Raw genomic sequence first — 992,815 nt, 5'->3', positions numbered from 1 at the left:
CTAACCCTAACCCTAACCCTAACCCTAACCCTAACCCTAACCCTAACCCTAACCCTAACCCTAACCCTAACCCTAACCCTAACCCTAACCCTAACCCTAACCCTAACCCTAACCCTAACCCTAACCCTAACCCTAACCCTAACCTAACCCTAACCCTAACCCTAACCTAACCCTAACCCTAACCCTAACCCTAACCCTAACCCTAACCCTAACCCTAACCCTAACCCTAACCCTAACCCTAACCCTAACCCAACCTAACCCTAACCCTAACCCTAACCCTAACCCTAACCCTAACCCTAACCCTAACCTACCCTAACCCTAACCCTAACCCTAACCCTAACCCTAACCCTAACCCTAACCCTAACCCTAACCACCTAACCCTAACCCTAACCCTAACCCTAACCCTAACCCTAACCCTAACCCTAACCCTAACCCTAACCCTAACCCTAACCCTAACCTAACCCTAACCTAACCTAACCTAACCCTAACCCTAACCCTAACCCTAACCCTAACCCTAACCCTAACCCTAACCCTAACCCTAACCCTAACCCTAACCCTAACCCTAACCCTAACCCTAACCCTAACCCTAACCCTAACCCTAACCCTAACCCTAACCCTAACCCTAACCCTAACCCTAACCCTAACCCTAACCCTAACCCTAACCCTAACCCTAACCCTAACCTAACCCTAACCCTAACCCTAACCCTAACCCTAACCCTAACCCTAACCCTAACCCTAACCCTAACCCTAACCCTAACCCTAACCCTAACCCTAACCCTAACCCTAACCCCTAACCTAACCCTAACCCTAACCCTAACCCTAACCCTAACCCTAACCCTAACCCTAACCCTAACCCTAACCCTAACCCTAACCCTAACCCTAACCCTAACCCTAACCCTAACCCTAACCCTAACCCTAACCCTAACCCTAACCCTAACCCTAACCCTAACCCTAACCCTAACCCTAACCCTAACCCTAACCCTAACCCTAACCCTAACCCTAACCCTAACCCTAACCCTAACCCTAACCCTAACCCTAACCCTAACCCTAACCCTAACCCTAACCCTAACCCTAACCCTAACCCTAACCCTAACCCTAACCCTAACCCTAACCCTAACCCTAACCCTACCCTAACCCTAACCCTAACCCTAACCCTAACCCTAACCCTAACCCTAACCCTAACCCTAACCCTAACCCTAACCCTAACCCTAACCCTAACCCTAACCCTAACCCTAACCCTAACCCTAACCCTAACCCTAACCCTAACCCTAACCCTAACCCTAACCCTAACCCTAACCCTAACCCTAACCCTAACCCTAACCCTAACCCTAACCCTAACCCTAACCCTAACCCTAACCCTAACCCTAACCCTAACCCTAACCCTAACCCTAACCCTAACCCTAACCCTAACCCTAACCCTAACCCTAACCCTAACCCTAACCCTAACCCTAACCCTAACCCTAACCCTAACCCTAACCCTAACCCTAACCCTAACCCTAACCCTAACCCTAACCCTAACCCTAACCCTAACCCTAACCCTAACCCTAACCCTAACCCTAACCCTAACCCTAACCCTAACCCTAACCCTAACCCTAACCCTAACCCTAACCCTAACCCTAACCCTAACCCTAACCCTAACCCTAACCCTAACCCTAACCCTAACCCTAACCCTAACCCTAACCCTAACCCTAACCCTAACCCTAACCCTAACCCTAACCCTAACCCTAACCCTAACCCTAACCCTAACCCTAACCCTAACCCTAACCCTAACCCTAACCCTAACCCTAACCCTAACCCTAACCCTAACCCTAACCCTAACCCTAACCCTAACCCTAACCCTAACCCTAACCCTAACCCTAACCCTAACCCTAACCCTAACCCTAACCCTAACCCTAACCCTAACCCTAACCCTAACCCTAACCCTAACCCTAACCCTAACCCTAACCCTAACCCTAACCCTAACCCTAACCCTAACCCTAACCCTAACCCTAACCCTAACCCTAACCCTAACCCTAACCCTAACCCTAACCCTAACCCTAACCCTAACCCTAACCCTAACCCTAACCCTAACCCTAACCCTAACCCTAACCCTAACCCTAACCCTAACCCTAACCCTAACCCTAACCCTAACCCTAACCCTAACCCTAACCCTAACCCTAACCCTAACCCTAACCCTAACCCTAACCCTAACCCTAACCCTAACCCTAACCCTAACCCTAACCCTAACCCTAACCCTAACCCTAACCCTAACCCTAACCCTAACCCTAACCCTAACCCTAACCCTAACCCTAACCCTAACCCTAACCCTAACCCTAACCCTAACCCTAACCCTAACCCTAACCCTAACCCTAACCCTAACCCTAACCCTAACCCTAACCCTAACCCTAACCCTAACCCTAACCCTAACCCTAACCCTAACCCTAACCCTAACCCTAACCCTAACCCTAACCCTAACCCTAACCCTAACCCTAACCCTAACCCTAACCCTAACCCTAACCCTAACCCTAACCCTAACCCTAACCCTAACCCTAACCCTAACCCTAACCCTAACCCTAACCCTAACCCTAACCCTAACCCTAACCCTAACCCTAACCCTAACCCTAACCCTAACCCTAACCCTAACCCTAACCCTAACCCTAACCCTAACCCTAACCCTAACCCTAACCCTAACCCTAACCCTAACCCTAACCCTAACCCTAACCCTAACCCTAACCCTAACCCTAACCCTAACCCTAACCCTAACCCTAACCCTAACCCTAACCCTAACCCTAACCCTAACCCTAACCCTAACCCTAACCCTAACCCTAACCCTAACCCTAACCCTAACCCTAACCCTAACCCTAACCCTAACCCTAACCCTAACCCTAACCCTAACCCTAACCCTAACCCTAACCCTAACCCTAACCCTAACCCTAACCCTAACCCTAACCCTAACCCTAACCCTAACCCTAACCCTAACCCTAACCCTAACCCTAACCCTAACCCTAACCCTAACCCTAACCCTAACCCTAACCCTAACCCTAACCCTAACCCTAACCCTAACCCTAACCCTAACCCTAACCCTAACCCTAACCCTAACCCTAACCCTAACCCTAACCCTAACCCTAACCCTAACCCTAACCCTAACCCTAACCCTAACCCTAACCCTAACCCTAACCCTAACCCTAACCCTAACCCTAACCCTAACCCTAACCCTAACCCTAACCCTAACCCTAACCCTAACCCTAACCCTAACCCTAACCCTAACCCTAACCCTAACCCTAACCCTAACCCTAACCCTAACCCTAACCCTAACCCTAACCCTAACCCTAACCCTAACCCTAACCCTAACCCTAACCCTAACCCTAACCCTAACCCTAACCCTAACCCTAACCCTAACCCTAACCCTAACCCTAACCCTAACCCTAACCCTAACCCTAACCCTAACCCTAACCCTAACCCTAACCCTAACCCTAACCCTAACCCTAACCCTAACCCTAACCCTAACCCTAACCCTAACCCTAACCCTAACCCTAACCCTAACCCTAACCCTAACCCTAACCCTAACCCTAACCCTAACCCTAACCCTAACCCTAACCCTAACCCTAACCCTAACCCTAACCCTAACCCTAACCCTAACCCTAACCCTAACCCTAACCCTAACCCTAACCCTAACCCTAACCCTAACCCTAACCCTAACCCTAACCCTAACCCTAACCCTAACCCTAACCCTAACCCTAACCCTAACCCTAACCCTAACCCTAACCCTAACCCTAACCCTAACCCTAACCCTAACCCTAACCCTAACCCTAACCCTAACCCTAACCCTAACCCTAACCCTAACCCTAACCCTAACCCTAACCCTAACCCTAACCCTAACCCTAACCCTAACCCTAACCCTAACCCTAACCCTAACCCTAACCCTAACCCTAACCCTAACCCTAACCCTAACCCTAACCCTAACCCTAACCCTAACCCTAACCCTAACCCTAACCCTAACCCTAACCCTAACCCTAACCCTAACCCTAACCCTAACCCTAACCCTAACCCTAACCCTAACCCTAACCCTAACCCTAACCCTAACCCTAACCCTAACCCTAACCCTAACCCTAACCCTAACCCTAACCCTAACCCTAACCCTAACCCTAACCCTAACCCTAACCCTAACCCTAACCCTAACCCTAACCCTAACCCTAACCCTAACCCTAACCCTAACCCTAACCCTAACCCTAACCCTAACCCTAACCCTAACCCTAACCCTAACCCTAACCCTAACCCTAACCCTAACCCTAACCCTAACCCTAACCCTAACCCTAACCCTAACCCTAACCCTAACCCTAACCCTAACCCTAACCCTAACCCTAACCCTAACCCTAACCCTAACCCTAACCCTAACCCTAACCCTAACCCTAACCCTAACCCTAACCCTAACCCTAACCCTAACCCTAACCCTAACCCTAACCCTAACCCTAACCCTAACCCTAACCCTAACCCTAACCCTAACCCTAACCCTAACCCTAACCCTAACCCTAACCCTAACCCTAACCCTAACCCTAACCCTAACCCTAACCCTAACCCTAACCCTAACCCTAACCCTAACCCTAACCCTAACCCTAACCCTAACCCTAACCCTAACCCTAACCCTAACCCTAACCCTAACCCTAACCCTAACCCTAACCCTAACCCTAACCCTAACCCTAACCCTAACCCTAACCCTAACCCTAACCCTAACCCTAACCCTAACCCTAACCCTAACCCTAACCCTAACCCTAACCCTAACCCTAACCCTAACCCTAACCCTAACCCTAACCCTAACCCTAACCCTAACCCTAACCCTAACCCTAACCCTAACCCTAACCCTAACCCTAACCCTAACCCTAACCCTAACCCTAACCCTAACCCTAACCCTAACCCTAACCCTAACCCTAACCCTAACCCTAACCCTAACCCTAACCCTAACCCTAACCCTAACCCTAACCCTAACCCTAACCCTAACCCTAACCCTAACCCTAACCCTAACCCTAACCCTAACCCTAACCCTAACCCTAACCCTAACCCTAACCCTAACCCTAACCCTAACCCTAACCCTAACCCTAACCCTAACCCTAACCCTAACCCTAACCCTAACCCTAACCCTAACCCTAACCCTAACCCTAACCCTAACCCTAACCCTAACCCTAACCCTAACCCTAACCCTAACCCTAACCCTAACCCTAACCCTAACCCTAACCCTAACCCTAACCCTAACCCTAACCCTAACCCTAACCCTAACCCTAACCCTAACCCTAACCCTAACCCTAACCCTAACCCTAACCCTAACCCTAACCCTAACCCTAACCCTAACCCTAACCCTAACCCTAACCCTAACCCTAACCCTAACCCTAACCCTAACCTAACCCTAACCCTAACCCTAACCCTAACCCTAACCCTAACCCTAACCCTAACCCTAACCCTAACCCTAACCCTAACCCTAACCCTAACCCTAACCCTAACCCTAACCCTAACCCTAACCCTAACCCTAACCTAACCCTAACCCTAACCCTAACCCTAACCCTAACCCTAACCCTAACCCTAACCCTAACCCTAACCCTAACCCTAACCCTAACCCTAACCCTAACCCTAACCCTAACCCTAACCCTAACCCTAACCCTAACCCTAACCCTAACCCTAACCCTAACCCTAACCCTAACCCTAACCCTAACCCTAACCCTAACCCTAACCCTAACCCTAACCCTAACCCTAACCCTAACCCTAACCCTAACCCTAACCCTAACCCTAACCCTAACCCTAACCCTAACCCTAACCCTAACCCTAACCCTAACCCTAACCCTAACCCTAACCCTAACCCTAACCCTAACCCTAACCCTAACCCTAACCCTAACCCTAACCCTAACCCTAACCCTAACCCTAACCCTAACCCTAACCCTAACCCTAACCCTAACCCTAACCCTAACCCTAACCCTAACCCTAACCCTAACCCTAACCCTAACCCTAACCCTAACCCTAACCCTAACCCTAACCCTAACCCTAACCCTAACCCTAACCCTAACCCTAACCCTAACCCTAACCCTAACCCTAACCCTAACCCTAACCCTAACCCTAACCCTAACCCTAACCCTAACCCTAACCCTAACCCTAACCCTAACCCTAACCCTAACCCTAACCCTAACCCTAACCCTAACCCTAACCCTAACCCTAACCCTAACCCTAACCCTAACCCTAACCCTAACCCTAACCCTAACCCTAACCCTAACCCTAACCCTAACCCTAACCCTAACCCTAACCCTAACCCTAACCCTAACCCTAACCCTAACCCTAACCCTAACCCTAACCCTAACCCTAACCCTAACCCTAACCCTAACCCTAACCCTAACCCTAACCCTAACCCTAACCCTAACCCTAACCCTAACCCTAACCCTAACCCTAACCCTAACCCTAACCCTAACCCTAACCCTAACCCTAACCCTAACCCTAACCCTAACCCTAACCCTAACCCTAACCCTAACCCTAACCCTAACCCTAACCCTAACCCTAACCCTAACCCTAACCCTAACCCTAACCCTAACCCTAACCCTAACCCTAACCCTAACCCTAACCCTAACCCTAACCCTAACCCTAACCCTAACCCTAACCCTAACCCTAACCCTAACCCTAACCCTAACCCTAACCCTAACCCTAACCCTAACCCTAACCCTAACCCTAACCCTAACCCTAACCCTAACCCTAACCCTAACCCTAACCCTAACCCTAACCCTAACCCTAACCCTAACCTAACCCTAACCCTAACCCTAACCCTAACCTAACCCTAACCCTAACCCTAACCTAACCCTAACCTAACCCTAACCCTAACCTAACCCTAACCCTAACCCTAACCCTAACCTAACCCTAACCCTAACCTAACCCTAACCCTAACCCTAACCCTAACCCTAACCCTAACCCTAACCCTAACCCTAACCCTAACCCTAACCCTAACCCTAACCCTGAGGCACTGCATTCCACTCTTGCTGCAAGGCATTGTCCACTTCCCCAAGGTTCTTGATCTGCGGACGACGTGCGAGGCGTTGGCCGATGTAATCCCACAAGTGTTCGATGGGTGACAAATCTGGGGACAATGCAGGCCAATGAAGTAGAGGAATGTTGTTGTTAGCCAGATACTGTATCGAAACACGTGCAGTGTGGGCTCGTGCATTGTCATGTTGAAATGTGTGCAGATCTTGATGCTGGTGAAAGAAGGGAACGACGTTGTTCTGAAGAATGTTGTCACGGTAGTACACGGCATTCACTCTGCCACGACAAACATTCAGAGCGGTTCTGTGGTGATAACTTATCCCTCCCCACACCATAATGCTTCCTTCACCCCACCGATCGGTTTGCACAACACAATCCTGATGATAACGTTCAACCCGTCGACGCCATACCCGTAGACGCCCGTCAGCATTTAGCAAGTGAAAACGCGACTCGTCGGAGAACACCACACCATGCCAACGTCGTAACAACCACACACGATGCTGTTCAGCCCATTGTCGGCGTTCACGGCGATGCCTGTCAGTCAGGATGGGTCCAACGTAAGGGCGTCGACAACGTAACCCTGCCGCACGGAGACGGCGTCGGACGGTGGAAGCGCTGATCAAACCACGTCGAACCTGGACAGCGTTGGCGGTTCTGGCAGCGGGCAAGGTTCGATCCCGAATATGGCGCCGTACAATGTCTCGATCTTGGCGAGGGGTGGTAACACGTGCCTGACCTGGGCGTTGCCGGTCCCTGCTTGTTCCTGTTTGTTGGTATCTGTTAGCAAGCCTCTGAATGGTCGAATGATGACACCCAAATCGTCGTGCAATGTTTCTGCTTGAAGCGCCGACCTGCAACATACCCAAGGCCTGTTCTCGTTCCTCTGGTGACAATCTTGGCATGGCGAAAAAACTCCACTTACGAAAGTACTGTGAAAATGAGAACGGTTTTGTGCCCAAGGTCATTTATACCCCTGAACAGCATGCTTTCGGCATGCATTTTGTGCCCTTCGTGTGTGATGTGCATGAATTTTGTTGTTTTCATGTCATGTGTTCCATGATGTGTTCGAAAGATCCGTTTCTTACTGTAGAGCGTTATTTACGATCTAGTGTGTTATTATCAAAATTCCCACCATTACTTTTCCATTTCCAAAACATTCTATTGCCTTACTTCAAAATTTAAAGGTGGTGCGTTTTCAATATATGTAACAGTTATAAAATTGCATTATGCATTGCATGACCTTTCATTTACAGACAACAATGACCATCCTTAAGCAATGTTACTGAAGCAATAATTGTACTCTCCCAAACATAAAGTGTGCATGCTACATAAAATTACATGCATCGTTTGATTTCATGAAGATTTCATTAAACCACGGATCAATCAATGTTTCATCAACACGAGAAATTTCATTCTGCTACCAGGAATACTCCTGGTGCCATTGAGAGTCAAAGACATTAGGGGCCAAACACATGACGGTGCATGGGGAAGACGGGGTAGCTGACGTTTCATTTCCTCCAATACGGGCTCAGTGGGTGAGATACCGGGCGAACTTGCGGGCCAGGCAAGAACATCCACTTCTTGTTGCTGCAGATACAGTTGAAAAACACGAGCTGCGTGGGGTCGGGCGTTGTCCTGCTGTACAGTGACGCCGGGTCCGTGACCTTGCACAAACGGGACCACAACAGGTGCAAGCACTTCATCACGATATCTGGCTGCATTGTAGTTGCCATCACTAATAACCAGCTCGGTTCTGTTACGGACACTTGATGCCACCCCACACCGTGAGAGATCCTCCCCCATACAAGTTTCGCTCAACGACACATGGCTATGCGTAGCGTTCGTTTCCACGTCTGTACACTCTCTGTCGGCCATATGATGATGAAAGATGGAAACGACCTTCATCTGTGAATAAAACACGTCGCCAACAGTGTAAGGGATGCCTTAGGTGTTGTCTAAACCACTGCAAGCGTGCACGACGATGACGTCAAGTCAAAATTGGACGTCTTGCAGGTCTCCGAGGACGTAAGCCGTATTCTCTCAGCCGGTTGGTTACTGTTTCAGGATGTATATGTCTCAGGTTAGGGAGGTTCCTGGCTGTCGTTGTTGTCGTTGTGTCTTGCTATCCCACGTAAGCATGTTGTGCATATTGATGGACAGTGCTACGGTGGCAGTTGAAATGCTGGGCAACCTCTCTGTGTGTTCTGCCAGCTCTAATCATACCCAGGGCAAGGAGACGTTGATCTTTTGTCAATCTTGGCACGCTACATTGCAATCGATTTAACAGCAGCGCAAGTTTCAATGTGAAGGATAGGAAGACCTTTCTTTTGTGTTTAAATACCCAAGGTTTCACACTGTGTTTTCACTGTCTCCACGTGCAAAACATGCATTGTCATAAACGTTCAGGACGTCACTTACCGTTACCGCAATTTTAACGGGGGCATCCGTTTTTGTGTTCAATATAACTTACTCAGGAACAGGTTATCATTTTTTTACACATGCGACATGATTTCTGATCAATTTCGTCCATGCACATTTCCTGTTTTGGGCGAGTATATACATAAAAATGACATATTGCAGCGCTATCCTACTTCAGTTATGTTCCGGTGAACATTTTAGCATTAACCGTGACATTGTGCAAACTTTTGTGTGCCTGTTGTCTAGATTTAGTCGGCCCACAAGCCATAAACCTCCTGACCGACCAGTTTGTTTTTACACGCATCCAAAGGTTGGACTCACGGGACCTAACCGTTCATTTATCCTTAAAGCGCCCAAAGCGCGACAATCCGATTATTATTACCCCGGATAATTCCAACCAACCTTTCAGTACAGATAGCTCTTATTTGAATATACATTTTAAGCACACTACTAGTACATCCAACATAACAGCTGGCGGAACATTGAATATAGTCTGCACATTGTTCAGAATGAATATCCTAATTCAAGTACATGTATTACACAATTCACAAAGTGACACGAAACTCATTTATCATAATGTACACACTTACAATTGAGTACCCCCAACTACCTCAGAAGATGGACATGCCTATATTCATATTGAATGCAAAGGAAATTGCTAACATTGATAATGGACGTCACTCCACGAAACAGGTTGCCTAATGATATCACAGCGCATTAGTTTGTTGTACACTTGTCACTGGACAAAACGTCCATCAAGGGCGTCACTGGACATGCATTCTGTCACAGGCTCTTATTTCATGTTTGATAGAGGTGTTCACATACCTCAGGACTGTTGTCTGGTTGAATGATTATGCGCATGTGTATCAATTCCGTAACTGATATCTTACCCTGCTTTCATTGGCGATGGATCAACAAAGACTTAGTTCATTCATACACGTGACAATTGCACTGGATCAGATAATTAGAGACAACAAATACAAACGTTTGGCACACAATGCCTATGTAGATTGCATTGAAAAATCACATTTCAAATCAACAACATGTAACTGTCAACAGCTTCAGCAAAAAGATCCAGTCACCTTTGGACGGTTAATGTGTAATATATATTACACAATTCGAAATGTCCCAGATGTTTCGGGAGAGACTTTCACCCAGAAATGTATGTGCGTTATCGGTTTAACAAGAACGTGTGGATGACATCGGACATGTTTTCCGATTGACTGCGGTCGTTTGACAGACAGATGCAACCACGTGGTCGACACGTGATCTTACTTTGTGACAACGCTGCCAGCCATAAGTGCGCCAATGTCAAATTGACCAACGTGAAAGTTCAATTCCTGCCTCCCAACACCACATCGAACATTCAGCCAATGGATGCTGTCACCATAAGAACTTACAAGGCCCACTGCAAGAAATATCTCGTGAAATATTTCATCCAATGTGCTGCAGACCACCTGGCACAAATACTCAATCTCCGAGAAGCGCTTCGCTTCGTCAAAGCTGCATGGCAGGAAGTAAAGGGCTCCAACCTTTAAGAACTGTTACCGTCATGTTGACATTATCGCCACTCCCTCTGACGCTGTTATTGAGGAAGATGACATGTCTTTGTCAGAACTTGGTCAGTTTCTCCAACGTTTCCCCTGTCTAAACGGAGATGTTGACAATGCAGAGGACTTCATTGACATCGCCAACGATGTAGAAACCAGCCCTTCGCAACCCTGGTCACAAGTGCCGACAGCGACCAAGAACCAACACCTCACCCTACAATCAGCCAAATGAGAGCTTAAATGGACTCGATGAAGAATTATTTTGAGTGTGGTAGAGATGACAATTCCTGCCTCACAACACCACATCGAACATTCAGCCAATGGATGCTGTCACCATAAGAACTTACAAGGCCCACTGCAAGAAATATCTCGTGAAATATTTCATCCAATGTGCTGCAGACCACCTGACACAAATACTCAATCTCCGAGAAGCGCTTCGCTTCGTCAAAGCTGCATGGCAGGAAGTAAAGGGCTCCAACCTTTAAGAACTGTTACCGTCATGTTGACATTATCGCCACTCCCTCTGACGCTGTTATTGAGGAAGATGACATGTCTTTGTCAGAACTTGGTCAGTTCCTCCAACGTTTCCCCTGTCTAAACGGAGATGTTGACAATGCAGAGGACTTCATTGACATCGCCAACGATGTAGAAACCAGCCCTTCGCAACCCTGGTCACAAGTGCCGACAGCGACCAAGAACCAACACCTCACCCTACCATCAGCCAAATGAGAGCTTAAATGGACTCTATGAAGAATTATTTTGAGTGTGGTAGAGATGACAAAAAACTTGGAGACAATGGTCTGCATGCCTGCGTCTTTCCAGCTACTCTCCAAGCAGACTGTTCTTGGAGATTTCTTTCAACACACGTGAGTGTCTGAGTTTGGATTGGTATGTGTAATACTATGTGGGAATGATGCAGTTATTATTCCCCATTTATAAAATAAGCGAAAAGTCAAAGGAATTATGTCTGAGCATTTAATAAACCCAAACTGACACAAAACAGTAAAACCGATGATAAATCCCTACACACAGAACATTCACAGATAATGTGAAAGCTAAGACTTCTCTATAAATGTATTCTCGATAATGGAAGCTATTTCTTAATACTAACGTAACTGTAACCCCCAGGCTGGTACTCCATACGGACGTCTTAGTCCTGTAACAGTCCTCTAACCAACTGCCAGCCTTCAACTCATTAACGCTGTCGCCAGGTATACCCACGGAATGCACGGGATATTTCAACCCACGTGCATGTACGCATAGCGACGGGTGCATTCGTGGTGCTGACCCACGCTACAAACGAAAACATCAGTTTCTTTCTGTTCATACCCCTCTCCTGGACAGACTCCTGTCAACACTAAACAAGCATTCAATCAATTTCAATACAATGCTAGTATCTCTAAGATATGCTATAAACAGAAATTAAATACTTTCCAAACTTACAAGCTGAAATCAATGTTATCCACCAATCCTCGAACATCCCATAGTGTTTATAGCAAGTTATATACTCTCAAACAGTTCATATAACATTTCACAGTGACAGTTCCAGACTCACAATTCACAGTTCAGTGTCAATCTTGATGTCACATAATCCAAAGTCCCAGAATCCGGACAATCTATTGTCACAATCCATAGAATCCAATGTCTTCACAGAATCCAGGATCACATAAACCGATGTTAGAGAATCCACAGATTCCGTGTTGCAAAATTCCAAGTTTCCGATCTATCTGAAGTCACAAATCTGTATCACAATTCTCAGATGACCACTCCAGTGGACAAATATTGTTTGTTTGCTGGTCTAGTAATCACTGATTGTCTGATTCGTACATCCACCACACGAACATGTCCGTCTCGTCCTGGATATGTCTTCACAATCCTGCCAAGGGGCCACTGTCCTCGTGGAGTGTCCGGAGAAATCAAAAGAACAATATCGTTGGCACACAGATCTCTGCTGGGAGTTCTCCATTTCCGTCTTGGGTTCACACTTGGGAGCCATTCCTTCATCCACCGCTTCCAAAAGTGTCTCATCAGTTCTTGAATACATCTCAAGAGCCTTTGAGAATGGTAATCTCTGGTGTCGACGGATTCTGGAGCAAATATCCCTCCGATCTGGCCGTGAAGGAAATGATTCGGTGTCAGAGGAATCACATCTTGGGGATGAGTCGACTGATAGGTGAGAGGACGCGAGTTGATCAGCGATTCAGCTCCAGTAAATGCAGTTTCCAGCTCATCGTCTGTGACATCACCATACCCTAGGATAGCGAAGATGGCACGTTTAGCTGACTGAATCATCATCTCGAATACCCCTCCAAAGTGAGGCGAGTATGGAGGGTTGACGTGCTATTTCACTCCTCGGTTAGCCATGGAACGTTTAACAGCACCCTGAACCAGCTTGTGAAAAGTTCCTTGAGTTCTTTAACGGCACCAACAAAGTTGGTTCCATTGTCCGATATTACCTCTTGTGGTAAACCTCGCCGATTTACCATTCTGTAGAAAGCATTTAGAAATGCACTTGTGTCCAAGTTGTATGCCATTTCCAGGTGAACGGCTCGTGTAGTTAAACATGTGAATAGAGACAAATAACGTTTTTGACGTGCCTTTCCTCTGCCTTGTACTGTGATAAGTGGGCCAGCGTAATCCACTCATGTCTGGCTGAATGCACGGAGTGACTTTTGGAGTCTCATTTTCGGTAATGGCGCCATCAGTGGACAAACGGGTCTTGCTTTGGCCCTATGACATCTAGCACATTCCTTCTCCCATTCTCGTATAGCTTCTCGTCCTGATATAATCCAGTAGGAACCCGACACTGCAGCCAATGTTTCATTCGTGCAAAAACATGTTTACCGTCTTCGTGGTACTGTTTAATGATGAGCTTTGTCACCCCACTTTTGTGAGGCAGAATTATGGGAAATCTTATGTGCCTCCAAGAGGCAAATATTCAGCGTCTTAGGCGCCCACTCATTCTCATGACTCCATTGTCATCTAGTTGTGGCTGGAGTGTAAGGAGTTTAGAACTGGAAGGCAGTGCCTTTCCTGATTGGAAAGCAGCATATTCTACTGAAAATGACTCCTCCTGTGCATCGGCAACGATTCTGTGTTCAGACTCTTCCATTTCTTCTGCTGTAAGTTCACCTTTCATACTGTATTCACCCGAAATGGAACAATCATCTAAGAATCTGTACACCCACGCATTGATACGTGTGAGTTTTCACCAGCTGGAGAATTTTGAAGGTTCAAGTCTGAACATCTCAATATAAGGTTTCTGTATCACAACTAGAGCAACATGATTCTTGTTAGTTTTTGCTTCCTTGTCATCCTTTAACATGTCAAGCGACAATGCTTTGTTTGATGGCCATTCAGATTCTGGTCCAAGCAGAAACATAGGTCCATACCACCATAATTGGTTGTTTATCAGACAAGAAACCACCACACCTCTTGAAAGAAGATCTGCAGAAGGTATGTGTCGCCCCTGATTTGGATTTGTGACACTATGTATTTCACCAACACTGTTGGCAACAAAGGGTTTGAAAGTACGACTGTTGTTTTTAATCCAGCACAAGACATTGATTCTGTCTGACCAGAAAGTAATTGTTTCAATCTCTATCTGAAGAAACTTGACTACTTCACAGGAAAGTCTGAGACCAAGTATAGCTGCCGTCAGTTCAAGGCGTGGCATATTACAAGCTTTCAACGGAGCGACACGACATTTTGCAGCAACTATCCTGCTAGATTTCAACAAAGGTGTGAATTGATACTGAAGAAACCTCAGCGTCTAGACGCAAACATCTTGGCACCTGAACACATTGTATTTCTTGCAATTGTACTAACCATTTGTCTATTTTCTGTTGCAGGTGTTGTGGCAATTCATCATCCCAGTCATGTCCTGTTAACCACATTTCTTGTAACAGAATCTTTGCAGTGATGATGAATCGTCATATGAATACTAACGGATCAAATAGTTTTGCCAATTGCCTAAGAAACCCTCTCTTGGTGGTTTCTTTATGAATAAACGTTCCTGCTTTAAATGTGAAACTGTCTTTTTCAGCAATCCACATGAGCCCAGGAGTTTTCACTGATGGCAAATGGCCATTTGAAAGATCAGTCTCGGAAGCTCTGTCTTCTTCGGAGATGTTATCTAGGACTTTCACTCAATTGGACAACCATTTTCGAGCATGCATTGAAGCACTAGACCATAAGTGAGTTAAGACTTTGTACGGTTCTATGCCTTCATGGGCATTCCATGCTGTCATCCATATGGGTGTGGATTTCATGACAGTTTCAGCTTCCAGAGGGAGATCTGCCGCATGTCTCTTAGCATGTTCTTGAGTTACATACTGAGCCAAGAATGGAGAAGAGGTGTTTCAAAATACAACACGATTGGACTCGTACACCTCAGGAAGAGAATCTGTATTCATAGATCTCCAGAGAAATCTGTGGTACGGTCCATCCTGTGGTGAGATTTTGATCTGCAAGAACATCTTTGCGATATCACAAATAAGGGCTACTGGTTTTCTCCTGAACCATATCAGCACATCAAAGAGTTCACAATGAAGCTTCGGACCTGGGCCCACTTGCACAAAACGATCTTAGAGCTACAATTATTGTAAATCCTTAAGATCGCGATCTTAGGCTTCGGCTACAATCGCCATCCATTTGCACAAAGCGATTGTAGGCTAAGATCATTGTAAGTTACAATCAAAACTTACAATTGGTCGGAACCAATTGTAAGGAGCTAAGATCATTGTAGTCAGTAGCAAAATGGCGTCCAAGTTGGTGTCAATATCACGCAAATAATTAGCTCTACGTTTGGGGATTGCTTTCATATTGCATAAAACTGTATGATTCGCCTTGACACTTCAGCGACACAGAGAATGCAACATCGATTTAACGTCAGAAATATCGTTATTTGCGGTAGTGAACAACATCATTATCGAGTCGATATCATAGAGTACAATTCTCACCCGGTTCAGTGTTGGGAAAAGTATGAACACCATACCTTTTTGATAAACAAAGAAAGGATAGTAGATCTAACGAAAGGGGTCTGCATGCGATTAGCAGTGGCCATGACCTTTTCAATAACTCAAGGGCAGCTAATTTTAGTTTTTACGCAAGATGGGAGTGGTTTCCCTTTGTAGATTATGCCGTTGCCGTAAAATCTGCCATGCCCAAATACAATGCATGTTCTGTAGTGACAGAACAGATATCCACATATTTCTTTTCGGTTAATGATTTTGTCTTAGTTTATCATTGAAATAATCTACAGTTGGATAAAGTACAAAATTATGTTTTTTTCTACTTGTAAAAATTGAATCTGACGAGAGACAAGAGTTTTAATCTATGTATTTTAAATATAATACAAGTATTTTTCAAACGGAAAAATACACTAGCTAGGGTATGTGATTTTTTTTTTAACAAAGCGAAAAAATAATTATCAAGAAACACTCCCACAGTCATGTCACACTTTCATATCTTTACAAATCTCATGCTTGTGGGATATATATGGGATTTTACTCCAAATAACATCGATGCCAAACTATGTTCAACTGACAGTCACTGGCAAATCATGGTACATTTAAGTGTTATATCATAAGGAAATTTTATTTATGTGTTATCTTTTAATTTCATGATTATTAGGTCAATAACTCAAGACCCAATCTGTTAATGTATTTGTTTGTATTTCAGTATTTGCATAAAACATGATATTTCTGTGGTTGCAGTATCACATGTTTAGTTCATAAAAAAATTAGAATGTAGAAAAAATAGAGAATAACCCTTGAGGTACGAGTGATTATACATGTTACCTTCTACGTTATCGCTTCCTTCAACGTTATTATTTACGTCAAAGATTTGTGGGTTGGGGTTGTTTGGGTTTTTCTTTTGTTTGTGTGTTTTTTTTATATTTGTTGTCATGAAAAATCTGCAAGGTGCGATTAAAGAAGGAATGTCATCTGTGTGCAGTAACCAGTTCCACGTTGTATTTGCGCTGCATGCTATGCGCACTTGAAGACAACTGTAGACAGGAGTCGAGTTTAAGAAATTTCTACGTCCAACGTTGAAGAGTTCGATCTTAATTAAGATCGTGATCTTAAATCCATGATGTTTTAAGATTGTCTTTGTGCAAGTGGATTAGGGCAATTGTATGGTGATTGTAAAGTTGATTGTAGGGGCCTAAGATTGATTGTAACTAAGATTGCTCTGTGCAAGCGGGCCCTGGACTGATTGTATCATTTAGTGATGTGTCTTGAAACTTTGCTGAAGCATCAAAAACTATGCGGACTTTTGTTATGGCTTTCTTTGGGCGTAAGATTGGGAAATGAGGAAGATACCACACACCTTCTCTTGAATCCTCACGTTCTACTTTATTGACACATCCTTTCTCAACATATTGCGGGATTATTTTGTCCTAAGCTAATGCTATGTTTTGGTCCTTGGAATAATTTCTTTTCAGTGCTAAGAAACCTACGGAATGCCATATCATAGTCATTTGGCAATGATGGAGTACTCTTCCAGGGGACACCAGTCTGGTATCGGCCATTCTCATAAAGTAAGGTATCCTGTGCTTTGTGAAGAGCTTGCTCTTCATCTGGTGTAATGGGTTTGAGAGGATTCTTAATCTCTTCAATTTCCCAAAATAATTTCACAAGGGAGCATAAGTCACTGTCTTTGCTGTGTGCATGATATGTATATGCACAGGGTGTTTGGGAGATAGCTTGACTGCGAAGCTTGCCTATGCTAGTCCATCCAAGGGACGTTTTCCTTGCAATAGGATCACCTATTTCCCCACACACATCTTCATATGACTTATGCAGATGAACCTTGTCAATTCCTATCAAGAGATCAAATATTGGACGTCGCCCAACTTTAGGAAAACTTATGCTTTCTAAGTGACCCCATTTGTGCCTGTACTTCTGCCAGTCAATCACCTGAAGGTCGCCTGTAACCCTAGTCGTAGACAATGCAGACATTTCTTCATTCACTGTACCATCTACACTTTCAATCTAAAAAATGTGACAGGCCTCGTCTCAAATGTTTCTTTCTTACCGTTCAGGACACTCAAAGATATCTTCTCCATAGAACCCTGCATACCTAATTCTGACGCCACATCAGCATTGATGTAGGACCTCGTACTTGCATCATCAAACAATGCGTTAACACGAATCCTTTTATTCACGTTCTTCAGTATTACTGGGACTGTCCTAAGCGCTACGAGAGGTTGGTCATTATCCAATGGTATAGTTGCATGCGCTCTTCCAGAAAACACCTGGTCATGACATTTTGTTTCAGAACTTACCTGAGCATTTTCCTTATTCGCCACTGAACCATGTTTAAGTCCAGATTGCGTTGTGAAAAGTCTGTTTTGAGTGTGTCATCAGGTAAAAGCCTGTTACGGGTTTTCAAACACCCATTGATCCCACACCATATGTGTGTCTACATTGTGCACCACAATGATTGCCACCACGACAACGGAAACATAATTTCAGTTTCTTAGCAGTGTTCCATCTCTCGGAAACAGCCATGTTTTTGAACACGTTACATTTCCATAACACATGCTGTTCACTACAAACCTTGCATACAACATCCCTGTATGACTTTCTACTCTGTCCTATCTCACCGACAAACGAGCACGATTCTTATCAGTTTGTCTTCCGGTATCTTGTGTCCGTGTACAAAGTTTACTCTTTTGCTCAGTAAAATGTAACTTTCTTTTCAGTCTATCAACATGTTCATTTTGAGTTTGAACATACTGTGCAAACTTTTGTTCAACTTTCTGTATGTGCTCCTCCTGTTCTTGGGTGACAGACTGTAATTTGTCTGTGGGTTTTACTGACTCGTGTCTGCTGACCTCAAGACACCAGGGAAACTTGCATTGTGATAACCTCTCCTTGAATTTAGAAAACTGGAGACCCCCCTTTATTCGAGCCGTCAAGCCAGCTTTTCGTAAACGAAATAGTTGAGTTCTAAGTCTTTTTCAATCTTGGCCTGAAGGCCTGAAAGAAACACACAACTTATCTTCAAGGTCACATCCTACTTAAGTCAACAGTCAATGTCTTTGACCAGTATTTCTCATTACGGAGAATCTCAAAAAGTGTTAGCTTTGACACAATCACCATTTTGACTCAAGGCTACTAATTCCTACATCCAGTCACTATTCACAAGTGCGTCCAAGTTGGATATGTTGCCTACAACTTTGACGAAAGTCAAGCACAAGACTTGGGGTCTTAGGATAAAAACCTTCTCTACATAGTCAGGAAAAACGATATAATCTGTGAGCGGTTTCGGTGTGTGTGTGTTTTTTCTTTAGAAAACGGACGGTTTTAGTTTTAATGTACATGTTGTCCCCATTTTCATTCAGTATTCGATAGTCCCACCCTACCCCTATCAAACGATTGAAGTCAGATCGCCACCGGATAGTGTAAATATTTTGGATCTGGTCTGCTTGTATGATCGTCCATTGGTAGCTAGGAGGTTGAAATACTCATCTGAGATTTGAAGCGTGACTCTTCGTTTTGAGTCTTGTCGGGCTGAAGACACAAGTGTTTCCTTTTGCTCTATCTGTAGATTCCGCAGAAAACCCGGATATGTGAAGAAAGAAGCGCATAGATCCTTTTTCTTTTTTATCTCATCATACTTGGAATCCCAGCTGATGTAATGAACCCGGTATATGTCGGATGATATAGGTGTGGCCTGTGCAGGGTACCATCCCTCCTGACAGCTCCTAGGGGCTGAGGACCTGGGGTACGTCTTGAGCGTGCTTGACTTGATCGATCACTGCAGTGTAAACACTGGTTTCTAATTGCATACTCAAAATAGTTTAGGCATTAATTGTTTAAGTGAATGTATATGAATATATCTGTGTTTTGTTTTGGTTACTTTTAGGAAGCATTTATAGTAACGGAACGTTTAGCACAGAGAATACATCGTAATTTCACCGGTACTTATTCTGAGACGTCACTTTAGCCAATTTTTAAAAGCATTGTCGTTTACTATTCATAGATTTAATCCACCATACATACTCACTAACGTGAACTGTCATCCTTGTCAAGACTCGACATTTTGGAAGTACGTGTGCTTGACATATTTCGTTTGTAATGATGGTTGTGTTGATGTTACATACGCTCCTTTCGTTAACCGGTGAACAGAGAAACGTGGTGTAGAAAGGGGGATCCATAACTCTAGGCAGCTCTTGCCGTTCCAAGCGATATATTTCGCCATATCTTACTGATAATTACCTTCTTATCGTCTTACCGTCGGTTGTATGTCGTTTTGTGTGTGTGCAATGACTGGGATCTGAACACGCGTGCAAGGTGTGTGCTTGACATACAGTGGGGTGAACGTAAATAAATTTTGGAAACTGAACTTTGTTCTGATTTGTGACAGCAAACACAGTGATCATTTTAACTTTTAAAATTTGCACTATGTGCAAATAAAACATCAGATGTCACTCCTTTATTTGTGTTAGTAGGTTTCTGAGGTGCAAATCGTTCTTTGATTGATATCTTGACCTTTGATCTTGAAAAAATGGCATTTCCCGAATTTTTCCGGCGTCCGAGTTTTGTATGATAGAGGACAAACAATAGTGACAATTTCTGTTGGAATTAGTTTGGTGTTAAGTCAAATTTTCAAGTAGCTTTACTAGCCTAATGTGGATTTACTCGCCATTATTTGTCGCGCAATGTGATGACGTAGTAATTGATGACGTCATGTCTTGACGTAATGTTTATAGCTGCGCGTGCCAGTGCCATGTTTATACACAAAGGCACGTGTTATAGCGACGCCAACAATAGTACGATTTAGCGGTTAACGCTAAATGCGATTAAATTCGCGTTTTGACAGCTGAAAACCAACATGTAGAAGATATTAACTTAACTATTTTGTCGCTTCAAGTTTAGTCAAATAATTGTTATTAGTGTCAGTATTAGGACAGTAGATTTGTTGTAAAGTTTCAAGTCGATATGTCAAATAGCTCGCTCGCTTCCATTCTCCATTCACCGCGAAGATAGACTGAATTGTATCGATAATAACTTCTTCACACATTCGTTTAATTTTTATAAGGGAAACATACTTTTAGTTGAAAGGTATTTGCAAATAATAATGATTGTTCTATGACTTTAGAAAATGCTTCTGGAGTATTTGAGGTGTGTGAAAAATATGACATAACGCCGATCTGTTCTGATCCGCCATTGAAATACTACACGGCGTTGCTTGATTGTTTTTAGTTATTACTTCAAAAACATGTTTCACAAACACCTTTACTTCTTATGAGGGGAAAATAATATCAAGTGAAATGTGTTTGCAAGTAATAGGGATAGATTCATAATCTAAAAAAAAACATGCTATGTATTTGGGGTGTGTGACAGATGTGAAGTATCGCTGATCTGATCGGCCATTGAAATACTGTATTGCGCCGTTTGTATGCTTCTGCTTAATATTCTAAAACTTCTTTCACATAAACCTTTCATTTTCATGATGGGAATATACCACCAGGTGAAAGGTGTTTGCAAGTAATAGTGATAGTTTTATGATTTTAGAAAAATTGTTAGGGTGTACATGTGATGTGTGTGAAAACTGACAAATCGCCGAACTGATCAGATCCGCCATTGATGCTTGTGTTTCCTGTTTGTTTTAATTCTATTCTTAGCTTTCTTTTAAGTTGATGTTATTATTTGACAAAACTGGAAAGGTGTGATAGTTTTAAACTTTCTGTTTTTGAGGAGTGTGTGACAGTGTCGGTTAACATTTTGTTAATGTCCATGTCATTCCCCACATGCAATAAGATATCTGGATTAATTATTAATGTAAATAAACATGTCACAAAGTAGATTATTTTGAAAGGGTAGCTGATATTAACACCTGTTCTAACGATACTTTTGCGTTCTTTGACATGTTTTGGGAGGGATCTCTGTGGTGTATCATTTATTCCTTTAATCATTCAAATATAGTACTTCTTTCATTTATTTTCCTAATACTGACACTAATAACAATCATTTGACTTCAGCTGTAGTGATAAATAGTCCACTTATCTTCTACATGTAGGTTTTCAGTTGTCACAACACTTGACGAATTTAATCAGCTGTTGAAAATAAACCGGTCTCAATTTTGAATTGGCAACACTGGTTACGTAACGACCAGTGACATACGTTCAGAGGCGTTTCCAGGAATTTCCTCTCCCTCTATATGTAGCCTCCCTGGTTGAACACAGCTGAAGTTGCGCTGAGAACGAGCCAAGTCACTGTGTGCGCTGGAGTATGACGAGACACACGTTAATAGGTACAAATGGTAAAGAAAGCAAGCAAGTGACCTGTCCCAGTTCTAGATTATCGCAGCTCATACAAAATCCCCAAGTCTGTACCCCACACTGGGAAAATACCATGTATAGCACTGACAAGATAAGTTCCACTTGTAGCTCAATAGTTCTGTACACACTGCGCGTTGGTGATCGATGTTTGAACACTCATTCACACGGCCTTGCTTCGGCAGTATTTACGGTTGCTATGGGACCCATCGAGGACTCAAAGCGGAAGTGCGTTTTGGCAGGTGCGTGGTGTGTGTGACAGTCAACTAAATGTGCCGTTGAAGGTAAAGTTGCTTATCGCAGTTTGTCATGCACTTTTATCAGTAAAAGTTGTTGTGAAACACAATCACTTTCATGTCCTGTGATCATGCTGCACTGACGATACATGGGCGGTATTGGAAATGCCTGATACTATTCGTCAGGGTCTACATACTGGGAAAATGGAATGGTACTGGACCGCTAGGCTGGGCTTGTGATTGTGACTTATTCTTCATATAATCAAATCAATAATATTCCATGAGTTGACGCGAGAGCCCATACCACAGGAGGTCTCTGACGAAATTAAACGGTGTATTTTTTTAAAAAATGGACCCCGCCATTAAACGATCCTCGTGTACTACTTGACATATTTAATGACCAGCTGCTCACCCAACACAGTGCAGATAGAGATCAGGAATCTAAACACAGTCCAGGTAGGGATGGGGAATGTAAACACAGTACAGGTAGGGATGGAAAATCTAAACACAGTACAGATAGGGATGGGAAATGTAACCAGTGCAGGTAGGGATGGGGATTTTTAACACAGTGCAGGTAGGGATGGGGAATCTAAACTGAGTACAGGTAGAGATGGGGAATCTATACACAGTGCAGGTAGTGATGGGAAATCTAAACAGTACAGGTAGGGATGGGGAATGGAAACACAGTGCAGGTAGGGATGGGAAATCTAAACACAGTGCAGGTAGGGATGGGGAATGTAAACAGTGCAGGTAGAAATGGGGAATCTAAACACAGTACAGGTAGGGATGGGGTATCTAAACACAGTACAGGAAGGGTTGGAGAATCTAAACACCATCAGTGCAGGTAGAAATGGGGAATCTAAACACAGTACAGGTAGGGATGGGGAATGTAAACACAGTACAGGTAGGGATGGAAAATCTAAACACAGTACAGAAAGGGATGGGAAATGTAACCAGTGCAGGTAGGGATGGGGAATCTAAATACACAGGGCAGGTAGGGATGGGGAATCTAAACTGAGTACAGGTAGAGATGGGGAATCTATACACAGTGCAGGTAGTGATGGGAAATCTAAACAGTACAGGTAGGGATGGGGAATGGAAACACAGTACAGGAAGGGATGGGGAATCTAAACACAGTACAGGTAGAAATGGGGAATCTAAACACAGTGCAGGTAGGGATGACGAATCTAAACACAGTACAGGTAGGGATGGGAAATCTAAACACAGTACAGGTAGGGATGGGGAATCTAAACACAGTACAGGTAGGGATGGGGAATGTAAACACAGTACAGGTAGGGATGGAAAATCTAAACACATTACAGATATGGATGGGAAGTGTAACCAGTGCAGGTAGGGATGGGGATTCTAAACACAGGGCAGGTAGGGATGGAGAATCTAAACTGAGTACAGGTAGAGATGGGGAATCTATACACAGTGCAGGTAGGGATGGGGAATCTAAACACAGTGCAGGTAGGGATGGGGAATGTAAACAGTGCAGGTAGGGATGGGGAATCTAAACACAGTGCAGGTAGGGATGGGAAATCTAAACACAGTACAGGTAGGGATGGGGAATGGGAACACAGTGCAGGTAGGGATGGGAAATCTAAACAGTACAGGTAGGGATGGGGAATGGAAACACAGTACAGGAAGGGATGGGGAATCTAAACACAGTACAGGTAGAAATGGGGAATCTAAACACAGTGCAGGTAGGGATGGGGAATCTAAACACAGTTCAGGTAGGGATGGGAAATCTAAACACAGTGCAGGTAGTGATGGGAAATCTAAACACAGTGCAGGTAGGGATGGGGAATGTAAACAGTGCAGATAGGGATGGGGAATGTAAATACAGTAGAGGTAGAGATGGGGAATGTAAACAGTGCAGGTAGGGATGTGGAATCTAAACACAGTGCAGGTAGGGATGGGGAATCTAAACACTGTACAGATAGGGATGGGGAATCTAAACACAGTACAGGTAGGGATGGGGAATCTAAACACAGTACAGGTAGGGATGGAAAATCTAAACACAGTGCAGGTAGGGATGGGAAATCTAAACAGTGCAGGTAGGAATGGGGAATCTAAACACAGTACAGGTAGGGATGGGAAATGTAAGCACAGTGCAGGTAGGGATGGGGAATCTAAACACAGTGCAGGTAGGGATGGGGAATGGAAACACAGTGCAGGTAGGAATGGGGAATGGAAACACAGTGCAGGTAGAGATGGGAAATGTGAGAACAGTGCAGGTAGGGATGGGGAATCTAAACACAGTGCAGGTAGGGATGGGGAATCTAAACACAGTGCAGGTAGGGATGGGGAATGTAAACAGTGCAGGTAGGGATGGGGAATCTAAACACAGTGCAGGTAGGGATGGGAAATCTAAACACAGTACAGGTAGGGATGGCGAATGGGAACACAGTGCAGGTAGGGATGGAGAATCTAAACACAGTGCAGGTAGGGATGGGGAATGTAAACAGTGCAGATAGGGATGGGGAATGGAAACGCAGTGCAGGTAGGGATGGGGAATGGAAACACAGTGCAGGTAGGGATGGAGAATCTAAACACAGTGCAGGTAGGGATGGGGAATGTAAACAGTGCAGATAGGGATGGGGAATGGAAACACAGTGCAGGTAGGGATGGGGAATCTAAACACAGTGCAGGTAGGGATGGGGAATCTAAACACAGTGCAGGTAGGGATGGGGAATGTAAACACAGTGCAGATAGGGATGGGGAATGGAAACACAGTGCAGGTAGGGATGGGGAATGGAAACACAGTACAGGTAGGGATGGGGAATGGAAACAGTGCAGGTAGGGATGGGGAATGGAAACACAGTGCAGGTAGGGATGGGGAATCTAAACACAGTGCAGGTAGGGATGGGGAATCTAAACACAGTAGAGATAGGGATGGGGAATGGAAACACAGTTCAGGTAGGGATGGGGAATCTAAACACAGTGCAGGTAGGGATGGGGAATGTAAACACAGTGCAGATAGGGATGGGGAATGGAAACGCAGTGCAGGTAGGGATGGGGAATGTAAACACAGTGCAGATTGGGATGGGGAATGGAAACGCAGTGCAGGTAGGGATGGGGAATGTAAACACAGTGCAGGTAGGGATGGGGAATGTAAACACAGTGCAGGTAGGGATGGAGAATGTAAACACAGTACAGGTAATGTTACGGTTAAGAATTTACTGTGACAAACGATGTAAGAAATCCCCTTGTGAACCAGCAAAACAGAACAAAGACAAGTCATAAACGTTCAAATTTTGTATTATTATGCAAGAAGAGCTAGGTATACAAAGTCTAATGTAGATTCAGGCACTGACAGGTTTTGATGATCAAGCGTTGGCAGTGATGTATATCCTCCAGATATATGAATGTGTGTCGCTCCTGCTACACAGCAACAGCCTTTTTATATATACTAAGTCATTTCCCGAAAGTTTGGGCACTTACGAACATCGTCAACTCTGTAGAATGCCCTCGATTAAGTCTCCCGGAAGTAAACACATAGAAAACTAGGAGCAGAAAAATTCTGGAAAACCAGAATCCTAAAAGTGCTGACCATCTATTAAACGAAATGTGACCCATCATATTTAATATTCAAAACACTAAACATTGTGACCCAATAATAATTATTACTGAACTAATAAGAAAATAAGCAGAAAATACACACTCGTAACAGTAGGGATAGGGAATATAACATTGTGTTGTGTTAATGGGAGGAAGACAAAACACATCGCAAGCCAAACAGTTGATAAGTTGTTACTAGAGCACAGTAGTGTGATGGTTACCGTGCTGGCCTCTCGCATCAAAGGCCCAAGTTTGAATCCTGGTGGAGACACCAAAATTTTGTGACCTGGGTCTCAAAATGTGTTATGTACCTAGGGAAGGCACTTCAACCACATTGCACTCATTCAACCCAGATGTTAGTTAGTTTAAACATATTTTATCCAGTGTGAAAAGGATTGGGGACACGTTCTTTCAGCTTAGAAGAAATTATTAGAAACAGGGAAAGACTGAAGGATAAGAGAGGGAAATGTTAATAATACAAAATTTATAGAGAGAGAAGACTACTGAAATCATTTAGATTTGCATATGTATTGATGGACATTTTTAAATATATTTTCATTTTTATGATTTGTCAGATCTGCAATGCCGTTTAATATAACAGATAATGTAATCACAAAGTTGCTACCACATACATCTTGTATAGCTTTTAGCATGACCCTTCTATGCTGACTGTATAAAGAACATTCTAAGAGATAGTGATGAACATTTTCGCACTGGATTTCACATGCGCAGGATGTACTCTGTACAGGACTCCTGGAGCCCATGCATTGAGGAATGATTTCTTTTAGGTAGATTGGACTTTAGTTGTTTTGAATATTATAGAACAAGGACAATTTTCGTATTCTTCTACCTTCTGAAAGCGCTTCCAAGCCTGTTTCATAATAAAGTGAATTGAAAGAAGAATATTTAGGTAGTCCGGTAATAATTCTTGCAGGCTCTATTTGCAGTCTTTCTAATTTTAAACATAGTTCTTTTCTGCGACCATCCAAGACTTCACATGCGTACTCAAAGAGAGGTCTTATGAAAACTGTGTAAATATTTGGAAGTGTGTTTCTGTTAAGAATATATTTGAGTTTTCTCATTGAGTAAATCATTTTAGAGGTTTGGGAAACAATATTAGATACATGGGAGGACTGTTTGCCTTTTGATGAAAGTATTATCCCCAAAGGCTTATGATTTTCTACAGCTTTAACAGTCGTTTCGTCAAATAGTAATTTAATCAAAGCAAGTATTATCTCTAAGTGAATTTTAAAGGCATTGATGCTTTCACTCTCCAAAATGTGGAGCAGCCTACTGGTTTGGAAGATGATTGGAAAATATTTATGCTGGATACATCGAAAGGATACACCTGTACTGGTATTATCCGTTTAAACACTTCGATCAGAACGTACATGTGGGCTATTCTCGGGGTTCAATCGCAGACACGCTCCAGTATCATAGGTAGTGGAACTGCTTATGACATGCAGAAACAGTTCGTGGCTAATACTGAGGATGCTATGGCATCACTGGTAGATCTACCTAGTGCTAGAAAATGAAACCAGGACACTTTACAATATGCCAGGTCAAAAGTCATTTCCGTCGATTTGGTGTAGGATTATACATGGCTCCGAGTGATATGCGTCTGAGAATCAATAATATAACAGGCTAAAACAATGAAATAATCATTGCCATAGTCAATCAAAAATTGGGTGTTAACGACAACCTCAACGTCTCCCATGTACAACCATCAATGCATACTGGTGAAATGGGTATAGTGGCATCAAACCCCACAGTATCCCCAACTGTGCAGGCGTCCAAACAGTAGCATATCGATAGTACAACAGCGCTGGTTGTCGGAGGTGTTACGGTCAGCTTGTGTCTTATTTGGTTAAAAATTCCCCAGCTGCAACGTACACCAGCTCAGCCACAGAGACAATGAATGCCCACAGATTTTGACCAAGCCAAACAGCAGTTTTACCCAGTGTGCTGAGCAGCCACGATACAATACTTCCTAGTATACTGGGCAGGGCTTCTGCGGCCTTACAGTTCCCTCATTGGAAATTTAAACCCCGGCAATGGTTTGTCCCAGTAATTACTCAACAGTTTTTCGATGCTGTCAGACGCTTCTGTAGCACGCTGTGTAATGTCACCACTACTACTCAGTTCAGATCACTTAGTTTGCAGATCTTGAACAACCTTGAGAGGAAGCTTAGAGGGGACTTGCAGTCGGAAGTCCGTAGAACTCCTCATCTTAGGTTTTGCACCACCATAATCCTGCATGTTTAGTTTATCACGGATGAAATTGGTACCATGGTGACAGGCTAGAGTTGACAAGGCGAGTGTTTTTCCAGTGCTCCTGTTAATGATGTCAATCTCCGTGTTTTCCATAAGACGTTGAATGCCCTTATCATCTATGGTAAAATTAGAATAGTCTTGACCCTTTTTCACAATCAATTTAAAGGAACACCGACGTTGTTCATTCTGGATGACTGCAGCGCTAATAGACAGATAACAAAAAAGAGAGACAGGCTATTGTACCTAGCCTTTGGCCGGCATGCAAATCATAGCATCTGGGTGCTGACACAAAAATTCAACTCTGTATTGAAAGATTTGAGGGAGCAGATGTGATGGGTGGCATTATTTCACTGCAAAGACAGGAATTTGTTCGAGGAGTGTTTGAGAGAGAACGATGTGATGAGTAAACCAGACCGGGAACGGGTGAAAAAACAGCTAGCTGAAACTAAACATGCCAACCTCTTGTTGAAACTGACCAACCAGTAGCATACCAAGTAATTGTTTAGTAATTTTTAGTAACGTATTAGTAATTTTTAGTAACGTTTTAGTAAGTTTTTAGTAATGTTTTAGTAATATTTTAGTAAATTCTAGTATACGTGTCGGTTTTTGAAGTTCTAGTCATGTGTAACCTAACCTTTATCTCTATGTATTTAGTGTATGTTGGATATTATTTTTTAAAGATAAAACTAGATTACTATATTATAAAATGGAGTGTGATGAATTACTAGAACAGATGTTAGTTTCAGGCATAGCACTTTTTACCAATACCACCAGAACGTCGACTCTATTTGTGGGAGGACTTAGAGAAGGACTCTTTATCGATAATGCCTTCAGCTACATCAGTTGTGCCATATATCACTAATACGGTATGTATCTAGCCCCGATGATGGCAGCAATCATCACGGCAAAGCATTGTAAATTTAATAAAATAAATAATAATAATATTGTACAAGATGGATGCTGCCCAGGAAGAGATAACCAAGATTCCAGAGGAAGACACAACAAAACGCCTTAGCCAGGTATAATAAACATAATTACAAATTATGGGTGACCGTAGGTGGCGTACTAGTAGCCACTGCTGTTGTTTTATTACATATGTTATTTAAACCAAAGTGGGGGCATCTCCCACACCACCAACCATAACCAGTGGGAGTTCCCCGCATACCCCAGAGGATATTTCCATTAATATATACTCATGGAAAAATTTAAGGGAACATATCTTTCTTAGGTCAATTCACCATAATCCACGTGCACTACATGCTTCTGAAGTTACATGCACTTATATTTACACGTTGTATGTATGTGCACTGTCAAACAGTTAAAAACATTGTTAACATGGTGAGAGAGTACTTAACACAGAAATGGGAGGCATTTGGCATTGTTAATGGTGGAAGCTCGTCACGACAGGTTGCAAAAACTTTTCACAAGTCCGTTAGCGTGATATCCAGACTTGGAATCTCTGTAGAGCGACTGGCGACGTCAAAATGAGGCATGGTCGGGGATGGAAAAAGAAAATAACCCCACGGGATGACCGGACCCTACGCCTTATTGCTTTGTGCAAAATCCTCCTCCAAAATCAATACGGAATTCAGGCGAAGAACAAATGTCAGAATTTGTTCATGTACAGTGCGTAATCATCTTAAATCGGTGGGTCTAAAAAGCGCCGTCCATTGGTTGGAATCAACATGACTGACCAACACAAGTGCTTGAGACTGCAGTGGGCACAGAACCATGGAGGAAGAACTGTACGTTAATAGAGAAACACCATGTTTAGTGATGAGAGCAGGTACACACTAGACCATAATGACGGTCGAATTCGAGTTTGGAGATGTGTTGGGGAACGTTACAGTGCCTGCACCATCAAACAGCATGATCGTTATGGAGGGGGCTCTGTTATGGTGTGGGGCGGGTTTACCTTTAACCACAAAACAGATCTTGTGCGTGTTGATGGCAGGATAACAGGTGTACGATATCGTGACGAGATCTTGAACCCGATTGTGATCCCCTTTGTGTGTACAGCAGGTCAAATGTTCGAGTTCCAGCATGACAATGCCCGCCCTCACATCGCTCATGTTTGTCAGGACAGACTGAGGGCTGCAGGTGTCCGGGTATTGCAATGGCCGGCTAAAAGTCTGTCCTTAAACCCATCGAACATCTTTGGGATGTTCTTGGCCGCAATGTTCGGGGCAGAGCCGTTCAACCCAACAATTTTGATGAATGTTTCATGGCTCTCCAGGAAGAACTGGCATAGAATTCTGATTGGTACCATCTGTACACTCATTCGCAGCATGCCAAGACGATGCCAAGCAGTTCTCCGGAGACATGGGGGACACACCCAATATTGATTTTCATCACTTGACATAAGCCTTTTCATCTGTATGAACTTTTCTCTTACTGATTCAAAGATTAAAGGTCACAGTTATTTCATTCGTTCCCTTAAATTTTTCAATGAGTATATATTATGTCTGAAAAACATTCATTAACGATGCATACCACGCATTAGTGATTTCAGGATTAGCAGTAGGATATGCTCGGTTGACTAAAATGATTATAAAACAACCTACTATAAACCGTGACTTCGACCTGCAAGATATTTTTATGCTTACTATGAACATTGGTATGGCGATGGCCACCAAGGATGTTCTGGTAAAGAAAGGTATTATACCTGAAATTATTTTGAAGCATTAAATATAATATGGCAAGAGTAGCAATGATAACTGGTGGGGCTCTTGTGAATGCCCTAGCATTTTCGGAGTAATTTTCTATTTTCACAATTTGGAGGGTCAAACACGGCTGAGATAGAAGCAGAACATAAATGGCACGATTTAGCCATAGAAAAACTGCAGGCCACAAAGGCTGAATACGTTATGAGACGAATGAAGAGACTAGATTAGTAGTATATACAATGGGGGTTTTAAAACACTTTCAAGAAAAGTCTCTACAAAGCCTTATTTAGTAAATAAGGCTTTGGTTGGGCCCTTAGCTCTTGCTACTATTACCCCTACTACTTAACGTGTGTTGGAGGTAACACTGTGCCGTACGGTACGATCAATACACGTTTATATCGATGAAACAGTTTAACGTGAACCGCCTACGATCACTTTGGTGTTCGTAATAAAGGCTTGCTGGGCTTTTTGTATCCCCTGTTCTATGTACTTTTTTTTCTCGTCCTCGCTGATAGCAGACTTACGAGACTTGGATCGAATATCTTGTTTCATTCCATTATATTTTGTGAGTTCAGAGAGGATTGAACGAAACTCCTCTTCTGAGATGTTACTATCAGAGAGTGCCGTGGAAATACGCTCACTCACTGTGTTGAGCTTTGCTTCGGCCAGAACCCTGATCTCGTCGTGTTTCAATGCCTTACGATGCAGTCTGCGTGATACTAACTTAAGCGCCAACCCTGCCAACCCTGCCACCCCAGCTGTTATTTCAATACCTAGCACTATAGGTGCGGCCACGATGGTAGCTAACAACCCAACGCCTGCCGCCCCTAGTCCCATGCTGGTTGCCATAAGGGTAGTGTCAGCCCCGTCCACGATACTGAAAGCTCTATTGTACTTTTTACATAGTGCTTTCCGCGTGTCACGGTCTTGTTCTAGTTGACATTTCACATCACATAACTGCCTCAAGCGGAACCCATCTACGGTTTCCAGCGTCTTCGCTACTTCCTCTACGACTGGGTACAGACCCATCCTATAATGTATATTTTGAAAGATATTTTAATTGGGTTTCAGTTAAAAGTCTATCAATGAATTTGAAGTCTACAAGTTCTAGACTACTAGTCAGGGCAATAGGTGAGAGGCTAATAGACTTTCCTGTTGTAATAGAAACCCCACGGAGGCTTATTAAGTGGTTTATAGGACCCGTGGTATCCCGTTGTATAACAATACGACAATATCGGTCTACGTAAGACCAGTGTATTGACACCCCGGGTAAAATTTGGTGTACTATTGGGGGGTTTCCATCGAATAAAGACGTAAAGAAGACTTCTATGATGAGGGTGAAAGGGGAGGATATTCTATCAAGATTACTGCTAAATGTTAATTTATTGTTTGGATAAGCACTTAACCCCTTTTTTTTGTAACCAATAGATTCTATGTGTACTAATGCCCTCTCCGGAATGAAATCCCCGGCCCAGATACCGTTGTTCTTAATCTTAGAGACCAACCCATTATTTAATGTGATATAAGGTGAGGTGAATGTTAAGTTGATCAGCCATTTGGGCTCTTTTAAATCTGGTAACGGCACCCGTCTGTACACGTTGTCTTTGAAGTGCAGGATGTATAATTCACCTTCCTCACCAGGCTGATCGAATCCCTCCGTATCTCCTAGGTCGTTAAGCGTAGTGTTGGGATGACTGGTCATTATTATACTATTACGATATAATTTCCAACTGGTTTTCTGATAATAATTCAGGGGTGAACTTCATACCCATGAAGTGTATGTTGTCAGGCAGGAAGATCTTGGTTAGTGATATCTTGTTTTCCACGATCACGTTGACCCCCTCAAGACTGGTGTTGGAGCCGACACTCACCCGCACGTAAACGTTGCAAACTTGATACTGGTGTCGTTTCACCCACCTGAGTTTGATCCCCTTCACGATCTCGACATCATTCCCCGATGGTTCCCCTAGGTAGACTTTGATGATCAGTGTTGAGTTTGCCGGTAGACTCTCTAGTATCTTGACCACGCCTTCGAATTCAGACACCAACTGCAATGTCACGTTTTGTATGGTCAGTTTACTCGATAGCATGTGGGCTGCCATAGTGTTGAGTGGGCTGACGACTACGCTACGTCTCTGAGTTGGGACATAAGCCACGAGCAGGGTTCCATTGTTCACGACTTTGTTTAGGTGGTTGTCTTTGTTTTCCGTGAACACGTAAGGGGAGCCGAGCCTAATATTGAGAAACCAGTCGTTATCGGGTAACAACACCCACTTGTCATCTTCGGTGAAGACGAGCATATATGGCTTGTTTCGGGCGACGGTAGTGCTCTCAACATCGTCTAAGTCGAACAGTTTACCCCCGAACGATGGGTATATTATCCAGTTATCACCGGTGTTGACAAGGGCGTACTTAGTGTTGACTGTTGCTCTTGTGGTATCTACTATATCACTTAGGGTTCCACCGGAGACTTCAACGCGTTTGTAAATGTTGTTTTTCAGTTGCAAGGCATACGATTTACCATCTACTCCGGGAGCGTCGAAACCGCGTGTGTCTCCGAGGTCGGAGATCCCGATATTGACGCATTTTTTCACTCCGGGCCCTTGTGCGCTGGTCATTTTACATGAAGCGTTAAGCTGAGGTATCCTATATTTACAGGATTATGATTTATATCTAACACCGATATTATCAGCTCAGGTATGTTACCCTGGGTTAATCTCTTATACTGCCGTGGTGAAAATGACTCGGTTCTACCGTCGTTGTATTTCTCAGTTTTCACTGGCACTGCTCTCAGTATAGTGGAAGGGTGACCTCCTTGAATGTTGTACGTTTTGCTCACCTGACCGAGATGAATGTACAGCTCTCGGTACGGTACTAGGTCGGGTAACTTCGTGCCTGTGACGGTTGTTGTTGGTTTTATCTCGTCAGGAGACATACCGAGTATCCTCGCTAATGGTCGGCCGAGCCTCAAGGAGGTTCTTCCGTTGTTGATTAACACCACTGTGCCGTTTGAGTCGTTCATCTTGAGTTCAGCTCCCAGGGGTTTGAAGACCTCGTCGTTTAGAGAGCACACGCTGTAGTAGCCGTCAGTTATCTGACTGCGAGCCCCACTGACGAACAGCTTGTTGTTGCTGGCGTTGATGTTAGTCCATTGCGGTAGGTAGGTGATATCGCAGAGTGCGACTTCGAGTTGACCTGACGTGTTATCGATCGCGTGCGTCAGCTGAACGGCCTCACCGCTCGTTATTCCTGGAAGTGTTATGTACATATTATAATATATAAATTATATTTTATAATATGGATTTAGCACACTTGAAAATCGTGGTGGCAGGTAGTACGGGGTTTAAAACAACCTTTATTAATATCTTTGAAAACTATATCGTGTCCGTTAATAACGCGCAGGCGGTGGTAAACTGGAATCAAAACCCAATGCAGTTTTGGCAGAACCAACTCAACTTTGCTGTGTGGTGTGCGACGACAGGGTCGGGTGTGACACCAGACTACGGCATAGACGAACTGAGTAAGGCGGTTATTTTGTTTCATATTTATTATCAAACGAGACGAATATTGAAGGAAATAAGTGCTCCTCTTCCCCAAGATAAAGCGTGAAGTATGACGAATAACCCCTATGATAAACGCGCTTATGAACGTGTTTGTGGGGAGTTTGAGATTCCAACGAATAAAGACTTTCGCCTTCCTGGTGTGAACCATGGTCTCGGTATAGTTCTCGTGTACTTCTACAGGTCCGGAACATATCAGGCCGGTTCTAAAGATGGTTCATACAACCCAAACCGTCATACATTTACAGGCCCCACAACGAATGAAAAGATCCATGTCAGCTGTATAAAGCAAACCAATCCTGATGCAGCCACAGCCTGGACTAAAATGATCTCAAAAACATCGAAAGAATTCACTCGTGCTGGTACAATACGCTTGAACGACTCGATTAGAACGTACGTGTGGGCGCTGTTGGGTGCGCAGTCGATGACGCGTTCCAACATCCTCGGTAAGGGAACTGCTTACGACGCTCAGAAACAGTTCGTTTCCAACGTTGAGGATGCTATCAATTCTCCAGTTGATCTCCCGCGGGCCATCGACCGTTACCAAAACGTGTTAGAATACGCCAGATCGAAAGTCAACTACGTGTTCGGCGTGGGGCTGTACATGGCTCCGAGTGATATGCAACTGAGAGTAAAAAAAGTGGTGGGTTATAACAACAAAATAGTCATAGCCACGGCGGATCAAAAGTTGGGTATCAACCCCGATATTAACACCCCCTATATCCCACACATCCCACCACGTGAAACGGGTATAGTGGCGCCACCCCCGGAGTCTAAAGTTCATGTGGAGGTACCCCCCACACACCCCCATATTCAGGCCACCAATCACATCGATAGTAAAACGGCCCTGGTGGTTGGTGGGGTAGCTTTGGGACTTATTTGGTTAAAGATTTCTTAGCCGCTACGTACACCAGACCCGCCACGGCGACGATGGCTGCCCACATGTTTTGACTGAGCCAGATGGCAGTTTTAGCCAGAGCGCCCAACAACCACGAGACGATGCTACCCAGGATGCCGGGAAGGGCTTCGGCGGCTTTACCAGCCAGTTTAGCTAAGCCTTCCCCGAGTTTTTTTATCCAGTCTTTAACACCACCGGCAGGTGTGGGAGTTCCGCCGCCGGCAGGTGTGGGGGGTGTGGGGGGAACTCCCACAGTACCCCCTGTCAGTGACACCACCAAGGTTGATATGATGAAACCCAATGCAGTCAGAATGCTGGCGATGGTGATCCCTTGCTCCCGGAACAATATCCGAATCCTGTCTGCTAACGTGGTGTCTCGGTAGAGGACTTGATTGATGCTTTTCTTTGTAGCCGGACGCTGTCTCCAACCAGGTCTGCCTTTCATCTTCCAAATTACGTATTCGTTCCGCGATGGTGGCTTTCATAGACTCGTCCTCAGTTTCACCGAGTTTTTTCTTTTCATAGGCGATGTGGTCGTCTATCTCACTCATTTTGGCCGTGCTTTTCCAGAGCTGACCACGAATGGTTTGCATCAACAGGTCCAACCCCCGCAGTTCCCGAAAGGTAATTTCGAGACCCGGGAAGGGCTTGTTCTCGTAGTCGACCAACACCTTTTTAATATCATAAGTCATGTTTTGATCCGATGGGGCGTCCCTGATACCTTCCAGACTTTGAACTAACTTCGGAGGAATCTTAGGTCGCGCGCCACTGTAATCTATGAAGCCTAGTTCATCGCGGATAAAGTCACTCCCATGTCGACTGCTCAGTGTTGATAAAGCAAGCGGTTCTCTCTTGCGTTTTTTCACGAGATCGATCTCCGGGTGAGCCTTCAAACGCAGCGTGCCATTGCTGAGGGTAAACTTGGAATAGTCCCTTCCCAACGGCTTGATGTTGTCTCTATTTTCAACTGCGTTGTAATAATCGTCGACGGCGCCCTTAAGGAGCTCGTCACTTTGCGAGAATGAGGTCTCCTGGTCATCATTGAATTCCTGGGCACTATCGTCCCACATATCATCCATAGGTATGTCTTCAGCCATTAGTATTAAAAATATATTTCCTTTATATAACAATGTACGGCAGAAAATTAGATCCTTTCAGAAGATTGAGAGAGCCACTAGGCGCCAGAGCCGTGCGCCAGTCGGTGACCATCACCAACAATCCCAGCAAGATAGACCAGAATCAAACTCTGCTGGTTAGATTTCCAAACCTTGGTGAAAATGACCTCATTGTACCAGGCACTGTTCGACTAGCGTTCAATATCACGTTGACCTCCGACAACGACAAACGCGAGCTAGTGCGGAACGTGGGTCGAGCTATCATCAAGAAAACGACCGTCAAGATCAGCGGTAACGAGGTGCTGAGCATCGACGACAGCGACGTGTTTCACTGCTACGGGGATCTCTGGAAAAGCGAGGGAGAACGAGTCAATGATGTGTACCAGGGTATCAGCAAATCAACTCGGTCGCGCATAGGGTATGCCTTCACGCCAGACCAGCTAGACAAGCTATCGGACGGTGAAAAGGCCATCGCTCGAGCATACGGGAATCGATTCTGCGTGCCGCTCGACTTCGAGTTGCTCACGGGACACGCGCCGTTTTACCAGGCCGCGCTGGGTGATAGGCTCGAATACGAGCTCACGTTTAACGACTATAGCAAAGTAGTGCGTACGCCGAACGGTGATGAGGCCAGTTATACCATAGACAACATCTCTCTGGAGTTCGACATGGTCACTAGCCCGGAGCTGGCCAGGCAGGTTCGAAGCCAGTACTCTGGGAAGATGGCCATCCTGTACGATCGCGTACTGAGGCATAGATCAGTCGTGCAAGATAAGAGCGACACTGTGTGGAATATCAACCTGAACGTGCCGGCGCGATCGATGAAAGGCATCCTGGTCGTCCCCGTGGAGGATTACGAGCCATTCCGGAGGGACAGCGAGAAGTTTTTCAACCCCGAGATTGAAAAGGTGGAAGTGACCATCGAGGGCGTGCCCAACCAGCTGTTCAGTCATGGTATGAGACCACACCAGCAGTGGGATGAGATAAAAAAGCTACCAGTGGGGACCCAACATTATATAACAAAGGACCTGGACCTCGGCTCCGTGCAGATCGGTGAATACCTGACCACCAAGTACGCCCTATGGTTGGACATGCGATCCACGGATGATGATAAACTGCACGGTAGCGGGCGCCGTATAGATAACGGCAGCGAAGGGATAACCATCCAGATTACTAAGAAGGCTCAACCCGCTGGTAAGTTGAAATTATATCTGTACGTTATTATGGACGCGCAACTTAATATAGACAATGGGAGATTCGTGCAAGCCATCTACTGAGTGGGGGTACCCCCACCTCCCCACTGACCCACACTGCGCCATAGTGTGCGGGCAGACTGGCTGTGGGAAGACTGTTTTCGTGTTGGATATGTTGGAGGGTTACTACAAGGATGTGTTCGATAACATCGTTATCATGTGCCCTACTCTGAGCATGAATAAAACGTACGCGCGACCTTGGGTGATGACGGACCCGGACGTACACAAAATCGACCCTGGAACACGCCTGCAGGACTGGTTGAAAGCTCTTCACGAGAAATTTAAAGGGGAACCGACGCTGTTCATACTGGACGACTGCAGCGCTAATCGCGAGATAACAAAAAAGAGAGACATGCTATCGTACCTGGCCTTCTCCGGCCGGCATGCAAATCACAGCGTCTGGGTGCTAACGCAGAAGTTCAACTCGGTGTTGAAAGGCCTCAGGGAGCAGACGCGATGGGTGGCCTTCTTTCACTGCAAGGACAGGGATTCGTTCGAGGAGTGTTTGAGAGAGAACGATGTGATGAGCAAATTAGAACGGGAACGGGTGAAGAAACAGCTCGCTGAAACTAAACACGCTAAGCTCGTGCTCAAGACCGACCAACCAGTAGCATATAGGGTGTGCTAAAGCTAAGCAAAGCTAAGCAAAGCTAAGCAAAGCTAAGCAAAGCTAAGCAAATGCTATGCAAATGCTAAGTATAGCTATGATATTTGAAGTGTTTGCCGTGTGCAACTTAACCTTCATTTCTCTGTGTTTTGTCTGCATCGGGTATTATATAGTTAAAACTAAATCTTACTTATTATATTATAAGATGGAGTGTGAGGAATTGCTCGAACAATTGTTGGTGGAGGGTTCCCCCACTGATGATAAGCGAGAGAAACTGGTGGCGTTGGCTGTTGGCGGCAAAGCCAAACATTACTTTGGAGACTACACTCCGGATAAAATTCACAAAATGTCAGCCGAAGAAATCGATAAGCTGTACGCTAGATACGAGTCCCGGCTCGGAGCAGAAATGACAAAGACAATAGGATCGGCTATGACCCAGATATACACCGGTATTGTGTCATACTTCCTTCCCATTCCACCAGAGCGCCGACTTTACCTGTGGGAAGACCTTGAGAAAGACCCTTTTATCGAACACGCCGTGAGTTCTATCAGCTGCGGGCTGTACCACAAATATGGTATGTTGTTGGCTCCAGTGACGGCGGCGATTATCACGGCAAAGCATTGTCAATTTGAGAGAAAAAATAATAATAATAGTATAGATGGATGCTGCTCCCGAGGTGACGGTGAGGGAAACCCCAGTGGGGGTACCCCCAACACCCCCAACAGTGAGGGAAACTCCACTGGAGGAAACCCCCACAGTGAGGGAAGTGACCCCTTCACAGGAACCCCCAACAGTAACCAGGCAGAAGAATCCTAAGAGAGTAGCTGCCGGTAAAAAACGATGGTGTAACCAACATAAAATTATTACAGTGACCAACCCAACCCGACTGTTGTTGGCTGTAGGCGTAACTGCTGCCTTGGCTATCTCGTGGTTATATACACGTGAGGGAAACCCTCAACGTGAGGTGGTACCTGAGGTGGTAACCCCCACTGTCGAATCGCATATCATGTTATAATTTTAAATATTTTTATATATACATAATGTCTGAGGGGAAAACGTTCGTCAACGACGCATACCACGCCACAGTGGTCGCCAGTCTAGCAGTAGGGTACGCTCGGTTGACTAAAATGGTGCTTAAACAACCAACTATCAAGCTAGATTTCAACCTGCAGGATATGGGTATGCTCATAATGAACCTTGGTATGGCGATGGCCACAAAAGACATCCTAGTAAAACAAGGGATAATACCTGATAATATAATGAAATAAATATAGGGATGGCCACGATAGCTATGATGGTCGGTGGGGCGTTAGTGAATGCCCTGGCATTTTCCGGGAGTAATTTCCTCTTCTCGAAACTACGAGATGATCACGCGGCTAAAATACAGGAAGAAAGGAAGCGGCACGATCTCGCTACTGAGAACTTACAAAAGGCACAGGCCGAGTACGCTAAAAAACGCCTCCAGAGGATCGATTTTATTAACGAACAACTCCAGCGTGAAAACCATGCCGTTCAAACATTCAACGATGTCGATGAAGCAATGAAAGAATACTACCTACTAACTGGTAAACGATTGGAACCGCTCAATAAACCCACACTCGCTCAGTACTACACACCATCCAAGGGACAAATGAATCGTGAACTGGGCTTCATAGTGTTGGGCATAGCAGCTACTGCGTTGGTTGCGAAGCAATTAAATTAAATACCTATATAAGTAAACATGAGACCCGCTCCATACCGATGCGAATACATACTTATGGGGAAGACCGAGGCCTGTGGTAGGAAATGCAGGAATCAGGGGTTCTGTTGTTTCCATATGGGAAGTCCTAACTACACGTGTTCTGTGTGTGGTATCGGGGTTAAAGGGCACTACTGTCTATGTAAAGCTCACGGAGCGAACGTAGTCAGACATCAACTCATCTACGAGAATAAAAAGGACTACATAAAAGAACGTAGGCGACTGCTCAAGATAGACTCCAAATAAATGTTTTATCAAGGGTTACCTCCCTTTACTGTGACCCAATTAGACATTGGTTATGTTAGGTGTAAACACTATGACTACTGTACGCGAGCTCAAGCGCGTCGCAAAACAGAGAGGTGTGATCGGGTATTCTAGAATGCGGAAGTCAGCATTGTTGAGATTACTAGGTTTAGAAGCCCCTCCTATGGTAAAACAATTAAAAGCTCAAGCAAAACAGCTTGGATACATGGGTTATTCAAACCTGGGGAGAGCCGGGTTAGTCGAATTGTTATCACATACCCCCGTAGCACGTCCCACTGTAAAACAACTGAAAGCCGAGGCACACGATTTGGGTTTAGGCGGGTATTCCCGTATGAGAAAACCACAGCTTGTAGAATTATTACGACAGAATAGAGCTATTGACCTACAGTTCGTGCGCACTGAGCGCGCTGTAGGTAACTATTTGAGGGGTTGGCGCATGCACGTTGATAGAAACATAGACATTACAGATATCAAGCCTCTGATAGCTGATAAGGTCAACCAGGAACTAAATAACCTAGGAAGTATCAAGTTTCAGATCACAGTGAAAATGTCGCTCGATAAGCAGGTTGGGGGCCCCACAGGGGCCACTGAATATGTTCAGCCTTACTTCCGAGGTAAACAAGAGGTTGTCACACATACAGAGACCATTGACGCATCAGTCGATACCAGTTTTCAGCAGATACGAGAATACCTAGAACGCTACACACACTTGGGGTCCGGGTGGGCTGTAGATAAAATCGATAATGTCTATCTAGACATAGCTAACTACGTACCATTCAGAGGCGGGTCATACCTAGCCTTGCCCCCCTACTATAGGAACAAACATGCCATAGTAAACGTTAAGAATAGAGGAAACGATTGCCTGAGGTTAGCTATCAGGTCAGCCTTATTTCCAGCTGACACTAATCCGAACAGGTCTTCTAATTATCCTCAGGATGATGGGCTCAACTGGGATGGTATAGATGAACCCACCCCCATATCCCAGATCACTAAAGTAGAAAAACAGAATAATCTGGCTATAAATGTCTTTGGGCACGAAGGTAACACAACAATAGTACACAGGGTCAGCGAAGTGAAGGATCGCCAAGTTATCAATATATTCATGATCCAGCGAGGTGACAAGTATCACTACACATGGATAAAACACTTTAGCAGGCTGTTGTATGACCAATCGGCACACAGAGAAAAGACCCACTTCTGTGAACGATGCCTACATGGCTTCACACGAGCTGATTTATTAGAATCTCACCGGGATGATTGTCAAGGTGTGGGGCAGACGGCCATACGAGTCGACATGCCTAAGGAAGGTGATAATATCCTAAAATTCGGTAACCACAAGAACCAAATGTCTGTGCCTTATATCATATACGCCGACTTCGAAGCCTTGGTGGTGGGGGATTCCCCCAGTGGTGCCGTCAGCGAGGCCCCCTTCACCCACAAAACACAAGAGCATAAAGCCTGTGGGTTTGGATACATTGTCGTCCGTTGTGACGGGGAAACGAAAGCCCCGGTAGTGTATAGGGGCCCTGACGCGGCTGAAAGGTTTCTAAAGTGTTTGCAGGAGGAAGAAAAAATTATTAGGAATGCATTGTATAGAATCGCTCCCATGCGTATGACCCGAGTCGACAGGCTAGCTCACGCTAGTAGCACTAACTGTCACGTGTGTGACTCACCACTTAACGGTGATTCGGTGAGAGATCACTGCCACATAACTGGTAAGTATAGAGGCGCCGCTCACAGCGCGTGCAACCTCAAGCTTAAAATCAACCCTAAGACAATAAACATCCCCGTTGTCTTTCACAACTTGAGAGGGTACGACTCACACTTGATCATGCAGGCCATCGCGAAAATCGATGGTAATATAACGTGCATCCCCAACAACATGGAGAGATACATCTCCTTCAGCTTAAATGGACTTAGGTTCATTGACTCGTTTCAGTCCCTCCTGTCGTCACTCGACAGTCTGGTCAAGGCCAACAATACCTTCCCTATCACCGATCGATACACAGACGCCGAGACTAGACCCCTGCTTATGAGGAAGGGTGTGTACCCCTATGAGTACATGGATAGTTGGGTCAAGTTCACCGAGACCAGACTACCCCCTATTGACTGCTTTTATAGCAAGCTGAATGAGGCGTCCGTCTCACGAGATGATTACTCGCACGCGACTAACGTATGGAATAAACTGGGTTGTAAGAACCTGGGTGATTATCACGACCTGTACTTGAGGACAGATGTACTGCTGTTAGCCGACGTGTTTGAGACGTTTAGGCGGACGTGTTTCAAGCAGTATAAACTCGACCCCGCATGGTATTACACCAGCCCAGGTCTGTCGTGGGACGCCTTGCTTAAAAAGACCGGAGTTAATTTGGAATTGCTCACAGGTTACGACATACACCTATTCATTGAGAAAGGCTTGCGAGGTGGGATTTCCATGGCATCCAAACGATACGCTAAAGCAAATAATCAATACGTGAAAGGTTACGATCCTAACAAGCCAACCAATCACATTCTCTACCTCGACGCAAACAACCTGTATGGCTGGGCCATGAGCCAGTATCTACCTACAGGGGGATTCGAATGGGTACCCCACGTTGATGTTATGGGGGTTGCACCAGATTCGAACAAAGGGTATATCCTTGAGGTTGACTTAGAGTATACCAAGGAATTACACACATCACACAACAGCTACCCCCTGGCCCCCGAACGTATGAGGGTTAACCCAGACTGGATGTCTGAGTACCAACATAACTTGTTAGGTGGGCGTGTGACAGACGTTGAAAAACTCGTGCCTAACTTAATGAATAAGACCAAGTACATCGTTCACTATCGCAACCTACAGCTGTACCTGTCGTTGGGTATGAGGCTGACCAAAATACACAGGGTGCTCATGTTCGACCAGAGCCCATGGATGGAGCCCTACATCAGAATGAACACAGACCTACGAAAAAAAGCCACCAGTGATTTTGAGAAAAATCTCTACAAGCTCATGAACAACTCGGTGTTTGGTAAGACTATGGAGAACCTGAGGAAACGGTGACCGTGAAGCTGGTTCGGTCGAGTGAGGAAGACAAGCTCAGGAGATTGATAGCCAGTCCGGCATTCAACCGTAGTAAGATATTCACAGACAACCTGGTTGCCCTACACATGAAGAAAAGCCACATAAAATTCAACCGGCCTGTTTACGTGGGGATGAGCATCCTCGATTTATCCAAACACCTGATGTACGACTTTTACTACAACGAGCTCAAGAAACAGTACGGTGACAGGTGTGAAGTGCTGTACACTGACACGGATTCCCTGCTGTTAGAAATTCGAACCGAGGACGTGTACGAGGACATGAAAAAACACCTCGATTTATACGACACCAGCGACTACCCTAAGACCCATACCATACACAGTACGGTAAATAAAAAGGTCCTAGGTAAGATGAAGGACGAGTGTGCTGGCACGCCCATAGCCGAGTACATAGGTTTGAGACCTAAGATGTACTCCATACTGAAAGCCGACAATAGTGAGATCCGGAAGGCTAAGGGGGTTAAGAAGTATGTGGTGAAACAACACATCAAATACGCCAGATTCAAGGAAGCCCTGTTCAAGACCCGTACCTTTAGGCATAAAATGAACACACTTAGAAGTGATGGACATAAGATATACGGACTGACTATAAACAAGACGTCCCTGTCGCCTATGGACACTAAACGTTGGATAGCTATTGATGGGATAAACACATACGCGTATGGACATGAAAAAATTTGAGGCTATTTACTACAGCCCGCGTGGGTACTGGAAAGGAGCTAGCGCAGTAGATAAGCTAGCTAAAATAGCGCGAGTACCCTCGGAGGAAGCCAAAGCGTGGCTTGAAAAACAAGCCCTGTGGCAGATCTATTTGCCGGCACCACGCTACGTGCCTAGAAGGAGGTTCGGTATTAACATACCTAATAGCGTTCACCAGGCAGACCTACTGTTCCTACCCCACGACAAGAGGTACAAGTATGCCTTAACCGTAGTGGACGTAGCCAGTCGTTACAAGGAAGCCGAACCCTTGACCACGAAAGATTCGGCCCAGGTAACCAGAGGATTCGAACGCATATACAAACGCAGCCCGCTGACGTGGCCAACAGAGCTGCAAGTTGACCCCGGACGGGAGTTCATGGGTGCCGTGTCACAACTGCTAGCCAAACACGATACAAAGGTCCGGCGTGGCACGGCCGGAGCCCATCGCAGCCAAGCCATAGTTGAGAGATTTAATAGGACTTTGGCTGAGCGCTTGTTCGGCCATCAGTATGCTAGGGAGATGGCCACCCCTGGAAAACGATCGACTGAATGGGTCACGAGGTTACCCAAGGTGGTGTCGGCAATCAACCATGAAGTCACCCGTCTCACCGGTAAGAAACCGGCAGACGCTATCAAACTAAAATCAATAGTTGCAGAGTCGGCCGCTCCATTGCGTGGGAAGGAGAAACAGATACCAGATAGGGCCCTAGTGAGGTATCTATACCAGCCGGGGGAACACGAGGGTGATAGCCGTAAGCGGGCCACCGATCCTATATGGTCAGTCAAAACTTACAACATAGATAAAGTGGATATGAAAGCCGACGAACCTAACTTGTACTACTTGAGGGATGGGCCGGGTAGGGGGTTTGTAAGAGAAGAATTATTGATCGTACCGTACGGCACAGTGTTACCTCCAACACACGTTAAGTAGTAGGGGTAATAGTAGCAAGAGCTAAGGGCCCAACCAAAGCCTTATTTAGTAAATAAGGCTTTGTAGAGACTTTTCTTGAAAGTGTTTTAAAACCCCCATTGTATATACTACTAGATTTTATCAATGCTGAACTCCAGCGCTAAAATCATTCCATTAGACCTCTCAAGGACGTTGATGAAGCTATGAAAGAATACTATGTGTTAACTGGTAAACAACTGGAACCGTTAGGTAATGAACCAACAATTTTTCAGTATTACTTTCCTTCAGAGGGTCAGAAAGATTGTGAGTTGGTCTTCGTGGTACTGGTGGTAGCAGCGACAGTGTTAATTGTTAAACAATTTGACTAATTACACAAAATATTATATAAAAAAATGAGAACAGCACCGTATACTTGTCACTCGGTACTTATGGGAAAAACTGACATTTGTGGTAAAGGAAGCAAAATTGAGGGTAATTGTTGTTTTCTCCATAAAGGTTACACAAACTATACGTGTTCTGTGTGTGGTATAGGAGTTAAAGGTCATTGCCGATTATGTAAACCCCATGGCACAGATTTCAGCTTATTTATGAGAAGAAAAAAGACTACATCAGTGACATTGAACGTTTGTTAAAGATAAATGTATAAATATATATTTTTTTTTCCATCCCTGTGGGATGATTTGTAATTCCTCACGAACAAATCCTCTACGTGGCCCATTTTCCAAACTGTTATGATACGGGTCTTGGTTCAAGTGAGGGTACCAGTGAGCCCCCTTATCTAACTGGCATGCTGGTTTGCTTGGGGGAATTACCTCAGCGAAGTGTCCGAAATCACAAGAAGCTAATTACAATTTTATTTACAAGAGTAGTATATACAATGGGGGTTCTAAAACACTTCACATGTAGAGTGTGCTAAAGCTAAGCAAAGCTAAGCAAAAGCTAAGCAAAGCTAAGCAAAAGCTAAGCAAAGCTAAGGAATTCCTTAGCTTTGCTTAGCTTTTGCTTAGCTTTGCTTAGCTTTTGCTTAGCTTTGCTTAGCTTTAGCACACTCTACATGTGAAGTGTTTTAGAACCCCCATTGTATATACTACTCTTGCATCTCTATCACTGCCACTGTCTGAAGCATCCATTCCCGTCCTCCCGCACAAACATATTGTCAATGCCATGCCTCCCATGGTTTCTTATGTAGAGGCTAAAAGCACTTCCCAAAATCTGAACACAATAGGCTTGAAATCGTCTTCGTTCGGGGTTGAAGGCTGTGTTTTCAGACCCAATTTTCGGTGGAGTCTTCAACATCAAAAGACGAGTGACGCTCTTGCACATCTATCACTGCCACTGTCTGACGCATCCATTCGCGTCCTCCCGCACAAACATATTGTCAATGCCATGCCTCCCGTGGTTTCTTATGTAGAGGTTAAAAGCACTTCCCAAAATCTGAACACAATAGGCTTGAAATCGTCTTCTTTCGGGGTTGAAGGCTGTGTTTTCAGACCCAATTTTCGGTGGAGTCTTCAACATGAACATCAAATCTCGACAAGTGTGAATTCCAAGCCCAGATGAGAAGGCGTCACTGGCATCCTGCGCAAAGCATCGCCGAATTATTCACAGTAACTTGACCTCCGATGAAGAACATTAAGCACAACTAATTGAGACATACTGTTCCCTGTTATTCACATTTGTCCTTGTTGTTGAGTTTGCCGCACCTAATTAAATGCTCCCTATAATCTTCTTCTTTGTGAACACTTGACGACTAGCCCGACAGTGATGGCCGACTGATGTTCAGGCAAGATTTAGGTCACTTATTTACACTTCGCAGGTGTTTTGATGAATTATATCATTGCTTTTGAAAACAAATCCTCAACTGAAAAGAATTAAATTTTCATAACTACTTGATTCTGTCTTAATTTGTTTATTTCCCTGTGATTAGGCACCATATAGGAAATACATTGCCGCGTACGTTTTCCTTGAGTGAAGCGGTTGACATTCCAATCACCAATATGATGTATTAATCCGCGTAAAATGGTTCTATATAGGAAAGCAAAATATTACTTTAATTTAACGATATTTTCACTTTTTAGAACGTGGGTAATAAATAGGATACAAAACTCTTTCGCTAAAGCTCGTGACAAACCAAAATTATTTCACTCGGGACATAAACTTGATATGAAAGGGGAAGCTCGTTTAATCTAATCTAATCCTTCCCTCACTCATCTTAATTTATAAACCCCATAATACAACCACTTTTCATCTCCCCTGTAAAGAAGTACCCAACAGTCTTCCTAGTTTATATAAGATATCAGTTTAAATATTGATTTCATGTATACTGTAAACCTCTGAATGGTGATTCAGTTAGAGATCACTGTCACATTACTGGTAAATACAGAGGTGCCGCTCACTTGAAGTTGAGAACAAATCCTAAACTTATTCACATTCCAGTGGTGTTTCACAATCTTCACGGGTATGATTCACACTTGTTTACGCAAACTATTTCAAAAGTCAAAGGTAACATATCACATATCCCAAACAATATGAAAAGATATATATCCTTTTCGCTGAACAAGTGGAGATTCATAGATAGCGTTCAGTTTCTATTGTCTAGACAGCTTGGTCAAGGCTAATAACCCTAACGACTTAGCTATAACTAATCGGTACACAAAAGAGGAAACTAGATCTTTGCTGTTACGTAAGGGAATCTACCCATACAAATACATGGATGACTGGTTTAAGTTTAATGAGACACAATTACCTCCCACTGACCGATTCTACAGTAAGCTCTCTGATGCATCTGTCTCACAAGATGATTACGACCACGCTAAAATGGTATGGGAAAAACTTGGGAGTAAGAATCTGGGTGATTACCATGATTTATTTTTAAAAACGGATGTGTTTCTGTTACTGTCTTGAGATATTTAGAAAAACATGTTCGAAGCAATATGGATTGGACCCTGCATGGTATTATCTCTCATGGAATGCCTTTATCATGAAATGCTAATTCATACCAAAATTCATTATTAATTGTAACTAGTACAGGTAATACATTAGTATTCAAATATTAGGAAAATATAAATATTGAATATTAGTTTCATCATATATCAGCAAACACCAGTTAATCCAGCCCAGAGTAAGCAATCAAGCATCCAGTAAATGTGCCAACAAGATTAATGCCACTTAGAATAGGATTAAAAGATTAAGTACTCCCCATGTCTGGTCACTGAAGTTGTTTGGTAGGACACACCCCATTTTGTTGATCCTGTATTTCACTGGGTACTGTAGGTTACCTCCATTTTTTGTATCAGTCAGCAAATCATAATCTTTGTATTGTTTCAATTGTAGTTAAATAGCCTCCACCTTCATCTGTCCATCAATAGGGTTTAGACTCCCAACACAAGTCAGCTCTAGCCCCCACGCCACTCTCTGTGGCCACCCTTGTTATTCTATCTATAGTATAGGGAATGGGGGTTTTAAAACACTTTCATAAAACCCCTCTACAAAGCCTTATTTACTAAATAAGGCTTTGGTGGGCCATTAGCTCTTGCTACTATTACCCCTACTACAAAATTACTGTGCCTTGGTAGGAGGTAATACTGTGCCGTACGGTACGATCAATAATTCTTCTCTTACAAAACCCCTACCCGGCCCATCCCTCAAGTAGTACAAGTTAGGTTCGTCGGCTTTCATATCCACTTTATCTATGTTGTAAGTTTTGACTGACCATATAGGATCGGTGGCCCGCTTACGGCTATCGCCCCTATGTTATGTTTATATCAATGAAACAGTTTAACGTGAACCGCCTACGATCTCTTTGGTGTTCATAATAAAGGCTTGCTGGGCTTTTTGTATTCCATGTTCTATGTACTTTTTTTTCTCGTCCTCGCTGATAGCAGACTTACGAGACTTGGATCGAATATCTTGTTTCATTTCGTTATATTTTTTGAGTTCAGATAGGATTGAACGAAACTCCTCTTCTGAGATCTTACTGTCAGATAGTGCCGTGGAAATTCGCTCACTCACTGTGTTTAGCTTTGCTTCAGCCAGAACCTTTATCTCGTCGTGTTTCAATGCCTTACGATTAAGTCTGCGTGATACTAACTTAAGCGCCAACCCTACCAACCCTGTCACCCCAGCCGTTATTTCAATACCTAGCACTATAGGTGCAGCCACGATGGTGGTTAACAACCCAACGCCTGCCGCCCCTAGTCCCATGCTGGTTGCCATAAGGGTAGTGTCAGCCCCATCCACGATATTGAAAGCTCTATTATATTTTTTACATAGTGCTTTCCGCGTGTCACGGTCTTGTTCTAGTTGACGTTTCACATCACATAACTGCCTCAAGCGGAACCCATCTACGGTTTCAAGCGTCTTCGCTACTTCCTCTACAACTGGGTACAGACCCATCCTATAATATATATTATGAAAGATATTTTAATTGGGTTTCAGTTAATACTCCTTCAATGTATTTGAAGTCTACAAGATTTAGACTATTAGTCAGGGTAATAGGTGAGAGGCTAATAGACTTTCCTGTTGTAACAAAAACCCCACTGAGGCTTATTAAGCGGTTTATAGGACCCGTGGTATCCTGTTGTATAACAATATGGCAATATTCGTATATGTGTTGTTGGTCATACCAGTGTATTGACACCCCGGGTAAAATTTGGTGTACTCTTGAGATGTTTTCATTTTCTACAGGCAAAAAGAAGACTTCTATGATGAGTGTGAAAGGGGGGGATATTCTATAAGTATTATAGCTAAATGTTAATTTATTTTTTGATTCAGACTTTAACCCTATTTTTGTCCTGTCCACAATAATTATCATGTGTAATTCCCTCTCCGGAATGAAATCCCCGGGCCAGATACCGTTGTTCCTAATCTTAGAAATACGTCCCGTATCTGCGTCTATTGTGATATAAGGTGAGGTGAGTGTTAAGTTGATCAACCATTTGGGCTCTTTAAAATCTAATAACGACACCCGTCTGTACACGTTGTCTTCGAATTGTAGGATGTATAATTCACCTTCCTCACCAGGCTGATCGAATCCCTCCGTATCTCCTAGGTCGTTAAGTGTAGTGTTGGGATGATGACTGGTCATTATTATACTATTACGATATAATTTCCAACTGGTTTTCTGATAATAATTCAGGGGTTAACTTCATACCCATGAAGTGTATGTTGTCAGGCAGGAAGATATTGATTAATGATATCTTGTTTTCCACGATCACGTTGACCCCCTGCAGACTGGTCTTGGAGTCGACACCCACCCGCACGTAAACGTTGCAAACTTGATACTGGTGTCGTTTCACCCACCCGAGTTTGATCCCCTTCACGATCTCGACATCATTCACCGATGGTTCCCCTAGGTAGACTTTGATGAACAGTGTTGAGTTTGCCGGTAGACTCTCTAGTATCTTGACCACGCCTTCGAATTCAGACACCAACTGCAATTTCACGTTTTGCATGGCCGGTTTACTCGATAGCATGTGGGCTGCTATAGTGTTGACTGGGCTGACGACTATACTACGTCTCTGAGTTGGGACGTAAGCCACGAGCAGGGTTCCATTGTTCACGACTTTGTTTAGGTGGTTGTCTTTGTTATCCGTGAACACGTAAGGGGAGACGAGTCTAATATTGAGAAACCATTTGTTATCGGGTAACAACACCCACTTGTCATCTTCGGTGAAGACGAGCATATATGGTTTGTTTTTGACGACGGTAGTGCTCTCAACATCGTCTAAGTCGAACAGTTTACCTCCGAACGATGGGTATATTACCCAACTATTATCACCGATGTTGACAAGGGAGTACTTAGTGTTTACTGTTGCTCTTGTGGTATCTATCATATCACTTAGGGTTCCACCGGAGGGGATTTCAACGCGTTTGTAAATGTTGTTTTTCAGTTGCAAGGCATACGATTTACCATCTACTCCGGGAGCGTCGAAACCGCGTGTGTCTCCGAGGTCGGAGATCCCGATATTGACACATTTTTTCACTCCGGGCCCTTGTGCGCTGGTCATGTTACGTGAAGCGTTAAGCTGAGGTATCCTATATTTACAGGATTATGATTTATATCTAACACCGATATTGTCAGCTCAGGTATGTTGCCCTGGGTTAATCTCTTATACTGCCGTGGTGAAAATGACTCGGTTCTACCGTCGTTGAATTTCTCAGTTTTCACCGGCACTGCTCTCAATATAGTGGAAGGGTGACCTCCTTGAATGTTATACGTTGTGCTCACCTGACTGAGATGAATGTACAGCTCTCGGTACGGTACTAGGTCGGGTAACTTCGTGCCTGTGACGGTTGTTGTTGGTTTTATCTCGTCAGGAGACATACCGAGTATCCTCGCTAATGGTCGGCCGAGCCTCAAAGGGTTTATTCCATTGTTGATTAACACCACTGTGCCGTTCGAGTCGTTCATCTTGAGTTCGGCTCCCAGGGGTTTGAAGACCTCGTCGTTTAGAGAGCACACGCTGTAGTAGCCGTCAGTTATCTGACTGCGAGTTCCACTGACGAACAGCTTATTGTTGCTGATATTAATGTTAGTCCATTGCGGTAGGTAGGTGATATCGCAGAGTGCGACTTCGAGTTGACCTGACGTGTTATCGATCGCGTGCGTCAGCTGAACGGACTCACCGCTCGTTATTCCTGGAAGTGTTATGTACATATTACATATATATTTATTATATAATAGTTTTAAAATGTATTCCCCTGGTGTGTTGTACCCTAAACTGGACGTAGATTTCTCCACCATGAAGATCGTGGTTGCTCCTGGGTTGTATTTCAATGCCAAGTTTATAGATATGCCTGATAAGTATAAGCTTTCGGTGACTAACATTGAGGCAGTCCACGCTTGGTTCAACAACCCTATGCAGTTCTGGCAGAACCAATTCAACTTTGCCGTGTGGTGCGCTACAACGGGGTGTGGTGTGACATTGACCGACACTCGGCGTGGACCGCTGAGTCAGTCTGTGTTCAAGTTCCACGTGTACTACCAGGTCAGACGTATCCTTAAAGAGATCAGCGCCCCCCTCCCACAGGACAAAGCGTGGGACGCAACAAACAACCCGTACGATAGACGGGCCTACGAACGTATTTGCAACGAATTCGAAATAAACCCGAAGACGGATTGGCGTTTGCCGGGGCTGAACCACGGGTTGGGTATTCCTTACGCTCATGGGCTCTCGCCAAAGGCATTTGACAAACATATACTAATAAAATTTATGCAACGAAAAATGTTTAGTACGGAACGTTTTTCCCATGCATTAGCTGATCTTGTTCCTAAACCTAACAAATCTGGACCAAAACCAGTGAAAGATGCCAGTGATGATTTACTGACACTAGGTATACTTAGGCAGGACTTTGCTTTGTCGAGTAATGAATGGAGGGATGATCGTATGGACTTTAAAAAAGGTGGTGTTGGTTTCACAATCCAGAAAGTGGAGCAGTCAACCACAGACGGGTGGAAAATGTTCATGCTGGACACGTCGAAAGGATTCACTCGTGCAGGGGTAGTCAGGTTGAACGACTCGATTCGAACGTACGTGTGGGCGCTGTTGGGTGCGCAGTCGATGACGCGTTCCAACATCATCGGTAAGGGAACTGCTTACGACGCTCAGACACAATTCGTTTCCAACGTTGAGGATGCTATCAATTCTCCAGTTGATCTCCCGCGGGCTATCGAACGCTACCAAAACGTGTTAGAATACGCCAGGTCGAAAGTCGACTACGTGTTCGGCGTGGGGTTGTACATGGCTCCGAGTGATATGCAACTGAGAGTAAAAAAAGTGGTGGGTTATAACAACGAAATAGTCATAGCCACGAAGAATCAAAAGTTGGGTATCAACCCCGATATTAACACCACCTATATCCCACACATCCCACCACGTGAAAAGGGTATAGTTGCGTCGCCCCCGGAGTCTAAAGTTCATGTGCCCCCCACACACCCTAATATACATGTGGGGGTACCCCCCTATCAGCAGCATATTGATAGTAAAACGGCCCTGGTGGTTGGTGGGGTAACTTTGGGACTTATTTGGTTAAAGATTTCTTAGCCGCTACGTACACCAGACCCGCCACGGCGACGATGGCTGCCCACAGGTTTTGACTGAGCCACATGGCAGTTTTAGACAGAGCGCTCAACAACCACGAGACGATGCTACCCAGGATGCCGGGAAGGGCTTCGGCGGCTTTACCAGCCAGTTTAGCTAGGCCTTCCCTGAGTTTTTTTATCCAGTCTTTAACACCCCCACCACCGCTGGGAGTTCCCCCTCCGCCGGCAGGCCCCACAGGGGTTCCCCCCGTCAGTGACACCACGAGGGTTGATATAATGAAACCCAATGCAGTCAGAATGCTGGCGATGGTGATCCCTTGCTCCCGGAACAATATCCTAATCCTGTTGGCTAAAGTTGTATCCTCGTTCAGTATTCTATCGATTGTTTCCCGAATACGACTGATCTGGGATCGAAGCTGTTCACGATTCGAGGAAGCGGATTCCAATCGTGTACGTCTCTCGTCTTCTAAATCGCGTAGTCGTTCATTGATACGGCGTTTCATATCATCGTTTTCAGTTTCGTTGAGTTTGGTTTTTTCCCTAGCGATGTGCTCGTCGATTTCGTTCAGTTTCCCCATGTTGTTCACGAGTTCTCCACGCACGCGTTTCACGGCTTCGTCTAAGCCACGCAGTTCCCTTACCGGAAAGTCAAACCCCGGTAACGGTTTGTCCCAGTAGGTGCTCAACAGTTTTTCTATGCTGTCCGAGGCTTCTGTAGCACGCTGTGGTGTCATTTCATCTCTAGTGGTGAGGTGGGATCTGGTAGCTTGCAGATCTTCTTTAACGGCCTTAGGTATTGCACCACCGTAATCATTCATGTTTAGATTTTTACGGATAAATTCAACACCATAGCGGCTGGCTAGAGTTGACAAGGCCAGTGGTTTTTTATTGCTCTTGTTAAAGAGGTCAACCCCTGGGTCAGACTTAAGGCGTAGAACACCCTTTGTATCAATAAAAAAATCCTTATGGTATCGACCCTGTGGTTCAACGTAGTTTTTATCTCTTCTTAAACTTTCGAAATAATCATTTACCGTTGTTTCCAAGAGTTCTTGGTTCAATGGTGAACTAGTAAATGAGGTCTCCTGCTCATCATATGCCTGGGCACTAGCGCCCGGCATCTCATCCATATCTATGTCTTCATCCATTAGTATTAAAAATATATTTCATTTATATAACAATGTACGGTAGAAAATTAGATCCTTTCAGAAGATTGAGAGAGCCATTAGGTGCCAGAGCCGTGCGACAGTCGGTGACCATCACCAACAATCCCAGCAAGATAGACCAGAACCAAACTCTGCTGGTTAGATTTCCAAACCTTGGTGAGAATGACCTCATTGTACCAGGCACTGTTCGACTGGCGTTCAATATCACGTTGACCTCCGACAACGACAAACGCGAGCTAGTGCGGAACGTGGGTCGAGCTATCATCAAGAAAACGACCGTCAAGATCAGCGGTAACGAGGTACTGAGCATCGACGACAGCGACGTGTTTCACTGCTACAAGGATCTCTGGAAAAGCGAGAGAGAACGAGTCAATGATGTGTACCAGGGTATCAGCAAATCAACCCGGGCGCGCATAGGATACGTCTTCACGACAGACCAGCAAGACAAGCTATCGGACGGTGAAAAGGCCATCGCTCTAGCATACGGGAATCGATTCTGCGTGCCGCTCGACTTCGAGTTGCTCACGGGACACGCGCCGTTTTACCAGGCCGCGCTGGGTGATAGGCTCGAATACGAGCTCACGTTTAACGACTATAGCAAAGTAGTGCGTACGCCGAACGGTGATGAGGCCAGTTATGCCATAGACAACATCTCTCTGGAGTTCGACATGGTCACTAGCCCGGAGCTGGCCAGGCAGGTTCGAAGCCAGTACTCTGGGAAGATGGCTATCCTGTACGATCGCGTACTGAGGCATAGATCAGTCGTGCGAGATAAGAGCGACACTGTGTGGAATATCAACCTTAACGTGCCGGCGCGATCGATGAAAGGTATCCTGGTCGTCCCCGTGGAGGATTACGATCCATTCCGGAGGGACAGCGAGAAGTTTTTCAACCCCGAGATTGAAAAGGTGGAAGTTACCATCGAGGGCGTGCCCAACCAGCTGTTCAGTCATGGTATGAGACCACACCAGCAGTGGGATGAGATAAAAAAGCTACCAGTGGGGGATTACATAACAAAGGACCTGGACCTCGGCTCCGTGCAGATCGGTGAATACCTGACCACCAAGTACGCCCTATGGTTGGACATGCGATCCACGGATGATGATAAACTGCACGGTAGCGGGCGCCGTATAGATAACGGTAGCGAAGGGATAACTATCCAGATTACTAAGAAGGCTCAAACCGCTGGTAAGTTGAAATTATATCTGTACGTTATTATGGACGCGCAACTTAATATAGACAATGGGAGATTTGTGCAAGCCATCTACTAGTGGGGGGTACCCACAACTACCCACTGACCCACACTGCGCTATCATATGCGGGCAGACTGGCTGTGGGAAGACCGTTTTCGTGTTGGATATGTTGGAGGGTTACTACAAGGATGTGTTCGATAACATCGTTATCATGTGCCCTACTCTGAGCATGAATAAAACGTACGCGCGACCTTGGGTGATGACGGACCCGGACGTACACAAAATCGACCCTGGAACACGCCTGCAGGACTGGTTGAAAGCTCTTCACGAGAAATTTAAAGGGGAACCGACGCTGTTCATACTGGACGACTGCAGCGCTAATCGCGAGATAACAAAAAAGAGAGACATGCTATCGTACCTGGCCTTCTCCGGCCGTCATGCAAATCACAGCGTCTGGGTGCTAACGCAGAAGTTCAACTCGGTGTTGAAAGACCTCAGGGAGCAGACGCGATGGGTGGCCTTATTTCACTGCAAGGACAGGGATTCGTTCGAGGAGTGTTTGAGAGAGAACGATGTGATGAGTAAATTAGAACGGGAACGGGTGAAGAAACAGCTCGCTGAAACTAAACACGCTAAGCTCGTACTAAAGACCGACCAACCAGTAGCATATATAGTATGCTAAAGCTAAGCAAAGCTAAGCTAAAGCTAAGCAAAGCTAAGCAAAGCTAAGCAAAGCTAAGCAGAAGCTATGATATTTGAAGTATTTGTCGTGTGCAACTTAACTTTCATTTCTCTGTGTTTTGTCTGCATCGGGTATTATATAGTTAAAACTAAATCTTACTTGTTATATTATAAGATGGAGTGTGAGGAATTACTCGAACAGTTGGGGGGTACACCCACTGGGGATTCCCCCAAGCGAGAGAAACTGGTGGCGTTGGCTGTTGGCGGCAAAGCCAAACATTGCTTTGGAGACTACACTCCGGATAAAATTCACAAAATGTCAGCCGAAGAAATCGATAAGCTGTACAATAGATACGAGTCCCGGCTCGGAGCAGAAATGACAAAGACAATAGGATCGGCTATGACCCAGATATACACCGGTATTGTGTCACATTTCCTTCCCATTCCACCAGAGCGCCGACTTTACCTGTGGGAAGACCTCGAGAAAGACCCTTTTATCGAACACGCCGTGAGCTCTATCAGCTGCGGGCTGTACCACAAATATGGTATGTTGTTGGCTCCAGTGACGGCGGCGATTATCACGGCAAAACATTGTCAATTTGAGAGAAAGAATAATAATAATAGTATAGATGTCCGAGGTGACGGAACCAGTGAGTCCCGAGGTGACGGTGGAGACCCCAGTGGAGGAGACCCCACCCCCAACAGTGACGGTGGAGACCACTTCAACAGTAACCAGACAGAAGAATCCTAAGAGAGTAGCTGCCGGTAAAAAACGGTGGTGTAACCAACATAAAGTGACCAACCCAACCCGACTGTTGTTGGCTGTAGGTGTAACTGCTGCCTTGGCTATCTCGTGGTTATACGTGGGGGTACCCTCCCACAGTGAGCCACCACCCAACAGTGAGCCCCCCACCCCCACTATTGATCCGCATATCATGTTATAATTTTAATATTTTATATCATATACATAATGTCTGAGGGGAAAACGTTCGTCAACGACGCATACCACGCCACAGTGGTCGCTAGTCTAGCCGTAGGGTACGCTCGGTTGACTAAAATGGTGCTTAAACAACCAACTATCAAGCTAGATTTCAACCTGCAGGATATGGGTATGCTCATAATGAACCTTGGTATGGCGATGGCCACAAAAGACATCCTAGTAAAACAAGGAATAATACCTGATAATATAATGAAATAAATATAGGGATGGCCACGATAGCTATGATGGTCGGTGGGGCGTTAGTGAATGCCCTGGCATTTTCCGGGAGTAATTACCTCTTCTCGAAACTACGAGATGATCACGCGGCTGAAATACAGGAAGAAAGGAAGCGACACGATCTCGCTACTGAGAAATTACAAAGAGCACAGGCCGAGTACGCTAAAAAACGCCTCCAGAGGATCGATTTTATTAACGAACAACTCAAACGTGAAAACCATGCCGTTCAAACATTCAACGATGTTGATGAAGCAATGAAAGAATACTATCTACTAACTGGTAAACAATTGGAACCGCTCAATAAACCCACACTCGCTCAGTACTACACACCATCCAAGGGACAAATGAATCGTGAACTGGGCTTCATAGTGTTGGGTATAGCAGCTACTGCGTTGGTTGCAAAGCAATTAAACTAAAATACCTATATAAGTAAACATGAGACCCGCTCCATACCGATGCGAATACATACTTATGGGGAAGACCGAGGCCTGTGGTAGGAAATGCAGGAATCAGGGGTTCTGTTGTTTCCATATGGGAAGTCCTAACTACACGTGTTCTGTGTGTGGTATCGGGGTTAAAGGGCACTACTGTTTATGTAAAGCTCACGGAGCGAACGTAGTCAGACATCAACTCATATACGAGAATAAAAAAGGCTACATAAAAGAACGTAGGCGACTGCTCAAGATAGCCACTTAAGAGTTACCTCCCCTTACTGTGAACCAATTAGACATTAGTTCTCTTAGGTGTAAACACGATGTCTACTGTAAGCGAGCTCAAGAGGGTCGCAAAACAGAGAGGTGTTATCGGGTATTCTCGAATGCGGAAGCCAGCATTGTTGAGATTACTAGGTTTAGAAGCCCCTCCTACGGTAAAACAATTAAAAGCTCAAGCAAAACAGCTTGGACACACGGGTTATTCAAACCTGGGGAGAGCCGGGTTAACCACATTGTTATCACATGCCCCCGTAGCAAAACCTCTCACTGTAAAACAACTGAAAGCCGAGGCACACGATTTGGGTTTAGGCGGGTATTCCCGTATGAGAAAACCACAGCTTGTAGAATTATTACGACAGAATAGAGCTATTGACCTACAGTTCGTGCGCACTGAGCACGCCGTAGGTAATTATTTGAGAGGTTGGCGTATGCGCGTTGATAGAAACATAGACATTACAGATATCAAGCCTCTGATAGCTGATAAGGTCAACCAGGAACTAAATAACCTAGGAAGTATCAAGTTTCAGATCACAGTGAAAATGTCGCTCGATAAGCAAGTTGGGAGTACCAATGAATATGTTCAGCCTTACTTCCGAGGTAAACAAGAGGTCGTCACACATGCAGAGACCATTGACGCATCAATCGATACCAGTTTTCAGCAGATACGAGAATACCTAGAACGCTACACACACTTGGGGTCCGGGTGGGCTGTAGATAAAATCGATAATGTCTATCTAGACATAGCTAACTACGTGCCGTTCAGAGGCGGGTCATACCTAGCCTTGCCTCCCTACTATAGAAACAAACATGCCATAGTAAACGTTAAGAATAGAGGAAACGATTGCCTGAGGTTAGCTATCAGGTCAGCCTTATTTCCAGCTGACACTAATCCAAACAGGCCTTCTAATTATCCTCAGGATGATGGGCTCAACTGGGATGGTATAGATGAACCCACCCCAATATCCCAGATCACTAAAGTAGAAAAACAGAATAATCTGGCTATAAATGTCTTTGGGCACGAAGGTAATACAACAATAATACACAGGGTCAGCCCGGTGAAGGATCGCCAAGTTATCAATATATTCATGATCCAGCGAGGTGAAAAGTATCACTACACGTGGATAAAACACTTTAGCAGGCTGTTGTATGACCAATCGGCACACAGAGAAAAGACCCACTTCTGTGAACGATGCCTACATGGCTTCACCCGAGCTGATTTATTAGAATCCCACCGGGATGATTGTCAAGGTGTGGGGCAGACGGCCATACGAGTCGACATGCCTAAGGAAGGTGAAAATATCCTAGAATTCAGTAACCACAAGAACCAAATGTCTGTACCTTATATTATATACGCCGACTTCGAAGCCTTAGTTGTGGGTGGGGATTCCCCCACACCCCCTAGTGGGGGTAGCTTCACCCACAAGACACAAGAGCATAAAGCCTGTTCGTTTGGATACATTGTCGTCCGTTGTGACGGGGAAACGAAAGCTCCGGTAGTGTATAGGGGGCCTGACGCGGCTGAAAGGTTTCTAAAGTGTTTGCAGGAGGAAGAAAAAATTATTAGGAATGCATTGTATAGAATCGCTCCCATGCGTATGACCCGAGCCGACAGGCTAGCTCACGCTAGTAGCACTAACTGTCACGTGTGTGAATCACCACTTAACGGTGATTCGGTGAGAGATCACTGTCACATAACTGGTAAGTATAGAGGCGCCGCTCACAACGCGTGCAACCTCAAGCTTAAAATCAACCCTAAGACAATAAACATCCCCGTTGTCTTTCACAACTTGAGAGGGTACGACTCACACTTGATCATGCAGGCCATCGCGAAAATAGATGGTAATATAACGTGCATCCCCAACAACATGGAGAGATACATCTCCTTCAGCTTAAACGGACTTAGGTTCATTGACTCGTTTCAGTTCCTCCTGTCGTCACTCGACAGTCTGGTCAAGGCCAACAATACCTTCCCTATCACCGATCGATACACAGACGCCGAGACTAGACCCCTGCTTATGAGGAAGGGTGTGTACCCCTATGAGTACATAGATAGTTGGGCCAAGTTCACCGAGACCAGACTACCCCCTATTGACTGCTTTTATAGCAAGCTGAATGAGGCGTCCGTCTCACGAGATGATTACTCGCACGCGACTAACGTATGGAATAAACTGGGTTGTAAGAACCTGGGTGATTATCACGACCTGTACTTAAGGACAGATGTACTGCTGTTAGCCGACGTGTTTGAAACGTTCAGGCGGACCTGTTTCAAGCAGTATAAACTCGACCCCGCATGGTATTACACCAGCCCAGGTCTGTCGTGGGACGCCTTGCTTAAAAAGACCGGAGTTAATTTGGAATTGCTCACAGATTACGACATACACCTATTCATTGAGAAAGGCTTGCGAGGTGGGATTTCCATGGCATCCAAACGATACGCGAAAGCAAATAATCAATACGTGAAAGGTTACGATCCTAACAAGCCAACCAATCACATTCTCTACCTCGACGCAAATAACCTGTACGGCTGGGCCATGAGTCAGTATCTACCTACAGGGGGATTCGAATGGGTACCCCACGTTGATGTTATGGGGGTTGCACCAGATTCGAACAAAGGTTATATCCTCGAGGTTGACCTAGAGTATCCCAAGGAATTACACACATCGCACAACAGCTACCCCCTGGCCCCCGAACGTATGAGGGTTAACCCAGACTGGATGTCTGAGTACCAACATAACTTGTCAGGTGGGCGTGTGACAGACGTTGAAAAACTCGTGCCTAACTTAATGAATAAGACCAAGTACATCGTTCACTATCGCAACCTACAGCTGTACCTGTCGTTGGGTATGAGGCTGACCAAAATACACAGGGTGCTCATGTTCGACCAGAGTCCATGGATGGAGCCCTACATCAGAATGAACACAGACCTACGAAAAAAAGCCACCAGTGATTTTGAGAAAAATCTCTACAAGCTCATGAACAACTCGGTGTTTGGTAAGACTATGGAGAACCTGAGGAAACGCGTGACCGTGAAGCTGGTTCGGTCGAGTGAGGAAGACAAGCTCAGGAGATTGATAGCCAGTCCGGCATTCAACCGTAGTAAGATATTCACAGACAACCTGGTTGCCCTACACATGAAGAAAAGCCACATAAAATTTAACCGGCCTGTTTACGTGGGGATGAGCATCCTCGATTTATCCAAACACCTGATGTACGACTTTTACTACAACGAGCTCAAGAAACAGTACGGCGACAGGTGTGAAGTGCTGTACACTGACACGGATTCCCTGCTGATGGAGATTAGTAGTATAGGGAATGACAGTCCGAAAACACTTTTCAAAAACCCCTCTAAAAAGCCTCATTTACTAAATGAGGCTTTGGTGGGACCATTAGCTCTTGCTACTATTGCCCCTACTACAAAGCCACGCCATCATGTTTACCGTGACTTGGCAGGCGGTAACACTGTGCCGTACGGTACGATCAATAATTCTTCTCTTACAAACCCCCTACCCGGCCCACCCCTCAAGTAGTACAAGTTAGGTTCGTCGGCTTTCATATCCACTTTATCTATGTTGTAAGTTTTGATTGACCATATAGGATCGGTGGCTCGCTTACGGCTATCACCCTCGTGTTCCCCAGGCTGGTATAGATACCTCACTAGGGCCCTATCTGGTATCTGTTTCTCCTTCCCACGCAATGGAGCGGCCGACTCTGCAACTATTGATTTTAGTTTGATAGCGTCTGCCGGTTTCTTACCAGTGAGCCGGGTTACTTCATGGTTGATTGCCGACACCACCTCGGGTAACCTCGCTACCCATTCGGTCGATCGTTTTCCAGTGGTTGTCATTTCCCTAGCATATTGATGACCGAACAAGCGCTCAGCTAAAGTCCTATTAAATCTCTCAACTATAGCTTGGCTGCGATGGGCTCCAGCCGTGCCACGCCTGACCTTCGTATCGTGTTTGGCTAGCAGTTGTGACACGGCACCCATGAACTCCCGTCCGGGGTCAACTTGCAGCTCTGTTGGCCATGTCAGCGGGCTGCGTTTGTATATGCGTTCGAATCCTCTGGCTACTTTGACCGAATCTTTCGTGGTCAAGGGTTCGGCTTCCTTGTAACGACTGGCTACGTCCACTACGGTTAAGGCATACTTGTACCTCTTATCGTGGGGTAGGAACAGTAGGTCTGCCTGGTGAATTCTATTAGGTATGTTAATTCCGAAACTCCTTCTAGGTACGTAGCGTGGCGCTGGCAAATAGATCTGCCACAGGGCTTGTTTTTCAAGCCACGCTTTGGCTTTCTCCGGTGATACTCGCGCCATTTTAGCTAGCTTATCTACTGCGCTAGCTCCTTTCCAATATCCACGCGGGCTGTAATAAATAGCCTCAAATTTTTTCATGTCCATACGCGTATGTGTTTATACCATCAATAGCTATCCAACGTTTCGTGTCCATAGGCGATAGGGACGTCTTGTTTATAGTCAGTCCGTATATCTTATGTCCATCACTTCTAAGCGTGTTCATCTTATGTCTAAAGGTACGGGTCTTGAACAGGGCCTCCTTGAATCTGGCGTGTTTGATGTGTTGTTTCACCACATACTTCTTAACCCCTTTAGCTTTTCGGATCTCACTATTGTCGGCTTTCAATATGGAGTACATCTTAGGTCTCAAACCTATGTACTCAGCTATTGGCGTGCCAACACACTCGTCCTTCATCTTACCTAGGACCTTTTTATTTACCGTGCTGTGCATGGTATGGGTCTTAGGATAGTCGCTGGTGTCGTATAAATCGATGTGTTTTTTCATATCCTCGTATACATCCTCGGTTCGAATCTCCATCAGCAGGGAATCCGTGTCAGTGTACAGCACTTCGCACCTGTCGCCGTACTGTTTCTTAAGCTCGTTGTAGTAAAAGTCGTACATCAGGTGTTTGGATAAATCGAGGATACTCATCCCAACGTAAACAGGTCGGTTGAATTTTATGTGACTTTTCTTCATGTGTATGGCAACTAGGTCATCTGTGAATATTTTATTACGGTTGAATGCCGGACTGGCTATCAATTTCCTGAGCTTGTCTTCCTCACTAGATCTAACCAGTTTCACGGTTACGCGTTTCCTCAGGTTTTCCATAGTCTTACCAAACACCGAGTTGTTCATGAGTTTGTAGAGATTTTTCTCAAAATCACTGGTGGCTTTTTTTCGTAGGTCTGTGTTCATTCTGATGTAGGGCTCCATCCATGGGCTCTGGTCGAACATGAGCACCCTGTGTATTTTGGTCAGCCTCATACCCAATGACAGGTACAGCTGTAGGTTGCGATAGTGAACTATGTACTTGGTCTTATTCATTAAGTTAGGCACGAGTTTCTCAACGTCCGCCACACGACCACCTGACAAGTTATGTTGGTACTCAGACATCCAGTCTGTGTTAACCTTCATACGTTCGGGTGCAAGGGGATAGCTGTTGTGCGATGTGTGTTATGCCTTGGGATACTCTAAGTCAACTTCTAGGATATACCCTTTGTTCGAATCTGATGCAATGCTCATAACATCAACGTTTGGTACCCATTCGAATCCTCCTGTAGGTAGATACTGGCTCATAGCCCAGCCGTACAGGTTATTTGCGTCGAGGTAGAGAATGTGATTGGTTGGTTTGTTAGGATCGTAACCTTTCACGTATTGATTATTTGCTTTAGCGTATCGTTTGGATGCCATGGAAATCCCACCTCGCAAGCCTTTCTCAATGAATAGGTGCATGTCGTAATCTGTGAGCAATTCCAAATTAACTCCGGTCTTTCTAAGCAAGGCGTCCCACGACAGACCTGGGCTGGTGTAATACCATGCGGGGTCGAGTTTATACTGCTTTAAACATGTTTGCCGAAACGTCTCGAACACGTCGGCTAACAGCAGTACATCTGTCCTCAAGTACAGGTCGTGATAATCGCCCAGGTTCTTACAACCCAGTTTATTCCATACGTTAATCGCGTGCGAGTAATCGTCTCGTGAGACGGACGCCTCATTCAGCTTGCTATAAAAGCAGTCGATAGGAGGTAGTCTGGTCTCTGTGAACTTAGCCCAGCTATCCATGTACTCATATGGGTATACGCCCTTCCTCATGAGCAGGTGTCTAGTCTCGGCGTCTGTGTATCGATCTGTGATAGGGAAGGTATTGTTGGCCTTAACCAGACTGTCGAGTGACGACAGGAGGAATTGAAACGAGTCAATGAACCTAAGTCCGTTTAAGCTGAAGGAGATGTATCTCTCCATGTTGTTTGGGATGCACGATATATTACCATCGATTTTCGCGATGGCCTGCATGATCAAGTGAGAGTCGTATCCTCTCAAGTTGTGAAAGACAACGGGGATGTTTATTGTCTTAGGATTGATTTTAAGCTTGAGGTTGCACGCGTTGTGAGCGGCGCCTCTATACTTACCAGTTATGTGGCAGTGATCTCTCACCGAATCACCGTTAAGTGGTGAGTCGCACACGTGACAGTTAGTGCTACTGGCGTGAGCTAGCTTGTCGGCTCTGGTCATACGCATTGGAGCGATTTTATACAATGCATTCCTAATAATTTTTTCTTCCTCCTGCAAGCACTTTAGAAACCTTTCAGCCGCGTCAGGACCCCTATACACTACCGGAGCTTTCGTTTCCCCGTCACAACGGACGACAATGTATCCAAACGAACAGGCTTTATGCTCTTGTGTTTTTTGTGTGAAACTCCCACTAGTGGATGATTCCCCAACCACTAAGGCTTCGAAGTCGGCATATATAATATAAGGCACAGACATTTGATTCTTGTGATTGTCGAATTTTAGGATATTTTCACCTTCCTTAGGCATGTCGACTCGTATGGCCGTCTGCCCAACACCTTGGCAATCCTCCAGGTGGGATTCTAATAAATCGGCCCGACTGAAACAGTGTAGGCATCGTACACAAAAGTGTTTTTCCCCATCGTGTTTCGACTGGTCGTGTAACAACCGGCTGAGATGTTTTATCCACGTGTAGTGATACTTTTCACCTTTTTGAATCATGAATAAATTAATAACTTGACAATCCTTCACCGGGCTGACCCTGTGTATTATTGTTGTATTACCTTCGTGGCCAAAAACATTTATAGCCAGATTATTCTGTTTTTCTACTTTAGTGATCTGGGATATTGGGGTGGGTTCATCTATACCATCCCAGTTGAGCCCATCATCCTGTGGATAATTAGAAGGTCTGTTCGGATTAGTGGCAGCTGGAAATAAGGCTGACCTGATAGATAACCTCAGGCAATCGTTTCCTCTATTCTTAACGTTTACTATGGCTTGTTTGTTCTTATAGTAGGGAGGCAAGGCTAGGTATGACCCACCTCTGAACGGCACGTATTTAGCTATATCTAGATAGACATTATCGATTTTATCTACAACCCACCCGGACCCCATGTGTGTGTAGCGTTCTAGGTATTCTCGTATCTGCTGAAAACTATTATCGATTGATGTGTCAATGGTCTCTGCATGTGTGACGACCTCTTGTTTGCCTCGGAAGTAAGGTTGAACATACTCAGTGGTACTCCCAACCTGCTTATCGAGTGACATTTTCACTGTGATCTGAAACTTGATACTTCCTAGATTATTTAGTTCCTGGTTGACCTTATCAGCTATCAGAGGCTTAATATCTGTAATGTCTATGTTTCTATCAATGTGCATGCGCCAACCTCTCAAATAATTGCCTACGGCGTGCTCAGTGCGCACAAACTGTAGGTCAATAGCTCTATTCTGTCGTAATAATTCTACAAGCTGTGGTTTTCTCATACGAGAATACCCACCTAAACCCAAATCGTGTGCCTCGGCTTTCAGTTGTTTTACAGTTGGACGTGCTACTGGGGCATGTGATAACAATGTGGTTAACCCGGCTTTCCCCAGTTTTGAATAACCCGTGTATCCAAGCTGTTTCGCTTGAGCTTTTAACTGTTTTACCGTAGGAGGGACTTCTAAACCTAGTAATCTCAACAATGCTGGCTTCCGCATTCTAGAATACCCGATAACACCTCTCTGCTTTGCGACCCTCTTGAGCTCGCGCACAGTAGTCATTGTGTTTACACCTAAGAGAACTAATGTCTAATTGGTTCACAGTAAGGGGAGGTAACTCCTCCACTCTTGATAAAAAATATTTTATTTCTTGTAATCACTTATTAACCAAACTCGGTTTGTTGGCCACAATTCTCGTAAGTCTTCCAACAGCTTGTGTGAATCTATGTAGGCATCGATCAGTGTTTGGTTATTTGATAACAATTCGATTAACCCGGCTCTCCCCAGGTTTGAATAACGCCGGCATCCAAGCTGTTTTGCTATAGCTTTTAATTGTTTTACCGTAAGATAGGCTTCCATATTCAAGACATGTTTACACCTAAGAGAACCAATCTCTAATTGGATTTTATCTTGAGCAGTCGCCTACGTTCTTTTATGTAGTCTTTTTTATTCTCGTATATGAGTTGATGTCTGACTACATTCGCTCCGTGAGCTTTACATAGACAGTAGTGTCCTTTAACCCCGATACCACACACAGAACACGTGTAGTTAGGACTTCCCATATGGAAACAACAGAACCCCTGATTCCTGCATTTCCTACCACAGGCCTCGGTCTTCCCCATAAGTATATATTCACATCGGTATGGAGCGGGTCTCATGTTTACTTATATAGGTATTTTAGTTTAATTGCTTAGCAACCAACGCAGTAGCTGCTATACCAAACACTATGAAGCCCAGTTCACGATTCATTTGTCCCTTGGATGGTGTGTAGTACTGAGCGAGTGTGGGTTTATTGAGCGGTTCCAATTGTTTACCAGTTAGTAGGTAGTATTCTTTCATTGCTTCATCAACATCGTTGAATGTTTGAACGGCATGGTTTTCACGCGTGAGTTGTTCGTTAATAAAATCGATCCTCTGGAGGCGTTTTTTAGCGTACTCGGCCTGTGCTCTTTGTAGTTTCTCAGTAGCGAGATCGTGTCGCTTCCTTTCTTCCTGTATTTCAGCCGCGTGATCATCTCGTAGTTTCGAGAAGAGGAAATTACTCCCGGAAAATGCCAGGGCATTCACTAACGCCCCACCAACCATCATAGCTATCGTGGCCATCCCTATATTTATTTCATTATATTATCAGGTATTATTCCTTGTTTTACTAGGATGTCTTTTGTGGCCATCGCCATACCAAGGTTCATTATGAGCATACCCATATCCTGCAGGTTGAAATCTAGCTTGATAGTTGGTTGTTTAAGCACCATTTTAGTCAACCGAGCGTACCCTACTGCTAGACTGGCTACCACTGTGGCGTGGTATGCGTCGTTGACGAACGTTTTCCCCTCAGACATTATGTATATGATATAAAATATTTTAAATTATAACATGATATGCGGGTCTACCATGGGGGATACCCCCATACCCTCACTGTTCTCACTGTTGGGTTGTGGCTCACTGTGGGAGGTGTATAACCATGTTATAACCACGGCAGCAGTTACACCTACAGCCAACAACAGTCGGGTTGGGTTGGTCACTTTATGTTGGTTACACCACCGTTTTTTACCGGCAGCTACTCTCTTAGGATTCTTCTGTCTGGTTACTGTTGGAGGTACCTCCACTGAAGGGGTCACTGTTGGGGGTGGGGTCTCCTCCATCACTGTTGGGGGTACCTCCACTGGGGTTTCCTGTGCAGCATCCATCTATACTATTATTATTATTCTTTCTCTCAAATTGACAATGTTTTGCCGTGATAATCGCCGCCGTCACTGGAGCCAACAACATACCATATTTGTGGTACAGCCCGCAGCTGATAGAGCTCACGGCGTGTTCGATAAAAGGGTCTTTATCTAGGTCCTCCCACAGGTAAAGTCGGCGCTCTGGTGGAATGGGAAGGAATTGTGATACAATACCGGTGTATATCTGGGTCATAGCCGATCCTATTGTCTTTGTCATTTCTGCTCCGAGCCGGGCCTCGTATCTAGCGTACAGCTTATCGATTTCTTCGGCTGACATTTTGTTAATTTTATCCGGAGTGTAGTCTCCAAAGTAATGTTTGGCTTTGCCGCCAACAGCCAACGCCACCAGTTTCTCTCGCTTGGGGGAATCCCCAGTTGGGGAACCCTCCACAGACAATTGTTCGAGCAATTCCTCACACTCCATCTTATAATATAACAAGTAAGATTTAGTTTTAACTATATAATACCCAATACAAACAAAACACAGAGAAATGAAAGTTAAGTTGCACACGACAAATACTTCAAATATCATAGCTATGCTTAGCATTTGCTTAGCTTTACTTAGCTTTTACTTAGCTTTGCTTAGCAAACTATATATGCTACTGGTTGGTCGGTTTTTAGAATGAGCTTAGCGTGTTTAGTTTCAGCGAGCTGTTTCTTTACCCGTTCCCGTTCTAATTTACTCATCACATCGTTCTCTCTCAAACACTCCTCGAACGAATCCCTGTCCTTGCAGTGAAATAAGGCCACCCATCGCGTCTGCTCCCTGAGGTCTTTCAACACCGAGTTGAACTTCTGCGTTAGCACCCAGACGCTGTGATTTGCATGCCGGCCGGAGAAGGCCAGGTACGATAGCATGTCTCTCTTTTTTGTTATCTCGCGATTAGCGCTGCAGTCGTCCAGTATAAACAGCGTCGGTTCCCCTTTAAATTTCTCGTGAAGAGCTTTCAACCAGTCCTGCAGGCGTGTTCCAGGGTCGATTTTGTGTACGTCCGGGTCCGTCATTACCCAAGGTCGCGCGTACGTTTTATTCATACCTAGAGTAGGGCACATGATAACGATGTTATCGAACACATCCTTGTAGTAACCCTCCAACATATCCAACACGAAAACGGTCTTACCACAGCCAGTCTGCCCGCATATGATAGCGCAGTGTGGGTCAGTGGGGAGGTGGATGGTGGGGTACCCCCCATCAGTAGATGGCTTGCACGAATCTCCCATTGTCTATATTAAGTTGCGCGTCCATAATAACGTACAGATATAATTTCAACTTACCAGCGGTTTGAGCCTTCTTAGTAATCTGGATGGTTATCCCTTCGCTGCCGTTATCTATACGACGCCCGCTGCCATGCAGTTTATCATCATCCGTGGATCGCATGTCCAACCATAGGGCGTACTTGGTGGTCAGGTATTCACCGATCTGCACGGAGCCGAGGTCCAGGTCCTTTGTTATGTAATCCCCCACTGGTAGCTTTTTTATCTCATCCCACTGCTGGTGTGGTCTCATACCATGACTGAACAGCTGGTTTGGCACGCCCTCGATGGTCACTTCCACCTTTTCAATCTCGGGGTTGAAAAACTTCTCGCTGTCCCTCCTGAATGGCTCGTAATCCTCCACGGGGACGACCAGGATACCTTTCATCGATCGCGCCGGCACGTTCAGGTTGATATTCCACACAGTGTCGCTCTTATCTCGCACGACTGATCTATGCCTCAGTACGCGATCGTACAGGATAGCCATCTTCCCAGAGTACTGGCTTCGAACCTGCCTGGCCAGCTCCGGGCTAGTGACCATGTCGAACTCCAGAGAGATGTTGTCTATGGCATAACTGGCCTCATCACCGTTCGGCGTACGCACTACTTTGCTATAGTCGTTAAACGTGAGCTCGTATTCGAGTCTATCACCCAGCGCGGCCTGGTAAAACGGCGCGTGTCCCGTGAGCAACTCGAAGTCGAGCGGCACGCAGAATCGATTCCCGTATGCTAGAGCGATGGCCTTTTCACCGTCCGATAGCTTGTCTTGCTGGTCTTGCGTGAAGACGTATCCTATGCGCGCCCGGGTTGATTTGCTGATACCCTGGTACACATCATTGACTCGTTCTCTCTCGCTTTTCCAGAGATCCTTGTAGCAGTGAAACACGTCGCTGTCGTCGATGCTCAGCACCTCGTTACCGCTGATCTTGACGGTCGTTTTCTTGATGATAGCTCGACCCACGTTCCGCACTAGCTCGCGTTTGTCGTTGTCGGAGGTCAACGTGATATTGAACGCCAGTCGAACAGTGCCTGGTACAATGAGGTCATTCTCACCAAGGTTTGGAAATCTAACCAGCAGAGTTTGATTCTGGTCTATCTTGCTGGGATTGTTGGTTATAGTCACCGACTGTCGCACGGCTCTGGCACCTAATGGCTCTCTCAATTTTCTGAAAGGATCTAATTTTCTGCCGTACATTGTTATATAAAAGAAATATATTTTTAATACTAATGGATGAAGACATACCTATGGATGATATGTGGGACGATAGTGCCCAGGCATCTGATGAGCAGGAGACCTCATTTACTAGTTTGCCATTGAGCCAACAACTTTTAGAAACAACGGTAAATGATTATTACGAAAGTTTAAAAAGTGATAAAAACTACGTTGAACCCCAGGGTCGATACCATAAGGATTTTTTTATTGATACAAAGGGTGTTCTACGTCTTAAGTCTGCCCCAAAGGTTGACCTCTTTAACAAGATCACTAAAAAACCACTGGCCTTGTCAACTCTAGCCAGCCGCAATGGTGGTGCTGAATTTATCCGTGAACATCTAAACATGCGTGATTACGGTGGTGCAATACCTAAGACTGTTAAAGAAGATCTGCAAACTACCAGATCCCACCTCACCACTATAGATGAAATGACGCCAGAGCGTGCTACAGAAGCCTCGGACAGCATAGAAAAACTGTTGAGCACCTACTGGGACAAACCGTTACCGGGATTTGACTTTCCGGTAAGGGAACTGCGCGGCTTAGACGAAGCCGTGAAACGCGTGCGTGGAGAACTCGTGAACAACATGGGGAAACTGAATGAAATCGACGAGCACATCGCTAGGGAAAAAACCAAACTCACCGAAACTGACGACGATGATATGAAGCGTCGCATCAATGAACGAATACGTGATTTAGAAGACGAGAAACGTACACGATTGGAAGCCGCTTCCTCGAATCGTGAACATCTTCGATCCCAGATCAGTCGCATTCGGGAAACAATCGATAGAATACTGAACGAAGATACAACTTTAGCCAACAGGATTCGGATATTGTTCCGGGAGCAAGGGATCACCATCGCCAGCATTCTAACTGCATTGGGTTTCATCATATCAACCTTGGTGGTGTCACTGGTGGGAGGAACCCCCACACCCCCAAGTGCCGGCGGGGGAACTCCAAGTGGTGGTGGTGTTAAAGACTGGATCAAAAAACTCGGGGAAGGCCTAGCTAAACTGGCTGGTAAAGCCGCCGAAGCCCTTCCCGGCATCCTGGGTAGCATCGTCTCGTGGTTGTTGAGCGCTCTGTCTAAAACTGCCATGTGGCTCAGTCAAAACCTGTGGGCAGCCATCGTCGCCGTGGCGGGTCTGGTGTACGTAGCGGCTAAGAAATCTTTAACCAAATAAGTCCCAAAGTTACCCCACCAACCACCAGGGCCGTTTTATTATCGATATGCTGCTGATAGGTGGTGGAAACCCCCACACCCCCCGGGGGTACCTCCACATGAACTTTAGGCTCCGGGGGCGGCGCAACTATACCCGTTTCACGTGGTTGGGTGTGTGGGATATGTGGGGTGTTAATATCGGGGTTGATACCCAACTTTTGGTCCGCCGTGGCTATGACTATTTTGTTGTTATAACCCACCACTTTTTTTACTCTCAGTTGCATATCACTCGGAGACATATACAGCCCCACACCGAACACGTAGTTAACTTTCGATCTGGCGTATTCTAACACGTTTTGGTAGCGTTCGATGGCCCGCGGGAGATCAACTGGAGAATTTATAGCATCCTCAACGTTGGAAACGAACTGTTTCTGAGCGTCGTAAGCAGTTCCCTTACCGAGGATGTTGGAACGCGTCATCGACTGCGCACCCAACAGCGCCCACACGTACGTTCGAATCGAGTCGTTCAAGCGTATTGTACCAGCACGAGTGAATCCTTTCGACGTGTCCAGCATGAACATTTTCCACCCGTCTGCGGTTGACTGCTCCACTTTCTGGACTGTGAAAGCAACACCACCTTTAAAGTTCATACGATCATCCCTCCATTCATTACTCGACAAAGCAAAGTCCGGGCGTAGTTTACCTTGTTTCAGTATAAGATCACTGAGTTCTTTCACTGATCGCACGCCATCAGAAGGAATACCCAACCCGTGGTTCGGCCCCGGCAAACGCCAATCCGTCTTCGGGTTTATTTCGAATTCATTACAAATACGTTCATAGGCCCGTCTATCGTATGGGTTGTTTGTTGCGTCCCACGCTTTATCCTGTGGGAGGGGGGCACTGATCTCTTTAAGGATACGTCTGACCTGGTAGTACACGTGGAATTTGAACACAGACTGACTCAGCGGTCCACGCCGAGTGTCGGTCAATACCACACCACACCCCGTTGTAGCGCACCACACAGCAAAGTTGAATTGATTCTGCCAGAACTGCATAGGGTTGTTGAACCACGCGTGGACTGCCTCAATGTTAGTCACCATAAGCTTATACTTATCGAACACATCTAAAAGCTGGGCATTGAAATACAACTCAGGAGCAACCACGATCTTCATGGGGGAGAAATCTACATCCAGTTTAGGGTAAAACACACCAGGGGAATACATTTTAAAACTATTATATAATAAATATATATGTAATATGTACATAACACTTCCTGGAATAACGAGCGGTGAGGCCGTTCAGCTGACGCACGCGATCGATAACACGTCAGGTCAACTCGAAGTCGCACTCTGCGATATCACCTACCTACCACAATGGACTAACATTAATATCAGCAACAATAAGCTGTTCGTCAGTGGAACTCGCAGTCAAATAACTGACGGCTACTACAGCGTGTGCTCTCTAAACGACGAGGTCTTCAAACCCCTGGGAGCCGAACTCAAAATGAACGACTCAAACGGTACAGTGGTGTTAATCAACAACGGAAGAACCTCCTTGAGGCTCGGCCGACCATTAGCGAGGATACTCGGTATGTCTCCTGACGAGATAAAACCAACAACAACCGTCACAGGCACGAAGTTACCCGAACTAGTACCGTACCGAGAGCTGTACATTCATCTCGGTCAGGTGAGCACAACGTATAACATTCAAGGAGGCCACCCTTCCACTATACTGAGAGCAGTGCCGGTGAAAACTGAGAAATTCAACGACGGTAGAACCGAGTCATTTTCACCACGGCAGTATAAGAAATTAACCCAGGGCAACATACCTGAGCTGACAATATCGGTGTTAGATATAAATCATAATCCTGTAAATATAGGATACCTCAGCTTAACACTTCATGTAACATGACCAGCGCACAAGGACCCGGAGTGAAAAAATGTGTCAATATCGGGATCTCCGACCTCGGAGACACACGCGGTTTCGACGCTCCTGGAGTAGATGGTAAATCGTACGCCTTGCAACTGAAAAACAACATTTACAAACGCGTTGAAATCCCCTCCGGTGGAGCCCTAAGTGATATGATAGATACCACAGGAGCAACAGCCAACACTAAGTACGCCCTCGTCAACACCGGTGATGACAACTGGAGAATATACCCATCATTCGGAGGTAAACTGTTCGACTTAGACGATGTTGAGAGCACTACCGTCGTCAAAAACAAACCATATATGCTCGTCTTCACCGAAGATGACAAGTGGGTGTTGTTACCCGATAACAAATGGTTTCTCAATATTAGACTCGTCTCCCCTTACGTGTTCACGGATAACAAAGACAACCACCTAAACAAAGTCGTAAACAATGGAACCCTGCTCGTGGCTTACATCCCAACTCAGAGACGTAGTATAGTCGTCAGCCCAGTCAACACTATAGCAGCCCACATGCTATCGAGTAAACCAGCCATGCAAAACGTGAAATTGCAGTTGGTGTCTGAATTCGAAGGCGTGGTTAAGATACTAGAGAGTCTACCGGCAAACTCAACACTGTTCATCAAAGTCTACCTAGGGGAACCATCGGGGAATGATATTGAGATCGTGAAGGGGATCAAACTCGGGTGGGTGAAACGACACCAGTTTCAAGTTTGCAACGTTTACGTGCGGGTGGGTGTCGACTCCAAGACCAGTCTGCAGGGGGTCAACGTGATCGTAGAAAACAAGATATCACTAATCAATATCTTCCTGCCTGACAACATACACTTCATGGGTATAAAGTTAACCCCTGAATTATTATCAGAAAACCAGTTGGAAATTATATCATAATAGTATAATAATGACTAATCATCATCCCAACACTACACTTAACGACCTGGGAGATACAGATGGATTCGATCAGCCTGGTGAGGAAGATGAATTCTACATCCTACACTTCAAAGACAACATGTACAGACCGGTGCCGTTACCAGATTTTAAAAAACCTAAATGGCTGATCAACTTAACACCCACCTCACCTTATATCACAATAGATGAAAATAATTGGGTCACTAAGATTAGGAACAACGGTATCTGGGCCGGGGATTTCATTCCGGAGAGGGGATTATCACACAGACAATCTGATAGTCACGACAAAAAAGGGTTATCAACTTACTACGAAAATAAATTAACATTTAGTAATCCTAAAATAATAACCCCCCCTTTCACACTCATCATAGAAGTCTTCTTTACGGATTCATTCGATGAATACCCCCACATAGTACACCAAATTTTACCCGGGGTGTCAATACGCTGGTCTTACAGAGTCAAATATTGTCGTATTGTTATACAACAGGATACCACGGGTCCTATAAACCACTTAATAAACCCCAGTGAGGTTTATATTAACATAGGATATTTTACTGACCTCTCACCTATTGCCCTGAATACTAGTATAGAACTTATAGGCTTCAAATACATTGATAGATTTTTAACTGAACCCCAATTAAAATATCTTTCAAAATATATATTATAGGATGGGTCTGTACCCAGTCGTAGAGGAAGTAGCGAAGACGTTGGAAACCGTAGATGGGTTCCGCTTGAGGCAGTTATGTGATGTAAAACGTCAACTAGAACAAGACCGTGACACGCGGAAAGCATTATGTAAAAAATACAATAGAGCTTTCAATATCGTGGATGGGGCTGACACTACCCTTATGGCAACCAGCATGGGACTAGGGGCGGCAGGCGTTGGGTTGTTAACCACCATCGTGGCTGCACCTATAGTGCTAGGTATTGAAATAACGGCTGGGGTGGCAGGGTTGGTAGGGTTGGCGCTTAAGTTAGTATCACGCAGACTTAATCGTAAGGCATTGAAACACGACGAGATCAGGGTTCTGGCTGAAGCAAAGCTGAACACAGTGAGTGAGCGAATTTCCACGGCACTCTCTGACAGTAAGATCTCAGAAGAGGAGTTTAGTTCAATCCTCTCTGAACTCAAAAAATATAACGGAATGAAACAAGATATTCGATCCAAGTCTCGTAAGTCTGCTATCAGCGAGGACGAGAAAAAAAAGTACATAGCACAGGGAATACAAAAAGCCCAGCAAGCCTTTATTATGAACACCAAAGAGATCGTAGGCGGTTCACATTAAACTGTTTCATTGATATAAACATAACATAGCCGTAAGCGAGCCACCGATCCTATGTGGTCAGTCAAAACTTACAACAAATTATTGATCGTACCGTACGGCACAGTGTTACCGCCTGCCAAGTCACGGTAAACGTGATGGCGTAGCTTTGTAGTAGGGGTAATAATAGCAAGAGCTAATGGTCCCACCAAAGCCTCATTTAGTAAATGAGGCTTTTTAGAGGGGTTTTTGAAAAGTGTTTTCGGACTGTCATTCCCTATACTACTAGATTCGAACCGAGGACGTGTACGAGGACATGAAAAAACACCTCGATTTATACGACACCAGCGACTACCCTAAGACCCATACCCTACACAGTACGGTAAATAAAAAGGTCCTAGGTAAGATGAAGGACGAGTGTGCTGGCACGCCCATAGCCGAGTACATAGGTTTGAGACCTAAGATGTACTCCATACTGAAAGCCGACAATAGTGAGATCCGGAAGGCGAAGGGGGTTAAGAAGTATGTGGTGAAACAACACATCAAACACGCCAGATTCAAGGAAGCCCTGTTCAAGACCCGTACCTTTAGACATAAAATGAACACACTTAGAAGTGATGGGCATAAGATATACGGACTGACTATAAACAAGACGTCCCTATCGCCTATGGACACGAAACGTTGGATAGCTATTGATGGAATAAACACATACGCGTATGGACATGAAAAAATTTGAGGCTATTTACTACAGCCCGCGTGGGTACTGGAAAGGAGCTAGCGCAGTAGATAAGCTAGCTAAACTAGCGCGAGTACCCCCGGAGGAAGCCAAAGCGTGGCTTGAAAAACAAGCCCTGTGGCAGATCTATTTGCCGGCACCACGCTACGTGCCTAGAAGGAGGTTCGGTATTAACATACCTAATAGCATTCACCAGGCAGACCTACTGTTCCTACCCCACGACAAGAGGTACAAGTATGCCTTAACCGTAGTGGATGTAGCCAGTCGTTACAAGGAAGCCGAACCCTTGACCACGAAAGATTCGGCCCAGGTAGCCAGAGGATTTGAACGCATATACAAACGCAGCCCACTGACGTGGCCAACAGAGCTGCAAGTTGACCCCGGACGGGAGTTCATGGGTGCCGTGTCACAACTGCTAGCCAAACACGATACAAAGGTCAGGCGTGGCACGGCCGGAGCCCATCGCAGCCAAGCCATAGTTGAGAGATTTAATAGGACTTTGGCTGAGCGCTTGTTCGGCTATCAGTATGCTAGGGAGATGGTCACCCCTGGAAAACGATCGACTGAATGGGTCACGAGGTTACCCAAGGTGGTGTCGGCAATCAACCATGAAGTCACCCGTCTCACCGGTAAGAAACCGGCAGACGCTATCAAATTAAAATCAATAGTTGCAGAGTCGGCCGCTCCATTGCGTGGGAAGGAGAAACAAATACCAGATAGGGCCTTAGTGAGGTATCTATACCAGCCGGGGGAACACGAGGGCGATAGCCGTAAGCGAGCCACCGATCCTATATGGTCAGTCAAAACTTACAACATAGATAAAGTGGATATGAAAGCCGACGAACCTAACTTGTACTACTTGAGGGATGGGCCGGGTAGGGGTTTTGTAAGAGAAGAATTATTGATCGTACCGTACGGCACAGTATTACCTCCTACCAAGGCACAGTAATTACCGCCAACTTTTTTGTAGTAGGGGTAATAGTAGCAAGAGCTAATGGCCCACCAAAGCCTTATTTAGTAAATAAGGCTTTGTAGAGGGGTTTTATGAAAGTGTTTTAAAACCCCCATTCCCTATACTACTTTGGGAGCAGGAATGCAAGTTGCTGTACCTGAATGTTTTACAGCATTTACAGCATTTGCAGCATTTTCCAGTAAGAGGGTTTATTTTTAAAGTGCAGTTCAGTGATAAAACCATCAAGATTGGATAAAAGTTCTCTTTTGCATGGTATTTCATGTTGGTGACCTTATTCCTCTGTTTCTTATACAATCAAATGTCTCTTTCACTGCCTGTTCTTTTTGCCTTCTTTCTCATTCTATTCTGTTTTCTGCATTCCCTTCTTAACTCAGAATCGAACCAGGGCTTATCATTACAGTTTTAGATTATACACATGATCTAACATATCTTGAGAAAATATCATGAAAGACTTTACATGCATCATCAACACATTTGCAGTTGTTGAAAATATCAAACCAATCGGTACTTTCGATAACATTGTTAAGCTTATCATATTTACCAATTTTCTAACACCATACTTGTCTAGTAAAACACATTTTGGTGGTGACATTGATGTCTAATGAAATGTAAGTTCCTGTATGATCACTGATTTTCTTATCAAATTCAACAACGCCGCTGTCTCTAACAGATATGTCCTCACTCACTATCACAGGGTCTATTAGCATAGCAGTGGTTCTAGTCACTCTAGCAGGTTCTTTAATAACATATAGATTTTTTCGTTCCATTAAGTCCACACTATTTAATTCAACAATTAAAGTTTTCATTTATATCCCCAACGATCATTATCTTACTGGATGCATCTAAGGCTGTTTCTACACTTTGGTCTAAACGTTGCCCAAACCTATAGTTATACTCAGATCTCTATACAACACATACTATTAAAGGTTTTTGTGGAAGAAATAGTTGATGTTTAAAATGGCTACCTGAAAATAATGTAGCGCCAGAGAGCAACATCGCGTTGGATTATAGGCACAAAAAAGGGCATTATTATTATGTTTTACAGACTTAGAAAGAAATGTAGCAGAGAGAGTTCGGATGATCCTGGCACAGTCAGGCTGGTAAAGCTCATCATCATCTCAGGGCCCTTGACCCCTCTACAAGCAGCCCAGACAGCGAAAGGGACTTCTCCCAGGAAACACTGCCTAGTCGAACCCACCAAGAACTTTCCGGAGAATATGAAGGCTCCCCAACACTGCAGCCTTCTGCATTACCCAGATTGTCAGAAGGGCTGTGCTTCCGATGGAGAACCCAGGCACTCTCCTGATCTGTGCCAAGAGATCAGGAGGTACCAAACCAAGGGCACCGAGAACAATGGGGAGCATGACGACAGTGTACTTGGGATGCAAGCAAGACACAGTTACACAGTTTATCACAAAAAATGTCACTCAGATAGTATACCTGTTATAGCTTGCATGGATCAGTATTAAAATATCTATATAATTGCATGTCACAAACAAATATTACAGATATGAAATATTCACATCAGGAAGCTGAAGCATGACAAAGGTAACCATACACATTTATGGGAGTGATGACTAATAACGTTTTCTTTACCCGTTGGCACCTGTAATCAACATCTATGACTTTCATAAAACTGCGGATAATTAAATTCAAACTAACCTTATTCTGAGGCAGCTAAGTGGTGCAATGCTGACTATCTTGAGGCGGGATGTAAGGTGCTATATGCTCCACACTACAGTTAATAAAAGCCCATTGAAAAACTTCAGGGATGAGATCTCTGATCACATGACATACAAGTATATTCAGTGTTAAGGGCCTCAGGTCCATGGTACAAATAGTTTACAATATTGTTGGTGGAATGCTGTACAGATAGTCTGAGAATATATAAGAACTATTACACAAGATTTCAAAACATAGATTGTTTGTTACAATGCATAACATTTCACTTAGAAAGAGACAGATCATCAAACACTGATGAACAATGTGGAGTGAGATTGGGTTATCTTCCTTCCATCAGGTTCTGAGGTACTTCTTCCTTACACCTAATGATGACTGATTTTCACAATTCATTATATGTGTAAACATCTTTACATTGGAAAGATAGTGCAGTATTTTCAGTATTTGGGCCATAAGATCATGATATTGAAAGCAACTGATGAGAAGGTGGTTCTCATTCTCAAGTATACTTCTGTTATTTCAGACAGAGAAAATTTGCACACTCTCTCCTCTCTATTGATTCCTGCCCACCTCTCAGTTTCAACTCTAAGATTACGGTTAATGCAACTGAATCTTGAAGGACTTACAACTCTGTATCTGGCCATATGTACTACACTGTAATATGATTCCATCTGAACAGAAGGTATGTATTTGCAACAGAGTGGTAACTTGCTACTGAAAATATGATATCAACATATGCGATAAAGAACACAAAGGAGATAAATGGATCATGAATCATGTTGTGACTGCTGACTGTTTTCCCTTCAGAAAGCAGAAATAGATTCTGTTTATGGTCAAGTTCATGATCTCGAAAAATAATTCATGGTCATTTTTGTTTTACAGAAACATTGGTCGTTCTACATCTAATGCCCCTGAAGATCTTATGAAGACTTTACATGTTCACAATGCAAGATGCAAAGAAACCTGATACAGAGAAAAAACAGGTCAATCCAAACACAGGTAGGGAAAACACTTGTAACACAATGACAGACTGGATAGAAACAGGTACTCTGAACACTTGCAACACAATGACAGACTGGATAGAAACAGGTACTCTGAACACTTGCAACACAATGACAGACTGGATAGAAACAGGTACTCTGAACACTTGCAACACAATGACAGACTGGATAGAAACAGGTACTCTGAACACTTGCAACACAATGACAGACTGGATAGAAACAGGTACTCTGAACACTTGCAACACAATGACAGACTGGATAGAAACAGGTACTCTGAACACTTGCAACACAATGACAGACTGGATAGAAACAGGTACTCTGAACACTTGCAACACAATGACAGACTGGATGGAAGAGGTTAATCTGAACACATGTAACACAATGATATGCCAAATAGAAAGTCTTAATCTGAACACATGTATCACAATGACAGTTTGAATTGAAAGGGTTAATCTGTGTGCACCACTTACCTTGTGTCTGTGTAGCAATGTGCATCATTTATCTTGTGTTTGTGTTGCTTTATGTATGATTTACCTTGTGTCTGTGTTGCAGTGTGTATGATTTACCTTGTGTCTGTGTTGCAGTGTGTATGATTTACCTTGTGTCTGTGTTGCAGTGTGTATCATTTACCTTGTGTCTGTGTTGCAGTGTGTATCATTTACCTTGTGTCTGTGTTGCTGTGTGTATCATTTACCTTGTGTCTGTGTTGCAGTATGTATCATTTACCTTGTGTCTGTGTTGCAGTGTGTATGATTTACCTTGTGTCTGTGTTGCTGTGTGTATCATTTACCTTGTGTCTGTGTTGCAGTGTGTATGATTTACCTTGTGTCTAAGTTGCTGTATTTATGATTTACCTTGTGTCTGTGTTGCAGTGTGCATCATTTACCTTCTGCATATTGCTGTGCGTATGATTTACCTTGTGTCTAAGTTGTTGTATGTATCATTTAAATTGTGTCTGTGTTGCAGTATGTATCATTTACCTTGTGTCTGTGTTGCAGTGTGTATCATTTACTTTGTGTCTGTGTTGCAGTATGTATCATTTATCTTGTGTCTGTGTTACAGTATGTATCATTTACCTTGTGTCTGTGTTGCAGTGTGTATCATTTACTTTGTGTCTGTGTTGCAGTGTGTATCATTTACTTTGTGTAGGTAAAGACTGGTCTTACTCATGGACTTGTCCGTGGCATTCGAGAGTATTGACCATTCTGTACACATTTGGTAACTGGAGACAGTGTTTTGAATAAGTGGTACTCCCTCTTGGTTCAAGTCATATTTGTCTGAATGCCAGCAATCAGTAATTGTCAAAGTCAAATCATTGCAGAAATCATCCCTTTCTTGCTCCCTTCTGCTTTCTGTAAATTATTCTATTGGAAAAGCAGTAAGATGGCACAACATTTGTCAAACACCCTTTGAATAATTTGTATTGTGTATTCAAATGTGATAGGGTGGACATATTTGGGATCAGTCAAGTCTCTTTGTTTTGGAGAGGAGTATTGTGCGACCTTTGCAGAACCATGGAGGAACATCACCTGTGCACAAGAGAATTAGAACAGTAAAGTAACAGTGTTTAGACACAGTGGAACAGTTTCCAGTACTGGTTTCGAATTCTATGAGGCCCAGGAGCTGTATTATTATTGTGTTTGTGTTTGAGTGTTTTTGATTGACATTGTTTTTGTGACAGTGTGTAATCTTGTGTTTATGTTACCATGTCTTTGATTGATCTTGTGTTACAGTGTCTCATGTTGACCTTGTGCTTGTGTTACAATCTCGGATTGACCTTGTGTGTTGTGTTACAATGTTTTTACTGACCTTTTGTTGGTGTTACAGTGTGTGTGACCTTGTGTTTATGTTACCGTGTCTTTGAGCTTTTGTTTGTGATACAGTGTTTCTGACTGACCATATGTTTGTGTTACAGTGTCTCTGACTGATCTTGTTGATGAGGATGCCTGTTTCCTTGGTAGAATACCACTTCAGAAGTTTGTGGTAAGTGTGGTTTTGCCATTTATGTTTTGTATGACAGTGTGCATTCCTGAATGCCAGTACACAAAATAATGAGGTATTAGTTTGATGAGGTATTAGGACTTAGATTTACTAATGAAACAGCTGAAGCACAGGGTTAGTGGCAGGGGGTGGTGGGTTAGGGTTAGGGTTAGGCTCAGGGGGTGGTGAGTTAGCCTAGGGGTTAAAGCATTCTCTCATCATGGCAAAGGGTTTGATTCCCCCACATTGGTACAGTGTGTGAAGCTTATTTCTGGTGTCCTGGCCATGGTATTGCTGGAATATTGCTAAAAGCACTGTAAAACCATACTCATTCACTGTTTCTTTCAGACACTGTTGGAGGAAAAAGCAGAAGCAGGAATTGTGACTTTGGACTTTCATGCAAATGGCTACATCACAGATGCAGTGCTCCATGTCCTGCGAGATGTGCTCTGTAAAGAGGTGAGACTGTGCCTCTCCCATGTACACCATACTGTCCTCTGTAAGGGATGAATCTGTTTATTGTCCCATGTCCTCCAAGATGTCTTCTGTGTCTAGATGATTCTGTGTGTCTCTTCCATGTCCTTCAAGATGTCCTCTGTAACTATATGAATCAGTGTCTCTCTCCCATGTAGTCCACGATGTCCTCTGTGTCTAGATGATTCTGTGTGTCTCTTCCATGTCCTTCAGGATGTCCTTTGTAACTAGTTGAGTCTGTGTTGCTCTCCCATGTCCTCCCAAATCTCCTCTAACTAGATGAGTCAGTGTCCCACTTCCATGTCCCCCAAGACACCCTTTGTAACTAGGTAAATCTGTGTTTCTTTCCCATGTCCTCCAAGATCTCCTCTGTCACTATGTTAGTCAGTGTCTTTCTTCCATGTCCTCCAAGAAGTCTTCTGTAACTAGACAAGTTGAAATTCTTCACCCATGTCCTCCATGATGTCCTCTGTAACTAGATGAGTCAGTGTCCCTCTTCCATGTCATCCAAGATGTTCTCCTGCATCACCTGGAAGCGATTGTACAGAAAATAGTATTCTGCATTGTTTGGGCACAAACCTTTTCGAGGTAAAATTAAATGGGTGAATGTACATTTATGGCGATTTTGAAAGCTGTGTTCTGATTGGTCAGTCTGTAGCTATGTGAGTTGGTGTCCTCTTTCCATGTCCTCCAAGATGTCCTCTGGAACTAAATGAGTCTATGTTCCTCTCCCATGTCCTCAAAGATGTCCTCTATCTAGATGAGTGTGTGTTCCTCTCCCATGTCCTCCAAGATATCCTCTATCGAGATGAGTCTGTGTTGCTCTCCCATGTCCTCCAAAATGTCCTCTGTAACTAGAAGAGTCTATGTTCCTCTCCCATGTCCTCCATGATGTCCTCTATCTAGATGAGTCTGTGTTCCTCTCCCATGTCCTCCAAGATGTCCTCTACCTAGATGAGTCTATGTTCCTCTCCCATGTCCTCCAAGATGTCCTGTGTAACTAGATGAGTCAGTGTCCCTCTTCCATGTCATCCAAGATGTTCTCCTGCATCACCTGGAAACGATTGTACAGAAAATAGCATTCTGCATTGTTTGGGCACAAACCTTTTCGAGGTAATATTAAATGGGTGAATGTACATTTATGGCAATTTTGAAAGCTGTGTTCTGATTGGTCAGTCTGTAGCTATGTGAGTTGGTGTCCTCTTTCCATGTCCTCCAAGATGTCCTCTATCTAGATGAGTCTGTGTTCCTCTCCCATGTCTTCCAAGATGTCCTCTATCTAGATGAGTGTGTTCCTCTCCCATGTCCTCCAAGATGTCCTCTGTAACTATATGAGTCTATGTTCCTCTCCCATGTCCTCCACAATGTCTTCTATCTAGATGAGTCTATGTTCCTCTCCCATGTCCTCCAAGATGTCCTCTATCTAGATGAGTCTATGTTCCTCTCCCATGTTCTCCAAGATGTCCTCTATCTAGATGAGTCTGTGTTCCTCTCCCATGTCCCCCAAGATTGTCCTCTGTAACTAGATGAGTCTATGTTCCTCTCCCATGTCCCCAAGATGTCCTCTGTCTATATGAGTCTATGTTCCTCTCCCATGTCCTCCAAGATGTCCTCTATCTAGATGAGTCTATGTTCCTCTCCCATGTCCTCCAAGATGTCCTCTGTAACTAGATGAATCTATGTTCCTCTCCCATGTCCTCCAAGATGTCCTCTATCTATATGAGTCTGTGTTCCTCTCCCATGCCCCCCAAGATGTCCTCTATCTAAACTCACACGCAAAAGAAACGCAAGTCTGACATGTAGCATCACTGTATTTCTTTTTCAACAGTTAAGTATGCAAAGAGTGGAGTCAGATGTACAGAAATTTGAGCAAACACAGTTCATTGCTATCCATACTCAATAAGGTCTTTACAATTTGTGTCAGCAATTGCATTTTCCGATTTCGATCATTTGAATTACGTCATTCAATACCTGGTGTGCCCACCATTAGCATTGATCACTGCCACACATCTCCTGTACATAGAGTTGATCAGACGATTTGTGAAGGCCCTTGGGATCATTCTGCACACTTCCAGTACAGCTGTACGCAGGTCATCAGCAGTTGCAGGCGCTGGTTGCACTTGGTGGAGACGCCTCTGAATCTCATCCCACAAGTGCTCGATGGGGCTAAGGGCCGGCCATTGCATGACGTTTATGTTGTGCTGTTGAAGAAAGGCCATGGTAAATCTTGCAACATGCGGACGAGCATTATCTTGCTGGAAAATGTGATTCCGATGTCGGGCAAAAAATGGAGCAACATGAGGTCTGATGACTTGGTCAATGTAACGCTGAGCTGTGATGCCGCGTCCTCGACCTTGACCCACATTCTGGAAGCACATTGGTCCATGCCTAGCATTAAGTCCAATTCCGGCCCAAATCATGACACTAGGACCACCCCATGCATCCCTTTCCAACACGTTTCGGTCAGCAAAATGCTCTCATTGACGTCTCCAAACCCTGACCCGTCCATCTGCATGTGACACACAAAAGCGACTCTCATCAGAGAAGATGACACGTCTCCACTCACGCTGACGCCAATTTTGATGACCCTGTGCCCATTGAAGTCGTGCTTGTCTATGGTGTGGTCGGAGTATTGGACGACGTGCTGGTCGGCGACATCGTAGGTTGGTGGCGCGCAGCTGTCGGATAACAGTGTCACGGCTGATGCGTTGATTATGTGTCCCGACAGTATCCCGAGCAATTTGGCTTGCTGTTAAGAAAGGATCACGCTGGTGTTGCCGTGTCATGAGACGATCTTGCCTAGGGGTCGTGACCCTTGGTCGGCCGCTTCGTTGACGGTCATTTGTTGACTGTGTTGTGTTATAGCGATGCTGGAGACGGTAGATTGTCGTTATGTTGACGTTAAAGTGCCGAGCAATGTGTTGGACAGACTCTCCAGCATGTAAACGTCCGATAGCCTGATTCCTCTCATGTTGGTTTAGTCGCGGCATTGTTGAACAATGAAGGATATGCCAAAGTTCTTGGCGTTTTTTATACCCACTACGGGTAGTGAAAAATCGTGCATATTCAATTCCACGTGGGAAGTGTGCATCATGTCCACATCTTCATTTGAGTGGTGCATTTTGGCGATTCGTTTTCGTCTTGTTGTGATCACATTGATCTTATAAAATGATGCACAAAATGTTCCAAGCATCGCCAAGCATCACTATGTACCGAAGGTATTATGAAATTAGGGGTCCAAATTTGGTTCTTCAGTTCAGATAGAAACTTGCGTTTCTTTTGCGTGTGAGTATAGATGAGTGTGTGTTCCTCTCCCATGTCCTCCAAGATCTCCTCTATCTAGATGAGTCTATGTTCCTCTCCCATGTCCCCCAAGATATCCTCTGTAACTAGATGAGTCTATGTTCCTCTCCCATGTCCTCCAAGATGTCCTCTATCTAGATGAGTCTGTGTATGTCCTCTGTAACTAGATGAGTCTATGTTCCTCTCCCATGTCCCCCAAGATGTCCTCTATCTATATGAGTCTGTGTTCCTCTCCCATGTCCTCCAAGATGTCCTCTATCGAGATGAGTCTATGTTCCTCTCCCATGTCCTCCAAGATGTCCTGTGTAACTAGATGAGTCTATGTTCCTCTCCCATGTCCTCCACGACGTCCTCTATCTAGATGAGTCTATGTTCCTCTCCCATGTCCTCCAAGATGTCCTCTACCTAGATGAGTCTATGTTCCTCTCCCATGTCCCCCAAGATATCCTCTGTAACTAGATGAGTCTATGTTCCTCTCCCATGTCCCCCAAGATGTCCTCTATCTAGATGAGTCTGTGTTCCTCTCCCATGCCCCCCAAGATGTCCTCTGTAACTAAATGAGTCTATGTTCCTCTCCCATGTCCTCCAAGATGTCCTCTACCTAGATGAGTCTATGTTCCTCTCCCATGTCCTCCAAGATGTCCTCTACCTAGATGAGTCTGTGTTCCTCTCCCATGCCCCCCAAGATGTCCTCTGTAACTAAATGAGTCTATGTTCCTCTCCCATGTCCTCCAAGATGTCCTCTATCTAGATGAATCTGTGTTCCTCTCCCATATTCCCCACGATGTCCTCTATCTAGATGAGTCTGTGTATGTCCTCTGTAACTAGATGAGTCTATGTTCCTCTCCCATGTCCTCCAAGATGTCATCTATCTAGATGAGTGTGTGTTCCTCTGCCATGTCCTCCACGATGTCCTCTATCTAGATGAGTCTGTGTATGTCCTCTGTAACTAGATGAGTCTATGTTCCTCTCCCATGTCCTCCAAGATGTCATCTATCTAGATGAGTGTGTGTTCCTCTGCCATGTCCTCCAAGATGTCCTCTATCTAGATGAGTCTGTGTTCCTCTCCCATGTCCTCCAAGATGTCCTGTGTAACTAGATGAGTCTGTGTTCCTCTCCCATGTTCTCCAAGATGTCCTGTGTAACTAGATGAGTCTATGTTCCTCTCCCATGTTCTCCAAGATGTCCTCTATCTTGATGAGTCTATGTTCCTCTCCCATGTCCTCCAAGATGTCCTCTATCTAGATGCGTCTATGTTCCTCTCCCATGTCCTCCAAGATGTCCTCTATCGAGATGAGTCTATGTTCCTCTCTCATGTCCTCCAAGATGTCCTCTGTAACTAGATGAGTCTATGTTCCTCTCCCATGTCCCCCAAGATATCCTCTGTAACTAGATGAGTCTATGTTCCTCTCCCATGTCCTCCAAGATGTCCTCTATCTAGATGAGTCTGTGTATGTCCTCTGTAACTAGATGAGTCTATGTTCCTCTCCCATGTCCCCCAAGATGTCCTCTATCTATGTGAGTCTGTGTTCCTCTCCCATGTCCTCCAAGATGTCCTCTATCGAGATGAGTCTATGTTCCTCTCCCATGTCCTCCAAGATGTCCTTTATCCAGATGAGTCTGTGTTCCTCTCCCATGTCCTCCAAGATGTCCTCTATCTAAATGCGTCTATGTTCCTCTCCCATGTCCTCCAAGATGTCCTCTATCTTGATGAGTCTATGTTCCTCTCCCATGTCCCCCAAGATATCCTCTGTAACTAGATGAGTCTATGTTCCTCTCCCATGTCCCCCAAGATGTCCTCTATCTAGATGAGTCTGTGTTCCTCTCCCATGCCCCCCAAGATGTCCTCTGTAACTAAATGAGTCTATGTTCCTCTCCCATGTCCTCCAAGATGTCCTCTACCTAGATGAGTCTATGTTCCTCTCCCATGTCCTCCAAGATGTCCTCTACCTAGATGAGTCTGTGTTCCTCTCCCATGCCCCCCAAGATGTCCTCTGTAACTAAATGAGTCTATGTTCCTCTCCCATGTCCTCCAAGATGTCCTCTATCTAGATGAATCTGTGTTCCTCTCCCATATTCCCCACGATGTCCTCTATCTAGATGAGTCTATGTTCCTCTGTCATGTCCTCCAAGATGTCCTCTGTAACTAGATGAGTCTATGTTCCTCTGCCATGTCCTCCAAGGTGTCTTCTATCTAGATGAGTCTGTGTTCCTCTCCCATGTCCTCCAAGATGTCCTTTATCCAGATGAGTCTGTGTTTCTCTCCCATGTCCTCCACGATGTCCTCTATCTAGATGAGTCTGTGTATGTCCTCTGTAACTAGATGAGTCTATGTTCCTCTCCCATGTCCTCCAAGATGTCATCTATCTAGATGAGTGTGTGTTCCTCTGCCATGTCCTCCAAGATGTCCTCTATCTAGATGAGTCTGTGTTCCTCTCCCATGTCCTCCAAGATGTCCTGTGTAACTAGATGAGTCTGTGTTCCTCTCCCATGTTCTCCAAGATGTCCTGTGTAACTAGATGAGTCTATGTTCCTCTCCCATGTTCTCCAAGATGTCCTCTATCTTGATGAGTCTATGTTCCTCTCCCATGTCCTCCAAGATGTCCTCTATCTAGATGCGTCTATGTTCCTCTCCCATGTCCTCCAAGATGTCCTCTATCGAGATGAGTCTATGTTCCTCTCTCATGTCCTCCAAGATGTCCTCTGTAACTAGATGAGTCTATGTTCCTCTCCCATGTCCTCCAAGATGTCCTCTATCTAGATGAGTCTATGTTCCTCTCCCATGTCCTCCAAGATGTCCTTTATCCAGATGAGTCTGTGTTCCTCTCCCATGTCCTCCAAGATGTCCTCTATCTAAATGCGTCTATGTTCCTCTCCCATGTCCTCCAAGATGTCCTCTATCTTGATGAGTCTATGTTCCTCTCCCATGTCCGCCGAGATGTCCTCTATAAAGTGGTGAGTCTGTCATGACAGGGCTGTGGTACTTGCCCATGTTTTGTCACATGACTTATGTAATGAGGTGGCTCTTTCCCTCTCCCTTGTCTGGTCAGGTCTTCTGAAGTGTACCCATGGTCTGTTTTCCCTTTGTAGGAGATCGGGTAATTTGTATTTTAGAAATGGAATGTTGGATGGAATAAAATAGTGATATGGTGTTCTGGGTTGTTTATATATTGGCGGGTTGGAGCTTTTTTTTATACACGTGGTTTTGTTAATGTAAACAGTTAGGTTAGGTGGCTCAGCGTTACATCTTTCCCTCTTATGCAAGGACTGTATTGACGTCGTTATTTTGTAGTCATTCATTCTACTTATTACTCACGTTTGGCAGTAAAATTTTGTTTGAATTTCCTTCGTCGGTCATGCAGTGTAGCTGGGTATCTGTCATATTTCTGTAGTGTCCGCCATGTTGGGTGTGGAAACGGGGGGAGGTGTGCAGTGCGGCAGTGAAGTTGTTTATTGTTGTGTAGCCAATCATAACACTTCGCTGTGACCTTTCGATGGTTAGCTCACAGGGTATATATGAGCCTGATCTGACATATATCATTGTCTTGCGTATCTTGCAAGTAAGTCCACTGCCTATATGGGGGATGTTCCCTCTGGCTCAGTAGGGCTGGTTTGTGTTTTAGGACTCATATTGTTGTGTAGTTTTATACTGTAATCAGATGGGAAGAATAGATTATGATATAGTGTGTTTTACGGGATTTATATGTAGGTGATGTGGGTTGGGTGAGAAATTAGCGTTAGGAATTGTGTAGATGTAGGAATTAGTGTAGAAAATAGGTTTTGTTTTTGTTAAGGGAGTGAGAGAGAGCTACTTTTGTTCAGTTTTTGTTATAATTTGTTTTGCTTATTTTTCTTACCTTATATTTAACAGAATTAGTTCTTGTTATTGGTGTATGCCTTGTGTCATATTTTGTTGAAAGAGGTGACAAATGCCACTGAACTGAAGAAGAGTGTACCGTGTATGTTTCCATCATTATTAAAATTACACAACACAAAGTCCATAATAGAGCTTGAACAGGGAAACACTGAGATATACACTGCACTGAATTCCTGTCACTGGGGTGCCTGTCACAGGGCACCTATTACACCTGTATCAATTGGTATTGGATGTCATGAGTGATGCAGAGGGACACTCCAAGATTCTTGATGTGCAGAACGTGGTATGATGTGCCGTGCAATGTGACGCATGTGTTACTCTCTCCCATGTCCTGTCGCTGTGCCCAGTCAGGACTGTTGAATCAGTTTTCAAGAAGTCTACTGCAAGAAAGATGAAAGTGGGTGAACATGTAACTGTTCTTTCCAATTTGGTTCAGCATTCGTGGAAACTCTATTGTCTGATTACTAGGGAAGATGTGTAATGGCTGTGCCACTATCAGTCTGCTATGTCTCTTCCATGAAGAAATAAGTGTTGTCTTGAGGTGGTCAGCTGAAGAACTATTAAATAGCAGGTTACTTTGTTTCAGGCCAACAGAGAAAAGAATCTCAGTCAGCTATCCACCATTGATCTGACTGGCTGCTTCAACATCACTGATACCGGCATCAGCTGGCTTGCTGACATTGTCCGCTATGCTCCCAAGCTGTTTGTGGTATGTTGTTAAAGTAAATTTGTTATTTGCATTTATCGAAGGAAGATATAAAGGTTCAAAAAACAAATAGCATGAAAGACGTTTATGCATTTTGTGTGTACCCTCCACATATAAATACCTTGTGTGTAGCTACTATGTGTGAATACCTACTGTGTGTAGCTACAATGTGTGAATACCTACTGTGTGTAGCTACAATGTGTGAATACCTACTGTGTGTACCTAGTATGTGTGAATCCCTCATGTGTGTCACTACTATATGTGAATACCTTTTGTGTGTATTGCTACTATGGGTGAATACCTTCTGTGTGTAGCTACTATGGGTGAATACCTTCTGTGTGTAGCTACTATTTGTGATATCTTCTGTATGTAGCTACTTTGTGTGAATACCTTCTGTCTGTAGTTACTATTTGTGATACCTTGTGTGTGCAGCTATTGAGTGTGAATACATTTTTTTTGTGGATACTGTGTAAATACCTTGTATGTGGCTACTATGCATCAATACCTTCTGTGTGTAGCTACTATGTGTGAATACCTTCTGTGTGAAACTAGTATGTGTGAATACCCTCTGTGTGTAGTTACTACGTGTGAGTACCTTCTGTATGTAGCTACTATGTGTGAATACTTTTTGTGTGTAGCTACTGTGTGAATCCCTTCTGTATCTAGCTAGTATGTGTGAATACTTTTTGTGTGTAGTTACTATGTGTGAATACTTTTTGTGTGTAGCTATTGTGTGTGAATACCTTCTGTGTGTAGCAGTTTTGTGTGAATACATGTGTGTAGCGATTTTGTGTGAATGCATTTTGTGTGTGGCTATTATCATGAAATAATAATTCATACAAAAATTCATTATTAAATTATATCCAGTACAAGCAATACATTAGCATTCATATATTAGGAAAATACGAATATAAAATATTAGTTTCATCATAAATCAGTAATAGCTTAGAGAAAGCCTCCAGTCAGAAGTAGTAAAACCCACAAACATACTATTGACAAATCTCTAAGTTACAACTATATACATTTCACAGATGTTCAAGATAAATCCTAACCTTAGGTATTAAGGACTCAGCTGTGAGACAAACCTTTCAGTAAGATAAGAGTTAGGGTTAGGCAGTTTAATAAACGTTTTTGTTGCGGTAAACATGTCATCACCAATGGAGGGTCGTTAAGACATGACCCTGAGGAAGTGCATCTATTGTAGTCTAAGCACCCTATTGTAATACCGTAATAGAGTAAATGTGCCAACAAGATTAATGCCACTTGGGATAGGATTAAAGAATTAAATACTCATAAAAGTGAACCCTTGCCAGGGAATAATAGGCTTATTGTTGTAGAATATGTTCTCTAACTGGTACCGTCTAATTAGCACCTGCCACAAGGGATGGACCATTTTGGTGTTTTTCACATTGCTTAGTCAACTGTCAACAGACCATGAAATGTTGTTTAAGACTGTAGGTGAAATGAATGTAGGCAAACATAGGACAGTCTGTTTGGTTTTGTGGTTAGAGACAGTGTGGTTCAGTGAAGGCTAAAATCATGACGCTTCTCAGTTCAATGAGGTACTTGCAAACTTGTGATGCAGTGTTATGGCTGAAAGACAGTGTGCCTCACTCAGAGGCTCTGACAACTTACACAGAAAACAGGGTTAACATGGACACCATATTTGGACACATTTAGAAATATAAGTAAAGTTCTTTACTTAAGTTAAAGATATCGCTGTTTAATGATAACATATGATGTCAAAGTATAGTTATGACAAAACAATGCTAACTGTAATTCATCAGCAAATTCTGATAACAGTGTCATCTCCATACAATAGTAATTTGGCACCCGTGGTGAGCCACCTACTTGCGGTGGGTGCTGGGTTACGCTAAGAGCTGGGTGACACCCCCGTTGTGGACCCGGGGGGATTTTTGGCCCACCAACCCGTTTGCTGTGGGTTGCGTCCCTGTGTCGGTGGAGGAGGAGATCCTGGTGGTTGAGGGCAGTAATGGCTTGCCACTGTGTTCCTGTTGCTCAATACACCACTTTGGCCCTGACTTCGCCAAGACAGGTGGTTGAATGGGTGTCAGCTTGTTTTTGTGAATAGTATGATGATTCAGAGCGTATGGTTGCTCCTTCATCAGGTGAAAATCAAGTCACAATACAGCGAAGTTGACTTTCATAAATCTTGCTTTTCATATGCAATCCTCTTCTAAATACCCATCAAAGATTTAACTTACTTCCAGGGGACTTCTGAAAGAGGCATATAAGCTAGGGACTTGACTGTTTTCATTCCAGAGGCTGTCTTAAAGGACCACTAAACTCAATTTTTTGGTACTATTTTTATCACTGCTAATGAAAGACTTTTGGTTAGTCATAAACGAAACACCATTTTTTTAAAAAACAACAACTTGTGGTTAATTAATACCAAGTGCTTAAAAGTGCTTAATACCAAGTGCTTAATTAGCATTCATCCTCAGACAGGGTGCCCTGTTTGAAAATCGTGAAGTCACGGTCTAAAGTCCGTTAGAATTATTAGAGATTATGATTTGTTCTCATCAAGTTAGAAAATCAAAACTGCTTTTTCCTGGTAGTTAAATATGCTTTTGAATCATGGCCAAAAGGACTTTGCATGACACAACTTTTAACATAAGGTCTTCTTCCAAGGAAGCAAGGTAGGGGGGTTGAAGTGACATTTTTATTGCAAGCAATGTTATATTGACCTCCACCTCACTTCCAAGAGTGAAATTGTTATGTTATAAGCAATGTCATGCAAAATCCTATTGTCCATCAATAAAATATATATTTTACTACCAGTAGAAAGTAATTTTGATTTTGTAAGTCGGTGAAAACAAACTTAAATAGCTTTCATCCCAAGACAGGGTGCCGCCATTTTTGAAAATCGTGAAGTCAAATCCATTTGAATTAATGAGATTATGGTTTGTTCTCATTAAGTTAGAAAATCAAACTACATAAATACGTATTTGAATCATTACCAAAAGGAGTTTGCATGACACAACCTGTAACATAACCTAATAATGAGCAGTCAGTCAATGTATTGGCGGTTAATCTTTTGAAAGAAGGTGTTGTTTTACACAGACACAGACACAGACGACAGAGTGTATTCAGTATAGATTAGTAAATGTACATACATAAACACTATCTTTTGACAAATCCCCCATTTAAATCCCCATAAAACTAATTAATCAATCAGCCTTCGTTGGGTAATCTAAGTGGCGTTACCACTAATTATACTTGTTATAAATTCATTAATTGAGCATCAAGTGAATGATGACAAATAATGTGTAGGTTTATACCACCTAACACGGATTACAAACTAGCAACACCAAGTGATTTTGATGGAATCGTCTATGAAAACAAGGGTTGTAACTCGAAAACTAGGCAAAGCAGGAGACAAAACTAAATGATAGTAGATTGTGAGAAGATATAGCTTTCATTTTTCTCAACAGCTTTAGCGATTTCAGGTTTGTACAAACCTGTAAACGAAATAGTTAACCCCTGAAATGTAGATGAATACTGCACAGCCCCTCAATTCTATACCCACTATTATGTCGCCGCTCTGATTGGTTGAAATTTCGTTTGCGGCTGAGAATTGTGCACTGTAGACCAAAAGGTCGATTTAAGGTAATTAAGATCAAAATGAGCAGTATTAATGACATGGTAGCATTTATAATGATGTCAGCAAGTGATTTTGCATTTGTACCCTATTAGAGTATATGTAACCTTTAACTGACTTGAATCACTCATTAATTGACAAAACAGAGGACTTGTTAATTGAGACTTAATTGCCTTGACTCTCTCATCAATCAACAAGGCATTAGGTCCAGTGGCATGCAAAGAACCATAATTTACCATCACCCACCAGTTATCTCCCCTTGTGAACATTTCCAAACTTGTAAATTTTTTGGAAATATCATATTTCCCAAATCGGAAATGTTTGGAATTCATATGTTTCCAAAACTGGAAATGTTTTGGAAACATCATCTTTCCAAAATTGTATATGTCTTGGAAACATCATCTTTCCAAGACATTTACAAGCTTGTAAGTATAGATTTTTTTTTCAGTGTAAGTAACTATTGTTAATAAATGCCATGACAAAAGGTTTAAGAGATACCCTTTGAGCCAGCAAAATATGACACAGACAAGTCTGAAATATTCAATAATATTTTGAGCAAACAATGATCAAGTTACAGTGAATCACAATACAGATTTCTAGTACAATGCAGTTGAGTCACAAGTCTAAGGTAGTGGGTCACAAATATAAAATGTTAACTTACCAGTCTCAATCTTGGCATTTTACAGACAGAGCAGAAATTCTAAATGAAGCTTAATTCTGGAGCATGGCATGTCTATTTTGCCATTCACTTAGAACTTTCTCAAACAGGAGGTAAACAGCAGATTGCCAAGGGCAAGTACCTGATGATGTCTATGGATTCCATGTCTGTGTAGGTTTCCCTGGATGGTTGCAGTAGACTGAGTTGTTTCAAAGGCATTTAGAAGTTAAAAGTGCTTTATGGTTCAACTTCTTTATTATACAAGGTCACAACGTTTCGAGACAGATTCTAGTCTCTTCTTCACCTGATGTGTATAGATTCCATGTCTGTGTAGGTTTCCCTGGATGGTTGCAGTAGACTGACAGATGCTGGCTGCATCAACACCTTCTGTGTACAGCTGATGTGTATAGATTCCATGTCTGTGTAGGTTTCCCTGGATGGTTGCAGTAGACTGACAGATGCTGGCTGCACCAACACCTTCTGTGTACAGCTGATGTGTATAGATTCCATGTCTGTGTAGGTTTCCCTGGATGGTTGCAGTAGACTGACAGATGCTGGCTGCACCAACACCTTCTGTGTACAGCTGATGTGTATAGATTCCATGTCTGTGTAGGTTTCCCTGGATGGTTGCAGTAGACTGACAGATGCTGGCTGCACCAACACCTTCTGTGTACAGCTGATGTGTATAGATTCCATGTCTGTGTAGGTTTCCCTGGATGGTTGCAGTAGACTGATGGATGCTGGCTGCACCAACACCTTCTGTGTACAGCTGATGTGTATAGATTCCATGTCTGTGTAGGTTTCCCTGGATGGTTGCAGTAGACTGATGGATGCTGGCTGCACCAACACCTTCTGTGTACAGCTGATGTGTATAGATTCCATGTCTGTGTAGGTTTCCCTGGATGGTTGCAGTAGACTGATGGATGCTGGCTGCACCAACACCTTCTGTGTACAGCTGATGTGTATAGATTCCATGTCTGTGTAGGTTCGCCTGGATGGTTGCAGCAGACTGACAGATGCTGGCTGTGCTGTCCTCCTCAACGTGAAGCCCAACCTCACCATATCAGCCATGGCTACATCTGTGGCACATATTAATCGTGGAGCTGGCATGCGGGGATGCCCCCTTGTCACTGACCCGAACAGTAATGCCTATAAGATTATGTTCATTTCCTTTCACTACAACATATCTAAACAGGATTTCTGATAAACATTACTTAATGATGAGATGTAGGCGTAGATCTCCATTCAACATGCTGGTAACATGCTTGTCTTATACATTCCATCTTATTGTCATAGTAAGTGTCTTGTAACATGCATGTCTTATGTGTTCCATCTTAAGGTTATAGGAAAGTGATTTGTAACGTGCTTGTCTTAAACATTCCATCTCATAATTATAAGAAAGTGTCTGGTAACATGCTTGTCTTATACATTCCATCGTATGGTTATAGGAAAGTGTGCGGTAACAAGCTTGTCTCATACTTTCCTTCTTATGGTATTAGGAAGTGTCTTGTAAAATGCTTGTCTTATCAATTCCATCTCATGGTTATGGGAAAGTGTCTGGTAACATGCTTGTCTTATGCGTTCCATCTTATGGTTATAGGAAGTGTCTTGTAACATGCTTGTCTTATGCGTTCCATCTTAAAGTTATAGAAAAGTGCCTTGTAACATGCTTGTCTTATACATTCCATCTTATGGTTATAGGAAGTGTCTGGTAACATGCTTGTCTTATGCGTTCCATCTCATCATCTTATTTGTTGCACGTCTATACTGAGTTGCTAGCCTTTACTGAGTGGCACCCCTATACTGAGTGGCACGCCTATATTGAGCAGCACGCCTATACTGAGGGGGACACTTATACTGAGCAGCACGCCTATACTGAGCGGCATGCAGCATGCCTATACTGAGGGGCATGCCTATACTGAGGGGCACGCTTATACTGAGGGGCACACCTATACTGAGTGGGACACCTATACTGAGGGGCACGCCTATACTGAGTGGCAAGCCTATACTGAGTGGCACACCTATACTGAGTTGCACGCCTATACTGAGCGGCACGCCTATACTGAGCGGCGTGCCTATACTTAGTGGCACCCCTATGCTGAGTGGTACGGCTATACTGAGTGGCACGCCTGTACAGAGTGGCATGCCTATACTGAGTGACACGCCTGTACAGAGCGGTATGCCTATACTGAGTTGCTAGTCTAAACTGAGTGGCACGCCTATACTGAGTGGCACACCTATACTGAGTGGCACACCTATACTGAGTCTAAGTAGGAGGTCACTTCAGGCATACTTTGAGCGACCTATGACTGGGCATCATCTCCAGGGCACAACTTGAAAATGGCAAAACCTGGCAGATATCTGAGACAGACCCCAAAATGGTGCCTTCTGCTAACTCGTAAACCAGTATCAGTATCTTTCAACAGATTTATGAGAGAGATCTTGAAGTGGTGCCTTTTACTGATTTTACAGATTTTTTACATTTATGTTTTTTATGATTTCCATGGAAATGATTTGGAATTAGTTTAAATGACTCTTGTTAGACTCAGTAGAGGAGTGTTGCAAATAATACTGACACTAAATTAGACTGATGGATAAAGGAAGTGTTCGGTAACCTTATACAGAGGTCAAGTGGTTATAGAAAGTGTACACTAACATTTTGTGTTATTCATGACGTCATGTCTTAGGTTATTGATTGTGTTACGTTGTGGTTCTTTCCCAGACAGCAAAGAGCGTACCAAGCTTCAGTATGGTCAAAGTGTGATAGTCCCACACACAAGTGTGGACATAAGTCTGTCAGAGTATCTGTCCAAGAAAAAGCGAAATAGTCATAAGGACCCCATGCTGTGTCACATGGCAGACTGGACAATCAAAAGCTGGAGTCTGGCACTCACAGAGATGGAACATTCCAATGTAAGTGGAATCGATGTCTGGTTTAGAAGAAACATTTGAATGTAAGTGGGATCAGTGTGTGTTTTAGAAGAAATATTCCAATGTAAGTGGGATTGGTGTGTGTTTTAGAAGAAACATTTGAATGTAAGTGGGATTGGTGTGTGTTTTAGAAGAAATATTCCAATGTAAGTGGGATTGGTGTGTGTTTTAGAAGAAATATTCCAGTGTAATTCGGATTGGTGTGTGTGTGTGTGTGTGTGTGTGTGTGTGTGTGTCTGTGTCTGTGTGTGTCTGTGTGTGTGTCTGTGTGTGTGTGTGTGTGAGAGATGGAACATTCCATTGTAAGTTGGATCTATTTCTGGTTTAGAAGAAACATTCCAATGCAAGTGGAATCGATGTCTGGTTTAGAAGAAACATTCCAATGTAAGTGGGGTTGGTGTGTGTTTTAGAAGAAACATTTGAATGTAATTAGGATCTGTGTGTGTTTTAGAAGAAACATTCCAAAGTAAGTGGCATCGGTGTATTTTAGGAGAAAGATTAGTGCATCTGAGATGGAAGATTCCGAAGTAAGTAGAATTGGTGATGTGGAACATTCCAATGTAAGTCGAATTGGTGTGTATGATACGGAACATTCCAATGTAAGTGGGATCACAGGGACTTGTATCGCTTACAAACGACATTCGAAAGACATATAGGTGTATAGACCCTACCGTAGTACTATATAAAAGGAAAGGGGTGTAACGAAGAAACCACCCCCTCTTAGATCAAAGTTACATGTCACCTCGTAAAATATGTTAAGGCCCCGTCGAGGTTCAGCGGTTCAAAAGTCAGATGACTTGCCTACGAAATGAACTATAAATGGTCACAATCGGATCATTATTTCAAGAGTTATGTGCTACGAATCATCACACAAACAGACTCGGGCCATCCGATTGGCCATTTCCACTGTATATTTTGTTTCCAACTGATCTGTTTGTGCGGATCTGCTCAGTTCACTTGAATGTCAAGGTCAGTTATGGCCGACAAGTGAGTAAGACTGCCGGCGATTTTGGTGAAAATGCTTACTTGCTGTCAAGAAAATAACATATAGATGTTGCAATGAGTTTTCCAACCCTCGGAATGCCGCAGCCGATCAAATCCAGCCCAACGCTGGTGCTGTCAACGTGGCTGGAATTAATAAACGAATTTAAAAGGTGAGTTTTCGTCGTATTTGATGATCCATGATTGAAATTGTTTAGGTAGCTGTTTTCGATGATTTGTAGCGTATAACTCTTTAAATAAAGATCCGACTGTGACCATTTATAGCTCATTTTGTAGGGAAATCATCTGATTTTCGAACCGTTGGCCTTGACGGGGCCTTAACATATTTTACGAGGTGACATGTAACTTTGATCGAAGAGGGGGTGGTTTCTTCATTACACCCCTTTCTTTTTATATAGTACTAGGGTAGGTTCTATACACCTAATATGTCTTTTGAATGGCGTTTGTAAGCGATACAAGTCCCTGTGAGTGGGATCGGTGTGTGTGATATGGAAAGTATGAATAGTGTGTGTCTGAGATGGATCCTTCCACTGTGATATGCTGTAAGTTTTGATATGTCAGAATTTTGGTGAACATTATCATTAAATAACCAGTTGTTTCCTTATATCAGCCACTGTTTGACATCCTGTTGCCAAACAACCCAGTCCAGGTACTGATCCCAGTTGCTGCTGCTTCTGATTTGAGTGAAACACGGGCTCACATCGTCACCACTATCACAAGGGTGCTGGGCAAGGTAAGTTTCTGTGATGCGAGGAAAACACTGGGTCACGTTGCCACCACCATCACCCAAGTGCTGGGCCAGGTAAGTCTTTGTGATCTGAGTGAAACACAAACTCACATCACCACCGTCATCACCCAAGTGCTGGACCATGTAAGTGTATGTGGTGTGAGTGAAACTCTGGGTCACGTCACCACCACCATCACCCGAGTGCTGGGCCAGGTAAGTCTCAGTAGTGTGAGCGAAGCATGGGCTCACATCGCCACCATCATCACCAGTGTGCTGGACCGTGTAAGTCTTCGTGATCTGAGTGAAGCATGGGCTCACATCGCCACAGTCATCACCCGAGTGCTGGGCCATGTAAGTCTTTGTGATCTGAGTGAAGCATGGGCTCACATCGCCAGTCATCACCCGAGTGCTGGGCAAGGTGAGGATCATTGTGAACAACTTATGTTTTGACATAGCTAAAGCGACATAGGTACATATTTATGAAATTTCATTTCACAAGAACCATTGAATATGTCGCCAGGAATACATCAACCCCGTCTTGAGGCAGGACCAGCTGCAGGTCATCACCACAGACAACTTCATGGACATCCATGTCCTACAGAAAATGGACTTTACCCTGGATGGGAAGATGAAGTAAGTACACTTGCAGAGTCCAGACATCACAGCCTGAACACTCCATATAGGGTCCATCATTATCCCACAATACATCTGTCAATTTCATGCTAGTTCAGTTGATGTTTTTGAACCATGGTTGTGCTTAATATAATGTATTGAAATTCTGCAGGGTTAGGGTTAGGAAGCCCACCCAAAACATTTAGAGGAAGACAAACATCTTGCAATGAAAATAATATACTAGTGGGCAAAAGATAGTGAACACTGTTTATTTGTTGTTCAAATTAGTAAAATGCTTTTAGGCTGAAATGGTTTGCCCCCACACTGACTAATCATGCACCCAAACTCAGCACCAGTGCTGTGTAGAAGCATGTGAATTTGTGAAAAATGGCAAAATGTGCATCTCAGAGATCTTGCAAACTGCTTGTTGAGAACTGATGAGAAAAGGCAGCAAAGATGGACACCAAGAACAGCCCTGTTGCAACGGTCCTGAAATGTACATGCGGTACCATTATCAGGCTGTTCCAGCATTATGGGCAGACTGGCATCACCCAAGACAGGTCATGATCAGACCCTCCCACAGGAAGACAGCCATCTTCATACTCTTCATCTCCACAACCAAGTCATCACGACTATGGAAACAGCGGCAGTGGCTGTAGGACATGTCAACGTACCATGCTACAACATCTATAGTCTGGTTCATAATTATTGAGAATTTTTCTTCTTACTTTGAGCTATCCTAACACCTCAACTGATTCACTGATACTTAAAACTAAGTAATGGTATAAGGGAGGTAACTCATCTTGGCCTACTGAGTATAGTACAATTAGAGTTACCTCCCCTGAATTTGTAGCAGACGTCATTTTCCTCAGCACTGTCAACAATGTCTGCTGAAGATAAAAGAAGGTTGATTTTTGAGTTGTGTAATCAAGGAATTGATGATGTAATTACATGGGCAGAGAGAACAGGAACTCCTCTTTCTACTGTGTATAGGATTAGGAAGAATTTTAAAGAGGGAAAGGATTTTGGGCACCAGAAAGGAGCAGGGAGACCCAGAAAATTGGACTTCTCAGATCGCGTCCGGCAGGGAATTTTAGCGTCTAAAAAGCAAAGGGCAAGCATCTCCAACATCAGGTATGAAATGATAGAAAGGGGATCAACAGTTGTATCAAAATCTACAGTTAGAAGAAATTTGATTGATCTTGGATGGGAGAAAAAGACTGGAATTCCTTCTCCTCTCATGAAACATGAACATAAAGACAGGCGTGTTGAGTGGTGTTTGGCACATGAAAACTTTGACTGGGAAAATGTGATTTTTACTGATGAAAGCTCAATATGGGTATATCGCAATAATGTGAAAATATGGAGAAAGTCTGCGTCAGCACCGTTGTATCAACGACCTAAATACAGCCCAAAGTTTCATGTATGGGGAGGGATATCCTTATTAGGAACGACCCCGCTGTGTGTGTTTGAGGGAAATCTGACAAGTCAACGCTACACTAACATATTAGATAATTTTCTCCTTCCAAGTGCACATGTGTTTTATGGAAATGACTGAATTTTGCAGCAAGATAATGATCCTAAACACATCGCAAAACATGCCAAGCAGTGGTTTCAGGAGAAAAATGTGACTGCATTACCATTTCCTGCATATAGTCCTGACTTAATCCCATTGAGAACATTTGGGGGATGATGAAGGAATGTGTGAATCAAAAGGGGTTGACAAAAATTGAAGACATGAAGAGAGAAGTGGTCCGATACTGGGACAGCATAACTCACGAGACACTAACCTCTCTGATAGGAAGTATGCCTACCCGTCTTAGACTGTGCCATGAAACTCAAGGAGACTTGATAAAATATTAAATTGTTACCTACACAACATGAAAAGGTCAGTTCACTTTCACAATACATTCAATTTTATCTGATTTGTTCTCATTTAATAATATGAAATGCTTTAGCTATTCTCAATAATTTTGAACCATACTGTATGTGCAGCAGGTATCATGTTCTCTGCCTGGAAACCAGGTACATCGTGGTGACCCAGGAGCATTGTCGTTGCAGTGGGTAAAGACTGTACGTCATTGCCTGGTGTGACATTGGCCTCGAAAGGTTTGACAGTTGAAAGTCGGTTCACAATGTTGCATAATGATTTTATGTTTTGCTTTGATCTTTTATCAATCATTAATAAGGGTGTTCACTTTCTTTTGTCCACTAGTTTATTCTGCTATTGTTACAAACACAAGTAACTTTGTTCCTGTAGAAAATTCACAAAATGTTGAGGGGTAGTGATTTAATTTCAGAAATATATCCTTGTCTGAGCGAAACCTTGGCGTCTTTGTGTCAAGGCAGCCACTGAGTCGCAGCAACACCTACTTTGAAGTGGAGGTCCTGGCTCACGATGGTACGAAGGAGATTGGCATGGTTCTGGGCTGCATGTTTGATGTCCTCTTCTCAGCCAGATTTCCCATGGATGTGAGCGAACAGAGAGGGGGAGCAGTGGAGGGGTAAGTGGGTCATGGGTGTAAATGGGACATGAGTGTAAATATTGCATGTGTAGGTGGGACATGGATGAAGGTGATATGGACATGTTTTTTCAGACATGGGTGTAGGTGGGACATGGGTGTAGATGGGACATGGGTGTGGATGGGACATGAGTGTAGATATTGCGTGTGTAGGTGGGACATGGGTGAAGGTGATATGTGCATGTTTTTTTAGACATGGGTGTAGGTGGGACATGGGTGTAGATGGGACATGAGTGTAGATATTGCATGTGTAGGTGGGACATGGGTGCAGGTGATACGTGCATGGTTTTTTAGACATGGGTGTAGGTGGGACATGGGTGTAGATGGGACATGAGTGTAAATATTGCATGTGTAGGTGGGACATGGGTGAAGGTGATACGTGCATGTTTTTTAGACGTGGGTGTAGGTGGGACATGGGTGTAGATGGGACATGAGTGTAGATATTGCATGTGTAGGTGGGACATTTGTGAAGGTGATATGTGCATGTTTTTTTAGACATGGGTGTAGGTGGGACATGGGTGTAGAAGGGACATGGGTGTAGATGGGACATTAGTGTAAATATTGCATGTGTAGGTGGGACATGGGTGAAGGTGATACATGCATGCTTTTTAGACGTGGGTGTAGGTGGGACATGGGTGTAGATGGGACATGAGTGTAGATATTGCATGTGTAGGTGGGACATGGGTGAAGGTGATATGTGCATGTTTTTTAGACGTGGGTGTAGGTGGGACATGGGTGTAGATGGGACATGGGTGTAGGTGGGACATGGGTGTAGATGGGACATGAGTGTAAATATTGCATGTGTAGGTGGGACATGGGTGAAGGTGATATGTGCATGGTTTTTTAGACATGGATGTAGGTGGGACATGGGTGTAGATGGGACATGAGTGTAGATATTGCATGTGTAGGTGGGACATGGGTGAAGGTGATATGTGCATGTTTTTTAGACGTGGGTGTAGGTGGGACATGGGTGTAGATGGGACATGGGTGTAGGTGGGACATGGGTGTAGATGGGACATGAGTGTAAATATTGCATGTGTAGGTGGGACATGGGTGCAGGTGATACGTGCATGGTTTTTTAGACATGGGTGTAGGTGGGACATGGGTGTAGATGGGACATGAGTGTAAATATTGCATGTGTAGGTGGGACATGGGTGAAGGTGATACGTGCATGTTTTTTAGACGTGGGTGTAGGTGGGACATGGGTGTAGATGGGACATGAGTGTAGATATTGCATGTGTAGGTGGGACATTTGTGAAGGTGATATGTGCATGTTTTTTTAGACATGGGTGTAGGTGGGACATGGGTGTAGAAGGGACATGGGTGTAGATGGGACATTAGTGTAAATATTGCATGTGTAGGTGGGACATGGGTGAAGGTGATACATGCATGCTTTTTAGACGTGGGTGTAGGTGGGACATGGGTGTAGATGGGACATGAGTGTAGATATTGCATGTGTAGGTGGGACATGGGTGAAGGTGATATGTGCATGTTTTTTAGACGTGGGTGTAGGTGGGACATGGGTGTAGATGGGACATGGGTGTAGGTGGGACATGGGTGTAGATGGGACATGAGTGTAAATATTGCATGTGTAGGTGGGACATGGGTGAAGGTGATATGTGCATGGTTTTTTAGACATGGATGTAGGTGGGACATGGGTGTAGATGGGACATGAGTGTAGATATTGCATGTGTAGGTGGGACATGGGTGAAGGTGATATGTGCAGGCTTTTTTAGACATGGGTGTAGGTGGGACATGGGTGTAGATGGGACATGGGTGTAAATATTGCATGTGTAGGTGGGACATGGGTGAAGGTGATACGAGCATGTTTTTTTAGACATGGGTGTAGGTGGGACATGGGTGTAGATGGGACATGAGTGTAGATATTGCATGTGTAGGTGGGACATGGGTGAAGGTGATACATGCATGCTTTTTAGACGTGGGTGTAGGTGGGACATGGGTGTAGATGGGACATGAGTGTAGATATTGCATGTGTAGGTGGGACATGGGTGAAGGTGATATGTGCATGTTTTTTAGACGTGGGTGTAGGTGGGACATGGGTGTAGATGGGACATGGGTGTAGGTGGGACATGGGTGTAGATGGGACATGAGTGTAAATATTGCATGTGTAGGTGGGACATGGGTGAAGGTGATACATGCATGCTTTTTTAGACATGGGTGTAGGTGGGACATGGGTGTAGATGGGACATGGGTGTAAATATTGCATGTGTAGGTGGGACATGGGTGAAGGTGATACGAGCATGTTTTTTTAGACATGGGTGTAGGTGGGACATGGGTGTAGATGGGTCATGAGTGTAGATATTGCATGTGTAGGTGGGACATGGGTGAAGGTGATACAAGCATGTTTTTTTAGACATGGATGTAGGTGGGACATGGGTGTAGATGGGACATGGGTGTAAATATTGCATGTGTAGGTGGGACATGGGTGAAGGTGATACGTGCATGATTTTTTAGACGTGGGTGTAGGTGGGACATGGGTGTAGATGGGATATGGATGTTGATGGGACATGGGTGTAGGTGGGACATACATGGGGGTTGTGTATGGGTGAACATGGGTGGATGAAGGCATGGGTGTAAGTTTGACAAGGGATGTGGGTGTAGGTGATGTATGCATGTATTTTAGACATGGGTGTAGGTTGAACATGAGTATAGGCAGGAAATTGGTGAAGGTGGGACATGGTTGAAGGTGGGACATGGTTGAAGGTGGGACATGGGTGTAGGTAGGACATGGGTGTAGGTGGGACATGGGTGTAGGTAGGATATGGGAACAGGTAGGACATGGGTGTAGGTAGGATATGGGAACAGGTAGGACATTGGTGTAGGTGAGACATAGATGGATGAAGACATGGATGTAGGTGTGACTTTAGTAGATGAGGACATGGGTGTAGACGTAGGCAGGACATGGGTGTAGACTAGCCAAAGGGCAAGTGACTTTAAGAAAGTAACTTGTTCTGTATAAATTTCCACTTCCCCCACTTGCCCAGACATAATCAGGATGATAAAATTATGAGAGAATAGATCAACATGGTATGTGATGTTAATGTTTACTGGAGTATTTATTGAAGAGTGATAAACAGCAAAGAAAGATAAACCCACTTTATTATCGTTGCGAAATTTAACAGCTACATTTTGAGCAGATATGAAATGAAATCCAAGTGAATTTGCAGTTTGAAATCGCAAGGCAGTATTATGTAGGGTGAAGGTGGGATATCAGTGTAGTATCAGTGTAGTTGGTGAATGAAGACGTTGTAGTGGTATAGGTGGGACATGTGTGTAGTTGGGACATGTCTGTAGATGGAACAAGGGCTGATGAAAACATGGGTCTAGATGAGACGTGTGTAGTTGGGACATGGGTTGATGAAGACATTGGTGTAGGTGGGACATGTGTGTAGAGGGGACAGGGCCTGATAAAGACATGGGTCTAGGAGACATTGACGTAAATGGAACATGGGTGTAGACTGGACATGGCTTGATGAAGTATTGATGTAGGGCAAATATGGAGCTGGATGTAGGTGGAATGTAGAAAGGAGGGGCATTAATGTGGTTTTGTTCGTTTTTTGTTTCAGAGTAGAGATTATGCCAGATGATGTGTTTGGTTTTGGAATTGATGGAGAATGGGATTCTGAATATGTTCCAAAGGAAGGGGCTTGCAGTTTTTTCTACACAAAGAATGGAACTAGGGTATGTAATTTAAACTAACCCTGATATTGTAGTTGAAACACTCAGTGCCAGTACTGAGCACTGACACAGTGCTAGTACTGGACATAGACCAAAAAAATGCAAAATTTGGTTAAAATCGGCTGAACAGTTTTTGAGATGTGGACTTTGAAATGAGCATGGGGTCGAGGGGGCAGATGTTTTCCAGATTTGAGAAAAGTGAAACAATTTGTGCAAGGGCGAGCCACACACTTTGACATACTGAGACAGTGTTAGCTTGAACAATCAAGAGAGCTATTATCACATGGTGGGCGATGGAACCATGTCGCGAGGTATGATCATGTCGCGAGGTATGACCATGTCGCGAGGTATGATCATTAGCTGCTCTCTGACGAACACTTTGAAGTCCTGTCTTTCAAGTAGTACAAGTTCTGTCAAACATCTTTGATGTCAACCAGGTTCACGTATGTTTTTATGGACCATATGGGATCGGTGGTGCACTTTTTCTTGTGTCCCTTGTATTCGCTCAGCTGGTACAAGTACCTAACGCTCATGCAGACCAGTAACGGTTTCTCTTCTGTTTTATTGTGATGCCTCATGAATTTGTACAAGTTTTTCTAGAAATCACTGGTGCCAGCTTTTGCAAGTCTGAAATTCCTGAAGATGGCAGTGGACAATCATTCCAATGAATGAAGGTGGGATAAAAATGATGTCGAACCAACGTATCATGACTACTCGAATTTGATCAACAACGAAGGGAAGCTACAGCTGAAATCTGCTCCTCACATCGCTCTTGTGAACGTCTGTGAGGGGAAAACCCCTCACTTTGCCCAGATTTCATGGTGTCGACTTCGTTTGAGACAAACTGAATTTGCAAGATTACAACCGACAAGGTCTGTCTGCGAAGACCACAGAGGCACTGCAAACCTTTTGAACCAAACTCGGTGCTGCGTTGGATTGAGACAATTTGAGGGGCATAGACAAGGAAGCATTGGATGGACTGAATGACATTTTGTCCATCATGAACGATACCACCCCTTACGACCTTTCCGAACTGCAAGGGTTGAACAGTACCATGCAAGCCATGCGGGGATCGTTGGTCAACATCACCAAATTGAAAGCGCTTGATGACCGCATTACATACGAGACTCAAAAAACAATGATGAGATCAGCAGATGAGGCATCGAGGAGAGGTTGCACGACTTGTACGAGGAAAGATTGGCTCTAATGGAAGCTGCTTCCACCAACTGAGAAGCCCTTTGATCAGTTGCATGCGCAAAACCATTACATATGTAAGGTTGCAGACTCTGTGGGAATCTGGTCCTCATTTCTCTTGCATAACTCTGGGAGTATTGACAGCCTATCAGCATCAATGTTGGCCTTCCCTAGTCTATATGTGATCATTAAGTGGTATCTAGAAAATAGATGAAGCCATTGATGTCCAGTGGTGTCAAGTCTTGCTGTGGTTAGAGCATGTCAATGGATCGTTGTCTGCTACAACCTTGAAGTAGTTTCCAGTTAGATAGTGATGGAACTTTTCAGTTATTGCCCATTTCAGTGCAAGAAATTCCACCTTGTGCGCAGAGTAATTCCTTTCTGACTTGTTTAATGACCTGCTGATCAGCAATGACCTTGAGATGGCCATCCTGCTCCAGGTAGAGTATAGATCCTAGACCACGACTGATGGCGTAAATTTGCAGTTTTGTCAAATGGGTTCCTGTAGTCTACATTTCCCAGGATAGATGCTGAAGTCAGACATTTCTCTAACTCCTGAAAGGCACATTCTTGATCTGGTCCCCAAATCCAATTGACTTGTTCCAGAGGTTTCCATGACTTGGATTTCTTGGCTGCTTCTTGAGGGATCAATGTAGATAGGGGCTTGGCAATATAAGAGAAGTCCTTGACAAATTTTCAGTAGTACCCAGTGACTCCAAGGAACCGCCTGACCGGATCTGGGTTCTCTGATGTAAGCCAGTCTTGGATCTTATATACTTTGACTGGATTTGTCTCAGTGCCATTCTTTGAGATGATATATCCCGCATACTTTACTCGTCTCTTGAAGAATTTACATTTCTTGGGGGCTAATTTCAATCTTGCCTCCTGAAGACGACAAAGTGCAAGTGCTCTTCATACGTCTGGGAGAATATAATTAGGTTGTCCAGATGTATGAGGCAGATATTTAAGTTCAGGCCGGCAAAACACTCCTCCATGAGATGCTGGTATGTTGCTGGGGTATTACAGAGACATTCGGTTATTCTCGTAGAAACCCAGAGGACAGACTGTGAAGGTTGTTCTCCCCTTGTGTTCCTCGAACAACTCTACTTGATGGTAACCACTTCTTATGTCCAGGACAGAATAGTACTTCATTCCACCCAAGTGATCCATAACTTCTTCTATTCATGGCAAGGCATAGGAATACTTGATGCTTCAATTGTTGATCTGTCAAAAGTCAATACATATGGGCAGTTTGCCATCCTTCTTGCATGCCAGTACTATGTTCATCTAGTATCTGTGAAGTGGGGCGATCCTGAAAACCTATGGAAATCCCTTCCCATAGAAAGTTCAATGGCTTCCTCCTGTGATCTGTCCAGACTGTGCATGAGTATTTGAAGATGTCCTGTATATCCACAGTTCCAACAGACAGCATCCTGTCAGTTCCAACAGACAGCATCTTCTCATTCGATAATGTTGTTGGTTCTGGTTGAACGTTGTATTACATAATGGAACACTTTCACTTGCTCCATAAGGTAGCTGAGGTTCAAAGTTGGATGTCGCAGTCTATGATGAGTTATCATATGAAACTATTCTTGTAGGTGGTTGAGACTCAGGAGCAGATCCCTGACAGCTGGAAATCCATACTGACTTGTCTTCTTCCCTTCTTCTTCTCCCAGAAATGCGAGAAGAGTGTATCCATGTACTTGATTTGGCTGATGAAAGGTAGGATTGGTGTTTTGACTCTTCAACTCAGAAACCTGAGTAGTCCATGTCTTGACCATGGCCTGTAGGTTCCCAACCTCCTTCTTCCATTCTGGCCCAGACGTGGAAGCCATCTTGACAGATGTTTGTTGCTTGGAAGTGTTGCTGTCATTGTTGGCCTGATCCATTTCTTTCTCATGTAGGACCTTAAGGAAATCTTTCAAGTTTGACATGTGATTGAACTTGTATCTGGATTGGTTCTTCAGTTTAGGTCTCAAGCTGCTCCACAGCATTGTTCTTAACATCTCATCTTTCCTCGCCACACTGATGTACTCTGGGCTGCTCTCCAATGCCTGGGATAGAAGAAGCTCCAGACGACAACACAATGATGAGACAGTCTCCTTGTCCTTCTGCCGTGCACTATAAAAGCTACACATCCGGCTCTCTGTCCTTACCAGTCATACTCCGGAATTTGGATAACCTTGTAGCTGTGTTTGCTTGTGGTTTAAGATTCCTGACTATTATGGGAGCTTCACCCTACAGTGACCATTGGATTACCTCATAGAGATCATCTTCACAGAGCTTGGTCTTCTTGTTCACCAGGCATGCCACTTCATATCGCCACAGTTTGTAGTCCGCGTCCTTACCAGAATCTCCACTGAAGAACGAAATCATAGGTAACTGATGGTAGAACAATCGATGATCCGCACATAGTGTGATTCCTGAGATGTGTGTAAATGTCCAGACAACTGAGAAGCAGAGGGCAAAGTACCATCTTTTGCCCGATATTCCTTTTCCTCCATGCCATCTTGTTTGAGAGCTGCATAGGAATCAAACCACGACTCAAGTTCCTCAGGTGTTTCAGCAGTATGCTCCAAATTCTTCCTACAAAACACTTCCAATATATTTTGGACCTCTTTGTCCATAGTTGAAACCCGAGTGAAAACGAAGATAATCAGCAAATATTCAAAAATACGAAACCACAGAATGATTTGTGAGAATGTGTAAGAAATTACAATGTTTCTGTACACAAGCGCTCATATAGAAGTGCTGATGCAGGGTTAACCCTAACCCTCACATACAAGTGTTGATGCAGGGTTAACCCTAACCCTCATATACAAGTGTTGATGCAGGGCTAACCCTAACCCTAACCCTCATTTACAAGTGTTGATGCAGGGTTAATCCTAATAATAACCCTCATATACAAGTGTTGATGCAGGGTTAACCCTAACCCTAACCCTCATATACAAGTGTTGATGCAGGGTTAACACTAACCCTAACCCTCATATACAAGTGTTGATGCAGGGTTAACCCTGATAATAACCCTCATATACAAGTGTTGATGCAGGGTTAACCCTGATAATAACCCTCATTTACAAGTGCTGATGCAGGGTTAACCCTAACATCATTTACAAGTGTTGGTGCAGGGTTAACCATAACCCTTACCCTCATATACAAGTGTTGATGCAGGGTTAACCCTAAACATAACCCTCATTTACAAGTGTTGATGCAGGGTTAATCCTAATAATAACCCTCATTTACAAGTGTTGATGCAGGGTTAACCCTAACCCTAACCCTCATATACAAGTGTTGATGCAGGGTTAATCCTAATAATAACCCTCATTTACAAGTGTTGATGCAGGGTTAACCCTAACCCCAACCATCATTTACAAGTGTTGATGCAGGGTTAACCATAACCCTAACCCTCATATACAAGTGTTGATGCAGGGTTAACCCTAACCCTAACCCTCATATACAAGTGTTGATGCAGGGTTAACAGTAACCCTAACCCTCATATACAAGTGTTGATGCAGGGTTAACCCTAACCCTAACCCTCATATACAAGTGCTGATGCAGGGTTAACCCTGATAATAACCCTCATTTAGAAGTGTTGATGCAGGGTTAACCCTGATAATAACCCTCATTTACAAGTGTTGATGCAGGGTTAACCCTAACCATCATTTACAAGTGTTGGTGCAGGGTTAACCCTAAACATAACCCTCATTTACAAGTGTTGATGCAGGGTTAATTCTAACCCTAACCCTCATATACAAGTGTTGATGCCTGGGTAACCCTAATAATAACCCTCATTTACAAGTGTTGGTGCAAGGTTAACCCTATATCATTCCTCAAGTCACTCATTGCCAAACAAAGTTATCTGCTAAGGAAATTCCATGGATAGTCAACTTCTATGGATAGACGTTTTGGTGCAGGTACTAATTCCGTTATCAAGCAAGTGATACATTAAGTTGTAACATGGAGGATATATACATAGCTGCAAGGGTGTATGTACAAATGACAAAGTTGGTGTACATTGGATTATTAAAACAATATGTTGAATGAGTCTATACAATAGATAAGATGATGGATACTGGCATGGTTGAAGAGGGCAGCTGTATATACTGATTGGTTGTGATTACAATACACAAAAGGGAGCATAGCAGCCAGTGGATGAGGTATGGGTGGATTAGTGGTGATCTGTCATTCGGTGGTGGTATTATCAGGCTGATGAGATAAAATATCCTTGATCCCTGTTCATGGTGATGTTGAGGCATTGGATGTTTATGGCTTCTAGAAGTTTCTTAATCTTGTAGTCTTGAGTGGTTGGTTTCCAGGATTTGGATGTTGTCCCATAGGATGACATGGTCAGGTTTGGCTTGGGCATGGTGGGCTTAATAATGGCGGATTTGGAGTCTGTTTTCTGGACTGAAGTTTTGTGTTCTTTAATTCGTAGACGCTCCAAACTGACATTTGATCTGGTAGACTACTCCTATGGGGTCTTCTTTAGTTGTTGATGGAAGTATGCCTGTGGCTTTGGATGGACTTGCCTTTCGGGAACAGAACGTCTTTACCTGCTTGCTGCCGAAGGAGTCTTCTCTCTTATCTGGTGGCTGACTGCTGGGACATATGGTATACCTATTACAAAGGGAGCTGATTGCTGATGAGATGATTTATCCCTACGGTTAAGGATGGATCTGCTGATGTTGTTTACTACCTCCTGAGGATACTGGTTATAATGAATGCAATACTGAAGTTGACTAGCACTAGAACATGGTTTTCCTTCATCTATACAACTTTAAAAATGCCCTTCAAAGAAGTATGTTATTTATTGACTGAGCTTTATTTAGAAATAATGTAAGTGGAAAAATTGTTGAGGCTTAATAAGAGGAAACAACACAAACACATGTGTTAGTCATCCTAAATGGACAAGTATGGCAAATGCTATTGAACCAAAATAGTACTGCACACTAACAGGACTACTGCTCAGAAACGATATAGCTGACAACCTGTAGACACTGACAACCTGTATACACTGATAACCTGTATACACTGACAACCGGTATCCACCGACAACCTGTAGACACTGACAACCTGTATACACTGACAACCGGTATCCACTGACAACCTGTAGACACTGACAACCTGTATACACTATATATAGATATATATATATAGCTATATGCAGCAGGGTCACAATGACAACACTCAAAGTGAATGCAGGGTGTAAGTTCAAGTTTACTCTCAAGTGGGTTGAGGTTGCCAGGAATACATAACAAAGACTGAAACACTCATGGCAACAATATAATAACAATATACTAACAATATAATAACAAAGTTCAGCACATGTGCAGAACATACATTTTAGGTCTATGTGTAAATATTCAGTAGATTAACATGCATGTTAATACAGCTTAGATATGGGCACCTCCAACATTATGTGTGCATTACAACACTACCGAAACATAATAATAACACAAAGATTTAACTTTGTCAATATCAAGGGTGATAACTCATGACATGACTTTGACAATGTCATGTATGATAACAGTGGCAATAGCTGCATAGCATACAATATTTACCTTAGAACGTTAACATGAGATGATGACTAGTGGTTAGAATGATATATATATATATACATATATACATGCACACATGATGTAAACAGTACAGTACGGCACATTACATACCCAATGTACGGCACATTACACACCCTGTGTACTGCATGTTTCATACCCTATATAGAGCACATTCATACCCTATGTATGGCACATTACACACCCTGTGTATGGCACATTACACACACTATGTACGGCACATGACATACCCTGTGTATGGCACATTACACTCCCTGTGTATGGCACATTACACACTGTGTGTACGGCACATTACGCACTTGTGTATGGCACATTACATGCCTTGTGTATGGCACATTACATACCCTATTCATGTCTGGCTGTTGTGGCAGACAATGGACTAATGTAAGGTGTATACTGGAAATAAGGTAGATTGTGAAAAAACCCAAACCGACTGTGCAAACTATCCATACAGACATAGTGATAAGCATGGAAAGATATTTCATATGTTATAAAACCTTAGATTGAGATACTTTGATATTTCTTGTGAAAAATAAGAAAGTAATACTTGGATAACATTCATACTCAAAACATGCTCACAATGCCTCCATTTGTGGTTATTTAATGTCATCTATGTTTCAAAGGGTACCCATGTCACACATTAAAATACAAACTTTGCTCTTACCACCGTAGCCTTCACAATACATACCTGCTACCCTGATGACATTATTTACTAGTGACTTATTTAATATATGCTATGTGTTTTGAATTACTTATACTGTTACGGTAACATATGATTAGAGACTGTTTAAGATAGCTAGTTTACTAACTAGAGGAGAATTTAGTAGATAGCTAGGCTTTGTCACACCAGTTTTGTCAGTGATGTCTGGTGACTATGTGACGTGTCAGGGTGCAAGATGTTCATGCATAGGAAAAGCATGAAGGCTTGAATGGACCAATTGTAACGTGTTGTCATGGTTGAATAAACACTGTTGATTTTATTATTGAAACTAAGCGATTAAACTCTAAGAACTGTTTCAGCGCTGATATGATGAAGAAATCAAGAACTTGTCTAAAATACATAAATTATTATATATTTTAGTGTGGCCATTGTAGTAAGCTGAAATTAAAGTAATATATTAGTACTTATATTTGTATTGCATGTTTCAGCATGTTGGATAATGAAATAAATATAGAGAATTATATGGTTAATTCATAATACTTAAAACTAACTAAAGCAAACTAATTATATGTACAGAGAAACAAATGCACAGACATACAAGTTTATGTCCCTGTCATATGAGGTTCGACTCGTATCATCAAAGTTTTTCTTAGATAAGCCCCAGCACAAAAGGTGCAACTTCTGCGTGCATTACGCTTACTCTGGCATAAAAACCAGGAAAATCAACTCTGTCATATTTATGCACATCCGGGAACAGCCCCCACCATAAACCTCTGTGGAGTCAAGGTTATTCAGGATGATTACACCATTACCTTCGAGGCCATATTTACATCCAAACATTTTGTTTTATCAGCCTCAAATATATTAACCTATCATTGACAGAGGACCAACTGAATATCATATCCTGAAAGTGCATGCACAAAACTGGGACTGTACCGTGTCGTAGACGACATAGCAAAAGTGTTGGAAACAACCATAGACAGCTTTTGTTTGCAGCAGTTATGCGAAATCAAATGTCAAATTGAAGAGGACATCAGTATGCATAGAGCGTTATACAGAAGACAGCACAGACGCCGCCCAGTTAGCAACCGGCACTTGATTAGGCATGACAGGCGTCTAGTTGTTGTCCACCATCGTCACTGCACCCGTGGTACTGGGCATCAAAATAACTGCTGGAAACACAGGGTTGATCAGATTGGTGCTCAAGTACATGTCTTGCAGACTGCAAAGTGACGAAACACGACGAAATCAGAGATAGATTTCAACATGATAGAAGATCATATCTAGGAATAGGTGCTCTCGGAACTTGCCAGATACCACAGAATGAAGCAAGAGATTCGAACCAAGTCTTGTTAGTACCCCATTTTCAGTGAAGAAGAGAAAAAAACTCGTAGAACTAGGGAGGGAACAGTCCCGAGAAGCCTTCCTCACAAAAACCAAACAAATTATCAAAGAAGATTCACGATAAATTGCTTCGTGGAGATCAAAACAACACAGTGAGCCAATCCCCGAGAGGACTGCAGAGAGATGGATTTGATTCACCTTCAAGCAACTATTGCCTCACTACTCAACCAGTCGTACATCATTATAACTGAGATGACACACACACAGCGCTCGCTCAGACGAGCCCTCAAGAAAACTGCCGAAACCTGCATGTCATTATTCACCCTCAGACAGTTGTCGGCTTGCTAGTCAGCCAGCCATACATCATTATAACCGAGGTGACACACATACAGCGCTCGCTCAGACCAGCCCTCAAGAAAACTGCGGACACCTGCATATCATTCACCCTCAGACAGCTGTCATCTTGCTAGTCAGCCAGCTGTACATCATTATAATCCGAGCCGACACACACACACTGATACTCGTCCATGGCACTTGCTCAGAGCATTCTGGGATGGCAGCAACTATCGAGACCTACATTCCATTCAGACACCTCTGAGCACGCTACGAGCACATCCCAACGAGACACTTACAAAGCAACCCGGAAGATACCGAGAGGTATGTTTCATTCCGCTGAAAACTCCAGTCGCCTCGCTAATATATATCAAGTACAACAATATGCTGAATTGTTTGCCTTTTGCCAGACAGACCCCATGCTCACTAAAAGGTGATTATTTCCTACACTACTGGACTGATTTTTGTGAAATTTTGGATGCATCTCAGCAGATGCTATAACAAAAAAGTATTTGGAACACTCTTGATGATGTAATATGATTAGTTATCACCAAATTATTAAAATGTTGGACATAGCCTTTCACAACCAACCACATGCTCACTTCAAAGGCTATATCTCTAAAACTATTTGGCTGATTTTTTCCAAATTTTGCAAACACATTGGTAGTAGTATTGACAATAATGGTTTGGGATAAGGTCCTTCTCAAGGGCCCAATTTTTAAATTGCAGATTTGAACCAAGCCTTGAGGTAAGCTACATCATTCTCAGAAGGACCTTATCCAAAACCACTATTGCCTGTACTACTTGAGGCATTCACAGTGATATGAACGAGTCCTTCACAGGCTATACCTGTGATATGAATCAGGCCTTCACATACCATACCTGTGATATGAGTGAGGTCTTCTCAGACTATACCTGGTGATATGAATGAGTTGTGCACATACTACACCTGTGATATGAGAGGCCTTCACGGGCTATACCTGTGATATGAGTGAGGCCTTCACAGGCTATACCAGATGACATGAATGAGTCCTTCACATGCTATACATGTTATATGAATAAGGCCTTCACATGCTATACCTGTGATATGAATGAGGCCTTCAGAGGGCATTCCTGGTGAGATAAATGAGGCCTTCACAGGGTATACCTCGTGATATGAATGAGGCCTTCACATGCTATACCTGTGATATGAATGAGGCCTTCACAGGGTATACCTGTGATATGAATGAGGCCTTCACATGCTATACCTGTGACATGAATGAGGCCTTCACATGCTATACCTGTGATATGAATGAGGCCTTCACATGCTATACCTGTGATATGAATGAGGCCTTCACAGGGTATACGTGTTGATATGAATGAGGCCTTCACAGGGTATACCTAGTGATATGAATGAAGCCTTCACCGGGTATAACCCGTGATATGAATGAGGCCTTCACAGGGTATACCTAATGATATGAATGAGGCCTTCACCGGGTATAACTGGTGATATGAATGAGGCCTTCACAGGGTATACCTAGTGATATGAATGAGGCCTTCACATGGTATACGTGTTGATATGAATGAGGCCTTCACAGGGTGTAACTGGTGATATGAATGAGGCCTTCACATGGTATACCTAGTGATATGAATGAGGCCTTCACTGGGTATAACTGGTGATATGAATGAGGCCTTCACATGGTATACCTAGTGATATGAATGAGGACTTCACAGGGTATACCTAATGACATGAATGAGGCCTTCACATGGTATACCTAGTGACATGAATGATGCCTTCACATGGTATACCTAGTGATATGAATGAGGCCTTCACAGGGTATAACTGGTGATATGAATGAGGCCTTCACAGGGTATACCTAGTGATATGAATGAGGCCTTCACAGGGTATACGTGTTGATATGAATGAGGCCTTCACAGGGTATAACTGGTGATATGAATGAGGCCTTCACAGGGTATACCCAGTGATATGAATGAGGCCTTCACTGGTTATAACTGGTGATATGAATGAGGCTTTCACAGGGTATACGTGTTGATATGAATGAGGCCTTCACAGGGTGTAACTGGTGATATGAGTGAGGCCTTCACAGGGTGTAACTGGTGATATGAATGAGGCCTTCACAGGGTATACCTAGTGATATGAATGAGGCCTTCGCAGGGTGTACGTGTTGATATGAATGAGGCCTTCACAGGGTGTAACTGGTGATATGAATGAGGCCTTCACAGGGTATATCTGGTTTTATGAATGAGGCCTTCACATGGTATACCCAGTGACATGAATGAGGCCTTCACTGGGTATAACTGGTGATATGAATGAGGCCTTCACAGGGTATACCTAGTGATATGAATGAGGCCTTCACAGGGTATACGTGTTGATCTGAATGAGGCCTTCACAGGGTGTAACTGGTGATATGAATGAGGCCTTCACAGGGTGTAACTGGTGATATGAATGAGGCCTTCACAGGGTATACCTAGTGACATGAATGAGGCCTTCACAGGGTATACCTAGTGATATGAATGAGGCCTTCACAGGGTATACCCAGTGATATGAATGAGGCCTTCACTGGGTATAACTGGTGATATGAATGAGGCCTTCACAGGGTATGCCTAGTGATATGAATGAGGCCTTCACATGGTATACCCAGTGATATGAATGAGGCCTTCACAGGGTATAACTGGTGATATGAATGAGGCCTTCACATGGTATACCTAGTGATATGAATGAGGCCTTCACAGGGTATACGTGTTGATATGAATGAGGCCTTCACAGGGTGTAACTGGTGATATGAATGAGGCCTTCACAGGGTATACGTGTTGATATGAATGAGGCCTTCACAGGGTGTAACTGGTGATATGAATGAGGCCTTCACTGGGTATAACTGGTGATATGAATGAGGCCTTCACAGGGTATACCTAATGATATGAATGAGGCCTTCACCGGGTATAACTGGTGATATGAATGAGGCCTTCACAGGGTATACCTAGTGATATGAATGAGGCCTTCACAGGGTTTACCTCGTGATATGAATGAGGCCTTCACAGGGTATACCCAGTGATATGAATGAGGCCTTCACAGGGTTTACCTCGTGATATGAATGAGGCCTTCACAGGGTATACCCAGTGATAGGAATGAGGCCTTCACAGGGTGTAACTGGTGATAGGAATGAGGCCTTCACAGGGTATACTTAGTGATATGAATGAGGCCTTCACAGGGTATACCTAGTGATATGAATGAGGCCTTCACCGGGTATAAGTGGTGATATGAATGAGGCCTTCACAGGGTATACCTAATGATATGAATGAGCCCTTCACCGGGTATAACTGGTGATATGAATGAGGCCTTCACAGGGTATACCTAGTGATATGAATGAGGCCTTCACAGGGTATACCTAGTGATATGAATGAGGCCTTCACAGGGTATAACTGGTGATATGAATGAGGCCTTCACAGGGTATACCCAGTGATATGAATGAGGCCTTCACTGGGTATACCTAGTGACATGAATGAGGCCTTCACATGGTATACCTAGTGATATGAATGAGGCCTTCACAGGGTATACCTAGTGATATGAATGAGGCCTTCACAGGGTATACGTGTTGATCTGAATGAGGCCTTCACAGGGTGTAACTGGTGATATGAATGAGGCCTTCACAGGGTGTAACTGGTGATATGAATGAGGCCTTCACAGGGTATACCTAGTGATATGAATGAGGCCTTCACATGGTATACCTAGTGACATGAATGATGCCTTCACATGGTATACCTAGTGATATGAATGAGGCCTTCACAGGGTATAACTGGTGATATGAATGAGGCCTTCACAGGGTATACCTAGTGATATGAATGAGGCCTTCACAGGGTATACGTGTTGATATGAATGAGGCCTTCACAGGGTATAACTGGTGATATGAATGAGGCCTTCACAGGGTATACCCAGTGATATGAATGAGGCCTTCACAGGGTATACGTGTTGATCTGAATGAGGCCTTCACAGGGTGTAACTGGTGATATGAATGAGGCCTTCACAGGGTGTAACTGGTGATATGAATGAGGCCTTCACAGGGTATACCTAGTGATATGAATGAGGCCTTCACAGGGTATACCTAGTGATATGAATGAGGCCTTCGCAGGGTGTACGTGTTGATATGAATGAGGCCTTCACAGGGTGTATCTGGTGATATGAATGAGGCCTTCACAGGGTATATCTGGTTTTATGAATGAGGCCTTCACATGGTATACCCAGTGACATGAATGAGGCCTTCACTGGGTATAACTGGTGATATGAATGAGGCCTTCACAGGGTATACCTAGTGATATGAATGAGGCCTTCACAGGGTATACGTGTTGATCTGAATGAGGCCTTCACACGGTGTAACTGGTGATATGAATGAGGCCTTCACAGGGTGTAACTGGTGATATGAATGAGGCCTTCACAGGGTATACCTAGTGATATGAATGAGGCCTTCACAGGGTATACCTAGTGATATGAATGAGGCCTTCACAGGGTATACCCAGTGATATGAATGAGGCCTTCACTGGGTATAACTGGTGATATGAATGAGGCCTTCACAGGGTATGCCTAGTGATATGAATGAGGCCTTCACATGGTATACCCAGTGATATGAATGAGGCCTTCACAGGGTATTACTGGTGATATGAATGAGGCCTTCACATGGTATACCTAGTGATATGAATGAGGCCTTCACAGGGTATACGTGTTGATATGAATGAGGCCTTCACAGGGTGTAACTGGTGATAGGAATGAGGCCTTCACAGGGTATACGTGTTGATATGAATGAGGCCTTCACAGGGTGTAACTGGTGATATGAATGAGGCCTTCACCGGGTATAACTGGTGATATGAATGAGGCCTTCACAGGGTATACCTAATGATATGAATGAGGCCTTCACAGGGTTTACCTCGTGATATGAATGAGGCCTTCACAGGGTATAACTGGTGATATGAATGAGGCCTTCACAGGGTTTACCTCGTGATATGAATGAGGCCTTCACAGGGTATACCCAGTGATAGGAATGAGGCCTTCACAGGGTGTAACTGGTGATAGGAATGAGGCCTTCACAGGGTATACTTAGTGATATGAATGAGGCCTTCACAGGGTATACCTAGTGATATGAATGAGGCCTTCACCGGGTATAAGTGGTGATATGAATGAGGCCTTCACAGGGTATACCTAATGATATGAATGAGCCCTTCACCGGGTATAACTGGTGATATGAATGAGGCCTTCACAGGGTATACCTAGTGATATGAATGAGGCCTTCACAGGGTATACCTAGTGATATGAATGAGGCCTTCACAGGGTATACGTGTTGATATGAATGAGGCCTTCACAGGGTGTAACTGGTGATATGAATGAGGCCTTCACAGGGTATACCTAGTGATATGAATGAGGCCTTCACAGGGTATAACTGGTGATATGAATGAGGCCTTCACAGGGTATACCCAGTGATATGAATGAGGCCTTCACTGGGTATACCTAGTGACATGAATGAGGCCTTCACATGGTATACCTAGTGATATGAATGAGGCCTTCACAGGGTATACCTAGTGATATGAATGAGGCCTTCACAGGGTATACGTGTTGATCTGAATGAGGCCTTCACAGGGTGTAACTGGTGATATGAATGAGGCCTTCACAGGGTATAACTGGTGATATGAATGAGGCCTTCACAGGGTATACCTAGTGATATGAATGAGGCCTTCACAGGGTATACGTGTTGATATGAATGAGGCCTTCACAGGGTGTAACTGTTGATATGAATGAGGCCTTCACAGGGTGTAACTGGTGATATGAATGAGGCCTTCAGATGGTATACCCAGTGATATGAATGAGGCCTTCACTGGGTGTAACTGGTGATATGAATGAGGCCTTCACAGGGTATACCTAGTGATATGAATGAGGCCTTCACAGGGTATACGTAGTGACATGAATGAGGCCTTCACATGGTATACCTAGTGATATGAATGAGGCCTTCACATGGTATACCTAGTGATATGAATGAGGCCTTCACAGGGTATAACTGGTGATATGAATGAGGCCTTCACAGGGTATACCTCGTGATATGAATGAGGCCTTCACAGGGTATACGTGTTGATATGAATGAGGCCTTCACAGGGTGTAACTGGTGATATGAATGAGGCCTTCACATGGTATACCCAGTGATATGAATGAGGCCTTCACAGGGTATACCTAATGAAATGAATGAGGCCTTCACAGGGTTTACCTCGTGATATGAATGAGGCCTTCACAGGGTATACCCAGTGATATGAATGAGGCCTTCACAGGGTATACCTCGTGATATGAATGAGGCCTTCACAGGGTATACCCAGTGATAGGAATGAGGCCTTCACAGGGTGTAACTGGTGATAGGATTGAGGCCTTCACAGGGTATACTTAGTGATATGAATGAGGCCTTCACAGGGTATACCTAGTGATGTGAATGAGGCCTTCACAGGGTATAACCCGTGATATGAATGAGGCCTTCACATGGTATACCTAGTGATATGAATGAGGCCTTCACAGGGTGTAACTGGTGATATGAATGAGGCCTTCAGAGGGTGTAACTGGTGATATGAATGAGGCCTTCACAGGGTATACCTAGTGATATGAATGAGGCCTTCACAGGGTATAACTGGTGATATGAATGAGGCCTTCACATGGTATACCTAGTGATATGAATGAGGCCTTCACATGGTATACGTGTTGATATGAATGAGGCCTTCACATTGTGTAAATGGTGATATGAATGAGGCCTTCACAGGGTATATGTGTTGATATGAATGAGGCCTTCACAGGGTGTAACTGGTGATATGAATGAGGCCTTCACTGGGTATAACTGGTGATATGGATGAGGCCTTCACAGGGTATACCTAATGATATGAATGAGGCCTTCACCGGGTATAACTGGTGATATGAATGAGGCCTTCACAGGGTATACCTAATGATTTGAATGAGGCCTTCACAGGGTTTACCTCGTGATATGAATGAGGCCTTCACAGGGTATAACTGGTGATATGAATGAGGCCTTCACAGGGTTTACCTCGTGATATGAATGAGGCCTTCACAGGGTATACCCAGTGATAGGAATGAGGCCTTCACAGGGTGTAACTGGTGATAGGAATGAGGCCTTCACAGGGTATACTTAGTGATATGAATGAGGCCTTCACAGGGTATACCTAGTGATATGAATGAGGCCTTCACAGGGTATAACCCGTGATATGAATGAGGCCTTCACAGGGTATACCTAATGATATGAATGAGGCCTTCACCGGGTATAACTGGTGATATGAATGAGGCCTTCACAGGGTATACCTAGTGATATGAATGAGGCCTTCACAGGGTATACCTAGTGATATGAATTAGGCCTTCACAGGGTGTAACTGGTGATATCAATGAGGCCTTCAGAGGGTGTAACTGGTGATATGAATGAGGCCTTCACAGGGTATACCTAGTGATATGAATGAGGCCTTCACAGGGTATAACTGGTGATATGAATGAGGCCTTCACAGGGTATACCCAGTGATATGAATGAGGCCTTCACTGGGTATACCTAGTGACATGAATGAGGCCTTCACATGGTATACCTAGTGATATGAATGAGGCCTTCACAGGGTATACCTAGTGATATGAATGAGGCCTTCACAGGGTATACGTGTTGATATGAATGAGGCCTTCACAGGGTGTAACTGGTGATATGAATGAGGCCTTCACAGGGTATAACTGGTGATATGAATGAGGCCTTCACAGGGTATACCTAGTGATATGAATGAGGCCTTCACGGGGTATACGTGTTGATATGAATGAGGCCTTCACAGGGTGTAACTGGTGATATGAATGAGGCCTTCACAGGGTGTAACTGGTGATATGAATGAGGCCTTCACATGGTATACCCAGTGATATGAATGAGGCCTTCACTGGGTATAACTGGTGATATGAATGAGGCCTTCACATGGTATACCCAGTGACATGAATGAGGCCTTCACTGGGTGTAACTGGTGATATGAATGAGGCCTTCACAGGGTATACCTAGTGATATGAATGAGGCCTTCACAGGGTATACGTGTTGATATGAATGAGGCCTTCACAGGGTATAACTAGTGATATGAATGAGGCCTTCACAGGGTATACCTAGTGACATGAATGATGCCTTCACAGGGTATACCTAGTGATATGAATGAGGCCTTCACAGGGTGTGACTGGTGATATGAATGAGGCCTTCACAGGGTATACGTGTTGATATGAATGAGGCCTTCACAGGGTGTAACTGGTGATATGAATGAGGCCTTCACATGGTATACCTAGTGATATGAATGAGGCCTTCACTGGGTTTAACTGGTGATATGAATGAGGCCTTCACATGGTATACCTAGTGATTTGAATGAGGCCTTCACAGGGTGTACCTAATGACATGAATGAGGCCTTCACATGGTATACCTAGTGATATGAATGAGGCCTTCACAGGGTATAACTGGTGATGTCAATGAGGCCTTCACAGGGTATACCTAGTGATATGAATGAGGCCTTCACATTGTATAACTGGTGATATGAATGAGGCCTTCACAGGGTATACCTAGTGATATGAATGAGGCCTTCACAGGGTATACATGTTGATATGAATGAGGCCTTCACAGGGTATAACCCGTGATATGAATGAGGCCTTCACAGGGTGTAACTGGTGATAGGAATGAGGCCTTCACAGGGTATACTTAGTGATATGAATGAGGCCTTCACAGGGTATACCTAGTGATATGAATGAGGCCTTCACAGGGTATAACCCGTGATATGAATGAGGCCTTCACAGGGTATACCTAATGACATGAATGAGGCCTTCACCGGGTATAACTGGTGATATGAATGAGGCCTTCACAGGGTATACCTAGTGACATGAATGAGGCCTTCACAGGGTATACCTAGTGATATGAATGAGGCCTTCACAGGGTGTAACTGGTGATATGAATGAGGCCTTCAGAGGGTGTAACTGGTGATATGAATGAGGCCTTCACAGGGTATACCTAGTGATATGAATGAGGCCTTCACAGGGTATACCCAGTGATATGAATGAGGCCTTCACTGGGTATACCTAGTGACATGAATGAGGCCTTCACATGGTATACCTAGTGATATGAATGAGGCCTTCACAGGGTATACCTAGTGATATGAATGAGGCCTTCACAGGGTATACGTGTTGATATGAATGAGGCCTTCACAGGGTGTAACTGGTGATATGAATGAGGCCTTCACAGGGTGTAACTGGTGATATGAATGAGGCCTTCACAGGGTATACCTAGTGATATGAATGAGGCCTTCACAGGGTATACGTGTTGATATGAATGAGGCCTTCACAGGGTGTAACTGGTGATATGAATGAGACCTTCACAGGGTGTAGCTGGTGATATGAATGAGGCCTTCACATGGTATACCCAGTGATATGAATGAGGCCTTCACTGGTTATTACTGGTGATATGAATGAGGCCTTCACATGGTATACCCAGTGATATGAATGAGGCCTTCACTGGGTATAACTGGTGATATGAATGAGGCCTTCACAGGGTATACCTAGTGATATGAATGAGGCCTTTACAGGGTATACGTGTTGATATGAATGAGGCCTTCACAGGGTATAACTAGTGATATGAATGAGGCCTTCACAGGGTATACCTAGTGACATGAATGATGCCTTCACATGGTATACCTAGTGATATGAATGAGGCCTTCACAGGGTATAACTGGTGATATGAATGAGGCCTTCACAGGGTATACCTAGTGATGTGAATGATGCCTTCACATGGTATACCTAGTGATATGAATGAGGCCTTCACAGGGTATAACTGGTGATATGAATGAGGCCTTCACATGGTATACCCAGTGATATGAATGAGGCCTTCACAGGGTATAACCCGTGATATGAATGAGGCCTTCACAGGGTATACCTAATGATATGAATGAGGCCTTCACCGGGTATAAGTGGTGATATGAATGAGGCCTTCACAGGGTATACCTAGTGATATGAATGAGGCCTTCACAGGGTATACCTAGTGATATGAATGAGGCCTTCACAGGGTGTAACTGGTGATATGAATGAGGCCTTCAGAGGGTGTAACTGGTGATATGAATGAGGCCTTCACAGGGTATACCTAGTGATATGAATGAGGCCTTCACAGGGTATAACTGGTGATATGAATGAGGCCTTCACAGGGTATACCCAGTGATATGAATGAGGCCTTCACTGGGTATACCTAGTGACATGAATGAGGCCTTCACATGGTATACCTAGTGATATGAATGAGGCCTTCACAGGGTATACCTAGTGATATGAATGAGGCCTTCACAGGGTATACGTGTTGATATGAATGAGGCCTTCACAGGGTATAACCCGTGATATGAATGAGGCCTTCACAGGGTATACCTAATGATATGAATGAGGCCTTCACCGGGTATAACTGGTGATATGAATGAGGCCTTCACAGGGTATACCTAGTGACATGAATGAGGCCTTCACAGGGTATACCTAGTGATATGAATGAGGCCTTCACAGGGTGTAACTGGTGATATGAATGAGGCCTTCAGAGGGTGTAACTGGTGATATGAATGAGGCCTTCACAGGGTATACCTAGTGATATGAATGAGGCCTTCACAGGGTATAACTGGTGATATGAATGAGGCCTTCACAGGGTATACCCAGTGATATGAATGAGGCCTTCACTGGGTATACCTAGTGACATGAATGAGGCCTTCACATGGTATACCTAGTGATATGAATGAGGCCTTCACAGGGTATACCTAGTGATATGAATGAGGCCTTCACAGGGTATACGTGTTGATATAAATGAGGCCTTCACAGGGTGTAACTGGTGATATGAATGAGGCCTTCACAGGGTATACCTAGTGACATGAATGATGCATTCACTGGGTATACCTAGTGATATGAATGAGGCCTTCACAGGGTGTAACTGGTGATATGAATGAGGCCTTCACAGGGTATACATGTTGATATGAATGAGGCCTTCACAGGGTGTAACTGGTGATATGAATGAGGCCTTCACATGGTATACCTAGTGATATGAATGAGGCCTTCACTGGGTTTAACTGGTGATATGAATGAGGCCTTCACATGGTATACCTAGTGATTTGAATGAGGCCTTCACAGGGTGTACCTAATGACATGAATGAGGCCTTCACATGGTATACCTAGTGATATGAATGAGGCCTTCACAGGGTGTAACTGGTGATGTCAATGAGGCCTTCACAGGGTATACCTAGTGATATGAATGAGGCCTTCACAGGGTATGACTGGTGATATGAATGAGGCCTTCACAGGGTATACCTAGTGATATGAATGAGGCCTTCATAGGGTATGCGTGTTGATATGAATGAGGCCTTCACAGGGTGTAACTGGTGACATGAGTGAGGCCTTCACAGGGTGTAACTGGTGATATGAATGAGGCCTTCACAGGGTATATCTGGTTTTTTGAATGAGGCCTTCACATGGTATACCCAGTGATATGAATGAGGCCTTCACTGGGTATAACTGGTGATATGAATGAGGCCTTCACAGGGTATACCTAGTGATATGAATGAGGCCTTCACAGGGTATACGTGTTGATCTGAATGAGGCCTTCACAGGGTGTAACTGGTGATATGAATGAGTCCTTCACAGGGTGTAACTGGTGATATGAATGAGGCCTTCACAGGGTATACCTAGTGATATGAATGAGGCCTTCACAGGGTATACGTGTTGATATGAATGAGGCCTTCACAGGGTGTAACTGGTGATATGAATGAGGCCTTCACAGGGTGTAACTGGTGATATGAATGAGGCCTTCACAGGGTATACCTAGTGATATGAATGAGGCCTTCACAGGGTATACCCAGCGATATGAATGAGGTCTTCACTGGGTGTAACTGGTGATATGAATGAGGCCTTCACAGGGTATGCCTAGTGATATGAATGAGGCCTCCACATGGTATACCCAGTGATATGAATGAGGCCTTCACAGGGTATAACTGGTGATATGAATGAGGCCTTCACATGGTATACCTAGTGATATGAATGAGGCCTTCACAGGGTATACGTGTTGATATAAATGAGGCCTTCACAGGGTGTAACTGGTGATATGAATGAGGCCTTCACAGGGTGTAACTGGTGATATGAATGAGGCCTTCACAGGGTATACCTAGTGATATGAATGAGGCCTTCACAGGGTATACGTGTTGATATGAATGAGGCCTTCACAGGGTTTACCTCGTGATATGAATGAGGCCTTCACAGGGTATACCCAGTGATAGGAATGAGGCCTTCACAGGGTGTAACTGGTGATAGGAATGAGGCCTTCACAGGGTATACTTAGTGATATGAATGAGGCCTTCACAGGGTATACCTAGTGATATGAATGAGGCCTTCACAGGGTATAACCCGTGATATGAATGAGGCCTTCACAGGGTATACCTAATGATATGAATGAGGCCTTCACCGGGTATAACTGGTGATATGAATGAGGCCTTCACAGGGTATACCTAGTGACATGAATGAGGCCTTCACAGGGTATACCTAGTGATATGAATGAGGCCTTCACAGGGTGTAACTGGTGATATGAATGAGGCCTTCAGAGGGTGTAACTGGTGATATGAATGAGGCCTTCACAGGGTATACCTAGTGATATGAATGAGGCCTTCACAGGGTATACCCAGTGATATGAATGAGGCCTTCACTGGGTATACCTAGTGACATGAATGAGGCCTTCACATGGTATACCTAGTGATATGAATGAGGCCTTTACAGGGTATACCTAGTGTTATGAATGAGGCCTTCACAGGGTATACGTGTTGATATGAATGAGGCCTTCACAGGGTGTAACTGGTGATATGAATGAGGCCTTCACAGGGTGTAACTGGTGATATGAATGAGGCCTTCACAGGGTATACCTAGTGATATGAATGAGGCCTTCACAGGGTATACGTGTTGATATGAATGAGGCCTTCACAGGGTGTAACTGGTGATATGAATGAGACCTTCACAGGGTGTAACTGGTGATATGAATGAGGCCTTCACATGGTATACCCAGTGATATGAATGAGGCCTTCACTGGGTATTACTGGTGATATGAATGAGGCCTTCACATGGTATACCCAGTGATATGAATGAGGCCTTCACTGGGTATAACTGGTGATATGAATGAGGCCTTCACAGGGTATACCTAGTGATATGAATGAGGCCTTCACAGGGTATACGTGTTGATATGAATGAGGCCTTCACAGGGTATAACTAGTGATATGAATGAGGCCTTCACAGGGTATACCTAGTGACATGAATGATGCCTTCACATGGTATACCTAGTGATATGAATGAGGCCTTCACAGGGTATAACTGGTGATATGAATGAGGCCTTCACAGGGTATACCTAGTGATCTGAATGATGCCTTCACATGGTATACCTAGTGATATGAATGAGGCCTTCACAGGGTATAACTGGTGATATGAGTGAGGCCTTCACATGGTATACCCAGTGATATGAATGAGGCCTTCACAGGGTATAACCCGTGATATGAATGAGGCCTTCACAGGGTATACCTAATGATATGAATGAGGCCTTCACCGGGTATAACTGGTGATATGAATGAGGCCTTCACAGGGTATACCTAGTGATATGAATGAGGCCTTCACAGGGTATACCTAGTGATATGAATGAGGCCTTCACAGGGTGTAACTGGTGATATGAATGAGGCCTTCAGAGGGTGTAACTGGTGATATGAATGAGGCCTTCACAGGGTATACCTAGTGATATGAATGAGGCCTTCACAGGGTATAACTGGTGATATGAATGAGGCCTTCACAGGGTATACCCAGTGATATGAATGAGGCCTTCACTGGGTATACCTAGTGACATGAATGAGGCCTTCACATGGTATACCTAGTGATATGAATGAGGCCTTCACAGGGTATACCTAGTGATATGAATGAGGCCTTCGCAGGGTATACGTGTTGATATGAATTAGGCCTTCACAGGGTGTAACTGGTGATATGAGTGAGGCCTTCACAGGGTATATCTGGTTTTTTGAATGAGGCCTTCACATGGTATACCCAGTCATATGAATGAGGCCTTCACTGGGTATAACTGGTGATATGAATGAGGCCTTCACAGGGTATACCTAGTGATATGAATGAGGCCTTCACAGGGTATACGTGTTGATCTGAATGAGGCCTTCACAGGGTGTAACTGGTGATATGAATGAGTCCTTCACAGGGTGTAACTGGTGATATGAATGAGGCCTTCACAGGGTATACCTAGTGATATGAATGAGGCCTTCACAGGGTATACGTGTTGAGATGAATGAGGCCTTCACAGGGTGTAACTGGTGATATGAATGAGGCCTTCACAGGGTGTAACTGGTGATATGAATGAGGCCTTCACAGGGTATACCTAGTGATATGAATGAGGCCTTCACAGGGTATACCCAGCGATATGAATGAGGTCTTCACTGGGTATAACTGGTGATATGAATGAGGCCTTCACAGGGTATGCCTAGTGATATGAATGAGGCCTTCACATGGTATACCCAGTGATATGAATGAGGCCTTCACAGGGTATAACTGGTGATATGAATGAGGCCTTCACATGGTATACCTAGTGATATGAATGAGGCCTTCACAGGGTATACGTGTTGATATGAATGAGGCCTTCACAGGGTGTAACTGGTGATATGAATGAGGCCTTCACAGGGTGTAACTGGTGATATGAATGAGGCCTTCACAGGGTATACCTAGTGATATGAATGAGGCCTTCACAGGGTATACGTGTTGATATGAATGAGGCCTTCACAGGGTTTACCTCGTGATATGAATGAGGCCTTCACAGGGTATACCCAGTGATAGGAATGAGGCCTTCACAGGGTGTAACTGGTGATAGGAATGAGGCCTTCACAGGGTATACTTAGTGATATGAATGAGGCCTTCACAGGGTATACCTAGTGATATGAATGAGGCCTTCACAGGGTTTACCTCGTGATATGAATGAGGCCTTCACAGGGTATACCCAGTGATAGGAATGAGGCCTTCACAGGGTACAACCCGTGATATGAATGAGGCCTTCACAGGGTATACCTAATGATATGAATGAGGCCTTCACCGGGTATAACTGGTGATATGAATGAGGCCTTCACAGGGTATACCTAGTGACATGAATGAGGCCTTCACAGGGTATACCTAGTGATATGAATGAGACCTTCACAGGGTGTAACTGGTGATATGAATGAGGCCTTCAGAGGGTGTAACTGGTGATATGAATGAGGCCTTCACAGGGTATACCTAGTGATATGAATGAGGCCTTCACAGGGTATACCCAGTGATATGAATGAGGCCTTCACTGGGTATACCTAGTGACATGAATGAGGCCTTCACATGGTATACCTAGTGATATGAATGAGGCCTTTACAGGGTATACCTAGTGTTATGAATGAGGCCTTCACACGGTATACGTGTTGATATGAATGAGGCCTTCACAGGGTGTAACTGGTGATATGAATGAGGCCTTCACAGGGTGTAACTGGTGATATGAATGAGGCCTTCACAGGGTATACCTAGTGATATGAATGAGGCCTTCACAGGGTATACGTGTTGATATGAATGAGGCCTTCACAGGGTGTAACTGGTGATATGAATGAGACCTTCACAGGGTGTAACTGGTGATATGAATGAGGCCTTCACTTGGTATACCCAGTGATATGAATGAGGCCTTCACTGGGTATTACTGGTGATATGAATGAGGCCTTCACATGGTATACCCAGTGATATGAATGAGGCCTTCACTGGGTATAACTGGTGATATGAATGAGGCCTTCACAGGGTATACCTAGTGATATGAATGAGGCCTTCACAGGGTATACGTGTTGATATGAATGAGGCCTTCACAGGGTATAACTAGTGATATGAATGAGGCCTTCACAGGGTATACCTAGTGACATGAATGATGCCTTCACATGGTATACCTAGTGATATGAATGAGGCCTTCACAGGGTATAACTGGTGATATGAATGAGGCCTTCACAGGGTATACCTAGTGATATGAATGATGCCTTCACATGGTATACCTAGTGATATGAATGAGGCCTTCACAGGGTATAACTGGTGATATGAGTGAGGCCTTCACATGGTATACCCAGTGATATGAATGAGGCCTTCACAGGGTATAACCCGTGATATGAATGAGGCCTTCACAGGGTATACCTAATGATATGAATGAGGCCTTCACCGGGTATAACTGGTGATATGAATGAGGCCTTCACAGGGTACACCTAGTGATATGAATGAGGCCTTCACAGGGTATACCTAGTGATATGAATGAGGCCTTCACAGGGTGTAACTGGTGATATGAATGAGGCCTTCAGAGGGTGTAACTGGTGATATGAATGAGGCCTTCACAGGGTATACCTAGTGATATGAATGAGGCCTTCACAGGGTATAACTGGTGATATGAATGAGGCCTTCACAGGGTATACCCAGTGATATGAATGAGGCCTTCACTGGGTATACCTAGTGACATGAATGAGGCCTTCACATGGTATACCTAGTGATATGAATGAGGCCTTCACAGGGTATACCTAGTGATATGAATGAGGCCTTCACAGGGTATAACCCGTGATATGAATGAGGCCTTCACAGGGTATACCTAATGATATGAATGAGGCCTTCACCGGGTATAACTGGTGATATGAATGAGGCCTTGACAGGGTATACCTAGTGACATGAATGAGGCCTTCACAGGGTATACCTAGTGATATGAATGAGGCCTTCACAGGGTGTAACTGGTGATATGAATGAGGCCTTCAGAGGGTGTAACTGGTGATATGAATGAGGCCTTCACAGGGTATACCTAGTGATATGAATGAGGCCTTCACAGGGTATAACTGGTGATATGAATGAGGCCTTCACAGGGTATACCCAGTGATATGAATGAGGCCTTCACTGGGTATACCTAGTGACATGAATGAGGCCTTCACATGGTATACCTAGTGATATGAATGAGGCCTTCACAGGGTATACCTAGTGATATGAATGAGGCCTTCACAGGGTATACGTGTTGATATGAATGAGGCCTTCACAGGGTGTAACTGGTGATATGAATGAGGCCTTCACAGGGTGTAACTGGTGATATGAATGAGGCCTTCACAGGGTATACCTAGTGATATGAATGAGGCCTTCACAGGGTATACGTGTTGATATGAATGAGGCCTTCACAGGGTGTAACTGGTGATATGAATGAGACCTTCACAGGGTGTAACTGGTGATATGAATGAGGCCTTCACATGGTATACCCAGTGATATGAATGAGGCCTTCACTGGGTATAACTGGTGATATGAATGAGGCCTTCACATGGTATACCCAGTGATATGAATGAGGCCTTCACTGGGTATAACTGGTGATATGAATGAGGCCTTCACAGGGTATACCTAGTGATATGAATGAGGCCTTCACAGGGTATACGTGTTGATATGAATGAGGCCTTCACAGGGTATAACTAGTGATATGAATGAGGCCTTCACAGGGTATACCTAGTGACATGAATGATGCCTTCACATGGTATACCTAGTGATATGAATGAGGCCTTCACAGGGTATAACTGGTGATATGAATGAGGCCTTCACAGGGTATACCTAGTGATATTAATGATGCCTTCACATGGTATACCTAGTGATATGAATGAGGCCTTCACAGGGTATAACTGGTGATATGAATGAGGCCTTCACATGGTATACCCAGTGATATGAATGAGGCCTTCACAGGGTATAACCCGTGATATGAATGAGGCCTTCACAGGGTATACCTAGTGATATGAATGAGGCCTTCACAGGGTATACGTGTTGATATGAATGAGGCCTTCACAGGGTGTAACTGGTGATATGAATGAGGCCTTCACAGGGTATACCTAGTGATATGAATGAGGCCTTCACAGGGTATACGTGTTGATATGAATGAGGCCTTCACAGGGTGTAACTGGTGATATGAATGAGGCCTTCACAGGGTGTAACTGGTGATATGAATGAGGCCTTCACATGGTATACCCAGTGATATAAATGAGGCCTTCACTGGGTATAACTGGTGATATGAATGAGGCCTTCACATGGTATACCTAGTGATATGAATGAGGCCTTCACAGGGTATACCTAGTGACATGAATGAGGCCTTCACATGGTATACCTAGTGATTTGAATGAGGCCTTCACAGGGTATAACTGGTGATATGAATGAGGCTTTCACAGGGTATATCTAGTGATTTGAATGAGACCTTCACAGGGTATACGTGTTGATATGAATGAGGCCTTCACAGGGTGTAACTGGTGATATTAATGAGGCCTTCACATGGTATACCCAGTGATATGAATGAGGCCTTCACTGGGTATAACTGGTGATATGAATGAGGTCTTCACATGGTATACCTAGTGATATGAATGAGGCCTTCACAGGGTGTACCTAATGACATGAATGAGGCCTTCACATGGTATACCTAGTGATATGAATGAGGCCTTCACAGGGTATAACTGGTGATATGAATGAGGCCTTCACAGGGTATACCCAGTGATATGAATGAGGCCTTCACTGGGTATAACTGGTGATATTAATGATGCCTTCACATGGTATACCTAGTGATATGAATGAGGCCTTCACAGGGTATAACTGGTGATATGAATGAGGCCTTCACATGGTATACCCAGTGATATGAATGAGGCCTTCACAGGGTATAACCCGTGATATGAATGAGGCCTTCACAGGGTATACCTAGTGATATGAATGAGGCCTTCACAGGGTATACGTGTTGATATGAATGAGGCCTTCACAGGGTGTAACTGGTGATATGAATGAGGCCTTCACAGGGTATACCTAGTGATATGAATGAGGCCTTCACAGGGTATACGTGTTGATATGAATGAGGCCTTCACAGGGTGTAACTGGTGATATGAATGAGGCCTTCACAGGGTGTAACTGGTGATATGAATGAGGCCTTCACATGGTATACCCAGTGATATAAATGAGGCCTTCACTGGGTATAACTGGTGATATGAATGAGGCCTTCACATGGTATACCTAGTGATATGAATGAGGCCTTCACAGGGTATACCTAGTGACATGAATGAGGCCTTCACATGGTATACCTAGTGATTTGAATGAGGCCTTCACAGGGTATAACTGGTGATATGAATGAGGCTTTCACAGGGTATATCTAGTGATTTGAATGAGACCTTCACAGGGTATACGTGTTGATATGAATGAGGCCTTCACAGGGTGTAACTGGTGATATTAATGAGGCCTTCACATGGTATACCCAGTGATATGAATGAGGCCTTCACTGGGTATAACTGGTGATATGAATGAGGTCTTCACATGGTATACCTAGTGATATGAATGAGGCCTTCACAGGGTGTACCTAATGACATGAATGAGGCCTTCACATGGTATACCTAGTGATATGAATGAGGCCTTCACAGGGTATAACTGGTGATATGAATGAGGCCTTCACAGGGTATACCCAGTGATATGAATGAGGCCTTCACTGGGTATAACTGGTGATATGAATGAGGCCTTCACAGGGTATACCTAGTGATATGAATGAAGCCTTCACAGGGTATACGTGTTGATATGAATGAGGCCTTCACAGGGTGTACCTGGTGATATGAATGAGGCCTTCACAGGGTATATCTCGTTTTATGAATGAGGCCTTCACAGGGTGTAACTGGTGATATGAATGAGGCCTTCACAGGGTATACCTAGTGATATGAATGAGGCCTTTGCAGGGTATACGTGTTGATATGAATGAGGCCTTCACAGGGTGTAACTGGTGATATGAATGAGGCCTTCACAGGGTATATCTCGTTTTATGAATGAGGCCTTCACAGGGTGTAACTGGTGATATGAATGAGGCCTTCACTGGGTATAACTGGTGATATGAATGAGGCCTTCACAGGGTATACCTATTGATATGAATGAGGCCTTCACAGGGTATACGTGTTGATATGAATGAGGCCTTCACAGGGTGTAACTGGTGATATGAATGAGGCCTTCACAGGGTGTAACTGGTGATATGAATGAGGCCTTCACAGGGTATACCTAGTGACATGAATGAGGTCTTTAGGGTATATTCATTTTTGTTGCAGATGGAGGACAAGGCTGTCAAGGAGACACCCCATATTGGCATGTACCCTCTTGTCACAATCATTGGGAAGGGAGTTGCAGAAATCAAAGTGAAGAATTTGAATTCACCTCCTCAGGTATGTGAGGCACTCATTGTTTGAAAATAATAAAGAGCTATTGCATACTTTACCACTTGAAGAACTACTATACTGATTACTTTATTGGTTACCTGTGGTAAAACTATAGCATTGGTTACCTGTTGGAAAACTATTGCACTGATTACCTGTTGGAGAACTGTTGCTCTGGTAACCTTTTGGAGAACTATTGCTCTGGTAACCTTTTGGAGAACTATTGCATTGGTTACCTGTTGGAGAACTATTGCATTGGTTACCTGTTGAAAAACTACTTCTTCGGTTACCTGTTGGAGAACTATTGCATTGGTTACCTGTTGGAGAACTGTTGCATTGGTTGCCTGTTGGAGAACTATTGCACTGGTTACCTTTTGGAAAACTATTGCACTGGTTACCTGTTGGAGAACTATTGCATTGGTTACCTGTTGGAAAACTATCACACTGGTTTCCTTTTGGAGAACTATTGCATTGGTTACCTGTTGGAAAACTACTTTGTTGGTTACCTGTTGGAGAACTATTGCATTGGTTACCCATGGTAGAACTTTTGCATTAAGCAGATTTTCCATTGTTGAACCCATCATAGATATATTTTGATAGATTCTTAAGAATTTGTAGATTTGTTGCTTTGAAGAATGACTTTAATTCATATTCGCAAAGATTGATGTAGTAAAATGGTTACATAACATACTTAAAGTGTGAAAATGCGTACAAGCTAATATAAACTGATGCTCTTCTTCTATAATGCCTAAATCACACAGCATACACAGTCTGTTTTCTAGTGGAGCATTATGATATCTACCTTGTTTAATATTTAACCCATGGATGTACATCGTAATTGTGCAGTCGATGTCCTAAACTTTTTCATGTTAACATCTAAGAGATAATGCTGTGCTATAAGATCTGATATAAAAGTGCTTTTTAAGTAGGTTTTGAGAGTTTTGCGTGGCAGTCCAGAGTTGATAAATACATTTGGAACTACTCGACCTTTCAGCAGCTTTCGACACTGTGGACCACACTCTTCTACTGCAGAGGTTAGAACACACTATGGGCATCGCAGGAACAGCACTACATTAGTTCCAGGACTACTTGTCAAATAGAACAATGAGGGTCAAGGTTCATAATGCGATCTCATTCATCAGAGAAACCAACTTTGGTGTACTACAAGACTCTGTGCTCGGTCCATATTTATTCTCACTGAACATTCTCCCAATTGGTAACATCATCCGAAGTCACAATATTAAATTCCATGGCTATGCAGATGATAACCAACTGTACATAGGAATTAAACCAGCTCATGTTGAACAGGCAAAACATGCTTTGGAGAACTGCATCACTGACATCAAGATATGGACAACTTTTTGAAACTCAACGACAGCAAATCTGAATTCATGATCATTGGAACCAGGCAGCAGCTTTGTATAATAGGTGATTGTAGTCTTACAGCCGGAGATCAGTCTATCCGCCCTATGCCCCAGGTGAAGAACCTTGGTGTTGCCTTTCACTCTTCAGTGTCACCAGAATCACAAGCCCTAACAGCAGCAAGATCAGCTACAATTTGACGCTGTCTTGATATTGACACATCCAAACTTTTAGTTCAGTCATATGTCAACTCACGCGGGACTACTTTAACTCCTTCGTCTCAGGAGCAGCAGCAATTCAACATCTCCAGCTTGTACAAAACAGAGCTGCCAGGATAATAACCAGGACAAAATGTCAGGAACACATCACCCCTGTGCTTTGGTCACTGCACTGGCCCCCAGTAAAGAGGAGAATACAGTACAAAATAATTTACATCACCTACTCAACCCTCTATGACTTCAATTCTCCAGCTTACCTGAAAGACATCATCGAAATCTATCGTCCAACTCATGCCTTGAGGTCTGAGAAAAGAGGCATCCTGAAAATGCCAGCAACAAAAACATCCATGAGCGACAGAGCTTTCAGTGCTGCTGCACCAGCTTTGTGGAACTCTCTGCCAGCTGAACTGAGATCAGTGTCTTCCTTGGAAACATTTAGGAGCCAACTTAAAAAACATCTTTTCCTAGCTACCTACTAGTTTCTCCTCTTTGTTTGCACAGCGCCACTGAGCAGCATTGGTTGGACATTAGGCGCTTAACAAATGCATTACTATTATTATGTTTTACAGATTAGGATAGAATGCAGCAGAGAGGGTTGGGGTGATCCTGGCACAGTCAGGCTGGTAAAGCTCATCATCAGCTCAGGACCCTCGCCCCCTCTACACGCAGCCCAGACAGCAAATGGGACTTCTCCCAGGAAACACTGCCTAGTCGAACCCACCAAGAACTTTCCGGAAAATATAAAGGCTCCCCAACACTGCAGCCTTCTGCATTACGCAGATTGTCAGAAGGGCTGTGCTCCCGGTGGCGAACCCAGGTACTCTCCTGATCTGTGCCAAGAGATCAGGAGGTACCAAACCAAGGAGACCGAGAACAATGGGGAGCCTGACGATAGTGTACTTGGGATGCCAGTGAGACATTTCAAAGGCAAGGTCCACATATTATATCGTGCCTTTCGTGAATCTTGCCAATCACATTGCTGTCAAAAGGGACAGAAAATTCAATGATAATAATTTCATTGGTTTTATTGAAAAGGACAAGATCAGGTTTGTTGGCTGGAATTCATCTCAGGCTGTAAATTGGCCTATTCCAGAGACGTGTAAAAGCATCATTTTCCAGGAGACCCTGGACATGTCGTACCATGCATGGACCTCAGGGTCAAAGCCACAGGCATGGCGGAGACGATAGTAAAAGCAGTGAGCCATGCCATCATGTCTTTTAAGATATGCTGTTTCTGCCAAGGAAGGGCATCCACTGACAAGGTGTTGGACAGTCTGTGTAAATTCATTGCAAAGACAACATTTCATGTTCACATTTTCCTTAAGAATAACATTCTGGCAATTGTGAGTGGGAAGTGACTGGTCCTGAGCAGCAAAACGGAAGCCCTCAGTTTCACATTTGAGACCAGGCGACTTCATCCAGGCAAAGCAGTCGGTTGGATTGCTGTTCTGTTCCACACACTGCATGAACACACGATGCAATGGTTTCTCAGACAGCTTCTCCACAAAGGACTGACTCTGGGCAGACTTGGTAAAGGACTTCACCTAGTTTACTCCCATCGCTGTACCATCCAGCAGTACATCACCATTAACAAAATCAATCTCAAATTTCAGATTGTGTCCAACAAACTTGGCACGCTTAAAAAAGCTGTGGAATTCCTTGCTTTCATCATGAGTCTTGACGTGCATCACCAGAGGATCATCTGATAAAAAATGTGTGCAAAAGTACACAGTGAAATTCTATCATGAAGAGCCTCCACATTAATCAAACCCCCACTTGCAGAATTGATTGGCATATATAAACGATTAAGAGAGGAATGAGGGTGCTGTGCTCTGTTATCAGACATGATCCTTCTGGTCAGGCGGTCAAGACTCTGGATGTCTTGTTTGGTCCAATCAACCACTCAAAGGGAACAGGAGAGGACTGGCACTGCAAAAGTATTGGTGGCTTTGACCTTGTTTTCGAGCATTTAGTGCTGAGTTCCAGATTTTCTTCAAACAAGATTTATACTCGGCCCAAAGGTTATCTTGAATCTGGGCATTGTCGCTTGTCTCGAACTTGCATTCCAAGATAAGTGTAGGCCTGATCTTCCACAAGATGCTCAATAACTCCTCCCCCTTGTAACTTGACCGATCCATCATTAGTTACCATGCCACGTTTCAGATGAAGAGTATTACATTTGTCGGGTCCAAATGTCATGCCAATATCATTAGAGAAGGACTTGACAAGGAGAACCTGTTCTTTCAAACTGGTCTCTCCTTTGGCAAGGAGCTCGATGTCATCCATGTAGAGATGAGTAAGAGGTGTTGGGGATCTGTGCTGAGGAGGTCTGGGATGGTAACCCTCCTCCGTATTGAGCAGAATACACAAAGGATTTAGAGACAAACAAAAAAGGAAAGGACTAAAGGAGTCCCCCTGGAAAATTCCCCTTCTGATTGGAATAGATTCCAAAGTCTACACCTGCCTTTTCGGGTGTATCTCAAGTTGAGTCGACCAGCAACTCATTAAAGACTTGAGTAAATCAAGTAGTCGCTCAGGGAAGTCAGTAGACTGAAGTCAATCCAGCACATGGAGAGGTTGTGGTGATATGTTTTAGCCTCTTCCAAAATCATTTTCTGTACCAGATGTTGATCCTTGCACGCCCAACATCCATTTCTTGCCCCCTTCTGCTCTCTGTAAATTATCTCATTAGACGAGCAATAAGATGACACAAGGTTCGTCAAACACCCTGTGAATAATTTATATTGAGTATTCAAACACGTGATAGGGCGGAAGTTTTTCAGATGAGTCAAGTCTCCTTTGTTGGGTAGAAGTTTTGTGCGACCTTTGCAAAACCATGGAGGAACATCACCCGTGTCCACAAGAGAACTAGAACAGTGAAGAAGTGGTGTTTGGACACAGGGAAACAGTTTCCAATACCAGTTTCCAAAACTATCAGGCCCTGGAGCTGTATTAGATTTGGACTTCTTTATAACAGTCTTCAAGCAATCTGGCGAGATGTAACAGACAAACGACTTGGTTAATTTCACATGAATTGCATGGTCATAATCACCGACCCATGGTGCCTCCAGGTTACAGTTGCCGGGTTACAGTTTCCAGAACCTTTCATTGGCAGCCATGGGAGGCTGTTTATCATGTTCATCAACACCACTTGTCTTGAGTTGCCTGTAGAATTGCTTTTCATTATTTCTAAAAAGCTTATTTTGTGTAATTTGTTTCTCTTTTACCATTTTTTCTTTCTTTCAGTCCAATTTTTTAAGGGAATCAACAATTTGGAGAAGTACCTTTTCTTTTGTTGTCTTGTATTGTAATTTTAATTTTCTCTAAATTGCCTTTTGTCATTTAGACATGGGATTCCCTGATGATCTTAATTTCAGGCACAGCTCTAGCCAGGAAATATATTTTCTAGTTTCTGTTAATTTTACTTGAAACCGGTTTTTCCTTGGTTTATTGTGTTTACTGATGGTAGGGCTACTGCATTTGTTACTTGTGGTATTACTACTGTGTTGTTTACCTGTGGTAGAACTACTGTGTTCTTTACCTGTGGTAGGACTACTGCATTGTTTACCTGTGGTAGGACTACTGTGTTGTTTACCTGTGGTAGAACTACTGCAGTGTTTTCTGATGGTAGGATTACTGCATTGTTTACTTATGGTAGGACTACTGTATTGTTTACTTGTGGTAGGACTGCTGCATTGTTTACCTGTGGTAGGACTACTGTGTTGTTTACCTGTGGTAGGAGTACTGCATTGTGTACCTGTGGTAGAACTACTGCAGTGTTTTCTGATGGTAGGATTACTGTATTGTTTACTTATGGTAGGACTACTGTGTTGTTTACCTGTGGTAGGACTACTGTATTGTTTACCTGTGGTAGGACTACTGTGTTGTTTACCTGTGGTAGGAGTACTGCATTGTGTACCTGTGGTAGAACTACTGCAGTGTTTTCTGATGGTAGGATTACTGTATTGTTTACTTATGGTAGGACTACTGTGTTGTTTTCCTGTTGTATTACTACTGCATTGTTTACCTGTGGTAGGACTACTGGAGTGTTTACTGATGGGATGATTACTGCATTGTTTACTTATAGTATCACTACTGTATTGTTTACTTGTGGTACTGTATTGTTTTCCTGTGGTATTACTACTGCATTGTTTACTTATGGTAGGACTACTGTATTGTTTACTTGTGGTAGGACTGCTGTATTGTTTACTTGTGGTACTGCGTTGTTCTCCTGTGGTATTACTACTACATTGTTTACTTATGGTAGGACTACTGTATTGTTTACTTATGGTAGGACTACTGTATTGTTTACTTGTGGTAGGACTGCTGTATTGTTTACTTGTGGTACTGCGTTGTTTTCCTGTGGTATTACTACTGCATTGTTTACTTATGGTAGAAGTACTGTATTGTTTACTTGTGGTAGGACTGCTGTATTGTTTACTTGTGGTAGGACTACTGTATTGTTTACTTGTGGTACTGCGTTGTTTTCCTGTGGTATTACTACTGCACTGTTTACCTGTGGTAGGACTACTGCATTATTTGCTTACTGTAAAACTATAGCATTGTTTACCTGTGGTGGAACTATCGGGTTGATAACCTTAGGAGAAGTAGTGCAGTAGCGGCCTGTGGGTGAAGTATTGCAATAGTGGTCTGTGGGTGAAGTATTGCAATAGTGGTCTGTGGGTGAAGTATTGCAATAGTGGTCTGTGGGTGAAGTACTGCAATAGTGGTCTGTGGGTGAAGAGTTAACCCTAACCCTAACCCTAAACCTGAAGTATTTCTTTGGCTGCCAGTGGCAGAATGTTCTTAATAAAGAGTTTAAGTATATATTTTCAGGGTTTAATTTCCCAATGGGACAGAGAGAAAAAGACATTTGAACCAGGTTACCTGCAGAACATGCTTTGTGATGAAGAAGGCGTACTGTCGTAAGTATTGTTTGATAACAATTTATTGTCGTAGGTATTGCCTTATAGAGAAGTTGTATCACTGAAAGTAGTGTGTAACGAAGAAGGTGTACTGTAGTAAGGATTGTTTGATGAAGATTATTGTCTTATAGAGAAGTTGTATCACAAAAAGTGCTGTGTGTTGAAGATATACTGTTGTAAGTATTGTGTAGTTAAGGTGTACTGTAGTGAGTATTGTGGAGTTAAGGTGTACTGTTGTAAGTACTGTGTGGTGAAGATATACTGTTGTAAGTATTGTGTAGTTAAGGTGTACTGTAGTAAGTATTGTGTAGTTAAGGTGTACTGTAGTAAGTATTGTGTAGTTAAGGTGTACTGTAGTAAGTACTGTGTGGTGAAGATATACTGTAGTAAGTATTGTGTAGTTAAGGTGTACTGTAGTAAGTATTGTGTAGTTAAGGTGTACTGTAGTGAGTATTGTGTAGCTAATGTGTACTGTAGTGAGTATTGTGTAGCTAAGGTGTACTGTAGTGAGTATTGTGTAGTTAAGGAGTACTGTAGTGAGTATTGTGTGGTGAAGATATACTGTAGTAAGTATTGTGTAGTTAAGGTGTACTGTAGTAAGTATTGTGTAGTTAAGGTGTACTGTAGGAAGAATTGTGTACTTAAGGTGTACTGCAGTGAGAATTGTGGAGTTAAGGTGTACTGTAGTAAATATTGTGTGTTAAAGGTGTACTGTAGTAAATAATGAGTAATAGTTAAGGTGTACTTTAGTAAGTTTTTTGTGGTAAAGGTGTACTGTAGGAAGTATTTTGTGGTAAATGTGTACTGTAGACATGAGAATGTGTTGTCATTGATCATGGAGGTGATACAGACATGAGAATGTGTTGTCATTGATCATGGAGGTGATACGGACATGAGAATGTGTTGTCATTGATCATGGAGGTGATACGGACATGAGAATGTGTTGTCATTGATCATGGAGGTGATACGGACATGAGAATGTGTTGTCATTGATCATGGAGGTGATACGGACATGAGAATGTGTTGTCATTGATCATGGAGGTGATACGGACATGAGAATGTGTTGTCATTGATCATGGAGGTTATACGGACATGAGAATGTGTTGTCATTGATCATGGAGGTTATACGGACATGAGAATGTGTTGTCATTGATCATGGAGGTGATACGGACATGAGAATGTGTTGTCATTGATCATGGAGGTGATACGGACATGAGAATGTGTTGTCATTGATCATGGAGGTGATACAGACATGAGAATGTGTTGTCATTGATCATGGAGGTTATACGGACATGAGAATGTGTTGTCATTGATCATGGAGGTGATACGGACATGAGAATGTGTTGTCATTGATCATGGAGGTGATACGGACATGAGAATGTGTTGTCATTGATCATGGAAGTGTTACGGACATGAGAATGTGTTGTCATTGATCATGGAGGTGATACGGACATGAGAATGTGTTGTCATTGATCATGGAGGTGATACGGACATGAGAATGTGTTGTCATTGATCATGGAGGTGATACGGACATGAGAATGTGTTGTCATTGATCATGGAGGTGATACGGACATGAGAATGTGTTGTCATTGATCATGGAGGTGATACAGACATGAGAATGTGTTGTCATTGATCATGGAGGTTATACGGACATGAGAATGTGTTGTCATTGATCATGGAGGTGATACGGACATGAGAATGTGTTGTCATTGATCATGGAGGTGATACGGACATGAGAATGTGTTGTCATTGATCATGGAGGTGATACAGACATGAGAATGTGTTGTCATTGATCATGGAGGTGATACGGACATGAGAATGTGTTGTCATTGATCATGGAGGTGATACGGACATGAGAATGTGTTGTCATTGATCATGGAGGTGATACGGACATGAGAATGTGTTGTCATTGATCATGGAAGTGTTACGGACATGAGAATGTGTTGTCAAAGTTTCTTAGAAGTGATACTTCAATTTTTGTGGTTCCTCTTCCAGATTTGCCAAGTCATACAAAACATCTGGCCTGAAGGGATTGTGTGTCAACCTTCTCCCCATTACAAAGGCCAACAGTAGCTGTACTGTTCAGCTGGTCAAGCAAGGGCAGAATGGCCATGTGACTGTTGGCCTTGGACCAGAGAACCTCCCTGTTGAGAAGGGCATCGGCGTTGTGGCTGGATCTGCTGCTTTCAGTCTCACTGATGGAATGTAGGTCCTTTGTCCATTTTACCACAAACTGTTTTCAAAGAAAATATCTCAAGGCAGAGATCAAGTAATACCTCCTTGAACATAAATGTACAATGAATTTTAATGCAATGAATATTGTCAGGCCTTTTGTTTGGAAAGCATCCCAATCTTGATTCAGTTCTCTGCCAATGAAACTGCTTAGTTTGTAGATATTTTCCAACACTGTTACTTTTGAGAGGTGTGTTATGCTATTATTTTTTATTATTATTATTGTGTATTTAAATAGCACACATATCCAGGCAACTAGTGCTTGCTCAAGACACTGACATATATTTCCCTCAATCACAGGATGTCCATATCAATGGTCCATTGTATTATCAGTCACAACTCCCAGGGGAGTATACAATTCTTGCTGCCTCTAGGTGCACCAGACATTTTTGTACCTGTCACATCCTATTGAGGTACCCATTCACAGCTGGGTGGATTGGGACAGATAGTCACCAGAAACAGTTTGCACACAAAGTTGACTCCAAGGTTTTTACAGGTCACAGGCAACACCTCAAATCTCACTGGATAGCTAGCCTGGTGCTTTAACCAGCTCGCCCACCGCGCCCCCATTTAAACTCAAGGCACTTATTGTCATTTCATAATTTCAAGGCATTTATTGCCATTGTTTACACTGATTTTCACTGTTTACATTCAGTTCACTGATTTTTCACTGTTCACTCAAGGCATTGAGTTTCACCTCAGTTCACTGATTTTCACTGTTTACATTCAGTTCACTGATTTTTCACTGTTCACTCAAGGCATTGAGTTTCACCTCAGTTCACTGATTTTCACTGTTTACACTCAATTCACTTATTTTCACTGTTTTTGCTGAAGGCTCTTATTGTCCCTGTTTACACTTAAGGCACTTAGTCACTCTTTAAACTCAAGACACTGCTGTTGTTTACACTCAAGACACTGATTGTAATTGTTGACACTCAAGGCACTGATTGTCTGCCATAACAATAGCATGTCACAGTGCACCATGACAATAGCATGTCAGTCACAGTGCACCATGACAATAGCATGTCATTCACGGTGCACCATGACAATAGCATGTCAGTCATAGTGCACCATGACAATAGCATGTCAGTGACAGTGCACCATGACAATAGCATGTCAGTGACAGTGCACCATGACAATAGCATGTCAGTCACAGTGCACCATGACAATAGCATGTCAGTCACAGTGCACCATGACAATAGCATGTCAGTCACAGTGCACCATGACAATAGCATGTCAGTCACAGTGCACCATGCCAATAGCATGTCAGTCTCAGTGCACCATGACAATAGCATGTCAGTCACAGTGCACCATGACAATAGCATGTCAGTCACAGTGCACCATGACAATAGCATGTCACTCACAGTGCACCATGACAATAGCATGTCAGTCAAAGTGCACCATGACAATAGCATGTCACTCACAGTGCACCATGACAATAGCATGTCAGTCACAGTGCACCAAGACCATAACATGGCCCAATGTTGGATCAACATCCACTTAATTCTTCAATATCTCTCACCTACCCTGAAATGTTTATGCAAGTCTTACAATACTATGACAGCAAACATGACATTCTTCATTCTGTAACATCAACTCAATTAGATGCACTCTCTGTATCTTTACTGGACGGTCTTCTGGACAGCTTGATGCAGGCTCAAGAACACAGAATGTGTTTCTGAATGCAAATACTTCAAATATTATTCATGTTTCAAACAATTTAAAACTTGTTTATTTCGGAATTAATTAAACTATTAGATAACAGGCCCTGCTAAAAATCCACAATCCATTTTCTTGATCAGGAAAAAGTTTGATCATGGCAACAACAAAATGAACAAAAGATAACTCTTCCTTAGATGACCTTAATTTATTTAATAAAAGGATGCAGGGCGTACTTATTTAATAAAAGGATGCAGGGCATCCTTATTTAATAATAGGATGCAGGGCATCCTTATTTAATAAAAGGATGCAGGGCGTACTTATGTTTTCAGTCATCAATGAGACATGGCATGAACATAAAATAACTTGACAAGACATCTGTTTTTGATATGAACAACCATTGGCTACTTATTAAAACACTATTGGATATATGGTGTCACTGCTTAGATATTTTCATTCTGGAAGATGTTTCCATTATTTTGCAATGTGCACATATTTTTGTGGGTGCAGCAGTTGAAATCACCTCTAGTGAATGTACTGTACTTCAAGTGAATGTGCTGACACAAACTGTAAACATCACATGCACAGAAACCACAATCACATTTTTGATTTAGTCACTATACATTATTTGTTAACAACTGCCCAATCAAATGCAAGATGGCCAAACGGATTTGACCAGTCAGACAATGGCTACTGTTTAGGATTTGGCAGAACTGACAAAATTCCACAGTCACTGACACTTTCCCTCAACAAGCGAAAATCTGCATAAAACACAGATATCTGACCTGAGGTACATAGGCTTATGGCTTTCAGATGATATGATAACCATTAGCCACTATTTCCGCAAGTTGACATCCTTGAATATTGACAAAAATGCTATTTTCACCGACTATTTACTCACTGTTGATAGTGTTGTAGCATCCTCTTTATGCATCACCCTGAAGCAATCATACAGAAAATAGCATTCAGAATTGTACAGGTACAAAACCTTTTTGAAATGAAGGTTCATAAGGTCTGTACGAATGTCCACTTTCGTGATTTGGTAAGCTCCTTTCTGATTGGTCAATCTCCAAGGTTACCTGGGTTTGTAAGACTCGTTAGAGGAGTGTAATGAAAAGTACTGAAACTAAAATGACTTAGACTGATTTTTCAACTTACATATGATTCCAGAATACACAATCCAAGAGGCCACCATGTTAAATGAGTTCTCAGCGCAGCACATATGTTGATTAAATTGTAGCCACTTGATAGATAAGCATGCAAAAATTACACTGAAATTATGTGATACCAGGTAAGATGATTCCTCACAAATGTGCCAAATTTCACGTGGATCTTATGAAAATTAAATAAATAAAATGGAACTTGGAACTTACATTCACTCTAGAACACAACCAACTAAATGATGCTGGAAGGCTCTGTTTTCTTTTGATGCTGGAATACTATAATTTTTCCTTTTCCTGACTTATGCTTGTAATGCTTGTCCCCTACGATGTGAATGATAGTGGAACACTTGAATCCCTTATAGTTAAAAGTTCATTTACTCATGAGTTACCTCCCTTTTCCATACTTGTCACTCACTCCATATGTTTTCAGCTCTATCCTTTGATATTATGTCCTGTTATCCAATTTACAATTTTGAGGTCTTTGCAGGTACCAATTATCAATGGCTGATCCTCATGCCCCTCCAATGCCAGTTGTACATTAATCCATGTTGTCCAGTTTTCGTTGCAGACATTGCATTAATTTATCAAATTATTACTGATTTCTTTTCCCTCTATAGATGTAACATGGACTGAGTGAGAAGGTTTTTACATATCACGGGTGATAACCTGAATATATTGCTGATACCTGTGTGTTGCTACCTATTGCTGATATTCATCCTTCTTGTGAATGGCCGAATACTTAACCAAGTCGAAGTCTATTGTTACAAAGTTGGTGTTGTAGATGAAGAGGTCAGAATTTCGTGAAACTGCCTCTCACCAACTGTGCTGAAGTGTCAGAGGTAATTTTATCAAGACCTCATGCCTCCTGCCCAAGCAGACACTTTTGCTGATCTGTCGATGCAGATGAGCGTCTGCGGCAACCATGACAAATCTTCATGGGTTGAAGATGTTAGGTACCAGAGTCAACATCTTCCTTGCAGCTTCCAGGAGTCAACCATCAGCAGAGCAAAGCTGAGGTTGAAGTCGATTAGATCTACGTCTGCAACATCTTCAACAGCGCAGCAGATGACTCAAGACAGCTACACAGACACACAGCTACACACATTGCACATCGGAGGAGCAGCAATTCCAGCAGTCAGTGCAGAACTTCAACCCAGGAGTGTTCATGAAGCAGTTCATGCAACAGATGCTGTCCCTGACAGAACATTGTTATGCTGAAGAGACGGCTTCACAGCAGTCCTCTATGATGACAACATTCAGGTGGGAGCCTTCTTCACAAGATACAGCTGGCATGGATCATCATTAATGAAGAACTCATGTACAGATAGAAGAAACTATGATCTACAGTCGTGAAGGTTCCACGAATATCATTGAAGTTCAGGAAGAGCCCTCTTCACACTGACGTTCCAGTAGAAGAGGATCACCATCAAGGCGCAGTTGCTTCATGTCTGAGTCCAGCAGATCTCACAGCCACAAATCAGCATCACCTTCCTGCAGAGAGGGCCATTCTCAAAGAGAAGAACATCCGCTAACAGAGAATATGCGAAAGGAGCATTTGTGGAAGGAACATTCGCGAAAGGAGGACTTGGAAACATCTAACAGGATGTTTACATATGAAGAAGGGCAACTATGTCTTCTCAGAAGCAGAGATCCTATTGTGGTTTGCCAACATCTTGGTTTGAGCATCTCCCTCCTTGGACGTAGCAGTAAAACCTTACGAGAATGTCACTGTAGACTACTGCAGCAGCACAGACCAATCTCTAGCAACATAGACATTTGTCAGCAGAGACAGTAACAACGCACCTTAGATGTAGATAGTACCTTAGTGTTCTCGGACGCTTCAACTACATCTGGCCCCGAGGTTATAAAACTTTCCTGAGTACGACCTCGTGCTCAAATCCGGTTTCGTGCTCAACTCAGAACTCAGACTCAGTAAATGGAGGTTATAAATAAATCTGAGTACGTGTTCGTGCTCAACTTGAGCATGAAACCCTTATGATCTCAAGTATGCTAAGGACCGTGCTCAACGCTGAGTTCGATGTCAACAATGGCAGCTCACCTGCGTCAGATTCGACAGGCTCGGAGGAGATCGCGCGTACCGAGAGTATTTCGAGATCGTTCGAATCCGCTCGAAGATATGGGAGAGGACGAGGTCTTCGACAGATATCGTTTTAGGCCGAGAACGATCATTTATTTGCTCGGTCTACTGAATTTACCCAGGCACACAGCACAGAACTGTTCACTGCCACCACTTTTGCAGCTACTCATCTGTCTCCGCTTCTTGGCGACTGGAGCTATGCATCTGTTGGTTGGGGATAGCCTCAACATTTCCAGATCAACTGCCGGCAGATGCATACGGGCAGTATCATTAAAAATAGCACAGCTTTCTAGAAATTTCATCAAGTTTCCAGTTGGAAGGGACGCCGTTCGTGCAAAGGAGGCATTCCGCAACATTGCAGGTACGTACATTGGGATTTCCCCAATATAAAAATACCTAGATGATTTCATTGGTGCAGTACGCGTCAGTGCCATTTCTATTGGCCAGTGTATTGGTTGAGGGGTTGAGGACGTGTCACACATCGAAACATTAACGTACGTGAAATTTATGTTAGCGATAAGTTTTACCTTAGCAAAGGGCTTTGGTTGTCAATGAAAACTATTTTATCACGTGAAAATGAAAAATGCTATCTGTGTGAGACCATGCCATTGTTTTGTACTTGCAGGTTTTCCAAATGTTGTCGGGTGCATCGACGGGACTTTCGTAAGAATACAGCGGCCTACTGCTAACGAGGGAGACTTCGTGAACCGGAGAGGTTACCATTCTCTAAATGTTCAGGTAACTATCGATATGAACAAATACAATCCGTTAATGTTTAGTTCGAAGATGGTGTAGGTGTCACATGTGTTTTTGTTTTGTCATTGTATTAAGGATTAATTTTGTTTGTTGCTGTTGTGTTGTTTTTTTTTAAATTCTGTCTTCTCTTCTACAGATGTGCTGCGATGCAAATTTTAAGATCACCAGTTGTAATGCCAGCTGGCCCGGGTCAGTACACGATAGCCGCATCTTCCGGACATCAACACTGTGCTGTATGTTTGAAAATGGTATCATATTTTTCTCAAACGTTACCTAGCGTGAAACCCATAAATATTTTAGGTTGCCAAAATATCAAGATTAATGGTACTGTTATTTTGGTGTTAAATTGTAGAATAATTGCAGTAATGTGTTAATTTATTGCTTGTAATGGGTATTCTATCATAAACATTGTCTTCAAGTTAAATGAAGATGAATGTATCATTCCAGCACCAAGCATAATATTACTATTGCAATTATTTTTTGCTGAAATAAATATCACAAATCATACACCTACAAATTTAATTAATACACTATGCTGTCATCTTATATAAGTTTTCATTTGTTTGTTTAAGGACAGTACACTGGCTTTCTACTGGGGGACTCAGTCTACCCATGTCGTTGGTTCCTCCTGACACCTTTGCTGAACTCAACCACTCGAGCAGAGGAGAGATACAACGGCTCTTTGTGCAGGACAAGGGTGCTTATTGAGCAGACATTTGGCATTCTGAAACGGTGATTTCAGTGCCTGCATAATGAGCTTAGAGCCACACCAAGGAATGCTGTGCAATATGTTATAGCATGTGTTGTGTTACACAATTTTGGGATTGAAAGGGGAGATATAATTAATAATGAAGACAATCCTGTACCACCAACACCAAATGTTAATGATAATTATGTACCATTGAATACAGGTCAAAATGATGGTTGTGACGTGAGACATCACATTATTCGGACATTTTTCAGTCATTAATCATAAGTACCATTAGTTTATACCAATTACACTCATAGCAGTAATACACTGCATTAATGATTGTCACCCTGAAAAACATGGATAAAACTGACATTGTATAACAATATTCCTTTGACAGAGGTTTATTTCAGACCACTGGCTCAGACTAAGATAGTATTTTTTTTAATCACTGAGATTTCCTCAGATACTGAGAGGCAATGTACATAACATTATCACTTGTTGATGATTTCAAATGCACAAAGTATTATCCAGATTGACAATCATTCTGTGTAGAATTTCTGATGGTAAGTTTTTCCACTGAACTGTACCTATGAAATATAAGCATTTTAGGATATTCATCCTCAATATCAAATTCTGCTGATGTCATGATACAGAAGTTTCATGAATCAAGATGTGTCACAATACCCATGTGAAGGTTTGATATGTATCACGACACCATTTTTCGCTGCATTATTCTATAAATGTTGTTAAAATTTCAATGTTACTATTTCATATTTTATAATTGTCCATGAACATATCGACATGTTTGATTATCAAAGACTGAACAGTTGTAATCATCCATCTTTGTGCATCATAATGATCAGTTGAAACATTAAAAAACATTTTACAACTGCAAAATGTGAATGATACATAAATATATTCAAATCAGTAGTTTGAACACTAAATATTGATACAGTTTTCATTGTATCAACAATTGTATCTTATAAGAAAAAGTGTTGATGCATCGGTGTAAGTGGCAACCCTGTGAAATTCCTAATTCATTTTACAAAATCTTATTAAATGCACAAAGTGGACAATATGTCATAACACTGGAAAGGTAGTCTTTAGTGATATGTATGAAAAAGTCAGCAACAATATTGAACAATTGTAGTGATATATACAGGCATAAGTGGGATTCCGACACAATCCCCTATCCCCACACAACCAATAAGTACATGTGCATAACTCAGACTTGTTAGTTAACATAGGAACAATACAATTAAGAATACTAGATAAATCACAAGAAGACATGCCGTCAAATCCGTTTCATTGTCATACATGGACCCAAGTGCTTCATTTGCCAGTCTACTCATACAAAGCTGTGACTTACACAGTTCAGCCAGTGTTTACCATTACTGAAATCTTTGCAGTAACCCACCATTTTGAGAAAAAAATCCCATAGTTTCAGTCTTATGGGTATTGACATTCATACTAGTTACAGAACAAATCTTTTCCAAAGCACCTAATGTTTGTTTAATCTGTACTGTAGATTAAGCAAGAGTGGAAACGTTACACAAGTATATGAGCAAATACATGTATCATGAAATGATAATTCATACCAAAATCCATATTTACTTGTAACCAGTACAAGCAATACATTAGTATTCAAATATTAGGAAAGTATGGAATATTAGTTTCATCATGTATCAGTTATAGCTTAGACAAGACTCCTGTCAAAAGCAGTAAAACTTATTTCACAGGCATTCTGTTGAAAAAGGTGTAAGTCATGACCACACGATTTTACAGATGTTCTGAAGTTAAAATCCTAGCCTGAAGTAATCAGAACTCAACTGTAAGACAAAAAATTCACTAAGTCAAGGGTTATGTCTAGACAGGTTAATAAATTGCTTTGATGAGGTAAACATGCCATCACCTACAATAAAATAACATTGTGCTGACACCAGTTAAGGTCATTATACAAACACCAGTTAAGGGTCGTTAACACATGCCTAAAACAGTACACTCTGATCACTTCCATAGTCTTAATTAATTGATAAATGAAGTTGAAGAATATCTGTGCACTTAAAATTCAGCACTGATAAGTGCCAATCTGGCAAGAAAAATAACCTGAAGAAAGTGTGTTTGTCTTATCATATGCACTAAATTTGGAATACACAGATATGATAATGAGAAGAAACAGACCTTGTGAATTCTGAAGCAATGCCATCTTAACCTGGAGACAGGTGCAAATACGGTTTCAAGTCATTTTTCTGCTAACGACATACTACAACTTACATCTTTTATACAAAGTAGTTCTTACGTTCCTATTTCAGAACCATCTACTTAATAAAACTTGAGTGCATTTGGATGTTATTTATTCTTCAGTATCACAATGTTCCAACGAAACTCCAAATTCTGCATTCATCTTTAGTTGATAATAAACTGATTTGACATGGAGCAACTGAATTTCTGAATCTAATTTCTTTTGATTTTTCTCTAACATTTGAATTTCAAGTTCGAGCTTTCTTTGTTCAAGTTTGATCCTCTTGGTGTCCTCAATGGTATTTTCATACGTAGCCTCAGCTTGATTGCGTCTTTGCTTCCGGCTTTTCTTTATCTCTGTAAGCATAAGGACAGATGTATTTGACATGGTAGTGTACAGTTGTTCTTCTAACAATGGTCCAACTTATCTTCTGTTTGGGTGACAACTTTGGATGATATTCTGTGCAAATATTTTACATTTTGGTAGTATTGTACTAGTATTATGGTAACCACATTACAACTGTGACAATAATGAAATATGCAGATCACTTCTTTGTTTGTTGTTTTACATACAAAAGTAAACTATTTCAAATGTACCATCTGAATTGCTTTACTGCTGTGGCACTGCCCTTTCATCTTGTGTTTCTTCACCTACTAGGCCTGTAAAAGATGGAATCATAATTTTTTAATTCAATAATTTAAAAGAAATTTATATTTTATCCGAACACTGATATATGTTTGGTTTTTTTTCAAATTAAAGGAATTAATAATTTAACAACACAGGTAATTGATAATGTTTTCAGTTGAACACAATGAAAAATTAATGTATCATGGTAATGAAAATTCTGAGTTAAGGGAGACAGATGTTTGATGTTGTGCATGAGATGTATATACTTTTACATGTAAATAGTACACAGAGACAAAAAATGTTTGGTTTACCTTGTACTGCAGTGCCAGTTTACTCACCAGTGGCATGGGCATCTGAGAAAAGAAAAGCAAAAATTATTTTTAACATATTTTAAATTGCTTCAAGTCAGCACATTTGAATGCTATGAATGAATAATTTTCTTCAAGTTTATTCTTTGACACACATTAATCGTTTCCTAAATACTTTGGCACTGATGTAAAGCACAAACAATGTTTTCTTTACTATGATCACATACACAGCAGGCTGTGTCTGATAGTAAGTACTTGATATGTCCATGAAGATAGTGTCCGCAACTTTTACCTTATTTCATAATGTCAAAGTTTTAAGTGCCACCACATGCATCAGGATTATCAGAATATTTGCACAAAGTTCATATCAATCTTTAAAAATCTGAAGAAAAAACCTACTACCTAACAACATACCATCAGTGTCAATGCCATGATCCAGGCCATGAATGCCTGGCCTCCCTTCCAGTGACTAGGAGAGGGCCTCATCTACACTTGTTAGTGGTGGTGGTGCAGGCCCTCCACCAGTTACGGACATTGACCTCTTGAGGCCATCTATCCTTGCCTTAGCTGTAATAAACAAATTGCAGTTTAAATTCAGTTATTGTTACACATATTAGTATTTGGAATATATCTGAATCATAAATAATGACCATTGAAATTGGCATGTGTTCATGTGTTATGAAGATAGTAACAGTTACTTTCAGTAGTTAATTAACAACTGCCCAATGAACAGTCATGGATGAAAACCACGCCTACAGCAATTTCAATCAGATATGAAACAGTACCTCTTTGCTTCAAATTGAAGTACTTCTTCTTGACCTCCACTGTCTCTCTTTTGGCATTGATGTGTCTACTGAAATTATACAAATAAAGGCTCATAATATAAGAAAACATTTGTAAAATATGTCACAAATTAACAAACGATCATTTGAATACCTCATGTCCTCTTTACATATTTAGTCATTCTTATTATTACTTATTTTATTTCAATTAGTTCTTTATGAAGATATGTGCTTATTTTCGTTAAAGTGGTGGTGGTGTGGTATGGTTTTTTTCCATTCGAGATGTTTTTTTCATTCAAGACCAGAGCCCCCGCACAGCTAAAACTTGTAGCCGATTTCCGCGTAATTGTTTTTATTTGTGACATGTCCACGACCCCTGACCCAGTACACTGGCCAATCAAAATGGCACTGACGCTAAACGCACCAATGAAGTGATTTATGTAAGTTTAGACTTGGGGAAACCCCATGTATAGATATGGTGTAATTATGCATTTTCTTGGGGAGGAGGGTTAATTACCTATCGATATTTACAGTAAATACAGGCACTGCTTTGAACAGCTGATGCAGTTAAATAATACCAAGAGCTTGAAAAATAAGGGACCGTTCACAATATAAGGACTGAGGTGGTGTGTGATGAACATTGCACGGAGCGTGTGTGGGAGGTTGACTGTTTTGTACATGTCATGCAGAAGATTTGTGTCAGGGGTTGGAGGTTGGGAATTCATTCAAATGGTTAATGCTTATTTATAACTTTCAGCATAACCACCCACCTCCAACCCGCAGCCATTAATTATGAACGACGCGCAGAAATTATTCCTTGTTTGCAAAATATGTCTTGAATTTTCCCGAACAGATTATTTGTTATTTGCTTCAAGAGACTGGTTGTTGTGAAACAACATCCGAGTCGTTCTTCTTACCTTTCCTGACAGAAGAGTTCCAAATTGCCCCTTTGTATCATAAACAAAGAGTACATTGAGCATACTCAAGCCGAGCTTGAGTTGTACTCAGCTGAGTACGTGCTCAAAATGTTTTATAACCTTTGCTTGAGTACGAAACTCGGCTGAGCGCAATTTTGAGCATAAACTTGAGTTGAGCACGAAATTTTGTTTATAACCTCGGACCCAGGTCCACATTGCAGAACCCTGTCCCTGTCCCTGGCCAAAAATCATGAAGCTACTTACAGTGCAGGTGTTGGCCATAGAGAATCAACGCGTGACTGAAGATAGAGGCGCACACCAGAATCTAATGATGCCAGATAGATGAAGCTCCATCACACATACAGTTGCAAATGTAATTTTCGTAGACTGCAGACTGGTTGACCGTAGACTGGTTATATGAAGTTAACTTGCATGACTGCAGTGACCATTGTGTTCTTCAAGAATAGTGTACAACGCTTCACTAAGTCTGGTTACTATAGTCAAGCACTACCAAAGTTAAGAAAGCATGTACATCTAATCACAACGTTTGTATAAGATAACAATCACATTTTCTTCAGTAAAGATTAAGAAGTTGAAGAACACAGATACAACTGCCAGGGGGACTGTCTGCTTTTGACAGTATTAAGTGGGAAGTTTTTTATGTGCTTCTACTCAGTTATCTTTACATGTGTTCACTTGTGCAAGTCTGGGACAAACCAAGCACCAAGGTTAGGCCAAGTATTGACAAAGAAATCACTGACTGCATAAGATTTTACGATGATCATTAAATTGACTGCAACATGTCTGGAATCTGAAGGACAATGTCCTGTGCTGAATGCGGTCACAGTTGATGTGCCAGGAAGTCGTCTACAGATGTAAACAACCCTTCCAACATGGAAATACTTCATTTACATTCCAGATAACAGTCTACAGCATCCTTTGATTGTCTTCACGGTTCATAGAGATCTTCTCCTGACAGCAGATTGAATGTTGTTTATCTGGGGACTTGAAGCAATAGATAGTTTCTGCTGCGACATGTGAAATAGAATTCACATGGATGACAGCTTGCTCTCATCATACAGTGTTGGCAATCTGAAGATGAAGAATGACTCATCTTCACTCCATATTGTTGAGGTGAAGCATGTACCTGTTTTGTATTACCTCACCTGTACAGCTGTCTTCATGAATATTCAGCTGATTGGAACGTCTCGGCGGTGATGAATGTAATGCAAACAGAACTGTATCTTATTACTGAAACATTATTGATGAAGTCAGAGGTTGAATCAAAACAAGTTCTGTATTTCTGTGAATAAGGTCCATCACAACACAGAATGCTATTGTGATGCCAAAAGATCGTTGGGTCAAGGCCTAAACCATGTTTCCAGAAACTACGAACAATGGCTGAACCTGCTCATAAATCTGTACACCAGGCAACCTGACAGAAATCCATCAACATTCCAGCTTCACGCATGGACTGTATCAAGACTTGCTGGAAGAAAAGAAGATACACCACCAGAGCAGCGAAAGCAGGGACTCTAGCTCTATACAGATCAACTCACAACTTTAATGACGATACAAGGGTTGGCTGAAAAGTTCTCAGCCTGAGTGGTTTTTCCCCACCAGGTAGAGACAGGTGTTTGCCACCAATGAGGACAATCATTTAGTGAATCATGCACACAAAAACTACAAACGTACTAATAGTTTTATCTCAACTACAGCTCTTTTGGTAAACCTACCCTCTGAAATCATCAGAAATGGACAAAACTGAATACAGGGCAGTCATCAAGTACTTGCAAAAGAAAGGGATGTCCCCAACACAGATACATGCTTACATGGTCTCCACTCTACGGGATGATGCTCCTTCAGTTTCCACAGTAAAGAAGTGGGCTGCAGAATTTAAGCGTGGCAGACAAAGCCTTGATGATGACCCACGCTCAGGAAGGCCTTCAACAGCAACCACTCCAGAAAACGTCAAGCGAGTGCTCGATATGTCGATGGATGATCGACGATTGACTACTCGACATATTGCTAGTGTAGTGGGCATCTCTCATGGGAGGGTTGAGCATATTATCACCAACAAATAAGGAATGACTAAAGTTTCTGCAAGATGGGTGCCAAAGCTCTTGACAGCAGAACAGAAACGTGTCAGGTTCTAGACGTCCCTTGACAATTTGCGTCGTTTTGAAGCAGATCCCGATGATTTTGTGGCACGATTTGTAACCATGGATGAGACCTGGATACATCACTTTCAACCAGAAACAAAACTACAGTCAAAACAGTGGAAGCATCCTGATTCACCAGCTCCGAAGAAAGCCAAGTCTGTTCCTTCAGCTGGAAAGGTGATGGCATCAGTCTTTTGGGATTCCAGGGGTATTCTGCTCATTGATTATCTTGAAAAAGGTCAAACTATCAATGGCAGATACTATGCTGATCTACTGAACCAGTTGCGAGAAGCAATCAAAGCCAAACGACGAGGGATGATCGCTAAAGGTGTCCTCTTCCACCAAGACAATGCGCCTGTTCACAAGTCGGTGGTGGCCATGTCAACAATCCGCGATTGTGGCTTTGAACTCATTGACCATCCTCCTTATTCACCTGATTTGGCTCCTTCTGACTTCCACCTGTTCCCCAAAATGAAAAAGGAACTCGCTGGTCGCCAGTTTGCAAGTAATGATGACGTCATTTCCGCTGTGACTGATTTTTTTAGGGTAGCTGAAGAAGATTTCTTCCTGACCGGGATTTGGGCCTTGCAGCGTCGTTGGCAAAAGTGTGTGAACTTGGAAGGGGACTATGTAGAAAAATAAATTACAAACGTGGACTTTGTAACTTTTTTTCACAGTGAGGTTTAGAACTTTTCAGCCAACCCTCATAAGTGGCAAAGACTTGAACTCTATGCATGGCAGAAAGGCTTCACAGCAATGAAGGCATCTCATCCTCAAGTGGCAGACTACTGCTGTCACCTGTGGCAGATGAAGCGATCGAAAGGTTCAACCCAACCTACATATCTGGCAGCGATCACCACAGTCGTCACAAAGAAAACAGGCTGATGAAATTGCCAAAACTACTTGCTCTACTATGGTCATCCACGCTGGAAGATCAGCAAAACAAATTCAAGGCTTGGGATCTCAATATTGTACCTGATGCCTACAAGTCAACCTTCAAGCTACTGACATAGAAAATTCAGATGATTTGCAAGACTAATCTTCACCTGAAGTAGGGGCAAGGAGTAGCCCAGAAACATTGTGTTATAGAATTAAAGAAAAAGTTGTCATCCATATCCTCGTCTTATATATTCACCAACTTCTAAATGCCTCTCAAGAGTCTTATCCTTGTGTCAAAGTATTGATGATCTACGTGCACCAGATAAAACAAGAAGACAAAAATTCAAGCACCTATTCATCCCCTTATCTACCGAAGTCTGAAGAATGACTATGTCAGTATGGATGAGAGCCATTACACTGAGGGCCTACAGAGCAGCAGGACTACAACCTCCATGAGCATCCAACCCAGACGAAGTCAGAGCTCTGATGTCTGCTGTACAGAGGAACTGCTCGATCTCAATGATACTGAGGGCTGCTTCTGGAAGTTGGACACAGTGTTTGCCAACCATTACCTGAGAGACATCACCACCAAGGATGTCTCCAGCATTTACCAGTTGGGTCAGCTAACAGTTCCACAAAGCCAGTAAGTAGAAATCTCATCCTTTCTCACCTTTACTTGTTGATAATCCATGCTCAGAGAAGCAAACAGTTGAGAGTCTATGATTAAGACCCTGTACTTTTAAGATACTCATACATGAAGAAGGGTTGCAACTCTATGATGAGGATATTGTGAAGACACAGTTGCTATAGATAACTAGTAGGAAGAAGAAACTAGCATATCTACACTCCATATGAATCTGAAATATTCACTTGTCTTAAAGACATCTGACAAGATGTGGTGCCCCCAAGTTGACAGATGAAAATTGGAAGAACGGGATCGCCAGAGTGCCATAGTGTGGTTCCCATGGGGGAAGATACAGGATGTATCTATGGACAGTGAATGAATCCATGCAGGCCAGATGTGGCCTGACCCGCCACCAATTCTGTCAGATTCTGGAAGCATAACAAGCATAGGTCAGGATAAGGAAAATTATGATTTTGTTTTAGTAAAATTCATAATTTATACTTATTCTGACTCATGATGTCAAGCCCTCCCAGCCTCCCCGCTGGAAGGTGCTTCAGATGCCACTGCAGATCCGCGCGTCGGAGAGAGTGACAAGCATGCATGGTCATGTGACAGTTTGCACAGAAAAAGGGAGGTGAGTGAACTTTTACATCCTCGTCGGGGAACTACAATGGGTTCAAGTGCTCCACTATCATCCACATAGAAGAAGGAGACAAGGGTAGCAAGCAAGAGTAAGGATAAGTATATAATATCAATTTTACTAAAAGAAATTACAGTTTTGAAAACCACCGGGGTGATCACATGTACCTGTTAGGTTTCAGTCATGAGTTTCGGTGTCCGAGAGCAGCATTGTGGTCCATTTTGATTTAAGGTAAATCATCATTCATGATGATATTTCTGAATGAATCATGACTGGTTTTCAGTGGGCACAGGTCAGAAATACAGTTAAACATAGTAGAAACACATATTGAAACACTTACTGCTATATATTCACAGAAACCTCTACTCCAATTGTTATCATGTCACATCGTCAGCTTGAAGAATCCATGTGCCCTCTGGGGAAGAATAAAAGTATGAATAATATATCCAATGCCAACCATGGCCAATGTTGGGGTAGCATATCACTCCTAATACACTTGGAAAGTAACAGATCACCCATAGTACACCAGGACAAAAAACATCACTCATAGCACACCTGGACAATAACAGATCACCCATAGTATACACTTACCTTCAACAAGGTTCAAAGGATTGAGGTCTTTAATGTACATTATCGTGGCCATGCATGTATCTTGTATGTTTTTGAGTCAAGCTTTCTTTGGTTGTAATCGCCCAAATATCCCCATGTCAGTGTGGCTTGTGTTTTTCTACTTGAGTTTAGGAAGAATCATACATACTGACAGACTTGTGTTTCAGGTTGAGATGTTTTCTTGTTGTGTTTGTTGAGCTCCCTGCATAACTCAGCATAATGCTCCAAAGAAAACACTTAAGTAAGTTTTTTGGAGTGTCAGCATCACAATGGGCCCATACCTTTGACTTTTCTCACCATGACTGCATGATGTTTAGTTTAGTTATCCCCCTTTGTCCTTGAATTTGGACTTGAGTCCAGCTGTATCCGACCCTGTCATCAGGAACTCAAGTATCTGAAACCTCCTTTGTGTGTAGGCAAGCTGGTGAATTAGAATGTTTAGAATGTTAGAATGGACTTGGTGCCAAAATACTAGAATCTGTGCTTCATTGAGAAAGCGCAGTTCACAGTTCACTTCAAAATACTTCTGTTACAGGATCATCGTTAACAGCTCATCAATCGAGACCAAAACCCCTTGCAAAGTTGGAGACAAGGTGACCTTGGTTGTCAGCGGATTCAACACAGACATGATTCAGCCTGAACAAACAATCAAAGTTACTGTCTCCGTCAACAGTAAAGAGGTACATGATTTAACACTGACTGTCTCTGTCAACAGTAAAGAGGTACATGATTTAACACTGACTGTCTCCATCAACAGTAAAGAGGTACATGATTTAACACTGACTGTGTCAATAGTAAAGAGGTACATGATTTAACACTGACTGTCTCTGTCAACAGTAAAGTGGTACATGATTTAACACTGACTGTCTCCATCAACAGTAAAGAGGTACATGATTTAACACTGACTGTCTCCATCAACAGTAAAGCGGTACATGATTTAACACTGACTGCGTCAATAGTAAAGAGGTACTGATTTAACACTAACTGTTTGTCAAGAGTAAAGAGGTACATGATCTTTTACACTGTCTGTGAATAGTAAAGAGGTACATGATTTGACACTGTCAGCAGTAACAGCAGTAAAGAGATTCATGATCTTTAACACTGTCTGTGAATAGTAAAGAGGTTCATGATCTTTAACACTGTCTGTGAATAGTAAAGAGGTTCATGATCTTTAACACTGTCTGTGAATAGTAAAGAGGTACATGATTTGACACTGTCAGCAGTAACAGCAGTAAAGAGGTTCATGATCTTTTACACGGACTGTGAATAGTAAAGAGGTACATGATTTGACACTGACTGTCTCCATCAACAGTAAAGAGGTACATGATTTAACACTGACTGTGTCAACAGTAAAGAGGCACTGATTTAACACTGTTTCTCAAGAGTAAAGAGGTTCATGATCTTTAACACTGACTGTGTGTCAACAGTAAAGAGGTACATGATTTGACACTGTCAGCAGTAACAGCAGTAAAGAGGTTCATGATCTTTTACACGGACTGTGAATAGTAAAGAGGTACATGATTTGACACTGACTGTCTCCATCAACAGTAAAGAGGTACATGATTTTAACACTGACTGTGTCAACAGTAAAGAGGCACTGATTTAACACTGTTTCTCGAGTAAAGAGGTTCATGATCTTTAACACTGACTGTGTGTCAACAGTAAAGAGGTACATGATTTGACACTGTCAGCAGTAACAGCAGTAAAGAGGTTCATGATCTTTAACACTGTCTGTGAATAGTAAAGAGATTCATGATCTTTAACACTGACTGTGAATAGTAAAGAGGTACATGATTTGACACTGACTGTCTCCATCAATAGTGAAGAGGTACATGATTTATCACTAACTGTTTGTCAAGAGTAAAGAGGTTCATGATCTTTGACACTGACTGTGAATAGTAAAGAGGTACATGATCTTTAACACTGTCTGTGAATAGTAAAGAGGTTCATGATCTTTTACACTGACTGTGAATAATAAAGAGGTACATGATTTGACACTGACTGTCTCCATCAATAGTGAAGAGGTAGATGATTTAACACTAACTGTTTGTCAAGAGTAAAGAGGTTCATGATCTTTGACACTGACTGTGAATAGTAAAGAGGTTCATGATCTTTAACACTGTCTGTGAATAGTAAAGAGGTACATGATTTGACACTGTCAGCAGTAACAGCAGTAAAGAGGTTCATGATCTTTAACAATGACTGTGTGTCAACATTTAAGAGGTACATGATTTAGCACTGACTGTGTGTCAACAGTAAAGAGGTGCATGATTTAAAACTGACTGTGTGTCAACAGTAAAGAGGTGCATGATTTAACACTGACTGTTTGTCAACAGTAAAGAGGTGCATGATTTAACACTGACTGTTTGTCAAGAGTAAAGAGGTACATGATTTAACACTGACTGTGTGTCAACAGTAAAGGGGTGCATGATTTAACACTGACTGTTTGTCAACAGTAAAGAGGTACATGATTTAACACTGACTGTGTGTCAGCAGTAAAGAGGTACATGATTTAACACTGACTGTGTGTCAACAGTAAAGAGGTGCATGGTTTAAAACTGACTGTGTATCAACAATAAAGAGGTACATGATTTAACACTGTGTGTCAACAGTAAAGAGGTACATGATTTAACACTGACTGTGTGTCAACAATAAAGAGGTACATGATTTAACACTGACTGTTTGTCAACAGTAAAGAGGTACATGATATTTAACATGATCTGTGAACAGTAAAGAGGTACACCATCTTTAACACTGTGAATCATAAGGAGTTACATGATCTGTAAGACTGACTCTCTGTCACCAGAAGAGAGTTACATGATTTAAGACTGACTGTCAACAGCATGGAGTTACATGATTTAACACTGACTGTCAACAGCATGGAGTTACATGATTTAACACTGACTGTCAACAGTAGGGAGTTACATGATTTAACACTGACTGTCAACAGTACAGAGTTACATGATTTAAAACGGACTGTCAACAGTAGGGAGTTACATGATTTAACACGGACTGTCAACAGCATGGAGTTACATGATTTAACACTGTCAACAGCATGGAGTTACATGATTTAACACTGACTGTCAACAGTAGGGAGTTACATGATTTAACACTGACTGTCAACAGTAAGGAGTTACATGATTTAAAACAGACTGTCAACAGTAGGGAGTTACATGATTTAACACTGACTGTCAACAGTAGGGAGTTACATGATTTAACACTGACTGTCAACAGTACAGAGTTACATGATTTAAAACGGACTATCAACAGTAGGGAGTTACATGATTTAACACTGACTGTCAACAGTACAGAGTTACATGATTTAAAACGGACTGTCAACAGTAGGGAGTTACATGATTTAACACTGACTGTCAACAGCATGGAGTTACATGATTTAACACTGACTGTCAACAGCATGGAGTTACATGATTTAACACTGACTGTCAACAGTAGGGAGTTACATGATTTAACACTGTCAACAGTAGGGAGTTACATGAGTTAACACTGACTATCAACAGTAGGGAGTTACATGATTTAACACTGACTGTCAACAATGCAGAGTTACATGATTTAAAACGGACTGTCAACAGTAGGGAGTTACATGATTTAACACTGACTGTCAACAGCATGGAGTTACATGATTTAACACTGACTGTCAACAGTAGGGAGTTACATGATTTAACACTGACTGTCAACAGTACAGAGTTACATGATTTAAAACGGACTATCAACAGTAGGGAGTTACATGATTTAACACTGACTGTCAACAGCATGGAGTTACATGATTTAACACTGACTGTCAACAGTAAGGAGTTACATGATTTAACACTGTCAACAGTAGGGAGTTACATGAGTTAACACTGACTGTCAACAGTACAGAGTTACATGATTTAACACTGATTGTCAACAGTAAAGAGATACATGATTTAAGCCTTACTCTCTATAAAAAGTTTTGAGATTCATAGAAAAACACAGACCATCCTTGCCACTATATGTTGTTCTACAACACAACACCAGGTTGCTTACAACTGTTGAACATTACGTTTGTGCAGGTGGGTAGTTGTGACTTGGTGTTCTCTGCAACACTGGGCAATAGATGTGTGTTCCAAGTCAGCATGGACAGTGAGGACAATCAGGTGCAACTCCTCAATTACCGGAAACCATACATGTCACAGGTGAGGGAAAACATGCTGGTGGTGTGACTCTGGTGGTGTGAGAATAAATAACTGAGTAACCTTATTCTTGAACTCGTGAGTTTATTGTTTGAGTTGACTATTCTGTAAAATAGATTCAAGAGTAAAGTTTCTTTAAGTTTCCTTTGGCTCAAAAGCGGACCGATGAATTGCAATCTAACTGAAAAACTGATAAACAACAAACAGTAATAATAATGAAACGTGGTGGTAATGAAAACTTCATACCAACTTTATGAGGCTTTTGCAGACTTTTTGTGTAAAAGTTGTTTAACTGTCTATCTGTGAAATATGTCACAGTTCACAATTTGTAACAAGGGAGGAGTGCAGAGAAAGGGACAGCCAGGAGTGCAAGAAAGCTTGGAAACGGCTCAGCACAGGTTAATAAATAAATAAACGTCGGCAGTGTTACAGTAAATCGCAATGATTACTCCCAGTGACAACCTCGTTGTAGACTCTCCCGGAGATGCACATGCACAGTACCTAACCTCATGTGAAGAGCAGGCGATATCTTTGCAATGTCACAACATGGAACGCTGCAATAAACTTTGGAAAACCCTGACTCTTTGCAGTTCTATAACATGGTGTCAGAAGTGTTGATCATCGCAGGGAGCCACGCCGATGCCCCAAACGAACTTTGTATGTGGCGTTGTGCCATAAACTGTGAGTAATTCGCATGTCATGTCGGGATTCAAGGCGCCGGAGAATTTCAACTTCGAGCGACCACAAGAGTGGCCCGAGTGGAAACAACGCTTTCTTCGCTTTTTCACGCTGTCTAGTAAGTTCACTTGTGTATGCGATGGAGAGAGAGCCAGAACATATGAAGTCGTTTCAGTTTCCTGAAGAGGATAAAAAGAAAGACTTCAGTTTTATACTGAAGCTGTTTGATAATCACTTCATCCCCATGAGAAACATGATTCATGAGAAGGCATGTTTCAACAAGAAATCACAACAACCAGGTGAATCTGTTGAAGCATTTATTCACCACTTATATGAACTTGCTGAATACTGTGATTTCGGCGACAAAAAGGGCAAATACATACGTGATCGAACTGTCACAGTAATTCTAGACCAAGATTTAGCACAGAGGCTACAAATGGAAGCTAAATTGGATTTTGGAACAGCAATCCAGATGGCTAGAAACTCTGAAATGATAAAAAGTCAGGGCGCAGACAGAAGTGCCACTAACTTAGACGAAATTAGAGGGGCCAAGCCCAAACTGTCACTTTCATAGTGTAGTGACCAAAAACCTGTAGCCCACATCAGCCAGAGAGGATCAGTGTAGTGACCAAAAACCTATAGCCCACATCAGCTACAGAGGATCAGTGTAGTGACCAAAAACCTGTAGCCCACATCAGCCAGAGAGGATCAGTGTAGTGACCAAAAACCTATAGCCCACATCAGCTACAGAGGATCAGTGTAGTGACCAAAAACCTGTAGCCCACATCAGATAGAGAGGATCAGTGTAGTGACCAAAAACCTGTAGCCTACATCAGCCAGAGAGGATCAGTGTAGTGACCAAAAACCTGTAGCCCACATCAGCTAGAGAGGATCAGTGTAGTGACCAAAAACCTGTAGCCCACATCAGCTACAGAGGATCAGTGTAGTGACCAGAAACCTGTAGCCTACATCAGCCAGAGAGGATCAGTGTAGTGACCAAACACCTGTAGCCTACATCAGCTAGAGAGGATCAGTGTAGTGACCAAACACCTGTAGCCTACATCAGCTAGAGAGGATCAGTGTAGTGACCAAAAACCTGTAGCCTACATCAGCCAGAGAGCATCAGTGTAGTGACCAAAAACCTGTAGCCTACATCAGCTAGAGAGGATCAGTGTAGTGACCAAAAACCTGTAGCCTACATCAGCCAGAGAGGATCAGTGTAGTGACCAAAAACCTGTAGCCTACATCAGCCAGAGAGGATCAGTGTAGTGACCAAAAACCTGTAGCCTACATCAGCCAGAGAGGATCAGTGTAGTGACCAAACACCTGTAGCCTACATCAGCTAGAGAGGATCAGTGTAGTGACCAAAAACCTGTAGCCTACATCAGCCAGAGAGCATCAGTGTAGTGACCAAAAACCTGTAGCCTACATCAGCTAGAGAGGATCAGTGTAGTGACCAAAAACCTGTAGCCTACATCAGCCAGAGAGGATCAGTGTAGTGACCAAAAACCTGTAGCCTACATCAGCCAGAGAGGATCAGTGTAGTGACCAAAAACCTGTAGCCTACATCAGCCAGAGAGGATCAGTGTAGTGACCAAAAACCTGTAGCCCACATCAGCTAGAGAGGACTAGGTCGGGTACTGGGTGTAGGGACCAATATGGCAGACTTGACAGGTGCCTCATCAATGTCGAAATTTACCAATTTGCCTCCTCCAAAGATCCAGCGAGATGCCCATTTTACTTAGGGGATCTTTACTGTGCGTCTAGGAATCAACAGGTTGTGTGTTTGCATTTGCTATCCTTCCCAATAAAACTGTAGCAGAAGTGGCAGCAAGTCGACTGACCACTACTCCTGATAGGTAGCCTTGTGCAGAGGCAGTACCAGTGAGGTTGAAACGTACAGATTGCAACAACTTTTTCATTACAGATAGGTGTATGTCAGTGTATCAGTTGTACAAATCATTGTTCTTGATGTTAGTTGCTGGATTATCTGATTTAGTTTAATTGTTTTCTGATCAATCTGGTATAGCTGTGATATTGCAATGTTAAAAAAAACCCCATTCAATCACTTGTCTATTTGGCTCCTTTCAGCCACCAGTCATGGACAAGTTGACAATGGGTCGTTCAAACTACATCAATGTGTATGACGATGGCACTCTTCAGTACAGGTGAGGAGGCATCAGGAGATCATCCTACTCAACATTAATGGTGAATATGTAACTATAACACATGATGCAAATGTAAGAAGCAGAGAAGCAGTTTTTTCTTTGAGAAACAAAACATACCAAATTAGGATTTTTTGTTCTTTTGCCCAGAAAATTTGATGCCCGTGCACATTTTGGACTGTACATGTCCAAGACACCTCTGAATGCCCAGCTGACATATTTTGAGATGCAGATCCAGAGCTCCTCGACAAACAAGCACATTGGTATAGGTCTGTGCCATCGCAGCTACATGATCAACAACATGCCTGGCTGGCTGTATGGCTCCATTGCTTACCATGCAGATAACGGCCAGTGAGTGGACCACTGTAGTTACATGTGCATTCTTCCAATAGTTGACTAATTAAATTACTGCATTCGTAGTTATAGTAAAAATCTGTTATATTTGGTATTGTGCTTTCTTCAACAAGACTATATGTCTATGCATTTTACAGAGATCCTAACAGTAACAAATGTTACGGTTAACTTTGATTGAAAAAGATGGTCGTTATTCAATCAGTCATGATATCATGATCTAATCATTACACAATGACTATCTGTTTTTGTTTTATAATATCAGTTTGCAATCTACAGTGACAGTCTAGCAACTGTGGTCTCCTGTCTACAGTGTTGGCACAATGTGCAACTGTGATCTCATGTCTACAGCGTTGACACGTGTACAGCTGGGATCTCATGTCTACAGTGTTGGCACAGTGTACAATTGGGATCTGATATCTTCAGCGTTGACAGGTGTACAGCTGGGATCTGATATCTTCAGCGTTGACACGTGTACAGCTGGAATCTGATATCTTCAGCGTTGACACGTGTACAGCTGGGATCTGATATCTTCAGCGTTGACACGTGTACAGCTGGGATCTCGTGTCTAGTCACTATGTTCTTGCAGCATGTTTTACTGGGCAATTGGGTCGCCTAATTGTGAAGGCATACACACTTTGCACTGTAGACATGGGTTTGATGTCCCACATGGATATGTTTCTGTTGTTCCTGACCATTTTATTGCTTGTATTTTGCTATGAGCAATGTAAGACAGTACAATCTACCATTTCCCTTCAAGGCTGTATCACAACTCAGCGCATGGAAGTCGTTCAGGCATCATGAAGGATGTCAGTACAGTCTATGGCCCAGGAGACATTGTTGGGTGTGGCATTGTCATGGAGACGGCTAGACTCACTGAAGATGGGAGACTTGAGCCGCAGCAGCTGCTCGATGTTTATTTCAGCAAGAATGGAGTCAAGGTAGAGGATGCATCCTCTCATAGTCTTCATGTAACGTTCCCATTATCAGCTGAACAGTTGACTCTTACTATAATGACAATATGTGTTGAAAGCAACATTTACATGTTTCACTACAGATCTATCTCGAAACACCATCTTTTACATAAGTCACCGTTTAGAAGGCACCAACCTTTAGGCAAGTGACCTGTTAAGGCACCATCCTTTCAATGAGTGACCTATTGAGAAGCACTATCTTTTAGACAAATGACCTGTTGAAAGGCACCATCTTTTTCATGTCACCTTTATATCAGTCGTGCAACACCCTTGACATAAGTGATGCTGTTGTCATCACCAAGACCACTAAATCTTATAGAACACTTTAAACTACCAAGGAGTCGTGGCCCCAGTTTGTTTCATATGTTTGTGTGCTACTCCTGGCTTTGTCCTCTCTTTGGAAATATTTTGAATAATCAGCCATCCTCAGCAGTCTAACACAGGATAAGGTTTAAACTTAAGGTGAATAATAGATTTCAGTACTGTAGGGTTTCTTATCCCTTAAGAATTAAGTGGGTAAGAATAGGTTGCCACTACGGTTCTTGTTGTTTCTTGAGAGCAAGGTGGGTAAGAATAGGCTGCAAGCAATGCAGGGATTGTCATCCTTTGACAGCAAGGTGGGTAAGAATAGGCTGCAAGCAATGCAGGGATTGTCATCCTTTGACAGCAAGGTGGGTAAGAATAGGCTGCAAGCAATGCAGGGATTGTCATCCTTTGACAGCAAGGTGGGTAAGAATAGGCTGCAAGCAATGCAGGGATTGTCATCCTTTGACAGCAAGGTGGGTAAGAATAGGCTGCAAGCAATGTAGGGCTTGTCATCCTTTGACAGCAAGGTGGGTAAGAATAGGCTGCAAGCAATGCAGGGATTGTCATCCTTTGACAGCAAGGTGGGTAAGAATAGGTTGCAAGCAATGTAGGGATTGTCATCCTTTGAGAGCTAGGTGGGTAAGAATAGGCTGCAAGCAATGTAGGGCTTGTCATCCTTTGAGAGCAAGGTGGGTAAGAATAGGCTGCAAACAATGTAGGGATTGTCATCCTTTGAGAGCTAGGTGGGTAAGAATAGGCTGCAAACAATGTAGGGATTGTCATCCTTTGAGTGCTAGGTGGGTAAGAATAGGCTGCAAGCAATGTAGGGCTTGTCATCCTTTGACAGCAAGGTGGGTAAGAATAGGCTGCAAGCAATGTAGGGCTTGTCATCCTTTGACAGCAAGGTGGGTAAGAATAGGCTGCAAGCAATGCAGGGATTGTCATCCTTTGACAGCAAGGTGGGTAAGAATAGGCTGCAAGCAATGCAGGGATTGTCATCCTTTGACAGCAAGGTGGGTAAGAATAGGCTGCAAGCAATGTAGGGCTTGTCATCCTTTGAGAGCAGGCACTGTGGGGCTTGTTGTCCCTTGAGAACTAGGTGGGCAAGAATAGGTTGCAAGCAATGTAGGGCTTGTTTCTTGAGAATTAGGTGGGTATGAATAGGTTGCAGGCAATGTGGCACTTGTGAACCCTTGAGAATAAGGTAGGTAAAACAAGGTTGCGATCACTGTGGGTCTTGTTGTCCCTTGAGAATTAGGTGGGTAAGAATAGGTTGGAAGAACTGTGAGGCTTGTCAGCCCTTGAGAATTAGGTGGGTAACAATAGAACCGTATCATATGCTTTTCACTGAGAATTATGTACTGAGTTATACAAAACATATCAAACTATCCAGATTGACAAATGTGCTGCTTGTATTCAGGTGCATGAAGCCAAGTTTTCCTACCAGAGTGATGGTTTGTTCCCCTGTGTGGCCCTTCACCATGAGGAAGATCGAGTCCAGCTGGCAAACTATTATCCAGGCTGCTTTCCAGTCAAGAAGCAGGTATGTGTGACAGACAGTCTTCCATTTCTCCGCCTTGTCCTGGAATGAATCGGATATGTGTGACAGACAGTCTTCCATTTCTCCGCCTTGTCCTGGAATGAATCGGGTATGTGTGACAGACAGTCTTCCATTTCTCCGCCTTGTCCTGGAATGAATCGGGTATGTGTGACAGACAGTCTTCCATTTCTGCGCCTTCTCCTGCAATGAATCGGGTATGTGTGACAGACAGTCTTCCATTTCTCCGCCTTGTCCTGCAATGAATCGGGTATGTGTGACAGACAGTCTTCCATTTCTCCGCCTTGTCCTGCAATGAATCGGGTATGTGTGACAGACAGTCATCCATTTCTCCGCCTTTTCCTGCAATGAATCGGGTATGTGTGACAGACAGTCTTCCATTTCTCCGCCTTGTCCTGCAATGAATCGGGTATGTGTGACAGACAGTCTTCCATTTCTCCGCCTTGTCCTGCAATGAATCGGGTATGTGTGACAGACAGTCTTCCATTTCTCCGCCTTGTCCTGCAATGAATCGGGTATATGTGTGACAGACAGTCATCCATTTCTCCGCCTTCTCCTGCAATGTATCTGGTATGTGTGACAGACAGTCTTCCATTTCTCCGCCTTCTCCTGCAATGAATCGGGTATGTGTGACAGACAGTCATCCATTTCTCCGCCTTCTCCTGCAATGTATCGGGTATGTGTGACAGACAGTGTTTCATTTCTGCGCCTTCTCCTGCAATGTATCGGGTATGTGTGACAGACAGTGTTTCATTTCTCCGCCTTTTTCTCCTGCAATGAATCGGGTATGTGTGACAGACAGTCCTCTATTTCTCCGCCTCCTCCTGCAATGAATCAGTTTTTAGAGTTCTCTGTAGTTTATGTTATTGCCTTGTATTCCTTATTATATCTATTATGGTTGTTATAATCATATGTAATTAGACGATAGGTACCAGAATGATATACCTGTCAGATGAACTGTTCTCATCCTTTCCATATTAATTGAGGTGGGAATTTCTGGGCTGCAGTGAAGGTATATGACACTCAGAAGAGAGTCATGTCAATTTAGGTCATTCATGAACAGAAAATAATCTTCAGAAACATCTTGGGGTGCAGCTGGTTCCTGGCCCCGGGCTAGCTGCGGCCTTGGTTTTAGATGTCAACCATGCATGCTTTGAATGAGAGAAACATGGCATGGTCTTCCTTGGTCTCAGAACTTCATCACAAAGAAAACCTAGCTGCCTAGACACTCAGACTAGTGGTTAACTTTCTAACTATTGTCCTCAATTCTTGGGCCTGATGATATTAAAGATCTGATCCTCTGTCCAGTCATAGCATTAACGCTCAATATTGCTGCATTGAAAGACTGTTGCATACTTCGTCCTGTTCTCAGATTCCATTGCTTTCTGGATGTTTAAGGAGGGTTGGCATGATCCATATGGAGGGATCATTATGGAGAGACTTATGGAGGGATCCTTATGGGAGTCATTCTCAAAAGTTGCAGCTTTTTCATGTATCAGGATTAAAACGTCAGTTTAAACGTCAAATTTTATCAATGTGTTAAAAGTCTGATATCTCCTTCATTGGCAATATCTAATCTAGCTTGGGATTTTTTTAATTATAAACAAAAGGACCAAATACTTTTTATTCTATTCCTTTTTTTAACAAGGGATATCCATTTTTTGGGTGGTTCCTGGGTGCAAAAACCTAACATCAGGTGTCTGCTGTGCACTATATTTCATTTAAGGAGAAAATTTGTATTGAATTGTCTGTGCAGTTGCATAATTTGCCTTTCCAATAACACCCTTTTACAAAAATAAGTATAGCTGCATGCAGAAGAGAAAGTGTTTCAGTTTGAGTATACACCTTAGATCTTTATCACAGGTCAGCTGTTAATGACATTGACATTAAAATAAAAAGAATTTTTGACTAATAAAGATATGTTGCGTTGAAGTAACGCTGATGGTCTTTCCAATAACAAAATAGCTGTAACAGAAAAGACAGTATGTTTCACATCTTTCACCAATAGCTGTTACTTAAAGGACTTATGTGGCTACTGCAAAGACAGTTTAATATTAATGATCTTTTATTTTTACTTTTTTATATTCCTGAATAATTCGGATGTGCATAAAGATATGAGATTGAATTATCTTATGCTTAACAAAGAAGTCTGTTCTTGAAACTTTGAATGCTTATATCCATTTTAAAGACTGATTTTGGAAAGATGGTGTAATAATCAGTCTGCAAGACCATCAAAGTGTGGAACATCTAATTTCATAAATAAAGTTAATGGGTGATAATCTAAAGCAAAAAAACTGTGAAACAGTCATTTCTGTATCATTTTCAGACCTGGCAAGATGGGTATGACAAATACAGAGATTAATTTTGTTGATTTTTTTGTTACTTTGACAGCTTGAGGAAGATGATCAAAACTTTGATACTTTTGTTAGTAGCAAGCCTGTTTAACTGTCTGAGGCAGATGATCCAAAGTTGGATTCTTTTGTTAGTTGTGAACCTATTTGACAGTTTGAGTATGGTCATAACGCCGATAACAAATCAGCAAAGTTCTGAAATATAGACTACATATTATGCACTTCAAGTATGGTAAAAACAATACTTTAGAAATTGATTGATATGAACCTAGCTTATCATCACTGCCACTGATGTAGTCTTGTCTTAACTCAATTATACGATTGAATTGTCTTCTGTAACACGCATATCATTTTAAGTTCCCTTATTTGGAGATATGAATACAACATGTAACACTTACTGTACCAGATAGATCAAAGATTTTTTTACAGTTAAATAGTTTTTCAAATTTCTTTGACATATTTTCTTTCCAATAACATGGAGCTCGAGTGTCTTTGATATAACGATATAATCTTTCATATCACAGGACTAGATAGTAAATGTTTTATGATCTAAAGAGTAAGACATTGTTAGAAATCAATCAGAAATATCAAGATATTCTCTTCAAATCACCTTCAGTGCAACAATTATTCATGAGAGACAGTTGAGGGGATACCAAGAGTATTGAAAAGTACTGACAGATTTCACTTTTCCATCTGACAAAGTGTAGAATAGGTTTATTTCATAAACATGCAATCACAGAACTGAAGTTTAATATGTGTGTAACAAAATAACAGGTAAGGTAGAATTTACAATGCACTGTCTTTAAGTATCAATGTATTTTTAAGAAAAATATAAATATTACTGTAGTTACGGGAAAAGACATTGTGCCTTCAACCTAATTAGTTTAATTAGTCTTCATAACAATATTGAATATACATGTAATTAAGCCTCAAATATTATTGATATGTGAACCTTAACAATGTAGCTGGCGGTATCTGAAAATAGACACTGAGTATTTTGTATTTGAATTATGTTGTTTTTGTACAGCAAATAGCTGCAACTTTTGAGAATGACTCATGGAGTGATGGAGGGATCCTTGATGGGATAGGAAGGCTAAAAATTAAACATTAAATTTCAGAATGAGAAGTCAGAATGAGAATGTTAAGTCTGCTGGCTCACTATTCCTCTCATGGTTGTTGACTCCCCACAGAATGAGAGTGTTAAGTCTACTGGCTCACTATTCCTGTCATGGTTGTTGTCTCCCCACAGAATGAGAGTGTTAAGTCTACTGGCTCACTATTCCTGTCATGGTTGTTGTCTCCTCACAGAATGAGAGTGTTAAGTCTACTGGCTCACTATTCCTGTCATGTTTGTTGTCTCCTCACAGAATGAGAGTGTTAAGTCTACTGGCTCACTATTCCTGTCATGGTTGTTGTCTCCTCACAGAATGAGGATGTTAAGTCTACTGGCTCACTATTCCTGTCATGGTTGTTGTCTCCTCACAGAATGAGAGTGTTAAGTCTACTGGCTCACTATTCCTGTCATGGTTCTTGTCTCCTCACAGAATGAGGATGTTAAGTCTACTGGCTCACTATTCCTGTCATGGTTGTTGTCTCCCCACAGAATGAGAGTGTTAAGTCTACTGACTCACTATTCCTGTCATGGTTGTTGTCTCCTCACCGAATGAGAGTGTTAAGTCTACTGGCTCACTATTCCTGTCATGGTTGTTGTCTCCCCACAGAATGAGAGTGTTAAGTCTACTGGCTCACTATTCCTGTCATGGTTGTTGCCCCCCACAGAATGAGAGTGTTAAGTCTACTGACTCACTATTCCTGTCATGGTTGTTGTCTCCTCACAGAATGAGGATGTTAAGTCTACTGGCTCACTATTCCTGTCATGGTTGTTGTCTCCCCACAGAATGAGAGTGTTAAGTCTACTGACTCACTATTCCTGTCATGGTTGTTGTCTCCTCACAGAATGAGAGTGTTAAGTCTACTCACTATTCCTGTCATGGTTGTTGTCTCCCCACAGAATGAGAGTGTTAAGTCTACTGGCTCACTATTCCTGTCATGGTTGTTGTCTCCCCACAGAATGAGAGTGTTAAGTCTACTGACTCACTATTCCTGTCATGGTTGTTGTCTCCTCACAGAATGAGGATGTTAAGTCGACTGACTCACTATTCCTGTCATGGTTGTTGTCTCCCCACAGAATGAGGATGTTAAGTCTACTGACTCACTATTCCTGTCATGGTTGTTGTCTCCCCACAGAATGAGGATGTTAAGTCTACTGACTCACTATTCCTGTCATGGTTGTTGTCTCCCAACAGAATGAGGATGTTAAGTCTACTGGCTCACTATTCCTGTCATGGTTGTTGTCTCCTCACAGAATGAGGATGTTAAGTCTACTGGCTCACTATTCCTGTCATGGTTGTTGTCTCCTCACCGAATGAGAGTGTTAAGTCTACTGGCTCACTATTCCTGTCATGGTTGTTGTCTCCCCACAGAATGAGAGTGTTAAGTCTACTGGCTCACTATTCCTGTCATGGTTGTTGTCTCCCCACAGAATGAGGATGTTAAGTCTACTGACTCACTATTCCTGTCATGGTTGTTGTCTCCCCACAGAATGAGGATGTTAAGTCTACTGGCTCACTATTCCTGTCATGGTTGTTGTCTCCTCACAGAATGAGGATGTTAAGTCTACTGGCTCACTATTCCTGTCATGGTTGTTGTCTCCCCACAGAATGAGAGTGTTAAGTCTACTGGCTCACTATTCCTGTCATGGTTGTTGTCTCCCCACAGAATGAGAGTGTTAAGTCTACTGGCTCACTATTCCTGTCATGGTTGTTGTCTCCCCACAGAATGAGAGTGTTAAGTCTACTGGCTCACTATTCCTGTCATGGTTGTTGTCTCCTCACAGAATGAGGATGTTAAGTCTACTGGCTCACTATTCCTGTCATGGTTGTTGTCTCCTCACAGAATGAGGATGTTAAGTCTACTGGCTCACTATTCCTGTCATGGTTGTTGTCTCCCCACAGAATGAGAGTGTCAAGTCTACTGACTCACTATTCCTGTCATGGTTGTTGTCTCCCCACAGAATGAGAGTGTTAAGTCTACTGACTCACTATTCCTGTCATGGTTGTTGTCTCCTCACAGAATGAGGATGTTAAGTCTACTGACTCACTATTCCTGTCATGGTTGTTGTCTCCTCACAGAATGAGAGTGTTAAGTCTACTGACTCACTATTCCTGTCATGGTTGTTGTCTCCTCACAGAATGAGGATGTTAAGTCTACTGACTCACTATTCCTGTCATGGTTGTTGTCTCCCCACAGAATGAGGATGTTAAGTCTACTGGCTCACTATTCCTGTCATGGTTGTTGTCTCCCCACAGAATGAGAGTGTTAAGTCTACTGACTCACTATTCCTGTCATGGTTGTTGTCTCCCCACAGAATGAGAGTGTTAAGTCTACTGGCTCACTATTCCTGTCATGGTTGTTGTCTCCCCACAGAATGAGGATGTTAAGTCTACTGGCTCACTATTCCTGTCATGGTTGTTGTCTCCTCACAGAATGAGGATGTTAAGTCTACTGACTCACTATTCCTGTCATGATTGTTGTCTCCTCACAGAATGAGAGTGTTAAGTCTACTGACTCACTATTCCTGTCATGGTTGTTGTCTCCCCACAGAATGAGAGTGTTAAGTCTACTGACTCACTATTCCTGTCATGGTTGTTGTCTCCCCACAGAATGAGGATGTTAAGTCTACTGACTCACTATTCCTGTCATGGTTGTTGTCTCCCAACAGAATGAGGATGTTAAGTCTACTGGCTCACTATTCCTGTCATGGTTGTTGTCTCCTCACAGAATGAGGATGTTAAGTCTACTGGCTCACTATTCCTGTCATGGTTGTTGTCTCCTCACCGAATGAGAGTGTTAAGTCTACTGGCTCACTATTCCTGTCATGGTTGTTGTCTCCCCACAGAATGAGAGTGTTAAGTCTACTGGCTCACTATTCCTGTCATGGTTGTTGTCTCCCCACAGAATGAGGATGTTAAGTCTACTGACTCACTATTCCTGTCATGGTTGTTGTCTCCCCACAGAATGAGGATGTTAAGTCTACTGGCTCACTATTCCTGTCATGGTTGTTGTCTCCTCACAGAATGAGGATGTTAAGTCTACTGGCTCACTATTCCTGTCATGGTTGTTGTCTCCCCACAGAATGAGAGTGTTAAGTCTACTGGCTCACTATTCCTGTCATGGTTGTTGTCTCCCCACAGAATGAGAGTGTTAAGTCTACTGGCTCACTATTCCTGTCATGGTTGTTGTCTCCCCACAGAATGAGAGTGTTAAGTCTACTGGCTCACTATTCCTGTCATGGTTGTTGTCTCCTCACAGAATGAGGATGTTAAGTCTACTGGCTCACTATTCCTGTCATGGTTGTTGTCTCCTCACAGAATGAGGATGTTAAGTCTACTGGCTCACTATTCCTGTCATGGTTGTTGTCTCCCCACAGAATGAGAGTGTCAAGTCTACTGACTCACTATTCCTGTCATGGTTGTTGTCTCCCCACAGAATGAGAGTGTTAAGTCTACTGACTCACTATTCCTGTCATGGTTGTTGTCTCCTCACAGAATGAGGATGTTAAGTCTACTGACTCACTATTCCTGTCATGGTTGTTGTCTCCTCACAGAATGAGAGTGTTAAGTCTACTGACTCACTATTCCTGTCATGGTTGTTGTCTCCTCACAGAATGAGGATGTTAAGTCTACTGACTCACTATTCCTGTCATGGTTGTTGTCTCCCCACAGAATGAGGATGTTAAGTCTACTGGCTCACTATTCCTGTCATGGTTGTTGTCTCCCCACAGAATGAGAGTGTTAAGTCTACTGACTCACTATTCCTGTCATGGTTGTTGTCTCCCCACAGAATGAGAGTGTTAAGTCTACTGACTCACTATTCCTGTCATGGTTGTTGTCTCCCCACAGAATGAGGATGTTAAGTCTACTGGCTCACTATTCCTGTCATGGTTGTTGTCTCCTCACAGAATGAGGATGTTAAGTCTACTGACTCACTATTCCTGTCATGATTGTTGTCTCCTCACAGAATGAGAGTGTTAAGTCTACTGACTCACTATTCCTGTCATGGTTGTTGTCTCCCCACAGAATGAGAGTGTTAAGTCTACTGACTCACTATTCCTGTCAGGGTTACAGAATGAGGATGTTAAGTCTACTGGCTCACTATTCCTGTCATGGTTGTTGTCTCCTCACAGAATGAGGATGTTAAGTCTACTGGCTCACTATTCCTGTCATGGTTGTTGTCTCCTCACAGAATGAGAGTGTTAAGTCTACTGGCTCACTATTCCTGTCATGGTTGTTGTCTCCCCACAGAATGAGAGTGTTAAGTCTACTGGCTCACTATTCCTGTCATGGTTGTTGTCTCCCCACAGAATGAGAGTGTTAAGTCTACTGGCTCACTATTCCTGTCATGGTTGTTGTCTCCCCACAGAATGAGAGTGTTAAGTCTACTGGCTCACTATTCCTGTCATGGTTTTTGTCTCCTCACAGAATGAGGATGTTAAGTCTACTGGCTCACTATTCCTGTCATGGTTGTTGTCTCCTCACAGAATGAGGATGTTAAGTCTACTGGCTCACTATTCCTGTCATGGTTGTTGTCTCCCCACAGAATGAGAGTGTTAAGTCTACTGGCTCACTATTCCTGTCATGGTTGTTGTCTCCCCACAGAATGAGAGTGTTAAGTCTACTGGCTCACTATTCCTGTCATGGTTGTTGTCTCCTCACAGAATGAGGATGTTAAGTCTACTGGCTCACTATTCCTGTCATGGTTGTTGTCTCCTCACAGAATGAGGATGTTAAGTCTACTGGCTCACTATTCCTGTCATGGTTGTTGTCTCCCCACAGAATGAGAGTGTCAAGTCTACTGACTCACTATTCCTGTCATGGTTGTTGTCTCCCCACAGAATGAGAGTGTTAAGTCTACTGACTCACTATTCCTGTCATGGTTGTTGTCTCCTCACAGAATGAGAGTGTTAAGTCTACTGACTCACTATTCCTGTCATGGTTGTTGTCTCCTCACAGAATGAGAGTGTTAAGTCTACTGACTCACTATTCCTGTCATGGTTGTTGTCTCCTCACAGAATGAGGATGTTAAGTCTACTGACTCACTATTCCTGTCATGGTTGTTGTCTCCCCACAGAATGAGGATGTTAAGTCTACTGGCTCACTATTCCTGTCATGGTTGTTGTCTCCCCACAGAATGAGAGTGTTAAGTCTACTGACTCACTATTCCTGTCATGGTTGTTGTCTCCCCACAGAATGAGAGTGTTAAGTCTACTGACTCACTATTCCTGTCATGGTTGTTGTCTCCCCACAGAATGAGGATGTTAAGTCTACTGGCTCACTATTCCTGTCATGGTTGTTGTCTCCTCACAGAATGAGGATGTTAAGTCTACTGACTCACTATTCCTGTCATGATTGTTGTCTCCTCACAGAATGAGAGTGTTAAGTCTACTGACTCACTATTCCTGTCATGGTTGTTGTCTCCCCACAGAATGAGAGTGTTAAGTCTACTGACTCACTATTCCTGTCATGGTTGTTGTCTCCCCACAGAATGAGAGTGTTAAGTCTACTGACTCACTATTCCTGTCATGGTTGTTGTCTCCCCACAGAATGAGAGTGTTAAGTCTACTGACTCACTATTCCTGTCATGGTTGTTGTCTCCCCACAGAATGAGGATGTTAAGTCTACTGACTCACTATTCCTGTCATGGTTGTTGTCTCCCCACAGAATGAGGATGTTAAGTCTACTGGCTCACTATTCCTGTCATGGTTGTTGTCTCCTCACAGAATGAGGATGTTAAGTCTACTGGCTCACTATTCCTGTCATGGTTGTTGTCTCCTCACAGAATAAGAGTGTTAAGTCTACTGGCTCAGTATTCCTGTCATGGTTGTTGTCTCCCCACAGAATGAGAGTGTTAAGTCTACTGGCTCACTATTCCTCTCATGGTTGTTGTCTCCCCACAGAATGAGAGTGTTAAGTCTACTGGCTCACTATTCCTGTCATGGTTGTTGTCTCCCCACAGAATGAGAGTGTTAAGTCAACTGGCTCACTATTCCTGTCATGGTTGTTGTCTCCTCACAGAATGAGGATGTTAAGTCTACTGGCTCACTATTCCTGTCATGGTTGTTGTCTCCCCACAGAATGAGAGTGTTAAGTCAACTGGCTCACTATTCCTGTCATGGTTGTTGTCTCCTCACAGAATGAGAGTGTTACGTCCACTGGCTCACTATTCCTGTCATGGTTGTTGTCTCCTCACAGAATGAGGATGTTAAGTCTACTGACTCACTATTCCTGTCATGGTTGTTGTCTCCTCACAGAATGAGAGTGTTAAGTCTACTGACTCACTATTCCTGTCATGGTTGTTGTCTCCCCACAGAATGAGAGTGTTAAGTCTACTTGCTCACTATTCCTGTCATGGTTGTTGCCCCCCACAGAATGAGAGTGTTAAGTCTACTGACTCACTATTCCTGTCATGGTTGTTGTCTCCCCACAGAATGAGGATGTTAAGTCTACTGGCTCACTATTCCTGTCATGGTTGTTGTCTCCTCACAGAATGAGGATGTTAAGTCTACTGGCTCACTATTCCTGTCATGGTTGTTGTCTCCTCACAGAATGAGAGTGTTAAGTCTACTGGCTCAGTATTCCTGTCATGGTTGTTGTCTCCCCACAGAATGAGAGTGTTAAGTCTACTGGCTCACTATTCCTCTCATGGTTGTTGTCTCCCCACAGAATGAGAGTGTTAAGTCTACTGGCTCACTATTCCTGTCATGGTTGTTGTCTCCCCACAGAATGAGAGTGTTAAGTCAACTGGCTCACTATTCCTGTCATGGTTGTTGTCTCCTCACAGAATGAGGATGTTAAGTCTACTGGCTCACTATTCCTGTCATGGTTGTTGTCTCCCCACAGAATGAGAGTGTTAAGTCTACTGACTCACTATTCCTGTCATGGTTGTTGTCTCCTCACAGAATGAGAGTGTTGAGTCTACTGACTCACTATTCCTGTCATGGTTGTTGTCTCCTCACAGAATGAGAGTGTTAAGTCTACTGACTCACTATTCCTGTCATGGTTGTTGTCTCCCCACAGAATGAGAGTGTTAAGTCTACTTGCTCACTATTCCTGTCATGGTTGTTGCCCCCCACAGAATGAGAGTGTTAAGTCTACTGACTCACTATTCCTGTAATGGTTGTTGTCTCCCCACAGAATGAGAGTGTTAAGTCTACTTGCTCACTATTCCTGTCATGGTTGTTGCCCCCCACAGAATGAGAGTGTTAAGTCTACTGGCTCACTATTCCTGTCATGGTTGTTGTCTCCCCACGGAATGAGGATGTTAAGTCTACTGACTCACTATTCCTGTCATGGTTGTTGTCTCCCCACAGAATGAGGATGTTAAGTCTACTGGCTCACTATTCCTGTCATGGTTGTTGTCTCCTCACAGAATGAGGATGTTAAGTCTACTGGCTCACTATTCCTGTCATGGTTGTTGTCTCCTCACAGAATGAGAGTGTTAAGTCTACTGGCTCACTATTCCTGTCATGGTTGTTGTCTCCCCACAGAATGAGAGTGTTAAGTCTACTGGCTCACTATTCCTCTCATGGTTGTTGTCTCCCCACAGAATGAGAGTGTTCAGTCTACTGGCTCACTATTCTTGTCATGGTTGTTGTCTCCCCACAGAATGAGAGTGTTAAGTCAACTGGCTCACTATTCCTGTCATGGTTGTTGTCTCCTCACAGAATGAGGATGTTAAGTCTACTGGCTCACTATTCCTGTCATGGTTGTTGTCTCCCCACAGAATGAGAGTGTTAAGTCTACTGACTCACTATTCCTGTCATGGTTGTTGTCTCCCCACAGAATGAGAGTGTTAAGTCTACTGACTCACTATTCCTGTCATGGTTGTTGTCTCCCCACAGAATGAGAGTGTTAAGTCTACTGATTCACTATTCCTGTCATGGTTGTTGTCTCCTCACAGAATGAGGATGTTAAGTCTACTGGCTGACTATTCCTGTCATGGTTGTTGTCTCCCCACAGAATGAGAGTGTTAAGTCAACTGGCTCACTATTCCTGTCATGGTTGTTGTCTCCTCACAGAATGAGGATGTTAAGTCTACTGGCTCACTATTCCTGTCATGGTTGTTGTCTCCCCACAGAATGAGAGTGTTAAGTCTACTGACTCACTGTTCCTGTCATGGTTGTTGTCTCCCCACAGAATGAGAGTGTTAAGTCTACTGACTCACTATTCCTGTCATGGTTGTTGTCTCCCCACAGAATGAGAGTGTTAAGTCTACTGACTCACTATTCCTGTCATGGTTGTTGTCTCCCCACAGAATGAGAGTGTTAAGTCTACTGCCTCACTATTCCTGTCATGGTTGTTGTCTCCTCACAGAATGAGGATGTTAAGTCTACTGACTCACTATTCCTGTCATGGTTGTTGTCTCCTCACAGAATGAGAGTGTTAAGTCTACGGACTCAGTATTCCTGTCATGGTTGTTGTCTCCCCACAGAATGAGAGTGTTAAGTCTACTTGCTCACTATTCCTCTCATGGTTGTTGCCCCCCACAGAATGAGAGTGTTAAGTCTACTGATTCACTATTCCTGTCATGGTTGTTGTCTCCCCACAGAATGAGAGTGTTAAGTCTACTTGCTCACTATTCCTGTCATGGTTCTTGCCCCCCACAGAATGAGAGTGTTAAGTCTACTGGCTCACTATTCCTGTCATGGTTGTTGTCTCCCCACAGAATGAGGATGTTAAGTCTACTGACTCACTATTCCTGTCATGGTTGTTGTCTCCCCACAGAATGAGGATGTTAAGTCTACTGGCTCACTATTCCTGTCATGGTTGTTGTCTCCTCACAGAATGAGAGTGTTAAGTCTACTGGCTCACTATTCCTGTCATGGTTGTTGTCTCCCCACAGAATGAGAGTGTTAAGTCTACTGGCTCACTATTCCTCTCATGGTTGTTGTCTCCCCACAGAATGAGAGTGTTAAGTCTACTGGCTCACTATTCCTGTCATGGTTGTTGTCTCCCCACAGAATGAGAGTGTTAAGTCAACTGGCTCACTATTCCTGTCATGGTTGTTGTCTCCTCACAGAATGAGGATGTTAAGTCTACTGGCTCACTATTCCTGTCATGGTTGTTGTCTCCCCACAGAATGAGAGTGTTAAGTCTACTGACTCACTATTCCTGTCATGGTTGTTGTCTCCCCACAGAATGAGAGTGTTAAGTCTACTGACTCACTGTTCCTGTCATGGTTGTTGTCTCCCCACAGAATGAGAGTGTTAAGTCTACTGACTCACTATTCCTGTCATGGTTGTTGTTTCCTCACAGAATGTGGATATTAAGTCTACTGACTCACTATTCCTGTCATGGTTGTTGTCTCCCCACAGAATGAGGATGTTAAGTCTACTTGCTCACTATTCCTGTCATGGTTGTTGTCTCCCCACAGAATGAGAGTGTTAAGTCTACTGACTCACTATTCCTGTCATGGTTGTTGTCTCCCCACAGAATGAGAGTGTTAAGTCTACTGACTCACTATTCCTGTCATGGTTGTTGTCTCCCCACAGAATGAGAGTGTTAAGTCTACTGGCTCACTATTCCTGTCATGGTTGTTGTCTCCTCACAGAATGAGGATGTTAAGTCTACTGACTCACTTTTCCTGTCATGGTTGTTGTCTCCTCACAGAATGAGAGTGTTAAGTCTACTGAGTCACTATTCCTGTCATGGTTGTTGTCTCCTCACAGAATGAGAGTGTTAAGTCTACTGACTCACTATTCCTGTCATGGTTGTTGTCTCCCCACAGAATAAGAGTGTTAAGTCTACTTGCTCACTATTCCTGTCATGGTTGTTGCCCCCCACAGAATGAGAGTGTTAAGTCTACTGACTCACTATTCCTGTCATGGTTGTTGTCTCCCCACAGAATGAGAGTGTTAAGTCTACTGACTCACTATTCCTGTCATGGTTGTTGTCTCCCCACAGAATGAGAGTGTTAAGTCTACTGACTCACTATTCCTGTCATGGTTGTTGTCTCCTCACAGAATGAGGATGTTAAGTCTACTGACTCACTATTCCTGTCATGGTTGTTGTCTCCCCACAGAATGAGGATGTTAAGTCTACTTGCTCACTATTCCTGTCATGGTTGTTGTCTCCCCACAGAATGAGAGTGTTAAGTCTACTGACTCACTATTCCTGTCATGGTTGTTGTCTCCCCACAGAATGAGAGTGTTAAGTCTACTGACTCACTATTCCTGTCATGGTTGTTGTCTCCCCACAGAATGAGAGTGTTAAGTCTACTGGCTCACTATTCCTGTCATGGTTGTTGTCTCCTCACAGAATGAGGATGTTAAGTCTACTGACTCACTTTTCCTGTCATGGTTGTTGTCTCCTCACAGAATGAGAGTGTTAAGTCTACTGACTCACTATTCCTGTCATGGTTGTTGTCTCCTCACAGAATGAGAGTGTTAAGTCTACTGACTCACTATTCCTGTCATGGTTGTTGTCTCCCCACAGAATAAGAGTGTTAAGTCTACTTGCTCACTATTCCTGTCATGGTTGTTGCCCCCCACAGAATGAGAGTGTTAAGTCTACTGACTCACTATTCCTGTCATGGTTGTTGTCTCCCCACAGAATGAGAGTGTTAAGTCAACTGGCTCACTATTCCTGTCATGGTTGTTGTCTCCCCACAGAATGAGAGTGTTACGTCTACTGGCTCACTATTCCTGTCATGGTTGTTGTCTCCCCACAGAATGAGGATGTTAAGTCTACTGGCTCACTATTCCTGTCATGACACTTGACATGAGCTGGCAGTTAGAGGCATTGGGCTTTCATAAAAGTAGGTGCAGATGGATTTATGGGATAGGTGGGAAGGTATATTTGATGAGGCCTGGAGGCAAGGTAAGTTTTATAAATATACAATAAGTATGATTGCACTTAACGTATGTTATGCTGAATTTATAGTTAAAATTTCCAATATTACAACGCCATTCCTAGATTTAAGTTAAGAACTGCAGTATATAACATCTTCCCGAAATTATACACTCACTTTCAGATTTTCAGTTATGACAAGAACAAGTGCTTTCTTTGTTTCAAATCCTTCTGTACAATCATCAGTCTATTCAGCAGTTGATCATGTATCAGAGTTCTCATTGTGTTAAGTGTAATTTTCCTATAATTATGCCACCATTAAACTTGGGTCATTAGACAGTGCGTCTTGTGTTACAAACATTTTGTATAAGTATGAATATCACTTATTTTCAATCAGTATTATTTTCAGGTGGATGACAAAACCACAAAACAAGCACAGGTATGTGTATTTGGTATGAGAGTCCAGTTACGTGTAGTTTCCTGGTGTGTGAGTGTCCAGTTACATGTTGTTTACAGGTGTGTGAGTGTCCAGGTACTTGTAGTTTACAGCTGTGTGAGTGTCCAGGTAGTTGTAGTTTACAGGTGTGTGAGTGTCCTGGTACTTGTAGTTTACAGGTGTGTGAGTGTCCAGGTACAGGTAGTTTACAGGTGTGAGTGTCCAGGTACTTCGTAGTTTACAGCTGTGTGAGAGTCCAGGTGCATGCAGTTTACAGCTGTGTGAGAGTCCAGGTACATGTACTTTACAGCTGTGTGAGTGTCCAGGTAGTTGTAGTTTCCTGGTGTGTGAGTGTCCAGGTACATGCAGTTTACAGCTGTGTGAGTGTCCAGGTACATGCAGTTTACAGCTGTGTGAGTGTCCAGGTACATGTAGTTTACAGGTGTGTGAGAGTCCAGGTACATGTAGTTTACAGCTGTGTGAGAGTCCAGGTACATGCAGTTTACAGGTGTGTGAGTGTCCAGGTACATGCAGTTTACAGGTGTGTGAGTGTCCAGGCACATGCAGTTTACCACTGTGTGAGTGTCCAGGTACGTGTAGTTTACAGAAGTGTGAGTGTCCTTGTACATGTAGTTTACAGGTGTGTGAGTGTCCAGGTACATGCAGTTTACAGCTGTGTGAGTGTCCAGGTACGTGTAGTTTACAGAAGTGTGAGTGTCCTTGTACATGTAGTTTACAGTTGTGTGAGAGTCCAGGTACATGTACTTTACAGCTGTGTGAGTGTCGAGGCACATGTAGTTTACAGGTGTGTGAGTGTCCAGGTACATGTAGTTTACAGCTGTGTTAGTGTCCAGGTACATGCAGTTTCCAGCTGTGTGAGTGTCCAGGTACTTGTAGTTTACAGGTGTGTGAGAGTCCAGGTACATGTAGTTTACCACTGTGTGAGTGTCCTTGTACATGTACTTTACAGGTGTGTGAGTGTCCAGGTACATGTAGTTTACAGGTGTGTGAGTGTCCAGGTACATGCAGTTTACAGCTGTGTGAATGTCCAGGTACATGCAGTTTACAGCTGTGTCAGTGTCCAGGTACATGCAGTTTCCAGCTGTGTGAGTGTCCAGGTACGTGTAGTTTACAGAAGTGTGAGTGTCCTTGTACATGTAGTTTACAGCTGTGTGAGAGTCCAGGTACATGCAGTTTCCAGCTGTGTGAGTGTCCAGGTACTTCTGGTTTACAGGTGTGTGAGTGTCCAGGTACTTGTAGTTTACAGGTGTGTGAGTCCAGGTACATGTAGTTTACCACTGTGTGAGTGTCCAGGTACATGTACTTTACAGCTGTGTGAGTGTCGAGGCACATGTAGTTTACAGGTGTGTCAGTGTCCAGGTACATGCAGTTTACAGGTGTGTCAGTGTCCAGGTACATGTAGTTTACAGGTGTGTCAGTGTCCAGGTACATGTAGTTTACAGCTGTGTGAGTGTCTAGGCACATGTAATTTACAGGTGTGTGAGTGTCCAGGTACATGCAGTTTACAGCTGTTTAAGTGTCCAGGTACGTGTAGTTTACAGAAGTGTGAGTGTCCTTGTACATGTAGTTTACAGCTGTGTGAGAGTCCAGGTACATGCAGTTTGCAGGTGTGTGTGTCCAAGTACTTGTAGTTTCCAGTTATGTGTGTGTCCAGGTACATGTAGTTTACAGGTGTGTCAGTGTCCAAGTACATGTAGTTTACAGGTGTGTCAGTGTCCAGGTACATGTAGTTTACAGGTGTGTCAGTGTCCAGGTACATGTAGTTTACAGGTGTGTCAGTGTCCAGGTACATGTAGTTTACAGGTGTGTCAGTGTCCAGGTACATGTAGTTTACAGGTGTGTGAGTGTCCAGGTACATGTAGTTTACAGGTGTGTGAGTGTCCAGGTACATGCAGTTTACAGCTGTTTGAGTGTCCAGGTACGTGTAGTTTACAGGTGTGTCAGTGTCCAAGTACATGTAGTTTACAGGTGTGTCAGTGTCCAGGTACATGTAGTTTACAGGTGTGTGAGTGTCCAGGTACAGGTAGTTTACAGGTGTGTGAGTGTCCAGGTACATGTAGTTTACAGGTGTGTCAGTGTCCAAGTACTTGTAGTTTCCAGTTATGTGTGTGTCCAGGTACATGTAGTTTACAGGTGTGTCAGTGTCCAAGTACATGTAGTTTACAGGTGTGTGAGTGTCCAGGTACATGTAGTTTACAGGTGTGTGAGTGTCCAGGTACAGGTAGTTTACAGGTGTGTCAGTGTCCAAGTACATGTAGTTTACAGGTGTGTCAGTGTCCAGGTACATGTAGTTTACAGGTGTGTGAGTGTCCAGGTACATGTAGTTTACAGGTGTGTGAGTGTCCAGGTACATGTAGTTTACAGGTGTGTGAGTGTCCAGGTACATGTAGTTTACAGGTTTGTGTGTGTGTCCAGGTACATGTAGTTTACAGGTGTGTCAGTGTCCAAGTACTTGTAGTTTCCAGTTATGTGTGTGTCCAGGTACATGTAGTTTACAGGTGTGTGAGTGTCCAGGTACATGTAGTTTACAGGTGTGTGAGTGTCCAGGTACATGTAGTTTACAGGTGTGTCAGTGTCCAAGTACTTGTAGTTTCCAGTTATGTGTGTGTCCAGGTACATGTAGTTTACAGCTGTGTGAGTGTCCAGGTACATGCAGTTTGCAGGTGTGTGTGTCCAAGTACTTGTAGTTTCCAGTTATGTGTGTGTCCAGGTACATGTAGTTTACAGGTGTGTCAGTGTCCAGGTACATGCAGTTTACCGCTATGTGCATGACCAGGTACGTGGAGTTGACAGTTGTGTGGGTTGACAAGTATGCAGTTCACTACCGATACTTAGCAACCGCAGTCAATATCTGTATAAGACACCTCCACTCACTCTCTCTGCTCAACATTTACACACACTATAGACAGCTGCGCTCAGTGGCAACACACACAATCTAAACTGGACACCTCCACTCACTCTCTCTACTCAACATTTACACACACCATAGACAGCTATGCTCAGTGGCAACACACACAATCTAAGCTGGACACCTCTTCTCACCTTCTGTACTCAACATTTACAAACACTATAGACAGCTGCACTCATCTGCAGCACACACAATCTAAGCTGGACACCTCCACTCACTACCTTTGTTCCACACAGAAGCTGCAGTCAGTACTGACCCTGAGAATCCACGTTTAGTTTATGCATCAACTACCTACACCACCTATCAATGCTTGTCACTTGCTGATGTAGTCTGACTCTGTGTTTACTGGTTTCTCAGGAGAAAGAGACTGTATTCCCTGAAGGATGTCAGTTTGTGGTGGTATCTGTTGCTTCAGAGGAACAAGGGTCTGATGAGAAAGCCAAACTTGAACTGATTGAAAACAGTCTTGACCTTCAAAACAATATGACAGTGATTTCTGATCTGAAGACAGAAGTGCAACGGCTTGAAAAGTAAGACAACCATTGAAACCATTGAATGTTTCCATTTCCTGTAGAAATGAATGTAAATTGTAGAGTGACAAAGGGAAACAAATTTCTTGTGGCGTTGAATGTAATCTGTAGTGTGAGAAACCCATTTCCTGCAGTGGTGAATGTAATCTGTAGTGTGATTTACCCATTTCCTGCAGTGGTGAATGTAATCTGTAGTGTAAGAAACCCATTTCCTGCAGTGTTGGATGTAATCTGTAGTGTGAGAAACCCATTTCCTGCAGTGCTGAAAGTAATCTCTAGTGCAAGAAACCCATTTCCTGCAGTGGTGAATGTAATCTGTAGTGTAAGAAAACCATTTCCTGCAGTGTTGAATGTAATCTGTGCTGTAAGAAACCCATTTCCTGCAGTGTTGAATGTAATATCTGGTGTGACTTATCCATTTCCTGCAGTGTTGAAAGTAATCACTGGTGTAAGAAACCCATTTCCTGCAGTGCTGAATGTAATCTGTAGTTTAAGAAACCGGTTTCCTCCAGTGCTGAATGTGAAGTTTACAGCTGTATGAGTTTCCAGGTTCATACAGTTTCCAGTTATGGTAAGTTTGAGTGAGTTTCAAGGTACATGTAGTTTACACCTGTATGAGTTTCCAGGTTCATACAGTTTCCAGTTAAGGTAAGTTTGTGTCAGTTTCAAGGTACATGTAGTTTACAGCTGTATGAGTTTCCAGGTTCATACAGTTTCCAGTTATGGTAAGTTTGTGTGAGTTTCAAGGTACATGTAGTTTACAGCTGTATGAGTTTCCAGGTTCATACAGTTTCCAGTTATGGTAAGTTTGTGTCAGTTTCAAGGTACATGTAGTTTACAGCTGTATGAGTTTCCAGGTTCATACAGTTTCCAGTTATGGTAAGTTTGTGTCAGTTTCAAGGTACATGTAGTTTACACCTGTATGAGTTTCCAGGTTCATACAGTTTCCAGTTATGGTAAGTTTGTGTCAGTTTCAAGGTACATGTAGTTTACAGCTGTATGAGTTTCTCGGTTCATACAGTTTCCAGTTATGGTAAGTTTGTGTCAGTTTCAAGGTACATGTAGTTTACACCTGTATGAGTTTCCAGGTTCATACAGTTTCCAGTTATGGTAAGTTTGTGTCAGTTTCAAGGTACATGTAGTTTACAGCTGTATGAGTTTCTCGGTTCATACAGTTTCCAGTTATGGTAAGTTTGTGTCAGTTTCAAGGTACATGTAGTTTACAGCTGTATGAGTTTCCAGGTTCATACAGTTTCCAGTTATGGTAAGTTTGTGTCAGTTTCAAGGTACATGTAGTTTTCAGCTGCGTAAGTGTCAGGTATGTCTACTTTACCGGTGAGTGTCAACGTACATGTTACAAGCTGTGTGAGAGTCCAGATAGATGTACTGTACAGCTATGTGAGTGTCCAGGTAGATGTACTGTACAGCTATGTGAGTGTCCAGGTAGATGTACTGTACAGCTATTTGAGTGTCCAGGTAGATGTACTGTACAGCTGTATGAGGGTCCAGGTAGATATACTGTACAGCTGTGTGAGTGTCCAGGTAGATGTACTGTACAGCTGTGTGAGTGTCCAGGTAGATGTACTGTACAGCTATGTGAGTGTCCAGATAGATGTACTGTCCAGCTGTGTGAGCGTCCAGGTAGATGTACTGTACAGCTATGTGAGTGTCCAGGTAGATGTACTGTACAGCTGTGTGAGAGTCCAGATAGATGTACTGTACAGCTGTGTGAGAGTCCAGATAGATGTACTGTACAGCTGTGTGAGTGTCCAGGTAGATGTACTGTACAGCTATGTGAGTGTCCAGATAGATGTACTGTACAGCTATGTGAGTGTCCAGATAAATGTACTTTTTCAGCTGTGTGAGTGTCCAGGTAGATGTACTGTCCAGCTGTGTGAGTGTCAAGGTACATGTAGTTTGTACACACCTGGGCTCTTATTGCTGTCTTTTTTTAAATAATCTTTTGTTGCTTCTCGAAAATATCTTTCATTTTGGGATTGTTTTTCCAAAATTTGTGCTTTTCTTCCATGTGTCAAAGAGATTGTTGGGATCACAAGCTAGGAATATTTCCTGCATTTGATCAACTTCCCCTTGCCGGAAAACTTTCCTTAAAGTTACCAACAATTGTGAAAGTGTAGAGATTACTTTGTGGAACAGGTTCCTATGTTCTTGCTGATGTGTTCAGAAATGGCACATTTCTGGTCAAGTTTCTTGACAGCTGTAAAGGGTTCTTTAAGTCTGGTGTTGAGGGGCCTCATCGAAAAATTTATTGGTCACCACATTTGCTGAGGATCTGGTATGTGCATCCTCATGGTTTGGGACCTGCACCATAAAATTCCTCTTTATGAGTATCATGTCTAAATGACATTCAAAGATTTTATGTTCATTTTGATTTGTGGTGTACCCACTTCTGATGGACAATGTAAGCAGTCAGGCTAACTGACTTGGCTGACACATGTCATGTTATACCCACTTCTGATGGACAATGTAAGCAGTCAGGCTAACTGACTTGGCTGACACATGTCATGTTATGCCCACTTCTGATGGACAATGTAAGCAGTCAGGCTAACTGACTCGGCTGACACATGTCATGTTATACTCACTTCTGATGGACAATGTAAGCAGTCAGGCTAACTGACTCGGCTGACACATGTCATGTTATACTCACTTCTGATGGACAATGTAAGCAGTCAGGCTAACTGACTTGGCTGACACATGTCATGTTATACTCACTTCTGATGGACAATGTAAGCAGTCAGGCTAACTGACTCGGCTGACACATGTCATGTTATACTCACTTCTGATGGACAATGTAAGCAGTCAGGCTAACTGACTTGGCTGACACATGTCATGTTATACCCACTTCTGATGGACAATGTAAGCAGTCAGGCTAACTGACTCGGCTGACACATGTCATGTTATACTCACTTCTGATGGACAATGTAAGCAGTCAGGCTAACTGACTCGGCTGACACATGTCATGTTATACCCACTTCTGATGGACAATGTAAGCAGTCAGGCTAACTGACTCGGCTGACACATGTCATGTTATACTCACTTCTGATGGACAATGTAAGCAGTCAGGCTAACTGACCCGGCTGACACATGTCATGTTATACCCACTTCTGATGGACAATGTAAGCAGTCAGGCTAACTGACTCGGCTGACACATGTCATGTTATGCCCACTTCTGATGGACAATGTAAGCAGTCAGGCTAACTTGACTCGGCTGACACATGTCATGTTATACCCACTTCTGATGGACAATGTAAGCAGTCAGGCTAACTGACTTGGCTGACACATGTCATGTTATACCCACTTCTGATGGACAATGTAAGCAGTCAGGCTAACTGACTCGGCTGACACATGTCATGTTATACCCACTTCTGATGGACAATGTAAGCAGTCAGGCTAACTGACTCGGCTGACACATGTCATGTTATACTCACTTCTGATGGACAATGTAAGCAGTCAGGCTAACTGACCCGGCTGACACATGTCATGTTATACCCACTTCTGATGGACAATGTAAGCAGTCAGGCTAACTGACTCGGCTGACACATGTCATGTTATGCCCACTTCTGATGGACAATGTAAGCAGTCAGGCTAACTGACTTGGCTGACACATGTCATGTTATGCCCACTTCTGATGGACAATGTAAGCAGTCAGGCTAACTGACTCGGCTGACACATGTCATGTTATGCCCACTTCTGATGGACAATGTAAGCAGTCAGGCTAACTGACTCGGCTGACATATGTCATGTTATGCCCACTTCTGATGGACAATGTAAGCAGTCAGGCTAACTTGACTCGGCTGACACATGTCATGTTATACCCACTTCTGATGGACAATGTAAGCAGTCAGGCTAACTGACTTGGCTGACACATGTCATGTTATACCCACTTCTGATGGACAATGTAAGCAGTCAGGCTAACTGACTCGGCTGACACATGTCATGTTATACCCACTTCTGATGGACAATGTAAGCAGTCAGGCTAACTGACTCGGCTGACACATGTCATGTTATACTCACTTCTGATGGACAATGTAAGCAGTCAGGCTAACTGACCCGGCTGACACATGTCATGTTATACCCACTTCTGATGGACAATGTAAGCAGTCAGGCTAACTGACTCGGCTGACACATGTCATGTTATGCCCACTTCTGATGGACAATGTAAGCAGTCAGGCTAACTGACTTGGCTGACACATGTCATGTTATGTAGGGCCATGTTCATGATGTTGACCACTGGGTTGTCAATATTGCTTAGTGTGGCATTAAATAACAATCCATTAATCAGTCTCTCTGATGGACAACCTATGTATCAGATGCTTCAAAATCCTCCTACTCTTCCAGGAACCTGGCCACTCTGGACTTCCAGGGTCAAAATTACTACAGCCGTGTGTCTTGGAAACTGGAATGCCTGCAGAGAATGTGTCAACAGAAAGACAGACTCCATTTCATGTCTGTCAATGTGAAGTCAATGGAGGTAGGTTTTGTTATGTCACCACCACAGAGATGAGTTGCCCAGAATGTTGGGATAATAAATCTCGAACATCTAGTTAGAAATGGTAGGTGTCGGCCAACTAATCAACTTTAGATTGGGATTTGGGCAGAGAATCTCAGAAAGCTTGGGTTAGTCCACCCTTGTAAAGAAATTTTTGCCTTTTCATTCAGGGCTATGACAACTGCTGCAGAACCTCTAATGTTGCCCATTGTATTTTGTCCATAATGTCTTTCAATTCTGTGTCCAGGGCTATGACAAGCTTGTGGATAATCTGATCAGCCTACATGAATGTCACAGAAACCAGTATCCCATACAGTATGATGTCCACACATTTGTCCAGAGAGGCCTTGAGAAGATTGTTGCAGTTGTCAAGTCTCACAGGATTGTGCCTGTCTCCAGCTTGGTAAATCTGACAGAGGACATTCTGCAGAACTCCTGCCAGGTGTACAAGCAGGCTGTGCGGATCTTACACAACATGGTGAGTTCTGCAATATTGTACATCGATTTGGCCCTCTTGATTAGTACAATAGCTGCACAATACTTGATCAAGTCTTTGAAGGGCATTTCGAAGTGAAATACATAAAAATGAAGATTTTTATGGATTTAGAGATGTATTCGTTAGGGCAGCCATGCTATCGGTGACTGTCTCGCATTCAGTGCCAAATCAGGGCACAAGTATTAGAAGTCAAATAAGGACTTCAGTTTATACCACATGGTGGTTCAGTGGTCACATAAGGACCGTTCAGACTGTTGTCTATATCATGTCATGTGTCGTGTCAAATCAGAAAATGTTGGGGAATATAGTCTATAAAAATCTTCATTCTTACAATAATTGATGTGTATTTCACAAATTGCAAAATGAATTTACATTGATTGATGATGGCTCCAATAATATTTTAAATACAGAAAACCATGAATGAAGTAACAAATCCATTATCAGCTTAAAGCAAAGCATGTTGTCCTGATGCACTGCCTCCTGAACTGTGAAGACATGGAGGAATATTTTACTACCTTAGTTCATATAGATTTGATTGTATTATTAACTCCGCAATCTTCACCTCTGCTTGGTCACAGAATATTATTTTCCCACTTGACAAGAAGGGGAACAGAAATGATGTTAATAACTAAATTGTAGTTATTGCAGCAGCTGAATAGTTATAATGCTATTACATCAACAGTCAATGATGTCACAATGCTTTGACATCACTACCATATTTCTGACTTTCATCTATTCATGATGGTATATTTCATATCAGCAGACACATGGATGAGATTCTCTTATATATGAAGAAAGATTTTCACATTTTTAAATGGAAGACTGAATTCATTTGTTGATTGGTATATATATCCATAATGTCAAACTATTCAACTCTTGATAATGTTTTCACTAATTCAATTCTAATTCAGAAATACTTCAGTAAGTTTAAGGGTTGATTTTATTGATTATATCTTGAATTGTGTAAATAGAGATGTGTTATTGTGTGTGTTCTTTCTCAAAACAATATTCGGGGAAGTACTTTCAGTTGTAAGGCAATGGGTCACAAAATATAATATAGCAAACTCACCAAAGTCTTAGTGCGAGAGAGAAACAGTCATGCAGTATGTAACAAAGCAATTGGTCTGACAGCGGTTAATGTAGATCAAACGTTGGCAGCATTTGATGATGATACTCCAGTGAATATGAATGTGTGTGTCCCAGTCTCAACACCACAACCGTATATACGAGGGGATGTCAATAAGTTTTGAACCCTGCATAGAAAAACACAAAATATTGGTATGAACCACATTTATTTTTCAACATAGTCCCTTTGTGAGTCAAGACACTTGTTCCATCTTTTCTGCCATCTTCTCTTTCTCTGTAGAAGGTGCCATTTTGGTCCTCAAACCAAGCCTCACTAGCAGCAATAAGCTCATTATCAACCTGAAATCTACGACCATGCAAGTGTTTCTTGAGATTTGGAAACAGATGGTAATCACTTGGTGCCAGGTCTGGAGAGTGGGGGGATGCGGCAAGATTTCGTACCCGCATTCCTGGACAGCAGCGGCTGCAACGCGAGAGGTGTGTACTGGAGCATTGTCTTGATGTAGAAGAATACCACGTCTGATCTTGCCCCGGCGCTTCTCCTAGATTGACTAGATATTCCCCATTCATTGTTCTTCCTTTTGGTAAGTAATCTATGTGGATGACGCCTTTGCTATCCCAGAAGGCTGTCGCCATTACCTTCTGCACTGATCTGGAGGCTTTGAACTTTTTGGTCCTGGGAGAAGTGACATGTTTCCATTCCATGGATTCTTGTTTGCTCTCAGGATCATAGTGGTGGATCCAGGTTTCATCACAGGTTACTAGCCTAAAGTGAAAATCTTCTGGATTCTTGTTGTATCTGGTTAGCATGGAGTTGCTTATGGTGACCCTTGTTTGCTTCATCCCATTCATGTTTGTTTGGCACCCATCTTACGCACACCTTAGACATGACGAGATGTTCATGAATTGTCTCGATGGATCCGTGTGAAATGCCTGTGGTCTCCTTTAACTAATGGAGTGTGATTCGATGGTTTTCTAGCACAAGTCTATGCACTCTGTCAATGTTTTCCTGACTAGTGCTTGTTGTTGGGTCATCTTCAAGACTTTCTCTACCATGCTTAAATTTATTGACCCATCGTTTGATGGTAGCAGATGAAGGGGAAGACTTCCCATAAACTGCTAAATGCCTTTCTTCAGTGTTCTTTGCCGAGTTTCCTTCAAGAACTAAAAACTTAATTACTGCTCTATACTCAATTTTATTCATTTTCACTGCCGTGAGGGGGGTCTCTTTCTGTCAATGTGAGCTGTTCAATAACTTCTGCGAGTATGATACCAAAACTTTTATATCACTACACCCCAAGGTTCAATGTTGTACCATAGGCTGTGACACCTGAGTATGAAAAATGCTCAAGGCTCAAAACTTATTGACATCCCCTCGTATATACTCAGTGCTTTCCCGAAAGTTCGGGCACATAAGACCATAGCCTAGCAGTCTCCCGGAAGTATCAAATAGAAAACCAAGGGCAGATAATTTCCAGACAGCCTACTACCAAAATCTTAAAAGTGCTGACCACCTATTATACGAAATGTGATCCATCATAATTATTATTCAAAACACTAAACATTGTGACCCAATAACAATTGTTACTTAATTAATAACAAAATATACAGAAAATACACTCTCGTAACAGATTTTAAAAGGGAGATTAATATCAAAGTTTGCACAAAATTTGGCTTAAAGGCTAATTTTCATAAAAACAGAGATAATTGTTTGTTGCACTGAAATATGGATGTTTAGGTATGTGAAGTTGAAAACAAGCTATTGCAGCTATTTGATGACGTTCTGTCACTCCTTTATTCTCTAGACTGGTTGCCCATTCACTACAGGATTCAGTTCAAGCTTCTGTGCCTCACACTCTGCGTGTCTGGATTTGCTCCTTTGTGTCTTGACAGTCCCCCACACAGCACCAGCCATCTTGCTGTCTCTGTAGAGACTCCTACTGCTGGTGAAAGGTCCTTTACATATGTACAGTTCCTTTGTGTCTTGACAGTCCCCCACACAACACCAGCCATCTTGCTGTCTCTGTAGAGACTCCTACTGTTGGTGAAAGGTCCTTTTTTATATGTACATCTTCTTCAGCCTAGAACCGACTGCGTCAGTGTCTGTGTAACTTGAAGGAACATTCTACCACTAAATGCATATTTAAGACTCACACCGTCAGATTACCCATTTAATGCAAACAATTTTTGATTGTATTGTTCCATGTATCTCTAGTTTTGCTCATTATCTCTTAGTGTCTGTTTTTCACATGAACTTTCTGTTCTTTCTGAACATGTTGTACATGGGAAATAGCACATTTCAAGCATGTTATTATTGTTATCACTTTTTCTGGGTAGTGTAAACCAGGAAATTTTTGCGTTGATAAAATTTTAGTGATTGAACAGTCAATACCATAAATGTAACGATAAAATTTTACGAGTTGTAAGACTTTGATCACTATACTCACTTTGTTGTTTTATGTTATGGAAGCATAATCAGAAAATTTTTATTAAAAGATTTCTGTATGGTCGTCTTTTCCCCCAATATCAATTGGCTTTCTGCTCAGTAATGGGATACAACAGGGGCAAATACCTCCATTTTTGAAGCTCCATACAGATAACATGTGAGGCGATTCATTTGATGGTGGTATCATTCGAAAGCTCTGAATATCAACCTTGCCAAGAGTATTTTCTGATTTGTAAGACGCAATCTTATTTGATAATAATTAGTTTCTAATGATGCTTATTTGCCACAGTCTGCTATAAGGATCTAGAATGGTCAAAGTCAAACATGTGACCGAAGGCAGCCAATCAGATAATGTAACCGGGTTTGTGAGTGGATGATAATGACTCCAGAACACTGGTTACGGGTGTGAGAATATTTATTCCTGTTCTAATAACGTCACCCCGGTGTATGGCACTAGGGTACACAGTACAGCCCTGTGAAGCCGCCAAGCCAGTCAATCGCACGTATAATCTTTTGTGATGTTCTAAGATGGTATTCTCCAGCACGTTATAAATGTCTTGTCAGTGCAGGCAAAGAGAGTGGAGTGAACACTTGGGTTAGTGAAAGAGGACAAGAGTTTGAATGATCCAATCAGATTGGATCAATTAAGGGCACATAATAATGTAATGACCCTACCTAACCACCCTTAATGAAACTATAATAACACTGACCTCATGGCTATTAATAGATATGTTTCTGACTGACAATACTGAGTATAGTCTGTTTCAAAATGTTATACCTGTTGATAGTAAAGCATTCATTACTATAAATACGGAACGTTATACCTGGAATGCAAAGTGATTGTTATACAGTTGTGAATAACTATACAAATGTGAAGTAATATCTCTGCAATTGCAATAAACTGTTAATATACAAACATGCATAAAATTGCTAAATGAGTTAAAACTAATATGTAGATAATTGTAAAAATACAATATCAAATATCGGCCACACACTTCCCCCCCATAAAGAAATGACGTCCTCGTCATTTGTCTTTACTGGTGATGAGATCCAAAATAGCATCTGATGCTCTGTGCTGTTGGCTGCCAAATACACCCTGGGCTAGGAGTGAACTAAGATGATTAGCTCGCACAAGCCATTCGGGTTGAGCTACTGCCAAGAGAGCAAATTCTCCTGACATCCACTTTGGCTGTGTCCTAGCCCGCGCCACGGTAGGGGAGCAGGAGTCTGCCTCTGGGGTGCTGCTGCTTGCTGTCCCTCCTCTGTATCTGCAGCAGTCATAGGATGATCTTGAAATTGTGTCTGTCCATGGGCATCATGATCAGCATCAGCAGCTTCTTCTTGAGATGGATTCTGTCTACGTGAGACATGATCAATATCATCAACTTCAGTAGTATAGGGAATGGGGGTTCTGGATCACTTTCAAAAAAAGTCTCTACAACGCCTTATTTACTAACTAAGGCTTTGGTTGGGCCCTTAGCTCTTGCTACTATTACCCCTACTACAGTTGGGTGCCTATGTCACGTTTACCGTTTAACGTGTGTTGGTAGGAGGTAACACTGTGCCGTACGGTACGATCAATAATTCTTCTCTTACAAACCCCCTACCCGGCCTATGTCACGTTTATATCGATGAAACAGTTTAACGTGAACCGCCTATGATCTCTTTGGTGTTCGTAATAAAGGCTTGCTGGGCTTTTTGTATCCCTTGTTCTATGTACTTTTTTTTCTCGTCTTCGCTGATAGCAGACTTACGAGACTTGGACCGAATATCTTGTTTCATTCCGTTATATTTTGTGAGTTCAGAGAGGATTGAACGAAACTCCTCTTCTGAGATCTTACTATCAGAGAGTGCCGTGGAAATACGCCCACTTACTGTGTTGAGCTTTGCTTCGGCCAGAACCCTGATCTCGTCGTGTTTCAATGCCTTACGATGCAGTCTGCGTGATATCAACTTAAGTGCCAACCCTAACACCCCTGCCACCCCAGCTGTTATTTCAATACCTAGCACTATAGGTGTAGCCACGATGGTAGCTAACAATCCAACACCTGCCGCCCCTAGTCCCATGCTGGTTGTCATAAGGGTAGTGTCAGCCCCGTCCAAGATATTGAAAGCTCTATGGTACTTTTTACATAGTGCTTTCCGCGTGTCACGGTCTTGTTCTAGTTGGCGTTTCACATCACATAACTGCCTCAAGCGGAACCCATCTACGGTTTCCAGCGTCTTCGCTACTTCCTCTACGACTGGGTACAGACCCATCCTATAATATATATTTTGAAAGATATTTTAATTGGGTTTCAGTTAATAGTCTATCAATGAATTTGAAGTCTACAAGTTCTAGATTACTACTCAGGGTAATAGGTGAGAGGCTAATAGACTTTCCTGTTGTAATAAAAACCCCACTGAGGCTTATTAAGCGGTTTATAGGACCCGTGGAGGTATCCTGTTGTATAACAATACGACAATATTTGTTTGCGTGTTCGTCATACCAGTGTATTGACACCCCGGGTAAAAATTGGTGTACTCTTGAGGTGTTTTCATTGTCTAAATAAAAGAAGACTTCTATGATGAGTGTGAAAGGGGAGAATATTCTACCAACAAGATCTATGCCATAAAGATTATTACTAAATGTTAATTTATTTTTTGCTCCAGACTTTAACCTATTTTTTTCGGTATCAGTAGTTTTCGTGGGTACTAATTCCTCTGGAATGAAATCCCCGAACCAGATACCGTTGTTCCTAATCTTAGAGATATACCACGTATCTGCGTCTATTGTGATATAAGGTGAGGCAAGTGTTAAGTTGATCAGCCATTTGGGCTCTTTTAAATCTGATAACGACACCCGTCTGTACACGTTGTCTTTGAAGTGCAGGATATATAAGGTGTCTTCCTCACCAGGCTGATCGAATCCCTCCGTATCTCCTAGGTCGTTAAGCGTAGTGTTGGGACGATGACTGGTCATTATTATACTATTACGATATAATTTCCAACTGGTTTTCTGATAATAGTTCAGGGGTGAACTTCATACCCATGAAGTGTATGTTGTCAGGCAGGAAGATCTTGGTTAGTGATATCTTGTTTTCCACGATCACGTTGACCCCCTGCAGACTGGTGTTGGAGCCGACACCCACCCGCACGTAAACATTGCAAACTTGATACTGGTGTCGTTTCCCCCACCCGAGTTTGATCCCCTTCATGATCTCGACATCATTCCCCGATGGTTCCCCTAGGTAGACTTTGATGATCAGTGTTGAGTTTGCCGGTAGACTCTCTAGTATACTGACCACGCCTTCGAATTCAGACACCAACTGTAATGTCACGTTTTGTATGGTCGGTTTACTCGATAGCATGTGGGCTGCCATAGTGTCGAGTGGGCTGACGACTACGCTACGTCTCTGAGTTGGGACGTAAGCCACGAGCAGGGTTCCATTGTTCACGACTTTGTTTAGGTGGTTGTCTTTGTTATCCGTGAACACGTAGGGGGAGCCGAGCCTAATATTGAGAAACCAGTCGTTATCGGGTAACAACACCCACTTGTCATCTTCGGTGAAGACGAGCATATATGGCTTGTTTCGGGCGACGGTAGTGCTCTCAACATCGTCTAAGTCGAACAGTTTACCCCCGAACGATGGGTATATTATCCAGTTATTACCGGTGTTGACAAGGGCGTACTTAGTGTTGACTGTTGCTCTTGTGGTATCTACTATATCACTTAGGGTTCCACCGGAGGTGACTTCAACGCGTTTGTAAATGTTGTTTTTCAGTTGCAAGGCGTACGATTTACCATCTACTCCGGGAGCGTCGAAACCGCGCGTGTCTCCGAGGTCGGAGATCCCGATATTGACGCATTTTTTCACTCCGGGCCCTTGTGCGCTGGTCATTTTACATGAAGCGTTAAGCTGAGATATCCTATATTTACAGGATTATGATTTATATCTAACACCGATATTATCAGCTCAGGTATGTTGCCCTGGGTTAATCTCTTATACTGCCGTGGTGAAAACGACTCGGTTCTACCGTCGTTGTATTTCTCAGTTTTCACCGGCACTGCTCTCAGTATAGTGGAAGGGTGACCTCCTTGAATGTTGTACGTTGTGCTCACCTGACCGAGATGAATGTACAGCTCTCGGTACGGTACTAGATCAGGTAACTTCGTGCCTGTGACGGTTGTTGTTGGTTTTATTTCGTCAGGAGACATACCGAGTATCCTCGCTAATGGTCGGCCGAGCCTCAAGGGGTTTCTTCCGTTGTTGATTAACACCACTGTACCGTTTGAGTCGTTCATCTTGAGTTCGGCTCCCAGGGGTTTGAAGACCTCGTCGTTTAGAGAGCACACGCTGTAGTAGCCGTCAGTTATCTGGCTGCGAGTTCCACTGACGAACAGCTTATTGTTGCTGGCGTTGATGTTAGTCCATTGCGGTAGGTAGGTGATATCGCAGAGTGCGACTTCGAGTTGGCCTGACGTGTTATCGATCGCATGCGTCAGCTGAACGGCCTCACCGCTCGTTATTCCTGGAAGTGTTATGTACATGTTAGAGTATATATACTCATTATATAAGAGTTTCAAATGTTTTACCCTAAACTGGACGTAGATTTCTCCCCCATGAAGATCGTGGTTGCTCCTGGGTTGTATTTCAATGCCCAGCTTTTAGATGTGTTCGATAAGTATAAGCTTTCGGTGACTAACGTCAAGGCAGTCCACGCTTGGTTCAACAACCCTATGCAGTTCTGGCAGAATCAATTCAACTTTGCCGTGTGGTGCGCTACAACGGGGTGTGGTGTGACATTGACCGACACTCGGCGTGGACCGCTGAGTCAGTCTGTGTTCAAGTTCCACGTGTACTACCAGGTCAGACGTATCCTTAAAGAGATCAGCGCCCCCCTCCCACAGGACAAAGCGTGGGACGCAACAAACAACCCGTACGATAGACGGGCCTACGAACGTATTTGCAATGAATTCGAAATAAACCCGAAGACGGATTGGCGTTTGCCGGGCCCGAACCACGGGTTGGGTATTCCTTTTGATGGGGGGTGACCAGTGAAAGAAGTCAGTGATGATTTACTGAAACGAGATATACTACGCCAGGACTTTGCTTTGTCGAGTAATGAATGGAGGGATGATCGTATGAACTTTAAAGGTGGTGTTGCTTTCACAGTCCAGAAAGTGGAGCAATCAACCGCAGACGGGTGGAAAATGTTCATGCTGGACACGTCGAAAGGGTTTACTAATGCCGGGGTAGTCAGGTTGAACGACTCGATTCGAACGTACGTGTGGGCGCTGTTGGGTGCGCAGTCGATGACGCGTTCCAACATCCTCGGTAAGGGAACTGCTTACGACGCTCAGAAACAGTTCGTTGTCAACGTTGAGGATGCTATCAATTCTCCAGTTGATCTCCCGCGGGCCATCGAACGCTACCAAAACATGTTAGAATACGCCAGATCGAAAGTCAATTACGTGTTCGGCGTGGGGCTGTACATGGCTCCGAGTGATATGCAACTGAGAGTAAAAAAAGTGGTGGGTTATAACAACAAAATAGTCATAGCCACGGCGGATCAAAAGTTGGGTATCAACCCCGATATTAACACCCCCTATATCCCACACATCCCACCACGTGAAACGGGTATAGTGGCGCCACCCCCGGAGTCTAAAGTTCAACCAACACCACAGGAGGTGGCCCCCCATATTCAGGCCTCCAATCAGCAGCATATTGATAGTAAAACGGCCCTGGTGGTTGGTGGGGTAGCTTTGGGACTTATTTGGTTAAAAATTTCTTAGCCGCTACGTACACCAGACCCGCCACGGCGACGATGGCTGCCCACAGGTTTTGACTGAGCCACGTGGCAGTTTTAGCCAGAGCGCCCAACAACCACGAGACGATGCTACCCAGGATGCCGGGAAGGGCTTCGGCGGCTTTACCAGCCAGTTTAGCTAGGCCTTCCCCGAGTTTTTGTATCCAGTCTTTAACACCGCCGGGGGGTGTGGGAGTTCCCCCCACAGGGGTACCCCCTGTCAGTGACACCACCAAGGTTGATATGATGAAACCCAATGCAGTCAGAATGCTGGCGATGGTGATCCCTTGCTCCCGGAACAATATCCGAATCCTGTCTGCTAACGTGGTGTCTCGGTAGAGGACTTGATTGATGGTTTCCCGCACACGGTTGACCTGGGATCGAAGCTTTTCTTTGTGGCCGGACGCTGTCTCCAACCAGACCTGCCTTTCCTCTTCCAAATTACGTATTCGTTCCTCGATGGTGGCTTTCATAGACTCGTCCTCAGTTTCACCGAGTTTTTCCTTTTCATAGTCGATGTGGTCGTCTATCTTGCCCACTTTGGCCGTGCTTTTCGCGAGCTGTCCACGAATGGTTTGCATCAACAGGTCCAACCCCCGCAGTTCCCGAAAGGTAAGTTCGAAACCCGGGAAGGGCTTGTTCTTGTAGTCGGCCAACACCTTTTTAATATCACAATCTTGCATATCTTGACGGACCTTCGGGGGAAGCTTAGGTCGCGCGCCACCGTAATCTATGAAACCTAGTTCATCGCGGATCAAGTCACTCCCATGTCGACTGCCCAGTGTTGATAAAGCAAGCGGTTCTCTCATGCGTTTATTCACGAGATCGATCTCCGGGTGAGCCTTCAAACGCAGCGTGCCATTGCTATCGAGGGTAAACCTGGAATAGTTCCTTCCCAACGGCTTGAGTTTGGATTTATTTTCAACTGCGTTGTAATAATCGTCGACGGCGCCCTCCATGAGTGCGTTACCTGAGAATGAGGTCTCCTGCTCATCGAATGCCTGGGCACTATCGCCCCACGTCTCCATAGGTATGTCTTCATCCATTATTTAGTATTAAAAATATATTTCATTTATATATAACAATGTACGGCAGAAAATTAGATCCTTTCAGAAGATTGAGAGAGCCATTAGGAGCCAGAGCCGTGCGCCAGTCGGTGACCATCACCAACAATCCCAGCAAGATAGACCAGAATCAAACTCTGCTGGTTAGATTTCCAAACCTTGGTGAGAATGACCTTATTGTACCAGGCACTGTTCGAGTGGCGTTCAATATCACATTGACCTCCGACAACGACAAACGCGAGCTAGTGCGGAACGTGGGTCGAGCTATCATCAAGAAAACGACCGTCAAGATCAGCGGTAACGAGGTGCTGAGCATCGACGACAGCGACGTGTTTCACTGCTACGGGGATCTCTGGAAAAGCGAGGGAGAACGAGTCAATGATGTGTACCAGGGCATCAGCAAATCAACCCGGTCGCGCATAGGGTATGCCTTCACGCCAGACCAGCTAGACAAGCTATCGGACGGTGAAAAAGCCATCGCTCGAGCATACGGGAATCGATTCTGCGTGCCGCTCGACTTCGAGTTGCTCACGGGACACGCGCCGTTTTACCAGGCCGCGCTGGGTGATAGGCTCGAATACGAGCTCATGTTTAACGACTATAGCAAAGTAGTGCGTACGCCGAACGGTGATGAGGCCAGTTATGCCATAGACAACATCTCTCTGGAGTTCGACATGGTCACTAGCCCGGAGCTGGCCAGGCAGGTTCGAAGCCAGTACTCTGGGAAGATGGCTATCCTGTACGATCGCGTACTGAGGCATAGATCAGTCGTGCAAGATAAGAGCGACACTGTGTGGAATATCAACCTGAACGGGAACGAGCCATTCCGGAGGGACAGCGAGAAGTTTTTCAACCCCGAGATTGAAAAGGTGGAAGTGACCATCGAGGGCGTGCCCAACCAGCTGTTCAGTCATGGTATGAGACCACACCAGCAGTGGGATGAGATAAAAAAGCTACCAGTGGGGGATTACATAACAAAGGACCTGGACCTCGGCTCCGTGCAGATCGGTGAATACCTGACCACCAAGTACGCCCTATGGTTGGACATGCGATCCACGGATGATGATAAACTGCACGGTAGCGGGCGCCGTATAGATAACGGCAGCGAAGGGATAACCATCCAGATTACTAAGAAGGCTCAACCCGCTGGTAAGTTGAAATTATATCTGTACGTTATTATGGACGCGCAACTTAATATAGACAATGGGAGATTCGTGCAAGCCATCTACTGATGAGGGGTACCCCCCACTGCCCACTGCCCCACACTGCGCCATAGTGTGCGGGCAGACTGGCTGTGGGAAGACCGTTTTCGTGTTGGATATGTTGGAGGGTTACTACAAGGATGTGTTCGATAACATCGTTATCATGTGCCCTACTCTGAGCATGAATAAAACGTACGCGCGACATTGGGTGATGACGGACCCGGACGTACACAAAATCGACCCTGGAACACGCCTGCAGGACTGGTTGAAAGCTCTTCACGAGAAATTTAAAGGGGAACCGACGCTGTTTATACTGGACGACTGCAGCGCTAATCGCGAGATAACAAAAAAGAGAGACATGCTATCGTACCTGGCCTTCTCCGGCCGGCATGCAAATCACAGCGTCTGGGTGCTAACGCAGAAGTTCAACTCGGTGTTGAAAGACCTCAGGGAGCAGACGCGATGGGTGGCCTTATTTCACTGCAAGGACAGGGATTCGTTCGAGGAGTGTTTGAGAGAGAACGATGTGATGAGCAAATTAGAACGGGAACGGGTGAAGAAACAGCTCGCTGAAACTAAACACGCTAAGCTCGTGCTCAAGACCGACCAACCAGTAGCATATAGGGTGTGCTAAAGCTAAGCAAAGCTAAGCTAAAGCTAAGCAAATGCTAAGTATAGCTATGATATTTGAAGTGTTTGTCGTGTGCAACTTAACCTTCATTTCTCTGTGTTTTGTCTGCATCGGGTATTATATAGTTAAAACTAAATCTTACTTGTTATATTATAAGATGGAGTGTGAGGAATTGCTCGAACAATTGTTGGTACCTGGGGTAGTGGATGATGACAAGCGAGAGAAACTGGTGGCGTTGGCTGTTGGCGGCAAAGCCAAACATTACTTTGGAGACTACACTCCGGATAAAATTCATAAAATATCAGCCGAAGAAATCGATAAGCTGTACGCTAGATTCGAGTCCCGGCTCGGAGCAGAAATGACAAAGACAATAGGATCGGCTATGACCCAGATATACACCGGTATTAGGTCATACTTCCTTCCCATTCCACCAGAGCGCCGACTTTACCTGTGGGAAGACCTCGAGAAAGACCCTTTTATCGAACACGCCGTGAGCTCTATCAGCTGCGAGCTGTACCACAAATATGGTATGTTGTTGGCTCCAGTGACGGCGGCGATTATCACGGCAAAGCATTGTCAATTTGAGAGAAAAAATAATAATAATAGTATAGATGGATGCTGCTCCCGAGGTGACGGTGGGGGTACCCCCCACAGTGAGGGAAACCCCTCCCGAGGTGACGGTGGAGACCAGGGAAACAGTAACCAGACAGAAGAATCCTAAGAGAGTAGCTGCCGGTAAAAAACGGTGGTGTAACCAACATAAAATTATCAACCCCCGACTGTTGTTGGCTGTAGGTGCTGCCGTGGTTATAACATGGTTATACGTGGGAGTACCCCCCAACAGTGAGGTGGTACCCCCCAACAGTGGGGGTGTGGGGGTACCCCCCACTGTCGACTCGCATATCATGTTATAATTTTAATATTTTTATATCATATACATAATGTCTGAGGGGAAAACGTTCGTCAACGACGCATACCACGCCACAGTGGTCGCCAGTCTAGCCGTAGGGTACGCTCGGTTGACTAAAATGGTGCTTAAACAACCAACTATCAAGCTAGATTTCAACCCGCAGGATATGGGTATGCTCATAATGAACCTTGGTATAGCGATGGCCACAAAAGACATCCTAGTAAAACAAGGGATAATACCTGAAAATATAATGAAATAAATATAGGGATGGCCACGATAGCTATGATGGTCGGTGGGGCGTTAGTGAATGCCCTTGCATTTTCCGGGAGTAATTTCCTCTTCTCGAAACTACTGAAATACAGGAAGAAAGGAAGCGGCACGATCTCGCTACTGAGAAATTACAAAAGGCACAGGCCGAGTACGCTAAAAAACGCCTCCAGAGGATCGATTTTATTAACGAACAACTCCAGCGTGAAAACCATGCCGTTCAAACATTCAACGATGTCGATGAAGCAATGAAAGAATACTACCTACTAACTGGTAAACGATTGGAACCGCTCAATAAACCCACACTCGCTCAGTACTACACACCATCCAAGGGACAAATGAATCGTGAACTGGGCTTCATAGTGTTGGGTATAGCAGCTACTGCGTTGGTTGCGAAGCAATTAAATTAAAATACCCATATAAGTAAACATGAGACCCGCTCCATACCGATGCGAATACATACTTATGGGGAAGACCGAGGTCTGTGGTAGGAAATGCAGGACTAGGTTCTGTTGTTTCCATATGGGAAGTCCTAACTACACGTGTTCTGTGTGTGGTATCGGGGTTAAAGGGCACTACTGTCTATGTAAAGCTCACGGAGCGAACGTAGTCAGACATCAACTCATCTACGAGAATAAAAAGGGCTACATAAAAGAACGTAGGCGACTGCTCAAGATAGACTCCAATTAGACATTGGTTATGTTAGGTGTAAACACTATGACTACTGTACGCGAGCTTAAGCGGGTCGCAAAACAGAGAGGTGTGATCGGGTATTCTCGAATGTGGAAGTCAGCATTGTTGAGATTACTAGGTTTAGAAGCCCCTACGGTAAAACAATTAAAAGCTCAAGCAAAACAGCTTGGATACACGGGTTATTCAAAACTGGGGAGAGCCGGGTTAGTCGAATTGTTATCACATACCCCCGTAGCACGTCCCACTGTAAAACAACTGAAAGCCGAGGCACACGATTTGGGTTTAGGCGGATATTCCCGTATGAGGAAACCACTTTTAGAATTATTACGACAGAATAGAGCTATTGACCTACAGTTCGTGCGCACTGAGCGCGCTGTAGGCAACTATTTGAGAGGTTGGCACATGCACGTTGATAGAAACATAGACATTACAGATATCAAGCCTCTGATAGCTGATAAGGTCAACCAGGAACTAAATAACCTAGGAAGTATCAAGTTTCAGATCACAGTGAAAATGTCGCTCGATAAGCAGGTTGGGGACCTCACTGAGTATGTTCAGCCTTACTTCCGAGGTAAACAAGAGGTCGTCACACATACAGAGACCATTGACACATCAATCGATACCAGTTTTCAGCAGATACGAGAATACCTAGAACGCTACACACACTTGGGGTCCGGGTGGGCTGTAGATAAAATCGATAATGTCTATCTAGACATAGCTAACTACGTGCCATTCAGAGGCGGGTCATACCTAGCCTTGCCCCCCTACTATAGGAACAAACATGCCATAGTAAACGTTAAGAATAGAGGAAACGATTGCCTGAGGTTAGCTATCAGGTCAGCCTTATTTCCAGCTGGCACTAATTCAGATAGGCTTTCTAGCTATCCCCAAGACGATGGGCTCAACTGGGATGGTATAGATGAACCCACCCCCATATCCCAGATCACTAAAGTAGAAAAACAGAATAATCTGGCTATAAATGTCTTTGGGCACGAAGGTAACACAACAATAGTACACAGGGTCAGCGGGGTGAAGGATCGCCAAGTTATCAATATATTCATGATCCAGCGAGGTGACAAGTATCACTACACATGGATAAAACACTTTAGCAGGCTGTTGTATGACCAATCGGCACACAGAGGAAAGACCCACTTCTGTGAACGATGCCTACATGGCTTCACACGAGCTGATTTATTAGAATCCCACCGGGAGGATTGTCAAGGTGTGGGGCAGACGGCCATACGAGTCGATATGCCTAAGGAAGGTGATAATATCCTAAAATTCGGTAACCACAAGAACCAAATGTCTGTGCCTTATATCATATACGCTGACTTCGAAGCCTTGGTTGTGGGGGGGGATTCCCCCACACAAGAGCATAAAGCCTGTGGGTTTGGATACATTGTCGTCCGTTGTGACGGGGAAACGAAAGCCCCGGTAGTGTATAGGGGCCCTGACGCGGCTGAAAGGTTTCTAAAGTGTTTGCAGGAGGAAGAAAAAATTATTAGGAATACATTGTATAGAATCGCTCCCATGCGTATGACCCGAGTCGACAGGCTAGCTCACGCTAGTAGCACTAACTGTCACGTGTGTGACTCACCACTTAACGGTGATTCGGTGAGGTGCCACTCACAGCGCGTGCAACCTCAAGCTTAAAATCAACCCTAAGACAATAAACATCCCCGTTGTCTTTCACAACTTGAGAGGGTACGACTCACACTTGATCATGCAGGCCATCGCGAAAATCGATGGTAATATAACGTGCATCCCCAACAACATGGAGAGATACATCTCCTTCAGCTTAAAGGGACTTAGGTTCATTGACTCGTTTCAGTTCCTCCTGTCGTCACTCGACAGTCTTGTCAAAGCCAACAATACCTTCCCTATCACCGATCGATACACAGACGCCGAGACTAGACCCCTGCTTATGAGGAAGGGTGTGTACCCCTATGAGTACATGGATAGTTGGGTCAAGTTCACCGAGACCAGACTACCCCCTATTGACTGCTTTTATAGCAAGCTGAATGAGGCGTCCGTCTCACGAGATGATTACTCGCACGTGACTAACGTATGGAATAAACTGGGTTGTAAGAACCTGGGTGATTATCACGACCTGTACTTGAGGACAGATGTACTGCTGTTAGCCGACGTGTTTGAGACGTTTAGGCGGACGTGTTTCAAGCAGTATAAACTCGACCCCGCATGGTATTACACCAGCCCAGGTCTGTCGTGGGACGCCTTGCTTAAAAAGACCGGAGTTAATTTGGAATTGCTCACAGATTACGACATGCACCTATTCATTGAGAAAGGCTTGCGAGGTGGGACTTCCATGGCATCCAAACGATACGCGAAAGCAAATAATCAATACGTGAAAGGTTACGATCCTAACAAGCCAACCAATCACATTCTCTACCTCGACGCAAACAACCTGTACGGCTGGGCCATGAGCCAGTATCTACCTACAGGGGGATTCGAATGGGTACCCCACGTTGATGTTATGGGGGTTGCACCAGATTCGAACAAAGGGTATATCCTCGAGGTTGACTTAGAGTATACCAAGGAATTACACACATCGCACAACAGCTACCCCCTGGCCCCCGAACGTATGAGGGTTAACCCAGACTGGATGTCTGAGTACCAACATAACTTGTTAGGTGGGCGTGTGACAGACGTTGAAAAACTCGTTCCTAACTTAATGAATAAGACCAAGTACATCGTTCACTATCGCAACCTACAGCTGTACCTGTCGTTGGGTATGAGGCTGACCAAAATACACAGGGTGCTCATGTTCGACCAGAGCCCATGGATGGAGCCCTACATCAGAATGAACACAGACCTACGAAAAAAGCCACCAGTGATTTTGAGAAAAATCTCTACAAGCTCATGAAGAACTCGGTGTTTGGTAAGACTATGGAGAACCTGAGGAAACGCGTGACCGTGAAGCTGGTTCGGTCGAGTGAGGAAGACAAGCTCAGGAGATTGATAGTCAGTCCGGCATTCAACCGTAGTAAGATATTCACAGACAACCTGGTTGCCCTACACATGAAGAAAAGCCACATAAAATTCAACCGGCCTGTTTCCGTGGGGATGAGCATCCTCGATTTATCCAAACACCTGATGTACGACTTTTACTACAACGAGCTCAAGAAACAGTATGGCGACAGGTGTGAAGTGCTGTACACTGACACGGATTCCCTGCTGTTAGAAATTCGAACCGAGGACGTGTACGAGGACATGAAAAAACACCTCGATTTATACGACACCAGCGACTACCCTAAGACCCATACCATACACAGTATGGTAAATAAAAAGGTCCTAGGTAAGATGAAGGACGAGTGTGCTGGCACGCCCATAGCCGAGTACATAGGTTTGAGACCTAAGATGTACTCCATACTGAAAGCCGACAATAGTGAGATCCGGAAGGCTAAGGGGGTTAAGAAGTATGTGGTGAAACAACACATCAAACACGCCAGATTCAAGGAAGCCCTGTTCAAGACCCGTACCTTTAGGCATAAAATGAACACACTTAGAAGTGATGGACATAAGATATACGGACTGACTATAAACAAGACGTCCCTGTCGCCTATGGACACGAAACGTTGGATAGCTATTGATGGGATAAACACATACGCGTATGGACATGAAAAAATTTGAGCCTATTTACTACAGCCCGCGTGGGTACTGGAAAGGAGCTAGCGCAGTAGATAAGCTAGCTAAAATAGCGCGAGTACCCCCGGAGGAAGCCAAAGCGTGGCTTGAAAAACAAGCCCTGTGGCAGATCTATTTGCCGGCACCACGCTACGTGCCTAGAAGGAGGTTCGGTATTAACATACCTAATAGCGTTCACCAGGCAGACCTACTGTTCCTACCCCACGACAAGAGGTACAAGTATGCCTTAACCGTAGTGGACGTAGCCAGTCGTTACAAGGAAGCCGAACCCTTGACCACGAAAGATTCGGCCCAGGTAGCCAGAGGATTCGAACGCATATACAAACGCAGTCCGCTGACGTGGCCAACAGAGCTGCAAGTTGACCCCGGACGGGAGTTCATGGGTGCCGTGTCACAACTGCTAGCCAAACACGATACAAAGGTCAGGCGTGGCACGGCCAGAGCCCATCGCAGCCAAGCCATAGTTGAGAGATTTAATAGGACTTTGGCTGAGCGCTTGTTCGGCCATCAGTATGCTAGGGAGATGGCCACCCCTGGAAAACGATCGACTGAATGGGTCACGAGGTTACCCAAGGTGGTGTCGGCAATCAACCATGAAGTCACCCGTCTCACCGGTAAGAAACCGGCAGACACTATCAAACTAAAATCAATAGTTGCAGAGTCGGCCGCTCCATTGTGTGGGAAGGAGAAACAGATACCAGATAGGGCCCTAGTGAGGTATCTATACCAGCCGGGGGAACACGAGGGTGATAGCCGTAAGCGGGCCACCGATCCTATATGGTCAGTCAAAACTTACAACATAGATAAAGTGGATATGAAAGCCGACGAACCTAACTTATACTACTTGAGGGATGGGCCGGGTAGGGGGTTTGTAAGAGAAGAATTATTGATCGTACCGTACGGCACAGTGTTACCTCCTACCAACACACGTTAAACGGTAAACGTGACATAGGCACCCAACTGTAGTAGGGGTAATAGTAGCAAGAGCTAAGGGCCCAACCAAAGCCTTAGTTAGTAAATAAGGCGTTGTAGAGACTTTTTTTGAAAGTGATCCAGAACCCCCATTCCCTATACTACTACTTCTTCTGTGACAACGATATTGTCTCCCGATTCTAGTTCCCGTTCCACTTCATCTTCAGTTGGCCTGTCTGCTGTATTGCCAGCAAACACTGACGTATCCACAGTATGTTCACAGATCCTGTCTAACTCCTCATCTCCATCTCTATCTTCTCCATCATCAGATGCAACTGGAGCTGGCTGAGGTTTAAGTGAAGGTTTACTCTGTTTCCGTGGCTTTGGGACTGGTTTGGACTTCCCCATCAGTGGATCTGTTTTAGATGCAGGCGAAGCTTCACCGCACTTCCTCAGCTTTTGAACTGGTACTTCCTGTCCTGGAAGTGACCCAACTGGCAACAACAGATTCCGATGTAGAGTCTTCTTCTTCCCTTCTCCGTTTTCCTTACCAACAACAAACACTGGGATGGAAGGAGTAGGTTGATCCAAAACGACATAAACATCTGATTCCCATCTATCCGCCAACTTGTGTCTCCCGTCATAAGCAACAATCTTCACCAGTACACGGTCTCCTATTTCTAATATGGCAGCTCTGGCTGTATGATCATAATAGGTCTTCTGTTTTGACTGTGCCTTGTTAGCCGATGCGGAAGCTACATCATAGACGTTTGAGACGCTCTCGAAGAGATCTGGTACAATCCAACCTTGACATAGACTTTGATGGCTCGATATCAAGTCCGAAAGCGAGATCGACTGGCAAGCGAGGATGTCTCCCAAACATCAAAAAGAATGGAGATAGTGATGTTGTCTCATGGCGAGTACAGTTGTAAGCATGGACTTACGGTCCAACATGTGCCTTCCAATTCTTCTTGCTGTCTGGATCCAAGGTACCAAGCATGTTACAAAGAGTGCGGTTAAATCGTTCACACATCCCATTCCCCATAGGATGATAAGGGGTGGTACGTGACTTGTCAGTTCTCAACAAATGGCATAGTTCGGTCATCAGTTTCCCAATGAAATTGGCACCTTGGTCTGAGTGAATCCTCTTTGGCAGCCCATAGTGGACTACAAAGTTATTGAAGAACATCCCAGCTGTGGTCTTTGCTGTCATATTCTTGATTGGGTATGCTTGAGCATAGCGTGTGAAATGGTCCGTAATTACAAGAACATGTTCCTGTCCACCTCTGGAAGGCTCCAAACTGAGATAATCCATACACACTAGCTCTAAAGGCTGTGAGGTTTGAATGTTTACGAGTGGAGCACGACTTGTAGTAACTGTCTTTCGACGTAGGCACCTTGGACAGTTCTGCAGATGGAGTTCAACGTCCTTTGTCATCCCTGGCCAGTAAAACCTGTCTCTCAGGAGGGAAATTGTCCTGTCTCTGCCTGGGTGACCAATGTTGTCATGTAGACTAAGCAGAGCTGCTTGACGACATTTAGATGGGAGGACCAGTTGCTCCTGATAAGCTCCATCAATACGGATTACTCTGTATAACACGCCTCTCTTCAGCCTGAAGTGATGGTAATTCTTCTGCAATATAGTCATCTCCTTGTCCCCAATGTAGCGAGATCGATCTGGTTTCGTCCTTTTTGTGAGATATTGAATGATTTCAACTAAGGCAGGGTCCTTCGCTTGCAGTCTTCTCCAATCCCTTGCATTCAGGTCACATCTGTCTTCTGTCACTTCATCATCTCCAACTATGAAAGCTGATAGAGACAAGCTCTCCACCAGGTTGGTTGTGTGAATAGTTCCACAGATGGCGCTAAAGGAGTCCATAGGAATGGTTTCCGTTGATTCTGATCTGTTCCAGTGTGGTAAACGAGACAGTGTGTCTGCATCAGTATTAGCTATTCTTGGTCTGTATCTTATGCTGAAGTTGTAACTTGCAAGGGCTGCAAGCCATCGATGTCCTGTGGCATTCAGACGAGCTGTGGTCAAGACATATGTAAGTGGGTTGTTGTCAGTTACAACTTCAAAGTGATGGCCATATAAGTAATCGTGGAATTTTGCAGTGATAGACCATTTGAGACACAGAAATTCCAGTTTATGAGCTGAATAATTCCTTTCAGATGGACTCAAACTCCGGCTGGCATACGCAATGACACGAAGCTTGTCATCTTGTCGTTGATACAAAACAGCACCTAAACCATGTGTTGACGCATCAGTATGCAATTCAAAAGGCTTTGAATAGTCAGTGTACCCAAGTACAGGGGGTGAAGTAAGTCTGGTCTTCAGTGTCTGGAAAGCCTCACTTTGAACTGGACCCCAATTCCAATCAACACCTTTGGCTTGTTTACCTGACTTCTTGGATCCAGTCTTGGGCATAAGCTCTGACAAAGGTCGGGCAATCTTTGAGAAGTCCTTTACAAATTTTCTGTAGTACCCAGCAAACCCTAGGAAGTGTCGAACATCCTCTGGTGTTGTCGGTGTTGGCCAGTCTTTGATTTTGTCCACCTTTTCTGGGTCAGCTTCAATTCCCTCCTCTGAGACAATATATCCCACATATCGGACTTTGCGTTTGAAGAATTTGCACTTCTTAGGTGCAAGCTTCAATCCACACTGCTCAAGTCTCCGGAAGACCAATTCCAACCGTTCAACATGCTCTTCATAAGTCTTTGAAAATATAATGAGGTCATCCAGGTAGATCAGACATATCTTGAGATGTAGACCTTCTAGACATTGCTCCATCAACCTTTGGTATGTGGCTGGTGCATTTGACAATCCAAAAGGCATCCTATTGAACTCAAAAAATCCGAGGGGGCCAACCGTGAATGCTGTCCTCTGTTTATGTGCCTCCTCTAATTCAACTTGGTGATATCCACTTTTCATATCCAAAACCGAGAAATATTTCATTCCACCCAAACAGTCTAATAATTCCTCAATGCTTGGCAGAGCATAAGAGTCCTTAATTGTCCGATTATTTAGCTGGCGAAAATCTATACACATCCTTAAACGTCCGTCCTTCCTCCTTGCTAAGACAACGTTAGAAGCCCAAGGGCTATGTGATGGCCGTATGACTCCTGATGATAGAAGCTCTTGTAGATGTGTCCGAACTTCATCATACATGGCTGGAGGGATACGCCTATGCCTCTGCTTGAAAGGAATGGGATTATCAAGGTCTATCCGATGACAAACTATATCAGAGTGTCCAAGATCTTCAGCGTGCTTAGAGAAAATGTCCTTAAACTTCATTATGACATCCAGTCCTGCCTGTAATTCATCTGATGTAAGTCCCTCTGTATCAATCTCCACTTGGTCGAGAAGTGTTGTAGAGTCTACTGGCAAACCAGGTGGTGGACCTTGAAGCGTGACTTGCTGTATCTCACAAAGTAGAGATCTGGGTGGTACTACAACTGTCCTGGTTGTAATATTGGAGACATGAACCTCTATTGTATCTGTTTGTAATCCATCATATGAAATTAGAGTAGGGGCTATGTCTACATCATCTGGCAAATATGAGTGTAGAGTTGGCTGTAAAAGGGCACAAACGGTCGGTGACCTGATTCCTCTTGCAATGTATCCTCTAATGACGACATTACAGTTTGCGGGAATGACGACATTCCTTGCCTCTGCACTCTTAACTAGTCCCAGCTTGCCGCCATTACGTGAGAGATTCCTGTCATGCAAAACCATACTCCGATAGGCTAAATACCATGGGCTGTGTAAATCCGCTTTCTGTAAAAACCTTTGTCCGTGAGACTTCCTACAGTCATCAAGTAAACATCTCAAAATGTTTGTTCCAAACAAAGCCGGTACACGAGCATTGTATCTTGTATCCGGTATAATCAGGAATAAGCAGTGTACTTCCTCCTTTGTGGCGACTCCTCTACCTTCAGCTGTAACACCAACTTCTTTAAATCCTCTATACGGGAGAGATTCTCCTCCTGCACATTCGATATCTAAGACATCATCCAGTGGCTCTATGGGAATATGTTGCAAATGTTGAAGATAGAATGATTCTGAAAATACTGATACTGTGGCTCCTGTGTCCAATAAAGCGCTAATTGGTACACTGTCAATCGCAATTTCCACTTCATTGGCTGTCCCCACCAATCTGCCGGGTATCTGCTTATCCTTAGGGCTCCCAAGTAAACCTATAGGTGGCCCTTCCCCATAGGCTTGGGAAAGTTTAAAGGGTGCCTAAGATGATCCAGTCTGACTCGACATCCCCGCGCAATATGGCCAAGATATCCACATCTGTAACATCTAGGTGGTCCATGTCTTTGTGGGTAACTGTTTGAAGATAGGCCGGATGACGACCCAGGTACGTCAGCGACATCTTGTCTCGGCTGTTGTTGATCCCCTGTAAATGATCTAGAAGATCCAAATGCAGATTGAGGTGTGAAGTATTTGTCCTTTGCTGACAGAGGGTGTCTGGGATAAGCATCTTCAACATTAGACTTTGACGCATTTCCCAGGTATTTGTGGTATTTATTGGGAACTCTTTGAGCACTGTGTGGATTGTGTATTTGCTGTTGATTTACTTGTGCCTGAACCTGACTCTGTTCCTTCAATTCAGATACCTCCCTCCGGATCTCCTCCATCATGGCTTTAAGATCTGTAACTTCCTCCTTTGTTGCAGCAACACCAGATGGATTCAAGGTATTGACCATCTTAGTTGAGGCTGACTGCTTTTTCATAGGTACTGCGGACTTGTCTCTCCTCAAGTCAAATTCTGTTTCCCTCAAACAAAGTCGTAGATCATCAAAGTTGGTGATGGCATCAAACTTGTGAGCAGCTACACTCTTCCATCCAGACTTGAGTCCATCCCACATGCGAGTCCTCAGCATCTCATCCTGTTCATCCTCTGGGATAGACCGGTGCTCTGTTATCTGGTATAACATATTCTCAAGCCTACAACCCCACGCAGTGACGTCTTCATCATCCCTTTGAGAACAACTGTAGAACTCAGACAGAAGAGTAGCTCTCCTTCTTAAGGTCCCAAAGGCACTCTTCATCTTGGTTAACAGGGTTTCAACCGTAGCATTTCGTCCGAGTTTCATGGCTATGAGAGCAGCTTCTCCTTTCAAAGATTTCCTAATAGCCTGCAGAATGACATCATGTGGATAGGTCTTTGACTGGAGTAGGCAATCAACTTCAAAGCGCCATAAGTCATAGGGAGTGTCTTTACCTACTTCTCCACTAAAGAAGGGTATCTTCGGGAAATAGTGAAAAGAAGCAGTTGGAGTCTGTTCTGCCTTGGCCGATGCTGATGGAGGGGGTGGTTTGACATCCGGCCCCTGCAATGGACCTTCTTGTTTGGACATGTCACCGAGCCAAGTCTTGAAGTCTTCCGTACTATCAGTCTTTGGTGACATTCCCATCTTCTCAAATATGGTGAGCATATTCTTGAGTTCTTCTTGAGTGAACTAGTTATGATAGGCAGAGTAGCGATATTATTGGTGAATAATGCCTTCAGAAAGAAGGAAAGAGGTAACTACCCAAAGTAACCCACAGTTACTAAACCAAAAGCCAAATGTTAATCCAAATGAGTGCCTTCAGAGAAATATGACATCCACAGAGTAGAATTGCCTGTGGTAATAATGTACTGGATGTAAGCAACGCACCAATGTTACTGATGGAATTCAATAACAACTACTACTGGTAACCAACTAACTAAACACTAACACTAAAGCGACAAGAAGGGAGTCATGTGTAAACACCCATCAGCAAGTCAAGAAGCTGAAAGAAAAAACAAGTTAGTAATGTTCTGCATCATGCCTGGAATGAAATAAGTTGTCTTCAAACATCAACTTGAGAACAGCAGACTGGAAGCGGCGATTTCCAAACCCAAAAGTTGACTCCTGCACACTAAGTCACTACTGGACAAAATAACTATATGTGACTTCAATTAGAAACTAAGTTAGACTGACCTAAATATCACTGAATATACTGATCCGAGTACAAACCCAACATATCAACCACTAACACATACTGTCCAGTTAGATATGAGAGATATACGAAGACAGTAAGTATTAATGTGCAAAGGACAGGGCAAGTGCAGTGGTGCAGCAGTCAATTGGTCAACTATTGTTTTTGGCTATATGATTATATGAATGGTTTTCCTGTTATGTACTATAACTTAACTTTAATACGGGTTGGCGATACAGTTGTATGTATGTAGATTATTTTATTTTAATATTTATTTAGGCAATTGTTGTAACAAGTATAAAGAATACCTTTATGGTGCAAACAAGAGTCAAACTACATCACTTACCCACACACAACCACACCAAGAAATCAATGACTATGGTAGATGCAAACAAGTATAAATGAAACACAAACACCGTATGGTGTCAAGTGAACAACTAAATAACAGAATTAATCACATCTTTATTGCTTGGCTGTGGTAGGACGCAAGAAATATACTATGAAGTATCTAATAACTATGTGTTGGTATCAACGGAAGTGTTACATGATGAGCCGGCAATGTGACTGTAAACAAAAAAACCCAAAACAATCTAGCTGCAGCAATGGGGGACCAAGACAATGGTATACAACTGTACAATATGCAAGTATCGATGATATGAGCGTCTCTAGAAAGTCCACACAATTCAGGTGCATCACACAGTCCAGGTATGCTAAAGTAGTAGTATAGGGAATGATAGTCCGAAAACACTTTTCAAAAACCCCTCTAAAAAGCCTCATTTACTAAATGAGGCTTTGGTGGGACTATTAGCTCTTGCTATTATTGCCCCTACTACAAAGCCACGCCATCACGTTTACCGTGACTTGGCAGGCGGTAACACTGTGCCGTACGGTACGATCAATAATTTGTTGTAAGTTTTGACCGACCATATAGGATCGGTGGCTCGCTTACGGCTATCGTCCCCTATGTCACGTTTACCTCGATGAAACAGTTTAACGTGAACCGCCTATGATCTCTTTGGTGTTCGTAATAAAGGCTTGTTGGGCTTTTTGTATCCCCTGTTCTATGTACTTTTTTTTCTCATCCTCGCTGATAGCAGACTTACGAGACTTGGACCGAATATCTTGTTTCATTCCGTTATATTTTGTGAGTTCAGATAGGATTGAACGAAACTCCTCTTCTGAGATCTTACTGTCAGAGAGTGCCGTGGAAATACGCTCACTAACTGTGTTCAGCTTTGCTTCGGCCAGAACCCTGATCTCATCGTGTTTCAATGCCTTACGATTAAGTCTGCGTGATACTAACTTAAGCGCCAACCCTACCAACCCTGTCACCCCAGCCGTTATTTCAATACCTAACACTATAGGTGCAGCCACGATGGTGGTTAACAACCCAACGCCTGCCGCCCCTAGTCCCATGCTGGTTGCCATAAGGGTAGTGTCAGCCCCGTCCACGATATTGAAAGCTCTATTATATTTTTTACATAGTGCTTTCCGCGTGTCACGGTCTTGTTCTAGTTGACGTTTCACATCACATAACTGCCTCAAGCGGAACCCATCTACGGTTTCCAACGTCTTCGCTACTTCCTCTACGACTGGGTACAGACCCATCCTATAATATATATTATGAAAGATATTTTAATTGGGTTTCAGTTAATACTCTATCAATGTATTTGAAGCTTACAAGGTCTATACCCCTAGTCAGGGTAATAGGTGAGAGTCTAATAGACTTTTCTGTTGTAATAAAAACCCCACGGAGGCTTATTAAGCGGTTTATAGGACCCGTGGAGGTATCCTTTTGTATAACAATACGGCAATATTTGTTTGAGTGTTCTTTAGCCCAGTGTATTGCCACCCCGGGTAAAATTGGGATTACTCTCGTGGTGTTTTCCGGGTCCCCCCATCTTATAAAAAAGACTTCTAAGATGATTGTGGAAGGGAAGTGTGGTATCTCAATATTCCTCACCCCGGGAAATATATTAGTGACAAATGTTAATTTACTGTCTAATCCAAAAGCTCTTAACCCAATTTCTTCGTTACCATACCATATCATGACTACTACATCACCCTCCGGAATGAAATCCCCGACCCAGATACCGCTGTTCCTAATCTTAGAGATAAACCAATTTCCGCTAAATGTGATATAAGGTGAGGCGATTGTTAAGTTGATTAACCATTTGGGCTTTTTAAAATCTGGTAACGGCACCCGTCTGTATACGTTGTCTTTGAAGTGTAGGATGTATAATTCATCTTCCTCACCAGGCTGATCGAATCCCTCTGTATCTCCCAGGTCGTTAAGCGTAGTGTTGGGATGATGACTAGTCATTATTATAATATTATTATATAATTTCCAACTGGTTTTCTGTTAATAATTCAGGGATTAAATTGATACTAATAAAGTGTATGTTGTTAGGTAGGAAGATCTTGGTTAGTGATATCTTGTTTTCCACGATCACGTTGACACCCTGCAGACTGGTGTTGGAGCCGACACCCACCCGCACGTAAACGGCGCAAATTTCATCCTTGTGTCGTTTCTCCCACCCTAGTTTGACTCCCTTCACGATCTCAACGTTATCCCCCGATGATTCCCCTAGGTAGACTTTGATGGCCAGTGTTGTGTTTGACGGTATACCATCTAGTACTTTGTCCACGCCTTCGAATTCAGACACCAACTGTAATGCCACGTTTTGTATACCCGTTTTACTCGATAGCATGTGGAGTGGTGAATTGTTGATTGGGCTGACGACTACGCTACGTCTCTGAGTTGGGACGTAAGCCACGAGCAGGAATCCATTGTTCACGATTTTGTTTAGGTAGTGGTCTTTGTTATCAGTGAACACGTAGGGGGAGAAGAGCTTAATATTGAGAAACCAGTTGTCGTAATCGGGTAACAACACCCACTTGTCATCTTCGGTGAAGAAGAGCTTATATGGCCGGTTCTTTTTGATGGTAGTTCTCTCAACATCGTCTAAGTCGAACAGTTTACCCCCGAACGATGGGTATATTCTCCAGTTGTCATCACCGGTGTTGACGAGGGCGTACTTAGTGTTGACTGTTGCCCCTGTGGTATCTACTACATCGCTTAGGGCTCCACCGGATGAGACTTCAACGCGTTTGTAAATGTTATTTTTCAGTTGCAAGGCGTACGTTTTACCATCTACTCCGGGAGCGTCGAAACCGCGTGTGTCTCCGAGGTCGGAGATCCCGATATTGACGCATTTTTTCACTCCGGGCCCTTGTGCGCTGGTCATGTTACATGAAGCGTTAAGCTGAGGTATCCTATATTTACAGGATTATGATTTATATCTAACACCGATATTGTCAGCTCAGGTATGTTGCCCTGGGTTAATCTCTTATACTGCCGTGGTGAAAACGACTCGGTTCTACCGTCGTTGAATTTCTCAGTTTTCACCGGCACTGCTCTCAATATAGTGGAAGGGTGACCTCCTTGAATGTTATACGTTGTACTCACCTGGCCGAGATGAATGTACAGCTCTCGGTACGGTACTAGGTCGGGTAACTTCGTACCTGTGACGGTTGTTGTTGGTTTTATCTCGTCAGGAGACATACCGAGTATCCTCGCTAATGGTCGGCCGAGCCTCAAAGGGTTTCTTCCGTTGTTGATTAACACCACTGTGCCGTTTGAGTCGTTCATTTTGAGTTCGGCTCCCAGGGGTTTGAAGACCTCGTCGTTTAGAGAGCACACGCTGTAGTAGCCGTCAGTTATCTGGCTGCGAGTTCCACTGACGAACAGCTTATTGTTGCTGATATTAATGTTAGTCCATTGCGGTAGGTAGGTGATATCGCAGAGTGCGACTTCGAGTTGACCTGACGTGTTATCGATCGCGTGCGTCAGCTGAACGGCCTCACCGCTCGTTATTCCTGGAAGTGTTATGTACATATTACATATATATTTATTTATATAATAGTTTTAAAATGTATTCCCCTGGTGTGTTTTACCCTAAACTGGATGTAGATTTCTCCCCCATGAAGATCGTGGTTGCTCCTGAGTTGTATTTCAATGCCCAGCTTTTAGATGTGTTCGATAAGTATAAGCTTATGGTGACTAACATTGAGGCAGTCCACGCGTGGTTCAACAACCCTATGCAGTTCTGGCAGAATCAATTCAACTTTGCTGTGTGGTGCGCTACAACGGGGTGTGGTGTGGCATTGACCGACACTCGGCGTGGACCGCTGAGTCAGTCTGTGTTCAAATTCCACGTGTACTACCAGGTCAGACGTATCCTTAAAGAGATCAGTGCCCCCCTCCCACAGGACAAAGCGTGGGACGTAACAAACAACCCATACGATAGACGGGCCTATGAACGTATTTGTAATGAATTCGAAATAAACCCGAAGACGGATTGGCGTTTGCCGGGGCCGAACCATGGGTTGGGTATTCCTTCTGATGGCGTGCGATCAGTGAAAGAACTCAGTGATCTTATACTGAAACAAGGTAAACTACGCCCGGACTTTGCTTTATCGAGTAATGAATGGAGGGATGATCGTATGAACTTTAAAGGTGGTGTTGCTTTCACAGTCCAGAAAGTGGAGCAGTCAACCGCAGACGGGTGGAAAATGTTCATGCTGGACACGTCGAAAGGATTCACTCGTGCTGGTACAATACGCTTGAACGACTCGATTCGAACGTATGTGTGGTCGCTGTTGGGTGCGCAGTCGCAAACGCGTTCCAACATCATCGGTAAGGGAACTGCTTACGACGCTCAGAAACAATTCGTTGCCAACGTTGAGGATGCTATTAATTCTCCAGTTGATCTCCCGCGGGCCATCGAACGCTACCAAAACGTGTTAGAATACGCCAGATCGAAAGTTAACTACGTGTTCGGTGTGGGGCTGTATATGTCTCCGAGTGATATGCAACTGAGAGTAAAAAAAGTGGTGGGTTATAGCAACAAAATAGTCATAGCCACGGCGGACCAAAAGTTGGGTATCAACCCCGATATTAACACCCCACATATCCCACACACCCAACCACGTGAAAAGGGTATAGTGGCGCCACCTCCGGAGCCTAAAGTTCAACCAACACCACAGGAGGTGGCCCCTCATATGCAGGTCTCCTATCAGCAGCATATTGATAATAAAACAGCCTTAGTGGTTGGTGGGGTAACTTTGGGACTTATTTGGTTAAAGATTTCTTAGCCGCTACGTACACCAGACCCGCCACGGCGACGATGGCTGCCCACAGGTTTTGACTGAGCCACATGGCAGTTTTAGACAGAGCGCTCAACAACCACGAGACGATACTACCCAGGATGCCGGGAAGGGCTTCGGCGGCTTTACCAGCCAGTTTAGCTAGGCCTTCCCCGAGTTTTTTAATCCAGTCTTTAACACCACCACCGCCACTTGGAGTTCCCCCGCCGCCGGCAGGCCCCACAGGGGTTCCTCCCACCAGTGACACCACCAGGGTTGATATGATGAAACCCAATGCAGTCAGAATGCTGGCGATGGTGATCCCTTGCTCCCGGAACAATATCCGAATCCTGTTGGCTAAAGTTGTATCTTCGTTCAGTATTCTATCGATTGTTTCCCGAATGCGACTGATCTGGGATCGAAGATGTTCACGATTCGAGGAAGCGGCTTCCAATCGTGTACGTTTCTCGTCTTCTAAATCGCGTAGTCGTTCATTGATACGACGCTTCATATCATCGTCGTCAGTTTCGGTGAGTTTGGTTTTTTCCCTAGCGATGTGCTCGTCGATTTCGTTCAGTTTCCCCATGTTGTTCACGAGTTCTCCACGCACGCGTTTCACGGCTTCGTCTAAGCCGCGCAGTTCCCTTACCGGAAAGTCAAACCCCGGTAACGGTTTGTCCCAGTAGGTGCTCAACAGTTTTTCTATACTGTCCGAGGCTTCTGTAGCACGCTGTGGTGTCATTTCATCTATAGTGGTGAGGTGGGATCTGGTAGCTTGCAGATCTTCTTTAACGGTCTTAGGTATTGCACCACCGTAATCAGGCATGTTTAGATGTTCACGGATAAATTCAGCACCACCATTGCGGCTGGCTAGAGTTGACAAGGCCAGTGGTTTTTTATTGATCTTGTTAAAGAGGTCAACCCCTGGGGCAGACTTAAGACGTAGAACACCCTTTGTATCAACAAAAAAATCCTTATGGTATATACCCTGTGGTTCAACGTAGTTTTTATCTCTTCTTAAACTTTCGAAATAATCATTTACCGTTGTTTCTAAAAGTTGTTGGCTCAATGGCAAACTAGTAAATGAGGTCTCCTGCTCATCAGATGCCTGGGCACTAGCGCCCCGCATATCATCCATAGGTATGTCTTCATCCATTAGTATTTAAATATATTTTATTTATATATAACAATGTACGGTAGAAAATTAGATCCTTTCAGAAGATTGAGAGAGCCATTAGGTGTCAGAGCCGTGCGACAGTCGGTGACCATCACCAACAATCCCAGCAAGATAGACCAGAACCAAACTCTGCTGGTTAGATTTCCAAACCTTGGTGAGAATGACCTCATTGTACCAGGCACTGTTCGACTGGCGTTCAATATCACGTTGACCTCCGACAACGACAAACGCGAGCTAGTGCGGAACGTGGGTCGAGCTATCATCAAGAAAACGACCGTCAAGATCAGCGGTAACGAGGTACTGAGCATCGACGACAGCGACGTGTTTCACTGCTACAAGGATCTCTGGAAAAGCGAGAGAGAACGAGTCAATGATGTGTACCAGGGTATCAGCAAATCAACCCGGGCGCGCATAGGGTATGTCTTCACGACAGACCAGCAAGACAAGCTATCGGACGGTGAAAAGGCTATCGCTCTAGCATACGGGAATCGATTCTGCGTGCCGCTCGACTTCGAGTTGCTCACGGGACACGCGCCGTTTTACCAGGCCGCGCTGGGTGATAGGCTCGAATACGAGCTCACGTTTAACGACTATAGCAAAGTAGTGCGTACGCCGAACGGTGATGAGGCCAGTTATGCCATAGACAACATCTCTCTGGAGTTCGACATGGTCACTAGCCCGGAGCTGGCCAGGCAGGTTCGAAACCAGTACTCTGGGAAGATGGCTATCCTGTACGATCGCGTACTGAGACATAGATCAATCGTGCGAGATAAGAGCGACACTGTGTGGAATATCAACCTGAACGTGCCGGCGAGATCGATGAAAGGTATCCTGGTCGTCCCCGTGGAGGATTACGATCCATTCCGGAGGGACAGCGAGAAGTTTTTCAACCCCGAGATTGAAAAGGTGGAAGTGACCATCGAGGGCGTGCCAAACCAGCTGTTCAGTCATGGTATGAGACCACACCAGCAGTGGGATGAGATAAAAAAGCTACCAGTGGGGGATTACATAACAAAGGACCTGGACCTCGGCTCCGTGCAGATCGGTGAATACCTGACCACCAAGTACGCCCTATGGTTGGACATGCGATCCACGGATGATGATAAACTGCATGGCAGCGGGCGTCGTATAGATAACGGCAGCGAAGGGATAACTATCCAGATTAATAAGAAGGCTCAAACCGCTGGTAAGTTGAAATTATATCTGTACGTAATTATGGACGCGCAACTTAATATAGACAATGGGAGATTCGTGCAAGCCATCTATTGAGGGGGGGACACCCCCCCACACCCCCCGAGGGTACCCACCACTACCCACTGACCCACACTGCGCTATCATATGCGGGCAGACTGGCTGTGGGAAGACCGTTTTCGTGTTGGATATGTTGGAGGGTTACTACAAGGATGTGTTCGATAACATCGTTATCATGTGCCCTACTCTGAGCATGAATAAAACGTACGCGCGACCTTGGGTGATGACGGACCCAGACGTACACAAAATCAACCCTGGAACACGCCTGCAGGACTGGTTGAAAGCTCTTCACGAGAAATTTAAAGGGGAACCGACGCTGTTCATACTGGACGACTGCAGCGCTAATCGCGAGATAACAAAAAAGAGAGACATGCTATCGTACCTGGCCTTCTCCGGCCGGCATGCAAATCACAGCGTCTGGGTGCTAACGCAGAAGTTCAACTCGGTGTTGAAAGACCTCAGGGAGCAGACGCGATGGGTGGCCTTATTTCACTGCAAGGATAGGGATTCATTCGAGGAGTGTTTGAGAGAGAACGATGTGATGAGTAAATTAGAACGGGAACGGGTGAAGAAACAGCTCGCTGAAACTAAACATGCTAAGCTCGTTCTAAAAACCGACCAACCAGTAGCATATATAGTATGCTAAAGCTAAGCAAAGCTAAGCAAAGCTAAGCAAAGCTAAGCAAAGCTAAGCAAAGCTAAGCTAAAGCTAAGCAAAGCTAAGCAAAAGCTAAGCATATAGCTATGATATTTGAAGTATTTGTCGTGTGCAACTTAACTTTCATTTCTCTGTGTTTTGCCTGTATCGGGTATTATATAGTTAAAACTAAATCTTACTTGTTATATTATAAGATGGAGTGTGAGGAATTGCTCGAACAATTGTCGCCTGCAGGCCCCACTGATGACAAGCGAGAGAAACTGGTGGCGTTGGCTGTTGGCGGCAAAGCCAAACATTACTTTGGAGACTACACCCCGGATAAAATTCACAAAATGTCAGCCGAAGAAATCGATAAGCTGTACGCTAGATACGAGTCCCGGCTCGGAGCAGAAATGACAAAGACAATAGGATCGGCTATGACCCAGATATACACCGGTATTGTGTCACATTTCCTTCCCATTCCACCAGAGCGCCGACTTTACCTGTGGGAGGACCTCGAGAAAGACCCTTTTATCGAACACGCCGTGAGCTCTATCAGCTGCGGGCTGTACCACAAATATGGTATGTTGTTGGCTCCAGTGACGGCGGCGATTATCACGGCAAAACATTGCCAATTTGAGAGAAAGAATAATAATAATAGTATAGATGGATGCTGCACAGGAGGAGACCCCAGTGGATTCACAGGAACCAGTGACGGTGGAGACCCCAGTGGGGGTACCCCCCACACCCCAAACAGTAACCAGACAGAAGAATCCTAAGAGAGTAGCTGCCGGTAAAAAACGGTGGTGTAACCAACATAAAGTGACAAATCCAACCCGACTGTTGTTGGCTGTAGGTGTAACTGCTGCCGTGGTTATAACATGGTTATACGCCTCCCACAGTGAGCCACCACCCAACAGTGAGCCCCCCACCCACAATAGTGGGGGTATGGGGGTATCCCCCATAGTAGACCCGCATATCATGTTATAATTTAAAATATTTTATATCATATACATAATGTCTGAGGGGAAAACGTTCGTCAACGACGCATACCACGCCACAGTGGTCGCTAGTCTAGCCGTAGGGTACGCTCGGTTAACTAAAATGGTGCTTAAACAACCAACTATCAAGCTAGATTTCAACCTGCAGGATATGGGTATGCTCATAATGAATCTTGGTATGGCGATGGCCACAAAAGACATCCTAGTAAAACAAGGAATAATACCTGATAATATAATGAAATAAATATAGGAATGGCCACGATAGCTATGATGGTCGGTGGGGCGTTAGTGAATGCCCTGGCATTTTCCGGGAGTAATTTCCTCTTCTCGAAACTACGAGATGATCACGCGGCTGAAATACAGGAAGAAAGGAAGCGACACGATCTCGCTACTGAGAAATTACAAAGAGCACAGGCCGAGTACGCTAAAAAACGCCTCCAGAGGATCGATTTTATTAACGAACAACTACAGCGTGAAAACCATGCCGTTCAAACATTCAACGATGTTGATGAAGCAATGAAAGAATACTATCTACTAACTGGTAAACAATTGGAACCGCTCAATAAACCCACACTCGCTCAGTACTACACACCATCCAAGGGGCAAATGAATCGTGAACTGGGCTTCATAGTGTTGGGTATAGCAGCTACTGCGTTGGTTGCAAAGCAATTAAACTAAAATACCTATATAAGTAAACATGAGACCCGCTCCATACCGATGCGAATATATACTTATGGGGAAGACCGAGGTCTGTGGTAGGAAATGCAGGAATCAGGGGTTCTGTTGTTTCCATATGGGAAGTCCTAACTACACGTGTTCTGTGTGTGGTATCGGGGTTAAAGGGCACTACTGTTTATGTAAAGCTCACGGAGCGAACGTAGTCAGACATCAACTCATATATGAGAATAAAAAAGGCTACATAAAAGAACGTAGGCGACTGCTCAAGATAGACTCCAATTAGAGATTATACACACCTACGTATAGCTATGTCTGTGGAAAACATATTCAAATATGAACTGGCCTTATGGGGCAGCTTCAGATTTAAGATAATAGTGGACGTGGTATGGATTAAAGAGGGTGTTAAGTATACTCACCCCTTCGAATGGGAGCGGGATATCGCGTCTCAATACCATATAGAACGTTTTTCGAGTATAAGTGAATACAAGGAATACTATACCCAAGGCGAGTACTGGATTGAAACAGCCACACTATATATTTTACCAGGTACGTGGGGTGATTTGACAGAATGTCTAGAATTGTACCCGGCCACCAGAAAATATTTTTTAAGAGTTACCTCCCCTTTACTGCCGACCAATTAGACATTGATTCTCTTAGGTGTAAACACTATGGCTACTGTGCGCGAGCTCAAGCGGGCCGCAAAGCAGAGAGGTGTTATCGGGTATTCTAGAATGCGGAAGCCAGCATTGTTGAGATTACTAGGTTTAGAAGTCCCTCCTACGGTAAAACAGTTAAAAGCTCAAGCGAAACAGCTTGGATACACAGGTTATTCAAAACTGGGGAAAGCCGGGTTAACCACATTGTTATCACATGCCCCAGTAGCACGTCCAACTGTAAAACAACTGAAAGCCGAGGCACACGATTTGGGTTTAGGCGGGTATTCTCGTATGAGAAAACCACAGCTTGTAGAATTATTACGACAGAATAGAGCTGTTGACCTGCAGTTCGTGCGCACTGAGCACGCCGTAGGCAATTATTTGAGAAGTTGGCGCATGCACATTGATAGAAACATAGACATTACAGATATTAAGCCTCTGATAGCTGATAAGGCCAACCAGGAACTAAATAATCTAGGAAGTATCAAGTTTCAGATCACAGTGAAAATGTCGCTTGATAAGCAGGTTGGGAGTACCACTGAGTATGTTCAGCCTTACTTCCGAGGTAAACAAGAGGTCGTCACACATGCAGAGACCATTGACGCATCAATCGATACAAGTTTTCAGCAGATACGAGAATACCTAGAACGCTACACACACTTAGGGTCCGGGTGGGCTGTAGATAAAATCGATAACGTCTATCTAGATATAGCTAAATACGTGCCGTTCAGAGGTGGGTCATACCTAGCCTTGCCTCCCTACTATAAGAACAAACAAGCCATAGTAAACGTTAAGAATAGAGGAAACGATTGCCTGAGGTTATCTATCAGGTCAGCCTTATTTCCAGCTGCCACTAATCCGAACAGGCCTTCTAATTATCCACAGGACGATGGGCTCAACTGGGATGGTATAGATGAACCCACCCCAATATCCCAGATCACTAAAGTAGAAAAACAGAATAATCTGGCTATAAATGTCTTTGGACACGAAGGTAACACAACAATAGTACACAGGGTCAGCCCGGTGAAGGATTGTCAAGTTATTAATTTATTCATGATTCAAAAAGGTGAAAAGTATCACTACACGTGGATAAAACATCTCAGCCGGTTGTTGCACGACCAGTCGAAACACGTTGGGGAAAAACACTTTTGTGTACGATGCCTACACTGTTTCAGTCGGGCCGATTTATTAGAATCCCACCTGGAGGATTGCCAAGGTGTTGGGCAGACGGCCATACGAGTCGACATGCCTAAGGAAGGTGAAAATATCCTAAAATTCGACAATCACAAGAATCAAATGTCTGTGCCTTATATCATATACGCCGACTTCGAAGCCTTAGTTGTAGGGGAATCATCCACTAGTGGGAGTTTCACACACAAAACACAAGAGCATAAAGCCTGTTCGTTTGGATACATTGTCGTCCGTTGTGACGGGGAAACGAAAGCTCCGGTAGTGTATAGGGGTCCTGACGCGGCTGAAAGGTTTCTAAAGTGCTTGCAGGAGGAAGAAAAAATTATTAGGAATGCATTGTATAGAATCGCTCCCATGCGTATGACCAGAGCCGACAAGATAGCTCACACCAGTAGCACTAACTGTCATGTGTGCGACTCGCCACTTAACGGTGATTCGGTGAGAGATCACTGCCACATAACTGGTAAGTATAGAGGCGCCGCTCACAACGCGTGCAACCTCAAGCTTAAAATCAATCCTAAGACAATAAACATTCCCGTTGTCTTTCACAACTTGAGAGGATACGACTCTCACTTGATCATGCAGGCCATCGCGAAAATCGATGGTAATATAACGTGCATCCCCAACAACATGGAGAGATACATCTCCTTCAGCTTAAACGGACTTAGGTTCATTGACTCGTTTCAATTCCTCCTGTCGTCACTCGACAGTCTGGTCAAGGCCAACAATACCTTCCCTATCACAGATCGATACACAGACGCCGAGACTAGACACCTGCTCATGAGGAAGGGCGTATACCCATATGAGTACATGGATAGCTGGGCTAAGTTCACAGAGACCAGACTACCTCCTATCGACTGCTTTTATAGCAAGCTGAATGAGGCGTCCGTCTCACGAGACGATTACTCGCACGCGATTAACGTATGGAATAAACTTGGTTGTAAGAACCTTGGCGATTATCACGACCTGTACTTGAGGACAGATGTACTGCTGTTAGCCGACGTGTTCGAGACGTTTCGGCAAACATGTTTCAAGCAGTATAAACTCGACCCCGCATGGTATTACACCAGCCCAGGTCTGTCGTGGGACGCCTTGCTTAAAAAGACAGGAGTTAATTTAGAATTGCTCACAGATTACGACATGCACCTATTCATTGAGAAAGGCTTGCGAGGTGGGATTTCCATGGTATCCAAACGATACGCGAAAGCAAATAATCAATACGTGAAAGGTTACGATCCTAACAAACCAACCAATCACATTCTCTACCTCGACGCAAATAACCTGTACGGCTGGGCCATGAGCCAGTATCTACCTACAGGAGGATTCGAATGGGTACCAAACATTGATATTATGAGCATTGCACCAGATTCGAACAAAGGGTATATCCTCGAAGTTGACTTAGAGTATCCCAAGGAATTACACACATCGCACAACAGCTATCCCCTTGCACCCGAACGTATGAAGGTTAACACAGACTGGATGTCTGAGTACCAACATAACTTGTCAGGTGGTCGTGTGGCGGACGTTGAGAAACTCGTGCCTAACTTAATGAATAAGACCAAGTACATCGTTCACTATCGCAACCTACAGCTGTACCTGTCATTGGGTATGAGGCTGACCAAAATACATAGGGTGCTCATGTTCGACCAGAGCCCATGGATGGAGCCCTACATCAGAATGAACACAGACCTACGAAAAAAAGCCACCAGTGATTTTGAAAAAAATCTCTACAAGCTCATGAACAACTCGGTGTTTGGTAAGACTATGGAAAACCTGAGGAAACGCGTAACCGTGAAACTGGTTAGATCTAGTGAGGAAGACAAGCTCAGGAAATTGATAGCCAGTCCGGCATTCAACCGTAATAAAATATTCACAGATGACCTAGTTGCCATACACATGAAGAAAAGTCACATAAAATTCAACCGACCTGTTTACGTTGGGATGAGTATCCTCGATTTATCCAAACACCTGATGTACGACTTTTACTACAACGAGCTCAAGAAACAGTACGGCGACAGGTGCGAAGTGTTGTACACTGACACGGATTCCCTGCTGATGGAGATTCGAACCGAGGACGTGTACGAGGACATGAAAAAACACATCGATTTATACGACACCAGCGACTATCCTAAGACCCATACTATACACAGCACGGTAAATAAAAAGGTCCTAGGTAAGATGAAGGACGAGTGTGCTGGCACGCCAATAGCTGAGTACATAGGTTTGAGACCTAAGATGTACTCCATATTGAAAGCCGACAATAGTGAGATCCGAAAAGCTAAAGGGGTTAAGAAGTATGTGGTGAAACAACACATCAAACACACCAGATTCAAGGAGGCTCTGTTCAAGACCCGTACCTTTAGGCATAAGATGAACACGCTTAGAAGTGATGGACATAAGATATACGGACTGACTATAAACAAGACGTCCCTATCGCCTATGGACACGAAACGTTGGATAGCTATTGATGGTATAAACACATACGCGTATGGACATGAAAAAATTTGAGGCTATTTATTACAGCCCGCGTGGATATTGGAAAGGAGCTAGCGCAGTAGATAAGCTATCTAAAATGACACGAGTATCACCAGAGAAAGCCAAAGCGTGGCTTGAAAAACAAGCCCTGTGGCAGATCTATTTGCCGGCGCCACGCTACGTACCTAGAAGGAGTTTCGGAATTAACATACCTAATAGCATTCACCAGGCAGACCTACTATTCCTACCTCATGATAAGAGGTACAAGTATGCCTTAACCGTAGTGGACGTAGCCAGTCGTTACAAGGAAGCCGAACCCTTGACCACGAAAGATTCGGCCAAAGTAGCCAAAGGATTAGAACGTATATACAAACGCAGCCCGCTGACTTGGCCAACAGAGCTGCAAGTTGATCCCGGACGGGAGTTCATGGGTGCCGTTTCACAACTGCTAGCCAAACACGATACAAAGGTCAGACGTGGCACGGCCGGAGCCCATCGCAGCCAAGCCATAGTTGAGAGATTTAATAGGACTTTGGCTGAGCGCTTGTTCGGCTATCAGTATGCTAGGGAGATGGCCACCCCTGGAAAACGATCGACTGAATGGGTCACGAGGTTACCCAAGGTGGTGTCGGCAATCAACCATGAAGTCACCCGTCTCACCGGTAAGAAACCGGCAGACGCTATCAAACTAAAATCAATAGTTGCAGAGTCGGCCGCTCCATTGCGTGGGAAGGAGAAACAGATACCAGATAGGGCCCTAGTGAGGTATCTATACCAGCCGGGGGAACACGAGGGCGATAGCCGTAAGCGAGCCACCGATCCTATATGGTCAGTCAAAACTTACAACATAGATAAAGTGGATATGAAAGCCGACGAACCTAACTTGTACTACTTGAGGGGTGGGCCGGGTAGGGGGTTTGTAAGAGAAGAATTATTGATCGTACCGTACGGCACAGTGTTACCGCCTGCCAAGTCACGGTAAACGTGATGGCGTGGCTTTGTAGTAGGGGCAATAATAGCAAGAGCTAATAGTCCCACCAAAGCCTCATTTAGTAAATGAGGCTTTTTAGAGGGGTTTTTGAAAAGTGTTTTCGGACTATCATTCCCTATACTACTAAAGTAGTCTTCACAATGATCTGTATAGAGCTATGATCACCTGGATCGGAATCTGCTGACTGGCTAGCTCTGTTGACTGTCCTCTCTGGCTGTACTGTCTCAAGGAATGATATTCCTCACTGGGGGCTCCAATTTGTAACCGGGTTTGTGAGTGGATGATAATGACTCCAGAACACTGGTTACGGGTGTGAGAATATTTATTCCCGTTCTAATAACGTCACCCCGGTGTATGGCACTAGGGTACACAGTACAGCCCTGTGAAGCCGCCAAGCCAGTCAATCGCATGTATAATCTTTTGTGATGTTCTAAGATGGTATTCTCCAGCACGTTATAAATGTCTTGTCAGTGCAGGCAAAGAGAGTGGAGTGAACACTAGGGTTAGTGAAAGAGGACAAGAGTTTGAATGATCCAATCAGATTGGATCAATTAAGGGCACATAATAATGTAATGACCCTACCTAACCACCCTTAATGAAACTATAATAACACTGACCTCATGGCTATTAATAGATATGTTTCTGACTGACAATACTGAGTATAGTCTGTTTCAAAATGTTATACCTGTTGATAGTAAAGCATTCATTACTATAAATACGGAACGTTATACCTGGAATGCAAAGTGATAGTAGTATATACAATGGGGGTTTTAAAACACTTTCAAGAAAAGTCTCTACAAAGCCTTATTTACTAAATAAGGCTTTGGTTGGGCCCTTAGCTCTTGCTACTATTACCCCTACTACTTAACGTGTGTTGGAGGTAACACTGTGCCGTACGGTACGATCAATAATTCTTCTCTTACAAACCCCCTACCCGGCCCATCCCTCAAGTAGTACAAGTTAGGTTCGTCGGCTTTTATATCCACTTTATCTATGTTGTAAGTTTTGACTGACCATATAGGATCGGTGGCCCGCTTACGGCTATCACCCTCGTGTTCCCCTGGCTGGTATAGATACCTCACTAGGGCCCTATCTGGTATCTGTTTCTCCTTCCCACGCAATGGAGCGGCCGACTCTGCAACTATTGATTTTAGTTTGATAGCGTCTGCCGGTTTCTTACCGGTGAAACGGGTGACTTCATGGTTGATTGCCGACACCACCTTGGGTAACCTCGTGACCCATTCAGTCGATCGTTTTCCAGGGGTGACCATCTCCCTAGCATACTGATGGCCGAACAAGCGCTCAGCCAAAGTCCTATTAAATCTCTCAACTATGGCTTGGCTGCGATGGGCTCCGGCCGTGCCACGCCTGACCTTTGTATCGTGTTTGGCTAGCAGTTGTGACACGGCACCCATGAACTCCCGTCCGGGGTCAACTTGCAGCTCTGTTGGCCACGTCAGCGGACTGCGTTTGTATATGCGTTCGAATCCTCTGGCTACCTGGGCCGAATCTTTCGTGGTCAAGGGTTCGGCTTCCTTGTAACGACTGGCTACGTCCACTACGGTTAAGGCATACTTGTACCTCTTGTCGTGGGGTAGGAACAGTAGGTCTGCCTGGTGAACGCTATTAGGTATGTTAATACCGAACCTCCTTCTAGGCACGTAGCGTGGTGCCGGCAAATAGATCTGCCACAGGGCTTGTTTTTCAAGCCACGCTTTGGCTTCCTCCGGGGGTACTCGCGCTATTTTAGCTAGCTTATCTACTGCGCTAGCTCCTTTCCAGTACCCACGCGGGCTGTAGTAAATAGGCTCAAATTTTTTCATGTCCATACGCGTATGTGTTTATCCCATCAATAGCTATCCAACGTTTCGTGTCCATAGGCGACAGGGACGTCTTGTTTATAGTCAGTCCGTATATCTTATGTCCATCACTTCTAAGTGTGTTCATTTTATGCCTAAAGGTACGGGTCTTGAACAGGGCTTCCTTGAATCTGGCGTGTTTGATGTGTTGTTTCACCACATACTTCTTAACCCCCTTAGCCTTCCGGATCTCACTATTGTCGGCTTTCAGTATGGAGTACATCTTAGGTCTCAAACCTATGTACTCGGCTATGGGCGTGCCAGCACACTCGTCCTTCATCTTACCTAGGACCTTTTTATTTACCGTACTGTGTATGGTATGGGTCTTAGGGTAGTCGCTGGTGTCGTATAAATCGAGGTGTTTTTTCATGTCCTCGTACACGTCCTCGGTTCGAATCTCCATCAGCAGGGAATCCGTGTCAGTGTACAGCACTTCACACCTGTCACCGTACTGTTTCTTGAGCTCGTTGTAGTAAAAGTCGTACATCAGGTGTTTGGATAAATCGAAGATGCTCATCCCCACGTAAACAGGCCGGTTGAATTTTATGTGGCTTTTCTTCATGTGTAGGGCAACCAGGTTGTCTGTGAATATCTTACTACGGTTGAATGCCGGACTGACTATCAATCTCCTGAGCTTGTCTTCCTCACTCGACCGAACCAGCTTCACGGTCACGCGTTTCCTCAGGTTCTCCATAGTCTTACCAAACACCGAGTTGTTCATGAGCTTGTAGAGATTTTTCTCAAAATCACTGGTGGCTTTTTTTCGTAGGTCTGTGTTCATTCTGATGTAGGGCTCCATCCATGGGCTCTGGTCGAACATGAGCACCCTGTGTATTTTGGTCAGCCTCATACCCAACGACAGGTACAGCTGTAGGTTGCGATAGTGAACGATGTACTTGGTCTTATTCATTAAGTTAGGCACGAGTTTTTCAACATCTGTCACACGCCCACCTAACAAGTTATGTTGGTACTCAGACATCCAGTCTGGGTTAACCCTCATACGTTCGGGGGCCAGGGGGTAGCTGTTGTGCGATGTGTGTAATTCCTTGGTATACTCTAAGTCAACCTCGAGGATATACCCTTTGTTCGAATCTGGTGCAACCCCCATAACATCAACGTGGGGTACCCATTCGAATCCCCCTGTAGGTAGATACTGGCTCATGGCCCAGCCGTACAGGTTGTTTGCGTCGAGGTAGAGAATGTGATTGGTTGGCTTGTTAGGATCGTAACCTTTCACGTATTGATTATTTGCTTTCGCGTATCGTTTGGATGCCATGGAAATCCCACCTCGCAAGCCTTTCTCAATGAATAGGTGCATGTCGTAATCTGTGAGCAATTCCAAATTAACTCCGGTCTTTTTAAGCAAGGCGTCCCACGACAGACCTGGGCTGGTGTAATACCATGCGGGGTCGAGTTTATACTGCTTGAAACACGTCCGCCTAAACGTCTCAAACACGTCGGCTAACAGTAGTACATCTGTCCTCAAGTACAGGTCGTGATAATCACCCAGGTTCTTACAACCCAGTTTATTCCATACGTTAGTCGCGTGCGAGTAATCATCTCGTGAGACGGACGCCTCATTCAGCTTGCTATAAAAGCAGTCAATAGGGGGTAGTCTGGTCTCGGTGAACTTGACCCAACTATCCATGTACTCATAGGGGTACACACCCTTCCTCATAAGCAGGGGTCTAGTCTCGGCGTCTGTGTATCGATCGGTGATAGGGAAGGTATTGTTGGCCTTAACCAGACTGTCGAGTGATGGGATACACGTTATATTACCATCGATTTTCGCGATGGCCTGCATGATCAAGTGTGAGTCGTACCCTCTCAAGTTGTGAAAGACAACGGGGATGTTTATTGTCTTAGGGTTGATTTTAAGCTTGAGGTTGCACGCGCTGTGAGCGGCGCCTCTATACTTACCAGTTATGTGGCAGTGATCTCTCACCGAATCACCGTTAAGTGGTGAGTCACACACGTGACAGTTAGTGCTACTAGCGTGAGCTAGCCTGTCGACTCGGGTCATACGTATGGGAGCGATTCTATACAATGCATTCCTAATAATTTTTTCTTCCTCCTGCAAACACTTTAGAAACCTTTCAGCCGCGTCAGGGCCCCTATACACTACCGGAGCTTTCGTTTCCCCGTCACAACGGACGACAATGTATCCAAACCCACAGGCTTTATGCTCTTGTGTGGGGGAATCCCCCACCACCAAGGCTTCGAAGTCGGCGTATATGATATAAGGCACAGACATTTGGTTCTTGTGGTTACCGAATTTTAGGATATTATCACCTTCCTTAGGCATGTCGACTCGTATGGCCGTCTGCCCCACACCTTGGCAATCCTCCCGGTGGGATTCTAATAAATCAGCTCGTGTGAAGCCATGTAGGCATCGTTCACAGAAGTGGGTCTTTTCTCTGTGTGCCGATTGGTCATACAACAGCCTGCTAAAGTGTTTTATCCATGTGTAGTGATACTTGTCACCTCGCTGGATCATGAATATATTGATAACTTGGCGATCCTTCACTTCGCTGACCCTGTGTACTATTGTTGTGTTACCTTCGTGCCCAAAGACATTTATAGCCAGATTATTCTGTTTTTCTACTTTAGTGATCTGGGATATGGGGGTGGGTTCATCTATACCATCCCAGTTGAGCCCATCAACCTGAGGATAATTAGAAGACCTGTTCGGATTAGTGTCAGCTGGAAATAAGGCTGACCTGATAGCTAACCTCAGGCAATCGTTTCCTCTATTCTTAACGTTTACTATGGCATGTTTGTTCCTATAGTAGGGGGGCAAGGCTAGGTATGACCCGCCTCTGAATGGCACGTAGTTAGCTATGTCTAGATAGACATTATCGATTTTATCTACAGCCCACCCGGACCCCAAGTGTGTGTAGCGTTCTAGGTATTCTCGTATCTGCTGAAAACTGGTATCGATTGATGCGTCAATGGTCTCTGTATGTGTGACGACCTCTTGTTTACCTCGGAAGTAAGGCTGAACATACTCAGTGGTACTCCCAACCTGCTTATCGAGCGACATTTTCACAGTGATCTGAAACTTGATACTTCCTAGATTATTTAGTTCCTGGTTGACCTTATCAGCTATCAGAGGCTTGATATCTGTAATGTCTATGTTTCTATCAACGTGCATGCGCCAACCTCTCAAATAGTTGCCTACAGCGCGCTCAGTGCGCACGAACTGTAGGTCAATAGCTCTATTCTGTCGTAATAATTCTAAAAGTTGTGGTTTCCTCATACGTGAATACCCGCCTAAACCCAAATCGTGTGCCTCGACTTTCAGTTGTTTTGCAGTGGGAGGTTTTGCTACGGGGGCATGTGATAACAATGTGGTTAACCCGGCTCTCCCCAGGTTTGAATAACCCATGTATCCAAGCTGTTTTGCTTGAGCTTTTAATTGTTTTACCGTAGGGGCTTCTAAACCTAGTAATCTCAACAATGCTGACTTCCGCATTCGAGAATACCCGATCACACCTCTCTGTTTTGCGACCCGCTTAAGCTCGCGTACAGTAGTCATAGTGTTTACACCTAAGAGAACCAATGTCTAATTGGGTCACAGTAAAGGGAGGTAACCCTTGATAAAACATTTATTTGGAGTCTATCTTGAGCAGTCGCCTACGTTCTTTTATGTAGTCCTTTTTATTCTCATAGATGAGTTGATGTCTGACTACGTTCGCTCCGTGAGCTTTACATAGACAGTAGTGCCCTTTAACCCTGATACCACACACAGAACACGTGTAGTTAGGACTTCCCATATGGAAACAACAGAACCCCTGATTCCTGCATTTCCTACCACAGGCCTCGGTCTTCCCCATAAGTATGTATTCGCATCGGTATGGAGCGGGTCTCATGTTTACTTATATGGGTATTTAGTTTAATTGCTTCGCAACCAACGCAGTAGCTGCTATACCCAACACTATGAAGCCCAGTTCACGATCTATTTGCCCCTTGGATGGTGTGTAGTACTGAGCGAGTGTGGGTTTATTGAGCGGTTCCAATCGTTTACCAGTTAGTAGGTAGTATTCTTTCATTGCTTCATCGACATCGTTGAATGTTTGAACGGCATGGTTTTCACGCTGGAGTTGTTCGTTAATAAAATCGATCCTCTGGAGGCGTTTTTTAGCGTACTCGGCCTGTGCCTTTTGTAATTTCTCAGTAGCGAGATCGTGCCGCTTCCTTTCTTCCTGTATTTCAGCCGCGTGGTCATCTCGTAGTTTCGAGAAGAGGAAATTACTCCCGGAAAATGCAAGGGCATTCACTAACGCTCCACCGACCATCATAGCTATCGTGGCCATCCTATATTTATTTCATTATATTTTCAGGTATTATCCCTTGTTTTACTAGGATGTCTTTTGTAGCCATCGCCATACCAAGGTTCATTATGAGCATACCCATATCCTGCAGGTTGAAATCTAGCTTGATAGTTGGTTGTTTAAGCACCATTTTAGTCAACCGAGCGTACCCTACGGCTAGACTGGCGACCACTGTGGCGTGGTATGCGTCGTTGACGAACGTTTTCCCCTCAGACATTATGTATATGATATAAAAATATTAAAATTATAACATGATATGCGGGTCGACAGTGGGGGTTACCTCACTGTTGGGGGGTACCACCTCGCTGTGGGAGGGTACTCCCACGTATAACCATGTTATAACCACGGCAGCACCTACAGCCAACAACAGTCGGGGGTTGATAATTTTATGTTGGTTACACCACCATTTTTTACCGGCAGCTACTCTCTTAGGATTCTTCTGCCTGGTTACTGTTGGGGGTTCCTGTGAAGGGGTCACTTCCCCCACTGGTTCCCTGGTCTCCACCGTCACCTCGGGAGGGGTTTCCCTCACTGTGGGGGGTACCCCCACCGTCACCTCGGGAGCAGCATCCATCTATACTATTATTATTATTCTTTCTCTCAAATTGACAATGCTTTGCCGTGATAATCGCCGCCGTCACTGGAGCCAACAACATGCCATATTTGTGGTACAGCTCGCAGCTGATAGAGCTCACGGCGTGTTCGATAAAAGGGTCTTTCTCGAGGTCTTCCCACAGGTAAAGTCGGCGCTCTGGTGGAATAGGAAGGAAGTATGACACAATACCGGTGTATATCTGGGTCATAGCTGATCCTATTGTCTTTGTCATTTCTGCTCCGAGCCGGGACTCGTATCTAGCGTACAGCTTATCGATTTCTTCGGCTGACATTTTGTGAATTTTATCCGGAGTGTAGTCTCCAAAGTAATGTTTGGCTTTGCCGCCAACAGCCAACGCCACCAGTTTCTCTCGCTTATCATCAGTGGGGGAGACCCTAGGTACCAACAATTGTTCGAGCAATTCCTCACACTCCATCTTATAATATAACAAGTAAGATTTAGTTTTAACTATATAATACCCGATGCAGACAAAACACAGAGAAATGAAGGTTAAGTTGCACACGACAAACACTTCAAATATCATAGCTATACTTAGCATTTGCTTAGCTTTAGCTGCTCCCTGAGGTCTTTCAACACCGAGTTGAACTTCTGCGTTAGCACCCAGACGCTGTGATTTGCATGCCGGCCGGAGAAGGCCAGGTACGATAGCATGTCTCTCTTTTTTGTTATCTCGCGATTAGCGCTGCAGTCGTCCAGTATAAACAGCGTCGGTTCCCCTTTAAATTTCTCGTGAAGAGCTTTCAACCAGTCCTGCAGGCGTGTTCCAGGGTCGATTTTGTGTACGTCCGGGTCCGTCATCACCCAAGGTCGCGCGTACGTTTTATTCATGCTCAGAGTAGGGCACATGATAACGATGTTATCGAACACATCCTTGTAGTAACCCTCCAACATATCCAACACGAAAACGGTCTTCCCACAGCCAGTCTGCCCGCACACTATGGCGCAGTGTGGGTCAGTGGGCAGTGGGGGGTACCCCACATCAGTAGATGGCTTGCACGAATCTCCCATTGTCTATATTAAGTTGCGCGTCCATAATAACGTACAGATATAATTTCAACTTACCAGCGGGTTGAGCCTTCTTAGTAATCTGGATGGTTATCCCTTCGCTGCCGTTATCTATACGGCGCCCGCTACCGTGCAGTTTATCATCATCCGTGGATCGCATGTCCAACCATAGGGCGTACTTGGTGGTCAGGTATTCACCGATCTGCACGGAGCCGAGGTCCAGGTCCTTTGTTATATAATGTGGGGTCCCCACTGGTAGCTTTTTTATCTCATCCCACTGCTGGTGTGGTCTCATACCATGACTGAACATCTGGTTGGGCACGCCCTCGATGGTCACTTCCACCTTTTCAATCTCGGGGTTGAAAAACTTCTCGCTGTCCCTCCGGAATGGCTCGTAATCCTCCACGGGGACGTCCAGGATACCTTTCATCGATCGCGCAGGCACGTTCAGGTTGATATTCCACACAGTGTCGCTCTTATCTCGCACGACTGATCTATGCCTCAGTACGCGATCGTACAGGATAGCCATCTTCCCAGAGTACTGGCTTCGAACCTGCCTGGCCAGCTCCGGGCTAGTGACCATGTCGAACTCCAGAGAGATGTTGTCTATGGCATAACTAGCCTCATCACCGTTCGGCGTACGCACTACTTTGCTATAGTCGTTAAACGTGAGCTCGTATTCGTGAGCCTATCACCCAACGCGGCCTGGTAAAACGGCGCGTGTCCCGTGAGCAACTCGAAGTCGAGCGGCACGCAGAATCGATTCCCGTATGCTCGAGCGATGGCTTTTTCACCGTCCGATAGCTTGTCTAGCTGGTCTGGCGTGAAGGCATACCCTATGCGCGACCGGGTTGATTTGCTGATGCCCTGAGATCCCCGTAGCAGTGAAACACGTCGCTGTCGTCGATGCTCAGCACCTCGTTACCGCTGATCTTGACGGTCGTTTTCTTGATGATAGCTCGACCCACGTTCCGCACTAGCTCGCGTTTGTCGTTGTCGGAGGTCAATGTGATATTGAACGCCACTCGAACAGTGCCTGGTACAATAAGGTCATTCTCACCAAGGTTTGGAAATCTAACCAGCAGAGTTTGATTCTGGTCTATCTTGCTGGGATTGTTGGTGATGGTCACCGACTGGCGCACGGCTCTGGCTCCTAATGGCTCTCTCAATCTTCTGAAAGGATCTAATTTTCTGCCGTACATTGTTATATAAAGGAAATATATTTTTAATACTAATGGATGAAGACATACCTATGGATGATATGCGGGGCGATAGTGCCCAGGCATTCGATGATGACCAGGAGACCTCATTCTCGCAAGGTGGCGCACTCACGTGGCAGGCCGTCAACGGTTATTACAACGCAGTTGAAAATAAATCCAAACTCAAGCCGCTGTGGCGAGACTATTCCAAGTTTACCATCGATAGTAATGGCAAGCTGCGTTTGAAGGCTCGCCCGGAGATCGATCTCGTGAATAAACGCACGAGAGAACCGCTTGCTTTATCAACATTGGGCAGTAAACATGGGAGTGACTTGATCCGCGATGAACTAGGTTTCATAGATTACGGTGGCGCGCAACCTAAGCAGTATCCTCCGAAGGTCCGTCAAGGTCTGCAAGACATCAGGGACGCCACATCGGTTCAAAACATGACTTATGATATTAAAAAGGTGTTGGCCGACTACGAGAACAAGCCCTTCCAGGGTCTCGAATTTACCTTTCGGGAACTGCGGGGGTTGGATCTGACGATGCAAACCATTAGCGGACATCTCGCGAAAAGCACGGCCAAAATTAGCGTGATAGACGGCCACATCGCCCATGAAAAGGACAAACTCGGTGAAACTGAGGACGAGGCTCTGAAAGCCACCATCAAGAAACGAATACGTAATTTGGAAGAGGAAAGGCAGACCTGGCTGGAGACAGCATCCTCCTTCAAAGAAAAGCTTCGATCCCAGGTCAGCCGTATACGGGAAACCATCAATCAAGTCCTCTACCGAGACACCACGTTAGCAGACAGGATTCGGATATTGTTCCGGGAGCAAGGGATCACCATCGCCAGCATTCTGACTGCATTGGGTTTCATCATATCAACCTTGGTGGTGTCACTGACAGGGGGCACTGTGGGGCCTGCCGGCGGCGGAACCCCAAGTGGTGTTAAAGACTGGATAAAAAAACTCGGGGAAGGTTTAGCTAAACTGGCTGGTAAAGCCGCCGAAGCCCTTCCCGGCATCCTGGGTAGTATCGTCTCGTGGTTGTTGGGCGCTCTGGCTAAAACTGACATGTGGCTCAGTCAAAACCTGTGGGCAGCCATCGTCGCCGTGGCGGGTCTGGTGTACGTAGCGGCTAAGAAATTTTTAACCAAATAAGTCCCAAAGCTACCCCCCCAACCACCAGGGCCGTTTTATTATCGATATGCTGCTGATTGGAGGCCTGAATATGGGGGTGTGGGGGGGGTACCCCCACATGAACTTTAGACTCTGGGGGCGGCGCCACTATACCCGTTTCACGTGGTGGAATGTGTGGGATATAGGGGGTGTTAATATCGGGGTTGATACCCAACTTTTGATCCGCCGTGGCTATGACTATTTTGTTGTTATAACCCACCACTTTTTTTACTCTCAGTTGCATATCACTCGGAGCCATGTACAGCCCCACGCCGAACACGTAATTGACTTTCGATCTGGCGTATTCTAACACGTTTTGGTAACGGTCGATGGCCCGCGGGAGATCAACTGGAGCATTGATAGCATCATCAACGTTGACAACGAACTGTTTCTGAGCGTCGTAAGCAGTTCCCTTACCGAGGATGTTGGAACGCGTCATCGACTGCGCACCCAACAGCGCCCACACGTACGTTCGAATCGAGTCGTTCAAGCGTATTGTACCAGCACGAGTGAATTCTTTCGATGTTTTTGAGATCATTTTAGTCCAGGCTGTGGCTGCATCAGGATTGGTTTGCTTTATGCAGCTGACATGGATCTTTTCATTAGTTGTGGGACCTGTAAATGTATGACGGTTTGGGTTGTATGTACCATCTGCAGAACTGGCCCTATATGTTCCGGACCTGTAGAAGTACACGAGAACTATACCGAGACCATGGTTCACACCAGGAAGGCGAAAGTCTTTATTCGTTGGAATCTCAAACTCCCCACAAACACGTTCATAAGCGCGTTTATCATAGGGGTTATTCGTCATACTCCACGCTTTATCTTGGGGAAGAGGAGCACTTATTTCCTTCAATATTCGTCTCGTTTGATAATAAATATGAAACAAAATGACTGCCTTACTCAGTTCGTCTATACCGTAGTCTAGTGTCACACCCGACCCTGTCGTCGCACACCACACAGCAAAGTTGAGTTGGTTCTGCCAAAACTGCATTGGGTTTTGGTTCCAGTTTACCACCGCCTGCGCGTTATTAACGGTCACGATATAGTTTTCAAAGATATTAATAAAGGTTGTTTTAAACCCCGTACTACCTACCACCACGATTTTCAAGTGTGCTAAGTCCATATTATAATATATAAATTATATATTATAATATGTACATAACACTTCCAGGAATAACGAGCGGTGAGGCCGTTCAGCTGACGCACGCGATCGATAACACGTCAGGCCAACTCGAAGTCGCACTCTGCGATATCACCTACCTACCGCAATGGACTAACATCAACGCCAGCATAAATAAGCTGTTCGTCAGTGGAACTCGCAGTCAGATAACTGACGGCTACTACAGCGTGTGCTCTCTAAACGACGAGGTCTTCAAACCCCTGGGAGCCGAACTCAAGATGAACGACTCAAACGGCACAGTGGTGTTAATCAACAATGGAAGAACCTCCTTGAGGCTCGGCCGACCATTAGCGAGGATACTCGGTATGTCTCCTGACGAGATAAAACCAACAACAACCGTCACAGGCACGAAGTTACCGATCTAGTACCGTACCGAGAGCTGTACATTCATCTCGGTCAGGTGAGCACAACGTACAACATTCAAGGAGGTCACCCTTCCACTATACTGAGAGCAGTGCCGGTGAAAACTGAGAAATACAACGACGGTAGAACCGAGTCATTTTCACCACGGCAGTATAAGAGATTAACCCAGGGCAACATACCTGAGCTGATAATATCGGTGTTAGATATAAATCATAATCCTGTAAATATAGGATACCTCAGCTTAACGCTTCACGTAAAATGACCAGCGCACAAGGGCCCGGAGTGAAAAAATGCGTCAATATCGGGATCTCCGACCTCGGAGACACGCGTGGTTTCGACGCTCCCGGAGTAGATGGTAAATCGTACGCCTTGCAACTGAAAAACAACATTTACAAACGCGTTGAAGTCCCCTCCGGTGGAACCCTAAGTGATATAGTAGATACCACAAGAGCAACAGTCAACACTAAGTACGCCCTTGTCAACACCGGTAATAACTGGATAATATACCCATCGTTCGGGGGTAAACTGTTCGACTTAGACGATGTTGAGAGCACTACCGTCGCTCGAAACAAGCCATATATGCTCGTCTTCACCGAAGATGACAAGTGGGTGTTGTTACCCGATAACGACTGGTTTCTCAATATTAGGCTCGGCTCCCCCTACGTGTTCACGGATAACAAAGACAACCACCTAAACAAAGTCGTGAACAATGGAACCCTGCTCGTGGCTTACGTCCCAACTCAGAGACGTAGCGTAGTCGTCAGCCCACTCGACACTATGGCAGCCCACATGCTATCGAGTAAACCGGCCATACAAAACGTGACATTACAGTTGGTGTCTGAATTCGAAGGCGTGGTCAGTATACTAGAGAGTCTACCGGCAAACTCAACACTGATCATCAAAGTCTACCTAGGGGAACCATCGGGGAATGATGTCGAGATCGTGAAGGGGATCAAACTCGGGTGGGGGAAACGACACCAGTATCAAGTTTGCAACGTTTACGTGCGGGTGGGTGTCGGCTCCAACACCAGTCTGCAGGGGGTCAACGTGATCGTGGAAAACAAGATATCACTAACCAAGATCTTCCTGCCTGACAACATACACTTCATGGGTATGAAGTTCACCCCTGAATTATTATCAAAAAACCAGTTGGAAATTATATCGTAATAGTATAATAATGACCAGTCATCGTCCCAACACTACGCTTAACGACCTAGGAGATACGGAGGGATTCGATCAGCCTGGTGAGGAAGACGCCTTATATATCCTGCACTTCAAAGACAACGTGTACAGACGGGTGTCGTTATCAGATTTAAAAGAGCCCAAATGGCTGATCAACTTAACACTCGCCTCACCTTATATCACAATGGACGCAGATGAGTGGATCTCTAAGATTAGGAACAACGGTATCTGGGCCGGGGATTTCATTCCGGAGAGGGAATTACGCATGATAACTATTTGGGACGGGGAAAAAAAGGGGTTAAGTGCTGGGTCAAACAATAAATTAACATTTAGCAGTAATCCTGATAGAATATTCCCCCCTTTCACACTCATCATAGAAGTCGTCTTTACGTCTTTATTCAATGAAAACCCCCCAACAGTACACCAAATTTTACCCGGGGTGTCAATACACTGGTCTAACGAACACATGCACCAATATTGTCGTATTGTTATACAACGGGATACCACGGGTTCTATAAACCACTTAATAAGCCTCAGTGGGGTTTTTATTACAACAGAAAGGTATATTAGCCTCTCACCTATTACCCTGACTAATAGTCTAGATCTTGTAGACTTCAAATTCATTGATAGACTTTTAACTGAAACCCAATTAAAATATCTTTCAAAATATATATTATAGGATGGGTCTGTACCCAGTCGTAGAGGAAGTAGCGAAGACGCTGGAAACCGTAGATGGGTTCCGCTTGAGGCAGTTATGTGATGTGAAACGCCAACTAGAACAAGACCGTGACACGCGGAAAGCACTATGTAAAAAGTACCATAGAGCTTTCAATATCGTGGACGGGGCTGACGCTACCCTTATGGCAACCAGCATGGGACTAGGGGCGGCAGGTGTTGGGTTGTTGGCTACCATCGTGGCTGCACCTATAGTGCTAGGTATTGAAATAACAGCTGGGGTGGCAGGGTTGGCAGGGTTGGCGCTTAAGTTAGTATCACGCAGACTGCATCGTAAGGCATTGAAACACGACGAGATCAGGGTTCTGGCCGAAGCAAAGCTCAACACAGTAAGTGGGCGTATTTCCACGGCACTCTCTGATAGTAAGATCTCAGAAGAGGAGTTTCGTTCAATCCTCTCTGAACTCACAAAATATAACGGAATGAAACAAGATATTCGGTCCAAATCTCGTAAGTCTGCTATCAGTGAGGACGAGAAAAAAAAGTACATAGAACAGGGGATACAAAAAGCCCAACAAGCCTTTATTATGAACACCAAAGAGATCATAGGCGGTTCACGTTAAACTGTTTCATTGATATAAACGTGACATAGGCACAGTGTTACCTCCAACACACGTTGAGTAGTAGGGTTAATAGTAGCAAGAGCTAAGGGCCCAACCAAAGCCTTATTTAGTAAATAAGGCGTTGTAGAGACTTTTTTTGAAAGTGTTTTAGAACCCCCATTCCCTATACTACTGTGATTGTTATACAGTTGTGAATAACTATACAAATGTGAAGTAATATCTCTGCAATTGCAATAAACTGTTAATATACAAACATGCATAAAATTGCTAAATGAGTTAAAACTAATATGTACATAATTGTAAAAATACAATATCAAATATCGGCCACAACAGGAATGGATAATGTTCTTGTAAACATAGATTCAGACGAATGTCTTGGGTAAAACTATGCTATTCTGAACATGTTACACAACATACCACCACCGATACATACATTATGGCCCTTGGTGCATGTATCCTGCTAGGTTATGACCTGTGACAAAAAATGCACGAGTACTGTTGTTGATTGTATTCTTGTATGAGAAACACACATCCTGTTTTTTGTCAGCAAAACTGTTGATCGTGGACATGAGAAAGCAGCTTTAAATATATGCGATGTTTCATTCATGCAACACAATAAACATCGCATTTTACGCATTAATTTATTGCTCGCAAAAATTTCCTGGTTTACAGTATTTTTTTTCCCAGCAGATTATCTTGGTCAAAAGCAGTCCTGACTCTCATTCCTAGAGTTATCCTGTCTCACAGTATACACACATCTCCCGTAACCATGTGTGGAAATGTGTTGTAGGCCAGGTTGAATTGAAATTCTGGCTCTAGCCTCCGTCTACGCATTTTGAAAGAACCACCTTCTGATTCTTATTTGAGCGAAAACTTGTGTCATGTTTTTTGTACCCAAGCATCCAGTCCTGTTACCAGACAGGATGATTCTTCTCCAAGAGTTCTAGTGTTAACTACTTTGTCTTTGCAGTCTCCTTGCTTCATTGTTGACAATTTCACAGACTCCGTTTTTTCCTTTGCCAGTTGTTTCCAGTGCACCACTTGGGTTGGTAGTTACGTTTTCCACTACGGCACTGTGGCACGTAGTTAGAGCGTTCTTTTCAGTGCAACGTTTTCAGTTGGTTTGGTACTCTTTTCCACACTCATTGGCTCCATCACTTACTGACTCTGCAGGTTTTCATGTTACATGTTCATAGCCTTATAGCATCCCCTGGAGAGTGCTGCTTCACTCTTCTTATCTGTTTCTTATAGCGATGGTTGTGGGTTCGGCGTATTCTATGATTACAGGGCTATTCACTGGTGTCCCATCCCTAAATGTTGGATCTGGTCTGTCACCTTATGCGCCACTTTCTACCAGTGTGGTACTTACCTTCAATGCTCCGTTTCAGACTATGCTTTTTTCTCATTCATCGTGATATTCAGCGCTCAAGGTGAAACGTTGCTTCACTCCCTACTAGATCATCTGCATCTCCTGAGCGTTCGACTTTACCTGTGGATGTTTCTTCAACTACTTCCAGACCTATTCTGCCAGTGTCTTGGAATCTGTGCCCTGATGTTTCTGCATCTCTGCCCTTTCCCTTGATTCCATTGTTTGGGCAGTGGTCTCATCGCTGGGTCAGCAACCCCCAGTCTAAGTTACTGTGGCACAGTTAGCTGGTCTTACTGCATCGGTTCACTCTTTGGATGAGGTACTTCAGTTGGCCATGCCCTCTCTGGTATTGGATTGCATTTCAACATTTGGCATTTGTTGTGCCATGCTTTATTTTAGCTTCTTCTCATGTGGATGGATTTGAATGGTGCCATTGGGAAGATTCTGACCCCTCATAACATGGTGTTAACAGTGACAGAGACCATGTCGGTATCTGATGCAGTCACCCCTCAAAAAGCGATGATTCATACTTACTGTAGGAGCACTTTCAGACAATTTGAGATCAGTTGGCTCTTCTTTTCATATTTTATGGCGATGCAGCATAGAGGCTCTCTCCACTTGTCTTCTTGGGAGGACAGGTTCCGCACTGACCTCTTTAATTATTACCTGATCTGCAGATCACTCTTCAATGGCACTATGTGGATTATAGCAACCAAGGTTGGACAGGATGCCCATTTGCAAGTCTCAATGGAGTTTTTGAAGTTCCAGCTGCTGGATCTGATCAGTCCTCTGCGCCAAGAGCAGACAAATAGTGACTTGGAGATATCTCCACTGAAACACTGTTCAGAAACTTGCGATAGAATCCTTTGGTGTAGCCCTTGCTGATCCGGGTTTCTATTTACCCATCTTTCAGGTCCTGAAGAAAGACTCCAACAAGCTGATTTTTAAGCTATTCAGCGAGATGTGCTGGCAGGAACCTCCCCACTTTTGGATGGATCGTGGCTGAGACATCGCCTGCTTCTAGGTAAAATCACCGGCGTATGCACTTGCTCGCGGGCGAATCAAGACTCAACCCGGTTCGCCTGCGCCAGCTACCGTTTGACCATCATCGCCTCTCCTCTCGGGAGTTTGTGGAAGGCATACTTTATTATGTTGCTGGGACACTTACTTTCTGGGAATGATTGGGCACTACAGAAGAGGGTCTGGATGTCACAGTCTTGGACAAATTAAGAAACAAACTGCTTATACAATATGTCTATTTAGGGAATAAACCTAGTAATGTTGAGTATCAGTTTGATAAAGTGAGCAGCGTAAATGACTGAAAAATGCAGAAATTAAGAACAAACAAGAAGAAATAAGAGTAAAGTTCACTTGCCAATGGTGATTGCCAATGCTGACTGGTAGTGATTCACTAAGACACTTCGTCTGTGATGATGAAATTGCAGTGAAATGCATTCCCTTTTATTACCACGTCGCGGTCAGACAACCAATGGAATGGTTTAGATGAAGTTCATGTGGTCAAGCCGGATGTTTCTACGGGGGAGGAAGAAACTGGAAATTGTCCATCTCCATTCCATGCGTGATGTCCATTTGGAGGGGCCTGAGCATGCGAAAAGGTGTGAATTGCCCATGTCAAAGAAATTTTATACGCAAAGTTGAAGTCAGTGGGGCGATGAGGTTTAAAATCACAAAATAGCGGCATGTCAAAAGGAAGTGACCCAAGCTGAGTGATTATAACCATAAGAGAGCAAGGCAGGTGATGAAATTACAATTGCTGATAAGTAGCATCTCCAGGGTACGGAGATGTGAACACAGACGAGTGATATACAGCTAATCAGGTAATAATTAAGTTTACAGGAAGGTAGAGAAGAACGTGTATATACAATCAGTCCATGCGGACAGATCTGAAAGAAGTTATGAAAATAATGATGATAAGAAGTTGCGACCGCAACAGAGTAATTAAGTGGCCAGACAGAGGCGGCCTTTGTGATAAGTTACAGTTGTCAGAGCATGGCGCTACCTTGTCTGTTTGATATGCGTCGTTATATAATGGAACGTTTATTCGAATGCACAGTATACCTTGGCACATCCACATTTTCAAGGTATTACCGACCCCTTTTACACCTTTGATTTCTGATGCTGAAGTAACAGCTGAGGAAAGATGCATGCCAGATCCCCATTTCTACCAGCCACACGCACAAGTACAGTTACATAATGCCACGCATTCTTTGATTAAAAGACATTCCTTGAATGCATATTATAACCTGGCATTGATGCACTTTCAAGGGCTTTCAGGTGCATTTGAAACATTAAATTTTGAATGATGGATCGTGAAATTATAGGTGCCGTAACACTGACGGGAGACGTGCGCCAGACCCCCGACTTTACCCGCCATTAGCAGTTGCATAATGACGCGCATGGCTTGACTGTCTGAGGTGACACGAATGCACGTCACACCTTGGCACAACTGCACTTTCAAGGGCTTTCTGATGTATTTTAAATCTTTCATTTTGGAAGAAGGATAATGAAATAATAGCTGGCGGAAGGTACGCGCCAGATCCCCATTTTTACCTACCAGTCGCACAAGAACAGTTACGTAATGACGTGCATTGCCTGATTATCTCATGTTCCTCGAATGTCCATTATAATTTGGCAGAGCCTCACTTTCAAGGGCTTTCAGATGCATGTTAAACATTAAATTTTGGATGGTGGATCATGAAATTATAGCTGCCGTAACACTGACGTGAGACGCTCGCCGGATCCCCGACTACTTTACCCGCCATTAGCGCAAATGCATTTACATAATGGCGCGCACTGCTTGACTCTCAGACGCGACTCGAATGCACATTTCACCTTGGCAGAACCGCACTTTCAAGGGCTTTCCACCACAGTAAAAGTTTATATATTAAGACTACAGGTGTTGCTTTTATGGCTTTATTCCAATTCGTTGCAACTTTAGCTCTATCACGTATATTGATTCCTGTGCAGCGCGAATGTCTAATGTTGCACATCAGCATGTTACACATTTCCAGAATCCCACATGAATCACCTTGCAAATGCTTTGTAGTTGTAAATATTAACGACGCTGGTATAGCCGGTGAACAGATTCATCTAAATTCCGCCAATCTATATCACCTGCGGTATTTGTTGCATTTCGCACATTAATACCCATGTAGTTCCACCACTTAATGCGCAGCGTGTGCGTTTTATACACTGTCTGACACGCTTTAACTGGCTTTCAAACGCAGTATAGAAATGCATTTTCTAAGGTGAATCATAAGAGTGGTTGCCATTACATCATGACCAGACTATGGTGGCATGATGACTACTGTGATATTGAAGAATTGAAGTTCAACAAAATTACACAAACCATCATGTCGGAGATTCAGTCTGGACTGGTTACCAGGAGCACCATTAGAATCACGCTTGCATTTTTGGGAGAGCGTTGGATCGGGTTTCCAGCCATGTGTAACATGCATAGATATCACAAAGTAAAAGGCTTCCAAAATACAATGGCGCGAGCGACTTCCACCGGTGGCTGGGTGGAAGAAAAGTCTTCCACCGAGACTCCTGTGGAAGAAATTCAGACGGCCTAAAATCATACACCAGTAGATGTACTGACACACACTAATAGATGTACTGACACACATCGGTAGATGCACTGACACACCAACACGTCAATATATGTACTTACACACACCAGAAGATGTAAACGCACACACCAGTATCTACATGAACAAGGGTGCTGTTTGTTGAGAATAGCTGTAGGTGAGCTTGTGTTTCTGTTTTCAGGGTCGACTGTTCCTTGTTAAGTTCAGCTGTGATGAGTTTGCTGTGGATAGAGGATTTCTCCAGAAGGTGTTTGAGCAGGTGGCTTCTGTAGAGGGAGGAAGCCCAGATAGGCGGGCAGTGGTGGTAGGAGAGGGCACTCTGCTGTGGGAAGAAGACATCATAACATCAGCAAGAGAAATGGACAAGGAACAGGTGGGTTCTCCGTAAAAAAGCTCAAAGCACATGCCTTGGTGATATTCACCATACAAGTAATACAGTAAAATACCTTTATAACGAACTCCAAGGGACGTTATATCCGTAGTTTGTTATTCACAAAAATCCATCGAAAGAACAGTAAATACGGTAGAAATACAAGTTCAGCATTGATTAGTTTTGACACAGGTGGATGCGCCGGACAGTTGTCAATGAATAGAACAATTTTTCCTCTTTGTTTGGCCATAGACTTATCCAACTCTCAGACCCATTCACTGAAAATGTCGCTCGTCATCCATGCCTTTTTGTTTGCACGGTATGTCACAGGCATACTTCGGACATTCTTGAAACAACGTGGCTTTTCAGATTTGCCAATCACTAGCAATTTCAGCTTTTCTGTTCCTGTCATATTGGCTGCTACTAACATAGTTATCCGTTCTTTAGTCTTCTTGCCACCACTGCATTTCTCCGATTGTAAGTGGAGGGTTCTTTGTGGCGTTAACTTAAAGAAAAGTCCCGTTTCATCAGCATTGAAGATGTCACATGGTCCGTATTTTTCACTGGGAAGTTAACCAGTCACTGACGAGGTCAGGGTTGACAGATGAACTTTCACCATGTGATGATTTAGCAACGATACCTCAACGCTGCTTAAATCTGTTAATCCAAGCAGTGTTACAGGAGGAATCTGAATGACCTAACTTTGTACCAAGTTCTTCCGCTTTTGCCTGGAGCATGGGGCCACTCAAAGGAATGTTCTCACTTCTGACAGCTTGGAACCACTTGAATAGTGTGTCTTCAACATCTTAATGGCTGGCTGCATGCATCTTCTTTCGAACTGGACTGAAGTCAGTGGACATGGTCGCATTGATGATAGAATCACGATTCCTTATTATCGTACTGAGTGTTGACTTTGGAACATCAAACTCAAAGGGTATGTCTTTCTTTGATTTAAGACCTGAATCAACTGCCTGGATTATTTTCAGTTTGGTAACAAGACCAATGGCTTTCCTTTTGCAACCCGCCATGACAGCATGAGGCAAGTGTTGTACCCCACCACTGACGTCTAACTTATAGGTCAGATTTCAAAGTGAGCACGGCTAGTTGACACTGATTGAGTTTGCTCAGTTGGTTATTCAAACCGTTAATTACTGGTAACTGGGACTCCCAGGTTCGCCATACACTGATTTCAAAGTGAGCACCGCTAATGGGCAGTGACACTGATTGAGTTCTCTCAGTTCGTTATTCACACCGTTAATTAGTGTTTCCGTGGACTCACAGGGATTGCAAATCAGTTCGCTATAGCCGGTAAGTTCGTTATAGAGAATTCGTTAGTCACGACTTTTTTATATGATAACATATAGTGGTTTATTCGGGACTTTTAAAACAGTTCGCTATAGCCGTCAGTTCGTTATATCCATGTTCGTTATAAAAGTATTTCACTGTACTCTATTCACATAGCACTCAGTCCAACAGGCTACAGAAAGGTGCTTCTATATATTAGAACCATGTCACTGGTCTCACATGGTTTTCTTTGTGTTACAGAACGTAAACTGGTGCTCATTTACTGCATCCATAGAGCAGACAAATCTTCTAGGTTAAGGAAGCACTGAAGTTGCTCTGTGACAGATGTTGTGTTCACCTGATGTAAAGCGGATTAGCGGGGTAGTTTCATTTGTTACTGCATCTCTCTTCAGACAAGTGTGTTGAAGCAGCTGCTCAACCAGATGGGTCTCCTCCAGGTTCCGTGTTTGAGAACAGACCCATCAGACCCTTCCAGCTTCTTTACTCTCACAAAGCATATCAGCAGGGTCAGGACAGATATGGTGAGTAGCCTTCAAAATTCCTGCCTGAGAGACTGATATAATCCTATGTTGTGTGTAGTCCCTGTGTAACCCTTTGTTGTGTGTAGCCCCTTTTTGACCCTATATTGTGTGATAATCCTTCTATAACCCAATGTAGTGAGCAGTGTCTGAATAACCCATATTGAACAAACTCTTTGGATGCCACCTGTTTTGTGAGTGCAATGTTTTGATGAAGATTATTGTATTGTTGTCAAGCAGGAGGGTGAAATATATATATACCTAAGTGGCTTCTGATATCAATTACATCAACACAAGTTGCTAAAGCAACAAATATCTGTGGCTTGCTGAAGTTAAGTTATATGTAGCCGCAGTGTCTATCAATTTGTGTTGGAAGTAATAAACAGAATACTAAACTTGCTTTTGTGAAATACCGTTTTCACTAAACTTGTGAAAGATTTAGTATCAAACGTTTTGCTCGTTTGATACCAAATCATTTTTTCGTTTAATAAAAATGGTATTACACAGAAGGTCATTTAGTATCCTCTGTCTCTGAACACAGTACTGCCATTCAGTAAGTCAGTCAGTCAGTCAGTCAGTTGTTAAATATTTACAAGTAAGCTTAGACAATCACTGAAGTTTAGTTCGAAAAGTTAGAGGGTAAATATTTCGCGTTAGATTAGTTTAGTATTAGTTGGATTTTGAACATTATCAGAGTTAGAAGTTTAGAAATTAGGGTTAGTAAAATTAGTTAAATTCTTAGATATTCGTCAACAAAAGTTTACATAGTTAGTTCTTCATTCATTCACCTTTTCCCACGTGTTATCATATTTAGATCTTCAGTCCCTCATTAGAAGTAATTGTTATCATGTTTTGTTCCTCAGTTTTAAATTGTAGACAATAAGTGTTGTCACGTTTATTGCTTGTGAAACTCATTGGATCCAGGACAATATCTTCTAGAATAGACGTCTTGGTCTGATCCTGTGATGATGTAGACATTGTCAAACTGTGTTGGGGTGAATATGACAAAGTCCTGGGATGGTCCAGGCAGTCATCAGTGCAGTTATACTGAAACCTGTAGCGAAGATGGGTCACCCTTATCCATCTGTTCTGTCTTGGTGTTGTTACATGTAGATGTCCACAACGTAGGCGATTGATGACATCAATGGTGTTCCAGTGGCAGCGGAAATGTGCAGCCACATGTTGTTGAGACATTCCCCCACAGACCATCCCAATGGCCTCATGACATTGTGCAGACTTTAGCCTTGGCATGCGTTTCAATAGCTGTTAAATTTTTCCTTGAACGATTGCAAGGGCAGGGGTTGCGCTATCCAAAGTGACAGTATCGTGTGGTTCAACCTTATACGATGAATCTGAAACAATGTACATGAATATATATATATATATATATATCTCCATCAAAATTACCTTTCTTATCACATTCTATTCATTCCACATTGTTCAGATAACAATTGCTGCACTACCACTGGACATATAAAAAGAACTCTAAATAAATGAACATCACAAAATTAATGCAGCAATAACATAATGAGATTCTTAGAAGTGCAATTATGTAAAACTTTTGGCATCTTCCAAACACTGTGAAATATCAACATGTCTTACCCACTAAAGTAAATGTACAATCTGTGTGGACTCAAACATTAATCTGAATCAATTGGAAGTGAAATAATTGACACCAACAACTTCTAACGCTGAGTCAAAATATGCTTCCACCAAATACATAGATGCACTCATGCAGCTAACTGAACAATGTCATCAAGGATTAAGCAGAAATGAATACACGGTTATAATCCTGATCGATCTAGAAGGTGCATTTGATAAGGTGTGGTGGGATGGAGTCACCTTAAAGGCAGCTGAACTGGGAATAAGTGGCAGACTTCTTAAATTCATCAGAAGCTTCCTCAGCGAAAGACACATCCAAACCAAAGTAGGTAATGAGTATTCAGACTTAATCAGCATCAACACTGGAACACCCCAGGGTTCAATAATCAGCCCAATCCTTTTTAACATCATGATGCAGGATCTACCATCTGTAGTTTCAAAGCCACTGGGACAAGTCACATATGCTGATGATGGCTCCATATATATCACTCACAAAGATCTCAACCACATTGTGACGCATGCCAATGAATGTATGGAAGCAATAAACAATTGGGCAACCAAGTGGAAATTAAAGATATCCCAAGATAAGACAGAATACACAGTCATCACCAGAAAACGAAAACATGTATTGCCACTTGACAAACTTGGTATACAAATCTCTGGTCGGTCAATAGGCTACAACAAAAATCCGAAAATACTAGGGCTAACACTCGACCCTAAACTCACATGGAATGCCCATATTGACCGGTTACATCATGACTGTCTAAAGAGGCTGAACCTCATGAAGGTCATTTCATCAAAAGCTTGGGGGGCCGATTTTACCACCCTAAGAACATTCTATCTGACATATATCAGGAGTAAGATGTCATATGCCATGGAAATCTGGTCATCATGCTGCCCAACGAGAATGAAAAGACTTTCAACCTTACAAAATTGTGCTCTCCGTCTCATAGTTGGTGCTCTGAAAACCACGCCAGTTGGGTCACTTGAGATAGAAGCAAACATCCCTCCACTTCAGATCCATTCGGAATCAGTTATCCTGAACAGAAGGATTAAAAATCACTTCCTTCCAAAAGATTCTCCAGGGCATCTCAAGAAAAACAAAGCAAAGAACTCCTTCTATGCAAGATCCAGCAGGCTACTCAAGGAAAGAAACATCTATCTCCCTTCTAGGTCAGACCCCAACTTCTCTCCAACAGCAATCATGAATGATATACCACCATGGCAATGGAAACCTCCAACCATAGTAACATCAATTCCAGAACAAGCCAATAAGTCAGAAAACCCAGTCAAGTTGAAGATGCTAGCCTTGGAGTTAATCCAGACTAAATATTCAGAATACAGAAAGATCTACACTGATGGCTCCCTGGATCCAAACAATGGAAAAGCTGGGGCAGGCATATATCTCCAAGACGATGAGAGTAGTGTCATCATTCCACTCACCCCCTGCTCAATCCTCAGTGCAGAACTTACAGCAATAGAAAGAGCCTTGCTGGAAATTAAAGATCTTTCCAACTCCGGTCCTTACACCATCCTGACGGACTCCTTATCATCCCTGCACACTCTGTTGTCATACAAACCTACTGAGTACTACCATCAAACCAAAGCCATCAACAGTCTGCTACAAACCCTGAAAACTGTCATCTGCCTACAATGGATCCCAAGCCATGTAGGGATTATTGGGAACGAAAAGGCTGACGAACTTGCCAAGCAAGCATCTGAGTGTGGCCCTCTGCTAAAACCTATGTCATCTCTACCTAGTTTGAAATGCAGAGTGAAGGAAACCTCTAGTGATAAATGGTCAAATATCTGGCTCAATAACAGCAAAGGTCGAAAGTACTTTGAACTGCAGGAAAAACCCAACAGAATTTTCTACAAAAATATCAAAAGAACGGATCAAGTTACCATCTCTAGAATCCGACTGAACCACTTTCCCTGTCAGAGCTATCTAGCCAAATATCATCTGGCAACTGACCCCATTTGCACATTTTGTAATCAAGAAGAGGAAGATCTTGAGCACATCTTATTCAGATGCCCCGAATATGATGAAATCAGGTCAACAGCCAACAACAATCTTAACGAAGCTCTTGAAAACAGAAATAATGAATGGGCTCAATTCATCAATATAATCAAGAGGAGAAACGAGAGGGTACATGCAAGGGCCACGACGCCAGAGGCATGCTCCACTACCTAACCTAACCAAATACATAAATTCAGCTACAATAAATACTGAATGAACCTTTCAACAATTAAACTTATTTTTGTAGTTTACTCCTTTTATATAAAATCAATTATAACTAACCTTAAATCAAACCAAAGTCAAAATCCTCCACTCATGACTTTCAAGCCACCTTGCCCAGTTGGAAAAAGACAGTAAGTGAACAAACTTCACATTTTCCAAATGCAACTAAATTTAACATCCAATCAAGATGCTGCACATCTTCAGCCAATGGAACCCAAGGACAAGACAGCAGGCTTGACTTCATTAAAACTTGGCTAATTTGCATAGGAACTGCTTTCAGCCCATGACCCCTTGGTGACTTTGAATACATCATGGACCTGTGAAATGTAAACCTTTTCAGTGACAAGTGTTCTATTGTGATAAATTGATCCCAAACAGACAAATATGACAAGACATGTTAAAATAGTATATTTTTCCAGAATACTTTACAAATTGTGTATTTCGTACTTGTCACATAATATTATACAGCTGATTGGACTTGGTGGAGGAGAAGGTCATGAATACATTTAATCAGGGAGACTATATACAGAGGGAGAGGAAACTCCCTGAAAAGCGCCTGAACGTGTGCCTCAGCTCATCATGTGGCCAGTGTAACCAGTATGACATATCACAGATCTGATCTGATCTGCCACTGGCGCTTGTGATGTTTGAGGGTTATAGTTTTATAACTTATTTCTTTCTCCTTGATCTTATTATTTGACAAAACTGGAAAGGTGTTTAAACTCTCAGCTTTTGAGGTGTGTGTGACAGTGTCAGTTAACATTTTTTAAATGTCTATGTCATTCCTCACATGCCTCACAAGATATCTGAAATAATTATTAATGTAAACAAAAATGTCTCAAGTAGATTTTTACAAAGTACAGCTTCACATATGTTCTCGCGATAGTTTCGCATTTTTTAACATGTTTTGGGAATGATGGCCATGGTGTATCATTTATTCTTTCATTCATTCACATATGTACTTTTATTCTCTTTCTATATTTCATTCAATTACATATATTTCTTGCTCTTAATTCTTACTATAATTCATTCATTCATTGTAAAATTGGGACTGATACAATATACTGAAGTTCTGTGAAACACAGCTGGGAACAAGCTAAGTCACTGTGTGCACTGGAGCATGATGAGGCACTCATTAGTTAGTACAAATGGTAAAGAAAGCAGGGGAGCGGCCTATCCCTGTTGTAGAATATCCCTGATGGAATGAAGTAGTATAGGAAATGGAGGTACGGGACCAGGTCCATCCTAATGCCCAGTTTAAAAACTGGGCCCTTGGGCCAGACCTTAATCCCATGCACCCATTCCTCTTACTGCTAGAGAGTTGCATGCAGAAGTTGCCAAATAGGTTTCGAGACATGGACTTGGAAGCAGGCGTGGGCTCAGTCGAGGAAGAAAGATTTTGGGATGCTATGGAGACAATATTATTCAGCTGGAATCAGTGGAAATGTGCAAGAAACTGCCTTTTCACAACCTCCAGTGACTCGAGGAGGAGTACGTACTGAATGAGAAATGTGAGGGAGTCGTCTGCTATGTTGGGAGGAAGTCAGGGAACTTGATTTCTTCTGGACACTCCAGCGGGAGGCGTTTCTAGCGTGTAAAGAATATTTGTAAAATATACTCCAAGGTATTTGTATGATTTAGTTGTCTCTATGACATTGCCCTTATGATACCATATTTCCTTGTTTGATAGTTTACCTCCCTTTTTGATTGCAATTATTTTTGTTTTATCCATGTTTACAGTCAGACAATAATTTTGACCATAGCTTTCTAATTCGTTTACTTGTTTCTGTAGGCCATTTATAGTGCTAGAAATGAGTACAGTGCCATGTGCAAAGAGAAAATAAGAGAAAAAGGTGGAACACATCGCGATGCAACTGGATCCCATCTGAGCAATTTCTCTCAATCTGGGCAGCTCGTTCATGAAAAAAGAGAACAGAAATGGACTGAGTAGTCAACCTTGCCTTACTCCAATTCCGGTGTTATTTCTAACACAGGCTTTCACATTTTCATATATGTCACTTAGCAAAGTACTCATTTTGGGAGTAAGTCTGTTTATGTTAAGTAATGACCAAAGTTTGTGTCTTTGAACAGAATCGAAGGCCTTAGAGAAACCATCAAACATTGCATATAACTTACCACTTTGAGAATTCAAATGTCTTAGGATCACACTCTGCAGTATAAACATGTTATCAGTTGTTGTATAACTCTTCCTGAATCCTGCCTGGGCTTCATTTATTTTGTCCATTGATTTTCCCCCAAAGATTAATCTTTGATTAATAATAGATGTGAACACTTTACTAAATATGCTCAACAATGTGATTCCGCTGCAGTTATCTACTTTATTCAAATTTCCCTTTTCATGTATAGGCGCTATTATCCCAACCGACCAGGATGTAGGAAAAGTCCATCTTTCTAATATTTGATTAAAAATCAATTCTAAATACGGCAGAAGAAGATCGGCAGAGTTTTTGAAGAATTCAGGGATTTCATCATCTATTCCCGAAGATTTGTTAAGTTTAAGTTTATTGAAATCATCTAGGATCTCTTGTCTGGATATAGGAGAGTCAAGAATGTCTTTTGTAACATCACTGGTTGGATCAATATCTTCTTATGTATAATCTTTTCTTTTTGTGTCTTCCTCGTTACTTATATTTTGCCCCGACAATAAGTCTTGAAAATGATGTAACCATTCCTGGGTTTGGATACTGTTACAAGAATATTTTTCTATTTAGGGATTTCAGTTCCTGCCAAAATCGTGTGGAGTCATTTATATTTTCTTCTATTGTTTTTTGTTTCTTATTATAGAATAACGCATGTTTGCATTTACAAAGGGCACTATATTTATTTCTTGACAGATTATACTGTGCCAATGTATATTTATGTTTATGTTTCCTAAACTTATTCAGGGATTTACATCATTCAGCTTTGAGTTTTCTGCATTCGTCGTTATGCCATTCATTCAGATCCTTTCTCGTACCTCTACACTTTCTTTTCATATCTGATGCTGCCAGACAAAGGGCGTCTACGAGAAGGTTAACAATACTATCTATATATGTGGAAAGCACTGTCCACAGATTTGTCTAAGATATTTTGTGCAGAGTCCGAAAGAATATTTTCTCTAAAAGAACCAAGCTTGTTATTATCCCAAACAAATCTAAAAGTATTCTTGCAATCAGATTGCGTATGCGACGATTTCACATGAAGCGTACGTAAATTCATAGTGAGCGGCAGATGTGATGACTCGACTCAAGACTGTATTACAAAGTTGGATACATAATCAAATAAAGGTGCAGAGGATATTATAGTCTGGTTCATAATTATTGAGAATTTTTCTTCTTACTTTGAGCTATCCTAACACCTCAACTGATTCACTGATACTTAAAACTAAGTAATGGTATAAGGGAGGTAACTCATCTTGGCCTACTGAGTATAGTACAATTAGAGTTACCTCCCCTGAATTTGTAGCAGACGTCATTTTCCTCAGCACTGTCAACAATGTCTGCTGAAGATAAAAGAAGGTTGATTTTTGAGTTGTGTAATCAAGGAATTGATGATGTAATTACATTGGCACAGAGAACAGGAACTCCTCTTTATACTGTGTATAGGATTAGGAAGAATTTTAAAGAGGGAAAGGATTTTGGGCACCAGAAAGGAGCAGGGAGACCCAGAAAATTGGACTTCTCAGATCGCGTCCGGCTGGGAATTTTAGCGTCTAAAAAGCAAAGGGCAAGCATCTCCAACATCAGGTATGAAATGATAGAAAGGGGATCAACAGTTGTATCAAAATCTACAGTTAGAAGAAATTTGATTGATCTTGGATGGGAGAAAAAGACTGGAATTCCTTCTCCTCTCATGAAACAAGAACATAAAGACAGGCGTGTTGAGTGGTGTTTGGCACATGAAAACTTTGACTGGGAAAATGTGATTTTTACTGATGAAAGCTCAATATGGGTATATCCCAATAATGTGAAAATATGGACAAAGTCTGCGTCAGCACCGTTGTATCGACGACCTAAATACAGCCCAAAGTTTCATGTATGGGGAGGGATATCCTTATTAGGAACGACCCCGCTGTGTGTGTTTGAGGGAAATCTGACAAGTCAACGCTACACTAACATATTAGATAATTTTCTCCTTCCAAGTGCACATGTGTTTTATGGAAATTACTGGATTTTGCAGCAGGATAATGATCCTAAACACACCGCAAAACATGCTAAGCAGTGGTTTCAGGAGAAAAATGTGACTGCTTTACCATTTCCTGCATATAGTCCTGACTTAAATCTCATTGAGAACATTTGGGGGATGATGAAGGAATGTGTGAATCAAAAGGGGTTGACAAAAATTGAAGACATGAAGAGAGAAGTGGTCCGATACTGGGACAGCATAACTCACGAGACACTAACCTCTCTGATAGGAAGTATGCCTACCCGTCTAAGACTGTGCCGTGAAGCTCAAGGAGACTTGATAAAATATTAAATTGTTACCTACACAACATGAAAAGGTCACTTCACTTTCACAATACATTCAATTTTATCTGATTTGTTCTCGTTTAATAATATGAAATGCTTTAGCTATTCTCGATAATTTTGAACCATACCCTATATAGTTGACAATGCTTGCACTGTTATTGCCGATGAAAGTAAAACCTCCTTAGTAAAAACTTAAGTATCAGACCCACATCACCCATTCATTATGTGAATGTTAAGTACTGCACATAGATCAAGCAGGCATTTTCCAAAGCTGTTCATTTTCTTATCGGCAGAGTAACGCATTGATTGAAATTGTGACAAATAAAGTCTAGGAATGTAAAGTTGTGATTATCAACTTGTTCAAGTATATCATCTTCGACAAAATCTGCATCTGTACCTGTTCGTGTATTAAAATCTCCATCGCATAAGACCAAAACATCTTCGGGAATGTCACTATATATTAGTAGGAGACTATCTTGGAATATACTGATGCCATTTTTACATGGTAGCAATGGTTTGTTGTACCAGGTAGACGATTCTGGGTGTACATAAACACATGCATATACAATAAAATGCGTTAAACCAAACAATTTTTTATCGCACCTAATATATATGGAATTGTACGCAATTTTCGACCGTAGTACAAACTTCTCAAACTCTTTTTTGATCGGTACAGATATTCTGCCAGATAATCTACCGCTGTTTGCAATTCGTTCTGCATGTTTACATATCGAAAGGTAGCCTGGAAGTACATCTTGTATAATCAAATCATCTACCCAAGTCTCAGTTAGACCTATTATATCAAAAGTCTGCAAGTAGTTTATAAAGTCGGATTCGCAGAGTTTATGAAGAATTCCTGAAATGTTCCCAAATATAAAATTGATCTCTTGATCTGACACATGTGTTTTTCTTATCATTATCCTTATTACGGTCACTGTAGTGTTCTGTAGAGTTTTTATCAGTTTTCTCAGCAAGGCCTATATGTTGTGTTAGAATGGCGGGATGCAGGCCTGGTCCTGTCTGCTTGAGGTTGTTGTCGTTGTCGTCTGGGTTGTAGGGTATCACTGGTAGTTTGAGAGGGGTCGTTCTCACTTGTTCTGGCCATGGGTGTCTCCCTTTGTGCAGCCTCTCTCGGCTCATCAACGAGTTTGTTGCCCTTGAAGTAGAATCTCCTGTCCAGGTGTAAACTTCTTTTCCTAGCAAGTTCTTGTCCCTGTGCCACAGTGAGATCATTGCCGATACCAATACCCTTTGCCTTCAGAACATCCCTCATTTTAACACTATGCCATTTATCTTCCCAATGAAGCATTTTCACAACAACAGGTCTGTTTGAGTGTGATTTCTTTCACTTCCCTTGCCATGTTGATCACTTCCAGAACCTTAACCTTGCTGTCAGTGAATGTCTCTTTACCTGTAGATTCTGGATTGCCATACCATGTTGTTTCTCCTACTTCGGTGCTCCTGGTCTTCTATTCTCGTCTCTAGCTCACACAGGTAGCCTTCTGCTTTTTCCACCCTCTCAATTATTGTGTCTATGTCCAGCCTGAGTACATTTTGTTCTTCTTTGGTGTTGTCGATATCTGTCTTAAGTTTTCTGATATCAGACTGGAGACATTTTATGTCCTCTTTAAATGAGTTGATCTCTCCACAAACCTTGTCTTCTGAATCCTGAATTCTGAATCCGCTTTACTCAGAGGTCCTGGATTCAGTTCTACATCGCCTGCTAGATGTATCGTTGATGAGAGTGATGAAGCACACTGTAGAATTGGTCGAAATGTAAACAATATGTTCGGACTAGTGACGTCACAACTATCACACAGGTTTAGACATTGATCAGTGGATAACATGGGTGAGATGAGAGGCAAGGTATCAAACTGTTCACAGTATTTAATCAGTGAGAATGAGAGAATAAGATGCACTGATATCAGCAGAGCACATATGGTGAGTTGATAGGGCATGTCCGAGCTGTCTGAATATGGTGTGTACTTGATGTTTACCTGGTCAAACTGCCGTGTGCCGTTCAGGTGTTAAAAACGTCCCATCCTCGGTCTGTAGAGCAAAATGTCAATCATTATGAATGAGAAACAGTACTACAGCCCTTACTGGGTATTTGCGACAGTATGTGTGTATTTTGGATGCAGGAATGTTATCATTTCCAGGCTTTTTTTTCTTCTCGGCAGCTTTTCTCGGCTTCATGCTAGCGGTGCATAACTGTCGTTTGTTTATCATCAGTCCGCATATTCTGTGTACATGGTTTCTCAGCCTGTTCAGTCAATGTTTGAACATTTTCTTCTTGAACAGGGCTTCCATGAATCTGGCATGCTTGATGTACTTTACCACCACGTATTTCTCACCACGTCCTTCATCTTGCTGACTATTCTCTATTTTGGTGGTGTCGTGCAACAGGTGGTCTTTTGGATAGTCGCAGGTGGCAATGTCTGTGATGCAGAGTGGTACTTGTTGCCTTGCTGGATCATTAATAAATCTTATCCTGTGCACAATCGTTCCTTCATGTCCAAACACATTGATGGAGATGTGGTCATTCTGTTTTTCGATTTTGGCAAACTCACCAACAGCAATCAGGCATTTGAGGTCATCGACTTGAATGTTTTTGTTCACATCCATCCTCCATCCTCTCAGACACTTACCTATGGCATGTCCTGTCGGACTCTGCCAACTCCAGTTCCACAGGTTGGGTTAGGGTTAGGGTTAGGGTTAGGGTTAGGGTCATCCTCCATCCTCTCAGACACTTACCTATAGCATGTCCTGTTGGACTCTGCCAACTCCAGTTCCACAGGTTGGTGTTCCTTCAGCTCCTTCGCTCAGAGCCAGAATTATTTCACTGTGGGTTCAGGGAGAGGTTCAACGTTAGGGGAGTGTTGAGCATCTCCAACAGCTGAGCTTTTCTCAAAAGGGAGTAAATGTTCAATCTGCATTGCTTGGCAATGCTTTTCAGTTCTTTGACTGTCGGCATTGCTGTGACGTATGTTCAGCTGTGAGGTGAAATCTCTAATTGGATGATCACTGCTTTATTCAGCTGCAAGGATGAATCTCAAATAGGTTTTTCAATAGTTTAAATGCCTAACAGATTGTGTGATCGCTGATTTATATTCTTGAGACAGCCAATACGTTGGATAGTTAAACTTTCAGACCGATGAAAAAATATAAAAAAGCTTGATTGTTTCCTACGCCATACATTGGATGCACGCACATCAGGTTTTGATTCTCAACAGTCATTTGCGTACATTGAGCTAGTCTTTTTTCTTTGTGTAGAAGATGTAGGCTAGGACATTTATGCTCTATGGGCCTTGGAATGGAGATAAAAGCTTCACACATGCAGTTGACGAAACCTTTCCGAATGGATATGATGTGCAGGCCACAATATTCAGCGATGCTGATCAGCACGTACTTGCAGTTATTTGCTCCTCAATCCACATGTATACTCGCAAGGTAATTGCTGCTGGAAAAGGCCACAGCATTGACCAATGCCCCATCGAGCATCATCACCAGCATGGCCATGTTGTATGTACGTGTACGATATGTTTTACTTCAATATGTTTTTGAAATAATGTCTTGCTTGGCGAACAAGGGTTTGGTGGCCATTGACAGTCCCAAGTTGAACACAAGCACGTTGGCATCTTGCGGGTTGAAGTCAGCTCTTGGGTACCGGTTGCTTGGTGATGATTTTACTCAAGCACAAGTAGGCTATGGCCAGCAAACTGATCACAGTGGCATGATGCATGTCATTGATGAACATTTTTCCATCAGACATTTTGCTTTGTAACATGACGTGAGGGTTTACTTCTAACTGACTTTTCATCAGTGCCAGCGGTGCTGGTGGGGATGCCATCCACTGGCATGGAAATGTGATTTGGCAATGACTGTCGTCGCAGCTGCTATTGTGTACAGTATCCACAGAATTTTGTTGGTTTTCTTTTGATGATTGGCTAACCAGCCTTTGCGACCGGCGACTACTCTCATGGGATTCTTCTTTTTGTCGGGTTACTGTATCAGTGGCTTCTTCTTCCTCCTTCGTGTGTTGTTGTTGTGGTGGCGGTGGTGGGACGGCACTGTTCTCCTCCTCCCCCACCAACCACATCTTCCACAGTGTTGATATCATCCTCATTTTCTTTTCCTTTAATTCAACAGTGCTTCACCGTGATGATCGCTGCGGTCACTGGAGCCAAAAACATACTGTATTTGTGGTACAGCGTGTTAGATGAAGGGATCTTTCTCAAGATCTTCCCACAGGTGGAGTTGACGTTCCAGGAGAATGAGGAGGAAGTAAGCCGGCGTATACCTGGGTCAGGACTGAACCTGTGGTTTTCGTCATTTTGCCTCCGAGTCTGGCTTCATTTCTTGCGTACATCTTGACATTGTCTTCGACGGATATTTTGTGAATTTTCTCGGGTGTGTGGCCACAGCCAGTGTAGTGTTTGGCTTTGCTGTCATCACCCATGCTTGTTCTATGTTGTGTTGTTTATGATCATAGCCGGGCAGAGGATTGATACAAGTTAAGTTTGATGCTAAGGCTATTAGAGTGCAGATCACTTGATAGCACCTGGACTGTAATACAAATCACAACAGATGGGCTTGGATACTGATTGGCTTAGACTGGACAGAGTGGACTAGACTTATTGAAGGGGACAAGGAGTTGACTACAAGCAGTGGCCACAAGAGGATGTGTCATGAGAATGAGTAAGTATATAGATGAATTTACATGGTAGCAGAGTGTAAAATTCACTTTAAAGAGGAAAATGGCTGTGAATTTTAAATCATATTATTAACCTGCTCACCGGATTTAGCTCAGGGGGAATAATGAGAAGCAAGGAATCAAGAGAGTTTGTAACAAAGTTTTTGTCATGCTGGATAAGTGTGCATGGTGCACCGAAAAGACTGTTCAGTGATAATGGTGGTGAGTTTAACAGCAGTGAAATGAGGGATTTGTGTGAGAACTTCAACATTGAGATAAAGACCACAGCAGCATACAGCTCCTGGAGTAATGGACTTTTGGAGAGACATAACCAAATTTTGACGGTAACATTGAAGAAAGTTTGTCAACAGCAGAATTGTGATTGGGAGAGAGCACTCAGTTGGGCACTCTCAGCCAAGAATAAAATGACCAATGTCTATGGCTTTAGTGCACACCAGTTAGTTTATGGCAGAAAAACAAACTTGCCTATGAATTTGACAAATGACCTACCTGCATTAGACGGAACAAATGAATGCAAGACCATTGGACAACATATCAACACTTTGCATCCTATGAGGCAGGAGTTCACCAAAGCTGAATACTCTGAACGCATCCGAAGAGCTTTACGGAAACAGATCAGGTCAGAGTCTGGTCCTTTTTGTTAATGGAGAGAAAGTCTACTACAGGAGACCGGACAGCATAAAGTGGCGAGGACCAGCTGCTGTCATCTGGCAAGAAGGGGTCTTTGGTTAGAGTACATAAATGCAGGCTACAAAAGTTAGGAGACCGGAAGAAACTGATGACCTGCATGAACCAAACATAGCCAATAGTGAAGGAAGTCAGGAATAAGTTGGCAGGAATATGCCCTTGTTGACACTGACGACAGTGGCTCAGATGTGAGAGACTATGATTTGAACAGAACAGATTGGAGCAAAGTCAAAAGTGGTCAAAGCATCTCATACGAGCATATGGATAGTGGTGAAATAAATAAGGCCAAAGTGTTAAACAGAGCAAGTAAAGCTGCTGGAAAAAACTAGTCTTGGTATAATATAGAGTTTCAGGGGGAAGACATGCAAGGTGTAAGACAATGTTGATGAACGTGTCTCAATAGCAACCTTCCAGCAGGTCCAGTGCAAACACTGTCTTGCCATCACACCATCGCGCAGTGAGTATCGCGAGGCAGATCAATAGATGGCTTGCATGAATCTTCCATTGTCTATGTTGAGTTGGGCATTCATGATCACATAAAAGTACAAGTTTAATTTGCCCTCAGCTTGAGTTCCATGGGAACGATCAGGATGCCTTTCATCGAATGAGCTGGCATGTTCAAGTTGACATTCCACAGCATGTCGCTTTTATCCTTGAAGATCATCATCTCGTGTTGCAGTGACTTAGTCGTACAGGACAGATACCTTTCCCAACCCTAACCCCAACCCTAACCAAACACTAACCCTAACCTTAACCCTAAACCTTACCCTGACTTAGTCGTACAGGACAGATACCTTTCCCAAGTAGTTGTTGAATGTGAGTTCATATTTCAGCCTGTCCTCTTGGTAAAACGGCAGTGGCCTGATAAAACAGCAGTTCGAAGTCAAGCAGCACACAAACACAGTTCCTGTACGCGTCGGCAACTGCTTGTTCGGCTGCCGTGATCTTGCTGAACTAATCCGGCAAGAAACATGTGACACCTTCGATGCCCTGGTGTGCACTGTCCAAGTGTTCTTTCTCTGTTCTCCAGAGAACCACGTAACAGTAAAACATGTCACTATCGTTGATGCTCAGCACCTTATTCAAGCTGATTTTGATGGTGGTTTTCTTGATAATTGCAAGACTGAGTTTCCGTACAACTTCGCACTGGTCATTGTCTGAAGTCAAAGCAATGTTGAAACATTCTTACCCAGGTTGGGGGATTGAACCAGCAGCATTTGGTCTTGATCGATGGTGCTTGGATTGTTGGTGACACGTTCATGGGCAATGCCATATGCACCGAAATTCTGGAGACAACCATGAATGATTACTACGATGCGTTGTGGTGAGAAAATAATTACATTGAACCCACGCGTCATGACAACCTCAACTTCTTGATCAATGACGAAGGGAAGCTACGACTGAAATCCGCACCTCATGTCGCTCTTGTAAACGTCCACTCAGGAAAACCCAATGCTTTCTCGGTACTGGCCAGACTTCACGGATGTGGGTTCGGTCGCGACGGATTGACTTTGCAAGATTACAACCCACGGGGTCTTTTAATGAAGACCACTGACGCCCTTAAAACCATGTGAACCAAACTTGGCTCCGCAGTGGAGAGAGGATCTGAGTGACAAACTGTCCATGATGAACAGTCCCACCCTTATGACCTGCGCGTGCTGAATTTGTTCGATGACCGCATTGTGTATGAGAAAATGAAACTCAAACAAGCAGATGATGATGGAAAGATCAGCAGACATCGCATTGAGGAGAGGTTGCACAACTTGCATGCGGAAAGACTGGCTCAAATGGAAGCAGCTTCCACCAACTGTGAAGCCCTTTGACCTCAAATCAGTCGTGAGCGCAAAACCATCGATTGAATCCTGAATGAGGACACCACGTTGGATGACAGGATCTCTGTTCTGTGAGCAAGGGATCACCAGTGCTAGCATTCTGACGGTGCTGGGGTTGATGATACCAACCTTGGTTGTGTCCCTGACATGAGGAGGGGCAACCGTACTGCTGCCACCACAAGGAGACATTAACACGAGGAGAATTCCGGGAAGACTGGACAGCATCGTCTCGTGGCTGCTTGGCATGCGGCCGAAAACAGTTACTGGCTCAGCCAAAACCTGTGGGTTTTCGTCATCATCACTGAAGAATTCTTAACCAAATGAGTCACATCCTGACTGCAACTCCACTGACCGCTAGTGCAGTTGTGTGATCGACATGTCGCCATTAGATTGCCTACAGGTGCGGAGGGTATGGAGGAGGTGCCTGCAGCCTCCATGGGTGCACGACTTCTGTCGGTGGTGCCAAGATCCTCGTTTCACCCACCCTGCTGGTGGAAACAGAAATGTGCAGCGATGGTCAAACCGAAACATTACAAGAAATTAAGAAATTGTCCTTGGTGAGGTGGAAACCTAAGCAATTTAGACGATGTAGAGACTTTGGGGTCTCATAAAAAATGTGCAGTACGATGTAGTCTGCAATGACAACAACAAATTTGTGATGTTTTAAGCATTCGGTGGCAATCTAGGCGATTTAGACAGTATCGACACCAGAGGTCTCTCCAAAAACATGTTGTACCAGTGCGTCCTCAATGTTCGTCTTCATTTCCCCCCACGTGTTTGTGGAGGCGAAGGGCCATTATTTAACGAAAGTCCTCAATAAGGGGATTCTCATCGTGGCATATGATGCACGTACCCACACAGCGAAAGGGTTTGCTCATGAGCATCCTTCTGAATAAAGCAGGCCATTTACTAGCGAATTGCCCGGAAAGCCGAAATACTAGTTTAACATTGGTGTACAAATTCGAAGACATATCCCATTTCATGCAAGGAATGCCGAACAATTCATGCTTTTCATCGAAGTCTTTCTCAAGAAACCATTGCACAGCCAAAATATCGAAATTATACCAGGAGTATGCCTCATTTGGCCTCAAAAAACATCAAAATCGTGTGCTCAATTTACATATAGAAATGCATTGTTATGATACGGGTCTTGGTCCAAGTGAGGGTACCAGTGAAATCCCTTATCTAACTGGCGTGCTGGTTTGTTTGGGGGAATTAACTCAGCAAAGAGTCCGAAGTCGCAAGAAGCTAATAACAATTTTATTTACAAGAGACAGAGTAACAAGGGTGGCCACAGAGAGTCGGTACAACGCTCTGGGCTGAGGGGTAGAGCTGACCTGTGTATGGAGTCTAAACCCTACTGATGGACAAATGAAGTTGGAGACTATTTAACTACAATTGGAACAATACAAAGATTCTGATTTGCTGACTGATACAAAAATGGGTGTAACCTACAATAGCCAATGAAATACAGAATGAACAAAATGGGGTGTGTCCTATCATTACAACTTCAGTGACCAGACAGGGGGAGTACTTAATCTTTTAATCCTATTCTAAGTGGCATTAATCTTGTTGGCACATTTACTGGATGCTTGATTGCTTACTCTGGGCTGGATCTTTAACGACCCTTAACTGGTATTTGCATGTTTACCTCATCAAAGCTGTTTATTAACCTGTGTAGACATAACCCTTGTCTTAGTGAATGGTTTGTCTTACAGTAGTGTTCTGATTACCTCAGGCTAGGATTTTAACTATGAAATTGTGTCATAACTTATACCTTTTCAGTAAAATGTCTGTGAGATAAGCTTTACTACTTTTGAGAGGAGTCTTGTCTAAGCTATTACTGATACATGATGAAACTTATATTCTATATTTATATTTTCCTAATATTTGAATGCTAATATATTGCTTGTATTTGTTACAATTAATAATGAATTTTGGTATGAATTATCATTTCATGATAGCATCAACACTTACACAAGTCTCAAAGACTTCACGATTACCTTGGATAAGAAACTTGAGCTGACAAGGATTTATTTACCTACCAAAATCCATCTCATCAGTTTAAAGTTTACACACCAGTAATTGTCAGAAAACCAGTTGAAGGCTTTTTCCTAGCATGCGTTAGGAAAATCTCACGCCACAAAGGGATTCGACCGACAAAAATTGGAACTAGATCATCAATAACATTCTCACCGACCCCTTACATTGTCTGGGGCAAGGATTTCAGTGTTGCAGGATTAGTACATAATGAACTGCTAATTGGGACGTTTGAGCCTGCAGAACTTGCTACATGGATGTAGGTAGCCAGACTCATGGACCTGTATGAGTCAAGGTTCTACACTTATTGTTGAGGTCTTTCTTAAAAATTCCCCCTGGAGTAGATGTAACAATTCTGTATGGTTTGAAAATACGCTGGCACGATCGCCATCGAAATAAAGTTTGTCACATCTTCATGCAACCAGGAAGAGTCGCCATGACAAATCTTGAGGGGGGTCATGATTTTTCGAAAGGATTTCATAGGATTAAACAGAATTCACATACTCAAAAACATCCACCTCATCGGATTGAAGTACATTCACCAACTGACGGAGGACTAAATGAATATTATTTCTGAGCAAGTACATACATGCACACAAAAATGAAACACTGGAAATGACCATAGGCAGGTTTCGTTTGCAGCAGTTATCAGAAATCAAACAACAGATAGGTCAGGAAATTTAAAATGTGCTGAGAGTTGTACAAAAAATATCGCAAAGTCATCAATTACCGTGACACCGCCCTGATACAGACTGACATGACTGGCAGGCAGAAGGCAGATTGTTTTCCACCATCGTCATTGCGCCTGTGGTGTTGGGCATGGGAATCATGGCTGGAGCCACAGGGTTGATCGGACTGGCGCTCAGTTACATGCCTCACAGTCTGCGATGCAAAGCGATGAAACACGACAAAATGACTGGCAGGCAGACGGCAGATTGTTTTCCACCATCGTCATTGCGCCTGTGGTGTTGGGCATGGGAATCATGGCTGGAGCCACAGGGTTGATCGGACTGGCGCTCAGTTACATGCCTCACAGTCTGCGATGCAAAGCGATGAAACACGACAAAATGACTGGCAGGCAGACGGCAGATTGTTTTCCACCATCGTCATTGCGCCTGTGGTGTTGGGCATGGGAATCATGGCTGGAGCCACAGGGTTGATCGGACTGGCGCTCAGTTACATGCCTCACAGTCTGCGATGCAAAGCGATGAAACACGACAAAATGACTGGCAGGCAGACGGCAGATTGTTTTCCACCATCGTCATTGCGCCTGTGGTGTTGGGCATGGGAATCATGGCTGGAGCCACAGGGTTGATCGGACTGGCGCTCAGTTACATGCCTCACAGTCTGCGATGCAAAGCGATGAAACACGACAAAATGACTGGCAGGCAGACGGCAGATTGTTTTCCACCATCGTCATTGCGCCTGTGGTGTTGGGCATGGGAATCATGGCTGGAGCCACAGGGTTGATCGGACTGGCACTCAGTTACATGCCTCGCAGTCTGCAATGCAAAGCGATGAAACACGACAAAATCAGAGTTCTGGAGGAATTGAAGCTCAACATGATACAGGACCGTTTTTCCACCGCACTCATGGACAGCAAGATTTCATTTTGTTCTCTTGGAACATGCTAAATACCCCAGAATGAAGCAAGAGATTCAAACCAAGCAAGTGTGCTGTCTTCAGTGAAAAAGAGAAAAAAAACAAACACATAGAACTAGGAAGGCAACAGGTCTGATAAACATTCCTCACGAAAACCAAACAAAACAAATTATCAACAACGAAGAAGATTCACAATAAATTGCTTCGCAGAGATCAACATAGGATAGTCGAACCATCAAGCGGAAGGAATGCCGAGAGCTGTGTTTCATTCAGCTGAAAACAACTCTCCAATTGCTAGTCAGTTAGCCGGGAGGTCTGCGTCAGACAGCTTTCCCCTCCTAGTCAGACAGCTGTGCTTGATTAGCCAAGAGCTCACTCATAGCAATGCTTGAGATGGTAACCACTATTGTCCAACAGCTGCCACCTCACTTGTTGGCCAGCCATACATCATTATAGCCGAGGCAACACACACAGAGCTCACTCAGACCAATGCTCAAGACAAGCCAACCACTTTTCACAAGTCTGCCAGCTGTACATCACTGCAAGCGAGTCCACATGAAACTGAATCATGTTGAGAAAATGCCACACTTGACACAAGACGACAAGAATCAGGTTCTTGCTATGGTTAACAGTGTTTCTTCAGATGTGATGATTGTCAGGCACTGTAATGTGCATCCATCCACCATTGGTCATCTCAGACAACGTTTTTAGGCCACCGGAAGTGATGCATTTGTCCCCAACCTGGTGCACCACCTTTGACGGCAGCTCGACAGGGCGGCAATATCCGAGTCTCACACTTGCAAAATCAGTTCAAAACAGTTGCTGATACTGCAGAAAGGACAACTGTGACAAGACACTGTCATGTCTGCGCCCAAACAGTGCGAAGATGCCTCAACGTAGGTTTAACGTACCTTTGCAGATGGACGTCAACGGATTTATCAATTTCAAGAAGAAAGACTTGCGCCAAACTGTGTTTTTGAATGGGTGGTGTCATGACGAAAGACAAGTGCTGAATTGGCGCCGCCCTTACAACATCACTGGCAGACTATTCCTCAGCTGAGAAATCTGTGTCTTCCAATGCCCCTGGAGACTGTTCTGCAGTGCACGGTGGACACACTCGATATTGATCGCAAGTGAACCCTCCTTTGTTTCATGTTGTTGTTGCATAAACCTAGATTGTGTGTAGTTTGTTAAAGCCTGCATAAACAAATATTGTGTGGAGCTTGTTAAACCCTACATGAACCTATATTGTGTAGTTTGTTGAACCCTGCATAAACCTATTTTGTGTGTTGCTTGTTAAACTCTTCAGAAACCTATATTGTGTGCAGTTTGAAATAATCTTGATGTGGGGAGTTCAATAAGTAATGTGTAATTGTATGTTTTATTGTCCCTACTCTCTAGTCTACACAGTGTTTTATTGTCCCTACTCTCTAGTCTAGACAGAGTTTGATTGCCCCTACTCTCTAGTCTACACAGAGTTTAATTGTCCCTACACTCTAGTCTACACAGAGCTTGATTGTTCCTCGAGACTACACAGAGTTTGATTGTCCCTACTCTCTAGTCTATACAGAGTTTGATTGTCCCTACTCTCTAGTCTATACAGAGTTTGATTGTCCCTACTCTCTAGTCTACACAGAGCTTGATTGTTCCTCGAGACTACACAGAGTTTGATTGTCCCTACTCTCTAGTCTATACAGAGTTTGATTGTCCCTACTCTCTAGTCTACACAGAGTTGGATTGTCCCTACTCTCTAGTCTACACAGAGTTTGATTGTTCCTCTAGTCTACACAGAGTTTGATTGTCCCTACTCTCTAGTCTACACAGAGTTTAATGTCCCTACTCCCTAGTCTACACAGAGTTTGATTGTCCCTACTCTCTAGTCTACACAGAGTTTGATTGTTCCTTTAGTCTACACAGAGTTAGATTGTCCCTACTCTCTAGTCTACACAGAGCTTGATTGTCCCTACTCTCTAGTCTACACAGAGTTTAATTTTCCCTACTCTCTAGTCTACACAGTGTTTGATTGTTCCTCTAGTCTACGCCGAGTTTGATTGTCCCTGCTCTCTAGTCTGCACAGAGTTTGATTGTTCCTCTAAACTACACAGTGTTTGATTGTCCCTACTCTTTAGTCTACACAGAGTTTGATTGTTCCTTTAGTCTACACCTAAGCTTGATTGGTCTTCTAGTGTGCATCCATTTGGATTGTTCCTCTAGTCTATGTTCAGTTTGTCTGTTACTCTACTGCTAGACACATATTAGATGATCCTGCGCACTAAACGCATTTGTGACAAGAGAGGCGGTACAACGAATTGGGCGAGTACACTTGGCTGCTACAGGTAGCTTGACGATTATGCACGTGAGTAGTATATACAATGGGGGTTTTAAAACACTTTCAAGAAAAGTCTCTACAAAGCCTTATTTACTAAATAAGGCTTTGGTTGGGTCCTTAGCTCTTGCTACTATTACCCCTACTACAAAAAAGTTGGCGGTAATTACTGTGCCTATGTCACGTTTATATCGATGAAACAGTTTAACGTGAACCGCCTATGATCTCTTTGGTGTTCATAATAAAGGCTTGTTGGGCTTTTTGTATCCCCTGTTCTATGTACTTTTTTTTCTCGTCCTCACTGATAGCAGACTTACGAGATTTGGACCGAATATCTTGTTTCATTCCGTTATATTTTGTGAGTTCAGAGAGGATTGAACGAAACTCCTCTTCTGAGATCTTACTATCAGAGAGTGCCGTGGAAATACGCCCACTTACTGTGTTGAGCTTTGCTTCGGCCAGAATCCTGATCTCGTCGTGTTTCAATGCCTTACGATGAAGTCTGCGTGATACTAACTTAAGCGCCAACCCTGCCAACCTTGCCACCCCAGCTGTTATTTCAATACCTAGCACTATAGGTGCGGCCACGATGGTAGCCAACAACCCAACACCTGCCGCCCCTAGTCCCATGCTGGTCACCATAAGGGTAGTGTCAGCCCCATCCACGATATTGAAAGCTCTATGGTACTTTTTACATAGTGCTTTCCGCATGTCACGGTCTTGTTCTAGTTGGCATTTCACATCACATAACTGCCTCAAGCGGAACCCATCTACGGTTTCCAGCGTCTTCGCTACTTCCTCTACGACTGGGTACAGACCCATCCTATAATATATATTTTGAAAGATATTTTAATTGGGTTTCAGTTAAAAGTCTATCAATGAATTTGAAGTCTACAAGTTCTAGACTACTACTCAGGGTAATAGGTGAGAGGCTAATAGACTTTCCTGTTGTAATAAAAACCCCACTGAGGCTTATTAAGTGGTTTATAGGACCCGTGGTATCCCGTTGTATAACAATACGACAATATTGGCCTATGTGTTCGTCATACCAGTGTATTGACACCCCGGGTAAAATTTGGTGTACTATTGGGGGGTTTCCATTGAATAAAGACGTAAAGAAGACTTCTATGATGAGTGTGAAAGGGGAGGATATTCTATCAAGATTACTGCTAAATGTTAATTTATTGTTTGGCCAAGCACTTAACCCCTTTTTTTCGTGACCAATAGATTCTATGTGTACTAATTCCTTCTCCGGAATGAAATCCCCGGCCCAGATACCGTTGTTCCTAATCTTAGAGACCAACGCATTGTTTAATGTGATATAAGGTGAGGCGAGTGTTAAGTTGATCAGCCATTTGGGCTCTTTAAAATCTGATAACGACACCCGTCTGTACACGTTGTCTTTGAAGTGCAGGATATATAAGGTGTCTTCCTCACCAGGCTGATCGAATCCCTCCGTATCTCTTAGGTCGTTAAGCGTAGTGTTGGGATGACTGGTCATTATTATACTATTACGATATAATTTCCAACTGGTTTTCTGATAATAATTCAGGGGTGAACTTCATACCCATGAAGTGTATGTTGTCAGGCAGGAAGATCTTGGTTAGTGATATCTTGTTTTCCACGATCACGTTGACCCCCTGCAGACTGGTGTTGGAGCCGACACCCACCCGCACGTAAACGTTGCAAACTTGATACTGGTGTCGTTTCCCCCACCCGAGTTTGATCCCCTTCACGATCTCGACATCATTCCCCGATGGTTCCCCTAGGTAGACTTTGATGATCAGTGTTGAGTTTGCCGGTAGACTCTCTAGTATACTGACCACACCTTCGAATTCAGACACCAACTGCAATGTCACGTTTTGTATGGCCGGTTTACTCGATAGCATGTGGGCTGCCATAGTGTTGAGTGGGCTGACGACTACGCTACGTCTCTGAGTTGGGACGTAAGCCACGAGCAGGGTTCCATTGTTCACGACTTTGTTTAGGTGGTTGTCTTTGTTATCCGTGAACACGTAGGGGAGCCGAGCCTAATATTGAGAAACCAGTCGTTATCAGGTAACAACACCCACTTGTCATCTTCGGTGAAGACGAGCATATATGGCTTGTTTCGGGCGACGGAAGTGCTCTCAACATCGTCTAAGTCGAACAGTTTACCCCCGAACGATGGGTATATTATCCAGTTATTACCGGTGTTGACAAGGGCGTACTTAGTGTTGATTTTTGCTCTTGTGGTATCTACTATATCACTTAGGGTTCCACCGGAGCGGACTTCAACGCGTTTGTAAATGTTGTTTTTCAGTTGCAAGGCATACGATTTACCATCTACTCCGGGAGCGTCGAAACCACGCGTGTCTCCGAGGTCAGAGATCCCGATATTGACGCATTTTTTCACTCCGGGCCCTTGTGCGCTGGTCATTTTACGTGAAGCGTTAAGCTGAGGTATCCTATATTTACAGGATTATGATTTATATCTAACACCGATATTATCAGCTCAGGTATGTTGCCCTGGGTTAATCTCTTATACTGCCGTGGTGAAAACGACTCGGTTCTACCGTCGTTGTATTTCTCAGTTTTCACCGGCACTGCTCTCAGTATAGTGGAAGGGTGACCTCCTTGAATGTTGTACGTTGTGCTCACCTGACCGAGATGAATGTACAGCTCTCGGTACGGTACTAGGTCGGGTAACTTCGTGCCTGTGACGGTTGTTGTTGGTTTTATCTCGTCAGGAGACATACCGAGTATCCTCGCTAATGGTCGGCCGAGCCTCAAGGAGGTTCTTCCGTTGTTGATTAACACCACTGTACCGTTTGAGTCGTTCATCTTGAGTTCGGCTCCCAGGGGTTTGAAGACCTCGTCGTTTAGAGAGCACACGCTGTAGTAGCCGTCAGTTATCTGACTGCGAGTTCCACTGACGAACAGCTTATTGTTGCTGGCGTTGATGTTAGTCCATTGCGGTAGGTAGGTGATATCGCAGAGTGCGACTTCGAGTTGGCCTGACGTGTTATCGATCGCGTGCGTCAGCTGAACGGACTCACCGCTCGTTATTCCTGGAAGTGTTATGTACATATTATAATATATAATTTATATATTATAATATGGACTTAGCACACTTGAAAATCGTGGTGGTAGGTAGTACGGGGTTTAAAACAACCTTTATTAATATCTTTGAAAACTATATCGTGACCGTTAATAACGCGCAGGCGGTGGTAAACTGGAATCAAAACCCAATGCAGTTTTGGCAGGACCAACTCAACTTTGCTGTGTGGTGTGCGACGACAGGGTCGGGTGTGACACTAGACTACGGTATAGACGAACTGAGTAAGGCAGTCATTTTGTTTCATATTTATTATCAAACGAGACGAATATTGAAGGAAATAAGTGCTCCTCTTCCCCAAGATAAAGCGTGGAGTATGACGAATAACCCCTATGATAAACGCGCTTATGAGCGTGTTTGTGGGGAGTTTGAGATTCCAACGAATAAAGACTTTCGCCTTCCTGGTGTGAACCATGGTCTCGGTATAGTTCTCGTGTACTTCTACAGGTCCGGAACATATCAGGCCGGTTCTAAAGATGGTTCATACAACCCAAACCGTCATACATTTACAGGCCCCACAACGAATGAAAAGATCCATGTCAGCTGTATAAAGCAAACCAATCCTGATGCAGCCACAGCCTGGACTAAAATGATCTCAAAAACATCGAAAGAATTCACTCGTGCTGGTACAATACGCTTGAACAACTCGATTCGAACGTACGTGTGGGCGCTGTTGGGTGCGCAGTCGATGACGCGTTCCAACATCCTCGGTAAGGGAACTGCTTACGACGCTCAGAAACAGTTCGTTGCCAACGTTGAGGATGCTATCAATTCTCCAGTTGATCTCCCGCGGGCCATCGACCGTTACCAAAACGTGTTAGAATACGCCAGATCGAAAGTCAATTACGTGTTCGGCGTGGGGCTGTACATGGCTCCGAGTGATATGCAACTGAGAGTAAAAAAAGTGGTGGGTTATAACAACAAAATAGTTATAGCCACGGCGGATCAAAAGTTGGGTATCAACCCCGATATTAACACCCCCTATATCCCACACATCCCACCACGTGAAACGGGTATAGTGGCGCCACCTCCGGAGTCTAAAGTTCATGTGGAGGTACCCCCCACACACCCCCATATTCAGGCCTCCAATCACATTGATAATAAAACGGCCCTGGTGGTTGGTGGGGTAGCTTTGGGACTTATTTGGTTAAAAATTTCTTAGCCGCTACGTACACCAGACCCGCCACGGCGACGATGGCTGCCCACAGGTTTTGACTGAGCCACGTGGCAGTTTTAGCCAGAGCGCCCAACAACCACGAGACGATGCTACCCAGGATGCCGGGAAGGGCTTCGGCGGCTTTACCAGCTAGTTTAGCTAGGCGTTCCCCGAGTTTTTTTATCCAGTCTTTAACCCCACCGCCGCCGGCAGGTGTGGGGGGAACTCCGCCGCCGGCAGGCCCTGTCAGTGACACCACCAGGGTTGATATGATGAAACCCAATGCAGTCAGAATACTGGCGATGGTGATCCCTTGCTCCCGGAACAATATCCGAATCCTGTCTGCTAACGTGGTGTCTCGGTGGAGGACTTGATTGATGGTTTCCCGCACACGGTTGGTCTGGGATCTAAGCTTTTCTTTGTAGCCGGACGCTGTCTCCAACCAGGTCTGCCTTTCATCTTCCAAATTACGTATTCGTTCCGCGATGGTGGCTTTCATAGACTCGTCCTCAGTTTCACCGAGTTTTTTCTTTTCATAGGCGATGTGGTCATCTATCTCACTCATTTTGGCCGTGCTTTTCCAGAGCTGACCACGAATGGTTTGCATCAACAGGTCCAACCCCTTCAGTTCCCGAAAGGTAATTTCGAGACCCGGGAAGGGCTTGTTCTCGTAGTCGGCCAACACCTTTTTAATATCATAAGTCATGTTTTGATCCGATGGGGCGTCCCTGATGCCTTCCAGACTTTGAACTAACTTCGGAGGAATCTTAGGTCGCGCGCCACCGTAATCTTTGAAGCCTAGTTCATCTTGGACAAACTTACTTCCATGTTTACCGACCAATGTTGATAAGGCAAGCGGTTTTCTCGTGTGTTTATGCATGAGATCGATCTCCGGGTGAGCCTTCAAACGCAGCGTGCCATTGCTATCGAGGGTAAACCTGGAATAGTACCTTCCCGACGACTCGAGTTTGGATTTATTTTCAACTGCGTTGTAATAACCGTCGACGGCGCCCTTAATGAGCTCGTCACCTTGCGAGAATGAGGTCTCCTGGTCATCATTGAATGCCTGGGCACTATCGTCCCACATATCATCCATAGGTATGTCTTCATCCATTAGTATTAAAAATATATTTCCTTTATATAACAATGTACGGCAGAAAATTAGATCCTTTCAGAAGATTGAGAGAGCCACTAGGCGCCAGAGCCGTGCGCCAGTCGGTGACCATCACCAACAATCCCAGCAAGATAGACCAGAATCAAACTCTGCTGGTTAGATTTCCAAACCTTGGTGAGAATGACCTCATTGTACCAGGCACTGTTCGACTGGCGTTCAATATCACGTTGACCTCCGACAACGACAAACGCGAGCTAGTGTGTAACGTAGGTCGAGCTATCATCAAGAAAACGACCGTCAAGATCAGCGGTAACGAGGTGCTGAGCATCGACGACAGCGACGTGTTTCACTGCTACGGGGATCTCTGGAAAAGCGAGGGAGAACGAGTCAGTGATGTGTACCAGGGTATCAGCAAATCAACCCGGTCGCGCATAGGGTATGCCTTCACGACAGACCAGCTAGACAAGCTATCGGACGGTGAAAAGGCCATCACTCGAGCATACGGGAATCGATTCTGCGTGCCGCTCGACTTCGAGTTGCTCACGGGACACGCGCCGTTTTACCAGGCCGCGCTGGGTGATAGGCTCGAATACGAGCTCACGTTTAACGACTATAGCAAAGTAGTGCGTACGCCGAACGGTGATGAGGCCAGTTATGCTATAGACAACATCTCTCTGGAGTTCGACATGGTCACTAGCCCGGAGCTGGCCAGGCAGGTTCAAAGCCAGTACTCTGGGAAGATGGCTATCCTGTACGATCGCGTACTGAGGCATAGATCAGTCGTGCGAGATAAGAGCGACACTGTGTGGAATATCAACCTGAACGTGCCGGCGCGATCGATGAAAGGTATCCTGGTCGTCCCCGTGGAGGATTACGAGCCATTCCGGAGGGACAGCTAGAAGTTTTTCAACCCCGAGATTGAAAAGGTGGAAGTGACCATCGAGGGCGTGCCCAACCAGCTGTTCAGTCATGGTATGAGACCCCACCAGCAGTTGGATGAGATAAAAAAGCTACCAGGGACAGTGGGGGGAGCCCCACATTATATAACAAAGGACCTGGACCTCGGCTCCGTGCAGATCGGTGAATACCTGACCACCAAGTACGCCCTATGGTTGGACATGCGATCCACGGATGATGATAAACTGCACGGTAGCGGGCGCCGTATAGATAACGGCAGCGAAGGGATAACCATCCAGATTACTAAGAAGGCTCAACCCGCTGGTAAGTTGAAATTATATCTGTACGTTATTATGGACGCGCAACTTAATATAGACAATGGGAGATTCGTGCAAGCCATCTACTGATGGGGGTACCCCCCACTGCCCACTGACCCACACTGCGCCATAGTGTGCGGGCAGACTGGCTGTGGGAAGACCGTTTTCGTGTTGGATATGTTGGAGGGTTACTACAAGGATGTGTTCGATAACATCGTTATCATGTGCCCTACTCTGAGCATGAATAAAACGTACGCGCGACCTTGGGTGATGACGGACCCGGACGTACACAAAATCGACCCTGGAACACGCCTGCAGGACTGGTTGAAAGCTCTTCACGAGAAATTTAAAGGGGAACCGACGCTGTTCATACTGGACGACTGCAGCGCTAATCGCGAGATAACAAAAAAGAGAGACATGCTATCGTACCTGGCCTTCTCCGGCCGGCATGCAAATCACAGCGTCTGGGTGCTAACGCAGAAGTTCAACTCGGTGTTGAAAGACCTCAGGGAGCAGACGCGATGGGTGGCCTTATTTCACTGCAAGGACAGGGATTCGTTCGAGGAGTGTTTGAGAGAGAACGATGTGATGAGCAAATTAGAACGGGAACGGGTGAAGAAACAGCTCGCTGAAACTAAACACGCTAAGCTCGTGCTCAAGACCGACCAACCAGTAGCATATAGGGTGTGCTAAAGCTAAGCAAAGCTAAGCAAAGCTAAGCAAAGCTAAGCAAAGCTAAGCAAAGCTAAGCTAAAGCTAAGCAAATGCTAAGTATAGCTATGATATTTGAAGTGTTTGTCGTGTGCAACTTAACCTTCATTTCTCTGTGTTTTTTCTGCATCGTGTATTATATAGTTAAAACTAAATCTTACTTGTTATATTATAAGATGGAGTGTGAGGAATTGCTCGAACAATTGTTGGTACCTGGGGGTGTGGGGGTCTCCCCCACTGATGATAAGCGAGAGAAACTGGTGGCGTTGGCTGTTGGCGGCAAAGCCAAACATTACTTTGGAGACTACACTCCGGATAAAATTCACAAAATGTCAGCCAAAGAAATCAATAAGCTGTACGCTAGATACGAGTCCCGGCTCGGAGCAGAAATGACAAAGACAATAGGATCGGCTATGACCCAGATATACACCGGTATTGTATCATACTTCCTTCCCATTCCACCAGAGCGCCGACTTTACCTGTGGGAGGACCTCGAGAAAGACCCTTTTATCGAACACGCCGTGAGTTCTATCAGCTGCGGGCTGTACCACAAATATGGTATGTTGTTGGCTCCAGTGACGGCGGCGATTATCACGGCAAAGCATTGTCAATTTGAGAGAAAAAACGGTAAAAAACGGTGGTGTAACCAACATAAAATTATCAACCCCCGACTGTTGTTGGCTGTAGGTGCTGCCGTGGTTATAACATGGTTATACGTGGGAGTACCCCCCAACAGTGAGGTGGTACCCCCCAACAGTGAGGTAACCCCCACTGTCGACCCGCATATCATGTTATAATTTTAATATTTTTATATCATATACATAATGTCTGAGGGGAAAACGTTCGTCAACGACGCATACCACGCCACAGTGGTCGCCAGTCTAGCCGTAGGGTACGCTCGGTTGACTAAAATGGTGCTTAAACAACCAACTATCAAGCTAGATTTCAACCTGCAGGATATGGGTATGCTCATAATGAACCTTGGTATGGCGATGGCCACAAAAGACATCCTAGTAAAACAAGGGATAATACCTGAAAATATAATGAAATAAATATAGGATGGCCACGATAGCTATGATGGTCGGTGGGGCGGTAGTGAATGCCCTTGCATTTTCCGGGAGTAATTTCCTCTTCTCGAAACTACGAGATGACCACGCGGCTGAAATACAGGAAGAAAGGAAGCGGCACGATCTCGCTACTGAGAAATTACAAAAGGCACAGGCCGAGTACGCTAAAAAACGCCTCCAGAGGATCGATTTTATTAACGAACAACTCCAGCGTGAAAACCATGCCGTTCAAACATTCAACGATGTCGATGAAGCAATGAAAGAATACTACCTACTAACTGGTAAACGATTGGAACCGCTCAATAAACCCACACTCGCTCAGTACTACACACCATCCAAGGGACAAATGAATCGTGAACTGGGCTTCATAGTGTTGGGTATAGCAGCTACTGCGTTGGTTGTGAAGCAATTAAATTAAATACCTATATAAGTAAACATGAGACCCGCTCCATACCGATGCGAATACATACTTATGGGGAAGACCGAGGCCTGTGGTAGGAAATGCAGGAATCAGGGGTTCTGTTGTTTCCATATAGGAAGTCCTAACTACACGTGTTCTGTGTGTGGTATCGGGGTTAAAGGACACTACTGTCTATGTAAAGCTCACGGAGCGAACGTAGTCAGACATCAACTCATCTACGAGAATAAAAAGGACTACATAAAAGAACGTAGGCGACTGCTCAAGATAGACTCCAAATAAATATTTTACTCTGCCACATATTTTTATCAAGGGTTACCTCCCTTTACTGTGACCCAATTAGACATTGGTTATGTTAGGTGTAAACACTATGACTACTGTACGCGAGCTTAAGCGGGTCGCAAAACAGAGAGGTGTGATCGGGTATTCTCGAATGCGGAAGTCAGCATTGTTGAGATTACTAGGTTTAGAAGCCCCTCCTACGGTAAAACAATTAAAAGCTCAAGCAAAACAGCTTGGATACACGGGTTATTCAAAACTGGGGAGAGCCGGGTTAGTCGAATTGTTATCACATACCCCCGTAGCACGTCCCACTGTAAAACAACTGAAAGCCGAGGCACACGATTTGGGTTTAGGCGGATATTCCCGTATGAGAAAACCACAACTTTTAGAATTATTACGACAGAATAGAGCTATTGACCTACAGTTCGTGCGCACTGAGCGCGCTGTAGGCAACTATTTGAGAGGTTGGCGCTTGCACGTTGATAGAAACATAGACATTACAGATATCAAGCCTCTGATAGCTGATAAGGTCAACCAGGAACTAAATAACCTAGGAAGTATCAAGTTTCAGATCACAGTGAAAATGTCGCTCAATAAGCAGGTTGGGAGTACCACTGAATATGTTCAGCCTTACTTCCGAGGTAAACAAGAGGTTGTCACACATACAGAGACCATTGATGCATCAATCAATACCAGTTTTCAGCAGATACGAGAATACCTAGAACGCTACACACACTTGGGGTCCGGGTGGGCTGTAGATAAAATCGATAATGTCTATCTAGACATAGCTAACTACGTGCCATTCAGAGGCGGGTCATACCTAGCCTTGTCCCCCTACTATAGGAACAAACATGCCATAGTAAACGTTAAGAATAGAGGAAACGATTGCCTGAGGTTAGCTATCAGGTCAGCCTTATTTCCAGCTGACACTAATCCGAACAGGTCTTCTAATTATCCTCAGGAAGATGGGCTCAACTGGGATGGTATAGATGAACCCACCCCCATATCCCAGATCACTAAAGTAGAAAAACAGAATAATCTGGCTATAAATGTCTTTGGGCATGAAGGTAACACAACAATAGTACACAGGGTCAGCGAAGTGAAGGATCGCCAAGTTATCAATATATTCATGATCCAGCGAGGTGACAAGTATCACTACACATGGATAAAACACTTTAGCAGGCTGTTGTATGACCAATCGGCACACAGAGAAAAGACCCACTTCTGTGAACGATGCCTACATGGCTTCACACGAGCTGATTTATTAGAATCCCACCGGGAGGATTGCCAAGGTGTGGGGCAGACGGCCATACGAGTCGATATGCCTAAGGAAGGTGATAATATCCTAAAATTCGGTAACCACAAGAACCAAATGTCTGTGCCTTATATCATATACGCCGACTTCGAAGCCTTGGTGGTGGGGGATTCCCCCAGTGGTGCCGCCGGCGAGGCTCCCAGTGGTAGCTTCACCCACAAAACACAAGAGCATAAAGCCTGTGGGTTTGGATACATTGTCGTCCGTTGTGACGGGGAAACGAAAGCTCCGGTAGTGTATAGGGGCCCTGACGCGGCTGAAAGGTTTCTAAAGTGTTTGCAGGAGGAAGAAAAAATTATTAGGAATGCATTGTATAGAATCGCTCCCATGCGTATGACCCGAGTCGACAGGCTAGCTCACGCTAGTAGCACTAACTGTCACGTGTGTGACTCACCACTTAACGGTGATTCGGTGAGAGATCACTGCCACATAACTGGTAAGTATAGAGGCGCCGCTCACAGCGCGTGCAACCTCAAGCTTAAAATCAACCCTAAGACAATAAACATCCCCGTTGTCTTTCACAACTTGAGAGGGTACGACTCACACTTGATCATGCAGGCCATCGCGAAAATCAATGGTAATATAACGTGCATCCCCAACAACATGGAGAGATACATCTCCTTCAGCTTAAACGGACTTAGGTTCATTGACTCGTTTCAGTTCCTCCTGTCGTCACTCGACAGTCTGGTCAAGGCCAACAATACCTTCCCTATCACCGATCGATACACAGACACCGAGACTAGACCCCTGCTTATGAGGAAGGGTGTGTACCCCTATGAGTACATGGATAGTTGGGTCAAGTTCACCGAGACCAGACTACCCCCTATTGACTGCTTTTATAGCAAGCTGAATGAGGCGTCCGTCTCACGAGATGATTACTCGCACGCGACTAACGTATGGAATAAACTGGGTTGTAAGAACCTGGGTGATTATCACGACCTGTACTTGAGGACAGATGTACTACTGTTAGCCGACGTGTTTGAGACGTTTAGGCGGACGTGTTTCAAGCAGTATAAACTCGACCCCGCATGGTATTACACCAGCCCAGGTCTGTCGTGGGACGCCTTGCTTAAAAAGACCGGAGTTAATTTGGAATTGCTCACAGATTACGACATGCACCTATTCATTGAGAAAGGCTTGCGAGGTGGGATTTCCATGGCATCCAAACGATACGCGAAAGCAAATAATCAATACGTGAAAGGTTACGATCCTAACAAGCCAACCAATCACATTCTCTACCTCGACGCAAACAACCTGTACGGCTGGGCCATGAGCCAGTATCTACCTACAGGGGGATTCGAATGGGTACCCCACGTTGATGTTATGGGGGTTGCACCAGATTCGAACAAAGGGTATATCCTCGAGGTTGACTTAGAGTATACCAAGGAATTACACACATCGCACAACAGCTACCCCCTGGCCCCCGAACGTATGAGGGTTAACCCAGACTGGATGTCTGAGTACCAACATAACTTGTTAGGTGGGCGTGTGACAGACGTTGAAAAACTCGTGCCTAACTTAATGAATAAGACCAAGTACATCATTCACTACCGTAACCTACAGCTGTACCTGTCGTTGGGTATGAGGCTGACCAAAATACACAGGGTGCTCATGTTCGACCAGAGCCCATGGATGGAGCCCTACATCAGAATGAACACAGACCTACGAAAAAAAGCCACCAGTGATTTTGAGAAAAATCTCTACAAGCTCATGAACAACTCGGTGTTTGGTAAGACTATGGAGAACCTGAGGAAACGCGTGACCGTGAAGCTGGTTCGGTCGAGTGAGGAAGACAAGCTCAGGAGATTGATAGCCAGTCCGGCATTCAACCGTAGTAGGATATTCACAGACAACCTGGTTGCCCTACACATGAAGAAAAGCCACATAAAATTCAACCGGCCTGTTTACGTGGGGATGAGCATCCTCGATGTATCCAAACACCTGATGTACGACTTTTACTACAACGAGCTCAAGAAACAGTACGGTGACAGGTGTGAAGTGCTGTACACTGACACGGATTCCCTGCTGATGGAGATTCGAACCGAGGACGTGTACGAGGACATGAAAAAACACCTCGATTTATACGACACCAGCGACTACCCTAAGACCCATGCCATACACAGTACGGTAAATAAAAAGGTCCTAGGTAAGATGAAGGACGAGTGTGCTGGCACGCCCATAGCCGAGTACATAGGTTTGAGACCTAAGATGTACTCCATACTGAAAGCCGACAATAGTGAGATCCGGAAGGCTAAGGGGGTTAAGAAGTATGTGGTGAAACAACACATCAAACACGCCAGATTCAAGGAAGCCCTGTTCAAGACCCGTACCTTTAGGCATAAAATGAACACACTTAGAAGTGATGGACATAAGATATACGGACTGACTATAAACAAGACGTCCCTGTCGCCTATGGACACGAAACGTTGGATAGCTATTGATGGGATAAACACATACGCGTATGGACATGAAAAAATTTGAGCCTATTTACTACAGCCCGCGTGGGTACTGGAAAGGAGCTAGCGCAGTAGATAAGCTAGCTAAAATAGCGCGAGTACCCCCGGAGGAAGCCAAAGCGTGGCTTGAAAAACAAGCCCTGTGGCAGATCTATTTGCCGGCACCACGCTACGTGCCTAGAAGGAGGTTCGGTATTAACATACCTAATAGCGTTCACCAGGCAGACCTACTGTTCCTACCCCACGACAAGAGGTACAAGTATGCCTTAACCGTAGTGGACGTAGCCAGTCGTTACAAGGAAGCCGAACCCTTGACCACGAAAGATTCGGCCCAGGTAGCCAGAGGATTCGAACGCATATACAAACGCAGTCCGCTGACGTGGCCAACAGAGCTGCAAGTTGACCCCGGACGGGAGTTCATGGGTGCCGTGTCACAACTGCTAGCCAAACACGATACAAAGGTCAGGTGTGGCACGGCCGGAGCCCATCGCAGCCAAGCCATAGTTGAGAGATTTAATAGGACTTTGGCTGAGCGCTTGTTCGGCCATCAGTATGCTAGGGAGATGGTCACCCCTGGAAAACGATCGACTGAATGGGTCACGAGGTTACCCAAGGTGGTGTCGGCAATCAACCATGAAGTCACCCGTCTCACCGGTAAGAAACCGGCAGACGCTATCAAACTAAAATCAATAGTTGCAGAGTCGGACGCTCCATTGCGTGGGAAGGAGAAACAGATACCAGATAGGGCCCTAGTGAGGTATCTATACCAGCCGGGGGAACACGAGGGTGATAGCCGTAAGCGGGCCACCGATCCTATATGGTCAGTCAAAACTTACAACATAGATAAAGTGGATATGAAAGCCGACGAACCTAACTTATACTACTTGAGGGATGGGCCGGGTAGGGGGTTTGTAAGAGAAGAATTATTGATCGTACCGTACGGCACAGTGTTACCTCCAACACACGTTAAGTAGTAGGGGTAATAGTAGCAAGAGCTAAGGGCCCAACCAAAGCCTTATTTAGTAAATAAGGCGTTGTAGAGACTTTTTTGAAAGTGTTTTAAAACCCCCATTCCCTATACTACTACGTGCAATACATGCTAACCGTGACATGAAATCAACACCACTACTGATTAACACCTGTCTTGCTACTGTGTAACACCAGTCTCGCTACTGTTTAACACCTGTCTCAATACTGTTTAACAGATTTCAGTTGAAGTGAAAAATGTCCAAGTTAGGAAAACATGGGCAAATAGTTCATTCTCAGGCAAGGGAGATAGCATACAATGTTATCATGTATATGGACAAAAACTGTGCAACCAAAGCAGATTCTCTCTTACAAAGTAGCCTTGCTACTGGACTCTCAAGCGCATTAAGGCAGAAGGTGGTAGGAGTGCGAGTGGACCTACATTTATCAGTCCCACCAAGTTGCGCAAACCCAAAACTTGCAGTTACAAACTTGATGATTTCGACCGGTGTGCAGTCTGTCAATTTGTACAAAGTTTATATGGCGTATAAAAACAACTACCCACTCTGGATACGATGTATGATATGGCAAAGTGCTAGTTGAACTACGAGGGTTCTAAGGAAAGTTTTCGAAAAAATCCTAAAGACATGGGGTTTAGGTGGCGAAAAACGCAGTCAAGCCGTAAACTTTTAATGGAACGTAAAGACATTGTTTCCAAGCGTTTGCAATACTCGCGTGCAATAAAGAAATACAGAGAAGAAAATCGAACACTCATCTTTATCGATGAAACATGGTTGCATGTACACCACAATGTCCCAAAGTGTTGGCAACTTGAGGGTGAAGTCGTAATAAATGGGGTTCAACCTCAGTCTGGCACCGGACACAGTCTTATTGTGTTTCATGCAGGGGGTGAAAACGGTTTTGTTCCAAATGTTTTGCTTGTTTTTTATTCCAAACTCAAATCAGCAGACTATCATGATGAGATGAACTTTGATAATTTTTCCAAATGGCTCCAGGAAAAGTTGATCCCAAACCTTCCACTGCATTCTGTCATCATTATGGATAATGCAGTTCACAAAAAGTTCCTTAAGAGTTGCCATAAATGAAAGGATGTCTGCAATCGGTGCAAAGAATGGTCGGAATGTTGTAAACATGTTAAAACAATTGAAGATGGCTACTGGCAACGCGAAATCGCAGTAGAAAGGGAAATTGACGGACTAGTGATTGACTTAGGACTTGCAAGTGATTCAGACACCGAGACTGATTCAGAGAGTGATAATTAAAGCATAAGTCAGTAAGTCCGCCTAATTTTCCAACATTGTTGTGTCTTGTATAATAATTGACACATACTATATCAGGTTTTTACTGTTCCCATACTTTGTCATAAAAAAAGAGTAATCTTTGGTGAGTTGTCTGTATTTTATATTTTTTTAGTCACTGATAAATCTACTGAGTCTGGTACTGAGTAATCCCCAAACATACAAATTTGTGTACAAAGATATTTCTCACTGACTTATCAATGTCAAAAGGTATTTTCATTTTCTGTACACAATTTTGGTGACCATAATAAAAATATGACAGAAATTTGGAAATATTGTTTGAATACTAACCATTTCTCTGGAACCGGTTATGTAAATTTCCAAGACATGTATTCCCAGTCGATCACCAGCGGAATTATGAAAGAAAATCAGCCCGTACAGAGAAATTGGAACAAAATTATGGGATAAAAATATTTCCCCCTTGCTACTCTGATTTAGCCACCACCATTCAGTAACAGATAACTTTTAACATATTAAAAAGTTAAATGAAACTCAATTAACTATATGTAGTTATTATCTATTTAATATTTAGCAGACAAAAAGTCAACTTTACCCATTAAAACAACACCGCATATTCCTTCGAATGATAAGACTGCAATTTCAGGCATAAGATACTGATATTCCACGCTAACCTTTAGTTAAGACGAAGACAAATAGATGAAGATGATTGAGGCATTGACAAGCATTTTAGATATTCAACAATTTTGTTAAAAAAAATCCAGGAAAATGTCATTTGCTTCGTGAAATAGATCGGTGGTCCTAAACATATTTCCTCAGTATATTGTGTTGATTCAATTCGTTGGGATTGTACCTGTTCCCAAATCCAGTGTGCTATAACAGTTCATGCGTGAAACGCACGGGGAAAATGAGCTTCTCGATATTTATCAGACAACCTGTCTCCCTTTTGGATTGTTCCTCTAGTATATGTTCAGTTTGTCTGTTACTTTAGTGTACATTGATTGATCGTTTCTTTAGTCTACCTTCTGTTTGATTGTTCTGCTCTCTAGTGTGCACCCACCTTGATTGTTCCTCTAGTCTGACTACTGGGCCAAGGGGAAGAGACCAGCTGACAGTGTGTTGATATGGAGGACATACAAGTTTGTGACCGGGATGCCATCCGGCATTGTACCTGTGGTGGTGACGCTGTGCTCGCAGTTCTCTCGACTGCAACTGATAATGAAAGAGGGAGGAGTTCTGCAGAATGGAGCTGTTCAGACTACCATTGTGAAACATACGACACTGAGGCAAGGTTAGTAGAAACACATATAACTCTTACAAAACTGCAATGACACCGAAACTTATCTCCAGATTGTTTAGCAGGCAAATGCTGTTAACTCTTTAAGGCCGGGAGACGCATATGTGTGGCAAATTAATTAGCTTCTCACAGCAAGAGATGCGTATTGGGGGTAATAAAAAGCACCTCTTATTCAGCGAGAGTCGCGCATGGTCGTCAGCAGAAAGCACCTCTCATTCAGCGAGAGACTTGCTTATGCATTCATACTGTACCTATTATTTCAATCATTGTAGCAGTAATGATCAAAGATTAGCTTTTCTTACGAGAGAGGTTACTTTCTGTGTTAATCAGAAGAACTATTAATGTGTTTTGATAACAAATGCTTGCAATGTCGTCGGCTTATACAGGCAAATGAACACATGTCTGCGAGAAAGGGGATTATGAGATGTTGTTACAGGAGGTAAGTGTTTGTTACTCGTCATTGGGAGTGAATACTATGATACTATGTTTGCACATTGATTGAATTAACGGTGACAAGGTTACAAAACCTTCTTCTAAATTAAATCATTCATTCCTTCATTCATTGTAATAGTCCATATAATGAATCACAGACATACATAGCAATACTGTATTACACCCATGTTCATACAGATTTGAAATAAACCAAGTTACTTATTTAGACCTAACTCATTTGCGACTAGTGATTTATAGAGTTGACAATAATACAAAATCGAATATGAAGTGATAACTCTTGCATCTACTCATAATATACATATATAGTACATATAAACCATACAAAGGTAACTGGGGCATTTTGTTCAAGCCGTTTCATATGAACACCTCTTTCAAGCTCAAAATAACAGCCTCTGGCAGAATGCATGTCCAGATAAAGTTTTGTCCCGTGACAATTGTAAAACAAACTAATGCACTGTTATATCATTGGACAACCTGTTTTGTGGAGTCATGTCCATTGTCAAACTTCTGAACCTCGTTTGCTTTCAAAACAAATATAAGTATGCCCATCTTCATAATTATTTGGGGAGATTCAACTACAAGTGTATACATCACAATAAATCAGTATCATGTAACTTTTCTGAATTCTGTAATACATGTACTTGAATTATGATATTTATTCGTAACAGTGTTCAGATTCAGCAAGCCATTATATTTGATGTACAAGTAGTGTGCGCAAAATGTATATGCAAATAAATACTATCTCTACTCAATGGTGGGATTGTGTTATCCGGGGTGAAAATAATCGGATTGTAGCGCTTTGAGCTTTTTAAGGAAAAATAAACTCGTAGTCCTAGGTGTACAGTGTTCCCAGAAATTATTGAGAAAATCTTTGTTTTTTTTCTAATGATGCTAAGATGGAAAAAAGGGCTTTCACTATGCACTAAGCATACTAAATAAGGGAGACAACTCTTGAAGGCTTAGAAGGTAGCTCATTACGTCAAGAGTTATCTCCCTTGTCTGAGCAGACGGCTTCCTGTGTTGACATGGCAGAATTTACAGCAAGAGAGAAAAGAAAGCTCATTCTAGATGATTTTGAAAGGGGTGAGGCTGATGCTAAAGTGTTAGGTTGTAGACATGGTATTCCTCTGTCTACAGTATACAGAACTTTGAAGAATATTCAAACAGGAACCGGGATAGAGCACAAAGCAGGGGCAGGTCGGCCTAGGAAATTCAGTGTTGTGGATCGCCGAAGACTTGGGCAGATTGTGAGTAGGGGCAAATTGAAAAGTGTTGAGAACATCAGAAATGAAATGATTAGCAGAGGAAGTCCTCAGGTATGCAATGAAACAGTTAGGCAGGAATTACAGAGACTTAATTGGGTGAAAAAACGTGGAATTCCCTCGCCGTTGATGAAAGATGCACAAAAGGAAAAATGTTTAAACTGGTGTCGGGCTCATGAAAATCAAGACTGGGATAATGTTTTCTTTTCAGATGAAAGTTCTGTTTGGCTTTTCCCTAATTGTGTGAAAATTTGGACCAAAGATACTGTCAAACCTATCTACCAGCGACCAAAACATAGCCCAAAGTTTCACATGTGGGGTGGCATATCGGCTCACGGAGTGACGCCATTGTGTGTTTTCACGGGAAACTTGATACGTTGACATTCTAAATGGTCACCTTCTTCCGACAGCACAAACATTGTATGAAGATGATTGGATTTTCCAGCATGATAATGACCCAAAACACACTGCGCGCTACACAAAACAGTGGTTGTCGGGCGAAAATGTTCAAGTTTTAGACTGGCCCAGTTACAGCCCAGACCTAAACCTAATTGAGAATGTGTGGGGAGTCATGAAGGACAGAATAAACCAAAAGGGACTGAGAAATATTGAAGATATGAAGGCCGAGGTGGTCCAATATTGGGATACCCTGTCACACGATTACCTACAAACTTTGATGGGTAGTGTGCCTAGGCGTATTCAGGCATGCATTGCTGAGCGAGGAGGTCTAACAAAGTACTAAAACAAGACTGAGACTGTAAAAAGATGATGTTTTAACATGCTTATGTAAGTAAAACGCCAGAAGTTAGTAAACGTAATGAGTTACATGACGCAACATGATTCTCAATAATTTCTGGGAATACTATATGTTCACAATACACAAACTTTTTCATGATAGCTAGAGTTGATAAAGCCAAAATCCAGCATATCGATTGGTCAGCGATCTAACCAATAGTCAATCTGTATCCAAGCTGTCTAGTGACCGAACGTGCTCTTCAGAAATTCAGCCCACACCCCTTCACCTGTCATTTCCTATGTGACAGGTATCTCATGATACGATTGGTCATAGATAACAATTCAGGGACTATATTGAACAGTTGAGATACAAAACGTCCTATTCGGGAACTTTGATGACGCCCATCCCATGACCCTTTGTCTTACGTATGTGCAAGGAATAGCATTATACAATATGTATACATGTGTGTTCATGTGATAACGTATATTTTCTGTGTTAAATCTAGATGAACCAAATTGACAAACTGTCAATCTGTTCCATGTAAGTCACACACTAGCTTATTAGTACTTACCTTAAAATATTCAGTATACACTAGCAACGTATCAGCGAAAACGCTTCTTTCATAGATGATTATTAGGCATGTGCGTAAATTCTTCTTTACTGCCATTGACATAGATGTTTTGAACAATTAAACCTCACACAATGATTTGAGAGGGACAATTTGTTTTTAAGTATGTCTTACATACAAAGAATACAAACGTGTTAAGAAAATACACATGCACACGCCACCAAAAGTTTACAAGAGAAAGTGCAATAAAATTATGTAAAACGTTACATGTATGACATGTATTCACTCCTGCTTTCTTTCAACATATATCTTTCAACACAATTAAACAATTAAACAATCAGGACTTGCTCGTATGATGAGACAGTTTCCGAAACCTGCCAGGGATATCAGGCGTGAATAGCCCTAATTTGTCTCACCACAGAAAGACATGCAATCAGCATGGGGTTCCAGGTGTTGAGCAGTGAAGTGGCTCTCTGGCTTAATAAGTTAAAGGACAGGAAGCATATATGAACCCAGGACTTGAAACCATAAGGAGAGGAGAGGCAGAGGGAAACGGGGTTAGGGTTAACCCTTAAAGCCATAAGGAGAGGAGAGGCAGAGGGAAACACAGACACATTCTCTGCAGCAGTCGGGTGCACACCTCTGCGAACATTGGAAGCAGGGGGGACCTTCCCAAGGGGACCTGGTCCTGATGCCACTTTGGGCCTTTGATGCAACAGATGTCCTGCTTGAAATAAAATATCCATCTCTTTGTACTTCTGGTGTTGTCTCTTATTTTGTTGCAGTAACAGTCACATCTCCAAATGTAATGAAATTACTGAAACTAATACAACATTTTAGTTGACATCATGGCATGTTTTGTGCATTTTGTGATGTCGGAAAAAGACAACTTTGGTCTGCTGATTAGTATATATCTCTCCTAATTTCCATTTATTGTTTACAAAGTCATGGTTGCTATGGCAGAATTCAACATGCTTTTGACAAAACATGAAATTAATGGTTTTACCATTGAAATAGTGAATATACACACAACAGTTAGACGGTTTAACTGCATGTTTTATTGTGAGCAAGATGCACACCTGTTTGGCATCGATTTAAAGTACAGTAAAATGCTTTTATAACGAACTAAGAGGGACCACAGATTGACACAGATTGAATTTGCTCAATTGACTATTCACACCATTAATCAGTGTTAACTGGAACTGTCGAGGATTTCAAAGTGAGCATCGCTAACTGGCAATGACACTGATTGAGTTCTCACAGTTCGTTATTCACACCGTTAATTAGTGTTACCGGGGATGTGCGGGGATTGCAAATCAGTTCGCTATAGCCGGTAAGTTTGTTATAGAGAATTCCTTATTCATGACTTTTTTATATGATAACATATAGTTGTTTATTCAGGACTTTTAAAACAGTTCGCTATAGCCGTCAGTTCGTTATATCCGTGTTCGTTATAAAAGTACAACTGTAAATGAAAGTAATATTTCACAGCACCTAAACATTCATTGAATATTTAATCAACATATAAATTTGTTTTCTTATGATTATGTAACTATTTCTCTTCATAAGTATGCAATGAACTTTCAGGAAATGGCTGAATGTATATATAGCGGCTAGTTGCTGTGTTGTTGGACACGAAAATACACACAGATTACTGGAGTGTATGACATGGAGTGTATATATCTTGCTTGATATCAACGCTTGATCTTCATAACCGCTATCTGACCACTCGCTGTGTTACATTCTGCATAACTGTTTCAACTGTATGTCAACAACATCACTGAAGGAATTAACAGCAATATCCGTCACAGATGACACATCACTTTATGCTGTAATAGATGATCCTGGTGAAACTGCTCTGTGTCTTAATAATGATCTACATAAAATTTCTGATTAGGCTGGCAAATGGCATGTTACATGTAATCCTAATAAAAGAGATTCTCTACAATTCTCTCGTAATGTGCGGCCCAGCCCCAAACTAAATCTAACACTGAAGGATAGTAACATTAATGATGTTGATAGCCATAAACATTTGGGACTTACTTTACAGCACGATTGCTCCTGGACTGTCCATGTTAACAGCCAGTAACATTTGGGACTTACTTTACAGCACGATTGCACCTGGACTGACCATGTTAACATTTGAGACTTACTTTACAGCACGACTGCTCCTGGACTGATCGTGTTAACAGCCAGTAACATTTGGGACTTACTTTACAGCACGATTGCTCCTGGACTGACCGTGTTAACAGCCAGTAACATTTGGGACTTACTTTACAGCACGACTGCTCCTGGACTGACCATGTTAACAGCCAGTAACATTTGGGACTTACTTTACAGCACGACTGCTCCTGGACTGACCGTGTTAACAGCCAGTAACATTTGGGACTTACTTTACAGCATGACTGCTCCTGGACTGTCCATGTTAACAGCCAGTAACATATGGGACTTACTTTACAGCACGACTGCTCCTGGACTGACCGTGTTAACAGCCAGTAACATTTGGGACTTACTTTACAGCACGATTGCTCCTGGACTGACCATGTTAACAGCCAGTAACATTTGGGACTTACTTTACAGCACGACTGCTCCTGGACTGACCGTGTTAACAGCCAGTAACATTTGGGACTTACTTTACAGCACGACTGCTCCTGGACTGACCATGTTAACGGCCAGTAACATTTGGGACTTACTTTACAGCACGATTGCTCCTGGACTGACCGTGTTAACAGCCAGTAACATTTGGGACTTACTTTACAGCACGACTGCTCCTGGCCTGTCCATGTTAACAGCCAGTAACATTTGGGACTTACTTTATATATATCTGTATCAAAACATTGCTTCACCTGAATGAAGAAGTTGTCCATCCATACAGTTTATCCTTATCTGATTCACAAACTTCTAAACGTGGCACTCAAAGAAGTCATTCATATCCTTTCCATTGAGAAGATTGAGTGTGTGGCTCCTTCATCTCCAATATGACTTCCACCCCATCACACTCACCTTTGACCACATGTTCTGTTTCATGTGTATTTCTGTGGCCTGTCTGCTCAGAATCATCTGTCGCTTCTTTAACATAGGGGTCAGGTCTGTCTGGATGCTGTACCGTCTGGTCTATTCTTGTAGTATTTTCCGTGCCTGTAGTAGATCATCTCAGTCCATCAATTTAACAAAGGTAGCGATGATACGGGATGGGGCCATTGGTTTATGCTGCCTCTGGAATTTGCTTTTGGGGAGTCTCTGGGTGGTTTGAGCAACATTTTGTCAACTGTGTTTTGGCTGAACTTGAGTATGTTGATAAAGAAGTGTGTTTCTTGTGTTTTCATTTGGACATTCTGTCAGGCCATAGAAATGGAGATTAGTGTTCCATCTCCTCCATGTTAGCCAAGTTTGCCTGCGTGGTCAGTTTTGAAAATATGCTCACAGTCTATGCGAATTTATGAAATAATCATTTGTAAAAGTCTTTTAGACTTGTTTGCAAATGTGGTTTTCACGGAGCAGTATTTCATTTGGTGGGACTACTTATGATAGCCTTTCGGGCAGCAGAGCTCGTCCTCAGTGTGACCTATCTCTTCTCATGCTCAACCAGAAGCCTATTTACACATGTTACCAACAAGCTCATTTTTTTTTATCTTCCACCCAAAATTTAGTTCATGATGCAGATTCTATCTTATTATTCTTTCAAAAGGTCTCCTCACTGTCTCCCAGATTTATTTATAAGATAGATATGTTTTGTTTGTGCAAAAGCCCGCTCCCTGTTAACTGGAGTGCCATTGTGTCTGTTCAAGTTAATGCCCTAACCCTGATCCTGGAGTGTAAGTGTTTGTGTATAAGCCCACTCCCTGTTTCCTGTTCCAGTTGATGCTCAGATCCTGGAGTGCAAGAGTTTGTGTATAAGCCTACTCCCTGTTTCCTGTTCCAGTTGATGCCCAGATCCTGGAGTGCAAGAGTTTGTGTATAAGCCCACTCCCTGTTTCCTGTTCCAGTGATGCCCAGATCCTGGAGTGCAAGAGTTTGTGTATAAGCCCACTCCCTGTTTCCTGTTCCAGTTGATGCCCAGATCCTGGAGTGCAAGAGTTTCTGTATAAGCCTACTCCCTGTTTCCTGTTCCAGTTGATGCTCAGATCCTGGAGTGCAAGAGTTTGTGTATAAGCCCACTCCCTGTTTCCTGTTCCAGTTGATGCTCAGATCCTGGAGTGCAAGAGTTTGTGTATAAGCCCACTCCCTGTTTCCTGTTCCAGTTGATGCCCAGATCTTGGAGTGCAAGAGTTTGTGTATAAGCCCACTCCCTGTTTCCTGTTCCAGTTGATGCCCAGATCCTGGAGTGCAAGAGTTTCTGTATAAGCCCACTCCCTGTTTCCTGTTCCAGTTGATGCTCAGATCCTGGAGTGCAAGAGTTTGTGTATAAGCCCACTCCCTGTTTCCTGTTCCAGTTGATGCCCAGATCCTGGAGTGCAAGAGTTTCTGTATAAGCCCACTCCCTGTTTCCTGTTCCAGTTGATGCTCAGATCCTGGAGTGCAAGAGTTTGTGTATAAGCCCAATCCTTGTTTCAGCTGATGCTCTAACCCTGGAGTGCAAGTGCTTTATGCCAGACTCTGATGTTGGCCAAGTCAATGATGACACCCGCTACCATGTTGAGGAATACACGTGGAATGTGTTCTGTATCTTAGCAGATGTGATTGACAGCCATCTTGACAACTGTGGCCTTGTTCCAATCATTGAGGAGGATGTGCCAAATTGGTTTGGTAAGTTAGCAAGACATATGTTCCACTAATTTGGTGCTGAGTGATTAATATATGAGAACCACCACATCGACTAACTGTGAAGGAATTCTGAATGTTGCCTTTCAGCCAATACTTCAGTTGGATGTAAACACGAGTGGGGCATGTCTGATGCTGAGACCGTCCAGAGCATCTGCACCCTGTGTGATCTTTGCTGTGACCAGGGTCCAGTGTGCAAGTACAATGGCATCATGGGGCAGTATCTGAGAGGATGTGAGTGCCGGACCAAAGTGACTGGCTGCAAGTCTTGTGGGATATGTCGGAGGTGCGCTCAGCATCTGTGGGTAAGTATTTACATCTCAGTGGTCATCATGAAAACTCTGCCTAATTTCTCATTCAGCTTATACCTTACAATGATGATAACTTACTTACAAACTCCTTATTACCATGTACGCCATTATCAAGTTGACATGTCATCAAATTGTCATTAAGTAGATTTTCACTTTGGTTCAGGACAGTGGCATCATTCAGTTAGGCAGAGCAAAGGCAGACATTCCAGTGGCTCATACAGATGGCTTTGTTACCAACTTCATACAGGAACATATCTTAATACAGAAAGCGGCCCACCTGCATACAGAAACACAAACAAATAATTCACCTTCATACAACTTAAATAAAAATGGCCTCGTGATTCAGCTCATACATCAACTTAAACAAATAAAGATGGCCTTGAGTAGTATATGCAAGGGGTATATGTGACCAAATCCTTCCCTAGGGCCCAATTTAAAAATTAGACCCTTGAAAAGTGTATACTACTTACTGAGGTGCATGGTAAATTTGATGAAAGTTGGTGGAATAGTTTCTAAAGGAAGGAATTTTCGGAGAGCATGGGGTCGGTTGGGGAAAAAGGTTTGGGTTGCCTGAGGTATGGGGTCATGTGAGGTGGTTGCTCCTTTGAACGCTGTGTGCGTACGAGTCACAGCGTGTGTGTGTGTCTGTGTGTCTCAGCTTAGTGTACCGGTGGCTGACCGGCTGGCTGGCCATATTAAGCAGAAAATAATCATGATGAAAAGCACACAGTAATAGTTTGGTGTGTACAGCTGGCTTACTTGTTGGTTACATTAAGTATGCAAGATTGATAAAATCTTGAAGAGAATTATTATCACACAGTAAATATTAAGGGAAGGCCCTAATCCTGTTTCATCGTTGTTTATACTACTGTGTGTGTTCCATTATTGTTTATACTACTGTGTGTGTGCTCGGCTAATCATGTTCCATCATTGTTTATATTACACTGTGTGTGTTCCATCATTGTCTATACTACTGTCTGTCATCCATCAATGTTTATACTACTGTGTGTGTGTGTTCCATCATTGTTTTTACAACTATATGTGTGTTCCATCATTGTTTATATTACTGTGTGTGTTCCATCAATGTGTATACTACTGTATGTGTTCCATCATTGTTTATACTACTGTGTGTGTATTCCATCAATGTTTATACTACTGTGTGTGTATTCCATCATTGTTTATACTACTGTGTGTTCCATCATTGTTTGTACTACTGTGTGTATTCCATCATTGTTTGTACTACTGTGTGTGTGTTCCATCATTGTGTATACTACTGTGTGTGTATTCCATCATTGTTTATACTACTGTGTGTGTTCCATCATTGTTTATGCTACTGTGTGTATGTGTGTTCCATCATTGTTTATACTACTGTGTGTATGTGTGTTCCATCATTGTCTATACTACTGTATATGTGTTCCGTCATTGTCTATACTACTGTTTGTGTGTTTGGCTAATCATGTTCCATCATTGTTTATACTACTGTGTGTGTGTTCGATCATTGTTTATACTACTGTATCATTGTTCATACTACTGTGTACTACTATGACATCAATCGTCGGTGAATATACTTCAGGCTAACAAAATCAAAATGTTTGGATGAAGAAATGGCCTCAAATGTAATGGTGTAATCATGCTGAATAGCCTTGACTCTATCGACATTTGTGGTGGGGGCTGTTCCTGGTTGTACATAAATACGACAGTGTTGATATTTAATTAATTTTTCAGTTCCATGACACTGGGATCCTCTTCCATGATGAGATAGGGGTAGGTCAATACAAAATTATTGATCCAGTTCAACTGAGATTCAACGATGACTTCTCGTCACACATACACGTTGTTTTGCAAGTGTAATACACGCAAGGCATTTCCCGTACTTGTGTGTCCCCTAGATCAGAGAATGTGGTGGTGGCGCTGTCGCCCATGATCATGCTTTTATTATGGGAAGTGTTGAGATAATGTATCGTCTGCCAGGCTGCTATCCTTCTGTTGAGATAATGTATCGTCTGCCAGGCTGCTATCCTTCTGTTGAGATAATGTATCGTCTGCCAGGCTGCTATCCTTCTGTTGAGATAATGTATCGTCTGCCAGGCTGCTATCCTTCTGTTGAGATAATGTATCGTCTGCCAGGCTGCTATCCTTCTGTTGAGATAATGTATCGTCTGCCAGGCTGCTATCCATCTGTTGAGATAATGTATCGTCTGCCAGGATGGTATCCATCTGTTGAGATAATGTATCATCTGCTAGGATGGTATCCATCTGTTGAGATAATGTATCGTCTGCCAGGCTGCTATCCATCTGTTGAGATAATGTATCATCTGCTAGGATGGTATCCATCTGTTGAGATAATGTATCATCTGCTAGGATGGTATCCATCTGTTGAGATAATGTATCATCTGCTAGGATGGTATCCATCTGTGCACAGAAGTGGGACTGCTGGGAAAACCAGGTGGTGAAAATGAGAGCACGATGTGAGTGCAGGGTGCCGAGCTGGCATGATGGAATGTTGACAGTGTGCAATGTAAAACAAGAAGAATAAAGATGCTAGTGAAATCAACAAATGGAAGCAGAGCATGGTTGCTGATAAAGAAACGTTTCTTGATACACTGCAGATGTAAATATTACCTTTTGAAACTTCTTTCGTCCAACAGAAAAATTCCTCGCCTCTCGCATGATGCAGATTTGTGTGACATACTGTTTTCAACCCCTTTTCAACATCTTGATATTGAGAGGTATGAATGATACATATTTATGAGGGGTACTTGCGAGGATGTATTCCAACAAATGAATTTGGCTTCTGTTACGGATGTGTTTTTTCTGTAAATTGTATTATTCATTAAAGTAATATTTATTATTGGGTCACAACGTTTTAAGTGATAATTGTTATGGGTCACATTCCATGTCATAAATGTTCAGTAGTTTTCGCATTTTGGCAGCAGGCTTTAAGGAAGTGCTTTAGAGTTACTTCCCCTTTACCTTGTGTTTTGATTAACTTTTGACTTCCGGGAGGCTGGCTGAGAAGATTCTAGAGATAGAATGGAATTAGAATTGAAGAAATTGCAAGTTGACAGAGAAATTGCTCAGAAAAAGCTTGAAAACCATTCTCAGCCCTCAGATTCTTCCTCTTTTGACATTGTAAGGCATGCTAGACTTGTACCCCCTTTTAATGAGACAGAAGTAGACAAATATTTTCTACATTTTGAAAAGGTTGGTGAAAATCTCAAGTGGCCTAGGAGTCATGGACTATGCTTTTGCAAACTGTCTTGAAGGGTAAAGCACAGGATGCTTATTCAGTCTTGTCAATACAGCAGAACTGTATCACTTATGGATAATTCTACCCCACAGCCCGTTATTATATTGAGGGATACTGGAGCTCTTCAATCTCTGATTTTGAAGGATATTTTGCCTTTTTCTGATGAGTCTTCAGCTAACTGAGATGTTTTGCTTCAGGGTATAGGTGGCAATTCTTCTGCTCCTTACCATTTTGTGAATTTGACTTCTGATTTCATTTCAGATGAAATGAAAGTTGGTGTTCATGACTCTCTCCCAGTTCCGGGTGTCAATTTGTTAATCGATAATGATCTTATGGGGGCCAAAGTTGGTGCTGATCCTGTTGTCACTGTTTCGACGGAGAGTTTGGATAGTTCTGAAAAGTTGGAGGATGAATTTCCGGATATTTTTCCTTCTTGTGTAGTCACTCATTCAATGTCGAAAGGCATTTCTTCCAAGACTTCATTGCCAAATGATTCCATTTATTAGGAACATTCATGGATCATTCTGTGTGTGAGTTAGAAACTGTTGACTTACCTTCAAAGAGTAGCTGTTCAGCTGCAGGTCTTCTTGATAAGTCTCATGGTTTGTCAGATCGTGATCACATTCTTTCCAGAGAGCAGCTTATTAGTGTGCTGGGTGACGATGTTGAAGTGCAGAAGTTGGCTAGTAAGGCTGTTTCTTTTGAGGAGGTTAGCAAGGTTGCAGTTTGTTATTACTACAAGGATGGTGTTCTGATGAGGAAATATAGGTCGCCGGGTGTTCCTACAGAGGATGAATGGAAATTGTGCAATCAAATTGTGGTACCGAAAGAGCATGTACTTTCACTGGCACATGAAAGTCCCATGGCAGTTCATTTGAGTGTAAACAAAACTTGTGAGAAAATTTTGGCACATTTCTTTTGGACCAGCTTGAGACAAGATGTGGCTGAATTTTGTCATGCATGCCAAATTGTTGGAAAACCAAATCAGAAAATTCCTTCAGCTCCCTTGAAACCTATACCAGCTTTTGAGGAACCTTTCAGTAGAGTTATTATTGATTGTGTTGGTCCACTACCTAAGACTAAGTCTGGTAATCAGTATTTGCTCACTATCATGTGTGCTTCTACCAGATTTCCTGAAGCAGTTCCACTTCGTAGCATTGTTGCTCCTGTGATTGTCAAGGCTTTGATAAAGTTTTTCACCTTAGTTGGTTTGCCAGATGTTGTTCAGTCTGATCAGGACACAAACTTATGTCTAAGGTGTTCCAACAAGCTATGTACCAGTTTATTTAAGCAAGTTAAGTCTAGTGCTTATCATCCAGCATCGCAGCGACCTTTAGAGAAGTTTCATCAAACTTTGAAGAATATGATCGAGACATAATGTTTTGAGATAGATGATGTGCTCGAGATATTCAGGAAAATGTGCTCAAAACAGTACAGCATGGATCCTGTGTGATATTTTACTGTGCCCGGTCTTGGGACACCTTCTTGAAAAACACTGGCGTGGAACTGAAACAGTTGATGGATTATGACATGCACCTTTTCGTAGGGAAAGGCTTGCGAGTTGGAATTACCATGGCCACCAAAAGATACGCCAAAACCAGCAACAAGTACTTGGAGTATCCTTGAGCTGGCTTCTGAACGACTGACTGTGAACCTGGATTGGATGAACCTGCGAAAGCTGGCCATCTGTGATTTTGAGAAAAATCTGTACATGCTCATGAACAGTTCAGCAAGACAATGAATAATTTGATAAAAACCCTGGAAACTCATTGCCAACATGGCATTCAACCGGAGCAAGACAATTTCTTGGCTGCATTGCACATGAACAAAAGTCACATCAAATTCAACCAGCCCGTTTATGTAGGGATGAATGTCCTCCACTTATCCAAACAATTCTTAAATTGGGCCCTTGGGAAGGACCTGGTCCCATAACACAACACGCTTCGTCAATCCAGGCTACTTTTATTTAAGAAGAAATTACAGGTTTAAACAGGCGATGGTTCTGGCTCTAGCTCTGGCCTTCAGTCTCGCTCGGGACCTTTTCTGTTGCATGCTGCTGGAGAGGTTGTTGGTTTTCCCTCAGTCGTCTGCCCTGCCGCCGTCTGCCCTGCCGCCGTCTGCCAGCTCTCTCTCTCTCTGCTCAGAAAAAACTGTTTTTAGGTGCAGAAGATTGCTTCCAACTTTGAGCCCACTGACCCAGTTCGTGACCCTATCATCACGTTTTCTGTCAGGCACCAGAGTGGGATGTCTTACCGACATCTTTAAGTTGTTTGTCACAGCAGGTTGTTGACACTTGGCCCATAGCCCCAGGTTAAACTACCTGGTCATGATGCTTTACCTACTGTTCCAGTAATCATTGATTAGGTGATAGTTATCATGGGTCATATTTCGCATCATATATGTTCCATGGCAACAGTATTTAATGCCACACCTTTTTGGATAACAATTCAGAGCTGCCCACTTTGGGGCAATCTTTTGATTTGTAAATGTGAGGCCAGGCAAGAAGATTCTGAGAGAATAATGATACCATCACGCTTTGCTGTTATGTTCAAGAATGTAATGTGTCAGTATGTATAAAGGCTAGTTGTTGTGTTGATGGAATCACACAAGGACTTACACTCGGAATTAATCTTACACCTTTTGTCACAGCAATTTATTAACCATAACAAAATAGAGATGGCATTGTAACCCACCTTCATACAGAGATGCATGCAAATACAGATGGCGTTGTAACCCACCTTCATACAGAGATGCATACAAATGCAGATGGCGTTGTAACCCACCTTCATACAGAGATGCATACAAATGCAGATGGCGTTGTAACCCACCTTCATACAGAGATGCATACAAATGCAGATGGCGTTGTAACCCACCTTCATACAGAGATGCATACAAATACAGATTGCTAACAGATCTTTGCATGATTTGAACTCATGATTCCACTTCATGTGTGTTCCAGACTCTACGTACGCAACTGCGTCCATGTTGTGAATTATCTCGTGGGGACAAGACAGAGTTGACTGATGTGGTTCCACTGGATGGAGTGACATTCAACCAGGTGGACTGTATCAGTCTACAGGTTGGAGGAGATCCCATCTGTCTAAAGAAGTAAGCCAGCCCTATGTTCATTCATAGATCATTATAGGATAGTAGGCACTGAAATACTTAACCGAACATTTTCTGTGTGGTTAGGTTCTTATTGTGAATGTTGATCACAGACATCACAGAAACTTAGGAATATTTGCTCATGTAAGATCATTGGGTGATGTTTTTCATTTCTTTAGCCTTCAGTAGTTGACATGACACATGACAAATGACAAATGTTATCTTTATGTCCATTCCATTTGTCATTAGTGTTTGTATTCATTTTACATTTATCACCAAAGCAATGGTGTCTTTAAAATGTCACTGAAGGATTTCAAAGCAGTCCTGTAAACCTATTCAGTTGTTCCTATGGTCCTCTGTGTTTGTTTCCAGACAGAGTGATACATCAGGTGCTCTGGTCCAGGTGTTCCCAGGTCCAGCTGTCATTGTTCCTGAGCAGCACAAACTGAAGGACTACAACAAGAAATCAGACTTCCCAAAGTCCCATCAGCTGAGACAGGGCGACACCATCACTTTAACTCTCCATGAAATACAGGTACTCCTTTACATCAAATGACGTTGTAGAGCAGCCAGGTGTTTCCTGTTCCTTGTTGACAGTTGCATGTGTAGCCAGGTGTTTCCTTTTCCCTGTCCTTTTCTCTGTTGACAGTTGCATGTGTAGCCAGGTGTTTCCTGTTCCTTGTTGACAGTTGCATGTGTAGCTAGGTGTTTCCTGTTCCTTGTTGACAGTTGCATGTGTAGCTAGGTGTTTCCTGTTTTGTTGACAGTTGCATGTGTAGCCAGGTGTGTCCTGTTCCCTGTTGACAGTTGCATGTGTAGCCAGGTGTTTCCTTTTCCCTGTCCTTTTCTCTGTTGACAGTTGCATCTGTAGCCAGGTGTTTCCTGTTCCTTGTTGATAGTTGCATGTGTAGCCAGGTGTTTCCTTTTCCTTGTTGACAGTTGCATCTGTAGCCAGGTGTTTCCTGTTCCTTGTTGACAGTTGCATGTGTAGCCAGGTGTTTCCTGTTCCTTGTTGACAGTTGCATGTGTAGCCAGGTGTTTCCTGTTCCTTGTTGACAGTTGCATGTGTAGCCAGGTGTTTCCTGTTTTGTTGACAGTTGCATGTGTAGCCAGGTGTTTCCTTTTCCTTGTTGACAGTTGCATCTGTAGCCAGGTGTTTCCTGTTCCTTGTTGACTGTTGACTGTATCTAGGTTGATTCCTATGCCTTGTTACCTACAGAGAAAATCCATTCAGCAGCAAGACCTGGATGTGGAGGAGGAGGAGGTCCTGGAGATAAAACCAGTTTATCACACAGTAATCTGTCGGGAAGCACGTATCTGGCATGAAACGGGTATTGTGTGGTGAGTGTAGGTCTGTTGGTCTTGTGGCATGGGTATTGTGTGGTGAATGTAGCTGTGTTGGTGGTGTAGTATGGGTTTTGTGAGGTGAGTATAAGCCTGTGGGTGTTGAGTGCAGCTGTGTGGAGGGTGTAGCATGGGTATTGTGTGGTGAGTGTAGCTGTGTGGGTGCTGTAGCATGGGTATTTTGTGGTGAGTGTAGCTGTGTGGGTACTGTGTGGTGAGTGTACCTCTGTGGTTGGTATGAAGTTTGTATTATGTGGTGAGTGTACCTCTCTCAGTGTTGTAGCATGGGTATTGTGTGGTGAGTGTAGGTGTGTGGGTGGTGTAGTATGGGTATTGTGAGGTGAGTGTAGCTGTGTGGGTGCTGTAGCATGGGTATTTTGTGGTGAGTGCAGGTGTGTGGGTTTTGTGTGGTGAGTGTACCTATGTGAATGGTTTAACATAGGTATTGTGTGGTGAGTACCTCTCTCAGTGTTGTGAGGTGAGTGTTGAGCATGGGTATTGTGAGGTAAGTGTAGCTGTAAGGGTCGTGCAATATGTAGAATGGGTATTGTGAGGTGAGCGTAGTTGTAAGGGTCGTGCAATATGTAGCATGGGTATTGTGTGGTGAGTGTAGCTGTGTTGGTCGTGCAATATGTAGCATGGGCATTGTGTGGTGAGGAGGTGTGTGGGTGGTGTAGCATGGATATTGTGAGGTGAGTGTACTTGTGTGGGTGGTGTAGCATGGGTATTGTGAGGTGAGTGTAGCTGTGTTGGTCATGCAATATGTAACATGGGTATTGTGAGGTGAGTGTAGCTGTGTGGGTCGTGCAATATGTAACATGGGTATTGTGAAGTAAGTGTAGCTGTGTGGGTGGTGTAACATGGGTATTGTGTGGTGAGTGTAGCTGTGTTGGTCATACAATATGTAACATGGGCATTGTGTGGTGAGTGTAGCTGTGTGGGTCGTGCAATATGTAGAATGGGTATTGTGTGGTGAGCGTAGCTGTGTGGGTCGTGCAATATGTAGCATGGGTATTGTGTGGTGAGTATAATATTTCTGTGTGTGGTGTAACATGGGTATTGTGTGGTAAGTGTAGCTGTGTGGGTGGTGTAGCATGGGTATTGTGTGGTAAGTGTAGCTGTGTGGGTATTGTGTGGTGAGTATAATATTTCTGTGTGTGATGTAACATGGGTATTGTGTGGTAAGTGTAGCTGTGTGGGTGGTGTAACATGGGTATTGTGTGGTGAGTGTAACTGTGTTGGTCATGCAATATGTAGCATGGGTATTGTGTGGTGAGTGTAGCTGTGTTGGTCGTGCAATATGTAACATGGGTATTGTGTGGTGAGCGTAGCTGTGTGGGTCGTGCAATATGTAGCATGGGTATTGTGTGGTGAGCGTAGCTGTGTTGGTCGTGCAATATGTAACATGGGTATTGTGTGGTGAGCGTAGCTGTGTTGGTCGTGCAATATGTAGCATGGGTATTGTGTGGTGAGTGTAGCTGTGTTGGTCGTGCAATATGTAGCATGGGCATTGTGTGGTGAGGAGGTGTGTGGGTGGTGTAGCATGGATATTGTGAGGTGAGTGTACTTGTGTGGGTGGTGTAGCATGGGTATTGTGAGGTGAGTGTAGCTGTGTTGGTCATGCAATATGTAACATGGGTATTGTGAGGTGAGTGTAGCTGTGTGGGTCGTGCAATATGTAACATGGGTATTGTGAAGTAAGTGTAGCTGTGTGGGTGGTGTAACATGGGTATTGTGTGGTGAGTGTAGCTGTGTTGGTCATGCAATATGTAACATGGGTATTGTGTGGTGAGAGTAACTGTGTTGGTCATACAATATGTAACATGGGCATTGTGTGGTGAGTGTAGCTGTGTGGGTCGTGCAATATGTAGAATGGGCATTGTGTGGTGAGCGTAGCTGTGTGGGTCGTGCAATATGTAGCATGGGTATTGTGTGGTGAGTATAATATTTCTGTGTGTGGTGTAACATGGGTATTGTGTGGTAAGTGTAGCTGTGTGGGTGGTGTAGCAGGGGTATTGTGTGGTGAGTGTAGCTGTGTTGGTCATGCAATATGTAACATGGGTATTGTGTGGTGAGAGTAACTGTGTTGGTCATACAATATGTAACATGGGCATTGTGTGGTGAGTGTAGCTGTGTGGGTCGTGCAATATGTAGAATGGGTATTGTGTGGTGAGCGTAGTTGTAAGGGTCGTGCAATATGTAACATGGGTATTGTGTGGTGAGGAGGTGTGTGGGTGGTGTAGCATGGATATTGTGAGGTGAGTGTAGGTGTGTAGGTGGTGTAGCATGGGTATTGTGAGGTGAGTGTAGCTGTGTTGGTCATGCAATATGTAACATGGGTATTGTGAGGTGAGTGTAGCTGTGTGGGTCGTGCAATATGTAACATGGGTATTGTGAGGTGAGTGTACTTGTGTGGGTCGTGCAATATGTAACATGGGTATTGTGAGGTGAGTGTACTTGTGTGGTGAGTGTAGCTGTGTGGGTCGTGCAATATGTAGCATGGGTATTGTGAGGTGAGTGTAGCTGTGTGGGTCATGCAGTATGTAACATGGGTATTGTGTGGTGAGTGTAGCTGTGTTGGTCATGCAATATGTAACATGGGTATTGTGAGGTGAGTGTAGCTGTGTGGGTCGTGCAATATGTAGCATGGGTATTGTGAGGTGAGTGTAGCTGTGTGGGTCGTGCAATATGTAGCATGGGTATTGTGAGGTGAGTGTAGCTGTGTGGGTCATGCAGTATGTAACATGGGTATTGTGTGGTGAGTGTAGCTGTGTTGGTCATGCAGTATGTAACATGGGTATTGTGAGGTGAGTGTACTTGTGTGGTGAGTGTAGCTGTGTGGGTCATGCAGTATGTAACATGGGTATTGTGAGGTGAGTGTAGCTGTGTGGGTCATGCAGTATGTAACATGGGTATTGTGAGGTGAGTGTACTTGTGTGGTGAGTGTAGCTGTGTGGGTCATGCAGTATGTAACATGGGTATTGTGAGGTGAGTGTAGCTGTGTGGGTCATGCAGTATGTAACATGGGTATTGTGAGGTGAGTGTACTTGTGTGGTGAGTGTAGCTGTGTGGGTCATGCAGTATGTAACATGGGTATTGTGAGGTGAGTGTAGCTGTGTGGGTCATGCAGTATGTAACATGGGTATTGTGTGGTAAGTGTAGCTGTGTTGGTCATGCAATATGTAACATGGGTATTGTGAGGTGAGTGTAGCTGTGTGGGTCATGCAGTATGTAACATGGGTATTGTGTGGTGAGTGTAGCTGTGTGGGTCGTGCAATATGTAACATGGGCATTGTGAGGTGAGTGTAGCTGTGTTGGTCGTGCAATATGTAACATGGGTATTGTGTGGTGAGTGTAGCTGTCTGGGTGGTATAATATGGGTGTTTTGATGTCTGTTAGTCCATGACTTTTGTTGCATGACTACTTAGTTATGTTTTCACACTTTGTATTTCAGCTATGACTCCACATCATCAGCTGTTCCTGTTGCACAGTTTACAGCAGCACGACCTCTAAGTGCTGAATGCAGCAAATTCTCGTTTGGTAGGTAACATTGTATTAACCATAAAATGTAAGGTAAATCTGTCATTCAATAGGCCTTATCATCACAGGTCATTCCAATCAATCCAGTGTAATTATTTTTCCTAAGTAACATTGCTGGTTTGTACAGTGTAAGACTCAGAAACATTGTTCCCAAATTTATGCAATATATTGACATGGCATCTGCAAATCAGGAAGATCTCCCTTGTAGACCACTTTTGTGATCACTGTTGCAAATGATGTTGCCCTAGCTACTATATCTCCCTTGAGGGTAGCATTACTCTTGGATCTACACAGCAGCAAGATCTCCCTTGTAGGTAACATTACCCTCGCCTTTACAAAGAAAGATCTCCCTTGTGGGTAACATTACCCTCGCCTTTACAAAGAAAGATCTTCCTTGTAGGTAACATTACTCTTGCCTCTACAAAGTAGTAAGATCTTCCTTGTAGGTAACATTACCCTAGCCTCTACAAAGCAGTAAGATCTTCCTTGTAGGTAACATTACCCTAGCCTCTACAAAGCAGTAAGATCTTCCTTGTAGGTAACATTACCCTAGCCTCTACAAAGCAGTAAGATCTTCCTTGTAGGTAGCGTTACTCTTGCCTCTACAAAGTAGTAAGATCTTCCTTGTAGGTAACATTACCCTAGCCTCTACAAAGCAGTAAGATCTTCCTTGTAGGTAGCGTTACTCTTGCCTCTACAAAGTAGTAAGATCTTCCTTGTAGGTAACATTACCCTAGCCTCTACAAAGCAGTAAGATCTTCCTTGTAGGTAACATTACCCTAGCCTCTACAAAGCAGTAAGATCTTCCTTGTAGGTAGCGTTACTCTTGCCTCTACAAAGTAGTAAGATCTTCCTTGTAGGTAACATTACCCTAGCCTCTACAAAGCAGTAAGATCTTCCTTGTAGGTAGCGTTACTCTTGCCTCTACAAAGTAGTAAGATCTTCCTTGTAGGTAACATTACCCTAGCCTCTACAAAGCAGTAAGATCTTCCTTGTAGGTAACATTACCCTAGCCTCTACAAAGCAGTAAGATCTTCCTTGTAGGTAACATTACCCTAGCCTCTACAAAGCAGTAAGATCTTCCTTGTAGGTAACATTACCCTCGCCTTTACAAAGAAAGATCTTCCTTGTAGGTAACATTACTCTTGCCTCTACAAAGTAGTAAGATCTTCCTTGTAGGTAACATTACCCTAGCCTCTACAAAGCAGTAAGATCTTCCTTGTAGGTAACATTACCCTAGCCTCTACAAAGCAGTAAGATCTTCCTTGTAGGTAACATTACCCTAGCCTCTACAAAGCAGTAAGATCTTCCTTGTAGGTAGCGTTACTCTTGCCTCTACAAAGTAGTAAGATCTTCCTTGTAGGTAACATTACCCTAGCCTCTACAAAGCAGTAAGATCTTCCTTGTAGGTAACATTACCCTAGCCTCTACAAAGCAGTAAGATCTTCCTTGTAGGTAACATTACCCTAGCCTCTACAAAGCAGTAAGATCTTCCTTGTAGGTAGCGTTACTCTTGCCTCTACAAAGTAGTAAAATCTTCCTTGTAGGTAACATTACCCTAGCCTCTACAAAGCAGTAAGATCTTCCTTGTAGGTAGCGTTACTCTTGCCTCTACAAAGTAGTAAGATCTTCCTTGTAGGTAACATTACCCTAGCCTCTACAAAGCAGTAAGATCTTCCTTGTAGGTAACATTACCCTAGCCTCTACAAAGCAGTAAGATCTTCCTTGTAGGTAACATTACCCTAGCCTCTACAAAGCAGTAAGATCTTCCTTGTAGGTAACATTACCCTAGCCTCTACAAAGCAGTAAGATCTTCCTTGTAGGTAACATTACCCTCGCCTTTACAAAGAAAGATCTTCCTTGTAGGTAACATTACTCTTGCCTCTACAAAGTAGTAAGATCTTCCTTGTAGGTAACATTACCCTAGCCTCTACAAAGCAGTAAGATCTTCCTTGTAGGTAACATTACCCTAGCCTCTACAAAGCAGTAAGATCTTCCTTGTAGGTAACATTACCCTAGCCTCTACAAAGCAGTAAGATCTTCCTTGTAGGTAGCGTTACTCTTGCCTCTACAAAGTAGTAAGATCTTCCTTGTAGGTAACATTACCCTAGCCTCTACAAAGCAGTAAGATCTTCCTTGTAGGTAACATTACCCTAGCCTCTACAAAGCAGTAAGATCTTCCTTGTAGGTAACATTACCCTAGCCTCTACAAAGCAGTAAGATCTTCCTTGTAGGTAACATTACTCTTGCCTCTACAAAGCAGAAAGATCTTCCTTGTAGGTAACATTACCCTAGCCTCTACAAAGCAGTAAGATCTTCCTTGTAGGTAGCGTTACTCTTGCCTCTACAAAGCAGTAAGATCTTCCTTGTAGGTAACATTACTTTTGCCTCTACAAAGCAGAAAGATCTTTCTTGTAGGTAACATTACCCTAGCCTCTACAAAGCAGTAAGATCTTCCTTGTAGATTACATTACCCTATCTTTTACAAAAAAGTGAGATCTTCATGTATATTCCAGAGATTGTGAACCCTGGTGTTGGGTGCTACATTGCTATTGGACTGGTTCACCGACGTTACCGAATGAACCGACAGCCAGGCTGGGATCCCTCCTCCATTGCCTTCCATGCTGATGATGGAGGGTGAGAATGTCTTTATATGTTTTCTGACATTATCTACCTGAATACTTCTCTGCATGTAGTTTTATTCAGTTTTAATTAGCTTGATTGAATATTTGAAGAAGCCAGTGATACTTAAAGCAACATGAGGAAGCCAATGATTTGCTAAAATAACAAGGTAATGATGGGGTAATGAATACAATGATACAGAAAACACAACATGAGGAGGCCAAGTCTATGACTTCTTGAAGCTTCCTTTGGCACCAGTTGTTGTTGTTGGTGAACAAGACTTGGATGGCTTCCCATTTGATGGTATGATCCTTGTTCTTGAGGACATGTTCTGATATGGTAGACTTGTGGTCGAGCTTGTTGACAGAGGCTTGGTGTTCCTTGAGTCTTGTGTTGATAGGTCGCAGCATTTCCCTGATGTATGCTGGACCACAACTACACAGAATCTGGTAAATGCATCCTTTTGGGTTGGGGGCTATCAGTGCTGGATTCTCCACCGTTGGCTCTTAGAAGGTTTCTGAGGGTCTTGCCATTGGATGCTGGCTTGGTTCTTGACGAGACGAGAGATCTTGTGGCTGATGGGGTTCAGTGTAGGGATTAGTGACTCTGATGGGGGATGGTCTTGGTAGTGTCTTAAGGGCTTTCCACTTCTAAATGCCCTCCAAAGACTGTCATCGCCTGTTCAACGGTCCCCTGCCATCAATAAGATCCTTCACCATGCCAATTTCAGAATAAGCACTACACTGTGGAGATGTGTAACCAAAGGAGTTTAGTCTGTAGGAAGGAACTATGAGTGAGTTGCTGTCACTTGAGCGAAGTTTTAGAGTTGGTATATATGGAGTAAGTAAGTAAGTGACTATGGTAGTCAGGACTGGTGTTGTTGAGGCATCTGTATGTCAAACATTGCAGCTTGAATTGCATCCTGGCTCTGACGGGCAGCCAGTGAAGATCTTTAAGGATGGGTGATATATGTGAATTATGTGAATACTTCCTGGTTAGGGTAATGATCCTAGCCACAGTGTATTGAACCAGTTGTATTCAGGACAGATGTCTGTCACTAAAGCCCTGCAACAAACTGCTACAGTAATCCAGTTCAGATGTTTCTAAACCATGGACCTGGGTCTGTGTTGTTAGGACCACAGTTGTTAGGAGATGCCATATATCGCCAATGGCTGCATATATGGGAAGACCTGTGAATCCAGTGAATCCTTGACGTGGTGTGATGCTGCTTATGTCTGTCAGCATCACCTGAGTCTTATCCTCATTCAGTTTCAGCATACTGGCTGACATCCAGGTCTTGATTTATGAGGTACATTGAGTGACTAGTTGAAATGCTGCCTTCACTTTGCCCAAATGGAATTTGCCCATTATCTGTAAATATAAAGGCAACAAAAATATTTGACTCCATGCCAGGGACTAAAAACTGTTCTGACGTGAGGTCTCCCCATGGTGAGTAATGGGAATGTTACGCGATCTTGGTACTTCTTGATGATCCAGATCCACGACCCAAGTACTTCACTGAGGTCACTGCGGTCCTGAAGCACTTCTGGTTATATTATACTGGTTATATTGCACCATATTAGAGCAAGTCCCCTTGAAGAGATTTGTTAGCACAGACCATATACAGTCCAGACAGCTTATTATTGCAGCTGGAGCACCATACAGCCATATGGATTGAATGGTTGCAACTACCACTATCTCTGCACCGTATAAACCTGAAGGGTGCTTTTCACGTATATTAGGCATAATCGTTTCCCGGAATAACTGCATTTGATGTTTTTGGTTGCTCTCAGGTTTTACTTTTTTGTAAGTAAGACCTAATTTTTTAACTTACCTTACCATAGGGCTTACGCATATTACCTCAAGCATGGCTTAGAAGAGCTCAGACAGTCGTTGATATGCCATTTTACCGAATGGCTACATCTTGTATCAACGAGTGTATAGGAATGGAATTGATGCGATCTCACCATCCACGCATGCACGAACAATCCAAAAACTTCACTTTTACTTCAAGCGTCGTACATGTCAGACGTGCTTTTCGTTTGATTACGCTATTGCTACTTGTTTGATATTAAAAGTTGTTTTTTGCACTAGTAGGTATGTTTTTTTTCTACCGTTTTTGTCTTAGTGGTGGTGAAGTTTACAGTAATTTATCTTCACTTACTTGGCTAACTTGTGTCTTCGACTTGCGTCATTATATCCCAGTTTCCATGTTGTTTGTCCGTTTCTCCTCGCACATGTGGGTAAAGATTGGACTCTGACCCGTTGTCCTTGCCAGTGTGTGTTGTTGTGTACATAACTTGTCTTTAATATCCATTTTATCACTGTTTTTGTACGCTCAGAGTATTTCAGTGGGGGCAGCCATGTTGGTTTCTCTCTGCTGTCTTGTCGCTAGGGTGTGCTCATTTTATTTTTGCAGGGGTGTTACTCCATTTCTGCCATAGGGGTTTTTTGTTAACCAGTTCCTTTATGGCGTGGTTATCATTTAAGTTATATGTTTGTTTTTTCTGCATGTTGAAGCTTTATTATGACTTGGCAATTTTGCTCTGCCTGTTAGGTGCAGAAGTCTGCAAAGGATCCCCACCCATGGTGTCCGGACTGTGCAGTTGTTAATTGTACTTTTGATTATCAGTGGCATCATTGCTCATCTCTTAATATGCAGGATTTCAGGGTTTACTCAGAGGAAACGGAAAATGACGTCCCCTGCTTCGTCTTTGGGTTCATGATCATCACTTACACGGACGCCGGATGACCACCCATCACCATCGCCGATATTGGCGCCTCCGTCAATGCTTCCTTTGCCTCCTTAGGACTCGACGTCTGGACAAGCAGCGCTCTTTGGATTCATTTGTCGATCTTTCTCACCCAGATGCCCTTGCTCGTCCGCCGTTCCCTTGTCAATGCCTACGCCTATACTGGCACCTTTGTCATCTAATAGAATTCCCAAGCGTACGCCTACCGCTACCCTGTCTGGGGAAGAGATGCTACATCAGCAGCTTATGGAGGAGTATGCTAGGTGTGTTGAAGCGGAACGTTCACGGCGTGATAGGTGCTCTCACTCTACTACTCCAAGATTCCCTCAACGCTCCAGAAGCCCTCGTCGTGGTCGTCGTCGTTGCTTACGTTTCACAAAGACCTCTTACCGACCCGACCTCGTAAAGCAGGTCGTAGACCACCTCTTACTTTTTTACCCTGTTTCATAAAGACCTCGTACATTTGCACTGTGTTGTAAACAGACCAAAATTTAGGACCCCAACTGACATGTCGTAAATGCTTTAGGAGGTCGTAAACACTACTAGTACAAAGATGGCGTCAACGACTTTGGTACCGGAAGTGATTAAAACACGCTAACTAATAAGGCCTGAGAAATTCTGAGATCATGATTCACAACATTATTTGGTGTACCATATAATTTCAAATGCGACAATGGGATAATTGCTATGATTATTTAATTTTAAAATAACATGCTAACGATCGCTCATATCAGTTTTTCATGTTATTACCAATGATATATCTGAAACGCAGCCAATGAACCTAGAACCGGTTGGGCTGCTTTCGAAACTCCACTCACACGAACGCCTAAGCGCGCTTTCAGCCATATTGGATAGTGTTTACAAAATCACGTTTCGCGATGGCCGGTATTGAGATGCCTATTACATCACGAATATTCCATAGTCAGTTTGACAAATGCATCAATAATGCATCTGGCCTTTGCCACCAATACTAGCAGTCTAGATAAAATAAAACGAAACATACAGGGGGTGAAAACAAACAAAGACTGCGCTAGTCTGAAACGTACACAAACAAAAATTCCTACTTTACATTGTGTAGCACTTTATAAACAAATACCAACATCCAACCGGCTCTCCATTTCTTTGAATGGCTCACTACCTGTATGCATAGAAAGAGTATCATAGCAGGAAAGAGGAAATTAAAAACAGATACAATTCAAAGATTTGATACTTCATAAGGAATTGGCAAAATTTCCGTGCAAGGTGACGCCATAACAGAAGCAAAATGACGCAGAACAACGGTAATTATCAGCATTTCTGGCTTCTTCTCTTACTTACAGTGTAAACGTTGAAAACACATAACAACACACAGATAGTCAGAGTCATTCTGATTACTTACATATCATATTTATGCTCAAGCAATCCCTGAATCGAGGGAAGAGTCCTGTGTACCCTTGTCAGCGAAGCTGCCATTTTGTAAGAAATCGGTCATTGGTTGTGATGTCATATGTCTACATTATTGTACATATTAAACCATTTCTTTTAGTCTTTGAAGGGCATTTAGAAGTAAAATACATAAGAATGAAGATTTTATGCATATCAACTTCTTTATATGAGAACACAACGTTTCGGAGTTAATGCTTACTCCTTCATCGTCACCTGATGAAGGAGTAAGCATTAACTCCGAAACATTGTGTTCTCATATAAAGAAGTTGATATCCATAGAATCTTCATTCTTATTTCTTTTAGGTGGAGGTCAGATGGACAAGAGTAAACAAAAAATGTTTCCGACAACATTTTTAGTAAGTACTATGAAGTATATTTAGCGTATGGTCCAGATATTTCTTCATGAAATCAATTTCGGTGTCTACCTTTAGCCTTGTTCAATGTCACATCAAATGTGGATATAGGGTATACGTTTTCATTCTAGAAAAGTTTTTGATTGATTGAAGAAAAGTTACGAAAGAAGCTGACACATTGAGAGTAGCGGACAATATTTAAACCTTTACACAAGTGTTAGTAGATCAAATGGAGTCATAACGGCAACATGTACTTTAGTTCCTCTGATGTACAATATTCAATACATTGGGACCCATATATTGCAGTTTTATGTGAACAGGTTAATGGACAGCGATTAACTCAAACCTTATACGTAAACTGATAATATTAATGGAAATTATTCATACATTTTATCTTGTAATTTTCAATGGAAGTTAGTGAGAGAATCCAATTAACCTGTACCTTCACTTAAAAACATGACATTTGCATTGTTACTGAAACTTTGTTTCTATTTTGAAATACTTTGGGAATAACAAGACACGCAGGTGCCTGTTTGGTCTCGCTGTATGCATTACTAAAAACTTTTAGTCTGTTGAGATATATTTATATTTATATATTTAGCTCATTACCCAATAGGTGCTCAATTCATTTAGCTAGCGTGAGTATACAAAATGCTAGTTACTCCTCATAAAAATGAAATTACATAAACAGACATGGGAGTAAATACCCAATTGCTTGAAAAATTATCTGGAGCTCTGTCAAAAGATCCCTGAGTGTTTGAAATCAGTTGAAAAATATTGACAAAGATCAAGTTTAAAGTGCAAACATTAACCTTAGCAGAATGGGAAATGGCCTGATAGATGGGAAATGGCCTGATAGATGGGAAATGGCCTGATAGATGGTGATGTTAAATTGTCAGTATATAATTAGGCCCATCATTACATTGATGTAAGTAGTTATGTAACTTCATCACTTGATCATATAATCATCCATCATTGGCGGTTTATATCTGTAATAAAGATCTCCTCGATTATGGTTGGGAAAGTTAGCCCTCGACCATCGGGTGGAGAGCAATACGCCCACGAGTGCCATGTGCTCTGTCTTCTCCCCACCTTCTGGTCGTGGGTCTAACGTTCCCAACCATAACCTCAGAGTTGTGCTTTATCATACACATATAAACCAAAAGTTTGCTTCTCACTACATATTAGGTCATCTGTTTTCTCAGAAGTTGAGGTTTTTGCTTTGGAGGGATAGGTTTTACTTGTCTTTAGTAAGACCTCTTCCCAGGTTTTACTTTTCTGTAGTAAGACCTCTTCCCAGGTTTTACTTTTCGCTAGAAAGACCTCTTCCCAGGTTTTACTTTTCTTTAGTAAGACCTCTTCAGTAGTATAGGGAATGGGGGTTCTGGATCACTTTCAAAAAAAGTCTCTACAACGCCTTATTTACTAACTAAGGCTTTGGTTGGGCCCTTAGCTCTTGCTACTATTACCCCTACTACACGTTTACCGTTTAACGTGTGTTGGTAGGAGGTAACACTGTGCCGTACGGTACGATCAATAATTCTTCTCTTACAAACCCCCTACCCGGCCTATGTCACGTTTATATCGATGAAACAGTTTAACGTGAACCGCCTATGATCTCTTTGGTGTTCGTAATAAAGGCTTGCTGGGCTTTTTGTATCCCTTGTTCTATGTACTTTTTTTTCTCGTCTTCGCTGATAGCAGACTTACGAGACTTGGACCGAATATCTTGTTTCATTCCGTTATATTTTGTGAGTTCAGAGAGGATTGAACGAAACTCCTCTTCTGAGATCTTACTATCAGAGAGTGCCGTGGAAATACGCCCACTTACTGTGTTGAGCTTTGCTTCGGCCAGAACCCAGATCTCGTCATGTTTCAATGCCTTACGATGCAGTCTGCGTGATATCAACTTAAGTGCCAACCCTAACACCCCTGCCACCCCAGCTGTTATTTCAATACCTAGCACTATAGGTGTAGCCACGATGGTAGCTAACAATCCAACACCTGCCGCCCCTAGTCCCATGCTGGTTGTCATAAGGGTAGTGTCAGCCCCGTCCAAGATATTGAAAGCTCTATGGTACTTTTTACATAGTGCTTTCCGCGTGTCATGGTCTTGTTCTAGTTGGCGTTTCACATCACATAACTGCCTCAAGCGGAACCCATCTACGGTTTCCAGCGTCTTCGCTACTTCCTCTACGACTGGGTACAGACCCATCCTATAATATATATTATGAAAGATATTTTAATTGGGTTTCAGTTAATAGTCTATCAATGAATTTGAAGTCTACAAGTTCTAGACTACTACTCAGGGTAATAGGTGAGAGGCTAATAGACTTTCCTGTTGTAATAAAAACCCCACTGAGGCTTATTAAGCGGTTTATAGGACCCGGGGGGGTATCCCGTTGTATAACAATACGACAATATTGGTCTAGGTGTTCTTCATACCAGTGTATTGACACCCCGGGTAAAATTTGGTGTACTCTTGAGGCGTTTTTATTGTCTAAAAAGAAGACTTCTATGATGAGTGTGAAAGTGGATAATATATCAACAAGATCTATGCCATAAGGATTATTGCTAAATGTTAATTTATTTTTTGCTATAGGCCTTAACCCATTTTTTCCGGTAATAGCAGTCATCATGAGTACTAATTCCCTCTCCGGAATGAAATCCCCGACCCAGATACCGTTGTTCCTAATTTTAGAGATCCTCCACGTATTTATGTTTAATGTGATATAAGGTGAGGCAAGTGTTAAGTTGATCAGCCATTTGGGCTCTTTTAAATCTGATAACGACACCCGTCTGTACACGTTGTCTTTGAAGTGCAGGATATATAAGGTGTCTTCCTCACCAGGCTGATCGAATCCCTCCGTATCTCCTAGGTCGTTAAGCGTAGTGTTGGGACGATGACTGGTCATTATTATACTATTACGATATAATTTCCAACTGGTTTTCTGATAATAGTTCAGGGGTGAACTTCATACCCATGAAGTGTATGTTGTCAGGCAGGAAGATCTTGGTTAGTGATATCTTGTTTTCCACGATCACGTTGACCCCCTGCAGACTGGTGTTGGAGCCGACACCCACCCGCACGTAAACGTTGCAAACTTGATACTGGTGTCGTTTCCCCCACCCGAGTTTGATCCCCTTCACGATCTCGACATCATTCCCCGATGGTTCCCCTAGGTAGACTTTGATGATCAGTGTTGAGTTTGCCGGTAGACTCTCTAGTATACTGACCACGCCTTCGAATTCAGACACCAACTGTAATGTCACGTTTTGTATGGCCGGTTTGCTCGATAGCATGTGGGCTGCCATAGTGTCGAGTGGGCTGACGACTACGCTACGTCTCTGAGTTGGGACGTAAGCCACGAGCAGGGTTCCATTGTTCACGACTTTGTTTAGGTGGTTGTCTTTGTTATCCGTGAACACGTAGGGGGAGCCGAGCCTAATATTGAGAAACCAGTGGTTATCGGGTAACAACACCCACTTGTCATCTTCGGTGAAGACGAGCATATATGACTTGTTTCGGGCGACGGTAGTGCTCTCAACATCGTCTAAGTCGAACAGTTTACCCCCGAACGATGGGTATATTATCCAGTTATTACCGGTGTTGACAAGGGCGTACTTAGTGTTGACTGTTGCTCTTGTGGTATCTACTATATCACTTAGGGTTCCACCGGAGGTGACTTCAACGCGTTTGTAAATGTTGTTTTTCAGTTGCAAGGCGTACGATTTACCATCTACTCCGGGAGCGTCGAAACCGCGCGTGTCTCCGAGGTCAGAGATCCCGATATTGACGCATTTTTTCACTCCGGGCCCTTGTGCGCTGGTCATTTTACGTGAAGCGTTAAGCTGAGGTATCCTATATTTACAGGATTATGATTTATATCTAACACCGATATTATCAGCTCAGGTATGTTGCCCTGGGTTAATCTCTTATATTGCCGTGGTGAAAACGACTCGGTTCTACCGTCGTTGTATTTCTCAGTTTTCACCGGCACTGCTCTCAGTATAGTGAAAGGGTGACCTCCTTGAATGTTGTACGTTGTGCTCACCTGACCGAGATGAATGTACAGCTCTCGGTACGGTACTAGGTCGGGTAACTTCGTGCCTGTGACGGTTGTTGTTGGTTTTATCTCGTCAGGAGACATACCGAGTGTCCTCGCTAATGGTCGGCCGAGCCTCAAGGGGTTTCTTCCGTTGTTGATTAACACCACTGTACCGTTTGAGTCGTTCATCTTGAGTTCGGCTCCCAGGGGTTTGAAGACCTCGTCGTTTAGAGAGCACACGCTGTAGTAGCCGTCAGTTATCTGGCTGCGAGTTCCACTGACGAACAGCTTATTGTTGCTGGCGTTGATGTTAGTCCATTGCGGTAGGTAGGTGATATCGCAGAGTGCGACTTCGAGTTGGCCTGACGTGTTATCGATCGCGTGCGTCAGCTGAACGGCCTCACCGCTCGTTATTCCTGGAAGTGTTATGTACATGTTAGAGTATATATACTCATTATATAAGAGTTTCAAATGTTTTACCCTAAACTGGACGTAGATTTCTCCCCCATGAAGATTGCTCCTGGGTTGTATTTCAATGCCCAGCTTTTAGATGTGTTCGATAAGTATAAGCTTTCGGTGACTAACGTCAAGGCAGTCCACGCTTGGTTCAACAACCCTATGCAGTTCTGGCAGAATCAATTCAACTTTGCCGTGTGGTGCGCTACAACGGGGTGTGGTGTGACATTGACCGACACTCGGCCTGGACCGCTGAGTCAGTCTGTGTTCAAGTTCCACGTGTACTACCAGGTCAGACGTATCCTTAAAGAGATCAGCGCCCCCCTCCCACAGGACAAAGCGTGGGACGCAACAAACAACCCATACGATAGACGGGCCTACGAACGTATTTGCAATGAATTCGAAATAAACCCGAAGACGGATTGGCGTTTGCCGGGCCCGAACCACGGGTTGGGTATTCCTTATGATGGGGGGCGACCAGTGAAAGAAGTCAGTGATGATTTACTGAAACGAGATATACTACGCCAGGACTTTGCTTTGTCGAGTAATGAATGGAGGGATGATCGTATGAACTTTAAAGGTGGTGTTGCTTTCACAGTCCAGAAAGTGGAGCAGTCAACCGCAGACGGGTGGAAAATGTTCATGCTGGACACGTCGAAAGGGTTTACTAATGCCGGGGTAGTCAGGTTGAACGACTCGATTCGAACGTACGTGTGGGCGCTGTTGGGTGCGCAGTCGATGACGCGTTCCAACATCCTCAGTGAGGGAACTGCTTACGACGCTCAGAAACAGTTCGTTGTCAACGTTGAGGATGCTATCAATTCTCCAGTTGATCTCCCGCGGGCCATCGAACGCTACCAAAACGTGTTAGAATACGCCAGATCGAAAGTCAATTACGTGTTCGGCGTGGGGCTGTACATGGCTCCGAGTGATATGCAACTGAGAGTAAAAAAAGTGGTGGGTTATAACAACAAAATAGTCATAGCCACGGCGGATCAAAAGTTGGGTATCAACCCCGATATTAACACCCCCTATATCCCACACATCCCACCACGTGAAACGGGTATAGTGGCGCCACCCCCGGAGTCTAAAGTTCAACCAACACCACAGGAGGTGGCCCCCCATATTCAGGCCTCCAATCAGCAGCATATTGATAGTAAAACGGCCCTGGTGGTTGGTGGGGTAGCTTTGGGACTTATTTGGTTAAAAATTTCTTAGCCGCTACGTACACCAGACCCGCCACGGCGACGATGGCTGCCCACAGGTTTTGACTGAGCCACGTGACGTTTTAGCCAGAGCGCCCAACAACCACGAGACGATGCTACCCAGGATGCCGGGAAGGGCTTCGGCGGCTTTACCAGCCAGTTTAGCTAGACCTTCCCCGAGTTTTTTTATCCAGTCTTTAACACCGCCGGGGGGTGTGGGGGGAACTCCCACAGTACCCCCTGTCAGTGACACCACCAAGGTTGATATGATGAAACCCAATGCAGTCAGAATGCTGGCGATGGTGATCCCTTGCTCCCGGAACAATATCCGAATCCTGTCTGCTAACGTGGTGTCTCGGTAGAGGACTTGATTGATGGTTTCCCGCACACGGTTGGCCTGGGATCGAAGCTTTTCTTTGTGGCCGGACGCTGTCTCCAACCAGACCTGCCTTTCCTCTTCCAAATTACGTATTCGTTCCTCGATGGTGGCTTTCATAGACTCGTCCTCAGTTTCACCGAGTTTTTCCTTTTCATAGTCGATGTGGTCGTCTATCTCGCCCACTTTGGCCGTGCTTTTCGCGAGCTGTCCACGAATGGTTTCCATCAACAGGTCCAACCCCCGCAGTTCCCGAAAGGTAAGTTCGAAACCCGGGAAGGGCTTGTTCTCGTAGTCGGCCAACACCTTTTTAATATCATAATCTTGCATATCTTGACGGATCTTCGGAGGAAGCTTAGGTCGCGCGCCACCGTAATCTATGAAACCTAGTTCATCGCGGATAAAGTCACTCCCATGTCGACTGCCCAGTGTTGATAAAGCAAGCGGTTCTCTCGTGCGTTTATTCACGAGATCGATCTCCGGGTGAGCCTTCAAACGCAGCGTGCCATTGCTATCGAGGGTAAACCTGGAATAGTTCCTTCCCAACGGCTTGAGTTTGGATTTATTTTCAACTGCGTTGTAATAATCGTCGACGGCGTCCTCCTTCATGAGTGCGTCACCTGCACTGCGTCATGAGTGCAAGAATGAGGTCTCCTGCTCGGCCCCTGTATCATCCATAGTATAATCCCACATCTCCATAGGTATGTCTTCAGCCATTATTTAGTATTAAAAATATATTTCATTTATATAACAATGTACGGCAGAAAATTAGATCCTTTCAGAAGATTGAGAGAGCCATTAGGAGCCAGAGCCGTGCGCCAGTCGGTGACCATCACCAACAATCCCAGCAAGATAGACCAGAATCAAACTCTGCTGGTTAGATTTCCAAACCTTGGTGAGAATGACCTCATTGTACCAGGCACTGTTCGACTGGCGTTCAATATCACGTTGACCTCCGACAACGACAAACGCGAGCTAGTGCGGAACGTGGGTCGAGCTATCATCAAGAAAACGACCGTCAAGATCAGCGGTAACGAGGTGCTGAGCATCGACGACAGCGACGTGTTTCACTGCTACGGGGATCTCTGGAAAAGCGAGGGAGAACGAGTCAATGATGTGTACCAGGGCATCAGCAAATCAACCCGGTTGCGCATAGGGTATGCCTTCACGCCAGACCAGCTAGACAAGCTATCGGACGGTGAAAAAACCATCGCTCGAGCATACGGGAATCGATTCTGCGTGCCGCTCGACTTCAAGTTGCTCACGGGACACGCGCCGTTTTACCAGGCCGCGCTGGGTGATAGGCTCGAATACGAGCTCACGTTTAACGACTATAGCAAAGTAGTGCGTACGCCGAACGGTGATGAGGCCAGTTATGCCATAGACAACATCTCTCTGGAGTTCGACATGGTCACTAGCCCGGAGCTGGCCAGGCATGTTCGAAGCCAGTACTCTGGGAAGATGGCTATCCTGTACGATCGCGTACTGAGGCATAGATCAGTCGTGCGAGATAAGAGCGACACTGTGTGGAATATCAACCTGAACGTGCTGGCGCGATCGATGAAAGGTATCCTGGTCGTCCCCGTGGAGGATTACGATCCATTCCGGAGGGACAGCGAGAAGTTTTTCAACCCCGAGATTGAAAAGGTGGAAGTGACCATCGAGGGCGTGCCCAACCAGCTGTTCAGTCATGGTATGAGACCACACCAGCAGTGGGATGAGATAAAAAAGCTACCAGTGGGGGATTACATAACAAAGGACCTGGACCTCGGCTCCGTGCAGATCGGTGAATACCTGACCACCAAGTACGCCCTATGGTTGGACATGCGATCCACGGATGATGATAAACTGCACGGTAGCGGGCGCCGAATAGATAACGGCAGCGAAGGGATAACCATCCAGATTACTAAGAAGGCTCAACCCGCTGGTAAGTTGAAATTATATCTGTACGTTATTATGGACGCGCAACTTAATATAGACAATGGGAGATTCGTGCAAGCCATCTACTGACCTCCACCTCCCCACTGACCCACACTGCGCCATAGTGTGCGGGCAGACTGGCTGTGGGAAGACCGTTTTCGTGTTGGATATGTTGGAGGGTTACTACAAGGATGTGTTCGATAACATCGTTATCATGTGCCCTACTCTGAGCATGAATAAAACGTACGCGCGACCTTGGGTGATGACGGACCCGGACGTACACAAAATCGACCCTGGAACACGCCTGCAGGACTGGTTGAAAGCTCTTCACGAGAAATTTAAAGGGGAACTGACGCTGTTTATACTGGACGACTGCAGCGCTAATCGCGAGATAACAAAAAAGAGAGACATGCTATCGTACCTGGCCTTCTCCGGCCGGCATGCAAATCACAGCGTCTGGGTGCTAACGCAGAAGTTCAACTCGGTGTTGAAAGACCTCAGGGAGCAGACGCGATGGGTGGCCTTATTTCACTGCAAGGACAGGGATTCGTTTGAGGAGTGTTTGAGAGAGAACGATGTGATGAGCAAATTAGAACGGGAACGGGTGAAGAAACAGCTCGCTGAAACTAAACACGCTAAGCTCGTGCTCAAGACCGACCAACCAGTAGCATATAGGGTGTGCTAAAGCTAAGCAAAGCTTAGCAAAGCTAAGCTAAAGCTAAGCTAAAGCTAAGCAAATGCTAAGTATAGCTATGATATTTGAAGTGTTTGTCGTGTGCAACTTAACCTTCATTTCTCTGTGTTTTGTCTGCATCGGGTATTATATAGTTAAAACTAAATCTTACTTGTTATATTATAAGATGGAGTGTGAGGAATTGCTCGAACAATTGTTGGTACCTGGGGTAGTGGATGATGACAAGCGAGAGAAACTGGTGGCGTTGGCTGTTGGCGGCAAAGCCAAACATTACTTTGGAGACTACACTCCGGATAAAATTCACAAAATGTCAGCCGAAGAAATCGATAAGCTGTACGCTAGATTCGAGTCCCGGCTCGGAGCAGAAATGACAAAGACAATAGGATCGGCTATGACCCAGATATACACCGGTATTGTGTCATACTTCCTTCCCATTCCACCAGAGCGCCGACTTTACCTGTGGGAAGACCTCGAGAAAGACCCTTTTATCGAACACGCCGTGAGCTCTATCAGCTGCGAGCTGTACCACAAATATGGCATGTTGTTGGCTCCAGTGACGGCGGCGATTATCACGGCAAAGCATTGTCAATTTGAGAGAAAAAATAATAATAATAGTATAGATGGATGCTGCTCCCGAGGTGACGGTGGGGGTACCCCCCACAGTGAGGGAAACCCCTCCCGAGGTGACGGTGGAGACCAGGGAAACAGTAACCAGGCAGAAGAATCCTAAGAGAGTAGCTGCCGGTAAAAAACGGTGGTGTAACCAACATAAAATTATCAACCCCCGACTGTTGTTGGCTGTAGGTGCTGCCGTGGTTATAACATGGTTATACGTGGGAGTACCCCCCAACAGTGAGGTGGTACCCCCCAACAGTGGGGGTGTGGGGGTAACCCCCACTGTCGACCCGCATATCATGTTATAATTTTAATATTTTTATATCATATACATAATGTCTGAGGGGAAAACGTTCGTCAACGACGCATACCACGTCACAGTGGTCGCCAGTCTAGCCGTAGGGTACGCTCGGTTGACTAAAATGGTGCTTAAACAACCAACTATCAAGCTAGATTTCAACCTGCAGGATATGGGTATGCTCATAATGAACCTTGGTATGGCGATGGCCACAAAAGACATCCTAGTAAAACAAGGGATAATACCTGAAAATATAATGAAATAAATATAGGATGGCCACGATAGCTATGATGGTCGGTGGGGCGTTAGTGAATGCCCTGGCATTTTCCGGGAGTAATTTCCTCTTCTCGAAACTACGAGATGACAGGAAGAAATACAGGAAGAAAGGAAGCGGCACGATCTCGCTACTGAGAACTTACAAAAGGCACAGGCCGAGTACACTAAAAAACGCCTCCAGAGGATCGATTTTATTAACGAACAACTCAAGCGTGAAAACCATGCCGTTCAAACATTCAACGATGTCGATGAAGCAATGAAAGAATACTACCTACTAACTGGTAAACGATTGGAACCGCTCAATAAACCCACACTCGCTCAGTACTACACACCATCCAAGGGACAAATGAATCGTGAACTGGGCTTCATAGTGTTGGGTATAGCAGCTACTGCGTTGGTTGCGAAGCAATTAAATTAAATACCTATATAAGTAAACATGAGACCCGCTCTATACCGATGCGAATGCATACTTATGGGGAAGACCGAGGCCTGTGGTAGGAAATGCAGGATAAGGTTCTGTTGTTTCCATATGGGAAGTCCTAACTACACGTGTTCTGTGTGTGGTATCGGGGTTAAAGGGCACTACTGTCTATGTAAAGCTCACGGAGCGAACGTAGTCAGACATCAACTCATCTACGAGAATAAAAAGGGCTACATAAAAGAACGTAGGCGACTGCTCAAGATAGACTCCAATTAGACATTGGTTATGTTAGGTGTAAACACTATGACTACTGTACGCGAGCTTAAGCGGGTCGCAAAACAGAGAGGTGTGATCGGGTATTCTCGAATGCGGAAGTCAGCATTGTTGAGATTACTAGGTTTAGAAGCCCCTACGGTAAAACAATTAAAAGCTCAAGCAAAACAGCTTGGATACACGGGTTATTCAAAACTGGGGAGAGCCGGGTTAGTCGAATTGTTATCACATACCCCCGTAGCACGTCCCACTGTAAAACAACTGAAAGCCGAGGCACACGATTTGGGTTTAGACGGATATTCCCGTATGAGGAAACCACAACTTTTAGAATTATTACGACAGAATAGAGCTATTGACCTACAGTTCGTGCGCACTGAGCGCGCTGTAGGCAACTATTTGAGAGGTTGGCACATGCACGTTGATAGAAACATAGACATTACAGATATCAAGCCTCTGATAGCTGATAAGGTCAACCAGGAACTAAATAACCTAGGAAGTATCAAGTTTCAGATCACAGTGAAAATGTCGCTCGATAAGCAGGTTGGGGACCTCACTGAGTATGTTCAGCCTTACTTCCGAGGTAAACAAGAGGTCGTCACACATACAGAGACCATTGACACATCAATCGATACCAGTTTTCAGCAGATACGAGAATACCTAGAACGCTACACACACTTGGGGTCCGGGTGGGCTGTAGATAAAATCGATAATGTCTATCTAGACATAGCTAACTACGTACCATTCAGAGGCGGGTCATACCTAGCCTTGCCCCCCTACTATAGGAACAAACATGCCATAGTAAACGTTAAGAATAGAGGAAACGATTGCCTGAGGTTAGCTATCAGGTCAGCCTTATTTCCAGCTGGCACTAATTCAGATAGGCTTTCTAGCTATCCCCAAGACGATGGGCTCAACTGGGATGGTATAGATGAACCCACCCCCATATCCCAGATCACTAAAGTAGAAAAACAGAATAATCTGGCTATAAATATCTTTGGGCACGAAGGTAACACAACAATAGTACACAGGGTCAGCGGGGTGAAGGATCGCCAAGTTATCAATATATTCATGATCCAGCGAGGTGACAAGTATCACTACACATGGATAAAACACTTTAGCAGGCTGTTGTATGACCAATCGGCACACAGAGGAAAGACCCACTTCTGTGAACGATGCCTACATGGCTTCACACGAGCTGATTTATTAGAATCCCACCGGGAGGATTGTTAAGGTGTGGGGCAGATGGCCATACGAGTCAATGCATTGTATAGAATCGCTCCCATGCGTATGACCCGAGTCGACAGGCTAGCTCACGCTAGTAGCACTAACTGTCACGTGTGTGACTCACCACTTAACGGTGATTCGGTGAGAGATCACTGCCACATAACTGGTAAGTATAGAGGCGCCGCTCACAGCGCGTGCAACCTCAAGCTTAAAATCAACCCTAAGACAATAAACATCCCCGTTGTCTTTCACAACTTGAGAGGGTACGACTCACACTTGATCATGCAGGCCATCGCGAAAATCGATGGTAATATAACGTGCATCCCCAACAACATGGAGAGATACATCTCCTTCAGCTTAAAAGGACTTAGGTTCATTGACTCGTTTCAGTTCCTCCTGTCGTCACTCGACAGTCTGGTCAAGGCCAACAATACCTTCCCTATCACCGATCGATACACAGACGCCGAGACTAGACCCCTGCTTATGAGGAAGGGTGTGTACCCCTATGAGTACATGGATAGTTGGGTCAAGTTCACCGAGACCAGACTACCCCCTATTGACTGCTTTTATAGCAAGCTGAATGAGGCGTCCGTCTCACGAGATGATTACTCGCACGCGACTAACGTATGGAATAAACTGGGTTGTAAGAACCTGGGTGATTATCACGACCTGTACTTGAGGACAGATGTACTGCTGTTAGCCGACGTGTTTGAGACGTTTAGGCGGACTTGTTTCAAGCAGTATAAACTCGACCCCGCATGGTATTACACCAGCCCAGGTCTGTCGTGGGACGCCTTGCTTAAAAAGACCAGAGTTAATTTGGAATTGCTCACAGATTACGACATGCACCTATTCATTGAGAAAGGCTTGCGAGGTGGGATTTCCATGGCATCCAAACGATACGCGAAAGCAAATAATCAATACGTGAAAGGTTATGATCCTAACAAGCCAACCAATCACATTCTCTACCTCGACGCAAACAACCTGTACGGCTGGGCCATGAGCCAGTATCTACCTACAGGGGGATTCGAATGGGTACCCCACGTTGATGTTATGGAGGTTGCACCAGATTCGAACAAAGGGTATATCCTCGAGGTTGACTTAGAGTATACCAAGGAATTACACACATCACACAACAGCTACCCCCTGGCCCCCGAACGTATGAGGGTTAACCCAGACTGGATGTCTGAGTACCAACATAACTTGTTAGGTGGGCGTGTGACAGACGTTGAAAAACTCGTGCCTAACTTAATGAATAAGACCAAGTACATCGTTCACTATCGCAACCTACAGCTGTACCTGTCGTTGGGTATTAGGCTGACCAAAATACACAGGGTGCTCATGTTCGACCAGAGCCCATGGATGGAGCCCTACATCAGAATGAACACAGACCTACGAAAAAAAGCCACCAGTGATTTTGAGAAAAATCTCTACAAGCTCATGAACAACTCAGTGTTTGGTAAGACTATGGAGAACCTGAGGAAACGCGTGACCGTGAAGCTGGTTCGGTCGAGTGAGGAAGACAAGCTCAGGAGATTGATAGTCAGTCCGGCATTCAACCGTAGTAAGATATTCACAGACAACCTGGTTGCCCTACACATGAAGAAAAGCCACATAAAATTCAACCGGCCTGTTTACGTGGGGATGAGCATCCTCGATTTATCCAAACACCTGATGTACGACTTTTACTACAACGAGCTCAAGAAACAGTACGGCGACAGGTGTGAAGTGCTGTACACTGACACGGATTCCCTGCTGTTAGAAATTCGAACCGAGGACGTGTACGAGGACATGAAAAAACACCTCGATTTATACGACACCAGTGACTACCCTAAGACCCATACCATACACAGTACGGTAAATAAAAAGGTCCTAGGTAAGATGAAGGACGAGTGTGCTGGCACGCCCATAGCCGAGTACATAGGTTTGAGACCTAAGATGTACTCCATACTGAAAGCCGACAATAGTGAGATCCGGAAGGCTAAGGGGGTTAAGAAGTATGTGGTGAAACAACACATCAAACACGCCAGATTCAAGGAAGCCCTGTTCAAGACCCGTACCTTTAGGCATAAAATGAACACACTTAGAAGTGATGGACATAAGATATACGGACTGACTATAAACAAGACGTCCCTGTCGCCTATGGACACGAAACATTGGATAGCTATTGATGGGATAAACACATACGCGTATGGACATGAAAAAATTTGAGGCTATTTACTACAGCCCGCGTGGGTACTGGAAAGGAGCTAGCGCAGTAGATAAGCTAGCTAAAATAGCGCGAGTACCCCCGGAGGAAGCCAAAGCGTGGCTTGAAAAACAAGCCCTGAGGCAGATCTATTTGCCGGCACCACGCTACGTGCCTAGAAGGAGGTTCGGTATTAACATACCTAATAGCGTTCACCAGGCAGACCTACTGTTCCTACCCCACGACAAGAGGTACAAGTATGCCTTAACCGTAGTGGACGTAGCCAGTCGTTACAAGGAAGCCGAACCCTTGACCACGAAAGATTCGGCCCAGGTAGCCAGAGGATTCGAACGCATATACAAACGCAGCCCGCTGACGTGGCCAACAGAGCTGCAAGTTGACCCCGGACGGGAGTTCATGGGTGCCGTGTCACAACTGCTAGCCAAACACGATACAAAGGTCAGGCGTGGCACGGCCAGAGCCCATCGCAGCCAAGCCATAGTTGAGAGATTTAATAGGACTTTGGCTGAGCACTTGTTCGGCCATCAGTATGCTAGGGAGATGGCCACCCCTGGAAAACGATCGACTGAATGGGTCACGAGGTTACCCAAGGTGGTGTCGGCAATCAACCATGAAGTCACCCGTCTCACCGGTAAGAAACCGGCAGACGCTATCAAACTAAAATCAATAGTTGCAGAGTCGGCCGCTCCATTGCGTGGGAAGGAGAAACAGATACCAGATAGGGCCCTAGTGAGGTATCTATACCAGCCGGGGGAACACGAGGGTGATAGCCGTAAGCGGGCCACCGATCCTATATGGTCAGTCAAAACTTACAACATAGATAAAGTGGATATGAAAGCTGACGAACCTAACTTATACTACTTGAGGGATGGGCCGGGTAGGGGGTTTGTAAGAGAAGAATTATTGATCGTACCGTACGGCACAGTGTTACCTCCTACCAACACACGTTAAACGGTAAACGTGTAGTACGGGTAATAGTAGCAAGAGCTAAGGGCCCAACCAAAGCCTTAGTTAGTAAATAAGGCGTTGTAGAGACTTTTTTTGAAAGTGATCCAGAACCCCCATTCCCTATACTACTTCTTCCCAGGTTTTACTTTTCTGTAGTAAGACCTCTTCCCAGGTTTTACTTTTCTGTAGTAAGACCTCTTCCCAGGTTTTACTTTTCTTTAGTAAGACCTCTTCCCAGGTTTTACTTTTCGTTAGTAAGACCTCTTCCCAGGTTTTACTTTTCTTTAGTAAGACCTCTTCCCAGGTTTTACTTTTCTTTAGTAAGACCTCTTCCCAGGTTTTACTTTTCGCTAGAAAGACCTCTTCCCAGGTTTTACTTTTCTTTAGTAAGACCTCTTCCCAGGTTTTACTTTTCTGTAGTAAGACCTCTTCCCAGGTTTTACTTTTGCTAGAAAGACCTCTTCCCAGGTTTTACTTTTCTTTAGTAAGACCACTTCCCAGGTTTTACTTTTCGCTAGAAAGGCCTCTTCCCAGGTTTTACTTTTCTGTAGTAAGACCTCTTCCCAGATTTTTCTTTTCTTTAGTAAGACCTCTTCCCAGGTTTTACTTTTCATTAGTAAGACCTCTTCCCAGGTTTTACTTTTCGCTAGAAAGGCCTCTTCCCAGGTTTTACTTTTCTTTAGTAAGACCTCTTCCCAGGTTTTACTTTTCTTTAGTAAGACCTCTTCCCAGGTTTTACTTTTCTGTAGTAAGACCTCTTCCCAGGTTTTACTTTTCTTTAGTAAGACCTCTTCCCAGTTTTACTTTTCTTTAGTAAGACCACTTCCCAGGTTTACTTTTCTTAAAACGATCGGAGTCAGGAAAACTTCAGAGGCGTGCTTTCTCCTATACATATTAAACAACCTGTCAAAGACAAACTCCTTTCAACTGCACCAGATGCAACTAATAAATTAGGACTGGAATATTCACAGTATATGTAGGGCGGTGGGGTTACTTTCACACAGTATCAGGGCTTTACACTTACTTTCAAGTTACACAAAACCTTCAACTTTATTGATTATGTTATTGATTATATTCAAGTCTAAACCTGTAGATGCAGAAATAAGGACAAATTGTAATCCAGTGTTATGGGTAGTATTTGAAGAATTATTATAAATGTTGGACATATTCAATGTTATGAATATTTGACTGGGGTGATAAACCAACTGAATCATCTAACTGAATATTTTCATCAATTGCAGAGTATTTGTAGGGTCTGGTTGGCCACTACGTCGCACTGAACCATGTCATGTCAGAGATGTCATGACCTGTGTGATGGACTGGGAACAGCAAAAGGTTTCCTTCTTCAAGAACGACAAACTGGTCAGTGACAGTTTATGTTAAGTTTATGTTGTTGTTATCACCAATGGTTACCAATCCAATGTTGTTGTTATCACCACTGGTTTATCACTACATTCTTGTTATCACCACTGGTTACCACCACATTCTTGTTATCACCGTTAGTTACCACTGCGCTGTTGTTGATAGCATGATGGGTTGGTTACTGCTAGGCTGCTGTTGATACCATGATGGGTTGCTTACTGCTAATCTCCTGTTGATGTCATGATGGGTTGGTTACTGCTAATCTCCTGTTGATGTCATGATGGATTGGTTACTGCTAATCTCCTGTTGATGTCATGATGGGTTGGTTACTGCTAATCTCCTGTTGATGTCATGATGGGTTGGTTACTGCTAGGCTGCTGTTGATACCATGATGGGTTGCTTACTGCTAATCTCCTGTTGATGTCATGATGGGTTGCTTACTGCTAATCTCCTGTTGATGTCATGATGGGTTGGTTACTGCTAGGCTGCTGTTGATACCATGATGGGTTGCTTACTGCTAATCTCCTGTTGATGTCATGATGGGTTGCTTACTGCTAATCTCCTGTTGATGTCATGATGGGTTGCTTACTGCTAATCTCCTGTTGATGTCATGATGGGTTGGTTACTGCTAGGCTGCTGTTGATACCATGATGGGTTGGTTACTGCTAATCTCCTGTTGATGTCATGATGGGTTGCTTACTGCTAATCTCCTGTTGATGTCATGATGGGTTGCTTACTGCTAATCTCCTGTTGATGTCATGATGGGTTGGTTACTGCTAATATCCTGTTGATGTCATGATGGGTTGGTTACTGCTAATATCCTGTTGATGTCATGATGGATTGGTTACTGCTAGTCTGCTTTTGATGGCATGATGGGTTCGTTACTGCTAGTCTGGTGTTGATAGCATGATGGTATGGTTACTGCTAGTCTGCTTTTGATAGCATGATGGGTTGGTTACTGATAGGCTGGTGTTGATAGCATGATAGGATGGTTACTGCTAGGCTGGTGTTGGTAACATCATGGGTTGGTTGCTGCTAGGCTGGTGTTGGTGGCATGATGGGTTGGTTGCTGCTTGGTTGGTGTTGATAGCATAATGGGTTGGTTACTGCTAGGCTGCTGTTGATGGCATAATGGTATGGTTACTGCTAGGGTGGTGTTGATAGCATAATGGTATGGTTACTGCTAGGCTGGTGTTGATAGCATGATGGGTTGGTTACTGCTAGACTGGTGTTGATAGCATGATGGGTTGGTTACTGCTAGGCTGGTGTTGATGGGTTGGTTACTGCTAGACTGGTGTTGATAGCATGATGGGTTGGTTACTGCTAGGCTGGTGTTGATAGCATGATGGGTTGGTGACTGCTAGGCTGGTGTTGATGGGATGATGGGTTGGTTACTGCTAGACTGGTGTTGATAGCATGATGGGTTGGTTACTGCTAGGCTGGTGTTGATAGCATGATGGGTTGGTGACTGCTAGACTGGTGTTGATAGCATGATGGGTTGGTTACTGCTTGGCTGGTGTTGATGGGATGATGGGTTGGTGACTGCTAGACTGGTGTTGATAGCATGATGGGTTGGTTACTGCTAGGCTGATGTTGATAGCATGATGGGTTGGTGACTGCTAGACTGGTGTTGATAGCATGATGGGTTGGTTACTGCTAGGGTGGTGTTGATAGCATGATGGGTTGGTTACTGCTAGACTGGTGTTGATAGCATAATGGGTTGGTTACTGCTAGAATGGTGTTGATAGCATGATGGGTTGGTTACTGCTAGGCTGGTGTTGATAGCATGATGGGTTGGTTACTGTTAGGCTGGTGTTGATAGCATGATGGTTTGGTTCCTTCTAGGTTGGTGTTGGTAGCATGATGGGTTGGTTACTGCTAGGCTGGTGTTGATGGGATGATGGGTTGGTTACTGCTAGACTGGTGTTGATAGCATGATGGGTTGGTTACTGCTACACTGGTGTTGATAGCATGATGGGTTGGTTACTGCTTGGCTGGTGTTGATGGGATGATGGGTTGGTTACTGCTAGACTGGTGTTGATAGCATGATGGGTTGGTTACTGCTAGGCTGGTGTTGATAGCATGATGGGTTGGTTACTGCTAGGCTGGTGTTGATAGCATGATGGGTTGGTTACTGCTAGGCTGGTGTTGATGGCATGATGGGTTGGTTACTGCTACACTGGTGTTGATAGCATGATGGGTTGGTTACTGCTAGTCTGCTGTTGATAGCATGATGGGTTGGTGACTGCTAGAATGGTGTTGATAGCATGATGGGTTGGTGACTGCTAGACTGGCGTTGATAGCATGATGGGTTGGTTACTGCTAGGGTGGTGTTGATAGCATGATGGGTTGGTTGCTGTTAGACTGGTGTTGATAGCATGATGGGTTGGTTACTGCTAGGCTGGTGTTGATAGCATGATGGGTTGGTGACTGCTAGGCTGGTGTTGATAGCATGATGGGTTGGTTACTGCTACACTGGTGTTGATAGCATGATGGGTTGGTTACTGCTAGGCTGGTGTTGATGGGATGATGGGTTGGTTACTGCTAGGCTGGTGTTGATAGCATGATGGGTTGGTTACTGCTAGGCTGGTGTTGATAGCATGATGGGTTGGTGACTGCTAGACTGGTGTTGACAGCATGATGGGTTGGTTACTGCTAGGCTGGTGTTGATAGCATGATGGGTTGGTTACTTTTACACTGGTGTTGATAGCATAATGGGTTGGTTACTGCTAGGCTGGTGTTGCTGGCATGATGGGTTGGTTACTGTTAGGCTCGTGTTGATAGCATGATGGGTTGGTTACTGCTAGACTGGTGTTGATAGCATGATGGGTTGGTGACTGCTAGGGTGGTGTTGGTAGCATAATGGGTTGGTTACTGCTAGACTGGTGTTGATAGCATGATGGGTTGGTTACTGCTAGGCTGGTGTTGATGGCATGATGGGTTGGTTACTGCTACACTGGTGTTGATAGCATGATGGGTTGGTTACTGCTAGTCTGCTGTTGATAGCATGATGGGTTGGTGACTGCTAGAATGGTGTTGATAGCATGATGGGTTGGTGACTGCTAGACTGGCGTTGATAGCATGATGGGTTGGTTACTGCTAGGGTGGTGTTGATAGCATGATGGGTTGGTTGCTGTTAGACTGGTGTTGATAGCATGATGGGTTGGTTACTGCTAGGCTGGTGTTGATAGCATGATGGGTTGGTGACTGCTAGGCTGGTGTTGATAGCATGATGGGTTGGTTACTGCTACACTGGTGTTGATAGCATGATGGGTTGGTTACTGCTAGGCTGGTGTTGATGGGATGATGGGTTGGTTACTGCTAGGCTGGTGTTGATAGCATGATGGGTTGGTTACTGCTAGGCTGGTGTTGATGGGATGATGGGTTGGTTACTGCTAGACTGGTGTTGATAGCATGATGGGTTGGTTACTGCTAGTCTGCGGTTGATAGCATGATGGGTTGGTGACTGCTAGGCTGGTGTTGATAGCATGATGGGTTGGTTACTGCTACACTGGTGTTGATAGCATGATGGGTTGGTTACTGCTAGGCTGGTGTTGATGGGATGATGGGTTGGTTACTGCTAGGCTGGTGTTGATAGCATGATGGGTTGGTTACTGCTAGACTGGTGTTGACAGCATGATGGGTTGGTTATTGCTAGGCTGGTGTTGATAGCATGATGGGTTGGTTACTTTTACACTGGTGTTGATAGCATAATGGGTTGGTTACTGCTAGGCTGGTGTTGCTGGCATGATGGGTTGGTTACTGTTAGGCTCGTGTTGATAGCATGATGGGTTGGTTACTGCTAGGCTGGTGTTGATAGCATGATGGGTTGGTGACTGCTAGGGTGGTGTTGGTAGCATGATGGGTTGGTTACTGCTAGGCTGGTGTTGATAGCATGATGGGTTGGTTGCTGTTGGACTGGTGTTGATAGCATGATGGGTTGGTTACTGCTAGGCTGGTGTTGATAGCATGATGGGTTGGTTACTGCTAGGCTGGTGTTGATAGCATGATGGGTTGGTTACTGCTAGGCTCGTGTTGATGGCATGATGGGTTGGTTACTGCTAGGCTGGTGTTGATAGCATAATGGTATGGTTACTGCTAGGCTGGTGTTGATAGCAAAACTGGTTGGTTACTGCTAGGCTGGTGTTGGTAGCATGATGGGTTGGTTACTGCTAGGCTGGTGTTGATAGCATGATGGGTTGGTTACTGCTAGGCTGGTGTTGATAGCATGATGGGTTGGTTACTGCTAGGCTCGTGTTGATGGCATGATGGGTTGGTTACTGCTAGGCTGGTGTTGATAGCATAATGGTATGGTTACTGCTAGGCTGGTGTTGATAGCATAACTGGTTGGTTACTGCTAGGCTGGAGTTGGTAGCATGATGGGTTGGTTACTGCTAGGCTGGTGTTGATAGCATGATGGGTTGGTTACTGCTAGGCTGGTGTTGATGGCATGATGGGTTGGTTACTGCTAGGCTGGTGTTGATAGCATAATGGGTTGGTTACTGCTAGTCTGCTGTTGGTAGCATAATGGGTTGGTTACTGCTAGGCTGGTGTTGATAGCATAATGGGTTGGTTACCGCTTGTCTGGTGTTGATAGCATGATGGGTTGGTTACTACTATGCTGGTGTTGATAGCATGATGGGTTGGTTACTGCTAGACTGGTGTTGATAGCGTGATGGGTTGGTGACTGCTAGGCTGGTGTTGGTAGCATGATTGGTTGGTTACTGCTAGACTGGTGTTGATAGCATGATGGGATGGTTACTGCTAGGCTGATGTTGATAGCATAATGAGATGGTTACTGCTAGGCTGGTGTTGATAGCATAATGGGTTGGTTACTGCTAGACTGGTGTTGATAGCATGATGGGTTGGTTACTGCTTGGCTGGTGTTGATGGGATGATGGGTTGGTTACTGCTAGACTGGTGTTGATAGCATGATGGGTTGGTTACTGCTAGGCTGGTGTTGATAGCATGATGGGTTGGTGACTGCTAGACTGGTGTTGATAGCATGATGGGTTGGTGACTGCTAGGCTGGTGTTGATAGCATAATGGGTTGGTTACTGCTAGGCTGGTGTTAAGAGCACGATGGGTTCGTTGCTGTTTGACTGGTGTTGATAGCATGATGGGTTGGTTACTGTTTGACTGGTGTTGATGGCATGATGGGTTGGTTACTGCTAGGCTGGTGTTGATAGCATAATGGGTTGGTTACTGCTAGGCTCGTGTTGATGGCATGGTGGGTTGGTTACTGCTAGGCTGGTGTTGATAGCATGATGGGTTGGTTACTGCTAGTCTGCGGTTGATGGCATGATGGGTTGGTTACTGCTAGGCTGGTGTTGACAGCATAATGGTATGGTTACTGCTAGGCTGGTGTTGATAGCATAACTGGTTGGTTACTGCTAGGCTGGTGTTGGTAGCATGATGGGTTGGTTACTGCTAGGCTGGTGTTGATAGCATGATGGGTTGGTTACTGCTAGGCTGGTGTTGATAGCATGATGGGTTGGTTACTGCTAGGCTGGTGTTGATAGCATAATGGGTTGGTTACTGCTAGTCTGCTGTTTGTAGCATAATGGGTTGGTTACTGCTAGACTGGTGTTGATAGCATAATGGGTTGGTTACTGCTAGACTGGTGTTGATAGCATAATGGGTTGGTTACTGCTAGGCTGGTGTTGATAGCATAATGAGATGGTTACTGCTAGACTGGTGTTGATGGCATGATGGGTTGGTTCCTGCTAGGTTGGTGTTGATAGCCTGATGGTATGGTTACTGCTAGGTTGGTGTTGATAGCATGATGGGTTGGTTACTTCTAGTCTGCTGTTGATAGCATAATGGGATGGTTACTGTTAGGGTGGTGTTGATAGCATGATGGGTTGGTTACTGTTTGACTGGTGTTGATAGCATGATGGGTTGGTTACTTCTAGGTTGGTGTTGGTAGCATGATGGGTTGGTTACTGCTAGGCTGGTGTTGATAGCATTATGGGTTGGTTACTGCTAGGCTGGTGTTGATGGCATTATGGGTTGGTTACTGCTAGGCTGGTGTTGATGGCATGATGGGTTGGTTACTGCTAGTCTGCTGTTGATGGCATGATGGGTTGGTGACTGCTAGGCTGGTGTTGGTAGCATGATGGGTTGGTTACTGTTATGGTGGTGTTGATAGCATGATGGGTTGGTTACTGTTAGACTGGTGTTGATAGCATGATGGGTTGGTTACTGCTAGGCTGGTGTTGATAGTATGATTGTATGGTTACTGCTAGGTTGGTGTTGATAGCATGGTGGGTTGGTTACTGTTGGACTGGTGTTGATAGCATGATGGGTTGGTTACTGCTAGGCTGGTGTTGATAGCATAATGGTATGGTTACTGCTAGGCTGGTGTTGATAACATAACTGGTTGGTTACTGCTAGGCTGGTGTTGGTAGCATGATGGGTTGGTTACTGCTAGGCTGGTGTTGATAGCATGATGGGTTGGTTGCTGCTAGGCTGGTGTTGATAGCATGATGGGTTGGTTACTGCTAGGCTGGTGTTGATAGCATAATGGGTTGGTTACTGCTAGGCTGGTGTTGATAGCATGATGGGTTGGTTACTGCTAGGCTGGTGTTGATAGCATGATGGGTTGGTTACTGCTAGACTGGTGTTGATAGCATAATGGGTTGGTGACTGCTAGGGTGGTGTTGATAGCATAATGGGTTGGTTACTGCTAGACTGGTGTTGATAGCATAATGGGTTGGTTACTGCTAGGCTGGTGTTGATAGCATAATGAGATGGTTACTGCTAGACTGGTGTTGATGGCATGATGGGTTGGTTCCTGCTAGGTTGGTGTTGATAGCCTGATGGTATGGTTACTGCTAGGTTGGTGTTGATAGCATGATGGGTTGGTTACTTCTAGTCTGCTGTTGATAGCATAATGGGATGGTTACTGTTAGGGTGGTGTTGATAGCATGATGGGTTGGTTACTGTTTGACTGGTGTTGATAGCATGATGGGTTGGTTACTTCTAGGTTGGTGTTGGTAGCATGATGGGTTGGTTACTGCTAGGCTGGTGTTGATAGCATTATGGGTTGGTTACTGCTAGGCTGGTGTTGATGGCATTATGGGTTGGTTACTGCTAGGCTGGTGTTGATGGCATGATGGGTTGGTTACTGCTAGTCTGCTGTTGATGGCATGATGGGTTGGTGACTGCTAGGCTGGTGTTGGTAGCATGATGGGTTGGTTACTGTTATGGTGGTGTTGATAGCATGATGGGTTGGTTACTGTTAGACTGGTGTTGATAGCATGATGGGTTGGTTACTGCTAGGCTGGTGTTGATAGTATGATTGTATGGTTACTGCTAGGTTGGTGTTGATAGCATGGTGGGTTGGTTACTGTTGGACTGGTGTTGATAGCATGATGGGTTGGTTACTGCTAGGCTGGTGTTGATAGCATAATGGTATGGTTACTGCTAGGCTGGTGTTGATAACATAACTGGTTGGTTACTGCTAGGCTGGTGTTGGTAGCATGATGGGTTGGTTACTGCTAGGCTGGTGTTGATAGCATGATGGGTTGGTTGCTGCTAGGCTGGTGTTGATAGCATGATGGGTTGGTTACTGCTAGGCTGGTGTTGATAGCATAATGGGTTGGTTACTGCTAGGCTGGTGTTGATAGCATGATGGGTTGGTTACTGCTAGGCTGGTGTTGATAGCATGATGGGTTGGTTACTGCTAGACTGGTGTTGATAGCATAATGGGTTGGTGACTGCTAGGGTGGTGTTGGTAGCATGATGGGTTGGTTACTGCTAGGGTGGTATTGATAGCATAATGGGTTGGTTACTGCTAGGCTGGTGTTGATGGCATGATGGGTTGGTTACTGCTAGTCTGCTGTTGATAGCATGATGGGTTGGTTACTGCTAGGCTGGTGTTGATAGCATAATGGGTTGGTTACTGCTAGACTGGTGTTCATAGCATAATGGGTTGGTGACTGCTAGACTGGTGTTGGTAGCATGATGGGTTGGTTACTGCTAGGCTGGTGTTGATAGCATAATGGGTTGGTTACTGCTAGGCTGGTGTTTATAGCATAATCAGATGGTTACTGCTAGACTGGTGTTGATGGCATGATGGGTTGGTTACTGCTAGGTTGGTGTTGATAGCATGATGGTGTGGTTACTGCTATGTTGGTGTTGATAGCATGATGGGTTGGTTACTGCTAGGCTGGTGTTGATAGCATGATGGGTTGGTTCCTGCTAGGCTGGTGTTGATAGCATGATGGGTTGGTTACTGCTAGGCTGGTGTTGATAGCATGATGGGTTGGTGACTGCTAGACTGGTGTTGATAGCATAATGGGTTGGTGACTGCTAGGCTGGTGTTGGTAGCATGATGGGTTGGTTACTGCTAGACTGGTGTTGATAGCATGATGGGTTGGTTACTGCTAGGCTGGTGTTTATAGCATAATGAGATGGCTACTGCTAGACTGGTGTTGATAGCATGATGGGTTGGTTACTGCAAGGTTGGTGTTGATAGCATGATGGTGTGGTTACTGCTAGGTTGGTGTTGATAGCTTGATGGGTTGGTTACTGCTAAGCTGGTGTTGATGGCATGATGGGTTGGTTACTGCTAGTCTGCTGTTGATAGCATGATGGGTTGGTTACTGCTAGGCTGGTGTTGATAGCATGATGGGTTGGTTGCTGCTAGGCTTGTGTTGATGGCATGATGGGTTGGTTACTGCTAGGCTGGTGTTGATAGCATGATGGGTTGGTTACTGCTAGGCTGGTGTTGATAGCATGATGGGTTGGTTACTGCTAGGCTGGTGTTGGTAGCATGATGGGTTGGTTACTGCTAGACTGGTGTTGATGGCATGATGGGTTGGTTACTGCTAGGCTGGTGTTGATAGCATAATGGGTTGGTTACTGCTAGGTTGGTGTTGATAGCATGATGGGTTGGTTACTGCTAGTCTGCTGTTGATGGCATGATGGGTTGGTTACTGCTAGGGTGGTGTTGATAGCATGATGGGTTGGTTGCTGCTAGACTGGTGTTGATAGCATGATGTTATGGTTACTGCTAGACTGGTGTTGATAGCATTATGGTATGGTTACTGCTAGGTTGGTGTTGATAGTATGATGGGTTGGTTACTGCTAGTCTGCTGTTGATAGCATGATGGGTTGGTTACTGCTAGAATGGTGTTGATAGCATGATGGGTTGGTTACTGCTAGGCTGGTGTTTATAGCATGATGGGTTGGTTCCTGCTAGTCTGCTGTCGATGGTGTGATGTGGTTGGTTACTGCTAGGCTGGTGTTGATGGCATAATGGGTTCGTTACTGCTAGACTGGTTAGGGTTAGGATCTTTGTCGGTTAGGTTAGATGAGGGTAAGGTTAGTTGCTGGTCAGTTCTGTCAAAGGTTTGGTTAGGTTGATTTTACATCATGATGGAGACATTAGTGAAGCAAAAATCTTCAGTGGATGAGGCCAAAGTTGCTAAAATAGGAGTTGGTGACAATATCATCAAATTAAAGAAACTAATAGCAGCGACTAAAACTGCTTTTACAAAAACAAGCTGTATAATTTGATAGAACAGGTTGATGTTCCTTCCCGTCGGGAAGTTACAGATGTAATTGACAAGGTAAGTTCACTTCATCTTAAAGCAGTGAATATCATGGTTGACTTGATTCAGGCATATTCAGATATTGGGGACACTGAAAACAAACCCCAAGTCTACAAAGAACTTGCGTCAGTAGAAGGGATAAATGAAGATGTTAAAATGGCACAAGCTTATTTGAATGAGAGGTCAGATGCTAGTTCTGTAAGTAGCATAAGAACAGGTTTAGCAATGCTATTCCATCAGGAAAATCAAGTAAAACAAACAGCAAAATCTCATAAGAATACAAACTTCAAACAAGAACATTGACAATGAACAGGGAAAAAATAAGAATGTTGTCAAAGTGAAAAAAGAGGAGAAAGTCGAATGTTTAGATCCCAAGTTAAATGTGGTTGGAACATCTGGAGCACATTTGTGATGTTCTCAGAAGAACAGATCCGATCACAACTAGACATGAGCTTGGAAAAGATATGTGGAAACAACTCAAAAGAGTTTCTATACCCACATTTAATGGTGACATTAAAATGTTTGAGAATTGGAAAGTGGCATTTGTAGCTTGTGTGGACATGGCACCAGCTACCCCCGAATATAAACTGTTACAGTTAAGGCAATGTCTTACCAGAGAAGCATTAAAAGTAATAGCTAACATTCAGACCAATTAAAGCAGGTAATGCCAGTGACTTGGAGAAGTTTGCGGACCTGCTTGATATTTTAGTGACAAAACTTTGAGAATCACACAAGTTAGAAGAGATGGGTAATGGAACCTTATACTCACAATTGCTAAAGAAATTCACAGAGTCTGTACTAATACAATATCAGAGGTGGATATTTGAGACACAGAGATAGGAATCTGTCGAAGTCCTTAGGGGAATGGATTCTGCAAGAATCGGAGTTTCAGGTCATTGCCAGTGAAGTCATAAATGGGGTTGCTGAAAGGCAGAAATCACATAACCGTAAAACACCACGTAAAAATGGGATGTTCTTTGGCAATAAAGAAAATACAATGGGTCAATGTCAAATGTGCCCAGGTGCAAGTCATGAGATTTGGAAGTGCACCAAGTTCAAAGCCTTGAGCGTTATTAAGAGGTAAGAGGTTGCAAAGAGGTTGAATCTTTGCTTCCGTTGTTTAGGTCCCAACCACTGTGGTAGGAGTTGCACTAGGTTTAGTGAATGTGGAATAGGTGGTTGTTCAGGTAACCACAAGCACTTACTTCACAATGATAGGAAAGTAAGGACCTGGACAGATGGGGCAAATGTAAGTTACATAGACATGCATAGCATGTGTTCATGGTTTGAACCAAACACATTTTGTAAGTACTTTTCTCATTGATAGCAATAGAACTGAACTGCAGAATCTCAATGCTTTAGTGCACATGTTCTGGGAATAAGAGAACATTTCGTGTAGCTCAATGAATGACTGCAGTTCTTGATCAGTATGTGCAAAAAGGATACATTCATAAGGTAGAGTCAGAGGGAAGTGAGAGTCAATGGTTACTACCTCATTTTCCTGTAGTTTGTTCAGACAGGACTACGACCAAAGTACGCATTGTATTCGATGCTTCTGCAAAGTATCAGGGAGTTTCTCTCTGTGACATAATCCATCCAAGACCGAAATTGCAAAATGAACTTTTTGAAATCTTGCTCCGTTTTAGGAAGCAACCCATAGCACTTGTTTGTGACATCTCAGAGATGTATCTACAAATTGAGGTAAAACCTGAAGATCGTAAATACCTCAGGTTTCTATGGTGATCCATGAATTCAAATGAAGAACCGAAAGTATATGAATTTAACGGAGTGTTGTTCGGCCTGAATTGTTCACCATTCATAGCACAATACAGTTCTCAAGAACATGCAAAAGCACATCAGACTGAATTTCCACTAGCTGCGGACACTGTAGTAAACTTCACATACATGGATGATCGTATGGATTCAGTTGAAGATGACATGAATGGGACAGAGTTGTACAATCAATTGGGTGAGCTATGGTTCACAGCAGGTATGAATGTGACAAAATGGCTTTCAAATTCGTTAGATGTCCTCGATGGAATTCCATTAGAATCTAGGTCACAGAAGGTAAACATCAACAAAAGTCAATTGCCTTTAGTGAAAACACTAGGTCTTATGTGGATTGCAAATGATGATGAGTTCAGTTTCTGTATGAATATTCCTGAAGACAATGTGAGAATAACCAAACGAATGTTTCTGAGTGAAATCGCAAGGATCCTTCATTCACTTGGACTCTTGACACCTTTCACCATTGTGGGTAAAATGATGATTCAAGAGATGTGGATAGCAGGTTTCGGATGGGATGAAGAGCTTGATCCAAATCTGAATCTTAGAACTTTGAAATGGGTGAATGATGTTATGCCATATCAGAGTACCACAGAGCTTGAGAATCAAATCTGAAAAAGAAAGCCAAACATTTCGTGTATTTACAGAAGCATCCCAAGATGCATATGGGGCAGCAATATATGCAGTTTATACTTACCAGAGTGGGGAAGTGGTGAGTCATTTAGTTACCTCCAAAAGCAGGGTTGCTCCTCTTCACTCTGTAAGCATTCCAACCATGCACCCATGTCTGCAGACTCTGTTACCCTTCCCTGTGTTGCAGTTGTACACAAGCAACAAGTTGCGGGTTCCATCTGGTGGCTTCTATCCTTGTGTTGGCCTTCACTCTAAGGGTGAGGCAGTCCGCCTCCTGGATCTGGATCCTTGGCTTCCACCAAAGGAAGGAGAGGTATGTCATGAGAAATTCCTCGAGCACACTTGCCGTGTAATTTGTCACTTCCTGTAAACACATTTTCTCCATTACATGATCTCTCGGTCTCTGAAATAACACGACATTATCTCCATTACATGATCTCTCGGTCTCTGAAATAACACGACATTATCATGCAGAGAGAGGGAGAAATAACACTACATTATCATGCAGAGAGAGGGGAAGTAATACTACATTATCATGGAGAGAGAGGGAGAAATAACACTACATTATCATGGAGAGAGAGAGGGAGAAATAACACTACATTATCATGGAGAGAGAGGGAGAAATAACACTACATTATCATGGAGAGAGAGAGGGAGAAATAACACTACATTATCATGGAGAGAGAGGGATAAGTAACACTACATTATCATGGAGAGAGAGGGAGAAGTAACACTACATTATCATGGAGAGAGAGAGGGAGAAATAACACTACATTATCATGGAGAGAGAGAGGGAAGTAACACATTATCATGGAGAGAGAGAGGGAGAAGTAACACTACATTATCATGGAGAGAGAGATGGAGAAATAACACTACATTTTCATGGAGAGAGGGAGCAGTAACACATTATCATGGAGAGAGAGAGGGAAAAGTAACACTACATTATCATGGAGAGAGAGAGGGAGAAGTAACACTACATTATCATGGAGAGAGAGGGAGAAGTAACACGACATTATCATGGAGAGAGAGGGAGAAGTAACACATTATCATGGAGAGAGAGAGGGAGAAGTAACACTACATTATCATGGAGAGAGAGATGGAGAAATAACACTACATTTTCATGGAGAGAGAGGGAGCAGTAACACATTATCATGGAGAGAGAGAGGGAAAAGTAACACTACATTATCATGGAGAGTGAGAGGGAGAAGTAACACTACATTATCATGGAGAGAGAGGGAGAAGTAACACGACATTATCATGTAGAGAGAGGGAGAAGTAACACATTATCATGGAGAGAGAGAGGGAGCAATAACACTACATTATCATGGAGAGAGAGAGGGAGAAGTAACACATTATCATGGAGAGAGAGGGAGAAATAACACTACATTATCATGGAGAGAGAGAGGGAGAAGTAACACATCATGGAGAGAGAGGGAGAAATAACACTACATTATCATGGAAAGAGAGAGGGAAGTAACACATTATCATGGAGAGAGAGGGAGAAGTAACACTACATTATCATGGAGAGAGAGAGGGAGCAATAACACTACATTATCATGGAGAGAGAGAGGGAGAAGTAACACATTATCATGGAGAGAGAGAGGGAGAAGTAACACTACATTATCATGGAGAGAGATTTGAGTTGTTATTAATTATTATTGCGGTAGTAGTAATTGGGTCAGAATATTTATTTAAGGTTTTAGTGTTGGTTTTTGTGGGTCACATTTCCTACAGAGAATTATTTAAGCAGCACGCCGCTAAGGCAGTACTTTAGAGTTACTTCCTTTGAACAAACATGTAAACACACATTCTGGAGTTTTCGACATTAGTGGCTACGATCGATCGTAAGTGCTCGAACTTTGGGGAAATGACTGAATGTATATATAAATGCTAGTTGCCATGTTAGAGATACACATTACTGGAGTATATACATCATCTGCATCTGTCAATGCCTGAACCTGATGTCAGATCACTCGCTGTGTTACATTCTGCATAACTGTTTCTCTCTCACACTAAGACTTTGGTGAGTTTGCTATATTATATTTTGTGACCCATTGCCTTAGATTTTGTCTCATTTGTATTGTATTTGAAATCGGTATTGTGAAATTGACTTGTGATCTTGTATAATTTGCTCTCACTTTGCATTAACTCATTAAGCCCTGGAGCCACTCCACTGCCCAACACCTGGCACCCCTCGCTGACTGCCTGATTGCTGCGACGAGGCTAATTAGTGCTAATCATGCCTGATTTCCCTGGCAGGTCTCGGATATTACAGGAAACTGTCTAGTCTCACAAACAAGTACTGATTATTTAATTGTGTCGTAAAGATGTAAATGGGAAAGAGGCCGATGGGAATACATATATTACAGCATTTCGTGTAATTTATTACCTGTGTCTCTCATACCCCTTTGCCAGTGTGTGCTGTATTTTTATCAACACCTACACGGTCTTTGTACGTACGAGATGAACATGTATACAAATTCCTCCTGTCTCTCTCATCGTATGGACTGAATTATAATATATTATTTATAATAGAGTTTAAAAAGAGGGGGGCTTGCATTATAATCGTCTAGATTTTTTGCCAATACATTGCTCATGCTTACTGACTATTTCAAGGAAAGTATCAATAGGTGTATAAGTAACATGGAACATATAGAGATTTATAGTTTGTCACTTTGTTCATCTTAACTTAACGCTGCAAACATGCATCACCATTCATACACATACATACTGCATGATACATTTATCATTACTCGATGCTAAACAAAGCTTCCCGTCATGTGAAGGGATAAAATATCCCTAATGTAACGCATTATATCTCAGTTACTCATTATATTGGCTGATACTTTGACCAATCGTATCGTGAGAACCTGTCACATAGGAAGGGCAAGGTGATGGGGCGTGGCCTAAATTTCTGAAGAGCACGTTTGGACTCTCAGAGTGAAAAGGTAGAGATTGATTATTGGCTTTATCGTTGACCAATGGCTATGTTGTGTTTTGGCTGTATCAACTATCATGCAACAATTTGTGTATTGTAAACATAACATCAGTTACTGTAATGATGTATGAACGAAACACATAAGACATATGGGAGTAGACTGACACTATGATGAGTGTATTCGTTCTCAGATGGTGAACACACATGTCTCAGTATTTTGGACATGTAAAAGAATAACGACTGAAATGCAACAATTGAAGAGAATGAGTTTTACAGCGATTTTAGCTATATTCCAGCACTATCGCACGGGCTTCACACATTGTGCCCAACAACTGACAAGAATGGTATACGGTACCATTTGTACAACACAACTAGTGCATAATGCGCTATCGTCCTTGGAACAAGTCTTTTTGTAGGCCTCAAAACAGTCAACGCACAAAAACACATCACAGCTTGAACATCTGCATTTGATGTCTCGACGTTTGCCAGTCCGTTTCATTGTATGTAAGACATACTTAAACCAAATGATGTCCCTCTCATATCATTGTGAGAGATTAAATTGTTCAAAACATCTATGTCAATGGCAGTAAAGATGAATTTACGCACATGCATAATAATCCATGAAAGAAGCGTTTTTGCTGATACATTGCTAGTGTATACTGAATATTTTAAGAAAAGTACTAATAAGCTAGTCTGTGACTTACATATAGCAGATTCAGTTTGTCGCTTTGGTTCATCTAGATTTAACGCAGAAAATATACGAACATACATGCATACATATCGTATAATGCTATTCCTTGCACATACATAAGACAAAGGGTCATGGGATGGGCGTCATCAAAGTTCCCGAATAGGACGTTTTGTATCTTAACTGTTCAATATAGTCCCTGATTTGTTATCTATGACCAATCGTATCAGGAGATACCTGTCACATTGGAAATGACAGGTGATGGGGCGTGGGCTAAATTTCTGAAGAGTACGTTAGGTCACTAGACAGCTTGGGTACAGATTGACTATTGGTTAGATCGTTGACCAATCGATATGCTAGATTTCGGCTTTATCAACTCTAGCTATCATGAAAAACTTTGTGTATCGTAAACATACATAATTGTAAGAATGCCTGAAATGTACACGTAGGACTAACAAGCACTTTGACGAGTTTATTTTTTTTCTAAGCGCTCAAAGCTGTACAATCCGATTATTTTTACCCCGGATAACCCAATCCAATCATTGAGTAGAGATAGTATTTATTTGCGTATACTTTTTGCGCACACTACTTGTTCATCAAACATAATGGCTTGCTGAACATTTCAATATAATCTGTATATTGTTATGAATAAATATCATAATTCAGGTACATGTATTATAGAATTCAAAAAAGTAACACGATACTGATTTATTGTGATGTATACACCTGTAGTTGAATCTCCCCAAATATTTATGAAGATGGGCATACTTATATTTGTTTTGAAAGCAAACGAGGTTCAGAAGATTGGCAATGGGCGTGACTCCACAAAACAGTTTGTCCAATGATGTAACAGCGCATAAGTTTGTTTTACACTTGTCACATGACAAAAGTTTACCTGGACATGCATTCGACCAGAGGCTGTTATTTTGAGGTTGAAAGAGGTGTTCATATATTTAGTGTTGTCTGATTGAATGATTATACCCATCAATTCCGTAACTGATATATTCTCCTCCTTTTATTGACGATGGATCTGATACATGTGATCATTACACAGGATAAGATAATTACAGAGATCAAATACAAACGTTTCTTACACAATGCTTTTGTAAACTGCATTGAAAAATCACATTTCAAATAAGCATGAAACAGCTTGAACAAAATACCCCAGTTACCTTTGTATGATTTATGTGTACTATATATGTATATTATGAGTAGATGCAAGAGTTATCACTTCATATTCGATTATGTATTATTGTCAACTTTAAAAATCAATAGTCGCAAATGAATTAGGTCTAAATTAGTAACTTGGTTTATTTCAAATCTACACGAACATGAGTATAATACAATATTGCTATTTATGTCTACGATTCATTATATGAACTATTACAATGAATGAATGAATGATTTAATTAAGAAGAAGGTTTCGTAACCTTGTCACCGTTAATTCAATCAATGTGCAAGCATAGTATCTTAGTATTCACTCCCAATGACGAGTAACAAACAAGTACCTCCTGTAACAACATCTCATAATCCCTTTTCTTGCAGACATGTGTTCATTTGCCTGTATAAGCCCCCGACATTGCAAGCAATTGTTATCAAAACACATTAATAGTTCTTCTGATTAACACAGAAAGTAATCTCTCTCGTACGAAAGGTCAATCTTTGATCATTACTGCTAAATTCATTGAAATTATAGGTAATGTACGAATTTAAAATGTAAAACCCCCAAAACACGGCTCTCGCTGAATGACAGGTGCTTTTCATAACCCCCAATATGCGTCTCTCGCTGAATAAGAGGTGCTTTTTATTACCCCCAATACGCGGCTCTCGCTGTGAGAAGCTAATTAATTTGCCGCATATATGCGGCTCTCGGCCTTAATGAGTTAATACAAAATTTGAATGTTTTAGACTTGTCTTTGTTCTGTTTTGCTAGTTCACGGAGGATTTCTTACATCTTTTGTCATGGCAAATTCTTAACTGTAACAGTGTGAACATGTAAACACCATACTCCATAACAAGCATGTTCACGTGATTACATTTCTTAAGTCTGACAGTACATCATCCATCTTTTCTCCTTAAAAGGGCACTGATGCGGAGCAATTTCCATGGACTTGTGTAAACTTTTGTTATTGTTTTTCTCTCATGAGTACCTGGATAATATCCCAGAATTCTGGTTCGTGACCTCTGCTGTGCAGTCCGCAATTGATAGTTTTATTATAGACAGATCAAGTAAGGTGAAGTCATTTTTACTTCATTACAAATGTATTATGAAAACACATGAAACATTGAAGGTTAATCATCTGCCAGTGGTAGAAATGGTAAAAATATATTAGGATGGAAAAATAACAAAGCCAATGTACATCTCTATATTTTGTCTCATAACCCTAATTAGTTTATTGTCATATTTGTATGATTTTGAAAATTAATATAAGAACACACGATCTTCTTATACTTATAGTAAATTTTTAACATGACTGTAACATTTAAACATTGTATAGACTGCCAATGTGGATCCTATTTCACACACATATGCGATCTAGTGTGTGTTTTCTGTCATATGGATTCTGCTGAATGCTACAACAAATAAATTAAAACAAAATGCAAACAATGAATGTAAAACAGACTAATTTCATAGCAACAGTGTCAGGCTACTACCTTGTTCAGGAAAGTATACATCAATATCCAAATAAAAGAACGATATTCCAAGCTGGTAAATAATCCTGCTCTGTGTTGTGTTTCTTACAACAATCTAATTTGCGAAAAAGTAACACATCGTGTCACGTCTTTCACACTGGTGAAAACCCGATAAACCTCTCATTGGTCACCTGGCAACTAATTTTATGATGTCCACCATTCTAAGTAATTTAGTTAACCAAGGGTGTAGTCAGTATATATTAGTACATCTACACACACTGCCTTTTGACAATTCCGCTGTAGAAGATTAATCAATCAGTGTGTTATCGGTTAATCCTTTGATCAATGTTTGTTTTTGTAACTCAGTTGATAAAGCTGATAATATATGTTTCCTGACAGAGACCTGGGATATGGTCCACAAAGCTGATAATATATGTTTCCTGACAGAGACCTGGGATATGGTCCTCAAAGCTGATAATATATGTTTCCTGACAGAGACCTGGGATATGGTCCACAAAGCTGATAATATATGTTTCCTGACAGAGACCTGGGATATGGTCCACAAAGCTGATAATATATGTTTCCTGACAGAGACCTGGGATATGGTCCTGATAAGTCTAGTCCTATTTGGGTATGGGGGAATGTCTGTTTCCTGAATGGGTGTCTTTTGTTTTCTCATTACTCTCTCCTGACATGGGACATACTGAGTGATGTATTCATAGAGATGTTTGTACATCTTGGGCCAGTAATATTTTTTGCTTGATGGAGTCATAAGTTTTATCAATACCAATGTAACCATTGTCATCACAGTACTGCTTTACAACTAACATTTGAAGATGTATTGGTACCCACAGTCGCATGTTTGGGTCATCATCAGGGTCAGATATAAAGTATACTACATCGTCCATGATGATCATTCTATTTTGCTCTACCTTGCCACCCTGTCCCATTTGAATAGCTCTTTTTGCCTCCATGATCCCGACCATGCCATGTCATGTCCTGACATTCCTACTTTGGACCTAACAGGGGGTTCCTGTTGTTCAATATTGCAACTAGCATATGTCTTTGGAGCAAACCTATTCGAATTCAGTGCATTTATCTGAAATGTGTTCTCACTGATTTCAGTTTCATCTTTTTGACCCTGGTCAGCCTCCTGTGTCATAGCTTGTACTTGTGCTTTGTCCTCTGGTAACCTAGACAATAGATCAGCACATGTATTCTCAGTCCCTGCAATATATTCTATCTTGCAGTTACAGCCACTAATTCCAATCGCCCACATTTGCTTCTGTAAAAAAAAGTGTATAGCATAAGCTTCCTTTTCTACGGTAGACCACTTAACCTGAGAGTCACTTAGTTTCTGTGATAAAAAGTAGATAGGCCTCTCATTGGGAATGCGTGGGAGGAAGCATTTATCTCCCTCAAAAATCTGAGTAAGACACGCTCCAACACATGTGTCACTAGCATCTGTGTATAACACATATGACTTGTTAGTATCAGGGTATGCTAACAATGGGACGTGTATAACACATATGGCTTGTTAGTGTCAGGGTATGCTAACAATGGGACGTGTATAACACATATGGCTTGTTAGTGTCAGGGTATGCTAACAATGGGACGTGTATAACACATATGGCTTGTTAGTGTCAGGGTATGCTAACAATGGGACGTGTATAACACATATGGCTTGTTAGTGTCAGGGTATGCTAACAATGGGACAACAGTCAGGCTGTCTTTTAAGAAGTAAAATGCTACTTGACACGCTATCGACCATTTGAACTTGGCATGCTTCTTTGTCAGCGATATAATGGGTTCAGCTACTTTTGAAAAGTTTGGTATGAACCTCATGTAATAGCCGCATGTTCCCAAAAAGCTCCTGACCTCTCTTACCGAGAAAGGTTGGGACATTGACCATATGGCCTCCACCTTTCTCATGTCTGGTTTCACTCCATCCTTATTGACAACGAAACCCAGATAATTTTTCTCCTCCTTCATAAGGCTACACTCACTCAGCTTTAACTTGAGACTGTGTTCTCACAGTTTGTCAAGCTTTATGCCAGTGTACTCAATGTGCTCATCCTAGCTCGATGAGAATATCAGAATATCGTCCAGATACACGATAGCAAAGGCTTCACAGCCCTGGAGCACAATATTCATGTTCCATGAATATAGAAGGTGCATTGGTCAAACCAATTGTCCTACCTGTGACTCCACCATCACCGACAATGGCCTCATCCAAGCCATTATTGTTTCCAAGAGATTTCCGAATTTAACGGCAATATCCCCAAACAGAGTTTCAATATTTTCGGCCATTTTTATTATAATCCCTTGAATTTCCTATACAGAAACCTTCAGTTTCCTTAGCTAGTTGTTTCTTCAAATAATAATAACCTACTTCCTCAGTAATACTGTACCAACTGTGTCAAACGCCTAACAATTACCAACAATAAGCCCACAGTCAGAAATGGTACCCGAGGAGAGATATGGTATCAGAGAGAAACCAAAAGTCACCTACCTAGTACTTGATGTCCTTGCCTGGATCCTGGTCACGGCACCAAAAGAAGAGTCCCTTACGTGTAACACAACATGCTTTGTCAATCCAGGCTACTTTTGTTTTAAGGAGAAAGTACAGGTTTAAACAGTCAATGGTTTGGCTCTGGCTCTGACCCTCAGTCTCGCTTGGGACCTTTTTTGCTGCGGGAGAGCTTGTTGGTTGTGCTTCGGTCATCTGCCCTGCCGCCTCTCTCTTTCTCTGCCGCCTCTCCCTCTGCTCAAAAAAACCTTTGTTCTTATGGGAAGAAGTTTGCATCCTACTTTGAGCCCCCTGACTGAGTTCGTGGCCCTATCGTGACGTTTTCTGTCAGGCATCGGTGTGGGATGTCGTACCGACGTCTTTAAATTTTTTGTCATACCTGGTTGTCGAAACTTGGCCCATAGCCCCAGACTGAAGTATCTGGTCATGATCCTTCACCTACTGTTCCAGGCTGTTAAACTGTCACAGTGTCTCACAAGTTAGTACATGAACTACTTCTTTAGACCAATGGTCATCTATCAAGACAGTGTGTCAGTGTGTACCACAGCACCCCCAGTACATGTCAGTGTGTAACACAGCACCCCCAGTACATGTCAAGGTTTAACACAGCTCCCCCAGTACATGTCAAGGTGTAACACGGCACCCCCAGTACATGTCATTGTGTAACACAGCACCCCCAGTACCTGTCAAGGTGTAACACAGCACCCCCAGTACATGTCAAGGTGCAACACAGCACCCCAATACGTGTCAGGTGTGATATATCGACCCTATGTTTTCAAAAGCCAGTGTTTCCCCCAGTACATGTCAAGGTTCAACACAGCATCCCCCAGTACATGTCAGTGTGTAACACAGCACCCCCAGTACATGTCAAGGTGTAACACAGCACCCCCAGTACATGTCAGTGTGTAACACAGCACCCCCAGTACATGTCAAGGTGCAACACAGCACCCCAATACGTGTCAGGTGTGATATATCGACCCTATGTTTTCAAAAGCCAGTGTTTCCCCCAGTACATGTCAAGGTTCAACACAGCATCCCCCAGTACATGTCAGTGTGTAACACAGCACCCCCAGTACATGTCAAGGTGTAACACAGCACCCCCAGTACATGTCAGTGTGTAACACAGCACCCCCAGTACATGTCAAGGTGCAACACAGCACCCCAATACGTGTCAGGTGTGATATATCGACCCTATGTTTTCAAAAGCCAGTGTTTCCCCCAGTACATGTCAAGGTTCAACACAGCATCCCCCAGTACATGTCAGTGTGTAACACAGCACCCCCAGTACATGTCAAGGTGTAACACAGTATCACCCAGTATGCATCAGGTGTGATATATCCACCTTTTGTTTTCAGATGCCAGTGTTGCCCCCAGCCTTCGACACCTACAAGTACGGCAACCTGTGGATTAGGTGGGTACCATGTTGACAATCATCACAAACTGGGTTATATAGACCAGGGTTTAACAGACCAGCCTTTGTATAAGCATCATCTCCACATTAAGGCAGCGGGTTAGGTGTTTAACAGACCAGCCTTTGTGTAAGCATCATCTGGACATTCAGACAGTGAGTTAGGTGTTTATCAGGCCAACCTTTGTGTAAACATCATCTCCACATTCAAACAGTGAGTTAGGTGTTTAACAGGCCAACCTTTGTGTAAACATCATCTGGACATTCAGACAGTGAGTTAGATGTTTAACAGACCAGCCTTTGTGTAAGCATCATCTCCACATTCAAACAGTGAGTTAGGTGTTTAACAGACCAGCCTTTGTGTAAGCATCATCTGGACATTCAGACAGAGAGTTAGGTGTTTAACAGACCAGCCTTTTTGTAAGCATCATCTGGACATTCAGACAGTGAGTTAGGTGTTTAACAGACCAGCGTTTGTGTAAACATCATCTGGACATTCAGACAGTGAGTTAGGTGTTTAACAGACCAGCCTTTTTATTAGCATCATCTGGACATTCAGACAGCGGGTTAGGTGTTTAACAGACCAGCCTTTGTATAAGCAAGGTAGCGGACTGTTGCACATACTGTATGTGAAGCAGTGTTGTTATGCTGTCAAGGTAGCGGACTGTTGCACATACTGTATGTCAAGTAACGTTGTTGTGCTGTCAAGGTAGAGGACTGTTGCACATACTGTATGTGAAGCAGCGTTGTTGTGCTGTCAGGGTAGTGGACGGTTGCACATACTGTATGTGAAGCAGCGTTTGTGCTGTCAAGGTAGCGGACTGTTGCACATATTGTATGTGAAGCAGCGTTTGTGCTGTCAAGGTAGCGGACTGTTGCACATATTGTATGTGAAGCAGCGTTGTTGTGCTGTCAGGGTAGCGGACTGTTGCACATACTGTATGTGAAGCAGTGTTGTTGTGCTGTCAAGGTAGCGGATGGTTGCACATACTGTATGTGAAGCAGCATTGTTATGCTGTCAAGGTAGCAGACGGTTGCACATACTGTATGTGAAGCAGCATTGTTATGCTGTCAAGGTAGCGGACGGTTGCACATACTGTATGTGAAGCAGCATTGTTATGCTGTCAAGGTAGCGGACGGTTGCACATACTGTATGTGAAGCAGCATTGTTATGCTGTCAAGGTAGCTGACTGTTGCACATTGCTGTATGTGATGTAGCATTGTTGTGCTGTCAAGGTAGCTGACTGTTGCACATTGCTGTATGTGGAGTAGCTTTGTTGTGCTGTCAAGGTAGCTGACTGTTGCACATTGCTGTATGTGGAGTAGCTTTGTTGTGTTGGAACAGCACACTCTGTTGCTCTGTAAGAAGCATGTGTTTTGCAAGGTGCTCTTTGTGTGCTGGATATGGCAATCCACACCATAACTTCTTTGAATGGCAAGTTTAGAAGTTGTTGAAGGACAAATTTTTATGAGCAACCTCTTAATCAGGTGAAGCATCATTTTGTCACAGCTTCTGGTAATGTTGTCAAGCAAGTATGACTCAGGTAAGACATATATACAGTAAGTAAGAAAAACAACAGGACCTTAACTGGGCAGTACAGTATTTACAAATAGACTCTAGTAACAACAGACAGAGGCCAGTGGGATGTACAGGGCAGGAGACTGGGACATGTTCATGCAAGCTGGTTGATAGGTAGAATTGAAGAACAGGAGCAATGTGATGACAAGGATTACATGTGGAGGCCAGTGACATTAGGTAGCATACAGAGGCCAGGGATGTACAGGGCAGGAGACTGGGACATGTTTATGCAAGCTGGTTGATAGGTAGTATAGAAGAACAGAAGCAATGTGATGACAAGGGATTACACGTGGAGGCCAGTGACATTAGGTAGCATACAGAAGCCAGTGGGGTGTACAGAGCAGGAGACTGGGACATGTTTACAAGCACTTAGGGTTCGTTGATGAGTTTGTCATATGCTGACGGGATGAAGTAACCTTGATCTCTGTTAATCATGGGTTGGTGTCTTTTGGTGTGGATGGCCATTGCAAATTTTCGTTTGGTGAAGTCGGGTTGGTTGGTGGACAGTAGTGTGTATTCTGTCCAGTTGATTTGGCAATTGGGGTTGGACTGAATATGTTCTGATATAGCTGACTTGTTGTCAAATTTGTTTGTTGATCCCTGGTGCTCTTTCACTCTGGTGTTGATGGGCCTGGATGTTTCACTAATGTATGATTGTGCACAGTTACAGTCAGTTTTGCAGACAACACCCTTGGGATTGGATTTTCTGCTTTTGGAGTGGTTATGCCCACTGGCCTGTAGAAGACTGTTTAGAGTTCATGAAGTGGAGAATGTGGTCTCTATACCGGCTTCTTGCTTCAGGAGTCTGGTCACTAATCTGATGTGAAGTCTTGCCAGTGTAGGGGATGAAGATTTTTATCGGTGCTGACTCTGCTCTTGTTCTTGGTGGCTTAGATGATGATGATAGGGTGGAGGCTGTTGACTAATTTGGGTGGATAATCTTGAGGCCAATGAATGCATCTTTGAGATGGTTTAATTCCTCTTGGAGACTAGTGGAGCAGATGTTCTTGGCTCTCCTAGTGAGAGTGGATATTATGCCAGTCTTTACGTGCGGTGGATCGTTCAGGAGTGGTAGTTCACATATTGGTTGGCGTGCGTCGGCTTGCGGTAAACAGTGGTCTGGAGAGTGTTAGTAGGGAGGCAGGTCACAAGGACGTCAAGGAAGATCAGCGTGTTGTTAGTTTCAGGTTCCATAGTAAATTTAATGTGGTGATGTTGACTGTTCAGCTGTTTTAGTAGCTGGTCTGGATCTGGGCCAGGGTGGAGGATGACAAACGTGTCGTCAGCCTTATGATGCCAACACATGAGCTTGACAGGTGACGTCAGTAGGGCTTTATCTTCCAGGTCTGTGATGTATGTTTCACTGAGAATAGGCGATAGAGGCAAACCCATGGGCAGTCCATGTATTTATTCATCGACTTCTTCACCCTAGGTGAAGAATGTTGATTCAGTGCAGGCTAAGGTTAGGTTGATTATGGAGTCAATAGTGAGGCTGGTGTCTAGGGGTTCATCAAGGTTGCTGAGTCTTTGTTGAAAGGCACAGAGGGCGTCTTCTCATGGTACGTTTTTGAACAAGTCTACAACATCATAATTGATAATGGGGCCAGGGTCAGATATTTCACAGAGTTTCTTGCAAAATGCGCTAAAGTCCAAAATGAATGACTTGGCTGATTTTCCTAATGCAGCAAGCACTCAGGGGAGGTATTGAGCAGTTTTGTAGAACACTGTGTCACGGGAACATATCAGGAGGCAAGTTCTGACAGGGTCCTTGTGAGTTATCACGGTGACTGGTGTACGGAGGTTGCGGATGCTTTACTGAGATTTTTCAATGTAAGTTCACAGATATTTCATAATTATCACCGAGTTTCTTGAGACGGGTCTGGGCAGTTCTTAGTGTGGAGAATAACTCTGGGCTGAGGTAGGTAGGTACTAAGCGTTGGTGTTCATAGATGGAGGTGATGGTGATGGTGATGGCATTCATTTGCCGGTGGTGTCTGATACGTTTGGCCAGGAGTCATGTGGAAGCTTGATGGAGGATAGTTTGGGCTGCTGCCAACTGGATGGATGAGTCCTTGCTTGATAGAATGTGTTTCTTCTCAAGGCAGGTCAAGGAGTTTACGGTTTGGATTGCCACGTCTCCATGTAGACGTCGGATAACTTTTTTGAGTGGCATGTTTAGAAGTTGGTTAATCAGATAAGGACAAACTTTATGGATGAGCAATTTCTTTAATCAGGTGAAGTGATGTTTCAATACACAGCTTATCGTATCGTTGTCAAGCAAGTATAAGGCCTCATACTTGTCGAAGCTGTATCGAAACGTTGCTTCACCTGATCAAAGAAGTTGCTCATCCATAAAGTTGGTCCTTATCTAATCCACACCATGACACGCTCTCCTCCAAATTTGTCAATATGTTAAATGCAATTAAGGACAAAATGCTCATTTCTCCAACAGTAAGCACCCTGCCTTCCATCTGAAGAAGAAATCATGATTCATTACTGAACCTACTGTTTCCAAGGTTGCAGAATTGACCTTCAGGAAATGATCCCCAAAGTGAGACATGGTGCCCTGATGAACTTTGAAATGTCTTGTAACTGCAGGCCTATGGCGATGTTTCGACTGGTGGCACGTTATGACATCATAATTTCCTCTTTTCCAAACCAAAATGAATGACACTACAACCTTTGCCTTTTACTGGTAGTCAATCCTCATGCTTTTCCACCATTTTGTGCTTTTTGTTTGGCATGTTTTATTGGGAACAGCTGAGGCTGTTTACAATCATGCCAAGATGACATTTTCAAAAGAAATGGTATATTTGTATTGTTTTTGCCACAGCTACATGTGTTCAATATTCTCAAAATCACCTATGCATTTCTCTTTTTGAGATAGTGTAAATATGCATTGTCTTCACAAGGGCACAGTATGTAAAAAGTAATGAAAGTTTCTTTTTACTCTTTCACTTTAGCCCTGGACTGAAGTTATCTCTTCACCGTCAAAAACAGAATTTGGAAGGATGGCTAATGTTTCATAATCCAAGCAAAGATCTTGTAGGATTTGTGGTGAGTAAAACATTTCGTAGGATACTTATTGAGTATAAGACACAGTTGGTATTGTAGTAATTGAATGGTCATACAAAATATATGGTAAGTGTAACACACTTTAGGCTGAGCAATGAGTGTAACACAATGAAGAATATGTGGTGAGTGTAGCGCCCTGTAGGATATGTGGTTAGTGTAACACCCTTTATTATATATAGTGAGTGTAACACTGTAGGCTGAGCTATGAGTGTAAGAGCCTGTAGGATATGTGGTGAGTGTAGGATATGTGTGTTCAAAAAAACGCATCGCGTTCAGTTAATGTTTATGAAATAAACAAACATTCGTAGGAACACATCCATTTCACTCATTCCATAGACACACTGACTGCACGAAATTTACCTGTGAGTGAACTGTACAGGATCCCAGATTCAATGTTCAACATTTTTTTAGTTGGTTTTTCAACATCACAGACTACAGATGTTTTGAGTTGGGTTAGGTGTATATTTTAGTTTAGACAATCAGTTGGGTTTTTCATAGTAAAGAAAGTTAGAAGTTAGATATTTCGAGGTTAGATTCGTTTGGCATTAGTCGTGGTTTGTACTTATGCAGAGTTAGCATTTAGATATTAGGAGTTCAAATTCATAAACAAAAAAGTTTGAATATTTAATTTAGTATTTCACACATTCCTTTTATAGGTGTATAGGTGTTATCATATTTAGTTCTTCAGTTGCTGATAAGAAATAATTGTTATCACGTTTAGTTTCTCATGTGGCACAGTCAATGAACTCGAAAAGGTTTCAAGTTGAAATTTCTTTAATTCCTTACTTTACTAACAACTGGTCAAAAGGTGTGGCAGTGACCATCAGTGAGAGAGACTGGGGCTGAGTTTGGGCATTGACCAGACTCGACCAGTCTCAGGGTCTTTGGCTCCCATGGGTGAAGCTGCTGGACTTCTGGGTCTGGTCTTTCCTGGACTGCTTGGCTCATCTTGCTCTGGGCGGTGTTCAGTGCCCTCCTGTGCCTCTCTGCCGACTTCGATGTGGACGCAGTTTATACAGAGATTTCTTGGCCAGTTTGCACTACTTTGCGACCACTGTCAATCACATACTTCGTGCCTGTTATGTTAATTTGGGGGTCGGATGACATAGTTGAGGTATTAACTCAGTTATTAATAGTGTCATTTCCGAACCTCTCATGGTCACATTTGACTCTTAACAGCCTTCCCTATTATCCCAGTTGTCAGGACTGTCCATGTGATCTTCTCGGATGTATGTTCCTTTCAATGAGATGGTCAGCCAGGAGTCAACCCCTGGTACACTGCCTATTGTGTTACATTCACAGACAATAAGTGTTATCACATTTAGTTGATTAAGATATATTCACACAAAAACCTTCATGTGGTGAGTGTAAGACCCTGTAGAATATGTGGTGAGTGTAAGACCCTGTAAGATATGTGGTGAGTGTAAGACCCTGCAGCATATGTGGTGAGTGTAAAACCCTGTAGGATATGTGGTGGGTGTAAGACCCTTTAGCATATGTGGTGAGTGTAAGACCCTGTAGGATATAGGGTGAGTGTAAGACCCTGTAGGATATAGGGTGAGGGTAACACCCTGTAGGATATAGGGTGAGTGTAAGACCCTGTAGGATATAGGGTGAGGGTAACACTCTGTAGGATATAGGGTGAGTGTAAGACCCTGTAGGATATAGGGTGAGTGTAAGACCCTGTAGGATATAGGGTGAGTGTAACGCTCTGTCGGATATAGGACGCTATACAAATGGACTTATTATTATATGTGATGAGAGTAAGGCCTTGTAGGATATGTTTTGAGTTTAACATCTTGTTTGATATGTGGTGAGTATAACACCCTGTAGTATATGTGGTAAGTTTAACATCTTGTTGCATATGTGGTGAGTATAACACCCTGTAGTACATGTGTTGAGTATAACACCCTGTAGAATGTGTGGTGAGTTTAACAACTTGTAGGACATATGGTAATTAACACTGTTCAATTTCATCAGTAATGGACTGTGTAAATGTCATGTCGTTATCGACTCCATGTCTGGACTGGCAGTTGTGATGGCTGAGATGGCAGGGCTGCTGATATGGTAGACCCTGGGAGAGAGTGGGTGGTAGTGCAGGATGGTCCTCAGCATGAATTATAGGAAGACAGTTTACTAGCAACACTTAATCGTAAATGTAACCCTTGTTACACAATGTCAACAGGTGAAGTCAACACCAGCCTGTATAGGCCTTGTCCGTCATCTTGATCCTGGTGCATCCTGCACTGTCCTCATCAGCAAACCTGGAACAGACATCAGTGAGTTGACAGTACCTCAAACACTACAACCATTTGTAATAATTTAGTAGGATTCCATGTTGTGTATGCAACAGCTGTAGAAAGTCCCGTGATGGGATTCATGGGCCTTCAAGGTGGATTGCTTTGACCACTGACGTATCCCCCAACACCAAGCTAACAAGGGTTAGGGTTAGGGTTAACCCTAACCCTAAACCTAACCCTAACCCTAACCCTTTGACCACTGACGTATCCCCAACACCAAGCTAACAAGATATAAATGTCAAATTGTGTGAACACAATATATAAGAAATGTCAATAGTGAAATTAATTGTGTAAATATTGAAAATATGTGAAAGATGTACATTGTGAAACAATATGTAAGAGATGGCCATGGTGAAATTTAGTTTGAAACAATGCGTTTGAGATGTCCATAGTGAAATTAATTGTTTAAAACAATATGTAAAAGATGTCTACAGTGAAATTTTGTTTGAAACAATGTGTAAAAGATATCCTTAGTGAAATTAATTATGTGAAACAATGTGTAAAAGATATTGAAACTGTAAGCAGCATGATTGTTCCTCATTTCATTCATGACTCTTCATTTCGAGGATTACAAGATTTGCGTTGTACGTGACTTTCAGTCTCTTTGGTTTACAGATATTTGATGACAGCAGTTTTACAACTGTTTAAGATGTCCACAGTGAAATTAATTGTGTGAAAACAATAAGTAAAAGGTGTCCACAGTGAAATCAATTGTGTGAAACAACATCTAAAAGATGTCCATAGTGAAATAAAATGTGTGGAAACAATAACTAAAATACATTCATAGAGAAATTAATTGTGTGAAAACAATATGTAGATGTCCACAGTGAAATTGATAGTGTGAGAACAATATGTAAAAGATGTTAATAGGCAAATTAATAGTGTGAAAACAATATGTAAAAGATGTTAATAGGCAAATTAATAGTGTGAAAACAATGCGTAAAAGATGTCCATAGTGAAATTAATTGTTTGAAACAATGTGTAAAAGATGTCCACAGTGAAACTGATAGTGTGAAAACAAAATCTAAAAGATGTTAATAGACAAATTATTTGTGTGAAAGAATATGTAAAAGATGTCCACAGTGAAATTAATTGTGTGAAGCTTTATGTAAAAGATGTCCAGAGTGAAACTGATTGTGATAAAAAACAATTTGTAAAAGATGTCCATAATGAAATGAATTGTGTGAAACAATATGTGAAAGATATCCTTAGTGAAATTAATTGTGTGAAACAATATGTGAAAGATATCCTTTGTAAAATTAATTGTGTAAAAACAATATGTGAAAGATATCCTTAGTGAAATTAATTGTGTGAAACAATGTGTAAAAGATATCCTTAGTGAAATTAATTGTGTGAAACAATGTGTAAAAGATATCCTTAGTGAAATTAATTGTGTGAAACAATGTGTAAAAGATATCCTTAGTGAAATTAATTGTGTGAAACAATATGTGAAAGATATCCTTAGTAAAATTAATTGTGTAAAAACAATATGTGAAAGATATCCTTAGTGAAATTAATTGTGTAAAAACAATGTGTAAAAGATATCCTTAGTGAAATTAATTGTGTGAAACAATGTGTAAAAGATATCCTTAGTGAAATTAATTATGTGAAACAATGTGTAAAAGATATTGAAACTGTAAGCAGCATGATTGTTCCTCATTTCATTCATGACTCTTCATTTCGAGGATTACAAGATTTGCGTTGTACGTGACTTTCAGTCTCTTTGGTTTACAGATATTTGATGACAGCAGTTTTACAACTGTTTACTGCCACGCATCAACATGTAGAAAACACTGTCTGCTGCATTTGTCCATTTTGCAAGTTTGACCAATGACTTTTACGTTTCAAAGGATGTAGGAGATGGAGTTTATTATGTAGGAGATGGAGTTTATTATGTAGGAGATAGTGTTTATTATGTAGGAGATAGAGTTTATTATGTAAGAGATAGTGTTTATTATGTAGGAGATGGAGTTTATTATGTAGGAGATAGTGTTTATTATGTAGGAGATAGTGTTTATTATGTAGGAGATAGAGTTTATTATGTAAGAGATAGTGTTTATTATGTAGGAGATGGAGTTTATTATGTAGGAGATGGAGTTTATTATGTAGGAGATAGTGTTTATTATGTAGGAGATAGTGTTTATTAAATAAATATAAATACAACTGTTGGTAAATGTGAAACATATAAATCAATGTATCTGAAACAGTGTGTGGTAGCAACTTCTTCCCCCTTGGTATGACCTAATAAAGTGTGAGTGCTGTGTTTGTCCACTGTTGTCACTGTCTCTACAACCACGCCTCTCTCTAAACATGCTTGTGCTACTCTCGGTTTCAGCATCAATGAGCAAGATAGAAATTGCCTGGTTCGCTCTTGACTCGGGGAAGGTGTACACAGAGAAGGAGATAAATGACATCTACTCTGTTCTCACGGCCGAAAGTTTCCACACCCATGTGTAAGTTGTGGCTCTCATCGCCATCCACCATAAGTTACTTGTATCTCTCAGTCCCCTTCACAATATGCTACTTGTATCTCTCATTCCTCTCCCCAATATGTTACTTGTATCTCTCAGTCCCCTCCCTCATATGTTACTTGTATCTCTCATTCCTCTCCCCAATATGCTATTTGTATCTATCATTCCCCTCCCTCATATGTTGTAACTTGAATCTCTCAGTCCCCTCCCCAATATGCTATTTGTATCTATCATTCCCCTCCCTCATATGTTGTAACTTGAATCTCTCAGTCCCCTCCCTCATATGTTGTAACTTGAATCTCTCAGTCCCCTCCCTCAGATGTTGTAACTTGAATCTCTCAGTCCCCTCCCTCATATGTTGTAACTTGTATTTCTCATTCCCCTCCCTCATATGTAACTTGTATCTCTCATTCCCCTCCCTCATATGTAACTTTTATCTCTCAGTCCCCTCCCTCATATGTAACTTGTATCTCTCATTCCCCTCCCTCATATGTAACTTGTATCTCTCATTCCCCTCCCTCATATGTAACTTGTATCTCTCATTCCCCTCCCTCATATGTAACTTGTATCTCTCATTCCCCTCCCTCATATGTTACTTGTATCTCTCAGTCCCCTCCCTCACATGTAACTTTTATCTCTCATTCCCCTCCCTCATATGTTACTTGTATCTTTCAGTCCCCTCCCTCACATGTAACTTTTATCTCTCATTCCCCTCCCTCATATGTTACTTGTATCTCTCAGTCCCCTCCCTCACATGTAACTTTTATCTCTCATTCCCCTCCCTCATATGTTGCTTGTATCTCTCATTCCCCTCCCTCATGTGTTACTTGCATCTCTCATTCTCCTCCCTCATATGTTACTTGTATCTTTCAGTCCCCTCCTCATATGTTGTAACTTGTCTCTCAGTCCTCTCCCTCATATGTTGTAACTTGTATCTCTCATTCCCCTCCCTCATATGTAACTTGTATCTTTCAATCCCCTCCTCATATGTTGTAACATGTATCTCTCAGTCCCCTCCCTCATATGTAACTTGTATCTTGCAGTCACCTCCCCCACTCTCAAGTTTGTGTTGAATTTTCTCTCAGTTCCTCCAGTAACATGTATCACAACTGACTGAATTACAGACTGAAGGTCAAGATCACCGAAACCCAAGTGTCAGATGTTACAAGGTTAAAGAGTACAGCAGAAGGGGATCCAGACATTCAGGTAGGGAACCACATCAACAGGGAGACACTTGTACGGAACTACACGAACAGGCATACACTTGTAGGGAACCACATGAACAGGCAGAGGCATCAACTTGTGGGAAACCACACGAACAGGCATAGGCAGACACTTGTATGGAACCACACGAACAGGCACAGACGCACACTTGTAGGGAACCACACGAACAGGCACACTTGTAGGGAACCACACAAACAGGCACACACTTGTAGGGAACCACACGAACAGGCACACTTGTAGGGAACCACACAAACAGGCACACACTTGTAGGGAACCACACTAACAGGCACACACTTGTATGGAACCACCCAAACAGGCACACACTTGTATGGAACCACCCAAACAGACGCACACTTATGATAACTTATAACTTTACGGATGAAGAACTTCTTTATTCTTGTGAAGAGACGTTTCGATACAGATCCTTGTTTCATTGTCAATCAAGCTGCTCATTCATAAAGTTGCAGTTATCTGATTCACCAACTTCTAAACATGCCACTGAAAGAAGTACAAGGCACACACTTGTACAAAGCTACACACTTGTACGGAACCACACAGAAACAGGCACACACTTGTACAGAAGTGCATGGCACACTCAATCTCCTCAGTCTCTGCCCTCATATCTAATTTCCATGTCACAGTCCTCTCCACCATATGTAACTTGAATCTCTCATTCCCCTTCCCCATATGTAACTTCAGTCTCACAGTCCCATATGCAGTTTAAGTCTCCACAGAAGTTAGGCACACATGTATACAAAGCCACATAGACAGGTACACACTTGTACAGAACCACATGGAAACAGGCATGGAAGTATTCACACACTTGTATGAAACTGCATGGAAGCTGGCACACACTTGTATGGAACCACGTCGTAGCAGACACAGTTTTATGGAACTACGTGGTAGCAGACACACAGTTGTATGGAACCACACGGATGAGGAGGAACAGACTCAAGGTGTTCTTCATAGGTCCTGGAAAATATGATAAGGTCATCGAGGTAAATGAGGCATATGTTGAGATGGAGACCCTCCAGGCATTCTTCCATGAGTCGCTGATAAGTAGCTGGTGCATTTGATAGTCCGAACGGTATTCTGTTGCATTCAAAGAATCCTAGAGGTCCAACTGTAAAGGCAGCACGAGATTTATGATCTTCCTCGATTTCAACTTTGTGGTACCCACTCTTCATATCCAGTACAGAGAAGTACTTCATACCACCAAGACAATCCAGCAGCTCTTCAATCATTGGTAAAGCATATGAGTCCTTGATTGTACGATTATTTAGCTGGCTATAATCGACACACATCCTTAATCGGCCGTCCCTTTTGCGAACTAGTACAATGTTAGAAGCCCAAGGGCTGAGCAATTTCCTAATAACCCCAGCAGATAAGAGCTGTTGTAAATGACTGCAAACTTCCTCGTACATGGCAGGAGGTATGCGCCGGTGCTGCTGTTTGAATGGTCTATTATCCGTGAGTTCTGTTAAATGATGAACCATTGAAGATTGTCCAATATCCTCCTCATTCTTGGAAAATGTATCCTGAAATCTCATGATTACGTCCAGTCCATGTTTAACCTCTTCCTCTGACAATCCTTCCTTATCAACCTCTGCTTGCTTCTATAGGTAGGCATTTGGGTGAATCATGTATGGTAACTGGTTGAACTTCACAGAGAAGAGCCTTTGGAGGCCTGCGTGGTCACATTTGAGATATGTACATCTACAATCTCTGGCCTTGAACTATCATAAGTGATGAGTGTTGCGGCAACGTCAATGTCAGCTAGGAGTGATGATTTGCAAGTAGGCTGAAGAAGTGCACAAATTCTTGGTGATGTCAATCCCTTTGTGATCTGACCTTTTCTGATAACATTACTATGTGGAGGAAAGATATTTTGAGTCTCAGTGCTCCTGACTAAACCAAGACGCCCTTCATTGTGTGCTAACTCCTTTTCTCTGAGTACAATGCATCTATAGACCAAGTACCAAGGTGTATATAGATCTGCCTTCTGTAGGAATTTTGGTCCATGGAGTTGCATACATGCATCCAACAGACACTGCAAAACATTTGTACCTGACAAGACAGGGACACGTGCATTGTACCTCGTTACTGGAACAACCAAGAGTAGACAGGAAACAGGATTCTGAGGACTGACACCTCCACCTGCAAGGATAATATTGACTTGTATATATCCCTGATACGGGAGTGACTGACCACCAGCAGATTCGATGTCCAATATATCTCCAATGGGTTCAAGCACAATGTGCTGTAAATGAGAGTTGTAAAATATCTCAGAATCAATTGACACAGTAGCTCCAGTATCCAGTAGTGCTTGCACAGGCACTCCTTCAACTGCAATCCCAACTTCATTGCTATTGCCAACTAATCCATCTGGTACTGCAGGGCGTGATGAATGACCTAGGGGCAGCCCCTTCTAATAGGCCTGGGCCAGTTTAAAGGGTGACGTAGATGATCAAATCTTACTCTGCATCCCCGAGCAATATGACCTGGGTAACCACACCTAAAACATCTAGGCAAGTCTTCATTAGTGTTGTTCCATGGTGTTCTACTTTCTGCTGCAGAGTCACGTCTAGTTGCTTCCTTTGTGGGATAAGGAGACATTCCTGATGCTCGTAGATCAGCTCCATATTTCTGTTCACTGTTGACATCACAAGCTGTATGTGTTGTAGGAGATGGCTTTGCTCGTGAACCCGTGCATGTTGGAGATTTCCCTTTCCCACCACTTGATCCTCAGGTCTGTGGGGATTAACTGTGCTGTTTGAGAAGCCAGAGCATACTTGGGGTGGTGGTGTTGGAATCTGTTGCTGATAAACCTTACCCTGATGCTGGCTTCTGAGTTGTGCAATCTCTGCTCTGATTTCCTTCATCATTTCCTTCAAGTCGAGGACTTCTTGCCTGGAAGGTGTTTCACCACTATCTGAAGTGAGGGCCGTTTTAGCTGTAACTGACTTTTTCTTCTCTGTCGCGGGCTTGCTTCTATTCAGGTCAAACTCCACTTCCCTCAGACAAAGATGCATTTCATCAAAATTAGAAATGACTTCATATTTGTATGCAGCCAAGCTTTTCAGTCCAGGTTTGAGCCCATCCCACAGTTTGCTTCGAAGCATCTCAAGGTCCATTGTTGTAGGGATACAGAGGGAAAATCAAATAGAAATTTTACACACCAAGATCACAACAAGTCCTCGTGTAAATAAATGTGTTTAACACACGATAAATCAGCTGATCCCCACTGGATACCAAACCTTTGAGTTGAAAAGTGTGAGCAAAGAACAAAGTCCTACTGCAATTGGTAACCGAGTTGTTTTGTGTTTCAAAGAAATGTGATACAAGACTAGCAATCACAGTTAACCTCCCAAACACACGAACTAAGCAATAACCACACAACTAAGTCATGGAATTTAGAGTTCACAGGACAAATTAATGGGAATGGGAACTCAATCACCAGCATATACATCTGTCTATTTACATTGTAAACAGAGGATGGATGGCGAGAAACAAATGGAATTAGTAAACGCTATGTTCACAGTGCAGTGTAATATAGTGTAATTTGGATGTTGAGTATCAAGTATTGGTACAAGTATAAATGAGTTTAAGTCCCTTACTAAAGCTGATTTAAGTTTAGCTGTCACTAAATTAGTATATAGATTACAGCTGAAAAGGAAATGTCACACTCTCACTCTTGACAGCGGACGCGGACCAGAAATATGGCCTGATGTCACGGAATATCTAACCATGGAAAGCCAGTAATAACGCAGATAAGATATCTAAACAATAATGACTGAAATGATCTAAATTGAAATGCAAAGAGTTGGATCCACACACCAACTAAACACGTTGGTATCAACAGAGACAATATCACTCAGATGATGGCCTGCTCTTAACTAAAGAAATTGAATCAACACCCTTTGATTAATAATTTAGCTACAGCTGCCCTAAGACATGTGATTAATGGCAATTGGACCTCATATAAATACTCGGATTACGTAAATCCTGCCAAGGATGTATTGGATCAGGTGAATATATCATATCAAGTAAGTGACGTGATGCACATAATACACAAGTCTATGAAGGCACAAATCTTGAGCACATGCTCATGACACACGTGCTCATGACACACGTGCTCATGACACACATGCTCATGACACACGTGCTCATGACACACGTGCTCATGACACACGTGCTCATGACACACGTGCTCATGACACACATGTCTCGAGTCTCAGATGTCCAGGTAATCTCAGAGCCAGTTCCATCACTGGTATTACAACCAGTCCTGTAAATAAAACCTGTGCACTGACCATTTCAACTAACAACAAGATGCAGGCACTGTTTCAGCAAACCCTTCATTCTTCTCAACTTCTGGTGACTCTGTCATCAACAGTCTTGAAAGACAGACACCCTGAAACACATGTTTGGGGAATAAATACCAAGTTCAGGATGAACATATAAATATAAATAATTATGTACAATCATTCCATCTCGCATATCGTTTCTAACATATAACAGATAAATCTAAAATGAAAACACTATGAACAGATGCACATTAAGTAATGCGGTAATAGTTATATTGCCATTAACATGATGACTGAAACCGCCAAGAACGATAACTCCTCGGCACAAAAAAAACATTTCAAATACGTCGTACCAATGTATACACAAATGTAATGAACGTGTTAATCACATTAGACAAAATCTATCTATCTGTGTGATGAGTATAGATACTTTATACATGCGACACAATAATATTATTTCATACCCTGTGCATGACACTGGGGTATAGAAAAGCCACGTCTCCCAAGATGAATAGACGGCTGCTACAAGGACAAGCAAACCAAAGTCTCAATATTCTAAATATGTATATATGCAAACTACATAGAAGGCAGCTATGTGACAATAATTACATGGTTATGCCTGAAGGTTCTACACAGACCACATGAATTCATCATTTGCATGGCCATTCAATGAAATTAACAAGTGTAGTGCTTTATTAATTAAGTCACTGAACTACAGCACAGAGAGTAACCTATGCGTAAATGATTCGGTGCAAAATGAACTAATATACAAACATACATTTCAACACACCCATAAGCATTGACCTTATTTATGGACAACTGCATGGTAGTCTACTTACAAGAAATGTCTGTGCAGACTATTTACAAATGCACCAATGTACTTTAATTAATTTCATTATCATCAAGAACATATGACTGATACTAATAACATCGTTATGTAGTGCAACACAAATATACAATACTTGAACATTGTTCCTACCTTAGATCTGAGATGTTATTTGTCTGTTGCTCTGAGATGTCGAATTGAAGTGAAGTGTAATGGCTGACATGCAAGTAGTATTTTTTGTGTTTAAAAGAACCAATCAACACAAGGGTCAAACAAGTCAGAGGGCACAACACAAGTGATGACACAGTCTCTTGACACCCCTTATACCTGCAATGGACTAGGCAAGCCCTAAAAATAACCATAGTCTAACACTTAAAAAGGATACTACTTGAGTTAACACTATAGACAATGACAACTTCAAATGAACCATGACTTCATACCTGCCACACAGACAAGCACACACTTGTAAAGAGACACACAGACAAGCACACACTTGTAGAAAGACACACAGACAAGCACACACTTGTAGACAGACACAGAGACAGACACACATTTGAAGAGAGACACAGAGACAGACACACACTTGTAGAGAGACACAGAGACAGACACACTTGTAGAGAGACACAGAGACAGACACACTTGTAGAGAGACACAGACAGACACACACTTGTAGAAAGGCATACATACAAGCACACACTTGTAGAGACACACAGACAAGCACACACTCGTAGAGAGACACACAGACAAGCACACACTTGTAGAGAAACACACAGACAAGCACACACTTGTAGAGAGACACACAGACAAGCACACACTTGTAGAGACACACAGACAGGCACACACTTGTAGGGAGACACAGAGACAGACACACATTTGAAGAGAGACACAGAGACAGACACACACTTGTAGAGAGACACAGAGACAGACACACTTGTAGAGAGACACAGAGACAGACTCACTTGTAGAGAGACACAGACAGACACACACTTGTAGAGAGGCATACATACAAGCACACACTTGTAGAGACACACAGACAAGCACACACTTGTAGAGAGACACACAGACAAGCACACACTTGTAGAGAGACACAGAGACAGACACACATTTGAAGAGAGACACAGAGACAAGCACACACTTATAGAGAGACACAGACAGACACACTTGTAGAGAGACACAGAGACACACACTCGTAGAGAGACACAGAGACAGACACACACACACATGTAGAGAGACACACAGACAGACACACACTTGTAGAGAGACACACATACAAGCACACACTTGTAGAGACACACAGACAAGCACACACTTGTAGAGAGACACACAGACAGGCACACACTTGTAGAAAGACACACAGACAGACACACACTTGTAGAGAGACAGGCAGACACACACTTGTAGAAAGACACAGAGACAGGCACACACTTGTAGAGAGACACACAGACAAGCACACACTTGTAGAGAGACACACAGACAAGCACACACTTGTAGAGAGGCACACAGACAGGCACACACTTGTAGAGAGACACAAAGACAAGCAAAAACTTGCAGTGGAATGACATTTTTAGAATGAGGTAACATGCCCATTTCATTGCAAGTGTAAATCATTGCAGTTGTGAACAATGAAGGGTAGACATTGGCATCTGTATCTTCTGCACAGGACCAATATGAGCTTCAGGTGAGAAGGAATGGGAGTCTAGTGGACTCCTACTTCCTGGCTGCTGGAAGATACACCTGTGTGCTGCCTAGGGAAGGCCAAGCTGGGCTCCAGAACATCCTTCTCAGATACCCCAGATTCCCAGTAAGTAACACTGAGGGGAGTTGATGTTGGATTAGGGAGCCTGTATGAGATTGGGGGGAGCTGAAGTAGGTTTGGGCAGCCTATATGTGATTAAGGGGAGCTGATGTTGGTGTAGGGAGCCTATCTTGGACTAAGGAGCACTGATGTAGGTTTAGGGAGCCTATTTTGAATTCAGGGTAGTTGATGTAGGATTAAGGAGCCTGTATGAGATTGAGGGGAGTTGATGTCGGATTAGGGAGTCTGTATGAAATTGAGCTGAGCTGAATTAGAATTAGGGAGCCAGTATGGGATTAAGGGGAGTTGATTTAGATTTAGGGGGCCTGTTTGGAGTTAAAGGGAGCTGATGTAGGTCTAGGGAGCCAATCTGTGATTAGCGGGGAGCCAATATAGGTTTATGGAGCTGAGATGGGATCAAGGAGGGACCACTGTAGGTTTGAGGGAGCCTATATGTAATAAAAGAAGACCACACCAAGTGATGGTTCCCTTAGCTGAAGGTGTGGCTCCAAGACTCCAGCTGAAGAAGTTTACTTAGTCCTCCCACACTGATTTGAGAAAGTGATGTAGAAATGACTTGTTTCATGGTGGACTACAGTGAACATTGAAGTGTTGTGATGATCATAAATGTCACCTTGCTTGACAAGTTTGTCACTTTGTTTTTGTTGCAGACGTTTGATCTGCCAAATATCTTCCAGCGAGGAATGCGGCTCATCGCTCAGCCCACAGAGTGAGTACTATTGTCACTACCTTCCATCGGGAATTTAATTATTGTTAAACAGTGGTAGTCTTAAAAATTGATTCAGCAAATATTAAAGTTAGTGATCATCTTTGTTTACTGTTTGAAAGTGGGCAAACTCTATATTTCAGTAAATATTTTTAATGGCACTATCTACAACAGGATGTCCTTTTCTGACAGGTTCCATCACCTTCTCTTTTCCATTCCCTTCTCTGTTCCATCACCTTGGAGACAGTGGGGTAGCCTAGTGGCTAAAGCGCTCATAACGCCAAAGACCCGCACTCATTTCCCACAGGGGCACACTGTTCCATCTTTTCTTCTGTTTCATAATCTCCTCTGTTCCGTCACCTTCTCTGCTCCATCTTTTCTCTATTTCATCCTCTCCTTTGTTCCATCACCTTCTCTATTCCAACCTTTCCGTTGTTCCATCACCTTCTCTATTCCAACCTTTCCATTGTTCCATCACCTTCTCTATTCCAACCTTTCCATTGTTCCATCACCTTCTCTATTCCAACCTTTCCGTTGTTCCATCACCTTCTCTATTCCAACCTTTCCATTGTTCCATCACCTTCTCTATTCCAACCTTTCCATTGTTCCATCACCTTCTCTGTTCCATTCTCTCCTCTGTTCCAGCATATGCTCAGTTGCATCGTCTACTCAGTTCAGTCCCCTCTTCTGTTCCATCCTCTCCTGTTTCATCATCATCTTCTCCTTTCCCAACCCTTTTCTGCTCGATCACCTTCTCTTTTCCTTCACCCTCTCTGTTCCATTTTCAAGAATTTTGAAACCCCTTTTCTGTTCCACATACTCTATTCCATCCCCTTCTCTGTTCCACCTCAACTATTCCATCACTTTCTCTTATCCACTATCTTCTCTGTTCCATCCCCTTTTCCATTTATCCCTTCTGTGTCCCTCCTCTTCTCTGTTCATTCCATTCTCTCTTCATCCTCTTTTGTGTTCATCCCCTTCTCTGTTTCACCTCATTTATTCCATCACTTACCCTTTTCCAGTGTCTTCTCTGTTTATCCCCTTTTTTTGTTCATTCCCTTCTCTGTTCATCAACATTTTCTGTTCATTTCCTTCTCTGTTCATCCTCTTCTGTGTTCATTCTCTTCTGTGTTCATCCCCTTCTCTGTTTCATCCTGTGCTCTGTTCCATCCCCTTGGGTTAGCTCTTTGGCGTGTGAAATGATGGAACTTTTCCACCAACAAAAGCTGTCTTCAGTCCCTCCAGATCCCTCAAAGGCATATATAGCTTGCTTGGCAGCTTTGATCATTGATTGAGACACTTCACCACAGTTGGGAAGAGCACTAAGCTTCCATGTCAGCTGTTCAGATAGTGAATAATGATGACCTTCTCCGTATGCAGTTTAGCCACAAGCTGCTCCAATTCATTGGTTGCTGTCATGTTGCTAGTAACATGAATGCCATCCTCATGATGATTCTTAAAAATCAGCATCATTACCCAGTGTTTTCTAGGCAGGAACACATAGGTGGAGGTATATTGTTGCATGTTAAACACACAGTGACGCTGTGCTGTGTTGCAGAAACTACATATGTAGAATGTACTGGAAAAATGTCAAGACCGTGTTATTGCCAGTTCAACAGGTAATATTGCTGTGTGTGCTGTTTTTCAGGAACACATATGCAGAGTGTGTCATTGCTGATGTGACACATGATGGGCTGGGATTGACTCTGGAGTTCTCACCCAAAGACCGAGACGAGAACACACTGGTGTGTGTGGAAGCAAACTCTCGGGCCATCCAGCTGGAAGAGCTCCCTCTGGAGGTCATCGAGGAAATGTCCACTGTCATGAAGGGGGAGAAGGAGGGAAAGAAGGGAGATAAACTTGATGGGACCAAGACAGACCAAAAGAAGCCTGATGATGTTCCAGCACCGAAACTTCTTCCTGCTGATGAGGCAGCCACAGAAGGGTTCTCACTCCTGAAGAGGTCAAAGAATATTTACACAGCCATTGAGGATGACAAGGAAACCAACATGCTTGATACTGAGTATGTCTCTGAATATCTTGTTTCTGTATATCACAGTATTTAGTATCTGCTTATCCATGGACTAAGGGTATAAACGTAACCATGTGAGTTGACAGTACAGAGTGATATTTTCAGTGAATTTGACACTACAGAAGAGTCTGCTAACTGGACATGACACTATGGAGTGGTATACCTACAGGACCTGACTCTACACAGCAGTTATCTTACAGGAGTTTATAGTGGTAGTATATGGCAGATTGGTCTACTTACTGGTAAACACATATAAGATGATCCACGACCTGACAAATGACCCCAATTTGCATACTTGGGAACGCCCCACAGAACAGATTGTCTGATAAATGTCGAGACGTTCATTTTCCCCGTGCGTTTCACGCATGAATTGTTATAGCACACTCGATTTGGGAACAGGTACAATCCCAACGAATCACAATATATTGAGCAAATATGTTTAGGACCACCGATCCATTTCACGAAGCAAAAGACATTTTCCTTGGGTTTTTTTAACAAAATTGTTGAAAATATAAAATGCTTGTCAATGCCCCAATAATCTTTTTGACTTCGTCTTAACTAAAAGTTAGCATGGAATATCAGTATCTTATGCCTGAAATTGTAGTCTTATCATTCGAAGGAATATGCAGTGTTGATTTCATGTCACGGTTAGCATGTGTTGCACGTGCATAATCGTCAAGCTACCTGTAGCAGCCAAGTGTACTCACCCAATTCGTTGTACCGCCTCTCTTGTCACAAATACGTTTAGTGCGCAGTATCATGTAATATGTGTCTAGCAGTAGAAGACTTCACACTACAAAGTGGTATTCTTACAGGAGTTTATAGTATATCGTGGTATACGGCAGATCGGTCTACTTAGAGGACTTCACACTACAGAGTGGTAATACTGACATGACATGACACTACAGAAATGCATACTTACAGGACTTGACACTGCAGAATAGTATTCTGACAGGACATGACACTAAGGAGCGGTGTCCTTACAGGACTTGACACTAAAGAGCAGTATTCTTGTAACTACAGAGCGGTATTTTTACAGCACTTTACAATATATATATAGGGGTGTGCTACAAAACTTAAAACTACAGATTGGTATACTTACAGGACTTGACACTACAGAGTGCTATCCTTACAGGTCCTGACACTACAGATTGGTATATTTACGGGACTTGACACTACAGAGTACTATCCTTACAGGTCTTGACACTACAGATTGGTATACTTACAGGACTTGACATTACAGGACTTGACACTGCAGAGGGGCATTCTTACAGGACTAGACACTACAGAGCAGCATACTTACAGGACTTGACACTACAGAGTGCTATCCTTACAGGTCCTGACACTACAGATTGGTATATTTAAGGGACTTGACACTACAGAGTACTATCCTTACAGGTCTTGACACTACAGATTGGTATACTTACAGGACTTGACATTACAGGACTTGACACTACAGAGGGGCATTCTTACAGGACTAGACACTACAGAGCAGCATACTTACAGGACTTGACACTACAGCATGCTATCCTTACAGGTCCTGACACTATATGTACGGATTGGTATACTTACAGGACTTGACACTACAGAGTGCTATCCTTACAGGTCCTGACACTACAGATTGGTATACTTACGGGACTTGACACTACAGAGGGGCATTCTTACAGGACTTGACACTACAGCATGCTATCCTTACAGGTCCTGACACTATATGTACGGATTGGTATACTTACAGGACTTGACACTACAGAGTGCTATCGTTACAGGTCCTGACACTACAGACTGGTATACTTACGGGACTTGACACTACAAAGGGGCATTCTTACAGGACTTGACACAACAGAGTAGCATACTGACATGACTTGACAATACAGAATAGCTTACTGACATGACTTGACACTACAGAGAGACACACTGACATGACTTGACACTAAAGAGTGACTTACTGATATAAGTTGACACTACAGAGAGACACACTAACATGACTTGACACTACAGACAGACACACTGACGTGACTTGACACTACAGAGAGACACACTGACATGACTTGACACTACAGAGAGACACACTGACATGACTTGACACTACAGAGAGGATTACTTTCCGGACCTGACACTACAGAACGGTATACTTATGGGAATTTACACTGCAGAGCAGTATACTAACACGACTTGACACTACAGAGGGGCATACTTATACAAGACTTGACACAAATCCACATTACCTGAGTGTGTCGGGGTGTTATACCCTTCTCCCTAGGCAATCTGTATTTCCTCCACTCTTTGTCTGGGGATGATGTAGTCAGACGGTATACCCAAGGATAAGTCCAGTTTGGTGTTCAAGTCCTTTTATTTTTGGAATAGTTTTTCACAAACAAAGGTCCTCAAAGATACTTAAACAAATTATTTCTGATACTCTACATGTTCCTTTTATTGACAAACTGACCACTAGTATCCGAATGTCCATCCGTCTAATCATGTAGGATCACAAGGTCCTAGTTTATGTTACTTCAGAGAAATTGCCATTTCCCCTAAGAAAAGTGAATCCATAAAATTTGATTACTTGGTCAATGCACTTTCCCAGTACATTTACCCTTCCGAACTTGACTTCAATTTTTCCTTATATTTTTATCAAATATTTTATAAACTTTTTAACTCAAAATGTCCTGGTTATAATACTGTGTGGTACTACTTCAGTTGTTAAGAGATAAGTGTGCATTACAGTTCCATTGTCAAGTCTGTGGGGTAGTGCTTTATTGGTTATCCTATCAGTCACTCGAACAGATGTTGGTCATGGTTTGTAAACATCACCCAGTGAATTTATATTTCAGAAAAACAGAAAAAAAAGAGATTGTGAAGGCTGATGTGGAGATATATGGATTTGAAAACAGAGGTAATCGTCCATAGGTGTCATTGAATTCTTTACAGTAAAAATGCTCTAAAAATTTACCAAAACAGTTTCGTGTAAAGTCCTATGTAAGTACCATCTACATCTAGACTGATAATACTTCTAGATTCTGCTAAATTTGGAACCATGTTAAACTAGCTCATTTGCTGTGTCCCACAAACATGTCTCTGTATTGTGTGCGACTGTCAGTGTCAGTGTTGTGTGTTTCTACTAGTGTCAATATTGTGTGTTTCTACTAGTGTCAATATTGTGTGTGTCTGCTAGTGTCAGTGTTGTTTGTGTCTGCCAGTGTCAGTGTTGTCTGTGTCTGCTAGTGTCAGTGTCTGCTAGTGTCAGTGTCTGTCAGAGTCAGTGTTGTGTGTGTCTGCCAGGGTAAGTTTTGGGTGTGTCTGCTAGTGACAGTGTCTGCTAGTGTCAGTGTTGTGTGTATCTGCTAGTGTCACTGTCTGCCAGTGTCAATGTTGTGTGCCTGTCTCTGTCAGTGTTGTGTATGTCTGCCAGTGTCAGTGTTGTGTGTATCTGTCAGTCTCGGTATTCTGTATGTCTGCCAGTGTCAGTGTTGTATCCGTCTGATAGTGTCAGTGATGTGTCTGCTAGTGTCAGTGTCTGCCAATGACAGTGTTGTATCTGTCTGCTAGTGTCAGTGATGTGTCTGCTAGTGTCAGTGATGTGTCTGCTAGTGTCAGTGATGTGTGTCTGCTAGTAATAAATAGTGAAAGTGTTTGTGTCTAGGTAACATGGTAGTGGAGAAGCGAGGCTACATGTTCCCACCTCCATACCTGCTGACCCAGGGCAGTCAGTATGCCATCATGGCACTGGACTCCAGCTGGAGGGCCAACTCACTGGAATCTCTTGCAAAGTGTGATGTCATACCCACACGAGTAACAGGTGAGTCCACCCATCTTCCCACATAAATCACATGATAGTCCATCCACCTGCCCACATATATAACAGGGGACTCCACCTACCTGCCTACATGCATCACAAGGCAGTCCACCCACCTGTCGACATATATCACAGGGGAGTCCACCCACCTGCCTACATATATCACAGGGGAGTCAACCCACCTGCTTACATCTGTCACAGGGGAGTCTAACCACCTGCCTGCATCTATCGCATGGGAGTCCACCCATTTGCCTACATATATCACAGGGTATTCAACCCACCTGCCTACAATAATCACAGGGGAGTTCACCCAACTGCCCATATGTATCTCATGGGAGTCCACACACCTTGCCTACATGCATCAGGGGAGTCCACCCACCTGTCTACATTTATCTCATGGGAGCCCGCCCACCTGTCTATATAGATCACATGGGAGTCCACCCACCTGCCTACATATATCACAGGGGAATCCACCCACCTGCCCACATATATCACATGGGAGTTGATCCTCCTGCCAATACAGATCACAGGGCAGTCCATCCACTTGCATTCACATCTCATAGGCGAGTTACTCACCTATCCTTACAACATGTATATGAGTCCACCAACCAGCACACACAAGTCACAGGTACAGATGAGGTACTGCCCACAACAAGGAGCATCCTGATGCAATAATGTAGGTATTGTTTTCATAGCATGTCACAAATTTGGAGTGCTGCTGTCACAGTACCCTTTCTCTTTCCAGTGCAAGAGCTGCAGATTTCAGACCTCAGCAAGAAGCTGGCTAAGTGGTCTAAGGGTCACAAGAAAGACTCGCACCATTTGTTTGTGTTCTTGCCTCGCAACATGGATGCAACCAAACTGCTCCATGCCCCTGTCTTGCAGCTGTACAATGACATTGAGGTCCACAGGCTCTGTTTCCGTGGAGGTTAGTAACTCATTCTGTTCTTTTTCCATAAAGTTGAGAACACATCACCTATTTTCCTTACAGAGAGTTCATTATCCCCCTGGCCTGTAATGTGTGGCGATATAGTTGACACCTCATCTGTCTCTCTGTCCATCCGTCATTTTGTAATCATTTTGGTTCCGAAGCATAACTCAAAAACCATTCAATATTTTTAGACCAAAATTGGTAGACATAATAAACTGAACCTATGGTTCTGCCTTTTGCAATTTACAGATTTGGAGCATTTTTATTTTTTTGTGTTTCCATGGAATGTTTTGGTCTTAGTCTAATGACGGTGTGGGCTTCATTTCCGGAGCACAACTCCAAAACTATTCAAAATTTTTCTGCAAAACTTGGTAGATATATCACTCTGAACCTAAAGTGGTGCCTTTTGCTATTTACAATATTACGAGTGTTTATTTTCTATATAGTTTGTTATTAATTAAGTAATAATTAGTATTGGGTCACAATGTTTATTGTTTTGAATAATAATTATGATGGGTCACATTTCATATAATAGGTGGTCAGCACTTTTAGGATTTTGGCAGCAGGCTTTCCAGAAGTGCCTTAAAGTTACCTCCTCCTGAGTTTGATTTGATTATTTGTTACTTCTAGGAGACCGGTAGAGCATTCTATGGTGTTGGCGATGAACATAGGTGCTCGAAAGATCTTAAAGCTATGACTGAATATATATATATAAATGCTGGTTGCCGTGTGTTAGACGGACACTGACATGGACACACATTACTAGAGTATACATCATCAATCGCTGCCAATGCTTGATCTTCATAGCCATCAGACCACACACTGTGTTACATTCTGCATAACTGTTTCTCTCTCTCTTTTGACTTTCTGTCATAGTTTAGCTTCAGTTTTTCTTGTGAAACTTTCAAGTTTTTTCTGGCCAATTCACTTGCTTTTGATAGTCTGTCCCTAAATGTAGATCTCAGGTCTGTCATTGAGCCATTGTTCAAGTGTTTTAGTGGCCCACACACACTGTGACCAAATACTAGCTCAAAGGGGCTACAATAAGTCTTGATCGTATTCTTCAAAGTTTGATGAAACCTTTCTAAAGCTCCCTGTGACTCTGGATGATAAGCACTAGACTTATCTTGCTTAATACCTAACTGGTATATTGCTTGTTGAAACACCTGAGACATAAAGTTTGAGCCCTGATCAGACTGAACAACATCTGGCAAATCAACTAAGGTGAAAAGCCTTAACAATCACAGGAGCAATAATTCTACAAGGTGGAATTGCTTCAGGAAATCTGGTAGAAGCACACATGATAGTGAGCAAATACTGATTACCAGACTTAGTCTTAGGTAGTGGACCAACACAATCAATAATAACTCTACTGAAAGGTTCTTCAAAAGCTGGTATTGGTTTTAAGGAAGCAGAAGGAATTTTCTGATTTGGTTTTCCAACAATTTGGCATGCATGACAGGTCTTACAAAATTCAGCTACATCTTGTCACAAACTTGGCCAAAAGAAATGTGCCAAAATTTTCTCACAAGTCTTGTTTACACCCAGATGACCTGCAATGGGACTTTCGTGTGCCAGTGAAAGTACATGTTTTCGAAATAATTTCGGTACCACAATTTGATGATACAATTCCTATTTATCCTCTGCAGGAACATCCTATATTTCCTCATGAGAACACCATCCTTGTAGTAATAACAAACTGGAACCTTACACTTCAACATCCTCACCCTGTGCACTAATAAGCTGCTCTCTGGAAAGAATGTGTTCACCACCTGACAAACTATCTGACTTATCAAGAAGTCCTGAAAAGCTACTACTCTTTAAAGATAAGTCATCCATTTCTACCTCCAGAATGATCCATGAATGTACCTGACAAATCATAAATGGAATCATTTGGCAAAGAAGTCTTGGAAGAAATGCCATTTGACACTGAACGAGTCACTGCACAAGAAGGAAAAATTCATCACTGGAAATTCATCCTCCAACTTTTCTGTACTAACTGAACTCTCTGGTGAAACAGTGACAATTGGATCAGTGCCAACATTGGCCCCCATAAGATCATTACTGATCAACAAATCAACACCTGGAACTGGGAGAGAGTCAAGAACACCAACTTTCACCTCACCTGAAATCAGATCTGAAGTCAAATTCACAAAATGGAGAGGAGCAGAAGAATTGCCACATATACCCTAAAGCAAAACATCTGAGTTAGCTGAAGACTCATCAGAAAAAGGCAAAATATCCTTCAAAATCAGAGATTGAAGAGCTCCAGTATCCCTCAAAATAGTAACGGGCCATGGGGTAGAATTATCTCCCATAAGTGACACAAAACCCTTATAAACAAAGGGCAAAAACTCCTTCGGAACTACAGAATCTGGAGACTTACTCTCACAAAAAAACTCTCCTCAGAATCACCTGGAAAGAAAGGCTTAGGTGCGATGGACACAAAAGCATTTGAGGACCAGCGGCCTAATTTCTAAACTGGAGTTTGAAATCTGGCTAGATCGCTCATACTTTCTCATCTGGATTACTGTAACAGCTTACTCGTGGGAATATCAGGAGATCAGCTGAACAGACTGCTGAGGATACAGAACAGGGCTGCCCGTATCATAACCAGGACTAAGCTCCATTCTCACATCTCCCCAGTTCTAAAGTCACTGCACTGGCTCAGGATCCGTTAAAGGATCAACTTTAAGATCCTTTCTTTAGTCTACAAGTCTTTTCCAAACACTGCCCCTGTCTGTCTTCAGGAGATGTTTGCCGACTACAAGCCCTCTAGAAATCTTCGATCATCTGACCAACTCCTCTTGACTGTACCAGTATATAAACTGAAATCTTTTGGGGCTCGATCCTTCTCACAAGCAGCTGCCTCATTATGGAACTCTCTCCCATTTAACCTCTAGAGTGCACCGAAGCTATCTGTGTTTAAATCTGCACTAAAAACGTATCTCTTCCAATGCTACAACTAACTGTATCCACTGTTGTCTGCCTTCTGCATATGCATAGATGTCATATGTGCTTTGAGCATATCCCTCAGTGATGTGGAACTAGCGCTTTATAAATACCCTTATTATATTTTACAGATTAAGATTGATATGCAGCAGAGAGGGTTCAGGTGATCCTGGCACAGTCAGGCCGGTAAGGCTCATCATCAGCTCAGGGCCCTCGCCCCCTCTACACACAGCCCAGACAGCGAATGGGACTTCTCCCAGGAAACACTGCCTAGTCGAACCCACCAAGAACTTTCCGGACAATATGGAGGCTCCCACCCACCAAGAGTTGGTTGGATTGCTGTTCTGTTCCACACACTGCATATACACACGATGCAATGGCTTCTCAGACAGCTTCTCCACAAAGGACCGACTCTGGGCTGACTTGGTGAAAGACTTCACCTGCTTTACTCCCATCTCTGTACCGTCCAGCAGTACATCGCCATCAACAAAATCAGCTTCAAATTTCAGATTGTGTCCAACAACCTTGGCACGCTTAAAGTAGAATGGAATTCTTTGCTTTCATCATGAGTCTTGACGTGCATCACCAGAGGATCATCTGACAAATAAATATGTGCAAAAGTGCACAATAAAATTCTGTCATGAAGAGCTTCCACATTAATCAAACCCCGACCTCCTGAATTGATTGGCATATATAAACAATTAAGAGAGGAACGAGGGTGGTGTGCTCTGTTATCAGACATGATCCTTCTGGTCAGGCGGTCAAGACTCTGGATGTCTTGTTTTGTCCAATCAACTACTCCAAAGGAATAGGTGAGGACTGGCACAGCAAAAGTATTGGTGGCTTTGACTTTGTTTCGAGCATTTAGCTCAGAGCTCCAGATTTTCTTTAAACGAGATTTATACTTTATACTTTGTCGAGTCCAAATGTCATGCCAATATCATTAGAGAAGGACTCGACAAAGAGAACCTGTTCTTTCAAATTGGTCTCTCCTTTGGCAAGGAGCTCGATGTCATCCATATAGAGGAGATGAGTAAGAGGTGTTGGGGATCTGTGCTGAGGAGGTTCGGGATGGTACCCTTCCTCCCCGTTGAGCAGGAAACTCAAAGGATTTAGAGACAGACAAAAAAGCAATGGACTGAAGGAGTCCCCCTGAAATATTCCCCTTCTGACTGCAATAGATTCAGAAGTCTGCACCTGCCCTTGTGAGTACATCTCAAGTTGAGTCGACCAGCAACTCATTAAAGACTTGAGTAAATCAAGTAGTCGCTCAGGGAGGTCAATACACTGAAGAGACTTCAGAATCCATTCGTGAGTAACAGAGTCATATGCCTTTTTGTAGTCTATCCAGCACATGGAGAGGTTGTGGTGGTATGTTTTAGCCTCTTCCAAAATCATTTTCAAATGATTGAAAACAAACTACATTCACTTTTTTCGGATGACTGGATCTGACGGAAACTGGTGCAAAAAGACCGAGGGCTTCTGCAAATGATAATGCCCTGAAAAAATAGCGTTACCGTTATTATAGCTAAAATGAATAGAATTTTTTATAAAAGAATAATAAAAGAAGCGGCATCGGTTTAGAAGCATTTACTGCCAACAACAAAACGACGGAGGTCACTGACACAGATTTTACAAATATAGTCACGTCATAGAACAACACAGATGACGTCACTATTGAAAGTGACGACATTCGACCTTGACCTTTGCTCATACTACCAGCCGCCATTGTTTTCAGTGATCAACAACGTTAGACTTCAAGTCGATATTTTCATTGCTGTATGTTGTCATTTATGGCATAATCGTTATGGACGGCACAAGCAGGAAAGTGCATAATGGCACAGGCACATGTGACGAAAGTGAGCCAGATATATGGTCAATAATGAACCCAAGTTCATTCGAGCCGTAGGTGATTGAACTTCAACAGCTGAGCTACTTATGATGTCACCTAACAACGGGCTTGATAATGGCCCGTCGTCAAGCATTTTGCGGGCGTTATCAAGTTACAGTGGACCGCTCATTTCTGATAACGAGCGGTCGTTTTCATGATAATTCTATCCATTTTAGCTATAAATACAAATATATATATACATATGAGTCTGCCACATTATTAGTTTGTAACATGCAGAAATCAAATGACATGGCTTCTTTCAATATGCACAAACAGGATCAGAACCATTGGTAGTCTTAGGCTTAGACTGAAAAGTATGTGACTGCTTGCCACTAGAATTTGAACCTGTTCTAACACCACTGTAACCTGCATGTCCTGAAGTCTTAACTGGGGAAACGCCCTTTTGGCCAGAAAACTTTGTATTACCCGGAGACCTAAAAGAACTCTTGTGAGTCAAACAATAATCATCTGCCAACATTGCTGGCTTATGTAAGTCATCAACCTTTTGTTCATCCAAATAAGTCTTAAGGTCAACATGAACACTCTACTTGAAATCTTCCATCAACACTACCTGTCTCAAATCATCAAAGTTTGTGACTTCCTTAGACCCACACCACTTATCAAACAATGTTTCCTTTTCTCTTGCAAACTCTGCAAAAGTCTCATTGTCCCTTTTGTGAGCACTTCTGAATTTCTGACGATAAGCCTCAGGCACTTAAACTCATAAGCTTTCAAAAGTGTACTCTTCACAAGATCATAATCTGAACTTTGCTGTATTGACAAGGCTGAATAAGCATCCTGAGCTTTACCCTTCAAAACTGTTTGCAATAGCATAGTCCATGACTCCCAAGGCCACTTGAGATTTTCTGCAACCTTCTCAAAATGTAGAAAATATTTGTCTACGTCTTTATCATTAAAACGGGGGAAAGCCTAGCATGCCTTGCAATGTCAAAAGTGGAAGAATCTGAGGGCTGAGAAGGGTTTTCAAGTTTTTTCAACTTAATTTCTCTGTCAATTGCCAATTGAATTCAGTTCTGTTTCTCTCACAATTTCTTTCTCCATCTCAAACTTTTTCATTTCCATTTCTTTTGCCATTTTCAACCTTTCCAGTTCTAATTTTTTCATTTCCAACTGGTCTGAATATTCCTCTGGCACCATTTCCAAAACATTTTGTTACGGTTAAGAATTTACCGTGACAAACGATGTAAGAAATCCCCTTGTGAACCAGCAAAACAGAACAAAGACAAGTCATAAACGTTCAAATTCTGTATTATTATTATGCAATGAGAGCAAGGTATACAAAGTCAGAAGTCAATATAACAATGCAGATTTCAGGTACAAGTCAAGAGAGACAAAATCTAAGTCAATGGATCACAAGATACAATATATCAAAAGTCTTGGTGTGAGAGAGAACACAGCGATCTGTCAACACAGCGATCGGTGCGACAGCAGATCATGTAGGTCAGGCGTTGACAGGTTTTGATGATCAAGCGTGGGAGTAGCTCCAGCAAATAGGAATGAATGTGAGTGTCGCCCACAACATGGCAACCAGCCCTTATATATATTTACTAAGTCATTTCCTGAAAGTTTGGGCACAAACGAACTTCGTCAACACTGTAGAATCCTCTAGAATAAGTCTCCTGGAAGTAAACACATAGAAAACTAGGAGCAGATAAATTCCAGAAAACCAGAATGCTAAAAATGTTGACCAGCTATTAAAACAAAATGTGACCTATCATATTTAATATTCAAAACACTAAATGTTGTGACCCAATAATAATTATTACTTAATTAAAAACAAAAATATACAGAAAATACACATTTGTAACAATCATCTTCAAAAACTCTCTCATCAATATAATGATTCAACACACTTTTCAAAATCTTCTTTGGACTAGGTCGATCTAGAGCTATCAGCAAGACAAGTTCAGTAATCCTTCCAATGAGGAAGAGAGAATGATCCTGTCAGCACTCATCACACAGAAGAAGGATCAGCATTTTATGTTTGAACATCTTGCCTCAACTACTGCGGGACTGAATTTACTTCGTCAACAAGGTCTCTTGTCCACCTCATCATGGAGTGAGAATTTTACAAGGCCCTTATATCAAGCCCCTTAGTCAGTGCCTACAATATTTGATGGGAAGATTGAAGAGGTAACAAGGACAGTCGCCAATACGCCAGAGAAGTCATGATGATCAAGTCTATCGACACCTTGACAACGATTCTCAAGCTGACAAGTCAACACTACACTAACAAGTCCAAGTTCTCCAGTGCCCAGAGAGCAAGAGATAAGTAGTTTAATACTCAAGGAGACAGGTCATCTTCCTTTCGTCGCCCCAATGGAGAAAATAGGCGCCCCCAGATGTCAGGCCATTCGCCCAAGGACAGAAGTGGAGATAAACATTAAAGATAAGGTTCGGAACGACGGGAGTCTTGCCCAGCTGTTCTCAGACAACCATCTCAAGTGTGTGGTCATCTTCAACCCTGCTGGAAGAATTGGGGAATTCTCAACAACGATTACGTCACGAAGATTCTTCAAGACGACTCCATTATACCACTGCAACTACATCTCTACTACACCTGACGTTGATAATTTTCAACATGGTCGACAGTCTGAATCTCCATATAAAAGCATGTCACATACCAGGAGCTTGCAACATCATGGCAGACGATTTATCTCAGCCTCTTCACCCATCACCAACAGAGTGGATGCTTCTTTGCTTCTTCTTCCCGTGGAAAGGATTAAAGGCGTTTGCATTTCCCCCTCCAATGCTGCTACCAAAGGTCATCTATAGCTATATCTACAGAGACAGCTGCTACGATCTCATTGTGGATCAGAGCTGTTATACTGAAAGCCTACAAAGCAGCAGGATTGGAACCTCCGCAAGCCTACAAGCCATATAAAGTCAGAGCCTTGGCCTCAACACTGGCTCTACACGGAAATTGCTCGCTATCAACAATAATGGAGGGCTGCATTTGGAAGTCAAACAAGGTGTTTGGCAATCATTATCGACGAGACATAGCCACAGAGGACGCCACTGGCATTCATCAGTTTGGGCCTCTCATCATTGCTCAGCAACTAACGATTCCTCGAAGGCGCTGAGTTCACTCACCCATTTATCACGTGACTTGTGGAGACCAGACGCTCAAACAGACTAACAGAGAGCACGTCTCAAACAGACTAACATGAGTTATCATGACCCTGTACTCATAATGAAGATAGTTGCACATGAAGAAGGGTCACAACTAGTCTTGACACTATTTACTATAGGTATCAGCAAGTTCCAGTCAAAGAAGCCTTCTTTAGAAGACAAGTTCACTGGATTTGATCCCCACGGAATTTACAGATAAATATTGGAAGATAAGAGGGTAAGATTCTTTATGGATAACAACTTCTTTATTGCATATGATGCAACGTTTCGGTATGGATCCTTATACCATTGTCAAGCAAGCACTCGCTTGACAACGGTATAAAGATCCATACCGAAACTTGCTTGACAACGATATAAAGATCCATACCGAAACGTCACATCGTATGCAATAAAGAAGTTGTTATCCATAAAGAATCTTACCCTCTTATCACTTACCAGCTTCTAATAATGCCAATCAAACAAATCAAATATTGGAAGAACCAAATTATCGCCGTTACAAGTTGCCGTGAGGGTGGGAAGTATTGGACGTACTTTTGACAGCCAGCAGAATCCAGCGTGGCCTGACCCACCACCATTTCTGTCAGATTCTGTAAGCATTTAGGCATGAGACGGGATAAGGAAAAATATGTAATTTTCTTAATAAAATTGATATTTTATACTTATCATGACTCATGCTGAAAGCCCTCCCAGCCACCCGTCACAGACATGCTGAATTCCAAAGTTCTTGTGTCAGGTGATTGTTTAAGGAGGGAGTGACAAGCATGGTAAGTCATGTGACCAATTTGGTGGGAAAAGTGAGACTACTGGTGGGTGAGTGTATTTACGTCCACTTCTTTTAGAAGGGAACTTCATGGGATTTCAGGTATTCCACTACCTTTTCCAGATAGGAGATAAGCAATTAACCATGAGTCAGAATATGTATAAAATGTCAATTTTATTCAGAAAATTACATTTTGGTCTCTATGAAGGTACATGTTACTGGAGGTGACTGGCATCTTCTCTTTGGTCTCTATAAAGGTACATGTTACTGGAGGTGACTGGCATCTTCTCTTTGGTCTCTATGAAGGTACATGTTACTGGAGGTGACTGGCATCATCTCTTTGGTCTCTATGAAGGTACATGTTACTGGAGGTGACTGGCATCATCTCTTTGGTTTCTTTAAAGGTACATGTTACTGGAGGTGACTGGCATCTTCTCTTTGGTCTCTATAAAGGTACATGTTACTGGAGGTGACTGGCATCTTCTCTTTGGTCTCTATGAAGGTACATGTTACTGGAGGTGACTGGCATCATCTCTTTGGTCTCTATGAAGGTACATGTTACTGGAGGTGACTGGCATCATCTCTTTGGTTTCTTTAAAGGTACATGTTACTGGAGGTGACTTTTGTCATTTGTGGAGATCAGTACCTTTAATGTTCTGTGTTCATTTGTGTGGAAGTGAGTAGCTTTGACAGTTTACATGAGGGAATATACCCATTTCAGTAGAGATGAGTAGCTTCATTTATGTATATTTCCTGCTTTCCCTCTTCAGTGTCAGTATGCATCATTCTTTAGTTCTGGCCTGCTGCATGTTCTTTTGTATGGTTTCTGTGAAGCTGCATTTTTCACATGTATACTTAATATTTAAAAAAAGTACAGTTTATGTGTGCTGTTTCAGACCAGGTTAATGAACAGTGGGAGGAGGAGATCTCCCTGGACATCCCTCTACACTTTGTGGACATGCCTCCAATACCCACCGAGGCTCCACTCCCTCTGGACCTTTTGTATGCTAGTCTCAATTCAGGATGGACCTACACAGCTCTTGTAGCTACAAAGGTAATCCCTCCTCTTGTATGCCAGTGTCAGCTCAGGGTGGACCTACACAGCTCTTGTAGCTTGGCTAGTAAACACCTCTGTATATAGCCTTAATTCTATCAACTGTAAACACTGTCTCTTTCATACTGCAACAACCTGTGTCTGGAAGGACAGGGGTCAATGACCCCTTAACCAGCACTTGAAGCATTTGCTGACAACCACTGCAACAATCTCCACAACCACATACAACTATGAAGCTCTTTTACCTCCATGGCTGTTCAAACATTAATTAATGTATTTTCTCATTTCAGTTGAATCTCCCAAAGTATGACAAGATGTTCTCAGGTGGAGAACCAGACTACTCCAGACATCAGGTAAAGAAATAACACTCCAGCAAATAAGTGAATGAGTTGTAACAGTTGTAACATTATTCCTACTAAACCTCAAGGAGTTTAGTTATGTCATATGCTAGACCTGACGTCAGGTAGACAAGTCACACTACACCTGACTACAGGTAGACAAATCACACTACACCTGACTACACCTGACAACAGTAAGACAGAGCACTCTAAGCACACTACACCTGACAACAGGTAGATAAATCACACTACACCTGACAACAGGTAGACAAATAACAAAACACTTGACAACAGGTAGACAAATCACACTACACCAGACTACACCTGACAACAGGTAGACAAATCACACCTATGAGTTACTTAATGTATCTAATGTTGCAGGTTGAGCATCTTCTGACTTCATTACTGAAAGTTTTTGCAGCCCAGTGTCATATCTTTGCTGAGCAGCAGGGTGGGATGGACCTACAAGATGAGTTCAAAAATTATGCAAAGGCCATCATGAAGAATATAAAAGCTAGCGATGTTCACTTACAGAAGTTTAGTGGCCAGTGCATTGATGACCCCTCCGTGCTGGTAATGTCAAAGTTTAAGAGGCGTGTTGTATGCAAGGCCCACCTGCTCACCTCAGAGATTGACACCCTCATGGAGATGACTGACAATGTTGAAATCCATCATTTTGAGCCATACCATGAGACTGTCAATACCTTCTGCCGAGAACTACCTCACCAGACATCTTTCTCTAAAGACTTCTTTCCAAGCTTCCCAAACCTGCAAGTCTTTTCACTACATGATTGTGGCAAGCTCACATCCCTTCCTGCAGGAGTGTCGAAATGTGCCCGCCTTAAGATTGTGTCATTCACAGACAGTGCCATCAGAGAACTTCCCAGTGACATCTTCTTGGTGCCATCGCTGTTGCGACTCAATTGCCACATATTGCCTGTATCATCTTTACCCAGTCAGTGGCCAGCATCGAGTCAGCTGACTCACCTTGAACTTGTTGGACTTCAGCTGACACAGATACCTGCAGACATTGGGGGCTTACAGGAATTATTGACCTTGAACCTCAGCAGTAACCCTTTGACTGATGTTCCCCTGGAAATTGGCCAACTGAAAAAATTGAAGGTTTTTAATTTATCAGGTATTCATATGTTTATCTTTTGTCATGATTGAGGTTGATTATTATCTTGATGCTACTTAAAATGTATTGTCTTTTGTGGGTCATAGCTTGTTGTTTTGATGTAGGTCATAGTCTGTTGCCTTGATGTAGAACACAGTCCCTTGACTTGATGTTGGAACTCAGGATGTACAATCTCTTTTTCTCACATTGTAGGAATGGCCTGGATAACACTTGAAGGCTCCAAAACAGCAATGTCACGAGAGCAGTATGACAGCTGGTTTGATGACCACAAGTTCGTGCAGACCTACCTGCCCCAGCTGGTGAGTAATATATGTGGACACACCTGTCCCAACTGGTGAGTTAAAATGGTGGACATACCCAGCCCAACTGATGAGTTATATCGGTGGACATACTTGGCCCAAAGGGTGAGCTGTATAGGTGGACATACTTGGCCCAACTTGAGTGCTATATAGGTGGAAAAACTTGGCCCAACTTGAGTGCTATATAGGTGGAAAAACTTGGCCCAACTTGAGTGCTATATAGGTGGAAAAACTTGGCCCAACTTGTGAGTTACATAGGTGGACATACCCTGCCCGACTGGTGGATGATGTAGGTGTGTCTGGTGGATCTACCTAGCCCAACTGGTGAATGATGTAGGTGTGTGTGGTGGATTTACCTGACCCCACTGGTGAATGATGTAGGTGTGTCTGGTGGATCTACCCAGCCCAACTGGTGAATGATGTAGGTGTGTGTGGTGGATCTACCTGACCTAACTGGTGAATGGTGTAGGTGTGTGTGGTGGATCTACCTGACCTAACAGGTGAATGATGTAGGTGTGTGTGGTGGATCTACCTGACCTAACTGGTGAATGATGTAGATGTGTTTGGTGGATCTACCTGACCTAACAGGTGAATGATGTAGGTGTGTGTGGTGGATCTACCTGACCTAACTGGTGAATGATGTAGGTGTGTGTGGTGGATCTACCTGACCTAACTGGTGAATGGTGTAGGTGTGTGTGGTGGATCTACCTGACCTAACTGGTGAATGATGTAGGTGTGTGTGGTGGATCTACCTGACCTAACTGGTGAATGATGTAGATGTGTTTGGTGGATCTACCTGACCTAACTGGTGAATGATGTAGGTGTGTGTGGTGGATCTACCTGACCTAACTGGTGAATGATGTAGGTGTGTGTGGTGGATCTACCTGACCTAACTGGTGAATGATGTAGATGTGTGTGGTGGATCTACCTGACCTAACTGGTGAATGATGTACATGTGTTTGGTGGATCTACCTGACCTAACTGGTGAATGATGTAGATGCGTGGTGGATCTACCCAGCCCAACTGGTGAATGATGTAGGTGTGTGTAATGGATCTACCTGACCTAACTGGTGAATGATGTAGGTGTGTGTGGTGGATCTACCTGACCTAACTGGTGAATGATGTAGATGTGTGTGGTGGATCTACCTGACCTAACTGGTGAATGATGTAGATGTGTATGGTGGATCTACCTGACCTAACTGGTGAATGATGTAGGTGTGTGTGGTGGATCTACCTGACCTAACTGGTGAATGATGTATGTGTGTGTGGTGGATCTACCTGACCTAACTGGTGAATGATGTATGTGTGTGTGGTGGATCTACCTGACCTAACTGGTGAATGATGTAGGTGTGTGTGGTGGATCTACCCAGCCCAACTGGTGAATGATGTAGGTGTGTGTGGTGGATCTACCCAGCCCAACTGGTGAATGATGTAGGTGTGTGTGGTGGATCTACCCAGCCCAACTGGTGAATGATGTAGATGTGTGTGGTGGATCTACCTGACCTAACTGGTGAATGATGTAGGTGTGTGTGGTGGATCTACCTGACCCAACTGGTGAATGATGTAGATGTGTGTGGTGGATCTACCTGACCTAACTGGTGAATGATGTATGTGTGTGTGGTGGATCTACCTGACCTAACTGGTGAATGATGTAGGTGTGTGTGGTGGATCTACCTGACCTAACAGGTGAATGATGTAGATGTGTGTGGTGGATCTACCCAGCCCAACAGGTGAATGATGTAGGTGTGTGTGGTGGATCTACCCAGCCCAAGTGGTGAATGATGTAGATGTGTGTGATGGACTTCTTGCCCCGACTGTGTTTTGTTTTGCTGCCTCCAGGATGCACAGAGAACATTCATGCAGCATGATGTGAACAAGAATGGGATGCTGGACGAGGAGGAGCTGGCAGTCCTCAACCTGCGGCTATACTGGGACATTCCTCGCATAGGCTCTGCTTGCATCAGTAGGTCACTCACTGCCATAGAAGGTCATGCAATGTCATACCTAAAAAAAGTCATAACGTTGTCATAACACTGTTTTTCTGGGAATAAACATAGTCATCTCAACACACTGCCATCTTCTGGTCACGCAGTCATCTGGTCAGACACTGTTTTTTTTTTTTCTGGTCATACAATGTCTTGCAATATCATGCCTACACAATATCATCTCCTGGTCACACAATGTGTTGCAATGTCATGTCTGCAAAATGTCATCTCCTAATGACACACTGTCATCTCCTGGTCACACCCTGCCTATGCTGATCATACTGTCTTGCAATATCATGCCTGGTCACACATTGTCAGCTCCAGGTCACACAGTGTCATCTCCTGGTCACACACTGTCATCTGCTAGTCACACCCTGTCATCTCCTGGTCACACTGTCATCTCCTAGTTACACACTGTCATCTCCTAGTCACACACTGTCATCGCTCGGTCTCACACTGTTATCTCCTAGTCACACACTGTCATCTCCCAGTCACACACTGTCATCTCCTAGTCACACACTGTCATCTCCCGATCTCACACTGTCATCTCCTGGTCACACACTGTCATCTGGTCTCACACTGTGATCTCCTAGTCACACACTGTTATTTCCTGGTCACAAACTGTCATCTCCCGGTCACACACTGTCATCTCCCGGTCACACACTGTTATCTTCTGGTCTCACACTGTCATCTCCCGGTCACACACTGTCATCTCCTGGTCACACACTGTCATCTCCTGGTCACACACTGTTATCTTCTGGTCTCACACTGTTATCTCCCGGTCACACACTGTCATCTCCCGGTCACACACTGTCATCTCCTGGTCTCACACTGTTATCTCCCGGTCACACACTGTCATCTCCCGGTCACACACTGTTATCTTCTGGTCTCACACTGTCATCTCCTGGTCACACACTGTTATCTTCTGATTTCACACTGTTATCTCCCGGTCACACACTGTCATCTCCCAGTCACACACTGTTATCCTCTGGTCTCACACTGTCATCTCCTGGTCACACACTGTTATCTTCTGGTCTCACACTGTTATCTCCCGGTCACACACTGTCATCTCCCGGTCACACACTGTTATCTTCTGGTCTCACACTGTCATCCTCTTGTCTCACACTGTTATTTTTTTGGTCACACATGGTTATTTTGTGGTTAGATACTGTGAAGCACCATACCTGGTTTTTCAGCTGATGATGAGTATGGTGGTATCCCAAAGCCGGTGTTTGAATTGTCAGCTCTGGAGGAGCTGTACCTGGACTACACTGCCATCACTACCATCCCAGTCTACATGTGTCGCCTCGTCAGTCTGCGAGTGCTCAGCCTTGAGCACTGTCCCCTACTGGAGAGTTTACCTGGGTCACTTGGTCACCTCCCCAACATGAAGAGTAAGTCTCAGTACACCTGCCCACACTGCATGCTAGATCAGGAGGAAGGCTTACTGACAATTTGATGATCATCTTGCACAAATATATCATATTGGCAACACACTCACTGCTGCTTACCATCACCAAGCCAAAGATTTAAGTAAACAAACTGGTAAAAGATACGATACCAAAATTTCAAATTTTATAGGTAGCTATGACCTTGAAACAATCACCACAATTTTTCCCAAACATTTGTCTTGAACAAAATGAATGGCATGAAGCATGTTCATCTTTATGGAATAAGTATAGGAGAAAACATGCCTCCAAGGTTGTGGTCGACAGTGTAAAACTGGAGGGGCAGGGTAATGGTTTTACGTTGTCTACCAAAATGAGAAGTGTTTTCACTAACATATATACCATCAATGATGGATAATTACAATATGGATGATCATTTAATGAAGGTACATAACAATAAGTGCAGGCAAAATCAGTTTAATGACAGTAACCATCAATAGATAATTCAAATCCACTTCTTTTGGCGGCCTGGAGGCTGTGTGGTAGAGGGTCTGCTTACAGATCTGTGAGTTGCAGTTCCAATCTTGATAGGGAAAACTTTTGCACTTTGAGCTTAATCTTGAATGATATTTTTCGATTAATTTCAAACACTCATATATCATTTGAATGTTGATGTTCATATAGAGCTCAGAATAGATGATTGCAGAAAGTAAAACCTGGGAAGAAGTCTTTCTACTGAAAAGTACAACCTGTCCCTGCAAAACAAAAACCTCAAATGCCTTTATTCTGGGGAGAAAGAGATGATCAAATGTATAGTGAGAAGCACACTTCAGGGTTATATGAGTGCACAAAAACCCCCTTAACATGAAACCATGGTCAAGTGAAGGTGAGCCACCACTTATGCCCCTGTTATGAAAAGAATCCAGAGGGAGAAACCCATTCAGATGTTACAGATGGATGCCACTCATGCATATGTTGAAGTGACCTTGAGCTGTACAAATCTAAGGCAAACAGGCTGGACTGTAGACAGGCTTGGACATACTTTCAGTGAACAAACAGCAGCATGGCGATTAGAGAATATGGTATCCATGCCTACAGACCCTACTGTGGTGTACAGCTGATGCGTCAACATCAACATCTTCAACTGGCATGCATGGTTCACCAGTGGCCATGAGTGATGTTCTCAGATGAAAGCAAGTTCCAGCTGCTCAGATATTGTGATAAGGGTCTTGGGTCCAAGTGGGGCTTCCAGTGGAATCCCTTATCTAACTGGGGTACAGGTCTTCTGATACATGGACACCTGTTCTTTTTGATGTTGTCAGGTTGTCTGGATGTGGAATCTGGCTTGTCTTGGCTCTGTGTGCTGGTTCTTGATGTTTCCAGGAGGCCTTGTGATGGTTCCACATCCTGGGAGTTAGCTAGTGGCAACAATATACATGTAATTTATTTTGATTTGTGCAAATATGCTCATAAGGACATGTTTCCCCGCAAATGAATTGTCTGTTAGTAAAATGTGACTGTCAAGACGTGGAATCAAGCATGGGCAATATACATGGGTTCGTTAATATCTCCTGTCAGGAGAGAAATGTTATGTATAAGCAAACATATATGCATGTACTTGTGCATTTATCAAGTACATTTGTTCATTGGACCTATACATATACATTTTGTTTAGAACCATTTGTTAGGTACAGCATTAATTTGTTAAGTGATTTTTATTTTGTTTTAATTAAATTTTTTTTATTTTGGCTTTGGTTTACCTTGATTAATTGAGTTCAAATACTTCACTCAATTTTGGTTCATTTTACTTTGGCCCAACCTGTCCATTTGGCTGAGTTTCAGTTTAATTCATTTTCGTTTTGCGTTTGTTTGTTTATTCCGCTTCAGCACAGTGTATTTCGCTTTACGTTGTTTATGGTTCATCCCATTACAATACGGTGTATTTCGCTTTTTGTTTTGCTACAATACGGTGTATTTCACTTTTGTTTTGCTTTGGTTAAGGTTTGTTCCATTATTGTATGGTGTATTTTGCTTTTGAGATCACTCAGGTAATCAGGCTGATGTCATTTGTTCACAACTAGTGTCTTCAGGTAACACAGTGTGAAATGACAGGACAACAAACCTTAATATGGTCAACAAGGAATTAGCTCTTAATTCAGATGATAGTGTAAAGAAAATCCTGTTCTCTTTGCAGAAATATTGATATCTCACAACCAGATGTGCATGTCATGCACATTCCATGGAATGGTTGGGAGATTCTGTCATCCGTTGCTGTTGAAAAATTTCAGGGGTGGCAGTTTAAAGCATAATTTTAACATTTTCAAAGCTCTTATTGAGGTAGTCCTGTATGAGGTAGAGAGGAACAGATTCACAATATAATCAACCTTGGACATTAGGAGGTTCATTACATGAACAATAAAAGTTGTTGTCAACACAGACTGTGGCATTGCACTCTCCTTGAATGATATCAGTGGCCATAACTTCCGTTATTGCGTCATTGACTTGGCATGTGTTTTGGGGTCAATGGATGTGTTTCTGTATTCAATACTGGGTCTGTTGCTGTTTGGCTACAATAATGATAATAATAATAATAATCTAATGCCCCGTGAGCCAGTTCAACCCACAACTGGTGCCCATCAGGAACCTTTGCAAGAGCAAAGTGCTCAAGTGGCAGCAGACCCAAAACTTCTGATGGATGTCCGTGTCAACCTCTTTCCTCTTCCTGATGGAAACTCTTATCAGAAAGAGCCAATTGGCCCCAAAACTTTGGACCCACACTCTTCCTCTTCTTCAGTTGCAGACCTTACCAAAAATCCTGTTTATATTTTGTTTACTTCTATTTATGAGGAAATTTGTAATTTACCTTTAGAGAAATGGAGGCCAGTTAAACAACTAAACGTGTCTTTTCCCAAAAATGAAATTGATTTTTTTCATGAAATTATCTCTCTAAAACCCCCAGCGGACAGTTCATTACATGAAGTAAATTGTTGTTTCTATGCTGCCGCAGGAACTTTGGAGGAACTTCACACAGTTTCCAAAGAAAAATGTCCCAATACTAAGAAAAATAAACCAAAGATAAACTGGTTTCAAGTAAAAATAACTGAAAACTAGAAAATATATGTCCTGGATAGAGCTGTGCCTGAAATTAAGATCATCAGGGAATCCCATGTCTAACCGACAAAAGGCAATTTGGAGAAAATTAAAATTACAGTACAAGACAACAAAAGAAAAGGTACTTCTCCAAACTATCGATTCCCTTAAGTCAAAAATAAAAATTTGGACTGAAAGAAAGAAAAAATGGGAAAAGAGAAACAAATTTATCAAAGAAAATAAACCATTTAGAAATAGTGAAAATAATGAAAAGCAATTTTACAGGCAACTCAAGACAAGTGGTGTTGATGAGCATGACAAACGGCCTCCCATGGCTGCCAATGAAAGGTTCTGGAAACAGTTGTGGTCTATACCCGGCAACTGTAACCTGGAGGCACCATGGGTCGATGATTATGACCATGCAATGCATGAGAAAGTAACTAGGTTGTTTGTCTGTTACATCTCACCAGATTGCCTGAAAAGTGTCATTAAAAAGTCCAAATCTAATACACATCCAGGGCATGATGGCATTCGAAACTGGTATTGGAAACCTGTTTCCCTGTGTCCAAACACCATTACTTCACTGTTTTAATTCTCTTGTGGACACAGGTGATGTTCCTCCATGGTTCTGCAAAGGTCGCACAATACTCCTTCCCAAAAAAGGAGACTTGACTGATCCCAAAAACGTCCACCCTATCACATGTCTAAATACTCAATACAAATTATTCACAGGGTGTTTGACAAACCATCTTACTGCTCTTCTAATGACATAATTTACAGAGAGCAGAAGGGGGCGAGAAAGGGATGTTCGGGGTGCAAGGATGAACTTCTTGTACAGAAAATGATTTTGGAAGAGGCTAAAACATACCACCGCAACCTCTCCATGTGCTGGATAGACTACAAAAAGGCATATGACTCTGTCCCTCATGAATGGATTCTGAAGTCTCTTCAGTGTATTGACCTCCCTGAGCGACTACTTGATTTACTCAAGTCTTTAATGAGTTGCTGGTTGACTCAACTTGAGATGTACTCACAAGGGCAGGTGCAGACTTCTGAATCTATTGCAGTCAGAAGGGGAATATTTCAGGGGACTCCTTCAGTCCTTTGTTTTTTTGTCTGTCTCTAAATCCTTTGAGTTTTCTCCTCAACAGGGAAGAAGGGTACCATCCCGGACCTCCTCAGCACAGATCCCCAACACCTCTTACTCATCTCCTCTACATGGATGACATCGAGCTCCTTGCCAAAGGAGAGACCAATTTGAAAGAACAGGTTCTCCTTGTCAAGTCCTTCTCTAATGATATTGGCATGACATTTGGACTCGACAAATGTAATACTCTTCATTTGAAACGTGGCAAGGTAACCAATGATAGATCGGTCAGGTTACAAGGGGGAGGAGTTATTGAGCATCTTGTGGAAGATCAGGCCTACACCTATCTTGGAATGCAAGTTCGAGACAAGCTCCAGAATGCCCAGATTCAGGATAAACTTCGGGCCGAGTATAAATCTCGTTTAAAGAAAATCTGGAGCTCCGAGCTAAATGCTCAAAACAAGGTCAAAGCCACCAATACTTTTGCTGTGCCAGTCCTCTCCTATTCCTTTGGAGTAGTTGATTGGACAAAACAAGACATCCAGAGTCTTGACCGCCTGACCAGAAGGATCATGTCAGAAAACAGCACACCACCCTCACCTTTTACTATCGTCTCCACCATGCCTGTGGCTTTGACCCCGAGGTCCATCCATGGTACGACCCTGAACATGTCCAAGGCGTCCTGGAAAATGATGCTTTTAAGCTTCTCTGGAATAGGCCAATATGCAGCCAGAGACGAATTCCAGTCAACAAACCTGATCTTGTTCTTTTTGATAAAACCAATGAAATATCATTGAATTTTCTGTCCCTGGACAGCAGTGTGATTGGCAAGATTCAGGAAAAGAATGATAAATATGCGGACCTCGCCTTTGAAATGTCTCACCTGCATCCCAAGTACACTTTCGTCAGGCTCCCCATTGTTCTCGGTGCCCTTGGTTTGGTACCTCCTGATCTCTTGGCGCAGATCAGGAGAGTGCCCGAGTTCTCCACCGGGAGCACAGCCCTTCTGACAATCTGGGTAATGCAGAAGGTTGCAGTGTTGGGGAGCCTCCATATCCTCTGAAAAGTTCTTGGTGAGTTCGACTAGGCAGTGTTTCCTGGGAGAAGTCCCATTCGCTGTCAGTAGATGGGGCGAGGGGCCTGAGCTGATGATGAGCTTTACCAGCCGGACTGTGCCAGGATCACCTGAACCCTCTCTGCTGCATTTCAATCTTAATCTGTAAAATAATAATAATTTACAGAGACTGTCCAACACTTTGTCAGTGGATGCCCTTCCTTGGCACAAACAGCATATCTTAAAAGACATGATGGCATGGCTCACTGCTTTAACTATCATCTCCGCCATGCCTGTGGCTTTTACCCCGAGGTCCATCCATGGTACGAACCTGAATATGGCCAAGGCGTCCTGGAAAATGATGCTTTTAAGCCTCTCTGGAATAGGCCAATATACAGCCAGAGATGAATTCCAGCCAATAAACCTGATCTTGTCCTTTTTGATAAAACCAATGAAATTATTTACATCATTGAATTTTCTGTCCCTTTTGACAGCAACGTGATTGGCAAGATTCAGGAAAAGATGATGATGACCTCACCTTTGAAATGTCTCGTTTGCATTCCAAGTACACTTTCGTCAGGCTCCACATTGTTCTCGGTGCCCTTGGTTTGGTACCTCCTGATCTCTTGGCACAGATCAGGAGAGTGCCCGGGTTCTCCACTGGCAGCACAGCCCTTCTGACAATCTGGGTAACGCAAAAGGCTGCAGTGTTGGGGAGCCTTCATATTCTCCGGAAACTTTTGGTGGGTTCGACTAGGCAGTGGAATGAAGATGATGTATGATGATAACACGTTAGACAAGTACTGGGGCGCAAGACCATGCTTGACAGTATCTTGTGCTCGATCCTGGCTTTGCTTGGCAACCAGTTAAGCTTCTTCAGTACTGGCTTAATATGGCAGCATTTAGGGAGACAATAAATGATGCGGGCGGAAGTGTTTTGGATTTTCTGGAGCCTGTCACAGAGTTTCTGAGGAATGCCAAACAATACAGTGTTGCAATAATCCAATTTTGAAGTTATGAGGGCTATAACCAAGGCATGGGTAGCATCCACTGAGAGATTGGGACGGATGTTACTGATGGAACGAAGGTGAAAGTGACAGGTTTTGAAGGTCTGAGAGACTTGAGCTTCCATCGAAAGTGAGGAGTCAAGGACAATACCAAGATCTTTTGCAGTGGAACAGACAGGGATGACCGCATCAGCAATTGTCACAGATTTGGCTGGGATATGGCACTTGTTTGGATCCAATCAGAAGAGCTTCAGTGTTAGTGTCATTTAGTTTCAGCATTTGGTTTGTCATCCAAGATTTGATGTGCTTTGTACACTAAGTAATTTCAACTAGACCGTCACTGGGATTTTTGCAGGAAATTGCCTTGATGAGTTGGTTATGAATGAATGATGAATGATGCTGCAGATTGTGAGTTGAGATGATCTCAGCAACTGGACCAGTGTACAGGACAAACAACAGTGGACGCAGTACTGAGGCTTGTGGCACACCATGTGGTCCTGTAACGCTCCCTGATGTCTTGTTCCTGACAGTGACTCATTGGCATCTTTTATGGAGATAGGACGCAATCCACTGGAGGGCTGTACCAGAGATTCTATATCATGCTTTGAGGATCTGTAGCAAGACACTATGTTCTATAGTTTCAAAAGCCGATGACAGATCAAGGAGTATCAAAGCCCCTGCTTCCCCTCTATCCACAATTTGTCTCAGGATACCACTGACATGTATAAGAGCTGTCTCAGTGTTGTGATGTTCTCACTATGCAGACTGGTATTTGTCCACAAGGTCACACCTTGTCAGGTGGTCCTTCAGCTTCACACTGACAGCCTCCTCCACAATTTTGGAGAGGAAAGCTAAGTTGGAGACTGGACAGAAAATGTTTAGCTCGGACTTCTCAACGTCGCACTTTTTTGAGTAGTGGTCAAACAAAGGATTTCTGGAAATACACCTAATTGTAGGCTCCTGTTCACAATATCAGTGATTATAGGAATGAGCAAGTCCAGGTGTTTCACAACAAGTTTGGTGGGCATTGGATCAGCTTCACATGTTGTAGGCTTAGCTTCTATTACCAGGGATTTGATCTCCATATCTGTGAAAGACGCCAGGTTACTGAGAATAGGTCCACTGAAAGTAGGACTTGCACCAATGCATTCAATGGCAGTGCAATTTTAGCATAATCTTTCACATGCTTTCTGTAAAAGTTTGTCAGGCTTAAAAATGAACAAACCTGTTTTTGTGATATGAGTGCCGAGAAGGTTTTAATAACTTCAACCTTTTTGTCATCAACTTGGACACCTCCACTTGATAAAACATGATCGAGAAATGAAACTTTGTTGCAAAATTGCATTTTGATGGCTTTAGTGTTAAATTTGCCTGTTGGAGATAGTAGAAGATTTGCTCTAAATGTTGGATATGCTCCTCAAAGCTTTTGCAGTAAATTATCAAATCATCAATGTAAATCAGCAGAACTTTAAAAAGCAATTCAGATATTAAGAAACTATAAATGTAGAATATTAGTTTAATCATGTGTCAGTAATAGCTTAGAGAATGACTCCAGTCAAAAGTAGTAAAACTCATCTCACATTCTTTTGGAAAAGGTATGTGTTATGACCACATGATTTCACATATGTTGTAGGTAAATCCTAGTCTGAGGTAATCAGAACTCCGCGGTGAGACAAACCATTCAGTAAGACTAGGGTTATGTATAGACAGCTTAATAAACTGCTTTGATGAGGTAAACACTATATCACCTACATTAAAGTAACATTATGCAAACACCAGTTGAGGGTTGTTAAGATCACGCCCAGAGTAAGCAATCAAGCATCCAGTAAAGGTGACAGCAATATTTATGCCACTTAGAATAGGATTCATTGCAGTTGTTCTGGTAGGACAGTAGTATAAGTAATAGCTGTTCCAGACCACATGCCATATAAGCTATATAATCGCCAATGGCGTGAATCTAGACCCCCTTTTTCAAAAACTCCGAAACAAAAGGCACTGCTTGTCTGCCTTCACATAAGGTGGGGATGTTCACATATGGTCTAGAAAGATCCCCCATATTCTTCAGTGAAACAGTTTAAAGTGTATCTTCTATTATGCCGTTGGTTTTCGTAATAAATGTATGTTGGGCTTGTTGTAGCCCTTGTTTTATATACTTTTTTTCTCGTCCTCACTTATAGAAGATGTTTTATGAACCTTTGATCGAATCTCTTCTTTCATTTTGTTGCATTTTTTTAGTTCACCTAGGATCAGATGAAACTCCTCTTCTGAGATTTTATTGTCATTGAGTGTGGTGGAAACACGATCTTCTATCGTGCTTAACGTTGCGCCAGCAAGAATTCTAACCAACTCCTACTGCTCCTAATCCCATGCTAGCTGCCATTAGGTTGGTGTCAGCACCATCTATGTAGTTTAAAGCTCTGTTGTATTTCTTATATAGTGATCCCGAATATCACGCTCTTGTTCTAGCTGATGTTTTCTTTCACATATCTGTTTCAGTCGAAATCTGTCTACACTTCCCTTTATATTTCCTTCTTCACCTACGGCTGGATACTGCCCAACTCTGTTTGTCTATAATATGGTTTATAAATTACTTTTTAATTATCTGTCATTTAAGTTTTCATTGAAATATTTTCAGCCGATAAGGTTTACATTATTGTACAGGTTAATGGGTGAGATATTAATAGGTGTGTTTTCATCAACAGTACAAACCCCATTGAAACTTATTGATGGCTTATGGCCTTGCCTTATTATGATTCAACAACGTTTATTCTCATGTATTTTAAACCAAAATATTCTAAGACCATATTTGCGAGATATATGTCTTTAATTAGAGTTGTGTGTGGTTTCATACCATATGAATCCAAAGAAAATCACATTGGTAATCGTATATACTGTGAATGACTAAACTGGTATATTAGAGTTGACTGGCGCCGGCATGTTGCCAGTGTGACCTGGTATTCGTAACATTTGTATAGAATTATCTTTTAAGGGATTAAAGGACGTGAGAAGGATGCCGTTGCTAGTAATTTTTGGAAATGAAATTATTTTGATTAAAAACAATGTAAGGGTTTGTTAGTGTTATTTTAATTAACCATTCAGGCTCTGTAAAATATGCTAGAGGCATTCATTTGTATATGTTATCTTTAAAGTATAAGAGGTATGGCTTCCTCACCAGTTAAATTGAATCTCTTTGTGTCTTATAGATCACTGAGTGTTACATTGGAGTTTACCATTGTTTATATAACTGTTTGAAAATAGTTTCCAATTGTTTTTCTGACTGTGTCTCAGGTGTGAACTAATAATAAAATTTGTGTGCTCGGTTAGAAAAATCTTGGTTAGAGATATAGTGTCTCCACTATCACCGTGACACCTTGCAGACTGTTGTGTAAATCACCTCCCACCGGCACGTAAATTGAGCAAACGCGACCCTGGTGTTTTTTTAACCTACCGGAGTTTGATTCCTTACACAATCTCAATATTGCTCTGAGATGGCTCACCTAGGTAGACTTGCATGACAAGTGTGGAATTCTCCGGCAGGCTTTCCAGGATGGCAGCCACACCGTTGAATTCAGTATCCAATTGTAATACTGCATTCTCTCCGGGTTTACATGACATCATGTGGGCTGCTCTACTGGAGACTGGTGTGATGGTTACACTGCGTCTTTGTGATGGGACGTAAGCTACGAGCAGGATTCCGTTGTTTACGACTTTGCTTAGGTAGTGGTCTTTGTTTTCCATGAAAACGTATGGGGAAATTAGTGTTACATTGAGAAGTCATTTTATTTGAAATGGTAACATCATCCACCTGTTGTTGTCAGTGAGTATTAGATAGTATGGTTTGTTTTGATCAAAGTTTGTTGTTTTGTCAAAGTCGTCTAAATCGAGCAGTTTACCACCGACCCATGGGTATAATCTCTATTCATCTGCGTCGTTGCAAACTATATCATATCTTGTGTTGCTGGCAGATCTTGATGTATCTAGATTCACCGGCAACTGGGACTTCAACGCATGTGTAAATGTTGTTTATAAGCTTAAAAGCGTCTATTTTACTATCTGTTCCCGTGTCATCAAACCCTCCAGTATCACCTAGGTTTGATAAACTTGTATTAATGCATCTTTTTACTCGCATTCCTGGCCCTTGGTTACTAGCCATTATTGTATATGTAGTGTTACGCTTAGGTACCCTATATTTATAGGATTATTTTTTGTATCTAAAATTAATATTTTTAATATTTTTTATACTGACACGATGAAAATGACTCTGTACGACCTTCATTGTATTTTTCTGTTTTAATGGGACAGCCCTCAACAACGTGGAAGGGCATTCATTTTGTATATTATCCGTTGTGTTGAGCTGATCGAGATGAACGCTTAGCTCGTGGTGTGAAATTATCTCTGGTACTTATATACCAGTGACGGAACCACCAGGAAATAGTCTGTTGGCAGCCCTAGCATCTCCGCCAACGCCCAACTGAGCATCAGTGTGTGTTGACCATTGGTGTTGTCTAACACCACTGTTCCATTTGAGTCATATGTTTTAAGTTTGACTCCAGTGGGTTTGAAAATTTCAAAATTGAGAGAGCACACGCTACAGTAACCATAGGTTATTCTGTTTATATTTCCATCGATGAACAGCATAAAAAATGTGTTGATGTTTGTCCATTGCGGGTAGTAGTTGATATAGCATAGTGCTATTTTGAGTTGACCAGACGTGTATGGTGTGTATAAGTTGAACAGTCTCACAGTTCATTATATCCGGAAGCACGATGTACACATTATAATATAAATTATATACAGTAATAACATGTATAAACCCGAAGAACGTTACCCAAAACCAAAAATATAAATGCCTCCAACTTCACACACATGAAAATCTTTGTTGGTGCAAATAGTTTGCATTTCAAAACCCAGTTTGTAGATGTGTTTGGAAAGTACAAGCTATTGGTCACACATGTGAAAACTGTCCACACGTGGTTTAATAACGCGATGCAATTTTGGCAGAACCAACTCAATTTTGCTGTACGGTGCGCTACGACTGGGTGCGGCCTGATGTTATCCTCAAAGAGATCAGCGCCCCGCTTCCACAGGACAAGGCATGGAATGTAACGAACAACCCGTATGATATACAGACTTATGAAAGGATTTGTAATGAATTTGGCATTGACCCAAATATGGATTGGTGTTTGCCTGGTATAAATCATACGATGGTGCGAGATCACTGAAAGAACTCAGTGATGATTTACTGAAACGGGGTTCAATTCATCGGTACATTGCTTGTGGGATAATCAATAGATAGATAGTAGCATGAACTTTAAAGGTGGTGCTACATTCACCTCCAAAAAGTGGAGCAGCCCCCCAGCTCGGAAGATGATTGGAAACAATTTATGCTGGATACATCGGAAGGATACACTCACGCTGGCGTTATCCATTTGAATGATTCGATTAGAACGTACGTGTGGGCTATTCTGGGGGCTCAATCACAGACGCGCTTCAGTATCATAGGTTATGGATCCGCTTACGACGCACAGAAACAGTTCATGGTTCTTATTGAGGATGCGCTAGCATCACCAGAAGATGTACCTAATGTTATATAACGATATCAGGACACATTATAAAATTATAAAAAGTTGACTACGTGTTTAGTGTGGCGTTGAACATGGCTCCTAGCAACATGCATCTGAGAATCAATAAAATAACAGGCTACAACAATGAAATTATCATCCCCACAGCCGATCAAAAATTAGGTGTTAATGCTGATGTAAACGTAGGGGACACCGCTACACCCCCACTTGGTGAAACGGGCATCACCACCAGAGCCAAGGGTTTTGAAATTGCCTGACCGGCAGGTCGCCCCCACCGTGCAGGCGTCCAATCCTCAGCATATCGATTATAAAACAGCACCTCCAAGCCACAACTTAAACCAGCCCAGCCATGGCGACAATGAAAGCCCACAGATTTTGACCAAGCCATGTGGCAGTTTTACCCAGTGTGCCGAGCAGCCACGATACAATACTTCCTAATATACCTGGCAGAGCTTCTGCGACCTTACCAGCAAGTTTAGCCTGGGCCTCTCTGAGCGATTTCAGATGTATTTTTATCCAGTCACTTATGTCATCACCACTTGGCTTGGGGTGTGGGAGAATCCCGCTGGGGGAACCTCCAATCAGCGATACTACAATAGTCGATATGATGAAGCCCAGTGCCATCAAAACGCTGGCAATGGTAATGCCTTGCTCACGGAACAATATTCTGATCCTGTCAGCCAACACGGTTTTCTCGTTCAGTATTCAATCAATTGTTTCCAGAATTCGACTCATCTGGGATCTCAGCTGTTCACGATTTGAGGAAGCGGATTCCAATCGTGTGCGTCTCTCGTCTTCTAAATTGCATAGTCGTTTCATGCTACGGCACTTTATATCCTCATCTTCCGTTTAGCTGAGTTTGGTTTTTTCACGAGCTATGTGCTCGTCAAGTTTGTTCAGCTTTCCCATGTTGTTCACGAGTTCTCCATGTATGCGTTTCGAGGCTTCGTCTAAGCCGTACAGTTTCCTCATTGGAAATTTAAACCCCAGCAACAGTTTGTCCCAGTAATTACTCAACAGTTTTTCAATGCTGTCTGACACTTCTGTAGCACGCTGTGTAATGTCACCACTACTACTCAGTTCGGATCGTGTGGTTTGCAGATCTTGAACAACCTTGGGAGGAAGCTTAGGTGTTGCACCACCATAATCATACATGTTTAGTTTATCGTGGATAAAATCATTTCCATGGCGACTGGCTAGAGTTGACAAGGCGAGTGTTTTTCCATTGCGCCTGTTAATGATGTCAATCTCCGTGTTTTCCTTAAGACATTGAATGCCCTTATCATCTATGGTAAACTTAGAATAGTCTTGACCCTGTGGCTAGGTGTAGGTTCTATCACTTTTTAATCCATCATAATAATCGTCTGCTGTTTTCAAAATGTGGTCGGTCAATGGCGAACTAGTAAACGAAGTATCTTCATCGTAATTTTGGAGCAGTAGCTCCAAAATCATCCATCTCAAAATCGTCCATAGTTTTGAAATAATATTTGTATTAAAAATATTAATATATAATAATGTCATACGGTAGAAAACTAAATCCTTTTTGAAGATTAAGAGAACCACTAGGCGTCAAAGCCACACGCCAGTCGGTTACTGTTACGAACAACCCCAGCAAGATAGACCAGAACCAAGTACTGTTGGTTAGATTCCCAAACATGGGTGAGAATGACTTCACAGTGCCAGGAACGGCACGACTGGCGTTTAGCACTGAGTTGACTTCGGACAACGACAAACGCAAGCTCATGAATAATGTGGGCAGTGCCATAGTCACCGCCATAAAAATTAGCGGCAGCGAGGTGCTTAGCACAGATGACAGCGATGTATATTACTGTTACACATCCATCCGAGTCAACATTCCATACCAAGGAAAGATAAGTCATCAAATCAGCCGACTCCTCAGAAAAATTGCCAGTGTTTGTGATTGCGGCAGCAGCTACATAGGTGAAACCTGCAGACCATTTAACATCAGACTCAAAGAGCACCAAACTTCAGAAAGAAAATTAGATCTGAAATCGGCCCTCTCTGAACACATTGTCAACTATCCAAACCACTCCATCAACTGGAAAAACACCGAGATCCTGGCTTCCAACATCAGTGATTGGCGGAGAAGGAAGCTTTGGGAAGCAATCAACATCAGAAGATTAGAACCTCAGATCAATAGAGATCAAGGCGTGTACCTACCCTCTGCCTGGTGTGTTAACAAGGACTCATAGACTCTCAATCTATCAGCTGTGTAAACCTGTGTACTGTTAAAACCTTCCTCCTTTCATCTCTCCTCTGTGATTGTACATACCTAATTACATTTATGTGCTTGTATATACATCTTACCTCTCTGGCTTCATGTATACCTATATATATTCTGCTATGTTACCTATGTTCATTATCCACCTGACGAAGGAGCAAGAATTAGCCTTGAAACGTCGTGTAAAAAGAATTAAAGAAGTTGTCATCCATAATAGTGTCTTGTATTACCTCACCAACTTCTAAATGCCTTTGAAGAATTTCACGGCTACAAGAGTATTTAAAATTTGTCCAAACCAGTTTAAAAGAAAACCAACGTTGTTCATCCTGGATGACTGCAGCACGAACAGAGAGATAACAAAAAAGAGAGACATGCTATCGTACCTGGCCTTCTCTGGCCGGCACGCAAATCGCAGTATCTGGGTGCTGACACAAAAATTTAAGTCAGGGTTGAAAGATTTGAGGGAGCAGATGCGATGGGTGGCATTATTTCACTGCAAGGACAGGGATTCGTTCGATGAGTGTTTGAGAGAGAACAATGTCATGAGTAAATCAGAACGGGAACGGGTGAAAAAACTAAACATGCCAAGGTCGTGTTGAAAACCAGCCAGCCAGTGGATTACCAAGTAATAGTTTAGTAAATTTTAGTAATGGCCTGCGGCCAGCCTTTGTTTTTGATGAAATTTAGTAAACATTAGTAATTTTTAGGAATGTTTTAGTAATTTTTAGTAAAATGCCGGTTTTTGAAGTTCTATTTGTGTTTAACCTAACCTTTATCTCTATGTATTTAGTGTATGTTGGATATTTTTACCAATCCCACCGGAATGTCGACTGTATTTTTGGAGGACTTAGAGAAGGACCCGTTTATTGTTAATGCCTTGAGCTACTTCAGTTGTGCTTTGTAGCACAAATATGGCATGAATCTAGCCCCTGTGACAGCAGCGATAATCACGACAAAGCAATGTAAATTTAAACAGCCTATCTTAAAAGACATGATGGCATGGCTCGCTGCTTTTACTATCGTCTCCACCATGCCTGCGTCCTGGAAAATGATGCTTTCAAACTTCTCTGGAATAGGCCAATATGCAGCCTGAGATGAATTTCAACCAACAAACCTGATCTTGTCCTTTTTGATAAAACCAATGAAATTATTTACATCATAGAATTTTCTGTCCCTTTTGACAGCAATGTGATTGGCAAGATTCAGGAAAAGAATGATAAATTTGCAGACCTCACCTTTGAAATGTCTCGCTTGTATCCCAAGTACACTGTCATCAGGCTCCGCATTGTTCTCGGTGCCCTTGGTATGGTACCTCCTGATCTCTTGGCGCAGATCAGGAGAGTGCCCGGGTTCTCCTCCGGGAGCACAGTCCTTCTGACAATCTGGGTAATGCAGAAGGCTGCAGTGTTGGGGAGCCTTCATATTTTCTGGAAAGTTCTTGGTGAGTTCGACAAGGCAGTGTCTCCTGGGAGAAGTCCCATTCGCTGTCTGGGCTGCATGTAGAGGGGGCGAGGACCGTGAGCTGATGATGAGTCTTAGTGGCCTGACTGTGCCAGGATCACCCGAACAGTCTCTGCTGCATATCAGTCTTAATCTGTAAAACATAAAAATATTATACAAGATGGATGCAGCCGAGGAAGAGATAACCAAGTTTTTGGGGCCCCACACCCCCAGTCAGCAGACAGTCCTGTGGAGCCAGTGCTGCAAGTCGCCAAGAAGAACAACCAAAAAAGTGTTGAAACTGGTAGAAAAAATGTATACCACGCATTAGTGGCTTCCAGATTAGCAGTAGGATACGCTCGGTTGACTAAAATGATTATAAAACAACCGACTATAAAACTCGACTTCGACCTGCAAGATATCTTTATGCTTACTATGAACATTTGTATGGCGATGGCCACCAAGGACGTTCTGGTAAAGAAAGGTATTATACCTGAAAATATTTTAAAGTAATATATATAATATGGCCTCGATAGCAATGATGACTGGCTCTCATGAATGCCCTAGCATTTGCCGGGAGCAATTACCTTTTTTCTCAATTAAAAGAGTCAAACGCGGCTGAGGTAGAAGTGGAACGAAAACGACACAATATAGCTGTAGAAAAACGGCAGGCCGCAAAGGCCGAATACACTATGAGATGAATGAAGAGACTAGATTTTGTTAACAATCAACTCCAACGAGAAAATCATGCCGTTAGAACTTTCAAGGGTGTTGATGAAGCCATGAAAGAATACTACATATTAACAGGTAAACAACTGGAACCATTAGGTAATAAACCAACAATATCTCAGTGTTACACTCCTTCATAGGGTCAGAAAGATCGTGAATTGTTCTTCATGGCACTTGGTTTAGCAGTGACAGTGTTAATAGTTAAACAATTAGACTAATTACACAAATTATTATACCCAAAAATGAGGACAGCACCATATGTCAATGGGTGCATATGGGGAAACCTACGTAGTCCATTTTCCAGAAAGTACAAGTTAGGTTCCTCGTCTTTGATATCCACTTGATCAATAATGTATGTTTTCATAGACCAGATGGGATCTGTAGCACATTTATGGGTGTCTTCCTCATATTCGACTGTTTATATAAATATCTAACAATCGTACGATCTGGGGTTTTTTTTCTTTTTTGTAATGGGGTGCTGCTGCCTCTGCTACAATGGATTTCATATGGATTGCATCGACTGGTCTCATGGGGGGTAAACTCACAACCCCACAGTAGTTTCATTACTTTATGATTCATAACTTCAACCACACGTGGAAGTCGCACTACCCTTTTGGTGTTTCTATGTGAGGGCCCCAATTCTAAATCACACGAATATTGGTGTGCAAACAAACGTTCGGCTATGGAACGATTGAATCTCTTGACTATAGCTTGACTCTGATGTTGATGTTCTCCTGCCTTGCCATGCCTTACCTCAACATAGTGTTTGGCTAGCAGTTGTGACACGGTGCCCATGAATTCCCAACCCAGGTCGACTTGCAGCTCCGAGGGCCACATCAGCGGACTTTGCTTGTATATGCGTTTGAATCCGCAGGCTACTTGTTTAACATCCTTAGCGATGAAGGGTTCGGCTTCCTTATAGTGGCTGGCTACGTCTACAACTGTCAGGGCGTACTTGTAGGTTTTATCTCTGACCGTATCATGTGGAAGAAACAACAGGTCGGCCTGGTGAACTTGATTAGGTGTATGAATATTGAATTTTCACCTGGGTATATATTTTGGTGCCGGTAAGTAAAGTTGCCATATGGCTTATTTTGTAACCAGGCTTTGGCTTTTTGTTACGAAACGCGAATTTTTTTTTTATAGTGTCTGCCCCTTTTCAATATATCTGCGGGCTGTAGTAAATTTAAATCTCCATTATGTATATGTAATTTAAATATTTTTATGCCTGTAAGCATAGGTATTGACACCATCCGGGGCTATCCATCGTTTTGTATCCATGGGTGATAGAGACGTTTTATTTAAAGTCAACCCGTATATCTTATGCCCTTCTCTACAAAGTGTGTTCATCTGGTGTTTGAATGGTTTTTTTCTTGAATAGGGCCTGTTTTTAGAGGGTATGCTTGATATATCATTTCACCACATTCTTTTTCACACCTTTAGCCTTTCTTATTTCTGTGTCATCTGTCTTTTTTATGGAATACATCTTAGGTCTCAACCCCACATATTCAGCGATTGGTGTCCCGGCACATACATCCTTCATCTTAGCTAACACCTTTTTGTTGACTTGGTTGTGCATAGGGTGGTCACTCGGGTAGTCACTGGTGTCATACAGATGTATATCTATCAGCAGGGAATTAGGATCCGTGCACAACACCTCACAAGTGAGGGCACCCACCACACACCTATACCGGATACTGCTTCTTGAGCTCGTTATAGTAGAAGTCATACATCAGGTGTTTGGATAAGTCTAGGATGCTCATCCCGACATAAACTGGGTGATTAAGTTTAATCTGAAGCTTTTTCATATGAATAGCTGCCAAGTCATCATCGAATATAGCACTTCTTTTGTACGCCGGGCTCGCTATCAGTTTCCTGGTCTTGTCTTCCTCACTGGACCGGACTAGCTTCATGTTAACACGTTTTTGTTAATTCTTCATCATTTTACCGTATACAAAGTTGTTCATGAGTTTATAAAGGTTTTTCTCAAAGTCATTTGGTTGCTAGCTTTCTCAGGTCCATGTTCATCCTGATATAGGGTTCCATCCATGGGCTCTGGTCAAACTTCAGTATTCTATGAACTTTAGTCAGCCTCAAAACGAGTGATAGATACAGGTGTAAATTATGATAGTGAACAATATACTTTGTTTTGTTCATCAATTCGGTACCAGTTTTTCAATAGTGGATACCCACAAACCCCCATGCAAGTTATGTTTGTACTCAGACATCCAGTCTTGATTAAGCCTCAACCGTTCGGGTGCCATGGGGTAACTGTTGTGTGAGACTGATGCAATTCCACCAAGTCCACCTCGAGGATATATCCGGTACTCATCACTTCCCCCATAACTCCCGACTGGACCCATTTGAATCCCCTTGTTGGTAGATATTGACTCATAGCCCAGTCGTACAGCATGTTGGCATCGAGGTAGATTAGATGGTTTATAGGTTTCTTAGAGTTGTAGCCTTTCACATTTTGATGCCATAGAAATACCGCCGCTTAACCCTTTCTCGATAAACAGATGCATAATCGGTGAATAATTCTAACTCCAGGCTGGTTTTCTTCAGTAAAGCATCCTACGAGAACCCGGGACTCAAAAAATACCATGCTGGGTCCAACCCGTGTTGCTTCGAAGACGTTTTTCTCAATATCTCAAAAACATCAGCCAGCAACCACACATCTGTTTTCAAATATAAATCATGGTAATCACCTAGATTCTTACAGCCTAGTTTTTCCCATATGTTTTTCGCGTGTCCTTAATCGTCTTGCGAGACAGACGCATCAGTCAGCTTGCTATAAAAGCAGTCAATAGGAGGTAATTGTGTCTCATTAAACTTAGACCAGTCATCCATATACAGGGTTAGGGTTAGGGTTAGGGTTAGGTTTTCTTCAGTGAGGCATCCCATGGGTTAGGGTTAGGGTTAGGTTTTCTTCAGTGAGGCATCCCATGGGTTAGGGTTAGGGTTAGGTTTTCTTCAGTGAGGCATCCCATGATGCTCGAATATTACCATGCGGGGTCCAACCCATATTGTTTCGAACGTTTTTCTGAATATCTCAAACACATCTGCCAGCAACCACACATCTTTTTTTAAATATGAATCATGGTAATCACCTAGATTCTTACAGCCTAGTTGTTCCCATACAATTTTCGCGTGTTCGTAATCGTCTTGTGAGACAGATGCGTCTGACAGCTTGCTATAGAAGCGGTCAATGGGAGGTAACTGTGTCTCATTAAACTTAGACCAGTCGTCCATATATTCAAACGGGTAAATACCCTTACGTAGCAGCACAGCTCTAGTTTTCTCTTCTGTGTAACGATTAGTTATAGCTAAGTCATCTGGGTTATTAGCCTTTACCAAGCTGTCTAGAGATGACAACAGAAGCTGAACACTATCAATGAATCTCAACCCATTTAGCGAAAAGGATATATATCTTTCCATATTGTTTGGGATACAGGATATCTTGCCTTCTACCTTTGAAATAGCTTGCATAATCAAGTGTGAATCATACCCACACAGATTGTGAAACACCACTGGGGTGTGAATAAGTTTAGAATTTATCCTTAACTTCAAGTTACACTCATTGTGAGCTGCACCTCTGTATTTACCAGTAATGTGGCAGTGGTCTCCTACTGAATCACCATTCAGACGTTTATGGCACACATGACAATGCATGCTTTTTTTGTGGGCTTCCCGATCTGCTTGTGTCATACGCATTGGTGTTTTGTCGTAAACATTTTAGAAATTTTTCAGCTGTGTCTGGGCCTCTGTAAATAACAGGAGGGTTAGTTTGACCATCACAACAAACGACCACATACCCAACCTACACCCCTCATGTTCTTGATTTTTTTGCGTGAAACTTTGATTATGTTATTGGGCCACTGTATCGATTGGTTTAATGATAGCTTTGAAGTAGATAATGTATGGTACTGGCAACTGATTTTTGTGGTTGATAAGTTTCAAGATTTTCTTGTTTTCTCTCAGTATATCTATCCGTACGGCTGTCTCCTCTACACCTAGGCAATCATCCCTGTGTGAATCAAGTAGATCAGCCCTAGAAAACCCATGAAGGCACCTTTCACAAAAGTGTTTCTTTCCCTCATATTTCGATTGATCCTACAACAGCCTGCTAAAATGCTTAATCCACATGTAGTGATATTTTTCACCCTTGTTGTACCATAAATATATTGATTGTTCTACACCCATCCTTGTACAATAAAGGACATCCTGTGTACTACTACGTTTTTACCTTCATGTCCGAATTCGTTTACAGCTAAGTCTGGACTCAGTTTTTCTATTTTTGAGACCTGAGATATAGGGGTGGGTTCATCTATACCTTCCCAATTTATCCCATCATCTTCCGGATAACTGGAAGGCTGTCAGAATGTTTTTCAGCAGGAAACTTATCTTAAAGCGGATCTTATCGCTACCCTCATACAATTATTACCACAATTTTTAACATTAACCATAGCATGTTTTTTCTTAAAATACTCAGGCAGGGGTAAGTACGATCCACCTCTCAACGGTTTATAGTTGGCTATATCCAGGTAGATCTTATTAATCATACCAACAACCCAACCAGACCCAATATTAGTGTAACGTTCTAGTGTTTCTCAAGTTTTTTCGAATGATCTGTCAATAGAAGAGTTGATAGCATCTTGGTGTGTTGTACTTTCCCGATTACCTCTGAAGTAAACATTGGTGTATTCACTCACCTGTTGTTTCTCTAGTGTCATCTTTAACATGAGTTGATATTTAATACCTCAAATCTTTCAGTTCCTCGTTCACAAATACCAATTGTTGTATATCTCCAAAGTCCATATTTCTTTGAACTTCCATCTTCCAACCTCTTTTCCTACAACACGCTCAGTAGGCGTGAATTATAATTCTTTGGGGTTTGTTCCTTTAGTAATTCAATGAGCTCAGACTTCCTCATACATGAATACCCTCGCGTTCCACTTTCACGAGGTTCCTTTATTAGCTCTTTCACAGTAGGTTTTTTTTCATATTTTACCCCTAATAAATTTAGTAACTCCGATTTCCTCATATGAGAATACCCTCGCATTCCATGTTCACGTGCTTTCTTTTTCAACTCATGCACTCTAGTCATGTTACAGTGTGGTCATACTATATGTGAAACATTTCTCTAATTGTACGGCATAGTGTAATCAGCTCTCAGTCGGCACAGACTTTATCGATCAGTCGTGTTATGCATTGTGTCTCAAAAGTGCATCAAGGAAGTGATATACCACCGTTGCCATAGAGCTATCACGTGATCACAGTGTTAATAACACAGGATAGACCTGTTAAACTGAGATTTATTGATCTTGGTCCTGTGTAGCTCAATCGGTTGAGGTGCAGGCTTATTGTGTACAGTTGCACAGCCGTGCATTGTGAAGTCGTATCCCGCCATTGCCTCAGTTTGACTCCCTTGCACAATTTCGTGACGCAAGGGATAAGCAGCCCTTGCTAATTTCGTGAGCAAGGGATCACAATCATATCAGTTGGGTCTCTGAAAAGGACCTTTCTGAGTGGGGCACTCACATAGCAAGAGAGGGCACCGACGCAGTCCTCCTTGGGAGAGCGCAACTTCCATCTTTCTTAAATTCTCCCTTTGTTGACTGTGGCTACAAACGGACCCTTTTACTCTTTTTTATTCTTTCTAATGTTTCTAGTCTGTGGGACTTGCCCCACATCAAAGTTGAAAGGATTTTTTAGACCTTATGTGAACATCCCCGTCTTATGTGAAGGCAGATGGGCAATGCCTTTGGTTTCAGAGTTTTTGAAAAAGGGAGTCTAGATTCACGCCATTGGCGATTATATAGCTTATAATGGAGTGTGGTCCAGAACCGCTATTACTTATACTGTTTAGGACACACCAGATTTTGTTTATTCTGCATTTCATTGGCTATTGTAGGTTACACCCATTTTTGTATCAGTCAGTGAATCATTATCTTGTTCCAATTTTAGTTCAATAGTCTCCACCTCCATCTGTCCAACAGTTAGGTTTAGACTCCCAACACAGGTCCACTCTTGCCCTCAGCCCACAGGGTTGTACGACTGTCTGTGGCCACCCATGTTATTCCATTCTTGTAAATAAAATTGTGATTAGCTTTTTGTGACTTCGGACTCTTTCCTTTAATTCCCTTAAGCAGACCAACACGTCGGTTAGATAAAGGATTCCACTGGAACCTCCACATGGACCCATGACCCTTATCATAATACAGGAATGATGTCAGGGCTTATGTCTACAGACACCGTGGAGAGTTTCTGCTGTGCTGCTGTATACAGGAAGTGGAACTGCTTGTAGCAGTGGTGGCATGGTATGGCTTTAACCAGAGCTAAGTCTTCTTTTCTGTAATGCTCCAGTTCTTGTCGCTGCCATGAAGAGCTCTTCCACCAAAAACTATAGGATGTACATTATTCTTTTCATCTTTTTGACTCAATACAAACAGTATGCTCATATTTCTGGCTTCGGTTGTGAGGAAGAATTCCTCGTCAGAGTCTGGATAAGCCAGAACAGGTTTGTTACACATAGCATGTTTGAGGGTGTTGAATGCTGGCTTTGTTTGGGGCGACATATATACATGATGATATGGTGACAGAGATTCTTGTGGTGGATGGTAAACTCACACCTCAATGATACATTGATCAAGGTCCGGATTCAGATGTTCTACCATTTCTGTGTCGGTGCCATAACTGGATCACGTTCCAGCAGGACAACACATGTCCTTATACAGCACGTATTGGGTTTTCTGTAGAGAAACAAATCGAGTGTGGTTCCTTGGCCCTCCGGATCGCCCAGCAGATCACCCACCAACAGAACATATGTGGTACCAGTTTGTTTGTCAGATTTGTGCTCGATCCATTGTTCCTGGAAACTGATGTTAGCTTGTCAAAGCCCTTCAAGAGGAATGCCGAAGGATCCATGCCCAAGGTATATTGTATCTGACTTTCTCTGCATGTCATTGAGTGAAGACTTGCATTGTTGCCCACCATGGACATACCAGATACTGACCACCTGTCTTGTTTACTGGACTGTGATGGAATACTGGACACTTCACTCCTCCATTTCTATCCTGATTCAGTAGACTTGTTATTGTTGCTACACCAGTGATATGACTGAGTGCATGTTCCCCAAATTCAATGTGCTTTTCCATAATTGTGGTAATGTCAGTGATTTTACACTTGGCATTGTTTCTTTTGCTAGTTCAGTGTCCACACCAAAGGAAAAAGAATAGTTAGGAGCATCACTAGGAGCCAGTATACTATATCTAAATAGTGTGTCCATATAGTGTGTCCATATATACTGCAACACTCAGTTGGCTTATAATGTGAAATGACAGTAAACATGATGTCAACTCTAACCAACACATATGTTGATTTTACTTCCAGAATTAGACCTGATTGGTTGTCCCTCACTGAGAACTCCACCAAATGAAGTTGTGAGTCGAGGCTTTGAGTCTGTCAAGGCGTATCTTAAAAGACTGGCTGGAGGCTTCACAGCATGCCGCAGAACCAAGCTGATGCTGGTGGGACTAGGAGGTGCTGGCAAGACAAGGTAGACCACTTCTCATCCCCTTCATCAATGCTGCCATTAGGACCCCCTATCAGTGGTTGTGGTGTAGGATATAGTGTCAGCGGGTGGATGTAGTCATCGGCTCGTGGTGAATTAGCTCATGATTTTGATGAACATTACGTTGACGGAGACAAAGGCATAGTTGTTCAAACTTCTTTAGTTGGTTCCACAAGACATGACAAACAAGAATACATGAATGAGGTGAGCGGACTTCCAGCTCAACCCCAGTGCCTTTCCAGTGAGCGGCATAATCCTGCTCGCGGTCGTCCCTAGGTTTTAACAACAATACACAGGCAAAGATTCAACAGTGAACAAATAGAGAAACTAATAGCACTTCCTTCTACAGTTGATGTGATGACAGACACAGCCAAGGGGGATGACCAATAAAGGCCATAAATGTCATATACAGTAATTAATGGAAGTGACAAAGAGGAACAAGGTAGCTGACAAAGCAATGTACTCTGCGGTTGTGATAAAGGTCAAGATTGCAGATTGAATAATAATAACTAAATATCATATAGTCTGGCCACATAGTTTTTGGTCTGTAGAAATATTTGGACATGGCTGTCCTGAAGTAGACACTATAACAATAGCTTCCAGCACATGTAGGATTTAGTGCCTGGTAGAATAGTGGTTTCGGCAAAGTATGGATAGCAGAAGATGTTGGTACCAAAAAAATTTAGAAAAGGAATTTTAAACAGTGTTGACATTTATCATCAATACTGGTATCAATATACATCTATCTTTCCTTATCATACTTATTATGCTTATCTCCTTTTTCTATGCAAATGAAAGAGGAACATTTGAATCCCTCATAGTTTCCTAGAAGAGGACTTAAACATTCCCTCACCTATGCTAGTTACTCTCTCCGTCATCGCCCAAGCAAATGATATGTGAGCATTACAGTCACGTATACAGCTCCATGTCCTTTTCATATTTGGATCCTTTATCCAAATCAAGCTGTGTATGCTTTTTGGCTATATTTATCTTACACCGTATGAAAGTAAATGAAACTCATCCATACTTTGTGACATTTATTCATCATAATGTAGTTTGTTTACGTTTGATGAAATCTTGCAGTGACAGCAGGTATCAGTCATCACCTGCTGATCCTATGCCCGTCCTGCATTAATCCATGTTCTTCAAGCTTGTATTGCAGATACTGTATTAATTTATCAGTTTGCAATTTAATCGTCATTTGTGTTATGTCTACAGACATGAGATGGACTGGGTGACAAAGCCATCTCAAGTCACTGATGATAAATCTGGAGATAATACAGTGAACCGTATGTTCTTAACTACAGCTGACATTCATAACTCAGGTGATTTGCTGAGTATGTTACAGAAACAGTCTTCTGTTGCTGTTCAGGACTAAGAGGTCTACTACTACTGGGTCAACATCATCAGAGTGTAAAGGAAGAAGTACTCATTGTCTGTGGCACAGAAGAAATCGTCTTCATCTAAGACCTTGTCAAAGTCAACTCATTCCAGTAAATAATGCATGAGAGGTCGTTTAACAAGGACATCGTGCCTCCTGAAGAAGCAGACGTATATGCTGACAATCCGATACTGGTGACTGAAGTATCAGTAAGATCGTTAATGCTGTCTACTTCCATTCCAAGATGATTGACCCCTGCATCCACAACAGCTGTCTGAGGCTTCATCAGTTCCAGCCCACAATGCAGAACTCTGACGTGGGTCACTTCATGAATCAGTTTACAATGCAGATGACAGTTATGAGGGAGGGTCGGTTTGCCAAAGACAGAGCTTCATGGGCCTTTGAGAACCTGTTCCTGGGAGATCTACATCCTTGTCCCACAAGTCTGCAGGCAAAAATGACATTCACGAATGCTCACTTTTGAGAAGATCTTCATGGTTGGAAGACTCAGTCGTTCATGGGGGAAGAGGAAGAAGGTTTCACAACTACAAGGGACTATGAAGTCACATCAGTGAACCCTCAATGTCAGAGAATCTTAAACAGAGAAAGAAGAAGGGAATTCTCTTTGAGATTCAGTCATCTACACCAGAATCCTTCAGCTCCCACAGACATAGATCAGTGTTATCATGGGATGGAAACGGCAGATGTTCAGAAAAGGAAGAACATTGGTTCACAAAGGGAAGGTTCCAGAGAGCAACCCAGTTCATGTACCAACATTTAAGACTAAGAAGTTCCCTCTGCAGGACATGGACTCCCATCCTTATACGGTGGAAGACAAGAAGATTGCCCAACTCGACAAGACTAGAAGAGCGTTCCTCGGGCCTGGCAAGATGTAGAACGATCAATGAGGCCTTAATATTTAGGTTCCAGAACCCCAAGACTGAAGAGAACAGAATTTTTATACTGGCACAAATAACTCAGAAGAAGGTCCTCAACAACGGCTACTCTCACCCAACTACGAAGACAAGATCAAATATCAACATGTTCCTTGAGTGACAGGGTCACCAAACCTTTACCAAGAGCTCCTTTGTGGTGCCTACTATGTTTGGTAGGTAGATCGATGAAGCTGCCAAGGAAGTCACTCATGATTCATAGACACGTTGACCTTACGTCAAACGTTGAAGAGGTACAGCAGCAAGCCAAGTTCTCTAGAGTACAGAAGGTAAAGGAGAAGAAATACTCCAGCTCAAGGTGTGGGAACAGTTCCCTGTGTCACCCATCTGGATGCAGCAGAGGCAACTCTGGAAGAGGATGAACTCCCAGACGTTCCAGAAGATAAAGTTGTTGAAGATGAGGTTCGAAACGATTGGACACTTCCTACCCCAGCCGTCCCTGTACAACCATTGAAAGTGGATGGACTTCTATGAAGTTCTTGGGAAAGTTGGGGAATAATAGAGGACACCTACGTTTCACAAGTACTGTGAGAAGGCTACAGAGTGCTGCAACTGCTGACCCTTATGCTCCGATGTCATCTGAATCACACTGACATAGAAAGTAGTTCAGTTACAATGATTTCTGTTAACAGTAAGATCCTGTACATCGCTTCACAGGAACTGCCTGCCTTGTTCACTACAGTTTGACAGACATACTGATACAGTAGGGGGATATCACAGAGGTGAAAAGATAGATCTCCCCCCATGAAAACATATACTGTAGAGGGATATCACAGAAGGGAAAAGATAGATCTCCTCCCGTGACAACATATACTGTAGAGGGATATCACAGAGGGGAAAAGATAGATCTCCTCCCATGACAACATGTACTGTAGAGGGATATCACAGAGGGGAAAAGATAGATCTCCTTCCATGACAACATATACTATAGAGGGATATCACAGAAATGAAAAGATAGATATCCTCCCATGACAATGCAGTTACGACGTATACTACTCAAAGAAAGAAATGCACAGCTGAAAGTTATCCATTTATACATTGATCAAATTCTGGATTCGGTTGTTCTACCACTCCTATGTCAATGCCATAACTGGAGCATGTCCTTGCACAGCACTTCCTGAACACAATTTGCAGCATAGTGTTGCGTTACGACGTCGATATACACATGCTCTTCCATCGGGACATCGCAGCATGTAACGTGACTCATCACTGAAGACAACAGTTCTCCACCTTTGCAGTGACAATGGGAGATGTTGGCAACACCACTGCCTGCATTGTTGCCAATGTTCATGTGTAAGACTAGGTCGGTCCTCGCAAAGGTCTTCTGGAATGAATACCAGCCTCACATAAGCGGTTCCTCACAGTCTGTTCAGAAAATGTTCTGAGTCGTGACACTACCGATGTTGTGGAGGATGCTGTGGTGAACCTGGGGTGATCACATGTTGACCCTTGCTGCTGGTAGCGTTGCCAAAGTCTTGCTATGGTACTCTGAAACACATTTAGTTGCAATGCAATTGCAGACAGACTCCCTAGCCTCTAAATGACCAATCTCATTGTTGCGCAGAGCCTCAGTAAGTCTAGGCATGGCTTTAACACCAAATGTAAGATTGTCAACTGTTGCGAGAGCATTGGAAATGATAAACTCTCCATAACCTCTAACATAAACTCTCCATGACCTGTAACATAAACTCTCTATTACCAGTAGCATTAACTCTCCATGACATGTAACTTTAACTCTCCATGACTTGTAACATAAACTCCTTGTATTCTGCAGCCTTCTGAAGGCTCTCATGAGTCACAACAAGAAAACAGAGGGGACAAAGGGAGAGGATATCACGGATGGAATAGTCATCCAGCCTTGGACAGTGAAGACTGAGGATGATATAGAAATCACCTACAACACCTGGGACTTTGCAGGACAAACCCTCTACTACAACACACACCAGGTACATACCCTCTACTACAACACACACCAGGTACATACCCTCTACTACAACACACACCAGGTACATACCCTCTACTATAACACACACCAGGTACATACCCTCTACTACAACACACACCAGGTACATACCCTCTAGTATAACACACACCAGGTACATACTCTCTACTATAACACACACCAGGTACATACCCTCTACTATTACACACACCAGGTACATACCCTCTACTACAACACACACCAGGTACATACCCTCTACTACAACACACACCAGGTACATACTCTCTACTATAACACACACCAGGTACATACCCTCTACTACAACACACACCAGGTATATACCCTCTACTACAACACACACCAGGTACATACCTTCTACAATCACACACACCAGGTACATACTCTCTACAACAACACACACCAGGTACATACCCTCTACTACAACACACACCAGGTACATACCCTCTACCATAACACACACCAGGTACATACTCTCTACTATAACACACACCAGGTACATACTCTCTACTATAACACACACCAGGTACATACCCTCTACCATAACACACACCAGGTACATACTCTCTACTATAACACACACCAGGTACATACTCTCTACTACAACACACACCAGGTACATACCCTCTACCATAACACACACCAGGTACATACTCTCTACAACAACACACACCAGGTACATACCCTCTACTACAACACACACCAGGTACATACCCTCTACCATAACACACACCAGGTACATACTCTCTACTATAACACACACCAGGTACATACCCTCTACTACAACACACACCAGGTACATACCCTCTACCATAACACACACCAGGTACATACTCTCTACTATAACACACACCAGGTACATACTCTCTACTATAACACACACCAGGTACATACTCTCTACTATAACACACACCAGGTACATACTCTCTACTACAACACACACCAAGTACATACCCTCTACTACAACACACACCAGGTACGTACCCTCTACCATAACACACACCAGGTACATACCCTCTACTACAACACACACCAGGTACATACCCTCTACAACAACACACACCAGGTACATACCCTCTACTATAACACACACCAGGTACATACCCTCTACCATAACACACACCAGGTACATACCCTCTACTATAACACACACCAGGTACATACCCTCTACTACAACACACACCAGGTACATACTCTCTACTATAACACACACCAGGTACATACCCTCCACTATAACACACACCAGGTACATACCCTCTACTATAACACACACCAGGTACATACCCTCTACTATAGCACACACCAGGTACATACCCTCTACTATAACACACACCAGGTACACACCCTCTACTATAACACACACCAGGTACATACCCTCTACTATAACACACACCAGGTACATACTCTCTACTATAACACACACCAGGTACATACCCTCTACTACAACACACACCAGGTATATACCCTCTACTACAACACACACCAGGTACATACCTTCTACAATCACACACACCAGGTACATACTCTCTACAACAACACACACCAGGTACATACCCTCTACTACAACACACACCAGGTACATACCCTCTACCATAACACACACCAGGTACATACTCTCTACTATAACACACACCAGGTACATACTCTCTACTATAACACACACCAGGTACATACCCTCTACCATAACACACACCAGGTACATACTCTCTACTATAACACACACCAGGTACATACTCTCTACTACAACACACACCAGGTACATACCCTCTACCATAACACACACCAGGTACATACTCTCTACAACAACACACACCAGGTACATACCCTCTACTACAACACACACCAGGTACATACCCTCTACCATAACACACACCAGGTACATACTCTCTACTATAACACACACCAGGTACATACCCTCTACTACAACACACACCAGGTACATACCCTCTACCATAACACACACCAGGTACATACTCTCTACTATAACACACACCAGGTACATACTCTCTACTATAACACACACCAGGTACATACTCTCTACTATAACACACACCAGGTACATACTCTCTACCATAACACACACCAGGTACATACTCTCTACTATAACACACACCAGGTACATACTCTCTACTACAACACACACCAGGTACATACCCTCTACCATAACACACACCAGGTACATACTCTCTACAACAACACACACCAGGTACATACCCTCTACTACAACACACACCAGGTACATACCCTCTACCATAACACACACCAGGTACATACTCTCTACTATAACACACACCAGGTACATACTCTCTACTATAACACACACCAGGTACATACTCTCTACTATAACACACACCAGGTACATACCCTCTACCATAACACACACCAGGTACATACTCTCTACTACAACACACACCAGGTACATACCCTCTACCATAACACACACCAGGTACATACTCTCTACTACAACACACACCAGGTACATACTCTCTACTATAACACACACCAGGTACATACCCTCTACTACAACACACACCAGGTACATACCCTCTACTACAACACACACCAGGTACATACCCTCTACTACAACCACACCAGGTACATACCCTCTACTACAACACACACCAGGTACATACCCTCTACTATAACACACACCAGGTACATACCCTCTACTATAACACACACCAGGTACATACCCTCTACTACAACACACACCAGGTACATACCCTCTACTACAACACACACCAGGTACATACCCTCTACTACAACACACACCAGGTACATACCCTCTACTACAACACACACCAGGTACATACCCTCTACTACAACACACACCAGGTACATACCCTCTACTACAACACACACCAGGTACATACCCTCTACTGCAACACACACCAGGTACATACCCTCTACTATAACACACACCAGGTACATACCCTCTACTACAACACAAACCAGGTACATGCTCTCTACAATAACACACACCAGGTACATACTCTCTACTATAACACACACTAGGTACATACTCTCTACTATAACACACACCAGGTACATACCCTCTACTATAACACACACCAGGTACATACCCTCTACTACAACACACACCAGGTACATACCCTCTAGTATAACACACACCAGGTACATACTCTCTACTATAACACACACCAGGTACATACCCTCTACTATTACACACACCAGGTACATACCCTCTACTACAACACACACCAGGTACATACCCTCTACTACAACACACACCAGGTACATACTCTCTACTATAACACACACCAGGTACATACCCTCTACTATAACACACACCAGGTACATACTCTCTACTACAACACACACCAAGTACATACCCTCTACTACAACACACACCAGGTACGTACCCTCTACCATAACACACACCAGGTACATACCCTCTACTACAACACACACCAGGTACATACCCTCTACAACAACACACACCAGGTACATACCCTCTACTATAACACACACCAGGTACATACCCTCTACCATAACACACACCAGGTACATACCCTCTACTATAACACACACCAGGTACATACCCTCTACTACAACACACACCAGGTACATACTCTCTACTATAACACACACCAGGTACATACCCTCCACTATAACACACACCAGGTACATACCCTCTACTATAACACACACCAGGTACATACCCTCTACTATAGCACACACCAGGTACATACCCTCTACTATAACACACACCAGGTACACACCCTCTACTATAACACACACCAGGTACATACCCTCTACTATAACACACACCAGGTACATACTCTCTACTATAACACACACCAGGTACATACCCTCTACTACAACACACACCAGGTATATACCCTCTACTACAACACACACCAGGTACATACCTTCTACAATCACACACACCAGGTACATACTCTCTACAACAACACACACCAGGTACATACCCTCTACTACAACACACACCAGGTACATACCCTCTACCATAACACACACCAGGTACATACTCTCTACTATAACACACACCAGGTACATACTCTCTACTATAACACACACCAGGTACATACCCTCTACCATAACACACACCAGGTACATACTCTCTACTATAACACACACCAGGTACATACTCTCTACTACAACACACACCAGGTACATACCCTCTACCATAACACACACCAGGTACATACTCTCTACAACAACACACACCAGGTACATACCCTCTACTACAACACACACCAGGTACATACCCTCTACCATAACACACACCAGGTACATACTCTCTACTATAACACACACCAGGTACATACCCTCTACTACAACACACACCAGGTACATACCCTCTACCATAACACACACCAGGTACATACTCTCTACTATAACACACACCAGGTACATACTCTCTACTATAACACACACCAGGTACATACTCTCTACTATAACACACACCAGGTACATACTCTCTACCATAACACACACCAGGTACATACTCTCTACTATAACACACACCAGGTACATACTCTCTACTACAACACACACCAGGTACATACCCTCTACCATAACACACACCAGGTACATACTCTCTACAACAACACACACCAGGTACATACCCTCTACTACAACACACACCAGGTACATACCCTCTACCATAACACACACCAGGTACATACTCTCTACTATAACACACACCAGGTACATACTCTCTACTATAACACACACCAGGTACATACTCTCTACTATAACACACACCAGGTACATACCCTCTACCATAACACACACCAGGTACATACTCTCTACTACAACACACACCAGGTACATACCCTCTACCATAACACACACCAGGTACATACTCTCTACTACAACACACACCAGGTACATACTCTCTACTATAACACACACCAGGTACATACCCTCTACTACAACACACACCAGGTACATACCCTCTACTACAACACACACCAGGTACATACCCTCTACTACAACCACACCAGGTACATACCCTCTACTACAACACACACCAGGTACATACCCTCTACTATAACACACACCAGGTACATACCCTCTACTATAACACACACCAGGTACATACCCTCTACTACAACACACACCAGGTACATACCCTCTACTACAACACACACCAGGTACATACCCTCTACTACAACACACACCAGGTACATACCCTCTACTACAACACACACCAGGTACATACCCTCTACTACAACACACACCAGGTACATACCCTCTACTACAACACACACCAGGTACATACCCTCTACTGCAACACACACCAGGTACACACCCTCTACTATAACACACACCAGGTACATACCCTCTACTACAACACAAACCAGGTACATGCTCTCTACAATAACACACACCAGGTACATACTCTCTACTATAACACACACTAGGTACATACCCTCTACTACAACACACACCAGGTACATACTCTCTACCATAACACACACCAGGTACATACTCTCTACTATAACACACACCAGGTACATACTCTCTACTATAACACACACCAGGTACATACTCTCTACTATAACACACACCAGGTACATACCCTCTACAATAACACACACCAGGTACATACTCTCTACTACAACACACACCAGGTACATACCCTCTACCATAACACACACCAGGTACATACTCTCTACTACAACACACACCAGGTACATACTCTCTACTATAACACACACCAGGTACATACCCTCTACTACAACACACACCAGGTACATACCCTCTACTACAACACACACCAGGTACATACCCTCTACTACAACACACACCAGGTACATACCCTCTACTACAACACACACCAGGTACATACCCTCTACTACAACACACACCAGGTACATACCCTCTACTATAACACACACCAGGTACATACCCTCTACTATAACACACACCAGGTACATACCCTCTACTACAACACACACCAGGTACATACCCTCTACTACAACACACACCAGGTACATACCCTCTACAATAACACACACCAGGTACATACCCTCTACTACAACACACACCAGGTACATACCCTCTACTACAACACACACCAGGTACATACCCTCTACTGCAACACACACCAGGTACATACCCTCTACTATAACACACACCAGGTACATACCCTCTACTACAACACAAACCAGGTACATGCTCTCTACAATAACACACACCAGGTACATACTCTCTACTATAACACACACTAGGTACATACCCTCTACTACAACACACACCAGGTACATACTCTCTACTATAACACACACCAGGTACATACCCTCTACTATAACACACACCAGGTACATACTCTCTACTATAACACACACCAGGTACATACTCTCTACTATAACACACACCAGGTACATACTCTCTACTACAACACACACCAGGTACATACCCTCTACCATAACACACACCAGGTACATACTCTCTACAACAACACACACCAGGTACATACCCTCTACTACAACACACACCAGGTACATACCCTCTACCATAACACACACCAGGTACATACTCTCTACTATAACACACACCAGGTACATACTCTCTACTATAACACACACCAGGTACATACTCTCGACTGTAACACACACCAGGTACATACCCTCTACTATAACACACACCAGGTACATACTCTCTACTACAACACACACCAGGTACATACCCTCTACCATAACACACACCAGGTACATACTCTCTACTACAACACACACCAGGTACATACTCTCTACTATAACACACACCAGGTACATACCCTCTACTACAACACACACCAGGTACATACCCTCTACTATAACACACACCAGGTACATACCCTCTACTATAACACACACCAGGTACATACCCTCTACTACAACACACACCAGGTACATACTCTCTACTATAACACACACCAGGTACATACCCTCTACTACAACACACACCAGGTACATACTCTCTACTACAACACACACCAGGTACATACCCTCTACTACAACACACACCAGGTACATACCCTCTACTACAACACACACCAGGTACATGCTCTCTACAATAACACACACCAGGTACATACTCTCTACTATAACACACACCAGGTACATACCCTCTACTACAACACACACCAGGTACATACTCTCTACTATAACACACACCAGGTACATACCCTCTACTATAACACACACCAGGTACATACCTTCTACAATCACACACACTAGGTACATACCCTCTACTACAACACACACCAGGTACATATTTTCTACTGTAACACACACTAGGTACATACCCTCTACTATAAAACACACCAGGTACACACCTCAACGACAACACACACCAAGTACATGCCTTTACTGTAACTCACACCAGGTACACACCTCTACGACAACACACACCAAGTACATGCCTTTACTGTAACTCACACCAGGTACACACCTCTACGACAACACACACCAAGTAGATGCCTTTACTGTAACTCACACCAGGTATATACCCTCTACGACAACACACACCAAGTACATGCCTTTACTGTAACTCACACCAGGTATATACCCTCTACGACAACACACACCAAGTACATGCCTTTACTGTAACTCACACCAGGTACACACCTCTACGACCACACACACCAAGTACATGCCTTTACTGTAACTCACACCAGGTACACACCTCTACGACAACACACACCAAGTACATGCCTTTACTGTAACTCACACCAGGTACACACCTCTACGACAACACACACCAAGTACATGCCTTTACTGTAACTCACACCAGGTACACACCTCTACGACAACACACACCAAGTACATGCCTTTACTGTAACTCACACCAGGTACACACCTCTACGACAACACACACCAAGTACATGCCTTTACTGTAACTCACACCAGGTACACACCTCTACGACAACACACACTAGGTACATACCCTCTACTACAACACACACCAGGTACATATTCTCTACTGTAACACACACTAGGTACATACCCTCTACTATAAAACACACCAGGTACACACCTCAACGACAACACACACCAAGTACATGCCTTTACTGTAACTCACACCAGGTACACACCTCTACGACCACACACACCAAGTACATGCCTTTACTGTAACTCACACCAGGTACACACCTCTACGACAACACACACCAAGTACATGCCTTTACTGTAACTCACACCAGGTACACACCTCTACGACAACACACACCAAGTACATGCCTTTACTGTAACTCACACCAGGTACACACCTCTACGACAACACACACCAAGTACATGCCTTTACTGTAACTCACACCAGGTACACACCTCTACGACAACACACACCAAGTACATACCCTCTACTACAACACACACCAGGTACATACCCTCTACAATAACACACACCAGGTACATACCCTCTACTACAACACACACCAGGTACACACCCTCTACTATAACACACACTAGGTACATACCTTCTACAATCACACACACTAGGTACATACCCTCTACTACAACACACACCAGGTACATATTCTCTACTGTAACACACACTAGGTACATACCCTCTACTATAAAACACACCAGGTACACACCTCAACGACAACACACACCAAGTACATGCCTTTACTGTAACTCACACCAGGTACACACCTCAACGACAACACACACCAAGTACATGCCTTTACTGTAACTCACACCAGGTACACACCTCTACGACAACACACACCAAGTAGATGCCTTTACTGTAACTCACACCAGGTATATACCCTCTACGACAACACACACCAAGTACATGCCTTTACTGTAACTCACACCAGGTATATACCCTCTACGACAACACACACCAAGTACATGCCTTTACTGTAACTCACACCAGGTACACACCTCTACGACCACACACACCAAGTACATGCCTTTACTGTAACTCACACCAGGTACACACCTCTACGACAACACACACCAAGTACATGCCTTTACTGTAACTCACACCAGGTACACACCTCTACGACCACACACACCAAGTACATGCCTTTACTGTAACTCACACCAGGTACACACCTCTACGACAACACACACCAAGTACATGCCTTTACTGTAACTCACACCAGGTACACACCTCTACGACAACACACACCAAGTACATGCCTTTACTGTAACTCACACCAGGTACACACCTCTACGACAACACACACAAAGTACATGCCTTTACTGTAACTCACACCAGGTATATACTCTTTACTTCATGTAGTCTGCCACATATACTGATGATGAAATGTGAACTTTCAGATATGTGTTTGATATGCAAAATGCAACGTGACCTTAGAAAATGGCATGCAAGTATATTCTGCATTGTCTGAAAGTAACTGCAGGAGTATTTATGAAATCAAGGCCATTTATTCCATTTGAGAAATATATTGGTAAATTCCTCCAAAATGGACATACCATTGATAAAAAAGTGTCTTCATCTTGCCAGCTCTCAAATGTTTTGTGTAACAGTGGAACTTCTTCAAATGGAACCCATGAAAATGACATTTGAAACAATAACTGAGTCATGAGTAGTAAGTATATTTGCCATGAGCCTGAATCACAACCTGACAGTGTCTCCTCATTGATAGCGTGAGTTTACAAAAAAAGGCATGGATTCATTGTTGCATGCATCTACTAGCACAGCCTGCCAGTGTTCTTGAATGTTAGCCTGGGGCTGGTTCCTGGCGGGAATATGCCTGCCAATCGATTTTGGATTTGAACTTGACCAATCAAGAGATTCAATGTTGTGCTGCCTCGTGAGTTTGGTAATAGTCCTAGCATGATGAGGACATACATTGTCGTCCTGGTTGATGTGCACAACATCGACTGCCTTCTAGAAAAGGTGGGTCAGTGTTTTCAATGATGTCATATCCATGCTTCTCTGCATTCGCATTGACAGAGGTTATTTCAAACAAAAATGGTTCCTGTTGTGCCATTTCTAGCAGCCCCCTTTCTGAGTCGACCTAGACCAGTGGCAGCCTTGACTTCATCCATCCTGTGGTGTCTTTTTAGCAACTTGCTGATAATGTTGCAGCAGATGTTATGCAATATGTCGCCAAGACAGAACAGTTACCAAGCAGGCATACCTTCCCACCTGTCATAGCAATGTAGTCATAAGGTGACCCTTATCTAACAGTATAGTAATGCATTATAACATGCCCTATTTCCTCCAGTTTTTCCTATCCAAGCGAGCTGTGTACATCTTGCTGTGGTCCACACGCCAAGGGTTTGAACATGCTGGTCTGGATTTCTGGCTCAGCTCCATTGCTTGCCACGCTCCCAAGACACCCATCTTTGTGGTTGGCACTCACTGTGATCAAGTGAGTAATCTTACTATCTGGGTTATGTTCAACCTTTCATGCGAGAGAGGGGAGGGAGGTGTGTGTGTTAGAAAGAGAGAAACAAAGAGGGAGTTCAGAGAGTTCAGGTTGGGGCAGAGAAAGAGAAACAGAGGTAGTTGAGAGAGGGAGAAATGAGAAACAGGTGAGAGAGAGTGAGTTAGGTAACCTCATCTGTGTGAAGATGAAGACAGGAAAGAGAGGGAAAGGGGATAGAGAGAGTTAACTTCAACTGTTTCTTGCAAAGGTGTGAGGATATTTACACAAGGGCTGTTTCTTACAGGTTCCAAAGGCTGATATTCCTGTTTCGGAGCTCACCAGGAGATATCCACAGATTGCTGGCTTCCATTTCATCAGCTCAGTCACAGGCATGGTGAGTAGCTAGTGTTGTAGGCTCCAAACGTGACCAGTTAGGGTGAGAGGAAGTTTGGGTGAGATGGGTCATTAGAGATATTCAGATGGGTCATCAGAGATATTCAGATGGGTCATTAGAGCTAATAGGGTAGACTTTTTCACTTTTTGTATATTCATTTGACCTGGCCCAAATATCTCAAAACAAACATAACTCTTAGTTTTGACTAAACACTTTTACTCAAATTTGAGAAAACGCATTTCACATTTCAGTTTGTTTTTACTCAAATTTGAAAAAACGCATTTCACATTTCAGTTTGTTTTTACTCAAATTTCAGAAAATGCATTTCACATTTCAGTTTGTTTTTACTCAAATTTGAGAAAACACATTTCACATTTCAATTTGTTTTGAGAAATCGGGGCCTGGTTCGTAGCCAGTGTTCAGAAAATTTGGTTTCAGATTCTCTATTTGATGCAAAAAACATGTCTGCAAAATGCAGTTACTAAAGCAATGATGGGACAAGGTTTTTTTGTCTATTCCATGAAAATGACAATGAGTGTCATCCCAATAAGGAGAGCCACCGAAAATGCACCAAATCATTCACAATTGTTAAAGAAACAGAGGGATCAAGCTTTAAGAAGACTGAATGTTGGTCAGACAGCAAGACATGTTGCAAATCATTTTTCTGTTTATGTTTGAACAATATATTGCCTGCAACAACGAGTCCATGCTACTGGATGCACAGTCAATCATCCTCGCATAATCCTCGCTACATACACTGCATGGACAACACTGTCAATCACCAGAGACCAATTAGCACCAACACAGTGCAGAAGCATTTGAGAAAGAGAATCATCAGATGTCACAGACCTTACCTGTGATCCTCGATCCTAATGTTCAAAGTCATTGTGCTCATCTCCAGTGGGCTGCACATCATCAGAATTGGCCTCATCAGTCAGTGGTGAACGTCAGTCTTCTTCAACAAATGCCAGTATTGTGTTTCCACAGTTGATGAGTATTGTGAAGGTGATTGTGACATGGAAAGAGGCTCGAGGGGAGGTCTGAGTTTAATGGTGTGGGTTGCTCTCAATCACAAACTAGGCCCTATGGTGTTTCAGAATATTGTTCCTGGTAAAGGAAATGGTGTAACATCTGCCCGCTACATTGATCAAGTGCTGAGACCCTTCGCTGTGCCACATTTTGGTTATCATGGAAACCGCGTCTTCCAGCAGGACACACACGTGCCCATACTGCCAGAGCAGCTAGAGACTGTCTCCATCAGCACGGCATACAAACTCTTCAATGGCCTGCCCTCAGTCCAGACTCAAACCCGACAGAACACTTGTGAGACGCGATTAAGAGGAGGCTCAATGATGTGTGATCAAGGCCAGCAACTGCAGCTGACCTCGGCGTATCACCGAGTCTGGGTGCAAGTTCCTATGGCCTTTATCAACCATCTCATCCATTCCATCTACAGACAATGCAACGCTGATGTCAATGCTCAAGGAAGAATGGATTGCACTGTTGCGCCACCTTTAGTCATTTTGACTTGTATTTGTCATCTTTAAGTATTGATGATCAAACATGTCAATTTTGAAATCTTTCTGACAATTATTATGTAATCTATATCTGTTTGAATTAAACGGATTATCAATCTCCAAAAGTGAGTGTCACTTTTTTGTGGTTCAGTGTAGTTTTGCTGACATCAGACATAACTGTGGGAACTTCAGAGAAAACTTTTTGAGAGTGCATCACCAAAGTGATATTAGTGATCAAATGTGATCAGTGGTCAGATGCATGGTCAAGTACACTCAAATGTAGCAAATGAGCAAATTAAAGTCAGAGGACAAATGGCATCAGCGATCACACATAGTCAATGCTCATGTGTAATCTGTTGTCACTGGCATGTCAGTGTATATGTATTAGTGTCAAATATGTATCAGTGGTCAAGTATGTATTAGTGTTAAATATGTATCAGTGGTCAAGTATGTATTAGTGTTAAATATGTATCAGTGGTCAAATATGTATTAGTGTAAATTATATATCAGTGGTCAAGTATGTTTCTGTCTTTAGTATGTAATAGTTTAGTATTTTGTCAGATAGGTATCTGTCTCAACTATGTCAAAGTGCCAGTCATCATTTGTTTTCAGGGTGTGGCTGATTTGGAGAAACAACTGTTGAAGGTCACCTTGGAACAGAAGAACATGGGTGAGAAGATACCACAGGTGTGGCTGAACCTGGAGAAGAAGATTCTTGCGTAAGACAATCTAAACGTTCATATTTATAGCATGACCTGTGTATTGTTTCACTTTATGTAAAATGTGAAATAATGACAAATATGAGTTTTGGAAAATAAAATGATTCAAGAGGCTTGACTGACTTACATTTGCTAGGGCACGTTCGTCAACCAGCATCCTCAGGTGGGAGGTGATCAAAGAATATGGCATGGAGGTCGGCATCTATGACGAGAAAGATGTAAGTACTTTGATGAAGTAAGGTGGTGGTTTCCAGCCATTTATTTATGCAAATCATGCATGACAAGGCAAAGAATAGCCACTTCTTAATACCCATCTATCTTCTATTCAGATAGCAACATTTTAAAACTTTCTGTAAATTCCCAATTCTCATATCAACAACACAGCTTCTAATGACCTTTGAAAGAGGCAATAGAATTGATCTTCAGTGCGACAAGTCCCAGAACTAAATTACCATCAGTTGTCTAGGCTTACTAGTAATCATCTAAACATGTCTTTTCCAATATTGGTAACACCTGTAAACACTATGGGAACATATTTCAGCCTCACCAGGTAGGTATCACATGACAGGTCACATGACAGGCCACATTTCTGGCCACATGAGAAGGTTAGGGTTTGTTCAGATACTACCATGTATCTATACACATACTTCTCAGTATCTAAATACTACTGAGTACCTATACAGATACTACTCAGTACCTATACAGATACTACTCAGTACCTATGCAGATACCACACAGTACCAATACAGACACTACTGAGTACCTATGCAGATACCACACAGTACCCATACAGATACTATGCTATACCAATACACATACTACAAAGTCATTGTACAGATACCACACAGTACCAATGCAGACACTGCTCAGTACCAATACAGACACTGCTCAGTACTAATAGAGACACTACTCAGTACTAATACAGATACTACTCAGAACCTCAACAGATACTACTCAGTACCTATACAGATACTACTCAGTACCTATACAGACACTACTCAGTCCATGTACAGATACTACTCAGTACCAATACAGATACTACTCAGTACCTATACAGATACTACTCAGTACCTATACAGATACTACTCAGTACCAATACAGACACTACTCAGTCCATGTACAGATACTACTCGGTACCTATACAGATACTACTCAGTACCTATACAGATACTACTCAGTACCTATACAGATACTACTCAGTACCAATACAGACACTACTCGGTCCATGTACAGATACTACTCGGTACCTATACAGATACTACTCAGTACCTATACAGATACTACTCAGTACCAATGCAGACACTACTCAGTCCATGTACAGATACTACTCAGTACCTATACAGATACTACTCAGTACCTATACAGACACTACTCGGTACCTATACAGATACTACTCAGTACCAATACAGACACTACTCAGTCCATGTACAGGTACTACTCAGTACCTATACAGATACTACTCAGTACCTATACAGATACTACTCAGTACCTATACAGATACTACTCAGTACCAATACAGACACTACTCAGTCCATGTACAGATACTACTCGGTACCTATACAGATAGTACTCAGTACCTATACAGATACTACTCAGTACCTATACAGATAGTACTCAGTACCTATACAGATAGTACTCAGTACCTATACAGATAGTACTCAGTACCTATACAGATGCTACTCAGTGCCTATACAGATACTATTCAGTGCCTATACAGATACTATTCAGTGCCTATACAGATACTACTCAGTACCTATACAGATAGTACTCAGTACCTATACAGATAGTACTCAGTACCTATACAGATAGTACTCAGTACCTATACAGATAGTACTCAGTACCAATACAGACACTACTCAGTCCATGTACAGATACTACTCGGTACCTATACAGATAGTACTCAGTACCAATACAGACACTACTCAGTCCATGTACAGATACTACTCAGTACCTATACAGATACTACTCAGTACCTATACAGATACTACTCAGTACCTATACAGATACTACTCAGTACCAATACAGACACTACTCAGTCCATGTACAGATACTACTCGGTACCTATACAGATAGTACTCAGTACCTATACAGATAGTACTCAGTACCTATACAGATAGTACTCAGTACCTATACAGATAGTACTCAGTACCTATACAGATAGTACTCAGTACCTATACAGATGCTACTCAGTGCCTATACAGATACTATTCAGTGCCTATACAGATACTATTCAGTGCCTATACAGATACTACTCAGTACCTATACAGACACTACTCAGTCCATGTACAGATACTACTCAGTGCCTATACAGATAGTACCCAGTACCTATACAGATAGTACTCAGTACCTATACAGATGCTACTCAGTGCCTATACAGATACTACTCAGTACCTATACAGATACTACTCAGTCCATGTACAGATACTACTCAGTGCCTATACAGATAGTACTCAGTACCTATACAGATAGTACTCAGTACCTATACAGATGCTACTCAGTGCCTATACAGATACTACTCAGTACCTATACAGATACTACTCAGTGCCTATACAGATACTTCTCAGTACCTATACAGATGCTACTCAGTGCCTATACAGATACTACTCAGTACCTATACAGATACTACTCAGTGCCTATACAGATAGTACTCAGTACCTATACAGATACTACTCAGTGCCTATAGAGATAGTACTCAGTACCAATACAGATAGTACTTAATAGCAATGCATATACTACTCAGTACCTATACTGATATTACTCAGTACCTATACAGATATTGCTCAGTACCAACACATATGCTGCTCAGTACCTATGCATATACTATACATACTACTTAATTCCTACACAAATACGTTTCAGGTGATATTAGAAGGAAAAAGCTGTTGAGTAAGGTGCCTCTGTTACAGATTAAAGAGGCTGTGCAATTCCTTCATGAACTGGGCACTGTTCAGTACTTTGACAACGACTTCCTCCGAGACCAGGTCGTCATTAATCCTCAGTGGATTGTCAACGTCATGTCCTGTGTTGTCTCCGTCAAAAACTCCCCTATCCAGGTTGGTTCGAAGTGACTTCAATGTTCACCCTGAGTGAACACCATGCTCTTGTACATGCACCATGAAAATACCATGGGAGTGAAGGCCATGCCGTTGTACATACACCCAGAAAATACCATGGGAGTGAAGGCCATGCTGTTGCACATACACCCAGAAAATACCATGGGAGTGAAGGCCATGCCGTTGTACATACACCCAGAAAATACCATGGGAGTGAAGGCCATGCTGTTGCACATACACCCAGAAAATACCATGGGAGTGAAGGCCATGCCGTTTTACATACACCCTGAAAATACCATGGGAGTGAAGGCCATGCTGTTGCACATACACCCAGAAAATACCATGGGAGTGAAGGTCATGCCGTTGTACATACACCCTGAAAATAGCATGGGAGTGAAGGCCATGCTGTTGTACATACACCCAGAAAATAGCATGGGAGTAAAGGCCATGCTGTTGCACATACACCCAGAAAATACCATGGGAGTGAAGGCCATGCCGTTGTACATACACCCAGAAAATACCATGGGAGTAAAGGCCATGCTGTTGCACATACACCCAGAAAATACCATGGGAGTGAAGGCCATGCCGTTGTACATACACCCAGAAAATACCATGGGAGTGAAGGCCATGCTGTTGCACATACACCCAGAAAATACCATGGGAGTGAAGGCCATGCCGTTGTACATACACCCTGAAAATACCATGGGAGTGAAGGCCATGCTGTTGCACATACACCCAGAAAATACCATGGGAGTGAAGGCCATGCCATTGTACATACACCCTGAAAATAGCATGGGAGTGAAGGCCATGCCGTTGTACATACACCCAGAAAATAGCATGGGAGTGAAGGCCATGCCGTTGTACATACACCCTGAAAATACCATGGGAGTGAAGGCCATGCTGTTGTACATGCTCCCTGAAATGTTGTAGATGCTGTTGTACATCCACATAACCAGTACTACCATGTTGTGTGTTACAGGAAGATGCAGGTCGGTTCAGCCACAAGTACATCAGTGATGTCTGGAGGGATTATCCCCCGTCACTCCATCAGTGGCTGCTGCAGTTAACTGAAGAGTTTGACCTGACCTTCCCATTACCCAAAGAACCAGTCAACATAGTGCCATGTCTCCTGCCCCCAGAGGAACCATCTGAGGTTGTTACACAGTGTTCTATAAATTAAACTCTCATCACTGTGATTAATCTCTTTTCACTTTAATTCTAATTGCATATATGCATAGATTTAGTACACTTTTCACAACAAATTAGTCCTATTGTGACTACAACAAAAAAATCTCCGTAGGTATTGCAAATACATCCTATCAACTGGTGAGTCACAATCAAATATAACAAGAGACCGTCAACTACACAAATACTTGCCAGTCTAACACTGTTTTAGCAGGGGTCGTCGAAAACATGAATACTCTACGTTTACAAACACAGTTCTTTCTCCTGCACAGACCAAACAAAGTCCATCATCCTCAGCAGAAGTAGCACACTTCTTCATCCTCCTCAGCAGAGGTAGCACACTTCTTTATCCTCCTCAGCAGAGGTAGCATACTTCTTTATCCTCCTCAGCAGAGATAGCATACTTCTTTATCATACTCGACAGAAGTAGCACACTTCTTTATCCTCCTCAGCAGAGGTAGCATACTTCTTTATCCTCCTCAGCAGAGATAGCATACTTCTTTATCATACTCAACAGAAGTAGCATACTTCTTTATCCTCCTCAGCAGAGGTAGCATACTTCTTTATCATACTCGACAGAAGTAGCGCACTTCTTTGTCCTCCTCAGCAGAGGTAGCATACTTCTTTATCATACTCGACAGAAGTAGCGCACTTCTTTGTCCTCCTCAGCAGAGGTAGCACACTTCTTTATCCTCCTCAGCAGAGGTAGCATACTTCTTTATCCTCCTCAGCAGATGTAGCATACTTCTTAATCATCCTCAGCAGAGGTAGCATACTTCTTTATCCTCCTCAGCAGAGGTAGCATACTTCTTTATCATACTCGACAGAAGTAGCACACTTCTTTGTCCTCCTCAGCAGAGGTAGCATACTTCTTTATCCTCCTCAGCAGAGGTAGCATACTTCTTTATCATCCTCAGCAGAGGTAGCACACTTCTTTGTCCTCCTCAGCAGAGGTAGCATACTTCTTTATCATACTCGACAGAAGTAGCATACTTCTTTGTCCTCCTCAGCAGAGGTAGCACACTTCTTCATCATCCTCAGCAGAGGTAGCATACTTCTTTATCATCCTCAGCAGAGGTAGCACACTTCTTTGTCCTCCTCAGCAGAGGTAGCATACTTCTTAATCATACTCGACAGAAGTAGCACACTTCTTTGTCCTCCTCAGCAGAGGTAGCATACTTCTTTATCATACTCGACAGAAGTAGCGCACTTCTTTGTCCTCCTCAGCAGAGGTAGCACACTTCTTTATCCTCCTCAGCAGAGGTAGCATACTTCTTTATCCTCCTCAGCAGAGATAGCATACTTCTTTATCATACTCGACAGAAGTAGCATACTTCTTTATCCTCCTCAGCAGAAGTAGCACACTTCTTTATCCTCCTCAGCAGAGATAGCATACTTCTTTATCCTCCTCAGCAGAGGTAGCATACTTCTTTATCCTCCTCAGCAGAGGTAGCACACTTCTTTATCCTCCTCAGCAGAGGTAGCATACTTCTTTATCATCCTCAGCAGAGGTAGCATACTTCTTTATCATCCTCAGCAGAGGTAGCATACTTCTTTATCATACTCGACAGAAGTAGCACACTTCTTTATCCTCCTCAGCAGAGATAGCATACTTCTTTATCCTCCTCAGCAGAGGTAGCATACTTCTTTATCCTCCTCAGCAGAGGTAGCATACTTCTTTGTCCTCCTCAGCAGAGATAGCATACTTCTTTATCCTCCTCAGCAGAGGTAGCATACTTCTTTATTCTCCTCAGCAGAGGTAGCATACTTCTTTATCATACTCGACAGAAGTAGCACACTTCTTTGTCCTCCTCAGCAGAGGTAGCATACTTCTTTATCATCCTCAGCAGAGGTAGCATACTTCTTCATCATCCTCAGCAGAGGTAGCATACTTCTTTATCATCCTCAGCAGAGGTAGCATACTTCTTTATCATACTCGACAGAAGTAGCACACTTCTTTGTCCTCCTCAGCAGAGGTAGCATACTTCTTTATCATACTCGAGAGAAGTAGCATACTTCTTTATCCTCCTCAGCAGAGGTAGCATACTTCTTTATCCTCCTCAGCAGAGGTAGCATACTTCTTTGTCCTCCTCAGCAGAGGTGGCATACTTCTTTATCCTCCTCAGCAGAGGTAGCACACTTCTTTATCCTCCTCAGCAGAGGTAGCATACTTCTTTATCCTCCTCAGCAGAGGTAGCATACTTCTTTGTCCTCCTCAGCAGAGGTAGCATACTTCTTTATCCTCCTCAGCAGAGGTAGCATACTTCTTTATCATACTCGACAGAAGTAGCACACTTCTTTATCCTCCTCAGCAGAGGTAGCATACTTCTTTATCATACTCAACAGAAGTAGCATACTTCTTTGTCCTCCTCAGCAGAGGTAGCATACTTCTTTATCATACTCGACAGAAGTAGCACACTTCTTTGTCCTCCTCAGCAGAGGTAGCATACTTCTTTGTCCTCCTCAGCAGAGGTAGCATACTTCTTTGTCCTCCTCAGCAGAGGTAGCATACTTCTTTATCATACTCGACAGAAGTAGCACACTTCTTTGTCCTCCTCAGCAGAGGTAGCATACTTCTTTATCATCCTCAGCAGAGGTAGCATACTTCTTTATCCTCCTCAGCAGAGGTAGCATACTTCTTTGTCCTCCTCAGCAGAGGTAGCATACTTCTTTGTCCTCCTCAGCAGAGGTAGCATACTTCTTTATCATCCTCAGCAGAGGTAGCATACTTCTTTATCATCCTCAGCAGAGGTAGCATACTTCTTTATCCTCCTCAGCAGAGGTAGCATACTTCTTTATCATACTCGACAGAAGTAGCACACTTCTTTGTCCTCCTCAGCAGAGGTAGCATACTTCTTTATCATACTCGACAGAAGTAGCATACTTCTTTGTCCTCCTCAGCAGAGGTAGCATACTTCTTTATCCTCCTCAGCAGAGGTAGCATACTTCTTTATCATCCTCAGCAGAGGTAGCATACTTCTTTATCATCCTCAGCAGAGGTAGCATACTTCTTTATCATACTCGACAGAAGTAGCACACTTCTTTGTCCTCCTCAGCAGAGGTAGCATACTTCTTTATCATACTCGACAGAAGTAGCGCACTTCTTTGTCCTCCTCAGCAGAGGTAGCACACTTCTTTTTCCTCCTCAGCAGAGGTAGCATACTTCTTTATCCTCCTCAGCAGAGATAGCATACTTCTTTATCATACTCGACAGAAGTAGCACACTTCTTTGTCCTCCTCAGCAGAGGTAGCATACTTCTTTATCATCCTCAGCAGAGGTAGCATACTTCTTTATCATCCTCAGCAGAGATAGCATACTTCTTTATCATACTCAACAGAAGTAGCACACTTCTTTATCCTCCTCAGCAGAGATAGCATACTTCTTTATCATACTCAACAGAAGTAGCACACTTCTTTATCCTCCTCAGCAGAGATAGCATACTTCTTTATCATACTCGACAGAAGTAGCGCACTTCTTTGTCCTCCTCAGCAGAGATAGCATACTTCTTTATCATACTCGACAGAAGTAGCATACTTCTTTGTCCTCCTCAGCAGAGATAGCATACTTCTTTATCATACTCGACAGAAGTAGCGCACTTCTTTGTCCTCCTCAGCAGAGGTAGCATACTTCTTTATCATACTCGACAGAAGTAGCGCACTTCTTTGTCCTCCTCAGCAGAGATAGCATACTTCTTTATCATACTCGACAGAAGTAGCATACTTCTTTATCCTCCTCAGCAGAGATAGCATACTTCTTTATCATACTCGACAGAAGTAGCATACTTCTTTGTCCTCCTCAGCAGAGGTAGCATACTTCTTTATCATACTCGACAGAAGTAGCACACTTAGTTGTCCTCCTCAGCAGAGGTAGCACACTTCTTTATCCTCCTCAGCAGAGGTAGCATACTTCTTTATCCTCCTCAGCAGAGATAGCATACTTCTTTATCATACTCGACAGAAGTAGCATACTTCTTTATCCTCCTCAGCAGAGATAGCATACTTCTTTATCATACTCGACAGAAGTAGCATACTTCTTTATCCTCCTCAGCAGAGGTAGCATGCTTCTTTATCATACTCGACAGAAGTAGCACACTTCTTTATCCTCCTCAGCAGAGGTAGCATACTTCTTCATCCTCCTCAGCAGAGGTAGCATACTTCTTTATCCTCCTCAGCAGATGTAGCATACTTCTTCATCCTCCTCAGCAGAGGTAGCATACTTCTTTATCCTCCTCAGCAGAGGTAGCATACTTCTTTATCATACTCGACAGAAGTAGCATACTTCTTTATCCTCCTCAGCAGAGATAGCATACTTCTTTATCATACTCGACAGAAGTAGCATACTTCTTTATCCTCCTCAGCAGAGATAGCATACTTCTTTATCATACTCGACAGAAGTAGCATACTTCTTTGTCCTCCTCAGCAGAGGTAGCATACTTCTTTATCATACTCGACAGAAGTAGCACACTTCTTTGTCCTCCTCAGCAGAGGTAGCATACTTCTTTATCATACTCGACAGAAGTAGCACACTTCTTTGTCCTCCTCAGCAGAGGTAGCACACTTCTTTATCCTCCTCAGCAGAGGTAGCATACTTCTTTATCCTCCTCAGCAGAGATAGCATACTTCTTTATCATACTCGACAGAAGTAGCATACTTCTTTATCCTCCTCAGCAGAGATAGCATACTTCTTTATCATACTCGACAGAAGTAGCATACTTCTTTATCCTCCTCAGCAGAGGTAGCATGCTTCTTTATCATACTCGACAGAAGTAGCGCACTTCTTTGTCCTCCTCAGCAGAGATAGCATACTTCTTTATCATACTCGACAGAAGTAGCATACTTCTTTATCCTCCTCAGCAGAGGTAGCATGCTTCTTTATCATACTCGACAGAAGTAGCACACTTCTTTATCCTCCTCAACAGAGGTAGCATACTTCTTCATCCTCCTCAGCAGAGGTAGCATGCTTCTTTATCCTCCTCAGCAGATGTAGCATACTTCTTCATCCTCCTCAGCAGAGGTAGCATACTTCTTTATCCTCCTCAGCAGAGGTAGCATACTTCTTTATCATACTCGACAGAAGTAGCATACTTCTTTATCCTCCTCAGCAGAGATAGCATACTTCTTTATCATACTCGACAGAAGTAGCATACTTCTTTATCCTCCTCAGCAGAGATAGCATACTTCTTTATCATACTCGACAGAAGTAGCATACTTCTTTGTCCTCCTCAGCAGAGGTAGCATACTTCTTTATCATACTCGACAGAAGTAGCGCACTTCTTTGTCCTCCTCAGCAGAGGTAGCATACTTCTTTATCATACTCGACAGAAGTAGCATACTTCTTTATCCTCCTCAGCAGAGGTAGCACACTTCTTTATCCTCCTCAGCAGAGGTAGCATACTTCTTTATCCTCCTCAGCAGAGATAGCATACTTCTTTATCATACTCGACAGAAGTAGCATACTTCTTTATCCTCCTCAGCAGAGATAGCATACTTCTTTATCATACTCGACAGAAGTAGCATACTTCTTTATCCTCCTCAGCAGAGGTAGCATACTTCTTCATCCTCCTCAGCAGAGATAGCATACTTCTTTATCATACTCGACAGAAGTAGCATACTTCTTTATCCTCCTCAGCAGAGGTAGCATGCTTCTTTATCATACTCGACAGAAGTAGCATACTTCTTTATCCTCCTCAGCAGAGGTAGCATACTTCTTCATCCTCCTCAGCAGAGATAGCATACTTCTTTATCCTCCTCAGCAGAGGTAGCATACTTCTTTGTCCTCCTCAGCAGAGGTAGCATACTTCTTTATCCTCCTCAGCAGAGGTAGCATACTTCTTTATCCTCCTCAGCAGAGGTAGCATACTTCTTTGTCCTCCTCAGCAGAGGTAGCATACTTCTTCATCCTCCTCAGCAGATGTAGCATACTTCTTTATCCTCCTCAGCAGAGGTCGCATACTTCTTAATCATCCTCAGGAGAGGTAGCATGTTTCATTATTCTCAGCAGAGGCAGCATGTTTCTTCATCATACCCAACGAAAGTAGCATACCCCTTCATCATACACAGCAGAGGTAGTATACTTTTACATCATCCTTAGCAGATGATCGCCCAGGTGATCAGACGGTTCAAACCCAACTGGCAAATCACCCCTACCAGCATCCTCAACCTACTTTAAACGGTCCTCCACAAAAACAATTTTGTCTTTAATGGCACTCCAAACCAGGGGCACTGCAATGAGCACAAAACTTGCACTCTGTTACGCTAACATCTTCATGGGCAAACTAAAAAACAAACTTCCAGCCCAATACCCAGACAAACCCCACCTCTATCTGAAGTTCATCGATGACATCTTCATTTCTCGACTTCCTTAACAATGCACATTGCACAATCAAATTCATGGCTCAATTTTCAAGAGACAAAGTTGCGTTTCTTGACACTTGGGTTTCATACAATAAAGTCCTCCACAAACTGGAGTTCACACTTTATTGCAAACCCACCGACACGCACTCATACTTGTTGTATACCTCTCGTCACCCCAGACATATCAAAATGAAAGGTCCTTTCAGTCAACGCATCTGAAAGGAATATGAAAGACATAGCCTCAACCTCATCAAGTATTACCTTAAGCGAGGGTATCCAAAGAAATATATACAACAAAACAAAACCAGGTCCGACTTAAGGGAAAGAAAATCTCTTTTATGCTCCCCTACGAAAGAACAATAGAATGGTTCTAGTTAGCAACTATAATCCCTTTAACATGGAGCTCAACGCCATTGTCAGGAAACGCTGGCACCTTTTAAATGGCTCAGACACCTGCCTAGACACTTTCCCCTCACCACATACTGCTGCTTATTGCAAAAACAAAACCCTCAAGGATCACTTAGTCAAAGCAATCTGACCTATCCCAGACAACTACCAGAAATCAGTGGACAGTCAAATTTGTTGACGATATGTGTGACAAAGCGAATTGCAAAATCTGCAAAATCATAAGCAACAGTGACACTTTCGCCAGTTCAGTCACCAACAAGGTCTTCAAAACATGAAGCTGCATCTGCCAGTCCCACAATGTAGTATGCCTCCTTACTTGCAAGCGCTGCAAGAAACAATATGTAGGTGAAACCAAAAGATGTTTCAGAATCCGATTAACAGAACACGACGCTGATATCACACACAAGTGTGACAAACCCGTCACACTCCATTTCAACTCAGAACATCATGGCAAAAGTGATATAAAATTTCAAATCATCACCCAACTCAAAGACAATCCGGACTCTGAGACAATCACAAAAAAAAGAAGATCTCTTAAATTAAAGTGGATTTTTGAGCTCGATGCGTTCCAGTGACTCAATGACAGGACTGTAGGCTGAAATATCCTTTTCGCCTTATCTATAGTTTCAATAGTTAAATATGTGGTTTGGAAAATACAGGAAATCCGTAAATACAAATGAAAAACGAAACCCCCATAAGTGTAGCTAATCCGGTGACTTATATCAACTGATATGATTTCAGGGGAAATAGGTATATCTGCTACATAGACTATCGACATTCATTCCACTGTTCCTCTCACGCTACTGCAGCTGAACGTGTTACCACAGTCTAGTAGGAATTATATCGGAAAAGTGCCAAAATTCTACAGTTTCTTGTGAAACTATGAATCAGATTATCTGTCACCTTTATAAACAAATGCCCTATGTACACATTCATTACAACAGGTAGTGGTTTCTTTACACTGTTACTATGAGATGTCACAACTGAATCTGTGTATCCTTAGTCCATGTCTGCATTCTCATCTCAGTTATGGTGTATAGTCAAAGCAATTAGTGTTGTGGAATCGCCAGAACTTCAGTTGTCAGACAAATACACTCAATATTTTGTAACAAGATTTTGCAGTTTTTGTCTGGTAAGTTTGTTTATGAAAAACTTGTGAAGAAGTCGTTGAAAGTTTTTGAAGAGAATTTTGGTCCAGAAGTAGCAGTCAATATGGCAGCCATTGAAGGCGGGTACTTTTTGTGCAGAATTTGCACAGTGGTTACTGGACATGAGTTATGGAAAGTTTGTAATGTCTAGAGCTGATGGTTCAAGTTCAGAAGATTTAGCTAACTAGTCAGAAAACTGCCAAAAAACATGGAAAAACAGTACTGTTAAGCAGCTTGACACATATGCTCAAGAAATTTGATCTTGGAGCCATTAGTTCTGGAGATATTTGCTGTCAAAGTGTGAAGTGTTTTGGAATTAATTAAGAATTATCTACCCTTTGTTTTGGGGCCTAGAGTCATGGGTTTTTAGCGCAATCAACTTCAGCACTGTGTGCACCTTGGGGATTGTTTTGAAGCAAGTCTGAGCATTGGTTTAGGAGTTAGGACAGGTTGTGCAACAGTGTGATCCGTAAGTCAACAATGTGTATGGCATCGTTGAGTGTTGACAACAGCGTTGCATTGTCTGTACATGGAGTGGATGAGACAGTTGATAAATGTGGCCGATATTTGATATTGTATTTTTACAATTATGTACATATTAGTTTTAACTCATTTAGCAATTTTATGAATGTTTGTATATTAACAGTTTATTGCAATTGCAGAGATATTACTTCACATTTGTATAGTTATTCATAATTGTATAACAATCACTTTGCATTCCAGGTATAACGTTCCGTATTTATAGTAATGAATGCTTTACTATCAACAGGTATAACATTTTGAAACAGACTATACTCAGTATTGTCAGTCAGAAACATATCTATTAATAGCCATGAGGTCAGTGTTATTCTAGTTTCATTAAGGGTGGTTAGGTAGGGTCATTACATTATTATGTGCCCTTAATTGATCCAATCTGATTGGATCATTCAAACTCTTGTCCTCTTTCACTAACCCAAGTCTTCACTCCAATCTCTTTGCCTGCACTGACAAGACATTTATAACGTGCTGGGAAATAACATCTTAGAACATCACCAAAGATTATACGTGCGATTGACTGGCTTGGCGGCTTGACAGGGCTGTACTGTGTACCCTAGTGCCATACACCGGGGTGACGTAATTACAACGGGAATAAATATTCTCACACCCGTAACCAGTGTCCTGGAGTCATTATCATCCACACACAAACCCGGTTACAAATTGGAGCCCCCAGTGAGGAATATCATTCCTTGAGACAGTACAGCCAGAGAGGACAGTCAACAGAGCTGGCCAGTCAGCAGATTCCGATCCAGGTGATCATAGCTCTATACAGATCGTTGTGAAGACTATTTTAGCATACCTGGACTGTGTGGTGCACCTGAATTATGTGGACTTTCTTGAGACGCTCATATCATCGATACTTGCATATTGTACAGTTGTATACCATTGTCTTGGTCCCCCATTGCTGCAGCTAGGTTGGTTTTTTTTCTGTTTACAGTCACATTGCCGGCTCATCATGTAACACTTCCGTTGATACCAACACATAGTTATTAGATACTTCATAGTATATTTCTTGCGTCCTACCAAAGCCAAGCAATAAAGATGTGATTAATTCTGTTATTTAGTTGTTCACTTGACACCATACGGTGTTTGTGTTTCATTTATACTTGTTTGCATCTACCATAGTCATTGATCATTGATAGTCGCACATCATTGAGCCTCCTCTGAATCTCATCCCACAACTGTTCTATCGGGTATAAGTGTGGATTGAGGGCAGACCATTGAAGAGTTTGTATGCTGTGTTGATGGAGAAAGTCTCTAGCTGCTCGGGCAGTATGTGCATGGATGGGAGACGTTTCTATGACGACCAAAGTGTGGCATGACAAAGGGTCTTGGCACTTGATCAATGTAGCAGACAGTTGTTACACCATTACTTCTATATTCTGAAACACCATAGGGCCTAGTTTATGACTGAGAGCAACCCACACCATTATGCCTGGCTCTCACCATGAGTCTCTTTCCAGAACACAATCATCTGCAAAACATTCCCCACGTTGTTCTCACTCTACCAGCAGCCATCTAGACACAATACCCGCTTTTGTCGGAGAAGACTACAGTTCCAATGATGTGTGGCCCACAACAACGTCGAACAGTGAGGATCGAATGCCAGTGGGGCCTGGGACATCTGACTTTTCTCTGCCGCAAATGCCCCACACAGTGTCAGCACTGATTTGTCTCTGGTGATTGGCAAGGGCTGTCCTTGTAGTTTCTGTAGCCCTAACGAAAAGATTTTGCAGGTGATGATGGACAGTCTGCTAATTTTGCCTCAAACGTTGTGACAAGTGTTCTTCCACTGCAAGAACTGTTGGTTGTGGTAGCTTGGACTCCAAGGTGGTATATTGCTCGAACATGAACAGAAAAATGATTTGCAACATGTCTTGCAGTCTGGTCAGCATTCAGTCTTCCTACAGCTTGGTCCCTCTGTTCCCTTGATAATTGTGTCATGTCACTGCTGTCAAGCAGGGAATGAGTTGGTGCATGTTCAGTGGTTCTTCCTATAGGTATGACACCTCAAGATGCTCGGGCATTGGCATTTTCATAAAACAGACAAAAGCCTGATGATCCATCATTGCTTTAGTAACTGCGTTTTGACGACATGTGTTTTGTGTCAAATACAGAATCTGAAATCAAATTTTCTTGAACATTGGTCTAGCTAACACATAGAAATTATTAAAATTAATATGAAACATATCCTGCTAAATGTATGGTAGGGTGATGTTTCTTTTGCAATTCAGTATATTTAAGCTGGGTGTGTATTTCTCAAATAGAGAACTGGGTGTTGTATACAGTGAAAGCTGTCAAAACCAGCATCTGTAAATTTAAGCATGTTTTCAACACTGACATAATGTCTCATTCATGGCATCTACATTTATCATCAGCTCTGCAATCCTGCTCATTCTGTAAACCAGGTTGTTTCTTCAGTCCCAGTGAGGGTGGGTTTAGACAGCTTCCACTGTGTGTTGTACTTGGTGTGGATATTCAGACAGATAACTGGGTGTGGATGTTTCAGATAGAGAACTGGGTGTGGATGTTTCATTTAGTGAACTGGGTGTTGTATATATTTAAACTGGGTGTGGATGTTTCAGATAGAGAAGTGGGCAGAAGGCAGCAAGTTTGAGGACACCAGACAGACCAAGATGGTGTACAAGTTTGCTTACCTTCCTGCTGGACTTTTCAACAGAGCCCAGGTCAGAAACAATGTTACTATATTTATAGAAACATTTATATCAGATATTTATTTATATAACACACATAAAAAACGCAACTTGTTCCTGATTTTTTCCCTCAGTCATTGAATGTCAGTCTTTACAGCACATCATGTTATTATTCTCAACTCCATTGGGTGTATACAACTGTTGCTGCCTCTAGGCACAAGTTTTTTTCACTTCATGTTACAGTACCTGCAAAAAAGTCTCTTTGAGTGGCATTTTAGAAGTTGTGAAGATACAACTTGGCATTCCCACAGTTAGGTGTGGTCACAATCATGTGGTCATACACCAGCGAATCCGTTGGTGCTGTTAAGTACACAAAGTTTATTCCAAGATTTTTATACCCAACCACGGGTGGGCTTGATCCCAAGACCTCAACCTCACTGGACAAGTGCATGAACTCATCACAGCTCCTTAACCTTTGTTTCCAGGTTCGATTGTTCCAGTTCTCAGATGGCAAGCTAATCTGGAAGCGTGGTTCTCTCCTGAACAAGAACAACCATGTGGCCCTCATCAGACAGATCAGGTATGTTGTAGGGAGATACCTGTTGATGTGGAGACAGGTATGTTGTAGGGAGATACCAGCTGATGTGGAGACAGGTATGTTGTAGGGAGATACCAGCTGATGTGGAGACAGGTATGTTGTAGGGAGATACCAGCTGATGTGGAGACAGGTATGTTGTAGGGAGATACCTGTTGATGTGGAGACAGGTATGTTGTAGGGAGATACCAGCTGATGTGGAGACAGGTATGTTGTAGGGAGATACCAGCTGATGTGGAGACAGGTATGTTGTAGGGAGATACCAGCTGATGTGGAGACAGGTATGTTGTAGGGAGATACCAGCTGATGTGGAGACAGGTATGTTGTAGGGAGATACCAGCTGATGTGGAGACAGGTATGTTGTAGGGAGATACCAGCTGATGTGGAGACAGGTATGTTGTAGGGAGATACCAGCTGATGTGGAGACAGGTATGTTGTAGGGAGATACCAGCTGATGTGGAGACAGGTATGATGTAGGGAGATACCAGCTGATGTGGAGACAGGTATGTTGTAGGGAGATACCTGTTGATGTGGAGACAGGTATGATGAAGGGAGATACCAGCTGATGTGGAGACAGGTATGTTGTAGGGAGATACCTGTTGATGTGGAGACAGGTATGATGTAGGGAGATACCAGCTGATGTGGAGACAGGTATGTTGTAGGGAGATACCAGCTGATGTGGAGACAGGTATGATGTAGGGAGATACCAGCTGATGTGGAGACAGGTATGATGTAGGGAGATACCAGCTGATGTGGAGACAGATTCCCTGTTGTACAACCACTGTCTTGTTGATGTCTGTAAAGGCAGGAGACAGATTCCCTGTTGTACAACCACTGTCTTGTTGATGTTTATAAAGAGAATTTGCTTGATTGGCATTATTAGAAGCTGGTGAGTGATAAGAGGGTAAGATTCTTTATGGATAACAACTTCTTTATTACATATGATGCGATGTTTCGGTATGGATCCTTATACCGTTGTCAAGCAAGAGTGGAGGAATAAATCACAGAACAGACTTATATACATGGACAGGGATAAAGTAATAACAACACGTAGGTATGAATCAAAGGCAGGGGATTAACAACAACAACAATGGGTGGTAGTAATGATGAGACAATAAGAGGAAGCCAATAGTGGTTGTAGCTGTGACAAGGTATACATGGCTGATAGGGTAATTAGTAATGGTAGCTAGTGGGCTCTAATCTGTTATTTTTATCAGTTCATTGTATGCAGTTGGGATGAGATATCCCTGATCTCTGTTGATTGAAGGCTTGTGTCTCCTGATTTGAACTGCTTCTGCAAGTTTTCTTTGGGTGAAGTAGTAGTATAGGGAATGACAGTCCGAAAACACTTTTCAAAAACCCCTCTAAAAAGCCTCATTTACTAAATGAGGCTTTGGTGGGACTATTAGCTCTTGCTATTATTACCCCTACTACAAAACCACGCCATCACGTTTACCGTGACTTGGCAGGCGGTAACACTGTGCCGTACGGTACGATCAATAATTCTTCTCTTACAAATCCCCTACCCGGCCCACCCCTCAAGTAGTATAAGTTAGGTTCGTCGGCTTTCATATCCACTTTATCTATGTTGTAAGTTTTGATTGACCATATAGGATCGGTGGCTCGCTTACGGCTATCACCCTCGTGTTCCCCCGGCTGGTATAGATACCTAACTAAGGCCCTATCTGGTATCTGTTTCTCCTTTCCACGCAATGGAGCAGACGACTCTGCTAACACTGATTTTAGTTTGATAGCGTCTGCCGGTTTCTTACCAGTGAGCCGGGTTACTTCATGGTTGATTGCCGACACCACCTCAGGTAACCTCGCTACCCATTCAGTCGATCGTTTTCCAGTGGTTGTCATTTCCCTAGCATATTGATGGCCGAACAAGCGCTCAGCCAAAGTCCTATTAAATCTCTCAACTATAGCTTGGCTGCGATGGGCTCCGGCCGTGCCACGTCTGACCTTTGTATCGTGTTTGGCTAGCAGTTGTGAAACGGCACCCATGAACTCCCGTCCTGGATCAACTTGCAGCTCTGTTGGCCAAGTCAGCGGGCTGCGTTTGTATATGCGTTCTAATCCTTTGGCTACTTTGGCCGAATCTTTCGTGGTCAAGGGTTCGGCTTCCTTGTAACGACTGGCTACGTCCACTACGGTTAAGGCATACTTGTACCTCTTATCATGAGGTAGGAACAGTAGGTCTGCCTGGTGAATGCTATTAGGTATGTTAATTCCGAAACTCCTTCTAGGTACGTAGCGTGGCGCCGGCAAATAGATCTGCCACAGGGCTTGTTTTTCAAGCCACGCTTTGGCTTTCTCTGGTGATACTCGCGCCATTTTAGCTAGCTTATCTACTGCGCTAGCTCCTTTCCAATATCCACGCGGGCTGTAATAAATAGCCTCAAATTTTTTCATGTCCATACGCGTATGTGTTTATACCATCAATAGCTATCCAACGTTTCGTGTCCATAGGCGATAGGGACGTCTTGTTTATAGTCAGTCCGTATATCTTATGTCCATCACTTCTAAGCGTGTTCATCTTATGCCTAAAGGTACGGGTTTTGAACAGGGCCTCCTTGAATCTGGCGTGTTTGATGTGTTGTTTCACCACATACTTCTTAACCCCTTTAGCTTTTCGGATCTCACTATTGTCGGTTTTCAATATGGAGTACATCTTAGGCCTCAAACCTATGTACTCATCTATTGGCGTTCCAGCACACTCGTCCTTCATCTTACCTAGGACCTTTTTATTTACCGTGCTGTGCATGGTATGGGTCTTAGGATAGTCGCTGGTGTCGTATAAATCGATGTGTTTTTTCATGTCCTCGTACACGTCCTCGGTTCGAATCTCCATCAGCAGGGAATCCGTGTCAGTGTACAGCACTTCGCACCTGTCGCCGTACTGTTTCTTGAGCTCGTTGTAGTAAAAGTCGTACATCAGGTGTTTGGATAAATCGAGGATACTCATCCCAACGTAAACAGGTCGGTTGAATTTTATGTGGCTTTTCTTCATGTGTATGGCAACTAGGTCGTCTGTGAATATTTTATTACGGTTGAATGCCGGACTGGCTATCAATTTCCTGAGCTTGTCTTCCTCATTAGATCTAACCAGTTTCACGGTTACGCGTTTCCTCAGGTTTTCCATAGTCTTACCAAACACCGAGTTGTTCATGAGCTTGTAGAGATTTTTCTCAAAATCACTGGTGGCTTTTTTTCGTAGGTCTGTGTTCATTCTGATGTAGGGCTCCATCCATGGGCTCTGGTCGAACATGAGCACCCTGTGTATTTTGGTCAGCCTCATACCCAATGACAGGTACAGCTGTAGGTTGCGATAGTGAACTATGTACTTGGTCTTATTCATTAAGTTAGGCACGAGTTTCTCAACGTCCGCCACACGACCACCTGACAAGTTATGTTGGTACTCAGACATCCAGTCTGTGTTAACCTTCATACGTTCGGGTGCAAGGGGATAGCTGTTGTGCGATGCGTGTAATGCCTTGGGATACTCTAAGTCAACTTCGAGGATATACCCTTTGTTCGAATCTGGTGCAATGCTCATAACATCAACGTTTGGTACCCATTCGAATCCTCCTGTAGGTAGATACTGACTCATAGCCCAGCCGTACAGGTTATTTGCGTCGAGGTAGAGAATGTGATTGGTTGGTTTGTTAGGATCGTAACCTTTCACGTATTGATTATTTGCTTTAGCGTATCGTTTGGATGCCATGGAAATCCCACCTCGCAAGCCTTTCTCAATGAATAGGTGCATGTCGTAATCTGTGAGCAATTCCAAATTAACTCCGGTCTTTCTAAGCAAGGCGTCCCACGACAGACCTGGGCTGGTGTAATACCATGCGGGGTCGAGTTTATACTGCTTTAAACATGTTTGCCGAAACGTCTCGAACACGTCGGCTAACAGCAGTACATCTGTCCTCAAGTACAGGTCGTGATAATCGCCAAGGTTCTTACAACCAAGTTTATTCCATACGTTAATCGCGTGCGAGTAATCGTCTCGTGAGACGGACGCCTCATTCAGCTTGCTATAAAAGCAGTCGATAGGAGGTAGTCTGGTCTCTGTGAACTTAGCCCAGCTATCCATGTACTCATATGGGTATACACCCTTCCTCATGAGCAGGTGTATAGTCTCGGCGTCTGTGTATCGATCTGTGATAGGGAAGGTATTGTTGGCCTTGACCAGACTGTCGAGTGATGACAGGAGGAATTGAAACGAGTCAATGAACCTAAGTCCGTTTAAGCTGAAGGAGATGTATCTCTCCATGTTGTTTGGGATGCACGATATATTACCATCGATTTTCGCGATGGCCTGCATGATCAAGTGAGAGTCGTATCCTCTCAAGTTGTGAAAGACAACGGGAATGTTTATTGTCTTAGGATTGATTTTAAGCTTGAGGTTGCACGCGTTGTGAGCGGCGCCTCTATACTTACCAGTTATGTGGCAGTGATCTCTCACTGAATCACCGTTAAGTGGCGAGTCGCACACGTGACAGTTAGTGCTACTGGTGTGAGCTATCTTGTCGGCTCTGGTCATACGCATTGGAGCGATTTTATACAATGCATTCCTAATAATTTTTTCTTCCTCCTGCAAGCACTTTAGAAACCTTTCAGCCGCGTCAGGACCCCTATACACTACCGGAGCTTTCGTTTCCCCGTCACAACGGACGACAATGTATCCAAACGAACAGGCTTTATGCTCTTGTGTTTTTTGTGTGAAACTCCCACTAGTGGATGATTCCCCAACCACTAAGGCTTCGAAGTCGGCGTATATTATATAAGGCACAGACATTTGATTCTTGTGATTGTCGAATTTTAGGATATTTTCACCTTCCTTAGGCATGTCGACTCGTATGGCCGTCTGCCCAACACCTTGGCAATCCTCCAGGTGGGATTCTAATAAATCGGCCCGACTGAAACAGTGTAGGCATCGTACACAAAAGTGTTTTTCCCCATCGTGTTTCGACTGGTCGTGTAACAACCGGCTGAGATGTTTTATCCACGTGTAGTGATACTTTTCACCTTTTTGAATCATGAATAAATTAATAACTTGACAATCCTTCACCGGGCTGACCCTGTGTATTATTGTTGTATTACCTTCGTGACCAAAAACATTTATAGCCAGATTATTCTGTTTTTCTACTTTAGTAATCTGGGTTATTGGGGTTGGTTCATCTATACCATCCCAGTTGAGCCCATCATCCTGTGGATAATTAGAAGGCCTGTTCGGATTAGTGGCAGCTGGAAATATGGCTGACCTGAGAGATAACCTCAGGCAATCGTTTCCTCTATTCTTAACGTTTACTATGGCTTGTTTGTTCTTATAGTAGGGAGGCAAGTCTAGGTATGACCCACCTCTGAACGGCACGTATTTAGCTATGTCTAGATAGACGTTATCGATTTTATCTACAACCCACCCGGACCCCATGTGCGTGTAGCGTTCTAGGTATTCTCGTATCTGCTGAAAACTTGTATCGATTGATGCGTCAATGGTCTCTGCATGTGTGACGACCTCTTGTTTGCCTCGGAAGTAAGGTTGAAAATACTCAGTGGTACTCCCAACCTGCTTATCGAGCGACATTTTCACTGTGATCTGAAACTTGATACTTCCTAGATTATTTAATTCCTGGTTGACCTTATCAGCTATCAGAGGCTTAATATCTGTAATGTCTATGTTTCTATCAATGTGCATGCGCCAACCTCTCAAATAATTGCCTACGGCGTGCTCAGTGCGCACAAACTGTAGGTCAATAGCTCTATTCTGTCGTAATAATTCTAAAAGCTGTGGTTTTCTCATACGAGAATACCCGCCTAAACCCAAATCGTGTGCCTCGGCTTTCAGTTGTTTTATAGTTGGACGTGCTACTGGGGTATGTGATAACAATGTGGTTAACCCGGCTTTCCCCAGTTTTGAATAACCTGTGTATCCAAGCTGTTTCGCTTGAGCTTTTAACTGTTTTACCGTAGGAGGGACTTCTAAACCTAGTAATCTCAACAATGCTGGCTTCCGCATTCTAGAATACCCGATCACACCTCTCTGCTTTGCGGCCCGCTTGAGCTCGCGCACAGTAGACATCGTGTTTACACCTAAGAGAACTAATGTCTAATTGGTTCACAGTAAGGGGAGGTAACTCCTCCACTCTTGATAAAAAATATTTTATTTCTTGTAATCACTTATTAACCAAACTCGGTTTGTTGGCCACAATTCTCGTAAGTCTTCCAACAGCTTGTGTGAATCTATGTAGGCATCGATCAGTGTTTGGTTATTTGATAACAATTCGATTAACCCGGCTCTCCCCAGGTTTGAATAACGCCGGCATCCAAGCTGTTTTGCTATAGCTTTTAATTGTTTTACCGTAAGATAGGCTTCCATATTCAAGAATGTACAGTAGACATGTTTACACCTAAGAGAACCAATCTCTAATTGGATTTTATCTTGAGCAGTCGCCTACGTTCTTTTATGTAGTCTTTTTTATTCTCGTATATGAGTTGATGTCTGACTACGTTCGCTCCGTGAGCTTTACATAGACAGTAGTGTCCTTTAACCCCGATACCACACACAGAACACGTGTAGTTAGGACTTCCCATATGGAAACAACAGAACCCCTGATTCCTGCATTTCCTACCACAGGCCTCGGTCTTCCCCATAAGTATATATTCACATCGGTATGGAGCGGGTCTCATGTTTACTTATATAGGTATTTTAGTTTAATTGCTTAGCAACCAACGCAGTAGCTGCTATACCCAACACTATGAAGCCCAGTTCACGATTCATTTGTCCCTTGGATGGTGTGTAGTACTGAGCGAGTGTGGGTTTATTGAGCGGTTCCAATTGTTTACCAGTTAGTAGGTAGTATTCTTTCATTCCTTCATCGACATCGTAGAATGTTTTAATGGCATGGTTTTCACGCTTGAGTTGTTCGTTAATAAAATCGATCCTCTGGAGGCGTTTTTTAGCGTACTCGGCCTGTGCTCTTTGTAATTTCTCAGTAGCGAGATCGTGTCGCTTCCTTTCTTCCTGTATTTCAGCCGCGTGATCATCTCGTAGTTTCGAGAAGAGGAAATTACTCCCGGAAAATGCCAGGGCATTCACTAACGCCCCACCGACCATCATAGCTATCGTGGCCATCCCTATATTTATTTCATTATATTATCAGGTATTATTCCTTGTTTTACTAGGATGTCTTTTGTGGCCATCGCCATACCAAGGTTCATTATGAGCATACCCATATCCTGCAGGTTGAAATCTAGCTTGATAGTTGGTTGTTTAAGTACCATTTTAGTTAACCGAGCGTACCCTACTGCTAGACTGGCTACCACTGTGGCGTGGTATGCGTCGTTGACGAACGTTTTCCCCTCAGACATTATGTATATGATATAAAATATTAAAATTATAACATGATATGCGGGTCGACGGTGGGGGTACCCCCCACACCCCCAACAGTGGGGGTTACCACCTCAGGTACCACCTCACGTCCCTCACGTGTATATAACCACGAGATAGCCAAGGCAGCAGTTACGCCTACAGCCAACAACAGTCGGGTTGGGTTGGTCACTTTATGTTGGTTACACCACCGTTTTTTACCGGCAGCTACTCTCTTAGGATTCTTCTGTCTGGTTACTGTTGAAGTGGTCTCCACCGTCACCTCGGGACTCACTGGTTCCGTCACCTCGGGACTCACTGGGGTTTCCTGTGCAGCATCCATCTATACTATTATTATTATTCTTTCTCTCAAATTGGCAATGTTTTGCCGTGATAATCGCCGCCGTCACTGGAGCCAACAACATACCATATTTATGGTACAACCCGCAGCTGATAGAGCTCACGGCGTGTTCGATAAAAGGGTCTTTCTCGAGGTCTTCCCACAGGTAAAGTCGGCGCTCTGGTGGAATGGGAAGGAATTGTGATACAATACCGGTGTATATCTGGGTCATAGCCGATCCTATTGTCTTTGTCATTTCTGCTCCGAGCCGGGCCTCGTATCTAGCGTACAGCTTATCGATTTCTTCGGCTGACATTTTATGAATTTTATCTGGAGTGTAGTCTCCAAAGTAATGTTTGGCTTTGCCGCCAACAGCCAACGCCACCAGTTTCTCTCGCTTGGGGGAATCCCCAGTTGGGGAACCCTCCACAGACAATTGTTCGAGCAATTCCTCACACTCCATCTTATAATATAACAAGTAAGATTTAGTTTTAACTATATAATACCCGATACAAACAAAACACAGAGAAATGAAGGTTAAGTTGCACACAACAAATACTTCAAATATCATAGCTATGCTTAGCATTTGTTTAGCTTTGCTTAGCTTTTGCTTAGCTTTGCTTAGCATACTATATATGCTACTGGTTGGTCGGTCTTTAGAACGAGTTTAGCGTGTTTAGTTTCAGCGAGCTGTTTCTTCACCCGTTCCCGTTCTAATTTACTCATCACATCGTTCTCTCTCAAACACTCCTCGAACGAATCCCTGTCCTTGCAGTGAAATAAGGCCACCCATCGCGTCTGCTCCCTGAGGTCTTTCAACACCGAGTTGAACTTCTGTGTTAGCACCCAGACGCTGTGATTTGCATGCCGGCCGGAGAAGGCCAGGTACGATAGCATGTCTCTCTTTTTTGTTATCTCGCGATTAGCGCTGCAGTCGTCCAGTATAAACAGCGTCGGTTCCCCTTTAAATTTCTCGTGAAGAGCTTTCAACCAGTCCTGCAGGCGTGTTCCAGGGTCGATTTTGTGTACGTCCGGGTCCGTCATCACCCAAGGTCGCGCGTACGTTTTATTCATGCTCAGAGTAGGGCACATGATAACGATGTTATCGAACACATCCTTGTAGTAACCCTCCAACATATCCAACACGAAAACGGTCTTCCCACAGCCAGTCTGCCCGCATATGATAGCGCAGTGTGGGTCAGTGGGTAGTTGTGGGTACCCCTGGGGGGTGTGGGGGGGTGTCCCCCCCTCAATAGATGGCTTGCACAAATCTCCCATTGTCTATATTAAGTTGCGCGTCCATAATAACGTACAGATATAATTTCAACTTACCAGCGGTTTGGGCCTTCTTATTAATCTGGATGGTTATCCCTTCGCTGCCGTTATCTATACGGCGCCCGCTACCGTGCAGTTTGTCATCATCCGTGGATCGCATGTCCAACCATAGGGCGTACTTGGTGGTCAGGTATTCACCGATCTGTACGGAGCCGAGGTCCAGGTCCTTTGTTATGTAATCCCCCACTGGTAGCTTTTTTATCTCATCCCACTGCTGGTGTGGTCTCATACCATGACTGAACAGCTGGTTGGGCACGCCCTCGATGGTAACTTCCACCTTTTCAATCTCGGGGTTGAAAAACTTCTCGCTGTCCCTCCGGAATGGATCGTAATCTTCCACGGGGACGACCAGGATACCTTTCATCGATCGCGCCGGCACGTTCAGGTTGATATTCCACACAGTGTCGCTCTTATCTCGCACGACTGATCTATGCCTCAGTACGCGATCGTACAGGATAGCCATCTTCCCAGAGTACTGGCTTCGAACCTGCCTGGCCAGCTCCGGGCTAGTGACCATGTCGAACTCCAGAGAGATGTTGTCTATGGCATAACTGGCCTCATCACCGTTCGGCGTACGCACTACTTTACTATAGTCGTTAAACGTGAGCTCGTATTCTAGCCTATCACCCAGCGCGGCCTGGTAAAACGGCGCGTGTCCCGTGAGCAACTCGAAGTCGAGCGGCACGCAGAATCGATTTCCGTATGCTAGAGCGATGGCCTTTTCACCGTCCGATAGCTTGTCTTGCTGGTCTGTCGTGAAGACGTACCCTATACGCGCTCGGGTTGATTTACTGATACCCTGGTACACATCATTGACTCGTTCTCTCTCGCTTTTCCAGAGATCCTTGTAGCAGTGAAACACGTCGCTGTCGTCGATGCTCAGTACCTCGTTACCGCTGATCTTGACGGTCGTTTTCTTGATGATAGCTCGACCCACGTTCCGCACTAGCTCGCGTTTGTCGTTGTCGGAGGTCAACGTGATATTGAACGCCAGTCGAACAGTGCCTGGTACAATGAGGTCATTCTCACCAAGGTTTGGAAATCTAACCAGCAGAGTTTGATTCTGGTCTATCTTGCTGGGATTGTTGGTGATGGTCACCGACTGTCGCACGGCTCTGGCACCTAATGGCTCTCTCAATTTTCTGAAAGGATCTAATTTTCTACCGTACATTGTTATATATAAATAAAATATATTTAAATACTAATGGATGAAGACATACCTATGGATGATATGCGGGGCGCTGGTGCCCAGGTATACGATGATGAGCAGGAGACCTCATTTACTAGTTCACCATTGAGCCAAGAACTCTTGGAAACAACGGTAAATGATTATTACGAAAGTTTAAAAAGCGATAAAAACTACGTTGAACCCCAGGGTATATACCATAAGAATTTTTTTGTTGATACAAAGGGTGTTCTACGTCTTAAGTCTGCCCCAGGGGTTGACCTCTTTAACAAGATCAATAAAAAACCACTGGCCTTGTCAACTCTAGCCAGCCGCAATGGTGGTGCTGAATTTATCCGTGAACATCTAAACATGCGTGATTACGGTGGTGCAATACCTAAGACCGTTAAAGAAGATCTGCAAGCTACCAGATCCCACCTCACCACTATAGATGAAATGACGCCAGAGCGTGCTACAGAAGCCTCGGACAGCATAGAAAAACTGTTGAGCACCTACTGGGACAAACCGTTACCGGGGTTTGACTTTCCGGTAAGGGAACTGTACGGCTTAGACGAAGCCGTGAAACGTGTGCGTGGAGAACTCGTGAACAACATGGGGAAACTGAACGAAATCGACGAGCACATCGCTAGGGAAAAAACCAAACTCACCGAAACTGAAAACGATGATATGAAGCGTCGTATCAATGAACGACTACGCGATTTAGAAGACGAGAAACGTACACGATTGGAAGCCGCTTCCTCGAATCGTGAACATCTTCGATCCCAGATCAGTCGCATTCGGGAAACAATCGATAGAATACTGAATGAGGATACAACTTTAGCCAACAAGATTCGGATATTATTCCGGGAGCAAGGGGTCACCATCGCCAGCATTCTGACTGCATTGGGTTTCATTATATCAACCTTGGTGGTGTCACTGGTGGGGGGTGCCCCCACACCCCAAAGTGCCGGCGGAGGGGGAACTCCAACAGGTGGTGGTGTTAAAGACTGGATCAAAAAACTCGGGGAAGGCCTAGCTAAACTGGCTGGTAAAGCCGCCGAAGCCCTTCCCGGCATCCTGGGTAGCATCATCTCGTGGTTGTTGAGCGCTCTGTCTAAAACTGCCATGTGGCTCAGTCAAAACCTGTGGGCAGCCATCGTCGCCGTGGCGGGTCTGGTGTACGTAGCGGCTAAGAAATCTTTAACCAAATAAGTCCCAAAGTTACCCCACCAATCACTAAAGTTGTTTTATTATCAATATACTGCTGAGCCTGAATATGAGAGTGTGTGGGGGGTACCTCCACATGAACTTTAGGCTCCGGAGGTGGCGCCACTATACCTTTTTCACGTGGTGGGATGTGTGGGATATAGGTGGTGTTAATATCGGGGTTGATACCCAACTTTTGGTCCGCCGTGGCTATGACTATTTTGTTGTTATAACCCACCACTTTTTTTACTCTCAGTTGCATATCACTCGGAGACATATACAGCCCCACACCGAACACGTAGTTAACTTTCGATCTGGCGTATTCTAACACGTTTTGGTAGCGTTCGATGGCCCGCGGGAGATCAACTGGAGAATTAATAGCATCCTCAACGTTGGCAACGAACTGTTTCTGAGCGTCGTAAGCAGTTCCCTTACCGATGATGTTGGAACGCGTTTGCGACTGCGCACCCAACAGCGACCACACATACGTTCGAATCGAGTCGTTCAACCTGACTACCCCTGCACGAGTGAATCCTTTCGACGTGTCTAGCATGAACATTTTCCACCCGTCTGCGGTTGACTGCTCCACTTTCTGGACTGTGAAAGCAACACCACCTTTAAAGTTCATACGATCATCCCTCCATTCATTACTCGACAAAGCAAAGTCCGGGCGTAGTTTACCTTGTTTCAGTATAAGATCACTGAGTTCTTTCACTGATCGCACGCCATCAGAAGGAATACCCAACCCGTGGTTCGGGCCCGGCAAACGCCAATCCGTCTTCGGGTTTATTTCGAATTCATTACAAATACGTTCGTAGGCCCGTCTATCGTATGGGTTGTTTGTTGCGTCCCACGTTTTGTCCTGTGGGAGGGGGGCACTGATCTCTTTAAGGATACGTCTGACCTGGTAGTACACGTGGAATTTGAACACAGACTGACTCAGCGGTCCACGCCGAGTGTCGGTCAATGCCACACCACACCCCGTTGTAGCGCACCACACAGCAAAGTTGAATTGATTCTGCCAGAACTGCATAGGGTTGTTGAACCACGCGTGGACTGCCTCAATGTTAGTCACCATAAGCTTATACTTATCGAACACATCTAAAAGCTGGGCATTGAAATACAACTCAGGAGCAACCACGATCTTCATGGGGGAGAAATCTACATCCAGTTTAGGGTAAAACACACCAGGGGAATACATTTTAAAACTATTATATAATAAATATATATGTAATATGTACATAACACTTCCTGGAATAACGAGCGGTGAGGCCGTTCAGCTGACGCACGCGATCGATAACACGTCAGGTCAACTCGAAGTCGCACTCTGCGATATCACCTACCTACCGCAATGGACTAACATTAATATCAGCAACAATAAGCTGTTCGTCAGTGGAACTCGCAGTCAGATAACTGACGGCTACTACAGCGTGTGCTCGCTAAACGACGAGGTCTTCAAACCCCTGGGAGCCGAACTCAAGATGAACGACTCAAACGGCACAGTGGTGTTAATCAACAACGGAAGAACCTCCTTGAGGCTCGGCCGACCATTAGCGAGGATACTCGGTATGTCTCCTGACGAGATAAAACCAACAACAACCGTCACAGGCACGAAGTTACCCGAACTAGTACCGTACCGAGAGCTATACATTCATCTCAGTCAGGTGAGCACAACGTATAACATTCAAGGAGGCCACCCTTCCACTATACTGAGAGCAGTGCCGGTGAAAACTGAGAAATTCAACGACGGTAGAACCGAGTCATTTTCACCACGGCAGTATAAGAGATTAACCCAGGGCAACATACCTGAACTGACAATATCGGTGTTAGATATAAATCATAATCCTGTAAATATAGGATACCTCAGCTTAACGCTTCACGTAACATGACCAGCGCACAAGGGCCCGGAGTGAAAAAATGCGTCAATATCGGGATCTCCGACCTCGGAGACACACGCGGTTTCGACGCTCCCGGAGTAGATGGTAAATCATACGCCTTGCAACTAAAAAACAACATTTACAAACGCGTTGAAATCCCCTCTGGTGGAGCCCTAAGTGATATGATAGATACCACAGGGGCAACAGCCAACACTAAGTACGCCCTCGTCAACACCGGTGATGACAACTGGAGAATATACCCATCATTCGGAGGTAAACTGTTCGACTTAGACGATGTTGAGAGCACTACCGTCGTCAAAAACAAACCATATATGCTCGTCTTCACCGAAGATGACAAGTGGGTGTTGTTACCCGATAACAAATGGTTTCTCAATATTAGACTCGTCTCCCCTTACGTGTTCACGGATAACAAAGACAACCACCTAAACAAAGTCGTGAACAATGGAACCCTGCTCGTGGCTTACGTCCCAACTCAGAGACGTAGCATAGTCGTCAGCCCAGTCAACACTATAGCAGCCCACATGCTATCGAGTAAACCGGCCATGCAAAACGTGAAATTGCAGTTGGTGTCTGAATTCGAAGGCGTGGTTAAGATACTAGAGAGTCTACCGGCAAACTCAACACTGTTCATCAAAGTCTACCTAGGGGAACCATCGGGGAATGATATCGAGATCGTGAAGGGGATCAAACTCGGGTGGGTGAAACGACACCAGTTTCAAGTTTGCAACGTTTACGTGCGGGTGGGTGTCGACTCCAAGACCAGTCTGCAGGGGGTCAACGTGATCGTAGAAAACAAGATATCATTAATCAATATCTTCCTGCCTGACAACATACACTTCATGGGTATAAAGTTAACCCCTGAATTATTATCAGAAAACCAGTTGGAAATTATATCATAATAGTATAATAATGACTAATCATCATCCCAACACTACACTTAACGACCTGGGAGATACAGATGGATTCGATCAGCCTGGTGAGGAAGATGAATTCTACATCCTACACTTCAAAGACAACATGTACAGACCGGTGCCGTTACCAGATTTTAAAAAACCTAAATGGCTGATCAACTTAACACCCACCTCACCTTATATCACAATAGACGAAAATAATTGGGTCACTAAGATTAGGAACAACGGTATCTGGGCCGGGGATTTCATTCCGGAGAGGGGATTATCACACAGACAATCTTATAGTCACGACAAAAAAGGGTTATCAACTTACTACGAAAATGAATTAACATTTAGTAATCCTGAAATAATAACCCCCCCTTTCACACTCATCATAGAAGTCTTCCTTAAGTATTCATTCGATAGAGACCCCCGAATAGCACACCAAATTTTACCCGGGGTGTCAATACGCTGGGATTACACAACCGATTATTGTCGTATTATTATACAACAGGATACCACGGGTCCTATAAACCACTTAATAAACCCCAGTGAGGTTTTTATTAGCATAGGATATTTTATTAGCCTCTCACCTATTGCCCTGAATACTAGTATAGAACTTATAGGCTTCAAATACATTGATAGATTTTTAACTGAACCCCAATTAAAATATCTTTCAAAATATATATTATAGGATGGGTCTGTACCCAGTCGTAGAGGAAGTAGCTAAGACGTTAGAAACCGTAGATGGGTTCCGCTTGAGGCAGTTATGTGATGTGAAACGTCAACTAGAACAAGACCGTGACACGCGGAAAGCATTATGTAAAAAATATAATAGAGCTTTCAATATCGTGGACGGGGCTGACACTACCCTTATGGCAACCAGCATGGGACTAGGGGCGGCAGGCGTTGGGTTGTTAACCACCATCGTGGCTGCACCTATAGTGCTAGGTATTGAAATAACGGCTGGGGTGGCAGGGTTGGTAGGGTTGGCGCTTAAGTTAGTATCACGCAGGCTTAATCGTAAGGCATTGAAACACGACGAGATCAGGGTTCTGGCCGAAGCAAAACTCAACACAGTGAGTGAGCGAATTTCCACGGCACTCTCTGACAGTAAGATCTCAGAAGAGGAGTTTAGTTCAATCCTCTCTGAACTCAAAAAATATAACGGAATGAAACAAGATATTCGATCCAAGTCTCGTAAGTCTGCTATCAGCGAGGACGAGAAAAAAAAGTACATAGCACAGGGAATACAAAAAGCCCAGCAATCCTTTATTATGAACACCAAAGAGATCGTAGGCGGTTCACATTAAACTGTTTCATCGATATAAACATAACATAACCGTAAGCGAGCCACCGATCCTATATGGTCAGTCAAAACTTACAACATAGATAAAGTGGATATGTACTACTTAAGGGATGGGCCGGGTAGGGGGTTTGTAAGAGAAGAATTATTGATCGTACCGTACGGCACAGTATTACCGCCTGCCAAGTCACGGTAAACGTGATGGCGTGGCTTTGTAGTAGGGGTAATAATAGCAAGAGCTAATAGTCCCACCAAAGCCTCATTTAGTAAATGAGGCTTTTTAGAGGGGTTTTTGAAAAGTGTTTTCGGACTGTCATTCCCTATACTACTGAAGTCCGTGTGATTTTTGGATAATATCTCTACATTGTCCCAAAGAAAACTGGCAGAAGCAGGACACACAAGCCCTCAATCCCCCGCCTTTGATCCATACCTACATATTGTTATTTCTTTATCCCAGTCCATGTATATAAGTCTGTTCTGTGATGTATTGCTCCACTCTTGCTTGACAATGGTATAAGGATCCATGCCAAAACGTCGCATCATATGTAATAAAGAAGTTGTTATCCATAAAGAATCTTACCCTCTTGTCTGTAAAGACAGGAGACAGATTCCCTGTATGTTGTAGGGAGATACCTGTTGATGTGGAGACAGGTATGTTGTAGGGAGATACCAGCTGATGTGGAGACAGGTATGTTGTAGGGAGATACCAGCTGATGTGGAGACAGGTATGTTGTAGGGAGATACCAGCTGATGTGGAGACAGGTATGTTGTAGGGAGATACCAGCTGATGTGGAGACAGGTATGTTGTAGGGAGATACCTGTTGATGTGGAGACAGGTATGTTGTAGGGAGATACCAGCTGATGTGGAGACAGGTATGTTGTAGGGAGATACCAGCTGATGTGGAGACAGGTATGTTGTAGGGAGATACCAGCTGATGTGGAGACAGGTATGTTGTAGGGAGATACCAGCTGATGTGGAGACAGGTATGTTGTAGGGAGATACCAGCTGATGTGGAGACAGGTATGTTGTAGGGAGATACCAGCTGATGTGGAGACAGGTATGTTGTAGGGAGATACCAGCTGATGTGGAGACAGGTATGTTGTAGGGAGATACCAGCTGATGTGGAGACAGGTATGATGTAGGGAGATACCAGCTGATGTGGAGACAGGTATGTTGTAGGGAGATACCTGTTGATGTGGAGACAGGTATGATGAAGGGAGATACCAGCTGATGTGGAGACAGGTATGTTGTAGGGAGATACCTGTTGATGTGGAGACAGGTATGATGTAGGGAGATACCAGCTGATGTGGAGACAGGTATGTTGTAGGGAGATACCAGCTGATGTGGAGACAGGTATGATGTAGGGAGATACCAGCTGATGTGGAGACAGGTATGATGTAGGGAGATACCAGCTGATGTGGAGACAGATTCCCTGTTGTACAACCACTGTCTTGTTGATGTCTGTAAAGGCAGGAGACAGATTCCCTGTTGTACAACCACTGTCTTGTTGATGTCTGTAAAGGCAGGAGACAGATTCCCTGTTGTACAACCACTGTCTTGTTGATGTTTATAAAGAGAATTTGCTTGATTGGCATTATTAGAAGCTGGTGAGTGATAAGAGGGTAAGATTCTTTATGGATAACAACTTCTTTATTACATATGATGCGATGTTTCGGTATGGATCCTTATACCGTTGTCAAGCAAGAGTGGAGGAATAAATCACAGAACAGACTTATATACATGGACAGGGATAAAGTAATAACAACACGTAGGTATGAATCAAAGGCAGGGGATTAACAACAACAACAATGGGTGGTAGTAATGATGAGACAATAAGAGGAAGCCAATAGTGGTTGTAGCTGTGACAAGGTATACATGGCTGATAGGGTAATTAGTAATGGTAGCTAGTGGGCTCTAATCTGTTATTTTTATCAGTTCATTGTATGCAGTTGGGATGAGATATCCCTGATCTCTGTTGATTGAAGGCTTGTGTCTCCTGATTTGAACTGCTTCTGCAAGTTTTCTTTGGGTGAAGTCCGTGTGATTTTTGGATAATATCTCTACATTGTCCCAAAGAAAACTGGCAGAAGCAGGACACACAAGCCCTCAATCCCCCGCCTTTGATCCATACCTACATATTGTTATTTCTTTATCCCAGTCCATGTATATAAGTCTGTTCTGTGATGTATTGCTCCACTCTTGCTTGACAATGGTATAAGGATCCATGCCAAAACGTCGCATCATATGTAATAAAGAAGTTGTTATCCATAAAGAATCTTACCCTCTTGTCTGTAAAGACAGGAGACAGATTCCCTGTTCTCAGACATGACAGCTCATAGCAATAAAACTCATGAAGATCTGGGCTAGAAATGATCTTCAGTAACCCATGCTTATTGTAAAAGATGATAAAAGGGATCAGCTGATCAGTCTTGTTGATAACTCATGTCATCGTATCCCAACTGCGTAGATAGATGCTCATGATGTTGGTCACTGGGTTATTTCCAGTGGTGCCAAGTAGCCAGAATGTTGCTCACTCACATTTTACAACATCTGAACAATGCAATATAATAGAATTGATAACAGCTGTGCTAATTTTGTTTCTTGTTAAATGTGCAGCCTGCACCAAGCTATGTAACCGTGACTTGTAATAATAAAGAGGAGACAGTTCCAGCACCAAGCTATGTAACCGTGACTTGTAATAATAAAGAGGAGACAATTCCAGCACCAAGCTATGTAACCATGACTTGTAATAATAAAGGGGAGACAATTCCTGTTCCAGGCTATGTAGCCATGACTTGTAAGAATCAAATCTGGATTGGAAAATTCAACGTTTGACATCGATGAGCATCAGTGATAACAAATGTGATGTAATGACATGTATCAACCAAGTCAGTGGATATGACTTCCTGATGTCTCCTAACTGTGATGCTGAAGCAACAACCAGGTGTAATCCATATGTGAAGGCTAACACAGCCTGTCAGCCCCCATTATAATACGATAGGATATTTATATAGTTTACATATCCATGCAACTGGTGCTTGCTCAAGGCTCTGGTACATGTATTTGTTTCCCAAGATCATTGGATGTCAGTGTCAGCATCACATTATCTTATAAATCTCAGCCCCCTGCAGAGTATACAACTCTTGCTGCCATTAGATGCACTGAGTTTATTGTGGCTCTCTCATCCTAACATCCAAGGTGCCTAATTCACTGGGTGGACTGGGACATACAGTAACAGCACTTTGTCCAAGTTGCATGTTTACTGCATGTTGCTGTACCCGCAACAAGGTATACCCTTACATCTGGTCATACAGTGACTATGCTTGTTGTAAGAGGCGACTAACAGGATCAGGTGGTCAGGCTCGCTGACTTGGTTCCGAGTTGCGCAGATCGATGCTCATGTTGTTGATCACTGGATTGTCTCACTCACGCACTCACTCACGCACTCACTCACTCACTCACTCACTCACTCTGGTCATACACCAGCTGTCATACACCAGTTAAGTACTGTACACTAGGGAGGGGGAATAGGGAGGGAACAATATGGAAAGAGTCTGCACACAAAGTTGACTCAAAGTTTTTTTAACATCCAGTTACAGGAGGGCTCAACCCCGGCATCTCAAGCTCACTGAATCACTTATGAGTCAGCTCACCCTCTGTGCAGCGTGTGCGGTAAAGGTTGTGTGCCAGCGTGTACAGTGAAGGTTATCTGCCAGTGTGTACGGTGAAGGTTGTCTGCCAGCGTGTACTGAAGGTTGTCTGCCAGTGTGTACGATGAAGGTTCTCTGCCAGCATGTACGGTGAAGGTTGTCTGCCAGTGTGTACGGTGAAGGTTGTCTGCCAGCGTGTACTGAAGGTTGTCTGCCAGCGTGTACAGTGAAGGTTGTCTGCCAGCGTGTACGGTGAAGGTTGTCTACCGGCATGTACGATGAAGGTTGTCTGCCAGCATGTATGGTGAAGGTTGTCTGCCAGCGTGTACTGAAGGTTGTCTGCCAGCGTATACAGTGAAGGTTGTCTGCCAGCGTGTATGGTGAAGGTTGTCTGCCAGCATGTACGGTGAAGGTTGTCTGCCAGTGTGTACGGTGAAGGTTGTCTGCCAGTGTGTACGGTGAAGGTTGTCTACAAGCGTGTATGGTGAAGGTTGTCTACCGGCATCTATGCTGAAGGTTGTCTGCCAGCGTGTACTGAAGGTTGTCTGCCAGCGTCTACGATGAAGGTTGTCTGCCAGCATGTACGATGAAGGTTGTCTGCCAGCATGTCCTGAAGGTTGTCTGCCAGCGTGTACGATGAAGGTTATCTGCCAGCATGTATGGTAAAGGTTGTCTGCCAGTGTGTACGGTGAAGGTTGTCTGCCAGCGTGTACTGAAGGTTGTCTGCCAGCGTGTACAGTGAAGGATGTCTACCAGCGTGTATGGTGAAGGTTGTCTACCAGCATGTACAATGAAGGTTGTCTGCCAGCATGTACGGTGAAGGTTGTCTGCCATCGTGTACGATGAAGGTTGTCTACCACCATGTACGGTGAAGGTAGTCTACCAGCATGTACGATGAAGGTTGTCTGCCAGTGTGTACAGTGAAGGTTGTCTGCCAGTGTGTACGGTGAAGGTTGCCTGCCAGCGTGTACTGAAGGTTGTCTGCCAGTGTGTACGATGAAGGTTGTCTGCCAGCGTGTATGGTGAGGGTTGTGTACCAGCATGTATGGTGAAGGTTGTCTACCAGCGTGTACGGTGAAGGTTGTCTGCCAGCGTGTACTGAAGGTTGTCTGACAGCGTGTACGATGAAGGTTGTCTGCCAGCGTGTACTGAAGGTTGTGTGACAGCGTGTACATTGAAGGTTGTCTACCAGCGTGTATGGTGAAGGTTGTCTACCAGCATGTACAATGAAGGTTGTCTGCCAGCGTGTACGGTGAAGGTTGTCTGCCATCGTGTACGATGAAGGTTGTCTGCCAGCATGTATGGTGAAGGTAGTCTACCAGCATGTACGATGAAGGTTGCTTGCCAGTGTGTACAGTGAAGGTTGTCTGCCAGTGTGTACGGTGAAGGTTGCCTGCCAGCGTGTACTGAAGGTTGTCTGCCAGTGTGTACGATGAAGGTTGTCTGCCAGCGTGTACGATGAATGTTGTCTGCCAGCGTGTACGCTGAAGGTTGTCTGCCAGCATGTACTGAAGGTTGTCTGCCAGTGTGTACGATGAAGGTTGTCTGCCAGCATGTACGATGAAGGTTGTCTGCCAGCATGTACGATGAAGGTTGTCTGCCAGCGTGTACGATGAAGGTTGTTTTTCCTAGCATGTATGGTGAAGGTTGTCTGCCTGCGTGTACGGTGAAGGTTGTCTGCCAGCATGTACGGTGAAGGTTGTCTGCCAGTGTGTACAGTGAAGGTTGTCTGCCAGCGTGTACGATGAAGGTTGTCTGCCAGCATGTATGGTGAAGGTTGTCTGCCAGCGTGTATGGTGAGGGTTGTGTACCAGCATGTATGGTGAAGGTTATCTTCCAGTATGTGTGGTGAAGGTTGTCTGCCAGCGTGTATGGTGAAGGTTGTTTTCCAGCGTGTATGGTGAAGGTTGTCTTCCAGCGTGTACGGTGAAGGTTGTCTACCAGCGTGTACTGAAGGTTGTCTGCCAGCGTGTACAGTGAAGGTTGTCTGCCAGCGTGTATGGTGAAGGTTCTCTACCAGCATGTATGGTGAAGGTTGTCTGCCAGCGTGTACTGAAGGTTGTCTGCCAGCATGTACAGTGAAGGTTGTCTGCCAGTGTGTACTGAAGGTTGTCTGCCAGCGTGTACAGTGATGGTTGTCTACCAGCATGTATGGTGAAGGTTGTCTACCAGCATGTACAATGCGGGTTGTCTGCCAGCATGTACGGTGAAGGTTGTTGCCATCGTGTACGATGAATGTTGTCTGCCAGCGTGTACGCTGAAGGTTGTCTGCCAGTGTGTACGATGAAGGTTGTCTGCCAGCGTGTACGATGAAGGTTGTCTGCCAGCATGTACGATGAAGGTTGTCTGCCAGCATGTACGATGAAGGTTGTCTGCCAGCGTGTACGATGAAGGTTGTTTTTCCTAGCATGTATGGTGAAGGTTGTCTGCCTGCGTGTACGGTGAAGGTTGTCTGCCAGCATGTACGGTGAAGGTTGTCTGCCAGTGTGTACAGTGAAGGTTGTCTGCCAGCGTGTACGATGAAGGTTGTCTGCCAGCATGTATGGTGAAGGTTGTCTGCCAGTGTGTATGGTGAGGGTTGTGTACCAGCATGTTTGGTGAAGGTTATCTTCCAGTATGTGTGGTGAAGGTTGTCTGCCAGCGTGTATGGTGAAGGTTGTTTTCCAGCGTGTATGGTGAAGGTTGTCTTCCAGCGTGTACGGTGAAGGTTGTCTACCAGCGTGTACTGAAGGTTGTCTGCCAGCGTGTACAGTGAAGGTTGTCTGCCAGCGTGTATGGTGAAGGTTGTCTACCAGCATGTATGGTGAAGGTTGTCTGCCAGCGTGTACTGAAGGTTGTCTGCCAGCATGTACAGTGAAGGTTGTCTGCCAGCGTGTACTGAAGGTTGTCTGCCAGCGTGTACAGTGATGGTTGTCTACCAGCATGTATGGTGAAGGTTGTCTACCAGCATGTACAATGCGGGTTGTCTGCCAGCATGTACGGTGAAGGTTGTTGCCATCGTGTACGATGAATGTTGTCTGCCAGCGTGTACGCTGAAGGTTGTCTGCCAGCGTGTACTGAAGGTTGTCTTCCAGTGTGTACGATGAAGGTTGTCTGCCAGCATGTACGATGAAGGTTGTCTACCAGCATGTACGATGAAGGTTGTCTGCCAGCGTCTACGATGAAGGTTGTTTTTCCTAGCATGTATGGTGAAGGTTGTCTGCCTGCGTGTATGGTGAAGGTTGTCTGCCAGCATGTACGGTGAAGGTTGTCTGCCAGTGTGTACAGTGAAGGTTGTCTGCCAGCGTGTACGATGAAGGTTGTCTGCCAGCATGTATGGTGAAGGTTGTCTGCCAGCGTGTATGGTGAGGGTTGTGTACCAGCATGTATGGTGAAGGTTCTCTTCCAGTGTGTGTGGTGAAGGTTGTCTGCCAGCGTGTATGGTGAAGGTTTTCCAGCGTGTATGGTGAAGGTTGTCTTCCAGCGTGTATGGTGAAGGTTGTCTACCAGCGTGTACGGTGAAGGTTGTCTACCAGCGTGTACTGAAGGTTGTCTGCCAGCGTGTACAGTGAAGGTTGTCTGCCAGCGTGTATGGTGAATGTTGTCTACCAGCATGTATGGTGAAGGTTGTCTACCAGCATGTATGGTGAAGGTTGTCTGCCAGCGTGTACTGAAGGTTGTCTGCCAGCATGTACAGTGAAGGTTGTCTGCCAGCATGTATGGTGAATGTTGTCTACCAGCATGTATGGTGAAGGTTGTCTGCCAGCGTGTACTGAAGGTTGTCTGCCAGCGTGTACAGTGAAGGTTGTCTGCCAGCATGTATGGTGAAGGTTGTCTACCAGCATGTACAATGAAGGTTGTCTGCCAGCATGTACGGTGAAGGTTGTCTGCCATCGTGTACGATGAAGGTTGTCTACCACCATGTACGGTGAAGGTAGTCTACCAGCATGTACGATGAAGGTTGTCTGCCAGTGTGTACAGTGAAGGTTGTCTGCCAGTGTGTACGGTGAAGGTTGCCTGCCAGCGTGTACTGAAGGTTGTCTGCCAGTGTGAACGATGAAGGTTGTCTGATAGCGTGTATGGTGAGGGTTGTGTACCAGCATGTATGGTGAAGGTTGTCTACCAGCGTGTACGGTGAAGGTTGTCTGCCAGCGTGTACTGAAGGTTGTCTGCCAGCGTGTACGATGAAGGTTGTCTGCCAGCGTGTACTGAAGGTTGTGTGACAGCGTGTACATTGAAGGTTGTCTACCAGCGTGTATGGTGAAGGTTGTCTACCAGCATGTACAATGAAGGTTGTCTGCCAGCGTGTACGGTGAAGGTTGTCTGCCATCATGTACGATGAAGGTTGTCTGCCAGCATGTATGGTGAAGGTAGTCTACCAGCATGTACGATGAAGGTTGCTTGCCAGTGTGTACAGTGAAGGTTGTCTGCCAGTGTGTACGGTGAAGGTTGCCTGCCAGCGTGTACTGAAGGTTGTCTGCCAGTGTGTACGATGAAGGTTGTCTGCCAGCGTGTACGATGAATGTTGTCTGCCAGCATGTACTGAAGGTTGTCTGCCAGTGTGTACGATGAAGGTTGTCTGCCAGCATGTACGATGAAGGTTGTCTGCCAGCATGTACGATGAAGGTTGTCTGCCAGCGTGTACGATGAAGGTTGTTTTTCCTAGCATGTATGGTGAAGGTTGTCTGCCTGCGTGTACGGTGAAGGTTGTCTGCCAGCATGTACGGTGAAGGTTGTCTGCCAGTGTGTACAGTGAAGGTTGTCTGCCAGCGTGTACGATGAAGGTTGTCTGCCAGCATGTATGGTGAAGGTTGTCTGCCAGCGTGTATGGTGAGGGTTGTGTACCAGCATGTATGGTGAAGGTTTTCTTCCAGTATGTGTGGTGAAGGTTGTCTGCCAGCATGTATGGTGAAGGTTGTTTTCCAGCGTGTATGGTGAAGGTTGTCTTCCAGCGTGTACGGTGAAGGTTGTCTACCAGCGTGTACTGAAGGTTGTCTGCCAGCGTGTACAGTGAAGGTTGTCTGCCAGCGTGTATGGTGAAGGTTGTCTACCAGCATGTATGGTGAAGGTTGTCTGCCAGCGTGTACTGAAGGTTGTCTGCCAGCATGTACAGTGAAGGTTGTCTGCCAGCGTGTACTGAAGGTTGTCTGCCAGCGTGTACAGTGAAGGTTGTCTACCAGCATGTATGGTGAAGGTTGTCTACCAGCATGTACAATGCGGGTTGTCTGCCAGCATGTACGGTGAAGGTTGTTGCCATCGTGTACGATGAATGTTGTCTGCCAGCGTGTACGCTGAAGGTTGTCTGCCAGCGTGTACTGAAGGTTGTCTTCCAGTGTGTACGCTGAAGGTTGTCTGCCAGCATGTACGATGAAGGTTGTCTGCCAGCATGTACGATGAAGGTTGTCTGCCAGCGTTTACGATGAAGGTTGTTTTTCCTAGCATGTATGGTGAAGGTTGTCTGCCTGCGTGTATGGTGAAGGTTGTCTGCCAGCATGTACGGTGAAGGTTGTCTGCCAGTGTGTACAGTGAAGGTTGTCTGCCAGCGTGTACGATGAAGGTTGTCTGCCAGCATGTATGGTGAAGGTTGTCTGCCAGCGTGTATGGTGAGGGTTGTGTACCAGCATGTATGGTGAAGGTTCTCTTCCAGTGTGTGTGGTGAAGGTTGTCTGCCAGCGTGTATGGTGAAGGTTTTCCAGCGTGTATGGTGAAGGTTGTCTTCCAGCGTGTATGGTGAAGGTTGTCTACCAGCGTGTACGGTGAAGGTTGTCTACCAGCGTGTACTGAAGGTTGTCTTCCAGCGTGTACAGTGAAGGTTGTCTGCCAGCGTGTATGGTGAATGTTGTCTACCAGCATGTATGGTGAAGGTTGTCTACCAGCATGTATGGTGAAGGTTGTCTGCCAGCGTGTACTGAAGGTTGTCTGCCAGCATGTACAGTGAAGGTTGTCTGCCAGCATGTATGGTGAATGTTGTCTACCAGCATGTATGGTGAAGGTTGTCTACCAGCGTGTACTGAAGGTTTTCTGCCAGCGTGTACAGTGAAGGTTGTCTGCCAGCATGTATGGTGAAGGTTGTCTACCAGCATGTACAATGCGGGTTGTCTGCCAGCATGTACGGTGAAGGTTGTTGCCATCGTGTACGATGAAGGTTGTCTACCAGCATGTACGATGAAGGTTGTCTGCCAGTGTGTACAGTGAAGGTTGTCTGCCAGCGTGTACGCTGAAGGTTGTCTGCCAGCATGTACTGAAGGTTGTCTGCCAGTGTGTACGATGAAGGTTGTCTGCCAGCATGTACGATGAAGGTTGTCTGCCAGCATGTACGATGAAGGTTGTCTGCCAGCGTGTACGATGAAGGTTGTTTTTCCTAGCATGTATGGTGAAGGTTGTCTGCCTGCGTGTACGGTGAAGGTTGTCTGCCAGCATGTACGGTGAAGGTTGTCTGCCAGTGTGTACAGTGAAGGTTGTCTGCCAGCGTGTACGATGAAGGTTGTCTGCCAGCATGTATGGTGAAGGTTGTCTGCCAGCGTGTATGGTGAGGGTTGTGTACCAGCATGTATGGTGAAGGTTATCTTCCAGTATGTGTGGTGAAGGTTGTCTGCCAGCGTGTATGATGATGGTTGTTTTCCAGCGTGTATAGTGAAGGTTCTCTTCCAGCGTGTACGGTGAAGGTTGTCTACCAGCGTGTACTGAAGGTTGTCTGCCAGCGTGTACAGTGAAGGTTGTCTGCCAGCGTGTATGGTGAAGGTTGTCTACCAGCATGTATGGTGAAGGTTGTCTGCCAGCGTGTACTGAAGGTTGTTTGCCAGCATGTACAGTGAAGGTTGTCTGCCAGCGTGTACTGAAGGTTGTCTGCCAGCGTGTACAGTGAAGGTTGTCTACCAGCATGTATGGTGAAGGTTGTCTACCAGCATGTACAATGCGGGTTGTCTGCCAGCATGTACGGTGAAGGTTGTTGCCATCGTGTACGATGAATGTTGTCTGCCAGCGTGTACGCTGAAGGTTGTCTGCCAGCGTGTACTGAAGGTTGTCTTCCAGTGTGTACGATGAAGGTTGTCTGCCAGCATGTACGATGAAGGTTGTCTGCCAGCATGTACGATGAAGGTTGTCTGCCAGCGTTTACGATGAAGGTTGTTTTTCCTAGCATGTATGGTGAAGGTTGTCTGCCTGCGTGTATGGTGAAGGTTGTCTGCCAGCATGTACGGTGAAGGTTGTCTGCCAGTGTGTACAGTGAAGGTTGTCTGCCAGCGTGTACGATGAAGGTTGTCTGCCAGCATGTATGGTGAAGGTTGTCTGCCAGCGTGTATGGTGAGGGTTGTGTACCAGCATGTATGGTGAAGGTTCTCTTCCAGTGTGTGTGGTGAAGGTTGTCTGCCAGCGTGTATGGTGAAGGTTTTCCAGCGTGTATGGTGAAGGTTGTCTTCCAGCGTGTATGGTGAAGGTTGTCTACCAGCGTGTACGGTGAAGGTTGTCTACCAGCGTGTACTGAAGGTTGTCTTCCAGCGTGTACAGTGAAGGTTGTCTGCCAGCGTGTATGGTGAATGTTGTCTACCAGCATGTATGGTGAAGGTTGTCTACCAGCATGTATGGTGAAGGTTGTCTGCCAGCGTGTACTGAAGGTTGTCTGCCAGCATGTACAGTGAAGGTTGTCTGCCAGCATGTATGGTGAATGTTGTCTACCAGCATGTATGGTGAAGGTTGTCTGCCAGCGTGTACTGAAGGTTGTCTGCCAGCGTGTACAGTGAAGGTTGTCTGCCAGCATGTATGGTGAAGGTTGTCTACCAGCATGTACAATGCGGGTTGTCTGCCAGCATGTACGGTGAAGGTTGTTGCCATCGTGTACGATGAAGGTTGTCTACCAGCATGTACGATGAAGGTTGTCTGCCAGTGTGTACAGTGAAGGTTGTCTGCCAGCGTGTACTGAAAGTTGTCTGCCAGTGTGTACAGTGAAGGTTGTCTACCAGCGTGTATGGTGAAGGTTGTCTACCAGCATGTACGGTGAAGGTTGTCTGCCAGTGTGTACAGTGAAGGTTGTCTGCCAGCGTGTACTGAAGGTTGTCTGCCAGTGTGTACAGTGAAGGTTGTCTACCAGTGTGTATGGTGAAGGTTGTCTACCAGCATGTACGGTGAAGGTTGTCTGCCAGTGTGTACAGTGAAGGTTGTCTGCCAGCGTGTACTGAAGGTTGTCTGCCAGCGTGTACAGTGAAGGTTGTCTACCAGCGTGTACTGAAGGTTGTCTGCCAGTGTGTACTGAAGGTTGTCTTCCAGTGTGTACAGTGAAGGTTGTCTGCCAGCGTGTACTGAAGGTTGTCACCCAGTGTGTACAGTGAAGGTTGTTGCCATCGTGTACGATGAAGGTTGTCTACCAGCATGTACGATGAAGGTGGTCTGCCAGGGTGTACAGTGAAGGTTGTCTGCCAGCGTGTACTGAAGGTTGTCTGCCAGTGTGTACAGTGAAGGTTGTCTGCCAGTGTGTACAGTGAAGGTTGTCTACCAGCATGTATGGTGAAGGTTGTCTGCCACCATGTATGGTGAAGGTTGTCTACCAGCGTGTATGGTGAAGGTTGTCTACCAGCATGTACGGTGAAGGGTTTCTACCAGCGTGTACTGAAGGTTGTCTGCCAGCGTGTACTGAAGGTTGTCTGCCAGTGTGTACAGTGAAGGTTGTCTACCAGTGTGTATGGTGAAGGTTGTCTACCAGCATGTACGATGAAGGTTGTCTGCCAGTGTGCACAGTGAAGGTTGTCTGCCAGCGTGTACTGAAGGTTGTCTGCCAGCGTGTACAGTGAAGGTTGTCTACCAGCATGTATGGTGAAGGTTGTCTACCAGCATGTACAATGCGGGTTGTCTACCAGCATGTACGGTGAAGGTTGTTGCCATCGTGTACGATGAAGGTTGTCTACCAGCATGTACGATGAAGGTTGTCTGCCAGTGTGTACAATGAAGGTTGTCTGCCAGCGTGTACTGAAGGTTGTCTGCCAGTGTGTACAGTGAAGGTTGTCTACCAGCGTGTATGATGAAGGTTGTCTACCAGCATGTATAGTGAAGGGTTTCTACCAGCGTGTACTGAAGGTTGTCTGCCAGCGTGTACAGTGAAGGTTGTCTGCCAGCATGTATGGTGAAGGTAGTCTACCAGCACGTACGATGAAGGTTGTCTGCCAGTGTGTACAGTGAAGGTTCTCTGCCAGTGTGTATGGTGAATGTTGTCTACCAGCATGTATGGTGAAGGTTGTCTACCAGCATGTATGGTGAAGGTTGTCTGCCAGCGTGTACTGAAGGTTGTCTGCCAGCATGTACAGTGAAGGTTGTCTGCCAGCATGTATGGTGAATGTTGTCTACCAGCATGTATGGTGAAGGTTGTCTGCCAGCGTGTACTGAAGGTTGTCTGCCAGCGTGTACAGTGAAGGTTGTCTGCCAGCATGTATGGTGAAGGTTGTCTACCAGCATGTACAATGCGGGTTGTCTGCCAGCATGTACGGTGAAGGTTGTTGCCATCGTGTACGATGAAGGTTGTCTACCAGCATGTACGATGAAGGTTGTCTGCCAGTGTGTACAGTGAAGGTTGTCTGCCAGCGTGTACTGAAGGTTGTCTGCCAGTGTGTACAGTGAAGGTTGTCTACCAGCGTGTATGGTGAAGGTTGTCTACCAGCATGTACGGTGAAGGTTGTCTGCCAGTGTGTACAGTGAAGGTTGTCTGCCAGCATGAACTGAAGGTTGTCTGCCAGTGTGTACAGTGAAGGTTGTCTACCAGTGTGTATGGTGAAGGTTGTCTACCAGCATGTACGGTGAAGGTTGTCTGCCAGTGTGTACAGTGAAGGTTGTCTGCCAGCGTGTACTGAAGGTTGTCTGCCAGCGTGTACAGTGAAGGTTGTCTACCAGCGTGTACTGAAGGTTGTCTCCCAGTGTGTACTGAAGGTTGTCTGCCAGTGTGTACAGTGAAGGTTGTCTGCCAGCGTGTACTGAAGGTTGTCTGCCAGTGTGTACAGTGAAGGTTGTCTGCCATCGTGTACGATGAAGGTTGTCTACCAGCATGTACGATGAAGGTTGTCTGCCAGTGTGTACAGTGAAGGTTGTCTACCAGCGTGTATGGTGAAGGTTGTCTGCCACCATGTACGGTGAAGGTTGTCTACCAGCGTGTATGGTGAAGGTTGTCTACCAGCATGTACGGTGAAGGGTTTCTACCAGCGTGTACTGAAGGTTGTCTGCCAGCGTGTACAGTGAAGGTTGTCTTCCAGCATGTATGGTGAAGGTTGTCTACCAGCATGTACGGTGAACGTTGTCTGCCAGTGTGTACAGTGAAGGTTGTCTGCCAGCGTGTACTGAAGGTTGTCTGCCAGTGTGTACAGTGAAGGTTGTCTACCAGTGTGTATGGTGAAGGTTGTCTACCAGCATGTACGATGAAGGTTGTCTGCCAGTGTGCACAGTGAAGGTTGTCTGCCAGCGTCTACTGAAGGTTGTCTGCCAGCGTGTACAGTGAAGGTTGTCTACCAGCATGTATGGTGAAGGTTGTCTACCAGCATGTACAATGCGGGTTGTCTACCAGCATATACGGTGAAGGTTGTTGCCATCGTGTACGATGAAGGTTGTCTACCAGCATGTACGAAGAAGGTTGTCTCCCAGTGTGTACAGTGAAGGTTGTCTGCCAGCGTGTACTGAAGGTTGTCTGCCAGTGTGTACAGTGAAGGTTGTCTACCAGTGTGTATGGTGAAGGTTGTCTACCAGCATGTACGGTGAAGGTTGTCTACCAGTGTGTACAGTGACGGTTGTCTGCCAGCGTGTACTGAAGGTTGTCTGCCAGCGTGTACAGTGAAGGTTGTCTACCAGCGTGTACTGAAGGTTGTCTGCCAGTGTGTACTGAAGGTTGTCTGCCAGTGTGTACAGTGAAGGTTGTCTGCCAGCGTGTACTGAAGGTTGTCTGCCAGTGTGTACAGTGAAGGTTGTCTGCCATCGTGTACGATGAAGGTTGTCTACCAGCATGTACGATGAAGGTTGTCTGCCAGTGTGTACAGTGAAGGTTGTCTGCCAGCGTGTACTGAAGGTTGTCTGCCAGTGTTTACAGTGAAGGTTGTCTACCAGCGTGTATGGTGAAGGTTGTCTGCCACCATGTATGGTGAAGGTTGTCTACCAGCGTGTATGGTGAAGGTTGTCTACCAGCATGTACGGTGAAGGGTTTCTACCAGCGTGTACTGAAGGTTGTCTGCCAGCGTGTACAGTGAAGGTTGTCTGCCAGCATGTATGGTGAAGGTTGTCTACCAGCATGTACGGTGAACGTTGTCTGCCAGTGTGTACAGTGAAGGTTGTCTGCCAGCGTGTACTGAAGGTTGTCTGCCAGTGTGTACAGTGAAGGTTGTCTACCAGTGTGTATGGTGAAGGTTGTCTACCAGCATGTACGATGAAGGTTGTCTGCCAGTGTGCACAGTGAAGGTTGTCTGCCAGCGTGTACTGAAGGTTGTCTGCCAGCGTGTACAATGAAGGTTGTCTACCAGCATGTATGGTGAAGGTTGTCTACCAGCATGTACAATGCGGGTTGTCTACCAGCATGTACGGTGAAGGTTGTTGCCATCGTGTACGATGAAGGTTGTCTACCAGCATGTACGAAGAAGGTTGTCTCCCAGTGTGTACAGTGAAGGTTGTCTGCCAGCGTGTACTGAAGGTTGTCTGCCAGTGTGTACAGTGAAGGTTGTCTACCAGCGTGTATGGTGAAGGTTCTCTACCAGCATCTACGGTGAAGGGTTTCTACCAGCGTGTACTGAAGGTTGTCTGCCAGCGTGTACAGTGAAGGTTGTCTGCCAGCATGTATGGTGAAGGTAGTCTACCAGCATGTACGATGAAGGTTGTCTGCCAGTGTGTACAGTGAAGGTTGTCTGCCAGTGTGTACGGTGAAGGTTGTCTGCCAGCATGTATGGTGAAGGTTGTCTGCCAGCGTGTATGGTGAAAGTTGTCTGCCAGCGTGTACAATGAATGATGTCTGCCAGCGTGTACGCTGAAGGTTGTCTGCCAGCGTGTACTGAAGGTTGTCTGCCAGTGTGTACGATGAAGGTTGTCTGCCAGCATGTACGATGAAGGTTGTCTGCCATCATGTACGATGAAGGTTGTCTGCCACGATGTACGATGAAGGTTGTCTGCCAGCGTGTACGATGAACGTTGTTTTTCCTAGCATGTATGGTGAAGGTTGTCTGCCTGCGTGTACGGTGAAAGTTGTCTGCCAGCATGTACGGTGAAGGTTGTCTGCCAGCATGTACGGTGAAGGTTGTCTGCCAGCATGTACGGTGAAGGTTGTCTGCCAGCGTGTACAGTGAGGGTTGTCTACCAGCGTGTACGATGAAGGTTGTCTGCCAGCATGTATGGTGAAGGTTGTCTGCCAGCGTGTATGGTGAGGGTTGTGTACCAGCGTGTACGGTGAAGGTTGTTTGCCAGCGTGTACTGAAGGTTGTCTACCAGCATGTACGATGAAGGTTGTCTGCCAGCGTGTACAGTGAAGGTTGTCTACCAGCGTGTATGGTGAAGGTTGTCTACCAGCATGTACAATGAAGGTTGTCTGCCAGCATGTACGGTGAAGGTTTTCTGCCACCATGTATGGTAAAGGTAGTCTACCAGCATGTATGATGAAGGTTGTCTGCCAGTGTGTACAGTGAAGGTTTTCTGCCAGTGTGTACGGTGAAGGTTGCCTGCTAGCGTGTACTGAAGGTTGTCTGCCAGTGTGTACGATGAAGGTTGTCTGCCAGCATGTATGGTGAAGTTTCCCTGCCAGCGTGTATGGTGAAGGTTGTCTACCAGCATGTACGGTGAAGGTTGTCTGCCAGCATGTACGGTGAAGGTTGTCTGCCATCGTGTACGATGAAGGTTGTCTGCCAGTGTGTACAGTGAAGGTTGTCTGCCAGTGTGTATGGTGAATGTTGTCTACCAGCATGTATGGTGAAGGTTGTCTACCAGCATGTATGGTGAAGGTTGTCTGCCAGCGTGTACTGAAGGTTGTCTGCCAGCATGTACAGTGAAGGTTGTCTGCCAGCATGTATGGTGAATGTTGTCTACCAGCATGTATGGTGAAGGTTGTCTGCCAGCGTGTACTGAAGGTTGTCTGCCAGCGTGTACAGTGAAGGTTGTCTGCCAGCATGTATGGTGAAGGTTGTCTACCAGCATGTACAATGCGGGTTGTCTGCCAGCATGTACGGTGAAGGTTGTTGCCATCGTGTACGATGAAGGTTGTCTACCAGCATGTACGATGAAGGTTGTCTGCCAGTGTGTACAGTGAAGGTTGTCTGCCAGCGTGTACTGAAGGTTGTCTGCCAGTGTGTACAGTGAAGGTTGTCTACCAGCGTGTATGGTGAAGGTTGTCTGCCAGCATGTACGGTGAAGGTTGTCTGCCAGTGTGTACAGTGAAGGTTGTCTACCAGCATGAACTGAAGGTTGTCTGCCAGTGTGTACAGTGAAGGTTGTCTACCAGTGTGTATGGTGAAGGTTGTCTACCAGCATGTACGGTGAAGGTTGTCTGCCAGTGTGTACAGTGAAGGTTGTCTGCCAGCGTGTACTGAAGGTTGTCTGCCAGCGTGTACAGTGAAGGTTGTCTACCAGCGTGTACTGAAGGTTGTCTGCCAGTGTGTACTGAAGGTTGTCTGCCAGTGTGTACAGTGAAGGTTGTCTGCCAGCGTGTACTGAAGGTTGTCTGCCAGTGTGTACAGTGAAGGTTGTCTGCCATCGTGTACGATGAAGGTTGTCTACCAGCATGTACGATGAAGGTTGTCTGCCAGTGTGTACAGTGAAGGTTGTCTACCAGCGTGTATGGTGAAGGTTGTCTGCCACCATGTATGGTGAAGGTTGTCTACCAGCGTGTATGGTGAAGGTTGTCTACCAGCATGTACGGTGAAGGGTTTCTACCAGCGTGTACTGAAGGTTGTCTGCCAGCGTGTACAGTGAAGGTTGTCTTCCAGCATGTATGGTGAAGGTTGTCTACCAGCATGTACGGTGAACGTTGTCTGCCAGTGTGTACAGTGAAGGTTGTCTGCCAGCGTGTACTGAAGGTTGTCTGCCAGTGTGTACAGTGAAGGTTGTCTACCAGTGTGTATGGTGAAGGTTGTCTACCAGCATGTACGATGAAGGTTGTCTGCCAGTGTGCACAGTGAAGGTTGTCTGCCAGCGTGTACTGAAGGTTGTCTGCCAGCGTGTACAGTGAAGGTTGTCTACCAGCATGTATGGTGAAGGTTGTCTACCAGCATGTACAATGCGGGTTGTCTACCAGCGTGTACTGAAGGTTGTTGCCATCGTGTACGATGAAGGTTGTCTACCAGCATGTACGAAGAAGGTTGTCTCCCAGTGTGTACAGTGAAGGTTGTCTGCCAGCGTGTACTGAAGGTTGTCTGCCAGTGTGTACAGTGAAGGTTGTCTACCAGTGTGTATGGTGAAGGTTGTCTACCAGCATGTACGGTGAAGGTTGTCTACCAGTGTGTACAGTGAAGGTTGTCTGCCAGCGTGTACTGAAGGTTGTCTGCCAGCGTGTACAGTGAAGGTTGTCTACCAGCGTGTACTGAAGGTTGTCTGCCAGTGTGTACTGAAGGTTGTCTGCCAGTGTGTACGGTGAAGGTTGTCTGCCAGCATGTATGGTGAAGGTTGTCTGCCAGCGTGTATGGTGAAAGTTGTCTGCCAGCGTGTACAATGAATGATGTCTGCCAGCGTGTACGCTGAAGGTTGTCTGCCAGCGTGTACTGAAGGTTGTCTGCCAGTGTGTACGATGAAGGTTGTCTGCCAGCATGTACGATGAAGGTTGTCTGCCATCATGTACGATGAAGGTTGTCTGCCACGATGTACGATGAAGGTTGTCTGCCAGCGTGTACGATGAACGTTGTTTTTCCTAGCATGTATGGTGAAGGTTGTCTGCCTGCGTGTACGGTGAAAGTTGTCTGCCAGCATGTACGGTGAAGGTTGTCTGCCAGCATGTACGGTGAAGGTTGTCTGCCAGCATGTACGGTGAAGGTTGTCTGCCAGCGTGTACAGTGAGGGTTGTCTACCAGCGTGTACGATGAAGGTTGTCTGCCAGCATGTATGGTGAAGGTTGTCTGCCAGCGTGTATGGTGAGGGTTGTGTACCAGCGTGTACGGTGAAGGTTGTTTGCCAGCGTGTACTGAAGGTTGTCTACCAGCATGTACGATGAAGGTTGTCTGCCAGCGTGTACAGTGAAGGTTGTCTACCAGCGTGTATGGTGAAGGTTGTCTACCAGCATGTACAATGAAGGTTGTCTGCCAGCATGTACGGTGAAGGTTTTCTGCCACCATGTATGGTAAAGGTAGTCTACCAGCATGTATGATGAAGGTTGTCTGCCAGTGTGTACAGTGAAGGTTTTCTGCCAGTGTGTACGGTGAAGGTTGCCTGCTAGCGTGTACTGAAGGTTGTCTGCCAGTGTGTACGATGAAGGTTGTCTGCCAGCATGTATGGTGAAGTTTCCCTGCCAGCGTGTATGGTGAAGGTTGTCTACCAGCATGTACGGTGAAGGTTGTCTGCCAGCATGTACGGTGAAGGTTGTCTGCCATCGTGTACGATGAAGGTTGTCTGCCAGTGTGTACAGTGAAGGTTGTCTGCCAGTGTGTATGGTGAATGTTGTCTACCAGCATGTATGGTGAAGGTTGTCTACCAGCATGTATGGTGAAGGTTGTCTGCCAGCGTGTACTGAAGGTTGTCTGCCAGCATGTACAGTGAAGGTTGTCTGCCAGCATGTATGGTGAATGTTGTCTACCAGCATGTATGGTGAAGGTTGTCTGCCAGCGTGTACTGAAGGTTGTCTGCCAGCGTGTACAGTGAAGGTTGTCTGCCAGCATGTATGGTGAAGGTTGTCTACCAGCATGTACAATGCGGGTTGTCTGCCAGCATGTACGGTGAAGGTTGTTGCCATCGTGTACGATGAAGGTTGTCTACCAGCATGTACGATGAAGGTTGTCTGCCAGTGTGTACAGTGAAGGTTGTCTGCCAGCGTGTACTGAAGGTTGTCTGCCAGTGTGTACAGTGAAGGTTGTCTACCAGCGTGTATGGTGAAGGTTGTCTGCCAGCATGTACGGTGAAGGTTGTCTGCCAGTGTGTACAGTGAAGGTTGTCTACCAGCATGAACTGAAGGTTGTCTGCCAGTGTGTACAGTGAAGGTTGTCTACCAGTGTGTATGGTGAAGGTTGTCTACCAGCATGTACGGTGAAGGTTGTCTGCCAGTGTGTACAGTGAAGGTTGTCTGCCAGCGTGTACTGAAGGTTGTCTGCCAGCGTGTACAGTGAAGGTTGTCTACCAGCGTGTACTGAAGGTTGTCTGCCAGTGTGTACTGAAGGTTGTCTGCCAGTGTGTACAGTGAAGGTTGTCTGCCAGCGTGTACTGAAGGTTGTCTGCCAGTGTGTACAGTGAAGGTTGTCTGCCATCGTGTACGATGAAGGTTGTCTACCAGCATGTACGATGAAGGTTGTCTGCCAGTGTGTACAGTGAAGGTTGTCTACCAGCGTGTATGGTGAAGGTTGTCTGCCACCATGTATGGTGAAGGTTGTCTACCAGCGTGTATGGTGAAGGTTGTCTACCAGCATGTACGGTGAAGGGTTTCTACCAGCGTGTACTGAAGGTTGTCTGCCAGCGTGTACAGTGAAGGTTGTCTTCCAGCATGTATGGTGAAGGTTGTCTACCAGCATGTACGGTGAACGTTGTCTGCCAGTGTGTACAGTGAAGGTTGTCTGCCAGCGTGTACTGAAGGTTGTCTGCCAGTGTGTACAGTGAAGGTTGTCTACCAGTGTGTATGGTGAAGGTTGTCTACCAGCATGTACGATGAAGGTTGTCTGCCAGTGTGCACAGTGAAGGTTGTCTGCCAGCGTGTACTGAAGGTTGTCTGCCAGCGTGTACAGTGAAGGTTGTCTACCAGCATGTATGGTGAAGGTTGTCTACCAGCATGTACAATGCGGGTTGTCTACCAGCGTGTACTGAAGGTTGTTGCCATCGTGTACGATGAAGGTTGTCTACCAGCATGTACGAAGAAGGTTGTCTCCCAGTGTGTACAGTGAAGGTTGTCTGCCAGCGTGTACTGAAGGTTGTCTGCCAGTGTGTACAGTGAAGGTTGTCTACCAGTGTGTATGGTGAAGGTTGTCTACCAGCATGTACGGTGAAGGTTGTCTACCAGTGTGTACAGTGAAGGTTGTCTGCCAGCGTGTACTGAAGGTTGTCTGCCAGCGTGTACAGTGAAGGTTGTCTACCAGCGTGTACTGAAGGTTGTCTGCCAGTGTGTACTGAAGGTTGTCTGCCAGTGTGTACAGTGAAGGTTGTCTGCCAGCGTGTACTGAAGGTTGTCTGCCAGTGTGTACAGTGAAGGTTGTCTGCCATCGTGTACGATGAAGGTTGTCTACCAGCATGTACGATGAAGGTTGTCTGCCAGTGTGTACAGTGAAGGTTGTCTGCCAGCGTGTACTGAAGGTTGTCTGCCAGTGTTTACAGTGAAGGTTGTCTACCAGCGTGTATGGTGAAGGTTGTCTGCCACCATGTATGGTGAAGGTTGTCTACCAGCGTGTATGGTGAAGGTTGTCTACCAGCATGTACGGTGAAGGGTTTCTACCAGCGTGTACTGAAGGTTGTCTGCCAGCGTGTACAGTGAAGGTTGTCTGCCAGCATGTATGGTGAAGGTTGTCTACCAGCATGTACGGTGAACGTTGTCTGCCAGTGTGTACAGTGAAGGTTGTCTGCCAGCGTGTACTGAAGGTTGTCTGCCAGTGTGTACAGTGAAGGTTGTCTACCAGTGTGTATGGTGAAGGTTGTCTACCAGCATGTACGATGAAGGTTGTCTGCCAGTGTGCACAGTGAATGTTGTCTGCCAGCGTGTACTGAAGGTTGTCTGCCAGCGTGTACAGTGAAGGTTGTCTACCAGCAAGTATGGTGAAGGTTGTCTACCAGCATGTACAATGCGGGTTGTCTACCAGCATGTACGGTGAAGGTTGTTGCCATCGTGTACGATGAAGGTTGTCTACCAGCATGTACGAAGAAGGTTGTCTCCCAGTGTGTACAGTGAAGGTTGTCTGCCAGCGTGTACTGAAGGTTGTCTGCCAGTGTGTACAGTGAAGGTTGTCTACCAGTGTGTATGGTGAAGGTTGTCTACCAGCATGTACGGTGAAGGTTGTCTACCAGCGTGTACAGTGAAGGTTGTCTGCCAGCGTGTACTGAAGGTTGTCTGCCAGCGTGTACAGTGAAGGTTGTCTACCAGCGTGTACTGAAGGTTGTCTGCCAGTGTGTACTGAAGGTTGTCTGCCAGTGTGTACAGTGAAGGTTGTCTGCCAGCGTGTACTGAAGGTTGTCTGCCAGTGTGTACAGTGAAGGTTGTCTGCCATCATGTACGATGAAGGTTGTCTACCAGCATGTACGATGAAGGTTGTCTGCCAGTGTGTACAGTGAAGGTTGTCTGCCAGCGTGTACTGAAGGTTGTCTGCCAGTGTTTACAGTGAAGGTTGTCTACCAGCGTGTATGGTGAAGGTTGTCTGCCACCATGTATGGTGAAGGTTGTCTACCAGCGTGTATGGTGAAGGTTGTCTACCAGCATGTACGGTGAAGGGTTTCTACCAGCGTGTACTGAAGGTTGTCTGCCAGCGTGTACAGTGAAGGTTGTCTGCCAGCATGTATGGTGAAGGTTGTCTACCAGCATGTACGGTGAACGTTGTCTGCCAGTGTGTACAGTGAAGGTTGTCTGCCAGCGTGTACTGAAGGTTGTCTGCCAGTGTGTACAGTGAAGGTTGTCTACCAGTGTGTATGGTGAAGGTTCTCTACCAGCATGTACGATGAAGGTTGTCTGCCAGTGTGCACAGTGAATGTTGTCTGCCAGCGTGTACTGAAGGTTGTCTGCCAGCGTGTACAGTGAAGGTTGTCTACCAGCAAGTATGGTGAAGGTTGTCTACCAGCATGTACAATGCGGGTTGTCTACCAGCATGTACGGTGAAGGTTGTTGCCATCGTGTACGATGAAGGTTGTCTACCAGCATGTACGAAGAAGGTTGTCTCCCAGTGTGTACAGTGAAGGTTGTCTGCCAGCGTGTACTGAAGGTTGTCTGCCAGTGTGTACAGTGAAGGTTGTCTACCAGCGTGTATGGTGAAGGTTGTCTACCAGCATGTACGGTGAAGGGTTTCTACCAGCGTGTACTGAAGGTTGTCTGCCAGCGTGTACAGTGAAGGTTGTCTGCCAGCATGTATGGTGAATTTAGTCTACCAGCATGTACGATGAAGGTTGTCTGCCAGTGTGTACAGTGAAGGTTGTCTGCCAGTGTGTACGGTGAAGGTTGTCTGCCAGCATGTATGGTGAAGGTTGTCTGCCATCGTGTACGATGAAGGTTTTCTGCCACCATGTATGGTGAAGGTAGTCTACCAACATGTATGATGAAGGTTGTCTGCCAGTGTGTACTGAAGGTTGTCTGCCAGTGTGTACGATGAAGGTTGTCTGCCAGCATGTACGATGAAGGTTGTCTGCCATCATGTACGATGAAGGTTGTCTGCCACGATGTACGATGAAGGTTGTCTGCCAGCGTGTACGATGAACGTTGTTTTTCCTAGCATGTATGGTGAAGGTTGTCTGCCTGCGTGTACGGTGAAAGTTGTCTGCCAGCATGTACGGTGAAGGTTGTCTGCCAGCATGTACGGTGAAGGTTGTCTGCCAGCATGTACGGTGAAGGTTGTCTGCCAGCGTGTACAGTGAAGGTTGTCTACCAGCGTGTACGATGAAGGTTGTCTGCCAGCATGTATGGTGAAGGTTGTCTGCCAGCGTGTATGGTGAGGGTTGTGTACCAGCGTGTACGGTGAAGGTTGTTTGCCAGCGTGTACTGAAGGTTGTCTGCCAGCATGTACGATGAAGGTTGTCTGCCAGCGTGTACAGTGAAGGTTGTCTACCAGCGTGTATGGTGAAGGTTGTCTACCAGCATGTACAATGAAGGTTGTCTGCCAGCATGTACGGTGAAGGTTTTCTGCCACCATGTATGGTAAAGGTAGTCTACCAGCATGTATGATGAAGGTTGTCTGCCAGTGTGTACAGTGAAGGTTTTCTGCCAGTGTGTACGGTGAAGGTTGCCTGCTAGCGTGTACTGAAGGTTGTCTGCCAGTGTGTACGATGAAGGTTGTCTGCCAGCATGTATGGTGAAGTTTGTCTGCCAGCGTGTATGGTGAAGGTTGTCTACCAGCATGTACGGTGAAGGTTGTCTGCAAGCATGTACGGTGAAGGTTGTCTGCCATCGTGTACGATGAAGGTTGTCTACCACCATGTATGGTGAAGGTTGTCTACCAACATGTACGATGAAGGTTGTCTGCCAGTGTGTACAGTGAAGGTTGTCTGCCAGCGTGTACTGAAGGTTGTCTGCCAGCGTGTACAGTGAAGGTTGTCTACCAGCGTGTATGGTGAAGGTTGTCTACCAGCATGTACAATGAAGGTTGTCTGCCAGCATGTACGGTGAAGGTTGTCTGCCATCGTGTACGATGAAGGTTGTCTGCCACCATGTATGGTGAAGGTTGTCTACCAGCATGTACGATGAAGGTTGTCTGCCAGTGTGTACAGTGAAGGTTGTCTGCCAGTGTGTACGGTGAAGGTTGTCTGCCAGCATGTATGGTGAAGGTTGTCTGCCAGCGTGTACGATGAAGGTTGTCTGCCAGCGTGTACTGAAGGTTGTCTGCCAGCGTGTACAGTGAAGGTTGTCTGCCAGCGTGTACGATGAAGGTTGTCTGCCAGCGTGTATGGTGAAGGTTTTCTTCCAGCATGTACGATGAAGGTTGTTTACCAGCGTGTACGGTGAAGGTTGTTTGCCAGCGTGTACTGAAGGTTGTCTGCCAGCATGTACGATGAAGGTTGTCTGCCAGCGTGTACTGAAGGTTGTGTGACAGCGTGTACAGTGAAGGTTGTCTACCAGCGTGTATGGTGAAGGTTGTCTACCAGCATGTACAATGAAGGTTGTCTGCCAGCATGTACGGTGATGGTTGTCTGCCATCGTGTACGATGAAGGTTTTCTGCCACCATGTATGGTGAAGGTAGTCTACCAGCATGTATGATGAAGGTTGTCTGCCAGTGTGTACAGTGAAGGTTGTCTGCCAGTGTGTACGGTGAAGGTTGCCTGCCAGCGTGTACTGAAGGTTGTCTGCCAGTGTGTACGATGAAGGTTGTCTGCCAGCGTGTATGGTGAGGGTTGTGTACCAGCATGTATGGTGAAGGTTATCTTCCATTGTGTGTGGTGAAGGTTGTCTGCCAGCGTGTATGGTGAAGGTTGTTTTCCAGCGTGTATGGTGAAGGTTGTCTTCCAGCGTGTATGGTGAAGGTTGTCTACCAGCGTGTACGGTGAAGGTTGTCTACCAGCGTGTACTGAAGGTTGTCTACCAGCGTGTACAGTGAGGGTTGTCTGCCAGCGTGTATGGTGAAGGTTGTCTACCAGCATGTATGGTGAAGGTTGTCTACCAGCAATTATGGTGAAGGTTGTCTGCCAGCGTGTACGATGAAGGTTGTCTGCCAGCGTGTACTGAAGGTTGTCTGCCAGCGTGTACAGTGAAGGTTGTCTACCAGCGTGTACGATGAAGGTTGTCTGCCAGCGTGTATGGTGAAGGTTGTCTACCAGCATGTATGGTGAAGGTTGTCTACCAGCATGTACGGTGAAGGTTGTCTGCCAGCGTGTATGGTGAGGGTTGTGTACCAGCATGTATGGTGAAGGTTGTCTACCAGCGTGTAGTGAAAGTTGTCTGCCAGTGTGTACGGTGAAGGTTGTCTGCCAGCGTGTACAGTGAAGGTTGTCTGTCACCGTGCAGCGTGTACGGTGAACGTTGTCTACCAGCGTGTACAGTGAAGGTTGTCTGCCAGCGTGTACGGTGAAGGTTGTCTGTCACTGTGCAGTGTGTACGGTGAAGGTTGTCTGTCACCGTACAGTGTTTACAGTGAAGGTTGTATCATGAAATGACAATTCATATCAAAAATTCATTATTAATTGTAACCAGTACAAAGGAATACTTTAGCATTCAAATATTAGGAAAATATAAATATAGAATACGAGTTTCATCATGTATCAGTAATAGCTTTGACAGACACTCCTGTCAAAAGTAGTAAAACTTACCTCACAGACATTCTATTGAAAAAGGTATAAATAATGACCACACAATTTCACAGAGTTAACATCCTAGCCTGAAGTAATCAGAACACCACTGTAAGACCAACCATTCACTAAGACAAGGGTTATGTCTAGACAGGTTAATAACTGCTTTGATGAGGTAAACATGCCATCACCTACATTAAAATAACATTGTGCAAACACCAGTTAAGGGTCGTTAAAGATCTAGCCCAGAGTAAGCAATTGAGCATCCAGTAAATGTGCCAACGAGATTAATGCAACTTAGAATAGGAATATTCTTTTCTCCAGATACCCATAACCACATTTTTATCATGTGTCAATATTAAGGCATTAACAGCAAAGCTATATTCAGGATTTTAGAATTTTGAAGTCAGAGTAGGGTTTAGACTCTCAACACAGGTCAGCTCTAGCCCTCAGCCCAGAGGGTTGTACCGACTCTCTGTGGCCACCCTTGTTACTCTGTCTCTTGTAAATAAAATTGTAATTAGCTTCTTGTGACTTCAGACTCTTTGGTGAGTTAATTCCCCCAAGCAAACCAGCACGCAAGTTAGATAAGGGAGCTCACTGGTACCCTCACTTGGACCCGATACCCATATCATAACAATTGTCTGCCAGCCTGCAGCGTGTATGATACGTAAAGGTTGTCAGCCAGCATGTACAGTGAAAGTTGTCTGCCACCATGCAGCATGTATGGTAAAGGTTGTCTGCAAGCGTGTATGGTAAAGGTTGTCTGCCAGCATGCAGTGTGTATGGTGAAGGTTGTCTGTCACCATGCAGCGTGTACAGTGAAGGTTGTCTGCCAGCGAGTATGGTAAAGGTTGTCTGCCAGAGTGTATGGTGAAGGTTGTCTGCCAGCATGCAGCATGTATGGTGAAGGTTGTGTGAAGGTTGTCTGCCAGCATGTACAGTGAAGGTTGTCTGCCAGCATGTATGGTGAAGGTTGTCTGCCAGCGTGTATGGTGAAAGTTGTCTGCCAGCGTGCAGCGTGTACGGTAAAGGTTGTCTGCCACTGTGCAACGTGTACGGTGAAGGTTGTCTGCCACCGTGCAGCGTGTACAATGAAGGTTGTCTGCCAGCATGTGGGTCCTTCCAATATTCTCACTTGTTCATCATGATAATGATGTCATGAGACCTCTTGAGACCCAGAGAGTCTCTCCCTTATGTCATGTGATAAATATCAATTAAAGGCTATGTGAGTGTAACACAGAGAGACTTGCAGAAATTTGAGATCTAAAAGTAGGAGCATGGCATTGTATTTATTTTCTTGAAAACATTATTAACCAGTATGTTGAGCATACACAGTACCACTAATGAGCTTGAGAAGCAGAAACCGTGGAGATGTGACTGGACTGTGATGATCATGTGGTAATGGTTCTCCTTACATCCCCACAGCTGCCGGATAGTACATGCGTTTCTGTTGTCAGTGATTCAGTTTCTCCACCAATATATCTCCTTACATCCCCACAGCTGCCGGATAGTACATGCGTTTCTGTTGTCAGTGATTCAGTTTCTCCACCAATATATCTCCTTACATCCCCACAGCTGCCGGATAGTACATGCGTTTCTGTTGTCAGTGATTCAGTTTCTCCACCAATATATCTCCTTACATCCCCACAGCTGCCGGATAGTACATGCGTTTCTGTTGTCAGTGATTCAGTTTCTCCACCAATATATCTCCTTACATCCCCACAGCTGCCGGATAGTACATGCGTTTCTGTTGTCAGTGATTCAGTTTCTCCACCAATATATCTCCTTACATCCCCACAGCTGCTGGATGGTACATGCGTTTCTGTTGTCAGTGATTCCGAGTTGGTTGTGCTGGTCCAAGGCCCACGCCCTGAAAACATCCTTTTCCTGGTCCATGAAATCTTTGAAAGTCTCATCGAGGAATCCTTCCATGGTGTTGTGTATGACTTTCTGGTGCCATGTCCTGATTGTGTCATGAAAGAGGTGAGTTTGTTGGATGATTCCTCTTGGTATTGATCATTAAATACTATCAAAACCAATTTCATTGCTTATCTTGTGCATTAATGCCCACACAATATATGCCTGTCACAGACGTCTCAGAAGTCAGAGATCATGTCAGACCGACATTCTGGAACTGCTTCAAAGTATCAAACACTCATAGCTTCCTAGTGTCAAAACATGGCTAATGTTTCTGGGGTATCATAGAGTCTATATTCCAGGCAATAGTTAAAGCTTACTAAACTGTCAGTGGAAGTCCATGATGACAAGTCATGTTTTATACTTCTAGGCTTAAATGTTGCACTATTGCTACCTTTACAGCTTACATGTAGCACAACACACAACTCTGCAGATTCTCATACCTTTCAGTATGAACTTAAAGTAACAAGTAATTAAAAATTTAGCTTATAAAGCTGAAAAATAATGCGATAAAAAGAACTTTGCGAAATAGGACTTCATACTATTCACTTGTTTCACCCCAGTTGTGCTGTGCTGTGCTGTGCTGTGCATGTAGGACAAAAAATTGAAACATTTCAGTTTTCAAGCTGAGCATTTTTAAACAATAAAGTTAGTATATCCAATGCTACACTTTCATGAATACTTGGTGTGCAAATTCACCAAACCCAAAAAACAGGATGTGAAAAAAATATGGGGTCCCATTCTTGATTTCTTGATTTTTTTCAAGGAGGTCGAGAAATCACTTAGAACATTTTGACATTCATCACACATTTCTTAGTGTTTGTTTCTAGTCGTTTGTTTTAAAATGAAAATTGTATACATGCAAATTACATGCCATACACCAATCAACTTTCAGAAGCAAACACATTCCAAATAACTATGGTTGTAAGAAAGAGCAAATGGTGATACACTCTCAAAACATTCAATAATATCATATCAACATTGATTGACTCCGATAAATTTACTTAATATTTTTAATCGTAAATAAAAAAATGAAGATTGCCTACTTCTTTTGAAAAGTATATTACAAAAGCCAACATCTCAATACACACACAAAGAGCCCTGAAAGTATCAACAAGTAAGCCAGCCAATGAAAGTCTTTGAAGGGCATTTAGAGGTGATACACGTAAAGACAACAGAGACATGGTTCCAGACAACAGTGAAAGTACAACACAGACATGCCTCCAGACAATCCTGAAAGTACAATACAGACATGGTTCCAGACAACCCTGAAAGTACAACACAGACATGCTTCCAGACAATCCTGAAAGTAGAAATAATCAAAATGTTGTATTTTATGTTAAAGCTTAGATGCATAGTAAGACCATTGGCAAGAAACATTATTCGCTCTGCATCAGTTCCCCTTTAAGTTCTTACAGTCTGAGAAATACTGATAGTATTTGCACAATTCATTGCCATGCTTGGTACTTTTTACTAAACACCATACATTTATGGAACAATTTACCACAAGAAATAAGTAATTCGCAATCTGTAAATTCATCAAAACACAATTACAGAACAAACAAGGAAATGTTCTCTCTGATGAAAACTTTGGATCTAGATTTTGTCAAATAATCCATACTTGTCTCAGGTTGGGTTGTAGTGACTTGAAGGCTTATTGTTTTGATAGACACATTTCAAATAATCCAAATTGTGCATGTGGGTAGCCATGGGAAGATTCTCTCCTTAGCCTCTTCTCTTGCCCTTGTTATGACTTCGATCAGATAAATATTTCTACACTAATGGTTTTGACCTGAATACAGTTCTTCAACATAATCAAACTTTAAGCAACAGAATTAATCAGCTTTTTCTTGACTCTGTTCATAAATACATACCACTTTCAAATAAAGTCAAATTATTCTAAACTCTTATGTATGTAGTTACTGTGAACCATTAAAGATAATTTGTGTAGACTTTTTCCAAATATTATGGATCCCATGCCTTTGTGGAAATAACTCTTTCCTGAAATAATTCATTTTATACTGTATTAATTATTGATTGTATTATATTATCTTTAATGGAGCAAAACTTAAATATGCCTTTGCCTTCTTGTGCCAGTCCATATTTAAGTCCCTCATATTTCATGAATAAAATATGTTTACAAAAAACGATAGCTTTAGCATGTCACATGAATCTGGCAATGGCGGCTTGTTTTATCTTGTGATGGTGGCAGGAGTTCACCTTTTTGTGTTTCACATTGGTTACATATATTAAACAGCCGACTGTTTAACTGCCTTGAAGCTGATTGTACAGCACAGCACACCTCACTCTGATCAATAAATATGCCCCTCAAAACAGCAAGTGTTACCTTGTGTGACTTTCATCTTTGTCAATAGCCACCATAAACTCAGTGCACACAGACAGTCAGACTCTCATCTCTCATCAATCGAGCAAATTGTTTTCAACTTTCTCTTTTGTATCTTTGTATTTTTGTTATATACATTGTTTACCCACTCCCACCCCAATCGCCCCACCGCAACCAAATCCGTTCCCCAACTCTCCTCACCCACAACCAATCCATGGGTAGGTGGGGTAGCCTAGTGGTCACTGCATTCACTCGTAACGCTGAAGGCCTGGGTTCGATTCCCCACATGGGTACAATGTGTGAAGCCCATTTGCTGGTGTCCCCTGCCGTGATATTGCTGGAATATTGCTAAAAAGCGGTGTAAAACTAAACTCACTCCCTCACTCTCCACTTCACTATTCTCCACTCCTACAAAAGACTTCCCTCCCTTCACATCTCCACAGCAAATCAACCCCATCCCGATCAACTTTGTATGGATCTTGACACCCTACTACCCCTCCAGTCAACATCTGAAAAACCCTTTCTGCCAAACCAAACTACCAGTAATACAAACAAATCTACCAAACATCCTCACCCTCTGATAACAACCACTCAAGCCAAAACCAATGAGCCCAAGCTACCCCACTCCAAACGCAAACTAACAAACTTGTACTGTTGCATTTGACACAAACGCACTCTCCACTCAATCACACATATTCAGTTAACAAATCTGCTTTATGCCTATAAAAGCGCAACATACAATACAAGTTCATAATAATTGCAGCCAAAGTTTCAAAATTACTTTCACAGACAAACACCATCCACACCCAAACAAAAATAACAGTTCAGAACAAACAATAGACAACCAACCAACTACAACACCAACACACAAACAACATTCCATGCATTTGACACCGTCACTTTCCCCACCCATCTGGCACACTTACATACATGGTACACCCAATCAGAAATATAACACAACAATGCAAATTCTGTTTTTCATTCTCATACACCTCCAACACTTGCACACTACCCATGCTGTGCCCAAAATGCAGGTTGGACATTCACACACTCCTTGAATGTACCCATCCAAATACTGCATTCACGGCAACACTCATGGCCACATCGCTACACAAAAACACCTGCACAATAAAACAATATACACACTCAAACTAAACAAGCACATCGAACACACTGACCTGCCCAAACCAGCATGCACCATAATCTCATACAACTCCATACTCTCAATTCAATCCTCATCCCCTTACACTAGCTCCACACCAAAATTTCTCCTCTGCTCACCGCAACACCCACCACCCCCACCCAAACCCAACAAATCCCGCTCCACCCAGCAGCCCTCAAACCCATCGTGCCTAAACCATCCCAAACTTATCCCACCACCACCAACCCATCCCCACACCAAACCCAAATCATCCATTGACCACTGCCCCATTAAAATAACCATCACACAAGACTCACTGCAAGCCCAAACTCTACCCGCAACCCACCACACACACAGAAAAACATTTGCCCCATTAAAATAACCATCACACAAGACTCACTGCAAGCCCAAACTCTACCCGCAACCCACCACACACACAGAAAAAAATTACAACATTAAAAAAGCAGACAGGCACAAAGTCACCAGACACTTCAGCTATTTGCAGCCCCGACATGAACACTTTTAACAACAACCTCACAAAACACCATCCTAGACATTACAGATAAATGCATACCCACTTTTCAGATCAACCCCACCCGAAAAACCATCACTTGGTTGATCACCAAAACCATTAACACCAGAAAGGCTAGAAAAAAAGCCCCTTAAATCCAAAATGGACCTTCAAAATTACATTTGGCTAAAAAAACTAAGAAATGAAAGGAAAAAGATATAAAGGCAGCAAACAGAACAAATTGGAGAAATTTCTGTTAAACCCCAAAAAGCAATCTAATCTCAGCACTAGGACCTTGTGGAAAAAGCCATAAAGGGCATTTCCTAAGAGTCCATTTCACCAAACTTTCCGCACCTAGCCCCAAACAAAGACAAAGCCAATGCATCTGCTGCCCATTTGTTTTACCCCAAGCAGCTCCACCTACTACCCACAATCCTTCCAAAATACCATAAAAAAACCACCCTACCTACTACCCTCAACATAACATTCATATGCATCCCCAGCCATTCAAACACTCAAAAACATAACATTCGTATGCATCCCCATCCACTCAAACACTCAAAAACATAACATTCGTATGCATCCCCATCCACTCAAACACTCAAAACATAACATTCGTATGCATCCCCATCCACTCAAACACTCAAAAACATAACATTCGTATGCATCCCCAGCCACTCAAACACTCAAAAACATAACATTCGTATGCATCCCCAGCCACTCAAACACTCAAAAACATAACATTCGTATGCATCCCCAGCCACTCAAACACTCAAAAACATAACATTCGTATGCATCCCCATCCACTCAAACACTCAAAAACATAACATTCGTATGCATCCCCAGCCACTCAAACACTCAAAAACATAACATTCGTATGCATCCCCAGCCACTCAAACACTCAAAAACATAACATTCGTATGCATCCCCAGCCACTCAAACACTCAAAAACATAACATTCGTATGCATCCCCAGCCACTCAAACACTCAAAAACATAACATTCGTATGCATCCCCAGCCACTCAAACACTCAAAAACATAACATTCGTATGCATCCCCAGCCACTCAAACACTCAAAAACATAACATTCGTATGCATCCCCAGCCACTCAAACACTCAAAAACATAACATTCGTATGCATCCCCAGCCACTCAAACACTCAAAAACATAACATTCGTATGCATCCCCAGCCACTCAAACACTCAAAAACATAACATTCGTATGCATCCCCAGCCACTCAAACACTCAAAAACATAACATTCGTATGCATCCCCAGCCACTCAAACACTCAAAAACATAACATTCGTATGCATCCCCAGCCACTCAAACACTCAAAAACATAACATTCGTATGCATCCCCATCCACTCAAACACTCAAAAACATAACATTCGTATGCATCCCCAGCCACTCAAACACTCAAAAACATAACATTCGTATGCATCCCCAGCCACTCAAACACTCAAAAACATAACATTCGTATGCATCCCCAGCCACTCAAACACTCAAAAACATAACATTCGTATGCATCCCCAGCCACTCAAACACTCAAAAACATAACATTCGTATGCATCCCCAGCCACTCAAACACTCAAAAACATAACATTCGTATGCATCCCCATCCACTCAAACACTCAAAAACATAACATTCGTATGCATCCCCATCCACTCAAACACTCAAAAACATAACATTCGTATGCATCCCCATCCACTCAAACACTCAAAAACATAACATTCGTATGCATCCCCAGCCACTCAAACACTCAAAAACATAACATTCGTATGCATCCCCAGCCACTCAAACACTCAAAAACATAACATTCGTATGCATCCCCAGCCACTCAAACACTCAAAAACATAACATTCGTATGCATCCCCAGCCACTCAAACACTCAAAAACATAACATTCGTATGCATCCCCAGCCACTCAAACACTCAAAAACATAACATTCGTATGCATCCCCAGCCACTCAAACACTCAAAAACATAACATTCGTATGCATCCCCAGCCACTCAAACACTCAAAAACATAACATTCGTATGCATCCCCATCCACTCAAACACTCAAAAACATAACATTCGTATGCATCCCCATCCACTCAAACACTCAAAAACATAACATTCGTATGCATCCCCATCCACTCAAACACTCAAAAACATAACATTCGTATGCATCCCCATCCACTCAAACATCCCAGGAAATGACATAGTAGATTCAACCCAAGCCAGCTACAACCCACACATCACCCAACATAAACTTTCACACCTCCAAGACAGAAATCAAGCAGCTCATTAAATCAAACATGATACATGCAAACTTTCAACAGAACATAAGCACCAACAAATCTAAATGGGTCACTTCTATAATAAAATCACCAATAAGAAAAATTCCTAAACTGTTTGAGAGGCATTCTAGAAGTTGCTGAGATGAAGATGACAAGAATTTATGGATGATCAACTTCTTTATTGCAGGGTAGCGACGTTTCGGTATAGATTCTTATACCGTTTTCAAGCGTCTATAAGAATCTATACCGAAACGTCGCTACCCTGCAATAAAGAAGTTGATCATCCATAAATTCTTGTCATCTTTAAGAAAAATTCCTACTTACTCAAACAATAGAAACATTGTCTCGGCCATAAACAGACTTATTACAGGCATCAGAAGCGTAAACGACACACTTTATAAACAAAATAGACACACAGATGGTTTATGCACACATTGCAATACTCAAGAAGACATAAATCACATTCTCATTCACTGATAAACTTTGACAACTTTGACAAACAAATATCAACTGCACAACAACATTCCTCCTAAATTCCACAAGAATACCCCTCTATTCCAAAACCCACACAGCCCCCCAATATCTTCAAAGCCCCAGCAGTCTTCATACAAAACTCAAACCTACTAGAAAGAATTTAGAACCTCCCAAACAAATTTCTGTGTCCTCTAACATCTCCACTTCTACATTTAGACCAGATGTTCAAGCCTCATTTATCCATTCCTCTGTTAAGCGTCAACATTTAGACCCAGGATTGCATTTTACTCCATACTTTGCATTCAGCAGTTCTCCACTCTCTCTAAGTGTCACAGCCCGCACTGTCATGGTCAAGGCTACTTAGCTCACCACAAGTGCTTCACCCTCAGCCTCGGCCCATGCCTCACTGCCATCTTTGCTTCATCCCTACCCCCACCCTAACTTAATCCCTGTCTTTTTTTCTAGGCCCCTTTATTTTAAACATCTAAACTGCACTTCATTATATTGCTTATGTATATATAACTCTATCTCTTATTAAATAACAATCACTACTGTTTTTTTCCCCTCTTTCTCGATACCTTTACCTGATCGCAAGGGCAGGGTTGAGCTTTCAAAGTGACAGTATAGTGTGGCATTCATTTGCTCTGTTTCTCTTTCCTGGAATGAACGCTCAACAGTGTATTTCACGTCTCAAGGATTAAACCACTGACATCACGGAACATGGCACGTGCATGCATGTTGGATACATGTCACTAATCTTTTGTGTCTACACAGGTTTCATAATTTTAGATTTTTAATTTGTGTATGCACAGTTTCTTTACGTGCCTAGTATACTTCAAAACATTGTGACCAATCACAATAAAGAAGTTGTCATCCATAAAAACTTGTCTTCGGCCAATGAAAGTCTTTGTTACACTTCAGTGCACACCCATCGACTCTGACTGGGTTCGGTGTCCTGCGTGCTTTGTTTCAAGGGTCATACACTCAAGTATGAAATATTGCACTTTTCATTTGTGATTGTGCGCTAAGAATTTTTTGTTATTATTTTTTCAGGATCAGCAACGTATTTTATATATTCTGAATAATTGATGGTTGTGTTTTGCTTATGTTTATTTCTTGGGGGGTTGCATCTAAGCTTTAACATAAACTACAACATTTTGATTGTTTCTACTTCCAGGATTGTCTGGAAGCACGTATGTGTTGTAATTTCAGGATTGTCTGGATCCGTGTCTGTGTTTTACTTTCAGGGTTGTCTGGATCCATGTCTGTTTGACAGTCAGCTCATTGCCCATGCCAAGAACAACAAAGCTCCATTCCTTCAATGTCGGAAATATTTCCACACAGTCTCTATGGCTCAGTTGCTAGGTATGGTGACCCTAGGTAACCTTAGTGCTTTCAGTAGCAGTTTTGTGAAATATGATCCCATCGTTAGATTGTTAAGTTTTGTAATTAGGCAGATGCTCATTATCCTCTGATGTGAATCATATATAGGGTGTACCCAAGCAGGTATTTGTACTATTTCATCTCAACTTATGCCCATAAACATCAGCAGTGAGTGTTGAAATACTGATTACTTCCTAGAATCCATGCCCAACGCCCATTCAAGTGACTTTGATGCCCACCTCCAGCAAAGCCTGATGATGCTGCAAGATCTGAACTCAGCCCTCACCATGGATGTCGCCATCCTCTACTCTGCCTCCGACGTGCCATCACCCAGAGATACGCATGACAAGGTCAATCCTCTCTGGTTTAAAGAAGAACTTGAGAAAGCTGGATTGTCTTGGTGAGACATGTTTCTTAGAGCCTGTATTTGTTGATATCAGATACAATGTTTCAGTTTTTTCAATCTGTGTAGGTGCCATTTTAGCAGGTTGAATGTAGTCGGTACTTTTCCATGTGTGGTGCAATGTTTCAGCTGGTGCAATGTGTATTTGTACATGTGTGGTATGATATTTCAACTAGTGCAGTGTGTATTTCTTCATATGTGGTGTGGTACAATGTTTCAGCAGGTGCAGTGAGTATTTCTTCATGTGTGGTGTGGTACAATGTTTCAGCAGGTGCAATGTGTATTTGTACATGTGTGGTGTGGTATAATGTTTCAGCTGGTGCAATGTGTATTTGTACATGTGTGGTGTGGTACAATGTTTCAGCAGGTGCAATGTGTATTTGTACATGTGTGGTGTGGTATAATGTTTCAGCTGGTGCAATGTGTATTTGTACATGTGTGGTGTGGTTCAATGTTTCAGCAGGTGCAATGTGTATTTGTACATGTGTGGTGTGGCACAATTTTTCAGCAGCTGCAGTGTGTATTTGTACATGTGTGGTGTGGTACATTTTTTCAGCAGCTGCAATGTGTATTTCTTCAAATGTGGTGTGGTACAATGTTTCAGCTGGTGCAATGTGTATTTCTTCAAATGTGGTGTGGTACAATGTTTCAGCAGGTGAATGTGTATTTGTACATATGTGGTGCAATGTTTCAGCAGGTGAATGTGTATTTGTACATGTGTGGTGTGGTGCAATGTTTCAGCAGGTGAATGTGTATTTGTACATGTGTGGTGTGGTACAATGTTTCAGCAAGTGAATGTGTATTTGTACATGTGTGGTGTGGTACAATGTTTCAGCAGGTGAATGTGTATTTGTACATGTGTGGTGCAATGTTTCAGCAGGTGAATGTGTATTTGTACATGTGTGGTGTGGTGCAATGTTTCAGCAGGTGAATGTGTAATTGTACATGTGTGGTGTGGTGCAATGTTTCAGCAGGTGAATGTGTATTTGTACATGTGTGGTGTGGTGCAATGTTTCAGCAGGTGAATGTGTATTTGTACATGTGTGGTGTGGTGCAATGTTTCAGCAGGTGAATGTGTATTTGTACATGTGTGGTACAATTTTTCAGCTGGTACCGTGAAGACATGCTCAACATCAGTGCCCATGACCTGACTCTTGCCCTAAAGAATTCCAAGGTAAGGGACCAGTCAAACAGTGAAAGTGATGATTGTTTGTAATAATGCTGTGGAGGAGTAATGCCTAATGAATTTTCAAAGTTCATTAGTGCTTCCTCAAAAGGCTAGGTGATAAAGTGAACTCAGGTGGGATCGTGTACTCCCTCAAGTGTCTAGTACCTCTACCTGCTGTATCAAGTGTCCAGATCTCTCTCTCCTCTCCTCTCCCTCTGTGTTGAGACCCACTCCCTTGCTTGTGTTACAGGTGGTTGTGGCGCTGCTAACAGACAGCTTTGAGCGTGATGAGATGTGTCGCAATATGATGCTGTACACAATGAACACCCTGAACAAAGACTACATCATCACTGTCATTGGAACTAGTTTGGCTTGGCAAAACACAGACTTAGGGATGAGGATTGGGAAACAAGAGGTAGGTTGTGTACTGGAAGAAACAGGAGACAAAACACAGGGATGAGGAGCAGGTTATGTAGAATATTTTGTCGCGTGGGTTTGTCTTACACTGTTTATGTCATGTGTATGATGTTAGAAGGGCTGTGTTACAATGTTTTTGTCATGTGGGTGATGTTGAATGGGTTGTGTTGCACTATTTATGTCACATGCATGATGTGTTACAATGTTAATGTCACGTGGGTGATGTTGGATGGGTTGTGTTGCACTATTTATGTCATCTGGATAATATTGGAAGGGCTGTGTTACAATGTTAATATCACATGGGTGATGTTGGATGGCTTGTGTTGCACTATTTATGTCATCTGGATAATATTGGAAGGGCTGTGTTACAATGTTAATATCACATGGGTGATGTTGGATGGCTTGTGTTGCACTATTTATGTCATCTGGATAATATTGGAAGGGCTGTGTTACAATGTTAATATCACATGGGTGATGTTGGATGGGTTGTGTTGCACTATTTATGTCATCTGGATAATATTGGAAGGGCTGTGTTACAATGTTAATATCACATGGGTGATGTTGGATGGGTTGTGTTGCACTATTTATGTCATCTGGATAATATTGGAAGGGCTGTGTTACAATGTTAATATCACATGGGTGATGTTGGATGGCTTGTGTTGCACTATTTATGTCATCTGGATAATATTGGAAGGGCTGTGTTACAATGTTAATATCACATGGGTGATGTTGGATGGGTTGTGTTGCACTATTTATGTCATCTGGATAATATTGGAAGGGCTGTGTTACAATGTTAATATCACATGGGTGATGTTGGATGGCTTGTGTTGCACTATTTATGTCATCTGGATAATATTGGAAGGGCTGTGTTACAATGTTAATATCACATGGGTGATGTTGGATGGCTTGTGTTGCACTATTTATGTCATCTGGATAATATTGGAAGGGCTGTGTTACAATGTTAATATCACATGGGTGATGTTGGATGGGTTGTGTTGCACTATTTATGTCATCTGGATAATATTGGAAGGGCTGTGTTACAATGTTAATATCACATGGGTGATGTTGGATGGGTTGTGTTGCACTATTTATGTCATCTGGATAATATTGGAAGGGCTGTGTTACAATGTTAATATCACATGGGTGATGTTGGATGGCTTGTGTTGCACTATTTATGTCATCTCGATAATATTGGAAGGACTGTGTAGCACTATTTATGTCACATGTGTTTTGTATTTCATGGAGTAATAACAACTACATGATCATATTGAGCTCCAACTCGAGTTTAATGTGGCACAACCACATGGCGCGATACAGAAAACACCCCTGAGCATGCATGTTTCCAAAAACATTGTCCGGGCTAATACTTACAGAGTGTTGTTAGCAAGTGTAGGATCATGGCCGAAGCAAATATGTTACAACATGGGTGATGTTGGATGGGTTGTGCTGCACTATTTATGTCATGTGGGTGATGTTGGATGGGTTGTGCTGCACTATTTATGTCATGTGGGTGATGTTGGATGGGTTGTGCTGCACTATTTATGTCATGTGGGTGATGTTGGATGGGTTGTGCTGCACTATTTATGTCATGTGGGTGATGTTGGATGGGTTGTGCTGCACTATTGGAAAAGCTGTCTTACACTGTTTATGTCACATGTGTAGTAGCGTTAGGATGCAGACAAAACCACAAAGCAACTGGGGTGTGAGGACATGGATATTTTATTACATGAATGAAACAAAGATGATTTAGCCTGAAACATGGTAAAACAAATTGCATTACTACATACTTGCTACATAGTCACAAATATTAAATGTAAACACACACATGCACATACATTGCTAAACATAAATACATTGCCATGACAACTTCAGATATTTATATGATTAGTACCGTTATAATACATTATTTACATCACATGACGCGGATAATGTAAATATTGCATTTATGGTAGACATTAGAATATACAGAAAGAATGTACATGAAACAATGAAAACATACCAGGTTGGTGACACCTGTATTACTGCCAACCTGACACATCTACATCATCCTGCCTGTACTGTGTCAATCTCATTCGAGATGGCATAACAGTTAGTTAACCCATGGAATGTTGACTTTATTCCTTGTAGCCATACAAAACTGCAAAACAATACAAAGTCTGTAAATAGTTTCTACATACATATTCCTCGTGAACTGAATAATATATAAACTACCTTTGACCACTTTAATCCATATGAAATAATAGACAATGCGTAATTACTGTTTTATGGACACTTCAAACCCACATGTTGAACATGTGGTGTGCATACAAATTACGAAATTACCAAGTTGTACTCAGTATTATGTTTCTAGTTACCGTGTATTTACTACTGTTTATAACAATCTGATACATCTGTTTACATAATTGCTATGAACTGACAGGCATACACAAATCAGTGAAAGTGATGGTGATGGTCAAACAATTATAAACAGATATTGGGTATACTAGTGTAGCAGGGTAAGGGATGGTGATGGTCAAACAATTATAAACAGATATTGGGTATACTAGTGTAGCAGGGTAAGGGATGGTGATGGTCAAACAATAATAAACAGATATTGGGTATATTTGTGTAGCAGGGTAAGTGATGGTGATGGTCAAACAATAATAAACAGATATTGGGTATATTAGTGTAGCAGGGTAAGGGATGGTGCCTAGACATGACCAATGCCTGCAGCCTTTTGGTTTCAATTTCCACCCTTTAACGTGATAATTAATAGAACAATCATAACACACATGCACTAATACAGCAGATCACACAATCACAATATACTAATACAAATTACCTGAACTGCATAAATTCCAGGTAGACATCGTTAATAAACACATGCAGTTCACAAAAAAACTTATTGATTTATTGCCATCTCAAAGCATTACAATTACAATCAGACAGAAAATACATACATTGCCACTCACATTAGCGGTAATAATAACATGACATACAAACACATTAAAATAATAAAATACATACCAAGTATATGGTACTAAGGTGATGGTGTGGAGTCTACCTTACAAGATCCTCACAGCATGTCCCATCTATAAATAACACAACACCACTAAGTAAACAACTCTGTAAAACAAATCTGCATAATATACATATATCCAAGAGTTATATGTACTGTGATAGAAATATATACAACAAATAAATAATAATAAATATATGAAATGATATGACATCTCAAGTGGTACACACATTACATTTACCAGCAACAGATATTAAACATGGCTGGCAAAGATGGCTGTTGTGTAGGCACACATGTTTGTGTGTCACCTGAATCTCATAAAACAGTTCAATTGTTACTAGTAGTGAGTGAGTGAGTTTAGTTTTACGTCGCACTTAGCAATATTCCAGCTATATGGCGACGGTCTGTAAATAATCGAGTCTGGACCAGACAATCCAGTGATCAACAACATGAGCATCGATCTGTGCAATTGGGAACCGATGACATGTGTCAACCAAGTCAGCTAGTCTGACCACCCGATCCCGTTAGTCGCCTCTTACGACAAGCATAGTCACCTTTTATGGCAAGCATGGGTTGCTGAAGGCCTATTCTACCCCGGGACCTTCACGGGTCTGTTACTAGTAAACTTGTAATGGTAAGAGTTCTGCCCATAACCCCCCTCCCAAAACATTAACTTATGCAAATTAGTCACTGGTTATACCATCAATAATGTGAAGTCTTCGAAGGCATTTAGAAGTGAAATACATAAGAATGAAGATTTTTATCGATATCAACTTCTGTATATGAGAACACAACGTTTCTGAGTTAATGCTTATTCCTTCATCAGGTGATTGAGAATGGGGTACAGAGCTATATTTATATGTACAGGTAAAACAATAACAAAGGTAACAAGTGGAATGAATTAACAAAAGCTGGAAACCAGTATAAACAAGCACTGATAGGAAGCTGACGGTTATGATAACAATGATGGAAGCCAATGGTAATACATTACAGATGATAGGATATGTTTACATAACACAGATAGGGGATAAGGACAATGTACATGATTGGGGATAAGGATGGAAGCCAATGGTGATACATTACGCATGATTGGATGATGTTTACATAACACACGATTGGGGATTAAGGATGATGTTCATGATTTACATGAGGGTTGATGAGCATGTTTACATGAGGGTTGATGAGCATGATTACATGAGGGTTGATGATGTACAAACTACGTTGATAAGGATGTACACGGGTAGATTGGCTATACATGAATTACGTAGACAGAATGTACACAGATAGATGAGATTAATTTATCAATAAGTCCCACTTAGTAGGTACACTCTGTGGTCATGGTTGATTGCTGGTTTCTGTCTCCGGATCTCGATGGCCTCTTGTAGTTTCTTTTGGCGCCAGTTGTTGTTGGTGGTAGATAGTATCCCAGTGTCCTCCCATCGAATTGAGTGTCCAGGGTTCTTCAGAATGTGTTCAGAGATGGCAGATTTCTGGTCGAGTTTGCTGACGGAGGTCTTGTGTTCCTTCATTCTGGTGTTGATTGGTCTCAGCGTTTCTCCAATGTATAGGTCACCACAGTTGCAAGGGATCTGGTAGATACATCCTCTCGGGTTAGGGTGTTCACAGCTGGGTACTTTACCGTTGGCTTTCAGGTAGGTCTTGATGGTCTTTCCACTGGAGAAGGTGACATCGATGCTGTCTTTGGTCTTGATGAGGCGTTATATCTGATGACTGATGCGGCCAAGGTAGGGTATGGTTACTCTGATGGGTGATGGAGAAGGCTTGAGGTGGGGTTCTCGGTCCTTGAGGGTGGCTGTGATGAGTTGGGGAGGGTAACGGTTGAGTGTGGTGAATGTCTTTTTGAGGTGGTCCAGTTCATTGTTTTAGGGCATCAGGATGGCAGAGGGCTTTGGCACGTCTGGTAAGGGTGGCAATGATAGCTTGCTTGATCTGAGGATGGTGGCAGGAGTTGTAGTGGTAGTGGATGTACTGGTCAGTGTGCGTCGTCTGTGGTGTTGAGGGATACATCAAGGAAAGGCAGGTGTTGGTTGGTCTCAGTCTGCATGGTGAACTTGATTCTTGGATGTTGGTCGTTGAGGTGGTTGAGGAGCTCACTGGGGTCGTTGTCATTGGTGATGGTGGTGAGTGTGTCATTGACTCTGCGGTACCAACAGAGGGGCTGGAACGGAGCTGTGGAGAGGGCTGCTTCCTAAAAGGAGGTCATGAAGATTTCTGTAATGAGAGGAGAAAGAAGTGAGCCCATGGGGAGACCGTGGATCTGCTTGTATATTTTATCATTAAATGTGAAGTTGGAGGTGTCAAAGCAGCTGCGGGCGAGGTTGCTGATGCTGTCCATGGTGAGATGGGTGTCCAAGTCATCTATCCTGTGGGCTAACTTGCTGTGAAGGATGTCCAGGGCTTCTTCTAGTGGGATGTTGGTAAAGAGGTCCACGACGTCGTAGCTGACCATGGTGCCTGTGAGGTTGGATTCTTTCAGCTGGTTGACAGAGGATGAAGAGTCGCTGACGTAGGACTTGCCATCTTTGGCAAATGGAGCGAGGAGACGTGAGAGGAACTGGGTGGTGTTGTAGAAAACTGAACCTCTTGAGCAGACTAGGATTCGGACTTTGGACGGGTTCTTGTGGATCTTGATGGTAGCTCTTCCGTATGGGGCTTGGGAGTTGATAGGGTTCAGCTGGTTGAAGATGATGTTGTTGATTTCTCTCTTCTCATGGAGGCCCTTCAGGGTTTTCTTGTGTTGTGTTTCCAGTCTGGCCGTCGGATCTTTCTTGATGTTGAGGTATGTGGTGGTGTCTGAGAGGCTGGAGGAATTCCGGGGGTGTCCATGATGACTGCTGCTTTGCCCTTGTCAGCTTCGGTGATGGTGATGCTGTCATCCTTCTTGAGTTCGGTGATGGCCTGTCTGTCTTGGTGCATGAGGTTGGAGCGGGGCTTGGGAGCTTGCTTGATAGTGTCTATAATCTGGTGTCTGAAGTAGTCTATGTTGCCATTGGGAGCCAGTTGTTAAAGTCCACTTTCAATGCTGGTGATGAAGGCATATGTGTTGATCTTGGCGGCGACTGGGACATACTTCAGGCCTTTGGCAAGGAGGGACGTCTGAGATGGTGTGAGAGGCTTACTGCTGAGGTTGATGACTGTCATGAGGTTGGTGTTGTTGTTGTTAGCTTCAGGAATGTTGGAGGTGGAAGGGCGTTGTAACTGGGTGAACTTGGTGTTGTGGGTAGTTTTCACTTTCTCATGGAAGTGCTGCTTGGTCTTCTCTGCTAAGGACTGGGTCTTGTGGGAGAGGTCAGACTCGAGGGTGTGTTGTAGGTGGCTTGTGGTGGTTTCAATGTCTTTTTGGAGGTGGAACTTGTGGCGTCCTTAGCAGAGAAGACCAAGCAGCACCTTCATGAGAAAGTGAAACTTACCCACAGTTACACCCAGTTACAATGCCCTTCCACCTCCAACCAACAAGTGCCTTTCCTTGATGTATCCCTCCACACCACAGACGATGGACATGAACCTCAGTATATCACAAGCCAATGCACACCGACCAGTACATCCACTACCACTACAACTCCTGCCACCATCCTCAGATCAAGCAAGCTATCATTGCCACCCTTACCAGACGTGCCAAAGCCCTCTGCCATCCTGATGCCCTAAAACAATGAACTGGAACACCTCAGAAAGACATTCACCACACTCAACCGTTACCCTCCCCAACTCATCACAGCCACCATCAGCAAGACCCTCAAGGACCGAGAACCCCACCTCAAGCCTTCTCCATCACCCATCAGAGTAACCATACCCACCTTGGCCGCATCAGTCATCAGATATCACGCTTCATCAAGACCAAAGACAGCATCGATGTCACCTTCTCCAGTGGAAAGACCATCAAGACCTACCTAAAAGCCAACACTGAGACCAATCAACACCAGAATGAAGGAACACAAGACCTCCGTCAGCAAACTCGACCAGAAATCTGCCATCTCTGAACACATTCTGAAGAACCCTGGACACTCAATTCGATGGGAGGACACTGGGATACTATCTACCAACAACAACAACTGGCGCCAAAGGAAACTACAAGAGGCCATCGAGACAGAAACCAGCAATCAACCGTGACCACAGAGTGTACCTACCAAGTGCCTGGGACTTATTGATAAATTAATCTCATCTATCTGTGTAGATTCTATCTACGTAATTCATGTATAGCCAATCTACCCTTATCAACGTAGTTTGTACATCATCAACCCTCATGTAATCATGCTCATCAACCCTCATGTAAATCATGAACATCATCCTTAATCCCCAATCGTGTGTTATGTAAACATCATCCAATCATGCGTAATGTATCACCATTGGCTTCCATCCTTATCCCCAATCATGTACATTGTCCTTATCCCCTATCTGTGTTACGTAAACATATCCTATCATCTGTAATGTATTACCATTTGCTTCCATCATTGTTATCATAACCATCAGCTTTCTATCAGTGCTTGTTTATACTGGTTTCCAGCTTTCGTTAATTCATTCCACTTGTTACCTTTGTTATTGTTTTACCTGTACATATAAATATAGCTCTGTACCCCATTCTCAATCACCTGATGAAGGAGTAAGCATTAACTCCGAAACGTTGTGTTCTCATGTAAAGAAGTTGATATCCATAAAAATCTTCATTCTTATCAATAATGTGTGAAAGGCATGAAAAACAATAAATGACTTGCAATAACTGCAGTTCTCGTATTCAGCCTCGGGAATCGAACAGGTGTCCACATCGGTTGAGGTCAGCATTACAACATCACCATATATAAGCTATATTCCATACAACTGATCAATACTCAAGAAAAGTATAACGTACCTTTCCTGTCCTCCAGAGTAAATGGAGCCGATATCATGTAGCAGTTTTATGAAAATGTCCCTTCTGACACTTCACCGATACATGTACTCCGCTAGGTGTAAGGAAAAATCCTTATGTCTAGTGTGGGTGGTTGGTAATTGTCTTTTGATGCACCACCATCAGTCCTCAATTAAGTTGGTACAGGCACCGATGGTGGGATCTGGTAATAAATAGAAACAAAAGTAACTGGAAATGGCGCATTATTAGCAAATTATTTCCACGCATATACTTTACTGAATACACTTACCTTTAAAGATCTCAGAGTGGTTGACTGCACTATGGGTATAACCCAGGTCAGACAGTCCGTCGTAAGCCTTCCAACAGACCATAACTATATGACTACCCCCCACCACTTTCCTACATATAGCATCAAGTAGTGTCCGTCGGTCACGCGTCTCTACAGGAACAAGAAAGAACTGTCTAGTCTCCCTACAAATACCACACAAAACCCACTGACCTTCTATCATCCTACATCTATGATACTTACGTTTCCCAAATTCGCTTTCAACAATTTCTTCCGTCAAGCCAGCCCCACCAATTCTGTTTGAACCATTCTTTTCAACCATCGCAGAGCATACCTCTCTACAATACATGAAATAGTCCGATACTGTTTCTCTTGAGGTTTCTAGGACTTTCCCATCACCATCACAATCAATACTCGTTTCTCTGATTGTATCTGCATATGGCATTTATGAGCAAAGCAGGAGGTGAGCAAAACGGTTTTTCTCAGTGACAAATTGGACCCAGAAAACCACGTACCCCTCCGTGCTGGAACTTGATTTTTGTTACTTTTTTTACATACCGTGTGGCTACACTGGAAGCGATAGTCGGGAACCTTACCCTTGCGATTAACTGTATAAGTGCGAGTTAGTTAATGACAGTTAGGACAAGTAGCTTGGGTTGGTAACACCCCGTACCGCTGGCAGAAAAAACAGTGCTCTCAGTGCTACCTAAATGTGAAATTAGAGAGAAAAGATTCATGTGAGGGGGTTGTTTAGCACTGGAATGTGTAACAACCCGAGGTGCTGGAGGAGGTGTTACGAGGGGATGTGGTGTGAGAAACTGCATCAACAGGCAAAGGTGTGGGAGAGGAGTTAGGTGCAGGGGTTTTTTTTTAACACTTACGGGGTGGCTTGTGTCAGATGGTTTAGCAGGGTTTTCGGGTGAAGAAGTTACAAAGCGAACGGGACGTTTAATAATGCGTTTTGGACGTGTTGCAACTTGAGGAGAAGACGTACTGGGGTGTGCAACAGGAGGGACGGGAGCAGGGTTAATACTGTTACTGCTGGCATTAATATTTTGAGTCAGTAGAAAAGATAAACCTGTGCTGGACAACGAAGAATTGCCATGCTGACTGTCACTCGTTCGTCGACCAGTCGATCCGTCACTAACGCTAGATAACCCCGGTGAATCCACATTCAAGTTGTCAATCGGTCTCTGACCTGGGTCGATGTCACCCTCAGATGCAGAAGAAAAAAAATCCATAAATGGATTGGGAGATATGGATGGTTCACGATGACATATCTCGTTGGGGGGGAATGTCCGAACCAGATGATGTAGACATAGTTTTACGTGTGCAGAGATCACACAACAATATTAAGTATAGTTTTAATGCTGGCAAAACAAGTATCACAGTATATGGTTAAAAGTCTTACTTTGTTAAGCACATAACAGTTCCGACTGCTCCTGTTCCATCTCCTTCCTCTGAATGTGATCACATAAATCCAAATAATTGTCATAAACTATGCCAACATGGCACTCTCAAGTTGACAAAATGAAGACAGCCGACCTGGCGAACCTCTTCACTCCCGACCTTGGCACTGATCACCCTTCTTTATGTTACCCTGCTTAACCAAGTCAAACCCAAGCTGTAGTTATATAATCTTATTATATTTTCCTTTCTCCAGTTTAATTACATACAATGGAAAGTGGTCAGTGGCAAGCAGAGCTTCTTAGCTTCATGGTGAAAAGGTAGTTAAAGTATTTTAGATTAACTTCCGATTTTATAACCATATTTACAGATATATGTATAGTATAACATATAAGCTGTACTCACTACATAGTCATAACATCCCCCCTCTTGAAAAAGAAGTTTTGCATGTTGAAAAACTTCAGTGTAAAACTATATACAATATTTGTCATAAACACATTCAAGATGTCAACTGTCACTTGAGCTTTGGTCTACAGTTCATACAATCCAGGTAGTTAATGCCCCAAGCTACATTGCTCGCGAGAGGGTCCAGGTAGTTAATGACCCAAGCTACATTGCTGGCGAGAGGGTCCAGGTAGTTAATGACCCAAGCTACATTGCTCGTGAGAGGGTCCAGGTAGTTAATGACCCAAGCTACATTGCTCGCGAGAGAGTCCAGGTAGTTAATGACCCAAGCTACATTGCTGGCGAGAGAGTCCAGGTAGTTAATGACCCAAGCTACATTGCGCGCGAGAGAGTCCAGGTAGTTAATGACCCAAGCTACATTGCTCGTGAGAGGGTCCAGGTAGTTAATGACCCAAGCTACATTGCTGGCGAGAGAGTCCAGGTAGTTAATGACCCAAGCTACATTGCTCGCGAGAGGATCCAGGTAGTTAATGACCCAAGCTACATTGCCCGTGAGAGAGTCCAGGTAGTTAATGACCCAAGCTACATTGCTGGCGAGAGAGTCCAGGTAGTTAATGACCCAAGCTACATTGCTCACGAGAGAGTCCAGGTAGTTAATGACCCAAGCTACATTGCTGGCGAGAGAGTCCAGGTAGTTAATGACCCATGCTACATTGCTGGCGAGAGGGTCCAGGTAGTTAATGACCCAAGCTACATTGCTCGCGAGAGAGTCCAGGTAGTTAATGACCCAAGCTACATTGCTGGCGAGAGGGTCCAGGTAGTTAATGACCCAAGCTACATTGCTCACGAGAGAGTCCAGGTAGTTAATGACCCAAGCTACATTGCTGGCGAGAGGGTCCAGGTAGTTAATGACCCAAGCTACATTGCTGGCGAGAGAGTCCAGGTAGTTAATGACCCAAGCTACATTGCTGGCGAGAGAGTCCAGGTAGTTAATGACCCAAGCTACATTGCTGGCGAGAGAGTCTAGGTAGTTAATGACCCAAGCTACATTGCTCACGAGAGAGTCCAGGTAGTTAATGACCCAAGCTACATTGCTCACGAGAGAGTCCAGGTAGTTAATGACCCAAGCTACATTGCTGGCGAGAGAATCCAGGTAGTTAATGACCCATGCTACATTGCTCGTGAGAGAGTCCAGGTAGTTAATGACCCAAGCTACATTGCTGGCGAGAGAGTCCAGGTAGTTAATGACCCATGCTACATTGCTCACGAGAGAGTCCAGGTAGTTAATGACCCAAGCTACATTGCTGGCGAGAGAGTCCAGGTAGTTAATGACCCAAGCTACATTGCTCGTGAGAGAGTCCAGGTAGTTAATGACCCAATTGCAAGCTACATTGCTGGCGAGAGAGTCCAGGTAGTTAATGACCCAAGCTACATTGCTCACGAGAGAGTCCAGGTAGTTAATGACCCAAGCTACATTGCTCACGAGAGAGTCCAGGTAGTTAATGACCCAAGCTACATTGCTGGCGAGAGAATCCAGGTAGTTAATGACCCATGCTACATTGCTCGTGAGAGAGTCCAGGTAGTTAATGACCCAAGCTACATTGCTCGTGACAGAGCATCAGCCAATATATTGTCCTTTCCCTTCATATGATGAATGTCAAGGTCAAAATCTTCCAGCTGTAAGCTCCAATGCATTAATCGCTGGTTTTTGTTCCTGAGTTTTTTCACAAACACAAGTGGATTATGGTCTGTGTACACTAGAATTGTTGTGCTCAGATACACTTCGAAATGTTGAAGAGCTACTGGTGAGAGAGTCCAGGTAGTTAATGACCCATGCTACATTGCTCACGAGAGAGTCCAGGTAGTTAATGACCCAAGCTACATTGCTGGCGAGAGAGTCCAGGTAGTTAATGACCCAAGCTACATTGCTGGCGAGAGAGTCCAGGTAGTTAATGACCCAAGCTACATTGCTGGCGAGAGAGTCCAGGTAGTTAATGACCCAAGCTACATTGCTCGTGAGAGAGTCCAGGTAGTTAATGACCCAAGCTACATTGCTGGCGAGAGAGTCCAGGTAGTTAATGACCCAAGCTACATTGCTGGCGAGAGAGTCCAGGTAGTTAATGACCCAAGCTACATTGCTCACGAGAGAGTCCAGGTAGTTAATGACCCAAGCTACATTGCTCGTGACAGAGCATCAGCCAATATATTGTCCTTTCCCTTCATATGATGAATGTCAAGGTCAAAATCTTCCAGCTGTAAGCTCCAATGCATTAATCGCTGGTTTTTGTTCCTGAGTTTTTTCACAAACACAAGTGGATTATGGTCTGTGTACACTAGAATTGTTGTGCTCAGATACACTTCGAAATGTTGAAGAGCTACTGGTAAACACATATAAGATGATCCACGACCTGACAAATGACCCCAATTTGCATACTTGGTAACGCCCCATAGAACGATCCACTTGAAACAAGAGGGAGACAGGTTGTCTGATAAATATTGAGAAGTTCATTTTCCCTGTGTGTTTCACACATGAATTGTTATAGCACACTCGATCTAGGAACAGGTACAATCCCAACGAATTGAATCAACACAATATACTGAGGAAATCTGTTTAGGACCACCAATCCATTTCTCGAAGCAAATGACATTTTCCTGGATTTTTTTTAACAAAATTGTTGAATATCTAAAATGCTTGTCAATGCCCCAATCATCTATTTGTCTTCGTCTTAACTAAAGGTTAGCATGGAATATCAGTATCTTATGCCTGAAATTGCAGTCTTATCATTCGAAGAAATATGCAGTGTTGTTTTAATGGGTAAAGTTGACTTTTCATCTGCTGAATATTAAATAGATAATAGCTACATATAGTTAATTGTGTTTCATTTAACTTTTTAATATGTTAAAAGTTATCTGTTACTGAATGGTGGTGGCTAAATCAGTGTAGCAAGGGGGAAATATTTTTATCCCATAATTTTGTTCCAATTTCTCTGTACGGGCTGATTTTCGTCCATAATTCCGCTGGTGATCGACCGGGAATACATGTCTTGGAAATTTATATAACCGGTTCCAGAGAAATGGTTAGTATTCAAACAATATTTCCAAATTTCTGTCATATTTTTATTATGGTCACCAAAATTGTGTACAGAAAACTGAACATACTTTTTGACATTGATAAGTCAGTGAGAAATATCTTTGTACACAAATTTGTATGTTTGGGGATTACTCAGTACCAGACTCAGTAGATTTATCAGTGACTAAAAAAATATAAAATACAGACAACTCACCAAAGATTACTCTTTTTTTATGACAAAGTATGGGAACAGTAAAAACCTGATATAGTATGTGTCAATTATTATACAAGACACAACAATGCTGGAAAATTAGGCGGACTTAATTATTTATGCTTTAATTATCACTCTCTGAATAAGTGTCGGTGTCTGAATCACTTGCAAGTCCTAAGTCAATCTCTAGTCCGTCAATTTCATGTCACGGTTAGCATGTATTGTCATGTGCATAATCGTCAAGCTACCTGTAGCAGCCAAGTGTACTCGCCCAATTCGTTGTACCGCCTCTCTTATCACAAATGTGTTTAGTGCACAGAATCATCTAATATGTGTCTAGCAGTAGTATACGTTTCATCTTGCTGTAACACCGCTCCTGCTCCTATGTCACAAGCATCAACATAGAGCTTGAAGGGTTTGCTGAAGTCAGGCAGAACTAGCACAGGTGCATTAGTCAAAATAGCTTTGATCTTCTCAAATGCCTGTTGTTGATCTTCTTGCCATATGAATTTGCAGTCTTTCTTCAGTAGATTGGTCAATGGTGCTGCTTCTTGGGAAAAGTTCTTAACAGTAGGTCTATTCCGGTTAGAAACAAATCTGTCCTCTTTATCAGTTTCATCCCGCAATACTAAGACTGAAGGTTGTCACTCCCTCAGTTTCATCAAGCTGACTGATAAAAGTCTGAGATAAATCAGTTTCCTTGGATCTAGGAATGTCAGTCTTCCCTTGGCACTTTGCTTTCTGCTGTGTCATAGCCCTAGTAACTGCACAAGAATGGTATACACTTAACTCTTCTCTCTCTTCCTGCTTTTCACACGATATCTCACTCATCTTAGGTAGATCAGCTACAACCTTATCTTCTGCAATATCATTGTCCATCATAAGTGATACACCTGGCACTGGCAATGTTGACATGATTCCAACCCTAATAGTTCCTGTCACCAAATCTGATTTCAAATAGACTTCATGAAGAGGTACCTTAATGTAACCACCAATGCCCCACATGGGGACACTGGTTCCTGTGTAGGTATTCTCAGAAAATGGTAAATCATCTTCTAGCATCAGAGTCTGGAGGGCTCCAGTATCTCTCAAGATATCTACAGGTTTTGAGACTGACCTATCACTAACTAAGGACGCCACTCCTTTAGACATAAAAGGAGAATAACCCTTTTCAAAGGTGAACTTGTCTACCAGCATATCTTCAACCTTCACCTGATGTGATATCACTGAGGCAAGGGCATGGGGCAACTGTTCACTCTGAGATTTCTTCTTCAGTTTCCAACTTAACAAATGTCCCTTTTTATTACAATAAGAACAAACTGGCCCTGAACTCATCATTCCTGCTGAAGAATTTCCCTGTGCTGAAGTGAGCGTTCTACCTGCCATCTCATTATTGTTAGAACCTCTAAATGAAGACTGAGACAATCCATGACCTGTAGCATAACCACCTGTACCATATGACCTTGGTAAACAGACCCGTGAAGGTCCCGGGGTAGAATAGGACTTCAGCAACCCATGCTTGCCATAAAAGGCAACTATGCTTGTCGTAAAAGGCGGCTAACCGGATCGGGTGGTCAGGCTTGCTGACTTGGTTGACACATGTCATCCGTTCCCAATAGCGCAGATCGATGCTCATGTTGTTGATCACTGGATTATCTGGTCCAGACTCGATTATTTACAGACCGCCACCATATAGCTGTAATATTGCTGTGTGTGGCATAAAACTAAACTCACTCACTCACTCACACCTTGGTAAACTACTCCCTGAAGTCTTTGAGCGACTAGAAGAACTAAACTTCCCTCTACTATGATATTCTGCATTTCGCAATGAAGCCTTATGTGTTAGTGCATAGTCATCTGCATGAGTAGCTGCATGTTCTAATGTCTCAGCCTTTTGTTCATCCAAGTAAGTTTTAATGTCACATGGAATACACCGTTTGAACTCCTCAAACAGCATAAGCTGTTTCAGTTTCTGATAGTCTTTGTTTATCCCTTTGGATGTACACCACCTATCAAACATCATATCTTTGCTTCTAGCAAACTCAACATATGTCTGTCCTTCATGCTCTCTGCAGTTTCTAAACTTTTGTCAATATGCCTTGGGAACTAACTCATAAGCTTTCAGTATGACACTCTTAACCATCTGATAATCAGAGCTCTGATCAATGGACAAAACAGCATAAACTTCCTGAGCTTTCCCTACAAGAACACTCTGAACAAGCGTAGTCCATGATTGTTCAGGCCATTTCAGATTTGTCGCTAACTTTTCAAAATGCAAAAAGAACTTATCAACCTCATTTTCTTGAAAATGGGGAATAAGTTTCATAAATTTGGCCACATCAAGTCCCTTATTCTTCTCATCACCTAGTTTCTGTTGTTTTATCTTCAGCTCTAACTCTAGTTTATGAATATCTAACTGTCTTGATCTCAATCCCCTTTCTGTCTGCTCTTTCTCTTTCTGGACCTCTATTTACATTAAAATAATTTTTTCCCTCTTGACTTCTGATTTAGGTTCAAGGATGTCATCTAATATATTTTCATCCACCAGGTATTCTATCACAAGGTTTTGAATATGGGATTTCCGAGACAATTGATCAATGTCAACCTGAAAATACTTTGCTGCCTGTATTACTTCAGATTTCTTCAATGCAAGGATATCTTCAACACTAACTGTCTGTACAAAATCCTTCACTTTGAATTCCATGGCAGTTAATTGTTGTGCTTTCCCTGTTTACACTGAACAATAAAACAATGAACAATTTGAATTTGGAATCGATATGCGAGTGGTGAGTATAAGTGCTTTATTTGCACTGATTTCCATTTTATCCCTGCTTAGAAAACCATCAACGTTAAATGAACAGATCCCAGAGAGCCCCCAATTTGTTACGAGTGAAGAGATCACACAACAATATAAAATTTTTATGATTACTTTTACTAACCTGAAACACAGAGAAGTTTTCGCCAGGCAATAATGGGAGAAGAAATTAGCTGCCCATCAAATACGAAATGCCATGCAAAGTGCTTCTCGTACGGCTGTATATGGTAGACTAATTAAAATGTGCTGATGTTAGTGAAAAAGAAACTTACAACTTTAAACTATCCAATTCGAGATCAAAGAATAGCTCTCCCTTATGTGAATTGTGAACAACAGGACACAATATAGCCAGGGTTCAGCTTGGGGCAATCAAGCTACAGACAAATACCATATATACCATAAAAAATCCACTCAAATAAAACCACAACCAAACTGTTTAAAGATTGATAATGTATTTACACAAATAAATCAAATATATAAATATGACTCTTCCACATTAGGACAGGTAAATTGTACTTTATAATTCATATATTATCAAGATACATAAGTATCGTCATTGGAATGCATTACTTACTCTATGGAAGCTATAAGTTTCACCTTTTGGACAAGTGTTTGGGAGAACTGGCTCTCAAACAGAAACCCGATGAGACCATGCGGTCTGGCCAGTCACTTTTTATCTCTCTCCTGGAGAGTCAAACCTGAACCTAACCTGAGCTATACACACAAACTAACAACAGTATGATAACTCACTCTAATGCGAGTTACAATCTACACCAATGCAATAACATAACTCACTCTACCGTGAGTTACCATCACATGAACTATTTACACATAATGAAAAGTGAATGCTGATATGTTAACAATACTATAAACAATAGCCAGTGTAACCACCAACTATGAAACACAAATAGCAAACCACAAGAAATATATACAAGACTAGAGATTACAAACCTTTCTACACGAAACACAGTCCAGATCACCATGATCTCGATCCAAATGTAAAATAATCACAACCTGTCTGACGATGATGACCACATAAGATACTGACATTGATACTAGATCAAATTAAACTTTAAATACCTTGATACTTTACATGCTTGGATGAACACATAACAATAGAACTTAGCCTGAGCAAATAACGTTTTAAGAGGGATTGACAGGAGAAAAGCATGCAGTGCAAATGAGTATTATTGAAATAGATTACATTGAGACTAGATTTATGTTTGGAGAGCTAGGGTTATGACATAAAATGTTGAACATAAAATTACTGATAAAATTTAGTAAGATTTAGGCTATTTAATGAGAAAGTATATATCATCAAAATAATATCATGACACAATACTTTAAAAGATTCACATGTTTTTATTTTATTTACTACAGTAACTATATACAAATTTGACTCTGCCACAAATGGGTGATGTTGAAGTGTTGTGTTGCACTATTTTTGACACTATTATAGGTATGCGGGTGATGTTGGAGGGTTGTGTTGCACTATTTTTGACACTATTATAGGTATGCGGGTGATGTTGGAGGGTTGTGTTGCACTATTTTTGACACTATTATAGGTATGCGGGTGATGTTGGAGGGTTGTGTTGCACTATTTTTGACACTATTATAGGTATGCGGGTGATGTTGGAGGGTTGTGTTGCATTATTTATGTCACTATTATAGGTATGTGGGTGATGTTGAAGGATTGTGTTGCTCAATTTTTGACACTATTATAGGTATGCGGGTGATGTTGGAAAGGTTGTGTTGCACTATTTTTGACACTATTATAGGTATGCGGGTGATGTTGGAAAGGTTGTGTTGCACTATTTATGTCACTATTATAGGTATGCGGGTGATGTTGGAAAGGTTGTGTTGCATTATTTATGTCACTATTATAGGTATGTGGGTGATGTTGAAGGATTGTGTTGCACTATTTATGTCACTATTATAGGTATGTGGGTGATGTTGGAAAGGTTGTGTTGCACTATTTATGTCACTATAATAGGTATGTGGGTGATGTTGAAGGATTGTGTTGCACTATTTATGTCACTATTATAGGTATGTGGGTGATGTTGGAAAGGTTGTGTTGCACTATTTATGTCACTATTATAGGTATGTGGGTGATGTTGAAGGATTGTGTTGCACTATTTATGTCACTATTATAGGTATGTGGGTGATGTTGGAAAGGTTGTGTTGCACTATTTATGTCACTATTATAAGTATGTGGGTGATGTTGAAGGATTGTGTTGCACTATTTATGTCACTATTATAGGTATGTGGGTGATGTTGGAAAGGTTGTGTTTCATTATTTATGTCACTATTATAGGTATGTGGGTGATGCTGAAGGATTGTGTTGCACTATTTATGTCACTATTATAGGTATGTGGGTGATGTTGGAAAGGTTGTGTTGCACTATTTATGCCACTATTGTAGGTACATGGGTGATGTTGAAGGATTGTTTTGCACTATTTATGTCACTATTATAGGTACGTGTGTGATGTTGAAGGTCTGTGTTGCACTATTTATGTCACTACTATAGGTACATGGGTGATGTTGAAGGGTTATGTTTCATTATTTATGTCACTATTATAGGTACATGGGTGATGTTGGATGGGCTGTGTTGCACTATTTATGTCACTATTATAGGTACGCGGGTGATGTTGGATGGGCTGTGTTGCACTATTTATGTCACTATTATAGGTACGCGGGTGATGTTGGATGGGCTGTGTTGCACAGTTTATGTCATGTGTCTGATAGACGATCTTTCTCACATCCAGCAAATGGTGATGGTAAAGACCAAAGCTCGTTTTGACGAACGTGTGAAGAATCTTGAGGATATGGTGAAGCAGAAGCTCCATGGCATTCAGATCCGGGTATGAGACTTGAGTGAATGTAATTGTGTAGCAGTGAAATAAAGATGTGCAAGTCCTGGCACGAGATGAAGGCACCATTCATCATCAGACTATCTGCTCAGTCATATACAGAAAGACTATCCTTGAAGTTTTCATTGCTATTCTGAGTTTGCACTGTAAATTGATTTTTATGTGGATTGACTAAAGAACTGCATTTCCTTTGAACTTTAGTCTCTTCTGAAGCTGAAAATCCTTGATAAATCTTTTGAATCTGCCTGAAACTTCCCTCTTTTTACATGCCCAAGTTATGCTGTATTTTGCCAGAACAACAAGGAGTACCCGGTGTGCTTCATCAGCTATTGCTGGAGCAACTCCTCTGATGCTGTCAACAAGGGCACCAAGAGCCGACCAGGGTCACTTGGATGGGGGGATCCACGGGACATCAGCAAGTATCTGGAAGACAGTGGTATTTCAACCTGGATAGACCATGAACAGATGACAGCGGTATGGTTTTCAACTGTGTGACACTGTTTTTACTGTGGTCTGATGGGACTTACTTACTCTTTCAGTGTGAAAAGTTTCTTCAGAAGTACATATTTCTTACAAATGTATCCTCCTAACACTTAACTGTGTTGTCTCCTGAAACTTGTTTCTGATCCACTGACCACACAATGGTCTTGTGTAGGTTCTCTTCTTTGTGGTATTCCCTAGCACTATCCAGAGGAGCTATCTCCCCTGATGTAAGCAGGACCCTCATGACTGTTCCTGTGTTTACTTGTTTACTGATAAAATTTAGTGAATCTTGTTTGTCTTGTTCATTTTGATATGTTTATCTAAAGGCACCAAATATGATGTCTTCCACTCTGAGGGTTAAAAACTCGGAATGTGTTGTTTGTTCTGTTTGCTTCCTGATGTGACCTCAGTTGAGTACAGCTTTTGAGAATTATGTGTTGGCAATAAAGAGAGGCGAGGATTAGAAATAAGATAAGAAATTGCATTGCCTATATTCATAGTGCTAGATGATACTGAGAAGAGATAAGCATCCTCGTCTTGTATGACTCTCTCACACCTCACTCATCTACCCCAGCTGTACAGCCCAGCAGACTGCTGACCTCTGTCACTGTGTACATGGAAGCTAACACATAATTATACTTACAATACATTTACAAAGACAAAAGATAAGTGGTGTTCAAACTTCTTTAGTTGTTTCCACAAGACATGGCAATGCGAGCGAATGAGGTGTCAGAGTTGACAGGTCACAGTTCACTGTTGTTGTTTTTCCAGGGTTGAGAGAGGGCTGTGTGCGAGTCGCAGTGATATGTGTCTGTGTCTGTTCGGTAAATACAGTGCTGCTGGCTGTAGATCTGGCTGTTTAGGCTGTCACAGTCACAATCACAGTAACACATTATACTACAACTAATAGCATGCACACACGCAGGAAACTTGAGAATTATTCAGCAGTGGGAGATCTCTAAGGGACGGTGTCATGAGGTACGATCATCAACTCTTCTCTGATGAATGCTCTTGGGAGCCTGTCTTTCAATTCGTACAAGTTGGGTTTGCTGTCTTTGGTTTTCTACTGCCTTCCCTCATTTTTCTCTTACCTTTTATCGCAAAGTGCCACCAGTGACGGATTTCATTTTGATGGCATCGACGGGTCTTTTGACCATGAGTCTGCTGATGACTTTGTGGTTGATGTCATCCACCACTCTCGGCAAACATTCAACCCATTCCGTGTTTCTGTTTTAAGGATCGAATAAATCCCTCACATCTTTGGCGAGCTTCAGGAGGGCGTCCGAGCCTTTCCAGTACCTGCACTGTCAGTATTAAATTTTCTCCATTCATGTATGTACTGCCTGTGTGAATGTTGAAATGTTCAATGCACGTACATATCCATAAGCTTAAGTGGTGACTCCATTGATGGCGATTCATCAATTGGTGTCGATGTGAGACAGCATTTTCATTTGATGTTTGAACTTGTTTTTGAAGAGTGCTTCCTTGAATCTGGCGTATTTGATCTGGTTTTTCACCACATATTTTTTCATGATTTTCTCCTTCCTGATTTCGGTGATGGTGTCGGCTTTTTTGATGAAGTACACCTTGGGTCTGAAACCGACATACTTTGTGATCGGTGTACCGGCACTGTCCACATTTTTGCTGACGGTTTCGTGATACGGATGGTCTTTGAGATAATTGCTGGTGTTGTGCAGGTGCAGGTGGTTTTTCATGTAGTCATACATGTCCTTGGTGCAAATTTCCATAAGTAGGGAATTCATGTCCATGTACAGCACCTTGCACCTATCACTGTACTGCTTCACTGTACTGCATTTTCAGGTGTTTGGACAGGTCAAGGACACTCATCCCCACGTGGTTGAGTTTGGTGTGGCTGTGTTCATGTGCAGCGCTGCCAGGCTGGTGATGAGTGTCTGGGGTTTTTCTTCCTTGCATGATCTGAAGGTGTTTCTTGAAATTGCTTTGTTTCTCAGGTTCTGCACAAGTTTTTCAATGTTGGCTGGCTTATTGTTTCCCAGCAAGGTTTGTTGTGGCATCCACTCTGGGTTCACCATCAATCATTCGGGAGCCAGGGGATAGCTGTTCTGTATCTTCCAAGTCCACCTCAAACATGTAGCCTTTGTTCGGCGATACTGACTTATGGCCTATCCATACAGGTTGTTGGCATTGGGGTAGAGGAGGTGTTTGGTCAGTTTGCCGGGGTCATGGCCTTTCACGTACTAGTTGTTGGCTTTGGTGTAATGTGTAGAGGCCATGGAAATCTGTCTTGCAAACCTTTCTCAAAGAACAGCTGCATGTTGTAATCAGTCTTCCGTTTCAACTCCCTTTTTCAGGAGGGTGTCCCAAGAGAGACCAGGAGAGGAGAAATACCACACACAGGGTACAGTCAGCCCAGTTTGTATTATCCAGGTTGATGGACGAGTCAGTCAAGGTGCTGTGAGAGGAGGGATCCTCAGCAGCAGAGGTCACATCTTGGTGTAGTTGTATCGATTGGTGACGTGGAAGTGGTCCGGTTTGTTAGCTTTCTCACAATTGTCTAGAGACGACATCAGGAAGGAGATGTATTTTTCCATGTTGTTGGGGTTACCGCGAAAGTTGTGAAACGTGACGCAGATTTGCATGGTTTGGGGATTGATTTTGAGTAGCATCAGGTAGCACACATTGTGAGCGGCATCTCTACCTCTGTGCTTGCCGGGGAGGTGGCAGTGATCTCTCATTGTTCAGGGGTTGGTTGCACATGTGGCAAGATATTGTTGTTGTCATTGGGCATGTTGATTCAGACGGACAACTGTCCCAAACCTCGTCAATCCTCCTGGTGTGATTCCAGCAGTTCAGCTCTCATGAAGCCGTGTAGGTTCCTTTCACAAAAGTGTCTTTTCCAAGTGTATAGCTGGAAAGTCTGTCCAAATGCGAGTTGACGGAAACATCGTGGCAGTCGTCCCCATTTTATTTGACGCCATTGTACTTGACCTTACTTACGTTGGCTTACTTTTCCTTGTAGTACAGTGACAGGTCCAGGTAGGACCCTCCTTTGAAAGGTGGCTATGTCCAGGTAGGACCCTCCTTTGAAAGGTGGCTATGTCCAGGTAGGACCCTCCTTTGAAAGGTGGCTATGTCCAGGTAGACTATGTTGATCTTGTCATCGACCCAACTTGAACCTATGTGTGTGTAGTGTTCCAGGGAGTCTTGTATTTTTGCAAACGAGGTGTCAGTGGACACTTCAATGGTCACGAGCTGCTGCGAGGAATGTTGAGCAACTTCAACACCTGAGGTTTCCTCAAATGGTACTAACTGGTCACTGCTTGTTCTTTTGCAATCTTTTCCAGTTCTTGAATGGTGAGCATTGTTGCTATAATCAACAACGATGTGAAATCTCTAATGGGATTTTCAAAGCTATATTCAGCTGCGACATCAAATGTCTAAAGGATTTTCGTTTTGCGAAGTATGTCTCACTGTTAAGTGTTAGAAACCCCACCAATCCCTTGGATTGTTATTCTTTCGACTAACAAAAAAATAAATCAAAGTGAGAAAAGTTTTGCATGCACGATTTTTTTTTCAGATTTTGTTTCTCAGCAATCTATTGCGTTTTCGTTGAGGGGGTGCTTTTTCGTTGAGTAGAGACAGGCTCGGACTACGCCTGCTCCATGGGCCTTACAATGGCGATAATGGCATTTCATGACAATCCCGCAGACTTCACATGTGTAGTTGATGAAAGCTTTTCGGATATGTAACATTATTGCACAATGAATTTTTTTAAGCACATACTTGCAGGCACTGAAAGGTGCTCGTCGTCCCATGTGTGTTTTTATATACACATATAAAAATGTTCTAGTCTAATTGTTTGGCAACAAAACTGATTGCGGCTAAACCCAGCGCCACAAAGATCAGCTCCCAGTCTTGCTAGGTCTTGGAAGTTAACACTGAGATAGAAAGGTTCGAGTCGTTGCCAGCGAGCAAGTTGTATTCTCGCATGGCATCATTGATGTTCTCGAACGTTTTCATGCCATGGTTTTCGGGCGTGAGTTGGGCGTTGATGAAATCAATTCTCCAAAGGCGTTTTTTGAAGTACTTGGCTTCCATGACCTGCAGTTTCTTCACAGCCACATCATTGGAATATTTCACGGGACAAAGCTGGTAGCATCTAAATTGTAACAAATTGAGACTCTTCCATTTTAATTTGTAGTTCATACCCAATCACATCAGACACAGATGTTAACAGATCACTGGAAGTGATTGGAGTCATCTTCCTTGAGATTGTCAATGAAAATGAAATGTCCTGACACGTTTTCTGACAATATTGCCCCCTTCCTGGCAGAGCAGTCACTCAATACCATTATCTCAGTTTTGCAAACTTAGCGGCCTTAGTATCTATCTGGGCGACATGTCAACTGCTATACTATAAAAAATATAAGCAAGGCTCTACTGACATTCTTTTTATTTAGATGATCTTTGACAAGCAAATATTGTCTTTTACAAGAAATATAGTTAGTAGCCAGACCCATGTGATTTCACGCTAATATTTTGTGAATAAGTTCTACAATTCAACCAAAGTCTTGTTCAGTGATTCATAAACAAATTACATCAAAAGAAATATGTCAACTGGAAGGCTTTTTAACAACTATGAACACAAATATACTCATAAAAAAAGTAGGGGATAATGAACTTTCAATTTGGATAGGAAGTGTAAATGTTAACAAGCATTTCAAGGACAGACATCTTATGAGCGCACCACCATTTCCCTCTATAACCATCCCTAAACATATGGTCGTCGATATAGTCAACGCCTCATCTGTCCATCTGTCCATTGTCCGTCCGTTCATAATCATTTTGAGGAACCATTCAATATTTTTAGACCAAACTTGATAGATATATAATCTCAGGCTATGGTTGTGCCTATTTACAGAATTTTGTTTTTCCATGGAACATATTGGTGTTAGTCTTATGGTGGAGTGGGCTTCATTTCCGGAGCAGAACTCAAAAACCGTTCAGTGTTTTTCTGCAACACTTGGTAGATATATCAGTCAGAAACTGAAGTGGTGCCTTTAGCTATGTACAGGTTTTTGTGATGTATTGTTTTCTCTGTTTCTACTGGAAACGTTTCGGACTTAGTTTCAAAATGGAGGAATGGACTTTGTTTCCGGAGCAGAACTCAAAAACCATTCAATATTTTTCTGCAAAACTTGGTACATATATCAATCTTAACCTATAGTGGTGCCTTTTGCCATGTACAGGATCTGCGATTTATTGTTTTCTCGGTTTCCATGGAAATGTTTCAGGCATAGTTTGAAAAGTGAGAGGTGTGTTTCGGTTCCAGAGCAGAACTCCAAAAGCGTTCAATATTTTTCTGCAAAGCTTGGTAGATATATCATTCAGAAGCTGAAGTGGTGCCTTTAGCTATGGACAGTTTTTTTTTATTTATCATTTTCTTGGTTTCCATGGAAATGTTTTGGACTTTGTCTCAAAATTGAGGGATGGGCTTCGTTTCCGGGGCAGAACTAAAAAACCATTCACTATTTTTCTGCGATACTTGGTAGATATATCAATCTAAACCTATACTGGTACCTTTTACTATTTACAAGTTTTTGTGATTTATTATTTTCTCTGTTTCCATGGAAATGTTTCGGACTTCGTCTCAAAATGAAGTGATGGGCTTTGTTTCCGGAGCAGAACTAAAAAAATGTTCAATATTTTTCTGCAAAACTTGGTAGATAAGTGTGGCAGACCCGAAAGATGTGCCTTTTGCTATTTACAGGTTTTGTGATTTATTATTTTCCCGGTTTCCACGGAAACGTTTTGGACCTAGTCTGAAAAGTGTCTTTCAACAGATCTTGGCAGATACATGAGACAGATCTTGAAATTGTAACTTTGCTGATTACAGATATATGGCATTTATAATTTTCATGAATTCCATGGAAACAATTCAAACTTAGTCTATCATAACAATGATTAACTGTCAGATGATTTGTCCTTTCAAACATTTGGGGGCCGGGGGATATGTCATCTTCCAATGACTCCTGTTGATTGTGATTTGTTAGTGTTTGTTTCTAGTCATTTGTTTTAAAATGAAAATCGTATACATGCAACTTACATGCCATACATCCATCATCTTTCAAAAGCGACTACATTCCAAATAACTGTGGTTGTAAGGAAGTGCAAATGGTGATGCTCTCTCAAAACATTCAATAATATCATATGAACACTGATTGACTCCAATGAATCTCCTAAATATTATTAATCATTAAAAAAAAGATGAAGATCCCTACATTGAACATATTGTATCATAAATGTCATCATAATGATACATAATTTGATTCATTTATGTGATTACTTATCCAGGACATGAGGTTCAGAACCTTAAACAACAGAATGACATTCTATTTCAGTAGAACGTTAACCCTGTAAATTGTCACTTTCACTAAAATGGAGATAGATGTAACAGTTGTTCAGCTACTGACTATAGGTGACAGCATTTCTCTAACTGTTTCCTAGAGATAGATTTTGTCTCCACACTGTGCATTTACAGTCACATTGTTCATTGACCAATCAGTTTGTCTTGGGAAACCTCATTTGAATACTGCTTATCTCCCTTAATGTGTTTGTTCTATTTATACGGTTAAAGACTAGGTTAATTTTTGTGCACATGCTCGAGCAATGAATCCTGGGATCTCATTTGCAAATAATGTGTAGTTATTTATCTAATGTTAACTACTTGATAATGGAAGTTAATCTAAAAAGATTAAGCCATGTACTTTCTGATCTTTCCTCTTCACAAAAATGAACATTAGTGTTTCATCAAAGGCATGCATCCAGGAGGACACACATCTTAAACAAAACATCAGTCCTGTCAGATTTTATTGCATAAGAGACGAAGGACGTGGGGGTAGATTTATCCCTGCCGGCAGCCATTCTCTTGGGATTCATTTTTTTTCAGGTTATGGTATCAATCACTTGTTAATCTTCCTCCTCCATCGTCGTCATCTGTTGTTGTTGTTGCAGTTCAGGAACGACAGCATTCTCCCTCTCCTCCTCCATTGACAACATCTTGTAGGGCGTTATTATCGTCCTTATTTTCTTTTTCTTTAAATCTTCAGTGCTTTGCCATGATCATCACCGCTGTCAGCAGAGCCAAAAACATTCTGTATCTGTGGTACAGCTGATGGTGCTCAAAGCATGTTCAATAAACGGATCTTTCTTGAGATCTTCCCACATGTAAAGTCGATGTTCCGGTAGAATAGGAAGGAAGTAGAACACCAGGCCGGCGATACAGGCTCTAGATCAAGATCCTTCGCCTTCACATTAGTTCCCGGCATGCACTTAACCGCCGGCACGTTTTTGATCTTGTCCCATTGCTGTTGTAACCTCATGCCTTGGCTGAACAGTTGGTTGGGCACGCCCTCATGCCTTGGCTGAACAGTTGGTTGGGCACGCCCTCATGCCTTGGCTGAACAGTTCGTTGGGCACGCCCTCAACCTTGTGCTAGCACATTCAGATTGACATTCTACAGCGTGTCGCTCTTGTCTTTGATGATCATCGAGTGCCTCAGGTCTCAATCTTACAAGATGGACAACTTTTCTGAGTACAGGTGGTGAATTTGCCAGGCCAGCACGGAAGTTGTGACCATGTGAAACTTCAGCGACATGTCAATCGCTGTTTTGGGTGGAAACAACTTTGCCATGCTTATTGAATGTGAGTTCATATACCTCACAAGCAGCTGAGTTGCCTTTGTATCACCGTCAGTTCCCTGGTACGTCTTGTCCAAGCATGATTTCTCGATTCTCGAGAGATCCGCATAAAAGTAAAACACACTGTTGTCGTCAATGCTCATTGCCGGTGATTTGATGGTGGTTTTCTTGACAATGGCACATGACTTCACGCTTGTTGTTGTCGGAAGTCAAAGAGATGTTGAACACCAGCCGAACCAGGATGATGACACGTTCTCACCCAGGCTGCATTTGGCTTTCATTGATCGTGCTCAGATTGTTGGTAATGGTCACCGGCTGGCACATGGCTTTTACCATCAGGGGTTCCATCAGTCTTTGGAAAGGATCGATTTTTCAAAATTTTTTGTGGTTATTTTACACAACAAACATGTTTGTTCAGTACAAAAATAGATGATATTCACTGTCTGTACACCAGCCTCTGCTGGACAACGACGACAACGGAGTGTCAGAGGACACCTGCATTAGGGCAAGATAAAAATAATGTTAAACCCACATATTGTGACTACTCCAAGTTCACGATTGACAACAAAGGAAATCGTATGAAATCCGCCCTTCCTGCCACTCTCATGAATGTCTGCTGAAGAAAACCCCGCACTTTGTTGTCTCTGGCCAGACTTCACAACGTCGGGTTCATCCGAGATGAATCAAATTTGTTGAGCTTCATCATCAACCCTAGTCATATCCCTGGCAGGAGGAGGAGGACCAGCAACATCGCTGCCAGTGCTTCCAGGAATCCTGGGCCGCATTGTCTTGTGGCTACTCAGCACATGGTTATATGGCTTAGTCAAATCCTGCAGGCTTTCATTGTCTCCATGGCCGGACTGGTGTACATGGCCACTAAAGAATTTTTAACCAAGTGAGGCACAACCCCACTGTGATCCCACCAACCACCAGCACCATTTTGCTATCAACGTGCTGCTGATTGCTTCCCCCCAGACGGCAGCACCGCCGCAATGTTCTTCAGGATGTTGATATCAGGTAGCCCACCACTCTGTTCATCTGTCCTGTTAACTGAGTCACATGTCACTGGCAGACATAGTCGACTTTCTACTGGGCGTGTCTTTGTTTCATTGGATGGCTGTCAGTCTGGTGATGGCATCCACGACATTGACCACGAACTGTTTCTGCCCATTGTAAACCGTTCCCTCACCAAGGATATTGGAACACGTTTGTGCCTGCACACCCAACATGGCCCAGACATACGTTCAAATCGAATCGTTCGACCAGATGGTGACTACACACATAAACCCTCTCAACGTATATCGAACCGAATCATTTTTACCTTACAAGAAATTAATTCTAGGCAACATTGTGGAATATAAAATATCAGTTTTAGATATAAAACATGAACCCATCGATAAAAGATGCCTTAGCATGACGCTGCACATCAAAGGACAATCACCGAAGTCTCAGGTCTAGGAACCAAAGAAAATGCTCCAAGATTGCTGTCTCAGACCTTGGGGACACGCATGGATTTAACAAGTCCAGCAGCAACAATGACTTAGCTGATTTCATTGAAACCAAAGGAGCAGTCACCAACCCATGGTATGACCTCGTCTGCAACAATGAGGATGAATGGGCAATATCCTCAACCTTCAGTGACAAGCTGTTCAACCAAGACAACTTTGATCTCGTGCTCGTCATCCATAAAGCATCATACACACTCATGTCTTCCAATGACAACAAATGGGCATTTTTACCATCTTGAATCAACTGGATGATCACGCTTGGCTCTCCCCCCCCCCCCCCCCCCCATTTTCACAGAAAACAAGAATCCCTACCTGACAAAATTGTGAACAAAGGAATGCTGTATCATGAACTAATAAAGTTGTTGCTTTTGGAGAAACCACCTCTGGAGTCTGTCATTTGGATGTGAAACTTGGAAAGCCTGGCTGGAGACCGTGTAGTGTTGCAATGCTGCTCTTGGCTTTCGTCCCAGTGCGATCATTGTCCCAATTAAGCATAAAACAGCCCACATGATATCGTAAAGAAATGGGATGCAAACCGCAGAATTGCAGGTGGTGTCGCAATTCAATGGCATGGACACCATCTTGGAAGATCTGCCGGCGCATTTGACGCTGGACGCTTATGTGAAAAGGATCTACATGATAGGGATCAAGATTCTGATTAATGTGGAGGCCGTTCATGATAGAATATTGTTGTGTACCTTTGCACATCTTAATTTATCGGATGATCCCCCTAGTGATGCATGTCAAGACTCATGATGAATTCCACAGCTACTTTAAGCGTGCCAAGGATGTTGGACGCAGTCTGAAATTTGGGGAGGTTGATTGTGTTGATGGCAGTGTACAGATGGATGGTACAGCAATATGAGTAATTCACAGAGACTGTCCAACACCTTATCATTTGATGCCCTTCCTTCGCAGCATATCTTGAAAGACATGATGGCATGGATCACTGCTTTTGCTACTCATCTCACCCATGTCTGTGGCTTTGACTCTGAGGTCCATCCATGATATGACCCTCACAATGTTCAGCCCATCATGGAAAATGATGCTTTTCAGCTTCTTTGCAATATAGATCCTGAGAACAGTTCCTGTTAACAAACCTGATCCTTTTTGATAAAGACAGTTAATTTATTTATGTCATTGAATTTTCTGTTCCTTGTGACAGCAATGTGAAGATTCAGGAAGACCATGCAGTATACAGACCTCACCTTTAAAATGTCTTGCATCCCAAATACACTCTTGTGAGACTCCCTGTTGTTACAGCATTATGAGTTTCAGAAATGCACTTTTAGCTGCACACTTGAGGCCTCTCCAACCTTCCCCGGAACCTCAGAGTACCTTCCTGAAGATACCCTATGAAAGGTGTGAGGCAGTTGTCAGTGTTTGGGAAGATGACTAGGAAGGAAGATGGACTGTAAAAATATTATTCATGCTGTCTCTCCTTCATCAGATGAAAGGTTGATGTGTCTATCCTTCATCCCGTGAAAGATTAGTGTAGGAATTTTGAATTTGTTCTTGTTTATTTCTAGCAAAGTTTTCCTTAGCGGTGTGCACTCTGCATACTTGTAGCTCTCAAAGGGAGATAATTCGGATTTGTTTGCACACGTTTTTCGATTCGCCATGTTTCAGACCTTCGTTTCGACACTCCAGCATATAAACGGAAAATTATCATTTATACATGTCCAGTAATATAAGTTACATTTCCTTGTATTAGATATTCCGTTTCTAACTATGAAAGTGTAATTGTCGTGGTAGAAGCATGAACTTGTATTCATATGTTACACTGACTGTCTTCACTTAAGTCAGATTTTATCATTGTATTGCAGTCAATCTTCACAGAGAATCTACTTATAAGGTCGAATACCTTGTCTGTCGACAGAATTAAACAGGAATATATGAAGATTCTGAATTGTCGTTTTGAAGTGATATTTTATGAAACCTAGAAACCAACATTATTGACATTTTGCATTATCTGAAGTGTACACGTGCTGCACGTTTTTTTCGCACTACGGTTCGACCGTCTCGTGAGAGCAGAACCTCTGTTGACAGTGCAGTTGATGACGCTCTACAGTTCAACCCAGTTGTAACGGCTGTGTTTACACTATGTCAGAGGAAGGGAACATTGACTCGCATTTGAGCCCAAATGCAGATAAATCTACACGGAAAAGAACTTTGACATCTAAAGGCTTTCAGTATAATTTAGTAATCAAGAGCAAAAACTTGAAACAACTGTGTGACAAACTAGTGAAAGTAGAACGGGCACCAGTGCTAGAAACTGATAGTGAGCAGATAGACTATGAACATGTCAGATCAGTATATACAGACTGGTTGACTGTTTTTGAAGAAATTCTTAAGGTAAGAGGTGATCTGTCTAAATTAATTAAGACACCTGATGTAGACATTTCAGAGGTATTTCATACAAAACTTTCCTCAGTAGAAACATTTATTGACATGGAGCAGCATTTCAAGATTACAGTGGACAAGTGGTTGCAAGATAAGGAATTAGAGAGGCAGGAACAAGCCAGAGAGAATGATGTGAAGTCAAACTTTGATAATTCGTCAAGATCAAGATCTGTAACTTCGCAGATTTCGTCAGCACACTTGATAGAGGAGCAGAGAATGGCAGAACTGAAAGCAAAAGAAGCAGTGTTTGAAGAGAGACAGAAATTGGAAATCCAGAAAATGAGGCTGAAAATGGAAGAGGAAAGGCTGAACTTAAAAACTGAGATGGCTATTTCAGATGCTCGACGCAGAGTGCTTGATGATTTTGAAGAAGATCTCAGTAGTCGACATTCTGTTTTAAGTAAAATCAAGATTGAACCTCTATCTGTCCTTAGAGATAGGAACAATAACTCTTGCGAGGATGATGTCACTAATCCCAAGAGACCTGATACAGTTACAACCAGAAAAGCAACTAGTTCTGTGGATGACTCTTCAGGGAAGGTGATAGCATCAGTTGTTCAACAGCTCAAGAAACCAGTGTCCGAAGTAATGGTTTTCAGCGGTGATCCACTGGAGTACCAGAAATTTATGAGACAGTTCAAAACCAGGATTATGATGAATACTGACGATTGTGATGAACTCTTGAATTACCTTGAACAGTATACCTCTGGAGAAGCTAAGAGTATTGTTAGCAGTTATGGATATTTGAACGCTGATAAAGGCTACCCTGCTGCTATGAAGGAGTTGAAAGAAAGGTACGGGGATGGAGAGATTATTGTTAGTGCCTTCATAGAGAAGGCATTGGATTGGCCAACTATTAAACCTGACGACCCAAAGGCTCTGGATAAATTCACAGTATTTCTCTCAGAGTGTGAGCATGCTGTAGAAAGTGCTGTTTTGGATAACAAGGAAAACCTGAAAAGGCTTGTTATGAAACTTCCTTACTCATACCAGGAGAAGTTCAGAGCCTTGGTCCAAAGTCTACGAGATATTGGTGAACCAATCAAGTTTGCTAATCTTGTCTGTCTCCTGAAAAGAGAATCAAGAAAAGCAATTGACCCCATGTTTGGAAGAGATGCTTTACAGATCCATGACAGAAAAAACAAGGGAAGTAACAAGATAACTAGAAACTGGCAAGCCAAACCGAAACTCACCATGGTTACTGGAGTTCAGACATCCAAGACACAGAATGAGAAGTCATCAAACAGGCTTGATGAACCTCCAGGCACAGGTCCACCTACTGATCCAATACGAAGCTGCAGATACTGTGGTGCTGCTGATCATGTTGTTGTTGGATGTCAAGAATTTAGAGTCTTAAGATTTGAAGACAAGACCCAGTTTGTTAAAGACAAAGGACTTTGCTTTAAATGTCTCAAAAGAGGACACCTAAGTAAGGATTGTCATGCAAACATAACATGTACTAAGTGTCAACGAAGACATAATACTCTTTTCCATCTTGACATAACACCACCTAAAAGGATGCAGGCAAGTACCTTCAGTTCCAGCATACAACCTGTCAAGGGGGTCGGTGAGATCTCAGACAGTGCCTGCACAATGGTGATTGTTCCAGTGAAGCTGAGGATGACTGAAAGAATACATGCAGTAGAGACATATGCTTTTCTCGACCCCGGCAGCAGTGCTTCCTTTTGTACCACTGACTTGATGAAACAACTAGGTGCCAGCGGAAAACCAATGAAGATAAGTATTGATAGCATGGCTCACCCTAGAACAGTTGACACTCATGCAGTGTCCGGTGTAACAGCTTGTAGTCTCTTGATGGATAGTCACGTGGACTTGCCAACTCTGTACACAATTGACAAGCTACCTGTGTCAAAGGCACACATTCCCACCATGGAAAATGTTTCTCAATGGTCGCATCTCCATGACATTCAGATCCCTCAAATAGATGCTGAAGTTGGACTCTTGATAGGCAATAACGTTGCAGACGCCTACACACCAATGGACATAAGAATAGGTGAGGAACATTCACCACATGCAACAAGGACCCGTCTAGGATGGGCAACCTACCAAGACATGGAGTGACCAATGAATCTTCACAGTTCCCAAGATACACTGTGAACAGAACAGAAATAGTTGCAATCCAAGAGTTTGAAGAACTACAGAAACTAGATCACATGGTACGACAGTCATATAATACTGACTTTCCAGAGAGGGTCATAGAAGATGAAAAACAGTTTTCACAAGAAGACAAAGTGTTCATGGAGAGAGTTGCAGAATCAATCAAGTGGAAAGATGGACACTATGAAATTGACATTCCTTTCAAAAACAAAGAAGTACACTTTCCAGATAACTATTCGCTCGCCTACAAGAGGTTGACTGGACTTAAGAAAAGGATGGAAAAGGATATACAGTTTCATCAAGAATACACTGCCTTCATGGAGAAGGTGTGTGAGAAGGGCTATGCTGAAGCTATTCCTAGTGACGAGCCAGAACCAAGCAACGGACATAAGTGGTACATTCCACATCATGGGGTGTATCATCCCAAGAAGAAGTTGCGTGTGGTATTCAATTGTGCTGCAACATACGATGGAACTTCCCTCAACAAACAGTTACTGTCTGGTCCTGACCTTACCAATAGTTTGATTGGTGTTCTAATGAGATTCAGACAGGAAACCTATGCAATAATGGGAGATATAGAGTCCATGTTCTACCAAGTTCTCGTGCCTACACGTCACTGGGATTACCAACGCTTCCTTTGGTGGTCAAAAGGGGACTTAAGCAAACCGCCTTTAAAGTACAGAATGAAGGTTCACATGTTTGGCACCACTTCATCTCCCAGTTGTGCCAATGCTGCTTTGCTGAAAACTGCAAATGACAACGAGAATAGGCCTTCAGCAACCCATGCTTGCCATAAAAGGCGACTATGCTTGTCAAAAGATACGACTAACGGGATTGGGTGGTCAGACTTGCTGACTTGGTCGACACATGTCATTGGTTCCCAGCCAATCGCGCAGATCGATGCTCATGTTGTTGGTCACTGGATTGTCTGGTACAGACTCGATTATTTACAGACCGGTGACATATGGCTGGAATATTGTTGAGTGCAATGTTAAACTAAACTCACTCACTCACTCACTCACACTACTGTCTTTTGACAGCATTAGTCGTTTCATCATGTCACTTCTTTATGAATTGTGTATGTAAAGTCAGGGTTAGGGTTAACCTAACCCTGACCCCTGACTTCTTTCTTCTTTATGAATTGTGTATGTAAAGTCAGGGTTAGGGTTAACCTAACCCTAACCCCTGACTTCTTTCTTCTTTATGAATTGTGTATGTAAAGTCATTTTATGTTTTTCTTTGAGCATGTTGAGCATCACTCCTGTGTCTGTGTAAAGGTCGTAGATGCTTGTAGGCCCCTGTCATGCCATTGAAAGAATTGTTTAAGTCATGTAGTTTTATAAAGTTTAAAATGGGAAGTTTTACGAATTCATTGATGGTTGTTACTGTTTCATTTGCTCTATGGCTGTAGCTGAAAAAGACATCTTGCCAGAAATTATTTTTCATTACTTTACTTACACATTGTAATGTTGTTGTTTTTTCTGGAAGTTGAAAATTACTGTGTTTCCAATTGGGCAAAGAATTTCATTGAGAAAGACTGCTATGGGCCTTCTGATGATAACCCTCATTTCATCCATTTTTATGTATTTATCGAACATTTCCACCTTCACCATTTTCAGTCCACTGTTTTCATATTCATTTATTACCATTGTTCTCTTCATTTATACCTTTTAACAAACTATACGTATTGAAAGAACGAAGAGTTTAGTCTTTTGAAGGAATCTTTGTCTGGATGTGGAAGCGAGCTGAAGACGTGTAGTTAGTGGTACTATTTGTGATTTGTGAATAGTTATTTTGCCTCTCTCTTTGCCCATGAGAAAATAGCTTTTCTTGCTTTTTCAAACTGTATAGCAACATTTAATTTGCATAGAAGTTTTTCATCAGGCACAAATGTTTTCACATAACAGTATCTGATTATGAAAGCTTGAGATAAAGAAAGTTTATTCTGCTTCGACAGAATACATATCCCTCTTTAATTTGACAAATATATAACTGGCTAGTCATGACAGGGAGAGATTAAATCTGTATAAAGTATAAAGTAATTCTCACATTCATAACAAAGAAGGTACATTTGGAGGTGGGATATCTTGAAAATCAAAAGTATCATGTGAGTGAAATTTATGGTTTGAATACGATAGATGTTTGTTTTCAAGAAAAAAATCTCATTTTATTAATATTAGATATTTATTTTTTGGTGTGTGTGTGAGCACAAGTGAGTCATTTATGCTGGAATGCCTGCAGTATGTATAATTAGGTCACATTGGTAGTTAAGTCATATGACTGATAAACTGATTTTCTCTCCTCAGGGAAAGGGCTTGTATGAAAACATATCTCGAGGAATGCGGCATGCTAAGGTTCTGGTGGTCTGTGTGTCAGATGAGGTAAGTAATGGCAATAGGTGAGATGGATGATAACACACTGATGATCAGCACCGAGTAGTCCTTCTAAAGCCATGTGTAACCCATAGGATGGATACACTCCTGGCAGTATATGGTTGTAGTACACAGGATCCTTTCCTTCAGTATATGGTTGTAGTACACAGGATCCTTTCCTTCAGTATATGGTTGTAGTACACAGTATCCTTTCCTTCAGTATATGGTTGTAGTACACAGTATCCTTTCCTTCAGTACATGGTTGTAGTACACAGGATCCTTTCCTTCAGTATATGGTTGTAGTACACAGTATCCTTTCCTTCAGTACATGGTTGTAGTACACAGGATCCTTTCCTTTAGTATATGGTTGTAGTACACAGGATCCTTTCCTTCAGTATATGGTTGTAGTACACAGTCTCCTTTCCTTCAGTATATGGTTGTAGTACACAGTATCCTTTCCTTCAGTATATGGTTGTAGTACACAGGATCCTTTCCTTCAGTATATGGTTGTAGTACACAGTATCCTTTCCTTCAGTATCTGGTTGTAGTACACAGGATCCTTTCTTTCAGTATATGGTTGTAGTACACAGTATCGTTTCCTTCAGTATATGGTTGTAGTACACAGTATCGTTTCCTTCAGTATATGGTTGTAGTACACAGGATCCTTTCCTTCAGTATATGGTTGTAGTACACAGGATCCTTTCCTTCAGTATATGGTTGTAGTACACAGTATCCTTTCCTTCAGTATCTGGTTGTAGTACACAGGATCCTTTCCTTCAGTATATGGTTGTAGTACACAGTATCGTTTCCTTCAGTATATGGTTGTAGTACACAGGATCCTTTCCTTCAGTGTATGGTTGTAGTACACAGTCTCCTTTCCTTCAGTATATGGTTGTAGTACACAGGATCCTTTCCTTCAGTATATGGTTGTAGTACACAGTCTCCTTTCCTTCAGTATATGGTTGTAGTACACAGGATCCTTTCCTTCAGTATATGGTTGTAGTACACAGGATCCTTTCCTTCAGTATATGGTTGTAGTACACAGGATCCTTTCCTTCAGTATATGGTTGTAGTACAAAGTATATGGTTGTAGTACATAATGTCCTTCAGTTTATGATTGAAGAGCACAATGTCCTTCAATATATGGTTGTAGTACACAGTATCGTTTCCTTCAGTGTATGGTTGTAGTACACAGTATCCTTTCCTTCAGTATCTGGTTGTAGTACACAGGATCCTTTCCTTCAGTATATGGTTGTAGTACACAGTATCGTTTCCTTCAGTATATGGTTGTAGTACACAGTATCCTTTCCTTCAGTATATGGTTGTAGTACACAGTATCCTTTCCTTCAGTATATGGTTGTAGTACACAGTCTCCTTTCCTTCAGTACATGGTTGTAGTACACAGGATCCTTTCCTTCAGTATATGGTTGTAGTACACAGTATCCTTTCCTTCAGTACATGGTTGTAGTACACAGGATCCTTTCCTTCAGTATATGGTTGTAGTACACAGGATCCTTTCCTTCAGTATATGGTTGTAGTACACAGTCTCCTTTCCTTCAGTGTATGGTTGTAGTACACAGTATCCTTTCCTTCAGTATATGGTTGTAGTACACAGGATCCTTTCCTTCAGTATATGGTTGTAGTACACAGTATCCTTTCCTTCAGTATCTGGTTGTAGTACACAGGATCCTTTCCTTCAGTATATGGTTGTAGTACACAGTATCGTTTCCTTCAGTATATGGTTGTAGTACACAGTATCCTTTCCTTCAGTATATGGTTGTAGTACACAGGATCCTTTCTTTCAGTATATGGTTGTAGTACACAGTCTCCTTTCCTTCAGTGTATGGTTGTAGTACACAGTCTCCTTTCCCTCAGTATATGGTTGTAGTACACAGTATCCTTTCCTTCAGTATATGGTTGTAGTACACAGTCTCCTTTCCTTCAGTATATGGTTGTAGTACACAGGATCCTTTCCTTCAGTATATGGTTGTAGTACACAGGATCCTTTCCTTCAGTACATGGTTGTAGTACACAGTATCCTTTCCTTCAGTATATGGTTGTAGTACACAGGATCCTTTCCTTCAGTATATGGTTGTAGTACAAAGTATATGGTTGTAGTACATAATGTCCTTCAGTTTATGATTGAAGAGCACAATGTCCTTCAATATATGGTTGTAGTACACAGTATCGTTTCCTTCAGTGTATGGTTGTAGTACACAGTATCCTTTCCTTCAGTATCTGGTTGTAGTACACAGGATCCTTTCCTTCAGTATATGGTTGTAGTACACAGTATCGTTTCCTTCAGTATATGGTTGTAGTACACAGTATCCTTTCCTTCAGTATATGGTTGTAGTACACAGTATCCTTTCCTTCAGTATATGGTTGTAGTACACAGTCTCCTTTCCTTCAGTACATGGTTGTAGTACACAGGATCCTTTCCTTCAGTATATGGTTGTAGGACACAGTATCCTTTCCTTCAGTACATGGTTGTAGTACACAGGATCCTTTCCTTTAGTATATGGTTGTAGTACACAGGATCCTTTCCTTCAGTATATGGTTGTAGTACACAGTCTCCTTTCCTTCAGTATATGGTTGTAGTACACAGTATCCTTTCCTTCAGTATATGGTTGTAGTACACAGGATCCTTTCCTTCAGTATATGGTTGTAGTACACAGTATCCTTTCCTTCAGTATCTGGTTGTAGTACACAGGATCCTTTCCTTCAGTATATGGTTGTAGTACACAGTATCCTTTCCTTCAGTATATGGTTGTAGTACACAGTATCCTTTCCTTCAGTATATGGTTGTAGTACACAGTATCCTTTCCTTCAGTATATGGTTGTAGTACACAGGATCCTTTCTTTCAGTATATGGTTGTAGTACACAGTCTCCTTTCCTTCAGTGTATGGTTGTAGTACACAGTCTCCTTTCCTTCAGTATATGGTTGTAGTACACAGTCTCCTTTCCTTCAGTGTATGGTTGTAGTACACAGTATCCTTTCCTTCAGTATATGGTTGTAGTACACAGGATCCTTTCCTTCAGTATATGGTTGTAGTACACAGTATCCTTTCCTTCAGTATATGGTTGTAGTACACAGTCTCCTTTCCTTCAGTATATGGTTGTAGTACACAGTATCCTTTCCTTCAGTATATGGTTGTAGTACACAGGATCCTTTCCTTCAGTATATGGTTGTAGTACACAGTCTCCTTTCCTTCAGTATATGGTTGTAGTACACAGGATCCTTTCCTTCAGTATATGGTTGTAGTACACAGGATCCTTTCCTTCAGTATATGGTTGTAGTACACAGTATCCTTTCCTTCAGTATATGGTTGTAGTACACAGGATCCTTTCCTTCAGTATATGGTTGTAGTACAAAGTATATGGTTGTAGTACATAATGTCCTTCAGTTTATGATTGAAGAGCACAATGTCCTTCAATATATGGTTGTAGTACACAGTATCGTTTCCTTCAGTGTATGGTTGTAGTACACAGTATCCTTTCCTTCAGTATCTGGTTGTAGTACACAGGATCCTTTCCTTCAGTATATGGTTGTAGTACACAGTATCGTTTCCTTCAGTATATGGTTGTAGTACACAGTATCCTTTCCTTCAGTATATGGTTGTAGGACACAGTATCCTTTCCTTCAGTACATGGTTGTAGTACACAGGATCCTTTCCTTTAGTATATGGTTGTAGTACACAGGATCCTTTCCTTCAGTATATGGTTGTAGTACACAGTCTCCTTTCCTTCAGTATATGGTTGTAGTACACAGTATCCTTTCCTTCAGTATATGGTTGTAGTACACAGGATCCTTTCCTTCAGTATATGGTTGTAGTACACAGTATCCTTTCCTTCAGTATCTGGTTGTAGTACACAGGATCCTTTCCTTCAGTATATGGTTGTAGTACACAGTATCCTTTCCTTCAGTATATGGTTGTAGTACACAGTATCCTTTCCTTCAGTATATGGTTGTAGTACACAGTATCCTTTCCTTCAGTATATGGTTGTAGTACACAGGATCCTTTCTTTCAGTATATGGTTGTAGTACACAGTCTCCTTTCCTTCAGTGTATGGTTGTAGTACACAGTCTCCTTTCCTTCAGTATATGGTTGTAGTACACAGTCTCCTTTCCTTCAGTGTATGGTTGTAGTACACAGTATCCTTTCCTTCAGTATATGGTTGTAGTACACAGGATCCTTTCCTTCAGTATATGGTTGTAGTACACAGTATCCTTTCCTTCAGTATATGGTTGTAGTACACAGTCTCCTTTCCTTCAGTATATGGTTGTAGTACACAGTATCCTTTCCTTCAGTATATGGTTGTAGTACACAGGATCCTTTCCTTCAGTATATGGTTGTAGTACACAGTCTCCTTTCCTTCAGTATATGGTTGTAGTACACAGGATCCTTTCCTTCAGTATATGGTTGTAGTACACAGGATCCTTTCCTTCAGTATATGGTTGTAGTACACAGTATCCTTTCCTTCAGTATATGGTTGTAGTACACAGGATCCTTTCCTTCAGTATATGGTTGTAGTACAAAGTATATGGTTGTAGTACATAATGTCCTTCAGTTTATGATTGAAGAGCACAATGTCCTTCAATATATGGTTGTAGTACACAGTATCGTTTCCTTCAGTGTATGGTTGTAGTACACAGTATCCTTTCCTTCAGTATCTGGTTGTAGTACACAGGATCCTTTCCTTCAGTATATGGTTGTAGTACACAGTATCGTTTCCTTCAGTATATGGTTGTAGTACACAGTATCCTTTCCTTCAGTATATGGTTGTAGTACACAGTATCCTTTCCTTCAGTATATGGTTGTAGTACACAGCCTCCTTTCCTTCAGTATATGGTTGTAGTACACAGTATCCTTTCCTTCAGTATATGGTTGTAGTACACAGGATCCTTTCCTTCAGTATATGGTTGTAGTACACAGGATCCTTTCCTTCAGTATATGGTTGTAGTACACAGGATCCTTTCCTTCAGTATATGGTTGTAGTACACAGTCTCCTTTCCTTCAGTATATGGTTGTAGTACACAGGATCCTTTCCTTCAGTATCTGGTTGTAGTACACAGGATCCTTTCCTTCAGTATATGGTTGTAGTACACAGTATCCTTTCCTTCAGTATATGGTTGTAGTACACAGTCTCCTTTCCTTCAGTATATGGTTGTAGTACACAGTCTCCTTTCCTTCAGTATATGGTTGTAGTACACAGTATCCTTTCCTTCAGTATCTGGTTGTAGTACACAGGATCCTTTCCTTCAGTATATGGTTGTAGTACACAGGATCCTTTCCTTCAGTATATGGTTGTAGTACACAGGATCCTTTCCTTCAGTATATGGTTGTAGTACACAGGATCCTTTCCTTCAGTATATGGTTGTAGTACACAGGATCCTTTCCTTCAGTATATGGTTGTAGTACACAGTCTCCTTTCCTTCAGTATATGGTTGTAGTACACAGTATCCTTTCCTTCAGTATATGGTTGTAGTACAAAGTATATGGTTGTAGTACATAATGTCCTTCAGTTTATGATTGAAGAGCACAATGTCCTTCAATATATGGTTGTAGTACACAGTATCGTTTTCTTCAGTATGTGGTTGTAGTACACAATGTCGTTCAGTATATAGTCGTAGTACACTGTGTTCTTAAGTATATGGTTGTAGTACACAGTATCCTTTCCTTCAGTATACAGCTGTAGTACACAATGTCCTTCAGTTTATGGTTGTAGTACACAATCTCCTTCAGTATATAGTCGTAGTACACAGTCTCCTTCAGTATATGGTTGTAGTACACAACGTCCTTTCCTTCAGTATGTGGAATCTGACAACTGTATGATGGAGCTGAGGTTCGGGGTGCTGAATCTAGGACTGCCACTGGTGCTAGCTGTGGTAGGGACAGGCAGTGAATGGAAACTGTCTGAGGTAAGCACCTGTAAGTGTAAGTGACCATCATTTAGTGCCAACTGTCTGAGATAAGCACCTTTAAGTGTTTTAAGTGTAAGTGACAATCATTTAGTGGCAACCGTATGCGGTAAATACCTTTGAGTGTAATTGATAACCACTGAGTGTCAACTGTCTGAGGTAATTTATTTTAAGTGTAAGTGACAATCATTTAGTGGCAACTGTCTGAATTACCGACCTTTAAGTGTTTAGAGTTATACATAGGGTTATATATGTTTTATTCCCTTCTCTCAGGTGGGTATCTTGGCACAAAGGGCAAAAGCATCCAAGGTATATTTCCAGAAGGAGAACTCAACATCCAAGAAGACACTTTTGGAGTATGTGAAAGAGCGTCTCCCCATGAGGGCAGACTCACTCATCAGAAAGGAAGAGGTGAAGAAGGAGATGTCTGAGTTACAGAAGAAGGCCTGCAAACAGACCAACGTGGTGTTCCAGGTACGATGGGTCATGTGCAGTGTCAGGATAGGTGTGTATCATGTGCACTGTCAGGATGAGTCTGTATCATGTACAATGTCAAGATGAGTCTGTATCATGTGTGTGAGTGAGTTTAGTTTTACACTGCACTCAGCAATATTCCAGCTATATGGCAGCAGTCTGTAAATAATCAAGTCTGGATCAGACAATCCAGTGATCAACAATATGAGCATCGATCTGCACAATGGGGAACCGATGACATGTGTCAACGAAGTCAGCGAGTCTGACCACCTGATCCGGTTATTTGCCTCTTAGGACGGGCATAGTCGCCTTTTATGGCAAGCATGGGTTGCTGAAGGCCTATTCTACCCCGGGACCTTCACAAGTCGAGTATGTATCATGTGGAGTGTCAGCATGGGTCTGTGATATGTGCAGTGTCAGCATGGGTCTGTGATATGTGCAGTGCCTGGATAGGTGTGTATCATATGCAGTGTCAGCAGGGGTATGTATCATGTGCAGTATCAGGATGGGTCTGTATCATGTGCAGTGTCAGCAAGGTTCTGTGACATGTGCAGTGTCAGGATGGGTCTCTATCATGTGCTGTGTCTGGATAGCTGTGCATCATGTGCAGTGTCAGGATGGGTCTCTATCATGTGCTGTGTCTGGATAGCTATGTATCATGTGCAGTGTCAGGATGGGTTTCTATCATGTGCTGTGTCTGGATAGCTGTGCATCATGTGCAGTGTCAGGATGGGTCTCTATCATGTGCTGTGTCTGGATAGCTGTGCATCATGTGCAGTGTCAGGATGGGCCTCTATCATGTGCTGTGTCTGGATAGCTGTGCATCATGTGCAGTGTCAGGATGGGTCTGTGTCATGTGCTGTGTCTGGATAGCTGTGTTTCACATGCAGTGTCAGCATGGGTCTGTGACATGTGCAGTGTCAGGATGGATCTGTACCATGTGCAGTGTCATGATGAGTCTGTGACATGTGCAGTGTCAGGATGAGTCTCTATCGTGTGCTGTGTCAGGATGAGTCTGTAACATTTGCAGTGTCAGGATGAGTCTGTACCATGTGCAGTGTCAAGATGAGTCTGTAACATTTGCAGTGTCAGGATGAGTCTGTACCATGTGCAGTGTCAGGATGAGTCTGTACCATGTGTAGTGTCAAGATGAGTCTGTAACATTTGCAGTGCCAGGATGAGTCTGTAATATGTGCAGTGTCAGGATGAGTCTGTAACATGTGCTGTGTCAGGATGAGTCTGTAACATTTGCAGTGTCAGGATGAGTCTGTACCATGTGCAGTGTCAGGATGAGTCTGTACCATGTGTAGTGTCAGGATGAGTCTGTAACATTTGCAGTGTCAGGATGAGTCTGTAACATTTGCAGTGTCAGGATGAGTCTGTAACATGTGCAGTGTCAGGATGAGTCTGTAACATTTGCAGTGTCAGGATGAGTCTGTAACATGTGCAGTGTCAGAATGAGTCTGTAACATGTGCAGTGTCAGGATGAGTCTGTAACATTTGCAATGTCAGGATGAGTCTGTAACATTTGCAGTGTCAGGATGAGTCTGTAACATGTGCAGTGTCAGGATGAGTCTGTAACATTTGCAGTGTCAGGATGAGTCTGTAACATGTGCAGTGTCAGGATGAGTCTGTAACATTTGCAGTGTCAAGATGAGTCTGTGACATGTGCTGTGTCAGGATGAGTCTCTAACATTTGCTGTGTCAGGATCCATCTGTATCATGTTTTGATAAACAGTTAATTTTGCTGATGACCATGACAATATTCATCTTCAGGAGGAGTATGAGTTGACCCAACGTCGCTTCATGCGTCACATCATCTCCTTCATCACCAGCATGGACACCTCACCGATGCCAAGACTGGCTGTTATCGACTTCCTGAAGCATCACAACCAATCCTCCACCCTGTCACATGCTCCTCACAGCACAGGTAGGCACTTCCACAGCTGTCAGGGGTTAATGTCACATGCTCCTCACAGCACTGGTGGTCACTTCCACAACTGTCAGGGGTTAATGACACATGCTCCTCATGGAAAAGGTAGGCACTGTCTTTGGCAAATGGCACATGATCCTTACTCCACTGGTATGCACTTCCACAGCTGTCCATGGCTAATATCACATGCTGTTTGAACCACTGGTAGGCAGTGTCACAGCTATCCATGGCACAAGACTGTGTGTTACAGATGCTGTCTCATCTAAGTTTGTGTTCAAGGTTACAGTTGCTTCCTCTTTATCTAAATACAGTGTACTTTGTGTTACAGGTGCTTCCACCTCCTCTAAACGCAGTGTACTTTGTTACAGGTGCATCCCCTCCTCTAAACACAGTGTACTTTTTGTAACAGGTGCTTCCCCCTCCTCTAAACACAGTGTACTTTTTGTAACAGGTGCTTCCCCCTCCTCTAAACACTGTGTACTTTGTTACAGGTGCTTCCCCCTCCTCTAAACACAGTGTACTTTTTGTAACAGGTGCTTCCCCCTCCTCTAAACACAGTGTACTTTTGTTACAGGTGCATCCCCTCCTCTAAACACAGTGTACTTTTTGTAACAGGTGCTTCCCCCTCCTCTAAACACAGTGTACTTTTTGTAACAGGTGCTTCCCCCTCCTCTAAACACAGTGTACTTTTTGTAACAGGTGCTTCCCCCTCCTCTAAACACTGTGTACTTTGTTACAGGTGTTTCCCCTCCTCTAAACACAGTGTACTTTTGTTACAGGTGCTTCCCCTCCTCTAAACACAGTGTACTTTGTGTTACACGAGCATCCCCCTCCTCTAAGCACAATGTACTTTGTGTTACAGGTGCTTCCCCTTCCTCTAAACACAGTGTACAAACCGGGGTTTCAGGCGCCAGCCAGGTCTCAAGAGAACGTGAGTTCATAACTAATCAGCAGTATGTTTGTCTTACATTCTTTAGAAAAGCTTCTCATTATCGATGGGAAATTTTTCGTTAAATGCCTCATTCAGCAATATTGAGAGGATAAGATGTTGATCTGTGAATAAGTAACTCTTGACCACACAAATCCAGAGATTCAGAAATGTTTAACCATGTACTTGGGAAGTGATAACATGACCAACCACACAGCTACAGGTTACACACTTCACAAAGTTAAGATGTCAGTGCTCCTAACATATGTAAGCATAATAATCCCTGTGCTGGTTTTTGTGCTCAGAGATGAAGAGCAGCTTTGGCATATCAAGTGGCAGTTTACTTCGCCCATCGTTGCGCCCAAAGACTGCCTCAAGGACATCACGTGACCGCCTTGAGGTAATGGTTGACTATCTGTAGGAGGAAACGTAACTTTGGTTCTGTTGGCTGTCTGTATGAGGATCATTCCTATGATACTGTTCTGTTGGCTGTCTGTATGACGAACATGTGATACTGTTCTGTTGGCTGTTTGTATGAGGAACATGTAATGCTGTTCTGTTGGTTGTCGATATGAGGAAGATGTGATGCGCTTCTGTTGGCTGTCTGTATGAGAAACACTTAACAACTGTTCTGTTAGCTGTCTGTATGAAGAACACTGGTTCTGTTGGCAATTTATGTAAAGATCACTGGTTCTCTTGACTGTCGGTATGAGGAACATGTGATGCTTTTCTGTTGACTGTCTGTGTGAGGAACATGTGATGCTGTTCTGTTGACTGTCTGTGTGAGGAACATGTGATGCTGTTCTGTTGACTGTCTGTATGAGGAACATGTGATGCTGTTCTGTTGGCTCTCTGTGTGAGGAACATGTGATACTGATCTGTTGGCTGTGTGTACGAGGAACATGTGATGCTGTTCTGTTGACTGTCTGTATGATGAACATGTGATGCTGTTCTGTTGACTGTCTGTATGATGAACATGTGATGCTGTTCTGTTGGCTGTCTGTGTAACAAGCACTTAACACTGGTTCTGTTAACTGTTAGTATGAGAAATATGTGATGCTGTTCTGTTGACTGTCTGTATGAGGAACATGTGATGCTGTTCTGTTGGCTGCCTCTATGATGAACATGTGATGCTGTTCTGTTGGCTGTCTGTGTAACAAGCACTTAACACTGGTTCTGTTGACTGTTGATATGAGAAACCTGTGATGCTGATGTATTGGCTGTATGTACAAGAAACACAAGAACACAATGGTTCTGTTGGCTGTCTGTATGAAGAGCACTGGTTCTGTTGACTGTTGGTATGAGAAACCTGTGATGCTGATGTATTGGCTGTATGTACAAGAAACACAAGAACACAGTGGTTCTGTTGGCTGTCTGTATGAAGAGCACTGGTTCTGTTGACTGTTGGTATGAGAAACATGCATGTGATGCTGTTTGTTGCCTGTCTGTATACAGAACACTTAACACTGGTTCTGTTGAATGTTGGCATGACACATGTGGTGCTGTTCTGTTGGCTGTCTGTATACAGAACACTTAACACTGGTTCTGTTGAATGTTGGCATGACACATGTGGTGCTGTTCTGTTGGCTGTCTGTATACAGAACACTTAACACTGGTTCTGTTGAATGTTGGCATGACACATGTGGTGCTGTTATGTTGACTGTCTGTATGAGGAACACCTAATACTAGTTTTACTGACTGTTTGTATCAGGAAATTGTGATGCCGTTTCTGTTGACTATATGAAGAACACCTAATACTAGGTCTGTTGACTGTCTGTATGAGGAACATGATGCTGGTTTTGTTGGCTGTAAGTATGAGGAACATACAAAAATGCTGGTTCTGTTTCAGACCTTTAACCCTGAGACTGAAGGGTGGGAGTCAGAGAGTTTTGGAGTTCGTCTGCTGTGTGAATTTGAAGAGGTAAGTATCAGATACAGTACTCATTACTCAACGGAAACTTCTTCATCCCTTGATAATATGGCATACTATCTATGTGTACAAGAAGTGTTCAACACATAATTCATGTGTTGTGTCATATATTGGCTAATGCACTGGGCTTAAATGTGTCAGTCTACATGTGTCCATATAAATGTGTCATTATAAGTATGTCTATCTGTAAGTGTCAGTCTACATGTGTCATACTAGATGTGTCAGTCTACCTATGTCTCTCTGCATGTGAATGTCTACATATCTCTTCATATGTGTCTTTATACATGTGTCTACAAGTATATGCCTACATGTGTCAATCTACATGTGGTGTCTACTCTATGTCAATCTACATGTGCCTGTCTACCCTATGTCAATCTACATGTGGTGTCTACCCTGTATCAATCTACATGTGGTGTCTACCCTATGTCAATCTACATGTGCTGTTTACTATATGTCAATCTACATGTGGTGTCTACTCTATGTCAGTCTACATGTGCCTGTCTACCCTATGTCAATCTACATGTGGTGTCTACCCTGTGGCAATCTCCATGTGCTGTCTACTCTATGTCAATCTACATGTGCCTGTCTACCCTATGTCAATCTACATGTGGTGTCTACCCTGTATCAATCTACATGTGGTGTCTACCCTATGTCAATCTACATGTGCTGTTTACTATATGTCAATCTACATGTGGTGTCTACTCTATGTCAGTCTACATGTGCCTGTCTACCCTATGTCAATCTACATGTGGTGTCTACCCTGTGGCAGTCTACATGTGCCTGTCTACTCTATGTCAATCTACATGTGCCTGTCTACCCTATGTCAATCTACATGTGGTGTCTACCCTATGTCAATCTACATGTGCTGTCTACCCTGTGGCAGTCTACATGTGCTGTTTACCCTATGTCAATCTACATGTGTCTGTCTACCCTATGTCAATCTACATGTGTCTGTCTACCATATGTCAATCTACATGTGCCTGTCTACCCTATGTTAATCTACATGTGCTGTCTACCCTGTGGCAGTCTACATGTGCTGTTTACCCTGTGGCAACCTACATGTGCTGTCTACCCTGTGTCAATCTACATGTGTCTGTCTACCCTATGTCAATCTACATGTGTCTGTCTACCATATGTCAATCTACATGTGCCTGTCTACCCTATGTCAATCTACATGTGCTGTCTGCCCTGTGGCAATCTACATGTGGTTTCTACCCTGTGGCAGTCTACATGTGCTGTCTACCCTATGTCAATCTACATGTGCTGTCTACCCTGTGGCAGTCTACATGTGCTGTTTACCCTATGTCAATCTACATGTGTCTGTCTACCCTATGTCAATCTACATGTGTCTGTCTACCATATGTCAATCTACATGTGCCTGTCTACCCTATGTCAATCTACATGTGCTGTCTACCCTGTGTCAATCTACTTGTGTCTGTCCACCATATGTCAATCTACATGTGTCTGTCTACCCTATGTCAATCTACATGTGTCTGTCTACCATATGTCAATCTACATGTGCCTGTGTACCCTATGTTAATCTACATGTGGTTTCTACCCTGTGGCAGTCTACATGTGCTGTGTACCCTGTGGCAGTCTACATGTGCTGTTTACCCTGTGGCAACCTACATGTGCTGTCTACCCTGTGTCAATCTACTTGTGTCTGTCTACCATATGTCAATCTACATGTGTCTGTCTACCATATGTCAATCTACATGTGCCTGTCTACCCTATGTTAATCTACATGTGCTGTCTGCCCTGTGGCAATCTACATGTGGTTTCTACCCTGTGGCAGTCTACATGTGCTGTCTACCCTATGTCAATCTACATGTGCCTGTCTACCCTATGTCAATCTACATGTGCTGTTTACCCTATGTCAATCTACGTGTGTCTGTCTACCCTATGTCAATCTACATGTGTCTGTCTACCATATGTCAATCTACATGTGCCTGTCTACCCTATGTTAATCTACATGTGCTGTCTACCCTGTGGCAATCTACATGTGGTTTCTACCCTGTGGCAGTCTACATGTGCTGTCTACCCTATGTCAATCTACATGTGCTGTCTACCCTATGTCAATCTACATGTGCTGTCTACCCTATGTCAATCTACATGTGCTGTCTACCCTATGTCAATCTACATGTGCTGTCTACCCTGTGGCAGTCTACATGTGCTGTTTACCCTGTGGCAACCTACATGTGCTGTCTACCCTATGTCAATCTACATGTGCCTGTCTACCCTATGTCAATCTACATGTGCTGTCTACCCTGTGGCAGTCTACATGTGCTGTTTACCCTGTGGCAGTCTACATGTGCTGTCTACCCTATGTCAATCTACATGTGCTGTCTACCCTATGTCAATCTACATGTGCTGTCTACCCTATGTTAATCTACATGTGCTGTCTACCCTGTGGCAGTCTACATGTGCTGTTTACCCTGTGGCAACCTACATGTGCTGTCTACCCTGTGTCAATCTACTTGTGCCTGTCTACCCTGTGTCAATCTACATGTGTGAATCTACTTGTGTCAATCTACATGTGTGAATCTACTTGTGTCTGTCTACTGGTGTCTGTCTACATGTTTGACTCTACTTGTGTCTGTCTACTGGTGTCTGTCTACATGTGTGAGCATACTTGTGTCTGTCTATTGGTGTCTGTCTACATGTGTGAGTGTACTTGTGTCTGTCTATTGGTGTCTGTCTACATGTGTGAGTGTACTTGTGTCTGTCTACTGGTGTCTGTCTACATGTGTGAGTCTATATGTGTCTGTCTACCATGTGTCAATCTACATGTGTAATTCTACTTGTGCCTGTCTACCCTGTGTGAGTCTACTTGTGTCTGTCTATTGGTGTCTGTCTACATGTGTGAGTCTATATGTCTGCCTACCCTGTGTCAATCTACATGTGTGAATCTACTTGTGCCTGTCTACCCTGTGTCAATCTACATGTGTGAATCTGCTTGTGCCTGTCTACCCTGTGTCAATCTACATGTGTGAATCTGCTTGTGTCCGTCTACATGTGTGAGTCTACTTGTGTCTGTCTACTGGTGTCTGTCTACATGTGATATGTTTTCATAGGGATGGCATCTGTGTGACCAGTCTGTCTACATGTGTGTCTACTTGTGTCTGTCTACATGTGTCTGTTTACATGTGTGAGTCTATATGTGTCTGTCTACCCTGTGTCAATCTACATGTGTGAATCTGCTTGTGCCTGTCTACCCTGTGTCAATCTACATGTGTGAATCTACTTGTGTCCGTCTACATGTGTGAGTCTACTTGTGTCTGTCTACTGGTGTCTGTCTACATGTGATATGTTTTCATAGGGATGGCATCTGTGTGACCAGTCCTTCCCCTTGAGAAAGACAGAAGAGTTCGTCAGTCAGATGCGGAAGGTGTCTCCATACCTGGCTCGTATCTACGCCATCCTGCGGCAGAGTTCCATGCAGCTGAACTGTCTGATGAGTGGAGACACTGGCCAACAGTTCCTAGATTGGGTAGAGCAGGTAAACGTAGATTGGATGGGTAGGGCAGGAAAATTACATAGATTGGGTGCTTTTCTCATCACATCGAGTGTGGGATGTGCTATTGTACATAAGTGTTCACAGCTTCACAGCATTCATTCTTACAGTGCCACCTCCCTGTGTAGACAATGTATGGAATAATGACACACTGTTACAGTGGTCATCTCCCTGTGTAGACAATGTATGACATAATGACATGCTAACATTCTTACAGTGCCACCTCTCTGTGCAGGCATTGTATGGCATAATCACTCACTCACTCACTCTCTCACTCACTCACTCACTCACTCACACACACACACACACACACACACACACACACACACACACACACACACACACACACACACACACACACACACACTGTTGCGATATTAATCTACCTGTGGTCACTACTTAGCACCTTAACAGGTGTCATGTCCTTGTGATGACAAGATATGGTAACATGGAGATGTGAAATGGCTGTAACATAATTGTCATTTTCTGTCCAGTGAAGTCTACGTCTTATAGTGCTGCATAAGAAGGGTGGCAATAGTCATTTAGCTTTAACAAGCAGTACTATAATTTCTTTTCTAATTTTAAACGTAAGTGATTATAATATTCCAAAATCAGTTATTTGAAGAACCTTCTCTAAATACTTCTTCCCAAGTAGTTTACATTTCCACTGGCATCACATCTTAGTTTTGAAATAGGCTGGCATTCAACTCTATATTTTGGATATAGATAACTGGAGTGTGCAGGTAACAGGTTAATTTTGTGTGTAAATTGGTATGAATATGAATGTATAGGGTGGTTGCATGAGAGAGTGTATTGAATGCAAATGATATGTTTTCTAAGTTTGCTTGCTAAGTGTGTACGTTTTTGAGTATTAGTATCAAAAAGAAAGCGAGAGAGAGAGAGTGTGTGTGTGATTGACTAATTGATTTATGAGATGAGAGAGAGAGATTTATGAGGTGATTCAGTTACCTAGACTAAGGTAAGTCGGGTAACTCCAGGTGGGTGACTGGGAAGCACATGTGTGACTGGGAGGCATATGGGTGACTGGGAGGCACATGGTTGAGAGAGCTGGGCAGTGAGAGTGTCTCACACTCCAATTTATTTTTATAATTATATATATATTTGGGTAGCATTATCCTGATTTGGTAATTTTGAGTGTCTATATTTTGCTTTTGGAGGTAACTTTGTCAGTGAATGGATGTCAACCATTTTCTGTAGTTCACTGTGGACTGAAACTTAAGATTTTTGTTATTTCAGTCAGTCTTCAGACTACAGCATTTATGAAGAATAAATTTGAGGAACTGACATTTGTTTCAATTGGATTTTTGTGAAATAAAACAAGAACTCTATAATCACTAAGACCAAATTGTTCATCTCCCAACCCAGTTGTGCATCTCTGCTCCAGTTGTACATCACTGTATCCAAGTTGTACATCAGTGTACAACAGTTGCACATCACTCTATTCCATTTGTACAGCACAGTATGTTCCTATTGTACATCACTGTGCCCCAGCTGAACACAAGTGTGCCCCAGTTGTACATCTTTCTGCCCCAGTTGTACATCTTTCTGCCCCAGTTGTACATCTTTCTGCCCCAGTTGTACATCTTTCTGCCCCAGTTATACATTACTGTGCCCCAGTTGTACATCTTTCTGCCCCAGTTATACATCTTTCTGCCCCAGTTATACATTACTGTGCCCCAGTTATACATCTTTCTGCCCCAGTTGTACATCTTTCTGCCCCAGTTATACATCTTTCTGCCCCAGTTATACATTACTGTGCCCCAGTTGTACATCTTTCTGCCCCAGTTGTACATCTGTCTGCCCCAGTTATACATTACTGTGCCCCAGTTGTACATCTTTCTGCCCCAGTTGTACATCTTTCTGCCCCAGTTGTACATCTTTCTGCCCCAGTTATACATCTTTCTGCCCCAGTTATACATTACTGTGCCCCAGTTGTACATCTTTCTGCCCCAGTTGTACATCTTTCTGCCCCAGTTATACATTACTGTGCCCCAGTTGTACATCTTTCTGCCCCAGTTGTACATCTTTCTGCCCCAGTTGTACATCTTTCTGCCCCCAGTTGTACATCTTTCTGCCCCAGTTGTACATCTTTCTGCCCCAGTTATACATTACTGTGCTCCAGTGTTACATCATTATGCACCAGTTGTACTTGATTCTGCCCCAGTTGTACATCTTTCTGCCCCAGTTATACATTACTGTGCTCCAGTTTTACATCATTATGCACCAGTTGTACTTGATTCTGCCCCAGTTGTACATCTTTCTGCCCCAGTTATACATTACTGTGCTCCAGTTTTACATCATTATGCACCAGTTGTACTTGATTCTGCCCAGTTCATACAGATTATGCCCTTTGAGAATTTTCATGTTTGAGTGCTTTCAGAGTTGTGTTGACACGGTGTGTTCATGTGTTGGCAGGAAGCCCAGGGTTCAGACTTCTTAGAGGCATACCAATCTATGAGGACAATCCTCTTAGACAATGAGAAACAGGCTGAGCCATTCCTGAACCAGTTGAGCAGGTAGGCATCATTCCTGAACCAGTTGAGCAGGTAGGCATCATTCCTGAACCAGTTGAGCAGGTAGGCATCATTCCTGAACCAGTTGAGCAGGTAGGCATCATTCCTGAACCAGTTGAGCAGGTAGGCATCATTCCACAACCAGAAGAGGACGTAGGCATCATTCAAAGCCAGATGAGCAGATACGCATTGTTCTAAATGCAGTTGAACTTGTAGGTGTCATTCTAAAGCCAAATGAGATATGCACCCTTCTAAATCCAGTTGAGGAGGTAGGGATCATTCCTCAGCCACTTGAGCAGATAGGCATCATTCTAAATCCTCTTGAGCTGGTATACATGATTTCTTAGCCGGCTAGGAAGATAGGCGTCATTCTAATTGCAGTTGAACTGGTATACATCATATCTTAGCCGGCTGGGAAGATAGGCATCATTCTAAGTGCAGTTGAACTGGTAGACATCATTCTTAAGCCAGATGAGGACATATGCATCCTTCTAAATCCAGTTGAGGATGTAGAAATCATTCCTCTGCCAGTCGAGAAGTTAAGCTTCATTCTAATTCCAGTCAAAGCAGTAGGCATCATTCCTCAGCCAGTTGAGAGGTTGGATAACATTCTAAATTTGATTGAGGATGTAGGCATCAATCCTCAGCCACTTGGGAATATAGGCATGATTTTTCCTCATCCTGACTCAGGCTTAATATGCTTATCTCCTTCTATGTCAATGATAGTGGAAGACTTGAATCCCTTGTAGTTCCCTTTAAAGGGAGTTACCTCCCTTTAATACTTTCCTACCTAAAAAGTCACATGACCAACCACAGAAGGAGAAATGGAAGGTATCAACACAGATGCATAAATCATCAGAATCTAAGACCTCAACGAAGTTGTCACAGTCTAGTACGACATCAGTACAGAGATCCTTTATGCCTCCTCCTGAAGTACTTGCTGAAGTACATGTGTATGCTGATCCGCCAACTTTGCTGCCTGAAGTTACAGTTAAAAGTAATACATGGCAGTGTTTCTGTACAGTGAGACCAGGCAACTTATCAACTCCTCAGCTGTACATCAGCCACCAGACAGCAGGTATGAGAGAGAGCAGCAGTGTAACTCATTGCTGCAAGAAAGTCTAGAGGAATGCTCAGTATGCTCAAACCCTTCATCTACTCCATTCCATTTCCAGGCTTCAGTGCAGAACTTCGACCATGGGCTTTTATGATGCAATTTACAGATGTAACAGTATCTGTGTTACAGTGCACACTTGTCAGAGATGTGTCTGGAAACTTGTCAGAGATGTGTCTGGACACTTGTCAGTGATATGACTGGGAACTTGTCAGAGATGTGTCTGGACACTTGTCAGAGATGTGTCTGGACACTTGTCAGGGATATGACTGTGAACTTGTCAGAGATGTGTCTGGACACTTGTCAGAGATGTGTCTGGAAACTTGTCATTGGTGCGTCACCCACAGTTAATCAAAACATGGCCACCTCACCATATCTTGCCATTGCAAAACACTGACTTATCATGCCAGTGGGAATTGCTGACTTGTTGAAAATATAGCAAGCTAAGTGTAGCAGGGCGTGGAGTCATCCCACAGATGACATCCTTACCTTGTCAGCTTGCTGACGGGGTTAACCTCTTTGGTCATGTGGACAAGGTGTCTGACTTCGGATCGGAAGGTCCGTCGTTCGAATCCCAGCACGGGACTCGGAAATCTTGTGGCCGCTACATTGGCGCCCAACGTGGGGCTGAGCATGTTCATATCATATTTGAACAAAATAAGCCTCAGTACCCAACTATGCAGCCCGGGACGTGCCTTCTGTTGACGGGGAGTATGTAGCAGGGCGTGGAGTCATCCCACAGATGACATCCTTACCTTGTCAGCTTGCTGACAGGGTTAACCTCTTTGGTCATGTGGACAAGGTGTCTGACTTCAGATCGGAAGGTCTGTCGTTCGAATCCCAGCACGGGACTCGGAAATTTTGTGGCCGCTACATAAGCAAACTGTTGTTATTCATGTATATATGAAAGCTAGGAGGATAGACAAGTAGACGCAGAGGTGGCAAACAGAAGGAAAGGTGTGGACAGACCAGCAAAAGAGGCAAACCATGGATTGCAGTGGTCCAGTATGCAATGGAGGACAGAATCCCCACTGAGATTCAGCCTCTCTGCTTCGGAATCCCGCAGCTCGCACAGATACAGATCAGCATCACATACAGTAAAGGAGAAGTATTCATGAAGGGAGCATTCACTAAATGAGCTTTCTCAAAAGAAGGATTCACAAACAGAGCAATTCTGGAGGGAGACTATGTCTTCTCTAAAGCTGAAGTAATGTCTTTTTTGGTGAGTAGATTGGATTTGGCTTCCCCTTCAAGGGGTCAAATGAAGAGCTTGCCAATACTGAACAGCACAAGAAACGCAAGTCTGGCTTTTTGTTAACTTTTTAAATAGAGGACAACCCACATTATGTCTAATTGTATATTCTGTGGAAGATGCTGTCAGTTTAACAGCTGAAAATTGATGTTGACATTTAATTGCAATAAAATCAAACTGATCACAATCGGTCAATCCCTGAGTATGAAAGGTCAGTCTCTTTAGTAGACTTGAAGATGACAAGAATTTTTATGGATGATCAACTTCTTTATTGCAGGGTAGCGACATTTCGGTATAGATTCTTATACCGTTTTCATGAATGCCTCTCAAACAGTTTAGTAGACTTGTTTTGAGCTTGCACACAGGCTGTGCAACATCACCTCATCAAGTTCACAAGGGGCTGAAAGAGTGCCCGAGGCAAGTGGTTCCACTCCAACACCAATCTCTGTGCCAACTGTGAAAGGGTGAAAAGCTGTCTACCTGCAGCAATCTAACGTCCAATTTCATCCAAGTATGTTCAGTGGGAGCCATTTCCCAGTATAGCAGGCCATTTCTTTCCCAGTCTAAACTTTCCTTGGGGAGAATCTGACCTAGGTCAAACTTTCCCCAGAAAAGATTTGTCCCAGGATATTCTTTGCCCATGGAAAGTTTGGGCTAGGTTAAAGTTCCTCTTCACAAGGCCAAAGTTTCCCCCCTGTTATGTTGTTGTGTGTTTTATGAAAGAGGAAATTCTGGCCTAGCTATGCTAATTCTTCCCCACCCTTGTTCTGATATCGAAAGAGGAGATTATGGCCGAGTAAGGCCTCTTTTTCTCTACACTCACTTCAATATCAAAACCGGGAAACAGTAAAACTAAACCAGACAGTAGTTTTGACTGAAATGTTGATACATGTTTTTGCCAAATAATCCATTCTTGCCTCTAACTTGGGTGTAGTGATTTGAAAGCATACATGTCTGAATGGCATATACATGTATCTCTAAATCTGTCCTACTCCTGCTGCCACAATGCATTAGTTGTGTCTAAACCATGTCACCAAACACATTCAATCGCACATTTGGCGGGTTTCACGCTGGATCCCTGCTTTCTTATCATGCTGTTTATCATCTAGTATTTATTGTGATGGAACATTATTCACTTAAGCTTGTTTACTAATCCATAATCACTTGGTAAATGAAATATGTTTCCAACATTCCTGAGCCATGCATAGCCCTTATCAAACCCTGTCTTTTGAAACTTAGAATATGGTGCTATGGTGGAATGATAGATGATACGGCATTTGACATAGACATTGTGTCATGTCGTTGTGTTGGTGTTTACATCTGCTTCCAACTGTTATACTAGTATACAGATATTGTGTTAGGTTGTGTTGGTGCTTAAATCTGCTTCCATCTGTTATGTATAGATATTGTGTTGATACACAATATGAGATAACTTATGTAAGATTACATTTTAATAATTTGGAATTAGGAAATTGTGTTAGGTCAAACATAATTATTTAAACCAAGGCTAGTTTATATTTTAGTACTCATGGCACAGGGATACATATAGACACAAAACTATTTTTTTTAATTTCCTGTTAAGCTAAAGGATCTACTACATACATGTATTGCAATACACTCGGTTTAGAGTTGAAAATCTGAAAATGCAAATTGAAGACCAAGTTGGAAAAGGTAAATGTGCTTAGAAAGTCCAATAATCAAGTAATTGATTCATTTCCCTTGGGGAATAACAATTTCCGATTAATTATCAGGTGACCTCAATTAGGTGGATGGACATTCATCATATAAATGGTCAGTTTTGTCAACAGAAGGACAAGCATAACATCTGATTAAGTACTTTCTGGTGCCTACCAGTCTGGAATAATAGTTAGATATGTCAATGTTTGATTGGTGTATGGATTAAAGCTAACAAAGTCATTTTTATAATGGAAGAATTTCATGGTACCAAGCAGAGTTTCAGAAAGGGACTAATGAAAGTAACTACTTATTAAGATTGGGTATGAATCATTTTTGTATGACGAGGGACATTATTTTAGGGGAGGAGCCAAAGTTGTCATGAGTTCTATTTTGTTAGATGGCCATTGAGTAATGCAGAATTCTGAGCCCAACCATTGATGTGAGACGTTCTCTCTGTGAGATAATAGACTGGCCAAACTTTCCACAAGGAAGATTATGTCTAGGAGGGGAGGTTTGGCCCAGGCCAAAGTGTCCCTGGGGGAGGTTTGGTAAGGGGGAAAGTATCCTTGGCGGAGGTTTGGCAAGGGGGAAAGTTTCCTTGGGGGAGGTTTGGCAAGGGGGAAAGTTTCCCTGGGGGAGGTTTGGCAAGGGGAAAGTTTCCTTGGGGGAGGTTTGGCAAGGGGGAAAGTTTCCTTGGGGGAGGTTTGGCAAAGGGGAAGGTTTGGCAGTTACACAGGGAAAGAGAGATCCATGGAAGAATGTTAATGTCGTTCTAAGCCAGACAATTCATTGAGAATCTTGCTGTGTGAGGGCTGTTAACACCATTGGCATTGTTGACAAGTCAAAATTGGTCCCACATATGGCAGTTGGCAGTGGATTCCAGCAGCTCAAAGACGATGCCTAATAAATCTCAGGACACTGCTCCCCTTCACCATGCACTAAGACTGCTGCTACTGCAGCTGCTTGAGTTTGGTTCCTTAGATGGTGAGTGAACCAACCTGGCACAGGAGACATCCAGTACAGGGATGATCAGCAACAGCGCCAGTTTGCAGATGATGTTGGTCAACTTGTGTAATGGTGAGATGACAGCTCATTTGTGTAACTACAGCTGTAGCAGAGCTACTTCCGTGGAGCTGTCTAATGGCCATTCCCCTCTGCTCAGTTGTTTGTCTAGGAATCATTTGTGTGTCAATAATGAACTGTTTTTTAGAAAGGATACCTCACAGTGAAATGCATACTTTCCATCCATAAACATTGATGCACATGCTAAACTTACGGTTTTGTTGCACTATTGGTGTGTTTGTGCTAATGTTTCATACGGACGTCAAATTGCATGACATCATCACATCTTGGACCTCTATGTCACTTTACCAAAAACATTCCACTTTAATGAGATTTCATTGTTTCGAAACTTTTGTTTCATTTCTTTTGCTCTTTAATATAAAAAATGACAAAAGAAGACTTTGAGTTTCTCATGATTCTGCCAACAGATCAGATCTCAAGGGTGCCTGCAAGCCTCAGTACAGCCTTCAATAAAGTTACAAAATACCAGAATCAGCACATACCTACATTCAACACAAAGAGATTCCCTCAGCATCACACAGAACCCTTCATGAGAGTGGCAAACGTGGACTAAGTTCATCAATGAATCTCAGAGTCAGTCTTACAAGGTGGATGATGAAGAGATCACTCAAACAGATATTACAACTACAAGGACTTTCCCCGGTTTGATGAGATCCAGAGTGATCAACAAGGCACTGATGTCGAGATTCCAGAACCCTAGCACAGGAGAAGATTGGATGATCGACTCAGCATTGCTTACACAGAAGAAGGATCAGCGCTTCATCTCAGACCACAGGACCTCAACATCGCTGGGTCCAACCCTTCTATGGAGAATAGGTCTGTTGTTGTCATGTTCAGGGAGTGACATATTCACCAAATCTCTGCTGACAGCTCTATGGTCAGCACCCACTATTTTGGGAAGTGGAATGGAACAAGTCATCAAGGAAGCATTGCATGATTCCTAGGAGGTAATAATGATAGTCAATTTACCTGCTGGCCAACATCATATGACAGTTTACGGGTGTTCAAAAGGCAATGGAGAAGAAATACTCCAGCTTTAGAGGTGGAAGAAATTCACTGCTTATCCAGGAACTCCAGGAACACCTCCAAGAGAGACTGCGCTTCCAGAGGTTTCATAGGATCAACATGCTGAAGATGGGCGCTTCCACCACCAGCAGCTCCTGTAAAGCGGTTGACATTGGGTGGACGTCTACAAAGGTACTGGGAAAATTGGGGAATCTTGAGGGGAGAACTATGTCTCATATGTGCTACGACAAGGTTACAGATGAAGAACATGCCAACGCTGACCTGCAACCCATTGTTCTTCAACTACACAGATGACCAGACAGTAAATTAAAAGAAGCCATCAACTTGCTGTTAGTTAGTACTGCTGCAGGAGAGGTAGATCAACACCAACTAGCGCCCGGCTTCTACTCCACAATTTTCCTAGTAACCAAGAATAACTCAAAGAAGACTAATCAAACCAAAGAGTTTCAAGATTGTCCATCTACCTCAACTCAGACAACTAATCAGTCCAACAGACTACCTGGCAAGCATAAACCTACAAGATCTGTACCTGCGTATCCCAGTTCATCAGTCCAACAGACTACCTGGCAAGCATAAACCTACAAGATCTGTACCTGCGTATCCCAGTTCATCAGGATTCACAAAAGAATCTGAGGTTCCTGTTCAAAGGTCAACATTTATGGTGGAAAGCTCTACCATTTGGAATATCATTGGCCAACATAGGTTTACACAAGTGACCAAGCTCATCAACGCCTACCTACATCGTCAAGGTCTATGCAGTGCCTTCTGCTTAGATGATGGGACAGAAACTCATCAAGAAGACAGCAGCTAAACTTCACCATCAGACTTCTCACACAACTAGGATGGCTAGTGAATTTGATGAAGTCAGAATTTGAGCCGAAGTAAGATTTGCAGTTCCTGAATTCATCACAACACAGATCTACTGGTCCCAGTAGATCGTGAGATCAAGATCCAAGCCATGATTCCAGACAAAGTCATCTCTCTATTACATATCAATGTCTCCTAAGTCTACCCACGTCTGTGCAGGATTTGACTCACAGGAAGACTACAGTTATGCCTAATACAGCAGTTCATGACATCTCACCAGCTGACAGCAAAACAGTAATAAAGAAGTTGTTATCCATAAAGAATCTTACTTTCTCCTTACCAGACAGTTTAAAGACATACGTGCTATGGTGGACTCAAAAGTCGAATATCTGTGGAGGAGCCTATTTAGAAGGGCCAGTCTGCAACACACACCTGTACACAGATGTGTCACTGCAAGGTTGGAGAACACATCTAGGCAACAGAGTACCAGGGGGAAAGTGGTCGACACAAGAACCACATCTTCACATCAACAAACTTGAGATGAAAGCGGTGATCAGCTCCTTGCTGCACTGGTCAAACTCACTGGTAAACTAACCGCTGACAGTTCACACAGACAACTCAACAGTGGCATTCCACATATAGACATAAAGGTCATCAAGATCACCAAGTCTGTTACAGTTACATTCCTGTTGTTTGACATGGTAGATGACCTAAACATCTGGATAAATGTGTGTCACATTCAACAAACAGATACATACATTTGTCTCACAGTACCAGATCCGCAAGCATGGGAGATACCTATAGCTTATCACAGGAAGGACTAAACGCTTATACATCCCTACCACCAGTTGTACCAGCAAAAGTATTACTACTGATCAAGCAAGTGAAAGTACTACAACTGACCTTGGTCATGCCCTATTGGAAAGGCGGGAGTCTGGTTTCCCAATCTCACTCAAGAACTCGGAAGTCCAATCTTGAAACTGCCAAGTGGCCAAACCTACTCATCCATCTGCACACCAAGCAAATTTACAGAAATCCATCAATCTTCCAGCTGCACCTGTGGAAAGTATCGATACTTGCTCAAAGAAAAGAGGATACTCCACAGAGCTGCAAAGGCAGTAAACCAGTACATAGATTGACTCACAGCTTGCACAACAACAAGTGGCAGAGATCTGAACAGTTTGCAAGGTGGAACGGCTTTACAGCAATGAAAGTGAATCATCCTTTATTAGCAGAATATTTATGTTATCTTAGACAAAGTGATTGAAAGGTTTGACCCTATCTACATATCTGACAGCAATCAGTACAGTCATTACAATGAAGACAGGCATCAAGATGACAAAAGTGCCAGAACTACTTCCTATCCAGCACTCCTTCAAGCGGGAAGATCAGCAAAAGAAATTCTACCTGCATGGGATCTGAACATAGTACTACAGCATCTCACAAGTGAGAGCTGCGAACTACTAGAACAAGTGACCTTCAAGTTAATGACACAGAAAACGCTGTTTCCGCTCACCTTAGTCACTGCAGCTTGATGTGAGAGGTCTATGCTCTGGACTTTGGAAGAACTTGATTCGAAGCGCATCTAAGTCTTAGATGAGACTATGTTGCAAAGAATTAGTGATCTGGTCAACCAGACAGACAGTTCCAAGTCCCAGCGTTGTCTACGATCCTCAGAATGGATATGCAGGTTTCTATTAATTGATGTACAGGTTTCAACTGATTGATGTACAGGCTTCAACTGATGTACAGGCTTCTACTGACTGGGGTGCAGGCTTGTATTGATTAGATTAATGAGTCACAGGTAAAGAAGTTTTGATAAAGGTTAGTCACTGAGGATAAGGTGGTTCCATGCATTGGGTAGGTAAACACCACCGTCTCTGTTGATTGAGGGCTTGTTCCGCTTGATTGCAATGGCTTCTAGGATCTTGCTTCTCTTGAAGTCATTGGCATTCCTAACTAGTGTCCTGGTGTCCCAAACAATCTTATGATTGGGGTTGTGCATATTGTGTATATCTTGTTACCCATTGTTATCTGTCTACCATTATGTGTATATAAACTACATCCCCTTAGTTTTACCTTCACTTCACCTGAAGAGGATACTAGGAACTGTCTCGAAACATTGTGACCTTGTATGATAAAGAAGTTGAACCATAAAGAACTGTTCATGAAGTAATAAAGGCTGAACTGTGTTCTAAGGATTCTCTGGTTGTCCCTACTTTGAATCCTACACATGGGGACTTACAAAACTTTTGCTACCTGCCTGAGCCTTTGCTGTATTTACACCATCCCTTCAGCCACTCATGATTGTAGGAAAATTTAACCAACAGTTAAAATAACAAAAATACCACATTTATAATGTGGCTAATTTATACTTTACTTTGAAAGCTTTTTGGACTCCCAGGACGACAACTTTACAATATTATTTGCTCTGGGGAGATTTTGGTTGAAAGTACATGCTTACATCAAGGACAGGCTAGCATAAGTGATCAAACTATGTACTTGTAAAGAAGATACTCGTACATGAAAGGGTCACAGCTCTTATGATAGGAAGATGTCATAACCCATGAGTTCCTATAGATAACAAGTAAGATGGAGATACTAGCATATCTAAAGATCCACATGAATCTGAGAGATTTACTTGTCTTAAAGAAGTCTGACATGATGTGGTCTCCGTGAGTTACAGATGAGAGCTGGAAGAACGGGAATGAGTTATGGCCCCTTGTACAGTTCCCATGGGACATACAAAAAGTATCCAAAGGAACGCCAATGAATCCACAAAGTGGTCTGACCCACCACTGATTCCATCTCATTCTGGAAGCATAATATGCATGAATCAGGACAAAGATGTAATTTTAGAGTAAACCTGATATTTTATACACTTACTGACTCAAGATGTCTAGCCCTCCCAACCTCCCTCAGTGTGAGTGAGCAAGGTTAGTTTTACACCACATTCAGCAATATTTCAGCTATATGACCATGGTCTGTAAATAATTCAGTCTGGACCAGACAATCCAGTGATCAAGAGCAGGAGTATTGATCTGCGCAACTGGTAACCAATGGCATGTGCCACACAAGCAACAAGCATAGTCACATTTTATGTCAAACATGGGTTGCTGGAGTGCCTGTTCTACTCAGGACCATCACAAGTCCCTCCCCACAGAAGGCACTTAGGGTTTCAGAGCAGATCCAAGTGTCGGACATATTCAGGAGAGAGTGACAAGCATGGCTGGTCATGTGACTGTTTTGGCGGGAAAATATTAAAGGAAGGCAACTTGTGGGTGAGTAAAGTTTTATGCAAAGAAATACAAGGGATTCCACAATTATCCATAGAGGATAATCATAATAAGCATGAGTCAGGATAAGTATAAAATATCAATTATACTGAAAAACATTGCACATTCTAAATCCAGTTACGGAGGTATGCATCATTCCTCAGCCATGTGTGAAGATTGGAATCAATCTAAATCCAGTTGAGAAGGTAGATCCATTGCGGTATGGTATTCTGATTATCTCCCTGTATTACAGGTGTCATCTACCCAGTGGGAAGGTGTTCTGATTATCTCCCAGTGTTACAGGTGTCATCTACCCAGTGGGAAGGTCTTGTCATTATCTATCAGTGTTACTGGTGTCATCTACCCAGTGGGAAGGTGTTCTGATTATCTCCCTGTGTTGCAGGTGTTATCTACCCAGTGGGAAGGTGTTCTGATTTTCTCCCTGTGTTACAGGTGTCATCTACCCAGTGGGAAAGTGTTGTCTTTATCTATCAGTGTTCTGATAGGTAATGATAGGTGTCATCTACCCAGTGGGAAGGTGTTCTGACTATCTCCCAGTATTACAGGTGTCATCTACCCAATGGGAAGGTGTTCTGACTATCTCCCTGTGTTACAGGTGTCATCTACCCAGTGGGAAGGTGTTCTGGCTTTGTGATAAACACCAGAGTGGGCCACGGATAACCAAACTGAGTCGTGATACTGGAACTCGGCTCAACCAGAGGAGGGTGGTATTTCGTGAGGATCTACTGCTGAAGGAACTCATAGAGAAAAGTGATGTCTACAGGAAGAAAAAGGGAGAGAAGTCTCACTTGAAAAAAGGTGGAGCTGTTACTATCTTCCCATCCTGTTTAAATTTTTGTTTATGTTGTTTCCATCTTGCCAGACAATGTTTCAGACTACCTTACATACTCTTACTGCGACTGTCTATATAGCTAGTCATCCAGGCCAGGCAATGTTTCAGACAGACTACCTTACATACTATTACTGTGACTGTCTAGGCGAGACAGTGTTTTAGACTACCTGCCCTACATACTATTGCTGCAACTGTCTAGTCATCCAGGCCAGACAATGTTTTAGACTACCTGCCCTACATACTATTGCTGCAACTGTCTAGTCATCCAGGCCAGACAATGTTTCAGACTATCTGCCCTATATACTATTGCTGCAACTGTCTAGTCATCCAGGCCAGACAATGTTTCAGACTACCTGCCTTAGTATTACTGCAGCTGTCTAGTCATCCAGGCCAGACAATGTTTCAGACAGACTACCTTACAAACTATTACTGCAACTGTCTAGTCATCCAGGCCAGACTATGTTTCAGACTACCTGCCCTACATACTATTACTGCAACTGTCTAGTCATCCAGGCCAGACAATGTTGTAGACTGCCTGCCTTACATACTATTACCACAACTGTCTAGTTCACCCAGCCCAGACAATGTTTCATACTACCTGTCTTACATACCATTACTGCGACTGTCTAGTCATCCAGGCCAGTTATTTTTCAGGTAAATCCAAAAACCCCTTGAAGACCTCAGATCCAGCTAAGATCTCAGACAAAGCAGAAACATCCAGCCTGTCACAGGGTGCTAGTCATGGTAAGCTGGGAGCCCAAACCAGGATCCTCGGCCCCCAGAGCAGTAGCAGTGCCAAGACAGCCAACTCCGACAACAACATGGCCCCTGTACGAAAGAGTGGCAGCAAATCTGAGAGTCCAGTGGGTCAGTCGCCTCCCTCAAACATGCCACCCATTAACCGCAGAAGTTCTAAGTCAAAGTTTAAGGCAGTTGGAATGACAACAGAGTTGTCTAATGCTGGAGGCAAAAAAGGGAAGAACAATCCAAGCAAAGCCTGTTCCTTACAGTGATGTCTGTAAACAACAGGATTGGGTGTCTCCATAGCTCATCCAAGCAGTTCAAACATCTTGTCTGAACACTGGCTCCTTCAGTGTCACATGCAGCTATCCATGCACTTAGTATTGTAGAGGTATAACTGTAACTTTCATACACAGCTATCCATACACATAGTACTATAGGAGATATAACTGTAACATTCATACACAGCTATCCATACACTGTACTATAGAGATATAACTGTAACATTCATACACAGCTATCCATACACATAGTACTATAAGAGATACAACTGTAACATTCATACACAGCTATCCATACACTGTACTATAGAGATATAACTGTAACATTCATACACAGCTATCCATGCACATAGTACTATAAGAGATACAACTGTAACATTCATACACAGCTATCCATACACTGTACTATAGAGATATAACTGTAAAATTCATACACAGCTATCCATGCACATAGTACTATAAGAGATACAACTGTAACATTCATACACAGCTATCCATGCACATAGTCTTGTACAGATATAACTGTAACATTCATACACAGCTATCCATACACATAGTACTATAAGAGATATAACTGTAACATTCATACACAGCTATCCATGCACATAGTCTTGTACAGATATAACTGTAACATTCATACACAGCTATCCATGCACATAGTACTATAAGAGATATAACTGTAACATTCATACACAGCTATCTATGCACATAGTCTTGTACAGATATAACTGTAACATTCATACACAGCTATCCATGCACATAGTACTATAAGAGATATAACTGTAACATTCATACACAGCTATCCATGCACATAGTACTATAAGAGATACAACTGTAACATTCATACACAGCTATCCATACACTGTACTATAGAGATATAACTGTAAAATTCATACACAGCTATCCATGCACATAGTACTATAAGAGATACAACTGTACCATTCATACACAGCTATCCATGCACATAGTCTTGTACAGATATAACTGTAACATTCATACACAGCTATCCATGCACATAGTACTATAAGAGATATAACTGTAACATTCATACACAGCTATCTATGCACATAGTCTTGTACAGATATAACTGTAACATTCATACACAGCTATCCATGCACATAGTACTATAAGAGATATAACTGTAACATTCATACACAGCTATCCATGCACATAGTACTATAAGAGATATAACTGTAACATTCATACACAGCTATCCATGCACATAGTACTATAAGAGATATAACTGTAACATTCATACACAGCTATCCATGCACATAGTCTTGTACAGATATAACTGTAACATTCATACACAGCAATCCATGCACATAGTACTATAAGAGATATAACTGTAACATTCATACACAGCTATCCATGCACATTGTACTATAAGAGATATAACTGTAACATTCATACACAGCTATCCATGCACATAGTACTATAAGAGATATAACTGTAACATTCATACACAGCTATCCATGCACATAGTCTTGTACAGATATAACTGTAACATTCATACACAGCTATCCATGCACATAGTACTATAAGAGATACAACTGTAACATTCATACACAGCTATCCATACACTGTACTATAGAGATATAACTGTAACATTCATACACAGCTATCCATACACATAGTACTATAAGAGATATAACTGTAACATTCATACACAGCTATCCATGCACATAGTACTATAAGAGATACAACTGTAACATTCATACACAGCTATCCATGCACATAGTACTATAAGAGATATAACTGTAACATTCATACACAGCTATCCATGCACATAGTCTTGTACAGATATAACTGTAACATTCATACACAGCTATCCATGCACATAGTACTATAAGAGATATAACTGTAACATTCATACACAGCTATCCATGCACATTGTACTATAAGAGATATAACTGTAACATTCATACACAGCTATCCATGCACATAGTACTATAAGAGATATAACTGCAACATTCATACACAGCTATCCATGCACATAGTCTTGTACAGATATAACTGTAACATTCATACACAGCTATCCATGCACATAGTACTATAAGAGATATAACTGTAACATTCATACACAGCTATCCATGCACATTGTACTATAAGAGATATAACTGTAACATTCATACACAGCTATCCATGCACATAGTACTATAAGAGATATAACTGTAACATTCATACATAGCTATCCATGCACATAGTCTTGTACAGATATAACTGTAACATTCATACACAGCTATCCATACACATAGTACTATAAGAGATACAACTGTAACATTCATACACAGCTATCCATACACTGTACTATAGAGATATAACTGTAACATTCATACACAGCTATCCATACACATAGTACTATAAGAGATACAACTGTAACATTCATACACAGCTATCCATGCACATAGTACTATAAGAGATACAACTGTAACATTCATACACAGCTATCCATGCACATAGTACTATAAGAGATATAACTGTAACATTCATACACAGCTATCCATGCACATAGTCTTGTACAGATATAACTGTAACATTCATACACAGCTATCCATGCACATAGTACTATAAGAGATATAACTGTAACATTCATACACAGCTATCCATGCACATTGTACTATAAGAGATATAACTGTAACATTCATACACAGCTATCCATGCACATAGTACTATAAGAGATATAACTGTAACATTCATACACAGCTATCCATGCACATAGTCTTGTACAGATATAACTGTAACATTCATACACAGCTATCCATGCACATAGTACTATAAGAGATACAACTGTAACATTCATACACAGCTATCCATGCACATAGTACTATAAGAGATATAACTGTAACATTCATACACAGCAATCCATGCACATTGTACTATAAGAGATATAACTGTAGCATTCATACACAGCTATCCATGCACATGGTACTATAAGAGATATAACTGTAACATTCATACACAGCTATCCATGCACATAGTACTATAAGAGATATAACTGTAACATTCATACACAGCTATCCATGCACATAGTACTATAAGAGATATAACTGTAACATTCATACACAGCTATCCATGCACATAGTCTTGTACAGATATAACTGTAACATTCATACACAGCTATCCATGCACATAGTACTATAAGAGATACAACTGTAACATTCATACACAGCTATCCATGCACATAGTACTATAAGAGATATAACTGTAACATTCATACACAGCAATCCATGCACATTGTACTATAAGAGATATAACTGTAGCATTCATACACAGCTATCCATGCACATGGTACTATAAGAGATACAACTGTAACATTCATACACAGCTATCCATGCACATAGTACTATAAGAGATATAACTGTAACATTCATACACAGCTATCCATGCACATGGTCTTGTAGACATATAAAGGTAATATTCATGATAGCTGTCTGGTCCAGGATCCAGCTTTATGATTGCTTCATTTGCTAATGTCAACATTAAACCGTAATGATACATTAAATCCTTACTGCACTATTAGTTAATGGCGTCATTAAAGCGGTTGTATCATAGACGTATTAGCGGATCATGGTCTAATGGCGTCCTAGATGTAAATATTTTCAGTCAGGCACGGGATACCCATAAATATTTTCCCTAATTCCCCAAACTAAACATGTGTTACACCCGCCAGATGTCAAAATGTTATTTTGACATTTAAACCTTGGAACAAAACAAATATTTCAACAGTAGCGAAGAAAACCATCTCAATTATTCTGAAACGTCCCCAATAAAACTAGAAACAGTTACGATGTTTTTGAAAATACATGAACATGAACACCACAGTGAGGTTTCCACTATATTGAATAGTGTTTACAAGATCAGGTTTCACTTAGGCTGGTCATATAGGACGTCTGTTACATCAAGTATATTTCGTATTCAGTTGTAACAAATGGATCGATGAATTCCTCATACATTTTAGAATCAACTTCCAAATGGAAGTTAATAGTCGCTAATACCAAGTGTCTTGAACAAAAACGAAACACACTGGGTTTGAAAACGAACATTGTGGTCATAACACGGTGCTTGCTCAGGCATCAGTTCACTCATTCGTTCAACATTTTACCACGCTCAATATGGAAAGAGGATCGTAGCAAGAACACAAACATTCTATGTGACGCCATGACAGACACAAAGTCATGGAGAGCGACATAAGCATTTTAGGCACTGCTGAAAACACTAAAAAGCAAATAAGCACACACACATAGTCCAAATGTGCAGCATTGTCTTAATGTTTTAAGTATCATTTCACCCATATTTTGAATATTTTTGCCATGCTCAATATGCATGGAAAGAAGATCGTAGCAAGAACTAGATAAACATCAAAACAGATACAATACAGATACTGTACATTCACACAAACATTCTCCGCAGTGTGACGACATAGGCAATTTTTAGCATTTCTGGCCTATTCAACAATAAAAAGTAAATAACGATACACAGATAGTCCAAATATTTTTAATTACTTACATGATACATACATTCACGGACAAACGTTTCCATAAAATCACGTGTACCCATATCCTCAAAACCGCCATTTTGTAAAACATTGGTCAATGGTAATGATGTCATTTGTCAACATTGTTGCTCCTATTTGGCAGTTTCGAGATAACAATTAGTTGAATAAACTAAACACAATTATCTGTCCCGTGAATTACCCTTTCAGTATGTATGTATATATTGCATATGGTGAAGATACGTTTTCATCAAATTTATTTCATTGTCGACATTTTAGATCAAGTAGATCTATTTCTTCCCTCACAAAAACTTGCAAAATTAGTAAAAAAATTTTTTTTTTTCATGAAATATATATGCTCATAATGTAAAGGAATTCTCTTGTTCGTTGTATTTGTTTGTGTTGTTTTATGGCCCAAACAATGGCATGTAATCATTGATCAAGTGCGCGTTAGTCATAGATGTTTTAACTATCATTGTGTTTGATAATTTCGTGAACAAAGGATCCTGAAAAAGTCGTGCCCTTATGTCCACAGCAAATGCTCTCCAAGTGATCAGAGTTACAATCACTTGGTGTTTAGCAAAGTTGGAGTGATGCCCCCATATCTTTATAGGAGTATGACATTGTTGTCGTCATTTGACATCAAAGAGGAAAATCCATTTTGATCACAAATTGCGAGTCATTTTTATGATTGATATGCATAACCACACAAACTAATTTAATATGTACACGTGTCATCAAATAGTATTTTGTTCATTCACATTTCCATAAAGAGTGAGTGAGTTTAGTTTTACGCCGCTTTTAGCAATATTCCAGCAATGTCACGGCGGGGGGACACAAGAAAATGGACTTCACATATTGTACCTATGTGGGGAATCGAACCCGGATCTTCGGCGTGACGAGCGAACACTTTAACCACCAGGCTACCCCACCGCCCTCCATAAAGATGTCAAATGAAATGTATAGTAGCGCAGTACTTTTATTAGTGCACAAGAAACAGCTGGGAAAATGACTGTTTTGAACACATAAAATTCGTGATAACTTATAGCAGTGTCCATTTTTAAACAGCTAAAGTATTTTCAGTTGCGTTTATACTATGGGATAGGTAATTTCATAGTCTGCATTTCTCTGTAACTTTATAGCTGTAGGTAGGTGGATCTAGTGCTGTGCAAACGAAATTGTGGTGCAACATTCACTTTTCAAGGAAGATAATGACGTTCTAATGATTCCCCAGAACCGTCATTAAGTTATTAACCCGCTAATGACAACACAATGTCATTATAACCTTAGTACAACCGAATTTAATGATAATGTTAGATAATGAACATTTAATGGCATGTTAATGCTTCATTAAAGTTTGATACAACCGAGTAAAGGATGTTAAACCCAAGCTGTTAGTGTAGACCTAGGTTGCGTATCTCACAAATCCCAGGAATTTAGTGTAAACCTGAGATGTTTGTTTCCACAAAGGATGTTGAGTAAAGTCAGGGTGTACATAAATCCAAGATGTTTGTGTAAGTTCATCCTGTTTGTGTAAGCCTGGATGAATGGTTAAAATCTTGATGTATGATTGATTCTACAAAGGCTCAGGAAATCTATCTACAATGTTCATGTTTCTATGGTTTGATAGCACAAGATATCATGGTAATGTATGTATTGTGAAAAGCAAAATTTAAATGTGTGTTTATTTGGGGCTTTGTTCCTGACATATTTTGATAGTATTTCGTTAAAGTTTGTTTTGCATGTTGCGGGACTATTACCATGACAACCCAGTCCAGGGATATGGTTGTCATATGTTTGTACTTATTTGCCAGCCACTTTCTGGCTGGCATCATTCAATTACATGATATTCTAGACACCTAAATCTATTACACTTGAACCACTTTAAACCTGAATCTGTTTACACCTGAATCTATTTACACTTTAATCTGTTTACACCTAAATCTTTTCACACTTGAATCTGTTTACATCCGAATCTGCCAACGTGTCTGGTCATAGTATGCATTTGTTTTGTCAGTTTGAATGATGTTTTTTCTTGTGCCATAATTTTCTGTTTAGGCACATAGTAACTGTAATATAATATAGAAATACTATATGGATAACAACTTCCTTTATTCGTGAGAACAACAATCCTGTACCGTTATCAAGCATGAATTGAACATGAAAAGGCGATATATATGGATTGAACTATGTGATAAAGAAAACGACATAATTAACATAACTGGCAGGGCATTAAGCCAATGAGGCCAGTTAGTTATGCAAAGGAGAGGCGTGGAAGCCAATATGTACAAGTAATGAGATCTTGTAACAGTAGAGTTTATACGGGAGATATGATCTGCTGGAGGAGTACACCATTGGCGGGGAAGTATTCTTGGTCTCAGTCGATGGTGGGCTTTTGATGTTTGATGTGGACGGCTTTGGCGAGCTTGCGTTTAGTGAAGTTTGATTGTTAGAAGAATGGTGATGTCAGATTACTGTGTTTGATGATTGGGACTTGCATTGATGTGGCCAGAGATGGCTGATTTCCTGTCGGAATTGGTAACAGAGGTCTGCTGTTCTTTTACTCGGGGTTGCGACATAATTAGTCATGCTGTTTGCATGGTTACATTGCTACTTACAGTATGTAAATCTACCCCTCGTCATGTTCCAAACGTTGCTCTCACGAATAAAGCAAGTTGTTGTCCATAAAGTTTCTTCTGTATAGCACTTCCTAAATTCTAAATGCTGCTGAGTGAAGTTACATAGTGACTGAGACATAATTAGCCTCAGGGTAATGAACATACTGTGATAGCACAATTTAACATATGTTTAGTTGGGACTTGACATATTTTGCTAGGTGTTTGTCCATGTTTGTTTTACATGTTGCGTGGCTAGTACTATGTGGTACTAGGATATTTTAGAAATATTTGATATTCCTAACCTCATACGCAAACAATCCTTTATGGGACAAAACATACGATCACAGTTCATGTTTTCCTCATACTTCACTTCCGGTGTTTATTTTAAAACAAATAGACAAATAGGTTCAAATTCTACATTTATACTTAAATGTCATTTCCAATATTATGACATTTCTTTTGCTTTTCAATATGATTCACTTTCAGTTCTTTGTAAATTTAGTTATATGATATACCAGGCTATACTTTATGTATGTGACACTATTAATACCTTATGTTAAACCAGGTTATATACTGAGTCAAAAAAGAAACTTCACTTTCTTTCTTCAGGGCACTATAAAAGAACAAGAGATGGTAAGATGGTTAGATTGTTATTATTTTGTTGCTGAGATCTGTCTGATGTACTCGATACAATGACAATGCCACAATCAGTTCCATTAGGCTACACCACCGTTCTAAAACATGGGTATACAGAATGTCACCTCACAAGAATATAAAAATTCGAAATTTCTCAGTTCAATATTGTGTATGGCCGCCCCTCGCATTCACCACTGTCGAACATTGTCTCATCATTCAACTGCCTGATGCTTGTGAATATGTAGTCGAGGATTCTGTGCCATTGCTCTTGCAAGGCCTTCTCTCAAGTGCATCCCAAACATGCTCTGTTGGATTAAAGTCAGGGGACCTCGATGACCAGTCCATGGCGTTGATTTCTAGCGTTTTGAAGGAAAATTCATGTCAACATCACGGCATGTGGCCGAGCATTATCATGCTGGAACTGTGACGTTGGGCCCACAGCAGACGTTGGCAATGGTGAAGCGGCGTCAATACTGGCCCTCGATATGGACATTTAGAATAGAGATAGGCAGCCCACAACCAATTTCGAATGGTCTGTGAGCACAGTCGGCCTCTAAACATCTCAGCCCTAGGACAATTTGACGGTCTTCTGTTTGTGACGTCACACGTGGACGACCCAATCTTGGGCGATCACAAGTGGTACTAGTGTGTTGTAGACGACCTCGCAAGGCATACACAGCATGATGGCTGCATCCCATTGCTCTTGCGACGTCAATAACTGATCTTCCCGCATGCAACATACCAACGGCACGTTCATATTGCACATTTGACAAACGTGGCATTTAAAATACCGTTAGAACAATTCTTGAGGCCAATGCAAACACGTGCAAATGAAGAAAATTTCGATGTGAAGATCACATAATTGACTGCACGTACAAAACCTGACCAGGCACTCACGGCCAATGGATGGGTACGACGAATGGATGGGTTTGAGTGGGTTTTTGTTCAAAAGACAGGGAACCCATTTCGGATACATAGAGGTATCATCATAGAAAAATGATTCATTATTTTTTAAAAATACATTTTGTGAAGTTTCTTTTTTGACTCAGTATATCATATCTGTTATACCATAGGCTGTTCCAGATTAAACCATATTCATGTGACACAATCTATACTGTATCATAAATGGTTATGTCATGTGTGTCATACAAGATTCAGCCATGTTTGTCACGGATGGGTATGTCATGTGTGTCATACAAGATTCAGCCATGTTTGTCACGGATGGGTATGTCATGTGTGTCATACAAGATTCAGCCATGTTTGTCACGGATGGGTATGTCATGTGTGTCATACAAGATTCAGCCATGTTTGTCACGGATGGTTATGTCATCTGTGTCATACAAGATTCAGCCCATGTTTGTCACGGATGGTTATGTCATGTATGTCATACAAGATTCAGCCATGTAGGTCACAGATGTTTATAGTAATGTGTGTCATAGAGGTTTCAACCATGTTTGTCACGGATGGGTATGTCATGTGTGTCATACAAGATTCAGCCATGTTTGTCACGGATGGGTATGTCATGTGTGTCATACAAGATTCAGCCATGTTTGTCACGGATGGTTATGTCATCTGTGTCATACAAGATTCAGCCCATGTTTGTCACGGATGGTTATGTCATGTATGTCATACAAGATTCAGCCATGTAGGTCACAGATGTTTATAGTAATGTGTGTCATAGAGGTTTCAACCATGTTTGTCACGGATGGGTATGTCATGTGTGTCATACAAGATTCAGCCATGTTTGTCACGGATGGGTATGTCATGTGTGTCATACAAGATTCAGCCATGTTTGTCACGGATGGTTTTGTCATCTGTGTCATACAAGATTCAGCCCATGTTTGTCACGGATGGTTATGTCATGTATGTCATACAAGATTCAGCCATGTAGGTCACAGATGTTTATAGTAATGTGTGTCATAGAGGTTTCAACCATGTTTGTCACGGATGGGTATGTCATGTGTGTCATACAAGATTCAGCCATGTTTGTCATTGATGGTTATATCATGTGCGCCATACAAGATTCAACCATCTTTGACACGGAAGGTTATGGTCATGTGTTATGCAAAGTCATTTCATGTGTTATACTAAGTTATGTTGTGTCTAATACGAGGGTAAGCCATGTTTGTTACAGTAGTTATACCTTTATACCAGGTTATGTAATGTGTGTCATAATGGTATATGCCAGTTTATATGACACAGGTGTGGTACTACATGTGTGTTATATCAGCCTGTGTGCCATAATGGTATATGCCAGTTTATATGACACAGGTGTGGTACTACATGTGTGTTATATCAGCCCGTGTGCCATAATGGTATACATGTATGCCAGTTTATATGACACAGGTGTGGTACTACATGTGTGTTATATCAGCCCGTGTGCCATAATGGTATACATGTATGCCAGTTTATATGACACAGGTGTGGTACTACATGTGTGTTATATCAGCCCGTGTGCCATAATGGTATACATGTATGCCAGTTTATATGACACAGGTGTGGTACTATATGTGTGTTATATCAGCCTGTGTGTCATACCTGTCTGGCATCTACAGTATGTTTATACTCCAGCACAAAATGTTTGCTCAAAGTGATTTCCTGTGTTTTGACGTTTTCAGTATAAATCAATTCTACAAGCAGTTAAACATGCCGGGATGTGTCCTATCTGTAGTGCTGTCCATGATTGTTACTCTGTTAACTACACATTTGACACACTACAAATACACAGCTGTGCATGTTGGGATGTGATAGTCACTCTATTGCCTACACACTTGACACACTACAAATACACAGCTGTGCATGTTGGGATGTGATGGTTACTCTATTGCCTACACACTTGACACACTACAAATACACAGCTGTGCATGTTGGGATGTGATGGTTATTCTATTGCCAACACACTTGACACACTACAAATACACAGCTGTGCATGTTGGGATGTGATGGTTACTCTATTGCCTACACACTTGACACACTACAAATACACAGCTGTGCATGTTGGGATGTGATGGTTATTCTATTGCCTACACACTTGACACACTACAAATACACAGCTGTGCATGTTGGGATGTGATGGTTATTCTATTGCCTACACACTTGACACACTACAAATACACAGCTGTGTATGCTGGGATGTGATGGTTACTCTATTGCCTACACACTTGACACACTACAAATACACAGCTGTGCATGTTGGGATGTGATGGTTATTCTATTGCCTACACACTTGACACACTACAAATACACAGCTGTGCATGTTGGGATGTGATGGTTACTCTATTAGCTACACACTTGACACACTACAAATACACAGCTGTGCATGTTGGCATGTGATGGTTACTCTATTAGCTACACACTTGACACACTACAAATACACAGCTGTGCATGTTGGGATGTGATGGTTACTCTATTAGCTACACATTTGACACACTACAAATACACAGCTGTGCATGTTGGGATGTGATGGTTACTCTATTAGCTACACATTTGACACACTACAAATACACAGCTGTGCATGTTGGGATGTGATGGTTACTCTATTAGCTACACATTTGACACACTACAAATACACAGGTGTGTATGCTGGGATGTGATGGTTGCGCTATTAGCCATACACTTGACACACTACAAATACACAGCTGTGTGCGCTGGGATGTGATGGTTACTCTATTGCCTACACACTTGACACACTACAAATACACAGCTGTGTATGTTGGGATGTGATGGTTATTCTATTCCCAACACACTTGACACACTACAAATACACAGCTGTGTATGCTGGGATATGATGGTTAATCTATTGCCTACACACTTGACACACTACAAATACACAGCTGTGTATGCTGGGATATCGATGTGACGGTTACTCTATTGCCTACACATTTGACACACTACAAATACACAGCTGTGTATGTTGGGATCTGATGGTTACTCTATTGCCTACACACTTGACACACTACAAATACACAGGTGTGTATGCTGGGATGTGATGGTTATTCTATTGCCTACACACTTGACACACTACAAATACACAGCTGTGTATGCTGGGATGTGATGGTTGCGCTATTAGCCATACACTTGACACACTGCAAATACACAGCTGTGTGCGTTGGGATGTGATGGTTGTGCTATTAGCCATACACTTGACACACTTCAAGTACACAGCTGTGTATGTTGGGATGTGATGGTTGTGCTATTAGCCATACACTTGACACACTTCAAGTACACAGCTGTGTATGTTGGGATGTGATGGTTGTGCTATTAGCCATACACTTGACACACTTCAAGTACACAGCTGTGTATGTTGAGATGTGATGGTTGTGCTATTAGCCATACACTTGACACATTACAAATACACAGCTGTGTGTGCTGGGATGTGATGGTTACTTTGTTGGCTGCACACTTGACACACTACAAATACACAGCTGTGTGCGCTGGGATATGTGGGAAAAGTGGTTTCAACAGCTGTGCTGCGCTGCGCCCATAACGTATGCGCAGTGAATAGGCACAGCTTGAAACAGTATGCATGCCCAGGGTATGAGGTCGTGAGGAAACTAAATCGATTTTTCTCGGATGACATCACCTGACGCAAACTGGTGCAAACTCTAATCAGTTTCAAGTCCTGCTTTTGTGCTTGGACGAATGACAGTTTCCAATCACGCAGTAGTTCACCATCTTTACTGAGATGATTTTTTATTTGATCGAACGCAAATTTAGAGAACATGTATTTCCAAAACCCAACATCTGTAAATACATTCTTTATGGATAACAACTTCTTCTAGTGTATATGATTTTGTCTGACCACGGTATGAATCAATACTGAAACGACGCATCAAGTACCTTTGAATCGCGACTTCACGCTTATAACTGTGTTTGTTTGGTTTTATTTACAAGCAGCAATGTCTATCATGTCTCATGAATAAGTGATAATTATGTTTTAATTATGTTTGATTTTTTGGTTGCATGTGACCTTTAATGTCTGCTGCAAAAGTACGGAAAGCAAAATACGAAAAGTGACCATAATAACAATGACTCAAAACTTTAACATTGTGACCCAAATAATAATCAATAATCCAATTTACAGAAAATACACGCTCGTAACAGTTTTCACATAGATCCATGAAATGCGGAGTGGCCTAGTGGTCAACGCATTTGCTCGTAACACCGAAGACCAGGATTCGGAACCCAGTGGAAGCTGGTAGATAGGCAGTCAAAGGAAGATGGTAAGTAGGTAGTCAAAGGACAACACAGCACTTTTCTTAATTTTATTACAATTTTATTCCCAAGTTGTGAAAATATATTTACATATACCAATTATGACATTAGATGGGTCTGCGAATGTGACGTTATAACAGTGTGTCCAAAAATGACACTATAGCAGTGTGTCCAAATATAACACTATAGCAGTGTGTCCAAATATGACACTATAACAGTGTGTTCAAATATGACACTATAAAAGTGTGTCCAAATATGACACTATAACAGTGTGTCCAAATATAACACTATAACAGTGTGTCCAAATATGGCACTATAACAGTGTGTCCAAATATGACACTATAACAGTGTGTCCAAATATGACACTATAACAGTGTGTCCGAATATGAATGAGTGAGTTAATATTTATCGTCACATCGGCAATATCGCAGCCATATCGTGATGAAAACAGAGAAAATATATGATATATATGAAGAATATTTGAAACAATCTAAAAACTGTTAACGAAGAACAGCAAAACCACTAGTATATCAAAGACATTCATTTAAAAACTAGGAATGATATCTAAAACAGTTGAATTACTGAGGACAATGCAAAATAAACGGGCTATAGATTGCCCACAACTGAAGGTAGATCACCATACTGGGGACTTACAGCACAGTTGTTTCCTGCATGATCCCCAGCTGGATTTACATCGTCCCTTCAGCCGTTAGCAATTTCGTCATAACTAGCCATACATCAAAATTACACATATGCCACAAGCAAAACAGTGGAAAGCTAAAATTTACTTCGAATGTTATGGGACTTACGTGCCCTCCCGGGAGGACAATAATTTTACAGTACTTTAACCCCCCTTGAGGATACTGCCACTAGCGATCTCAGTTACTAATTCAAACTTCCATTCGTAAAATATTTATCTATTTACAGCTCAGATAACAAATCTAACTCTCTTACAAAAGCAATAATTAAATGATAACTATACTATTATTAATAAAAAGATCCTTCAAAGTTCGTGATGTAAAATATTTATCCCTTGTTATGGAATATTCATGCTTGACTGTGATTCGTTCATCACAAGGGATACAAAACGGAGGATCTTCACCTTTCAATAGATGCTGATGTGTATACCTGGTGTGGCCAATACGGCATCGTCGTATGATGACCTCCTCAAATCTGGACTGACAACCCAAGTAGGTGTAACCAATATAGGGTTTTATTTCATGTAATTTATTGATACCTTCTTGAGTGTCCTACTTTTTCTGCATTATATCACGAATATAAGATCTGATAACAGCTTTGTAATCAGAGTAGGGAATAAGAAGTGGTGTGGCAGATTTGTTGAGTGTCTCCTTCGCAGCAAGATTCGCCATTGTGTTACCACTAATACCAACGTGGCTCGGTAACCAACAAAAGACGATGTCGTACTGGCCAGTAGCAAGATCATTATATAGTTAAATCATTTCTATTAAAAGTGGATGTTTACATGATACGCTTTTAATTGCCTGAAGGCATGAAAGTGAGGCTGAATAGATTATATATTGTTGATGATTAGAGTGTCTTTGACTATATTTAAGAGCCGTTAATATGGCGTTTGCTTCAGCCGTGAAAATTGAACTGCTATCGGGTAATCTAGAAGATATCGTTTTGGATCCAATGACAGTGGCATAAGCTACTGCGCCACCATCCATGGACCCATCTGTAAATAAAGATTTGTAATTGCAATATTCATTTTTTAATTGATTATATTCTTGTTTATATTGTAATTCACTGGTTTCCGATTTTTTCAATGTAGTTAATGTTAGGTCCACTTGTGGTCTCACCAACTGCCATGGAGGAGAAGAAATCAAACGGGAGGGAGCTATGTTGTCTAGTGTTATGCTAGCAGCAGCAAGGAAAGGTTTCACTCTTACTTCAAGAGGCGGAACAAGGGAAGACGTCTTGTTGTACAAATTCTCATACAGAGGTTTAAAGACACAGTTAAACGTGGGGTTTGACTCGTTGGAATATAATTTGGTTACATACTGTAAAGATAAGTTTATACGGCGTTGTTTAAGAGATGGCTCATCAGCCTCATCGTAGAGGCTGTCGACGGGTGAAGTTCGAAATGAGCCAAGACAAAGTCTGAGACCTTGATTGTGAACAGAGTCTAGAAGTTTTAGGTTGCTTTTGCAGGTTCCAACATAGACAATGGAGCCGTAATCAAGTTTTGAACGTATCAATGATCGGTAAAGTTGCAGGAGGGTAGCTTGATCCTCTCCCCACTTACAATTAGAAACGACTTTCAAAAAGTCAAGGGCCTTCAGGCATTTAGTTTTAAGGGATTTAATATGCGGTAAAAAGGTTAAAAGGGAGTCAAAAATTATACCTAAGAACTTAGCTTCCTTTACCACTTTAATGGGGGTGCCATTTAGAAATAGTTCAGGATCCTTATGCGATTTAAAATTCTACAAAAATGTATACAATTAGTTTTCGATTTAGAAAATTTAAAACCGTTTGCAAGGCACCACTTGTTAATTTTGTTCAAACACAACTGTAGTTGTCGTTCAATAGTATGCATATTTTTACCACGACAAGAGTGAGTGAGTGAGTGAGTGAGTGAGTTAATATTTAACGTCACATCGGCAATATCTCAGCCATATCGTGACGAGAATATTTAATACTAAAATGAAATATATGTCTATTATACAACCTGTCAACGAAGGACAGTAAAACAACTAGGATATCACAGAGTAGAATATAAAACTAGTAACTATACCTAAAACAATTTATCTATACAGGACAAGACATTGTGAAAAACAGGTTATAGATTGCCAACAACTGAAGGTAGATCACCATACTTGGGACCATAGGGACTTACATTACCTTTGCTACCTGCATGGACCCTAGTTGGATTTACATCATCCCCTCAGCCATCAGCAATTTGGGAACATCTAGCCATGCAAATAAAAAGACACTTATGCTACGATTAAAAACGTGGAAAGTTTCAATTTAGTTTGAATGTCTGTGGACTTACATACCCTCTCGGGGGGACAATAGTTTTACAGTACTTCAACCCCCTTTGCTTTGAGGATACAGCCACTAACAAGCACAGTTACCAATTTAAACTTCCAATAATAAAATATTTATCTATTTACAGTTCTGTCAATAAATCTAATTCTTTTAAAAATGCAATGATTAAATGAGAGCTTGTGTTATTAAAAGATCCTTCAGAGTTCGTGAATTAAAATACTGATCCCTTGTGATGGAATACTCGACACAGTCAAGCAGGATATGCTTGACTGTGATTCTTCCATCACAAGGGATACAAAACGGAGGACCCTCACCTTTAAGCAAATATCTATGTGTATATCTTGTGTGGCCAATACGACATCGTCGCATGATGACCTCCTCAAATCTGGACTGACAACCCAAGTAGGTGTAGACAATATACGGTTTTATTTCATGTAATTTATTGATACCTACTTGAGTGTCCCACTTCTTCTGCATCAGATCACGGGTATACGTTCTATTGCAAGCTTTGTAATCTGAATATGGAAGAAAAGTGGTGTCACAGATTTGTTGAGTGCTGCCTTGGCAGCAAGATCAGCCATCACATTCCCAGGAATACCTACGTGACTGGGTAACCCACAAAAGACAATGTCTTATTGGTCAGTAGCAAGAGTATTATACAGTTCAATAATTTCAATTAAAAGTGGATGTTTACAAGAAATATTTTTAATAGCCTGAAGGCAAGAAAGAGAGTCGGAATATATTATATACTGTTTACGTTTAGGGTGTCTTTGAATATATTTAAGAGCTGTTAATATGGCGTTAGCTTCTGCTTTAAAAATAGAACTATTATCTGGTAATCTAGAAGATATTGTTCTGGATCCAATAACAGTAGCGCAAGCAACTGCACCACCGTCCTTGGACCCATCTGTAAAAAAGGATTTGTAATTGTTATATGTATGTTTCAATTGATTATACTCTTGTTTATACTGTAGTTCATTCGTTTCTGATTTTTTAAATGTAGTTAATGTTAGGTCAACATGTGGCCTAACCAACTGCCAAGGGGGAGAGGAAAGAAGACGGAAAGGAGCTATATTTTCCAGCTCAATACCAGCAGCAGCAATAAACGGCTTTATTCTGAGCCCAAGAGGTGGAACAAGACAAGACTTTTTGCTAAACAAATCCTCATAAAGAGGATTGAAGACACAGTTATAGATTCGTTAGAGTATAGTTTTGTGATATGTTGTAAAGATAATTTAATACGGCGTTGTGCAAGAGATGTTTCATCGGCCTCAACGTAAAGACTGTCAATAGATGAAGTTCTGAAGGACCCAAGACAAAGTCTTAGACCTTGGTGATGGACAGGATCAAGAAGTTTAAGATTGCTTTTGCAGGGTCCACCATAGACGATGGAGCCATAATCAAGTTTAGAACGAACCAGTGATCGATATAGATGGAGAAGGGTAGCTTGATCACCTCCCCATTTAGAATTTGAAACCACTTTCAACAAGTCAAGTGCTTTCAGGCATTTAGTTTTAAGAGATTTAATATGTGGTAAAAAAGTTAAATGTGAATCAAAGATTAGACCCAAGAATTTGGCTTGCTTCACAACTTTAATGGGCGTCCCATCTAGAGATAGTTCAGGGTCTTTATGGGGTTTGTATCTACGACAAAAATGTATGCAGTTAGTTTTGGATTTGGAAAATTTAAAGCCGTTTTTAAGACACCATTTATCTATTTTGTTTAAACACAACTGCAATTGCCGTTCAATGGTATGCATATTTCTTTACCACGACAAGAAAGATTAAAATCATCCACAAATAACGATCCATCATTTGAATCGTTTAAAACTTTTGATAAACTGTTGATCTTGATGCTAAAAAGAGTGACAGATAAAATACTGCCTTGTGGAACACCCTGATCCTGATTGTAATGATCAGACTGGGTAGAACCCACACGGACTTGGAATTGTCTGTCATTTAAAAAGTTGGCAATAAATTGAGGTAAACGACCTCGCAAACCAGAGTCATGTAAATCCCTCAAAATACCATGTTTCCAGGTTGTGTCATATGCTTTTTCAAGATCAAAAAAGATAGACACAGCATGTAGTTTATTAATTAGTGCGTTTTTCACAAATGATTCCAGTCGCACTAAGTGATCGACAGTACTTCTGTTTTTACGGAAACCACACTGTATATCTGTGATAAGATTATTTGTTTCCATGTACCAAACAAGTCGATTACTTATCATGCGTTCCATGGTCTTGCAAACACAGCTAGTTAGTGGAATAGGTCGATAATTGGACGGATCCGTATGATCACGTCCAGGTTTAGGTATTGGTACTACTATGGCGTCACGCCATGACGGGAAAGTTACCCGATGTCCAAATATCATCAAAAATATTGAGAAGAGTTTCTAGGCAGGATTCTGGTAAGTGCTTCAGAAGCTGATAATGTATGTTATCAGCTCCAGTAGCAGTGTCATGAGCTTGATCAAGTGCAGTATGGAGTTCATGAATAGAAAAAGTTTCATTATAATCTTCCCCATCATCAGAATTGAAATTAATAGTTTTCTTTTCTTGTTGTTTTTGATATTGCTGGAATTTTGGTACATAATTAGAAGAGGAAGAATGTTTAGCAAGGGTTTCACCCAGTTTATTTGCAATATCTGATTTATCAGTAAGCAATTGATCTCCATGTTTAAGATGATGGACACTAGATTTAGTACCTTTACCTTTGATTTTCTGGACCATATTCCATACCTTGGACATAGGTGTCCGAGAATTTATTTTAGATACATAATTTTGCCAAGATTGGCGTTTGTTCTGTTTAAAAGTACGCCGTGCTTTAGCATTTAAAATTTTAAATTTATTTAAATTATGCACCATGGGATGGCGACGGAAATAATGTTCTGCCTTTTTCCTTGCCTTCCTAGCTTGTTTGCACTCATCGTTGAACCATGGTTTTCTTATGTGTGGAACTGCAGAGGAATTTGGTATACACTCATCAGCTATGGAGTTCAGGTGATCAGAAAAGCATTTGATAGCATCAGGAACGTCAATAAAACGTTCAGGTTTAAGTTTTTCAGAACACAGGGTTTCATGTAAAGCCCAGTTAGCCTTTTTAAAATTCCGCCTTGATGATGGAGGAACATCAGATGCAGTTACAGATTTTAGTATAGTAGGAAAATGGTCACTTCCACACAGGTCATCGTGGACTGACCATTCAAATTCATTTAGTAGTTCTGAATTTGTAAGTGACAAATCAAGAGCAGAATAGGTCCCTGTCCCAGGGTGTCAATATGTGGTGGAACCATCATTATAAATACATAAATCATTGTCAGAACAAAAGTCCTCCAACACTTTACCTTTAGTGTTTGTAGTTACACTACCCCAGAGTGGGTTGTGTCCATTTAAATCTCCCATTATAATACAGGGCTTCGGGAGTTGGTCATATAGAGCTTGAAGATCAGTTTTCGCAAACGTTGAAGACGGCGAAATATAGAGAGAGCATAGCGTAAACGCTACATGTAAAGTAATTCTCACTGCAACAGCCTGCATATTAGTAATAAGTGGAACAGGGCTTTGAATAACGTTTTGTTTGATTAGAATGGATGATCCGCCAGTGGCTCTATCACCCGGAGGTGAATAACAATGATATGCATTAAAATGACGAAGGTCAAATGTATCTGTTTGTTTTAAATATGTCTCTTGGAGACATAACGCTGAAGGTGTAAAGTCTTGGACTATTAGCTGTAATTCATGCAAATTAGTCCTCAATCCTCTGCAGTTCCACTGTACAATATTATTGGAATAAACTATCTTTGGGGGGGATTTATTGGGGATCTACCCCTTGCCTTTCTAGAGGGCGACAAGCTATGTGCCCTGTGGGGGATATTTTCGGACACATCCATGTCCTCCAACGATCCAAATTTGTTAAACAGCTGGATTTTATTTGTTGAACCTTTCGAGGCTCTGCCACTTTGACATTTTTGTGATGAAGATACATTTCTTGATTTCACCGGGTGTTTTGCAATGTCTTTCGCATTTGTTTGAGAATCAGATTGAGATTGTGAGTGGGATTTAGATGCCTTAGATATAGATGCATCCTGAATACGGGATGAGTCTGGAAGTACTTCCGCAGTCTGAGTGGATATTTCAGGTGACAGAATCTGAGATGAATCAGTATTTATCCATGTACAGTTGGTTTGACAGCGCATAGACATTTTGGTCATTTTGGCTGTATCAGACGTTGATCGAGATACGGAAGCATAAGTTTCAGATTTTTGCACTTGTTTTTTGGCTTCAGCAAAACTAATGTCTTGTGTAAATTTTATTTTGTTGATTTCCATTTGCTGTTTCCAAATGGGACACTCTTTTGAGAAGGATGAGTGATTTCCTTCACAATTAGTACATTTTTTGAAAGTGCTGTTGCAGTCTTCCGTCGTGTGAGTTTTTTCGCTACAGTGAGCACATGTAACAGATGATTTACATGTATTGACACCATGGCCGTATCTTTGGCATTTAAAGCATCTTAAAGGATTAGGAATGCAAGTATCCACATTGATGTTACAGTAGCCAGCCTTTGTTGATTTTGGAGCAATTGGACACGAAAAGGAAAACAGGTATGTTTTTGTCTCAAGGGTTTCATTATTTCTACGAGTTTTGAATCGCTTAACAAAAGTGACTCCTTGATCCTTTATCTCTGACACGATATCAAATTCTGTCATATCAGCAAATAAGTGATCACGGTCTCGCACTATCCCTTTACTGGTGTTCAAAGTTCTGTGTGCTGAGACCAACACAGGAATGTTCACAAACGAGTCAATCGCCATCAGGTTCGTGGCTTGCTGCCGCTTACTACATTCAACAAGTAAAGCACCTGAACGCAAGCGTCTGATGTTTTTGACTTCACCCGCAATTCCTTGTATTCCCTTGGATACCGCAAAAGGATTCAATTTCAGTGGTGTCTTATCCAGCGTCTCAATTACGATAAAGCGTGGCCAGTAGTCAAATGCTTTAGTAGATCTGTGTTCAGTATCATCAAGATCAATGTCAAGTGGACGTTTTGTCTTTTTGGTAGAGGTTTGGTATTCCATGGTTAGTATTTATTGGTTCATCATCCAAGCTCCCCACCCACCACGGAGTATCACGAGGACAATGCTTGCAGCACCAAGGATACCCGGATGATATATTCCAGCAGAAAAATTAAAGTTTAATCATTCCACCAGATTGGCCCATGAGCCACCGCCTTCTGGGCATAGGACTCTAGGCAAAAACATGAAAGTGTATATTTGAAATTATGAGGGTCCAAAAATTTGCCAAGACTTACAAGGATAAAATTTTCAAATTTTTACATTACAAAATGTAACACTCAGGGCTTGGCGTGACCAGCCGATTGGTTGAACCGGGCCCATTCAACCACCCGTCTAGGTGAAGTAAGGGTCGAAGGGGTGTGTTGAGCAAAGGGAACGCGGTCACAGGTCCCCAGTGCCCTCAACTCCCAGACTCCCGTCCTCCACCGACACAGGGCCGCAACCCACGGCAAACGGGTTTTTGGACCAAATAGCCCTCCGGGTCCACAACGGGGGTGTTGGCGAGCTCTTGGCGTTACCCAGCACCTACCACGAGGAGGTGGCTCGCCACGGGTGCCGATATGAGGCAGAAATGTTAAATGGGAGTCAAATATTAGGCCCAAGAACTTGGCCTCCTTTACAACTTTGATGGGAGTGCCATCTAGAGATAGTTCAAGGTCCTTATGTGGTTAACATTTTCTGCAAAAATGTATACAATTAGTTTTGGATTTAGAAAATTTAAAGCCGTTTTCAAGACACCATTTATTTATTTTGTTTAAACACAACTGCAATTGCCGTTCAATGGTATGCATATTTTTACCACGACAAGAAATATTAAAATCATCCACAAATAAGGATCCATCAATTGAATCGTTTAAAACTTTTGATAAACTATTTATCTTGATGCTAAAAAGTGTGACAGACAAAATACTGCCTTGTGGAACACCCTGATCCTGATTGTAATGATCAGACAGGGTAGAACCCACACGGACTTGAAATTGTCTGTTATTTAAAAATTTGCTTATAAATTCAGGCAATCGACCTCGCAAACCGAAATCATGTAAATCTCTCAGAATGCCAAACTTCCAGGTTATGTCATATGCCTGCTCAAGATAAAAAAAGATAGACACAGCATGTTGTTTAATAATCAGCTCGTTTTTAACAAATGATTCTAAACGCACGAGGTGATCGACGGTACTTCTATTTTTACGGAAACCACATTGTATATCTGTTATAAGGTTATTTGTTTCCAAGTACCAGACAACACGATTATTCATCATGTGTTCAATGGTTTTGCAAACACAGCTAGTTAGTGAAATGGACCTATAGTAGGAAGGATCCGTATGATCACCTCCTGGTTTAGGAATTGGAACAATTATAAAATCACGCCATGAAGAGGGAAATTTCCCTGAAGTCCAAATATTATCAAAAATATTTAAAAGGGTCTCTAAACAGGATTCTGGTAAGTGCTTAAGAAGTTGATAATGTATGTTATCAGCTCCTGTAGCAGTATCATGAGCCTAGTCAAATGCAGCATGAAGCTCATGTATCGAAAAAGTTTCGTTGTAATCTTCCCCATTATCTGAACTGAAATTAATAGCCTACTTTTCTTGCTGTTTTTTTGGTATTGTTGGAAGTCAGGTACATAATTAGATGAGGAAGAATGTTTAGCCAAAGCCATATTCCTCACCTTTGATGTCGTAGTACGCGAATTACGTTTGGAGACAACATTTCGCCAAGATTGGCGTTTGCTTTGCTTGAAAGTCTTGCTTTAGCATTTAAAATTTTAAATTTGTCGAAATTGTGGACCATAGGATGACGACGGAAATAATGTTCAACTGAAAAGCATGTTATGGCATCAGAAATATCATGAAAAAGTTCAGGCTTGAGTTTAGCAGTACAAATAGATTCACATAAAGACCAGTTAGCCTTATTAAAATTCCATCTTGACGATGGAGGAACATCAGATGGATCTACAGGATTTAAGATTGTTGGGAAGTGGTCACTTCCACAGAGGTCGTCGTGAACAGACCATTCAAATTCATTCAGTAGGTTAGAGACAGTAATAGACAAGTCAAGAGCCGAATATGTTCCTGTGCCAGGATGTAAATATGTATGTGAACCATCATTATAAATGCATAAATTGTTACTGGAGATGAAATCCTCCAGCAATTTACCTTTGGTGTTAGTATTAGTACCACCCCAGAGTGGGTTGTGGCCATTTAAATCCCCCATGATTAAACAAGGTTTAGGTAATTGGTCATAAAGAGCTTGAAGATCAGACAGTTGACAGTTGACAGGGTGATGCGGGCGGTATGTACAAAGAGCACAAAGTAAAAGCAACCTGTAATGTAAGTCGTACTGCAATGACTTGGAGATTTGTTTTAAGGGTGCTGTGCTATGAATAACATTGTTTCTCACCAGGATAGATGCTCCACCAGAAGCCCTATCCCCTCGAGGAGAAAAACAGTGGTATGTATTAAATTGATGAAGATCAAAATTATTTGTCTGTTTCAGATGAGTTTCTTGTACGCACAACGCTGACGGTTTAAAATCTTGGACTAGTAATTGTAAATCCGTTAAATTGGTTTTAAGTCCTCTACAGTTCCATTGTATGATAGGCGAAGACATCATTTCTTCGGAGGATGGACGGGTGATCTACCCCTCAACTTCCTTGAGGGAGACAAGCTATGTGTCCTACCATGGCTATAGTCAGACACGTCCATGTCCTCAAGGGATCCAAACTTGTTAAAAAGTTTGACAGGATTATCCACTCCCTTCGGAGCTCTGCCACTGTGACACTTTGTGATAGTTTCAATGGACGGGTTGTGTTTGTTTTGTGCAGTTTGTTTGACAGTTTGGTCTGATTTGGGTCGATTGATGGTTGTTTCTGTGATGTAGTTGGGTCCATATTACAAGATACACTGTCCGTTTGTAAAGAGGACATCGTTTGTGAACTTGAATTCTGTATTTGAGGCCTCACCTGGACTTCGGCTGGTAATAAAGTAGGTGCTGATGTCCTTGTCCAAGTGTAGTCAGTTTGACAACCGACAGAGTTACATCAATAATGTTTAGATTTGTATCCGTGAAGAGAAGCGGAAACTGTGGTGGAATATGTCTGACCAGGCTGTTCTTGTGCATGCACAATCTTCTTTGCTTCAGAAAATGTAATCTTCTGTTTATGATTTCATCTGGAAATTTTAGACTGCAGCTTCCAAGTTGGACAATCCTTAGAAGATGATGGATGGTTACCAGAACAACTGACACAAACAGGGCTTTTGTTACACAGATTACCATTTTCGCAATTTCCGGCAAAACGATGACACGCTAGTGGATTATGGCATGACTTGGAGCCGTGACCATACTTTTGGCATTTGTAACACCTCAAGGGGTTAGGAATGAACGTCTCAACCCTGAGGTGAAAGTAACCAGCCTACAGTGATTTGGGATGGTTTGGAACGCAAAATGTCAACAGGTAAGTGTTTGTTTTAATGATTTCATTATTCTTTCTGACACTGAAACGTTTAACATCTGTCACCCCTTGGGCATGTAATTCTGTCACTATGTCAGTTTCTGTCATGTCCGAAAGGCAATGTCCAGTATCACGGACAATGCCTTTACTGGTGTTTAATGTCCTGCGTGGAGAGACCGTCACAGGGACATTTGCAAGTGACTTGGTCGAGAGCAGAATTTTGGATTGTCTCTGTTTTTTGCATTCGATAAGTAAAGAACCGGAACGTAGTTTTGTAATTCATTGCACTTCACCTGCTAAACCTTCAATGCCCTTTGCAATGGCAAAGGGATTAAGTTTCAGAGGGCCATTATCCACTGAAGACATGATAAGGAAACGAGACCAGTCAGGGTTGATTAAAACTGAGAGCGAATCATCAGACTCATGCGATCGTTTTTTAAGTGGGGGTGCCATGATCATAATGGATATAATTCACCCTCCTAGCTCCCCACCCACCACGGAGTGTCAACAAGGACGATGTCACATGTCTGCGGATTTCCAACAGACGACCCCAGGGATACCAGGAGGGTATACTCTAGCAGGAAAAATCTTGAAAAGATCAATCCTACCAGATTGGCCCATGAGCCATCGCCTTCTGGGCATTTAGACTCTAGGCAAATTAAACAAGATATATGTCAAATCGAGTGTGATGTTTGAGAAACCAAAATAGCCAAGGCCTAAACTTAACAATACGTTTTAAAAATATAAGTTGTGCAAATACAGATAATGCACAGGGCTCGACATGACCAGCCGAGTGGTTGAACCGGGCCCATTCAACCACCCGTCTAGGTGAAGTAAGGGTCGAAGAGGTATGTTGAGCAAAGGGAACACGATTACAGGCTCCCAGTGCCCTCAACCCCCAGACTCCCGTCCTCCACCGACACAGGGCCGCAACCCACGGCAAACGGGTTGGTGGACCAAATATGCCCCTGGGTCCACAACAGGGGTGTTGGCGAGCTCTTGGCGTTACCCAGCATCCACCACGGGGAGGTGACTCGCCACGGGTGCCGTGTCCGAATATGACGCTATAACAGTGTGTCCGAATATGACACTATAACAGTGTGTCCGAATATGACGCTATAACAGTGTGTTCAAATATGACACTATAACAGTGTGTTCAAATATGACACTATAGCAGTGTCTCCAAATATGACACTATGACAGTGTGTCCAGATATGACACAATAGCAGTGTCTCCGAATATGACACTATGACAGTGTGTCCAAATATGACACTATTACAGAGTCCAAATATGACGCTCTAAGAGTGTGTTCAAATATGACAAGATAACAGTGTATCCGAATATGACACCATAACAGTGTGTACAAATATGACATTATAGCAGTGTCTCCGAATATGACACTAGCATTGTGTTCAAATATGACGCTTCAACAGTGTGTCCAAATATGAAACTGTCCAGTGGCGTGTCCGAAATGGCGACCTCAACAAAACAAATACACCAAATACAAATACACTACGAAAAAGAGACACCAAATGTAATAGCCACTGTTTTCTATGATATGTCTACAAATTAGACACAAAACATTTAAAAGCTCCTTAAAATTTCATTATAAAGGGACAATCCCCAAAGTGACTGCTCTCATCATTCCAGTCCAAAGCCTGAAAAAAGGGACCACTTGCTAATCTGCACGGGTTGAAGCAGAAAAACAAATGTTAATTTCAACGTGCGTTCGCTCGAACGTTTTTAAATGTCCATGAACACGAGGTGTTTGGGCAAGTCCCCTTTACTTTATTTTAGCTTTTTTGCAGCCCTCCGCCGTGTAGAAACAGAAAGGCAAGGCATAGACTAGTTTGTACCTCCTCCCGCGGAGACAGCAGGCAGGAAAAGCAGGCTGGTAAGGCATTGGAAACTTTTGTACTTCCTTCCGCGGAGACAGCAGGTAGGAAGGTTTGGGCTGCCACTGTAAACGCAAAGCCAAATATTCCCACTTTTCTATGCCAGTTTGGTGTTTAGTCCCGTCGGCACCATGCCAACGGGCCCGCTTGCTGCCCGGTACACAGCGAGTTAGCGGGGCAGTAGGGGAGATCACGCGCAAGAGGTTTTATGGTCTATGTAGAGCAGCCAAAATGGCCTATGTTGGGCAGCCATGCTCCGTGAGCCCCATTCAGGTAGTGGACAGGATCAGGGGTGTACGACACCACCCTGACGCCCAACTGTCCCTGACAATGTTGCTGATGCGCCGTTTGAGCTTTTTCTTCAGCTCGAGACCGCGGATATCCATAGCTCCGCGCCACTCGAGCCGCGGCAGGATCTGTGACCAGACAATCGCGGCAGCTGGGCAGCGCAAACGAATATAGGGCAAGTCCTAGTACATTGCATCGAGCAGGACTTTGTCAGGGATCTCACACAGGTCGTTGGATCCAAGGCGAATCAAACAAAGCGACGTGCATGGGACACTCGCTTTTATCAGTCCGTGTACCCTGCTGCGCAGGTCTAACCACTCGAGGCGACACCCCACCCGACCCTCCGGCCAACCAGATGACCCCGGCGAGGTCCAGGCTACTTCGCTGCGGCCTCGTCATATAACTGGAACCAGTCAGCCACCATAGTCCAGCAAACCGTAATTATTCAGATTAGATTCGTGTGCGTAGCTGAGGGTTGCACAACCACTGGTCACAGAAATATTAATGGGAGTTTGAGCCGTGTGGAATAGCTCTGTTGGCATAGTGGAGTGTTGCTTGGTAGTTTGCGAGATGGATTCCTCTCAGTTTTCTGTTGAAACTGCACATTGCACGGAGATCAACAGAGCCAAACCGTTCAGCAGCACCGTGGATCGTCTCCATGTACAGGTGCATTGGTTGAATTTTATTGACATTGGTCTGACGCCAAGGCCAAATGTTACGGGTACACGGCAGTTTGGGTACAAAGACTACCTGTCCTGAGATACCAAACTTCATTGTGAAGTTGGAACTATGCTGCTTAGTTCCTTTGTGGCAATAGGGACCTCATGTCTATAAATTTCCCATGTGATTTTTTCCCTCAATGCCTGCTTTACATGGAAACCTACAGTCTCTGCTCTGAAGTTGAGTCGGTTTGTCAGTGCCTCTGCACTAACCAGGGTCTCCAGGCTAGATAAGGGTTGCCCCTGTGTGCAGAGGTTTGGCATGGATGGGCTAACTTGAAGATGAAACTCAACATCGGGCCTATTACAATTTGTGATCAACAACTCCGGCAAGATATTAATATTTCACAAAGGGAGACCTACCTCGAATGGAGGATGACGGAGCCATCAGGGTGATGAAGCTTGGCTCCAGCGAGGGTGTCACGTTGGTGGTATTGGTTGCAGGGGGAAGCTCAGGTGGTGTGGTACTAGTAGGTCTGAGAGCAGTGCTCCCTGGGACAACACCCGAAGCGTGTTCCGCTTTTGACCTTACGTGTGTGAGTCATGTCGATTGTCACGTCAACGGAAAAACGTTGACAAATTATTTTGATTCAAGGAAGAATGTTGAAATATAATGTGGCAAGCAAAAGCAGATGTAAATTAAATGTTATATACATATGTTTGAGGATATACCGAAAATGAAGCGAGAACCAAGAAACCACGAAAGAGCATGCAGAATAGAAACAAAACGGACATAACCTATTACTGAGGATGTGACATCACACCAGAAGTGACGTAGATGGTATTATAGAATGCGGAAATCCTGGATACTAGGTTGGATAATTGTAAGCTAAGTGCATAAACTATGCGAAGGAGTTATAAATGCTGCCTAAGACTAAATGTAGCGAAATACATCGCCTTGTTACCTGAAGTTTGGGACAGATGTTTAATGATGACATATACTGCATAGCGTGTTAACTCCAATGCAGCAATGAAGGTGATTAAAGATGATACAATTACCGTTAGATATGTGAGTGTATTTCCCTCACCAAGAACTGTGCCTTGTAAATGTGACGTAAGGCTAAATGTCATTTGCACTAAAAACACCACACTCACACGTTTTGACTTCATAGAATTTCTGAATATTTCTAAAAGAATTTCCAAAGAATCAAGCACAAATGCCACATGAAATACATGCACTTATATAATTATGAATATACACATATAATTCCATACCTGAAATAAAACACTTCCTTTCAAAACATGAATATATACACATAATTCCAAATATGAAAATAAAGCACAATTTTCAAGCACGAATTCACACAAATATTTCCTCCGGCACAGATATAACACCAATCCTGGAATCGTTTTGAATATGAATTATTATGTCTCGTGTGTTTCCATATATATCCTTCCTGTTTGTCTGTCTTGCCCTTCCTCTTCTGGCCAAGATATGTTTTAACCATTATTAGTTTCACAGTTTTTACGTTTCAGTTTCAAGCACTTGTATATAGTTGTTATATAGTGTATAGGTGTCAGCTTTCATGTGTACAAATAGAATATAACAAACCTTCTCAGTTAAATGTGTAATAGGCCTTTCTGCCCAGTGACAGTTGAAGTTGGCTATTCTCTGGTTTTAGACCTTGCGCTGTGTATTTTTTTAAGCGGTGATAACTTAGGAAAGCTTCAGATAGGCTCTATGAATCAAGCCTCATTGCTGGTAAAACAGAACAAACAGACAAAGGAAACTGAAAAATTTATTCATAACAAAATTCCTGAACCTATCCTTACCCACCAACCTAACCTAGCCTAGCCTAGCCTAGCCTAGCCTAGCCTAGCCTAGCCTAGCCTAGCCTAGCCTAGCCTAGCCTAGCCTAGCCTAGCCTAGCCTAGCCTAGCCTAGCCTATACCTAACAATCTAAGCTCACCCCAATCCTACCAAGACATGGCTCTGATTTCAAAGCCTAAGCCCAAAACAAATACATATATTAATTTCCTGTGGTAAACTAAGAAAAACCTATCTACTTGGTCTGGATCACCAGGACTCAAACAACTAAAATAAATGTCCTCACCTCTGGCGGACAAGTGGACTAAAGACAAGGAGTGCTATGTAGCTACTCCTTTTATAGGGCTAGAGACAGGCAGTGCATGGGCTGCACCTGCAAAGCAGACCACACTAACCTGCTGGGCGTGTTGTGGCTATGCATATCAGCATGGTCAGGAACACAGTAATAGCCCATATTGAACTATATCCAACCCTAAACTACCACAAATGTATCCATGCACCCACAATCACTCAATCACACCAATAGCCACTCTACTGGGTCAGGCCAGGTCCTTACCCATGCGCTTACATCTGGTCAGCTTGCCACCTATTGTCTGCTTAGTTTTAAAGGTTTGTGTCACATATAGCTTGTTGGCAGTCAACATAGGTCATTTAAAGAGGATCAGATCAATATTTTGGATGTTTTAGGTTAGGTTAGGTTAGGTTAGGTTAGGTTAGGTTAGGTTAGGTTAGGTTAGGTTAGGTTAGGTTAGGTTAGGTTAGGTTAGGTTAGGTTAGGTTAGGTTAGGTTAGGTTAGGTTCAGGAATACTTCTGGGATTTAATGAGGGGTTTACTTATCATGTTAGTACATACATGTATATTGTATATGTATTTTATAAGCTGTTCACTGGTCGCGAGGGGGCCATGGACGCATGTACCCTCGAGGTTTGTCTATCTTATCATAAACCATGGACCCCGAGGGACTGGTGAACAACGTATTTATCTGACCGAACACCTGCGTTTTAATTTTGAACTGCTTCAAGCACTTCTGTCGAATGCGAGGCGATTAAATGGTATTCGAGCGAAAAAAAAAAGTACTACCATGAAGCACCAGCAGAGTTCGGAATTCCCAACGGTGTACAAAGAAAATAATACATCGTCTGCAATAATAGAATAGCGCTTAGCCAATGAGAAAGCGACATCCACGGCATTGTGTACAGTGTATTCCTAACAGAAGTGTTACATTAAAGCTTCCGTGTACAACCAAATGTATCTATTGTTCTCCAACTATCAGTACAGTCGGTTGGATGTGTAATTAAAGTGAAATTTATCTAAATTACGTCATTGAATATCAGTTACCTATTTACATTAAATATGTCTTATGCAGTTGGTGTCTACCAATCTAAAACTAACTAGACACAATTATAACTTAACATATGGTATGAATGTATAATCGTGTGAATGTGACATGAAATAGTGAGGGTAGATGTGAGATTTGTTGATTTTATCATAACATATCTTATATACTATTATTAGTATTATCAAGGTTGTGTTTTAATTTCCTTGGAATGATCTGCGACCACACGACTGCATGAGAGGTTGTATTCACTCATTGTCACACAGTGGTAAGTGTACTTTATAGGACCTTACAGGTATTAAACTTTATGCATTTTCTTCAGGTATATGTGTGATATATTTACTGAATATCCTAAATGATTTATGTCTGTATGAATAGTTTTCATGTTGATATTTATATCTAACATATATTTGTGCTAGTGCATTATCCTGGCGAGCTGTATTCTGTGAATATATGGAAAGTGTAATACATCTATATGTATGCTATGTTACTTATGCTACGCTCAAATATGTAGTTACATGTATGTATGTTTTCAGGGTGACCCTCAAACGTTCATTTTATTGGGAATAAATGTGACCACCACTAGCGTTGTGTTGTGTGCACCCATCCACCAACATTAACCCCCTACCCGCTACTACATTTTGTAGACATTTATACGTGGGACAGACACATAGAGACTCACCTATCAGACGTCAATACGTGAGATTGAGATTTTGATAATTTCTTACTTGTGACGGTAATTTGGTGTTTGTGCTACATAAACCAGCATAACTATGCTTGTATCATTTAGTGACTTCATGTTGTGACACCATCATGCATCTGCTGGAGAGAATTTGTTTCATAGACTTTATACTATAGACACTGGTACACCTGTAATTATTACTAACCTAATCACGTTTCATATCTCTCTCTATATTGCCTAATATAATATAGCTTATACCAGTACATTATCCATTGTGACAAACACTCTGTAATTCATACTTACTACCTAAGTAAACCTACGTGGTGTATAAGTTAGTTGTTTACTTACCTGTAGTATCAATAACTCAAACATGGGTAGTGTAGCTATCCCACTTTCCTGTAGTGTCCTTGTATATCAGTAAATATTATACTTGCTGTGTATACTTTTCATACCATTGTGGTCATCAGTTCAGTTACTATGGTGTCCGATTTTATGTCTAAAGAGGAGATAGACCAACGTGTGTCTACTCTCAATGCACTGAAGTTACACCCAAAGTCTGACTCCCCAGAAGACTTTATGAATTGGATGCGTGAATGCTCCGGTACGCTACTGGTAAAAACCAAATCAGAGGATCCAGAAGTCCATCTGATGCCACAACCAAGACAGATGCCATAATCAAGGTTACAGAGGTACCACGCCTTCCATTCTTTTCCGGAGATGTCAACAAGGATACCACATATGATATTTGGAGTACAGTGTGTCTTCCAGGACAAGACACACTCGGAGGACAACATCAAGCAAGCCATCAGGAGGTCACTCAAGGGAACTGCTGCTAGAGTTTTACTTAGGTTAGGTCCACATGTTGATGGAAGCACTGTTCTAGCTAAAATGGACAGCGTCTTTGGAGAAGTAGATGCCACAGAGACACTTCTTGCCAAGGTCTACTCAGCTAAACAGACAGTGATAGAGTCAGTTGCTACCTGGGATGTATGTCTAGAGGATCTCTTGGGCTAGGCCATCGATGCTGGAGAAGTTTCCTCTCACAAACAGGACAGGATGCTTAAATTCAGGCCATGGACGGGACTTCTGCCCAAGTTGAAGGATGTTTCTGGACGTAAGTATGACCAGATCCACAGCTATAGTGATCATCACATCAGTCTTAAACAGGAACTCAAGACGCATGAAGAGTCGCCTACCCTATTATCCCACTCGATGAAAACAAAGAAGAAGCCTCCTCCTGGTATGGCACCTAAGGAGAATACGAATGGGCAGAGATCAAGGGGATGATCAGAAAGCTTACCAGGGAAGTAGCTGACCTCAAAAATAAGTGTGATACACCCACTCAAGCCCAGACACAACCTCAAGTTGAGTTGGTACCCGGGATTTCACACAATGCCACAACATATCGAGAGTCCTCCAGCTCGGTATTCACTCCCTGCTTGGTTTCGGAACGCTCGGAGCAGCAACGCCCAGGGACAGCAAGCCTTAGACCCAGAACAGTCAGACCAAGACATGAATGAACCACTGATGCCTATGGACAACCTACCCCCATCTGCCACCGCTGTGGCCAACCTGATCACATCAGCTACAAGTGCACAGTTAGGATGGATCACAGTTGGGGTCCGTTAAACTGAGGAGGATCCATAGTGCGGAGCGAGGTATGGATTTTACTCTACAGAGTCCCAAAGATGAGGACGTAATTGTTCTCGTGGGCACTGCATCAGAAGTTGAAGTTGCCATTCATGGAGTGGACACTAAAGCCTTTTTGGATACCAGAGCTACTGTATCAACCATGAGCGATTCTTTTCATAGTGGTAATCTGTGCCACATCCCTATACAGCCACTACAAGGTATCCTACATGTAGAGTGTGCTGATGGTAAGCCACTACCATCCCTCGGATATGTTGAAGCATCACTAAAGATCACAGGTATACCACCAGTTGACCAGCAAGGTCTAGTCTTAGTTGTTCCCGACAGTGAATACAACGAGACAGTACCTGGTTTTATCGGCACCAATATTTTGAATTCACTTATGGACAGGTGTAAAGAGTAGCATGGAAGCCGATTCTTACAGTCTGCTAATCTCTTCACCCCATGGTACCTGGCTTTTAGATGCCTTGTACTTCAAGAGAAGGAGTTAGCAAAGCGTCAGAACAAGTTAGCCATAGTGAAGAGCGCTGAGTGCAAGAGGATTATCATTCCACCTAACAGCGAAGTGAAGATTCATGGATATATGGATAAACGGCTTGATTATTACCCCACTTGTGCTGTACTACAAGCCACGAGGACTTCTGCAATACCAGATGACCTTGACATTGCTCCAAGCTTAGTCCCCTACAATGGCCAACAGAAGAAGAGATGTTTGTGATGTTACCGCTAGGACTGTTGTATCACCTAATGTCATACTATGTGAATTACAACCAGTAACCTTTGAAGATGTTCCTCAGATAAATGACTCTGTTGATGAACACTGATTGAGAAGATGGACTTTGAGGAAGCTGACGCAACTCCTGATGAACTGGCCATGAGCAAGGATGTTATCAGACAGCACTTGGACATCTTTTCAACGGGGATATGGCTGGCTATACTGACAAGGTTGTTCATAGCTCACAAATGAATGTCCATTCAAACAACGGCATAGACGGATTCCACCTCCAATGTATCAGGTAGTAAGACATCATCTCCAGCAATTCTTCTTTGTTGGGGTCATTCACAAGTCACATTCACCTTGGTCATCTAATGTTGTATTGGCATGAAAAAAAATGGCAAACAGATTATGAGTGAGTGAGTGAGTTAACATTTAACGTCACATCGGCAATATTGCAGCCATATCGTGACGAGAACAATATAAGTTATAGTAATGTTAGGATGAAAAAAGAGAAAAAGTAAAACCTGTCAGCGAAGGACAGTAAAACACTAGAGTATCACAGAACATAAAACTAGCATTGAAAGTTAAAACAATGGAATTAAAGAAGACAATACAACATAAAACCGGGGCTATAGATCGCCAACAACTGAAGGTAGATCACCATACTAAGGTCCATGGGGACTTACATTACTTCTGCTACCTGCATGAACCCTAGCTGGATTTACACCATCCCCTCAGCTATTGGCGATAATCCTGAAATTTAGCCATTACTTAAAAGTATTCTACGATTAAAAACTTGCAGTAGATTTAAATTGACTATGAGTGTATTGGACTTACGTACCCTCTCAGGAGGACAATAATTTTACAATACTTCAACCCCCTTTGAGGGTACAGCCACTAACAATCTAAGTTACTAATTTAAACTACCAATCATTAAAATACAACTATCTACAGAACATATCAATTACAATTCAATGCGAAAATCAATTTCTTTTAAAAATCCAAGAATTAAATGAGTACTAACTGTGCTAAAAAGATCCTTCATTGTTTTGACATTGAAATAGTTATCCCTTATGATGGAGAATTCAACACAGTCAAGCAGGATATGCTTGACCGTGGTTCTCTCATCACAAGGGATGCAAAACGGAGGATCATCGCCTTTCAGTAAATAACTGTGGGTGTAGCGCGTATGGCCAATGCGACATCGTCGCATAATGACCTCTTCAAATCTGGACTGACAACCCAAGTGGGTGTAACCAATATAAGGTTTTATGGCATGTAATTTATTTATTCCCACTTGGGTGTCCCACTTCTTTTGCATCAGATCACGAATGTACGTTCTAATGCTAGCTTTATAGTCACTGTATGGAATAAGAAGTGGTGTCACAGATTTGTTGAGTGCAGCCTTAGCAGCAAGATCGGCCATTGCATTCCCAGAAAAACCTACATGGCTGGGTAACCAACAAAAGACGATGTCGCACTGGCCAGTTGCAAGATCATTATACAATTCAATTATGTCAAGTAAAAGTGGATGTTTACAAGACAAATTTTTAATAGCCTGAAGGCAAGAAAGAGAGTCAGAAAAAATTATATACTGTACATGATTAGGATGTCTTTGAATATATTGAAGAGCCGTTAATATTGCGTTTGCTTCTGCAGTGAAAATGGAGCTGTTATCAGGTAATCGAGAAGATATTGTCCTGGATCCAATGACAGTGGCACAAGCAACTGTGCCACCATCCTTGGACCCATCTGTAAATAAGGATTTGTGTGTACTATAATTATTTTTTAATTGCATAAACTCTTGTTTATATTGTAATTCGTTTGTGTCTTATTTTTTCAACTTTGTTAATGTGAGGTCAACTTGTGGCCTCACTAATTGCCAAGGAGGAGAAGAAAGAAGACGAGAAGGCGCTATACTTTTCAGCTCAATGCCGGCAGCAGAAATGAATGGTTTAATTCTGTGCCCAAGAGGCGGAACAAGAGAAGGCTTTTTGTTGTATAAATGCTCATAAAGAGGATCGAAAACACAGTTAAAAGCAGGGTGGGATTCGTTAGAGTATAGTTTTGTAATATATTGTAAAGCTAATTTGATACGGCGCTGTGTAAGAGATGGTTCATCGGCTTCGACATAGAGACTGTCAATAGGAGAAGTTCGGAACGACCCAAGACAAAGTCTCAGACCTTGGTGGTGGATAGAATCAAGGAGTTTTAGATTGCTTTTACAGGCTCCACCCTAAATGATGGAGCCATAATCAAGCTTCGAACGGACAAGTGAACGGTATAGGTGCAGGAGCGTAGCTTGATCCCCTCCCCATTTTGAGTTTGACACAACTTTCAATAGATCAAGTGCCTTCAGGCATTTAGTTTTCAAGGATTTGATATGCGGAAGAAAAGTTAAATGAGAGTCGAAAATCAAACCTAAGAACTTGGCCTCCTTAACGACTTTGATAGGAGTGCCATTTAAAAATAATTCTGGGTGCTTATGTGGTTTATATTTACGGCAGAAATGGATGCAATTAGTTTTTGTCTTAGAAAATTTAAAACCATTCTCAAGACACCATTTATTTATTTTGTTTAAACACAATTGCAGTTGCCGTTCAATAGTATGCATATTCTTACCGCGACAGGAAATATTAAAATCATCCACGAAAAGTGATCCATCTATTGAATCGTTTAAAACCTTGGATAAACTGTTGATCTTGATACTAAATAAGGTCACAGACAAAATGCTGCCTTGCGGAACACCCTGATCCTGATTATAATGATCAGACAGGGTAGAACCTACTCGGACTTGAAATTGCCTGCCTTGTAAAAACTGCGATATAAAAAGAGGTAAACGACCGCTTAAACCGAAACCATGTAAATCCTTTAAAATGCCATGCTTCCAGGTGGTATCGTATGCTTTCTCGAGATCAAAAAAGATCGATACAGCATGTTGCTTATTGATAAATGCATTTTTTACAAAGGATTCTAAACGTACCAAATGATCAATGGTACTGCGATTCTTCCTGAAACCACACTGAATATTTGTGATAAGGTTGTTAGTTTCAAGAAACCATGTTAATCGATTGTTTACCATACGCTCCATGGTTTTACAGACACAACTCATTAAAGAAATTGGTCTGTAATTCGACGGATCAGTATGATCCTGGCCAGGTTTTGGAATAGGAACTACAATAGCATTACGCCAAGAAGACGGGAAATTTCCTGAAGTCCATATTGAATCAAAAATATTTAGCATTGTTTCCAAACATGATTTGGGCAAATGTTTCAGGAGCTGATAGTGAATACCATCAGCACCTGACGCTGTATCATGAGCTTGCTCAAGGGCAGTGTGTAGCTCATGTAATGAAAATAATTCATTATAGTCTTCGCCATTCTCTGAAGTAAAATTTATTCTCTTCTTCTCCTGCTGTTTCTGGTAGTGTTGAAATTCAGGTACGTAATTGGACGAAGAAAAAAATTTTGGCGAGAGTTTCACCAAGCTTGTTGGCAATATCAGATTTATCAGTTAATAACCGGTCACCATCCTTCAAATGATTAACGGTAGATCTGGAACCTTTGCCCTTAATTCTTTGTATCATATTCCACACCTTAGACATAGGTGTACGGGAATTAATTTTGGAAACGTAGTTCCTCCAAGACAGACGCTTACTCTGTTTAAAAGTGCGTCGAGCCTTGGCATTTAAAATTTTTACTCTATCTAAATTATGTACTGTAGGGTGGCGGCGAAAATATTTTTCCGCTTTCCTCCTACTCTTTCTGGCCTGTTTACAGTCATTAGTAAACCATGGTTTGCGAACATGTGGAATTGCAGAGGACTTGGGGATAGTTTGGTCAGCAATGTTATTGATTATATCTGAAAACAGCTGTATAGGATCTTCGCTGTTTACAAAAACATCAGGTTTTAAATGATCAATACAAAGTGTTTTATATAAGGACCAGTCAGCCTTCTTGAAGTTCCGTCTGGATAAGGGTGGATCATCTCCAGGGATAATGCCTTTAAGAATAGTTGGGAAATGATCACTCCCACACATTTCATTATGCACCTGCCATTCGAATTCATTGCACAAATTTGAGTCGGCAAATGATATATCCAGGGAAGAATACGTTCCCGTAGCTGGATGTAGGTAAGTAGCTGAATCGTCATTGAAAATACATAAGTTATTATCGGATATGAAATCCTCGATGATTTTACCCTTAGTATTTGTGTTGACACTTCCCCAAAGTGAGTTGTGTCCGTTAAGATCGCCCATGATTAAACATGGCTTCGGGAGTTGATCATATAGATTTTGAAGATCCGATTTATGAATATTTGAAGAGGGCGGTATGTACAAACTGCACAATGTCAGCGCCATGTGCAAAGTAAGACGAACAGCTACAGCTTGCAATTGTGTATTTAGAGCGACAGGGCTATGGATGACGTTGTGATGTACTAAAATAGAAGCACCTCCAGTTGCACGATCCCCCTGAGGAGAAAAAGAATGGTAAGCATCATACTGTCTCAATTTAAAATTATCTGTATCTTTAAGATATGTCTCTTGGATACAGAATGCCGACGGTTGATGATCTTGTACGAGTAACTGTAACTCGTTAAAGTTATTTTTAATCCCTCTGCAGTTCCATTGAATTATACTGGCCAGCTGAGTCATGGTGGCTCAATTGGCGATCTTTCGCGAGAACGTGACGGGGGTAAGCACCTCCGCTCGTCCTGAGTACGGGGTCACCTCCATGTCTAGAGGCCCAAAAGTATTTTGTAGAGGAACAACATGTGTTTCTTTCCTATTTAATTTTTTACCTTTCTGCTTTTTCACTGGAATAGTGGGTGGTTGTGATGTGGCTAGTGGCGAAGCAGTCAATTGTGATGACTCAGACTGAATTTCTGTCTGAGACTCAGACGTTGTTTGAGTGACTGGGGCAGTAGATTCTTTCGGTTCAGAAGCAGGTTTGTTAGATGAAAACACAGGTTTTTCTGATTTGACCCAGGTCAAGTCAGTTTGACATGCAGCTGAGGACATTGCTACAGAACGGGTAACTGCAGCAGAATATGTTATATTTGATGGGGTTGAGGACTGAGTGGTGAAAAGTTTTTTGGCTTCAAAATAAGAGAGATTTTTTTCACATTTTATTTTCATTATCTTCGATTCCCTTTGATATATAGGGCATGACCTTGAAGAAGCAGCATGAGTCTCTTTGCAGTTAACACACTTGAGATCATTTTCGCAACCTGTGCCATCATGAGGACCGCCACAGCGATAACATACTGCAGGATTACGACATTAGTAAGTCCCATGACCAAACTGTTGACATTTATAACACCGGAGTGGATTGGGGACATACACATCCACCCCGATGTTAAGATATCCTGCCTTAATGGACTGTGGTAAAGAAGGTCTGGCAAATGTTTTATGTATATGTATTTGTTTTAGTTACAATTCCATCCTTTTTAATGGTGAAACGTTTCACTGCTGTAACCCCCTGATCTTCAAGCTCAGCTGCAATATCCTCTTCACTCATATCATACAGACAGCGTGCCCTGTCACGTATGATACCACGGCAAGAATTAAGAGTTTTGTGCACGGACACAGCAACCTCTATATTGGCAAATGTTTTAACAGACATAAGATTTAGAGATTGCTGTCTCCGTGCGCACTCAACTAGCAGTGAACCATTACGGAGACGGGTGACATTTTTCACCTCCCCACAGATCCCATAGATAGCTTTTGACACGGCAAATGGGTTGAGTTTGATAGGCATAAAATCAGTTGCTTCGATCACTAGATATCTAGCCCAGGAATCAGTAGTTGAATTAGTGTCGGATGGACGATCTAGTTCGTCCAGACGTCGCTTTTTGTCATGTCGAGTTGAACCAGCTTGTTGGAAAGTCATGGCGAAAGGAAAATCATTCACCATCCCTGCTCCCCACCCACCGTGGAGTGTCAACAAGGACGGTGTCTATTAGCAACGGGTATCCAAGATGCTGACACCAGGGATACAGGGATGGTATACTCCAGCGAATATGACACGAATAGCTGTATTTGTCTACCAATTCAATGCCAGACTGGTTCGGCCCTAGACAAGAAATTAGAGACATACATCATTCGGAGGTCAATATCACTAGATTGGCCCATGAGCCACCGCCTTCTGGCATAGGACTCTAGGCAAATTATTATAGTATAGAGTATGATAATAACAAACGCTCATTGTCACAAATGTACAAACATGCACAATAATTGTTGAGGAAGTTTGTCCATGCACAGGGCATGGCGTGACCAGCCGATTGATAGAACCGGGCCAGTTCTACCACCCGTCTAGGTGAAGTCAGGGCCAAAGTGGTGTGTTGAGTAACAGGAACGTGGTTCGAGGCCCCCATTACCCTCAACCACCAGGATCCCTTCCTCCACCGACACAGGGACGCAACCCACGGCCAACGGATTGGTGGACCAAATATGCCCCCGGATCCACACGGGGGGTTGGCGAGCACTTAACGTTACCCAGCACCCACCACGAGGAGGTGGCTCGCCATGGGTGCCGCAAACAGATTATGTGTGGACTTCAGACAGTTCAATAATAGGACCATCAAGGTCAGCTATTCTAAAGGTCAGCCGAGAGTGGAAGAGATGTTTGATGCTCTGGCTGGATCCAAATGCTTCATAATGTTGGACATGAAGAGTGGGTATCATCAGGTGGAGTTGGCTGAACACAAAGAAAGGACAGCTCTCACAGTAGGACCACTTGGATTTTATGAGTATGTCAGGATGCCCTTTGGCCTGTGCAACAGTCTCGCCACACACCAGCGACTGATGAATGAGTGTTTTGACAGACTTCATCTCAAGATCTGCTTAATCTACATAGATGACATCACTGTGTTCTCGGACATTTATGAAGAACACTTGGATCGACTTGCCAGAGTTTTCCAGAGGATCAGAGTGTGTCCTGAAGCTGTGACCTGATTGACACCTAACAAGTGCTCTTTCTTCAACACCAGAGCAAATCCGTCAGTTCCTTGGTTTTGCTGGTTACTATCGTAAGTTTGTGAAGGATTTCGCAAGGATTGCTCACCCACTTTCAAGTCTGATGCCAGCTCCACAGGAATCCAAGAGGACTAGGAAGAAGAACTAGGTTTGTAAGATGTTCTCAGAATGATAGCATGTGAAGATGGGTTGTATTGTCAGATTGATGGTGTGTGAAGATGGGTTGTATTGTCAGATTGATGGTGTGTGAAGATGGGTTGTATTGTCAGATTGATGGTGTGTGAAGATGGGTTGTATTGTCAGAATGATAGTGTGTGAAGATGGGTTGTATTGTCAGAATGATAGTGTGTGAAGATGGGTTGTATTGTCAGATTGATGGTGTGTGAAGATGGGTTGTATTGTCAGATTGATAGTGTGTGAAGATGGGTTGTGTTGTCACGTTGATAGTGTGTGAAGATGGGTTGTATTGTCAGATTGATAGTGTGTGAAGATGGGTTGTGTTGTCACGTTGATAGTGTGTGAAGATGGGTTGTATTGTCAGATTGATGGTGTGGGTCTTGGGGTACAGAAGAAGAGTCAGTTTTTCAGAAATTGAATGAGTTCCTATTGTCACCACCAGTATTGGGATACCCTGACCCTGTAGGTTTGAGCTACACACAGATGCCAGTACATATGGGTTTGGTACATGGCAGATGGGAGGAAAACAAGTAATCTGTTACGGGAGTCATGGATTAAGTAAATCAGAGAGGAATAATTCGCACACTGTTTATAGTTCTTGGCTCTCAAATGGGCAGTGACAGAGAAATTCTGGCATTATTTGAATGGAAACACTTTCGCCGTATATATGGATAATAATCCACTGACTTATGTGCTCACCACTGCCAAATTGGATGCAACAGGTCATCTCTGGTTAGCAGCACTTTCAGCTGATACCTTTGACTTTATTTATCGTCCAGGCCAGAGTAATGCTGACGCAGATGGATTATCCCGGCTACCAGGATTGACAAGACGGGAAGAGGAGGAATCACAAGTTCCTACAGAATCTGTCAAAGCTGCTATTCATCCCGAACCCTTTGTGGAATCCCTATACCTATCGGCTGAGGTCACAGACATTTATCTGGACCAAGGACAAGATATCCGCAACATGACCAAAAGAGACTGGAGGAAGATGCAATATCAAAATCTAACTCTCTGACCATGGATTGCATGTGTGAGATCTGGAGTTAAGCCAAGGAAAAAAATGATTCCACTTACAACGTCTGATGCTTGCCTCTTCAGAGCTTTAGACAGTTTGATCTTAGCGAATGGAGTTCTTTATCGTCAGATAATCACAGGGAAGGAGAAGAGACTGCAGCTGGTACTAACAGGCTCCTGTGCATATAAAGCCATGACAGCTACTTACTACATTCTTCATCTGTCTTGCCCTCCCTCTTCATCTGTCTTGCCCTTCCTCTCCGTCTGTCTGGCCCTTCCTCTTCGTATGTCCTGTTCTTCCTCTCCACCTATCCCCTCTACATCCCCCATCGCCATCTCCAACGGAGAGATTTTTTACACTTGTCTTGTTAAAAATTCAGTTAAGTCTACAACTCATACATGCCTTAACCAGGATACGTGTTGACAGTTATCCCCAGGTTCCAAGTACCTTGTAGTGCATCAGTTGACATGGCAAGCACTACATTGTTAACTCGAAGATCTCAGCTTGGAGTGAACCACTTTCCTCTACATTATAGAGAAGGTAAACAGTCCTTCATCCCTCTTCTCCAAGCATGCTGGACTAGTTCTTGAACCCTTCTCTATCTCTGTCTTGGACTGAAGGAGGTAGTATCTACCATGCCTAGTGGAAAGATTCCTGCACACTGGACACGATGAAGGTAGTTTGGTGATAATGAACATCATCAGCAGGATGTACCCTTTGACGACAACGAGAGTTGATAAATCCTTCTGCAGCAACAAAAGCGGTTATCAACTCTTCATTAGTAATATTTCCAGAACTAAGGGCAGAAAAATAGCCCTATTCACTGACTTGATCATTGAGTCAACCACCTCTAAAATTTGGAGCCTGGGGAGGATTCAAAGCCAACAAACACCCAGATTTTCTACTGAGTATTTCACTTGGTCGGAATCTAGCTTGGAAACTAGTTGCTTCATTTCACATGGGACCCCAACAAAGTTGGTACCATTATCAGATATCACTTCTGATGGCAATCTTCGTCTACTTGTCAGTCTGTAGTAGGCATTTAGGAATGAGTCAGTATCAAGGACACATGCTGCTTTAAGGTGGAACCACCCCTTGTTGTTGCAAGACAAGTAAACAGACAAAGAGAACTTTTGTTCTTGCTATACCGGTATTCAACCAGCATCCATCTAACCTACTCAAGAGGACCATCTACTACAGGATAAACCCAAACTGACTAAGCAAAAAACCAACCCCCATCAGAATTACTATTCCTTGTATTGGACCTCACATCAGCACTCTAAATCAGCTGACTTCATTGTAACTTTCACTTCGTCTGTCTTGCTCTTCCTCTTGCAACTAAATAAATAACTAAATAAATATATATATATATATATATGTATATATATATATATATATATATATATATGGCCTGTGTTAATTCCGTAATTCCGTGTATTTATTACATGTGAAAAAAATGCGCAGCATTTTCGAATGGATCTCCACATAAGCACAAGGGGCTGTCGATGATATGTCTATCAAAACTATCAGCACAAGAAAACAATGGTGATTTACAAAAAATTACAAAATGTAAATGTCATATTTACAAACATTTACAACGATTGTAAAGGTGATGTTTACAAGGCTTGTAGACTTTTGTAAATTTAGGAAGGATTTTACCACTACTGCTTTCAATTTTGCCATTTCTCAAGAATCCCCATGACTCTGTATACTTACTAATTTACTATTTTTTTTTTGTTCTGTTAGAGTTCTTACTGTTGATATGCATAATAGATCTTGCATGTGACATATTTATTCATGAAAACTGAATGGAATAATGGAAAGGAATAAGCCATAATTTGTATAGTCCATTTGTGCTTTATAGCAATGCAACTGCGTCTGGTGCATGAAATCATGAAAGTTGATGTGCTTGTTAAAGCAGATGTTTTGCCTTTGTTCGAGATCATCATCCCAAGCTCATTCCGGTGATTTTACCACTCTACTCCGTGGGAACTATATGCATTCTCTAAATAACACCTGTCACTAGACCTTTTATGTTGGTGCTCATTAACGGTGTTATGCAATTGGCGTATTCAAGAAATCTCACAAACATGTCAATAGATAATTGGTTGTGATGTCAGTACGTGTGGATTGGAGCAAATACTCAAATGAATTAATAAAAATCATTGTGTAACAAGATTTATGTAATCATTTACAAGAAGTATGTTACAGAATATTTAAATGGTGCGTGCCGGTCTATCATTTGTTTGTTTATGTTCGGCGTACATATTTTTTTAATTTATCATTCATACATAAAACATAACTTACATAACTGTACACTCTGTTTTGCAATTTGGTAACTTTCGCAAATATAAGAAATTCTTAAAGTGCTACACAATCATACATCATCAGTGTCAACAGTGATAGTTCACTTTATACACAACTGACTCAACAAGATGGGAAAAAAACTTTTCCATACTCTGTCATGGTCTTCCTTTCTGCTTGAAGATGTTTTTTGTCTTTAGTCTATGGTTACTTCTGTGAGCATCCTTAATTTTACTATCAAGACACCAAAAAAATAGTTATCTTACCAATAACATTCTCATAAATGCTCTATATTAATACAATTAGTTTGTATGTGTGGAATGCACTTTACAAAGGTAAATAAACCAAAGTTCTAATACAAGATTATCATATGACAAACCACGAGGTTAATTCTTCAATCATATTTAGTATCAAATCTAAGAGAAGAAGTGACGAAGAGGTAGGCAGATCGTAAGATGGACGGATTATTAAGATCAGATAATTCACTATTTCCATATAAGATTGTCTTCAAGCTTTACCCATGTTTGTAATTCAAATTTGTATACATATGTGACAACACATGCTGCATTTAAATTTTGTATTGTATGTTGTATGGTACCGGTGTCGATATAAACTGTAAAGCTGTTCACAATCCCATTTCATTTTTTTTCAATAAAAAACAAACACAATAATTAAGCACAAAAAATGAGATGTGTAAATCATTCCCTCTGCTGGTGATGGCTGTGTGGGATTAGTTAAACGACCAAACCCATTTGAGCATGCCTTATAATCCTCTTACTCTTACAATAAACAACTTCAGTCCAAAGAGGATATGACTAGTGGGATTATTTGGCTGATTTGAGTTAGTGTTTTGATAACGCTTAGTCTTGATGAACAATGGTCTATTTCAACAACATGGTCAATTGGTAAAATTCATATTAAAGTGACATACCTTTATTTACATGTTTCACAAACCGTTGTGTACACGTGCACTGTCCATGGTATTTCTTGGTTGGAGAAGTTACAGAGAGGAAGAGTAACTCAAAGTAATTTGATGACCTTTTGAGATCTAAATACATATATGAACACCCGATGGGAAAATGCAGTTGATCATTGCACACCAACATACGGACATTTTTGCTGTCGTGAATTTGAGACTTTACATCTACAAAGCCGTTCAGAATGTCTGTCAGCGATATTTCTTCAGAGGGCACATTCAGCTCAGGTGAGTATATTGCAGATGACGCAAGTATATTATTTGTAAATTCAGTAAGGCAATCCTGATGACGCCATGTGTTCCTTCCGCACGATATGAGAACAACAACCCGACTAATTGGCTGATCAAAGGTTTACTACATGCCATAAATGTCCTTCCTGGGACTAAATCAGGCTATGGGGGTGGAATATATTCCCCAGGCAACACCAGCTATTTTTTTGTGGTTGAGCTGAAGGATTACCTGTTGCATGTAATTTCAATTATAATGTATAATTAGTATAAGACTGATTTTGGACGTATTCTTACAGACGTAAAACGTTCTGTTTTATGTTTTAAGAGATAGGTTTCATCAAAAACAACAATGACGGAGCAATACAGACTAATCCCAGTATTCATGCATATACGTATTTTGGGTTCCCATATCACACGTCATTATATGGATGGAATAGTGACCTTAATAGATATATCCTTTTCAAAATCGCTGAGGCATTTCAAAATCAAATTTAATACAAATATATTTTAAAAACTAAATTGATTTCTTTGTAAATGTTTGTAACGTTTTCAGACAAGATATTCTTATACGATGTTGTATTAGCAGTAATTCGACTTTAGTTGTAATACCTGCTAGTCATTTTGTTAGGTTTTTCAAAATGCTAATTGCATTTTTCCCATGAATTAACTTTCACAGACAACTGTGAGGCAGGCTCTATGGAATGCTGAGTCTGTAAGAGGAATGACCCTAAATCCACAACAGATGTAAGAATATAATTTAATATGATTTAAATACAGTAACTGCCAGTGTTTCAATGCATTAAACCATTCAACTAGTAAAACTTCTGGTGTTTCTACAATACCCTCGACATGAATTTATCTTCATTGTGCTGGCAATAAATTTTGAATTGTATTTTATCAGGTTGGAAACGGGACAAAATAATTACGTTAAAGCAGCTCTCCCTGTTATTCCGCACACTGAGTTTCAATGTATTGCAGTTCTGCTTAATACTCTGTTCTATATGCATCAGTGCACAACAAAAAAATGAGCACAACCTACTGTCATATAAATAAGAATGCTCATTTCTTGAGCTCCAAACGTGAGTTTTGTTGCACAATAAAATTAATCAACAAAATGTGATGTTCATGGGCGATTTTGTTCAACCGTTTGAACCGGTTGCATGTGTTTGGTGACGACTTCTTGTTATAATTCATTAATCACTCTATAATATACGTAAGGTTTATTGAAACATAAAGTTTCTGTCAGGGTATTGTATCTTGTTTGTTGCAGTGGCTATGACAAGATGTTTGCAGACAAAAAAGGAAACCGTCTCAAGAAAGAAAAACAACCAAAACAAACACAGTGATGTCATGAGAAAATGTTCCAGAAAAACTACAGTAAGTAAACATGAAAACCAATTTAACTAGCTTTCGGGAATCAAGAATTAGATGAAACTGTTTTAAGAGGATGCACTATGTAACTTAGCTTACCATCAATTAACAAGGAAGAAGGCATGTTAATTGATGAATCTCAACTGAGATGATATCAAGGCATTAGGCCTTGTTAATTACTTGAACCCTTACTGGCATGACTTGCTCATCAATGAGCAAGGGATTAGGCCTTGTTATGTGTTGAGGCTTTGTTCAAGGCTGGGAGATACAGTAACAATCACCCCACAGTATTAATCCTAGTCTGTCGTACAGCCCCTGAAGTATATATATCCAAGAAAGCCCATGCAAGTCTAGAAATATGTGGCAAGTCTAGATTTCCTTAGCTTCAGAAAATGAAGAAAGTCTCAGGTCTCCATTTCATTATTTTTTTCACTATGAACGTTTTTTCAGTAAAATATGTTCATTTCAGAGACTAGCTGTTAGTCTATATTAATCCGTGTGATCTTTCAAAGGAGAAAAAAGATTGTACCATACAACATCTAATGCACTAAATGCACAAGTATCAATAATACTTGCTATGAGATTATGAGAATAACCATTGATTCTATTTTCACATTGGTTTACGAGGGTTGGCTGAAAAGTTCTAAGCCTCACTGTGAAAAAAAGTTACAAAGTTCACGTTTGTAATTTATTTTTCTACATAGTCCCCTTCCAAGTTCACACACTTTTGCCAGCGATGCTGCAAGGCCCTAATCCCGGTCAGGAAGAAATCTTCTTCAGCTACCCTAAAAAAATCAGTCACAGCGGAAATGACGTCATCATTACTTGCAAAATGGCGACCGGCGAGTTCCTTTTTCATTTTGGGGAACAGGTGGAAGGAGCCAAATCAGGTGAATAAGGAGGATGGTCAATGAGTTCAAAGCCACAATCGCGGATTGTTGACATGGTCACCACCGATTTGTGAACAGGCGCATTGTCTTGGTGGAAGAGGACACCTTTAGCGATCATCCCTCGTTTGGCTTTGATTGCTTCTCGCAACTGGTTCAGTAGATCAGCATAGTATCTGCCGTTGATAGTCTGACCTTTTTCAAGATAATCAATGAGCAGAATACCCCTGGAATCCCAAAAGACTGATGCCATCACCTTTCCAGCTGAAGGAACAGACTTGGCTTTCTTCGGCTGGTGAATCAGGATGCTTCCACTGTTTTGACTGTAGTTTTGTTTCTGGTTGAAAGTAATGTATCCAGGTCTCATCCATGGTTACGAATCGTGGCACAAAATCATTGGGATCTGCTTCAAAACGACGCAAATTGTCAAGGGACGTCTGGAACCTGACACGTTTCTGTTCTGCTGTCAAGAGCTTTGGCACCCATCTTGCAGAAACTTTAGTCATTCCTAATTCGTTGGTGATAATATGCTCAACCCTCTCATGAGAGATGCCCACTACACTAGCAATATGTCGAGTAGGCAATCGTCGATCATCCATCAACATATCGAGCACTCGCGTGATGTTTTCTGGAGTGGTTGCTGTTCAAGGCCTTCCTGAGCGTGGGTCATCATCAAGGCTTTGTCTGCCACGCTTAAATTCTACAGTTCTTTACTGTGGAAAATGAAGGAGCACCATCCCCTAGAGTGGAGACCATGTCAGCATGTATCTGTGTTGGGGACATCCCTTTCTTTTGCAAGTACTTGATGACTGCCCTGTATTCAGTTTTGTCCATTTCTGATGATTTCAGAGCGTAGGTTTACCAAAAGAGCTGTAGTTGAGATAAAACTGTTAGTACGTTTGTTGTTCTTGTGTCTATGATTCACTAAATGATTGTCCTCATTGGTGGCAAACACCTGTCTCTACCATGGTGCGGAAAAACCACTCAGGCTGAGAACTTTTCAGCCAACCCTCGTACCATTCACTTAATGCAAGTATAATCATATTGACTGTTTTCTTCAGAAATCGAGTCGAAGGGATGCGACAGGCAGACCTCCCCAGCCATAAGAAAGCAAAATATGAACCAGTATTAAAGAATGCACAACTACAATGCTACCCTATTGTTTTTTATTGTACATTTGATAATAATGTGTAACATATTTTCCGTAAATTTGTAAATGGAATGTTTTTGTATGAAATTTAATCTTCCTCTTTCTTGTAATCTGTAAATAAACATCTAGTGTAAGCTTGACACTGTCTATTTGTTTTGAGGTAATTTATTTCGCATGAAAGACATGAGTATTATAAAAGTGAGGCAAATTCCGCATTATAGAATACCATTTCCATCAACACTGCAGTATTGACCACGGAGCACTATCAAGCGAACATCAAATTTATTTCAATGTTATGATATGCTAAATTCCTTGTTCACGCGTCATGAAACAAATTCAGCACATTACAACTTTCACCACCTAAACAACCCACTCCTCGGCGCATTATCGCGATGATGACACTGCGAGATGTCAAACCAGCCTACAACTCAGCAGAAACAATTTCAAAATGTCTTTTTATGCAATTTTTTATCCAAGAAAGATGCAGTAGAGTTGCGGGGAAATGGAAGCAGTGTGACTCGCCACACCTCAAATATGGTTCCTATGCCATATGAATAAAATGACAATGCACAAAGCCGAACGAAGGCTATTCTGTGTATTTTACAGGCACAAGGTGGATAAGAACTTACTAGTATTGATCAAGAAATAAAAAAAACCCAAAACATGAAATATCAACATGTCAAATATTCCACCACCATAAGTACTAGTAACGTATAGTATTCCCAGAAATTATTGAGAATCATGTTGCGTCATGTAACTCATTACGTTTATTAACTTCTGGCGTTTTACTTACATAAACATGTTAAAACATCATCCTTTTACAGTCTCAGTCTTGTTTTAGTACTTTGTTAGACCTCCTCGCTCAGCAATGCATGCCTGAATACGCCTAGGCACACTACCCATCAAAGTTTGTAGGTAATCGTGTGACAGGGTATCCCAATATTGGACCACCTCGGCCTTCACATCTTCAATATTTCTCAGTCCCTTTTGGTTTATTCTGTCCTTCATGACTCCCCACACATTCTCAATTGGGTTTAGGTCTGGGCTGTAACTGGGTCAGTCTAAAACTTGAACATTTTCGCCCGACAACCAGTTTTGTGTAGCGCGCAGTGTGTTTTGGGTCATTATCATGCTGGAAAATCCAATCATCTTCATGCAATGTTTGTGCTGTCGGAAGAAGGTGACCATTTAGAATGTCAACGTATCTTTCTTTTGTCAAGTTTCCCGTGAAAACACACAATGGCGTCACTCCGCGAGCCGATATGCCACCCCACATGTGAAACTTCAGGCTATGTTTTGGTCGCTGGTAGATAGGTTTGACAGTATCTTTGGTCCACATTTTCATACAATTAGGGAAAAGCCAAACAGAACTTTCATCCGAAAAGAAAACATTATCCCAATCTTGATTTTCATGAGCCCGACACCAGTTTAAACGTTTTTCCTTTTGTGCATCTTTCATCAACGGCGAGGGACTGTAATTCCTGCCTAACTGTTTCATTGCACACCTGAGGACTTCCTCTGCTAATCATTTCATTTCTGATGTTCTCAACACTTTTCAATTTGCCCCTACTCACAATCTGCCCAAGTCTTCGGCGATCCACAACACTGAATTTCCTAGGCCGACCTGCCCCTGCTTTGTGCTCTATCCCGGTTCCTGTTTGAATATTCTTCAAAGTTCTGTATACTGTAGGCAGAGGAATACCATGTCTACAAGCTAACACTTTAGCATCAGCCTCACCCTTTTCAAAATCATCTAGAATGAGCTTTCTTTTCTCTCTTGCTGTAAATTCTGCCATGTCAACACAGGAAGCCGTCTGCTCAGACAAGGGAGATAACTCTTGACGTAATGAGCTGCCTTCTAAGCCTTCAAGAGTTGTCTCCCTTATTTAGTATGCTTAGTGCATAGTGAACGCCCTTTTTCCAATCTTAGCATCATTAGAAAAAAAACAAAGATTTTCTCAATAATTTCTGGGAACACTGTATATTCCATTATATCAGTTGTGCTGTTTGTAAGAAAATAAATAAAATTACAAGCGTTCAATCGCGATTCAGAAGTGCAATATGTTGTACCAGGGAGCCTATATAGAGTATTGTAGAGTATCCCTGGTTGTACTTGGACTTTCGTCCCTCGTAAGGAAGCCCGCGGGAGACCAAACCCAGTCATAGCTGGTGGATGTGCACTCAAGTGTAACGACGGCAACCGATTGTCTGCTTCATTTGCTGATACGCCGAGCGCTCATAAGGTGGGGCCCATAGTGTGTTCAGAAACATGTATTTGATGGGCATTTTAGAAGTATGGCGAGTCACAAGAAAGTAAGATTCTTTGTGGATATCAACTTTTTGTATTTTATATGATGCATCGTTTCAGTATGGATTGATATACCGTTGTCAAACAAAATCATATACACTATGTTGTTATCCATAAAGAATGTATGTAGAGATGTTGGGTTTTGTAAATCTCTGAATTTGCGTTCGATCCAATCAAAAATCATCTCAGTAGAGATGGTGAACTACTGGAAACTGTCATTCGTCCAAGTACAAAGCACCAGTTTCCGTGAGATCCAGTCATCCATGAAAAACGGATGTAGTTTGTTTGCAACCCAGAGACATAAAAAAAACATGTAATATGTACAAGTATCACACCTGCTTTATTGCATAATGTGGCTGAGACAGGATTCGGGTGCATGAGTCATCAATCAATTTATTTTGTTTATGGCGTATAGCCTGATAGGTGTTAAGTTTAAATTGCAAGTGGTCAATGATTGAAGCTGTGTATTGCATATTGTCTTTAGCAGGCAGGCAGCCATACATATAGGTGTCAATAAACCAGACATTAAGCTTTCTCTGTGATAGAGGCTGCTTCTTACAATCAACATGTTTTATTTATGTAACGAGTAGATTATTTACTTGTTTGTGTACACAACCAAGATTAGACTACTGCTCACGACCTCATACTCCGGGCATGCGTTCTGTTTCAGTGAGTGAGTGAGTGAGTGAGTTTTAGTTTAACGCCGCACTCAGCAATATTACAGCTATATGGCGGCGGTCTGTAAATAATCGAGTCTGGACCAGACAATCCAGTGATCAACAACATGAGCATCGATCTGCGTAATTGGGAACCGATGACATGTGTCAACCAAGTCAGCGAGTCTGACCACCCCATCCCGTTAGTCGCCTCTTACGACAAGCTGAGTTGCCTGTTATGGCAAGCATGGGTTGCTGAAGGCCTATTCTACCCCGGGACCCCGTTCTGTTTCAAGCTCCGCGAACCTATTCACTGTGCATGCGTTATGGGCGCAGCGCAGCACAACTATTGAAACAACTTCTTCCCCCAGTGCTGGGGGAAATTTAGTGAATCGCTTGAACTCCGAATTCGCGGATTTTTGTTCCATCGCGGGTTTTTTCTTTATAGGTTGAATTGGCATTTTCTATGATTTGTTTCGGTAACTGCATACCGAAAGGTATCAGAATCTGCAAAATTGTGTTTTCCTTTTTTATGTGACCTTTTAGAAAGTTTCGTTCCATGAGATAAGCTGTCAAAATAATACAACATATCAATAATGACCTATGCTCCAGGGTGGGCAGTTCTCTCTGGAGGTCTTGATGTTTCTTTTTCTTTGGGACAGTGTCTGGCCAGCACTATGTTGCACCATGTTCAGTTTATTAATTTGCGTCCCCAGTCCAACATGAAATTTATTACCTCGAAAACGTTGGGATGGGTTTTTCGAACAAGTTACTTTAACCTCCCATGCCAACCTCTTACCTGTTATTTGTCCAAGGCACATTTCTGTCATGGAGTTCCATTCCTGAAGGTTGTTGTTTAGTTATGTTAAATATAGCAGTATGTGTTAACTGCAACTAGCCCGTGTACAACAGGTGTAGTCCCACGAAGCCTAAAATTATTCAGTTAGGTACAGTTCACTCGGCTTATTGGACTTCATGCCTCAATGATTTTATGGGATTATGGTGGATTGTTGCTTGGCTGACCACAGAAAGGAAGAATCAACAGAAACAACAGAAATCAAATATGATTGTAAAGTATTTCAAAAGGTGACCTATCCCATCTGTATCACTGGTACTATTGGTAAGGGTTGGATCGACCACATGATTCATAGCAACATATACTGTCATGTGTTATGTTATCACAACACAATCTCTATCATTTAGCATATTATCACAGGTGACAAGGTGATATTGTTTATGGTATTGTTATTCACTGTTCCCAAACACAAAATAAGTGGGATACTGAGTCAGAATTCTTTTCCAAACAGCATCAGTTAGGCATCAGTATCCTACCCCTAACAGAGTGACCCCTGTCCACTGAACAGTGGTCTGTCCCACTCTTATTTCACCCACTCTTTATTTTCACCTCATTAATTATGTCCAGGGGTCAAACTGTAATTAGCCTTTGGGATGTATCAGGTGTGAATTTGAGGCCTTGCAGACCATTTTACCATCACCCACCAGTTATCTCCCCTTGTGGATCTTTACAAATTGTAAATGTCTTGCAAACATCATCTTTCCAAGCTTGTAAATGTCTTGTAAACATCATCTTTACAAGAGATTTACAAGCTTGTAAAGGTGAACTTTTTTTCCAGTGCAGCATTCAGATCACTGCAACGGTGCCTGAGGCGAGAATGGATGACTTGACATATTCCTTGTCCATAGTTTAGATAAAAAAAGTTTTGTTATTCGGTCTTGATATCGAGTTTTTGAATCGGGATGAAGAATCAATATTTTGAATTTCAGAACTTAAGGAATTCCACAGCTTTGTCTTATCTATCAGAAGGGATCTGGCATATGTCGTTGTTCTACATTTAACTGATGGCACTGGTACTGTAGGTGAAAGGTTACAGAGATATTGAGGTGAAAGGTTATTCCTCATTTTGTAATATGTTGTCAGCTTAGAGATACGTCTACGTTCCTTCAACAGTTTTTGGTTGTTGTTTTTTTTCATATATCATATTGTGGCCTGTTCCTCGAACTGCACCACTTATTGATCGCAACGCGTCTAGGTTCAATATTTCTAGTAAGATGGATTGTTCCTCAGTACAGTTGTCCTAAAGGTGGCCACAATAATCACAAATCGGTAAAATGAAAGATTTGTAGATAATTTCTACACTTTTACGCAATAATCGATATTTCAAAGTTCTTAAGCAGTTAGTCAGTGGGCTAACTTTCTTTATCATAGAATTTATGTGGATATCCTAGTAACAGTAATTTTGAAGGGTCAAGCCTAGATGCTCCTGATCATCTACGTCTTGAACTTTTACAGCGTTCATTGTAAGATCAGGTTGAATGCTTCAGTTCTGCCATTGATTATGTTTTGTTAGGATTCTTTAGCCCAATTTGAAATCCTTGCGAAGTAATTATCTATCTGCAGCTATGTCAGGATCATCAATTATATTATAAAGTGTCGTCTGCAAAACGTCTAATGTTACAAGCAATACCATCTACAACATCATAAATATATATCATGAACATTATAAGGGTCTTAAGACTGATCCTTGAGGGAGGCTCCTAATACTGGTCTAGGATCTGAGGTTTCCCCATTAATTACAGCTCGTTTAAAATACTTGTACACATCACTTTGTGTAATTTGTCAAACGACAGAAAGAAAGGTAAAAGACAACATAAGTTTGAAAGGTACTAAACTCATTCAAGAGGATATAACAGGAGAAGATTTGTACAAATATACTGTGAATACTCTGTTTATGGATTCAACAAGATAAGATGCGGCTTACCCGCTGCCGTGCACGTGGTGTCGATGCTGGCTGACATAGACAACCAAATGCTATCGACTTTGGAGTGAGTGAGTCAATCAATATTTAACGTCACATCGGCAATATTGCAGCCATATTCTTGAAAAAAAAGAATTTATGCATATGGTAAAAACCTGTCAACGAAGGACAGTAAAGCAGCTAGAGTATCACAATAAGAATTAAAACTAGCGAGAAAAGTTAAAACCAATATCATTATTCGGACAGTACAATGTAAAAACAGGCTATAGATCACCAACAACTGAAGGTAGGTCACCATACTAGAGGCCATAGGGATTTACAGTGCTTCTGCTACCTGCATGGTCCCTAGCTGGATTTACACCATCCCTTCAGCTGCTGGTGATTGTATGCAAGATCAGCCACAAATTAAAATAACAGAAATACTACGGTTAAAAAGATGGAAGACTAAATTTGACTTTAAATGTTTTGGGACTTACGTACCCTCTCAGGAGGACAATAATTTTATCGTACTTCAACCCCCTTCGAGGATACAGCCACTAACAATCTCAGTTACTAATTCATCTTCCAATCATAAAATACTTATTTATTTACATGTCATTCAATAAATTCAATTCTTTTTAAAATGCAATAATTAAATGAGAACTTACGTTACTAAAAGGATCCTTCATAGTTCTTGATTTAAAATAATTGTCCCTTGTGATGGAATATTCAACACAGTCAAGCAAAACATGCTTGACCGTGATTATTGCAGCACAAGGGATGCAAAACGGAGGATCCTCATCTTTCAAAAGATATTCATGCGTATACCTGGTGTGGCCAATACGACATCGTCGTATAATGACCTCTTCAAATCTGGACCTGCAACCCAAGAAGGTGTAACCAACATACGGTTTTATCTCATGTAATTTATTGATACCTACTTGGGTGTCCCACTTCTTCTGCATCATATCACGGATGTAAAATCTAATGGCAGCTTTATAATCAGTATAGGGAATATGAAGTGGGGTCACAGATTTGTTTAGCGCTGCCTTAGCAGCAAGGTCGGCCAAAGTGTTACCAGAGATACCAACATGGCTGGGTAACCAACAGAAGACGATGTCGTATTGGCCAGTAGCAAGATCATTATACAATTCAATAATTTCTATTAAAAGTGGATGTTTACAGGACATATTTTTAATAGCCTGAAGACAAGAAAGAGAGTCTGAATAAATTATATATTGTTTACGTTTAGGGTGTCTTTGAATATATTTAAGAGCTGTTAATATGGCGTTAGCGTCAGCTGTAAAAATAGAACTATTATCGGGTAATCTAGAAGATATTGTTCTGGATCCAATGACAGTGACACAAGCTACTGCGCCACCGTCCTTGGATCCATCTGTAAATAAGGATTTATAATTGTTATATTTATGTTTCAATTGGTTATATTCTTGTTTATACCGTAATTGATTAGTTTCTGATTTTTTAAATGTACTTAATGTTAGGTCCACTTGTGGCCTAACCAACTGCCAAGGAGGAGAAGAAAGAAGATGGAAAGGAGCTATATTTTCCAGCTCAATACCGGCAGAAGAAAGAAAGGGTTTAATTCTGTGCCCAAGAGGTGGAACAAGAGAAGACTTTTTGTTATACAAATCCTCATAAAGGGGATTGAACACACAGTTATAGGCAGGGTTAGATTCATTAGAATATAATTTAGTAATGTATTGTAAAGACAGTTTTATACGACGTTGAGTAAGAGATGGTTCATCGGCCTCAACGTAGAGACTATCAATAGGTGAAGTTCTAAAAGACCCAAGACAAAGTCGTAAGCCTTGATGGTGGACAGAATCAAGAAGTTTAAGGTTGCTTTTGCAGGTTCCACCATATACGATGGAGCCATAATCGAGTTTCGAACGTACGAGTGATCGATATAGGTGTAAGAGGGTTGCTTGATCCCCTCCCCACTTTGAGTTGGAAACAACTTTCAACAAGTCAAGAGCCTTCAGGCGTTTAGTTTTAAGGGACTTAATATGAGGCAGAGATGTTAAATGGGAGTCAAAGATTAGGCCCAAGAACTTGGCCTCCTTTACAACTTTGATGGGAGTGCCATCTAGAGACAGTTCAGGGTCCTTTTGTGGTTTATATTTTCTGCAGAAATGTATACAATTAGTTTTGGATTTAGAAAATTTAAAGCCGTTTTCAAGACACCATTTATTTATTTTGTTTAAACAAAGCTGCAGTTGCCGTTCAATAGTATGCATATTTTTCCCACGACAAGAAATATTAAAATCATCCACAAATAAGGATCCATCAATTGAATCGTTTAAAACTTTAGATAAACTATTTATCTTGATGCTAAAAAGTGTGACAGACAGAATACTGCCTTGTGGAACACCCTGATCCTGATTGTAATGATCAGACAGGGTAGAACCCACTCGAACTTGAAACTATCTGTTATTTAAAAAGTTGGCAATAAATTGAGGCAAACGACCTCGCAAACCGAAGTCATGTAAGTCTTTTAAAATACCATATTTCCAGGTTGTGTCATATGCTTTTTCGAGATCAAAAAAGATAGACACAGCATGTTGTTTATTAATTAGTGCATTTTTAACAAATGATTCTAAACGCACTAAGCGATCGACAGTACTTCTGTTTTTACGGAAACCACACTGTATATCAGTTATAAGGTTATTTGTTTCCAAGTACCAAACAAGTCGATTATTTATCATGCGTTCCATGGTCTTGCAAACACAGCTAGTTAACGAAATCGGCCGATAATTGGATGGATCGGTATGATCACGTCCAGGTTTAGGTATGGGTACTACTATGGCGTCACGCCGTGATGAAGGAAAGTTACCCGATGTCCAAATATCATCAAAAATATTGAGAAGAGTTTCTAGGCAGGATTCTGGTAAGTGCTTCAGGAATTGATAATGTATGTTATCAGCTCCTGTAGCAGTATCATGAGCTTGATCAAGTGCAGTATGGAGTTCATGAATAGAAAAAGTTTCATTATAATCTTCCCCATTATCTGAGTTGAAATTAATAGTTTTCTTTTCGTGTTGTTTTTGATACTGCTGGAATTTAGGTAAATAATTAGAAGAGGAAGAGTGTTTAGCAAGGGTTTCACCCAGTTTATTTGCAATATCTGATTTATCGGTAAGTACTTGATCTCCATGTTTAAGATGATGGACACTAGATTTAGTACCTTTACCTTTAATTTTCTGGACCATATTCCATACCTTGGACATAGGTGTCCGAAAATTTATTTTAGATACATAATTTTGCCAAGATTGGCGTTTGTTCTGTTTAAAAGTACGCCGTGCTTTAGCATTTAAAATTTTGAATTTATTTAAATTATGCACCATGGGATGGCGACGGAAATAATGTTCTGCTTTTTTCCTTGCCTTCCTAGCTTGTTTGCACTCATCGTTGAACCATGGTTTTCTTATGTGTGGAACTGCAGAGGAATTTGGTATACACTCATCAGCTATGGAGTTCATTTGATCAGAAAAGCATTTAATAGCATCAGGAACGTCAATAAAACGTTCAGGTTTAAGTTTTTCAGCACACAGTGTTTCATATAAAGCCCAGTTAGCCTTTTTAAAATTTCGTCTTGAAGATGGAGGAACATCGGATGGAGTTACAGCTTTTAATACAGTAGGAAAATGGTCACTTCCACACAGGTCATCGTGGACTGACCATTCAAATTCATTTAGTAGTTCTGAATTTGTCAATGACAAGTCAAGAGCAGAATAGGTCCCCGTACCAGGGTGTCAATACGTGTTGGAACCATCATTATAAATACATAAATCATTATCAGAACAAAAGTCCTCCAACAGTTTACCTTTAGTGTTTGTAGTTACACTACCCCAGAGTGGCCATTTAAATCTCCCATTATAATACAGGGCTTCGGGAGCTGATCATATAGAGCTTGAAGATCGGTTTTGGCAAACGCCAAAGACGGTGAAATATAAAGAGAACACAATGTAAACGCTACATGTAAAGTAATTCTCACCGCAACAGTCTACAAATCAGTAATAAGTGGAACAGGGCTTTGAATAACGTTTTGTCTGACTAGAATGGATGATCCGTCAGTGGCCCTATCACCCGGAGGTGAAAAACAATGATATGCATTAAAATGACGAAGGTCAAATGTATCTGCATGTTTAAAATATGTCTCTTGGAGACATAACGCTGAAGGTGTAAAATCTTGGACTAATATCTGTAATTCATGTAAATTAGTCCTCAGTCCTCTGCAGTTCCACTGTAGAATATTATTGGAATAAACTATCTTTTTGGTGGGTTAATAGGGGATCTACCCCTTACCTTTTTCGAGGGCGACAAGCTATGTGCCATGGGATGGAAGTTTTCTGACACTTCCATGGCCTCAAGCGATCCGTATTTATTGAATAATTTTACAGGGTTTTCTGAACCCTTCTGAGGTCTGCCACTCTTTTTTGAAGATTCTGTTCTTGAGTCAGTTTTACTTTGAACAATATTCTTCGAGCTTGTTTTTGATCGTGATTTGTGAGTTTCTTGAGACAAAGATTGTTCTCCAGATACAGATAAAGTCTGACTACAGGACTGTGACCCGGCTTTAAATACCACCTGAGTGTTGACAGAAGATGTCAAGGTTTGCGTAGACTGTTCGGGTGCAACAAACTGAGCATTGTTTGTTTTAACCCACGTCAAATGTGTTTGGCAATGTATCGACGATGTAGTTACTTTTGAGGTATATTCAGGAGTTCTGACAACGGGTGCAAATGATTCAGTATGTGCTGCAGATTCCACAAGTTTTTTGGCGTCAGAAAAGCTGACGTTCTGGGTGAATTTAATTTTATTGATTTCCATTTGTTTTTTCCATACTGGACACTCTTTGGCGAAAGACGAATGATTTCCCGAACAATTTGTACACTTTTTATGGTCACTGTTACAGTCTTCTGAGACATGAGTATTCTCACTACAGTGGGCGCATGTTATGGGCTTGGTACAAGTGTTAACACCGTGCCCATACCTTTGACATCTAAAACATCTCAAAGGATTCGGGATGTACACGTCAACTGAAATACTACAGTAACCTGCTTTAACGGACTTTGGAGGATTTGGCGATGAGAAGGAGAACAGATAAGTATTTGTTTGAACCGTTTCATTGTTTCTGCGGATCGTGAATCTTTTAACACAAATCACTCCCTGATCTTTCATCTCAGAAGCAATATCCAACTCAGACATATCAGCAAACAATCCATCTCTGTCTGTGATTATGCCTTTACTGGTATTCAGAGTCCTGTGGGCAGTGATAGAGACGGGGATTCCAACAAATACTTCTGTTGACATCAGGTTCTTTGTTTGCTGTTTTCTGCTGTATTCAACCAACAGAGAGCCTGAGCGCAAGCGTCTAACGTTTTTAACCTCACCTGCAATGCCATGTATACCCTTGGAAATGGCAAAAGGGTTAAGTTTCAGTGGCGTCTTGTCTACAGTTTCTAAAACTAAAAATCGTGGCCAATAGTCTATTGAGTTGGAAGGTCGTTGGTCGTCATCATCGTTGTCAAGTTGACGTTTATTGCGTTTTTGGGGGGTTTGGTATTCCATAGGTAGTATATATGTTTCATCATCCGAGCTCCCCACCCACCACGGAGTATCACAAAGGACAATGCTAAACACAAGCGGGTCTCCAACTTGCAGCACCAAGGATACTCAGATGATATACTCCAGCAGAAAAACCAAAAGATTAATTCTTCCACCAGATTGGCCCATGAGCCACCGCTTTCTGGGCATAAGACTCTAGGCAGAATTCATGTAAACAAAATTCAAGTCAAATAATATTCTGAACAAAGGGTGCCAAGACTAATGTTTAAACAATTCCAAATCGAATTTTGTGCAATTACATATTATCTATGCACAGGGCTTGGCATGACCAGCCGATTGGTTGAACCGGGCCCATTCAACCACCCGTCTAGGTGAAGTCAGGGCCAAAGTGGTGTATTGGGCATTAGGAACACTGGTCCTGCTCCCATGCCCTCAACCACCAGGATCCCCTCCTCCACCGACACAGGGCCGCAACCCACGGCAAACGGGTTGGTGGACCAAACATCCCCCCGGGTCCACTACGGGGGTGTTGGCGAGCTCTTGGCGTTACCCAGCACCCACCACAAGGAGGTGGCTCGCCACGGGTGCCTCGACTTTGGAATTTGTTGCTGCTCTCTGTATTATGAAAATATTCATTTGGATAACGATCGTTTACAATGTGAGTATGCATTATATTTACTGTGGTAATTGCCAGAAGGATATGTCGTAAAGTAGAGGTTTATGTTGGACAAGAGATTGTGATATTTATTGTTGAATAATATCACCAAACTGTTGTAAATTATGTATGAATGTTGAATAGTGGAATGTGGTAAAATGAGTGTAGTGAGATTAGTATTTACAAGATAATGAGATCAACTTTGACAGTGAAATAATGAGGAAGGAAGGTGACACCACATACGAGACATCCCGTGTTAAGGTGACACCACATATGACACATCCTGTGTTATGGTGACACCATATACGACACATCCTGTGTTAATGTAGCACCACATGCGACACATCCTGTGTTAAGGTGACACCACATACGACACATCCTGTGTTAAAGGGGCACTGATGCGGAGCAATTTCTGGTGTAAACTTTTGTTATTGTTTTTCTGTGAGTAGCCGGATGATATCCCAGAATTCGTGACTGGTTCGTGACCTCTGCTGCCCAATCCGTATGCCCAATTGATAGTTTAATTATAGACAAATCAACTAAGGTGAAGTCATTTTTACTTCATTATAAATGTATTATGAACACAAATGAAACTATTTGAAGGTTAATCATCTGCCAGTGGTAGAAATGGTAAAAAACTATTAGGACGGGAAAATAACGAAGTCAATGTACGTCTCTATATTTTGTCTCATAACCCTAATTAGTTTATTGTCATATTTGTATGATTTTGAAAATTAATGAAAGAACACAGTCTCCTTATACTTATACTAAATTTCTAACATGACAGCAACATTTATACATTGTATAGATTGCCAATGTGGATCCTTTTTCACGCACATACGCAATCAAGTGTGTATTTTCTGTCCTATCGATTCTGCTGAATGCTACAACAAATAAATTAAAACAAAATGCAAATAATGAATGTAAAACAGACTAATTTTATAGCTACAATGTCAGGCTACTACCTTGTTCAGGAATGTATCATTCAATATCCACATAAAAGAAAGTGTATTCCATTCATCTGCAGATGGTAAATAATCCTGCTCTGTGAAAACATAACACATCGTTTCACATCGTTTCACGTCATTCACGTTGGTGAAAAACCGATAAACCTCTCATTGGTCACCCAAGATAGCATATCTGGCAACTGATTGTATGATGTCCGCCATTCTAAGTAATTTAGTTAACCAATAATGAGCAATCAATCAATCAACGCAATGGTGGTTAATTCTTTGAAAGGAGGATGATGCTTTTACACTTGACAGGGTGTAGTCAGTATAAATTAGTACATCTACACACACTGCCTTTTGACAAATCTGCTAGAAGATAAAAGTAATTAATCAATCAGTGTGTTATCGGTCAATCCTTTGATCGATGTTTGTTTTTGTAACTCAGCTGATAAACCCTCTTGCATCACTTACATGCACATATTACATAACATACAATACATTTGCCATTACAGACCTTAATTTATAATGTTGAGTATTTACTCCAGACAGGAGAAATGCCAAATGGGAACCTTTGTTGAGTAACCCAAGTGGTGTCACTACTAATTATACCTGTTATAAATTCATTAACAGACCATCCAGAAAATGATGACAAATAACACGTGCAGGTGTACACCATCAAACGCGAGTTACAGCAAGGAAGATGTAATCTCTGTGTCGCATGCAGTCTGAAAACACTTATGGGCCGAAACTGTTTTGAGGTTACTAACGGAACTTCGTTACATAAGAAATACATACAGGCATTTGCTGTGTACTTGGGTAAATAGGTGTCAGAAGTTTGGTGTGTTTTTTACGTAAGAACATTTTCAGATTTCTCTACCAAAGGCAAAGTCATCGTGTTTAGTTTACGAATTCAAATAAATCAACTGTGTGTTTTTATTATCATAAATAATAAACCAGGGTAGCTGTCCAAGCTACCAAAATGTACGTATGATATTTGCTATCACAGCAACACTCAAAACTATCTCAATTTAAAGCTTTGCAATCTTTCGGACCGAAACTACTGGCTTGCTACGTGCCTACAGACATCATATTTTCACATAAAATGATTTAATATCGAGGTAAAAAAACACAGAAATAGGATCAAATTGGATCAGTCACTATACCATCCAAGCATCCGGAAAAAAACTACACTGCTGGGTTATTTTGTTACGATCAGACAAGGAATGCCATGGATACTTTTAAATAATGGCATATGATGGACATCCGGCCTCCTGACTGTTTAGGTGAAGAAATTCTGCTAAGGTGGACTTGAGCCCAGTCCCTTTGTCCGCCACGGTCGAGGGAGCGGGCGCTGACTTATTTGCAGTTTGGTTTCGTAATTAGACCGTTGGCGACAAACGTTATTCGCTCCGCATCAGTGCCCCTTTAAGGTGACACCACATGCGACACATCCTGTGTTAAGGTGATACCACATACGACTCGTCTATTTTAAGGGAACTCTACATACGTTAAGGTGATACCACATACAACTCTAGTAAGTTGTGAATAGTGATACCTAAACCTCGACGTATGCTTCGTGGTTTACAAAGTGATGTATCAGATCACACACTGCTTATATATTTATACCCTGGTGTCACTCAGTGCTAACGTTATTGATTGTTTCAAAGACGTCTCCTTTTTCCTACAGTTTATAGCTGGATTCGGCGAAGCTTGCACCTTGCATCCATGTTGAATACACGCCGACCCTATCCTGTGTTATGTTGCACTCATGGGTCTGCCTTGACAGACGACATCAGTTCTTAGCATAATGCATTCTGTGTTGACAACCATCATCCAACTCAACCATAGCCAAGTCAAGTCGATCCCGAGAGAACTAACTGAGTTTAAAAGATGTCAAAGCAATGTTATTGATTTCCAGGGGCACGGACTGGCAAGCTACTCCTGCAGCACTCGGAGCATTGAATTGCCTTTATTGAAAGGGTTTTATAACTGGGCAGTTTATTCAGAGTTTCAGTTAAACAAACACCATTCTTCCTGTGTAGTATTCTTTAGTGCAGTAGGTAAGGAGGACACGCCTAATATATACGAGTACATCGAAACTGTGTTGCTAAGTGTGAGACTCTGTATGCCATGCATGCTCCTGTGATTGTGTATGTTCTTACACACCACGTTAAACAGTCACCTGAATGAATCCCTGGTAAGGAAATGCCAGTGTTCAAACACCAACTACCCGGAGTGTACACGACTCTTGACACAGGTACTAGGGCACGATGACAATGACGTCAATACGTGCACATCGAGTTGGATCTCAACAGCTACACCCACTTTGACCGGGTCAGCTGTCCGTTGAGACTCTCTCCACTTCACACGGATAACACGTCACTGCTGACACTGGGCATGGTCGGTCATCTCTAACAATGAAGGTAGGATGCACGTCTCTTTATCGAATATGATCATCATCTCTTATAATATAGGATAGATGTATATAGGACATGATATCACTCATCACTAATAATACAGGTAGGACATATATAGGACATGAACATCATCACTGATAATATAGGTAGGGCATATACAGGACATGAACATCATCACTGATAATATAGGTAGAACATAAACAGGACATGAACATCATCACTGATAATGCAGGTAAGATATGTATCGGACATGATAATTATCAGAAGGCAGAATATACAGCACCTTATGCCATAACATATCGATGTGTAGGTCGGACATACATCATTATCCCTCGTCCTACACAGAGCTCTGTGAAAGCAGTATACATCATTAACCCATCATAATGTACAGAGCACTGTGAAGGCAGTATACATAATAATCCTCGCGATGTGAAGGTACTATACATCATTATCCCCATAAACTGTAGACCGCATTGCGAAGGTAGTATGCATCACTATCTTCTCACCCTATATAGGGCACCGTGAAGGCAGCATACACCTTTAACCCCTTATCCTATAAAGAGCACCATGAAGGCAGTATACATATTTATCCTTGCGATGTGAAGGTTGTATACATCATTATCCCCTTAAACTATCTTCTCACCCTATGTAGAGCACTGTGAAGGTAGTATAATGTTACGTGTGTGTATTTTCTGTATATTTTGTAATTAATTAAGAAACAATTATTTTTGGGTCACAACGTTTAATGTTTTGAATAATAATTATGATGGGTCACATTTCGAAAAATAGATGCTCAGCATTTTTAGGATTTTGCTAGCAGGCTGTCCGGAAATTATCTACCCTTTTTTTTCTATTTGTTGCTTCCGGGAGACTGTTAGAGATTTCTATAGTGTCGGCGATGGTCGTATGTGCCCGAACTTTCGGGAAAGGACTGAATACATATATAAAGGCTAGTTGCCGTGTTGTGACGGACACATTCACACGATTCGCTGGAGTTCATATCTTCCTGCTTCTGTCAACGCCTGATCTACCAGACCACTCACTGTGTTTCATTCTGCATAACTGTTTCTCTCACGCACTATGACTTTTGTGAGTTTGCTATATTATATTTTGGGACCCACTGCCTTAGATTTTCTCTCATTTGTATTGTATTTGAAATCAGTATTGTGAAATTGACTTTGTATAACTTGCTCTCTCGTTGCTAAATAATACAATAGTTGAATATTCTAAACTTGTCTTTGTTCTGTTTTGCTGGTTCACAGGGGATTTCTTACATTGTTTGTCAAGGTAAATTCTTAACCGTAACAATATATAACTGTCACCTCTTCTGTAAATTTAGAATATATATCAGTATCTTGTCACCATATATAGAGCACTCTGACGGTAGTATACATCTGTATCTTCTCACCATATATAAATCAATAAAGCCACATATAAGGCATGACCTTCATTGGCATCAGCAAGAGCTGCACATCTCCTCCCCATGCTGTTGAAACGACATCGAATGAACCTCCCCGGGAATGTTGTTGCAAACGTCAAGAACAAGTTACCGATGTTGCAAGTTAACTGGACGTACAGTCCGTTTGATTCCATTTGAGACCGATGAATTGTTCACTTACACAAATCTAAAAATTGCAACAAAACCAAATTTTGCACAGCCACATGAAATCGACAGACCAACTCTGATGATGTGTCTCATAATTTGGGACCCCCCGAATAAAGCAGTTGTTTAACAAACGATCATCATTTTCTTGTCACCTTTCGCTATTTTGTATGAGGAGGGGCACTTGCTGGTAGAACAGCCAGGTGGGCAAGGTGCACATGTGAAATTGACACGTGTGATTTGCTCGGCAAACCAGACATTCGTGATTGCAGTACCTGAAACAATGAGATTATCACCCGACACTAAGTCAATTATTTGCAAAGTATTTAACTTTTTTAAAAACGAAGGTGAAAGGGGTAGGCCTCAATATGCTTTGGCTAAGTATCGTTTACGAACTGCACGTGCTGTTGGGATGACGGAGGGGAACTTAAAAACTATCTTGAAAAACTGTACCGATTCAACCTCCGCGGACACAACTGAGGGGCCCGTCTCAAAACCCACACGATTTGAGAAAGTCGATTCATTTCAACAACAGCTGGTTAGAAACGTCATTAAGTCTCTATATAAGCAAAATACCTTTGTCTCTCTGCGTATCATAAAAAACCCAAATCATTCTTTGGTCATTTCAAAATATCAGTTATGGAAGCTGCTTCACAAATTTGGTTTCCGTTACAAAAAAGTAGGCTCAGAAAATAGACATGCACTTTGCAAGAGGTCTGATATTGTTACACTAAGAAACCAGTACTTACGCACAATTCGAAAGAAACGTACAGGGGGTTACGAGCCTGCATATTTGGACGAAACATGCTTCCCATACCACAGAGACACAATGGTTCGCTAGCTCCTCTTCAGTGAGTGAGTGAGTGAGTTTAGTTTTACGTCGCGCTTAGCAATATTCCAGCTATATGGCGACGGTCTGTAAATAATCGAGTCTGGACCAGACAATCCAGTGATCAACAACATGAGCATCGATCTGCGCAATGGGGAACCGATGACGTGTGTCAACCAAGTCAGCTAGTCTGACCACCCGATCCCGTTAGTCGCCTCTTACGACAAGCATAGTCACCTTTTATGGCAAGCATGGGTTGCTGAAGGCCTATTCTACCCCGGGACCTTCACGGGTCCTCTTCAGAGTCCTGTGCCAGAAAATTACCACTTGGAAAGGGAGAGCGACTGAGTGTTCTCCATGCTGGTTTCAAGAGTCGGGGATTCCTATCTGGCTGCTCCCTAGTCTTCAAGGCAAAATCTAGAGACAACCGACACTATCATACCGAAATGAATGGGATGGTTTTCATAGAATGGGTACAAAATCAGTTGGTACCAGCACTGCCCCCCAAAAGTCTGACTGTCATGGATAACTCTTCATATCATGGCATTCAAGTACCTAATACAAAGGCCCCAACATCTAAGAGTAAGAAGGGGGACATGATAGAATGGTTGCAAAACAAAGCGATATCATATCCAGAAAAAACAACCAACCTGTTCTGTATGACATCATAAAGTCAAATAAAACCACACCTGTCTTGAAGGTTGATGAGTACCTTACAGTACATGGTCATTCAGTTTTGCGAACTCATTTGGGGTATCATGAAATCGGATGTTGGCAGGCAAAATGTAACATTCAAACTTCGGGATGTACAGACGATTGCTCAAGAGTCAATAGACACCATCACGCAGGAAACATGGCAAAAGTGCGTTGAGAAAGTTGAGAATGAAATAGAAAGACATTATTAGGAACCACGTGGGCTGGACCATGCCACCATCAAGCCAGTCGTCATCAGGGTAAACTCTGACGACAGCGACACCGATTCGGACAAGAGCGTCTTCTCAAATGGTAACCAGATAACGGCTTTTGAGATTAACGCCATCTTCACAACACACGCTTGTTGATTACCTGGCTGTTTTACCAGCAAGTGCCCCCTTCTCATACAAAATAGCGAAAGGTGACAAGAAAATGATGATCGTTTGTTAAACAACTGCTTTATTCGGGGGTCCCAAATTATGAGACACATCATCAGAGTTGGTCTGTCGATTTCATGTGGCTGTGCAAAATTTGGTTTTGTTATTTTATTTTGTATTAGTGAGCAATTCATCGGTCTCAAATGGGATCAAACGGACTGTACTAGCTGTTGATAAATTTGTCTTTCCGTCTCATCCTAGACGTGTTCGATGGGATTAAAATCTCGGCTTAAAGTTGCCAATGCATGGTCTGGATGTTGTTGTTCTGGTGGAATATCTGTGTCAGTCTTGCTATGAGCACTCTCACGTTATCTTGCTGAAAAACAAGACGACGTCTTTCAGCAAAAATAGACGAATTGCTGTTTTCAACATTTTGTCGATGTAGGGCTGCGCTGTAACACCCATACCGCGACTTTGTCCATTGTTCTGAAAGATGACGTGTTGAACATGACTTCAACAGCTTATGGCACCCCAAGACAAGATCCTCCTCAATGATATCTCTCCAAAAATAAAGGGGTTTGAGAATCTTACACCTTGACGACGCCATATTCCTACTCTGCCTGTCCGTGGTATCGATACAAAAGTGAGTTTCATGTGAGAAAACCATGTTCTGACACTGTCTTTGCATCAGTTGTGATGGACACTGTCAGTCTATGTCATTGCGTCAAACTTGAACCAAGTAGTATTGCAATGAATACTGCTGCAAGTGCGGCTAGGTAGCCTGTTTATATGGCAAACATTTACATATAAGCAAATTTGCTCATGTGAGTATATTTACTCACATATGCAAATATAAATTTGCATTGCGTTCACGGTTCATTTTAAATCCATAGTTAACTGGTGGCAAATTCAGGGGATTTGTTATTCCAACAATTATCATGGACTGGGTCAGACTGAGAAGACTGAGTCGATGTAGAAAATTTCCATATTTCTTTAGTTTGGGTGTTTTACTGGGAACATCAAACGGCAGAGAAATGCGGAGGAAAGCAAGACACAGTAGATGGTTTGAAGATACTGTTTTACGGGAATTTAATGACTTGGATTGGCAAGAAAACTTCAGGATGAAAGAGGGAACATTCAGTTTTGTTTGAGAGAGACTCCGTGAAGAACTGTCACCTCAGCGTAATACAGTTGACAAAGTGTTCAAAAGAAAGTTGCAATTGCAATATACTGGCTTGCTCTCAGCTCTAAGTACAGGACAGTGGCCAATCGTTTTGGTGTCGGGAAGGCAACTGTATGGGTATGTGTCCATCAAGTCTGTACAGCTATCATGAAGGTACTTCTGGATGAATTTGTGAGGTTCCCCGAGGAAAATGTCCTTAAGGATGTAATTAAAGGCTTTGAGGAAAGACCTTTCCAAATTGTGTCGGTGCTGTTGATGGCTGTCATATACCGATTATAGCTCCCCCAAACTCCTATGGCGATTACCTCAATAGAAAAGGGTTTTACTCTATAATACTGCAGGGTGTGTGTGATCATAACTATGTCTTTACAGGTGTAAATTTTGGGTGACCAGGTAGGGTACATGGCGCCCGTGTCCTAGCAAATTCAGAAGTACATGATGGTGGTGGTGATAGCGGTGACCTATTTCCAAACCGGAGTAAGAAGGTTGGAGAGTCACAGATGCCTGAATCTCTTCTTGGCGACGGGCCATACCCATTAAAGACTTGGCTTTTGAAACCTTATCTTGGCAGGGACAACCTCACACCTTCCCAGACCACATTCAACTCTCGCCTAAGTAGGACCAGAATCACAACTGAGAATGCCTTTGGTCGTTTAAAGTGACGGTGGAGATGCTTACAAAAGAGACTAGATGTGGATGTGGGTTTTGCCTGCACTGTGATAGGCTGCTGCGTCGTCATCCACAACATATGTGAGAGTTTCAGGGAGGTGTTCAGGGAAGAGTGGAGTGTAGATCAGGAGTATGAAGATGGTGGACAGGATATGCAAGATGCAGGACAGGACTTACCCTGTTGCGCCAGGGCTCCCCGGGACGAGATTGCACAGGCTTTCACAGTAAACAGACCCTAGACAGACTGTAACGTTCATTTAAACCCCCTCAAATGTCTTGCCTGTAAAATGTGTATTTTGTTTCTATGAAACGTTCATGTTTGCAGGTAATGTTTAAAATATGAACACATTTAGACATTACCCTTTATCATAATGCTATATGTTCATTTTGCATATCAGCTGGCTTTTCATGGATCCCTGTGATTACATCTCTTATGTTTAATTATTCTTATTCAATGTGAAAAAGCAACCTTTCGTCTGTTTCTTTATTTTAATATAAAAAACCCAAACATCTCCACTCTTTATGTTATTGTGATTTAGAAAAGAAACGGAGCGAATTCTTAAAATTCATGAATAGTACTGAATAACAATCAGTTGTCTAACAAAAATCGCACATATAATCAGTTTGACCTCACAGTCTTGTGAAAATGATAGTTTTAAAACCTGAAAACAAATCTACCATTTCTTCAAAGAAATGAAATCCTTTATATACTCTCCCAAAACAGAAAGTGTGCATTGAAGAAATTAATCAAATTAAAAAAAAAAAATTCCGTAAGTGTAAACAATGTTAACCTGTTCATGAATAAGTGATATTGAACACAAAAACGGATTTCCCGTTAAAATTGCGGTAACTTTAAATGACGTGCTGCACATTTGTGAAAAGGCATGTTTTGCACGTAGAGACCGTGAAAATTCATGCAGCAGTGTGAAACCTTGGGTATTTAAACACAAAAGTAAGGTCTTCCTGTCGTCCACATTGAAACTTGCGCTGCTGTTAAAACGACTCCAATTTAGCATGCCAAGATTGACAATAGATCAATGATTAGAGCTGGCACAACACACAGAGAGGTTGCCCAGCATTTCAACTGCCATCGTAGCACTGTAGACAGGCTAGTCCATCAACATGCTGACGTGGGATATCAACCCCGCTCCGGGAGACCCCGAGTTACCACCCCTGCACAAGACCGGTATATCCGTGTCACCCATCTCCGGAACCGGCAACAAACGACAACAACGACAGCCAGGAACATCCCTAACCTGAGACGGATACATCCTCAAACAGTAATCAACCGACTGAGAGACTACGGCTTACGTCCTCCAAGATCTGCAATACGTCCGATTTTGACGTTACGTCATCGTCGTGCTCGTCTGCAGTGGTTTAGACAACACCTCAGGCATCCCTTACACTGGTGGCGACGTGTTTTATTTACAGATGAATGTCGTTTCCATCTTTCATCATCAGATGGCCGACAGAGAGTGTACAGACGTCGAAACGAACGCTACACAGATCCATGTGTCATAGAGCAAAACCATTATGGGGGAGGATCTCTCATGGTGTGGGGTGGCATCATTGCCCGTAACAGAACTGAGCTAGTCATTATTAATGGCAACCTCAATGCAGCAAGATATCGTGATGAAGTGCTTGCACCTGTTGTTGTCGTCCCGTTTCTGCAACGTCACGGCACCAGCGTCATTCTACAGCAGGACAACGCCCGACCCCACGCAGCTCGTGTTGTTCAACAGTATCTGCAGCAACAAGAAGTGGATGTTCTTCCCTGGCCTGCAAATTCGCCCATTGAGCACGTATGGGACGAAATGAAACGTCAGCTACTCCGGCTTCCCCATGCACCCTCAACGCTTATGGAATTCCAAAGACAGCTTATCCGAATATGGAACAACATCCAACCACACTTCCATGCTAACCTTTTCGCTTCCATGAGGCGAAGATGCACAGCAGTAGTCGATGCAGACGGAGGTCATACCAGATATTGACTGTGTGATTTTGTGTTTGACCCCTAGTGTCTTTGACTCTCAATGGCACCAAGAGTAGCGTAATGAAATTTCACGTGTTGATCACAAATTGATTGATCCGTGATTTAATGAAATTTCCATGAAATAAAATGATACATATATTTTTTAAGTGTTATTTTTTAACATGCCCACTTTCTTTTTTGGGAGAAGTTTGCAAACACATCATGAACAAAGTATCATCCAAGTATCAATGCAGATTCGGCCATCAAAGTTAAACTGCATGCATTACAGATTGTAATGGATTTTGTCATCGACAGTATCAGGTGCAATGCATGAGGGTGTTCCACGGGACACGTCAAGCCTGCTGTGTAGGATGCTGAAGACCCTGACCTCTGAATGAATCTTCACGAATCTTCACGATGACCATGTCGTTGTCCATAAGTGCTAGGTAACACGGCGGGCCATCTGGTCCTCGCACAGCTCCCATTATCATTTTCATCATATTAAACTGGTGCTCTCTCTTCCCATCTCTGTCTCTCCTCAGACTCCATCTTTGCTCTTTCTAGGTCAAGTCTCTGGGGTTTTTTTTCAGATCAATTTTACTCCTTTCAATATCCAACATTTTCTTTTCAATTTCTCGTTCTCAGAACTGAATTTGTCCATGACAGTGGAGATAGCTAGTTCAAATTTGGATTTTCTGACTCTTTTCTTGTCTTTTTCAGTTCTCACTGTCTCTTCGCTACTGGATTCCTTTTGCTTTGTATCCGGTGTGTTTTCGGCATTTGAAATGCTTGGCAAATTCATTGTGTCTGTCTCCGTTGAAGATTTCTCTTCACATCCTTGCTGTGCTTCGGTATCTTCATCATCAACAGTCATCATGTCTCCAAAGTATTCTGTCGCAGGTACATTTGAGTCAGTATCATCTGCGCCAAGGTCACTCACTTCGTCATTCTCAATCGTCTTACTCAAAGTTTCTATCACTTTTACAGGTGATGAGGCTGGTTTGGTTCCCAACATTCTGTCCATCGCTTCATAAAACTTACACATCTTTCTTCCCTTCCCACTTTTCTTCATGTTTGTTTTGCATTTTTGTCTGTAGGTTCTCTTTAACGTGTGAATGCGCACTTTACACTGATCAGATGTACGATGGAATCCTCTGTCCAACATTTCGGTGGAAACTGTTTTATAAACAGACCCGTTATTGGCTTTTCTAGTTGTTCTTCAACACTATTTTCCTCCCATATTTACAGCAAACATTTTGTTTCCTCGTCATTCCAGGGATTTCCCAGATTTTTCCATCATTGTTTTTCTGTTTACTTGCCATCGTAACACGTCTTGACTGTGTGAAGACAAAACATCAAGTGATATTCGAAAAGCCAATCAGGTGCAATCAGATTTGGCGGGAGAACTCTATACGGCATGTTTGCTTAGGGTAACAAAACATTTGCTTTTGCTTACCCTTAGTAAATGTATTTTCACCTACCCCCTGCTCCTGGTAGCAAATTGTGCACGTGAGTTACTAATTGCGTCTATATGATCACATTTACACACGTAAGTATAATTTGCATATATGCAAAATATACATTCGTGGGCAAATGTGGCTGTATAAAGGGTTAGAGGCTCTTTGATGGGAACAAAACCTCCCAGCACTCAGTAAAAATTCGGTTGCGCCAGAGACATCCTTCGATGTGCCACTGAATTTGGTCCTTGGTTCGAAAGTAGCCGTAATATTTGGTGATGACTTGATGGAGTGGGCCTGAAGTGAATTCCTTGAAGTGGATTAAGGACTATGGGTTCTCGCGTTCGCGGGTCCCAAAGTTATAATCGACTAATGTATCAATCAGACACTGTAACCATTTGGTGCCTGCTAAACCTAAACTATCGTACAGAGTGACGAATTCTGGGTTGATCATCTCTTGGGCATACTGATGCTCCAAAAACGCTGCACTAACATCCTGTTAAATCTGTTGATGATGGCATGGCTTGAGCTCCATTCAGGCCTTGTCTCACCTGGATACCGTGCTTCGACAACAGCACTGACACTGCTCCAATGAACTCACGTCTGAGGTCGATTGTAATTCGGTCAGCCAGGTCAAGTGACTACGCTTAACATCCGCTCTACTGCTCTAGTGACTTGACTCAAGTCTTTGGTCGCTAATGGCTCTGCTTCCTTGTAGCGACTTGGCAAAGTCCACGACTATCCAGGCATACCTTAACGTTTGGTTTCTCACCCTGTCGTATGGGAGAAACAGGAGGTTGGCTTGATGGGTATGATTGTGTATTGCAATGTCAAACTTTTCTCTAGGGATTCGGATTATAGCCTTCCATGTATTGTTTGATGGGGTTCGCGTACCGTTTTGAGACCATGGAAATCCCACCGCACATTTCTTCAAGAGCACATCCCAATAGAGACCGGGGCTGGTGTAGTACTACGCAAGGTTGATACTGTTTCTGAACGTTCCGAACATGTCTGCTAGCAGGAGGATGTCCGTTCTTAAGTAGAGGTTGTGATAATCGCCAAGGTAATGACAGTCTAGTTTCTTCCACAAGTTCTGCATGTGGTCACGGTGTGCTGGTGGAGTCGGTTAAGCTGCTGTAGAAGCGGTCAGTGGGAGGTAGCGCATCTCGTCGAACCTGGACCAATCGTCCGTGTATTCATGTTGGCACACACCCTTTTTTGAGCAGCAGAGGTCAAGTCAGTGTATCACTCGGTGATCCCGAAGGTATCGTTGGACTTGACCAAACAGTCAACTGATGACAAGAGAAACTGAGCACTATCGACGAACCTCAGATTGTTGAGCAAGAAGGAAAATATATTAAAAAAGAAACTTCACAAAATGTAATTTTTAAAAATAATGAATAATTTTTCTCTGATGATACATCTATGCATCTGAAATGGGATCCCTGTCTTTTGACTTTTGCATTGAAAGAATTGAAAAAAACACTTTTAAACCACAGTTCTAACGGTACTTCAAATGCCACGATTGTCAAATGTGCAACGTGAACATGCTGTTGGTAAGTTGCAAGCAGGAAGATCAGTTATTGACGTCAAAAGAGCAATAGGATGCAGTCGTCATACTGTGTAAGACACAACGTCGTCTACAACAAACTGGCACCACTTAATCGCCCAAGGTCAGGTCGTCCACGTGTGACGTCACGAGCAGAAGCCAATTTGTCCATGTTACCAGCGTGACAGATTTCTGCCGGCTACATGAACCAGAGCTGAGATGTTTAGATGCCGACTGTCCTCACAGTCCATTCGAAATTGATTGCGGGCTGCCATTCTCCATTTGAATTTTTATTCTTGTGACTTGACATTCTGTATACCCATGTTTTGGAATGGCGATGTGGCCTAATGGAACTGATTGTGGCACTGTCAGTGAATCGAGTACATCGCACAGATCTCGGCAATGCAATATTAACAATTTAATCATCTTACCATCTCTTGTTCTTTTATAGTGCCCTGAAGAAAGAATGTGAAGTTTCTTTTTGACTCGGTATATTTCTCCATGTTCTTGGGGATGCATGCTAACTTTCCCTTGATGTTCGAGTTGGCCTGCATGATGAGGTAAGCATTGTACCCTCTCAAATTATGGAACACCACGGGCATGGGGAGGGTTTGGGGGTCGATTCTAAGCTTGAGGTTACATGTGTTATGGACGGCATCAACCAGTAATGGTCTCTTACGACAACCGTTGGAGTTGCGCGATGATGAAATCAAGACTCTGCGTGTGTTTTTCACATACTCAACTTGTACGGCCTGTAGTTGCTCCACAGCCAACTCATCTCGTTTCTGTTCCGCCCCGATGTCTGCAGCATCTTTCAATCGTAATTGGGAAAAGAGGTGATTGCTCCCTGAAAAGGCCAAGGTGTTCACTACTGCCCCACCGATTATCAATGCGTTTGTGGCCATGGGTCATCTACAGATCTGAATCGTGATGCCTTTACTTTAACATGTTTTCCGAAATGATGCTTTGCTTAATGAGCATCTCTTAGGTGGCCATGGCCAGGCCTTCATCAAACACGAGCATGCCCATGTCTTACAGGTTGAAATCGAGTTTGGGCGCCGGTTGTTTAGTGATCATTTTGCCCAATCACAGACCATGGTGGCGTGATATGCGTTGTTGACAAAGGTTTCCGAGTTGGACATGATTGTAACATCACTGGGAGGTTTACCTCTAATTGAAGTTTTGGTGCAGATGGCGGTGTCTGTTGACAGAGCCATACTACCACGGTGATCCACTAGAGTGGCTACCACAGCATACGGCATGCACGGTAGGGTTAATTGATAATGATTCTATCGGCAGCTACTTTTTCGAATTGTTGGGTTTCTTCGTGATGGTTTCGATTGCTAGTTGGGGGATCACTTCCTCCTTTGTTGGAGTTGCGCGCCTCGGCTCCGTCTCCTCCGTCTCAGACATGTACATTTAAATTGACTGTGTCTTGGCGTGATAATCACCACGGTGATGGGAGCTAAGAACTTGCCGTACCGGCGATACTACTCGTAGCTCAGGGTGTTCTAGGCATGACCGGTGAATGAATCTGCATGGAAATACTCACACAAATACAACTGACATTTCGACGTTAAGCAGTATCCGTTCTGTAAGAAGCATAAGCAAGAAATCTTTTAAGAAAATGTTGTATTTTCAAACATGCATAACTCGTCCACAAATAGACTTTGGTTTTGCACCAGTTTAGAAAAAGGTAATGTCTATACAACCAAGTGGATACTTCTAAATAATGGAGACGCTGACCGCCATGGTGACGATGTAGAGCGGTCCCGACGTTGAGTGTGCTGGCTCTCAGACCGATAGGAGGCCAGATGGGGTGGGGTATAGTGGACAATAGGAAGTCAATGATAATGAATTATTCCAATATTAATAGGTCCCATGCACTAGGGAGATGTGTTCCTTGTGTTGACAGCTGGTCGGCTTCTTCTGATGTTTATAGCCTCTTGCAATTTCCTTTGCCGCCAGTTGTTGTTGTTGACAGATAGAGCCTTGGTGGCTTCCCATATGATGGTGTGGTCCTGGTTCTTGCTGATGTGTTCGGAAACAGCAGATTTGAAGTCAAGTTTGTTGACGGATGCCTGATGTTCTTTCAGTTTGGTGTTGAGGGACCTAATGGTTTCGCCGATGTATGTGTCACCACAATCACAGAGGGTTTGATTTTTCGCATCCTCTGGGATTGGGTGTGGAGCTACTGGTGCCTCTGACGTTGGCGTGTAGGAGAGTTTGATGGCCTTGTTGCTGGAGAAGGTGACATCTATGTCGGCTTTGTTTTTCACTAGTAGGGAGATGTGATGGCTGACAGGGCCTAAGTAAGGAATGGTGATCCTGATGGGTGATGAGGCAGTTTTGGGTTTAGGTTTTGAGGATTTGATAGTCTTGTTGATGATTCTAGAGACTAGGTGTGCAGGGTAACCTTTGATGGAGGTGAAGGTGTCCTTTAGATGGTCCAGTTCTTCGTTGAGAACATCAGGGAAGCAGATGGCTTTGGTACGTCTCGTGAGCATTGCAATGTTGGCTTGTTTTATCGTGGGATGGTGGCATGAGTTGTAATGGATGTACTGGTCTGTGTGCGTGGGCTTGCGGTAGACAGAGGTCTTGAGTTCATTTCTTGTATTTTGGAGGGACACATCCAGAAACGGTAAGTGTTGATTTGCTTCTGTTTCCATTGTGAACTGGATTCTTTGGTGCTGCGCATTGAGGTGATTGAGTAGTTCTGTGGGATCATCCTGGGTGGCTATGATGGTAAATGTGTCATCCACTTTCCTATACCAAGATTGGGGTTTGAATGGTGCAGTTGAGAGGGCTGATTCTTCGAATGATGTCATGAATATTTCGATGGTGAGTGGCGACAGTGATGATCCCATGGGTAGTCCATGCATTTGCTTGTAGATTCTGTCGTTAAAGGTAAAGTAAGAGGTGTCAAAGCAGCTTGCGGTGAGGCTGATGATGCTGTCTATGGTGAGTGAGGTGTCTAGGTCGTCAATTCTGGTCTGGAGCTTGTATTGGAGGATGTCTAGGGCTTCTTGTAGAGGGATGTTCGTGAAGAGATCGATGACGTCGGAGCTGAGCATGGTGCCTGTTGAATTTCTTTAATAGATTGAACACTTCTGCTCATAGTCTTGTACTTATTGACGCTTCTTACTGCACCATCTCCATGTTGATGTCGTACAGAGTCTTTGAAGGGCATTTAGAAGTGATACACCAGGTAAATTCCATGTAAATTTTTTTTACGTAGGTAATTGTGTAAAATCATGTTATCATCACTTTTGTTTCAATATTTTGACGACTGTTTGAAAACAATAGGTAATTAATATTGTTTTTTTTTAAATACAAATCGCCTATGCGTTTCTATTTTTGGGATAGCTGACTGTTTGATTTAGATTTAAACATAGACTGTTTTTCAAGGAGGCCCACTTTGATCTTTCACAAACATTGTGTCCAGATATTCAAGCTGGCACTGTTTACAAGATATTGGGAGCTGACACTTGTGTGATCATTCAGTATTTAGCTTTAACCCTTGGCATCATGTATGAATGGTGGAAACATTAGAATCAGTTATGTCCTTATGATTGAGTCATCTGGAAGAGGATGTGTAGCGTCTCCAAAACATGCTCTTTCAGTAATGTGGGGGTCACTTTAACAAGCGATTATAGTTTCAAATTGCCATTTTTGTGCACTTTATTACACGTATATAGGTTTTACCCTCCCATCGTATGACGCTGTGGAGGTTTGATATAGACCACAATATCTTCACCTACCACACTATAACGATGTGGTGGTATGATATAATCCCCAATATCTTCCCCTACCACTATATAAGGCTGATTAGGTGTGGTATAGATCACAATATCTTCTCCTTACAGAATGTATAACACTATGCACGTGGAGGTATGCTATAGACCACAACATACAAGTTATAAATACCAGGAAAACATTGCAAATATAAGTGATACGTTCTACATACGGATATTAATGTAACAAGGTGTGCATACAGTGAACGAATGGCACCTTCGTGTAACACGTTGTATTCACCTGGAACACACGGCATAATCCTAACGAAAACAATGAACTACATATCAAACATCAGTACACCACAGACTGGTCAATGATAGAGCTAAAGATCCCTCATGGATGAACAGCGAAATCCGTTCTGCAATGCGACCGTCTTCATGAAACAAACAAAAAAAATATCGAAAACGTCTTTCTGTATTTGCTAACTTCCGATTAGTCAATTATAAAGATGTCAAGTTAATACGCGATTCCAAAAGAAAATGTGATTCAAAAATAGGTGATAGGATATACTCCTTGGTGGGGGGCATGTTCGCTCACGTCTCATTTCGCCGACAGTCTTAGAACAGCATGTTATGGTTTGATTACACGATGCCATTTAGAAAGTGGTCAAATGCAACATATGTCATATTTGGGATTTCACTTTCTGAGTAAAGTACAAATTCTAGTACTTTTTTCGGTTGAGTCCCATCCGGGATTCGAACCCGCACCCTCAGAGTCAGGCACCTAATCGCCAGCACACAAAGTCAGCCGCCTAGCCCGCTCAGCCACCGCGACTTCCACAGAATGAAAGTCGGACAACTGGTAGTCTAGACTGCGTACTTTGTGTACCCCTCTTTCGGCTCCCACGGCCGAAAGCTATGATTACACGATGCCATTTACTCAGAAAGTGAAATCCCAAATATGACATATGTTGCATTTGACCACTTTCTAAATGGCATCGTGTAATCATAGCTTTCGGCCGTGGGAGCCGTGCCAATTTACACTCATCAGAGGGGTACACAAAGTACGCAGTCTAGACTACCAGTTGTCCGACTTTCATTCTGTGGAAGTCGCGGTGGCTGAGCGGGCTAGGCGGCTGACTTTGTGTGCTGGCGATTAGGTGCCTGACTCTGAGGGTGCGGGTTCGAATCCCGGATGGGACTCAACCGAAAAAAGTACTAGAATTTGTACTTTACTCAGAAAGTGAAATCCCAAATATGACATATGTTGCATGTTATGGTTTGTTGGCCAGTGATTACATAACTATCAGCATGTGTCATCCTTGTGATTTGAAAGTGGACTCTCCCACTTCAAAGAATAAAGTCAGTTTGCTACTACGATTTTTGTTTTTATTCTTGCATCATTCATTCATTCATTCATTCATTCATTCATTCATTCATTTTACTGTTTACCTTCAGGAACTGCTAGCCGTCTTAGTCTCAGTCCAGGAACCTTAACACATGAAACTGTATGTAAGACGTTTTCTGAACAACTTTTTCTAAGCATGAATTAAGGTTGAATAGTATTTTTATTTATTTTTTCGTATTTTTAATGGCTTGAAGTTTCAAAATGCCTGTGAGGTCAACGTCAGCACGTGTAAGTGGGACCGGCGATAAAACCTTAGCACGTTGACGGTAGAGGCCAGATCGAATACTGTAGAAGGAAGCAGCAGTGGCAGCACCATCTTCGTTTAGGTGCTGGATTTCTTCATTGTAGATTTGCTGAATGGACTTTACGTCCTCTTGGACTCGTTGCCTAAGACTAGTGTGAAGTCTGCTCTCTTCTTCATTCACTAAAGGAGGGTGGTCGTGTTTTGATAGGGAAGATATATGGTCCCCGATCGTGTTACATCTACCCTTACACTTATCTGTGATACACTTCCAGTGACTGGCTACCTGTCTGACAACATGGAGTCGGTACTTATGACCATCATGTAGTACCTGTCTTCCTCCTCTCCGAGACAGAATGAAATCTGCTTTCTGTAGGTTAGCCATTGTAACTATCGATACTTCCCAAACTACCATTTTATCGGGTTACAGTGAGTTACAGAAATGAAATCAGAGAAGTTAGCTGCGAGAATTAGATAACTGAATCATTTCTACTCTCCATTTTATATTAACTAAGTGGTAATTTCCTTTAGATCGTCCCAAAATTCCTATTCCATTGAAGGCCCCTATAACAACACTAAAACAAGATCACTTTGTCCACTATCTCAGATATGCAAGGTATTAATGACTATTCCCACCCTTGTCAGGCCATCTCATCATGAGAGTAGGGGTGCATTGTCTTGCCTTAATGGACTTCCATTGTTTTTGTTGGCCAGTTGAGATGTGGGCGGGTAGAAATGTAGGCGCATGTAAACTAAACCTTGGTGGGTACAAAAACATGTTGGCGTTTGATAAAACAACATACTAACAAAAAGTCTGAAAGTAACAACTTTCCTCCAATTAGATCAAATGACATTACCTACGACAGCCCTGAAGACATTTCAACTGTTCTAAACGATTTCTTTGTAAGTCAGTCTACAACAGAAAATCCAGATTACGACCTCCTCATTGTCATTTTAAACTTAAATGTTATCAATCTTACTATTGATGAAGTTCAAGATATTCTCCTGTCTCGATCCACGAAACGCTACAGGACCAGATGGAATAGGAAATAGATTTCTGAAAGTCATCTCGAAAAGTTTACTTCCTCTATTAACAGAATTATTTAACTTGTCTCTTCAGAAATTTCCAGCTGTCTGAAAGAAAGCGTCAGTCATGCCAGTGATAGTCTAAATGAATGTTCCAACTACAAACCGGTCGCATTCACATGCTGTTTGTCTAAAGTTTGAGAAAAATGTGTTTTTAAACATGCATTTAATTACTTTACAGACAATGATATTTTAACCAATTTACTATCGGGCGTCATGCCATGTGACTCTACCTCTAACAATTAACGTATTTGAATGATATTATAGCGAAAGTACTTGATGAAGGAAGAGGTTGGAGCTGTTTTTGTTGTTGTTGTTTTTCTTTTTGTGACATTAGCTAGGTATTTGATAAGGTATGGCATCATTTCTAAACTTAAACACTATGGAACATGTGTCATATTTGGGATTTCACTTTCTCAGTAAAGTACAAATTCTAGTACTTTTTGGTTTGAGTCCCATCCGGGATTCGAACACGCACCCTCAGAGTCAGGCACCTAACCCGCTCTGCCACCGCGACTTCCACAGTAGTCTGACTGACAAAGAAATCGTTTAGAACAGTTGAAATGTCTTCAGGACCGTCGTAGGTAATGTCATTTGATCATTCCACAGCGTCCCACAAGGTTCCGCATTGGGACCCTTACTTTTTATTGTATACATAAGTTATTTAGTTGTAGGAATACGTTTATTTGCTGATGACACTTCAATTCACGTAATTGTAGCTGATCACGATGCACCCGCTCCCGATCTGAATCGATGATTTCGACCGCTTATCTAGCTGGGCAGACAAGTGGCAAGTTACCTTCCACCCTGAGAAAACCGAAACAATCAGTTTTTCTCGTAAACATAAAACATAAACAATTCAGACCTTGAACATTAACCAAACCCTGATACGAGAAGTGCATAGACATCTACACCTAGGTGTAACTCTACGGAGTGATTGTGGATGGAGAAGTCATATTGAAGATATTGTGTGAAAGTTAGCTTCTTGATAGACTGTCTCTGAAGTCTTAAATGTCCCCTCTCCAGAAGAAAACACTGGAAACCATATCCAAATCGGTTGCATATCGATGCACTTCATACAAAGATCGGAGCAGTTAGTGGTACTAAAATCTAAAGTCTAAGTCTAAACCCTTAAAAGAAAGCAGGTGCGATATTAATTTAGTATGTTTTTACAAGAAAAATAACGATATCGCACCTGACTATCTCTGAGACCTTGTTCCTAAATTTGTCTCTGAAAACAGTCATTACCATCTTCGTAATAAATATCACTTACTAATAATACATTATAAGACTAAAATATATGAAACGTCATTCCTACCTGCACAATTAATAAATTTATATAGAATTCAATACCTGATTTAGTATTCACTCAATCGGTGAATTCAAATCTCTGATTAGAATGATGAATCAATGAATTTTCTGTATCTAAATTATGGCAACCGATTCTGTCAGATCATACACTGTCGACATAAGCTCGGCTGTAGAGATTTGAATGGTGATAAAGTCAACAGACATATTTCCAACAACCCTGGATGCGCTTGTGGATATCACAATGAAGACACAGTTCATTATCTTTTCACATATGAACTCTACACTGCCACTTCTAGGCAAATGGCTACAATCTCCAAACAGTGTTATATAGAATACCTCCGGAAAATAACGATGTCAATAAGAATATGTTTGAGCACCCTGCATCAATACCTCCTTACATCTAAACGATGCATGTGATAATTTATTCTGGACAATTATAAGCATTCAATTAATGAAGTGTAGCTGCAGACTCAAGATTTATAGGTACCTACCACACACATATGATTAAATCTGTCTTTTTTGTATCCAGTTCTTGTATATTTATTTTAATGATATATGTACTGGTGAGGTATTAATGTAAACAAAGTTCTGCTTGCTTACCAAACCAGGGCCTCTGTGAATAAAATTTTGTTTAAGCCACAAGACATATTCATGTAGCAAGTTGTATACACCTGGATGGCAGGTCATACGTATGTACGTATGTACGTATGTATGTATGTATGTATGTATGTATGTATGTATGTATGTATGTATGTATGTATGTATGTATGTATGTATGTATGTATGTATGTATGTATGTATGTACGTATGTACGAACGTATGTACGTATGTATGTACGTATGCACGTATGTACGTATGTACGTATGTATGTACGTACGTATGTACGTACGTATGTACGTATGTACGTATGTACGTACGTATGTACGTATGTACGTACGTATGTACGTATGTACGTATGTACGTATGTACGTATGTACGTAGGTAGGTAGGTAGGTAGGTAGGTAGGTATGTATGTACGTATGTATGTACGTATGTACGTACGTACCTACGTATGTACGTATGTATGTACGTCTGTCTACATACCTACCTACCTACCTATCTATCTATCTATCGCTGCAAAATGGTGAATATCCCAAGAACACGCTGCACACAACAGGATTAAAATATATCAAAATAATAATTGTCACAGAGAAAAACATTACTTCATACATTTTGTATTTAAATTTCTAGAGCAGTCGTAGGCCTGATGGGGAGGAGGAGACGACGTTGTCGTTGACTGGTGACGTCGACGGCTTAGAAGTTCAGGGAAGAGCAGCGTCGGTCCATCCCGCTTTTGCCAGGGAGAGCAAGGCTGAATACACCCCACGGTGGAGACCCACCCCCAGGAAAGAGGCTGATGACTTTGAAAGGTACTCATGTCGATTAATGAGTTCTGAGCTTCACATATAAGGAATTATTAAATAATGAAATCATTTGCCAAGCGTATTACATGACGTCGTGGGGATACGGCCAGGGGATGCCAAACCAACGAGGAAGCATGCTAGCGAAGTGCCTGCTGGCAGACCTGTTCATTCATCGTCATACTTCGGCAATAATCGTAGCATTCATAGCTAAAGCTTCAGACAGTCGTGTCACAATCTGGACCCAGTCTTGTGACAATGTACCCTCAGTCGTGTGACAATCTAGACCCAGTAGACCAAGTCGCATCGCAATCGCTTCACAATCTATACCCAGTTGTGAGACAATGTACCCTCAGTAGTGTGACAATCTAGACCCAGTTGTGAGACAATGTCGCTCAGTTTGAGGCTGATCCAGAAAGTTTAATGCACTGGTGAATTTCATACACAATACCGTACACAATATGTATTACACCCGTATATAATTCTGTGAATACACAATACCGTACACAATATGTATTACACTCATATATTATGTGAATACACAATACCGTACACAATATGTATTACACCCGTATATTATGTGAATACAAAATACCGTACACAATATGTATTACACCAGTATATAATTATGTGAATACACAATACCGTACACAATATGTATTACACCCGTACATATGTGAATACACAATACCGTACACAATATGTATTACACCCGTATATAATCATGTGAATACACAATACCGTACACAATATGTATTACACCCGTATATAATCATGTGAATACACAATACCGTACACAATATGTATTACTCCAGTATATTATGTGAATACACAATGCCGTACACAATATGTATTACACCAGTATATAATTATGTGAATACACAATACCGTACACATGTATTGCACCCGTATATCTGTGAATACACAATACCGTACACAAGATGTATTACACTTGTATATATGTAAATACACAATACCGTACACAATATGTACTGCACCCGTAGATCTGTGAATATACAATACCGTACACAACATGTATTGCACCCGCATATATGTGAATACACAATACCGTACACAATATGTATTGCACCCGTAGATCTGTGAATACACAATACCGTACACAATATGTATTGCACCCGTATATCTGTGAATACACAATGCCGTACACAATATGTATTACACCAGTATATAATTATGTGAATACACAATACCGTACACATGTATTGCACCCGTATATCTGTGAATACACAATACCGTACACAATATGTATTACACTCGTATATATGTAAATACACAATACCGTACACAATATGTACTGCACCCGTATATCTGTGAATACACAATACCGTACACAACATGTATTGCACCCGCATATATGTGAATACACAATACCGTACACAATATGTATTGCACCCGTATATCTGTGAATACACAATACCGTGCACAATATGTATTGCACCCGTATATCTGTGAATACACAATACCGTACACAATATGTATTGCACCCGTATATCTGTGAATACACAATACCGTACACAATATGTATTGCACCCGTTTATCTGTGAATACACAATACCGTACACAACATGTATTGCACCCGTTTATCTGTGAATACACAATACCGTACACAACATGTATTGCACCCGTATATCTGTGAATACACAATACCGTACACAACATGTATTGCACACGTATATCTGTGAATACACAATACCGTACACAATATGTATTGCACCCGTATATCTGTGAACACACAATACCGTACACAATATGTATTGCACCCGTATATCTGTGAATACACAATACCGTACACATGTATTGCACCCGTATATCTGTGAATACACAATACCGTACACAATATGTATTGCACCTGTATATCTGTGAATACACAATACCGTACACATGTATTGCACCCGTATATCTGTGAATACACAATACCGTACACAATATGTATTGCACCCGTATATCTGTGAATACACAATACCGTACACATGTATTGCACCCGTATATCTGTGAATACACAATACCGTACACAATATGTATTGCACCCGTATATCTGTGAATACACAATACCGTACACATGTATTGCACCCGTATATCTGTGAATACCCAATACCATACACGTGTTGCACCCGTATATCTGTGAATACACAATACCATACACATGTATTGCACCCGTATATCTGTGAATACACAATACCATACACAACATGTATTACACACGTATCTGTGACTACACAATACCACACATAGCACTTATTAGCCCTTTCTTCCTTTCGGAGCAGTAACATGACAACACACTCTGATCATCTGAAGGCCCGCGATTTGTGTATGATGATTTTGTTTCACCTCTTTGTGTTTGGTGAATTGGTTTCCCTTCTTTGTGAATGATGAATGTGTTTCACTTCTTTGTCAATGACGAATGTGTTTCCCTTCTTTTTGTATGGTGAACGTGATTCTGTCACATTCTGTACGAACTGGTCTCGATGGTAACACTGCAGACACATTCCACTGCTTGCCTAAACATTATGTCGATTCAAATCTTTAATTTGAAAATGTTATACTCTACCTGACAAAGTGTAATAGGTTCATCAATATTTGAATTTGTCGTGTGAAACAGTATTGATTTTTCCATGGGGTGGTTTAAGTCTAACGCCGTCTAGTTTCCCTGCCTTCTGCTGACTCTCAAGTGTGTGAAGACCATTGTCGATCAGTCTCACCACGGAGTCTGTAGAAAACACAGTTACAATAATACCAGCGTTTAGGACAATAAGTCTTGTGATCTTTGTGTTTTGTTGCCCTGACAACGATTGCAAATCGATGTTGGGATTCTTGGTCCATCAGTAGATATTGTTTACAGTGTTGCTGGTCGATAATCTGTCTGTCACTGACTGAGCCAAGGTCAAAGTGAGTACATTTTACTGCCTCTCACGCATCTTGGTGTTCAACCAAAGAAACGGAACCAAATGAATCTGGTATCGAGCTACAGAACGGTGCATATTAAAGTACGATGCATCTCTTACAAACATCAGTGTGTTACAAACGTTGTATGTGACTAACATACATGTATGACTAGCATACATTCAAGAGTGATCTACGCTTACAGCAGAGTCGGTGGTATAGTTGGGACTACATCAAATTTGCTTAAACAGTTTTACAGCTGCACGATGTTGTTTGTGGACAAATCGCGTGTGGACCAGACAATCCAGTGAGTGTGACCTAGGGATGCGATGAAAGAACAAGTGTTTACACAGCACAAACATCATGAAATAGTGATGATACAAGATGATCTCGAAAGAATGGTATCCTGCCTCTCGGGTGGACCCCGCCATAAACATATGCCAAGCCTAATTGTTCACCTAAAATAATTCGGGAAGGTATATGGTACAAGGGAAAACAGTTTTGTCACTAATGCATCAAATATCGATATGTTCTCCACATGTATTCCACAAAACGTTTTCAATGCTTTACCGAGGCCTTGAAATATGTATCCTTGACCGAGCAACACGTGAGCATGAGTGCCGTGACGCTGTTTGAAATCTTAGTGAGAAAGAGCATACTCAGCTGTACCTAAAAAGTTGTGAAATGTCGAAACCAAAGGCTGGAGCTGGTAGGATATTGCTCGATATGAAGGAAGAGTTGACGATTGTCAAGTTACAATCATCCCCTTTGTCATAGTCCATATGACTTTTTGGAAAGCAATTTGTCTCAAACATAGAACAGTCTATCTCAAACATAGACCAGTGTATTTAAAACATAGTCCAGTCTATCTCACACATGCATCAACGTGTCTCACACATGGCAAATGTTGACCAGCCTGACTACGTCAAACGTAACTTTCAAAACATTCCTTGCCACATATGGCCGCAAGCATGTACTCTCACAGAACTACACCTAACCCACAGCGTAACCTGCCACACACAGCCTCGACCATATATCACGTCACACTGCGTCAAATACATATGACGTCACATAGAGTCAAATATATTACGTCACACGACGATAAATATATATTACGTCAACCAAGCACATATAACGCCATACAGCCTCAAACACATATTACGTCACACGGTGGTGAACACATTACGTCACACAGCATAAAACGCACATCACATCACATCACATCACAGCACCAAACCCATATAACGTCACACAACATCAAGCATATTACGTCACACAGCATCAAACACATACTACGTCACAGAGCGGTAAACACATACTGCGTCACACAACTCTACTCACTCATAACGTCATAGCCGTAAGCACATATTTCGTCACACGGTGTTAATCATATTACGTCACACAGCATCAAACCCATACTACGTCACACAGCATCAAACACATACCTCATGCATGTCATGCACCTCATACCAAACGCCGAGTCAAAGATAGGTTGTCATACGAGGTTTCAAATGCATACTCTATGTAAAATCTTGAATATCTATAATATCCTCTTTGACGGGCAGTCTAGAAGTTGAGAAGATGAAGAATGAGGACCATTTTATGGACATACAACTTTTTTATTCCATATAGACGACGTTTCGACATTGACACTATTGTCGTTGGACCACCTTAGACATGTCTTCACCAACTACAACTGTGTTGAGTATTCCATTACAAGGAATCAGTATTTTAATTCACGAACTCTGAAGGATCTTTTTAATAACACAAGCTCTCATTTAATCATTGCATTTTTAAAAGAATTAGATTTATTGACCGAATTGTAAATAGATAAATATTTTATTATTGGAAGTTTAAATTCATAACTGTGCTTGTTAGCGGCTGTATCCTCAAAGGGGGTTGAAGTACTGTAAAACTATTGTCCCCCTGAGAGGGTACGTAAGTAGACAAACATTCAAAGTAAATTCTAAATTTCCACCTTTTTAATCGTAAGTGTTTTTTATTGTATGGCTAGATTTCCCAAATTGCTGACGGCTGAGGGGATAATGTAAATCCAGCTAGGGTCCATGCAGGTAGCAAAGGTGCTGTAAGTCCCCATGGTCCCTAGTATGGTGATCTACCTTCAGTTGTTAGCAATCTATAGCCCATTTTTATCTTGTATTGTCCTCTGTAGATAAATTGTTTTAGGTATACTTACTAGTTTTATATTCTCATCTGTGATATTCTAGTTGTTTTACTGCCCTTCGTTGACAGGTTTTATAATAGACATATATTTCATTTCAGTATTAAATGTTCTCGTCACGATATGGCTGAGATATTGCCGATGTGACGTAAAATATTAACTCACTCACTCACCAACTACAACAAATATCCCATATAGATCGTACCGCTTCTTTGACAGCAACATTAGAACCCAAGTCGAAACGTGGCATCAACATCCACATAGCAATAATCCCCATTCTTCATCAGTAATATCTATGTGTGACTCAACTTGTCTTGCCGTTCTGCTGCCTTTGGTCGAGGAGGACTATAATCTCCTCAGTATTCGTGTCGCCCTTACGGTAATGAATCAAGGTTTTACAGACTTGACCGAATCAACTTTAAAACCTCGGGTTACATATTACAGTAATTGAGTTCCATGACAGTTCAGGCTGTAACACTAGACAACTGTGCTGTCCTGGGTACTGGGTCATTTACTACCAGCCATATCTGATTGACGTCTCTCCAAATACAGGTAAAAGCGATCTGGAACGGGTCTTCTTGAAACAACGCTCGCACGCTGACAGCTGTGACGTTATGCTATGAAATGTTAAGATATGATGGTTGTGATAAACGTTGTGTTGAAACACAAGAATGCATAACCGAAAAATTAGTACCAAAGCCAACGTAGTGTAAATCGTGCCCTTGCTGTGACGAGTTGTGACGACGACTGAGCGCACGCACCTCTCTTCACCGTGGACGCAGACCGGCATAACGCAAGGGACACGAGATCAATATTTCAATAGAAATCAAAATGCATTATCCCATGAAGCGTTGCGAGATGTAGATGCTGGAGGTGAACTGCGTTACAAAGTGTGTGAAACATTAGCCTCAATCTGTGTGTACTGGACACTGGAGCAACATGTCGGACTGGGCCACGACAGACTCGCAGGAGGCGAGGTAAGACGAAATTGATTTAGGGACTGTAATCTCTCCACCTAATCCACCTTGGCAGATCCACGAGGGTTTGAACCCCCAACCAGATTCAACAACTGAGAGTACAGTATACCGGGTGACAGTACAGTATACCGGATGACAGCACATTACATGCATACCTGGTGGCAGTACAATATACCTGGTGAGAGTAATGTATAGCAGATGACAGAATATACCTGTGACAGTACTATATTCCTGGTGACAGTATAACATAACTGGTGAGAGTACAGTATACCTGGTGACAGTACAGTATACCTGGTGACAGTACAGTATATCTAGTGACAGTACATTGCATGTATACCTGGTGACAGTACAGTATACGTCATAACAGTACTGTATACCCAGTGACAGTACAGTATACCGGGTGACAGTACAGTATGCTTGTCAACATTAGAATCTATGTCGAAACGACGCCTATGCAAAACAAAAGAAGTTATAACTATAACAATAATGTTCATTCTTCATCTACCAAACTTCTAGAATGCCCGTCAAAGAAAAAATATGAGTATGCATACACGCATCTCAGTATACAGATATGGAGCTCTGCGGCTGTGTCGCAGAATTGTGCATGGATTATTAGTGTGAACAGTAACTAGTTATTCTGAAAACATCGGTAAATTCCTTTCAAACAGTAGTTTAAATGGAGTCGTCTGCTTTAACGTGTTCAAACGTGTCAAGTGATAAAAGGCTGCAGATTCTAGCCAGGACATGTGATTCTAAGGCATTAGTGAATCTAGAAATTTGAAAACAAGTATCTGTTAGTGTTGTTTGTTAATCAAGATCTTTAAAAAAACGTGTGAATAAATATTTAAATCATGACCACCAGTGTGATGTGTGATAAAATATATGGTACTTCTTCACTTTAAGTCTTGCAAAAGAAAGAGTGAGTCCAATAGCAGTAAAATACGGTATTTGCATCTAATATTGCTGCTATTAATTCACTGCAGAGATAAAAACGGTAACGTATCTGAGAAGCAGTACGGAGTCAAAATAACGCAGAGTAATTTCTTGCAACTGTTTCCTATCATGCGAATTATCTGGTTTCTCATCCACAAGAGGGCAAATATAAAACTAATTTATCTGATATGTGCTTTGTTGAAAACACATTTAGTTGTCATCATTCATAATGCAATACCATTGACTCGAATCGACTGTATATCATCCCGTGATTGTCTATGATGCTAACACAGAGTGATGTCCTGGAGACAGTGCGTACCTATGCTCGCTCGTCATGGAAACAGCTAGTGTGTACCCAAGATCGATCGTCGATCTGTATGACAGGGACTTGTTCCACAAAGCACGACGACTATATCAAGCTCTGTGTCATTGTATGGCACTTTAGATTACCTTTGCTGAGAAAGGATATCTTTACTTGCCATATTGGTAAGATATACAATGTAATCTTATTTCAAGTTGACATAGCCATGGCACGGGTGGGAAAATAATAAGCAGATAAAGGTTAAATGGCTTTCCCAAACGACTGGAGAGTTGAGTAGTAGAAGATTCAGTCAGTACACGACATCAAACAAGCAAACCACGAACAATATTTTGACCTTCGTCTCCCGTTTTTCATTACTATTTGGAAATATTTCACCGCTTATTTACATTTGCATTATGGATAAATATGTCATTACTATGAAATGACAATGATAAGATCAAAACAGGTATAACCATACAAATGTAATCTCAATGACAATTCTCTGAATCACACGGTGAAATGAAAATGCATTAACATTACGTTATCTAACTGCATGTCATATTTGCATCCTTGATATTAAATCTACACATACACCAGCTCCTATAGTTTGATAGACTGTGTTTTGATAAGCTTTGGTACAAACACTATTTAATTTACTCCATGCACACAATGCCACTAAAGCTGTGAAAACATTGCGAACCAACGTATTTCTCCGTTGGCGGAGATTCTTCACAATCGTCATGCCACAGTCTATAAATAGAAAGTTGGGCTATTCCACGTGACGTCACAAGGTACATAGCAACGTTGTAGCGATCCAATATGGCGGCTGACACGATGGGAAACTTCGAATTAGAAAAGCTTCGTGCCGAAATTCAGCAGGAAAACCAAATGAAGTAAGGCCTTTTTCGGGTATTGATATGACAACTAGTTACCTAAACTAACTTCACCATTATATGTGCATTCCTAACAGGTCATGACGTGCGTGATGAAGAGGATCAGTGCTTGACTAAATAGCTTGGCTATGTATGTCCTATGGTAAGGTTAAAGATGGGATATATGTTTATAAACCCCAGTTTATTGATACCGTTTAACTAAACTCTCCATTTCCTCCAGGGAGATGTTGGATCAGTCAGCTGCAGAACTCAAATCTACAGTGGAGGAGCTGGAAAAGAGATTTGATGCCATCGAGAATGAAGGTACAAAACACACAAATGTATGTTACGTTGAAAAAACGAGACTTGTCCAGAAAAGGGGTAACACACGCACACAAGCACGCACACACACAAAATGGTAGTAGAACACACAGGCATCAAAAATGAGAGAAACACACACCCAGAATGAAGGGAACACAGGCAACAGTGACACACCCACACTCACTCTCCAAACACACAGTCGTACACAAACTGAGAAGAGAGAGAGAGTACAGCATACCTGGTCAGGTATACTGACACAGACAGACATCCAGAATAATGGGAACACACACACCAAATGAAGATAAGACGCAGACTCACACACATACAAAAATCAGGGATGCACACACAGAATGAAGATAAAACACAAATGACATTCGTGGACATGCACATGAAAGTGAGGGCAACACATCTACATTCATCAAGAGAGAGGGAAACACATTAAGAATGAGGGGAACACATATACACACATCAAGAATGAAGGGAACACACACAGAATGAAGGTCACATGCACAATGAGGGGAACATGCACACACAACAAGAATGAGGAACATGTACGTCAAGAAAGAGGGGAACACATGTACCCACCTCAAGGAATAGGGGAACACACATACACACATAAAAAATGAGGGAGACATATACAGAATGAAAGTAATATGCACATCAAGAATGAGATGAACATGTACACACACATGCACAAAGAATGGGGGGAACATTCACACATCAAGTATGATGGGAACACACATACAGATTGAAGATAACATATATCAAGAATAAGGGGAAAATGCACACACACAAACAAGAATGGGGGGAACATGCCCACACTCACACACGCACGCGCACCTGTATGAGGAGAACTCATACAGAGATGTCCCGTTAATCCAACATTGTCAGTTGCACAGCAAATTGTCAGATCAGTAAGGATACTGGACTAAATACATGAGACTAACTTACATTTATTCAATTACCAATTATTCAATACCAACAAAAACATCGGATAAAGCAGATTGTCGGTTAAACAGAGGTCACATTAATGAGACTTGACTGTATACAGAATGTGGGTAACATACACATCAAGAATGTGGGAACACACATACAGAATGAAAGTCACATGCACATGGAGAATAAGGGGAACATGCCCCCCCCACCCCCACAGACACACAGACACACGAGGGGAACACCATACAGTATGAAGATAACATGTTAGCAAATGTACAAAATGTTACTTTCATCAAAAGGATCTGATCATCAGAAAAGTAATTAAATAATCTAAGAGGTAGTGTGCCTGTACATTTCTGGGAATGAATGGTGATGTAACTGTGTTTCAGGTAATGAGTGGAAGACACGGTTTGAGACCCAGCAGGAGATGAATCAACAGTTGGAGAGGCAGATCCTCATCTTCCAGAACAAGGTGGAGGAGGCACGTAAAAATGTCCGGGAAGGTTAGTCACACACTCAATAGTATAGTCCACATCTGAGAGGAACTGGTATACACTTGCGAGGGCACGGGATATATCTTTAACTACTAATCACATATCTGTCAATGCAGTTAGACCACTGACACAGGTCTAATATCTAAGAGGAACAGTCACTACTGTGTACTGCCACATTTTACACGTCATAAACATCTGAGATCCCCTGTTCATTAAGTGTAACGTTGGAGTCTAACGTGTTTCAGCAAACAAGTCTCCACGAGATAATCGCTGCTTTGATGACATGGAGGCCAGTCCACAGATGATCAAGAATCTGGAGAAGGAGAAGCAGAGTCTGTACAGCCAGCTACGTGACCTTGAGTGGAGGCTGGACCAGGAGTCCAAGGTGAGAGCGACATGCATACAAGGGTTTGCCAGTTTGTGTGGCACGCTCAGACTTTATGCTGGTGGTTGTGGCACATTCATACCTTAAGAGAAGTGAAAATTGGATATTTATAAAAACAACAAATTGAAAATATTATGCTATGCCTGGAGCAGGATGTTACAGGACAGCTCTGGATGATGTTGCAGGCTTATCACAAGGCCAACGATGAGAGAAAGCAGTATGCACTGGAGATCAATGCCACTAAAGGCCACTTGGAAGATATACGAATGAGGCAGAAGATGGCACTTCTTGATGGCAGTTCCACAGCAAGAACAGCCAGAGGTTCAGGAGGGTGAGTAAAACAGCAAAAATAACCAGAGTTTCAGGAGAGTGAGTTCCTTAGCAAGAACAGCCAGAGATTCAGGAGGGTGATTACCACAGCAAGAACAGCCAGAGATTAAAGATGGTGAGTACTACAAAATGGACAGCCAGAGATTCATCAAAGTGAGTTCCATAGCAAGAACAACCAGTGATTCAGAAGGGTGAGTATCACAGCAAAAATAACCAGAGATTCAGGAGAGTGAGTTCCTTAGCAAGAACAGCCAGAGTTTCAGGAGGGTGATTACCACAGCAAGAACAGCCAGAGATTCAGGAGGGTGAGTACCACAGCAAGAACTGCCAGAGATTCGGGTAGTGAGTTCCATATCAAGAACAGTCAAACATTCAGGAGGGTGAGTACCACAGGAAGAACAGCCAGAGATTAAGGAGGGTGAGATCCACAGCAAGATAGCCAGAGATTTGGTAAGGTGAGTACTGCAGCAAGAACAGCAGGGTGAGTGAGATATTCTGGGGATGAGTACCACATGATGGGTATGAGAACCTGATGATATTGAATAAAAGGCTTAGTGCCACATGAAAAAGAGGAGTAATGCATCATTCACTTATAAATAAGGAAAAAATTACGCAAAAAATGTCTTTATCCTGTTCATCTTGAAACCTTTCAGAATTAGCTCACTGAATTCCTGAATACTGAAAACCTGATCAAACAATTATTATGCCTATCTCCTTCCTCTATGCGAAGATACTTGAACACTTCAAATCCTTTGAAGTTCCATCCTTATTGAAGCGGACGTATAATACACTCACCCACCGGAAACTTCCCTTTCCTTGCCAATACGGTCACATAACCAGCCATGTTTATCGCTCTCTCCTTCATCGCCCAAGGAGGACAGTAAGAGGCACTTTGGGTCCCAATACGGTGATAACGTTTTGCTTGTATTTTGTTCCTATTATCTAAATTGTGTCATATTTTATTTTTGGATTGTAATTATCATTGTCATTATATAAAAGTATTATCTTTTAACTTACCTTACCCTAGTACATATTACCTCAGTCTTCGCTTAAAAATCAGACAGTCGTTGATTCGCCATTCTGATGAATGGCTACCTCATGTATCAATGAATGTATATGCACGGAAGTGGCATGATCTGAACCGGGCAAGCGCAGACCATTCAAAATCACTTTTGACTATGCATATTACCTCAAGCTTCACTTAAAGTGAGATCAGACAGTCGTTGATTTGCCATTCCCATGAATGGCTACCTCGTGTATCAATGAATGTATAGGCACGGAAGTGGCATGATCACCTGAACCGGGCAAGCGCAGACCATTCAAAATCACTTTTACTTCAAGCGTCCTTGTGATCAGATGTTTGTTTGGTGCGCTGTTGTATAAGTTTTATACCTACTCCTTTGTGGTTAGGTTTGTTATTACTCAGTAGGTATGTTTGTTTCCTTTATTTTGCATGAGTGAAGAATCCAGACAGAATTATGCTTCACTTACCTGGCTACTGCATATTTACTTGTTCTTTTGATATGGGATGCTTTCTTGCATTGTACTCGCTTTTTGTGTGGTCTCCGTATGGTGTACGTAGCTATGGTTGGCTCCTACACCATCTTATTCATGTTTTATCATTTTTTATCTATATGGTGGTTGTCTTTTGTAATTTTTCTCTCATAACATGTCTCTTGTTGTGGGGGCAGCCATCTTTGTTGTTGTCTCTACCCCGCCCTTGGGCATGCCTATTTGTTCTCATAGGGGTGTTTTCTTGTGTAGGTGCGTTTTGCTAGGCGAGTTAAAATGATGTTATAGTTCTCTTGCTTGTCTGTATGTTGCAGTAGCTGTTTATGACTCGACAGTACTGCAGTATTTGCAAGGTGTTAAAGTCGGCAAAGGACCCTCACCCCCAGTGTCCGGACTGTGTTGTCAGCATTGCAAGCCACTTTCGCCCACTGGGTTCAAGGCTTTCCTTACAGCTAGGAGGAAGCATTTCACTCAACTTCGTAGAAAGATTTCTTCACCGGTGTTGTCTTTCAGATCTTGCTCGTCTCTCCTGGAGACTCTGGATCGTCAACACATGAGTCTATGCAAGATTCTGCTTGTGACCAGAATTCATCGGAGCCTCAGCGTCCTTACTGGTCACCTGGAGGTCCAGAAGCTCCTCAGATCTATGCTGCGGGTGTGTTCCTTCCCAGTGCGACACCAATGCTGGCGCCGATGATAGCACAGTCTACTGCCCGGATGCCGGTGCTGCCTCCTTCTTCAGATAGGAGCCTGTTGGATTCAGCGCTTATATCTACACCTGCGATTTCGATGCCGAAACCGACTCCAGCGCCACTCCTGACGCCGACTCAAGCGCCATGTCTGACGCTGACACCGGTGTCTGGATCATCTACCTCACAGTCTTCAGGATACTGCATCCCTCGTATATCATCAACACAAATGTCATCGCGGGAGGCGGACTTACAGAGGCAACTCGTTGAAGAGTGGGCCCTTGAGGTCGAAGCGGAACGTTCCCGTTGTGCCAGGAGGTAGCGCTCTGGTTCCCCTCATCGTCGTAGACTCCACTCTCATCGACGCCACCATTCAAGCTCCAGATCTCGCTTCTCAGCAGATAGAGATAGGCATTCCAGATCGCCTATGCGTTGAAGGACTTATTACAGGTCCAGGTCTCGGTCGCCCCGACGCATACATCCTTGTCACTCAAGGTCTCCAGCTGGGAAGACTTTGCAGTCAGCGCCTCTACCCCAATGTCCAGTGTCATCTTCGTCTACACATTCTCAAGCCGCTGTCTGTATCCTGGGACAACGCAGAGGAACGTTTCTTCTCCCCAACCTACCATGAAGAGCCACTGGAGGATATAGATGATGTTGGAACTTATCTCCCTCCCTTGGCCTCTTATGAATGGATCACCGAAAGGCTGGCAGATTGTCAGAGACCTCTGTCAGAGACCATTGTCAGAGACCACTGTCAGAGTCATTGGATCGGAAGGCTATTCAGCTTATGACTGAGTTACTACTTCCTCTCCACCCCATGGTCGATGATGCCATCTCGTCGTTGGACGCTGACTTTGCCAAGTTGTCCCTCAACCCTACATCACGCAAGTCAGAATATAAGGTTGACAGTCTGGTTTCGCTAACACTGTAGCAGCACACGATGAATCCCTTAAGCATCTGTGTTATCTTCATATAAGGTTCAGGATGCTCAAGCCTGTTTCGGTGCTGGCATCAGCTACCTCAGCAACGGCTTTTGACTTGACAGAGGATAATCCCTCCCGGATCGATCACTTCGCGACTCTGTTCCAGTGGCAAGGCAAGGTGCTGCACAACTTGCTGGCTCTCTTGCATGTAGCTTTGGTAATGACAACCACGGTTCAACGCTGAAGTTTCCTGGATCTTTGCACATGGCAGGAGGAATTCAAGAGACAACTGTTACGGGCTCCTTTCGCTTTGAAGTTTTTGTTCAATGAAAGAGGTTTATCGCCAGCATGCGGAGTTGGCAAACATGGAGGTTTCCCTTTCTACCTTTGAAGGCCTGGGTTCTGCCTCAAAAGGCAGACACCTATCACGTGGGAGAGGGAAGCGCCGCTATATTCCCCGCAGAGAATCCATCAGGTCAGCTTTTGCCAGAGACCGTGGCCGCAGTCGCCTGAACACTGATACATTCTGTGGCTATTTGACAAGCAAGCAATAGAGACAGTGCTAGATCCCAATTACTCCCCAGGGTTCTATGCACCCATCTTTCTTGTCACCAAGAAGCATTCAAACAAGCTGCAGATGATTCACAACATGCTGTTTTCAATCGTCTATACCCTTCAGACCTGCTGACTTCGGCTCAGGACCTTACCTACAGGGGTTGCCTCATGCTTCCGCCACTCCAAGGGTTTCTCCTGCCCTTCATACTGCAGCATCTGCACAGTTACCTGTCTTGATGGACTGCCCCACCGAATGTCTGCGCCGGCATCTCTTTAACAGAATACACCAACAATCAGGAACTATTTATAGATGAATCGCTCAAAGGATGGGGCACTCATTTCAACGGTCAGACCACTGCAGTTCTGTGGTCAGACGTAGAACAAGGTAACAATGGCACATCAACAATCTGGAGATGCAAGCAGTTATACTGGCAGTACGCCATTGGATACCTCTATTGAAGAACTCTAAGCTCCTCACAGCGTCAAACAGTTAGACGGTTGTCTGTCAGATCTTCTTAGATTTTAACAAGATGATATTTACAAATTTTCATGTGTTGAAATTGTGCTCGGTTGATCCCCATGTAGTATGTAGTATGTAGTATGTCCTTCATGCAAACCTGTTTGTTCTGTTCGCTATGAACTTTGCAAGAATTTATCTGCCCACTCAGTTTATTGAAAATATATCTCCAAGGTACTAGACAAGGAGACAATGTTTCAAGCGCCTATTTATTCCATAAGAGTCTGTCTTTAAGATACTTGTATATGAAGAAGGGTTGAGACTGATAGAAATCTTGACATACAGTTGCACTAGACACTAGCAGGACACTAGCTGATCTCTATATCATCATGTTCCAGTCAGCAAGTTCGACTGGATATCATCCCCCCATCTCACAGATGAATATTGGAGGAACAGGACCGAATTATAATTTGCCATAATAGTTCCTGAGGTGGGAAGTACTTGACGTATTTATATGGCAACCAACAGAATCCAGGGTGGCCTTACCCACCGCCATTTCCTTCAGATTCTGTAAGTATAATAAGCATGAGTCAGGATGAGGAAAAATATGTAATTTTCTGAATGAAAATGAAATTTTATACTTATCCTGACTCATGGCATCAAGCCCTTCCAAACACCCCTCTCAAGCACACTGAATTCACAGTAATTCTTGTGTCAGGTTAATGGGATGGCAAGCATGGCTGGTCATGTGACCATATTGGTGTGGAAGGGAAGCTTCCGGTGGGTGAGTGTATTTTACGTCTGCTTGAATTAGAACGAAACTTCAAGGGATTTCAAGTGTTCCACTGTCTTCGCATAGAGGGAGGAGATAAGCATAATAAGCATGAATCAGGATATGTATAAAAAAATCAATTTTAATCAGAAAATTACATTTATAACTGCATGACATCTCAGCTTTATCTTATTATCATGAAATGAAGACACCAAAGTTTGGAGCTGCTGGAATACTGCTTGGTGTAGGCGGTAAGAGTCACCCTTCTACTCATGTCATGGGGGTGGTTTCTTGTTGGTCTGAAAGAGAGGCAAAACCAGGAAATGGTTCCTGGCATAATTTTGTGTACATACATGTGATATGTAAAAGCCATTTTCAAATGGATATACATGTACATTCTTACAGGAATATTCCTGATGATCAACGAGTGCTTGACCCAAAGCGTGGACCAATTAAGAAAACAGCAGCGGTGAAGAACCTGCCCAGCCTGGAGATGGTGTGAAGGGAGACAACCCTTACATGAACCATGGAAGCATGGTATACAATGAAACCATGTAACTCCTCACACAGACTCTAAACAAAAAGCTACCTGTGATAACTAATTTATTATCTGTAGTGACCATCTCAGTACATACAGCACATTATCCTGGTGTACAGAGTTTGTGCAGACATATTTCTGTCACCAGTGTGAGGTAGGACACTTGTCATGTTTGGAGACTGCCATCAGTCTCGGATCAGTTCCTTTACTTTATATTTTTAATGGTTCATGACTTTGATGAAATTTGATCAAACCATGAAACAACTTTGTGTCTTACAATTGTGTAGAATGGCATGCACAAGAAATATCACATGACACAGGGACTGTTACCAAGGCACATAACAGATGACACATTGACAATGTATAGGCACATTTACGTATAATACTGAATACTAACTTTACAGGCAGACACAGTGACTATATTTAGACATATTAGCCTTTAATATAGCATGGTAACTGTTACAGACACACAACACAACTCTTTATTTATAGTGACACTGACTTTATATGTAGGCACGCTGATTATATATGAAGATGCTCCAAACTTTGTAGGCAGACACTTAAAATTTTATACACAGACACAGCTGGGACTTTACACATGAGAAAAGTGTAAGAAATTCAGGTTTAGATGTATTCTGTTGTGAAAAACCCATGTATGACAGAGTACTGTGTGGTCAGTCAAGGCAAGTATTTGGTGCCTGCCTCACTGTATGATGGCAACAAATGTATAACTACGCAATCGAAAGCTGCGGCTTTATGAGTACATTGACTAATAGTCCTTTGTATGTATATATGTCATGAAATACATAATTACTCTGTGTTTTATTGTGAAATTCATATCAATTATGCTGACAATATTTCTATAAAATACACTGCTGATTTCAACAACAATACCCAAGAAAGGAGAATAATTATGAATTACATAAAACGTGTAAGTGTACAGTGACCTGCAATTGGATGACAAAGTCCTACATCTTGACCTCCCTTCGCCTGACACACACCTGAGTAATGAAGGTATGCTCTGACCTCCAGTAACCTGACAAAGGTCAAAGAGTGTTAAAGAGGCACATAGACCTTGATCTATGTGTCACATGACACACGTCATTGAGTGGTACAGATCACATGATGCAGGTTGTAGAGTGGTAAAGAGGACCACCTTCATCTGTAAGTCACATTGCACAAGTTCTAGTGTACTGTAGTATGTAGGTGCATTGTGACCTCCAGTCACCTGACACAGGCCAACTAGTTACGCCATGAAATATTTACACCATGAATCCACGCACCTTTTTCACTCATTAGAAAACTACACCATATCACATGTCATTTTTGAAACGTAGGCACATCATTACAGTCTAGGGTGTACACACTACGGTCACCCTCAAAAAGAGAGCAGAAGAAATCAAACAGAAGACTTAGGTCTTTCCCTCCCAGGTCATGTAGGTGAGAACAGTCAACCCACTTTCTGACCCAGGAACCTGGTACCTATACATACACAGGGCCTGACTGTGTAACTACAGACTGATACAGCTACTGTTGATGTTTGCCCAAACCCCACTACTATTTCAGAGAAGCATGTTATTGTATTGTTCAATCACTGATGACAAAATAGATTTAAATCATTTATTGTTATAATATCTTTCTACTCTTGGATGATTTAAATAAAACTTTTATCTTGTATAAGTAATTCATTGTTTGTAGTTCATATAGGGAATGAACATCTTCAGACACTGTTACATTACACTGTGTCAAAATGATCACAGGACTACTAGAACATCACCTTTTTATCTCATCTCACACACATACATATATCGCTTTTTGATTATCTGATAGCGCTTCTATTATTTTCAATGTACCCTGCTTACAAGCACCTCATTCGGTATTTCATGGTAGTACTTTTTTATCATGAACACTGATTCATGTATAATGTACAGAAATTACCGATGTTTTGTGAATTCAAGTCGATGGAAGGGAGATAACTTTAAATCTGTTTTTATCTTGTGTCATCTCCAACTTTAGCGATGGCTACGAAATTGGCTCGCATTCGATTAAATAAATTTTTACAAAAAGTTCAAATTTAGTCAGTGTGATTGCTAAGAAGAGAAATAACACCGTGGTGACTTTACTAAGACAATACCTGCAGGAAAAACAGCAAGATGCAAGATTCGAATTGTTTTATTCACATAGGATGGCTGAAGTGTATGATACAATACCCATTTTTCAAACAGTTCGTACAGATCGTGGTAGTCGCACAGTGTCTTGCAGCCAGTTTGTCCCACACGTTCATCGCGTGCGCATAATCATCCTCGGTGATGGACATGGTGATGGAGTTGCTGTCCAGGAATTCGTCACACACATGGCAGGTCTTGGCCTTTTCTCAAGTTTTCCAGTCATCTCAGGTCATGTGCATGGGGGTGTTCTTGTGTTTTGTTCTTAAAACTTTGACCAGGCGATGGCTTACGTGAAGTCGTGCAGGCACCACTTGTGGAAGTGTTTCTTTTCCCTGTTTTGATTGATCACACAGCAGTCAGTTGAAATGTTGGATCCATGCATAATGATACTTGTCGCCTAAATTAACAATGAGATGATGGTCTGACGTCGTTCATCACCCGCGAGGGGGCTGATCCTGTGCACCATGTTCTGTTTTGCGATTTTGCTTAACTCAGAGACAGGAGTGGGTTCAACGATGCCCTCCCATTTGGGCCGGTTGTCCTCGGGATAGCTGAAGAGTTGGTCCCAATGCAAGTTGGCCTGAAACCTAGCAGATTGAATCACCACCCTCACCCAGTTGTTTGTTTCTGACATTGACTATAGCTTTCTTCTTCTTGCAGTATGGAGCTAGGACCTGCCTTTGGAGGGCTCGTACCTGGCCTCGTCTAGGTAGAGTGTGTCTACTGTGCCCACGGTCCAGCCCATCTGCTTTCTCATATCTTTGCGAACGAGTCATCGATGGACCCGTTGACGGCCTGGGGTTGGGTCGCAACTTCTTGTTTGCCTTTGAAGAAGGGCTGGACGTGTTCGGTGGAGTCGTCCGTCTGCTGTTTGTTCAGCGACTTTTTCACCATGATCTGAAATTTGAGATTCCGCAATCTGGGGTTTGAGATCGATGTTTTCGTTGACCTCCATCCTCCATTCTATCAGATACTTACCGGTGAGAACTCCAGGTCCACGAGTCGGTGTTCCTCCAGCTCAGCTACACATGCGAGTACCCGTGACACTGGCATTTCTGGGGGGGTATTGATATGTTCACCTGTGTGATATGTTTGTGTGCAAAGTCAAATCTCTAACAGGGTTACAGTATGTTCAGAAATGAAGTGAAATCTCTAACAGAGTTGCAAAGTGAAATCTCTAATCGGTTTGATATTTTCTCATCTCATTCTCCCAAGTCGAACACGAGCATGCCCACATTTTGGAAGCTGAAGTTGAGCTTTGGCATTGGTAGTTTGGTAATCATTTTGCTCAAAGGCACGTAGCCTATGTGCAGCAAGCTGATCACGTGGTGTGGTGTGCGTCGTCGACGAATGTCAGTTGTCGACATTGTTATAATGTGATGTGAAGGTTAACTTCTAATTGATGTTGCTATCGCTGTCGCGGTGGCTATAGCGTGTAGGGATCCACAACTGAGTTGTTTCGTTTTTCTTCAGTTGTTTGGCCAACCAGCCTTTGCGACCAGCGGCTACTCTCTTGGGGTTCTTCTTCTTCTTTCAGGTGACGGTATTGAAGGCTAGGTGTTGATCTGTTTCAACAGAAGTTTGGCATGTTTCATTTCTGCGAGCTGCTTCTTCAGACTATCACGTTCTCCTTTGCTCAGAATCATATCGTTTTCTCACAAGCATTCCTTGAATGAGTCCCTGTCCTTGCAGTGACCTGTCACTGGTCTTTCAGCACGGAGTTGAATTTCTGCGTCAGCACCAAAATGGTACGCTTTGTGTGTCGGCTGGAAAATGCCCGGTTCGAGAGTGCGTCTTGTTTCTTGACGATTTCCAGCATCGATTCTGCCTTCAGTCATGGATAGTGTGCAGCCAATCCTCCCTGTGCACGTTCGGGTCCATCACCCAAGCTTGGTCCGCATACGTCTTGTTCACACTAAACGTTGAGCAAAGGATGATGATGTAGTTGAACACGTCTTGGTAGTAATATTCCAACAGGTCCAGTGCCAATGTCATTTTACAGCACCACGTCTGGCCACGTGGTGATAGATCACATGCATGCGCCGAAGGAGGGATTGTGGTGGTGATGTTGTTGTCCCACGCCAAACACGTAGTCTTTAGGCTTTCGATTTTGTGTTTTCCAACACATCCTTGTATTGCTTGATAGCACTCGGCAGATTGACCGGAGCCGCAATGGCATGTTCAGCATTGACCACGAACTGTTTCTGCTCGTCTTGATGCGTGAAGGTCCTGGGGTAGAACAGGCAACCCATGCTTGCCATAAAAGGCAACTATGCTTGTCGCAAGAGACGACTGACAGGATCGGGTGGTCAGACTTGCTGACTTGGTTGACACATGTCATCGGTTCCCATTTGCGCAGATCGTTGCTCATGTTGTTGATCATTGGATTGTCTGGTCCAGACTCAATTATTTACAGACCACTGCCATATAGTTGGAATATTGCTGAGTGCAGCATAAAAATAAACTCACTCACTCATTCTGCTCGTCGTAAGCAGTTCCCTTACTGACAATACTGGACCATGTCTTTTCCAATTGTCTGCAGGTGCCTGTTGCAACCTCCAAATGCCAATTTTTCACCAGCTCGTTGTGAACAATAGGAATTCCCAAACCGTGATCTGGGCCAATCAACCACATTCAGATCGAAGTCGAATTCTCGGCAAATGCCTTTGGAAGCAAACTTTGTCCTGCGATCTCTTCCAGGATGCGTCTGATCTGGTAGTACATGTGAGACTCAAACAGGAGCCAACTGACCACGGCGGATATCGGTCAACATCACGCGGCACCTGGTCGTTGCACACCACATGGTGAAACTGAGCTGATTCTGTCAAAACTGCATTGGGATTCAACATTCTCGACTGAAAACCTATCCATTTCGAAGACATCAATAAACCGAGCTATGAAGTGGGAGGTTGGAGCAAGTTCGACCTTGATTTTAGAGTAAAACACTCCCAGTGTATACACAGAACGAATATACAATAGTGTATCACATGTGTGTAACATGTATGTCCCGCTGTCTTGAATCACGAACAGCAAACCGTGCTGCTGCTGCACGCGATCGACAATGTGATGGGTCCGCTTTAAGTCATGCTGAGTGACATCACATTTTCCCTGCGATGGTTGAACATCAGTCAAGCCCTGGGTAACAACAAGCTGCTCATCCTCAGACTTCGCCACAATCTTTCCGACGGTTACTACAACGTGTGCATGCTGAACGATGAAATCTTCAACCTATAGGAGCCAACTTCAAACTCAGTGTGTCAAATGGCACAATGATGTTGAAGACCGGGGATAAACCCATCAGACACTCGGGTTGAGTGAGTGAGTGTAGTTTAACGCTGAACTCGGCAATATTGCAGCTATATGGCGGCTGTGTGTAGACACGAGGTGTTCGTCCATCTCAATCAGCTGAGCACGACTGACAACCTTCACAGCCAACATCCTTCGACCCTTCTGAAAGCCATACTGGTAAAAGTGGAAACGTTTAAAGATGGTCGGAACGAAACGCTTTCGTCACTGCAGTGATCCAAGGTACCATTGCGGAATTGAATGTTTCCAGTTCATGACTCAAGCGAAAGGTCTGGGAACAGTCATGCAACAGAGGAAATGTTCCACGCTCGTGATCTCCGACCTCAGGGACTAGCGCGGCTTCGACGTTCGTGATGTCGATGGTAAAGTGAATGCAAAAACCACATTTACCGACGCGTCAAATTACCCACTGCAAAAGATAAAAGTGGCGGTGGAGGCAGCAACCTAAGCAAATTTATTGACACCGACACACAGTATGACCTCATCCGCAAGGGAACAGACGAGCAGGCAATATCCCCAGCCTCCGGTGGTAAGCTTTCTGACTTAGATGATGGCAAGTGCACGGTCATCGTCAGAAACACTCCGTACTCTCTTGTCTACACCAATCATGACAAATGGGTGCTGTTACCCTTCCACATCAACTGGATTATCGACATCACGCTCAGCTCTCCTGTCATTTTCACAGAAAACTAGACCACTACCTCATGTAATAGCAATGCTGATCTTGGCCTACACTCCACACTACCAGTATTCTACACATTATCGAGAAAACCCGGGATGCAAAACGTGAGTTTACAAGCAATCTCAGAATTTGATGATTTGATGAACATCCTGAAAAATGTACCCGCGAATTCCATGCTGATCATCAAAGTCTACCTAGATGAACCTCGAAATGGTGAAAAGGATCAAACCCTGGTGATACAGGAGAAAAACAATGCCACATTTGCTACAATCATTTGCAAGTGAACGTGAACGCCTGTTGCAGTCTGTAGGGAGTCACCGTCACCATGGAAAACTAAGTATCGACCACCAAAATTTTCTTACCTGACAATCTACATTTCATAGGCTTGAAGGGCACACCTGAGAAATTATCCGAAGATCAATTAAAATTTATTTCCTAATATACAAATAAAACCATGAGAGCCATCACCTTATCCAATATAAAAGGACATACGAGGATTCGACCAGCCTGGCACGGAAATCGACTTATACGATAGAAGACGAACGAAGATCACATCTCCACCGTGCTAACGGATAGCAAAATTTGAGATCTATTAGTCATGGTTGAGATATGACCTCGCTTATCGACCAGCCGTGCATCATTACAGCTGTAGCACTCACTCAGACCAACCCTCGAAATAAGTCGAACACTGCCGAAATCTAAGTTTCATTCACCTACAGTCAGCTTTCACCTCGCAAGTCTGCAAGCCATACATCCTTACTGACTATCAAAACGTACGTTTCATTAACCTTCAGACGGCTCTCACCTCGCTACAAGCACGTGGCAACATGATGCTAGCAAGATAGCTCGAGAGAATGCCGAAAGCTGTGTTTCGTTTGGCTGAAAACACATACCCCCTCGTTAATATATTGAAGTCAGACGATACGTTGGAGAGTCAGCCTTTCGCCAGACGGACACCTCTTTATAAAGGGATTATTTCCTAAACCATTCGAACCGATTTTCGTGAAATCTTGCATGTATCTCAGCAGATGATTAGGCTTTAGCCATATAACATTGGAATTGTTCTTGATGACGTCATTAATGAAAATGAGACCTAATTACGGATTTGATGATTTTAGTCTTTTTCCGACCAACCCCATGCTCACTAAAAAGTGATTATTTGACCAATTTTCATTAAATTTTGCATGTGTCTAGACAGATGGTTGGGCTGTAAGGGATTTCTTAACCAAAACCTCTGCGTCACATAATCTAAAAGTTGTGCTTGATCTGGCAACATCTCCTTTGACAATACCCCATATCATTTCAATGGGGTTAAGGTCACAGTGATAGGGTCTATGTCGCACAATATCGTGACACTTACTTATATCTGCCAACTTTGTAGAAAGGTTCACCTTTTAGGGTTTTTACGATCTCATATAGCTGAGGCTGTATTGCCTTTGAGGATGTTTTCTACGTTCTCCCTTACCACCCCCATCGGGTACCCACTGACTGCTGGTTGTGTGCAAGGCATTGACTCAGGTCTCATAAAAGCTACTGGCTCGAACCCTTCCTCGTGCTTCTTCTTTATTACAGTGAGAAAATTATTTCTCAAGCGATGGATATCAGGACATTCACAGAGTACTGACCTATTCTCACCCGAAATTTTCCTATCATGATACCTGCAAGAGTGTAAGAGTCACCAGAGTGTGCACTCTGAGGCTGTGTTCTTGATTCAAATGTTTTTATATAATTTTCAGTGACGTGTATTTGTTTTCAGAATAGAACTTGTTGATAGACTGCCTTACAATTTCTTTTGAAAGCTGTCCAAATGTTTTAATTTGTGTGATTTTGACACGACCCCTACCTGCTTCACATCACCCTCACAATGTTTGTGTTCCAGAACATTTATCAATACCTTTGCTGATATTCCTAAAGCTTTTGATGCCCCCTAACAGAATTTGTTAATGGCTTAAAATGGTTTGCCCCTTTCGGCTCCAGCGCTTAAAAATCATACACTTTAATCATTAACTGTTTAATGTCAGCATTCAACTTCATTTTTCATCAGGCATGTGTATCCCGTGCATGATGAGATAGTTGCTGTTGCGTTTCTGCGGTTTCACCCAGCTGCAACAGATAACAACTTTAGCACTTTCAATGATGATAGTTTCTTAAACAACTTTTTCGGTGGAGTACGGAAAATGTTCAAATGTCAGAAAGCTGTTGGGTATCAGTAAATGATAAACATGTGTACTATTTACATTTCTGTGGCAATTTTGTACAATGATAAAATTTACATTTCATCGGTCCATTTCTGACTCAAATGGACTGTAGCCGAGACACACACACACTGTGACTCATCCACTCACAGCGCTTGCTCATAGCAATCCAGAGACCATAGCGAGCGGACCACTGTAGAGAACTGCGTTTCATTCACCCTTCAGACAACTATCAACAATCTAGTCAGTCGGATGTATATCATTATGACCAAGCCCACCAAATTTTACTCATCCACAGTGCCCAATCAGAACATACAGACAGACGGCAGCGACTCCATGCTCACTAAAAAGTGATTGTTTCCTAAACTATTCGACTGATTTTCATGAAATTTTGCAGATGGTTATGCTATAGCTAAACAGCATTGAGAACACTCTTAAGAACACTTCATTTGATTAATTAAGGCTTAATTACGACAAAAAGTTGAACATATTGTCTTTTTTTCTAGACCAAAAGCATGCTCGAAGTCAACATCTCGAAAACTATCCCACCAATTTTACCACTACTTAGGCCTGTTGCCTCGCTTGTTCTATGAACTATTTTTTCTTGGTTCATTATTCTATACTGAAAACCTGCGAAGTTTTACTACCCGAGTTGTACTGTACAACTTAAAACACACTTCACTCCAAACCAGTTTAGGAAACTGAAGTGCCCCCTTTTCCTGACCTTCAGCTTTAACATCAAAAGATATGAAAGAAAAAGCTTCATGTTTAGAACGTCGCTCAGCAGTACATATTTATGACAATTCCATAAAATTTTAGGAAGAATGGACACCACATACATTCCTATAAATTCTTCATAAGTTAAAAAATTGTTTTCTTCATGAACAATGTCTGTTACCTGTATAATACCTTTATCATACAAATGCTTTAGTAAAACATGTTTTCTGTTAATCTTAACATTGAGGATTATGAAAGAGTGGCTCAGTCAAAAAGCTACTGTAAGATTCTGGCTTCAATTTCTTGTCCAAATCTGTGAATGATTGAAAACTACTTTTCCAAAACATAAAGGATTTTAACAAAATAACATGCACCAAATTCTCCAACTTTCATTAATGCTAGGTTAGTAGATTCCAACAATTGTTTCCATTTAGGACATTCCATAAGAGTCAACTTCCTTATCCAAGTGGGTTTCAACGATTTCACACAGAAAAATATGCTAACCCAAACCTCCTTGCTTAACTGACTGGCACGCTTTCAACGTTTTAACCTTATCGTTCTTGCCACTCCAGTGCAGCAAAGCCATTTAATGCAACAAGAAAATCATGAGATGGGTAAGGCAATGATTGGAGATAGTTATGTTTTGATACAAGTAGATATTTCATTATTGCTATCCTTCCAATTGGTGTGACAATCCTTTTCATCCATCTATTCATAACCTGTTTAAGCTCTAACAAATTATATTTAAAATTTAATTGCACCTTATTTTTGAGGATCAATTTAAACTTGATTCCTGGAATATTCAATATATCAGGGTTCCAGTGGATTGGGTGATCTGCCATAAATTTTTCAGAGCTGCCTTTTCTGGAACCCAACCATACAACTTGAATTTTGTTATAATTAATTTCAAGACCAGATATGTCACCAAAGTCACAAGACATGATCAAAAGAAAATCTACTACCATCGGGCAACATTTCAGTGTCATCAGCATGCAGAGACAACAAATATTTGTTTGTCATCTATCAGGATACCCTTAATGATCTTATTTGAACGAATCATACTTGTTAATATTGGACAAAAATGTCCAGTGATAATGGGTCACCCTGTCAACAACCATGTTCAGTGTTAAACCAGTAAGATAATTGGCCATTAAGAGACATGCAACTTTTTATATTCTTATACACTGTAAATATATATTTTCTCAGATTCTTTCCAAAACCCCAAAAGGACAGACATTTCTCAATGGAAGACCAGGACAGAGAATCAAATGCTTTCTCGAAATTAGTTAACAAAAGCATACCAGGGAGCTTATATTTGTGACCACACAGGATTGTATCATAGATTAACTGTATATTGTCTCCAGTATATAATGGCCTGACATAACACCAATTTGATTGTCATTGACAATAGACAAAAGCTTAGACTTAATTCTATTTGCAGTACAAGATGAATTTATTTCATACATTGAGTGGTGAGATGGGTTTCCAATTTGTTAAAAATCACTTTGGCTCATCTCCTCCTGGGATGCAGACAATAACTACTTTTTCTGAGTAACCAAAAGTTCTCCAGACATTAAACCATAATTAAGAGATTTCAACAATAATACTCCAATTTGCTTCCAAAAAAGTTTACCAAATTCTACGACAATTCTACAAGTGCAAAAAATATTTCCATGTCTTCAACATCATCATGTTTAAATCTAGGAAGACCATCCCTGTCCAGTTGAGAAAATAAGTCGAAGTCGCAGGGATTGAAAAAGGCTGGGGCCATGGGCCATTTTGCACATTAGAGTGAAAAATGACCCATTAATATTTGGAAGTTTACTATTGCTACAAAGGCAGTGGCCCATTCTAAATTCAGAAAATGGCTAATAATTCTGAAAATGGCCCATTGTCAACGTTCTCTTTCCCAAACCCTGCAGTCATGTACTAAATGTTTTTTTTCATTTGGATGCTAAATCTCCTGTGCATTATTTGAAAAGTTCAGTACATTTCTTGAAAGTTGAATGGTGCATCATTAAGGAAAGCTCTTCACAGTTCAGTACTTCATTACCTTGATGATGTCCCTCTACAAACACATGTTCTGAATTACTAAAACTTTCTCTGGACATGTGTCAGCAATTTGGTGTGCCAATTGCAAATGACAAAACTGTCGGACCCTCCACTACAATCACATTTTTGGGCCTGACGATCGACACTGTTGCTATGGAGGTGACAATACAGGCAGAGAAAATGACAGAGGTCACCCAAAAGATACAAACAATCCTCACGTCCACCAAAAAGAAAATACGGGTAAAAGAGGTGCAGTCATTGGTTGGTAGACCCCAGTTCATTACACATGCTTTCCCGGCGGGCAGATCGTTCTGCAGGCGTCTTTACGACGCAGCCAAAGGTCAGGTAAAACCATATCTTCGTGTCAGGATTACCAGGGGAATGATAGAAGATCTTAGGTCTGGCAAACATTTCACCTTAACCATAATGGCACATCTGTGTTTCAGAAAGAAGAGTAGATCATGTCAACCCAAATGGAGCTTTTCACAGATGCATCCAGTTTGTGTGGGTTTTGCTTATACCTCCGTGGAAGTTGGGCGTATGGTAAATGGCCAGCGGATGAGCGCTGGCTACATGAGAGACATGACTTTCCTTGAATTGTTTCCTGTCATTGTAGCACTTCGTTTATGAGCACCTACGTTTCTTAAAGGAAAGGTAATGTTTGTTTGTGACAACCAAGCTGTTGTGTCAAGTATCAACAAACAAACATCAAAGAACCCAAGCGTAATGTCTCTTGTGCGTCTCCTGGTAACTTCATGTCTCAATCATAACATTCTTTTCCATGCTAGGTACATTTCTACTCATGATAATGTTATAGCCGATGCTATTTTGATGTTTCAGTGGGAACGTTTCCGGCAGGCTGCACCACAAGCAGACTCAACACCAACACCACTACCACCAGACATCTGGGACATCTGAGACTGGAGTCAGATCGTTTACTGGACCTGTCACTATCGATATACACTTGGAGGACCTATCAAACAGCGTTGCAGTCTTTCAACGAGTTCACACTGTCTCCCATCTACATGGCCAGCACAGCTTGATCACATTATGTATTACTTACTAGTCAGCATTGTCTATGCAGGACAGATCGTCTAGGACAGCCAGGGCCTACATAACAGCACTGGGAACCTGGCACAAGTGACATGACATGCATTATGCAACACAACATTTGCTGGAGCGGAAGACGCTCTCGGGATTCAGTAAAGCAGCTGGGACCAAAGACTGTCGCCGCCCAATCACAGTGGAACTATTACTATCAATTACCAACATTCTCCATTTGCTTTGCGCTTCTGTTTATGAATACAATCTTTTTAAAGCAGCGTACATGCTGGCTTTTTTCAGTTTCTTCAGGATAAGTGAGTTGGTACCAGCCTCTCTCTCTGACATGTCGCTTAGGTCTCTCACTACTCATGATGTTAACATTACAGGTAACGCAGCGGGATGCATATCATGCTCCGATACTCTAAGACTGATCAAACCAGTAAAGATATTTATACAAACATCAAAGCTATTCCATATTCTCCTTTATGTCCAGTCGCTGCCATGATAGCATATTTATCATCACGCTCGGATGCTTCCCCGTATCTGTTTGTACACTTTGATGGCAAACAACTAACTAGATTTCAGTTTCAAGCAGTGCTGCGGAGGGCCATCAGTCATCTGGGCGTGGGGCATCTTAAGTTCACTTCTCATTCTTTCAGACTCAGGGCTGCTACTACGGCAGCTATGCACAGTGTCAATGCAGAGACCATTAAGAGGTTCGGCCGATGGTCATCTAGTTGTTATCTCCAATATATCAGAATGTAAACTGTTTTGTTTTGTTTTTTGGGAGAGGGTTTTTATGTTTTTTTAACAAAACTAAAGTGGCACACTCTCGGCAGCATGCTTCCGGTGGAGTGGCATGTCAGAGGGGGCTGGACATGGCATCATTACAGACCGGTAATAGATGATCTGATCGCTAACTCAACCCCTTCCAGTCAACCCCAGATCCTATTGATACATCTGGGATCAAATGACATCGGACACAGCACCGACCGGGAGCTTTGTGAGCTAATGAACGAGTAACTTCTGTACACCCGGTTGAGACTTCCCCACACCAGGATCCTGTGGTCCAATATGTTGCCGCTGTGTTACTGGCGATATGCTAGAAATATAGTGTGTGTGGAACTTGCTCGACAGAAACTAAAAAGGCGTGTGGCCAAGGATATGAGGACAATCAACGGTGAAGTCATACATCATAACCTCATCTACCCAGCTGCAGAACATTACGTTAGTGATGGGGTGCACTTGACTCCCCTGGGATTGCAGGTCTTCTGTAATGACACTGGGCACAAGATAATTTCATCTTAATTTCATTCTGATCCCACTTTCATTGGCAAACATGGTACAGTCCCTCTTTTGTTTTTCCCTCGATCATTTTGATATTTATAATTTCTATCAAAACATGTCGTGGCTTGACACTTTCTCCTTATTTCGGTGTGGATGGCGCAGCACTTCCAGTGCTCGGTGGCAAGGTTCGGGCGGACGAGGGACCACTCTCCCACTCAATGTTCTCCTCACATCTGCTGCTAAACTGTCTATTTCCAATAGAGGCTACTTCCAACCTTCGGCTGGTCAAAATAGCATGGCTAACATCACCGCTACCTGTCTTGTCTGTTCAGGATCCAACGGAGAGCAGGTCATAAATCACTGTTGCTTGGCCCTGCGTCCGTCTTCGCCTCCCACACCTGGCCTTCCTTAATCCAATTCTGTACTTTATTATCATTTTGTTTCTGCATAGTGCTGGGGTATGCCTGTCAAGAGGCGACTTATGGGATCAGGTGGTCAGGCTCGCTGTCTTGGTTGGCACTTGTCATTGGTCCCCAATTGTGCAGATCAATGCTCATGCGGTTGATCATTGAATTGTTTGGTCTGGACTTGATTATGTACAGACCGCCGCCATACAGCTGGAATATTGCTGAGAGTGGCGTAAAACTAAACTCACTCACAATTTACGGGCCGCCGCCATATAGCTGGAATATTGCTTAGTGAGGCGGAAAACTCACTTATTCTTTATAGTAGTTACATATGAGATTCAGACAGTAATCATAATAATATTCAGATTTCTTATGTTTCAGAAGGACTGTTTAAACAGTATCTACAAAATAATATATGTTCCATGAAGTCCTCTTTCTAGGAAATAGAAAGATGTATGTCTCAGGTATGAATTACTGATCTCATGACATATCACCATACACCCTTACAGTGATTTTCTTACAATAAGAAAATAAACATAAATAATAGGTGAATACATTTCTAATATACAGGCCAACATGTTTGTCAATAATCCTCTGGTGCACAGATTCCATGAATTGCAGTGAGCCAGCAAGCTGAGTTTTACCCTGCGCTCAACAATATTCCAGCTACATGGTGGTTTTTCTGTAAATAATCGAGTCTGGACTAGACAATCCAGTGATCAACAGCATGAACATCGACCTGCACAACTGGGAACTGATGACCTGTGTTGCCCAAGTCAGCAAGTCTGACCACCAAATCCCTTTGTCGCCTCTTACCACAAGCATAATCACTTTTATGGAAGCAAAGGTTGCTGAAGGCCTATTCTAACCCGGAATCTTCACGGGTCCCATAAATTTCAAAACAGTGATCACTGTTTTATTCTTCCAAAAGCGAACGTGGAGGGTACACTCTCCAAGACATAATGCAAAACTACAAATATGTCCTTGGACATATGCCCAACTGATAATATGTCAGTAAAGTTCCCACATATGTAAATCTGGTTCAGAGCTGGAATTACTTAGCAGTGGCAATGTGACCTTTTTCTAGAATAATGGTATTACTAATCCTAACTGAAACACCACTGGAATAAATCTCTTCTTGCAGTGTACTGAGGGAGATACTTCGAACATAAATAATTCTACAAGAAAATATTTAGTTTCAGAATCAGTTCATCAATGATTTCCATTCCCTAGCTGTCTTGTACAAAAGACAATCAATATATAACAATAGGCTCCGTACGGTAGAATACTTTCATAATTACTCATGAGGACTATTACTCTGAGACGAGTTTTGAGCCTCCTAAGCAATGCCATAACCATATTTATTCGTACACGGATTGTCTCCCTTTGATGCATAACAATGTATGGTAAAGGCGTATCACGAATGTTTCATTGTCTATTTTATTCAGGTTAAGCTAACACCAAAATTCATGTCCAAAATATTACCAAATGATTTAGACATTCTGGAAAAGCAATGATATATTCTTGAAATGCATTTACAGTGATAAACGGATGATATGCATTGTCTAACACAAACTATTTCGTGAAATAACCCTTCTTGCCAGTGGCGAGAAACCCACACCCAGACAGCGTTATAGCAAAATCACTAACTTCAAAGTAAACAAAGTTTCTGGTTACATATCTTATATACATTTCCGTTCACCAACACGTGGCTTGGGCATATACATCACAGTGGTTCCTATAAAGTCACAATTACCTGCAATATCGGAAGAAACTTTGATTACAGTCTTATTCTTCCAAAAGAAGAATGGCGGAGACACTATCACGCCAATCAAACGGCCTGGATTTCTGTCCTTGCAGTTGTCTCAGAGTTATTTCCCTTAGACCATAGTCAAGTGGTCTAGCCATGTAACTGTCTCTGAGTTACATCCCTTTGAGCGTTAACAAAGTAAACGACTTCCGCTAGAATAGTGTGACTATAGACCATTCGTCAGCGACCATAGACTTACGATTTTCCATATGCACTTGAGTAGTAATATACTGATGTGAAATGCTAAACAGTATGAAGAATATATGTTTAGGTTCAGGTGTGGTTAATGGGAATTGATGTCACGATACAGGTACGTGCCTCTTGATTCCGGACGTATCAGTATACAGCATTTCCGACATCTTGCGTGTAACAAGCAGCCATTGCACGGAGGGGGGGTTGATATCAAAGCCTACTAGATCTAGTCCCCAAATACTTGTGCCGTGGCCATTAAATTTTCGACTCCCGTGCTGGGAATCGAACGACGGACCTTCTGATCCGAAGTCGGACGCCTTGTCCACATGACCAGAGAGATTAAGCATCTGTGGGATGACTGCACGCCCTGCTATTCTTGTAAATAGTTAAAATAAGTCATTTCCTTCAAAAACTCTTTAAAAAAGAAAAAGAAACGCATAAAAAAGAGGAAATGTATTAAACGTATGTAAGTGGATGACGGAAATTGGACGCACAGGTGAACATATGTCTTGTTGTTATTGTCAGAATTTATCATTTCACCCACTGCATAAACACCTGGATAAACCAGCCCTGGCCAGGAGTGGTCACTCACTGCATAAACACCTGGATAAACCAGCCCTGAACAGGAGTGGTCACTCACTGCATAAACACCCGGATGAACCAGCCCTGGCCAGGAGTGGTCACTCACTGCATAAACACCTGGATAAACCAGCCCTGGCCAGGAGTGGTCACTCACTGCATAAACACCTGGATAAACCAGCCCTGGCCAGGAGTGGTCACTCACTGCATAAACACCTGGATAAACCAGCCCTGACCAGGAGTGGTCACTCACTGCATAAACACCTGGATAAACCAGCCCTGGCCAGGAGTGGTCACTCACTGCATAAACACCTGGATAAACCAGCCCTGGCCAGGAGTGGTCACTCACTGCATAAACACCTGGATAAACCAGCCCTGGCCAGGAGTGGTCACTCACTGCATAAACACCTGGATAAACCAGATCTGACCAGGAGTGGTCACTCACTGCATAAACACCTGGATAAACCAGATCTGACCAGGAGTGGTCACTCACTGCATAAACGCCCGGATAAACCAGCCCTGACCAGGAGTGGTCACCCACTGCATAAACACCCGGATAAACCAGCCCTGACCAGGAGTGGTCACCCACTGCATAAACACCTGGATAAACCAGCCCTGACCAGGAGTGGTCACCCACTGCATAAACACACGGATAAATCAGCCCTGCGCTTTCCATTTTTCATGACACACGCTTACAAACACATCTGTGGATGCACTTGAGCGCAGTACACTACACCCACAACATTAGTAAAAGGATTCAAACATAGGAATTGTCTTAATGACTGATATAAATATAATGAAATGAGCTGCTGAAATCGACTGTGCAATTAACGTTGCACACTAGAATAACGTGCACAGCTTGTCTAAATAGATACTGGAAACTAATCAGTCAAATTTGGAATACTTACCTTTGGCATAAACAAGGACCTAACTGTGATGGATATGTTGCGGCCTAGGATTTACCTCTTTAATAAGGAGAATAAAAGGCTGCGGGTGTGAGGTGGACTCGTTTATTCCCCGATCAGTAGCTATCTGATGATATCAGTGGACACTCCTGTAACAATAGTGTCATCATAAATACAACTTCATTCAGAGGTTAAAATATAAACATACATATTACATCCCATTACGTTACATACAATCAATAAGCATAGGTTTACAGGTACATTAATATCTGCAATAATGCAAGTCATATGCTTATGTCATTGAAAGTACATACACGTATACAAATACGTTTCTTAAGAGTGAGTTTATCAAATTATGGTATGTCATGATGTTGTCAAGTACATATCTCAAGAAAGTGATCCAATATAAGCAATTATAAGCGAATACATCACTTATGCATGAATCATGAAACGGGCTATAACATGCGTACCCTGTGGGTGACACGGGAGTGTTGTAAACAGGCTATAACATGCGTACCCTGTGGGTGACACGGGAGTGTTGTAAACAGGCTATAACATGCGTACCTTGTGGTGACACGGGAGTGTTCTAAACAGGCTATAACATGCGTACCTTGTGGGTGACACGGGAGTGTTGTAAACAGGCTACAACATGCGTACCCTGTGGGTGACACGGGAGTGTTGTAAACAGGCTATAACATGCGTACCTTGTGGGTGACACGGGAGTGTTGTAAACAGGCTATAACATGCGTACCTTGTGGGTGACACGGGAGTGTTGTAAACAGGCTACAACATGCGTACCCTGTGGGTGACACGGGAGTGTTGTAAACAGGCTATAACATGCGTACCCTGTGGGTGACACGGGAGTGTTGTAAACAGGCTATAACATGCGTACCCTGTGGGTGACACGGGAGTGTTGTAAACAGGCTATAACATGCGTACCTTGTGGGTGACACGGGAGTGTTGTAAACAGGCTATAACATGCGTACCCTGTGGGTGACACGGGAGTGTTGTAAACAGGCTACAACATGCGTACCCTGTGGCTGACACGGGTGTGTTGTAAACAGGCTACAACATGCGTACCCTGTGGTGACACGGGAGTGTTGAAAACATGCGTACCCTGTGGGTGACACGGGAGTGCTGTAACAGGCTATAACATGTGTACCTTGCAGGTGACACGGGAGTGTTGTAACAGGCTATAACATGCGTACCCTGTGCGTGACACGGGAGTGTTGTAAACAGGCTATAACATGCGTACCCTGTGGGTGACACGGGAGTGTTGTAAACAGGCTATAACATGCGTATCCTGTGGGTGACACGGGAGTGTTGTAAACAGGCTATAACATTCGTACCCTGTGGTGACACGGGAGCGTTGAAAACAGGCTATAACATGCGTACCCTGTGGGTGACACGGGAGTGCTGTAACAGGCTACAACATGTGCACCTTGCGGGTGACACGGGAGTGTTGTAACAGGCTATAACATGCGTACCCTGTGGGTGACACGGGAGTGTTGTAAACAGGCTATAACATGCGTACCCTGTGGTGACACGGGAGTGTTGTAAACAGGCTATAACATGCGTACCCTGTGGGTGACACGGGAGTGCTGTAACAGGCTATAACATGCGTACCCTGTGGGTGACACGGGAGTGTTGTAACAGGCTATAACATGTGTACCTTGTGGTGACACGGGAGTGTTGTAAACAGGCTATAACATGCGTACCCTGTGGGTGACACGGGAGTGCTGTAACAGGCTATAACATGTGCACCTTGCGGGTGACACGGGAGTGTTGTAACAGGCTATAACATGCGTACCCTGTGGGTGACACGGGAGTGTTGTAAACAGGCTATAACATGCGTACCCTGTGGGTGACACGGGAGTGCTGTAACAGGCTATAACATGTGCACCTTGCGGGTGACACGGGAGTGCTGTAACAGGCTATAACATGCGTACCCTGTGGGTGACACGGGAGTGTTGTAAACAGGCTATAACATGCGTACCTTGTGGGTGACACGGGAGTGTTGCAAACAGGCTACAACATGCGTACCCTGTGGGTGACACGGGAGTGCTGTAACAGGCTATAACATGCGTACCTTGTGGTGACACGGGAGTGTTGTAAACAGGCTATAACATGTGTACCTTGTGGTGACACGGGAGTGTTGTAAACAGGCTATAACATGTGTACCCTGTGGGTGACACGGGTGTGTTGTAAACAGGCTACAACATGCGTACCCTGTGGTGACACGGGAGTGTTGAAAACATGCGTACCCTGTGGGTGACACGGGAGTGCTGTAACAGGCTATAACATGTGTACCTTGCAGGTGACACGGGAGTGTTGTAACAGGCTATAACATGCGTACCCTGTGCGTGACACGGGAGTGTTGTAAACAGGCTATAACATGCGTACCCTGTGGGTGACACGGGAGTGTTGTAAACAGGCTATAACATGCGTACCCTGTGGGTGACACGGGAGTGTTGTAAACAGGCTATAACATTCGTACCCTGTGGTGACACGGGAGCGTTGAAAACAGGCTATAACATGCGTACCCTGTGGGTGACACGGGAGTGCTGTAACAGGCTATAACATGTGCACCTTGCGGGTGACACGGGAGTGTTGTAACAGGCTATAACATGCGTACCCTGTGGGTGACACGGGAGTGTTGTAAACAGGCTATAACATGCGTACCCTGTGGTGACACGGGAGTGTTGTAAACAGGCTATAACATACGTACCCTGTGGGTGACACGGGAGTGCTGTAACAGGCTATAACATGCGTACCCTGTGGGTGACACGGGAGTGTTGTAACAGGCTATAACATGTATACCTTGTGGTGACACGGGAGTGTTGTAAACAGGCTATAACATGCGTACCTTGTGGGTGACACGGGAGTGTTGTAAACAGGCTACAACATGCGTACCCTGTGGGTGACACGGGAGTGTTGTATACAGGCTATAACATGCGTACCTTGTGGGTGACACGGGAGTGTTGTAAACAGGCTATAACATGCGTACCCTGTGGTGACACGGGAGTGTTGTAAACAGGCTATAACATGCGTACCTTGTGGGTGACACGGGAGTGTTGTAAACAGGCTACAACATGCGTACCCTGTGGGTGACACGGGAGTGTTGTAAACAGGCTATAACATGCGTACCTTGTGGGTGACACGGGAGTGTTGTAAACAGGCTACAACATGCGTACCCTGTGGGTGACACGGGAGTGTTGTAAACAGGCTATAACATGCGTACCCTGTGGGTGACACGGGAGTGTTGTAAACAGGCTATAACATGCGTACCCTGTGGGTGACACGGGAGTGTTGTAACAGGCTATAACATGCGTACCCTGTGGGTGACACGGGAGTGTTGTAAACAGGCTATAACATGCGTACCCTGTGGTGACAAGGGAGTGTTGAAAACAGGCTACAACATGCGTACCCTGTGGGTGACACGGGAGTGCTGTAACAGGCTATAACATGTGCACCTTGCGGGTGACACGGGAGTGTTGTAACAGGCTATAACATGCGTACCTTGTGGGTGACACGGGAGTGCTGTAACAGGCTATAACATACGTACCCTGTGGGTGACACGGGAGTGTTGTAAACAGGCTATAACATGCGTACCCTGTGGGTGACACTGGAGTGTTGTAAACAGGCTATAACATGCGTACCCTGTGGGTGACACGGGAGTCTTGTAAACAGGCTATAACATGTGTACCTTGTGGGTGACACGGGAGTGTTGTAAACAGGCTATAACATGCGTACCCTGTGGGTGACACGGGAGTGTTGTGAACAGGCTATAACATGCGTACCTTGTGGGTTTCACGGGAGTGCTGTAACAGGCTATAACATGCGTACCCTGTGGGTGACACGGGAGTGCTGTAACAGGCTATAACATGCGTACCCTGTGGGTGACACGGGAGTGTTGTAAACAGGCTATAACATGCGTACCCTGTGGGTGACACGGGAGTGTTGTAAACAGGCTATAACATGCGTACCCTGTCGGTGACACGGGAGTGTTGTAAACAGGCTATAACATGCGTACCCTGTGGGTGACACGGGAGTGTTGTAAACAGGCTATAACATGCGTACCCTCTGGGTGACACGGGAGTGCTGTAAACAGGCTATAACATGCGTACCCTGTGAGTGACACGGGAGTGTTGTAAAAGGCTATAACATGTGTACCTTGTGGTGACACGGGAGTGTTGTAAACAGGCTATAACATGCGTACCCTGTGGGTGACACGGGAGTGCTGTAACAGGCTATAACATGTGTACCTTGTGGTGACACGGGAGTGTTGTAAACAGGCTATAACATGCGTACCCTGTGGGTGACACGGGAGTGTTGTAACAGGCTATAACATGCGTACCTTGTGGGTGACACGGGAGTGCTGTAACAGGCTATAACATGCGTTCCCTGTGGGTGACACGGGAGTGTTGTAAACAGGCTATAACATGCGTACCCTGTGGGTGACACGGGAGTGTTGTAAACAGGCTATAACATGCGTACCTTGTGGGTGACACGGGAGTGCTGTAACAGGCTATAACATGTGTACTTTCTGGTGACACGGGAGTGTTGTAAACAGGCTATAACATGCGTACCCTGTGGGTGACACGGAAGTGCTGTAACAGGCTATAACATGCGTACCCTGTGGGTGACACGGGAGTGTTGTAACAGGCTATAACATGCGTACCCTGTGGGTGACACGGGAGTGTTGTAACAGGCTATAACATGCGTACCCTGTGGGTGACACGGGAGTGTTGTAAACAGGCTATAACATGCGTACCCTGTGGGTGACACGGGAGTGTTGTAAACAGGCTATAACATTCGTACCCTGTGGTGACACGGGAGCGTTGAAAACAGGCTATAACATGCGTACCCTGTGGGTGACACGGGAGTGCTGTAACAGGCTATAACATGTGCACCTTGCGGGTGACACGGGAGTGTTGTAACAGGCTATAACATGCGTACCCTGTGGGTGACACGGGAGTGTTGTAAACAGGCTATAACATGCGTACCCTGTGGTGACACGGGAGTGTTGTAAACAGGCTATAACATGCGTACCCTGTGGGTGACACGGGAGTGCTGTAACAGGCTATAACATGCGTACCCTGTGGGTGACACGGGAGTGTTGTAACAGGCTATAACATGTGTACCTTGTGGTGACACGGGAGTGTTGTAAACAGGCTATAACATGCGTACCTTGTGGGTGACACGGGAGTGTTGTAAACAGGCTACAACATGCGTACCCTGTGGGTGACACGGGAGTGTTGTAAACAGGCTATAACATGCGTTCCCTGTGGGTGACACGGGAGTGTTGTAAACAGGCTATAACATGCGTACCCTGTGGTGACACGGGAGTGTTGTAAACAGGCTATAACATGCGTACCTTGTGGGTGACACGGGAGTGTTGTAAACAGGCTACAACATGCGTACCCTGTGGGTGACACGGGAGTGTTGTAAACAGGCTATAACATGCGTACCTTGTGGGTGACACGGGAGTGTTGTAAACAGGCTACAACATGCGTACCCTGTGGGTGACACGGGAGTGTTGTAAACAGGCTATAACATGCGTACCCTGTGGGTGACACGGGAGTGTTGTAAACAGGCTATAACATGCGTACCCTGTGGGTGACACGGGAGTGTTGTAACAGGCTATAACATGCGTACCCTGTGGGTGACACGGGAGTGTTGTAAACAGGCTATAACATGCGTACCCTGTGGTGACAAGGGAGTGTTGAAAACAGGCTACAACATGCGTACCCTGTGGGTGACACGGGAGTGCTGTAACAGGCTATAACATGTGCACCTTGCGGGTGACACGGGAGTGTTGTAACAGGCTATAACATGCGTACCTTGTGGGTGACACGGGAGTGCTGTAACAGGCTATAACATACGTACCCTGTGGGTGACACGGGAGTGTTGTAAACAGGCTATAACATGCGTACCCTGTGGGTGACACTGGAGTGTTGTAAACAGGCTATAACATGCGTACCCTGTGGGTGACACGGGAGTCTTGTAAACAGGCTATAACATGTGTACCTTGTGGGTGACACGGGAGTGTTGTAAACAGGCTATAACATGCGTACCCTGTGGGTGACACGGGAGTGTTGTGAACAGGCTATAACATGCGTACCCTGTGGGTGACACGGGAGTGCTGTAACAGGCTATAACATGTGTACCTTGTGGGTGACACGGGAGCGTTGTAAACAGGCTATAACATGCGTACCCTGTGGGTGACACGGGAGTGCTGTAACAGGCTATAACATGCGTACCCTGTGGGTGACACGGGAGTGTTGTAAACAGGCTATAACATGCGTACCCTGTGAGTGACACGGGAGTGTTGTAACAGGCTATAACATGTGTACCTTGTGGTGACACGGGAGTGTTGTAAACAGGCTATAACATGCGTACCCTGTGGGTGACACGGGAGTGCTGTAACAGGCTATAACATGCGTACCCTGTGGGTGACACGGGAGTGTTGTAAACAGGCTATAACATGCGTACCCTGTGGGTGACGCGGGAGTGTTGTAAACAGGCTATAACATGCGTACCCTGTGGGTGACACGGGAGTGTTGTAAACAGGCTATAACATGCGTACCCTGTGGGTGACACGGGAGTGCTGTAACAGGCTATAACATGCGTACCCTGTGGGTGACACGGGAGTGCTGTAACAGGCTATAACATGCGTACCCTGTGGGTGACAAGGGAGTGTTGTAACAGGCTATAACATGCATACCCTGTGGGTGACACGGGAGTGTTGTAAACAGGCTATAACATGCGTACCCTGTGGGTGACACGGGAGTGTTTTAGACAGGCTATAACATGCGTACCCTGTGGGTGACACGGGAGTGTTGTAACAGGCTATAACATGCGTACCCTGTGGGTGACACGGGAGTGCTGTAACAGGCTATAACATGCGTACCCTGTGGGTGACACGGGAGTGCTGTAACAGGGTATAACATGCGTACCCTGTGGGTGACACGGGAGTGTTGTAGACAGGCTATAACATGCATATCCTGTGGGTGACACGGGAGTGTTGTAAACAGGCTATAACATGCGTACCCTGTGGGTGACACGGGTGTGCTGTAACAGGGTGTAACATGCGTACCCTGTGGGTGACACGGGAGTGTTGTAACAGGCTATAACATGCGTACCCTGCGGGTGACACGGGAGTGTTGTAAACAGGCTATAACATGCGTACCCTGTGGGTGACACGGGAGTGTTGTAAACAGGCTATAACATGCGTACCCTGTGGGTGACACGGGAGTGTTGTAACAGGCTATAACATGCGTACCCTGTGGGTGACACGGGAGTTTTGTAAACAGGCTATAACATGCGTACCCTGTGGGTGACACGGGAGTGTTGTAAACAGGCTATAACATGCGTACCCTGTGAGTGACACGGGAGTGTTGTAACAGACTATAACATGCGTACCCTCTGGGTGACACGGGAGTGTTGTAACAGGCTATATCCACCAGTCGATACTACAGGATTGTGATACCTGAGCCAAGAAATTATAACTCATGAAATATATACATATGTCACGTGACTGAGAATAGTTCAGACACAACTATTAACTTATACACTTCACATAATTACCAGGAACGGTTTACTACTGTATGTGATTTATTTAAATAAACACGATCCCATCACGCTTGTAATCCAAAGTAATATAAAAACATCAATCATACACACGTTCCTGCATGAGAGTCTTCATACATTTGCTAATTACCCTATCAAAAATAGTTTACTAAAACTGCTTACTTAAGATACTTAGGTGTGCATAAATATACATCTGGAAAAACGTATTGTAAAACCAAAATAATTAAAGGCTGGAGTTTCTTTGATTTTGAATGTGACCTAGTTGTAGAAGAAAACTTGTACTTTTTCATCTCCTCCATCTGTTGCATCTCCCAAACACACCCATGCAAGAAGCATGCAGGTACAAATGCACGTTTAAGTCATGCACCAAGAACCCTATAAAAAGACACTTTAAAAACCTTTATCAGTTCAGTACCGAATTCAAAGAGCACAACATTTCTGGGCACATGGGTAAAGAAAATGGGTCCTCCACAATTGTCGACAGCATTGAGACGGCAGAGAATTGGAATGAGGAACGCTGGTATGTCACTGCGCCAAATTGGTGTTCAAATTGGTCATCATCCATCAACCATCAGCCGCATTTTGAAAAAGCATCGGGAAACTGATGATGTGAAGGACAGAAGGTGTTCTGGCAGACCTCGATGCACTTCTTACAGGGAAGACAGGGCCCTTCTGAGGCATGTGCGGCGAAATCCTTTTGCGCAGAGTAATGTTTTAAAACGAGAATGGCTGCCCAATCGACGAATTTCCGACAGAACTGTCCGGAATCGACTGAAAGCAGCAGGTCTTCGTGCTAGACGGCCTGTTAAACGTCCGCTGCTGAAAGCTGATCACAAAGCTGATCGTCTGAGCTGGTATAGGGACGGCAGGAACTGGAACTTGGCATCGTAGAGAAAGGTCCATTGGTCAGATGAGAGTAGATTTTTACTCTTTATGACAGATGGCAGAACCCGTGTTTGGCGACAGACAGGCACGGCTTACACGCAGAGGAACATTATGGAACAGGTCCCATTCGGCAGTGGATCTTTGATGGTATGGGGATGTTTCTCCTACGACTGAAAACTGCCTCTGGTGACTGTAAGGGGGAACCTCAATGCCGTTAAGTATCAAAGAGACATCTTGCAACAGGTCATTGTTCCACACTTCAACAACCATCCTCTCCGCACAAGGCCTGTTTTTATGGATGATAACGCCAGACCTCACAGATCTGCCCTGGTTCGCGATTATCGTCGTCAGGAAGCCATCACAATATTATCCTGGCCTGCACGAAGCCCTGACATGAATCCAATTGAGCATGTGTGGGACATTTTAGGGCGTAGATACGGCAAAGACAACCTCCAGTTCAAAATCTCGCACAGCTTGATGTGGCTCTCCATCAGGAATGGAACCAATTGCCTCAAAGGCAAATCCAACACCTTGTTCTGTCAATGAGGACGCGTGTTGCTGCAGTTGCTGCTGCTGACGGAGGTTACACCAGATATTGATATTCTTGTCTGATTTAAGGACTTCAACCGTAATTCTAGTGACATTAGTGTTCCATTAACTTCTGACCAATAGTCTCTTACTGCTATGACCATGGTTATTCTGCAACCGGTTTTGTGTGTTTTGTGCGATTGTTTTAAAATGACAAGAATGGATTGAAAATATGACAGAATACATGCAGTTTTGTTGTCTTTTTATTGTCAATAGTCTATTTATCTCACAATGATGGGTTTTAGTCCAACCGTATTCGTATGTGTATATGTACAATTCGTATATGTCACAGCAGAGTTCCAAAATCCTAGTGTTGCAATACTTTTTTCCAGATGTATATAAGCATATGGCAATAATTACTATAATTACTAACCTTGTCAGAAGAGTGTTCAGTATCTGTTTTGTGCTGTGCACAACAATTTTGATACCAAACTAAAGTAATGGTTTTTAGGAAAGGTGGAAAATCATCACGTGTGGAAAGGTGGACATACAGTGGGATTAATGTGGATGTAGTTTCTAACTATGATTATTAGGGCTTAGTTCTTACAAGCCAATTATGTTTTTCACAGAGCTGCAGTTCCCTTGCTATAAACGCCATGGAAGCATTGATGTATTGCTGTAGACAGTTTACCTTACAAGGTTTTATGTACAATATTTGACTCCCAGATGATGCCGATGTTGTTATACGGCTCCTAGTTGTGGAGCTTCAGCGTTTAGAGAGAATACAACATTTGCCGGTCAAACAGTTTCTTGACATTAGTGCGAGGGCTCCAGATGTTCTATATAGGTATAGGCGAATGTTGCAGATTCCCAGTTTATTTGTCTTCCCTGCTGAGATGTGTCAAATTTTGGCTGAGTAATACCCGTATCCATGTTAAGCATATGAAAGGCTATATTCATTGGATAATGTCAATCGCCATACATGGGCTTCATCGGTTAGGCGAGTTGTATTAAATTACGGATTTGGTTATGTTTGGGTGTTTCAGGGTGTTGACAGTACTGAAGTATTTTTGTCAGAATTCAAGCCCCGTGTTACTGAAACTACGCGACTAGAGGAAAGTGCGTATTGGTATGAGGATTGAAGATTAGTCCCATTTGTTATGATATGTCCAGTTTATGAAAGTTGATGATCTAAATACCTACCGTTTGTCTGTACACCCTATAATATAAAATCTAGTTTTATTAACTTAATGACATCTAGTGATCCAAACGTTATTATAAAGCTGCAACTTTATCTTCACTATGCAGTACGTCTGAGATGTCAAATGTTGTAACATGCAAATCTCAACCTGCTGGTTCTGTCAACTGTATGTGGGGGATACTATAAATGTAATAAGAGCACCACAACTGTGGAAAGTGTGTAAGTTAGCCATTATTGAAGCTGAACTTCATGTTCTGATGCTAAGTGTATTATCTCAAACGATACCGTTTGTCTGCACACCCTGTGATGTAAACCTATAAGCAAAAAGTTATTACTAAGCTACAACATCATGTTTACTACGCACTAAGTTCGAGACATCCACGTTTGTAACATACAAAGTCCAACCTGCTGCTGTATCACCTGTATATGGGCCTGAGTCCACACATGATAAATAAAGCAACTGGTATTGGAGTAGTAGTATAAGTAATAGCGGTTTGGGCTCACGTCAAATATTAGCCTTATACTTATCAATAACTCCAATCTAGACCCCTTTTCCACAAACTCCGAAAAACAGACACCACCCGTCTTCCTTCACACATAAGGGGGTTTGTTGACATAGGGTATGATATATCATTTCAACACCCCACACCCTGCAACCTGTCTGAGCTCTCAGACAGTAGACATTGCACAAGCATATATGTATTTCAGTTTCTAACAGGATATTCAATTGTATTTACTCAGTAATCACGTGCTATATTCAGAGTTACTATATCGATTATGGGCTGAGTGTCGTATTCTTGTCTCATCATGTTGTTTAGGTAGCTGGCTATACACATATGTAAACTATCAACAATGAGTTCAGTCAGAAAATACTCTTTGAAGACATCTTCATTAATAACAATAGTCAATTGATAGATGCCGTGCCCTAATTCTATGAGTTTGTTAACAATCAGAGGCTCAACATCAGTCAAAGATATATTTTCAGCCTGCCACAAGTCCATTATTACCCATAGGTGAGAACAAATCTCAAATAGGGAAGGGGTCTATCCTGTGTTATTAACACTGTGATCACGTGACAGCTCTATGGCAACGGTGGTAGACGATCGATAAAATCTGCGCCAGTGACACACACTGTAACATCACTACACTGTATGAGTTGAAAAAGCAAGCACTGTTGACGTCTTGCGTGAATGACAGACGCATGCACGTTGGTTTTAAAAAGTTTTTATTGAGACCCTCCACACAGGTTGACGGCTGCCCTTAAACTGACGCATGAAAAACATATGCACCATCACTTCTGTTAAAAAGAATAAAGGGAGTTAATTATGTTTTAGTCTTTTACATACCGCTAAAACAATAAATATAAAAGCTAATAATACTTACATACAATCCTTACAAAGGACTATAACTGCAACTGTAGTATGTATTCTTGGCTGGGAAATTTCTGTGAGATATAGGTCTATAATTAGTGTTGTGTGTGATTTCATACCATATGAATCCAGAAAAAAAATCCTAGTGGTAATTGTATATACTGTGAATGACTAAACTGGCATTCGAGTTGACTGGTGCTTGCATGTTGCCAGTGTGAGCTGGTATTCTTAACACTTGTATAGAATTATCTTTTAAGGGATTAAACGATGTGAGGATGCCATTGTTAGTAATTTTGGAAACATAATCATTTCGATTCGATCGTATGAATGTATTTGAAGGGGGTTCATGATTCCCACGAATAAAGACTTTCGCCTTCCCAGTGTGAACCATGGTCTTGGTAAACTCTACACATGGTTCTATAAGTCCCGAACGTTTAGACTCGCTTCTACTGATGGTAAGCACATACCCAGATACCATACGAATGAACAGATCCGTGTCAGCTACATGAAGGAAACCAATCCTGGGGCAGCCGCTGCCTGGAGGAACATGATCTCACAAACATCGGAGGGGTTCACTCATGCTGGCACCATCTGCTTGAACAACTCTATTTGAATGTATGTGTGGGCCGTGTTGGGCTCACAGACGCAGACGCGCTCCAACATCATAGGTAAGGGAACCGATTATGACACACAGAAACAGTTCATGGTTAATATTGAGGATGCTCTTGAATCGCCGGTAGATCTACCTAGTGCTATAAAACGATACCAGGACACATTACAATATGCTAGGTCAAAAGTTGACTACATGTTCGGTGTGGGATTGTACATGGCTGCCAATGGCATGCGTCTCAGAATCAATAAAATAACAGGCTACAACGATGAAATTATCATCACCACAGCCGAACAAAAACTGGGTGTTAACACCGATGTAAATCTATTCTACATACTACCATCCATGCATACTGGTGAAACGGGTATAGTTACATCACCACCAGTGTCAAGGGTAAGGACATTGCTTGACCGGCAGGTGTTCCCCACCATGCAGGTGTCCAGCCAGCAGCATATCAATTATAAAACAGCGCTGGGTTTTGGAGGTGTCGCAGTAAGTCGGAGGTGTTGCGATTGTGCCTTATTTGGTTAAAACTTCCCTAGCCACAACGTACACAACGATGAATGCCCACAGATTTTGACCAAGCCAAACAGCAGTTGTACCCAGTGTGATGAGCAGCCGCAACACAATACTTACTAGCATACCGGGCAGGGCTTCTGCGGCCTTACCAGCGAGTTTAACCCCTTGGGTGTGTGGGGGAACCCCCTCCAGTAACTGATAATACAGTAGTTGGTATGATGAAGCCCAATGCTCTCAGAGCGCAGGCAATGGTGATGCCTTGCTTCCGGACCAATATTTGTATCCTGTCAACGTGGTTTCCCCGTTCAGTATTCGATCGATTGTTTCCCATATGCAGCTGATCTGGGATGGCAGCTGTTCACGATTCAAGGAAGCGGATTCCAAACGAGCCCGCAGCTCGTCTTCTAAATTGTGTGGTCATTCTGTGATACAACGCTTCATATCTTCATCATCAGTTTCGTTGAGTTTGGTTTTTTCATGAGCTATGTGCTTATCAAGTTCGTTCAGTTTTTCCCTGTTGCTCATGAGTTCTCCACTAGGCCGTATATTTCCCTCATTGGGAATATAAACCCCAGCAACGGTTTGTCCCAGTAACTTCTCAACAGTTTCTCAATACTGACAGACGCTTCTGTAGCACATTGTGTTATGTCACCGCAGGGTCCCCCTACCCCCACTCTACCCAGTTTGAATCTGGTAGCTTGAAGATCTTGAACGACCTTGGGGGGTATGGGGTTTGGGGCTTGCCCCATCTTAGGTTTTGCACCATCATAATCATGCATGTTTAGTTTAGTTTTTAACATTGACAACACCATTTTGAATATCTTCTATAACTGCTGTATCCAATCTATTTTATTGTTCTCTATTCAGTGTTGGTTCGGTGCCCTCTCTCTTCAAAACAAAAACAAACTGCAAAAAGTTGTAACCACCTGTTCAAAAATTGGCGGCACGAATTTGCACCCCCTTTGTTATATGTATGAGAAGCGTGTTTTAATGTCTGCGAACAAAATCTTATCCGACCCGTCTCATGACCTACATTCTTGTTTTAAGCTTTTACCTTCTGGACGTAGATTCCTCGTCCCTAAAGTGCGCACAAAGACGTCCCAATCATCTTTTATACCCGCTAGCATTAAACTTTTAAATGAAGGTTAGACCTAGCCACAACGTTAAAGGCATCTGCCTACCAGTCTCTTACAATATACACTGGTTATCTTTCTCATGCCATTTATTCATTTGTTTTTTCTGTATTTTTTAATGTGATCGAGTCTCTTTGCTTGAATTGTTTTAACCATGCTGTATGCCTCACTGTTGTGAAAGGAATTCCCTTGTCGGGCAATAAAGTATTATTATTACTTGATGGATAAATTCGGCACCATGGTGACTTGAGTTGACAAGGCAAGTGGTTTTCTAGTGTAAACTAAACTAAAAGTGCTTTATGGTTCAACTTCTTTATTCTACAAGGTCACAACGTTTCAAGACAGATTCTAGTCTCTTCTTCAGGTGAAGTGAGGGTAAAACTAAAGGGTTGCAGTATATATACACATAACAGTAGACTGGTAACAATAGGTAACAAGATATACAGGTTTCTATTAATTGATGTACAGGCTTAAATTGATAGATGTACAGGCTTCTAATTATGTACAGGCTTCAACTGATTAGTGTGCAGGCTTGTGTTGATTAGGTTAACGAGTTACAGGTAAAGATGTTTGGATAAAGATTAGTCACTGAGGATAAGGTGGTTCCATGCATTGGGTAAGTAAACACCTCCGTCTCTGTTGATTGAGGGATTGTTCCGCTTGATTGCAATGGCTTCTAGGAGCTTCCGTTTTTTTAAGTCATTGGCGTTCCTAACTAATGTCCTGGTGTTGTCCCAAACAATCTTGTGATTCGGGTTGTGCATGATGTGTTCACATACAGCAGACTTCTGATCCAAATTTTGAACTGATGTTTTGTGTTCTTTTAACCTGATAGCCAGTGGTCGACCAGTTTCACCAATATATGTCTCTTTACAACTGCATTGGATCTGGTAGATGCATCCTGCTGGGTTGTTGCATTTAGGTGTTGTTGGCCCACGTCCATTAGCTGATAGTAGCGTTTTCAGGTTGGTGTCGCTACGGAAGGTGGCGTCTATTCCTGTTGTTTTCTTGATGAGACGACTGATGTGATGACTTATCTGGCCATGGTATGGTATGTTAATTCTGATGGGAGAAGGTTCTGGTTTAGTTGACTTGGGAGTTTCTTTCAGGGTCTTGGTGATGGTGTTGCTGACTAGATCTGGTGGGTACTCGTTAAGGTCTTGGAAGGTTGATTTCAGGTGTTTTAATTCGCTGTGGAAGCTGTCTGGGCTGCAGACCGCTTTTGCTCTTCGTGCCAGGGTAGCTACTATGCCTTTCTTGATCTGGGGATGATGGTTGGACTGGTGATGAATATACTGATCCGTATGCGTTGGTTTACGGTAAACACTGGTGGCAATGGATTGTTGGCGTCGGTGGAGAAGAATGTCCAGGAAGGGAAGCTGTTGGTGTGTCTCTTCTTCCATTGTAAACTGAATTCTTGGGTGTTGGGAATTCAAGTGTTGCAGCAGGGCCTCTGGATCTTGGTTGTCGTCCAGGAGAGCTAGGACATCATCTACTTTGCGGAACCAATGCTTTGGGGTGAATGGTGCAGTTTTCAGGGCAGTTTTTTCAAAGGCAATCATGTATATTTCAGTCTGTAGTGGTGATAGAGGGGATCCCATTGGCAATCCATGGATCTGTTGGTAGAGCTGGTCATTCCAGTTGAAATATGAAGTGTCGAAGCATTTACTTACGAGATCGACGATGCTCTGGGCTGTGAGTTTGGTGTCTAGGTCTGGTAGAGATGTTTCCAGTCTAGTAGATAGGATGTGAATGGCTTCTTTGATGGGTATATTGGTAAATAGGTCTACCACGTCGTAGCTGACTAACTTTTTTGTGTCACTGGTGTTTCTCAGTTGTCTTTACCTGTTTAGAGTTTGATTCCTCCAAATTCTAAATGCCTTTGAAACAAGTTTTCTAGTGTGTTTGTTAAAGAGGTCAACATCCGGGTTATCCTTAAGATGCAGAGTGCCATAATCATCTAAGGTAGACTTTGAATAGTCTTGGCACAGATGCTCGACATAGTTTTTATTGCTTTTTAATCCCTTGTAATAATCGTCTACTGTTGTTTTCAAAATTTGGTCGATCATAGGTGAACTAGTAAATGAAGTATCTTCGTAATCAACATCAGGAGGAGCAATAGCTCCAAAACCTTCCATTAGTATATCGTCCATAGTTTTGAAATTATATTTATATTAAAAATATTAATATATGATAATGTCATACAGTAGAAAACTATATCCTTTTCGAAGATTAAGAGAACCAGTGGGCATCAAAACCGTGCGCCAGTTGGTTACTATTATGAACAGAAATTGAATAGGTTACGTATTGGGTACGCCTTCATGCCAGAGGAGATAGCCAAAATACCGAATAGTGAAAAAGCAATCGCCGAAGCTTATGGGAATAGGTTTTGTATCCCGCTTGACTATGAGTTGCTAACTGGGCACGCACTGTTTTACCAAGCCTCGTTACGTGACAGGTTGGAATACGAACTCACATTCAATGATTACAGCAAAGTCATTCGTACACAGACTGCAGTTGATGGTAGTAACGAGATCGACGACTTGTCATTGGACTTCGACATCGTGAATCTTGCCAGGCAGATTTGAAATCAGTATTCTGGAAAAATTACCATCTTATACTATAAGATACTGCGACATAGAATGATAGTACGTGACCAGAGCGACATGGTATGGAATATCAACATGAAGGTGGCAGCGCAATCAATGAAAGGTATTTTAATTATGCCTGTGGATGAATACAAGGAATTCCAAAGAGACAGCGAGAAGTTTTTCAACCCAGAAATCACCAAAGTAGAGGTGACCATAGAGGTAGTGCCTAATCAGTTATTTAGCCATGGAATGAGAGCGTACCAGCAGTGGGTGAAATAATGAAGCTACCAGCGATCAAACGAAACTCAATAGTTGACAACGTGGTCAGTGAACTGGATCTATACTCTGTGAATATCGGTGAGTACTTAACCAGAAAGTACGTGTTATTGTTGGATATGAGATCGACGGAAGATAACACTCTACACGGTAGTGGGTGTCGCATCGACAACGGAAGCGGGGGGGGGGGGGGGGGGGGATAACCATTCAAATAATGAAGAAGGCTCAAAGGCTCAAAGACCAGAGAAAGGTAAATTGAAATTATATTTATACATAATTATGGATGCGCAACTTAGACAATGGGAGATTTGTGCAAGTCATCTATTGACCTGCGGTCGGCAGGGCCTACTTGGGGGTATGGGGGTCCACACTGTGATCCACACTGTTCTATTATATGCAGGCTGACGGATTGTGGTAAGACTGTTTTCATGCTGCATATGTTGGAGGGATATTATAAGGAAGTATTTGATGCAATCATTATCTTGCGCCCTACTTTAGGCGTGAACAAGAATTACAAGGATAGAGCTTGGATGATGACAGACCCGGACATACACAGAGTCGACCCTGGTAAACGTCTACGTACTTCTCCAAATTGTCGATTCCCTTAAGGCAAAAATAAAGATTTGGACTGAAAGAAAGAAAAAATGGGAAAAGAGAAACAAATTTATCAAACAAAATAAACTATTTAGAAATAATGAAAAGCAATTTTACAGGCAACTCAAGACAAGTGGTGTTGATGAGCATGATAATTGCCTCCCATGGCTGCCAGTGAAAGGTTCTGGAAACAGTTGCAGTCTGTACCCGGCAACTGTAACCTGGAGGCACCATGGGTCAGTGATTATGACCATGCAGTGCATGAGAAATTAACCAGGTCATTTGTTTGTTACATCTCACCAGATTGCCCGAAGACTGTTATAGAGAAGTCCAAATCTAATACAGCTCCAGGACTAGATGGTATTGGAAACTGTTTCCCTGTGTCCAGGCACCACTCCTTCACTGTTTCAGTTCTCTAGTGGATACAGGTGATGTTCCTCCATGGTTCTGCAAAGGTTGCCCAAAACTTCTCCCCAAAAAAGGAGACTTGACTGATCCCCAAAACGTCTGCCCTATCACATGTCTAAATACTCAATATTATTCACAGGGTGTTTGACGAACCGCGTGTCATCTTACTGCTCGTTCAATGACATAATTTACAGACAACAGAAGGGGGCGAGGAAGGGATGTTGGGGGTGCAAGGATCAACTTCTTGCACAGAAAATGATTTTGGAAGAGGCTAAAACGCAACCTTTCCATGTGCTGGATTGACCACAAAAAAGCATATGACTCTGTCCCTCATGAATGGATTCTGAAGTCTCTTCAGTGTATTGACCTCCTTAAGCGACTACTTGATTTACTCAAGTCTTTGATGAGTTGCTGGTCGACTCAGCTTGAGATTTACTCGCAAGGCCAGGTGCAGACTTCGGAATCTATTCCAATCAGAAGGGGAATATTTCAGGGGGACTCCTTCAGTCCTTTTCTTTTTTGTCTGTCTCTAAATCCTTTGAGTTTTCTCCTCAACAGGGAGGAAGGGTACCATCCCGGACCTCCTCAGCACAGATCCCCAACACCTCTCACTCATCTCCTCTGCATGGATGACATCGAGCTCCTTGCCAAAGGAGATACCAATCTGAAAGAACAGGTTCTCCTTGTTGAGTCCTTTTCTAATAATATTGGCATGACATTTGGACTCGGCAAATGTAATACTCTTCATTTGAAACGTGGCAAGGTAACTAATGATGGATCAGTCAGGTTACAAGGGGGAGGAGTTATTGAGTATCTTCTGGAAGATCAGGCCTGCATCTATCTTGGAATGCAAGTTCGAGACAAGCTCCAGAATGCCCAGATTCAAGATAAACTTCGGGCCGAGTATAAATCTCAAATCTGGAGCTCCAAGCTAAATCCTCGAAACAAGGTCAAAGCCACCAATACTTTTGCAGTGCCAGTCCTCTCCTATTCCTTTGGAGTAGTTGATTGGACAAAACAAAACATCCAGAGTCTTGACCGCCTGACCAGAAGGATCATGTCTGATAACAGAGCACACCACCCTCGTTCCTCTCTTAATCGTTTATACATGCCAAACAGTTCTGGAGGTCGGGGTTTGATTAATGTGGAAGCTCTTCATGACAGAATTTTATTGTGTACTTTTGCACATATTTATTTGTTGGATGATCCTCTGGTGATGCATGTCAAGATGTCACGATGAAAGCAAGGAATTCCACAGCTATTTTAAGCGTGCCAAGGTTGTTGGACACAATCTGAAATTTGAAGTTGATTTTGCTCATGGTGATGTACTGCTGGACGGTACAGCGATGGAAGTAAACCAGGTGAAGTCCTTCACCAAGGCTGCCTGGAGTTGGTCCTTTGTGGAGAAGCTTTCTGAGAAACCATTACATCGTGTTTTCATGCAGTGTGTGGAACAGAACAGCAATCCAACCGACTCCTTTGCTTTGATGAAGTCGGTTGGTCTCAACTCCGAAACTGAGTGCTTCCTTTTTGCTGCTCAGGACCAGTCACTTCCCACTCGCACTCGCCAGAATGTTATTCTTATAGAAAATATCAATATGAAATGTCGTCTTTGCAATGATTTACACAGACTGTCCAACACCTTGTCAGTGGATGCCCTTCCTTGGCACAAACAGCATATCTTAAAAGACATGATGGCATGGCTCGCTGCTTTTACTATCATCTCCACCATGCCTGTGGCTTTGACCCCGAGGTCCATCCATGGTACGACCCTGAACATGTCCAGGGCGTCCTGGAAAATGATGCTTTTAAACTTCTCTGGAATAGGCAAATATACAGCCTGAGACGAATTCCAGCCAACAAACCTGATCTTGTTCTTTTTGATAAAGCCAAGGAATTATTTATATCATTGAATTTTCTTTCCCTTTTGACAGCAAGATTCAGGAAAAGCATGATAAATATGCAGACCTCGCCTTTGAAATGTCTTGCTTACGTCCAAAGTACACTGTCATCAGGCTGCCTATTGTTCTCGGTTCCCTTGGTTTGGCACCTCCTGATCTCTTGGCACAGATCAGGAGAATGCCTGGGTTCTCCACCGGGAGCACAGCCCTTCTGACAATCTGGGTAATGCAGAAGGCTGCAGTGTTGGGGAGCCTCCATATTCTCCGGAAAGTTCTTGGTGGGTTCGACTAGGCAGTGTTTCCTGGGAGAAGTCCCATTCGCTGTCTGAGCTGGTGTAGAGGGGGTGAGGGCCCTGTACTGATGATGAGCTTTGCCAGCCTGACTGTGCCAGGATCACACAAACCCTCTCTGCTGCATTTTAATCTTAATCTGCAAAACATAATAATATTATACAAGATGGATGCTGGCCAGGACGAGATAGTGGGGATACCTCACAGCCCTGCAGAGCCAGTGATCAAGTCACCAAGAAGAAGAACCAAAAAAAGAGTTGAAGCTGGTAAAAAAATGCCTTAGCAGGCAGAAAGAAAATAATTACATGTGGTGGCGACCAGCCGGTCAGGCAATTTCCATGCCTCCGTGGGTGACAGTAGGTGGTGTAGTAGCAACTGCTGCTGTTTCATTACATATGTTGTGGAGGAAACCCCCACATCCCCAACCACAGCCATTACGGGTTGTCCCAACACCCTAGAAATCGACCCTCATATTATGCTATGATTAAATTTATATATTTCCCTTAATATATATCATGTCTGAGGGAGAATCATTTGTTAATGACACATACCATGCATTAGTGGTTTCCAGATTAGCAGTAGGGTACGCTCGGTTGACTAAAATGATTGTAAAACAACTGACTATAAACCTCGACTTCCACCTGCAAGATATCTTTATGCTTACTGTGAACACTGGTATGGCGATCGCCACCAAGGATGTTCTGGTAAAGAAAGGTATTATACCTGAAAATATTTTAAAGTAATATATATAATATGGCCTCGATAGCAATGATGGTTGGTTGGGCTCTTGTGAATGCCCTGGCATTTTCTCGGAGTAATTTTCTATTTTCCCAATTAAAAGAGTCAAACGTGGCTGAGGTAGATGCGGAACAAAAACGAAACAATATAGCTGTAGAAAAACTACAGGCCACACAGGCTGAATATGCTAAGAGACGAATGAAGAGACTAGATTTTATTAATGATCAACTCCAACGCAAAAGTCATGCCTTTAGAACTTCCGAGGATGTCGACAAAGCTATGAAAGAATACTACGTTTTTACAGATAAAAAACTGGAACCATTAAATGAACCAACAATATCTCAGCATTACATTCCTTCAGAGGATCAGAAAGATTATGAATTGGTCTTCGTGGCACTGGGTTTAGCGGAGGTAGCATTAGTGGTTAAAGAATTAGACTAATTACACAAATAAGTATATTAAAAAAATGAAAACAGCACCACCTATTTGTCAATGAGTACTTATGGGGGAAAGTGAAATTTGTGGTAATAAAAGCCACGTCGAGGGTTATTGTTGTTTTCACCATACAGGTCATACTAACTACACATGAACGGTGTGTGGTATAGGGTGAAAGGTCATTACCGATTATGTTAAGCCCACGGCACAGATAAAAAACGATTTCAACTTATTTAGAAGAGAAAAAAGGGCTACATCAGTGAAGTTAAATGCTTCTCCCTCACGAACGAAACCTCTACGCAGCTCATTTTCCAAGAAGTACAGGTTAGGTTCCTCGACTTTGATATCCACTCAGTTGATATTGTACATTTTCATAGATCAAATAGGATCTGTTGCCTGCTTTAGGGTGTCTCCCTCATATTCACCTCGTTGATATAAATATCTAACAATCGCATGATCTGTAATCTTTTTTTTCTTTTTCCACCTCTGGTATAACGGATTTCGTATGGATTGCGTCAACTGGTCTCATGGGGGGTTCCCCCACACCCCCAAGTAGTCTCGTTGCTTCATGATTCATAAATTCAACCATCCTAGGAAGTTGTACTACCCATTTGGTGTTTCTATGTGGGGGTCCCAATTCTAAATCGCGCGAATATTGGTATGCAAACAAACGTTTGGCTATAGTGCGATTGAGTCTCTTGACTATGGCTTGACTTTGATGTTCCCTGGCCGCACCACGCCTTACCTCGACATCGTGTTTGCCTAACAGTTGAGACACAGCACCCATGAATTCCCGACCCGAGTTGACTTGCAATTCGGAGGGCCATATCAGCAGACTGTGTTTGTATATACGCTCCAATCCGTGGGCTACTTGTGTCGCGTCCTTTGGGTCAAGGGTTTGGCTTCCTTGGAGCGACTACCTACGTCTACCACTGTCAGGACATACTTGTAGGTTTTACCTCTGACTGTGTCATGTAGAAAAAACAACAGCTCTGCCTGAAGAACTTGATTAGGTGTGTGAATACCAAATTTTCCGGTATATATCTCGGTGCCAGCAAGTATACTTGTCATATAGCTTGTTTTTGCAACCAGGCTTTGGCTGTTTCTTCCGAAATGCACGTGGCTTTTGCTAATTTTTTCATAGTGTCTACCCCTGTCCAATATCTCGCATGTCTGTGTTCATCCTGATGTATGCTTCCATCCATGGGCTTTGATTGAACTTCAGTATTCTATGCACTCTAGTCATCTTCATACCCAGTGATATACACATACATACATACATACATACACACACACATACATACATACATACATACATACATACATACATACATACATACATACATACATACATACATACATACATACATACATACATACATACATACATACATACATACATACATACATACATACACATTGGTGTTATGTTGTGCAATTTTTTTGTAATCTCTTTCTCTTCGTGTTGTAAATTTAGAAATTTTCAGCTGTGTCTGGGCCTCTATAAATAACGGGAGGGTTAGTTTAGCCATCACAACGAACAACCACATACCCAAACCCACACGCCCCATGTTCTTGATTCTTTTGCGTGAAACTTTGATTAGGGGATTGGGCCACCGTATCGATTGGTTTATTAATAGCTTCGAATTTATCCCTAATAAATTTAGTAACTGAGGTTTCCTCTTATGAGAATACTCTTGCATTCCACATTCACGTGCTCACTTTTCAACTCATACAATGTTATGCAAAGTCTCAAAAGTGCATCAAGGAAGTGATATACCACCGTTGCCATAGAGCTATCACGTGATCACAGTGTTAATAACACAGGATAGACCCGTGAAAGTGAGATTATTGCTCTCGGTCCTGAGTAGCTCAGTCGGTTGAGGTTCGGGCTTATTGTGTACAGTTGCACAGCTGTACATTGTGAGTTTGTATTCTGCTGTTGCCTCAGATTGACTCCCTTGCACAATTTCGTGAGCAAGGGATCATGATCATATCAGTTGGGTCTCTAAAAAGGGCCTTTCTGAGTGGGGCATTCTCAGAGAGAGAGAGAGAGAAGGCACTGACGCAGTCCTCCTTGGGCGAACGCAACTTTCATCTTTTTAAAATTCTCCCTTGGGGGACTGTGGCTACAAAAGGACACTTTTACTTTTACGGACCCTATTTTATTTTTCTAAAATTCTGTCACATTTACACATTTGGGTCACCACCATATATTGAAAGGATTTTTATACCTTGTGAGAACAAACCCGCCTTATGTGTGAAGGACGATGGGTGGTGTCTGTTTTTCGGAGTTTGTGAAAAAGGGAGTCTAGATTCGAGTTATTGATAAGTATAAGGCTTATATTTGACGTGAGTCACAACCGCTGTTACTTGCACTACTCGAGTCCTGATATTGGAGTCCAAACTGATTATACATAAGCTTCTGTAAACCTTTTCACATAACACAGTGGTGCAACAGCAAAATTAGTATATACGACAAAATATGAATCAGTCAAATCGTTTATCATCCCCAACAACCACGAAGTAGTGAAGAATATACACTCTTCAAAAATAGAAACGAAAAAACAAGTATCAATGAAAATTTGGTGTTATTGAAGGATGTGAAGAGCAGCGGGAAACAAAGATGAATGAAATTTGGTGGAGCAATGCATTGCTATTTTGTCCATATTTATTGAGAATAACGGTCATCACAGTCATTACTGCTGTCCACTAAATGGTGTTCATGGCTGTACCTCGTATGACCACCTCCAACTGCTACCACTGCTGGACACGTCCTGGGTACAGATCGAATCACTCATTGGATATTTTGTTGTGGAATCCTTCTCCATTCCTCCTGCAGCATGTGGAACAACTGTTGAAGATTCTGTGTTGGATAATGACGTCGACGTTCCCGTCTGTTGGTCAGATCCGAAAGGTGTTTGATTGGGTTTTGATCCGGGGATTTGTAGAGAACAATCATTGTGCCTGATATTCGTGCTGCATCGCACGCAAACATCATGACAATCCTGATTGATAAAACCGTTCAAATTCATGTTTGGTTGCGTTTGGTCACGCATGATCTTCTAAAACATTCCAGAAACAATATGCAACCCTAAAAACATGTTTGAGTTTACATATGTTTACAAAATTGTAAGTATCATTTTCTAATTTCATTTTGCATTTCTTTTGCGTTTCTATGTACCTTTAGCGGATTCGATGCAGCTATGAATTTTATTTTTTGTGGGTTCCATGGAAACATTACTTAGGCTGGGGGGTTGAGGATGTCATCTTGTCTGGAGCAGATCATTCAAACTATACATGCTAGCTTTATCAAACCTGGTACACATATCAGGCATGATCCCTAGACATGCCAGATTTGAAAATTATTTTGACGGTTTCCACAGAAACATTACTCAGACTGTGACTATGACTGATGATGAGGATGTCATCTTGTCCGGAGCAGATCTTCCAAACGCTAAATGCTATCTACATATGTCAAGCATGATTACACGATGTCATTTAGGAAGTTGTCAAATGCAACATATGTCATATCTGGGATTAGTCAGCCGCCTAACAAACTCAACCAAAAAAGTACTAGAATTTGTACTTTACTGAGGAAGTGAAATCCCAAATATGACATATGTTGTATGTCAAGCATGATCTGTATATGTACCTTTAGGGGATTAGATGCAGATATGAATTGTATTTTTTGTGGGTTCCATGGAAAGATTACTTAGGCTGTGGCTTTGAGGATGTTATCTTGTCTGGAGCAGATCTCCTTAACTATACATGCTAGCTTCATCAAACATGGTACACATACCAAGCATGATCCCTAGATCTCCTTTCGAAGCTTAGACACTGATGTGAATTTTATTTTCAGCGGTTTCCATGGAAACAGTACTTAGACTGCGACTATGACTGATAAGGATGTCATATTGTGTGGAACAGATCCCCTAAACCATTACAGGCAGCTTCATCATATGTGGTACATATGCAAAGCATGGTCCCTAGATGTGCCTGTCGGGGGTTATACCCAGATATGAATTCTGTTCTTGCGGTTTCCATGGAAACATAATTTATGCTGTGGCTTTGAAGATGTCATATCATGGCATGTCATCTTACAAACTTCAGCTTTATCAAACTTGGTATACATCGCCATGTTCACCGTGATCCCTAGATGTGCCTTTTGGGGGTTACACCAGTGTGTGAACTTTTTTTGTGTGTGTGTGTTTTAAGGATTGATTGTGTATTTCTTTCGTTGCATTGAAGTATGAAACTAAAAACCAATGTGCAAACTGTATGAATCCGCGTAGCGGATTCTTACAAAAGTTTGCATACTGTTTTTTAGTTTCATACTTCAATGCAACGAAAGAAATACACAGTCAATCCTTATAATTAAATTCAGCAACAAATACTATACCCTTTCAACAATATTTTCTTTAAACATAATCAAATTCATCGAAACAGATATCTTTGTTACCACCGATTAACATTTTCGCTGTAAGAATTCGGTAATGGCGTGACATGACTCAGGTGACTCATTTACATAAAATGACACGCCGACCAAACCATTAGCCAATTAGCATAGAGCACCCCCAAACAGCTGTCAATCAACCAGGCTAACATCGGTTGGCGAATCAGAGTGGAACAACTCAACGTGACGCGTCCCGGTATCGGCAAAGTTTCAAGTTCAAACGTTTGAATTACTACCTACAAACTGAAAGAGACAGTTTGAAAGGTGAGAATTGGAAATGAATCCCGTTGATATGAAGTTAGTGGAACTGAGATTGTAGTATTTGCGCAAGTAGAAAGAGGCTATGATGTGACTGGGATTGCGATGCCATGAACTGATGTTCCAACGTGCGCATGCTCTTATCGAGGCGTTGCAACGTTAGTAACGTTCACGGATAATTTTGAGTTGTTTGTGTACGTTAACCACAATGTATCACTTCAATGTTTACGCAAAGTTCATTAAGGTACCCGAGTGCAAGGGAATTTCCTCGCTGTGTAAAGGTACTCCCCCACATTCCTCAGGTCCGAAAGTAGTCCGGTTCGGTGGGCGTGGCACATATTTTTCAGATTCATTGGAAAATGAACTCAAAAGAAATGTTCCCAGTTAACCAATCAGATTGCCAGAATTTTAATGAACACAATAAAAAATTAATTATTTCATAGGCAACAAGTTTGACTTTGATTGAAATTGTGGACTGTGCTCCTTTCCGGAGCAGAACTTTAAAACAGTCCACTATTTCCTGACACATTAGACAGGTCTGGTGGTATTGTGGTGCCTTTTGGTAGTTTTGGATTTCTGAATAAGATATTTCGGGGGTCGTTTCCATGGCAACAAGTTCGACATCGACAGAATTTGGTGAGAGTGTTCTTTTTCAGAGGAAACTGTAAAACCATACAGTTCCCTCCTTTCACTGTGCCTTATATGCACACCCAAACGTTGAACGCTGACACACTGCATCATAACTAGTAGACATGATGATGGAGTCTTTTGCAGTCCGTCTTCTGCACAATCTATCTTCTGGTTATATGTCGCCACTGGAACACACTTGATCTGATATGAAATTCTGTTTATAACACGTACTCGGCAATTTTTTGCTTGTCGTCAGATGGGACTAGGTTGGATAGGATATAACGCTTGTTTGTTGTTTGTATTCGTGATTGTTTACATGTTGACTTGAACGGGTCAGGGTGGAAACGTGTTGAGTGCAGTGTATGAGTATAAGGGAATAGTACGCATACATTGTCACCGATAGTGTAAGCAAGGAGCCTATATAGAGTTGGAGAGTATCCCTGGTCTAAGACACGTCTGTACATGTAACCACAGGCGGATCCAGATGTGGGATGCCATCCCAAAACTTACACAAAATATTCAAAGGCAAACGCTTATTTGTGGTGGTGGTGGTTGTTTTTGCCTCTTTCATATCTATTCACCCGAATCTGGCCACTGTTTCTAATTGATAAATATTTACCTACACAAATAAAATTACAAATAAAATACAAAGTCCAAAATATTGGGAACACCACCGGTTTAAGTTTAAATGACGTATGCCGAGTGCCGCGATGCGGTTCTATACCAACAAGACATGACCCTACATCGCAGCCGTGAACACCACCTGGTATTATCTCGGGTTTCAAAAATATATTCCCCGTGGGTTTTTTACTCAAAAGGCGATATCGATCTACTTCTAGATAATGTCCCTATACATACACGTAACGGTAATATTTCAACCTACAGCTAAGGGAGCTTCTAGATTCTACTCGGTTAGTTTCACCAGCCCATTGTGCAAGTTCAAGGGAGATAACTTTCCGGCAATTTCGAAACCGGAAATAACGTTTCTACATCGTCAACAAACACAACATGTGCTATCATTGTTGAAATTGTAAAACACAATGTCGGACCCCAGTTTCAGAAGATGTCTACAAGCACTTAGATCAGCTCAATCGGACAATGAACGGTTTGCTGCATTAATGATGGTAATGATTCTTTCTCTTACGACACAGAACTGTTAGGACTAGATCTACATATTTTCATACTCAGTTATCGCGGCATGGGAAAACATGGGGGTTTCGGGAAGGTAGAAGTAACTTCTTATCGGTTGTGTACATGTGCTTATACTGAAATGTAGAACCTCCGCCTGAAATGTATTATTTCTGGGGGTTTAGGCTTTGGCATAGGTTTATGGTTTAGAATATTATTAGATGCACGGTTAGAGTGTAGTCCAGCATATAACTACTAAACTAGGCGACTTCGCACTGTAGGCCTTGGCTGGAATACGAAACTTTATTCATATGAACTAGGTTAGAGTGGTGTCGGTGGTGCCAAACAAGCGGCGAACAGAATTCCATTTCCGTAATGTTTTCTCAAGTTGCCGATCGCTACAGCAATTTTTATGCGCATTCCATGTAAGGGAAACTTCCTCTACCGAAATAACAATTGTCTGCCCCTTAAAATATTTCAAAAGACACAGAGAAGAAGACTGACGAAAAAACTGGCATTATCGCGACGTCATACGTTTCTGATCGTCATATGTTTTCGATCGGCCATTATGATTCCCATTTATAGCACGTTAATGCGAGGAAATCCATGAGAAGCATCCTGCATGTCAGCAACATGAACCCCGCTATTGGTGGGAAATAAATATACTGTGAATCGAAGTTTATGCATCAACAACAGTAAAAAATCAATGAAAGATTTATTTTAACTAGGGAATCATTAATGCAATGTGTACCTCATAATCAAATGCATAAAAATCCTAAATCTTTACTCCAAAGATGTCATTCATGATTTGCCAGCATGGTTTACAAACTACCTTACAAGATCACGTTATTAGACATGCGACCACACTGCTGGATTTATTTTCATGGCTCGCCAAAATGGCAAAATTGATTATGTAAAATCGGAATTGAATTGCAGAATTCATTTCCAAGCAGATACTAGTGCTGTTTAAATTATTTTGCTTCATGAAGGCTATCAATGCAAAAAGGCCAGATACCGGCAGTGTAACTATTAGGTTCTAGGTAATGATGATAAGGGGTAGCTGGATGGGGAATCTTGTGACTTTTCGTCTCATATGGTACACCCCATGATAAATGACATGGGAAATCTACTTACGCAGGGGTTTTGTTCCCGGCTACAGTTAAAACTGTTTTAGAGCAAATAAGAAAGGGTAATTTTTTATTATCTCAGCAATCTGAAATGTTTGTATAGTGAGAGTTTTTGATACAAGGGGCATGTCGTACTATCACAACATTGCTCTATTTTTCATTCACAAAATGTTTTATCGTCATCCGATGGAAAACCCATTATGCCAGGATACCTCTTTGATTGTAAACCAAAAGTTACTGTGTTCTGTAATCTGATTGGTTGAAAAACATGATTAAAGGGTATTAGATTCCCGGAAACTGAAAGACTATTCACCGCGTATTGACACGTAAACAATTGTTTTGTTGTGTCATCAACAGTGGTGACGTCATTCAAATCATATTGTGACGTAAAGTTAGAATGACGTCACAAATGAGCAACTCCAGATGTTGCTATGAGAACCAGCTGAAACGGCCAGCTGATGACACTTCACTGCTGTGTCCGTATTCGATGTAAACGTTTGACACTAAAACCCCTTTGGTTTACTTTTGTGTTTACAATGTCGATAAACATCATGTGTTGGCCAGTTTCCGGGTGTTATTGAGTATTTGAAGCACAGGAATATTTCATTTGAAACCTCCATCTGACGCCGTCGGTTCCAAATGCATTCCCGTGCTTCAAATACTCAATAACACCCAGAAATTGGCCAACACATGATGTTTATCTCCTAAATGTGCGTATATTGTCGATGAGATGGCTAAGCCAACAATTCTTGGTCAAAACTAGGACGTCCCATTTTAACTCTAGCACTATCCATATTTTGCTACATTGCGCTAGTCCTAACCATAATGTAAAGCTTTGTAAGCCATATATGGTCTGTACTGTCTGCTAACACTAAACCTTCATTGTGTAGCCCTGTTGTCCTTTACCAAACAAGTGTCATTGACCTCAGCAACTTTCGCTACTGTTGTAACTAGGGTTAAATCATGGTCATTTTAGGGATGCTTCGCTATTTTCCTGTTTCTCTTTTGTGTTTAAGGTTCGTGAGTAGGTGCCGATTGATCTCCGTCATTTTGCACACGAGCCACGGCTGCAGGACAGAGTGTCCGATGCTTGTCCCATAGTGCATCTTGTCATTCTTAATAATTGACTCATTAAGCCCGAGAGTCTCTTTACTGCTCAACACCTGGAACTTTGTGCTGATTGCCTGGCTGGTAGTGGCGATATCCCTGGCAGGTTTCTGAGATTACAGGAAATTGTCTCGTCATATGAGCAAGTCCTGATTGTTTAATTATTTAATTCTGTTGTAAAGAAATGTAAGAGGTCATTTTCATTTCTTGCCCCATCACTCTGTAATGATCTACCTTTTCAACTGACGGTGTCTATGTCACTGACTGTCTTCAAAACCTGCTTGAAGACATCTCACTTCAAAAGACTCTACAGTGTATAATACATCCAATGACAATACATTTGTACATATTCTGTGGCGCATAGAGCAGGCACTTAGTGCCTGGAGATTCTGCGCATTATAAGATTACTATATTATTATTATTATTATTGTACAACTAGGATTGGCAACCTTAGCAAGCCTCGATGGGGTCATTATTGTTACCCATAGTGGTGTTAGTTAACACAAAAGGTAATCTATCTCATAAGAAAAGCTAATCTTTGATCAGTACTACTAAACTGATTGAAATAATTGGTACAGTACGAATTTATATTGTAAACGCACATGTGAGTCTCTTGCTTGAATGAGAGGTACTTTCTGCTGACGAACATGTGCGGCTCTCGCTGTATGAGAGGTACTTTCTGCTGACGAACATGTGCGGCTCTCACTGAATGAGAGGTACTTTCTGCTGACGAACATGTGCGACTCTCGCTGAAGAGGTACTTTCTGCTGACGACCATGTGCAGCTCTCGCTGAATGAGAGGTACTTTCGGCTGACGAACATGTGCGGCTCTCGCTGAATGAGAGGTACTTTCTGCTGACGAACATGTGCGGCTCTCGCTGAATGAGAGGTACTTTCTGCTGACGAACATGTGTGGCTCTCGCTGAATGAGAGGTACTTTCTGCTGACGACCATGTGCAGCTCTCGCTGAATGAGAGGTACTTTCGGCTGACGAACATGTGCGGCTCTCGCTGAATGAGAGGTACTTTCTGCTGACGACCATGTGCGGCTCTCGCTGAATGAGAGGTACTTTCTGCTGACGAACATGTGCGGCTCTCGCTGAATGAGAGGTACTTTCTGCTGACGAACATGTGCGGCTCTCGCTGAATGAGAGGTACTTTCTGCTGACGACCATGTGCGGCTCTCGCTGAATGAGAGGAACTTTCGGCTGACGAACATGTGCGGCTCTCGCTGAATGAGAGGTACTTTCTGCTGACGACCATGTGCGGCTCTCGCTGAATGAGAGGTACTTTCTGCTGACGAACATGTGCGGCTCTCGCTGAATGAGAGGAACTTTCTGCTGACGAACATGTGCGGCTCTCGCTGAATGAGAGGTACTTTCTGCTGACGACCATGTGCGGCTCTCGCTGAATGAGAGGAACTTTCTGCTGACGAACATGTGAGGCTCTCGCTGAATGAGAGGGGACTTTCGGCTGACGAACATGTGCGGCTCTCGCTGAATAAGTGATGCTTTTAATGACCACCCATACGCAGCTCTTGCTGTGAGAAGTTAATTAATTTGCCGCACATACGTGTCTCTCGGCCTTAATGAGTTGAGGTGTTTTCTGTTTGAAGATAGTGTTTGTTCCACTCGGACACCACATAAATTAGCGACGAGGAGAAAAAACTGAAACTATCCTTCCATGTCAAGCCTGCATTCAGGTGAAAACTTACTTTTCATTGAGTGACCACGATGTGAGACAAAATGGCGACTCAGAGTCAATGTAATCAGTTTGGAAAATTTGATGAGTTTGACCCAGACACTGACAGCTGGGACATTTACAGTGAAAGACTTTCCCATTGCTTTGTAGCTAGAGGGATAACAAATGATGTTAAGAAGAGGGCAATCCTTTTGAGCGAAATGGGCAAGAAATTGTATTCACTATTACGGAATTTGTGTGCACTGCAAAAGCTAGGCGACAAGACTTATAAACAACTTTTAGACATGATGAGAGCGCATCAGTATCCACAGTCTTCAGTTATAGTTGAAATTCAATAAACAAGATAGACGTGAAGGAGAAACAGTGGCAGCACATGTGTCAGAGTTATGACAGCTGGCACTGGCGTGTGATTTTGGTGTGTAACTTGGATAGCTCCTTGAGGGACCGTTTGGTTTGTAGAATAAGTCTTGATGCCATACAGAGGAGACTTTTAGGTGAGAGAACTTTAGACTATGAACAGGCTTTTGCTCTTGCACAAGGCATGGAGTTTGCAGAGAAGAATGTAAAGGCTATGAAGTGTGATGCCACATTGACAAAGTTCATCATGTCAGTTCCCCCAGCCGTCAACCTTGCAATACTTACGTCAGATAGTGAAATACCCACAAGAAACTCCATTACAACACCCCTCGTGATCGTTGTGGTGTACCAGGTCATCGTGCGCCAGACTGTTGGCAGCTGTGTGTCACTCACGTAATAAACCAGGATACTTGGCACGTGTGTGTCGTGATTCTCAGGCAAGTTCACAGCGTCAGAGTGATTGACATACTTCTCGCCATAGACATTTCAACCAAGGAGGGAGGAGAAACCAAACAACTGGCAGTTGAAGAATCACAGTCTCATGACTATTATTCAGAGTACGATGCAGACTTGTTCATGGTTAGCACAAGTTTGGTGAAAGTAGATCCATACATGGAGAGCATTTCAATCAGTGGTAGCAGTTTGAACATGGAGATAGACACAGGAGAAGCAACATCAGTAATCAGTGAAGATACTTACCTAAAACTGTGGGACAACCCACCACCATTAACCCCAGCGAATGTTTTCTCAGAACCTATACAGGTGAAAGAATTCCAATTCTTGGAATGGCTAATGTCACCATTCAGTATGAGAAGCAGAAATCTGATGAGTCACTAACTGTAGTGAAAGGGAAAACCCTAAGCTCGATTGGCCGAGACTGGTTGCAGCATATTAACTTAGATTGGGGATCGATCTTCAGAGTAGAGAGCACTGAAATACAGGATATTCTCACCACTTACTCTGATGTTTTCAGTGAGAACCTGGGAGAGATGAAAGGTGTAAAAGTTTCAATAGACATATCAGCACCAGCCAAACCATGTTTTCTCAGACATAGGAATTTAGCTTACTCACTTCGTGGAATAGTGGAGAAGGAACTGGATAGACTGGAACAGTTGGGAGTCATCAAGTGTGTTAAACATTCAGACTGGGCAGCATCAATTGTGCCTGTTGTGAAGGCTGATCAATTGGTTCGCATTTGCGGAGATTATAAACTGTTAATCAGGTCGCCAAGTCAGAAGTATACCCTGTTCCCAGAATTGAGAACATATTTGCATCCTTGTCAGGTGGGGAATCATTTACGAAACTTGCATACCAGCAATGCATACCAGCAATTTGTTCTGAGAGGAGAATTGAGAGAACTCACTACAATCAACACACATCAAGGACTCAATATTGTCGTCTTCCTTTTGGCATATCAACTGCCTATGCTACTTTCCAACGGACCATGGAGTGTCTCCTTCAAGACTTGCCACGCGTGTGTGTCTATTTTAATGACATTTTGATTACTGGGTTGAATGAAGAGGAACTTTTCGAGAAGTTTTGTCCAGACTAAACAAAGCAGGCTTGAGACTCACAGTTAGCAAGTGTCAGTTTCACAAGGTTGCTGTTGAATACCTTTGGCATCGTATAGATAAAGATGGGCTGCATCCCTTGGATACCAAAGTGAGGGCTATTGTGTCTGCACCAGCTCCCACTAATGTGAGTGAGCTCAAGTCATTCTTGGGTATGATTCAGTATTTCCTGAGGTTCTTGTCTAGATTATTGACAACCCTGGCCCCTCTTCATTATCTTCTTCAGAAGAATGTTCAACATGATGCCTTGGATACTGTTAAGCATCACCTTGCATTGTGCAAATTACTTGAACATTATGATCCAAATTTACCTCTGGCCCTAGCTTGTGATGCCTCATCATATGGGGTGGGAGCCATTCTCTCACACATCTCTGAGGAAGGGTGTGAAAAACCAATTGCATATGCATCATGTTTTCTAACCCTAGCAGAGTGAAACTACTCGCAGCTGTATAAAGAAGTCACTGGAGTCAAACGATACCATCAGTATCTCTTTGGCAGGAAATTCCAGATCTTATCAGATCACAAACCTCTGATGAGTTTGTTACACGCAAAGAAAGGTGTACCACCTATGGCTTCCTCCAGACTGCAGAGATGGGTTCTGACCTTATCAGCTTATGACTATACAATTACCTACCGCCCAGGCTCAAAATTAGCTAGTGCTGATTGGCACAGCAGGTTGGCTTTGCCTGAGAGTGGACTAAATCCACCAGTGCCTGGCGACACTATTCTGTTACTATACGATATGAACTACGTGTCCAAGATGGTATGTTATTATGGGGAAAAAAGGTCGCACAAGAGTTATGGATGAACTGCATGAAGCCCATCCTGGCATAACTCGTATGAAAGCACTGGCTCATGCCTTGGCCTGGTGGCCTGGTCTATTTAAAGACATTGAGAAAAAGGTTCAGACCTGTTCTATTTGTCACCAAAGTCATGCGGTACCAGCAGAGGCAATGCTACACCCATAGGCGTGGCCTGAGAAGCCATGGTCAAGATGACAACTGGACTACGCAGGTCCGATGTTGGGAAAGATGTTCCATATTCTGATCGATGCTTATTCAATGTGGATGGATGAATTTGTTGTTCCAAGTGCTACTACTACTGATAAACTCAAGTGTCTGCAAAGTACATTTGCTGTATTTGGTCTTTTTGAGACCATTGTTACGGACAGTGAATGGCTCCTGTTTCACAAGTGGTGAATTTGCCCATGCAATGAGAAAAAATGGTATTGACCATTTTTGTGTGGCACCATATGACCCTGCATCAAATAGGTTGGTTGAAAGAGCCGTACAGACATTTAAATCTGGATTCAAGAGAATGGCTGAAGGTAGCATGCAGACCAACATTTCAAGATTCTTTTTCAAGTATAGGAACATTCCACAGGGGACCACAGATCAGTTTCCAGCACAGCTGTTATTGAACAGACATCCAAGATGTCACTTTGACTTGATGCATCCAGATGTTGGAAAACATGTGCAGTGCAAACAGACGAAACAAAAGGCAGATCATGATGTGCACACGCGGAAACGAACATTTACAGTTGGCAAGTTAGTATATATACTCAACTTTGCTGCTAGTGATGAAAAGTGGCTTGCAGGGATCATTGTTGAACAGACTGGTCCTGTTTCATATAAGATTCGCCTTGAAGATTCCCACATCATTCGGCGTCACATGGATCACATACGCCATAGAGGGGTTGAGGCAAGATATGAACCAGAGAAGACGTTTTGAGTACCTTTTCTCCCCTCAAATCAGAGATATGTTGTACCAAATTTGCCTTGTCAGACAAGAAAGAGTAGTTCTGAGAGTGTGAAACCTGCTACAGAGGTTGTTGAGACAGTGCCGGAAGCTACAATGGAAGTGGACATTCCAGGACCTGTGATTGAACCTAGAAGTTCTGGAAGGATCACTAAGGCACCAGACAGACTGGACTTATAACTGTTTACCAGACATTAAGGTTTGGTAACTAAGGGTGGAGGAGTGTTGTAACTAGTGTTAAATCATGGTCATTTTAGGGACGCTTCTCTATATTCATGTTTCTCTTATGTGTTTAAGGTTTGTAAATAGGTGCCGATTGATCTCCGTCTTTTTTGCATACGAGCTCCAGCTGCAGGACAGAGTGTCCGACGCTTGTCCCATGATGTATCTTGTCATTCTTAATAATTAAAGTGTTTTCTGTAAGAAGTTTGTTTCACTCGGACACCACAGCTACTCTACTGTACTGCTACTCAACTGTGCTGTATGCCTATGGCCGTTTGTGTCACTTATTTGTTGATACTAAAACAAATGGTATTAATTTATCCATCTGGTTTATTAACAATCAAGACATACAAAATACTACATGGGTCTCCATCCTCTGATCATGTGTATATAATCATTCAACTGAATCGTTCATGCCCAAATGAAAAACTGAATGATTGCTTCATCAAACAATGGGTTTTATTGTACAAGCCAACACGTTATTCCAAGCCAAATATTCATAAACCAGACATCAACTCAAATCATTAGTGTGGGGAACAACTTACTTTTACATCAGGAACATGTTTGTTGAGGCATGTCGATAAACATTTGAAATAGTCAGCTGCGACCTCATAGGCATATCAAGGGCAGTTAATTTCACAACTTTGTTGAGAGTGCTTTCCCTTAGACTGTACTCCATTACTGACTGACAGGCACCTTGCACATCATTTAATTATTTACACCATTGTCCCTGTTGAAATATGTAATTCAGTTACTTTCCGTTTCCAGTTGATTTTGTATCCCATGAAATACGTTCACACATTATAAAATACATACACGTTTAAAGTATTTAAAGGGGCACTGATGCGGAGCGAATAATGTTTCTCGCCAACAGTCTAATTACGGCACCAAACTGCGAATTGGTCAGCGCCCGCTCCTTCGACCGTGACGGACAAAGGAACTGGGCTCCTGTCCATATTAGCAGAATTTCTTCACCCAAAAGAGTCAGGAGGCCGGTTGCCCATCATATGCCATTATTTAAAAATATCCAAGGTATTCCTTGTCTGATCGTAACAAAATATCCCAGCAGTGTACTTTGCTTGGATGGTATAGTTACTCAATTTGATCCTATTTCTGTGTTTTTAACCTCGATATTTAATCATGTTACATGAAAATATGATGTCTACAGGCACGTAGCAAGCCATATATTTCAGTACGGAAGATTGCAAAGCTTTATATTTAGGTAGTTTTGAGTGTTGGTTCAGCTGTGATAGCAAATATCATACGTAAAGTTTGGTAGCTATGGTAGCTACAATGGTGTATTATTTATGATAATAAAAACACACAGTTGATTTATTTGAATTCGTAAACAATAAACGATGACTTTGCCTTTAGTAGAGAAATCTGAAAATTTTCTTACGTAACAAAAAACCCCTTATTTCACCTATTTACCCAAGTACACAGCAAATGCCTGTATGTATTACTTATGTAACGAAATTCCGTTGGTATCCTCAAAACAGTTTCGGCCCATAAGTGTTTTCAGGCTGCATGCCACACAGAGATTACATCTTCCTTGCTGTAACTCGCGTTTGATGGTGTAAACCTACAGGTGTTATTTGTCATCATTCTCTAGATGGTCAATTAATGAATTTATAACAGGTATAATTAGTAGTAACACCACTCAGGTTACTCAACAAAGGTTCCCATTTGGCATTTCTGCTGTCTGGAGTAAATACTCAACATTATAAATTAAGGTCTGTAATGGCAAATGTATTGTATGTTATGTAATATGTGCATGTAAGTGATGCAAGAGGGTTTATCAGCTGAGTTACAAAAACAAACATCAATCAAAGGATTAACCGATAACACACTGATTGATTAATTGCTTTTGTCAAAAGGTGTGTGTAGATGACTACACCCTGTCGTAAAGTGCGATTGTAAAAACAACATCCTCCCTTCAAAGAATTAATCACCCTTGCGTTGATTGATTGATTGCTCATTATTGGTTAACTAAATTACTTAGAATGGCGGACATCATACAGTTAGTTGCCAGGTGTGCTATCTTGGGTGACCAATGAGAGGTTTATCAGGTTTTCACCAACGAAAGACATGAAACGATGTGTTACTTTTTCGCAAATTAGACAGTTGTGTAAGACACGCGACACAGAGCAGGATTATTTACCAGCTGCAGATGAATGGAATACGATTTCTTTTACGTGGATATTGATACATTCCTGAACAAGGTAGTAACCTGACATTGTTGCTATAAAATTAGTCTGTTTTACATTCCTTATTTGCATTTTGTTTTAATTTATTTTTTGTAGCATTCAGCAGAATCGATATGACAGAAAACACACACTTGATCGCGTATGTGTGTGGAATAGGATCCACATTGGCAATCTATACAATGTATAAATGTTGCTGTTATGTTAGAAATTTACTATGAGTATAAGCAGACCGTGTGTTCTTTTATTAATTTTCAAAATCATACAAATATGACAATAAACTAATTAGGGCTATGAGACAAAATATAGAGACGTACATTGGCCTCAGTATTTTTCCGTCCTAATAGTTTTTTACCATTTCTACCACTGGCAGATGATTAATCTTCAAAGTGTTTCATTTGTTTTCATAATACGTTTGTAATGAAGTTGATCTGTCTATAATTAAACTATCAGTTGCACATACGGACTGCGCAGCAGAGGTCACGAACCAGTCACGAATTCTGGGATATCATCCGGGTACTCACTGGAGAAAAACAATAACAAAAGTTTACACCAGTCCACGGAAATTGCTCCGCATCAGCGCCCCTTTAAGGGAAAGGCTTCCAATAAATGATATTTTTCTGCATTAATTCTCATCTTCCGTATTCTCGATTGTTTTTGTATTCAGACATGAAAATATAAAACAGTGACACTGACGCTTTGTGAATTAATGCCCTTATGTGATCAAGTTGCTTTGCGCACAAAACAGTTCAGTTTTCTCCATTATATACATTTACTGGAAGAATGTTTCAATAAGAGAGCGACCAGACATATATAAACTCAATAAAAATAAATATCAATAAATAAAGATACTATGTTTGATTCCTGGCATTTATATGATTTACACGTGAATATAACAGCTGCATTTTCAACAAAACATTAATCAAGTGATTAAGTTAAAAATAGATACAGCACACAGATTTTCTTTTTGAGTGTTTTCTACTGATTTTTTAGTAGTGAATGTTTTCTTTTGGATGATCAACTTCTTTATTGCAGGGTAGCCTGCAATAAAGAAGTTGATCATCCATAAAAATTCTTGTCATCTTTATCTCAGCAACTTCTAGAATGCCTCTCAAACAGTGAATGTTTTCCTTCAAACTGCTACATTTTGAACAAAAATCAAGGAATAATTCTTCTGTGTTTGGGCCTCCTGTATATCAGATTATTGAACTGACCATATTTCTTTAAGCAGACTCAATATGGTCTGATTTATAGTTTGTAGTTCTTCCATATTGCACATTCTAATATTTTTCAGGTTTCAGTATAGTGTGTTGATCATGTTTAGACTCACTAGTGTATATGTAGCCGCATACTTTAGTCAACTGTTCAAAAATAGATTTAGCGAAATGTTCCATACTGTTTAAAGGTACTGTTTACACATGAACTGATGTATAATACAACAAATTCGTAATGTTGACAAGATTATTGTCATACGTTCAACAAATGATTAACCTCGGTGAAAAAGGTCAAATTCTTATCAAAACTTCAAACGCACCAGTTCACATGCACGATATTTGCACATGCTATTCAGCAATTTAATGAATCATCCTCATGCAATTAATCTTATACCACTTATGCTTATACAAACAAATATCATGACAATCTTTTACCTTTTAGAATTCCGTATTGCTTTACGCTGCATTCCACCTGAGTCAAGTCAGCTTGTAAACAATTACGAAAAAACAAACCACAAATGAGTGTTATGTCTGTTATTTCAAAAAGGGCACATGAACGATCACTGATATCAAGTTTCCGCGAAGTCACTAATGATAATTGTGAAACGTTGCCAATGAACCCAGCATTGGTTGGTATGATTTTAAACTCCGCAGCATTTTCGCAAATTTTCTGTTGTCCAGCTGTCTAGTCATTGCTTACAGTTGCTCAATACATGTAGAAGTACTAGAATATGTAGGAGAAGAGTACCCTAGCAAGCAATAGCAAGTGAAAGATAGCTGTAAATACAAAGATTTGATAAATAGAAAACATCAAAGTTTCGGTATGGCATGACGCAAAATCTTGCAGAATGACACTGTTAATTATCAGCATTTCTGGCTTCTCCTGTTCTTTACAGTGTAAACCATTAAAAACATACAACTATATACAGGTAGTCACAATCATTCCGATTATTTACATCTCATATTTACGTACAAACGATCCCTGAATCAAGGGAAGAGTCCTCGAAAAATACTGTGTACCATTGTTAGTCACGTCTCCATTTTGTAAGAAATTGGTCGTTGGTAGTGATGTCACACCGTTCACATTCTTCAATTTCTTGGAGGTGAAGGTTGGTTGAACAAGAGTAAACACAATCACCCTATCATTCCAATTACACTGTCAGTATTATGATATATATTTTGCGTATTTTTCAGATATTTTTTCATGAAACTAATATGAGCATCTACATTTAGTCTTGTTCAATATCACAATATACATGGATATGGGGTATGCATTTTTATTTTTTGAACGTTTTTGATTCCTTGAATAATATTTACATAGGAAATTGGCACATTCAATGTAGTATACCACATTTTAAGCTTTTACACATGTGTTGGAAGATGACATGCAGCTGTAACTGCAACATGGTTTAGTTCTTGTGATGTGCAATATTCAATACACGGGGACAAACATTGGAGTTTCATATGAACAGGTAAATAAACATTGATTTTTTTCGGCCTTACGTGTAAAACTGATATTACTGAAAATGATTAATACCTATAGGCATACCTATTTAAAGGAATGGTCTTGTTAATTGAATTTGTTCTGTTGTTTATAGAGAAAATAATTATGATTATTGATTGGTCAGGTGCATGTTTTTCAGAAATGTATTGAGATACTGTGAAATATTATTTTTCATTTATGTTAAATTGATGCCAAACGTGCACATTTCTCACAATAAGATACGCAGTATAACCGTCTTTAGACTGTTGATATATTCAGGACACAATTTCAGTGGTAAAACAATTCATTTCATGTTTTGTTTAAAGAGTGTTGAATTCTGGCATAAAAGCCAAGACCTTTTATGTAATTAATGGAAATCAGGTGATATATATATACTAATCAGCAGACCAATGTTGTCTTTTTTTGACATCACAAAATGCACATAACATGCCATGATGTCAACTAAAATGTTGTATTACTCTCAGTCATTTAATTACATTTGAAGATGTGTCTGTTACTCCTTTAATAGTGATGCAAAATTAATCAAAATACATCTGCACAAACATAAGAGTATGGGAATCTGGAAAATAGGCTATATATGGGAAAGGACCGTCCATATCGCTATTACATGCTTGCTTATAAATTGTGAAACTACCAAAAGGTATCCTCTCACTCTGGAAACTGTATTGGAATAGTTTGGTTCACTGTGAACAAAACATAACGAAAATATACTGTGTGTATTCTCACAGCAAATTCTAACCATGTGATCTGAGTTACATTGACCTAATGTAAAGCATATGGGAGTTATGCCCCCGTATGCCCCTCTTCATATATGTGCATGACCTCTCTGTTGACATTTGGCATGGTAGGAGAAAATCCATTTTTGACATTTATTACTGGTCATGTTTAATGTTGAATGTACAAAGTTGTGCAATAGCACATGAGTCCTTTTCATATAGACTTATGTCATTTAGACATCAGGCTGTGTTTTCTTTGCTCACATTTTTTGTAAAGATGCCAAATTAAAACAATCTTAGCACAGTGCTTTTATCAGTGCATGATGAAAAGTGGAGAAATTGAGTGTTTTTGAACACATGACAATATACTGTCTGTTGCTTAAACCGCTTAGGTAATCCCACTTATATTTATACCAGCAGATAGGAAATTTAATGAACTGGCTAACCAAGGGTATGTCTGAAAGAAGAATATTATTGTTAAATGAAACAGGACTAAAAACGTATTTATAGGTTAGGTAGTGGAGCATGCCTCTGGCGTCGTGGCCCTTGCATGTACCCTCTCGTTTCTCCTCTTGATTATATTGATGAATTGAGCCCATTCATTATTTCTGTTTTCAAGGGCTTCTTTAAGATTGTTGTTGGCTGTTGACCTGATTTCATCATATTCGGGGCATCTGAATAAGATGTGCTCAAGATCTTCCTCTTCTTGATTACAAAATGTGCAAATGGGGTCAGTTGCCAGATGATATTTGGCTAGATAGCTCTGACAGGGAAAGTGGTTCAGTCCGATTCTAGAGATGGTAACTTGATCCGTTCTTTTGATATTTTTGTAGAAAATTCTGTTGGGTTTTTCCTGCAGTTCAAAGTACTTTCGACCTTTGCTGTTATTGAGCCAGATATTTGACCATTTATCACTAGAGGTTTCCTTCACTCTGCATTTCAAACTAGGTAGAGATGACATAGGTTTTAGCAGAGGGCCACACTCAGATGCTTGCTTGGCAAGTTCGTCAGCCTTTTCGTTCCCAATAATCCCTACATGGCTTGGGATCCATTGTAGGCAGATGACAGTTTTCAGGGTTTGTAGCAGACTGTTGATGGCTTTGGTTTGATGGTAGTACTCAGTAGGTTTGTATGACAACAGAGTGTGCAGGGATGATAAAGAGTCCGTCAGGATGGTGTAAGGCCCGGAGTTGGAAAGATCTTTAATTTCCAGCAAGGCTCTTTCTATTGCTGTAAGTTCTGCACTGAGGATTGAGCAGGGGGTGAGTGGAATGATGACACTACTCTCATCGTCTTGGAGATATATGCCTGCCCCAGCTTTTCCATTGTTTGGATCCAGGGAGCCGTCAGTGTAGATCTTTCTGTATTCTGAATATTTAGTCTGGATTAACTCCAAGGCTAGCATCTTCAACTTGACTGGGTTTTCTGACTTATTGGCTTGTTCTGGAATTGATGTTACTATGGTTGGAGGTTTCCATTGCCATGGTGGTATATCATTCATGATTGCTGTTGGAGAGAAGTTGGGGTCTGACCTAGAAGGGAGATAGATGTTTCTTTCCTTGAGTAGCCTGCTGGATCTTGCATAGAAGGAGTTCTTTGCTTTGTTTTTCTTGAGATGCCCTGGAGAATCTTTTGGAAGGAAGTGATTTTTAATCCTTCTGTTCAGGATAACTGATTCCGAATGGATCTGAAGTGGAGGGATGTTTGCTTCTATCTCAAGTGACCCAACTGGCGTGGTTTTCAGAGCACCAACTATGAGACGGAGAGCACAATTTTGTAAGGTTGAAAGTCTTTTCATTCTCGTTGGGCAGCATGATGACCAGATTTCCATGGCATATGACATCTTACTCCTGATATATGTCAGATAGAATGTTCTTAGGGTGGTAAAATCGGCCCCCCAAGCTTTTGATGAAATGACCTTCATGAGGTTCAGCCTCTTTAGACAGTCATGATGTAACCGGTCAATATGGGCATTCCATGTGAGTTTAGGGTCGAGTGTTAGCCCTAGTATTTTCGGATTTTTGTTGTAGCCTATTGACCGACCAGAGATTTGTATACCAAGTTTGTCAAGTGGCAATACATGTTTTCGTTTTCTGGTGATGACTGTGTATTCTGTCTTATCTTGGGATATCTTTAATTTCCACTTGGTTGCCCAATTGTTTATTGCTTCCATACATTCATTGGCATGCGTCACAATGTGGTTGAGATCTTTGTGAGTGATATATATGGAGCCATCATCAGCATATGTGACTTGTATTTATAAATACTTGAGTGAATTCCAATGCACATTTATGTCTGACACGTCATAGACACATTCCATACTTGTCACAGACGCATTCCCCACATATCAAACATATTCCGCACATATCATAGACACATTCCCCACTCATGACTTACACTTTCCCCACATATCACAAACACATTCCCCACATATCACAGACACATTCCCCACTCATCACAGACACATTCCCCACATATAACAGACACATTCCCCACATATAACAGACACATTCCCTTCATATCACAGACATCACAGTAAACAATCCTGGGACAAGTCCCTCTGGTACGTCAAAGTTCCCCAAGGTCTCCAGTCCACTGTAGTAAACCATCCCAGGACAGTGTATCAAACAAAAGTATATATAGAGCTCCAGATCCCATATTAGTCAGTATGATCAGTAGAGGACGTAACGTGATTATGATCCATCACTACTGAAATGAGGTCCTGATTGTTCTTAACTTGCCCCATGGAATAAACTTTTAATGTTATGTTGAATCTTTGTTCCAGTTCAGAACTGGGGTACAGGTCAGATGCTTGTTATAACAATTTATACGTATATATTTTTAATTATCCTGACTCATGCTTATCTCCTCCCCAAGAGGAACACTTGAAATTCCTTCGAAGTTTTGTTCTTGAAGCGGACTTACAAGGACACTCACCCACATGTAGCCTCCATTTCAAATCACATGACTCTAGTGCTCATGACTATAATGGAGGGCTGCTTTTGGAAATCAGACACAGTGTTTGCCAGCCATGGAAGACATAGCCTTGGAAGACGTCTCAGGAATTCACCTGTTTGGGCCACTTGTCATAGCACAACAACTAACCATTCCACAAAGGCGCTGAGGTAAACTTACCTGTTTATGACGTGACTTGTAGAGACCAACACTCAGAGGAATAAAATGGTTGAGAGTCCATGGGCACATCTCAAACTGGCTAGCATGAGTGATTTTGACCCTGTACTTGTGAAAGGAGATACCTGGGACAGTTGCAACTTGTCTTGATTTGAAAATCTTGATGCAAAGTTGCATTAGATAACTAGCAGGACACTAGAAGATCTATATGTCTGCACAGATACGTCAGCAGTCGGTTCACAAGAAGAGAAGTCTGACATGGTGTGGACCCCCTGAGCTAACAGATGGCTGTTGGAAGAACAGGATCAATATAGTGCTCTTATAATTCCCATAGAGGGAAAGACATGATATACTTAAAAGACAATCAACCAGAGAATCCAAATGTGGCCTGACCCACCACCATTTCTGTCAGATTCTGTAAGCAGAAGAACATGGTCAGGATCCAACTGTCCTGCTCATCGCAGGTTGAATCTCCCTGTAGATTCACGTGTCAGGCATTTCGGAGAGAGTGACAAGCATAGCTGATCATGTGACTGACAAGGCACCAAGGGATACAGGGTGTCTTTTCGTAGGCGTGATTGTATGTCCACTTCAAGAAGGAACTTAAAGAGATTTTAAGTATTCCGCTGATCATTTGCATCGAGGGAGGAGATAAACATACCAGCATTGAGTCAGGATAAGTATGAAATATCAATTTTATTCAGAAATTACTTTTTTGATACTGTCTGACACGTCATCAACTCAAGTCTTGTAATAGACATGTTGTGAAGTGATGTTTTCACTGTTGTTTTGTATTGCTAGGTGACCAAGGCAGTGAAGGCAGAGGACTGTGATGAGGACATGAAAAGAGAGATGCTGGATGCGCTTGGATTTCGCTTCCTCACACGACTCATGAAGACAGGTTACCATAAACAGTCATGTGTGCCTAACATCCTGCCAACCTCCACATCCTGCCATCCTCCACATCCTGCCAACCTCCACATTCTTCCAACCTCCACATTCTTCCAACCTCCACATCCTGCCAACCTCCACATCATGCCATCCTCCACATCCTGCCAACCTCCACATTCTTCCAACCTCCACATTCTTCCAACCTCCACATCCTGCCAACCTCCACATCATGCCATCCTCCACATCCTACCACCCTCCACATCATGCCATCCTCCACATCATGCCAACCTCCACATTCTTCCAACCTCCACATTCTTCCAACCTCCACATCCTGCCAATCTCCACATTCTTCCAACTTTTGACATCCTGCCAACCTCCACATCATGCCACCCTCCACATCCTGCCAACCTCCACATCCTGCCATCCTCCACATCCTGCCAATCTCCACATTCTTCCAACCTCCACATTCTTCCAACCTCCACATCCTGCCAACCTCCACATCATGCCATCCTCCACATCCTGCCAACCTCCACATCCTGCCAACCTCCACATTCTTCCAACCTCCACATCCTGCCAACCTCCACATCATGCCATCCTCCACATCCTGCCAACCTCCACATTCTTCCAACCTCCACATTCTTCCAACCTCCACATCCTGCCAACCTCCACATCATGCCATCCTCCACATCCTACCACCCTCCACATCATGCCATCCTCCACATCCTGCCAATCTCCACATTCTTCCAACTTTTGACATCCTGCCAACCTCCACATCCTGCCATCCTCCACATCCTGCCATCCTCCACATCCTGCCAACCTCCACATTCTTCCAACCTCCACATTCTTCCAACCTCCACATCCTACCAACCTCCACATCATGCCATCCTCCACATCATGCCAACCTCCACATCATGTCATCCTCCACATCCTGCCAATCTCCACATTCTTCCAACTTTTGACATCCTGCCAACCTCCACATCATGCCACCCTCCACATCCTGCCAACCTCCACATCATGCCATCCTCCACATCCTGCCAATCTCCACATTCTTCCAACCTCCACATTCTTCCAACCTCCACATCATGCCATCCTCCACATCATGCCAACCTCCACATTCTTCCAACCTCCACATCCTACCAACCTCCACATTCTTCCAACCTCCACATCCTGCCAACCTCCACATTCTTCCAACCTCCACATCCTGCCAACCTCCACATCATGCCATCCTCCACATCCTGCCAATCTGCACATTCTTCCAACTTTTGACATCCTGCCAACCTCCACATCCACTCCAGCCTACTTTTCGATCTCTTACAGTAATGACCACATCATAGCCCCCAAAGTATGGTAAACGCTACATGGACGCAGCGTTCAAAATTCCCGCCGGCCCAGACTCTCAGCACTGGTTGTTATTGTATCAGGCCGGCAGTTTCAGATATGTGCAGGCCCTTATGGCCTTCGGTAAAGTCACTGTCAATTATTCAACTGGAATGTTTGCCCTTTGTTCTTATTAACTTTGGGGAATCATCCACAATCCATCATGTTACGATGCAGTTTCACTTCCTGGTATTTCAGCACTTTGGCATAGGATTGTCAACTCCAGTCTAACAAATAAAAACTCCTCTGTGTGCCATAGGCTTTGCTTGATCTTGTTCAAAAATATGAAATTGTGTACATGATAGTCCAGTTTGTTTCTATTGGGCCTGCAGATTTCAGATTTCAGGGCCTGCAGATTTCAGGTAGCTGCTGGTCAATTTAAGTATGGCAAACACTGCATGTACACGGAACCTTCTCCCATGTGGCTGCTGTAGAATGGAACAACACTCCTAAACATCTCCACCTCTGTACTGATCTCTCCTCCTTCAGGGGCAAACTCAAGACATACTTCTGCAATTTGCCGTTCAACCAGTGACTCCCAATATTCTCTCTTCTTTGACTTACTTGTATATCGTGACTCTCTTTTTGTGTGCTTTAAGCTTGTCACTTACAAGCTCGAATATAAGCACTGTATAAATTTGTCTTAGTAAACTTATTTTCAGTATTATTCGTTGCACTCCTACACTGAGTCTAACAAACCCTTGTAGCAACATACTGACCGTTCAATTAAACTAATTACACATGAGACCCCAGAATGGATTTAACCAATTAGACTACAATTACTATTAGACTACAGTTACTACTAGACTACAGTCACTACTAGACTACAGTCACTACTAGACTACAGTTACTACTAGACTACAGTTACTATTTAAGGTTTGGTAGGACTTACATAATTCCCCAGTCACAGACACTGATGCCTCAGCAAACAAAAATCTGTATAAAACACAGATATCTGACCTGCAGTACATGACAGACATCTGACCTGCAGTATATAACAGACGTCTCACCTACAGTATATGACGGACATCATACCTGCAGTATATGACACATCTGACCTGCAGTGTGTGGCAGACATCTGACCTACAGTATATGACAGACACCTGACCTGCAGTATATGGCAGACATCTGACCTACAGTATACGACAGTCCTTTGACCTGCAGTATACTACAAACATCTGACCTGCAGTATATGACACATCTGACCTGTAGTATATGACACATCTGACCTGCAGTGTATGACAGACATCTGACCTGCAGTATATGACAAACATCTGACCTGCAGTATACGGCAGACCTTTGACCTGCAGTATATTACAAACATCTGACCTGCAGTATATGACAGACATCTGATCTGCAATATATGACAGACATCTGATCTGCAGTATATGACAGACATCTGACCTACAGTATATGACACATCATACCTGCAGTATATGGCAGACATCTGACTTGCAGTATATGACACATCATACCTGCAGTATATGGCAGACATCTGACCTGCAGTATATGACACATCTGACCTGCAGTATATGGCAGACATCTGACCTGCAGTGTATGACAGACATCTGACCTGCAGTATATGACGCATCTGACCTGCAGTATTTGACACATCATACCTACAGTTAATGACAGACATCTGATCTGCAGTATATGGCAGACATCTGACCTACAGTATACGACAGACCTTTGACCTGCAGTATATTACAAACATCTGACCTGTAGTATATGACACATCTGACCTGCAGTGTATGACAGACATCTGACCTGCAGTATATGACAGACATCTGACCTGCAGTATATGACAGACATCTGATCTGCAGTATATGGCAGACCTTTGACTTGCAGTATATTACAAACATCTGACCTGCAGTATATGACAGACATCTGATCTGCAGTATATGGCAGACATCTGATCTGCAGTATATGACAGACATCTGACCTACAGTATAGCCCTTTGACCTGCAGTATATTACAGACATCTGACCTGCAGTATATGACACATCTGACCTGCAGTATATGACAGACATCATACCTGCAGTATGTGGCAGACATCTGACTTGCAGTATATGACACATCATACCTGCAGTATATGGCAGACATCTGACCTACAGTATATGACAGACATCTGATCTGCAGTATATGGCAGACATCTGACCTACAGTATACGACAGACCTTTGACCTGCAGTATATTACAGACACCTGATCTAGAGTATATATGCTGAGGGCTTTATAGTTCTGCAAGCTGACATCAGGGTTAGGGTTAATCCCGACGTCCTAAATATTGACAGAAATGCTATTTTCAGCAACTGTTTACTCACTGTTGACAGTGTTGTAACATGCACCAGTCATGCAGAAAATATCATACAAAACACCTTTTTGAGGTAAATGTTTGAAAGGTATATGGGAATGTCCACTTTCATGATTTGGTAAACTGTGATTACACAATGCAGTGGTCTGAGGTGTTCTCAAAGGTTACCTGACACGACCTCCTACTAGGGTTTGTTACACTAGGTAGAGGAGTGTAGCAAATAGTACTGAGATTAAGTTTACTTAGACTGTATATAAATAGTCTATTATTTATTATTATTGTTGTTATTTATAATACTTTGTTGTGTTCCTATAACTGTAATTTATGACACAACTAAGCGTCTTAAATTACCTGTAAGTATGGAGTACTTGGCAGTGAGAAGTAAGTGCAGTGCAGTCTGCAGTAAACACCTGAAAGTCTGTATTGTCCTGTTGTCACAGGGCAAGTCAAACAATTCTCATACAATACAGCCAAGTATACAGCTGAAAGTCTGTATTGTCCTGTTGTCACAGGGTATGTCAAACAATTCTCATACAATACAGACAAGGTTTTGTGTTTCAGCCAGTGTTCCTGAAGGATGCCCTCCAACCATCTACAAGTCCATTGCTCTCAGCATCCTGGCCAGCTTTGCTCAGGACACTCAAGTGGTCAGTAGGTTCACAAGATGGTTGAGGGTGTGGTCAAGACTGTGTGGTCAAGAAAAGGTTGAGGGTGTGGTCATGGAAAGGTTGACTGTGTGGTCAGGAAAAAGTTGAGGGTGTGGTCATGGAAAGGTTGACTGTGTGGTCAGGAAAAGGTTGAGGGTGTGGTCATGGAAAGGTTGAGGGTGTGGTCATGGAAAGGTTGAGGGTGTGGTCAGGGAAAGGTTGACTGTGTGGTCAGGAAAAGGTTGAGGATGTGGTCATGGAAAGGTTGAGGGTGTGGTTGAGGGTGTGGTCAGGGAAAGGTTGAGGGTGTGGTCAGGGAACGGTTGAGGGTGTGGTCAGGGAAAGGTTGAGGTTGTGGTCATTGAAAGGTTGACTTTGTGGTCATGGAAAGTATGAAGTTGAGGGTGTGGTCATGGAAAGGTTGAGGGTGTGGTCATGGAAAGGTTGAGGTTGTGGTCAGGGAAAGGTTGACTGTGTGGTCAGGAAAAGGTTGAGGGTGTGGTCATGGAAAGGTTGAGGGTGTGGTCAGGAAAAGGTTGAGGGTGTGGTCATGGAAAGGTTGAGGGTGTGGTCATGAAAAGGTTGACTGTGTGGTCATGGAAAGGTTGAGGGTGTGGTCATGGAAAGACTGACTGTGTGGTCAGGAAAAGGTTGTGTTGTCATAGAAAGGTTGAGGGTGTGGTCAGGAAAAGGTTGAGGGTGTGGTCATGGAGAGGATGAGGGTGTGGTCAGGAAAAGGTTGAGGGTGTGGTGATGGAAAGGTTGAGGGTGTGGTCAGGAAAAGGTTGAGGGTGTGGTCAGGAAAAGGTTGAAGGTGTGGTCATGGAAAGGTTGAGGGTGTGGTCATTGAAAGGTTGACTGTGTGGTCATGAAAAGGTTGAGGGTGTGGTCATGGAAAGGTTGAGGGAGTGGTCATGGAAAGGTTGAGTGTGTGGTCATTGAAAGGTTGACTGTGTGGTCAGGAAAAGGTTGAGGGTGTGGTCATGGAAAGGTTGAGGGTGTGGTCATGGAAAGGTTGAGGTTGTGTTCAGGGAAAGGTTGACTTTGTGGTCATGGAAAGGATGAAGTTGAGGGTGTGGTCATGGAAAGGTTGAGGTTGTGGTCATGGAGAGGATGAGAGTGTGGTCAGGAAAAGGTTGAGGGAGTGGTCATGGAAAGGTTGAGGGTGTGGTCATTGAAAGGTTGACTGTGTGGTCAGGAAAAGGTTGAGGGTGTGGTCATGGAAAGGTTGAGGGTGTGGTCATGGAAAGGTTGAGGGTGTGGTCATGGAAAGGTTGAGGGTGTGGTCATTGAAAGGTTGACTTTGTGGTCATGGAAAGGATGAAGTTGTGGTCAGGTAAAGGTGGACTTTGTGGTCAGGAAAAGGTTGAGGGTGTGGTCATGGAAAGGTTGAGAGTGTGGTCATGAAAAGGTTGACTGTGTGGTCATGGAAAGGTTGAGGGTGTGGTCATGGAAAGACTGACTGTGTGGTCATGGAAAGGTTGAGGGTGTGGTCAGGGAAAGGTTGAGGGTGTTGTCATGGAAAGGATGAGGGTGTGGTCAGGATAAGGTTGAGGGTGTGGTCAGGGAAAGGTTGAGGGTGTGGTCATGGAAAGGATGAGGGTGTGGTCATGGAAAGGTTGAGGGTGTGGTCGTGGAAAGGTTGAGGGTGTGGTCGTGGAAAGGTTGAGGGTGTGGTCATTGAAAGGTTGACTGTGTGGTCATGAAAAGGTTGAGGGTGTGGTCATGGAAAGGTTGAGGGTGTGGTCATGGAAAGATTGAGGGTGTGTTCATGGAAAGGTTGAGGGTGTGGTCATGGAAAGGTTGAGGGTGTGGTCATTGAAAGGTTGACTTTGTGGTCAGGGAAAGGATGAAGTTGAGGGTGTGGTCATGGAAAGGTTGAGGGTGTGGTCATGGAGAGGTTGACTGTGTGGTCAGGAAAAGGTTGAGGATGTGGTCATGGAAAGGTTGAGGGTGTGGTTGAGGGTGTGGTCAGGGAAAGGTTGAGGTTGTGGTCATTGAAAGGTTGACTTTGTGGTCATGGAAAGGATGAAGTTGAGGGTGTGGTCATGGAAAGGTTGAGGGTGTGGTCATGGAAAGGTTGAGGTTGTGGTCAGGGAAAGGTTGACTGTGTGGTCAGGAAAAGGTTGAGGGTGTGGTCATGGAAAGGTTGAGGGTGTGGTCAGGAAAAGGTTGAGGGTGTGGTCATGGAAAGGTTGAGGGTGTGGTCATGAAAAGGTTGACTGTGTGGTCATGGAAAGGTTGAGGGTGTGGTCATGGAAAGGCTGACTGTGTGGTCAGGAAAAGGTTGTGTGGTCATAGAAAGGTTGAGGGTGTGGTCATGAAAAGGTTGAGGGTGTGGTCATGGAAAGGTTGAGGGTGTGGTCATGGAGAGGATGAGGGTGTGGTCAGGAAAAGGTTGAGGGTGTGGTCATGGAAAGGTTGAGGGTGCGGTCAGGAAAAGGTTGAGGGTGTGGTCAGGAAAAGGTTGAGGGTGTGGTCATGGAAAGGTTGAGGGTGTGGTCAGGGAAAGGTTGACTGTGTGGTCATGAAAAGGTTGAGGTTGTGGTCATGGAAAGGTTGAGGGTGTGGTCATGGAAAGGTTGAGGGTGTGGTCATGGAAAGGTTGACTGTGTGGTCAGGAAAAGGTTGAGGGTGTGGTCATGGAAAGGTTGAGGGTGTGGTCATGGAAAGGTTGACTGTTGTGGTCAGGGAAAGGTTGACTTTGTGGTCAGGGAAAGGATGAAGTTGAGGGTGTGGTCATGGAAAGGTTGAGGTTGTGGTCATTGAAAGGTTGACTTTGTGGTCATGGAAAGGATGAAGTTGAGGGTGTGGTCATGGAAAGTTTGAGGGTGTGGTCATGGAAAGGTTGAGTTTGTGATCAGTGACAGGTTGAGGTTGAGGGTGTGGTCAGGGAAAGTTTGAGGGTGTTGTCATGGAAAGGTTGAGGGTGTGGTCATGGAAAGGTTGAGGGATTGATTAGGGTGATTTGGTCAGCAGAAAGTTGAGGGTGTGGTCAGAAAAATGTTGATGGTGTTGTCAGTATGTGGAGATGTTGTGTCTGGCTGGCTGCTGGTAAAGTTCAGTGCCATTCCTGGTAAAACATATTTGCAGACCGCGTTCTAAATTCCTTAAAGGTCACATGCAATGTAAAACACAGCAGATTCTGATACCTTTCGGTATGCACTTACTGAAACAAATCATCAAAAATGCCAATTCAACCTACGAAGTTTAAAACAAAATGCGATGAAAAAAAAGCCTGTGCATAACACATGCACAGTGAATAGTTTTGTGAAGTTTGAACAGTATGCATGCCTGGAGTATGAGGTTGTGAGCAGTAATCTAATCTTAGTTGTGTACACAAACAAGTCTATAATCTATTTGTTACATAAAAAAACTTGTTGATTGTGGAAAGCAGCCTCTGTCACAGAGAAAGCTCAATGTCTGGTTTATTGACATGTATTCAGTGACATGACAGCTTCAGTCATCGACCACATGCATTTGAACTGAACACCTATCAGGCTACACGCCATAAACAAAATATATTGATTTATGACTCATGCACCTGAGTCCTGTCTCTGCCACAATATGTAATTATTCAAACATACATACACATGTACACATGACATGTTTTTATGTCTGTGGGTTGCAAGCAAACTACATCCATTTTTCTCGGATAACTGGATCTGACGGAAACTGGTGCAAACTGTAGTCAGTTTCAAGTTTTGGTTTGTACTTGGACGAATGACAGTTTCGATCCACGCAGTAGTTCATCACCTCTACTGAAATGATTTTTGACTGGATCGAGCGCAGATTCAGAGAACATGTATTTGCAAAACCCAACATCTCTATATACAGTCTTTATGGATAACAACTTCTTCTAGTGTAAATGATTTTGTTTGACAACGGTATATGAATCCATACTGAAACGACACATAGGTTATTATCCATAAAGAATCTTACTTTCTTGTGACTCGCTATACTTCTGTAATGCTCATCAATCAGATCATCTTTCTGTACACACAATGAGCCCTCAGCGTATCAGCAAATGAACCAGCTAATCGGAAGTTGTCGTTACACTTGAGTGCATCCCCCACTCGCTATGACTGGGTTTGGTCTCCCGAGAGCTTTCGTTGTGAGGGAAGTAAGCCCAAGTACAAAATATTGCACTTTTGAGTCTTGATTGTACGCTTATAATTTTGTTTATGTGTTTTTTTCACTAGCGGCAATGTATATTGAGGGGTTAGAGCCAGAACCACTTATAAGCACAGAGGCACATGTCGGGAAACAGCATTCAAATGTTTGGACAGTTATGGAAAAAGTAATAACCAATTGTTTTTCACTGTTTCCTGTCTAGGTGACAGAGTATGATAGTGCATCCATGTTGCCTTAACACCATACATATAATCTTTCTAATTGAAAAGATTTGATGAAAGATATGATAAACCTTTGCTTGTTCTGACATAAATGTAAAACTCTTTGGTCTCAGTATGTATGAGAGTGCAAACCAGTTAAATTAGAAACACTGTTTATGGCAGTTAAGAATATGTTGAAAATATGTTTCTCTCAGAGTCAAGAATCCGGTTATCTTTAAACAGGAGATTGTGGCATAGTTTGTGAATACAATTTCCCTGTGTCACTGTTTCCAATAACTTGGGGAGCATTCTCTTTGCTCCAAGAATTGTATCAATGAGGAAGCCTATTGAAAGCAGTGACACCTGATCTCAAGATCACCCATATCATAAGATTTTATCTTCACATGTAGTTATCACTGAAGACATGAGTAATTGCTTAAACCACTGTCAAGCCTTTCTTACTGTTATTCATGAACAACAGAGTCACAGTACTTTTAACATAGTTCCACAATGCAACATTGCTGTGTACTGTTATTTTGAAGAATATAACCAATTAATATAAAATTTTCAGTATTTCTAACAATTTCAATATCATATTACTTGTAAGTAGAAATTCAGTAAAATTCAGTTGAAAGTACAGCTTCAAGGAACTGAATAGAAAAAAATATCAAACACAGACACATACATACACAAATACACAGCCACAGACACGACCGTTAGATATTAAGTAAAATTAGGGATATATGTAACAGTTTGATTCATAACTAAGGTCGCTTGGTGTAACCTAATTGAATTATGGCACTAGACTATGACATAGATGAAGACTACAAACTGTTGATGCTAAAAATTGCATCTGTTATAAGTGAATCAAGATTACATCACACAGATGTCATTCCAGTAGGACACTGTATAAACACATTAAGTATTTGATGATATAAATAATTCTTCTATCCCAATAATGTTAACAAGTGTTCTTGATGCCAAGTGCAGTGTATGAAACCCCTAAAAAATAAGCAAGCCCACAGTGATAGTAACTGAAAAGAATCGCTCGCCCTGTTGTAACAGGGTCTTCTCGTTTACCCACCACCTTCTGTTCTAGATATGCAAATCACTGAAGTGGAATAATCCTCTAGACAATAGATGACTTTTTATATTTTGATCCCTGTGAAATAAAGTCCCCCCTTCATGATAATGACAAATGATATTGAAAATGACAACTACACCAGTCTTTATTTTTCAATTAAGGATAACAATTTTCAACACATTTCAATTCAACAAAGGTACTTTGGAGAGAAGGTCAGGATTCAACACTCTGAAATCTAGAAAAGAAGAAGTATGTTAATAATAATTAAATTAAATTAAATTAAATTAGATTAAATTAGAGATGATTGGTTTGCAGTCTTGTCTGACAAGATCTTTGAGGTTGACTAGGAAGGTGTCTATTGGTATCTGATTCTCCATACACTGGTGGTTATGTATGTCTCTGAAAGATGTTACAAAGTTATCCTTGGTGTTGACCGTGGCATGGCAGGTTTTTTTGGGCGCAGTTCCAATGTATGGATGTGCGTCTTCTTCGCTTAACTGGAAACTTATAGTTTTAAAATATCAAATATTGACCTCCTCTACCATTTGGAATGAACTTGACATTCAATTGTTGGTTAGCTATCGTGACTGACTGGTCAGCTGATGATGTGTCTTTATATACTGTTAAGGTTTATGAAGAGTGTTCACTAATTTAGTAACTTGACATTTATAAAAACCCAAATCACAATCTAAGTTGATGAGCTGGTGAACACAGTTCATTTAGGTGACACTGATTAGTGTTATCCACCAGTACCATATTTCATGGTGAGCAGTGTAATCACCAACCCGTCCGCACTAATCCCCCTTGATCCCTTGTATAAACTTCAGGGTGGTGGGTAAGTGAGAACAACTCATTGTATCCAGCCCTGTATTAAAACAGGAAATTGAGATAAGGTTTAAAATAATGTAATTAATGAATTGATGTGTAATTGTTGCACACTATCAGTTAAGAACAGCATTGTTCATTGGCAGAAAGCATTTCCTAGACCAATCACATTTAGTGTTAGATAAATTGGCAGGCTGATCTGTGGAGGTTATGGTTTGATTGACCATAAACTGTACAGACATCGTCCACATTTATAAATTATTTTCGAAATATTTCCTGTAGTCAATGACATGGCCATATGTATACCTTGTATAGTTCCGTAGGGCTGGCTATAAAATGAAGTTGTAAGCCCGCCATGTAACTAACAAAGCAGCGGGCTGCTGGGCAGATGCCATTTTATACAATGCTCTTACAGTGATGTTAAAATAAATGTTTGTTGAATCTGAACAGGTCAATATGGATGAAAGCGGTATTTATATATAAAAATGTTAGATGATGACTAGCATTTAGTTCCGTTAATGATTTGATAACTTTTAAAATTTAAATGTTATCTTTGATATTGATGTCCACCTCTTAACTCTTATTCATTCTCTTTAAACTTGTAAAGTATCATATAGGAAAAAGTTTGCATAACTATGTCCTCTGGAAAGGAGTGATGCTTGTGATAAATGATGACTCTAGAGACAGTACAACATGACCTGTTCTTGGAAACATGGCATATTGTCTGAATGAGAGTAACTAAGAAATATATAAATTCAAACTATGACACTATGATAATTACACTACACTCATCCATGTTCACAGTCCAAATGATAATTTATGCCATGTAATAGCACAAAGCAACGATTGTTGTTTCAGTAAGTATCAGGGTCTGTATCCTGCTCCAGGGTGTCAGGAAAGGGGAGGCATTCTACTTCGTCAGCATCTGTCGGGACTTAATAGTTATGATACTGTCATGCTATATAACCTGATCGACAGAATGACTCAAGGTCTTTTCTCTTGGCTTGTTTTCCCGAGTACCTCTGGGTCAGAGTTTCACAAATACTCGGAGATGTTTCTCGGTGACTGCCTGTAGACACTTTCAGTTCTCTGAATGGCTCATTGCTGTGCTCAGTCGTGAAGAAGATGCTTTCTGGGTTATCTTTAATGTAGCGCATCCAGCACATTGACAACCAGTTCACACGACCACCATTAGTATCAATTTTGGTGTTTCTCAGTTTGCCATTGGCATATGTCTGAAAGTCTATGACATCAGTAAACTGTATTGGGATAACAATACATAGGTCCTTTTGTTGGGCCATCCTTATAACAGTGTCCCACTGGCTTGGTATATAGATGCTAGTATCATGAAATGATAATTCATACCAAAATTCATTTTTAATTGTAACCAGTACAAGCAATACATTAGTATTCAAATATTAGGAAAATATAAATATAGAATATTAGTTTCATCATGCATCAGTAATAGCTTAGACAAAGACTCCTGTCGAATGTAGTAAAACTTACCTCCCAGACATTCTATTGAAAAAGGTATAAGAAATGACCACACAATTTCACAGAGTTAACATCCTAGCCTGAAGTAATCAGAACACCACTGTAAGACCAACCATTCACTAAGACAAGGGTTATGTCTAGACAGGTTAGTAAATTGGATGAGGTAAACATGCCATCACCTACATTAAAATAGCATTGTGCAAACACCAGTTAAGGGGCGTTAAAGATCCAGCCCAGAGTAAGCAATCGAGCATCCAGTAAATGTGCCGACAAGATTAATGCCACTTAGAATAGAATTAAAACATAAAGCACTCCCCCTGTCTGGTCATGAAAGTTGTTCTGGTAGGACACATCCCATTTTGTTTATTCTGTACTTCATTGGCTATTGTAGGTTACACCCATCTTTGTATCAGTCAGCAAATAATAATCTTTGTATTGTGTGACCTATTGGTTTCTGTTCTGTCCTGAACAGGTATCTGAATACAGAACCACATGCTTGACAGTTGTTGGTCAAGCCTTCAGCTGAATTTGCAGACATGATGCAACCTCACATGATCCTCTCTGGGCATCAAGTTCCGACCATACAAAACATGTGCCTCCATTTGTGGCACGGTCATACACTGTACAATTGTAACAGTTCAATTTCCTCATATAGAAAAGTTCACTGACAAGAGAACATGGTGTATACAATACAGCCTCCAGATCAAATGTTGCCACAAAATTGGATTTGTTCTTCAGAACAAGAGCTTTGTCCTTCTCTTCACAGGCTCTCATTTTTCTCTCTTGGTGTTGGGTGTACTCCTGTTCAAGTTGTTGCTGAACTGACCTGTTCTCCTTTTCTCTGTAGTACCTCTGGCACAGATCCTTCTTCGGCACGTGAAAAGAATGCAACATATGTCATATTTAGGATTTCAGTTTCACAGTAAAGTACAAATTCCAGTACTTTTTCTGGTTGAATCCCATCCGGGATTTGAACCGCACCCTCAGAGTCAGGCAGCTAATCGCCAGCACACAAAGTCAGCAGCCTAGCCCACTCAGCCAAAAATAGTACTAGAATTTGTACTTTACTGAGAAAGTGAAATCCCTTATATGACATATGGTGCATTTGACAACTCTCTATATTGGCATCGTGTAATCGTGAAAAGAATAGTTAAACTGCCCGGTCAACATTTTCCTGTGCAGCGACGAAGACACTGCTTTGGTAGCATCACTGGTGCACTTGTCTTTGTACATATTTTTATATTTAGTGTTGATCCCAAAAACTTTCTGTTTGTATCTCGGAGGGTGTAGTGAGCATCAACTGTTGGGAATGACTCTCTGTGCTCTCGAACCAATTTTAGTGTACCGATGAGAGTCTTGTTATGTGGTTTGTGGTGTCCTCTATTTTCAGTTCCAGCGAATGTCCCCTGGTTCTTATTTAGAAGAGCATGAAGTAGAAGTCTTTCTGCTTTGTGTATGAGGATAAGTTCCAACAGTCTTTAAAAATATTTTGGTGGGTTTCTTCAGAGATGTTTGCAGAACATCTGTACCTACATTTAGAACAGTCAACTGTTTGTACAGATCTAGCCCTCATGGTCTTCCCTTCCTGATTCACATATTCTTGTCCAGAGAGTCTTAAGTGCTTCCTTTTATTTTTAATCCAGGTTTCAGGAGTTGATCAACGCTTCCTGAATAATTTCTTTTTTGGAGGAGTGTTGAAAACTGCTGACTTTCTTGGTCTTGGTGATTTGGTGTTGGAATATCAGTATTGTTTGTGGAAGTGCATTGTGATGTAGCAAAACCATTGCTTTCAGAACATAATGTACCTTGAATTGTATTGGAGTTGTTGGAATTGGTGAATGAAATGACCTAGGATGTTGCTGAAGCAGACGTCAATGCACCGCTGTCATGACAAATGTGTGTTGATGACGTAGGTGGCGTTGCTGGAGTCATACAGGCATCATGATGGTCGGGAAGTCCTGTGATTGATGTATATGCCAAGACAATTCGTTCTTCAGATTGATGTATATGCCAAGACAATTTGTGTTTCAGGGAAGATTCAGGTAAACCATGGCTTGTAAATATACAAGTATCTGGATGTCCGGTACAGTTCAAGATTGACTGTGGAGCAGATGTTACACTTCTGCCGTTGTCTGACATCAGAAAATTGGCAACTCAAGTTCTTCTCCAAGACTCAGACAGAAAACTAACAGGAGTTGGTGAATACAGAATGAAAGTCTGTGGGCAATTTGATGCAGATCTTCGGTGGGAGGACAGACAGACTCGACAGAGGGTCTACGTAGTCAAAAACTCGGAAGTGCATGTCCATTTGTTAGGACGACCAGTGATCGAGGCACTGGGTCTGATCACGAAGGATGCCAGGTTAGACGCTGTACGTGTGGAAGAGAAAGAGGAATTCAAACTCTCCTATCCTAAACTATTCACAGGCTTTGGCAATACTAATCAGGAATACAACATTGAACTGAAGTCTGATGCGAAACCTTTTGTGCTGTCCACTCCAAGACGAAAAGCGCTTCTCCTGATGCAACAAGTCAAGGAAGAATTGACAAGAATGGAGGATTTAGGGGTCATCTCTCCAATATCAAAGCCAACAAAGTGGTGTGCAGGCATGGTGGTCATACCCAAGCCAGGTAACAAAGTGTGAATTTGCGTGGACCTGACAAAATTAAATGAGAATGTACTCTGTGAAAATCATCCTCTACCATCAATAGATAGGACCTTGGGACCTTACCAAGTCCCTCTAGCCAAAGAATCATCCCATCTCACCACTTTCATCACACCGCTTGGGCGGTACTGCTTTAACAGATTGCCGTTTGGTATCTTGTCAGCCCCTGAAGTATTTCAAAGACAGATGACCCAAATCCTAGATGGAATCCCAGGAGTGACATGTCAGATGGATGACATCCTAATTGCAGGCCAAACCATAGAGGAGCATAACACTCAACTGAAAGCAGTATTGGAGAAAGTGCAGGCTGCAGGAGTGACTTTAAACTTTGACAAATGTGAATTTGCTCAAACTCAGATTAAGTTCCTGGATTTCATCATTAATGAATCAGGTATCAGAGCTGACCTTGATAAAGTCAAAGCTATTAGCGACATGCCAGAGCCATCTTCCATTGTAGAGGTTCGTCTTTTCTTAGGAATGGCGATCTTCCTTGGAAAATTCTCACCAAAAATAGCAGAGAAGTCCAAGCCAATAAGAGATCTACTCAGGGCCAACTCTGCATGGTGCTGGGATAAACCACAACAGGAAGCATTCCGACAGATCAAGGAAGAGATAAGTTCTACAAAAGTCCTGGCTCACTATGATGCATCAAAAGCCACCAAGGTATCAGCTGATGCTTCATCATATGGTCTGGGAGCAGTACTTCTTCAGCTACATGACAAAGATTGGAGACCATTTGCTTACGCATCAAGATCACTGATAGTGACGGAACGGAGGTATGCCCAAGTGGAAAAGGAAGCTTTAGCTACGACCTGGGCATGTGAAAAGTTCTCCACCTAACTGATCGGACTGGACTTTATCTTCGAAACAGACCATAAACCATTAGAAGCATTGCAGGGATCCAAGGATCTTGACATTGTTGCCACCAACGAGTACAGCGGTTCCGAATGAGGTTGATGAGATATCGCTACTCTGTCAACTATGTACCCGGAAAAACCCTTGTTGTCGCGGATACACTCTCTCATGCACCTTTAAAGTCAACAGCCTTGAAGTCAGAGCAGGAGCTCAGTCAGGAAGTTGATGCATATGTGAAACAAGTCCCTCAGACGATTCCAGCATCAGAAAAGCGTCTAGATGAACTGCACAGTGAACTCCAACAGGACGAAGTTTGTAAAGAACTGATGAGAAAATTGCACGGGCTGCATCAAAGAAAGGGTAAATCGTGCTGAACCTCTCTTGCCATCATGTCTACCAGATCGTCCTTCGCAGAAGAGTGCAAGGGACCTTTTCCATCTGCAGAAAACAGACTACCTATTAGTTATTGACTACTACTCAAGATACATTGAGATAGCCAAACTACCTCAAACTACAAGCTTGGATGTAGTGAAGCACCAGAAGTCTATCTTTCTCCAGACATGGTATTCCAGAAATAGTCATGTCCGACAATGGACCACAGTTCTCCAGCAATTACTTTGACGAATTCTCAAGGGGGTACAGATTCACTCATGTAACAAGCAGTCCTACCTTTGCTCAAAGCAATGGAGAAGTAGAAAGAGCGGTGAAGACTGTCAGACTTCTGCTGAAGAAGGAAAAGGATCCCTATCTAGCCCTGTTATCCTACTGGACAACGCCCCAACAGAACAGTTACAGTCCGGCAGAACTTCTTATGGGATGGCGTCTACGTACAACAGTTCCTGTACTTCCGGAGCTACTCAACCCGCAACTACCAGATGTCAGCAAGTTGAGGTTAAAAGACCAGCTTATGAAAGCAGACCAGAAGCGGAACTTTGATAGGTGACACCAAGCAAGAGACCAAGGTCAGCTTGACCCAGGACAGACCGTCTATTCGAGGACTCGTGGTCATGGCATGATTGCTCATCAGTCACACTACCCTAGGTCGTATGTCATCGACACCCCAGCAAGTCACTATAGAAGAAATCGACAGCAGCTGGCACCCATGCCAGCACTTGCTGATCCAGAGCCGCCTGCATCACAACAATGCTTCAAGAGTGCCAATGCTTCAGTGAAAGCACAGCAGCTTTCAACATCACCCTCTTCACCACTGAAGACCAGATCCGGCAGATGTGTAGTGCCACCCAAAAAGCTCAACTTGTGACTTTTAAATTTGCATGTTCTTTCATGTTGAGCTTAACAATGACATTTAAATTTTACGCACCTCAGTAGGAGTGCATATTAAAGTTGTGACTTTCAAGTTAGAATTTGTATTGCATCAAAGGTTAGTTTCAAGACTTGTGTGCCAAAGAGACTTTTAAATATGGCAAATAACTTTTCCCTTCGTCAAAGTTATCTAAGGAAAGGGGGATGTAATGTTAAGCTCATCAGGGTTCCAGACGACTCATCTCAGGAGTAACCTCCCCTGATGTAGGCGAATGTGAATGACGTCACGGGGTGTTGTGTACCCGCCATATGTCAGCATGTAACTTGTGATCTCATGGATACTCATTAAACATCCCATGGAAGCAACTAACTCTTGGTTGTCACTAACAAAACTCTGTTGGCTTAATGTCTATGAGAGGGATAGACGCTTTGCTGTCAAATATTAGAACACACTGCCCTGACCAGTTTGCTTGTGACAGAGGGAGGAAATCTGCAACTCTGCTTGAGAAGTAGCCAGCCTTATGTAGCTTTTCTACTTCCAGCAAATAATCCTGCCACTTTTCTAGATTTCTGTCCTCCCTGATAGGAAAAAAGTCAATGTATTCATTCATCCTTTCTTCTAAATGATCACAAATTTGTTTTCTCAATTGAGTGGCAGTCATTCTTCCTGAGAGATGGATCACTGACGCAGTGAAGAAGCAATCACCATCGCGAGGCACTTGTTATATAGTGTTTCCGTTAGACTGAACAAGCTGTAACAATCTTCTTTCATGAATCTGGTGCATTTGCGCTGAATAGTTTTAGACCTGTCGACCTTCGTTTAATGCCACTGACACAGCTGTGGGAGTATCTGAGCGTGCTTTGTCACGTGATTTCTTTTTCTTCAATTTTAACGTTTGCTTTTTGATCAAAGGTTCTTTTGAAGATTCTGAACTCTGAGTCTGATGAATTGAGTGTGGTTTTATCTGGATGATATTCTTCCCCTGATGATGATGTTGGGTCGTTGGTAGGGAGCAGTCCTGTTCTACTCCTCAGTGTTGCCAATAGTTATCTGAACAGCCAAAGTCACTGTCACTATCCCTCAGAGATGGTGTGTCTATCTGTACATCAGTCTGTTCGGGTATGTCTATAGGCACATCAGTCTGTACTGGTATATCTAGAGGAACATCATTCTGTTCGGGTATGTCTATAGGTGCATCACTCAGTGCCAGTGTGTCTAAAGGCGAATTACTGTGTACTGGTGTTTCAGCCTGTTGTGGTAAATATCTGGGCATAGTATCCGTCTTTCTTTGCAAATCAAGAGACACATCACGCTGCATTGATACAAACTGGGCTTGATTATCCTCAGTGGTATGACCTGTTGCTGTCTCATCTTCTTCCTCATTTGCTCATTTCCTCATTACTGGCATATACGATGATGTATACGACTGTGTTTGGGTATCCAGCAACACCCCACATGGGTTTGGTTTATTTTGAATACAATCAGAATTGACTGATACATTAGTGGCAAGTGACCAACTTGTAGATGTGGCAATGTCAGATAGTAATAATTCATCTTCATCTGCATCGGACCATAATTCAGTCATCTTGCATCCACCTAAAACCAGAGTACTAAGGTAAGGCATTGCTACTATCACAAACTGCATGTGATGATAATACAATAATTACAGTTTCAGTTTTACTTAGTGCTGACAAATAACTTGTACTCTGACAGCCATCTCTTAAGTGAATTAAGTAATAAGTATATTACCACCCTCATGTGCGATATATTTGTTATATTTAGCAATTTCTTATTGACTATTTACAGATATGACGTACCTGTGATGTTTCAGTGGGATTTCTATACTGTAAATCTTTCAAATACGAACACACACTTTGGAAAATAGCTCCTCTCCCAAGGCTCAAAATAAACTAACTCTGGCTGGTGTGAAACAAACCCTGTCAACAGCGGGGAGTGGCATGCTTATATAGTGCCACAACAGAATAACAGTAATGAAAGGGGCGCTGATGCAGAGCGAATAACGTTTCTCACCAACAATCTAATTATGAAACCAAGCAGCAAATTGGTCAGTACATGCTCGCTTGACTGTGACGGACAAAGGAACTGTGATCTTGTCCACATTAGCAGAATTTCTTCACCCTAGAAAGTGAGGAGGCCAGATGCCACATGCTGTTATTTAAAAATATCCATGGCATTCCTTATCTGATTGTAACAAAATATCCCAGCAGGGTATATTTTCCTGATGCCTAGATGGAATGTGACTGATCCAATTTGATCCTATTTCTGTGTGTTTTACCTCGATATTTAATCATGTCATGTGAAAATATAATGTGACCATACACGTAGCAAGCCATTTGTTTCATATAAGTCCGAAAGATTGCAAAGCTTTATATTTAGATATTTAGAGTTTTGAGTGTTGGCCCAGCTGTCATAACAAACATCATATGTAAATTTTGATTGCTACGACCCTGTTTTATTATCTATGATAATAAAAAACACACAGTTGATTTATTTGAATTCGTAAACTAATAACAAGGACTTTGCCAGTGGTAGAGAAATCTGAAAAATTTCTTACGTAAAGAAAACCCCTGATTATACCCATTTACTCAAGTACACAGCAAATACCTATGTGCACTTCTTACGTAACAACGAAGTTTTTGGTATCCTCTATCTAGTTTTGGCCCATAAGTGTTTTCAGGCTGCATGCAGAGATTACATCTTCCTTGCTGTAACTCATGTTTGATGGTATAAACCCACAAGTGTTATTTGTCATCATTCACTTGATGGTCAGTTAATGAATTTATAATGGGTATAAATAGTGGTAAATAGTAGTGGAGTAAATACTCAAAATATAAATTAAGGTCTGTATTGCATGTTATGTAATATGTGTATGTAAGTGATGCAAGAAGGTTTATCAACTGAGCTACAAAAACAAACATCAATCAAAGGATTAACCGATAACACACTGATTGACTAATTACTTCCACAGCGGATTTGTCAAAAAGGCAGTGTTTATGAGTGTAGATTTATGTAATCTATACTGAATACACCCTGTCGTAAAGTACAAGTGTGAAAACAATATCCTTCTTACACTGCCTTGATTGATTGATTGTTGCTCATTATTGGCTAACTAATGGCGGACATCCTACAGTTAGTTGCCAGGTGTGCTGGCCTGGGTGACCCGTGAGATTATGTATACACCAGTGTGAAAAATTACCAAACGATGTGTCACATTTTTGCATATTAGACCATTGAAAGACACAAGACAGAGCAGGATTATTTAACAGCTGCAGATGAATGGAATATCGTTCTTTTATGTAGATATTGATGAATACATTCCCGAACAAGTTAATAGCCTGACATTGTTGCTGTAACTTTTGACTGTCCTAAATTGAATATTTGCATTTTGTTTTAATTTATTTCTTGTAGCATTCAGCAGAATCTGTATTACAGAAAATATGCACTAAGTCGCGAATAGGGTGTGTGTGAAATATGTTTCACATTGGCAATCAACGCAATGTTTAGATCATGTTAGAAAGCATGTTAGAATTTCACTGTAAGTATACGCAGACCGTGTGGGTTTTTTGTATTAACTTCCAAAATGCATACAAATGTGACAAGGAACTAATTAGGTGTATAAGACAAAATATACTGTTCAAAATAAGTAGGGATACTGAAATATAATTTTGAATAACATCGTGGAAAATGGTGACAAATATGAAGTTTCATCTTTATGGTGTGTGCTTATGTTTTAAGCCCACATACCCATTCATTTCAGCTCATGTCACCTGTACATGTCACATGACAGTGTGTTGCACGTGGTAGGGATGCAACTGGTAATTTTACACTTTACATTAGCATGCATTTCTTGAGTAATGTGACCCCAAGAAAACATCCGATGACTTTAAACGATTGTTTGTCGTCTTTACAACACATTATTGTCTTTGTTTAAATTTTGTGACGTCTGCAGCAAGCGAGTCGAGTCGAGGTTCACTGTAGACTTGCGGGATAGGCGCTCTCGCGTCTGGCGGCGACAGGATGAGCATTACGCTAACCCTAACGTTTATCAACATGACCGATTTGGTGGTGGTTCTGTTATGGTGTGGGGAGGAATCACTGTGAATGGGAGAACAACACTTAACATCGTCCAAGGGAGAGTTTCGGGCCAGTACTATCGTGACAACATCCTTGACGCCATTGTTGTTCCCTTTGCGCACCAAGCTGGTCGACATTTTGTTTACCAAGATGACAACGCCCGAGCACATCATGCCAGAATCGTCACCGACTACATGCAGAGGCGAAACATCGTACCCTGACCCTGACCGTCTCTCAGCCCTGAACTTTCCCCCATAGAACACGTTTGGGACATGTTCGGGAGACAGCATCAACCTCAACCAGCTATGGTTCAAGAACTGGGCGCAGCGCTGCAAGAGGAATGGAATGCCATATCCCAGTTCATGCTTGGTCGGCTGATGAGGATTATGTCAAGGAGGATTCGTGCTTGTTTGGCCAATCGTGGAGGTTTCACACATTATTGACTTAACTGTGAAAAACGTCAAATTCAGTTTCTGGACCCTTCTCACCTCTTCATACCGTTTGTGGAAATGGCGTGTACATGAGCCTGCTATTCACTGTGTCATTTAGTTCTAGACTTGTCTATTACTGGTCCTGACCTTTTAGCAATAAAATATATTCGCCACAATTTTGGTTACCTCAATTTTTTCCAAATATCCCCTACTTATTTTGAACAGTATATACAGACGTACACTGACTTCGTTAGTTTTCAGTCCTAAGGTTATTTTTTATATCACAGGCAGATGAGTAAACTTCATGGTGTTTGATTTGTTTTCATAATAACGAAGTAAAATGACTTCATCATTTGATCAGTCTACACATAAACTATCAATTGCGCATATGGGAGGTGCAGCAGAAATCACGAACCAGTCACGAATTCTGGGATATCATTCGGGTACTCGCGGGAGAAAAACAATAACAAAAGACTCCACCAGTCCAAGGAAATTGCTCCACATCAGTGCCCCTTTAAGGCCATCTGACCCTGGAGAGAGGCCCTTATCAGCTTTAAGTGTCTGGAGAGAGGCCCTTATCAGCTGTAAGTCTGGAGAGCCTGAACATTCCATCAGCATATCAGCTGTGTAAACGGTAAGAGAAATTCTTGCCCACCACCACACAGTCTGCCAGATGTGACTTCTGACAGTTAATGGTTTATGGCATGAGAATATCAAGCATGGCTAGAGCAGTTGAGCAGGACTGAACGGTGTAAATTATCATAACCTGGTCTAAACTGAAAGGAGAGATAATTGATAAGTTGTTTAAACTCTGACGCATAACCAGCTAATTAGGCCCCTGATTGATATGGGCTTTTGTGTGTGAGTAGCATACCTGTTTGGGAATGCATAAAAATTGTTAACTAAATTTGACAGAGTTTTTTACTTAAGGTGTTCTGGCACTAACCCCTCAATATTATATCTTGTGAATAAGTGATAATTGTGGTTTAATTATGTTTGATTTTTTGGTGGCATGTGACCTTTAAGAAACATGTCTTCACTTCCAACTGACTGACGTAACCATATGGAACTATAACCATGAGAAAATAGAGGATTCCTTATATGCGTTAACCATGTAATTAACCAGTTTTTTTATGGATGACAACTTTATTGTGAAGCGTCACGACGTTTCGAAGTATATTCTTACTTCATCATCAGGTGAATGAAGCTGAGTCAAAGTCCGCTTCATCGGACGGACTGCTATGCATACCTGTGAAGGTCCTGGTTAGAATATTGGCTTTCAGTAACCCATACTTGTAAGAGGCAACTCACGTGGTCAACCTTGTGACTTGGTTGAGACATGTCACTGGTTCCCCGTTTTACAGATCAATGTTCATGTTCCTGCAAAACATTCAGTCACAATTTTTTGATTGTATCAAATGATGTTTGTGAAGATCAGTGTGCCAAACTGCTTGTGTGTTTCAGCTGTCCAGCAAAGAGATGAATAAACAAGTGTCAGTATTGAATGAGATCATCCTGTGCAACATCAGGTAAACCACTGCATTGGTTTAGGGTTGGGTAATGGGAGTACTGGAGTAGGGTTGAGGTTAGTGGGAGTACTGAAGTAGGGTTGAGGTTAGTGAGAGTACTGAAGTAGGGTTGAGGTTAGTGAGAGTACTGGAGTAGGGTTGAGGTTAGTGGGAGTACTGAAGTAGGGTTGAGGTTAGTGAGAGTACTGAAGTAGGGTTGAGGTTAGTGAGAGTACTGAAGTAGGGTTGAGGTTAGTGAGAATACTGGAGTAGGGTTGAGGTTAGTGAGAGTACTGAAGTAGGGTTGAGGTTAGTGGGAGTACTGGAGTAGGGTTGAGGTTAGTGGGAGTACTGGAGTAGGGTTGAGGTTAGTGAGAATACTGGAGTAGGGTTGAGGTTAGTGAGAGTACTGAAGTAGGGTTGAGGTTAGTGGGAGTACTGGAGTAGGGTTGAGGTTAGTGAGAGTACTGAAGTAGGGTTGAGGTTAGTGAGAGTACTGAAGTAGGGTTGAGGTTAGTGAGAATACTGGAGTAGGGTTGAGGTTAGTGGGAGTACTGGAGTAGGGTTGAGGTTAGTGGGAGTACTGGAGTAGGGTTGAGGTTAGTGAGAATACTGGAGTAGGGTTGAGGTTAGTGAGAGTACTACAGTAGGGTTGAGGTTAGAGTACTGGAGTAGGGTTGAGGTTAGAGTACTGGAGTAGGGTTGAGGTTAGTGGGAGTACTGGAGTAGGGTTGAGGTTAGAGTACTGGAGTAGGGTTGAGGTTAGTGAGAATACTGGAGTAGGGTTGAGGTTAGTGGGAGTACTGGAGTAGGGTTGAGGTTAGTGAGAATACTGGAGTAGGGTTGAGGTTAGTGAGAGTACTACAGTAGGGTTGAGGTTAGAGTACTGGAGTAGGGTTGAGGTTAGAGTACTGGAGTAGGGTTGAGGTTAGTCAGAGTACTGGGGTAGGGTTGAGGTTAGAGTACTGGAGTAGGGTTGAGGTTAGTGGGAGTACTGGAGTAGGGTTGAGGTTAGTGAGAGTACTGGAGTTGGGTTGAGGTTAGAGTACTGGAGTAGGGTTGAGGTTAGTGGGAGTACTGGAGTAGGGTTGAGGTTAGAGTACTGGAGTAGGGTTGAGGTTAGTGAGAATACTGGAGTAGGGTTGAGGTTAGTGGGAGTACTGGAGTAGGGTTGAGGTTAGTGAAAGTACTGGAGTAGGGTTGAGGTTAGTGAGAGTACTGGAGTAGGGTTGAGGTTAGTGGGAGTACTGGAGTAGGGTTGAGGTTAGTGAGATTACTGAAGTAGGGTTGAGGTTAGTGGGAGTACTGGAGTAGGGTTGAGGTTAGTGAGATTACTGAAGTAGGGTTGAGGTTAGTGGGAGTACTGAAGTAGGGTTGAGGTTAGAGTACTGGAGTAGGGTTGAGGTTAGTGAGAATACTGGAGTAGGGTTGAGGTTAGTGGGAGTACTGGAGTAGGGTTGAGGTTAGTGGGAGTACTGGAGTAGGGTTGAGGTTAGAGTACTGGAGTAGGGTTGAGGTTAGTGAGAATACTGGAGTAGGGTTGAGGTTAGAGTACTGGAGTAGGGTTGAGGTTAGTGAGAATACTGGAGTAGGGTTGAGGTTAGTGGGAGTACTGGAGTAGGGTTGAGGTTAGTGGGAGTACTGGAGTAGGGTTGAGGTTAGAGTACTGGAGTAGGGTTGAGGTTAGTGGGAGTGCTGGAGTAGGGTTGAGGTTAGAGTACTGGAGTAGGGTTGAGGTTAGTGAGAATACTGGAGTAGGGTTGAGGTTAGTGGGAGTACTGGAGTAGGGTTGAGGTTAGTGAGAGTACTGGAGTAGGGTTGAGGTTAGTGGGAGTACTGGAGTAGGGTTGAGGTTAGTGAGAATACTGGAGTAGGGTTGAGGTTAGTGGGAGTACTGGAGTAGGGTTGAGGTTAGTGAGAGTACTGGAGTAGGGTTGAGGTTAGTGGGAGTACTGGAGTAGGGTTGAGGTTAGTGGGAGTACTGGAGTAGGGTTGAGGTTAGTGAGAATACTGGAGTAGGGTTGAGGTTAGTGGGAGTACTGGAGCAGGGTTGAGGTTAGTGGGAGTACTGGAGTAGGGTTGAGGATAGAGTACTGGAGTAGGGTTGAGGTTAGTGGGAGCACTGGAGTAGGGTTGAGGTTAGTGGGAGTACTGGAGTAGGGTTGAGGTTAGAGTACTGGAGTAGGGTTGAGGTTAGTGAGAATACTGGAGTAGGGTTGAGGTTAGAGTACTGGAGTAGGGTTGAGGTTAGTGAGAATACTGGAGTAGGGTTGAGGTTAGTGGGAGTACTGGAGCAGGGTTGAGGTTAGTGGGAGTACTGGAGTAGGGTTTGTGTTATTGAGAGTAATGAGGTAAGGCTGGTTAGTCACTCATTTACTCACTCACTCACCTACCTTTTGATAGTTTTGGAATTCTGAATACAACATTTTAGGCTGAAGATTTTATGGATATCAACTTCTTTATGAGAACACAACGTTTCGGAGTTAATGCTTACTCCTTCATCAGGTGATTAAGAATGGGGTACAGAGCTATATTTATATGTACAGGTAAAACAATAACAAAGTAACAAGTGGAATGAATAACGAAAGCTGGAAGCCAGTATAAACAAGCGCTGATTGGAACCCGACGGTTATGATAACAATGATAGAAGCCAATGGTAATACATTACAGATGATGGGATATGTTTACATAACACAGGTAGGGGGTAAGGACGATGTACATGATTGGGGATAAGGATGGAAGCCAATGGTGGATGATGTTTACATAACACATGATTGGGGATTAAGGATGATGTACATGACTGCATGCCCAACAACCCTCATGTAGTCATGTACATCATCCTTAATCCCCAATCATTTACATCGTCCTTACCCCCTACCTGTGTTATGTAAACATATCCCATCATCTGTAATGTATTACCATTGGCTTCTATCATTGTTATCATAACCGTCGGGTTCCAATCAGCGCTTGTTTATACTGGCTTCCAGCTTTCGTTATTCATTCCACTTGTTACTTTGTTATTGTTTTACCTGTACATATAAATACACCTCTGCATCCCTTTCTCAATCACCTGATGAAGGAGTAAACATTAACTCCGAAACGTTGTGTTCTCATATAAAGAAGTTGATATCCATAAAATCTTCATTCTTATGCATTTCACTTCTAAATGCCCTTCAAAGACTTAACATTTTAGGCGTTTCCATGACCACTAGTTTGAGTTCAGCTGAATTTTGGTAGTAGTGTTCTTTTCCAGAGCAGAACGTTAAAACCATTCACTATTTCTTCACCAAACACAACACATAGATAGGTCTATAGTGTACTGGTTCCTTTTTGTAATATTGGAATTATGAATAAAATATTTTTGGCATTTCAGTGGCAACTAGTTTCACATGGACTGCAATTGATGGTTCTGCTCTATTCTGGAGCAGAACTTTAAAACCGTTGAATGTTTCTTCACCACACTTTGTGCGTATGTAGGTCTGGTGGTGTACTGGAAGTACTGACGACTTTGTCTTCATGTTTGCTGCTGCAGTGGTGACGAAGATGACCTGGAGGTCAGCCTGCTGTCTGACTGTTACGACTGTCTGCAGGGCATGTTACTCTCTCCAATCAGCAGACAGTACCTCATACAGGGTGGGTCGGTGTCAGCCCTGGTAGAAGTCATTGTCTCACAGCAGACAGGTATGACACATTATCCACAGATATTTGTTTTTATGACTATTTTGCTTCCATCTGCCTATGAATGATTTTCTTGCGCTGAACATGTTAGGCTGCAAAACCTTCACAGCTTGTAACATGTAAAATTTTTCCTTATCCTGACTCATGCTTTTTATGCTTGACTCCTTCTATTCGAACATAGTGGAACACTTGAATCCCTTGAAGTTCCCTTCATTGAAAAGGACGTAAAATCATTACTCACCCAGGAGTAGCCTCCCTCGAGCCTGTGCACTTTGGTGGGTGAACAGTCACATGACATGTCATGCGCTTCACTCTTTCCTTATTCACCTTAGAGGACAGACGTGAGGGCAACGGGGTCCTTTTCAAATTTCGGACTTATATCAATGAAATTACAGCTGCATTCGGTTTTTGAACAGTATATAATAATAATGTAACAAAATTACATGCAAGTGTGCATAATTTATTTGCCTTTTTAACTTGTTTTCATCGTTGTGTGTTTCATAACATTTGATGAAAACTTGTTTGCATTGCACATACCGGTTGTAGGCTGCTGACCTGCATTCCTATTGTCCTTCTTGCACTGATGTTTGCTCTTTCAGCTGGGTTTGTATCCTTTTTCAAAATTTAACTATTGAATAGTACAGTAGTTATGTATTAGTTGTTCCTAGGCATGCAAAGGATCATTACAGAAGGCATAACCAAGTTATGTCCGGTAAAATACTTATACAAGTGCTAGTAATCATTTGTTGACTGATGCTGAAATTCTTCATACCAGTGAATCGCCTAGCGGTTCTCGGGGCAGTCATCTGATGTAGTGGCATCTACCAGAAGAGATCATCATCTTCTGAGGTGCGGCCATCCCAGACTAAGAAACACAAGTCAGCACTTGGGAAGAAAAAAGCGTCAGCTTCGAAGCATCTACAGATGGTTATCAGGATCACTCACCTGTGCAAAGGCAGATAAACTTGTAGAGTAGGTCTGTTTATGCAGCAATTTACAGAGAAGATGCTGTCCATGATGGAGCTACACTTCACGGAAGAAAAGGCCATCAGAGATCTACTGTCGTCTACTCTGATGTCAGCAACCCTGCATAGCAGTACTACAATTACGTTGGCGCAACTGGACCAAGATTACAGTCATCATGGGGTCCTGGGCAAAGATGCTATGGACATCAGATCAGAAGCTCACCATCTAGATGATGAAGACCTGCACAGCAATCTACATACCAGAATCCAGTTCAAACCTGTGCCGCAGGACAGCCTACCTGAGAGTTTTCAGTCTACCTGCGAGGAAGACTCAACCACATCTAGGTGGCGTAGTCGAGGGAGTTTCTGGGAAATTACAGCTTAGCGTTCTTGGAATGTTTCCCTTATATCATATCACATTTCAACCCACATCGTAGAACTTCATCCAAGGCGTATTCATGAAGCATGTAGATGCTGGCTATCATGGTTGAACGTGTGACTGAACATCTGAGGTGTACATCTGAAACTAGCAATGTCGGATAACATCCAAGAAAGCACCTAAATTGGATTCTAATCACACAGGCTGTTACAAATGCCACATTTGTACATGGCAGACAGATTTCACGAAGTAATCCTGCGTAAAGAAGACTTCGCAAGATTGCAGCTAGATACGGAACCAATTTTCATTTACATTGTTCTTGTACAGTGTACCGATATCAAGAGGACAGTTCAGTAGTCGTCACCAGCCTAAGATTTGACAACAGTCTTTTCGTTGTGGTGAAAATATCAACTCTACAGTATCCTTTTTGTACATTATAACACATCTGGTTCAAGATGATTTTATGGTGCCTTTTTGAGTTTGGTTTCCACAGTCACCCAGGAACAACCTTAAGGAAGCGTGGAAACCTCATCACATCATCTGTATATTTTAATTCAACTGCATTATTTTCAATAAAGAATAAAAAGTGGAAGAACCAACACAACTGCCAGGGAGACAGTCTTATTACAACAATTCTACACGATGAAGTTTTTTTTGTGTGCTTCCATTCAGCCACCTATACACATACTCCCTCGTGTAACTCCGGGAAAAGCTGTACAGTGACTTTATGGACAAGACCGAGTGTTGGCAGTAAAAATCAGTGACTGCACTTGATTCCATAATGATCATTTGACTGCAACACCTTATCTGGAATCTGATTGGTCCATTGTTGACTATGTCCTGCACAAAACTCTGTCAAGTTCATGTATCAAGAAGTGATCTACAAAGGTTGATCTACCAACCTTTCAACGTGGGAAAGGCTGCATTTACAATCTACATAGTACGGTACAGCATTGTTCGACTATCTTCAGCAGATTAAGGGTTATTTATCTGCAACTTGAACAACAAGCATCATACCGTTTTGACTCGTGGCAGTCTCCGCCATAGGTCTGTCTACTATGAATAGGCTTCCATCGATAACATCGCATCGTGAATCGTGGGTGATTTGAAATAGAAGACTGATGCATCACTGCATGTTTAGATTCCGGTATCAACATCTTCATTACAGATGAAACTTGTGCATAGCTGACTCTACCTTAGCCATATAATTGTTTACATGAGTATTCAATTGATTCAGCACTTCGGCAGCAACAAGTATTCTGCAAGCAGAATGACAACTTATTACCGGAAGATTGATGAGATACGGTTCAAGCCATGATACCACAAGCAATACTCTCTCTTATGACACTTGGCAGTTGGCATTGTTTACTCGGTCTGCTGATGTCAGCCCAAGACATGACATGCAGGGGGAGGTTACAATTACGTCCTTTACAGAGATTTATCAACAATCACCTGAACAACACTGACCCATTTGTTTTAAGACGTATCTCCTCTGGTGGACACACAGAGACAATGTCTGTGGGGGAACTTACCTAATGGAGCCAGACTGCATAGTTCATCTATTCGTAATTGGATCTCTCCAAGGATGGGGCGCTCAGCTCGACAACGAGGTGGCCTCAGGGAAGTGGTCAAGACAAGAGCAGGCTTTACACATCAGTCTCCTAGAGTTGAAAGCAGTGATTAATGCAATACAACACTGGACATGTTGTCTCAGGAATGCCAAACTCAGAGTTTACATAGACAACACCATGGTAGCGTTCTATATAGACAAACTAGAGTCAACACGATCACCTGAACAACATCATCGATAAGCTGAACATGAAAGCATGCCACATACCAGGTTCAAAGAATGTCATTGCAGACATTTGGAAATCCTGCCTTAAAACTACCAGAATGACTGAATATGCTAACCCGTCGATATTCCAACTACATGTATTGGAACGTATTAAAACTTGTTTAAAGAAGCGAGGATATCCGTATGCAAGACGGAAAGGACTGACTGCAAGTAAAGCATTTCATCCTCAAGTGGCAGATTAATTTTGTCTTTTAAGACACACAAGACACCTGAAAGGCTCAACATTATCAGTGTACCTAGTGGCGCTCAGTACAGTCATCACTATAAAGACTGGCATAAAGTTAACTAAAGTACCAGAACTACTCGCATCACTACGTCATTTTAAGTTGGAAAACCAACAAAAGAAATTCAAGGCTCCCGCATGGGATCTCAACATAGTACTACAACATTTTGCAAGCAACGCTTATGAGCCTCTAGATTGGACATCCTTGGATATGCTAACACAGAAAACAATGTGTTTGGTTGCCCTAGCAACAGCCGTCAGGATATCAGAAATACATGTACTGGATTATGCGCGAACAGGCTATGAGAAAACAGCGCACTGAGATAACATGCACCTTGGGTTCAGATGAAATTGTATTGCTAAAAGTCAGTTGCCAGGAAACCCGACAGACAATTTCATATCCCAGCACTGTCTACAGTCCTTGTTACAAATGACACGCAAGATTTATCCTTGCCTACTATACTGGGGTGGATGAGACCCGTTATTTTATATAAAGCAGCCAGCTTTGTGCCACCACAAGCCTCCAACCCACATAAAGCATGAGCCATAGCCTGAACACTTGCTTTACATGGGAACTGCTCCACAACAACTAGACAGGGGGGCTCCTTTTGGAAATCCAATATGGAGTTTGCCAGCCACTACCTCAGAGATATCTCTACCGAAGATATCGCTGGCATTCACTAATTTGATCCACTATTTGTAGCATAACAACTAACAGTCCCTAAAAGTCACTGAAAAAATCTCACCTTTTTTTATCACGTGACTTGATGCCAATACACTCCGAGGAGTAAAATGGTTGAGAGTCCATGCGCACGCCTCAGAACAGACTAGCATGAGTGATTATATCACTGTACTTGTATGCTATACTTGTACTTGGCACATGTGTCAATTGATGAAGTTGCTATAAGACAACTAGTAGGACCCTAGTATATCTGAAAAACACAGGAAGATGTCATTAATAAACTTTTGGGGAAAAGTTTTTGGCAATTGGCAATTGTCCCCCCAAGATACAGAATGAAAGGTGAAAGTTTGCTAGTCTACAGTGACGTTTTCACAAGTTCCCATGGGAGTTTACAGGATGTTAAATACATGACACCAGAGAATCCAGGATGAGGCATGACCCACCACTGATTTCGTCAAACATACTAAGCATGAGTCAGGATAAGGAAAAATATGTAATTTTCTGATTAAAATGGATATTTTATGCTTATCCTGACTCATGAGGTCAACCCTCCCATCCTCCCCTCTCATGACACTCTGGACTGGGAGTAGTATAATTAATGGTGGCACGAGACCACCATTAATTAAACGACTGATTAATATCATTAACAAAGATCTAGACCCTTAGAGATGGATCGTGTCAATTATGGGTAAAGTTTTCTGGGAAAGGGTCTAGATCTTTGTTAGTGATATTAATATATGATCTCGTGCCACCATTAATTATGCTACTCTGGGGGAGAGAGTGAGGAGCATGGCATGTCATGTGACTGCACATCAAAGTGCACAAGTGAGGCTAGTTGTGGGTGAGTAATGATTTTACCTCTTCAAAAAAGGGAACTTCAAGGGATTCAAGTGGTCCACTATGTTTGGATAGAAGGAGGAGAAAAGCGTAATAAACATGAGTCAGGATAAATATAGAATTTTAATAAGAAAATTACAGTTTTGTTAATAATAAGTATCTAAAATACCTTCCATTCACCATGTCATAGAATGAGATAGTTCATATGTGTACCATCTGACTCATCAACCATGAACCACACGACAATGTGACTGTCTCCCATGTACCATATCACAGCATTCCTCAGTCCATGTGTCCCCCATGTACCATGTGACTGTCTTCCTCCTGCCATGTGTCCCCCATGTACCATATGACTGTGTGCCCCAGGTCATCAACCATGTACCACACGACAGTGTGACCGTTTCCCATGTACCATATCACCGCATTCCTCAGTCCATGTGTCCCCCATGTACCATGTGACTGTCTTCCTCCTGCCATGTGTCCCCGTGTACCATGTGACTGCATTCCTCAGTCCATGTGTCCCCCATGTACCATATGACTGTGTTCCTCAGTCCATGTGTCCCCCATGTACCATATGACTGTTCCTCAGTCCATGTGTCCCCCATGTACCATATGACTGTTCCTCAGTCCATGTGTCCCCCATGTACCATATGACTGTTCCTCAGTCCATGTGTCCCCCATGTACCATATGACTGTGTTCCTCAGACCATGTGTCCCCCATGTACCATATGACTGTGTGTGTTCAGGTCATTTGTCCCCATGTACCATATGACTGTGTTCCTCAGGCCATGTGTCCCCCATGTACCATATGACTGTTCCTCAGTCCATGTGTCCCCCATGTACCATATGACTGTGTTCCTCAAGCCATGTGTCCCCCATGTACCATATGACTGTGTTCCTCAGACCATGTGTCCCCCATGTACCATATGACTGTGTGTGTTCAGGTCATTTGTCCCCATGTACCATATGACTGTGTTCCTCAGGCCATGTGTCCCCCATGTACCATATGACTGTTCCTCAGTCCATGTGTCCCCCATGTACCATATGACTGTGTTCCTCAAGCCATGTGTCCCCCATGTACCATATGACTGTGTTCCTCAGACCATGTGTCCCCCATGTACCATATGACTGTGTGTGTTCAGGTCATTTGTCCCCATGTACCATATGACTGTGTTCCTCAGGCCATGTGTCCCCCATGTACCATATGACTGTTCCTCAGTCCATGTGTCCCCCATGTACCATATGACTGTGTTCCTCAAGCCATGTGTCCCCCATGTACCATATGACTGTGTGTGTTCAGGTCATTTGTCCCCATGTACCATATGACTGTGTTCCTCAGGTCATTTGTCCCCCATGTACCATATAACTGTGTGTTGCAGGTGATGTGTCCCCCTTGTACCATATGACTGTGTGTTGCAGGTCATGCATATTCCCACTAGAAAGAATGTGCCTATGTACTGCAGGTCATATGTCTTCCCACTATGTAGGATGTGCCTGTGTTCTGCAGGTCATCCGTCTTCACACTATGTAGGGTATGCCTGTGTTCTGCAGGTCATCTGTCTTCCCACTATGTAGGATGTGCCTGCATTCTGGAGGTCATCTGTCTTCCCACTATGTAGGATGTGCCCGTGTTCTTCAGGTCATCTGTCTTCCCACTATGTAGGATGTACCTGTATTCTACAGGTCATGAGAAGGCCTGTGATCTTATTGTGGAGCTGCTGAGGTGGGAGAGGGCTGGTGTATGGGCTGGGTACCCAGGGATTGCTCAGAAACTGCTGCAGTGTCTGATCTCCAGATTCAAGACATTAAAGGTACATGAAGTTCCACTCAGAGCGACACAGGTCAGAACAGCCACACACAAATTGACACTGGTCTATACAGATCCACACTGATCACTACACACTCGACCCTTGAAAGTATGTGATAGAATAGGCCTTCAGTAACCCCTGCTTGCCGTAAAAGGCGACTATGCTTATTGTAAGAGGTGACTAATGGGATTGGGTGGTCAGATTCACTGAATTGATTGACACATGTTGTCAGTTCCCAGTTGTGCAGATCGATGCTCATGCTGATGATCACTGGATTGTCTGGTCTAGACTCGATTATTTACAGACTGCTGCCATATAGCTGGAATATTGCTGAGTGTGGCGTAAACGTAATCTCACTCACTCAGTCACCTACAGACTCACACATATTGACACTGGCCCCTACAGACTCACACATATTGACACTGGCCCCTACAGACTCACACAGATTGGCCCCTACAGACTCACACAGATTGACACTGGCCCCTACAGACTCACATAGATTGACACTGGCCCCTACAGACTCAAACATATTGGCACTGGCCCCTACAGACTCACACAGATTGGCACTGGCCCCTACAGACTCACACAGATTGGCACTGGTCCCTACAGACTCACACAGATTGGCACTGGTCCCTACAGACTCAAGCAGATTGGCACTGGTCCCTACAGACTCACACAGATTGGCACTGGTCCCTACAGACTCACACAGATTGGCACTGGTCCCTACACATGGACATGGTCCCTACAGACTCACACAGATTAACACTCCCAACACATGGACATGGTCCCTACAGACTCACTCAGATTGACACTCCCTACACATGGACATGGTCCCTACAGACTCACACAGATTGACACTCCCTACACATGGACGTGGTCCCTACAGACTCACACAGATTGACACTCCCTACACATGGACGTGGTCCCTACAGACTCACACAGATTGACACTCCCTACACATGGACGTGGTCCCTACAGACTCACACAGATTGACGCTCCCTACACATGGACGTGGTCCCTACAGACTCACACAGATTGACGCTCCCTACACATGGACATGGTCCCTACAGACTCACACAGATTGACACTCCCTACACATGGACATGGTCCCTACAGACTCACACAGATTGACACTCACTACACATGGACATGGTCCCTACAGACTCACACAGATTGACACTCCCTACACATGGACATGGTCCCTACAGACTCACACAGATTGACACTCCCTACACATGGACATGGTCCCTACAGACTCACACAGATTGACACTCACTACACATGGACATGGTCCCTACAGACTCACACAGATTGACTCTCCCTACACATGGACATGGTCCCTACAGACTCACACAGATTGACACTCACTACACATGGACATGGTCCCTACAGACTCACACAGATTGACACTCCCTACACACGGACATGGTCCGTACAGACTCACACAGATTGACACTCCCTACACATGGACATGGTCCCTACAGACTCACACAGATCCAACATGAGTCCCTATAGACCCACAGAATTGCACAAATGCAGACCCACACAGGTCCCTGCAGACCTACACAGGCCCGTACACTGGTGCACACAAATCCCTACAGACCCACTCAGGTCCTTAGAGACGAACAGAAGTCCCTACAGACCCACACAGATTCACACAGGTCCCTACAGATCCACACAGGTGCACACAAATCCGCTCAGGTTCCTCCAGATTTATACAAAACCACACAGTTCTGCATAGATCAACACAGAAACACACAGCCCCATACAGATCTAAACAGATCCACACAGATGGAAGAAACCTCAACACAGATCCTTCCAGATCTACACAGATTCACCACACAGATCCTCACTGATCCACCACATTTGTACACTCAAATCTACACATCTCCACTGTGGTCCACCACACAAATCCACACAGATACACACAAATGTAAACTGATCCACACTGATCCATACTGATCCACCACACAGGTCCACCACACTGATCCACCACATAAGATCCACCTCACAGATCCTACCACTGATCTGCCACATAGGTCCACCACACAGATCCACTACACTGATCCACCATGCAGATTCACACAATCTACTCAGATCCAAACTGATCCACCTCACAGATCCACCACACTCACCCACCACACTGATCCACCACATAGATCCTACCACTGATCCGTCACACTGATCAACCACACAGATTCACCACATTGATCCACTACACTGATCCACACCAATCTACACAGATCCATTCTGATCCACCACAGAAATCCACACACTACAAATTTGTTCAACATGTGAAATTTGTTCTATACATATGATTTTCTCTTTCAGGATGCCACCAAGTTTAAGATTGGTGAAATCCTGACGTTTGTGTTGTCCACAGTAGAGAAGGTAGGAATCTGTTTGGGTTCAGTACATCAGGAGGAACTAGTTTTGATGTATTACTGTTTAGATGTTTTCATTGTATCACTACATGAATTGGTTCTGAATATCCCAGTTGTGTTAGGTTCAGTAGATCACTGTTCAATTGGGCTGAGTATATCACTATTGTATTGGAATCAGTATTTCACTGTTGTATTGGGGTCAGTATATCACTACTGTATTTGGTTAAATGTGTTCAGTATATCAATGCTGTGTTAGGCTCTGTATATCACTGTTGTACTGGGGTCAGTATATCACTGTCTTATTCAGTATATCACTGTTGTATTCGGGTCAGTATATCGCTGTTGTATTGAGGTCAGTATATCACTATTGTATTGGGGTCAGTATATCACTATTGTATTGGGTTAAGTATGTTCAGTATATCAATGCTAAACAGTTCATCACATGATGTTAACTGTTGATGTTACAGGAAGAAGATGAGCACAAATCACCATGGTTACAGGATCTGGTGTTGGAGATTTTCAGTATCATTAGAAGTAAACTCGGTATGCCCTTCTTTATTGCAGTACATTCAGATCAAAGACTCCATGCTGTAGGTGACTGCCTCCATGTAGTGTAGATCTGTGTGTATTAGTGTTTCAGACAGTAGACTGATAGAGACTCTCCTGTATGTGACTAACTCCAGTGTAGTCTAGATCTGAATGTATTAGTGTTTCAGACAGTGGGCTGAGAGACTCCATGCTGTATGTGACTCCCTCCATGTAGTGTAGATCTGTGTGTATTAGTGTTTCAGACAGTAGACTGATAGAGACTCTCCTGTATGTGACTAACTCCAGTGTAGTCTAGATCTGAATGTATTAGCGTTTCAGACAGTGGACTGACAGACTCCATGCTGTATGTGACTCCCTCCATGTAGTGTAGATCTGAATGTATTAGTGTTTCAGACAGTGGACCGAGAGAGATTATGGTGCATGTGACTGGCTCCATGTAGTTTAGATGTGAATGTGTTGGTGTTTCAGACAGTAGACTGAGAGACTCCACGCTGTGTCTTGTGGCTGCCTTGGTAGGCTGTCAAGGTGTGGCCTGTCTCCTGCCACCCGTTACTGATGACCTGAAGATGCTCCTGCTAATTACTCACATGGCCTGTATAGAGGTTAGGATGGTGCTTGAAGATGGGCGAATTGAAGAGGTATGTTACCCTTTAATTTCAGGGTGCAACATAATGTAGTATGAAGGAGTGGTTCTAGAGGATATAACAAGTAGATGTTGAGATATTTTTTGAGGATGTCCCATATGTCCGTGTAGATGTCTCTACAGGATGTCTCATGTCGACATGGAGATGTCTCTACAGGGTGTCTCATGTTGATGTGGAGATGCCTCTACAGGGTGTCTCCTGTTGATGTGGAGATGCCTCTACAGGGTGTCTCATGTTGATGTGGAGATGTGGAGATGTCTCTACAGGGTGACCCGTGAAGGTCCTGGGTTAGAGACCCGTGAAGGTCCCGGGGTAGAATAGGCCTTCAGCAACCCATGCTTGCCATTAAAGGTGACTATGCTTGTCGTAAGAGGCGACTAACGGGATTGGGTGGTCAGACTAGCTGACTTGGTTGACACATGTCATCGGTTCCCCATTGCGCAGATCGATGCTCATGTTGTTGATCACTGGATTGTCTGGTCCAGACTCTATTATTTACAGACCGTCGCCATATAGCTGGAATGTTGCTAAGTGCGACATAAAACTAAACTCACTCACTCACTCACTCACTCACTCACTCACCTGGTGTAGAATAGGCCTTCAGCAACCCATGTTTGTTATAAAAGGCGACTCTGCTTGTCGTAAGATGCGACTAACATGATCGGGTGGTCAGACTTGCTGACTTGGTTGACACGTGTCATCAGTTCCCATTTGCGCAGATTGATGCTCATGTTGTTGGTCACTGGATTGTCTGGTCCAGACTTGATTATTTACAGTCCACCGCCATTTAGCTGGTATATTGCTGAGTGCGGCGTATAACTAAATTCACTCACTCACTCAATCACTCTATAGGGTGTCTCATGTTGATGTGGAGATGTCTCTTCAGGGTGTCTCATGTTGATGTGAAGATGTCTGTAGAGCATTTCTCATGTTGATATGTAGATGTCTCTAGAGCATGTCATCAATATTCCAGGTGTATGGTTGTAACCATTATATCATTGCAGGTGAAGAGAAAAGCTGGTGTGGTGTGTTCATGTTATGGCCTCCTGGAGAACATCATTGGTCACATGACTGCCGGTATGTCCTTGGGGCTGGAGAAGAAGCAGGTGCTACAGCTTCACTCTGCCATGCTTGGTGCATTCAACAGTGTTATCTTCTTCTTGTCACAGGTCTCACAACAACAGATACAGATGGTAGGTCGTAGGTATGGACAGGGACAGAAAATGGACCTGCATTAGGGGTGTGTGAAGAGAGACAAACACTGAAGGTAGTGGACCTGTGGTAGGGGTGTGTAAAGCGGGACAGACACTGGGGTTAGTGGACCTGTAGTGTGGGTTTGTCAAGAAGGACAGCCACTGGAGGCAGTGGACCTGTAGTAGGGATGTGTGAAGACGGACAGATACTGGAGGTAGTGGACCTGTAGTAGAGGTGTGTGAAGACAAACAAACACTGAAGGCAGTGGACCTATAGTAGGGGTGTGTGAAGAGTGACAGACACTGGAGGTAGTGGACCTGCATTAGGAGTGTGTTAAGAAGGATAGACACTGAAGTTAGTGGACCTGCAATGGGGGTGTGTGAAGAGTGAGTGAGTGAGTGAGTTTAGTTTTACGCCACACTCAGCAATATTACAGCTATATGGCGGCGGTCTGTAAATAATCGAATTGGGAACCGATGACATGTGTCAACCAAGTCAGCGAGCCTGACCACCCGATCCCGTTAGTCGCCTCTTACGAAAAGCTGAGTCGCCTTTCATGGCAAGCATGGGTTGCTGAAGGCCTATTCTACCCCGGGACCTTCACGGGTGGGTGTGTGAAGAGGGACAGACACTGAAAGTAGTGGAGTAGTATTAATAGTGGGGCTTCTAAATCATATCAAATATATAAGTTATATAATATCAATAACATGATCTAGACCCCCATTTTCACAAACTCTGAAAAACTACCCGTCTGCCTTCACACAAACCCACAGCAGGCGGCCGACTGCTGTGTTCTTGCCTAGTCACTAGACTAAACAAATGTCTAAATGTGAATCAATCGATACTGGCTAAGGAGAGTTGGTCGATAGATAAAGTGACAACCAATTAGGGAAATGGAAATGATTCGCATTTAGTATGAACCCTGTATCATGGCTACAGTATGTGAGTGGTATGCAGGGGTATTCTCATATGAGAAACTCAGAGCTACTAACTTTATTAGGGGTAAAACATAAACCCAGCCCTACTGTGAAAGAACTAATCAAGGAGCGCGGAATGAGAGGCTATTCACATATGAGGAAGTTTGAGCTCATTGAAATTACTAAAGGAAGAAGCCCCTATAGAATCACAATTCACACCTACTGAGCATGTTATGGGAAAATATTTGAGAGGGTGGAAGATGGAAGTTCAAAGAAATATAAACTTTGGGCATATAAAACAATTGGTATTTCAGAAAGTAGAAGAAGAACTGGAAGATTTAAGAGGTGTTAAATTTCAGATCACGTTTAAGATGACACTAGAGAAACAACAGGTGAGTGGGGCAACTGAATACACTATTGTTTACTTCAGAGTTAATCAGGAAGTTACCACACAATCAGATACTATTCTATTGACAGATCATTCAAAAAGATTAGAGAAGCACTCGAACGTTACACTAATAGGGGGTTTGGTTGTTGATATGATCTGCCTGGATATAGCAAACTATAAACCGTTGAGAGGAGGGAAACATTTACCAACCCCTAAATATTTCACAGACAAACATGCTACGATTATTATTCCAAATATTCAAGGGGAAAAGTGCATGAGGATATCGTTAAGGATTGTCAAATTTCCAGCTAAGATAAATCTATGCAGACTTTCGAGTTATCCGGTAGATGATTGCATTATTTGTGATGGTATAGATGAACCAACCCCTATCTCCCAGTGCACAAAAATAGAAAAACAGAATCCAGATTTGGCTATAAACATATTCGGGCATGAAGGGAATAAACTCATAGTCCACAGGATAAGTCCTTTATTGTATAAGGAGGGTAGAAAAACAGCTAATGTATTTCTAATGCAAGAAGGTGAAACAATGTCACTACACACCGATAACACATTTCAACTGCTCAGATGCCTTCATGGATTTTCAAGGGCTGACCTACTAGATTCACACAGGGATGATTGCCTAGGTGTAGGGGAGACAGCCATACGAATAGATATGCTGAGAGAAATCAATAATATATTGAAATTCATCAAACACAAATATCAAATGCCAGTACCATACATGATCTACACCGACTTCGAAGCTATCATTAAACCAATCGATACAATGGCTCCATCACCTGACAATAGTTTCACGCAGAAAGTTCAAGAACACGAAACGTGTAGGTTTGGGTATGTGGTCATTTGTTGTAATGGCCAAACTATCCCTCCCCTCATTTATAGAGGCCCAGGCACGGCTGGGACATTTCTCAAGGCTTTACAACAGGAGGAGGAGGAAATCAAGGGAAACTTACGCAACATAACACCAGTGCGTATGACCCAAGCAGATGTGGCTCACATCAAAAGCACACATTGTCATGTATGATGTAAACCTCATGAATGTCATGTGACATGGAAATACAGAGGTGCAGCTCACAGTGAGTGTAAACCAAAGTTGAAAATATACCCAAAGCTTATTCATATCCCAGTGGTGTTTCACAATTTATGAGGGTATGATTCACACTTGATTATGCAAGCTATTTCAAAGGTAGAAGGCAACATATCCTGTATCCCGAACAATATGGAGAGATATATATCCTTTTCGCTAAATGGGTTGAGATTCATAGATAGTGTTCAGTTTAAGTTGTTGCCTCTAGACAGTTCCGTAAATGCTAATAACCCAGACGACTCAGCTATAACTAATGGATACATAGAAGAGAAAACTAGAGCTTTGCTGCTACGTAAGGGTATTTACCCCTATGAATATATGGATGACTGGTCTAAGTTTGATGAGACAGAGTTACCTCCCATTGACCGCTTCTATAGCAAGCTGTCAGACGCATCTGTCTCACAAGACGATTACAAACATGCGAAAATTGTATGGGAACAACTGGGCTGTAAGAGCCTAGGTGATTACCATGATTCATATTTTGAAAAAGATGTGTGGTTGCTGGCAGATGTGTTTGAGATATTCAGAAAAACATGTTCGAAACAATATGGGTTGGGCATTATATGGTATGGTATTATTCGAGCCCTGAGCTATCATGGGATGCCTTACTGAAGAAAACAGGTGTGAAGTTAGAATTATTCACAGATTACGATATGCATCTGTTTGTTGACAAAGGGTTACGTGGGGGTATTTCTATGGTATCGAAACATTATGCTAAAGCAAACAACAGGTATGTGGAAGGTTATACCCCTAATAAACCTACAAACCATCTAATCTACCTTGATGCTGACAACCTGTACGGCTGGGCTATGTGTCAATATCTACCAACTGGTGGGTTTGAGTGCATGGTGTGTGGGGCTTTACCCTACGGGGATGTCATGAGTATACCACTGGATTCTAATAAGGGTTATATCCTAGAAGTGAACTTAGAGTACCCCATAGAATTACATCAATCTCCTAACAGCTATCCACTCGCTCCTGAACGTTTTAAGGTTAATCCCGACTGGATGTCTGAGTACCAACATAACCTGATGAATGGACCACTAGCAAATGTGGAAAAAATGGTACCGAATTTGATAAATAATAAAACAAAGTATATTGTTCACTATCGTAATTTACAGCTGTATCTATCGCTGGGTATGAAGCTCGGGGAAACCCAGGCTAAAGTTGCTGCTAAAAGCCCTGCCCAGTATCATAGGTAGTATTGTGTCGTGGTTGCAGAGCGCGCTTGGTAAAACTGCCATGTGGCTTGGTCAAAATCTGTGGGCATTCATCGTCGCAAAGGCTGGGCTGGTGTATGTTGTAGGGGCTTAGTGGTGGGTTCCCCCAACTAGGGGGTGTGGGGGGTTCCCCCACTTCACCAAATAAGGCACAAGCAGGCGATGAAACCTCCGACGGCCAGCACTGTTTTACGATTGATATGTTGCTGGTTGGCTGCATGCACTGTGGGGCTGACCTGCCCGGTGGGGGTGCCCCCCAAACCCACTGGTTTAACTACAATGGTGTTGCCACAATGAGGGATCTTGCGGACAGCCTGGTTGGTGGTGGTAAGTGTGATATGTTTATGTCGACATTAACACATAACTTTCTGCTGTGGCGATGATAATGTCATTGTTGTATCCCGATATTTCATTGATTCTCGGATGTTGCTCGGAGGCATGTAAAATAGCACACCGAACATGTAGTGACTTTTGACCTGGTGTATTTTAATGTGTTCTGGTATCGTTTTATAGAACTAGGTAGATCTACTGGTGATGCAGTAACATCCTCAATATTAACCACGAACTGTTTCTGTGCATCGGTTCCCTTACCTATGATGCTGGAGAATAGAGCGCCAAGAATAACCCATATGTACGTTCTAATCGAATCGTTTAAACGGATAACACTGGCGCAAGTGTTTCCTTTCGACATATCTAGCATGAATTTTTTCCAGTCACCACCTTGTCCTTGTTTGAACCTCCAAACGTGGTAATCCTTGCTGTCGTCAAAAGCCAAGTAACGGTCATCCCACTCGTTTGTTCTAAAGAAGTGATACGACTTATATCTCCATTTTTTAACCACATCGTAGCTGGCTTCCTGGAGAGACTGATTGTTAATGATAGGAATTCCTAATCCATGATTCGGTCCCGGAAAAGGGGGTTCATATTCGTATCAACACCGACTTCGTTACAAACTCATTTGTATGCCCATATATCGTACGGATTGTTTATTGCATTCCATGCCTTATCCTGAGGTATTTGTGCGCTTATTTCTTTGAGAATACGTCTGATATGGTAGTACACATGAAATGCAAACACAGATTTACTCAGTTCATCACGTCTAATATCTGTCAACGTCAAGCCACATCCAGTCGTCGCACACCACACAGCGAAATTGAATTGATTCTGCCAGAACTGCATTGGGTTGTTAAACCATGCGTGTACCATTTTCAAGTTCATGACAGAAAACCCATTATGTTCAAACACATCCATGAATCTGGCTCTGAAATACGAACCATCTGCATCAACCAAGATTTTCATGTGTGTGAAGTCGGAGGCGTTTATGGTGTTGGTTTTAGGAAAACTTACTTCAGGTTTATGCATATTATTATTGTATATAATTTAAATTTTAATATGTACATTATGGATATAATAAACGGTGAGTCCATTCAACTTAAACACGCTATTGATAACACATCTGGCCACTGCGAAATAGTATTATGCAATATCACCTACTACCCACGATGGACAAACATCAACAAAATAAAAAAAATTAATAAGATTAACATCAGTTATCCTATACACACAATAGAGGATGGTAACTAAAGCGTGTGTTTTCTCAGTGATGAAATCTTCAAACCCACAGGAGGTGAACTTAAAATAATTGACTCAAACGGAAAAGTGATGTTTGATGACACGAAAGGAAAAGAAATGGTGGGAATCATTGAACAGTTGGCGAATATGATAGGGATGAATCCAGCTTATGTATCCCCTGGCAATATCGTCAATGGTACGAAAGTTCCAGAGCTAATTCCATAATTCCAAACCTGGGGGACTGCGGAATTGCAGTTGCAGTTACTGAATTCGATGGTGTAACCACCCTCCTAGAAAGTCTCTCGGATAATACCACGCTGGCCATACAAGTCTTCCTAGGTGAACCACCGCAGAGCATTATTGAGATCGTGAAAGGAATCAAACTCTGATGTTTTTTTAACACCAGGGTCGCATTTGCTCAATTTACGTACGGGTGGGGGGTGTTTCACACACCAGTTTGCAAGATGTCACAGTGATAGTGGAAGACACTGTAACACTAACCAAGATTTTTCTAACCAAGCACATCAGTTTTATTAGTTTAAAGTTCATACATGAGACATTATCAGAAAAACAATTGGAAACTATTTTCCAACAGTATTATATAAACAATGGTATCCAATGTAACACTTGGTGATCTAGGAGATGCAAATGGGTTCAATTTACCTGGTGAGGAAGACACCCCGTACCTATTATACTTCAAAGATAGAGTATACAAACAAATGCCACTAGCACATTCAATGGAGTTTGAATGGATAATTAAAATAATGCTAACCAACCTTTATATCAGTTTTAATGATAATATTTTCGTTTAAAAAATTATCGACAATGGTGTCTTTCTCGTGTCCTTTAAACCCTTACAAGATAATTCTATACAAGTGTTACCAATACCAGATCACACTGGCGGCAACATGTAAGCCCCAATCGACTCGAATGCCCATTTAGACCTTGTCGGTATATACAATGACCAAAATGGTTATGTTACGAGTTCATATGCTTTGAAACCACACACAACACTAATTATAGATGTATATCTCTCAGGGAGTCCCACCAGTCCAACAACACTTTTAGATTGTCGTAGAATAATTTTGCAAAAAAAAGCATGAGAATATGTTGTCGAATCATAATAAGACACGGCGATCCACCACCATTTAGCTATCCACAATCAATAAGCCTCGATGGAGCTTATGGCCTTAGGCATTTACTCATACCTATTTCTATCTCGTCCATTTTCCTACATAACAAAAACCTTATAGGCTTAAAATTTACCAATAAAAAAACTAGAAAGCAGTTATTTAAAAACTAATTTATAAACTGTATTATAGACAAATAGAATGGGGCTGTATCCAGCCATAGATGAAGAAGGAAATATTAAAGGAAGTGCAGACAGATTTTGACTGAAACAGATATGTGAAATAAAACGTCAGCTAGAACAAGAGCGCGATACTCGGGCATCACTACATAAAAAGTAGAGCAATAGAGCTTTAAACTACATAGATGGTGCTGTTACCACCCTAATGGCAGTTAGCATGGGATTAGGGGCTGTAGGAGTTGGGTTGTTGAAAACAGTCGTAGCCACACCTGTGGTGTTTGGACTTGAATGAGCAGCTATAGTGACAGGAACAGCTGGGTCGGTGTTTAAATTCGTATACCGGAAATTGAATTGTAAAGCAAAGAAACATGATGAAATTAGAATACTTTCTGTATCAAAGTTATACACGATAGAAGATCATGTCTCAAACCGCACTCAATTATAATAAAATCTCAGAAGATAAGTTTCGTTTGATAATAGGTGAACTAGAAAAATACAACAAAATGAAAAGTGAAATTAGATCGAAAGTTCATAAAACATATTCTATAAGCGAGGAATAGAAAAAAAATATATAAAACAGGGGATACAACAAACCCAACAGGCATTTATCAGGAAAACCAGTGGTATAATATAAGATACACGTTAAACTGTTTCGCTGAAATTTATATAGAGGAGTCTTGTGGACAGCCGACTGCAAGTCACCACACCCCTGTGAACAGCCGACTGCAAGCCTCCGCACCACCACCTTATTATAGAGAGTAGTTGAAATAGTTTTTAGACTCACACTATTAGAGATTTATTCACATCTATATTAATAATGGAATTAGAGCACGGCATCTATCAATTGACTATTGTTATTAATGAAGATGTCTTCAAAGAGTATTTTATGACTGAATCCATTGTTGATAGTTTACATACATGTATATCCAGCTACCTAAATGACACGATAAGACAAGAATACGACACAACCCATAATTGATCTAGTTACTCTGAACATAGCACATGAATACTGATAATGTGTGACCCAGCACTTTATCGATCGTGCTATGCATTGCGTCTCGTTGCCATAGACCTATCACGTGATCACAGTGTTGATAGCACAGGATAGACCCGTTAAACCGAGATTATTGCTCTCGGTGCTGAGTAGTTCAATTGGTTGAGGTGCAGGCTTATTGTGTACAGTAGCGCAGCTGTGCATTATAGGTTCGTATCCCGCTGTTGCCTCGGATTGACTCTCTTGCTCAGTTTCGTGACGCAAGGGACAAGGGGCCCTGGCAACTTTCGTGAGCAAGGGATCATGATCATATCAGTTGGGTCTCTGTAAAGTGCCTTTCTGAGCGGGGCACTCTCACAGTGAGAGAAAGAGCACCGAAGCAGTCCCCCAAGGGAGAATTGCAACAACATCCATCTTTCTTAATAATTCTCCCTTTGGGGACTGTGGCTACAAACGGACCCTTTTACTGTTTTTTGAGTTCTTTCTAATCTATCTAGTTGTGCGTCACTGTGTGACCCAGCTTGCATTTAGACATTTGTTTAGTCTAATGAACAGGCAAGCCTACAGCAAATAACCGACTGCTGTGGGTTTGTGTGAAGGCAGACGTGTTGTGTCTGTTTTTCAGAGTTTGCAATTGGGGTGTGTGAAGAAGGACAGACCCTGAAGGCAGTGGACCTGCAATGGGGAAGTGATAAAGAGGGACAGACACTGAAAGTAGTGGACTTGCAGTGGGGGTTGTGTGAAGAGGGACAGACACTGGAAGTAGTGGACATGCAGTGGCTGTGTGTGAAGTAGGACAGACACTGAATGTACTGGACTTGCAGTGGGTGTGTGTGAAGAGGGACAGACACTGAAGGTAGTGGACTTGCAGTGTGTGTGTGTGAAGAGGGACAGACACTGGAAGTAGTGGACATGCAGTGGGTGTGTGTGAAGTAGGACAGACACTGAATGTACTGGACCTGCATAAGGGGTGTGTGAAGGGGGACAGACACTGAAAGTGATAGACCTGCAATGGGTGTGTGTGAAGTGGGACAGACACTGGAGGTAGTGGACTTGCAGTGGGTGTGTGTGAAGAGAGACAGACACTGAAGGTAGTGGACTTGCAGTGGGTGTGTGTGAAGAGGGACAGACACTGAAGGTAGTGGACTTGCAGTGGGTGTGTGTGAAGAGGGACAGACACTGTAGGTAGTGTACTCGCATTGGGGATGTGTACAGAGGAACAGACACTGAAAGTAGTGGACCTGCAATGGCGGTTTGTACACTGTTTAAGATACTGATGTCGATGTTAAGTAACAGACTGTATTCTGACTGCTCATATGACATGTATGTGAATTGCTAGGTAAAGTGATGATTTCAGGCCCTGAGATGTCTGGATGTCTTCATACAGAAGATAACTTGCTAACACATCTCTTGTAGTCCACGGCGTCCCTACTGGTGACAGCATCTGTACGGGTGCTTGGGGCATGGCTTGCAGAGGAGACATCAGCACTACGTGAGGAGATTTACAGTCTGCTTCCATTCCTTCTACACATATGGTAATGTCCAGTCATAATGACATAACACCTGCCCACAAGCAGTTTTTGTGATCAGTTACATTTGTTCAGGTTATCACACATGAGGCCAGACCAATGTTGGATAATAAATGCCAAAAATAGTCATAGATGTTGAGTAAGACATAGTGATTGATTGCCTGGATTAACATAGGCTCCCAGTTAGTGTGAAGAGTAATCCGGGAGTAAGGTTTGGTAATTGATTACATGGTAGCTTATTACATGGCAGCTGATTACATGGTAGCTGATTACATGGCAGCTGATTACATGGTAGCTGATTACATGGTAACTGATTACATGGTAACTGATTACATGGTAACTGATTACATGGCATGGTAACTGATTACATGGTAACTGATTACATGGTAACTGATTGCATGGTAGCTGATTACATGGTAGCTGATTACATGGTAACTGATTACATGGTAACTGATTACATGGCATGGTAACTGATTACATGGTAACTGATTACATGGTAACTGATTGCATGGTACCTGGTGAGATGTTGATGTTGGATGGAAATCGACTACAGTGGAAGACAACATACCAAGCATTATGGAAGCAGTCCATTTATTTTCAATGCATTTCAGCAAGGCTCAGGTGCAAAGTTCTCAAGGAAAGCAGGAAGAGATATTAGAGACGGAGCACAGTCTAGACAGTCTGAAACTGGATTCTCATGCTCACATCGAGACACAGCAGGCAGTTGCTGAGAAGGTCAAAGCGGAGAACACAGATGTGGATCATGCAGCATGTTCTGAAGGTCAAGGTCAGACATCTGACCCGCTCAACTCAGCTACTACAGAGGGTGTAGGACATCCTGTATTGAGTGCAGACAGCCCCCAGTGTCCTGGTATGGACCAGTGTTCCAGCGTAGACCAGTGCTGTGGTGTGGATCTGGTGCGGTTCCTCCTTCCTGGTCTCTGTCACCTTACAGCGGAAGACAAGTCACGGACTATCTTATTGGGTGAAGGCATTCACATGTTTCTGCTGGAGTATTTCCGTCAACAGATGATGTACTTTCTAGACAACAGAGATGACCTAGATACTAAGGTAACACCAAGGTCATTCAATTTCAAGGTCATGTTCTGGTCATTTATTACAGTTCTAATATTCAGTCAGTTCTTTACAATTTTCATACGTGGGTCATTTATTGCAAAGGTAATGTTAGATTACTCATTACCAAAGTGTTGACACCCAATCAACTTCAGGTCATTCATTGCCAAGTAAATGTTCAAGTAATTTATTGCTGCAATAATATTCAGGTCATTTATTGCTAAGGTAACTTTCAGGTCACTAGTAGTATAGGGAATGACAGTCCGAAAACACTTTTCAAAAACCCCTCTAAAAAGCCTCATTTACTAAATGAGGCTTTGGTGGGACCATTAGCTCTTGCTATTATTGCCCCTACTACAAAGCCACGCCATCACGTTTACCGTGACTTGGCAGGCGGTAACACTGTGCCGTACGGTACGATCAATAATTCTTCTCTTACAAACCCCCTACCCGGCCCATCCCTCAAGTAGTACAAGTTAGGTTCGTCGGCTTTCATATCCACTTTATCTATGTTGTAAGTTTTGACCGACCATATAGGATCGGTGGCTCGCTTACGGTTATGTCATGTTTATATCGAGGAAACAGTTTAACGTGAACCGCCTATGATCTCTTTTGTGTTCGTAATAAAGGCTTGTTGGGCTTTTTGTATCCCCTGTTCTATGTACTTTTTTTTCTCATCCTCGCTGATAGCAGACTTACGAGACTTGGACCGAATATCTTGTTTCATTCCGTTATATTTTGTGAGTTCAGATAGGATTGAACGAAACTCCTCTTCTGAGATCTTACTGTCAGAGAGTGCCGTGGAAATACGCTCACTAACTGTGTTCAGCTTTGCTTCAGCCAGAACCCTGATCTCATCGTGTTTCAATGCCTTACGATTAAGTCTGCGTGATACTAACTTAAGCGCCAACCCTACCAACCCTGTCACCCCAGCCGTTATTTCAATACCTAGCACTATAGGTGCAGCCACGATGGTGGTTAACAACCCAACACCTGCCGCCCCTAGTCCCATGCTGGTTGCCATAAGGGTAGTGTCAGCCCCGTCCACGATATTGAAAGCTCTATTGTACTTCTTACATAGTGCTTTCCGCGTGTCACGGTCTTGTTCTAGTTGGCGTTTCACATCACATAACTGCCTCAAGCGGAACCCATCTACGGTTTCCAGCGTCTTCGCTACTTCCTCTACGACTGGGTACAGACCCATCCTATAATATATATTTTGAAAGATATTTTAATTGGGTTTCAGTTAATAGTCCTTCAATGTATTTGAAGTCTACAAGGGTTAGATTATTACCAATGATAATAGGTGAGAGGCTAATAGACTCTCCTGTTGTAATAAAAACCCCACTGAGGTTTATTAAGCGGTTTATAGAACCCCAGGTGGTCTCCTGTTGTATAATAATACAGCAATATTGGTGTATGTGTTCTTTAGACCAGTGTATTGACACCCCGGGTAAAATTTGGTGTACTCTTGAGGTGTTTTCATTGTCTAACTCAAAGAAGACTTCTATGATGAGTGTGAAAGGGATTAATATTCTTTTATTTGGATTACTAAATGTTAATTTATTGTTTGACCTAGTATTTAACCCATTTTTTTTCCTGTCCCAAATAGTTACCATGCGTAATCCCCTCTCCGGAATGAAATCCCCGGGCCAGATACCGTTGTTCCTAATCTTAGTGGTATACCCCGTATCTGCGTCTAATGTGATATAAGGTGAGGCGAGTGTTAAGTTGATCAGCCATTTGGGCTCTTTTAAATCTGGTAACGGCACCCGTCTGTACACGTTGTCTTTGAAGTGTAGGATGTATAATTCATCTTCCTCACCAGGCTGATCGAATCCCTCCGTATCCCCCAGGTCGTTAAGCGTAGTGTTGGGATGATGACTGGTCATTATTATATTATTACGATATAATTTCCAACTGGTTTTCTGATAATAATTCAGGGGTTAACTTCATACCCATGAAGTGTATGTTGTCAGGCAGGAAGATATTGATTAGTGATATCTTGTTTTCTACGATCACGTTGACCCCCTGCAGACTGGTCTTGGAGTCGACACCCACCCGCACGTAAACGTTGCAAACTTGATACTGGTGTCGTTTCACCCACCCGAGTTTGATCCCCTTCACGATCTCGACATCATTCACCGATGGTTCCCCTAGGTAGACTTTGATGAATAGTGTTGAGTTTGCCGGTAGACTTTCTAGTATCTTGACCACGCCTTCGAATTCAGACACCAACTGCAATTTCACGTTTTGTATGGCTGGTTTACTCGATAGCATGTGGGCTGCTATAGTGTTGACTGGGCTGACGACTATGCTACGTCTCTGAGTTGGGACGTAAGCCACGAGCAGGGTTCCATTGTTCACGACTTTGTTTAGGTGGTTGTCTTTGTTATCCGTGAACACGTAAGGGGAGACGAGACTAATATTGAGAAACCATTTGTTATCGGGTAACAACACCCACTTATCATCTTCGGTGAAGACGAGCATATATGGTTTGTTTTTGACGACGGTAGTGCTCTCAAAATCGTCTAAGTCGAACAGTTTACCTCCGAATGATGGGTATATTCTCCAGTTGTCATCACCGGTGTTGACGAGGGTGTACTTAGTGTTGGCTGTTGCTCCTGTGGTATCTATCATATCACTTAGGGCTCCACCGGAGGGGATTTCAACGCGTTTGTAAATGTTGTTTTTCAGTTGCAAGGCATACGATTTACCATCTACTCCGGGAGCGTCGAAACCGCGTGTGTCTCCGAGGTCGGAGATCCCGATATTGACGCATTTTTTCACTCCGGGCCCTTGTGCGCTGGTCATGTTACGTGAAGCGTTAAGCTGAGGTATCCTATATTTACAGGATTATGATTTATATCTAACACCGATATTGTCAGCTCAGGTATGTTGCCCTGGGTTAATCTCTTATACTGCCGTGGTGAAAATGACTCGGTTCTACCGTCGTTGAATTTCTCAGTTTTCACCGGCACTGCTCTCAGTATAGTGGAAGGGTGACCTCCTTGAATGTTATACGTTGTGCTCACCTGACTGAGATGAATATACAGCTCTCGGTACGGTACTAGGTCGGGTAACTTCGTGCCTGTGACGGTTGTTGTTGGTTTTATCTCGTCAGGAGACATACCGAGTATCCTCGCTAATGGTCGGCCTAGCCTTAAGGAGGTTCTTCCGTTGTTGATTAACACCACTGTGCCGTTTGAGTCGTTCATCTTGAGTTCGGCTCCCAGGGGTTTGAAGACCTCGTCGTTTAGAGAGCACACGCTGTAGTAGCCGTCAGTTATCTGACTGCGAGTTCCACTGACGAACAGCTTATTGTTGCTGATATTAATGTTAGTCCATTGCGGTAGGTAGGTGATATCGCAGAGTGCGACTTCGAGTTGACCTGACGTGTTATCGATCGCGTGCGTCAGCTGAACGGCCTCACCGCTCGTTATTCCTGGAAGTGTTATGTACATATTATAATATATGAATTATATAATATAATATGGATTTAGCACACTTGAAAATCGTGGTGAATGCAGATGGTACGGGGTTTAAAACAACCTTTATTGATATCTTTGAAAAGTATGTCGTGTCCGTTAATAACGCGCAGGCGGTGGTAAACTGGAATCAAAACCCAATGCAGTTTTGGCAGAACCAACTCAACTTTGCTGTGTGGTGTGCGACGACAGGGTCGGGTGTGACACCAGACTATGGTATAGACGAACTGAGTAAGGCGGTTGTTTTGTTTCATATTTATTATCAAACGAGACGAATATTGAAGGAAATAAGTGCTCCTCTTCCCCAAGATAAAGCGTGGAGTATGACGAATAACCCCTATGATAGACGCGCTTATGAACGTATTTGTGGGGAGTTTGAGATTCCAACGAATAAAGACTTTCGCCTTCCTGGTGTGAACCATGGTCTCGGTATAGTTCTCGTGTACTTCTACAGGTCCGGAAAATATTATGCCGGTTCTAAAGATGGTTCATACAACCCAAACCGGCATACATTTACAGGCCCCACAACGAATGAAAAGATCCATGTCAGTTGTATAAAGCAAACCAGTCCTGATGCAGCCACAGCCTGGACTAAAATGATCTCAAAAACATCGAAAGGATTCACTCGTGCTGGTACAATACGCTTGAACGACTCGATTCGAACGTACGTGTGGGCGGTGTTGGGTGCGCAGTCGATGACGCGTTCTAACATCCTCGGTAAGGGAACTGCTTACGACGCTCAGACACAATTCGTTTCCAACGTTGAGGATGCTATCAATTCTCCAGTTGATCTCCCGAGGGCCATCGACCGTTACCAAAATGTGTTAGAATACGCCAGATCGAAAGTCAATTACGTGTTCGGCGTGGGGTTATACATGGCTCCGAGTGATATGCAACTGAGAATAAAAAAAGTGGTGGGTTATAACAACAAAATAGTTATAGCCACGGCGGACCAAAAGTTGGGTATCAACCCCGATATTAACACCCCACATATCCCACACATCCAACCACGTGAAAAAGGTATAGTGGCGCCACCACCGGAGCCTAAAATTCATGTGGAGGTACCCCCTGGGGGTGTGGGGGTTTCCACCACCTATCAACAGCATATTGATAATAAAACAGCCTTAGTGATTGGTGGGGTAGCTTTGGGACTTATTTGGTTAAAGATTTCTTAGCCGCTACGTACACCAGACCCGCCACGGCGACGATGGCTGCCCACAGGTTTTGACTGAGCCACATGGCAGTTTTAGACAGAGCGCTCAACAACCACGAGACGATGCTACCCAGTATGCCGGGAAGGGCTTCGGCGGCTTTACCAGCCAGTTTAGCTAGGCCTTCCCCGAGTTTTTTAATCCAGTCTTTAACACCACCACCTGTTGGAGTTCCCCCTCCGCCGGCACTTGGGGGTGTAGGGGCACCCCCCACCAGTGACACCACCAAGGTTGATATAATGAAACCCAATGCAGTCAGAATGCTGGCGATGGTGACCCCTTGCTCCCGGAATAATATCCGAATCTTGTTGGCTAAAGTTGTATCCTCATTCAGTATTCTATCGATTGTTTCCCGAATGCGACTGATCTGGGATCGAAGATGTTCACGATTCGAGGAAGCGGCTTCCAATCGTGTACGTCTCTCGTCTTCTAAATCACGTATTCGTTCATTGATGCGACGCTTCATATCATCGTCGTCAGTTTCGGTGAGTTTGGTTTTTTCCCTAGCGATGTGCTCGTCGATTTCGTTCAGTTTCCCCATGTTGTTCACGAGTTCTCCACGCACGCGTTTCACGGCTTCATCTAAGCCGCGCAGTTCCCTTACCGGAAAGTCAAATCCCGGTAATGGTTTGTCCCAGTAGGTGCTCAACAGTTTTTCTATGCTGTCCGAGGCTTCTGTAGCACGCTCTGGCGTCATTTCATCTATAGTGGTGAGGTGGGATCTGGTAGCTTGCAGATCTTCTTTAACGGTCTTAGGTATTGCACCACCGTAATCACGCATGTTTAGATGTTCACGGATAAATTCAGCACCACCATTGCGGCTGGCTAGAGTTGACAAGGCCAGTGGTTTTTTATTGATCTTGTTAAAGAGGTCAACCCCTGGGGCAGACTTAAGACGTAGAACACCCTTTGTATCAACAAAAAAATTCTTATGGTATATACCCTGGGGTTCAACGTAGTTTTTATCGCTTTTTAAACTTTTGTAATAATCATTTACCGTTGTTTCCAAGAGTTCTTGGCTCAATGGTGAACTAGTAAATGAGGTCTCCTGCTCATCATCGAATGCCTGGGCACTAGCGCCCGACATCTCCGTCATATCTATGTCTTCATCCATTAGTATTTAAATATATTTTATTTATATATAACAATGTACGGTAGAAAATTAGATCCTTTCAGAAAATTGAGAGAGCCATTAGGTGCCAGAGCCGTGCGACAGTCGGTGACCATCACCAACAATCCCAGCAAGATAGACCAGAACCAAACTCTGCTGGTTAGATTTCCAAACCTTGGTGAGAATGACCTCATCGTACCAGGCACTGTTCGACTGGCGTTCAATATCACGTTGACCTCCGACAACGACAAACGCGAGCTAGTGCGGAACGTGGGTCGAGCTATCATCAAGAAAACGACCGTCAAGATCAGCGGTAACGAGGTACTGAGCATCGACGACAGCGACGTGTTTCACTGCTACAAGGATCTCTGGAAAAGCGAGAGAGAACGAGTCAATGATGTGTACCAGGGTATCAGCAAATCAACCCGGGCGCGCATAGGATACGTCTTCACGACAGACCAGCAAGACAAGCTATCGGACGGTGAAAAGGCCATCGCTCTAGCATACGGGAATCGATTCTGCGTGCCGCTCGACTTCGAGTTGCTCACGGGACACGCGCCATTTTACCAGGCCGCGCTGGGTGATAGGCTCGAATACGAGCTCACGTTTAACGACTATAGCAAAGTAGTGCGTACACCGAACGGTGATGAGGCCAGTTATGCCATAGACAACATCTCTCTGGAGTTCGACATGGTCACTAGCCCGGAGCTGGCCAGGCAGGTTCGAAGTCAGTACTCTGGGAAGATGGCTATACTGTACGATCGTGTACTGAGGCATAGATCAGTCGTGCGAGATAAGAGCGACACTGTGTGGAATATCAACCTGAACGTGCCGGCGCGATCGATGAAAGGTATCCTGGTCGTCCCCGTGGAGGATTACGATCCATTCCGGAGGGACAGCGAAAAGTTTTTCAACCCCGAGATTGAAAAGGTGGAAGTTACCATCGAGGGCGTGCCCAACCAACTGTTCAGTCATGGTATGAGACCACACCAGCAGTGGGATGAGATAAAAAAGCTACCAGTGGGGGATTACATAACAAAGGACCTGGACCTCGGCTCCGTGCAGATCGGTGAATACCTGACCACCAAGTACGCCCTATGGTTGGACATGCGATCCACGGATGATGATAAACTGCACGGTAGCGGGCGCCGTATAGATAACGGTAGCGAAGGGATAACCATCCAGATTACTAAGAAGGCCCAAACCGCTGGTAAGTTGAAATTATATCTGTACGTAATTATGGACGCGCAACTTAATATAGACAATGGGAGATTCGTGCAAGCCATCTACTGATGGGGGGTACCCCCCCACACCCCCCAACAATAAACAGTCCCCACTACCCCACCTCCCCACTGACCCACACTGCGCTATCATATGCGGGCAGACTGGCTGTGGGAAGACCGTTTTCGTGTTGGATATGTTGGAGGGTTACTACAAGGATGTGTTCGATAACATCGTTATCATGTGCCCTACTCTGGGCATGAATAAAACGTACGCGCGACCTTGGGTGATGACGGACCCGGACGTACACAAAATCGACCCTGGAACACGCCTGCAGGACTGGTTGAAAGCTCTTCACGAGAAATTTAAAGGGGAACCGACGCTGTTTATACTGGACGACTGCAGCGCTAATCGCGAGATAACAAAAAAGAGAGACATGCTATCGTACCTGGCCTTCTCCGGCCGGCATGCAAATCACAGCGTCTGGGTGCTAACGCAGAAGTTCAACTCGGTGTTGAAGGACCTCAGGGAGCAGACGCGATGGGTGGCCTTATTTCACTGCAAGGACAGGGATTCGTTCGAGGAGTGTTTGAGAGAGAACGATGTGATGAGTAAATTAGAACGGGAACGGGTGAAGAAACAGCTCGCTGAAACTAAACACGCTAAGCTCGTTCTAAAAACCGACCAACCAGTAGCATATATAGTTTGCTAAGCAAAGCTAAGTAAAAGCTAAGCAAAGCTAAGCAAAGCTAAGCAAATGCTAAGCATAGCTATGATATTTGAAGTATTTGTCGTGTGCAACTTAACTTTCATTTCTCTGTGTTTTGTTTGTATCGGGTATTATATAGTTAAAACTAAATCTTACTTGTTATATTATAAGATGGAGTGTGAGGAATTGCTCGAACAATTGTCGCCCGCAGGCCCCACTGATGACAAGCGAGAGAAACTGGTGGCGTTGGCTGTTGGTGGTAAAGCCAAACATTACTTTGGAGACTACACCCCGGATAAAATTCACAAAATATCAGCCGAAGAAATCGATAAGCTGTACGCTAGATACGAGTCCCGGCTCGGAGCAGAAATGACAAAGACAATAGGATCGGCTATGACCCAGATATACACCGGTATTGTATCACAATTCCTTCCCATTCCACCAGAGCGCCGACTTTACCTGTGGGAGGACCTAGATAAAGACCCTTTTATCGAACACGCCGTGAGCTCTATCAGCTGCGGGCTGTACCACAAATATGGTATGTTGTTGGCTCCAGTGACGGCGGCGATTATCACAGCAAAACATTGCCAATTTGAGAGAAAAAATAATAATAATAGTATAGATGTCCGAGGTGACGGAACCAGTGAGTCCCGAGGTGACGGTGGAGACCCCAGTGGTGGTACCCCCCACACCCCAAACAGTGAGTCCCGAGGTGACGGTGGAGACCACTTCAACAGTAACCAGACAGAAGAATCCTAAGAGAGTAGCTGCCGGTAAAAAACGGTGGTGTAACCAACATAAAGTGACCAACCCAACCCGACTGTTGTTGGCTGTAGGCGTAACTGCTGCCGTGGTTATAACATGGTTATACACCTCCCACAGTGAGCCACAACCCAACAGTGAGAACAGTGAGGGTATGGGGGTATCCCCCACTATTGACCCGCATATCATGTTATAATTTAAAATATTTTATATCATATACATAATGTCTGAGGGGAAAACGTTCGTCAACGACGCATACCACGCCACAGTGGTAGCCAGTCTAGCAGTAGGGTACGCTCGGTTGACTAAAATGGTGCTTAAACAACCAACTATCAAGCTAGATTTCAACCTGCAGGATATGGGTATGCTCATAATGAACCTTGGTATGGCGATGGCCACAAAAGACATCCTAGTAAAACAAGGAATAATACCTGATAATATAATGAAATAAATATAGGGATGGCCACGATAGCTATGATGGTTGGTGGGGCGTTAGTGAATGCCCTGGCATTTTCCGGGAGTAATTTCCTCTTCTCGAAACTACGAGATGATCACGCGGCTGAAATACAGGAAGAAAGGAAGCGACACGATCTCGCTACTGAGAAATTACAAAGAGCACAGGCCGAGTACGCTAAAAAACGCCTCCAGAGGATCGATTTTATTAACGAACAACTCACGCATGAAAACCATGCCGTTCAAACATTCAACGATGTTGATGAAGCAATGAAAGAATACTATCTACTAACTGGTAAACAATTGGAACCGCTCAATAAACCCACACTCGCTCAGTACTACACACCATCCAAGGGACAAATGAATCGTGAACTGGGCTTCATAGTGTTGGGTATAGCAGCTACTGCGTTGGTTGCTAAGCAATTAAACTAAAATACCTATATAAGTAAACATGAGACCCGCTCCATACCGATGCGAATATATACTTATGGGGAAGACCGAGGCTTGTGGTAGGAAATGCAGGAATCAGGGGTTCTGTTGTTTCCATATGGGAAGTCCTAACTACACGTGTTCTGTGTGTGGTATCGGGGTTAAAGGACACTACTGTCTATGTAAAGCTCACGGAGCGAACGTAGTCAGACATCAACTCATATACGAGAATAAAAAAGGCTACATAAAAGAACGTAGGCGACTGCTCAAGATAGACTCCAATTAGAGATTGGTTCTCTTAGGTGTAAACATGTCTACTGTACATTCTTGAATATGGAAGCCTATGTTACGGTAAAACAATTAAAAGCTATAGCAAAACAGCTTGGATGCCGGCGTTATTCAAACCTGGGGAGAGCCGGGTTAATCGAATTGTTATCAAATAACCAAACACTGATCGATGCCTACATAGATTCACACAAGCTGTTGGAAGACTTACGAGAATTGTGGCCAACAAACCGAGTTTGGTTAATAAGTGATTACAAGAAATAAAATATTTTTTATCAAGAGTGGAGGAGTTACCTCCCCTTACTGTGAACCAATTAGACATTAGTTCTCTTAGGTGTAAACACAATGACTACTGTGCGCGAGCTCAAGAGGGTCGCAAAACAGAGAGGTGTTATCGGGTATTCTAGAATGCGGAAGCCAGCATTGTTGAGATTACTAGGTTTAGAAGTCCCTCCTACGGTAAAACAGTTAAAAGCTCAAGCGAAACAGCTTGGATACACGGGTTATTCAAAATTGGGGAAAGCCGGGTTAACTGCATTGTTATCACATACCCCCGTAGCACGTCCAACTGTAAAACAACTGAAAGCCGAGGCACACGATTTGGGTTTAGGCGGGTATTCTCGTATGAGAAAACCACAGCTTGTAGAATTATTACGACAGAATAGAGCTATTGACCTACAGTTTGTGCGCACTGAGCACGCCGTAGGCAATTATTTGAGAGGTTGGCGCATGCGTGTTGATAGAAACATAGACATTACAGATATCAAGCCTCTGATAGCTGATAAGGTCAACCAGGAACTAAATAATCTAGGAAGTATCAAGTTTCAGATCACAGTGAAAATGTCGCTCGATAAGCAGGTTGGGAGTACCACTGAGTATTTTCAACCTTACTTCCGAGGTAAACAAGAGGTCGTCACACATGCAGAGACCATTGACGCATCAATCGATACAAGTTTTCAGCAGATACGAGAATACCTAGAACGCTACACGCACATGGGGTCCGGGTGGGTTGTAGATAAAATCGATAACGTCTATCTAGACATAGCTAAATACGTGCCGTTCAGAGGTGGGTCATACCTAGACTTGCCTCCCTACTATAAGAACAAACAAGCCATAGTAAACGTTAAGAATAGAGGAAACGATTGCCTGAGGTTATCTCTCAGGTCAGCCATATTTCCAGCTGTCACTAATCCGAACAGGCCTTCTAATTATCCACAGGATGATGGGCTCAACTGGGATGGTATAGATGAACCAACCCCAATAACCCAGATTACTAAAGTAGAAAAACAGAATAATCTGGCTATAAATGTTTTTGGCCACGAAGGTAATACAACAATAATACACAGGGTCAGCCCGGTGAAGGATTGTCAAGTTATTAATTTATTCATGATTCAAAAAGGTGAAAAGTATCACTACACGTGGATAAAACATCTCAGCCGGTTGTTACACGACCAGTCGAAACACGATGGGGAAAAACACTTTTGTGTACGATGCCTACACTGTTTCAGTCGGGCCGATTTATTAGAATCCCACCTGGAGGATTGCCAAGGTGTTGGGCAGACGGCCATACGAGTCGACATGCCTAAGGAAGGTGAAAATATCCTAAAATTCGACAATCACAAGAACCAAATGTCTGTGCCTTATATAATATACGCCGACTTCGAAGCCTTAGTGGTTGGGGAATCATCCACTAGTGGGAGTTTCACACAAAAAACACAAGAGCATAAAGCCTGTTCGTTTGGATACATTGTCGTCCGTTGTGACGGGGAAACGAAAGCTCCGGTAGTGTATAGGGGTCCTGACGCGGCTGAAAGGTTTCTAAAGTGCTTGCAGGAGGAAGAAAAAATTATTAGGAATGCATTGTATAGAATCGCTCCCATGCGTATGACCAGAGCCGACAAGATAGCTCACGCCAGTAGCACTAACTGTCACGTGTGCGACTCGCCACTTAACGGTGATTCGGTGAGAGATCACTGCCACATAACTGGTAAGTATAGAGGCGCCGCTCACAACGCGTGCAACCTCAAGCTTAAAATCAATCCTAAGACAATAAACATCCCCGTTGTCTTTCACAACTTGAGAGGATACGACTCTCACTTGATCATGCAGGCCATCGCGAAAATCGATGGTAATATATCATGCATTCCCAACAACATGGAGAGATACATCTCCTTCAGCTTAAACGGACTTAGGTTCATTGACTCGTTTCAATTCCTCCTGTCGTCACTCGACAGTCTGGTCAAGGCCAACAATACCTTCCCTATCACCGATCGATACACAGACGCCGAGACTAGACACCTGCTCATGAGGAAGGGCGTATACCCATATGAGTACATGGATAGCTGGGCTAAGTTCACAGAGACCAGACTACCTCCTATCGACTGCTTTTATAGCAAGCTGAATGAGGCGTCCGTCTCACGAGACGATTACTCGCACGCGATTAACGTATGGAATAAACTTGGTTGTAAGAACCTTGGCGATTATCACGACCTGTACTTGAGGACAGATGTACTGCTGTTAGCCGACGTGTTCGAGACGTTTCGGCAAACATGTTTAAAGCAGTATAAACTCGACCCCGCATGGTATTACACCAGCCCAGGTCTGTCGTGGGACGCCTTGCTTAGAAAGACCGGAGTTAATTTGGAATTGCTCACAGATTACGACATGCACCTATTCATTGAGAAAGGCTTGCGAGGTGGGATTTCCATGGCATCCAAACGATACGCTAAAGCAAATAATCAATACGTGAAAGGTTACGATCCTAACAAACCAACCAATCACATTCTCTACCTCGACGCAAATAACCTGTACGGCTGGGCTATGAGTCAGTATCTACCTACAGGAGGATTCGAATGGGTACCAAACGTTGATGTTATGAGCATTGCACCAGATTCGAACAAAGGGTATATCCTCGAAGTTGACTTAGAGTATCCCAAGGCATTACACGCATCGCACAACAGCTATCCCCTTGCACCCGAACGTATGAAGGTTAACACAGACTGGATGTCTGAGTACCAACATAACTTGTCAGGTGGTCGTGTGGCGGACGTTGAGAAACTCGTGCCTAACTTAATGAATAAGACCAAGTACATAGTTCACTATCGCAACCTACAGCTGTACCTGTCATTGGGTATGAGGCTGACCAAAATACACAGGGTGCTCATGTTCGACCAGAGCCCATGGATGGAGCCCTACATCAGAATGAACACAGACCTACGAAAAAAAGCCACCAGTGATTTTGAGAAAAATCTCTACAAACTCATGAACAACTCGGTGTTTGGTAAGACTATGGAAAACCTGAGGAAACGCGTAACCGTGAAACTGGTTAGATCTAGTGAGGAAGACAAGCTCAGGAAATTGATAGCCAGTCCGGCATTCAACCGTAATAAAATATTCACAGATGACCTAGTTGCCATACACATGAAGAAAAGTCACATAAAATTCAACCGACCTGTTTACGTTGGGATGAGTATCCTCGATTTATCCAAACACCTGATGTACGACTTTTACTACAACGAGCTTAAGAAACAGTACGGCGACAGGTGCGAAGTGCTGTACACTGACACGGATTCCCTGCTGATGGAGATTCGAACCGAGGATGTATACGAGGATATGAAAAAACACATCGATTTATACGACACCAGCGACTATCCTAAGACCCATACCATGCACAGCACGGTAAATAAAAAGGTCCTAGGTAAGATGAAGGACGAGTGTGCTGGCACGCCAATAGCTGAGTACATAGGTTTGAGACCTAAGATGTACTCCATATTGAAAGCCGACAATAGTGAGATCCGAAAAGCTAAAGGGGTTAAGAAGTATGTGGTGAAACAACACATCAAACACGTCAGATTCAAGGAGGCCCTGTTCAAGACCCGTACCTTTAGACATAAGATGAACACGCTTAGAAGTGATGGACATAAGATATACGGACTGACTATAAACAAGACGTCCCTATCGCCTATGGACACGAAACGTTGGATAGCTATTGATGGTATAAACACATACGCGTATGGACATGAAAAAATTTGAGGCTATTTATTACAGCCCGCGTGGATATTGGAAAGGAGCTAGCGCAGTAGATAAGCTAGCTAAAATGGCGCGAGTATCACCGGAGAAAGCCAAAGCGTGGCTTGAAAAACAAGCCCTGTGGCAGATCTATTTGCCAGCGCCACGCTACGTACCTAGAAGGAGTTTCGGAATTAACATACCTAATAGAATTCACCAGGCAGACCTACTGTTCCTACCCCACGATAAGAGGTACAAGTATGCCTTAACCGTAGTGGACGTAGCCAGTCGTTACAAGGAAGCCGAACCCTTGACCACGAAAGATTCGGTCAAAGTAGCCAGAGGATTCGAACGCATATACAAACGCAGCCCGCTGACATGGCCAACAGAGCTGCAAGTTGACCCCGGACGGGAGTTCATGGGTGCCGTGTCACAACTGCTAGCCAAACACGATACGAAGGTCAGGCGTGGCACGGCTGGAGCCCATCGCAGCCAAGCTATAGTTGAGAGATTTAATAGGACTTTAGCTGAGCGCTTGTTCGGTCATCAATATGCTAGGGAAATGACAACCACTGGAAAACGATCGACCGAATGGGTAGCGAGGTTACCCGAGGTGGTGTCGGCAATCAACCATGAAGTAACCCGGCTCACTGGTAAGAAACCGGCAGACGCTATCAAACTAAAATCAGTGTTAGCAGAGTCGTCTGCTCCATTGCGTGGAAAGGAGAAACAGATACCAGATAGGGTCTTAGTTAGGTATCTATACCAGCCGGGGGAACACGAGGGCGATAGCCGTAAGCGAGCCACCGATCCTATATGGTCAGTCAAAACTTACAACATAGATAAAGTGGATATGAAAGCCGACGAACCTAACTTATACTACTTGAGGGATGGGCCGGGTAGGGGGTTTGTAAGAGAAGAATTATTGATCGTACCGTACGGCACAGTGTTACCGCCTGCCAAGTCACGGTAAACGTGATGGTGTGGCTTTGTAGTAGGGGCAATAGTAGCAAGAGTTAATGGTCCCACCAAAGCCTCATTTAGTAAATGAGGCTTTTTAGAGGGGTTTTTGAAAAGTGTTTTCGGACTGTCATTCCCTATACTACTTCACTCAATCTAAAGGTAATATTTCGGTCATTCATTTCCATGGTAACCTATTTCCATTGATATGTCAATAGCAATATTGACCAGCCACTTTATGATTAATTTCAAATGAACCATGTTTGTATAATGGTGGATGTTGTAAACTATCTCTGGATACAACTGTTGTAGGATTGTATTGCCAGCCTGTGTGGGATATTTTTGAACCTGTCTGTCACCGAGCCAGCCACAGCATCCTCCCACCACAAGTTCCACCAACTCTTGGACCTGGTCTGCCTCTATCTCACCAACACAGGTACTTCACTACAGCCCAAACAAGTTGGCCCTACCTTCCCTCACCAACGCAGGTACTTCACTACACCCCAAACAAGCTGGCTGTATCTTCTCTCACCAACACAGGCACTTCACTACACCCTAAACAACATGGCCCTACCTTCTCTCACCAAAACAGGTACTTCACTACAGCCCAAACAAGCTGGCCCTACCTTTTCTCACCAAAACAGGTACTTCACTACACCCCAAACAAGCTGGCCCTACCTTCTCTCACCAACACAGGTACTTCACTACACCCCAAACATGCTGGCTGTATCTTCTCTCACCAACACAGGCACTTCACTACACCCTAAACAACATGGCCCTACCTTCTCTCACCAAAACAGGTACTTCACTACACCCCAAACAAGCTGGCCCTACCTTCTCTCACCAAAACAGGTACTTCACTACACCCCAAATTAGCTGGACCTACCTTCTCTCACCAACACAGGTACTTCACTACAGCCCAAACAAGCTGGCCCTACCTTCTCTCACCAACACAGGTACTTCACTACACCCCAAATAACCTGGCCCTACCTTCTCTCACCAACACAGGTACTTCACTACATGCCAAACAACATGGCCCTACCTTCTCTCACCAACACAGGTACTTCACTACATGCCAAACAACATGGCCCTACCTTCTCTCACCAACACAGGTCTTCTCTCACCAACACAGGTACTTCACTACACCCCAAACAAGCTGGCCCTACCTTCTCTCACCAACACAGGTACTTCACTACACCCCAAACAAGCTGGCCCCACCTTCTCTCACCAAACCAATCCAACCCTGAACCATCCCATTCAGTACTGCCTTCATATAGTCAGTTATGTACACTCAAGTTATACTGTTTCAGTGCATGACTTCAACTTGCTGGTCATGTCGGGAAACTTTGTCACCATTGGGCTCATGCTACTTCGGCACCAGAATCACAGAACAGGTTAGTATTGGTTAAAAGAGGTAAGTCACACACTGACTTATTGACTCATGTGAGAGTTACATTATCACTGACTTACTCAACTTCCAGGGGTCTGAAATGTAGCATAGTGGGTAAAGAGTTGGCTTGTCATGCTAAAAGACATGGGTTTAAATTCCCTCATGGGTATTATGTGTGAAGCCCATTTCTGGTGTCCCCTGCTGTGATATTGCTGGAATATTGTGGTATTAGACCATGCTCCCTCCCTCACTCACTCACTCTTTCTTCCAGACATCCAGCCGGAGGTGAGGGATCAGTTTCTCGCAGGGAGTATCAGTTTCCTGAGCAAGTGTCACTGTCGAGTTAGTCAGAAGCCCCCAGCCCTGGGAGTCTCAGAGATGTATCGTGGAGTGTGGGAGGACATCTCTGAGCTCTGGTTCCTCTCCATGCAAAGTAAGGCTTCACTTCTAATGGACAGTCTCACTGTGCTAAGTAATTCTTCACTGTCTATGCTAGGTAAGGCTTATAAAATCTATGCTGAGTAAAGTTTCACATCTAATGGACAGTAACTTTCCATGCTACGTAAGGCTTCAGTCTCTATGCTATGTAAGGCTTCACTTCTAATGGACAGTCACTCTCTGTGCTAAGTAATGAATGAATGAATGTCTTTATTTCCTCCAGATAGGTCCGAAGATCATGAAAACATAACCATATAACAAAGTTACAGAATACTCAACAAACATACACACACACATATACATATATAGATACATGTACATACACAGACAATGGGAATATTTAACCAAATATATACAGGCTATCTACATTCAGGTATTCGTTTTACACATGATTTAGGATATCTTTTAGTTTATACAAGTACTTTGAGCATGCTATAATAGTAAAATGACATGTTATATTTTTGCCCTATCCTGCATTAGTGGATTTACTGCTCTCCTTTTGACAACACAAAGCTGTGTGATGGAAATGTCGAAGAGATGTTGTTCCAACCATGCGAGTCGCCATCTTGCCATCGCACTGTGCCCATATGACCCCAAAAGTGCTGATGTATCCTCACATTACTGCTGGTCACCTGGCTGACAGGATGTGCATTGGTGTAATGGATTAAACTTACGACTAAACACTTTGAGTGTGTTGCTATGTGTGTGTATTTCTTTCTTTAGATTCTTCAAGAATGACTTTTTCATTTTTTAAGAGATGTTTGTTATATATTTACTTGGTTTGCATGTTATTCATGTATTTCATGTATATTTCGTGCAGCAGTTTGTTCAATTTAACCATGTGGCATTCACGACACGTGAACACGGCTATGTGTTCTGTTCTGATTGACAATGGTTTCTATTGGGTAATACTTTTAACTTCCTACATTACTAGTATTTTCTACACTTTGTCTTCTTTATGTGTTGTTATTTGTGTGTAAATTTTGCTAGTGTTTATTTCCCTTAACCATGTGTTTGGTACATGGGAAATCCTGGTTCTCTTTCTTATGTCATGTGTTTTCTTACACACATTACTAGTTGGCTTTTATACTTAAGTTGCAGATTTATGCCACTTTGTGTTACCTGCAACAGTAGTAAGTCGAGTAAGGACCCCCATCTGAGATGTTAGAACTGTACTCGGCAGTGTTCTTTGACTTCCAAGTGTGAATTTTGTGCCAGACTTTCTCCCACAAAGTTAAAAAGTTCTTGATTGTATCCAAGAAGCATCTCACACAGCAAGATTTTTGGCGTAGAATGTCTACCTCTCAGGACTTGGCCGGGTCTCCGGCGGGTATTGAAATTTGTGGTTCTTCGGAGGAGAGTGCTATACTTCAACCAACGACGATAGTGCCTGCCATGTCAGGAACAAAATCAGTGCCTTCGGCACCAACTTACCTCCCTACAGACCAGAATGTGGTGATGCCTTACTTTGATCCAACTTGGATGGAATCCTTTTCGCAATCGATATTTTACCAGAGAGGATGGTGCTTGCAGGAATCCCTCCTTTTACTCCACAGGCGGCGCCTCCTTATCTCACTGGCCAGTCAGCATTTGCAGCACCTATGGCGCCTATGGCGCCTTTAGCATCAATGACTCCTACGGCGCCGTCAACAGCTGTCACATCCCTAATATTGCTGACGCCCTTTATATCTGTGTCTTCGACTCGAGGTATGTGACGCCTTTTATGTTGTCTGTTGAGGCTCCTTCTATGTTTCCGGGTGGCACCTCTACTTCAAGGGGTTCTTCTCATTGTGACTCAGCTTCAACTGGAGATAGTTCACGTTATAGCAAGACATCTGCCAATTAGAGACATAGGTCTCGCAGTCGGTCACCTGTTCGGAGATCTCAGGCCTATCAGTTGGATTTTATTCTGATGTATGAGGATTCATCACCAGAAATTAATACTCCTTTGGGCCTTCAACAAGTCTCGGACTTGATGGATGATCGGTTGTCAGGGATAGCTCCATCCCCAGGTCCAAGAACTGATAAGCGGGATAAGGTTTGGTTGGACCCCACTTCTATTCCACCGTATTACATGATCAAGAATCTGATTATGGTGTTGAGGACTTTGCCCAGTTATCCCTTATACCGTCCCTTATGGCACCCCATTTTCAGAATTTTCCTGTCCATGCTTTGGATGCTGTGGATTTAGTGCACACAGTAGGTGAGGATTTAGATTGGATAACTGGCTCATCTATACCAGAGATGTTGCATATGCTGGACACTCGTTTAGCTTTTGTGGAACAGAAATTTGTCGTTCCCTGAAACCAACTCTCTACTTTGGCTTCCTCATCAAGGATAATTAAGCAGGACTTATTGGAAAAGAATCCGAATTGGCTTGATCATCTACAAACTATGATGGCTTTACAGCAGCAGCAAATTGAACACATGAGCAACACAATTGAAAGCAAGATTGGTGGAAATCACAGACACATGCTGTTTGGGGTATTTGGCGTTAACAGATTGGGACTCAGAGTTTAAACGATACCTACTACGTCAACCTTGGTCGGCTGCATCCCTGTTTAATGGCTTAGTGTCTAATACTCACTTGCAGGTCTCTGCTAATGCTCGTGATGAATCGGCCCTGAAAGCCTTGGAACAAGGGTCGAAGAATTCAGCACTTAAGGTTTCTAGGACAGGAAATTTTCAACCCAGGCGTTGCTCCCTGCAACCCCAGTCTAGTCAGCCCTTTCAGGGTAGAGGTCATGAGAGAGGGAAACACCCTGGGAACTATCAACCCCACTGGGATCACACTGACCGGGGTGCAGGGGTCAGTTATGACAACAGTTGTTTTTTTTTACTCCCTGGTATTTTGGATTCCCCCAAAGGACTCTGCTCTGACAAGTTTAGAATGATCCACAATTTAGCTTGGTTCAACGAACATTACCTGGGAACCCTACCTCACTTCCAAATGACTGTTGCGCCTGCTGAGAACCAGAATCAGACCCCACAACTACGTGATGAGTCTAGACTTGTAGGATGCATATGTGCATACGCCAATCCAACTCAGAAACAGGCGTTTGCTTCGTGGCTTTTTATACGAATAACCAAACCCAGTTCGATTGTTATGTCTCCTCAATCAGGAGGATCCAGACACTCGGGCATGTCACAGGGATTTCACCAGGCGCCTGCTTCATGAGCTGGGGTGGATTTCCACCCTGTTCATAGGGGGGTTTGTTTCAGACACATGTGAATCTTGCCTTGGTTCCATGGAATCGATGGCTGAGGACTCAGCAGCATCTATCTCCCATTCTTCATCAACCTCGTACTCTTTGTCATTGGCAAATACTTCAAGGGTTGTTGACTTCAGCTCAGGATTTGACAGCCAGGGGTCGCCTTCAATTGCGTCCACTTCACATGTTTCTGGCTCCATTTTTCAGGGAACAGGATCAAGTGGTTTCTATCACTCTACCATCCCACCTCAAGGGGTGTCTCCAGTGGTGGAGGAGAGAGTAAAATATCTTAGGCGGCGTCTCTTTGAGTTAACACCCACTCTGTCTTTACGTCTCTCCAGGGTTGGGGAGCCCATCTCGAGGAACAGGGGCGGTGGTCCACCGACCTCAGCCAGTGACATATCAACAATTTGGAGTTGGAGGCAATGATTCTGGCTGTGTCTCATTGGCAAGCACGTCTTCAGCATGCTGAACTCGTCATTTTGAAAGACAACTCCATGGTGGTCTGGTGTTGAACGACCCGCTCTCCATCTTTGCTTTGCCAGCCTTTTTGATTTTTTCATCTGGTAGATAGTCTGAACCTGAAATTCATCATCCAGCTCATTCCAGGTTGCAGGAACATTCTGGCGCACAATCGTCCACGGAGTGGATGCTACACCCAGGGGTGTTTGCCATTGTTTCTCACCGTCGGCTGTCAGCGGTCCCAACATAGATTTGTTTGCAACCAGACAGAATTGCCCGACCCGAACCGACATATCACCGGTTCAGGATCCTCAAGCATGGGTGGTGGACGCTCTCAGTGTTTCTTGGTTAAATCTAAGCACATATGCTTTACCACCACCAGCACTTCTCTCCAGGGTTCTTAAAAAAATCAGGGAGCCTTGTCGCCTCTCTGCTTTTGATCGTGCCTTGGTGACCAACAAGAAGTTGGTTTGTGGATCTAAGAAAGTTTGTCCTCAAAGATCCCCTAGAGCTACCACACTGGCCAATTCTACTGGTGCACCCATGAAGCAGGCAACCGCACCTGGCTCCAGGTTGGTTTCGTCTACACGCCCGGTTTATTTGCAAAGGACTTTCAGTGCTAAGGGCTATTCCGTTCAAGCAGCGAGGGCTATCACTTTAGCACATACACCATCTACTCGTTGGTTATATGATGACAAATGGAAGTCCTTTGAAAGTTTTTGAACAGGAAGGTGACCATATTCCAGAAATGTAAGCTTTGTTGCATTGTTTCTCTCTTGAGGCCTCCTGTTTTGGCCTCCTGCTTGGGGCCTGAATGTGGTGCTTTGTTTATTGCAGGAGGCACCGTTTAAACTTATTCATGCTACTTCATTTTACAACCTCACTAAGAAGATCGATTTTCTTCTAGCACTGGCTTTGGCAGCTAGGGTGAGTGAGCTACATGCTCCTGGTTGTACCTGGGTTCTGGTGGAACAGACCACGCATGGATCTCTGCACCTGGAATTGTGCTAGGATTTTACTGTGAAAAATCAGCTCCCAGACAGATTCTTCACTATTCCGCCTCTCTCTCCGATTATGGGATCTGAGGATGAAGTGGAGCTTCATTATGTCCAGTTTGGCCCATTTCGCTTTACCTTAACTGGTAAGGCTCATTGTGGTATGAGGATTGACTGTTTATTCCTGTTTCTCAGTCATCAACGACAGAAGTGACGTGGTTGTGGGCTACCATTCTTCAGACGAATGTGGCTGCCAATTTGGACCTGCCTTGGGCTCACAACCTATATGAAATTAGAGCTGTGGCCTCCACAATGGCCCTCCATAGTAACTGTTCCATTAAATCCATCTTGGAAGGAAGCATTTGGAAATCTGACACGGTTTTCACCAGTCACTATTTGAGTGACGTGGCTCTCGAGGATGTGGAGGGTGTTCACAGTTTTGGTCCCCTGGTGGTAGCTCAGCAGGTTACCAATCCCTCTCACCATTAACCCCACAGCAGTCCAGAGCGAGCCATGTGACTCTCCTGGTGCATTCGCTTGGTAGGTTAGTTTACATTGTGGCCTTGGCTTCTCTTTTCACTACCTTTCTACTGGGACGCATTTCGTTCCTCAGGCTCTTGCTGGTTCATATTGGCAGCATGGTCTCAGGATTATTCCACTTCCACTCCACGTCTACCTCCTTTCTGTTGGATACAGATGCATTACTCAGTTTCTTTTACCCATCTCTGTGCTACCTCCCAATAAGGGTTTTCTTCAGATGTTATGTTCCAACAGTAATGTGTAGATATGTGATGTCAACACTTTTGGGGGCACATGGGCGCACTGTGATGGCAAGATGGCAACTCGCATGATTGGAACAACATCGCTTTGACGTTTCCATCGCACAGCTTCGTCTTGACAAAAGTATAGCAGTAAATGCATTGAGGAGTAATGCAGGATAAGTAGACAAATATAAACAAATAACTAGATTTTACTAGTTTATCAGTATCATTGTTGTTGGCCCCAAGAAAGAATGCCAGCATGTCATGCTCTTCCATCTGTATTTTGACGTACGTTTCAACATCAAGATTATCGATGAGAGTTGAGAAGAATACACCTCTCTTTGCTAAGTAAGACTTCATGCCAAGTAAGATTTCAAAGTAAGGCTTCACTTCTAATGGACAGTCACTCTCCATGTTCAGTAAGGTTTCATTTCTAATGGACAGGCACCCTCTATGCTAAGTAAGGTTTCACTTCTAATGGACAGTAGTCATTCTTATTAGATACTAAGTAAGGCTTTACTTCTAATCATCCTCGATATCTCCAGGGTATATGTTCGTTAAGTCTCCACTATACCCTGGACGCATCTACGGCTCTGCCCGATAAATTTATTACCTCCCTTGACTGGCTTTTGATCCAGTCAGGTGTCTACGCTGGGAAGTTGAGCGAACCAATCACAACTCACTTTCGTTTTTTTAATTATCTAACCGATTATACTTGTCAACAGAAACCATCCAGAGGTTCTCTGGAAGAGGTAGAAGGCTTTCTTGCATATGTTGTTTTAAAGTTTCGGACCTGTCAATTTGTTTGTATGATTTCCCTAAAATCTGGGACGCACTGCGATCAAACCTTTGCAGTTGCGACCACTACCTTTGTTGACACTGGCAAGCTCAGTTATAACGGCGGCCCTGCTGATTGGCTACTGTGAGAAGGCGGAGTCAGCAAAGGGAGGTAATATATTTATCGGGCAGAGCCGTAGATGCGTCCAGGGTAAAGTGGAGACTTATCGGAACGTATACCCTGGAGATATCGAGGATGCTTCTAACGGACAGAAGTCACTCTCTATGCTAAGTAAGGTTTCACTTCTAATGGACAGGCACCCTCTATGCTAAGTAAGGTTTCATTTCTAATGGACAGTCACTCTCTATGCTAAGTAAAGTTTCACTTCTAATGGACAGTCACTCTCTATGCTAAGTAAGGTTTCACTTCTAATGGACAGTCACCCTCTATGCTAAGTAAGGTTTCACTTCTAATGGACAGTCACTCTCTATGCTAAGTAAGGTTTCACTTCTAATGGACAGTAGTCACTCTCTACGGTAAGTAAGGCTTCACTTCTAATGGACAGTAGTCACTCTCTATGCTAAGTAAGGTTTTACTTCTAATGGACAGTAGTTACTCTCTATGCTAAGTAAGGTTTCACTTCTAATGGACAGTCACTCTCCATGATCCGTAAGGCTTCACTTCTAATGGACAGTAGTCACTCTATATGCTAAGTAAGGTTTCACCTCTACTGGATCGTCACTGATCATGCAAAGTAAAAAGTAATGCTTTGCTCTTAGTGGACAGTCACTCTCTGTGCTAAATAAGGCTTTACTTCTAATGGACAGTTGACCCTTGAAGGTCCGGGGTAGAATAGGCCTTCATCAACCCATGCTTGACCATAAAAGGCGACTATGCTTGTCATAAGAGGCGACTAACGGGATCAGGTAGTCGGGCTTGCTGACTTGGTTGACACGACATCAGTTCCCAGTTGTGCAGATCAATGCTCATGTTCTTGATCACTTGATTTTCTGGTCCAGGCTCGAATATTTACAGACCGCCACCATATAGCTGGATTATTGCTGAGTGCAGCATAAAACTAAACTCACTCACTTTAATGGACAGTCACTCTCTATCCTAAGTAAGGTTTCACTTCTAATGGACCATCACTCTCTATGCTAAGTAAGGCTTCACTCTCTATGGTAAGTAAGGTTTCACTATCAATGGATCATCACTCTCTATCCAAGCAAGGCTTCACTTCTTACAGACCTTCACTCTCTGTGCAAAGTAAGGCTTCACTTATCACAGACCATCAGTCTCTACACCTCTGTGTCCATGTTTTACATGTGCATGTTATACAGGTTTATGTGCCCTGATACCACTTTACCAAGATGTTGCCAAACTCATTCTCAAGTCCGGATGGCTGCCTGCACTCATCAGAATGTTACTTGGGGTGAGAGGAGAAGGTGTGGATCCCGACACAGAGACAGCCTTGCTTTCTCTCATCCTGACTCTGGCCTCCCATCATAAGCCATCCAGACTTGTCATCCGAGAAAAGAGGGGGATTGAGCTAGCCCAGTAAGAACCAACATTTTGTCACTGTCAGTCCTCACAGTGCCCATGTAAATAACTGACTATACTTTCAACTTTTCAACCATATGCCCTTATAGTCAACCACCACATGCCCTTATAGTCTACCACCACATGCCCTTATAGTCTACCACCACATGCCCTTATAGTCTACCACCACATGGCTGTACAATCAACCACCATATTCCCTTCCCATTTAGTTAAACACAAACACCATTTAAAGTCATGTTCTTGTCAACCTTCTTGTGAGGTATCATTGCTCAGTTCAAGTATTTATCTCTTGCAGCATGTACCACTGCCATGACCTTGAGAAGGCCTTGACTGATGTGTGAAAAGGCCAACCATCAACAGCTGCAACACCGCCAACCTGCCACAACAGATGGTCCATGCAACAGATGAGAGACTATCCATGTTAACATTGAAGTAGGAGGCTGTCATGTGATATAAGACAGTACACATGTAACTCACCATAATTCCAAGTCCCTTTAGTCCGTTTGCAGTGAAAACATAACGATAATTTCACTAATAAGCAAAAAAGTAAGACCAATAAAGTGAAATTCAGACTGCGCATCTTCATGATTCTACCTTGTTGAAGATCTAAATCTCAGAATGTTATTCAACTGTACATTAAATGAAACGCTGAGAACAAGTAGGATTGATCTAGGTTAAAGCTCCACACGTACTGCACGTGCATGTGTTTCGCTGTTCCCACTACTGTGCTTCCCCCTTGTAATGCAAACCAGTAATGTGGTATTAGACTATGTACATGTCTTCACTGTAATGTAGAGAATGAGGTTATGAGGTGTATTACTGTTATTACATGTTGTGGATGGACATGAGTAAAGATGTTAATAGTGATTGAGTGAACCAGGGAATTGTGATTGGAACAGAGTTTATTGTGCAGATACCGTGACACTGCTGCATGTAAATAATTGACAATGGCAGTTCACGAAGATACCCTCAGAGATGCCCACCACACCCTACCAACACGGACCGAAGGCAGTTTGTATGTTTTGTACATATGATCACATACATTCTTTTACGATTGTAATGTTTGCCTGAATTCAAAATAAACTACTACAAACATGGGTTAATGATTTGTTGACTATGACATGTTCCTGGACATTGGTCAGTGACAGAACAGTTTCAACACCAGTTTATACTCCAATCACAAGCTGGGACTCAACCCCCTAAAATACAAAATCGGTCCTCAGCCTGTCCTTTACTAAGTGTACCACTGGACCCTAATCCTAGACTTCCGATCTCTGACAATCTGAAACTGACTTAGTTGTACTGCTGTGTGGTCTGGGCATGCCGATGGACATGATAGGTTATCTGGCTCAATGCATGCTTGTGGAAGCCATTATTCACATACGGAGCGGGGATATATGGTGTTAGAGTCTGTTCATCCATACGAATTGGAATATCTTAAAAACTGTAGACTATTTTTTTTTCATTTGGTACCATGATTCATCGCAGTTTAAGGAACATCCGAATCAGGTTTGGTGACCTTGACCTTCATTTAAAGGTCTCAAGGAAACTTTAACGTTTTAGTCTTGTCAGGAAGATATCTCATGAAACGTTCACTGGACTTTCTTCATATTGGACATCAAGCTTCATCTACAGAAGGCGCAAAGTCCAGACGGTTTTGATGACCTTCACATAATTTTCAAGATTTTCAGAGAGGTATCTCACGACCAGTTCACTGGATTTTCTTTCCTGACTTTCAAGACTTCCCTTGAATGTTTTTTAATAAGCAATTTGTTTACTAATATTTCTGCATATTTTGTACACTCAGGTCAAGGTCTATGCGAGTCTCGAAAATATTTGAACAAAAACAGAGCAAGATATCAAGAGAGGTTGACTGGTCATGTTTTTGTTGACATTTACCTTAGTGACAATACTTAGCTTGTTTTTAATGCAACATGATATGAACAGATGAAGTATTGTGATTCTGAGATACCAGCCCTCGGTGGCATAGTATCCCTCAGTGGCATACCAGCCCTCGTAGGCATAACAGCACTCCACATAACAAGAACACTCCATCATTCTTAGAGTTGTGACGATACGCCCATGCCACGATACGATACGTATCATTTTCCAAAATAATGGAACAGCAGGGATCAACATTGGCACAACTGGCTTTTTAGCACAGATGACATAATAACTTTGTGAAAATCATCTCAGTCGGAGCATGTCCATGGCAATATTTTCCACTTTCCATGAAAACCTAAATAGAAGGGGGGATGGTGTTTTCGTAGACTGCTAAGTATGTAAGTATCGTGTTGAATCGCGATAGCTTGCGTATCGATTAATTGTCACAACTCTAATCATTCTGCAGTTGTCAGTCAATGAGGCCCCATATTTACCCATGACCAATCAAGTCATTTGATTTTCCATGTTATCAAGCAGTGCAGTTTACTACAACTTTTTATTTGCTTAATGAAGGTATACATATGTTGCACTTGATTCTTGCATTTCATCTTGACATGTGACTTTATGGTGAGCCAAAAGGTAAAACTAATCATCTTGACATGTGACTGACTCTATGGTGAGCCAAAGGGTAAAACTAATCATCTTGACATGTGACTGTATGGTGAGCCAAAGGGTAAAACTAATCATCTTGACATGTGACTGTATGGTGAGCCAAAGGGTAAAACTAATCATCTTGACATGTGACTGACTCTATGGTGAGCCAAAGGGTAAAAACTAATCATCTTGACATGTGACTGTATGGTGAGCCAAAGGGTAAAACTAATCATCTTGACATGTGACTGACTCTATGGTGAGCCAAAGGGTAAAACTAATCATCTTGACATGTGACTGTATGGTGAGCCAAAGGGTAAAACTAATCATTTTGACATGTGACTGTATGGTGAGCCAAAAGGTAAAACTAATCATCTTGACATGTGACTGACTGTATGGTGAGCCAAAGGGTAAAACTAATTATGGTATTAATAACAATTAATAACAATTTTAGATGTTGTGATACTTTTTTCCATGTGTATAACACATGCTAACATGACATATACATGGCAATATTATCAAAACAAAACTGTTGCATTTCATATTTTGAGAAGAAATGTCAACAGTGATGGTCTGATAAATATTTTTTCTCTGTTGCACTCAGCAGCATCCCAGCAACATTTAGGATGCTGCTTAATAATGGAGGCTGGACCAGACTGATAGTCTCACCCCATCAGGATCAGATTGCAACATGGGTTAGAAATAGGTACTTGCTGTTTGGCATCACCGGAGTGCAGACACAGACAACAGTGGAGAATGTATACTCACAGAATACTTGATTATACAGACATAAGAACCCAGCACAATGTTACCGTTTGTTCTGATGTACCAGTAGTGTGTGACTGTATTCTGATGTACCAGTAGTGTGTGACTGTGTTCTGATGTACCAGTAGTGTGTGACTGTATTCTGATGTACCAGTAATGTGTGACTGTATTCTGATGTACCAGTAGTGTATGACTGTATTCTGATGTACCAGTAGTGTGTGACTGTATTCTGATGTACCAGCAGTGTGTGACTGTATTCTGATGTACCAGTAGTGTATGACTGTATTCTGATGTACCAGCAGTGTGTGACTGTATTCTGATGTACCAGTAGTGTGACTGTATTCTGATGTACCAGTAATGTGTGACTGTATTCTGATGTACCAGTAATGTGTGACTGTATTCTGATGTACCAGTAGTGTGACTGTATTCTGATGTACCAGTAATGTGTGACTGTATTATGATGTACCAGTAATGTGTGACTGTATTCTGATGTACCAGTAATGCGTGACTGTATTCTGATGTACCAGTAATGTGTGACTGTATTCTGATGTACCAGTAGTGTGACTGTATTCTGATGTACCAGTAATGTGTGACTGTATTCTGATGTACCAGCAGTGTGTGACTGTCTCCTGATGTACCAGCAGTGTGTGACTGTATTCTGATGTACCAGCAGTGTGTGACTGTATTCTGATGTACCAGTAGTGTGTGACTGTGTTCTGATGTACCAGTAGTGTGTGACTGTAATCTGATGTACCAGTAGTGTATGACTGTATTCTGATGTACCAGCAGTGTGTGACTGTCTCCTGATGTACCAGCAGTGTGTGACTGTCTCCTGATGTACCAGCAGTGTGTGACTGTATTCTGATGTACCAGCAGTGTGTGACTGTATTCTGATGTACCAGTAGTGTATGACTGTATTCTGATGTACCAGCAGTGTGTGACTGTATTCTGATGTACCAGTAGTGTGACTGTATTCTGATGTACCAGTAATGTGTGACTGTATTCTGATGTACCAGTAATGTGTGACTGTATTCTGATGTACCAGTAGTGTGACTGTATTCTGATGTACCAGTAATGTGTGACTGTATTATGATGTACCAGTAATGTGTGACTGTATTCTGATGTACCAGTAATGCGTGACTGTATTCTGATGTACCAGTAATGTGTGACTGTATTCTGATGTACCAGTAGTGTGACTGTATTCTGATGTACCAGTAATGTGTGACTGTATTCTGATGTACCAGCAGTGTGTGACTGTCTCCTGATGTACCAGCAGTGTGTGACTGTATTCTGATGTACCAGCAGTGTGTGACTGTATTCTGATGTACCAGTAGTGTGTGACTGTGTTCTGATGTACCAGTAGTGTGTGACTGTAATCTGATGTACCAGTAGTGTATGACTGTATTCTGATGTACCAGCAGTGTGTGACTGTCTCCTGATGTACCAGCAGTGTGTGACTGTCTCCTGATGTACCAGCAGTGTGTGACTGTGTTCTGATGTACCAGCAGTGTGTGACTGTCTCCTGATGTACCAGCAGTGTGTGACTGTATTCTGATGTGCCAGCAGTGTGTGACTGTATTCTGATGTACCAGTAGTGTGTGACTGTAATCTGATGTACCAGTAATGTGTGACTGTCTCCTGATGTACCAGCAGTGTGTGACTGTATTCTGATGTACCAGTAGTGTGTGACTGTAATCTGATGTACCAGTAATGTGTGACTGTCTCCTGATGTACCAGCAGTGTGTGACTGTATTCTGATGTACCTGGAAGCACTGCACATCAACCAAACAAGATGATTCACAGTTCGTGCACCCAATACACAAACAGGATGATGTGAAGAATAAAATACCTTCCAGGGACCCCTACCACATGAACTAAAATGTACCACATGACTACAAATGACGTATATTTTTTGTGTGGTCTACGAACGATGTATATTTTCGCCTGCATGTACCTCGGACTACAAATGATGTATGTTTTTCGTCTGCATCCAGTCCATGTAGAAAAAAAGTATCGAGGGTGAGTCTTGTATTTGTTCCACAGAACGTCTTCTCACCAAAGATCTGGAAGCATCATCTCTACTTCTCTGTTGTCTTTTCTATTTGATATCATTCTCTTCCCACAGTGGTTACTTGTCACATCTTCCTACGTAACCTCTGTTCTAATACGACCCTTGCATGGTGCGAGTGTTCAAGACTCATGATTGTAGGCAATCAGATTTGGTAGTGCAATCAGCGACCTTGTTTCAAAAGTGATTGTTCGAAAGATCTCGGTAATTTCCGGATGCATCGTGAAAACTAGAATCTCTTCCCGAGCGCGATACTCAAATGTTTCTTCTAGACAGAACTCAGTCATGTCATTTTTGATTCTCCACATTGCTTGCATTTGTCAAGTTGAATCTAAGTTAATGTAACATGTGTTCTGATTGGACAGAAAAAATGGGAGATAAATCTGCTGCCATTTTTTGCCGCTAGGGGATTATGAAATGATAATTCATACCAAAATTCATTATTAATTGTAACCAGTACAAGCAATATATTAGCATTCAAATGTTAGGAAAATATGAATATAGAATATTAGTTTCATCATGTATCAGTAATAGCTTTGACAAGACTCCTCTCAAAAGTAGTAAAGCTTATCTCACAGACATTCTATTGAAAAAGGCATAATTTATGACCACACAATTTCACAGTTAGAATCCTAGCCTGAGGTAATCAGAACACTGTAAGACAAACCATTCACTATGACAAGGGTTATGTCTAGACGGGTTAATAAACTGCTTTGAAGAGGTAAACATGCCATCACCTACAGTAAAATGACATTATGCAAACAACAGTTAAGGGTCGTTAAAGATCCAGCCCAGAGTAAGCAATCAAGCATCCAGTAAATGTGCCAACAAGATTAATGCTACTTAGAATAGGATTAAAAGATTAAGTACTCCCACTGTCTGGTCACTGAAGTTGTAATGGTAGGACACACACCATTTTGTTTATTCTGTATTTCATTGGCTATTGTAGATTACACTCATTTTGTATCTGTCAGCAAATCAGAATCTTTGTAAATTGTGGATAAATAGTCTCCAACTCCATTTGTCCATCAGTAGGGTTTAGACTCCCAACACAGGTCAGCTCTAGCCCTCAGCCCAGAGGGTTGTACTGACTCTCTGTGGCCACCCTTGTTACTCCATCTCTTGTAAATAAAATTGTAATTAGCTTCTTGTGACTTCGGACCCTTTGCTGAGTTAATTCCCCCAAGCAAACCAGCACGCCAGTTAGATAAGGGATTTCACTGGTACCCTCACTTGGACCCGAGATCTGTTTCTTGTATCTTGTAGCCGTAGACTGGTAACATTTCTCCACTTGATGACTTGAGAAGCAACAACAGTCTATTCTTAACTTCGCATTTGGCTATGGCAAATTTTCTGCACAGGTAGACTCTGGCAGCTTTTCTAGGTTTACTTCAAGGTGGTGCTGCTACTTCCAACCCTTTTGGCCCGCCATAGTTTGGTAATTGGTGAGGTATAATTTTTAAATTAAACCCTTGAGTGGGTTCTGATTCACCTGATAGTAGCCAGAAAATACATTGATCATTTTTACATGGGCAATTCTTTGCTAAATTGCTAATGAGTTTTGTATATCGTAGGGCCCATCCAGCACAGGCCCTATCACATAAATTTTCTATATTTTGGATAAACCCATGTATTATTAGGCATTCTGGAACGATCCTGAGGTGTGTAGTCTATGTCTTTATTTTTCCATAAAACACATTGCTTGCTTTCAATGGTATGGTCAGTTGCACCACACTTGCATGTTGAGTTGTCTCCATCAAAGATGAGTGGGTGGCCTTGGTTAAGAGTGAAGCATTTATTCTCAGGCTCCGAGCAGTTTGAGAGTATAACTTGCAGTTTTCCATTAACTGTGTGAAATTGTCTTGGTTGGTAGAGGTGAATGAAATCAATTACATCTCCGTTTTCAACATACTCAAGGAAGATGCACAAATAGAGTTCTAGAAATTGTTTTGGCATTGGGTATTGTTCGTAGAAGATGTACCCTGATCGTTCCAGGATTTGTTTCTCTCGGTCAGAGAGAAACACATGTGAGGAACTTCCAGTTTTTTCTACTTCAGAAGCGGCCCGTGTAGGGGGTAGTGAGAGGAAGCCACCATCATCTGAGGCTCCTCGGATTTTCATATATCGAGCTTGTGATGTGTGATATCTTTTCACTTCCCGAATGGATAAATTACCTGAACTGATCTCAGCATAAGCTTCCCAAGATAGTTTGGTTCTGGGCATTTCATACCCTGTACTTTTTATATTTTTAATTGGAGGTACACCCAGTGGTGTGAAAACCCCAGTGTGGCGGGTTACCGGGATGTGAGGTAAAGCCTCCCGTTCTACTAATCATAAAAAATTTCTCTCTTATTTAGAGAAGGAACCATAAAGTACTTTAGCTCCTAGCATTTTGGTTATTCCATATACTACTTTTGCTGGGTTATAAAAATTCATATCAGAGGTATATGTGTATGTTTTTTGCAGATGAAATGTAGTTGTATAATTAGAACTAGATGTGGGTGTACCCTGGATTTCCCTGCAAATTTGCAGGCGACTTTGCTCTGCGAGTTAGAACCCCCATTCCCTATACTACTCCAGCAGTTGTGACTGTATTCTGATGTACCAGCAATGTGTGACTGTATTTTGATGTACCTTCAGTGTATGACTGTTCTGATGAACCAACAACATGTGTGTTCTAATGTACCAGCAATGTGTGACCTGTTCTAATGTACCAGCAACGTGTGACCGTGTTTTAATGTACCAGCAACATGTGACTGTGAAGCAGGATGTTATGTGACTGGGGAATGAGTGTGGAGAGACAATACAGTTAGCACTTCATCCAGGAGATTGTCCCTCATCTTGCAGTGCCACCTGTATATCTGAGGACCCAGCAGCAGGTTCTGTGGTGCAGACAGTGAGAGGGCTAAAGGACCCACTGGACTGCTGAGTGACCAACTGAGTGAATGTTGTTTTCATCTTTGGGAAATAATAGTATATGGGCAATATTTAGACAAAACACTCCACATTAACCTTTTAACGGCTTCTGACTGTTGAGCCAGAATCGGATGATGTTCTTTTCTTGTGTGCGAGCTGCCTTCACGTAATCTGTGTCATCCTTGTCAGCAGCACGAAGATCAAGATGGTGTGCTCCATCTGGGATCTGGATGGCTACCAGGCTGTCTGACAGAGAGTTGAGGACACCGCCAGCAGACCATGGGTCCAAAAGACCATTGCTGAAAACACGAGCATGGTATGAACAGATCATCATTAAGATATTCAATACTCACACACCTGTGGAAATCACCTATTGACATATATATATATATTTCTTACCTCATGTCGCTGTCTGATTGCTCTTCTATTATTTTCAATGTTGTTACAAGAGCGTTTTTTTCAGTAATTTCTATTATTATTGATTAAGTGATGGTTAATGTTTAGAGTTCTGAGCACTAGACTAGTCATTATGGGTAAGATTTTGTATGACGATAATAGTGTTTCAGCACGCCTTTAAGGTAGCATTTTTGAGTTGCTTCCCTTTGGTGTGTAAAGACGAGGAAGTCACAAAGCTCCATACTTCGCTGGAATGCTCATCAATCAGTGACTGTATGTATAAGGCTGGTTGTGATGCGGAGTGCCCACGCACACGCACACGCACACACACACACACACACACACGCGCGCGCACACTTCAGTGTACTCCGCAGCCAGTGGCTACTCATTCGGTACTCTGTGGTAGTAATGCTCGATCTCAAATAACACTGACTTATGTATGATGTAAGGTAATTACCAATCTTGTGCAAATGCAAATCGAGGGAACAGAGAACTCTAAATCTGTTTTTCATGTAAGAAAAATCTAGCAATGCTACAAAGAGATTTGTTCAGGTGCTTCAAACAATTCAAAAATAACATTCCTTCAAATGTGTGCATGTAAATTTCATAAAATATAGATAAATCATTTTAATTGATATTATCAGTTTCACATCCATGGTTGAATTAAATCGCTGCTGTTAACCTGTTCATATGAAAGTGCAATAGTAGTCGCAGCGTATTGAAAATTGTACATCAAAGTAAAGCACATGTTGCAGTAATGGCTATGTGTGATCTTCTAACACTTGTGTAAAGGGTAAATATAGATAATAAAATTAGCTTCATGAAAAATTATCTGAATGATAAGTAAAATATACATCATAACAGTGAAAGTGTAATTAGAAGGACAGGGCGATTGTGTTTGTTTTTATTTATTATCCTGGCTCATGTTTATTTGCTTGTTGCTCCTTTTCTATTCAAACTTGAAATCCCTTGAAGTTCCTTTCTTCAAAAGGGGACGTAAAATCATACTCACCCACAAGTACCCTCCCTTTCCTCCATACTTTGGCACCAATATTGGTCATATGACCAGCCATAATTGTCACTCTCTCCTTTGCCCAACAGGAAGGTTGCGTGAATGACTTGAGGTCCCTATATGGCACTTTTCTTGGATCTGTATTTTTACTTGCATGATATAAAAATATTGTGTATAAATTATGTATTTTTATGTGTTTGCAAGTTGTTATCATGGTTCATACTTTGTTACATTTAGAGTTGTAGATGCCTGTTGTCAGTGTCTGATCCTCACTGATTATGTCCATTTTACACTACGTTCTGATGTCTGCTGTGATCTTTGTCATTTTAGCATCTGAAGAATTTTACTTATTTTTATTTGCACAAATACATTAGGGGAATGCAAATTGTTCTTCTAGACTGGCGAATGCGAAAGGAGCATACCAACGTTCATCATTTAGAAGATTCCAGTTTTATCTATTCTATTTACTTCATAGAAGGATCAACAATCCTCCAAGCATCTGGCACCCACATCAGCAGGAATTACTCCTTAAAGAGTTATGTATCATGGCCGTTGTGCACTGTATTGATGGAACTGTTTTTACAGTCAGCTTATACTTATGTGAAGAAAGTGCACAAATTAATTCACAACATATGAGTAAGATATTATCTTCAGTTGAAGAACAACACCACAACTACCAGGAGGAGTGTCTACCTACATCAGTATTAAGCAGCAGAAGGTTGTACTCAGTGGTCTATACATGTGCTCACTTGTGTATCTCCGGGACAAGCCAAACCCCAAAGTTATGGTCAAGCCTGAATCTTAATGAGGGAATCAACGACTGAACAAGATTTCACGATAATCATTTGATGGCATCACCTGTGATGTCACATCTGGAATCAGACTCCTCAAGAGATTGCACCCTTTGCAGAATGCGGCCATATTGTTCTCTTGTCAGGAAGTCGTCTACAAATGTAAACAACCCTTACAACGTTAGAAAGACTTCATTTACAGCCCAGACAGCAATCTACTGCATCATTCCTGTGTCTTCATGACGCATAGAGGTTTCCTAAAAACAGATTCAACGTTGTTTTTCAGGAAGTTTACAGCAACAGATGACAGTGTCTGTCACGATCACCAGCCAGCTATAAATAGTCTTTGCTGGGATGACAGCTCGCTCATAACATACAGTCTTGCTGATCTAAAGATGAAGAGTGATGCATTTTCACAGCATATCAAGATTCAACATTTATAAGAATTCACCTTCCACAACTCCGTCACCTCATTCACCCTCACGATTACATAGCCAGCATAGATGTGCAGAACGCGTATCTGCATGCTCTTATACATCCACAGTCAAGGAAATACCTAAGCTTCTTAATTAAAGGTTGCCAGTTTCAATGGAACATCCTACCATTCAGAATTTTGTTGGCCCCTTGGTTGTTTACCCGGATATCAAAGCCAACAGTGATGAATGACCGGTTGAGCAAGATTCAAGCCGGAATATCTCAAGTGTTATTCCCTCCATTGAAACTCAATTGGCAATGCCTTCTAGGACTAACCTCAGCCCAGGACATGACACACATGGGGAGGTAAGATTTACAGCCGTTTCAACAGTGTGTGAGTCTACATTAACCCGATACAGTTACTGGAGAATCTTAAACCATATCTCCTCAGGTGGACTTACGAATCAAAGGTCTGCACAAAAGTCTTATTTATGAGAGCTGGTCTGCAACACTCACCTGTATGTGGACATGTCCCTTCAAGAACGGGGCGCTCACTTTGACAACAAAGATTGTTGATTGCACATAAATCAGTTGGAAATGAAGGCAGTAATCCATGCATTAAAACGTCAGAAGCATCAAGAAACAGAATACTCACTGTCCACACGGACAACTGCACACTGGCTTATTACATAAACAAACAAGGATCAACAAGAATGTTAAATCTGCTTTCAACATAGTTGACAAGATGAACATTTACATAAAAACAAGTCATATTCCAGGAGCAAAGAACATTCTCACAGATGCTCTCTCTCGGCTGAAACAACCATCTCCAACAGAACGGACGCTGCACAGAGAAGCATTTCAAATCAAGAACCCAGGAATATTCCAGTTTCTTGTAAGCATTGTATCAAAACGTGTTTGGAAAAATGAGGATATTCTGCAAGAGAAGCAAAAGCAGTTATTTTTGCACTGCAGAGATCTACGCACAATTTTTATGATGACAATGGAAATGATTAGAATGTTATGCAAAGGGCAGAGGATTTATTGCATTGAAAGTTTCTCATCAACAAATAGCAGATTACTTATGTCATCTATGACAAACAAGGCAATTAAAAGGTTTGACCTAAGGTCCACCTATCAAGTGGCACTCAGTACAGTTATATCTATGAAATAAGTTACCAAACTGACCAAAGTACCTGAATTGTTTGCATTACTGCGCTCATTCAAATTGGAGGATCCACAACAGTAATTCAAAGCCCTGGCTTGGGATATCAATGTTGTTCTACAACACCTCCCTAGTGAGGAATACAAACCATTAGATTGGATATCCTTTGATTTTTTGACACAAGAGACAATATTTTTACCTGCCATAGCCACGGCAGCTTGGATGTCAGAAATTCACATATTGGATTTCACGTATACCTGGTTCAACTCTACAAATCCTGACATGGTACACCTGGGATTTCATTGGGATTTCACTGCTGGACAATCTCAGAGACAATTTCACATCCCAGGTTGATCTACTACTTTGATCGGATCACGCGATACACAGGATTTATCTCTGTGTCCAGTTACAGCACTGAAGATTTTTTTTATTTAAAACAGACACAAACAAGGAGGTGGAAATTTAAGCGTCCATTTATTTCACTGTCTACAAAGACAGTCTGGATGAGAACCGTAAATTTACTTGCATATAAAGCAGCAGGACTCAAGCCTCCATGAGTCTCCAGTCTACACAAAGTTAGAGTTTTAGCATCTACGCTTGATTTGCACATAAATTACACTTGCAACAATAATGGAGGGCTGTTTTGGGAATCAGATATGGTGTTTGCAAACTACTATTGTCACGGAGAACGTCTCAGGCATTCACCAGTTTGGTGCAGTACAACAGTTAAAAGGTGCTCAAAAGCCTTCCCTTCAAATCCTTAAGTTTGGGCTACAAACATTATGGAGAGAGTAACAAATATGGCTGATCATGTAAGAATATTAGTGCCAAAGTATGGAGGAAAGGGAGGGTACTCATGGGTGGGTATGATTTTACGTCCCCTTTTGAAGAAGGGAACTTCAAGGGATTTCAAGTTTCCACTGGAACCTCCAATAGAAGAGGGAGACAAGCAAATAAGCACGAGTAGGATAAGTTTTAAATAACAATTTTATTCAGAAATGTACATACTCTTGTTCAACTGACCTTTCACCGCAAAGAAATCACCTAATATGTACAACAAAGGTTGATCTATGACGTCAGTACCGATGACCAGGTTCTTACAAAATGGCAGCTTGCTGACGATGATACACACGATTTTGTGAGGACTCTTCCCTTGATTCAGGGATCAGGGTTTGTTATTAAATATGCAATGTAAGTAATCAGAATGATTCTGACCATTTGTATATTGTTGTAGGTTTTTATTGTTTTCATTGTAAATAAGAGTGGAAGCCAGGAACACTGATAATTACTGTTGTCAGTCATGGCATCACACTGCACGGAAACTATTTATGAATTATCAAATCATTGCTTGGTATTTCCTTTCATTTTGATATTTGTTGCTAAAGTACTCTTTCCCTGCATATTCTAAATGGATTGAGTCATAATAAGCAGTGATTAGACGGCTGGATGTCGAAAAATTGTACATGTGTATAATTGGTCTTTCGAGTGCAGCATTCGTTTTCACACCAAATATCTTTAGTTTCGTCATATCTAGACAGTTGGTATTGGTGACAAAGACCAGATGTAATCTGATTCTAAAATGTATAGGGAATTCAGTGATGCATTTGTGGCAGCTGAATATGAAAAATATGTGATGTAATTGGTTTCTTTATACCGGCCTTCATGAAACGTGACTTTGTAAGCACCATGCAATATCGCAGAAAGTGCACTTCAGCATTTGTGTGTGTTTTCGAAAATATCACAACTGATTCAGCAATGTTTCAGAGTTATCATGAGCGGTTACATGAAAACTTGATATTAGTTTTCATTAATATGCTATTTTTGAAATTCAATACTGTTAGCAATTATCAGGGTGTATATCAGGGGTATATCTAAATGAGGGTGTCCGGGTGTTATACCCTTCTCCCTAGGCAATCTGTCTTTCCACTCTTGTTCTTGGATAATGTTGCTAAGATGAATACTCAAAGATAAGTCCAGTATGGCGTTCAAGTCCTGTTAATTTCTGGAATTAATTCTGACACAAAGGTCTTCAAATAGTACCTAGTTCGTTAACAAACGTCATGGAAGAACTTATGGTTTCTTGTACAACTTCTGATACTATAAGTTCATCTAAGCCATTCTCTCAATACACAGAGAGAACCTCTCACATCAATGTGGGGCCCAGAATTGCACACAACTCACTGTACACCTAACAAAATAGAACTCATAACAATTTTGGATCCTTCCCCTGAAATAATGTTCTACGTCATACAAGAATGACTCATACCCCATCTGAATAACAAGTTATTTTCATTCGTCCCTTTTGATACTTCTTGAGATCCATGTAAATTTTTCCAAATATGAATTGATTTCTTTAATTAACCTGAAACCATCCATCCATCAAGCAAACATTGACATATCTAGCTAATATTTTAGACTAGTAGATATAGACGCCAGAATATAATTAATGAAACCATTTCAGATCTTATGCGTGTCCTTCTGTTGACAGTCTAACCATCTACATCATGAATGTTAATCCACCTCATTGTGTGAAGTCATCCGATAATTATGTGGCGTCACAAGATTTGATCAAGCATGACAATTCTCAGAAATTGTTATTCCCCATCGGAGGTGAATCAATAAGAATTTAGTTACTCTGGTCATTGCACTTTCTAAGGACAATGACCCTCCCCAACTTGACTTTCTACTTTTCTTAATAACTTATCAAATGTACGTAAAGATTTCAATTCTTAATACCCTGGCTACAGAGGCTTTTTTAATCTTTAATCCTCACAAAGACACGAGGACCTGTGGATCTGAATACCTGTTTTGTCTGAATCCAAAGATATTGTGGTAAACAGAATGATACACCTTTATACAGTGTAAGATCTGACACTGCTCCATCAACATGTACTTAATACAAGCAACATAGACAAACCTGAAGATGATGTTGCTTGTATCTCCAATGTTCTTGCCACTGTATTGTGTGGTCACCCAGTGCTGCCGTGGTCTCATCTTGTAGGAGGAGTAGCAGCTGTCACTGTAGCTGGTAAAATTCCATGTGGTCGGTTCAAACATGGAGGAACTGTCAACACAGCTTGGCATCACCATCTCTGTACATGCCTGGAACACAACAAATACTGGTCAAACATGGGGGAACTGTCAACACAGCTTGGCATCACCATCTCTGTACATGCCTGGAACACAACAAATACTGGTCAAACATGGGGGAACTGTCAACACAACTTGGCATCACCATCTCTGTACATGCCTGGAACACAACAAATACTGTTAAAAAATCTGGGAACTGTCAACACAGCTTGGCATCACCATCTCTGTACATGCCTGGAACACAACAAATACTGGTCACAAATACTGGACACATTCTCACATCACCACACGTGTTCACATTCTCACCATCAAAGCATGTCTGTATGCACACAGTGATTTGAGTCTCGGTTTGGACAATATTTAATTGACGTCATTCTTTTTTCCGTTCTTCTCATTGCATTCAACTTGTCTACCTGCTTTTCCTATTTGACCACTGACCCTTGCATTAGCACTTCCCTCGTTCTTGGAACATATGTCTGGCCACTCTTGGGTAAAGAGAGACAATTTCCACAGATGTTTTAGTGACTTGGAAACAGAAAATGGTTCAGTCTGGTTCCTGGGGTCTTCTAATGCTTCAACACTGAAAGGCCATTTATTATTATTTTTTCCACCCCAATACTGACACCTGTCAATCATTAAAAATCATGTACAGTATGCTCCATATCTTCTATGAAGTACAAAGCAAAGCCGACTTGAAGGACTTGACATGACTTGAAGGACTTGACTTGACCAGAAGACCGAACTGATGGGAGGCGTTACACATCTGTCCCATAGGATGCAAACACTGAGTCCAATCTAAAAAAATGTCCCTCCCAAAGCTTTGGAGAGAGCAGTTCCTGTGAAGCGCCATAATGGTGAGGCAGTTCGCAAACTGGTATGCTCACAGGATCACAGACCTCATCCAAATGCCACAGTCATTCACTGCAGTGAAGGCAGTGGACAGTGGAATAATGAGTCTCTTGCATAACCTTCAGTGGCCCTGGAAAGTATCTAGATAAATCCATAAGGCACAAACCGGGCATAAGGATAAATCTTCAGTGTCATCTGGGCCCAGTCTAAGTAAACTTATCCTCAATACTTTTCGTTACACTCCACTACTGAGTCTAACAAAACCTTATGGGAGGTTGCGTCAGGTAACCTTTGAGATTGACCAATCAGAACACCGCTTACAAAATCGCGAAAGTAGACATTCACACATACCTTTTGAACATTTTGTCTCGAAAAGGTTTTGTACCCAAACGATTCCGAATGCTATTTAGCGTACGCTCGCTTCCGGGTGATGCACACAGCATACGTACAACCATGACAATGGCAAGTAAACAGTCGCTGAAAATGGTGTTTTTGGTGATATTCAAGGATGTCATCTTGTGGAAATATTAGGTAATGGTGACCATGTCAACAGAAACCCAAAAGCGTATATACTTCAGGTCAAATAATTGTGTTCTTTGCAGATTTTTGTTTGTGGAGAGATCTGTGTCCGTGAATATTTTGAAAGTCCCTCTGATCCCTAAATAGTAGCCGTTTTGGTGGACAGTGGTGGAATCGTAAACATGCAATCTGTTTGACCTGGCTACTGATTCTCACACGTGGAGACCTGCAAAGCGTACCCGAGAGACATCAAGAGCACACAGTTGATAGATACAAGCCACAGTCTTCCAAGTATGCATGGAAGGAGAGCCACTGTTAGAAAGGCGTAAGCGTTGAAACCATCCCACGGAATGTCTAGAGTATCCAGGCCCCAGGCCAACTGATCCCGAAGTGGAGACACAAGTCGAGGCCACAATGGTTAAATGCAGACTTCTCTGTCTGAGACTGTCTTGTCGTCTAATGGAGGAACTGGCGATAGTCAATCAGCCTGTACATTTGCAACATTCATAAAGTTGATGAAATGGCAGGAAAATCGATGCCTGTGGATCGACCGGTCATAGCTCCAAACACCTCTGAAGTGTGGGCTTACACAAATGTAGAAAACCAATTATCTCTCAGCTGACTGATGAACTTTAACAGTCACCACTATTACTGGGAATGGCATCGAACATCACTGGCAATTGAAGGTTGCGATAATTATCCACTTCATTGGGACAACACAAGCCTCTCTGATCACTTCATAGTCTCTTGAAGCATTCAAAAGTCTCCAGTAAAGAAACAGAGTGCCATTTTGAAAGAATTCTGGGCATGTCTCTGTATCACCCTCTGTAAGCTGTCTCTCTCGACTGGCTGACGAATCTTGACATAATCACTCCTACTGGGATGGCGCTGATCGTCATCATTGGCAACAAAAAGCTGGGAGTGTTATCTGCTCATAGGACCAAGACAAGAATGTGAAAGTACTTTGCAGTGAGTGGAGCACTGGGAGAAAATGGAGCAATAGGAGACAGACCGGATCCAAGAAGGGATGGGACACAAGTGGATAGTCCCACCAAGAGAAGATGAGCGACCAGCTGAGAAAGTGCGACATACCGAGCACTTCGCCGTTGTCACAAGAATCGTCGACCTGCATGCACTGATACTTTATCAATCCAATCGATACCTGAAGATGCGCAACCTGTCCAACTCTATCAGCCACATCCCAAATCGCTCCATTAAATATAGTTCTACCCGACCAAGGCTGTCGGAACAGGTCAGTGCGGTATCTATCCCCCAAGGGGGATAAATGGAGAAGCCCTCTGTGGAGTATAGCTGTCATGTAAGAAAAGAAGTCAGCCAACTGGTTGAGGATGGACTGGAATTATTGTTGAATCAAAACCTTTGTCGCTTGAATGTAAGCCTGCTGATGACGCATGCGTGACAACCGTGCCAACCGCTGTCAAAATCATGTTGACAGTGGCCATACCCTTCCTGACAGTGTCGTCCAAAATTATAATTCCGATCTTCAACAAAAACGGTGAATACGCCTGTTGTTTGGAGCCCAACAAAACAATGTCATCATCTACCGGAGGAGAGACGATCAGCAATGAGAAAGCATGCACATGTGCTGCTGTCAGCTAGAGGGTAGAGCCGTGAATCCATCTTTGATTTTCAGTAAGTTGTCAAAGGATGCATCCAGCTGGGAGCTGGGAAATGCAAGACCATGGAGGAAAATTCACCCGCTCATATGTCAAAGCTGTATTAAGTAAATACAAAGCTGAAGCAACAGCTTGCACAACCGCATCAAAGTCCAATGAACGGGTTGTCAAAGTCTCTGACGCCAGATTCCAGGAAACTGGTATAATAGGTCTCATTGGGGCAGCCATCGTTGAAGTACTGAACTGACAAGAAGCAACCGTAGAGCTCATCAAGAGTGAAGCAAATACTCCAGAAGCCAAAATATGAGGAGTAAGTGTTGCAAAGTAAGCTGCCAGAACCCCAGGAGTCAATGACAAGTCGGGACCGGCTGCAGATGAGGTAACAATCAGCACATTGACATCCATAGTAGGACGAAGCGCGGCACTGCCATGACTTTGAGAGCGAACCCTGCCGACCATATCAAGATGCACTGTAAACCCTGCCACAGTAATAGGTGTATGAACTAATGTCAACGACAGAGGGCGGAAACATTGCATCAGTGATGGGTTGTTAATTTTCTGCGACAATTGTCTTCGTCTTCATGGAAGACAAGAAAGAGAATGGTAAGTACAGGCCATCATGTGACCAGTGGTGCATGCTGCATCAGCTTAGTGATGATTGACAGGTGTTGATATCAGGGTAGGGATAGAGGTTGGGTGGTGACAGGCCAACAACCTTTTGCTTCAACTTAGCTTAAAGCATGTTCCACAAAGAACAAGAAGAGAGCTACAAAATGTGAGATAGGATAAGTTTAAAAATTACATACATTTTGCTTAATTTTATTCAATTTTTGAAAGCACATACATTGTTAAAAATATATTGTTGAATAAATTAGTTAAGTGTTTCAAATGTATTAGATTTTATTATTAATTATATAATGTAACAACCATTTCAGTTCATTTCCAGCACACAACAGGAAGAAATGGGGCAAAATCATTGAATTGTGTGTCACAAAATTTGCTAATGACATTCGTTCAGTGTGGTCATGCAGATGATGTTTTTGTATGTATGATTTCAAGACAACTGGGAGCTGACAAGAAAAATACAAACGTAAATATCGGTGTTGAAAACTGGGCCTTTGTTATTGCTTACATTATACGAAAAGATTTACAGAAACTGACGATTTTTACCAAAGAGCAGCCAGGCATTTGTTCAAAGAATGAGGGAAGTGGTAATGCAAGGGTCAGTGGTCAAATAGGAAAAGCAGGCAGACAAATTAAATATGATCAGTTGAAAGGTAAAAGAATGATCTACATGTTCAACACACATTAAAATAGTCTGGCTGTCCGGTTTTCAGTCAGGTTCCCAGGATTGAGAGTGTCACACCCCTTGTGTATTTTATGCAATGAGTGTAGCAGTAGAATTTTAAAAAAATATTCATTTCAAGTCTATATTATTAATTTAAAAATATTATAGTCCAAACAGACTCAAACCTCTGTGTGCGTACATATTCTTACCATCATAGCACATCTGTGTACACATTCTAACCATCACAGCACGTGTGTACACATTCTCACCATCATAGCACATCTGTGTACACATTCTAGCCATCACAGCTCATCTGTGTACATATTCTCACCATCACAGCACATCTGTGTACACATTCTAACCATTACAGCACATCTGTGTACATATTCTCACCGTCACAGCACATCTGTGTACATATTCTCACCATCACCGCACATGTGTACATCTCTGTACTCTGGACCACAAAGGATACTGGTTTTAGATTTTTCTGATGTGACCCATTCCACATGAAGGCTTTACCTGACACTGCACCATTTACCTGAGAGAATCATGTGACACTATGATACTTACCTGATAACCCCACCCGGCATCCCCAAGACTAGCTGTGGCATCCTGGGATGTGTTGAGGCACTTGGCCTGGCCGGTGTAGTTGAAGTATATGTTCACAGCCTTATACAGCCCCTGCATCAGCAGCTTGTCCTGAAGGGGACTTCCCAGTGGAGAACACGCAACCTGTAACATAGGCACATGCAACCCGTTACATGGGCACACACAACCTGTAACATGGCCACACACGGCCAGTAACCTGGGCACTCAACCTGTAACATGGCCTCACAGCCTGTAACCTGGGCACACAGCCTGTTACATGGGCACATAGAACCTGTAACATGGGCACACGCAACCTGTAATATGGCCACACACAGCCTGTAACAAGGGAACACAACCTGTAACATGGCCTCAGCCTGTAACATGGGCACACAGCCTGTTACATGGGCACACAATATGCAACATGGGCACACAGAACCTGTTACATGGGCACACGCAACCTGTAATATGGCCACACACAGCCTGAAACAAGGGAACACAACCTGTAACATGGCCTCACAGCCTGTAACATGGCCTCAGCCTGTAACATGGGCACACAGACTGCAACATGAGCACAGTCTGTAACATAGGCACACAGTCTGTAACATAGGCACACAGTCCGTAACATAGGCACACACAGCCTGCTACCTGATACACAACCTGAAACATGCGTAACCTCCACAGATGCCATGAGAATATGTTACCTTGACTGGCCAGGCAGGTAGTGGTTCCAGGAAGCTGGCTGGGTACGGGTAGTTCACCATTGCCAGGTCAAACCATGCACTACTCAGCCATGCCTTGAACTTAGCAACATCTCCTGTTGTCTTCAAAGGGGAGCACAGGTGAAATATGTTGTAGATGTAGTTCCTCCCATCCACTGTCAATACAAGATACGATGTGACTACACATTATCCTTGTTGCACAGTGGGAATGAAAACTAAACTACCTAAACTGAAAAAGTATCAAAGCTATTTGGGAACTGAACATGACTCCCTTAGTTAAACTGATGAAATAATAAAAAAAATCAACTTGCGGAAGTAAAGGCGAATCTTTTTCAACAATGCTAATGGGGTAAGTAATATGATATCTTAAATCCTATTATCTACACTAACTAGCTCTATTGCAACCTCAGGTCTAATATTCACAGTATCAAGCCCTACTGCAGCCTTGACAAGGATCAAAACCTTTTGTTCCTGCTGTTACTTTAACTTCAGTACTCACTGCTCATGAGCAGACATATTACAGTTGTTAATAATCAGCTCCAGCTTAAAGTGATGTAAATGTGTGTAATGTAACTGAATAATCAAAAAGACAAGTCTTTAACTGCCCTTGTCACTACTGAGTTCTATCCCTTTCCAGGTACTCAGTTCCTTAAAATAGGACTCGATTCCAGCAGTACCCTACCTGCATTTGTGTATCTGAGTCCCTAGCCCAGTCCTAAGTGCTGCTAGCTATAGTGTAACTTCTATTTAATTCTATTTAACAATCTATCTATATCCTAACTGGACAAGCTAATATACCGAAACATGATGTCACCTAACTCAAGTAAGACCCAAACTCCTGTGAAAGCAGACATCCAAACTCAAGACAGACCTTAACCCACGAAAAACCTGTACACAACTGACTGATTCAACCATTTCTCACATGGTCAAGAGCATGTAGTCCCACTACTTGTGAAAAGTCAAGCTTCTCGGTGAGCCATGAAACATGGTGCATTTACGTGATTTGGTTGAACTGTTTTGTTCCCAGACCAATCCTTGACATGAACATCAACAAACATCACAAGATATAACACATTAGACATATGACTACACTTTATCCTTGCAGTAAAGACCATCCACAGACTTCACATGATACACCTCATTAGACGCATTAGTGAGTGAGTGAGTGAGTGAGTGAGTGAGCGAGCACAGCAGCCTATACCTGTGACAGCTATTTTATCAATGGTTGACAGCTGCACATACCCGTGGCAGCTATTTTATCAATGGTTGACATCTGCACATACCCGTGGCAGCTATTTTATGAATGGTTGACATCTGCACATACCCGTGGCAGCTATTTTATCGATGGTTGACCAAGACTGGCGGATGTTGTCCACACACTGTGGTGAGGCCCTCAAGTAGGACTGTGTGGTTGTGTTCATCACGGCTGAGCATGGAGTTAGACCAGTAAAGTCCCAGACAGGAGCCGAAGCAGCCAGTGCACTGAGGACAGATAACATTGCCTCTAAAACTGAGACGCAGAGACTATTTTTTCGAAGGGCTCCTCCATTTCGTCATGAATGCTTTAGCTTCATTTTCCAAACCCAGAAAAAGGCATTTCCCATGTTAAGCTGTCATAATGAGAATTTGTATAATGGGTTGCAAAGTTTGGTACCTGCTGCACGTAGACTTTGTGGCACAATGAAATTCCACGCAATATAGCCTCATACCTATGGCCCTCTCTATCTGGCTTTGTTAGCCGTGGCATAATTTCATTGGTTTTCTGTCAGCTGAGATGATTACACAATGCCATTTAGAAAGTGTTTAAATATAACGCAGGGCATATTTGGGACTGCATACTTTGTGTACTCCTCTGATAAGTGTAATCATAGCTTTAGGCCATGGGAGCTGTCTCGATTTACACTTATCAGAGGAGTACACAAAGTATGCAGTCTAGACTACCAGTTGTTTGACTTCAGTTTTTGTTGAATTCATGGTAGTCAGAGCAGGTTAGGTAGATGACTCTGTGTGCTGGCAATTATGTGCCTGACTCTGAAAGTGTGGGTTCGAATCCCGGATGGGACTTAACCAAAACGTTCTAGAATTTGTACTTCACTAAGAAAGTGTAATCCCAAATATGACATACGTTATATCAGCGGAGATGTATGGCAACAAATTTGCTGCCTTTTCATACCAGTTCTCAACAAGCATTTTCCCAAATCTATGAGATGGATGCTTTTTTGTCATATTTTGCAAATTCATGTGCTTCTACACAGCTAGCATGCTGCATTTGGGCGCATGTTTAGTCAGTTTGTGGGTGAACCATTTCAGCCTAAAATGATTTTATTAACGTAAACAACTTTGTCAAAAATTCAAAATAAAAACTTTCTTTTGCCCATGAGTTTATTATGCATGGTAGGTATTTCAGCATGCTGGTGAAAATACTTCAACTGTCTCATTTCAATATTTACTGTACCATGGTAACACACTACCAGAGGGATCCTTACCCTACAGCTGGGCTGAGTCAGCCAATCAAGGTTTTTTCACTTTCCATGCAGATCCTTACCTTGCAGCTGGGCTGAGTCAGCCGATCAAGGTTTTTTCACTTTCCTTGCAAATCCTTACCTTACAGCTGGGCTGTCAACCAATCCAGATTTTTTCACTTTCCATGCAGATCCTTACCTTACAGCTGGGCTGAGTCAGCCAATCAAGGTTTTTTCACTTTTAAAGGAAATCCTTACCTTACAGCTGGGCTGAGTCAGCCAATCAAGGTTTTTTCACTTTCCATGCAGATCCTTACCTTACAGCTGGGCTGAGTCAGCCAATCAAAGTTTTTTCACTTTCCTTGCAGATCCTTACCTTACAGCTGGGCTGTCAACCAATCCAGATTTTTTCACTTTCCATGCAGATCTTTACCTTACAGCTGGGCTGAGTCAGCCAATCAAGGTTTTTTCCCTTTCCATGCAGATCCTTACCTTACAGCTGGGCTGAGTCAACCAAACCAGGTTTTTTCACTTTCCATGCAGATCCTTACCTTACAGCTGGGCTGAGTCAGCCAATCAAGGTTTTTTCACTTTTAAAGGAAATCCTTACCTGACAGCTGGGCTGAGTCAGCCAATCAAGGTTTTTCCCTTTCCATGCAGATCCTTACCTTACAGCTGGGCTGAGTCAGCCAATCAAGGTTTTTTCACTTTCCATGCAGATCCTTACCCTACAACTGTACTGAGTCAGCCAATCAAGGTTTCTTCACTTTCCATGCAGATCCTTACCCTACAGCTGGGCTGAGTCAGCCAATCAAGGTTTTTCCCTTTCCTTGCAGATCCTTACCCTACAACTGTGCTGAGTCAGCCAATCAAGGTTTGGTCATGTTGCAATAGTGATCTTAACCCTACAACTGTGCTGAGTCAGCCAATCAAGGTTTGGTCATGTTGCAATAGTGATCTTAACCCTACAACTGTGCTGAGTCAGCCAATCAAGGTTTGGTCACGTTGCAATAGTGATCCTAACCCTACAACTGTGCTGAGTCAGCCAATCAAGGTTTGGTCATGTTGCAATAGTGATCCTAACCCTACAACTGTGCTAAGTCATCTAACTGACATGAGACTCTTACCCTATAACTGTGCCAGGGTACTTCATCCTCATCCATGCTGACAACATCCCCCCATATGAACCTCCAAAAGCAACGACTGGACTATCACTTGTCCCAGGAATGGAGGACTTGAGATATCGGATTAACACAGCAAAGTCAGCCAGAGCCTGCTCCGAGGTCAGGTAGTTCAACTTGCTGGGGTCCTGAGGAGGAGGATACAGTCATACAGGTCCTGAGACAAAAGGTAGTGGTGGACACATTGGTCCACATAACTGAGACACAAGGTTATTGTGGACAGATTAGTCAACATAGCTGAGACAGAAAGTACTGGCAGAGACATTGATCCACATATCTGAGACATAAGGTACTGGTGGAGACATTGATCCACATATCTGAGACATAAGGTACTGGTGGAGACATTGATCCACATATCTGAGACATAAGGTACTGGTGGAGACATTGGTCCAAATATCTGAGACATAACGTACTGGTGGAGACATTGCTCCACATATCTGAGACATAAGGTACTGGTGGAGACATTGGTCCAAATATCTGAGACATAAGGTACTGGTGGAGACATTGGTCCAAATATCTGAGACATAAGGTACTGGTGGAGACATTGCTCCACATATCTGAGACATAAGGTACTGGTGGAGACATTGGTCCAAATATCTGAGACATAAGGTACTGGTGGAGACATTGGTCCACATATCTGAGACATAAGGTACTGGTGGAGACATTGCTTCACATATCTGAGACATAAGGTACTGGTGGAGACATTGGTCCAAATATCTGAGACATAAGGTTTTGGTGGAGCCATTGGTCCACATAGCTGAGACACAATGTATTGGTCCACATAACTGTGACACATGGTATTGGTAGAGACATTGGTCCATATAACTGAGACCCAAGGTATTGTGGTCCACATAACTGAAAGGTACTGGTGTGTCAGCATATATATAGAGGGACAGTGGATATACAGATGTGACAGTAGATATACGTAGGTAGATAGACAGGTGAGAGAGACGATGGATACACAGTTGGATATATAGGTGTGACAGCAGATATATAGAGGTGACAGTGGATATACAGATGTGACAGTAGATATATAGATGTGATATTGGATATACATTTGTGATAGTGGATGTGACATTGTATATACAGTTGTGACGGTAGATATATAGATGTGATATTGGATATACAGTTGTGATAGTGGATGTGACATTGGATATACAGTTGTGACGGTAGATATATAGATGTGATATTGGATATACAGTTGTGATAGTGGATGTGACATTGGATATACAGTTGTGACAGTGGATATATGTAAGTATATAAGTGAGAGACCAATGGATATACAGGTGGGACACTTGATGTACATGCTGAGACAGTGGATGTGCAGGCAGGATGGTGGATATACAAGTGAGACAGTGGATATAGAGGTGGGACAGTGGATATAGAGGTGAGACAGTGGATAGTGTTACAAGATTGTATTTTCTGTGATTTGATTTATTAATTATTATTGCGGTAGTTGTAACTGGGTCACAATATTTAAGGTTTTAGTGTTAGTCATTATGGGTCACATTTCCTACAAAGAATTATTTAAAAGGCATGCCTCTAGGGCAGTGCTTTGGAGTTGTCTGCCCTTGGCTTTCTATTTGTTGACTTCCAGGAGACTGTTCTAGAATATTCCACGTTAGTGGCAATGGTCGTATGTACTCGAACTTTCAGGAAATGACTGAAGGTATAAAGGCTAGATGGCTATAAAGGCTATATAAAGGCTAGATGTCGTGTTATCGAGGGACACAGACACACAGAGATTAACTGGAGTAATGTCTAACTGCTTCGTCAACGCTTGATCTACATAACCGCTGCCCGACCGATCGCTGTGTTACATTCTGCATAACTTGTATACCCACATATAATGCGACCCCCCTCTACACCCCTTAAAAATCGAGGATAAATCATATACCCTGTGTATAATGTGACCACGGATGATGCACATCACTTCACATGTTTTGTCATGCGTTGTTTTTATATGAAGCTTTATGGAGCATATTGCTCCAAAACGACCTCGAATGAAGCACACATCCAATAAATACATATTTGCCTTGCGTTGTTGTTTTTCTACAAAGTTTTGTCGAGTGTGTAACTCCAAAACAAGTCACTAGGTCATGTGTGCTGTAGGGACCATCTCCATTTGTCTGTTTTGCCGTGTATTTCAGTATAGGCATGTAACCATATACTTTTCTGAAGGAACAACCTGATTGCAGTGATTATTTAAGTTAAATACATAAATATATGGAAGTGATATACCAAAATATATAAGAGAAATATGAAATGTTTATATTTCTAACATGGAGAGCGAACCAGCGAAACCTACGTGTTGTGTCGAGTTTCTGAACCCCAGTTCATAGTATGCGGCACAATCGGTAACCTATTCTAGTAGTAATGTATAAGGAGTGAACTGCAGTACCTTAAAGTCCATGGTAAATGGGATTTCGCGGGAAATGGCTACCATTATCAAGCGAGGTGAAAATGATTGTCTAAATAACCTTGGCTAGTCTGTAAAGAACAAATTTAGTTGTGAATGGCTGGAAAGAGTGCCCCCCCCACCCCCTGACCCGGTCGGTGTTTTTCACAATTTGTCATTCACATGTCTGTTTACTGTGTAAGCTGGCATGTAAATCTTAATCGATGGTCATTTCAACTTTATTTGCTGAGAGTATGCGTTAAAAAACCAAGGAAACAAGATACAAATGGCCTTTGTTTTGGATATTAACACTTATTTCGGACTTAATGTGAAGTTTTCTTGTGAAGTGCCTGGATAGCTATAAGACACCACTTGACATCGTCAGTGGAAACTGAAAGTGAAAAAGGAGTAAGATCTTTTATCTAGCCTCATGTAAGAATATGGAGTTTTGATTGGTCCACGTGACTCTGATAAAATAGCATGTACATCCATCACGAACCGCGAGCGGGAGAATAAAAGTCATGTAATCACGCTACGAAAGTCACATAACCCCGCTACACCTCGGTGACAACACGAAGTGAGAAAAGCGAGCATCGACAAGCCTTTAGTAATGTTCGGTGCATTGAGGTCAAACAGTGGCATCTCACGTATATAAACACAAGTCGGTTCGATGCGTGTTGTTTTGTTTTGATTTAGTGAAAACATTCAGCTAGGTAAATGCATTATCACATCATATCGAGGGAAATACGGGGTTCTATCAGTAACGAGTAAGGCTGTATTCCCATGGCCAGATTTCTCCTCTGGCGAGGGGAATAGAACCTTACTCGGGACTGATAAAACCCTGTATTTCCCTCGACACTATGTCATAACTTATAATACCCCGAGTACAATGCAATCCTCCTTCCTGACCCCCTCATTCTAGGTACAAAAATCTCGCATTATACGTGGGTATATACAGTAACTGTTTCTCACTCTCATATCAAGACTTTGTGACTTTCCTATATATATTTTGTAACCCACTGCCTTAGATTTTGTCTCATTCGTATTGTATTTGAAATCGGAATTGTTAAATTGACTTGTGACTTTGTATAACTTGCTCTCTTTGCTTAATAATACAATGTTTGAATGTTAGAGGCTTGTCTTTGTTCTGTTTTGCTGGTTCACAGGGGATTTCTCATACTTTGGTCATGGCAAAATTCTTAAACGTAACAATAGAGACAGTGGATATACAGGTGGGAGACTTGATATACAGGTGAGACAGTGGACATGAAGGTAAGAATGTGGATATACAAGTGAAACAGTGGATACACAGGTGGGACAGTGGATATATAGGTGGGATGGGGGATGTACAGGTGAGACAGTGGATATACAGGTGAGAGAGTTGACATACAAATGAGACAGTGGACATACAGGTGGGACAGTGGATATACAGGTGGGATGGGGGATATACAGGTGAGACACTGGACATGCAGGTGGGAAAGTGGATATACAGGTGGTAGAGTTGACATACAAATGAAACTGTGGACATACAGGTGGGACAGTGGATATACCAGTGAGACAGTGGACATGAAGGTGGGATGGTGGATGCTCAAGTGAGACGGGGATATACAGGTGGGAGAATTGATATACAAGTGAGACAGTGGATATACAGGTGGAATGGTGGATATATAGGTGAGACAGTGGACATACACGTGAGACAGTGGATATACAGGTGAGGCAGTGGATACACAGGTGGGAGATTTGATATAAAAGTGAGACAGTGGATGTACAAGAGAGACAGTGGATATACAGGTGAGACAGTGGATATACAAGAGAGACAGTGGATATACAGGTGAGACAGTGGATATACAGGTGGGAGAGTTGATTTACAGGTGAGACAGTGAATATACAAGGGAGACAGAGGATATAGAGCCATAATAGTGAATATACAAGTGGAACTTTGGACTCTCTCTCTCTCTTTGTGTGTGTTATCTTACCTTGAAAGTCTGTGAGCCGTAGGGTATGGATGACCCATAGTACCTGTGTTCAGCAAATACAAGCAGCGCTCGGAATTCAGGTGCGATATCCCACATAAAACCCTGAAATTAATGGAGAATTCAGGTGTGACATCCCACACAGAAATATCATTACATCACTCACAAAGAATTCAGGTTAGGCACATGGTCCTGTATCAAGAGTGCAGGTCACAAATCAGTTGAAGTTAAGCAGCGTTTGGCACAGAGAGTCCTTGGATAAGTGACCTTATTTGGTACCCTAACAATTTCTTGGACTTCAGTCCTAATAATAATGTAGGTTTCTGAATAAAATTGATATTTTATACATATCCTGACTCATGCTTAGTATGCTTATCTCCTCCCTCTATGTGAAGACAGTGGAACACTTGAAATCCCTTGAAGTTCCCTCTCTTCAGAGAACATTCAATCACACTCACCCATGAGTAGCCTCCCTTACTGTTGGCACCCTTGTCAGTCACATGATCAGCCATGCTTGTCACTCCTTCGAATATTGCCCAACACATGAACTTACAGTGTGATCCAACGTGCCACATAGTGGGGCGGTTGGGAGAGCTTGAATTCATGAGTCATGAAAAGTATAATATATCAGTTTTATTCAATTACACATTTTTCTTCATCCTGACTCATGTTTGTTACGCTTACCGAATCAGATGGAATCGGTGGTGGGTCAGACTATGTCCTGGATTCTCAGACTGTCTTAAGTATGTACTGTATTTCCCACAATGGAAGCTATTAACGGCACTATGTCGTTCCTGTTCTCCAAACATCCATCCGTTACCTCGGGGTTCCACAATGTGTCACTTCTATTCTTGTGGAGTGACTGCTGACATGTTCGTGTGGATATATAGATATACCAGTGTCCTGCAAGCTATCTAGTGCAACTTTGTCAAGATCTTTCAATCAAGACAAGTTGCGCCATTCTTCATGTATAAAGTACTAGTAAAGGGTCATAATAATCACTCATGCTAGCCTGTTCGAGATGTGTGCATGGACTCTCAACCATTCACTTTCCAGAGTGTTGTTCTCTACTAGTCACATGATAAAAGGGTGAGTGTATTTCAGCACCTTTGTGGAACCGTTAGGTTCTGTGCTACAACAGCTGGCCCAAATTGGTGACTGCCTGAGATTGTCTCTGAAGTAGTGGCTAGCAAACATAGTATTTGCAGTCTAGTAAAGCAGCCCTGCATTATAATTGTAAGCAAGCAATTTCTGTGTAGAGCCAGTGTAGACAAGAAGGCTTTTATTTCATGTGGATTTGAGGCTCATGAAGATTCAAGTCCTGCTGCCCTCAATATAACAGCCCTCATCCACACTGAGATAGTATTTCAGGGGTTCAAAATGTTTTTTGAAAGCCCATTGCCACGGGGCAAATGACTTTAAGAATGTAACTTGTCCTGACTAAATTTTCCACAAGCCTGGATTTTTAGGACATAATCATAACGATGAAATTATGAAAGAAAAAATCAACAAGGCATTTGATGTTTACAGAACTATTTATTGAAAAATAACAAATAGCAAAGAAAGACAACCCTACTTCAGTACCATTGCAAAATTTACGGTGTTCGTGGTAGGTTTTGTATGAGTCTGTGCAGAAGTAAAATTATAAATACCTAGTCCAAATGTTTTGCGTATGAAATTTTCATTACAATCCTAAATCATTTCAAAATTTATTGTTTTTCTATGCGTTGCTGTTTTAACATACTTCTTAAAATTAAACAGATCAGAATGTATTATTTTTTGCATGTTTCTTTTTTTTTTTTGCGAGAAAAAAGCAGGTTTCTGCATTAACACAAACACTGATTTAAATTTTGATAGCTACATTTTGAGCATATACGAAACAAAATCCAGGTTTATATGCAAATTGAAACTGAAAGCAGAAATAAATTAGTAGCCCACAGACAGGTAAGATACCATTATTTGATTGCCCAAAATGAAAACTGACTTGTCCCAAGCATTGGGCGATGGAATATTCTAACCCCTGTTTTTCGTGATATTTCCGTCGGTGTCTCAGTAGATAAGGAGATGAATAGGTGCTTGAATTTTCATCCAATCGTTCGTTGGAGGTATATTGTCAATACTATCAGTGGCACAATGAAAAAACCTGTGTATCATGTGGCCCGAGGATTGTACTTAATGTTGGGATGTGGAATTGTCTGTTCCTTGATGAGGCAGATGATTTTTGGTGATAAAATCCCATCTCAGTCCTAGATGTACAATCTCACAATGTTTAGAGTCAAACTTTGTTTGATGAAAGTTCAGAGTATGTATTTCCAACATCAACACTGCAGTTGCTAGTTCAAGTAGAAAAAGCGTTTTGTGTGATCAGTTCAAAGGATGTCTGATCTAGAGGCTCGTAGGTATAACTGGTGAGATGTTGAAGTACAACATTCAGATCAAAAGCTGGTGCCTTGAACTTTTGTTGTTGGTCTTCCAGCTTTAACAACCACAGTAAGATGAGCAATTCTGGCACTTTTGTCAGATTGATCCCTGTTGTCATGGTGACAATGGAGCACAGTGCTGCCAAGTAAGTTGATAATTTGGAACCTTTGAGTTAGGTGACATTTTGGATGTGAGGCCTTTGATGCTGTAAAGCCTTTCCACTTAACATATTGTCTCAAATCAATAATTCTGTAATTTGCATCGTTATTGATTAAGTGAGAGTTATCATTGGGTCGCAATGTCAGAGTTTTGAGTGATAGTTATTATGCATCACGCTTACAGAATACCCTTAATGTTTAAAGCAGGAATTGATCCAATCCATATATGTAGTTGAAGAATGGACAAGTAGATTCTTCCACTCTGGTAGTTTTAGCGATTGTTTTCCTGGTTCTTCTATGAGTACGAGGAACCATTCTTTTGCTGGCCAGTAGGGAGCAACCAAAGTCAGTTGTAGCATCCTCGTTTGTTTTATCTTTGCTACATGAGTGTATATTCTGTAAATTGTATAATTGATTAAGTAATAATTATTATTTGGGTCACAATGTTTAAATTTTCGGTGACTGTTATTGTTGATCATATTTCGTATCATAAATGCTCAGTGCTTTTCATACTTTGACAGCAGGCCTTAAGGTAGCGCTTACTACCTTACTCAGTAATTATCAGCCGATTTACCAGACATGACTTCAGAGAGCATACATAATTTGTACTTGGCATGTCTTTAACTCATTAAGCCCAAGAGCCACTTCACTGCTCAACACCTGGAGCCCCATGACTAATTAGGGCTATGATTACACGATGCCATTTAGAAAGTGGTCAAATGCAACATATGTCATATTTGGGATTTCACTTTCTTAGTAAAGTACAAATTCGCGTGGAAGTCGCGGTGGCTGAGCGGGCTAGGCGGCTGACTTTGTGTGCTGGCGATTAGGTGCCTGACTCTGAGGGTGCGGGTTCGAATCCCGGATGGGACTCAACCGAAAAAAGTACTAGAATTTGTACTTTACTAAGAAAGTGAAATCCCAAATATGACATATGTTGTAATTAGGGCTGTTCACGCCTGATATCCCTGGCAGCTTTTGGAGATTACATGAAATTGTCTTGTCATACGAGCAAGTCCTGATTGTTTCATTGTTTAATTGCATTGTAAAGATATATGTTGAAAGAAAGCTGGAGTGAATATATGTCAAGTTTATTTTTCTTTGAAGCACTCAAAGCGCTACAGTCCAATTACTTTTACCCCTGTTAACCCAATCCAACCATTGAGTAGAGATAGCATTTATTTGTATATACATTTTTTGCACACTACTTGTACATCAAACATAATGGCTTGCTGAACATTTTAATATAATTCGCACATTGTTATGAATAAATATCATAACTCAAGTACATGTATTATAAAATTCAGAAAAGTTACTTGATACTGATTTATTGTGATGTATACACTTGTAGTTGAATCTCCCCAAATATTTATGAAGATGGGCATACTTATATTTGTTTTGAAAGCAAATGAGGTTCAGAAGATTGACAATGGACGTGACTCCACAAAACAAGTTGTCCAATGATGTAACAGTGCATTAGTTTGTTTCACACTTGTCACAGGACAAAACTTTACCTGGACATGCATTCAGCCAGAGGCTGTTATTTTGAGGTTGAAAGAGGTGTTCATATATCTCATTTAGTGTTGTATCATGAAATGATAATTCATACCAAAATTCTTTATTAATTGTAACCAGTACAAGCAATATATTAGCATGCAAATATTAGGAAAATATGAATACAGAATATTAGTTTCATCATGTATCAGTAATAGCTTTGACAACACTCCTCTCAAAAGTAGTAAAGCTTATCTCACAGACATTCTATTGAAAAAGGTATAAGTTATGACCACACAATTTCATAGTTAAAAGCCTAGCCTGAGGTGATCAGAACACCACTGTAAGACAAACCATTCACTATGACAAGGGTTATGTCTAGACAGGTTAATAAACTGCTTTGATGAGGTAAACATGCCATCACCTACAGTAAAATAGCATTATGCAAACACCAGTTAAGGGTCGTTAAAGATCCAGCCCAGAGTAAGCAATCAAGCATCCAGTAAATGTGCCAACAAGATTAATGTCACTTAGATAATAGGATTAAAAGATTAAGTACTCCCCCTGTCTGGTCACTGTAGTTGTAATGGTAGGACACACCCCATTTTGTTCATTCTGTATTTCATTGGCTATTGTAGATTACACTCATTTTTGTATCAGTCAGCAAATCAGAATCTTTGTATTGTTTAAATTGTAGTTAAATAGTCTCCAACTTCATTTGTCCATGAGTAGGGTTTAGACTCCCAACACAGGTCAGCTCTAGCCCTCAGCCCAGAGGGTTGTACCGACTCTCTGTGGCCACCCTTGTTACTCTGTCTCTTGTGACGCCACGCCAGTTAGATAAGGGAGCTCACTGGTACCCTCACTTGGACCAAGTCCCGTATCATAACAGTTGTCTGATTGAATGATTATACGCATCAATTCCGTAACTGATATATTATCCTCCTTTTATTGACGATGGATCTGATACACGTGATCAAAACACTGGATAAGATAATTACAGAGATCAAATACAAACGTTTCTTACACATTGCTTATGTAAATTGCATTGAAAAATCACATTTCAAATCAACATGAAACAGCTTAAAGAAAATGCTCCAGTTACCTTTGTATGGTTTATGTGTACTATATATGTATATTCTGAGTAGATGCAAGAGTTATCACTTCATATTCGATTATGTATTATTGTCAACTATAAAAATCAATAGTCGCAAATGAGTTAGGTCTAAATTAGTAACTTGGCTTATTTCAAATCTACACGAACATGAGTGTAATACAGTATTGCTATTTATGTCTACAATTCATTATATGAACTATTACAATGAATGAATGATTTAATTTAGAAGAAGGTTTTGTAACCTTGTCATCTATAATTCAATCAATGTGCAAACATAGTATCTTAGTATTCACTCCCAATGATGAGTAACAAACACTTACCTCCTGTAACAACATCTCATAATCCCCTTTCTTGCAGACATGTGTTCATTTGCCGACATTGCAAGCAATTGTTATCAAAGCACATTAATAGTTCTTCTGATTAACACAGAAAGTAACCTCTCTTGTAAGACAAGAGTCATCAGAAGATGACATATCCTTCCGTCCCCCACATATTTGAAAGGACAAATCATCTTACAGTTACTTATTGTGTTTTTAGACCAAGTCTGAATTGTTTCCATGGAATTCATGAAAAATATAAATGCCATATATCTGTAATTAAAAAAAGTCACCATATATCTGCCAAGATCTTTTGAAAGATATGAAATGGTTTTCGAGTTGTGCTCTGGAAACAAAGTCAGCAACGTGTTCAAGGAATGGAGAAAATCATACATCATAAAAACCAATAACACTGACAGATATTAAGAAGTTTTTGAGTTCTGCTCCGGAAACAGAACACACCTCTCACTTTTGAGAGTAAGTCCGAAACATTTCCATGGAAAAAGATAAAATAATAAATCACAAAAAGCTGTAAGCAGCAAAAGGCACCACTTTAGGTTCTGATTGATATATCTACCAAGTTTTGCAGAAAAATATTGAACGGTTTTTGAGTTCTGCTCCAGAAATGAAACACACCTCTCACTTTTGAGACTAAGTCCGAAACGTTTCCATAGAAACGGAGAAAATAATAAATCAGGAAAAGATGTAAATAGCAAAAGGCACCACTTTGGGGTCTGCCACACATATCTACCAAGTAACACTGACAGATATTAAAAAGATTTTGAGTTCTGGTCCGGAAACTAAACACACCTCTCACTTTTGAGACTATGTCTGAAACATTTCTACGGAAACCAAGAAAATAATAAATCACAAAAACCTGTACATAGCAAAAGGCACCACTTCAGCTTCTGACTGATATATCTACCAAGTTCTGCAGAAAAATATTGAACGGTTTTTGAGTTCTGCTCTGGAAACGAAACACACCCCACCATAAGACTAATACCAAAACGTTCCATGGAAAAACAAAAAACATATAAATGCCAAGAATCTGTAAATAGCGAAAGGCACAACCATAGGCTGAGATTACTATATCTATCAAGTTTGGTGTAAATAAATTGAACGGTTTCTGAGTTATGCTCCGGAAACCAAATGATTACGGACGGATGGACGGACGAGGCGTCGACTATATTCCCCCGGCATGTAAAGCTAATCTTTACTGCTAAATTGAATGAAATAATAGGTACAGTACGAATTTAAAATGTACAACGCATATTCGAGTCCCTTGCTGAATGAGAGGTGCTTTTTATTACCCCCAATACGCGGCTGTGAGAAGCTAATTAATGTGTCGCACATGCACGGCTCTCGGCCTTAATGAGTTAAACAGTAAACAAATGCAAGCTAAATTTACTATAGACAAATTCTGACAAAGTTCACAGCGAACACTGGAAGAGCAAACACCTGAACAACACAATAAATGCAGATCAACCGTTGACAGGCGAAGCTTGCACTGGGCGATAAGCATAATAAGCATGAGTCAGGAGAAGGAAAAATGTAACCAATGGTATGAGGATGTACAGTGTAAAGACTTACAGTGTTGTTACAGAACCAGGTGATGTCACCCTCATTGCCAGTATAGAAGAAAATCGGTCCACCATGATGGTTCCAGAACTGAGAGGCTATGAGATAGCGCTGCTTGAATGTGTCCTCATTGTTGAAGCCAAAGTGGTCAACCTGCAACAAGTCAGTAGTAAACACAGTTAAAGCCACATGACCCTGTGCCTCTGCACATCTGTTATAATACTGGACCCATGTGTGTCAGTGTGTCCATCTTGTCAACACAGCAGTCTATAGCTTACTCATCATACACGAGTTACATCTAGCATCAACTACCTCCAGCAACTGCCAGCAGTGTTGCCCTTGTCCAGTTTTACTGGAATATGCCATGTGATTCACTTAATGATAACATGATAACATCACAGGAACATAGATGCCTAGTAACCACCTGTGGAACCGATGAACCACCTCTGGTATATATGAACCATTGCTGGTATATATGAACCACCTGTGGTATTTGTGAAAAAGAATGTTTTAATCAGTCATTATTTGAATACTTTTATATAAAAAGTGAGTGAGTGAGTGAGTGAGTGAGTGAGTGAGTGAGTGAGTGAGTGAGTGAGAGAGCGAGAGAGCGAGCGAGTGAGCGACGTCTCTTGTCCTAAAGTGTCATGGACTATTTAGGTTTTTCAGATATTCATGGGTCATATTTCCTTTTAGTGTTCAATTTCAGTTTCTTTTGTCCATTCCGAGTGCTACTTTTGTTTGTTGTGATCCAGCCATTTTTGAACCATGTGCTCTGACTCACCACGAATCAATCCTTTTTGTGTGTATTGTGCATGTGCGTCAGTTCAGAGGAATAAAGAAGCTGTTTAAACGAATCACAATCAAATAGTGCCTTCTGTTCAAGATATCTCTGGTGCACTGAAACACATCGTTGGTATAACAAGCAGAATGTTACACCCCTGGAATGGTCCAGGTACAGTCACATGCAACCTAAAAATCAAACATAATTAAAATACAATTATCAATTATACATGACATATAATATACATTGCTGCTTGTAAAAAAATAAATAAACAAAATTATAAGTGTACAATCACAATTGAAAAGTGCAAATATTTTGTACTTGGGCTTACTTTCCTCAAAACGAAGCCTTCGGGAGACCGAACCCAGTCATAGCGGGTGGGGGTACACTCAAGTTGAGGGCTCATTGTGTGTACAGAAACATGATCTGTTTGATGAGCATTATAGGAGTATGGTGAGTCACAAAAAAGTAAGATTCTTTATGGATAACAACTTATTTTATTGTACTTGATGCATGGTTTCAGTATCAATTCATATATCGTTGTCAAACATAATCATATGCACTAAAAGAAGTTGTTATCCATAAAGAATCTATATAGAGATGCTGGGTTTTGTAGATACATGTTCTCTGAATTTGCATTCGATCCAGTCCAAATTCATCTCTGTAGAGATGGTGAACTACTGCGTGGCTGGAAACTGTCATTCGTCCAAGTACAAAGCAGGACTTGAAACTAACAAGAGTTTGCACTAGTTTCCATCAGATCCAGTCATCCGAGAAAAATGGATGTACTTTGTTTGCAACCCACATAGATAAAAATATGTCATGTGTACAAGTATCACACCTGTCTCATAATGAGGCAGATACAGGACTCCGGTTCACGAGTCATAAATCAATTTATTTTGTTTATGGCGGATAGCCTGATAGGTGTCAAGTTCAAATTGCGTGTAGTCAATGATTGAAGCTGTGTATTGCATATTGTCGTTAGCAGACAGGCAGATAGCCATATAGGTGTCAATAAACCAGACATTGATCTTTCTCTGGGACAGAGGCTGGTTACCACAATCAACAAGTTTTTTTCTGTAATGAGTAGATTATTTACTTGTTTGTGTACACAACCAAGATTAAACTACTGCTCACAAGCTCATACTAACGGCAGGCATACATTTCAAGCTCCGCGAACCTATTCACTGCGCATACGTCATGGGCACAGCGCAGTGCAGCACAGCTGTTGAAACCACTTTCCCCCCAGCGCTTGGGGAAATTTAGTGAATCCTTTGAACCTCGATTTTTTTTCATTGCGTTTTTTTTTCAACTTTATAAGTTGAATTGGCATTTTTGAGGTATCAGAATCTGCAAAGTTGTGTGTTAGGTTGCATGTGACCTTTAAAGGAAGACATCAACATAAAAAATTCTCAGAAATATGTGACATGAAAGCAGAGGTGTTGAAGTCTTTGGACAGTTTGACTTTCTGACTTCTTTGATAGGCAGTGTGTTACACTAAAGCATGTGCTATAGATAGAGGTTGTATGGCAACAGTTTGCAATTCTTCAGCTTTAGATGTACAGTGTCATTGGACAATCTTTTTTCTTGCTCTCTGACTTCAGAAATCTACAATTTTGCAGTGTTCTGTTACACAGTCTGGTCAAACTTTGGTCCTTAACTTGTCTGAGTGTTTCTTGTATTCAGATTCACAGCCCACACTAACACTGGATAGCGATCTTCTCCGCTTCACTCTATATCTTTGCAAACACCATATATCTATTTTGATTTCTGCCAGGGTAGAAGGGACATAAACACCATAAACAAATGGAAGCAGGTGTTCTTGTTTTTAAGCTTGGGTTGATTACACCTGTTGCTATACAGTATGCTCATGGTTTTGAAAATCTCATGCTTTTTGTAGTCAGGTAGCTGACGACTGCGCTGAACAGCTCAACATTGTCATAAACATACTATCACTGAAGGACAAAGTTGTCCAGTGATGTCCAGTCAGGAGAAATAGTATACTCTACAGTGCAGATATATAGTATGGTCAACGTAGGCAAAATAGTACCAACATTTCGGCATGAAATAAGATTAGTGAGCTTCAGTCCTGTGGGTGGTACACAGGTGTACACCACTTTATACGGCACTGGTATTACAGACAGGGACTTATCTTAATGTTACACTGTCTGTCTCAGCTGTTTTTAGGTGGCAAAGATTCAGGGCGGAATGAGAGTAGTTGTGCAGGGAATTAGTGAGACCAATCAACTGAGAAGCGTCATGACTCAGGCAATTAGTCAGTGTGGCCAAGCTCTAAAGCTTAACCTTTAACCTTCCTAATAATATTACAGCTAAAAAGGAGAGAGGGAGAATAATTATAGAGAATAAGATTAAAAATGATATATATACACTAAAATATGCCTACCTGTAATATTATTAACTAAATTAACATTCACACTTGGGGTCAGTGAGTAGTATCATCGGCTTTTCTTTGGTTTTAAGTCTACTGGTTCTGTTTGGGCTGACGAAATGTCAGACATCATTACTTTTTACTTTTCATTTGTTTTATTAATGGGGAATGATAACAGCCTCATCTCACAATATCAACAGATTTGAAAAATAACCATGTAACACCCTCAGACACAGCTTGTCATGAGGTTGATCTCTGTCAGAGGTAGACTCTTTGGAGGCATATCAGCCTTGGTTAGGAAAGAATTGTTTACATTTCTTAAATAGATTCACATTTCAGAACAGAATATGATTTGCTCTTTTCCTGTGTATATATTTACACAGAGAATTCATAATGGTATGATAAATTTAGTTTAAATTGCGAAAATGGCATCACATTTTTCCAAGAGAAATTGTTGGAATTATTTTCAGACCATGAAACAGTCCATTTATTGTGTGGTGGTGACTTCAATGCCATAACTGGGACTGAATCAGATTTTGTTGAAGATGACATAAATGAGTATACTGAGAACCATAGTCTCACTATATTTATGACCATAGTCACTTTATGTCTGATTTCCTTTCTGACTATTTTAATCTGACACGCTTTTCTCCTAATAAAATTGTCAACAACTTTGGAAAATGTTTAACTGATCTATGCTCAGCTCTTAATGTTCATGTAAATTGTAATGAATGGAAGATGTGGCACTGATGAAATTGTTGGTGATTTTACTTTTATCAGAATAAATAGTACACTATTTGACAAGAACCTAAATGAGATCATCCTTCTATAAGCATATGAATGATAAAAACAGTAAGTGATTTAAATTTGTCAAGGATAATGACAATTTTCAAGATTTAGAGATCAACTCTTCTCTGATGCATTTTAAGATATACTTGATATTTCATTTGATACATCATTGTCAAATATTGATTTGAGAATTAACTACTTAGCAGATGGCTTGGTGTTGGCTGGTTCAAATATGAGAAAGCCTGTTGGAAAACCAAATTGCTGAATGTGACCATTTAAAGAAGAAAAGATCTAAGGCGTTCAATCAGTTTAGAAGATGTAAAGATAAGGATTCTCTCAGATACTATCACAACATTAGAAACAAATATACTGCTACTTGCAAAGAAAAGAGGCAAAGGTACTTACAAGAGAGAAGTCAATGCTTGCAAAACAATATCCATGATTCCAAACAATTCTGGTCAGAACTTGATAATCTTAGTACAGATTAGAAGGTGAATAATATACACATTGATGACTTGTACAATTATTTAAAGGACTTACTTTCATTCACAGATACAGAATTAAACTGTGGTAACCATACTGAAGAAACTCAATGATGTAAAAATGATGTACTTGATTCCCCAATTTGTAGAGAGAAGATTCTGGAGAATATTCACCATCTTGAAAATAACAAATCACCAGGATTTGACCAGACAATTCCAGAATTGTTTAAATACTCATCTGATGTTATTGTACCTCATTTTAAACTTATTTTCAATGACATCCTAGAAAATGGAACTTTTCCAGAATCATGGTCTGCAGGTATTATTGTTCCAATACATAAACAAGGTGGACAAAAGGGTTGTCCACACAAAGATATCGTTCGTCATGGTTTGTTCGTAGGCCTCATTGTACTGTTTGTCAGACAGTGTATTTCGTCTCGGTTTGTGTGCTTGCGAACAGTTCGCGAAAACGCACCTGACAAAGCCTTGCTTCGCGGGGAGCACGAGCATGAGGGAGGCATGCATTTTTCGCCACGTGCGGCGATCGTATTGAACTTGTAGTTAGTTCGATTCGAGACGATGAATAGGCAGCACGCCTTGAGACAGTTAGTTGGTTAGACAGTTAGTTAGTGACTGACTGTGTCAGATCGGTTTGACAGGTGGTTGAATGTTATAGAAAGTTAATAATGTGAGATAGGGTAATGTTATTAAAGGTAAATTAAACCAAAATATTAGAGTTTGATTTAGTGCTGTCGTTTTTATTTAACAGCTAGAACTGTTCCTGTTGAACAAAATGGTAGCAGAGCGTGGTTTATCGTGGGGTCTTCATGGTTAGGTCATGATTTATTAGATGTTACTCATGGTTATTGCCTGATGGTGGTTCATGGTGTTGCAAGTTTCATTTAGTTTGGATGCTGGAACTGTTCTAGTCTGTGAAAGGTAAGTTTGCTGACAGTTTGTTAGGTTTAGGTTTTAGAAAACAAAGTAAACATTTGTGTAGTGTAGGGGTGTAACCACAGAATAAAAATGTCAGAATCTAAACAGGTAAGTCCAGATAAAACGGATTTATTAAATACTGAAACAAAGCCTCCCTCTGACAAAAACAAGTCGATGACAGGCGTTGATGATGCTTTGATAAATCTTAAGAAGCAAAAGGCCAGTGCAAAGTCTGCTTTCACGAAAGCTAAAAATAAGCTCTACAACATGACCGAGAGTCAATGTGCTCAGACTCGAAGGTCTGTAAGAGATCAAATGGACCATTTGTGCATTGTGCAAGAACATGCAATGGAAATAATGATACAACTGTCAGAAGAATATTCAAAAATTAATGATGTGGCAAATGTTAAAAACATTAGCATGGAAATAACTAGGCTTGAAGATGAGACTGATAGTGCACAGGCACATGCTCAGCAGTACTTAGACTCTAGATCAGATGACAGTTCTATACTTAGTTTAAGAACAGGGATGTCATTGCTGTTTGGTCGCAATCAAGACGATAGAAAAGGTCACGGTTTATCTGAACAGAAGCCAACTGGACAGGGTCAGAAAACACCCACAGTTAATAAAGACACAAGTGGGCGTAGAAATGAATTAGATCCACCAAACATCATGTTCAATGCTAATCCACATTACGGACAAAGTACTTATACACAAATCCCAGAACAAAGGGCTAAACATGCAATAGGACGTGACATGTGGAAGCAGTTGGGTAGAGTTACTATTCCGGTAGTTGCTGGGGATGTTAGATCGTACCAGGGATGGAAGGCAGCATTCATTGCATGTATTGATAACTCTCCAGCAACACCAGAATACAAGCTTCTGCAGTTGCGCCAGTATTTATCAGGGGAAGCCCTTAGAGTGGTTAGAGACTTAGGACATAACGCAGTTGCTTATCAGGTCGCTCTTGAAAGACTAGAGAGAAAATATGGCGGCAAGAGACGACAGGTTGCATTGCATCTTGCAGAGATAGATAACTTCAAACCCATTCGCCCAGGTCATGCAAAAGACCTAGACAGATTTGCAGACATGCTTGATGTAGCTGTAGTTAATCTCCGCGAATCAGATAGGGTTGAAGAATTAGGAAATGGCTTACTTTATATGAAGTTGCAAACAAAGATGACTGAAACCATGGTTACTGAATATCAGCGGTGGGTATTTGATAGACAAAGACAAGAGTCAGTTGAAACTCTGAGAGAATGGGTGCTCCAAGAAGCAGAGTTTCAAACTATTGCATCTGAGACCATCCATGGTGTTTGTGATAAGTCAGTAAAATCAGAGCACAAACGAGCTCCTCGCACATTACTTGCGCATGACAATACCCACAATCCTGGTTCAGACTATGCTCGTGAAAAGCATTTGTGCAGAGTATGCACAGAGCCTCATGATGTATGGAACTGTAAAATGTTCATCTCATTAAAAGGTCAAGATAGATGGAATAAAGCAAAGGAGTTAAATCTTTGCTTCCGTTGTCTCGGAAGCAATCATCGTGGTAAACACTGTTGGCGAACACAAGTGTGTGGTATAAATGGATGCACAAGCAACCATAACAGGCTCTTACATGTGAATAGGGACAAAATCCATTCCATTGTCCAGACTGAAAAAGGTTCAAATGGACCACGCAATGTGGGAAATTCAGGCACGAAATCAAAAGATAACCATGAATGGTCACATGCAGCTAACATGGAATCCAATGTAGCTTCTAAATCTTCATTCATAGGGCTTAGAACAGTACCAGTGATACTTAAACATGGGGATCGTAGAGTCACAGTTAATGCGTTACTAGATGACGCGAGCACAAGGTCTTATATTAATGCAGATGTTGCTGCAGAGCTAGGACTGCAAGGTGAAACCAAGAAAGTGACGGTGAATGTCTTGAATGACGAGAGAGCCTCTTTTGAAACTATGCCCGTGACATTTGGTCTTGAAAGTAGAGCTGGGGATGTTGATATTAGTATCACTGCTTTCACCACAACCAAGGTTACAGGTGATCTGCAGGTTGTTGACTGGAATAAGTACGGTAAGTTATGGCCACATCTGAAAAACATACATTTTCCCAAAATAGCCTCCCCTCCCATTGTAGATGTTCTCATAGGCATGGACAACGCAGATCTTCATTATTCCCACTCGGATGTATGTGGAAACCCGGGCGAACCTCTTGCAAGATTAACTCCTCTTGGTTGGACCTGTATTGGAAATATAGCAGGAACAGGTTCAGACATTCAGTCTCACTTTGCGAGCACTTACTTTTCTCGTTCCAATACTGATGATCAAGAGTTGAATATGCTGTTGCATAGGTTTTGGGAAATTGAGGAATTTCAATCCAAAGAAAATGAAAACATGAGCCCTGAAAATAAGAATGTGTTCAATAGAGTGAAAGATACATTGGTGTATGAGGATGGTCACTATCAAATTGGCATACCATGGAAGAAAGAGGCAGATGTTTTACCATCTGATAACTATCAGATGGCTCTCAGTCGTCTTGAGAGTACAGAAAAGAAATTAGCAAAGGATGAGAGAATAGCTCAAGCATATGATAACATAATTTCACAATATCACAATAAAGGGTATATCAGAAAAGTATCTCCCGAAGAAAAGACACATACTGGAAAGTGGTATTTGCCACATTTTCCGGTTGTCCGTTTAGATCGTCTCACAACAAAAGTGAGAATTGTATTTGATGCTTCAGCAAAATACAAGGGTATTTCTCTTAATGAAGTTATCCATCAAGGTCCAAAGCTGCAGAGGGAACTGTTTGATGTCTTGTTGAGATTCAGACGCAATCCAGTGGCACTGATGAGTGATGTAGCAGAAATGTACCTTCAGGTCAAAATATCACCAGATGATAGACCCTATCACAGGTTCCTTTGGAGATCCATGAAACGAGATGAGCAGCCAACAGAGTATGAGTTCAGTAGAGTTGTATTTGGGTTGAATACCTCGCCTTTCTTAGCTCAGTTTGTGAGTCAGGAAAATGCCAGTAAACATCAGGGTGATCTTCCGCTAGCTGCAGAAACAGTGAAAAAAGCTACGTATATGGACGATAGCATGGACTCTGTGGAGGATGACAACACAGCTGTTGAGTTGTACAGACAGTTGGTGGAGCTTTGGAATAGAGCTGGTATGCATCCGAGGAAGTGGCTTTCAAATTCGCATGAGGTTCTCAGTCAGATTCCTGTTGAAGAACGATTATCAGAAGTTACATTAGACAGTGGTTATCTACCCTCAACAAAAACACTCGGCCTCATGTGGATAGCTGAAAGAGATGTCTTTACATTCACTTCAACCTTACCTGAAATGAACAACACAATCTCAAAGCGAACCTTCCTTCGTCAAATAGCAAAATTGTTTGATCCGTTAGGATTTCTTGCACCTTTCACTGTAAGGGCGAAAATCATCTTACAAGAAATGTGGACAGCAGGGTTAGGTTGGGATGAAGAACTAGACAATGACTTGAGAGAAAAAGCATATCAATGGCTTGTGGAACGGGAAGATTTAGTGCACGTTCAGGTACCAAGATGTTTGCGTTGTCATCGCAAGGTCAAAGAAACTAGACTACACAGTTTTGCAGATGCATCTGAAAATGCATATGGTGCCATAGTGTATGCTGTGAATACTTACCAGAATAATGACATCTCCAGTGTAATCATTGCTGCAAAAGGTCGAGTAGCACCTCTAAAAGCCATCAGCATTCCACGTATGGAATTAATGGCTGCTGTGACAGGACTCAGGTTAGCTTTTGCAATAGCAAAGGTTTTGGAAATATCTACTGACATGATTACATTTTGGACAGACAGTTCAAATGCTTTAGGGTGGATAAAGAACCATAGCCGGACTTTTAAACCATTTGTAGCAAACAGAGTTAGTGAGGTTCAAGAACTGACTAATCTGTGTCAGTGGCGGTATGTACCAACAGATCAAAATCCAGCAGATATGTTGACCAGAGGAATAGCTGCATCAAAGTTGGCTGACAGTCAGATCTGGTGGTCAGGACCCCCTTTCCTGACCAGAGGTGAAAGTCAATGGCCCAGAAATCTATCTGAAAGAGAAGACAGAAAGAAATCTTTACCAGAAACAAAAACTCTGAAGGTAAGCAAGATCATTACCATGTTAGCGAACGATTTATCCTGTGAAGAATGGAGACTAAAAGCTACACGATACTCAGATTGGAGAAGACTGACAAGAATCCAAGCTTGGGTATACAGATTCGTGAACAACTGTGTTGCAGGGAACCTTAAAAGGACTCATGGAGAACTCACTGCTGAAGAAATCGAATCAGCACAGTTAAAAATCATAGCACAGATGCAGAGAGAAGAATTTCCAGATGAATATTCCTGCCTGGAGACGGGAAAACTATTACCAAGTAATAGCAAGCTGTTAGGACTGAACCCGAAGCTGGATGAAGATGGAGTGATGAGATCTGATGGACGATTGGCTTATGCTGAGCATCTTTCATACGATTCAAGGTTTCCAATCATCTTGCCACGAAGAAACTGGATCACAAGACTGATTGTGAAGTTTTACCACGAGGAAGGACATCATATTACCGGAACCAACCAGACATTAGCGGCACTTTCTGCAAAGTTTTGGATACTCTCTGGCAGAGAGGAAATTAGAGAATGGGAGCAGCATTGTTCACAATGTCGTAAGCAGAAGGCAAACGTAGCGCACCAAATCATGGCTCCTCTTCCGAAAATGAGGATCAAACCTTCTCTCCGTGCATTCACACAAGTAGGACTTGATTTCGCTGGACCTTTTCTGACAGTACAAGGAAGAGGAAAAGCAAGGCTGAAGCGCTATCTATGTCTCTTCACGTGCCTTGCATCGAGAGCTGTTCATTTTGAAATCGCATACGGCCTGGACACAGATTCCTTTCTCAATGCATTTTGTCGCACGGCCAGTCGCAGAGGGCTCCCAGAGAACATTGTGTGTGACAATGGGACAAACTTCGTTGGGGCAGAAAAGGAACTAAGGGAACTCGTTACCTGTCTGAACAATGATGCTGTGAAACGAACATTAGCAAATCGTGGAACAAATTGGAAGTTTAATCCTCCATATGCACCTCACTTCGGAGGTGTGTTCGAAACAATAGTGAAGTCGGCCAAGAAAGCAATTTTTGCTATTCTGGGAAACAGTGATGTAACAGATGAAGAACTCATGACAGCGTTCATTGGAGCAGAAGCCTTGATTAATTCACGACCATTGACTTATCAGACAGCACATCCACAGGATGATGTACCGCTGACGCCAAACCACTTTCTTCATGGGCAAGCAGGAGGTTTCTTTGCTCCAGAATCAGTGGACACAACGCCCTTCAATCCAAAGAAACGATGGAGAAGGATACAGGAGCTTATACGGCACTTCTGGAGCAGATGGATGAAGGAATGGATACCCAGTCTTAACAGGAGGAAGTGGTTCACTCATCGACCTGATCTCAAGGTGAATGACATCGTGCTGGTGATATCACCCAACACACCACGTGGACACTGGCCCATGGGGCGTATTATTCAGACTTACCCAGGGAAGGACGGCCATACAAGAGTGGTGGACATACAGATTGGTCAAACAGTTCTGACCAGACCAGTGACGAAGGTGTGCAGTCTGGAAATGGATTCCATAAACTATTAGTTCCAAGGATTACACGGAAGATTCTGTCGACTTTCGGAAATTCGTGGATGTGTGGAACTGTGAACATTTCATGTGACATTCTGTGAAACTGTATTCGTATTGGAATTATGACACTGGATGTATTGCGACATTGGAATATTGTGACAATGGATATGTTGTGACATTTGAGACCATGGATTTATTCCTTATATTTGCAAACCGTTTTTGACATATTAATGGATGCTATTAGGATGTTATTTTGAATCATAAGTTCACCATTTGTGTTGATAAAACTCCGTTCTATCAAGGAGGGGGATATGGACAAAAGGGTTGTCCACACAAAGATATCGTTCGTCATGGTTTGTTCGTAGGCCTCATTGTACTGTTTGTCAGACAGTGTATTTCGTCTCGGTTTGTGTGCTTGCGAACAGTTCGCGAAAACGCACCTGACAAAGCCTTGCTTCGCGGGGAGCACGAGCATGAGGGAGGCATGCATTTTTCGCCACGTGCGGCGATCGTATTGAACTTGTAGTTAGTTCGATTCGAGACGATGAATAGGCAGCACGCCTTGAGACAGTTAGTTGGTTAGACAGTTAGTTAGTGACTGACTGTGTCAGATCGGTTTGACAGGTGGTTGAATGTTATAGAAAGTTAATAATGTGAGATAGGGTAATGTTATTAAAGGTAAATTAAACCAAAATATTAGAGTTTGATTTAGTGCTGTCGTTTTTATTTAACAGCTAGAACTGTTCCTGTTGAACACAAGGAGATCTGAATAACATTAACACTTACAGAGTTATTGTCCTATTTAGTATATGTGGCAAAATATTTACCTACATAATTAACAAGCAAAATGAAAAACTGTTATGTAGTTTATATGAAAATGTAAAAGTGTGAGTACATAACAATAATGAGATCTCCAAAACATTTACTTGTCAGTCAGGAGTAAGGCAAGGGTGCACTTTAAGTCCATTTCTATTTACACTTTTCATCAACAAATCAGCAAATAAATGAGAATTGTAAGTATGGTATCGAGCATCATCCAGATTTAACACAAGTATTCCTACTGCTGTTTGCAGATGATTTCATTCTTTTTTCATCCACAGTGAAAGGGCTAACTTGAAACTTAGTGTGATGAATGGAAACTGACACTGGTAGTGACAGTTAACAGGAATAAGACAAAAGTTCTTGTATCTAAAAGAATGGAGGGATGATATCATGTAATGAGTACTGGACACTTAGGGGAGAGAGTTTAGAGACAACAGGATTTTATAAATATCTAGGGTCTATCTACTTCAGCAGAAATCTGTCATGGAATAAGCATTCAAGCCATGCTGCATTGCAAACAAACAAAAGCTTTAGACCCCCACCAAATAGTAGAGCGAGTCTCTGAATGGATAATATAGATGCACATTAAAAGAGGTGGGAATTTGTTTACTTTTGGGCTTGTGTCCTGACTTCGTCCGAGAACGGACAGTAAAATTTGTGAAAGCTTTAAATGGAAATAAAATCAGCAGGTTAGTGATATCCAAGTTACCTTACAGAGGTCAACGGAGTATAAATTTTTCAACGATCAAAGCGACTGAAGAGTTTGTCAGGCTGAAAATAAGCTGAGGCGAGCCTGGCCGCCATTTTACTATCACGTACACCTTTCTATATCTTACATATTTAGGTCATACTTCCACATATATATCAGACTCAAGCGCCTATACCCATAACATCTGCATCTATCAGTATCAACTGCTTGATCCATCAGGTGTATTATTACTCTTGAGCTCGATGAAAAACAAGGTCGTCCATTGCTGACTTTTCAAGGCGCCTCCCATTCTCGCAGCATAAGGAAGTGTAAGGAAGAGGAATCCTGTCGGGCAGGCCGGGAAAAAGTTACGATATTTCCAAGTTGGCAAAAAATCACGGGTAAGAGTTCCGCCCGTACCCCCCGTCCCAAAACATTAACTTACGAACTGTCACTCAAATTAATCACTAGTTATACCATCAATAATGTGTGTAAGGCATGAAAAACAATATATGACTTGCAATAACTGCCGTTCCCGTATTCAGTCTCGGGAATCGAACGGGTGTCCACATCTGTTGAGGTCAGCGTAACAACATCGCCATATGTAAGCTATTTTCCATACAACTTATCAATACTCAAGAAAAGTACAACGTACCTCTACTGGCCTCCCGAGTAAACGGAGCCAGTGTTACCTGCAATGTTTCTCAGCACTACAGCGATACATATACTTGGCTATATGTAGAGCAAAGTAGTGTCGCCGAGTGTGTGTTGTCAGTAGTTGCCTTTTGATGCACCACCACCGGTTTTCGATCAGGTTTGTATAGACACCGTTAGTGGGATTTGGCACTAAATGCAAATAATCTTTACTGGAAAAGGCAGATTATTTGCAAATTATTCGCGCGCATATACTATACTGCATGCACTTACCTTAAAAGTTCTCTAAATGGTTGACTGTACTACAGGTATAACCCAGGTCAGACAGTCCGTTGTAAGTCTTGCAACAGTCCATAATAATATGACTACCCCCTACTTTCCTACAGATAACATCAAGTCATGTCCGTCGGTCGCGCGTCTCTACAGGAACAAGAAAGAAATGTCTAATCTCCCAACAAATACCACCCAAAACCACCTGACCCTCTACCATCCTACTTCTATGATACTTACGTTTCCCAAATTTATTTTCGTCAATTTCCACCGTCAAGCCAACCCCACCGATTCTGTCCAAACCATTCTTTTCAACCATCGCAGAGCATACCTCTCTACATTACATGAAATAGTCCAATATGTGTTTCTCTTGAGGTTTCTAAGACTTTCCCATCACCATCACAATCATTTCTCTGATTGTGTCTGCATGTGACATTTTATAAGCAAAGCAGTATGTGAGCAAAACGGTTTTTCTCAGTGACTAATTCGAGCCAGGGAACCACCTACCCCTCCGTGTTGGAACTTGATTTTTGTTACTTTTTTAACATACTTTGCGGTTACACTAGAAACGATAGTCGGGAACCTTACCCTTGCGATTAACTGTGTAAGTGCGAGTTAGTACTTGCTGACAGTTAGGACAAGTTGCTTGGGCTGGTAACACCCTGTACCACTGGCAAAAAGAAACAGTGCTCTCGGTGCTACCTAAATGTAAAAGTAGAGAGAAAAGATTCATGGGAGGGGGGTGTTTAGCATTGTCCAGAACGTGTAACAACCCAAGGTGCTGGATGAGGTGCTGGGGAGACGTTACAAAGGGGTGTAGGGTGAGACACTGCATTGACAGGTGAAGGTATGGGAGAGCGTGGAGGTGAGACAGACTGGAAGGGGTCTGCAGGAGTTACACTGCACTTACGGGGGCGGCTCGTTTCAGATGGTTTTGCGAACGGGACTTTTTATAATACGTTTAGGGCGTGCTTGAAGGCGATGGTGCTACTCGGATTTGCAGGAGATACGGGATCAGTGTTCGTACTATTGCTGTTGGTGTTAATATTTTGAGTAAGTGAAAAAGATACACCTGTGCTGGACACTGAACAATTACCAGGCTGACTGTCACTCGTTCGTCGCTCAGTTGTTGGGTCACTGATGCTTGATGAACCCAGGGAGTCCTCGTTCAAGCCGTCAATTGCTCTCTGACCTGGGTCAATGTCACCATCCGATAACGGAGGAAAGAAATACAACAGTGGATCTGTTGAAGAAGGTGGCTCACGATCTCGTACTACGTTAGGGGGAATATCTAAACTAGAGTATGACGACATGGCTTCTAATTTTTGTCTTTCTCTTGCACCGGGAATGTGTACCACGCCCAAACTCCCCAGTTTGGGTCTCGCATGGGAATGACAACAACATGTATATTTTACTCAAAAAGCATTAAATCATGGGACGGGCGGAACTCTTTCCAAATCACGAATATTCGTTACATCGCAAAATTTTGATAATTCACAGGCTTGGGTCACTTCCTAGTTACCGGTCAGTGATGTAAACAACCGGTAAGTATCATGCATCGGCGATTTCGGCAGAAAATGTGTTTACAACGACGGCCCAATATATCCTGTTTTAAATTATCTAAATTCAGTCGTAATGTTTAGGCAAAACCAGGTGCTTATGGTGTTCAGAAGATAAGTAAAGGCTTACCTGTTGAACCAGATAGAATGTTTCATAGGAATAACCGTTGGTCAATGAAGCCTTTGCATTCCCATTACGCGGTGACAACAAACGTGGATACAACGCCACTGCGATAGAAATGCAACAAAGTAGTGGAACCAAGGCGTAATTCATCGCCATTTTGATCAGGACCTCGTGACTATCACGTGGTCCGCAAATCTGATTACATCCTTACCATTCGTAACTACTCGGGTCATTCCGGAAAGCCGGTTACGGAAAGGGGCGAGTAGTTACGAATGGGAATCTGATAGTAACCCAAGGGGAAAGAACTCGGCAAAGGCACCTGTTTCCGGTTTCACACTGTTGTCTGGAAGTATTGTCGGCGAAAATGAACACATTCCTGTCAAGATTGAACACTATATTTGCCTTTACGCTTAGTGTAATGGCGGCACTGACATTTTGTTGCTTTCTCACAACAGCGTTTAATCTACATAAAAGACCACTTAGCGTATCTGCAGGAAAAGTGTCTGTGTAAGTGCAACCCATTACCATATGTTGCGGCACACTGACGTGTCTTTTACGTATTGGTAAAGTTAATATTTTTACGGAAGTTCAGATTTAAAAAAAAATAAATTATCATATCATTGATCGATACCCATTGTTCATCATGGAGTCAAGATCAAAATCGTTTTCTTTACTTTCAGCAAAAATGTCCCAGACTACTCAGCTGATAGAGAAAAGAGTGATCTTGGATTTGTTACCTTCGACTTGCAAGCTGATATCCTTTTTATACTCTAATTCTTAGAGAAGTACGCTTAACAGTGAGCTCTTTATCAGATTTCAATTACTGTTGGATGAAAGACGAAACTCACCAGAAAGCTAGAATGAGTTACAGGGACACTGATCTGGAGCAGCTCCCCAGAACATGGGTGCCCGTCTCATATATGTAGAGGATACTAAACGACCTTCCGTGTAATACCATTTTTATTAAACGAGTTAATGATTTGATGAGCGAAAGCTCGTTTGATACTAAATCTTTAACAAGTTTAATAAAAATGATATCTCACGGAAGCGAGTTTAGTATTCTGTTTATTACTCGCCAACATAAATTGACAGAAACTGCTGCGAAATTCCCTACAGTGTGATCACTCTCAGCTTTCCGCGAGTCAAGCAAGGGCTAGTAAAATTGGGACATCGGTATTAGCATTGTGACGTCACAACTTTGAACCATTTTGACGTCATACATCAAGCGGTATTACACTAGTGCAATATTGCTGTAAAAATATTACACTGCTGTATCTTCAACGGGCGAGTAATAATTATAAGTATGCTATATACCTATCTATATAAGATATAAGACATCCTCGATATCTCCAGGGTATACGTTCCGAAAAGTCTCCACTATACCCTGGATGCATCTAAGGCTCAGCCTGATAAATTTATTACCTCCCTTGGCTGGCTTTTTATCCAATCAGGTGTCAACGCTGGGAATTTGAGCAAACCAATCACAACTCACTTTCGCTTTTTAAATTCTCTACAAACAAACCATGCGTAGGTTCTCTGAAAGTATTAGATGGATTTCTTGCATATGTTTTAAAAAAAGGTTTCGGACCTATAAAGTTGCATGTATGATTTCCCCAAATTGTGAGTCGCACAGCGAGCAAACCTTCGCAGTTGCAACTGCTACCTTTGTTGACACTGGCAAATTCGGTTATAACGGCGACCACTCTGATTGGCTACTGTGAGAAAGCTGAGTCAGCAAAGGGAGGTAATAAAATTATCGGGCCCACCCGTAGATGCGTCCAGGGTATAGTGGAGACTTTCCGGAATGTAGACCCTGGAGATATCGAGGATGGATATAAGAAGGTGTGTCAGTAAATGAAAGTGAATGTCAAATTTGGCCAGGCAAACATTTCCATGACATTGAGCACTGCATAAACTGCACAATTTGCCGTCAGTTGCCATATGCAAAGTCTTGTGTATCACTAATGTAATGAATTTGTTCCCATTTGAAGCTTTCTTTAATTTTGCTATCCATTCTGCATACACACCTACAGCAAAAGCAACTGAGAAAACAGCGGTTTATATTTGCCTCTCTCATATGAAAGACATTTCCTGTGAAAACCGTCCTTAGCCATGTGACATCTCCAGCCATTGTTCAACTGGAATGTAAAACAGCTTTTCCTCTACCTTACCGCAGAGTACCAAACACAAGATTATGTAAGTGAACTCAGTACTTTGTCTTGCCTTGGAGCTGTCATGTAAATGGCTAACATTATTTTTCAGGAAATTATGATTTGAAGAAGCTTCAGGACTTTCATTAACTGCAATCCTCCATTTTTTATAATTTTTCTGATTTCTGAACTCTTTCTGTGTAGAGGATGTTGGTAGAGTAATCCTATATGTAGAATGTGATGAGAATGAAATCTTGTGTTTAGAGGATACCAGAAGCGTAATCCTGCATAGAAAATGTGTTGAGAATGTGATCATTGTGTGTAGAGGATGTCAGTAGAGTAATCCCATCTAGAAGATGTGGTGAGAATGTAATCGTTCTTGTAGAGAAAGGCAGTAGAGTAATCCTATATGGAGAATGTCTTGAGATAGTGGTCATTGTGTGTAGAAGATGTGTTAAGAATGTAATCTGAATGGTAATCAGTGCATGTAGATGATGGTAGTAGAGAAATCCTACATAGAGGATGTTTTGAGAATGAAATGTTTGTGTATAGAGTATCACAGGGTGAAAGTGCTGTCCACACAATATGTGTAGTTGCCCCAAAAGCAACTCCATTTCCTTACTAGACAGTGGAAGAAGAATGTGTGACACAAGTGTAAAGGTAAGTTTTTCCTTGCGTTTTCATTATATTGCAAGTACATGGGTTTTACCATTTGGCGGACGGGTCTAGAAGTTTGCAGATCTTTCTGAAATAGCTTGACTCTTTCTATTGCAAATGTGAGGACAGTCTCCTGAAAGTCAGCACAAGATCGCGGGAAATGATTGCTGAAATATGACGTCCTCATCAGCCAACATACCCATTTTAGCTGTCAATTCTTAGATATAATTCTTTTAGGTCTTATCTCAAGGCTCACATTGTATACAGAGCTGTTCAGATTTAGCAAACAGACTGTCCACTACCTGGTAATGTTACTGTCTAGGAAGTTGACAGTTTGCAGGTTTTTACCATCATGTCATCACATGTTCTTCTAGAGATATGTGCTGTGAAGAAGTATGTTTTGTTCATGAATATTCTAGTTTCGGAATAATATTCTGATAACTGATGGTCAAAGTCAAGCAACCCCATAATTTTCAGGCGTGGAACATGAAGTGCCATTTTCACTGCTAACACTTTATGATAACACACATATTGGTGAATGTCTATCCACCAATTCTTCAAAGTCATTATGGTGTACTTTTAATCTGCATGATGTTGAACTGGTAATGCTTCAGGCAAACAAAGATCTAACAAAGGCCGTACAGGAAAACTTTGTAAGTGTAAGTTGAGGTATGTGACTGTTCACCTCCAACTGTAAACTATGGACTGTTGGATGACATAATGGTCATCGGTAATGTGAGTAACCTCAGCTGTTTATCACCTTGTGGTATAAATCTCATTTCTCTCTAGTATTAATCTCATTTCTATGTTCTTCCATTAAGTTCCAAGCATTCAGTACAGCATATCCAAGCTGTTGTAAGTTGGTGAGAGGTTGATCACACCGGTTTACTTGTCTACATGTCTTATTCCATGATGCTCTATTGGGTTGAAATCAGGACTGTGACTTTGCCAATAAAGGGATTCAATTCTGTATTCTTGGTTGGCTTCTATACAACAACTCCACAAAGTGGGCAAGCACTGTCATCTTGGTAAATGAATGCTGTGTCAGGTATGGCAGTCCCTTCTGGATTCCACGATTCCACAGTCGCAGAAAAAAGCGCGGAATTTACCTTTCCATGCAGAAAAACGTCTGGTCCACGGAAAACACATTTTCGTGCAGACTTCGCCACTTTTTCTGTATAAAGTTTTTGTTGCATTTCTAAATGTTTCAACCGCAGAATGTTTTGCAGAATATTGAAAAATATTGTGCTGAATTTGCTTAAATTTGCTGTGGAATCCTTAAAAATTTGCCTCGGAATCCAAGAGGGACTGGTATGGTGTGAAAGAAAGGAATAACTGTCATTTCAATAATATCATTGCATTACTTTAACCCTGTCATTATTTGTTCGACAACCTTGACATCCATCTTGTCGTGATTGAATCTAGCCCACACCATGATGGAACTGCAGCCCCTAGCAACAGTGGGACGGACACACTTTGGGTTCAGCTCATACTTCTTGGTTGCCTGCCTGAGAGACATATCATTGACAAGTGTTCACAAACAACAATGTTAAATTATCAGAATAATCGGTCTTGCATATGCCTAGGTGACAGATGTGAGCGTTTGAGTGGTTTTTGAGCCTTTAATCCAGCTGCCACAAGATGTTTAGTCGCTAACTTACGTGACACATTGAAGGCTGTTGATTGTGTCCATTCTTGGCTTACGTGGCTAGATGGATCATGGTTCATTCCAACCAAACGACTATTGCACTGGTCTTTCATGTTGACCATGATGAGGCCTGTCCTTTACACCACCTGCCTTGCTGTGTTTGGATAACAGTCTGCTGACCTCTCACTTAATAATGTTAAAGTGCTCTGAAATATTTCTTAGGAACATGCCTGCTTCCCTCATGCCTGTAATCTGCCATCATGAAACCTCCAAGATCCCATTCCTCTCCATGTGAGCAGTGTAATGATGTGTGTGTACGCAAGCAGTCATCAAACTTGTGCAAGTCATGAGTACCTTCGTGGGGTTTCACTATCTACTTGCAGCATGATATCTTGTCTTGAGTTTGAGTGAACTGTTCAGGTATCTTTTCGTCTGCAAACACATTTTGTACAGATCTAATTACCTCCGAAGACATCATGATGTACACACTTCGTTGCTTAACTCTTTATTATCAACATATATTCATTAGTTTGATATGCTTATAGTTTCTGGAAATGAATTTTGAAGATGAACCAGTGGACGAGTCGCATATATCCTTCAATACCAGATGTTAATTGTCAAGGACACTGAAAACAAAGACGAAACAGAAAAGGGTTCCGTCCTATCATGCAACTTAGTACAATAACCAGTCCTGAATTTTGAGACCAACTCATTCAGCAGAATACATAGATATTAATCAAAACTATTTGATACATCTAATCACTTGTATTGCATCAGTGTGCTCCTTCTATGTTGTTGATGTGCAGCACACACTTTCTTGTACAGTGTGCTCTGACAACAAGAAATTTGGAAATCATGCAGATCTCAAAATGAAATCAATACATTTGGTTGTGTACCGCATTGACATTATATCAATCACATTCTACAAAAGTACACTTAATGAGCACAAAGTACACGACAGGTGTAACCAGTGAACCAGATGAATTGTGAATCATTATACGACTTCAAACAGGGGCAGTCTCAGTGATGTCTCAGTTTACGTCAAGCTGCCTAAACCTATATAGAAATACTGATCATTTCAACACAAATTATGACATCCTCATCAGCCGACACACATTCGTTATCTGTCATTTCTCAGATATAGTTATTATAGTATTCTATACACAGTGTAGGCTGTATTGCAGCAGTACTAAAGATTATCATTGTAAAGTCTAACTATACACTTTATATGGATTTGTTTTTAAACTGTCCACTGCATGGAATGTTTACATTGAAGTAACTGTGCATACAGTTGCATGGATTTTAGAGCACTGACTGTCGAGTTCCCGTAGTAGCTGATACCCTTTTCCACAGACTTAGCAAAGGAAATGATAGTGGACATACAGTCTGAGGCCAAAAGAGGACTTGCAGAACTTGCCACTTGTGTGCCAGAGCTCAAACCGAAACATGAGTTTCATGAACCAATTCAAACCATGACCTACAAATGAGACAGTGCAACCAACACAATTTCATATGAGAATGGTATTTACTAATGAATTTTAATTATAAACCTTTTAAAAACATTTTCTGCAATCTTGTTTCGACTCTCGTGTGGGTGAGTTCGCATAATGAGTGATTGCAATAAATGTAGAGGGTGTCAAGCTATTACAGAAATTTCTAGACCCATCCGCCATATGGCAACATCTGATATACTTGCAAAATAACGAGAATGTGAGGAAAAACTAACCTTTACACTCTTGCCACACATTCTTGTTTCATTGTCCAGTGAGGAAATGGTGTTGCTTTTTGGGCAACTCCACATTTTGTGTGAACAGCACTTCCACCCTGTGGAAGATGTTAGAAGAGATATAATATATAAAGGATGTGTTGAGAATGTAACCATTGGTTTTGCAGAAGCTGAACCAGGTTGTACTGTGGGACAAGATTATCCAGCGTGGAGATAATGCCATCATTGATTTGAAGAGTTCCAACACCAAGTACTATTTCTGGGACTATGGCAATGGACTGAAGTAAGTATGCCTATCAAGCATTCCCTGCAAGCCTCCAGGTCTATGTATTACAGTGGATCCTCATAATATGTTCTGCTTCAAAATGACAATACTGATTGGGTACTTGACACTGTACAACATATGATGTCATTGTACAACATGTCATGTCCTGTACGACATGTCATGTCACTGTACGACATGTCATGTCACCCATAATGTCAGTAACTGGTCATTTCTTGATTATTACTATTGTCAGTGTAGACTTAGAACATGAAACTTAGAATCAAGTGTTTTATGAATTCGAATCCCAGATTTGCCCTGTTTGTGGTTTGTTCCAGCCATTTTGTTTGATGATTGCAGAATGTCATTCTTAACCATGACCTTCACAGGATTGACCAAAAATACAGTGGTTTGACACAACCCAGGCCTAATACCAGCTGTATAGTGCTAGCTCACTGAGGTACCAATACTACCATGGTTTGACACGACCTAAGCCTAATACCAGCTGTATAGTGCTAGATCACTGAGGTACCAATACTACCATGGTTTGACACGACCTAGGCCTAATACCAGCTGTATAGTGCTAGATCACTGAGGTACCAATCCTACCATGGTTTGACACAACCTAGGCCTAATACCAACTGTATAGTGCTACATCACTGAGGTACCAATCCTACCATGGTTTGACACAACCTAGGCCTAATACCAGCTGTATAGTGCTAGATCACTGAGGTACCAATCCTACCATGGTTTGACACGACCTAGGCCTAATATCAGCTGTATAGTGCTACATCACTGAGGTACCAATCCTACCATGGTTTGACACGACCTAGGCCTAATACCAGCTGTATAGTGCTAGCTCACTGAGGTACCAATCCTACCATGGTTTGACACGACCTAGGCCTAATACCAGCTGTATAGTGCTAGATCACTGAGGTACCAATCCTACCATGGTTTGACACAACCTAGGCCTAATACCAGCTGTATAGTGCTAGATCACTGAGGTACCAATCCTACCATGGTTTGACACAACCTAGGCCTAATACCAGCTGTATAGTGCTAGATCACTGAGGTACCAATCCTACCATGGTTTGACACAACCTAGGCCTAATACCAGCTGTATAGTGCTAGCTCACTGAGGTACCAATCCTACCATGGTTTGACACAACCTATGCCTAATACCAGCTGTATAGTGTTAGATCACTGAGGTACCAATCCTACCATCGTTGCATTTGCACCGCCAATGTTACAGTATACCAGATACAAATGCTACGAGAAAAGATACGAGATCTTCGATTGCATGGAACTCATGTTGTATGTTTCATTTCCAGGGGTAATAAGAATGTGACGATGACATTATCTTGGAATGTGATTCCCAACGCTGGTACTCTGCCCAAGGTGATGGGTGACGGCAGTCATTCCTTTTCCTTCCCTGACCAGTACAGTGCAGGCCGCTTCTAGACTTTTCAGACACCATCTCACACCCGTTGGAAGTGAGGCCTTTGTATTGCCTCACACCTTCATCATTACTTGTACACTATCATGACTGTTCACAGGAGAATTTCTTAATTTGTTGAAAACTGGCCTGTTTAGAAAACAGCTGGCTGGTTTAGTCTGGATTTACTTATCAATTTTGTGAAAATTTCTTTTGTTATTGCTTTGTTTTGTTTAGAATTAATACTTTTTGAACATATGCCTTTGTATATTTGTTTGGTATTTTTGTGTTTCGAAATTGACCTTGAGGTAATTGTAATAATATTCATGAGAAGTCTCATAATGTCTTAATTAAAACAACAAGGCATGCTCAAAGGTCTAACACACTGATTATTATTACCCCGGATAACCCAAGCTGACTGTTACGTGCTAGAAGATACTAGTCACATGACATGCCCAACCCGTTAACCATTTTCTGTTGGATGAAGAGAGGCAGTTTTGAACAAACTCACTTGTCTGAGGTGAGATGACATGTATCACACATGCTTCATCAACACAGAAGATTGAATGATTCTTTTAAAAAAGTTGAACTAGTCTACCAGATTCAGTGTAAGAGGATTAAGTTCATTATCAGTAAGAATAAGTTCTGTTCAGTTATTATTACATGTTATTTTCTGTGTGGAATATGTTGACAAAAAGCTGTAGAAAGTATTCAGTTGAACATCTACCATGTTTACCACATCACTGTGAGTTGCTGTGTAAGTATGATGATCTTCAGGTCCAGCTCAGTCCATCATAATCACAGTGGTGTGGGTCTGTTTATGGATGGAAATTCTCCAAGACGAGGTAGAAGGATGTAGGGGAATATATGCAAATGTTCCCAGATGAGTTGTCAAGTCAACAGTCATAACAGTGATGCTCAAAGTTTCAAACACATGGGGTCTCCAGATTTCAATGCTATATATTTCCAAGGACCACAGTTCTGGAGCCCCTTAATCGTGTACATTTGTACAAGCTAGGTAGCCATGACTTTAAGACGTGTGTATGAGGGAGGGTGAGTGAGCGTGCTGCAGTTTTATTCACCTAGTGAAACAATTTAGATGATTGAAGATCCACTCATGTCAATCATTGTTTATGTTTGTGGTGAGTGTAAAAGACATTTTTCAGAATGATATTATTTTAAAGACAGCAGTATCCCCTGCACATCTACCAGCAGACATGTTCCTTCAAGTGATGAGGAACACGATGGACCAGCACAAGATTCACCTGCTGACCGCATGGGACTGTCACTCCTATGCTCTGTAATTCAGAAACAGGGTTTAGAATGATGTAATTGTGAAGAATGTAAGTTCATTGTTGTATTAATAGGATGATTGTTCTAAGTCACTGATATCGTTGGAAAGGAGGAGATTTACATGTTGTAATGGTGTGGCTGTAAGTGCCTTGCTGTTGACTGTCAGTCGTGGAGGTTGTGGAGCCTATGTCGTGAATGTAAGTTGTGTATGTTTTGTGAGGGGCTATGGTTCTAGCTATTAATTTGGAATGAAAGAAAATGATTTATTATGTAATTATTTATCTACTATAAAGCCCCCATTTTGGCATGAAAATGATCTTTAAAATAAATTTTAAGAAAATATCATGGTGTGTGGTGATGCATTTCAGTTGATTTTCCTTTCCCGTTACCATGGAATTACATGTACCAATATCTGTCATGTGTTGAATGTTGACATGCAGTTTGGTTTAGGAACAAATAGGTAATACAGTAATATTCGTTCATAACGAACTCAAAGGGACTGTTGTTTTCAGTTCGTTGTAAGCAAAGTTCGTTCCAAGCGATTCGGGAATGTTCGTGAATATTCGGAAATTACCAAGAATGGTCACCACGCCACTGGTTTGAGACCAGATCATGTTCTCACAGAAAATAAAATAAGACAAAACCAACGAACATATAATTGTCATGGATCATTCATTTCATCATCGATCATGTATTTTATTATTCATCTTTAACAAAATCGGTAATTTTGTGCTTCTGTGACGTCAGCCAATCATCAACTGACTTGCTGTCAACAGACGATCTTTCTCCGTGTGTCATGGCTGAACATATCCCTCGTCGCTTCTTAAATCTCTCTAACCACGACTGATTGGCCTTGAAATCTGTATGTCCAAGTCTTCTGTCATGTCAGTCTTGGATTTACCGCCTGCATCTACAGCTTGGATGATTTGGTATTTTGTGTCGAGATCTAGAGCTTTACGTTTCCGTGACAAGCCCTTCCATGCTGACTTGAAAGAAAGACTTCCCAGATCGCTATTTATGCCTTGACAATGTCAACAAGATTCACAAGATTAAATAAATGATAACATTTCACAGGTAAGTTTATTTTATTATCCCCTTGATCCCCTGGGAGGAAGCCTGTTTGTTTTCACAAGCTAATTGGTGACACATGAGATGACACGCGAGTGGATTCGGATCAGCTGTTCGTTATAAATACGCCAATTAACTCGTGAAATAGCACAGAGGGCCCATCAATTTGTTCGTTGTAACAGATAGTTCGTACTATCAGTGTTCGGTGTATATAGTAGTTAATTCATAACAACATATAGGAAAGCAGTCGGGACTTCTGAATTTGTTCGTTGTAACCGGCAATTCCTTGTAAGCGTGTACGTTATAAGTGAACTTTACTGTATATACTCAGTACTACCTTGGAGTGAGATAATGAAATAGAAGATATATTCCAAGCATAAAGACACTGAAAAGAACAGTGTCCATGAACCTGTTGGGTGTTACATCTTTTAATGAAGACTGAGAGCATATCATCAAAATGAGCCCTCTAATATTCATGACCCTGTCGTTTGGGGTTCCAAACAGAATGTAAGTAGATGAAGAGGATATATATCTGTCTTCATCAAGTGAATATACACACAGTGAATATATCCTGGGGTGGTGCAACTACTATCAATGATGTCACAGGCATTGCCATGTGCAAGGAACACAGGAATAGTCTATCACTGATGTCGAGGCATTGCCGTTGCATGGGACACGGGGATAATCTTTTAGTGACATCACAAGCATTCACCATTTGCAAAGAACACAGGAATAATCAACCATTCCTCTCACACATCAAAGCAAGTAGGTTTGGTTTACAGAACACCGTTATAAGTATTTCACTTGTATTCCTTGGTGTCATCTATTAGGACAGCCTGACATTTCTAAATATCAGTTCCCGATACTGACAGGTAGGATAAGACGCCATATTTGGTCAACAGATTAGTTTATTTAGAATCTGAAAACCAAACAAAATCAAAGAACTGTGTATTTATAAGGTGATAAGCATTCAACTTTGCTCTTTCTTTTTTTTCAACCCCAAACTCACATAAGACACTGCAATCTCACTTGCCGTGACAGTGACAAGACACTGTCCTCTCCCTCCTGAAAGTCAGGGAACACTGTTCTCTTACTCCCTCCTGACAGTGACAACACTCTGTCCTCTCACTCCACAGTGATTGATAAGACACAAATCTCTCTGTCTCTTGACTCTGACAGTCTCCCCACTGACAGTGACCAGACACTGTAATCTCCCCTTAAAATGACAAGACTCTGTCCTCCCCCTACTGACAGTGACAACACGCTGTCCTCTCACTCACTCCTGACAGTGACAGTACACTGTCCTCACCCTCCTGACAGTGACAAGACACTGTCCTCTACTACCTTAAGTGACAAGACACTGTCCTCTGCTACCTGGCAGTCACAGGACACTGTCCTCTGCTACCTGACAGTGATAAGACACTGTCCTATCACTCCAACAACTTACCGTGACAAGACACTGTCCCCTCACTCCTGACAACAACTACAGACTGTCCTATCCCTCCTACCACTGACAGTGACAAGACACTGTCCTCACCCTCCTGACAGTGACAAGACACTGTCCTCTACTACCTTAAGTGACAAGACACTGTCCTCTGCTACCTGACAGTGACAGGACACTGTCCTCTGCTACCTGACACTGACAACACACTGTCCTCTGCTACCTCACAGTAACAGGACACTGTTCTCACCTTCCTGACAGTGACAGGACACTGTCCTCTGCTACCTGACGGCAACAAGACACTGTCCTATCCCTCCTGAAAGTGACAAGACACTGTCCTCTCACTCCTAACGACAACACACTGTCCTATCCCTTCTACCACTGACAGTGACAAGACACTGTCCTCTCACTCCTGACAACAACACACTGTCCTATCCCTCCCGAAGGTGACAAGACACTGTCCCCTCACTCCTAACGACAACACACTGTCCTATCCCTCCTGAAAGCGACGAGACACTGTCCTCTCACTCCTGACAACAACAACACACTGTCCTATCCCTCCTACCACTGACCGTGACAAGACACTGTCCTCTGCTACCTGACAGTGACAGGACAGTGTCCTGTCCCTCCTACCACTGACAGTGACAAGACACTGTCCCCTCACTCCTGACGGCAACACACTGTCCTATCCCTCCTGATGGTGACAGACACTGTCCCCTCACTCCTGACAACACACTGTCATATCACTCCTCACAGTGACAACACACTGTCCTCTTACTCCTGACAACAACACACTCTCCTATCCCTCCTACCACTGACAGTGACAAGAAACTGTCCCCTCACTCCTCATGACAACAACACACTATTCCTCCTGATGGTGACAAGACACTGTCCTCTGCTACCTGACAGTGACAGGACACTGTCCTATCCCTCCTACCACTGACAGTGACAACACACTGTCCTATCCCTCCTGAAGGTGACAAGACACTGTCCCCTCACTCCTGACAGTGACAAGACATTGTCCTCTCACTCCTCACAACAACACACTGTCTTATCCCTCCTACCACTGACAGTGACAAGACACTGTCCACTCACTCCTGATGACAACACACTGTCCTATCCCTCCTGACAGTGACAAGACACTGTCCCCTCACTCCTCATGACAACAACACACTGTCCTATCCCTCCTGACAGTGACAAGACACTGTCCTCTCACTACTGACAACAACAACACACTGTCCTATCCCTCCTACCACTGACCGTGACAAGACACTGTCCCCTCACTCCTGACAGTGACAAGACACTGTCCCCTCACTCCTGACGACAACATACTGTCCTATCCCTCCTGACAGTGACAAGACACTGTTCTATCCCTCCTACCACTGACAGTGACAAGACAGTCTCCTCACTCCTGACAACAACACATTGTCCTATCCCTCCTACCACTGACAGTGACAAGACACTGTCCCCTCAATCCTGATGGCAACACACTGTCCTATCCCCCCTGATGGTGACAGACACTGTCCCCTCACTCCTGACAACACACTGTCATATCCCTCCTCACAGTGACAAGACACTGTCCCCTCACTCCTGACAACAATCACACACTGTCCTATCCCTCCTACCACTGACCGTGACAAGACACTGTCCCCTCACTCCTGACGGCAACACACTGTCCTATACCTCCTAACATTGACAAGACACTGTCCCCTCAATCCTGATGGCAACACACTCTCCTATCCCCCCTGATGGTGACAGACACTGTCCCCTCACTCCTGACAACACACTGTCATATCCCTCCTCACAGTGATAAGACACTGTCCCCTCACTCCTGACAACAATCACACACTGTCCTATCCCTCCTACCACTGACCATGACAAGACACTGTCCCCTCACTCCTGACAACACACTGTACAATCCCTCCTACAACTGACAGTGACAAGACACTGTCCCCTCACTAGTGATGGCAACTCACTGTCTTATCCCTCCTGAAAGTGACAAGACACTGTCCCCTCACTCCTGACAACAATAACACACTGTCCTATCCCTCCTACCACTGATAGTGACAAGACACTGTCCCCTCACTCCTGATGGCAACACACTGTCCTATCCCTCCTGATGGTGACAAGACACTGTCCCCTCACTCCTCATGACAACAACACACTCTCCTATCCCTCCTGACAGTGACAAGACATTGTCCCCTCACTCCTGACGATAACACACTGTCCTATCCCTCCTGACAGTGACAAGAGACTGTCCCCTCACTCCTGACGACAACACACTGTCCTATCCCTCCTGAAAGTGACAAGACACTGTCCCCTCACTCCTGACAAGACACTGTCATGTCCCTCCTGACGGTGACAAAGACACTGTCCTATACCTCCTGACATTGACAAGACACTGTCCCCTCACTCCTGACAAAACGCTGTCATATCCCTCCTGACAACACACTGTCCCCTCACTCCTGACAACAATAACACACTGTCCTATCCCGCCTGACAGTGACAAGACACTGGCCCCTCACTCCTGACGACAACACACTGTCCTATCCCTCCTGAAAGTGACAAGACACTGTCCCCTCACTCCTGACAAGACACTGTCATATCCCTCCTGACGGTGACAAAGACACTGTCCTATACCTCCTGACATTGACAAGACACTGTCCCCTCACTCCTGACAACACACTGTCATATCCCTCCTCACAATGACAACACACTGTCCCCTCACTCCTGACAACAATAACACACTGTCCTATCCCTCCTACCATTGATGGTGACAAGACACTGTCCCCTCACTCCTGACGGCAACACACTGTCCTATACCTCCTAACATTGACAAGACACTGTCCCCTCACTCCTGATGACAACAACACACTGTCCTATCCCTCCTGACGGTGACAAGACACTGTCCCCTCACTCTTGACAGTGACAAGACACTGTCCCCTCACTCCTGATAACAACACACTGTCCTATCCCTCCTACCACTGATGGTGACAAGGCACTGTCCTCTCACTCCTGACAACAACACACTGTACTATCCCTCCTACCACTGACACTGACAAGACACTGTCTCCTCACTAGTGATGGCAACTCACTGTCTTATCCCTCCTGAAAGTGACAAGACACTGTCCCCTCACTCCTGACAACAATAACACACTGTCCTATCCCTCCAACCACTGATAGTGACAAGACACTGTCCCCTCACTCCTGACGGCAACACACTGTCCTATCCCTACTTATGGTGACAAGACACTGTCCCCTCACTCATGACAACAACACACTGTCCTATCCCTCCTGACAGTGACAAGACACTGTCCCCTCACTCCTGACGATAACACACTGTCCTATCCCTCCTCACAGTGACAACACACTGTCCCCTCACTCCTGACGACAACACACTGTCCTATCCCTCCTGACAGTGACAAGACACTGTCCCCTCACTCCTGACAACACACTGTCATATCCCTTCTCACAGTGACAACACACTGTCCTCTTACTCCTGACAAAAACACACTGTCCTATCCCTCCTACCACTGACCGTGACATGACACTGTCCGCTCACTCCAGGCGACAACACACTGTCATATCCCTTTTGACAGTGACAAGAAACTGTCCCCTCACTCCTCATGACAACAACACACTGTCCTATCCCTCCTGACGGTCACAAGACACTGTCCTCTGCTACCTGACAGTGACGGGACACTGTCCTCTCCCTCCTGCCACTGACAGTGACAAGACACTGTCCCCTCACTCCTGACGGCAACACACTGTCCTATCCCTCCTGAAGGTGACAAGACACTGTCCCCTCACTCCTGACAGTGACAAGACATTGTCCTCTCACTCCTCACAACAACACACTGTCCTATCCCTCCTACCACTGACAGTGACAAGACACTGTCCGCTCACTCCTGACAACACACTGTCCTATCCCTCCTGACAGTGACAATACACTGTCCTCTCACTACTGACAACAACAACACACTGTCCTATCCCTCCTACCACTGACCGTGACAACACACTGTCTCCTCACTCCTGACAGTGACAAGATACTGTCCCCTCACTCGTGACGACAACATACTGTCCTATCCCTCCTGACAGTGACAAGACACTGTTCTATCCCTCCAACCACTGACCGTGACAAGACAGTCTCCTCACTCCTGACAACAACACATTGTCCTATCCCTCCTACCACTGACAGTGACAAGACACTGTTCCCTCAATCCTGATGGCAACACACTGTACTATCCCTCCTGACAGTGACAAGACACTGTCCCCTCACTAGTGATGGCAACTCACTGTCTTATCCCTCTTGAAAGTGACAACACACTGTCCCCTCACTCCTGACAATAATAACACACTGTCCTATCCCTCCTACCACTGATAGTGACAAGACACTGTCCCCTCACTCCTGACAACAACACACTGTCCTCTCCCTCCTGATGGTGACAACACACTGTCCTCTTACTCCTGACAACAACACACTGTCCTATCCCTCCTACCACTGACAGTGACAAGACACTGTCCCCTCACTCCAGGCGACAACACTTTGTCATATCCCTCCTGACAGTGACAAGAAACTGTCCCCTCACTCCTGATGACAACAACACACTGTCCTATCCCTCCTGACGGTGACAAGACACTGTCCTTTGCTACCTGACAGTGACAGGACACTGTCCTATCCCTACTACCACTGACAGTGACAAGACACTGTTCCCTCACTCCTGATAACAACACACTGTCCTATCCCTCCTACCACTGATGGTGACAAGGCACTGTCCTCTCACTCCTGGCAACAACACACTGTCCTATCCCTCCCGAAGGTGACAAGACACTGTCCCCTCACTCCTGACAACACACTGTCCTATCCCTCCTGAAAGCGACGAGACACTGTCCTCTCACTCCTGAGAACAACAACACACTGTCCTATCCCTCCCACTCCTGAGAACTGAGAACAACAACACACTGTCCTATCCCTCCTACCACTGACCGTGACAAGACACTGTCCCCTCACTCGTGACAACACACTGTACTATCCCTCCTACCACTGACAGTGAGAAGACACTGTCCCCTCACTAGTGATGGCAACTCACTGTCTTATCCCTCCTGAAACTGACAAGACACTGTCCCCTCACTCCTGACAACAATAACACACTGTCCTATCCCTCCTACCACTGATAGTGACAAGACACTGTCCCCTCACTCCTGACGGCAAGAGACTGTCCTCTCCCTCCTGATGGTGAGAAGACACTGTCCCCTCACTCCTCATGACAGCAACATACTGTCCTATCCCTCCTGACAGTGACAAGACACTGTCCCCTCACTCCTGACGATAACACACTGTCCTATCCCTCCTGACAGTGACAAGACACTGTCCCCTCACTCCTGACAACAACACACTGTCCTTTCCCTCCTACCACTGATGGTGACAAGACACTGTTCCCTCACTCCTGACGACAACACACTGTCCTATACCTCCTGACAATGACAAGACACTGTCCACTCACTCCCGACAACACACTGTCATGTCCCTCCTGACGGTGACAACACACTGTCCTCTCACTCCTGACAACAACACACTGTCCTATCCCTCCTACCACTGACAGTGACAAGACACTGTCCCCTCACTCCTGACGGCAACACACTGTCTTATCCCTCCTGAAAGTGACAAGACACTGTTCCCTCACTCCTGATAGTGACTGTCCTATCCCTATTACCACTGATGGTGACAAGACACTGTTCCCTCACTCCTGACGACAACACACTGTCCTTTCCCTCCTGACGGTGACAAGACACTGTTCCCTTACTCCTGACAGTGACAAGACACTGTCCCCTAACTCCTGACAACACACTGTCATATCCCTCCTACCACTGACAGTCACAAGACACTGTCCGCTCACTCCTGACAACACACTGTCCTATCCCTCCTGACAGTGAGAAGACACTGTCCCCTCACTCCTGATGACAACAACACACTGTCCTATCAATCCTGACGGTGACAAGACACTGTCCCCTCACTCCTGACAACAACACACTCTCCTATCCCTCCTGACAGTGACAAGGCACTGTCCTCTCACTCCTGACAACAATTCACTGTCCTATCCCTCCTGACAGTGACAAGACACTGTCCCCTCACTCCTGATAACAACACACTGTCCTATCCCTCCTGAAAGTGACGAGTCACTGTCCTCTCACTCCTGACAACAACAACACACTGTCCTATCCCTCCTACCACTGACCGTGACAAGACACTGTCGTCTCACTCCTGACAACAACAACACACTGTCCTATACCTCCTGACGCTGACAACACACTGTCCCCTCACTCCTGACAACAACACACTGTCCTATCCCTCCTGACAGTGAGAAAGCACTGTCCTCTCCCTCCTGACAACAATTCACTGTCCTATCCCTCCTGACAGTGACAAGACACTGTCCCCTCACTCCTGATAACAACACACTGCCCTATCCCTCCTGGCGGTGACAAGACACTGTCCCCTCACTCCTGACAACACACTGTCCTATCCCTCCTGAAAGTGACGAGACACTGTCCTCTCACTCCTGACAACAACAACACACTGTCCTATCCCTCCTGACAATGACAAGACACTGTCCCCTCACTCCTGACAACACACTGTCATATCCCTCCTGACGGTGACAACACACTGTCCTCTCACTCCTGACAACAACACACTGTCCAATCCCTCCTACCACTGACAGTGACAAGACACTGTCCCCTCACTCCTGACAACACACTGTCCTATATCTGCTGACAGTGACAAGACACTCCTACCACTGACCTTGACAAGACACTGTCCCCTCACTCCTGACGGCAACACACTGTCTTATCCCTCCTGAAAGTGACAAGACACTGTTCCCTTACTCCTGACAGTGACAAGACACTGTCCCCTAACTCCTGACAACACACTGTCATATCCCTCCTACCACTGACAGTCACAAGACACTGTCCGCTCACTCCTGACAACACATTGTCCTATCCCTCCTGAAAGTGACGAGACACTGTCCTCTCATTCCTGACAACAACAACACACTGTCCTATCCCTCCTACCACTGACCGTGACAAGACACTGTCGTCTCACTCCTGACAACAACAACACACTGTCCTATACCTCCTGACAATGACAAGGCACTGTCCTCTCACTCCTGATAACAAAACACTGTCCTATCCCTCCTGGCGGTGCCAAGACACTGTCCCCTTACTCCTGACAACACACTGTCCTATCCCTCCTGAAAGTGACGAGACACTGTCCTCTCACTCCTGACAACAACACACTGTCCTATCGCTCCTACCACTGACCGTGACAAGACACTGTCGTCTCACTCCTGACAACAACATCACACTGTCCTATACCTCCTGACAATGAGAAGGCACTGTCCTCTCACTCCTGATAACAAAACACTGTCCTATCCCTCCTGGCGGTGCCAAGACACTGTCCCCTTACTCCTGACAACACACTGTCCTATCCCTCCTGAAAGCGACGAGACACGGTCCTCTCACTACTGACAACAACAACACACTGTCCTATCCCTCCTGATGGTGACAACACACTGTCCCCTCACTCCTGACAGTGACAAGACACTGTCCTATCCCTCCTACAACTGACCGTGACAAGACACTGTCCCCTCACTCTGGACAACAACAACACACTGTCCTATCCCTCCTACCGCTGACAGTGACAAGACACTGTCCCCTCACTCCTGACAACAACACACTGTCCTATCCCTCCTGAAAGCGATGAGACACTGTCCTCTCACTCCTGACAACAACAACACACTGTCCTATCCCTCCTACCACTGACCGTGACAAGACACTGTCCTCTGCTACCTGACAGTGACAGGACAGTGTCCTATCCCTCCTACCACTGACAGTGACAAGACACTGTCCCCTCACTAGTGATGGCAACTCACTGTCTTATCCCTCCTGAAAGTGACAAGACACTGTCCCCTCACTCTTGACGGCAACACACTGTCCTATCCCTCCTGATGGTGACAGACACTGTCCCCTCACTCCTGACAACACACTGTCATATCCCTCCTCACATTGACAACACACTGTCCTCTTACTCCTGACAACAACACACTGTCCTATCCCTCCTACCACTGACAGTCACAAGACACTGTCCGCTCACTCCAGGCGACAACACACAGTCATATCCCTTTTGACAGTGACAAGACACTGTCCACTCACTCCTCATGACAACAACACACTGTCCTATCCCTCCTGACGGTGACAAGACACTGTCCTCTGCTACCTGACAGTGACAGGACAGTGTCCTATCCCTCCTACCACTGACAGTGACAAGACACTGTCCCCTCACTCCTGACGGCAACACACTGTCCTATCCCTCCTGAAGGTGACAAGACACTGTCCCCTCACTCCTGACAGTGACAAGACATTGTCCTCTCACTCCTCACAACAACACACTGTCCCATCCCTCCTACCACTGACAGTGACAAGACACTGTCCCCTCACTCCTGACAAAACGCTGTCATATCCCTCCTGACAACACACTGTCCCCTCACTCCTGACAACAATAACACACTGTCCTATCCCGCCTGACAGTGACAAGACACTGGCCCCTCACTCCTGACGACAACACACTGTCCTATCCCTCCTGAAAGTGACAAGACACTGTCCCCTCACTCCTGACAAGACACTGTCATATCCCTCCTGACGGTGACAAAGACACTGTCCTATACCTCCTGACATTGACAAGACACTGTCCCCTCACTCCTGACAACACACTGTCATATCCCTCCTCACAATGACAACACACTGTCCCCTCACTCCTGACAACAATAACACACTGTCCTATCCCTCCTACCATTGATGGTGACAAGACACTGTCCCCTCACTCCTGACGATAACACACTGTCCTATCCCTCCTCACAGTGACAACACACTGTCCCCTCACTCCTGACGACAACACACTGTCCTATCCCTCCTGACAGTGACAAGACACTGTCCCCTCACTCCTGACAACACACTGTCATATCCCTTCTCACAGTGACAACACACTGTCCTCTTACTCCTGACAAAAACACACTGTCCTATCCCTCCTACCACTGACCGTGACATGACACTGTCCGCTCACTCCAGGCGACAACACACTGTCATATCCCTTTTGACAGTGACAAGAAACTGTCCCCTCACTCCTCATGACAACAACACACTGTCCTATCCCTCCTGACGGTCACAAGACACTGTCCTCTGCTACCTGACAGTGACGGGACACTGTCCTCTCCCTCCTGCCACTGACAGTGACAAGACACTGTCCCCTCACTCCTGACGGCAACACACTGTCCTATCCCTCCTGAAGGTGACAAGACACTGTCCCCTCACTCCTGACAGTGACAAGACATTGTCCTCTCACTCCTCACAACAACACACTGTCCTATCCCTCCTACCACTGACAGTGACAAGACACTGTCCGCTCACTCCTGACAACACACTGTCCTATCCCTCCTGACAGTGACAATACACTGTCCTCTCACTACTGACAACAACAACACACTGTCCTATCCCTCCTACCACTGACCGTGACAACACACTGTCCCCTCACTCCTGACAGTGACAAGATACTGTCCCCTCACTCGTGACGACAACATACTGTCCTATCCCTCCTGACAGTGACAAGACACTGTTCTATCCCTCCAACCACTGACCGTGACAAGACAGTCTCCTCACTCCTGACAACAACACATTGTCCTATCCCTCCTACCACTGACAGTGACAAGACACTGTTCCCTCATTCCTGATGGCAACACACTGTCTTATCCCTCCTGACAGTGACAAGACACTGTCCCCTCACTAGTGATGGCAACTCACTGTCTTATCCCTCTTGAAAGTGACAACACACTGTCCCCTCACTCCTGACAATAATAACACACTGTCCTATCCCTCCTACCACTGATAGTGACAAGACACTGTCCCCTCACTCCTGACAACAACACACTGTCCTCTCCCTCCTGATGGTGACAACACACTGTCCTCTTACTCCTGACAACAACACACTGTCCTATCCCTCCTACCACTGACAGTGACAAGACACTGTCCCCTCACTCCAGGTGACAACACTTTGTCATATCCCTCCTGACAGTGACAAGAAACTGTCCCCTCACTCCTGATGACAACAACACACTGTCCTATCCCTCCTGACGGTGACAAGACACTGTCCTTTGCTACCTGACAGTGACAGGACACTGTCCTATCCCTACTACCACTGACAGTGACAAGACACTGTTCCTTCACTCCTGATAACAACACACTGTCCTATCCCTCCTACCACTGATGGTGACAAGGCACTGTCCTCTCACTCCTGGCAACAACACACTGTCCTATCCCTCCCGAAGGTGACAAGACACTGTCCCCTCACTCCTGACAACACACTGTCCTATCCCTCCTGAAAGCGACGAGACACTGTCCTCTCACTCCTGAGAACAACAACACACTGTCCTATCCCTCCCACTCCTGAGAACTGAGAACAACAACACACTGTCCTATCCCTCCTACCACTGACCGTGACAAGACACTGTCCCCTCACTCGTGACAACACACTGTACTATCCCTCCTACCACTGACAGTGAGAAGACACTGTCCCCTCACTAGTGATGGCAACTCACTGTCTTATCCCTCCTGAAAGTGACAAGACACTGTCCCCTCACTCCTGACAACAATAACACACTGTCCTATCCCTCCTACCACTGATAGTGACAAGACACTGTCCCCTCACTCCTGACGGCAACAGACTGTCCTCTCCCTCCTGATGGTGAGAAGACACTGTCCCCTCACTCCTCATGACAGCAACATACTGTCCTATCCCTCCTGACAGTGACAAGACACTGTCCCCTCACTCCTGACGATAACACACTGTCCTATCCCTCCTGACAGTGACAAGACACTGTCCCCTCACTCCTGACGACACCACACTGTCCTATCCCTCCTGACAGTGACAAGACACTGTCCCCTCACTCCTGACAAGACACTGTCATATCCCTCCAAACGGTGACAAAGACACTGTCCTATACCTCCTGACGAGAACACACTGTCATATCCCTCCTCACAGTGACAACACACTGTCCTCTTACTCCTGACAATAACACACTGTCCTATCCCTCCTACCACTGACCGTGACATGACACTGTCCGCTCACTCCAGGCGACAACACACTGTCATATCCCTTTTGACAGTGACAAGAAACTGTCCCCTCACTCCTCATGACAACAACACACTGTCCTATCCCTCCTGACGGTCACAAGACACTGTCCTCTGCTACCTGACAGTGACGGGACACTGTCCTCTCCCTCCTGCCACTGACAGTGACAAGACACTGTCCCCTCACTCCTGACGGCAACACACTGTCCTATCCCTCCTGAAGGTGACAAGACACTGTCCCCTCACTCCTGACAGTGACAAGACATTGTCCTCTCACTCCTCACAACAACACACTGTCCTATCCCTCCTACCACTGACAGTGACAAGACACTGTCCGCTCACTCCTGACAACACACTGTCCTATCCCTCCTGACAGTGACAATACACTGTCCTCTCACTACTGACAACAACAAGACACTGTCCTATCCCTCCTACCACTGACCGTGACAACACACTGTCCCCTCACTCCTGACAGTGACAAGATACTGTCCCCTCACTCGTGACGACAACATACTGTCCTATCCCTCCTGACAGTGACAAGACACTGTTCTATCCCTCCAACCACTGACCGTGACATGACACTGTCCGCTCACTCCAGGCGACAACACACTGTCATATCCCTCCTACCACTGACAGTGACAAGACACTGTTCCCTCAATCCTGATGGCAACACACTGTCTTATCCCTCCTGACAGTGACAAGACACTGTCCCCTCACTAGTGATGGCAACTCACTGTCTCATCCCTCCTGAAAGTGACAACACACTGTCCCCTCACTCCTGACAATAATAACACACTGTCCTATCCCTCCTACCACTGATAGTGACAAGACACTGTCCCCTCACTCCTGACAACAACACACTGTCCTCTCCCTCCTGATGGTGACAACACACTGTCCTCTTACTCCTGACAACAACACACTGTCCTATCCCTCCTACCACTGACAGTGACAAGACACTGTCCCCTCACTCCAGGCGACAACACTTTGTCATATCCCTCCTGACAGTGACAAGAAACTGTCCCCTCAATCCTGATGACAACAACACACTGTCCTATCCCTCCTGACGGTGACAAGACACTGTCCTTTGCTACCTGACAGTGACAGGACACTGTCCTATCCCTACTACCACTGACAGTGACAAGACACTGTTCCCTCACTCCTGATAACAACACACTGTCCTATCCCTCCTACCACTGATGGTGACAAGGCACTGTCCTCTCACTCCTGGCAACAACACACTGTCCTATCCCTCCCGAAGGTGACAAGACACTGTCCCCTCACTCCTGACAACACACTGTCCTATCCCTCCTGAAAGCGACGAGACACTGTCCTCTCACTCCTGAGAACAACAACACACTGTCCTATCCCTCCCACTCCTGAGAACTGAGAACAACAACACACTGTCCTATCCCTCCTACCACTGACCGTGACAAGACACTGTCCCCTCACTCGTGACAACACACTGTACTATCCCTCCTACCACTGACAGTGAGAAGACACTGTCCCCTCACTAGTGATGGCAACTCACTGTCTTATCCCTCCTGAAAGTGACAAGACACTGTCCCCTCACTCCTGACAACAATAACACACTGTCCTATCCCTCCTACCACTGATAGTGACAAGACACTGTCCCCTCACTCCTGACGGCAACAGACTGTCCTCTCCCTCCTGATGGTGAGAAGACACTGTCCCCTCACTCCTCATGACAGCAACATACTGTCCTATCCCTCCTGACAGTGACAAGACACTGTCCCCTCACTCCTGACGACACCACACTGTCCTATCCCTCCTGACAGTGACAAGACACTGTCCCCTCACTCCTGACAAGACACTGTCATATCCCTCCAAACGGTGACAAAGACACTGTCCTATACCTCCTGACGAGAACACACTGTCATATCCCTCCTCACAGTGACAACACACTGTCCTCTTACTCCTGACAACAACACACTGTCCTATCCCTCCTACCACTGACAGTGACAAGACACTGTCCCCTCACTCCAGACGGCAACACACTGTCCTATCCCTCCTGAAAGTGACAAGACACTGTCCCCTCACTCCTGACAACAACACACTGTCCTTTCCCTCCTACCACTGATGGTGACAAGACACTGTTCCCTCACTCCTGACGACAACACACTGTCCTATACCTCCTGACAATGACAAGACACTGTCCACTCACTCCCGACAACACACTGTCATATCCCTCCTGACGGTGACAACACACTGTCCTCTCACTCCTGACAACAACACACTGTCCTATCCCTCCTACCACTGACAGTGACAAGACACTGTCCCCTCACTCCTGACGGCAACACACTGTCTTATCCCTCCTGAAAGTGACAAGACACTGTTCCCTCACTCCTGATAGTGACTGTCCTATCCCTATTACCACTGATGGTGACAAGACACTGTTCCCTCACTCCTGACGACAACACACTGTCCTTTCCCTCCTGACGGTGACAAGACACTGTTCCCTTACTCCTGACAGTGACAAGACACTGTCCCCTAACTCCTGACAACACACTGTCATATCCCTCCTACCACTGACAGTCACAAGACACTGTCCGCTCACTCCTGACAACACACTGTCCTATCCCTCCTGACAGTGAGAAGACACTGTCCCCTCACTCCTGATGACAACAACACACTGTCCTATCAATCCTGACGGTGACAAGACACTGTCCCCTCACTCCTGACAACAACACACTCTCCTATCCCTCCTGACAGTGACAAGGCACTGTCCTCTCACTCCTGACAACAATTCACTGTCCTATCCCTCCTGACAGTGACAAGACACTGTCCCCTCACTCCTGATAACAACACACTGTCCTATCCCTCCTGAAAGTGACGAGTCACTGTCCTCTCACTCCTGACAACAACAACACACTGTCCTATCCCTCCTACCACTGACCGTGACAAGACACTGTCCCCTCACTCCTGACAACAACAACACACTGTCCTATACCTCCTGACGCTGACAACACACTGTCCCCTCACTCCTGACAACAACACACTGTCCTATCCCTCCTGACAGTGAGAAAGCACTGTCCTCTCCCTCCTGACAACAATTCACTGTCCTATCCCTCCTGACAGTGACAAGACACTGTCCCCTCACTCCTGATAACAACACACTGCCCTATCCCTCCTGGCGGTGACAAGACACTGTCCCCTCACTCCTGACAACACACTGTCCTATCCCTCCTGAAAGTGACGAGACACTGTCCTCTCACTCCTGACAACAACAACACACTGTCCTATCCCTCCTGACAATGACAAGACACTGTCCCCTCACTCCTGACAACACACTGTCATATCCCTCCTGACGGTGACAACACACTGTCCTCTCACTCCTGACAACAACACACTGTCCTATCCCTCCTACCACTGACAGTGACAAGACACTGTCCCCTCACTCCTGACAACACACTGTCCTATATCTGCTGACAGTGACAAGACACTCCTACCACTGACCTTGACAAGACACTGTCCCCTCACTCCTGACGGCAACACACTGTCTTATCGCTCCTGAAAGTGACAAGACACTGTTCCCTTACTCCTGACAGTGACAAGACACTGTCCCCTAACTCCTGACAACACACTGTCATATCCCTCCTACCACTGACAGTCACAAGACACTGTCCGCTCACTCCTGACAACACATTGTCCTATCCCTCCTGAAAGTGACGAGACACTGTCCTCTCATTCCTGACAACAACAACACACTGTCCTATCCCTCCTACCACTGACCGTGACAAGACACTGTCGTCTCACTCCTGACAACAACAACACACTGTCCTATACCTCCTGACAATGACAAGGCACTGTCCTCTCACTCCTGATAACAAAACACTGTCCTATCCCTCCTGCCGGTGCCAAGACACTGTCCCCTTACTCCTGACAACACACTGTCCTATCCCTCCTGAAAGTGACGAGACACTGTCCTCTCACTCCTGACAACAACACACTGTCCTATCGCTCCTACCACTGACCGTGACAAGACACTGTCGTCTCACTCCTGACAACAACATCACACTGTCCTATACCTCCTGACAATGAGAAGGCACTGTCCTCTCACTCCTGATAACAAAACACTGTCCTATCCCTCCTGGCGGTGCCAAGACACTGTCCCCTTACTCCTGACAACACACTGTCCTATCCCTCCTGAAAGCGACGAGACACGGTCCTCTCACTACTGACAACAACAACACACTGTCCTATCCCTCCTGATGGTGACAACACACTGTCCCCTCACTCCTGACAGTGACAAGACACTGTCCTATCCCTCCTACAACTGACCGTGACAAGACACTGTCCCCTCACTCTGGACAACAACAACACACTGTCCTATCCCTCCTACCGCTGACAGTGACAAGACACTGTCCCCTCACTCCTGACAACAACACACTGTCCTATCCCTCCTGAAAGCGACGAGACACTGTCCTCTCACTCCTGACAACAACAACACACTGTCCTATCCCTCCTACCACTGACCGTGACAAGACACTGTCCTCTGCTACCTGACAGTGACAGGACAGTGTCCTATCCCTCCTACCACTGACAGTGACAAGACACTGTCCCCTCACTAGTGATGGCAACTCACTGTCTTATCCCTCCTGAAAGTGACAAGACACTGTCCCCTCACTCTTGACGGCAACACACTGTCCTATCCCTCCTGATGGTGACAGACACTGTCCCCTCACTCCTGACAACACACTGTCATATCCCTCCTCACATTGACAACACACTGTCCTCTTACTCCTGACAACAACACACTGTCCTATCCCTCCTACCACTGACAGTCACAAGACACTGTCCGCTCACTCCAGGCGACAACACACAGTCATATCCCTTTTGACAGTGACAAGACACTGTCCACTCACTCCTCATGACAACAACACACTGTCCTATCCCTCCTGACGGTGACAAGACACTGTCCTCTGCTACCTGACAGTGACAGGACAGTGTCCTATCCCTCCTACCACTGACAGTGACAAGACACTGTCCCCTCACTCCTGACGGCAACACACTGTCCTATCCCTCCTGAAGGTGACAAGACACTGTCCCCTCACTCCTGACAGTGACAAGACATTGTCCTCTCACTCCTCACAACAACACACTGTCCTATCCCTCCTACCACTGACAGTGACAAGACACTGTCCCCTCACTCCTGACAACAGACTGTCCTATCCCTCCTGACAGTGACAAGACACTGTCCCCTCACTCCTCATGACAACAACACACTGTCCTATCCCTCCTAACAGTGACAAGACACTGTCCTCTCACTACTGACAACATCACACTGTCCTATCCCTCCTACCACTGACCGTGACAAGACACTGTCCCCTCACTCCTGACAGTGACAAGACACTGTCCCCTCACTCCTCATGACGACAACATACTGTCCTATCCCTCCTGACAGTGACAAGACACTGTTCTATCCCTCCTACCACTGACCGTGACAAAACAGTCTCCTCACTCCTGACAACAACACATCGTCCTATCCCTCCTACCACTGACAGTGACAAGACACTGTTCCCTCAATCCTGATGGCAACACACTGTCATATCCCTCCTGAAAGTGACAAGACACTGTCCCCTCACTCCTGACAACAATAACACACTGTCCTATCCCTCCTACCACTGACCGTGACAAGACACTGTCCTCTGCTACCTGACAGTAACAGGACAGTGTCCTATCCATCCTACCACTGACAGTGACAAGACACTGTCCCCTCACTAGTGATGGCAACTCACTGTCTTATCCCTCCTGAAAGTGACAACACACTGTCCCCGCACTGCTGACAACAATAACACACTGTCCTATCCCTCCTACCATTGATGGTGACAAGACACTGTCCCCTCAATCCTGACGGCAACACACTGTCCTATACCTCCTAACATTGACAAGACACTGTCCCCTCACTCCTGACAACACACTGTCATATCCCTCCTGACAGTGACAACACACTGTCCTCTTACTCCTGACAACAACACACTGTCCTATCCCTCCTACCACTGACAGTGACAAGACACTGTCCCCTCACTCCAGGCGACAACACTTTGTCATATCCCTCCTGACAGTGACAAGAAACTGTCCCCTCACTCCTGATGACAACAACACACTGTCCTATCCCTCCTGACGGTGACAAGACACTGTCCTCTGCTACCTGACAGTGACAGGACACTCTCCTATCCCTCCTACCACTGACAGTGACAAGAGACTGTCCCCTCACTCCTGACGGCAACACACTGTCTTATCCCTCCTGACGGTGACAAGACACTGTCCCTTCACTCCTGACAGTGACAAGACACTGTCCCCTCACTCCTGATAACAACACACTGTCCTATCCCTCCTACCACTGATGGTGACAAGGCACTGTCCTTTCACTCCTGACAACAACACACTGTCCTATCCCTCCCGAAGGTGACAAGACACTGTCCCCTCACTCTTGACAACACACTGTCCTATCCCTCCTGAAAGCGACGAGACACTGTCCTCTCACTCCTGACAACAAAAACACACTGTCCTATCCCTCCTACCACTGACTGTGACAAGACACTGTCCCCTCACTCCTGACAACACACTGTACTATCCCTCCTACCACTGACAGTGACAAGACACTGTCCCCTCACTAGTGATGGCAACTCACTGTCTTATCCCTCCTGAAAGTGACAAGACACTGTCCCCTCACTCCTGACAACAATAACACACTGTCCTATCCCTCCTACCACTGATAGTGACAAGACACTGTCCCCTCACTCCTCATGACAACAACACACTGTCCTATCCCTCCTGACAGTGACAAGACACTGTCCCCTCACTCCTGACGATAACACACTGTCCTATCCCTCCTGACAGTGACAAGACACTGTCCCCTCACTCCTGACGACAACACACTGTCCTATCCCTCCTGACAATGACAAGACACTGTCCCCTCACTCCTGATGACAACAACACACTGTCCTATCAATCCTGACAGTGACAACACACTGTCCCCTCACTCCTGACAACAACACACTGTCCTATCCCTCCTGACAGTGACAAGGCACTGTCCTCTCACTCCTGACAATTCACTGTCCTATCCCTCCTGACAGTGACAAGACACTCTCCCCCTCACTCCTGACGACAACACACAGGAGGGATAGGACAAAGACACAATGTCCCCTCAATCCTAACAACACACTGTCCTATCCCTCCTACCACTGATGGTGACAAGACACTGTCCTCTGACTCCTGACAATGACAACACACTGTCCTATCCCTCCTGACGGTGACAAGACCCTCTCTTCAAACATGCACTTGTAAATAAAACCCAAAACATTAAAGCCTTATGTATATTTCTAATACAAAATGGGCTATATATAGTTTCCCATGAACAACTGGTACCAAAACCCAATAAAACAAACACATAACCTTACGAACAAGAACAAAAAACAAAATAAACACCACTAGGACCACCCTGTGTTTCTGACAAAATTCTAAATTCAAAATTCGTATAAAATATGATTATGCAATCCCAATGCCTCCTTCAAGTTGCCATATCTTTCGCTCAAACACAAAATACCTTGCTGGCCATTTGTGAAATACAAATTATGTTCAAAAGCCTGCATCAAAGTCATCATCAACATGCACTTGTGAGAATAAAACAAAGAACAAAGAGTTTTTGATTTGTTAACATTTTATAGACACTGAATAACCCCACATAATGGTGACTGAAGTTGTTCAAGAAATGACAAGACAATGAATATGAAATTTGGTACAAACTAAGGTGATGTGTTGCTACCTCTAGGATTCAGTAAGTGGTTTCAAATGAAGGCAATTTACAAAGAAGAAAATAATGTATTGTACAAATATAGTTAAGCAAATGAAAAGAGAGCAACAGTAAGACTTAGTGCCTTGAAGTACCCATCCAGTAAGGTTTCCATCAAGTCAGGTTACTGAGTGTTTATACAGATACCAGGGGCATACACTCATCAAGTCAGGTTACTGAGTGTTTATACAGATACCAGGGGCATACACTCATCAAGTCAGGTTACTGAGTGTTTATACAGATACCAGGGGCATACACTCATCAAGTTGTGGACAGCTATTGACAAATTTACACTGTACAGAATATTGTTTGTTCACAGTTTGGTGTACAATATAAGCATCATTCACTGAGGACTACACTGGAATAAATAACATGCTTCTGGGCAACACAGATTAACATACATTCAGGAGGAATATCCACATGAGCACAGGGCATCAGCAGTGCCTAGTGGGACACAACCACTCTACACAACATATCTGACATTTCTTGGGGATACTGAAACAAGTATTTAAGGGCAATTAAACTTAACAGGAACCCTACAGGTTTTAATACTTTAAGGCATAGCAAAATAAAAAATAACTCAATCAAAATTAGGTTTGAAACACGGAAATAAGGCAAAAATGGGTTGTTGCCCACTTGGCTCATCTATTTCATTGCCATGTGAACAAGTTCTATCGGTGGCATGCAGTGCTTGTGTGGAGTAGAGTTAAGTACTGCTGGTGGCCTCTGGTACCCCCACACAAACAGCTGTTACATCAGTTATTCACAATTCATGAGGTGATATGCCTCACATTCCACAATGTTATTCTTTACAGTTGGGTTAGCATCAGCGTTATCTGTACAGCTGTTGATGATCAGCAGATAGTCACGAGTCAGCGTATCGGCCACGTCACACACTGCTAAGCTTGTAGTGAGGATCACAGATAGTCACAAGTCAGCGTATCGGCCAACACTCATCACACACTGCTGAACTGCTCATGAGGATCTGCAGATAGTCAAGAGTCTACGTATCAGCCAACACTTATCACACACCTGCTGAGCTGGTAGTGAGGATCAGCAGATAGTCATGAGTCTGTGTATCAGCCAACACTTGTCACACACTGCTGAGCTGGTAGTGAGGATAACCAGATTGTCATGAGTCAGCGTATCAGCCAACACTTGTCACACACCTGCTGAGCTGGTAGTGAGGATCAGCAGATAGTCATGAGTCTGTGTATCAGCCAACACTCATCACCCACCTGCTGAGCTGGTAGTGAGGATAACCAGATAGTCATGTGTCTGTGTATCAGCCAACACTCATCACCCACCTGCTGAGCTGATAGTGAGGATCACCAGATAGTCATGAGTCTGTGTATCAGCCAACACTTGTCACACACTGCTGAGCTGGTAGTGAGGATAACCAGTTTGTCATGAGTCAGCGTATCAGCCAACACTTGTCACACACTGCTGAGCTGGTAGTGAGGATCAGCAGATAGTCATGAGTCTGCGTATCAGTCAACACTCATCACACACCTGCTGAGCTGGTAGTGAGGATCACCAGATAGTCATGAGTCTGCGTATCAGCCAACACTCATCACACAATGCTGAGCTGGTAGTGAGGATCAGCAGATAGTCATGAGTCTGCGTATCAGCCAACACTCATCACCCACCTGCTGAGCTGATAGTGAGGATCACCAGATAGTCATGAGTCTGTGTATCAGCCAACACTTGTCACACACTGCTGAGCTGGTAGTGAGGATAACCAGATTGTCATGAGTCAGCGTATCAGCCAACACTTGTCACACACTGCTGAGCTGGTAGTGAGGATCAGCAGATAGTCATGAGTCTGTGTATCAGTCAACACTCATCACACACCTGCTGAGCTGGTAGTGAGGATCACCAGATAGTCATGAGTCTGCGTATCAGCCAACACTCATCACACACCTGCTGAGCTGGTAGTGAGGATCAGCAGGTAGTCATGTGTCTGTGTATCAGCCAACACTTGTCACACACCTGCTGAGCTGGTAGTGAGGATAACCAGTTTGTCATGAGTCAGCGTATCAGCCAACACTTGTCACACACTGCTGAGCTGGTAGTGAGGATCAGCAGATAGTCATGAGTCTGCGTATCAGTCAACACTCATCACACACCTGCTGAGCTGGTAGTGAGGATCAGCAGATAGTCAAGAGTCTGCGTATCAGCCAACACTCATCACACAATGCTGAGCTGGTAGTGAGGATCAGCAGATAGTCATGAGTCTGCGTATCAGCCAACACTCATCACCCACCTGCTGAGCTGGTAGTGAGGATCAGCAGATAGTCATGAGTCTGTGTATCAGCCAACACTTGTCACACACTGCTGAGCTGGTAGTGAGGATAACCAGATTGTCATGAGTCAGCGTATCAGCCAACACTTGTCACACACTGCTGAGCTGGTAGTGAGGATCAGCAGATAGTCATGAGTCTGTGTATCAGTCAACACTCATCACACACCTGCTGAGCTGGTAGTGAGGATCACCAGATAGTCATGAGTCTGCGTATCAGCCAACACTCATCACACACCTGCTGAGCTGGTAGTGAGGATCAGCAGGTAGTCATGTGTCTGTGTATCAGCCAACACTTGTCACACACCTGCTGAGCTGGTAGTGAGGATCAGCAGATAGTCATGAGTCTGCGTATCAGCCAACACTCATCACACACCTGCTGAGCTGGTAGTGAGGATCAGCAGATAGTCATGTGTCTGTGTATCAGCCAACACTCATCACACACCTGCTGAGCTGGTAGTGAGGATCTGCAGATAGTCAAGAGTCTGCGTATCAGCCAACACTCATCACACAATGCTGAGCTGGTAGTGAGGATCAGCAGATAGTCAAGAGTCTGCGTATCAGCCAACACTCATCACACAATGCTGAGCTGGTAGTGAGGATCACCAGACAGTCATGAGTCTGCGTATCAGCCAACACTTGTCACACACCTGCTGAGCTGGTAGTGAGGATCACCAGACAGTCATGAGTCTGCGTATCAGCCAACACTTGTCACACACTGCTGAACTGGTCATGAGGATCACCAGACAGTCATGAGTCTGCGTATCAGCCAACACTTGTCACACACCTGCTGAGCTGGTAGTGAGGATCACCAGACAGTCATGAGTCTGCGTATCAGCCAACACTTGTCACACACTGCTGAACTGGTCATGAGGATCACCAGACAGTCATGAGTCTGCGTATCAGCCAACACTTGTCACACACCTGCTGAGCTGGTAGTGAGGATAACCAGACAGTCATGAGTCTGCGTATCAGCCAACACTTGTCACACACCTGCTGAGCTGGTAGTGAGGATCACCAGACAGTCATGAGTCTGCGTATCAGCCAACACTTGTCACACACTGCTGAACTGGTCATGAGGATCACCAGACAGTCATGAGTCTGCGTATCAGCCAACACTTGTCACACACCTGCTGAGCTGGTAGTGAGGATAACCAGACAGTCATGAGTCTGCGTATCAGCCAACACTTGTCACACACCTGCTGAGCTGGTAGTGAGGATCAGCAGATAGTCATGTGTCTGTGTATCAGCCAACACTTGTCACACACTGCTGAGCTGGTCATGAGGATCACCAGATAGTCATGAGTCTGTGTATCAGCCAACACTCATCACACACCTGCTGAGCTGGTAGTGAGGATCAGCAGGTAGTCATGTGTCTGTGTATCAGCCAACACTTGTCACACACCTGCTGAGCTGGTAGTGAGGATCAGCAGATAGTCATGAGTCTGCATATCAGCCAACACTCATCACACACCTGCTGAGCTGGTAGTGAGGATCAGCAGATAGTCATGTGTCTGTGTATCAGCCAACACTCATCACCCACCTGCTGAGCTGGTAGTGAGGATCAGCAGATAGTCAAGAGTCTGCGTATCAGCTAACACTCATCACACAATGCTGAGCTGGTAGTGAGGATCAGCAGATAGTCAAGAGTCTGCGTATCAGCCAACACTCATCACACAATGCTGAGCTGGTAGTGAGGATCAGCAGATAGTCAAGAGTCTGCGTATCAGCCAACACTCATCACACAATGCTGAGCTGGTAGTGAGGATCACCAGACAGTCATGAGTCTGCGTATCAGCCAACACTCATCACCCACCTGCTGAGATGGTAGTGAGGATCACCAGACAGTCATGAGTCTGCGTATCAGCCAACACTTGTCACACACCTGCTGAGCTGGTAGTGAGGATCACCAGACAGTCATGAGTCTGCGTATCAGCCAACACTTGTCACACACTGCTGAACTGGTCATGAGGATCACCAGACAGTCATGAGTCTGCGTATCAGCCAACACTTGTCACACACCTGCTGAGCTGGTAGTGAGGATCACCAGACAGTCATGAGTCTGTGTATCAGCCAACACTTGTCACACACCTGCTGAGCTGGTAGTGAGGATCAGCAGATAGTCATGTGTCTGTGTATCAGCCAACACTTGTCACACACTGCTGAACTGGTCATGAGGATCACCAGACAGTCATGAGTCTGCGTATCAGCCAACACTTGTCACACACCTGCTGAACTGGTCATGAGGATCAGCAGATAGTCATGAGTCAACATGTCGCCAACATTTGTATCACAGTGCTACACTAGTAGATTCGCCAAATACATACATGTTTAGGAGCAAATTACAAGTGAAGGATTTCATCATTTTCACATGGATATGCAAATGTCTTTCATAAATGTTTTTGTTCTTTAAAACCTTGTTCTACAAAAACATAATTACAAAAAAATTCAGTCATTTTTGTCAGTTTACTTGCTCTTTCATGCAACAATAAATACGAGTTTCTCCATAGTTTCATTGGAAAAAAGACTGGAGACATAGCATTTCAGTGGCAATAGTGTATACTACTTGCATGATCTCTAAACTTAACAGGTCACGTTATGTTCTGAACTTGACACACATAACATTCTCATAACATTGAACAGTATATAAAACAAAACAATCTGCTGATGTATAATGAAGTTCTATGCACAGATTCACTGTTCTATTTATCAATACATGATTTTCTTTGGAAGTAGTGGTACACTAAACAGAATATAGAGGATCAGTCTTCAAACAAAATATTGAACCATAAATCATTAATCATTGACTAAAGTGGGAATATCATCTAGCAGACATAATTAAACATGTTATTGTTCTGTTATTCTAACAGACAATGGATTTGGTTCACCGAGCTGAAACACAACTCTGTTGTAAAGTATCACACAAAGTAACTCCATGCATTCTGTGCTAGTCCTGTCAACAGCCACTCCAGGTAGAGGCAAACACTTGAGAACCCAGTTGAGATGTTACAGTGGCAATCAGGAAACAATGATCAGGATATCTCTTCACATTTTTTACCTCTCTAAGAAAAACTGAGCTAATGTGAAAACAGTTGTTTACTGTTAAGACAGCATGACAAAACCTTTTGTACAACCAAGTGAGGACCTGTCTCTCAAACATTCCACAATCTCATGGAGATTCCATTACTTTATACCATGATCAGGAGATATCACCTGTGTTACTTCCTGGCATGAACTGAAGGAGATATCACCTGTGTTACTTCCTGTCATGAAATGAAGGAGATATCACCTGTGTTACTTCCTGTCATGATCTGAAGGAGATATCACCTGTGTTACTTCCTGGCAGGACCTGATGGAGATATCACCTGTGTTACTTCCTGGCATGAACTGAAGAAGATATCACCTGTGTTACTTCCTGTTATGATCTGATGGAGATATCACCTGTCTTACTTCCTGTCATGATCTGAAGGAGATATCACCTGTGTTACTTCCTGTCATGAACTGAAGGAGATATCACCTGTCTTACTTCCTGTCATGATCTGAAGGAGATATCACCTGTGTTACTTCCTGTTATGATCTGATGGAGATATCACCTGTCTTACTTCCTGTCATGATCTGAAGGAGATATCACCTGTGTTACTTCCTGTCATGAACTGAAGGAGATATCACCTGTGTTACTTCCTGGAAGGGCCTGATGGAGATATCACCTGTCTTACTTCCTGTCATGACCTGAAGAAGATATCACCTGTGTTACTTCCTGTTATGATCTGATGGAGATATCACCTGTGTTACTTCCTGTCATGATCTGATGGAGATATCACTGGTGTTACTTCCTGGCAGGACCGGAAGGAGACATCACCTGTGTTACTTCCTGTCATGACCTGAAGATCACACCCCCTGTGTGACTTCCTGTCATGACCTGATGGAGATATCATTTGTGTTACTTCCTGTCAGGACCTTAAGGGGACATCACCTGTGGTATTTCCTGTCGCGACCTGATGGAGATATCATCCGAGTTACTAACATGTTACAGCAGAACAGATGACAAACTCTGTGGCCCCAAGGCTATGGACAATCAAGTTGTGGCACCGGACAGAGATCACTTGTCCGCTTCCTGGTTCCATACCTTAGGTAACTAAACGTTCTTCAGAATCCATTGCTGTACAAAGTCTCTCCATTATGTGTGAAGCTACTGCAGATGATGTTTGGATCTGTGCTGACTGCTTTATACACAAGACTGACATGGCTCACTCACTCACTCACTGATTTAGACTCAATCGCACAGATAATAGCAAGACACAGTGGGTTTAGACACAACTAAGTCAGACTCGCTCAGTAGACACAGACCGATGTAGGACATAAGTCATTCACTCAGTGCACACAGATCTATCATTGTATTAACACCTCACTCACATTCGAACTCTGGTCAGAACTCACTCTAGCATTCTCCTAAAAATACTATCATATATAACGTGTCTGAACTTAAATCAAGACTATCCATGCAACGGTTTAAAATTGCAATCGTAAAAACATGGCAACCATGGCAACAATAAAATGTCAATCAGACCTTCCATCCTTTAAGAGTTATCTCATAAGAGCCTAACATACTGTGCTGGGCTTCATCCAGACAACGAGTTTAAACATGTGATCATAGAGTGTAACAGCCTTTACAGTCTGTGTTACTCCTTTTACAATATACCTCTGTTAACACACACACTAGGTGACTCCAGAAACACTGGGATAGTTAGGGTACAAAATACTTCTGTTGACACACACACCAGGTGATTCCAGTAACACTGGGCTAGTTAGGGTACAACATACCCTCTGTTAACACACACACCAGGTGACTCCAGTAACACTAGGCTAGTTAGGGTACAATATACCCTCTGTTAACACACACACCAGGTGACTCCAGTAACACTGGGCTAGTTAGGGTACGATATACCCTCTGTTAACACACACACCAGGTAACTCCAGTAACACTGGGCTAGTTAGGGTACAATATACCCTCTGTTAACACACACACCAGGTGACTCCAGTAACACTGGGATAGTTAGGGTACAAAATACCTCTGTTGACCCACACACCAGGTGATTCCAGTAACACTGGGATAGTTAGGGTACAATATACCTCTGTTGACCCACACACCAGGTGACTCCAGTAACACTAGGCTAGTTAGGGTACAAAACACCTCTGTTGACCCACACACCAGGTGACTCCAGTAGCACTGGGCTGGTTAGGGTACAATATACCTCTGCTAACACACACACCAGGTGCTCCAGTAACACTGGGATAGTTAGGGTACAGAGTGACCAGGTGACTCCAGTAAGACTGCTTCTCCATAATAATCTTCATGAAAGCAATGCGGACACTGGTTGTCTGTCCAGCTGACAAATATGGCACAACCACTGACAAAAGAGTCCAAAGAATCTGAACATGAGAACAAGATGCATATCTTCCAGTAGTCTTTACAACAATGATTAATGAAGAAATCCTACTGGATGTTGACCCTTCTTAACAAGCATCACACAGCAACGGACACAGCAGGACCATGAAGATATCTACCTCACCCTTCCAACTCAACCTAACAATAACATTTACCCCACCCAAACAGACCCGACCATGACATTGATCTCAACCCCATCAAGACACAACTATTAGTTCCAACCAAACGTCCAGATGCAACATCTCCCCAAACCCTTCCCTATACCATGAATGTTCTCCCAGCTCATATTCAATCTAATCATATACTTGCAGTTTGAGCCCCAGTTCAGCAACACCCACAATTTTGTTTAATCTTCTTTTGAAGACTCAAGAACACACTTTGTTCTGGATGGGCAAAACAACACAGCAAGTACATGTCTAATTAGGGAACATGTAAACTCATAATCACCAACAGATGACACACAGGTTTTAGTTTCCCTGACTTCCCTATCATTTCCTTATCACAATATAACTTATTAAAACCCTTCATTAACAACCTACACAACGAAAACATAACAGGTATTTTGGTTAATGAGGAAAGATAACCTTGGGATTTGAAGGGATTTGTGTAGCTAGAAAGCAACCGAGTCTTGAGAGATTCCCACAAAGGACCTACCTATCCTACTTAAATTCCTATACTGGCAGTGTTTACTAAGACACTGTGTACAGTCATGGCAGGCCTGGTTACATGTCACTATACTGGCAGTGTTTACCAAGACACAGTGTACAGTCATGGCGGACGATGGCTGACCTGGTTACATGTCACTATACTGGCAGTGTTTACCAAGACACTGTGTACAGTCATGGCGGACCATGGCAGGCCTGGCTACATGTCACCATACTGGCAGTGTTTACCAAGACACCGTGTACAGTCATGGCAGGCCTGGTTACATGTCACTATACTGGCAGTGTTTACCAACACACAGTGTACAGTCATGGCGGACGATGGTGGGCCTGGTTACATGTCACTATACTGGCAGTGTTTACCAAGACACTGTGTACAGTCATGGCGGACTATGGCAGGCCTGGCTACATGTCACTATACTGGCAGTGTTTACCAAGACACTGTGTACAGTCATGGCGGACCTGGTTACATGTCACTATACTGGCAGTGTTTACCAAGACACTGTGTACAGTCATGGCGGACCATGGCGGGCCTGGTTACATGTCACTATACTGGCAGTGTTTACCATGACACTGTGTACAGTCATGGCGGACCTGGCTTCATGTCACTATACTGGCAGTGTTTACCAAGACACTGTGTATAGTCATGGCGGACCTGGTTACATGTCACCATACTGGCAGTGTTTACCAAGACACAGTGTATAGTCATGGCGGACCATGGCGGGCCTGGTTACATGTCACTATACTGGCAGTGTTTACCAAGACCTGTGTACAATCATGGCGGACCTGGTTACATGTCACTGGCTGTGTTTACAAAGACACTGTGATCAATCATGATTAACACCACATATATACTAGCCCACAGCTGATAAGCACATTAAATTGTTAACATTCAGGTGCGTGCAATGGCTAACAACATGAACATATGGCATTTATGAAACTACTTTCAAAATGTACATGTTACAAAGTTACAAAACTACAGGTAGAGCTTCACAAAGGGAGATAACTCTCCACAATGTTATTCCTGTGCAACCTAAATGTTCCCTTCACGTACAGGTGACACATCATTCTATGATGTGTCTATGGAAGAGTTTAAGCCTCTCTGGCAGTAGCAGTGATGGAATAATGGGGAGTCTGTGGGTGGGTCTGTTAGCCTTTTACATGAATCTTGGGCATCTCTTATTCTTTAAAGAGCACTGCAGTCTGGAGACAAGCCAGGAATGTCAGTGTTACTTGCTGCAGAAGTTCTGGACACAGATTACATTTCACGTTTACTGAAACTGTTAGTTGTCTCTCATCACGCTGGCATGGCCAGTCATGGTCACAAAGTCTAAGAGATGACTATACATTTTGTACAGCCAGTAGGGCAGTAGATACCTGGTAGATGAATCTGTAAAGTCTCTTGTTACCTGGGTAGACACCAGACACAAAAATATATCTGTCAAGTCTCTTGTAGCTAAAGGTGATGCCAGATACAGTATGGCCACCTTGTCAAGTTTCTTGAAGCTAGAGTAGACACCAGACGCACGCTACATCTGTCTTGTCTCCTGAAGCTAGAGCAGACACCTGACGCACTCTACATCTGTCTTGTCTCCTGAAGCTAGAGTAGACACCTGACACACTCTACATCTGTTTTGTCTCCTGAAGCTAGAGTAGACACCAGCTACAGTACTGACACATATGTTAAGTCCATGCATCAGACAGAATCCATGAAATCACTCTCGGGACTGATAGAACAATATGTAGCCAGACTCAGAATTTTTCTGCATGTCTGATGGAATTCCATAAAATTCTTCAATCTGACTTGCATCAATTTTCTGAAACAGAAAATGGATTTATAAAATGGTACTCATACGCAATAAATTTGACACAAAGAGTAAAATCACTTGTTGAAATGAAAAATTACTGCAAACTCTTCAAAATATCAGAAATGTTTCAGTTGGAATTTATTCTGACATAATGTTAAAGCATGTGTGTACAGGTGTGGTGTAAGTGCTGTACACATTGTGTGTGGTGTACATTCTGTGTGTGGTGTATGTCCTGTGTGATTTACACCCTGTGTGTGGTGTACATTCTCTATATGGTGCATGTCCTGTGTGTGGTGTACATACTGTGTGATGTACCTTCTGTGTGTGATGTACCTTCTGTGTGTGGTGTACCTGCTGTGTGTGGTGTACGTTCTGTGTGTGGTGTCATTCCTTGTGTGCTGTACCTCCTGTGTGTGCTGTGCCTCCTGTGTGTGTTGTACATTCTGTGTGTGGTGTACATCCTGCGTGTGGTGTACGTTCTGTGTGTGGTGTACGGTCTGTGTGTGGTGTATGTCCTGTGTGTGGTGTACGGTCTTTGTGTGGTGTATGGTCTGTGTGTGATGTACATCAAATGTGTGGTATATGGTCTGTGTGGTGTACGCCCTGTGTGTGGTGTACATCCTTTGTGTGGTGTTCGTCCTGTGTGTGGTGTATGTCCTGTGTGTGGTGCACAGTCTTTGTGTGGTGTATGGTCTGTGTGTGGAGTATGGTCTGTGTGTGGGGTTCATCCTGTGTGTGGCTTATGTCCTGTGTCTGGTGTACATCCTCTGTGAGGTGTACATCCCATGAGTGGTGTACGTGATGTGTGTGATGTACAGTCTATGTGTGGTGTATGTCCTGTGTGTGGTGTACGGTCTTTGTCTGGTGTACAGTCCTGTTTGGTGTATGGTCTGTGTGTGGTGTACATCAAATGTGTGGTGTACGATCTGTGTGGTGTACACCCTGTGTGTGGTGTACAGTCTTTGTGTGGTGTACACCCTGTGTGTGGTGTATGGTCTGTGTGTGGAGTATGGTCTGTGTGTGGTGTACATCCTGTGTGTGGTGTACGTCCTGTGTGTGGTGTACTGTCTGTGTGTGGAATATGGTCTGTGTGTGGTGTACATCCTGTGTGTGGTGTACATCCTCTTTGTGGTGTATGTGATGTGTGTGGTGTACGGCCTGTGTGTGGTGTACGGCCTGTGTGCGGTGTGCACAGTGCATTTCCTGCAAGTGGTATCTAGTGTATGTTTTGCTGTACTCACATCAACAATGTCATCGTCAAACAGCAGCCAGAACCCATGACTCTTAACAATGCTAATGTAATGTCCCCGGTTGGGGCCACTCCCACAATGCACCACTACAGCCACCAGGTCGTACATTCTCTCTGGGTTACAGGCATCATCAGACTGAAATACAGATGTTCATGATTTTATTCGAAATACAATTGCTCACAGAATACAACATAACACACCAGAGAAAGAAACTTTACAAAATTTTCCACTAGCTCCAGACAAAATAGTCACTCACCATCAGACATGGTTACAACACACAATGACCACCCACTCTCAGACAAACACAAAACACACAATGACCACCCACTCTCGGACAAACGTACAACACACAATGACTACCCACCAGAAAGATATTTAGAAGTTTTTGAGCAGTGCTCTGGAAACAAAGCCCATCCCTCCATTTTGAGACCGAAACGTTTCCATGGAAACCCAGAAAATTATAAATCATAAAATTCTGTAAATAGCAAAAGGCACAACGTTGGGGTCTGCCACATATATCTACCAAGTTTTGCTGAAAGATATTAGGAACTTTTTGAGATGTGCTCCAGAAACGAAACTCACTTTTGAGACAAAGTCTGATTCATTTCCATGGAAACTGAGAAAATAATACATCCCAAAAATCTATAAGTACCTAAAGGCACCACTTTAGGTTCTGACTGATGTATGTAACAAGTTCTGCAGAAAACTATTGAACGCTTTTTGAGTTCTGCTTTGGAAACGAAGCCCATCCCTCCATTTTGAGACAAAGTCCGAAACACTTCCATGGAAACAGAGAAAATAATATATCTCAACAAGAGTCATCAGAAGATGACATATCCCCCTGGCCCCCACATGTTTGAAAGGACAAATCATCTGACAGCTACTTATTGTGTTTTTTTTAGACAAAGTATGAATTGTTTCCATGGAATTCATGAAAACCATAAAATACCATATATCTGTAATCAGAAAAAGTCACCATATCAAGATCTGTCTCATATATCTGCCACGATCTTTTGAAGGATATGAAATAGTTTTCCAGTTATGCTCCAGAAACGAGGTCCAAAATGTGTCCATGGAAACCGAGAAAATAATAAATCACAAAAACCTGTAAATACCAAAAGGCACCACTTTGGGGTCTGCTACACATATCTGTCAGTTTTACTGAAGTTTTAAGAAGTTTTAAGAAGTTTAAGAAGTTTTTGAATTCTGCTCCAGAAACGAAGCACACCTCTCACTTTTGAGAATAAGTCCCAAATGATTCCATGGAAACAAGAAAATAAGAAATCACAAATACCAAAAGGCACCACTTTAGGTTCCAATTGATATATCTACCAAGTTCTGCAGAAAAACATTGAATGGTTTTGCAGATCTGCTCCGGAAACGAAAGACACCTCTCACTTTTGAGACTTTGTCTGACACATTTCCATGGAAACCCACAAAATAATACACCACAAAAAGCTGTAAGTACCAAAAGACACCATTATAGGTTCAGACTGATATGTCTACCAAGTTCTGAAGAAAAACATTGAATGGTTTTTGAGTTATGCTCTGGAAACGAAGCCCATCCCTCGAATTTGAGACTTAAGTGCGAAACGGTTCCATGGAAACCAAGAAAATGACAAATCACAAAAACCTGTAAAGATCAAAAGGCACCACTTCAGCTTCTGACTGATATATCTACCAAGTTCTGAGGAAAAATATTGAACAGTTTTTGAGTTCTGCTCCGGAAACGAAGCCCATCCCTCCATTTTGAGACTAAGTCCGAAATGTTTCCATGGAAACCAAGAAAATGATACATCATAAAAACCTGTAAATAGCAAAAGGCACCACTCTGGGGTCTGCCACACATATCTACCAAGTAACACTGACAGATACTTAGAAGTTTTAGAGTTCTCCTCCTGAAACGAAACACACCTCTCACTTTTGAAACTAAGTCCAAAATGTTTCCATGGAAAACAAGAAAATAAGAAATCACAAAATCCTGTAAATAGCAAAAGGCACCACTTCAGCTTCTGACTGATATATCTACCAAGTTCTGAAGAAAAATATTGAACAGTTTTGGAGTTCTGCTCAGGAAATGAAACCCATCAATACATTTGAGACCCAGTCCGAAACGTTTCCATGGTAACCGACAAAATAATAAATCACATATATCTGTAAATATCAAAAGGCACCACTTCAGCGTCTGACTGATATATATCTACCAAGTTTTGCAGAAAAATATTGAACGGTTTTTGAGTTCTGCTTCGGAAACGATGACCACCCCACCAAAGACTAACACCAAAATGTTCCATGGAAAAACGAAAAAAATATATATGACAAAAATCTGTAAATAGCAAAAGGCACAACCATAGGCTGAGATTACTATATCTATCAAGTTTGGTCTAAAAACATTGAACGGTTTCTGAGTTATGCTCCGGAAACAAAATTATGACGGACGGATGGACAGACAGACAGACAGATGACGGCGTTGACTATATCCCCCCGCATTACATGCCGGGGGGTAAAAAGTAATTTATTTAGTCAATAATACGCAATCAATCAATGTATTGACGGTTAATCCTTTAAAAGAAAGGTGTTGTTTTTACACTGACATGACAGAGTGTATTCGGTATAGATTAGTAAACGTACATACATAAACACTACCTTTTGACAAATCCGCATTTAAATCCCCATAAAGTAATTAATAAATCAGCTTGTTATCGGTTAATCCTTTGATCGAACCAGACACAAGAAATGCCAAATGAGGACCATTGTTGGGTAATCTGAGTGGCCTTATCACTAATTATACCTGTTATAAATTCATTAACTGAGCATCAAGTGGATGATGACAAATAACGTGTAGGTTTATACTACTTAACATGGATTACAACCTAGTGACACCAAGTGATTTTGACAGAATCGTCCATGAAAACAAGGGTGTCACTCGGAAATAAAACTAAATGATAGCAGACTGTGAGATTGTTTGTACAAACCTGTAAACGAAATAGTTTACCCCCTGAAAAAATTTGCATAGACCCTCATAACTATACCTCAGAGATGTGCTGCTGACTGGTTGAAATTTCATTCGCCTCTGAGATTTGTGCACTGTTGTCAAAAAGGTTGATTAAAGTTAATTAAAGATCAAAATGAGTAGTTTTAATGATGGGGTTTCATTTATAACAATGCCAATAAGTGATTTATGTATTTGCACGCCTTAGGGTATATGTGACCTTTAACTGATGAGTCCTAGAGAATCCCGATAGATATTTGTATAACAATCTATTGTCCAGAAAACAGTTAGACATATGCTTATGACAACTCTTTCAAAGATTTTTCCTAAACAACTGATTAGAGAAGTGGGTCAGTAATAACTACAACTAGATTTATATCCTTTTTTTTATGAAGCGGCATCACATGAGCTTCTTTCTATCTATTGGGATTGATACCTGTAGTTCATGATTTATTGAACAAAATACACAATGGTTTACTAACAGATTCTGCAATACATGTCAATAGTTTATGACTTATATGATCAGGTCCACTGGCTTTTATAACAATACCAGCTATTTCACGTTCATTTACTACAATGATTGAGTCTGCTAGATGTATGCATTTCAAGTAAGGGTAGAGTTTAAAGCTTCCGCTTTATCAAAGTCTGAAAATAAATTAGGACTCCTGTCAGATTCATCAGATCGTAATGGCAGAATAGGGCTGATAGATCCCGATTCTTTGACTAACCTTCTTAGAACTTTCCAAAATGAGGGTTTTCTATCTCTGCTCATCTTAGATACAAACTCATCAAGGTTCGAAATATAATGCACCTTTGCATAACACATCATGCTATTAACTTTTTTTCGTTGTTTACGGTATGCCATTTTATCCTCACATCTGTTGGTTCATTTTGCCTTTTTCTTAACCTATTACGTTTGTCATTGGGTCTAATCATTACATTTTTAGATGGAATACATTCCTTAATATACCTTCCTAGATGATCATATAATACATCTGCTGCCTCATCATTATCAGTAGTGTTTGCTATCCCATGATTCCAAACAGTACTGGTTATATATCAAGTCAGTAACTCACAGTTGCCTTTTTCATAACACCATGCATTTCTGGTATAACATAGGGACAGAGAGATAGCTGTGTTAACGCCAACAAATGTGCCAGTCGTCTGCCAGTACGTTCCTGCATCCTGGAATGTGACAAACCTGAACTCGAATGTTGCCATCGTTGAGTATGTTGGCCAGCTGGAACATCTGAACCAACAGCTGTCGGGGTCTTGTGGTGCCCTGATTCCGGATTACCCAGACGACCGTGGAATTGTCAGATGCTATGAGGAGACATGAGTTAAGCAAAGTCGACATCCAATGCTGCACGGCCAGAATCACCGCTTGAGACTCCAAGCTGTTTATGTGCCACCCGCGTTCGGCATCGGACCACAACCCTGAGATTGTCTGACCGTTGAGGTGAACACCCAAACCTTGAAGGGAGGTGTCGACAAAAAGTTCGCGGTCGTGTTTCAAGTCTGCCAAGGAGACACTGACGCAAACATTCAACTCTCAAGTACACCATCGCAGATACTGGTGAAGATGGTCTGGTAGAGGGAACTTGACTCGAAGGTTGTCAGCTTGTATGTGTGGGAGGAGAAAGCGCTGCAATGGTCGAAGCATCAGCCGTCCTCTTAGCGTCAGGTCCTGAGCCGATGTGAGAAGGCTTAGCAGGGACTGCCACTCCCTGATGGACATCGGCCAAGAGAGTCCGTGATCGGCAAAGGTAGCTATCTTTTCCCATCACGCCAGTGGGATTCTGACAAGGTTGGAGTGTGTCAGAAACAGGCCTCCAATGAAAGTCAACTCCTGGGTTGGTTCCAGATGGGATTTCTCAATGTTGACAATCCATCCTAGTTGCTCGAGGAGACGTATGGTAAACACCAGCCGTTTGCGTAGCCACTGATCATCGGAATGATTGAGAAGACATCCGTCTATGTACAGGTCGAAATCCAGTGATGGAGAAACCAGGTGATTGTGATACAAGCCATGGTTCCATGGAAATGCCAAATGGGAGTACCTTCCACTGGGAATGACAGTCATGGAACACAAAACACAGGAACTTCCTGTGTGCCTGATAAATTGGGACATGTAGGTAGGCATCCTGTTCATCTAAGCTGGCTAGCCAAGACCTAGGACCGAGCTTGGCACGCAGTTGTCCCAAGGAGATCATGCGGAAATGCGATGGGTCCTGGAGGTACAGTTTGCTCAAGTTTGCTATGTTGTGGATCATGCACATTTTCTTCTTGGGTACGAGAAAGATGGGTACTGTCTCAAAAGCATTCTCGTCTAATAAGGCCTGAATGCTGTCTGCTAAAAGTACACGTTGGGCTGGAGAGTATTTGTATGACTGGGGCATCATTATCAGAGGCGGTGACGTGGTAATGGGGAGCTTGTAACCGAATCGAAGGATGTTGGTGACAAATGGATCTTCTAGAACTATCCAGTTCCTCCAAAAGATCCCTAGTCTCCCACCTACAGGAGTGGGTTGTATCGGGACGACTGGGGGCGCTTGCCCCTGCTCCTACTAGGCGTGGTAGGAGGCTCCCGGGAGCGCTCAGACGCACTGCTCTGTCCATCACTGTTGGGTATCCCATGGCTGCGTCCCCTGCCAAAGGCTGAACAGACTGAGTCTCGTCTTGGAATGTAGCGGCGCTTCCTTTTTCCTCTCAATGCTGCACGGCCACGAAAAGCAGATCCGAGGGCCTCGAAGGTTGATAGCGCCACCTCCGTGTTGGTCAACTCTGCATGTTGCTTGTATACTTCTGGTATCATGTCATCCAAAATATGATGGGATGAAAAGGGCGCCCTTGACAGCTTACGCTTAAACTCCTCTTGAAAGTTACAGGGGCCGAAGAAACTGGAATGCGGAACAGCTGCCGTCATCGCCAGCGCCGCTTTCAAATGTGCCAGCAGGTCATACAGTACTTTACCCTGCCACTGGAACAACGTCGAGAGATGATCCATGTGAGAGGTGTTCTCTTCCGTAAGGTCCCAGGTGGCTGCCGATGTCGCTGATGCCAAAGCTGAAATAGGCTAAGCATCCACTTCAACTCCGAGTCAATGGCCAACATTCTGGAGTCCTGGACTGAGGGGAACTCGTTAGAAGTTTCAATGATTCATCGTGAGCTCGTCCCAAGAAACAGAGTGACTGTGACGACGATGACCAGCTGTAGGTGTAGACAACTGAGGCTCTGTACCAGCAGACAGATGAGCGTCAGGAAAGTACGACCTGAGACACTGTGATGGACGAGGAGTCGACGGTGTCCGTGAGCGCAAACGGTGTGGGCGTCTGGCGTAAGCCAGTGATCTAGAATGCTTATCCTTATCTGGCAAATGCCGAGGGGAGAGAGGTCTGGAGTGTGAGCGACGGCGACGACCGCGACGAGGGCTTCTGGAGCGACGACAGGATCTTGGAGTAGTCAAGCGAGAGCGTCTGTCACACCATGAGCGTTCCGCCTAGCCCGCTCCTCCATAAGCTGCTGTTGAAGTATCTCTTCCCTAGAGTGGGTAGCAGTAGACAGACGCTTGGGAATTCTATGCGCTGACAAAGGAAGAGCGGGTGAGGGCGTCGACTTTGGAATAAGCGTAGGCGTTGCTGCTGTGGACAACAAATCATCCAAGGGCGCAGCCACAGGCATCATTGTCGTCGCCGGTGTTGATATCAGCGTCGGCATCGGAAGAGTAGAGGATAGGTAGCAGTCAACACTGATGGTGATGATGGGTCAGTACTTGGGCCCAAGAGGGTTCGTAACAACTTCTGCACCTCCGGATGAGCAAGGGTGTCTGGAGGTCGACAAAGAACGCTGCAGTCCAGGCACCGGGTCCGAGGGGAGCAAAATGATACGTCGGTGGAGGCGCTGACATCGGCACTGGTGAAGGATGGTTATCCGTCGTCCATGCGAGTGACGATTGTGAATCCAAAGACGAAGCAGGAGACGACATTTTCCGTTTTCTCTGAGAAAAACGTTTCTTCTTTGCTGACAAGTAGGCCTTGAAATCCTGCATATTAAGAGATGAGCAATGATGGCACTGATCATCAAAAGTACAATTAACAACTGCACAGTCCGGACACCAGGGGTGGGGATCCTTTGCAGACTTCTGCACCTAACAGGCAGAGCAAAACTGCTGAGTCATAATAAAGCTGCAACATGCACAGAAAACAAACATATAACTTAAAAGATAACCACGCCATAAAGCAACTGGTTAGCAAACCCCCCTAAAGCAGAAAATGGAGTAACACCCCTGCAGGAGAAAATGAGCACGCCCTAGTGATGAAACAACCAGCATGGCTGCCCCTACTGAAACACACAGAGCATACAAAAACAGTGATGAAATAGATATAAAGACAAATTACCCCAACAACAACACACATGAGCAAGGAAGACGGGTTAGAATCCAACCTAAACCCATGTGTGCGGGAAGAAACGGGCAAACAAAATGGAAAATGGAATATAACAACACTAGTCCAAGACACGAGTTAGCCAGGTAAGTGAAGATAAGTTACTGTAAACTTCACCACCACGAAGGAAAAACGGTAGAGAACCATACCTACCAGAGTAAAAACCAACCTTAATATCAAACAAGTAGAAAATAGCATAATCAAATGAAAAGCATGTTTGAGGTAGCCATTCGGTAGAATGGCGTATCGACAACTGTTTGATCTTTTCTAAGCGATGCTTGAGGTAACATGCATAAGCCCTATGGTAAGGTAAGTTAGAAATTATTTATACACGATTGTTGAACTTGTGAGCTTGCTCGATGTGTGATACCATGAAATATTCCAATAACAATTCTATGTTGGGTTATATCATTACCCATTCTAATGAGAGTGTGTACGATATCTATTTATAAGCTTTGCTATAGCCCAACTTCGCATGAGATAAGGAGTGTTCAGGCAGTGCAGATCTTCAAAATTCTAACGGTATAAGATTAGTTAGTTTGATATAATAAGTTATCTGTCTGATAGATATAGGACAAACAGGATAATGATATGTAATCACATGAGAGAAATGCAAACCCGCTTATAGCAAACAATGCAGAAGACGGCTATGCACAACTGGGAAAGAACAAAAAGAGTGGAACTATGACAAGGTATGATACAATATAGTTAAATGTACAATGTATATGCAATGAACAAGAATATGTAAAATGTAAGTGGGATACTCTAATTCACAATTGTTATGAAGCTGGAGACATGGTTATGCAGAACGATAGTAGTTTACACATAAAAACAAACTGGTGGTTGACACAACTTAGTCTACTAAATACTCACACATCTTTGCTTCAGCTGACACAGTGGGAAGTACGTAGAAGTCAAGTCAAGATTACTTACTCATTTAGGCAATCGATCATAATCTAAATGAATCTGTATGATAATCTAAATGATATGACAAACTTATCAACAATATCTATCCATGTCACGGATCGTACCCTCTGACTGTTGTTCTACAAAACATCTACCATCCCTTGTCCATGTGCCAGAGAAACACTTGTCCTCTGGACACTTGTTCACTATCTCTCTGCTTCTTGAACAGTTAACTTTTAGTCTTGGTTAAGTCGTCATTGATATACAAGTTCTTGTATTTCTGTGATAGGCGACGTCTAAATTTAATCATACAGTATTTGCTGTAGTGGCTCATGAATTTCACTATATTCTGTCTTGTCTTCCCTGTTTTTTTTCTCTCCAACTGTGTTGCATCTGTCCATAGCTGAGATGGGTATCATCAATAGTGTTTAACACATCCGGCAGGACCTTGTCAATTTCCTCATATGGTGATACTCATATGCCAGTGATACGGGTGGAATTTTGCCAACTGTATTGTTCAAGTTCGTCGGTTTCTTCAACATGTCTTTTCAGATTTCTTAATTGATTCTTCTGTATCTTGATTTGATCAGTCTTACTTTCCACTTCCTCCCTCAGTTCTTTTACTTCCTCCTGGCACCCATCAATATTCTCCGCCCACCAGCTTTTTAAGAGATTTGACGTCTTGTTTTAGTGGATCTATATACCTTTACGTTTCTTGAGCTCTTTCATTTCCCTTTTTTATGGGTTCAGTTTCACCTCTGAGTTGTTCAAAGCTCTCCTTTAGGGATTTTACAATATTCTGAACGTGTTCAGAGATTAGGGTTGTGGTTACCTCGGTGAAAGTTGTCTGAAACTTATCTTGAAGTTGGGGAAACATTAAGGCTGTGGAAAGTTTTGATGTTAGAGCATCAGTAGTTGTTTATGAAGAAAGACTCAGACTGATCAAGATAAGGTGTTCCACTTACATTGTCTGTAACTGTTGTTTTCTCTCTGTCCGATTTCTGTTGTTTTGGCATACTTGCCACGTTGTTGTCATGGGTGAAGCTTGCACGTTGAACGTTTTCGGCCATGGTTTTAAAATTCAAAGTCTTCTGCATGAAATCATGTTTGGCAGATTTAGGAGGCATGCTGTCAACAGGAGATGATGATGGTTTCACCTTCCATGCTACAACACGGGGTGATAACCCACCCTCACACATGATACAACACAGAGTTACAACCCACCGTCACACATGATACAACACAGGGTGATAACCCACCCTCACACATGATACAACACAGGGTGATAACCCACCCTCACACATGATTACAACACAGTGACCACCCACCTTACACATGATACAACACAGGCTTACAACCCACCCTCACACAAGATACAACACAGAGTGATAACCCACCCTCACACATGATACAACACAGTTACAACCCACCGTCATACATGATACAACACAGGGTGATAACCCACCCTCACACATGATACAACACAGGGTGATAACCCACCCTCACACATGATACAACACAGGGTGATAACCCACCCTCACACATGATACAACACAGGGTGATAACCCACCCTCACACATGATACAACACAGTGTGACTACCCACCCTTACACATGATTACAACACAGTGACCACCCACCTTACACATTATTAAACACACAGTGACCACCCACCTTTACACATGACCAAACACATGGTGACCACCCACCCTTACACATTATTAAACACACAGTGACCACCCACCCTCACATATGATTACAACACAGAGTGACCACCCACCCTTACACATGGCCAAACACATGGTGACCACCCACCCTTACACATTATTAAACACACAATGACAACCCATCCTTACACACGATTACACCACAGAGTGACCACCCACCTTAACAAGGGCACAAGTCTTTGTGCAATGACAAAAGAACCAGAGAGATTTACCGTATTAAATAATCGCAGCTCCAGGGGAAAGACAACTCGGTAGGACACTTTGATGTATCGATTATACTGCTCCATGTACTTGAACCTCTTTAAATGTAACGCCAGAATCTGGGGTAACTTCTTCACTCTCATTCTGATAAAAGAAGAAAATGAGCTATAACTGGCCTCTCAGAAATGAGGTGAAGACAGTAGCTGACTTAATATACATACACTTATCTACAACACCAGGGCCCCGTTTCACAAAACTCTCGTAAGCCTAAGATCTCGTAACTTTCCTCGTAGCATTCCTGCTTTCTATGTTTCAGTATAGGAGGTACCAATGCTACGAGAAAAGTTACGAGACCTTAGGCTTACGAGAGTTTTGTGAAACGGGCCCCAGGCCTACAACTGAGTGGAGGCAGCATGAGCACAGAGCCACTGAAACACAGTCTCCACACAGTACACATACTGGAGTTCACCCTGTTACTGTGTAGGTACATCACAACTCCACACAGTACACACACCGGAGTTCACCCTGTTACTGTGTAGGTACATCACATCTCCACACAGTACACACACTGGAGTTCACCCTGTTACTGTGTAGGTATATCACATCTCCACACAGTACACACACTGGAGTTCACCCTGTTACTGTGTAGGTACATCACATCTCCACACAGTACACACTCTGGAGCTCACCCTGTTACTGTGTAGGTACATCACAACTCCACACAGTACACACACCGGAGTTCACCCTGTTACTGTGTAGGTACATCACATCTCCACACAGTACACACACTGGAGTTCACCCTGTTACTGTGTAGGTATATCACATCTCCACACAGTACACACACTGGAGTTCACCCTGTTACTGTGTAGGTACATCACATCTCCACACAGTACACACTCTGGAGCTCACCCTGTTACTGTGTAGGTATATCACATCTCCACACAGTACACACACTGGAGTTCACCCTGTTACTGTGTAGGCACACGGCATATCCATACTGTACACACTCTGGAGCTCACCCTGTTACTGTGTAGGTACATCACATCTCCACACAGTACACACACCGGAGTTCACCCTGTTACTGTGTAGGTACATCACATCTCCACACAGTACACACACTGGAGTTCACCCTGTTACTGTGTAGGTACATCACATCTCCACACAGTACACACACTGGAGTTCACCCTGTTACTGTGTAGGCACACGGCATATCCATACTGTACACACTCTGGAGCTCACCCTGTTACTGTGTAGGTACATCACATCTCCACACAGTACACACTCTGGAGCTCACCCTGTTACTGTGTAGGTATATCACATCTCCACACAGTACACACACTGGAGCTCACCCTGTTACTTTGTAGGCACACAGCATCTCCACACAGGACACACACTCGAGTTCACCCTGTTACTGTGTAGGCACACAGCATCACCACACAGTACACACACTGGAGGTCACCCTATTACTGTGTAGGCACACAGCATCTCCACACAGTACACATACAGTACACAGTAGGCACAAAGCACCTCCAAACAGTACACACACTGGAGTTCACCCTGTTACTGTGTAGGCACACAGCATCACCACAGAGTACACACACTGGAGTTCACCATGTTATTCTATAGGCACTCAGCATCTCCACACAGTACACACACTGAGTACACCCTCTTATTGTGTAGGTACATCACATCTCCACACAGTACACACACTGAGTACACCCTCTTATTGTGCAGGTACATTACATCTCCACACAGTAAACACACTGAGTACACGCTCTTATTGTGCAGGTACATTACATCTCCACACAGTACACACACTGAGTACACGCTCTTATTGTGCAGGTACATTACATCTCCACACAGTACACACACTGAGTACACCCTCTTATTGTGCAGGTACATCACATCTCCACACAGTACACACACTGGAGTTTAATCTGTTTTCATGTTGCATTCTTACCGCTTCTGAGCTTCCTGTTTACTACAGCAGACTTCACAGTAATACTTGTGTTCAGCGCACAGTGTCTCGGTGTTACTGAAGCCACGTAGACAGTGTGTGATGGATGTGTTCTGTTCCACATCCACAGACAGGTCCAGGAAGTCCTCATCTTTACTGCTCACCTAACATGGAAATCACTTCTTGCACATATAAATTAACAAAACACATTCAGCTGATTGCATCTGGGACGGTACAAATATGTTTCTGCATGGACTGTAGGACTAACAAGATCAATTGAAAAAATTACCGTTTCACAGTTTAAACACCGAGTTTCATTGGTGAGAGTTCCCTGGAATATTTCATGGACCCAGGTCACCTCCTGCTTTGACTTGCTGTCCACTCCACTGTTCTTGGCCTTGTTGCCTTGCTTTTCCGCTGAAATTAAATACACCATCTTTACCGCCTGACAACTTGATTAAGTTTTCCTTCAAAGTTGTTGTTGAAGTAACACATTATATATATTTTTACAATCTCTCAGTGATTACATGATGCCATGTAGAAAGTGGTCAAATGCAACATATTTGGGATTTCACTTTCTCAGTAAAATCGTGGTGGCTGAGCGGGCTAGGTGCCTGACTCTGAGGGTGCAGATTCGAATCCCGGTCGGGACTCAACAAAAAAAGTACTAGAATGTGTACTTTACTGAGAAAGTGAAATCCCAAATATGACATATGTTGCAATCTCTCAGTGAAGTTCAATTTTATGGGATGCAGTGCATTATGTCAGTGGGAGCCTGATACACATGTTTGTTGTACTCAACAGCATTTGTTAATTTTTAACAAACTGTACAAAAACATAACAGGTATTTATATAACTCATGCTTTTATTTTAGCTTCTCCAAACTAGGTCGCATACAATATAGCTTGTAGCTCAACTACAGCAGGCAATCACTGTATTACCTACAGGAGCTGGTGTGTCAAAGACCACCGATAGAGTATCATATACCCAGAGTGTGACTATTACTTATTGAAAAGAGTCAGATAAAGGTGCTGGTTGTGTTACATACGGGTGCTACATACAGGTGCTTGTAGTGTTAGATGCAGGTGCTGGTAGTGTCACACACAGATGTTGGTTCTGTTAGATACAGATGCTGGTAGTGTTAGATACAGATGTTACATACAGCTGCTGGTAGTGTTACATACAGCTGTTGGTAGTGTTACATACAGCTGCTGGTAGTGTTACAAACAGGTGCTTGTCATGTTTCATACAGGAGTTGGTAGTGTTAAATACAGATGTTACATACAGGTGCTGGTAGTGTCAAATACAGGTGTTATATACAGGTGCTGGTGCGTCAAAGACAAGAGATGTGACTACTATTTATTGAAAAAAGTGAGATACTGGAGCTGGTAGTGTTTCATACAGGTGCTGGTAGTGTTTCATACAGGTGCTGGTAGTGTTAGATACAAATGCTGGTAGTGTTAGATACAGGTGCTGGTAGTATTAGATACAGGTGTTCGATACAGGTGCTGGTAGTGTTTCATACAGGTGTTACATACAGGTGCTGTTAGTGTGAGATACAGGTACTGGTAGTGTTTCATACAGCTGTTACATACAGCTGAAGGTAGCATTAGATACAGGTGCTGGTAGTGTCAGATACAGGTGCTGGCAGAATTACATACAGGTGCTGGTAGTGTTAGATACAGGTGTTGTAGTGTCACATACAGGTGCTGGTAGGGTTAAATACAGGTGATGGTAGTGTTAAGATAATGTAGTTTCTATTCAAAGTTCCAGTGAAATCCCTTGAAGTTCCCTTCAAGGACACAAAATCACACGTCCGTTTCTCTCCCTTTCCTCCATATTTTGGCACTGATATTCTCACATGACCTGCCATATTTGTTACTCTCTCCATAATATTTGTAGCCCAAACACAAGGATTTGCAGGGAAATCCCAGTGACATGAAGGGAGGTTGGGATTGTTGACCTCACGAGTCAGGATAAGTATAAATGATTCAGGATTGTAATGGAAATAGCACGCAAAAAACATTTGGACTACATATTTATAATTAAATTCTGCATGCACTCATACAAAACCTGGTACGGACACGGTACTTAACTCTTTAAGGAGAAAGTCCCACTGATGTACGTGCCAGATGTTCGGAGATAAATTGTTGATCTTTCTTTGAAGCGAATGAAATACATAAAATTGGAACCATCTGGTGTTAAACGGCGAACGTTGATATGCTCCTTCCGCATTTATCAATCTAGTAGAACAATTCACCTAAAGCAGTGCACATGCATGCGCACATGATCCTGTGAAGGATGTAAATCAGTATTCAATGGTGATGACGACCCCTACCTCAAACCGTAGTGTCCTGAAGACTCTTGCAGCCAAGATTTCCTGATAAAGAGCTTAAAGTTGCTTGAGTGTAGTTGCCGATTTGATTGTACAGTAAATCTTCATGCGTTGAAACATTGAAAGACAGGATATGTTGATGCTGATACTTTGTCATCTCTATTCTTCTGGAAGTTGTCTGAAAGGGTTCATTTAACATCGTCCCTGCACCAAACATTGGAGATCTTCTGATATTCGAATACAATCATAGATAGTTTTGGAAGACAATCTAAATTCAAAACATTACCTATCCACATCTTTCCTGCATGAATCTTCAAATCAGTAATCCTTGCACTCATTAGGCGAGGGCTTCCTATCTCTGCACGACGATTAATCACTCGTTGAGAAATCTTCCTGTGGTAAAGGGTACCTGCGCACAAGTGTGCATGTATTGAAATCAGATGGTGAAGATGATATGTAACATTGTCGTTGATCATAAGGAGATCCTCTGTGTGGGGAATCCTTTCTACTATGATGTTCAAAGTTGTTAGAATCTCTTCCTTGGACAATTTCTGTTAAGCAGACATTCACGAATGCATCCAGACTCTGTGACGCTGATGTTAACAAAGAGGATGATCTATGAGGATGTAAACATTCATGCATGTCCTCTTCAACAATCAGCTGGGTTTGAGAATAAGATGTCTTCCTGCATGAATGCATTCACCACAGGTGTCTTCATGGCAGCTCTCTCTTCTACAAAGCATCGATCCATTAAGGACATCATGCGTTGTGTGAACTGTTCTATGAAGAGCCAGGATCAAATTCCTGCGCTGAACGTGTAGAAATTCGTGAAGGTGAGTATTCTTCTGAGAGTACTGATGCCTCTTCTGACCTATGATGTAGGTGTGCTTTATTGGCAGAGCTACCGTCCTTCGTCAAAGGTGCCTGCGGCAAAGGTAAATCATCTGGTAAATTATGTTACATAGCAATTGCAGTAGTAGTCCTTGCCTTCGTGGTAGGATTAGATCTGTTGGTGATAGTTACTTCTGGTAGAAGCATATGAGGCTCATCAAATATTTCCTCTTCACATGGAGGCACGATATCCTGTGCAAAGGAACAAGCCTTCGTAGTAGATGATGAAGATGTCTTCTTCTTCTGCGACAAAGACAGTTTAGATCGTTTACCCTGTGATACAGATGATTCCCTCAATGTAGATCTCTTCTTAGCTGGTGCTGCATCCGTCACCAAAACAGGCACCCAACATATACGCCCAACATCTCACTAGAATTACAAACATCAGTTGCTGCAATCATGGTTCTTAGCGCAATCGTTTGCCTTGACCGACATGAGTAATAAATACCATCCTATCTTGGCCCTTGCACGTCTAAGAATAGAAAATATTGATTAAATTCTTCAGACGATAAATGTCGACAAAGATCACAGCGGGATCACAGAATTACAGACTGTGGTGCAAAATGGACATAATCGGTGAGGATCAGATGCTGACAACTGGTATCTACAACTCTAAATGTAACAAAGTATGAACCATGATTACAAGTTGCAAACACGTGTAATATTTTTACATCATACAATTAAATATAGAGACCAAAAACCATATACAGCAAAGTTTGGATTAAAGACCGAAATAAACAAGTAAAAAGTGCCGTATGGGGACCCCAAGTTGCCCACACAACCTTCCTGTTGGGCGAAGAAGGAGAGAGTAACAAATATGGCTGGTCATGTGACCAATATTGGCGGCAAAAAATGTGTAAGAAAGGGAGAGTACTCATGTAGGGAACTTCAAAGGGATTCCAAGTTTCCACTGGAACTTTGAATAGAAGAGGGAGACAAGCAAATAAGCACCAGTCAGGATAAGGTGAGTGAGTGAGTGAGTTTAGTTTTACGTCGCACTTAGCAATATTCCAGCTATATGGCGACGGTCTGTAAATAATCGAGTCTGGACCAGACAATCCAGTGATCAATAACATGAGCATCGATCTGCGCAATGGGGAACCGATGACATGTGTCAACCAAGTCAGCTAGTCTGACCACCCGATCCCGTTAGTCGCCTCTTACGACAAGCATAGTCACCTTTTATGGCAAGCATGGGTTGCTGAAGGCCTATTCTACCCCGGGACCTTCACGGGTCGTCAGGATAAGGAAAAATCAGGTGCAACATATAGGTGCTGGTTGTGTCAGAAACAGGTGTCAGAAACAGGTGTCACATACAGATGCTGGTACTGTTGGACACAGGTGTTAAATACAGGTGCTGGTTGTGTTACATACATGTGTTACATGCAGGTGCTGGTAGTGTTAGATACAGGTGTTACATGCAGGTGCTGGTATTGTTGCATACAGGTGTTAGATGTACGTGCTGGTATTGATAGATACAGGTGTTGCATACAGGTGCTGGTAGTGTTAGATACAGGTGTAACATACAGGTGCTGGTAGTGTTAGATACAGGTGTAACATACAGGTGTTGGTATTGTTAGATACAGGTGTTACATACAGGTGCTGGTAGTGTTAGATACAGGTGTAACATACAGGTGCTGGTAGTGTTAGATACAGGTGTTACATACAGGTGCTGTTAGTGCTAGATACAGGTGTAACATACAGGTGTTGGTAGTGTTAGATACAGGTGTTACATGCAGGTGCTGGTAGTGTTAGATACATGTGTTGGTATTGTTGCATACAGGTGTTAGATGTACGTGCTGGTAGTGTTAGATACAGGTGTAACATACAGTTGCTGGTAGTGTTAGATACAGGTGTAACATACAGGTGCTGGTATTGTTAGATACAGGTGTTACATACAGGTGCTGGTAGTGTTAGATACAGGTGTAACATACAGGTGCTGGTAGTGTTAGATACAGGTGTTACATACAGGTGCTGTTAGTGCTAGATACAGGTGTAACATACAGGTGTTGGTAGTGTTAGATACAGGTGTTACATGCAGGTGCTGGTAGTGTTAGATACATGTGTTGGTATTGTTGCATACAGGTGTTAGATGTACGTGCTGGTAGTGTTAGATACAGGTGTAACATACAGTTGCTGGTAGTGTTAGATACAGGTGTAACATACAGGTGCTGGTATTGTTAGATACAGGTGTTACATACAGGTGCTGGTAGTGTTAGATACAGGTGTAACATACAGGTGCTGGTAGTGTTAGATACAGGTGTTACATACAGGTGCTGGTAGTGTTAGATACAGGTGTTACATACAGGTGCTGGTAGTGTTAGATACAGGTGTTACATACAGGTGCTGGTAGTGCTAGATACAGGTTATAGAGTTCTAGTTCTATTTCACAAAAAATCCAGTTGAAACAAATGTCAATTCCTCTAATTTATTCTTCATAAAGGCTGAAGTCTGAAGACTGACATTTTGTTTGACCTCCACATCCATCCAATCTAGTGTGAGACACTCTCACAGCCCAACTCTCTCAACCATGTGCCTCCCAGACACCCATCAAGAGTTACCTGACTTATCTTAGCCAAGGTAACTGAATCACCTCATAAATCCCTCTATCACCTCATAAATCAATCAATTAATCAATCTCTCTTTCTCTCCGTGTGATATTGTCACATGGGTATAACCAAATATTCTCATTCTTACTTTATAACTCCTATGCACATTTTTGTACATACATTAACTCACACTTTCATACTTTGATACTAACACTCAAAAACCTACACACTTAGCATACAAACTTAGTACACATATCATTTGCACTCAATACACTCCCTCATGCTACCTAAATGCAACCACTCTAGACATCCATACCAACTTATATACAAACAAAATTAACCTGTTACCTGCACACTACACAGGTGTAACATACAGGTGCTGGTAGTGTTAGATACAGGTGTAAACATACAGGTGCTGGTAGTGTTAGATACACGTGCCAGTAGTGTTACATACATGTGTTTAAGAGTTAAGTGCTTACAAATGTTACCTTGAACCAGATCTGCCACTGTGTTCAGCAGGTAATTGAGGAATTCATGAGCATCTTGCTGCATGTAGTTGTCAAACTGCTCTGCAATTAGAAAATAACACCAAACTATATCATAAGACAAACAGTGAATCCAACAAGAAAAGTGACATCAGCCACAAAAATCTAATCACAACACAGCTGACTATACCAACTGGGACTTGATTCTTACACAAATGCAGCATTGGGACTTGATTTTTATGCCCAGGTTCAGCATTGGGACTTTATTCCTATACAGGTTCAGCATTGGAACTTGATTCTTACACAGATTCAGCATTGGGAGTTGATTCATATGTCCAGATTCAGCACAGGGACGTTTTTGTATAGAGGCTCAGCACAAGGAATTGATTCATATACAGGTTCAGCCCTGGGCCTTTATTCTTATACAGGTTCGGCATTAGGATTTGATTCCAGTACAGGTTCCACATTGGGCTTGGATTCTCACACGGGCTTAGCACTGGGACTTCATCCTTATACCGGTTCATCACTGGGACTTGATTCTGGCATGGTTTCAGCAGTGGGACTTGATTCTGGCATGGGTTCAGCAGTGGAACTTGATTCTGGCATGGGTTCAGCAGTGGGACTTGATTCTGGCATGGGTTCAGCAGTGGGACTTGATTCTGGCATGGGTTCAGCAGTGGGACTTGATTCTGGCATGGGTTCAGCAGTGGGTCTTGATTCTGGCATGGGTTCAACACTGGGACTTGATTCTGGCATGGGTTCAGCACTGGCATTTGATTCTGGCATAGGTACAGGGACTTGATTCTTATTCAGGTTCATCACTGGGACTTGATTCCAGCATGGGTTCAGCATTGAGACTTGATTCTAATACAGGTTCAGCACTGAGACTTGATTCTAATACAGGTTCAGCACTGAGACTTGATTCTAATACAGGTTCAGCACTGAGACTTGATTCTAATACAGGGTCAGCATTGGGACTTGATTCTAATACAGGTTCAGCACTGAGACTTGATTCTAATACAGGGTCAGCATTGGGACTTGATTCTAATACAGGTTCAGCACTGAGACTTGATTCTAATACAGGTTCAGCACTGAGACTTGATTCTAATACAGGTTCAGCATTGAGACTTGATTCTAATACAGGTTCAGCACTGAGACTTGATGCTAATACAGGTTCAGCACTGAGACTTGATTCTAATACAGGTTCAGCACTGAGACTTGATTCTAATACAGGGTCAGCATTGGGACTTGATTCTAATACAGGTTCAGCACTGAGACTTGATTCTAATACAGGGTCAGCATTGGGACTTGATTCTAATACAGGTTCAGCACTGAGACTTGATTCTGGCATGGGTTCAGCACTGGCATTTGATTCTGGCATAGGTACAGGGACTTGATTCTTATTCAGGTTCATCACTGGGACTTGATTCCAGCATGGGTTCAGCATTGAGACTTGATTCTAATACAGGTTCAGCACTGAGACTTGATTCTAATACAGGTTCAGCACTGAGACTTGATTCTAATACAGGGTCAGCATTGGGACTTGATTCTAATACAGGTTCAGCACTGAGACTTGATTCTAATACAGGGTCAGCATTGGGACTTGATTCTAATACAGGTTCAGCACTGAGACTTGATTCTAATACAGGTTCAGCACTGAGACTTGATTCTAATACAGGTTCAGCACTGAGACTTGATTCTAATACAGGTTCAGCACTGAGACTTGATTCTAATACAGGTTCAGCACTGAGACTTGATTCTAATACAGGGTCAGCATTGGGACTTGATTCTGGCATGGGTTCACAACTGGGACTTGATTCTAATACAGGTTCAGCACTGAGACTTGATTCTAATACAGGTTCAGCACTGAGACTTGATTCTAATACAGGGTCAGCATTGGGACTTGATTCTGGCATGGGTTCACAACTGGGACTTGATTCTAATACAGGTTCAGCACTGAGACTTGATGCTAATACAGGTTCAGCACTGAGACTTGATTCTAATACAGGGTCAGCATTGGGACTTGATTCTGGCATGGGTTCACAACTGGGACTTGATTCTAATACAGGGTCAGCATTGGGACTTGATTCTAATACAGGTTCAGCACTGAGACTTGATTCTAATACAGGGTCAGCATTGGGACTTGATTCTAATACAGGTTCAGCACTGAGACTTGATTCTAATACAGGGTCAGCATTGGGACTTGATTCTGGCATGGGTTCACAACTGGGACTTGATTCTAATACTGGTTCAGCACTGAGACTTGATTCTAATACAGGTTCAGCACTGAGACTTGATTCTAATACAGGGTCAGCATTGGGACTTGATTCTGGCATGGGTTCACAACTGGGACTTGATTCTAATACAGGGTCAGCATTGGGACTTGATTCTAATACAGGTTCAGCACTGAGACTTGATTCTAATACAGGGTCAGCATTGGGACTTGATTCTGGCATGGGTTCACAACTGGGACTTGATTCTAATACAGGGTCAGCATTGGGACTTGATTCTAATACAGGTTCAGCACTGAGACTTGATTCTAATACAGGGTCAGCATTGGGACTTGATTCTGGCATGGGTTCACAACTGGGACTTGATTCTAATACAGGGTCAGCATTGGGACTTGATTCTAATACAGGTTCAGCACTGAGACTTGATTCTAATACAGGGTCAGCATTGGGACTTGATTCTAATACAGGTTCAGCACTGAGACTTGATTCTAATACAGGGTCAGCATTGGGACTTGATTCTAATACAGGTTCAGCACTGAGACTTGATTCTAATACAGGGTCAGCATTGGGACTTGATTCTGGCATGGGTTCACAACTGGGACTTGATTCTAATACAGGGTCAGCATTGGGACTTGATTCTGGCATGGGTTCACAACTGGGACTTGATTCTAATACAGGGTCAGCATTGGGACTTGATTCTGGCATGGGTTCACAACTGGGACTTGATTCTAATACAGGGTCAGCATTGGGACTTGATTCTGGCATGGGTTCACAACTGGGACTTGATTCTAATACAGGGTCAGCATTGGGACTTGATTCTAATACAGGTTCAGCACTGAGACTTGATTCTAATACAGGGTCAGCATTGGGACTTGATTCTGGCATGGGTTCACAACTGGGACTTGATTCTAATACAGGGTCAGCATTGGGACTTGATTCTGGCATGGGTTCACAACTGGGACTTGATTCTAATACAGGGTCAGCATTGGGACTTGATTCTAATACAGGTTCAGCACTGAGACTTGATTCTAATACAGGGTCAGCATTGGGACTTGATTCTGGCATGGGTTCACAACTGGGACTTGATTCTAATACAGGGTCAGCATTGGGACTTGATTCTGGCATGGGTTCACAACTGGGACTTGATTCTAATACAGGGTCAGCATTGGGACTTGATTCTGGCATGGGTTCACAACTGGGACTTGATTCTAATACAGGGTCAGCATTGGGACTTGATTCTAATACAGGTTCAGCACTGAGACTTGATTCTAATACAGGGTCAGCATTGGGACTTGATTCTGGCATGGGTTCACAACTGGGACTTGATTCTAATACAGGTGTGGTGCTGGGTGATCATTATGATGATCCTTCAACCACATGAATCAAATACAGTTAGTCAACCTACCATTCTCCTTGCGAAGACGTGTGATGAACTTCTTTGGTGCAATTGTTCCCACCTTCTTCTTTTGTGTGGCGATGCTGTAGAACAGGTCAGCCAGGCAGGTGAGCAGCGTCTCCTTCTTCTGGCTCTTCTGATGCTGCTTGAACTGCAGCACCTTCTCCCGGAATGGCCGACAGAAGTACAGAGCTTGCAGCACTGAGTTACAGTAACATGTGTTCCCAAACTGAAACAGATTGGAATCCATATTGAGGACAGATCACTTGTCCATCAGTTGAAGAATTAATTAAGTAATAGACATATTTCTGTTTGAACTAACTTCTTAGCCATTACACATTGCAGTTTTGCTTTCAGACACATCACAAGTTCATCCAGGAATTCTAACTAAGGTATGAACTGGGATATTCAAACATTTGTATTTCATTTAAATTTGGGGGTACTTTAAGTTTAACATTACATCTGATACAACAAAGCCTCAATATTGGCCTCATAACCTGTAAAATACAAGTCATCTCTACAGGACTTACAATCAGTTGTACTTACATCAACATGAACTGAGAATTTGTCAATCTATTTTGGGCATGTTAACTGACTTGGCTGCCGACGTGATTTCTGTGTGTAAACATATAAAACTTAGTAGATAGCAATGTATTCAGCACCAAAGATATTTCCTTAAAAACACTGTTGAAAAAGACAATTGTTTTGAAACACTGGCTAAACAACACTCACATTGACCAGGCCGAAGTAGTGCTCATTGGCTGGGAACTGTTCTGATCCAATCTCCTTCTCCAGCTGGGATGCATTAGCTCCCTAGGAAAATAAAATCAAATAAATCACACTGAAAAACGATTGAAAATTTTAAGTATAAATTGTATATTTTTAACACCTGTCCCATCTCACATCTTGTACTCTCTCTCTCTTATGATTGACAGCTGAATGGAAACAAAATAATTACTCAAATAATTACAAATCTGGAAGTACAAAAAGGCACAAGAATCACTTAAAACCCAATAGGTCGATAATAACTTATGTGCTTTACTCAATTCACTGTGCATATTTCACGGCAAGTAAACACAGTGAGGCAAATGGTCAAGACATAATCTGAGATATTATTGATAGGTGAGGTGTGGCACAATAATTATGTGTAGACATATTATCTAACCTAATTGACACAGTGAATGTAGTGAAAGAAAACAGCACACCAGTGATCATGTCTGGAAAATGAATTTTGGATGATTGGCAAAGAAAGATCTTGTGGCTAGTCATATCAAGAAATAAACAAGTTGTACATGAGATGTTAGAAGTTAAAAGAAAGATCTTGTGGCTAGTCATATCAAGAAATAAACAAGTTGTACATGAGATGTTAGAAGTTAAAAACATGGGTCATTGATTTGATGTAAATTTGGAAATAAACTGGATTTACAACTGAAAATTGTTATATTCTGCATAGTATGTGCATATGTTCTGGCTGTCAAACTTTTAGTGATAACAGAAATCTCTAATAAGATTTGATTTTGAGGGATTATATTTCCTTTTATATATAATGTACTGTACGTAAAGCATGTTGTGTTGTCAATTAAGTACAAAGGAAAACTTCATTGTGAATGTGAATGGAAGTGAGTACATTTTACACTAAGCAAAAGATATTCTCACAAAACATCATATATTCTTATTACCAAATACACTGGTTATGAGAAAAACATTGCAATACATATTGTTTGAAAGGGGTATTTCAATATACTTGCACACCAGTAATATCATGCAGTCCTTGGTAAAGGATATACTCCTTGAGCATGGTACCTGCCTTGTATGTTACATATGATTTATAATGCTTGTTATCACAATCAGAGAAATAAAATTTCTTTTCATTCAGTAGTTGTGGCAGCAACATGTGAGGCCTCAATGGCTGCATCCTCGATATCTCCAGGGTCTACGTTCCGAAAAGTCTCCACTATACCCTGGACGCATCTACGGGTCGGCCTGATAATTTTATTACCTCCCTTTGCTGACTCCGCTTTCTCACAGTAGCCAATCAGAGTGGTCGCCGTTATAACCGAATTTGCCAGTGTCAACAAAGGTAGCAGTTGCAACTGCGAAGGTTTGCTCGCCGTGCGACTCACAATTTGGGGAAATCATACATGCAACTTTATAGGTCCGAAACCTTTTTTAAAACATATGCAAGAAATCCATCTAATACTTACAGAGAACCTACGCATGGTTTGTTTGCCAAGTTTAATCGGTTAGAGAATTTAAAAAGCGAAAGTGAGTTGTGATTGGTTCGCTCAAATTCCCAGCGTAGACACCTGATAGGATAAAAAGCCAGCAAAGGGAGGTAATAAAATTATCGGGCCGAGCCGTAGATGCATCCAGGGTATAGTGGAGACTTTTCGGAACGTAGACCCTGGAGATATCGAGGATGCAATGGCTGCTGATCAAACTGTTCCCAACACTTGTAACCAACTGCAAGCAATCATTCAAAAGCATTATCATTTTTTAAATGTATAGTAAAAGAAACCACTCAATATTGGAATATATAATTTCAGATATTTTGCATTCAATCATGACTCCCAAATTCTTTAAGATAATATCATTGAAGTCTATTTTAACCAAATAACAACCAGATTTGTGAACAATGAGTGAACACCTCATTCCCTAGTCATTGGTTCAGTTTACAAGAAAACTCATACAGTACTTTCTGAATTGGCTTATAAAAATGTAAATACAACAGTAAATTATCATCTCTAGCATATTTCTTTGCCCAGGTCATGAACATTTAGGAGTTATTTGAGTTATGTTGCCCTTGGTGGTATGAGATGTATTGTTGAGCAGAGAGATATTTTCTTGAATTGATCTGTAAACCAAACCTTTATATACACCTCCCTGGTGTGGTGTGTCAGTAAGTGAATAGGATTGCAATCAAGGTGTACAGAGTCAGAATTGGATCTTTTACCCACCCAGCAGAAACCTGACAAGTCACACTTCACAGAGACAGTGAGTACTTGCCATATGTGGCCGGCTCGGATTTTTCACTTTAGACTGTTTATCTGCCTCCTACTGTTGAAGATGCATCAGTCAGCATCTTTCTGTGTTACAAACTGGTGTGAAAATTTAAATGTTGACGCATATTTGCCAAAAGAAAAGCCACTCTTTAGTATAGTGTGTGACGTCACAAGTTTTGAATGTGACCCAATTTTGTCTATGACATCGCCGCATGCCACACATGCACACCAGGCTTGCTTGTTAGGAGGCCAAGCTCTACCCGCAAGTGTGATATCACAGCTACTGATGTGTTCAAAAGACATCAAATCTAACCCTGGCCCGCTTACACTGGAAGAGTTAAGAGATACTTTAATGAGCAAGCTATGTGACGTCAAATCAGGACTATCTGACTTGAAATCCAAAATCAAAGCCATCAACTTGAAATGTATTGATCTGGATAAAAGAGTTAGTGGGCTCAAGTCAGACATTAGCGAGGTAAAACAGAATCATGATGTTATGTACAGTTATACTGATGCCCTAAATGAGAAGGCAGAATGTGTATCCTTAAAGATCACATATACTCTAGTAGGGTCAAATACAAAATCACTTGATGACATTGCTATAAATGACACCTCGTCATTAAAACTACTCATTTTGACCTTTAATTAACTTAAATCCACCTTTTTGTCAACAGTGCACAATTCTCAGCCGCAAACGAAATTTCAACCAAACAGAGCGGCGCATCTCCGTGACGTAATTGTAGGCATAGAAATGAGGGACTGTGTAGTATTCATCTACATTTCAGGGGTTAAACTATTTCGTTTACAGGTTTGTACAAACCTGAAATCGTGAAAGCTGTTGAGAAAAATGAAAGCTATATGTTCTCACAATCTACTATCATTTAGTTTTGTCTCCTGCTTTGCCTAGTTTTCAAGTTACAATCTACTATCATTTAGTTTTGTCTCCTGCTTTGCCTAGTTTTCAAGTTACAACCCTTGTTTTCATAGACGATTCTGTCAAAATCACTTGGTGTCGCTAGGTTGTAATCCGTGTTAGGTGGTATAAACCTACACTTTATTTGTCATCATTCACTTGATGCTCAGTTATTGAATTTATAACAGGTATAATTAATGGTAACGCCACTTAGATTACCTGACAAAGGTCGCCATTCGACATTTCTTGTGTCTGGATCGATCAAAGGATTAACCGATAACACCCTTGATTAATCAGTTTTATGGGGATTTAAATGGGGGATTTGTCAAAAGGTAGCATTTATGTGTGTACATTTACTAATCTATACTGAATACACTCTGTCGTGTCTGTGTCTATGTAAAAACAACACTCATCTTTCAAAGGATTAACCACCAATACATTGATTGATTTCTCATTATTGGTTAACTAAATAACTTTTTAAAAAGAATGACGCACATTATGCAATTACTTGCCAGGTGTGCTATCTTGGGTAACCAATGAAACTATAGAGCAATGTGAAAAACCTGAAACGATACATCACGTTTTTGTTTATTAGACTGTTAAAAGGCATATCACTTGGAAAATCTGCAGATGAATTTTATATCACTTGTTTTTGTGGATACTGATGGATACATTCCTCGAACAAGGTAAGAGCCTGACACTGGTCCTATAACTTTAATTTTAATATTTACATTTTTGTTTTCACTAAGTTGTCGTAGCTTTCAACAGAATCATTGTTTTCGTCGTTAAGTGTAATGATGCAGACGACATACACTAGGGCGTGCGTGCGAATTATGATTCATGTAGGCAAACTATAAAATGTCTACATATTACATTCCTGTTATACATTCGCAGATCGCTTCTTTTTATCAAGTTTCAAAATGCATGCAAGTATGATTATAAAGTAATTAGGATTATGAGACCAAGTATAAAGACATATACTGACAAGTGTCTACATACTAACATTACAAACCAAGTAAATTTAGCAAGTGAAGAAATTTATCGCGCAGTATTTTCACTTCAACACTGACCTCACTTAGGTTATGTTACAGGTTATGTCATGCAAACTCCTTTTGGTAATGATTCAAATACATATTTATGTAGTTTTGATTTTCTAACTTGATGAGAACAAACCATAATCTCATTAATTCAATGGATTTGACTTCACGATTTTCAAAAATGGCCGCACCCCGTCTTGGGATGAATGCTATTTAAGTTTGTTTTTACCGACTTACAAAAGCAAAATTACTTTCTACTGGTAGTAAAATATGTATTTTATTGATGGACAATAGGATTTTGCATGACATTGCTTATAACATAACAATTTCACTCTCAAAAGTGAGGTGGAGGTCAATATAATATTGCTTGCAATGTAAATGTCACTTCAACCCCCACCTTGCTTCCTTGGAAGAAGTCCTTATGTTAAAAGTTATGTCATGCAAACTCCTTTTGGCCATGATTCAAATGCATACTTAACTACCAGTAAAAAGTAGTTTTGATTTTCTAACTTGATGAGAACAAATCACAATCTCAATAAATCTAACTGACTTTACCCCGTGACTTCACAATTTTGAAAAATGGCAGCGCCCTGTCTGAAGATGAATGCTATTTAAGTTTGTTTTCACCGACTTACAAAAGCAAAATTACTTTTCACTGGTAGTAAAATATGTATTTTATTGATGGACATTAGGATTTTACATGACAGGAAGCGGTCAATATAAGGGGTCAATATAATACTACTTACGATAATATTGTCACTTCGACCACAACCTCGTTTCCGAGGAAGAAAGCGTTATATCCATGCAAAATCCTTTTGGTCAGCAATGTGTAGTCTTGATTTTATCAACTGAATAACTTGAACTCCATTTTCTATCCTGGAAGCATGGTGGAGGGCAACCATCCGATTTAGTATATACCACAGGCTTCCAAGTAGTATATACAATGGGGGTTCTGGACCACTTTCAAGAAAAGTCTCTACAAAGCCTTATTTACTAAATAAGGCTTTGGTTGGGACCTTAGCTCTTGCTACTATTACCCCTACTACAAAAAAGTTGGCGGTCTATGTCACGTTTATATCGATGAAACAGTTTAACGTGAACCGCCTACGATCACTTTGGTGTTCGTAATAAAGGCTTGCTGGGCTTTTTGTATCCCCTGTTCTATGTACTTTTTTTTCTCGTCCTCGCTGATAGCAGACTTACGAGACTTGGATCGAATATCTTGTTTCATTCCGTTATATTTTTTGAGTTCAGAGAGGATTGAACGAAACTCCTCTTCTGAGATCTTACTATCAGAGAGTGCCGTGGAAATACGCTCACTCACTGTGTTCAGCTTTGCTTCGGCCAGAACCCTGAGCTCGTCGTGTTTCAATGCCTTACGATGAAGTCTGCGTGATACTAACTTAAGCGCCAATCCTGCCAACCCTGTCACCCCAGCTGTTATTTCAATACCTAGCACTATAGGTGCAGCCACGATGGTAGCCAACAACCCAACGCCTGCCGCCCCTAGTCCCATGCTGGTTGCCATAAGGGTAGTGTCAGCCCCGTCCACGATATTGAAAGCTCTATTGTACTTCTTACATAGTGCTTTCCGTGTGTCACGGTCTTGTTCTAGTTGACGTTTCACGTCACATAACTGCCTCAAGCGGAACCCATCTACGGTTTCCAGCGTCTTCGCTACTTCCTCTACGACTGGGTACAGACCCATCCTATAATATATATTATGAAAGATATTTTAATTGGGTTTCAGTTAATAGTCCATAAGTGAATTTGAAGTCTATAAGGTCTAGACCACTAGTCAGGGTAATAGGTGAGAGGTTAATAGACTTTCCTGTTGTAATCAAAACCCCACTGAGGCTTATTAAGCGGTTTATATGACCCGGGGTATCCCGTTGTATAACAATACGACAATATTGGCCTAGGTGTTCGTCATACCAGCGTATTGTCACCCCGGGTAAAATTTGGTGTACTCTTGAGGTGTTTTCATTGCTTAAATAAAAGAAGACTTCTATGATGAGTGTGGAAGGGGATAATATCTCAACAAGATTCATATTACTCAAAATATTGCTAAATGTTAATTTTTTTTTCCCTACAGAACTTAACTTATTTACGAAATTAATAATTATCTTGAATCCCCTCTCCGGAATGAAATCCCCGACCCAGCTACCGTTGTTACTAATCTTAGTGACAGACCTATTTTCGTCCATTGTGATATAAGGTGAGGCGAGTGTTAAGTTGATCAGCCATTTAGGCTCTTTTAAATCTGATAACGACACCCGTCTGTACACGTTGTCTTTGAAGTGCAGGATATATAAGGCGTCTTCCTCACCAGGCTGATCGAATCCCTCCGTATCTCCTAGGTCGTTAAGCGTAGTGTTGGGATGATGACTGGTCATTATTATACTATTACGATATAATTTCCAACTGGTTTTTTGATAATAGTTCAGGGGTGAACTTCATACCCATGAAGTGTATGTTGGCAGGCAGGAAGATATTGGTTAGTGATATCTCGTTTTCCACGATCACGTTGACCCCCTGCAGACTGGTGTTGGAGTCGGCACCCACCCGCACGTAAACATTGCAAACTCGATACTGGTGTCGTTTCACCCACCCGAGTTTGATCCCCTTCACGATCTCAACATCATTCCCCGATGGTTCCCCTAGGTAGACTTTGATGATCAGTGTTGAGTTTGCCGGTAGACTCTCTAGTATAGTGACCACGCCTTCGAATTCAGACACCAACTGCAATTTCACGTTTTGTATGGTCGGTTTACTCGTTAGCATGTGGGCTGCCATAGTGTTGAGTGGGCTGACGACTACGCTACGTCTCTGAGTTGGGACGTAAGCCACGAGCAGGGTTCCATTGTTCACGACTTTGTTTAGGTGGTTGTCTTTGTTATCCGTGAACACGTAGGGAGAGACGAGTCTAATATTGAGAAACCAGTCGTCGTTATCGGGTAACAACACCCACTTGTCATCTTCGGTGAAGACGAGCATATATGGTTTGTTTTGGACGATGGTAGTGCTCTCAACATCGTCTAAGTCGAACAGTTTACCCCCGAACGATGGGTATATTATCCAGTTATTATTACCGGTGTTGACAAGGGCGTACTTAGTGTTGACTTTTGCTCTTGCGGTATCTACTATATCACTTAGGGCTCCACCGGAGGTGACTTCAACGCGTTTGTAAATGTTGTTTTTCAGTTGAAATGCGTACGATGTACCATCTACTCCGGGAGCGTCGAAACCACGCGTGTCTCCGAGGTCGGAGATCCCGATATTGACGCATTTTTTAACTCCGGGCCCTTGTGCGCTGGTCATTTTACATGAAGCGTTAAGCTGAGGTATCCTATATTTACAGGATTATGATTTATATCTAACACCGATATTGTCAGCTCAGGTATGTTGCCCTGGGTTAATCTCTTATACTGCCGTGGTGAAAACGACTCGGTTCTACCGTCGTTGAATTTCTCAGTTTTCACCGGCACTGCTCTCAGTATAGTGGAAGGGTGACCTCCTTGAATGTTGTACGTTGTGCTCACCTGACCGAGATGAATGTACAGCTCTCGGTACGGTACTAGATCGGGTAACTTCGTGCCTGTGACGGTTGTTGTTGGTTTTATCTCGTCAGGAGACATACCGAGTATCCTCGCTAATGGTCGGCCGAGCCTCAATGAGGTTCTTCCGTTGTTGATTAACACCACTGTACCGTTTGAGTCGTTCATCTTGAGTTCGGCTCCAAGGGGTTTGAAGACCTCGTCGTTTAGAGAGCACACGCTGTAGTAGCCGTCAGTTATCTGGCTGCGAGTTCCACTGACGAACAGCTTATTGTTGCTGATGTTGATGTTAGTCCATTGCGGTAGGTAGGTGATATCGCAGAGTGCGACTTCGAGTTGGCCTGACGTGTTATCGATCGCGTGCGTCAGCTGAACGGCCTCACCGCTCGTTATTCCTGGAAGTGTTATGTACATGTTAGAGTATATATGCTCATTATATAAGAGTTTTAAAATGTTGTTTTACCCTAAACTGGACGTAGATTTCTCCCCCATGAAGATCGTAGTTGCTCCTGAGTTGTATTTCAATGCCCAGCTTTTAGATGTGTTCGATAAGTATAAGCTTTCTGTGACTAACATCAAGGCAGTCCACGCTTGGTTCAACAACCCTATGCAGTTCTGGCAGAATCAATTAAACTTTGCCGTGTGGTGCGCTACAACAGGGTGTGGTGTGACATTGACCGACACTCGACGTGGACCGCTGAGTCAGTCTGTGTTCAAGTTCCACGTGTACTACCAGGTCAGACGTATCCTTAAAGAGATCAGCGCCCCCCTCCCACAGGACAAAACGTGGGACGCAACAAACAACCCGTACGATAGACGGGTCTACGAACGTATTTGCAATGAATTCGAAATAAGCCCGAAGACGGATTGGCGTTTGCCGGGGCTGAACCACGGGTTGGGTATTCCTTACAGCGATGGGCTCTCAGTAAAAGCATTTAAGAAAGATTTACTAACAAACTTTATGAAACGAAAAATGTTTAGTACTGAGAATTGTTCCTAAACCTACCAAATATGGACCAAAACCAGTGAAAGATGCAAGTGATGATTTAGTGAAACGAGGTATACTTAGGCAGGACTTTGCTTTATCGAGTAATGAATGGAGGGATGATCATATGGACTTTGAAGGTGGTGTTGCTTTCACAATCCAGAAAGTGGAGCAGTCAACCGCAGACGGGTGGAAAATGTTCATGCTGGACAAGTCGAAAGGATTCACTCGTGCCGGGGTAGTCAGGTTGAACGACTCGATTCGAACGTACGTGTGGGCGCTGTTGGGTGCGCAGTCGATGACGCGTTCCAATATCATCGGTAAGGGAACTGCTTTCGACGCTCAGACACAGTTCGTTGCCAACATTGAGGATGCTATCAATTCTCCAGTTGATCTCCCGCGGGCCATCGACCGTTACCAAAACGTGTTAGAATACGCCAGATCGAAAGTCAATTATGTGTTCGGCGTGGGGCTGTACATGGCTCCGAGTGATATGCAACTGAGAGTAAAAAAAGTGGTGGGTTATAACAACAAAATAGTCATAGCCACGGCGGATCAAAAGTTGGGTATCAACCCCGATATTAACACCACCTATATCCCACACATCCCACCACGTGAAACGGGTATAATAACGCCACCCCCGGAGTCTAAAGTTCATGTGGAGGTACCCCCCACACACCCTCATATGCATGTGGGGGTACCCCCCACACCCCCCTATCAGCAGCATATTGATAATAAAACGGCCCTGATGGTTGGTGGGGTAGCTTTGGGACTTATTTGGTTAAAGATTTCTTAGCCGCTATGTACACCAGACCCGCCACGGCGACGATGGCTGCCCACAGGTTTTGACTGAGCCACGTGGCAGTTTTAGCCAGAGCACCCAACAACCACGAGACGATGCTACCCAGGATGCCGGGAAGGGCTTCGGCGGCTTTACCAGCCAGTTTAGCTAGGCGTTCCCCCAGTTTTTTTATCCAGTCTTTAACACCACCGCCTGTGGGAGTTCCCCCGCCGGCAGGTGTGGGGGTTCCCCCCACCAGTGACACCACCAGGGTTGATATGATGAAACCCAATGCAGTCAGAATGCTGGCGATGGTGATCCCTTGCTCCCGGAACAATATCCGAATCCTGTTGGCTAAAGTTGTATCCTCGTTCAGTATTCTATCGATTGTTTCCCGAATGCGACTGATCTGGGATCGAAGCTGTTCACGATTCGAGGAAGCGGATTCCAATCGTGTACGTCTCTCGTCTTCTAAATCGCGTAGTTGTTCATTGATACGACGCTTCATATCATCGTTTTCAGTTTCGTTGAGTTTGGTTTTTTCCCTAGCGATGTGCTCGTCGATTTCGTTCAGTTTCCCCATGTTGTTCACGAGTTCTCCACGCACGCGTTTCACGGCTTCGTCTAAGCCGTGCAGTTCCCTTACCGGAAAGTCAAACCCCGGTAACGGTTTGTCCCAGTAGGTGCTCAACAGTTTTTCTATGCTGTCCGAGGCTTCTGTAGCACGCTGTGGTGTCATTTCATCTCTAGTGGTGAGGTGGGATCTGGTAGCTTGCAGATCTTCTTCAACGGCCTTAGGTATTGCACCACCGTAATTACGCATGTTTAGATTTTCACGGATAAATTCGACACCACCATGGCGGCTGGCTAGAGTTGACAAGACCAGTGGTTTTTTAGTGTGCTTGTCAAAGAGGTAAACCTCTGGTTTAGATGTAAGGCGTAGAACACCCTTATTATCAATAAAAAATTTGTTATAGTATTGACCCTGTGGTTCAACGTAGTTTTTAGAGCTTCTTAATCCTTCGTAATAATCATCTACCGTTGTTTCCAAAAGTTCTTGGCTCAATGGTGAACTAGTAAATGGGGTCTCCTGCACATCGGATGCCTGGGCACTAGCGCCCCGCATATCATTCATAGGTATGTCTTCATCCATTATTTAGTATTAAAATATATTTTATTTATATATAACAATGTACGGCAGAAAATTAGATCCTTTCAGAAGATTGAGAAAGCCACTAGGAGCCAGAGCCGTGCGTCAGTCGGTGACCATCACCAACAATCCCAGCAAGATAGACCAGAATCAAACTCTGCTGGTTAGATTTCCAAACCTTGGTGAGAATGACCTTATTGTACCAGGCACTGTTCGACTGGCGTTCAATATCACGTTGACCTCCGACAACGACAAACGCGAGCTAGTGTGGAACGTGGGGCGAGCTATCATCAAGAAAACGACCGTCAAGATCAGCGGTAATGAGGTGCTGAGCATCGACGACAGCGACGTGTTTCACTGCTACAAGGATCTCTGGAAAAGCGAGGGAGAACGAGTCAATGATGTGTACCAGGGCATCAGCAAATCAACCCGGGCGCGCATAGGGTATGTCTTCACGCAAGACCAGCAAGACAAGCTATCGGACGGTGAAAAGGCCATCGCTCGAGCATACGGGAATCGATTCTGCGTGCCGCTCGACTTCGAGTTGCTCACGGGACACGCGCCGTTTTACCAGGCCGCGCTGGGTGATAGGCTCGAATACGAGCTCACGTTTAACGACTATAGCAAAGTAGTGCGTACGCCGAACGGTGATGAGGCCAGTTATGCCATAGACAACATCTCTCTGGAGTTCGACATGGTCACTAGCCCGGAGCTGGCCAGGCAGGTTCGAAGCCAGTACTCTGGGAAGATGGCTATCCTGTACGATCGCGTACTGAGGCATAGATCAGTCGTGCGAGATAAGAGCGACACTGTGTGGAATATCAACCTGAACGTGCCGGCGCGATCGATGAAAGGTATCCTGGTCGTCCCCGTGGAGTATTACGATCCATTCCGGAGGGACAGCGAGAAGTTTTTCAACCCCGTATGCGCGACCTTGGGTGATGACGGACCCGGACGTACACAAAATCGACCCTGGAACACGCCTGCAGGACTGGTTGAAAGCTCTTCACGAGAAATTTAAAGGGGAACCGACGCTGTTCATACTGGACGACTGCAGCGCTAATCGCGAGATAACAAAAAAGAGAGACATGCTATCGTACCTGGCCTTCTCCGGCCGGCATGCAAATCACAGCGTCTGGGTGCTAACGCAGAAGTTCAACTCGGTGTTGAAAGATCTCAGGGAGCAGACGCGATGGGTGGCCTTATTTCACTGCAAGGACAGGGATTCGTTCGAGGAGTGTTTGAGAGAGAACGATGTGATGAGTAAATTAGAACGGGAACGGGTGAAGAAACAGCTCGCTGAAACTAAACACGCTAAGCTCGTGCTAAAAACCGACCAACCAGTAGCATATATAGTATGCTAAGCAAAGCTAAACAAAGCTAAGCAAAGCTAAGCTAAAGCTAAGCAAATGCTAAGCATATATAGCTATGATATTCGAAGTGTTTGTCGTGTGCAACTTAACCTTCATTTCTCTGTGTTTTGTCTGCATCGGGTATTATATAGTTAAAACTAAATCTTACTTGTTATATTATAAGATGGAGTGTGAGGAATTGCTCGAACAGTTGGTACCTGGGGGTACCCCCACGCCGCCGGCAGGCCCCACTGATGATAAGCGAGAGAAACTGGTGACGTTAGCTGTTGGTGGCAAAGCCAAACATTACTTTGGAGACTACACTCCGGATAAAATTCACAAAATGTCAGCTGAAGAAATCGATAAGCTGTACGCTAGATACGAGTCCCGGCTCGGAGCAGAAATGACAAAGACAATAGGATCGGTTATGACCCAGATATACACCGGTATTGTGTCATACTTCCTTCCCATTCCACCAGAGCGCCGACTTTACCTGTGGGAGGACCTCGAGAAAGACCCTTTTATCGAACACGCCGTGAGCTCTATCAGCTGCGAGCTGTACCACAAATATGGTATGTTGTTGGCTCCAGTGACGGCGGCAATTATCACAGCAAAGCATTGTCAATTTGAGAGAAAAAATAATAATAATAGTATAGATGGATGCTGCACAGGAGACCCCTCCCGAGGTGAGGGAAACCCCAGTGGTGGTACCCCCCACACCCCCAACAGTGAGGGAAACTCCACTGGAGGAGACCCCTTCACAGGAACCCCCAACAGTAACCAGACAGAAGAATCCTAAGAGAGTAGCTGCCGGTAAAAAACGGTGGTGTAACCAACATAAAATTATTACAGTGACCAACCCAACCCGACTGTTGTTGGCTGTAGGTGTAACTGCTGCCTTGGCTATCTCGTGGTTATATACACGTGAGGGAAACCCTCACCGTGAGGTACCCCCAAACAGTGAGGTAACCCCCACTATTGACCCGCATATCATGTTATAATTTTAATATTTTATATCATATACATAATGTCTGAGGGGAAAACGTTCGTCAACGACGCATACCACGCCACAGTGGTCGCCAGTCTAGCCGTAGGGTACGCTCGGTTGACTAAAATGGTGCTTAAACAACCAACTATCAAGCTAGATTTCAACCTGCAGGATATGGGTATGCTCATAATGAACCTTGGTATGGCGATGGCCACAAAAGACATCCTAGTAAAACAAGGGATAATACCTGAAAATATAATGAAATAAATATAGGATGGCCACGATAGCTATGATGGCCGGTGGGGCGTTAGTGAATGCCCTGGCATTTTCCGGGAGTAATTTCCTCTTCTCGAAACTACGAGATGATCACGCAATACAGGAAGAAAGGAAGCGGCACGATCTCGCTACTGAGAAATTACAAAGGGAACAGGCCGAGTACGATAAAAAACGCCTCCAGAGGATCGATTTTATTAACGAACAACTCACGCGTGAAAACCATGCCGTTCAAACATTCAACGATGTCGATGAAGCAATGAAAGAATACTACCTACTAACTGGTAAACGATTGGAACCGCTCAATAAACCCACACTCGCTCAGTACTACACACCATCCAAGGGACAAATGAATCGTGAACTGGTCTTCATAGTGTTGGGTATAGCAGCTACTGCGTTGGTTGCGAAGCAATTAAATTAAAATACCTATATAAGTAAACATGAGACCCGCTCCATACCGATGCGAATACATACTTATGGGGAAGACCGAGGCCTGTGGTAGGAAATGCAGGAATCAGGGGTTCTGATGTTTCCATATGGGAAGTCCTAACTACACGTGTTCTGTGTGTGGTATCGGGGTTAAAGGGCACTACTGTCTATGTAAAGCTCACGGAGCGAACGTAGTCAGACATCAACTCATCTACGAGAATAAAAAGGGCTACATAAAAGAACGTAGGTGACTGCTCAAGATAGACTCCAATTAGACATTGGTTCTCTTAGGTGTAAACACTATGGCTACTGTGCGCGAGCTGAAGCTGGTCGCAAAACAGAGAGGTGTGATCGGGTATTCTCGAATGCGGAAGTCAGCATTGTTGAGATTACTAGGTTTAGAAGCCCCTCCTACGGTAACACAATTAAAAGCTCAAGCGAAACAGCTTGGATACACGGGTTATTCAAACCTGGGGAGAGCCGGGTTAACCGCATTGTTATCACATGCCCCCGTAGCACGTCCCACTGTAAAACAACTGAAAGCCGAGGCACACGATTTGGGTTTAGGCGGGTATTCCCGTATGAGGAAACCACAGCTTGTAGAATTATTACGACAGAATAGAGCTATTGACCTACAGTTCGTGCGCACTGAGCGCGCTGTAGGCAACTATTTGAGAGGTTGGCGCATGCACGTTGATAGAAACATGGACATTACAGATATCAAGCCTCTGATAGCTGATAAGGTCAACCAGGAACTAAATAACCTAGGAAGTATCAAGTTTCAGATCACAATGAAAATGTCGCTCGATAAGCAGGTTTGGAGTACCACTGAATATGTTCAGCCTTACTTCCGAGGTAAACAAGAGGTCGTCACACATACAGAGACCATTGACACATCAATCGATACCAGTTTTCAGCAGATACGAGAAAACCTAGAACGCTACACACACTTGGGGTCCGGGTGGGCTGTAGATAAAATCGATAATATCTATCTAGACATAGCTAACTACGTGCCGTTCAGAGGCGGGTCATACCTAACCTTACCACCATACTATAGGAACAAACATGCCATAGTAAACGTTAAGAATAGAGGAAACGATTGCCTGAAGTTAGCTATCAGGTCAGCCTTATTTCCAGCTGACACTCATTCAGATAGGCTTTCTAGCTATCCCCAAGACGATGGGCTCAACTGGGATGGTATAGATGAACCCACCCCCATATCCCAGATCACTAAAGTAGAAAAACAGAATAATCTGGCTATAAATGTCTTTGGGCACGAAGGTAACACAACAATAGTACACAGGGTCAGCCCGGTGAAGGATCGCCAAGTTATCAATATATTCATGATCCAGCGAGGTGACAAGTATCACTACACATGGATAAAACACTTTAGCAGGCTGTTATATGACCAATCGGCACACAGAGAAAAGACCCACTTCTGTGAACGATGCCTACATGGCTTCACACGAGCTGATTTATTAGAATCCCACCGGGATGATTGTCAAGGTGTGGGGCAGACGGCCATACGAGTCGACATGCCTAAGGAAGGTGATAATATCCTAAAATTCAGTAACCACAAGAACCAAATGTCTGTGCCTTATATCATATACGCCGACTTCGAAGCCTTGGTTGTGGGGGGGGACACACAAGAGCATAAAGCCTGTTCGTTTGGATACATTGTCGTCCGTTGTGACAGGGAAACGAAAGCTTGGGTAGTGTATAGGGGCCCTGACGCGGCTGAAAGGTTTCTAAAGTGTTTGCAGGAGGAAGAAAAAATTATTAGGAATGCATTGTATAGAATCGCTCCCATGCGTATGACCCGAGTCGACAGGCTAGCTCACGCTAGTAGCACTAACTGTCACGTGTGTGACTCACCACTTAACGGTGATTCGGTGAGAGATCACTGCCACATAACTGGTAAGTATAGAGGCGCCGCTCACAGCGCGTGCAACCTCAAGCTTAAAATCAACCCTAAGACAATAAACATCCCCGTTGTCTTTCACAACTTGAGAGGGTACGACTCACACTTGATCATGCAGGCCATCGCGAAAATCGATGGTAGTATAACGTGCATCCCCAACAACATGGAGAGATACATCTCCTTCAGCTTAAACGGACTTAGGTTCATTGACTCGTTTCAGTTCCTCCTGTCGTCACTCGACAGTCTGGTCAAGGCCAACAATACCTTCCCTATCACCGATCGATACACAGACGCCGAGACTAGACCCCTGCTTATGAGGAAGGGTGTGTACCCCTATGAGTACATGGATAGTTGGGTCAAGTTCACCGAGACCAGACTACCCCCTATTGACTGCTTTTATAGCAAGCTGAATGAGGCGTCCGTCTCACGAGATGATTACTCGCACACGACTAACGTATGGAATAAACTGGGTTGTAAGAACCTGGGTGATTATCACGACCTGTACTTGAGGACAGATGTACTGCTGTTAGCCGACGTGTTTGAGACGTTTAGGCGGACGTGTTTCAAGCAGTATAAACTCGACCCCGCATGGTATTACACCAGCCCAGGTCTGTCGTGGGACGCCTTGCTTAAAAAGACCGGAGTTAATTTGGAATTGCTCACAGATTACGACATGCACCTATTCATTGAGAAAGGCTTGCGAGGTGGGATTTCCATGGCATCCAAACGATACGCGAAAGCAAATAATCAATACGTGAAAGGTTACGATCCTAACAAGCCAACCAATCACATTCTCTACCTCGACGCAAACAACCTGTACGGCTGGGCCATGAGTCAGTATCTACCTACAGGGGGATTCGAATGGGTACCCCACGTTGATGTTATGGGGGTTGCACCAGATTCGAACAAAGGGTATATCCTCGAGGTTGACTTAGAGTATACCAAGGAATTACACACATCACACAACAGCTACCCCCTGGCCCCCGAACGTATGAGGGTTAACCCAGACTGGATGTCTGAGTACCAACATAACTTGTTAGGTGGGCGTGTGACAGACGTTGAAAAACTCGTTCCTAACTTAATGAATAAGACCAAGTACATCGTTCACTATCGCAACCTACAGCTGTACCTGTCGTTGGGTATGAGGCTGACCAAAATACACAGGGTGCTCATGTTCGACCAGAGCCCATGGATGGAGCCCTACATCAGAATGAACACAGACCTACGAAAAAAAGCCACCAGTGATTTTGAGAAAAATCTCTACAAGCTCATGAACAACTCGGTGTTTGGTAAGACTATGGAGAACCTGAGGAAACGCGTGACCGTGAAGCTGGTTCGGTCGAGTGAGGAAGACAAGCTCAGGAGATTGATAGCCAGTCCGGCATTCAACCGTAGTAAGATATTCACAGACAACCTGGTTGCCCTACACATGAAGAAAAGCCACATAAAATTCAACCGGCCTGTTTACGTGGGGATGAGCATCCTCGATTTATCCAAACACCTGATGTACGACTTTTACTACAATGAGCTCAAGAAACAGTACGGTGACAGGTGTGAAGTGCTGTACACTGACACGGATTCCCTGCTGATGGAGATTCGAACCGAGGACGTGTACGAGGACATGAAAAAACACCTCGATTTATACGACACCAGTGACTACCCTAAGACCCATGCCATACACAGTACGGTAAATAAAAAGGTCCTAGGTAAGATGAAGGACGAGTGTGCTGGCACGCCCATAGCCGAGTACATAGGTTTGAGACCTAAGATGTACTCCATACTGAAAGCCGACAATAGTGAGATCCGGAAGGCTAAGGGGGTTAAGAAGTATGTGGTGAAACAACACATCAAACACGCCAGATTCAAGGAAGCCCTGTTCAAGACCCGTACCTTTAGGCATAAAATGAACACACTTAGAAGTGATGGACATAAGATATACGGACTGACTATAAACAAGACGTCCCTGTCGCCTATGGACACGAAACGTTGGATAGCTATTGATGGGATAAACACATACGCGTATGGACATGAAAAAATTTGAGGCTATTTACTACAGCCCGCGTGGGTACTGGAAAGGAGCTAGCGCAGTAGATAAGCTAGCTAAAATAGCGCGAGTACCCCCGGAGGAAGCCAAAGCGTGGCTTGAAAAACAAGCCCTGTGGCAGATCTATTTGCCGGCACCACGCTACGTGCCTAGAAGGAGGTTCGGTATTAACATACCTAATAGCGTTCACCAGGCAGACCTACTGTTCCTACTCCACGACAAGAGGTACAAGTATGCCTTAACCGTAGTGGACGTAGCCAGTCGTTACAAGGAAGCCGAACCCTTGACCACGAAAGATTCGGCGCAGGTAGCCAGAGGATTCGAACGCATATACAAACGCAGCCCGCTGACGTGGCCAACAGAGCTGCAAGTTGACCCCGGACGGGAGTTCATGGGTGCCGTGTCACAACTGCTAGCCAAACACGATACAAAGGTCAGGCGTGGCACGGCCGGAGCCCATCGCAGCCAAGCCATAGTTGAGAGATTTAATAGGACTTTGGCTGAGCGCTTGTTCGGCCATCAGTATGCTAGGGAGATGGTCACCCCTGGAAAACGATCGACTGAATGGGTCACGAGGTTACCCAAGGTGGTGTCGGCAATCAACCATGAAGTCACCCGTCTCACCGGTAAGAAACCGGCAGACGCTATCAAACTAAAATCAATAGTTGCAGAGTCGGCCGCTCCATTGCGTGGGAAGGAGAAACAGATACCAGATAGGGCCCTAGTGAGGTATCTATACCAGCCGGGGGAACACGAGGGTGATAGCCGTAAGCGAGCCACCGATCCTATATGGTCAGTCAAAACTTACAACATAGATAAAGTGGATATGAAAGCCGACGAACCTAACTTATACTACTTGAGGGATGGGCCGGGTAGGGGGTTTGTAAGAGAAGAATTATTGATCGTACCGTACGGCACAGTATTACCTCCTACCAACACACGGTAATAGTAGCAAGTAGGCACAGTAATTACCGCCAACTTTTTTGTAGTAGGGGTAATAGTAGCAAGAGCTAAGGTCCCAACCAAAGCCTTATTTAGTAAATAAGGCTTTGTAGAGACTTTTCTTGAAAGTGGTCCAGAACCCCCATTGTATATACTACTTTCCACAACGCTCACTTCACACACACAAACAACCAATTTAAGCACAAACTACAGGGTACGGTGGAAATCTGTGCATAGTGAAACCATCACCCGACCCCAAGGAACAATTGACGGCAACACACCAATTCGGCATGTCTTTGGTGACGTCGAGAAATCAGCAAAATTACGAGCTTCCAACACATTTTCTATACAACTAACTGAAAATCGTTCCTTCTATGACGTCACTGTAGGGCTCTGGCGACAGAGTTACGTTACCTGTCTGCAGTTTCATTTGCGGGCAAGAGAGAAGCAGGCAGCTTTTTAGCAACTTTGGAGCACTTGGTGTTAATTAACCACCATTTTTTTTAAAAATAAAATGGTGTTCCATTTATGTCTAACCAGAAGTCTTTCACATGCAGTGATAAAAAGAGTACCAAAAAATTGGGTTTAGATGTTCTTTATGATTTTTCCGTACAGATGATGAACTAGATAAATTAGAGTCATATAGCCGACGTGATAACGTCATTCTGAATGGTGTGTCAGAATCAGAAAACAAGAAATCCATGGCTTGTAAAGAAAAGGTAACAACAAGGTGAGAGCTCTCAAGGAAAGACCAGAACTTAAAGCAAATGGGTACAGCATATCACGCTATCTGACAACATGTCAGTGACAACAACTGCAAGCTCTCAAAAAAAACAAATCAGTTTGGCCTTTTCAAAAACAGTAAATTGCTTATGAAACCTTGTTCAGTTGAGGAGGTGCCATGCTCATTTTGGTGAGGCAACGAGTGCAAAATCTAAACAAAAGAGATAGTGTATCATCACGTCCAGTACCGACACTGAAGCTTCAACTCCCGTTTTATAGAACGTCTGCAAAGGCACAGACTTTATTTCTTTATAATCTTGACACCGGAAGTGATGACAGCTACACACACTGCGATAAGCCTTTCAGTGAGGGTCATGATGAACATAATACTTCCTCTGTTGGAACATGAATGGACTTAAAAACAAAATCCACGACCCTGACCTTATCAATTATTCACTTGATTTGTATCAAGTTATATGTCCGGTGGAAACATTTGTTGATAATGTTTCTCATGTTCAGTGGTTACCTAACCACAACATATTTTACAGCCCTGCTATCAAGTTGTCCCAGTATTTTCTGTAAATTGTATTATTGATTAACTGATAATTATTATTGGGTCAGAATGTTTAGAGTTTTGAATGCTTGTTATTATGGGTGACATTTTGTATCATAAATGTTCAATGCTATTAGTACTTTGGCAGCAGACTTTAAAGGTCACATGCAACCAAAAAATCAAACATCATTAAAACATAATTATCAATTATTCGTGACATATAATATACATTGATGCTTGTAAAAAATACAAATAAACACAATTATAAGAGTAGAATCGTGATTCAAAAGTGCAATATTTTGCACTTGGGCTTACTTCCCCCAAAACGAAGCCCTCGGGAGACTGAACCCAGTCATAGCGGGTGGCTGCGCACTCAAGAGTAACGACGGCTTCTGTTTGGCTGGTTCATTTGCTGATATGCCGAGGGCTCATTGTGTGTTCAGAAAGATGATCTGATTGATGGACATTTTAGCAGTCACAAGAAAGTAAGATTCTGTATGGATAACAACTTCTTTTATTGTACTTGATGCATCTTTTCAGTATGGTTTCATACACAGTTGTCAACAAAATCACATACACTAGAAGAAGTTGTTATCCATAAAGAATGTATTTAGAAATGTTGGGTTCTGTAAATACATGTTCTCTGAATTTGCATTCGATCAAATGAAAAATTATCTCAGTAGAGATGGTGAACTACTGCATGGCTGGAAACTGTCATTCGTCCAAGTACACAGCAGGACTTGAAACTAACAAGAGTTTGCACCAGTTTCCATCAGATCCAGTCATTCAAGAAAAATGGATGTACTTTGTTTGCCACTCACAGACATAAAAACATGTCATGTGTACAAGTGCCACTCCTGCCTAATTACAAAATGTGGCAGAGACAGGACTTGGGTGCACGAGTCATAAATCAATTTATTTTGTTTATGGCGGATAGCCTGATAGGTGTTAAGTTCAAATTGCATGTGATCAATGATTGAAGCTGTCTATTGCATATTGTCTTTAGCAGACAGACAGGAAGACATATAGGTGTCAATAAACCAGACAATGAGCCTTCTCTGTGACTGAGGCTGCTTACCACAATCAACAAGTTTTCTCTATGTAACAAGTAGACTATTTAAGTAGTATAGGGAATGACAGTCCGAAAACACTTTTCAAAAACCCCTCTAAAAAGCCTCATTTACTAAATGAGGCTTTGGTGGGACTATTAGCTCTTGCTATTATTACCCCTACCACAAAGCCACGCCATCACGTTTACCGTGACTTGGCAGGCGGTAACACTGTGCCGTACGGTACGATCAATAATTCTTCTCTTACAAACCCCCTACCCGGCCCATCCCTCAAGTAGTACAAGTTAGGTTCGTCGGCTTTTATATCCACTTTATCTATGTTGTAAGTTTTGACCGACCATATAGGATCGGTGGCTCGCTTACGGCTATCGCCCTCGTGTTCCCCCGGCTGGTATAGATACCTAACTAAGGCCCTATCTGGTATCTGTTTCTCCTTCCCACGCAATGGAGCGGCCGACTCTGCAACTATTGATTTTAGTTTGATAGCGTCTGCCGGTTTCTTACCGGTGAGACGGGTGACTTCATGGTTGATTGCCGACACCACCTTGGGTAACCTCGTGACCCATTCAGTCGATCGTTTTCCAGGGGTGGTCATCTCCCTAGCATACTGATAGCCGAACAAGCGCTCAGCCAAAGTCCTATTAAATCTCTCAACTATAGCTTGGCTGCGATGGGCTCCGGCCGTGCCACGTCTGACCTTTGTATCGTGTTTGGATAGCAGTTGTGAAACGGCACCCATGAACTCCCGTCCTGGATCAACTTGCAGCTCTGTTGGCCAAGTCAGCGGGCTGCGTTTGTATATGCGTTCTAATCCTTTGGCTACTTTGGCCGAATCTTTCGTGGTCAAGGGTTCGGCTTCCTTGTAACGACTGGCTACGTCCACTACGGTTAAGGCATACTTGTACCTCTTATCATGAGGTAGGAACAGTAGGTCTGCCTGGTGAATGCTATTAGGTATGTTAATTCCGAAACTCCTTCTAGGTACGTAGCGTGGCGCCGGCAAATAGATCTGCCACAGGGCTTGTTTTTCAAGCCACGCTTTGGCTTTCTCTGGTGATACTCGCGCCATTTTAGCTAGCTTATCTACTGCGCTAGCTCCTTTCCAATATCCACGCGGGCTGTAATAAATAGCCTCAAATTTTTTCATGTCCATACGCGTATGTGTTTATACCATCAATAGCTATCCAACGTTTCGTGTCCATAGGCGATAGGGACGTCTTGTTTATAGTCAGTCCGTATATCTTATGTCCATCACTTCTAAGCGTGTTCATCTTATGCCTAAAGGTACGGGTCTTGAACAGGGCTTCCTTGAATCTGGCGTGTTTGATGTGTTGTTTCACCACATACTTCTTAACCCCTTTAGCTTTTCGGATCTCACTATTGTCGGCTTTCAATATGGAGTACATCTTAGGCCTCAAACCTATGTACTCAGCTATTGGCGTGCCAGCACACTCGTCCTTCATCTTACCTAGGACCTTTTTATTTACCGTGCTGTGCATGGTATGGGTCTTAGGATAGTCGCTGGTGTCGTATAAATCGATGTGTTTTTTCATATCCTCGTACACGTCCTCGGTTCGAATCTCCATCAGCAGGGAATCCGTGTCAGTGTACAGCACTTCACACCTGTCGCCGTACTGTTTCTTGAGCTCATTGTAGTAAAAGTCGTACATCAGGTGTTTGGATAAATCGAGGATACTCATCCCAACGTAAACAGGTCGGTTGAATTTTATGTGGCTTTTCTTCATGTGTATGGCAACTAGGTCGTCTGTGAATATTTTATTACGGTTGAATGCCGGACTGGCTATCAATTTCCTGAGCTTGTCTTCCTCATTAGATCTAACCAGTTTCACGGTTACGCGTTTCCTCAGGTTTTCCATAGTCTTACCAAACACCGAGTTGTTCATGAGCTTGTAGAGATTTTTCTCAAAATCACTGGTGGCTTTTTTTCGTAGGTCTGTATTCATTCTGATGTAGGGCTCCATCCATGGGCTCTGGTCGAACATGAGCACCCTGTGTATTTTGGTCAGCCTCATACCCAATGACAGGTACAGCTGTAGGTTGCGATAGTGAACTATGTACTTGGTCTTATTCATTAAGTTAGGCACGAGTTTCTCAACGTCCGCCACACGACCACCTGACAAGTTATGTTGGTACTCAGACATCCAGTCTGTGTTAACCTTCATACGTTCGGGTGCAAGGGGATAGCTGTTGTGCGATGCGTGTAATGCCTTGGGATACTCTAAGTCAACTTCGAGGATATACCCTTTGTTCGAATCTGGTGCAATGCTCATAACATCAACGTTTGGTACCCATTCGAATCCTCCTGTAGGTAGATACTGACTCATAGCCCAGCCGTACAGGTTATTTGCGTCGAGGTAGAGAATGTGATTGGTTGGTTTGTTAGGATCGTAACCTTTCACGTATTGATTATTTGCTTTAGCGTATCGTTTGGATGCCATGGAAATCCCACCTCGCAAGCCTTTCTCAATGAATAGGTGCATGTCGTAATCTGTGAGCAATTCCAAATTAACTCCGGTCTTTCTAAGCAAGGCGTCCCACGACAGACCTGGGCTGGTGTAATACCATGCGGGGTCGAGTTTATACTGCTTTAAACATGTTTGCCGAAACGTCTCGAACACGTCGGCTAACAGCAGTACATCTGTCCTCAAGTACAGGTCGTGATAATCGCCAAGGTTCTTACAACCAAGTTTATTCCATACATTAATCGCGTGCGAGTAATCGTCTCGTGAGACGGACGCCTCATTCAGCTTGCTATAAAAACAGTCGATAGGAGGTAGTCTGGTCTCTGTGAACTTGGCCCAGCTATCCATGTACTCATATGGGTACACGCCCTTCCTCATGAGCAGGTGTCTAGTCTCGGCGTCTGTGTATCGATCTGTGATAGGGAAGGTATTGTTGGCCTTGACCAGACTGTCGAGTGACGACAGGAGGAATTGAAACGAGTCAATGAACCTAAGTCCGTTTAAGCTGAAGGAGATGTATCTCTCCATGTTGTTGGGGATGCACGTTATATTACCATCGATTTTCGCGATGGCCTGCATGATCAAGTGAGAGTCGTATCCTCTCAAGTTGTGAAAGACAACGGGAATGTTTATTGTCTTAGGATTGATTTTAAGCTTGAGGTTGCACGCGTTGTGAGCGGCGCCTCTATACTTACCAGTTATATGGCAGTGATCTCTCACCGAATCACCGTTAAGTGGCGAGTCGCACACATGACAGTTAGTGCTACTGGCGTGAGCTAGCTTGTCGGCTCTGGTCATACGCATTGGAGCGATTCTATACAATGCATTCCTAATAATTTTTTCTTCCTCCTGCAAGCACTTTAGAAACCTTTCAGCCGCGTCAGGACCCCTATACACTACCGGAGCTTTCGTTTCCCCGTCACAACGGACGACAATGTATCCAAACGAACAGGCTTTATGCTCTTGTGTTTTGTGTGTGAAGGCACCACTGGGAGCCTCGCCGGCGGCAGCCACTAAGGCTTCGAAGTCGGCGTATATTATATAAGGCACAGACATTTGGTTCTTGTGATTGTCGAATTTTAGGATATTTTCACCTTCCTTAGGCATGTCGACTCGTATGGCCGTCTGCCCAACACCTTGGCAATCCTCCAGGTGGGATTCTAATAAATCAGCCCGACTGAAACAGTGTAGGCATCGTACACAAAAGTGTTTTTCCCCATCGTGTTTCGACTGGTCGTGTAACAACCGGCTGAGATGTTTTATCCACGTGTAGTGATACTTTTCACCTTTTTGAATCATGAATAAATTAATAACTTGACAATCCTTCACCGGGCTGACCCTGTGTATTATTGTTGTATTACCTTCGTGACCAAAAACATTTATAGCCAGATTATTCTGTTTTTCTACTTTAGTAATCTGGGTTATTGGGGTTGGTTCATCTATACCATCCCAGTTGAGCCCATCATCCTGTGGATAATTAGAAGGCCTGTTCGGATTAGTGGCAGCTGGAAATATGGCTGACCTGAGAGATAACCTCAAGCAATCGTTTCCTCTATTCTTAACGTTTACTATGGCTTGTTTGTTCTTATAGTAGGGAGGCAAGTCTAGGTATGACCCACCTCTGAACGGCACGTATTTAGCTATATCTAGATAGACGTTATCGATTTTATCTACAGCCCACCCGGACCCTAAGTGTGTGTAGCGTTCTAGGTATTCTCGTATCTGCTGAAAACTTGTATCGATTGATGCGTCAATGGTCTCTGCATGTGTGACGACCTCTTGTTTACCTCGGAAGTAAGGCTGAACATACTCAGTGGTACTCCCAACCTGCTTATCGAGCGACATTTTCACCGTGATCTGAAACTTGATACTTCCTAGATTATTTAATTCCTGGTTGACCTTATCAGCTATCAGAGGCTTAATATCTGTAATGTCTATGTTTCTATCAATGTGCATGCGCCAACCTCTCAAATAATTGCCTACGGCGTGCTCAGTGCGCACAAACTGTAGGTCAATAGCTCTATTCTGTCGTAATAATTCTACAAGCTGTGGTTTTCTCATACGAGAATACCCACCTAAACCCAAATCATGTGCCTCGGCTTTCAGTTGTTTTATAGTTGGACGTGCTACTGGGGTATGTGATAACAATGCGGTTAACCCGGCTTTCCCCAGTTTTGAATAACCCGTGTATCCAAGCTGTTTCGCTTGAGCTTTTAATTGTTTTACCGTAGGAGGGACTTCTAAACCTAGTAATCTCAACAATGCTGGCTTCCGCATTCTAGAATACCCGATAACACCTCTCTGTTTTGCGACCCTCTTGAGCTCGCGCACAGTAGTCATTGTGTTTACACCTAAGAGAACTAATGTCTAATTGGTTCACAGTAAGGGGAGGTAACTCCTCCACTCTTGATAAAAAATATTTTATTTCTTGTAATCACTTATTAACCAAACTCGGTTTGTTGGCCACAATTCTCGTAAGTCTTCCAACAGCTTGTGTGAATCTATGTAGGCATCGATCAGTGTTTGGTTATTTGATAACAATTCGATTAACCCGGCTCTCCCCAGGTTTGAATAACGCCGGCATCCAAGCTGTTTTGCTATAGCTTTTAATTGTTTTACCGTAAGATAGGCTTCCATATTCTAGACATGTTTACACCTAAGAGAACCAATCTCTAATTGGATTTTATCTTGAGCAGTCGCCTACGTTCTTTTATGTAGTCTTTTTTATTCTCGTATATGAGTTGATGTCTGACTACGTTCGCTCCGTGAGCTTTACATAAACAGTAGTGTCCTTTAACCCCGATACCACACACAGAACACGTGTAGTTAGGACTTCCCATATGGAAACAACAGAACCCCTGATTCCTGCATTTCCTACCACAGGCCTCGGTCTTCCCCATAAGTATATATTCACATCGGTATGGAGCGGGTCTCATGTTTACTTATATAGGTATTTTAGTTTAATTGCTTAGCAACCAACGCAGTAGCTGCTATACCCAACACTATGAAGCCCAGTTCACGATTCATTTGTCCCTTGGATGGTGTGTAGTACTGAGCGAGTGTGGGTTTATTGAGCGCTTCCAATCGTTTACCAGTTAGTAGGTAGTATTCTTTCATTGCTTCATCGACATCGTTGAATGTTTGAACGGCATGGTTTTCACGCTGGAGTTGTTCGTTAATAAAATCGATCCTCTGGAGGCGTTTTTTAGCGTACTCGGCCTGTGCTCTTTGTAATTTCTCAGTAGCGAGATCGTGTCGCTTCCTTTCTTCCTGTATTTCAGCCGCGTGATCATCTCGTAGTTTCGAGAAGAGGAAATTACTCCCGGAAAATGCCAGGGCATTCACTAACGCCCCACCAACCATCATAGCTATCGTGGCCATCCCTATATTTATTTCATTATATTATCAGGTATTATTCCTTGTTTTACTAGGATGTCTTTTGTGGCCATCGCCATACCAAGGTTCATTATGAGCATACCCATATCCTGCAGGTTGAAATCTAGCTTGATAGTTGGTTGTTTAAGCACCATTTTAGTCAACCGAGCGTACCCTACAGCTAGACTGGCTACCACTGTGGCGTGGTATGCGTCGTTGACGAACGTTTTCCCCTCAGACATTATGTATATGATATAAAATATTTTAAATTATAACATGATATGCGGGTCTACCATGGGGGATACCCCCATACCCTCACTGTTCTCACTGTTGGGTTGTGGCTCACTGTGGGAGGTGTATAACCATGTTATAACCACGGCAGCAGTTACGCCTACAGCCAACAACAGTCGGGTTGGGTTAGTCACTTTATGTTGGTTACACCACCGTTTTTTACCGGCAGCTACTCTCTTAGGATTCTTCTGTCTGGTTACTGTTGAAGTTGTCTCCACCGTCACCTCGGGACTCACTGTTTGGGGTGTGGGGGGTACCACCACTGGGGTCTCCTCCTGTGCAGCATCCATCTATACTATTATTATTATTCTTTCTCTCAAATTGACAATGTTTTGCCGTGATAATCGCCGCCGTCACTGGAGCCAACAACATACCATATTTGTGGTACAGCCCGCAGCTGATAGAGCTCACGGCGTGTTCGATAAAAGGGTCTTTCTCGAGGTCCTCCCACAGGTAAAGTCGGCGCTCTGGTGGAATGGGAAGGAAATGTGACACAATACCGGTGTATATCTGGGTCATAGCCGATCCTATTGTCTTTGTCATTTCTGCTCCGAGCCGGGACTCGTATCTAGCGTACAGCTTATCGATTTCTTCGGCTGACATTTTGTGAATTTTATCCGGGGTGTAGTCTCCAAAGTAATGTTTGGCTTTGCCGCCAACAGCCAACGCCACCAGTTTCTCTCGCTTGTCATCAGTGGGGCCTGCGGGCGACAATTGTTCGAGCAATTCCTCACACTCCATCTTATAATATAACAAGTAAGATTTAGTTTTAACTATATAATACCCGATGCAGACAAAACACAGAGAAATGAAAGTTAAGTTGCACACGACAAATACTTCAAATATCATAGCTATGCTTAGCATTTGCTTAGCTTTGCTTAGCTTTGCTTAGCTTTGCTTAGCTTTTACTTAGCTTTTGCTTAGTATACTCTATATGCTACTGGTTGGTCGGTCTTTAGTACGAGCTTAGCGTGTTTAGTTTCAGCGAGCTGTTTCTTCACCCGTTCCCGTTCTAATTTACTCATCACATCGTTCTCTCTCAAACACTCCTCGAACGAATCCCTATCCTTGCAGTGAAATAAGGCCACCCATCGCGTCTGCTCCCTGAGGTCTTTCAACACCGAGTTGAACTTCTGCGTTAGCACCCAGACGCTGTGATTTGCATGACGGCCGGAGAAGGCCAGGTACGATAGCATGTCTCTCTTTTTTGTTATCTCGCGATTAGCGCTGCAGTCGTCTAATATGAACAGCGTCGGTTCCCCTTTAAATTTCTCGTGAAGAGCTTTCAACCAGTCCTGCAGGTGTGTTCCAGGGTCGATTTTGTGTACGTCCGGGTCCGTCATCACCCAAGGTCGCGCGTATGTTTTATTCATGCCCAGAGTAGGGCACATGATAACGATGTTATCGAACACATCCTTGTAGTAACCCTCCAACATATCCAACACGAAAACGGTCTTCCCACAGCCAGTCTGCCCGCATATGATAGCGCAGTGTGGGTCAGTGGGTAGGTGGGGGAGACCCCCACTAGTAGATGGCTTGCACGAATCTCCCATTGTCTATATTAAGTTGCGCGTCCATAATAACGTACAGATATAATTTCAACTTACCAGCGGTTTGAGCCTTCTTAGTAATCTGGATGGTTATCCCTTCGCTACCGTTATCTATACGACGCCCGCTACCGTGCAGTTTATCATCATCCGTGGATCGCATGTCCAACCATAGGGCGTACTTGGTGGTCAGGTATTCACCGATCTGCACGGAGCCGAGGTCCAGGTCCTTTGTTATGTAATCCCCCACTGGTAGCTTTTTTATCTCATCCCACTGCTGGTGTGGTCTCATACCATGACTGAACAGCTGGTTGGGCACGCCCTCGATGGTAACTTCCACCTTTTCAATCTCGGGGTTGAAAAACTTCTCGCTATCCCTCCGGAATGGATCGTAATCCTCCACGGGGACGACCAGGATACCTTTCATCGATCGCGCCGGCACGTTCAGGTTGATATTCCACACAGTGTCGCTCTTATCTCGCATGACTGATCTATGCCTCAGTACGCGATCGTACAGGATAGCCATCTTCCCAGAGTACTGACTTCGAACCTGCCTGGCCAGCTCCGGGCTAGTGACCATGTCGAACTCCAGAGAGATGTTGTCTATGGCATAACTAGCCTCATCACCGTTCGGCGTACGCACTACTTTGCTATAGTCATTAAACGTGAGCTCGTATTCTAGCCTATCACCCAGCGCGGCCTGGTAAAACGGCGCGTGTCCCGTGAGCAACTCGAAGTCGAGCGGCACGCAGAATCGATTCCCGTATGCTAGAGCGATGACCTTTTCACCGTCCGATAGCTTGTCTTGCTGGTCTTGCGTGAAGACGTATCCTATACGCGCCCGGGTTGATTTGCTGATACCCTGGTACACATCATTAACTCGTTCTCTCTCGCTTTTCCAGAGATCCTTGTAGCAGTGAAACACGTCGCTGTCGTCGATGCTCAGTACCTCGTTACCGCTGATCTTGACGGTCGTTTTCTTGATGATAGCTCGACCCACGTTCCGCACTAGCTCGCGTTTGTCGTTGTCGGAGGTCAATGTGATATTGAACGCCAGTCGAACAGTGCCTGGTACAATGAGGTCATTCTCACCAAGGTTTGGAAATCTAACCAGCAGAGTTTGATTCTGGTCTATCTTGCTGGGATTGTTGGTGATGGTCACCGACTGTCGCACGGCTCTGGCACCTAATGGCTCTCTCAATTTTCTGAAAGGATCTAATTTTCTGCCGTACATTGTTATATATAAATAAAATATATTTAAATACTAATGGATGAAGACATAGATATGACGGAGATGCCGGGCGCTAGTGCCCAGGCATTCGATGATGAGCAGGAGACCTCATTTACTAGTTCACCATTGAGCCAAGAACTCTTGGAAACAACGGTAAATGATTATTACAAAAGTTTAAAAAGCGATAAAAACTACGTTGAACCCCAGGGTATATACCATAAGAATTTTTTTGTTGATACAAAGGGTGTTCTACGTCTTAAGTCTGCCCCAGGGGTTGACCTCTTTAACAAGATCAATAAAAAACCACTGGCCTTGTCAACTCTAGCCAGCCGCAATGGTGGTGCTGAATTTATCCGTGAACATCTAAACATGCGTGATTACGGTGGTGTAATACCTAAGACCGTTAAAGAAGATCTGCAAGCTACCAGATCCCACCTCACCACTATAGATGAAATGACGCCAGAGCGTGCTACAGAAGCCTCGGACAGCATAGAAAAACTGTTGAGCACCTACTGGGACAAACCGTTACCGGGATTTGACTTTCCGGTAAGGGAACTGCGCGGCTTAGACAAAGCCGTGAAAAGCGTGCGTGGAGAACTCGTGAACAACATGGGGAAACTGAACGAAATCGACGAGCACATCGCTAGGGAAAAAACCAAACTCACCGAAACTGACGACGATGATATGAAGCGTCGTATCAATGAACGAATACGTGATTTAGAAGACGAGAGACGTACACGATTGGAAGCCGCTTCCTCGAATCGTGAACATCTTCGATCCCAGATCAGTCGTATTCGGGAAACAATCGATAGAATACTGAATGAGGATACAACTTTAGCCAACAGGATTCGGATATTGTTCCGGGAGCAAGGGATCACCATCGCCAGCATTCTAACTGCATTGGGTTTCATCATATCAACCTTGGTGGTGTCACTGGTGGGAGGAACCCCCACACCCCCAAGTGCCGGCGGGGGAACTCCAAGTGGTGGTGGTGTTAAAGACTGGATCAAAAAACTCGGGGAAGGCCTAGCTAAACTGGCTGGTAAAGCCGCCGAAGCCCTTCCCGGCATCCTGGGTAGCATCGTCTCGTGGTTGTTGAGCGCTCTGTCTAAAACTGCCATGTGGCTCAGTCAAAACCTGTGGGCAGCCATCGTCGCCGTGGCGGGTCTGGTGTACGTAGCGGCTAAGAAATCTTTAACCAAATAAGTCCCAAAGTTACCCCACCAACCACTAGGGCTGTTTTATTATCAATATGCTGCTGATAGGTGGTGGAAACCCCCACACCCCCAGGGGGTACCTCCACATGAACTTTAGGCTCCGGAGGTGGCTCCACTATACCCTTTTCACGTGGTTGGGTGTGTGGGATATGTGGGGTGTTAATATCGGGGTTGATGCCCAACTTTTGGTCCGCCGTGGCTATGACTATTTTGTTGTTATAACCCACCACTTTTTTTATTCTCAGTTGCATATCACTCGGAGCCATGTATAACCCCACGCCGAACACGTAATTGACTTTCGATCTGGCGTATTCTAACACGTTTTGGTAACGGTCGATGGCCCGCGGGAGATCAACTGGAGAATTGATAGCATCCTCAACGTTGGAAACGAATTGTGTCTGAGCGTCGTAAGCAGTTCCCTTACCGAGGATGTTAGAACGCGTCATCGACTGCGCACCCAACACCGCCCACACGTACGTTCGAATCGAGTCGTTCAAGCGTATTGTACCAGCACGAGTGAATCCTTTCGATGTGTCCAGCATGAACATTTTCCACCCGTCTGCGGTTGACTGCTCCACTTTCTGGACTGTGAAAGCAACACCACCTTTAAAGTTCATACGATCATCCCTCCATTCATTACTCGACAAAGCAAAGTCCGGGCGTAGTTTACCTTGTTTCAGTATAAGATCACTGAGTTCTTTCACTGATCGCACGCCATCAGAAGGAATACCCAACCCGTGGTTCGGCCCCGGCAAACGCCAATCCGTCTTCGGGTTTATTTCGAATTCATTACAAATACGTTCATAGGCCCGTCTATCGTATGGGTTGTTTGTTGCGTCCCACGCTTTATCCTGTGGGAGGGGGGCACTGATCTCTTTAAGGATACGTCTGACCTGGTAGTACACGTGGAATTTGAACACAGACTGACTTAGCGGTCCACGCCGAGTGTCGGTCAATGCCACACCACACCCCGTTGTAGCGCACCACACAGCAAAGTTGAATTGATTCTGCCAGAACTGCATAGGGTTGTTGAACCACGCGTGGACTGCCTCAATGTTAGTCACCATAAGCTTATACTTATCGAACACATCTAAAAGCTGGGCATTGAAATACAACTCAGGAGCAACCACGATCTTCATGGGGGAGAAATCTACATCCAGTTTAGGGTAAAACACACCAGGGGAATACATTTTAAAACTATTATATAAATAAATATATATGTAATATGTACATAACACTTCCTGGAATAACGAGCGGTGAGGCCGTTCAGCTGATGCACGCGATCGATAACACGTCAGGTCAACTCGAAGTCGCACTCTGCGATATCACCTACCTACCGCAATGGACTAACATTAATATCAGCAACAATAAGCTGTTCGTCAGTGGAACTCGCAGTCAAATAACTGACGGCTACTACAGCGTGTGCTCGCTAAACGACGAGGTCTTCAAACCCCTGGGAGCCGAACTCAAGATGAACGACTCAAACGGCACAGTGGTGTTAATCAACAACGGAAGAACCTCCTTGAGGCTCGGCCGACCATTAGCGAGGATACTCGGTATGTCTCCTGACGAGATAAAACCAACAACAACCGTCACAGGCACGAAGTTACCCGACCTAGTACCGTACCGAGAGCTATACATTCATCTCGGTCAGGTGAGCACAACGTATAACATTCAAGGAGGTCACCCTTCCACTATACTGAGAGCAGTGCCGGTGAAAACTGAGAAATTCAACGACGGTAGAACCGAGTCATTTTCACCACGGCAGTATAAGAGATTAACCCAGGGCAACATACCTGAGCTGACAATATCGGTGTTAGATATAAATCATAATCCTGTAAATATAGGATACCTCAGCTTAACACTTCATGTAACATGACCAGCGCACAAGGACCCGGAGTGAAAAAATGCGTCAATATCGGGATCTCCGACCTCGGAGACACACGCGGTTTCGACGCTCCCGGAGTAGATGGTAAATCGTACGCCTTGCAACTGAAAAACAACATTTACAAACGCGTTGAAATCCCCTCCGGTGGAGCCCTAAGTGATATGATAGATACCACAGGAGCAACAGCCAACACTAAGTACGCCCTCGTCAACACCGGTGATGACAACTGGAGAATATACCCATCATTCGGAGGTAAACTGTTCGACTTAGACGATTTTGAGAGCACTACCGTCGTCAAAAACAAACCATATATGCTCATCTTCACCGAAGATGACAAGTGGGTGTTGTTACCCGATAACAAATGGTTTCTCAATATTAGACTCGTCTCCCCTTACGTGTTCACGGATAACAAAGACAACCACCTAAACAAAGTCGTAAACAATGGAACCCTGCTCGTGGCTTACGTCCCAACTCAGAGACGTAGTATAGTCGTCAGCCCAGTCAACACTATAGCAGCCCACATGCTATCGAGTAAACCGGCCATGCAAAACGTGAAATTGCAGTTGGTGTCTGAATTCGAAGGCGTGGTTAAGATACTAGAGAGTCTACCGGCAAACTCAACACTGTTCATCAAAGTCTACCTAGGGGAACCATCGGGGAATGATGTCGAGATCGTGAAGGGGATCAAACTCGGGTGGGTGAAACGACACCAGTTTCAAGTTTGCAACGTTTACGTGCGGGTGGGTGTCGACTCCAAGACCAGTCTGCAGGGGGTCAACGTGATCGTAGAAAACAAGATATCACTAATCAATATCTTCCTGCCTGACAACATACACTTCATGGGTATAAAGTTAACCCCTGAATTATTATCAGAAAACCAGTTGGAAATTATATCATAATAGTATAATAATGACTAATCATCATCCCAACACTACACTTAACGACCTGGGAGATACAGATGGATTCGATCAGCCTGGTGAGGAAGATGAATTATACATCCTACACTTCAAAGACAACGTGTACAAACGGGTGTCGTTATCAGATTTTAAAGAGCCTAAATGGTTGATCAACTTAACACTCACCTCACCTTATATCACAATAGAAGGAGATAAATATAAATCAATCTCTAAGATTAGGAACAACGGCATCTGGATCGGGGATTTCATTCCGGAGAGGGAATTAGCACACTTACCACATGTTGGTCATATAAAAAAAAGGTTAGGTGCTTATCCAAACAATAAATTAACATTTAGCGAATATCTTCCTCACATATCATCCCCTTGCACACTCATCATAGAAGTCTTCTTTGAGTATTCAGGCGATGAAAACACCTCACTAGTACACCAAATTTTACCCGGGGTGTCAATACAATGGTTTGATGAACACCGAGACCAATATTGCCGTATTGTTATACAATGGGATACCCCCGGGGGTACTATAAACCACTTAATAAACCTCCGTGGGGTTTCTATTACAACAGGAAATTTTATTTACCTCTCACCTATTACCCTGACTAGTAGTCTAGATCTTGTAGACTTCAAATACATTAATAGAGTATTAACTGAAACCCAATTAAAATATCTTTCAAAATATATATTATAGGATGGGTCTGTACCCAGTCGTAGAGGAAGTAGCGAAGACGTTGGAAACCGTAGATGGGTTCCGCTTGAGGCAGTTATGTGATGTAAAACGTCAACTAGAACAAGACCGTGACACGCGGAAAGCATTATGTAAAAAATATAATAGAGCTTTCAATATCGTGGACGGGGCTGACACTACCCTTATGACAACCAGCATGGGACTAGGGGCGGCAGGAGTTGTGTTGTTAACCACCATCGTGGCTGCACCTATAGTTCTAGGTTTTGAAATAACAGCTGGGATAGCGGGGGTGTTAGGGTTGACGCTTAAGTTGGTATCACGCAGACTGCATCGTAAGGCATTGAAACACGATGAGATCAGGGTTCTGGCCGAAGCAAAGCTGAACACAGTTAGTGAGCGTATTTCCACGGCACTCTCTGACAGTAAAATCTCAGAAGAGGAGTTTCGTTCAATCCTATCTGAACTCAAAAAATATAACGAAATGAAACAAGATATTCGATCCAAGTCTCGTAAGTCTGCTATCAGCGAGGACGAGAAAAAAAAGTACATAGAACAGGGAATACAAAAAGCCCAGCAAGCCTTTATTATGAACACCAAAGAGATCATAGGCGGTTCACGTTAAACTGTTTCCTCGATATAAACATAACATAGCCGTAAGCGAGCCACCGATCCTATATGGTCAGTCAAAACTTACAACATAGATAAAGTGGATATGAAAGCCGACGAACCTAACTTATACTACTTGAGGGATGGGCCGGGTAGGGGATTTGTAAGAGAAGAATTATTGATCGTACCGTACGGCACAGTGTTACCGCCTGCCAAGTCACGGTAAACGTGATGGCGTGGCTTTGTGGTAGGGGTAATAATAGCAAGAGCTAATAGTCCCACCAAAGCCTCATTTAGTAAATGAGGCTTTTTAGAGGGGTTTTTGAAAAGTGTTTTCGGACTGTCATTCCCTATACTACTATTTACTTGTTTGTGTACACATCCAAGATTAGACTACTACTCACAACCTCATACTCCGGGCATGCATACTGTTTCACGCTCCACAAACCTATTCACTGTGCATGCGTTATGGGTGTAGAGCAGCACAGCTGTTGAAACCACTTTTTCCCCCAGCACTGGGGGGAAATTTAGTGAGTCGTTTGAACTCCGATTTCGCTGGTTTCTTTTCTATCGCATTTTTTTTTCAACTTTATAGGTGGAATTGGCATTTTTGATGACTTGTTTCGGTAAGTGCATTGCGAAAGGAATCAGAATCTGCAAAGTTGTGTTTTATGTTGCATGTGACCTTCAAGGTAGTGCTTTAGAGTTACCACCCTTTGATTATGTGATGTGTTTACTTCTGGGACTCACAAAAATTCTGTGTTAATGGGGATGGTGGCAAATGTGCTCAGATATTCAAAAATCAGTGACTGTGTATATAAAGGCTGGTTGTGTTGACAACATGGACACACACGGATACTTCAGCCGACATCAATCTGCCTTTCTCAATGCTCGACCTACATGACCACTGCTTAACCGCTCACCGTGTTATATTCAGTATAACTTTCTCACTCTCAAACCAAGACGCTGGTGAGTTGATATTATATTTGTAACTCATTACTTTAGATTTGACTCAGTTGCATTGTACATGTGAATCTTTGTATCTTGCTTTTGTTTGCTCAATATAAAATAATTGAATATTTTAGATTTGTCAGTGTTATATTTTGCTGGTTCTGCATTTCAGCTATTTATCGTTAATAGCAGAGTATTCGGAGACAAACAAGGTGAATTCACCTTCATGGGTCAACAAGGTAATAGCATTAATGACTTTTTCTTGTCTGACTATTTCATCTCTTCCCCTGACCTCTTTCAGTATGAATATAGGTGATCAGTCACAATCTCATCATTTGCCACTGGAACTAACCAGCAAGTTCCCTACCATGAAAATGTTGAATCTCAATACATCGTCAGAAAAAATATAATGCATGTAACTCCAATGTATATGGGCCTGAAATACAATAAACATCTTTGACTTTGACTCCCTGAGGTCATAAGGGAGAATGATCATGATGATGGACATGTTTATGAAAGCTAACTTTAGTTTTGTTTAATAAATGGCAATAAGGCATTGTCAGGTATTTAATCACCAAGGAACAGTTAGGTGGCAAACATTAAACTAAGATCCTTGGTTAAAATAAACAGCCATCACAGTCATTGCACAAAAAAACAAAGTCTGGATTATCTGAGCTAAGGGCCCAGTAGCACTGTGTCAAATAAGCAAGATTTCTGCATCAAGGCAAACACTGTCTAGCTCAAATTTCACATCTAGTTGACCATGTCTGTCATACTACCAGCTCATTTACCTGAAATGTCTGAAGGGATACTTTGTGTCTAAGCCTTGTCAGCATTAACTTTGTAAGTGTCTGCCATTTTATGATAACTTATCATTGATTCATTCTGATACATGTCACTTACTGCACAGCAGACAGAAGTAATACCTGTCAAAATTATAGTCAACAATAAGCATATTCTTATTCCACAAAGAAACAACAAACAGATTTGGAGTCTCGATTCCCTTAAAAAAAGATGATTGATTCAAACTGAGAAGTACATTTCTAAATACATACATAACCTGTTACTGATAACACAAACAATCTTTGCCCTGGTGATTGAACAGATGCAGCGTTGACCCATGGGGATCAGCACACAATCAAATGTCCAAAGGAGCAAAAGAACAATTCATGTGAGAATGATTATGATGACTACAGACAGCAGCATCTGAAGTTATGAAACAGTTACCCGGGTATAGATAATTTAGTCTCCCGGTTGGTGGCGAAAAGCTAGCATAGAGAGGAAGAGGAAGAACTTCAAGAAGAGTAACATCAAGTCTTCTTCAGGTACCATATCACGGTTCCGTCTGCTGTCAAGACTACATTTGTAGCTCTCTACCTGTGACGGAGTAAGGGAGTAGATGGTACTTACACAGATAATATACGTCAGAATACCTGACAAGCAATTTTCATGATGGACGCAAAAATAAATTTTGTTTTCTCTTCACAGTCGACTGAGTCATGACAGGTGTCTAGTCATTTTTCCTTGCATTGGATTACGACGACCACAACGCGATCTGTCCAACTTACCATCTCTCTCACCGTGCAGCAAGAGCCGAAATTTGTTGTGAGGGTCGTTATGATTGCAGTTTTACTCACACATACAGTGTAAATTCGTATTTTCCATCTTACTACTACAACACCGCCATATTGTTTTGGTCAATTGCATTATGGGTAAAGAAATATAGTATTCAGGTATTTATTTCAGAATCATATTTGACGTCAAATTAAACACATGCAATCACAAATAATTCAACAATTCAATTCAAATTTGCTCTGGTCTATAATAGTTCATAAAATTCTCAAAGATATTTCCTCTCGCGAGATCCCTTGTGACTTCCTTTCTAGACGGCCATTCCTCCGAAAAGGTGCTTGTTTCAGCAACTGCCTCAAACGAGCCATTTGTTGCCTCTTTGTCACATTTAGATAAATTATATTTAGAATGTAATTCCTTATGTGGACTAATAGTAAACAGTTGAAGTTCGAATATTAATCTGAGTCTATTATTTGAACCAATTCTGTGTGTATCTTAATGTGAACGAATCACCCACGTGTTTTACTGCTGAATGACTGAAGCGTCATAGAATCCCGTAACACTTGATTAACCTGTTTGAGATGTGCTGAATCGACATGTCATTAATAGTCACCACAATTTGCAAGATCTATCGGAATACAAGGAAACGTTTTGAAATAATCAAATAAATGTGAAACGTTTTGTCTTCGCATATGCCCTAGTGCTGTACATGTGGGTAGAAAATAGGTGTGAATGTGCACTTTGGCTACAGCTCTGTTTGAGCGGACCAATTGCAAAGCCAAAGAACTTCCACTGTCGTTCTATATCTATTGTTACCCGTGAAGGCCGGGGGTAAAAAATGATTTCAGCAACCCATGCTTGCCATAAAAGGCGACTATGCTTGTTTTAACGGGCAACTAATGGGATCGGGTGGTCAGGCTCCCTGTTTTGGTTGACATGTCATCAGTTCCCAGTTGTGCAGTTCGATGCTCATGCTGTTGATCGCTGGGTTGTCTGTTATAGACTTGATTATTTACAGACCGTCATGGTATTTCTGGAATTTTGCTGAATGTAGTGTAAAACTCAAACCCACTATCAGTTGCTTGAATTATCCCTCAGTGGTTGAGGCCACTCTCTATCATTGCGTCATAGGGAGCAGACACTGACATCATCACTCATGTCTTTTCTGGCAACATTATCTTTTGATAAATTTTATAATTAATTGCAAACAATAATCCCTAAACATATTGTTTCCAGGCCTAATCATGACCAACACAAAGGGTTACAGGCGTGGTACACGTTACATGTTCTCGAAGAAATTCAAGAAACATGGTGTTATCCCTCTATCAACTTATATGAAGATTTACAGGAGAGGAGACATTGTGGATATTAAGGTGAAAACTTTTTGGTTACTAGTGTTCTCATCAACGTTTTGATTGCAGTAACATATGTATCAGTATCTTATATAACAAATTTGTTTCATAAAAAATAGTGTTTGTCTTCATGATGTATAGAGCATTTTTTGCATACTTAAGTCAAACTGAAGCCAGTAAGGGTTGTCAAGTGTAACATCTTCACTACTTATCACATCAACATATACTAATGTAGTACTATGTACTTCATCTGGGATGGAAAAGTTCTCATCTGACTGCTCATTTCGTTGTCTATTTTTTGGACAGTTATACAACACAACTGTGTTTTGACTTCGCCAGCGTCAGTCCATAGGATAACTGTATATGGATGACAACTTCTTTAATACTGGAACACAACGTTTCGATACAGGTTCTTGTATCGTTTTCAAAGTGTAAATGATACAGGGAGAGAACAGGTGATATATATCCATAAACTAATTAACAAGTGTTGATAAAGACAACGGGTAAAAGGATAACATGGAAGCCAGTAGTGCACAGAGACTAGTATGAATACAAGTTAACAAAGTGATGATAACTAAGGAAGCCAGTGAGGTACACAGAGTGGGTTGTTTGTACAGTAGGCTAGAGTGGTTTGATGAGCTTATCGTAAGCTGTGGGGATGGGGTAACCTTGGTCTCCGTTAATCAGGGGTCAGTATCTTTTGATGTTGATTGCTTCAGTTATTTTCCTTTTGGTAAAGTCTGATTGGTTCTTTGAGAGGATGGTGTAGTCAGTCCAGTTGATTTGGTGATCGGGATGGGCCGCTATGTGATCTGACACTGCTTTTGCTACACCTATGTCACAAATCTTGCATTATTGAATGAAAATAATGGTTTGTTAAACAACTTTATATTTTGCTGGCTAAAAATATAAACAAAATTTTACAGGGTTGGTGTGTTTTTCCTATTTACTTTGACGTTCATTAGTCATGTACAATTATTTGTTTTTGAGTTAGAGTGCCGTCCATTCGGGAGATTTGACTCAAAAGGACTGTAGTCTATAAACAGGGACTAACATGTGGAATGATATTCAAGCTTGTTTAAGATGTGATAATTAGTAATCATTACTTACCTTTACTTGTATACATAACAACTGGCTTGAACTAGAATCTTCAGCAGCTACTTGCTGGTAGAACAGTTAAATGTTCGAGTACCACATGTGAATTTGCTGGCCTGATCTACCAAGAGGTGCTTCGTTTACCCGCCCCCACCACACAGCCATCTTCCACAGCCCCAGTGAAAACATACCATGCCTGTGAAGATGTGGGATAGAATAGGTCTTAAATATGTCTTCAGCAACCCATGCTTGCCACAATGTGTTTATGCTTGTCGTAAGTGGCAATTAACAGGATCAAATGTTAAGACTATTGCCACATGTCATTAGTTCACCACTGTGCTGATCCAGTTCTACATAAACCTAAACTGTGTAAAAAGTACTGAAACGTGACAACATAATAATGGCTGCTTGTTAAACATTGCTTTCTTTACTCAGGTGTCCAAAATTATGAGATAACTTAACAGAATTGTCTGTGTCTGATTTGGTTTTTGTCATGATTTTTAGGTTTTGTGTTTGTGTCATTGTGCAGAAGGTCTAATGTTGCCATTGAGTAGGAGTTGTGTAGTGTTCCTAATGGAACTATGTAATTGTTTGTGGCAAATGTTTCGCTGAGGAGTTGGTACAACGTGTGGTGTTGTCTTGTTGTCTGCAGGGAGACGGAGCTGTTCAGAAGGGAATGCCACATAAATTCTACCATGGGAAGACAGGGAGAGTATTTAATGTCACTCCACATGCTGTTGGTGTAATTGTCAACAAGCGGATTGGGTATGTTTACATTATAACATAGCTGTGAATAGGCCTTAAGCAACCCATGCTTGCTGTAACAGGCAATTATGCTGTTTGTAAGAGGTGACTAACAGGATTGGGTGCTCCGACTCACTGACTTGGTTGACATGTCATCGGTTCCCAATTGTGCAGATTGGTGCTCATGCTGTTGATCACTGGATTGCCTGGTTCAGACCCTGTTGTTTACAGACTGCTGCCATATAGCTGGAATATTGCTTAAAGGTCACATGCAACGTAAAACACAACTTTGCAGATTCTGGTACCTTTCGGTATGCACTTACCGGAACAAATCATAAAAAATGCCAATTCAACCTATAAAGTTGAAAAAAACGCGAAGAAAAAAAAGACCGGGAAATCGGAGTTCAAACGTTTCACTAAATTCCCCCCCAGCGCTGGGGGAAAAACTGGTTTCAACAGCTGTGCTGCGCTGCGTCCATAACGCATGCGCAGTGAATAGGTTCGCGGAGCTTGAAACAGTATGCATACCCAGCGTCTGAGGTCGTGAGCAGTAGTCTCATCTACTCGTTACGTAAAACAATTGTGGTAAACAGTCTCTGTCACAGAGAAAGCTCAGTGTCTGGTTTATTCACACCTATATGTCTGTCTGCCTGTCTGCTAAAGACAACATGCAATACACAGCTTCAATCATTGACCACGTGCAATTTGAACTTAACACCTATCAGGCTATACGACATAAAGAAAATAAGTTGATTAATGACTCATGCAACCGAGTCCTGTGTCTGCCATATTATGTAATTATGCACGTGTGATACACACAATATGTTTTTATGTCTGTGGGTTGCAAACAAACTACATTCATTTTTTTCGGATGACTGGATCTGATGGAAACTTGTGCAAACTCTTGTCAGTTTCAAGTCCTGCTTTGTACTTGGACGAGATTCCAGCCACGCAGTAGTTTACCATGTCTACTGACATGATTTTTATTGGATCGAGCGCAAATTCGGAGAACATGTATTTTCTAAACCCAACATCCCTATATACATTCTTCATGGATAACAACTTCTTTTCGTGTATATGATTTTGTTTGCCAACAGTATATGAATCCATACTGAAATGACGCATCAAGTACAATAAAAGAAGTTGTTATCCATAAAGAATCTTACTTCCTTGTGACTGGCTATACTTCTAAAATGCCCATCAAACAGATCATCTTTCTGTACACACAATGAACCCTCAGCATATCAGCAAATGAAACAGCCAATCAGAAGCCATCGTTACACTTGAGTGCATATCCACCCACTGACTGGGTTCAGTCTCCCGAGGGCTTCGTTTCGGGGGAAGTAAGCCCAAGTACAAAATATTGCACTTTTGAATCGCGATTGTACAGTTATAATTGTGTTTATTTGTTTTTTTTAAAAGCAGCAATGTATATTATATGTCATGAATAAGTGATAAATGTGTTTTAATTATGTTTGATTTTTTGGTTGTATGTAACCTTTATTGGCTTGAAACTATAACATCGCTCCCCAATCATAGTTCTAATGTTGTTTACTCAGTTATTATGAATTTAATATCATTTCAAGTATGAATAATGTAGAATGAGTAGAGTGACTTTGCTGTGCTTTGCAAATGAAAGTACACTTACTGCATGTTGAAATCCAACATAGTCGTCCCTTGCAGTAATAGCTCCCCAAAATTCCTCAAACATTCACACATATTCTAGTACTTGGAAGTATTGACATATTGCCAGATCAATGCTGAATGTGTACTTCAAGTTATCATGGAATAATTGGCTAGTATTTCTGTTTGGATGGTAATACTATGGGTTTGAAGACACTTAGAAGCTCTTTCTCTGGCAAATCACATGAACTGGAACTAACTGCGTGAAGAAATGCCAGCATCTGAGAATGTCTGTGTGATACACCATCCCTGTTTAAGAGTTTACACTGCCTTTAGACAATGTATGATATCCAAAAACGTGTCAAAAGATATTCCTTGACTTGGGAATTGATTTGATGATTGTCAGTCCCACTTCCATTCAGTAATAATCCTTTCCAGTAAGCTGAATCAAACCCATTCTGTGTGCATATAACTTCTACTACCCTGTTCCATAAGGATCCATTTACTGCACCTTCATACAGAGCACCAGTCTCAATCCGACCTTAATACCTGGCTTAGTTGTCACAGAATTGATACATATCATAACTTCAATGTATTTGAAAGTCATTGTTATTGTTTGGCTTAAAATTCTACGTTTTTGTTTTTGAAATCAAAGTGACACGCTACGGGAGTCCAACTTTGTAATTTTTATCTTTAAGAACCAATAACTACACGTAAGATGTTCATTTGTATAAACACAGGCTTCACATAGCACATTTCCATGTTGCAGTAACCGCATCATCCCCAAGAGGATCAACGTGCGGGTAGAGCATGTCAAACACTCTAACTGTAGACTGGACTTCCTCAAGCGTGCTGCAGAGAATGACCGTGCAAAGCGAGAGGCCAAGACCACAGGCATTAGGATCGAGTCCAAGAGACAGGTAATTATTGTGGGCCAGGGAGAGCTACAGGAGAGGTGATAAGTTTCACACAGTGGATGTGGTCCCCTTTAGCTTATGGTGGGCATGTGTGTCTCCACAAATGAAGCCGAGACTTGAAGTACATCTGTGATGTTTTTTTAAAGGTCTCTTTGTGACATTACAACAAAAGTATTTCAGAAATATATTAATCAAGTTTTTAGGTGATAATGCAGTATTTCTTCAATTTTGGAATTGAATACTGTTCATACCTGTTCACACTTACATGGATTAACAATTATTTGAAATTTAGTATATATTGTTGTCTGTTTTACCAGGGCAACCTTTGACCCAAGTAGGCTGTGGGATATCCTGTTTGTTTAAACTTTCACTTGTCAAACCAAGGACCTGGGTTCTATTCCCCACATGGGAACATTGTGTGAAGCTAATTTCTGGTCTCCCAGCACTTTATTTTGTGTAATATTTCTGAAAGTGGCGTAAAACTAAACCCACTCACTTCTATCCAAGTTTGCATTTGAGATAAGATATTGAGGTGGTCCATGGAATGGAACCTTCACCTGGTTTAAAGCTGTTTAAAATTGACTCCAGATGCATCATTAGCTGAAACTGCTGACAAATTGTCTAGGAACCAATGGTGCGTAAAAGTTAGAAGTAAATAAAGAAGTCAAACTTGTTGTGTAGGCATATCTTTAGATTTTGAGACGCAAAGCTGGTAGGAATGATGTGTATACTTACATGACAGCTGAAATAGGCACCATCAATGCCCATTTGAAGTAGTTCACCTTGCAGATGTTGATGTGGCCACTGGTGGGCACATACACACCCCAAATCAAAATCTCCTGCTCCATCAGAACTTTGAGACTTGTCTTTATGAGTGAAATTCTTTCTTTCCAGCCCAAGCAGCCACGAACTGCCCACATGGTGAGGACACGATACAACAAGCCCCAACTGGTGGTACCGATCCCATACGAAATCATGGCCTAATGTAACAGCATGAAATAAAGAAAAAAATGTAAAAAATATGCATCTGTGATATGTAGACTTTCATAGAACAGTGTCAGTGTACTGGAAGTACGCAAACCCACCAACAGTTTTACCATGGCAGTCTCTTATATTTGTGAAGAACTGTGTTTGTGCATCTGGTTGTTTACAAAATTTGAATACTTTTGGGGATTTTATTTCAGTATTTGGTCCTTTTCTATTATCCTGCCGTATTGTTTTTTTTGTTTTATTTGTAAATCGTGTTATTGTTACATGGAAAGAATTTCATGGATTTTCTTGCAGTTTCTAAATCAGTAGTAAAGGTGCAGTACTAAGTAAATACAGATAACTTTATTTTCAGGGGAAATATTCCTCCTTTTATGCCTTGTAGTTAGGGATACAGTGAATTCTCCTCCCTATGCAAGTATAGTGTTATGCCAAGGAGTAGTGTTTAAGGACTATCCAGTAGTCTCACACATCGTTTGATGGACTGTCTAGAAATTAGCAAGTTAAGAAATGAAACTAACTTATGTTTATAGCATAGAGCATGGTTTCTGTGTAGATTCCTACATCGTTAATAAGCTAAAAATGACTAGAACCAGATGAGTATATATGCATAGTAGTTTATGACAAACAGCATTTTATGACATATCACAGAATCATCTGACAAACTCCCTTGTTTAGGACCAATTGTTGACTGCTTTTTGCCCACTGGAAAATCTGGATGAACCTATGGCTCTTCATTCATTGTGTGATGTATTCCGAAAACCATGTCTTAGATCCTCATCTCTTCGGACATTGAACTGAGTTTTCTCATGGAAAATAGTTAATAACTCCAATCTATCTGTATGATTCTTCGAGGAGACACGTTTCTGACAAAATGGGATGCCATTCGCACAGCAAAATAGAAAACAGTTCTGTGTATTCTAAACAGACAGAACTGTTTATGATTGTACATAGCCGTCCATTAATAAAACAAAATACCTTATAATATCTTGTCCTATCTCAAACCGTGCGTGTATCGCGTGGAAGGAAGAGATAGGATCCAGGTGACACTGCTTCCAGCCCATGTCTCGAATGCCACTCTGGAACTTATGCAGGAAATAGTTCGAATGGTAATAGCTAGGTACACATGGAAACAAACCCGGTGAATCGTTGAGGCAACATGTGCCAATAGAACATCTTGGTCACTTATATCAAGAAAACCAACAATCAAGTCCAAACTAACACGGTGTTTCCGAAACAACTAACACAGTGACGATGACGTGCCGTCTTGACTGAGGTATTGTTGTACATCTGTAGTCTAGAGCTGTACAGATTGTCCCAGCTAATCCATTCTTTGAGATCTGTAGATCACAGAACCTAGTTCACTTCTTTTAACATCAGGCAGTATTAGGGCTTAAACCCCTGAATGTGTATCACCGCAGATTATGACAATTTCCCTCCAAGATTAATATGGAAGGTGACTTACTTCATTGCCCAAGAAGTCACTAATCAGGAGGCAATGGGGTGGTTTCTCCTATAGTCAAGTCCGACTGTCAGCTGGTACCACAGTAGCTGCCGTCTCCTACCTCCTGCTCAAGTGCACGGTTTGTCGTCGACATAGGGGTGGTTAATGGAAGACAACTGGGACAACAGCACACGATAATCATCGAATATGATCTCCATGCTCCACGGTAAGGGAGTCCAGGGAGACCGACTGAAATGGGACCAAAGATGGCAGCTCAGAACCTATAGACAAGAAGAAGTGGGTACGGTGCTGTGGAGGTCGGCTCACAGCTCTCAATGACCCTGCACGTGAGGTTCTTTTTGTGCTCACATCTAATCCCCTTTTGCTTGGAAGTGACTTTCGGATTGTGAAGTCAAGCAGTGCTGCATGAGGTCGAAACTAATTACTGGTGAGATAGAAAAGACTCGATCTTGATGATCGTTACGGGTAGAAGTCGAATTACCCCAGCAAATTTGGACAAATGTCTGTTCAACAGCTCTTTTTTTCAAAAGTGACCTTTCAAATTTCCTTGAAAATAAATAAAAATAAAAACGAATCTTCAGTGGGTATTTAAATGGAAGCCTCTTTACTCCTGGTCACGATTTAGGATCCACTGTTATTTACGATTCGGCAGTATGTCCTTGCGCAAATATGGTGTATATACAATATTGTGTATCACTGGTAAGGAACTTGGTTACAGTGAGACTGGTGTCTTTGTGATTTTTGCGACACAAACTGGACGTTTCTCTTAATGTACCTGTGGTGTCTGACGATCGTATAAGTATGGGAAGCTAAAGTACCTGTGGTGTCTGACGATCATATAAGTGTAGGAAGCTAGTGTACCTGTGGTGTCTGGCGAGCTAATGTACCTGTGGTGTCTGACGATCATATAAGTGTGGGAAGCTAATGTACCTGTGGTGTCTGGCGATCGCATATGTGTGGGAAGCTAATGTACCTATGGTGTCTGGCGATCGTATAAGTGTGGGAAGCTAATGTACCTGTGGTGTCTGGCGATCATATAAGTGTAGGAAGCTAATGTACCTGTGGTGTCTGGCGAGCTAATGTACCTGTGGTGTCTGACGATCATATAAGTGTGGGAAGCTAATGTACCTGTGGTGTCTGGCGATCGTATATGTGTGGGAAGCTAATGTACCTGTGGTGTCTGGCGATCGTATAAGTGTGGGAAGCTAATGTACCTGTGGTGTCTGGCGATCGTATAAGTGTAGGAAGCTAATGTACCTGTGGTGTCTGGCGATCATATAAGTGTGGGAAGCTAATGTACCTGTGGTGTCTGGCGATCGTATAATTGTGTTAAGCTAATGTACCTGTGGTGGCTGGCGATCATATAAGTGTGGGAAGCTAATGTACCTGTGGTGTCTGACGATCGTATAAGTGTAGGAAGCTAATGTACCTGTGGTGTCTGGCGATCATATAAGTGTGGGAAGCTAGTGTACCTGTGGTGTCTGGCGAGCTAATGTACCTGTGGTGTCTGACGATCATATAAGTGTGGGAAGCTAATGTACCTGTGGTGTCTGGCGATCGTATATGTGTGGGAAGCTAATGTACCTGTGGTGTCTGGCGATCGTATAAGTGTGGGAAGCTAATGTACCTATGGTGTCTGGCGATCGTATAAGTGTAGGAAGCTAATGTACCTGTGGTGTCAGACGATCATATAAGTGTGGGAAGCTAATGTACCTGTGGTGTCTGGCGATCATATAAGTGTAGGAAGCTAATGTACCTGTGGTGTCTGGCGAGCTAATGTACCTGTGGTGTCTGACGATCATATAAGTGTGGGAAGCTAATGTACCTGTGGTGTCTGGCGAGCTAATGTACCTGTGGTGTCTGACGATCATATAAGTGTGGGAAGCTAATGTACCTGTGGTGTCTGGCGGTCATATAAGTGTGGGAAGCTAGTGTACCTGTTGTGTCTGGCGAGCTAATGTACCTGTGGTGTCTGACGATCATTTAAGTGTGGGAAGCTAATGTACCTGTGGTGTCTGGCGATCGTATAAGTGTGGGAAGCTAATGTACCTTTGGTGTCTGGCGATCGTATAAGTGTGGGAAGCTAGTGTACCTGTGGTGTCTGGCGAGCTAAGGTACCTGTGGTGTCTGACGATCATATAAGTGTGGGAAGCTAATGTACCTGTGGTGTCTGGCGATCGCATATGTGTGGGAAGCTAATGTACCTATGGTGTCTGGCGATCGTATAAGTGTGGGAAGCTAATGTACCTGTGGTGTCTGGCGATCATATAAGTGTGGGAAGCTAATGTACCTGTGGTCTCTGGCGATCATATAAGTGTAGGAAGCTAATGTACCTGTGGTGTCTGGCGAGCTAATGTACCTGTGGTGTCTGACGATCATATAAGTGTGGGAAGCTAATGTACTTGTGGTGTCTGGCGAGCTAATGTACCTGTGGTGTCTGACGATCATATAAGTGTGGGAAGCTAATGTACTTGTGGTGTCTGGCGATCGTATAATTGTGTTAAGCTAATGTACCTGTGGTGTCTGGCGATCATATAAGTGTGGGAAGCTAATGTACCTGTGGTGTCTGGTGATCATATAAGTGTGGGAAGCTAATGTACCTGTGGTGTCTGGCGATCGTATAATTGTGTTAAGCTAATGTACATGTTGTGTCTGGCGTGCTAATATACCTGTGGTGTCTGACGATCGTAAGTGTGTTAAGCTAATATACCTGTGGTGTCTGGCGATCGTATATGTGTGGGAAGTTAATGTACCTGTGGTGTCTGACGATCGTATAAGTGTGGGAAGCTAATGTACCTGTGGTGTCTGGCGATCATATAAGTGTAGGAAGCTAATGTACCTGTGGTGTCTGGCGAGCTAATGTACCTGTGGTGTTTGACGATCATATAAGTGTGGGAAGCTAATGTACCTGTGGTGTCTGACGATCATATAAGTGTGGGAAGCTAATGTACCTGTGGTGTCTGGCGATCATATAAGTGTAGGAAGCTAATGTACCTGTGGTGTCTGGCGAGCTAATGTACCTGTGGTGTTTGACGATCATATAAGTGTGGGAAGCTAATGTACCTGTGGTGTCTGGCGATCGTATATGTGTGGGAAGCTAATGTACCTGTGGTGTCTGGCGATCGTATAATTGTGTTAAGCTAATGTACTTGTGGTGTCTGACGATCGTATAAGTGTGGGAAGTTAATGTACCTGTGGTGTCTGGCGATCATATAAGTGTAGGAAGCTAATGTACCTGTGGTGTCTGGCGAGCTATTGTACCTGTGGTGTTTGACGATCATATAAGTGTGGGAAGCTAATGTACCTATGGTGTCTGGCGATCGTATATGTGTGGGAAGCTAATGTACCTGTGGTGTCTGGCGATCGTATAATTGTGTTAAGCTAATGTACTTGTGGTGTCTGACGATCGTATAAGTGTGGGAAGCTGTAATTCCAGGTGATATAAACTGAATATAAAATTTTCATATTTTGTCTGTCAACTGTTGCATGTCGAGACAATGCTGACCAGAACAAGAGAAGTGGTCAAGAGTAATGTGGTGATATTTGTCCCATCCTTTTAGTTCTATGAATATTGCGTGAATTACCTATAACAGAACTGTGCATCATCTGTTTACTGTGGTTGAAAATCTCCGAGCGGAAATATTGCTGTAAGGTGGACCTACTGTACCTTCCTTTTCGGTATAGTTTTCTCCATTCTCAGATCTACTTCAGTATTCAGGAAATACATAGTTCAGTGAAAACCAATGTAAAGAATCGACTTATAGGATTAAAATAGCCATGAATCGCCACTTGAACAGGGATGTAACACTACAGTCTGTTCCTCAAGTCTGTAATGTTTATTCACATATTGTGCTACTTGAGAAAAGACTTAACATTTGAAGTCTATTTATGACTGACAGATAGTCACCAGTTATCTACAATAATGTGTAGATCACAATCATCATCAGAATCATGAACATTGACTAAATTGTCTTCAGAAAATAATTGTTTTTTGCATTATCTATGTATGGATTCCATTTTAAGAGATCATGATACTGTGACTTGTCATCACTTGCAAATTTCCCTTGAGTTAATAAAGAAATCATCGTGTTTATTGTTCATATGATTCGTTGTAAATATTTATTTCTTCCAGGGTTGTTAACGGTGAAGGAACAAGTTTTATGGATGATCAACTTCTTTATTTTCATAATGGCTATCACTTGCAACTTCTAAAATGCCTGTGAAACAGTTTGAGGCTTGTTAATCTTGATTTTTTACTCATATTTATCATCAAACTGACTTTCATTGCAAATTATGATAGAAATGATATCTGCGCTATTGCTATAGTTATTTAAGTAAATCAAGATGTTGCAAGATGATATTATGTCGGTGTTGATTAGGAAATTTATTGTCTTTAATGCCACAAACTAAACCTAATAGCCAGTTTATGTTATTACAATACAGTTTTTCGCAAAAACTGAGAGTAAGTGTACTTAGACCAAGTTATAGATTATCCAGCTTAGACAGAGGGTTTCTGTCGCAAAGTCACAAAGACTCGCTGTAACCAAGTTCCCTACCAGTGTATGTTCACTGGTAGGTAATATTTGGACTAACTTTGTCTTTGACGTCATTCCCTATGCATGTGGTGAGTATACACTCACATTTGAATACTGAATGTCTTTTTCATTTGCCTTTCATGTTTTTAGCCCGTCAACTTGCCCCAATCTTGGATCAGTCAGGCGATGAGAAACACAGAATTCAATACGGACGCCGTAAGCCACAATTCGTTTGAAAAGACATACAAACCATAAATATTACTTACTAATAACGTTTACATGAAGAATATGGTATCAAAGTTGACAAAAACTATGAATTTGACCAAAAACCAAAACTCCCAGGCAATTTGACCAATATTGCTGGGGCATTTTGTAACAAGAGCAATTCGACTGGTACCCAACGTTATCATGAGTGAACCAACCTGGGGTAGTGTGGTGATTCTGCTGAATGCTACAACAAATATATTAAAACAAAATGCAAACAATGAATGTAAAACAGACTAATTTTATAGCAACAATGTCAGGATACTACCTTGTTCAGGAATGTATCCATCAATATCCACAAAAAAGAAATCGTATTCCATTTGTCCAAGAGCGGTCGTCGTGGTCACTCTCGGGTGGTAGTTTAGGATGGTGGACAAGAGACAGGGGGGACATGAGTCGGTGTTAGAGATGAAGACAGCGGTAGCCATATTTTATTACTGTTTGGTCGAAGGATGGTGAAAATGGTAAATACAGTGGTAAACATGTGACAGAACGCACATCGGGACTGAATGGCCAATGATCCCGATGTGGAGACCCGCTCTGTCACTTACACACATTCAGAAGTCCGACGGCGATTCTTCGTCGTCGACGTAGTCGTAGGTGGGGCGACGGCCTTGGCCGACACCCCGACTACCCGCACAATCCGCCCACTTCTGTCGATGATCTAGTCTCCATGGTTGGTCTTGCTGGTTGGTCTCGCTGGATGGTCCCGCCGGTTGGTCTCGCTGGATGGTCTTGCTGGATGGTCTCGCTGGATGGTCTGTCGACTGACCATATCAGCCAGGTTTTTATACACAGGGCCATTACGTCACATTGTGCAAGGTCACTGGCCCATGCACATGTACACACGTAAGATTAGGCGACTTAAGGAGGTGTTAATTGACATGTATTGATAACGTTTGAGAATTAAGGGTCCTGCCCGGAGGGGGGTTTATGATAAGAGGGGATACACCAAATGTTTGCCGAATACATTACATAGACAAAGGGGATAGAATTTCGGTGCACTTTGGACTTATATTGAAACAAATAGATTGTTTGAATAAATGAAGTTTTAAGGAAACCTATTGAAATGATTTAGTCTATGACAACACCCCTGAACGTCGTGGAGCTTTTGTCCTCAAAAGCGCTTTTTAAGAATAGTGACAATATTGGATGTACATGTATACGGTGAATGGCATAAAACGTTGACGCGTTGACAATATTCTGGCACAGGCATCGATCATAAGTCACATAATCGTAATGGCATATACAAGAACGTCAAAGTAATAAATGAATCGAATTGTCAACATTGGTCAGGCGAAACATAACAATAACAATACCGGACGTTTATACACAAAATACAGGTCAGCGGAGATTCCAGCCGTTAACAAAAACACAGGTGAGCGGCTATCCAGCTCGTACAAATAAAACATTGGACGTTTCCACCGAGCGGCAAACTCCTGCTCGCGGTCGCCCATACAGTCGGAATACCTGACTGATAAGTACACATATGACTTACAGAAACAAAAACAGAATGTGCGTAATGCGTCGTCGTTTGCATTTGAATGTAATATTTTCATGACAACAGTAAGATCTTTGAAATTGGGAGTCTTATATTGGTGAGCCTAGACTCGACAAGGCTAGCAGATGTAGATGTGATCTGCACTAAAAGTAGAATTGGCATGAGAAAAAAAACCCAAACCTAACCAACTTCAAAGGTCTAAACCGAAAGTTGATGAAAAATTAATTCAAGTGAAATTGGCTCGTAGATATTTCAGCGAATTGTATATTGTGTGCCAGTTACCATAGAAAGTATTATGCACATGGATACTAAATTTTCGCCGGTATCATAACTAGGCACAAAAGCACGTTGGCAAAACGAAGAAGTAGGATGTAGACTGGATAAACAGTCTCCATCAAATAAGCTTGGAGAGACATAGCTTATTATACTTCTACGACTGCTTTTACCACATAAAAAGATTTAGACGTTTTCACGAAGAGTAATTACAGTATTGCATAGCTCGTTATAAGCTATTGTCCATAGTAATAGTTATAGAGGAACAAATTGTTAGAAAAATCCTTGAAACCGGGAGTCTGATTTGAGTGGGACGACTCGGAACCCGCAGATAGCGTTGATCTGCATTAAATGTGTATATGCAAGGATATGTAGTAAAGTAAGAGCCTAACCGACTTCAAAAACTTAATCTAATAAAGATGCACGCCTCATAACATCACATACAGATTGCAATACGTACTCAGTGGATGAAAAATATGACATATATAAACACATGTAAAACAATGGTTGGATAAGATTGACATACCTGAGATGTACAAGAACGTCCGAGAGAAATGTATACACAGTAAAACTTTTAGATAGTTTTCACAAACGTCAACATGTATTGTCACATACACAGAGTAGGGAGTAGTTGTTGGAGATTCTTGAAACTCGCTGACTTGATCTTGAAGCATGACGTTGACGGTTGTTGTACTGACAAATGGACTTTGCTGGGTCTTGTTGTTTTCGATGATTTAGTGAAGGTTGCTGGTTATGGGCTGCACTCTCGTTGATAAAAGGTCGGCTGACTATCTGATGTCTTCGTTCTTCCGCCAAGATGGTGCCCGACGTTGACGCTGCTCTTGTCAACCACCATCTCTAAACTACCAGTTGCTTTGCTGCGAGTTAGGGTAGGGGAATCGTGCGTGAGTCACAGCAAACTCACGCTACCCGGATACTTCTCCACCATCTGTCCAAGAGCGATCGTCGTGGTCACTCTCGGGTGGTAGTTTAGGATGGTGGACAAGAGACAGGGGGGACATGAGTCGGTGTTAGAGATGAAGACAGCGGTAGCCATATTTTATTACTGTTTGGTCGAAGGATGGTGAAAATGGTAAATACAGTGGTAAACATGTGACAGAACGCACATCGGGACTGAATGGCCAATGATCCCGATGTGGAGACCCGCTCTGTCACTTACACACATTCAGAAGTCCGACGGCGATTCTTCGTCGTCGACGTAGTCGTAGGTGGGGCGACGGCCTTGGCCGACACCCCGACTACCCGCACAATCCGCCCACTTCTGTCGATGATCTAGTCTCCATGGTTGGTCTTGCTGGTTGGTCTCGCTGGATGGTCCCGCCGGTTGGTCTCGCTGGATGGTCTTGCTGGATGGTCTCGCTGGATGGTCTGTCGACTGACCATATCAGCCAGGTTTTTATACACAGGGCCATTACGTCACATTGTGCAAGGTCACTGGCCCATGCACATGTACACACGTAAGATTAGGCGACTTAAGGAGGTGTTAATTGACATGTATTGATAACGTTTGAGAATTAAGGGTCCTGCCCGGAGGGGGGTTTATGATAAGAGGGGATACACCAAATGTTTGCCGAATACATTACATAGACAAAGGGGATAGAATTTCGGTGCACTTTGGACTTATATTGAAACAAATAGATTGTTTGAATAAATGAAGTTTTAAGGAAACCTATTGAAATGATTTAGTCTATGACACATTCATCTGCAGCTGGTAAATAATCTAATTTGCGAAAAAGTAACACATCGTTTCACGTCTTTCACATTGGTGAAAAACTGATAAACCTCTCACTGGTCACCCAAGATAGCACACCTGGCAAAAAATTGTATGATGTCCGCCATTCTGAGTAATTTAGTTAACCAATAATGAGCAATCAATCAATCAACGCAATGGTGGTTAATTCTTTGAAGGGAGGATGTTGTTTTTACACTCGCACTTTACGACAGGGTGTAGTCAGTATGAATTAGAACATCTACACACACTGCCTTTTGACAAATCTGCTAGAGGATAAAAGTAATTAATTAATCAGTGTGTTATCGGTTAATCCTTTGATCGATGTTTGTTTTTGTAACTCAGCTGATAAACCCTCTTGCATCACTTCCATCTACATCTCTCTTGCATCACTTACATCCACATATTACATAACATGCAATACATTTGCCACTTCAGACCTTAATTTATAATGTTGAGTATTTACACCAGACAGGAGAAATGCCAAATGGGAACCTATGTCGAGTAATTTTAGTGGTGTTACCACTATTTATACCCGTTATAAATTCATTAACTGGTCATCCAAAGAATGATGACAAATAACACCTGTAGGTTTACACCATCAAGCGCGAGTTACAGCAAGGAAGATGTAATCTCTGTGTCGCATGCAGCCTGAAAACACCTATGGGCCGAAGCTGTTTTGATGATACCAACGGAACTTCGTTACATAAGGAATACATACTGGCATTTGCTGTGTACTTGGGTAAATAGGTGTAATAAGTTGTTTTTTTTACGTAAGAAAATTTTCAGATTTCTCTACCAAAGGCAAAGCCATCGTTTACGAATTCAAATAAATCAACTGTGTGTTTTTATTATCATAAATAATAAACCAGGGTAGCTACAATAGCTACCAAAATTTACGTATGATATTTGCTATCACAGCTGAACAAACACTCAGAATATAAAGCTTTGCAATCTTTCAGACTGAAACAAATGGCTCGCTACGTGCCTGTAGGCATCATATTTTCACGTAACATGATTAAATATCGAGGATAGAAATAGGATCAAATTGGGTCAGTCACTATACCATCCAAGCATCCGAAAAAAACTACACTGCTGGGACATTTTGTTACGATCAGACAAGGAATAACCTGAATATTTTTAAATAATGGCATATGATGGGCATCCGGCCTCTTGATTGTTTAGGTGAAGAAATTCTGCTAATATGGACAGGAGCCCAGTCCATTTGTCCATCACGGTCGAGGGAGCGGGCGCTGACCAATTTGCAGTTTGGTTTCGTAATTAGACTGTTGGCGAGAAACATTATTCGCTCCGCATCAGTGCCCCTTTAAAGATCACATATACTCTAGGTGGTGCAAATGCATAAATCTCTAATTGACATAGTTATAAATGGAACCTCGTCATTAAAACTGCTCAATTCGATCTTTAATTACCTTAAATCGACCTGTTTGACAACAGTCCACAATTCTCAGCCGCAAACGAAATTTCAACCAATCAGAGCGGCGCGTCTCCGTGACGTAATAGTAGGTATAGATAGGAGGATCTATATACGCAGAATTCATCTACATTTCAGGGGTTAAACTATTTCGTTTACAGGTTTGTACAAACCTGAAATCGCGAAAGCTGTTGTGAAAAATGAAAGCTCTATGTTCTCACAATCGACTATCATTTAGTTTTGTCTCCTGCTTTGCCTAGTTTCCGAGTTACAATCCTTGTTTTCATAGACGATTCGTCAAAATCACTGGGTGTCGCTAGGTTGTAATCCGTGTTAGGTGGTATAAACCTACACGTTATTTGTCATCATTCACTTGATGCTCAGTTAATGAATTTATAACAGCTATAATTAGGGGTAACGCCATTTGGCATTTCTTGTGTCTGGTTCGATCAAAGGATTTACCGATAACACGCTGATTGATTAATTATTTTTATACGGATTTCAATGGGGATTTGTCAAAAGGAAGTGTTTATATATGTTGTACATTTACTAATCTATACTGAATACACTCTGTCGTGTATGTGTCGATGTTAAAACAACACCATGGGGGTGGGGGGTGGGGGGGCGCTCTGGTCATCGGCTAGTGGTGAATTAGATCATGATTTTCATGAGCATTACGTTAACGAAGACAAATGAATTCGTTGATGACGACAAAAGCGTAGTTCAGTTGTTCAAACTTCTTTAGTTGGTTTCACAAGGTGAGCGGACTTCCAGATCAACCCCAGGGCCTTTCCTGCGAATAATCCTGCTCGCGGTCGTCCCTACAAAGACAGTCGGAATGCCGCACTCACACTCACCTTCAGTATAGATGTGAGCATACATGTATATACAGTTTTTAACAAAAATGGACAAGCAAAGATTCAACAATGGACAGATAGAGAAACAATAGTACTTCCTTCTACAGTTGATGTGATAACAGACACAGCCAAGGGGGATGACCAATAAAGGTCATAAATGTCATATCCGGTAATTAATGGGAGTGACAAAGAGGAACAGGGTAGCTGACAAAACAAAGTACTCTTTGTGATAAAGATTAAGAACGCAGATTGAATAATAATAACTAAATCTGGCTACATAGTTTTTGGTCTTTAGAAATATTTGGACATGGCTGTCCTGAAGTAAACACTATAACAAAAGGATTAACCGCCAATACATTGATTGATTGCTCATCATTGGCTAACTAAATTACTTTTTTCAAAGAATGACGCACATTATACAATTAGTTGTCAGGAGTGCTATCTTGGGTGACCAATGAGACCATATAGCAATGTGAAAAACCTGAAACGATACATTTCGTAGAGTAGATTTTTGAAAGACACATCACTTGGAAAATCTGCAAATGAATTATATCTCACTCGTTTTTGTGGATATTGATGGATACATTACTGGTGTACCACCTCACCCTGGCGGGATTTTCAAGATGGCGGCACTTCCGGTCATGTGACCCCCATGGTGACGTTATTGGATTGTTCTAGGATGACGTCATCAGTTGGTGTGTACGGGGTGTGACGTCATTCGATTGTTCTGTGATGACGTCATCCGTTGGTGTGTACGAGGTGTGACGTGGTCCTTAGCAACGGGGGTGTTGCTAAGCAACGGTGGTTTGTGCGCGATCTCGCGGGATCTCGCGAGAGGAAGCGTGTTTCAAGATGGTGGCAGATGAACGGCACGGGACGGGACGAGGGAGTGAGGGAGGGAAGGGAAGGGGGAGAGGGAGGAGAGGGGAGGAGAGGAGAGGAGAGAGGACGACGGCAGCTCATAAAGAAAAGCTGGTTCGAGTGTTAAAAAGCATGTACGTCGAGTTTTCCTTTGGGGAACGTTTGGGGAGGCCCTGAAAAGTGCCGTTGGTATTGTTAGGGGTTGGTTTATGACTGTGGTCCACTGCTGCTGTTGCTGGAGACATCATCGTCCATGGGTTCAACAAACTCCAAGATGCATTGCATGAGAGTGTACATGGTGTCCATGCGTTCTTGAACGAGGATGGTATTGTCATGGAGACGAGTCAGTAGGCGATTGTCTTCCTATTTACTCACTTTCTTCGGCGGTTCACTCGACTGGTTGGTTGGAGCTGAACGTTTCGAGGTCTTGTTTGGGCAGTTCATGCTCTTGTGCTCTTCATTGCCACAGTGACGGCAGGGATGTGGACAGTCGTAACTGCGATGACCTTCGTTTTTACCACAGTTGTAACACGTGTCGTTATCGTGCTTGTTGGTACTGCCGTTGTTGGTCTTCTTTGGGCATATGTAGTAGTATAGGGAATGATAGTCCGAAAACACTTTTCAAAAAACCCCTCTAAAAAGCCTCATTTACTAAATGAGGCTTTGGTGGGACCATTAGCTCTTGCTATTATTGCCCCTACTACAAAGCTACGCCATCACGTTTACCGTGACTTGGCAGGCGGTAACACTGTGCCGTACGGTACGATCAATAATTCTTCTCTTACAAACCCCCTACCCGGCCCACCCCTCAAGTAGTACAAGTTAGGTTCGTCGGCTTTCATATCCACTTTATCTATGTTGTAAGTTTTGACCGACCATATAGGATCGGTGGCTCGCTTACGGCTATCACCCTCGTGTTCCCCCGGCTGGTATAGATACCTCACTAGGGCCCTATCCGGTATCTGTTTCTCCTTACCACGCAATGGAGCGGCCGACTCTGCAACTATTGATTTTAGTTTGATAGCGTCTGCCGGTTTCTTACCGGTGAGACGGGTGACTTCATGGTTGATTGCCGACACCACCTCGGGTAACCTCGTGACCCATTCGGTCGATCGTTTTCCAGGGGTGGTCATCTCCCTAGCATACTGATAGCCGAACAAGCGCTCAGCCAAAGTCCTATTAAATCTCTCAACTATGGCTTGGCTGCGATGGGCTCCGGCCGTGCCACGCCTGACCTTTGTATCGTGTTTGGCTAGCAGTTGTGACACGGCACCCATGAACTCCCGTCCGGGGTCAACTTGCAGCTCTGTTGGCCACGTCAGCGGGCTGCGTTTGTATATACGTTCAAATCCTCTGGCTACCTGGGCCGAATCTTTCGTGGTCAAGGGTTCGGCTTCCTTGTAACGACTGGCTACGTCCACTACGGTTAAGGCATACTTGTACCTCTTATCGTGGGGTAGGAACAGTAGATCTGCCTGGTGAATGCTATTAGGTATGTTAATACCGAACCTCCTTCTAGGTACGTAGCGTGGTGCCGGCAAATAGATCTGCCACAGGGCTTGTTTTTCAAGCCACGCTTTGGCTTCCTCCGGGGGTACTCGCGCTAGTTTAGCTAGCTTATCTACTACGCTAGCTCCTTTCCAGTACCCACGCGGGCTGTAGTAAATAGACTCAAATTGTTTCATGTCCATACGCGTATGTGTTTATCCCATCAATAGCTATCCAACGTTTCGTGTCCATAGGCGATAGGGACGTCTTGTTTATAGTCAGTCCGTATATCTTGTGCCCATCACTTCTAAGTGTGTTCATTTTATGTCTAAAGGTACGGGTCTTGAACAGGGCTTCCTTGAATCTGGCGTGTTTGATGTGTTGTTTCACCACATACTTCTTAACCCCCTTAGCCTTCCGGATCTCGCTATTGTCGGCTTTCAGTATGGAGTACATCTTAGGCCTCAAACCTATGTACTCGGCTATGGGCGTGCCAGCACACTCGTCCTTCATCTTACCTAGGACCTTTTTATTTACCGTACTGTGCATGGCATGGGTCTTAGGGTAGTCGCTGGTGTCGTATAAATCGAGGTGTTTTTTCATGTCCTCGTACACGTCCTCGGTTCGAATCTCCATCAGCAGGGAATCCGTGTCAGTGTACAGCACTTCGCACCTGTCGCCGTACTGTTTCTTGAGCTCGTTGTAGTAAAAGTCGTACATCAGGTGTTTGGATAAATCGAGGATGCTCATCCCCACGTAAACAGGTCGGTTGAATTTTATGTGGCTTTTCTTCATGTGTAGGGCAGCCAGGTCGTCTGTGAATATCTTGCTACGGTTGAATGCCGGACTGGCTATCAATTTCCTGAGCTTGTCTTCCTCACTAGATCTAACCAGCTTCACGGTCACGCGTTTCCTCAGGTTCTCCATAGTCTTACCAAACACCGAGTTGTTCATGAGCTTGTAGAGATTTTTCTCGAAATCACTGGTGGCTTTTTTTCGTAGGTCTGTGTTCATTCTGATGTAGGGCTCCATCCATGGGCTCTGGTCAAACATGAGCACCCTGTGTATTTTGGCCAGCCTCATACCCAACGACAGGTACAGCTGTAGGTTGCGATAGTGAACGATGTACTTGGTCTTATTCATTAAGTTAGGCACGAGTTTTTCAACGTCTGTCACACGACCACCTGACAAGTTATGTTGGTACTCAGACATCCAGTCTGGGTTAACCCTCATACGTTCGGGTGCAAGGGGATAGCTGTTGTGCGATGCGTGTAATGCCTTGGGATACTCTAAGTCAACCTCGAGGATATAACCTTTGTTCGAATCTGGTGCAATGCTCATAACATCAACGTGGGGTACCCATTCGAATCCCCCTGTAGGTAGATACTGGCTCATGGCCCAGCCGTACAGGTTATTTGCGTCGAGGTAGAGAATGTGATTGGTTGGTTTGTTAGGATCGTAACCTTTCACGTATTGATTATTTGCTTTAGCGTATCGTTTGGATGCCATGGAAATCCCACCTCGCAAGCCTTTCTCAATGAATAGGTGCATGTCGTAATCTGTGAGCAATTCTAAATTAACTCCGGTCTTTTTAAGCAAGGCGTCCCACGACAGACCTGGGCTGGTGTAATACCATGCGGGGTCGAGTTTATACTGCTTGAAACATGTCCGCCGAAACGTCTCGAACACGTCGGCTAACAGCAGTACATCTGTCCTCAAGTACAGGTCGTGATAATCGCCCAGGTTCTTACAACCCAGTTTATTCCATACGTTAGTCGTGTGCGAGTAATCATCTCGTGAGACGGACGCCTCATTCAGCTTGCTATAAAAGCAGTCGATAGGAGGTAGTCTGGTCTCGGTGAACTTGACCCAACTATCCATGTACTCATATGGGTACACACCCTTCCTCATAAGCAGGGGTCTAGTCTCGGCGTCTGTGTATCGATCGGTGATAGGGAAGGTATTGTTGGCCTTGACCAGACTGTCGAGTGACGACAGGAGGAATTGAAACGAGTCAATGAACCTAAGTCCGTTTAAGCTGAAGGAGATGTATCTCTCCATGTTGTTGGGGATGCATGATATATTACCATCGATTTTCGCGATGGCCTGCATGATCAAGTGTGAGTCGTACCCTCTCAAGTTGTGAAAGACAACGGGGATGTTTATTGTCTTAGGGTTGATTTTAAGCTTGAGGTTGCACGCGTTGTGAGCGGCGCCTCTATACTTACCAGTTATGTGACAGTGATCTCTCACCGAATCACCGTTAAGCGGTGAGTCACACACGTGACAGTTAGTGCTACTAGCGTGAGCTAGCCTGTCGACTCGGGTCATACGCATGGGAGCGATTCTATACAATGTATTCCTAATAATTTTTTCTTCCTCCTGCAAGCACTTTAGAAACCTTTCAGCCGCGTCAGGACCCCTATACACTACAGGAGCTTTCGTTTCCCCGTCACAACGGACGACGATGTATCCAAAACCGCAGGCTATATGCTCTTGTGTCTTGTGGGTGAAACTCTCACCACTAGGGGGTGTTGGGGATGATTCCCCTACCACCAAGGCTTCGAAGTCGGCGTATATGATATAAGGCACAGACATTTGGTTCTTGTGGTTGTCGAATTTTAGGATATTTTCGCCTTCCTTAGGCATGTCGACTCGTATGGCCGTCTGCCCCACACCTTGGCAATCCTCCCGGTGGGATTCTAATAAATCAGCCCGACTGAAACCGTGTAGGCATCGTACACAAAAGTGTTTTTCCCCAACGTGTTTCGACTGGTCGTGCAACAACCGGCTGAGATTTTTTATCCACGTGTAGTGATACGTTTCACCTCGCTTGATCATGAATAAATTAATAACTTGGCGATCCTTCACCGTGCTGACCCTGTGTACTATTGTTGTGTTACCTTCGTGCCCAAAGACATTTATAGCCAGATTATTCTGTTTTTCTACTTTAGTGATCTGGGATATTGGGGTGGGTTCATCTATACCATCCCAGTTGAGCCCATCGTCCTGTGGATAATTAGAAGGCCTGTTCGGATTAGTGTCAGCTGGAAATAAGGCTGACCTGATAGCTAACCTCAGGCAATCGTTTCCTCTATTCTTAACGTTTACTATGGCTTGTTTGTTCTTATAGTAGGGAGACAAGGCTAGGTATGACCCACCTCTGAACGGCACGTAGTTAGCTATATCTAGATAGACGTTATCGATTTTATCTACAGCCCACCCGGACCCCATGTGCGTGTAGCGTTCTAGGTATTCTCGTATCTGCTGAAAACTATTATCGATTGATGCGTCAATGGTCTCTGCATGTGTGACGACCTCTTGTTTACCTCGGAAGTAAGGTTGAACGTACTCAGTGACCCCTGTGGAGCCCTCCTTATCGAGCGACATTTTCACCGTGATCTGAAACTTGATACTTCCTAGGTTATTTAGTTCCTGGTTGACCTTATCAGCTATCAGAGGCTTGATATCTGTAATGTCTATGTTTCTATCGACGAGCATGCGCCAACCTCTCAAATAGTTGCCTACAGCGCGCTCAGTGCGAACGAACTGCAGGTCAACAGCTCTATTCTGTTGTAATAATTCTACGAGCTGTGGTTTCCTCATACGGGAATACCCGCCTAAACCCAAATCGTGTGCCTCGGTTTTCAGTTGTTTTACAGTGGGAGGTTTTGCTACGGGGGCATGTGATAACAATGCGGTTAACCCGGCTCTCCCCAGGTGTGAATAACCCGTGTGTCCAAGCTGTTTCGCTTGAGCTTTTAACTGTTTTACCGTAGGAGGGACTTCTAAACCTAGTAATCTCAACAATGCTGGCTTCCGCATTCTAGAATACCCGATAACACCTCTCTGTTTTGCGACCCTCTTGAGCTCGCTTACAGTAGACATCGTGTTTACACCTAAGAGAACTAATGTCTAATTGGTTCACAGTAAGGGGAGGTAACTCTTAAGTGGCTATCTTGAGCAGTCGCCTACGTTCTTTTATGTAGCCTTTTTTATTCTCGTATATGAGTTGATGTCTGACTACGTTCGCTCCGTGAGCTTTACATAGACAGTAGTGCCCTTTAACCCCGATACCACACACAGAACACGTGTAGTTAGGACTTCCCATATGGAAACAACAGAACCCCTGATTCCTGCATTTCCTACCACAGGCCTCGGTCTTCCCCATAAGTATATATTCGCATCGGTATGGAGCGGGTCTCATGTTTACTTATATAGGTATTTTAGTTTAATTGCTTCGCAACCAACGCAGTAGCTGCTATACCCAACACTATGAAGCCCAGTTCACGATTCATTTGTCCCTTGGATGGTGTGTAGTACTGAGCGAGTGTGGGTTTATTGAGCGGTTCCAATTGTTTACCAGTTAGTAGATAGTATTCTTTCATTGCTTCATCGACATCGTTGAATGTTTTAATGGCATGGTTTTCACGCTTGAGCTGTTCATTAATAAAATCGATCCTCTGGAGGCGTTTTTTAACGTACTCGTCCTGTGCTCTTTGTAATTTCTCAGTAGCGAGATCGTGTCGCTTCCTTTCTTCCTGTATTTCAGCCGCGTGATCATCTCGTAGTTTTGAGAAGAGGTAATTACTCCCGGAAAATGCCAGGGCATTCACTAACGCCCCACCGACCATCATAGCTATCGTGGCCATCCCTATATTTATTTCATTATATTATCAGGTATTATTCCTTGTTTTACTAGGATGTCTTTTGTGGCCATCGCCATACCAAGGTTCATTATGAGCATGCCCATATCCTGCAGGTTGAAATCTAGCTTGATAGTTGGTTGTTTAAGCACCATTTTAGTCAACCGAGCGTACCCTACGGCTAGACTAGCGACCACTGTGGCGTGGTATGCGTCGTTGACGAACGTTTTCCCCTCAGACATTATGTATATATAAAAATATTTTAAATTATAACATGATATGCGGGTCGACGGTGGGGGTACCCCCCACAGTGGGGGTTACCACCTCAGGTACCACCTCACGTCCCTCACGTGTATATAACCACGAGATAGCCAAGGCAGCAGTTACGCCTACAGCCAACAACAGTCGGGTTGGATTTGTCACTTTATGTTGGTTACACCACCGTTTTTTACCGGCAGCTACTCTCTTAGGATTCTTCTGTCTGGTTACTGTTGAAGTGGTCTCCACCGTCACTGGTTCCTGTGAAGGGGGTACCACCACTGGGGTCTCCTCCTGTGCAGCATCCATCTATACTATTATTATTATTCTTTCTCTCAAATTGGCAATGTTTTGCCGTGATAATCGCCGCCGTCACTGGAGCCAACAACATACCATATTTGTGGTACAGCCCGCAGCTGATAGAGCTCACGGCGTGTTCGATAAAAGGGTCTTTCTCGAGGTCCTCCCACAGGTAAAGTCGGCGCTCTGGTGGAATGGGAAGGAAATGTGACACAATACCGGTGTATATCTGGGTCATAGCCGATCCTATTGTCTTTGTCATTTCTGCTCCGAGCCGGGACTCGTATCTAGCGTACAGCTTATCGATTTCTTCGGCTGACATTTTGTTAATTTTATCCGGAGTGTAGTCTCCAAAGTAATGTTTGGCTTTGCCGCCAACAGCCAACGCCACCAGTTTCTCTCGCTTGGGGGAATCCCCAGTTGGGGAACCCTCCACAGACAATTGTTCGAGCAATTCCTCACACTCCATCTTATAATATAACAAGTAAGATTTAGTTTTAACTATATAATACCCGATACAAACAAAACACAGAGAAATGAAAGTTAAGTTGCACACGACAAATACTTCAAATATCATAGCTATGCTTAGCATTTGCTTAGCTTTGCTTAGCTTTGCTTAGCTTTAGCTTAGCTTTGCTTAGTATACTATATATGCTACTGGTTGGTCGGTCTTTAGAACGAGCTTAGCGTGTTTAGTTTCAGCGAGCTGTTTCTTCACCCGTTCCCGTTCTAATTTACTCATCACATCGTTCTCTCTCAAACACTCCTCAAACGAATCCCTATCCTTGCAGTGAAATAAGGCCACCCATCGCGTCTGCTCCCTGAGGTCTTTCAACACCGAGTTGAACTTCTGCGTTAGCACCCAGACGCTGTGATTTGCATGGCGGCCGGAGAAGGCCAGGTACGATAGCATGTCTCTCTTTTTTGTTATCTCGCGATTAGCGCTGCAGTCGTCCAGTATGAACAGCGTCGGTTCCCCTTTAAATTTCTCGTGAAGAGCTTTCAACCAGTCCTGCAGGCGTGTTCCAGGGTCGATTTTGTGTACGTCCGGGTCTGTCATCACCCAAGGTCGCGCGTACGTTTTATTCATGCTCAGAGTAGGGCATATGATAACGATGTTATCGAACACATCCTTGTAGTAACCCTCCAACATATCCAAGACGAAAACGGTCTTCCCACAGCCAGTCTGCCCGCATATGATAGCGCAGTGTGGGTCAGTGGGTAGTTGTGGGTACCCCTGGGGGGTGTGGGGGTCTCCCCCACTAGTAGATGGCTTGCACGAATCTCCCATTGTCTATATTAAGTTGCGCGTCCATAATAACGTACAGATATAATTTCAACTTACCAGCGGTTTGAGCCTTCTTAGTAATCTGGATGGTTATCCTTCGCTGCCGTTATCTATACGGCGCCCGCTACCGTGCAGTTTATCATCATCCGTGGATCGCATGTCCAACCATAGGGCGTACTTAGTGGTCAGGTATTCACCGATCTGCACGGAGCCGAGGTCCAGGTCCTTTGTTATATAATCCCCCACTGGTAGCTTTTTTATCTCATCCCACTGCTGGTGTGGCCTCATACCATGACTGAACAGCTGGTTGGGCACGCCCTCGATGGTAACTTCCACCTTTTCAATCTCGGGGTTGAAAAACTTCTCGCTGTCCCTCCGGAATGGATCGTAATCCTCCACGGGGACGACCAGTATACCTTTCATCGATCGCGCCGGCACGTTCAGGTTGATATTCCACACAGTGTCGCTCTTATCTCGCACGACTGATCTATGTCTCAGTACGCGATCGTACAGGATAGCCATCTTCCCAGAGTACTGGCTTCGAACCTGCCTGGCCAGCTCCGGGCTAGTGACCATGTCGAACTCCAGAGAGATGTTGTCTATGACATAACTGGCCTCATCACCGTTCGGCGTACGCACTACTTTGCTATAGTCGTTAAACGTGAGCTCGTATTCTAGCCTATCACCCAGCGCGGCCTGGTAAAACGGCGCGTGTCCCGTGAGCAACTCGAAGTCGAGCGGCACGCAGAATCGATTCCCGTATGCTAGAGCGATAGCCTTTTCACCGTCCGATAGCTTGTCTTGCTGGTCTGTCGTGAAGACATACCCTATGCGCGCCCGGGTTGATTTGCTGATACCCTGGTACACATCATTGACTCGTTCTCCCTCGCTTTTCCAGAGATCCTTGTAGCAGTGAAACACGTCGCTGTCGTCGATGCTCAGCACCTCGTTACCGCTGATCTTGACGGTCGTTTTCTTGATGATAGCTCGACCCACGTTCCGCACTAGCTCGCGTTTGTCGTTGTCGGAGGTCAACGTGATATTGAACGCCAGTCGAACAGTGCCTGGTACAATGAGGTCATTCTCACCAAGGTTTGGAAATCTAACCAGCAGAGTTTGATTCTGGTCTATCTTGCTGGGATTGTTGGTGATGGTCACCGACTGTCGCACGGCTCTGGCACCTAATGGCTCTCTCAATTTTCTGAAAGGATCTAATTTTCTACCGTACATTGTTATATAAATGAAATATATTTTTAATACTAATGGATGAAGACATACCTATGGATGATATGTGGGACGATAGTGCCCAGGCATTCAATGATGACCAGGAGACCTCATTCTCGCAAGGTGACGAGCTCCTTAAAGGCGCCGTCGACGATTATTACAACGCAGTTGAAAATAAATCCAAACTCAAGCCGTTGGGAAGGAACTATTCCGATTTTACCCTCAGCAATGGCACGCTGCGTTTGAAGTCTCGCCCGGAGATCGATCTCATGAATAAACGCACTAGAGAACCGCTTGCTTTATCAACATTAGCTGGTAAACATGGAAGTCAGTTGGTCCAAGATGAACTAGGTTTCATAGATTACGGTGGCGCGCGACCTAAGCAGTATCCTCCGAAGTTAGTTCAAGGTCTGGAAGGCATCAGGGACGCCACATCAGATCAAAACATGACTTATGATATTAAAAAGATGTTGGTCGACTACGAGAACGAGCCCTTCCCGGGGCTCGAATTTACCGTTCGGGAACTGAGGGGGTTGGACCTGTTGATGCAAACCATTCGTGGTCAGCTCTGGAAAAGCACAGCCAAAATAAGTGAGATAGACGACCACATCGCCTATGAAAAGAAAAAACTCGGTGAAACTGAGGACGAGTCTATGAAAGCCACCATTGAGGAACGAATACGTAATTTGGAAGATGAAAGGCAGACCTGGTTGGAGACAGCGTCCGGCTACAAAGAAAAGCTTAGATCCCAGGTCAGCCGTATACGGGAAACCATCAATCAAGTCCTCCACCGAGACACCACGTTAGCAGACAGGATTCGGATATTGTTCCGGGAGCAAGGGATCACCATCGCCAGCATTCTGACTGCATTGGGTTTCATTATATCAACCCTGGTGGTGTCACTAACAGGGGGTACTATGGGAGTTCCCTCCACACCTGGCGGCGGCGGAACTCCAAGTGGCGGTGGGGGTGTTAAAGACTGGATTAAAAAACTCGGGGAAGGCCTAGCTAAACTGGCTGGTAAAGCCACCGAAGCCCTTCCCGGCATCCTGGGTAGCATCGTCTCGTGGTTGTTGGGCGCTCTGTCTAAAACTGCCATGTGGCTCAGTCAAAACCTGTGGGCAGCCATCGTCGCCGTGGCGGGTCTGGTGTACGTAGCGGCTAAGAAATCTTTAACCAAATAAGTCCCAAAGTTACCCCACCAACCACTAGGGCCGTTTTATTATCAATATGCTGCTGATAGGGGGGTACCCCCACATGCACATGAGGGTGTGTGGTGGACACATGAACTTTAGGCTCCGGGGGCGGCGCAACTATACCCGTTTCACGTGGTTGGGTGTGTGGGATATGGGGGGCGTTAATATCGGGGTTGATACCCAACTTTTGGTCCGCCGTGGCTATGACTATTTTGTTGTTATAACCCACCACTTTTTTTATTCTCAGTTGCATATCACTCGGAGCCATGTACAACCCCACGCCGAACACGTAATTGACTTTCGATCTGGCGTATTCTAACACGTTTTGGTAGCGTTCGATGGCCCTCGGGAGATCAACTGGAGAATTGATAGCATCCTCAACGTTGGAAACGAATTGTGTCTGAGCGTCGTAAGCAGTTCCCTTACCGAGGATGTTAGAACGCGTCATCGACTGCGCACCCAACAGCGCCCACACGTACGTTCGAATCGAGTCGTTCAAGCGTATTGTACCAGCACGAGTGAATCCTTTCGATGTTTTTGAGATCATTTTAGTCCAGGCTGTAGCTGCATCAGGACTGGTTTGCTTTATACAGCTGACATGGATCTTTTCATTCGTTGTGGGGCCTGTAAATGTATGCCGGTTTGGGTTGTATGAACCATCTTTAGAACCGGCATAATATTTTCCGGACCTGTAGAAGTACACGAGAACTATACCGAGACCATGGTTTACACCAGGAAGGCGAAAGTCTTTATTCGTTGGAATCTCAAACTCCCCACAAACACGTTCATAAGCGCGTCTATCATAGGGGTTATTCGTCATACTCCACGCTTTATCTTGGGGAAGAGGAGCACTTATTTCCTTCAATATTCGTCTCGTTTGATAATAAATATGAAACAAAATAACCGCCTTACTCAGTTCGTCTATACCGTAGTCTGGTTTCACACCCGACCCCGTCGTCGCACACCACACAGCAAAGTTGAGTTGGTTCTGCCAAAACTGCATTGGGTTTTGATTCCAGTTTACCACCGCCTGCGCGTTATTAACGGACACGACATACTTTTCAAAGATATCAATAAAGGTTGTTTTAAACCCAGTACCATCTGCATTCACCACGATTTTCAAGTGTGCTAAATCCATATTATAATTTATAATTCATATATTATAATATGTACATAACACTTCCAGGAATAACGAGCGGTGAGGCCGTTCAGCTGACGCACGCGATCGATAACACGTCAGGTCAACTCGAAGTCGCACTCTGCGATATCACCTACCTACCACAATGGACTAACATTAATAACAACAACAATAAGCTGTTCGTCAGTGGAACTCGCAGCCAGATAACTGACGGCTACTACAGCGTGTGCTCTCTAAACGACGAGGTCTTCAAACCCCTGGGAGCCGAACTCAAGATGAACGACTCAAACGGCACAGTGGTGTTAATCAACAACGGAAGAACCTCCTTGAGGCTCGGCCGACCATTAGCAAGGATGCTCGGTATGTCTCCTGACGAGATAAAACCAACAACAACCGTCACAGGCACGAAGTTACCCGACCTAGTACCGTACCGAGAGCTGTACATTCATCTCGGTCAGGTGAGCACAACGTATAACATTCAAGGAGGCCACCCTTCCACTATATTGAGAGCAGTGCCGGTGAAAACTGAGAAATTCAACGACGGTAGAACCGAGTCGTTTTCACCACGGCAGTATAAGAGATTAACCCAGGGCAACATACCTGAGCT

General features: G+C 42.9%; 7 protein-coding genes and 1 pseudogene across 9 annotated transcripts; 6 read left to right on the top strand and 2 right to left on the bottom strand.

Moving 5' to 3' along the window:
* Positions 1 to 22,462: 22,462 nt before the first annotated feature.
* LOC137272175 (uncharacterized) lies at positions 22,463 to 572,867 on the top strand. The gene is made up of 82 exons (XM_067804527.1): positions 22,463 to 22,532; positions 79,489 to 79,647; positions 79,848 to 79,964; positions 81,882 to 81,949; positions 82,295 to 82,405; positions 90,187 to 90,309; positions 95,572 to 95,728; positions 97,309 to 97,499; positions 99,130 to 99,252; positions 99,767 to 99,879; positions 102,159 to 102,362; positions 105,968 to 106,082; positions 135,349 to 135,462; positions 141,870 to 141,958; positions 143,954 to 144,163; positions 160,884 to 161,028; positions 164,401 to 164,523; positions 167,290 to 167,366; positions 167,514 to 167,714; positions 168,475 to 168,655; positions 170,415 to 170,537; positions 185,219 to 185,248; positions 188,532 to 188,704; positions 193,064 to 193,196; positions 193,462 to 193,692; positions 252,938 to 253,129; positions 254,824 to 254,952; positions 292,614 to 292,827; positions 300,407 to 300,598; positions 300,704 to 300,918; positions 307,134 to 307,282; positions 307,652 to 307,814; positions 308,499 to 308,620; positions 312,078 to 312,163; positions 314,680 to 314,800; positions 335,522 to 335,642; positions 347,808 to 347,933; positions 357,766 to 357,821; positions 362,361 to 362,454; positions 364,658 to 364,751; positions 367,108 to 367,225; positions 368,368 to 368,449; positions 375,261 to 375,401; positions 376,067 to 376,125; positions 377,771 to 378,145; positions 380,986 to 381,047; positions 381,795 to 381,950; positions 382,693 to 382,875; positions 392,531 to 392,688; positions 392,979 to 393,041; positions 393,408 to 394,164; positions 394,357 to 394,463; positions 396,303 to 396,426; positions 397,645 to 397,842; positions 421,460 to 421,625; positions 425,749 to 425,920; positions 436,115 to 436,261; positions 436,563 to 436,652; positions 438,782 to 438,888; positions 439,025 to 439,106; positions 441,795 to 441,941; positions 442,921 to 443,094; positions 454,159 to 454,260; positions 454,713 to 454,807; positions 497,836 to 497,986; positions 505,921 to 506,038; positions 506,255 to 506,456; positions 507,567 to 507,633; positions 507,878 to 508,042; positions 526,863 to 526,958; positions 527,262 to 527,441; positions 543,468 to 543,542; positions 549,344 to 549,454; positions 549,728 to 549,928; positions 551,705 to 551,858; positions 552,724 to 552,792; positions 553,095 to 553,189; positions 554,639 to 554,710; positions 558,039 to 558,218; positions 560,670 to 560,770; positions 571,618 to 571,820; positions 572,509 to 572,867. Exons 3-82 carry the CDS (start codon positions 79,910 to 79,912, stop codon positions 572,865 to 572,867), a joined length of 11,628 nt encoding a protein of 3,875 aa, XP_067660628.1. The 5' UTR covers positions 22,463 to 22,532; positions 79,489 to 79,647; positions 79,848 to 79,909.
* LOC137274727 (putative nuclease HARBI1) lies at positions 148,997 to 150,836 on the top strand (annotated as a pseudogene).
* Positions 572,868 to 636,802: 63,935 nt separating the features above from the next.
* On the top strand, positions 636,803 to 674,517 carry LOC137273069 (coiled-coil domain-containing protein 169-like). Of its 3 annotated transcripts, XM_067805520.1 has the most exons (7): positions 636,803 to 636,857; positions 656,194 to 656,372; positions 664,771 to 664,853; positions 666,176 to 666,289; positions 666,526 to 666,665; positions 666,851 to 666,996; positions 672,312 to 674,406. In XM_067805520.1, the coding sequence occupies exons 1-7, from the start codon at positions 636,852 to 636,854 to the stop codon at positions 672,406 to 672,408; spliced, it is 765 nt and encodes a 254-aa protein (XP_067661621.1). In that variant the 5' UTR covers positions 636,803 to 636,851; the 3' UTR covers positions 672,409 to 674,406. The 3 variants fall into 3 exon arrangements, with proteins under 3 accessions (XP_067661621.1, XP_067661623.1, XP_067661622.1); XM_067805522.1 differs by lacking the exons at positions 636,803 to 636,857; positions 656,194 to 656,372 and adding an exon at positions 662,298 to 662,423; XM_067805521.1 differs by lacking the exons at positions 636,803 to 636,857; positions 656,194 to 656,372 and adding an exon at positions 664,449 to 664,550 and having other exon boundaries at positions 672,312 to 674,517.
* Positions 674,518 to 717,121: 42,604 nt separating this feature from the next.
* Positions 717,122 to 808,369, top strand: LOC137274707 (neurochondrin-like). The gene is made up of 17 exons (XM_067808057.1): positions 717,122 to 717,329; positions 734,747 to 734,846; positions 739,087 to 739,172; positions 757,684 to 757,748; positions 761,260 to 761,408; positions 768,030 to 768,157; positions 770,486 to 770,545; positions 771,006 to 771,081; positions 771,556 to 771,725; positions 772,736 to 772,924; positions 781,847 to 781,965; positions 782,571 to 783,030; positions 797,983 to 798,106; positions 798,981 to 799,064; positions 799,332 to 799,493; positions 807,047 to 807,263; positions 807,562 to 808,369. The coding sequence occupies exons 1-17, from the start codon at positions 717,246 to 717,248 to the stop codon at positions 807,605 to 807,607; spliced, it is 2,319 nt and encodes a 772-aa protein (XP_067664158.1). The 5' UTR covers positions 717,122 to 717,245; the 3' UTR covers positions 807,608 to 808,369.
* A 7,170-nt stretch (positions 808,370 to 815,539) lies between these two features.
* Positions 815,540 to 858,507, bottom strand: LOC137274708 (lysosomal Pro-X carboxypeptidase-like). The gene is made up of 9 exons (XM_067808058.1): positions 858,294 to 858,507; positions 843,130 to 843,270; positions 836,036 to 836,137; positions 831,608 to 831,789; positions 829,343 to 829,500; positions 828,001 to 828,173; positions 827,282 to 827,443; positions 822,246 to 822,430; positions 815,540 to 815,849 (listed from the first exon to the last, which is right to left on the bottom strand). Exons 1-9 carry the CDS (start codon positions 858,441 to 858,443, stop codon positions 815,642 to 815,644), a joined length of 1,461 nt encoding a protein of 486 aa, XP_067664159.1. The 5' UTR covers positions 858,444 to 858,507; the 3' UTR covers positions 815,540 to 815,641.
* Positions 858,508 to 858,563: 56 nt separating this feature from the next.
* On the top strand, positions 858,564 to 868,531 carry LOC137274706 (signal peptidase complex subunit 3-like). Its single transcript, XM_067808056.1, has 5 exons — positions 858,564 to 858,794; positions 858,968 to 859,041; positions 860,407 to 860,483; positions 864,636 to 864,751; positions 866,062 to 868,531. The coding sequence occupies exons 1-5, from the start codon at positions 858,652 to 858,654 to the stop codon at positions 866,189 to 866,191; spliced, it is 540 nt and encodes a 179-aa protein (XP_067664157.1). The 5' UTR covers positions 858,564 to 858,651; the 3' UTR covers positions 866,192 to 868,531.
* Positions 868,532 to 897,040: 28,509 nt separating this feature from the next.
* On the bottom strand, positions 897,041 to 961,153 carry LOC137274705 (ubiquitin carboxyl-terminal hydrolase 46-like). The gene is made up of 9 exons (XM_067808055.1): positions 961,008 to 961,153; positions 923,264 to 923,344; positions 922,541 to 922,760; positions 918,908 to 918,988; positions 912,934 to 913,061; positions 912,648 to 912,808; positions 910,699 to 910,831; positions 900,412 to 900,555; positions 897,041 to 899,179 (listed from the first exon to the last, which is right to left on the bottom strand). Exons 1-9 carry the CDS (start codon positions 961,008 to 961,010, stop codon positions 899,078 to 899,080), a joined length of 1,053 nt encoding a protein of 350 aa, XP_067664156.1. The 5' UTR covers positions 961,011 to 961,153; the 3' UTR covers positions 897,041 to 899,077.
* A 155-nt stretch (positions 961,154 to 961,308) lies between these two features.
* LOC137274704 (large ribosomal subunit protein eL21-like) lies at positions 961,309 to 967,764 on the top strand. Its single transcript, XM_067808054.1, has 5 exons — positions 961,309 to 961,345; positions 962,248 to 962,384; positions 964,111 to 964,223; positions 966,595 to 966,745; positions 967,637 to 967,764. The coding sequence occupies exons 2-5, from the start codon at positions 962,256 to 962,258 to the stop codon at positions 967,724 to 967,726; spliced, it is 483 nt and encodes a 160-aa protein (XP_067664155.1). The 5' UTR covers positions 961,309 to 961,345; positions 962,248 to 962,255; the 3' UTR covers positions 967,727 to 967,764.
* The last annotated feature ends 25,051 nt before the right edge of the window (positions 967,765 to 992,815 follow it).

The sequence above is a fragment of the Haliotis asinina genome, chromosome 2 (assembly GCF_037392515.1).
Source record: "Haliotis asinina isolate JCU_RB_2024 chromosome 2, JCU_Hal_asi_v2, whole genome shotgun sequence".
Classification (NCBI taxonomy): Eukaryota; Metazoa; Mollusca; class Gastropoda; order Lepetellida; family Haliotidae; genus Haliotis; species Haliotis asinina.
This window is presented reverse-complemented; position numbering and strand designations above follow the sequence as displayed.

Excerpts from the sequence above, each read along its gene's own strand:
- LOC137272175 (XM_067804527.1), top strand. The coding sequence starts at position 79,910 with ATGCAAGATGCAAAGAAACCTGATACAGAGAAAAAACAGGTCAATCCA. Across the intron at positions 106,083-135,348 it reads ACACAAAGAATGGAACTAGG|ATGGAGGACAAGGCTGTCAA; the intron begins GTATGTAATTTA and ends TTTTTGTTGCAG. Across the intron at positions 193,197-193,461 it reads TCAATGTGAAGTCAATGGAG|GGCTATGACAAGCTTGTGGA; the intron begins GTAGGTTTTGTT and ends TTCTGTGTCCAG.
- LOC137273069 (XM_067805520.1), top strand. Across the intron at positions 666,666-666,850 it reads GGCTGGACCAGGAGTCCAAG|GCTTATCACAAGGCCAACGA; the intron begins GTGAGAGCGACA and ends ATGATGTTGCAG. Across the intron at positions 666,997-672,311 it reads ACAGCCAGAGGTTCAGGAGG|GAATATTCCTGATGATCAAC; the intron begins GTGAGTAAAACA and ends ACATTCTTACAG.
- LOC137274707 (XM_067808057.1), top strand. The coding sequence starts at position 717,246 with ATGTCGGACCCCAGTTTCAGAAGATGTCTACAAGCACTTAGATCAGCT. Across the intron at positions 771,082-771,555 it reads TATCATTAGAAGTAAACTCG|ACAGTAGACTGAGAGACTCC; the intron begins GTATGCCCTTCT and ends TTGGTGTTTCAG. Across the intron at positions 772,925-781,846 it reads CACAACAACAGATACAGATG|TCCACGGCGTCCCTACTGGT; the intron begins GTAGGTCGTAGG and ends CATCTCTTGTAG.
- LOC137274708 (XM_067808058.1), bottom strand. The coding sequence starts at position 858,443 with ATGGCGATGAATTACGCCTTGGTTCCACTACTTTGTTGCATTTCTATC. Across the intron at positions 836,138-843,129 it reads CCTGGTTCTGTAACAACACT|GGTTTTATGTGGGATATCGC; the intron begins GTAAGTCTTTAC and ends CATTAATTTCAG. Across the intron at positions 822,431-827,281 it reads ATGCCGGGTGGGGTTATCAG|GCATGTACAGAGATGGTGAT; the intron begins GTAAGTATCATA and ends GTTGTGTTCCAG.
- LOC137274706 (XM_067808056.1), top strand. The coding sequence starts at position 858,652 with ATGAACACATTCCTGTCAAGATTGAACACTATATTTGCCTTTACGCTT. Across the intron at positions 858,795-858,967 it reads TCTGCAGGAAAAGTGTCTGT|CAAAAATGTCCCAGACTACT; the intron begins GTAAGTGCAACC and ends CTTTACTTTCAG. Across the intron at positions 859,042-860,406 it reads TACCTTCGACTTGCAAGCTG|ATCTCCAGCCATTGTTCAAC; the intron begins ATATCCTTTTTA and ends TAGCCATGTGAC.
- LOC137274705 (XM_067808055.1), bottom strand. Across the intron at positions 918,989-922,540 it reads ACGTCTTCGCAAGGAGAATG|AGCAGTTTGACAACTACATG; the intron begins GTAGGTTGACTA and ends TTCTAATTGCAG. Across the intron at positions 910,832-912,647 it reads AAACAGGAAGCTCAGAAGCG|AATGAGAGTGAAGAAGTTAC; the intron begins GTAAGAATGCAA and ends TTCTTTTATCAG.
- LOC137274704 (XM_067808054.1), top strand. The coding sequence starts at position 962,256 with ATGACCAACACAAAGGGTTACAGGCGTGGTACACGTTACATGTTCTCG. Across the intron at positions 962,385-964,110 it reads GAGACATTGTGGATATTAAG|GGAGACGGAGCTGTTCAGAA; the intron begins GTGAAAACTTTT and ends TGTTGTCTGCAG. Across the intron at positions 964,224-966,594 it reads ATTGTCAACAAGCGGATTGG|TAACCGCATCATCCCCAAGA; the intron begins GTATGTTTACAT and ends TCCATGTTGCAG.